Source organism: Suncus etruscus, chromosome 2 (assembly GCF_024139225.1).
Source record: "Suncus etruscus isolate mSunEtr1 chromosome 2, mSunEtr1.pri.cur, whole genome shotgun sequence".
In the NCBI taxonomy this organism is placed as follows: Eukaryota; Metazoa; Chordata; class Mammalia; order Eulipotyphla; family Soricidae; genus Suncus; species Suncus etruscus.
Window position 1 is genome coordinate 32,114,219 of NC_064849.1, and position 1,138,071 is coordinate 33,252,289.

Genomic DNA, 1,138,071 nt, shown 5'->3' on the forward strand with positions numbered 1-1,138,071 from the left:
ACAGCTCCGGGAGCATAAAGTGTGTGTGTGTGTGTGTGTGTGTGTGTGTGTGTGTGTGTGTGAAACAAATCTCCCCCCCCAAATTGTGTGTGTGAAACAGATCTTTCCCCCAAATTGTGTGTGAAATAAACCTTCCTTCAAAATTGTGTGTGAAGCAAATCTTCCCCCCAAATTGTGTATGAAAAATCTCCCTCCAAAATTGTGTGTGAATCAAATCTTTCCCCAAAATTGTGTGTGTGTAAAACAAGTCTTTCCCCCAAAAGTGTGTGAAAAAAAATCTTCCAAAATTGTGTATGAAACAAATCTTCCCCCAAAATTGTGTGTGTGAAACAGATCTTCCTCCCAAAATTGTGTGTGTTGTGTGTGTGTGTGTGTGTGTGTGTGTGTGTGTGTGTGTGTGTGTGTGTGTGTGTGAAACAAATCTTCCCCCCCAAATCAGCGTCTCCTGCCTGCCAGCAGGTCTTCTCCACGCCAGATGTCAGCAGGAAAATGTGAACTCCAAGCCCCCCGGAGTCTTTAACCTCAGTCAGTCTCAGAAACACACCAGGAAGACTATTAAGGCTCCCCAATCGAGTGAAGAAAAAAAAAAAACACTGGGGACTCCTTCACCGGCGACAAGAGCCGCATGGACAGGACTCCGCCCTCACAAGCTGCACCCCCAAAGCGCTCCCGGAGGAGCGGAGCTGCACGCCAGCCAGTTCCCAGTTTAGTTCCAACCCCAGATTTTTGCAACACAAACCATCCCGGAGTCACTACGGGGCGGCGAAGAGGACAAAACAGCCTCAGCCGAACCTAAAACCCGCCCCCGAGCCCGCATTCTATTGGTTCTCTGGAGGCACCTAAGCCCCGCCTCCAACCCTCTAGTCCCGCCCTCAGACGTTTATCATTGGTCAATGTGTCTCCACCCCTCGCGCTTATTGGCTAGAAGAGTTGTGGCTGACAGTGAGTGGCAGGCGACGGGCCTAAGCGCTCCGGGTCAGACTGAGCCCGGCGAAGCCTCCGAAGCTCCCCCTGCAATCAACCCGGGTCACCCACCATTCCGGAGGGGAAACGCGAGACCCGGGCCGAGCTTGATCAAGGGGGTGCCCGCGGAACCCCAAGTAAGCTCGCGGCGGGTGGCCGGGGTTGGGGGCGCCGCGGGGCGGAGCGGGGGCGCGCAGCCGGAATGTTTTGGTAGCGAGAGCGCGCGCGCGGGCCGTGGGGGCGCGCGCAAGGGTGTCCGCTGTTGGGAGCCGAGCCCTAGGCCTGGGGCCCGGCCACCCCTGGGGCGCGCTGGACACCTCTGGTGGTGGTGGCTGGGTTGAGGGGACATGATCCAGCCCACCCGGGGTGATCATCTGAAGGGCTGGCTCGATCCTTCCAACATCCCCAGGAGCCCCTGAGCTCATGCCCCACCGGCTGGGGGCTCCATGGACCCCGAGTCCACACCAACCAGGTGAGTAGCGAGGTGCCGGAGGTCTTGGGCAGTTCCTTTTGCACCCAGGACTCTTACTCAGGGAGCCCCACTGGGGTTAAGCCAGACCTGAATCCGCACTCCCCTAAGATCTCTACTGGCTTGGGGAGCACAGCCGCTAGACCATGATTGGCTCCAGGAAACCACCACCACCCCCCAATTTGGTCCAGGATCTGAGGTTTCTAGGGACTCCATCATCATTTCCCCACTCAGCCAGACTCTATGCCCGCCTGTGAAGTCTTCCATGCAGAGGGAAAAGGAATACATCAGAAAAGAGTTTAGGGGCTTGTTTCAGAGAAGAAGATGGGAGCAATGGAAAAACAATTCAGAGAAGCAGCCTTGATGACAGGGCTGAAATGATCCTCTTGCTTGCTTTGTTTTGGTGTTGGGACACACCCGGGGCGGTTCCGGGACTCCATACCCTGCCAGGGGAGAAGTTCATTCCAGGAGGTGCTGGGGGGCATGGGGGAGAGAGAACTGTGCAGGGCTGGAGATAGGAGCCAGGCCTCCTGTGTACCAAGAATGCTTTCATTTCTCCTCCTGGTGAGAAGCCACTCCTCAGGTTTTTCTATGTGGTGCAACCTGCATAAGCAGAGCCCAGAGCTGGACAGAGCCTCTGCCTAGCCACAGCCCTCTCTCTCCTCCACACAAAAGGCCTCCTTTTCTCTGTTTTGGTTTTGGTTTTGGCCATACCCAGTGGTGCTCAGGGCTTACTCTTGGCTCTGCACTCCTGGCAGGGATTGGGAGACCATCTATGGTTCCAGGAATTGAACCCTGGTCAGCAGTGTGCAAGCTAGTACCCTGTAGCTCTGTTTTTTGGGGTTTTTTTTTTTTTTTTTTTTGGATTTTTGGGCCACACCTGGCGTTACTCAGGGGTTACTCCTGGCTGTCTGCTCAGAAATAGCTCCTGGCAGGCACGGGGGACCATATGGGACACCGGGATTCGAACCTACCACCTTTGGTCCTGGATAGGCTGCTTGCAAGGCAAACTCCGCTGTGCTATCTCTCCGGGCCTACCCTGTAGCTCTGACCAAACAGCAATCTTTATTTGAAAGGTGGGTGGCAGGGTGGAGTTGGGGTGGATGTTGTTCTGTCTGGCCTCCTTGTTCCCTCACTGGTATCTGACACCTTCTCCTCCAGCAGCTGCAGAGCCAGGGCCCGCAGGCTGGAGTGGAGCGACACTGTCCATGGAGCTGGTAGGGTCCTGCACCTATCTTCAACCCTGGCTTCCAAAGTGCTTCTGGAGCAGAGTTTCCCGGAGGGTTGGGGGAGGGACCCTTCTCTAAACTGAAAGGCTGGTGAAACTGCCACTCCCATCTTGGGGAGGGGGCCAGAATCTGGCTTCCTTCTTACTATAGCTTCAGTTCAGCTTGGGAGGGCCGAGTGAGCCCACTGCCTTCAGAGTCCTGCATTTTCCGTGGATCATGATTCCCCCTCTATCTTGGATCCGAAGACCAAGCTGAAGGATACCTCTCCCTCCTTTTGGCTAATGAGCTAGCCTCAGCCTGAACTTAGGTTCTCTTTCTTTGCCTTGTGCTTGGCAGGTGGACCAGGAGGCTAGGGGGTGGTGGTGATGGCGCAGTTTGACACCGAATACCAGCGCCTGGAGGCTTCCTATAGCGACTCACCCCCTGGAGAAGAGGATCTGTTGGTGCATGTGCCGGAGGGGAGCAAGTGTGAGTGCAGAGCTGGGGCCTGAGGTGGAGGGATGAAGGGTTTATAAATTGCTTGAGGGTTCTGACTTTTCTGCTCCTCTGTCCACAGCACCTTGGCACCATATCGAAAACCTTGACCTCTTCTTCTCTCGAATATCCTTGGCATTTATTTTGGAACCCCCGGATTAGCTCTTCTCCAAGCCAGGTCCCTAATGGAAAGTCAGAGTAGGATTTTTTTTTTGTTTGTTTTGTTACTTTTGTTTTGTTTTGTTTTGTTTTGTTGGGGAGGGTACACCTAGTGATGCTCAGGTGTTTTTCCTAGTTTTGTACTCTGGGATCACTCCTGGTAGTGCTTAGAGGACCATATGGGATGCCAGGGATTAGACTCAGGTCAGCTATGTACAAGGCAAATACCCTGCCTGTTCTCCTATCACTCTGGCCACATCTGAGTGGCTTTGATGGTAACATCTAGAAGAGGATCAGCCTCCTCTTGAGGCTGATGATGATACCTCCAGTTCTGTTAACTCGTGTGTTCTGGCTTCACTGGTGTTCATTTAAAAGGAGCTACTCTCATCATGAGCCTCTGGAGGGCATGCTAATCACCATAGCAATTAATGTCTTTTTTTTATATTAATTCTGTGTTGGCTCTGGGTAAAATACTTTATGTGAGTGATCTCAGACCTAATAAGCCTATGAGTCAGACAGGAGCTATTATTTTCAGTAGACCGCTGCAAACTAAAGCTCTGGGAGGTTAAATAATTTGGCCACAGTCATACAGCTTTAGAAAACCCAAGATTTGAGCCCAGGTGTGTGTTACCAGGAAGATGATTCCTCCGACCCTCCATCACTGTCTCACTGCCCATATTTGCTTAACCATCTTTCGCACGTTTATAACCTCCACCAGAAGAATGGCTTCACTTGCATGCTCATTGGGGAGATCTTCGAGCTCATGTAAGTAGAAGAGGTGAATGATGTCAAGAAATGTATCCCACACTTTCCGGTCTTTGCTCTCAACTAAGTCTTGGGTGAAAGTCTATAAGACTACTAGAGCTGAAGAGACTGGGTTTAGCTATCCAAACTCAAAGCCTCCCTTTTATTTACTTTGTTTTATTTATATATTTTGTTTGTTTTTGTTTACTTAAAAAACATTTATTTATTTAGGTTTTTGGGGCCACACCTGGCAGCAGCTTCAGGGATTACCACTGGCTTTGCACTCAGAAATCGCTCTTGGCATGCTCGGGGGAACATGTGGGATGCTGGGGAATTGAACCTGGATTCATCCCGAGTTAGCTGTGTGCAAGGCAAACGTCCTACCCGCTTTGCTATTGCTCCAGCCCATTTTTGTTTACTTTTATTTTTTGCACCATACTCAATGGTGCTCAAGCTTACTCCTGGTTCTGCACTCAGGGCTCATTCCTGGAAGTGCTCATATGCACTGGAAGAGATCATATGGGATGCCAGGGATTGAACCCAAGTTGGCCATGTGCAAACAAGCACCCTGCCTATTGTATTATTGCTCCAGCCTCAACATCCTCTCCTTTTTACTTTACTTTATTTATTTATTAGGTAACACATGGCAATGCTCGGGAGTTATTCTTAGCTTTCTACTCTAGAATCACACCTGGTGGTGCCCAGGGGACCATCTGGGATGCCGGAGATTGAGTCCTGGTTGGCCACCCGACCCTTATCTCTCCAGCCCCATCCTTCCTTTTTATTCTTTCATAAGGAAAACCAAGTCCCGAGTTGACCCCAACCTTCTCAGCAGCTTTAGCTGGTCAGAGTCCAGCCAGTATGTCTCCAATACCCACCACTTGCTGAGAAAAGTGCCTTTGTCCTGTCTTGGTAGCGGTTTAGGTCCATTCCCGAGCAGAGGAAAAGTCATAGGTCAGAGAGGTAGGGCGTTGGGAAACCATCTCTCAATAGCAAGAGTTCAGATCCTCAGAGAGCTTCTAAACTCTCAAAAGAAAATGGAGGGTGGGAGTAGGTTGGGGAGCAAACACCAGTCATCAGACCTTGAAAGTGTAGGGTCAAAGCCCTAATACAATAGGCAGGTCATTTGCCTGGTACTCATTTGACCCAGGTTCAATCCTCAGTACCCCATATGGTTCCCCATCTCCGCTAGGCGTGATCCCTGAGTACAAAGTGAGGAGGAAATCTTGAGCACAGTTGGGTGTGGCCCCATTACAATAACAACAATAACAAGTAAAGTATAGAGGAAGTAGAGGCAGAGATGACCTCTTGGTGAGCTAAGCCTGAGATTTAGGGCTTGTTTGGGCCTGAGAAGGTACCCAGGGGCCAAGTCCAAGGGCTCTCTCTGTTCTCCGTTTCTCTAGAACTTTTCTCATGCCCCTTCTGCTTCATCTAACTCTTTCCTGGCAGGGACAGAATCCCTCTGACTCTTTTTTTTTTTTTTTTGGTTTTTGGGCCACACCCTGTGACGCTCAGGGGTTACTCCTGGCTATGCGCTCAGAAGTTGCTCCTGGCTTCTTGGGGGACCATATGGGACGCCGGGGGATCGAACTGCGGTCCGTCCTAGGCTAGCGCAGGCAAGGCAGGCACCTTACCTCCAGCGCCACCGCCCGGCCCCAATCCCTCTGACTCTTACACTGCTTCCCTCTTTGTATCCCCGCAGGCAGTTCCTCTTCGTGGTTGCCTTCACCACCTTCCTGGTCAGCTGTGTGGACTACGACATCCTCTTTGCCAACAAGATGGTGAACCACAGCCTTCACCCCAGTGAGCCCATCAAGGTCACTCTACCAGATGCATTTCTTCCGGCCCAAGTCTGCAGTGCCAGGTAAGATCCCCCAATCCCTGGAGTGGGTGGAATCTGAGACCTCCCTGTAAAACCTTAGGAACATGGACTCTGTCTCCTCAAAGCCTTCAGGATAGAAGCATGTAGGCCAAAAGGAGGTGTCAAAAGTCTCCCCCTCTCCCTGTGTCCTCCTCTAAGGATTCAGGAAAATGGCTCCCTTATCACCATCTTGGTCATCGCTGCCGTCTTCTGGATCCACCGACTCATCAAATTCATCTATAACATTTGCTGCTACTGGGAGATCCACTCCTTCTACCTGCACGCTCTACGCATCCCCATGGTGCGACTGGTTAGGGGGTCCCAGCAGTCAACCCTACTGCTTGCCATGGCTTTTGCAATCGGGGAGGGCGAGATGGGTGGGTCTCCTCCTGGGGCCTCTCAGGTGTCTTTGGGAGAAGCTGTTAGAAGGTTTCACTTAGCTTCAGTGTCTTCACCCCATGCCCCTTGTCTCTCCTCACCCCAGTCCGCCCTGCCCTACTGCACATGGCAGGAAGTACAGGCCCGAATCGTGCAGACGCAGAAGGAGCACCAGATCTGCATTCACAAGCGCGAGCTGACCGAGCTGGACATCTACCACCGCATCCTCCGCTTCCAGAACTACATGGTGGCTCTGGTCAACAAGTCCCTCTTGCCGCTACGCTTCCGCCTGCCTGGCCTGGGCGAGGTTGTGTTCTTCACTCGGGGCCTCAAGTACAACTTTGAGCTCATCCTCTTCTGGGGCCCCGGCTCACTCTTCCTCAACGAGTGGAGCCTCAAGGCCGAGTACAAACGCGGCGGGCAGCGGCTGGAGCTGGCACAGCGCCTAAGCAACCGCATCCTGTGGATCGGCATCGCCAACTTCCTGTTGTGCCCACTCATCCTCATCTGGCAGATCCTCTATGCCTTTTTCAGCTATGCCGAGGTGCTGAAGCGTGAGCCCGGGGCGCTGGGGGCGCGTTGCTGGTCCCTGTATGGCCGCTGCTACTTACGCCACTTCAACGAGCTGGAGCATGAGCTGCAGTCACGCCTCAGCCGCGGCTACAAGCCTGCCTCCAAGTACATGAACTGCTTCCTGTCTCCGCTGCTTACGCTGCTGGCCAAGAACGGCGCCTTCTTCGCTGGCTCCATCCTGGCTGTGCTCATCGCACTCACCATCTACGATGAGGACGTGTTGGCCGTGGAGCACGTCCTCACCACTGTCACCTTGCTGGGGGTCACAGTGACAGTGTGCAGGTAGGCCCCCGGGGAACAAGGTGCAGGAGGAGGGTGCATCGTGACCCCCCACTGCGCCTGGGAAGCGGGTGCCAGGCCAGGTGCCCCGTCTCACTGGGCCCTGTTTCGCCAGGTCCTTTATCCCCGACCAGCACCTGGTGTTCTGCCCTGAGCAGCTGCTGCGCGTGATCCTCGCCCACATCCACTACATGCCTGACCATTGGCAGGGTAATGCCCATCGCTCACAGACCCGGGACGAGTTTGCCCAGCTCTTCCAGTACAAGGCAGTGAGTGGAGTCAAGAGTTAGGGCCTACTGGAGACTGGCTGATAGCCGGGGACGGGAGGGGCACAGGGAGTTGCCACCACCCCTACCCACTCCCTCCTGACCCTGGGGACCACCCCCTCTTCCTCTCAGGTCTTCATCCTGGAGGAGTTGCTGAGCCCCATCGTCACGCCCCTTATTCTCATCTTTTGCTTGCGTCCTCGGGCCCTGGAAATCATTGACTTCTTCCGCAACTTCACCGTAGAAGTGGTTGGGGTGGGGGATACCTGCTCCTTTGCACAGATGGATGTTCGCCAGCACGGACACCCTCAGGTACAGGGGACCCTGGCAGAGGAGGTGGGGCAGAGGGACAGATGCCATGCTGGCCCAGATAGGACTTTGGAGATACCTGTGCTCTGTATTTGTCTCAAGTTACGTTCCTGAAGGACTGTTTTGTTTGTTTATTTTTTTGAGCACATACAGCTATGCTCAAGGCTTATTCCTAGCTTGCACTCGTGGATTATTCCTGGCAGGCTCAGAGGACCTTAGGGTATGCCGGGGATAAAACTTGGGTGGACTGTATGCAAGGCAAGACCCTATCCTCTATATAATCGCTCTGGCCCTGTGTTTGTTTCTGGCAGTGCTAGGGATGGAACCCAGATCCTTGCACATTGAGAGGAGACAATGAATGTTGTTTTCCTTTGAGTCACAACCCAGGCTTAGCAATTTGTTGAAAGGCAGCCTAGCCCAGCTCACAGCTTCTCTGTTTAGTATTTCCTAAACAGTGCTGGATTTGCACTCCTGCCAGGCTTCCTTCAAGTCACTGGCCCTGAATGTGTCCCTGGGACCAGGGCCAGCCATGTGCTGTGGTGGCTGCCATCCAGGAGCAAGGACTCCCTGTAACAGCAAAGGGGCACAGAGGGCTGGCTCGGGGTGTGGTGGGGGCGCCCTGCTCATGGCAGCTTTTTCCGAGCAGTGGCTCTCCGGAGGACAGACGGAGGCTTCAGTGTACCAGCAAGCCGAAGATGGGAAGACTGAGCTGTCACTCATGCACTTTGCCATCACCAACCCGGGCTGGCAGCCCCCACGTGAGAGTACTGCTTTCCTTGGCTTCCTCAAGGAACAGGTCCAGCGTGACGGAGCAGCTGCTAGCCTTGCCCAAGGGGGTCTCCTCCCCGAAAACGCCCTCTTTACGTCCATCCAGTCCTTACAGTCCGAGTCAGAGGTGCGTTCCCAAGAACCAGGGTGGCGATTGAGGGAACTCCGGGAGTGTAGGGTTAGGCATGTCCCTCCCCCTTCCATCAGTTCCTTTTGGGTTATAAGGCCTGAGATGCAGAATACGAGGGCACCTAGAGACCTAGCTTCTGGTCTGAGGTTTCTTTGTATTTGGAGTTTGCAGCCACACCTGGGGTTGGTAGGGTAGAACTTCTCAAGAGTTACTCTCAGTTTACCGAGATTTTTCACACACACTTTTCTTTGCTAGCCACTGAGTCTCATTGCAAACGTGGTGGCCAGCTCTTCCTGCCGAGGCCCTCCACTGCCTCGAGACCTGCAGAGCTCCCGGCACAGAGCCGATGTAGCCTCTGCCTTGCGCTCCTTTTCCCCACTGCAGCCCGGCCAGGCTCCTGCTGGCCGGGCCCCTGGCGCCATGACAGCGTCTGGGTGAGTAAGTGGTGGACACCTGTACAGGGGCCGAGACGGGCAGGGAGTGGAAGAAGTGGTATAAACCCCAGAACTGTTGGTAACTGCTGCCTTTGTTTGCCGGGAGGGACAGGGCGGATGCCAGGACAGCCAGTTCTGGGAGCAGCGTGTGGGAAGGCCAGCTGCAGAGCCTGGTTCTGTCAGAGTACGCATCTACCGAGATGAGCCTGCATGCCCTCTACATGCATCAGGTGAGAGGCCAGCCACCCAGGATTTGCAGAGAAAGCGCTCCATGTGGAGTACGAAGAGGATAGGTGCACAGCCCCTTCACCACTGATTGTCAGCCCTGTTCCCTGCCCAGATCCCCTTCCCCAAAGTACCAACATGGCTCCATGGCCATGTTTTTGGCTGCTTGTCCCTTGAACTCCTTTCCAGTTTTATGGCACTGGGAGTGCAACTCCAGTCTCAAAAGTACAAGGACTCTCTGCTTTCTGACACCCCATCTTCTGCTCTAGTGATCTCTGTAGCATTGAGCAGAGACAGACTACCATCTGACAGACTGGGAGTATCACAGTGATTTCCTTTCTACCCTATACCCACCCACCACCCACCCACCCACTCAGTAAAGGGGCCTCCAGGTCTGGGCCTTTTGTCTCTTTTGTTTTGTGTTCTATGCCTCAGAATCACAACTTACTTGTTTTGGGGGGAGGAGGTAGTAAGGCACATTAGACTGTGCTCAGGGCTTAGTCCTGGTTCTGTGCTCAGAAATCACTCCTGATGGGACTCGTTGCCATATGGGGTACCAGGGATCAAACCCAGTTCAATCCCATGCAAGGCACTTGCCCTCACGATTTGTTCTTGAATCCAATGACTCAGTAAAATGAAAGCTTCTTGAAGCTTCTCCAGGGATCCATCCACTAAAAATTTCACTCAGTGAGCCTGCAAGGAGCGATTTCTGAGCACAGAGCCAGGAGTAACCCCTGAGTGCCACCAGGTGTGGCTCCCCCCTCCTCCCAAAAAAAAGTTCACTCAAGAGCAGCCTGTGTTTATTTTGCACTAATATTCTAGGGCCCCAGAGCAGGGATTCTGGGTGAGGTGGTCCTAAGTGGGGACTGGCTGATGGTGGTGTCAAATGGATACCTGACACCCTTCTGCTTAGTACTGATGAAGCCCTTGTGCCCCACCCCCACCTTTCCCCAGCTTCATAAGCAGCAGGCCCAGGCTGAACCGGAGCGCCATGTGTGGCATCGCCGCGAGAGTGATGAGAGTGGCGAGAGTGCTCCTGAAGAAGGAGAGGGTGGCCGGGCACCCCAACCCATTCCCCGTTCTGCCAGCTACCCCTGTGCCACTCCCCGACCCGGAGCCCCTGAGACCACTGCTCTGCACGGGGGTTTCCAGAGGCGCTATGGTGGGATCACAGGTATAAAGATGGATCACCCCACCATTGGGGGAGAGGACCATGCAAGTCCCAACACAGGGAGCCCTGCAGCTCTCAGCACCCTTGCTTCCTGGTATGTCCCTCCAGATCCTGGCACAGTGCCCCGGGCACCTCACTTTTCCCGGCTGCCCCTTGGAGGCTGGGCTGAAGATGGGCAGTCAGCAGTGCGACACCCCGAGCCCGTGCCAGAGGAGGGCTCAGAGGATGAGCTCCCACCGCAGGTGCACAAGGTAAAGGTCCCAAGCCCTGGCACTCAGAGCCCCCGGGCACAGTGCTCCCTTCTATCTGCTCTTTGGCTTCTTTATCTTTTCTGTTTTTTTGGTTTTTGGGCCACACACGATGACGCTCGGGTTACTCCTAGCTATGTGCTCAGAAATCGCTCCTGGCTTGGGAAACAATATGGGACACGGGGGTGGGGGGTGGGGGGGGGAGGGAGGATTGAACCTCAGCTAGCGCAAACAAGGCAGACTTACGCTCTCTGGCCCCCCCCTTCTGGCTTTTTTTTTGGGTCACACTCGGCAGTGCTCGGGGGTTACTCCTGACTCTATGCTCAGAAATTGCTCTTGGCAGGCTCAGGAGACCATATGGGATACTGGGATTCGAACCACCGTCCTTCTGCATGCAAGGCAAACGTCCTATCTCCATGCTATCTCTTTGCCCGCCCCCTCTGGCTTCATAACTCAGTTCGTTGCAGGGTCCCAGAGTTGAGGCCTGGTATCCCAGCTGCACTTTTCTCTCTGCAGGTTTAGACAGGGCTGAAGAGGGCCCCTGTATCGCTGGATGGAGGTCGCTTTTGCTGGCCAATTTGTGCACCCACCGCGGACGGCTCCTCTTAGTGTTGCTTGGAGTGTGGTGTTTGTGTGTCTGTGCCTGGCCAAGGGAGGTGCCAAGAGTGGGCTTGCCACAGCCCAGGAGAGGAGCTGGGGAGACCTAGGGGCCAAGGCACACAGGACTCCTCCCACCTTGGCGGCTCAGAGTGTGGTGCTAGAACCTGGTCCCAGCCCCAGTACTGCCACCTTTGCCCCCAGACCTGTGAGTCCCTGAAGGACTTTCCATGCCAGAAGCTGCCAAGCAGGGAGAAGCTGTGCCAACTATGGCGTGGGGACACTGGGCTTGGCCCCTGGAGCTCTGTGGTGTGCTGCCCCTGAACAGATGAACAGCTCAGGTTGTGGCCCGTACCTCACCCCAAGTTCTCTCCCAGTGCTGTAGCCTGTTGGCCTCCCCTGCTTCCCGCACAGCACTGTGCGGGCTTGGATGTGCAGTGCTTCCGCTTCCCTTCTGTTTGCCACATCGAGGCCCATCCTCATCCCTACTCTGTTCTGTTGAGAGTTAGCTTTGGCATTGTGTTGGTGCAGCTTCCCTCCCCTCTCTTTTGACACTAAGAAGGTTTCTAAGCTACAAGAAACAGAACGGAAAGCCTTTGCTGCCCTCCTTCCCCACCCAACAGAACGGCCTCTGGGGGGGGCCAGAGGCCTTCCGGACACCCAGTTTCTGCTGCTTTTGCCCCCACATCCACCTCTCCGCCCGCCCAGGGTACGACACGACAGGCAGTGCCCTCGGTGGTCTACCTCCCAGCAAGAGAGCTCCGCCATCCCGCTTGGTTTGGTTCTCCCCTCGAGGCAGGTGGAGGGGCTACTGGACGCCTTAGGCTGGGCTTGGGGCTGCTGCTGTGCTGCATGCTGAGACCCGGCTCCAGCCCGGCCCTTCGTGTCCTGCCCCCCCCCCAAGACCCCCACTCCTGCTCGGGCAGGGCAGGCCGAAGACGGTGCGTGTGGATTGCGCTGCTGGACCTCACCGCAGAACGGGGTGGGGACCGTGTACAGCTTGAGATGAGCGCCCTTAATAAAAGAAGGGACTTTGACCTGGTCGTTCGTGGTTTCTTGTGTCTTCATGCGCCCTAGGAGCACATGCTTGTGCGTGTGTGTCATGCAGGGGTGTGGGGGACCCAGTGGCCAAAGCTCCATTCCACAGGGAGGACTAGTAACCTGGAGGTCAAAGTCAGATTTCCCACCTGGAGCACCTGATTGGCCCAACTAGGCCCCACTATTTGTTTTTTGGGTTGTTTTTTTGTTTTGTTTCTTTGGGGCCACACCTGGTGACACTCCAGCTCTGCGCTCAGAAATCGCTCCTGGCTTGTGTGGGGGGGACCCTATGGGACACCGGGGAAATCGAACCACAGTCCACAAGGCAGAGAGACGCCTTACAGCTTAGCGCAGTGCTTCTCAAATTTTGTCTTGCCCCCCCCCAGGAAGAAAAAAACATTTTTGTGCCCCTCTCGCACGACTGTAAATAGTAACTATTAAAAAAAAACTTCAATCTGAAAAACAAAAATATATAAAATAATTTGAGCTTTTTTTTTTTGGGTCACACCCGGCAGTGCTCAGGGTTACTCCTGGCTGTCTGCTCAGAAATAGCTCCTGGCAGGCACGGGGGACCCTATGGGACACCGGGATTCGAACCAACCACCTTTGGTCCTGGATTGGCTGCTTGCAAGGCAAACAGCACTGTGCCGTCTCTCCGGGCCCTGAGCTGGTTTTTTAATCAGAGGTGGATGAATAGCTACAATGAGCACGTTTTGCAATGCATAGCTTTTCGAAGCGGGGTTGGAAGTAGGACACAGCAACTGAGCTCCAGACACTTACAGAGACATAAACACGGGGCTTAGCTTGTTAGGACAATGTTTGCCGCGGTCAAGGCAAACTCCCTTTACGGAGTCTCACGCACCACCCCCGTGGGCGCGCCCCACTATTTGAGAAGCACTGGCTTAACGCCACCACCCCTCCGGGCCCCTGGGCCCCACTACTTGGCCTTCCCCGTGTGCGCCGCTGCCCCGCCCCTCAGAGACATTTAGCCAATGGGGATCCTGGATATAGCAGGGGGCGTGTCTGTGGGCGTGGCTACCGCCGCGGCCCGCAGCTCCCCTCCGGCCGGGACGCCAAACATTCCTGCGCGCCTGCCCGCCTTTGGCAGGGGGGTCCCGGGCGGAGACTAGGACGTGGCTTGCGTGCGTGCGTGAGTGAGTGAGTGCGCGTGCGCGTAGGCATTGGACGAGGTGGCCGGGTCCACGTGCGGCGCTGCCCGGGACCCTGTGGACCCCTGCTGCTTGCATGACCCAGGCGGCTGCATGACCCCCGACACCCTGGCGCCGGCGCCCAGCCCGGAGCGGCCCGATCGGGCTCCCTAAGTCCCGCTGCGTCCGCTGCAGCCGCGCATTGCCATGGTGACTGTGGGCAACTACTGCGAGGCCGAAGGGCCCTTAGCCCCGGCCTGGGCCCAAGGCGGCCTGACCCCTTGCTTCTTCTTCACCCTCGTGCCCTCGGCTCTGCTCGCCCTGGCAGCCCTGGCCTTGGTGCTGGCCCTGCCCTGCAAGCGTGGCCGAGAACGCCTGGGAGGCACGGACGCGCTGACTTGGGGAGCTGGCCCGCGCTTCGCTCCCTACGTGCTGCAGTTGCTGCTGGCCACGCTGCAGACAGTGCTGCCCCTTGCCATCTTGGCTGGGCGCTTGGGCACCGCCCGGGGAGCCCCGCTGCCGGGCTACGTCCTGCAGGCCTCCGTGCTGGAGACGCTGGCCAGCTCCTGCGGCCTAGGGCTGCTCGTGGTGGACCGGAGACAGGCGCGACAGAAGCTCGCCATGGGCGTCTGGATCAAGTTCAGGCACAACCCCGGTTTGCTGCTTCTCTGGACGGTGGCGTTTGCAGCCGAGAACTTGGCTTTGGTGTCTTGGAACAGTCCTCAGTGGTGGTGGGCAAGGAGGGACCTGGGCCAGCAGGTGAGGGCTCGGGAGGGTGGATGGGGGTGGGTGGCAGATGGTAAGCAAGGTAGAGGGAGATACCACACTCTGAAGGGCCTCTTAAGAACAGGAAAGGGGGAGGAGGGCTGGCGCCAGTGGGAAGCAGATAGCCAGCTGCTAAGGAGTGTCCGTGCTGAGTCATGTTGGATTTGTGGGTTTTTTTTTTTTAAGCCTGTTACATGCTGGGCCCCTGAGGAGAACCAGGAGGTGTGTCCACACCTGTCGCTGCCCCTGGGTGTGGGCCCCTCCCGACTACCCGGCCACCTGCTTGCTTGCTTCTAGGTTCGGTTTAGCCTATGGGTGCTGCGGTATGTTGTCTCTGGAGGACTATTCGTCCTGGGGCTCTGGGCCCCTGGGCTTCGCCCCCAGTCCTACACTTTGCGAGTCAATGAAGAGGATCAGGATGCAGAGAGGATCCAGGTACATACCAGCTCCTTTGCTGCAGGCTCTGCTTGGATCCCACACCCCCTTTCACTCTTGCCCACCATCTTCAATTTTTCTGCATCTCCCCCCCACCCCCATCCATTTGGGGACACGTTCGGAAAGCCTTTCTAGCAGCTCAGGGAGCTCTTATGAGGCTACCTGTGCCTTTTCCCTTTGGCACCCAGGTTCCCAAACCAGTTCTGCCTACTGCTCCCTTTGCAGAAACAAAATTACTCATCTCCCCCCAACTGATTGATCTATTTTTTGGAGAGCACACCTGGCAGTGCTCCTGGCTCTGCACTCAGGAATCATTCCCGGTAATGCTTAGGGGATCATACGGGATTCCGTGAGCAAAGACAGACATCCTACCTGTTTGTTATACTGTTTCTCCAGCCCCAGGTGGATCATTTATTGAGCTAACTGCACCTAATGCTACCCGCATCCCCACCCATCTCCCAGTTTCAGAGTCCCCTGGGGTCAGAGATGGTCCACTTTAGGAAACCTCAAGATGGGGTCCTGGAGGGCCCCTTTTCTCTCGTATGCCTGTGTTCCCCAACCCCCATGTATTTCCCCACTCTAGGTTCCCTCCACAGACAGGGCAGGTCCTTCCACCTGGCGTGACCTGGGCAAGAAGCTCAGCCTGCTGAGCGGTTACCTGTGGCCCCGGGGAAGCCCAGCTCTGCAGCTTGTTGTGGTCATCTGCCTGGGGCTCATGGGGCTGGACCGGGGACTCAACGTGTTGGTGCCCATCTTCTACAGGGACATAGGTGAGGCCTGAGGCCAGCTCAGTGCTCGGGCTCCTTAGCACACTGGAGGTTGGGGACAGTAGATAGAAGCTGTTGCCCCTGCCTGGAGCACTGTCTCCTCCAGGGTTCTGGCTCCTTTATTTATATTTGGGGGCTATCTTCTGGCTCTGTATTCAGAGATCACCCCTGGTAGTGCTCGGGAGACTATATCCGGTGTCAGAGATCATACCACAGATAGGCTGTATGCAAGGCAAGTGCATTCTCTGGCCCCTTCAACTTCTTTTCTCCACAGTGAACCAGCTCACCGAGAAAGCCCCATGGCATACCCTGGCCTGGACCGTCAGTACATATGTCTTCCTCAAGTTCCTACAAGGCGGTGGCACGGGCAGTACAGGTTTGAGGGGCACTGCACTCCACCCAACCCCTTGGCTCTTGGGCCCTTGCTCATACATCTGAGGCTGGACTGGCTGATGTACACCCCCTTCATCTCCTTTTAGGCTTTGTGAGCAACCTGCGGACGTTCCTGTGGATTCGGGTGCAACAGTACACATCGCGCCGGGTGGAGCTGCGCCTCTTCTCACACCTACACGAGCTCTCGCTGCGCTGGCACCTAGGGCGCCGCACCGGAGAGGTGCTGCGCATTGTGGACCGAGGCACATCCAGTGTCACGGGACTGCTCAGGTACCCCCCTAACCCCAGGGGAGAAAAAAGGGGGCATTGTCAGGAGACTCTGCTGAGAGGCTGCCTTTCCCTCTGCCTGTCTTCTTTTTTGTAGTTTTGGGACTATACCTAACAATGCTCTTTTCTGAATTTCTCCAGGCATTCATTGCTCAGGGACTCCGTTGAGAATGAACTCTGACTCTTGTAGGCAAAGCAGCACTGAGATAACTCCATGGCCTTTGCTGTTTGTTTTGTTTTGTTTTGTTTTGTTTTTTAAGTTTTGGGAGTTTTGTTTTAGTTTTTTGCTTCAGTTTTTGGGCTACACCTACTTCTGCTCAGGACTTACTCTTAGCTCTGCTTTCAGGGATCACTTGTAGTGGTGCTCAGGGAACCATTTAGGGTGCTGGGGAATTGAACTTGACTTGGCCACATGCAATGCAGACATTTTATTTTAGTCTCTGTACTATTGCTCAGGAATTATTCCTGGTGGTCTCAGGGAACCATACGGATTACTGAGGATCAAACCCTAACCCTAGACAACCACAGGCAAGGCAAGCACCACTCAATGTACTATTGCTCTTATCCACCTTTTTTTTTTCTTTTGGATTTTTGGGCCACACCCAGAGTTCTCAGGAGTTACTCTTGGCTCTGCACTCAGGAATTAACTGGGATGCTAGGATTTCACTCTGGTTGGTTGCCTGCAAGGCAGATATCCTACCTGCTGTACTATCTCTCTAGCCCCTCAACTTTTTTCATTTTTCCTTTAATTTTGTACTGCACTATCAGTGCTTATATACTTTCCAATATACTCGTATATTGGGAAGGGTATCACTCCTAGTGGTTCTTTCATTTATTATTGCAAAGCACATGCTTCAGCTCTCTCTTTTTTTTGGTTTTTGGGCCACACCCGGTAACACTCAGGGGTTACTCCTGGCTATGCACTCAGAAGTTGCTCCTGGCCTGGGGGACCATATGGGAAGCCGGGGGATCGAACCGCAGTCCGTCCAAGGCTAGCGCAGGCAAGGCAGGCACCTTACCTCTAGCGCCACCGCCTGGCCCCGGCTTCAGCTCTCTTGAACAATTTTTTTTGTTTGTTTGTTTTTTGGCCATATGTGGAGGTGCTGTGTGCTCACCCCTTGTTTTTATTCAATGCTTACTTCTGATAGGGCTCTGAAAACTATATGGTGTCCCACGGATGAAACTTGAGTTAGCTGTATGCAAGACAAGTGCCCTGTCTACTGTACTATGGCTCTAGCACCATCTATCTTTGTGTGTGTGTGTGTTTGTTTTGCTTTTTCATCCGTAAAACAGGCAGCACTTGCTCTCAGAACAGCTCAGATGAGATAGACTGAGAACAGATCTTTTCTGAATTTCTAAATTTCACTTCTCCAGAGTCCCACTCTCCTGAGTAGACTGACTTCTGCCTTTTCACCTATTTTCACCTACATGGGCCAACTTCACATTCATGTGGATGGTCAAGCTTTTCCCAAACCAAAGGGGCCATGACATAGATGTTGTCCCTTTCCTAAAGTTACAGTTAGCCTACAAGCACAAAGCCTCTTTCGTTTGTTGGAAATGAGTCTGTGCCGGGAGGCATGCTGTGACTCTCAGGCCTTCTCTCAATTCCTCAGGGTGGCTGAGCTTATTTCTAGACCTTTGCTAAGGAAAACAAAACACTATGCTAAGGGGTCTGGAGAAACAGCTGTACAGTACAGCTTGGTTGAGCACTTGCTTTGCACAAGGCTTACTCAAGTTCGATTCCTGACACAACAGAGGGTCTCCTGAGTCCCACCAGGAATTCTGTAATCCCTGAGAACCACCAGATGTGACCCCTAGAAGAAAAAAATGAATTCATCTCTTTACTGGAACTGCAAGAGGCAGAACTCCCAGCTAGGTGCCTTTTGAACTTTCTCCATTCCTTGCCCTTTTCTCCTAGCTACCTGGTGTTCAATGTTCTCCCCACGCTAGCCGACATTATCATTGGCATCATCTACTTCAGCATGTTCTTCAATGCCTGGTTTGGCCTCATCGTGTTCCTCTGCATGAGCCTTTACCTTGGTGAGTGCCACTGGGAGGGGAACGTTCCTTTCCAGGGCTCTAGAGAGTGCCAGCAGTGAGCCTTGCCCCCACTAAAGGAACCCAGTAGATAGGAAGAGGCTCCTAATACTGCCAGCTTGAGGGAGGGGTTGTCCCTCTTGTGCCAGCTCAGCCTGGAAATGCAGGCTCAGCCCAGTCGTATCACGAAATGTGGCTTCTCTCTGCCCCAAGACTTCATGCAATCTCCATAGATGTCTTGGGCACAGCCCCTTCTCATGCCTTCTTGGGCTCCCAGGTTCTCCGAGTATAATGAGAGGAGTGGGATTCCCTGGAGATGTGGCCAGTCTCAGACAGACATGGGTGGTCTGTGCTGTGGAGAGTGATGTTTGGAACATCACTCCCCTCACTCGGCAGTGCTGACCATCGTGGTCACGGAGTGGAGAACCAAGTTCCGGCGTGCAATGAACACGCAGGAGAATGTCACACGAGCCCGAGCCGTGGACTCTCTGCTAAACTTCGAGACGGTAATGGGGGTAATGGATGGGCAGCACTGGGGTCTGGCTCCAGCTGAGCTGAGGTGGGGATGTGAGGGGTAAGAGCCAAGCGATGGGGACCTAGAGGAAAGGATGGAGTTGAGGGGGGAACCAGTGCCACAGTCATGTGGCACATAAGGGTGTGGCTCTGACAGGTGAAGTACTACAATGCAGAGGGCTATGAAGTAGATCGCTACCGAGAGGCCATCATCAAATACCAGGTAAGGATGCTTGAGTATGGGGACAGGTGTGTGGGTACATTCTAGCCATCAATGTAGTGTGTGTGTATGTGTGCGTGTGTGCCATCAATGCAGTCCATTGTGCAGGTTTTAACCCCATATTGGTCAGTCTGTGCACGTTGGGATTGGCCATCAGTGCAGTGTGTACCTGTGCGCATGTGCCATCAATGCTGTGTGTGTGTGTGTGTATCATCAGTGCAGTCCCAATGCATTGTGCAGGTTTCAACATCATATTGGTCAGTCTGTGCACATGTTGTGACCTTTCCTCTCCTGTCTCATGGTCCTAGGATCTGGAGTGGAAGTCTAGCGCATCCCTGGTTTTGCTAAATCAGACCCAGAACCTGGTGATTGGTCTGGGGCTCCTGGCTGGCTCCCTACTCTGTGCCTACTTTGTCAGTGAGCAGAAGCTGCAGGTGAGGGCCTAGTCTCCGGGTGGGTGGCAACTGGGGAGACAGGAAGTCGAGGCCAGCAGTGACAGGTGCCTCTTTCCCTGTCCACACAGGTTGGGGACTTTGTGCTCTTTGGCACCTACATCATCCAGCTCTATATGCCCCTCAACTGGTTTGGCACCTACTACAGGTAACCCATCCCTTGCGCTCACTTGTGCAGGGTTGGGGTCAGGGGGCTTATTCCTGCCTCGCTCCTCTGGGGTAGTCCTACCCCCAACCGTGCTGTCCTTGCAGGATGATCCAGACCAACTTCATTGACATGGAGAATATGTTCGACCTGCTCAAGGAGGAGACAGAAGTGAGTAGGGTGCGATGGGTGGGATCTGTGAGATGTAGGAACCTTCCCTGTGGGTCTGGGATCTGAAGTGTGTTTCCCCCACCCCCAGGTGAAGGACCTTCCTGGGGCAGGCCCGCTGCACTTCCAGAGTGGCCGGATTGAGTTTGAGAATGTGCATTTTAGCTATAAGGATGGGTGAGTTCTTTTCAGACCCCACCAGCCTTTGCCTACTGCCTTTTATGAAGCCCCTTGCACCTACTGCTTCCCTCACTCCCCCACCCCTCCACCGGAGAAGATAGCCACAGCCTAGAGGTGCAGGGGACCCCAGATTGGTGGTGTCCTACTGCTGTGCTTTCAGTACAGTCCCTTAGATATCAAACCTTAATCTGATGCGTTGAGTGCAAAATTTTCTCCAATTCAGTTGTCTTCTAATTTTAGTCCATATTTCTTTTGCCATACAAAAACTTTTTAGTTTGATGTAGGCCCATCTATTTAGGTTTGATGCTATAGCTCTTGCCATTGGCATCCTATCACCGAAGATATCTTTGAGGTCTAAGTCTGGAGGGGTATGCCTGTTTTCCTCAAGGAACTTTATGGATTCAGGTCTAATCACAAGGTCTTTCATCCACTTTAAATTGACTTTTGTGTAAGGTGTGAGATATGGATCAATCTTTAATTTCTTTTTTTTTCTTTATAATCTTTCTTACTATGGTTATCCAATTTTTCCAACACCATTTATTGAAGAGACTGTCTATTCCATTTCAAATTCTTGGCACCTTTGTCAAATATTAATTAACCATATACTTGGGTGTTAGTCACTGGATATTCTATTTTGACCCATTGGTCTGAAAGTCTGTCTTAGTTTCAATACCATGCTTTTTTGATCACTATAACTTTGTAATAGAGCTTCAAATTAGGTAATGAGAGGCCTCTTGTTTCTTGTTTCAGTTTCTTGTTCTTCAATATGGATTCAGCTATCCTATGTCTTTTATGGTTCCACACAAACTTTATCATTGATTGTTCTAAGTCCTTGAAGAATGTTTTCTGAATTTGAGTAGGGATTGCATTGAATCTGTATAGTAGTTTAGGTAAGATGACCTGTCTTTTCTGGCAGGCGGGAGACGCTCCGGGACGTGTCCTTCACTGTGATGCCAGGACAGACGCTGGCCCTGGTGAGCTGTGCCACCATCCCAGGGCAGGGCATCAATGGGGAGGGATGGAGCAGAAGGATCAAGGTCCTGCCTGTGTGTCCCATACCAGGTGGGCCCCTCAGGAGCTGGGAAGAGCACAGTCCTTCGTCTGCTCTTTCGCTTCTATGACATAAGTGCTGGCTGCATCCGGGTTGATGGGCAGGACATTTCACAGGTGAGCAGGGAACATGCTTAGAGCTGGGGTGGGCGACTTGCACCTTCCACCACCTTGAAACTGCGCCTGCCCAGGATTGGAGGCACGAGGCAGCCCTGTGCTCTCTCTAGGGCCTCTACATGTTCTTTTCGCCCTGCAGGTGACGCAGATGTCTCTCAGATCTCATATCGGCGTCGTGCCTCAGGACACTGTCCTCTTCAATGACACCATCGCTGACAATATCCGCTATGGCCGTGTCAGCGCTGGGGACGCCGAGGTAGAGGCAGCTGCTCGGGCCGCAGGCATCCACGACGCCATCCTAGCTTTCCCTGATGGTGAGCTCTACCGCCACCACCACCAAGCCCCATCCCTCCACCCTCATCAGTTACTGACTCCCCCACCTACCCCCAGGTGTCATTGTATGGCGCTGTCACACTTTGCAGGATATAAGACACAGGTGGGTGAGCGGGGACTGAAGCTGAGTGGGGGAGAGAAGCAGCGTGTGGCCATTGCACGCACCATCCTCAAGGCCCCGGACATCATCCTGCTGGACGAGGTAAGGCCAACAGCCCCCCCCCCCCCACCATCCTGCCTGGTACCCTTCCCCCCTGGGAAAGTCACAGAGCCCCATTTTTCACAGGTGCATGTGGCTATTCCCAAACACTTATTTGCAGAGGTGGGGGCCACTATCAAGCAGTGCCCAGGATGGTACACAGGTTGCCTCTCTCAGTGATCCTCAGCAAGCTAGGCCTAGTGCTGCAATACTGCTCGGGCCTGGCTGTACCCAGGGCCACAGGGACCTTGCTTGGCAGTACTTGTAGGAGCAACCAGTGTCAGGGATCAACGCGGGGTCTTGCATGTTTCATCAGGCCTATGCCCAAGTTATCTCTCCAGTCCCAGAAGGTTCCGATTTGGTTCCTGAGGCATCTGTGCCCCCCCCCCCCCAGCAGGCTTCCTCCCACCTTTGGTATTTAGGGTTGCAGCATTTATTTGACCCAGATCCTGCCTGCAGGCGACATCAGCGCTGGACACCTCTAACGAGAGGGCCATCCAAGCTTCTCTGGCCAAAGTCTGCGCCAATCGCACCACCATTGTGGTGGCACACAGGTGCGGGACAGAGTGGGTGAGGTGGTGTGGGGAGCAAAGGGAATCATCACTGGGCGAGACGGGAGTGACCTGTCTCGGATTTCTCAGGCTCTCCACTGTGATCCACGCGGACCAGATCCTGGTCATCAGAGACGGCTGCATCGTGGAGCGAGGCCGGTAGGGGATACAATGGGGCATCCAGGGCTGGGAAATGGAGGGGTAACACTCCAGGCCGCAGACTGACTTCCCTCTATGCCCCAGACACGAGGCCCTACTGTCACAAGGAGGCTTGTATGCGGAAATGTGGCAGCTGCAGCAGCAGGGGCAAGAAGATACCTCCGAAGACCCCCAGACCCAGACCCAGGAAACGTGACATAAGTGGAGCTGCTTCCCTTGGGGGAGGGGGCCAAGCTGGGAGGTGGGTGTACCTGTTACCTCAGCTGGTGGTGCTAATGAGACCATTCAGGAAACACTCAGATAAGTAAATAAAAGCTTGGACTGACGGTCACATGAGTGCATGTGAGCTGCCTCAGGCCTCCCTTGGGCTGGAACAGGTGCTATCCATGCAGGAGGGGTGTCCTGGTTCCTTGAGCGCTATAGGGATGTGGCTCCAAGCCCAAACCAGACAAAGAGAAACATGCCACCACAATGCCATATTGTCAAGCTCCTTTACTTATTCCAGGCCCCTCTCTGGGGGGTGGGAAGGACAGCCACCCAACCCCCATGTGAGGGGCATCCTGATGACAGTAACTGGCCAGCCCCCTCAGAGGACCCAACCATGCACAGCCACTCTCCCCACAGCTCTGTAGGCCCACAGGGCTGCTGTAATCTCCACTCCACCAGTATTTCCTCCTGATGCTCTCTAGAGGCCTCCCTGTGGCCACACTGTGCCTGTGCCTCATGCCAGCGTCTCCAGGCCTCTGCACCTCACATACCCTAAAGAAGTGAGGGCCACAGCTGTCCTCAGTTGAGCTTCCTTCCCCATGCCCAAGGCCCTAGCACAGGCTGCAATTGGATGGCTTCATGCTGCGATTCTGAGCCTGGAGCAAGGAGAGGGGAGAGAGGGATGGAAGGAGACAGGGTGAGACATCCAGTGGTCACCTTAAGAAACCCCAGCTTCTACTCCTTCAGACCTTCCCCACAAGGACCCAAGTTCCTCCCTCCTACCTGCTGCTGGTGGTACTCAGCCTCACTAGCTGACAGCGCCTGGGCTAAAGCCAAGTCTTCCTCCTCCTGAGAACTGGGAGGGAGAGAGAAAGGCAGTAAAGAGGGCACATGCCGGCCCTGGGCTGAACACTGGTGGGTGTTGCCTTACAAGTCCTCCAAGCCTGGGAGAGTGACACCCCCATTTATCAGCTTACTAAGGAGGACCTTAATGGTAAGAACTGGTCAAAGCTGAGTTCAAAAGCTTAAATTTGAATCCAGGTTTCTGTGATCCTGCATCCGATTGGAAGGTCCTACTTAGCACCCTCCAAACACATGCTCTAATCAGGGGTCTCAAACTCACGGCCCTCCGTATAACATTTTGTGGCCCTTCCCTAGAGGAATCTTTTTTGTTTTGTTTTTAGTTGTTTGGGTCACACCCCCCAATGTTCAAGGCTTACTACTGACTTTGCAATCAAGGATCACCCTGACTTTGCCTCCTGCGACCCCCAGGTAAATTGAGTTTGAGACCCCTGCTAGTGCACCTTAACTAACATAGCTGGGAAGGTACCTTGGGACCTGGGGTTTCGCCTCGGCCAGTGACAGCTCCAGGGCTCGCTGCAAAGCCTCATCCTCACTCTGCAAAAGAAAGAGGGCCAGTTGCCTTGGACCCTACCTTTGGAGTTCACCTTGAGCCAGCTTCTACCACACTCACCAAGCCGTTCTGCAGCGTGATCACTGGCGGAGAGGTCTGGGACAGAGACGGGGCTAGGGATCTGTGGCAGACATTCAGGAGACAGAGGTCAGAGAGATCATGGGCAAGGGGGAGACGACGAGAAGTGGGCAGGCCTACCTGCTGGGAGAGGTAGAGGCAGGACCGGTCCAACTCGGGCTGGGGACGGCGCTCGCTGAGGAAGGCTGGCCTTGAGCCCTGGAGATGGCGGCAAGGCTGGAGGGAAGAGACACAAGTCATGCCTCTGAGAGCTGGCAGCTTCACATGCTGCCCTCCATACCTTAGCCCAGAAAGCAGCTAGATATTTCCTCCTAACATCCAGAAAACATGTGCTTGACATGGAAACAAAATCTCTGAACCCAGAGAAGGAGGTTGAGTTCCTAAAAGACTTATGGGCCAAAGGCCAGCAGAGGACTTGCTTGCAATTACCCTGCCCTGCTGGTGGGTCGCCCCTCCCCAGAGCAGTCATGGTCCAGTGGGTGCCGGTGCTTGATGCAGAAGTTCCGGCCACAGCGATCACAGGTCAGCTTCATCATCTCCCGCTGTCGACAGCCAGCACGTTCGCACTTATTGGTGAAGATCTGAGAGTGGAGCCGGAAGGTAGGTCTCAGCTAAGATGTTGAGCCTCAGGTCTCCGCCCAACTAGACAAAGCTATGGTGGTAACCCAGCATCCAGTATCTCAATTACCTTACGTTTCTGCTGAGCCGGGTCAGAACGACAGTCACGATCAATATGTTCCCCCACTGCTCGGTCAGGGGGCTCCCCTCTGGCCACAGGAACAGGCACATTACAGAGTGGGCAAACGGGCACCTGGATATCCTAGAATTCAGGTGCACAGTCAGTCCTGCCCACTCAGAGCAACCAAGTCTGATCCTGTTTGATTACATTTTGGGGCCCAATGTGCTGTGATCAGAATACTCCTGGCAGGCTCAGGAGATCACATGGGATGCCAGGAATCAAACCCATATGCAAGGCATAACAATCCACCCACTGTACTATGGAGGATTTAGGGCTACACCCAGCAATATTCAGGGTGTATCCCTGGCTCTGCTCAGGGATCACTCATAACAGTGTTCAGAGAACCATATGAAGTTCTGGGGATCGAACCACAGTTGGATGCATTCAAAGCAAGTGCGCCACTTGCTTTACTATCTAGAGCCCCTGGTTGTTGGGTTATTTGAATGGGGGGGGGGAGGGGAATTGGGGCCACACCTGGCAGGGCTTACTCTTGACTTCGCTTGGGGATCAGTCCCAGTGGGGCTCAAGAGACCTTATGCAGGGACCGGTGAGCCTGGGTTGGCTACAGGCAAGGCAAGTACCTTAACCCCCGTACCATCTCTGCAGCCCAAACCTCTGATCATGAAAGAACTTCGATGTACCCCGCCCTCAACGAACAAATATTCTCAGCCTTGAACCCCAGTGGGACCATAAAGCCAAGGAAATGAGAAGTGGAAGGAAATGTGATCCTGTGTTCGCCCTACACATGCCTGGCACCCCCTGGGCCGCCTGGCTTCACCTTTTGGTAAGCAGAGCCACAATGATGCTGAGCATAGGCCACATGGTCTGCGCAGAAGATGCCCGAGCAGGCGTCGCACTTCAGGGGCAGGAAATCTGCAGAAGGAAATGGGGTCTGAGTGCAGGTTGGGCGTCGTACTCGCTCTCAGAAGTCATCAACTCGCCAGGCGGGGAAGGAAAACATCAACCCCTTTCGTCACTCTCCGCACCCCCACGCTCAGGCCACCTGCCTACCTGGGCACGCCCCCTGGGGCCACCGCCTCCCAACTTGGGGCCCCGCCCAGGCCCAGCACTAGCAGCCCCGCCGCAGTCCCGAGCCCCCCTGGCGCACCCCCTCCCACTAGGGCCCATCTGCGCATGCTCCGCCTCTCACCCAGACGCTGACAGCTGGGCTCCGAACAGTGAGCCCCGAGGTCCGGAAACTCCATGGCCAGGGCGCGCGGGGCCTGCTGGGAGGGAGTGAGTGAGAGAGTGTAGACCGTAGCTGTGCGGGGTGCCCCGAGGGCTCCACTCCGAATCCAGAGCCGCGACCCCCCACACTCCGCGGGGGTTCCCACCCCGCCCCGCCCCTTCTGCTCCCCCGCCCAAGCCGGGCTCACCACTGAGTCTCGACGCCTTCCGGCTCGCGGCTGCCGCTCCTCCCCCGTACGCGCGGGCGTGATGACGTCACTACGTAAGGTCGTCACAAGGGGCGGGATTATAGGAGGGAGGGCGTGGTCCAACCGCCAGGCCACACCTCCTCTAGGCATCTCTACCTGGCGGCTGAGCTCGGTGCAATTGGTACCCCTGACCAGGCATCCTAGATAAAGGCTGAGCTCCATCAAGGGCCTGGCGAGGAGAGTGCTCCGTGGAAGAAGGCTGGAGGAAGGGGACTCTCGGTTTGATCGGAGCCCGGTTTCTCATTCTGCATCCTCCCTCGAGCCTTTTTATTTTTTTTTTTATTTTTATTGTGGTCGAAGTGAATTACAGTTCTTTTCACAGTTATATTTGAGGCACATAGTGACAAGTGAGGGGCATTCTCACCACCAGTGTTGTCCTCTCTCCACCCCTGTTCCCAGTTTGAATCCCACATCCTTTACCCCCGTAATGCTAGTGCAGCTGTTCCCCCCTGTACAGCTTGTTGTAGATTGGGTATTGATTCTGTTGTTGTTGACTTTATATTTGGTGTTCATGTTTGATCAGTTTTTATTTCCACCAAATGAACATTCAACTGTCTGGCCTTGGTACCAACTGGGAGAAGAAGGAAAAAAGAAACCTCAAGCCTTTTTCTTTCACTTGGGCCTACTAGCTCTCCTCAAAGCCTGACAACTCCCTTAAACCTCTCAGATCCAGAGATCACTGGTTCGGTCCCCGAAAACCGCCAGTAGTGACCAGAGAGTGCATAGTTAGAAGTAAACCTTGAGTTTGGCTGGATGTGATACAAAAACAGAATCAAAAAAAAATTTTTTTTTTGGTTATTGGGTCACACCCGGCAGTGTTCAGGGATTACTCTACTTTCAGAAATCGCTCCTGGCAGGCTCGGGGGACCATATGAGATGCCAGGATTCAAACCACCATCCTTCTGCATCAAGGCAAACGCCTTACCTCCATATTATCTCTCCAGCCCCCAGAATCAGAATTTACCAAAAACGCAGAGCCTCAAAAACCATCAGTTTGGATGTATTTTTTTTCCAGACTTGACTCATCAAATTGAACTAAGTTTATGCACTGTTTGGTCTTCTAGAGTTCGATTCTAGCATCCACATCTCCTTCTTATAATCCTCTGCTCCCAAACTTCACATGTGCACATACTGCTCATCATGCACAGCGGTGGCTGTAACGCTGCTTTTGAGATTTCACCCTGAACCCAAGGTACTTTCACAGATGGTTTAAAGGCAAAACCCTGGACCTTGGGGCTTCTGATTTAGTGGGAAATCTTTATGCTACACAAAAGAACTGTTGACACAGATTTTGGAAACACTAATTGAGAATATTGAGTGTTTGGGGCCAGATCGATACTACAGTAAGGCTCTTGCAAGAAACCAAGCTGAGTTTTATCCCCAGCATCCCATAGGGTTCTCCAAGTACCACCAGGAGAAAGCCTGAGCATTTCTGGGTTTGACACCCCCATCTGCTCTCCCCCCACAATAAAATACAATACTGAGAGTTTGATGTTTTGAATGAACTAGAGTTGATATCTTACCTTGGAGAAGTCAGATTGTCCTGTGGTCCCACATAGGACTGCCTACCTTGTTTTGGCTCTCATGCATGGGCTGGGCTGCGGTCTTCCTGTAATTGGTTCGATGGGTAGGGCTTGCACCTCATATGATTTCCCTGAGCCTCACCACGAGAGATCTCTGAGTGCGGAACCTGAATTCATCAGGGGAAATCCCTGAGTGCAATGTAAGCCCTGAGCACAGTCGGGTATGGCCCCAAAAATAATGTGAGGAGAGTATGGCAACAAGAGGAAAATGAGGGCTGGAACAAATGCTTTTAATGTGGGAGCCCAATTTTCCATCTCCTTGTAGCACACACACACACACACACACACACACACACAATTTTCCATCTCCTTGTAGCAAAATACATGCACACAATTTTCTATCTCCTTGTAACACACACACACACACACACACACACCATGGTCCTCAGAGCCCTGAGCATTACACTCCTCCCCTCAGTTGTGCTAAGGAATGATACCACTCAGAATGGCCCCAAAACAAACAGAAAGGAGATACCTTGGGGGGAATATGGAGACATTCCCTTCCCGTCACTCCAACTGTCTTCTAACTCTTAGGCTGTGGAAATGAAAACCCTTTTCCTGGTGCCTCAAGCAGCAGTTTTAACTTCCTCTTGACTGTGTCTTGTTGCCTCGAGCTAGATGATCACAGCCTGACCAGTGTCCCTGTGACCAGGCATGTACAGGATTCATGGGCCAGGTCTGGACCTCCTATTGGGGAGAAGGAAGTCAACTCTGCCTGAAATGAAAATCACTCTGTTTTAGGGGCAAGAGTGATAGCACATCAGTAGGATGTTTGCCTTGCATGAGGCCAACCCTGGACGGACCCGGGTTTGATTCCCAGCATTCTATATGGTTTCCTGAGCCACCAGGAGCAATTTTTGAGCAAGGAGCCAGGAGTAACCCCTGAGCACCACAGGGTGTGGCCCAACCCCCCAAAAAAGAAAACAAAGAAAATCACTTTGTTTTGGACACTCTTTTCAGAAAACACAAGTTAATTCAATTTCTTCCTTTATTCAATTCTTGAGTGACCATCCACATGTGTGACTGTATGATTTGTGCAAATATTAGGATATATGGGGCCAGGTGTGTGGGGACATGTACATGGCAATCAGCCCCGTTGTGGGAACAAGTATGATTTAATCCCAGGTCTGTTTGTTTTGTTTAGGAGGCATATCTGATGGTGTTCAAGGATTAGTCCTGTCTCTGCACTCAAGAATCACACCTGGACATGCTCAGGAAACCATATGGGATGCCAGAAATCAAACCCAGATTGGCCACATGCAAGGTAAGCACCCATCACCACTGTATTATCTTTCTAGCCCCTTTGCCCCATATCCAATATATGTTGGTTAGATGAAGGTCAAAGGAGAATGGAATAGCGCAGGAAATGACAATGTTCCAGGCAGAACAAACAGAGACACAAAGATCTAGTGATAAGGGAAATCTAAGGTCTTTAGAGGAGCTTTAGAAAAGTTTGGGAATTTTTAGAGGGCATAGTACAACAGGTAAGACACTTGACTTGCATTTGATTGACCCAATTTCTATCCTAGCACCCTATATGGTTCCCTGAGCCTTACCAGGAGAGATTCCTGAGTGCAGAGCCAGAGTACATTCTGAGCACCACTGACTGTGGCCCAAGGTCAAAAACCAAAAATGAATAAGATGAAAAAATAATTACTTTTTTTAATAAAGTTTGGGACTCCTGGACCTGAGGATACAAGAAGCAACCTGACCAGGAATGAAGCAAGATAGTTAGAAGAGATCTCATCATGGCTTGTAGTAGAGGCCAATATGGAGAACTTAAAACAGAAACAGAATGAGAAACTATGGGCAGCTATACGCAGACATGTGACAGCTCAGAATTGCCTTTTAGGAATGTTACTCTGTCTTTAGAATGGAGAACATTAGAGAAACTAAAGACAGGAAGAGGGCCCAGAGAGATAGCACAGCGGCGTTTGCCTTGCAAGCAGCTGATCCAGGACCAAAGGTGGTTAGTTAGAATCCCGGTGTCCCATATGGTCCCCCATGCCTGCCAGGAGCTATTTCTGAGCAGACAGCCAGGAGTAACCCCTGAGCACAGCCGGGTGTGGCCCAAAAAACAAACAAATAATAATAATAATAATAATAATAATAATAATAATAATAATAATAATAATAAAGACAGGAAGAAGGGAAACCAGATATAGAACTCTGATCATCTAGGATGATAAGAGCCAGATATGGGTTGCAGATAGTGCTGAGAATCAAGAGCACAGAGAAAGGTTAGACAGGAAAGAGAACCTAGAGAGATAGTGCCATGGGCATGAATACATGGTCTGCATATTAGAGGCCCAGGTCCAATCACTGGCATGAAAAGAATTCTCTTTACTGAATAATCATAAAGCACTCAAGAAAAAAATTCTTAACAAAATTTCAACCTTACATGCATAAAAATTTTTTTCTTTGTTTTGTTTTTGGGCCATACCCAGTGGTGCTTAGTGGATGCTCCTGGCTGTGCTCAGGAATTATTCCTGGCAGGCTCAGAGGACCATATTGAATGACAAGAATTGAGTCCAGGTTGACGATGTGCAAGGCAAGAGTCCTGCCTCTGTACTATCTCCCCCCCCCCCCCCCGCCATTTTTAAAAATCTCAACCTTGGGCCCGGAGAGATAGCACAGCGGCGTTTGCCTTGCAAGCAGCCGATCCAGGACCAAAGGTGGTTGGTTCGAATCCCGGTGTCCCATATGGTCCCCGTGCCTGCCAGGAGCTATTTCTGAGCAGACAGCCAGGAGTAACCCCTGAGCACCGCCGGGTGTGGCCCCCCCCCCCCCACCAAAAAAAAATCTCAACCTTTTTTGCAAAAAAACACCTTGACATGCTTCTCTGTAAAAGTTCAACCAAACATTCAGCTTGTGTTTGGATCACCTTTGGTCATTTTCTTTTAGGAGAAGGGTGGAATTCTGCTGCTGCCTCCCTCAATCCTCTCTTAACTCCCAGGGTAGGCTCTGAGCTGCCATGTTTCTGCTTCTTCCCCAGAGGACTAGTCTGGGTTTGCACCTGAGCCATAATGTGTGCATTCCTCAAAGGAGACAAACTTTTGGGTGCAGTTCATCCTTCATTAAGAGGCGATGCTAGCCAAAGTAAGAGAGTAGGAGGCAGGGGCACCAGGAAGGAGGGCAAGCTAAACAAGAGAGCTGAGAATGAACTGTTGTTAGTCCCCAGCAGACCAAGCTCTGTTCCTCTGGCAAACCACACAAGATGCACCTCAGAATTATCTCTGTAGAAGCTCAAAGAACTGGAATGCATGGTTTGCATTTGTGAGGCCTGACTTCCATTATTGGCACCCATGGTAAGAGTGGGAAGGGAGGGAGGAAAGAAGGGAAAGAGAATTATCCCTCTAGCTGGAGTGAGAGTACAGCAGTTAGGGCATTTGCTTTACATGCTGTAGACCCACATTTGAACCCCAGCATCCCATATGGTCCCCCAAGTCCTACCAGAAGTAATTCCTGAGGGCAGAGCCAGGAGTAACTCTAAAGCATTGCTAGGTGTGGCCAAAAAACAAAGTGAGAGAATCTAATAGTCTCTCTGAAAAACAAGGGAGTGGACTAAAGAGGGTTGTCTATGGGGTTGATAACAACCCCTCCCCCAATGCACCTTACCAAGCCCCCCAGATCCTGTGCAGAGGCAGGTGGAATGTTCAGAGTTTTCAGAGAAAACTGAAGGCAGAAATACTGAGGCCAAGCATGCCAGCTTTATCAACTTTTAGGGAGCTGAAGTCAGCAGGGTAGCTAGCAGATGTGACATGGTACCAGGAGCTGCTGCTATATTTGGCCAATCTGATGCTTTCATGAGATTTTGAAAGGAAGGCCAAGAGAATATGAGTTCCTAATACTGCTGAGTTTGGAACAGAAAAGTGACAGATTGGCCAGCTGCCAAACTGGGCTGTGGGGTGGACAGAAGGCTGCGGGCAGAAATGATGCCCTCTGCAGGGCTCACACTGGGGCATGTGAACTCTGCAGAAAGATCAACCTCAGATGGAGCTTCCATAGATTATTCACTCTTGTTTCTTGACATTGCCATTTTGTTTTGTTTTATTTTGTTTTGGGGCCATACCTGACAATTCTCAGTGGTTACTCCTGGCAGTGCTCGGGGAACCATATGGGATGCCTGGGATTGATCCCAGGTTAACCATAAGCAAGGCAAGCACCCTACCTGCTGTACTATTTCTCCAGCTTCATGAGGCTTTGTTCAAACATCTGGTCATATCCTGTAATCAGGTTAATGATACATCTAGGGATCCTCTTCCCTGGGGTTCAGCTTTTGGCTGAACCCTTAAAAAGGACAATTGTTTCAGGCTTATCATTTGTACCTTCTCCTCCTCCTCCTTCATGAAGTCCAGCATCCAGATTCAAACTTAGGAAATTGAGTCAAGGGCCAGAGTGATAGCACAGCAGTAGGACATTTGCCTTGCACACAGCCAACCTGGGACAGACCTGGGTTCAATCCTCAGCATCCCTATGGTCCACCGAGACTGCCAGAAGAGATTTCTGAGGGCAGAGGCAGGAGGAACCTCTAAGTGCCACCACTCAATGTGGCCCCAAAACAAAACAAAACAAAAAAAAAACAAAAGGAAATTGAGCCAAAAAGATAGTACATGGAGAATGGAGAAGATGTTTGCTTTATAGGTAATCAAATTGGGTTTATGATCCCCTGAACCCTTTCAAGAGTAAAACCTGAGCGGAGACAGCTAGTGTGGCCCTCATACTAATAATAAACTAATAGATTAAGGAAATTGAAAAATTGTTAATATTTTGCTTTCTATTTTTAACTTAAAAGCACAGTTTTAGAATTGGGAATATGGATCAGCAGCACAACAGTTACCTTGCATGTATGAGGCTCTGGGTTTGATTCCTGGTAAACTGTAAAACACACACACACACACACACACACACACACACACACACACGTTACCTTCCCCCCAACTTCCTGGATATCTTACCTGAAGACAGAGGCTTAGCAAAAAAGGAGCAGGAAGAAGACGCAGAAGAGAGAGAGAAAGAGAGAGGAGGGAAAGAGAGAGAGAGACAGAGAGACAGAGAGAGAGAGACAGAGAGAGAGAGAGAAGAGACTGTTTAGTTTAGAAGCCACACATGGTGGCTAGGGTCTTAAAATAAAGCTGTATATCTCCTGAAATCTGACTGCTATGGATCATTCCTCACTGTTATCCTGAACTCTCAGATCTGCATGCCTAAAGGGGCTGGAGGTGCCAGGCTGACTCCCTGAACCACCAAGGACTTTATAATTAATATTTAATACAACACACACATGCGCACGCACACACACACACACACACACACACAAAGCGAGGGCTGTAGGATTGTAGAGAGACTAAGATAATTGCTTGGCATGCAGCCATCTCTGGTTTGAATCAGGTCCCCTGAGCACCAATTGGGGTCTTTAAGAGCACAGAGCTAGGAATAGTTCCTGAACACCATAGACAACCGGGTGTTGCCTCAAGATAAAACAAAACAAAACTGAACAAAAAAAAAATATCTGGACCAGAGAGATAGCTTAATGGACTGAGCACAGCAAGCTTTGCATGTGGGAATCCCAGGTTCAACCCCTAGCACTGCGTGGTCCACCAAGCACCATCAGAAGTGATCTCTGAGGGGCTAGAGTAGTGGCACAAGTTGTAAGGCACCTGCCTTACATGTGCTTGCCTAGGATGGACCACGATTTGATCCCTCGGCATCCCATACAGTCCCCCAAGCCAGGATCGATTTCTGAGCACATAGCCAGGAGTAACCCCTGAGTGTCACCCGGTGTGGCCAAAAAACAAACAAGCAAAAAGAAGTGATCTCTGAGCATGACTGAGCACAACTCCAGAGCTGAAAAAAAAAGCTCATGAATGTTGTTGGGTATAAAATAAAGAAAAACGGGCCCGGAGAGATAGCACAGCAGCGTTTACCTTGCAAGCAGCCAATCCAGGACCAAAGGTGGTTGGTTCGAATCCCGGTGTCCCATATGGTCCCCTGTGCCTGCCAGGAGCTGTTTCTGAGCAGACAGCCAGGAGTAACCCCTGAGCAACGCCGGGTGTGGCCCCAAAACAAAACAAAACAAAACAAAGTTTGGGGCCGGAGAGATAGCATGGAGGTAAGGCGTTTGCCTTTCATGCAGAAGGTCGGTGGTTCGAATCCCGGCATCCCATATGGTCCCCTGAGCCTGCCAGGAGTGATTTCTGAGCATAGAGCCAGGAGTAACCTCTGAGCACTGCCGGATGTGACCCAAAAACCAAAAATAAAATAAAATAAAATAAAGAAAAACAAATAGACTATTTTACGTGGCTTGTAAGCAGTATGTGTCACAAGCCACAATTGTTTTCCTCTGACCTTTCAAGGGTGGCAACTGTCTACCCTGCAAGCTGCCTGTGGAATACAACAGAACAGACGTGTATACTTCTTGTTAGCTACCTACAAGCCTGTCAACACTAAGCCCATATTTCTGTTGCCAATGATGTTCAAATATGGGATCCCAAACAGTGAGTGAGGAAGGCACTTGCCTTGCAAGTTCAATCTCTGGTACCCCATATGGTTTCATGAGACCCACCAGAAGAGCCCCTGAACACACTGGGCACAGCCATTGTGACTCCAAAACAAATGAGAAAAAAAAATCCTAATGTCCTTTGGTAGAAAAAACCTCCCCATCTAAAATGATCCTCAGCCTGCTGTTTGGAGCTCAGACATGAAGATAAACAAACACTGTTGTGATGCAAGTCTATATGTCATGGGACAGAGAGATAGTGCAGCTAGATATCTGGTTTGTCATTTATCTTGCAGGCAGCTTCAACTTTCCTTAGTCCCCAGCACATATGATGCACTGAGCACAACCAGGAGTGATCACTGAGCACAGAGCCAGGAGTAAACCCTAAACAGAGCTGGAGATGTAGTTTAATCTCCCGCCCCTAATAAATAAATAAATAAATAAATAAATAAATAAATAAATAAATAAATAGAATGTAAAGTCTATATACTGGGACCATGGAGATGGTTTGAAGAGCAGGAGCACATGCTTGGCACACAGAGACCCAGACTTTAATCCTCAGCACTACAGGGTTTCCCTGTATATGTGGCCTTGCTATGGTTGGGCTGGCCCTGGAAGTCCCTAGGATTACTGGGCCTGTGTAATAAATCTTCTGGCCTATAATGTTAGACTGAGGATTGTCAGGAGTGACCCATGTGCCCTCTGGGTATTACTGGGCTCTCTGTTCCCCCAAAAGAGTCTGCATACTGGAAAATCAGATGTGCCAAACTACTGTGTAACTTAACCCTTCCAACTTCTCTTGTTTCCACTAATAATAGATAGCAGGATGATTATGCTGCCATAACAGGGAACTCAAAATAGCAGTGGCATAGAGTAGAATGACAGTTAACAGCTTTCTTGAATAATAGCCTGGGGCTGGCCTGACAGCACCCATCAGAGACGTGGGCACTTGTATTTGGTTGGCTTTGTTCATCTGGTCCTCAAATGAATCTCTATATTTGTTTGTTTGTTTATTTATTTATTTAAGTTTTTGATCCAAACCCAGCAGGGCTCCTGGTTACTCATGGCTCTGCACTCAGGAATCAATCCTGGTAGGTTCGGGGGACTATATGGGATGTTGTGAAGTGAACCTGGTCAGCTGCTTGCAAGACAAACACCTTACCCACTGCACTATCTCTCCAACCCCATGAGTTTCTTTTTCATTTGGTTGGTTTTGGGTTTGTGGTTTTTTTGTGGGAAGAGCACCCCTGGTAGTGCTCAAGGCTTACTCTTGGTTCTGTGCTCAGGGGTTGCTCCTGGCAGGGCAGGGACCATGTATGTTGCTGGCGATTGAACCTGAGAAGGCCGTGCTCATGGAAAAAAGACTTATCTGATGTACTATCACTCAAGTCTCCCAAATGAATCTTTATTCCAAGCAGCAGAAATTGAGGAAAGGAAAAACAGAGCATAATCCTTCACTTAAGAACATGCCTTTCAATTTTCATGTATCATTTTTGTGTACTTTGTATTGACTAAGTCAGGTGATACCATCTTGATCCTGGGAAGATGGGAAATGAAGTCTAAGCAGCATGGCCCTATGTCCAAATAACATTTCAATTATTATCTCAACTAGTAAAGTTGGACAGATATTTGAGAGGCAGTTAGAGCCAAGGAATTCAAGCTTAACTTTTATCATAGTTAGACCATATTTTTTGCTAATTTTTTTTTTTGGTTTTTTGGGCCACACCCATTTGATGCTCAGGGGTTACTCCTGGCTATGCGCTCAGAAATTGCCCCTGGCTAGGGGGGACCATATGGGACGCTGGGGGATCGAACCGCGGTCCTTCCTTGGCTAGCGCTTGCAAGGCAGACACCATACCTCTAGCGCCACCTCGCCGGCCCCAAAATACTTTTTTTTTTTTTTGGTTTTTGGGTCACATGCAGCAGCACTCAGGGGTTACTCTTGGCTCTATGCTTAGGAATCACTCCTGGCAGGTTCGGTGGATCATATGGGAATCTGAGATTCGAACCACTGTCCTTCTGCATGCAAGACAAACACCCTACCTCCATGCTATCTCTCCAGCCCCTCCGCTAATTTCTTTTGTTTGTTTTTCAGGCCACGCCTATTTGATGCTCAGGGTTTACTCCTGGCTAAGCACTCAGAAATTGCCCCTGGCTCGGGGGACCATATGGGACACGGAGGGATCGAACCGCGGTCCTTCCTTGGCTAGCGCTTGCAAGGCAGACACCTTACTTCTAGTGCCACCTTGCCGGCCCCTTCCTTCGCTAATTTTTATTACTAAAATAGTACCATGTTTTGCCAGGTTGTTCATGATATAGTCATTCAGGCATCAAATGTTCAAACACCAATCCCACCACCAATGTGACCCAATTTCTCACCCACCACCATAGCCTTCCTCCATGCAAAAACAAACACATTTACTTTATAGTGTTTGTTACAACATGAAGGAAATGCAATTATCAAAACATAGATCAATAAAGGTCACCTTGAAATGATGGTTGTATCTCTCCATGGTGTTACAAAATTCAGTGCCTAAGGATTTACTGGGCTGTGGTTGGTGTTACTTGAGCCTTCTGTGTTACTATTCAGATTCACTGAGCATAGCAGATGTAACTTTCCCATCAGATTTTCTGTGATACCACTGTACTATAAAATATTGAAGTGTTATGCAGTCACCTGTGGTTGTCTAGTTCAGGATTTATAAAACTGGAACAAATTTGGTGGCTTGGGAGTTTAATAAGGTTAAGTTGTAGAGCTGGTCTGTTTCTGTCAGAATGGAGAGTGTGGCACTGGGCTGATGTAGTTCATGTTGAAAGGGAATCTTCCCTTCCCCCTTTCTGAGAATTCCACAGAGCCTGGACTGGCTCTGAATTACTGATAACCATTATTTTCTTTTGGAGCTTGGTGGAGGAGCTGGGCCATTTTCTGCCAGAAGTATGGTAGCTGTAGACAGAATCTGCTGGGTTTTCTGGTGGAGGGGTGGATGTGTTGGACCAGGGGTCCTCAAACTTTTTAAACAGGGGGCCAGTTCACTGTCCCTCAGACCATTGGAGGGTCTGACTATAGTAAAAGCAAAACTTATGAACGAATTCTTATGCACACTGCATATATCTTATTTTGCAATGAAGAAACAAAACAGATACAAATACAATATGTGGCCCGCGGGCCATAATTTGAGGACCACTGTTGGACTATCTTGAGCTCGATATAGCACAAGAGAAAAAGCATCTGTCCTACAAGCCAGATGGTCACAAGTTCAAATCCCTAATGTCTTACATGTACCATGTACAATCCTGACAGCTCTGCTGTCTGTGATCTCAAAGACTATAAGCGATTTCTGGTGACAAACATAACTTGTGAGCCATGGGGAACATATGTGAAAGTGTGAATGTGTCAAAAATGGTAGTGATCAGGTGGTAGAATATGTGAGCATCATAACCTGATGTGCAAACCCAAGAAAGCATAGCAGTTAAAGAAAAGATGTGGCTAGGACTCTGAGAAGAGGCAGAGGGGGTGGATCTCTGGTACAGAACCTGGTCATCAGGAAGATACTCAGATTCAGACCCTGGCTGTCAAGGGTTACTCTGATTCAAACTTTTTTCTGCTTTTTGTTTGTTTGTTTGTTTTTTCGGCCACACCCGTTTGATGCTCAGGGGTTACTCTTGGCTAAGCGATCAGAAATTGCCCCCGGCTTGGGGGGACTATATGGGATGCCGGGGGATCGAACCGTGGTTCTTCCTTTGCAAGGCAGACTCCGTATCTCTAGCGCCACCTTGCTGCCCCCCCCTTTTTTTCTTCAAACTTTTGGTTGTTAAGGGAGCCTTTTTCCAAGCTCACTTAACCCCTAGTTCCTTTTTCCTGAGGGCACCAACTTTTGTTTTATTTCTGAGTTAACTCTTTCTTTGCCTTCAACTAGGAGTGGAAGAGTACACTCTACTAGGGTTTGGACTTGTTTTAGTCTAGAGTTTTTGTTTGTTTGTTTTTTTATCATGGTCTTAGAAGGAGGAATCTTGGTTCTTATAGGACTAACCTGAGAGAGGCTGGAGAGAATGCATAGCTTTACACATAGCTGACCCAGATTCCATTCCCATCACTTCATATGATCCCTTAAACCCTGCTAGGAGTGATCCCTGAGTACAGAGCTTGGAGGAAACCCTAAGCACACAGTGTGGGGCCCAAAACACAAATTTAATGAAAGACTAGCTTGAGAGGTTGAGGAGAGAGATCAGTGGACCTTGCCAGTGCATTCATTGCTTGCTGAGCTGAGTTCTCACCCCCTACATTTCATGGTCCCTTCCCACTGGTTTGGGAACAACTGGTGCAAATTGCTAGGAGTAAACTCTGAGGCACTTCGCTGAAAGTAATCTCTGAGCACCTCAGGGTGTGGCCTAACAAGGAGAAAAAAGTGCTAGAGATTTCATGGAAAGGGCTGAGCTCATGTTTTGAATTCAGGAGAACTGGATTCAATCCTCTGTACCTCATGGGTTCCCCCAATACACACACTGGAGAGGCAGCCTCTGAGTACAAAGCCAGGAGTAGCCCTTGAAAGTCACTGGGTATTTCCCAAAATAAATTAAAGCAAGGAACAAAGCAAAAGCAAAAGATCAATTTGAGACTCAGATAACTGCTGATAACTCACTATGGACAAATGTAAGGTTTAGTTCTATAACATAAACCTCTAGACATTGATAAGCCATGTTTGGTAATTTTGATATACCTGTTGTACTTAGGGCTTACTCGGGGCTCTGTGCTCAGAGACAGCCCGGGTAAGGCTCAGGGGACCACATGGGGTGCCAGGGATCAGCTACATACTAGGTAAGTGCCCTGTCTGATATACTCTCTCCAGCCAAAATACGATGATATTCCTTTTTCGTTTGGTTGGTTTTGGTTTTGGTTTGGAGGTCACACCCTGTGACACTCAGGGGTTACTCCTGGCTATGTGTTTAGAAATTGCTCCTGGCTTGGCTTGGGTGGCCATATGGGATGCCAGAGGATGGAACCTTGGTCCGTGCTAGGTCAGTCACATGCAAGGCAAACGCTCTATGCTGTGCCACCACTCAGCCCCAAGATGACATTCTTAATTGGAGCTTTGAAGAAATAACCCCAAAGTTGTTATCCACCCTCCATAGAATGTTAATTAGTTTTGTATATAACTTTTTTTTACATGTATTGATAGACATTTCTTTTCTGAAAACACTCAGGAATCATTCCTCAAGATGCTAAGGGGACCATATGGGATGTCAGGAAGGAACCTGGCTCAATCCTAGAGAACCCAGTTTTTGGTATTCTTTTACCAATTACCTCATAAATAGTTTAAACTAGAAAAAAATTTTTTTTATCTATGCCAGCTTGGGCAGGAGTGATAGAACAGGGGTCAAGGCACTTGCCTCACATATGGCCAACCTGGATTCTATCTGCAGTATTCCAAATGGTTTCCTGAGCACTGCCAAGAGGTATCCCTGAGTGCAGAACCAGGAGTAACCCCTGAGCACCACTAGAAGTAACTCCTGTACCTCAACACAACAACAGCAATCTGTGCCAGCTATCTATTTGGATGAGAATTTTCTTCTGCTTTGAAACGTGACCTATGATGGTCAGATAAAGCCCAGGTGACCTTTCTATGATTTCAACTGAAGCCATACAGAGAGGATAAGGCAGGGTTGAATGTGGCTAAGAAGGAAAATGGAAAAGATCCAGAGTCCCTGAAATATGAGCCAAACTCAACAATACACCTGGCCTCTTGGGATGTAAGAGTAAATATCCGGTTTGGCAAGGTTTCCTGCATCTTGCAACCCAATGCTACTTGGTGATTCAGCTATCGTGGCAGTGTATCTAAAGGAAAAGGAGCATCTGATTCACTCAGTGAGAATTTGAGGCGTCTGTATTGACTGCATGGAATGGCAGCTTTGGTTATTGAGAACAGCTGAGCCCCAGTCAACCTTACAGACCTTGTAAAGAATGTTAGGATTTAAAGTTTGATTTAGAATGAACTGCAACCTAGCTTTCCTATGAACCTAAGTACAGCCATGTCAGGCTCAAGTTTTAAGGAACAAAGATTAGGCCAGTTTCAGAAGCCGGAAAGAGCACAGCAGTCAGCATTTGCCTTGTATGCAGTCAGACCCGGTTTCAATTCCTGGCATCTCATGTGGTCCCCTGAGCCTTCCAGGAATGATTTCTGAGCACAGAACCAGAAGTAATCCCTGAGCACCACCAGGTGTGATCCAAAAACCAAAAAATGAAACAACAACAACAACAACAAAAATAACAGCCAGTTTCAGCAACTTCAAGGACATATACCAAAGCAGTTAAAATAAACTAGTAACACTTGCATACTAAGTCATAGGTGTCTTTGGCACCCAAGCCCTTCTCTACTACTTCAACTGATGCAGATGCACCACAATATTCCACTCTTCATATCTACTCATAAAAGGAAACACCCTAGACAACAGCCAATCAACTTAAAGGTTAACTGTGATGGTTTGAAACTTCTATAACCCTATGAAAGGAGCCTGAGAGCTCAGTCAGGGGCAACCTCAGCATCCTGATAAATTCCCATGCCTTATTGCAATGCTGTTTATCTCCTGTGGTCTTTGTAGGAAGGATCTCAAATATGAGGTTAACTTTAGAAGTTAACAACCTTTGTTCCCAGCCTTAGTTAGACTTCAGGTAGCATGATATTATTATTATTATTTATTACTACTATTCCTCCTCCTCCTCCTCCTCCTCCTCCTCCTCCTCCTCCTCCTCCTACTACTACTACTACTACTACTACTACTACTATTATTATTATCTTGGTTTCTGGGTCACACCTGGCAGCGCTTAAGTATTATTCCTGGCTCTATGCTCAGAAATCGCTCCGGCAGGCTCAGAGGACCATATGGAATGCCGGAATTCGAACCACTGTCCTTCTGCATGCTAGGCAAATGCACTACCTCCATGCCATCTCTCCAGCCCCAAGATAGCATGATATTATTTTCAGTCCATTAATACCCTATTACAGTGGTTGGCAACCTTTTTTTTTCAACTGAGCTAAATCTCGCCAAAACCACGATTGAAATTTATTTTGAGAACCACACAGGGTGCGCACTGACAGAGGCTAGGAGCAGAGTCCTGACTCCTGGAGCAACTGCCCGGCACATAGAAGAGCTAAATTAAAGTGTAAAGAGCCACATGTGGCTCGCGAACCGCAGGTTGCCGACCACTGCGCCTATTACATCATTTTTAGATTTTGAGAGTGCTGGTGCTGGGAGATAGTATAGCAATTAAGTTTCATTTATGTCCCCAACATGGATTTTGTTCCATGAATTACTGGGCATGGCTGATTGCATGCTCTGGAGGTCCCAACACCACTGAGAAAAGCCTGGATATCGATAGCACCGCAAAGCCCACTAGTACTACATCCTCTGAACCTTGCAAGAAACTACTGGCCTGGTTGGTTGAAATCAACAGTGGGGTCTTTGGGACTCTAGAGCAAACCTTGGGAACCCCCATACCAAAAATATTCTCTTTTTGGTGAGTATGTGGGGGTACTCCTAAGTAGTGCCCAGGGGCCCTTTTGAATACCAGAAGACCGGGCCTGAAAGTTCAATGCAAGAACCAGAGGGGCGGGCCCGGAGAGATAGCACAGCGGTGTTTGCCTTGCAAGCAGCCGATCCAGGACCTAAGGTGGTTGGTTCAAATCCCGGTGTCCCATATGGTCTCCCGTGCCTGCCAGGAGCTATTTCTGAGCAGATAGCCAGGAGTAACCCCTGAGTGCCGCCGGGTGTGGCCCAAACACCAAAAAAATAAAAAAAATAAAAAAAAAAGAACCAGAGGGGCAGGAGTGATAGTACAGCAGGTAGAAAGCTTGCCTTGCATGTGGTGAACCTGAGTTTGATTTGGCATCCCATATGGTCCTCTGAGCAAGCCAAAAGTGATTCCTTTGTTCGTTTGTTTGTTTTGGGGCCACACCTGGCAGCACTCAGGAGTTATTCCTGACTCTGCACTCAGAAAATCAAATCGCTCCTAGCAAGTTCGGGGGACCATATGGGATGCCAGGAATCAAACCCAGGTTGGTTTGGGTCTGCGGCATGCAACACCCTACCGCTGTGCTATCGCTAAGGTCTCAAGAGTGATTCCTGAGGGAAGAGTCAGGAATAGGTTTTGAGCATCTCCAGGTGTAATCTAAAAACAAACCCCAAAATCCCCAATGCAAGGACCAGGAGTGCTGGATACTCCCCAGACTGTGCCCTGCAGTGCCCAGAAGATCCAGTGGCACCAAGGTCAAATTCATCTTGCTAATGAAAAGCAGGAACCCAGACACCAGAGCCATCTCCAGATGCCTTGTTCATCTTAAGTGGCCTTCAGAGCCTTTTGAAAGGCTTTTGTTTTGTTTTAATATCTAACTGCCACTTCTTAATAATTCAGTTAGATTATATTCAGATGATTTCTTTTGTGTGGTTTTTTTTTTCCCTCACTGGATTCGTCAGTGGTTCCCCTTTCAACCCCAGGTGCTCAGAGATGCAGATGGAAAGAACGCTGAGAAATCCTTGAGATGTTTCTTTTCTCTCTCAGAGATCATGAACCATATGGTTTAAACAATCAATTAATTGTTCTTGGACAATCCCAGCTGTGCTCAGGGTTGTCTCTTAGCTCTGAACTCAGGGATCATTCCTGGCAGGGTTCAGGGGACCATATGGGCTGTCAGGGATCAAAATTAGATTAGTGATGTGCGGGGCAAATGCCTTACCTTCTGTTGTATCGCTTGGGCATGCACCAGAGTGTTTGATGGGGAGCCACACCCAGAGATGCACAGGCAGGGCTTACTCCTGACTCTGCACTATCTCCCCAGTCCCTGAATAAGAGTGTTTTAATAGCTCTAACAGGCTTACCTCAGAGATCACAACAGGAGGGTATGTTTTCTTTTCCCCACCCCAATAAACACACATTCTTCTCTCAGAAAAAAAATAAAAAATTTCCTGGCAGCTAGGATAGAGTCCTTACTAAACTGTCCTCGAAGGGTAAGAGTCCAGAAGTTTACTAACATTGCAAAAGGATGAGGGTGGCTCCAGAGAGATTGTACTGGGGTCACAGTGCCTTGCACATGGCTGACCCCAGATGGTTTCCCTGCACAGCACAGGGTACTTTATGCACTATCTGGGTGATTTCTGAATGCAAAGAGAGGAATAAATCCTAAGCTCTGCTAAGTGTGGCTCCATCACCCCCAGTCAAATAAAATAATAAAATTAAAAGGGTGTTAAGGATAAGAAATGTAGCCACCTAGCTTTGTGTTTCAGCACTGGGAACTGAGCTGCAACTCATGCTGGAAGCCAGAAGTCAGCTCCTCTGTAAAGACCAGAAGACAAGGGTGAAAGTGAATGAATGCCCACCAGGTTCACTCAGGCTCACTGTGATCTCAACGTTAGTTTATGTGAGGCTTCTCTGTTATGGCTTCCTCCTCCTCAGCTGACTCTAGGGCAAAGCCACGAAGAAAAGATGAACCAGGTTTTTTTTGTTTGTTTGTTTTGGTTTGGTTTGGTTTGGTTTTTGGGCCACACCCAGCATTGCTCAGGGGTTACTCCTGGCTGTCTGCTCAGAAATAGCTTCTGGCAGGCACGAGGGACCATATGGGACACCAGGATTCGAACCAACCACCTTTGGTCCTGGATCGGCTGCTTGCAAGGCAAACGCCGCTGTGCTATCTCTCCAGGCCCAAGATGAACCAGGTTTAATTGTCCTATGCTCACCTGTATGTCTATTTTTTTTTTTTTTTTGGCTTTTGGGCCACACCCAGTGGTGCTCAGGAGTTACTCTTGGCTCTGTGCTCAGAAATCACTCCTGCAGGCTCGGGAGACCATATAAGATGAACCCAGGTCTGTCCCAGGTTGGCCGCATGCAAGGCAAATGCCCTATGGCTATGCTATCACTACGACCCTCACCTATAAGTTTAACCTGTGATTGCCAGTTTGTACTGCATCATAGTCAACAAGCGGTGTGTGAGCAACTTAATTAAGGGGTGCCACCTTTTTCATTTTATGAACATCCCCTTTATATTGTAGTACTTAAATAATTTTTGTTTTGTTTTTGGGCCACACCAGAAACAAAGATTCTGAGGCAGGGCTTACTCTTGGTTCTGTGCTCAGGAATCACTCCACTGTACTATATCTCCATATACTATACCAAAACCTTTCTAAAAGATGTGCTTCTTGGAGGCCACAGTCATAGGACAGTGGTAGGGCATTTTTGCCTTGCATACAGCCAAACCAAGTTTAATTCCTGACATCCCATATCCATGAACATTGCCAAGATTAATTCCTGAGCACTGCCAGATGTGACCCAAAAACAAAACAAACAATAATGTAATGTATTTTCATTTTTTTACATAATAAAAATGAGGTCTAGAGGCTCAAGAGCTAGTTTAGGGATATACAGGTATGATTGCTTTGTGTCCTGCTGACCCTGGTTTGAATTATTGGAACACACAGAACATCTGCTATAACCCAATTTTCCCAAAGGAAAAATTCAAAATTGGGGGCCGGGCGGTGGCGCTGGAGGTAAGGTGCCTGCCTTGCCTGCGCTAGCCTAGGACGGACCGCGGTTCGATCCCCCGGCGTCCCATATGGTCCCCCAAGAAGCCAGGAGCAACTTCTGAGCGCATAGCCAGGAGTAATCCCTGAGCGTCACAGGGTGTGGCCCAAAAACCAAAAAAAAAAAAAAAAATTCAAAATTGTAACCCCCTTGAATCCTCCTTGAATAGAGAGAAGAGTAGGTATTACTGTTTGGTAGTAAAATCATGTGATGATGAGAAACATAGATGGTTATGTTTAAATTGTAACTCCACAGTTGGAGAGATAAGCCTTTGAACTGAACACATGCTTTGTATGCAGAACCCTGAGTTCAATCTCCAACTATATCTGGTCCCCTAAGCACCACCCAAACGACCTTCCAGTGGGCTGGAGAGATAATACAGGGGTTCAGGCTTTGCATGTTCTCCAAGCCTATTTGATCCCCAGGGCACCACCAGGAGTGACTTCTGAGTACAGAGCCAGGAGTAACCCCCAAGTACCACTAGGTGTGCCACCCCCACCCCAAAGTCACAAGAAATGAAACTCCAAACACAGAGTAGTTCTAAGCATGTTTGGATATACCCCTCCCTCTAAATTCAAGTTCAGGGGACTGAAACCATAGCACAGCAGTAGGGCATTTGCCCTGCACACAGCTGATCCAGGACAGACCCGAGTTCGATTCCCAGCATCCCATATGGTCCTCTGAGCCAGGGGCAATTTCTGAGCACAGAGCAAGACAAGGGCCTTACCTACTATACTATCTCTCCAGTCCCTAAAACTCTTCTTTTGTTAGTTTGTTGTTGTTGTTGTTGCTGCTGCTGCTTTGGGAGCTATAACCAGTAGTGTACAGAAGTACTCCAATTCTGCTCTAGGATTACTCCTGGAGGTGCTGGGGATCAGTGATGCAGCAGATAAAACCAGACATCCTCTGAATAAAGACTGTCTTAGTTGTTTCTCCAACTCAAGGTATAATTCTTCAGGGAGAACATTAAAGGGTGAAGGAATAAGTCTTCCCCTCCCTTAGAAGATATTTTTCTTTTTGGGTTTTCTTTTGAGGGGGGCACACCCAGCAACGCTCAGGGGTTACTCCTGGCTCTACACTCAGAAATTGCTACTGGCAGGCTCGGGGGACCACATGGGATGCCAGGATTCGAACCACCATCCTTCTGCATGCAAGGCAAACACCCTACTTTCATGCTATCTCTCCTGCCCAGAAGATAATGTTTGTAATTTAGTTTTTTTTGTTTTGTTTTGTTTTGGTTTTTGGTTTTTGGGTCACACCCGGCGGTGCTCAGGGGTTACTCCTGGCTGTCTGCTCAGAAATAGCTCCTAGCAGGCACGGGGGACCATATGGGACACCGGGATTCGAACCAACCACCTTTGGTCCTGGATCGGCTGCTTGCAAGGCAAATGCCGCTGTGCTATCTCTCCGGGCCCTGTAATTTAGTTTTGTTTTTACTTGCTTTAGGGCAGGGGTCTTCAAACTGCGGCCCGCAGAGGAGTCTGATCCAGCCCGCCAGCAGTGAGCGCTGTTTGGTTGCCAAGATACCTGCCAGCATATACACTCAGTGTATATCCAAATATCAGGAACCATGCACTCAAAATGGTAACCATCTTTGGTTGCACTTATGCCTGTGAACAGACTTTTTCAAGAATGAAACATCTGAAATCTCCAACCAGATCAAGATTAACTGAAGCCCACTTGCATCACTTGTTACGGCTGGCAGTGACAAATATGGAACCGGACATTGACCATCTCATTAGCCAAAAGCAGGCCCACAGTTCCCATTGAAATACTGGTGCGTGATCTGTTTATTTATAAATGGTTTTCATTTTATTTATATAAGATATGTGCAGTGTGAGTAGGAATTAGTAGCTCCTATAGTCCGGCCCTCCAGCTCTCTAAGGGACTGTAATCCGGCCCCCACTTTAAAAAGTTTGAAGACCCCTGCTTTAGGGCCATATCAGGCAGTGCTTCAGTTTTCTTTCTTCTTTCTTTCTTTCTTTCTTTCTTTCTTTCTTTCTTTCTTTCTTTCTTTCTTTCTTTCTTTCTTTCTTTCTTTCTTTCTTTCTTTCTTTCTTTCTTTTTCTTTCTTTCCTTTTTTCTTTCTTTCTTTCTCTTTCTTTCTTTCTTTCTTTCTTTCTTTCTTTCTTTCTTTCTTTCTTTCTTTCTTTCTTTCTTTCTTTCTTTCTTTCTTTCTTTCTTTCTCTTTCTTACTTTCTTTCTTGTTCTTTCTTTTCTTCTTCTTCTTCTTCTTCTTCTTCTTCTTCTTCTTCTTCTTCTTCTTCTTCTTCTTCTTCTTCTTCTTCTTCTTCTTCTTCTTCTTCTCCTCCTCCTCCTCCTCTTTCTTCTCCCCTTTCTCCTTCTCCATCTCCTCCTCCTCCCTCCTCCTCCTTCCTTTTCTTCTTCTTTTATTTCCTCCTTCTAGTGGTACTTGGGAGAACCATATGTGCTACCAGATATTCAACCAGAGTTGGTTACATTGTAAGGCAAGTATTTTTTTTTTTTTTTTTTTTTTTTTTTGGTTTTTGGGCCACACCCGGCGGTGCTCAGGGGATACTCCTGGCTGTCTGCTCAGAAATAGCTCCTGGCAGGCACGGGGGACCATATGGGACACCGGGATTCAAACCAACCACCTTTGGTCCTGGATCGGCTGCTTGCAAGGCAAACGCCGCTGTGCTATCTCTCCGGGCCCTTAAGGCAAGTATTTTAACCTCTGTACAACCTCCCTGGTCCTTCTTATAATTTTAAAATTACAAATATTGGAACTAAAACAATAGTCTAGTGTATAGGGCACTTGCACATCCCCTCCCCTAAAATATAGAAATTTGGAGGAAAACTTTGGGAGGTAGAAACACAGCTCAAGTGTGGAGATTGTCTCTGGAAAGCACAATAAGGGTAAGAAAGAGAAACATGTCTTTTTATCTGTCTTTTACATAGACTAAAAAATTTTTATGTTGGGCACGGAGAGATAGCACTGTGGCGTTTGCCTTGCAAGCAGCTGATTCAGAACCAAAGGTGGTTGGTTCGAATCCCGGTGTCCCATATGGTCCCCCGTGCCTGCCAGGAGCTATTTCTGAGCAGACAGCCAGGAGTAACCCCTGAGCACCGCCGGGTATGGCCCAAAAACCAAAAAAAATTTTTTTATGTTAGGGTTGTTTGTTTGTGGGGCACATCTAGCTTATTCAGGGCTCACTCCTGGCTCTGTGCTCAGAGGACCAGATGCGGTGCAAGGTAGCACCACCAGGGGTCACTCTTGCACAAAAAGCCAAGAATAACTCCTGAGCACCACCAGCTGTGTGGGCCACACTCCTGCACAAACACATTTTCCAATAAAACAGTGAAGATTTATGGGAACACGAGCATACTGGAAAAGGGCATTGTAATCTCCATAAACATGAATCTTTTTTTTTTTTTTTTGGTTTTTGGGCCACACCCGGTAACGCTCAGGGGTTACTCCTGGCTAAGTGCTCAGAAGTTGCTCCTGGCTTGGGGGACCATATGGGACACCGGGGGATCGAACCGCGGTCCGTCCAAGGCTAGCACAGACAAGGCAGGCACCTTACCTTTAGCGCCACCGCCCGGCCCCAAACATGAATCTTTTAACAAATTCTTTTGTCTCAAGAAGCCTCAATTCCCAGGGCCAGAGTGATAGCAAAGTGGGTAAGGAACTTACCTTGCATGCAGCAGACCCAGCGTTGAACCCTGGCATCCCATATGGTCCCCCAGCACTGCCAGGAATAATTCCTGAGCACAGAGCCAGGAGTAACCTCTGAGTAACACTGGGTGTGCCCTCCAAAGAAGCCCAAATTTCCTCATCTATGAAATGGAATGAGGAAATGGATTCCTGCATCAAAGCTTTGCAGTGGGCTTTATACCAAAGGTAAACCTACTAATGCCAACAGCATTTAATTAATGTTTCTATTTTTGTTTTCTTGGGCTGCACTCAGTGGTGGTCCGAGATTATTCCTGGCTCTCCACCTCGTGGAACCATATGGAATTCTGGGGTTTAAACCCAAGTTGGCCCAGTGCCAGGTAAGTGCCCTACCCACTGTGCTGTGGCTCCAGCTCCTCACTTCATGAATGTTTCTGATGAGGGGGTTTTGCTTCTTTACTATTACTGTGTTCATTTCCCCAGTGTTCATACATTTTTTTAAAAAATAATTTATTTAAACACTGTGGTTACAAAAATGTGTGTAGTTGGGTTTTAGTTATCAATTGTACATTACCCTTCACTAGTGTAACTTTCTCACCATGCTCCCAATTTTCCTCCTCCCTTATCCCCTATCTCCTACCTAACTTCAAGAAAAGCATTCTATTTCTCTCTCACTATCATTGTTTTTTTGTCTTTTGTTTTGCTTGTTTTTTGGGTCCCACCCAGCAGCGCTCAGGGGTTCCTCCTGGCTCTATGCTCAGAAATTGCTCCTGGCAGCCTCGGGGGACCATATGGGATGCTGGGATTTGAACCATCGTCCTTCTGCATGCAAGGCAAATGCCTTACCTCCATGCTATCTCTCTGGCCCCATGAGTGATACTATTCTATATCTACATATGTATCTCTCTCTGACTCATTTCATTCAGCATAATAGTAATAATAGTCTCCATGTCCATCCATGTATAGGCAAATTTCATGACTTCATTTTTCCTAACAGTTGCATAGTATTCCATTGTGTAGATATACCATAGTTTCTTTCTTTTATTACTATATTATTTATTTACTGAAACACCGTGGGTACAAAAATGTCATACTTGGGTTTCAGTCATAGAATGTTCACCACCCTTTACAAGTGCTATATTCCTTCCACCGATGTCCCCCATTTTCCTTCCCCATCCCAACCTCTGCCTGCCTGTCTCTTAGACAGGCATTCTTCCTCTCTCCCTCACTATCATTGTCATGGTAGTTGTCATTGTGTTTAGTGCTCTCTAAGTACATTCACTACTCTTTGTGGCAAGCTTCATGTCATGAGCTGGTCATCCCAGCATTCATCGCTATTGTCTCTAGATATTGTTGCCATACTAGCATTTATTTTTCTTATGTACCACAGATGAAACTATTCTATGTCTATCCCTCTCCCTATAGCTCATTTCACTCAGCATAATAATCGTCATGTTCATCATGTATAGGCAAATTTCATGACATTTTTCCTAATAGCTACATAGTATTCCATTGTATAAATGTACCACAGTTTCTTTAGCCATTCATCTGTTGTTGGGCACCAGATTGTTTCCAGATTCTGACTATTGTAAATAGTTCTGCAATAAACATAAGGGTGAAAATGACACTTTTGTATTGTGTTTTTATGTTCCTAGGGTACATCCCTAGGAATGGTATTGCTGGATCATATGGGAGCTCAATTTCCAGCTTTTTTGAGGAATATCCACATTGTTTTCCAGAAAGAAAAACACTAGAGAGCACTCCCACCAGCAGTGAATGAGAATTCCTTTCTCCCCGCAACCACACCAGCACTGGTTGTTCATTGTTGTGATAGTACCATAGTTTCTTTAGCCACTCACCTGTTATTGGGCACCTGGTTGTTTCCAATTCTGGCTATTGTAAACAGCACTGCAATGAACATAGGAACACAGAGGAATTGTTTGTATTGTGTTTTTGTGTTCCTAGGATATATCCCTAGGAGCAAACAATCTATTTAAAGTATAAATAGTCACATCAAATACTTGCAGGTATTTTTCAGATCCTCAGTATGGTGTTTTTATTTGTTTTGCTTGTTTGTTTTGGGGCCATACCCAGAGGGCACTTAGGGGTTACTCCTAGCTCTGCACTCAAAAATCACTCCTGGCAGACTCAGGGATGCCAGGGATTGAACCCGGGTTCTTCCCAGGTTGGCTGTGTGCAAGGCAAACACCCTACCACTGTGCTATCTATTGCTCTGGTCCCAAGTGTGGTGTTTTTAAGATATGTACACAATGGGTTGGAGTGATAGTACAACAGATAGAACACTTGTCTCGAACATGACTGATCTGTATTTGATCCCCAGCATCCCTGAGCACAGCCAGGAGCTATGCCTGAATGAGTTCATTAATAATATCTGAGCATCACCAGGTATGACCCCAAAACTGAAAAAAAAAAAAAAAACCTAAATTAAAATCAATCCACAAGTGCATTCTGGTTTAAAATAACCTGTATCCCAACTTGAGGTGTGTAACTCCTTTCTTTGACTTCATGGTGGCTCTCTCTTGCCCTGGAGCAGGGGTCCTCAAACTTTTTAAACAGGGGGCCAGTTCACTGTCCCTCAGACCATTGGAGGGTCTGACTATAGTAAAAACAAAACTTATGAACGAATTCTTATGCACACTGCATATATCTTATTTTGCAATGAAGAAACAAAACTGATACAAATACAATATGTGGCCCATGGGCCATAGTTTGAGGACCACTGCGAGAGACCTGTGCTCTCTCTTAAGACACCTTCTCCTTTCAATAAAATTTTATGTCACACACAATAGCTCCAGATTCTTTGCTACTTCTCCCACTAAAAGGTGGATTTCGAGGATGGAGAGATAACACAAGGGTCTGGATCACATGCTTTGTACGTGAGAGGCTCAAATTGGGTCTCGAGAATCACATGAACACTGTCAAGAGTGTCCTGAGCACTGTGTTGGGAGTAGTTCCTGAGTGCTGCCTGGCATGATCCCCACCCCCCAAAAAAGATGTGGAAATTATATTTTCCTCCACCTGAGTGTGGCTGAACTCAGAGATTTGCTTCTAATCAATAAAAATCTAGTGGCAGTAATAGTGTGTGACTTTTTTTTTGTGACTTTTTTTTTTCTTTTTTTCACATCATGTCATTCAGGGAACTTGAACTTGTCATTCAGGTCTGAGCTTAGCCTCTATCATAAGCCCCTTATTATGTAGTTTGGTGTGGAGTAACAAGACAACTTGGGTCAATGTGGACCCTAGTCACTGTGCCCTGGGGCTTTCTAAAGTCAACCCCTGACTATAGGTTGGAAGCAGTAATAAAATAGATGACTGTCTACTACAAAGAACTGTCTCCAAGGTTCTAACGAAGGATGTGTACCAAGTAACAAGCCTCAAAAACAACAAGGAGTCTGTTTGCTGTTTGCAGTCATTCCATGTATGTGACTTTTTTAGTTTTTGTTTTTGGGCCACATCTGGCAACGCTCAGGGGTTGCTCCTGGCTCTATCCTGAGAAATTGCTCCTTGCAGGCACTGGGAACCACATGGGATGCGGGGATTCGATCCACCGTTGGTCCTGGGTCGGCCGCTTGCAAGGCAAACGCCGTACCACTTTGCTATCTCTCCAGCCCCCTAGTGTGTGACTTCTTTATGGTAGATCACATCAAACATTGTGGTTTCCTTCTCTTACTCTCTCACCGCTAGCTTGTGGGGAGAGAGTCGTCATGTTTGATTGCCAACAACAATGCAGACTTGAGGCTTCTCAGCTGCTTAAATGAGCCATCTTGGAATTGACCTATCAGTGTTCAGACCATATTGTCTGCTGTGCAGCCTCTTGGGGAATGAGCGTGGTACATTCCCCACGTAGGGCTGCAGCCAGATTCCCAAAGTACTGCACTGGAATGAGAGCCCCCATTCATTGATAAACACAGGGCTCTCAATTCGAGAATAGTCTGTGGTGAAGAAATAGATATATTTTTGTTGTTTTGATATAAATTAAAGAGTCCTAGAGTTGGTAAGGGGGATGGTGTGGCCTTTCTCAGCTAGGCCTGGCTCCTGCAGCCCCTATGGCCTGGCAGGTCTGAAGGTTGCGGGGTGAGGGCAGAGAGATTCACAAAGCAGTCAGATGAAGTTCCAGGAAACAGCCAGCTTTATTTCATGGTCCTAATCTCCAAGTACATTTTCCTCACATGGCTTCTATGCTCGCCTTTTCCAAGCAGCCCCTGCTCTGCTCCTTCTTTGGCTCTCTCTGCCTCTGTCTCCCTTTCAGCTGTTTCTCCAGGCTTCCTTGCTGACTGACTCCCTTTGCTGATGCTACTACTACTGCTTCTTTGCTGATACTGACTCTGATGCTGAATCCTTTGTTGACTCTAACTCTCCTTCTTATCCCCTTTCTCCCCTGTCAGCCTCCTCTACCCACCCTTTCAAGGTGTGGGCAGTTCTGATCATTCAGATGGGATAAAGAAGAACTTGGAGAAGGGGATACCCACATATTTCCCCCCATTACCAACATTTTGTTGATATATTTGTTTCTGATACTTTTTATAAAAACCTGGACACAAAATGAACACTTCGGTGTCAACAGCCCTCTGACAAAGAAATAAAACATACCTGACACATGAAATCCTCTATAGTCACTGTCTTCCCCCCAATGGGTTGTCACTGTCTAGATTTTGGGTGGGGGGAAGACATGGGGGTATACAAAGCAGTGCTTGGGGCTTTTTCCTTGCTTTAAACCCAGGAATCATTCCTTCCAGGACCATAATTTACCACAAATTAAACTCAGGTTACTGTTTGCAAGGCAAGCAAGCACCTCACCCATTGTACTAAGGTCTCTGTCTGTCTGGAATTTTTAGAGCCTGAACTTGATGATTGCCCTATGGCCTGTTTTTTTTGCAGGGACTTCTCAGAGTATAACCATGCTGGAGTAAACTGCAGTCTAAAAACTGAGCCCTGAAGGTATAGTTGCAAAAAAAAAAAAGCCAAAACAAACCACAAACTCAGAGTACAAATGTTATTTTCCTAAGTGGATCACACGTCAAAATTTTTTTGTATTGGGGCTGGCGAGGTGGCACTAGAGGTAAGGTGTCTGCCTTGCAAGCGCTAGCCAAGAAGGACCGCGGTTCAATCCTCCGGCGTCCCATATGGTCCCCCTAAGCCAGGGTCAATTTCTGAGTGCTAGCCAGGAATAACTTCTGAGCATCAAACGGGTGTGGCCAAAAAAAAATGTGTCTAGTTCTATTTTTGTTTGTTTGTTTTTTGGGTCAGTCTGGGGTAGCTAAGGGATCACTCCTGTGAGGGATTGAATCCAGGTGGGCTGTATACAGGGAAGTATCCTACCTACTGTATTGTAGTTTTGGCCCCTGGTTCCTTTATTGTTTTTTAATTGGTGTGGGGCACACTTCACGGGCTCAGAGATGATTCCTGGCTTTTCACTTAGGCTCTGCACTCAGAAATTACTTCTGGGAGGGCTCAGGGGACCATGTGGGATGCTGATTATTGAACCTGGGTTGGCCACATGCAAATGCCTTACCCGCTATACTATTGTTCTGGTCCCTGGTCATTTTTGGTGAAGGATAGGAGGAAGTTCAGTCACACTTTGTGTTGCTCAGGGGCTATTCCTGGATCAGTGCTCAGAAGAGATCTTGCGGTGTTGATGGAACTTGTGTGGTGCCAAGTATCAAATCAAGGTCAGCTGTGTGCAAATTTTCTTCTATATAATTGTTCTGGACATACTTTGATGTTTATTCAGTTGTCTAAATACATTGTTACAAGGTATCCATTAAATACCTGTCGATCATATTTGATATCTGATCCAGTGCAATAGAAAAGCAGGTAGGGCATTTGTCTTGCACATGACTGACCTGGGTTCAATCCTCAGCATCCCCAAACATCAGAAGTGATTTCTAAGTGCAGAGTCAGGAGTAACCCTTGAACACAGCCTGGTATGTCCCCCCAAAACAAATAAAAACTAGATTTGTATCTAGATGTAGTTACCCCTTCCCTTTAAGTTGGGGACCATACACTTGGTGCATCCCAGTTCCTGCACTTTGGTTGTTGTGCAAGGGGAGGGTGGGGGCAATACCTGGGACTGATCTTCGAGGCAGATCCTCAACTACCTGGGTATTGGCAGTGGAGCAGGGGGGAAGGACAGTAAAATGTTTTTCTCCCTAACATTGTACCGTTTTTGCTTTCATTTTCTTTTCTGCTTTTGGGTTTTTGGTTTTTGGGCCACACCCGGCGGTGCTCAGGGGTTTCTCCTGGCTGTCTGCTCAGAAATAGCTCCTGGCAGGCACAAGGGACCATATGGGACACCGGGATTCAAACCAACCACCTTTGGTCCTGGATTGGCTGCTTGCAAGGCAAACGCCTCTGTGCTATCTCTCTGGGCCCAAGTTGTATTTCTTAATCTTGCTTTTATTCTCTGAAGTAAATTCTATTAAATTGAGGTCTTCTAAAGGAAAATCTACATAAGTGTGAAATTTTTTTATTTGTTTGCCATCAAAAGCAAAACATTTCAAGTGTATTGTAACTACTGGTGGCAGTTTCCATAAGTATGTTTTCTTTGAAAAATCCCTTCTAGTTTTGCAGCTGTTCCACAGAACTTTGTTGTCATCCCTTAACTCTTCTTCTTTAAAAAATTCAGAGAGATGGGGGCCGGGCGGTGGCGCTGGAGGTAAGGTGCCTGCCTTGCCTGCGCTAGCCTAGGACGGACCACGGTTCGATCCCCCGGCGTCCCATATGGTCCCCCAAGAAGCCAGGAGCAACTTCTGAGCGCATAGCCAGGAGTAACCCCTGAGCGTCACAGGGTGTGGCCCAAAAACCAAAAAAAAAAAAAAAAAAAAAATTCAGAGAGGCATTCCTGTAATGTAGATTTATCTATAGATATAACAGCCAGAGACAAATGAACAAATTTCTCATAAACTTCAGACTTTTGGTGGCATGTGAGACACTGTAGTACAGATTTGAACTGTCCTTGAAAGAGATCATAAATAATAGATTTGTGAGTCTTTTGGTGTTCTGGACTGAACTGTTCATAATTTTCATTTTCCATAAGATGTGTAGCTTTGTCTGTCATTAGATTTACAGTAAGCAAGTCCTGATGTAGTCCCTCTATTAGAAACATCAGTAGTTCGTGTGGATCCTGCTGATTGTGTCCAGCAAACTGGTCATTAAGTAAACCAATTGTTACTTTGAAGCTTTCAGGGTTAATATATCTATGAAATCCATTTCCCATGGTTTTGATGAGCTGACCAAATTCTTTGGCTAATTTAACTTCATGCCCCATTAGATTTTTCTTGTTAATATCCTTTTTATAATGATCTTGATAAAAATACTGAGTCAAGTCTGAAATATTATAAAAGCATTGCAATATTGAGTTCATGTAGCAAGAGTTTCCTATATTTTGGAGCCCAGTTAAGACAGGTTCCTGTCTTTCCTTTTGCATCTTGGAGTGTAAGGGTTTATCATTACCATCAGTCTCACTCAATGTATGGTGTGTGACAGCTAAATCCTTGTTCCCTGCCCCAGAGACCTCAGCAATATTACTGCTGTTAGTGTCTGGAGTATTCTGTTTTTGCTCTGAAGGGGAGTTTATAGTCTGAACCTGATCATTTGTGCTAGCCCGATTTCTAAGAAGGCGTAATGGAACCCAAAATTTCTTGGGAGGGTTGTCATTTGTAGAAACAAAGGCATAACCCCTTCCTCTTAGGAGAAGATATCCTTTTTTCATCCTCCTTGATCCAAATAGGTTTATGGGTTGTTTCTTGTCTCTGAATATCTTCTCTAAAATGTCTTTCCACTGCAGTGTAACTTTCCCCTTGGGGTAAGTTTAAGTAATTTAGTGTGATAAGAGTCAAAGATAGCAAATCCGTTGGTGGTAAACCTCTTTTTCTATTTTTTTGTAATTGAGTTTTTAAGGTTCTGTGAGTCCTTTCTACAATGGCCTGTCCCCTACAATTGTAAGGTATTCCTTTGAGATGTCTTATCTGCCATTCTTTACAAAAAAAAAAAAATTCAAAAGTTTTGCTAACACAGGCTGGCCCATTATCAGTTTTTATAGAATATGGAATACCCATCACAGAAAAACATTGTAAAAGAAAACTAAAAACAGCCTTAAATTTTTGTTTGTTTTTGTTTTTTGGTTTTTGGGCCACACCCAGTAATGCTCAGGGGTAACTCCTGGCTATGCGCTCAGAAGTCGCTCCTGGCTTGGGGGACCATATGGGACACCGGGGGATCGAACCGAGGTTCATCCAAGGCTAGCGCAGGCAAGGCAGGCACCTTACCTCCAGCGCCACCGCCCGGCCCCAGCCTTAAATTTTTGAGAAGACATGAGAATTGCCTACATAAAACGAGAATAAGTGTCCACCACAACATGAAGATAAGGTTTTCTTGGAAATAAATCTGTTTGAGTTATATCCATTTGCCAAAGTTCTTTAGACTGTAAGCCTCTTGGGTTTGCTCCTGCTATGTGAGTCTTTTTTGTTAACATTGCACATATGTTGCAGTTTTCTACAATTTCTCTAGCTTGCCTCCATGGAAATTGGTGTAAATGGTGAGCATTTGTGTGTAGGGCTGAATATTCCTCTACAGGTGATTTAAATATAGGCATTGCTAGAGAGTCAGCAGCTTTATTTCCTTGAGCCATTGGTCCTGGAAGACCTGAGTGGGCTCTAATATGCGTGATGAAGATGGGCTCAGTTTGTTTTTGAAGAAGCTGCTGTAATCGTTTAAGTAAGTTCTGTATGATCGGGTTATTAGCATTAAGGGAAGCAGTGCTATCACATGACATAAATTTACCACATACAAAGAATCAGAAACTATATTCATGGCTTCAGATACATTTTCTAATAGGTAAATTAACATTGCTAATTCAACTTTCTGTGCAGATTTATATTTGGTATCTATGGTCATATCAATGTTGTCTCCAGTTATTCCTCCTTTTCTATTTTGGGATTTATCGATGTAAAAAACCTTGGCATTGGGAATAGGGAAATCCCGAACAATTGAAGAAATAATAAACTGAGTTTTCTTTAAAAAGTCCCAAGTTTTTCCTGCTGGATAATGGGAGGATATTTCTCCTGTGAAATCTGAGAGGGCCCTTTGTAGAGATTCATTAAGAGGCAATATTGACTCAATTTCCTTTTTTGGTATTGGCAAAACTATTATATCTGGGTCAAAACTTAGTAAAGATATAGATCTGAGTTTTGCCTTGATAATAATCTCTGAAATCAGTTGCAATTTGAGGACAACTGAGTGAGGCTGTTTGTTATGTAAATACACCCATTCCAAAGGTGCTGACTGTTGCATCAAGGCCCCTGTGGGGGTTTCTATAGTAGGGAAGATTAACAGAAATACCTTTTCTCCTGGGATGAATCTTAAGCAAAACGATTTTTGTAATCTGCTCAAGAAGATGTCCAATTCATTTTTGGCAGCTGTTGTTAAGTTTCTTGGGCTATCTGAAGCTGGGTCACCTCCAATGCTTTAAACAGATTAGATAACTCTGCATTCGGGATTCCTAGTGCAGGGTGGAGCCAATTTACTTCACCTAAAAGTCTGAAAATCATTAAGCATTCTGAGGTTTTCTTTTCTGATAGAAATTTTTTGTGGACGTCCAAAATAAAACCCAAATATTGATACAGTGGCATTATCTGTATTTTTTCTAAAGCTATTTTCAGTCCTAATGTTTGTAAACAGTCAATAACATAAGAGTATAAGTCCTGTAAATCTGTTTCATTGTTCATTGTGAGCAAGATATCATCTGTATAATGAAATATCATGGCTTGAGGAAATTTTTCATGAGCAGGGCTCAAAACCTTGGCAAAAAAATTGGCAAAAAAATTGGCACATTGTTGGGGAATTCAGCATGCCTTGGGGGAGAATAGTCCATTGGAAACGTCTGCAGGGATGGGTATTATTGAGAGAAGGAACTGAGAATGCTAAATGTTTTTTATCATCTGGGTGGATAGGAATATAGTGGAAGCAGTCTTTCAGATCAATTATAATTAGTGGCCATTCCTTTGGAATAACTACAGGTGATGGTAAACCAGTCTGCAATTTTCCCATAGGTATCATGGATAAATTTACAGCTCGAAGATCCATCAAAAGTCTCCATTTACTGGATTTCTTTTTTATAGTGAATATAGATGAATTTTATTGAGAAAAAGATGGTTCAATATGTCCTAAACTTAGCTGTTCCTCCACTAATTCTGTCAGCACCTTTAATTTATCAGTTTTTAGGGGCCACTGACCTGTCCAAATTGGTTCGTCAGATTTCCATTTTATTTTTATTGGTGCTGGTGTTTTTATGGTAGTGGCCCTACTAAAATTTTTGGCTTTTTAAATCAAAAGAAGGTTCGGGATCTTCTGGAGCTAATGGGATGTGGAATTCTGCTTTCCACTGTTTGTGTAGGTCACTGTCCCACAGGGATGGTGAAAATGGGCCCACATGAGGTCTCATTATTGCTTTTTGATTTTCTGGGCCGTAAAATATCATAGTCCTCATACTCAACAGACAGGAGCTCAGGCCTCCTATTCCTTCTAGCAAATACGGGATTTCCTGAAGAGGCCAATTTTCTGGACATTCTTTATCAGAAATTACGGTAACCTGAGCACCTGTATCTATCATTCCATCAAAGGGTTGCCCTTCCAAGTGAAGTTTGATCATTGGGTGTTCATCTTTAAATTTAGTAACCAGAGGGGCTGGAGAGATAGCATGGAGGTAAGGCATTTGCCTCTCATGCAGAAGGTCATCGGTTCGAATCCCGGCGTCCCATATGGTCCCCCGTGCTTGCTAGGAGCAACTTCTGAGCATGGAGCCAGGAGTAACCCCTGAGCAACTGCCGGGTGAGACCCAAAAACCAAAAAAATAAATAAATAAATAAATAAATAAATTTAGTAACCAGAGCCACGATTGGGTTTTGAGCAGCACCCGGGTCTGTGCTTTCAAAACCTCCAATTCTAGTCTTATCTGAAGCCCCAAATTTGACATAAGGCACTATTACTATCTGGGCAATCACTTCTCCTTTTTTAAAGGTCCATGTAACTGGTACGGTAATAACTACAATGATTTCTCCCATAGAATCTGAGTCAATGACACCAGTGATTATTGATATACCCTTTATGTTGAGGGAACTTCTGCCAAGAATCAAACCCATAGTATCTGGGGGTGGCAGGCCCACACTGCCAGTTTCTTACATGTAAGGGCATGCTCCTAGGTAAATTGTAATGTCCTCTGGGCATAATATGTCTAATCCGGCACTCCCTGATGTGGAGTGAATTAATTCCCTTATTGTGATGAATTTTCTTGGGCTGGGCTTGGAAGGATTATTGTCTGTGAGCTTTGCCCCTGATTTGGAAGGGCCTGGGGGGAGGCCCTGTGGGTGTTTCCCTGCATCTTGTATGTGTGTTCTTGAGGAGCTGAATTTATAAGGAAAGGGCAATTTCTTTTGATATGCCCCTGTTTTCCACAATGGTAGCAGGTGATCTGCCTCCTGGGGATTGTGTTGAAACCTCTATTTAGGTTATTATCAATCAGGTTTCTGGATCTGCAATCTTTCGCCCAGTGGTGACCCCTTTTGCATTTTGGGCAAAGACCTGGTTTACGAAAAGTGTCCTGTCCCCAAGGGGAGTAAGGCATCATTCCCTTGGTAACTGGGAAGGTTTGTACTGAGTCTAAATGGGGTGGGGGTGGGGGTTCCCCATAGACATTCCAACAGGCATAAAGAAAATCATTCACATCTGCCTTTTCATTTAATGTATTCAATACTAATCTACAGGCCGAATTTGCATTATGATAAGTCAAAGATTTTACTAGGAAGTTTCTCATCTCCTCATCTTCGACTTGTAACTTCAGAGCATCTTTAATCTTACCTACAAACTCATAAGGGCCTTGGGTAATTTTTAAAAAGTTTCCTCTACCAATGCTGTTAGAATCAATTTTTTCCCATGATGACAATGCAATATCCCTAATTAAATCTAAGATTTCTTTAGGTAAAGCTGCTTGTGTCTGAATATTTGCAAATTGATTTTCTGCCCTCAATAATTCATACAATAGAGTAACACCTACCACTTGCTTTTTCATACCATCCAGGCTATATAATTTGGCTTTTACGCCTTCTGAATAGCACATTTCCCATTTGGTTCACTGTTTAGACGACAGGCATATTTCAGCAATTCTTTTAAAATCATAAAAAGTCCAAGATGAGTTATGACTCCAAAGTCTTAGTAACTCCACACTGTATGGCGATTTTGGGCCATACTCTTTACATGGTTTTTTAAACCAATCTAATTCTTCCATCTGATAGGGTACATAGTTAGAAACATTTACCCCGTGTAAAGGGAATGAGGCCGGATTAGCAAAATTACTCTGAATAGAGCTCTGAGGCTGTGCGTGTGGTTCATCTTCTGAATCTGCACTGATGTGCGATTCAATTTTGTGAATAGAATGAGGCCTCACTTCTGGAGTTAGCACTGGAGGTTGATCATTGTCTGAATCACTACTGTCATGCGATTCACTAGAATCAGGCTTAACTTTCCGAGTTGTTTTTCTTCCAGCAAAAATTTCTATATTGTTGATGGTGGGGCTGGATTTGTCAGCCCGCACCTTGGTCTGAATTTTCATTGGAAATATTTCCTTATTATCCATACTGGTTTTACCCTCACCATTTCTACACTTTCTATTTCCTAAATACCAGCCAATAGCTATGCTCACAGTAATAACGTGAGCCAACACAGAAATTCCACAAACTATGATGGCTGGAGGCAATGCAATTTTCATTTGAAATATAGACCACAACCATCCAACTGCAGTGATTGTCCTTAGATCAAAACCAATTAGTTTTAAACAAAATGGAATAATCCACTTGTAAACTAGAGAACCAATGCATAAGCAAAAAGGTGGCAGAATCCACATGACTAACCACAGAGACCATTTAATGGTCAGCAGAGGAAATTTCCAATGAAGTATTTCACTTACAGTTATTGAGGGTCCAGGTTCAGCCTGTTCAGGCACCATTCTATTAAAATGTTGCCAATTATTGGGGCTGGAGCAATAGTATAGCTGGTAGGATGTTTGCTTTACATCCAACCAACCTAAATTTGATCCCTGGCACCCCATATGGTACCTCAAGCCTTCCAGGAGTAATTCTTGAGAATAGAGCCAGGCGTAAACCTGAGTACCCAAAACAACAACAACAAAACAGAATGTTATCAATTGTTGGGGGAAAAGATAATTGAAAGGCTATTATTGCACATACGTTGTATGCAAGAGACCTGGATTTTATCCCTTACACTGAATGTTGCTGGGAGCAAAGCAAGAGTACCACCAGATGTAGCTAAACACCACTCCGGGTGGTGGTAGTGGTGATGTCATTGGAAGAACTTGTGAGGTCAAAGCTGCTCGTTAAATGCATTTACTTGCATGTGTAAGGAGACTACTTTCTATCTCCAGTGTCACCCACATACATACATTCCAGGTGGTCCCTGCAGTTTTCCTGTCTGGGATCAATCAAATAGCTCAACATGTGCCAGCACTGCTGGCACTGTGTCTCCACATTGTGCTCCCTGGCGAGCACAGCAGGGATGAGCTGTTTCAGCACTTATTTGGTATCCCACATCCTGGCTCAAAGAGAGCCATTTGTCTTTTGTACTTTACAGCTCGCTCGTTCTCTCTCTCTCTCTCTCTCTCTCTCTCTCTCTCTCTCTCTCTCTCTCTCTCATTTCATTAAAAAATTATAGAGGGGGTGCAGAGTGATAAAACAGTGGTGGATAGGGTGTTTGCTTGCATGCGGCTGACTCAGGTTGGCCCCCCAGCATCCGATATGGTCCTTTGAGCCTGCCAGGAGTGATTTCTGAGTTCAGAGTCAGGAGTAGGCCCTGAGTGGCTCAAAAACAAACAAACAGACAAATGATGGCACTGAAGCAAGTAGCTGACTTTGATTTGATCCTCAGTATCCCTTATTGTCTCCTGAGCATTGACAGGAGTGATTCCTGAGTGTGAGCCAGGAGTGACCCCTGAACATTGCTGGTGTGGCACAAGACAAAACAGATCTACCAGCATACTGGGCGTGCAACCCCTGGTGAGCAAGAGTGTGAGGATCACAGTGACCTTCAGTGACACTCCAACCAGAATGTGTGACCATCACAGAGAAAGAAATGCCACCCCCAGCAAAATTCATGCCAGCCCTGCAACTAAAGAATATGATCCCAGGAAAACATCACAATAAAATGTATGTGCAAGTAAAGTATAGCAGAGAGACAAAAGTCAGCATAGCAGGTAAACTGTTTGCCTTGCACATGATTGAGGTAGGTTAGATTCCTGAAATTTAACACGGTCACCTGAGCACAGAGCCAGGAGTAACCCCTGACCACCGTCAGATGTGGCCCTCCAGAAAGCAAAAACAAAAATATGTGGAATCTTGGGACCAGAGTGATAGTAGATGATAGGGTCCTTGTTTTGCGTGAAGTCAAACCAGGTTTGAGCCCCCAGCACTACATATAATCTCAAGCATTGCCAGGGATCAGTTCTCAGCACAGAGCCGGGAATAGCCCTGACTATCAGGGGTCATGACTCTAACAACTTCTCCTGAGGAAAAAAATACTTTACAACATTTCTTGACCAGGACAAGTTCTGACCAGCACTACTTTCTGTTTTGTTTTGCTTTGGGGTTTTGCTCAGGGTTTACTCCTGGCGGGCTCAGGAGATTATATGGGATGATAGGGATCAAACTCAGGTCAATTGCATGCAAGGCAAGCACCCTATCCATTTACTCTCTCTTTCCAATCCTATTTTTCTTTATTTTTGGTTTTGGGGCCACTTCTGGTGGTGTGCTAAGCTTTCTTCTGGCTCTGTGGGGCTGGAGGGATAGTGGTAGGGCATTTGCCTTGCATACAGTCGACTTGGGATGGACCCGGGTTCAATTCCTGGCATCCCATATGGTCCCCTGATCCTGTCAGGAGCAATTTATGAGCTCAGAGCCAGAAGTATCCCCTGAGCACGGGTGTGGCCCACAAACCAAAAAAAACAAAAAACCTTCTGGGGGCCAGAGCGGTGGTGCAAGCATCTGCCTTGCCCGCACTAGCCTAGGACGGACTGTGGTTTGATCCCCCTGCATCTCATATAGTCCCCTAAGCCAGGAGCGATTTCTTTTTTTTTTTTTGTTTTGTTTTTGTTTTTGTTTTTGGGCCACACCCGGCGATGCTCAGGGGTTACTCCTGGCTGTCTGCTCAGAAATAGCTCCTGGCAGGCACGGGGGACCATATGGGACACCGGGATTTGAACCAACCACCTTTTGGTCCTGGTTCTGCTGCTTGCAAGGAAAACACCGCTGTGCTATCTCTCCGGGCCCGCCAGGAGCGATTTCTGAGTGCATAGCCACGAGTAACCCCTGAGCGTCACCAGGTGTGGCCCAAAACCAAAAACCAAAAAAAAGCTTTCTGACTCTGCACTTAAGGGATTCTTTATAGTGTTGGGAATTGAGTGAACCACATGCAAGGCAAGTGCCCTGCACATTGTACTATCTCTCTGGCCCATCTAGCCCTACTTTTTTTTGGAGGGGGCACACCCAGTGGCACTCAGGGGTTACTCCTGGCCCTGTGCTCAGAAAGCACCCCTGGCAGGCTCAGGGGACCATATGGGATGCCGGGAACCCAGATCCAGCCGCATATAAGGCAAATGCCTTACTGATGTGCTATTGCTCTGGCCCCCTACTATTCTTTAAAGGTTTTTGGGCTACATCCGGTGGTGCTCAGGGGTTACTCCTGATTCTGTGCTCAGAAATTATTTCTGTTGGTGCTCCAGGGACCACATGGGATGCCAGAGCTCCAATCCGAATCAGCAGTGTGTAAAGCAAATGCCCTGTGTAGTATAGCAGCTGTGCTATTGCTCAGGCCCTCAAGCCCTACTATTAATCAAGCTCTTATTTTGTTTTGGTCTTCTTAAGTGCTGCAGACCCTTCAATACTGGAAAGCAGCCAAGATGACCAACTCAGTTTTCTTCCTAGCTGGTCAACTGCGAACATTTTCAGATCCTCCCATGGCACCTGTGTGAAGGCTGTCTCCTTAATCTGTCAGCAGACCTTGCCTGGAAATGCTGCACTGTCAGTGGGAACATCTAGTGGCGGTGGTGGCATCTGACCCGTGCACTGTACCTGAGTGTGAGTGTCCTAGCTAGCGAGTCTAGGCTCCAAGACTGCACCAAAAGCAAAATTAATTTTCTTGTTTTGTTTTGTTTTTTGTTTTTTTGTTTTTTTGGGCCACACCCGTTTGATGCTCAGGGGTTATTTCTGGCTAGGCACTCAGAAACTGCCCCTGGCTTGGGGGGACCATATGGGATGCCGGGGGATCGAACCGTGGTCCTTTCCTTGGCTAGCGCTTGCAAGGCAGACACCTTACCTCTAGCGCTACCTGGCCGGCCCCGCAAAATTAATTTTCTTAAATGATGCATTGCTTAAAAGTAGTTTAGGTTTGGGGCCAGAGAGATAGTATGGAGGCAGGGCGTTTGCCTTACATGCAGAAGGACGGTGGTTCAAATCCCGGCATCCCATATGGTTCCCCCCCCCCCCCCCCGCCCCAACCTGCCAGGAGCGATTTCTGAGTGTAGAGCTAGGAATAACCACTGAGCGCTCCTGAGTGTGACCCAAAAAAAAAAAAAAAAAAAAGGTAGTTTAGGTTTACTGTTCTTGGAAAGTGACTGAGACCATACTTAACATGTGGGAGTCCTGGGTTAAACCCCTACCACTGCATGGTCCACATAGCACTTTGCTGAAAGTGGTCCCTGAGCACCAAGTATGACCACTTCAAAACACCCTGAAACCCTTTGAAAGTTTATTACTGAGTCGGCATAAATGTTAGCAACTCCTCTTCCTCAGTCTGTCCTTTGTCCTTCCATTAATGATTATTGAGCTTAATTAAAGGTTTTTCCTTCCTGCACATTTTTCTTTCCTCCATATGAAAAGTCTCCATATCCTTTCCTCCGGTGCAGGAAACAATCAGGGAAGCGGATTATTTTTTAAATTGTAGATTGACATGTAGTGCCCATCACACCCCACTGAATTCAATTGGACATGGAGCATGGAGCTCCAAGTCTATGGCAAAAGCTTTGATCAAGCCACAGGCCCCTGGCTCTATCTTCAAATATGTTTAATAAAAATGGATTAAAGGCAGTGCAGCCGGCAACCACTAATTCTATTTTTCTGGAATTGCTTGTTGATTAGAATAATTTTTTGTATTCTCATCTAAACTTGTTAGATGATTAAAGACTCATGTTCCCTAGAAGACAGAGAACCTCAATCAAGATGGTCTCTCAGAAAGTTTAGTGGGTAGGGCACTTGTCTTACACGTGGACAGTTTGATCCCTGGCATACTATATGGTCCCCTGAGCCACGAGGAGTAATTCCTGAGTCCAGAGCCAGGAGTAAGGCCTGAACATAGGTGTGGCCCCAAAACAAAACAAAAAAGCAAAGATGGTCTCAAGCCCGTGTAAAAACTTTTTACATTCGTAGGAGATATGGCATTGAATCAATAATAAAAAAAAAAAAAGGTAGATCGGGTCAGAGCATTTGCCTTGCACACAGCCACCTAGGCTTGATCCCTGGCATTCCATATGGTTTCTTGAGCCCACCAGGAGTGTTTTCTGAGTGCCGAGCCAGGAATAACTTCTGAGCAACAAGATGTGGCCCCCCAAAAAAACACACTAAAAAGTAGGGAGAAATTAAAAACAAACAATAGAACTTTGTGGGTTGGGGGGCGGAAGTTGTTAGGCTATTCAGGGTTTACTCCTCATGACTTTGTAATCAGAGATCACTTCTGATAGTGCTCAGGAGATCAAATGCGGTGCCAAGGAAATAAACATTTTAAAAGACTGGAAGAGGCTTGGGGATACAACTCAGTGCTTCCCTAGTATGTGTTGTTCCCTGACTTCCATCCCTGGCATGGGGGGCACAATGACAAAAGCACATGTAGCAGGGAGTAAGAAATATTAACTCAGCAGGGAACACTTGCCTTACATGTGTGAGCTCGGCTCAATCTCTGGCACTAGAGTGAAAAAAAAGCCTCAAAAGAAACAAGGTTGCATTGCCATATGGCGCCTGCAGTGGAGAACATGAACTCCTCAAGGTGGCCATCTGTTCAGTTCCAGTTTTCTCCCCAAAGAGGAAGGACAGTGACTTCCATTGCTAGTGAAATCAATGAGGGCAGGTTTCTCTCCAGTTCCTGGGGCCCTGATCTTCTGACTAGAGCCCTATTAACAGGCAGGGTCCTTCCAGGCTCAGGGTGCAAATAGTAAGGCTGTTTTGCATGCAGCTGTAACCTTGACTCTGACTCCATAGTCCCCTGGACACAATTAAGAGTGGCCCCTCCTAAAGAAAAAAGTTTTGTGGGTCAGATAGTTTAGGGGACTTCAAGCATGCACTTGCCTTGCATGCCATCAATGCCCTGGCACCAGGCTCCCTGAGCACTCCTGAGCGTAGAGCCACTGTTTATTTTTGGGTCACACCTGGTAGTGCTCAGGGGTCACTCGCGGCAGGGCTCAGGGGATATATGGAGTGCCAAAAATAGAACCCAAGTCAACATCATCATCAGTTGGCAAGTGTCCTGCCAACTGTCCTCTTTCCAGCTCAGAGCCATTTTACCCTAAATATTATCAGGTTCAGGTCTCTGGACTGTAGCTCTCCGGACACTCGCACCGCAGGAAGCAACCTGGCGATGTCTTACTCATGTTCTCAGTCCTTCCAGACATACTCAGTTGAATAGCCATCACTAGTACAGTATCATGCCAATGGGATACCTTCATAGGATTTTCATGATCCTTGAAATCTGCAGATTCTGCTTCCTGGGTTGGCTCCAGGTCAATGGGCAAGAACATAGGTACAGCTTTTCCAACAGCATTCTGAGAGAGGGAGTGGAGAGAACCATCGCTCCAGGTTCTATTGATTGGGAAAATGAGGCAGTTTCCTCCTGCATACATTTTATTCACACATGCTAAATCTCACTGGACACACCACACCGGTGAGGGAAAGATGGCTTCGAGCAAGTTCAGGTTGTCAGGAGAATCCTTGTCTGCAGCAGGGGCAGACAGAGGTGGCAGGGACGACAGAGCAGCTAGGACAGGCAGGTGGTGGCAGATCTAGCCAAGAGTCACTTTATTTTGCTGATACCTGTACAGATGCTCCCGACCCTTTCCTGACCCGGGTAGGTAGGTGGTTCCCACTACAGGTGGCCCAGAGGTGGTCTCCTTTCCCCCTAGTCTGGCTGACAGAGCCCTCTTTCTACTCAGGCCAAGTTCCTGCTGACACTTCAAGTGCCAAGGTCAAGCCAGAGAGTCCTACTCTCCATCTGGACCACACACACAAGAGGCTGGACTGAACTGGAAGGGCGCAAGGTAGAAGGTCCCAGGACACCAAGCTCGTAGTACTGGTCTGATGTGCCCTCATGGGGCCTGGTGGGAAGGAGGAGCTGACCAAGGACATGACACGGAGAGAGACAATAAAGTGCCTGATCTAAACACAAGGACAGAGCAGCACAGGTCCCTGAGGACAGGAGGAAGGCGGCAGGGGTTGAATGGAATGAGATATGAGGCAGGGAGGAAGTGCAGGCAGGGGATGGGGAAAGGACCTGCCTAGGCCTAGGCTTGTTCGTATCCCCGAACCCCAATGTCAAATGACTTTAAAAACTTAAAACCTGTCCCGGCGCAGCTGGTGCTCCTGGCCTGGCACAGCAGGCTGCAGTGGGATGAGTTTCAGGTGGCAGCCAGCATGCCTCCCACCCCCCAGTGGCAGGGAGAAGAGGAAGCTGGAAGCTAGAATCTGCTAGCTAGGAAGCCCCCATGATGACTGCCTGCAGCTTCTTTGCCCACGGCTCATGGCTTGGCCTTGGCCGGAGACTCTTGGTCTGACTGTGCCGGGGCTGGGGTGGGAGGCCCTGGGGTTTCAGAGGGTTCCACGGAGGTCTGTGGACCCAGACCCAAGCCCAGCTCCGCATTCAACTGCTCCAGCTCCCCCTGATCCAGCAACTCGAAGTCTTCGGTGGCAAGTGCCTCCTCTTCCTCAGGGGTGGTAGGGGGCTGAGGTGAGTCCTGGGGAGGGGGCGGGGGCACAGCTGGGGATGCTGCCAGGTCACTTCCAGTCAGGCCAAGGAGGGGTGATAGGGAGCTGGGCTCTGTGGGAAGGTCATCACTTGGGGCCTCAGGCCTCAGCGTCTCCACAGGCACCCCAGGAGAGAGCTGTGTGTCGCCAGAGGCTGCACCTGCCCCGTTGAAGTGTGTGTTCACAAAGTGGAGTGGGGACGAGAGCCGGAGCAAGGTTTCCTGGGCCACCGGGGCCTCTGTCTCTGAGTCCAGGGCTCGCTTTGACAGGGCCTGAGGGGGACCCAGCAGGTCTCCAGGGGGGGTAAGTTCAGGCTCCTCCCCCTCTCCTAGCTCACGGCTCAGGGCCTCCTCGGGCTCGCTCGGCAAGCTCTGCTGGTCCAAATCTATGCAGAGAAGGGCAGTGAGGAACAGGCCTCAGCACTCAAACCACCCCCAGGGCCCAAGGGTTCAGCGAAACCATAAAGGCAAGAAGTAGGGCTAGGCCTCCCTTAGTCTTATTTTTTTCTGGGGAGAAAAGCACATTCAGTGATGCTCAGGGGTTATTCCTGGCTTTGTACTCAGGAATTACTTCTGGCAGTGCTCAGGGGATCATATGGGATGCTGAGGATTGAATCCGGGTTGGCTATATTCAGGGCAAGGGTCCTCCCCACTGTACTACCCTCCCAGCTATACTATCTTGCTTGCCCCCAGGGGGTTTGGTTTTTCAGAAATGGAGGGAGAGGAGTGGTTTCCCTAGAATCAGAATCACCCCAGAGTGAAGGGAGGGGCTGGGAACTCACATACCCTCTGAGACATCGGTCAACTGTGGTGTAGTGGCCCGGGACACAGAGAAGCCACCACTCTCTAAGATTGAAGCCTCTTCATCTGACAACTCCGAGTCGGTGATAGCCAAGGCCAACGCTGTCTTCTTCACATCCACCTGTAGAGGCAAGGTGCAGGGGGTAAGGGGCCGAGCCCCTTGAGATAGGGGCTGCTGCAGAGCAGAGGTCACCCATCTCCCCCTGGCTCACCACTGGTGAGAAGCCAGCCAACTCTGCTTCGCTCTCACTCTCCGTCTCTGCCAGCTGCTCTTCCCCACCTGGGGGTGAGGTCTTCCCTGACCGCTCTAAAGGAGCAAGAGTGGGGGAGGCAATGATGCAATAGGGGTAGTGGGAGGGGGTACAGCCAGGATGGCAGCACAGGCCCCCCCCTGCTCCAGGCTGGGGTACTCCTTACTTCTCTTGTCATGTTTATGGTGCAGGGCGTCGGCCTCTGCTTTCATGCTGTAGTCCAGCTGCATCAGGAGGGGTTCAAGGCGTGTGTACATGCGCTGGATGAGCTCATGGTAGACCACCAGAGGCCAGAGCAGGATGCTGAGCACTGAGGAGAAAGCACCCATTCAGAAACTGCTCCCTGTCCTATAGCCTGTCTCCAACTTCTAGGCAGAAGGGGGCGGGGGGACTGGCAGCTTCCTAAGCTATGCCAACCGCTTCCTGGATTGACTCTCAGCTTGCAACAGCTCTGGACAGACCCCCAAGAGAGGTTACTGTACAGAGCAGCAGCCTTCCTCTGGATTAGACCAGAAAGGGGGAACAAGAAGGGGCTCTGAGAAGGGAAGGGAAGGTCCCCAACTCACAGACAATGTAGGAGATCATAATGCCAGGAACATAGTGGCCCAGCACTGCCAGCACGGCACAGCCAGAGCAGACACGGGCGCAGAACTGCAGGGAAAAGCAGGAGGTGGTCTCAGACGAGCAGAGCAGGGGGCTCAGAGAGATCCCACTTGTGGATGTGAATCACTCCCACTCCTGGGGATGAAGCAGGCTTGTACAGAGCATGCAAGCCAAATCCAATGGCATAGAAAATGGGTACCACATGGGGTCAAGAGAGCAGAGGTAGGATCCCACCAGGAACCAGCCCCGGGGAAACAACAGCCAGAGGTGGTGGCGGCTGCAGGGAGCAGCACCCATTCCCTTGCTTCTCCTCCCCGAAGATCTAGCATAGGAGGTCACCTGAGCTGGGTTCTGCCTCTTGTACTGCAGCAGTTCCTGCAGGTGAATCTGGAAGGTGAGCCAGCTCTCAGCCAGGTATCTGCACAGCTCGGGCACACTCAGCAGGTGCGGCCGGGCGCCTGACCCTGCACCCTCGCTGGGGAGACATGATAGAACCACTGGAGATTTTGGCTGCCAGCTCGGAGAACGCCACTGATAACCCTTATATTTGTGGGTAGTCCCACATCCCCGAGGAACCCTGAGTAGCCACATTCCCAGCTCCCTACCAGGCGTGGGTACAACTCCTCCACAGACCCCTGAATGCACCCCCCCCAGTTCACCAAGATGAGTTCATCATGGAGGTCTGCACCTACAGACTGCCCCATGCTGCGCTGCCCTCATGCCTATCCTCCCCTTGTATGAGACAAGTTCAAGGCTTGGGTATTTGTCCTCACATGAGGCCTGCACTCACCTGTCTGAGTGTGGTTCCTCTGGGGATGATGCTATAGAGAGAACCATGGGTCAGGCTGTTTGTTAAGTGAAACAAACCCAACCCCAACCCCAATGCTGAAACTAAGACCCTCCTTGCACTCTCTTCCTTTCTGCAGCTGCCAAAAAAGTGGACGCATGAAATGGCCACTTGTGTTTGTATCCTGTGTCAGCCACTCCTTGTCAAACCAGGAACCTCACAGGAACAGCATCTGGTAGCTCCGAAGGGTTTATTAAATAAAGGAACATGGGATGGGGATGGAGCAACAGTACAGCAGGCAGGGCACTTGCTTTGCATGCTGCACACCTGAGCTCCATCCTGGCACCCCATATGGTCCCCTGAGCATGCCAGGAATGGCCCCTAAGTGCTGAGCATCAACAAAGTGACCCCAAGAACTAGTAAAATTGTATATTTTATATACACGTGTACATATACATACATACATACATGTATAGGAGCGAGTTCAAGAAGAACTGATTCTGGTCTAGGCCTTGCAGGTGGCCTGTCATGCATGAGGTCCAACCCGAGTCACTTAACACCTATTAACCCATGTCAACTTCCCCTCCCTCTGACACGAAAGAGGAGATCGAGTGACTTAAAAGGCTTGCCACACACGGGGAGGGGCTGACAGCGCCTGTGCACTCCCACAATCGCAGCACAGCACAGCACAGCACACAATCCGGGCTCCACTCCTTCCTTCAGAGACAGACAGGGGCAGCGCTCCTACTCGCGTGTGGACCGCACGCGAGGTGTCCTCTACTCTACCTACGAGGCCTGTGGCCCTCTGCAAACTCCCCAGGCCCGCCTCCAACCAACGTGGGTGGGCTGGAAGAGTGCGTGCAAACAGCACCAGTGCAGTGCACCCACCTGAGACGTCCGGGAAGAAGCGCGGCTGCCAGAGATCCAGTAGAAAATAGGCTAACAGGGAGATGCAGAGCAGGAAAATGGGCCGGAGGGACGACGATGACAGCAACCTTGGGGGTGGAACAAGAGAGAAAGAGGCCCAGGGGTGGTGAAGTGTGTGTGTGTGTGTGTATGCTTGGCTGGGCTTTGTGTGTGTGTGTTTGGTATGTGTGTGCCTGGTGTGCTTGCCTGGGCTTGGGCCCAGGGTGCTGAGGGGTGTGTGTGTGTGTGTGTGTGTGTGGCCCAGGGGTGGTGAAGTGTGTGTGTGTGTGTGTATGCTTGGCTGGGCTTTGTGTGTGTGTGTTTGGTATGTGTGTGCCTGGTGTGCTTGCCTGGGCTTGGGCCCAGGGTGCTGAGGGGTGTGTGTGTGTGTGTGTGTGTGTGTGTGTGTGTGTGTGTGTGTGTGTGTGTGCTCCAGGCCCCAAGGCGTTAGGGGGTGGGGGTGGCCCCAGGGATGGTGATGGCGATGGTGATGGTGTGTGTGTGTCTGTCTGTCTGGGCTTGGGGGTTGTTGTGTGTGTCTGGGCTCGAGGCTCCAAGGCATTAGGGAGTGGGGGTGCCTGTGGCCAGCTCCAGCAAGAGGCCAGACTCGAGCAGGAAAAGCAGATGACGCTGGGGGCATGCATCATGGGGGCCCATCACCTTGCCCCCACAACACCCTACCTGCCCCCTCCTCCGTGCCCTCCCCCGAGGCCGTTACCAACCAGAAGAGGCCATTGAGCGCGGCGGCCGTGAAGAGGCTGTGCAGAGGCTTCTCCCACACCAGCAGCCGTTGCACCGCCGCCAGCGCCGCCTCCCAGCCGCGGAGACGCAGCCAGAGCGCCGAGGCCAGGCGCCCCACCGCCTCGGCCGTGGCCGCCTCCTCCTCCGAGGCCTCGCCCGCCGCCTCCCCCATGCCCAGGCCCAGGCTCAGCCCCAGGCCCGGGCCGAGGCTCAGGCCCGGCAGCCCCGCGCCCGCAGCGCCGCCGCTCGCCATCGCCGGGGCCACCCCGCGCCGCAGGCCCAGCCCCAGCCCCCGCCGCAGCCCGGAGCCCGCGCCCGAGCCAGGGCAGCGCCGCCGCCGCCGGGGGGCGCGTCGGGCGGAAGGGGGCGCAACGCCCGCGGGAGACGCTTGGCCGCCGCCGCCGCCCCCGCCGCCGCCGAGGGGGCGTCACGTGACGGCGCGGCCGCCCAGAGCGTCACGTGACTCCGCCGACCGTTCTGCGCCTGCGCTCTGGCAAGGATCACTCACTCCCGCCCTGGACCAAGCTCTTGCTGCTGCTGCTGGTGCTGCTGGCGCAGGTTGTTCTTCTTCCTGGGCCCAGCTCGTGATCTAGAGGCAGCGACCTGGGCTGTCAGTCGCCTTCTGCGCGCTGCTGGTCGGACGCCTGGCTCTTCGTTGCCCTGTTTCCCCCGGCCACTCTCTTTTTCTCTCAGTTGATTGCTAGGCCTGGGGGGAATCGATTGTTGGCCCCGTCTACCTGAGGGGCAACCGAGTTGGTTCTCTATTCCCGGGGAGCATCCGCTTCTGCTCTCTGCTAGCAGGGCGGGACCGGCCTCCCTCATGACTCAACCGTCTTTAAAGTATTTGGGCCTCCCACTTCCCGCCCCTTGGAGAATAAACAAAACAAGCCGCGCATGACTCGACACCCTTAAAAAAAAAACAACCCTCCCGTGCGACTCTCTTCTAACCCCATCTTATTTTTATTTCTGTAAACTTAAGCTCTCATCCACCTGACAATTCTTTGCAAGCTCTAGATGCTCCCAACAGGACAAGAGGGGGTTCAGGGAGTGAGATGAAAAGCCAAGTCTTGTTCTGGTGCCGGTTTTCCCTCTCCTTCTTCCATCCCTCACTCCTGGATGTTGACTTCATGAAAGGAAAGGAGGCTCACCACATACCAGACGCCCCACATTCCTCCCCTGAGACCATTTCGGGCCTGCACGGAGGCTTCCAAACGCGCGCGCCCTTTTCATTAGGCTGAAGGGTCAGGCTGCTTCTCCTACAAGGAAGGTACAGGGCGAAAAATTGACGTCTGCTTTCCCAGCTGATTTGCTGTGTGTGTGTGGAGAAAACAAGGGGGACCAAGCGCTCTACATCTTTATTTTTTAAATTAATTTATTTAAAGAAAATGCGGGCCCGGAGAGATAGCACAGCGGCGTTTGCCTTGCAAGCAGCCGATCCAGGACCAAAGGTGGTTGGTTCGAATCCCGGTGTCCCATATGGTCCCCCGTGCCTGCCAGGAGCTATTTCTGAGCAGACAGCCAGGAGTAACCCCTGAGCACCGCCGGGTGTGACCCAAAAACAAACAAACAAACAAACAAAAACAAACAAAAAAGAAAATGCATTACATAGTTGACATAACTGATAATACATTTTTAGGGAGACCAAAAACAACATTTTTTAAAATAGAAAATTGAAAGAAAAACTAAAGAGATGGAAGAGAAAAGGAAAGACTATTTTTGAAAATGATTGACTCAATGAATTCACAACACATCTTTATGTTTTGTTTTGTTCGCATTAAGCTCTGCTTCGCTGCGAAAAGGCCAAGTCGGGCTCCCCTAGGACTTGGCCTCTTTTATTTTTCACCCAGGGCACCGTGCACTGAGCCAGCAATGACATGCCCGGGTTGTGCTTCTGCTTCTGCTTCTTGCCCCGTGGTCCAGCAGCAGGAAATGCGGGGCGTGGAGTCGCGGTTACACCCCGCGGCTAGTCAACGCGGGTGGACGCGCGGGGCAGCACTAGCAAGGGGCGCACCTGGGGAGCGGAGGTGAGAGCACCCCGGAGCTTCGGCGATCTCCTCCCCAAAGCCGGCACCCGGGCCCGGAGCTCCGCCCGGGGCGGAAGAGGAAGAAGCCAGCGCCAGCCGGCCCTGGGCTCCGCCCGTCGCCTTCTGCGCGCGGGGCGGGGGCCCGCACGGGTTCAGGGTTCGGGCGGCGGCTGCCAGGCAGGCAGGCAGGTGGATCGGCGGGCACCGACGGCTTCCCGCGCCCCTCACACCTGCTCCCTTCCTTCCCACTTCGGCAGGGTAGCGATCGGCAGCGCGATGGACCTGGCCGGACTCCTGGTGGACGAGGAAGGCACCTTCTCGCTCACTGGCTTCCAGGACTTCTCGGTGAGCTTGCCCGGCCCGCCCCCTCTCCGATTCCTGGGTCCTCCTGGAGCGTGGGGATCCCTTCTTTCGCCTCCCGGGGTCTGAGCGGTGATCCAGGGCTGGTTGGGTGTTGGCACTGCCGGGTGGCAGGCGCTCCAACCGTGCCTACTCGAGGCCCTGGCTGCCTGGGCCCTAAGGGACAGCTACAGGGTGCAAGAATGGGGTTTGGGGTAGTGGTGGCCGGCTAAAGTCCTTCTTACCCTTTTCTGACAACCACTCCCCCCTAGCCTCTTCGGGGGAAGTGTTGGCCTCCCTCCCAAAAAGTGTCCCTTTTTGCCAAACAATCATTCAGGGAATGTGAGGCTGAGTGGAAGCTGACCTGAAGCCACATATCTTGCCCCCACTCTCAGCCCCATCACTCTTCCTTGCCCTTCACCCACCCTCCACCATCCTCCTGTGTTCAGTTCCTACCAGGCCACCAGAAGCTGAGTGCCCGCCTCCGCCGGAGACTCTATTATGGCTGGGATTGGGAAGGCGAGTGTAGCCTGGAGGAGCTCTCCAGCCCCGTGGCAGGTCAGTCCACCTGGTGTGCCCCACAGTGAGATGCACATAGTTGGGGTAGTCGTGCTTAATAATAATGAAACTACTTCAGGTGCCCCCCACCAGTCACTTGGGTACTTGGTGTAAGGCCGGGCGGGGTGCCTATTGACTTCCTTTTTCTGTTTTCCAAGCCTAAATGGATTTTAAAAATAGCTATTTGGTCTTACAAATCCCCATAGTTTTGATTGATTTGGATGCCTGGAGTTTTTTTTTCCAAATATTCATCCTGTTTCCAAGCCAACCGGGCTTGAATATTTTCTCTTCTGCAGAACAAGCCTGGGAAAACAAAGATGTTGAAAAGAGCTGAAATTCAGCCTGGGAATGGGTGGGGGGCAAATCCAGTGTCTGTTTTGTTACTGTCCTATTTGCACCCAGACCAGACCAAGGGTGTAGGCTGGAAGTTTCTACCCAGAGCAGTGGAGAGGTGTGTGTGTGTGTGTGTGTGTGTGTGTGTGTGTGTGGAAACTGGAGGGGATGGGTTATTATTTGCTCACTGTCTCTCTCCCACGTGTGTGTGTAGGTTTGTGTGTGTGTGTGTGTGTGTGTGTGTGTGTGTGTGTGTGTGTGTGTGTGTAGAAACTGGAGGGGATGGGTTATTATTTGCTCACTGCCTCTCTCCCACCTCCCATACTTCCTAGACATTGCTGTGGAGCTACTCCAGAAGGCCGCCCCCAGCCCTATTCGCCGTCTCCAGAAGAAATATGTAGCTCATGTGTCCCGGTGAGTGTGGAATTGAGAGGCTGAGGGTGAGAGAGAGGAAAAAAATGGCTACCCCCCAAAAGATGATGTAAAGACTCGGGCGAGAGCATCATCCGAGGTAGGGGAGCAGGCAAACCTCAGGGTTTAATTATTGCCTTCCCCCAGAGAAGCGTGCATCTCCCCGTGTGCCATGATGTTGGCTCTGGTATATATCGAGCGGCTCCGCCACCGGAATCCGGACTACCTGCAGCACGTATCCTCCTCCGACCTGTTTCTGATCTCTATGGTGAGATTTTTTCCCTCCTTCCAGCTCCCTTGCTGCCGGGCACCCACACAGCCAGAATTGCCCACACCACCTCTGGCTCATCTCTCCCCTGCAGATGGTGGCCAGCAAGTACCTCTATGATGAAGGGGAGGAGGAAGAAGTCTTCAACGATGAATGGGGCGCTGCAGGCGGTGTGGCAGTACCCACACTCAATGCCCTGGAACGGGGTTTCCTGAGTGCCATAGTGAGAGGCTGTTTGTTCTGTTTGGTTGGTTGGTTGGTATGGGTTTTGAGCCACATCCGGCAGTGCTCAGGGGTTACTTCTGACTATGCACTTAGAAATTACTCCTGACAGGGTTCGTGGGATCATATGGGATGCTACGGTTGAACCAGGGATGGCTGCATGCAAAGCAAACAAATGTCCTACTCGCTGTACTATTGCTCTGACCCAAGTTGTTTGTTCTCTCTGGATGTTGTCGTGCATTGTCATTTTTTGGCATTTTGACAATCTCCAATAGTGTTCAGTGCTTACCCCCTTGCCTTACTCTCAGGGATCACTTCTGGCAGGTCTCAGGGGTGTTGGGATGCCAGGGAACCCATGCAAGGCCAGCCAATTACCTTACCCACTACACTAAATTTCTTTCTTTTTTCCCTTAATTTTGGTTTTTGGGCCACACCTGGTGGTGCTGAGGGGTTACTCCTGACTCTGCGGTCAGAAATTGCTCCTGGCAAGCTCGGGGGACCATATGGGATGTCAGGATTCGAACCCAGGTCTGTTCTGGATCAGCTGCATGCAAGGCAAACGCCCTACTGCTGTGCTATCTCTCTGAACCAAATTTCAAACTCCTCTGGCCTGTCTTTTTTTTTTTTTTCCTGGATTTTTCTTTTTTGGATCATACCCAGCTGCGCTCAGGAGTTATTCCTGGCTCTGTGCTCAGAAATTGCTCCTGGCAGGCTAGGGGACTATATGGAATGCCAGGAATCAAACCCGGGTTCATCTTTGGGTCTGCCACATGCAAGGCAAACGACCTACCGCTGTGCTATCACTCTGGTTCTCTGGACTGTCTTTATGCTTTTTTCAGGCTTTTAGTATGTTTGTTTTGGGCCACACCCAGCAGCATTCAGGGGATACTCATTGCTCTGCACTCATATCTCTCCAGGCAGGCTTGGGGGACCATATGGAATGCTGGGAATTGAACCCAAGTCTGCCCTGGGTCAGCCACGTTCAAGGCAAACACCCTACTGCTGTGCTATCTCTTCGGCCCTTTGTTTTTCTTTTTACTTAACTTTTGGTTTCTGGGACATATTCAAAGTAGTGTTTGGGGCAATTTCCAGCAACCTCAGGAGGACCATGTGACTCCAATGAACTAAGCAAACTCTGTGCTCCAGCCCTTTGAACTAATTCCCTGGCTTTGCCCTTGTTTGACCTTTTGTCTCTCCTTTTTCATTTTTGATTTTTCATTTCTCCTGCCTGTCCTCTTCTTTGCTTGTGAGTTGCTCCCTCTTTGGACCTTCCTGCTCAGTCATAATCGTTGGAGGTAGGGGATTTTGTCCTGGCATGGTGAGACTGGGAAGGGAGCACTCCCACCTCCAAGGTCATGCATTGTTTACTGTTGGGATCTATTGGTTTGCTCCCAGACTGCCTGCACCCTCAGAGCTGGGTTCTCTGTGGCCATGGGTTACTGCCTCCCCCTCCCCCCCATCTCCCTTTATTTCCCCTTTCTCTTTTCTCTATTTAACCTTAAGGAGGATGATAGTTTCAGAGCAGGTCACTGTAAGACATAGCAAGTGGTGGCTGCTGCTTCCAGGGCTGGCCAGTAGCTGGGGCCCCTTACTGAGCTTAGGGACATTCTCTTCCTTTATAGGATTGGCGTCTCTACACTGACCCACGGGATATCTTTGAGGTGCTGAATTGGCTGGAAGGCTGGTAGGTTATTGGAACATGAATGGGACTGGTGGGCAAACAGGGACACTTGAAGGTTTGTGGGATGGGGGAAGAGGACCAGGGAATGAGAATTGCCCAAGGCAGAAACTCTTAAGACCTCTGTGTGCCTTGGAAAGTAGGGGAAGGTGGTTTCTGATCCAATCCTGGGTGTCACCCTCAGTGTTTGGTTCCACCCAGCACAGATATGGCCTATGCTGTGGAACCAGCTGGTCTGCTCCCTTTTGGGTGCTCCAAGAAGGAAGGGTGACAGGGGCCCTGTCTCTCTCTTTCTCCCCTGCCCACAGTGTGGCTGAGCAGCAGGGCCTTCGGCGTGGCTGGTACACCTACACGGACCTCAGTGTGCTACTGGAGCGGCCGGCTTGGCAGCAGACCCTGGGAGCCCTGTGCCAGCATCTGGCAAAGGTGATTGAGGCTCAGGAGAAGCCCCAAAACTGATCCTGCAGGGTGGGCTAGGGTGGGGCAAACATAGCAGCTAGGAAGATGAGGTTGGGGAATAGGTGGTGACAGAGTGAACTTGAACACAAGTTTCTAGATCAGGGTGGGGTTGTGGAGGGCAAAATATTCAAAGGATCAGAAGTGGGTCAGGGAAGGGTTTGGGGGAAGGACACCTAGGCACAAATGTCTCTCTCTCTCTCTTTCTCCCTCTCTCCAGCTGTCCTGCTTGTTGGCTGTAGCCTATGTGAGCAGTGTGGCCCTGACTGTGGCATCTGTGGCTGTGATCCACCAGTCCCTGGGAATGTCTTGCAGCCCTCCCCCTGGGTCTCCAGACCTTGGACTGGCCTCTGGATGCCTCCAAAAGCCTTGCACCCGCTCTCACGTGCCACAGTGCCTGCTGCCTCCTGCCAACATCTCCGGTGGCACAGACAGGCTGCGCTCCCTCTGGGGCAATCTTCTGGCCTCCCCAACACCCCCGCCCCAGCCTCCCCCTGACCCATCCATACCATCGACCCTGCTCCCTAGCTGTCCCCTTTGTCAGAAATTTCAGAGAAAGTCCCCAACCTGTCGTGCCTGCCATTCTTCAAACCATACGGCTCCCACAGAGCCCCCAATGCCTTCGGCCCACCCACGGGGCCTGGCACATGCCTGGCCCTGGAGCCCCATGCCCCCCCTGCTGCCCCCACCCCAGCAGTGCTCCCTGTTCAGCCTGATGGAATTGGCCCGTCTCAGGTCCTTCATTTTCCCTGGCTAGGAAGGGTGCAGGGGACTGTGTCAGGAGGATGGGGGGGCCTAGGAACTTGAAGGGCAAAGCTTGGCTTCAGCCCAGCCTGTCTCTGGCCTCCCAGGTGATTACGAGGTGCTGGGTCTGACCTGATGGGCTCTCTGTTCGATCCTGGGGTTTGGTCCTTTGAGGTCAGGGCAATGATGGTGGTAGGAAGCTTCAGCATTGGGGGTCCAAGGCAGCCATCACAGATAATGAAAGACCCCCATCCCCAATTTCTTTACCTCCCCTGGGCTCTTTTGTGAAGTTTTGCTTTTGAATTTTCTGAGATTAAAAGGTAGAGTGGGGTGTGGGAGAAGTGTGGGGAGGGATCAGAGGCGTTGGTGGCTCTTGGTGAGGTCCCTGCAGCAGGAGAGCTAGCAGGGACTGATGGGGCCAATGATGGTGGGGCCTCACGGGCCCCCGTGGGATAGTGTAGCAGAGCTAGGGCCACAGGGACCTTTGCCCCACTGCCTTTTCTTCTACCTGCCCCCAGGCTTCCTCCTAGCTCTTCTGTTTGGGGGTCTTTGCAGGGTACGGTTCTCCTTACAGGCCTCTCTGGCCACTGCTTTGTATCTGGGTTTTTTCACGCTTTTGTAGAACAGGTTTCAATAAACATTTTCGGTTGCATGGTCTGGTCTCTTCTGTGCCACCTCTTCCAAGAATATTCTTTTCACCTGCCTTTAATCCTCTACTCCATTGTTCTCCTAGCTTGTCACTTGTCATTTTAGCCCCATTTCTGAACTTCAGCTGATCTACTTCCAACCTTGCTCCAAGCACCCTGGTGCCAATGGCACTCAGCTGTGTACCTTGGACACATGTGGTGATTGTCCTGTGCCCAGGTTTGACCCTGAGGATCATGTGTTCTGGGTGAGAAACTGCCCATGGGTCATGGAGAGGTCCAAGGCTCATGTCCAGCTGAGCTGATGATCCAAGAACAAGGTTTGAGGACACCTCTCTTGGCTTGACTTCCTCACTCTATTCAGTGCTGTTACTAGCAGGTCAGATTAGAGGAGAAGGAAGCTGCAAGGTTTGGGGCTTGTGTAAATGATCCACAGGGGAGGTATTTCCCCCTACAGGGCACTTCAGGAAATCCAGGGCATCCAGAGTGAGAGGTCCTATGTGGGGTGCTAGAATCTCCTGAAATACCCAGAAATTCATTATTAGAAGACTTCCCTGCAACCTTTGAATTATTGACCAGAGAGAATGGCCAAACAGTCCTGTCATGAAATGTCATGAAATGTCACATATTTCAGTGTGAAAGCAATACAAGTAGCAGAAACTTCAGCAAGTTGTCATGATACAGGATTGGGGCAGCCAATGATTTTGACCTAAAATGGTTTCAGTTTAGAACAGAAAGATAGAATAGTTGGTATGGTGTTTGCCTTGTACACAGCTGGCCCAGGTTCAAACCCTGGCATCACATATGGTCCCTCCAGCCCCATCGGGAATGATTCCTTAGCTCAGAGCCAGTAGTAATTAATCCCTGAGCATCACCAGGGGTGTGAAAAATAAAAAAAGGTAACATTTTCAGCTTATAATGGGTTTATCAGGGTGTGAATCCATTCTAAATGAGTACAGTCTATATGAAATGTCTATTTTTTTTTGTCTGCTGGCATTTTGTTTTTGTAGTGCTAAAGATTAAATGCAAGTCAGGCATGTGCAAGGCAAATGCCTTGCTTTCTCTCTGGCCATGTTCTTTTTTTTTTTTTTTTTTAGGTTATGGCAAGAGAATTAGAACAGAGGTCAAGGTTCTTTGCATGATCCTGGGCCCCATATTGTCCCAAGAGATCTACCAGGAGTACTGCCAGATGTGATTCCCAATATTTCTTCTTATTAAATCACCTTGAGATACTGAACTAAAAAGTTAATAGTTGTGGGCCCGGAGAGATAGCACAGCAGCGTTTGCCTTGCAAGCAGCCGATCCAGGACCAAAGGTGGTTGGTTCGAATCCCGTTGTCCCATATGGTCCCCTGTGCCTGCCAGGAGCTATTTCTGAGCTGACAGCCAGGAGTAACCCCTGAGCAATGCTGGGTGTGGCCCAAAAACCAAAAAAAAAAAAAGTTAACAGTTGTATTTCTTTTTTTTTTTTTTTTTTTTTTTTTTTTTTTGGTTTTTTGGGCCATACCCGTTAGATGCTCAGGGGTTACTCCTGGCTACAGGCTCAGAAATTGCCCCTGGCTTGGGGGGACCATATGGGACACCGGGGGATCGAACCGTGGTCCTTTTCTTGGCTAGCGCTTGCAAGGCAGACACCTTACCTCTAGCGCCACCTCGCCGGCCCCTAACAGTTGTATTTCAGTCACAATGTTTCAACACCCATCCCTTCACCAGTGTTTATTTTACAACACTGATTCCCCCAGTTTCCCTCCTGCCCTCCTATCTCTCCCCCCAGCCTGCTTCTATGGTGTATACATTATCTCTTTTCCTTTTAGGCACTGTGATTTGCAATACTATTAACTAAGGGCTATCATGCATATCACTTTACTTCCTTTCAATGCCCAGTTCCTGTTTAGAGTGGTTATTGTCATAGTGGTCCTTTCTGTCTTTTTTTTTTTTTTTTTTTTTTTGGTTTTTGGGCCACACCTGGCTATGTGCTCAGAAATCACTCCTGGCTTGGGGGACCATGTGAGACACGGGATTGAACCACAGTTCGCTCAAGGTTAGTGTGTGCAAGGCAAACACCCTATCACTTGTGCCACTGCTCCGGCCCAGTCCTTTCTGTCTTGACTGTTTTTTCCACCCGTTGTTTCTTTTGTCTTTGGTTATTATACTAATACTATGGTGTTGTTTATTTTTATCCTGCAGATGATTCTGCCTGTCCCTCTCTTTTTAGACTCTTCACTCAGCATGATACTCTCCATATCTACCCATGTATAAGCAAATTTCATTAGTTTTTCCTAATTTTATTTTGTAGATGTACCACATTGTACTTATCCACTCATTTGTTCTTAGCACTTTGGTTGTTTCCAGATTCTGGCTATGAATAGTGAATAATGATGCAATGATCATAGTAGTGCAGAGACCTTTTCTGCATTGTAACCCAAACATTTTATTGAGACTGCAGCTGGCTTTGTCTAGGTATCACATCTGGCAGTGTTCGGGACTTACTCCAGGCTCTGTGCTTGAGGATCATTATTGGTGGTGTCTGGGAACCATCTGTGGTTTCAGGGATTGAAACCTGGATTAGTTCCTTGTATGACAAGTGCTTAACTTTAACCTCTGTGCTACTCGTGTAGCACAGATCCTAGAACTGACTTTTTTGGGCGGGGGTTGGGTCACATCTGGCAGTGCTCAGGAGCTATTCCTGGCTCTGCACTCAGAAATCAGTCGAGGCAGGCTTGGAGGACCATATGGGATGCTGGGAATTGAACCAGGGTCCATCTAAGGTTGGCTGCATGCAAGGCAAACACCCTACCGCTGTGCTATCACTCCGCCTCCATTGAACTGCTGTTTATACCAAATCTCTCCCCTTCTCTTCCTTTCATTGTCTTGGAGATGACAACAGGTCCACATTTGGTGGTAGTGCTCACAAGCTTTTTGTTTCAGAATTCTTCCTCCTGGAATTAAAATAATGTTTACCTCCCCAAAGCCAAATGCTAATCTTACCTGGATGGTCAGACCCTCCCACAGCTAGGAGGGCTCTGTGGTTGGTAATTAAGGCCTGGGGAAGGGGTGAAAGACTGAGAAGCAGCATAAAGGAAGATGCAACAGGTAGAGAAGAGACACAGGTTGGGTACAGAGAGGCTGCTTAGCTTAGAAGCCATGTGAGATATGCACATGGCAGTTAGAGCCTTATTAATAAAACTTTATGTCTCCTGAAACTTTATCTGACTGCTTGTGGATCATTTCCTCACCTCACGGTTACCCTGATATCTACAGACCTGCCAGGCCATAGGAGTTGCAGGTGCTGGGCTGGGCCGAGAAAGGCCCATCCATCCACCATGCACCTCTAGGACTTCATAATTAATAATTAATACAACATATTGGCACCCGAACAGGGACTTGAACTCTGGATGCTAGAAGACCTCAGCGATGGTGACATTCCTGTTTTTATGATCAATCTGGGCTCTTCAGCTGGATTGAGACCAGAGAGTCCCAAAGTTTGGACCATTTGGTGCCTTATCTAAACCTGGGGGAGACTCCTGGCGGCAGAGTGGGAAGTTTTGAAAAGGGAATAGCTGAAAGCTTGGAGCAACTCCCCAAGGCCCAGGTATCTGCTTTTTCATCTACAAAAAGTGTTTTTTCCAAGGACCTCGGACTTCAAATTTTCAGAAACTTATAGAGGCCACTGATTGGGATAAGACCAGAAAGAAAAGGCTTCATTGATGGTGGACTGTATCTGAACGAGACCTACAGGCCCCGACATGGATTTCGGCTTTGGAACTAATGGACTTTCATGCTCAAATTACCTTAACTGCTTTAAACTCCCAGACGTGCCCTTCTGTCAGCACATTGGGCAGTTTTGAAAACAGGGTAGCAGAAAGCTTGGAGCAGCTCCCCAAAGGTCCAGGCACCTGACTTTTCTTCTACGAAAAGGACTTTTCCCAAGGACCTCGGCCTCCCAATTTGCAGAAACTTAGAGGCCACTGATTGGAAAAAAGATCAGAAAAAAGACATTATTGATGGTGGACTGACATCTAGATGAAGACCTTCAGCTCCCAACATGCCCCATATGGCAGTGATGGAGGTGGCAGCCAAAGGTTACAAACCACTTCTTCAGAGAGATACAGTGAGAAAGCTCCTTCCCTGTAGGCCAGCAACCATGTCGGCCTGGGGAGTCGCTCACAGCATATCCACAGCATCTGGACAACTTGGTGATGGTGATGGGAAAAAAGAAGCAAAAGGAGAGAAAACAGAAGTCAGCAAAGCCCAACTGAAAAGCTGATTTTTAAAACTTCCTGCATTTGAACTGATTCAAGTTAAATCTCTTAATCCTTTAGTTGTATCAGTCATTGTCTTGCTGGTTTGAATATGTTTTATAGTTTTCCCTAATTAATATTCCTAATTGCATAACGTTTCATGGTGTATCTTAATGTAGTAGCCTGTTTTCAAACTGTATTTTTTGCAGAAATGTTCTTGTAATTTTGTATAGGGAAGTTTAATGAAAGGAACTAATGATGTTCCAGTATAAAAGTGCTTGGTTGGGCCTGGAGAGATAGCACAGCGGCGTTTGCCTTGCAAGCAGCCGATCCAGGACCAAAGGTGGTTGGTTCGAATCCCGGTGTCCCATATGGTCCCCTGTGCCTGCCAGAAGCTATTTCTGAGCAGACAGCCAGGAGTAACCCCTGAGCACCGCCAGGTGTGGCCAAAAAAAAAAAAAAAAAGTGCTTGGTTAAATAGCACTAAGAATTTTAAAGTGGGGCCAGCCTGTGGCGCTAGAGGTAAGGTGCCTGCCTTGCCTGCGCTAGCCTTGGACGGACTGCGGTTCCATATGGTCCCCCAAGCCAGACCGACTTCTGAGCGCATAACCAGGAGTAACCCCTGAGCATCACCTGGTGTGGCCCAAAAACCAAAACAAAAAAGAATTTTAAAGTACAAATTTTAAAGTATTTTGCAGAAAAGTTCTGTTTATGGAAAATTATATTATTTAATTATATACTTTAAACTTTGTTGCTTTGGGGAAATATTAGGTTTCTCACCTTTGGCTGGCTGAAGTCAGGAAAACAAAAGATAAACTTTCCTCTTTTTTTTTTTTTTTTTTAAACCCTCCCCAGGGCCAAATGCTAATCTTACCTGGATGGTCAGACCCTCCCTCAGCTGGAAGGGGTCTGTGGGTGGGCATGGGGGTGGCCTGGGGGAAGGATGAGGAGAGGCTGAGGAAGGAAGATGCAACAGGTAGAGAAGAGATACAGGTGGGGTGCAGAGAGGCTGGTTAGTTTAGAAGCCAGGTGAGAAATATGCACATGGTAGTTAGGGCCTTAATAAAGCTGTATGCCTTCTAAAACTTCAACTGACTGCCCATGGGTCATTTTTTTGTTGTCACCTGATATCTACAGACCAGCCAGGCCATAAGAACTGCAGGCACCGGTCTGGGTGTCACCAACCATGCACCACACTAGGACCTTATAATTTAATACAAGAAAATAATTTTGTGTTCTGTCTTGAGGAACCCCAAAAAGCAGTCACTGGGATCATGCTCTGGCATATGAGGGCAGTGCTGGGGATTAAATTCAAGACTTCACTAGTTTTATATTATATGGCATGTGCTTTACTGCCTAAGCTTCCCTGGGGCACTAGAATTCTGTCTGTTAACACACAAACATGAAATTGTCTCCAATTTGAAGATTCTGCTTGTCAAAAGTGTACCTCCAGGTGTTGTATATGTAGACATTTCTGTGGGATTATTGTTACTGATCCTACCCTGATCAGTGATTGTGCCCTACCCTAGGATGTGACCTGGCATTCTGCTCCCACCCTAGGGTGGTACCTGATTATGATGTATAAAATAAGAAATAAGGCTGAAGCCAAGAGCCCTAGAATCAGCCCCATAGCCAAAAAGCCCCAGCCTTCCACAGGCCCTTGCTTTTATACATCATAATCAGGTACCACCCTAGGGTGGGAGCAGAATCAGGTACCACCCTAGGATGGGAGCAGAATGCCAGGTAAGGGTAGGATCAGTAACATAATAATCCCATGGAAATGTTTACATACACAACACCAGGGACTGAACACTTAGGACAATAGGTAGGGTTTTTGCTTTGCACAGAGCCAATGGGTTTTATTTATTTATTTATTTATTTATTTTGGCTTTTGGGCCACACCCGGCAGTGCTCAGGGGTTACTCCTGGCTGTCTGCTCAGAAATAGCTCCTGGCAGGCACGGGGGACCATATGGGACACCGGGATTCGAACCAACCACCTTTGGTCCTGGATCGGCTGCTTGCAAGGCAAACGCGATGTGCTATCTCTCCGAGCCCTGCCAATGGGTTTTAATCCCCGGAACTCCTTAGGGTTTTCTGAGCCTGCCATGAGTTATTCTGAGTGCAGAATCAGGAGTCAGCCCTGAGCATCAGGGCTTTATCAAAAGTGAACTTATTTATTTTGAGGTGAGGCAATACCCTACAATACTCATAGTTGACTCCTGGCTCTGTGCTCAGAGATCACTCCTAGCTGGAATCGGGATGTCCTCTGGGGTGTTGGAGATCAAACCCTTGACCAGATGCAAGGCGAGCGCCTTGTCCACTATACTATTGCTCCAGTCCTAGAACCAGATGTCTTTCCATGCTTTTCTGTGCTTCCTTGTAGAACATCATTTCACCAAAGGCAGCAGTGTCTGTGATATCATGTTTCCAAAAAGATACCAATGATGGTAAACAGCATAGTTTGCATGGCATGTTTCTGGGAATTGGGCCTCACAGACTGTCCCTCTGCCTTCCTCTTTCACTGGGCCTAAATCTCATATATTTAAAAGTCCTAGACATGAATTCTTAATACTAAAGTGAGGCTGATCTGGGGAAATAATTATTATAGGTAGAGGAGGGAGAAAATTTAAGCCCTTCCTCTTGAAGCAGTCCAGGGGACCTGACCATGAAAGTGTTGAGACAGCTATGGATTCACGATGACACCAAATGGTGGTAGTGAGGAAGAAATGAGGTAGAGGGTTCCAAACTTACATGGTCCACTGACCCCTTTGCAGGAGAGAAAATCACTCAGTGCTTCCTGAAAATCTACTTGAAAATTCACAAGTGAGCGAACAGAAAAGAACCCCAAGGTTGCAGTTGAGGCTACCATCTATCTCCTCCTTAGATCATTTTAGCATCCCTGGGTTCAAATACTGGTCTCATGTTCACCCCTCTTAGCCTTTTTTCTAGAACCTAGAGCTGGGAATCTAGATGGAAATTCTTGTGGGGAGGGTGGAACCCACAGCCCCCAGTTAATGGGTGATGGAATCTGCAGAAGAACTGGGCAAAGGTGAAAGGACTGTGTGCTGCCCAAAATTCTTTCTCTGCGCTCCAGTGAAGCCCTCACTGCAGCAGGCTGCTGGGATCACCACAGCTCTGACCTCATTCTTGAGCCTTAACTAGCTCAGGGCAACCAAGACCATGGAGGCCCGAGGCAGCATGAACCAGGCTCCTCTACAGACCATCCCACTCCACTCTGCGGGTTCCCAGGATGTACCCCAGCCACCGATGCCTGCTACCCCCATAGCGTCCTCTCACTCCGGGGTGAAGAGTGAGGCCCCACGTGGGCCCCCTCCCTGGGGTCTCAGCTGCCTTCTGGCCCTACAGGTAGGAGGACTCAGAGGTGCAGAGTTTACACAGGCTGGGTGTTGGCCTAGGGATTGGCAGGAAAGGTGGGCATCGTAATGGGAAACTGGGTTCCTGGAACCGGTCTACAACTCTCTTTCTGAGGATCACTCCTCCACCTTCCTGCATGAGCAGCATATCTTGGTCCTGGCTGTGCTGCTCTGTGTCTCCCACCTGCTCCTGCTTCGAAGTCTTCCCCCAGGGGGACTCTCATACACCCCTGCCCAGCTCCTGGCCTCCTGCCTTTTTTCCTGTGGCCTGTTTACCATGCTTCAGACTTGGATGGGCAGCAGGTGAGGGGAGCTCCCTGGACAGAAAGCAGTGACCCCAGGGTTGGGTAAAAAAGTTTGGGGATCCCCTTTATGGGCCACACTAGGGTATGTGCTTGAGGTTTATTCCTGGTTCTGAGTTCAGAGATTACTCCTGGTGGGGCTCAGTGATCTATGGGATGTCAGGAATTGAATCCAGGTTGACCACATGCAAGGCAAATGCCTACTTGCTTCCTATATCTCACCTCTACCACCTATGTTCCCGGGGCTGCTGTCCCTCCAGGATGCCTCTTGTCCAGGCTCCTTCCTTTGAGTTCCTGATCCCTGCGATAGTGCTGACCAGCCAGAAGCTACCTCTGGCCATCCGGACACCTGGAAACTGTGAGACAGAGTCTGGGCATGGAGGGAAGCAGGGAGGAGGACAATGATGAGGATGCTGGTACTAGGGGGGTTTGGACCTATGCCAGGCTCCAGTTAGGATAGCCAGACCCTGGGTTTCCAATTGGGGACTCTTTCTTCATGCCTTGATTCTTCCCAGCCTCCCTTGTGCTGCACCTGTGTGCCACTCCTGGCTGTCCTGGCCTGGAGCTCTGGGATTCTTTTCTCCAAGAGGTAGGAGTTTGTCTGGGGTTAAGGGTGGGGTGGGAGTGGGCTGCAATGCAGGGTGGGGGTGAGGGTATGACTCGCCTTGGAATGAGTGAGAAAGTCTAGGCTGAGCTTGGCTCCCCTGGAGCAGCACAGCCTTGCTGCACGCTCTCCTCTCCCCTCTGCCAGGTGTCCGGGGCAGTGGTGGCATCGGGGCTGCTGCAAGGTGTGCTGGGGCTGGTGGGCGGCCCTGGCCATGTGTTCCTGCGCTGTGGGCCCCTGGTGCTGGCTCCCAGCTTCATGGTGGCCGGGATGTCTGCCCACAGGGAGGTGGCCTTGTTCTGTTCCACTCACTGGGGACTGGCTTTGCTGTACGTAAATCCTGAAAGGCAAGGAGTGGTGGTGTGAGCAGTGGGGTGTGTGGGATGTGGGGAGGCCAGTGCTGCTGGTCTGTCTAGATTGGGCAGCAGGCTGGGCAGGGGCAAGACCGTGTGGATTCGGAATCGAAGCTGTGGCTAGATTCCTTCAATCTTCCTGATTTTCCTACCGATTCCCTAGCTGGAAGGATTTTCTTCTCTGCCACCCCCTGGATAGTATTCGGCCATTTTCACCCAGGGCGTCTTCCTCTTGCCTCTAAAGTGCTGTCTCTATATCTCTCCCAGACTTATCCTGCTAATGGTGGTCTGTTCTCAACATCTGGGCAACTGCCAGCTGCCGCGAAGTCCCTGGCAGGCAGCTCCAACCTCTCCAATTCATGCTCATCCACTGGCCTTCAGGGTCTTCTCGGTACATATGTAGGGGCTGGGTTGAGCACTGTGGTCACAGGAATGCTCTGGCCTGGGGGAGGGAATCCCCTGTAGCTCAGCCCCACTTCTCAGGTGCTAATGCCGGTGGCTGCTGTCTGGATCATCTCTGCCTTTCTGGGACTCAGCTTCATTCCCAAGGAGCTGACTTCTGCCTCCCAGGCTCCCTGGCTGTGGTTTCCACATCCAGGTAGGTGTCTGCCTCTGACTTCTAAGTATATACATTTCTTTGACCTGTGGGCTGTCATGTGTGCTTTCAGTCCACATGAGTGGGGGGTCTCAGGAGGAACATGTTGTTTGCTTAGGTATTGAAGATATCTAGAGATTCTGCCAGCACCCCCATGTCAACCTGGCCTCCCATTGTTACTTGCCCAATCTACATACTCAGGCTACCTTCCCATGTGGTAGTGAGGACCTAAGTAGAAAGATTGCTTTTGAAACTTAATAGATGCAATTTTCTCATTTCTCAATTTGATAAAGGGCTGTTGAGTACAGTTGATGTGTTTAACACTAGATGGGGAGGATTGGAGATCTGTGGACAGATGAAACAGACACAGAACCTGCTCTCACAGAGTTAATAGTCCATAGGGGACACAGTGGTAAAGAGCAACGCAGGTTAAGGTGAAATGACATAGGGAAAGTGTCACAAGAGAGGTGCACTCTGGGGTCGTAGTGATAGCATAGCAGTAGGGCAAACGCCTTGCATGCGGCCAACCCAGGACAGAAGGTGGTTGATTCCTGGCATCCCAGGGCAAATGCACCTTGGAGTGAAAAACTTGAGTTGAGTTGCAGGAGGCAGGAGGATGAAACTAGAATGGAGAGTCCCAAACTTATTTGGTCAATTATCTACTTTCAGAAAAAAATTAAAAGAGAGAAAAGTACCAAGCTTCCCTCTGGAAATCTATTTTCTTTGAAGGGAACAAACAAAAATGCCTTCCTTTCTCCCCACCCTCACTCTATAGCACAAAGGCTTTTCTTACCCCCTGCATCATTCTTGCACACACACAGATAGGTCTTGGGAAGGACCAGTTATATAGCAGATAGGGCTCTTGCCTTGCACATGTCCAACCTGGGTTTATTCTCTGATATCTCATATGGTCCCAAGCATTGCCAGGAGTGATCCCTGAATGCAGAATCAGGAGTGAGTCTTGAGCACATGATGTGGCCCAAACCAAAAATAAAACCAAAGAGATGAGACTTTATCCTTAAGAGTTCAATATATCAGGGTTGAAGCTAAGTGGCAGAGCACATGCCTTACAAATGTGAAGTCCTGAGTCAATCCCTGGCACTGGGGAAAAGTATTGCTAAGGAGTTCAGTCGTTTTTTCCCTAAGACATTGTCTTTAAAAATCATGGAAGTGGTGCCTGGAGGAATAGCATAGCAGTAGGTAGGGTGCTTGATTTGTATTTAACCAACCAGGGTTTGATCTCTGGCATCCCATATGGCCATATGGTTCCCCTACACTGCATACCTGAGTACAGAGCCAGGAATAAACCCTAAGCACCATTGGGCGTGGCCCATAAACGAACAACTCTCAAACACACACACCCACACACCCACACACACACACACACACACACACACACACACACACACACACACACTCACTCTCCAAATCCAGGAGCTCTGTGGTATCTGGGGGTACTGACAAGGAGGCAGGGATGGTTCCAGATGGAGTCAGACCTCAAGATGATTCCATTTTCCTCCCTAGCTGCATGGAACTGGCCTTTGCTGACGCCCAGGGCTCTTGCTGCTGGCATCTCCATGGCCCTGGCTGCCTCCACCAGCTCCCTGGGCTGCTATGGTCTGTGTGCCCGGCTGCTGCACTGGCCTGCTCCACCTCCCCATGCTTGCAGTCGAGGCCTGGTTCTGGAGGGTCTGGGCACTGTGGTGGCAGGGCTGCTGGGGAGTCCAATGGGTACGGTATCCAGCTTCCCCAACCTGGGCACCATGGGTCTCATTCAGGTATGTGGATGGAATGTGGTGGTGGGTGTCTCTGGAGGTGCAGGAGAGGAAGGAGAGGAAAAGAGACTTATCACTTGTCATTGTACCCCGTTGTGAATATTATGGGGAGAGGGGTTGGCCAAGACCAAGGAGGGGAGTGAGGGATTACTTGATCCTGACTATCTCTGTAATGCCCCAGCTAAGGGCTGAGGGCAGAACAAGTTAGTTAAAGTCCCTGATCTCTTGGGAATTTGTAGAGTTAGTAAAGCAAAAAAGTAATGAAGGTATTTTCTGAAACTGTAAAGTGCTATCAAGAAAATCAGAGAGATAATCAGAGAGAAAATCAGAGAGATAGGATGGAGGTAAGGCGTTTGTCTTTCATGCAGAAGGACATTGGGTGGTAGGAATCCCGGCATCCCATAAGGTTCCCCCTGCCCCCCGAGGCTGCCAGGAGTGATTTCTGAGCATAGAACCAGGAGTAACCCCTGAGCACTGCCGGATGTAACCCCAACCCCCCCCCCCTCAAAAAAAAAAAAAAAGAAAATCAAAAGGGGCTGGAGAGAATACAGCGGTAGGGTGTTTGCCTTGCACATAGCAGACCTAGGATAGATGATGGTTCAAATCCTGGCATCTCATATGGTCCCCGAGCCTGCCAGGAGCAATTTCTGAGTGCAAAGCCAGGACTAACTCCTGAGTACTGCTGGGTGTGACCAAAACAAACAAACAACAACAAAAATCAAATAATACTTCACTTGGTATAGGCTTGGGTTTAATCCCTGCCTAGTCCCCTGTGCAAACCTGGGAATGCTCTTGAGCTTGGAGCAGTCCTTAAGCACACTGGATATGGTCCCAAACTGAAAAATCAAAAAAAGTTAATAAAGAAACATGAAAAACCAAAGCAGGGCAGTGAAGGAAGTAGATAAATGAAGGAATCCCCTTCAGCAGGGAGCTTGGGGAAACTTCTGGGAGGGGCTCTTGTAAGAGGAGATCCAGTGGTGAGATTTGGACCCTGGGAAGCAGTGTGTGTAATTCCTGGTGTGATCTCACCACAGGCTGGGTCTCAGCGCATGGTCTACTTGGTGGGGCTGCTGTCCATGGGGCTTGGGCTCTCCCCAAGGCTGGCCCAGCTCCTCACCACCATCCCGCTGCCTGTGCTTGGTGAGTGTACACGCCCATGTGGCTGACTGGTCGCCAACTTCCTCTCTGGCATGTGGAAAGAAATGAGCAGTCAAGGTCTTAGCTTCTCCTTTTAACCTTGTGAATTTTGTTTTGGGCAATATGTGGTGGTGCTCAGGGGGGGTCATTCTTGGGGGGACTTAGGAGAGGAGGTCACTTTTGGTAGCACTCAGGGGGATTGCTCTTGACGATGTTCAGGAAACATGTAGTGCTGGGGATGGAACCCAGGTCTCTCAGCCACTCCTGACTCCCGTTGGCCTTGTGGCTTTTTCTGTGGGCTACACTCGGTGGTGCTCTGTTAGTCTGAGTTCAGCGGTGTTTATCCTGGAGGTGCTTAGGGGACTAGATGGGATGGTGGTGATCAAACCTAAGTCAGCCACTGTACTCACTGTATCATTGCTCTGCCCTCCCCCCCCCTTCTGGCCATTTAAAGGGCTTTCTAACCCAATCAGACTTCTGTACCCATGAGCATCTCCCTGTACCAGCCCTCTTTCAATGTTGCCTTCTGGGACAGGTGGGGTGCTGGGTGTGACCCAGGTCGTGGTGCTGTCTACCGGCTTCTCCACCTTCTACCTGACTGACATTGACTCGGGCCGAAACGTCTTCATTGTTGGCTTCTCCATCTTCATGGCCCTGCTGCTTCCTCGTTGGCTCCGGGAAGCCCCTGTGGTGCTGAGCTCAGGTGGGAGAAGCAAGAGGGAGCAGGGGCTGAGTAGCAGCAAAGCTGGGGTTTGACTACAGTCTCTGAGCCCTCTTCTGGGCTTGGTGTTATACAACCATCCACGTGCTTATTTATTTTGGTTTGGCGTTGCAGTTGCTCTTGGAAGTGCCCGGGGGCTCACATGGTGCTGGGGATAGAACCTAGGCCTCCTGTGTGCAAAGTAGGTGCTCTAGTATGGTGAGCTCTTTCCAGTCTCATTTGTGTAAGGAAAATTTATTGCCTAGCTTGCAACTTGTGTTGGGATCCAAGGGTACCGGCAGATGTGGCAGTTCAGTCACTGGCATAAGATGTGTAGGATCATAACATGGAAGGGAAGGGGGTGGAGAGAAAGGAGTCTGGCTTCTGTTTCAAACCAATTTCATGAAGAAACAAACAATGAGTTGGGGTAGAAAGATGTTTTTATGTTTTTGTTTTTTTTTGGTTTGTTTTGGTAGGTGGCTCAGATGGTGCTCAGGAATCATTCCTGATGGGCTTGGTAATGCTAGAGATTGAACTTGGGTTAGCTTCATGCAAGGCATACACCTTAACCACTATACTAGCTCTTTGGCCCTAGAAGTGCCGACCAGGGGTGGGGATTGGAGAGGATTATCACTAGCATTTAATGGGCACCCTAAATATCCATGATAACCCCATGCCCAACGAAGAATTACCTACTTCAAATGTCAGGAGTACTGAGGTTGGAAGATCCAAGTCACAGTACAGAAAGTATGACATAGTACATAAAGTTGTTGGTATTTAGGAGTTGGAGAGTGTACAGGGGTCAAGGTCCATGCCTCATACACAGCTGACTTGGCATCACCTATTATCCCCAAGCATCACCAGAATTTGTTCCTGAGCACTGCCTAGAATAATCTTTGAGCAGCACTAGGAATAAGACCTGAGCACAGTTAGGTGTACCCCTTTCAACAAAACACAATGTCTGGGGTCTTTAATATAAAACTGTGAGAAGAGGAACCTGGATCCATCAAGCATATCTGGAAGGCAGATGGTAGTGAGCCAGACCTGGGTGTGGGAAGTGGACGGCAGGGGACAAAGGTGTTGAGGGTGGGAGGGTAAAGGATAGGGAACAACAATCCAGAAAGATCTGCTTTTAATCCAAGATGCATGCTTATTAGGTCTAAAGAGGTGATGTCTCCTGGCTTTGCCTGAAATTGTTAACTCCTTCCCTACTGGTCCCCCACAGGCTGGACTCCCTTGGATGTTTTCCTGTGCTCACTACTCACACAGCCTGTCTTCCTGGCTGGTGTTTTGGCATTCCTCCTGGAGAATACTATTCCTGGTAAGTGGAGGCCAGGACCCAACAGACTGGGGAATGACCAGGAAGTCATCATTCCCTGGTTGGCCAGCCGCCTGACTGGCCTCTCTTTGGCAGGCACCCGGCTGGAGCGTGGTTTAGACCAAGGGCAGCCAGTGGCATGTGATGCCTCAGAGGCCTGGAGGTCTGGGAAGGCCAGCAAGAAGGCTGCGGAAGAATACGAGCTGCCTTTCCCCCTCTCAAACCTGTGCCTCTGTGCCCCCCAGTCTCTCCGTTGCCTCTGTCCACTGCCTGAGAACTCTAAGGACAAGGACAACAGGTCCTCAGAGCCAGGAGAGATGGCCAACCTGCTCACTCATTTGGGAGAGCAATGCCCTGAAGCACACAGAGAATTTAGGTCTTAGTAATCACCCAGATGCTGACTTGTTTTAACTGGAGTCAGCTCCTAGGCTCTTCCTTCTAGAGAGAATGTGTGTTTGTGTGTGTGCGTGCGCACATATTCCTGTATTTGTGTGTGCATGTAACTCCCATTTTCCAAAAGGTGTGTGTGTGTGTGTGTGTGTGTGTGTGTGTATGTGTGTGTGCAGACATATATAAATCCCATTTCCCAACAGATGAATTGCCTTCCTGGTTTTGTTAGGGCTGTTCCGGAGAAGGTGCCTGAATAAATGAATGAGCCATTGGTTAACTATCAGTAACACTAAAATCCCCCCGCATTCACTTAATAAATATTTATCAACTGCATCCTTATTTATTAGAGTTCTTTTATTTTTTAAACTTTATTTATTGATTGATTCATTGATTGATTGGTTTCTGGGCCACACCCAGCAGAGCTCAGGGGTTCTCCTAGCTCTGCACTGAGAAATCGCTCCTAGCAGACTGGGGGACCACATGGGATGCTGGGAATCGAACTGAGTCCCTCCCAGGTCAATCTCATGCAAGGCAAATGCCCTACTGCTGTGCTATCTCTCCGGACCCATATTTGTGAGATTCTAGAACTACTAGTAGGCATAAGATTTGGTCCCATCACCAAGATTTAGAAAATGACTAGTTGGGAGCCAAAGCTGCAGGTGGTGTGCACTAAAGATCGAAACAACCACTATGGGAACAAAATGAAAGAATAAATTCTGATTGGAGAGTGGGCCAAGCTTTCAAGAACCAGAAGCTCAGCAGCTGACCCCGACTAAGTGTTGGAGTCAGCCTAAATATGAGACTGGAGGTTGGGAGAAATGAGATGGAAGGAAGGTATGTCAGACTATAGGGCTTTTGCTGGGGACTCCTCTCTTAAAACATTCTTTTGCTTTGTTTTTGGATCCTACCTGGCGATGCTCTGGGCTTACTCCTGGTTCTAAACTCAGGAATCACTGTTGGAGGGGCTCAGGGGAACTATGTGTAATGCTAGGAATTGAACTGGGACCGGCCACATGCAAAGCAAGAGCCTTATCCGTTGTACTATAGCCCTGGCCCCATCTGAAGAAAAAAAAAATCTATAGTTAAGTTCAGATTTCCCTCTCTCCCCACTTTTTTTTTTTTTTTTTTTTTTTGCTTTTTGGGCCACACCTGGTGACACTCAGAAGTTACTCTTGGCTATGTGCTCAGAAATCGCTCCGGGGATCGTCTTAGGTCATTGCGTGCAAGGCAGACGCCCTACTGCTTGCGTCACAGCTCCAGCCCTCAGATCCCCATTAATTAATTAATTTATTTATTTGGATTTTGGGTCATACCTAGCAGTGCTCAGGGGTTACTCCTGGCTCCATGCTCAGAAATCGCTCCTGGCAGGCTGGGGGGGGGGGATATGGGATGCCAGGATTCAAACCGGTGACCTTATGCATGAAAGGCAAACGCCTTACCTCCATGCTATCTCTCCGGCCCCTATTTATTTATTTATTTATTTATTTATTTATTTATTTATTTATTTATTTATGTATGTTTCTGGGTCACACCCAGTAGCGCTCAGGGGTTATTCCTGGCTCTACGCTCAGAAATCGCTCCTGGCAGGCTCGAGGGACCATATGGATTGCCAGGATTCGAACCACCGCCCTTCTGCATGCAAAACAAAAGCCCTACCTCCATGCTATCTCTCCGGCCCCAGATCCCCTTTTATTAAAAAATGTTTTTTAGCCTTTTCAGTCGCGCAACCCCGTAGGGCGCAGCAGCGGGTGCTCCCTGGTAGGTTCGGGGCCTGACCGGGCCTGCATTTGTAGCAAGATTGGGTTCTGGATCCACCTTGGGCCTGGGGAGTTCGTGGAGTTCTGGGGTGCAGACCTGGTTGCAAGTGCAGCACCATGGATTTGAAGCTGATGTCCTCACCCCAACCTGATTAGACCACTACCAGGTATCAAGAGCACCCCCCCCTTTTTTTTTTTTTAAGAAATGGGTGGGTCGCCATGCGATCACTGCTAGGGCATAACAAAGTTCTTCCTAGTGTTCAATTGCACTGAAACTCAAGTTAGCCAAATTTTGTTAAGGGAGAATCCATGAGTGTGTTAACAAGTTTATTTCCTGTCAAACCATCTACAACTGGGCCGGGCGGTGGCGCTGGAGGTAAGGTGCCTGCCTTACCTGCGCTAGCCTAGGAGACGGACCTCGGTTCGATCCCCCGGCGTCCCATATGGTCCCCCAAGCCAGGAGCGACTTCTGAGCGCATAGCCAGGAGTAACCCGAGCGTCACCGGGTGTGGCCCAAAAACCAAAAAAAAAAAAAAAAAAAAAAAAAACCCATCTACAACTGCCTCCCATTTCCCAAATAAAAGTATTTAATGCTCAAAAAAATGTTTTTTAGGTTGAATAAGGCAGTGGGAAAGGGAGTTTATGTAGTACCTTGTCCGCCATGCTTTCTATTTTACCGTCCTGAGTGCGAGGACCATCACTTCCTTCTGAAATGCAGTTGACATCTCCAAGCTAGCTTCCTTTCCCTATTACAGCACTCGCCAGATCCAAGCGCTCCTTCAATCAGGAAGTCCGGGCCCAGAAGCCCCGCCCCGCGGCCCAAGACCCCGCCCACAACAACTAGACCCCGCCCACACGACCAAGACCCCGCCCACGCCAAGACCCCGCCACTCGATGCGCTGGGTTGGGGGTGGGGAACCCGCCCTAACTTCTAGGCCTTTCTTTTCCGCGAGCGTGCCGACCAGACCAGCAAGGGGAAGGGAAAGCACTCGAAGCCGCTCACGGTAAGTGGGGGACCAAAGTGATATCTGCGCCAGGCCAGGAGAAGCGGGGTTATTTAGTCACAGCGAACTGGAGCGAGCCGGGCGCGCCCCCCTTCAAGAACCAACTCCGGCCCACCGGAAGTGACCCCCCGGGAGTGGGCGGGGCCGCGCATGCGTATTTCGTTTCCGGCGGCAGCGACGGCGGCTGCCGCCGGGCGGGGGCCTCTGAGGTTCGAGGGCCGCTGTCGGCTTTGTGACCCTTGAAGGAGTCTCGACACGCGCCTTTAGTGCAGCCGGTGCTGTGAAAATAAAATGCGGAAGTGGAAGGCGTCCATAGTCACTGGGCGGGGCTCGGTGGGCTTGTCCAATCAGAGGGACAGGGCGTGGCCTACCCGCCCGTCGCTGGATCCAGGCTGCCCTCTTCAGGATGGCGGAGGAACTGCGCGAGAACAACCGCGGCCGCTAGGCAGGCTCTCTTACACATCTGGGATTCTTTCAAGAATGACAAAAGGCGCATGCCTTGTACGCAGCCGACCCACGTTTGATTCTCTGCATCCCATATAGTTCTCTAGCCTGTCAGGAGTAATTTCTGAGTGCAGAGCCAGGAGTAACCCCTGAGCACCGCCGGGTGTGCCACCCCTCAAGATAAAAACCAAGGAGTATTTGGGGTTGTGTCTAAAGAGATAGTATCATCTGGTAGGGCTTTTTGCCTTGCAGGCACCCCCTACTCAGGTTCTGCATTCCATATGGTCCCCAGGAGTAATCCTGAGTGCAGAGCCAGGCTGGGTAGGATTCAAAACTAAAAAGCAAAAAGCACTCTAAAGCCTGGGACCCAAGTTTTGGCTCAGTGGTAAAGCACATTTCTTGTGTGTGAGGCCCTGAGTTACATATTTCTGGCAACACACACATATGCCTCTATATATGCATATGTAACATACATAATAATGTTCAGAAGTATTTCTGAATAATATTCAGTGAATGTATATAGTCTATGGGCTATATACATATGTTTGAATTTTTTTATTTTTGTGTTTGGGCCATACCCCACGGTGATCAGTTTACTCCTGACTCTGTGCTCACAGATCGCTCCTGGCAGGCTAGGATGCTGGGGGTCGAACCCCAGTAGGTCTCAGGTCCACTGTGTGCAAGGCAAATGCCCTACTGCTGTGCTATCACTCTGGTCCCATTTGTTTGAAATTCTGAGAGCTTCCAGAGTTTGTTTTTATATAGTGATCAAATAACTTGAATTTCCTACTGGTAAGACTTACATTGCTTTACAGGAAGAAACTATTCTTTGACATAGTAGGAAAGTGGTAAATATACAATAATGGTTTTTATTTTGTTTGTTTGTTTGTTGTTTTTTTGGTTTTGGGGCCACACCCGGCGGTGCTCAGGGGTTACTCCTGGCTGTTTGCTCAGAAATAGCTCCTGGCAGGCAGGGGGGACCATATGGGACACCGGGATTCGAACCAACCACCTTTGGTCCTGGATTCGCTGCTTGCAAGGCAAACGCCGCTGTGCTATCTCTCCAGGTCCATGGTTTTTCTTTTCATATGAAGTTGAATATAGAAAGTAGAAATCCACCAATTTGCTGAGGCTTAAATGTTATAGAAGATTGTTTGGTTTGGAGGCTATGCCTTGCTGTGCTTAGGGCTTACTCCTGGGTCTGTGCTTCAGGATCATGCCTGGAAGGATTTAGAGGACCAACTGGGGTGTCAGGAGTGAAATAGAGTTCACTTCTAGTTCATTTATGAGGCAGATGCCTTGCCCTCTGAACTATCTCTTCCCAAGAATTCTTTTTTGGGGGGCACACCTGGCTTTACTCAGGGGTTACGCCTGGCTCTGCACTCAGGAGTTACTTCTGGCTGGCTCAGGGACCTCATGGAATGCCAGAGATCAATCTGGATTGGCCATGTGCAAGGCAAACGCCCTACCCCCACTGTAACCCTCTGGCCTTGGCCCCAAGATATTTTATGCTTTTCTTGGAATGTAATGTAGAAAAAAATTATCCTCAAAATTCTTTTTTTTTGGGGGGGGAGGTGCCATACCCAGCAGTACTCAGGGGTTACTCCTGGCTCTGCACTCAGAAATCACTTCTGGCAGGCTCAGGGGACCATATGGAATGGATCAAACCCGGGTCAGTCCCAGGTCATCCGCTTGCAAGGCAAACGCCCTACTGCTGTGCTATCACTCTGGTCCCTACCCTCAAAATTCTAAATAGATTTTTTTTTTTTGGATATCTTTGAGGGGTCTCACACCCAGCAGGGCTCAGGGGCTACTTATCAGTTCAGGGTTTCATGTGTGATTGGCAGGGAACTCGGGCTCCTGCATGCCTCTGTAATTCTGCCCATGGAACCCCTGTCTGGCCCTATCAATAGATCTTCAGTGGCTAAGCCGCAAGTAAGCTGGCTCAACTGGCTCTACGTGGGTGGACTGGCCTTCTGTTTCACCAGGGAGGGTGTCCCAGACTTATTTGATGAAGAACGTGGGTGGTGTCCCCTGGGCTCTGATGGGCCCTGGGCACCGGTCTGAACAGAGCATCTCTGACAGATGGAGGAGCTGGATCAGAGACTGTTGGTGCAGCCGTGGGCCTGGCTGCAGATTGACGAGACCTCCCTCCTGGCCAAGGCCTGTGTCACACAGCAGGGCTATGCCCTGTTGCTCTGGGATCTTCAGCAGGTGTGGCACGAGCAGGTGGACACAAGTGTGGTCAGCCAGCGAGCCAAGGTGAGAGTGAAAGCAGTGTGGATGTGCCTCTCATTTCTAGACCCCTGTCCCCATCCCTCCCAGTGTGTGGCCTGCCTTTGTCCCTCAAGCCCTGTTTGTGTGGCAGTGTCTGAGCCCCCTATGCCCAAAGGAGGCCAGCAGGTCCTGTGAACTCTCTGCCCTATTATTTTTTCCCTTCTTGTTCTCCCCCTTATCTCTACAGTCTTCGCCCTAACCTATGTTTCTGTTTACAGTTACTTGGGTGCATGGGGTTCTCTGGCATGGCCCACTTCTGTTCCACCCCTGCTGTCTAGGAGCTGAACAAGCGCTTGACAGCACCGGCTACTGCCTTTCTCTGCCGTTTGGATGATCTGCTTCGCCCGCTGCTGAAGAACCCTCCTGACCCCAGTGAAGCCACCTTCTCCTGCAACCGTGTGGCTGAGGCTCTGGTGCTGAGGGTAAAGAGCGAGCTCTCAGGCCTCCCGTTCTACTGGAATTTCCACTGCACCTTGGCGAGCCCTGCCCTGGTATGTGTGGTTCGAGGAGTCGGGGCTATGGGAGAAGTTGAAGCTATGGGTTGTATGGAGATGAAGTTCCTGTTGCTCCTATCCTTAGTGCTATTATTATTTTAGTTTAGTTTAGTTTAGTTTTGGTTTTGGTTTTTGGGCCACCTCCGGTGATGCTCAGGGGTTACTCCTGGCTATGTGCTCAGAAATTGCTCCTGGCTTGGGGGACCATATGGGATGCCGGGGGATTGAACTGCGGTCTGTTCTAGGTCAGCCACTTGCAAGGCAAACTGCCCTTTCGCTGTGCCACCGCTCCGTCCCCTATTATTATTATTTTAAAGAACTTTGTTTGAAATAATTTTTTCAGTAAGAAAACTATCTTTGACCAAAGAGGAGGCAGGAGGGATTATTATGTTTTGATGTGGAGAGCTTCTCAGAGGTGCTCAGTGTTATATCTGGTGTGGGGAGACCAGAGATTGAATGTGGAGGCCCTTTGTGTGCCTGCCATGCTCTCTTGCCCTTTGAGCTCTCTCTCTCTCTCTCTCTCTCTCTCTCTCTCTCTCTCTCTCTCTCTCTCTCTCTCTCTCTCTCTCTCTCTCTCCCCTTCTATTTTTCTCCAAAGATTATTATTTTATCTATTTGTTTTGTTGTTAGGATCATACCTAGAAGTTCTGGTGCCATGTAGAATGGGGATTGTTTTGTTGTTTTGTTTTGGGGTCACACCCAGTGGCACTCAGGGGTTATTCTTGGCTCTGCGCTCAGAAATCGCTCCTGGCAGGTATGGGGGACCATATGGGATGCATGTCAGGATTCGAACCACTGTTCATCCTGGATCGGCTGCATGCAAGGCAAATGCCCTACTGCTGTGCTATCTCTCTGGCCCCCAGGATTGGGTATTGAACTCAGGGTCTTATATGTGCTAGTCATGTGCTCTTCCTCTGAGCTAGCTCCTGGCCCCCAGGACTTTTTTTTTTTTTTTTTTTTTTTTTGTGGTTTTTGGGTCACACCCGGCAGTGCTCAGGGGTTTTTCCTGGCTCCGTGCTCAGAAATTGCTCCTGGCATGCACGGGGGACCATATGGGATGCCGGGATTCGAACCGATGACCTTCTGCATGAAAGGTAAATGCCTTACCTCCATGCTATCTCTCCGGCCCCCCCCCCCCTTTTTTTTTTTTTGAGGGGATTAGGTGATTAGGCCCTCAGGAGTCATTCCTGGCTCTGAACTTAGGAATCACTCTTGGCGGTGCTTGGGAGAACTATCTGGGATGCTAGGGATCGAAATTGGTTCAGCTGTGTATAAAGCGAACAGACACCTTACCTGTTGTGCTGTCTTTTCTGCATCAGGCTCCAAGGACTTTTGACTGATATATCCTCCTTATTATTATTATTATTTTTTTGGTTTTGGTTTAGGGTCATACCCTGCAGTGCTTATGGCTTATTCCTGGCTCTTTATTTACTCTTTTTTTTTTTGGTTTTTGGGTCACACCTGGCAGCAAGCACTCAGGGGTTACTTCTGTCTCTATGCTCAGAAATCACTCCTGGCAGGCTCGGGGGACCATATGGGATGCTGGGATTCGAACCACCATCCTTCTGCGTCTAAGGCAAACGCCTTACTGCTGTGCTATCTCTCAGGCTCTTTTATTTACTCTTTGTGGGATTTATGGGACCCTATAGGGGTACCAGGGATTGAACCTGGTTGACTGTAAGGCAAAAGTGCTTACCTGCTATACTATCTCTCCAGCTCCTGGCATAGACTGTTCTTGCCAAGGTATCAGAGCTTGGGTTGGTATGTTCTTATTTACTACTGTAATTGTTGGGGGCTCTAAAGTAGTGTTTAGGTGGTCCAGGAATCCCACTGATGTTTTTTGGCCAACCAAACCTCATGTTCTGACCTGCAAGGGAGGTCTGAGACTACTCCCCAGCCTACTTTTCTTTGTGGAAAATAGAGCCAGTCAGCTCACAGGTAAAGGGGCTGGGGGATATCTGTCTTGGGAGAGAATCCTCTTTCCAGGGTGAAGAGGACTGTAATGTCCTCTGCTTTTGGAGCTTATGTAAGAAATGAGTTGGACATGAAGAACAAATGTGTTGGGTTAGAGAGACATTACAGTAGGTAGGGCATTAGCCTCATGTGCTTGGTTCAACCCCTGAGCCTTTCCAAGAGTGATTTCTGAGCACCACTGGATATGGCCCCAAAACAGACAAAAAAAAAATCTGTTAGAATTTTAATTTACCTCTGGCCAAACAGCTTGATTCTGTCAGTAACATCAGATAAAGGAACTTCTGTGGACCAATAAAGGAGGGGGATCTGAAATGATTGGTCTATTACATTTACTTTTGTGTTGTTTTGTCTTGGACCATACCTGGATACTCAGGGCTTGATTTCTGGCTCTGTGCTTAGGGGACTGATGCTGGGGTTTGAACTTGGTCAATTGTGTGCAAGGCCAGCATCTTCCCTGTTGCACTAGCCTGCTGTACAGGCCTCAGAATATTATGCCTACCCCCTTTTTTTCTTTCATCTCAGAGGTGAGAGCTGCACTGGTATCAGGAGGGTAGGTTTCAAGAACAACGGGCTCTATGAAGAACTGTTCTCTGATGTTCACCTTTTAAAATGCTTTTTGTTGTATTGTTTTGTTGTTATTTATTTTACTTGTATTTGAGAGGACTCTCCCCAATGGTGCTTGATTGTCCAGGGGCATCACATCTGCGGATTCTGTACCCTCTGAAATGAACTTGATAATGTCATGCCAAGCAGTGCCTGAGGATCACTAGGACTCTACCAGATGGTGCTCAGGGTGTCAACTCCAGGTGCCTTGTCCTTTGGTCCTTTAAGCTGTCTCACCAACTTCTGATCTAGGGTTTGTTTTTTTTTTCTTTTGTTCTATCTGGAAACGCTCATTCATATTTACATTTGGAAGACTCACTAGCAGTATTATCGATGGGTAGTAGTCATTCATGTTTGTTGATTTTTCATAAAATTGCATGTGAAATTATCTATCCTACTCTACTTGACATGATTTGTTCTAAACTCCTGTAACTTTTAAAAAATAACACCAGGGGGCACCATTCTCTCAATAATGCTTGCACTAGTACCACCTACTTCCCTGGCCAAAAGAAGTTTGCTGTCACCTTTCGGGAGCTCAATCTGTTTCTAAGGCCAGGGTTGTATCCTTTTGGATCCTCAGACCTTTCTACTATGCTTCCCTTGAATTGAAGAGGAGTTTTAGGCAGATAATCCTTGGAAGCTGATGGACTCAGTTTTTTCCCTTTAAAAGGAGTGGTAAATGTAAATATGAATGATATGAATGATAGCTCAGCAGTTGGGTGGTAGGGCATTTACCTTGCACACAGATGACCCGGGACAGGCCCAAGTTTGATCCCCTGAGCACTACCAGGAGTAATTGCTGAACACAGAGCCAGGAATAACTCCTGAGTGGTGCTGGGTGTAGCCTAAACACCAAAATAAGCAAGCAAACAAACAAACAAAAAAAACCAGACACCAACCAAAAACCCCAAACCAAAAAACACTATCATGATGTTATGATTATGGAAAACATGTAAAGGAACCCTCTGTTGCAGGCAAATCATTAAATAGTGTTTAGAATGGAAGAATCTTAGGATTGGAGAGAGTTCAGGAGTTAACGCATTGATCTTATATGTGGCCCCACTGTGGCTTGATCCTTTCTAGGAGTAATCCCTGAGCACAGAGCACCTGAGACCTCCTAGGTATGGTCAAAAGTTGTCCCCCCCCCTACACCCCACAATAAAGAATGGAATGAATCTTGGTTGGACAAAGAAAGTTAGCTTTGAACAACTTATCTGCAGTTACGCTTTGACTTAGTGATAGAGATTTGTATGTATGTGTGTGTGTGTGTGTGGGGAATAGGCACTCAAACTTGAGGTCTTACACATGGAGGACAAGTGCTTTACCGCTGAGCCACATCTTTGGTACCACACACACAGTTTTATAACTATACTTGAAGTGTGCTATCCCAGGGAACCTCTGGGCTCAAGCAAGTTTTCGAAGGGAACAGATTAGAAGCAGGGAGGACAGGACAGGCTGGGGTCCTTCTCTTAGGCCTAGTGTATACAGAGGAGATTCTAGAGTCTAGACTTTTGTTTGTTACTCATTCCTCACTTTTACTTCACCTTTTTTATGTTTTGTTTTGAATGAGTGATTCATGAAAAAGACAAATACTTTTGAACAGCATTTAAGGGTCTAGAATGGGGAAAGAGGTCTCATTTCTGCCTTTGAAAATATTTCCTAGCTTGGGGGCTGGAGTGAAAGCACAGCGGTAGGGCCTTTGCCTTGCACTCTGCTGACCTAGGATAGATCCGGGTTCAATTCCTGGCATCCCATATGGTCCTTTGAGCCTGCCAGGAGCAATTTTTGAGTGCAGAGCCAGGAGTAACTCCTGAGCGCTGCCAGGTGAGCACCCCCCAAAAAAATTTTTCTAGCTCTTCCCTTCTTTTTTTTTTTTGTTTTTGTTTGTTTGTTTTGTTTTTGGGCCACACCCGCTGACGCTCAGGGGTTACTTCTGGCTGTCTGCTCAGAAATAGCTCCTGGCAGGCATGGGGGACCATATGGGACACCGGGATTCAAACCAACCACCTTTGGTTCTGTATCGGCTGCTTGCAAGGCAAACGCCACTGTGCTATCTCTCCGGGTCCTCCCTTCCCTTCTTGAAGCAATTTTTTTTCTTTTTCTTTTTTTTTTTTTTTTTTTTTTTTTTTTTGGTTTTTTGGGCCACACCCGGCGGTGCTCAGGGATTACTCCTGGCTGTCTGCTCAGAAATAGCTCCTGGCAGGCACGGGGGACCATATGGGACACCGGGATTCGAACCAACCACCTTTGGTCCTGGATCGGCTGCTTGCAAGGCAAACACCGCTGTGCTATCTCTCCGGGCCCTCTTTTTCTTTTTTTTTTGGAGGGAGAGACCATATCTGCAGTACTCAGGGCTTTCTCCTAACTCTGTGTTCCTGTGCTTGGGGGACTATGTGGGGATGTGCGGTGCTGGGAATCAAACCCAGGTTGGTTGTGTGCAAGGTAAATAAATGCCTTACCTGTTGTACTATCATTCTGGCCCTTAAAGCCACTATTGCTATCAGCTGTTTGTGAATTCTCAAAGAAAATGTTTTGGGTGTATGCGTGTGTCCACATATACAGTCAGGTCTGGTGTAAGTGTTTACATTTTCACACAGGGTACATGTGAGCTAGTCATTCTATTAATTTTTTTGTTGTTGTTATTTTCTTTTTGGTTTTTCGGGCCACACCCATTTGATGCTCAGGGGTTACTCCTGGCTAAGCGCTCAGAAATTGCCCCTGGCTTGGGGGGACCATATGGGATGCTGGGGGATCGAACCGTGGTTGCGATCTTTCGTTGGCTAGCGCTTGCAAGGCAGACAGCTTACTCTAGCGCCACCTCGCCAGCCCCCATTCTCTTTTTTTTTTTTTTGTGGTTTTTGGGTCACACCCGGCAGTGCTCAGGGGATACTCCTGGCTCCAAGCTCAGAAATTGCTCCTGGTAGGCACAGGGGACCATATGGGACACCGAGATTCGAACTGATGACCTTCTGCATGAAAGGCAAACACCTTACCTCCATGCTATCTCTCTAGCCCCGCCGGCCCCCATTCTATTATTTTCTTGTGGTTTCTTTTTCATTTAATCCTAACACATATTCATTACAATACATTAATTTATATTTTTGTGACATGGCCTTTTATTTAATGACTCTCAATACTTAGTTCATTGATTGGCTCCTCTAAGACCCTTTTTCATTATATTTGGTAAAGAGTCTAGCTTTATTTTTTTCCATATATAGGTATATGAGTGGATTCCTAGGAGACTTGCTGAGTCAAGGAGGACTGTGTCTGTGCTGGCACTAACATAATGCCAAACCTTCTGGGAAAATAAAGCATTTTACCTTCCTCCGTCAGGGAACAACAGGAGAGTGCTGCCCAACCTAATACATGTGTCTCCCCATGAATAATGAAGTGATTCTGAGTGTCAGGTGGGGGTGGTATGGATTTTGTAAAGCCTCAGTGTGCTGTCTTCTGAGTTTGCCTCCACATCAGAGGTCTGCATTGCCTCCTTCCCACTGCCTAGACTGTTCAGTGTCTACTAGACCATGCCTAGTAGTATTTGGAGCTGTTCCTGTGTGCTTGCTAGTCTCACTTTTGGCATTATTTATGACTAGTGGTTTGATTACTAGAAATTGAACTGGGATAGCCACATGGATAGCATACCCTCTGCACTCACTTTCTTTATATTCCTCTAAATAGAAATCTTTAAATTTCATATTTAAAAAAATATATTGAGCCACACCCAGCTGTGCTCAGGGGTCACTTCTGGCTCTGTGATCAGAAATCGCTCCTGGCTCGGGGGACCATACGGGATGCTGGCATTTTAACCCAGGTTTGTCCTGGGTTGGCTGCGTGCAAGGCAAACGCCCTACTGCTGTGCTATCTCTCCGGCCCTAAATCCATATTTTGGCCCTCAAATGTGAGTCCTACTGGGTCTTTGGCTATTTTATCATCATTAGGAATCATTTTAAAGGGTTGTTTGTGAGTGTGGTTGAAGGCACATGCCTAAGAATTATTCAGTCTGAATTAGCAACTCTGCTCTTCCCCTTTGGCCACTTGTATGTTCTCTGATTGGTTTTGGAATTTTCAGGAGACCTGATGCCAGTATTCTCTGGCTGCCAGTCTCAGACATGAAGCTGTAGTCCCAGCTGGGCTGTGACGCTGCAGGCTCCTCTATGAGCTGGTCTCACCCAGCTTACCCGCCCAGCAGGAGTTGCCTATGACAGCAACTGTTCCCCTTCCCTACATTATCTTTCCTTAAAGAAGACAGTGCTTGAGATTAAGGTGTTTCCTCAGCTAGGTGTGATCATGGCTGCTCTGGCCACTCCACCCCTCGGTCTGTTACTGTGTTACTGCATCCAGTGATCTCACTCAGGGACCCTTCTTGGGTTGTCTAGGGTTGCTGGGGAACATTAGAAATAGCCTTTCTAGGATGGTCAGCACCTCCTGCTTCTTTCTTATTGTCCTCCCTCTCCCATCCTAGACTTTTCCTGATGGCTGCTTGTGGAGGACAGAGGCCTCTGAGGTAAAAGCATTCTGGGTGCCCCATTGACACTGATGAATTAACTATAGAGTGGTTCTATTCCATCATGACAGCCCACTCCCACCCCCAATTTTAATATACCAGCCACCAAGTGTGTTTCAGCCATACCACAGTGATTCTGAGTGGTCTAATCTGATTCTGTGGACTTATTTGAAATATTAAACTACTTTTTGATAAAATAGACTTTTTGTGTGTGGAGGGGAGCTATGTGTGTTTGGTTTTTTTTTTTTTTTTGGTTTTTGGGCCACACCCTGTGACGCTCAGGGGTTACTCCTGGCTATGCGCTCAGAAGTTGCTCCTGGCTTCTTGGGGGACCATATGGGACGCCGGGGGATCGAACCGCGGTCCATCCTAGGCTAGCGCAGGCAAGGCAGGCACCTTACCTCCAGCGCCACCACCCGGCCCCATGTTTGGTTTTATTACTTAGTCCAATAGATTGTTTCAGAAAACTGACATAGTGATATAATATTTCTCTGCTTGTTGCTGTGTTTGGCCACACCCAGCACTGCTTAGGGCTTAATCTGGACTCTATATTCGGGGACAACTCCTGGTGGGGCTGAGGAAACCTGTGTGGCAGGGTTGGGGCTGGAGAGATAGCATGGAGGTAAGGCATTTGCCTTGCGTCCAGAAGGACAATGATTCGAATCCCGGCATCTCATATAGTTCCCTGTGCCTGCCAGGGGCGATTCTTGAGCGCTGCTGGGTGTGATCCAAAAACCAAAAAAGGGCCCGGAGAGATAGCACATCGGTGTTTGCCTTGCAAGCAGCCGATCCAGGACCTAAGGTGGTTGGTTCGAATCCCGGTGTCCCATATGGTCCCCCTTGCCTGCCAGGAGCTATTTCTGAGCAGACAGCCAGGAGTAACCCCTGAGTACCGCCGGGTATGACCCAAAAACCAAAAAAAAAAAAAAAAAAAAAAAGGAATTCAACTGGGGTCATCTATGTGCGAGGGAAGCATCCTGCCCTCTGTCTCTCTAGTCCTGTCACCAGGCAGGCTTCATTTTACCATCTTGACAGTCACTCAGAGAAACTGAAAAGAGGAGTTCACAGACAGTCTGGCCATGAGGCTTGTTTGGGTGCCATGCAGCTAATGTTGCTGCATGGCTATGATAGCGATTACTTTCCATCCCACCCATCAAAAAACCTCCCTCTCAGACATGGATTCAGAAAACAAACGTGTGTTCCTCCTAATGTACTTCAAACAGGAGTCACAGTCCCTAAATAAAGAGCGAGGGGTGGGCAGAGTCATGGCCAGCCATGTGAAAGTAGGCATCTAAACTCTTGTGCTATCTCTTGACTCCTTTGTATCTTTTTTGGGGGGTTGTGTCTACCCATACTAGGTGATCATGGGGTACTGGGAATTAAACTGGGGTGATCGCAAGCAAGGCAAGAGCCTTTACCCCTATATTATCTCTTCAGTCCAAGAGTCCAGAGTTTTGTGTTTGTTGTTTTGGGCACACATAGAAGTGCTCCAAGCTTTACTTATGGAACTATGCTGAGGGACCATTCCTGGCAGTGCTCCCTGCATGGTTGGCTCTGTGCAAAACAAGTTTCTAAACCCTTGAACATTCTCTCCAGCCAGAGAGTCTTTGGACCTGGTGCAGTTGCATCTGGCTTGCCTGTCTACTAGGATACGTCAGGGCCTATTCTCCACTTGTCCTTTGTGTGGGTGTCTTGTCTGACAGTACCTCTTCTGAGATTAGAGCAGAGGCTGGCACAGAGGGCTCTGATTCTCCTCTGGGGGCTGCTTATTTCCATAAAGTACCAGTTAAGAGGCCCTCTCCCAGGTGCCACCTTTTGCTGCAGCAATGGGGCTGAGCATCACCCTGGGAGCTCTGGGAGCCACAGAAGCAAATATATTGACTCTTTGGCTCTGATAGACTTTTACTGATCTCTGGTCTTAGGCATTTTTTCTTAATGCCTCCCTGAGTTCATCTCCTCCGGGAAAAGGGTGGAACAAGGATAATATGCCCAAGCCACAAATAGATGATTGATTTTGGTTGTTTTCTTCGCCCGGCTAATGGACACCTGGCAGAGGTAGGTTAAGTTATTATTTTGTGCGGTTCTGCAGGGTCCTCAGAGACCATTGCCTTGAGTGGTCCTGCCCACGTCCCATCCTCCAGGTGTCCTGTTCAGAGCAATTGGATGTACGTGGGGGTCGAAGTCTCATGCTCCTGAGGCTGGATGCTAGGTGACCAGTTTGCTTCTGTGGCAACCAGGACCTTGGACTCAGCTGCTCTAGTAGGAATTGATGGGAACTCTGGGTTCATTCTAGGCAAACCAAAATGCCTCTTAATGGTCTGGATCTAATTCAGCCTTTAGAGCTTTAGAACTTTCCACTTTCTTTGGCGGATTTTTGTTGTTGTTGTTTTTATTTTTGGGCCACACTCAGTGGCACTTAGGGGTTACTCCTGGCTTTGTGCTCAGAAATTACTCTGGCAGGCTCAGGGGTCTATATGAAATTGAACCCAGATTAACCACATGCAAGGCCAATGCTAGTCCCTTATCTCTGGATTTTTGTTTTTCTTTATTGTAGTTCCCATCTTCTGTTTTGTTTTTATTTTAATTTTAATTTTATTTATTTATTTTTTTTGGTCCACACTCATTAGTGCTCAGGGCTTCCTCCTGAATCTGCGATCAGGGATCATTCCTCTTAGCGCTGGTTCCTTTATGGCAGGTGTCCTCAAACTATGGTCAGTGATCCACATGCGGCCACTCTAAGGACATTTATCTAGCTCGTCAGGTTTTATTTTTTGCTATTACTGCCTGTCCTTCATAGCAGTTCACTCATCCCGGGTCTGCAGTATGCTTGTGTGGAATGTTCACCATACTCTTCAACTCCTCTTCTGTTTCTCTCTGTCTCTCTGTCTCTGTCTCTCTGTCTCTCTCTCTCTCTCTGTCTCTCTGTCTCCCTGTCTCTCTCTTCTCCTCTTCCCCCTCCTCTCACTGTCAGACAGGTTCCTCAAACTACAGCCAGAAAACACTATTTATTTGTTTATTTATTTAACCCCATTGACGCTCAGGGGTTACTCCTGGCTATGCGCTCAGAAATCGCTCCTTGTTTGAGGAGACCATATGGGACACCAGCGGATCTCCGGGGGATCAAACTGCGGTCCGTCCTAGGCTAGCGCTTGCAAGGCAGGCGCCTTATCTCTAGTGCCACCGCTCCAGCCCCTATTTTTTAAACTATAGTCTGGCCCTCCAATAGTCAGAGGGACAGTGAACTGGTCCCTTGTTTAAGAAGTTTGAGGACCCTGCTTTATGGTATCAGGACTTCAATCTGGGTGACTGCTTGCTTGGTGGGCAACCTCCTTACCCCACTGTACTGTCTCTTTGTCTCAGGTCTGCTTTTGTCTCTTGAGGATGGAGGTAGCTCTTATTTTGGGGGAGGGAGTAAGAAGGGGGGCACACCCAGCTGAGCTCAGAAATAACTTCTGGCAGGGCTCAGAGGACCATATAGTATACTGGAGATTGAACCTTGCTTAGCTGGGTACAAGGCAACCACCCTACCTGCTATATTATTGCTCCAGCCTATGAGGTAACATTTTCTTATGATTAATTATTATCATTTTCCTCTTTAAACTCCAGCTCTCGGCTCTCTCTATTCATGAGTGTTATCTGTGCCACAAAGAAGGCCCTCCACGCTCTTTAGGAGGCTTACATAGTGATTCTATTTGCTCCTATCTCTGTGTCAATGGATCGCTCGCCTTTGAACAGCTTCCTCTGCAAATATTTCTACTCCTGTGTTTTCCTTAGCACCTAGGAGAGGGTTGAGGCACTCTTGGTATATGTTTGCTGGCTGATACCACTCTCCTCCATGACAGGTGTCCCGGCATTTGATCCGTCCTCTCATGGGCATGGGTCTGGCCTTGCAGTGCCAAGTGAGGGAGCTCACAACGCTGCTTCACTTGAAAGACCTGGAGCTCCGGGACTATCAGGAAAGTGGGGCTACACTGAGCCGAGGTATGAAGCATATTGGGAGGCGAAGGGTTGGGAGAGGTAGGCATGGTTAGTCCAAGGGCATGAGGAAAGGAGCTTCTTCAGTGTGGGTAAATCTGGGAACTGTCTAAGTCAGGAGACTTTTCTCCCTGTCTTAGCATCTGGCTAGGTACCATCCAAGTGGGTGATAAAGACTGTCTCTTGAGTCCAGACCTCCCAACCTCCTGCTGTAATAGCGAGGACAGACTGAAAGTGGCCAAGAATGGTACCATATGGTGTGAGGACTGCAGCATTTTTTTGGGCCCATAGGAAGCTGCCGAGCTCTAGTGTTTAATGTCAAGTTGACCTTTGGAAAGATCTTCAAGTGCCCATGACAGCCCTCAAACCTGCATTTTATAGCCCATCACCTTCACTTCCTGTTGTTTGCCCACAAATTCTTCTTCCTGTTTGCTGATTTCTTTGGGGCCATACTGAGTAGTCTACAACACTTTATGGCAGGGGTCTCAAACTCGCAGCCCGCGGGCCATTTGCGGCCCTCCGTACAACATTTTGTAGCCCGCGGCCGGCCTTCAAATATTGCAGTATTCGCGATTATTCGCTTACCGAATAATCTCAATAAAAATCGCATTAGTAGGAAAAAATCGCATTAAACATTTGCATACCCCGAGCAGTTCCATTCGGGGTATGCAAATGTTTAATGCGATTTTTTGCGATCTTTTTCTTACTAATGCGATTTTTTATTGTGGATATTCGGTAAGTGAAATCCCTTATGCGGCCCTGCCTCACCCTGACTTTGCCTCCTGTGGCCCCTAGGTAAATTGAGTTTGAGGCCCCTGCTTTATGGGATGCTGGGACTCAAACCCAGTTAGCTGAGTGCAACGTAAGAGCCCACCCACTGTGTTATCTCTCTAGTCCCATCCATAAGCCTTTTCCCCACCTATCCCCATTGAGTGAGGAATCTCTGGATTTATATTCATTCTTTTTCCAAAGGAATACTGGATTCTCTTTCCATCCTGTAGATAAGAGGCTTACTCTAAGGACTCACATTTCTTTATTTTGGGAGAGTAGAGGTGGGGTGGGGAAGTAGGACTATACCCAAGCATGCACAGAGGCTGTTTCTGGCTCTGTGCTCAGGAGTGACTCCTGGTGGTGCTCAGGGGAACATGTCTGGTGCTGGGTTTGCACTGAGCTTGGCTGCATGAAGGATACACACCCTACCCGCTGTGCCATCTCTCTGGCCCAAGAATTCATTTTTTTTTTCCTTCCCACCATTCCTTTTACAGATCGGTTGAAGACGGAGCCATTTGAGGAAAACTCCTTCTTGGAACAGTTTATGGCAGAGGTAGTGTGTATTGGTGATTTCCTTTCTGCTCGACTGCCTTTACTTCCTCCCTCCAGCCACTAAGGCTCGGATTTACTGTTTGGGGATGTTAGGTTGTTGACATGGTGGCAGAGAACCTTTACTTGGGTGAGAAATGGCCTGTGGAAAATCTCATACGTGGGCAGGATGGCAGGAGCAGGGCTGGAGGTGCTAGTGGATGAAGGTAAAAGGTGGAAGCCGACTGCTAAGTCTTGGAAAACTGTCTCTGTTAATGAATTTCATCCAGAAGCCTATAGCCTCAGGAGGCTTGGTTGACTAGCTGGACAATCTTGACGTGGTGAGCCCTGAATGGTGGAGCTGAATCCAGACTCTACTGCTTGTTCAGTACCGTTTTGCTTCCTGCAGCTAGGGGCAGTGACATGCGTAGGACGGCCGTTTGCCACACTGTCTTGTGTGCACAGTGGAAAATCACAGTGTTTAGACAAGGGGACTGGCAAGGGAATGAATGGGGAGTAGATAATTGTGGCCTGTCAAAGTGCCTGCCTGGGTTTTCCTTCTAAGGATTGAATGTGTCCAAAAGAAACATCAATTAAATGCCAAATGGGGGATATTAATAATAGTGACCTTTGATAATACCAGTCAATATTGATCTTCTCTTTCTCTGACTCTTAGGGTACTTGTTGGTTGTACAGTTAGTGCCTTAGGAATATTGTCCTCTTTACTCGTTATACGTGCTATCCAAGTTAGTACTAGTACTTCATTTATGTAAGAAAATTGCTGTCAGAATATTGTGTGATCTGCCAGAAGGAGAGTGCACTTGCCTAGCATGTGGCCAACCTTGGTTTGATCCTTTGCACTGCATAGGGTCCTCCAAGCCCTTCCCTGGGCATAGAATCAAGAGTAAGCCCTGAGCACTGCCAGGTATGGCATCCTCCTCCCCCCAAAAAAAATGCGAAAGAAAAAAGAAAGTCGTGTGATCTATAGTTTGTTCTCATTTCTGCATATTTTCCTGGCTAATTTGTAAACTTTTGCGGACAGACAGAGTCTGGACTCCAACTTCCATTGAACCCGAAATAGCTCTGTTTGCAGGATGAGGCATAGAGCAAGTGTTCTTCATTCGGAAACTTTCTGTTCTGCCTCTGATTGTGGGCAGGGCAGTGTCATCCCACAATGATTCGGGTCTTAGCACTAAGAACAAAAGATGGGAGTTGAGGGGTCTTGGAGAAACAGCTTCAGTACTTGGATCTGAATTTGAACACTGGCACCACTGGACCCCTAAGATATTGTGAGGGAGTGGCCTCTGGCTCCTTGAGTACCTCTGGAGATGACCATAATAATAATAATAATAATAATAATAATAATAATAATAATAATAATAATAGCAGCCATGTGGTTGGCTCTGTTCACAGCCAGAAGCAGTCATGACTTCAGGGGACGGCATCTATTTTAAAATCTGGATGCAGCGTAGGGTTTTAAGTCTTTACTGGAAACATACAGTAAACCTCAGCTGGTGAAGGAAGTTCTTGGCTATCTTTATCTGAGAATTCCTGGGCCCATAACATGTCTGGGTGTGAAGAAGCAGATTAACGTCACTGAGAATGACACCCAGTTCCCTGCCTCAGCTCATGCAAGACTTCTTTGTTTTGTTTTGGAGCCACAACCAGCAGTGTTTGGGAATTTACTCCTGGCTTGGTATTCAGGGGACCATATGATGCCAGGAATGAAGCCTGTGTCTCCCACAGACAAAGCCTCTGCTCCAGCCCATTGTGTCAGCCCTGATCCTACCCTACTCCTTTACCCTTTATTCTTAGCCCAGCAGAGAAGCCACCTCTGGTTCTAATACTCCCAACCCACCCAGCGTAGTTCCTTGGTAGTAAATAAAAATGTACTTTATGCCTTATAGCCATATAGAATGACTTTCGATTGCCTAAAATGCAAAGGTTTTTTGTTTTTTCCCCTTTTTTCTATAGATTTTGGACCACCTTCAGTGGTACTCAGGCATTACTCCTGGCCCTGCACTCAGGAATTACTGGCGGTGTTCAGAGGACCATATGGGATACTGGCGATTGAACCTGGGTCTGCCATGTGCAAGGCAAACACCTTACCCGCTGTTCTCTCTGGTTCTACAATGCTTTTTTCTAACCTTGTTATCTTTACATACTTCTGTACTTTACTGTGTATTGTTGATCTTTGGATTCCTTGAGGGGAGGAGTGCAATTCTTTTATTTTGGATTTGGTGGTAATTGGGCCACACAGAGAAATGCTGGCTCTGAGCTCAGGAATGACCCCAGGTAGTGGTGGTGATGGTGGGACCATTTATGGTGCTGGAGATTTGAACTGGGGCTGGTGGGATTCAAGGCAATTGCCTTAACTCCTATACTATCTCTCTGGCCCCTTGAATGCATTTCTTATCTCTAGCCCTGAGCATAATACCCAGAAGTAGCAAGTTCTGCATAGTATGAGCTGAATGTGTCAATTTAGTGTATATGCTCTAGGGAGATTATGAAAATCTTGGCAGTGTGGCCCATAGTAACAGTTGGAGCTTATTTCATCCACAACATGCCCCAGTTGTTAGACCTAGACTTGGGGTCTGTAGCAAGTCTTCTGATTATTTAGCAGCTTTGAATAAATCTTTTCTCTCGAGCATCTGTGTTTCCAGCACAATTGGAACTGCATCTCCTGTGCTGTGGGCAGGGAACTGAATGAAAGTATGCAAAAGTATTCAGGCACTGGGCAAATTTTGGTGCTTTGGAACCAGCTACTTCAAGAGTATTGGTCCTCTAAGTTTTGGGGGTGGGGTGGGGGTCACACTCAAATTACACAGACTTGTAGAATTCTGCTTTACCCAGAAAGGGAGAGTTGGGCAGGGAGACCTCTCCATTTCACTGATGAAGAAATCAGCTCCAAGTGGCTGTTCCTCTTCTGGAGGATGAAGCACCATAGTTTTTGATTTGGGCAAATGTTTCTCCATCACCTCTTGGCATTTCTGGGCATCTCTCTTCACCACCCCTGCATATCATCTGGGCTAATACTGATTTTGTTTTGCTGCTTTAATTGGTGATAGCCATCGGTGAGGGGAGAGTTAAGGACTGAGCTGAGGGGGGCATATACTGACTTCTGAGGGCCCTTTACTGTCCTCCACATATCCCCTGAGTCCTGGACAGTTTCCTGCCGTGCCCTAGAATGTCTTCTGGCCACAGCTTCTTTTTGGTTACTCTGTTCTCCTGGGGTCCTGCAAACAGGACATGGGAGGGTCAGGGGGTCACCCGAGACTGAGCTAAAGGATGTGCCTTCAAAATAAGCAACTTAGGAAAATAAATAAATCAGGCCAGAGAGCTTGGGATGACGGGGGGATGGAGTGTGTGTGTGTGTGTGTGTGTGTGTGTGTGTGTGTGTGAGAGAGAGAGAGAGAGAGAGAGAGAAGAGAGAGAGGAGAGAGAGAGAGAGAGAGAGAGAGAGAGAGAGAGAGAGAGAGAGAGAGAGAGAGAGAGAGACAGGCAGACAGACAAACAGAGACAGATACTTTGTGGTTCTGTCCAGGATCTGTTTCTTCTGCTTCTTGGGGTGATGGCTAGGTAAGGGCCACAGAGATAGGGCCAGGGTATGGGAAGCAGCTGGCAAGGGAGGTGCCCAGGATACTGAGGTCCAGGAAACTGTTGCAGGGTTGAAGTATGGATTGGGAGGGCTATTCACTTATTCAATCCTTTTGCTTTTTCTCTCCCTGAAATAGTCTTTGATTTCTCACTTTGGGGCACCCAAGATGGGGGGCTTCTGGTACTAGCCTAACTCTATGGGGTGCCCTGGCATGGTGAGTGATGGTCGGATGATAGTGTGGTTATTGGCTAGATTTGTCTCCAGGATCCAGAGAGATAATTTCCCAGGACCTGGTGTTGAGGGGGCACCTTTGGGAATGGAAGCTATGTCACTGGAGAGGGGCTTGAGGGTGAGAGTATATGGGCAGCCTGTGTCCCTTCAGCCTGGCTCCTGGAGCTCAGCCCTTACCCGGCCCTGCCCGGCTCCCTCCCTCCATCTGGTTGCCATCAGGCGGTGTGGCCGCTGGCGCACTCTTTATTTATTTATCCCAGTGTAATGGGGTGAGGCGGGAGCTGGCCTCAGGCTGGCATTCCGAGGCTGTGCCACTGGGCCACAGGCGGTTTTCATGGGCGTGTGAGTCACCGGGGCTGCACGCTGCTCCAACCAGCTGTGGCCAGGCGCGGGGACAGTGGCAGCCCCCAGAGGGTCCCGCCCTCGGCAGCTGGCAACCCCTGGCCAGGACTCAGCCCTCGGCACCAGAAACAGACTGGGAATTTCGTGTGTGCGCGTGCGTGCGCTCGCACATTCACGCACGTGCAGTGTGTGAGATTGGTTTTCTCTGGGAGGGGGCCTTGGAGCGACATAACCAGCTCCTCCCACATCTGCTTTCAGAGGAACAGATTCGAGCCCAAGTGGTGCCCTTTGCCATGTTGTCTTCTGGGTACTCCATGGGTGCTCAGGCTCCTATTTTGAACCTTTTTGTGTGGAGACGATGGTGTTGGATTGTGTAACTGCAGCAAACATGGATTTGACTCAGTGCCCTAAATGTGGCTGTGACCTTAGCATCCTGTCTCCTTTGGGTTTCTATCTTCATCCCTGTCTACTTGCAGCACTGAAGTTTCTCTTTGCTCTCCTGAAGGAGCCAGAGGTTATGGCAGAGGCCCCTGGGGAAGGTGGGGCATTCTTTCCCCTGAAATCCTCAATTTTTGGTATACCAAGAGCCTCTCTCTGGTTCCCTCTCTTCCTCTGGGTCCTTTCTTTACCTTTCCTGTCAATGTTAGTGCCACCAGGCCATGTCCTTGATCTTTCACCCTTTACCCTTTTTGTCAGGGTGATCTCATCCATACCCCATTCCACTCTCATTTCTTTTTTTTTTTTTTTTTTTTGGTTTTTGGGCCACACCCTGTGACGCTCAGGGGTTACTCCTGGCTATGCGCTCAGAAGTTGCTCCTGGCTTCTTGGGGGACCATATGGGACGCCGGGGGATCGAACCGAGGTCCGTCCTAGGCTAGCGCCGGTAAGGCAGGCACCTTACCTCCAGCGCCACCGCCCGGCCCCTCCACTCTCATTTCTATATACCTCTCTAGCCTCTTAATTTTTCTGTTATGTTTTGAGCCTCTGTTTCTTTTTGTTGTTGCTGTTTTTCCATTTGCTGTTTTTGGGGGGAGAGGGTGTGTGACCCCGGGTCTCCTACAAGCAAGGCAGGTGCTTCACATCCAAATCACAACACTAACCCTCACTGGCTCTATTTATTTGTGCATATTGGATATTTTCTTCTGGACAGCTTGTATACAATACCTTAAACATGTCCAAAAATTAATTATTGGGTGCAAGAGAGGTAGTACAGGGGTTAAGATGCTTGCTTTGTATGCAACCGGCATCCCGGGCAAAATTCCCTACCTACTGTGCTATTGCTTTTGAACCTGCCCAGCAATCTTATGAGATCTTTTCATTGTGACTTTTCCTGCTCTAGGCTTGTCACTGGTTTCACAAGAAATGATCCCCCATATCCTGTGACATGTGTGATGGGGGCCTCCCTACCTTTTCAAACTACCCTCATGTGTCTCTCCTTTGCTGCCCTTTACAGCTATGTCTCACTGACAGTCTTCATATCACCTGCCTTTCTGCTGCACCTAAGCTCTTGCTTCAGCTCTTCACGGGACCAGCTCCTGTCTGCCTTTCTGCCAATAGTGACTGGCTGTGTCGTGGCACACATTACTTCAGCATTTAGTGGCTTCCAGTAACTCTTGTGTCTGAGCTGGGTTTTGCAGCTTAGGAGTCTGGAAGTTGCCTGGCTGGGAGTCTGACTTGGGGCTTCCTGTGGAATGGCAACCAAGGTAGACACCATTAGGCTAACAGGCTAGCTTGACTTAAAGTCCCTCTCTCAGTTTTGTTGGCAGGAGGTGCCACGTTCTGGCCACTTGATCTCTGCTTTGGGCCACTCCCTTGTTGTAGCCCTGGCTTCCCGCAGAGTCATTGATCCAATGCCAGCCCAAGAGCCTGATACTGAGTCTCCAGTGGAAGCCTTGGTCTTCATGTAATCTCTACCAAGAAGTGACGCTCTTTTGCTTTGGTCTTTTCTTTTCAATGTTGGCTGTGCTCAGGGCATACTCCTGGCTCTGCACTCAGGGATCACTCTTGGTGGTGCTCAGGGGACCATATGTGAATGGGGGTTGAACCTAGCTCAGCTATTTACAAGGCAAATGCCCTACCCACTGTACTATCTCTCAAGTCCTCTAAACCCCACTTCCTAAGGGAAAGCAATCAAAGGCTTATGGACACATCCCTGTGAACTATAGCTTTTTTAATAAAAACTATAGTTTTTATTTTTCTCTCCTCATATCTATGGTCCTGATTTTGATGACCATTTAAAAAAATCCCAAGTCTTGGGGCTGAAGCACTTGCTTTCTATATGGGGATTCTGTGTTTGAGCCTGTCCTTGACACCTCTTGTGTAGAATTCTTTGCTGAAGTTACTGCAGTAAGCTGCAGGTCCACAGGCAAATATCCTTTTTTTTTTTTTTTTTTTTTTTTTTTTTTGGCCACACCCAGCAGCACTCAGAGGTTACTCCTGGCTCTGTGACCAGAAATAACTCCTAACAGGCTCGGGGGAACCATATGGACTATATGGAATGCCAGGATTCAAACTACCATTGGTCTGCATGCTAGGCAAATGCCTTACCGCTGTGCTATCTCTCTGGCCCCAACTATATATATTTAACTTCTCCTGGAGTCTGAGGCCTGCAGCTGCTGCCCAGGGGTTTCAGAGAGAGGGAGAAAGAGATAGATTCATTGGAAACGCCTGGGTTCAATGGAAAAAGAAAGAGGGATAGATACACAGGCAGCATCTCGCCAATACTTTTAACTCCAGCCCCCTGCAGACTGGCAGGCACTTCTCTGAACACTGTCCTGCCCCACCCCACCCCAAAGGTCCAAATTTCCTCTTTTTATACCTGGCATGATAGGGGGCATGTTCAAGGGGTGTGTTCAGGTTCAACTGTCATTACAGTGGTGGTACCCAAGGGGCGTGTTCAGATTTAGCTGCCATACATCAACACACGTGGTCCTCCAAGCAGCACCTGGAGTTATCTGGCATGTCCAGCTAGAGAATATCCCTTGAGCATTCCCAGGTGTGGACCAAACCAGCTCCCAAATCCCCACATATCTGTAAGCCTCATCCCTGCCTCCTTGCAAGTTACCACATTCTACCTTTTATTTTTGTTTATTTATTCATTTATTTTTTATTGTGGGGGTTTGGGGAACTTGCCTGCCGATGCTTGAGAGCTGCGCCTAACTCTGCTCAGGGATCACTCTCAATGGTACTGAGGATTGAACCAGAGTTAGCTGCTTGCAAGGCAAGCATGCATGCCTCTCCTGTGCTGGCCCTTTGACCCTCTACTTTGTTTTTTGTTTGTTTGTTTTCTGTGCTTTTGTTTTCTCTATATAAGCAGAAAATAAACTCTGTCTACTCTATTGTCTCTGGTTAGTCTCCCCTTTATTGAGTGTTTTGGCTCAGCAGGGAGAAGAATGTGGGTCTGCGTGCCTCAGCCAGATTCGTACGTGCTGAATGTCCTGTGCCCATTTGCCACAGGGAAAAGGTTCCTTCCTCTCTTCTTCCCCCACTTTCTTCTTTCCATCCTTCTGCGTTGGGCCATACCCAGAAGTGTTCAGGGCTGACTTCTATCTCTGTGCTCAGGGTTCACTCCTGGCGATGTCAGGAGACATATGTGGTGCTGGAGTCTACAGTATGCAAGGGGAGAGTACCTTATTCACTGTACTACCTCTCTGGCCCGGCCCAACCTTTTTTCCTTGACACGTTTTCTGGAGTTAGTCCCAGTTGTGGGATGAAGTAAAAGTTTCAAATGTGTTTTGTTTTGTTTTGGGTTTGGAGCCAAACCAGAAAGTGCTCAGTTGCTTCGGGTGGTGCTGGGGATTGAACTCAGGTCCTCTCTCTGCAAAGCATATACTATAAGCTCTTTGAACTCTTTTGACTTTCTCTGTGTGTATGGAAGAATAGTGGGGATCAAACACAGGGCCTCACAGTTGCAAGACATGTAGTACCACTGAACTTCCTCCCCCAGCACTCAAACTTGAATTTTTTATTGAAAGATCCTAGAAACCACCCCCTCCCCCTATTTTTTCAGAGCCGGAATAAGAACCTAAAAGAAATCCTTGAAGGAACATTAGTCACAGTACTGAGAGTTATTTTCCTCATTTCTCAGTCTTCTCTCCCTCTGGACTCTCCTTCCACAGATAGTTGGGCATCTGCTCCTCTTGGCCCTGTGATTCATTATGGGAGGGAGACACCACATTCACACTAGGTTTCTCTGTCTGTCTGTCTGTCTGTCTGTCTGTCTGTCTGTCTGTCTGTCTCCCTACCTCTTTCCCTCCTTCCTTCCTGTCTTTCATACTCAGCAGGGCTCAGTGTTCATGAGTAGCCCTTTCCTGGCTCTGTGACTATGAATGGCCCCTGGCATTAGCTTGGGGAAACCTCTGTAATGCTGAGATTTGAACCAGGACCATGGCTACAGCAGCCACATGCCAAACCAGGGCTTTTATCTTTGTCCTCTCTGTCTGGCTCCCAGAGTAGATATTTTTCTGGCCTTAATAGGCAGTGGGAGAAAGAATAAGTTTCAATGGCAGAAAATACCTGTTCTGCCCTTGGTAACTTTCTCACCCATAACACATGGCACTGATCTGTTCTCTTGATTGGAATGCTCATGTACCTTTCTGGGTTTGGGTACCACCTCGGGACGATGCTGCTACTGTCAGTGGAATCATAGTTCTGAGTGAGTGATATGGCACCACATAAGTGGAGGGTTTGCTAAGGGACGATGTGGAAGGTGTTTTAGTTGGCCAGCACTTGGGCAAAAGAAATAAAATATGAGTAAGAGTGAAGAGGGAAGGGAGAGAGAGTATCAGAGTAACAGAACAAAGGGCTGGAGAGATAGTACTGCAGTAAGGTGTTTGCCTTGCATGTGGCTGGCCCAGAACGGACTTGGGTTCAATTCTGGCATCCCATATGGTCCCCAGATTCTACCAGGAATGATTACTGAGCACAGAGCCAGGAGTAACCCCTGAGCGTCACCAAACTAAATAAAGTATTAAATTAAAAAAAAAAAAAAAGAATAGGGGCCGGAGTGGTGGTGCGGAGCGGTAAGGTGTCTGCCTCGCCTGTACTAGCCTAGGACTGACTGTGGTTCAATCCCCTGGCGTCCCATATGGTCCCCCAAGCCAGGAGTGATTTCTGAGCACATAATCAGGGGGGAGTAACCCCTGAGTGTCACTGGGTGTGGCCCAAAAATTCAAACAAAAAAATCAGAATAAGTCCTGATAACAGCTAGGTGTGGCCCCAAAACCCTGAGTTAGAGAGGCTTCTAGGAAGTGAGGTAAAAAGTATGATTATGGGGGGCCGGAGAGATAGCATGGAGGTAAGGCGTTTGCCTTTCATGCAGGAGGTTATCGGTTCGAATCCCGGCACCCCATATGGTCCCCCGTGCCTGCCAGGAGCAATTTCTGAGCCTGGAGCCAGGAATAACCCCTGAGCACTACCGGGTGTGACCCAAAAACCAAAAACCAAAAAAAAAAAAAAAAAAAAGTATGATTATAGCAGGAGAGCACAACTGGATGTTCATAGGCCGTTAGTGAGGGGTTGGAGGCCTGGTGCTTACTTGCCAAAGTTCTTTCTCAGATTTTTTGTTGTTTTGTTTTTGGGTCACATCTGGCAGCGCTAGAAGTTCCTTCTGGCTCTACACTCAGAAATCGCTCCTGGCAGGCTCGGGGGACCCTATGGGTTGCGGGATTCAAACCACCGTCCTTCTGCATGCAAGGCAAATGCCCTACTTCCATGCTATCTCTTCGGCCCCCTCTTTCTCAGATTTTTATTGTTGTTGTTGTATTTTCCTAATCCCTGCCTGTTATTAATCTTCTATCACATCTCTATCCCAAGGAAGAGGAAGGAGCCATACTGCCAGCAGGCATTTCATCACCATTATGGCTGGTGTGTGTCTGTGTTTGTCTGGCATCAGGGCTCTGGCCACAGCTTGGACGTTTGAAAGCGATCCTGTGGGAAGATTGGGGCTGCCTGCGGTGGGCTCTGTGAGCTAAAGACTGGTGGTGCCCCTGGCAGAAGAGGAACATGGTGGGTGGGGCTCGGCACAGCCTAATCCAGGCATATAAAGCCATGGTTTTTCTGATTTAAAACACGCGCCCACCACTCTTGCAGAGCTGGAAAGCAGGGCCAGGGCAGGCTGGCCGCCGCCTTATGATTGTCTCCATAGGGCATTGTTGGCTGGGATCCCTGCAGCCCCACCTCCACCCCCACCCTGCTCTCAGGACCAGCTCCTCTCTGCCTTTGTGCCAAGAAAGCCCCCCTGATTTCTTTTTAACAAAGCTCTATCAGGTTGTCCTTTTCTCCTTCCTTCCTTCCTTCCTTCCTTCCTTCCTTCCTTCCTTCCTTCCTTCCTTCCTTCCTTCCTTCCTTCCTTCCTTCCTTCCTTCCTTCCTTCCTTCCTTCCTTCCTTCCTTCCTCCCTCCCTCTCTCCCTCCCTCCCTCCCTCCCTCCCTTTCCTTCCCTCCCCTCCCCTCCCCTCTCCTCCCCTCCCCTCCCCTCCCCTCCCCTTCCCTTCCCTTCCCTTCCCTTCCCTTCCCTTCCCTTCCCTTCCCTTCCCTTCCCTTCCCTTCCCTTCCCTTCCCTTCCCTTCCCTTCCCTTCCCTTCCCTTCCCTCCCCTCCCCTCTCTTCCCCTCCCCTCTCTTCCCCTCCCCTCCCCCTCCCCTTCCCCTCCCCTTCCCCTTCCCCTCCCCTCCCCTCCCCTCCCCTCCCTTCCCCTCCCCTCTCTTCCCCTCCCCTCCCCTCCCCTTCCCCTTCCCCTTCCCCTCCCCTCCCCCTTCCCCTTCCCTTCCCTTCCCTTCCCTTCCCTCCCCTCCCCTCCCCTCCCCTCCCCTCCCCTCCCCTCCCCTCCCCTTCCCTCCCCTCCCCTTCCCTTCCCTTTCCTCCCCTCCCCTCCCCTCCCCTCCCCTTCCCTTCCCTTCCCTCCCCTCCCCTCCCCTCCCCTCCCCTCCCCTCCCCTTCCCTTCCCTTCCCTCCCCTCCCCTCCCCTCCCCTCCCCTCCCTTCCCCTTCCCTTCCCTTCCCTTTTGGTGGAAATGGAACCCAGAGCCTCACACATGCAAAATAAGTTCTCTACTCAGAGCCCTGGTCCCAGCTTTATGGGCTTATACTTTTTGGTTTGGTTTGGTTTTATTTGTTTGCTTTTGGGTTTTGGGCTACACCCAGTGGCTCCGCACTCAAAATCACTCCTGACTTGGGGGTCCATATGGGATGCCAGGGATTGAACCGGGTCCATCCTGGGTCAGCTGCATGCAAGGCAAACACTGAGCCATCACTCTGGCCCTATATGGGCTTATACTTTTCTTTTTTTTCTTTTTTTTTTTTTTTTACCACACCCATTTGATGCTCAGGGGTTACTCCTGGCTATGTGCTCAGAAATCTCCCCTGGCTTGGGGGGGACCATAAGGGATGCCAGGGGATCAAACCATGGTCCGTCCTAGGCTAGTACTTGCAAGGCAGAACGCCTTACCTCTAGCACCACCTCTCCAGCCCAAGGGCTTATACTTTTGATAGAAAATTAATTGGGGACTGGAGAGAAAGTACAGTGGGAGGACACTTGCCTTGTATACTGTTGATCTGGCTTTAATCCTCAGTACCTTCATATGGTTCTGACCCCACCAGTAGTTTCTGAATGCAGACCTGCCAGGAGTGATTTCTTCTGGGCCTGGTCCCCCAAACAAAGAAGTACTATTTGATTAAAAATCTGAGAAAATGAAAAAGATGTCAACATAGAAATATAAAATGGCATCTACTAACTCCCATTTTCTTCTCTCTTGCTAGTGTGGATATGTGGGGATGGACATTGACCTTGTTTGTCGTAGTACTTTTTCCATTTCTGAAAATGATTTCCAGTTCTGGGAGCATTGGAGAAAAAACTTTATCCCAACCCAAGTTCTCTATCTTTGTTTTGTTGTTGTTGTTGTTGTTGTTTTGGTTTTTGGGCCACACCCGGTGACACTCAGGGGTTACTCCTGGCTGTCTGCTCAGAAATAGCTCCTGGCAGGCACGGGGGACCATATGGGACACCGGGATTCGAACCAACCACCTTAGGTCCTGGATCAGCTGCTTGCAAGGCAAACGCCGCTGTGCTATCTCTCCGGGCCCCCAAGTTCTTTATCTTAAGCAACATCAGAAGCAGGCCTTAGGGACTCAGCAGCCCACAGAGAGCCTGACAAGGTGCCCAGGTCTCTGGCTGCATGGAAGTCATTGGAGGGAAAAGCTGGGTTGCTTGGGCATGTGTCTGGCACCTCCTTTCAGATGGGCCACACAATTAAATAGACCCAGCCTGGTTTAGAGGCTGTGGGGACGGAGTGCAGTGTCTCACCTCAGTCAAAGGAACTTATTAAAAAAACATTTATTTAGTTTTTCTGGTGTGTGTGTGTGTGTGTGTGTGTGTGTGTGTGTGTTGCATATGTGTTTTTCTGTTTAAGCTCTACCAAGTCTACTGTTAGTCTCTCTTTTTTGGTGGGGTGGGAGGGTGTACAAAAGAGGCATTGCCCACCAAGCCTGCCACCACTCCTGGCAGTGATGGGGGACCATGTGGTTTGGGAACTGGAACCCAGGAATCCTGCATGCAGAGCATCTACTCCAGCCCTTTGAACTTTGCCGGAGCCTCTCTCGTTTGGTTTTCATCTCCAGTTTGAGAGATCTACTGAGTTGAGCATTGATGCATAAATTAGTGAGATCATATTTATATCTCTATGTGTTTAATTTCAATTTCGACACCTGGTGATGGTTGGGGTTTATTCCTAGTTGGGATAGGTGGAAGGACATGCACATTGTGGGCCTCCTGTAGTCAGAGCATGTAATTTGTCCATGGGACCTTTTATGTATGTTGTATGCAAGGCAGGAACCTTACCTGCTGGACCATCTCTCTGGCTCCAGCAGTTTGCTTGTTTGTGTAAGTCATAGACCTTTCCCAAGCAGATACATAGTGTCTGTCATCTTTTTGAGAGCCACCAGAGAGCCTGAGGAAGTTTCTGAGTTTCTGAGTTGGTGGGAGTAGGTATATCTATTGACAGGCCCATAGAAATGTGAGGTTAGGCCTCCTCATTTTCACATTGAAAGGACCAGAGAGGGGGTACAAAAGACTAGTGCTGACTTTGCTTGAAGGAGGCCTGGATGGACCCCTAAGTACTGCTGGGTATGGCCCCCAAAAAAAAGAAAGAAAAAAGAAAAACAAAAGAAAAGAAAACCAAAAAGATCATGTTGAAGAGCTGGAGGGGACTTGCTTTAGATGAGAGACCCATGTTTGAAAAGCAGAGGTTTATGGATGGCATTCCAGCAATACTGAGGGGTGGCTTTGGCTTGGTATTTAGGGGACCTTGCAGTGCTGAGGAAGGAACCTGGTACTCCTGTTTGCAAAGCCTGCTCTCAGATATTTGAGCTCTTTTTCTGAACTTTGTTCAGAAGATTAGAACATCCCCATTCTGGTACATTGGGAAATGCTACGCTATCATTCCTTTGACACTTTCCCCTGTGGCCTGGCATGTGAGCATTTCTTTTCTTATCTCCTCCGTTGGGCTAATAAATTCTTTGCCTGCAGAGCTGTCCTACTTCTTGGGCTTTCTCTGCTGAATTCACTGCAGCATCTTGGAAATAGGAGGCACACAGGAATGAGAGTTGTAAGGTGAAAGCCTTGGCATAAAATTCTCTTCTGCTGGTAAAGGTGGCTATGTATGGAAATGAATTGGGGCTGGAGAGTTAGTACTGGGGTAAGGTGCTGGCTTTGCATGTGACCACCAGCACCACATATGGGTCCCCTAGCCCCACCAGGAGTGATCTCAGGGCATAGAGCCAGGAGTCAGTCCTGCACGCAGCCAAGTGTAGTCCCACAACCAAAATAAACTTACGAAAAAAGAAATGGAAAGAGAAAACAAAAGTTCAAGAGCTATCTTTGGCTTTCTCTGACCTACTGACTCAATAATAGCATTAGTCCCCTGCCTTCCTCCTAAAGCTGCTTCCGTGGCCCTCACGTAAAGGGCCAGTTCTGGCAAATGAGCCACCCACAAAAGTAAGAGAGAGCCACAAATATTAGGGTCCTGTGAGTGCAGCCCAGCTCCCTGGGGTATAGGGAGCTGTCAAGGCTCCTGAGTTTGAGGGCACCCCTGTGGGGAATTTGCTAGGGAGAATTGCCACAAAGTCTTAGGAAGCAGGTTTTTTTCCCCTCCTACATCCTGTGCGGGTACTCTTTGGTCTATTTGTTTCTCTATTTAGAAGTTTCAGCCCATTGTGGGCAGTACCTATTAAAGTACATTGAAAATAGTGAACATGTTAGGTTTAAAATTGAGAAGTTAAAATTTGGTTTCAGCCCTTGAAAAGGTGTGCTTGTGCAGGTGATTTTACCAGTGAGCACATGTATCTTTTTATTTTAAGTACTGTTTTTTTGGTTTGTTTTGTTTTTGGGGGGTCATACCTGGCAGTGTTCAGGGGCTACTCTTGGCTCTGTCCTCAGAAATCGCTCCTGGAAGACTCAGGAAACCATATGGGATGCTGGGATTCGAACCACCATCCTTCTACATGCAAGGCAAATGCCCTACCTCCATGCTGTCTCTCTGGCAGTATTGTGTTTGATAATACTGTCACTGTCAAGGTTTCTTGTGTACTTACATGTTCCACCCCAGTACCCGCACTTGAGTGTTCTTCCTTCCACCATTGTCTAAGGGTCACTTAACACCCTTCACCCCTCTCCCCTACAAACCCACCTCCCCACCATGCTAAGCTTAGTTCTTTAGACCAGTTCTCAGGTTCTGTTGCTTTGGCTAATTTTTTTAAATTATGTTTCTTTATCTTCCATATATGAGGTGGATCTTTATGTGTCTGGGCCTCTCCAGACTGATTTTACTCAGCACAATATTCTCCAGTGTATGTGCATAGCAGCAAGTTGCATGATTTTCTCTTTTTTATAGATGAGTAGTATTTTGCCATGCGTGTGTGTGTGTGTGTGTGTGTGTGATCGTTTTTATCTGTTCATTTGTCCTTGGGCACTTGAGTTGTTTTTTGGGCTATATGAACAGTGCCACACTGAACATAGGTATTCAAGTGTCTTCTTTTCTGAAGAGTTTTGGAACCCTTGGGGTAGATGCCCAGAAGTGGAGACACAATTTATTTACTCTTAAGCTTAAGTCATGAGGCTGCCCATGTCCTCTTAGAAGCTTTTAAGCAACCCCTTAAAATTTGATGCGAGTGACTTTAGGAAAAAAGGAGGGACCAGTGTTATCTTCTGACAGCACTGCTTAGGTATTTTTGTTGGTTTTTTTGGTTGTTGTTGTTGTTTTTTTTTTTTTTGGTTTTTGGTTTTTGGGCCACACCCAGCATTGCTCAGGGGTTACTCCTGGCTGTCTGCTCAGAAATAGCTCCTGGCAGGCAGAGGGGACCATATGGGACACTGGGATTCGAACCAACCACCTTTGGTTCTGGATCGGCTGCTTGCAAGACAAACGCCGCTGTGCTATCTCTCCGGGCCCGGTTGTTGTTGTTGTTGTTTTTGGATCTTACTTGGTAGTGCTTAGGACGTACTCCTGGCTCTTCAGTTCAGGATTTGTTCCTAGTGGTGTTTGAAGGGGCCATCTATTGTGTTAGAGATAGAAGCTGAGTTGGCTGCATACAAGGCAAGCACCCAACCTACCTTACTATCTGTAAAATCACCCCATGCACTATATCTCCAGGCCCAGGTGAATGATTTTCTCCTAGGCTAATCTCTTGACCCTATGTAGATTACAGACTAATGTGATGAAAGATTGGCCAGGCTAGACCATTGCTGCCTTCTTACCAGCTCTTCTACGGGAGTTGATATAAACAAACTTGTACTTAATTCTTGAGATCCAGGGACATACTTTACTTTATTTGGGGGAAAGGTATTTTGGGCCTCACCTAGTAATGCTTAGGTCTTACTCCTGGTCCTGTGCTTAGGAATCCATCCTGGTGGTACTCAGCAGATCAAATGTCTTGCTAGAAATTACCAGGAGTCAAATAAATGCACATCTTAACAACCACTTGCCCCTACTCCATGTCACCATCACTTCCAGCCCCTGGAGGGCTTAGTTTATTAATTAATTTGATTTGGGGGTCATACTCAGCAGTTTTCAGGGGTTACTTCTGGCTTTGCACTCAGGAATTACTCGTAGCAGTGCTCAAGGAACCATATAGGATGTTGTGGATTGATCCCAGGTAGGCCATGTGCAAGGCAAGTGTCCTACCTGCTGTACTATCTGTCCAGTTCTAGAGGACTGATTTTAGCAGAGGAAATGAGTTTTATGGACTTCTTAAAAAAAAAAAAAGTCAAGGAGAAGCAGTTAATTCAATTTTCCTACACAGTGCCAAAGCAGTGATAACATAGACTAGGGAATTCTTTTAAGCCTTTTGCAGGGCTTTTCTCTCTTTTATCACCAAATACCATCCTCTGTGCTGATTCTGCTTACCAGGAAAGAATCAGCTGCGGATCCCTCACATGTCAAAGGATGAATTGCATTTATTTTCTTTCTTTCTTTCTTTCTTTCTTTCTTTCTTTCTTTCTTTCTTTCTTCTTTCTTTCTTTCTTTCTTTCTTCTTTCTTTCTTTCTTTCTTTCTTTCTTCTTTCTTTCTTTTCTTTCTTTCTTTCTTTCTTTCTTTCTTTCTTTCTTTCTTTCTTTCTTTCTTTCTTTCTTTCTTTCTTTCTTTCTTTCTTTCTTTCTTCTCTTTCTCTTCCTCCCTCCCTCCCTCCCTCCCTCCCTCCCTCCCTCCCTCCCTCCCTCCCTCCCTCCCTTCCTCCCTTCCCTTCCTTCCTTCCTTCCTTCCTTCCTTCCTTCCTTCCTTCCTTCCTTCCTTCCTTCCTTCCTTCCTTCCTTCCTTCCTTTTCTTTCTGTCACACCCGGCAGCACTCAGGGGTTACTCCTGGTTCTATGCTCAAAAATCACTCCTGGCAGGCTCAGGGAACCATATAGGATGCCGGGATTCAAACCACTGACCTTCTGCATGCAAGGCAAACAAACGCCTTATCTCCATGCTATCTCTCTGGCCCCTGAATTGCATTTTCTGTTCTGAGTCTCTAAGTCAGTTCTCTAGTGTATGATCTCCCCAGAGAATGAGTGAAAACCAAGGTAGGAACTCTGAACTCCAGGGACTAGTACAGAACTGGCAAAACACCCCCTTCCCCTGCCCGTGTTGCTGGAGGGTCTTAAAGAGTTTCTGTTGCTTATACCCCAGCATTTCTTTTTTGTTTATTTGGTGTTGGGCCACACCTGACAGCGCTCGGGTTACTCCTGGCTCTGCACTCAGAAATCACTCCTGGCAGGCTCGGGGGTCCATATGGGATGCCAGGGATCAAACCTGGGTTGGCTATGTGCAAGGCACACTCTACCGCTGTGCTATTGTCCTGGCCCCCATAGCCTAGTATTTCTTACTGCCAGGATGTCCTCTGATCCTCTTAGATGTCCTGGCCACATTTAAAAGCACATTCAGTGCTTAGAGAATGTGTGAATTTGAGGACATACATGAGCTCATTCCTGAACCACCTTTTGTCACTCCTGTTATGTTCAGGACATGTCCCATCAGCTCTGGTCCTTTATCTGGCTGGAGAGTGCCAGGAAGGGGCTCTCTCTCTCTCTCTCTCTCTCTCTCTCTCTCTCTCTCTCTCTCTCTCTCTCTCTCTCTCTCTCTCTCTCTCTCTCTTTCTCTTTCTCTCTCTCCCCTATCCCCTCTCTCCACTCTCCTTTCTCCTCTCTCCTCTGTCTCCTCTCCTCTCCTCTCTCTCCTATGAGTGAAGAAGGAAAAGGTCAATGTCTCCTGTTTCCTTGGAACTTCTCGTACTTATTTAGAAATTACCTGCTCTCATTTCGGGTACCTCAAAGCCCATCTAGTTTAAGGATTGGTTCTCCCTGTACCGACCTGGTCAGAACCTTTTGGATCAACCAGCTACATTCTGCAGGCCCACAGCCCCCGTCTCGTTGGAAGCCTGAATCAAATGACCATTGTACTGGCTTCGTATCAGGGCTCAGAATGTCCTCACATATAAATATAGGCTGCTCTAGGTAGAAAAAGTGAGAGAGTCTGTAAGTCGTTTTTTTTTCTTTCTTTCTACTATACCTTCTTTCATGGGCTGAACTAATGAGATGCATATCATTAAAGACCTGATGTTTTGTGGGATGGAGGAGCCTTTTAAACTGGATGTGCCTAGCTTAGTCATAGCAAATATTTACTAAAAAAAAAAAAAAAGAAAGAAAGAAAAAAAAGAAAAAAGAAGGGACATACCATATAAAATTAGAGTTCTGAAAATAGTACTGAGAGGGAGAACGAAAAAAATAAAAAAACAGGACAGAAAATACAGGCCCGTCTGTTTGGGAAAGAGGGAAAAAGAGATAAAAATGAGAGAAACCTCGGCAGTAAAAACAGCATCTTGGTAAACAGACTATAAAAAAAAAAATTGTGACCTGCTTTCTGGCAGCGCCGGCGACGGGGAGCCGGTAAAGGTGGCGGAGCTGGCGTCTGAGAGGACGCGCGGTGTCCAGGGCTCACGGCTGCCCTGGCCGCGCAGGGCGTTAAATTTAGCCACATAATGATGGGCCTCTTGTTAACCGCACCGTAATTACTGCTTCGCTTTATGAATTTTATTCTGCTTATTCTGTTTCCTCCTCCTTTGGCACGACAGCCGCCTGGTGTGGGGGAGTCCCCCCTCGCCTCTCCCCTTGCCAGACAAATGAGTCTTCAGAGAGATGGGGGGCAAATGGGGGGGGGTTCTTTGGTGAATCAGCAAGGGAGAGAGGTTTTGCTGTTTGCTGGTCCCCAAAGCTCCTGATGGATTATAGTGGAACTGAAATGGGGGTTGCCAACCCTTCTCAGAATTCTTCCAGCTGAAGAGGCTGGATTCATGGTTCTGTTTGTTTCCCCCTTGTACCAGCAATAGCTTGTTGGTAGAGCTTTTAGTTTGCTTGCTTGTTTGTTTGTTTTGGGGCCACAATCCACGATGCTTAGGAGCTTCTCCTGGATCTGCACTCACAGATTACTTCTGGCAGTGCACAGGGAACATATGAAATTCCAGGAATTAAACTTGGGTAGGCTACTCAGAAGGCAAGCACCCTACCCGCTGTACTATTGCTCTAGTTCTTTGATGTTGGAGCTTATGGTCTTTGGTCCTCGACTTCCTGCTCTTTGGAAGCTCAGTGAGGCATTGTCTTAAAACTCTGTTAGATGGGGCGAAACCCGGTGAAAACACTGAAATCCAATGTTATCTGGTGACTGTTCAGGAAACCTCAAAATACCTGTCCAGAATATTTTGCTGGAACTCCTATATGGCTCATTCTGCCTAGTCACATGGCTAGATGATGACCTGCTTTAGTTTTAGGGTTAGATAACAGCTCTTGTTACCCTTGGAGTCTCAGCTTCCACTCCATCTCCACCTTCTCCTGTAGAAGGGTCAGTTGACCTTGATGGCAGACTGAGTCTCAATTTAGGAAAAGAAAGGGTAGGCAGTACCTGGTCATGGTGGGGAGGATAGAGTTCTTGGATGGTGACCTAAACTGGCAACCACCTATGGCCCTAAGGTGGCCCCTGACTTCAGAAGTGGTGGAAAGGGGGCCATAGTCAGGTCTTTGCTGCTCACTGGCTAGGATGGTCCTGCATGTGTGTTGGGGTAGTTGGACCCCACCCAGGGCCAGGCAAGAGCATGTCACGGAGTGACTCTTTCCGGCTCTTGTTTTCCTCAAACAAAGGAAGCTCCTTGCATTGCTGGAAGTCGCGTGCTCAGATGCTGAGCTTGTTATTGCCTGATAACCTGGCCACCAACTCCTGCCCTCCTTGTCACCCCACACAGCTAGGGGTTCCGTGTGGACAGCTTCCTGCACCTTGTCCCCTGCAGCAGATTTACCCCAGAGAGGCCAACCCATGTGCTAATCTTACTCTTCCCTTCTCTTGGAACCTTCCACAGCAGGGCTTTGGTAGTCATTTGAGACCTGGTTGGATCCTCTGTGAACTGGCTGATGAGTAACACCTGCCCCTTATGTCAAGTTCCACACTATGCAGAGTGTTGCCACCTGCTTTTATCACCATGAGTTCTCTGAACCTGTGTGTGAACATCATGGCAATGCCAGATTTCTGTTGTGTATGTAAATATTTTGGGGGATTACTATGTTGCTCACCCTAATCTGATTAGGTGATTGTGCCCTACCCTAGGGTGTGACCTGGCATTCTGCCCCCACCCCAGGGTAGGACCTGATTCTGCTTCCACCATTGGTTGGTATCTGATCCCACCATTGGGTGGGACCTGACTCTGGACTATAAGAGCAAGGGTCTGTGTTCGTTATCGGAATTAACCAGACAAATCGCTCCACCAACTAATCTCGGGTGGCTGAACGCCACTTGTCCCTCTAAGAAGTTGGGGGACGCCGACCGCTCGGGGGTCGCGTAACTAGTTAGCATGCCAGAGTCTCGTTCGTTCCAGCCAGCAAAAAGCCCCCGCCTTCCACAGACCCTTGCTCTTATAGTCCAGAGTCAGGTCCCACCCAATGGTGGGATCAGATACCAACCAATGGTGGAAGCAGAATCAGGTCCTACCCTGGGGTGGGGGCAGAATGCCAGGTCACACCCTAGGGTAGGGCACAATCACCTAATCAGATTAGGGTGAGCAACATAGTAATCCCCCAAAATATTTACATACACAACAGATTTCCATTCAAGATTCATTAGTTATTTGGTTTTGGGATCATACCTAGCTGGGCTTAGGGTTTACTCCTGGCTCGCACTAAGGGATCACTTCTAGTGGGGCTCAAGGGGCCATATGGGTTGCCAGGGATGGACTAGCAAGTCAGCCATATGCAAAGTCAGTGCCCTACCTCTCTACTCTACCCTTTCTCTGCTGCATTGTTTTGTTTTAAAATTCAATTTCTGGACCCGGCATGGACTGGGAATGGAGAACTGTGTAGACCAGAGTCAGGCTCTGAAAAATGTCATTGAATTTATGTAGAACCTTAAGACTTAATGAATTTTTGCTATTGGATATAGTTGGGTGATCCTCCCCAGCATTATCCATTGAGGCTTAAAAATGGCATTGGGGTGGGGCTGGCGAGGTGGCGCTAGAGGTAAGCCAACTAGCGCTAGCCAAAGAAGGACCGTAGTTCGATCCCCCGGCATCCCATATGGTCCCTCCAAGCCAGGGGCAATTTCTGAGCGCTTAGCCAGGAGTAACTCCTGAGCATCAAACGGGTGTGGCTCGAAAAACAAAAAAAAAAATGGCATTCGGGGAAGTATAATTGGAAGTAACATTATATAAGATTAAGGCATAAAAAAAAAGATTAAGGTATACAGTATGATTTGGTATTTATAGAAGGTCACCAGCAGAAATCTAGCTATATATATATTCTATATAGTTATTATAGAGTGTGTGTATATATATATATATATATATATATATATATAGTATCGAAAACTAAGATCTGCTCTAAGATCTTTCTCTCTCTTTGCGCACTCTTTGGTTTCTGGGCCACATCTGACAGTGCTCAGGTGTTACTCCTGTCTCTGCACTCAGAAATCACTACTGGCGGGCTCGGTGGACGTATGAGAAGCTGGGAATCGAACCTAGGTTGACTACGTGCAAGGCAAAATGTCCTACTCATTGTGCTATTGCTCTGGCCCCAGGTCTGCTCTTTTATTAACTTTCAGATGGATCCTGTGCTGTGATTAATGACTGCCTATACTGTGCATTGCAGTCGGGAATTCCTCATAACCGGAAATTCCTTTTATTCCTTCACTAATTTCGCCCATGCCTCAGAAGCTACCAGTCTGTACTCTGTGCCTCTGAGCTTGGACTGTTTTTGCTTTCCTTCCAGATTCCACATATAAGTGAGAAGATATAATATTTGCCTTTCTCTGTCTGAGTTATTTCACTTAGCATAATGGCCTCAGAGTCTATCCTTGTGGTTTCTAATGGAAATATTTTTAAATGACTAAAAAATAGAAAAAAGCAATTTTCTCCTATGCTTCCTTCTTATTCTTTGGGGGATGGGAAAAGCATACCTGGTAATGTTCAGAAGCTATTCCTGGCTCTGGAGTGACAATCCCTACAGAGAGTACATAGGGGACGTATATGTGGTGCCAAGGATTGAGCTAGGGTTCACCATATACAGTGCAAGTGCCTTAGCCCCCTGTACAATTTCTCTGGACCCTTTTTTGTATTTGGGTCACACACGACAATGCTTAAGGGATGCTCTCAGCTCAGGTTTTGCTGCTTTTGCTGTACCATGAGTGCTGGGGATGCGCCCTGGAATTCCTGCATGCAAAGCTTGTCTTCCAGCCTACTGAGATCTCTCTGTCCCTCTCATCTCCAAGGAAATTCATAAAGATATTTCAGGCAGTAAAAAGTAATGTGAGCCCAGGGGCCGGGAAGGTGGCGCTAGAGGTAAGGTGTCTGCCTTACAAGCGCTAGTGTAGGACGGACCGCGGTTCGATCCCCCGGCGTCCTATATGGTCTCCCCAAGCCAGGGGCGATTTCTGAGCTCATAGCCAGGAGTAACCCCTGAGCGTCAAACGGGTGTGGCCCAAAAACCAAAAAAAAAAAAAAAAAAAGAAGTAATGTGAGCCCAATGCCAAGTCATGCCTAGGAGCTGTGGCATGGGACAGAAGGTGGGGTGGGAAGCCTGAAGGGTCTCCCTAAAAAGGTTTGACTCTAAGTTTAAGTGCTGAGGCCAGAAGATAAAGGAAGGGCTTAGACCATTTTCCCAAGGACAGTGTTATTTTGAGCTCTAGGTACTTGAGGTGAGCTCTCTAGTTCTAGGTGCCTTTCTGCAGCTCAGGGGACAGAAAATGAGGCTAGTTTTGCTTCAATTTCTTTACTGGCCTATCATTGCTATCTAGATATTGGCCAGCCTCTTTCCCGCAGATCAATCATGGGCTGGGTCAGCTTTATCTCTGACTTCAGTGAGGAGGCTGACTAAAATGTTCCTAGTGGAGAGATCTAGGATGGAGGAGAAGAGTCAATATTGGCAGAGTTGATGGAATTCAAGCAAGAGATAAGAAGTGGGTATTGGATTACAAATGTGGATTATTGACAGGTTTACTGGAGGTTGTGTGGGGGCAGGGTGGGGGTGCTTGGGAGAATTTGCACCCAAAGGTTTTGTGTGTGTGTGTGTGTGTGTGTGTGTGTGTGTGTATGTGAGAGAGAGAGAGAGAGAGAGAGAGAGAGAGAGAGAGAGAGAGAGAGAGAGAGAGAGAGAGAGAGAGAGAGAGAGAGAGAGGAGAGAATGGGAGGGAAGGAGAGGAGGCACTGAGGGATACGATGGGAAAGGAAATTAGATGAGAGAGGAGGGGGCTCTTCAGGTCCTGTTCCTCTGAAGGGCCAGGAGGGAATTTATAAGCCTACTGCCACCTCCCTCTGCTGCCTTTGGTCTCTTCAGAGCCACAGTCAGACCAAGAAACCCCATAGAAGATGAATGTAGACTGGCCCACATCTGACCACACACCAATCAGTTACCCCCAAAGGCCCCAGGAGCAAGTCCTGGCTTCTTCATAAAACTAGGAAGGACCCTTCAGATCTGGCCTGTACTTGGCAATCAATTCAGCCTCATCTCCCGTTCTTTACATTTGTCCCCAATCCATTGCCCTTACTTCCTCTCTCTTCTCTCTAGTCCTTGCCTGCTGCTTCCCATGGGGCTCCTTCCAGAGCTCCTCCTAGCCGTGTACATTTTGGTGGTAGTATTGGGGTCCTATTTCTCAGAAAATTTCTCTAACCTGGTTCAGCTTCTCAATCTCGATGTGCTTCGTCTCTGCTCCATCTGACTGCATGGAAGTGGTTGGTTTTCCTGCCCCACCTGTCTGCACTCAAGTCTCCCATGCCAGCCCTGGTATCTGTGCAGCTTCTGATCAATGGTCCGCTGTTGGTTCTCTCCGAATTTAGCAGGGGACGGGTTCAAGCTTCTGCCAAGGATTTTTGCTTTTTGTTACTCGGTAAACTTGACGAAATGATCGAAGTCCTTGGAGTAAGAGCCACAAGTGGATGAATCGCCTACTCAAACATGAAGACGAATGGAAATTTACAAAAAATTTTTTTAAAGAAAGGAACTGGAATGAGAATACAGTAGGTAGGGTATTTGCCTTGCATTGCAGCTGACCTGGGTTCGATCCCTGGCATCCCATATAGTCTCCCCAAGTACTGCCAGGAGTAATTCTTGAGTGCAGAGCTAGGAGTAACCAGTGAACATTGCCAAGTTTGGAGGGAGGGAGGAAGAGAGGGAGGGATGATTCTTGTTGATGCTGAACACTTTGGGGGGCACCACTAGAATAAGAGAACAAACTACCTCCAAGAAATCCAGGGACAGGATCCCACAAGACACTGCAATGAAAGCCAGAGCTTTATTCTGTATACTGGGGTCCCTGAATGTCCCTTTCCCACCCACCTAACTATCTTGAATATGCTATGCTAAGCCACCTGTGTGGGTCACGGACTTGAAGGTGGGTGACTAAGTGTGAGTGTCCTCAGTGTCCTTGACTTTGCCACAGCATGATAGGTCTAAGATGTCGGGAGAATAAACAAGGCCAGGATTGGAGTCCTGCTTCGGGTTCAGGGAGAATGTTAGGATAGTGAGGAGTGGGAATGAGCCACAGGGGAGTGGAAACTTCAGGCTCTGAGGAACCCTGCCCTTTCAGCTTTTTCTGGGGCCACCTTGAGAGAAAGCAGGCCAGCGGCCAACGAAGGAAGCAAGAGTGAGGTGTGTGTGTAGGGAAGGATGGGTGAAGTGGGGGGATCAAAGTGAGGTGGGGGGATCAGGGTGAGGTGGGGAGAAACATGGGTGAAGTGGGGATGACACTTGCTCAGTCTCTTCCAAACCTAGAAGCTTTCCTGTTTTTTGCTGCTTCGAATAGGCAAAGACAGAGATGTTAGAATCTTTCAGGCTGCTTCTGCCTCCTCTTCAGCTCTTGGAAGCTGTGGGTAATTGGTGTGTATTGTCCATCTATCTCCACCCATCACAGAAATCTTGTCTGAGGGCAGAACTGGCCACTACCAGGCTAGGCTAAATTGTGTGCCTATACCTTGGTCTGATGCAAGGGGCTCATGGCTGCTTTCTCTGCCCCGCCCAGGACCCCATCAGCACTTGCCCTGCTCGCCCCAGACGAGACGCTCTTTGTGCCCTATGTTTTCCCAGTATCTCCCACAGAGTGATTCAGGGGCAAGGTGACAGTGGGTTTGGAGCCCAGATGAAAGGATCATGGGGACCACAAGACAAGATGCCTCTGTGGCAGTCGGCTGGAGTTGGTGTGCGGATGCCAGTGATGCAATGCCCCTGGCTCTGGGGCAGAGGAGAAGGCCTGCCGTGTCTTCCCGCTAGAGAAGTCCTGACCACATGAAGCTGGAGGGTGATGCCGCAGTGAGTCACCCAGGAAGGGACGCCTTGTGCCTTGAGCTCAGAGGAGAGGTCGTGTGGGCTCAGCGCTCTTCCCCTGCCCCATTTCTGGTTGGACATGGACTGTCGCAGACAGACATCCTTATGGCCCAGCTGCACCTCTGGCTTAGGACTCTTTCTCACTCTTCTCTGACATGCAAGGCCAGGGCTTGGGTCTGCCCTTTGTACTTGGTGCCCACAGTGGATTCCAGGGTTTGTTTTCGTACTGGATGTACGTAACTGTTGATTTTGAGAAATCTGCACCTCTTGAGAAGGCTCTGAATTGGGGGGAAGATCTCAGGTGGTCCCACCTGGCTGTTCCCAGAGCACATTTGTTTTCCTCAGTATCTCCAACCTAAGCAGCCTTCACATTCTGGGTCAGAATTGGGGGTTCCAGGGCCCCTGGATCCAGCAGCTGAAAGCAGCTCCAGTTTGGCCTTTATTGAGGTCTGGGACTACCATGCGCTCTGGGGAGTGACCCTATAATCTGCCAGCCACCAGCCCCGCGCTGCCTTGTAATAAAGCAGCTCTATATTTGTTCTGTTTATAGTCTTCTCTGTAATAATGCCACAGCCCTCATCATTCGCTTGCTCCCTCGCTCACTCTTTGGAGAGTTTTTTTTTTTTTTCTGGGCAATAGAAACATTTGAAATGTTAAAGAGGGTTATAAGCTCCAAAAATTATCTTGATGGGAAAATGTCCAGGGCTTTGGGCAGCCAGTGTTCTTGGGGTGCGGTGGGGGGGAGGGTTGTGGTGAGCAAGATATATGTGTGCATGTCACGGGCTTGTGAACGACTGTGTGCATATGTGCGATCATGCTCACATGTGTGTGCCTACTTGTATGTGTGCACAGGTGTGTGCTTGCGCACATGCATGAGGGCTTGCGGATGTGAGAGTGTGTATATGTGTGTGAGTATCCTTGTGTAGAAATGTCTACATGCTTACGTGTCTAAGTACAGGCTTGTGAACGAGAATATGCACATGTGTGTATGCATGTACACACTTGCATGTGTGAGTACAGGCTTGTGGACTCCTTTCTGAATATGTGCATTTACTTGTATAGGAGTGTGTCCTCTCCCATGTGTGTATGCTTGTATATGAGCTTGTGTGCATGTGTGTATATCATACATGGTTGTGTGTATGTGTATGTGTGAGTACAAGAGCGGCATGTGCGTGCGTATGACTCTTGGGTCAGGAGGGAACTACAGCTTGGGGAGTGCTGTGAGGTAGTGTGGGTGTGGGGCCAGTGGTGAGTGGGTGAGTGGGGGTGCGATTCGGGTGGGAATGGAGGAGATGCATGAAAGGGCTGGTGTGGCTCAGGACACTCCGTGTGGGCATATTTCAAGTGTTTGAAGCCTGTGAGGTGGGGTGGACAGCAAGGCCTGGTAGTCAGGCTGCAGGAGACCTTTCCAGTCCATGTCTTACTCATTTTTCCAACAGTTGTCCAGGTCTTTGGCCTCCAAGGCCTGGCTGCCACACCCCTGGGCTGACCTTCCTCCTGCCTTTGTGTCCTTCCTTCCTACATCTCTTTCTTTGTGAGTTGAGAAGTCCCAGGTGGCCAGTTATGGAGTTAGCAGGGAGTGGCCCCTGGTCTCTGGCGGGTGAATTTAAGCCCGCTGTCTCTCACTCAGGGCCCACAAATGTAATGGACACTGGGCCCAGTAGGGTTCTCACTAACAATTCCGATTCCTCCTTTCCCTCCCCTGCTACCACCCCCCAGCTCTGCCTCTGCCCCTTCACTCCAACCCCGATTCTATAAATACTTTATTATATGGCACTAGTAAAACTTCAAGTATTTCTTTTTATTAGCACTACATAGTATGGTAATTGTGTGACGGAACCCAGCTCCTTGGAGCAATGCTCACTCACCCTCAGCCCTAGGTGTGGTCACCGCAGCCAGGCCAGGCCCACAGGCTCTCTGGCAGTGTGTAGAGTGGATGAGTGAGTGAGTGAGGTGAGTGAGTGAGTGAGTGAGTGAGTGAGTGAGGTGAGTGAAAGTTTGTGTGTGTGTGTGTGTGTGTGTGTGTGTGTGTGTGTGAGTGTGTGTGTCTTTAGGGCAGGCTGATTTTTAGACAGAGCCCAAGAGTAAAGGCCTTTCAGCAGTATCAGGCAAGAATCATCAAGAGGAACTTCTCTAGTTAAAGCCTGTGTAAATTGTCCTGTCCATGGATATCTGGTCACCATGGGGGCAGTGCTGTGTCACTGTTTGCCTATCTGTACATAGGAATAGTTTTGGAAATGAGTCCATGGGCCCTGGGGTTTCTTGGGTCAACTTTGAGTCACACTGCCTCTGCTCTGTTCATTGACGTATATATTGGGAACCACTCACAATTTGGTACTTAGAGGCCATGTTGTAACTGGGATTGAACCCAGCCCTCCTACATGTAAACCCAGTCCTTTAAACCATCTCCCTTGCCTATTCATTCTTTTTGAGGGGGAGGGCTAGCAAGGGGGGTGGGAGGTTGGAGCCATCTCTAGTGGTGCTCAGGGGCCCAATGTGGTGATAAGGATTGAACTAGGGTTGACCTCATATTGGGTAAGTACCTTACCTATTGTACTCCTCTGTCCCCTATTCAAGCATTTTTGATGTTTTGTTTTTGTGTCATACCTGATGGTGGTCAGGGACCACTCCCGGGGGGCTTAGGGGACCATATGAAGTGCTAGGGATTGAATCCAGCTCAGCCATTTGGAAGGCAACCCAGTGTGTTCACCTTCTGGCCTCTGTTTCATGTATTATTTTTAAATTTGTTGTTATAATTATTATTTTTTAGTTTTGGTACATACCTGGTGTTGTTCAGGGCTTTCTTTTGGCTTTGCACTCAGGGATCACTCCCTGAGGTGCTCAATGGGATTGACTATATGGGATGCTGGAGATTGAATCTTGGGCTGTTGCATGCAAGGCGAGTGCCTTACTTACTGGGCTTTCTCTTCGAACAGAAATGTTCATACATTTCTGAATATAGTCCTTTCCCTTGCCTCTCAGGTTCAGGTTGTGCAGTTGCCAAGAGAAACAGTCCCCCCTCCCTCTTATACTCTGGACCCCAGCACACCTGTTCTCTGGCCTGAGTTTTTGGCCTATATTTCTAATTTGCTTCTGGAAGATGGGGGTGGTGGTTGCCCAGAACTTATCCTTCTCTTCTATGTGCTGGGCCCATGCTTGGGTTCTGTTCTGACTCAGGAGCTAGGCATCTGAACTGCTACTGTTGCTCTCGGCAGCTCCCTCTAGATTGTGCAGGATTTCATGTCTGTCTCTCTACTTCTTGAGAATGAGGGGCTTCTTCTGGGACAACAACCCATTAATCCCTGAGTGCCAGGGCCATGGAGCATGGGGTTCACTCCCGGTCCCTGATTCCTCTTGTGATAGTGTGTATTTGCCTGGGGGTAGGGAGCAGCCCCTCAACAAGTACTCTGCCATCCACTCTTTACTCTCCGTGGAGACTGGATGGGTATATTCTCTTCCTACCTTTTGGACTTCGCCAAGGTTAATATAGACTTTCGAGCTGGGGGCCGCTGTTCCCGAAAGCCACAGGGTGTTGTTAATATTCATGTGACCGCAGAGGCTCATCCATATTCATGAGCTATCTGGAGTCTTCCTTTCAGCCCCCTTTGCTGGGTGAAAACAGACATGATTCACTTTTCTAGAACTTCAAACTAACCCTCTTTCCTGGAGTCTCCTGAGGAGGAGGAGGCAAACCTTGAGAGCAACTGTCTGGGCCAAGAAAGGCATATTCGTGCCAGCATCCCCAACTGTCCAGCACCACCCAGATGTGGAGACTGTGGTCCAGCACTACCCTACCAGCCGAGGTTCTACTAGAAATCCCATAGGGGTTCACAAGACAGGGAGACAAGACATCACTCACCTGGTTCCTGCCCGAGAAAGCCAATGGAAGAGAAAAGGGGAGACAGTTTGGAGTACCTGTGATGATTCAGGCTGAGGGGCTGGCCTGCCTGTACAAGGACACAAGGAGCTGCTTCTCCTGGGGGATGAGCATTAGGCTCCCAGGTGGCTTCTGAAACCAACCCTACCCCTCCTGTCCTCCAGGAAAGGAATTTTTCTGTGGTTCCCTTTTTCAACCCTGACAAAGCAAAAAGTGCTTTTAAAGTGCTTTCTTGGGCTTCCTTTTGTCATATATTTTGTCTATCTAGTCCAGTATCTTTTTTAATAGAGCTTCATTCTTAGAAAGTGCATCATGGAGAGTGTTTAGCTTTGCATGCAGCGGACCCAGGTATGATCCTTGGCACCCCATATCGTCCCCTAAACACATTAGGAATGATCCCCTCAGCACAGAGCCAGAAGTAAACCTCTGACATCACCTGGTGTGACCCCAGCATAAAAACAATGATTCTTGGGGACACAGGCCCATTGGAATCAGGAAAGTAATGAAGACAGTTTTCATTCATAGTGTCCAAGGAAAGTGGGGTTCTTTAATAGGAAGCTCATTCTTCTTTTATGGAGGAGTTCCACAGCTAGTGGTGTTTGGGGATTCTTCCTAGCTCTGCTCTTAGGAATTACTCCAAGCTGTACTGGAGGTGGGGCATCCATATGCGATGCTGGGGATCAAATGAGGGGTTGGCCTCATGCAAGGCAAGTGTCACCTGTAAGTATCTCTCTGGCCTCTTGGAAGTTCTTTTTTTTTTATTATGATTCTTCTTTCTTTTTTTTTTTTGTTTTGTTTTTTGTTTTTTGGGCCACACCCGTTTGATGCTCAGGGATTACTCCTGGCTATGTGCTCAGAAATCGCCCCTGGCTTGGGGGGGGACCATATGGACGCCGGGGGATAGAACCTCAGTTCGTCTCGGTATGCTAGCGCTTGCAAGGCAGACACCTTACCTCTAGCGCCACCTTCCCGGCCCCTGATTCTTATTTCTTCCTCCTCTCCCTCCTCCTCCTCTCCTTATTTTCCTTCTCTTTTTCTTCTCTTCTTCCTTCTCCTTCCTACTCCTCTGCTCTTCCTCCTTTCTCTTCTTTCTCCTCCTCTCCATGCCCAACAATGCTCAGGGGGCAATATGTGGTTCTGGGGTGATCAAACAGTGTTGGCTGTATGCAAGGCAAGTGCCTTAAAACCCTGTACTATCTTGACCCTATAATTTTTTTGGGGGGGGGGTTTGGGGTCACACCCGGTGTTGCTCAGGGGGTGACTCCTGGCTGTCTGCTCAGAAATAGCTCCTGGCAGGCACGGGGGGACCATATGGGACACCGGGATTCGAACCAACCACCTTTGGTCCCTGGGTCGGCTGTTTGCAAGGGCAAACACTGCTGTGCTATCTCTCCGGGCCCGACCCTATAATTTTTATTTTAATTTCCTGTTTTGGTGGGAGGTTTTGGGTCATACTTGGAGTACTCAGGGGCTTCTTCATGAATCTGCACTCAAGGTCACTTCTGGTGGTGCTCATCGAAACCTCTGCAGTACTGGGGATCAAACTGAGGTGGTTAACACAGGGCAAGCACCCCACCCACTGTACTATCATTCTAGCCTCTATCATTGTATTTTCTTTGGTGGTGCCAGGGATCAAACTGGGGGTTTTACACAGGGATCCCGCTAAGCCTTGTCAACTGTTGCCAGCCTATCCCTTAAAATTCAAAAACTGTTCAGACGTGGAAGATGGGTAAGCAGCTCTCCTGAGCCTCATTCATGCCTTTGCAAAGGAAGGATCAATTCAATTTCTAACAAGAAGACTGGAGTAGGGCCCGAGAGATAGCACAGCGGGTGTTTAGCCTTGCAAGCAGCAGATCCAGGACCAAAGGTGCTTGGTTCGAATCCGGTGTCCCATATGGTCCCCCGTGCCTGCCAGGAGCTATTTCTGAGCAGACAGCCAGGAGTAACCCCTGAGCAATGCCAGGGGTGTGGCCCAAAAAACAAACAAACAAAAAAAAGAAGAATGGAGTAGAAGCAGGAAACTTTTTTTTTAAACCTGGTGAGAATGATGCCAGGGGAAAGATTTGGAAACTCCCTTCCCAGAATTCTGGAAGATTCTTTCCTTAATTGACAGGTGTGACAGTTCTTCTTGGAAACAAAGAGCAAGATCAGGAGAGGCCATGGTCGCTCCTGGGTTTGTGTGGCCTGTGGTTATATCTTAGGTCCCCTTCTCCCAATGCCTGTGGGAGGGCTGATTAGCAGCTCTCCTACCTTCCATCAGACTGCAGTACTCTTTGTGGAGCCCCTGGATAGCCTAGGTGACATCTAGGAAGCTCCTGGCAGAGGACTGAAGTGAATAAGCCCTGGGAATTTCACAACCTTATGCACACAAGACCTGTGGCTCTCTGGTGCAGGAAGAAGTCCCTAGAGTGAGGGGGTGAGCCTTGGGAGGAAAGAGATGTATAGAAACAGGAGAAAGGGGGCTGATACTTTCTATAAAAATGTCCACATGGCTCTCCTCCAGGGAAATCTCAACCTGTTCGGCTAGAGATTTAGTGCAAGACCTAAGGTGTGGGTGGTCCCCAGGGTCTGTGGAACTGGGGTTACCTGGGCCACCTCAGCAGTGTTTGGAGGGCCATGAAGCATGGGGCATCAAATCCAGCATTTGAGGCAAGCCCCCTAATCCCTGTATGATCTCCATGGCTCCAGGAAGTGTATTCTGGATGAATGAGCAGTGTGTAAGGTTTAAGGTGAACTACGAATGGGCATCTTATTTTGCAGTTTTTGTCTAAATGGTAGGGAGGACTGTGGGGGAGGATGAGGAGGAAAGTGGGGAGGATGGTGGAGAGGGTGGGAAGGAAGTGGAGTGAACAGAGAAGAGAGTGGAAGGTGGGGGAGGATACAGGAGAATGATGGGGAGGATGGTGGGAAATTGGTGGGGAGGAGGGGGGAGGAGGACAGTGGTTAGGATGAGGCTGGTAGAAAGGGATGAGAGGCTGATGGGGAGGATGTTAGGAGGGGACAGGAAGGAAGATGGGGAGGATAGTAGGGAGGATGATAGGAAGAAATAGGGAAAGGTATCAAAAGCAGCAGAGTCCTTGGACCCAGCACTAAACCCTGATTACCAAGGGCTGTGTCATCCATTACATTGTTCACATTTCTACCTAAGACCAACAAAACCAAGCTATGACGATTTTATCCTTTTAATTTGGGGGCTGCTCCTGGCTCTGTGCATGGGATTTTACTCCTGGTAGGTGCTTGGGATAGGATTGGGGTCAGCCACATGTGAGACAAGCATCTCAGTCTCCACCCATCTGTACAAAGTCTCCATGCCCAACGAATGATTTTATGAGACATGGACTCTCTTGAATAGAGAATGGAGCCAGATGAATGCTTCAAGTCCTGACCCCGCAAGAAGCTTGCAGAAGGAACTTTACTGATCAGTGGCTGTTGTGCCTGGAACTAGAAAGGTTACTGGGGGCACCCCAGGAAACAGAGGTAGACCGGAAAACTGCATTTTTTTCCAGCTCGCTCATGTTGCTTGCTGCCTGCCTTGTCCTGCAGGAATATTCCAGTCCATAGTTGGTGCTTTTCTCCTGGTCTCCTCTCCCTTGGGGTGTGAGGGCGCAAGTCTCTGTCAGTGAGGGACAGCAGATGGCGCCAAAATATCGCTGTTTCATCTGACTTGGGCAAAGCCCTGCCTGTCGGGAAGAGGGGCAAGAGTCTCAGAACTTGGGCACTGGGGATGCTGGTGGGGGCAGTTGGCTGCAAATTGCTCAGGTTGCATGGAGGGGCAGCGAGATGGCTCCAAGGCAAGCCAGTGCATGCTGGAGCCTCCCCCCAACCACCTTCCATCCTCAGGTTCCGGAGCACCCCTAGTGGCCTCTGCTCAACAAATGCTTGAGGTAAACCCAAGCAGTGCTGGTGTAACCCCAAAACTAAGGTGCGGGTGTGTGTGTGTGTGGTGGTGGTGGTTAGGAACTTGGGCAGCTCCTACAACACCCTGTTTGGGCAAGAGGCTGCTGGGGGGCTGGAGGACAGGAGAGGTGTGCCCTGTACCCCCCACCCCCCAAGGGCTGTGTCCTCCTTTCAGGTCTGACTCCATGGCCTCCCCCAGGAACTGCCTTTTCCTTCCTGTGAATGTGTTTTCTCTTGTTACAGTTTCTTCCACCCAAAGTCACTTCTCATTTCTGGACCTTTTCTTGCCTTTGGAATCGATTTCTGATTTTTCTATCTCTCCACCCAATACAAGGGAGCTTGTATTTGGGGTGCTCTCAGGGAGTTGGGGATCTTAAAAAAACACTGGCCTCTGTGCTAATTTAAGTGGGTGAGTGAGTGGAGGGTGGGGAGAAAATTTCCCTGCTGGGGGACAGAGCAATAGTACAGTGGGGAGGGGTGCTTGTCTGACCGTGGCTGACCCGGGTTCAATGCCATATTTCACATGGTCCCTCAGTACCACCTGGAATGATTCCTGAGTGTAGGTCCAGTAGCAACTCCTGAGCATCAGCAGTGTGGCCAAAAAAAAAAAAAAAAAAAAAAAAAAAAGTGTCCCCATCCCCTCCCCCCCTCTGGCTCTCTAGGGAAGTGTTAGATGTCACTGCAGGGGTCTTCCGGGCCCTTCCATCTACCCCCTGCACTGGGGCACACCCTCCACTGGTCCCCCCCTGCCCAGCCCTAGCTCTCGCTCTTTCAGCATTGTCTGCTACGCCCCTCATTTCCCCCTCTCCCTCCGCACACCCGCCGGGCTGTCTCCAGCCTTCATTCCTGGAGCTTGTTCCGCAGCCGGGGGCCCCCCCCCCCGCCCCGGGGCGGGGCTGCACGCGGGTCCCCTGTGGCCCCTTGGGCTCCTGGTTCTAATATATATCCCTGTCCTTCTCGGGCCAGGGTCTGATAGGTCTTTATGGGCATTTCCATCCGCTTCCCAGCGCAGCCATCACAGAGGCCTGTTTCACACCGAGAAACCTCAGCGGGAGCCGGCCCCTGAATCGGCCCTGAATTGGGGGCTCTCTTCTCCTCCGCCCTCCCTCTGGCCCCCTCCCACTCCCCACAATATTCCCAAATAACTTGTCCTGCCCCAAGTGAATAACAGACTCTGGGGAGCCCTCAGCCTCCTGGGCAGAACAGACTGGACTCTAGAGACTGGTGTGGTGGGAAGCCTGTTCTTTCTCCATCCATTAGACTTGGTCCAAGGAGGCCAAACCCTAACCTCTGACCCTGCCAGGCTTAGATTGGGCTGCCCTGGGGCGGATGGATATTTCTGGAAAAGCCAGAAGCATGTGGGTGCTGGAGGCAGAGCAAAGAAAAAGAGGAAGAATTGCCTATATGAACTAAGACTAGAGGGGTGATTGGGTGGGGGACATTAGGAAGGGGTCAGGAGCATAAGTGGGTCATTTGAGTTCAAAGTGACAAAGGGACAGTGGAAAGGGGCAACTCCAGGGAGTCCCATTTGGGAGATGAAACCGTCCGAAGATGAAGCAACAGATCTGGACAGACAGGGAGAGTTGGCCCAGAATAAAGCGAATCTTGGGGGCCAGAGTCATAGTACAGCAGGTAGAGTTTTGCCTTACATATAGCCAGCCGGATTTGATTCCCGGTCCCCTGGGTTTCCAAGAGTGAGCCTTGTGCACTGCCAAGTGTGTGACCCCAAAGCCAAAATTAAAGTGAATATGCTTGTGGGCTCAGCCCCTATTTCAAGATAGCCGATGCCCCAAATAAATAGTCATTACCATTTCTTCCCCCTTGGCCTTTGTTGTTATTGCCACCTCACTGAGGGGTCTCACACACACTTGGATTTGTGTGTACACCATGTACTTACCTGGCTGTAATGTGCCTGAGAGCTATGCACCCTTTTGTAGTGCTAAGAGATACCACATAGCAGAGATGCTTGGATGATGCTTGGTGTATGTGGATGAACCCGGGGATTGAACTTGTGAGCTCACATTTGCTGGCAGCCACTTCTGTCACTGGCCTCAAAGGCTTCCCCCCCACCCCCCACTTACCATTTTTGATTATCTGAGGGCCAGGCTGAATTGTAAATCTTTCTTTTTCTTTTTCTTTTCTTTTTTTTTTTTTTTTTTAGTTTGGGCCACACCTGGTGGTACTCAGGGGTTCCTTCTGGCTCTGCACTCAGAAATCACTATTGGCAGACTCGGGACCCTAGGGATACCAGGGGATAGAACCCAAGTCAGCTTGTTGCAAGGCAAACACCCTAACCCTCTGTGCTATTGCTCCAGCCCCCAAATTGTAAATCTTGCTCTTCTTCACCCCCTTTGATTATTATGTCTCAGAGTCACAGAGCTAATACATTGGGGAAAAAGCTAGCTGTCAAAGGTCAGTTTTCCTCACACCCTTGCCCTTCCCACTGCTCCACGCCACCTCTCTTAGGATGCTTAGGCCATGATGATAGAAACCACTTTTTGACCTAGTTTAGGATCAGAATCATGTTCATCTCTCTGTCATTTGAAACTGCCATTTCCACAACATTCTCTAAACTGGACACTGTTTGCTGCTGTTCTTCCTGATATGCTGGCACATCCTGGGGGCCTGGGAATTTGCCAGACACCAGATGCCAGGCACATCTGTGGGGGATGGAGGGTTCTGTATTGTCTAGCCAAGTCAGGGCATAGAGACAGTCTGGTCCTGGAGCCCTAATGGGAGATTTTGGTCCTTTCGTGACTGACCTGTCCAGCGTGGCCTGGGCGGTGTTTTCTTTCCCCTGCCAATGTTTACTGTTCTTTCGTGGGATTTCAGCTTTCCATGATGGCGGGGCGGCTGGTAGAAGGTGAGGGTGGAGAAGGGCTCCTGCTGCGGGCGCCGGGGCCAGACCGGGGTCGGGCGAGCAGCACAGGCTGCTTTTATCACGGTGTGTAGGGCCGGGCGACTGGGCACGGCGAGGCAGGCAGATAGGGGATAAATCATACAAGCCGTGGGCAGGGTGGTGAGCTGAGGTTAGGAATTAACTTTGTGTTGGATGGAGCCCAGCTTGTGGCATGGGGACGAGAGGCCTCTCCTCACAGCTCTGTTTAATGCCTACCCTTTCTGCTGGAGCTACATGCTGTGACATGTTTGCCCTGGTCTTCCTTCCTCTCCCTTCCTCCGGTGACCTGAAAATGAAATCAGTGGGAATGAGTGCAGGCGGGGCAGCCCAGAGCAAGTATTTTCTGCATCTACCAGTCACACCATTTTTGTTTCGTTGTCAATGCCCACTGCCAAAAAGCTGGCCCTGACCTTCCCCAGCAGCTTTGGGAAGCCCAGGCCTGGTGGTTTGCTACCAAGTGCTGGATCCTTTGAGTTCACATCAAGGAGGCAGTAAAAGTGTCCCCTGCCCTCTGCTGTCTTAGAAGGTCTTTCCACCCTAGCCAAGGTAGAGGCTGGTTAAAAGATTTCTTTCCTTTCTTTTTTTTTTTTTTTTCATTTTAAGGGGGGGCCATACACAGCAATGCTCAGGACTTACTCTTGGATCTGTGCTCAGGGATCACTCTTGGGACCATAGATGGTGCCAGGGATCAAGTCTGGACTATCTGTCTGGCCCTTGGGCAGTGGAGGCCCAGTGCAAAAAGAATTCCGTTCATATTCTGAATAGTGGCTTGGGGGGGGGTGTCTCTATATTGCGGGGGGAGGTCTCCGGAGCCAGGACTAATGCCCAGAGCAGCCCCTTGAGCCAAGAATGGAATTGTGCCTAGGATGGGGCAGAGGGTTCTGTTCTCAGAAGATCTCAGAGGCTGTAACCATGTCTCCAAGTCTTGGCTGGAGTCAGGCCCATTAACCATCTCCATGTCTCCTTCCTGTCTTGTGTGTAATGTTTAGCAAATTGTGGGTGAGCAGTCGGGTTTCTGAGTATCTGCCTTCAGCTCCTGACTGACAAGAGCAGCCAGCCCCCAAAGCCTCTCTGCTCCCCATCCTTGCTGCCGCTCACCAGAAATTGTCCCTCTAATCATCACAGCTTTCAAGTGGATGGCACAGCCCAAATGCAGCTCATCGGCTGCGTTTCTTCCTCCCGAGATCTGTAATAATAGCACCACCACTTTCCTTTCTAATTAGGTCCTAATTGAAAACTGGTTGCCTTTGACGCTTTCGCCTTCTGTTCTGCCTTTTCGTTCCAGTGGTGGAAAAACATTCAGCTGAGGTTTGGGCTTTTCCTTTCTTTTCCCTTCCCCCCCTTTTTTTCTCTACTTCTTCTGTTTTAATATGGTGGGATTCTTTTGGAAAAGCTGTCCCCAGCCCTGTCGGAGCCCAGCTCACAAACCCCAGCCTTCTCGAAGATCGGTGTCTTTCAAGTGGTTTGCGTTGAACACGTCGGGGGGTGGTGGGGACTGGGGTTGGGTGGGAGGGCACCGCCTGTGACAGTTTCTGTTAATTATAGAGGCTCTTTCCCCCCCTCCTCACATTAGTCAAAGAAGTTTTGTGTGTTTTAACAGCGTTTTCCTTCGGCTTGAATAAGACTCTGTTCTGACGTTTTCCGAAGGCTGCTGCAGAGCAGGGCAGCTCAGCCTGTGACCCGGTAGTACTGCTTCCTCACCCATCTGCTCCTTGGGGGGCTCTGGTGGGCCTATGGAGGGGGGGGGCTCCTTTCTGCACATTGCTGCTTTTGCAGTAGAGGGTTGGGTGAGTTCTTGGACCATCACAGGCAACTCTGTGAAGTCTGGGGTTTTAAACCATGCCAAATGGCATGAGCACATGGGCCCCAGTGCTCTTCTCAACTGTGTGCCCATGCCACCCATTCCTGCCTCTCCCCACCCCACACAAGAGGCTGGTTCGATATGCCAGGGGTTAAGGTGCTTGCTCAACTTGCATCCTGAAGTCATCCAGGGGAATCCCTGGCACCAAGTGTACTTCCTCAAGCTTGGCTAGGGGTCCCTCTGGAGCACTGAGCCAGGAATCACCCCTAAGTATGTGCGAGGTATGGTCTGAAACCCTTTCTTCCTCTCCCCCCCTCCACACCATCAATAAGAAAAGAGCCCCCTTCTCATTCTAGTTGGGTAATGTGGAGGTACCCTGGCTTCTGCTTTCTATTTCAAGACCTCATAAGCATTCCTGCCGGGAGGCTTGACTTTCTGGCTCACTGCTCCCAGGAACTACCCTTTGGCTTACGTAGGCCCAAGATTTGCTACTAGGGAGGGCTCCAGGTTGGAAGGAGAGCAAGAGCTCACTAAAATCAGACCACAACAGCAAGAACCCCAATATGACTTACAGTCAGCTGTGTTTTATGGAATGGAAGCAGTCTAGATTTAGCCTAGGAGGGAAGCCGTAGCTCACAGATGGAGCTGAGAGTTGAGGACTGAGGCCCCTATAGGGCAAGGTGCCCCTGAATATGTCCCTTCTAACATCCATGTGTCCCAGCTTGAATTTGTGTGGTTTTAGATTGATTTAGCCATAAATGTATTTGAGGTGGAATGGGGGTTGAATTTAGGTCCTGGCAGAACTCAAAGTCTACTCCTGACCTTGTTGTGTGGACACTCCTGATTGGTATTCAGGGATGCCCACATGATGCTGGATGACCATGTATAAAGATTCATTAGCTTCAAGTTCTCTCTATACCCTGTCCCAAGACTTGCTTTATTTTGCGTTGGGGCTGGGGAGAGAGTTCAATGCATAAAGTCCCAAGACCAGTATGTCCCTCACCCTGGTATTATTGGCTGTGGCCCTGTTGGTCCCCAAGCTCTCCTTGGTTTGGTTTTGGTGTGCCCCTCACCACTCCCAATTTTGTGGGGCCAGAACTTTACTGGCCCAGCCCTGGTGGCCACTGGGCACATTAGTTCCCCCAGGAAAAGCCCTATGCCCCTAAGCACAACAAAAATGCAGCACCTCTTTTATTTTATTTTATTTTTTGTTTCTTGGGTCACATCCGGCAAGCGCTCAGGGGTTACTCTTGGCTCTAAGCTCAGAAATTGCTCCTGGCAGTCTCGGGAGACCATATATGATATCAGGATTTTAACCACCGACCTTCTGCATGCAAGGCAAATGCCTTACCTCCATGCTGTCTCTCAGGCCCCCTCAGCAGCCCCTCTTTTAATAAAGGATGGAGGCAGGGACAAATCTTAATGACTAAGCACCTGTCTTGTAAACATGAGGCTGTGACTTAACACCTAATGGCTTCCCATGCATTCTCAGTATGGTTCTTGCTGTGTGGACTCCCTGGCTTTAAAATATTCCACACTGTCTCTGAGGCACACCCAGGTGTGTGAGCTCCTGCTGGCATGTGTGTGAGCACCAGGAGAGAGCACAGCACCCTCCACCCCCAAAGAAATTCTGTATGAACACTGGAAGTAAGTGGAGTGTGTATGTGTATGTGTATGTGTGTGTGTGTAAGTGGAGAGAGAGAGAGAGAGAGAGTGTGTGTGTGTGTGTGTGTGTGTGTGTGTGTGTGTGTGTGTGTGTGTGTTCGTGACCTGGTCAGCACATCAACTAAAGGAAAGGAAGGAGAAAGATACATTAAAATAATGTAATTGTTAGTTTTTGTTTTGGTACCCCACTGGCTTTGTGCTGGGAGGGGGAACTCCTATAGCTACTAGGCATTGAACCCAGGCCTCCAGATGCAAAGCACATTCTCCAGCCCCAGGAGTTTTGTCTCCCCAAAGAAAAACTTCCAAAGCAATTAAAAAAAATTTTTTTTTGCTTTTGAAAATTTATTTCTGAACCATTTTTCTAGCCTGGAAACCTCCTTGCCTGAGATGTGGGTCTTATTTAGATGAGTACATTGTGGGGGATGTCCTTGGACTTGGAGAAGGGACCAGTTTGGAGCATTGCATGGGTAAAGGCCTTGAATTATAGTAACTCTCCCTTTTTTCTAGAAAAGCAATATTGGAAAATGCAGTCAGTTCTGCTTCCGCCTAACACTAGAAATCGCTAGAAAAACGGGAATGAGTAGCCGCACCGTCATCTTCTCTGCTGTACAGAGATGGAACCAAGTCCCACACGGGGGGAGTCGTTGATCTTGGGAAAAACAGGCTGGAGGGGTGAAGAACATGTTTTACTCAGATGAAAAGCAAAATGCCCTGGAGGCCCCACAGTGTCATATCACTTTCTTGGGACTTCCCCTGCTCCCTCTTCTAGGACAGTCATCAGAAGTTTCTGGAAACATACAATGAATTTTTTTTGGCGGGGGGCATTGCCCAGTGGTGTCCAGGGTTTACTTCTTTACTTTGCACTCAAAAATCACTTCTGGCAGGTTGGGGGTCTATTTGGGATGCCGGGGGTCAAACCTAGGTTGTTTGCATGCAAGGGAAATACCCTTTCTGCTCTGGTCCTCACATTAATTACTTTTTTTTGTTTTGTTTTGTTTTTTGGCCACACCCGGTGATGCTCAGTGGGTTACTCCTGGCTATATGCTCAGAAATTGCTCCTGGCTTGGGGGACCAAATGGGATGCTGGAGAATTGAACCTCGGTCTACCCTAGGCTAGCGCATGCAAGGCAGATGTCTTACTGCTTGTGCCACTGCTCCAGCCCCATTTTTTGTTTGTTTGTTATTTTTTTGTTTGTTTGTTTGGGAGCCAAACCCAGCAGCACTCGGGTTACTCCTGCCTCTGTTCAGAAATCACTCCTGGCAGGCTCAGCGTAGGGTGGGGGACAATATGGGATGCCATGAATTGAACCCAGGTTTGTCCCACATGCCCTACCACTGTGCTATTGCTCCAGCCCTAGTTTTCATATAGATTTTTTTAGGGTCTGAAGCAAGAGTACAGTATGTGGGGGTGCTTGCTTTGTATCCAACTAACCTAGGTTTGATCCTTGGAATCCTGCATAGTCAGTCCCCTGAACCTGCTAGAACTAGTCCCTGGCACAGAGTCGAGAGTAAGCTCTGAGAGCTGCTGTTTGTGACCCCAAAGCCCTACAAAAAGTTATTGGATCAAAACTCTAGGAAGCTGGCTCCACACATGGACTATATATGTCCCCCACCCCTATTTTCCCTGTCTCCCCAGTTTGTCTGGAGTCTTCTTTGGTGCATGATGGGTTACCCCCACCCCATAGATCCTCTTTCTGCCAGGGACCTCACAAGCTACAGTGCTGGAGATTCTTCCCCCACTGCTGACATAACCAGACCCTAGGTTGTTTTTGTCTAATGAGGTGCATTTGAGGCTTAAAACAACTGTGGGAAGCTTGAAGGCTGAGTTGGGAAGTTGTATCAGTGATATGTGTTTGGTTAGCCCCAGAGGAGGCAAAGGCTAGGTCCTTCTCAATACCTATGCCATGGGCCCCAATGAGATAGATCTCGTCCACGCCTCAGAACCAGAACTCAAGAACTGTCTGTGCAATCATGAAACTCATTTTAGCCAAGTCTCTCTCTTTTCAGATATTTTGGATCTGAGCCACTTTTTGGGACATGGGGAACTCTTGGTGACAGTGTAGAAGCAGTTGGGGGGGTGGGGAGTAGGCCTCATGCCACATAGACTGAATCCCAGCTTTTCTCACTGATGGTCTGAGTAGTAGAGGGGGTGTAAAGAAAGTGTCTGCAGCCAATGGTTGTAGCATCTTGTTTGGAAGAATCATGAGTGCAGAGCTCAGCTCTCAGGGAAATGGCCTTGTGGTCCCCTTTTAAGGTCGTGTTGCATGGCGGGCAGGGTCTGTTCAGCAACCAGCTCAATGGGGAAGGTGCTTTCCTTGCACTTAGCTGACCTGGGTTCGATTCTCAACATCACATAGGGTCCCCTGACTATCACCATATATAGTGATCCCTGAGCACAGAGCCAGAGTAAGCCTTGAGCATTGCCAGTGTGACTCAAATCCAAACCAGTCAACCAACAAATCTTTTGTATCTTGTGTTTACAATTGGTAAAGAACTTTGACTTCCATTGTCACCCTTTTAAATGACATGTATGAATTTGAACATAGATCAGAGGGTCTCAAACATACTTGCATTTTTGTTCAGTTGTTGTTTGTTTTGGGCCTATTTCTGTTCTGTTAGGGCTTGCTTCTGACTCTGTGGGGCTTGGAAGGGGACCATATGTGGTACTCGGAATCAAACCTGTGTCAGCCATGTGAAAGGCCATTCCAGCCTCTCCCAAATATATTTGGCCTGCCATCACTGTTTTGGGGGGTGGGGTAGGGAATCGTACACTCAGCATTGCCCCCACCCTTTAGTTTACAGCAGAGTTCCCCCAATGACACTTGTGACTATTACTGTGCCCTTGGATGGTTCAGCACCCCTGCATGCAGTGCTCTTACCCACTTTGCCAAATGCTGATTTGGCTGGACAAACTGGAAAGCCAGGGTTTGCAAGGCTATTTAGCTAGTGCCTCAAAGGGCCTGGGCTCAAACCAGGCCATTGAGGTTGTTAGTTGCATTTTGGTTAAGTTGGGCATCTGGACTAGCTTAAGAATCTTGGTTTGCCCATGGACCAAAGTTGCTCATGTCCTTTCACTGCAGTTTCTTTTTAGTGCTCACCATGGGGATCTTTCTCTGCCCTTTTGGGCTGGCTCTTTCTTGCCCCCCTGACCCCCAATCTTCTTCCATCTTACATTCAGGGGCAGCTTTTCCTAGAAATCCATCTTCCCCAGACTCACTCTGGGGAGCTTTGAGTCCTACCGACATCCTCACTGCATTGTAGAGGCTTAGAAATGTGTGTCCTGCCTCTCGCCCTCCCCACTTTGTCCTTCCCCCTGCAGCATGACCTCGCCCCGTCCCACCACGGCACACTGGCCGAGCGCGTGGAGCTTCTGTGGACACTCCCATTTATAAAACTGGTAAATATGGGACCGGCTTCTGCCCCTCCAAAGGTCAATATTTGTGCAGAGTTTAATTTTAACTTAACAAGCAGTTGGTCTCTGCAGCTGCCCTGGTGTGTTGTGTGTGCTCTCCTCTCCCCTTCCTTCCCACCGTGTGTTTGGGTGTGGGTCTCAAGTGCACCCCCACCCCAGCCCCTAACCCCCACTCCGGTGGTGGGGCGGGCCATGTTGGAGGACATGTGGACCAAAGGAAACTAGATATAGGACAGAGGCCCAGCATGTGGAACAGCCACTTCCCCCTGGGGCACAGACGACCCTAATTCTATCCCCATGTCTTTGTAGAGAAGTTTCTAGAGCAAGCTTGGAGAGAAATGGTGCCTTCTTTGCAAATCCACATCACCAGGACTGGGGATGTTGCTCAGAGGCAGAACACTTAAATTGACTGTGGAAGATCTCGGGATCACAAGGGAAAAACAAAAAAATACACTATCCCCCCTCCTTGAAAGGAGGAGGAAGGTCCAGAAAAATGGCTCAAACAGCTGGAAAGAATGTTTTGTGAGTGAGAGTCCCAGTCAGGAGTGACCTCTGAGCACTGAGCCAGGTGTGGCCCCAAACCAAAAAACAAATAAGAAATGAAAAAGAAAAAGGTGAGTTAATTCTTTAAGAACCCTGAGTTGTAACTTCATCAGCTGCTTCTGAACTGAACATGAGTTTGGCAGTTAAGAACCTGACCTCTCAGACCTCTGAATTTTATGAATAATAAATAATAATAAATAAAAAAATAAATGAATAGTAAATAAATAATAAGCCTTAGACTGGACATCAAGCTGGGAAATGTGATGATCTGTCCCAACTTTTAAAACTAGTTTTTGAGGCGAGAGGTGTGATCCAAGAAGGGGCACACCTGATAGTCTTGGGGTTTGCTTCAGGCTTATTGTTTGTGGGTTACCCTACGGTTGCTAACTGGACCATGAGATGCCAGGGATGCAACCTGGGTCTTTCTGTATTTGAAGCCAGTGTTCAGCCCTTTGAGCTCTTTTACATCGTGCCTGAGCTCATTCTTCCATGTCCTTCTGCTCCCTAGTTCAGGGGATCAGGAGATCAGGGGATCAGGTAGGGGCCTTTGATCCTTGCACAAATCTCATACATGAGATTTTCTTTGAACCCAGCGGAGCTGTCTAAATAGAGGGAAATTATTTCTGACAAAGCTCTTTTTACCTTCCTGGGCCCCTCTAACTAAAGCCCTTTGGTTCGTTCTGTGTGAGTCGTTGGCTGCAGTGGTTTGATTCCACGGTGATGAGGGCATGGTGAACCCTGGAGCCAGCCACGAGGGCCGCCTCCTGGAATCCTTCAGGACGTGCACATCTGAGAACCTTCGCACTTCAGGTCTGGGCCCTAGTAACCACTACTTTATCCACAGCATGTACTTTACCTGCTCCCCCTCCAGGGCTTCTTGCAGCCCCCACAACCAGGGCACAATGAGGCTCAGCAGAGGCCACTGGCTGAAGATGTGGAACCCTGGGTTTAAACCCAGCACTGCCAGATCAGCTTCAAAGCCATCCTTACCCCATCCCCCAGTATCTTCTGTATTCAGGGATCACTCCTAGTGGGCTCAGGGGACTGTTTACAGTGCTAAAGATCAAACCAGGGTTAGCCACATGAAAGACAAATGCTTTAGCCCCTATTCTATTTCTCTGTCACCCAAGCTTTTAACCCTTTCCCTTGCTTGATTTTTCTCCAAAATCCATATTCCTAACCAGCATGCCAGTCAATTTTTTTTTTGAGAGCCACACCTGTGGGTGCCCTGGGGGCCCATCCTGGTAACACTTGGCATTCAGTGCTCAGCTCATGCTATAGGGCGAGGGCCTGGTGGAGCCATTGGGATCATACCCAATTGGGATGGGAATTCTTGGGGTCAAATTAAGGGTCTATATCTATTTGAGCCAGATCCCTAGATATGGATTTCACCATGGTATTTGTGGTTTTGTCTTGCTGAGGACAGGAAGGGTTTGCTGTGTTCATTGTTGTCTCTCCTAGGTACCCTGGGCATTGGCTGTGGGAGGAGGGTGAGGGTAGCATAATTGTCCCAACAGGGCCACAGAGTCCCTAGAGGAGGGACCAGCATACTGGGAAAAGCTTCTTGCATACTGTTACTTCACACTCTCCCACCCCATGTCCCATTCTGAAATGTGTTTCCTATCTCCCAGGGGAGTTCTGAGTGCTGCCTGTTGGACCCACTTTCCAGGGCAACCTTGTGGTCCTCCTGTGGTTCTCCTGCCCAGAGTTGGAATCCAGGTGTCCTCTCGCCAGAGAATGACCCACCACATGACCAGAAATGAGGGGGGGTGTCTCCCACCCTTTTCCCACCCTTTCCTGCCTCTGACCCTCCCACAGACTCCTGGCCCCTCCCCGTCCTTTCTTCTCAGTGCCCCCCTTCTACCTTTGGCTCAAGCAGGTATGGCGAGCTACTGGGACACAGAGGGCCCTTGATGGCCCAGGCGCTTCTTGTGACATCAGCTCTGCAGCTTTAGCATGAGGGCTGAGGCTCTGGTACTCTGGGAGGCGGGGGCTGTTTTTCTCTTCTTGGTCGCTCCTGTCGGTGCCCGTCTGACTTATAAACTTTAACGGCTAGTTTTAAAGGTTACTGCCATTGGGCACCTTTGTTGCCAGTTTTAGTTTTTTAATTTGGAAAATTCCCCCCCCTCCCCTTGTGGTCTTGGGAGGAAAGATTTGGGACATTTGGGCTGGGAATAGGTATTTGTGGGTGATGAGGAGATAGGATGCTGGCTTCAATCACCAGAGGTCCTGGGGCATCAGCCAGTGCCCAGCAACCCCCCCTCTCCAGGGTGGGCCCCAAATGAGGATGGACTGTTGGGGGCAGGATGGAATAGGGGGCTGGTGAGAGCTTGTGGGTGAAAAAGGAGGAGGATCATGACCTAGGTACCGGGGTACTGACAAAAGAGGAAGGGGGCTTCTCATACATTCCTCCCTCCACCAACTGTCTCTGCATGGCTCATTTTGTGTTTGATGATGAATTGTTGGGGATGGAGACCATAGTGGCCAACAGGGAAATATCCCAGAATGCAGCCTGCAGAACTCATTGAGAAAGCTTCCAGGATCTTATGGCCCAGCCTCACTTTATTTTTTAATTATAGTTAATCCTATGCCTTTACTATTTAATTCTTTATTGTTATCATATAGCAGCTGTTTTGGTTTTTATTCTTGAAAGAGGGTATGCACCAAAAATTGAACCATGGACATAAACTCTCACTGAGCTTTTATCCCCGCATTTATTTAAAATACAAATATCATGAGGGTAGGGAGGTGGTTTAGAGGGCTGAAACACAGGCTTTACAATGCAGGAGGTACTGGCTTGGGTTAGATCTCCAGCACTACAAGCTTCCCCAACCATTACTCAGAAACTGAAGCACTGAGCCATAAGTAGCCCCCAAGCATGGATGATGGGCTGGCCTTACAAATCAAAATAAATATATTAAATTTAAAAATACAGAAACAAACATTAGTGACAACAGCAAAACAACCTTTCCTGCCTAGCGATAGTACAGCCAGGAGGACGCTTGCCTTGCATATGACCAACCCAAGTTCCATCCCTGGCATTTCATCTGGTCATCCAACACCACCAGGAGTAATTCTTAAGTACAGAGCCAGAAGTATCCCCTGAGTATCAATAGGTGTGGCCCCAACCAAAACCAGACAGATAAAAACAACCATCCTTCCCAGCAGATGACTTCACAAAGCAGCCAGCCATGATCATTGCCCACTGTCAGGTCTGCCTTTGCTCACATGCTACGTCAGAGGGCTTAGTTATTCACAGCACGCTGGCAAGATGATCTTTTTGTTGGGGACCTCTGTCTCAAACAGAGGAGTGAATTTCCAACAGACCGGATGGTCACTAGAGAAGAGCACAGCCATCCTTGCAGGACCTTTGCTGGCTGTGGAGTTATTTAGAGCCCAGACAGACTCACAGACAGACCCCCGGCAGAGGCACAGACCAGGCAGATGTTCAGATGTTGACTGGCTCATGGGGCAGCCCTCCTGGACAGCTCAGACTGGTCTCTCCTGACCCGCAAGTTGGTTTGAAGTTGGATTGGGGTGCATGAGTGATAAGAAGGGAGGGATGGAGCTAGGGACCTCCCATGAGCAACACACATCCCTTGTCCAGCCCTCTCTGCTGCTTGAATGGGTGAACCTGAACACAGGCCCTAAAGAGGTTGAACTGGGTTTTTAGGGAGGATGCAGCTAAGGAAGAAAGAACTTCTGGGACAACCTAAGATCCCCAGTTGCCCAGCTGCTGGTGGGGGTCTGGGTAGAGCCAACACAGACTCTGAAACCTTTTAGTTGGTAAGTTCCCATCTCCTTCCTGCCTGATCTTCCCCCGGCTGAGCCAAGTTGTCTCTTTTCCTCAGCTGGGTGGTTCCCTGAGCTGCCCAGAGTGAGAAGGCTGGGGATTGGCTCGGGGCTGGGCCACAATTAGTGACCTGGAAGCTGGGCTGGGCACCCGGAGGCTATAAATAGCACCCTGGAGCCTTCTCTGCACAGCAGCCAGGCCAGCCGCTTTCAAGTGGTGTGGGTGGGAGTTTTCCTTTGCTTTCTGTTTAACCATTTGTGTAGCTCGCTCCTAGGGGCTGGTGAGGGTGGGGCGCAGACATGGGTGGTAATGTTGTGACTTGGTTCCTTCTGCCCTCTGTGTAACCTGGGAGCATGGGGTGGGGGTTGGGGGGGGAAGCTGTAGGTGTGGAGAGGTGTCAGGACAGGGGCCCGTGGGAAAGAGCAGTAGGACACCCCAGAGGGTGAGCGGGGCTGGGCTGCAGGGGCATTTCCCTGTGGGGCCCTCCACTCCCTGGCCACACCCGTGGCCCTGGCAGATATTGTACTTGCTCACTTCTTAGAATTCCGGCTTTTCCACACAGACGTGCCCTTGCACCTGCACACTGAGAGCTGACACTCAGCATTTTGATAATCATGGGTAGATGGTGCTCTGGGGGTTCCATCCTCTTGGGGCCACACTTGCCTCCCTCTTTGCCTGCTGCCCAACACCATTGTGCCTGCTTTCATCACTCCTTGGGTTCAGCCTGCTGCTGAATATTGATGAATTGTCTCTTGGAGGAGATTCAAGTACTCTGAAGGCAGGAAGCCCTATCTTCTGTTTCTTGAGGACTCACCAGAGCTCACTTGGCATGAATAAGGAAAGCCCCACTGAGGCCCTGGCATGAAGAACGGGGCGGGGGGTTGGGAGATCCAGCCTGGCTATTCCATATTCTCTCTCTCTCTCTTGCTCTCTCACTCTCTTGCTCTCGCTCTCTCCCCCTCCCTCCCTCTGCGCATAATGGTAAAACATTTTTCTTTTATGGGATACTCCCTGGCGATGCTCAGAACTTACCCCTAATTCTGTGCTTAGGGATCTAGGCACCTTACACACAGTCCTAGGAATCATAGCCCAGGTCACCCTCCTGCAAGGCAAGTGCCTTAACCCCTGTATTATCTCTAGCCCTAAAAGAACTTTCTATTCTGAACCTTTGTATTGGGTTTTTAGGTCTTCTGTTTCAGTAATCTGTTTGTAGATTTCCTTTTTGGGAAACCAAGATAAGAATAGAACATGGGCTGAGGCCCAGGAAATGGCTCAAAGGGTTGGATCACAAGCTTTGCAATAGCGATGCCCCACAGTTTGATCCCTGACTCTGCCTGGTTTCCTGACCAATGTTGGGAGTGACCTTAGAGCACCAAGCACCCTTAGGTGGGGGTCAAAGCAGAAAACAAAAAATAAAGGCAAAAAAGCCAGGGGTGAGACCTGTACCGACTGGGGAGACATTGTTTTCCCTGAGCACCAAGTATCTCTGTGGCGGGCTGTCCTGGCCATATATTAATTTCTCATCCCTTGCTCTGATTTTGTGCCTTTCTCTGACATTACACCTCTTGGAACAAGCTAAATGGTCCCTCCTGCTTGGGTGTTTTCACTCCCCCACGGCGTGGTAGAGGTTTATAGTGTCTAGTACCCTAACATTCCTTTTTGCACTCTTCTTTCCCTTCAGTTCTGTTCCCTCATCTCACTAGCTTTGGGGCTGGAGTTTCCCAGCATGGGGCCCTGGAACTGCAGACAGACAAGCTTCCTTTGTCACTGAGGGGGAGATCACCCTTTGCTTTGTGTTCAGAACACAAATGCCTCTCAAGCTGGACTAGGAGATAGAGAACTTGGTTCCGTGGGTGTTGTGTCTGCCCCAAGTTGGGCCCTATTGTTTACCTTTTGTTTAAAAAAAAAAACTTTTTTAATGAATTCACCATGAGAGACAGTTATTTTAAAAGTTGTCCATAGTTGAGTTTCAGTCATACAGTGTGCTAACACCCATCCCTGTTTATTTCCTACCACCCAATTTCCCAGATTCCCCTCACATCTACCCCCATAAGCCTGCCTCTTTGGCACTTTTCTTCTATTTTCCCCTTAGGGTACCATTGTTTGCAATACAGTTATGGATGGAGTATCATGAAGTATCATAAAGGGGCATCACTTTATTTCTTTCAATTCCCAGTTCTTGTCCAGAGTGGTCATTTCCAACTAGTATTACCATAATGATCCTTCTTGTCCTACCTGCACTCCCCAACTATCATTTCTTTTGTCATTGGGTATTATTCTCCTACTATGGGTTTTTTAATATCCTGCAGATGAGTACAATCATTCTATGTCCATTCAATTGGGCCCTATTGTATGCTGGCTTCTTTTTAGATAACAAAAATATCATGTATGTGATTAAGCTTAGCAGACATGTAACTAGTCACCGTCTGTAGGACATTGTATTAGAGGCAGGGACTTCAGGAGTCACTACATCTGCTTAGAACCAGGATTATGAGTGAATGACCCAGCTTCCCACAGTTGAAGAATAGGTAAACTCAACAACATTGCAATAGAGAACAAATGAGGGCCACATGAGGGTGCTTTGGGCTTGGTCTTTTTTTTTTTTTTTTTTGGAGGGGCTCATACCAGGCTATGCTCAGGGGTTACTCCTGGCACTCAACTCAGGGATCACTTCTAGTAAGACTCAGGGGACCATATGCAGTGCTGGAGATTGAACCCAGGTTAGCTGTATACAGGCCAAGTGCCCTACCCACTGGCTCAGACTTGAGGTGACTTGGAAAAAAAGACTTTAAAAAGGGTTCACTTCCTTTTTTGTTTGTTTGTTCACTTCCTTTTTAACAGATCTTTTCAGGGCCTACCCAGGTCACAAAGCCCTAAAGGAATAGGGGCTTTGGGCAGCATGGAAGGGATCAAGAAAGACTTGAGGGTAGATTTTAGTTGGACCTTGAGCAGGAGAATTTCCCACAGCAGAACATGTGAAAAAAGAATACTGGCCAGAGCAAATGATGCTTATTCTTCCCTCCCAGAAATATATATATATATATGTTCACATTCATTTATATCATATGTATGTGTATATTCATTATATATGTGCATTATATATAGATATAATATAATATGCATATATATGTTCTTTAAGGAAATGGGATAGGAGTACATGACACAGCCCAGCACTTATTCCTTCTCTCAGCAGTTTTGTGGCCTACTCTTTGCCAGGCACAATGACAGAGCAATGACCCGAGCAAAGCACTGGCCCTGCAGACAGCCTTGTAGTTAGTCAGCCAGTGTGGAGGATGAAAGTGGCCTTTCTCTTCGTGGCCCTCTGGTTATCATGCCCACACAATAAGTCATGAGGACTCAGGAAGAAGCTGCCTCACTGAGCTCAGTCCCAAGGGTTTCTTAGAAGCCAAGTCTGGGGCAGACTCACCACTGAGTCCAGGTTCTGCAGAAAGAGGAGATGGTGCTTTTGATACTCTACCTCCTGTCATTGGAAGATTGCGAGGCATTCCCTATTTTAGGGGTGTTATTTTAAAATTTTACGACATGCTTTCCCCTTCTTTGAGAATGGCTAATCTGCATAAGCAACAAGTGGTAAATGTTTAACTAGAAAATACGGTTGATGAACCAGAACGGGGCTTCTCCAGCCTGCCAGGGGTGGACCACTGGCTTCAGTCACCGTTACCCAGGCTGAATCCCCCCATTTCCTTCCGCAGTTTCTCCTCCTTGGGGCCCAGCGCCTGCCCAGCTGATGTGTGTTTCTGTTTTACCCCATGGTCTCTCCATGGCTTTAGGCCATTTTAATTGGTCAAGTTAAGCCCTTTCTTCCCAAGTCTGCAATTGCCTTTCCCTCAATTCTAGAGAGGCTGACAGTAGGAATGGAATCCAAAATTCCATTCATTTATATCCACCACATCTGGGTTTCTTTTAGCATCATTTTCCTCCTTGAGAACATTTTCAAGGTTCTCCTAATTTTCTGGTTGTTGTTTGTTTTTTATTTGTGGGGGGGTGGGGCGGAGTGGGAAACACAAATGCTCTTCTGAGGAATTACTAAGACATTTTCACAATGGATTATCTAGTCTTTGATCAATTTATGAATAGCTTTGCTTCTCTGCCACTATTTGCAGTGGTGCTCAGGGATCACTCCTGGCCGGGGTTGATGGAGGGAACTACCTATAGTGCTGGGGATCTAACCTGAGCCATCTGCATGCAAGGCAAACACCTTCCCGCCTGGACTGTCTGTCTCTCCAACCCTGCTAGCACCTTTCTTTTCATTTCCTATTACGGAGGACACAGTATTTGCTCTCCTTTGTTCGCAAGGGAATGAACCAGTGATTCTACAACAATGAATCCTTTGGAGAGATAGAGAAGTGATTCTCATTTTAATTTCTAGTGTCTTAATTGCTTCTCACTGCTCCAGCGCAGCTCCTTTTGATCTATGCCATGAGCTCTTGATCCCTGCCTTTGGCAATACAAGTTTCTACCATTAGGAGGCACTATGGTACCCTGGGCCATAGCCCAACTGTTGGCAGGAAGCTTCTGTTTCCTTGAGTTTTTTCTGCCTGTTCAACACACACACACACACACACACACACACACACACACACACACACACACACGTAATGCACACACACACAACACACACACACACACCTGCATTCACACAAGTGATGCAGATGCAGATGCCTTCACACCTTACAAAGGTGTGCTTTTTTGGACCTGAGTAGACTGGGCTAAAAGCCTGATACTGGAGCTTAAACAGGTCATTTCATTTGTCTGCAGTTAAGGGGGCTCCAGAGTTCAGGGATCTGGCTTCCAGACCTGGTTTGACTTAGTTACTACTGCCTGTTACTGCCTAGTTACTGACTGTCTGATTTTGAGAAAGTTGCTTATCTGACTTGAGTTGATGTTTGTGTAACATGAGCACATAAAAGCTCTCTGGAAGGCTGCGAGAGCTCAGTGAGGTGATATGCTTGGGCTAGGAGAGCCGGGATCCATATTCAGAATGTTTTTGGGTGTTTGGAGGTTGCGCACACCCAAAGAAATGTTTTCTTCCATTTAGCACTCAATACCTTGAATGATGAGGGGAGCCCTTTGGTTTCATGTTCTTGCACACACTCGCATCTGAAAACAGTTTTCATGATTCCCAAATTATGGATTCTCCTCCATTAAAACAAAACAATAAGTTGTTCTTATTAAAACCAGAATCAAATTCCCCTCTGTTATTGGTTTGCAACAATTGATGGATTATTGTAGCTTTGTCAAGAGTGGGAAATGTGGGGCTGGAGAGATGGCATGGAGGTAGGGCATTTGCCTTGCATGCAGAAGGATGGTGATTTGAATCCCAGCATCCCATATGGTCCCCCGAGCCTGCCAGGAGCGATTTCTGAGCACAGAGTCAGGAGTAATCCCTGAGAGTTGCCGGATGTGACACCCCCCCAAAAAGTGTGGGAAATGGGGCACTGGTGTGTGTGTGCGCGCGCGCCTCTGCCCTTGCATACCCTGAAGTGTGTTCTAAGTTCTCTTGTTTGATCTGTAGGCATGCCAGTTACCCCCATCTTCCTGCCACCCTGCCTTCTTTTGTCTGAGTGTTCCCCTCTTTTGGCACTCTTGGAAGTTTTTAATTTACTGTTCAGAAGCTCCTCAGTGACTCCCTTCTCTTCTCTACCAATCCTGGGCTCCATCCTCTACCCTCACCTATGCTCTCCCCACATTTGCTATGGGGAAGCAGTAGGGGAATTGCATCCTGTACACCTCCTTTCATTACCTTCTCCAGGACCCAAGTATCCTTCCCAACCCTTTCTCCCAAAACTCAGACTCTTGTTTCTAGGTGCTCTTCAATGTTCACTGAAGCCACATAGACACCTGAGACACAATTTCAATAATAGAACCCTCCTCTGGCTCGTCCAGACCTCCAGCTCCTCCCGGCCTTTCTCCTAATTAGGGCGTGGCAGGGCTCGGCACAGATTACATCTGGAAGCTTCCTGGCCCTTCTTATAGTCCCCAAAGCCGGGCTCCTGGAAGTTCTGTTGACTTTTCTTTCCCAACAGACATAGCCCAGCACTGTTTCTGCCACTGGCATCTGAGTCCCTATCATATCTTTATTGAGGGAGTTCTGGGAACTCCTCTAAGTGCTACTTAGGATGTTCAGTAACCCCACCTACAGTTCCCAGTAAACTGGGTCCCCCTCTGTCCATCACAGGGACCCAAGGATGTGATGTTGCTCAGGTCTTACAGTGCTGGGAACACTTGGGTCTCCCCGGTGGTACTCAGGGGACCACAGTGTACTGGGAATGGAAACCAGATTGAGGCACTTGCCAGGCATGTTCCCTAACCACTGGACCATCTCACCAGGCTCTCCACTGTTGCTTCTAAAGTAGCCATGTACTGTCTCTGTCCAACCACCCCAACTGTCCTGCAGTCTCTCCACTTGAGGAGGGACTTTAATGTTCACTTGGTGTGACTTCTTGCTCTGATTTGCAGTGGTTCCTTGTACTCAAGGAAGAGCTGCCTTTGCTCTTCTCTCACACCCGAGTATGTGACCCCCAGAACCACCATGGCCACCGCCTCCCAGAGTGCCTGTTTCCAAGGAAAAGAGGAAGGGAAGGAGGAAAAGACCAGGCTGGTGTGTCTATTTCTGGCCCTACAGGTCAGGCCTTGAGGAAATGTGTGGGGAGCCTAGCTAATGAAACCTAGAACATAGGACACCTCAGTAATTCTAATCTGGTCACCCACGTGACCAAAGGCGCCCATGCCTTGAGAACAAAGGAAATAGACAAATAAAGTAATTCAGAGCAGCCCAATATATCCAGCCAGAAAGAAAGATATAGAGCAACTTGCCTTTGTGTTAGCAAACATTATTAAGATTATAGCTGATGTTCTATTTATACTTGTTGAGTATAATTTATAGAACTCTGTTTGAATCTTATGCCTTTTAGTAAAACGTGCTCAGGTCTACCTCTTTGCCCCTCCCTATTACCTGCCCCAGTTTATGCTAATGAATGCTTGTAACTGTGATTGGTGTAAAACTTGTAACACCTTCTGACGTATCTCAGCCCTTAAAAGCTGATCCCCCAACAATAAACTTCCCTTTTTGAACAGCATGCGTTGTCTTGAGGGCCCTTCTTACTAACTTCTCAAGTTTTTCTTTACAGGTCGGTTCTGCTCGGGCAAACCCGCGAATGACTAGCAACCTTCATTTCCACACCCCCTCGGGTCGGGGGGTCTCCCACAGGAGGTTGCAGAAATGGCCTTGTCTGGAGAGTCCTGAATGCTAAGTTCCCTCTCTGCCAGCCTTTAATACAAATTTCCAGATAACAGAGCACAAGGCCTCCCACAGATTAGTTACTAAGCAACTCACCCACCTCACCCCCCACATAAAAACATTTTTTCTTGATGCTTGAGCCATACCTAGATGTGGTCAGGGCTTACTCCTATCTCTGCACTCAAGGATCACTCCTGGTAGGGCCCAGACTATATGGGATACTAGAGGTTAAACCCAGGTTGGCCTTATACAAGGTTAGTGCCTACCCTGCTGTGCTATTACTCTGCCCTACATGTCACCCAAAATCTACTGGATGGACTCTCTTTCCAGGCTTGTAAGAGAAAAAGAGTAAAAAGATAGAGAATAAGGCAAGGGAATGGTGAGTGGGGTTGAGTGGAGACTGTAATACCGTCCTAGTAAGCTTCGGTGAGCTTGTCTTTAAGCCAAGACTGGCTCAGAGAGACCCAGGGGACCACCCAGAAACAGGCCAGAAGTGTAAGCCAAGGCCAGGCCTGCAGCATGGAAAGGGTGTTTCCTTCCTTCCTTCCTTCCTTCCTTCCTTCCTTCCTTCCTTCCTTCCTTCCTTCCTTCCTTCCTTCCTTCCTTCCTTCCTTCCTTCCTTCCTTCCTTCCCTCCTTCCCTCCTTCCTTTTTTCCTTTCTTTCTTCCTCCCTCTCTTTCCTCCCTCCCTTTTATCCTTCCTTCCTCCTTCCCTTTCTCCCTTTTTTCCTTCCTTCCCTCCCTCCTTTTCTTCCTTCCTACCTTCCATTTCTCTCCCCACTTTTTTATTTTAACAGCATGTTTTATCAAGTTCATTATGCAATTGTTTTAGCTATTATATAACAACCCCACCATTAGTATGACCTTCCTTCTACCAATGTCCCCAGTTTCCCATCCACCACTTCAACCTGCCCCCTTGTAGGCACAAACAAATTTACTTCATATTGTTTGGTATAACACAAAGGCAAATGGAATTATCAAAACTTAGATCACTAAAAGATAAACTGTGATCATTGTTATATCTCTCTTTGGTGTTACTGGTGGAGTCATTGTCTGAGGATCTGCTGGACTGGTTGGTGCTAGTTGAGTTGCTGTGTTATTGTTAAGACTCATTGAGCTTGGTGGCTTCTGTGCAACTTTCCCATCAGATTTGTTGTGATTCCACTGGGTTAACAGTACCATGAAATTTGAAAGTATCCAGGAGCTATGTAGCTGGAACAGTTTGGTGGCTTGGCAGCTTGGTGAGGTTCATTTGTGGATCTGAGCCATTTCTGTTGGAGATTGTTGTGGATGGCTGTGGACTGCTGTGCCTTCAGGCGGAAAAGGACAGAGTCTGTGAGGGTCACAGACCAGTCTACCTGGGCAGATTTGGAGACTTCTTGTTCTTCTGTAGATTAGTGATGGAACTGGGCCATTTCTCTGTTGGCAAGATGACAGGTATGGTCGTGGCTTTCTCTTTTCCTCCATCCCTCTCTTCCTCTCTCCCTCCCTCCATTTCTTGCTTCTCTTCCTCCTTCCCTGCCTCCAAAGGAAGAAGGCTGATTGAGGAAGCCAGGACTTCCTTCCTCTGAGGGAGAAACTGAGGCAGTCCTTCTCTTTGTCCCCTCTCTCAGGAGCACTCCCACTCTGCCTGATGCCTCTGGAGTGTTGTGATTTTGAGGGCTTTTCTTCCCAGGAAACAAAATTCCTCTCCTGTCTTCCTGCTCTTTCGGGGGTTGGGGAGCCATAGCCTTGGCAAAGATGTTTTATTGCCAGCAGGTGTCCAGGATGCCCTGTAACCAGAGCCTGAATTGGGCCCTTCAGCCCTCACCTGGAGATGAACCCAGCATTGTAGCTCTGCTTCCTGGGGCCTGAGTGCTGTTACTGAGTCTGAAGAGGGGCTTAGCAGGCTCAGTGCACTTTCTGTGTGTTTTGGGTTCCAACAGTGCCCTAGAGACCATGTGGTGCTGAGTATTGAGCCCAGGCCCTGTGTGCAAAGGCTGACCTCCAGCCCATTGAGCATCTCTTGGGTCTCTAACCACTTAGAAACCCACAAAATTAGGGCTTCCTGGTGAGATGATTCAGGAGGTTGAGGCACATTCTTTCATCCCTCAGCACCATGGGGAGTGTGCCCCAAATAAACCCAAATGATGGTGGCTTCCCAGTGGGCCATGAGGAAGCAACCCAATGACCAGCCTGTTCTGCATGCAGAGTACATAGCACTAGAAGGTTTGAGGCTGCAGCTGCCTGTTGGAGTTACTCCTGGCTCTGCACTCAGGGATCACTCCTGGTAGTGTTCAGGGGATGGTAACGGATGCTTGAGATTAAACCTAGGTCGGATGCATGCAAGGCAAGCAACTTGCCTGGCTCCAGCCTCTGAATTGATCTCTGCCTCCACTCTCCTCTCTCTTTCCTCTTTAAGGCCTTAAATTCCAGGCACAAGGGTGGAGAGTCATCTCTAACCTATTTTATGTTACTGCTCCCCCCTGAACCTCGACTGTGGGTTGGGCAGGTGCCCAGGTTGTGGATCAGCCCCCCTCCATGGATGGATGTGTTGAGATGGCCAGGGATCACTCACATGCTGCATTGTGGGCTTTTCTGGGCTCCAGTAGGACACAGTGCTCATGCAAACCATCTCACTGGTGCTGATACTCTTAGTAGGTCACAACAAATGGTGCCAGAGGGACAGTACAGTGGGTAGGGAACTGGCATGCAACTAACCCGGGTTTGATCCTCAGAATCCCATTGGGCCCCCTGTGGTCAGAGCCCTGGGCACTGCTTGGTGTGGCTCAAACAAAATATAGAAAAGAGGGGGAGAGAGAGTAGACAAGACAAGACAAGAAAAAACAAAAGAATTGCATGGAGATTCATGACCACTTCTAGTAGTGCTAGATTAGGAGCCATATGATGCCAAGGATCAAACTCAGGACCCCAGACAAGCAAAGCAAAGCTTTCAACATAATCGCCACGTTGCTGACCCAAGTTTTAACCTCTTATCAGTACTGTCTCCTTCCATCTCTTCTCTTATCTATGTTCATTTTTGAAAGTTCAGTTTTCTAGACCCTATTCAATAATGGATTTCTGGAACCGGAGAGATAGCATGAAGGTAAGGCGTTTGCCTTGCTTGCAGAAAGATGGTGGTTCGAATCCTGGCATCCCATATGGTTCCCTGAGCCTTCCAGGAGTGATTTCTGAGCGTAGAGCCAGAAGTAACCCCTGAATGCTGCCTGGTGTGACCCAAAAATTAAAAAAAAAATAATGGATTTCCTCTGATTTAAATTCCAGGGCATAAAACAATTGTCTTTATCTTTTTATTTTTTGTTTTGGTTGGTTTTTAAATGTTGGGCCACACTTGGAAGTGCCTGAAAACACCTGGCTACAGTGGGGATAGCAGTGGGGAACACAGATGGTGGAGGTGCACGGTATAGACAGCTATGCTGTGCAGAATCATGCATAGTACATATGACAGCACTGGGGATTGTACCAGTACTTGCAACTTTAGGTTTACAATAAAGGCACTTTGACCACTAAGCCATCTCCTGGTCTCCTGGAGGTGAGTTTTCACTGGGACCAATAGCACCCAACTTAGGCATAGCATTTGACCTAGCACTTCAGTTTCCTAAGCCAGCAACCTGTCAGTCTTACTGGCTTTTGGAGAGTATTAGAATCAGAAGTTTACATTTCTAGAACCTTAGATTCCTTGGAGTCTTTTGCATTGTTGTAAACTCAGCCATCCTAGGACAATCAGAGAGGAATAATGAAAAGTATATTCTTCAGCCATGCTTGGTTGCAAGTAATTGAAGTGCTATGTTATAAGTCATTTTCACCTTCTTTATTTGAATATTTGTCTTTTCATTTTTTAAAAAAAATATGTGTGTATATATATATATATATCCAAGAAGTATAATAGAAGGTCATGGGCATAACTGAAAGGGATAACATTGAGGTTTTGCCTACAGGAGACCCTGGTTTCATCCCTGGCACACCTCATGGTACACTAAGCACAGAGACAGAAGGAGCCCTTGAGGACTACCAGGTATAGTTCCAAAATAAACAAAAATTTATACAGATGAGAAAAATATGTATAAAGAATAATAAAATGAATTATAAGAATATACTCAATCTGTTGTCCCCTCTTCTCTCCTCTTAGTTCTCTATGGAATTAAAAACAGTGAGGTTCAGCGGCGTTTGCCTTGCAAGCAGCCAATACAGGACCAAAGGTGGTTGGTTCGAATCCCGGTGTCCCATGTGGTCCCCCGTGCCTGCCAGGAGCTATTTCTGAGCAGACAGCCAGGAGTAACCCCTGAGCACCACCAGGTGTGGCCCAAAAACCAAAAACCAAATAAACAAAACAAAACAAAAAAACAGTGAGGTTGGGGCTGGAGTGATAGCACAGTGGGTAGGTCATTTGCCTTACACTCAGCTGACCCTGGTTTGATTTCTAGCATCCCATTTGATCCCCTGAACCTGCCAGGAGTGATTTCTGAACAGAACCAGGAGTATCCCCTGAGTGCTTCTGGATGTGGCCCCAAAACAAAACACCCTCAAAACTAGTGAGGTGAGTGGCCTGGGAGATCTCTCAGGGGTCAAAAAGAGCACATGTCTGAAGCCCAATGTCCACTGATCACCACCATTGCAGTGCCCACAGCACAGCTGGGGATGGTCTTGGTGTCCCACTATCACCAGACCTACACAGGGAACCGTCTAATCCAGGGGTCCTCAAACTTTTTAAACAGGAGGCCAGTTCACTGTCCTTCAGACTGTTGGAGGGCCAGATTATAGTAAAAACAAAAATTATGAACAAATTTCTATGCACACTGCATATATCTTATTTAGAAGTGAAGAAACAAAATGGGAATAAATACAATATGTGGCCCTCGGGCCGTAGTTTGAGGACCATTGATCCAAATAACCATGTGGTGTCATGAGTGCTTGGAATACCACCCATACTCTCAAGTTAAAAAAAAAAAAAAAGGCAGGGCCTGAGAGACCATACAGTGGGTAGGGCCCTTGCCTTTCATGCATCTGACTGCAGTTCCATCTCCATCATTCCATATAGTTCCCTAGTACTGCCAGGAGTAAGCCCTGAGCACCGCTGGGTGTACCCCCTCAGCCACTCTTAAAAAAAAAAAATCATCAAATTAAGCCACACAAAACAAAAGTGGTAGGAGGAGCAGCCAGAGAAGCCTTGAGGACTCTTCAGCACTGAAGTGGCCAGGACTGGAGTAGGAACCACAATACATGGGGAGAGCATACAGCTGACCCAGATTCAATCCTTGCCACCCCACATGGTCTCCCAACTCTGTCAGGAGTGATCCCTGAGTGCAGAGCCGGAGGTAAGTCCTGAGCACTGCTGGGTGTGCCCTGCTTTAAAATAAAAAAAGGTGTCCAGGACTTGTGCACTTGGCCTAGCGGGAGCTTTGCCATTGACCTTGGCTGTGACTTTGCAACAGGAAAGCAGTTGAGGACACAGCTCACTCTCCTCCTGGCCTTCCCTCAATAAAAGAGAAGAGTCTGTTTCCGATGCTACAGCTCTGGGCTCTCCCAGCTTTGGCTCTGCCCCTCTGGCCCTTGCCTTCCTTCTCATGAGGCCAGCAGCTGCTTCCTCTCTGCTTCCTTTCCACTCCCTCCACCCACTTTCTGTTCTACCACAGGCTTACCCTCAGGTCCAGCCTGCCAGATCCTTCCCTCCTTGCCCTCCTACACTGACATTCTGAGTGTCTTCTAACGCTTATTCATAGAAATTGCAGCACTGGCCTTTAGAATCAAGATTCTGTACACTCTAAAATACTGAGGCATTTCCCAGGCAGTAGGTCACTCATATATGCCATGACACGTAGTATGGGAAAAGTGCACTTCAAGAAGCTCATGTGAGTCAAGTGTGGTCTCAGCAATTAATTGTAAAGGAGAGGCTCCACTGTCTTGGTGAGCTTCAGGGTAAAGAAAAATGTACTGAGGAAGTGCAGAGGCAGACAGCCTTGTGGTGCCTCAGTCTGGGGTCCCCACAGAGAACAGGAGGGATGCTTCCTCCTTTGGGATCCTTGAATTGCTCACCTCTGCCCCTTGCCCATCCAAGGCTCTTGCCAGCCTGTTTATTTCTGCTCTGACAGTGTCACCTGGCTTTGAGGCCTCAGTTGACCTTATCGCCCACTCTGGCTCCTATGGCCCCTCTGACCCAGCCTCCATGCTCATCCTACTAGAGTCTTTGGGGCAGGAGCATTTACCTTACTCCCATGGATATTTGGGAACCCAGGCTTGGAATTCCTGTCATCTTGAGCTGGATGGAGAAGTTGCATCTTAATTTTTAGTTGCACTAAAAATTAATTTTTAGTTGCAACTAGAATCTCTCTCTTTTTTCTCTTATATCCACCAACAAAACCATCATATAGGGGTCAAAGAAATAGTGCAGCAAACACAGCTCTTGCCTTGCATATGGCCATCTGGGATTCAATCCCAGGCATCCCATATGATTCCCTAGGCACTGCTAGAAGTGATCCCTGAGTGCAAAGCCAGGAGTAAACCCTGAGCACCATTGGGTATGGTCCTCAAAAAACAAAAACAAAAGAACAGAAAACCATCATCTAGTAACAGTATCTGTGACTTTATTGTCAATAAATTCAATAGATTCTAATAATTGCTGCAAGCACCCATGCAGTTAGAGTTTATGTAGCTTACTCTGATTGAAATAATGGCAGGGATTAGACCTAATCCTCCATTTTGTAATTTCATATTTGTTTGTTTGTTTTCTTGTTCTGGGAGTCAAATCTCAGGCCTTTCACATCAAAGGAGTTTTCTGCCCAGCTAACACCCCCAGGAAAGCCTTTTTTTTAACTCAGTAAAGTATTTACAGCTAGTATTATATCACAAGTTGCTTTTCAATATTTGAATTTTAGTTAATTGACTTACTTTGTAATCCTACACCTTTTATTTTCTGCATTCCATTATTGTGTGTGTGTGTGTGTGTGTGTGTGTTTATGTTGGGGTTTGTGTGGTGCTAGAAATTAAACCAAGGCCTCACATAAGTGTCTTTTACTCTACTGCCAGGCCACATCCCTGATCCCTATTTTATTTCATTCATTCTTTTCAGGCCACACTTGATGATGCTCAGACTTCCTGACTCTCTAAGCTTGGCTATAGAGTCCAGTGCTAGAGACCATCCATTTCTGGGATCAAATGCAGGCCTCCTGCTTGCAAAGCATGTGTTCAGCCCATTGACTTGTCTCCCTCTGCTTTTTTACATTTGATGGGTCTAGGGTTGGGAAGGGGCCACACCCTGTTGTCTTCAGGAACTGCACTCGCTCTATGCTGGGGTCACTTCCTACAATGCTTGGAGGGACAGAGATCAATCCAGGGTTGGCTGTACAGAAGACAAACACCTTAAATCCTGTACTATCTATCCTAACCCTGTACTTTACTACTACTATTACTATTTTATTTATTTATTTATTTATTTATTTATTTATTTATTTTGTACTGCACCCACTTGTGCCCAGGGCTTACTCCTTGAATATGTGCAGAGATCACTCCTGGTAGGACACAGGAGTAGTAGAGCTGGGGATCTAACCTGGGTCAGCTGCATGCAAGGCAAGTGCCCTGTCCATTGTACTTTCACTCTACCACCCATGATATTTTAAAAGAGATCTCTAGCCTTCACCAGATCCATTGGAACCCTTGGCACAAGAAAGGGTTAAGAAACCATTTTCGAGGCCAAAGCTGGGTAGGGCATTTGCCTTGCATATGTCTGAAGCAGTTTGATCCCAGGAATTCCATATGGTCTCCCCAGCCTGCCGGGAGTAACCCCTGAGTACTCCCAGGTATGCACCCCTGAAAAAATTAATAAAATGAACAACAAAGGGCCAGAGAGATAGCAGAGTGGTAGGGGTTTGCCTTGCACATGGCTGATCCAGAACAGACCTAAGTTTGATTCTTGGCATTCCATTTGGTCCCCTGAGCCTTCCAGGGAGTGATTTCTGAGCACAGAGCCAGGAGTTACCCCTGAGTGCTGCAAGGTGTGGCTTCCTCCAAAACAAAGAACTAAAAGGCCATTTTTCTATTACTGGGGTCACAGACATAGTGCACAGCATCTGATTAGTTCAAGACTTTGTGATCTCAGTCAGGTGTCTACTCTTTTTTTTTTTTTGGTTTTTGGGCCACACCCATTTGACGCTCAGGGGTTACTCCTGGCTATGTGCTCAGAAATCACCCCTGGCTTGGGGGGACCATATGGGACGCCGGGGGATCGAACCGCGGTCCTTCCTTGGCTAGCGCTTGCGCCACCTACCCGGCCCCCAGGTGTCTACTCTTGATCTGATCAGCTGGGGTTGAGCTTGATCTTCAAAGGGTGAATCCCAAAATTTCCATGATGCTAGTCCTGGGTGACATCCTCTTTTCAGCTCAGAGTCCCAGCTGATGCGAGGACCCTGGGAACCAAAGCTGCTCTTTGCACGCAGTTTCTGCACTCTCTGTGGGTTCTGTTAGCCAGTCTGAGCCCAGCTCCACAGCCTCAGGTCTAACTTGCTTGTTTCTTGCCCCAGGATGTGCAGGTTTGGCTCCCACTCACAGAGATTCCTGCTGGCCTGGGCAAACACTGGAACCCAGAACCCATATTTCCAGGGAATGTCTCTCTTCCAGAAACAGATCCTACTGGGCTCCTGCTTCCCTCCCTGGCCCTTGGCCAATGTGCCTCACTTCATCGCGATATGTTGGCAACTTTGGTTTGGTCGGGGATCACTGGCCAGCTGCTTCCGATCAATTACCTGTCCCTTTTCAGCCCATCATGCCCTTCTGTGTCCTGGGTATACTTGTATCCCCAGTGCTCTGTTTGCCTTATATGGCTTCACATCTAGGCTTTTGGGGCTGGACCTCAGAAGTGCCTAGAGGAGAGTCATGCCTGGTCATTGGTGTTCTTCAAAGCAGACAGGGCCTTGAGCTGTGACACAGAAGCCAGCCCATTTGGTCGAATCCACTTTTGTTTCTCTGGACAATCAGTACCTTCAGGAAGCACTAAGCAATAAGTATATTGATTTCTTTGTTGTTGTTGTTTTGAGTCACATCTGGCAATGCTCGGGCTTACTACTGACTCTGCATTCAGAATCACTCCTGATGATGCCCCATGCAAGGCAAATGCCCAACCCACTGTATTATTTCTCAAGCCCCTAGTTTCTGTGGCATGAAACATTTCCCAATTTTGCTCTCAGGATGTTAGTTAATAGGGATTTATCCTATGTACACTTGTGTCTTTGTATATGTGTGTATATTAATTTTACAGAGACTTTGAAGCAACTCCTTGGTCCCTTGCATGTTATTCACCTCCAGTGTTGGAAAGCTGGGAATTATCTATAGGATCTGTTTGCTAGAGTCAGTTCAACACCTCTGAACCCCCAGACTGACTATAGTGGGAAGCAGCCTTTGAATGAAGTGTGGCTCAAGAAATGAAGCTCAGACTTTGGGAAACCACCAGCTGAGAACCATGAGACATTGAACTTACAAAGTACAGAAGGCTGAGCATTTGAGGTTGAGCTGTTGTTTCCCTGTGGAACTGGGGGAGACTTCTACCTTAATTGTCCTCCCCCTCCACTCCACTCCTGAACCCCAGCTAGCTTTTGCCTAATACCAAGTGCTGTTGGCTACTGTTGCTCTTAGACCACTGATTCCTATAGAACCATACAGAATGTTGTTTTCGGGTCGCAGCCAACTGTGCTTAGGGCTTACTCCTGACTCTGTATTCAGGGATCACTCCTAATGGTGCTCAGGGGATGCTGGGAATCAAACCTGCTTTTGCTGCATGTAAAGCAAGCATCCTATCTGCTATACTATCACTCCAGCCCCTTGGAATCATTTATAGAAAAAAAAATTCACACAACCCCTCTGAGGTTTGTCTGCCTGCTGGCTATGTGGGAGAACATGCCTAATACCCTTGTTTGTGGGGGGGGTTGGAACCCCACAAGCTCTTAAGGGCTCATCTTCAAATGAACAGATCAGAAGCAGGTCTTCAGCTAGGACTCTTATCAACTACATCTGGAGGTAGAGGCCACCTTCCATGTAGAAATCCCAGCACATCCTTCAGAACCTGGCATAAATCCTGAAAATCCAGTACTGCACAACTTACAAGGCAGCTAGGAAACAAATCAGTGGGTAAAATATTAGAAGTGGTGATTTGTTGTGAAGAGGAAGGATTGAGCACTGCTAGAGCAAATGCTCTTAATGATAGATAGATAGGGTCAGGGTGGGGAAGTGTGGGATGGACCATAAGGGACAGCTAGATGTCAGCAAGATGAGAAGGGAACATCCAGGGGTGGAGAGGGAAGAGGGTGGCTAAGAGGCGATGCCCTTTAGCCCTGCCAGGTAGTGGAACTGCCAGGAGGAAGTCTGTGTGCCTGTTTATCTAGGTTCTTACAGGCTATTTGTAGAAAAAAAGAAGGGGTTACTGTTGACTTGGGCCTCGTCTGCTGGCCGCTGCCCCCACCGCACCCCATTCCTTACATATCCAGCTTTGTTTTATAATGCTTAGCCCGCGCGGCACTGCCTGTGCTCAAAGGCTCCAGTGTGTGGCTGGCCTTGAAGAACAATTATTTGTTTATGTGTCTGACTCCACAGCCAGACTATGAGCTCCTTGAAGGCAGTGAACTTCATCGTGTCCCCTGGACGCAGTGCGTGTGCTCACTCACCGCCACGTGGGATAAATGAATGAAGACGTGGAGGGAGCACTTGTCGGTATCATGTCATCGAAGCTTCCATGTCACGCTCGAATGTGGGTAGCAGTGATTGCCATTCTCTGGGTAGGTAAGGTACGCTAGAAAGAATGCACACGTCTCAGCCACACGTGCCATTGTGTGTACAAAGAGAGAAGTGCCGAAGGAGGAAGATAAGATGGGTAGGGATAGGCAAGCGGCTCACCCCCTGAGCCCATGCTTTTTTTTTTTTTATACCAGAAAGAACTGCTTACCCCCTCCATTCCTTTCAAGTTTCTGAGATCACTTGGAATTCTTTAGGGTGGGGGCTCCCACGAGCTGATCAAGTGGTCCAGGACTGACTCCCATCAGTGATTCTCAGCCAATTGGATGGTGGTTCAGTGCCCTCAGGATGCAGTACCAGGAGTAGCTGGATCACCTCTGCAGTACTGGACACCTCCAAGCTGTTACTGGTGATGCTCAGCGGATTAAGTGATGGTAGGGATCAAATCATGCTACTGTTTCTCTGTCGCTCACTTGAAATTCCTCTTGTTCCACACCTGACAGTGCTCAGCAGTTACTCCTGGGTCTACCCCAGGAATTACTCCTGGTGATGCTTGGGGAATCATATGGGGGTTGTTGGGGTTAGAACCTGAGCTGGCTGCATGCTGGGCAAGTGCTTTAACTGCCGTACTGTCTCTCCAGCCCCCCAGTTGTAATTCTGTTTTTTAATTATTATTTTTAAATGTATTTTAAATGAAATCACTGTGAGGTACAGTTACAAAGTCGTTCGTGATTGGGTTTCTGTCATACAGTGTCATACTATGCCCAATACCAGTGCACATTTCCCACCACTAATGTCCCTGTTTTCCATCTCACTCTACCCTGCCTTCCTTACTGTCTGCCTTTGTGGACCATACAACTTTCTCTGTATTGTTCCAGTTTTAGTATAATATGCAGTAAAAATGAGCACTCACTTGGAATTCTTAAGGAAACTGAAGATTTATTTTAGACTTGCTACCTTTCACAGCCTCCCCCCCAACTCCAGCAATGCCTGGGAATTGAACCCAGGATCTCACATGTGCAACATAAATACTCTGCCTCTGAGCCACATCCCTTGCCCATTTTTTTCTCATTTTATAATCCTACCATCAATACTCACAAATAGGAACTATTGTTTTGTGTTTTTATTTTTGTTTTCTTTTGGGCCACACCTGGCAGTACCTGTTACTTGTTGGCTTAGCATTCAGGGATCACTTCTGGTGATGCCAAGGGGACTATATATGATGCTGGGGATGAGGTCCAGGCACATGCACGCTAGGTAAATGCTTGACCTATCTCTGTGACCTATATCTTACTCATTTTATTATTTGCATTTATTTAATTTTTTATTTAAACTATTATGATTTACCAAGTTTTTCCAAGTTAGATTTCCCACACATTACTCATTTTATAGAAAAAAAAATTGGGATTCAAAGAGATGAAGTTCCTTAGCCAAAACCAGGAGGGCTTACCAGCTCTATCCATGATGGCTCTAGGCCCCATCCATGGTCCTTCTCCACTGGGCTCTCTCCCAGTACTTTCACTAGACAGGAGTGGGTTGACTCTTTTCAAAACCCTTAAAAGCCGTCCAGAGTCGGTGGGAGCCTGAAAGTCTGTTTCTGAAAGAGGAAAGAACATTCTGAATTGCAGGGAATACTTGGGGGGCATTCAGACTTGATCTTGAGTTGAGTTGATACTGAGTGCCCACAGCATTAACATGGGATTTAAGAGCAGCCCACCTTGGTCATGAGCTCAGAGCCTCTGCTTCCTACACGCCCTGAACGCAACCCTGGTTAAAAGGGGCTTTAGCTTACACTGCATATAGAGGCATCAAAAAATGTGGAGGAGGGGGGTTGAGATCATGATGAGCAATTAAGAAGGTGTGGGAGCCCCTGCCAGAAAGTGGGGTCCCTGCTAAACATGTGTGTGAGCACTGCAGCTTCCATCTGCCATGAGGGCAATAACCATAATTTGTGTCTTTTATTTATTTATTTTGGTTTTGGGGTCACACGCGGCAGCACTCAGGGGTTACTCCTGGCTCTACACTCAGAATGGGATGCCGAGATTCGTACCACCATCTTTGTGCATGCAAGGCAAATGCCTTACCTCATTGCTATCTCTCCGGCCCTCATAATTTGTGTCTTAAAGAAGAGCACTACCCAACTACCCACGATGTTAAGGGAACTCCCAGATGAAAGGCAAATGCTGGATGGTTTCACTAAACTGTGGAATATAGAATAACATGACAAGGCTGGAAGGAATCAACGATGGGCAGAGCCATAGAGTAACCCCTGAGTTTTGCTGGGTATGGCCCCAAAACAAGACAGATATAAGAAAGAAAAGCCTGGGATGAGGGCTCAGAGCTTTGTGGATTGAGAGCACCAATTCTCCATCACATTCCATATTTATTCTCTTAGACCAACAGTAATAGGAAGAGCAAGAGCAAACTTGAACAAGAGCAGGAGTAGTAGGTAAATACTGGTGTTTGCCTATTTATGCTAATCTAGCCAGATTAAATTTGTACTTATCAAATAGGACAGTGCTGCAAAAGTATCTAAAATGCAATTATCTCTTGCACTTGTCTCTTGGCAGTGCGTGGGGGACCATATGGGATACCAAGGATCTCTGACTCCTCTACTTGCTATGTCTTTGTCCTATGGCTATTGGATGCTCAGAAGGATGTGTTCTTGTGTAATTGTGCATATGTTTAGATTTACCAGGGGCTGCTGGACAGTTTTCCAGAGAGGGAGGTTCTCACATAAACAGTATGGATATTCTGGTTATACTGGACATGTCAACATTTGTATTAACTGCCTCTTTCCTAGTAGAGTGAATGAGTCGTGGTATTTGCTGTGGCTTTAGACTCGCCAAGAGCTAATACATTTTTGTATAATTTCCTATAATTATTGGTCATTTTCATATGACCAAGCCTTTGATCAGTTTTCTATCAGGGTATTATTTTATTTTATTTTTTTTTTACTTTTAATATTTGGAGTTGGGTGGGGGACTCAGGGCAGTGATCAAGGGCCCCCTGGCATCATACCTGATTGTACTGGATAGAAAGTCCAATGCTTAGGCCCAGAATACTGGGGTTATAGGATTACACTGAGTGATTATTGGGGGGCCATACAGTGTTCAGGATCAAACTAGGGACCTGAAGAGCTGAAGAGATAGTACAGTGGGTAGGGTGTTGACCTTGCACACTACTAAACTAACCAAAGTTCAGTTCTCAGCACCCAAGCCCCTCTAGGAGGGATCCCTGAGCATAGAGCTAGGAGTAGTAAGCCCTAAGCACTACCAGAAGTGGTCCTCAAATTGGGGGAAAAATTAAAATAAGTAACAAAGTAGGAAACTGAGTTGGAGAGATAATACAAAAACAAGGTGAGTGCTTACCTTTTATTATTGTCATTATTGTTGTTATTATTATTAATAATGTGTAGGGGCCACACCTAGTACTCAGAGCTTAATTCTTATTCTGTAGTCAGGGATCACTCCTAGCAGGACATGGGGGACCACTCAGGATGGAACCTGAGTTGGCTGCATGCAAAGCAGTTGCATTACCTGCTATACTATCCAGAGGGTCCCCAAGGCACTCATGTTTTATAGGTGGGAGTCCCACACACAGCCATGCTCTCCTGTCCTTTGGGTTATCTCAGCCCTAATGAGTATTTTTCAGTGGGGGGCCACACCCACATTTGCTGGGGTCTTCCTACTACTTAGCCCATGAATGTGAACTTGACAGTGCACAGGCCTACTTGCATGTTCAGCTATGCCCTAGGATCACCGGGTCTATACCCAGTGGTACTCTCACAGTGGGTCACATGCTGTGCTGGGATCAGACTTGGGGTCTCAAGTATGTTAGGTGTGTGCTCTACTATTTGAACTACCTCCCTGGTCTTTTATTCTTAGTGTTTTGGGGGACAGTGAGGGTGCCAGTGTGGAACATTAAGACAATTCAAGAAAATTTTCTCTTGCTAAGCTGCCTCCCAGCCTTGATTCTTACTGATATTGAAGAAATCAGTACATTCTCCTGTGTTCTCTTTCTCTGGTTGTGTGTAATACCGTATTTTCCTGCATATAGGACGACTTTTTAACCCATGAAAAACTTCTTAAGTTAGTGGTCATGGGGCTGGAGAGATAACATAGAAGTAAGACATTTGCCTTGCATGCAGAGGGATGGTGGTTTGAATCCTGGCATCCCATATGGTCCCTCAAGCCTTCCAGGAGGATTTCTGAGCGTAGAGCCAGGAGTAACCCCTGAGCACTGCCGGGTGTGACCCAAAAACCAAAAAAAAAAAAAAAAAAAAAAGTCAGGGGTCATCTTATATGCTGGTTTACTGAAACTTGCATGCTGAAACTTACTCCAGCTTCAGGGATGAATGATCTGCCCCCCTCTTACTGCTGCATCTCATCCAGCTGCCAGGTGTCATCACTCAATCCTCTGCTTTGTCCTGATTAGTCTTTCAGGGCACACAGAGTAGCTGAGTTATTATTGAGCACTGCATCTCATCCAGCCACCAGGTATGCGGCTTTCCAGTGCTCAGTCCTCTGTTCAGCTTTTATGGGATCCAGAGGAGGTGCTCTATCTTTTTCTAGCTGTCCTAATAATCACAGCACGCCAGCCAGCTGCTCTTGAAGGAGCCCCCTCTCCCTGCTCTCAATGTAGAACACAATGAAAAAATCACAATCACTAACTACAAATGACAAATGTAAAATGATTGTTGACACTCCAAAGTCTAGCTTTATTAAATGTAACCTTTGAGGGTAACATTATTAAACGTTAACCTTTGAGGGTTCTACTCTTTTTCTTTTACATTTTTTAATTTTCATTTGGTGTTCATTAAAAGAGACGTCTTGTATGGTGAATATAGCCCAAACCCTATATTTGTTTGTTTGTTTGGTTGGTTGGTTTTTGGGTCACACCCAGTGGTGCTCAGGAGATACTCCTGGCTCTTCGCTTAAAAACCGCACCTGGCAGGCTCAGGGGGCCATATGGGATACCAGGATTCGAACCACTGTCCTGCATGCAGGGCAAATGCCCTACCTCCATGCTATCTCTCCAGCCCCCCAAACCCTATATTTTAACAGGAAAAGTAAGGGGTCATCTTATATGCCAGAAAATATGGTAAATATTTCCTTCCTGTCTGTACTTGCTCTTCTCTTGTTCTGTCTCCCTTCATGAGCTTTTCCCCTTTTTGGTGGAGAGGGTTGGTGGTGTCACACCTGGAAGTGCTCAGGACTTACTTCTTTTTGTTTTGTTTTGTTTTATTTTGTTTTTGGGTCACACCCGTCAGCGCTCAGGGGTTACTCCTGGCTCTGCTCAGAAATCCTCCTGGTAGGCTTGGGGGACCATATGGGATGCCGGGATTTGAACCACCATCCTTCTGCATGCAAGGCAAACACCCTACCTCCATGCTATCTCTCCGGCCCTTCAGGACTTACTTCTAGCTCTGCAGTCAGGAATCATTTCTGGCATTGAGATGCTTAGGAGACCTTATGGGATGCCAGGGATCAAATCCGGGTCAGCCGCATGCAAGGGAAGTACATTCCCTGCTGTACTATTGTCCCGGCCTCAATTCTTCATTTTTATTTTTTTAGTTCTTCATTTTTTTTCTTTTGGTTTTTGGGCCACACCCGACGGTGCTCAGGGGTTACTTCTGGCTGTCTGCTCAGAAATAGCTCCTGGCAGAACGGGGGACCATATGGGACACCGGGATTCGAACCAACCACCTTTTGGTCCTGGATCGGCTGCTTGCAAGGCAAACACCGCTGTGCTATCTCTCCGGGCCCTTAGTTCTTCATTTTAATGTTGTTTAATTTATCAGCATTTTTGGAACCTAGAGAGAGCACAGTAGGGCTTACCCAGATTCTATCCCAGCACCCCATATAGTCTCTGGGCCCTACCAGAAGTGATCTCTGAGCAGAGAGCTAGGAGTATGCGTGAGTACCTCCAGGCATGCCACCTCTCCCAAATAAACAGACAAAGCAAAACTACCTTTACCTACCTGAGACCATGAAGGTCAGGTTCCTATGTGTGTTTGTGAGGATGGCATGCCATCTAGAATGTGAGATATCAAAGGGTGGAGAGAAAACCTTAAGATAATGAACAGCAGGCAGGGAGAGGGCGGGAGACCCCAAGATCACAGTGGCCTTGGCTGTGTTCCCAGCTGTCTAGCGTGTAATCTGGAGTGAAAGAAAATCCCTTTTAGAGGTAGAGGGCTTACAAAGAATACACCTAAATCACCCCTATGCCCTAAGAGCCTGCCGACTGTCCTCTCTTCTCCCTGTAAACAGACGTGCCCCACCCCCATGCTCTGCACATGGTCCACTCCCAGCCGGATTTCTGCCTTCAAGCAGTTGTTGAAGGATCATTCTTTTGTGTGTGTGGTACAGAAGGTGGTTGAGCTACACCAAAGGTATCCCGAACTTCTGATTATTGGGGGGGGTCACTCATGGAGATGATCCTGGTGATGCTGAGGATTGAACCAACTGTATGTTTGTTTGTGCTCAGCCTGTTCAGCTAATTCTTGGGCCCCATTTTCCCTTTTTTTTTTTCTTTTTTCTTAAATTGTTTTTGGGACCACATGGGGGACCAGGGATCGAACCAATTGGCTGGCCATGTGCAAAGCAAGCACCCTCCCCACTATGTTCTCTCTGGCCCCAATTTCCCACCCTTCTTTTTCTTTTCAACTTGTTTTTGTTTTTGTTTTTATGTACTTGGGTTATTTCTGACGGCACAAAGGGATCACTCTTTGTGGGCTTAGTGGACCGTATGGGGTGCCAGGGATCAAACTACTGGGTTGGCTCAGTACAAGTCAGTCACCTACCTGCTATACTCTTACTTGGGTTCCTCTTTTAACAATTTCATAATTTCTTTGCTTCTCTTCCCTTTATCACTGTTGTTGCAGAAACCCACATTTACACACACTTGATTGTGATGGTGGAGGTGCTTACCCCTTTGGTCTCACCCCGGGCTTGCCCATAGCACCGCATTGCGCCCCCTCTGGCCCTGTGTTGGAGGCCGTGCACTTTGTGACGCTGCCAGGAATCCTGACAGCGAGTCTCTGCTGGCACATGGCACATTGCTTGGCACATGTGGGAAGCACTGGGAGTCAAACTTGTAACTTCATGCTTGCCAGAAAAGCACTTGGAGCTGTCGCTCCATCCTGCTCTGTTATCTTCTACCACAGAATCGTGCATGCATTTTGAAACAGGGTGGTGAGGTGGCTGGTGTAAGAGAGGCCTCTGAGCTAGCTTTCAGGGAGCCTGTTCACCCACTCCCCCATCCCTGTTCCTCAGAAGCTCATGGGCATACCCTTCCAGGGCCCCCACCAACAGGAGGCGCCTTTCTTCCCCGACAAACTGGAGGAGAGAAGAGAGGAAGGAGGGTCGCTTTTGCTCTTTGAGGGGCTCCACAGGTCTCACCACCACCACCCCCATCCTAGGCAGGAAACCACTTCCGTCCCCCCAGCCCTGTGCCCTCACCGACCGCCTTCCAGACTAGAAAGCTCCAGTTTGTGCTGGGCCTGGGTGGGGCTTAGGGACAGTTGGGCTCTGGCCCTCTACAGGGGAGGGGGACTCAGGGCACAGAGGGTCCCAGCCTAGTCCATACCGCTTGCTTGTCACCTTGAGAAGTCCCACCTTGTCTCGCAAACCTCCTTGGAGAGGCAGCCGACAAAGGGCTCTTATGCACGGGCGGCCCCCGCCCCCTCTACTTCCACTCCCTGCCCCATTATTTTTCTTTGGGGGCAGAGCGGAGGGGCCTTCCTGCTCTGGCTTGGGCGGGGTGGGGGTGGGATGTGTTTTCAAAGGGGATTCAGAGGCTAGAGCCGCTGCCCTGCAGCTTGGATTTGGGGGCTTCTAGGCCCTGTCCCCTACCCTTCAGCCCTGCAGCCCCTGGTTCAATTCCCAGTACCACAAAGGGTCTCCTGAACTCACCAGGCAAGATTCCTAAGTAGAGACTGAGTGTGACCCAAAAACCAAAAAGGAGAGAGGAGCTGACTTGGGGTATGCTGACCTCTGGGGATGGGAGGTGGGGAAGGTCGCCCTGGGTTTCATCCATCCACAGGGCTGGAGCCAGGGCTTGGCTCCTGAGCCTGTCATGCCAACCCCTTCATCCTCTTTTTAGCTGTGACCTTAAGGGGCTCCTTGCTTCTCTAGGCTGCTCTTCTCTCCTAGACAGAAGGATGATTTTCTTTCTATTTATTTATTAAAACATTTTTTTCTTGAAAAAGGTGTGGAAAGTTTTATTTGAAGCAGTGATATTTTTTTGTTTGTTTTACAGACAAAACAAGATTTTGAAATATTGTTTATATTCACTACTTTGTAGAAGTTTTTGTTTAGCAAAAAAAGCTTAGACATATGGCATACAATTCAATACAGTTCTTTCGTTTGTTTTTGGTCACACCCTACGACATTTAGGGGTTATATTCCTGGCTCTGCTCACAGAAATCGCTCCTGGCAGGCACAGGGGATCGTATGGGATGTCGGGATTCGAACCACTGTCCATCCTAGATCGGCTGCAAGCAAGGCAAACACCCTACCGCTGTGCTGTCTCTCTGGCCCACAAATCATAAAGTTCTATAGATGTTAAATAATTTCTTTTGATGGTCTCAGCTTTTGGTTCTTCAGTTTTCTCAGTACAAAATACTCAAATGTGGACTTGATTCCAATTTTTCTAGTATTTGTGTGTTTGTAGTGTGAAAAAAATATTTTGTTATTTTAAATTAAATTCTTTAATTGACTTATCATGAAATACACAGTTACAGAGTTGTTCATAAGATTAAGTTCCAGGGGCCAGAGAGATAGCATGGAGGCAGGGCGTTTACCTTGCATGCAGACGGATGGTAGTTCGAATCCCAGCATCCCATATGGTCCCCGAGCCTGCCAGGAGCAATTTCTAAGCGTAGAGCCAGGAATAACCCCTGAACACTGCTGGGTGTGACCCAAAAACAAACAAAAAAGATTAAGTTACATTTATACAAAGTTCAACACCAGAAGGGTGATTTTAAAATGCTTTTTCTGTCCCTAGCACCCAGAAAGATCATAAGTCTTCAACTTATGAGTGGTACTCTTAATATTATCCCAGCTTTTCATTTGAATTTTATTTTTTTCCTTGGGGAGTCACCACTCAACACTGCTCAGAGGCAGCTCCTAGCTCAGTGCTTAAGGCATTCTTGGGCCTCCTGCTTACAAGGCATAAGCTCTAGTCCATTGAACCATCTTTCCATTTTGATTGCAGTCCCGTGGTTTCCAATAATATTGAAATTGATGTATACTTGCAAGTACTACCTCACCATCCCATGGCCTAAGACTCTCTTTACCACTAGCCCAGTGTACCCTCTCTCCCATCACACCCCCTCCCCGACACCCCACTATACTCCATCCTCAGTTCACAGTTCTTTTTGGAAAATCTCTTCCTCTTGTATGGGTTTAGTTTTAGAGCTAGTGGAACCCAAGGCCTCACACATGTGAAGCATGTATTCTACCACCATCTTCTTCCTCACTCAGCCATGCAGTTCCAAAAGTTAAACTGGGCCTTCAGCAACCAGGAGATTCTGGACATAAGAAATAATCCTGGGCCTGGAGAGATAGCACAGCTGCGTTTGCCTTGCAAGCAGCCGATCCAGGACCAAAAGGTGGTTGGTTCAAATCCCGGTGTCCCATATGGTCCCCCGTGCCTGCCAGGAGCTATTTCTGAGCAGACAGCCAGGAGTAATCCCTGAGCAACACCGGGTGTGGCCCCCCCCCCCCCAAAAAAAAAAAAAAAAAGAAATAATCCTGGCCAGAGACAGAATACCAGAATACAGAGGTAATTGCACACAGCTGACCTCAGTTTAATCCCCAGCACCTCATATGGTCCCCTGAGCCCCATCAGGAGGGATCTTTGAGTACAGAGCCAGGGGAAAAAACCTGAACGTGCAGGATGTGGCCCCAAAACAAAAACAAATCCTAGACTCAAACTGTTTTTAAGCTTTGCATCTATCTAGTCTGTCTATAATGTTTTCCCAGTAGAGCATCCAAGAGAACCAGAGAAGGTGATGGAGTGATTTGCCAAAGGCTTGAAAGTATGTGTATCTGAATGCCTGTATTCTCCCACCTAATTGGGGGGGAGGGGGCACACTTGTCAGTGCTCAGAGATTACTACTGGCTCTGCACTGAGAAATTGCTCCTGACAGGTTTGGTGGATCATATGGGATGCTGGGAGATCGAACCCAGGGTCGGTCGTGTGCAAGGTAAATGTCCTATCCGCTGAGTAAATGCCTTACCTGCTGAGCTACCACTCCAGCCTCCCACTTGATTTTTTTTAATTGAATCACTGTGAAATACACAGTTACAAAGTAGTTGTTCATGTTTGAGTTTCAGTCATACAGTGTTCAAGCACCCATTCATTTACCAGTGTCAAATTTCCCATCACCAATATTCCCAACGTCTCCGCCCCACAGCCAACCTCTGTGGCAAACACTTTTCTTTTTCATTTTTAACTTTTAGACACTGTGGTTTGCAGTACTGTTGCTGTAAAGGTATCATGCATATCACCTTATCTCCTTTCAGTTCTCGCCCGGGGTGATCTTTTCTCACTGTCATTATCATAGTGTCCCTTCTCTGTCCTAAAACATGCTCCCTGCCTACCTGATTTGGGGTGGGATGAGACAGGGGTAATGAAATATAATTAATTTGCAGTCTCTAGTGCAAGATGTCCGTTGGTTTCTCTGGTGCTGAGGGGATGGGCAGGCAGAGCCAGAGGCCCAGGGCAAGACTAGCAAGGTCAGCAGGGCAGATGGCTCCATGGGCCTCGGAGCATAGAGACCAAACAGAGTCAGCCCAGACCAAACACAGGAGTGCTGAGTGTCATTTGGTTGACCTCACGTGGGAGCTCGTCAAGGGCAATGAACTGTGTCCATTGGGGGCTGGGGGAACATGCCTTCTGCTAGTCCCCAGGGTTTATCACTATTCCCACAGAAAACTCAGGGGGGTCTTCTGTGAGGGAGCAATCACAGGGCCGGGATCTGGCTCAAGACTCAAGACAGCAGCTGAGTCCCCAATTTTGCCCCCAGTAGCCATCTCCTTTCTCTGCCCCACTAGTGTTTTTTGTTTTGTTCTAATCTATTAGGCTCTTTAAAAAAAAGTGTTTTCGCCTCTCAACGCTATCAGGCTCTGAGGATTCGTTTGGGTGATGTGGGCCATGTTTTGTCTCTTTTCCAAGTCCAGATCCTGAGGACATCGCTTTCAAATGGACATGGAGGAGCCTCTTGCCCAGCCTGGCTGGGGAGCAAGAGGTAGAGAAGAGACAGGTGTCCTAGATGCGAGGGGCTGGGCAAAGAGTTTATCGAAAGCTGTTTCTTTTCAGTGTGTGGCAGGAGAGCAAAACTTTCCTCTCCTCTCATGTCCTCATCCCCACATGCCCTTCTCTTAGATCAGGATAATGGAAATGAGCATGAAGCCTTGGTCTTGGGAACGTACTGGAGACTGAAAAGCCTCTTGCACTATCTCTGGAAGATGGAGATGGAACTTGAACAATGGGACTGGAGCGATAGCGCGGCTGTAGGGCATTTGCCTTGCATGTGGCTGACCCAAGACAGACCTAGGTTTGATCCCCAGCATCCCATATGGTCCCCCCAAGCCAGGAGCGATTTCTGAGCACATAGCCAGGAATAACCCCTGAGTGTCACGGGTGTGGCTCAAAACACCAAGAACCAAAAAAAGAAAAAATAAGAGAACTTGAACAAACAGTCACCTTTCCAAGGGGGGGGGGGATAGAGGGGAGAGAGAGAGAGAGAGAGAGAGAGAGAGAGAGAGAGAGAGAGAGAGAGAGAAAAAGGGGGAGGAAGGAGGAGTGAGAGAAGTGGGAGGGAGGAGGAAGGGGGAAGAGAAGAGGGGAAAGAGGAGAGAGAGAAGAAGAGAGAGAAAGAAGGAGGAGAAGGAGAGGAGAGAGAAGGGAGGGGAGCAAGGAGAGGGAAGGGAGAGAGGTGAGGGGAGAGAGAGAGAGAGAGAGAGAGAGAGAGAGAGAGAGAGAGAGAGAGAGAGAGAGAGAGAATATAACAGGTACGGCACTTGTCTTGCATAGAACTGAACTGGGTTTGGTCCCTGGCACCTCATAGGGTACACCAAGCAGTGCCAGGATTAATCCCTGAGCAGGAACAAGCCTTGAGTACAGCCAGTAAAGCTCCAGAAAACAAATTAAAACAGTAAAATAGGGCCCATGGATCCCTCAGTTTCAGAAAAATCCACACTAGGCTCTTTGCCTTGACGCTGGGCTGAGGTAACAGACAAGAGGTTCATTCTCTGGGGTTGGAGTGATAGTTGGGCCTGTCCTGTGAACCAGAGGCCAATCTGGTCATTACTGATTTAGGGATTTTACTTTAGATGCTGGGATGGTCATCCCTACCTTATGCCCTGCACACTGTCCATCAGCATTTTCTGTTGATCAGACCTTCAAAGACCCTCAGAACTTGACCTCCTCACTGTCCCTGCTGAGACCTTCCAGCTAATGGGTACCTGGTTATTAGAACTGTCTCCTGACACTTCTCCTGTCCTTCGACATCACAGGAATCTCTGAAAAATGATGATCAATTCTCTGGTCACTGACATGGGGGAGATGAGAAGGGGCTTGGGGTTGTGAGTCTGTGAGTTTATCTGAAACTGAAATGAATGGGAGCCACTCGAGCTCAGAGAGTGAAAGGTTCCAGTTTTCTCCCTGGATTCCCCAGAATCACCCTAGGGGTCACCAGGGAGATGCCTGGTAATGCTGGAGAAAGGGAACATATGGTGCCAAGTTTTGAGTGCAGGAATCCCATGGGAAGGCATGTACAGCACCCCTCTGAGTGATTTCCCAAGCTCCTGATTTCTGTGGGTCTTTTGAGGGGTGCCTCTCAGGTTGTACACAGGGAACCTGGGGTCTCACCTGGCAGTTCTCAGGGAACCAGGCTGGAAGTTCAACGTGAAAGCCAGAATATGACCAGGAGGTGTTGATCAGGCACCACAGTGCAAGGATTTCTCAGGCCATACAACATAAGGAGGTTCTCAGGGAAACATGTAGCAAAGCCTTAACCCTTGGATTAGTGCTCTTATATATAATTTTCTTGTGTGTGTGAAAAGGGTGGTGGGAGATGGGAGGGATAATCAGATGTACTCAGGGGCTACTCCTGAAAATGCTCAGGGGACCATATGTGGTGCCAGGATTAGAACAACAGTTGCATGAAAGGAAAGCATCGGGTTTTTTTTTTTTGGTTTTTGGTTTTTGGGTCACACCTGGCAGTGCTCAGGGGTTACTCCTGGCTCTAAGCTCAGAAATTGCTCCTGGCAGGCTTGGGGGACCATATGGGATGCCGGGATTCAAACCACCGTCCATCCTGGATCAGCTGCTTGCAAGGCAAATGCCTTACCGCTATGCTATCTCTCTGGCCCCAGGAAAGCATCTTAACTTTTTTTTTTTTCCTGTCACTCAGGGGTTACTCCTTGCTCTATGCTCAGAAGTCGCTCCTGGCAGGCTCAGGGGACCATATGGGATGCCGGAATTCGAACCATTGACCTTCTACATGCAAGGCAAATGCTTTACCTACATGCTATCTCTCTGGCCCCAGCATCTTAACTTTTAAACTCTCTTCTACCCGTTTTTCATTTTTGTTGTTGTCATTGTTTTGGGGTCATACGCAGTAGTGCTCAGGGCTTACTCCTGGCTCTGTGCTCAAGGACCATTCCTGGTAGATCTCACTGGGCATAGGGATGCTGGGAATTAAACCCAGGTTGGCCACATGCAAGGCAAGCACCCTACACACTGTCACTTTCACTCTATCACTCTAGCCAGTCCCCCCAGTTGGAACTCTTGTCAGAGAAGGGAGAGCTCTGTTACCAAGCACCAACAAAAGGCACTCTGGGGTTTTCCACCATTGCTCACCTGGATTCTTCTGTCACTCCGTTTACATCTTTCAGAAATGATGTCCTCTCAGGGCCAGAGAGATAACACGGAGGTAGGGCATTTGCCTTGCATGCAGAAGGATGGTGGTTCGAATCCCAGCATCCCATATGGTCTCCCAAACCTGCCAGGAGTGATTTCTGAGCATAGAGCCAGGAGTAACCCCTGGTGCTGCTGGGTGTGACCAAAAAAAAAAAAAAGAAAGAAAGAAAAAGAAAAAGAATTGATGTCCTCTCATCTTTGTTTAAAAAAATGCAGAGCCTGGGCAGGAGCGATAGCACTACAGGTAAGGTATTTGTCTGGCATGCAGCTGACCCAGGTTCGACCCCAGCACCCCATATGGTCCTTTGAGCCTGCCAGGAATGATTCCTGAGCTCAGAGCATGGAATAAGCCACGAGCAACGCCAGCTGTGGCAAAACGAAATAATTTTTTTTAATTTATTTTTTATTTATTTATTTGGGGGGGGGGGTTTGGGCCACACCTGGCAGCACTCAGGGGTTACTCCTGGCTATGCACTCAGAAATTGCTCCTGGCAGGCTCAGGGGACCATATAGGATGCCAGGATTCGAACCACCATCCTTCTGCATGCCAGGCAAATGCTCTACCTCCATGCCATCTCTCCGGCCCCACGAAATAATTTTTTAATGAGGTTGGGGTGTGTGGAGCATTAGTACAGTGGTTAGGGCATTAGCCTTACACAGGCCAACCCAGGTTCGATCCCAGAATTCCATATGGTCCCCCGAGCACCTCCAGGGATGACCTCTGAGCACAGAATAATAGAAGTAACCTCTGAACAGAACTGGTTGTGGCCCACAAACAAAAATGTGGAGCCAGAGTGATTGGACAGCTAGTAGGGCACTTACCTTGCACACAGCCCACCTGGGTTTAATCCCCAGTTCCCCAATTCAGGGGTGATCCCCGAAATCAGAGCCAGGAATAAAACTTGATTGTGGCCCAAAAACAAAAAACAAAAGTGTTTGTTTTTCGGGCCCGGAGAGATAGCACAGCGGCGTTTGCCTTGCAAGCAGCCGATCCAGGACCAAAGGTGGTTGGTTTCAATCCCGGTGTCCCATATGGTCCCCCATGCCTGCCAGGAGCTATTTCTGAGCAGACAGCCAGGAGTAACCCCTGAGCACTGCCGGGTGTGGCCCAAAACAAAACAAAACAAAACAAAAAGTGTCTGTTTTTCTTTTTCTTTTCTTATTCCTTCCTTCCTTTCTTCATTTATGTAGATAAAGATTTGATTTTATATTATTTAAAATTTTATGTATATGTTTTTCTTTTTCTTTTTTTTTTTTTTGGTTTTTGGGTCACACCTGGCAGTGCTCAGGGGTTATTCCTGGCTCCAGGCTCAGAAATTGCTCCTGGCAGGCACAGGGGACCATATGGGGCGCCGGGATTCGAACCGATGACCTCCTGCATGAAAGGCAAACGCCTTACCTCCATGCTATCTCTCCGGCCCCATGTATATGTTTTTCTAATATATGTATACTCATTTTCAAATACTGTGACATGTACCTTCAAGAGAAATTTTATTTAAAAACATTAAGTAGCAGTTTAAGAACTAGGGAGATACCTCAATGGGCTGGAGTGCAGGCCATGCACATAGGAAACTAAGGTTCCTCCTGGTACCACATAGTCCCTTGAACACTGACCTGGGAGTAGCCCTTGAGCACCAGAAGGTGTGATCTTCCCCAGCCTCTGTTACCTGTACTCACTGTTGCTTCTCCATGGTTGTTCTTGCCAGCTCTCAGAAAGGTTTGTTTGTTTTCCTATTTGGGGTCCACATCCAATAGTGTTCAAGGATATTACAAGCTCTGTGCTCAGGGTTCGCTTCCAGTGGCAGGTAGTTTGGAGCAAAGGCATGCTGAGAGCAAAACCCAGGTCTTCTGCATGCAAAGCACACTCAGTCGGCTCAGCTGTCTCTCGGGTTCCAGGAGAGTCGTGTTTTAATTAGCTTTATATTGGTACTTGTTCTCCCCATTCTAGAAGAGGAGAAGGGATTTGCTCTCTTTGCTCATCTCCTTTTTGCACTATATTCCCCAGTATATATAAACTCTGTATCACAGTAGGTGGCCGATAAAATGTTGGTTGATTGAAATGGGGGTAGGGTCTGCTTCTTGACAACTTTCTCCCTGGAATTTCCTTCCTGACCCATTTTTTTTTCTTGTTTCTCTCTGTTCATTTTGGTAACCCTTTGGCAGTCTGTGGCCTTGATAAGAGTTTTTTAACGTGCTTTTTTTTCTTTATTTAAAAAATTATCATAATACCGTGATTTTCCAAATTGTTCATAATATAGTTATTTCAAGCATTAAATGTTCAAACACCAATCTCAACACCAATGTCCCCAATCTCTCCCCACCACCCAGGCAAATGAAATTATCCTAACTTAGACCAAAACAGTTCATTTGGAATAGTTGTTATATTGCTCCATAGTGTGACTGAAGTGCTTATCTGAGAATTTACTGGGCTGTGGTTAGTGCTAGTTGAGTCTTTCAGGTTTCTGTTTAGACTCACGAGCTTGGTGGTCTTCGCTGTAACTTTCCATCAGGTTTCCTGTGATCCTGCTGGGCTGACACTACTATTGAGAGGTCACGTGACCATCTTGTGTTCTTAACTGAGGAAAAAAGAGCTAATGAGGAAGATGCCCAGGATTTCCTCACTGAAACATGGATTTCCCCAGGAGGTGTGTGTTTGCAGTACCTATCAGCGCTAATGGGTGGGGAGAGAGAACAGGAAGTGTCCACCAGAGAAGACACATTGGGGGGCTGCCCCGGCATAGGTGATAGTGTAACCGTCCATGTTGAGGGTGAAGTCCTGTCTTTGAGCATGGTTGCACACTGAGCAACATCCTTCTGAGGGAGTAGGTGGGTACAGCTGATGTTGCCCCCTTTGGGGTGCCCCAGTACCCTGTATTGTAACTTGTCTAGACTCTAGACTCTGGCTTGTCTGCAGCTTCCAGTGAAGTTCCTGGTCTGAGAGCATTATCTTCCTACTGGAAGGGTTGGAGGGTGTAGGGGACTTTGGGGATGGCAGGTGGGAATTCACATCTTTGAGCTCTGGCCTGCCATCACCACCAGTGTGTGTGAAAGCTCTGATCCAACTTGGTGGGGCTCAGAGGTTGGGTCCTCGCTCTCTCATCCTGCTCTATCCACAGTAAGTGTTCAGAGAGCAAAAAGATTCCAGCTAGGGCCTAGTCACAAGTCCCCAGACTGGCCTTGTTTTAGCTGCCCCAGAGACCAGATGATGAAACTAGGGCTGTGACAGCTTGTAGGCAAAGCCATCACAGGCCCTGAACTGCCTCAGCAGTTCCCCTTCCCTTTCAGTTATTTGGTTTAATTCGGGGGCCATGCCTGGTGGTGCTCAGAGAACCATATGTGGATGCTGGAGCCACACCTGTCGATGCTCAGGGGTTACTCCTGGCTTTGCATGCAGGAATTACTCCTGGTGGTGCCCAGAACAATTGGGATGCCAGCTATTGGATCCAGGTCTGCTGCATGCAAAGCAAGCACCCTCCTTGCTATGCTCCAGGCCCAGGGTGCTGGAGATCTTGAACCAATGTTGGCAGCCTGCAAAGAAAATGCCTTCATCATTGTCCTGGGATCCAGCCCCCTCAATTCATTTATACTATTGTCCTCAGTCTCTAGCCCCATTAAGTTCAACTCAGTGCTGCCCTATCTCTTTAGTGTGAACAAGTAAGTGAAGTGTGCGGTGACGGGTGTGAATCGACACGTCACCACGTGGTGGAAGAAACCGTGGACGTTCCCCAGTCGTGGCCGCATTCTTGCCTTTCACCACCTTTTTTTCCTGCTCACCCCCTTACGAAATTTTCAGTAACCACTAGACTGAAATTTTGTTCATGTTTCTCTATGCTTTAGTCCCTTAAAAAGAAAAGTGAAGCTTTTAAACATCTCTCCAGAACCAGTTATTTCTGGTCAAACCCCACCCCCATGCATTCTGGGGTACAGTGGGCTCTCTTGGGCATCTTATAGAGGGATTTCTATGTTGCTCACTTCCACTTCTTCCTATTCTCTCATCTTCCCATTCCTCCTTCCCATTTCACTCTTTCGCTTGGATTTCAGCCTTTCCCTTTCTCTAGGATACCAGTGGAAGAGTAAAACATGATTCTGAGTTGGCGAGAGTTGGTAGAGTCATTCATCTTTCCTTTGGTGTTTGGGTGTTGGGTCACACTGACTGGCTTTGCTCAAGGCTTACTCCTTGCTCTTTATGCAGCGCTTACATGGCTCTATGCTCAAGGACCACTTCTGACTATTCTCAGGGATCACTTCTGGCATGACTTTGGGCTCCCTGTGGAGTACCAGAGATTGAACCCAGGTCTATCATGTACAAGGCAAATGCCTTCCCCCCACTTTACCATCTCTTGGTTCTGCATCTTTCCATAATTGACCTATCATCAGTGTTAGTGTCTCCACCCTTCGAGGTGCTTAGATCCACCATGCCTCTCACCATGTCCTGGTCCCCACCCCCAAGGTTTAAAGTTCTAGTCTCGGGGCCGGCGAGGTGGCACTAGAGGTAAGGTGTCTGCCTTGCAAGCGCTAGCCAAGGAAGGACCGTAGTTCAATCCCCTGGTGTCCCATATGGTCCTCCCAAGCCAGGGGCAATTTCTGAGCACTTAGCCAGGAGTAACCCCTGAGCATCAAACGGGTGTGGCCTGAAAAACCAAAATAAATAAATAAACAAACAAACAAATAAATAAATAAATAAATAAATAAAGTTCCAGTCTCCTCCTGCCCCATCAAAAATACCAAATGAAAATCATCATCTGTGTAGCTCAGGGACCATTTACGAAGAAGGTTTCCTAAATCTGACTTTAAAATGCTCCCTTTGGAAGAAGGCATCTCATGAAATATTCATGAGACCATTTAACAGGCCTGAGTGCTTAGAACATTTGGAAGCTGTGTCTGGAGCTACTCCTCAGGCCCTTCTACAGTGGCCTTGCTGCAGGATTCCCGTAGGCCCAATCTTCTCGAAATCCTCCTGGGATTCGTGCCCATTCTGCTGGGGGCCAGCAGTCTTCTTTTCTCTGATAATTCAGCCTCACTGATGCGTACGGCTCCTCTTCCCCACAGAAGCTTCCAGGATCCTGCAACACTGGGGATGGAAGACCCTTTGTCACAAATCTGCAGAGCCTTTATGTGGCTGTCACCAGACAAGAGGTTCAAGAGGAGCTAAAGACACGAGGCCCAGGTGAGTGACTCGGCGGCACCATGTCAGGAATCCCTGGCGTCCCATATGGTCCCCCCAAGCCAGGGACAATTTCTGAGCACTTAGCCAGGAGTAACCCCTGAGCATCAAACGGGTGTGGCCCGAAAAAACAAAATAAATAAACAAATAAATAAATAAAGTTTCAGTCTCCTCCTGCCCCATCAAAAATAACAAATGAAAATCATCATGTGTGTGTGTGTGTGTGTATGTCTAGATTTGGGGTCCAGTTTTCTGGCAAAGAGTCCCCCCCACTTTTTCTTCCCACCCCCTTTCTCATTTCAGGAGCCATTTCCAGTAGCCCCTCTCTGCAAGGAACTGACTCTCAGCCTCTGAGGCTCCCCACAGAGCCAGACTGCCCACAGCCATCACCCCTAGCACCCAAAGAAGAGCCTGAGGTGAGCTGGGAGCATTCTGAGGATGGTCAACGCCATGCACCAACACATCCCCCAGTTGCTACTCACACAGTAATGAAGAGTGGTCTGTAACTAGACTTCTAAATTCTGGGTTTCTGGGTGGACAGTTCCCCACCTCTCCCCCCACCTCTGGTGGGATCATAATCCATGTCCAGTTGCCCATATGGACACCAGTGTCCATCCCAACCCAGTTCCTCCCTCCAGGCTGCATTCTGCTCAGCATCACAGAAGGGAGGCATCCCCACCTCACCGAGCTGGGGCTGCCCATCCCCACTGACACAGCTTCTTTGTCCTCTCAGAAAACAGCGGGCCCTACACAGAGACCTCAGCTCTCAAAGGCCAAGAGGAAGAAGCTCCGGGGACTCTTCAATTAGCCTGGCCCTACCTCAACAGCCGAGGCTGACCCATGGACAGGCTCCCAGCACCCCTGAAAGGGAATCGGGGCCTGGTTTGGAAACACCAACAGGCAACCACCATGGGGATGCAGTCTGCAGTCTGCAGTGGTTCCCACCGCCCCTCTCTTTTTTAGAGGGTTCTCCAGACCAAGGACATGCCTTGGACATTGGACACACCGGACAAGCCAACCAAAGGGCAGCACTCTGTGTGCTGCTCTGCTTCTGTGTGGGGTCCCAAGCCTATCCCATGTGCCACCCTCTCTTTAATGGGGAATAAATAAGAAGCACATGCAAATGCTTGCTCTCAAGGTCATTTTGATAGATACACACATGCCACCTGTATCACCATGCCAGTTCCCACACTGCTGTTGTTTCCAGAAGCACCCGAAGGGTCCAGTCCAGCGTCGCACCCCTTCTCAGAGCACCCTTGCCAGAGTAGTATGCGTGCAGAAGCCAGGGTACCTCAAGCACTCTGCCTGAGCCTGCCCCACTGGGGGGCACTGCTCCCCCAACCCAGTCATAGGTAGGCTGGCTCCTTTGCATTTTGCTTCCATGACCAGGTGAAGGCTTCAACCAAAAGTGCTCCAAGTTCGTGGGGCCCAAGGGGTTTTCCACCTGAGGAGGTAAAAAACAAAAACAAACAAAAAAAACCTTTACTTTCTACCATCCTTTGCTCTGTTTCAATAGCAGAATGATGAGAAGGAGGAAGAAGACAGGCAGGTCACAGGGAACAGGAAGGGACTCTAGGAATTCCCCAGGACAACAGAGCCTGCTGGGAGCAGGGTGCAGAATATGGAGCAGAGCGCCACCAAGTTGGTTCCAGGCTACTAGCCCTGATTTAGCAGATCTCAGGTTCCCCCAGTTATTTTTGCTCGATTTTTCCTGTAGATAAGAACATCAGGAAGTTTCCTTCAGAGAGATGGGAAGTAAATTAGAACCCAGATGTTCTGGGGAGCTATTAGGTAGAGGATGGGATGGGGACACACCCCATAGAGGTCTTCTTCCCTGATTTAGTTTCTTACAATCATGCAGTACCTCTGGTTTCATTCCTATTTTTTGTTTGTTTGTTTGTTTGTTTGTTTTTTGGTTTTGGATCACACCCGGCAGTGCTCAGGGGTTACTCTTGGCTTTGTGCTCAGAAATTGTTCCTGGCAGGCCCGGGGGACCATGTGGGATGCTGAGATTCAAACCACCATCGGTCCAGAATCAACTGCTGCAAAGCAAATGCCCTACCACTGTGCTATCTCTTCGGCCTCCCTATTTTTGTTTTGTTTTGGGATCATACTTGGCTCTGTGTCCAAGAATCACTCCTTGTAGTGGTCAGAGGGACCATATGGGAAGCCACAAAGATCAAACCTGGATCAGCCACAATCAAGGCAAGTGCCTACCAGTGAACTATCACTCCAGCTCCATTAATAGCAAGACCTTTAATGGTCCTAAGAACAATATATGGAGCCAGAGTGATAACACAATGGGTAGGGCATTTGCCTTGAACATGAATCCATCCAGGTTTGATCCCTAGCATTCTATATGGTCCCCCAAGCTTGCTAGAAGTGTTTCCTGAGTGCAGTGACAGGAATAATAACCCTTAAGCACCATCGAGTATGGCCTTAAACACATACACACACACATAGCCTTGCCCTGCTGGTTCTAAGTCTCCATCCCTAGCACCCCCACACAGTCGCCCTGAGCGCCCATGGGAATGTTCCCCAAATGAATCTAAATGGAACCCCAGGAATACAGTTAAGTAAGTAGACCCAGTGCTCTGAGAGTGCCTGGCAACAGTATATATACATACATATATATATATATATATATATATATATATATATATATATATATATATATATATATATGCTGTCACCACCAGGAAAGGCATCCTGAAATCACAAAGGAACTTTGCAAAGGTCACCTGTTGCTGAATATCCACCAAGAGGAGAGGGCAGACTTCAGATTTCTTTTCTGTCTTATTCGGTCTTTTTCGGGATGGAGGGGGGCATTTGGGTTCATACTCAGCCATGCCCCAGGCCTGTTCCTGGATCTATACCCAGGGATATCACTCCTGGTGGGGCTCAGTGACCCTATGCAATCCCAGGAATAGGACCTCGGTTGACCACATGCAAGGCAAGTACCTTACACCCTTGTGCTGTTTCTTCAGCCTTCGTTATGGGCTGTCAGCCCATTGGGTCAGCCTCTTCTCTGGAGGGTTGTTCCTCTCCCTACTCACAGAGTGCCCCCCACTGTAGTGGCTATGGGGATGAGATCTGTCAGTGGGACTCTTAGCAGAACAACTCATCAGGAAAGCCCTCTGCTTCCTTTGCTGCTTGGTGGTATAATTTGGTCGCCCAATTCTTCAATCTGGCTCCCAGGCTCCGTGGAGGGCACCCTGGAAAGCTGGGAATAAACTGTGCCATGCTGTGACCTGGATAATCCTCTGCTGCTCTGCATGTCTCAGGAGCTGTTTTCTAATCTTGTGGGGGTGAAGAGAGGAATCAAAGGCTTGGTCATCCTCCTAACACTGAGGAAAATCCTAAAGACATACATTTTCTCATGATTTCAAAAGAAAGTTTGTTTGTTTTTATGGGGGGTCACATGTGGCAATGCTCGGGGCTCCAGGAATCATGAAGTGCCAGGGAGTGACATCGGACCTCCTTGGAATTCTCTGCCTAAGAATAGATGACTTCACATCAATGCTTACTCCTAGCTCTATTCTCTGGCATCACTCCTGGCTTTCCTTGGGAAGCTATGGGGCACCCGGAATTGACCTAGGTCAGCTATATGTAAAGGCTAGTGCTTTATGAACACTTTGGTGAGTTGGTTGCTTTTTGAAAGATTAAGAAAGATGAGGAGGAGAAATCCTACATACGGCAGGTTGGATGTTTGTCTTGCATGTGGCCAACCCAGTTTTGATCCTTATTATCCCATATGGTCCCCTGAGCCTATCAAGAGTGATTCCTGAGTGCAGAGCCAGGAGTAATCCCTGCTGGGTGTGGCTCAACAAAAAGAAAGGAAGAGTGCAGAGCCAGGAGTAATCCCTGCTGGGTGTGGCTCAACAAAAAGAAAGGAAGGGAAGGAGGAAGAAAAGGAGTTTGCCTGTATTGGGACAGAAAGATAGTACAGCAGATAGGGTTGTTTGCCTTGCATGCAACCCACCTGGGTTTGATTCCTTGAATCCCATATAATCCCCCAATCACTGCCAGGAGTGATTCGTGAGTGGAGAGCCAAAAGTAACCCTTGACCCATCATCAAGTGTGCTCCCACCACCCCCCAAAGTTGCCTATGCTGAAGCAATAATAGAGTAGGTAGGGCACTGCTTTGCACATTAGGTTTGATCTCCATCCTATATGGTCTTCCCAAGCCCTGCCAGGAGTAATCCCTGAGTACTACCAAGTGTGCAAAATCAAAAACAACAACAAAAGTTTGCCTGTCCCACCCTTTTTATTCCCAAAGGTCCTCTCTTCTTGGAGACATCCCCGAAGCATCCTTAAGAACCAGCCCTCAAAGACCTGTCTCAGGCCCTGGAACTTTGACAACCCCACCTCCCACCCCAATACCACCACACAAGTTTCCCCAAACCTAGAGGCAGAGGGTGAGAAGCTTTCATCAGGGCAACTCCAGGGAAATCCCTGACTTGACAAATTGGCCAGGCTGTACCCCAGTCTTGCCCCCTGGCTTGGGCCCCTCCCCAGGCCCCTAGCCTGGCCCAACCCCCATTCCCCATGCACATAAAAGGGTCGAATTCTCGTGGCTGCTCCATAAATTTTATTCCGTAAATATTAGTTTTCCCTGTGTTTAATAAAGCCATGGCCCACCTCCCCGCCTACCCGCCCGCTCCCCGGGGCCGGGGCTGGGGCCAGGGCTGGCTGGTGGGAGAAGGGACTCTTTCAATTGCTTTGGAGTATTTTTAGAAAAAAAAAATAATATAAGGTGGTTTTACCCGAGCCAGCCTGCAAACCAGGAGTCGAGACCTCGAGGAAGTGCCTGCAGGAACTGAGCTTAAAAAGTAGAGAAATAGCGCCACCTAGGCTGCAAGGCCGACCTGGCCTGGACAGGCCAGTCCCCTCCCCCCATGGTGCGTCTGCCAGGCAGACTCAGTAGCTGGCAGGACAAGGGGCAGCACCTCCTCAGGGCTGTCCCAGCCACTTGAGGAGACAGAGCCCAGGCTGAGTCCCGAAAAATCCCACCAGGATACTTCTCTTCCTCCACTGCCAATGTCCCAGATCAAGGAGGGGGTAAGCAAGGTGACTGCTCCAGGCCGTCTTTCCACTGAGCCTGAGGTTCCTTACAAGGGAGTGAGTGGGTGGTACCCCACCACAAGAGAAGGCCCTGGGAAGAAGCCACAGACAGACTGAGTGTGTCTTGCCAAGGTCTGATGTTGCACCTGGGTGCTTAGGTCTCAAACATACCCAGCCCTGCTGCTAGTTTCTTTGTTGTGAGGTCCATCAGCAAAGCTCAGGAGACTGAGGATGTTTGGCCTAGAATGTTTGGCCAATCAGGCTCTAAAATACAGCATTACTCTTAGTGGTGCTTTTGAGGCGCCATGTGGGTCTTAGGGGTTGAATTCCAGTCCTTGTACATGGTAGGCATGCTGTCCAGCTCCCTGGGCTCTGTCCCCAGCTCCTGCTCTGTTAGCCCTGTTAACCTGTTCAGGCATCTCCACAGGTTCCTCTCTTTCCGTTCCTATTTCTTTCACCCTTCTAGTGTCCGTAGTCTTTCCCACCTCTTTGCCCAGTGGTCTTGACATGTCATGCACCTCCTGCTTATAGAGTAGGAAGATTTGCTCCAAAGAGCTCTGGAGTACTGGAGCTCCTAACATCCCCAAGGTGCTTCTTATACCTCTGGTCTTATAGCCTCTGATCTGCTTATACCTCACTATGCTCTGTACTATGAATACAGTCCTGCCTCTTAGACATTTCCTCCATGCTTGTAGATCACCGCCCTCAGAAACAGGGTCCCTTTTAATCCTTTCACGGAGAGTACCCTAGTGGGATCATGCTAGCCAATGGGTGTGATTTGAGGTTCCCTGGGTGTGGGTGCTGCAATGGGACATGCGTTTTTCCACCTCAAACCTGAAGTCTTTCCTATCTGCTAATTCCCCATAGAGGAGGCTATTCTGAAGGAGCAAGCAGCTCTGAGAAAGACTTGACAGAAACCACTGGATTCAGAGCAGCAGAGCTTTGATTCCTAGGTCCTGATCCTAGCGCCAGGAGCCTCAGTATTCAGAATTGTAGAGAATCTGACCAGAAAAAGTTGAGGGATGTACAGGAGAGAAGACTGTATTGTCTTCTGGGAATTGTTTGCAAGTGACAGCATTTTTGCCTCAGGCTCCTTTTTGCTGTTTCTCTTAGGTTCCTTGGACAGGACCTCAGAGAATCTCACCTTGAGTAAAACCAGCAGATGGGAGAGAATTTGAGGTTGCTTCTCCACAGATAGGACCAATTAGCTTTGAGTGTTTTATTCCAGAACCTACCATGAAGTATTTGCAGCTTTGTGCTGGCCCATTAGAGTTTGTAATTTTGGGGGGTTTTAGGTCATTACCTTGGTATCCAGAGATGTTTAGGCAATACACTGCAAGCTAGCCAAGCCTTGGTGAGACTCTTCTAAGCAGGCAGACTGACCCATACTCCATTTTCTTTTCCTCTCCTGGAGTCAGTCTATGGTGCTTCCCTCACCCTGAGCACCCCTCAGACCAAATTGCCTGGGTTCCTGAGGACCTCTACAGCCTTGGGGAACCCGGAAGCAGTCCTGGAAGGACTCCAGGAACTGGGGAGCACTCAGCCTTTGAGTCACCCAGGAAGGCTGGGCCTGTGTTGGCTGTCCTACCGGGCCCCAGGCCAGGAGTTACAGGAGCGTGTAGTACCTACCTCTCTCTTCCTTCCGCCTCTCACATTAGGACCAAAACCCGTAGCCAGTGAGAATAGGGAAGTGGGGTTGGGGGACTGCTGGGAGCCCCTGAAGAAATCTGGGTGTTGTATTTACCTTTGCACATTGGCAGCTGGAAGGGGAAGCCCGACGCAGCCCAGCATTGTTGTCCAACACAGTTAATCAGACCCTATGATCCTACTATGGAAATATTGGGCCTCACTCAAAACAATAGAGACCAAGAATATTGTGGTTAAATTTCAACCAGCTGCCTCCCTGGCCTGTTTGCCTAACCCCTTACCCCCCTCTCCCGGGCCAGAGTCCTCCTTGCTTTATGGACCCCTGATAGGATCGACAGGCAGTCAGGAATGGATGACAGGAGCCAGGAGGAGGGTAATCCTCCGGAATGGCATGCTCTCTTGCTTCTCCAGGCCACCCCCAGCCCGCCAAGGTGATCAGGGGGGCAGAAGGCATTAAAGCTGGTGAGCTGGTGGGCATTGGGCCCTAGGCCCTGATCTCTGTCCCGGGCTTGAGAGCTGTACTTCCCCAAATTCTGGCAGGGGGCAGTGGAAAATGAGCCCCTTTCCAAGGCTGAGAAAGGTGCTGCCCAGCAAGAAGGAAAGAGCTTCCTTTCGTTTATTATTGCTGTCTAGTCCTGGCAAGGCGCCAAACAATACCAGTTGGTCCGATGTCACCCATAGGAGGAACAGGAAGAGACAGGTTGGGGGCAGGTGAGTTGGTCATAAAGATTTCTGTTTTGTTGGTAACCCGATAAGACAGTCACATAAATAATAATCCGCTAGTGATGTATGAAGGTGAGCCTGATAGCCCAACACGGCCGTGGCCAGCTGACTGCTCTCTTGAACACGAGCACTCATTCCTTCAGAGGAAACATGGCCAAATGATTTACAGAACAAGAAGAGCAGGACACGGGCAAAGAGAAACCGTGTGGCAGCATTTGGAAGCAAGGAAAGGTGCCGTGAGGGCCAGGCACTTGGCTCTAAGGGACTGGAATGTGTGTTTGGCAGGCAAGGTAGAATCCCCAGCACCACATGGTTGCCTAAGCACCACTGGAAGCGTTCCCAGAGCTGGGGACCACCAGGTATGGCCCCCAAATTAAAAAAAAAAAGAAAAAAAGAAAAAGAGAAAGGATGTCATATGTCTGGAGCAAGTTCAAGGGAGAAAAAAATAAACACAGTGATACATAGTGAACGAAAGGCAGGGGACCAGCCTCTTGGAGCGGCTGACTCAGGTCTGCTCTGGCTCTCACGTGCCCACGAAGCACTGGGTGGGCACCAATGGCAGCTACGAAGCTTGTGGAGGTGTGGAGGTGTCGCCAGGCAGTGAGGTGAAGGAGAGGGAGGCCCCAGCACCAGCCCCGTTGGACTATTGAACGGTCAAAGTGTAGATGCATTTTTAGGATTTGAAGAACGAAAATAGCGAAACGGTGCCAAACGAAACTCTATTGACTTAATCTGTTCCTATAGGACGGGGAGGGAACAAGAGCATAGGACACTTGACCTTTCTCACGTAGCATGCACTGTAATGATTCAGGGCTGGCTGGGGTGTCTCCCATGGGCCATTCATCGAAGGCAGTTTCAAGCAAGGTGGCTTGGTGGGAGCTGAGCTTCCCACCAAATGGCACCCGGAAAGCAGTTCTGGAGCGGGAGACGCTGAAAAAGATGTTTGCTTCTGGGTGGGAATCTCAAATATACCTACTCAGTCATCACAGCTTGGAACTGAAGTGGACAGAGAACAAGCAAAGGAAACTCCAGCTGATGAACTGGCATTTCAAGCAGAAGCCTTGAACTGGGATAACTGGTGGGATAAGTGGTGGAGAGAGTCTGGCATGGAGGAAGAGCCTCAGTGGAAGTTCTAAGGCTTCCATTTTTTAAGGGGTCCTTCAGATTTTTTTAAACACAATGCCAGTTACTGTTCCTCAGACTACTGGAAAGCTGAACTATATAGGTTTTAAAAAAACTGAAAAAATCTCTCTGCACACTGCACATATCTGATTTTGAAGTGAAAGAACAAAAGGGGAACAAATACAATATTTAAAATGAAGAAGGCCAGAGTGATAGCACAGCGGGTAGGTAGGGCATTTGATTTGCACGCAGCTGACCCAGGTTCGATTTCCAGAATCCTATATGGACCCCTGAGACTGCCAGGAGTGATTTCTGAGTGCACTGCCAGGAATAACCCCTGAGCATCACAGGATATGATCTAAAAACCAAAACTAAATAAAATAAAATGAAATGAAAAACAAGTAAAGTTAAACGAAAAACAAGTAAAATGAAAAAACGAGTTAAAATGAAAAACAAGTAAAGTTAAACCACAAACTTACCAGTATTTCAATGGGAACTAAGGGTCTGCTTTTGGTGGGTCATAGTTTGAGGAACCCTGCTGAGAGGAGTTGAGAGACAGAGAGAAGGAGGGGAGTAAGAGAGTGTGGTGCATATCCCACACATGCACACTACAGGCCTAGGACAAGTCAGCTACTTAGCAGGACAGGCAGCAGCAGCAAAATTAAACGTGCTTGACAGGCCACATGTGGTCCATCGGGCATAGTTTGAGGACCCCTGCTCTAAGGAATGGGAGACTATAGTCCTGAACAAGACTTGAGGGTGTCAAAAGCTAAGTTGCTTATGGTGCACAGAGACTATAGCTGCAAAAATGGGAAAAGCCCATTAGGAAAATTCCAGATTACTACAAATAATGGCACTACTTAGAAATTATATTTAAAATGAACTAGGGAAACCCATATTCACCTAGAATAGAAATAGAATAGAAAATTAAGCCTGCATTATTTCATACTGTATCTGTACAGAGAAGAAGCACCCCTTACTAGCATCCCCATATCAGGGATTTGACTACTTGTCCTTCAATGACAATGAGGGACACTTCTATTCTCAAGAAGCCAAGAATCTACAGATATTTAGGGGCCAGAGTGTTGGTGCAAGTGGTAGGGCATTTGTCTTGCACTGCTAACCTAGGACAGACCTCGGTTTGATCCCCCAGCATCCCATATGGTCCCCCAAGCAGGAGTGATTGCTGAGCGCATAGCCAGGAGTAACCCCTGAGTGTCACTGAGTGTGTCCCAAAAACCAAAAGAAAAAAAAACTAAGGATATTTAAAGGGCAGCTTTCCCCTCCTTTTCTCCCCTGTCAAGTTTTCAAGGACATGTAATAGAAAGTGAGAACTGAAGCTCCATATCTCTTTTTCAAACACTGAAAAGAATGCTATGTGTTGAGCTGCAGAGATAGTTACAAGGGTTAAGGCATTTGCCTTTCATGCAGCTAACCTAGATTTGATCCCCTTGACACCACATAGGGGCCCTACAAGCACTGCCAGGAGTGAACCCCACGCACAGAGCCCGAGTAAGCCCAAAAACAGCAAATAGAAAAAGAAATTCTGTGTGTAAATAAAAATCTATGTACAAATACTGTCCGTTACCAGCTTTCACTCTTGAAATTCTGTGGACATATTCACAAGGCACCATTTTCTTCTCTTTCAAGGATAGACTGTCCCCAACCTGTGCTTCATAATACATAGCTGAAACTCCCTCCTAACAACATATCAGACAGCCAAGCTTCCATCCCACCCCACTCTCATGCACCCCCACTTATCTGGGCTCTCTTGCCTGTTTTCAACAAATCAAACCTTTGGAAATTTGGTTCTGGACATCACTTACTGTCGTTGTCTATTCTTCTGCCACTGACCATCCACTTGGTGAACACTTCCAGCCTTGACTTTTCACTTCATCTGAGGGGCAAGGGAGGGAGTCCACTGGCCCCTTCTTTTCTGTAGTGCTGAGAATGGACCCCACATCTCTTGCATGTAAGGCATATGCTGTGCCATGGGTTCTCATCTGAGCAGCCACCTCCTGACATATTCACTATCCTATGGGGATGGCTGTGTGGGAGTCCTCAACTCTGTCTTATACAGTGTCCTACTTGTCCTTTCCTTGCCCACAGTGCACAGTCTCCTTCTTTGTTCCTTTTCAGTTCTCCCTCCCCCACTAGAATAAAGATTCAAAAGAAGAAAAATTTAGGGTTTTTCTTTTTATTTTTGAGTAACACCCAGCAGTGCTCAGGGTTTACTCCTGGCTCTGGACTCAGAAATCACTCCTGGTGGGTCTTGAGGATCATGTATGGTTCCAGGAATCAAGCCTGGGTTGGCCACATGCAATGCAAGCACTTTAGCTACTGTACCTCAGACCAGGATCTTTGGGGGATGGGGGAGCTGTTAGCCTCCATTGTCTCATACAAGCATTTAGGACATTGTCTGGCATACAGTAGGTGCTGAGAAATATTTGTGAGGAAATACATGAAGATATTTTATCTCCTCTTTTACACACATTCTCTCTATGCACTCTCTCTCTCTATGCACTCTCTCTTTCTCTTTCTCTCTCTCTCTCTCTCTCTTCAATCATCTTTTCAAGTGGTTTTAGACATAAATGTCTGTAATTATGTCTGGAGGACAAATGTCATTGAGTGGGGGTGGGGTTCAGTGCCATTTTGTTGGCTATGACCATCACGGAATGAATTTGTCATTTTACAGAAATGAAGAATCCAAGTTATTTAAAAGCAAGTGACTGTGCCTTCTTGTTTGCTTTGGCCATAGACTCAGGCTTCCTGCGGGTGCTGCTATCTTTCCAACTGGCAAGAGAGTCTGGATGGACCAGTACAAGCCCAGAACACTGCCAACCTGCCAGGGCAATGGCTGGAGTAAAAAGAGTTGACCCTCTCCACCTCCACCCAATTTGCATTTTTTTTTTTTTTGGGTTTTTGGGCCACACCCGTTTGACGCTCAGGGGTTACTCCTGGCTATGTGCTCAGAAATCGCCTCTGGCTTGGGAGGACCATATGGGACACTGGAGCTCGAACCACAGTTTGTCCTACGCTAGGACTAGCGCTTGCAAGGCAGACACCTTACCTCTAGCGCCACCTTCTTGGCCCCCAATTTGCATTTCTTAAAGTGCTTTTGCTTTGGGGGCCATATCCAGTAGTGCTAAAGGGTTACTTCTGGCTCTGAGCTAAGGGGTCACTTAAGAAGCCAATGTGGTGCTGAGGATTGAACCAAAGTCAGCGCCATGCAAGAAAAATGCCTTAAGTCCTTTGCTATATCTCTGGCCCATCTCAAACAAATAATTCCTTCCCAATAGAGACATGGGTCAAAAGAAAGGCCATAGGAAGTGTGTTTATATCATATGCAGACAGCATAGATAAGTATCTTTCTAGCTGTGAATGTCTCTAAGAGTTTTCCATAATCTTTACTTTGACTTGAGAGAAATCACTGTCTTTTTTTTTTTAGCAACTACTGCCATTTCCTACCTTTTCCAAGTCATCAGAGCTTGCATCTCTCGTAGTGTCTTGTGATAAGCTTATTGTTTGGGCAAAGGTAACTGACAGTACCATTTCTAATCGATAGCTTGCTTTCAAAGGTGGGTGTTTGGTGTTTTGAGTAGCTCTAATTGGATCTCTCGATGTATTCTGGGCTAATCTGAGACTTGCAAGTCAGCCTATCTCCATGTCCCTACAAGGGCTGATGCTGATGGAGCTGTGAAACAATTCCCCAAATTCCTCCAGACAAGTTAGAGGGATCCCACCTAGCAGGGAAAGTGGAGAGTCAAATAGAAGGCCCTGAAAGTTCTCGAAGGTAGATAGAGAAGATGAGCAGAGCCCTGCACACTTGCTCAGAAATCAGGGTAACTGTGGAGGACCTGGGTCCTGAACACCAGCTCCAACTCCCACCTCAGGTCCTCATTTGAAAAGTGAAGCAAGGGTTCCCACTTTTTGATGAAGGGTAGATGAATTATGAGGCTTCTTCCCTTTCACTGACCCATCTGACTGGGCCCATTCTCAGATACAATTGGATTTTCTTTGCTTATGCCCCTACCCCTGCCATTCTCTTCCCTCCTTCAAAAGGAATTTTCAGGTCTGCTCCCCAGCTAATTGCTTCCTAATTCTACATACTTCTAGACAAGTTCATCTTATATACTAAGGTATCTAGTTCCTAATGTGTTCATTTGTGCTCAGTAATATATGGTACACTGACTTCGAAACTACCTTTATGTAATGACACTTTTTGGTGGGAGGGAGCCATACCCAGGGGAATGGCTTGATGCTGGGGGACTATGTGGTGACAGAGACCAAACTTGGTATTTCCATGTGCAAAGCACATCCTCCAGTCCTTTGAGCTCTCTCCCCAGCCCTGCATGGTGACTTTTTTTTTTTTTTTTTGGTCACACACGGTGACACTCAGGGACTACTCCTGGCTATGCGCTCAGAAATCGCTCCTGGCATGGGGAACCATATAGAACCCAGGTCCGTCCTGGGTCGTCACGTGCAAGGCAAACAGTCTACCACTGCACTATTGTGCCGGCCCCCTGCATAATGACTTTTTTTCCCTCCTCCTCCATGTATAATGACTTTTAAGGTAAAAGAGTACAACTGTATTTTCTTCTCTTGGGTTGGAATTCTCTATTTTTATTATTTTTTCTTTTTTGGTTTTTGGGCCACACCCGGTGGTGCTCAGGGGTTACTCCTGGCTGTGTGCTCAGAAATAGCTCCTGGCAGGCATGGGGGACCATATGGGACACCAGGATTTGAACCAACCACCTTTGGTCCTGGATCAGCTGCTTGCAAGGCAAACACCGCTGTGCTATCTCTCCAGGCCCAGAATTCTCTATTTTTAGGCATCTTTTTGTTTCATTTTCCTGATTGTGTGTGTGTGTGTGTGTGTGTGTGTGTGTGTGTGTGTGTGTGTGTGTTGGGGTCATACCCAGCACTGCTCAAGACTTCCTCCTCCTGGCTCTGCACTCAGGAATCACTCTTGGTGTGCTCAGGGAACCATATGGGATGCCACGATTGAACCCAGGTTGGCCACTTGCAAGGCAAGAGTACTATTGCTGTGGACCCTCTTGGGTTTTTGTTTTATTTTTTAGGGGCAAGGGAAAGGTGTCACACCCAGTCATACTCAGGGCTTCTTTTTTTTGGTTCTGTGCTCAATAAACACTCAGGGAATCATATAAGGTGTCAGGGATCAAACCTAGGTCAACAGCATGCAAGGCAAGTGCCTTATCCCATCTTATCTCTCTAACCATTGGTGTCTTATAGAATATCAAACCAAGTCAAATGCTCTCTAATATAAAGGAGGGCCTCCTAATACCTACTATTGTCTTGGAGTGCACATGTATCTGAACCCCTCAACAATTGGTAAGGATCAGAGAGCTGCTTCTACAGCCAGTGAGCCCCACAGAGGAGAAGAACAAATTACACCTAATATCTGTTCTTTCTGGCTTCAATCCTCAACAGTCTTATGAAAGGTGGTGCTTGTTACTTTATAGAAAAGAAAACAAAAATCCAGAGAAGTGGAAGGACTTGCCCACACAGGTGAACATTACAGATGCCACACTCAGCCACAAATCGGCTAACTCCAAGCCTAGTGCTCTTTCTCCTGAACCATGTAGCTGTGTGCAATCACTGGTGGGAGTGGGATTAATTGTATTCGTGCAGTTTGTCTGGTTTTTGCTCAGCACCCATGGATTTAGAGTAGGATTGGTTTAGTTAAGTGGCAAGATTAGGAGGGGGGAAAAAGACCAGCTGGTTTTCAGTGTATGGACCTACATAGATGTGTATGTGTGTATATGCACACATATTTACCTACATACACATGCATATGTATGTACCTTGACATTGAGGGTTAAATGAGAATGATTCCTTAAAAAGTCACTAAACAGGGAACTAGAGAGACAGCACAGTGGGTAGGGAGCTTGCTTGCATAGGGTCAACCTGGATTAAACTCAATCATCCCATATGCTCCCCTAAGCACACCAGGAGTGATTCCTGAGTGCAGAACCAGGAGTAAGCCCTGAAAACCACTGGCCCAAAAATAAAAACAAAAATACAAAATAATACATACATCTACTAAATAACTGCTGTGTTGTCTTTTCCTTTCCATTGTTGCTCCCACTTGCTCTTTTCTCTTTTGTGTTTTTATTTGGGGGAGGCACACCTGGCTGTGCTCAGGGGTTACTGTTGACTCTGTGCTCACAAATACTCCTAGTGGGATCAGGAGGGGACCATATGGGATACTGAGGTCATGCAAGATAAATGCCTTTCCTGCTGTGCTATTACTTCAGCCCCACTACTTGTTCTTTTATAGAAACAAGATGACTCCATTTATCCAAGGAAGATTTGCCACTGTTCTCTTTGAAGCAGAGGTGATTGGAGTGGAGGTGGGGGAGAGAACCATTGCAGGGCTCTTATAGTGAAAGGAGGGAGATTTCTAAAATGAGATTATTAGGGGACTCAATTAGACTCATTCTGGCCACTCAGATCTGAAGCCCAAAACCTCTATCTTATATGAAATAAGACTGACAGGGACTTGCAGATTCAGGCTGTGTTGGACAGGGCTGATTCAAATTACCTGCATCTCCCTCCCAAGCACCTAACACAAAGGCAGCCAAGACATCTTGGGCTTCATTTGTGTTCCATATGTCCCCAGGGGTATTAGAGATAGAGAGATAGTATAGGGGTCAAGGTGTTCGCCTTGCATCCTGCTAATCCTGGTTTGAATCCCCAGTACCACATATGGTCCCTTGAATACCAAACTTTGGGGTCTGAAAGATGGAACAGCAGGTAAGACACTTGCCTTGCATGCAGATGATCTGGATTCAATCCCCAGCATCCCATATGATCTTCCAAGCCTGCCAAGGGTGATCTCTGAGTAAAAAGTAACCAGGAGTGCAGCCAGGAGTAAACCCTGAGCACTGCAAGATTTAACCCCCAAACAAAACAAACCAGGGCTAGAGTAATAGTACAGCAAGTAGGATATTTGTCTTGTATGCCGCCATCCAAGGTTGGATCCCTGGCACATTATATGGTCCCCCAATCCCCCTCAAGAGTGATTCTTGAGCACAGAGCAAAGAGTAGCCTCTAAGCATCACCCGGTATGGTTCCCCCCCAAAAAAAAAACAACTAAAAATGTTGATATAAACGTGATTTTAAGAACATTTTGGGTTTATTTGGGTTTGGGGAGTCATATTTGGTGGTACTCAGGGGCTCCTCCTGGCTGTATGTAGGGAGTATGCAGTACCAGGAATCAAACTGGGGGTCTCTTATATGCAAAGCAACTTCTCAACCCATTGATCTGTCTGTCTAGCACCCCAAAACCACATCTTGACACACCATCATGTTACAAGAAATAATATAGTTTACAAGTAAAAATAAAAGTTCTGGGGCCAGAGAGATAGTATAGCAGGCAGGGTGCTTGCCTTGCACATGGGCGACCTGGTTTGATCCCCAGTACCCTATATGGTCCCTGGCCTCCATCAGGAGTGATCACTGAGTTCAGAGCCAGTACTGAGCCCTGAGCATTGCTGAGTATGGAGAGAGAGAGAGAGAGAGAGAGAGAGAGAGAGAGAGAGAGAGAGAGAGAGAGAGAGAGGTTGTAGTTTGAGGTGTGGATGGAAAACTGGGGACAATGGTGGGAGGAAGGTCACACTAGTGGTGGGATTGGTGTTGAAACATTGAATGCCTGAAATAACTGTGTTGTGAATATCTTCATACACCACAGTGTTTAAATAAAGTTTTTTTTTTTTTTTTTTTTTTTTGTGGTTTTTGGGACCCGGCAGTGCTCAGGGGTTATTTCTGGCTCCAGGCTCAGAAATTGCTCCTGGCAGGCACAGGGGACCATATGGGGCGCCGGGATTCGAACCGATGACCTCCTGCATGAAAGGCAAACGCCTTACCTCCATGCTATCTCTCCGGCCCCTAAATAAAGTTTTTTTTAAGTGATTGGTTTCTTTTCTTTCTTACTTAGCTATTCCTGAAAGTACTCAGAAGCTTCTAGTTCTAGCTCTATGCTCAGGGGTGACTTCTGCTGGTTCACAGGGAACCAACTCATGGGGTGCTGAAAAACTGACCTGGGCCTCTTGCAATGCAAAGCACATGCTCAGCCCTTTGAGCCATCTCTCTGGCCCTTGGTTCAAAATTTTACTGTAGTTTTCCTGGCGAGTGATTTTGCTTCTTGGGGTTTGAACTTATTGCTTTGTGAAAGAATAATCATCAGACAGGAAGGCTTATTGTGAAGACTGTATGAAGTGCTTAAAACACTTTGAGGGACAGAACACTTAGGACACTTGACTCCACATGTTTCTTCCAACACTCACCCTGACTGCTTAGGCTCCCTGAATGAATGAGGCTGAAGGTCTGTCTATACCTAAAGAAGCACGATCCCATCAGGTGATCACACTGTGCAGGAAAGCGCCTGGACCACTCACTATTGATCATTGATTGATTATTGAATGTTGATCAATCCCTGAAAAGTGGGTTAAACAGGGTAAAAATTGCTATTAAAGAGCAAAGAAACAAGGAGAAATAATACCAAGTAGATCAGTGGTTATGAATAAGAGCCTCTGAAACAAAGTTTGGAGAGAAGATTGATGGTGAATTTGATTGTAGACCAGGTCTACAGAGAAAAGGTTTCATAGCACATGCCAGAAAAAAAGAGGGAATTTTTTGGATTTTCCCAAAAGAGAGAGAAAGAAAGATGGGATATTTTAGGGGTTGAATGATGGTTTAGGGACAATTTCACTGGTATTCAGGAATTATTCCTGGCTCTGTGATAAGGAATCAATCACTGCTAGCGGTGCTCTGGGGACTCTACGTGCTGCTGGGGATTGAACCAGGGTTGACTGTATGTAAGGCAAACACTTGTATGTTTGTATGTTGTATGTTTGTATATTGTTTGTATGTAAGGCAAACACTTGTATGAGAGATCACTGTATGATCTCTCCAGACTAGAAAGATTGGATTTTTGTTTGTTTGTTTGTTTTTTGAGGGGGCATACCCAGTGAGGGGCTATTTCTGGCTCAGAAATTACTCCTGATGGTGCTCTGGGGACCACATGGAATTCCAGGAATCAAACGTAGGTTGGCTGTGTACAAGCTCTCTACTGATTGTTCTATCTCTCCAATCCCCCAAAAGACAAGATTTAAGGTAAAACTTCTATAGCAAATATTATGAGGTATATTTTTTTAAAGTATGGAGTATATTCCACAGGTGACCAGGAAAAATCAATGGGATTGGGATATTCTAAGAAATTCAAAAGACCCCATTTTTTATGACTTAGAAGAAGTACTGGCTGAATGTCTGCACCCAGAAATCTGAGCAGGAGACAGAATAGAGAGGAATATTGCAGGAGTATATCTGGAACCCCAAAAAGCAGAAAAGTTCTTGGAACTCTTGTAAGCAAAAGCAGCAACTATTAGAGACATGGCCACTGGAATGAAGATGTGGTATTTGTATAGAAGGATTGGGGGGTACAAGGAAGACAATTGGGCCAAAGAAGGGAAGAAGACAAGGATGCCATTCTACTAACAGCCCACCTTACTGTCCCCCACAAGCCTCAGTTTACTTTTCTGCAGTACAAAGTGCTTGAATGAAACACTTTTTCAACTCCCACTAATGAATCCGTGTCCACAGGGCTGCTTCAATGAGACAATGCAACTCCTGATATGGACACTTAGCTTTGCACCAGGCTATACCGGTGGGTGAGTGACACAGCAGGGAGAGGTGAGGAAACAATGCATCACCAGGGTCTGGCCGAGGAGGGAGCCAGTTGCTTCTCTCAACTTCAAAATCTTTATTTGTAAAATGTAAATAATAATTGATCTAGTTCAATAGAAGCAGAATTCTTTATATGATCCTATCTAATAGCTTCCAGATATCAGACACAGAAATAGCAATAAAACAATGACTATTGTGTCGATATTCCTGGATGGAGCGCGGTTAAGTCTTTTCACTTCTCACCTTTCATTTTTCACGCCCTAAAAACTTGCCCATTGTACTGCCACCAAGGGAGATTTGCTGTGGTCATGTTTTGAACACACTTGCCCTTTCGTGGGTTCAATAGAATGAATTTGGATTCATTCGGCATTCCTGGGTGACATTTCAATAAATACACCCCCCACACACACACACATGTTCATCTCTACATCTCTGCATTTTTTCAATGTGTAAAGTGGAACAGAGTAATTAGCATATCCGTATATCAGTGACTTTGAACATAGGTGGTGTGTGTGTGTGTGTGTGTGTGTGTGTGTGTGTGTGTGTGTATGTACTTATTTATTTATTGACGGGATCACTTCCAGAGATGCCCAGGGCTTTCTCCTGGCTCTGCACTCGGGGATCACTTCTGGAGGACCACATGGTAAGATCGAACACCCTACCCACTGTGCTATCTCCCTGGCCTCCTATTGATGACCATTCTCTCGATGTCAGTCCCTATTGATGCCAATCCCTGTTGCAGGGATTTGGCCATCCTTTCCTAAGGACTCAGTGGGGGCTCCTCAGATGGCTTTTAATGACCCCATTTGGACTGTCCCTTGGTTTCTCTCTTCCCACCGTCATCTAGCTCCTCGTTTCAGCACTAGTTCCAATTCAAACCATCTCCCCTCACCCCATTCCATCCTTGGGAACCAGCCGCGGGATGGGGGGACGTGCTGCGGCTGATCCAGAATTCAGCCCCAGCCAGCCCCCCCCCTTCGAGGGCGCGCCTCCCGGGCCAGGGTGGGTCTCCGGTCGGTCTTCTGGCTTTCCTTCCCCGCAAGGGACGCCTTTAGGCGGCCATGCGGTCCGTCGCTGTCCCCCGCCCCTCTCGTCTGGCCTCGCCGTGGGTTGCGGTTTTCGGGGGTGGTGGTGGCAGCTCCTGTCCCGGAGCCTCGGGGAAGCCAGAAGGCGAGGCCCAGGCGGGGAGGGCGATCGCCGGCGGTGCAGGGGGCGCCGAGGGCAGCGGGCGGGCGGCTGGGGCGCTCGGGGCGCGGGCTGGCTGGGGCCGGGGCCCGAGGGGGAGGGAGGAGGCAGGGCTGCCCTTGCAAGCTGCAGGTTCGCTGGGAGCGCACAGGAGGCAGGGACATGGGTAGGGTGCGGTCTGCGCGGGGCCGGAGCCCGGATCTCTTTCATTTCCCCTCTCACTCGGCCCCGGGCTGCGCCGCAGACGGCAGCAGCTCCCGCTCCGCCCGAGCTACCCTGACCGCCGCCGGGCCGGAGTGCTAAACCGCGGGGCCCCGCCAGCTCCGCCGGCCCGGGCAGCCCAGCCCAGCCCTAGCGCGGCCCGCAAGCCCCGCCGCCCGCCGCCCCCCGCCGCCGCCGCCGCGTTGCCAAAACAAACGGGCCGGCCTATTTATTGGCGGCCGGCGAGCCGGGCAGCTCAGAGGCAAGGCTCTGAGGGGGACCGCGCGTCGCCACCGCCACCAGCCAGGGCCCCCGGGCCCGCCCGCCCGCCCGCCCCGCACCTGAGTCCCCCCGGCCCGGCCGGGCGCGAGTGGCGCCGCACCGCCCATGGCGCCTCCACCTTAGAGCCCCCCGGAGCCGCCCGGACGCCTGAGCCTCCTTTCGGCGGCGCTTCCCTCCCGTCGACTCGCCCACCCGCCTCGCTGCCCGCCGCCCGCCCGCCCGGCTCTGCCCCGGCCATGTCTCCCGCCCGGCTCCGGCCCCGACTGCGCTTCTGCCTGGTGCTGCCGCTGCTGCTGCTGCTGCTGCTGTTGCTGCTGCTGATGCCGCCGGCGGCGCGCGCTTGCGGGCCGGGCCGGGTGGTGGGCAGCCGCCGGCGGCCACCGCGCAAGCTGGTCCCCCTGGCCTATAAGCAGTTCAGCCCCAACGTGCCCGAGAAGACCCTGGGCGCCAGCGGGCGCTACGAAGGCAAGATCGCGCGCAGCTCGGAGCGCTTCAAGGAGCTCACCCCCAACTACAACCCCGACATCATCTTCAAGGACGAGGAGAACACGGGCGCCGACCGGCTCATGACCCAGGTGAGCGCGTCTCGCCCCGAGCCGAGCCGAGCCGAGCCGCTGCCCCTGCGGGGCCCAGCGCCGACACCTGCCCGGCCCTACCCGCCCCTCTGGCACCTTTTTGCTCCACCGGCTGGCACGCCCCCCTGGCACCTGCCTTCTTCTCGCCGAGCCTGGCGGCTTCCCGCCCCACCTGGGAGCCCGGTGGGAGGGTCGGCAATCAGGAACCCCTTCCCCAGTTCCCTCGAGAGTGCGAGAAGAGCCCCCCCCCCACTCCATTCCACTTCGCTGCAAAGCCCCGCAGTTTAGCGGGTGGGCAGAAGCGGCCTCCAAAGGTCCCTCTGCTCCGCCGCCTCCAGTGTGTCTCCGAGCAAGACGCGCGCGCTGTCCTTCCCAGCCTTATTCTCCCTACCCCACTCCGGAGCGCCCCTATTCTTTCCTTTCGACGTCTTTCTGCCCCCTCTGTGCCCCGCGGTGGAGAAGAAACTCTTGGCACGGTGGTGGTGGTGGTGGTAGCTTTCCCGCCAGTGCGCGCTCGGGTCCAAGGAGCTGCCCGCTTTTGGAGCAGCGTCCGGCTGGCTCTGGGGTTAGGGAGCGACGGGGAAGGCTGGCCTTTTTCCCTTCCCGGAGGTGGGCAAAGGAACTTGCCGAGCAAGCCTACGTGTCTATCCCCAGGGCTGAACGGGCGCAACTGCGGTGGAAGGGTGGGGCGCCCTGTATCTTCGGTCCCCGGGATGGAAATTGAGGTATCCCTGGGATACCCAACTGGCGGGGTGGGGGGAACAGGGAGGATTGGAAGAGCGGGACAAGGATGCGCGGAGTGCTGCGGAGTAAGTCGGCAAAGGCCAGGAGGAGGAGGAGGAGGGTTAACAGGGATCTCTGCGTGCCTGGAACCGGACCAGCGCATTGAACTCAAGAGGGCTGGGGTTCAACTTTCTTTCCCTGCAGCGGGTCGGCAAGGAACGAGACCCACGTTCCCTTCACCTTCCCGGGGACCCGTCCAGGCTCTCCCCGCCGGCAGGCAGTCCGCTGTGTAGGTGCTGTAGGAAGAGTCATTTAGATCACTCAAGGCCCTCAGCTTGCGCCCTGGCGCCGGGACTGGCTGGCCAGTGTCGGGGCGAAGGTTGGCTGGTGGCCGGGCCGGGCCGGGCGCCGAGGAATGCAGATAAGGATCCGGGCCACGGACTGGGCAATCATTGACAGTGAGCGCCCCGGCTCTGGACCCGAGGGGGTGGGTAGGGGAGAGGGGCGGGGAGCAGGGGCCCCTACGGGCGGGCGTACTCAGGCGGGGGTCTAGAAACCCTGCGGCCTGGAGCACGTGAAGCTTCCTCCCCTGGCAGTGAGCACCCCCGCCAGGCGGCTCTATCCGGGAGAATCAGGGCCTTGGGTTTAGTCGCCTTGGCTGTTGGGACTCGGAGTCCAAGGGTCTGTGGGGCCCCGGCTTTGCCGGGTGAGGGGGTAGGCTGCGACTTGGATTGCCCAGACTTGGCAGCCGGTTGATCCTCAAGTTCCTCCCACCTCTCCACCTCCACACACACCCCATCCCCATATCCCCCCACTCTCTACTAACTGCAGCGTCCCTTGGGCTCCAGGCACGCGGGGTGCCAGCATACAATGATTATCTCTACCGTTCTTTCCCTGGGATGACTCTCACCGACTCTGAAGTGGCACAGAGGTGCTGATTTCCCAGACAGAGGGGGCAGAGTCGAGGCTCTGAGGGTGCTGGATTCAGGGAAGATATTGTCTGGCATCGTTAAACCTGGGAGCGCTCCTGCCCCTTGCTGCTGGAGATGCTCCAACCTGCACCCCAACAGGTTAGGCTCTAGTCTTGCCTCCAGCTAGAGGCCCAGATCTAAGGTGTCCAGCATGTCTGACCCGGGGGCGAACTGGCGATCCTAACACGTTTGAGAAGCAAGTCACCGAGGCATCCGAGGGATCCTGGCTGGGCTGGGATTCATCTACCAACTCCTCTTCTCCCTACCCCGAAGGGGCATTTCGCACCTGCCGGGCCTCCCATACCCTTGGCTGGGGGGCCTCAGCCCTGAGGCTACGCTGACATCTACTGGCCACCTCAGGCCTTGCACGCCTAGCAGGCCAGCCGCAGGCAGTGGGCCCCACGTACCACCTCCATCCGGTAGGCAGGAGGTGGTCCCTACTGCTTGCTCCCGTACCTGGAGGAGACGGATCTAGTCTCTGGAAAGGTGTGAACCCAGAGGTGGCTGGATCCGCACTCCACGTTGGGGAACCTGCGCAAAGAAAGCTGGAGGCGCTTACTAAAGAAGGGCGCCTCAGGGCTTGAGAGATAGTAAGGCGGGTAGGACGCTCCCCTGACACGTGGCCTAACAGATTTGATCCTGGCACCCCGTTTGGTCCTCAGAGCATTGCCAAGTATAATTCCCTAGTGCAGCGCCTGGATTAGCTAAACACTGAGCATTGCCAGGGGTGGCCCCGAAACAGAACAAAACCAAAAAAAAAAAAAAAAAAAGCGCTTAAAGAGAGACACCACCACCACCCCATTCGTGGGGAACCTTTGTCTGACTCTTCCTCTTGGCCTGCTTGGTGTGCAAATGCCAGAAGGTGCAAACACCGTCAGGCAGGCGACCACCCTCGCTGGTTTCCTGCTCGCAGGGGGCTTGGTGGGAGACTCCGGGAAAAGCAGGGTCTCCTCGCAGTCCTGGCTCTAATTCTGCGCCCTTTCCCGCTGCAGCGCTGCAAGGACCGCCTGAACTCGCTGGCCATCTCCGTGATGAACCAGTGGCCCGGCGTGAAGCTGCGAGTGACCGAGGGTTGGGACGAGGACGGTCACCACTCAGAGGAGTCGCTGCACTACGAGGGCCGGGCGGTGGACATCACCACGTCGGACCGCGACCGCAATAAGTACGGACTGCTGGCGCGCCTGGCGGTGGAGGCTGGCTTTGACTGGGTGTATTACGAATCCAAGGCTCATGTGCATTGCTCCGTCAAGTCCGGTGAGCCGCTACTGGGGGGCTGGACCCGGGGCCGGGGCCGAAGGGCGTGGGTTGGCGCTAAAGGAACCACAGGGGCCAAGAAGAAGAGGCCGGCCAGGGGATGGAGGCGGGAAACCCGGGCGAGAGGACATCGGTGGCGGCGCTCTCAGCTGCTGCTCGTCTCCTCCTGCTCCTCCCATGCCAGAGCAAGAACCTAGGGAGACAGGGCCCTGTCCCTACGCACCACTGGGTGCTGTCCTGGCAGCCCACAGTCCAGAGGCTGCAGCAGGACCCGCAAGACAGAGCAAGCTGGACAGATGGAGGAAGCGGGGCTGACAGCCGGTCTCCCCGTCTTTGAGGGGCCAGAACAGAACCGAAGCGGGGTACAGCCAGTATGGACCCCAAGTCCAGCTCGCAGAGGTTCAGATGCCCCTATCCGCCTGCAGGTCAGGCTCAGGAACACACGATATACCCAATCTTCTGGCGGAGGCACAGGCTCTCCCCCACTGCCCTGATGCTGGACATTTTGGGGGCCAAGTCAGCCGTGGGCACCAGAATAAACCAATTGGACTCAATAAAGTGGATTTTCCCAGAATGACCGCCTTGTTAATCAGAATTGGCAGATATGGGGACTTTGTTCCCTCCCTCAAATCTTGTCACACTGAACCCCATCTTGGATACTTCAGATGGTTCTAGTGTGACAGCTTGCACTCCTTTCGTGCTGTCACCATCCAAGCATTGGTACACACACACACACACACACACACACACACACACACACACACACACACACACACACACACCACATCTACCTCTCCTTTCCCCTGATCCCTGGCATCCAATGGTTACCCAACACCACCTTAACAACACCTCACAGTTCCCAACTATGTCCACTTCCAGTCACACCTTTTCCCTGCAGGTTCTGCCTGACAAAGCCCTTCCATGACCCACCGTCCAACACAGTTCCCCACTCACCTCTGAGTCCTACCCCACATGGGAACCAGAACATAAATAGAAGAGAGGGTAGCCTTCATGGGTAGCTCTGGCATAGGTCTGGGGGTGTCTGTCTGACAGATCAACACTGTGAGAACCTTTGAGTGTGTGTGTGTGTGTGTGTGTGTGTGTGTGTGTGTGTGTGTGTGTGTGGTGTCTAAGACCCCAGAAGATTGAAAGATTTACCTTTGTCACAAAGCTGCAGCTTTGGGGATACTGGGTCTGAGCTGATCATATCTACTTCTCGGGGCCCTTCTCAGAATGGCCAGCATCAGAATAGATGGGCCCCTCCCTGGAGCTTCTGGGGGCTCTTTTCCTCTCGCTCTGGCATTTGGAGCTAATTTGTTCTCCATGGTGGAGATTAGGGAAAGATGAGATGATGGATTCTGGGGTGGTGGGATGTGTCCAAAGCACGTAGGAAGTGATGTGGCCATTGGCAGATAGGATCACTGGAGAGCGGGGGAAAAAGGAGGCTTGGGGAGCAGAAATGAGATCTGTTGGCTATGGCAGTAATGCCTTTGTGTCCCTTCTCCCCACAGAGCATTCAGCTGCGGCCAAGACTGGTGGCTGCTTCCCAGCAGAAGCGCAGGTACAGCTGGAGAGTGGGGCCCGCGTGGCCTTGTCAGCGGTGAGGCCCGGAGACCGTGTGCTGGCTATGGGGGAGGATGGGAACCCCACCTTCAGCGATGTGCTCATTTTCCTGGATCGTGAGCCAACTCGGCCCAGGGCCTTCCAGGTCATTGAGACCCAGGACCCACCACGCCGCCTGGCACTCACGCCGGCCCACCTGCTCTTCACTGCCAACAATCACACAGAGCCAGCAGCTCACTTCCGAGCCACCTTTGCCAGCCAGGTGAAGCCTGGCCAGTATGTGCTGGTGGTTGGGGTGATGGGCCTGCAACCTGCCCGAGTGTCCACTGTGTCCACTCACATAGCCTTGGGGGCCTATGCCCCACTCACCAGGCACGGGACTTTGGTGGTGGAGGATGTGGTGGCCTCCTGCTTTGCAGCTGTGGCAGACCACCACCTGGCCCAGCTGGCCTTCTGGCCTCTGCGACTGTTTCCCAGCTTGGTGTGGGGCAGCTGGACCCCAAGTGAGGGTGTACACTGGTATCCCCAGCTACTCTACCGCCTGGGACGACTCTTGTTAGAAGACAGCAATTTCCATTCACTGGGCATGGCTGGGCCAGGGAGCTGAAAGGGTCCCTGCATCGCACTCCCGGAACTAACCCACCTGGCTTCCTCGTCAGAGGGCACTGGCCCTGGAAGAGACTTGAGTGGGCTCACTGGCTCCATCATTTTCTCCATCACAGAGATTTGTCCAGGCATTCCAGTCCCCCACTGGTCCTGGTATAGTGAAGGACCCATGAGATAAGACTGTGGTGGGGAGAAGGAGCCTACCACCTAGCTCAGAGACATGGAGGCTGGCAGTGGGGTTCAACACAGCAGATATGCACTGAGACTCATCCATGCCTCCCCACCAGGGAGGACCCAGTCCATGTCTTAGTGACCCTCCATGCTGCCCCAGTAGGTGGGCTCAAACCTCCGTTGATGCTGCTAGATTTCCTGGGAGCCAGCAGGGAGCTGGCTGGACTCAGTGTCCGGAACTGAGAAGACTACACAGTGGGTGTCAGCCCCCAGTCTGAAGCCTGTCCCTGCCCCCCACCCCCATCCTCGCTGCCCTCCTGGGGCATATCCAAATGCTATAGCTTCAGTGGACAGAATTGCGTCTGTTAAATGTGATCATTGTGTCCAGGGTGGGGGAGTCAGCTGGCAGCCTTTCCCCCACTGCCCAGACTCAGCACCCCTTTCTGCTGAACCATAACCAATCCCCTCCTCCAGCCAGTCTCCCCCTACCTTATTTATTGGCTTGGAGGAGGGAACCCCATGAGAGAATCTGGGGGATATTTTGGTCTTTTTGTTTTGTAATAAAAATTATTTAAGTTGTTAGAGCTGGAGAGTCCAGGACCAATGCACCAACTGCTTGAGGTGCATGTGTATGTATGTGTGTGTGTGTGTGTGTGTGTGTGTGTGTGTGTGTGATGGAGGTTGTTCACGTCTCACCTCTTGCTCCTCATGGAATCTTGGAACTCCCAAGTCTCAGTCTACCAGACAAGTATTCCAAACATGCCGCCCCCCAACATTTGTTTAAATGCATAAGATCTGAGAGTCCCAGGAGGGTAACCCCTGCTTTTCTCATCTAGAGCTGCCGCCCTGTGCATGAGTTGGGGTGACTTCCCCATTTGGTTCTCATCTCTCAGAGTTTCTGATTCCTGCCTGTGGAGAATGGGGGTGGATAAGCAAAGATCCCATTTGACTTCTGGCCCATTCTGACTTCTTGAAGAAGTTACAGCCCTCTAACCTAGTTTGTTAATCTCAGAATCACCTAGACTGCTTGTTTTGTTCCTTTGCTTTGTACTCTTTTTAAAAAAATTTTTGGAGGGAAGGCAGGACACGGGGTTGGACCACACATCCAGCACTGTTTAAAGTTTACTTTTGATTCTGTGTTCAGAGGACTCTCCTGAAGATACTCAGAAAATAATAAGCAGTGCTTGGGATTGAATCAGAGTTAGCCACATGCAATGCAAATACCTTACCAACTGTTACTGTCTCTCCAGGACAGTTTTTCATTATTTTGGGGTACTTCCCAAGGAGCCACCCTTAAGTAAACTTGGCCAGTTGGGCCAGTTGGCATAATGCTTGGACCAAGGATGATAGGCCTTGTGAAGCTAGAGGTCACCAGAGCCACCAGTGGAATTCAGGGGCCATGTGCCAGGGATTGAACCTGGATCCTTGTGCATACAAAGCATTTGCTCTGACCCTTGAGCTATTTTCCTGACCCACTGAACAACTTGTTTAAATTTTGTTCCCGGTGTCAGGGTGAGAGCGATAGTGCAGTGGCAGAGCCTTTGCTTTGCATGTGGCTGATCAGGATGAATTTGGGTTCGATCCCCAGCATCCCATATGGTCCCCCAAACCAGGAGTGATTTCTGAGTGCATAGCCAGAAGCAACCTCTGAGCATCACTGGGTGTGGCTAAAAAAAACAAAAAAAAATTGTTCCTAGTGAAGCCAGAGTGATAGCACAGCAGTGGGGCATTTGCTTTGCACACAGCTAACCTGGTACCAACCCAGGTTTGATCCCCAGCACCCCATATGGTCCCCCAAGCCTGCCAAGAGCGATTTCTGAGCACAGAACCAAGTGTAACCCCTGAGTGCTACCACGTGTGGCCCAAAACCCATCCCACCCCCCATTATTCCTGGACTGCAGAGACAATATAGCAGGTAAGACACTTGCCTTGGGTTCGACCCAAGTTCAATTCCCAAGCATTTCCTATGGTCTCCCAAGCACCGCCAAGAGTAATTCCTAAGTGCAGAGCCAAAAGTAAGCCCTGAGCATGATTGGGTATGATCCAAAATCAAAACAAAGAAAAGAATTGTTCCTGGCCCTACTTTCAGGAGTCTGTTCTCAGATCCTAGGTGAAGTCTAAGTACAGCAATAGACAAATCCCCAAAAGGTGACTGGCATGACCCCACTTTGAGGAACATTGTCAGGAGCGTGTCAGGCTTAGTGCAAAGGAAGAATGAGCCCTTTTTCCATGTCTGCTTGTTCACTCTATCAAGGCAGATTTTCCTGTTCCTCCCGAAGGCCAGATCCATTTCAGAGTTAGGACACATTAATACATGCTCAGAAGGGGCCAGAGCAGTGGCGCAAGCAGTAAGACTACTTGTGCATGCTAGCCTAGGACAGACCAAGGTTTGATCCCGCAGCATCCTATATGGTCCCCCAAGTCAGGAATGATTTCTGAGCGCATAACCAGGAGTAACCCCTGAGCATCACCAGGTGTGGCCAAAAACAAAAACAAATACATGCTAAGAAATGTTATGAGCCACTGAAATTGGCCATTAGGTATCCCCAGAAGGGAACTGTTGCTACATAGAAGATCTTCCCACTTACAGGCTGCAGAGAGCCAGTTAAACCCACAGCTGCCAGGTTCTGCCCCTCACAGGAGATCATTAGGAATAAGATTAACTTAATTGTCCCTTTGTGGAGGACAATTCCAGCTTTATTTTCTGGGGAATGAAGCACCTGGTGGAAAAGTGGCCCTAAGGGCAGTCATGACCATTGAATGAAGGCTCCCTGAGGGCTGGCCTGGCTTTACATGCTTGACCATTGGCATCTATGTGTCACAACAAGCCTCTCTCCTCTCCTTTTGCTACTTTGCAGGTGAGAATCTGTTGCAAATCAGCCCTTGATGGGGCTGACTGATGGAGGGATGGAAGATGAGGTCTTTCTCCTCCAGCTTGAAGCACGCAAGTCTGTCACCCTGTTCAGCCGGTGGTTCTGAGGTGAATGCAGCAGGTATAACGCTAACAGGCAGTCAGGCTTCAGAAGATATCAGCTTTATTCCGTGGGCATGGCTGAAGCCAAAAGGCCCAGAATCAGCCTTCGAAAAAAGCTCTTGTCTTCCACAGACCCTTGCTTTTATACATCAGAATCAGGTACCACCCTAGGGTGGGAGCAGAATCAGGTACCACCCTAGGGTGGGAGCAGAATGCCAGGTCACACCTAGGGTAGGGCACAATCACCGATCAGGGTAGGATCAGTAACATAATAATCTCATGGAAATGTTTACATACATAATTCCCCCGTTTTTAGTAAACAAACATTAATAATATACACAAGTAAGTAATATTGTCTATAATTATTAAAGGAAAAACTAAGCAATAATAAAAGAATGGCTGTTTGCATAAGCACATTACAGGAAAATGTAAAGAAAAACTTCTAACCTAAGCACAGGGTGTCTAAAACCAGAAACATGTGTCGTGTTAAGGAATCAACTACAAACTCCAGAGATGATAGATCTACGACGTACAAGATGAAGAATTCCAAGTAATTTCTTCCTTGGAAAAGCAGACGGAGAACCTGAAATTTAATGATCAAGGATCTAGTAGGCGATGGGGAGCTCCGGGGCAATCAGAAAGCCCAATTGTAATTCGTAGACAGAGATCCTTCGAAGAAATGCCAGAAAGGCTGTGTAGCAGGTGAGAAGAAACACATTTCCCATACAAGTCCAGGTAGATTAGAAAGCCCATCTTTGAGGACAATGAATTAGGCCCTTATTTTGGAGGAAGAGGCACACATCTCCTGCACAGTGGGGGGCCACTGCAATGATGAACAATAGGTATCTGAATGTAGTAATCCAAGTTCTTAACCCAGGCAGAAGTCCATATGAGGTCCGAAATTGATATACCAAGTACGGCCAATTATTTACAGGTGGGAGCTTAAGTCACAAACCAGAACAAAATGTTTAAGGCAAAAAACCTCCCTGTATAAATAAACAACTTGAGGGTCCATCCAAAATGAATAGAACCACCTTTTAAACCTAGTATTTTTACCTATGATGTGCCCACGCAAAAAAACCCTGAGAACAGACAAAAATATCATTTAGAAAATTATAGACAACAATATCTAACCCACTAACCTAAAGTCAAGAAAGCAAAACCCTAATGTAATACATCAATTCCTAAGATTAAAAACTAAAATGAAAAACAATTATAATAATCAAAAGAAGTATAGTATCAAATTTAAAGGATTACAATTATAAGAAAATTACAAAAGGTGAAATTTCTACAGAGTCCAATGTCAATCTGTAAAGATGAGGGGTCTAGAACTCCGAAAAGACCAGCAAAAGACACTTGATGAGTCTGGAAAAGCAGGTTGCAGCCTGGTACAGGGTACAAAACTCCAACAGTCAAGGATTTCTTCCTCAGGCCAAGATCAGAAGGCTTGTAATTGTGGGTGAAGGAGATGATTTGCACATGTGAAGGGATTCCTGATAATTAAAAGTTAAGGACTAGGAAGAGAGAGGAAAGGATAAGGAAGACTAAATTGGGGAAGATAAAGTTAGGAAAAAGGGAACTATATACAAAATATGCAAAACAGACAGACACAAAACAAAACATACACATACAGACTTCACAAAAAATATGGCCACAACACTCACTCATACTTACCAAAAAATATTTGTTGGAAAGGATCCGAAATAGAGAAAAAGAAAAAATTCAGCTGAATCAACAAAAAGCGCTTTAAAATGTAATAGCCAGCAAACTGTTTAGATGAATAATTTCAAATTCAAAAAAATTTTTATGGCAGAGCAGAGCAGATCTGAAAGATAATTTCATGCACAATACAAACATGGAAAATTCTACTATAAGTGTATAACAGTATATATACAAAGTTACTGTATAACAGTAATTCTATGATAGCCAATCATAGGTGAGAAGCACTGTGAAGAGAGTCCACCTAAAAAGTATCATTATGTCAGCATTATGAATTTATTTTCATCTTAAGACCTAAATTGAGGGAAATAAAACAATGATCTTAGAATAAAAAGAGTGAAAGTCGTTAAATGAGTATACTTAAAAAAGAAAAACAACATTAATATGATGAGAAATTTTTCTTTCAGGTGAACCTTGAGTAAATTAAATTGTAAGATTTTATGATTAACTGTGACCTCGAGCAATAATGAAATTAAGACATAAATCCACCATTCAAGGAAACTCATTGGGGTTCAATCATTTTCAATCCTAGTCATTGATCATGCCTGTGGAAAGAATCATAGAGCATTTATAGCAACCGATAAGGAAGTGAAATGATTATCTGGTGTTTGTTGTAGATCTCTAAGAAGTACAAAACAGGATGTATGCTGCTGCGGATTTCACTAATGTATTAGGGACTTTTTTTGATCTTCTTGTCATAGAAATTGATCCAGTGTTGTCTTGCAGCAATTTTACAGTATGAAGTACAGTGTCCATAGTGAACTTTACCATAATGGTTTGATACTGATAAGTTGTATTCCTTAATCTTGCTTTTATTCTCTGAAGTGATTTCTACTAATTTGAGGTCTTCTAAAGGAAAATCCACGTAAGTGTGCAATTTTTTTATTTGTTTGCCATCAAAAGCAAAATGTTTTAAGTGTATTATTAGTACTGATGGCAGTTTCCATAAATATGTTTTCTTTGAAAAATCCCTTCTAGTGTTGCAGCTGTTGCACTGAACTTTGGTGTCATCTCTTAACTCTTCTTCTTTAAACAATTCAGAAAGGCATTCCTGTAATGTACATTTATCTGTAGATGTGACAGCCAGAGACAAATGAACAAATGTCTCATAAATCTCAGATTTTTGGTGGCATGTGAGACACTGTAGTATAGATTTGAATTGTCCTTGAAAGAGATCATAAATAATAGATTTGTGAGCCTTTTGGTGTTCTGGACTAGATTGTTCATAATTTTCTGGATATGGACTCTGTGGGTACCTCACTCTGGAGGACACTCACTGACCACACTCCCTGATCACTTTCTGGGAACCGAATTACAGAGAGAAACTTAAGGGCAAGGGTGAGGTGCCTTTGTCCATTCAGTCACAAAAGCTCTGCCTGGTAGAAATTCTATTTGAGATGTGGAGGACAGGGAGTAAAGGGAGCATAACTAAAAATTGGCTCTTAGGAATGAAAGGACCCCCACCTCTCCTACTAGGCATCCTATAGACACACAACCAGTGGTGTCCCCATATGCTCCTATTCTAAATGAGCCTGGAACACCCTTCATGTTTCTTTTAAGCAAAAAGTTGTATATTACATTCAACAATATAGAACATTTTCTTGTTTGCTTTTACTTTTTGGGCAATATCCATTGATGAAGACCATATAAGATTCTGAGGATCAGGGCCTGAGAGATAGCATGGAGGTAAGGCATTTGCCTTTCATGCAGAAGGTCCTTGGTTTGAATCCCCACATCCCTTATAGTCCACCGAGCCTGCCAGGTGCGATTTCTGAGCATAGAGCATAGAGCATAGAGCGCTGCCGGGTGTGACCCAGAAATCAAGAAAAAAAAGAAGATTTGGGGGATCAAATCCAGGTTGGCTGTGTACAAGGCAAATACCCTATCTGCTGCACTATTGCTCTAGCCCTATACTTTCTTTTTTGTTTGTTTGTTTGTTTTTGGGTCACACCTGGCAGCACTCAGGGGTTACTCCTAGCTCTATGCTCAGAAACAGCCCCTGGCAGGCACAGAGGACCATATAAGATGCCAGGATTCGAACCACTGTCCTTCTGCATGCAAGGCAAACGCCTTACCTCCATGCTATCTCTCCAGCCCTACTTTCTATTTTTTTTTTAATTTCATTAAACTCCTAATTTACAAAGTTGCTCATAATATTTTAGATTGCTCATAATAGTTCAAGTATTCAGTGTTCCAAAACCAATCCCAACATCAGTGTGACATGCTGTCCACTAATGTCCTTGGTTTTCTGTCCATTGCAAGCCCATCCCCTTAGCAGGCACTAATAATTTACTAATATTGCCTACATGTGCTCCAGTTGCTGAATATTCTCCAGAACTCCATGAATTTGGATTTTATTTTTTAAAATTTATGCACCATGATTTCATGCATATAATGTTCCAATACCAAACCTTCCATCAGTATTCCCACCCACCAACCCACCCCTATTCTAGATTTTTAGGGGGAGGTAAGGGGGTGAGAGGATGCTGTGCTGCCCCTCATAGTATGAACCTCAGGGCTTATTCCTGGCTCTGTGCTCAGGTATCACTTCTAGCCGTGCTCAGGGTTCCAGCTAGGTCACATGCAAAGCAAGTTCCTTACCCATTGTACTATCTCTTTGGCTCCTTGTTCCCCTAGCTTTGAGGACTTTCCATAGGTATCTGTCTCCAACTGTCCTTGCCATCCCTTCACTTTTATTTTGGAATGACCCAATCACCCTTGTACATGCAACATGAGGAGCAACATGGAGGCTCGCACTCACCACTACCGTCCCTCTTACCCCTTCTTTCCCGGGGGCTAAACCTAAGGCCAAGCCTCTGCTAGCACCTAACACCTCAGAACAGAGACTGAAAACAGATTCCCATCCTTTGAAAAAGAGGACAATGGCCATAGGTGAGCCAGCCAGAAAGACTCAGATTCTGGCTTAGCCAGAAGGCACTGTCCCCTAGGAGAGTACCCCAGACAGGGTGCATGCTGCACAAAGCCCTGGGCAGGCTGACCCCAGCAGCAGTGACCTGGATAGGGTAAAGGATGCTTGTTCAGAGACAAATTCTGTTTCTTGTTTTTTGTTTTTGTTTTTGACAATGCTTAGATTATACTCTTGGAACTGTGCACAAAAATCACTCCAGGTGGGCTCAGGGGATCGAATCCAGATCAGCTGCTTACAGGCAAATATTTCTCCTGCTCCCAGAGAGAAGGTCTAGCAGGGGTCCTCAAACTTTTTAAACAGGGGGCAGTTCACTGTCCCTCAGACCATTGGAGGGTCTGACTATAGTAAAAACAAAACTTATGAACAAATTATGCACACTGCATATATCTTATTTTGCAATGAAGAAACAAAACAGATACAAATACAATATGTGGCCCGTGGGCCATAGTTTGAGGACCACTGGTAGAGAAAGTCTCTACAGAGGAAGCCAGAGAGATTCAAAACAGGTTGTGGGGGGCAGAGCAATGGCACAGCAGGAAGTGAGGGCACTTGCCTTGCACAGGCTGACCTGGGTTTACTCCTTGTATCCCATATGGTCTCCGAACACCTCCAAGGGTAATTACTAAGCACAGAGCCAGAAGGAACCCTTAAGCACTGATGGGTATAGCCTAAAAACAAACAAACAAAAACAACCAGGTTGTGGGGAGGGAGATAATGTACCAAAAAAAAGGAGAATGGCTGGGCACTTCTAGAAAGTGCTTCTGGGAAAACCAGAGCCATGATACAGCAGGTAGGTAAGTCACTTGCCTTGCATGTGACCAACTTAGATTTGATCCTTGGCATCCCATATAGTCTCTCAAGCCCCACCAGGAGTGAGCCCTAAATGCAAAGCTAGGAGTAAGCCCTGAGTATCACTGTGTGTGACCCCAAAACCAAAAATAAATAAATAGAAGGCCTTTAGCCTTCAGAGGTTTAGTGGATGTGTCAATCATTGGGATCAAAAATCTGGAAGTGTGTATTGGTGGACTGAGGTGCTGTCCACGGGTGCTAGTGTTCACTCAAGTGTGCAGGACAGAGGTATCAGGAGAGGAGGCTGAAACATGGGGGGCCAGGAGGAGAACTGCAGACTCAGAGTAGACTGTGGAGCTGAAGGTCTGGCTCAAAAACTGGGGCAAAAAAGCCCAAAGGAACCCTGGTGAGAGACTGGGTGGGAAATGCACCTGCATGCCCCAAAACTTGATGTCAATAGCCAGTTTCCACAAAGCTCTGGGGAGCCTCCTAACCCACCATGTGGTCCCAGGGGGTCAGCACATATGGTGGGCTGAGTAGAACCCTCTGCACTGCACACTTGAGTCACACCAGCATTGCTCAGCAACACACCCCCAACACACACACCAGAAGCCCAAGAACATCTCCAGAGGAAGGAGGCATTAGAGAACAGGGTCAGATCCTCACAGTGAGGGGAGCCCCAACCTTAAAGAAACCTCCTTGGTGGGGATTGGCAGTGACAACTTCTGTGCCCTCTGCCCCCTGGGTGGAATATTCATCTCCCAGCTGGGCCCTGAGTCCACACCCTGGCTTGGTTTTCAAAGCTTCTTTGTTCCACAGGGCTGAGCTGTGGCCAGCCAGGACCTGATAAGGCCCATCAGGCAGATAGTGTCCCCGCCCTGCATGCTACAGGCTCCAGCCACACCTGGATGTCTCACACGCACAGCACACACGACATGCATGCATGTTGCAAAGACGCACAAGGGCAATGACAGGCCAAACTGGAGAGGCCCTCTTTGTAGTCCACTTAATATCCTCTCTTGGCCACTAGAAGGTTAGGGAGTGATGCTCCTTTCTGAGAAAAGTGCCGTGGCTTCCTGGAGAGAAAATGACTTGTCAGATTACTACTACCACTAGTCTGTTTTATTTTGGGGAGTGACGGGGGTGGGGGGGATGCTGATTCCTGCCTCTGCACTGAGAAATTATTCCTGGCGGTGCTTGGGGAGCCATGTGGGATGCCTGAAATCAAACTCAGATTAGCAGTGTTTAAGGCTAATACCCCGCATGCAGTGCTATATCTCTGGCCTCTTTTCTTGCTCCATTTTAGAGTAAAATTTTGCTCTAATGGAGGCATCTCCTCAGTCTCTCCAGAGGATACTTTTTCACAAAAGCTTTTTAAAATGGCACCTGCATGAGGCTGGAGGAGGGATGATGGGAGTGTGACTTGGAGCTCACTTGGGGCAGATGGGGGAGAGAGCAAGAGGCTGGGAAGCTGGGCTAAACATATCTGTCCACAGGCAGTGGGATAGAAAATGGCCCATTTCTGGTGGCAAGGTCTCTGAAGACAGCAGGATCTGGGAAAAAATGAACAATTAAGATCTAGTAGAAAGCAAGGGGGCTACATGAAGGCAAGTGAAAGGAAATTCCAGTAGAGCATTCAAAAAAAGCCCAGATATTAATTGTAGAAGCAAGTGCTCCAAGTTTGGGGGAAGGGCTGGACAGTTCTGTAAACAGTTCCTGATCATTGTTTCATAGGGTCACTCAACAAAAAAGGTCATGAAAGGAAACTGAAGTACTCAGCTGCCCTATGAAACTCGGTTTGCCTGAGACTGGTTTCTGCTCACACCTCTCAATGCCTGGCTTCAGAACATTCACAGGAAAGTAAGCAGACAAACAATGGGAGCGGTGTGGCCGGGGGTGTGGCCGAGAGTGTAAGGGTAGAAAGGTTAATCCTAGAGAAGCAAGAGCTGGCTCAGTTACAAAGCATTTACCCTGCATGTTTGAAGCCCTGGGTTCAATCACTGGCACTACACACATGCAAAAACGACCCCAGAGAAGAAGAGGGGTGGAGAGGAAGAGGTGTACGTGCAGTTCCCAATGACTCAGAAGTAATTACTAGGACACATTGGCTAATTTATTCAGAACCATCAAATTAACAGGAATGTAAGGGGCCCTCAGATCTGGATTATCTGTGTCTGTCACCCCATCTGAGTATTTCCATGGTCTCTAAGCCTGAAGACCAGGCAGACATAAAACCAAAATTTGGGGCCCGGAGAGATAGCACAGCGGCGTTTGCCTTGCAAGCAGCCGATCCAGGACCAAAGGTGGTTGGTTCGAATCTCGGTGTCCCATATGGTCCCCCGTGCCTGCCAGGAGCTATTTCTGAGCAGACAGCCAGGAGTAACCCCTGAGCGCCGCCGGGTGTGGCCCAAAAACCAAAACCAAAACCAAAAACAAAATTTGATAGATGCAGAAGAAAGATGAGAGAAAAAGCTAGGGACTAGAGAGATAGAATATAAGGTAAGGCCATGCATTGCATGTTGTTGACTCCATATTGTCCCCTGAGCACAAATAGGACTGATCCCTGTTTGTAAAACCAGGAGTAGGCCCACATACCGTGTGTGCCTGCCCTCAAATTTACTAGAGAGGGGGAAATAAGATTACAGAGCAAAATTCTGACAGACACCATGTTAGCTAAATAATCACTAGTAATACAGATCGACTACTACATATTTGATAAGATGTCCAGAGAAGAGCATATCAATTTTGTGCTCTCCTCCCCAAATATATGCCCCTGGTATAATCACAAGAAACAGATTGAGAGGCCAGAGACAGTACAATGGGCAGGGACTTGCCTTACATGTGGCTTGTCCAGATTTGATCCCTGGAACTCCATATAGTCCTCTGAGGGCCATCAGGAATGATTCCTAAGTGCACAGCTGGAGTAAGCCTGGAAGACTGTTGGGTTTGCCGTAAAGCAGGGGTCTCAAACTCAATTTACCTGGGGGCCGCAGGAGGCAAAGTCGGGGTGAGGCAGGGCCGCATATGGGATTTCACAAAAAAAAAAAAAAAAAAAAAAAGGACAGCGGGCAGGAGCAGCGGAAATGATGTCTGTGTGAGGCGCAAAGTATTCGCGATTATTTATTCGCTTACCGAATATTCGCAATAAAAAAATCGCATTAGTAAGAAAAAAAACGCAAAATATCGCATTAAACATTTGCATACCCCGAACGGAACTGCTCGGGGTATGCGAATGTTGAATGCAATTTTTTTTACTAATGCGATTTTTAATGCTATTATTCGGTAAGCGAATAATCGCGAATACTACAATATTTGAAGGCCGGCAGCAGGCCACAAAATATTGTACGGAGGGCCGCAAACGGCCTGCGGGCCGCGAGTTTGAGACCCCTGCCCTAAAAGGAACCAAAAAATGAAGGAAGGAAGAAAAGAAGGAGGAAAGGATGAAAAAAAGGAGTAAAGGAAGAAGTAAACAGACTGAAGTTGGAGGATATTCTATCAAATAACTAAGAGTGCTTTGGGACCAAAGTGAAAATACAGAAAAATATGGTGTTGGGCCCGGAGAGATAGCACAGCGGCATTTGCCTTGCAAGCAGCCTATCCAGGACCAAAGGTGGTTGGTTCGAATCCCGGTGTCCCATATGGTCCTCCGTGCCTGCCAAGAGCTATTTCTGAGCAGACAGCCAGGAGAAACCCCTGAGCACCGCCGGGTTTGGCCCAAAAACCAAAAAGAAAAAAAAAAGTCCCTGAATAAAAGAAAGAAAGAAAGAAAGAAAGAAAGAAAGAAAGAAAGAAAGAAAGAAAGAAAGAAAGAAAGAAAGAAAGAAAGAAAGAAAGAAAGAGAGAGAGAGAGAGAGAGAGAGAGGAAGGAAGGAAGGAAGGAAGGAAGGAAGGAAGGAAGGAAGGAAGGAAGGAAGGAAGGAAGGAAGGAAGGAAGGAAGGAAGGAAGGAAGGAAGGAAGCGAGGGAGGGACGAAGGGAGGGAGGGAGGGAAGGAGAGGAGGAAAGGAGGGAGGGAGGAAGAAAAGAAGGAAGGAAAGAAAGAAAAAGGGAAAGAAGGAAAGAAGGAAAACAAGCACTTTTCAAGGTGGGAGGGAAGCTGAGGACATGGATGGAGAGAAGATCCATTGGTGATAGGCTTGGTGTTGGAACACTATATGTCCAAAAGTCTACTATAGACAGCGTTATAAATCACAGGGTCTTAATCAATAAATAATAAGTGTCACCTAAGTTAAAAAATTTAAAAGGAATGCTCTTTAAAGAGCCATGGTCATGAAAAATAAGGACAGACTAGTGAAGTGCCAGGGTCCCAATTGAACAATGCAACAGAAAGAAAAGGACACAAGTCAACAAACCTGTGCTATTTAAAGAAACTGTACTTTTACAAATAGCATTTATTATAAGAGGTTAATTTCTAATTTGGAAAGGTTGTACTATAGCTCAAGGGAAAACTAGGCAAAGTGCCTGCAGTGCTCAGGGTTTACTCCTACTTTGTGCTCAGTGATCACTCCTAGTGTGTAAAATAAATCTCCATATTATATTTCCAACCCCAGGTGAGCTGGTCTAAAAGGTCACATTCAAATTAATAAACCAAACCTGTCAGGAGAGAATCATGGAGTTGGGTGACTTCTGCCTCGTGGTCTCTCTGGGCCCACCAAAACCGAAATCTCTCTTTATTCTACCAGTTCAAATTCAACTGGAAGAGGGAGGGTCAAGGGAGAAGCAAAAGTACCATATTTTCCGGCATATAAGACGACTTTTGAAACAAAAAAAAAGTCAACCGAAAATCGGGGGTCCTCTTATACGCCGAGTGTATCCCGAAAAATGTTTCAATATGCCGCTCAACGAAAATTGCCTGAATATTGCCACAAAACGAATTTTCCAACTCGATCCTGCACCAATCACTGCTAGGCTGCTCGACCGCCTCTCTAACTCAGCCAATCCAAGCAGGCTTTTGATACATGCAAATTAGACAATGTTCTGGATCCGAATCTACACTGTAAAAAGCCTGCTCAGATTGGCCAGAGTCAGAGAGGAAGTCTATTACAGTATGACCTTTGAACCTTTGCTTGTTGTGATTGGCTCACTGTGATACATACAGTTGCAGCACAGGAACGTTCTGTCTGATACAGCGAATATAGGCCTAAACCTATGTTTTAACTGCAAAATTAGAGGGTCGTCTTATACGCTGGAAAATACGGTATCTATCCAGGTAGACTTTTTCAAGTCAAAGGACTTGGTGAAAAGAAAGAGGAAGTTGGGGAACACCTTTGTTTGGGGTAAAACCAAGTTGTAAACCAACAGATACAAAGAAACCAGGGAGGATCTTTTTGTTTAAAAAAAAAATGAGAAGGGCTACATTAGTTTTGTTCTATTCTCTGCAAAAGGCAGAAATCCCCAAAAAGGAGCTATAAAAGTAGTTGCTAATTTGTATAGGCACCGTAAAAGCTGGGAAAATAAATAGGAAAAAACTGTAGTAGCAAGTAAGGTCATGAGGAAATTTTCTAATTCGTAGGAATCACTACTGGTGAAATTAGACTTGGCTGTAAAAGCATCATATGTTAGACTGTGCATACATCATTCTCAAAACAATCAGCTTTTCCAAATCCTGTCTTAAGCATGTCCCAATTTTTTTCAGACTTCTCTGAACATAAACATTAAAACCTTTCTACAGATATACTTAATTTAAAAACAAGTCCTTAAACATTCTTATACTTAGCACTGTAATATGAGTCTAGACGCAGTGGTCCTCAAACTATGGCCCGCGGGCCACACATTGTATTTGTATCTGTTTTGTTTCTTCATTGCAAAATAAGATATATGCAGTATGCATAAGAATTCATTCATAAGTTTTGTTTTTACTATAGTCAGACCCTCCAATGGTCTGAGGGACAGTGTTTAAAAAGTTTGAGGACTCTCAGAGCATCCAAGTTCTTTTTCCATGGTTTCTCTAAACAAAATCATAAGAACATTTCTGCAGATAACACTCTCTCTCTCTCCCTCTCCCTCTCTCTCTCTCTCTCTCTCTCTCTCTCTCTCTCTCTCTCTCTCTCTAGTTTGAAAATAAAAAGTTTACTTCCAGATTCTGGCTTCTTTAAATAGTGCTGCTATGAACATGGTAGTGCAGAAGGCATTATTGTATTGTGTTTTTGTGGTGCTAGGAGGGTATATCCCTAGTGATATCATGACAATGATAGAGAGAGAAATACAATGCCTGTCTTGAAGACAGGCAGGAGGTGAGGGGAGATAGAAAATGGGGAGACAATGGCAGGGGTCTCAAACTCAATTTACCTGGGGGCCACAGGAGGCAAAGTCAGGGTGATCCTTGAGTGCAAAGTCAGTAGTAAGGCTTGAACATTGGGGTGTGTGACCCAAACAACTAAAACAAAACAAAACAAAACAAAAAAAGATTCCTCTAGGGCAGGGCCACAAAATGTAGTATGAAGGGCCATTTGCGGCCCGTGGGCCACGAGTTTGAGACCCCTGGAGGGAAAGTGAAGGGGAGTAGGCATTTAATGGTTAAAACCCAATTACGAACATGTTTGTAACCATGGTATTTACATGAAGAAACTTCTTAAAAACTATTTTTAAGAAACTATTAAAAGCTACTAAGAAACCCATGTATCTATTAAAATGAAAATTCTGGTTTAAACATAGGATGTTGTAAAACTGAGTATAATAAAATGGACATCATTTTGTAAATTTATGTGATCCTACAATGGCAAGAGATTTTTACAGTATTTAATTCAGTTTGCAATATTCTGAATCTAAATAAATTGTTAAGAAAATATAGGTGAAAATCATGTGATAGAAAAAAAAAAAAGAAGTTTGTTAAACTGTAGGATGATAACCAGCTATTACCCCAAGACAAAGGCTTTCCCCCAATTTCCTCCTTCTGTAAACCTCTTCCTTTGGTATAAAAGCCCACTGCATAGGTACTTTTGTTTCTCACCGGACCTTTCTCCTCCTGGTATATTGGGTATTGGTTTAATTTTTTTTTTAAAGGCATTTCTGGCTTTGGCAGAGGTTGAAAGATGTCGAGGTAAAAAGTAGACTTGCTCCATGGCTCTCTCTTAACTGGCTTGACTTATTATTTCTTGGCCTCTACCCTGCTTCTTCAGACCCTTCTGCATGGGGTTTGGAAACAGTGCCTGGGGTGATCTCACAACCAGTAGATTTTTATTTTACACTAAACATTCTTATAATGAGCACTGCAATAAGACTCTATAGTGTCCAAGTTCCTTTTCCATAGACTTCTATAGGCAAAAACATTAGAACATTTTTGCAGACAGACTTAATTTGAAATAAGTAACTAAATGATATACACACTCAAACATCATAGCCATTGGGAAACATTCGCTAGGATAGCCAAGAACCATTAAGGATCTAATAACATTATCCATTTCCCTGGAAATATACAAATTAATATTAAACCACTAGAGGTGGATACATAATTATTTGTTTGCAGTGGGGCATAGAACAAAATAGTAGCTATTAAGATCTATACAAGTAGAACACAGTTTAACCACCAATATAGCGACCAATGCAAATAGGATAAAGAGGGTAACCTAGAGGAAAGGTAATTTTTTTTTATTTTTGTTTTTGTTTTTGGGTCACACCTGGCAGTGCTCAGGGGTTACTCCTGGCTCTACACTCAGAAATCGCTCCTGGCAGGCTCGGGGGACCATATGGGATGCCGGGATTCGAACCACCTTCCTTCTGCATGCAAGGCAAATGCCCTACCTCCATGCTACCTCTCTGGCCCCCTTCCTTTTTTTCTAAAAGTAATTTATCTCCCACTTCCCTGGAAAAATGTATTATGATCAACCAGGTTGATTCATGGTCTTTTAATATTTATGTATAAAGATACTTAAAGCTAAAAATAATATAAATACTACTACTACTAATATAATCAGTAAATTAGGTATGCACTAATCCAAATGGGACAACAGAGCTAATTGTGAGCAGAGGTAGGGGTGTGGTGGCTAGTTAGTAGAAGAAAAAATAAAATCTAAAAGAAAAGAATCTTAAAATAATTATTTTATTATTTTATTTTATTTATTTGTTTTTGTTTTTTTGGGGGGGGGCACACCTGGTGACACTCAGAGGTTACTCCTGGCTATGCACTCAGAAATTGCTCCTGGCTTGGGGGAAATATGGGATGCTGGGGTTCGAACCGTGGTCTGTCCTGGGTCAGCTTGAGTGCAAGACAAATGCTCTACCCCTGCACCATCACTCCGGCCCCCTAAAATAATTTTAAAAAGAATGTTTTAAAAAAAAAAAGAAAAAATATTAGGCATGAGATAAAGGTGTATTTTACCAGAAAGCCACTGCCTGACCTGAGGGATATGTTAACTTGTAAGAGGACCCTGCTCTCTCAGAAATGGATTAGGGGGCCAAAGAGATAGTCCAGTGGGTAGGACATTTGTCTTGCACATGGCTAACCCAGGTTTTATTTCTTTTGTTTGTTTGTTTTGATTTTTGGCCACACCTGGTGATGCTCAGGGGTTACTCCTGGCTATGCACTCAAAAATCATTCCTGGCTTGGGGGACCATATGGAACACTCGAAGGATTGAACCACTGTCCACCTAGGCTAGCATGCGTAAGGCAGATGCCTTATGCCCTGCACCATGCTCCAGTAGGTTTTATTTCTTGAACCTCATATGGTCCCTCAAGCTCACCAGGAGAGATCCCTAAGCACAGATTCAGGAGTAACCCAGAAGCTCCCAAACAAACAAAACAAAAATCCAGAAATGGTTAAAGGGTTGGAGGAATCAGATGGGATAGAAACTCATCAAATGATGGTGTCTCTTCTTTATTCAGAACCCCAAAGGAGCATTGTATTGTGTCAGATTCTTAAATGTTTGCCCTCGCTTAAATGTCACAACAGATTTGAAGTAGCTGTTCAAGATGAGGAAGAATCATCCCTGCCACTAAAAGGGCCAGTGGGACTGGGATTTAGATCCAACCTGCATTACTCTACTCTAGAGCTCTCTCACCACTGCACTGAACTGCACTATCTTTTCTGTGAGGTCCTAGTTTAGAAACCTGGGGTTTTCACCTGGAGGGTGGGGGCAGTGGAGAGAGAAGGCAGAGTCAGAGAGAGGACGTCCTTCAAGGGGCCTAGGAGTAGAGCTGTCCATGGTGCTAGCTAGAGGTGTATGGGAAGAGCTCCTATAGGAACAGCAAAGACAGCTGGGGGAACTAACAGGGTAAGAGCACTGCTCAGAGAACTGGGAGAGTTAATGGAGCAAGAACATTACTCATGGGCTGAGAGAACTAAATGAGTAACGGTATTGCTAAGACAGCTAGGAGAACTAATGGAATAACAGCACTGCTCAGACAGCTAGGAGAGCTAATAGAGCAAGACCATTGCTCAGCGTAGCAGTGTATGAAGACAAATTTCCAGCCTTTAGGAGGAATTAGAGCAGTTCACAAGGGAATTACTTGCAAGTCTATCCATGTTTGCCCATTTTACAGGTGAAGAAAGTTAAATTCTGGGAATTGTACAATTCTTCACTGCTAAAAACAATACTTGAACTCAAAACTTTGGGGATCAAATTTTAGATTCTTTTGCCCTTTATTTTCTTAATGTTGTCATATACTCTGTATGGCCTTTGGGGAAAGGTGGCAATTAATAGGGAGATAAATTTATTTATGGGTTGGCATGGGAGAATTAGATAATGTATAACCATCATAGAATGAAACCTTTCTTTCTTTTTTATCAAGGTACCATAATTTATAAAGTTATTAATGATTGTGGTTTAGGCAAATAATGTTCCAACACCAATCTCATCACTAGTGTCCATTTCCCTACACCAGGATGTCCCCAGCCCTCCTGCCCTCAGTCTTTCTCTATAACAGACACATTAAAAAAAACATAAAACTGTGGTTTACAACATGATAGACTTTCATATATAACACATTTCAGCTCCACACCCTCTACCAACGTGACCACTTCCTCCATTTTCCTATGTTATTCCCTCTCTTCCTCCTCTGTGTTCTTTCTATTGAAGATCAGTTATTGGCTTTTGTTGCCTTTGGGCACTTTTTTTTCCATGTTACTTTTTGCTATATCCTACATATTAGAGAAATTACTCTGTTCCTCTCCTCTGACGAGCTTCACTCAGCATAATACTTTCTAGATACATTCATCTAGTAGCAGATTTCATAATTAGAATAAAAATGTAAGATGGCACTAAGCTATCAACCCTAAACAAAGGTGCAAAGGTGTTTCCTCAACTTTCTCCTTCCCTAAACCTCTTCCTTTGATATGTAAAAACCTACTGGATAGTGTTTTTCTGTTTCTCTCTCTCTCTCTCTTTCTCTCTCTCTCTCTCTCTCTCAACCTTCCCCTCCTGGTATTGGAAATTAGTTTTAATAAGGGGGCTCAGGCAGAGAGGATGAGGGAAAAGGCCACGGATATTGTTGGTTAATTATTTCTTTGCCGCTACCCTTCTTTAGACTGTCTGCCTAAAGGATTAGAAACACAGGGTAATCTCACAACTTGTGGATTTTTATTTTACAAAAACTATTTTCCTTGGATGTTGGAACCAAGCCAGCTCCATAGACTCACTCTTTTCTTGAACACAATGTAAACAGGGCCTTGATAGATGGGTACCCTGGCCCACACAGCAGAAAGCTGGCCATCTCAGGAGAAGAGGGAAGGCCAAACCCCTGCCCTGACAAAGCCACACCTACTGCCTCCATCACCCATAATCACCATTTTCCTGCTGGTCCTGCATCAACACTAACCCAATATGATTTCCTCAGGGGACACCAATCTGACCAAATTTCAGGTATGCCAGTATTTGAGCTGATATCACCAGGGCTTTTGGGAGTATGTATGGGCACCCTCCTTCTTTATCTTCCTTCTTCCAGGGGGCCTACAGCTGAGTATACACTCCTAAAGGTCATGGTATCAGTAATAATGCTTTGAATCTCTAAACAACTATATTTGTTTAATGCTGTCATACCTATAGGAACTCATCAATTTAACAGAATGGAGAGATAACAACAAATACTTAATCAACCTTCTATCGTTGTATTAATGACTTTATTGGAGATATATTCATTTTCACAAATGTACTTGCTACTGTACATTGGCCGGCAGTGCTCAAATGCTACTCTTGGCTCTATCCTCAGAAATCTCCTCCAACAGGCTTAGGGGACCATATGGGATGCTGAGATTAGAACCACCGTCCTTCTGCATGCAAGGCAAACACCCTACCTCCATGCTATCTCTCCGGCTCCACTAGTGTACATTTTCTTTTCTCTTTCTTTTTGTTTGTTTATTTGTTTTTGGTGCTTTTTTTTTTACCACACCCGGCAGTGTTCAGGGGTTACTCCTGGCTCTATGCTTAGAAATCTCTCTTGGGGCCCGGAGAGATGGCACAGTGGTGTTTGCCTTGCAAGCAGTCGATCCAGGACCTAAGGTGGTTGGTTCGAATCCCGGTGTCCCATATGGTCCCCCGTACCTGCCAGGAGCTATTTCTGAGCAAACAGCCAGGAGTAACCCCTGAGCATCGCCGGGTATAGCCCAAAAACCAAAGAGAGAGAGAGAGAGAGAGAGAGAGAGAGAGAGAGAGAGAGAGAGAGAGAGAGAGAGAGAAATCTCTCTTGACAGGCTCAGGGGACCATATGGGATGCCCAGATTCGAACCACCATCCTTCTGCATGCAAGGCAAACGCCCTACCTTCATGCTATCTCTCTAGCTCCTGTCTTTCTTTTTTTAAACTTTCTTCTCTTCTTTTTTATTTTTGTTTCTAGTTTTTCGATAACTTTGCTTTCACTTATCTGGAAACAAATGTATTATGATCAACTATGTGATACATTTTCTTTAAATAAAAAATTTTGGAAAACCCAAGCTGGAGGATAGCACAGCTGTAGGGCATTTGCCTTGCATGCAGCTGATCCAGGATGGATGGTGGTTTGAATCCCACCATCCCACATTGTACCCCAAGCCTGCCAGGAGCAATTTCTGAGCTCAGAGCCAGGAGTAACCCCTGAGCTTCACTGAGTGTGACCCAAAAACAAAAAAAAAATTTTTTGGAAAAATTATTTTCTTTGAATTCTCTTGTCAGAAAGTAATCCAGACCTATGCACTGTCATAAGACATCTAGCCCCACCCCATGCAGTTTTGTGTCTTGGCAGATCCCTGTAGTCTGCAGGACCGCCAGTCTCTAGATACGGCATTACCCCTGACTCACCTGTTGTAATGAACCTCTAAAGTAGAATGCCTGCCATTCATTTATCCCCGAGGTTCTCTTAGCTGCAGAATCTCACCTTCCAGTTCTCAACCCAGGCCACTCTAGGATCTCCTTTTGTTTTTTTCTACACCGTAGCAGCAAGGCTGAGTCCTTCTTTGAGAAAAAAAAAAAAAAAAGAATGGAGAAAGTATCCTAGCTTTGCCAAGGGTCAACACTGAGGCTGGTGGGGGGAGTGGGGGAAGAAGATTCTCAGAAAGCCAAAGGGATTACTCATCCTATTTAGCCAGGACATTTTGTGTGTGTGTGTGTGTGTATGTGTGTGTGTATGTTTGTATCTAACCATGTCAATGGTCTCCCATGTGCCAAGAATTTCATGTGACCAATGACTCAATTCCCAACACCAATCTTTAGCTAATTACCTTTAAGTAGTAGATGACTAAGTCAGGTTCAGAGGCTCAAGGTCACTGAGTGACAGTCAGGGTTAATGTTAGGAGATGTCTCTATCGTTCAGAGACTGGATAGGAAGCAAAATGGAAAGGAAAGTTTAGAAAATATACTTTTATTCTTTCTTCCTTTCTCCTACCCTTCTTTCCTACTTCTCTTTCTCCCTTGCTACCTTTCTTTCTTCTTTTGTTCCTCTCTCCATCCATCCTTCCTACCCTTCTTTTCTTCCCTCCCTCCCTCCTGAGTTTGGGCCATACTTAGTGGTACTCAGGGGTAATTTCTGGCTCTATGCTCAATAATGATCCCTGGAAGTGCTCAAGGGACTAAATGCAATGTTGGGAATGGAACCAGGTTGCTGTACTAGCTCCTTCCCTCTGTATTATCTCTTCATTTCAAGTTTCTTGGATCATTAGCCTTTTCTCAACCTTGTTCTTTGCCTAGAAACAAATAATACACACTATATTACCTTCTTGGCCTAGGGAGGACCCAGAACATGTGATCTTTCAATTTCTGGTTTCCTGGAAATGGGGGGTTTCTAGAGAAAAGCTGCCTTACTTCATCCTCTACCTCAATCCTGGCCATGCCTCTTTCCATGTTCTTAGCTGCTGGGCTAACGTCTGGTTCTAAAAGCCAGCATGAAAGCATAGCAGTAGGATGTTTGTCTTACACATGGCTGATCCAGGATGGACCTTGGTTTGATCCCCAGCATCCTATATGGTTCCCCAAGCTTGCCAGCAACAGTTTATGAGCACATAGCCAGGAGTAACCCCTGAGCACTGCCGGATGTGGCCCCAAAACAAAAAACAAACAAACAAAAGTCTGGTTCTGGACTTCCAGAAAGTGCCAAATGACACAAGGTCACAGGTAGATAGAGCAGCAGAAAAGTGGAATCTACAGACTGAGCTAAGAATATTTTGGCAATTCCAGAGCCCCACAATCTACCCAGGTTCAGGTTAACCAGTCTCTGTAGTCACCTAGCTCCCCTTTGCTGAAGGGGTACGAAACTTCTCACTTTTCTCCTTCTTGGTATTCTCTCACTAGAATATGACAAAGTCACTACAAAGTCTTGCTTGTTGGTCTTCAAAAGGACAAAAGATCCCCATGTCTTATTCCTAAGATACAGCTGAGTCAGAATGATTATTACAAAAAGAACTGAAGGGAAAACAAAAAGAAAATCATTACAGAAACCATAAACAGCATAAAATTATGCTCAAAGTGCAGACTTTGGAGTCTGAGAATAACATTAAAATCCTGAAAAGCCCCACATTCCTGGATCCTAAGGAAACTCTGCGTTTAATCCTGCTGGCATAGTTTAACAAGCCCCTGGCTGGGCCCTTCCCTGCAGGTCTGCTACTCTGGTCCTACTTCAGGAAACTTTTCCTTTTCAGTTCATTTTCCACTCTTCCAAGTAAACTCCAACTGTCCCCAAATGAGAATTTTTTGGGGGGCAAATAAGAATTTTTTCTGCCCCTAAGTTTAACTCTCTCTTACTGACCAACATGCACTGCCCCGTCCTCATCAAGGTCCTGAATAGTGAAATGTTTTTTTGTTCATGAATAAACTTTCGGATTTTCTGCTTCACCTGCCTAAGGAATCTTTACCAAATGAAACCCTTCTTCTCATTGCACATAAAGACAAATGAGCAACAACAAATGAAAAGAAGGGGGGAAAGAAGAAGGAAAGAAAGAAAAGAAGGAAAGGAAAGAAGAGAAGAAAGGAAAGAGGAAAGAAAATGGAAAGGAAAGGGGAGGAAAGGAAAGGAAAGGAAAGGAAAGGAAAGGAAAGGAAAGGAAAGGAAAGGAAAGGAAAGGAAAGGAAAGGGGAGGAAAGGAAAGGAAAGGGGAGGAAGAAAGAGAAGAGGAAAAATGAAGGAAAGGAAAGGAAAAAAGGAAAGGAAAGGATTTCCCCCCAAATCCACATTTTATATATAACAGTGCCTTCTTCATTCAGTAACCTCCAGATCTCTTCATAAAAGTTAGGATTGTGCTGTGTGAAAGGAAAATGCCGGGCCTACACACACCCGCGCAAAATAAAGGAATTCAGATGCAAAGCAATATGCAAAGAAGAAGAAACAAGAGGCTGCTTTTATAAGTTTACAATCGCTAACACGGAAAGAAGTTCCTGTTCGGACTGCCACCAACGCAGTTGGGAAACCAACCAGCACTTGGCTGACAAATTCTTCCAGCAGCCTTCCATAAATATGGGCATCAATGAAGTCACAGTGGCAGAAACATCACGATAACTAGGGACCAAGACATACTAGTATGTTATCTGCTAGGAGCTGAGAAAGTCAGAGGACAAACTAGGAAAGTAAGATTGACGTTTAGCAGCCCTTTCGCCTTCTCTAAATTTTGACTCACTTGGGCTACCGTCGTTGCCTGGGGATACCAAAAGACGCCGAGTCCCGAGCGTCCCGTATCTATGGAAACGATAACATGGCGTCTGTGTGTGAGTTCTGAGCGTTGGTCCCAGAGATCCAGGAAGCAGCGCGAATAGTCCCAGAAGGTATTTGGTCCTGGGAAACTACCTCCTCCGGGAATAAATCCCTAAATGTCCTCAGAAACCCCTGGGATTGAGTATCTGTGAAATCAAGACTGAGATCCCAAAAAGAAAGGAGGAACAATTCCAAGAAATATTTTGTCCTTTCATTTCACTCATTTCTTTTTTTCATCTACTCTACACATTTATCTGCCACTTTTTCCACTGGTCATGTCAGGAATTTTGAGCTTGGAAATTAGACACATTGTCCCCGAGAGTAGAAAATAAAAATTTTAATTCCATTTCCTTAGCTCAGTGACTTTACAGTGATTGCAAATGTGTCGCTTGATGGAGTCTCACTCTGGCTTATTTGCAAATTAGGATGGTTAGTTTAAGTTTGTTAAGATGAGGTTGTCAAGCTTTCTTTCAAATCCCCTGTTTCTTGTTTTTTTTTTTTTTTTTTTTTTTTTTTTTTTTTATGAAGGCTTATTTCTGGCCCTGTGCTCAGAAATCATCCCTGGCCATGCTCAGGGAGCCAGGGGAAGATCCAAATTGGGTTTGCTGCGTGCAAGACAAATGTCCTGTCTGCTGTATTATCGCTCTGGCCCACCCTGTTCTTTTTTACCTTAACATCAACTTCGTAAATTAAGATAACCTTCACTTAAGACTGAGGCTCCAGGCTTTGAAGAAGCAGGATTCAGGGAAACATCTTTTGGGGGGTGAAGGTGGGGGAATGGGGTTGTGTGGGCCAGATCATGGTTTACTCCTGGCTGTGCACTCAGAAATTACTCCTGGCCTGCTCAGGATAATATGGGATGGTGAGGGATCAAACTACCATGCAACTTTGTGCAAGGCAAATGCCCTACCAGCCATAAAATAGCTTCAGTTCACACATTTTTCCTTTGGGGAAGGGGTTAGTTTAGGCTTATACCAGATAGTGCTCAAGAACTACTCAAAGCATGGGAGTCACTCCTGGTTGTGTTCCATGAACCATGTGAATGGAACCCAGGCAAGTGCTCTGCCACTGAGCTATGTGAGAAACTTTTTTTTTTTTTTTTGGCCTTTTGGACCACACCCGGTGGCGCTCAGTCAGGGGTTACTCCTGGCTATGCACTCAGAAATCGCTCCTGACTTGGGGGACCATATGGGACGCCAGGGGACTGAACCGCAGTCTGTCCTATGCTAGCGCGGGTAAGGCCTTACCGCTTGCGTCACCTCTCCAGCCCCGAGAAACATATTTTTTGTTTGTTTTGTTTTGGAGCTACACATGGTAGTGTGCAGAGATTATTCATGAAGCATTGCTGTGTGTTGTTCCTAGCAGTGCTCTGGATCACACAGTACTAAAACCCCAAGTATCTGCATCTTGAGCCTTTTGAACTTTCTCCTTGACCCAGGGTTGGGACTTGGGCCACACTTAGCAGCATTTATTTCTGGTTCTGTGCTCAGGGATCACTCCTAACTGTACTTGGGGGTCCATATATTACATGAGAGATCTAGGTGGAGTCAGTTATGTACAAGAAAAAGGCTTTAACCCCTATATTATATATCTGGTTCCACAATAAAAAATTATATATATGTATATATATTGCCAGGAGCAATTTCTGAGCTCATAGCCAGCAGTAACCCCTGAGCATCACCAGTGTGGCCGAAAAACAAACAAAAAAGAAATATTATATTTTAGATATTTCTTAAGAATCCACTTAAACTAATCATAGCTGTAATAAAAGTAACCTGAATAAATAGACATATAAAGAACATTTAAAATAATGAAAGCTTTTTTTTTCTTTTTCATTTTTGGGTCACACCTGCCAGCACTCAGGGGCTACTCCTGGCTCCACACTCAGAAATCACCACTGACAGGCTCAGGAAAACATATGGGATGCCGGAATTCGAACCACCGTCCTTCTGCATGCAAGGCAAATGCCCTACCGCTGTGCTATTTTTCCAGCTCCCATGAAAGCTTAATTCACTATTAATCACTGTTAATTCACTATTAATCAGTATAAAGCCCTATTCAGGGATCAGAGTACAGCAGATAGGGAATTTGCCTTGCACGTTTGATTCCAGGTTTGATCCCTGGCATCCCATATGGTCCCCAAATCCCTGCCAGGGCTGTGAGATACACATATCCATGTATATATGTATATATGTGTATCTCACATATGTATTTCATGATAATTAAATTAAGGAATTAATTTTATTTTTTAAAAAAAGGAGTGATAAAAAAAAGGAGTGATCCCTGAGCACAGAGCCAGGAATAAGCCCTGAGTACTGCCAGGTGCGGCCTAAAAGCAAAATCAAAGGGAAGAGGGAAGGAGGGAGGATGGAAGAGAGAAAGAGAAAATAAAGAGAGAGGGGGAGAGAGAGGAGAGGAGAAAGACCTTTACTGAGCTAAAAATAAACAGACCTTTCTTAATCTAGTAGAGAGTAGTTACAAGGGGCCGGAGAGATAGCATGGAGGTAAGACTTTTGCCTTTCATGCAGAGGTCATCAGTTCGAATCCCCGCGCCCCATATGGTCCCCGTGCCTGCCAGGAGCAATTTCTGAGCATGGAGCCAGGAGTAGCCCCTGAGCACTGCTGGGTGTGACCCAAAAACCACAAAAAAAAAAACCCACAAACAAACAAACAAAAACAAAACAAAACAGAGTAGCTACAAGCACCATGTGTGAATGTCATAGTTAATTATGAAATTTTCCTTGTCTTTTAAAGAAACTGTTAGGGGCCAGAGGAGCAATGGTTTTGAGGGTAGGGCCCTTGCCTTGCACACACTAAATCTTGGTTCAATCACTGATACCCTTTTTTATAGTCCCCTCAAACCCTTTCAAGAGTGATCCCTAAGCTTAGAGCCGGGAATAAGTCCTAAACATTGCTAGACGTAGCCAAAATACAAAAATACACAAACCCCCAAAATGTTCATTTTAAAACTGCTCTAGGGACTGGAGTGATAGCATAATGGGTAGAGCATTTGCCTTGCACACAGCAGACCAGGGTTTGATACCCAGCATTTCATATGCCCCGCTCCCAGCCTGTGAGGGTAATTTCTGAGCCCAGAGGCAGGAGTAACCCCTGAGTGCCACTAGGTGTGGCCCCAAAGCAAACAAACAAAAGAGCTGGGGTTTTTTTGTTTGTTTGTTTTTTTGGTTTTTGGGCCACACCTGGTAACGCTAATGGGTTACTCCTGGCTATGTGCTCAGAAGTTGCTCCTGGCTTGGGGGACCATATGGGACACCAGGGGAACGAATTGCGGTCCGTCCAAGGCTAGCGCAGGCAAGGCAGGCACCTTACCTCTAGCGCCACCGCCCAGTCCCTAAAAGAGCTGTTTTAATATTTTTTAAAACAGCTTTCAAAGCTATGAACTATCTAAGCTGTTGCTTGTGCATGAAGCCTTGCATCATTTCTTCAAATCTGAATGATAACCTATCTGGATACAGTATTATTAGTGGGGTGTGTTTTTTTTGAGGGGTCACACCCAACCGCGCTCAGGGGTTACTCCTGGCTCTATGCTCAGGAATTGCTCCTGGCAGGCTCAGGGGACCCTATGGGATGCTGGGATTTGAACCACCAATCTTCTGCATGAAAGGCAAACTCCTTACCTCCATGCTATCTCTCTGGCCCCTAGTGGGATGTTTATTTCGTTGAGCTTGTTTGTTTTTACAATATATCCCACCTTCTTCTCTGGCCTCTAGAGTCTCACTTGATAGATTTGCTGTGATTCTTGTGGGAGTTCCTTTGTGTGTAAGTTCCTTCTTTGATCTTGCTGCTTCCATTATTTTGTCTTGGTCTTTTATCAATCTTATTACAATGTGCCTTAGATCTATTGATTACAATGTGTCTTTTGGTCTTTTTTTTTTTTTTTTTGGAGCCTTTCAGGCCTCTTAGATCTGAATGAATGCACTCATCAACTCTGGTAATTTTTAATCTAATTTTTCTTTGATGACTGGTTCTTCACTATATTCATCTTCCTATTTCTCACAGACTCTGATTAATTCTTTTTTCTTGTTTTTTTTTGAACCACATTGGGTGGTGTTCAGGTCTTACTGCTAACTGCCCTCAGAAATCACTCCTGGCAGGCTCACAGAAAAATAGGGCATGTTGGAGATAGAATCCAGGTTGGCTTTGTTCAAGACTAGTGCCTTAATTACTGTACTATCCCTCCAGACCCTGTAGTGATCCTTATATTTCTCCTCTTTATTCAGCCCTTTGTTCTTTATTTGATGTTAATTTTTTTTTATTAAACTTTCCCCCAGGTTTTATTGTTTTCTAGAGGTTTCCTGCATCTCATCTTGGAGTTCACCAAGTTGCTGCTATTATTATGCTGAGGCCTTTAGTTGTGGTTTCTTTTATTAATATCACCAATTATATTGTTCATCCCAGTCACTTATGATTGTCGTTTTCTCATTTAAACTCGTGCTTTCTTGTGACTTGAGCTCAGTAGACTCTGCATCATGGTGTCTTTATAGTCATTTTGAGAAATTACAATGCTTTTGAACTAGCAGAGCCTTCTGTGCTCTTGATAGGCTTCTACTAAGCCTTCTCCTTCAAGTCCACTATACTTTTTTTTTTTTTTTTTTGGTTTTTGGGTCACACCTGGCGGTGCTCAGGGGTTACTCCTGGCTGTCTGCTCAGAAATCGCTCCTGGCAGGCACGGGGGACCATATGGGACACCGGGATTCGAACCAACCACCTTTGGTCCTGGATCGGCTGCTTGCAAGGCAAACGCCGCTGTGCTATCTCTCCGGGCCCTCCACTATACTTTTGAGGGTGAAAGTGGTTTGTGGTTTATCTGTGTGAACTCTTTGAGGCATTAGTCAGAGTGTTGCTCTAAACTTCCTGTTTCTCACCCAGTGACAAGAGGTCTAAATGTGTACAGTGTGAGGTGCAATAAGTAAAACTGTTACTGGGTTTGATCCTAGCACCACACACACACCTACAGTAAGAAATGTGCACATGTGCCAAATCCTGGTGATCTCCAATTAGATTACCACACCTGGGTGCATGTGTCAAAGGAAATAAGCTAACAGAAGAAGAAACTCAAGGCCTAGGGACCAGAGTCAGTTTGGGAGTCCCATGGGTCCCCAAGAGCAGGGCACAAGACGTTAATCATTTGGTGAAAAATATTTCCCTAGGGAAAAGGGCCTGTGCCCCTATCCATGGCATTGTGCATAGATTTGATGAGCATATTTGTATATGTATTTGCATGTAATTTTCATATGCAGTCTGTTCATGGATCTGCTAGAAAGCTTGAGTCTTTTATTCTTGAATGGCTCCATTCAAGTGAATGTCCTCTTTATTTTTATGTTTTATTTGGAGAGGTGGGTTTAGATCACACATGGTGATGCTCAGGGTCTACTCCTGGAGTGACTCCTGGTGGTACGCAGGGGACCATATATATGGTGTCAGAGACCAAATCAGTTTTGGCCACCTGCCAGGAAAGCCCCTTACTCTCTATACTGTCTTTTCTCCAATAAATGCTTCCTGGAAGCCAGAACTCCAGAGGAATATTGATAGACAAACCCAGAGGACCATCAGTTCTCCAATCTGATTGACCTCTTCTTTGCCACTGTTCCTTTCTCACTGGAGGCAAGAGACCTGCAGAGGAAGTATAAAAGCCAGAAAAAAGCCAGAAAAGGTATCATTCTTATTTCAGTAAAATGCAGTTTCACTCCTGGAAACTCTCAGTGTGCCCATGGAGCAAGGGCTGCAGGTTCTGATCACCAGGGCTGTTCTATGTTTTTCTAAATGAAGATTCCCAGGTAGTTCTGAGCCCTGTATGCAGGCTCACTGCTTCAGTGCCTAGCAGCAAGAACTCACTCCCAACTGGCTGTAATGGCTGCAGTGAATTTGCTTGCTGCCTTCACTTGCCTCATGTCTGAGCAGTTCCCACCTCCAAATGAGTCAGAGCCCCTGACTTGGCCAATATTCCCCTGGGACCTGGGCTCTAGGTGCCATGTGTTCATTTGGGTAGCCCCATGCTCCCTCAGAAAGCTGAGGTCAGTGGGACTGTGCCACGAACACTAGGTTCTGTCCAGTACTGGCACCAGGGTCGGTGCCACCTTGCCTGGCAATAGTGAGCACCTGGGTGCCCACACCACAGCCACAGCAGAGCCCACATGAGCACATGCTCAGGGCAGAAAGAACTTGGTGCCCAGGGCCAATATAGGGAGTGGGAGTAGAAAGGGTGGGGGCAGGAAACCTTTTCTCCCCTGTAGGAGTAAACCCCAGCTCTAGAGCTAGTATAGACTGAGCACTAGGCTGGCTGGGGTGAGGAACACAGGGTTGGTTGGGGGGACAAGGGAAGAAGCTGCAGGGAGAAGGGACTAGGAGCCTGAAGCCTGCAACTGTCTGGTCCTCTGGTCCCTGTCTTCAGGCTTCTGTGTCAGGACATCCCTTTGCAACCTCTGGTTCTCTGTGTAACAGCTCACGGCATGTTCACACTGTAGGTCCTCTAAGTCACCACTGTGCCTGCGTGTGCCTTCTTAGGGGCCATAGCCCCCAGTCCTCCCAGACCTCTGTGCCCTTTGGGGGCTCTCTGCCCTTTGGTTCTTTCCTTGCCAGTCTCTCCTCAGAGCAACTGGGAGCAGCCAGGAGCTTTCACTTCTTTCTACTTTTCTCTTCTCTTCTCTTCTCTTCTCTTCTCTTCTCTTCTCTCTTCTTTTCTCTTCTCTCTTCTTTCTTTCTTTCTTTCTTTCTTTCTTTCTTTCTTTCTTTCTTTCTTTCTTTCTTTCTTTCTTTCTTTCTTTCTTTCTTTCTTTCTTTCTTTCTTTCTTTCTTTCTTTCTTTCTTTCTTTCTTTCTTTCTTTCTTTCTTTCTTTCTTTCTTTCTTTCTTTCCTTCTTTCTTTCTTTCTTTCTTTCTTTTCTTCCTTCCTTCCTTTCTTTTTCTTTTTTCTCTCTCTCTTTTCTTTTCTTTTTGTTTTTTTTTGGGGGGGGGTCACACACGGCAGCACACAGGGGTTACTCCTGGCTCTATGCTCAGAAATCGCTCCTGGCAGGCTCAGGAGACCATATGGGATGCCAGGATTCGAACCACTGTTTTTCTGTATGCAAGGCAAACACCTTACTTTCATGCTATCTCTCTGGCCCCTCTTTTTTCTTTTCTATATGTGGTAGACCTTCTGTAGGTGAGGAGAGAGAGAAAAAGAGCCCCTTTGTCTGCTTAAATGCTTGATTTTATCTGCTTCTACCCCCTCCCCCAGCCACTCCATTATCCATTTGACTGGAGAGCTTTTTGGCAGGTGAGATTTCAAGTAACCAGTGAAATGAACCAGTTCACCTGGTACCCTGCCCTCTCACTCCCCCCATAACACCAGCTCTTCTCTGCCAAACAGGACATCAATTTAGTGCAGGTACCTAAGAATGAAATATTGCCTGGGCCATCTAGGTCACCTAGATGCCTGGGTCACCCTAGCAGTACTCTGGGCCTCTTTCAGAGTCTACTGGGCTGTACCCCAGCAATATTTGAGGACCATGTGGAGCTGTGACTCAAACTCAGATCAGAAACATGCCTTGCATGTGCACTAGTCATTGTACTCTTCTGGCCTCCCTCTCTGTTTTTGACATGTGTCTGTCCAGGCAGGCCTGTGGGCTCCAAGAACACCACCTCCTCAACCCTTTCATGGGGTTACCCTTCAACTAACCCCTGACTACAAGTTCAATTTTTCCTGTTCCAGTTTGGCTTCCATTTTCCTGGCTGCACCCTGAGTGGCCACCCACTGGCATTCAATCACCCCTGCTTAAGTGCCACTATCTCTCCACTGTCTCTGACAGAGAAAGGAAAGCTGTGCTTGGCTGCCGACACTGTCAATAATGGAACTTGAGAGTATGGCTCTGAGAGAGAAGGGATTGATCCTTATTGTCTTCCTGGCTCCTGGCACCTAAAAGGAAGTTCACAAATATTTGCTGGATGGGCGCCATTAGCCTTGTGTGATGTCACAATATAAAAGCAAGATTTGGTCCAAAATAGCAGAGCCAGAGCCAGAGAGATAGTACAGGCATAAGGCATTTATTTGCCTTACACATGGTTGACCCTGGTTCAAATCCCCAACACTGCATATGGTCCCCTAAGTCCTGCCAGAAGTGATCTCTAAGACAAAGTCAACAGTATGCCCTGAGCATTGCCAAGTTGACTTAACACTCCCCCCAAAAAAGAATAGCAGTGCTCCTGAGCTGGTTCTTTCTAGAGGTGACTCCTTCCTTTACTTCCCCTCTGGAGAGTTCCCTCCCTATTTAGATAAGTTGGGGTAAGGGACTTGAATAAATATTCCACCAAAAGTCAGGGGGCTGGTTTATCACATCTTTGGCACCATCAGGGGCAGTACTGATAAGTCCTAAAGTCAGGGCATTGATGGGGGGCGGTTGTGAAAGGCAAAAGAGTTTCATCCCCATCCCATCCAGAAGCATCCCTGGATCTAATATGGCCAGGAGGAGACTGGGAGGGGGCAGGAGAGGCAGAGAAGGAGACATCAGAGACAAGAGGGACTGTGGAGGCACCAGGCTGCTGCATCTGTGCTTTCTGATGGAATGGAAAGGTGGCAGGTAGGAAAGACTGGAGGGCACAGAGGATGCAGGGGCCCCAGTCACCTACGACGGTGCTTAGGGGCTACTCCTGGCTCTGTAGCATTGACTCCCAGGCTGCCTGCTTCTCACCCTCTCTCTCTCTCCAGACCTCCAAGAAACAGGGGTGATACTTTATGGAGGTGGGGAGCTCTTTACTTGATCCCCAAGTCCTTGAATCCTGCATACTCATTCTTCCTTCCTTTTCCCCATGCCCTTGTCTACTGAACAGCTTGCCTGCCCCATGGATGCTAAGATGTGCTTCCCAAATAAGTTCGAGAGAGTGAAGAAGAGGGTTGTCTGGGGCGTGGAGGTGCCCCTGGAGCTGCAGTGGAAAGGCTGGGATCTGGGGAAGGAGATCACCAAGAACCTGGTGCTCAAAAACCTGTCCCTGAAGACCCAGAAGATGAAGTACAGGTATAGACCCAGCTGGGGAATGGGAGAAAGGGCCCACAATTTTCCAAAGCAGGTACCCCTGGCTACAATTTTGGTTTTGAAAAATGCATAGTTCTCCCCAAGCAGTGCTCCTCCCAAAGGGGTTCAGAAACCATTCCCAGTGATTCAGTGTTGAGGCAGGCCAGATTATAATGCTAGGTATCAAACTTGGGGCCACAGTGATAGTATAGCAGGTAGGGTACTAATTTTGGACACAGCAGACCCAGATTCAATCCCTAGCACCCTACATGGTCCCCTAAACATTTCCAGGAATGTTTCCTGAGCAAAGAGCCAGGCATAATCCCTGAGCACCACTAGTTGTGGCCCACAAACAAGCAACCAATCAAACAGGAATAGGACAAAAGGGAAGTCTCTTTAATCTTTATGGCCCCTCTGATTTTTGAGCCCCTTGGCCTGCTGATGTGTCTGTCTCCTTGATTTCACCCACAGACCCCCCCAAACCAGATTCTTCTTCACAGTCATCCCACAGCCCATCTTCCTGAGCCCGGGCATAAGCTTCACACTCCCCATCGTCTTCCGGCCTCTGGAGAAGGTAGGGTCTCCCCTGGTAAGTGGATGGAACAGTATCCTGTGCACAGGAATAGGGAACAATAGCAAGGAACCCCACCCCACTTTGCCACCAGCAGCCACTAAAGATATTCAGCCTGGAGAGTTGAACAGAGGCCCCCACCCTGCATTCATAGAGGAAGCTTCTGGTAGGATATTGGGGGTGAGTAGGGTGATGCTACTATACTGACCATTAGAAAACCCTGGCCTGCCTTTGCCTTTTCTAGGTAAAGGTATAGGGGTTGGGCCCCATGCAGATGCATAGGGGCCCTTCCTGGCTCTGTGCTCAGCAGTGACCCCTGGCTGTTCAGGGTGGGGACACAGTATATGGTGGTAGTATGCAACCAGTCAGCTGCAAGTAAGGAAAGGCCTTCACTCTATACTATCTCTCTGGCCCAAGAAGCCCAAAATTTCTTGGCCTCTTCCTATTCTCTCAGAACATCCTCTGCTTCTGAAAATACTTTATTTTTCACCAAAGAAATCCTGGATCATTGGAGCTGAGACCATGTGGGTCATGGGCCCTCTTTTCAGCCCTAGCCAGCCCTCAGAGGGGTTTCTGGAGGGATGGTTGAGGGCCAAGTTCAGTTGGTGCTTCTGAGCATCATCCAGGTGCCACATAAAACATAAATATTGGGCTGGAGAGACAGTACATCAGGGAGGGTGCTTGTCTTGTATGCAGGTTCCGTGTCCAGCATCCCATAAAGTCCCCCTAGAACACCATCAGGAGTAATTCCTGAGTGCTATAGAGCCAGGAGTAGCCCCTAAGCACCATCGTAGGTGACTGGGGCCCCTGCATCCTCTGTGTCCCCCACTGCAGACACAGTACATGGACCAGCTGTGGTTTGAGAAAGAAGAGGGAGTGTTCAGCGTGAACCTGAGAGCCACCCTGCCCCAACACGCTCTCATCATCCCTCAATCTCTGCAGTTGCCTATGTGCGCCGTGGGGGAAGCAGTGCAATCTTGGTTCTGCCTGGACAATGTGGGGTGAGAAAAGAGACTGGGGATTGCGGGACAGGGACACCCACAGAGCACTGGTGGTGGTGGTGGAGGGAGGCACAGAAAAGCACAAGATGCCCAGGATCTCTGCCTCTCCAAAGCAGGGGTCCAGGTTTTATTGAACCCAGAGACTAGAATCAATGTTTACCCTGTCCCCACCCCAACTCTCCCCCAGGGATCTGCCCACCTTCTACAGCTGGGAGTGCCCCAGCCCCTTCCAGATCCTGCCTACCACAGGCCTGGTGATGCCCGGCCAGACCTCCCACACCAAGGTCACCTGCCAGCCACTCTTAGCCACCGTCTATGAAGGGCAGGCCACATGCTGGTATGGGGAGATCGGCTGCGAGCAGAAAAGCTGCATCTACCTTCGGACTGTGGGTGAGCCTGTCCTTCAGCCTCCAGACCACAGGCACTGTCCTGGTCCACCTTATGCTGCCCTCACTGGTCCGCCCTACCCCACCACAGGCCCACTCAAGCCTCTGCCCCACTCAGACCAGCCTTCCCAGTCCTGGCAAATAGCCCCAACCCTTCTAGCATGTGGGGGTATCCCCTGGGGCAGCTGCCTCCTGGCAGGGTTATTTTTCCCCGGGGCTATAGAGGTCCGCGGGTCTTTCCCCCCACTGAGACTCCCTGCTCACCGCCCCAGCCAAATGTGCGCAGCTGTTGGTAAGCATCGTGCAGAAGCAGCCAGAGGACCAGGACGCCGAAGGCGAGCAGAAAGTGCTGCACTTCGACTCCATAACCCTGGGCAGCACCGCAGAGAGGCAGATCAGGCTATATAACCCATCAGTGGTACGCCTCCTGCCGCTGTGGGTGACTCGGAGTCCTGGGTGGGGAAGGGTCCCCCAAAACCTCCCTTTCCAGGAAGCCATCTTCCACCCCCTTGCTCTCCAGTCTCATAGAACACATGTCAGTTGATACGTGACTGTCTTTTTCTGGTTTTTGTTTTGGGAGCCACACCAGGTGGTGCTCAGGTCTTCCTCCTGGTTTGCACTCAAGAATTAATCCTAGGGGCCGGAGATATAGCACAGCATTAGGGCATTTGACTTGTATGAGGCCGACCTGGGAGGGATCGGTTCGATTCCTGGCACCCCATATGATTCTCCACCTGCCAGGAGAGATTTCTGAGTACAGGGCCAGGAGTGACCCCTGAGTGCCACTGGGTGTGGCCCAGAAACCAACCAATCAATCAATCAAGTTTAAATAAAGAATTGATCCTGGCTGAGTTCCATATGGGGTGCAGGGGATCGAACCCAGGTCCCTTGTGTGCAAAGCCTGCATAGAACTCGCTGTATTATCTCCCCACTTCTATACATGCATGTCTTAGTAGATGTCCTCTCCTTTCAGCTTGGGGGCTAGAACCAATTCCAAGAGCAGCCTAGGACTACCTAAGCACGTTCAGTAGCTTGGGGGGAGGTTTCCTCCACTGGAATCCACTGGGGGCAACTCCCCACTCTTCAAGGCTAATAAGTGGGAGTAAAGACCACTTATCCCTGTGTAATTGACCCATCCTCCATCTCCCTGTCCCCCTCTGGCCCTCACCCGGCTTCACAGGTGAGCGCCCCTTTCAGGGTCGAGAAGCTCGAGAACACTTTGACCGAAGAACAGACCTTCTGGTGCTCCAAAGTCCAGGGTGTCGTGCACCCAGGAGAGAAGAAATTCCTCTCCTTGTTCTTCCGCCCTGAGACTTTGGACGCCAAAACTATGGATTACTTTTCCATTTTACCCTCCGGCTCCACCTCCCAAACCCCTCTCAAAGTCGTTGGTTACTGCAGAGGTACCGGCCACTTCCTCATCTGCCCTCTCGGTGGTGGTGGTGGTGGTGGGAGTGGAGGGGGGCAGGAGCTGTTTCCACCAATTTCAGATCCTGAACCTCTTGAGCTACTTCGGAATCTAGCTCCTCCTTGCCCTTCATCCTGGGCATCTGCTGCTCCCTGGTGGCCACCATGAGAAGCAGTTAAGGACCGGCCGGAGATGATGTTCCTCTAGCCAGCTGCTCACCTGGGGATCCTAGGGGTCTCCTTGCTGAAATATCCACCCCAGCCCTCCTCCTCAGCGACCCCCGTCTCCCATGCCCAGGTCCTGCTGTCTTCCTGCAGCAAACCTGCGTGGACTTCAGTTGGGTCGACCTCGGGGTGCGCATTGAGAAGTCCCTCTGGATAAAGAACAAGTCGGAGTGCACTGCCTACTTCCAGTTCGCCATTGACTGCCAGGAGAGCGTCTTCAGCATCCAGCCGGCCTTCGGAACCCTGGAAGGCAAGGCCCGCCAGCTCCTGCGTTGTGCTTTCCAGCCCTTGGAACCCTTCATCTACTTCCGGAGAGTGGCCTGTGTCATCCACCATCAGGTGGCTCACCCTCCCTGGATTCTAGACCCTTCTGGAGATGACTGGATTCTATCTCCAGTTCCAAAAGAACTGGCTTGTGGAGGGGTGGAGAAGGGAGGTTGCAGTAGAGGGGCCCAGCATTGCTAGAAGATGGGGGAGATGTAGGAACTCAGGAACTCTGTGCGAATGTGTGCTGGGTCTGGATCTTACCCTGATCGCTTCTGCTAATGAAGTGCCATGGTCCAGAGACGCACTGCACCACAGCATGAGCTAAGAGCTTGGGTTTGGGGAACCCTGCCCTGGCCCTGACCCACGGAAGGCCTCGCGGACCCCTGTTACAGGACCCACTCTTCTTGGACCTGATTGGGACCTGCCACTCAGACAGCACCAAGCCAGTTATCCTGAGACCTGAGCACCTGGTGTGGTACCGCACACACCTGGCACGGGGACTGACGTATTACCCTCCCGATATCCTTTGCACTATGATCATGGAGAAGAAGCTGGAGCAAGATTCGAATGGAGCACTCATGCTTTCCACAGAGGTGCGAAGAGCACTCTTGGCCCCCAGAGTGGGCTCTCTTCCATGTCTCCCCCCCATTCCTCTATTTCCTTGGGGTACCCCCTGTGTAACTGAGGATGAGGGGGTGCCAGCAATCTGTCTGTCTGTCTCTCTCTGTGCAGGATACGCCAGCCCTACAGTACCCCCTTATACCCCCCATGACCGAGTTTTTCTTGGATGGCACTGGAGATCTGGTCATCTTCCCCCCACACGTCAGCATTGAGCCCATCCAAGTGGATTTTGGGGCCTGCCCTGGGCCCGAGCAACCCAATCCCGTCCCCCTATGCCTGACGAACCACACCAAGGGCAAGATCACCGTGGTCTGGACACGCAGGTCTGACTGTCCCTTCTGGGTGACTCCAGAATGTTGTGAGGTGCCCCCGCTCAAGACCATGGCTATGCGCCTGCACTTCCAGCCACCGCACCCCAATGGGCTCTTCTCCGTGGAGCTTGAAGCCTTTGCACTCTATAAGGTGCATGCAGGTGGCCAGAGTAGGTCGCAGGGTGCTTCTTAAAGTTCAGGTGGGCAGCTGCTGAAACCCATCTGCCTATGGTCTGCTCCTCTCTCTCTGTCTCTCTCTGTCTCTCTCTTTCTCTCTCTCTGTCTCTCTCTGTCTCTCTCTCTGTCTCTCTGTCTGTCTGTCTGTCTCTCTCTCTCTCTCTCTCTCTCTCTCACACACACACACACACACACACACACACACACACACACACACATGTGGCTTTCCCAGCCTCCAAAGGGAGAAGCTGAGGTCCAGTGCTTTGGAAAAATTAGATAACTTGGGGTTCATGGCTGCTCTTTTACTCCTCTAAAGGTTGGGCTGGTGAGATAGTATTGGAAAGACAGACTTGCCTTATCCGTGGTTCAATCCCCAGCACCCCACAGGTGTCTTGAGCAAAAATAGATATGTTCCTATTGTGGGGTCAATCCCTGGAATCCCATATGGTATTCCGACCCTACCTGGAGTAATTTCTGAGTGCAGAGCCAGGAGTAACCCCTGAGTGCCATCAGGTGTGTCTCCAAAACCAATAACAACAACAACAACAATAGCCACATGAGCAGAAACCAGGCCAGGGATTGGAGTCAGAGGACTGAATAATTAGGGTTGGAAGTCCTCTTGTCATAACACCCCTTGGGCAGCGAACTCAGACACAGGCGTTCATCCCAAACCCTGTTTCCCTTCCTCCTTAGCTCCACCAGCCTGGCTGTCCCTTCCTAGAGCTCTGAGAAAGGAGGGGCCCTGCAGTAGGGAGGGGTCAGACCGAGCCCCTTACCAGCCATGTTACCTTGGGCATCTATGAACTGATTTCCCCAGTCCTCTGAGCTGACTTTTGAAAGCCCAATCTGCCTCTGTCCTTACCCATGGGCAGAGGGGAAGGTAGAGGGTCTAGAAGGCCAGCTGGTCTGGGTTCTGCCCCAGGGCTGTCTTCATACATCTGTGCCACCAACTACTGGTGGTCACTGAGCACTTGCCATGTGACTGGCCCACCATGAGATGACCTTCTGGTCAGGGTAAAGAGAACCTCACTTTGGATTACCCAAGACAGAGCCCCAGGAGACATTAAGGAGCTCACAGATGACTTCTAGAGGGACAAAGTTTGTTTGGGGGGCATATCTGGTGATGTGCAGGGATTACTCCTGGCTCTGCACTCAGGAATTACCCCTGGTGGTGCTCAGGGGTCCATATAGCTTGCTGGGAATCAAACCCAGGGTGGCCATATGCAAGGCAAAATGTACCACCTGCTGTACTATCACTCCAGCCTGAGAGACATCCACATTGAAATCATCCACATTGAGGCTCTGTGGAGCTGTTGAAATGAGTCCTGTCACATCGTCACCAAGTCTCACTTTGTCTGCATGGCTCCAGGTGCACATGCAGTAGTGCTGGCAATTCATCTGGTTTCTTTGGGTTCCTTCTTTCCTCCAGGGTATCGCACTGGAGGTGGAAGGCTCTTCACCAGGTGCTAATTATAGGAGAGACTGTTTTCTGACTCTCCTCTCTACACCATTTTCCTCTTGCCTGTCCCCCGTGGTCTGGTGTTGGGGGTGGACTCTTGTAGTAGAGGTTGGCAAGCTAGTTGTCCCCACATGGTGGGGCTTGAGACCCTGAACTTGTGGTCCCTCCCCCACTTTCCACAGGTGCTCTTGAGATACCATAATATCGAAAAGGACTGTGCCATGTCCCCATCCTGGTGTCTGAAGGTCCAGGCCCAAGGCCACAGCTTCTCTGCAGCCACAGAACACCACATACCCGACTATTCCCTGGATGTTCCCAAGGTAAGCATGGCTCCAGCAGCTGTGGGAGGGGGACAGGGAAGCTGAAAGTGCAGAATCCCCCGCTGGCCTGTGAAATACAGCTTAGCACCACTCTGGCAACTGCATGCTCTCCTAAGCCATGGATCCCAGACTGAACACATGACCTCCATCTGTGAAACTCCTTTGGTCTGCCTGTGCCCATGTTTCTTACTTAGTCCTCTCAGGGACATGGCCACCATGATGAGCTCCTGCCTAGAGAGGTCACAGAGCTGGGCCTTGGGAAGTCTGAACTCCTGAGCTGAAGGGAGGCACACTTGCCTCGAATTAGACCAGAATTAGCTTGGGGAAGCTCCACCAAGTTCTGGCTCCTTCTTAGAAGTTGCTTTCTGGCTTCCCTTATCTGTGTTTTCATGCCTCACATCCCTGAAGAAGAGGACACCTGGGTTTTTAGGAGAGTTGAAGGGGGAAGGACACACCCAATAATGCTCAGGGCTTAGCCCAGTCTCTGTTGTGCTCAGGGACCATTCCTGGTGGGCTCAGGGAACCATATGGGTTACCAGGTATCTGGTTTCAAAACCAGATAGGCTGCATGCAAGGCAAGCACCCTATTTGGCCCTTTTGATTTTGTATTTTTGGTTTTAGTGTTTTTATTTAATTTTGCAAAGGAGGCAACTTTGGACAACCTCATGAGAGCAATTGTTCTCTTTTCAATTCCCAATCTACTGCATCTGAGTTTAGCTCCCAACATTCATGCACACAAACATATATACTAATACACATACAAACATACACATGCATACACATCACACATATACACAAACACATGCAAAGCTCAAGGTTCTCTTTGCTCTCCACCTGCTTTCTCCTTGAGTTCCTCCCAGACCTTCCCCATGCAGCCCTTGGCAAGCCTAGGCTCTGGCTGACCCAGCAGAAAGGGTTAGGGTGGGGCCTGTGTGGTATATCTGGCTCAGCAATGTACCCAGGGTTGGTCACACTCCAGATGCTGCAGGAGTATTAAAGCACAGGCATGGTGGGGACTCTCCCTTTCTCAAGCCAGGTTCCCCCCAGCCACCTGCATGAGACCCAGCTGGAAGAGGCTGCTTACCTGGGTGCCTCTGGAACCCCACAGAGAGTGGGTCCTCCCAAAGGTAGCTAGAGGGTGCCAAGACTGAAAAAATAAGGACTTAAGCTCCAGAATGGGTCTTAGGCCAACATTCCCAGGATGGGTCCTGCACCCTCCTCATCCCCCAGCCTAGAAGTCTCTGTAGCAGAAGCATTTTGTTTTGGTCTATGTTTTGCTTCTAGACTACATCCAGCAGTGCTTAAGGCTGATTCCCTCCTCTAATCTCAGAAATCACTCCTGCTGGAGCTCAGGACCACCTAGGATGCTGAGGATTGAGCCTGGGATGGCCAAATGCAAGGGAAACATACTACCCAATGTACTGTCTCTCCAGTCCCAATAGAAGCATTTTGGAGGTGACAGTTCATGGTCTCTTTCCATTCCCTGCCAAAAGAGAGTGACAGGGAGGGCATGGTTCTCCATAGAGATGGCCTGTCCAGGTTGAGAGAGAGAGAGAGAGAGAGAGAGAGAGAGAGAGAGAGAGAGAGAGAGAGAGAGAGAGAGAGAGAGAGAACTGGGGGGCGGTGCTGAGCATGGTTCCTCCTTGTCTCCTATCCTAGTTTTTTCCTGCTGTGTCCCCTGGCGAACCCTCCTACCGAAGCCTGCTGCTGGTCAACAAGGGGTCCTTGCTGCTCACTTTCAGCCTCACCTCCAAAACTAGCTCTGACATCTTCCTGCGGCCCAGCTCAGGCCTGGTGGCTGCAGGTGCCCACCAGATCTTTCTCGTCAGCACTTACCCCAAGGGCCATGCCTGGACAGATCACATGATCTCCCTGCAATTCAATTTCTGTCCCCAGTATCTCAAGGTAGGAGGCTGTCAAGGGCAGCTGGGGAACTAACCAAAGCTACCTCGGGGCACTGAGCTCAAAGCTGCCCAGAAGAACCAAGGGCCGCCCCTCTTCAAGAAGTGACACATCAGGGCATCACCCTAGGTCACAGCTGTGAACCTCCTCTCTCCTCAGGGGGCCTGGGGGGCAGAAGGGAGGTCCCTAAGGCAGAAGCCAAGGCAGCCAATATTTCTATATGTGGTGGTAGAGGTTCTGGGGGTACAGGACTCCTCTGACCCCTAAGGGGCTTTGCCTACTCTCTCAGCCCCCAGGTTCTTTATACAAACCTCCTCCTGGCTCAGTCACTGTACTCTGCCCGTGACAAAACTTTTGTGATCAAGGCCTTTTGTAAGCATGGCCTCTTGTGCCTTTCTGGAGCTTTCGGGGAGCTGGGACTTCAGGGCAAAAGGGGACTCTGCCAGCCAGCCCTCTCTGGCTACAGGAGGTGAAGATGCAGAGCAGAGAGGAGCCTCAACAGTTGCAGCTCGACACTTCCCAAGCTGTGTATTTCAGGCCCACCTGGGTGGGCAGCTCCTCCACCAGCCCCTTTATTCTGCACAACCCCACACGCCTGCCTCTGGAGTTTGAATGGAGGGTGTCCCAGCAGCACCTGAAGATGCTGAAAGTGCAGCCCACCAGAGCTGTCATCCAGCCCAATGAGAGATTGGTGGGTGTATCCCCTGCGGCCATGTCACAGGGTGGGCGAGAGATCTAGCTCTTCCTCCTCCCTCCCTCCCTCCCTCCCTCCCCTCCCTCCCTCCCTCCTTCCCTCCTTCTCTCCTTCCCTCCCTCCCTCCTTCCTTCCTTCCTTCCTTCCTTCCGTCCTTCCTTCCTTCCTACCTTCCTTCCTTCCTTCCTTCCTTCCTACCTTCCTTCCTTCCTTCCTTCCTTCCTTCCTTCCTTCCTTCCTTCCTTCCTTCCTTCCTTCCTTCCTTCCTTCCTTCCTTCCTTCCTTCCTTCTTCCCTCCCTCCCTCGCTCAAGGGACCATGTGGAGCTAGGGATTGAGCCCAGTCTCATGTATGCATAACCTCTATACATTCCAGCTCCCAAAGCACTTCAGGCTTGGCAATTATTTCTACACTAGGGCTGGTGGTATCATTGCTCAGGAACACATCCTCTGTCTACCCAGGGTCCCCAAAGTTGTGAGAGTCCCAAGGAAAGGCTTGCAGTAGGTGGATCTATCCCCCAAAGGATTGGCTCCCACTAAGGAGAGTGGTGGGGAGGCATAGACTAGGATCCAAAATAGCAGATGGAGGGGGCAGAGAGACAGTACAGCAATAGGACATTTGCCTGAAAGGCAGCCAACCCAGGTTGGCTATCATGGTACCACATATGATCTCACGAATCTGCTAGAAATGATCCCTGAACACATAGCCAGGAGTAAGTCCTGGGTGTGGTCACAAAGAAGCAAAGCCCCCCAAAATTTAGCAGATAGGGCTAAAGAGGAGGCTCAGCAGTTGAGCACTTTTTGCATGTGTGAGACCCTGGCTTTGATCCTCAGCTCTGCATAACAAATAAAAGCAAATAAATAGGTTCTTTAAAAGAGCAGACACCTCCATTCCTGTCTAGGGCCTGACTGAATAGTTGAGGAGACCAAGGCTGAAATGAGAATGGTTGATGTACAGTGACTGTGCGAGCCCAGGCAGGGATGGGTGAGAGATTGTCTAGGGTTCCGCTACCCCACCACCCCACTCTACCTCTGCCTACTGTGTGACTTCAGGGAAGACCCTTTTCTGAGTGCCCTGTGACACACTGCCCTGCTCATGCCCCTGAACTAACAGATTGAAGGGCTGAGGGAGCAACACTCAGGGGCACAGCATCTAGTCCGGGAAAACTCCACATGGGAGCTGTAGGCAGCCTGGCCCCAGGAGAGTTTCTCTGGAAGCTCCATGGCCAGCTCTTGTCTGTGACCCCAGAACCTGATATGGACCTTCAGCCCTTTGGAGGAGACCAAGTACCTGTTCCGAGAGGGAATCTGGGTGTGGGAAGCTGGCCTGCCCCCAAAGGTCAAGCCCTCTGCCACTACCCACTACCTGCTCCGCTTGGTGGGTGTGGGCGTCACCAGCAGCATCTCTGTGAGTCCACGGGCCCTGGTGGGTGGGGCCAGGGCAGAGGTGTCCCTGTGGGGCTGGCTGGGCACATGGCTTGAACCTGGCCCCTCTCAGACGGCCCCTGGGCCGCCTACCTCTGCCCTCAGGCCAAGGAGAAGGAGCTGGACTTTGGGAACATGATGGTGAGCTCCAAGAAAACTCGGGAGCTGGTCATTCTGAACGAAGGCAACTGCACCCTTTCCTACCGCCTGCACCTGGAGCAGAACAGTCCTCCTGTCAGCTTCGGGGAGCCCCTGGGTACTCACTAGCACTGGGTTTAGGCTGGGGGGACTCAGTGAGGGGCTCCGGTTATGGCTGGCTAGTTAGATCAGTGCGTCTCAATAAGGGTCACATGACTATTCTAAGGGTAGTCCAGAAATAGTCCAAGGGTATTCCTAGGATTAGTCCAAGGATAGTCCAAGGGAGCCAGAGGTAGAAATCATGTAAATAAGGATCCAGGACATAAGACTAGGGAACCAACCTGTAGAACAATGGACCACTGAAAGGTCAGAAGGGACTACAACCATAAAAATGGATTAAGGGGCCGGGCGGTGGCGCTGGAGGTAAGGTGCCTGCCTTGCCTGCGCTAGCCTAGGATGGACCGTGGTTCGATTCCCCGTCGTCCCATATGGTCCCCCAAGAAGCCAGGAGCAACTTCTGAGCGCATAGCCAGGAGTAACCCCTGAGCGTCACAGGGTGTGGCCCAAAAACCAAAAAAAAAAAAATGGATTGAGAGGGGACTGGAGAGATAGCATGGAGGCAGGACGTTTGCCTTGCATGCAGGAGGACAGTGATTTGAATCCTGGCATCCCATATGGTCCCCCGAGCCTGCCAGGAGCGATTTCTGAGTACAGAGCCAGGAGTAAGCCCTGAGCATTGCCGGGTGTGACCCAAAAACAAAAAACAATAACAAAAAAAATGGGTTGAGAGGGCGGGAGCCATAGTACAGTGGGTAGGGTGCTTGCCTTGCATTCCAACAACCTGGGTTCAATCAGGTTCGATCCCCAGCATCCCATATAGTCCCCTGAAGCCCATCAGGAGTTATCCCTAAGTGAAGAGCCAGTAGTAACTCCTGTGTATTACCAGATGTGCCCCCAAAACCAAAACCAAAATTTTGAGAAACACTGAACAGGACCTCAATGGGGCCCTGAGGCCTCCACTTAGCAGCTGTGTGGCATTGAGGTGGGGACTGTTCTCTTAGCTACAGCTTGCTTTTTATGAGGCAGAACTTCATGGTGCTGACTAGGTGCTGAGAGGCAGGAAGTGGGATCCCATGTGCCCTGTGGGGGTGGGGGAATGCATCTGGCCTGGGTGGATGGGCAAAGTGCGCCTCTCTGGCCTGTGCTAAGGTCTTCTCTGCCTTGTCTCTGCCGGGTGGCCCCAAACAGCACTGCAGATAGACCCAACAGAAGGGAACATGCCACCCCGGTCCCAGGAAACCATCTACCTGTCCGCTTGTCCCATGTTCCGGTCCCACTACTCCTGGACCATCAGCTATTCTCTCCTGTCACACAGAGGTACCACAGGGCATTGGGGAGAGGTATGGGTCATATAGAGGTGTGGAAGAGTAGAGCTCACGTGTGGGGGTCCATTTGGGGGGGACATCCAAGATCTGTGTAGGACACCACATAAAGAGTTTGAAGCTTTGTTCTTTCTGATTGTATCTGAGACAAAAGTTCATCTGCTTGATACCTCAATTTCTCTATAAAAATGAGCCTGTCACCAGCCGACCCCAGGGCCAGCTATGAAGGACTCAGAAGAGAGGAGCTAAGAGTGTATCTTGAAGGTTAATGGTCTGGAGCACAGGCTGGAATCCCAAGTTCCTACCCCAACATTGCATGGTCCACCTGGGTACCTCCAGGCAGAACCTGAGTACTGAATTGAGAGTAACCTCTGAGCACCAACAAATGAAGCTCCCCAAAGTAAAAGAGTATTCTTGAGCCAGAGACCTCCATTCTTAGCAATCCTCCCTGTACCTCTATTATTCCCTGTTCTGTAAAATAAAGATAATATGGGTATCTGACAAGGAAAAGGAGTGAAGCAATGGGGTACATGTCTGTGAAAAAGACCAGAAATGGGGTAATGGTACAGAGAGGTAGTACAGTAGATAGACACTTGCTGTGCATGTGGCCAACTCATGTTCAGTCCGTATAACCCACATATGATCTCCCTAAGCCCCATCAGAAGTGACCCCTAAGCACTACCAGGTATGCCCTCTCCCTCCAAGAAAAAGAGAACAGTTGGGAAATCCACACATGAAATTCAGTAGGGGATCTGAGTTCGTTCCCCAGAACCCCCTGTGATCCCCTGAGTGCCACCAGGAGTGATCCCTGAGTGCAAATACAGCTGGATGTGACCAAAATTAAATTTAATGGATGAAATATCCACAGAGAAAATAGAGGAGTGGGTGTAGGGGGGCTAGTGGAAGAGGGGTGAAGGTAGGCAGGCACTGTCTTGGTGCTGGGTTTCTTTGGGGACATCAGAGAGATGTGTTTGTTCTAAAATCAGGGATGGCATTCAATAAAGTACAGCTGTCCACAGCACTTGTGGTGTGAAGAGTTTGGTCCTGGAATTGCCCATGTGAGCTGCACGTAGTTCCCAGGTGCACTGCTTAGACCCCATGAGCAGCACCTTTGGACTATGCACAAGCCCCTTAAGTAAAGACAGTGGAGCCCCTCACCTCCTCCACCATGAGCCCCACAAGCAATGTGCATGCAACTGCCTGGTCACTGTATTCACAGAGACAGGGAGGGGTCATTAAGTAACAGTGGTGGCCTCACAACTCTGGATGTGTCTCATGTTCATGTCAAGCCCTGTCAAGCTGTTGGTGGGACATGGTGTGACACCAACAGCGGCAGACCAAATTCCGCAGGTACCTCTAACAGGTACTGACCTGTTGGAGACCAAGTATCAGCAGGGACCACAGTGGCTCTCACAGAGCTACTCCTATCCTGAGTGGCCCGTGTAGGAATGGCTGCAAGGTGTCCCCTCTCCCTCTTTATCCCACATCCCCATCAGGTAACAGGGCTGAAGAGAAGCAGCCACTGTGCCGGATCTTCCTGAAGGCCACATACCCCTTCCTCTCTGTCCTGGACATCTGCCCCCTGGGCAGCGCTGAGGGCATCACCCGAAAGCAGCTATGGCAGCTCTTCTCTCTGGACACCCTCAACAGTTACCTGGAACGCGATCCCACCCCTTGGGAACTCACCTACAAGGTGCCTACGAGGCACAGGTGAGGTGGCTCAGGGCAGGGTCATCCCCTCAACTTTGAGCCCAGCCTGCCGCCAGGCCCTATCCAAGAAGGGCTCCTTAGCTACCCCCCAAATTTCCACCTATGCTGAAGACAAGACAGGGATGCTCTGAGGCCCGAACTCTAGGCTGAGTCCTACCTTCACATTCCTCTAGTTGCTCCCTCTGGATCAGGAGGTCATGAGTATCTACTCAACCACAGAGAGGAGTGTCTGGAAGGCCTTACCCGTCCCCACCCACCTTTTTTCAATTCATTGTCTTGCTCCCAACAGCACAAGCCAGATCCCCCCCATCTACACCTCTCTGAAACTCGACTTCAATTTTGGGGCTGCCCCACTGGAAGCACCTCCATCCGTGGTGTTGCTGGCCCTGAAGAACAAGGGTCTGATATCACTGGACTGGTATGGCTGGCGTGGGGGGGTGGTGTCCCGAGAGACAGGTGTCTGGGAAGAAAGGGGTGGCAGGGGAACAGAGACAGATGGGGGAAACAGCATTCAATAGGCTGCAAAGTTGTGGACTCCGGGAGTAGGCCCAGAGAAAGTGGGATGAGCTGAGGGAGGTACAGGAGAGCATCTCTCCAGCTAAAGAGTACATGCTCCCTGCCAGACCCCCACAAACTGTGTCAATTTATCATATTAAAGCCAATAGGATTGGCACCTTCCACCTCTGTCCAGAAGGGGGCGGTCACAGAATGAGACAAAAAGTAGCACAAGCACACACACACACACACACACACACACACACACACACACACACGAACACACATGCAGCCCTGAGTAAACTCACAGACTGGCTGTTTATTAGACAATACTGCACACCCAACCTGGCTCCCCTCTGTGACCATCAGGTTATGCCCTCCACATCTAAAACATCTGAAGCAGGTTTTATTCTGTCCTTACCTGAGTTCACTTTTTGCCTGCCTGATTACATATTTTGAGACCTGAACTGTTTGGAACCTAAGGTCCATGCTGCATGTCTTCCCCTCCAGCCTCCCACCAGCCCAGGGAACCCAGGGAAGCCGTCCTGACAAGATGGTTCCTTGCCTCTGGCTTCACCCCCTTTTCCAGGGCCTTCCTCTTTCCCAGCGACCAGCAGATTGACCTGGAGGTGTGGGCGGAGCAAGGCGAGTTTGACAACACCGAGCTACACCAGATGCGTGTGCAGGACAATCATCTGTTCTCCATCAGCCCCAAGTCAGGCACACTGTGCCCTGGGCAGGAGCAGATGGTAGAGTTAAAATACAGGTGCCTAGTTCTTAAAGTGATATGCATGATACCCCTTCAGTAATACTGCAAGTCACAGTGTCTAAAAGGAAAAAAGGAGAGAGAGAGAGAGAGAGAGAGAGAGAGAGAGAGAGAGAGAGAGAGAGAGAGAGAGAGAGAGAGAGAGAGAGAGAGGGAAAGAGAGAGAGAGAGAAAGAGTGAGAAAGAGAGAGAGAGGGGTCTGCCATAAAGGCAGGCAATGGGGAGGGCTGGGGGAGGACAGGAGGGAAATGGGACATTGGTGGCAAGAAATGTACATTGTATAACTGGAACTCAACCAGGTATAACTTTGTAATTGTGTATCTCACAATAATTCAATGAAAAATTATTCAAAAAATACAGATGCCCTCCCTCTCACTCAACCTGCACTTTTTGGTCCAGAAGAACTCCCCCTTCTTTGCCCTGACTGCCCAGAGGAGCTCACCTTGCCCACAGGGGTACCCTAAGTGGCCCTTCCCTTCCCACCTACAGGGCTGGTTCAGTTGCCATAACTGAGTTTGTGCCCTCACCTCAGCTAGTCTTCACTCACCCTTGGACTTTCTCTCCAATTCCAGCCACCTATTTGTTGGTACTGATCGTCTCCCCGTGCTCCTCAAGGTGTCCCATGGCCGGGAGATCCTGGTGAGACACCCCTTCATACCCAAGATGAACATGATAGAACCAGGGAATGGAATGCCCCTCCATGGAACTGGTGTTTCATGCTCTTCTGCCGGATGCTTGGCCTGGCAGAATGTGACTCCCAGGATTTGTGTCTGCAGCTCAACTTCATTGGTGTGACAGTGCAGCCAGAGCAGCCCTACGTGCACTTCCCCACCAACAGCCACCAATTCGTCCCTGTCCCCATCGGCAAGAAGCTGCCCCCACGCCAGGTCAGGTTGGTTCTTAGTGTATCTGTGTCCACCCTGAATGGGGTGATACAGACTACACTGTCTGAAGCCCTCAGTCAAGATGGGGCCATTTGGAGAGATTCTGGGAAGAGGTTCTGAGTGTCTGGTGTTTTGTTTGTTTGTTTGTTTGTTTGTTTTAGTGGGTAGGGCAGGGCACACTTGGTAGTACTCAGGTATCACTCCTGGCTCTCCACTCAGAAATTATTCCTCAAGGGCTTAAGGGACTATATGGGATGCCAAGGATGGAACCTGGGTTAGCTGCTTGTAAGGCAGTGCCATACCCTCTATACTACCCCAGGCCATGTCTGGTGTTTGGAGCTCAGTCCTTTGTAGATCCAGTTCCCACACAAATATGGGCAGATCTTCCCTTCTGCATAAGGTCTTCAAACCATATGGGCCACTTGTGATAAACACACACGCACACACACACACACACTTGAGCAGCAAGTGTGAAGCTCAGTGTGGAATTAATACCTAGGCAAAGGCCTCCCTTTGTCTCTGGCTCTGTTCTGTTTTCTCTGTCTGGAACATGCTAACCCCATGGGCTTTTGTTCCACTAACTAATCCCAGTCTCAGTGTGAAATGCTGTTCTAGAAAGATCTATTCCCTGGTCAGGACAGGGCAGAGGAGATTCCTCAATCAGATCAGTGCAGGCTCTGGGTTCTCTCCTCAGCATCTTAGAGTCCTGACTCACTGGAGGGAATCAGTCCCTTTACCCTAAAAAGGGACATGGGGGGTTGGAGTGATAGTATAGTAGGGCACTTGCCTTGCATGTGGCCGACCTGAATTTGATCCCTGGCATCCTATATGGTTTCCCCAGCACCACCAGGAGTGATTTCTGAGTGCAAAGCCAGGAGTAAGTTCTGACCACTATGGCCTCCAAACAAAAAAATAAATGAACATGAGAAATTTCCCAGAGTGTGATATTTCCCACTGGTCCCAGCTTAACATTTGCAGCTTTTTTTTTGGTTTTTGGGCCACTCCCGGCGGTGCTCAGGGGTTACTCCTGGCTGTCTGCTCAGAAATAGCTCCTAGCAGGCACGGGGGACCATATGGGACACCGGGATTTGAACCAACCACCTTAGGTCCTGGATTGGCTGCTTGCAAGACAAACACCACTGTGCTGTCTCTCCGGGCCCCAACATTTGCAGCTTTGAGTTATCCTTATGTTTCTAGGCAGGGGACTCTGGTCATCAACCTACAGGCAGAGGAATAAGTCCCCTAACCCTAGACAGGACTGCCTAGCCTTGGACTCTGTCTGCTTCTCTACCACCCCCCTTCAGCCAGAAGCCCCATGTAATGAGGGGATGGAGAATATTGCCAGGTCTGCAGATGCCTGGGCTCTAGAAAAAGGAAGACAAAAGCTCATGCCTCTTACTACTACCCTCCAGAGAACTTTCTAAAGAACTCAGAGATCCTGGCTTAGAGAATGAACCCAGAACAGGAGCCAGGATACCGGTGGTTTCATACTAAGGCCGAATTTCTGCCATCCCTCACAAGGTCAGGGCAGGTAATAGCCAGGCATGCAAGAGGGCAGTGCCAAGAGAGGAAGTGAACAGATCCTGGGAACTCTTAGGGCATAATTCTTGGAATTTTGTTGGATCCTGGGAAACAACAGATTTGTTGGTTCTGGGAAAAGGGAGAAAGACACAAGAGGAGAATTGATGGGATTCCCAGTTTGAACTCTGGAAATTGGGGAGTCATTTGAGAGGAGATGAGTGAGGGGAGGAGGAAGGTGTCAGAATGAAGCACTTGTCTCAAGAAATGTTGTGGATGCCCCTGAGACAATGAAGGGTGATATCCAGGGAGAGGTTGGATGCCAGTTCAAGTAGAAATAGTTCTCAGCTCTGGAACAGATGCTGAGAACTATATTGAGAGGTGGGGACTCCCTGGAGAAATTCTGGTTCTCTCTGGCTTTTGCTTTCTCGCTTCTACTATGAAGACTTGGAGCAGAACAATCACTGATTCCTTCCAGAACATTTCTGTGGTTCCCATTCTTTAGAAATACATCTGGGGGAATTTCCAACCTTCACCCCTCCACCACTTCTCCCCCACCTTCCCACCTTCCTAGTCTGTCTGCAAGCAGGGGCTGCTTCTAATGGCAGATATGGCAATTATAGCTTCATTCATGTTTTGAAGAACCTAGAATAATAGAGGGTCCCCATGGACTGGACAGGGACAGTTCCAACACTAGAATGGTCTTAATGGTCCCTAATAAATTGACAAAGCTGATTTGAGAACTTTTTTTTAAAGGATTCTAGAAGGTTCTAAAATGTACCAGGCCAGAAATGCAACTGCATACTTCTTGGGGAATGGGGAGCCATAGGTATTTAGGAGCCCCTGAGGCAATAAGAAGTATACCCTGGAGAGTACAGTAGACCCCAAATGCCCAGCTCTCTGCTCTGAGCTGTTGTGAAAGTGGTCCATTATGCCCCCTGCAGATTTATGAGCTGTATAATGGGGGCTCAGTGCCTGTGACATATGAGATCCAGACCAACATCTTGACCCTAGTGCAGGAAAAAAATTTTGGTCATCCCATCTTTACTTGCCTCAACCCCAAGGGGGAGATCAAACCAGGTTCCACAGCTCGTGTCTTGTGGATCTTCTCACCTATTGAAGCCAAGACATATAAGGTGAGCAGCAGCCTGGGACCCCAGGAGACAAGGTTGGGCTTGGCTTGGCTTGGTTTGGCTCTGACCATCCCTTCCAACACTCCAACTTTCCAGGTGAATGTGCCTATTCACATCTTGGGCTGGAATTCAGCCCTCATCTGTTTCTATGGAGTCGGTTATGACCCCCACATTATGGGGGACACAGCCCTGTTCCACAACATCACTTCATGGGACAACAGCTGCGTGTATTCAAGGATGATGGTTCCTGGGCAGGTCAGGAGGACAATGCTGTGAAAGTGTGGGGCCTGAGGGGTGGTTGACATGTCCAGGGTTTCCAGTGCAAAGAGATAGAAGGCTACAGGGGAGCCCAGTGGAGTGGAGAAGAAAGGGAGGGAGACAGAAAAAGCCTGAGGCTAGATGAGTTACTTTTAGATTTAGAAGGCAGCACCTGCTTTCCAGAGGCTTATTTTGTTTCCCCTGATTGGTTCCTGCTCAAGCAAAACTTCTACTCTTCCAGACAGTAAAACAGTGCTAGAAGGTCAAAAGGAGCTAATTCCCCCATTCTCAAACTAGGAGGTATTACTATGCAGAACAGTCCCTCCCCTGGAGATACTGCACATTCCTTCCCTTTGTTGGGCAGTCTTTTTTTTTTTTATTTAAATTTTTATTTTTAATTATGAGAACAAGGGTGCAAAGAAAGAGGACAAGGTAAAGTTACAGTGGAAGGACAATCACCCTTAACATAATTCTCAGAAGTCCCCTTGCTGATATCTTAACTTTGAAATTTCAACCAAAGAACATTAAGATAAATAAGACAGATTCCATGTACAATTACTTTGTCCCTCAAGTCCCCAGATTGTAACACATTATAATATTTCTTAACAGTACACAAGGCAATCTAAAGCCATAAAACTTACATAACTCCTTAAACATTACAGGCATAGTATTTTCTTACATTTCCATATACATGCATATTAGCTTAAATTAACCTCAAATTTTAAGTGAGTTCTTTTTAAGGATTAGAGTCAAAGGAGCACAGTAAGAATGGTGTTAGAGTGGCAATTGTTGTTTGCATAGGCCCACCAAAATATGAGGGAGATGGAAAGAAATAACCTTGGCCTAAGTACAAAGAGACCAGACCCCTGAAGTTTCCTGGCACAAGACCAAGTCTAGGCTCCAGGCAAGCTAGATCGTCCAATCCAATACATTGTCTGTAGTGCCAACACACTTTTATTTTTCACACAGTCTCTGTTGTTGGTATCATGTTTCTGTATTAAAGATCCTGGAATCTGCATATCTTACATTGAAGTCAGGATGTGGAGCATCCTCTCCTTTCACCTCACAATCAAAGGGCAATGCAGGGAGCCCTGTCCTGTAAGCAGGTCGTTGTTGTTGTTAAGTCTTCTCAGTGTTAAGGGAAGTCTCTTTTGAGCAGGTCGAAGTCTGAGCAGTGTAGGTCTTCCGTGGTAGAGGATTGCTTCCACGTGATGTTATAGACCAGCCTGGTGTTTCGTGGATGGCTTTCCTGGTTCAGGGGAGAATGGAATATGCCCTTTCTTCTGAGGTCTGTGCCAGGTCGTTATGTCAATGTTCAGGGTGTAAGGTCCTTTTGCACTACAAGATTTGTGTGTTCCAATCTCTATTAGATAGGATCTTATTTGTATTTATACTTTTTTCCCATTTTAATGTGCCTATGCAAATAAGAAGCAATGCCACATGGTGTTATTGGCGCATATGGGGGCCATAAGAACAATTACAATGATTCCCATGACATGGTTCAATCATAAGCATTAAACTGGGGGACTCTTCCACCAAAATTCCTTGTTAAACAGCTCAAAAAGAGAAGATAAAAAGTGGTTAGAATCATCACTGTATAAGACAACATTTAGTAAGAATTATAGCTGTCAGAGAAAAAACACAAAATATTCTAAAGAAATACGTGTCCATTTTATGTATCTTGAAACAGTTTGGGGTTGTCACACACAATGCACAGCTTTGGACTGTGATTACGATTGTACACTACTGAAGTTAAAAAGAGTAAACTAGGTTAGTGATGTTTGAGAGGGGGTTAGAGAGTTAAGGAGTAAAAAAGAGCTTTGTAGGGGTGTGGGAAAGGGGAGAATACAAAATAAACATTCTGTATATGGAAAACATAACATAAGAATAAGGAATATTCTGAATACATGAAGTACATGTAGTACGCGCGGGGGCATGAGCCCCCGCGCGGTTCTGTAGTTTTTGGATGCCTAGGGAGGAATTTCTCACCCCCTCCCCCCAGGGCCCGATTAACCAGGCGTGGCCCTGAAGACCTGCCTGGTGTGGGGGGAATCATGCTCGCCTGGACTAAGTGGTCAGCCCAGGGGTCCTTTGGCTAGCTGTCCTGCCCAGAGCCCCCATCATACCAGTCAAAAGCCCACGAAATCCTGGCATGTGGAGTGTTCTGGGCCCAGCCGAGCCTCTGTAGTTTTTGGATGCCTAGGGAGGAATTTCTCACCCCCTCCCCCCAGGGCCCGATTAACCAGGCGTGGCCCTGAAGACCAGCCTGATGTAGGGGGAATCATGCTCGCCTGGACTAAGTGGTCAGCCCAGGGGTCCTATGGCTAGCTGTCCTGCCCAGAGCCCCCATCATACCAGTCAAAAGTGTTGGGCAGTCTTAACCATTTGTCAGCCACCCTGCCCACCCACACATAAATTCATCATCTATCCATTGACCTGTATGCTTTTTTTTCTTTTTTTTAATTTATTTAAAGAAAATGCATTACATAGTTGATATAATTGATAATAATACAATTTTTGTTTTTTGTTTTGTTTTGTTTTGTTTTGTTTTTGGGCCACACTCGTTTGATGCTCAGGGGAATTGTCCCTGGCTTGGGGGAACCATGTGGGACGCCAGGGGATTGAACCGTTGTCCTTCCTTGGCTAGCGCTTGCAAGGCAGACACCTTACCTCTAGCGCCACCTCACTGGCCCCAATAATAAATTTTTAGGAAGATCAAAAGCAACCTGCTTTTAAAAAAAATAGTTGAAAGAAAATTGAAAGAAAAACTAAAGATATGGAAGAGAAAGGAAAGAATATTTTTGAAAACTATTGACTCAATGAATTCATTGGAGCACCAGAAAAAAGTTTAGTAAGCTCTTCTTTAAAAAAGGAAAAAGGATAAGAGTTAAAAAAAATACAGCAATAACAGTGTGAGAGTGGCAAGTGTTGTTGTTTGCATAGGCCCGCAAATATGGGTAAAATAGAAAAAAAAAAAAAAAACAACAACCTTGTCCTAAATACAAAGAGACCTTATCCCTGAAGTTCTCTGGCATAAGACCGACTCTGGGCTCCAGACATACTAGGTTGTCCAACACCTGAGTCATTCTCTGTGGCAATTTTTTTTCACACATTAGCTGTTATTGTTGTCTGGTTTCTGTAGTTAAAGATTTTGGTTTTTGTGCCAGAAGGATTCTGGTTTCTGTGTTTCATCGAAGTAGGGATGTGGAGCGTCCTCCAGTTTTATCTCACCATCAGATGCGGAGCGTCCTGCCTTGCAAACAAGTTGCACGCTCTTTTTTCTAGTCCATGTATCCATCACTTATCTTTCCATCACTCATCCAGCTACCCATTCATTCACCCTCATCCCTCCATTCATCATCCATCCATCTATCCATCCCCAATGCATCATCCATCCATTTATCATCCATGCATCATGGATTATCCATCCTTCCATCCATCCATTTATCTATCCATCATTAACCCATCCACCCATCTCTCCATCCATTATTCATCATTCATCTATCCTCCATCCATCCTCTATCAGTTCACCTATTTATTCACCCACTTCACAATCCTTTTTTCCATGTACCTATTCAGTCACTATGCAGTTGTCCTAGGCATTTTTCCTTCAACTCCTACTTTCATTGGATTTTTATTTCAGGATGAGAACTGTCACCAGGAAGCTCTGAAGCACACAAAGTAACCAAAGTCCAAACTCTGGAAGTCCTTAGGACTCCCCAAAACCCTCAATACAGTTTCCACTTTGTGCCCAAGGAAGAAGCCAACAGCTGATCAGCCATGAATTATAACCATTGTTCAGCTGTTCTTTTGGTTTTCATTGTCTTCCATTTTATTTTCTCTAAGAGAATTCTGATGTGTTTACTCTTCCAAACTTGTATTGATGGTCAAAACTCACAGGCTTTAGAGAGACTGAGTTGATTCAGTGGTACCTGTGAGAAATTTCAAACCAATTATTTGGGCTCTCTGAACCTTAGCAGCACAGGAATACATAGGAACAATGGCAGTCCTATGCAACATGACCACTGGGAGGGACAACTGCGTTGCTTTCATTGGCTCCAGGGATGTTGGGAGCACTCAGGAACCTAGAGTGGTGACTGTGGCTGTAGTGGTGTCACTGATCAAGGCTGCTGTGTTATCTCCATAGAATGTGTTCCTGTCACAATCACACATTTCCCTGGGAAACATCCCCGTGCAGAGCAAGTGCCGCCGCCTGCTCTTCCTCAACAACATCTCCAAGAAGGAGACCATCGTGTTTGTCTGGACACTGCAGTCACTGGAATTTGGAGAGGTGTGTTTGCCTGATCACCCAATCTGAAACTCCACCAGGGCTCCTGATCTCACCCTTCAGCCCATACATCTGTCTTGTCCCATCTTGTTTCGTCTCAGCAGTCCATTCAATTCATCTTGTCCCTTCTAGCCCATCCCACCCTACTCTCACCATCCCAGTCCATCTCACTCCAGTGCATCTCATCCTATCTCCTCATACCCTATCCTAGCCTGCCTCTACCCCACCTTATCTGACACTATATCACCCCCACCTCGCCCAGTCCATCTCTTACTATTTAGTTTTATAAATAAGCTTTCATTGAATTACTGTGATATACAAAGTTACAAAGTTGTTCGTGATTGTTTCAGCCATACAATGACCAACCCCCTTCACCAGTGCATATTTCCTGCCACCAATGTTCCCAATTTCCCTCCCGCCCTTCTACCTGCCTGCTTCTATAGCAGACATTCCTCCTCCTCCTTTTTTTCCTTTTATACATTGTGGTTTACAATATTGTTACTGAAGGGGTATCATACACATCGCTTTACCTTCTTTCAGCACCCAGTTCTTGTCCAGAGTGATCATTTTCAATCATGTTATAGAAGCCACCACTTCCTCAGCAGACCTGAGAGAAAGAACAACAATGATTTGTTTGTTTGTTTTTTTGTTTTGTCATTTGTTTGTTTATCTTCTTGGTCATATCCAGTGATGCTCAGAGCTTACTCCTGGGTCTGTGCTTAAGAATCATTCCTGGTGGTGTTGTAGATTGAATCTGGATCTGCTGCCTATAAAGCAGTGTCTTAACCCCTGTACACACTCTCTCTCTCTTTCTCTCTCTCTCTCTCTCTCTCTCTCTCTCTCTCTCTCTCTCTCTCTCCCTCTGTTTTTGTTTCTCTCTGTCTCTCTGTCTCTCTGGCCCTAAGTCCATCTCATCTTGACTCATCCACTATATCCCATCACTGTGGTAAGTCAGAGATTCCTTTCCTATGCCCCCCACACCAACAGTTGTCTGTGAGTCCCATCAGTGGGAAATTGGCCCCTGGAGAGGCAGTTCCATTCGTGGTGACCCTGAAGACCACTGTGCACCCCAGTTTCTATAGCACAGAGCTGGTGTGCAAGGTAGGTCCTGTTCTGGAGCCCAAATCCCGGTCTGGGGGGTGGGGTGTCTTACAAGAAAGACCCAGGGCCAGGAGTGTCTCAGACCCAGCCCTGGCTAGATGGAGACTGACTGCAGGTTATCTGCCTCCCCCCATGCCTGGCTACAGGTGTATCAGCAGGAGAAGCTGCAGCAGTTCCAACGGGAACTGCAAGCCTGGAAGGCTCAGAAGAAGCGGCAGGAGGAGGAATTCATTATCACAGACAGAACAGTGAAGGTGAATGGGGCAAAGGTCTTGAACAACCCCAGGTTCCTGAATCATCTTCCTAGAGGGCAGAGTGCTGAGGTCTGAGTAGTTTTCTATCCCCCTTGGGCCAACTGTCAGAGACTGAATTTCGGTCTAACATCTGCCCAAAAGTCAATCTGGGTGAAGAAGTTTTGCTGCTATTTCCTGCCTCATAGTCAGAGTTGGATGAAGGCCCAATAAGTGTTGGGCTGTGTTTAATGAGGACCTATTAGATGCTATGTTTAATGACAGCATACTAGGTGCTATACATATAGTGTCTAATGAGGATCTATGAGGTGCTAGGCTATTTGACAAGGGTCTATTAGGTACTAGGCCTGTATTTAATGAGGACTATGAGGAGGTGCTGGGTCCAGTATTTAATAAGTCCTACTCAATGTCATGCCCAGTGTTCAGTGCTACACAGCTTAGTATCTTGGGGCCACACCGGGAACTCAACTTAGGCCTTCCACATGCAAAGTTGGCACTTCAGCTTCAAGAGCCTCTCTCCAGTCCTGAGCCAGTGTTGCCCTGAGGAGCCAAGCTCTGTCTATAAGAGGAAGGCGCTAAGCCTAGAGTGCAGGACACGCTACCCTGCCCTACCTAGATTCCCACTTATGACCATGTCCCGAGGGGTTTGCGGTCCTATTATTGAGCCCCTCTGTTTCCTCTGAAATGGGAGTGATAGGCCACCTGGGACTGGTGTCCAGATATCCAAGAGTTGGGATTCAGGGGACTCTGATGTTTTAAATGAGTCAGAGGGGATAGAAGTTCCTTCGTTGTTCTCTCTCCACTTTGTATATATTTAAATTTTTTTATCTTAAAAGGCTAAAAGGGAGCTAGAGTGATAGCACAGTGGTAGGGCATTTGCCTTGCATGTGGCCGATCTGGTATGGACCCTGGTTTGATTCCCAGCATCCCACATGGTCCCTGAGCCTGCCAGGGGTGATTTCTGAGCACAGAGCTAGGAGTAGCCCCTGAGTATTGCCAGGTGTGGCCTAAAAGCCAAAATAAATAAATAAATAAATACATGTGTTTTTTTAAGGCTAAAATAAAAAATCAAAGCTGGGGTGTGGGGTCTGGAGGGATAGTAAAATGGAGAGGGCATTTGCCTTGTGGCCCAATTGAGTTATATCCCTAGCATGCCATATAATCCTCCAAGCACTACCAGGAGTGATCCCTGAATGCAAAGCCAAGAATAAGTCCAGATCATAGCCAGGTATGGTCCCTAAATTAAAGCTGGAAATTAATTCAATCTTGGTGTCTTCTCGGTAGTGTTGCTAAGAGTTTGATGGTCCCACCACAAAGGCCTTTGTTCAGGGCTGGCAACTGGAAGGCAATCAATGAACAGAGCTGTTAGTATTCATAGGGAGACTCCAGCAGATCTGAGAACAAACATCCAACTAGTCCCCCACCATGTCATGTTGTTCCCTCATTTTTTTTTTACACCAAGATTATATCTGCACTCAACATGCTGACCCTCAGTAGACCCCTGTTCCCCTCTAAAACACCAATTTAGGGAGGGTACAAATCACACTTGGACTACACAGTGAGAAGGTGTTTTTCTTGCATGTGGCTGGCTCTAGTTCAATCCCCAGCATCCTTTATGGTTCCCCCATAAGAGAATTATCAGGAGCCAGCCCTGAGCACAAAATTAAGAGTCAGCGCTAAGCACCCCGAGGTACGCCCTCCACAAACCAAACCAACAAATAAATTACCTCTTGAGGATGTGAGCTGAGGATTTATCATGAGACCCAGGGTGCAGGCCTGACGGAGAGAGGTGCCATGGGATGGGGCATCTCTTTGTCTCTTCAGTTGGGCCCCCAGCACTTCCTGGTCTGCAGGAAGTTGCTTCCTCAGAGAAGGTTCTGGTAGGCAGTACCAAGAGGCCAGGGGAATCTCAGCATGGCCTTCTGGGCCTACAGGGCTCAATGGAAAAGGGGGAGGCAAGGGGCATCCTCACTGCTAACTTAGCAGACATCTCTTTACTCCCCCAGAGAAGGACCTGTTGTGTGGTAGCAGAGCCTATGAGGAAGTACAAGGTGAGGGGATATGGGTCTCTCTCCTCAGTGCCTCAATCAAGGACATGCTGAAGGGTGGGGGTTGTCCAGCCTCCTAGTAGATGCCAGTGGGGATGGTCACATCCCTATGTGGTCCCTATGTGGCCTGGTTGGGGGTCAGGGGGAGGAGGGATCACAGTGCTGTAAATGTGGGCTCCAGATCCCCATCCACGACCTCTCTTCCCATAAGACACTGCCCCCCATCAAGCACCAGTCATTGCCCAGCCAGCCAGCCTGTTGGAATCTTCAGATCCCTAAGGAGAAGACCATGTGGCAGTATCCCCAGGCCCCCTCGCCCAGCCTGCTCTACTTGGGGCTCACGGCCAGAGCCCATTCTATCGACTCCTTCCTGGACAACTTCTTCTCCAGCTTTCCCTGCTACTTCCTGCACTGGTAAAGCCCCCCAGGGCAGGAGGGCAGGGTCTCTTTGCTCCCATCTAGGACACTGGCACCACAGACCTCACCCCAGCTCTTGGCTAAGAAACTGAAGCCAGACAGTGCAGTGGGCACTAAACAGCAAGGCTGTGAAGCTCAGGATGTCCTCTGTGGCTGAGACCCTTAGGAGCTAGGACAAGGCTCTAGAGCACCTTAAAAGTTTCCTGTGTTCCCTCCTTTCTAATTCACCTTTCAGCCTGGCCTACAGGACTGTCACAGAAATCTCTGCTGACTGGGGCAAGGGCTGGATTCCCCCAGTCTAGACTCTATACAAAGTCGGGGGGTGGGGGAGGTGCTGACCAGGTCACTCAGCATTATGGCCCTGCTCCTAGTGAATCAGTGGAGAAACCGCCACACGAAGAAGCAGAGACTTCCAAGAAAGACCCCGTTCATTCAGGGGCCCCTGTCTGTAAGCAGGAGAAGCAGCTCGTCACTGACTGTCTCTCCATTGTCATCAGGTAATCCCCAACACAGGCACTCACCCCACTCCATCTGTTCACAGCCCCAGAGTCCCACTGCCCTTCCTTCCTGAGAGCAGAACTTCCTCTAGATCCTCTGGTGCTGGCCTTAAGCCCTCCAGGACAGGTCATCTTGAATGAGGATGGAGACAAGTGATCTGCAAGTGAGGGCCAGACTCTGCCCTGTCCATGGTTGCTGGATGGGGCCTAGAGCTCTTTTTCTCTCTACCATTGGCCCCTACCACTCACCTGTGCACTTGGGGCCTCTGGGCTTTCCCCTCTGCCTTATTCCTCATCACCTCTAAGAATCCATGGCACCCAGGGGTCAGAGACATAGTACAGTGGGCAAAGTACTTGCCTTGCAAGCATTACTACTGGGTCAATACCTGGCAGTTCATATGGTCTTCACAAGGAGTGATTCCTGAGTGTAGAGCTAGGAGTTAGTCCTGAGCACAGCTATATGTATTTCTCAAACCAAAATAATAATAATAATAATAATAATAATAGTAATGTTATTATTATAAAGTATGGTGTGGGAATGAGAGAAGCAGGGATCTGTCTGCACCTAATGCCTGTTTGTGGTAGTCTGGGTTACTACTGTGGAAACCACAAAATCAGTGTCCCCTAGAGCTGTAAGTCTCTTCCATTGACGCTTTGCCCTCCTGCCCCCCTCAGAGGACTATTGGAAGATAGGACCTTCCAGGATGCCATAGACCAGCACCTTGAGGAGAAGATCCCCTATTTCTCTCAGTTCTGGGATGAGGATCTCATCAGGTCCAAGGCGAAGAGAGGCAGCATCATGCACCCATCCCACGTCCTGTGTGCCAGGGTTTCTCGTGGGCATGATGGGAAAGACCAAAAGGAGCACCAGAGAGGGGGGAAGGAGGCCAGAGAAGAGGAGAGCGAGGAAGAAAACACCACGGAGGGGCAGGAGGAGGAAGAGGAGGAGACAGAGAGGGAGGAGGAGGAAGAGGAAGAGTTGGAGGAAGGCCTGGAGGAGAAAGAAGAGAAAGCGGAATGGTCCCAGATGCCTGCGCCAGACCTGAAGTGCCAGGTGTCTCTGAAATGGCAATGGCAGCAGCAGGAGATGGCAGTGGCAGTGCAGGAGGAGCAGGAGCTGAGGGAGAAGGAGACCATTAGCCGGTGAGCATCCATCGCAAGGAAGAAGGGTGCAGAGTGGCCACCCATGTGGCCATCCTGCAGCTCAGCTTCCACCGTAGAAACTTAAGGCTTCTCTGGCATTAGTCACTGAGGAAGCTTGCAAAGTCTCTTACTGTGTTCTCATCTTTATTCTATTTCATTGCGCTATTATTTTGGCTTAGGAGTCATGTCTGACAGTGCTTAGGGCAGGGGCCTCAAACTCACGGCCCATGGGCCGTTTGCGGTCCTCCGTACAACATTTTGTGGCCCGCGGCTGACCTTCAAATATCGCAGTATTCGCTTACCGAATAATCACAATAAAAATCGCATTAGCGGGCCTGGAGAGATAGCACAGCGGCGTTTGCCTTGCAAGCAGCCGATCCAGGACCAAAGGTGGTTGGTTCAAATCCCGGTGTCCCATATAGTCCCCCGTGCCTGCCAGGAGCTATTTCTGAGCAGACAGCCAGGAGTAACCCCTGAGCACCTCCGGGTGTGATCCAAAAACCAAAAAAAAAAAAAAAAAAAAAAAAAATCGCATTAGCGGGGCCGGCGCGGTGGCACTAGAGGTAAGGTGTCTGCCTTGCAAGCACTAGCCTAGGACGGACGGTGGTTCCATCCCAGGCGTCCCATATGGTCCACCCAAGCCAGTAGCAACTTCTGAGCGCATAGCCAGGAGTAACCCCTGAGCGTCACCTGGTATGGCCCAAAAACAAAAAAAATCACATTAAACATTCCCAAGCAGTTCCATTTGGGGTATGCAAATGTTTATTGCGATTTTTTTCTTACTAATGTGATTTTTATTGGGAATATTCGATAAGCAAAATCCCTTATGCGGCCCTGCCTCACCCCGACTTTGCCTCCTGCGGCCCCCAGGTAAATTGACTTTGAGACCCCTGGCTTAGGGATTACTTCAAGCACAGTGTTGAGGAGCTACTCCCAGAGGTGCTCAAGGCTGATGATTGAAATCCCAATTCCAAGGCCAGAGAGGTAGTGCAGTGGTTAGAGCACTTGCCTTCCACACACCCAGGTTTGATTCCTCAGCATCCCATACAGTTCCCTGAGCACAGCCAAGAGTGATCCCTGAGTGCAAAGGCAGGAGTAAGACCTGAGCACCTCCTTTTATGGCCCCTAGACTTAAAAAGGGGGGACAAAAACAAACCCCAACTTTCAAAGACATTCCTCCAGTCTCTTGAGCTATCTCTGTAGCTATTATTCACTGATTCTATTTTACTTTAATTCGGAGACCACCCTCAGCTGATGCCAGAGAAGAGGGGCAGGGTCACCCCAATAGTGTTCTAGGAACCATACAGTGCAAAGATAGAACCTGGGGGTTCTGCCTGCAAAATAGCTATTCGTGCTCCCTTTTAACCCAACTCCCCCGGTTCAGTCTTCAAAGGTTCTTAACTGGGTTTCTTGAAACTAAGAGGGAAGTGTGGCTTCTTCCCCCTCCCTGTGCCTCATTCTACCACCACCACTACACACTGCCCTGGGATGCAACTCAGCTTGCCTGGATCCAATCCCTCAACCCCAGCAGCTGCTGACGTTTGGCATCACGTTCTCCCGCCACTGCCAGCATGCCTCTAAAACTGGCACGAAGGTGCTTTCCAGTCTTGGGAGGCCGGGGAAGCAAATAGAAATACTGTGCTCAGTATAGGAAAACCACTGACAAGGTGAACCCCCAATCTGGCCCCGTCCTGACTCCGCCTCCCCTCTTCCCTTCCCCCACAGGCTCCCAGCTTTCTCCAACCTGCGGGAGGAGCTGATGGAGAACATGATCAGGAACATCCTGGTGGAGGCGAGCCTCGGGGAGGTGGTGCTCACCTCAAGGCCTCGGGTCATCGCCCTGCCGCCGCTCAATACGCCCAGGTGGGGGTGCCAGGCCTGATGGCCACATGTTTTCCAGCAGGCTCGGGCCTAGAGGCAGTGGGGAAACCGTGTTCCCCTCCTACCTGGTGCTTTCTCTCCTCCAGGGTTCTAAGTCCTGACCCACCACTCACAACGCTGCAGAACCGGCCGCAGGAAACCCCTCGCTTGTCTCTACAGAACCCCACGCCTGCGGACCCCACTGCCCAGGCCCCAGTTTGAGCCTTCCAGCTTGAGTTTCCACCCCCCACCCACCACTAGTAAAGCATTTAGCCTTTTTCTATTCCATCTGCCTTGACTTGATTTCCCCTCCGTGACTGGGATATTTAGTTAATAGGCTGATAGCTCCCCATGCCCCCCAGTACCCCTTGGCATTTAGAACATCGCCTTGAAGAGTCAAGTTGACAGGTGGCGCCTCTGCAATCTGACCGGTAGAGGGCGCTGGCAGGCGCTTGTAAGCCTTGGCCGCACAGGTCCAGGGTGCAGAGCCGGTTCTGGCCGAGAGAGGGCGCTGGAGAGGCGCTGTCTGGCCTTTGCACCAACTCTGAGTGCCAGCCAGGGCGGCCAGGGCAGCTAGCTAGCTGGTAGCCTGGGCGCAGGGGCTACCTCCTCTCCCCATTCCCCCCATTCTCCATGCTAATGTGGGCACCTTCTTTTCCAGCCTTAGCCAGGCTCCTGGTGCCTGCAAATATTGGGAAGAAATGACAGGAACCGTGTCACACACGCACGCATGCACACAGGGCCAAACTCTAATAAAAGCCACTGTCCCCAGGGCAGAGGGCACCGCTGGACTGAAGAGTGAATAGGGCACGGTTCCTATAGGACGACTTCCCAGGGCGCAGCTGGAGCCCAGACTAGGCCACGTCCTACCTTTCCTGCTTCCCCCACCCGCCCACCTCTTACTTCCCTCCAGGCTGCCAGGCCGCCTGTGTCCTCCACTCCTCCTCCTCCGGACCCCTCCCCCAGCAGGTGGGTGGAAAAGTGACATCTGGTGTTGTTCCAGAGGCGCCCAAGTCCCGACACCCCCTCCCTCTGCAGCCCTGCCGCCAAGGCCTCGCAGGAGAGGAGAGGAGAGGGGAGGGGAGGCGGGGCGGTGGTGCTCCTCCTCCTCTGAGTCAATATTTGCCCCGAGCAAACGGGCGCCGGACAGGTGTGTGCGTGTGTGTGCGCGCGTGTGTGCGTGTGTGTATGTGTGTGTGTGTGTTGTGTGCCTGAGCCCAGGGGCGGAGACTGCACCCGCCCTATAAGAACCCGGGGACCCCCCGGCTCCCGCACAAGCGCCGGGGCGTGGGTTGGGGGACGCCACTGGGTGGACAGGGAAGGCAGGGCAGTGCCAGGCCTAGGCGGGCCGCAGGGGGGTGGGCCAGGTGCGCACCTGCCCGGCCGGCCGCCGACGTGTCAGCCTCTGGGTGCGCGCAGCTGCGGGCGGTGGCGATGGAGGTGGCCCCGAGAAGATCCGGACCCGGAGATCGGTCGATCGATCGTCGTCGAGGGCCCCGGCCCCGGGCCCTCCGCTCCCGCCCCGCGACGAGCCCCTCGCACAAACCGGACCTGAGCGTTTTGTTCGTTCGGCTCGCGTGAGGCAGGGGTGGGCTGTCAGCCCCGGAGCCCGGCCGACTGACTGACTGCCACGCAGGCACCCGACACCGCTGTCACCGCCGCTGCTGCCACCACCTCGCCCCGGCAGATCCGGCTTCCAGGCCCCGCCGGCCGGCCACGCTGCTCTGAACCAGAGGCCCTCGGGGACTGTGGCCTTGCGGGGTACTCTTCCCTGCGACTTCTAGGGCCTTGGGCAAGTCATTCCCTCTCTGCGCTGCTCCATACTTGCAAATGCACTAGCCATTTGCATCGGGAAAGTGGTGGCCTGGTCAGGCACCCCCCCCAACCTCTCAGCTAAGCCCCAGGGTTTTGATGATTCCTGGGGGGGGGGGGACCCAACAATCTGTTGGGACCCCCTGATGAAGAGTGGGTCGTGGCTGAGAGGTATGGAAAAGGGACGCACGGCTGAGGACATCAAGGCTGAGTCCAGATGTTTCTGCACTGACATGGGGGTGGAGGTCACTTGGTGCTGTTTTCTGCCCCATTTTGCAGGGCAGAGTGTAAAAAGGATAAACACAAGTTCCTGCTACCTGTCCTGGTGGGGTCCTCACCATTAGTGCTCCCCACCTTTCCTGGCAGCTGCCAGAACCCTACTTTAGTCATGTGGGAAGGCAGCACAGAAAGGGTAACTGAAACCCACATCGTTTATCACAGCTGGACTCAAAAATCACAGCTGGACCAGACCTGAGACCACTGGGGCCTTCCCCAGAGAGGAAGTATGGGGTACCCAGTATGGGGATATCCTGGGCCTGGAGAGGATTTGAGCCCCTGACTCCATCCCTACCCTGGGGTTGCCCTAAGTTGAAGATGATGTGCTGGAGTGGGGAAAGCTCATGAAATCGCAGTAGGGAACCCCAGTTTCTCTTGAAGGTAAAGGCTGCACCCCTGACACCCACCCAAACAGAGGCAGCCTCCAGGACTTGCCTTCTGGCTCCAATTTGGAGGTTCCTGGGATGCTGGCTTATGCCCTTCCCTTATGACCCTCTCACTGACTCCCCAAAACTCTTCATCTGCTGAGCCCTGGGCCTCAGGAAGAGGGGGAGGGGCACATTTGTCCCATTCCAGGCAGGTCAAGGGAATTCTGGTAAGGATCTGAGGGACAGCATTGGGGTGCCCAAGCTGGGGAGGGGGTCCCAGGCTCCCAAGTTGGGGTGCTCAATTCCCTCCTCTTGGATACCCGTTGGTTCATCCCTTGACTTCTCTCTAGTCCCAGACTTGAACATGGAGCCTCTCCTTCCTTCTGCCCCTGAGACCCTCCTGAAGTGACCCCAAACACAACAATAATGGGGGGCTGAGAAAATGAAACCAGGGTGCCATATCCCTAGATCTCCAGTCACCCCCATAGCCCGCATTTCCTGGCCCAGTCCCGCCCAGCCTGTCCTGGGTGGAGTCTGGAGTCAGCAGCCTGGCCAACCTGCAGGTGCTGGCTGTGGGGCTGGGTCAGCAGCTGGTGATCAAGGCAGGCCTCCCACCCCGTTTCTGCTCGCTGCCAGTGCCTGCTTCTTGTCACTCCTGTCAGCACCCTGGGAGGGAAGAAGAGGGGAGTCTGGGTTGTGGGGGCACCAAGGAACTAGAGGGGGCAGAAGGGAGGGAGGATGGGAAGGAGGAGTGCTCTGAGCAAGAAGCTGGGAAGCGGGTACAGGAGGAGTAGGATAATCTCCAAATTTGGGGACCCTGTGTGGTGGCAGATATCACACTCCACCCCACCCCAGCCCCAGGTCGAGGGTGTGTGAGACTAGACAGAAGCTGGGATCTGAAGAATGGACAGGAACAGACATGGGCTAACAGGAGATGTGAGCAGTTCGGAAGGAAGGCATAGTGTGGGCAAAATGGGGTGCTGCCAATCTCTTGGGGATGAGCAGGAACACCCCCACCCCCAATCCTGGAGTGAATAATGATTTCACAGTGGAAGTGAATGGCCCACCTGGGGTTGTAGGCGGGGTGAGGGAGCCCAAGTCTGGCTGAGGCACTGGCCCCTCTGAGACAGGCAATAGGGGGCCAGGTTGGGGGCTGTGTGATGGGGGGTCCGAGGGCTCCCTCCAGTTCCTCCCTTTCTTGGCTGGATGCCATCCTCCCCTCCCCCATCGCTGCAATCTGTGCTGATTCTGGTCCAGCCTTGGCACTTGCTGGTAGGGAGTGAGATGGGCCAGGTGAGACTGGGGAGGGGGGTGGTTAGGGGTGGAGGCGATGGGGTGGGGGCTGGTACCCAGGTGTTAATCCCCATCCGGCCAGGCCCAGCCTCTTAGCTGACCTTCTCTGAGATTAGTCCCCATGGTGACCGAGCAACTCACCCCCTAGCTCCCTCTGGCAGGCCTGGGGCAGAGTGGGGGGAGAGCCTTCTCAGGCAGCACCCGCAGAAACAGCCAAGAGCTGCCGCTGGCTCTTGCTAGGCACCCCAAGTACTCAGACATAACACCCAATGGGGTCCAAGGCACTCCACGGGCCTCTATAGGGCCTGTGCAGAAAGTGGGGTACAGACTCCAGAGTAGTGCTTCCTGGGGAGAAAAAATAAAGAAAAAGCAGGCGGGAGGGGCTCACTTGGCAGCTTTTGGGGGGCAACTCCTGACTTTCAACTGGCGGGGGTCACTCCTGGTGATGAAGGGGACTGTTTCATGCAAGATGGAATCTGAACCTCCCACGGGCAGGGCAAAGCAGGTGCTCAGTTCATTGGGCTCTCTCTGACCCCAAAGCCAGTTCTAACCAGAGGCACCCCAACAGCCAACATGTGTAGGGTGCTTCTGTAAGCTAGCTCTGGCTTTTACACCAAATGTTCTGGCTTTTGTAGGACAAGTCTTCCCAAAGGCCTGAAGACAATTGGCTTTTTTTTGGGGGGGGTTCACACCCAGCGGTGCTCAGGGGTTACTCCTGGCTTTCTGCTCAGAAATAACTCCTGGCAGGCACGGGGGACCATATGGGACACCGGGACTCGAACCAACCACCTTTGGTCCTGGATCGGCTGCTTGCAAGGCAAACGCTGCTGTGCTATCTCTCCGGGCCCCAGACAATTGGCATTTTTAAAGAGGGGAAAAACTGAGGTACAGGCTGCAGATTCACCTATGATGCACCAGAGCTTGCATTTGAGCTTAGGTGTTAGGGGAATCCCAAGCCCCCAGACCCACCCCGCACTGAAACCCTTCAGCTTCTCCGTGGGTGGGAGGTTGGGTGGGTGAACATGATTTTCCGAAGGATATCGCTGAACAGAACATAATGTGGAAAGGGGCAGAAGGCCAGTATGGTGTGGGGCGTGGAGCCCTCAGCTCAAGCCCTGGCACCCAGCAGGGTGTGGATTGGGGGGGGGGGAGAGGAACTAGGAAGTCAGGCTCCTGAAATTGCTACTGAACTCCAGGTATCTTTGGCTCCTGGGAAGAGAATGTTTTACTTTAGAGTGAACTTGGTGGGCGCGACTCTGTGCCATCTGACCCTGAAAACCTGTATGTGGGCACCCTCCCCCCTTTGCCCTGTGGCTGTGGGTCGCAGTGCGTAGGTGGCACCAGAGCTCCATCAGCCTGTGTGGGTGGGGCCCTGGGCCCTGGGGACGCACCTCTTGGGCCCAGCTGTCCGCCCCTGTGGGCTGCCAGTCCGGGGTGCATCTCCTTATCTCTATCTCCCTGGAGACCAGACCTCGCTGTCAGGGGCGGGAGAGGGCGGGGGGACGCTTGCTCTTCTGCCTGCCTGGCTCCAGACCCCGTTGGGGGGGCGGGGTGGTGTCCCCGGAATTTGCATCTCCAGTTCCTTGAAGCCTTGTTGATTTCCCAGGGAAATGAGGGAAGGGATGAAGTAGACTGACCTAAGGAAGGGAAGGGGTGCTGTCCGCAAGATGGACTCTTGAGGCTTGTTGGGGGCTCTATGGGAAAGGAGGGGCCCTGTCTTCTGAAGACCTTTCCTTTCCGGGGACCCAGCTGAGAGCTGAGGATGGAGCTTGACATTTTCTCTGTGGGATGTGCCTATCGCCAAATTGGAATGGGGGGTCTGCGTGGGGTCTGTGGGTTGCTCTGTAGGGTCCCTAAGGGGGATCCACTAGAATCCAGGGGAAGATGATGTGAATTCTGAGGATTTCTCAACCCAAGTCGCTAGATGAAACCGACTGGAAGGCGGTGGAGAGAGCTCTTTCCTGGTAGATAGGGGGAGGAGGGGACTCCTCTGCTGCAAGGTTGTGGGGTGAGGGTGCTGAGCTGGCCAGGCCACCCTTCAGGAACCTCTGAGCACCTGAGCTGGATAAACAAACAGGACCAGCTGCTGGGGAGAGATAGATGGGAGGGCTAGAGATGGAGGCTGGGGGTGGGAAGAGGCAGTGTTCATAATCTAGAACAGGGATGCCCCAAGCTAACCACCCTTCTGGTCCCTACCACTAACCCATTGACCCTTTGCATTTTGGAGACTGAGGCTCCGAACTAGGGAAGGGTCTCGGACCCTCAGGGCCCATCCCCATTCCCCAGATCTGTTGTTTCCGGAGACCTGGCTCCACTGTCTGATTGTGTTGCAGAGACCCCAGGGGTTAATTGGTGCAGGAGTGGGGGGTAGGAGCTGGGGGGGAACCACATAGTTTCCCTACCTGGGAAACTGAGGCACAGAGTAGGGAGCAGGGCTGATCAGCTCTCCGCAGCTCCCCAATACAGAACCCAGAGTTGGCACCCAGGTAAAAGTTCCCAAGCCCAAATCCAGCGGGCTCCCTTTTCTACCATGGTTCTCCGCTCTACGATACGGAGGGAGGACTCGGAGGGGGTGCCACCGTGAGGAGACCTGGCCCCAGGGAACATGCCCGGGTTCCAGCAGCTTCTAACACTCCTGCAATTCGCACTTGTTCCCAACGCAGACACTGCAATCTCACACTGAGTCCCCCAGTTCCTACGAGCCCACTCGGCCCGATCGCGCCTCCTGGTGGCCAGACTTTGTCTTGACGCCTCTCCTCCACCACCCATCCAGCCTCTCCTGGGACCTGAGTGAATCCAAGGACTAGGACCCCAAGAGTTCAGAGCTGACACTTGTCTCAGATCATAGCTTGTATTTCCCCCCCCTCTTGGTTGTCCTGTGTGTGTATGAAGAAGGGAAGGCTTCTTGTGTTTGTTTAAACCCCAGCTAGGTAGTGAGTTACATGATTTTGACACTCTCCCAGGCTAAAGTCTCCCATTCAAATGCCCCTTATTTGGACTTTGCTCTCCACATTCTAGGGCCTGAATTTGTGATATTTTCCTTCACGTGTGATCTCGACAGTAATTCGATGCAGAGAGACCAATAAGGAGAGGGCTACATGGAACTCCAGGTCTGTTCTCAGCACTCCAGAACTGCAGGGGTGCGGTGGGATGGACAAACCATCACCTACCTGTGGCCACCAAAGAAAAGTCTCCACATCCTTGCTGTGGACAGGTTCAATCTGACACCCTGTTCACAGGTGGATTTGGAACGTTTTATTGAATCCCTCAAGGCCTTTATAATAGTGCTCAGATTGAGTGAATATCTGGAAACAAGACAAACAATTCCTCCTCCTGGGATGGTCCCACATTTTCCTCACCGAGACACTCCACACAACCATCAACAAAAGGTGGAAGTGCTGTGAGAATGAATATGTGGGGATGCAAGCAGAGTGACTGGGCAGAGCCTGGCCTTGGAGGCATGAGGCCCTGAGATTCCCAGCAGCCTTCCCTAGGCAGCCTACACCACAGCCAAAGTGTATGGATACATGGTCACAGCAGACTGTGTGAAAGCCCTGGGTGTCTTAGCAACAATAACAAAAATAGTGATAGAGGGAAAAGGGGGTTCCTCCTATATTTTTTCTTTCTTTTTCTGGGGAGGACACTCCCGAGAGTGCTCAGGGGTTACTCCTGACTCTACACTCAGAAATAGCTCCTGGCAGGCTCGGGGGACCAAATGGGATGCCAAGGATCAAACTCAGGTCCGTCCCAGATCGGTCTCAGGCAAGGGAAGGCAAGGCCCTACTACTGTGCTTACTCTGGCCCTTTTTGCTTTATTTCCTTCTTCCTTCCTTTCTTTTTTTCTTTTTGACCACACTAGATCAGGTCCTGAATCTAAATTTAGCAATTACTTCTAAGAGTGCTCGGGGAAGCATGTGGGATTACAGGTATAGAACCTTGGTTGGTTCTGTGCAAGACAAGAGCCTTACCACCTCCACTATCTCTTTAACACTTCTAAGTATCTACGTAAGTAATTTTTTTGGGGGGGCCACACCCGGCATTGCTCAGGGGTTAATTACTCCTGGCTGTCTGCTCAGAAATAGCTCCTGGCAGGCACGGGGGACCATATGGGACACCGGGATTCGAACCAACCACCTTTGGTCCTGGATCGGCCGCTTGCAAGGCAAACACCGTTGTGCTATCTCCCCGGGCATAAGCAATTTTTTTAAGGGAAGGGAGAGCAAACAAATAAAGTTCAATTCTTTTGCAGGCCTTTGTGCAGTCAGGAGATAATACAGCAGCTAGGATGCATGCCTGACAGGCACACAACCTGAATTTGATTCCCAGCATGGCTGGGTGGGGTCCTAGGGTTGCTTTGTACTGCTGGATTGGCCCATTTATCTCCAGCATTGGTGGACCAGAGAAATACCACAGCATAGACCCTAACAATGAACTAGAAACCCAAGAATTACCTGAGAATTGCCAGTGGTGCCCTGGCACCATTTGGGAATGAGTACCATTTGGGTACTCAATCAAGTGCCAATCAAAAAATGTTCTGAGGCTTTAGTGGGCACAGACATGGTAGTTCCGCAGTTTGTGGTTCAGTGTGGTTCAGCACTTGCCTTGCCTTGCATGTGCGAGGGTCTGGGTTTGATCCTTCTTGATGTAAAAAAAAAAAATTGTTTTTAAGATAAGATGAAGGGCATTAATACTTGAGGAATAAAAAGAGAGGCCAGCCAGTGGCACTCAGAGGTTACTCCTGGCAGGCTTAGGGGACTATATGGGATGCCAGGGATTGAACCCCAATCTGTCCGGGTTGGCCACTTGCAAGGCAAATGCTGTACCACTGTGCTATCACTCAAGCCCGACTCTGGTTTGATCCTGGACACCAAGTGAGTAGAGCCCTGGAGTGGCCCATGTAATTAATTAATCCTTGGGATGCAGGGCCTGAGCAGCACCGCAGCCCCAGGCCCTCACATTGAACCATTCATTGGCCTGGTTGGTAGAGAATTGCTAGGAGGCTCTGGGGTCCAATTCTCCAGCTTCCTAAGCACCACATGGGGTTGCCCTCTCAATAGGAAGAAGTAGGTGATGCCAGGAGCATTCATACCCGTGATAGCAAAGAAACCAACTACGTCCAGATCTTGTGCTTCTCCAGGTAATGGAGCAGCATGGGCAAAGGTGAAATGTACTTGGCAGCTGCAAGAGAATAGATTCTAGGTCAATTGTGAGCCCTTTCAGCTGATTGGAAGGCAAGAGCATTGAATTTGAGATGCAAAGGCCTAACCTCTAATGGCTGGAATCATCACTAAAGGATTGAAGTCTATGTACTACACATAAGAGACCCAGGTTTCACCCCTAACACCTCATGATCCCCTGAGTATAAAGTCAAGGTTGACTCTGGAGATGAAGTCCTGCTACAATGTCAGGTCCAAAACCAAAATCAACAAAATAAAGGCATAAAATTGAGTGCCAGGGAGCAAAGGCACTTGTCTGGTATGTTAAATTGCGACCAGGTTAAACTGTGCTCTCACAGATGGTCCCCTGAGCAAAGAGCTAGGAGTGATTCCCAAGTATTGAACCAGGTATGGCTCCAAAACTAAAACAATGAAAATATATAACTATAAGCCTAAATCTTAATCTTGCTCTAAGCTGCCCAGATACATGAATTTAGACATCTTAGAATTGGAGAATTTAGAAAATTTCTAAATTTTAGAAAAATTTAGAAAATTGGCAGAATTGGAGAGTATGAATGAGAAGGGGACTGGTATTTATTTCTCATACAGGCAGAGTGCAATCCCTCTGGATTTGGCATCCAGGTGTGGAAACTGAGGCTGAAGGAGGTCAGAATACCAGCTTCCTTCACTAAAGAACACTTACTTTCTCCAGAAGCTTTCATTTCACTGGCAGCGGTGGGAATTAGGAAACTTTTTGTTTCTCTTTGGTTTGGGGGCCACAACTAGAAATGCTCAGGGCTTACTGCTATTTCTACCTTCAGGGGTCACTCCTGGCAAGGCACAGGGAACTATCTAGAGTACTAGGGAGAGAATCCAGGTTGGTCACTTGCAAAGCTGCTATACTATGGCTCCAGCCCCAGGAAACTCTGAGTGTGTGTGTGTAGGTGGGAGGCCAAACCTACACTCTGCAGCCCTTAGGGGCTATGGATGGCTCACTCAGGAGTGATGCTGGTTGTGCTAATGGGACCACATGCACTGCAAGGATGGAATCAGATCAGCTGCATGCAAGGCAAGAGCTCCTGTTACTATCTCTCCATCCCATGGCTTGGAAATTCTGCTGCAAATGGTGAAATTTTTTCCTTCCTGAAGCCTGCTTTGGAGTCCCAGGTCTTTCGGGGTTCCTATAGGCGGAAGTCGTTCTCTGAGCTAGTATTATTTCTGAGCAGGTTGCAACAAATTCGCACTTCCTGGGTTCAAGGCTACAGCTCGCGGCTTCAGCACACTGCGCCGCCTCGTGGCGAGTCCAGGTCATTGCGTCCTATGGGATTCTGTAAAACCAGGCGCCAACCAAGCAGGAGCCAAGTCTGCAGTCATACTTCAGAATAACCTCGAAGCATGCGTCGTCCAGGGGAAATGAGGAGTTAAAAGTGAGGAGATGCCGTCTCAAAGTCAACCAAAATCGAGGCCTTGACCTAAGACCGAAGAAGAGGTTAGAATTTAGGAAGAATGTCCGTGCCTTGCCCTCAAGCCAGTAGCTGCTGTTTTGGGGCCCTGAGCGATTGTACATTGGGTGCTCTTGTCTTACACGCGAGAGACTCGGGTTCGATCCCTGGCATTGGTGACAACGTCCCCGAACGATGCCAGGAGTGATCCTTGAGCATAGAAACAGAGGGAAGCCTTGAGCACCGCTGGTAGTGGTCCCAAAGCAAAAAGAGACTGTTTTAGCTGGGATGGGGGTGAGGCGGGCCTTAGCAGGGGTTCCCTAGGGGAAAATGCCAGAGTCAGCCTGGACATGCTCTTCAGTATTCTCTCTTGTAGTTTTGCAAGGAAGGCTAAGGCCCTGAGGCTCCCCGAACTAACCTTTCCCTGTCCATCAACTCAGGGCCCCATACCTCAACAGGAGAGGGAGCTGGGAGAAAGATGAATGGAGTTATAAATCATTCCCACCTCAGTAACAACCCCTGTACCAGACTTTTCAGTCTTCCAATGCCCAAATTGAATGCCCCAAAGTGGAGCTGGGTCTGGAAGGAAGGGGGTCAGGGAGAGAGAAAGGGAGTGAGGAAGCTAGCAGCTCAAAGTCCAGCCACCTGGTGGATGAAAGTTGGATAGGTGAGGAGTTTTGAGATCTCCAACGTGACCCCTCCTGGCCTGTACTGGCAGTGGAATACTCAGCGCTCCACTGCTGGACTTACTCTCCGAGACCCGCAAGTCTCACTCTGGACTTCTCTGGACTAGAGAAATATCAGGGTGGGAGCTGCCTATGGTTGCACCCTGCCCCCAGTCAACCAAGAGCAAGGGCCAAGATTGTGGTGGGGGTCTCTCAGCTTTGCCGACTGCTCAGGAGCTAGTTAGTGAAGTCTAAAGAGCCTGAATGTCATGACAGCTGGTCTTGGGCAGTGAGTGGGGGTGAGTGGGGGCTACTAAAACGTTTTGGAGGGGCCTCATCTATCTATTGACCGCACTTCCATAGTCACAAGGATAGCTGTGTGAAACTTTTGTTTGTTTGTTTGGGGCCATACCTGCCACTCAGGGGTTACTCCTGGCTCTGCACTTAGAAATTGCTCCTGGCAGGCTTGGGGGACCATATGGGATCCCGGGAATCAAACCCAAGCAAACACCCTACCACTGTGCTATCTCTCTGGCCCTGCTGTGTGACACCTTGAGGGACATCTTCTAGGGATAGCTTGAGTTCAGGAACCAGGCACACCCAGCAGACTAGGGGAACCATATGGGGTGCTGAGGATCAAACCCAGGTTGACTATGTGCAAGGCAGATGTTCTAATCACTGTAGTATTGCTCAGGCATCTGGCCACACTGTTTAAAGCCAGACCTGTGCTCCCAGGGGCGAGAGACCTGAATCAGAAGTCAGGACTGTAGGGATAGTACAGGGATAGTACTTGAGAACTGGAACCATAGTACAGAGGGTAGGGCACTTGTCTTGCATGCAGCTACCCAAGTTTGAGTCCTAGCATCTTTACTGTCCTCTGAGCACCACCAGGAGTAATTCCTGAGGAGAAACCTCAGAGCATCAATTGGTGTGCCCCCCACCCAAAGTGTTTGCCTGGCATCCTACCAACTCTGGTTCCAGTGCCAAGTACCACCAGGGGTCACTCCTGAGCAAAGCCAGGTATCATCCCTGAGCACTGCCCAGTGTGCCATTTACTCCCAATAAATAAGCAAGATTGATTAATTTTGTTTTGGGTCACACCCAGCAGCGCTCAGGGGTTACTCCTGGCTCTACACTCAGAAATCGCTCCTGGCAGACTCAGGGGACCATATGGGATGCTGGGATTCGAACCACCAACCTTCTGCATGCAAGGCAAATGCCTTACCTCCATGCTATCTCTCCGGCCCCTGATTAATTTTTTTTTTGAAAAATAAATGCTTGCATAACACCATGATAGCCCAGAATCTGGCATATGGATCTCCTAAATGCTCCCTCCCTGGCCTGCTCCAGAGATGAAAGAAAGAGAGATGGTATTTCCTGGGACCCCTCTACTAGGGAGAGACCAAAGTCCAAGACCACTGACCTGAAATCTAGGCTAAGCAGAGGTTCACCAGCACTGTGGTTAAAAACCTCAGAACTTACTAGAACCCCAATTTTGTGGGCTCTAGAGCAATCAAATAGCACCTGGAACTCCTGAACATTCAAATGTATGATATAAACTTCTTATTATTATTTTGTTTATTTGGGGGCTACCTCCAGCCACGCTCAAAGGTTATTCCTGGTGGTGTTTGGGTGATCATCTTGTGCTGTGGGTTGGACCCAGCCCTACTCCATTGGAGCATGGAGGCAGCTGTGGGGGTCTCCCCTCTCTCATCCCTAATCTGCATGGTAGGTGGACATTCCTCATTTCACAGATAAAAAGACTAAGGTTCAGGGATGTAAACACCCTAAGGTCAAACACTAGGAAAGTGTGTGTCGTGGCCTCACCCAGCAGCCTTAAGCATAGGCTGTGGGCAAAGGGCCATTGATAAAGCACCTGCCTAGCTGCAACCTCTCCAGGAAACTCATAAGCTGCTGAGAAGAGCCAGCAATAAAGTCCCAGAGATGGCAAGTGCATCCCTCAACAGGGCACCCTCCATTTCTAGGTCTGTGTCCTCACCTGGGCATCAAGGATCTAGGAGGGTGGAAGCTAGTAGCTGCTGCAACTTTTGTCAGCAGAACCTTCTAGGATTTCCCAGAGTCTGCTCCATGCACAGTAGAGACCAGGTTGGTCTTCTCAGCCTTTCACTGTCCCCCATTAGGGGCAAGTTGGGGTCAGCAGGGAGGGTACCTGCTTAGATCAGGTGGGATGGAGGGATTCGTAGATTTGGTGGCACCCAGTGGACAGCAGGGGAGGGAGGTCACACTTTCATTTTGGCACAGTTGAGATGGGGAGTGGGTGGGTGGGAATCTGACTTTACTTTGAACCCCCATTTCATCAGCCTCAGCAAGACCAGAGCAGAGATACTAATCCTCCACCACTGGGATCTGAGGTGTCCCTTGACTTCCATGGGCAATTTCAATGCATGAAACTGGGCACTTCTGCCCCGAAGATCATCCTGTCTGCTCTTCACCCACCATCTGGGACTCCTCTCTCTCATGCTCTTCCTCAGAAATTCTCACAGAGCAGCCCCCTTTCTCCCTTTATAAACGAACCCCATCTCAGTTGGTTCCTGTCCCTTTAAGATGAGCCCCTTTTTTCTGAGGCTCTGGATCTCAGATCTCTCCACCTCTCCTCCCAGCACAGGGATAATAAAAGTTGGGGGTTGAAGTCATGATGTTCCAGGTATCTTCAGTCATGCACCCCACAAGTAGAGACCCTGCAGGAAACATGACCCCACCCTCCTCACTTCCCACCCCAGCAGGTTTGAGGGGATCAATTGCTTTTGTTTGTTTGGGGGTCACACCTGGACTTACTCTTGGCTCTGAACTCCGGGATCACTCCTGGCAGACTCTGGGGATGATATAGGCTGCTGGGGATTGAACCTGAGTTTGCAGGATACAAGGCAAGTGCCCTTACCCTCTGTAACACCCCTCTGATGGTGGTGGGGAATCTATTTTGACCATGTAGCTCAGGGCACTTTCCTGTTTGGGGTCTGTGTTTTTTCAGTTTGTTTGTTTTTTGCTCAGAGGTTACTTCTGGTTCTCTGTGCTCAGAAATCACTCCTGGGACGCCAAGGATCAAACCCGGGTCCATCAGCCACATGCAAGGCAAACGCCCTACCGCTGTGCTATTACTCTGGCCCTTGTTTGTTTTTGAGCCGTATCAAAAGCTAAGCCTTACTCCTGACTCTGAGTTCGGGATCATTTGGGTAGGTGGGTGGGAGACACTGGAAGACCCCATGTGGTGCCAGGAACAGAACTGGGATCTGCAACCACCTGAGCATCTGTCCTTTCTCTCTGGCCCCTTGGACTCCCCTTTTTAGCTCACACTCCCCCTAATCTGCCTCTGCAGCTCCAGAGCTTCCTCTGAGGTGCCAGCAGATATGCACACTTGGTGCCCTCCATACTGCCCTGCCTTTGTGAGGTCTGAAAAGGCTGCAGTGAAGGGGCCCATTCCAGCCCGGTCTGGGATACACCAGTATTAAGGGGGTAGTTGTGAGTGTGGAGGAGGCTGGAGCCAAAAGAAAAACTGGAGGGCCTCAAGGTTTACCCGAGGCTGGGTCATACATTAATTAGCCGGGCAGGATGAACGAGAAAAGAGGGTAAAGAGCAAGTGAGTAGAACAAATGCCATGGCAAAGAGAAGGATGGAAAGCTGGGAAGAGGGAGACCAGGAGGCCTAGGAAGAGGGAGGACCCCCATCCACCCACCCACCCACAACCACACACACACACACACACACACACACACACACACACACACACACACACACACCAAGAAGCCTTCCAGTGCTAGCCCGGGTGCCAGAGGAGTCAGCGGAGAGACCAAGGAGTAGGTGAAATCGGGGAGCCCGAGGGAAAGTGGGTGTCCAGGGGGAGAGGAGAGAAGGGGGGAGAGAAAGGAGGAGGGAGCAGAGATAAAGGATCCGGGCAGCGGCCCGGCGCGCGGAGACGGGCGAGAGAGGGAGGGAAGCGGAAATTTAAAAGTGAAGATGAAGATAACGCAGCCTGGAGACGGGCAGCGGGTGGGGAGTGAAATGGGGGGGGGGGCGGGCAGCCTCCAGTCCCAAGGGTCCAGGTGGGACTCGGCACCCCGCTCCACCCCGCCTCGCTGTTTGCCAGGAACCAGGGAGGCGAAAGAGAAACGGGCCCCCCCAAGCCCCCGTCGGGGCGCGCGTCCTGGGCCCAACCCCCGCGCGTCTCCCGGGGCTGCGGGGGCCCGGGGGGTGCCGGGTGCGCTTGGCTGCCGCCCGGCGAGTAACAGACTTTATTGCGATGGAGCGATAAGAGGGGCGGGGGCGGGGGCCGGGGGACCCCAAGGCGGCGGAGCTGTAATTAAAACGGAAATTGCGGCCCCAGCTTGAGCTGGGCGGCGAGCAGCGGGCCGCGGCGGGGATCCGCGCTCCCGGACACCCCTCGGGCCCCCCCCCAATACCGCCCCGCCACACCCCAGCCGCCCCTCCCTCCAGCCCTGCGGGACCCGCAGCGGCTCCCTGTCACCCGCGGTCGCCTCGGGCGGGGATCGCTGCCCCGAAGCGCCAAGTCTGACGCGTCCTCCGCGCGCCCCCCCGGGCCCCCCACTTCCCACCGCCCAGTCCCCCGGCGGCGATGAGACAGAGAGGCGCCTCCCAGGCCCTGCTGATCAACATGTACCTGTCAGGTACCCGGGTAGGATGGGGTGGGGAGGCATCGCTCAGTGGACTTGGTTGGGGAAGGAGAAACGGGGGTCCCGGGGAAGGCGGACCCAGGGAAGGCCCAAACTGGAATTGCTGGGACCGTGGAGTCTGGGGGCCTTCCAAGCAAATGGAGCCCTTTGAGGCCTTAGCGAGGGGTCCAGAGGACTCTTAAGTGAGCAGACTGAGTGTCTGGGAGGCCCTGGGCGCTGGCCCGGGGCTGAAGGAACAGGCCGAGGACCCCGAGGGTCTTGGGTGTGATGGGATTCGGGGCGCACCGCAGTGGGATGTCGTGGGTCCTCACCTGGGCCATCCAGCATTCCTGCCAGACCTTCTGTCCTGGCGCTGTCCTCTTCGTCTCTCTTTCTCGTGGGCTCCAGTGGTCCCCCTCGGCCAGGCGGGTGCAAAACTCGCTCGTCTTTATACGGCTCCCGCCTGCCCCGCTCGAAAGCGGATTTCCTGGACGCGTTTCCTGACTTGGGCGTTCTGGAGGGGCTCGGAGTGCGACGCGCCCGACAGGGCTCCGGGAGGAGGAGGAGCCGGAGACTCGGGGGCCCATCCTAGCTCAGAGAACCAAACCCCCACCCCCCATCCCTTTCTCGGCCCTGAGCACAGCCGCCTACCCGGATCTGCCTGACCCCTTTCTCCTGCTGCCGTAGATCCTGTCGGAGACGGTCTCTTCAAGGAAGGGAAGAGCCCAGGTTGGGGGCCGCTGAGTCCCGCCGTGCAGAAAGGTGAGCAAACATAGAGCAGGACCGTGGGTAGAGAGGATGGGAGCCCTCTAGAGTGGTGGTCTGATGAGCATCTGGTGATGGGAAGCAGAAATGGGGCATAGTTTGGAGAAGGCTTGGGTGTGGGGGACACTGAATGGCCATGGGCGCCAGCATTTTCTGAGAAGGGCTGACCTTGCAGGCTAACTTAGGAGGCTCCAGGACTTGGCCAACCCTCTCCCACCTACTCACCCCACACATGCTCTGACCAGGAACGGTGGTATCAGTTCTCTGATCAGGGAGCTCAGCGTCCCAGTATGGGGACAAGAAATCATGTCCTAGTCGCTCTAGTCCACTGTCACGGCCAGCACCAGGGCCAGCGCCTCCCAGGCACCTCCGCCAAACTCTTCAGGTTGAGTCTCACTGACTCAGTCCTACTCACAGATGATAAATCACTCTGGGCTTCCAGGCTGGCTCAGCCTCCAGGCAAGGCCTCTCTGCAGTCCCCATTCAGTGGATACCTCCAACCTCACTACATTATGAGTAATCACAAAGATAGCTGCTTTGTCCCCCAATTGGACCGATACCTAAGCACTGGAAGCTGCCCTGTTATGGGCACTATCAAAGGAACCAACCAAACCTGACCTTGCTTCTTCACCCTAAAACCCAAAGGTTCAGTGTGGTTCAGCTGAGCACCAGGCAGCTCCCTTTCTGCTGGGCAGTCGTGGGTGGAGGGAATGGAGGGCTGACCTGGTGGATTGACCAGCTATATCTGGGTTCTGAGCCAGTCCTGCAGAAAAGAAAGAGGATCACCTGGTCCCATGTGAAAATTATCAGGCAGCTTCAGAGAAAAAACCATAGGAGTCCAGCTAACATATCCTGGCACCACATATGGATCTTCTGAGTCCTACCAGGAGAGCAAAGTCAGGAGTAAGTTGGGTGTGGTCCCAAAACAAAAGAGAAAAGAGATAGAGAAAGAAAAACAATTGATTCCTAAAGAGGGAATGTGTGTGGTGGATGGGGGACATTTTTCTCATTCATCTGACTACGGTTCCAAGATAGAGGCAAAGCATATTCAGGGGGAAAAAAACTGGCTGCTTTCAGAAACCCTCAAACCATCAGATTGGGTAGAAAAACCAAAGGTGGGAGTTGAACTAACCAGGGGGGATTTCAGGATTCAGGTCTTTCCCAGATCTTCTGCAGCTCTTTTCTGTACACCGCGTCCCAGGGGAGCAGGGAAACTTTAGGCTCCAGGAATCCCGCCTGTTCCGAAAGAACAGCGGGGACCCATCTCCAAGCATTCGCATTTGACCTTTGAGAATGGGCAATAACAGAGGGCCCCAGTTCGGTCCCCAGGCACTACATCTTTCCCCTTCCCGAGCGAGGCTTGTCCACTATATATCTTTAGGGGCTGGACCTTGTGTAGGGGCCTCGGGAGACGCAGCTGCAAATCTGCCCAGGGTTCCGCAGGCTTGGCCGCCGCGCTGTGCCCTGGTGCAGGCTCTGCCTCGAATAAGGCGGATGGTGGCCTGAGAGATCAGGAGTCAGCCTAGCAGTGCGCCTTGGGAGAGGCACCCCAGTCTGTCCCGCCAAAGCTTAAGGCTCTTCCACTAGTTCAGTACTAGCCGGACATCGCGGTGCTGCGCCTTTCGCCTTGTAGTTTTTTGCACTGCTTTGCAAGGTGCAAATCTGCTAATCAGAAGTGACTTAGCGCTCCTCCGCTGTGTCCTTCTAGTCCTCGACCTACACCTTTCCCTTGGGTCTCCCGTTGCTCCTTTTGGTCCCCCCCCCAATCCCCTTTTGCAGCCTCCCAAGGCGCTGCGCCCCCAAGGCTCAACCGTACCACCCCTCTCCTGTGCGCACAGGCAGCGGGCAGATCCAGCTGTGGCAGTTCCTGCTGGAGCTTCTGGCCGACCGCGCCAACGCCGGCTGCATCGCGTGGGAGGGCGGCCACGGCGAGTTCAAGCTCACGGACCCCGACGAGGTGGCGCGGCGCTGGGGCGAGCGCAAGAGCAAACCCAACATGAACTACGATAAGCTCAGCCGCGCGCTCCGCTACTACTACGACAAGAACATCATGAGCAAAGTGCACGGCAAGCGCTACGCCTACCGCTTCGACTTCCAGGGCCTCGCGCAGGCCTGCCAGCCGCCCCCCGCGCACGCCCACGCCCACGCCGCGGCCCAGGACGGGGCGCTCTACAAGCTGCCCGCCGGCCTCGCCCCGCTGCCCTTCCCCGGCCTCTCCAAACTCAACCTCATGGCCGCCTCGGCCGGCGTGGCACCCACCGGCTTCTCCTACTGGCCCAGCCCGGGCCCCGCCGCCACCGCCGCGCTCTACCCCGGCCCGGCCTTGCAGCCCCCGCCCGGGCCCTTCGGCGCCGTGGCCGCCGCCTCGCACTTGGGGGGCCATTATCACTAAGACGAGGTGTTCGGTGCGGGTCGGGGACTCGGGATTCTGCCCAGATCCGCCTCCCGCTGCCGTCCGGAGCGGACCCCGAACCGCTGCAAGGTGCACCCTGGCCGGACACGGGGAAGGCCACTGACCCCCAGGCTAACCCCTGAAAAGAAATCCCATAAGGGGGGTCGTCTCCCCTTCTCCGACTCCCATCTTACTCCCGATCCCTGAAGGGCCTTGAGGGGGGAAACCCTCAGCTTTTTCTGTACCCACCACTCCCCTTTTCCCCACACCGCAGGCGGCCTGGCTCCTGGAAGCCGCTTTCAGATGGTCCCCTCGTCTCTCTCCAATGCCAACATTTCGCCCCATCCCGTTGGATTAGGGGGCCTGGCACAACCCTCCTTTTCTTCCCAGCACCTCGGAGGGTCTGGTTAAAGGGTCTCGATTCCCCCTCCCCTCATAATACATCTTGGTGGCTGCCGCACCCCCTTCCTCCGCACACCATTTCTCTTGCGGGCCAGCCCTCTTATATTTCCACCCCTTCTGCGGACTCATTAAAGCTGCCGAGCCCTCCCCTCCAGCGGCCTCCTCTGGCTGTTTTTGGGTTTGGGATTTGGTTTTCTTCCCGCCAGGACAGGGAACAGTCGTTGCCTGTGCAGAAAAGTCTGCCAAGGAAGATTCAAGACGGTGAGGTCCTGGGCGGGAGCGGTGGCTCAAGCGGGTAAGGCGTCTGCTTTGCCCACGCTAGCTTAGGACGGACCGCGGTTCGATCCCCGGACATCTCAATTGGTCCCCCCAAGCCAGGAGCGACTTCTGAGCGCATAGCCAGGAGTAACCCCAGAGCATCACCGGGAATAAACGAAGTTGCAGTTCTAGCCAGGCTTGAGGGGTGGTGGAGCTGGAAAAGGAGCGCCTAGAGTTCAAGGACACGGTGGCCTGCAATCCTGACCTGTTCCCATCCATTCTCCCTCTCTCCTTGCTTCTAGCTCCACTCATCCCAGCTTCGGCCCTAAAATGTACCGCACTCCATCCCCCTCACTCCACCCCATGCTCGCACCTGTCCCCCATATCCAGCTGTTTCCCCCCTGGTTTCTGGGCCTATTCAATTCAGCCTATTCTCAATCCCTTTAGCCCTAACCACCTCCCTTGTCCCTCTCCCCCCGACTTTCACTCAACCCCTCTCCCTCCCCGCCCAATCAGCCCGTCTGCTCCCGGCGCCTCCCGAGCTCTTTGCAAAGGCGCCCTTGTTCCCCATCCTGCTGCCCAGCTCCCTCTTCTCGCGGGCGGCGCGCGCCCTCTGCTGATCAAAGATGGTACCGCAGGTCCAGGTCTGGTACCTTAAACCGGCGTGTCCTTAAGCTTTGCCCCAGTGACAGAGGGTCCCGAGCCTCTTCCAGGCTTTCCTTCCCAGAAAAGGCAGAAGGGAGACCCCAGACCAGCTCTCCGGGTCTGGTCTGAAGAAATGGGTGTGATGGATCACGAGAGTCTTTTCTCTGTTCCCACTCCTCTGAATTCTGTGCGCTCAAGGCTTAAGGGACTGGTTGGTGCCTTCTAGGAAGCCTCCAGGCTTGAAAACTGAGCAAGTTCACAAAGTCCAAAGCCATAGGTGGAGGGTTGGGGGCGAAAAGGAGAGCAGTAGTCACAGCTGCACACCGCACTCCCCAAAAAGAAGCCCTAGCGCTTTTCCCAGCGGCACTTTCTTCCTGCACCGAATAGCCCTGGCTAGTTGGTGGGTTCCTAAGCCTACACGTCCACAGGTTTGAGCTCCTTCGCACACCCTATGGATTCTTATTCACCTTCTAGGCAAAAAAAAAAAAAAAAAAAAAAGAGCTTTAGTCTTTTATTTTTTATTGGGGAGGGGACACACTTGACTGTGCTCAGAGATTACTCCTGGCTCAGTGCTCTGGAGTTTCTCTTGGAGGTGCTCAAAGGACCATGAAGTGCCAAAGAACAAACCTGGGCCTCCCACGTCGAAAGTTTGCCCTCGACTTGTTATGTTACCCCTCCAGCACTCATTCTCTTTTTATTTTTCCGGGGGTTTCCATATCAGCATGCAGAAACAGGTCAATGTTAGTTGGTCAAAGATGTAAAGCTGAGGGGAGGATTAGCAGCACCAATATTAAGTTTTTGTCATCACCCCTTCCTGTGTCTCTGGGTCTTATAAAAGTTGGGGCCTGAGAGATAGCTCAGTGCTAGGTCATTTGCCTTGCACACAGCCAACCCGACAGACTCAGGTTCGATCTCCGGCATTCCATATGGTACCCCGAGCCTGCAAGAAACGATTTCCAGACAGAAGTAACCCCTGGGCGCTGCCAGATATGGCCCCCCAAAAAAGTCACCCATGCTTGCAGTAAGGTGCTTTGGTCAGAGCAAGAAAGAAGGGTAGTTGTGCCCCAAGAGTCCTGCAGGGGTAAAAGAAAGGGGGTCCCTGAATTCTCAGGAAAGCTGAACATTGGTCACTTGGAGGGGCAGACTAAAATTTTAGCATGGACAGGGGAATGGGGAGATGGAGTCAGAGCCAGAGCCTGAAAGGGGGGGCTGCCTAAAGTAGGGGAAAAGAGACAGAAGACCTTTTGGGGTGGTTGGCAGAATGTGGGCAGGAGCAGTTCCAGTGGAGTCTGTGCGTTCTCTTGGTCTTGGCAGCATGAGCTGGAGCCACTGCAGTAGTGCAGAGAAGGCACTGGGGGTTCTGGGAGGAGGGAAATCACTCAGAACTGTGCCCCGACACTCCTAAACTGGGCCTGAGATTCGAAAACAGTTTCTGGGAACATATAGAGAATAGAGTAGTAGAATCCTAAGAAGAAAGAAGTCAGAAAGCAACAATTCTGGAAAGGAAGTCTGAAAGAAAATGGGGGTGGGCTGACTGGGGGAACAGCTCAGGTAGTTGAGCCCAATGCTTAACATACACAAGGTTCCAAGTTCCACCCCATCCCGGTGGGCTATTGCTCAGCACACAAGCACTGGGTGTAGCCCCTGTGATGCAAATAGAACATGTATGTACGTATGTATGTATGTAGTCTGTTTTGAAGGCATTACCTGACAGTGCTCAGGGACCATTCTGGCATTTCTCATGGGAAATAGCAGTGCCAAGGATGGAACTTGAGTCAGCAGCATGCAAAGCAAAGCAAGTACCTTTAGTCCACTCCTGTATTTTCTTTCTTTCTTTCTTTCTTTCTTTCTTTCTTTCTTTCTTTCTTTCTTTCTTTCTTTCTTTCTTTCTTTCTTTCTTTCTTTCTTTCTTTCTTTCTTTCTTTCTTTCTTTCTTTCTTTCTTTCTTTCTTTCTTTCTTTCTTTCTTCCTTCCTTTCTTTCTTTCTTCCTTTCTTTCTTTCTTTCTTTCTTTCTTTCTTCTTTCTTTGTGTGTGTGTGTGTGTGTGTGTGTGTGGTTTTTGGGTCACACCCGGCAGTGCTCAGGGGTTATTCCTGGCTCCAGGCTCAGAAATTGCTCCTGGCAGGCACGGGGGACCATATGGGGTGCCGGGATTCGAACCCGATGACCTCCTGCATGAAAGGCAAACGCCTTATCTCCATGCTATCTCTCCGGCCCCTTCTTTCTTTTTCTTTTCGTTTTTCTGTTTGTTTGTTTGTTTTTGGGCCATACCCAGCAGCAGTGCTCAGGAGTTATGCCTGGCTCTGCACTCAGAAATTGCTCCTGGCAGGCTCAGGGACCAATATTGGGTGCCAGAAACTGAACCCAAGTCCATCCTGGGTTAACTGCATGCAAGGCAAATGTTCTGCTGCTGTACTATCACTCCAGCTTCACTCCTGTATTTCCTATCCACTCCATGCCCCCATATGTTTTTAATTATCTTTATTTAAACACCGTGATTACAAATATAATTGTAATTGTATGATTACAGTCATGTAAAGAACACCCCCCTTCACCAGTGCAGGATTCCCACCACCAATTTCCCAGATCTACCTACTCCCCACCCCCCCACACCTGTACTCGAGACAGGCTTTCTTTTTCTCTCATTCATTCACATTTTTATGATAGTTTTCAGTGTAGTTATTTCTCTAACTGCACTTATCACACTATGTGGTGAGCTCCATGTCATTAGCTGCACCTACATGGGAAGATGGGGGGAAGTAAGGGTTGGGACTAAGGCAGTAAAATATTAGAAATGAGCTTTGTAGGGCAGTATAAGGTCATAATACAAGATGGATATTATGGATATATAAAAATATATGCATACAATACTATCAATATGAAAACAAGAAGAAAAATTTCCAGTGACTGTTCCAACATAAACCAGTGCTAGAACAGCCCGCCCTCCTCCCAGAGTGCATTCCCATTAGTGTAGGGAGAGGTAGAGGGAAAGCCTGTTGACCCCTATAGAGTCCACCTAGACTGGCGCCCAGGGAAGGCCTGAAGTCCAGGGGAGAAAAACCCTATACCTGGCAAGAGCTGGTCTCCAGAATCAAGGAGGAAACCTGAAGCCAGATATCTGCCCATTCTCCTCCCCATGCACCTCCCCACCTGGAGTACGGAGGGAGGGGGGAAGCCTGAGTTTCACTAAGAGTCCACCTGAACCCACTTCTAGCCATCTGAGCTGGCACCCAGGGAAGGCCTGGAGTCAGGGGAAAAAGACAACCTCCATACTCCAGGGGGGAGGTGCATGGGGAGGAGGGCGGGCAGACATCTGGCTTCCGGCCCCCATATTTTTTAATGAAACCAGAGAGAAAGTATAGAGGATAAAGCACTTGCCCTGTGTGCAGTTGATTCTGATCCCATCTCTGATACCACAGGGTCTCCCAAGTATTTCTGGGAGTGGCCTCCAAAACAGTCAGGATAGGTCTATCACTTATGGGTATGGCCCAATGCCCCCTAATCAAACTGGAGAGCAGGTGTGGGAGTTCTGCTAAACTTTGGAGGACTATCCCATGTTGGTGAGGTGGAGCTGGTGTGCCTCTAAAGGGGAGGATGCTGCAGCAGAGTGGTGGTTCTTTTGCCGGCCACTTCAGCCAGCATTTCCCTTATAGGAAGCTGTGCAGGGAAATGACCTCTGATATCTCTAGTGGCAGAATGTGAGTTGAGGAGGGAGGATTAAACAGGATGGGACAGCTTGGGAGGAGTGTTCAAGTAAGCAGGAAGAGTTTTCTTATTTTTGCTTTTGTAGCCATACTTAGTGGTGTTTGGGAGCTACTTCCAGCTCTGTGCTCAGGAGACCACATTGAACGGGGGTGGGGGGGGTGGGGGGGGTGGCTGCATACAAAAGTACCTTAACCCTTTCACACCTTATTGCCTTAGCTATCTCTCTACTTTTCTTATTTTTTCTTTTTCTTTTTTCTTTTTTTTGTTCTGTTTTTGGGTCACACCCAGCAGCGCTTAGGGGGACCATATGGGATGCCTAGATTCGAACCACTGTCCTTCTGCATGCAGGGCAAATGCCCTACCTCCATGTTATCTCTCCAGCCCCTCTGCTTCTCATTTTAAGTCTTTTTTTTTTTTGCTTTTGGTTTTTGGGTCACACCCGGCAGTGCTCAGGGGTTACTCCTGGCTCCACGCTCAGAAATCGATTGCTCCTGGCAGGCTCTGGGGACCATATGGGATGCCGGGATTCAAACCAATGACCTTCTGCATGAAAGGCAAACGCCTTACCTCCATGCTATCTCTCCGGCCCTTTTTTAATTTTAAGTCTTTACAACGACCCCCTGCAGTGATTGTTGGGACATTCCCCCCCTTCATCTGTAGATGAAGAAGCTGAAGCACAGAGGGGTGATATTTAAGACCACATGGTGAGAGTGAGCAGAGCACCATCTGTGGCCAATGTGATTTTATTATTTTATTATTGCTTTTTGTTTGTTTGGGGCCAGATTTGGTGGTGCTTAAGGCTTATTTCTGGCTTTGCACTCAAGAATTATTTCTGGTGGAGGGGCTGGAATAATAGTACAATAGATAGGGTGTTTGCCTTGCACATAGCTGGCCAGGTTCAATCCCTGGCACCCCATATGGTGTAACCCCTGAGCACTGCCAGGTGTGATTCAAAACTCCCCAAAAATATTCCTGGTGGAATTTGGCGGGGCCATATGGGATTCTAGATTTTTTTTTTTTTTTCTGCTTTTTGGGCCACACCCGGTGAGTCTCAGGAGTTACTCCTGGCTATGTTCTCAGAAATCGCTCCTGGCTTGGGGTCCATATGGGACACTGAGAGATCGAATTGCAGTCTGCCCTAGGTTAGTGTGTGCAAGGCAAATGCCCTACCACTTGCACCACCGCTCCGGCTTCTGGGATTCCAGATATTAAATCCAGTCAGCTCTGTGCAAGTTAAATGCTTTATCAGCAGCTGTACTTTCTCTCTGTTACCCCTATTCCCCAATAATTTTAGAGGGAGTGAGTTCTCTCAAACACTAAATATGTGAGAGCTTTCTGCAACGAACACTCCTAGAGATAATCATGCAAAGAGCTAGTACATACTGAGCATGCATAGGCCAGGCACTTTTTGGGGGAAGTGGGAAAGGGCCACACCCAGCAGCTCTCAGAGGTTATTCCTGGCTCTGCACTCAGAAATCATTCCTGGCAGGCTCAGGAGACCATATGGGATGCTGGGAATCGAACCCAGGTCTATCCTGGGTCGACTGCATTCAAGGCAGACTATTACTCTTGCCCAAGTCAGGCACTTTTATTTTTGGGGGGGGGGGCACACCCGACAGTGCTCAGGGGTTACTCCTGGCTGTCTGCTCAGAAATTGCTCCTGGCAGGCATGGGGGACCATATGGGACACCGGGATTCGAACCAACCACCTTTGGTCCTGGATCGGCTGCTTGCAAGGCAAACACCGCTGTGCTATCTCTCCGGGCCCATGCCAGGCACTTTTTAAATTTTATTTTTGTTTTGTTTTGTTTCTGGGCCACACAGTGACACTCAGAGGTTATTCCTGGCTCTGCACTCAGGAATTACTTCTGTGATATTCAGGGAATCATATGGGAAATCGAGGATTGAACCCTGGTTAGATGCATGCATGCCTACCTACTCTGGCCCTAGATCAGGCACTTATATATATTTTTCTTTTGGGGCCACACTGGTTACTCAGAGGTTACTCATGCTTCTGCACTCAGAAATTGCTCTGTCCAGCTCGGGGGACCATATGGGATGCTGGAAATTGAACCTAGATCCATCCCAGGTCAGCCACGTGCAAATGCCTAACAACTGTGCTATCGCTCTGACCCAAGGCCAGGCATTTTTAAAGGGGCTTTTTTTTTTTTTTTTAAGTTTTTGTTTGGTTGGTTTTTGGGTTTTGGGTCACACCCGGCAGCACTCAAGGATTACTCCTGGCTCTACGCTCAGAAATCACTCCTGGCAGGCTTGGGGGACCATATGAGATGCCGGGATTTGAACCACTATCCTTCTGCATGCAAGGCAAATGCCCTGCCTCCATGCTATCTCTCTGGCCCTTTAAGGGGCTTTATAGTAATATATTTCTGTAATCTTCAGGGCTTGGTTCCAATTCTCCTTTGGGTGAGGGACTTCTATACTGTTCTAACCCCACTTAGTCCTAATCTTATTCCCATTGTATAGATAAGTAAAACTGAGGCAGTCAATACTTTACTAATAATTCACTGGGTATCTCAAAGTTCTTGAAATGGAAGAGATGTGTCTCAGTTTCTGCAGTCCAGTTTTCCTTCTCTTCCCCACTTCTTACTCCCATAACCATCTCTCAGGGAGGAACCCCCAGAGGCAGAGAAGTTGAGAGGCCCAGAAAGTGGCCCAAGGCTAGATTAAACCTCAAATAAAATTCTTCTCTTAGCACTCACGGGTTTCCAACAAAGGAGTGAGCAATTCTACAAGCTCTTGGCCATAGAAGACCTTAAGCAGCCTGCTGCAGAAGCCATGATGTAGACCTTAAGCTGGGCACAGAGGGTAGGGCATTTGCCTTGCACTCAGCCAAACTCAAACTCAGGTTTGAGTCCTGGCATCCCATGTGGTCCCCTGAGCTTGCCAAGAGCCAGGAGTGACCCGTGAGTGCCACTGGGTGTGCCCCTCAACAAAGAAGACCTTAAGCAGCTGAAAGACATGGGTTCACCCTTTTGTGGAACTAAGAAGATGGCTTCCTTTCTCCAAGATGTGGGGACTCTTCTGTACAATGGATGCTAGTTATATACCATCTCATTGGTGCCAGAGCCAGTCTTGGGGCCAGGGAGATAGTTCAAAGGGCTACAACACATGCTGTGTAAAATGGGAACCCCAAGTTGGACTTCAGCACTGCATAGTCCCCAGAGAACCAGGGAAAGTGGTACACTATTGTTCCCCCCAAAATAAACAAAGAAACACACACGGAGGGTGGCTCCTTAGCCTTTTACCTCCTCATAACTCTTCTTTCTTTCTTTCTTTCTTTCTTTCTTTCTTTCTTTCTTTCTTTCTTTCTTTCTTTCTTTCTTTCTTCTTTCTTTCTTTCTTTCTTTCTTTCTCTTTCCTTCCTTCCTTTCTTTCTCTCTCTTTTCTTTCTTTCTTTCTTTCTTTCTTTCTTTCTTTCTTTCTTTCTTTCTTTCTTTCTTTCTTTCTTTCTTTATTTATTTCTTTCTTTCTTTCTTTCTTTCTTTCTTTCTTTCTTTCTTTCTTTCTTCCTTCCTTCCTTCCTTCCTTCTTTCTCTCTCTCTTTCTTTCTTTTCTTTTATGGAGGAGCCACACCAGTGGTGCTCAGGGATTACTCCTGGCTCTGTGCTCCACCATTATTCCTGGCAGTGCTCAGGAGACCAAATGGAATGTTGAGGATAGAACCTTAGTCTGAACCCTACATGCTGGACTATTGTTCTGGCCCCTTCCCCCAACTATGGACCTGCCCATAGGCCAGCTCTGGGGCAGGACCCCATTAATGCTAGTCTCAGATCCTCTCCTTCTGGGCTGGGGGAAAAGCTAGGGGGGGAAACTGCAAGGTCAGACCATGAACCTTGTGTTTCTTTTTCTGGGAGAGAAGTTGCTTAGCAACAGCTGAGGTTGTCAGGAAGGTGCCTGACTGTGGAGCTGTTTTTCTCTTACCACAGGAAAAGCTCTAAGGTGACCTTAGGTGGAGAAAAGGATGGGAAAGTGAGGGGAAAGAGAAGGATTGGAAGGAGCCTGTGGCTATGGGAATCTGTGTCGGGTGCCCCCTTACCTGAGCTCACCCTTGAACTTCCCGACTCAGCTGTTTTGCTGCCTTTGAACACACAGAGGCAGAGACAGGTTCCAGGTGCCACTTGCACCGCCCTCTGGGAAGCTAAAGCTGACTCAGCAGCGCCCTCTATGTGAGTGTGCCCATCATTGCATCAGAGTTCAGCTTGGGACTCGGTTTCTGTGGGCAGATGGGCCGCGTCAATCTTGGATCCTTCAGTGTTGGGATTTATTATGGATTTTTTCTTTTTTTCTTTCTCTCTTTCTCTCTCTTTCTTTCTTTCTTTCTTTCTCTCTCTTTCTTTCTTTCTCTCTTTCTTTCTTTTTCTTTTTTTCTTTTCTTTTCTTTCTTTCTTTCTTTCTTTTTTTTTTTTTTTTTGTTTTTGGGTCACACCTGGCAGCACTCAGGGTTTACTCCTGGCTCTACGCTCAGAAATGCTCCTGACAGATTCGGAGGACCAGATGGGTTGCCGGGATTCGAACCACCGTCCTTCTGCATGCAAGGCAAATGTCCCACCTCCATGCTATCTCTCCAGCTCCTAACATGAATCTTCTGACCTCTCCTGCACTCCAGGGCTCGAATGCTGGTACAGGCATGGGCACAAACGTGTGTGCCCCTGTGCTTGTTCTTAAAAACAATCCAAAAGCTCTGAAGGTGTTCCCAAACATCCCTGAGGAGCACCTCTCCTCACATCTGGCTACAAAGTAGTGAGTCATGGGCTGTGGTTCAGTTCTTCCCTACTAACTTCAGCCAGCCCTAGGCCAGACGACGAGGGATCCCAAGGAGTCCCACGAAGAAGCTGGTCTGCTGAGCTGGGCCAGGCTGACAGGAGCTCTGGGAACCAGTCCCTAAGCTGGCATTCCAGAGAGAGTCACATGACTCCCATTGCAGCTACAGCCTGGCAGTAAGGAGTAAACACGTGTCACCCGGGTCACAGAGGGCTCATGGGAAACACAGTCTCCCCCACCCCATCCCCAGCAGCCAGCAAGGCAGGGTGGAGCAACTGTGTCATGGATTCTTAGGCCCCAGGAGCCTTCAGGCTAGATCTATAAATAATCCTGATAACCAGAGCAAAGGCTCCGATGCCACGAAGATTTTTTTTTTTTTTTTTTTTTTTTTTTTTTTTAGTTTTGGGGCCATGTCCAGTGGTGTTCAGGACTTATTTCTGGCTCTGTGCTCAAGGAGCAATTCTGAAGGTACTCAGGGGACCCTATAGGGTGCCAGAGTTCAAACTCCGATTGGCCACATGCGAGGCAAGCATCCTATCTTTAAATGTTATTGCATTTTACTTAACATGGTTATTATTATTATTATTATTATTTTTTTTTTTTGGTTTTGGTTTTTGGGTCACACCTGGCAGTGCTCAGGGGTTACTCCTGGCTCTACACTCAGAAATCACTCCTGGCAGGCTCGGGGGACCATACGGGATGCCGGGACTCGAACTACCATCTTTCCGAATGCAAGGTAAATGCCTTACCTCCATACTATCTCTCCGGCCCCTAATGTGGTTATTCTATGGTGGCCTCTTCTCATAGAGATAATTTAGAGAAGATTGTGAACATCCAGTCAAGGAAAAATGAAGTTGAGAGGTTGACGAGTTGTCTTAGATCAACAGCTAATTTCCTTCTGACTTCTGGCCTTTTGTTTCGTATTTTACATGACACTGCCATGAAGTGTCAGAAGGCAAAGGGACAAACAGCAAGAGGGACAGCCAGCTACCCCATCTTCCCTTCTCAATTTGCACAAGCTAGGCTCTGTAGCCCAATATGGCTTAGTTGGTATTGCACACAGACAAGGCAACTTAAATATTTATTTTGCTAAAAATGTTGATCAACTTCCAAAGCATGATTTGAGGTAATTTATTCTATAGCAGCATACAGAAGCCTGAAGATTTTGTTTTACAAGACAAATTTAAAGCAGATGATGACATCTGAGGCTTTTCATTAGTCAGGGATAAGGCAAAGATGCTGCTTTTATCTCTTCAAACCTGTCGTCTTGGCTGCCACCCCACATTCTCCTACATATCTAGTCAGTACAATAAGATTAAAAAAGGGACCTTCCATGTGCCAAAAAGCTGGAAAGGAAGATATTAAAATACCCTTTGTTTACAGATAATATGGCTGCTTACCTAGAAATTCAAGAAATTTGATTGGGAAACAGATTGAAATGAAATTTAAACAAAGACAATTAGACCATAAAATTAATATATCCTGGGGCTGGAGAGATAGCATGGAGGTAAGGTGTTTGCCTTTTATGCTGAAGGATGGTGGTTCAAATCCCAGCATCCCATATGGTCCCCTGTGCCTGCCAGGGGCAATTTCTGAGCATAGAGCCAGGAGTAACCCCTGAGCACTGCCAGGTGTGACCCAAAAACAAACAAAACACTCCATGACATTGAGACTAAAGGCATCTTCAAGGAGGAAACTGCACTTTCCAAACAAGTGAAAGCAGAGATCAACAGATGGGACTATATTAAGCTGAGAAGCTTCTGCACCTCAAAAGAAATAGTGCCCAGGATACAAGAGCCACCCACCGTGTGGGAGAAACTATTCACCCAATATCCATCAGATATGGGGCTAATATCCAAAATATATAGGGCAGTGACAGAACTTTACAAAAAAATAATCATCTAATCCCGTCAAAAAATGGGGAGAAGAAATGAACAGACAGTTTAATAAAAATGAAATACAAATGGCCAAAAGGCACATAAAAAATGCTCCTCATCACTAATCATCAGGAAGATGCAAATCAAAACAACGATGAGATACCATCTCACACCACAGAGATTGGCACTCATCACAAAGAATGAGAATAGTCAGTGCTGTCGGGGATGTGGAGAGAAAAGAACTCTTATCCACTGCTGGTGGGAATGCCGTTTAGTCCAACCTCTATGGAAAATGATATGGAGATTCCTCCAAAATCTGGAAATTGAGCTCCCATTCGACCCAGCTATTCCACTCCTAGGGATATACGCTAGGAACACAAGAATACAATACAAAAACCCCTTCCTCACACCCATATTTATAGAAGCACTATTCACAATAGCCATGTTCTGGAAACAACCAAGATGCCCTTCAACAGACGAATGGCTAAAGAAACTGGTACATATACACAATGGAATATTATGCAGCTGTCATGAGAGATGAAGTCATGAAATTTTCCTATACATGGATGTATATGGAATTTATCATGCTGAGTGAAATAAGTCAGAGGAAGAGAGAGACACACACAGAATAGTCTCACTCATCTATGGGTTTTTTTTTTTTTTTTTTTTTTTTTTTTTTTTTGGTTTTTGGGCCACACCCTGTGACGCTCAGGGGTTACTCCTGGCTATGCGCTCAGAAGTTGCTCCTGGCTTCTTGGGAGACCATATGGGACACCGGGGGATCGAACCGCGGTCCGTCCTAGGCTAGCGCAGGCAAGGCAGGCACCTTACCTCCAGCGCCACCGCCCGGCCCCTCATCTATGGGTTTTAAGAAAAATAAAAGTCATTTTTGCAACAATCCTCAGAGACAATGAGAGGAAGGCTGGAACTTCCAGCTCACTTCATGAAGCTCACCACAAAGAATGGTGAGTACAGTTATAGAAATAACTACACTGAGAACTACCATAATCATGTGAATGAATGAGAGAACTGGAAAGCTTGTCTAGAGTACAGGTAGGGGTGGGGTTGGATGGAGGGAGATTTGGGACATTGGTGGTGGGAATGTTGCACTGGTGAAGGTGAGGGTGTTCTTTACATGACTGAAACCTAATCACAATCATATTTGTAATCAAGATGTTTAAATAAAGAAAAAATATTTAAGAAAAAAAAAACAAACAAAAGATTAATATATCCAGTAAAACAGCAGAATACCAAAAGCATCTTCTTGGGCTAAAGAGATAGCTCAATGGGTTAAACATATGCTTGGGATGCAGGAGAGCTGGGCTTGATCTTCTGTACCATATATGGTCCCTCTGAACACCAGAAATAACAATCACTCACATATTAGTATCCCTCAAGTACTACCAGGTGTCCCCTCAAAATAAGAAATAAAACAGAACTTGAGGTTATCCTATCACTCTACATGAGGATGAGAATTTGGAACAACCAATTAGCAACAGCATAAAATATCCTCTCAGGGGTCAGAATGATAATACAGCAGGTAGGGTACTTGCCCTGCATGCAGCCAAGTCAGGTTCAATCCTAAGCATCCCAAGCACCTCCAGAAGTAATCATTGAGTGTAGAACCAAGAGTAACCCTCGAACATTACTAGGAACATTACAAACAAACAAACAAAATCTCTCAGAGGAACCTCATTGAAAATTCAGAAGACATTGGGATGGAGAAATGGCAAGTCTTCATAAAGGAACAGAAAAGAAGGTTGACTACAGGGATACTTGGTCAGCTGATGGTTGCACTGATTCAATTTCACAAAAGTAGAGTCTACCCCAATTGATAGGTTTCAAGTATAAGCCCTGATTCATGTGCCAAAGGAATTTCATGAAAACTCCAAACAATTGGTTCTCAAGTTCCTCTGGACTATTTTAAAGAACACCCAAGACACTCTTAGCAAGAGGGCATTGCATAAACTACAAAGCTACAGTGTAGTTTGCTACAGTGCTGGTCAGATGGATGCGTGGAACTGGAGCGTTGTTGTTGTTGTTGTTGTTGTTGTTGTTGTTGTTGTTTGGATCACGCCCAGCAATGCTCAGGGGCTAATCTTGATGTTGCTTTCAGGGATTACTCCTGGAGGGTTTAGAGGACCACGTAGGATGCTGGGGGATCAAGTCTGGGCCAGCTGCATGCAAGGCAAACACCCTATGTGCTGCACTACGGCTCCAACCCCAGAACTGTAGTCTTGAAGGAGACTGGGGATTTTTAGAAATAACAAAGATGACATTGGCTGGGAGAAAGGAAACCTATCCAAAGTTCAGCACAACATGTTATTCATTTGGAAGAAATAGTTGTATCTCTATTGATTACCACCTACACAAATAATTTCTGAAATTAATTAACACCTTGAGGTGGGTACTTACCACCAGTGGTTCACACTTGTATGTGGCTAAATTACACAAATTACAGTGACAGCATCAACGTTTTAAAGAATAAAGACTCAAAGGGCTGCAGAAAAGCTCTGCATGTGGAAAACTAGTTCAATCAACACTGTGTGGTTTCCCAACACTACTAGAAGCAAATCCTGAGCACCAAATCCTGAGTACTAATTCAGAAGTAGCCTCTGAGTAACACTTGATGTGAGCCAGATTCCATTCCCCATATAAGTATTGCAAAAAAAAAAAAAATCTCTATAAAAGCACAGGAAAAAAACCTAATCCCAAAGCTCTACATAAAACAAGAATATTAGGAGACAGAAGATAACTATCAAGTACTCAAGAGGAGTTAGTACTGGGTTTGATTTAATTTTACCTTAAATATCTAGATATCTTTCAGAGAAGACTTGTGCCACACCCAGCTCTGCTGAGAGGCTTCTCCTGTTTCAGTGCTGGAGGAAATCACTTCTAGTAGTGCTGGGGACCATAATGTCAGGGATCAAACCTGGGGTTCCCTCATGCAAAACACATGTTCTACTCTTTTAACCACTTCCCCAGCCTATACTGGTGTCTTAATATGTGCTGATTCACTGTCTACATTTTTGTCCTAAGAATACTTATTTATTTGTATACTTATTGGCAATCAAAGCAAACAATGCTACTGCTTTCTCTTCATTTTTTTCTGGAGGTTCCTGAAATTTAAACTACATCTTCAGCCCCATGAAATGATAAAAGGTTTAATCAAAATCTTCCTATGTGCCCCTACCATGCTAATAATTAAACTAATAACAAGAGATCTAATAATAAGAGATCTGAGAAAGTTCATGTCAACGTTTCCCTTAGTTTTATTTTTTGACCAAGATAAGGGCCTGCGAATGTCACTCAAAATAGGGCACTTGCCTCATATGTGTGAGGCCCTGGGTTCAATTCCCACCACTGCACGATCCTCTGAACAATGGAAGTGCAAAACCTCCTCTTCAGAAATGAGATGGGAGTAACCACCTGAACTGGCAGGGAAAATAATAAAACAAATAAGCAAACAAGGAACATGAGCAAGCAAGAGAGAGAGAGAGAGAGAGAGAGAGAGAGAGAGAGAGAGAGAGAGAGAGAGAGAGGGAGAGAGGGAGAGAGAAAGAGAGAGAAAATATGCAGGTTAATCCCTTGTCTTACATCTTGCTGTCCTAATTCTAATCCCTTGTACCACAGACATCAAGCACTGCCACACAGATCAGATGAGCAGAGAGCCTAAAATAGCCCTTGAGCACCACTGGGTATGACTGAAAAATCCCATACATACATACATACATACATACATACATACATACATACACACATACATATATTTACAAGAATGGATGGTCTGTGGTAGTTGTGCGAGAGAGACAGAGAGATGTCTTCCATTAATGTTGGATTCTTATGCAAGCAAGTACCAATATGTCTGATCTGTGTGTACATACTAGATGGGGAGGTTCCCACTGAGTGGTACAGGGCTTTAACCTTCCCATGTCATCAAGGAACTATGGGAAGCAGCTGGAGGAGAGAAAAGGGTCTGAGTTGTATCAGTGAGGCAAGGCCATAGATGTCTGATTTGTTTTTAACAGACACTGATGAACTTTTCCTTCTTTCCCTGCTTTTGTCTAATGGTTTGTGTGGGGGATATTTATTTGTGGCCCTCCCAGTGGTGTTGGGGGTTAGTGCCAGGAATCAAACCTGGGCCCTGTGCATTCCAGGCATGTGCTTTAGCCCATAAACTATCTCCTGTTTAGTTAATTTAATTAATTAACTAATTAGTATTTCGGGCCACATTTGGCAATGGTCAGAACTTACTCCTGGGCTGGAGAGATAGCACAGTGGCAGGGTGTTTGCCTTACTGACCCAGGGTGGACCTGGGTTCAATCTCCGGCATCCCATATGGTTCCCCAAGTCAGGGGCAATTTCTGAGCACAGAGCCAGGAGTAATCTCTGAGCAACGCCCCTCCTCCCAAAAATATCACAGAACTTACTCCTGACTGCATTCCAGCATCACTTCTGGCAGGATTGATGGAGTAATGAGACTTTGGGGATCAAACCCAAATATGCCACATGCAAGGCAAGTACCCTAGCTGCTGTACTGTCTTTCCCATGCTTTATTTTATCTATCTATCTATCTATCTATCTATCTATCTATCTATCTATCTATCTATCTATCTATCTATCTATCTATCTATCTATCTATCTATCTATCTATACGAGGTAGGGGTTTATATCTGATGGTTCACAGGTCTTAATCCTGGCTCTGCATGGATTCAGGTGTTCAGAAACCACTTAAAGATGCTCGGGGGGGGGGGGGCGGAGAGATAGCACAGCGGTGTTTCCCTTGCAAGCAGCCGATCCAGGACCTAATGTGGTTGGTTCGAATCCCGGTGTCCCATATGGTCCCCCGTGCCTGCCAGGAACTATTTCTGAGCAGATAGCCAGGAGTAACCCCTGAGCGCCACCAGGTGTGGCCCAAACCCCCCCCCCCAAAAAAAAACAAACAAAACAAAACAAAACAAAACAAAACAACAAAGAAATGATGCTCAGGGGGCCAGAGAGATAACATGGAGGTAGGGTGTTCACCTTGCATGCAGAAGGACAATGGTTCGAATCCTGGCATCCCATATGGTCCCCCGAGCCTGCCAGGAACAATTTCTATGTGGAGCCAGGAGTAACCCCTGAGCACTGCAGGGTGTGATCCAAAAACAAACAAAACAAAGAGGCTCAGAAAAGCATTTTTGTGCCAGTGATTTAACTGGAACTGCCCTGTGAGCAAGAAAAAATATTTATCCTGTATTATTCTCTTTGACCCACATTTTGAATTTTTAATATAGAACTAAAATACCAAGCTGTTGGGACAGGGAATGTATTGGAGTTTAGGACAGGGAGGCAGAGAAGAAGTGACACCAAGATGGTGGTGGAAGGTCTTGGGCACTCATGGGTGGTGGTGAAGCAATAATTTGCCATAGCATGAATGCAAACACAATTATAAATGTTACGTCAGTGACAGCCACAGTTTTGTTTTTTCGGTGGTTTTTTTTTTTCGGTTTTTTTTTTTTTTTTTGGGTCACACCTTGCAGTGCTCAGGGGTTACTGAGCACTGTGCTCAGAAGTTGCTCCTGACAGGCTCAGGGACTATATGGGATGCTGAGATTCGAACCACCATCTGTCCTGGGTTGACTTTGTGCAAGGCAAACACCCTTCCTCTGTGCTATGCTCCAGCCCTTATAACCAGATTTAAACAAACCCCACCACTTAGCAAGAGCAACCATTAACATTTTAGTAAGTGGTATAAAAGTCTTTTTGTATGTGTGTGGTTTTTGGGCCACACCTGGTGATGCTCAGAGGTTACTCCTGGCTATGCACATAGAAATTGCTCCTGGCTTGGGGAATCATATGGGACTCTGGGGGATCGAACTGTGGTCCGTCCTAGGTCAGCGCTTGCAAGGCAGATGCCCCTACCACTTGCGATCACCAGTCCAGCCCAGGTATAAAGTTTCAATCTCATGAGCTGGAGTGATAATACAGGTTGTGCCTCTGAATATGTTCAAATTGGTTTTGATCCCTGCACCCAAGAATGTGGTGCTCCTTGGGCCATGTGGAGCAGGAGATTACCTCACATCACTGTGAGGTGCTGGGGGTTCTCCAGAGCTATACTCATAGGTTGCTCTGAGAACCATGCAGTGATGGAAATTGGAGTTCACCTTAAACCCTGTACCATTTCTCTGGCAATACCACAAGAAAGTGACTTGATCACATATGAACATTGGGGTATGCTGTTCATTTGAGTTGCCTCTAATTTTTTTTTTTTTTTTGGTTTTTGGGCCACACCCCATTTGACGCTCAGGGGTTACTCCTGATTATGCGCTCAGAAAATCGCTCCTGGCTTGGGGGGACCATATGGGACACCGGGGGTCAAAACCGACGGTCCGTCCTATGGTAGCACTTGCAAGGCAGACACCTTACCTCTAGCGCCACCTCTCTGGCCCCAAGTTGCCTCTAATTTTTGCTGTAATTGGGAACAATGCTGCCACCAGACTCAGATCTTTTCTGCCTATATCTTAAGGGTGTGTTTTTTTTTTGTTTTGTTTGTTTTGTTTTGTTTTGTTTTTGGGTCACACCCGGAAGCGCTCATAGGTTTACTCCTGGCTCTACACTCAAAAATCGCTCCTGGCAGTCTCAGGGGACCATATGGGATGCCGGGATTCGAACCACCGTCTTTCTGCATGAAAGGCAAACGCCCCACCTCCATGCCATCTCTCTGTCCCCTTTAAGGGTGGCTTTCTGAAAATGCAGTTGCTGAGCCACAGAGCATGAACTCTTTCAGGGCTTGATTCCCTAGACATCAACTTTCCAAAAAGAGTGAATAAATGTGTTTATTTATAGACAGAAAAAGTACACATTGGGGCTAGAGAGATAGCATGCAAGGCAAGGCATTTGCCTTGCATGCAGAAGGTCAGTGGTTCAAATCCCGAAATCCCATATGGTCCCTGAGCCTGCCAGCAGCTATTTCTGAGCGTAGAGCCAGGAGTAACCCCTGAGTGTTGCTGGGTGTGACCCCCCCCCCCAAAAAAAGTATACTGTTGTGTATGTAAACATTTTATGGGATTATTATGTTACTGACCCTACCCTGATCGGTGATTGTGCCCTTCCCTAGGGTGTGACCCTGGCATTCTACCCCCCACCATAGGGTGGGTACCTGATTCTGCTTCCACCAGTGGGTGGTATCTGATCCCACCATTGTGTGGTTCCCGATTCTGGGGGATAAAAACAAGTTTCTGTGGGAGGCAAAGGGCTTTTTTGTGGCTGGAACTGAGGCTGAGACTTTGGACTTCAGTCTTGTCCACCGAATAAATAAAATAAAATAAAGCTAATATTTCCACAAGCCTGACTGTCTGCAAGCTGTTTACCCACCATTTCACCTCAGAACCGTCGGCTGGACAGGGTGGCAGACGCCTGAGCTGGAGGGGAAAGATCTCATCCTCCATCCCTCCATCAGTCAACCTTTTCAGTAGCTGACTTGCAACAGTATATATTATTCTATTTGCTTGTTTGTTTAAAGAGGATTAAGCCATAATTTAGCCAAATTCAAGGACCTTTATGCTCATGTGTGACCCAAAATTTAAATCAAGGTTTGTGTGATACAAGCAAAGAACATAACCTCTGTATTTTTTCCAGCCTGTAGCCCTCCCTTTTAAAACTATGGTTTGAATTTTTTTTTATTTTTATCACCTTTATATAAGAGATGCTAATTCTAATTATTGTCCCAACTTGAATTTCCTTAGTTGATAGTAAAGTTAAGTGTCTTTTATTATAGTTTTATAATTTGGGAAGTGGTCTTGGACCACACCTGGCCATACTCAGGGTTTACCACTGGCTCTGAGCACAGTGTTCACTCCTAGTGGTGCTTGGGGACCATATGGAGTAGTGGGGATTGAAACTAAGTTGGCTGTGTGCAAGGTAAGGACCCTGCCTACCTATTGTACTATCACTCCAGTCAAAGAGTTTTTTTTTTTTTCTTTTGGACCACACCCGGCGGTGCTCAGGGGTTACTCCTGGCTGTCTGCTCAGAAATAGCTCCTGGCAGGCACGGGGGACCATATGGGACACCGGGATTCAAACCAACCACCTTAGGTCCTGGATGGGCTGCTTGCAAGGCAAACACCACTGTGCTATCTCTCCAGGCCTCAGTCAAAGAGTTTTTATAATTTTCATCCTCTTCTGGACAAGAAGGAAATTAATTTTATAATTTATACTGATTTACCATTGTTTTACAATATTATGGAATTTCAAGGTTAAAATAACATGAATTAGGTATCTTTGTATATGTATTGATGAATCATTTACACTTTTGGGGTGTGAATTAACTTCTTTTAGCTTGAGTTCTTTTTCTATTGGCATATGTGTTGCTGATGCAAGCATGAGCTATTTTTTTTGAAATGCATTATTTTACCAGATTGTTTCCTCAGTTTGTCTCTTGCCTCCAGTCTTGTTTATGTTCTTTAACCCTCTCTTACATTCTTTTACATTTGCATTTCCTAAAATGCTAATTCTGATATGGAATCAATGCATGAATCTTTTTCCTTTAGACCTCTCTCTCTCTCTCTCTCTCTCTCTCTCTCTCTCACACACACACACACACACATTATTGTTGTTGTTTCTGTGTCACACCGGTGGTCTCAAGTATACTTCTGGCTCTTCACTAGTCAGTAGTACTCCAAGAGAAAACAGATCTTGGGATCAATTAATTGTTTAAAAAAAAAACAATGAGAGGGACAGAGAGATAGCACAGTGGTAGGGCATTTGCCTTGCACACAGCCAACCCGAGACAGACCCAGGTTCAATACCCAGCATCACGTATGGTCCCCCAAGCCTGCCAGGAGGGATTTCTGAGCACAGAATATATATATATATACACATACATATATATACATACATATATATACATGTATATATAATAAAAACAATGAGAATGAGGCTGGAGCATAGCGGCAGGTGTTTTTTGCCTTGCACGCAACTAATCCAGGCGAATGGTGGTTCAAATCCCGCATCCCATATGGTCCCCCAGGCCTGCCAGGAGCAATTCTCTGAGTGCAGAGCCAGAAGTAACCCCTGACACCGCTGGGGTGTGGCAAAACAAAAATAATAAAACAAAACAAAAAAAGTGAGAATAATTTAAAAAATAATAGCTCAAACTATATATATATAACATATATATAAAGGTGGAGGGATGAGGGTCATACTTGACAATACTCGGGGATTGCTCCTGGTTCTGTGTACAGGAATCATTTCTGGCAGGGTTTGGGTAACCATCTGCTGTGTTGAGGATTGAACTAGGGTGGGCTACAAGAAAGGCAAACACCTTACATGCTATACTCTCTTGATACAAAAGCTCAAACTATATTAGGAAAATTCTTTCACTCACTCTCTCTCTTCCTAAACAATAATAGGGAAGCTTTAAGCCAGAAACAAACAAAAAGGTTAACCCCTGGATACTTGAGGAGATGAAGTCTATAGTGTGCATGTGGTGGTGGTGGTGGGTGGCGGCGGCGGGTGGCGGTGGTGGTGGTGAAAAACATGTGTTGAACAGCTCATGAGGCAATTTATAAAAATATCAGAAATAGGGGCCGGGCAGTGGCGCTGGAGGTAAGGTGCCTGCCTTGCCTGCGCTAGCCTAGGACGGACCGCGGTTCGATCCCCCGGCGTCCCATATGGTCCCCCAAGAAGCCAGGAGCAACTTCTGAGCTCATAGCCAGGAGAGTAACCCCTGAGCGTCACAGGGTGTGTGCCCAAAAAAACCAAAAAAAAAAAAATATCAGAAATAGGGGCCATGAGCTATAGCACAGCAGGAGGCCCTTTGCCTGGCACATGGTTGACTTGGGACATACCCGGTTTCAATTCCCGGCATCCCATATGGTTCCCAGAGCCTGCCAGGAGTGATTTCTGAGTGCAGTCAGGAGTAACCCTGAGATCCACCTGGTGTGGCTCAAAAACAAACAAACAAAATAGGACAGAAAAACCACCTCTAGAAAGTTCATCAATACTAAAAAAAAAAAAAAAAAAAAAAAAAACTTGAATTCTGAAACAGCCTCCTGCCATTTTTCTTTCACCTGTTCTTTCATCACACTTAACAGAAATTAACTTCTACTGCCCCCTTTTATACACTTAGCCCATGTTGCTAATGATTTTCCTATAGGGTTTCCTATAATGACATTCAGGTGCCAAATTATAGTCGTAAATAAAAGACTTTAAAATGTTCATCTTTGCTGTTTTGAGGTCATGCTTAAGCCAATGTTATTTATGATCAATAAGGGATCTGAGTACCATTTAATGAAGGACAAGGAAGTAAGTCAGAGCCGGTTCCCCATACCTGGCTGCCTGTCCCCTGGTCAACACGATGTGCTTGAGGAGCTGTCTGGGGCAACCTAGTATGGAAATCTTCCAGAGATGCCTATCTGGGCACCTGATGCAGAGTCCCAGTGGGTAGAAGCCACAGAATGTCCCCTTGGATACTGCCAGATGCTCTGGTTGCTGGGAACCCTGATTGGCGGGTAAAGCCGTTACCATGACAACCCCCACTTGGTTTTGTTTTGTTTTTTTTCCGCAGTTCTCTTCCCATTAAGTACCAAGGTATTCCAGGGGACAGGCGTCTCTCAGGACAGAAACGTCTTCAGCTCCAGGGAGGGAAGCTGTGTCTGCACATCTGCTTGACGGTGACACACAGTACCTTTGGCTTGTGTGTCAGGGCTGCGTGATCGCCCATTGTGGAAGGATAGATTGCCACCCCCCATTCCTGTGCCAGTAAAGTTACCCCCAGACCACTGCGGAGAGGAAGTGCTGAGTCATGGCTGGTCTCTTAGCTTCCTTCTCCATTTCTTCTTTTAGAGAGGGCCTCATATAAACTCTGTCTAGACCTCTAGGCCCATCCACCCCCCTTCCTCTCAGTCTGGATTCACGTTTTTGGATTTCACTTCTTCAGGGCAGGAAAAAAAAAGAAAAAAGAAAAACACTTATCCACTGTTTTTGCACCTTGCCTTCTCAGAAGACTGGCGCCCCTCTTCTTAGCGGTTGTCTTTTCTCCCCCCAAGATTAGCCAGCGAACTCTTCTATGTAATAGAACTGACCCTCCCGGGCCCCTCGCCCCTAATCGGATTATGTTAATGTCTCAGGTTTGGGGAGGGGCAAGGAAAATGAGATTTAATTAACGTGACACACGCTGAGGCTCCCTAGATTTGTAGATGACAAGTCAGTGGTGTGTGTGTGTGTGTGTGTGTGTGTGTGTGTTGTGTTTGTTGTGTGTGTGTGTGTGTGTGGCGTGTGTGTGTGTGTGTGTGCAGTAAAAGGACACAGTAGTGTCTGTGGCTTCCATAGACTCCCGGCCATCAACACCCCCTTGCCCCCCAGCCCAAGGGTAGCATGAGAGGGCTCTGATCTCTTGCCCACTTCCCTTTAGGTTCTTGGAACGCCAGAAATTCCAATCAGCGCCGACCAGATAACAAGATGCAAGCAAGGCGGACCAGGATGGTGCTGGGGGTAGAGGTGAGGGAAGCGACGAGGGTAGCCCCCGCCCATAGTCTCGTTTCTATGGTGATCAGCCTGGTGACCAAGTCCTGCTCCCTTCCCTCCTCTTTCCAACCCTGAGAGATGACGGCACCGCGCAGACTGCGCCAAATTCCAGCCAATAGGGCGGCGGCATCCCGCCCCTTCCTTCCGCCCGTCCTCCCCTTCCTCTCCCATGGGGAACTCGATTCACAAATCTGGACTGGAGCTTTCCGGCCGCAGGACAGGAGCAAGGGCGCTGGGCTGAGGCTGTGCGCCAGTGGTGATCTGTCCCCCGGGGAAGGCCAGACTTCTGCCACTCGCTGCCCAGCTTCCAAACGATCCAGAAGACTTAGTTGTGGCCGAGTTCGCTCGCCACCCAGGCTGTCCTCCGTGTCCTCACCCTGTCCTAGACCATTCTTCAGCACCACGGACAGCGAGTCCCGGCCGCTCGCAGGCAGAGCTCTCTGGGGATCCCGGAGACCTGCAGGCCAGACAGCCCGGCCCTGCTAGGTTCCGACCTGTGTGGGCCCACGATTGTGCTGGATCTGGATCCCCTTGAACCTCTTTGAACGCTGCACATAGCTACATAGTCACGAAGGCAAAGGGGGCTGATGTCAGACTGAATCACTTCTTTCTCTTCCTTGACCACAAAGGGTTCCCATCTCCCTGGCTAGCTGTGTGTGTTCTAGTTGTCCTGGGGGCTGAAGGGAGTAAATATGAATTCTAAACCCACCTAGGGGTCTGGGGCAATAATACAGTGGGTAGGGCCTTCGCCTTGCACTCGCTCAATCTGAGTTTGATCCCAAACTTGGTCCCCCGAGTCAGGAGTGAATCCGAATGTAAATCCAGGAGTAACTCCTGAGCATCTCTGGGTGTGGCCCAAAATCAAACAAACAAACAAAACCAAGTTTCCCCCCCACACACACACAACACACTAGTGCCATGTGACCCAGGGGTCCTGGAGCAACCCCGTGGGTGGTGGGTGGCTGAAAGGCCCAAGGGGTGCGTGCCAGGCCCCTCCTGAGGATAGAGGACACAGGCCTCTTCAGTCCCATCTAGATTCTTGCTCGCGTGTCTGAGATGGGAGAGAAAAACAGCTGTCTCGTCAGGCACAAGCCACTCTGGGAAAAGATAGTTACTTCTGCTGCCTGTCCTCACCGCACCCCTAAGAAGCCTGGGGATGAATGGGGAGCTGGTGGCACAAGATGGAGGAGGTGTCTGGATAGAATTCAGCTTTATCACCGTCAGGGCGTGTGCTACTTCCCTGGACTCCGCAAGATGGAAGTCAAATGGGAGCCTCTGATCCCCAGGGGCTCTATCTCCCACCCCACCCCCATATTTACCGAGAGCCTCCTACCGGCGCTGCTCTTTCCCTCCCTCTGGGACCCAAAGAAAGGCCGAGCAAGACCATGTGCAGGCGCGTGCAGCGCTTTTATAGTTCTCTCCGGGAGAGAAGGACAGACAGACAGTGCGGCCCGCGCTGCTGGCCCGCATCGTTGGCACCTTGGACACGGCACCAGACCCAACCCAGTCCCTGGTACCATCCCGGGAAGATTCCGGGTTGGACAGAGATCAGCACCTCAGACAGCTCCCGGCCCACCCCACCCCTTTCCCTCCCGTTGGAAACAACCAAATAAATTAAAAGTAGGGGAACAAACAGACAAACCGAGATTAAAAAACAATAATAATAATAATAATGATAATAATAATAATAATAAACACCTAAGGATAAGGAAGAGGGGTGCTCCTCCTCCGGAGTAAAATAGTTTTCGGTCCCTTTCCACCCTTTCTTGGAGACCATTGGCACCGGGGTGGCATTCTAGGTTGATTTTGGTCCCTGACTTCGACCTCCTGAAACAGGCACCCCTCCCCCCAACTCCTGGCATGCAACACGTTGAAAAAGGTAGGGGTGGGGTGAGGTGGGAGGCGAAGGATGGTCCAAGTGGTGGTCGAGGGCCTGCAGTTGTTGGCTGCACCCTCAGTCGGTCCAAATCCAGAACTTTTGCTCCCTTTGGTCTTGGGAGGGGGCTTGGGGTTGGGGGAATCCCTGGGTGTGGGTGTGGAAAGAATCGCAAGCTAACTTAGGCGCGGTGTGGGGAGGCAGACAAGAGGGGGGAAGGGGGCACCGGGCAGAAGAGTTGGGGCACAGGTGCAGCAAGAAAAAGGGGGTAAGGAGGAAGAGCCAGAAAGGAGGGGTGGGGGGCAAGATGGGGACAGCGGCATCCATGCCGGGAGAGGAAAAAGCAGAAGCAGAAGGCCCAGGAAGGAGGTGAGGAAGTGGACAAACCAAGGGACACGGATTTACAGACACACCCGGAAAGGAAAGAGGGAGCCTGGGTACACTGGGAGAAATGGGGGGGGCGCTGACAGAAGGAAGGGGTGAGGCTGGGGGTGGTCCCCTCCCGGCGCTCATAGCCCCACACCACCATCACCACCACCGACACCGCCGCCGCAAATGCAGGCGCCACCGCGGCCTCTGGCCTCCCTTTGCCCCAGCCGCGGGCACAGGCACAAGGGGGTCCCCTTTGGGCCCCAGGGTCTCCGCGTGCGTGTCGGGGGGCTGGGACAGGGGTGCGGCCGCGGCTCCGGGCTCTGCTCGGCTCTCTCTAGCGGTCCAGGTTCATAGTCCAGTGCTTGGGCCCGGTCGCGCAGCTGTCCCTGGCGGCCGCGGAGGAGGAGGAGGCCACGGGTGCGCCCCCGCTTAGGGGACCCCCGGCAGCGGCAGCTGCGGCCTCGCCCTCGTTCTTGAGGTCTTGGAAGACCTGCGTGAAGAAGTGCGGGTCGGCGTTGAGCCGCAGCATCTGCGGGCTGAGCCGCTGGATGAGACGCAGGCAGCGCTGCCAGAAGCGCTCCTTGTCGGGCTCCACGAGGAAGGGCTTGAGCGGGTAGGAGATCTCGTTGCCCATGTAGGAGTAGGCGAGGTAGAGGCAGGTGAGGAAGGCGGCTTGCAGCTCGGAGGCCGACGCCAGCTCGTCCCCGCGCAGCGACTCGCGGCACAGCAGGTACACGAACACCAGGTTGGCAGGCGTGATGAAGGCCTGGTCTTGCCAGCCCTGCAGCAGCAGCGAGCGGTCCACGCCGCGGAACCAGCCCACCAGCTCGCCGGGGCTCAGCTCCTTGAGGCGGTAGCAGCGGCGGCACACGAAGTCGCCCAGGCAGCGCAGCAGCTCGCCGGTGGACGCCTGCACGATGACCCGGCGCGGGGAGCCGCCGGGCACGGGTGGGGCGGGCGGCGGCGGCGGCGGGGGCGGCGGCTTGCCCCCGCCGGAGCCTGGCGCCGGGGCGGCCCCGCTGCCCCCCGAAGGCGGCTCGCCCGCTGCAGCAGCGGTGGGCACGGTGGGCACGGGCACTGCCAGCGGCTTGGCCGCGCCGCCGCCGCCGTCGGGGGGGTCTCGGCCCTTGCGGAGAAGGTTCTCGCGGTTGCGCTGCTGCACCAGGGGGTCGGGGCCCGTGCCCGCCGGCTTGGGCGTCACCTTCTTGCTGCCTTTCTTCTTCTTGGCCGACGCGGCCACCAGGCGCTTCCAGGTGAGCGCCGAGATGAGCACGGACGGGCGCTTGAGCCGGCTCTCGCCTTTGCCGCCCTTGCCGCCGGCGGGCGGCGCCCCGTAGCCCCCCAAGACCTCGTCCCCGGCCGGCGGCGGCGCCTTCTTCTTCTCCTCCGGCAGCCCGCCGGGCCTCCGGCCCTTGGCCGACGAGGCGGGGGACAGAGACAGCACCGTGCCCATCACTGCAGCAGCGCGGGGCCGGCGCCCGGGCCCCGGCGGCGGGAACCGCTGCAGCCCCGGGGGACCCGGCGGTGGGGGGGGCCTGCCCCACGGCCCGGGCGCGGGGACGAGGCGAGCTGCGGGGGGAGGAGGAAGGGGACTGCCTGCCTGGCTGCCCGGCTGGCCGCTCCGCGGAGGCTGAGCCGAGTCTGAGCTGCGCCAGCGGCAGCGGCAGCCCCACCCCTTGGCTCTCGGCTCGGGCCGGGCCGCGCCCCCAATTGGCCCGCGCAGCCAATCAGCGCCCCAGATGTCCTCCTGACCGGCAGCTCGGAGGATCAATAGAAGCTCTCGCTCCAGCCTAGGTTCTTCCCGCCCCGTTCCCCCGGCTCGCTTGTCTGGTCCTTCCCCCGAAAGGGATGGAGCGGAGGGATAACGGTACCGGCACCAAGGGTTCTCCCTCCCGCCTCCCGGGTCTAGACTGGGGAGGGGCATCGTTGCATGTTCTCGTTCCCGAGGGGGTCTCAGCTTGTTTGGATGATGCACTGGTTCGAGGAATAACAGAAACGCCTTCCCCCACATTTTGGGTCTGTGTTGGGGGCAGCGTGGGACGTGAGTGTCCCCACCCCCGTCGGCTGCGCGAGCCCTAAGAGGGTCGCATTGCGCTGGATTCTCCGACCTGACGGTCCGGTTGGCGCCCTCTTTACTTTGTCATTTTAATCTCCTCGCCTACCCCCCCACCGGTGTCCCCACCCCCAGCACCCCAAGAGGCAACGGGGGAGGGTGAAACCGGTCCATTCTCGAAGGTGATGGGATGCTAGCAGGGCCCAGATCGCCCTGCATATCACAATCTAATTTCTTACTCTGGGGTTCAGCGACAAAACATATAGAAGCCCCGAAGGCTACTGTTTGCAGTTGAGTGTATGGGAAGACGACCTAGACTCTGGTCCCAGCCTTCCTCTTTGCTCATCTCTTCACCTCATTTTTTTTTTTCTGCTGACAAGGACGATTTAGAAATTGTTTAATAATCTATTTAAACACCATGATTACAAACATGTTTGTAATTGGGTTTCATTCATAAAAAAGGAACACACACCCCCATCACCAGTGCAACATTTCCATCACCAATGCCCCCCAATTCCTTCCTCCCCCAGCCCTTGCCTGTCTTGAGACAGACATTCTATTTCTCTCACTCACTACCATCATAATAGTCTTACTGTAGTTATTTCTCTAACTGCACTCAAAACTCTTTGTGGTAAGCTTCATATCGTGGGCCAGTCCTTCCAGCCCTTATCCTCAATTTTGAGTAAATGATGGATAGTGGGCCCCTGGGGAAAAGTTGCACATTGGCTCAATTGGTGTCCCCAGACTGAGACAGCAGATGGGGTCCTATGATGAGGAAAGCCAGGACAGCCCAACTTCCAGCCCTGCCTGGGGCCAGGTTAAAGTATCTTTGTCCTTAAGTATTTTCTATCATTCAGTGTCCAGCTGTCAGCTATTAGACTATATCAGAAAGCTCCTTGCTCCCCTCCAGCGCCTCTTTCCTCCCTGGGAACTGTCTGAGCCCACTAGGTTCTGGGGCTTTTTGGATTCTGTCTACCCTTTGCACCACCAACTGCCTTTGGCCCCCAACTCAGGAGTTTTTTTTTTTTAATACTTTAGTGATGGATTGATTGATTGGTTTTTGGACCACACCCAACGGCACTCAGTGGTCAGTCGGCTCTGCATTCAGAAATCGCCCCTGGTAAGCTGGGGGACCATATGGGATGCTAGGAATTGAACTGGGTCCCTCCCTGGGTTCGTGGCATACAAGGTAAATGCCCTACAGCTGCGCTATCTCTCCAGCCCCATGGAGTTTTCAACTTTATATATTTTTTTCTTTTCGGAAGGGGGGTTGGTCCGCACCCTGCCACACTCACCCAGTGCTCAAGGGCTATTCCTGGCTTTGTGCTCATGAATAATCCCTGCAGTATTCAGGACCTATTCCCCACTTATCTCATAAATGATTCCTGACTGTGCTGTGCTGAAAAATCAAACTGGGATGGGTAGGATGCAAGGCAAGCATCTTAGCCCTGTCTTATTTCTTCTGCCAGGAGTCTTCCTACTTCTTACATGAGCTTTGGCTGACGGTATGGGTTAGATTGGGGAATAGAACTCCTAACTGTCAATGTAGCCACATTCTCAGATTTCTCCCCATTCTCCTCCTGGACCACTCTGAGGAACCCTGTAGTCAGTTCTACTGGTTGAGCATGGGCTTCCTTCAGGATCAAATATTCCCATGTCTTTGGACTACACTTCCTTTCAACTGAGGCAGCAGATTTTTTCCAGCTTTCCCACTGCCCCCACTCATCCACTCCCACCCAGAAACCTGATAATTGTTTGCCTTGGTTCCCCTTTCTCAGTGCACCCACACAGTCATGCATTTCCTCCCTGATTCAGCTTTCAGTATTCACTCCTTCAGCAGGGTCTCCCTGGCTCTCTTAGGTAGGAATTTTCTCTCCCAACCCAAGCTCATTCTCTCCATTGTTGCAGAAAACTGGGCCCTCTTTGAAGCTCCCATCATGGTTTTTTCTTCCTCCTCCCAGACCTCCTAAGTCAGCCTTTCTCTGACACCCCAGGAAGGAGCAGTCAGTCACTCACTGGTAGTTAAGAACAGGCCCCATGGAGGCTGCGTGGACTGGCATAACCCCAGCATGTGTGACATGAGAGGCATGTGGGCCCCAGCTTTGCTCCCAGGAGACCCTTATTGACGTCAGATCTATTGTTGGTGTCGAGTAGGCAAGATCCTCCGTAGAACACCCAAAGGGTGATATCCCACTCAAGACCCTCTCAGTGGGCTCCATCTGTTCTCTAGGTCAAAGTTAAGAATTTTCCCCTGCTGCTGGAGCATGGGTCTTGCATATGGCTGAACTCAAGTTCAATTCCTGGCATTACATATTGTCCCTTGAGCACCACCAGGAAGAATTCTTGGGTCCTGAGCTTGACAGGTATGGCCAAAATACAAAACAAAACAAAGGGGGAGGGATTGCCCCTGCATCAGAGAGAGCTCAATGGATTAAAGCATGGGCTTTGCGTGGGAGAGAGGGTTTGATTTTTTTTTTTGTTGCTGGATTAACTGGGTTCCACCTTATTCAGTATATGCTTATTACTCATTGGTTGAAAGCATCATTGAAGCATCCTTTGGATTGGTACCTTAGGCCACCCATTCTCCACCCCAAGGTGTGGTCTGGAGTTTACTAATAAAGACCCTGAGTCTCAGGAAAAAACTACTTGTGGTTTTAATTTTCCACCACCGCTTCTTAGAGTGGAAGGCATGCCTACTGGAGTTCCTGAACCTGTTTTATCCTCTTAAACTGTGTGGATTATTTCCTGTGTTGGTGTTTTTCTTCCAGACCTACATCTCTCCAATGCCCTGGACTTGAGGCATGAAGCTTCACTTCAATGTTTTTATTATTTAACCCCCAGCACCCCATTATTTGATTATTTGAACACCCTAAACACCACTGGGAATGACCCTGAGCACAAAGCCTGGAGTTGCCCTAGGAAATTCCCCCAAGATTTTCTCCTGTGCTGTAGGGGTCCCCAAGAAGGTGCCTCTGAGGAAGTCACCTGGTACTCTACCTCCTGCCTTTGAGCTTTTCTGGCTCTAATGTTCTCCTCCCTCCTACTGATCCTTCTACTCAACTCTTTCCATGGGACCAAACACCTTTCCATCTAGCATTTGAAATGCCACCTCTGGGGCCGGAGAGATAGCGTAGAGGTAGGGCGTTTGCCTTTCACGTAGAAGGTCGGTGGTTCGAAGCCTGGCATCCCACAAGCCTGCCAGGAGCAATTTCTGAGTGTAGAGCCAGGAGTGACCCCTGAGCACTGCCAGGTGTGACCCAAAAAAACAAAAACAAAAACAAAATGAAATGCCACCTCTTCCAAGAAATTTTGTTGTTGTTGTTTTGTTTTGGGTTACACCAGGAGATACTAGGGGTCAATCCCGACTCTGCACTCAGGAATCACTCCTGGTGGGCTCAAGGGACCATACGGGATGTTGGGGTTCAAACTCAGGTTGGCTACATGCAAAGCTGCTGTACAAATGCTACAGCCCCTTAAGAAATCTTTCTGTAACTATTTAGAACAGACACGGTGTTCTATATGCCATCCTTCCTTCCAACCTTTACCCCCTGCAGCAGAGGCTATACAATATCCCATAAAGAGTTGAGTCCCTGTTTCAAGAGGTGCAAGATGGCCATAGATGGACTTTAAAGACAAACCAATCTATATTCAACATCGGTTGGGGAGACAGTATAGGGATAAGGCACTTGCTTTGTATGCAACTGACTGGCATTTTATCCTCAGCACTGCATATGATTCCCTAAGTGCAGAACTGAGAATAAACCCTAACCACTACTGAGTGTGGCTCCCAAACCAAAATATAGCAATAAAATAAAATAGAACCACAGTGACTGCATTTACATTATTAAAAAGATGGAAGTTCTGGGCCGGAGAGATAGCATGGAGGTAAGACATTTGCCTTGCCTGCAGAAGGTTGGTGGTTCGAATCCTGGCATCCCATATGGTCACCCGAGCCTGTCAGGAGCGATTTCTGAGCATAGAGCCAGGAGTAACCCCTGAGGACTGCTGGGTGTGACCCAAAACAAAAACAAACAAACAAACATGAAAAGTTGGGGGCCTAAGCAATAGCACAGCCAGTAGGCCATTTGCCTTGCATGCAGCCAACCCAAGTGAAATCTCTGGCATCCCATATAGTCCCCTGAGCCTGCTAGGAGTGATTTTTGAGCACAGAATCAAGAGTAACTCCTGAGAATACTGAGTGTGGCCCCAAACTCATTCACACACACACACACACACACACACACACACACACACACATTAGAAACAACCTGGAAATTTGAATTTGAAGAAATAATACAGGAATTAAGGCACTTTTGTTGCATGCAGTTATCCCCATTTCTTTCTTTCTTTTTTTTTTTTTTTTTGTGGCTTTTGGGTCACACCCGGCAGTGCTTAGGGGTTACTCCTGGCTCCATGCTCAGAAATTGCTCCTGGCAGGCACAGGGGACCATATGGGACGCCGGGATTCGAACCGATGGCCTTCTGCATGAAAGGCAAACGCCTTACCTCCATGCTATCTCTCCGGCCCCAGATATCCCCATTTCAATCTCCTGCACCACCTATGGTCTCCAAGCACTTCTAGGAGTGATCCCTGAATATATAAACAGGTATAAACCCTGAGTACCATTAGTTGTGACCTTAAAATAAAATATAACCCCACAAAACATAAAATTCCTGCAAATTGGCAGCCTAGGTGATAGTTCAACAGTCTGGAGCACATACTTTTCATGCAGGAGACTTGAGTTCTGTTTCTGGTACCACATGGTCCAATGGGCACTATCAGATAGGACCCCTAAGCACAGAGCCAGGAGCTCTACCAACTGTGTCCCCCAACACCCACACCCCAATAAAAATAAATAAAATAAAAAGATGCAGTCAGGGCTAGAGAAGAAGCACAAATGTAGAGCATAATAATAGCATATGAAAAGCCCCCGGGTTCAATCTCTGACGCTGCCTGTCCACCCCATAGCATCGCCAGGTGAGACCTGTGAATGTTGGAGCACTGAAGGATAGGCACAGCTAAAGCCAATGAAAACAGAAAGATTTGGTGTAAAGATGGGCTTCACCAAAGGGCAGGGAGTATTCCCCACTCCTTTCTGTAGAGACACTCTTCTGGACAGGCTGTAGTTTTAGGATTTTTATTCTGATTTGCTTTGTCTTGGTTAGTCTCTGTGACCTCTCTTCCAAACACTTGTTACTCTTCTTGGGTTGTGCTGTTAGTGCAGATTGCCCAAGAGGAGAATTGTTCTTTCTCAGTCAGTCTGGAGGCTACCTTGAAGTTAGAAGGTTATTTCCAAATTCTCCTTGAGACCTAAAATGACAGGACCAGACCTAGAATTTGGGAGTCTCTAGACCAAGACTGGAGCCTGTAGAGGAACCTGGCCTTACAGGTGTGGAAACAGAAATTAGCATTTTTTCTTTTGCTGGAAAGCTGAACCCATACTTCGTCTCCATTGAAGAGGGGTGGGGAAGTGTGTAAGGGTAAGGTAGGGCCACTTGTACTGTCTCCCCAACTCCTAGTGTCACCTTTAAGGGATTGACTCTCGAGGACTGCTGTGTAAGCTCTTCGGCTGTTGATATCTCCCTCTCATAGTCTAGACAGCTTCCCAAAGCAAGTGGTCCACCCCTGGGGACATTTCAGTGGAGCAGATAGAATTTTGGGTGTAATTGTTTTTTGTTTGTTCAGTTAAATAAAATAGATTTCTGGGCCAGGGCAATAGTACAGCAGATAGGGCATTTATCTAGCATGCAGCCAACCTGATTTCAGTACACCCCTGCCAGGAGTGATCCCTAAGCACAGAGTCAGAGTTAGTCCTGAGCATTGCTGGGTGTTCAACAAAACAAAATAAAAACAAAGACAAAAAAGTAGATTTCTGATGCCAAAGGATTGGCACTGAGTGATATTTTTTCTGAAAAAAAATGAAGATGTGGTAGATCACCTAAGTTTGGAAACCTCTAGAAGAAAGATAGGAGGATAGTGTTCTGGTTTAAGAGTGGCAGAGTAGGGGCCTGGAGAGATAGCATAGTGGCGTTTGCCTTGCAAGCAGCCGATCCAGGACCAAAGGTGGTTGGTTCGAATCCCGGTGTCCCATATGGTCCCCCGTGCCGGCCAGGAGCTATTTCTGAGCAGACAGCCAGGAGTAACCCCTGAGCACCACCAGGTGTGGCCCAAAACCCAAAAAAAAAAAAAAAAAAAAGAGTGGCAGAGTATGTCTTAGGCCTTAGGGGAATGTCATTTAGGTTCTTGGAGCCACTCCTATAAGAACTGAAATGTAAAAATTCTCTATTCTTTCCTTAACAGACTAAAAAAAAAAAAAAGAAAAAGGATAACACTTTGGGGGATTGAATTTAAAAGGGAAAGCTCCAGTTCTACATTCTTTTTTGTTTTGGGGCTACGCCCATCGGGGCTCAGGAGTTACTCCTGGCTTTGCACTCAGAAATTACTCCTGGCAGACTTGGAGGACCATTTGGGATGCTGGATATCAAACCCAGATCAGCTGTGTTCAAGGCAAATGTCCTACCCACTGTGCTATCACTCCAGCCTTCAGTTCCACATTCAGTTTCTAATCAAATATGGCAGAGAAATCTGCATCACTCTCTCAGCAGCAACATAGTGGGTAGTGCGAATCTATGCTTGCCTGAAGGGCTCCTTCTCATTGGGCACAATCCTTGCCCACAGCCAGACCCATGTGAAGTCAGCCTGAGAGAAGAAGGGGAGAGACATTCCAGCCTTCTTCAAAGGTCCAGGGGTTCGCCAGTAAACATCAAGGTCACACATCCATGAACCAAGGTCATTGCCTCTCCATGTCTATCAAGAGTTCCTACAAAGACCCTAACAACAACACACCTTTTTTGTATAGGTCTTTGGGGCTCCAGACCAACACCTCACACATGCAAAACAAGTGCTCTAATGCTGAGTCACACCCCAGTCCCAACAACACAGGTTCTTTTTGGAGGGGCCACATCCAATGATATTCAGAGCTTTCTCCTGATTCTGCACTCAGGGATCACTCCTAGAGGGCCAATGGGACCATTTGAGGTTCTGGGGACACCTGCATGGACAGCTGCTTGCAAGGCACATGCCCTATAAACTCTACTATCACTTTGGGCCCAACACTACAGATTCCTAAAACAGTCAGAATAAATGGGCTGGAGCAATAATACAAAGGGTAAGGTGTTAGACTGCACATGGCCCATCATTTTGGTCCCTGGAACCCCATATGGTTTCTGAAGACTCACCAGTAATCCCTGGAATAAGTGATACCAGTGATGTCAGGTATAAGCCCTGAGAAACAATGAGTATGGTCCCCAAAATAAAAAAAATGAAATTAATATAAATGAGAGAGACTTAGCCTGGACATGTGGCCCTCATACCCCACACACCCCTACTTCTCTGGTTCTTTTATCACTACCTTGGGGGTTTGAAATGCCTGGGGATCTTACCTGAAGCTCCCATTAGCTGTATTTCCCCTAGTCCTGCAAAAAATCCTCCAGACCCAAAGTCACAAGCAGCAGGCCTCTGGGGACCCTGGCACACAAATTTTCCAAAACTAGGGTCCCCTCAAATGGTTAAGTTAGCAGATTAAAGGTAAAGTCTAGGCGATTCCCACACATTGGAACTGTGATGTAGACAGAGATGCAGGGCTGAGGAGCCCCTTGAACCCATCCTTAAAGACACACCATGCAAACGGGGAAGACAAGAAGATACAAATAAGATCTTGGGTCCCCCCCACACACACACACACAGAATTGGATCTGGCACAGGGAAGAGTAGGCCCTCGGAGACTAACAACAGTCAGGAGTGGAAACAGGGGTGAGCAGAGTGAAGATATGGAACCCATAAAGACGGAGCTGCTTGCAGCAGGAGGAAGACTGGAATTCTCATCTTTCCTATTTCCAGTCTCTTTAACCAGGAGGTGCTCAAACTAAGGTTCTTCAGAACTGATAGTAGGGCTGTGGCACAGAGGAGAAAGGGAAACCTTGTGGAGATGCTATAAAACCTGAGGTGGAGGATCAGAGGACAAGTATGGGCTAAGGGGTCCTTTCCTTGCTTCCCCCCTTGACCAAGTCTGGCTCTCCTCTGGACCTTCTGGATGCTGCCCTCCTGTGGATTCTTCCTCCCCTCTGCACCTCTGATGCGTGTCCTCACTTCCCTTTATTGCATATCCCATCCCCAGTACTCTGCCCCATTCTCTCAGCACTCTCAGTGACTTCATTTCAGAGTTTGCCTTCTTCCGGCTTTACCTAGTAACCTCCTTTGCTTCTCCCCTCCACTTCCCCACCCTAAAACGATAGCTCTGTCTCCTCGGTGCCCCTCTTGGCTCTGCGCACAGCTCTTGCTCCAGATGTAGAAGCAGATCAAGAACGGAGGTGTCGGCTGTTGCTTCTCCAGGCTATTCTTAGCCTGTCTGGGGGCTGGAGTTGGAATCAGCGTTTCCATCTCAACCAGGCAGGTGGCTGCAGGGAAGCTGCCGGCTGCTGCGGGGGCTTTGTCAAGTCTTGTCTCCCTCTCCCTGTCCCTCCACTAGCTCAGTCCATGTTGGGCCACAGACCTCCCATGAATGAGTCTTGGTTTCCACCTGCATGCTCTATTTCGTTGATTTATTTATTTTTTGTGGCAAAATCCACAATGCTCAGGAGCTAGTCACCCTATCCCATCCTTGTCCACTGACCCTCCATCTTAGATTTTATAGCTTCTCCAGAGGTTGTCTTTCTGCTCTGTGCCACAGCCCTATGATCAGTTCTGAAGAACGTCAGATAGCAACACCTAGCAGTGCTCAGGGTACCATATTGTGGGTGTGATATTGGGGATCAAACCTAGAACAGTCATATGAAAGGCAAGCACCCAACCCACTATACTGTTGCTCTGGCCCCTTATTTACTTGGGCTGGGAGAGGACATTCCTGATGCTCCAGCTTAGTCTCAGAGAAGTGTGAAAACCTCTTTTGGAGCAAGAACGGGATTTTTGAGAATCTCACTAGCATGTCCACTGCCTGGGTCCACATACAGCCTTAGCTCACTTTTATCTCTTCTAACATCTCCTGACTGGTGTTAGGGATTGAGCCCAGGTCTCCTTTGTGAAAAGTTTGTGCTCATCCCATTGTGCTCTCTCTCCAACAAGATCCATCCTTTTCCTTCCTTCCTTCTTTCCTTCCTTCTTTCCTTCCTTCCTTCCTTCCTTCCTTCCTTCCTTCCTTCCTTCCTTCCTTCCTTCCTTCCTTCTCTTCCTTCTCTCCCTTCCTTTTTCTTCCTTCCTTTCTTCTTTCTCTCTTTGTTTCTTCCTTCCCTCCTTCCTTCCTTTCTTTTTTTTCTTCCTTTTTCTTTCTTTTTTCTTTTCTTTTCTTTTTTTCTTTTTGTTTTTTGGGTCACACCCGGCAGTGCTCAGGGGTTACTCCTGGCTCTACGCTCAGAAATTGCCCCTGGCAGGCATGGGGGACGATATGGGATGCCGGGATTTGAACCACCATCCTTCTGAATGCAAGGCAAATGACTTACCTCCATGCTATTTCTCCGGCTCCTTATTTTCTTTTTTTATTCTTTTCTCACACCTGGTGATGCTGCTCAGTGATTACTCCTGCCTCTGCACTCAGAAATCACTCTGGCAATGCTCTGAAGGACCATACAGAAAATTGGGGATCAAATATGGGTCAGTTATATGCAATGTAAGCACCTTAGCCTCTGTACTATGGTCTAACCCTTAGAAATTCTTTCTCATCTTGACCGAAAGGATCACCCAAGCTTCTGGGGGTCCCAGGAACTGCCTCCTAACAGAGGCTGATCTTTGAAGTCCAATTCTCACACACCCCTGCCACACACCCCTACCCCATGATTGAAAAGGAACCCAAATTCCTTTCTCAGGATAAGAATGGATCTGGAAGAGCATGACTCAAGCACAAACAGCTCAGCGTCCTCTGTGGTTCTGGAGTCACATAGGCCTGATCTTGGGCTTCAATTTATCACCTCCACTTGGAAGGCAGGGGAACTTTGGGCCAGTTTACTAATTCTTCTGAGGCCTATAAAAATAGGCTATCTTAGGGTTCTTATTGACACTCATAATTCTCCCTAATTTTTAATTTTTTTATTTTTTTATTTTTTTGTTTTTGGGCCACACCCGGCGGTGCTCAGGGGTTACTCCTGGCTGTCTGCTCAGAAATAGCTCCTGGCAGGCACAGGGGACCATATGGGACACCGGGATTCGAACCAACCACCTTTGGTCCTGGATCGGCTGCTTGCAAGGCAAACGCCGCTGTGCTATCTCTCCGGGCCCAATTTTCCCTAATTTTTGTGCATGACATGTGCATGGTTCTTGGTATTCAAAACATTATGTTATTGGAGCCAAAATGATAGTACTGTGGACAGAGTGTTGCTGTGTACACAACTGATCCAGGTTCGATCCCTAGCATCTTATGTGTTCTCTAAGCCTACCTGAGTACAGAGACAGGAGTAAATTCTGAGCACTGCTGGGTGTGCCCTCTCTCCCTCAAAAAGTTATTGTTGGGGCCAGAGAGATAACACAGCAGTAGGGAGTTTGCCTTGCACATGGCTGACCCAGGACGAACCTGGGTTTGATTCTCAGCATCCCATATGGTCCCTTGAGCCTGCCAGGAGCTATTTCTGAGGGCAGAGTCAGGAGTAACCCCCTGAGAGCCACCGAGTCTGGCCCCAAAACAAAACAAAACAAAACAAAATTTGTTGTCATCATGGGAGAGGTCCTCCTCAGCTGTGCCTGTAACTTGACTGAGTAGTACCAGGTCTAATGCTTAGGTGCTTGGGCCTGGAAGTGCTGAGGGTCACCATAGTTACCTTAGGCAGTGTTTGAGAGGCTACACAGTGCTAGGAATCAAACTTGGGTCTTTCATTATGCTGTACCCCTTTGGGCTCTCTCCTCAAGCCCAGGCATTAAGTTTATAATGCAAGAAAGGTTGGTTTGAGATGTTGTTTGAGCTATTTGAGTGTGGTTTGTTTTTCCCTCATGAGACTGTTCCTCATTAGGGTTGGAAAGAAAGGTGCTTACAGGGAATAAAGTGCTTGCTGACCCCAGTTTGAATCCCCAGCATTGTAAAGAACCCCTTGGCCACTGTCAGGAGTGATCTTTGAGAATAAAAAAAGGAGAAGCCCCAAGTGGCACTAAAGCCCCGAGTGGTCCAACACACCCTGTTCTCCCCTAAAACAATATTCTTTATTAAAGGGTCAAAGTGAGACAGTCATGTTATTCTTCATTGCAGTTGCAGCACTTGCTGGGCTATGCATCCCTATTTCCCAGGATCACACAATTTAGCTGTAGTGCTCCAGAGATGGCATGATCTGTTGTGGTAGTAGGTGTCCCAAACAGTCAGTGTTTGGGCTGGTGATGGAACTGAACCCATGCCCTTACTCTGACAAGCCAGGCACTCTACTTTCCTATGCCTTTGTTGTTAAGACCCAGATTTACAGCTTTCGGGCTGGAGAGAGAGCACATGGGTTAAGACACTTGCCTTGTCTGTGGGTGATCCCAGGTATAATCCCTGGCACCACATATGATCCCCTGAACATCACCAGGAGTTATCCCTTAATGCAGAGTCAGGAGTAAGCCTTGAGCACAGCCAGGTATGGCCCAAAACATCAAGACTCCTGGATCTTAACAAATGTATAGCTTTCCTTTCATTTTTTGTTCTCACCCCAACTAGTCATGCCACTTAGACTGTTCCTGGGTGCTTGATAAATTTGAGTTGATTTTGCTGCAGTCATGAAAAGAAGATCTGGCAGTAGGGCTCATGCTGATCCCATTCTCCAGTCTGCAGGATGATTTTGTTTCGTGCAGGATGATCATCTGCAGGATGATTTTGTTTTATGAGCCCACCTTCCTGGCAGCAGCTCTCTTCTTCCTCCTCCTCCTTCCATATCTGACAGTGTTCAGGCCTTATGCCTGTCTCCAAACTCAGAGATCATTGCTGGCAGTGCTCAGGGGACCATATGGGGCACCAGAAATTGAACCCAAGTTAGCCTCATGCAAGGCAAGCTCCTTACCTGCTATCTGCTTCTTCCAGCTCCTGTTCCCAATTTCTGACTGTACTTTTCTAGGAGTCTCCACTGTCCCCCTAAAATGCCAGAGGCTCAATTTAGTGTTGGTCAGTGCTGCCCTTTGAGGCTTTTGAGGAAATTTTCTGCAGAATTACAAAATCCAAATCAGGGGCCAGGGCAATAGTGCAGCAGTATGGCATTTGCCTTGCACATGACTGATCCAGGATGGACCACGGTTTGATCCCCCAGAGTCCCATATGGTCCCCTAAGAAAGGAGTGATTTCTGAGCACATAGCCAGGAGCAACCCCTGAACATCACCGGGTGTGGCCCAAAAACCAAAAAAAAAAAAAAAGAAAAAAAAATAAAACAAAATTCAAATCAGCAAATGCCATTTGAGAAACTTGTCACTTACAAGACACAGGGCTAGAGGCTTAGAGGCTAAAACCATGAAAAGGTGTGAGGTAGGGTTCTTGTCTTCAAAGAATACATGACAGGGATTAAAAAATAATAACAAGATACTGGAGAGATAATACAGCAGGTAAAATTCTGGGCGATACCCAGTACCAGTAGGAGTGATCCCTGAGCACAGAGCCAGGAGAAAGCCATGAGTACTGCTGGGTGTGCCACTAAATCCCCCCAAAGCCTCAAGAGATAATACAAAATAGAAGTAGTCATAAATTTAAAAATAATAGCAAATACAAAGAAAAACTTTTACTTTGGCTTCTTTTCAGTAAAAAGGCATTCCTAATTTTGTTTCTGAGCTAAAGGAAAGTGAATATGCTTACTTGTCTCTTGAACCAATATATAGGATGATTTTCATGTTTAGCACTTCTACATCTCAGCCTGTTGGCTGCCAATTGTGATTAACCGTACTTATTAGAAAGAGGTTGGACTTAATTCCATTTTTTTCTTTTCTTCTATTTTAAGTTTGGGGTGAGGAAAATGAGGAAAAATAGTAATGGCAATTTTATCAAAACATACCAGATTTTACTTTTTTTTTGAGGGGTATACACCTGACTTTACTTAGGAACTACACCTGGTAGTACTCAGGGAAATATATACTGTCTGGGATTCAAACTAGGATTGTAGCTGGAGTCATATGTTAGCCAAATGCCTTAACTTTGTAACTCTCTCCAGGCCCCAAACCAAAGTTTAGAAATCAGAGTCACTTAAAGACTTGTTTTCACTTTTTTTGGGTTTTGTTTTTGAGTCATACACAGCAGTGCTCAGTGGTTACTTCTGGCTCTGATCTCAGAAATCACTACTGGCAGGCTTGGGGGACCATATGGGATGCCAGGAACTGAACCCACTTCTGTTCCAGGTCAGCTACATGCAAGGCAAACACCCTGCTGCTATTGCTCCAGCCCTTGTTTTTACTTTTTGTGGGAGGGATAGTGACACGCAGAGACTTTTCTATTTTTTGTTTTGTTTGTTTGTTTGGTTTGGTTTTTGGATCACACACAGCAGCGCTCAAGAGTTACTCTTGGCTCTACACTCAGAAATCACTCCTGGCAGGCTTGGGCGGACCATATAGGATGCCGGGATCCTTATGCACCGTCCTTATGCATGCAAGGCAAACACCCAACCTCCATGCTATCTCTCCGGCCCTGCAGAGACTTTCTTAGCTCTTTGATCAGGACAACTCTGGGCATTGCTCATATGGTGCTTGAGAATTTGAACCTGGGTTGGATCCAAGGCAAGCACTTTACTTCCTATACAAGCCCTGCTTTTGTTTTTTGAGGTGGGAGCAGAGAAGAGTAAAGTAGATTGTCTCCCAGCTTAATTACTAGTTCTTAAATTGTTCTGTCCAGCCAAAATCAGCTTTGCAAAACTGTAATTAATGGGCTCTGTCTCAGGCAGACCTATGAAATTGAGATTTTTTTTCAGGTATAAGATAAAAATGGAGAGAAAAGAAAACTTTGAATTTTGGTGCATCCCACCTGCTCTTTCTAAGGAGCACTGAGCCCCTCTGTTTGAATATCCCAATTACAGAAATGGTTTTGCTGCACTGAGTTTATATGGAGATCCACAGGGTGTGGCAATACTAGTCCAGTACTATCAGACAAGTCCTATGTACTCATTCACTGGAATTCTGTTACAATTACTGGGAAACAATAAGATGATTTTCTCTTCTGGATATTACTCAGCTGGTGGATGGAAGTTCCTAGTGACCCCCAAGCCCCCACCTCCACCATGAAAAGAAGTTTTTAGAATTAATAACAGAAGACAGTCGACAGATGGCCAAATAGATTCTTCATGTTATGTTCGGCCTTAGATCCAGCTGGGCCTGATGCAGTTTTAGGAGCCAAGAAATGTCCATCCTCCCCCTTTTATTTCTTATCTGAATGGAATTTGAACTGTAAATTTAATATGTGCAAGTTAAAAGGGGAAAAACAATATCCTAGCAGAACTTCCTGTCTGAAAATTTCTTTCTAGATATTTGTTGTTAACTTTGGGAAGCACATTTTGGTCTTCCTTAGAGGAACTTTGGGTCTCTTTAAGGTGCTTGGTTGGGAAGGGCTAAATCTAATAAAGTTTCACACAACTTAAGTTGGAGACCCAATGCCTATTTTTTGCTGAATTCTGTTCATCTTTTGGTCCTAATCATAGTTGGTGATTGAAGTTCTTCATTGATTCTAAGGGCTCCTTTCTCCATATAAAAGCCCTGGGCCAGGAGAGGCCTTTCCCTATGGCTTGCACAGTTGCAAGTTTTCCTGAGCTATTGTCAGCTTGCATTCCTCAGGCTTTGTTTCCTACTCAAATAAGAAACATGATGCTTTATCATCCATATTTCTGAGTCAGGTTTTCTCCCAGCCAGTGGAGGAGGCAGCTGTAGCCACACAGAACCATGTGTTGTCATGGGATCCCATTAGCACTGTCCCCAGGGAGCAGGAGGAGGATGGTTTTGAGCTAAGCCAGGGTTCTTATCGGGAACTTCAGGATTCCTTCTCTGCTCTGCCTTTGGAGAGCTTTCTTGAGGGGAGTGGTTGGGGCTATCATCCAGCTTAAATTTTCAGTTATAACTCTGTTCATATAATTCTCTCATTAACTCTTCTTATCTTCATATCATTTGTGGACTCATCTTAAGGAGATAATGTTTTCCTTTCCAGTGGTCCAAATATAGCTCTAACAGTAATTCTCCGAATACTAGATTTTCAGTCCTTCCATCCACTCATATGCAACAAATTTAAGTGTGCAAAATTATTGTCCTTATTCAATAGGAAGAGAGATAGCACAATGAGCTGAGTGCACATTTGGCACAGAGAGAACCTCTTGATCAGATCTCTAATATGGCCTGGCTCTCAAAGGGAACTGTTAGGAGCAATCTCTGAGCATAGAGCTTGGAGTAGCCCTTGGTTTGGCCCCAAAATAAGATAATTTTTTATTTAATTTTCGATAGTTTGTTAAATCTAACTCCAGATTGATCATCTTGGGGTGGAGGGAAATTCAGTCTTGGTTGTTATGTGAACTTTCTCTTCCTTCTAATGTTCACAAAGCTTTTTCCAGAAAAGGGTGTGTCTCTAGTACAGTTCTTTGGGAAAACTCAAGATTCAATACCAAAGAGCCCATTTAAGCCTGACATTTCTTCTGCTTCTACGCAGTGATTTTGCTTATTTGGGGAGCATTCCTGGAACTCAGCAATTACTCCTTGCAGTGCTTAGGAGCCATGTGTGATTCCTGAGATTGAACCTGGGTTGACCTCATATACTGCAATCTCCTTTCTTCTATACTATTTCTGCCTCTCACCCATACACAGTGATGCAGGGTCAGAAATCCTTTAAAATTGTTATGCAGGAATTGGAAAGATAATACAATGGGTAGGGTACTTTCCTTGCACAAGATCATGAGGTTTTAATCCCTGGCACTACATATGAAGCCCTGAGCTCAAAGCCAGAAGTAAAGCCCTAAGAATAGCCAGGCATGGTCCTAAAACAAAGTTGTTCTTTAATTTGTGAAACATACAAAAAGGTAAAAACAAAACAAAACAATATTCATCCCTTAGCTTACACATTGGTACTGGTGGTTCGATTTGTGTTTATTAAACCATATTCAAGAATAAGCCAGTAATGGTAAGCCACTGACATAAAAATATTAAATGACATAATATTGCTTCTTTATCACCAACCTCCCAACAGAAGAGCCACTATTGTAAATTGGGAAGGGGGTGTTTATCCTTTGTGTACACTGATTTATTCCAATTCTTCATGGGTTGATTGTAGCAAATTTTACAGGTGCACAATTTTTTTTGTTTTTTTTGGGCCACACCCATTTGATGCTCAGGGGTTACTCCTGGCTAAGCGCTCAGAAATTGCCCCTGGCTTGGGGGGACAATATGGGACACCGGGGGATCGAACTGCAGTCTCGGCCCTTCCTTGGCTAGGGCTTGCAAGGCAGACACCTTACCTCTAGCACCACCTCACCAGCCCCACAGGTGCACATTTTACAGCTGCATAATATGGTCACAAACTACACGTTGTTTTTTATTTATTTTTATTACTTTTTATTTTTATTTATTTATTTAATTAATTTATTTATTTTGGGTTTTGGGTCACACCTGACAGCGCCTCCTGGCTCTACACTCAGAAATCGCCCCTGGCTAGCTCAGGGGACCATATGGGATGCTGAGATTCGAACCACCGTCCTTCTGTATTCAAGGCAAACGCCTTACCTCCATGCTATCTCACCGGCCCCCTATTTAGTATTTTTAAAAATAATATCTTTATTTAAGTGCCATGATTACAAACATGTTTGTAGTTAGGTTTCAGTTATAAAAAAGAACAACCCCCTTCACCAGTGCAACAGGCCAAAGTGATAATACAGCAGTAGAGCATTTGCCTTGCACACTGCCAACCCAGGAAGGACCCGAGTTCAATCTGACATCCCACATGATCCCCCAAGACTGCCAGGAGTGATTTCTGAGCACAGAGCCAGGAATAACCCCTGAGTGAAGCCAGATGTGGCCCAAAAACAAACAAAAAAAATCTTTAAATTTATTTTTAAATTTAACCTTATGCTTTGGGTGGCTACTGTATTCAGTCGTTGGTGTTCAGGGCTTATTCCTGGTTCTCTGCTCAGGTATCACTCCTGGAGGAACCACATGGGGTGCCAGAGAGCCAACCCAGCTCAGCTGCATGCAAAGCACCTAAGCTACTTATTGTACAATCTCTCTGGCCCAAACGTACACATTTAGAGACTTTGTGCACTCATATATTCGCTCTATGCAGGTCAAAATTTCTACGTAGAGCAAATGGGCCACCTCTCTGTTCAGATGATAGAAGGCCAGTCTTGGATCTTATTTAGAGACTCTGGAAGAGGATGTTTCCAGGCCTGTTTCAGTTGTTAGATCCCTGTGACCAGATTGGGCACCCAAATCGCAATAGGCTGTCAGCAGGGGATGGCTCTGGATCTCAGTTCTTGGATGCTGCCCACAGCTCAGACATTGTGTGAGTACCTGCTAGCACTTGGTCAGTTTTCTGTTGTTGTTGTTTTGGGCCACACCAATCTAGTCTCAGACTCTGTGCTTCTGAGACCCTATCATGCTATAGATCCAATCTGGGTCTCCCTCATACAGGAAGTTCTTGTTTGTTTGTTTTTGTTTTGGGGTCACACCCAAAGCTACTCAGGGATTAACTCCTGGATCTGCACTCAGGAATCACTCCTGGTGCACTTGGGAAATTATTGGGATGCCGGGATTGAACGCAGGTTGACTGCATGCAAAGCAAATGCCCTTTCCACTGTGCTGTCCCTCTAGTTCCTCACTCCTTTCTTAAGAACTAAGAACCTCTCTAGTTCTTAGATGTTTCTTGTCTATACTATTGCACCATTTATTCACATATTGAGAGATAGTTGTTCATGGTTTAACTTTATATAAGTGAAACTTATTATTTAAGAGGTTTCCTTTTTTTTTTTTTTTTTTGGCTTGTTCAACTCTTTTTGTGTGTGTGTGTGTGGTTTTTGGGTCACACCCGGCAGTGCTTAGGGGTTTTTCTTGGCTCCGTGCTCAGAAATTGCTCCTGGCAGGCATGGGGGGACCATATGGGATGCCGGGATTCAAACCGATGACCTTCTGCATGAAAGGTAAACACCTTACCTCTATGCTATCTCTCTGGCCCCATGTTCAACTTTTTTTAATTTGTTGTTAGGACAAATGGGTGCTGTTCAAACCCAGAAGCTGGAAGTTATTTTGTAATTATGGATTTCAAACTTAATTTGTCAGAGGTTTCAATCCTGTTAAATTTGCTGAGATTTCCTTTATGGCTCAGCTTAAAACAAGACTCAAAAGTCCTTTCAAGTTACTTAACAGCATTCCGGAACAAAGCTCAAACATAATTAAAGAATGGGAAAAAACCCACGACCAGACAAAGTAAAAGTTACAATATTTGGCCCTGTGTCAAAGATTAGTCAATTCCTAAAGGGGCTGGAAAATATCACCTATATGGAAGAGGAAAAAAATTGAAATCATCCCAGAAATGACAAGGGTGCATTAGCAAACAGGATGTTATTGTTATACTCTGTTATTCCCAAATTAAGTCAACACATAAAGATAGATTTAGGGACCAGAATAAACCACACCAGTGGTATTCAGGGCCTACTCCTGGCTCTGTGCTAAGGACTCATTTCTGGCAGTATTTGGGAGAATTTATGGTAGTGGGGATCAAACTGGGATCATACACAAATCAAACACTATACCATATACCACAGTAGCACCTCCAAACACTATACCATATCTCAGATCCAAATAATACTTTTGTTTGTTTTTTGGACCATACCCCGCTGTGCTCATGACTTATTCCTGGCTCTGTACTTAGGGATCTTTCATGGCAGTGCTCACAAGACCATATTGAGAACCAACTCTGTGTTGGTCCTGTGAAAATAAGTGCCTTATCCACTCTACTATCTCTCTGTCCCCAATCAAAAATACATTTTGGTTTTTTTTTGGGGGGGGGTTACACCCAATGTTGCTCAGGCTTTACTCTTTTCTCTGTGCTCAGGGAACATTCCTGATGTTCAGGGGAGCTCTAAGAGAGTGCTGAAAGTTGAATCCAGTTGGCTACATGTGGGATAAATGTCCTCTTCCACTATACTACTGCACCATCCCCTAGAGATACATTTTACTTTAAATTATTTTTAATTTGCAGGGCTGGAGAGATAGCACAATGGTAGGGCATTTATATACATATATATACATTTATAATACTATAAACCCTACACTTATCACCAAATGACAGTTAAAGGCAATACAATCATGAAGCAAATAAAATAGAATAATACAAAAGTACTCAATACAAAAAAGGTGAACAAAGAACTTACAGATAAATACAAAACAAGTTATAAGGTGAGAATCATCTAGCAGTATAAAAAACACAAGGAGTAATAGAATTAATTAAATGACATAGATCATCAGCTCAAGAATAAAATAGATGCTTCCTAAAACAAACACACACACACACACACACACCACACCACACCACACCACACTCTTTAAGAATAAAAACAAGGGGCCAGAGAGATAGCATGGAGGTAGGGCATTTGCCCTTCGTGCAGGAGGTCATCAGTTAGAATCCCGGTGCCCCATATGATCCCCTGTGCCTGCCAGGAGCAATTTCTGAGCCTGGAGCCAGGAATAACCCCTGAGCACTGCTGGTGTGACCCAAAAACCACACCCACACACAAAAAGAATAAAAACAAAAGTAGCTAAAAGGATAGAAAGAGGGGTGTAGTTTTAGCTCAGCCAAAGTGCATGAGCCTTGTATGGGTGAGGCCCTGGGTTTGATCCTGACATTGCAATCAATCAAAGAAACAATTGATCAGAATGGAAAGATAGATAGCATATTAATTCTAAAAGGAGTCAGAGAGATAGTACAACAGGTAAGCTTTTGCCAGCTGCCCAAAATCTGATCTCCAGTACCCCATATGGACCCCAGAGCACTGTCAAGAGTGATTTCTGAGCACAGACCCATCTCCATCTGGATGTGGCCCAAACAATATAAAAAATGCTAAAAGACTAGTATTGATATCAGACAAATTATATTTTAGAGAAAAAAATTATAATAACCTAGAATAAAGTTTATTTTATAAAAAGTCTTTAATTCACTAAAAACAAAAGAGCACAGAACTGAGTGGGGGGACAAATAGAAAAATAAAAGTAGAATAATCTGATTACACATTCCTAAAATAGAGCTCCAAATATGATGCCTGAGACAGGGTTGCAATGAACGATTCACAGTGATATTCACATTGTCAATATCTATCAATAGCTGCTGAGAGATAAGCAAGATAGCAGGCTTATATGCCTTGAGGACCTGTCAGGGATAAAAATAAGTTCTTTATTTCCCACTGGCACTCGTAGTAGCAAAATGGCCAAGACCAAACAGAACTCTCTTGAAATGTTTCTTTTCAATTCAAAGAGGAGTTTCATACTGTTTGTCACCAGAAATCTATGTTTTCTTCTCGTCCAGATCACTGTCATTGCAAATTAGAGCTTACTTTGACATCTGATGGCAGAACAACAATATATGCTACTGCCTGTCTGTGGACACTGTATAAACACACAAAACCTATCGCTTGACTAGATCCTGCACATAGTAATGGAATGATAATGATAGAGCACTGAAAATCAAGACAAATACAAATGCTATGAGCCAGAAGACATTATACACAACCTAGAAAGATCCTTTTATTGGGGGAAGGGCAGTGGGGGCTACACCCAGGGATGCTCAGGGGTTATTCCTGACTCTGTGCTTAGGAGTGACTCCAGGCAGTACTCAGGGCACCTGATGTAGTGAGAAGAATTCAAACTGGGGGTTGGCTATGTGTAAGGCAAGGAGCAGGCCTCCTGTACTATCTCTCCAGCACTAATATCCAATTACACAGTATCATAGGAGTTGCAAGAGACTGGATACTCCAAGAGACAAAATATTGATATTCTCAAGATGCCAAGAAAAACATTATTCTTCATCTCACTTGCCATTTGAAAAAATGCTTATATTCCCTAATCTTTTTAGAATATAATAAAGTGGGGCAGGAGAGATAGCACAGCAGTAGAGTGTTTGCCTTGCAAGCAGCCCATCCAGTACTGACAGTTGTTCGAATCCCAGCATCCCATATGGTCCCCAGAGCCTGCCAGGAATGATTTCTGAGTGCAGAGCAAGAGTAATCCCTGAGCACCACTGGTGTGACCCCAAAACAACAACAACAAAAATAATATAATAAAGTATCTTCATGTAAAAAAATAATAGAACAAAGGGCCGGAGAGATAGCATGGAGGTAAGGCATTTGCCTTTCATGCAGAAGGTCGGTGGTTCGAATCCCTGCATCCCATATGGTTCCCTGAGCCTGCCAGGAGCGATTCCTGATCATAGAGCCAGGAGTAACCCCTGAGAGCTGCCAGGTGTGACCCAAAAACAAACAAACAAAAAAATAGAACAAGAAGAAATTCAGAAGAGTATACATAATAGAAGCAAGTTTGGAGAGAGAGTATTGAGCTTAAGATGCTTATTTTGGGGCCGGAGAGATAGCATGAAGGTAAGGCGTTTGCCTTGCATGCAGGTCATTGGTTCGAATCCTGGCATTCCATATGGTCCTCCGAGCCTGCCAGGAGCAATTTCTGAGCATGGAGCCAGGAGTAACCTCTGATCACTGCTGGGAGTAACCTAAAATGCTTATCTTACACATGGCCAACCTGGGTTTAATCTCAGATAATCTCCCAAGCAAAGATCATTTCAGTACATGTCAAAGGAATGCTCTGATTCTTGAGGGAGGCACATTTGAGTTAGACCAAGTTGGAAGGACGTTAGGTGAAACAGCGAAAGCACAGTAACAAAAGGGAAGAAGTAGGGAAATTAAACTTGATTAAAATGACAGAGAAACTCCCAGAGCATGTAATCAAATCCTGCATGCCCGAAGAGTACCAGCTAAAAGAGACCCGAAGGAAAACACCCCAAGACACATCCTAGTTACAATGATGAATCCCATAGATAAAGATAGAATGCTGAAAGCAGCAAGATCAAAAAGGGAGGGGCCGGAGAGATAGCATGGAGGTAAGGCATTTGCCTCTCATGCAAAAGGTCATCGGTTCGAATCCCGGCGTCCCATATGGTCCCCTGTGCTTGCCAGGAGTGACTTCTGAGCATGGAGCCAGGAGTAACTCTTGAGCACTGCCGAGTGAGACCCCCCCCCAAAAAAAAAAAAAAAAGATCAAAAAGGGAAATTACATTCAAAGGAGTATCCTTAAGATTTACAGAAGACATGTCACAAGAAACTCTCAAGGCCAGAAAAAAAATGAAAGACTACAAGTAGGGCCCTTGCTTTACATGCAGCTGACCAGAGTTTGACCCCAGCATTACATGTGGTCCCCTAAGCACCTCCAAGAATAATTCCTGAGCTCAAGACCAGGAGTGTGCCTTCCTCCCAATGAAAGTCTTGATCTTCCAGGACACCTTGAAGACAGTGAAAAGGGGGTCTGATACAGCGGGTAGGGCATTAGCCTTGCATACAGATGATCTGGGTTCAATCTCTAGTATCCCATATGGTCCTCCAAGCACTGCCAAGCACTCACTCCTGAGTGCAGAGGCAGGATTAAGCCCTGAGTATCTCTGGGTATAATAAAAAATAATAATAATAATACCGTGAAAAGGGATGAGTGAGATAGCTGTAGTACACATCAGGCCTATGGAGGCCTCAGTTTCAAGTACCAGCACTGCTGAGTTCTGTGCAGGACCAGCTGAACATCTCTGAGCACTGCCTGAGAGACTCCCCAATGATCCCTGCAAAATTGAAAAAGACAACTTGAGCACAGGAAAAGGCTGCCAAATATATGTCTACTAAGAGACTACTCCTAAATTTCATTAAGAAGAAAGCAAATAACCCAACTTACAGGTGAGCAAGGGATGTAAATTAGACATTCTTCCAAGTAGATATATGACTAATAAGCATATCAAAGTATACTCAAATCATCTGCATACAGAAATGCTCATTTAAACCATAACGACATATCAACTTGCACCCAAAAGAGCTGTTAGAATAATAATTTTAAATGGGAAATTGTGTATTAATTTGTTATACCTGCCATTAAGCAGCATAAATGGAGTGATTAGACAATTGGAATATATTGTATTATAGGTTATGAGATATTAATTAACAATATATTTAGCTTAAAAGTATTATTGTGGGAGCCTGAGCCTATAGTATAGTAGATAAGTTGTTTGTTTTGCATATGGCTGAACTGGCTTCAATTCCCAGTCCCACATATCATCTCAAACCCTGCCAGGAGTGATCTCTAAACCCAGAGTAAGGAGTTATCCCTGAGCATTGCTAGGTGTGACCCAAAAATGAAAAAAATTTTAATGTATTGTGATTTTTATCTATTTCAATATGACTTCAGATTAGTTAATTATACCTTGAATGACAATGTGTTCAAAAAAGCTCACATTGGGGGCCTGGAGAGATAGCACAGCGGTGTTTGCCTTGCAAGCAGCCAATCCAGGACCAAAGGTGGTTGGTTCGAATCCCGGTGTCCCATATGGTTCCCCGTGCCTGCCAGGAGCTATTTCTGAGCAGACAGCCAGGAGTAACCCCTGAGCACAGGCGGGTGTGAACACAAAAAAAAAAAAAAAAAAGCTCACATTGGAAAGAATTGGGGGTTAAGACTGACATATTAGAATACAGAAGGAAGGGACCACTATGACAATGGTATTGGGAAACAATCACTCTGGACAAGAACTGAGCGGTAAAAGGAAATAAAGTGATATGTATGATACCCCTTCAGTAACAATATTGCAAACCACAGTGCTTAAAAGGGATAAAGAGAGTAAAAATGAGTGAGAGGAAGAGAGAAGAAAAAGAAGAGGAGGAGGAGGAAGAAGAGGAAGAAGAAAAGGGAAGAGGAGGAGAAGTAGGAGAAGAAAGAGAAGAAGAAGGAGGAGAAGAAGGAGGAGGAGAAGGAGGAGGAGGAGAAGGAGAAGAAGAAGGAGAAGGAGGAGAGGAGAAGGAGGAGGAGGAGAAGGAGGAGGAGGAGGAGAAAGAGAAGGAGGAGGAGAAGGAGAAGGAGGAGGAGGAGAAGGAAAAGGAGGAGGATGAGAAGAAGGAAGGAGGAGGAGAAGAAGGAGGAGGAGGAACAGGAGGAGGAGAAGGAGGAGAAGGAGGAGGAGAAGAAGAAGGAGGAGGAGGAACAGGAGGGGGAGGAGAGGGGGTGAGGAGGAGGAGAAGAAGAAGAAGAAATAGAAGAAGAAGAAGAAGAAGAAGAAAAGAAGAAGAAGAAGAAGAAGAAGAAGAAGAAGAAGAAGAAGAAGAAGAAGAAGAAGAAGAAGAAGAAGAAGAAGAAGAAATGCCTTGGATGCAGGGGTAGGGAAGAGAGGGAAACTAGGGATATTGGTAGTGGAAAATGCACACTGGTGAAGAGATGGGTGTTGGAACATTGTATGACTAAAACTCAACTATCATCAATATTTTAACTCTATATCTCACAGTGATTCAGTTTCAAAAAAACTTAGGGTCTGGAGGAGTAGGGTGTTTGCCTTGTAGGCAGCCAACCCAGGTTTGAAATCAGCATCCCATATGGTCCCCCACTCATTGCCAAGAGTAATTCCTGATTGCAGAGCTAGTAACGCCTGAGCATTGTCAGATGTGCCTGTTTCCCCCCCCCCAAAAAAAAACAACAAAAGTGAAAATAATATTTAGAAAATGTGCAACATACAATATGATCATTATGTGTGGTATAGTATTATTAACATGTTGTATTATACATATAAAATGTAACTATATATGTGTGAAGACAGACAGATAGATAGATAGATAGATAGATAGATAGATAGATAGATAGATAGATAGATAGATAGATAGATAGATAGATAGATAGATAGATAGATAGATAGATAGATAGATAGATAGATAGTAAGGGACCTATACAAAGCTTTGTAAACAGGAAAAGCTATGACTCACAGGAGAAAGATCAGTGGTGAAAGAGCATTGGCCAAGCCAGTCAGAGATTTGGATCTTAATCCTGAAAGCTATCCAGAATCACTGGAGGATTTTAAGCAGAAGTTGATTAGATGAGCATTTGAAAAGAACACACTGTGGGGAGGGGGGCGCCTGTTAAGATAAGTACTACCAAGTTGGATTTAGCAACAGAAAAGTTGGTTGACCTTGAACAAAACCAGTCCAGGTGGAGAGAAAGGGTGACTAATTTGGGAATTGGAAAGGAAGCATTGTTGCAAATTTATACTACACTGTATAGAGCCTCTCTATAGTTTCAAGTATCCAGGGAAACCAACCAAAAATATACTTGGTTGAGGAAATTACAAAAGGTGTGTTCCCATACATATTCACACACAGCCGGCTCCCTGTTGATTCCTTTTTTTGGACTTGGGTTCCAGGATTTTCATGTTGATGCCGGGTGAGGACCCAGAGCCACTGGTGGCCTAGTCAGCCTAATGCTGCCATTCTTCCTTCCCTAGGAGGGCTAGGTGGGAAGTCAGAGAGAAGGTTGCCTTCTGCATTCTGAAATGCCTTACTGCATTTCAGAAGCCTAACTTGCTCCCTTTCACCTCTACCAGCTCTCATTCAACTCAGAATCCAAAGGCAGGCAAAGCATACAGACTCAAGCCCCCTCACTGAACCCAAGGCCAATGCTCTTGAAGTAGATTATTATTGCCCCTGGAGAGAGATATATGTTCTGAGATATATATATATATATATATATATATATATATATATATATATATATATATATATATATATATAAAGAACAGCTAGGGTTTTGTTTAGATCTAATTCTGCCAGTCAAATTAGGAAAGCCTTGGACAAGAAACTCAACTTCAGGGCCAAAGCAATAGTACAACAGGCAGGGTACTTGCCGTGTATGTGGCTGACCCAAGTTCAAGTCCCAGTATTGCACAATGGTCACCTGTGCCCCCCAATAGTAATTTCTGAGTGCAGAACCAGGAGTAACCGAGTATCACTAAGTGAGGCACAAAAATAAAACAACAGGGGCCGGGTAGGTGGCGCTGGAGGTAAGGTGTCTGCCTTGCAAGCGCTAGCCAAGGAAGGACCGCGGTTCGATCCCCCGGCGTCCCATATGGTCCCCCCAAGCCAGGGGCGATTTCTGAGCACATAGCCAGGAGTAACCCCTGAGCGTCAAACGGGTGTGGCCCAAAAACTAAAAAAAAATAAAATAAAAAAATAAAACAACAACAATAAAAACCCAACCTCTTAAAATTTAAGAGCATTTTTGGGCAGGAGTGATAGCATAGTGATGGGGCGTTTGCCTTGCAAGTGGCTGACCCAGGAAGGACCCAGGTTCAATTCTTGGCATCCCATATGGTCCCTTGAATCTGCCAGGAGCGATTTTGTTATTTTTTTCTTGGGGGGGGGAGGACACACCCAGTGACACTCAGGAGTTACTCCTGGCTCTGTACTCAGAAGTTGTTCCTGGCTCGCGGGACCATATGGAATGCCGGGGATCGAACCTGAATCTGTCCTGGGTCAGCAAGGCAAACGCCCTATCATTGTGCTATCACTCTGGCTTTCAGGAGCAATTTCTGAGTACAGAGCCAAGAGTAGCCCCTGAGTGCTGCTGGTGTGGCCCAAACACCCCACCCCTAATTTAAGAGCCTTTATACAGGTCAACGCAGATCAGAGGGATTAGATTAACCATGCAATGCAGATAGAGTTTTGTGGGGCTTAAAGAACATTTCCAGAGACCCCTTTAAAAACATAAAATTATACAATGCAAAGCTGGGTAGCAATTTGAATATCTATTTATAATGAGAAATGACATCAGACTTCAAATATTTTTAAGCTGATACCAAAAAATCAGGCTAGCACAAAACTTAAAAGGAACTTCTTTGCTGGGAATGAGAGAAAATTCAACTGGAGCACATGCCTTGCATGCTGGACATCTAGATTTGAGCCCAAGGTACTGCAGGATCTATCTACTGAGCACAGAACCAGGAATAGCACTGAGCACTGCCTTGAGTAGTGCAAAACAAAAGAAAAGAATTACTTCCTGGGCCGGAGAGATAGCACATTGGTAGGGTGTTTGCCTTGCACACTGCCAATCCAGGACAAACGATGGTTCGAATCCCAGCATTCCCTATAGTCCCCCGTGCCTGCCAGGGGCAATATCTGAGCTCATAGCTAGGAGTAACCTTGAGCACCGCTGCGTGTGACCCTCCCCCCCATTACTTTTTTGCTACATTAACTGCTTGATATACCAGTGGACATTTTCTTCCCTAGATTTTTTTTGGTTGTCTTCTCAAAGACAATTGTATAATGCCTTATATGAAAACTGGAAGATTATCTTCTAAAATTTCTAAACTAGTAATTTTCCATTACCAGCTTAGAAGATTCTATTTCAGGCTTGGAGATAGTATAGCATTATATGTCAGATGCATTTTCATTCTAGGGTACCATATGGCCCCTAAATATTCCTGGGTACAGCCCTGGGGGCCCCCAAAACCCTAGTAGTATCCAGGACACCAAGGAGCACCCGTAGCTGAGCAGTTGAGCATTCTCAAACCCAAGCACTGAAGCACCTTGGCCCCATTGGCTAAGAATGACTGGTGGTGGGGGTCAGGATCTCCTGAGCCCCATTTGGAGCTCCGATTCCTCCACACAAAAAGATTACATTGTTTTTTGCATGTATGTGGTGCTGGGGATCAAACCCAGGGTCTCACTCAATACCTACCATGAGTCCCGTCCCTGGCAAGAAAAGAAAATTTTTCTGCTTCTCAACTCATTTTATAACACTTTTCAGATGTTTGTCAAATAGAGGAAATAACTATCAAGTTGCTGTTTTAATTTTTTTTTTTTTTGGATGGCATCCCTGATGGTGCTCAGGGGTTACTCCTAACTCTGCACTCTGGATTTCCCCTCACAGACTTGAGGGCTCATATGGGATGTGGGAGACAAACCTGGATCAGCCACATGCAAGGAAAGCACCTTACTTACTGTACTCTCCCCAACCCAAGATACTTTTTTTTATTTCTTTTTGGGCAATACCCGGAGGCGCTTAGGGGTTACTCTTGGCTCTGAGCTCAGAAGCCACTCCTTGCCTGACTCCAGGAACCAACCATATGGGATGCTGAGGATTAAACCCATGTCAGCTACATGCAAGACAAACACCATACTTGCTAGGCTATCCCTCCAGTCCCTGCTTATTTCCTTCCTTCCTTCCTTCCTTCCTTCCTTCCTTCCTTCCTTCCTTCCTTCCTTCCTTCCTTCCTTCCTTCCTTCCTTCCTTCCTTCCTTCCTTTCTTGACCACACTCTGTGACACTCAGGGGTTATTCCTGGCTATGCACTCAGAAATCGCTCCTGGCTTGGGAAACCATATGGGATGCTGGGAAATCAAACCGAGGTCTGTCCTAGGCTAGTGTGGGCAAGGCAGATGCCTTACTGCTTGCACCACCGCTCTAGCCCCTGCTTATTTTCTTAACGAACGCTGAGATGACCAAGAAATTCACAAACAAATCATTTCTATTTCCTCATTTTTCACGTGCTGAACTAGCTAAGACCCCCTGATACTTTCAGGTCAGTAACTCAGTGAAGTGCAGAGGCTCTTCCTAGGAGGCACACCCACCCTGGGAAGGCTCCCAATAACTTAAGTATATACCCAAACCACATAAATGCATCCTATTTAACTCAAATTAAAAGTATCCTGACTCCAAAATACCTAAAAAATGCCCACAGCTACTCCATGAGTGAAAGTGCGTGGAATGCTAATCCCATAAAGACATGAGGCTGGTACTGTAGAACTGCCAGAGAGAGGGTTTCATGAACCTTGGGGCAAATTAAACCAGCCACATGCCTCCTGGACACAGCAGAAGGGTTGTAATCCCACCAGCAAGGCTCCTCCCAGCATGTGGAGCTATCCAGTGAATGAAAATGTGGCCATTCTGGGTCAAACCCCATGAAGAAAGGGCATTGCTGACCAAATTCCCTCTCCAGAGGTCCCCACTTGGTTGTTCATAGAAACAGGTGCAATCTCCCTGATCTTTGTGACACATGAAAACATATGCCCCCCCCAAAAAAAAATAAATAAATAAATAAAAAGGGCCCAGAGAGATAGCACAGCGGCGTTTGCCTTGCAAGCAGCCAATCCAGGACCAAAGGTGGTTGGTTCGAATCCCGGTGTCCCATATGGTCCCCCGTGCCTGCCAGGAGCTATTTCTGAGCAGACAGCCAGGAGTAACCCCTGAGCATACTTCTAGCCAGGAACCCCAGAGTCTCAACAGGCGCTGACCCCAGGGAACCACCTTTGCAGGTCTCTCAATGGGCGCTTCGATGGGTGGTCTTTCGTGCTGCACCTCTGGGGTGGGTCCGTTTTCTAGCAAACCACACCAGATTATTAAAGCTCACAGGACCATTTAATTCCACCAGTTTACTTCATTGAGCCTAGTTGCCAGATCAGAAACCAAGACTGGGGAACCACTATCTATCTAACAGGATGGTGCCATGCTGAAATCTTGGTTGAATTCTGCCACGTTCAGACGATAAGGACTGGGAAATTTTGTTCATGCTTGTGGTAGGTCTACGCAAGGCACTGCACAGCATGTTCTGCTTATGTTGTCTCATTTAATCACTCAAGAAACAAAAATAAAAGTCATGGAGGCCTTTTGGCTTTTGGCCTAACCTGGCCATGCTAGGGGCTTACTCTTGACTCTGCACTCAGGATTCATTCCTGGCAGGACTTTGGGTATCCCGTGGAATGCAGAGGATTGAATCTGTATCAGTCATATGCAAGGCAAACACCCTACTCACTGTATTATGTTCCATTCCCAATAATACCTTTTTTATTAGTTTTTGGACCCCACTCAGCAGTGTTCAGGGGATACTACTGGCTCAGAAATTGGTCCTGGCAGGCTCGGGGGACCATATAGGATGCTGGGAATTGAACCCGGGTATGTCTCGGGTCAGCTGTGTGCAAGGCAAATGCCTTACCGCTGTGCTATCACTTCGGCCCCCCAATAATACCTTTTTTGTTTGTTTGTTTGTTTGTTTTTGTTTTGGGGCCACACCTGGCGTTGTTCAGGGGTTACTCCTGGCTGTCTGCTCAGAAATAGCTCCTGGCAGGCATGGGGGACCATATGGGACACCGGGATTAGAACCAACCACCTTTGGTCCTGGATCAGCTGCTTGCAAGGCAAACGCCACCGTGCTATCTCTCCGGGCCCCCAATAATACCTTTTAAAAGAAAATTTTAAATCCTTTAAAAAAAAAGATTCAATTATCAGTATCTCTGTCCTATTTTTTGTTTGTTTGTTTGTTTGTTTGTTTTGGTTTTTGGGTCATACCCAGCAGCACTCAGGGGTTACTCCTGACTCTACACTCAGAAATTACTCCTGGCAGGCTCAGGGGACCTTATGGGATGCTGGAATTCAAACCACCATCTGTCCTGGGTCGGCTGTGTGCAAGGCAAGCGCCCTACTGCTGTGCTATTTCTCTGGCCTCCAATTATCAGTATCTCATATAGTCCCAGAGCCACACCAGGAGTGATCTCTGGTGCAGAACCAGGAGTTCTGAGCACTGCTGAGTGTGGCCCCAAAACAAAAAATGAATCAACTATTTATTTATTTATTTATTTTTGGTTTTTGGGCCACACCTGGTAATGCTCAGGGGTTACTCCTGGCTATGTGCTCAGAAGTTGCTCCTGGCTTGGGGGACCATATGGGACGCCGTGGGATCGAACCGCGGTCCATCCAAGGTTAGCACAGGCAAGGCAGGCACCTTACCTCTAGCACCACTGCCCGGCCCCGAATCAACTATTTTTTTAATTTATTATCACATAGGTCATGTGTGACATATATGGTCTTGGTGTACACAGTTAACCTCACGTGATGATCCTTTCTCCTTATGTCTGCAGTATTCTATGTGTAAGAGGTGTTCAATGAACCCTATTAAATGGATGGATAAATTAATGAACGAATGAATTGAGGAGGAGGAAAAATTGAAGTGAGACCATCCAAGTACCTCTAGGACCAAGGACTTGTTTGGAAATCTGGGTAGAAAATCAATTAAAAAAAAATCGGGGCCTGGAGAGATAGCACAGCGGCGTTTGCCTTGTAAACAGCCGATCCAGGACCAAAGGTGGTTGGTTCAAATCCTGGTGTCCCATATGGTCCCCCGTGCCTGCCAGGAGCTATTTCTGAGCAGACAGCCAGGAGTAACCCCTGAGCACCGTCGGGTGTGGCCCAAAACCAAAAAAAAATAAAATAAAATAAAATAAAAATCTATGTCTCACCAGATGGTGGCCTTAAAAAGCTAACCAGATTTCCAAACTTGCATTAAGCAGTACCCAGATCTAATCCATGTCATGTAGGGACAATGCCATTTTTGGAAATATTTCTTCTGCTTCTTCCACTATACTCTTCTGGTATGCTAGGTACTTGCTCTTGCTTCTGCCTTACCTGTCTCTATCCCCTTCCTGGTGCCTCAACACTAATGGCTAAAATGGAATCAGTTTAATCTTCATTTCCAAACAGAGGTGTGTGTGCTCTTAATATATATAAAAGTATGCAACTATTTTTAAAAGTACACAATATTAAGTGCACTTAGGCTTGAATAAAATGAGAGTGGAAGAGAGACCAGTGATTAAGACATTTTTCTTGAACATGCTTAACCCTAGTTCAGATCCCCAGCACCACCAGAATCCATTCATGAATACAGAGGCAAGAATAGCCCCAAGTACTACTGGGTGTAGTCAGCCTCCCCACTCTCTCAAATAAAGAATGTTAATAAAAGAAAAACACTGCAAAAACTAACTCCTCCAGTGAAAAAGCAAACATTACCACCCCCAAAATCTACTCTTTGTCTCGATGTATTGCTTTCTAATTACCACTTCCCCAGCAGGGAAGTAATTCTCCTGTCTTCTCTCAGCCTTTGTGTTCCCCTTTCTCTTTATTTCTTTTGGTTTATGGTTTGGTTTAGGGGCATACTCAGTGATTCTCAGGGGTCACTCCTAGTTCTGCACTCAAGAATTGATACTAACAGTGCTCAATGAACCTTATGGGATGCCAGATATCAAAGCCAGTTTGGCTGTGTGGAAGGCAAGTATAGACCTACCTGCTATACTATTGCTTTGGTCCCATCTTTCCCCTTTTCTTTTCCTTTTTTTTTTTTTTTTGCCTGGAATGTAACTGGAGTCATAGAGTATATCATTTCCACACACCATGGGGTATGATTTCCCACATCTCCATGTCCCTTCACTGGATCCTAGAAGTCAAAGAGAAGTTTCACCTCATGTTGTTAGAGCATCAGCCTTTATGCCAACTGTGCCATGCTGACTTCTGCCTATCCACAGACCCACACACCCAGGTGCCCATGGCCCTTGAATTTTCTACATTCTGGAATAGAAAAGCATATATATATATATATATATATATATATTGGTTTTGGGGTCACATCTGGCAGCGCTCAGGGGTTACCCCTGGCTCTATGCTCAGAAATCGCTCCTGGCAGGCTCAGGAGACCATATAAGATGCCGATATTCAAACCACGGACCTTCTGCATGCAAGGCAAATGCCTTACCTTCATGCTATCTCTCCAGCCCCTAGAAAAGCATATTTTATTGTTGCTTCTCAGCTTTCCTAAATTCCTTTGGTAGAGATGTGTGCTCCCTTTATGACTCATCCTTGACATTGTACTCCCAGATTTTTACCTCTTCACTCTGGAGGCCTTTCAACAATGGGAGAAGAGGGTGCAAAGCAGCAAATTTCATGCCCAGTCTCACAAATTCCAAGAACACACTTCCTTCTGCTCAGTTTAGTGGGTACCTGATCGCCTTCATCCAAAACTCTTTTGCTTGGAGTGATGATGGACTTACAAGGTTTATTATTTTTTCCTCCTAGATGCTTGGTGTCTTCTACAATTCTATTTCTTTGGATATGTCCTAGTCCTAAGAATTCTTTGTTGTTGTTGTTGTTGTTGTTGTTGTTGTTTTGGGGTCACAGTGGGATGTATTCAGGAATTACTCCTGCTCTGGCTCAGGAATCACCTATCGTGTGCTCAGGGAGCCATATGGGATGCCAAGGATCAAACCTGGGTCATCTGTATTCAAGGCGAATGACTTACCTGCTGTTCTCAGGTCTCATGGCAAGAATTCTTGAGACTTAAGGAAAGTGGATTAAGAGTTCTGGGTTAGGCCTCAAGGGGGCAGTGTTGTCCAACATCACAAGAAAAGATACTAGCCAAGACAAATTTCTCACCTAGGCAAGCTCCTCCGGGTATATAGGTGTCATCAAGCCCTTGTTACAACTAAGAATGTTAAGGCTTCTGGGGATGAGTATTTCTGTTTCCATAAGTTAGAAGTAGAGAGTTTGAGGTAGAGAGAGGCAAGAGTTTAACTGGAATCTCACTCCTATTCCTACAGCCTGACCCAAAAACCTAGCTCTATTCTCTGTTCTGTGCCACACTAAGAAAAGGGGTTTGGACAAGTGCAGATGTGTAGGAGGGTAGAACAGAAGAGGAAAATTCCAGAGAGAAAGCATAGAACATGTAAAGGAGGGGGTTTTATTTTCTAGGAACCTAAAACTGATCACCTCCAAATTTAGTAGCTTCAGCAGCTGGATTTTCCCTCAAAGCCATGCAGGTAGCCATGCTCAGCTGGACCACTGGGGTCTCTCATGCAGAAGCAGTCAATTATAGGTTGGAGGATTGGGTCATTGAGGACCATTTATCCAACGTGCCTTTTAAAATGACATATCTGGCATCTCTCCATGGCTAGGCATCTCTTTTCTTCCACAGAGTTCTTCCCTGTGGCTTGCTGCTAATAGTGAACCCCCAACACACACACACACACACACACACACACACACACACACACACCTGCAGAGAGACCATTCCAAGGGGCTGAAGCAGAGCAGAATCTACAAAACATCTGACTCTCTCCCTCCAAAAGCCCTGCAGCATGCAGGAAATGAATCATGGAACCTGTCCCGGGGAAGAACCATCCTTAGCTGTGAATTTCAGAAAACATGCTTCCACAGAGGACTCTCCTTTTGCGGTCGAGGGCACACCTGTATGTGCTCAGGGCTTCTACCTGGCTCAGTGCTCAGGGATCATTTGTGTTGGTGTTCAAGAGACCATATATGGTGTTGGGAATCAAACCTGAATTGACCAAGTTCAAAACAAATGTCTTATCCACTGTACTATCTCTCCAGGTGAGGTCTAGATTTTTTATTTTAGTTTAGTTTTTAGAATACATCCAGCTATGCTCAGGGCTTTCTCCAGGCTCTGCAGTCAGGGATTACTTCTGGGGAGTTCAGAAGACCATATGTGCTGTGCATGGTTGTACCCTGGTTGGCTTGTGCAAGGAAGTGCTTACTGTACTGTCTCTCTGGTCTGGGAAGTCTCTTTAGAAATTAGTTGGTACAAGGGTCAAGGATAAACTCAAGGAACTATGTATAGTCCTGTTGAAGGAGAAAGGAGTGAGTAAGGAAGAAAAACAGGCAGTGATGGTTAGCGGTGGGTGAAGAATGACAGACTTGGGAATCTGTACATGGGGACATGCTGGGGATCATTGACTGCCCAGAGTATAAAGCTCCTCCCTAGGTTGGAGGACTGTCCTTAATGGAGGTCAGATACTTGCTCCCTTGACTCCCAATAGTAAAACACAGGGCTGTAACCTCAATTCCATGAAGCCAATGCTTCCACTGAGATCTCAGACTCTTCCGTGAAAAATCTCAAAATAGCAGAGCACCATTTAGAATTCACCTTTGCGGTAGCAAAAGCCATGTTCAGGGCACTGGTGGAAGTATAAGAGATGCTCTAGAGCTCAGGGGAAAAACCTGACTCAGGGATGAAACCATCTTGCTTCTCTCTTCCTCCCTTTTAACCCAGTTCAGCTCTTGAAGCTTCCTGTCAATTCTTTGAGCTGCCTTATGATTCCAGTAAATTCTTTTTCTACTTAAGTAACCAGAATCCATTTCTATTGTTTGCAATTAAGAGCCTAATTGGTATAAAGACTCACTGAAAGCTTCAGCCAGAGGAATAACAGGAACAGAGCACATTATGGAATTTAAAAAATATATAAATTCTGATAGAGAAAATTGAAGAGAGAAATAAGAATGGAAGTAAGGCCAGCTAGGAGGTCGTTGGAATATCTGAGATATAATAGAATAACAATGTTATCTATGGTGATCCCTACCACCCAAAGTGAGTGATTGAGAAGCTTAGGTTCACTAATTAAATATGGAAAAGAGAGGCCAGTGAGGTGGTGCTAGAGGTAAGCCTTGCAAGTGCTAGCCAAGGAAGGACCTTGGTTCAATCCCCCAGCGTCCCATACGGTCTCCCCAAGCCAAGGGCAATTTCTGAGCTCTAAGCCAGGAGTAACCCCTGAGCATCAAATGGGCATGGCCAAAAATATATATATATATATATATGAAAAAGAGAGGGCAATATTTTGGGGAAAAAAACTTAGGAAAAATGATGACCTGAAAGATAAGTAAATCTAGAAGAACTAGTTTAGAGGGAAAAACCAAATGTTTTCATTTATTTCACAGATAATTAATGCCTGTTCTATGCCAGGCACTGTTTTAGGCATAGAAGACAGCAATGGCCAGAAAAACACTCAACTCTAAGTCAACAAAAATGTGATATAATGGAACCACTTCCTTAATAAAGCTTCAGTTTATGGTGCCACCAATGCATAATAAAACAAGTATGGTTGGCACCCAGAGTTTCCAGAAAGATCCTAGGAGATAAGGATCCTATCACTTTTATTGCCCAGCCCCTAGTTTTGAATCTTTTTTGTTTGTTTGTTTGTTTGTTTGTTTTGAGGGGCCACACCTGGCAACACTCAGGGGTTACTCCTGGCTCTGTGCTTATAAATCGCTCCTGGCAGGCTCAAGGGCCCATATGAAACGCTGGGAATCAAACCGGGTCCCTGCCCGGTCAGCCACATGAAAGGCAAATGCCCTACCACTGTGCTATCTCTCCAGCCCCCAACCCTAATTTTGAATCTTTTTTTATTTTTTTGGTTTTTGGATTACACCCAGAAGCACTCAGGGGTTACTCCTTGCTTTATGCTCAGAAATCACTCCTGGCAGGCTTGGGGAACCATGTGGGATGTCAGGATTTGAACCACCGTCCTTCTGCATGCAAGGCAAATGCCTTATCTCCATGCTATCTCTCCAGCCCCAGTTTTGAATCTTTGACACCTGCAGACCTGCAGAAAAAATCCACCAGCACAATGATAGACATTCTGTAGGCCATATTACTAAACTTTGCTTCTGGCACCACATGTACCTCAAAGTATCATTAAGAAAAAAATATTCCCTCTTGGGGCCGGCGAGGTGGCGCTAGAGGTAAGGTGTCTACCTTGCAAGCGCTAGCCAAGAAAGGACCGCAGTTTAGTCCTGGCATCCCAGATGGTCCCCCTAAGTCAGGGGCAATTTCTGAGCACATAGCCAGGAGTAACCCCTGGGCATCAAACAGGTGTGGCCCAAAAAAAACAAAAAAAGAAAAAAGAAAAAGAAAAAAATCCCCTCTCAAAAAACTAGAAATTGAGCTCTCATCTGAGCAGCAATATTGTCCCTAGGAATATACCTTACGGGCCCAAAAACACAATACAGAAAAGTGCCTGAGAACAGATAAGAGGATAAAGAAAACTATGGTACCTCTACACAATAGAATACTATGCAACTGTTAGAAAAAATGAAGTCATGAAATTTGCTTACACATAAATGGATATGGAGAGTACTTTGCCGAGTAAAATAAGTCAGAAAAGAGGGATAGACATAGAATGATTACACTTGGGACCTGAGAGATAGTATGGAGGTAAGGCGTTTGCCTTTCATGTAGAAGGACGGTGGTTTGAATCCCAGCATCCCATATGGTCCCCTGTGCCTGCCAGGGGCGATTTCTGAGCATAGAGCTAGGAGTAACCCCTGAGCGCTGCCAGGTGTGACCCAAAAACCAAAAAAAAAAAAAAAAAAAAAAAGATTTCATTCATCTGTAAGAAATATATAAAAAAAAATAGTATGGTAATAATACCTAAAGACAATAGAGACAGGCCCGGAGAGATAGCACAGCGGTGTTTGCCTTGCAAGCAGCCGATCCAGGACCCAAGGTGGTTGGTTCGAATCCCGGTGTCCCATATGGTCCCCCGTGCCTGCCAGGAGCTATTTCTGAGCAGACAGCCAGGAGCAACCCCTGAGCACCGCCGGGTGTGGCCCCCCAAAAAACAAAAACAAAAACAAACAAACAAACAAGCAAACAAAAAAGACAATAGAGACAGGGGCCGGGAGGACTGACCAATGGTAGAAAGTTTGCAACAAAGAGAGGAGGAGTGCAGTTAGGGCAGAGAAAGGATCACTCTGACATTGATAGTTGAAAAATAATCATTCTGGGGCCGGAGAGATAGCATGGAGGTAAGGCGTTTGCCTTTCATGCAGGAGGTCATCGGTTCGAATCCCGGCGCCCCATATGGTCCCCTGTGCCTGCCAGGAGCAATTTCTGAGCCTGGAGCCAGGAATAACCCCTGAGCACTGCCAGGTGTGACCCAAAAACCAAAAAAAAAAAAAAAAAAAAAAAAAAAAAAAGAAAAATAATCATTCTGGGGCCGGAGCAGTGGCGCAAGCCGCGAGGCGTCTGACTGCCTTGTGCATGCTAGCCTAAGATGGACAGCGGTTCAATCCCCCAGTATCCCATATGTTCCCCCAAGCCAGGAGCTATTTCTGAGAGCATAACCCCTGAGCATCATTGGGTGTGGCCCTAAAACAAAAAAAAAAGAGAAAAGAAAAATAATCACTCTGGGCAAGAACTGGGTGCTGAAAGGTAAAGTGATATGCATGCTACCCCTCCAGTAACAATATTACAAACCATAGTACCTAAAAGGAAAAAAAAAGGGGGGGGAGAAAGAGAGAGAGAAGAAAAATGTCTGCCATAGAGGCAGGTGATGGGGAAGACAGGAGGGAAACAGGGGACATTGGTGGTGGGAAATGTGTCCTGGTGAAGGAATGGGTGTTGGACATCTTTTTTTTTTTTTTTTTTTTTTGGTTTTTGGGCCACACCCGGCGGTGCTCAGGGGTTACTCCTGGCTGTCTGCTCAGAAATAGCTCCTGGCAGGCACGGGGGACCATATGGGACACCAGGATTCGAACCAACCACCTTTGGTCCTGGATCGGCTGCTTGCAAGGCAAACACCGCTGTGCTATCTCTCCGGGCCCCGGTGTTGGACATCTTATGATTGAAACTCAATCATGAACAGTTTTGTAACTATCTCATAATTGTTCAATTTAAAAATTTGGTTTTGTATTTTGTTTTTGGGATCACACCCTGCGGTGCTCAGGGGTCACTCCTGGCTCTGTGTTCAGAAATCTCTCCTGGCAGGCACAGGGGACCATATGGGATGCTGGGATTCGAACCACCATCTGTGCTGAATCTGCTGCATGCAAGGCAAATGTCCTATCGGTGTGCTATCTTTCTGGCCCTAAGAAGTTATTTTTAAAAAATCCCCTGTAGCCCCTAAGTAGTTCTGGATATGGCCAAACAAAACAAAATATTTGGGGCTGGAGGGATGATAGCATAGCCAGTAGGGCATTTTTCTTCCATGCAGCTGACCTGGGTTTGATCCCTTGGCATTCCATATGGTCCACTGAATCTACCTGAGCGCAGAGCCAGAAGTAATACCTGAGCACTTCCGGATGTGGACCCCTCAAAAAAGGCAACAAAAGTATTGCTCTACAGGCTGGAGAGATAGCACAGCTGTAGGGTGTTTGCCTTGCAAGCAGCCAATCCAGGACCAACATTGGTTCGAATCCTGGCATCCCATATGGTCTTCCATGCCTGCCAGGAGTAACCCCACAGCACTGCCAGATGTGGCCCAAAAACAAAACAAAACAAAACATTGCTCTAACTGCTGTGCATTCAATAGGCAGGGGTGTGGCCTTGCGTGTATGAGATCATGGGTTCAATTTCCAGTATCACCACCACTACCATCATCATCATCATCATGTATGACCAGAGAGTTAATAAAGGGGGTCAGGTGCATGCTTTACATGCAGTAAACCCTGCTTTGATCCCAAATACACATGGTCTCCCAAACCCTTTTATTATTTTTTTTTTTTTTTTGGTTTTTGGGCCACACCCAGCGGTGCTCAGGGGTTACTCCTGGCTGTCTGCTCAGAAATAGCTCCTGGCAGGCACGGGAGACCATATGGGACACCGGGATTCAAACCAACAACCTTAGCTCCTGGAGCGGCTGCTTGCAAGGCAAACACCGCTGTGCTATCTCTCCAGGCCCTCCCAAACACTTTCAACTGCAGCACTACAGAGCCTCAAGTATTTCCAGTAGTTTCTGAGCATCAGCAGTTGTAGCACCCCCTACTTGGGTTCCTTGTTTCTGTTGTCATCACCGCCCACCCTTAGCCCCTGAGCACTGTCTGGGTGGCTGGGTAATTTCTAGTCTTGCAGGGCCAGAGCAGCACTATATCTGAGGTCCTCACATCAAACTTCAGGCTTGGTAGGGCTAGAATCACTGGAAGAGTCCCTCCTGAATATCACTTGGGATACTCAAAAGAATGATCATAATAAGGTCAAAGTGATAGTACAGCGGTATGGTGTTTGCCTTGCAAGCAGCTGACCCAGGCTCGATCCCCAGCATCCCATATGGTCCCCCAAGCCTGCCAGGAGTAATTTCTGAGCGCAGAGCCAATTGTAATCCCTGAGCACCACCAGGTGTGGCCAAAAAATATGATAATAATAATGATAGATAGATAGATAGATAGATAGATAGATAGATAGATAGATAGATAGATAGATAGATAGATAGATAGGTAGATAGATAGATAAGGGCCAGAGCGATAAAACTGTGGTAGAGCTTTTGCCTTGCAAGTGGCCAATCTAGGACAGACCTTGGTTTGATCCCCCAGCGTCCCGTATGGTCCCCCAAGCCAGTAGCAATTTCTGAGCACATAGCCAGGAGTAACCCCTGAGTGTCACAGGTTGTGGCCCTAAAGGCAAAGAAAATAAAAAGATAAATAAAAGAGGAACTAGAGAGATAACACATGCCTTGTACATGTCTGGTCCAGATTTAGTCTCCAAAATTCTGTATGGCCTCCTGAGCACTGCCAAGGATAATTCCTACGTGCAGAACTAGGAATAATCCCAGGTATCAACCAACACCTCCCACCCTCCAAATATAAAAGGAACCAAGTTCCCTTAGAGTAACAGTTGTTTCAAGAATTGGGAGCAGAGAAAGTACAAGATAAACCTAGAGCACCCAGTGCCAGAAAAATAAAGAAATACTCGGGCCGGGCGGTGGCGCTAAAGGTAAGGTGCCTGCCTTGCCTGCGCTAGCCTTGGACGGACCGCGGTTCGATCCCCCGGTGTCCCATATGGTCCCCCAAGCCAGGAGCAACTTCTGAGCACATAGCCAGGAGTAACCCCTGAGCGTCACAGGGTGTGGCCCAAAAAAAAAAAAAAAAAAAAAAAAAAAAAAAAAAAAAAAAAAAAAAAAGAAATACTCAAAGAATTATGGTGACAGGCGCCAGCTGGGCAGTTGGCCAGATCTGGGAAATTTTGAGCATTGATATAAATAATGAGGCAATGAGTAAAAACACTTACATCTGTAGTATGCTTGCCAGAGAGGCATAAGCCAAACCCAAATCATGAGATAACAGCTAATAAACCCAAATGGAGGGCTATTGTCCAATAGAATAGGTTTGAAGTCTTCTGCATTGGCCCGTTCATGAAAGGAAAGGATCTTTGCAAAGTATTCTCAACTGAAGGAGACTGGAAAGACATCAGAACTAAATGCAATGAATCATTTTAAACTGGATCCTTTCATCATTAGGCCAATTGATGAAAGCCAATAAGGCCTGGGGGTTAGATAGTAGTCCTGAATCGATGTCAATTTTCTAATTGCAAGAGCATTATGTAAAGTTATGTAGGAGCTTGTTCTTATTGTAAAAAATGGATGAGTCCTTAATATTTAAACTAATGATAAGTTGGTTTTTATTTTTGGTTTGTTTGCTTAGGGCATATCCACTAGTGCTCAGAGACTATTCCTGGTTTTGTGCTCAAAGATAACTATTTTTAAATCTGGCTCTGCACTCAGAAATTACTCCTGCCAGTGCTTGAGATGTCAGTCATCAAACCCAGATCAGCCTGCATGCAAGGCAAGCACCCTACGCACTTTGCTATCTCTTCAGTCCCTCAGTGGTCACTTTTGGTGGTGTCCCGGGAATCAAATGTGTGACAGGGATCAAAGCAGGTATTGACTACATGCAAGACAAGCACTACAGTGTCATTGGTACAACTTATTTGGCCAAAGTCAATTGTGGAGTAAGTGGTGAATTTGGGCCACGGTCAACTGTGCAAAAGACTTACTCCTGGCTCTGTGCTCAGGGATAACTCCAAGCAATGCTCAAGAGAACTGGGAACCAAGTCAGCATTGATCCTATACAAGGGAAGCATCTTACCTCCTGTATTATTTATTTGCTTCTACCAAGTTGATTTTTATAAAGAAATAAATGAGGGTAGAGTGATAGCACAGCAGGTAGGGAATTTGCCTTGCACGCGGCCAGCCCGGGTTCAATCCCCAACATCCCATATGGTTCCCCCATCTGCCAGGAACAATCTCTGAGTGCAGAGCCACAAATAATCCCTGAGTTCTGCTAGGTGTGGCCCCCCGAAAACTAAATAAACATTTTAGTATTAGGAATAATGGAGTATCATGTAGACAACTCTCATGCAGTGCAGGGAAGAGGAAGTTTCTTCCATTAATACTGGAACTTTTCTGTTACAATTTAAAGGGAAAAAAAAACAGGACAAGAAATGGGTAAATGAAGTGTAAAGTGTAAAGGAAGTGTCATATCAAACATATATATGCCAAAGGGTCAAGTAAGTCCTAAGGGAGGAATCTAATGTGAAATGCTACAGAGGCCAAGAGAAGGCTGGAGAGAGATAGAGATGTACAGGCATTAAGGTACAAGTACACATTGTTTATGCAACCAACCCCAGTTCTATCTCCTTGGATTAGTCTGTAGAGAACTATCTTGAGGGGCCTTTGGCTAACTGATCATGGCTTGGGAAATCCATTCTCCCCCCAAAACAGAGACCTGTTAGGATCAAGATTGAGAAAAGAGGACTGAATTTATTTCGATATGGTTTATCATGGCGGCATCATTATACACATGCCTGACAGTGGAAAATAAATCTGCCACTCCCTTTTTGACCAAACTGGCTGTTGGTATGAATATGAGACCCCCAAACTGTTCTCAGCTTCCCCCTTTGTCCCTGATATTCAGAGGCTGAAACTGACTTTTACTAGAAACCACTGAGCTGATAAGAAAAATTATGTCCCAATGACATAATCATATTAGTAGTCCTTAAGAGATCTCCCCAATTAAATCTCAATTTCTACTTTTCAAAGTGCTATTTCTTTTTTCCCTCCTTTGGACCACACCCATTGGTGTTCATAGCTTACTCCTGGATGTACACTCAGAGAACATGCCTGGCAGTACCCAGGAGACCATATGGAGTGCCAAGGATTGAACCTGGGTCAGCTGTGTGCAAGTTAAGCTTCCTACACATTGAACTAAATTGCCAGACCTATCAAAGTGCTCTTTGTTGGGCTCCTGCTGTAATTCACAGGTCTGGAGCACCTGCTTTGTATGTGGGAGGTCCTGGTTTTGATCCCACATCATATGGCCTCCCAAATAGAACCAGATGTGATCCAAATAAATGAATAAAAGCTTATATACTCTACTGATAACATTCAATGCATACATACTGGGACAAATAGTCCTGGTGTGGAATTGTCTTTGTATACCTAAGTAAGACATATTCATTAGAGACATATGAAATATGCAGATAAAAATTAAACTTGAGAGGTCAGAGTGATAATACACTAGGTAGGGTGTTTGCCTTACATACAGCTAAACATGGGTTTGATCCATGGCATCCTATATGGCCCCTGAATACCACCAGAGTGATCTCTAAGCACAAAGTCAGGAGTAAGCCCTGAGCATTGCCTGATATTGCCCCCCCAAAAAAGAATAAACTCAAAACCTCCTAGAATCCCATCATCCAAAAATAATGTGTTATCATTTGATGCCTATTTTAGACTTACAAAAGGAAATTCATAGCTATATATTTTTGTTGCAATAGAGAAGGAATCCGGTTCTTTTCTGTTTGCATCTTGCCCACAAACACCCCCCCAATCCCTACACCCCTCACAGAGAGCAAATACCATCTCAGTTACTAAATATATTTCGATCATCTCTACTTTAAGGACAGTACAAGAAATTCCAGTGAGCAGATGTGAAGTGGCTTATATGACCGCCTTGCCATTTTCAGCTTTTTACCTTGGACGCCAAAAGATGGTCCAGCAGAACTTGCCCAGGAACCGGGTCAGTATAGAAAAATGAGAAGTTGGGGACAGCGAGGTCGCCATCTAAGTTTTAAGTCCAACAACAGGGGAAAGAAGGTCAGCGAGGTCGGCAGGCAGTAAAGATTTGGGAGTGAACATATTGCATCTAAGAATAAGCAGTTAGATTTGAGAGTGAGCGTCTTGTATATGCCAGGAACAAAGGATGACAACCAAATCCGTAAATCCGAAATTAGCTAGAATTCCGCCCCCCCCCCAAGTCCACCGCCCTCATGCGGTCCAGGCCCAAAAGTCGGTGCGCTGTCGCTTCGCACCAACAGAGGGCGCTGAGTCTAAAAGGTTAGCAGTGGGCGGGTCCCAGCTGCCAACCAGATGTGGGCCGCTGGACTACCCAAACCCCTGCAGACCCGCAGGCCAAGGTTGAAGCCAGAAGGGATGTCAGGGTGGTGACTGGGCTGCCCCAGCTGTCGCTGTTTCATGGGTCCCCAGCTTGGCTTCCCAGATGGGACATAAGAGTGGGGATCCTCCCACCTACCCAGAGGGCCCCCCACCCCGCCCTGCAATAATGCGGACCGGCCGGCAGCGGTCCTCGGATTGGGGCGCCGGTCCTTGACCTCTCGCAGTGTGCATTGGGAGGAGAGAGAAACTGAGGCTCAGAAGATAAAGTCCAGAGCAGATTCCATGTTGCATGAAGCGGAGAAGTTGAGAAAGAGGGTGCAAAATCCAATGCCCCGACATAGAAGGAAGGACCCCCAGAGCCCGGGGACACCCCCAGGAAGCCGGTCCTCTTGTCCTGCCCCCCCCCATTACCCCCCACCCACCCTGGGGTAATGAGCTACTGCGCACGGCTGTAATTGGCGGGCCAGGCCCTGCCTGGCAGAGCACCCGAGGGCGGCGCAGGGGCGGGCGGGGGGCTTAATTGCAGGGCTTCGGGTCGTAGTCTGGCCGCAGCTCCTCTGGGGTGGGGGGGGGGTCGGACCCTTAGCTCGACCAAGTTGGGCCTCAAAGCCTTTCGGCTTGGCTGTCGGGGGATCCCTTCCCAGGAAAGGGGCTTTGAGGCGGCCTTGAACTTGGAGTGCGGTAGGAGGAGCGGGACAGCTCCCCAGAGCAAAGCAGGGGGCAGATTCCAAACTCCCCACCCCGGGCTCAGCAACCTTGCTCGGTTCGTCTGGTCCGAGAATCCTCCCTCCTTCTGACCCTCCCTCCTTCTCTCTCTCTTTCCCCTTTCTGCCGCCCCCGTCACCCTCCTTCCTTCTCGTATCCCCGGGGCGCTCCCACCCTAGGGAAGAATGTGCCCTCCTCGCGCACCTTTGCCATGGTAACGGCACACCCCCACCCCCGCGCACCGCAGCCCGGCCCGGCCTGGCCCCGCAGGCTGCTGGAAAAGGCAACGGGGCGGGCATGGGGGTGCAAGGGGGAGCGCCTCGCAGCCTCGCGGACACACCTCTGCAGCCCAGATTGTCATAGCAACCGGGGGCATTTGGAAATGCGCAGCCGCAAGTGGCCAAGGGCTCTCGCTCTTGCTTGCTCTTGCTCGCTCTCTCTCTCGCTCTCTTTCTCTCCCCCTCTCCCTGCACCCTAGTCCTTCACCCCTCTAATATACCCACCCAGGGCCCCCTGACTCTAAGCACACACACACACACACACACACACACACACACACACACACACACACACACACACACTCACGCATACACACCTACTTCAAGGACAAAATCCGTGGGGGGCGTTTCACTTGCACCCATGAGCAAATATGGGGAGCAAAAACCCAAGAACAGCAACCCGAGGACTCTGGAAACTGGAACTTGCAAAAGGACCTCGCCGGTCACCAGCCTGTCCCCCTTTACCTTCCCCCCAAGCAGAGCCCGAGGGGGGCGCTGGCAGCAGGAAGGGCCTGGAGGCGCGCGCAGGCCCCACTGCTGATCCCTGATTACAGGGACCTCCCGCCCCGGCTCCCACTCTCATTAAGTCATTTTTTCCCCTGTTGGAAAGTCCCCGTGCCGTGAGCGCAGGGGTTGGGGCGACCGCAAGCAGCTGCTGGCAACCACATGAGAAGGGGGGGACGTGGGAGGGGAGGAGAGGGGCTTCGACTGAGGCCTGGCCCGGCTCCAAAGTGGACGGCCCCCCCTGCTGGGGGCGAGCTCAGCAAGTGTGTTCATTAGAGCAGGGAGGCCGGCTACCCCTGACCTTGCTTCTCACCTACTCTGGCCTCCACTGTTCCCAGGGCCTGCATCTACCCACCTCCCTTGGCCACCAAAAAGCAGAAGGAAGGCATGGCTACCTACCCCACATCCCTAAGCCAGACTGCTTCTTCCTGACCCTGAACTTTACCACGCCTGTTGATCTGTAGGACCCCCCCCCCCAACTCCTTTTCTAAAGGGAGCTCCCTTACTTGCTTCTGGTTAGGACCCCCAGAAACCACCTTTTTTCTCCAGCAAGGTAGACATCCCATTGCCATGGAGATGATGGGGGCTAGGGCCTGATCTGTCTGTTTGCCTTCTGTTCTTCCCTTCATAGCCCTGGTTTTCTGCTACGGGCATGACTCTGAAGCAAATCTTCCAGCTAGCCAGTCTCTTTCTCTCTTCTGCCCTAGCTGCCCCAGGAATCACAGCAAATATTCTGAGGCCTTTCTTCAACATGTTCCTGTGAGCAGCAAGAGGCCTTGAGAAGGAGTCAGCCCTCTTTCCATGAGTCTGAACATTTTTCTCCTGGAAGGTCTGTTCTAGAAAGGAAGAGGGACAAATCTTCCCTTTCTGACCTGGCCCCTCTGCTACTTCCAGCACCACAATGCCTCAGTCAGCTTCAACTGGCAACCTAGTGCCTCTTGCATGCCAGTTCTAGACCTTCATTCCCTCCAAATATCCCTTTAGGGTCCTGCCCACATCTATGCTTACCCCTTTCCCACCAGCTCTGGCTACAGGAACCCAGTCAGCTCCTGGCCCACTGGAGAATGGATAGACCCCCAACGTTTCTTCCATCTGTACAGTCAGGCACACTTGTGTCTGGTCATCAGGTTGTAACTTGCTAAAACATGTCTCCTTCCCCTACACCTACAACTGGGGGTCCAGCCTCTTGCTCCCACATTCATCCCTCCCAGGAGAACATATGCTAGACTAGAAGTTTCTTCCACCTTACCCCCACTGTGCCCCCCCTCTGACCTGTTTCCTTCCTGTAGCACCTGTCCTACCAGTTGACCCCTCAGTCTCCTGACATGACACCTACTGATGAGATTTTATTTAGTTTTGGTGCCATACTGGGTGATGTTCAGGGGGTTACACCTGGATCTGCCCTCAGGAATTACTCCTGGCTGTGCTTGGGCTTGGGGTACATATGGATGCCAGGTATAGAACCCAGGTTAGCAGTGTACAAGGCAAGTGCCCTTCCTGCTGTGCTCTCACTCCAGCCCAATGAGATTTTTATATCTATCCTATTTGGACTATCAGTGGGAAGGTGCACAGGGATCTAGATGTTTGCTCTTTCGGGGTGATTGTACCCCAAGCCCCAGGGGAGAGCTCTCCCTGGGTCCCACCTTCTCTAGCCTGGGAGACTGGGGAGAGAAGAGATCAAGGATATGCCAGGGACTCTGGGGTGGGATGGGGGTACCCCTTTCCCTGAGCTCTCTCCCTTCTCCCTACCTTGTGCTCTCTGGCCTGGGAGGGAAGAGGGGGCAGGCATCCCAGCCCCCACATGTCTCCCTAGTGTGAACAAGAGGAAAGGAATGAGGCAGGTGTGTCTGGCCGCTCCCGCCTCCCTCTGGACTCTGCCCGCCTGCCCCTGCCTGTGCTGCTGCCTTCTGGGGATTGGTGGGGTAGAAAGAGAGAAGCCCCCAGCCTTCCTCTAAGGCTGCAGAACTGACTGACTTGATGATGGTGTGGAAATTCTCAGGCAAAACCAGTAAAAACCTAGGGGCATGCTCTGAAAAATGGGGGGACTTAATTTTATTGGGGAGGTAGGCTAAGGGTGGGGGATTGGACCAGAGAGTTCCTTTCCTTCCCCCCTCCATGTGAAGACCGGAAGCCTATGGTGATTTGTGTGCATAGGTGTGGATGTGTGGAGGCTCACAAAAGGCAAAAACAGAGGAAGATTTCCTGATCTGTTTCAGGATGAAAAAGGGGGTAAACTGAGGAGCCTGGATTGTCAGCAGTGGGAGAAGCAACTGGATGAAAATTCTTTCCCTGGATCCAACCCTGGCTCTTTCTCCACCACCCTCCTGGAGGGTCTGTCCCAGAAAAACAGCAGATATGCCAGCCAAAGAGCCTAGTGCCAGGCTGGACCCAAGCTGCCAACTCAGCACTGTTTTTTTTAATGGTGTTAGGGAAATAGGATGGGGTAACATGCTGGCCTGCCAGGGGCACTCTGACTAGGGATCTGTGGCATAAGAGACCCCCCAGAGAGATGTCTTCCACCTCCAACCTCCCCTCCTGCCTCTTGGCCTGGATGGGAGAGAGCAGAATGCAGACTATGAGTCTCCTGGGCCCTCCCTCCCCCTTCCTCCTGGCCGCACCTCTCTAGCCCCACCTGCTCCCCGGGGCTCTGGGCTGCCTGAGTTGAGCTGGGTCTTGCCCAGGATTATTCCTCTCAGAGCACCTCCTGTCTCTGCAGACAGCTGCTGGGCACTGCCACGCCCCAGCTTGTGGCAGAGGGCTCAGGCACAAGGCAGGCAGCCAGCACCCTGACTTCACGAGCCCCTGATCCCGGGGCCTGGTTGACATGCCCACTGTCTGCATTCAGCTGGGCTCACCACCGAGTTGGAAGCAAGCCATCTCTGTCTTCCTCACCCGCTATCAGTCCATCGGCCCATCCCCCTTCTTTCACTTCCCCAGAAGGCAACATGTTCTGCATGTGGAACAGAAAGGACCCTGGCCTAAGGGAAGACACTCCTGGCAGTTGTCTTGCCAGCACCCTGCTAGTGTGTGTGTGTGTGTGTGTGTGTGTGTGTGTGTGTGTGTGTGTGTGTGTGTGTGTGTGTTAGTTTGGGGTCACACCTGGCGATACATGATATTACTTCTGATTCTGCATTCAGCAATCATTCCTGATAGTGCTGGGGGACTATATGAAATGCTGGGAGAATCTAATCTGGGTCGGCTGTGTGCAAGGCAAATGTCCTATCCACTGAACTAATAATGCTCCAGCCCCAGCACCCTGCTTTACCAGCACCACAGAGCAGAGTCTGAAACAACCCAGTTTATGTAGTGCTTGTTTATTGCCCACCTCCCCAAGCCAGAATGTAAACACCAAAAGGACAGCTATGGTCTCTCTTATTCACATCTGTATCCCTAGCACCCTCGGCCAGAGTGCCAGGCCACAAAGGGTGCAAAATAAATATGTTAAATGAATAACGAGGGGCAGAGGCATGGGCAGAGGTGAGGGGTGTCTTGGAGTCTTCACGGAATCACTTGGGTTGAATTATGTCCATTTCTTCTTTTGAATCCCTCCCCAACCTTGTCAGCTTCCATTCACCCCCTTGTGCTGCAAGAGAAGAGGTGAAGGCCCAAAGCAGAGAAGCTCAGGGGATGCCAGAGCAGCAATTCCTGCCCGGTTATGCTGCCTGAGTTTGGGCTCCAGGGATCTGGGGGTTGGGGGGCACCAATTAGTCCTGGAGTCCCCCAGAAGTGAGGGGTGGGATGCAGGCAGGCCTGGGTTGTTCCATAATGACAGCCTAGAGGGCCCTCATGAAGGGAAAGTGCCTGTCAGAAGATCTGGTGGTCTGGAATCCTTTCTCCAGAGCCCAGGCGACACAGCCTGGCCCACAGACCTCAGGGCAGGGCAGGGCAGGCTATGTGGCACGGCGCTCACTTGCAGACGCTCACCCACTCGGTGATGCGACATTCCTCACAGACCACGAAGCAGCACCAGTGGAAGCGACAATGACAGCGCTCACTGCGCGTTTGGCGCAAGATGTTGTGGCCCCGGCCACAACACATACTACCACAGCCGTCGGGGCCCCCGCTGCTCTTGTTGCACAGGCGGCCCACGGTGCCCGCCGAGTCCAGGCGCGGCTCACGCTCGCAGAAGTCCGGGGACTTCTCAAAGTAGACCAGGTCGGCGGGGCTGGCACGGCGCCGCGGTGTCGGCGTGCCTGGAGAAGCCAAGGGCGCCCCGGCAGGGCCCGCCTCCAGCTGCCCGCTGTTGCGGTTGTGTGGCCGGATGAGCGTGGCCCGGTGGAAGCGGCCCCGCAGCAGCGCCCCCACGGCGCGGAACTCGGGAGTCACCTGCCAGCAGGTTTTGAGCTGGCAGCTACCCGACGTGCCATGACACTTGCACTTCCGACGCATGTTCTCCATCACAGCCTGTGGAGGGAGGCAGGACAATGCTATGAGGCCTGAGGCCAGTGCCAGGGGCTGACAACCTCCCCCTACTGGACCCCAGATCTGCCTGGGGTACCTCGGTGGCTTTGGGAACCAGATCTCCATGGACAGATGCAAAGGCTAGGGCCAGGCATGGGGGTGTCCCTGCCCCCCTTCCAGAATAGATGCAAGTCACTGGAGGGCCTCTCCATCCACCTCCCATCACCAGCCCCCATCCCTTGGGGGAATTCCCTCCTTCCTGTACCCCCTCCTCTCCTCTCCCAGCAGGTGCAGGGGGGCCCTTAAGGCTGGAGGCCCTAGCTTCCTGAGGGGGGATCCCCATCCATCCTCAGGGAAATTCCCTCTCCTGGAATTGGGGGGGGGGGAGTCTGGCTCTATCCCAATCCTAAAGCCACTGGCCTTGCTCCAGGCTATGTGCTGGGAGAGTTCAGGGAAGCTGAGAAAACAAAACAAAACAAAACAAAAACATACACACACACACACACACACACACACACACACACACACACAGAAACAAATAAACCCTTGAACCCCATTGCAAGAAGCCTGGAAGAGAATGAAATGGGACAGGCGTGGGGGAGAATCCCAGCTTCCATGGAAAAAAAGGAGACCACCCAGAGCCTGAAGACAAGCAGAGAGCAATCCCCTCACTCAGCCCCCTAACTCCGTGAAATTGGAAAAGGGTCCCAGGCTCACAGGGAAGTCATTAGAGCATCACCAGCTTCCCACCTCCTTCTGTCTGGCTGTCAACTTGCTCCCCAAGTTGCTCCCCCTCTGCCTCAATGTCCTCTTGAGACCCCAGAGGAAGGGGGAACACATCACCACATGCTCCTACATTCCCCCACCACACACACACACACAGGCTCTGAGGAGTGTGACAGAGGCTGGCAGCTGGGCACTCCTAGCAGGACAAGGTCCCCTCCACGCCTTCCAGGACTCTGCCGCTTGCATGTCAGCATCAAGTGGGAACCAGCCCGAGGCTCCCGGACCCACAGCTCGAGAACAGCTGCTTCCCACAGGCAGCAGCTATTAATTAACCCATTTAATGAGGAGGAGGAGGCTCTGTGGGTCTAGCCTGGGAGAGTCTCAAAGCTTGGGAAAAGAGCTTTGTGGACAGGGCAGGGCTGGTTAGGAGCTGGACAGGACCTGGGAGGCGGGGTAGGCCTCAGTTTACCTCACCTCTAAGTCAGGATGGGAAGTGTGAGAGCCACTGGGAGGGTTTGTGGTGGAAGCAGAGAATCCTGCAGGGAATGGAGAAGCCAGGAGAAAGAAAGAAAGAAGAAAGAAAGAAAGAAGAAAGAAAAGAAAGAAAGAAAGAAAGAAAAGAAAGAAAGAAAGAAAAAAGAAAGAAAGAAAGAAAAAAGAAAAGAAAGAAAGAAAGAAAGAAAGAAAGAAAGAAAAAGAAAGAAAGAAAGAAAGAAAGAAAAGAAAGAAAGAAAGAAAGAAAAAGAAAGAAAGAAGAAAGAAAGAAAGAAAAGAAAGAAAGAAAAGAAAGAAAGAAAGAAAGAAAGAAAGAAGAAAGAAAAAGAGAAGAAGAAAGAAAGAAAGAAGAAAGAAAGAAAGAAAGAAGAGAAAGAGAAGAGAAAGAAAGAAAGAAAGAAAGAAAGAAAGAAAGAAAAAAGTGAGAAAGAAAGAAAGAAAGAGAAAGAAAGAAAGAAAGAGAAAAAGAAGAAAGAAAGAAAGAGAGAGAAAAAGAAAGAAATAGAAATAAAGAAAAAAGAGAAAGAAAAGAAAAAGAAAGAAAGAAAGAAAGAAAGAAAAAGAAAGAAAGAAGAGAAAGAAAGAAAGAAAAGAAAGAAGAGAAGAGAAAGAAAGAAAGAAAGAGAAAGAAAAGAATGAAAGAGAAAGAAAAGAAAGAAAGAAAAAGAAAGAAAGAGGAAAAGAAAGAGAAAGAAAGAAAGAAAGAAAGAAAGAAAGAAAGAAGAAAGAGAAAGAAAAGAAAGAAAGAAAAGAAAGAAAAGAAAGAAAGAAAGAAAGAAAAGAAGAAAGAAAGAAAGAAAGAAAAGAAAGAAAGAAAGAAAGAAAGAAAAGAAAGAAAGAAAGAGAGAAAGAAAGAAGAAGAGAAGAAGAAAGAAAGAAAGAAAGAAGAAAGAAAGAAAGAAAGAAAAGAAAGAAAGAAAGAAAGAAAGAAAGAAAGAAAGAAAGAAAGAGAAAGAAAAAGAAAAAGAAAGAAAGAAAAGAAAGAAAGAAAAGAAAGAAAGGAAAGAAGAAAAAAGAAAGAAAAGAAAGAAAGAAAGGTGAGATGAAGAAGGTTCAGCCAGGGAGAGTAGCAAGGAACAAGTGCAGAGCAGGCTGGGCCTGGTCCAGGGAATGGTTGGGGTCAAGCAGCCAGGCAAGGAGAGTGCTGTGCTATCATAAAAGCCAGGAGGAGGTACTGGCTGGTGTCTGTGTGTAATAGAGACTTCTGGGAGGGAGAGTGGAAGTGAGGGCCAGAACTGAGCTGTGAGCTCCAAGCTCTGCTGTCTGTGCCAACCCTCATCTACCACCTTCTCTCTCAAGTTGTTGGGCAAGCTTCTTAGGAGGTCTGTGCCTGAGTTTCTCTATCTTAACATAAGCTTTAGCTATAGTACCCTTAGAGGGAGCACTCCAAAAAGACAAGTTCTCTCTCTCTCTCTCTCTCTCTCTTCTCTCTCTCTCTCTCTCTCTCTCTCTCTCTTCTCCTCTCTCTCTCTCTCCCTCTCTCTCTCTCTCTCTCTCCCTCCTCTCTCTCTCTCTCTCTCTTCCCTCTCTCTCACACACACACACACACACAAATGGTCTTTTTTTGGGGGGAACCTGGTGATGCTCAGGGGTTTAATCCTGACTATGCACTCAGAAATCGCTCTTGGCTTGAGAGACCATATGGGACGTGGGGGGATCGAACCTCTGTCCATCCTAGGTTAGCGCCAGCAAGGCAGACACCTTACCACTCCACGCCACTGCTCTGGCATGTGTGAAGCCCTGAGATTGATCACAGCACCACACTGTTTTTGTTTTTCTTTTTAAAAGTTAGAGGTAAAAATAAGGGAGAAAGGAGATAGGCCATTACTGCATCATTCCTAGGAGGGAATACCATTTTGTAGGGCTTCTTCATCCAGCCCATGAGCATAGCAGAAGAGAGCTGAGACTGAAAAATGTCAGGGCTAGGGAGCGAGGGCCAGGGAGGTTATGGATGCTTCTTCATCTGTATATAGGAAGAGTGGCAAGGCCTAGCCTGGAACCCCATCTAGGTCACTATACCAAGATCTTCCATGGCTTGAGGGTTGAAGGGATAGTACAGCGGGTAGAGCATTTGTCTTGAATACTGCCAGCCCAAGTTTGATTCCAGGCATCCCATATGGTCCCCTGAGCACCCTGGGGTGATTCCTGAGAGAGTAACCCCTCAGCAGAGGATAACTAGATGTGTCCCCCCCCGGAAAAAAGTAAATAAAAATAAGTTCTCTCCATGACTCAGGGAAGAAATGGGCACAACAATCTCCCACTCTCAGCTAAACCAGGTCAGGGGTTCCTTTGTACTTATCTCGGGGACTGGGGCATGTGTGTACCAATGCCTGTTTGTAGGCATCATTAGGAGCACCCAAGAAAAAGGTTACGAGGTGCACGCGTTCTCAGGAGGAGAGGAGGATCTGGAGAGAGGGCACTGGAGTGAGGGGTGGGGTGGGCTCTCACCTGCCTCCCAACTCGGTTGTTGTGAAGCCGCATGCGTGCATGGATGTCTCGGTGGGGCTCCCGGGAGTCCAGAAAGTCCTTGGAGAAGCGCTCTCCAAAGCCCACGTCGGGGCTGCAACCGCCCCACTCCCAGGAGTCCTGCAGGCCAGGGCTGGCAGGGGGCAGGGCTGGGAGTTCAGGGACACCGTGGCTCAGGCCTTTCCCGCGCTGCAGTGCGTCCAGTTGCAGGCGGTTCAGCTTCTGGCGGAAGGCATCCTCGTCCCCGCGCCGGGACGCATCACAGCCGCAAGCCCGCAGCTTGCCCAGGGCGCATGCGTTGGAGACAGCATGCACCACGCCGGCTGCAGCGATGGCATAAGCGAAGGCACTCTCCCGGAAACCTGCACAAAGGCATGACACTGGCTTTCCACATGCCCTTTGCCTACCACACCCAACCAACCTTCTGGCCAAACCCGAGGAAACTGAGGCTCAGTGTAGGGGAAAAGTCCAGCACACAGACAGAGCCCAAGAGGGACAGAAAGCACATTAGAGGTGCTGAACACAGGATGAAGTGGGGTCTCCCCTCTTTTTGAGAGTCTCTTATTTCATCAATATCATTCTTAGCTAGCCTAGGATGTGTACCTCAATGACTCCAATGAAACAGAAAGTTCTTTTTAAAGATCAGGAAGAGGGCCCGGAGAGATAGCACAGCGGCGTTTGCCTTGCAAGCAGCTGATCCAGGACCAAAGGTGGTTGGTTCAAATCCCGGTGTCCCATATGGTCCCCTGTGCCTGCCAGGAGCTATTTCTGAGCAGACAGCCAGGAGTAACCCCTGAGCACCGCCGGGTGTGGCCCCCCTCCAAAAAAATAAAGATCAGGAAGAGATAGCACCGTGGTAAGGCATTTGCCTTGCATGCAGAAGGACAGTGGTTCGAATCCTGGCATCCCATATGGTCCCCCAGCCTGCTGGGGGCGATTTCTGAGCATAGAGCCAGGAATAACCCCTGAGCACTGCCGGGTGTGACCCAAAAACCAAAAAAAAAAAAAAAAAAAAAAAAGATCAGGAACTGAACCCATTATCTCTCACCTATTGGCGATTTGTTTGTTTGTTTGTTTTTGGGGGGGCCACACCTTGTAACGCTCAGGGTTTACTCCTGGCTATGTGCTCAGAAATTGTTCCTGACTTGGAGACGATATGGGATGCTGGGGATCGAACCAAGTCTGTCCTGGATCAGTCGTGTGCAAGGCAAACATCCAAACACTGTGCTATCGCTCTGGCCCCTATTGGCAATTTTAAAATACATGTGTAGAAAGAAGGCAAAATCAGGTTTGGATCACGACCACACCCAGTGGAACTGTTGGCAGGAAGCTACTCCTGGTTCAGTGCTCAGGGGACCATGTGATGCTGGTGACTGAAAATGGGGATTTAGCATGTCAAATCTATGCTATGGACCTTTGAGCCCCCTAAAGCTCAATTTATCCTAAGTAATAAATGACCCTTGATACTGGAGTGATAGCATAGCATGTAGGGAACTTGCCTTGCACATAATTGACCCAAGTTTGATCCCCAGCATCCCATATGATCCCTTGAGCCAGGAGTGATCCCTAAGTGTAGAGTCAGGAGTGACCCCTGAGCTGCCAGAATATGGCTCAAAAATCACAAGAAATATAAATGCGAGGAAAGGCAAAAGATGGACCTTTCCCACAGCTTCCTGTTCCCAAATTGCCTGCCTAAGCCACTTCCTTATTCTGTATCCAAGAAAGGCCCCACTAGAAATGGTTCTAGAACAAGTCCTGACAAGTTTTTGTATCCTAGAAAGAGAGCAGTGAGAGGAAAAACCAAGTAAAATAATAATTCCAGAGGCCAGAACAATAGCACAGTGGTAGGGCATTTGCCTTGCACAAGGCCAACCTGGGATGGACCCAGGTTTGATTCCCAGCATCCCTGAGCCTGCCAGGAGCAATTTCTGAGCAACCAGGAGTAACCCCTGAGCACCACTGGGTGTGGCCCAAAGACCAATTTAAATAAATAAATAAATGTTTTAAAAAAATAGCTCCAGACAAAAAGGAGAATCTAGATTTGCCTGGACCCCTGGGGAGAGAGATTCTAATGGGGAGCCCAGAATCTGACCAGAGACATAAGGTTTTAGGAAGCCAAGATTCAGAGGCCACCAAAGGTTGGCTGGAGAGATCATACAATGGAAGGGCTTTTGCCTTGCATGAGGTCAACCATATAGGTTCAGTTCTCAACATCCCATGTGTTCCCTGAACCTGCAAGAAGTAACTCCTGAATCCAGAGACATAGTAACCATTAAGCACCAATGGGTAAAGCCCAAAACCAGAAAAATACAATGAATTAGTCCACAGAAGATACTGAGACTCATATTCTATTCCTCTGTTTGTTTATTTCATAAACAACAGTAGCTCTAATGGTGTTCTTACTACCTGCCCCCCTCATGAATGCTGTCATTTCAGGCTACTCCTTTATAGGGGTAGAGCTTCACTAGAGTGGAGCTCAGCATCTCAGAGCACATTTCCTGAGACTCCTGGTGGCCCCATAAGCTGGTTACCCACCTCTATCTTTTTTTTTTTTTTTTTTTTTTGGTTTTTGGGCCACACCCGGTAACGCTCAGGGGTTACTCCTGGCTATGCGCTCAGAAGTCGCTCCTGGCTTGGGGGACCATATGGGACGCCGGGGGATCGAACCGAGGTCCGTCTCCTAGGCTAGCGCAGGTAAGGCAGGCACCTTACCTCCAGCGCCACCGCCCGGCCCCACCCACCTCTATCTTATCTTTTCTGTGTGCATGACATCTTGGGACTTGGGCCATGAGAAGTCTAGCTGCTAGCAGACAAGAGGGCCTGAGTCTGGAGCTCCCAAGGGGATGGTGGGATTTGGTGGAAGCTGCAGAGGTGGTGGGGCCCAGGGGAAAGAAAGATAAGCCCAGTCTTTGCCTTTTATCTGCACAGCTCAGTACCTCTTTTCATGGGCCAGTTCTCCAGAGGCATCTGGGGGTCCCAGAAATGCCTTCTGTCCCAGAAATGTCTTCTACCAAGCCACACTGTTAAAGGGGGCAGCCCAGTGCCCTGGGGTTATGGAACTAGCCCAAATATTTGAGCCTGGCAATGTCCTGATGATGGATATTAGGGAGCTGTGGAAGAAAATCTGGGAGGCATGGGCAGATTCCCAGTCCCTATGGCTTTGTGTACACATGGCATTAGGAAAGAGCCAAGGCTGGTCCCAGGGATGTGTCAGACCATTGAGCATCTTCCAGTCTCTGTTACATTCAAGGGTGAACCCAGAGCAATCTAGAGAAGGGTGTAACCCCACCCACTGCCTGCAGAGACCCCCTCCAGGCAGATAAAGATACCCTTCCATGCTCTCTGGCAGCTGTCACAGCCACGTGCTAGAGTGGCTAGGCTGGCCAGTCCAAGCATTCAGGCCTCAGACAAGCCCAGCACGCTGGGTCTGCCCCTAGCTCCCAGGCCGGGGCCCCAGTTTCGGTCCTGGCCCTGACTGTCTGGGGCAGATGCAGGCATGCTGCCATCTGGCCAGCTGGAGGGGGAGAGGGGCGGGCCATGGCCAGCTGGGCTGCCCCAAGCATAGGGGGGGTGTGCTCGTTAAGACGCACAATTAGCCTCCCTGCCTTTGATCTGGGACCGGGGCTGCCAGCATCTAAGTGGTGTCAGCTGCTGCTACAGGCCACAGCCAACGGCCAGGAAGGGGCTGGGGGAGGAGGTTTGGAGGGTAGGGGGGTGTGGAAGAGAGAGGATCCAGGAGTGGGAACCAGGAGGAGCCAGAGTAGTGGGAGCCCGGCCTCTGGATGGGTGCTGGGAGGAAGGGACAGGCTGCCTGGTCTCCATTTGCTCCCTGCACAGGATCTGTAACTATTCACAGTCCAGGGACGCCAGAGGCAGAGAGCTGTGCGTAGTAGGGGCGACCCTGAACATGACTTCTAGGCAATGCACAGAAGTGAGTGGGAGGTGCCAGTATCTACGTCGGTTACTTTTTTAGTTTTTGTTTAGAAAACTCCCCCTAGCACCAGGAGAGTGGGGTGGGCTTGTGACTTGGGAGGCAGGGTGGCAGGGACCTGTCCCTACAGCCAGCTGGCCTACATCTGAAACCTGGCTCTTCAGCTCACTTCTCAGCCACAACTAATGGCAAGTTACCCGATCACTCAGCTTCACTTGTGAAATGAGGATAATAATAGGACTCAGAGATTGGGGCTTTACGGACCCCAAAGTACAAATAAAATGCTTTAGATCAGTTTGCAACACCTAGGAAATACTTACAGGGACATGCTGGCTAGTTCATTAGGAATCTTTAGATAAACAGAAACTTAGGGAACCTTGATCTGATTATCTGTACCTTTGTGTCCAGATCCAAATATTTCCATAGTCTCAAAGCCTAAAGGAATAAGGAAGGTGAGAGAAGAAGAGGCTAGGAGGCTAAAGAGATGGTCATAGGGTTCCCTGAGCAAAGAACCAGGAGTGATCCCTGAGTGTAGAGCCAGGAATAAAGCACTGAACACATATCCTAAAACACACATCCAGGATGGAAAGAAAATAAATAAAAAAGAAATTCAGGGGCCGGAGAGAGAGCATGGAGGTAGGACGTTTGCCTTGCATGCAGGAGGCTGGTGGTTTGAATCTTGGCATCCCATATGGTCCCCCAAGCCTGTCAGAAGCAATTTCTGAGCATAGATCCAGGAGTAACCTCTGAGCACTGCCAGGTGTGACCCCTTCCCCCCAAAAAAGAGAGAGAAATTCAAAGGAAATAAAGAGACTAGAAGGATAGTATAGTGGAAGATAGTACTAGAAGAATAGTATAGTGGTAGAGCCTTTACCTTGCACAAAGCTGACTCAAATTCAATCCCTAGCATCCCATTGTAACCCCACGTCCCATTCCTCCTGTGTAACCTTACTTACAAGAAAGATCCTCCCATTTCTGGGAGGGGTCTTTGGTAGGTAACAAAAAGGTTTGACCTGAGGGGCAGGAGGGATTTGCATGGATGGAGGTGGAGAAAGGCAGGAGAGATGGCTGAAAGAAGCTAAGACACAGGGCAAGCTAAAGATAGCATGTGCTTAAATAGGTTTATGATGTAGGCCACACATGTTGGCCAGGGCAAATAAAGATGTTATCTCCTGAAGGAGCCTGCCTGTGAGTTTTCTACCCGCTGCGATCACCGGCTGAACAGGAGGTGCATACACGTGGTCCTGGGCTGGAGGAGAAAGGCCTCCATTTACCATCCACCACCATCCAAGCCCATCCAAAGGGCCTTTTTATTATTTTATACTATACCCATTACCCGCCCTCCTCCTGGTCCCAACCTGTCAAGAGTAATTCCTGAGTGCATAACCAGTTGTGATCCCTGAGCATTGCTGGGTATGTCATTCAAAACTAAAACAGGGGCCAGGAAGATAATACAGCAGATAGAGCATTTGCCTTGCATGTGGTGAACCTGGGTTTGATCCTTGATATCCCATATGGTCCTTCAACTTCTCCAGTAGTAATTCCTGAGTGCATAGCTAGGAGTAAGCTCTAAGTAGTGGCAGATGTGACCCAAAACAAAAGAGGAAGGAAGGAAGGAGGGAAGGAGGGAAGGAAGGAAGGAAGGAAGGAAGGAAGGAAGGAAGGAAGGAAGGAAGGAAGGAAGAAGGAAGGAAGGAAGGAAGGATGTACGGAAGGAAGGAAGAAGGGAGGGAGGAAGGAAGGAAGGAAGGAAGGAAGGAAGGAGAAGGAAGGAAGGAAGGAAGGAAGGAAGGAAGGAAGGAAGGAAGGAAGGAAGGAGAGAAGGAAGGAAGAGGGAGGGAGGGGGGAGAGAGGAGGGAGGAGGGAGGGAGGGAAGGAAGGAGAGAGAGAGGGAGGGAGGGAAGGAAGGGAGGAAGGAAAGGAGGGAGGGAGGAGGGGGGAGGGAGAAAGAAAGGAAGAAAGGAAAGAAGGAAAGGAAGGAAGGAAGGAAGGAAGGAAGGAAGGAAGGAAGGAAGGAAGGAAGGAAGGAAGGAAGGAAGGAAGGAAGGAAGGAAGGAAGGAAGGAAGGAAGGGTGTCCAGGGCTGCAGAGAGTAGACTTCAGATATACTGAGCTACGCAGGCTGTTGGGTATGAAGCACCCTCTTTCCTTCCATTCCAGGCCCTAGGAAGGGCAATGCCTACCCTTCAAGAGAGGTCCTGAGACCGTTGTGAGCCTTTACCAATAATACTCCCTACATGTCTAGACCCCTGAAGCAGTCCTCTTCTCTGGCTCCCATGTCCCTCGTGAAAGATGAAGGGGTGTCCATAATGATGTTCTCATAATGAAGAACTCTCTCAGGCAGATGTTCGGCCCAGCATCCACCCATCTACTGCCCAGATCATCAGATCCCAACAACGGGAGGAACTAGCATCCTTGGCACTTGGGTCACAGTTTCCCCTGGACTGGGCAAAACAGATGAGGCTGGAGAGCCACCCAAGACATTCTCTTTGTCTTTTCTGAAGGTTTCTTTCCTTGCCTCCCACCTATAGGTTACAGCTCTCTCCTGGGCTCTGTGACTGGGTAAATGCTGTTCAGTGGGCTGCTATTTCCAGCTTCCCCCTTACTAGGGCTTCTTCCTTGTCAGGATAGTGCTAAGACTCGTACCCTTAACCCAGTGTGCCTCAGACAAAGATCAACAGATGACAGCAGATGACAGAAACAGAATTAAGTTGGAAGGCCCAGAGGACTGCATCCTCCCAGCTGACTCTGAAATTATTACTACTATATTATTATTATTATTATTATGGTTGGTTTTGGGGTTGTAACTCCATCCTGGATTTAGGTGTAGCTACCTGAGACCCACCCATTTCTGGGAGGGGTCTTGGGAACCAGATATTATGTGTGACCTTACCTGCAAGACCCTGCCCATTCCTGGGAGGGGTCTTGGAAAAGGTAGATAAGCCTTTGAGCCAGAGGATTAAGGGGTCTGCCCTGCTGGGCTCTCTGGCTTTGGGTCTTTGGCTTTTTGGTCTTTGACCAGCATGGAGGTCAAAGGAAGATGGCTGAAAGGAATTAAGATGCAGGGTAGCTAAGAATGGCTGAATGCTTGAAAGGTTATGAGATAGGCCACACACATGTGGTGAATAGGGCATGAATAAAGTTGATGCTTCCTGATGCCTGTCTCTGGATGAGTCTGATTCCGCCTTTCACCTAAACCTGGGACCCGCCAGCTGGATGGGGGTTGCGGAGCCACGTGGCCTGGGATGGCAGAGAAAGATCCATCTATCTACTACCATCCTTATTTATTTAAGACAACAGGGGTCACACCAGGCAGTGCTCAGCGATCAATTCTGGTGGTACCTTAGGTGGGGATCATATTTATGCCCAAGATCGAACCAGGTAAGGATAGTGCCCTGCCTGCTGTATTCATCTCTCCAGTGTCAAGATCTGGATTTGTTGTTATTTATTTTGGGGCCACATCCAGCAATGCCCAGGTCAGTCCTGGCTCTGCACTCAGGAATCACTCCTGGCGGTGCTCAGCTCAGGGGCCATGTGGGATGCCAGGGATCGACCAGGAGTCCAAGGCATGTCCAAGACAGACTGTACTATACTCTGGAAACCTCAAGCTCTGAATTTCAACCGGGGTCAGAATGCCCCTTTAAGGGAACCCCACTAGCACCCTGGTCACCTCTCCCCAAAATAGATAGTCCATAGCTTGAAACAAGGACTCTGTGATAACTCAGCTCAGGGGGCTGCTGGTTGGCCCTCAGATTCTAAGAATCATTCTCAGGGATTAAAATTTAGTCCTCCAAGGTGACCAAAAGCCAAAGGTGACCTGAAGACGTGAACTGGACGTGGTGCCCGGGAGAGGGCGCCAAGGTGGTTCAGAGTACCCTGCAGTGGGTTATTGCCAGGGCAGGACAGAAGCCACTGCAGAAAAAGGAGTCCAGCCCCCCTAGCCCGACCCAAGCGAGCGCAGGAGCCGCTCGCGGCCCCACCAAGTCTCGGCTAGCCCCGGCAAGTCTCCCCCCTCCACCCCTAACCTCTCCCCGCAGCGGCCCCCCAGCTCACCTCCCGCTTATTAAACTGCAGGTGAACCCGGGAGCGCCTGGCGCGGCGCCAACCCCGCGCAGGCTACATTGCTCCCAGCTCAGCCCCAAGTTCCCCCAGACCCCGCATCCTCCCACGGACTCGGGGGACCATCTGGAAGCAAAAGCCGAGGACCATTCAGTCCAGCAGGGAACGGCCTCGGCCTGGTCTCGGGGAAAAGACCCCGGAGGCCGGGGAGGGAGGGAAAGTTAACTGGCTCTGCCCGGCCTTGCGAGCGCCTAGCGCCGCAGCCGCAGATACCACTGCAGGAGCGGCGGGAGCCAGGGCCGGGCCGGGCGCAGTAGGCAGGGGATCCAGAAGTGCCAGTGATCTAACCACCCGCAGGGGGGAGAGCTGCGGCGGGCCCGGCCGAGGCTTGAAAGGTGCAGAGGCCTGTCACTTCGCGTCTGCGAGCGCAGCGCGGGCGGAGCGCACCGGGCGCGGCGCCCGGCCCTGGGGTCGAAGGATCGCTCCGAGGGTCTCCGGCAGTTGCGCTCCCAGCTGCGCGCGGAGTGCACGGCGGGGGCTCAGAGGCGGGCGCGCGGGGCGGGAGGTGCCCCCTGGCACAGCGGCGCGGCTAGGGCTGGGAGCCGTCTGCGGGGCCCGCGGGGATTACTTCGCGGCTGCATGCCGCCACACGCGGCGGGCTGGGCTCCCCGGAGAAACAGCGCCCCGGGCGCGCGGGGGAGGCGGGAGGGGAGCGCGCGGAGGCGGGGCGGCCCGCGGCTGGGCCGCGCGAGCCTAGGGGTGCCCGACTCCAGGCCAGGGGATGCAGAGGGGGAACCTACGGAATTGGCCCTGACCCGCTTTGTGAAGACCGGCCATTTGGGAGCCTATCCCTACTTAAATCTTTGAGACCCCAAGCCACAAGCTATAGGAGTATCCCTCTGCTTCTCCAGATATATTGGACAAGACCTTAGAGCCCGGTTCGGTTCCCCCACTTCCACTCCCACTGCCCTGAGAGAAGAGAACCTGAGCTTGGTCCATGGAGCAGGGGTCTCCCCATCTTTCCCCAAAGGCAGGGTCAAGGAGATAAGTGAGCATAGGGTAAGTGGGTGTGGATGAAAATACTCAAATACCCTACAATCACTTCTTGGGTAGGGGGCACCTGCGTTCCTTCCCCCCAGCTACCAGGAAATCAAGGGTGACCCAGGGGAAGAGGGCCTGGCATAGCCTGTGGGCAGAAGGCAGGCCCACACCTGATGCATCTGATTCAGAAGGTTTGGGGGCAATAAGGGTGACGCAGAGCTAGTGCGGGGGCCCATCTGGGAATAGCCGCAGAGAAAAATCCCTATGACCTACCTTGCTTCCCTCTTTCTCTGTGCCTAGGCCCTCTTGCCAAGGGGCTCTACATCCTAACCACAGTTTGCTGGGGGAAGGGGTAAACTGAGGCAAGGTGTGGCTAGACTTATTTGCCTGGTGCTGAGACACCTGGCATGGATGCTGCCCCCCCTCCACTCCCACAACCCAGCCTAGGGCTGCTTCTATTCCTTGTGTCTACTCTCCCACCCCACCCCACCCCAAGGACTTTTCAGAGACCAGAAGGAGGCTGGACAAGAGCAGCAGGGTTGACCACTGGGCAAAGGGTTAGGCTGGAACTGCTGCTGGAGGGGTTGAGGCAAAAGGTGCTGGGGAGGGGATGTGGGTGGGCAAGTCAGAGGGGAAGGGTACCTCTGCTGAAGATGGGGTTCTCGTAGGGAATCTTGTTGCGCGTTTCAAGACTGGAGCAGTTCCAGCGCTGGTCCCGGAACTGGTGCTGGCACTCGTGGATGGCGATCTGGATGCCCTGGATAGCTGAGGCGGCCACGTCAGGATGGCGCACACACACCTCCATCTGCCGTCTGCTCAGGCCCGGCAAGGTCAGACACACCGTGTTGGCATTGAGCACGGGTTCCGGGGGCAGACGGAGGCCCAGTATATCATTGGGGGCTGCCGACCTGTGGGCATGTGGGGTGAGGGGGCGCTTAGTGTTTTGAGGGGCATGTGGGGTGAGGGGGCGCTTAGTGTTATGAGAGGCCAAGAAAGTCCCATTCAGCACGCCACTCAATCCCTCTGGGCTCCAAAACCCAGTCTCCCAAGGTCAACTCCTTCAAACCCCCATTTCATAGACTTTCCCAACATCCTCCAACACAACCACCAACTGCACCTTGCCCTCCCCCTTATTCCACAAAGGGCTTCCCAAGCATAGTTCCCTTATGGGACTCCCAGTGTGGCCACTCCCAGAGAGGCCACTGACCGGCGGGGCTCATAGACACCTATACACTTGACTGGGGACAGGCACATGCACAGCCACACCTTAAGCTTCCAAACCTGGGGACCCCCAGGGCTAGCCCAGGCACCACGTGCACCAGACAGGCTCCTGTTTACAGACAGCTCCGCCTGTGCACACCGCACCCTCCCAGAGCCCTTCCGGCTGTGGTCTCCCAGCGCCCCCCATCTGGCTGCTCCTTTAGGCAGCAGCTCCAGCCCCTCCTGAGGAGCAACCTTCCAGGTGCAGCAAAACCCCGAATTCTGGTGGTGGTGGTGGTGGTGGGGAGAATTCCATTCTCCCAGCCTGGCTAGGACCCCCATTTCCATAGTCTTCTTCCCCACCTTTCCCCTCAAGTAGCCCCAGATCCAGGGCACACTGCCCAATGTCCCTAAGCTGTCACGGGTGAGCCCCTTCCCAAGAGAGCTAGACTGACCCTGGACTCAGGCCCTTCCTCCTGTCGGGTCCCGGGGTCTAGAGGCCCCGAGTGGCTCGGGGGTCCCAGCTCGGCAGGAGGCGGGGCGTAGGTGCGGGCTCACCTGGGCACAGCGGCTGCCAGCAGCAGGAGGAAGAACAGGAGCGCACAGAGCGCGGACCGCGGCCGGGGCCAGAGTCCGAGCCGCCGCCGCCGCCAGGGACCAGGGTGCGAGCTGCCCATGGCGCGAGGGCCGGGACCGGCCGGCAAGTTGGGGCGGGGGGGCTCACGGCCCGATGAACCAGGGCCGGCGGCGCATGATCCGCGGGGGTCGGATGACTGCGACACACAGCTCCGAATTGACTTGGGTCACAGCTCCGGGAGCAGACGGCGCCCGCCTCCCAGCTCCATGGGGCAGCGCCCCCGGGCACCGCCCTCGGGGGGGGGTGGGTGCGGGCGGGCGCACCGGCCACCTCCTGGCACAGGGGTCCGGGGAATTTCCCGAGGCCCCCCCCCCCGCCACAACTTCCAGCGCTTCTGGAGGGTAAGGGGGGCCCGGAGGTGCAGCGGGCGAAGAGCTTGAGGCTGGGGTGCCGGGTGCCCCCCCAAAGCAGAGCCGAGAGCCTGTGCTTCCGAGGGCGAGGGTGTGCGAGGTGGGCGGGGGTGGGGATGCAGGGGGCGGCGCTGTCTGTGCCTGGAGTGAGAGACTGTCCCGAGAAGCAACACCACCCCCCCCCATGTGGAGAGGCTCCACTAGTGACGTCACGGAGGGGGGGTACGGGTGTGGAGGTTGCAAGAGTCCCGGGGCCACTGTGTCTGTCTGCCGCGCAGGATTCGGCTGCGAGAGTACCTGGCGCATGGGTGGGGTCGGTGGTAGGGAGGGTGCGCTGCTGGGGGTGGGAAGGGGTGCGCTTGGCTAGACGCAGCTGCTGGGGAGCGTCTCCCCCTCCCACATACACACCTGCAGGAGCAGGAGGGAGGGCATGGCCCATCTATTCTCCCACCTACCCCCAACTCCAGGGGGGACTTCCCCCGGCTTCCAGAGGTCCAGGTGGGGTTCCTCCAGGGAAGGGTCTGTCCAGCAGTTTCTGGATCTTGCCTTTTTTTTTTCCCCTCTGTGACCTTAAACAGGAGCCTCCAGTGTCTGTCTCTGCCATACCCTCAGCTGCCCTTCACCCCTTTTGCAGGTGGAATTGGTGAGGCTCACCTCATTGAGGTGGGGCACATAGGTGTCTAGGTGTTGGACCCCCAGTGGTGGCATATCCTGTAAAGGAGCATTAGAAGCTTTTCAATCTTACAAGTATGCTTTGAGAGTTGGGGAGATAGCATGGGGTAGGGCATTTGCCTTGCATGCAAAAGGACAGTAGTTCGAATCCCCGGCATCCCATATGGTCCCCGAGCATGCCAGTAGCATAGAGCCAGGAGTAACCCCTGAGCGCTGCCGGGTGTGACCCAAAAACCAAAACAAACAAACAAACAAACTAAAAACAGTTTGCTTTGGGTTCATCCTATTTTCTCCCTTTCTATTTCATTAGAAAAAAAATACATTGTAGTTTAGAGATGAGAGCAAGTACAGCAGGTAGGGTGCTTGCTTTGCACACTGTTGACCCGGGTTTGATTGTTGGCATCCCATATGATGGACCCTGAGCAATGCTAGGAGTAATTCCTGAGTACAGAGACAGGAATAACCCCTGATCATTGCTGGGTGTGACCCAAAAACCAAACACAAAATGACTACAGCTCAGAGAGGGTCATAACTTTCTCAAGGTCACACACCAAACCCCAGAAACCAGTTGCCCCAGCGGTGGTCTTGTCCTGGCTCTGTCACCTGCCTTCTTTCTGCTGTAAATTCCCTGAAACCAGCGTCCCTTATATCCCTGTTTGTTCACCCCCAGTAAGGGATTTTACAGGCTCCCTGAAAGTTGGAAAGTTGGGGACAGAGGCTCCAGATTCTGTTTTGTCTTGAAGGGGCTCCCTGTTAAAAACTCTCCCCACTGTCTTAGCATCCCCCCAGAAATGGGCACCTGTCCCCCACTGCAGCCCCACCCCCTTGCAAGTTTTCACTGCCTCCGCCTTGCAGAGAGCCCCTGGGGGTTGCAGGACACAACTAGTGAGTTCTCTGAGCTTGGAGACAAAAAGGGGCCCAAAAGGGGGTGTTCCTGGAATTACCCATCCCTGGGGGAAGGGTGGGGGCTTCCTTGTCCCCAGACTGTCAGGTGGTGGGGGCAGGCTGATGACAGAATCCCCATTTTTCCCCCCATCTCTGCCGGCAGCCACTGCTGCAGCTGTCAGGAATTAAGGGCTTGAGGCTGCTGGGGGTGAGGTGGGGGTTGGGCCAGGAGTTGGGGGGAGCAGTCTGGCCAACCGCAGCAAAACAGCCGGAGGCGGGAAGCAGTCTGCTGCGAGTCAGCCAGAGCCTGGTGTGACCCCAGCAGCCCCCTGAACTGCTCCCAGAGCAGACTGCAGGGTCGGAGGTGGGGAAATGCTGGGCAAGATGCTCAGACAGAGAAAAGCAGTAGCAGGAGTTAAAGGGGTAAGCCAGTCCTGGAGAAGCAGCTTTCCCTAGCTGCTAGGGGAAAACTGAAGCTGAGATACCAGCCCACAGGGACCCCAAGAAACAGCAGTTTCTTAATCCAGGCTGCAGCTTTGCTCCCTGTACAGTCCCGCACTTCCAGTAGCATTTCCCACTCTTGGTGCAACTTTTCCGGGACTTGCATCTCCAAGCCTGTGTAGCAGGAGGTTGGTAAAGACCCTCTGTGGAAATTGCCAAGGGGAGGTTTGAGAGGCTCATTTTCTTTCCTCCTCGCCTCCCTTTTATGAAACAGAGGTGCTAAAGAAGGGAGAGCCTCAGGAGGAAAAAGATTTCCCAAATCTTGTTCTCTCTCTCTCTCTCTCTCTCTCTCTCTCTCTCTCTCTCTCTCTCTCTCTCTCTCTCTCTCTCTCTCTCTCTCTCTCTCATGCTTCTGGCTGGCAGGCCAAAGTATCTAGGGATACCCAAATCTGGGGCATTCACTCCCAGGGATTTATGGAGGCCTAAGCCTGGGCCCTCAGAGAGTGCTCAGGAGCCCCAGTCCAACTGGACCCCTCCCAGAAGCCAGCCTCTATAAGGGAGGGGATAGGGGATAGGCCCCACCCTGACCCTGCTCCAGCCTCTGGCCCTCAGCCCAGCACCAGCCCCCGCAGCAGCCAGCACCAAGACCACAATTACAGGGGCCATGGGTGATGGGGGAGCTCAGGGATGAAAGGGAGTTTGGAGAATAGATCCAGCTGTAAAGGCCTGAAGGTGGGTGCAGGGAAGGGAGGGTGGACAGGCAGTCCTGGGTACACACATGGAATCTCACTGTACTGACCTAGCTCAGCCCAGCTAAAGCTCAGATAGAATGCTCTCCATAAAAAGTCTGTAGGCAAAGACAAGCAGAAGGAACGCAGACTGACCAGGAGTCAGTTGTATTGTCCTGACCACAGGCCATAGTACCCCTATATCAGGTAAAGGGACTCAGTGGCCTTGGTCCCAATTCAGGACACAGTGAGTAAAGAGAAAGGGGTGGTCTCTGAAGCGGATGCTGCAGGCTGATGTCAGGCCTTGCAGCTGCCCTCCCCCACCCCATCTGCCCACGTCCCACTGTTCCTGATGTGGTCACGCACACATCTGGGGCAACTGTGTGTTCCTTCCCCCCCCCCCCCAGTTCCACCAGTTCCACATGGTTCCCTGCCATTCTGCCAGCATGGGGGTGGAGGAACAGAGGGGCCCTGATGGTTCAGCTGGTGCCTGAGGCTGAGCAGCTGGAGAGGAGGTTGCAGCCCTTCAGGGTTGTGCATCCAGCACAAGAGGGCAGAGCCACAAGTGAGTGCCAAGGGTATGGTGACAGGAGGTCTGGGGAGGGGGCATCCTCAGCCCTCCTGCAGGCAAACTTGGCATAGAAGACTTGTCATTGCTGTGTGACTGATGTTTCCAGACTGCATTGCATTTGTCATATTTCCCAGGACAGAAACTGAGGCCCAGAACATCAGTGACTAGTAAACTAGGCCTTTGCATTGAATTCTTCCATTGTCTAGTCCAGTTAATCTTCTTGGGGGTTAATACTATCCCCCAGGGCATGATCCAAAAGTTGGGCCAGCCCAAAGGCCCAGAGTCTGGAATTCTAGCAGCTGCGACCCAAGTTAACCATGGGTCTCCATGTTTCTTTCATCCTACCCGCTTCTGCCCAAGGCTCCCTGCAGCCCACATGCCAGGCACATCCTGTCAGCCCTTGGTTAATAGGAAGCTGGGCTGCGTGTACCCTCTGGTGGTATCTTGCGGAAGTGCAATAAAAATGTATTGTCCTCCCACCCAGAGCTCTGGGGACAGCTGTGTGGAGAATAAGCTCTAGCTTCTGTGAGTTTCCTTTTCCTTCCATGGAGTTCACATGACCTTTTGAGTAGGGGTTGGAGGATTGGACCACATCCGGTGGGACATCCCCCTGCTCTGTGCTTAGCTCTAGGGTTCTTGGGGAACCATGTAGTGCTGGGGATGAAACCCAGGCCTCTCCATGCAAAGCAGATGCTCAGAGTTCTCAGAGTTCTCTCTCCAGCCACATGATGACACTTTTAGGTGAGCCAGGACACTCTGACTTAAGAATTTCAGGGGCTGGAGAGATAGCACAGCGGTAGGGCATTTGCCTTGCACATGGCTGACCAGGATAGATCCGGGTTCGATTTCCAGCATCTCATAAGGTCCCACGAGCCTGCCAGGAGAGATTTCTTAGCACAGAGCCAGCAATAATTCCTGAGCACCACTGGGTGTGACCCCAAAAAAAAAAAATTTTCTGTGTTCATATTCTGCATGACATTTCCCCCAAAACCCAGGCATCGGACCCCAGAAAGCTAGGAAGAGGCAGAATGAAAATCTAAGATGTCGGGCCCGGAGAGATGGCACAGTGGCGTTTGCCTTGCAAACAGCCGATCCAGGGCCAAAGGTGGTTGGTACGAATCCCGGTGTCCCATATGGTCCCCCGTGCCGCCGGGTGTGACCCAAAAACTAAAAAAAAAAAAAAAAAAAGAAAAGAAAATCTAAGATGTCGGGCCCAGAGAGATAGCACAGCGGCATTTCCCTTGCAAGCAGCCGATCCAGGACCAAAGGTGGTTGGTTCAAATCCCGGTGTCCCATATGGTCCCCCATGCCTGCCAGGAGCTATTTCTGAGCAGACAGCCAGGAGTAACCCCTGAGCAACGCCGGGTGTGGCCCCCCCCCCCCCAAAAAAAATCTAAGATGCCCCTTCCTTCCAGATTCAGGTCACCTCCCTCTTCCCTTACAGTACACAAATCTCCCTCTGGGGCCCCATTAGGAGCCTCAGGACTGACCCAGGTGAGGGCCTACAGATAAGGTCTTAATAAACGACTCAAAGTTTCCCATGCTCTTTAAAGTATGTAAATATGTACTACTCTTATCTGATGTGAATGGGGGTTTTGAAGTATAATATAGAATGCAGGAAGTGGCAAGATCTTCAAGTGAAAGTTAAGTATAATTCACTACTTAAAATCACCAAGAGAGTGGGCCAGAGTGATAGCATAGTGGGGAAGGCATTTGCCTTGTACTCGGGTAACCTATGTTTGATCCCCAGCATCCCAAATGGTCCCCCAAGCAAGAGTGATCTCTGAAGATAGAACTAGGAGTAAGCCCAGAGCACTATGGGGTATGTTTTAAAAGAACTAACTAAATAAAAGCATGATAATAAAATTATCAGTAGCTGTGGGCCAGAGCAATAGTGCAGTAGAGGAGTTTGCCTTGCATGCAACTGACCAGGGTTCAATCCCCAGCACCTCATAAGGTCCCCCAAGCCCCACCAGAAATAATTCCTGGTTGTGGAGCCAGGATCAATCCCTGAACACTGCCAGGTGTGGCCCCAAAAAGCAAAAACGAAGTCATCAATATGTGAGTATGACCGACTTGCTAGAGGTAGGCCTTGAACATTAATGTTTCCTTCAGCACTTTCTCGTTAGTAAATAGCTAAAAAATGTCCTTGGTGTTATTTTACAAACGCCTGTAAAAAAAAATCTGGGAACATATTTCTTTCTCTTTTTTTCAGGTTGCTGACTAGAAACAACAAAAACAATTATTTCTCTCCTCTCTGGGAGCTGAGAGATATGGGTTGAAGCCATAAAGTCTGTTCTGTCCAGAATATGCCCATCTTCCTTCTGCTTCATTTAAAACACTCTTCTCCTGCACCTGCATTCCCTGGGATCTGGGGGTGCCTCTCCCTGCCATGGCATGCCATCTGTCTGGACTTCGTTACTGGTCAGGGAAAGGCATGTGACCCAGTCTCCCGAAGAATCCAACAGAGCATGCTGATGTATGTTCTGGGTCCCTGGCTCCCTGGTTCCAAGAATGCGGACATAGGGCTGCCCGCAGGAAAAGATACAGATGGGGAAGAAAGGCAAAAACAAACAGAAGGCTGTCAGGGTGGAGGGTAGTTAGGGAAAAAGATGGAAGAAAAATAGGGACAGAAATCTATGATATGATTTCAACCCCCCAATCCATACTTCCTCTGACTCCACAAGAAACTCATGCCATTAAAGAATTCTATTTTTGGGGGGTCACACCCGGCAGTGCTTAGAGGTTACTCCTGGCTCTACGCTCAGAAATAGCTCCCGGCAGGCTCAGGGGACCATATAGGATGCCGGGATTCGAACCACCATCCTTCTGCATGCAAGGCAAAATGCCTTACCTCCATGCTATCTCTCCTGCTCCTAAAGAGTTCTATTTGACCTACAATAATTTTTGTTTTTGAGAACTTGGTGAGGGAGCCACATCAGGCTGTGTTCAGGGGTCACTCCTGTGATGACCAGGAATTCTCAGGGGACCATATGCAGTACCAGGAATTAGACCCAAGTCAACTGCCTGCAAGGTAAGCACCTTAACCCCTGGACTATTTCTCTGGCTTTTAGGAGTGTGTACCATTGGTGTTGGGAGCTGGAGCTATAGTATTAAGAGTAGAATGTTTACCTGGCAAGCAAGCAGCTGACCTGGGTTTGCTCCCAGCATCCCATATGGTCCCCTGAGTGCCACCAGCAGTGACCTTGAGCACAGAGCACCATCAGGTGTTCTGATGTCCTTTGATGTTTGGAGACTACTGCAGCATAGTGTATGGGGTCATTCCCAGAGGTGCTTGTGGGACCATGCAGTATCAAGAATTGAATCTCGAGGCCGGAGAGATAGCATGGAGTTAGGGTGTTTGCCTTTCATGCAGAAGGTCAGTGGTTCAAATCCTGGCATCCCATATGGTCCCACGAGCCTGCCAGGAGTGATTTCTGAGCGTGGAGCCAGGAGTAACCCCTGAGCACTGCCGCGTGTGACCCAAAAATCAAGAAAAAAAAAAAAAGAAAAAGAATTGAATCTCATTGAGCTGTCTCCCAGCCTGACACATACAAATAACCATGTGTCAAATGCGTTAAATGCTTTTCATATCTAAAATATTACCCACAGGGCCCGGAGAGATAGCACAGTGGCATTTGCCTTGCAAACAGCCGATCCAGGACCAAAGGTGATTGGTTCGAATCCCGATGTCCCATATGGTCCCCCCCGTGCCTGCCAGGAGCTATTTCTGAGCAGACAGCCAGGAGTAACCCCTGAGCATCGCCGAGTGTGGCCCAAAAACCAAAAAAAAAAAAAAAAAAAAAAAAAAAAAAAAAAAAATTAAAAATATTACCCATAGTTCTCTGAGGTTATGGAAGAAATTACAATGGCTGCTAATTCTCTTGGCGTAGAGGGCGCACCCAGTGATGCTCAGTTTGTGGTGGTGGTGGCCTTCAGTGGTTCTCTTTCTGGAGCCATTCACCAGCCCTGCCTGCTGCCAATTCTTTGCCTCCCCTATGTAAGAGAATCTCTGTCCCATCTCCCTGAGTATTTGGGGTTTCCACACCCAAAAGTGCATGGAGTCACTCCTAGCTCTGTGCTCAGGAATCATTCCTAGCAATGCTCATGAGGTGTTAGGAGATCAAGCCTGATTCTGCTGCATGCAATGCAAGTGCTATCACTCCAGCCCTTCTCCTTGACTTTTGTCTGGTGTGCTGACCATAGAGAATGACAGCTATATATATATATATATATATATATATATATATATATGTTTAAGCTCCAAGGCTGACGTTAGTTGCTGCTTCTGCCTTTGCATTTGGCAAAAAAGCCAACCTCATCTAAGAAGTGTGACCACATAAGTTTCCGTGCTGGGATCCCCACTGGCCATACAGAGAGGAGACTATAGAGAGGCTCTGGGCTGCTCAATTTATGAGAGGTTGCCTCTCAGACTGCCTAGCCCAGCCATCAGTCCAGTGAATGGCCATGGGCAGTAGTTCCATCATATGAAGAAACATCCAGCAAAGTTCAAGCAAATTCCAGCCCTGAGGCCAGAGAGATAGAACAGAAGTTAAGGTGTTTCCCTGGCTTGCAGCCAACCCTAGTTCAATCCCTGGCATACCTCAAAGTCCTCTGAATCCAAACAGGAGTGATCTCTAAGTGCAGAGTCAGGAATAAATCCTGAGCACCACCGGGTGTGGACCCCCCCCCCCATAAAAACCCAAACTAGAACAAAATATTCCTGTCTCTAGGGCTGAGATGTAATAACCTTGGGGTATGACTGTGACCCATAGACCATAGAAACAGGATGCAATTTCCATGCACAGATAAAGAAACAGGGCTCTAGGCCAGAATGATAGCACAATAGGTAAGCCGCTTGCCTTCCATGCAACTGATGCAAGTTCAATCCCTGCCATCCCATGTGGTTCCCTGAGCCCTGTCAGGAGTGATTTCTGAGGACTGAACTAGGAATAATCCCTGACATCTTCTTTTCAGAGTTCACTTAACACCAAACCAGTTGCTACAAATTTTTGTTACAAAATTTATCATTTTCACCCTGTTTCATATTTAATTCAGCACTTTCACCTGATGGGCTTGGTTGGTCCTCAAAGCTGATACTTGGGTTCCCTGGGTCATGGGAGCTAGCAGGGCAGCTGAAGATGAGGTTGCCCAGCACAAAAAAATTGCTGGGAGTGCTAAACTGAGATTTGAGTGTCTGCCAGAAGTTCCAGAATCCTTTTGGGGGGAAGGAACCTCTGAAGTAAACATTTAAGATGGGATTGCTAGTTTATGCCCAACTCATCGCAGATGCATGAGAAAAGATGTCAAAGGAACCCTCTTAAGACACTATGTATATGTGGGCATAGACCTAATGTGATGAGACAAATAACCTACACACACACACACACACACACACACACACACACACACACACACACACACACACACACACACATACACACACACACACGGTAGTACTTTCACGGCAGCTTCTCTCATGCACACTCAATCCTTTCAGATCTTGGAAGCAGCAGATCAACACCACTGCCGCCCAACTTCACCCCAGCCCTATTGGTTTAAATATATTTTTATTAATAAGAAACTCATCCACCCTCAAGGAGGTCAGCAGTTTGCAGGAGCTCCACAACCAGAGACAACCAGAGATGCTGGCTCTTTGCTTTCCATCTGGAGACTACAACCAGAGATAGTCCATGCAGACTCCTCCAGAAGCACGCCAGAGTTCCCACTGGGGAAGGTCCAGTGGGTGTCCAGCTGATGCTTTGGGCCTTCACAAGCTTGGGGGAGTTTCCAGCACCCCTCTGTCTCGCTGAGCATCACAGTTTCCAGAGGCCCAAGACTTGTCCTTTGCAGGGGACCTTGAGCGCGCCCCGCCTCCCCCAGCAGCACCCCCCAGCTGGAGCACTGAGGCCCCACAGATGTCTAAGGGCGGGTAGGCTCGCAGTTCGAGGCCTTAGGTAGCTGGTCAGAGACAGAGGCTGAGATCCTTGCGCACGCGGCAGCGGTGGCACTGCACCACGCAGCACCAGTGGAAGCGGCACAGGCAGTTCTCCTCCAGCTGCACGCTCTCCTGGCGGTGTCCACGGCCGCAGCACAGCAAGTCACAGCCGCTGAGGTCCGGGGCGCTGCTGTTGCAGGCGCGGCCTCGTGTGCCCGGCGAACCTGTGCGCCGGTTAGGGGCGCAGAAGTCGGGCGAGTCGGCGGCGTAGAGCAGGTCGGCGCGGCCAGGCGGCTTGAGCGTGCGGACGGCGGGCAGCAGCGCTTTGCCGTCGTTGGTGCCCATGACGCGCGAGGCGCCGTGGAAGCGCTCGAGAAGCCGGGCGCCCACCTCGCGGAACGGAGGGAGCTTCTGCCAGCAGGTTCGCAGCGCGCAGGAGCCCGACAGCCCGTGGCACTTGCATTCCGTGCGCGTGTGACTCCGGACAGCCTGCGGGGCGCAAGGGGAAAGAGAGGAGAGCACTGTGGTGGTGGTGGTGGTGGTGGGTTTGGGAAGCGAAAGTGGAGGAGATTAAAGAATTGAAAAGATTAAATTTAAAACCAGGGCATGGGGGAGTGGAAAGAGTGGAAGGCAGACTGAGACTTTTCTTTTTTTTTTTTTTCTTTCTTTTTTTTTTTTTTTTTGGTTTTTGGGCCACACCCGGCAATGCTCAGGGGTTGCCTGGCTGTCTGCTCAGAAATAGCTCCTGGCAGGCACGGGGGACCATATGGGACACCGGGATTCGAACCAACCACCTTTGGTCCTGGATAGGCTGCTTGCAAGGCAAATGCCGCTGTGCTATCTCTCCGGGCCCTGAGACTTTTCCTGAAGCTTGAGAGAGACAGAGCGGGGCTGGAGAGACAGCACAGCCATAGGGAGTTTGCCTTGCCTGTGGTCGACCTGGGAGGGACTCGGTTCGATTCCCTGTATCCCATATGGTCCCCCCAGCCTGCCAGGGGCGATTTCTGATCGAGTAGCCAGGAGTAACCCCTGGTCACCGGATATAGGCCAAAAACCAAAGGGGGGGGGAGAGAGAGAGAGAGAAAGAGAGAGAGAGAGAGAGAGAGAGAGGGAGGGAGGGAGGGAGGGAGAGAGAGAGAGAGAGAGAGAGAGAGGGAGGGAGAGAGAGAGAGAGAGAGAGAGAGAGAGAGAGAGAGGAAGGACAAAGAGAGGGCCGGAGAGATAGCATGGAGGTAAGGCGTTTGCCTTGCATGCAAAAGACAGTGGTTTGAATCCCAGCATCTCATATGGTCCCTCAAGCCTGCCAGGAGCGATTTCTGAGCGTGGAGTCAGGAATAACCCCTAGTGCAGCCTGGTGTAACACACACACACACACAAAAGAAAACAAACAAAATGAACTGAGAGAGACAGAATGGACAGAGACAGACAGAGAGATAAAGATCCTGTTTGTCCTGCCAATCGGGCCCTCTCATTCCTAACCCTCACTGGCGCCCTGGGCAGGCTAAGTCTGTCTCTACACCCCTCTCCAAGGCTCTGACAAGTATGCGGGCCTGTTCTGACACCCATTTTTGGGCCCTCTCCCCTGACTATCCCAGTGCCTCAGTCCTGAACTCCAGAGAGTGCAACATGTGGGGTGTCTTTAGAAGGCCACCGGAGAGATAGCACAGCGGCTTTTGCCTTGCAAGCAGCCGATCCAGGACCAAAGGTGGTTGGTTCGAATCCCATATGGTCCCCCGTGCCTGCCAGGAGCTATTTCTGAGCAGACAGTCAGGAGTAACCCCTGAGCAACGCCGGGTGTGGCCCAAAAACAAAACAAAACAAAACAAAAAAGAAGGCCCTAAGACTGGGGCATAGGGCTACAGGTAGCAATACACCCCCACTCTCCATCTGAGGGTGAGATTACTCAGAAGCTCAGACTTGGGTGCACCCTTGCAGACCTCTCTTCTCCCCTTCCCCCTCCTCCGGAAGTGGGAGCTTGTGAGGGGGTCCTCCATACAGAGGAAAGGAGGTCCACACTGATTCTGGTAACATACTGGACAGGAGCTACTGGCAGTCAGCTAGCAAGGCCCCATGCACTCACAGGTCCTCTGAATTCAACTCCCCATTTCCCCATCTCCTCTATTCTTACTCCTTTCCCCCAATTATTTCTGCAGCCTGCTTGTCCCTTTCCAGACTGTCCTTGCTCCTAGCCTCCTTTGCTTCAACAGACCTCCTCTGCCCCAGCTCCTAGACCTTCTTTCAGCCCTCACTGATTAAAAAAAATATAGGGAGTGGGTAGGAGCTATAGTACAGTAGGTAGAGCATTGGCCTTACATGTGGCAGATCTTAATTAGAGCCCCAGCATCTCAATTGTTTCTCTGAGACCAGTAGTGATTTCCTAAGTGCAGAGTCAGGAGTAACCTCCCCAAGTGATGATCTCTTGTAGAACGGCATCCCACTTGCACCAGCCCTGCCTCACCCCACCAAGTTTCCCAAATGATTCCCACACATGCCACAACACCACACATGGCAGTGCACTCATCTACATTAGCACATGCCCACACCTGCATATTAACACATATCATACTACTAAATATGTTCACACATGTTAACACATGCACACATTAACATATATACCAAACATACAGCACATAAACGCCATATGTCTATGAATGCTAACACACATGCACATTAATATATACCCATGCATATTAATATATGCATATGTATAAAGGCAAAAATTGCATACATATGTATCCATGTTAACATGTACCTATATATGATGTACTCACATATACTAGCATGTCTATGCTTAACATATGCATGCCCATGTGACTACATGCATTGACATGCAACAATACATGCTAACATGTGCGTATGGTGACAACTCACACATTGACACATCTTACCTTAACATATATCTACATGTGAACACTTGAGCCAATGGGTGTTAACATACTCACATATTAACATGTGCCTTGTCTATCCATATATTAGCAGGTATTAACATGCCCACACATATGCATCAGTACATGTTATATAGACACTTTCACTCCCACCCTCAGTTCCTAATGCACTCCCACCAGTGTGCTCCACAATCTCACACATTGACTCACAAACACACATACTCACACTCTCATAGACAGCTCATTCTCACATATTCTCACACACTCGCGGGCTCATAAACATACTTACACTCATAGATTTTTTTTTTTTTTTTGGTTTTTGGGCCACACCCAGCGTTGCTCAGGGGTTACTCCTGGCTGTCTGCTCAGAAATAGCTCTTGGCAGGCATGGGGGACCATATGGGACACCGGGATTGGAACCACCTTTGGTCCTGGATTGGCTGCTTGCAAGGCAAACGCCGCTGTGCTATCTCTCCGGGCCCTACACTCATAGATTTACTCACACACTCTCACCATCATATACATTCACTCCCACACACTCCTACTTCCATGCTGATGTGCAGTCACACACACACAGTCCCCCACAAACAACACACTGATAAGCATTCACTCTCACAACTCACAGTTGGACACACTCTCGTTCAGACACAGATACACTTCCCCCCCAAACTCACAAGTCTCACACTCTCTCATACTCCTGCACACCCTCACCCTAGCCCTCACTCACCAGCCTGCCAGCCTCATTGTTGTGCAGTTGCACCAGCGCACGGATGTCCCCATGTCCCCTCTTGTGCTGTGCATCCATAAAGAGTCTCGACTTCTCATCCCCGAAGTCCACGTCGTCACCACAGCCACCCCACTCCCAGGCTGCGCTGCCTTCAGCGGGACCGGAGAGGTCAGGCAGGCCTGGGGGCCGGGGGACCCGCCCTCGAGGGGCCTGGCAGCCACACTGCAGCAGCTCCCCCATGGAGCAGGCTTGCGTGACGGCATGGCTGGCACCTGCCGCAGTGATGGCAAACACAAAAGCAGTCTCGCGGATATCTATGGGAACAGGGCTGGAGTCGGAAACCCATAGGCCTGCGGCCAAGTGGCAGGGGGGACAACTGGGCAGCCTCCCCCAAATGCCACCCTGTCCTCTGGTTGCCTAGAGAAGAAAGGGCAAATCCTCAGCCCACCACCCACATATCCCCTGCACACTGACCCTGCTGCAGGACGCGCCCAAAGGCCTTGCTGTGACTGGAGCAGTTCCAGCGACGGAAACGAAACTGGAACTGGCACTCTCGGACCCCGAGCCGGGCACCCCGGGCGAGCTCGGCCACCACTTCCGGTTCTGTTTGACACAACTCAGCCTGTCGCCCGGCCAGCCGCCGAGCCTTTCTGCAGATGCTGGTGGGATCCATGACCAAAGGACTGCCCACGGCCCTGGGAAGCAAAGAACAGTGGATTAGAGGCGCACCTTAAAAGGGGGACGATGGGGGAGAGGGAGCAGGAAATATGCCTATCCCCCCCACTTACCCCCAACATGCTCTCCAGCTAGCTGGCACTGGCCCCATTCTGTTGTCTTCCCGTCCATGTCTGTGCCCTTCTTTTTTTTTTTTTTTTTTTTTGGTTTTGGGGTCACACCCAGCAGTGCTCAGAAGTTACTCCTGGCTCTATGCTCAGAAATCACTCCTGACAGGCTCAGGGGACCATATGGGATGCCAGGATTTGAATCACCATCCTTCTGAATGCAAGGCAAAATGCCTTACCTCCATGCTACCTCTCCAGCCCCTCTGTGGCCCTTCTTAATAAAATTTTAGACTGAAATTGCTACAGAGCAAAGAGTTGGTCTCCTTTACGCCATTGGGGCCACATGTGCCACTCCCTGCACTGTTCCCAGCAACCATACTGTGATGCAGGCTGAAACCACAAGCTGCCTGCAAAGAATGTGCTCCAGCCCTGAACACCATCTTCCCAGCTTTTCCGTGGTGCATCTTCTTTCATCAGTAAATTCTGAGATTTTGACTTGGTGAAAACCACTGTCAGGGAGTGAAAATTCAACAAGCCTGACCTCAATGCAGACCAGGGAAGAAATGAACAGAAGGAAGACCATAAGGGCAGGACAGACAAAAGAACAGAAGATGTAGACACACTGAGCAGAGTGGGTAGTGTAAGAGAAGGATTTGTCTGGTCTTCTTGGCCCACAAGCTGATGATGTGTTGAATGGACTATGCTGATACAAGAGGGGTGGGGCAGTGACAGGGATCCAGAAAGGCTCAGGCTATGAGGATGTGGGGATCAGAGACCCCAAAGAGTGCCATAGCTCCTTGCTCACTCAAGTTCTTCCTGCAGCACAAAGGGGTCAGCCTTCCTACAATGAGCCTCTCCCTTCCCGAAGGGAATGGAGACCCTCTCAGGTTTAACAATAAAGACCCCATGGGAAGTTCTATACACTTTCAGAAATCTCTCCAAGCCCAGCCTCCTTCCCCCACTTGGTTTCCACAGAGCAGTCTCACTAGGGATTGGACATCAGGGGTTCCATCACCTGTGTGGAACTATTACAACCAGGCAGCATTGCTCAGAGTTTAAGGTGCCAAGAGATGCACATGGAAGTTGAGAGTGGTCAGTAGGCAGAGAAGATTCTGGGAGGGAATATGAGTAGGCAGAGTGGAAAATGTGGGGGAGAGTATAGTGGATTGGCCCACCCCCCACCCCACCCCACCCCGGTCCATGTAGGACATTGCCACTAGATGTCCCTGTGCCCAGCACAGGTACCTGACAATGAGATGACAGGACTGCCCTTTTGTGTCCCGTTTACTCCTTTATTGGATAATTCGTGTATCCACAAAGAACTCCCAGAATGAAAAATTGATGTCCATCCCCTTATCCCCTTGTGGTGGGAGATCTTGGTAATATTTATCCGCAGCAAATAATCCACACAATCAGGAGGGTAAATGGGTAAAAAGTTTGGGTGCAGAGAGTCCTTTGTCAGCCTACTACCAGCTTCAAAAAACATCTGCAGCCAGCCAGTAACCTCTATCAAAAGACCCTGAACACCTCGCTCCTCAACTATTTATTTGGCTCTCAACAGCGCCCCCACCTGGAAGGTCAAGGTGGGACAACAGGCAAAGAATAATCTTACGGAAATGTTTTCATATACAACATGCCCCACTAGCGCAAAAGGAAGCCAGGGCTCAAGACACACTCAGAGCCCAGTAGACACTGCTGCAAATGATGCTCACAGGGAGGAGTGTATGCCCAGTACTGTACAGCCACATACATACATATACACACATTCACACACATCTACCTCGTACATGCCACTCACTCATATACCATACACACAATGCACCATATATACAGATACAAATATCATATGTGTGCACCACAACACATATAGTACACAAACATGGCAGACACATACAGAAGATTAACAAACATGCATAAAGCATGCCACACACAATATACTTATCATATACATATATTACACAGGTATTTTCATGCATGCCATACACCCACCACATACACACAATCACATGTATCTCTTGCACCCATGACCCGTATTGCAGTGGTTCTTCGCTGTTAACTTTGCTGGGTATTTGTGAATCCAAGAACAGCCCCCAGAATGAGAAATTACTTCCCATCCCCTTGTCCCCTTTCGGGGGAAGACCTTGGTAATATTTATCCGCAGCAAATAATAATCCACACAGACAAGAACGATAGGGTTTAAAAGATCGGGCAAGGAGAGCCAGAGAATCCTCCTGCAGCCAGCAGCTTTTTCACAGAAGGCCCCTCACTCCTCTCCTTCAAGCTATTTATTCCCAACTCCACAGCGCCCCACCTGGAAGGGTTAGGTGGGGCAAAAGTCACAGAACAATCCTAAGGAAACACTTTTATATACAATTCCAAGAATCATCTTATGGAAACTTTTTCATATGCTACACCGTATATATATAGATACAAGTGACATATAAGCTACACACATACATACACACAAGGACACAGGCATCACGCACAGACACATCATGCACCTATCCCCACCCCTGCCAGACCTATCCTCACCTGTACTCTGCAGTCTAGGGGAAGCTGAGGTTCTCCTGTCAGAGATGAGACTCAGTGTTCAGCCTGGCCCGTTCTGCATGGCAACGGCAGCTGGGCTGGTGCAGCCTCAAATCTCCAACACCATGGATGGTGCAGCAGTAGGAAGCAGGTTCAAGTGGGGCTCAAGACGGGGCATCCTACCTGATTCTCAGCGAGCGACCCTCTGGAATTGGCCAGTCTCCCACCCCTCGTCTACTGTTCGTAGAATGGGCCCTAGGTAGCCACCGGAGGACCTGTGTCCTCACTGGTAGGTGTCAAGGCATTCGAATTCCTCCCACTGTTTTGAGGGGCAGTGTGAGGTCACATCCTGTAGTGCTCAGGGATTATACTCCTGGCTCTGTACTCAAGAATCATTTCTGCTGGTCCTCCTGGGATCAGCTACATGCAAGTCAAAAGCCTCACCCTCTACTCTATAACTTTGGCCCTTCCTCCCAAATATTTTTTTGTGGGGTTCTTTTTGTTTTTGTTTTTGTTTTTGAGCCACACCCGGTGATACTCAGGGATTACTCCTGGCTATGCACTCAGAAATTGCTCCCAGCTTGGGGGACCATATGGGACTCCGGGGGATCAAACTGCAGTCTGTCCTAGGCTAGTGTAGGCAAGGCAGACACCTTATGGCTTGCACCACCACTCCGGCCTCGATTGGGTTCTGATTTGTGGGGTCACTTCTTGTGCTACTTGGGGAACCATGTGGTTCTAAGCATTAGATCTGGATCTTTTGCATGCAAAGCTGTGTACTGGCTCTTTAAGCTATCTCCCTAGCTCTCCCCACATTTTTTAGGGAGCCACCCGTTGTGGTACTCAGCAGTTACTCCTGACTCTGCACTCAGAAATTATTCCTGGTAGTGCTCCGGGGACCATATGAGGTGCCAGGGATTCTACCCGGGTTGGCTGCATGCAAGGCAAACACCCTGTCTGCTGTATTATTGCTCCTGCCCCATGTCCCTCAACATTTTTAAATTTATTTTAATTTATTTATTTATTTTGGTTTTGGGGCCACACCTGGCAGTGCTCAGGTGTTACTCCTGGCTCTGTGATCAGAAATTGCTCCTGGCAGGCTCCGGGGACCCTATGGGATGCGGGGAATTGAATCTGAGAATCTGTCTCAGGTCATCTGCTTGCAAGGCAAAAGCCCTACTACCACTGTGCTATCTCTCTGCCCCCTCTGCCCCTCTGCCTCTTTAATTCTGCTCCTTCCCTCAGCCCCTTTAATTTTCATTTAAAATGAAAATTTACATATAGGAAGTGATTCATAGAATACTATTGTTTTTTCTTTGTATGGTACTTGGGCAACACTCCTAGGTGTGCTCTGGGGATCATATGGGAGGGCCAGGACTGAATCCAACTGCAGGGAAAACAAACAACCTGCTTGCTCTATCTCTGGCTCCAGAACACTGCTATAAAGAGAATCCAGCTCATGGTAGAGAAAGGCAAATCAGAATGAAGGACTTTTGACACTTGGTCCTCATAACATGACAGAGCTGTGGCAGGAGATTCTCCTGGGAGCACAGGGCCCTGGGAAACATGGGCTTTGCTGGCATGGCACCTGCTCAGCAGGACTTAGTGGCCTGAAGGTCTTTGCTATTGCTCTCCACTTGCTCCTGACCCAGCTCTCCAGCCCCCTTCTGCTGGCTCACTGCCTCTCTACCAAGGCTGTGGTGCTTATCTCCTCAAGGTTTCTCTGTCCCTTTCCTCTCTGCCCCCTCCGCAGCTCCAGAAGGCAGCAGAAGGTGGAGCACATAGGGGACCACAACAGAAAACCTCTTGACCTTGACTGCTTCCAGGGGCTAGAGAGATAGGAGAGGAATTGGGATAGCCAGAGGCATGGGGCTGACCCTTGGTGGAGGTGAAGGTCTGCTCCCCAGCTGCAGAGAATAAGACTTGTTTACCAGCTGGTCAGGCGAAGGATTGGGGAGGAGGAAGCTCCAGGGACCAACTTACTCCCTGCCCTCCTGTCCTGGCTGCTTTACTCATGTGGTGAGAAAAGAGGATCAGACACTAAAGCTATGCTTCACCCATTGGCTAGATCCAGGTGAGCTGAAGCCTTCTGGGCATGCCAGTGTCCTCTCTGAGCTCCCCCAAAAATGAGAGGCTCTCTTCAATTCTACCATTGGGGGACATTTTGAGATAAAAGTTCCCCAGCTCAGGTTCTATCTCCAACATAACCCCTGAGCATCCCTAGCTGTGGTCCAAAACAAAATAAATAAATAAAATAAAAATAAAACCCTGGAGAGAGCTGGAGAGATAGTATAGGGATTAAGGTGCTTGCTTGCATCCCACCAACCCCAGTTTAAATTCCTGCTACCAAATATGGTCTCTGTATTATTGCTAGGAATCACTTTTTTATTTTTATTTTGTTTTTGTTTTTGGGTCACACCCAGTAGTGCTCAGGGGTTACTCCTGGCTCACGTTCTGAAATTGCTCCTGGCAGGCACGGGGGACCATATGGGATGCTGGGATTTAAACCACCGTCCTTCTGCATGCAAGGCAAACAACCTACCTCCATGCTATCTCTCCGGCCCAAGCACAAAACCAATACTAGTCCCTGAGCACTGCAGAATGTGGTCCAAACATCTTATCTTACCAAAATTAAATAAATAAATAAATAAAAAACACACAAATTTAAACAAATCATAAGAGCATGAACTCATAAGGGGGCCATTCTAGAATATTCTAGAACATTCTAGAATATGTGAGACCCTGAGTCCTATTCCTGGTCCTGCATGTCCCCCAGAGCACTTCCGTTCGGCCCTGTTGAGCGTCCCCCCTCCCAGCTGTTGGACCAAGCACCAATCTTTTAAGAGCATTGACCCTGGGCCCCACCCCCAGCTCCTCTCGAAAAGGACCCCTATAAAATATATAGTAAAAGGCTCATTCAGTCTTTGGGGCAGGATTGGCAGAGGGCCAGCTCAATAAAGCTACCCCCTTTAGGAGCATCTGCACTTGTACCGAAGTCTAAGAATGTAGGGATGGATCATGGGATGGAGCTGAGACCATCATCAATGGCCTTTTCCTTGGGCCGAACCTATTGTACAGAAGGTTGAGCACTTGCCTTACACACAGACAGCCCAGGTTTGATCCATGATATCCCATATGGTCCCCTGAGCACGTCTCCTGAGTGCAGAGCGAAGAGAAACCCTTAAGCATTGCTGGCTGTGACCCATAAATAAAACAAACCAAAATACCATTCCCTGGTGTAAAAAAGCAAACAGCCTCACTCTTAAAGAAGTCTATGTGTTGGGGGGTGTTCTTTACATGACTGTAATCATACAACTGCAATCATGTTTGTAATCATGGTGTTTAAATAAAGATAATTAAAAAAAAAAAAAGAAGTCTGTGTGCACATAGGAACAGGTACACTCCAGTCCTGGCCTATGCCTCCATATCTGTGTGGGGAGCATCATTTGCTGATAGAGGTGACCTCAGGGATCTGCTGTTCCTCCTGGCACACTCTAAAGATCTAGCCAGAGACCTAGGGTTCAGACCTGACCCACTTGGATTTAGAGACCAAAGGGAACACTAGAGTCTGAGAGTCTAAGGCCCTACACCCTTAACACAGATCAAAATTCCCCAGCCCAGGTTCTACCTCCAACATTCAATGGTCCCCATGCACTTTTTGGAGCAACCGCAACCCTCCATACTAGCAGGACATGTCCTGCATGTCCCCCAGAGCACTTCTGTTTGGCCCTGTTGAGCATCCCCCCTCCCAGCTTCTGGACCAAACACCAATCCTTCAGGAGATTGACCCTGGGTTCCACTCCAGCTCCTCTTGGTAAGAAACCCTATAAAAATATATAGTATATAGAGGAAGAAGGAAGGACACTCACCCTCATCACTCAGTGGATGGGTCCCCATGGCAGAAAAGGTGGGTGTATCTTTCAAAGCCCAAGGGGCCAAGGAAGTGTCAGAGGCACTAGTCCCATGTGCCACACTGCCCCCATGTTTAGTAGGGCTGGTTGCTCTGAGCCCATCCAGACTGTACCCAGATCTTCTGGACTCTGAGTCACACACACACACACACACACACACACACACACACACACTTCTACTTTTAAAGCCATCCAAAGTTTTCTTTGCTTCTTCTCCAGGTCTCAGGAAATTCCATCTCCCCAAAGTACCTGCTCTCCTGAGCCCCAGTGCCCCTAACTCCTGTATATTCCTGAGTTCACTCACCACTCATTGGGGAGGTAGAAGTGGGGTATCCTTATCGCACAAATAATTTTGTGATTTCTCTGTCTCTCTTTTTAATTGGGGAGGGCATGGGTCACACTTGGTAGTGCTCAGGGTTTGCTATTAGCCAGGGGTCTCAAACTCAATTTACCTGGGGGCCGCAGGAGGCAAAGTCGGGGTGATCCTTGAGTGCAAAGTCAGTAGTAAGCCTTGAACATTGGGGGGTGTGACCTAAACAACTAAAACAAAACAAAACAAAAAAAGATTCCTCTAGGGCAGGGCCACAAAATGTTGTACGGAGGGCCATTTGCAGCCCGTGGGTCTCGAGTTTGAGACCCCTGCTTAGCTCTATGCTCAAGGATCACACCTGGTGCTCTTCAGGGAACCATATGCCCAAGAAGAACATGTGGTGCCAGAGATCAAACAGGGGTCAACCGCATGCAAAGTTAAGGCCACGGGCCTTAATCCAGGGGCTAGTCATGGTTCTGTGCTCATGAATTGTTCCAGGCAGTAGTTGGGGATCAAACTGGGGTCAGCTGCAAGCAAGACTCTCTCTAGCCCCTGTCATGCCTTTTCGTGTTTTTCTTTTCCTTTCTGTTTGTTTGTTTGTTTGTTTGTTTGTTTTGAGTCACACCTAGTGATGCTCAGAGGCTGCCTCCAACATGGGGGTCACTCCTAGTTATGCTCAGGGAATAATATGGTACAGGGGCTCCAACACACAAAGTATGAGCTCCAGCCATCTGAGCCATCTCCTTGATTTTATTTTATTTTTTATTTTTTATCTTACCTCTTCCATTAGAGCAGGGGTCCTCAAACTTTTTAAACAGGGGACCAGACCATTGGAGGATCTGACTATAGTAAAAACAAAACTTATGAACGAATTCTTATGTACACTGCATATATCTTATTTTGCAATGAAGAAACAAAGCAGATACAAATACAATATGTGGCCCACGGGCCATAATTTGAGGACCACTGCATTAGAGAGAAAAGTCTTTTTAGGGCTGGAGTGATAGCACAGCAGTAAGAGCTTTCCTTTGCATGCGGACAACCCAGGACAGACCCAGTTTTGATCTCTGGCATCCCATAAGGTCCCCTGTGCCTGCCAGGAGCGATTTCTGAGTGCAAATCCATGAGTAACGCGAGAGTGCTGCCATGTGGCCCAAAACCAAACAACAAAACAAAACAAAAAAAACCCTCTTTTGGGGGCCAGAGAGCTTGTATAGCAAGTATGGTACTTGCATTGCAAGCAGCAACATGGATTTGATCCCCAGCATCTTGTATGGTCCCTGGAGCACCACCAGAAATGATTCCTAAGTGTAGAGCCAGGAGTGACCCCTGAGCATTACTAGGTGTGTCCCCAAAACAAAACAAAACAAAACATCTTATAACAGTGTCAGGAATTTAATTCAGGACCTAAGACATGCAAGGCAAGTACTCAACTGCCGAGCTACAAACCAGTCCTTTAGGTATTTTTGATGAGATCAAGGGATCTGAACCCCACCTGACAATGCTCAGGGCTTACTCCTGGCTCTGCAATAAGGGGGGTCACTCTTGGTGGTGCTTGGAGAACCCTATGTGGTGCTGAGAATGAAACAAAAGTGCCATAACCCCAGTGCTTTCTCCCCAGTGCCTAATAGAAAATTCTCTAAAGACAGAGATCACCCAAGGCAATACCATTCTGCAGATACACTGGGTCTTTGGGGACCCATTAGACTGGAGGTTTGGCCACGGGCTCTGCCATGGGCTCACTCTGGAATGGTCAGGAGTCTGGGCCATGCATTCCTAAATGGCATGATGAAATGACCTCTCATGCTGGACTGGCCTCCCTCCCTCTGTCTAGTGTTCTTTCCTTTGTCTTCAAAGCCCCCCTAATCCTGATTCTTTTCTAGGGTCTGCACAGTAAGTCAGCTGTGCTACCCCTTGACCTCTCAGCTGGGATCTCTGCACCCCTCTACTCACCTGGCCTACCCCACCATGCCAGGACCAGCGAATCCCTTTCGGGACCATCCCCTTCCTCAGTCAATTACTCGGGTCAAGGGGATCACAGACCCTTCCCTCCTGCCAGGGGTGTCCTGAGCAGCCCCCCCCCATTCTATTTCCCTATTCTCCTCCCCACCCCCTCCTCCCAGCTGCCAGCAGAGGGAGCCCTGGGCCCTGGGGCTGGGAGTGGGGGCTGCAAGGGGAGGTGGGGAGGTGGGTGGTGGAGAAGGGGCAGAAAAATGCTGCCTGACGGCTGCGGCGGCTCGGCCCGGGCCTGTGCCCGCCCGCCCGCCCGTCCGGTCCTGCTCGGTGTAACTCGGTAATTATGGCTCCCCTCCCCCCAGCCGCTGCCCCCACCCCCACCGCCACATCAAAGCCCGAGATGCCCCAGCTCCATTAACCCCTGCCTCCCCGCGCCTGCCCCTCCCCCACGCCCACCTCCTGGGGACCCCTTAGTGACCAGAGGCACAAATTTCTCCATGCCAGCAGGCTTTGGCCATACCTGAAGGCTTCCTACCGGGCAGGGATGGGGGACCCAAGACCGGACACCCGTTTTCCCTTCCTGTCATGTGCCAGGTGCCAACGATCACCCTTGAACCCGTGAGGATAAGGGGTGCCATGGAAGGCCCCACCCTTTACACACATGGACAGGAAGGTGGTCAGCAGGACCTGGGACTCCCCACCCCAGCCCTCTGCTTTCTCATTCTGGGTGACTTTAGGCTTAGACTAGCTGGATTGTGTCCTCGCCATGGAGTGAGAAGAAGGTACCAGGTATCTCACTCCAGTGCGCATTTCACTTGGGGTGAGGGGCTTCTTCTGAGGGGAAGGGGCCTCACAGAGGCCAAATAGCTCAGCTCCTCAATGCACTGAGGTCACAAACTAGGGGACGTTCTCTCCCCTGTTTCAGCCTAGGCCCCAGGGACAGACACCCTCAGAACTGGCTGAGGGCCTGCCTCCTGCCAACAGGGGTGGACCCAGGCCATGTATCCTGTCCTGGCTCATCCCCTCCACAGCTGCTTTTCCCCCATCAAAGTATATACTCTAGAATCTCCTTCAATGGGCCCTGCTGATCAAGCCTCCCCCGCAAGCCCCCCCTTGCAACTCTGGCTTCTGATGAACCCCCCCGCCCCCCACTCCACCCCGGGAAAATGTCAGTGTGCCAGGACTATGGGGGGCTCAGGGCATGCTCTGGCCTGGACCTAGCTGGCCTCCTTTTGCCCCTGCCCTTTTCCGCTCACAGCCCCATTGTCTCTCTCCAGGGGAAGCTGCCAAGATGAGAGGCCTGGAGGGGAGCACTGGATAGAGAGACTACTCCACCCTAGCCCCATCCACCCAGAGCTGGGAGGGTGCCCCCAGCAGGAAGACTGGACTAAAGACAAGATAGGAAAGGATGACAGTGTGTGAGGGGTATAAGGGTCTCTCCCCTAGTCTCTGGCATCTGGAGCCCCTTCTCTCCCACCTCTGGGAGTAGGGGAAATTTAAAAATGAGGCTGGCATGGGTCTCTAGTCCCTAAGGGACAGCTCTGGTCAAAAGACAGGAGGAGATGGAGACTGGGAGGGAGTAGTTGGGTTTGTCCTGATGAAATGAGGGGAGGGCTGGCCTCTTTCATAGCAAGTTGAAACAGAAAGAGGAAGAGAGAAGGGAGACTGATTTGGCCATTCTGTGAGAGCAAGCTATTTTCTACATTCACTGATTGAAGGTATAAATAAAGATGGGTCAGACAGCGAGAAGAATTTGCTGGGGGGTTGCTGTGAAGGGAGGCAGGAGCAAGGGGGAGGGGGAAATCTACTGCTGACCAGAAAGCCAAAATGCCAAAGCACGCGCTCTCTCTCTCTCTCTCTCTCTCTCTCTCTCTCTCTCTCTCTCTCTCTCTCTCTCTCTCTCTCTCTCTCTCTCTCTTCCTTTCCCATCCTCCCTCCCTTGCTTCCCCCCTCCTTCTAAACTGGGGGGGGGCAGAGGACAGAGCCTGTGATGGCCTGGAGGCTGTGGGCTGGACAAAATGACCTCAGGAGAGCCTGGCCCCTGTCCTGGAATCTGAGATTCTGCGATTCACCAAGATATAATCACAGATGGATGGGAGGCTAGAGGCCAGTTCAGAAAGCCACACTGCAAGGAGGAAAGAAGAGAGTGGGAATGCAGAAAACTTCTCTGGAAGCTGAAAAAGTCAAGTCTCTGAGCCTCTGTATTATGGGTCCTCCTTTCCAAACTAGGACAGTTGAATCCTTCAGAGTTCTTGTCCCCCTCTGCTCTCAGCAAGGCTGCTGGGGGAATCCCACAGTTTTTTTCTTCAAGGGAGCCTGGGCAGGCCAGTATTCTCTAAGAAGCAGGGAGGAGAAAGGCAGGCAGCAGTTCCTAGAGATCCAGGAAGAGGTTGCAGGTTCTGGCTGCTCCAGGTATCTAGGGAAGTGAAGGGGTGGGGAGTGGACCTGAGGGCATCTGGGGTGCTGGATCCAACTCAGACAGTCCAACCTGATTTGGGAAGGCCCCAGAGAGGTGGAGAGGATAGGGAGGGATAGGGGAGTCAAACATCCTCAGGAAGGACTCCAGGCTCAGATCAAAGGACTGAAGTGTCAGAGGGAGAGGAGAAGGGAAAGGGCTGCCCTTATCACCCCGGTTACTCACTCTTCACCCAGCCCGCCCCACAGCTGTGACCATGAAGGCCTCTGTGTTCCCCCACACCTGCCCTCCACCCTCCTCCCCAGCTCCTGGCTTCCTGGTCTCCCAGGGACCAGACCTCTCACCCTTCTGGCTACACTCCCACCCAGGGAAGTGGAGCCCCAACAAAAGAACCCACACAGATCTAGACCTCAGCAAGGTGAATCAACCAATTCAGCCACCAAACTGCCCCCAACCCTTTTAGCCTCAGGGTCCCTAGACACAAAGGCTCAGCTCAGGGATCAGGGCAAAGAGATCAGAGAAGAGATAACTGCTCTTGGAGAGAAGGAAGTGCAGTCACTGGCATCATTGCCCAATGCCTGGGTGCCCTGAGTTAAAGTACTTTGAAGATGGAGGAAATGGTGTTTTCTTCATTTGTTTTGGGAGGGGGCATATCTGGAAGTGCTCAGGGGCTGTTTCTGAAAGGGAGGGAGGGAATCAAGTCCTGCCTAGCCTCCTACAAGCAAAACATAAGTTCAACCCTTTGAGCTCTCTCTCTCTCCAACCCCAGAAGGAGCATTTTAACTTGAAAGAATAAGAACCAATTGGACAAAAGTGAGAGAAGAAAAATGAACAAATGAAGAAATTCATCTCCATTCCTTTGTAAAAGGGCAAAGTGGGCCTCAGAAATCATTCGAAAGGGTTGAGTATATTTGTTGCATTTAAGAAACTGGGATTTGATCCCTGGCACCATCTGGGTCTCCCAGCACACCTAGAGCAATCCCTGAGCATAGAACTAGAAGTAGCATCTGAACCCTGACCGTAGAAAGAAAAGAATGAAGGAAGAAAGGGATATAGAGGAAGGGAGGATGGAGGGAAGAAAGTCTGGGGAACAAGAGAAACATCTCTTTACAAAGGCTTCCTTACTGGGGGCCCTAGACTTTAAAACTTAATCAACCCCCCCTTTCACCCATGGCACCTTTAGCAATAATAATTTGGAATAAGAATAAAGGGAACCTATGTTTAAAGAGAACTTCTAACATCAGATCATCTTGTTATGCTTTTCTCAAATCTGCCAGGTCGGTTAGAGTCTGCATCTTTGATAGTTGAGAAATTGAGAGAAGAAATGATTTGGCCAAGGTCAAGCAAATTAATGAAAGGCTGTGATTGGATCTCAAGTGTGTCTACTTTATTCATAGCTGCTACATGAGAATACACTGGGACCAAAGGAAGCATGTTCCTTAGCTATAACCTGAATTGTCCTCGGTTTGCCCCCTCACTGACTCTCCGGGGGGGGGGGGATGTCTCTCCCTTGTCACTAAAGAGAACCCTCACCAGCAGCATCTCCAGGGAAGAAAGGGTTGTGCTGCCGCACCCCTCATTCCAAATCTTGGGAGCACAGCGGAGAAGACATTCCAGCCAGTGACAGGGCCATATGCAAATAGACACAACCTGCCTTCCTAGGACTGGCTGGTGCATCAGAGACTTTTTGACCAAGTCCCTCCTATCCAAACACCGAACTATTCAGGGTTGGTCTTTGCAGCCAAGAAGACTTCCGACGGATAAGGAAAATCTCCCTTATCCGAATCTCCTAGAGGTCTCGGCCACTTTCCCAAGCCCTTGTCCCACTCCCCTAAACAGCCTTAGCTGTCTAAATTTCTGCTAAATCTAGGAAGCCTGATCGACCCCATCCCTTGGCGGGTCAGGCCTTTGTCTCTTCCAAAACTGATCCTCCCCAGTTCCTAGTATTTTCTAAACTGCATCTTTACCCCGTCCAGGACACACAGACATCTGGGAGGAAGCCCAGAAAGCCAGGTGTTTGCCTTAGTTTCCCCCCTTACTTCTCTTCTCACTTGCCTTTACCACCTCCCACTGATCGGGGCTTCGGGAGAATGGGTGAGCAAAGTAGATGGGGAAGTAGTCACTGTTTGACTCCCCCCAGCTGAGACCTCCTTTCACATCCCGCATGCCCTCAATCCAGCGCCCCCAACACCCCCTTTTTTTTTTTAAATCATCTTTTTCCGTATCTCTCACTGCCCATCTATTTTCCCCAACCATCCATGTAGCTTAGTTCTCCCTACTCACCAGGCAAGGCAATTCCAGGGTGCGCTTGCTCGATACCTGGCGGGCAGGGAGGACACCCCCTGAGGAGCGCGCATACAATAGGAGAAGAAGCTGGCAGCTGTGCCCACCACTGGCAGAAGTGCCCGGGCGGAGGCGGGCCCAGAGGGCGGCACGCATCTCCCCCGCACCTCATGCAGGCAGCGCGGGGTGGCTGCCGGGAGCCCCAAGAGGGGTCGCGAGGGTCTTATTCCCCACCCGGGCACCTGGTGCGCTTGGCACTCACCACCAGAGCCCGCCGACGTGCGCGGGGCACAGCAGCAGCAGTAGCAGCAGCCCGAGGCGGGAGGGCGCGGGTGGCAGCATCGTGAGCGCTTGCTTCGGGGTGCGGCGGAGGCTGCGGGGGGCCGGCCGGGGCGCGCGGGAGTCGGGGCGTCAGCTGGAGCCCAGGGGCGCAGAGGAGCGGGCGGCGAGCGCACGGCCGGCGGCGGCGGCAGGGGGGCCCATCCCGGGCGCGCGGAGGGCGCGGCGGAGGCGGAGAACCGACGGGGTAGCCAGAGCCTGTGTCTCCTGCAGAGACCGCTCGGGAGAAGAAATCAGAGCCGGGGGCGGGCCAGGGCGGGGGCGAGCGGGGGGACCGGGGAGGAGGTAAGGGGGGGACCGTTGCGACAGTCAGGCGGCGGGACTCGAGGGAGGGAGCCGCCGTGCGCCCCGGGGCGGAGGGCGGGAGCCAGGTCCCGGGGCGGGGCCCGGGCGCGCTGGGCTGGTGGTTGCGGGGACCCACCCCGAGCCCCTGGGAGCGCCCCCCTACACCCCTGCCACCCCCGGGAGTCGTGGGGGTACGAGGGGAGGGTGGAGAAGGGGTGAGCGCGGGGCTGGAGGTAGTGGGGGAGAAGGAAGAAGAGCTGCGGAATGGGGGCCGGGCTGGAAGAGAGACGTTTGACAGGTTTGTTGACTGTAAAGAGAGAAAACTTGCAAGGAATGAGGGAGTTTGGGGGTAGCTTGGTAGTAGTGGGGGGCTGTGCGGAGAGCCCCCACCCTGGGGCGCTGAGTGCTTGGGCGCGCGCGGGATGTCAAAGCCCAGATGGGTCCGAATAGGTCTCCCCCTCTCCCCGACCCCGCCTGGGAGCCTCGCCTCCACTTTTTTGTTTGTTTGTTTGTTTGTTTTTGGGCCACACCTGGCAGCGCTCAGGGGGTTACCCTGACTCTGTGCTCAGAAATCGCTCCTGGCAGGCACGTTGGACCACATGGGATGCGAGGATTCGAACCACGATCCGTCTGCATTCAAGGCAAACGCCCTACCGCTGTGCTATGTCTCCAGCCCTTCGTCTCCACTTTTTGCAAATTTGCCGTCGCTCCCTGACCACCTCGCCTTTCCCAGCACGAGTGGGCGAGCGGGGTGCGGAGGGGAGGTTAGAGGGCTTGAGGAACCTCTGGACTGGTGGTTGTGCGGAACTGTCGGCTGCAGAGCGCAGCATCACTTCTTCTGCGTGAGACTTTATTCATTCCCGAGTCCGCCCCTGGCCCCTGTCCGCCGCGGGTCCCCTAGCTTGGCCCAGGGCAGAAGGAGTGGGAGAACCAGCTGCAGGTGAGGTGGCTGGCGTTTATCTGATTCTCTAATGCTACAAAAATGTCTTTGATGCCCCCCAAGGCCCCTCCCCACGGCGGGGGGGGGAGATCAAAGGCCCCCGCGGAGGAGGGACAGCTCCATTCATCACCCTGCTGGCAGTGACTGCAGTCCGACCCCCCCCCCACTCACTCTGGCCAGCGTGCCCCAGGGGTGCCGAGGGACAGGTGGTACAGACATTCCACAGCAAGCACCAACCCCCTTCAAGTCATCTTCTGGAAGAGCCGTCCACCTTTAGGGGTATCCTGGGTGAGAAGAACTGATGAGGATCTCTAAGGCCGCGAGGCAGGGATTTCTGGTGCCAACATCATCAACCTCCAGGTGGTGGCCTGGGATATAGTACAGCAGATAAGGCTCTTGTTTATCAGCCTTGCACTTCTGCAGCGACTGGTTTCCATCCCTGGCACTAGGAGTGATCCCTGAGTGCAGAGCCAGGAGTAAGCACTGAGCACTACTGGGTATGGCCCCACAAGCAAAACAAATCTCCAGGTTGGTTGGAGTGGGGAGAGGACTTGAACTTGGATGATGAGGCTGCTACAAAAGGATAGGTATCAACATTGCCTGAGAGGACTGGTCACGAGTACCCCAGATTAGAGGGATGAGTGGATATAGCAAGGAGGGGACCTATGGCTGTATCTCCAGCAGCCTGGCCCAGGGGAGGGAGCACAGCTGGGACAGGACAAGGATGGGTCAGTAGAGGGAAGAAACAGCTTTGGCACTCAGGTTTGCTGGAGGTCCCAGGGTTCAGGCTGCCTCCTCCTGAGCTCTCATTCTGGGCAGAGTTGGGGAGTTGTGTGCAGCTGGGGCAATCTAGAGAAAAGGAAGAGACTGTGGGGGAGCCCTGAAGGGCTCCAGTGAGAGAGATAGCTTTGGGGGTTGGGGGGGCTGGCTTAAGGACCTCCCTCTTCTAGTTTGGCCCTTTAATAGTTTCCAGATGCCATGCAGGCCTCCTCCACCCCCGTACCTCCCCATGGTGCGTGTATTTGCTGTTTGTGCCACAGTGCCACTTGGCCCTTGAACCCTGGAGAAAGACCTGGGTTGGCTGGGCATCAGCTCTGGCCAGATGTTGCCCACCAGGCAGCTGGAGGGTGCCAACTCCCCCTCCTAGGGGTGCAGGTGGGTAGTAGCCCACCCCCTGGGAACCACTGCCTTGGGGGGGTTCTGCCCCCACCCCGCTACTGTTATTGCAGATTATGAAACCTTCTCTCTATCCTGCATTCTTCTCCGAGGCAAGAATTTTAATGTATTTGTCTTTGTCATCAGGGGACCAGGATTCTGGGACCGCCCTGCTGTAGCCTGAGGAGGGAGCGCCCCAAATCTAGTCCCTGCAGCCTCTAGACCCCAGGATCTCTCCCATTCCACCCACCCCAACCCCCTGTACCTAGCCCTGCCCCTCACCTCCCCCCTCTTAAGACACAGTCTCTGTGGGGTGGATAAAAATGATGTTATTGAAACAACAGAATTGGGAGCAGTGGCAAGGAGCAGGGAGCTGCTCGCTTGCTCGGGAAACTGGGGCGCTTGCCAAGAAGCCTGCTCCCCCGCAGGCCTTTCTGCCCCCACCCCCACCTTTCCTACAAACACACACAGATGGCCCCGCCCTCCTGCAGGCTTCTCTCTGGCCAGATCCTGCAGAATGTTGTATGTCCTGGGCTCCCCCCAGTTTCTCATTCCAGAAGAGGGGGGCTTAAGATACCCACAGAGGCTATAGGACAGGAGAGCAGGAAGGGTGACCAGGTACATCTCAAAAAGCACAGGGCCGGGGCCGGCGAGGTGGCGCTAGAGGTAAGGTACCTGCCTTGCAAGCGCTAGCCAAGGAAAGATCGTGACCGCGGTTCGATCCCCCGGCGTCCCATATGGTTCCCCCCCAAGCCAGGGGCAATTTCTGAGCGCTTAGCCAGGAGTAACCCCTGAGCATCAAACGGGTGTGGCCCGAAAACCAAAAAAAAAAAAAAAAAGCACAGGGCCTTTGTACACACCTTGTTGCCTTTTTCTGTCTATGCCCCTAGTGTGCAGCATCTGGATAGAAGACACAGCAGGGGCTTTACTTTCTATGTTTCAGGGCTTCTGGTCTGCCACTATCGCCCAAAAGACTATCTGCAGAGACAAAGGCACGTATGAACATATGTACCCCAGGGTTACACACAAAGGATCACAGGCAAAGGTCACATGCACACACTAACACAGAGAAAATCACTTGCACATGCCACAGATACATGGGTCACATGCATAAAGTCACACATGAACACATGCAGCATCACACAGTCATGTGATTACATATTGTCCCATCATTGGCCTGCAATCATACTACACAATTACATGCACACATCATCACACATGGCCATGCATGTCAACACCATACGATACCATACGATAGTCATATGTGATCACACAGTCATGCATACCATCACATCATAGTCACGTGCACACAATCACACTGTCACACATGGTTACACCCATGGTCACACACATGATCATGAGTACTTGATTACAGACTTCCCAGGGTCACACACATGGTAATGTGCATACTATCACACACAGGTTCACATACCCAGCAGAGCCTGGGCTTCCAGAGAAGTCCAGAGAAGTTACAGGTATCCCATGGCTACTTTCACTCACATGTTAAGATGAACCTACAGACATGGTGCCAAGACCTGCGCCAGCCTTCCTGGGATTATATACATGCTCCCCGCCATCTTGACTGGGCAGTGCATGCAGGAAGGGTCAGGGTTGCCCTGCATCCCAGGAATGGATCTCCCCACTTTGTCCTCTGGGCCAGAGAACACTTGTGGGATGTGCTGCAGAGAGGTGGGGGAGCCTGGGTGTCCAGTTGTGGGTTTGGACAGGAGGGAGGGGCAGAAACTGAGGGTGCTGGAGAGAGGCAACTGGGGTAGATAACATCAGAATAGCTGTGGGCAAAGCTGTTCCATTCCTCCCAGCCTTTCTCAGGGTTTGTCTCTCCCATCTTCTTCAACTCCTGAATGTGGGTCTCTAAATCACTTTCTCTCTGGTTTTGTTTCTGAACATTGAAGCTGCAGGAGCCCAGGAATTTGGGCCCATGACCCTTCCCCTCCCAGGCACCTCCCTCTTGCCCTGCTTCCAGCTGCCCTCCCCAGTCCTGGGACACACTCTCTCTTCTTGGAGGGTGGAGCTGGCCTGGAGAATTCCTCAGGGCCCTGGCTCCCCGGAGATCCCAGAGGAAAGGCCAGTTCCCCAGAGAGATGGAGGGAAGAAACCAGAAAAAGACAGTCAGCAAACCAGAGTCCTGTTCCAGCTCTAGGACAGCTCGCCTTGATCTGGCAGAGATTAGAGCCTTCCTCTCTCTCTCTCTCTCTCTCTAGCAGAGTGGGGGGAGGGAACCCCAATGATTGGTTCCCCATGTCAGCACCTTTTACCCTGCCTTGCTGGCCAAGTCCCCTCTGGGCCTTTGTCCGGAGAACCCCTTACAGTGCTCCCCGTGGAGTCCACCTGTCTCTCATCTTCCATATGTGTCCCCCTTATAAATGCTCCCCACCTCCCAGTCATCCCATCTGTCCCTGGGAGAAATAGGGGGGCTCAAAAGCCAGAGGGGGTTAAGGTTGAGAGCAAAAGCTGCTGCTGGGGAACATTTGTTTCCACTTAATTCAAGCCCTTGGACATGCGGTGGTGGTGGTGGTGGTGGTGGTGGTGGTGGTGGTGGTGGTGGTGGTGGTGGTTGTGGTGGTAGTCGTGGTGGTGGTGGTAGTAAGAGGTAGTGGTTGGTACCCTGTTCCATGCAGCCAGCCCTGACCCAGCCTGGCTCCTGATGAATAGTGGGCATCTGGTGAGGTAGGGTGGGGAGCTTACTTGGCCTCAAGAGTCCAGATAGGAGGACACCTCTTCTCTTCCCACTACTCACCTAGCACCATTTCTGAGTTTTGTTTTTGCTGTTATTGTTTTTGGACCACACCTAGCTGTTCTCAGTGCTTACTTCCAGCAGGAATAAGGGAAGATGAACTATATGGGATGCTGGGGATCAAAGTTGGGTTGATTTTATGCAAGGCAAACATAAATGTCCCATCATTACTAGCTATATATGAGGCAGGGCTCTTCCCCTCACTCTCCAAATTGTGAGTCCTAACACCCCACCTAGGGCATCAGTGAACACCTTGGGAATCAAACCTTCCAGGTGCCAGGCACCCAGCTGGAGAATGGGGAAGGCTGGTGAGCAGAATGCAGAAGACATTCAGTTCAATGTCTCTGACAATGTGATCTGGGGAGGGAGGGGCTTGGGAGGGGATGCTGGTAAAGGGGCCGGGTGTAAGAGGGGACTGGTCAAGATAGGAAGGAAGGGGCCAGAGAGATAGCATGAAGGTAAGGCGTTTGCCTTGCATGCAGAAGGACAGTAGTTCGAATCCCGGCATCCCATATGGTCCCCTGAGCCTGCCAGGAGCGATTTCTGAGCATAGAGCCAGTAACCCCTGAGTGCTGCCTGGTGTGACCCAAAAACCAGAGAGAGAGAGAGAGAGAGAGAGAGAGAGAGAGAGAGAGAGAGAGAGAGAGAGAGAGAGAGAGAGAGAGAGAGAGAGAGAGGAAGAGAAAGCTTTGGGAGGGAGGAGCTTGAGGGAGATGTCAGAAAAAGTGATGGTACTATGAGACTGACCATCCTCCCTTCCTTCCTTCCTTCCCACCCTCTTTCCCTCCCTTCCTCCCTCCCTCCCTTCCTTCCTTTCTTCCTTCCTCCCATCTTCCTTCCTTCCTTCAATCTTCCTCTCTTCCTCTTTTCTTCCTTTCTCCTTACTTCCTCCCTCTCTATCTCCCCCTCCCTCCTTTCTTCATTCCTTCCTTCCCTCTTTCCTGAGTGGTGGTTCAATGTCAAGATCTGAGACCTTTTAAACAGCACAATGCGTAGCCCTGGAAACCCTGAGCGTTGGTAGGAGTGACCCTGAGATACTGAGGCTCAACCCCAGGTCAGGTGCATGCTAGGCTGCCCCCTAGCCACTACATGGCCCCACCCCTATGACTTCTCCAACAAGATCAAAGGGTCCAGGATGTGGTTCAATGATAGAGTGCTTGCTTTGCAAAAATGAGTTTTCTGAGTTTAATTCCTGGGAAGGAAGGGAAGGAGGGATAAAGAAAGGAGGGAAAAGGAAAGAGAGGGGGGAAGGGGAGAGAGGAAGGAAGGAAGGAAGGAAGGAAGGAAGGAAGGAAGGAAGGAAGGAAGGAAGGAAGGAAGGAAGGAAGGAAGGAAAGAAGGGAGGGAGGAGGAACAAAAGAGGGAGGGAGGGAAGGAGGAAGGAAAGAAGGGATGTAAGAAGGGAGGGAGGAAGAAAGGAAGGAAGAAAGAAGAGAGGGAGGAATGATGGAAGGGAAAATGAATGGTATGGAAGGGAGAATGAGAGGGAAAAAGGATGAGAGGATGGGCCCGGAGAGATAGCACAGCAGCGTTTGCCTTGCAAGCAGCCGATCCAGGACCAAAGGTGGCTGGTTCGAATCCCGGAGTCCCATATGGTCCCCCGTGCCTGCCAGGAGCTATTTCTGAGCTGACAGCCAGGAGTAAACCCTGAGCAATGCCGGGTATGGCCCAAAAACAAAACAAAAAAAAAAAAAGGATGAGAGGGAGGAGAATTAAAGGAAGGAAGGAAGAAGGAAGAGAGAGAAGGAGGAAGAAAGCCACCTTCCAAAAAAGGCAACAAAGAAGTAAGGAGTTATCTTAAAGGGCTGGAGCATATGATCTGAGTGGGAGACCTGGATGTGCTTCTCAAAACCTCATATTACCTTGAGTACTATCAGAAACAGCCCCCAACACTGAGCCAGGTGTAGCTCCTGAGCATGACTGAGTGTCACACACACAAAAAGTGGGAACATAATAAGACATTAAAGTAAAGTAAGGAAAAAGGAAGAGCTGGACAGTGCAGGAGCTCTGAACTCAGAGATGCACAGATGGGTCAAAAAACTGGTCAGGATAAGTGAAGCACTAGTACACATGGAGACACATGTGAGCGACAAAGAAAATAGTGGCTTCTCCCTTTCAAAGTGAGGAGACTGCTGGTGGTGGAAAAGGAAGCAACTCAAGTGGCTCAGGCTCCATCTCTTCTTGCTTGGGTTCATGGGTGTCCAATTGTGCTCTTGTTCTCTGTTTCTAATTTCATTACCTTCAGCACCAGAGGAATTTATAGAAAACAACAAGACTGTCCTGAAATCTCCAAAGTCTGTTGAATGGCAGATCAGTCTCACCTACTTAAAGATGGTCTAGCCATTGTGTGAAGAGAAACCCAAAGAAGAACAGTTTTTGTTCAAGCCCCCAAACCTGGCCTTCTATGCCATCTTCTCACTCTGTTCATATGCTTTTGTTCTAGATCAGCCCCCACTTTCTGCAAGATTCCACAACTGAATGGTAGGATGGATGGATGGATGGATGGATGGGTGGATGGATGGACGGACAAAAATGGATAGATAGATGGATGAATGGGTGGGTGAGTGGGTGGATGTATGAACAAAAATGGATGGATGGATGGGTGGATGGATGGATGGACAAAATGGATGAATAGGTGGATGAGTGAGTAGATAGACAAATGGATGAATGGACTGATGGATGGATAGATGATGAATAGATGGATGGATAGATGATGAATAGATGGATGTCTGAACATATGCATAGATAGATGAATAACTATGTATGGATAATATGTAAGTTTCAAGGATGGATTATGGATGGACAGACGGATGGATGAATTATGTCTAGATAGATGATTAATGTATGAATGGATAAATAGATGAATGGGTGGACAAATGGGTGGATGCATGAATGAACAAAAGGATTGATGGACAAACAGATGGATGTATGAACAAATTGGTAGATGGATGGGTAGACGGATGGATGGATGAATAAATGAACAGATTGATGGGTCAATGATGGACAAATGGATGGATGGAATGGGCAAATGCATGGATAGACAGATGCATGGATGGATGGATGGATGAATGGATGGATGGATGGATGGATGGATGGATGGATGGATGGATGGATGGATGGATGGAGAAGTCTATTCAATTCCCAGGAGTTGGCCCTTGAACCAGACTCTGGAGTATATGATCTAGAGAGTGGTTTCTTAGTGTCTACTTGCTCTCCCTCTGTGCTGATTGTTAACTTCTGACCTGATAGAACATTTCTCATGCTTGCTGACCCCAAACTTGGAGAGAAAGATACAGGCTGGGCAGGGTGAGGCAGGTTCTGCATTCATACACCACCTCACTGAAAGAGCTCTCTGGAATCCTGTGCTCCCCTCCCCTGCTCCTCCCTGAACCAATCAACTCCTGCCATAACACTGATGAAGACCCAAAGTGTCCAAAATAAGGACCAAGAAGTCTACCTGAGCCATAGTACAAAGGCTAAAGTGATTGCTTGGTTAGCAGGTGACTTAGGTTTACTCCCTAACACTGCTGATGGTTCCTCAAACACCTCCAGGTATGACCCTTGAGCACTGAGCTAGAAGTAAGCCCTGGGGCCAGATTTATAGTACACTGGGTGCTTGCCTTGCACACAGCTGACCTGGGTTCAATCCTCGACACCCTATATGATCCTTAGAGAAACACCAGGAGTGATAAAAAAAAAACAAAAAAACAAAACAAAAAAAAAACCTCAAGAAGAAATAAGCCTGAAGGGGCCGGGTAGGTGGCGCTGGAGGTAAGGTGCCTGCCTTGCAAGCGCTAGCCAAGGAAGGACCGCGGTTCGATCCCCCGGCGTCCCATATGGTCCCCCTAAGCCAGGGGCGATTTCTGAGCACATAGCCAGGAGTAACCCCTGAGCGTCAAACGGGTGTGGCCCAAAAACCAAAAAAAAAAAAAAAAAAAAAAAAAAGAAATAAGCCTGAAAACCACCTGTGTGACCCCCCCCCCAAAAAAAAAAAAAGAAAAAAAAAAGAAGTTCATCTGGCATCAGACAGATGGGACTTATGGAACTTATGGGTACCCAGAGGCACGAAAAACAGAGCACCAAGATTCAGAATCCTATGTCCATCATTGGTGGTGGGGACAATCAGGAAGCAAAGCATGTGCAATTGGTTCCAGAAAGTTCCCCAGATGACTCTAGCACTATTGCAGGAGATTGTTCTGTACTGAGGTGGCTCAGGCTCTCCTCTAAGACATGGCCATGAGGGAATGGATATCCAGCAGGCCATCAGGGTCACCAGCCCCAACCCTAGGCAGACAATGACATACACATTGCTTCATGTACATTGACCTATGCCATCTGCCATCCTCTCCACCCCGTAAAGCCCCACAAAACGAGGTCTTCTGAATTCAGGTGGGAAATCAGTATTCTCATGCTAGCTAAAGGATTTCTTACCGTCCTCCCTCAAGGTAGCCACACCTGCTCAGGCTGTTTTTCAGGGGTCTTAAGCACAGGGTGATAGCGCCATCTCCTGGCCAGACTGTTCACTACGCTTTAAGAGAAAAATGATGTCTTATTTCACTCAGCATAATAGATTCCATGTACATCCATGTATAGGAAAATTTCATGACTTCATCTCTCCTGACAGCTGCATAATATTCCATTGTGTATATGTACCACAGTTTCTTTAGCCATTCGTCTGTTGAAGGGCATCTGGGTTGTTTCCAGAGTCTTGCTATGGTAAATAGAGCTGCAATGAATATAGGTGTAAGGAAGGGGTTTTTGTATTGTATTTTTGTGTTCCTAGGGTATATTCCTAGGAGTGGTATAGCTGGATCGTATGGGAGCTCGATTTCCAGTTTTTGGAGGAATCTCCATATCGCTTTCCATAAAGGTTGAACTAGACGGCATTCCCACCAGCAGTGGATAAGAGTTCCTTTCTCCCCACATCCCCGCCAACACTGTTTATTCTCATTCTTTGTGATGTGTGCCATTCTCTGTGGTGTGAGGTGGTATCTCATCGTTGTTTTGATTTGCATCTCCCTGATGATTAGTGATGTGGAGCACTTTTTCATGTGTCTTTTGGCCATCTGTATTTCTTCTTTGTCAAAGTGTCTGTTCATTTCTTCTCCCCATTTTTTGATGGGATTAGATGTTTTTTTCTTGTAAAGTTCTGTCAGTGCCTTGTATATTTTGGAGATTAGCCCCTTATCTGATGGGTATTGGGTGAATAGTTTCTCCCACTCAGTGGGTGGCTCTTGTATCTTGGGCACTATTTCAGAGAGATAAGACTTGGGCACTAAGTCAGAGAGAGAGAGAAAAACGCAGAATGGTCTCACACATTTATGGGTTTTAAGAAAAATGAAAGACATTCTTGCAATAATAACTTTCAGACACAAAAGAGAAAAGAGCTGGAAGTTCCAGCTCACCTCAGGAAGCTCATCACAAAGAGTGATGAGTTTAGTTGGATAAATAACTACATTTTGAACTGTCCTAATAATGAGAATGTATGAGGGAAATTGAGAACCTGTTTAGAGTACAGGCGGGGGTCGGGTGGGGAGGAGGGAGACTTGGGACATTGGTGATGGGAATGTTGCACTGGTGATGGGTGGTGTTAAAAAAAAAAAAAGAAAAAGTATAAAAGATGCACTACAATTTAGGATTAACTGGTCTGTGTGCTGCTAACTAAAAATAAATAAATAAATAAAATACACACACACACACAAACACTAGATGAGTGTTGTGGAAAAAAAAAAAAGAAAAAAGAAAAATGATGTCTCTGAAAGAGAACATGCAAAGTGAAAATGAGAATACCTAACACGTTACTTTACCATTTCAGTATGTTAAATACTGTAAACATGTAATTGGTTAAATATGTAATTGGTGTATTAGAAACATACTTTTTCATTTCCTCGGGTCTCTTTGAAGTCTCTTCACATGCACATACATATGTATATGCGTATTTATATATTTTATTATGTGTAGTTTTATTTTGCGATAATAAAGAGATACAAGTTTTGTTTTTGTTTTGGGGCCACATCCAGAGGCGCTCAGGTTTTACTCCTACCTTTGCCCTCAAGGGCTCAGGGCACCATATTGAGTGCTGAAGATCAAACTTAGGTTGGCCACATGCAAGGCAAGCAAGCACTTTATACTCTGTACTTTAGTTCTGACCTAAAGATATCATTTCTGAAATACATTTGGAAGGGGTTATAGAATTTTATTTTATGCTCAGAATTTTGAAAGTATTTTTAAAACGTGCATCTTAGGTCAAATGGATTAAGGCAGGATATATTTCATGACCTGTTGTATAAGATCCCTGCCCCTTCACAGCCACTAAAGTACCCAAGACCCTCCATCACTGTCTGTCAGTGTCACCAAAGTCTGAAGACCCTCTACCACTGTCTATAAGTCACTAATAGTCTGCCTCCTCATTCCCCACCTCCTCTCCCACTACTCAGTACTTCAACTTTGTGCTCAAAAGTCAAGGGCTTATCATCCACCAATATTGTCTATTCTTTTTGTTTGTTTGTTTGTTTCTCTATATATTACAGGTGAGTGATGGCATCTTGTATGGCATCTTGTCCCCTGACTTTTTTCTTTTTCTCTTTTGGCTTTTGGGCCACACCCGGTGACGCTCAGGGGTTACTCCTGGCTATGCACTCAGAAGTCGCTCCTGGCTTGGGGGACCATACGGGATGCTGGGGGATAGAACTGCTGTCCGTCCTTGGCTAGTGCTGGCAAGGCAGCTTACCTCTAGCACCTTACCTCTAGTGCCACCATGTCGGGCCCCCCTGACTTTTTTTAATTAACATGTCACATTTCAGCTTCATCCAAGTTTCAGCAAATTGCAGGATTTCATATTTTCTTATAGCCGCATATTATTTCATTGTGTATATAAACCACAATGTCTTTAGCCATTCATCTTTCATTGGACATTTGGTACACAAAATAGTCTTTGTTGAATGAAACTTATTAAGAAAGAGGTGAGAGGGGCTGGAGTAATAGCACAGCGGTAAAACATTTGCAGCAGACCTGGGACGGACCCAGATTCAATCCCTGGCATCCTGTATAGTCCCCTAAGCCTGCCAGGAGCAACTTCTGAGTGCAGAGCCAGAAGTAACCCCCTGAGAGATGCTGGATGTGGCCCCCCAAAAATTAGAAAAAAAAAGAAAGAAGAAAGGAAAGAAAAAAAGAAAGAAAGAAGAAAGGAGAAGAAAGAAAGAAAGAGAGAGAGAAAGAAAGAAGGAATGAAGAAAGAAGAAAAAGAAGAAAGAAAGAAAGAAAGAAAGAAAGAAAGAAAGAAAGAAAGAAAGAAAGAAAGAAAGAAAGAAAGAAAGAAAGAAAGAGAAAGAGAGAAAGAGAAAGAGAAAGAAGAAAAAGAAAGAAAGAAAGAGAGAAAGAAAGAAAGAAAGAAAGAAAGAAAGAAAGAGAGAGAGAGAGAGAGAGAGAGAGAGAGAGAGAGAAGAAAGAAAGAGAAAGAAGTGTGAGGAGAGAAAACAGAAGTATATCTTCAAGAGAAAACCCTGGCCAGCTTCTCCAGAGCAAACAAAGAAACACAGAGACAAATAAGTTGAGATACACGTTCAAGGGAGAAAATGGGCTTGAAGAGCAAGCCTGTCATTGGACATTTGGGTTATTTCCATATCTTAGTGCTTATATTTTTAGTGCCTCAATAAATATAAAAGTGCACGTTTCTTTTTCAACTCATGATTTTATGTTCTTGGAGTAGATTCTTAGATGTGAAATCACTGGGTCAGTTGAAATTATATTCTTGGTTTTGGGGGAAGTTTCTGTATTGTTTTCGATGGAGGTTGAGGCCAGAGAGATAATACAGTGATAGTCTTGTATACAGCCATCCTGGATTTGCTCTCCAGTACCACATATGGTTTCTGAGTCCCAACAGGGTAATCCTCGAGTTATTGTCAAGTGTAGCCCAAAAACAAACAAACAAACAAAGCGACTGAAGCAGGGAAATATAATTGCAACATAATTGAAAATCCAATGGGACTAAGTCCAATTTGGCTTTTTCAGAGGTTTCGTCTATTGATTTTTTTCTCCATAAAAATAGGTCTTGTGGGCCCAGAGAGATAGCACAGCGGCGTTTGCCTTGCAAGCAGCCAATCCAGGACCAAAGGTGGTTGGTTCAAATCCCGGTGTCCCATATGGTCCCCCGTGCCTGCCAGGAGCTACTTCTGAGCAGACAGCCAGGAGTAAACCCTGAGCAACGCAGGGTGTGGCCCAAAAACCAAAAAAAAAAAAAAAAAAAAGGTCTTGCTTTATTATTTTTTGCATGCTTTGTAATGGTTTTTTTTTTTTGGGGGGGGGCGGCATACCTGACTGCGCTCAAGGCTTGCTCTTGGTTCTGTGCTCAGGAAGATATGGGGGACCATATGTGGTGCTGGAGATCAAACCCAGACCAGAGATCAGAGATTGCATGCCAGGCAAGTCTTACTCCTGTACTATCTTTATGGCCTACTTCATAATATTTTTGTTAAGGAAACAGAGAAAGGGAATAAAGGCATTTGCCTTGCTCCTGGCCAACCTGAACCCTCCCTCCCCCACCCCATAATATGGTTTCCCAAGCCAGGGGGCACTCCTGAACACAGAACCAGGACTAATCTTTGAGCACTGCTGGCTGTGGCCTAATGTTCCTCCCACCTAAAATTAATAAAAGTAACTCAAGACAGGTGAGAGAAAGATAGTAGAGTAGGTAAGGTGCTCCTGCCTTGCATGAGCACTTGGTCTGATCCAAGTGCAATTCCCAGCATCCCATGTGGTTTCCCAAGAATCGCCAGGAGTGATTCCTGAGTGCAGAGCCAGAAGTGACTCGTGAGCATCACTTGGGTGTGACCTCAAAACAAACAAATAATAAATAAACAAAAAGTAGGGGCTGGAGAGATAGCATGAAGGTAGAGCGTTTGCCTTCCATGCAGAAAGTCGGTGGTTCGAATCCCAGCATCCCATATGGTCCCCCGAGCCTGCGGGGGGCGATTTCTGAGCGTAGAGCCAGGAATAACCACTGAACAAAGCCAAGTGTGACCCAAAAACCAAAAATAAAATAAATAAATAAATAAAATATTTTAACTGGAATTTTTTTAGTATTAACAACTTCGAAAATGGGTTTCTCCCTCTTTATATTTTTTTCTTTAACACCCTTCCCCCAGAGATTACGTGGTTCCAGGAACTGAATTTAGGGCCCTCTCACAAAAAAGTTGTATTTTAGCTTAGCTGTTTAAGTCATCTCCTGGCCCCTCACTTTAATTGATTTCTACACCTGTGAAGTGAAGAGGGGAGAATAGAGTATAGGGACAAATAGGGGCAGAGCCTCTGGCACAGTAGAGACTGGGCTTTGGGGAGACTTTTGTTATGTGTCCTTTAATCCTCCTCAGTCACCTGATAGGTGAGTAAACTCCAGAAGAAGAGAGGGTCTTTGTGGCCCACCCCTTCCACCGATGGGCAGCCCTTAGATGGGGCCAGAAGAGTAGATGGGAAGATAATTGGCAAATGAGAAAACTGAGGCCAAGGTTATAGTCCTCAAAAAATGGGTAGAATTGACAGGTCAGTTGGGACTCCTGGGTGCTTGTCTAGTTCCCTCTTCCTCCAGTACCTGCTGTAAGAAGGGGCACTAGGGCTCAAATTGCCTTGAAGGAAACATACATGGACACCTGGACTTAAAGACAACAGGCAGAGGGCACCTGCTTACCCACTTCTTCTTTTTTTTTTTTTTTTTTTTTAGTCACATGCGGTGGTGCTCAAGGGTTACTCCTGGCTCTGTGCTCTGAAATCCCTCCTGGCTGGTTCTGGGGACCATATGGGATGCCAGGATTTGAACTACCATCAGTCCTAGGTCAGCTGTGTGCACAAGGCAAATACCCTACCACTGTGCTATCTCTCTGGCCCTGCTTACCCACTTCTATCCCTCTTCTATCACATTCCCAAACTTAACCCCTCATTCTCTGACCCTTTGGCTCTCTCTCTCCTGGGGAGAGGCCCTTGCTCAGATCACCAGCTCCATTATACCTCCCTCCCTCTCTCCCCACTCATAATCTCTCAGCCATCCCTTTTCACTTTTCATTTTATTTTTGTTTGCGGGTCATACATGGTGGCTCTCTAGTTCTGTGCAAAGAAATCACTCCTGGCAGGCTCGAGGGACCATATGGGATGCTGGGGATCAAACCTGGGTTGGCCATGTGCAAGGCAAATGCCCTTCCCACACTACTATCACTCTGGCCCCTCACTTTTCATTTTAGAAGACAAGCCATATCCTATCCCTGGGCCTGGAAAATAGGGTGTGATCAAATTCAGCATAATTCTTTTCCAGAAGCTCAGACAAATCACTAGCTGTGAGGATAAGAATAGATGTGTAGAGCTGCTACAACGATTAAATAACAGTGAAGACACAGAGCAAGGTCAGGCTCCCAAAGACACCACATGGGCTTCTCACTCACGAGTAATGGGTTGGTTGAATTTAGGGTGAGGAGCGAATCTTGCACCCAGTGAAGACAATGAGAAAATTAAGACAGTTCCTGGAGAACCAGATCAATCTATGAGCCATTCTTCGTGGCTTGATGCAATACGTTGGGTCTTTATATATTTCTTTATTTATTTCTGGTTTTGTGTCCACACTCAGCCATGTCCAATGGTTACTCCTGAATTGAATCTGCATTCAATCATTAATCCTAAAAACAACAACAACAAAAAAAAACTGGGGCTGGAGAGATAGAATGGAGGTAAGGCGTTTGCCTTGCATGCAGAAGGATGGAGGTTCAAATCCTGGCATCCCATATGGTCCTCCGAGCCTGCCAGGAGCGATTTCTGAGCGTAGAGCCAGGAGTAACCCCTGAACGCTGCTGGGTGTGGACCCCCCCCAAAAAAAAACCCACAAAATTAATTCTGGCAGTGAGCAGGAAACTAAATGGGATGCAAGCACCTGTACTATCTTTCCTGCCTTAGGGTCTTTAATTTGGGGGAGTTGGGCCACACCCAGTGATGTTCACGGTGCACTCAGAAATCGCTCCTGGCTTGGGGAACCATAAGGGAGGCCAGGGATCGAACCCAGGTATGTTCTGGGTCAGCCTCATGCAAGGCAAACGCCCTACTGCTGTGCTATCGCTTCAGTCCCAGGGTCTTTAATTTTAAAACAAACACTTGGAGGAGGGAAGGAAGAAGGGAAAAAGAGGGAGGGAGAGAGAATGAGAGAGAGAGAGAATGAGAGAGAGAGAGAGAGAGAGAGAGAGAGAGAGAGAGAGAGTGCAATAAGCTGATGCATGCTTTGCATGTGGGATGCCGAGGTTTAATCTCCAGTACCAATATGGTCCTCCTGGACCCTTCACAGAACCAAAAGCAGTACCCAAGTACCATCAGTAACCCAAGTGCCACCAGGTGTGGGGACAAAACTTACTGATCTTTAATAATAAAAAAATAATAAATATATATATAACAAATAAATATAAAATGACGGTTTAGAGAAAAGTATTATATAAATGATAGTCTAGGGGCTATCATGGGGAAGCAGATTCTGTGCCTTGAGCAAAATTAAAAAAAATTCTTTTGCTTTTTGGGCCACACCCTGTAATGCTCAGGGGTTATTTCTGGCTCTGCGCTCAGAAATCACTCCTGGCTTGGGGGACCATATGGGACGCCAGGGGATCGAACCATGGTCCATCCTACGTCAGCCGCATGCAAGGCAAATGCCCTACTGCTGTGCCACCGATCTGTCCCCATATTAAAAAAAATTTTTTTTAGGGCTGGAGAGATGTTGTGTATGTAAATATTTTTAGGGGATTATTATGTTACTGACCCTACCCTGATCGGTGATTGTGCCCTACCCTAGGGTGTGTCCTGGCATTCTGCCCCCACCCTAGGGTGGTACCTGATTCTGCTTCCACAATTGGATGGTACCTGATTCTGGGGGATAAAAACAAGGGTCTGTGGAAGGCGAGAGGCTTTTGGCTGGAACTTATGCTGAGTCTTTGGACTTCAGTCTTGTCCACCGAATAAAGCTAATATTTGCACAAGCCTGACTGTCTGCGAGCTGTTTACCTGCCGCTTCACCTCAGAACCACTGGCTGAACAGGGTGGCAGACGCATGCTCCGAGCTGGAGGAGAAAGGCCTCATCCTCCATCCCTCTATCAGTCAACCTCGTCAAGGGCAGACTTGCAACATAATGGCGCCTGAACAGGCTGAACCTGGACCCTCAATAACTGTAAGTGAAATACTTCATTGGAAATTTCCTCTGCTGACCATTAAATGGTTTCTGTGGTTAGTCATGTGGATTCTGCCACCTTTTTGCTTACACATTGGTTCTCTAGCATACAAGTGAATTATTCCATTTTGTTTAAAACTAATTGGTTTTGATCTAATGACAACCACTGCAGTTGGATGGTGGTGGTCTATATTTCAAATGAAAATTGCATTGTCTCCAGCCGTCATAGTTTGTGGAATTTCTGTGTTGGCTCACGTTGTTACTGTGAGCATGGCTATTGGTTGGTATCTAGGAAATAGAAAGTATAGAAATGGTGAGGGTAAAACCAGTATGGATAATAAGGAAATCTTTCTGACAAAAATTCAGACCAAGGTGCAGGCTGACGAATCCAGCCCCACCATCAACAATATAGGAATTTTTGCTGGAAGAAAAACAACTTGGAAAGTTAACCCTGATTCTAGCGAATCACATGACAGTAGTGACTCAGACAATGATCAACCTCCACTGCTAACTCCAGAAGGGAGGCCTTGTTCTATTCACAAAATTGAATCACACAACAGTGCAGATTCAGATGATGAACCACATGCATGGCCTCAGAGCTCTATTCAGAGTAATTTTGCTAATCCGGCCTCATCCCCTTTACATGGGGTAAATGTTTCTAACTATGTACCCTATCAAATGGAAGAATTAGATCGGTTTAAAAAAGCATGTAAAGAGTATGGTCCAAAATCGCCATACAGTGTGGAGTTACTAAGACTTTGGAGTCATAACTCATCTTGGACTTTGTATGATTTTAAAAGAATTACTGAAATATGGCTGTTGTCTAAACAGTGAACTGAATGGGAAATGTACTATTCAGAAGGCGTAAAAGCCAAATTATATAGCCCAGATGGTACAAAAAAGCAAGTTACAGGTGTTACTCTATTGTATGAATTATTGATGGCAGAAAATCAATTTGCAAATATTCAGACACAAGCAGTTTTACCTAAAGAAATCTTAAATTTAATTAGGGATATTGCATTGTCATCATGGGAAAAAATTGATTCTAACAGCATTGGTAGAGGAAACTTTTTTAAAAATTACCCAAGGCCCTTATGAGTCATATGCAGAGTTTGTAGGTAAGATTAAAGATGCTCTGAAGTGGGCCTGGAGAGATAGCACAGCAGCGTTTGCCTTGCAAGCAGCCAATCCAGGACCAAAGGTGGTTGGTTCAAATCCCGGTGTCCCATATGGTCCCCCATGCCTGCCAGGAGCTATTTCTGAGCAAACAGCCAGGAGTAACCCCTGAGCACCGCCAGGTGTGGCCCAAAAACGAAAAAAAAAAAAAAAAAGATGCTCTGAAGTTACAAGTCGAAGATGAGGAGATGAGAAACTTCCTAGTAAAATTTTTGGCTTACCATAATGAAAATTCGGCCTGTAGATTAGTATTGAATACATTAAATGAAAAGGCAGATGTGAATAATTTCCTTTATGCCTGTCAGAATGTCTATGGGGAACCCCAACCCCCACCTCACTTAGACTCAGTACAAACCTTCCCAGTTACCAAGGGAATGATGCCTTACTACCCTTGGGGACAGGACACTTTCCATAAACCAGGTTTTTGCCCAAAATTAAAAAGGGGTCGCCACTAGGTGAAAGATTGCAGATCCAGAAACCTCATTGATAATAACCTAAGTAGAGGTTTCAACACAATCCCCAGCCTGCTACCATTGTAGAAAACAGGGGCATATCAAAAGAAATTGCCATTTCCTTATAAATTCAGCTCCTCAAGGACACACATATAAGATGCAGGGAAACGCCCACAGGGCCTCCCCACATGCCCTTCCAAATCAGGGGCAAAGCTCACAGACAATAATCCTTCCAAGCCCAGCCCAAGAAAATTCATCACGATAAGGGAATTAATTCACTCCACATCAGAGAGTGCCGGATTAGACATATTATGCCCAGAGGACATTACAATTTACCCAGGAGCATGCCCTTACATGTTAGAAACTGGCATTTTGGGCCCACCACCCCCAGATACTATGGGTTTGATTCTTGGCAGAAGTTCCCTCAACATAAAGGGTATATCAGTAATCACTGGTGTCATTGACTCAGATTCTATAGGAGAAATCATTGTAGTTATTACTGTACAGTTACAGTACAGTAAAAAAGGAGAAGCGATTGCCCAGATAGTAATAGTGCCTTATGTCAAATTTGGGACATCAGATAAAGACTAGAATTGGAGGTTTTGAAAGCACAGATCAAGGTACTGCTCAAAACCCAATTGTGGCTCTGGTTACTAAATTTAAAGATGAACACCCAATGATCAAACTTTACTTGGAAGGGCAACCCTTTGACGGAATGATAGATACGGGTGCTCAGGTTACCATAATTTCTGATAAAGAATGCCAGAAAATTGGCCTCTCCAGGAAATCCTGTATTTGCTAGAAGAAATAGGAGGCCTGAGCTCCTGTCTGTTGAATACAAGGACTATGATATTTTACGGCCCAGAAAATCAAAAAGCAATAATCAGACCTCACGTGGGCCCATTTTCACCATCCCTGTGGGGCCATGAACTACACAAACAGTAGAAAGCAGAATTCCACATCCCATTAGCTCCAGAAGAGCCTGAACCTTCTTTTGATTTAAAAACCCAAAATTTTTAGTAGGGGCCACTACCATAAAAACACCAGCACCAATAAAAATAAAATGGAAATCTGACGAACCAATTTGGCAGGTCAGTGACCCCTTAAAACTGATAAATTAAAAGTGCTGACAGAATTAGTGGAGGAACAGCTAAGTTTAGGACATATTGAACCATCTTTTTCTCAATGGAATTCACCTATATTCACTATAAAAAAGAAATACGGTAAATGTAGACTTTTGATGGATCTTTGAGCCGTAAATTTATCCATGATACCTATGGGCAAATTGCAGACTGGTTTACCATCACCTGTAGTTATTCCAAAGGAATGGCCACTAATTATAATTGATCTGAAAGACTGCTTCTACCATATTCCTATCCACCCAGATGATAAAAAACATTTTGCATTCTCAGTTCCTTCTCTCAATAACACCCATCCCTGCAGACATTTCCAATGGACCATTCTCCCTCAAGGCATGCTGAATTCCTCAACAATGTGCCAGTTTTTTGTAGATACGGTTTTGAGCCCTGCTCGTGAAAAATTTCCTCAAGCCATGATATTTCATTATACAGATGATATCTTGCTCACAATGAACAATGAAACAGATTTACAGGACTTATACTCTTATATTATTGACTGTTTACAAGCATCAGGACTGAAAATAGCTTTAGAAAAATACAGACAATGCCACCGTATCAATATGTGGGATTTATTTTGGACCAAACATCAATACGTCCACACAAAAAATTCTATCAAAAAAGAAAACCTCAGAACGCTTAATGTTTTTCAGAGACTTTTAGGTGACGTAAATTGGCTTCACCCTGCACTAGGAATCCTGAATGCAGAATTGTCTAATCTGTTTAAAACTTTGGAGGGTGACCCTGCATTTGATAGCCCGAGAAACTTAACAACAGCTGCCAAAAATGAATTGGACATCTTCTTGAGCAGATTACAAAAATCGTTTCTCTTAACTCATCTTAATTCATCCCGGGAGAAAAGGTATTTCTGTTAATTTTCCCTACTATAGAAACCCCCACGGGGGCCTTGATGCAACAGGCAGGAACTTTGGAATGGGTGTATTTACATAACAAACAGACTCGTTCAGTTGTCCCCTACTTGCAACTGATTTCAGAGATTATTATCAAGGCAAGACTCAGATCTATATATTTACTAGGTTTTGACCCAGATATAATAGTTTTGCCAATACCAAAAAAGGAAATTGAGTCAATATTGCCTCTTAATGAATCTCTACAAAGAGCCCTCTCAGATTTCACAGGAGAAATATCCTCCCATTATCCAGCAGGAAAAACTTGGGACTCTTTTTTTTTAAACTTTTTTTTTTTTGGTTTTTGGGCCACACCCATTTGATGCTCAGGGGTTACTCCTGGCTATGCGCTCAGAAGTCGCTCCTGGCTTGTGGGGACCATATGGGACGCCAGGGGATCGAACCGCGGTCCATCCTACGCTAGCACTTGCAAGGCAGACACCTTACCTCTAGCGCCACCTTCCCGGCCTCAAAACTTGGGACTTTTTAAAGAAAACTCAGTTTGTTATTTCTTCAGTTGTTTGGGATTCCCCTATTCCCAATGCCAAGGTTTTTTACATCGATGGATCCCAAAATGGAAAAGGAGGAATAACCAGAGACAACATTAATATGACCATAGATACCAAATATAAATCTGCACAGAAAGTTGAATTAACAACGTTAATTTACCTATTAGAAAATGTATCTGAAGCCATGAATATAGTTTCTGATTCATTGTATGTGGTAAATTTATGTCATGTGATAGCCACTGCTTCCCGTAATGCTAAGAACCCAATTATACAGAACTTACTTAAACGATGACAGCAGCTTCTTCAAAAATGAACTGAGCCCATCTTCATCACGCATATTAGAGCCCACGCAGGTCTTCCAGGACCGATGGCTCAAGGAAATAAAACTGCTGACTTGCTAGCAATGCCTATATTTAAATCACCTGTAGAGGAACATTTAGCCCTACACACAAATGCTCGCCATTTACATGTGAATTACCAAATTCCATGGAGGCAAGCTAGAGAAATTGTTGAAAACTGCAACATATTGCACCGTTAACAAAAAAAAAAAAAAAAAAAACTCACAGAGCAGGAGCAAACAGTCTAACGAACTTTGGCAAATGGATATAACTCAAACAGATTTATTTCCAAGAAAACCTTATCTTCATGTTGTGGTGGACACTTATTCTCGTTTTATGTGGGCAATTCCCCTGTCTTCTCAAAAAATCTAGGGCTGTTTGTAGTTTTCTTTTACAATGTTTTTTTTGTGATGGGTATTCCATATTCTATAAAAACTGATAATGGACCAGCCTATGCTAGCAAAACTTTTGAATTTTTTGTAAAGAATGGCAGATAAGACATCTGAAGGAATTCCTTACAATTGTAGGGGATAGGCCATTGTAGAAAGGACTCACAGAACCTTAAAAACTCAATTACAAAAAAGTAGAAAAAGAGGTTTACCACCAACGGATTTGCTATCTTTGACTCTTATCACACTAAATTACTTAAACTTACCCCAAGGGGAAAGTTACACTGCAGCGGAAAGATATTTTAAAGAAGATATTCAGAGACAAGAAACAACCCATAAACCTATTTGGATCAAGGAGGATGAAAAATGGATAGCTGGATATCTTCTCCTAAGAGAAAGGGGTTATGCCTATGTTTCTACAAATGACAACCCTCCCAAGAAATTTTGGGTTCCATTACGCCTTGTTAGAAATCAGGCTAGCACAAATGATCAGGTTCAGACTATAAACTCCCCTTCAGAGCAAAACCAGAATATTCCAGACACTAACAGCAGTAATATTGCTGAGGTCTCTGGGGCAGGGAACAAGGATTTAGCTGTCACTCACCATACATTGAGTGAGACTGATGGTAGTGATAAATCCTTACACTCCGAGATGCAAAAGGAAAGACAGGAACCTGTCTTAACTAGGCTCCAAAATATAGGAAACTCTTGCTACATGAACTCAATATTGCAATGCTTGTATAATATTTCAGACTTGACTCAGTATTTTCATCAAGATCATTATAAAAAGGATATTAACAAGAAAAATCCAATGGGACATGAAGGTAAATTAGCCAAAGAATTTGGTCGGCTCATCAAAACCATGGGAAATGGATTTCATAGCTATATTAACCCTGAAAGCTTCAAAGTAACAATTGGTTTACTTAATGACCAGTTTGCTGGACACAATCAGCAGGATCCACATGAAATACTGATGTTCCTAATAGAGGGACTACATCAGGACTTGCTTACTGTAAATCTAATGACAGACAAAACTACACATCTTATGGAAAATGAAAATTAAGAACAATTTAGTCCAGAACACCAAAAAGCTCACAAATCTCTATTATTTATGATCTCTTTCAAGGACAATTCAAATCTATACTACAGTGTCTCACATGCCACCAAAAGTCTGAGATTTATGAGACATTTATTCATTTGTCTCTGGCTGTTACATCTACAGATAAATGTACATTACAGGAATGCCTCTCTGAATTTTTTTAAAGAAGAAGAGTTAAGGGATGACAACAAAGTTCTGTGCAACAGCTGCAAAACTAGAAGTGATTTTTCAAAGAAAACGTACTTATGGAAACTGCCACCAGTACTTATAATACACTTGAAATGTTTTGCTTTTGATGGCAAACAAATAAAAAAAATTGCACAATTATGTAGATTTTCCTTTAGAAGACCTCAATTTAGTAGAATTCACTTCAGGGAATAAAAGTAAGATTAAGAAATACAACTTATCATCAGTGTCAAACCATTATGGTAAAGTTCACTATGGACACTGTACTTCATACTGTAAAATTGCTGCAAAACAACACTGGATCAATTTTGATGACAAGAAGATCAAAAAAGTCCCTAATACATTGGTAAAACCCACAGCAGCATACATCCTGTTTTATACTTCTTAAAGATCTACAATGAACACCAGATAATCATTTCACTTCCTTATAGGTTACTATTAATGTTCTAGGATTCTTTCCACAGGCATGATCAATGAATATGGATTGAAAATCATGGACCCGGGGCCGGCGAGGTGGCGCTAGAGGTAAGGTGTCTGCCTTGCAAGCGCTAGCCAAGGAAAGGACCACGGTTCAATCCCCCGGCGTCCCATATGGTCCCCCAAGCCAGGGGCAATTTCTGAGCACGTAGCCAGGAGTAACCCCTGAGCATCTAACGGGTGTGGCCCGAAAAACCAAAAAAAAAAAAAAAAAAAAAAGAAAATCATGGACCCCCAATGTGTTTCCTTTTATGATGGATTTATGTCTTAATTTAATTATTGCTCTAGGTCTCAGTTAATCATGAAATCTCACAATTTAATTTAGTCAAGGTTCACCTGAAAGAAAAATTTCTCATCATATTAATGTTGTTTTTCTTTCTAGGTATACTCATTTAATGACTTTTAATCTTTTTATTTTAACATCATTGCATTATTTCCCTCTATTTAGGTTTTAAGACGCTGACATAATGATAATTTTAAGGTGGACTTTCTTCACAGTGCTTCTTGCCTATGATTGACTATCATAGAGTTACTGTTATACAATAACTTTGTATATATACTGTTATACACTTAGAGTTTTCATTGTTTGTATTATGCATGAAATTCTCTTTCAGATATGCTCTGCTCTGCCATAAAGAAAAAATTGTTTTTGAATTTTAAATGATTTATCTAAACAGTTGCCGGCTGTTACATTTTAAGGCACTTTTAGTTGATTCAGCTGAATTCTCTTTTCTGTTGCTCTATTTTGGATATTTTCCAACAAATATTTTTTGGTATGAGTGAGTGTTATGGCCATATTTTTGTGAAGTCTGTATGTGTATGTCTTGTTCAGTGTCTGTCTGTTTTGCATATTTTGTATATAGTTTCTTTTTTCCTAACTTTATCTTCCTTCCTAACTTTATCTTCCCCAATTTAGTCTTCCTTATCCTTCCTTCCTAGTCCTTAACATTTAATTCTCAGGATTCCCTTCACATGTGCAACTCATCTCCTTCACCCACAATTACAAGCCTCCTGATCTTGGCCCAAGGAAGAAATCTGTGACTATTGGCATTTTGTACCACGTTTGCTGCAAACTTGTTGAAAATGAAGCTACCTGGAATTTGTGTCACAATGTAACCCCAGAGAAAAGATCCATGGATAAGACCCACAATCTCTGGATCCCAGTTAAACTGTGTTATCTGAATCATCCACATACACAGTGCTATTGTTGACCATCTCTACAATGGCTACCCCAAGATTGCACCGATCACAAAGAAAATGCTGAAGCCCAACCAACTCATGATGGCTTCAACCCGCTTTTCCAGACCCATCAATTGTCTTTGGCCAGTCTTTTTGGAGTGCCAGACCCCTCATCTTTACAGATTGGTATTGGACTCTGTAGGAATTTCACCTTTTGTATTTTTCTTATAATTGTAATCCTTTGAATTTATATTTGGTACTACACTTCTTTTGACTATTGTAATTAATGTTTTTCTATTTTAGTTTTTAATCTTAGGAGTTGATGTTGTATTACATTAGGGTTTTGCTTTCTTGACTTTAGGTTAGTGGGTTAGATATTGTCTATATTTTCCTAAATGATATTTTTGTCTGGTCTCAGGGCTTTTTGCGTGGGTGCATCATAGGCAAAATACTAGGTTTATAGGAGATTCCATCCATTTTGGATGGGCCCTCAAGTTGTTTATTTACACAGGGAGGGTCTCTGCCTTAAACATTTTGTTTTGGTTTGTGACTTAAGCTCCAATCTATAAATAATCGAACTTATTGGTACATCAATTTCGGACATCATATGGACTTCAGCCTGGATTAAGAACTTGGATTAAGTTCAGAAGCCTATTGATCATCATTGCAGTGGCCCCCCACTGTGCAGGGGGTATATGCTTCTTCCTCCAAAATAAGGGCCTAATTCAATGACCTCAAAGATGGGCTTTCTGGTCTACCTGGACTTGAATGAAAATGGGTTCGGAGAGATAGCATGAAGATAAGGCATTTGTCTCACATGCAGGTCATTGGTTCGAATCCCGGTATCTGCCAGGAGCGATTTCTGAACGTGGAGCCAGGAGTAACTCCTGAGCACTGCTAGGTGTGACCCAAAAACCAAAAACAACAACAACTACAAATAAAGTAAAGGTGCTTCTTCTCACCTGCTACACAACCTTTCTGGCGTTTCTTTGAAGAATCTATGTACGTCTTAGATTTATCTTCTCAGGAGCTTGTAGTTGATTCCTTGATACATATTTCTGGTTTTAGACACCCTGTGTTTCGGTTAGAAGTTTTTCTTTACATTTTCCTATGATGCGCTTATGCAAACAGCAGCTCTTTTATTATTGATTAGTTTTTTCTTTAATAATTGTAGACAATATTGTTTTTTACTAAAAACAAATGGGGGAATTGTTGTATATGTAATTATTTTAGGGGATTATTATGTTCCTGACCCTACCCTGATCGGTGATTGTGCCTTACACTAGGGTGTGTCCTGGCATTCTGCCCCCACCCTAGGGTGGTACCTGATTCTGCTTTCACCATTGGGTGGTACCTGATTCTGGGGGATAAAAACAAGGGTCTGTGGAAGGCGAGAGGCTTTTGGCTGGAACTTATGCTGAGTCTTTGGACTTCATTCTTGTCCACCGAATAAAGCTAATATTTCCACAAGCCTGACTGTATGCAAGCTGTTTACCTGCCGCTTCACCTCAGAACTACCGGCTGAACAGGGTGGCAGACTCGTGCTTCAAGCTGGAGGAGAAAGGCCTCATCCTCCATCTCTCCATCAGTCAACCTCTTCAAGGGCTGACTTGCAACAGAGAGATAGCACAGCCATAGTGTGTTTGCCTTGCATGCAGCTATCCTGGGATGGACCGCAGTTCGATCCCCCAGCGTCCCATATAGTTCCCCGAGCCTGCCAGGAGCGATTTCTGAGCTCAGATCCAGGAGTAACCCCTGAGTACTCCCAGGTGTGGCCCAAAAACCAAAAACTACGGTGTATTTATACACACACACATATATATGTATATATATATATGTGTGTATATATATATATATATAGAGAGAGAGAGAGAGAGAGAGAGAGATGTATAGATATAGAGAGGGGGGATTTAAGCCACACCTAGCCTGTACTCAGAATTCATTCCTGGTTCTGTGCTCAGGGAACACTCTTAGTGGTTCCTGGAGTGATACTAGGGATTACACTAAGTCAGCCTCATGCAAGATAAATACCTTTATCCCTGTACTGTCACTCCAGTACTATGCTGGTTTGTGTTTGTGTGTTAGTCCAATAGTGCCAGTCTGCATCCTCTCTCTCAATGGTGTACCCAGAAAATTAAAGGATAAAGGAACCAAAAACCCAAGTTCTGGTCGTAGAGTATTGGGCTTTGTGTTCCAGAACACAACAAATCGCTGCTCAGTTTTCCCCAAGACTGTGTGAGTGAGCGTTTTAAAAAATATGCCAGCCCAGTTGCCCTTTAACAACTGTGGCGTGTCTCTCAAACCAGAAGAGGGCACCAGACCCTAACAAGCAAAGTCGTGGGGCCCCTTCCTACCTAATGGCAAAGGGCAAGAAGAGCTGCAAAGAGAGTTGCTTAGCTAGAACAGAATTGGAGTGCCTATGGCAGGGGCTGAGGTGGACGGAGCACAAGGTAGGAACCGGATGAGCAGTTATTCTAGGCCTCTTTGGGAACTAACTGTCTGATTCAGGGCAAGTTGCAATTAGAGAAACAGAATTAAGAGACTTTCGTGTATGTAAGCATTTCAATGGGATTATTATGTTACTGACCCTACCCTGATCGGTGACCTGGCATTCTGCTCCCACCCTAGGGTGGTACCTGATTCTGCTCCCATCATTGGGTGGTGCCTGATCCCACCATTGGGTGGTACCTGATTCTGGGGCATAAAGGCAAGGGTCTGTGGAAGGCGAGGGGGCTATCTTTCTGGGGCCTATTCTGAGGCCTTTTGGATTCGGACTCTTCACGGAATAAAGAGCTGTTTTCTTCAGAAGCCTGACTAGGACCTGTTGGCTTTCTTCCCGCCACATTCACCTCAGAACCGCTGGCTGAACAGGGTAACAGACACGTGGTCCGAGCTGGAGGAGAAAGGCCTCATCCTCCATCCCTCCATCAATCAACCTCATCAGGGGCTGACTTGCAACATTATGGCGCCCGAACAGGCTGAACCTGGACCCTCAATAGCTGTAAGTGAAGTACTTTATTGGAAATTTCCTCTACTGACCATTAAATGGTTTCTGTGGTTAGTCATGTGGATTCTGCCACCATTTTGCTTACGCATTGGTTCTCTAGCATACAAGTGGATTATTCCATTTTGTTTTAAACTAATTGGTTTGGATCTAAGGATAATCACTGCAGTTAAATTATATTTCAAATAAAAATTGCATTGTCTCCAGCCATCATAGTTTGTGGAATTTCTGTGTTGGCTCACGTTGTTACTGTGGGCAAAGGTATTGGCTGGTATTTAGGAAATAGAAAGTGTAGAAATGGTGAGGCTAAAACCAGTATGGATAATAAGGAAATCTTTCTGACAAAAATTCAGACCAAGGTGCAGGCTGACGAATCCAGCCCCACCATCAACAATATAGGAATTTTTGCTGGAAGAAAAACAACTCGGAAAGTTAAGCCTGATTCTAGCGAATTGCGTGACAGTAGTGACTCAGATAATGATCAACCTCCGGTGCTAACTCCAGAAGTGAGGTGTGATTCTGTTCACAAAATTGAATCGCACAACAGTGCAGATTCAGACAATGAACCACATGCACGACCTCAGAGCTCTATTCAGAGTAATTTTGTTAATCTGGCTTCATCCCCTTTACATGGGGTAAATGTTTCTAACCATGTACCCCTTCAGATGGAAGAATTAGAACGGTTTAGAAAAGCATGTAAAGAGTATGGCCCAACATCACCATACAGTGTGGAGTTACTAAAACTTTGGAGTCATAACTTATCTTGGACTTTGTATGATTTTAAAACAATTGCTAATATATGACTGTTGTCTAAACAGTGAACGGAATAAGAAGTGTTCTATTCAGAACGTGTAAAAGCCAAATTATATAGCCCAGATGGTATGAAAAAACAAATGGCAGGGGTTACTTTATCATATGAATTATTGATGGCAGAAAATAAATTTTCAAATATTCAGACACAAGTGTCTTTACCTAAAGAAATCTTAAATTTAATTAGGGATATTGCATTGTCTTCATGGAAAAAATTGATTCAAACAGATTGGTAGAGGAAACTTTAAAAATTACCCAAGGCCCTTATGAGTCATTTGTAGAATTTGTGGTTAAGCTTAAAGATGCTCTGAAGCTACAAGTTGAAGATGAGGAGATGAGAAACTTCCTAGTAAAATCTTTGGCTTATCATAATGCAAATTCAGCCTGTAGATTAGTATTGAATATATTAAATAAAAAGGCAGATGTGAATGATTTCCTTTATGCCTGTCGGAATGTCTATGGGGAAACCCAATCCTCATCCCACTTAGACTCGGTACAAACCTTCGCAGTTACCAAGGGGACAATGCCTTTCTACCCAGGGGACAAAGCACTTCCGAAAACCAGGTCTTTGCCCAAAATGCAAAAAGAGTTGCCACTGGGCAAAAGATTGCAGATCTGGAAACCTCATTGATAATAACTTAAAAAGAGGTTTCAACACAATCCCCTGAAGGCAAATCGTCTGCTACCATTGTGGAAAACAGGGGCATATCTAAGTCTTTTTTTAAATTCAGCTCCTCAAGGACACACATACATGATGCAGGGAAATGCCCACAGGACCTCCCCCCAGACCCTTCCAAATCAGGGGCAAAGCTCACAGACAATAATTCTTCCCAGCCCAGCCCAAGAAAATTCATCACAATAAGGGAATTAATTCACGCTACATCAGCAAGCGCCGGATTAGACATATTATGTCCAGAGGACATTACAATTTATGCAGGAGCATGCCTTTACATGTTAGAAACTGGCATTGTGGGCCCGCCACCCCCAGATACAATGGGTTTGATCCTTGGCAGAAGTTCTCTCAACATAAAGGGTATATCAGTAATCACTGGTGTCATTGACTCAGATTCTATGGGAGAAATCATTGTAGTTATTACCGTACCAGTTACATGGACCTTTAAAAAAGGAGAAGCGATTGCCCAGATAGTAATAGTGCCTTATGTCAAATTTGGGACTTCAGATAAGACTAGAATTGGAGGTTTGGGAAGCACAGATCCGGGTACTGCTCAAAACCCAATCATGGCTCTGGTTACTAAATTTAAAAGATGAATACCCAATGATCAAACTTCACTTGGAAGGGCAACCCTTTGACAACATGATAGATATGGGTGCTCAGGTTACCGTAATTTCTGATAAAGAATGGCCAGAAAATTAGCCTCTCCAGGAAATTCCGTATTTGCTAGAAGGAGTAAGAGACCTGAGCTCCTGTCTGTTGAGTACGAAGACTATGATATTTTATGGCCCAGATAATCAAAAAGTGATAATCAGACCTCATGTGGGCCCATTTTTACCATCCCTGTGGGGCCGTGACCTACACAAACAGTGGAAAGCAGAATTCCACATCCCATTAGCTCCAGAAGAGCCTGAATCTTCTTTTGATTTAAAAACCCAAAAATTTTAGTAGGGGCCAGTATTATAAAAACACCATCACCAATAAAAATAAAATGGAAATTCGACAAACCAATTTGGATAGGTCAGTGGCCCCTTAAAACTGATAAATTAAAGGTGCTGACAGAATTAGTGGAGGAACAGCTAAGTTTAGGACATATTGAGCCATCTTTTTCTCAATGGAATTCGCCTACATTCACTATAAAAAAGAAATCCAGTAAATGGAGACTTTTGATCTTCAAGCTGTAAATTTATCCATGATACCTATGGGCAAATTGCAGATTGGTTTACCATCACCTGTAGTTATTCCAAAGAAATGACCACTAATTATAATTGATCTGAAAGACTGCTTCTACCATATTCCTATTCACCCAGATGATAAAAAACGTTTTGCATTCTCAGTTCCTTCTCTCTCTCTCTCTCTCTCTCTCTCTCTCTCTCTCTCTCTCTCTCTCTCTCTCTTGGTTTTTGGGCCACACCGACAGCACTCAGGGGTTACTCCTGGCTATCTGCTCAGAAATCACTCCTGGCAGGCACGAGGGACCATAAGGGACACCGAGATTCGAACCAACCACCTTAGGTCCTGGGTTGGCACTTGCAAGGCAAACGCCGCTGTGCTATCCCTCCGGCCCCTAGTTCCTTCTCTCAATAACACCCATACCTGCAGACATTTCCAATGGACCATTCTCCCCCAGGGCATGCTGAATTCCCCAAATGTGCCAGTTTTTTGTAGATAAGGTTTTGAGCCCTGCTCGTGAAAAATTTCTTCAAGACATGATATTTCATTATACAGATGATATCTTGCTCACAATGAACAATGAAACAGATTTACAGGACTTATACTCTTATATTATTGACTGTTTACAAGCATCAGGACTGAAAATAGCTTTAGAAAAAATACAGACAATGCCACTGTATCAATATGTGGGTTTTATTTTGGACCGAACATCAATACGTCCACAAAAAATTTCTATCAAAAAAGAAAACCTCAGAACGCTTAATGATTTTCAGAGACTTTTAAGTGATGTAAATTGGCTCCACCCTGCACTAGGAATCCTCAATGCAGAATTGTCTAATCTGTTTAAAACTTTGGAGGGTGACCCTGCATTAGATAGTCCGAGAAACTTAACAAAAGCTGCCAAAAATGAATTGGACATCTTCTTGAGCAGATTACAAAAATCGTTTCTCTTAACATTCATCCCAGGAGAAAAGGTATTTCTGTTAATTTTCCCTATTATAGAAACCCCCACGGGGGCCTGATGCAACAGGCAGGACCTTTGGAATGGGTGTATTTACATAACAAACAGCCTTGTTCATTTGTCCCCTACTTGCAACTGATTTCAGAGATTATTATCAAGGCAAGACTCAGATCTATATCTTTACTATGTTTTGACTCAGATATAATAGTTTTGCCAATACCAGAAAAGGAAATTGAGTCAATATTGCCTCTTAATGAATCTCTACAAAGGGCCCTCTCAGATTTCACAGGAGAAATATCCTCCCATTATCCAGCAGGAAAAACTTGGGACTTTTTAAAGAAAACTCAGTTTGTTATTTCTTCAGTTGTTTGGGATTCCCCTATTCCCAATGCCAAGGTTTTTTACATTGATGGATCCCAAAATGGAAAAGAAGGAATAACTGGAGACAACATTAATATGACCATAGATACCAAATATAAATCTGCACAGAAAGTTGAATTAGCAACGTTAATTTACCTATTAGAAAATGTATCTGAAGCCATGAATATAGTTCCTGATTCTTTGTATGTGGTAAATTTATGTCATGTAATAGCCACTGCCTCCCTAAATGCTAATAACTCGATCATACAGAATTTACTTAAACAAGGGCTGGGAAGGTGGCGCTAGAGGTAAGGTGTGTGCCTTCCAAACACTAGCGTAGGACAGACCATGGTTCGATCCCCGGTGTCCCATATGGTCTCCCCAAGCCAGGGGCGATTTCTGAGCGCATAGCCAGGAGTGACTCCTGAGCATCAAACGGGTGTGGCCCAAAAACCAAAAAAAAAAAATTTTTTTTTATTTAAACAATTACAATAGCTTCTTCAAAAACGAACTGAGCCCATCTTCATCACGCATATTAGAGCCCATCCAGGACCGATGGCTCAAAAATAAAACTGCTGACTTGCTAGCAATGCCTATATTTAAATCACCTGTAGAGGAACATTCAGCCCTACACACAAATGCTCGCCTTTTACATGTGAATTACCAAATTCCATGGAGGCAAGCTAGAGAAATTGTAGAAAACTGCAACATATGTGCACCATTAACAAAAAAAACAAAAACTCACATAGCAGGAGCAAACCCAAGAGGCTTACAGTCTAACGAACTTTGGCAAATGGATATAACTCAAACAGATTTATTTCCAAGAAAACCTTATCTTCATGTTGTGGTGGACACTTATTCTCATTTTATGTGGGCAATTCCCATGTCTTCTCAAAAGTCTAAGGCTGTTTGTAGTTTTCTTTTACAATGTTTTTTTGTGATGGGTATTCCATATTCTATAAAAACTGATAATGGACCAGCCTATGCTAGCAAAACTTTTGAAATTTTTTGTAAAGAATGGCAGGTAAGACATCTGAACGGAATTCCTTACAATTGTAGGAGACAGGCCATTGTAGAAAGGACTCACAGAACCTTAAAAATTCAATTACAAAAAAGTAGAAAAAGAGGCTTACCACCAATGGATTTGCTATCTTTGACTCTTATCACACTAAATTACTTAAACTTACCCCAAAGGGAAAGTTACACTGCAGTGGAAAGACATTTTAAAGAAGATATTCAGAGACAAGAAACAACCCATAAACCTATTTGGATCAAGGAGAATGAAAAATGGATAGCTGGATATCTTCTCCTGAGAGGAAGGGGTTATGCCTATGTTTCTACAAATGACAATCCTCCCAAGAAATTTTGGGTTCCATTATGCCTTGTTAGAAATCAGGCTAGCCTGGGGAGTGCTGGGAGGCTTGGCAGGCCCCCAGCCATCCTTGTCTTTTCCCACTGACTCCAGGCCTTCCCTGGGTGCCAGCTCAGATGGCCAGAAGTGGGTTCAGGTGGACTCTTAGTGGTCCTCAGGCTTCCTCCCTCTCTCTGTACTCCAGGGGGGAGGTGCATGGGGAGGAGGGCGGGTAGACATCTGGCTTCCAGTTTCCTCTTTAATTCTGGAGACCAACTCTTGCCAGGTATGGGGTTTGGGGATGCCCCATACCAGAGCCTTTCTCCCTAGCCTAGGGAGTGCTGGGAGGCTTGGCAGGCCCCCAGCCATCCTTGTCTTTTCCCCTGGTTTCCTCCTTGATTCTGGAGGTGGACTCTATAGGGGTCAACTGGCTTTCACCCATCTCTCCCTACACTGATGGGAATGCACTCTGGGAGGAGGGCGGGCCGTTCTAACACTGGTTTATGTTGGGACAGTCAGTGGAAATTTTTTCTCTTTGTTTTCATATTGATAGTCTTGTGTGCATATATTCTATATATCCATAATATCCATCTTGTAATGGGACCTTGATACTGCCCTACAAAGCTCATTTCTAATATTTTACTGCCTCAGTCCCAACCCTTACTTCCCCCATCTTCCCATGTAGGTTCAGCTAATGACATGAAGCTCACCACATAGAGTGATAAGTGCAGTTAGAGAAATAACTACACTGAAAACTATCATAACAATGTGAATGAATGAGGGAAAAAGAAAGCCTGTCTCGAGTACAGGTGTGAGTGGGGTGGGGAGTAGGTAGATCTGGGAAATTGGTGGTAGGAATCCTGCACTGGTGAAGGGGGGTGTTCTTTACATGACTGTAATCATACAACTACAATTATATTTGTAATCATGGTGTTTAAATAAAGATAATTAAAAAAAAAAAAGAAATCAGGCTAGCACAAATGACAGATTCAGACTATAAACTCCCCTTCAGATCAAATACAGAATACTCAAGACACTAACAACAGTAAGATTACTGAGGTCTCTGGGGCAGGAAACAAGGATTTAGCTGTCACACAACATACATTGAGTGAGCCTGATGGTAGTGATAAACCCTTACACTTCGAGATGCAAAAGGAAAGACAGGAACCTGCCTTACCTAGACTCCAAAATATAGGAAACTCTTGCTACATGAACTCAATATTGCAATGCCTGTATAATATTTCAGACTTGACTCAGTATTTTCATCAAGATCATTATAAAAAGGATATTAACAAGAAAAATCTAATGGGGCATGAAGGCAAATTAGCCAAAGAATTTGGTCGGCTCATCAAAACCATGGGAAATGGATTTCATAGATACATTAACTCTGAAAGCTTCAAAGTAACAATTGATTTACTTAATGACCAGTTTGCTGGACACAATCAGCAGGATCCACACGAAATACTGATGTTCCTAATAGAGGGACTACATCAGGAATTGCTTACTGTAAATCTAATGACAGATAAAACTATACATCTTATGGAAAATGAAAATTATGAACAAATTAGTCCAGAACACCAAAAGGCTCACAAATCTATTATTTATGATCTCTTTCAAGGACAATTCAAATCTATACTACAGTGTCTCACATGCCACAAAAAGTCTGAGGTTTATGAGACATTTGTTCATTTGTCTCTGGCTGTTACATCTACAGATAAATGTACATTACAGGAATGCCTCTCTGAATTTTTTAAAGAAGAGTTAAGGGATGACAACAAAGTTTAGTGCAATAGCTGCAACACTAGAAGGGATTTTTTTTTTTTTTGGTTTTTGGGCCACATCCGGCTGTGCTCAGGGGTTACTCCTGGCTGTCTGCTCAGAAATAGCTCCTGGCAGGCACGGGGGACCATATGGGACATCGGGATTCGAACCAACCACCTTTGGTCCTGGATCGGCTGCTTGCAAGGCAAACGCCACTGTGCTATCTCTCCGGGCCCACTAGAAGGGATTTTTTAAAGAAAACATATTTATGGAAACTGCCACCAGTACTAATAATACACTTGAAACGTTTTGCTTTTGACGGCAAACAAGTAAAAAAATTGAACACTTATGTGGATTTTCCTTTAGAAGACCTCAATTTAGTAGAATTCACTTTAGAGAATAAAAGCAAGATTAAGAAATACAACTTATCATCAGTGTCAAACCATTATGGTAAAGTTCACTATGGACACTGTATTTCATACTGTAAAATTGATGCAAGACAACACTGGATCAATTTTGATGACAAGAAGATCAAAAAAGTCCCTAATACATTGGTGAAACCCACAGCAGCATACATCCTGTTTTATACTTCTTAAAGATCTACAATGAACACCAGATAATCATTTCACTTCCTTATCGGTTGCTATTAATGCTCTGTGATTCTTTTCACAGGCATGATCAATGAATAGGATTGAAAATCTTGGACCCCCAATGTGTTTCCTTGTATGGTGAATTTATGTCTTAATTTCATTATTGCTCTAGGTCACAGTTAATCATGAAATCTTACAACTTAATTTACTCAAGGTTCACCTGAAAGAAAAACTTCTCATCATATTAATGTTGTCTTTCTTTTTAAGTATACTCATTTAATGACTTTCACTCTTTTTATTCTAACATCATTGCTTTATTTCCCTCAATTTAGGTTTTAAGATGAAGATGAATTCATAATGCTGACATAACAATACTTTTTAGGTGGACTTCCTTCACAGGGCTTCTCGCCTGTTAATGACTATCATAGAGTTACTGTTATACAATAACTTTGTATATATACGGATATTCACTTATTAGTAGAGTTTTCCATGTTTGTATTATGCATGAAATTCTCTTTCAGATCTGCTCTGCTCTGCTATAAAGAAAATTTTTTTTAATTTGAAATGATTCATATAAACAGTTGCCGGCTATTACATTTTAAAGCGCTTTTAGTTGATTCAGCGGAATTTTTTCTTTTGCTCTATTTTGGATCCTTTCCAACAAATATTTTTTGGTATGAGTGAGAGTTATGGTCATATTTTTTGTGAAGTCTGTATGTGTATGTCTTGTTCTGTGTCTGTCTGTTTTGCATATATTGTATATAGTTCCCTTTTTCCTAACTTTATCTTCCCCAATTTAGTCTTCCTTATCCTTTCTTCTCTCTTCCTAGTCCTTAACATTTAATTTTCCTTCACATGTGCAAATCATCTCCTTCACCCACAACTACAAGCCTCATGATCTCGGCCTGAGAAGAAATCCATGACTGTTGGAGATTTGTACCATGTTTGCTGCAAACTTGTTGGAAATGAAGCCACCTGGAATTTGTGTCACAATGTTACCCCAGAAAAAAGATCCATGGATAGACCCATAGTCTCTGGATCCCAGTTAAACTGTGCTATCTGAATTTCTGGTTTTCCATCTACATACACAGTGCTATTGTTGACCATTTCTACAATGGCTACCCCAAGATTGCACGGATCCCAAAGGAAATGCAGAAGCCCAACCAACTCATGATGGCAATGATGTAACGCTTGGGGATGCCCGAACACATGGATGACTGTACTGGCCTTCCTTCTTCATTCAGCTTGATGTTATATTTTGTACCAGGCTTCAATCCGCTTTTCCAGACCCATCAAGTGTCTTTTGCTGATCTTTTCGAAGTTCCAGATCCCTCATCTTTACAGATTGGTATTGAACTCTGTAGAAATTTCACCTTTTGTATTTTTCTTATGATTGTAATCCTTTGAATTTATATTTGGTACTACACTTCTTTTGACTATTGTAATTAATGTTTTTCTATTTTAGTTTTTAATCTTAGGAATTGATGTTATATTACATTAGGGTTTTGCTTTCTTTTTTTTTTTTTTTTTTTTTTTTAGGGTTTTGCTTTCTTGACTTTAGGTTAGTGGGTTAGATATTATTGTCTATAATTTCCTAAATGATTTTTTTTCTGTTCTCAGGGTTTTTTGCATGGGCGCCTCATAGGCAAAATACTAGGTTTATAGGAGGTTCTATTCATTTTGGATGGGCCTTCAAGTTGTTTATTTACACAGGGAGGTTCTTTGCCTTAAACATTTTGTTCTGGTTTGTAACTTAAGTTCCCATCTATAAATAATAGGTCGTACTTGGTACATCAATTTTAGACCTCATATGGATGGACTTCTGCCTGGACTAAGAACTTAGATTAAGTTCAGATGCCTATTGATCATCATTGCAGTGGGCCCCCCACTGTGCAGGGGGTATATACTCCTTCCTCCAAAATAAGGGCCTAATTCAATGCCCTCAAAGATGGGCTTTCTGGTCTACCTGGACTTAAATGGAAAATGGGTCTAAAGAGATAGCATGGAGATAAGGCATTTGCCTTTCATGCAGAAGGTCATTGGTTCGAATCCCAGTATCTGCCAGGAGTGATTTCTGAGCATGGAGCCAGGAGTAACTCCTGAGTGCTGCCAGGTGTGACCCAAAAACCAAATACCAAAAACCACCACCAACAACAACAACAACAAATAAAGAAAAGGTGCTTCTCACTTGCTACACCACCTTTCTGGTGTCTCTTCGAAAGATCTATGTCTATGGATTACAATTGGGCTTTCTGATTGCCCAAGGAGCTCCCCATCACCTACTAGATCCTTGATCATTGAATTTCATTCTCCATCTGCTTCTCCAAGGAAGAACTTACTTGGAATTCTTCATCTTGTATGTCGTAGATTTATCATCTCAGGAGCTTGTAGTTGATTCCTTGACACATGTTTCTGATTTTAGACACCCTGTGTTTAGGTTAGAAGTTTCTTTACATTTTCCTGTGATGCACTTACGCAAACAGCCGCTCTTTGATTATTGACTAGTTTTTCCTTTAAAAATTGTAGACAATATTACTTACTTTTGTATATTTTTGTCTGTTTACTAAAAACAAATGGGGGAATTGTTGTGTATGTAAACATTTCAATGGGATTATTATGTTACTGACCCTACCCTGATTGGTGATTGTGCCCTACCCTAAGGGTGTGACTGGCATTCTGCTCCCACCATTGGGTAGGTACCTGATTCTGGGGCATAAAAGCAAGGGTTTGTAGAAGGTGAGGGGCTTTCTTTCTGGGGCCTATTCTGAGGCCTTTTGGCTTCGGCCTCTTCACGGAATAAAGATCTGTTTTCTTCAGAAGCCTGACTAGGGCCTCTTGGCTTTCTTCCCACTGCATTCACCTCAGAACCACCTGGCTGAACAGGGTAACAGACACGTGGTCAGAGCTGGAGGAGAAAGGCCTCATCCCTCCATCCCTCCATCAGTCAACCCCATCGAGAGCTGACTTTGCAACAAGGAGACCAACTTGCAGGGCCAAAAAGATAGCATAAAGAGTATGAATCCACACTCACAGCAGATCAAGGTTCAATCCACGGCATCTCATATGTTCCCTGAGCACCACCAGGAGTGATTCTTAAGGCAGAACCGGGACTAACTCCAAGCATTGTTTTATCAGTGTGGCAAAACAAACAAAAAAGAGACCAACTGGGGCCGGAGAGATAGCATGGAGGTAAGGCGTTTGCCTTTCATGCAGAAGGACGGTGTGTTCGAATTCCAGCATCCCATCAAGTCCTGCCAGGAGCGATTTCTGAGCATGGAGCCAGGAGGTAACCCCTGAGTGCTGCTGGGTGTGACCCTAAAAACAAAAACAAAAACCAAAAAAGGGAGACCAACTTGCTAGTTTTAAAAGCAACATTTCATTCCAGCAACAACACCTGTTGTGGGGTGAGGGTCTTAGGAGTTGAGGGTCTTTGCTTGTGCTCTCTCTGTCTCTCTCTGTCTCTCTGTCTCTCTCTCTGTCTCTCTCTGTCTCTCTGTCTCTCTCTGTCTCTCTGTCTCCTGTCTCTCTCTCATCTCTCTCTCTCTCTCTCTCTCTCTCTCTCTCTCCTCTCTCTCTCTCTCTCTCTCTCCCTCTCTGATTTCTTACTCCTTTGCCTCTTTCTCATACTATCAGCTCTTGCTCTCTCCCTCAAAATATTTTAAAACATAGGGTTAAAGAAATGGAGCATCACAGAAATGATCAGATCAATCCAGACAAGAACTAGATGCTAAAAAGGAGATACAGTTATACCATACAGTTATACCTACTGTATTATTATTCTAAACTTCAACAACAATTTTTTTTGTTTCTTTGAATGAATGACACTTTATATGAACCAGGGTTACATCCCTTGGACCCCATATGAACCCACCCTTTTCTGAGGTGAGGATTTAGCATCTCTGGCCATCCTGAGATTGGAGTCTTCTGTAGGAACAAGGAGGCCATCAGGACTCAGGGCAGGTAAGTGACCTACAGCAAAGCATGCTGGTCTGACAGGGCCCTCAGTCAAGAAGAGCAGGCCTTTCTGAGACCCACAGTCTTCTCAGAGATGGTCTGTGGAAAGTAGGAGTTCTAAGGAGTTCTAAGGACACGAAGGTCACTGCAAGCCAGGGGCTGTCTGACAGAGCATCTGGCCTGGCCTGTTTTTTTGTTGGCATTATAATGAGCACCCGGGAGAGTTAGATTTACCAGATTAGGGTAAGCAGAGGAAAGGAGGAGAGGGGAAGAGAGTAGAGAGAGGAGGGGAGGAGGGGCGGATAAGAGTGGAGGAGAAGGAAAGGAAAACGGGAGGAGAGGAGAGGCGGAGATAGGGGAGGAGAGAGGGAAGGGGAGGGTGGAGGAAGGGCAGAGAAGCAAGGGGAAGGGAGAGAAATGCGGGAGGAGAGGAAAGGAGAGAAGAAGGAAATGGTGGGGAGGGGAGGAGAAGAAAGAAAAGAAGGAAGGGGAAGGGAGGGGAGGGGAGAGAAGAGGTTACAAGGAGCATGATAGATTGTGGGTGCAGCCTGATTTAGATCCAAGCTGTGAATCCAGGGCTTGGATTTGATGACTCAGTTTCTACCCCATCCCAAGAATGAGAAGGGGGAGACTCTGAGGGAGGGGTTGTGAAGGCTGCTCGACTATGGATTCCTTATTTTTATCTATTTTTTGGATTTTGGGTCACAGGGGTTACTCCTGGCTCTATGCTCAGAAATTGCTCCTGGCAGGCTCAGAACCATCTGGTGATGCCAGGATTCGAACCACCGATCTTCTGCATGCAAGGCAAATGCCTTACCTTCATGCTACTCTCTCTGCCTCCCCCCCAAAAAGGTTCTTTTTTATTTTTTATTTTTTTGGGTTTTTTGGGTCACACCCGGCGAGCGCTCAGGGGGTTACTCACTGGCTCTATGCTCAGAGAAAATTGCTCCCTGGCAGGCTCGGGGATGCTGGGACTCAAACCACCAGTCCTTCTGTATGCAAGGCAAACGCCCTTACCTCCATACTATCTCTCCGGCCCCCCCCAGGATCCCCTTTTTGAAAGACCTAATCTAAAGAAGTTGATAAAGGGGCTGGAGAAGATAGTACAGGGGATAGGGTGCTGCTCTTGGCATGCTGCTGACCCTGGTTCTTTTTCCATTGTCCTATAGTGTCCCACCCTGAGCACACTGGGTATGGCCCAAAAACAAACAAGAGAAGTAGCGGGAAAGCTTTCTAGTGACCAAGGAGGGGAATGGTCCAAAGAGGGCAGTGGCGGGAGGAGGAAGAAAAGAAGAAGTGAAGGGTCCAAGATGGACACAAGATGAGGCTCCAGTGGGGCGCGAGGAGATAGCATGGAGGTAGGGTGTTTGCCTTGCATGCAGGAGACTGGTGGTTTGAATCTCGGCATTCCATATGGTTCCCCCGAGCCTGACAGGAGAAAATTTCTGAGCAATAGAGCCAGGAGTAACCCTGAGCACAGCCTGGGTGGAATCCAAAAACAAATAAACAAAAAACTATGAAGCTCCCAAGAGCATAACTTTGAACTGTGTGGCCTCTCACATTTCGCCTGGGCCAGCAATGTGGGATATAAAAGTGCTCAGGTTGTTGGGACCTGGATTCTGGAAATGGAGGGATGCCATTTTGAAAGGCCACTGTGGCAGGTTCTTCTCAGGTTTCTGAGCAGGTAGAGCTGCCATTTTATAAGAATCACATGGTGTTAACCACATGCTAGGTCTCTTACAACACGGCCCCAAACTACCTGACCTACTACCTGATGAGAGAAGGACAAGGAGCAATAATAGAAGGTACCCCTAAACAATAGCCAATCATTGCAAAGATCATCAGGAAGCTGAAACTTCCCTATATCCCTTCCCTACATAACCTTCCTCATGACCTGGGGCAGGGTTCATTTCCTTCGGGAGATGACCCTGGCTGGCCAGTTTGGGGTATTTTTGGCAGATGGATTAAAGTATTAAACTTTATTTCAGGCCCGGAGAGATAGCACAGCGGCGTTTGCCTTGCAAGCAGCCAATCCAGGACCAAAGGTGGTTGGTTCAAATCCCGTGTCCCATAGGTCCCCCGTGCCTGCCAGGAGCTATTTCTGAGCAGACAGCCAGGAGTAACCCCCAGAAGCATAGCCAGGTGTGGCCCCAAACAAAACAAAACAAAACAAAAAACAAACCCCAAAAAAAAACTTTATTCAGTTGTGAGGTCTCGTCCTTCCAGTCAGAACTCTAGAAAGCTGTTTAGTTTTTGTCATTCTTATTATATTTACTCATTTATTTACTATGACCAGAGAAATAGTATAAGGATTAAAGCACTGGCTTGCATACAGTGGAGGGTGTGCGTGTGCAACACAACACACACACACACACACACACACATCCAAAGAAGAAAATCTTATTTATTTGTGGTCTCAGGGATAAACCGAGGGCCTCACCCAAGTAAGGCAGGATCTCTGCACTCAGATACAACCCTACCAACCCTACTGATTTTATATTGGCATTCCAACCTGCAGAATAGAGATTACTTGCATTGTTCACTGCACAGAAATGATCAAGCTTCCAGAACAGGAAGGAATATTTGTTCCTGTTTTCTGTTCAATCCTGGTGCATTTTTTTCTTTTTGCTTTTGTGGTTTCTTGTTTTGCTTTGCTTGTTTGTTTGTTTGTTTGTTTGGGGCCACACGCTATGGTACTCAGGGTTTACTCCTGGCTCTGTGCTCAGAGGAACTATGAGGTACTGGCGATGGAGTCCAGGTCAGCCGCATGCAGGCAAGCACCCTGCACCAGTACTATGGCCCTGGCTCCCCTTAAACGTCTCTCTACTTCTACTGTTTCTCTCTGCAAGGCAGAAATCTCACAACTCACCCCTAGTGGACTGGTAGTTGCCACTTCTAGCGGCTCGAGAAACTTGGTTAGCCAATGGACTGAGTCATTTTTCTGGGCTCCAAATTGTGCTGCTCTGAAATCCAAGCTCTTTGAGAAGGCAGGAAGCGTGGTTCCCAGAAGAAGGGGGTGGCGGGTTTGCCAAAAGAGAGGTAAATAGACACTGGGAAACCAAGTTCCATCTGTCCCCTTCAGTCTTCCAGAGGGCTCAGGGAAAGGCTCAGGAAGAGCAGGCGGTAGACATGGAAGACACTTTGATATTAAAGCCATCCTGTAGGTGTGGGCCAGAAGCTGGAGGGTATGGGTTTCCCTGGGAGGATGGGGTGCAGGGGTACAAAGCCACTCTCAGCAGCAGTAATGGGTCTCAATCAGGCAGCTCCCAGGACTAGCTATACAAAAATAATATTCACATCCCTTATCCTCCAAATCAGTGTATGCAGACCTGACATCCAAATGTACCCTCGGGCCAAAGGACAGGATTCTTGATCACACCCAGTTCTGTGAAACAGCCAAGAAGTTGGGTTTCAGGAAATCCGAAACTATGACCAGATGTGGGAGGGAAAAATAAATAAATAAATCAAGGACTATTTATAACACGCACCCAAGCCAGCAAGACCTTTCTCTGATTGGCCCTTTCAAGCAAGGTAGGTGTGGCCTGACTGAATGGGCTTCAAGTCCTGTTTCACAACCGGAAATTCTATGGCCACTTTAATGTTGAGTAGCACTAGGGGACCCACTCCGCCTTGACAGTTCGAGGCCATCATGAAATGACAGCAACAGAGGCCGAGTCCACCTGCTACCACCACAGAACGTGCCTTCTGCCTAATAGCTGGAGGTCTCATGGGAGCAAGAGCAGCTGGAGAGGAAATAAAAATAGTAAGCACTTAAGAGGTGCATGGACTACTCATGGACTCCTTCCCTTTGGGCACTTGGGCACTGAGGCTCAGAGGTTTGACACCTCTTACTTTTCAGACTTTGACCTCTTACCTTTTCAGACTTTGACACTTACCTTTCAGACTTTGACCTTCATTCTCTTTTGTCTTTTCCAGAACCCATGAACGGATGAATGAGCCCAGATCTCTTGAATGCAAGGTATAAGCTTTACCACTGGCTAAGCTACATTCTCGACACATAAGTTTGTGGGATTTTGCTGTTTTTCTTAGTCTTTTTTGTCTTCTGAGGGGCCCTACTTGGAATGCTCAGAGCCTACTCCTGGCCTCCTGCAGGCAAAGCATGGATTCAGCTCATTGAACTCTCTGCTGTTTAATCTCTTTATACCTTGATATTCTCATCTAAAAGAAAAGTACTTATTGTTATCCTTTCCCCAACTTTCTACCTATCTCACCTGGAGAGGGAGAGCCTCCCATAGCTGGGAGGGATCTGTGGTTGGTAATTTAAGGGGTTGCCTGGGGGAGGCTCAGCAAGGAAGACACAACATGGAGAGATGAGAGACAGGAGAGATGCAGGAGCAGGAAAGAGGCTGCTTAGCTTAGAAGCCATGTGAGATATGGACATGGAGGTTAGGACCTAAATAAAGCTTATGTCTTTAAAGCTAATGTTACCCCCCTCTCACCACTCCTCTTCAACATAGTACTGGAAGTACTTGTATAGCGATCAGGCAAGAAAAAGATATCAAGGGAATCCAGATAGAAAAGGAAGAAGTCAAGCTCTCACTGTTCGCAGATGACATAATACTATACTTAGAAAACCCTAAAGACTCTATCAAAAAGCTTTTAGAAACAATAGGTGCATATAGCAACGTAGCAGGCTATAAAATTAACACACATAAATCAATGGCCTTTTTATACACCAATAATGATAGGGGAGAAATGGACATTAAGAAGACAATCCCGGGCCCGGAGAGATAGCACAGCGGCGTTTGCCTTGCAAGCAGCCAATTCAGGACCAAAAGTGGTTGGTTCGAATCCCGGTGTCCCATATGGTCCCCCGTGCCTGCCAGGAGCTATTTCTGAGCAGACAGCCAGGAGTAACCCCTGAGCACTGCTGGGTGTGGCCCAAAAACCTAAAAAAAAAAAAAAAAAAGACAACCCCATTTACATTGGTGTCACACAAACTCAAATACCTTGGAGTCAACTTGATTAAAGATGTGAAGGACCTATACAAAGAAAACTATAAAACCCTGCTATAAGAAATAAGAGAAGACACATGGAAATGGAAATCCACACCCTGCTCTTGGATTGGCAGGATTAATATCATTAAAATGGCATTACTCCCCAAAGCTTTGTACAGATTTAATGCAATTCCTCTAAAGATACCCAGGACATTTTTCAAAGAAGTGGATCAAACACTTCTGAAATTTATTTGGAACAATAAACACCCACGAATAGCTAAAGCAATATTTGGGAAAAGGAATATGGGAGGTATTACTTTCCCCAACTTTAAACTGTATTACAAAGCAATAGTTATCAAAACAGCATGGTATTGGAATAAAGACAGACCCTCAGATCAGTGGAATAAGCTTGAGTACACAGAGAATGTTCCCCAGACATGTCGTCACCTAATTTTTGATAAAGGAGCAAGAAATCCTAAATAGAACAGGGAAGGCCTCTTCAATAAGTGGCTAGCCACTTGTAAAAAAGCGAACTTAGACCTCCAGCTAACACCATGTACAAAGGTAAAATCCAAATGGATTAAAGACTTAGATATCAGACCTGAAACCATAAAGTATATAGAACAACATGTATCACTCCATGATATTGAGACTAAAGGAATCTTTAAAGAGGAAACAGTACTCTCCAAACAAGTGAAAGCAGAAATAAATAGATGGGACTATATAAAGCTGAGAAGCTTCTGCATCTCAAAGAAAATAGTGCCCAGAATACAAGAGCCACCCATTGAGTGGGAGAAACTATTCACCCAATACCCATCAGATAAAGGGTTAATATCCAAAATATACAAGGCACTGGCAGAACTTTACAAGAAAAAAATCATCTAACCCCATCAAAAAATGGGGAGAAGAAATGAACAGACACTTTAACAAAAAATAAATACAAAAGGCAAAAAGGCACATGAAAAAATGCTCCACATCACTAATCATCAGGGAGATGCAAATCAAAACAACTATGAGGTACCATCTCACGCCACATCACAAAGAATGAGAGCAGATCACAAAGAATAAGAGTAAGCAGTGCTGGCGGGGATGTGGAGAGAAAGGAACTCTTATTTACTGCTGGTGGGAATGTCTTCTAGTTCAAGCTTTGTGGCAATCAATATGGAGATTTCTCCAAAAGCTGGAAGTTGAGCTCCCATATGATCCAGCTATACCACTCCTAGGGATATATCCTAGGAACACAAAAATACAATACAAAAATACAATCCTCACACCTATATTCATTGCAGCATTGTTTACAATAGCCAGACTCTGGAAACAGCCTAGATGCCCCTCAATAGATGAATGGCTAAATAAACATGGTACATATATACAATGGAATATTATGCAGCCGTCAGAAGAGATGAAGTCATAAAATTTTCCTATACATGGATGTATATGAAATCTATTATGCTGAGTGAAATAAGTCAGAGGGAGAGAGATAAACACAGAATGGTCTCCCTCATCTATGGGTTTTGAGAAAAATGAAAAACATTTGTGTAATGATTCTCAGAGACAAAATAGAGGAGGACTGGAGGGTCCAGCTCATGACATGAAGCTCACCACAGGGATTGTTTAGTGCAGTCACAGAAATAATTACACTGAGAACTATCCTAACAAAATGTGACTGAATGAGGGAAGTAGAAAGCCTTTCTAGAGTACAAGCCGGTGTGGGGTGGGGAGGAAGGACACTTGAGATATTGGTGATGGGAATGTTGCACTGATGAAGAGTTTTGTTTTTGTTTTTGTTTTTTAAAAAGCTGATGTCGGGCCCAGAGGAATAGCACAGCGGCTTTTGCCTTGCAAGCAGCCAATCCAGGACCTAAGGTGGTTGGTTCGAATTCCGGTGTCCCATATGGTCCCCCGTGCCTGCCAGGAGCTATTTCTGAGTAGACAGCCAGGAGTAACCCCTGAGCAATGCCGGATGTGGCCCAAAAACCAAAAACCAAAAAAAAAAAGACATATACGTGAAAAGCTGGGGCCAGTGAGGTGGCGCTAGAGGTAAGGTGTCTGCCTTGCAAGCGCTAGCCAAGGAAGGACCTCGGTTTGATCCCCTGGCGTCCCATATGTCCCCCCAAGCCAGGGTCAATTTCTGAGCGCTTAGCCAGGAGTAACCCCTGAGGATCAAACAGGTGTGGCCAAAAGAGAAAAAAAAAGGACATAATCATGAAAAGCACAGAATTCATATTAAACATATCTCATGCTTCTAATGACATCCTTTTTTTCCCCCTAAGGACATGCTTAACTTTGCATATGATGTTGCTATTCAAATCCTATTGGCCAAGCTTAATCACAAGGACAAACTATCAGCAAAGAAACTGGGAAATATAATCTTCTACTTCAACTTAAATCATGTGTATTGGCTAGTAGAGAGTGAAAGGAGAATGGGGCTAGAAAGATAGAACACCAATAAGATGCTTATGTAGGGTTAATCTTGGACAAAATATCAGGACAGCTAGGTCCTCAGGAAAAACAGCTTCACTCAGTGTTCCCACATGGGCTTGGCAGAATTCACATCAGAAATACCAAACCTGGAGTGGGAGCAATAGCACAGTGGTAGGGCATTTGTCTTGCACGTGCCAACTCAGGATGGACCAGGGTTCCATTCCCAGCATCCCATCTGGTCCCCCGAGCCTGCCAGTGCTTTCTGAGTGTAGAACCAGGAGTAACCCTGAGCGTTACTGGGTGTGGCCAAAAAAAAAAAACAAAAACAAAAAACAAAAATCTGCCTTCTTCAGGTGATCTTGATCTTGCTCCAATGCTCATCTCTGGTTTCTCACTCAGGGCAACAATCAAACCTAGCACTTCTCAGACAGAAAAGAAAACTGCAGCCAAATCTGGCTGGTTTGGCATGAGTGTCTAAGTCTCTGCAGCATCCTGCTACTCTTGCCATGCTCAACCAACCCATTTGCTCCCTGGCACCCCTTACAGTTCCCCACATGTCACCAGTAGTGACCCCTGAGCGCAGAGTTAGAAACCTTGAGCAGCACTGGGTATGGCCCCCAAGCCAAACCAAACCAAAAGATAAAACCTGGGGTTTCTTCCTGCTAAGAATGTGCTCTTCTCTTTAAGTTTTCTCTCTAGCCTCTCTAAGTTATTCCTTATCCAATGGCCTCTTGTGGTAGCACTGAGAGTATGTCAATCTTTGTAAACCTTACAATGTTTGTTTGGGGGTCACACCTTGGTGATTTTTTGTTGTTGTTGTTTGGGGTTTTTTTTTTGTTTTTTTGGGGGGGTTTGGGTCACATCCAGCAACACTCAGGGGTCACTCCTGGCTCTATGCTCAGAAATCGCTCCTGGCAGGCTCGGGGGACCATATGGGATGCTGGGATTCGAACCACTGTCCTTCTGCATGCAAACACCTGCCTCCATGCTATCTCTCTGGCTCCCACACCTTTGTTGCTCAGGAGTTGGTGCTCACAGTGTGTAACAGGTCTCGAACCTGGGCCTTGCCCTTTAAGCTATTTACCCAGCTCCAGATCTTAAAACCTTTGCAGCTTTCTTCCACTACCAGTGCAGATTTGAGGTGCTGAGGATATTGGAAGAGTCTGACCAGGCTTTCCTGACCAAGGTAATAGTTTCTTTGTCAATAGCCTCAAAATTTGAGAAAGCTTCTTAGATAAAGCTTCTTGAGTAACCACAGCTAGAGATATCATGCAGTGATTATTCTTACTCTTTTTGTTTTTTGTTTGGTTTTGGTTTTGGGCCATACCTAATGATACTCGGGTTATTCCTGGCTATGAGCTCAAAAATCACTCCTGGCTCGGGGGGGGGGGAGGGGGCGGACTATATGGAAAGCTAGGGATCAAACCCAGGTCTGTCCTGTATCAGCAAATGCCCTACTGCTGTGTTATCACTCCAGCCCCTATTCTTAGTCTTGAATCTTCTCTGTGGTCTTGGTGTCCCTTGCTGCTATTTCCTGGCAAACTTTTTCTCAAATTGGTAGTCCATCTGACGCAATAAGCTTAGCTGTAAAAGGCATTACCTTATCCTCATATCTGCCTGCTCTGCCATGCTGTTGTCTACTAAACAGGCTATGTTTGGAAAGGCTGACCACAGGTTCAGACCTAAGGTTGCTTCTTGCTAGTCCTTGCACCTGGTGCCTCTCCCTTGCAGGATAATATTTGTAGTAACAAGCCTACATACACCAACCATCTGAGTGTTTCTGTGAGTTACCGGATCTGCCCACATAATATTTATCATCTTAGCGATCATAGCTGCCAAGCATACCAAATTACCAGCATTTAGTATTTCAGCTTGCTACGTACTGTCCATCTTTCTGCCAGGGGGCTATTGGATTACAGCCCACGGTGGTCAGGGGTTACTCCTGGCTCTGCACTCACTCTTGGTGGAGTTCAGGGGACCATATGGTATGCCAGGGATTGAACCAGGGTTGGCTACATGTAAGGCAAATGCCTTATCTGCTGTTCTATCTCTCTGGCCCCTAATCATTTTATTTTCCACCCCACTTCCTTTAATTGTTCTTGATGTTGTTATGATCATGACTGGGACTTAAACACGCACTGGGTTGTAGGGCTCACACATTTGTTCCAGTTATGGTGCTTGTAGCAGGAGGCTACGGTGCTTTCTCACTAGACCAAGGTGCTCACAGAGGTCCACACTCATTGTACCTACCGTCAGCAGGGGTCACACTCTCAGCAGAAGCTTGTGAGTTCTGTTTGAAATGCTTGTTTTTTGTTTGTTTTGTTTGTTTGTTTGAGGGTTTGGAGGTCACACCAGTAATGCTCAGGGTTTACTTTTAGTTCTGTGCTCAGGGATCACTCTTGGTGACACTTGGGGGACTATACAGGGTAACATAGGTCTCACTGCCTAGCTATGGTGCTTATATATCCTGTTTGGTTTGGGGGTCACAGGTGTGTGTGTGTGTGTGTGAATTAGAGAGAGTGGGGGAGGAAGACAGGAGATTGTTTTGTTTTGTTTCATATTTTGGCCATAGCCAGGGATGCTCAGAGGTTATTCCTGTTTCTGAGCTCAGGAATTACTCCTGGAGGTGTGTGGAGAACTTCACGGGATGCCGAGGATTGAAACCAGGTTGTCTACATGCAAGGCAAGCACCAAACCTGCTGTGCTATTTTTGGGAGGGGGGTCACACCTGGCAGCGCTCAAGGGTTACTCCTGGCTCTATGCTCAGAAATCGCACCTGGCAGGCACGGGGGACCAGATAGGATGCCGGGATTCGAACCACCATCCTTCTGCATGAAAAGCAAATGCCTTACCTCCATGCTATCTCTTCGGCCCCCTGCTGTGCTATTGTTCTAACTAACTTACATATGTGAGGAAAGAGAGAGAGACATGTGTGTTCAAGAGAGAATACAAGCTTCACCAGAGTGGAAAAAACAGAGATATAGATATAGAGACAAGCAAGTGAAATGTGTGTTTAAGGGAGAACACGGACTTGAAGAGCAAGTCTAAAGCGGGGGGAGGTCAGTGTTGAGCACTGGAGTCACTCCCAGCTTGGTGCTTTTGAGTTGATTCTGGCAGTGCTTGGGGACCCATGATGCACCAGGGATTAAGCCCAGGGGCTCACACATACAAGCAAGGGATGCTTGATTACAGAATCACACTCTTAGCATGTGCATCTTTAGTGTTGCAGTTGTGGTACTCACAGGGGTCATATTGCTATATACTCACACACAGCTGAAGATCGTGAGGTGGGGAATCAGTCATGGCCTTGGGGATCACACAGAACGGAGTTGTTAGGATTGCAGTTGGAGCACAGGGTAATATGAGGATGGATCATATGCCTGTAAAACCAATGTTCTAAAGATTACATGATCTTTCATGCTATCCAGACTTTAAGTTAATGCCATGAACTTTAGCTTTTACTTATTAAATTATTTTTGGTGCCATATTAAGTGGTGCTCAGGGCTTACACCTGAATTAGTGTTCAGGGAATCATTCCTGTCAGTGCTTGTGGGGGACCACGTAACTTGCCAGGATTGAACCTGAGTCAATCATAGGCAAGGCAAGAACTCAAGAATCCTGCAGGTTGTACTGTTTCTCTGGTCTTCTATTTTATTTTATTTTGGGGGGCACACCCAATGACACTCAGGGGTCACTCCTGGCTATACGCTCAGAAATCGCTCCTGGCTTGGGCGACCATATGGGATGCCAGGGGATCAAACCATGCTCCGTCCTAGGCTAGCATGCGCAAAGTAAGCATGCCTTACTGCTTGCACCACCGCTCCGGCTTCTACTTTTTTGTTTGGTTTTGATTTTGGGTCAGACACGGCAGCACTCAGGGGTTCCTCCTGGCTCTACACTCAGAAATTGCTTTTGGCAGGCTCAGGGGAACATATGCGGACGCCGGGATTCGAACCACTCTCCTTCTGCATGCAAGGCAAATGCCCTACATCCATGCTATCTTCCTTTTTTTCTTTGTTTGTTTGTTTGTTTTTTGGTTATTGGGCCACACCCGGCGGTGCTCAGGGGTTACTCCTGGCTGTCTGCTCAGAAATAGCTCCTGGCAGGCACGGGGGACAATATGGGACACCGGGATTTGAACCAACCACCTTTGGTCCTGGATCGGCTGCTTGCAAGGCAAACACCGCTGTGCTATCTCTCTGGGCCCTTTTTTTGGGGGGGGGCTATCTTTCCGGCCTCTCTCTTTTATTTTTTAAAAATTAAATCACATGGGGCTAGAGCAGTAACAGCGGGTAGGGCATTTGCCTTGCACACAGCTGACCTGGGTTTGATCCCAAGCATCCCATATAGTCCCCTGAGCCTGCCAGGTAATTACTGAACACAGAGCCAGGAGTAATCTCTGAATGGTGCCCAAAAAAAATTAATCACTGTGAGATACAGAGCTAAAAATCTATTGATAGTTGAATTTCAGTCTATTTTTTTGTTTTGTTTTGATTTTCGGTTTGGGTCACATCCACATGCTCAGGGGTTACTCCTGCTCTGTGCTCAGAAATCACTCCTGGCAGGCTTGGGGGACCATACAGGATGCTGAGAATCAAACCTGGGTCCGTCCTGGGTCAGCCACATGCATGACAAATGCCCTACCACTGTGCTATTGCTCCAGCTCCATCCTGTTTTATTTTTATAGAGTCACATTGATGAGGTAAATGTTGATCAGAATTTACTGGGATCCAGGGCTGGAGAGATAGTATGGAGGTAGGGTGTTTGCCTTGCATGCAGAAGGACAGTGGTTCGAATCCCAGCATCCCATATGGTCCCCTGAGCCTACCAGGAGTGATTTCTGAGCATAGAGCCAGGAGTAACCCCTGAATCCTGCCGGGTGTGACCCAAAAACAAAAAACTAAAAAAAAAAAAAAAAATTCACTGGCATCCAAATCAGTCTTGCACCTCATACATGCACTACTCCTTCACCCTCATCCCTTAGACACCTCTAGATAACAATTTTTTTTTAATTTTTGCACCACACCCAGCTGTGCTCAAGGCTTACATCTGGCTCTGCATTTACAGATCACTGTTGGCAAGGAACTGTATGTGGTACTGAGGATCAAACCTGAGTCAGATGTATGCAAGGCAAGTGCTTTACCCTCTGAACTATCTTTCTGGGCTCCCAGATAACAAATTTTGCATTAATTAAGACATATGCCTAGTTGTTGTAACAAAGATTGCCTGATTTGACTCAAAACAAAACAAAACAAAATGAAACATGGGGTCATGTAAGGTGTAAGGTGTTTGCTTGCCTTGCATTCCACTGACCTAGTTCTATTCTTGGTACTGTATATGGTTCCCCTAAGCACAGAGTCTCTGAGCCCAGCTGGGTATGGCACAAGCCTCCACCCACTCACCCCCACACAAAGAAATTATTTCTCCCTCATTGAATAATCTGATCAAAACTTGCTTTAGCAATTTTAAAACTCTTAGCAAGCATCATCTATCTTGGCATTTCAGAGCTGCCCCAGCTCCTGCTCTCTCATTAGCATTCCAGCCAGCACCAAGGGAAAGGGAAAAAGAGGAACTCTGTTTTTCTTTTAGTTTTGGTTTGGGGGCCATATCCGGATATGCTCAGGGCTTAGTTCTGGTTCTATACTCAGGAATTACTACTGGCTATGCTTGGGGGAACCACATGGAATGCCAGGGAATGAACTCAGTTTGGTGGCATCTAAAACAAGCACCTTGCTTGCTATATTGTCATTCTTGTCTCTGGTCCCTGCTTTTTTTTTCACCGCTTTTGTTTTGTTTTGTTTGGGGACCACTTCTGGTAGTGCTCAGGTGTTATTCCTGGCTCTGAGCTAAGGAATCCTACTGGCAAGCTGGCAAGCTTGGGGGACCATAAAAGATGCCAAGGATAGAACCCAGGTGGCCCTGGGATTGGGCACATGCAAGGCAAATGCCCTACCTACTGTACTATAGCTCTGGGCATTTATTTTTTATTTATTTATTTATTTTTTTGGTTTTTGGGCCACACCCGGTGATGCTCAGGGGTTACTCCTGGCTGTCTGCTCAGAAATAGCTCCTGGCAGGCACGGGGGACCATATGGGACACAGGGATTCAAACCAACCACCTTTGGTCCTGGATCGGCTGCTTGCAAGGCAAACGCCGCTGTGCTATCTCTCCGGGCCCTGGGCCTTTATTTTTAAATGGCAAGAACTGACATTTCTCGGCATAGTCTCCCCCTTTTCCACCACCGAATCAAGTTGGCCCACTTTAGTCACAAGCCATATTTAGGTGTGAGAAAGGTTGAGAATCTAAGTTTGTATTATAGGTTGCCATTGCAGTTTTAAAAAAAAAAAAAGGTGATTCTATCATTAAAGGAAGAAGAGAAAAAAATGATGTTTAAAGGCACAGTATATTTTTTATCTTCATTTTATACCAGTGAAAACAGCCCCGGAAAAAGCAAACTACCTATTCGCAATTTATGAGAACCAGCCCAGAGTGGAACCAGTGCTTTGCTCAGGCATGAACAATGGTGCAAACAAACTTTCCATGACATCAGGTAACATCCTTTCGTCATCCTGCTAATTCAGAGATGCCTTATCCTAAAACAATAATTACAGAAGAGCAACAGGGGAGGCACAGAAATGAAGCTACTTGCTTTGCATGTGGCAGCTTTGGCTAAGTCTCGTTTGATCCTCAACACCACATATGGTCTCCTGAGCAGAGTCAGGACTAGCTCCTAAGCACTGTTTCATATGTCCCACACAACTCCTAAGAAAAAGTTATGGAAGTATGTGAGTTCCACATTGGGCATAAGTATATACTGACAGTATATACTGGCCCATGAGAGTAAGGCAGTCAGGGAAGACTTCTGGAAAGAGGGAGCCCCTTCGGCCCACCCTTATTCAATTATGCCAGGGCGTGGTTGAGTTGGGGAGGAAAATGGATATCTGCATAAGGCAATGGTGGAAGCTGAGTCTACTCCATAACTGTGAAGGCAACCTGTATCTATGTGGATGGGTTGGCTTTCCAGGGCTCCAAATCTCACCTATCTCCAGGAATGGTCCACTTTATATATCCACCATGGCCAGTGGCCCACTGGCAGTTCCAATATCAGGGTCATCAGGAATTGGTGGAAGGAGAGAGGCACTTGCTCCAGGACCTGCCAAGACTCTGTGGAAAGATCACAGACCTTCCTCTTGCTCATCCAAGACCACACATGGGACAGTGGGAAATTTATTCAGTACATTCAGCCCTGAGTCTGGAGTCCATGGTGTTGGGACTGAGATGGAAGAGCTGCAAGGAGAAGGAAGGAGCAGAGGAAAGGGAACTAGAGCAGCTGGGTCAGCATTCCTAATTTGGACACTGACTCAGGCCCCAGGAATGCCAGGAAGGGGGTGGAAAGCTGTCAGCGTCAGCCTGGGATCCTGCTGGCCCCAGGAGCTTTAGGGAAAACACATACTATGGGTTGGAGGGGTTCCTGCACCCAGACTTAGGTAGATAGAGCATACTAAGCTTCAAGGCCCTCTCCACCTTGCACCTGGTTCTAAACTCCAGCATTCCTGCACCCAGAGAAAAGAAGCAGCGTGAGAGGGCCAAATAGGAGCTTCAAGCATACTCTGACTTCCCTCCTAAGAATACCCTAAACTCCTGCTGCCCAGCAGCTTTGTTTTGTAACCCCTGCCAATACTCAGGGGTTCCTCTTGGCTCTCAGGAAGAAGTTTCTCTACAGAAAAAAAAGCAAAGCTTAGTCACCTACATGGTTGCATACATGAAGGAGGCATGTCTAGGAGGAAGCCAGTGCTTGGAGACCTTACCTGCCCTTATCCCAGTATCCATACCAGTCATTTCCCCCCAGCAGGGTACTTACTTCCTGTTTATCCAGAAGGCAAAATTCCAGGAATAGGGATGGAGAGGAGGATGTCTGATGGGCTGGGGCACATGCTTTGCACTGTCAACATGTATTTATTTTATTAAAATATTGTGGTTTGCAAAGTTGTTCATAATGCAGTTGCTTCAGACATACACTATTCTAACACTAATCCCATCTTCCCTCCATGTCCCCAGTTCTCCTTCCCTTAGTTGGTCCCCTTAGCAGGCACATAATTGATTTGATTTCATATTGCTTGGTCTAACAAAACTTAAAAGGATTTTGGTCTAATAAAACTTTGAAGATTGGAGCAATCCTCAAAGTACAACAGGCAGGGCATTTGCCTTGCACAGGGATTTGATCCCCAGTATCCCGTATGGCCTCCCGAACACTACCTGGAGTAATTCCTGAGTGCAGAGCCAAGAGGAACCCCTGAGTATTGGCAGGGGTTACAAAACAAGACAAACCTTAAAGGAATGGCAAACAGAATGATGAGAAAAATAAGCCATTAGAAGTCCACTTGTGATAACTTATCGAGAATACCTGACTTTAACCCCCAGCACTCCATGGTCACTGCCAGGAGAAGCCCCTGGGCGCTTCCAGGTACACCCTTTCCTTCCCCATCTCCCTTTCATCTGCTTCTGAGCTGGAGCAGCTGAGGGGGGGCAGTACCCGCCCCCCTGCTGTATGACACCCAGTCAGAGAGAAAGTGATCCGGACAGGGCATTGGGCCAGGGGCCAGGCCCAGAATAGTGCTGCCCAGCCAGAGTCTTGCTTTCAGCAGATCGGGGTTGGCCGCATGGAGCCCGAGCTGGAGCACACCATGCCTGGGGTACAGGGGTCCTGGGGGACCAGGAGTGGGAGCGGTGAAGACCCAGAGGGCCCTGCATGCATGTGTGTGCTACGTGCTCACCCTGTATTCATTTGGGCTGGATTTATTCCACATTTCTGGGAGTTCTTGTATATCAATTCTGAGACATGCTTCTATGTCTGGGAATGGTTGGAGATGTATGGTTGGGTAGGTGTGTGTGTGTGTGTGTGTGTGTGTGTGTGTGTGTGTGTGTGTGTGTGTGTGTGTGTGTGTGTACTTGTGTGTTTGTGTTGGGGGTGGCTGACTCTGTATAGGTGTGTATATGTGGGAGGATGTGGATGCACCCATTGTGAGCAGGGGAAATCCCCCAAATTTCAGACTTCTTTCTTCACTGCACAGACCCCCTCCTGGAGCAGCCTTGGGGGACCAGAGCATCCAGGTAAGTGGGGTCTGCCTTTCCTTATAGTCTCTCATCCTTTCTGTTCCCCTGGGCTCCCCACTTTTCTCATCTGAATTTGTCTTCTGGGCTGGGACCCACTGCCTCTCACTTACTGCCAGGTTACTTCTCTCTAGTCTCTGCTCCCTCGTTTGTAACTAAGATGAAGTTGCTGAGGTTTCCAAGAGATCAGAGAAATGCCCTGTGGAAGTGTGTGAGTATTAAAGAGTATTAATGTTTCTGTTGCTTTGCTTGGTTGTGTTTCTCCACAGCAGCTCAGCAGGCTCCATTCTCCCTCCCTGAGACAAGCTTCCTGGAGCAAGGGGAGAACAATTCCTGGTCATCTCTGGTCAGAGCCACCACCTCAGGCAGAAGCTATGGGAAACGGGGAGCCAGGGCCTCCAGGTGGAAGAGACAAGAGGCTGTGGAGGAAGATGAGCTGCCAGATCTGGGGGATGGTGAGAGCCAGGCCGATGATGCTGGGGAGACAGTGAGAAGTGTCAGCGCTGGGAGCCAGGGTTCTTTGCCTCCGGAACTGGCTCCAATCCTCAATTTACAGTTTTGTTTCTCCACTATAGAGAAATCAAGTGCATGGAAGACCCATGGGTCTAGCTTGGCAGGCTCAGAGAAATGGGAAAGGGGCCAGAGAGAGAGAGAGAGCACAGCAGTAGGGCATTTGCCTTGTATGCAGCCAACCCAGGACAGATGGTGTTTCGAATCCCAGCATCCCATATGGTTCCCTGAGGCTGCTAGGAGCGATTTCTAAGCACAGAGCCAGGGTAACCCCTGAGCACGGCCTCCGGGCATGACCCAAAAACAAACAAACAAACAAAAACAAAAAAACAAAAAATAGAGAAAGAAAATTGGGACAGGGCTAGTAGAGACCTATCAATCCTGGTTCCAATATCCAGCATTAGACAGGGGATGCTGCCAAGAATGACTCCTGAGCACAGAGATAGGAATAGCTCCTGAGTACTTACACAAACCCTGTCTCCCAAAAAGAAAAAGAAAAAGTAGGACAGAGCCACTTTCTCAAATAATGCTCTGAGACTCAGTAAACTGACCTGTAAATTGGGATTCCCCCACCCTCTGTGGCCAGGCTCCCCAAGGCTGTTGAGAGGCTATACTGAGACAGCAGGTAGACATCTTGTCCTTTCCTCTCAGGTGTCCCTACCGGGCCAGCTGCTGAGTCCACTGAGCTAAAAGCCAAGTGTCCTGAGGCCACATCTCTTGAGGCCACGCCCTTGACCCTAGCTGCACATCCTGCGGCCAGGGTGACCATCCCACCCACAGAGTGGGCCTTCCTGCCTGCTACCTGGACAACCTCACTGGCCAGCTCCAGCATCGACAGTATGGGCCTGGACTTCCCGGTTACAAATGTGTGGGGCGATGAGCTGGACAACCTGGCAGAGGAAAGGCTGGCATGGGGCCTGGGCCCGCAGGCCCCTTTGCCCAGACTAAGCTGGGAGGACGAGATGCAGAAGCCAGAAGCACAGGTGTACATGCACTTCATGCAGGAGCACAACTGTTACGACGCCATGGCCACCAGTTCCAAGCTGGTCATCTTTGACACTGGACTGGAGGTGAGTCACAGCCCCTATGTGTTCCAGGATAGGGCAGATAGCCGAGGCAGGTCCCAGGGCGACTCAGTGCACTCACAGCCCTGCTTTAAGCACTGTGCTTCCTCCATTCTTCCATCTCTAGTAGGAACTCAAACTGAGCCCTGCAAGGTCCAGAGAAGACTTTGGAACAACCTAGGGTAACGAGGACCACTTTTGAACCCCAAAGTTTATGAACAGCATCACCGAGGCCTCAAGTATAAACAGCAAAGAATTCTTTTTTGGTTCGCTGCACTGGGGTTCAAACCCTGATCGTAAGGCATGTTGGTACCTCAGTGCTGAGCCATATTCCTGGCCAGGAAAGTGTTACAGACAGAATGAGTGATTTCTGTTCATCCCCTCTGTGTTAGGCTAAGAGTGTGATTCCATGCATGGCCTCCCAGGCGATCAGGATACTTTTCCCACTGGAGCCTACGTGTTAGGTTCCAGTGCTCAGTGACCAGTTGTCCCAATAGCTTTGTCTTTATGTTCAGGTGTGTGGTGAAAACACATGGAGGCCTGTGTTTGATCCCCAACACTGCATGGTCTTTTGAGCACACAGTGATGGATCTAGTGGTTATCAAAAGAAAGAAAATAGAGATGAGAAGATATGCTCTAAAAAAAAAAAAAAGAAGATATGCTCTATTGATGTCATGTCTGTAACCATCCTCTGGATTCAGATAAGCAAAGACTAGTCTGACTTCTACTGTTGAGTAGAAACACTGAGTTTCTTGCCCTCATTTTGGGGTGCCTTCAAGGGGGTCTCCCCATACCCTAATGCCTCTGGCCCCTAGCAGCTATTTATATAGCCAAGGCAGTAGGATCATATCTGCACTGCACCAGGTAGGTGCAGTGATTTGGAGAAGTCAAGCTTGAGCTGAGGACTTCTGGTGGATGGAGCACTATGGAGGGGTCATGCAAGATATGCCCCCCTCAAATTTTTCCCCTTCAGATCAAAAAGGCCTTCTTTGCCATGGTGGCCAATGGCGTCCGGGCAGCTCCGCTGTGGGACAACAAGAAACAGAGCTTTGTGGGTGAGCTATGGGGCTGTAGAGGGTCTCAGGCGAAGTGATTCTCAGCTTGCAAGGGGATCCACCCTATCCTGACCTTGGGGTTCAGTGGGGGAGACCCTGGGCCTCTGTTGTCCAAGATCTTCCCATTCAGTCCTCTATCATCTATGCCCAGAAGTGGGACTGGGGGAAGGCCCAGTACTCAGGCATGGAGGGGAGCTGCCCTGTTCACCAATTTTCACTATCCACACCATGTTTCCTCCGGGGACAAGGGTGTTCCTGAGTCTTTAAGAGGTGGTGGCTGATATCTACATCTGTCCCATGCAGGGATGCTGACCATCACAGACTTCATCTTGGTGCTGCATCGCTACTACAGATCACCCCTGGTAAGAGGGTGTTGGGATTCCCCACCTGGTGGAGGTGGAGGTGTATGGGGAACTACCAGTGACCCAAGGGGGCACATCTGACTTCTGCATCCTGTTTGTCCCTCTAGGTCCAGATCTATGAGATTGAAGAACATAAGATTGAGACTTGGAGGGGTGAGGGGGCAGTGGGGCTGAGGAAAGGGGTGGGAGAGGTGGGAGCAGAAATGGGGTGAATGCCAGTGGTGAGGATTTCCTGGAAGGGCAGGAGTGATAGGGTGTGGGAGGGTTGTCTGCCAGTTGTTAATGGGGTACCACTGCCTTCTACTCTTTTTCCAGAGATCTACCTACAAGGTTGCTTCAAGCCTCTGGTCTCCATCTCTCCCAATGACAGGCAAGTGTCCCCTGCACCCAGCCTGGCCTCCAGATTCTCAGTTGTTTTTTTGTTTTGTTTTGTGATGGCAAGAATGGAGCCTAGGCCTCCTACATTGTTAGGCATGTACTTCCCACTGAGCCATACCTCCAGACTTTCTATATGTTTTTTCTTTGGTTTCTAGGCCTTATGTAGGGGTGTTGGGGATGCTTCCTGGTTCAGTGCTGGAATGTCACTCCTGACAGTTCTATATGGTATCAGGGATTAGAGCTGGAGCTCCCCACCGCAAAGGCTTGCTCCTCTCCTTTACACCAGTTCCCTGAACCATTCCAATTCATCCACTCATTCTTGACAGCAAAACAACCTTGGTCCCCAGGCCTCTTTTCTAGGGAGGACTGAGCTGGAGGGGGTCACAGCTGCCCCGGGCTCATTTTTTTTTTTTTTTTACCTCTGCAGCCTGTTTGAAGCTGTCTATACCCTCATCAAGAATCGGATCCACCGCCTGCCTGTCCTGGACCCAGTCTCGGGCACTGTGCTTTACATCCTCACACACAAGCGGTTGCTGAAATTTCTACACATTTTTGTGAGTGGGGTTGCAGCCTCGGGGACTTTGAGAAGCTGGCTGAGACAGTCTTAATCACTCTGGATAGGGGGAGGACACAGTTCAGGGCTCCTGATGGCTGCTCTATGATGTCACCTGTCCCTGTCCCTTCCCAGGGTGCACTGCTGCCCCGGCCCTCCTTCCTCTCTCGCACCATCCAGGATCTAGGCATTGGCACATTCCGAAACTTGGCAGTGGTGTTGGAAACAGCACCCATACTCACTGCGCTGGATATTTTTGTGGACCGTCGTGTGTCTGCACTGCCCGTGGTCAACGAAGCTGGTAAGAGGACCCAGAAGAGGGGATCTGACCTGAGTGGGTGGTGGGAGGCAGGAATCTGGGCCATCAACTCAGGATCCCAGGTGGAGTCAGGATTAGAAATGTCTGCCAAGGGACCAGGAAGATGATTCCTAGGGTTGGAGCACATGCCCAGCATGCAGAAAGCCTACATGTGATGCCAGCACTAAATGACCTTCTAAGCACAACGGGGAGTAGCCCCAGTGACCACAAGCACAGACAGTAATGCCAAAAACCTCAAATACAAAGAAATATCTGAAGTGTCTGGGGCCAGCGAGACAGCACAGGGATTGAGGAGCTGACCCCAGTTTGAGTTCAGGCTCCCCAAGTCCCACTAGGAGCAACCTCCAAACCAAGAGCCAGAAGGAAGCACTGAGGGACCAGAGAGATAGCACAGTGGTAGGGCGTTTGCCTTGCATGTGGCCGATCTGGGAGGAACCAGTTCAATTTCTGGCATCCCATATGGTACCCCAGCCTGACAGGGATGATTTCTGAGTGCAGAGCCACACTACCAGATATGGTCCAGAGACCAATCAATCAATACAATTAAAAAAAAAAAAGGGGGGGGCCGAAGAGATAGCATGGAGGGAAGGTGTTTGCCTTTCATGCAGAAGGTCATCAGTTTGAATCCCGGCATCATCCCATATGGTCCCCTGAGCCTGCCAGGAGCGATTTCTGAGTGTGAAGCCAGGAGTAATCCCTGTGCCGGGTGTGACCCCAAAACAAAAACAAAAACGAAAAAAAAAGAAGGAAGCACTGAGCCCTGCTGGGCTCTTCCTCCTAAAAAATAAATAAATAAAGATGCCTGCCTACTCTGAGTCTTGAACCATTACTGAGTCTCCCTATGCCACAGTTTCCTTGTTGGGGCCAAAACTGGCTGTGCTTGGGACTTTCTCCTGGCTCTGTGCTCTGTGCTCCTGGAGGAGCTCAGGGGGACCACCTGTGGTGCCAGAGATTGAACTGCATATAAGGCATGTACATATCTTAACCTCTAGACTATGTCTCAGGGCCCTGTATATAATTCTCTTATCCCTGGAAGTGACAGCATGGATGAGTTGCAAGACTTGACTAGTGGCCATATAAATCCCCACCTCAAGAAGTAATAGCTAGTGGCTTGGGTTCACCTCTGTGTGTTTCTCGAGTCCTACTTTCCCCAGAAATCAAAAGCTAGATCTTGGGCTATGCATCTGAGCTAGACTCTTTCCTCAGTGAAACCTTTACTTATCCAATTTGCCTCATGAGCATGGGGGAGCCTCATTTGGTGCCAGTCTTCTGGCTCTGAATGCCAGCCTGGTGCCTCCTGAAGGTAGAGAGTATCAGGGAGCTCATCTCAGGGCACAGCCCCTTGGCTCTCATCAGGACCCCTTCCTTCTCTTTTATCTATCTGCCATCTTTAGGTCAGGTCGTTGGCCTTTATTCCCGCTTTGATGTGATTGTAAGTTTTTATGGAGAAGGAAAGGGAGCTGGGGGGGGCATGGATCTGGGGGCTGCTGGTTTGAGGATCCAGGTGGGGGGGGGGTTGGTATCTCTGGACCAGGAAGGTCATTGCATGTTTAGAGGGATGAGATCCCCGTGGGGTGTATACACAAAGGGGATGGCTAAGAGGGAGGGTCTTCCTTCCCTACCCCAGCACCTGGCAGCTCAGCAAACCTACAACCACCTAGACATGAGTGTGGGAGATGCGCTGAGGCAGAGGACGCTGTGTCTGGAGGGGGTTCTTTCCTGCCAGCCCCACGAAAGCCTGGGGGAAGTCATTGAACGCATTGCCAAGGAGCAGGTACCCTCCACCCATCTATTATATAACCAAGCACCCAGTCCTCCCCCACCCAGTTCCCATTTCTCAGCAAGCTGAGTCTTCATGTTCTGTGCTGCATGTCAGCATATTCCAAAGGACACTTAGGCCAGGGATCCCTGAGTTGACCACCCCAGAGCAACCAGGGTTATCCCTAACAGATTTCTAGAGGAAGCATATCTTTTTTTTTTTGTTTTGTTTTGTTTTGTTTTGTTTTGTTTTGTTTTTGGGCCACACCTGTTTGACGCTCAGGGGTTACTCCTGGCTAAGCGCTCAGAAATCGCCCCTGGCTTGGGGGGACCATATGGGACGCCGGGGGATCGAACCGCGGTCCTTCCTTGGCTAGCGCTTGCAAGGCAGACACCTTACCTCCAGCGCCACCTACCCGGCCCGAGGAAGCATATCTTTAAAAAAAAAAAAAAAAAAAAAAAAGATTAATTAGCAGCCAGAGGGCTGGAGCAATAGTAAGGCAATGCCTTGCTGACTTGGGTTTGATCCCTGCACACCATAGGATCCCAAGAGCACAGCCAAAAGTGATCCTTGAGCCATGAATAAGCTCTGAGCACCATCAAATGTAGCTAAAAAATAAATAAGAGATGATGCTCTTATAGTTAAAAAAACAAAATTAGGGGCCGAAGAGATAACACAGCCGTAGGGCTTTTGCTTTGCACGTGGCTGACCAAGGACAGACCTGGGTTTAATTCCCGACATCACTTATGGTCCCCCGAGCCTGCCAGGAGTAATTTCTGAGTGCAGAGCCAGCAGTAACCCCTGAGCACGGCCAGGTGTGACCCAAGAGCCAAAAATTATAAACAAACAAACAAAATTAGCAACCAGAGAGATGAAGGCATGTGCCTTGCATCCTGGGGATCCTGGTTAGTTCTGTGACACCATATCTGGTCTTTTTAGTACCAAAAGAGGCCAGCAATAGTCCCTGAGCAATAGTCTTCAAACCCTCCAACTATAATTTATTTTTAATAAAAAATTTGATAATTAGAAAATTAAAAAATTGGGGCCGGATAGCATGGAGGTAGGCCATTTGCCTTGCATGCAGAAGATGGTGGTTTGAATCCTGGCATCCCATATGGTCTCCCAAGCTTGCCAGGAGTGATTTCTGAGTGTAAAGCCAGGAGAAACCCCCGAGTGCTGCTGGGTGTGACCCAAAACCAAAAATCAAAACAAACAAAAAATTTAAAAAATTATTCTCTTCCCTTCATTTCTGTGTAAGCATGCCTAGCGGTGGAGTTTGCACTTTTTTTTTTTGTTTTGTTTTTGTTTTTGGGCCACACCCGTTTGATGCTCAGGGGTTACTCCTGGCTATGCACTCAGAAATCACCCCTGGCTTGGGGGACCATATGGGACGCCAGGGGATTGAACCGATGTCCATCCTATGCTAGCGCTTGCAAGGCAGACACCTTACCTCTAGCGCCACCTTGCCGGCCCCGAAGCTTGCACTTTTTTCCCCCTTTGTGTTAAGGTGCTCACTGAGTGAGACACACATGGATCAGGCTCACAGGTTATTGTGGTGTTCACACATGCTCAGCAGAGGTCACATTGCCTGGCTGTGTTGCTTAAACTCTTCTTTCTTCTTCTTCTTCTTCTTCTTCTTCTTTCTTTCTTCTTCTTCTTCTTCTTCTTCTTCTTCTTCTCTTCTTCTTCTTCTTCTTCTTCTTCTTCTTCTTCTTCTTCTCTTCTTCTTCTCTTCTTCTTCTTCTTCTTCTTCTTCTTTCTTCTTCTTCTTCTTCTTCTTCTTCTTCTCTTCTTTTCTTCTTCTTCTTCTTCTCTTCTTCTTCTTCTTCTTCTCTTCTTCTTCTTCTTTCTTCTTCTTCTTCTTCTTCTTTTTTCTTTCTTCTTCTTCTTCTTTCCTTCTTCTTCTTCTTCTTCTTCCTTCCTTCTTCTTCTCTCTTCCTTCTTCTTCTTCTCTTCTTCTTCCTCTTCCTCCTCCTCCTCCTTCTCCTTTTTTTTTTTTTTGGTTTTTGGGCCACACCCGTTTGACGCTCAGGGATTACTCCTGGCTATGCGCTCAGAAATCACCCCTGGCTTGGGGGGACCATATGGGACACTGGGGGATCAAACCGCGGTCTGTCCCACGCTAGCGCTTGCAAGGCAGACACCTTACCTTTAGCGCCACCTTCTTCCCGGGCCCCTTCTTCTTCTTCTTCTTTTGATCTTTGGGCCACACCCAGCAGTGCTCAGGAATTACTCCTGGCTTTGCACTCAGAAATCACCCCTGAGGGGCCGGTGAGGTGGCGCTAGAGGTAAGGTGTCTGCCTTGCAAGTGCTAGCCAAGGAAGGACAGCGGTTCGATACCCCGGCATCCCATATGGTCCCCCCAAGCCAAGGGCAATTTCTGAGCGATTAGCCAGGATAACCCCGAGCATCAAATGGGTGTGGCCGAAAAACAAAAAATAAAAAACAAAACAAAACAAAAGAAATCACCCCAGAAAGGCTCAGGGACTGTATGGGATGCTGGGGATTGAACCCCAGTCCGTCCTAGGTCGGCAGCGTGCAAGGCAAATGTCCTACTGCTGTGCTATCACTCTGGCCCCTCAAACATCTTTTTAATTGCAGTACTTAAGGGGGGGTGTTCCACTTTTTGTGGTGCTTATACACCTGGTTGTAGTGCAGCTGAAAGTCACTTGTGATCCTGAGGAGAATAGATAGCAGAGTTGCCAGGATCATGCCAGGCATACATGGAGCCCCAGGAATTTGAACTCGCAATCAAACACTTATCAGACAGGTGCTTCACAGCCCTGTACTCTTCATCTAGGTCTGAAGTCACTCTTGTTTTCCTCCTATTAGAGCTTATCATTGCCCCTGATTCTTGGTGCCATAGCATACCTCCCTCAATAACCTCTGTGGCCCCACAGGTACACCGGTTGGTACTAGTGGACGAGAACCAACATCTTCTGGGCGTGGTGTCCCTCTCTGACATCCTACAAGCACTGGTGCTCAGCCCTGCTGGCATTGACGCCCTTGGTGCCTGAGAAGAAGTGAGTCCTGCTACCACAGAAGCAAAGAGGAGAGCCAGGGCCCCGGGCCCTCCTCATCCCCCAGGCCTGTTCCCTGGCCCAGCTCTGATTCAGGTAGGCTCTGCCCTGAGCCAATGCCCTCAGAACCAGCCCATCTTGGTCTTTCAAGCCTCCCAGATCTCAGCATAAAGTTAGCCTGGGGCCAGGGACCCAAATTGTAACTGAGCAGCCCCATGACAAGCACAAATGTCATCATTCATATTGGGGGCCCCTTTGGTCCCTGTCTCAGCTGAGGTCATGGAGACCCCAGAAAGGGTAATGGCGGATGCTGGAGTAAAAGTATGGGGGTGAGGCACCCCAGAGAGATTGACAGTTTATTCTCTACCTGCTCAGAACAGCACTGGAAAGAAGGAAGCAAAAGGTTTGTTGATGGGGCAGGGAAGATTGCTCAAAGAGCCAGTGCTCATGTTTTGCATGCAGGAGGCCCAGGAATGGTTTCTTGTAACAAGTGGTTCCTCCACCCCATCCCCTGCCTCCACTAGGTGGGGGGTAGGCTCCAAATCCTAATTAAATAAATCAAAAAAAATGAAACATACAGACCTTTGTGGAATAAAATGTCCAGACTTTGTAAGAAGTAGAGATGGGGCTGCAGAGAAGAAAGCTCAATGGGCAGAGCACAGGTTTTAAAAGCAAGAGGCCCAAGCTCATTCCTGGATATTACACGATCTCCCAAATACCAATGAGAACGACTCTCAAGCACAGAGCTTGGGGTAACCTCCAAGAATAAACAAAAGAAATGTTTAAAAATGGGACCCGGGGGCCAGAGAGATAGCATGGAGGTAGGGCATTTGCCTTGCACGCTGAAGGATGGTGGTTCGAATCCCGGCATCCCATATTGTCCCCTGAGCCTGCCAGGAGAGATTTCTGAGTGTAGAGCCAGGAGTAACCCCTGAGTGTTGCCGGGTGTGACCCCAAAAATCAAAATAAATAAATAAATAAGTAAATAAACATGGGACCGAAGATATAGTACAGAGGATTCTTCCCTTGCATGCAATTAAAACAGGTTTGGGGCCCGGAGAGATAGCACAGTGGCGTTTGCCTTGCAAGCAGCCGATCCAGGACCAAAGGTGGTTGGTTCGAATCCCGGTGTCCCATATGGTCTCCCGTGTCTGCCAGGAGCTATTTCTGAGCAGCCAGCCAGAAGTCACCCCTGAGCACTGCCGGGTGTGGCCCAAAAACCAAAAGAAAAAAAAAAAAAAAGAAAAGAAAAGAAAAGAAACAGGTTTGATCCTCCACACTACCTAGCGTCTCTCAAAAACCAGGGCAGGAGTGATCCCTAAGCACCACTGGGTGTCACCCCAAAACAAAACAACAACAGAGATTAAAGACCTCTAAGCCAGGGGTCTCAAACTCAATTTACTTGGGGGCCGCAGGAGGCAAAGTCGGGGTAAGACAAGGCCATATAAGGGATTTTGCTTACCAAATATTCACAATAAAAAATCGCATTAGTGGGGCTGGTGAGGTGGTGCTAGAGGTAAGGTGTCTGCCTTGCAAGCTCTAGCCAAGGAAGGACCTCGATTCGATCCCCCTGCATCCCGTATGGTCCCCCCAAGCCAGGGGCAATTTCTGAGCGCTTAGCCAGGAGTAACCCCTGAGCATCAAACAGGTGTGGCCCGAAAAACAAAAAAAAAAAAAAAATAATAATAATAATAATAATAATAGCATTAGTAAGAAAAAAAATCAGAAAAAAATCGCATTAAACATTTGCATACCCCAAACGAAACTGCTCGGGGTATGCGAATGTTTAATGCGATTTTTTCTTACTAATGCGATTTTTATTGCGATTATTCGGTAAGCGAATAATTGCGAATACTGCAATATTTGAAGGCCGGCCGCGGGCCCCAAAATGTTGTACGGAGGGCCGCAAACGGCCCGCGGGCCTTGAGTTTGAGACCCCTGCTCTAAGCACTCATCTCAGTAATTCAACAAGAGTGATGGGGTTTGCGGATGGGGAGTTGCACCTTCTCAGCATCAGATGACAAGACTGAGGTCTCCTGGGGAAAACCAACTGCCCTCCATGTTGAACCACCTGCCTCCTTGGCAAAGACTTCTCCAGCACTCCCTCCTTGCCCTTGCCCTGCACGAATCTTTGACGTCCCCAGGAATGCCAGGGTGCCATGGCATGAAGGAATTAAGGAGAACAGCTGAGGCCGGCCCAGAGATTCCTAAGCTGAGGTGTGGGGTTACCCCAGGGCCATCTGCTCCATGCACTCGTGGTTCTCCTCCTACCTTACCCAGGACTGGCTGCTGTGGGGCCAGCAGACAAGTTTGGACTGGGATCCTGAATTCCTTGGCTTCAGGACAACCAGGGGTGGCACCCCTCGCTCCCCAGTTATATTTTCCTCCAAGGGAGAAACATTGTCCTCTCAAGGCTGCTCTGCTGAGCTGCAATTTGCAGGACAGCTTGCAGGCGGGGACAAACCTTTCAGTCGTGCCCCCCCCAACACACATGCGCATGCACACACACACACACACACACACACACACACACACACACACACACACACACACACACACACTGATGTTCGTATTTGGATCACCGCAGAGGAAAGTTCCACCCAGAGAGCAGAAAGAACTACACATGGATTGGGCCTGAACAGTTTCACTCCCCTCAAATACCACCAAGCCCTAACTGAAGTTCTACAAGTTCCCGGCGCCTCTGATACCAGAAACTCGAAGGAACCTCTGCAGTTGACAAATGGCCCTTCATTCTCCATGTTCAGACGTTAGTCCACAGAAATGTCTTTTTCATCTCTTGGTTATAGCAAATGAATAAAGATCATATGGCTAATTCTTTTTGTTTTGTTTTGGAGCCACACCCAGCTGTGCTCAAGATTTACTTCTGCCTCCGCACACTGGGATCATTCCTGGTGGTGCCAGTGAACCATTACTGGGTGCTGGGGACCCAACCCCAGTCAGGTAAATACAAGGCAAACTCTCTACCCTTTGCACTCTCTCTCTCTCTCTCTCTCTCTCTCTCTCTCTCTCTCTCTCCTCTCTCCTTCTCTCTCTCTCTCCTCTCTCTCTCTCTCTCTTTCTTTCCCTAGTGCCCAGATGCAAATCTTTGTACAATTCTAATTTAAAGAAATATTCATTTTTCTAAAGCCAAAGATGATTTCTTTCTCTTATTTTTTTTTAACAAGGGAACATTTTATTTTATTTCATTTTATTTCATTTTGGGGTCCACATTCAAAGGTGCTCAGGAATTATTCCTGACTCTGTGCTCAGAAATCATGCCTGACAGGCTTGGGGAATCATATGGAACCCAGCTCCATCCTGGGTCGACAGTGTGCAAGGCAAACGCCCTACTGCTGTGCTATCACTTCAGCTCCCAAAGATGATTTCTTTTATGAACCTTTTCCCCCAAGTGGTAGAAACCACTTCCCACCTTTCCCTGGGCTTCTGCTGGCTGAGGAGGATAGGTCTGCGGTAAGCCATCCAGCCATACCTACTGCTGATCCAGAATCCTTTTGGCCATCTGGTTGCTACTTGATTGGCTACTGATGTTCATGGTCCCAGTAGAAGCTCCACCCTCACCCCCACCTCACCAGGGGGGAAATTTGCATTCTCTAGGCAAACAGAAAGTACCCTCCCAGTGGCATCAGATCCTCCAGTACTCTTTGAGTTATCTCCCGGGTCTTCTCTATTTTCTGATTAGGGGGGCCCCAAGGATGGTCCTAAGCTATCTGGGGACGGTCCTCAGCCATCTGGATTGTAGGTTCAGCACAAGGGTCAGAGGATGCCCAGGGTCCCTGTAATGCAAACTCATCTGTCTGCTTTGGGAAGACACAAAACATTCTGGCTCCTGACCCCCTTACTCATCTGAGCTTCCAGAAGCACCATTGGACTAGCTCAATCTGTTTTTCAAGCTGTATAACAAAGGACTACTGTCTCCTGCTCTTAGCCAGGACCCAGAGATCCCCCACCTACAGCAGCTCCAAATCTCCCTGGGGTGTTTGTCCCTCCCACACCCTGCTTCTCTGGAATCCCAGAAATGTCTCCTGCTTCTGCATCTCAACCCAGAAGCTCATAAACTCTTGCCCCAGTGATGGGGTTGGGAGGATGAGCTTTGTTCTCTGACCCAACACATGTTTTTCTCAATCTACTTTATGTGTCTTGATTTTTGTTACCAATTTTAAGGTCAGGCTTTTGAAATTCCAAAGCCAGAACTTGAACTGTCACCCTCTCCATAACTGGGGTGGGGGTGGTTGGGCTATCCAGCAGGGCCAGAGGCGGGGCAGGACTGACTTTTACTGAGCCGCTCAGCTTCCAGTTCTGATTTTGCCAGAACCCAGAGATCCGGTCTGGTTCCCATCTGATTCCAGTTTTGCCAGAACCCAGAAATTAGAACTGGTTCCATTTCCTGTCCCGGTTTTGCCAAAACCCAGAGGCCTGCACTGGGTTTGGGTTTACATGGGGGATGGGACCATATGGGATAGGATTGGGGTTCTTGCTATGACAGTTTTCATAGGTATGTCAGGCTATGCTATGCCCATTATGGTGGACTCAGAGAAAGCCTAAGGGGTTCAGTCTGTTGAGGTATTGCCACAGGGTGCAGAGTTCAACTTAGAGGCATTTCCTCACTCCTGCTTCCCCAGTTCCTCCTTGAGAAGACTGTATCTCTGTTTCAACCCTTTGCATTCCTTTGGGGCTGGTTGGGGGACAGCAATTATTCCCAATGGGTCCTTCTAGACCCCTCTCCACCAACTCCATTGCCTGTATCAACCTCTTTGTGGTGGCTGCTGGAGGAGTGCCCTGGCCGACTCTGCCCTCCTCCCCACATGAGCAGCACCTGGCTGTGAGGCCTGCAGCAGTGACTGTCCATTAAATTCAGGGCCTCTCTAAAACCCTCCCAAGTGCTGTGGCCTTTGGGCTGGCCCCCCAGAGATGCCTAAACTTGACTGCCTTTCCTACCACAGCCCTCCTGGACCTTTCAACCCTGTGTGCAATAGGGAGTAAATACTTGTTAGTCATTTCCAGAGAGGTCAGATTTCCAGGTTTAAAAGAGAAACTGTGCATAAATTAGAGATTAGGATTCACATGAGAATGAGTGGAAAAGGGAGATTTGGTTCCCAGAAGTAGTAAAATGACCACGTCATTTATGTAAATGAATTGCCATTTATACTACTGGAGAGGACTGGTGTCACAATATGGAAAAGGATACAGGATTCGTTTGTTTTCTCCAAGCACCCTTAAAGGGTTGAGAACTCAGGATAAGGACATGCACTTGACATGCATGTTAAAACAAATAATAGGCACTGGAGAGATTATGCAGGGGGTAAGGCATCACCTTGCACAAAACTGGGTTTGATTTCTTGCACCCTATATGGTCTCCTAAGCTCCAGCACCCCATTGCTCCCCCAAGCCCTGTTGAGAGTGGTCACTAAGACCATTGATGGTTCTATGCTCAGACCTGCAAAGTGCTGCTGGTCTGCTGCACTGGTACTGGGGGTCTCCACGACTACACCAAGGAGCTCTCAGGAGCCATGTATTGCTGGGAATCAAACTCGGGCCCTTGGGTATGCAAGGTTCCTGACCCCTGAGTTATCTCCTTGGTAGTAGCTTGTGTTCATCTTTTTGTGTTGGAGCCATACCCAGTTGTTCTCAGGCTCTGTTTGTGGCTTTTCTCAGGGATCACTCCTGCTTGGTATTGGAAGACCATATGAAAATCAGGAGAACCACACCTTACAGCTACCTGGAAGGCCAGCACTTGTACTATTTCTTCAGTCTCTATAGCTTGTTTTCTTAAATGTTGCATACTCCTGGAAGTAAAAATTTATCAGTATATCCAGTGTTTTCCATCTCCATGCACATGTTTAGAAGTTACATTTATGGCTGTGGATTTCTTTTGGGGGGGGATATGATTTAGTTTTTTGGGACAAGCCTGGAGGTACTCAGAGTTTGCTCCAAGCTCATTTGCTTAGGGGTCACTCCTTGTGGTGTTTGGGGGATCATGTTTTGCCAAGGATCAAACATAGGCCTCCTGCATTCAAAGAATATGTTAAAAAAAAAATGTTCCGCAATGAGTCTCTGCCTGGCCTTGTGACTGTGTTTTGGCACCAATATAGCAATTTGTTTCCAGATCATTGTTATGATTTTGTTTATTTTGATTCTGAGCCACACTTAATGGTGCTAAGAACTGACTATTGGCTTCACACTCAGGGGTCACTCCTGGAGGGTTTCAAGGGACCATATAGTTCTGGGGATTGAACTCAGATTGGCTACATGCAAGGCAAGCACCCTAACTTCTGTACTATCACTCTCTCCCCCCCCCAAGTTATTTTGTTAAATTCCTACCCCACAACTATAGATTCTAACTCAGTAGAAAATTTAGATTGTGGTGGGATCTTACATCACGTAAGATATTTGTCTTGCAGTTGATGATCCTGGTTCTACCCCTAGGAGTATGAGCCCTGCCTGGAGTGATCCCTGAGTATAACTGGTGTGGCCCCAAAATAAATAAATCAACTCCAGGTTGGCTACATAGGAACATGAGATATACACCTGCTAGTCCAAGGTGCAGCTGCCACGGTATCGATGATTGACATCTCGATGTCTACTCACCTGCCATTCTCCTCAGTCTTCCGGTATTTCACTGCTTCATCATTGGGGCTTGGCAGAAGGTGGAGGGGGGCGGAGTTTGGGCCACACCCAGTGGTGCTCAGAGGCTATTCCTAGCTCAATACTCAGAAGTGACCCCTGGCAGTACCCCTGTCACACCTCCCGTGGATCCTCAGGATGCCTTTGTCATTGCCAACTATTTCTGCTATACTTGACTCTGACCAACCTGATCTTCATAGATTTGCTGCAGTTGAAATAAAATTTCTTCCCCCTAACATTTATTCCTTCAAAGTGATGCTGCTTTGGGATAGAGCAAATGCAATAGCAAAGCAAGTTTGCACTTGGCAAACCTGGGTTTGATCCCCAGAATCCCATATGGCCCCCAGAGCATTGACAGGAGTAATTTCATATATACATATATATATACATATACATATATATAATCTTTATTTAAACACCATGATTACAAGATTGATTATAGTTGGATATCAGTCATAAACAGAACACCCCCTTCACCAGTGCAATATTCCCGCCAGCAGTGCCACCCCGTCCTTCTCAACCCTTGCCTGTTTTTGAGACAGGCACTCTACTTCTCTCACTCATTAAGATTGTCATAATAGGGGGCCAGAGAGATAGCATGGAGGTAAGGCGTTTGCCTTTCATGCAGGAGGTCATCGGTTCGAATCCCGGTGCCCCATATGGTCCCCTGTGCCTGCCAGGAGCAATTTCTGAGCCTGGAGCCAGAAATAACCCCTGAGCACTGCCGGGTGTGACCCAAAAACCACAAAAAAAAAAAAAAAAGATTGTCATAATAGTTGTTAGTATAGGTATTTCCCCAACTGCACCATTACTCTTTGTAGTGAGCTTCATATTGTGAGTCGGTCCTTTTGGCTCTCATCTCTATTGTCTCTGAGCATTATTATAATAATGTCCTTAATTTTTCTTAAAAACCATAGATGAGTGAGACTATTCTATGTCTATCTCTCTCCCTCGGATTTATTTTACTCAGGATAATAGATTCCATGTACATTCACGTATAGGAAAATGTCATAGGAGTGAGTAATTTCTGAAAGCAGAGCCAGGAGGAACTTCTGAGCACCATTAAGTGTGTTCCCCACAAAGAAACAAAACAAAGTAAATCTAGTTTCAAAGAGCTGGAGAAGTACAGGTTTCACATCAAATTATCTGAGCAACACCAGGATTCATTCCTGTGCCATGCCAAGAATGAGCCCTGAGCACCATATATGGGTGGGACTACAATCCCCAACCCCTACAACAAAAATAACAACAAAAGGCATGTATAATTCAGTGGTATTTAGGATATTCACGAAGTTGTATGACCATCACCAATATCTAATTCTAGAAGATTGCCATTATACATAAGAAACCTCATATGAGGATGAAGAATGCTCAACAGACTGAGCAAGTGGCCTGGGTTGGGTCCCCTGCACTGCAGGCAGCATCCCCTGAGCACCTGGTATGCAAGGAAACACCACTGACATTCTCTGCCCTCTTTTTCACTGACCACTTGGCCACTTTGTCCATGAAGTTACCTTTCCTGAGCAGTTCCTCTGTGGACTCATGCCATGTGGTCTTATGTCTTTAAGTCTGGGTTCCTTTCCTTACCAGAATGTTTTCAAGTTCTGTCCATATTAAAAGAATCAACATTCTTGTTTTTCTTTGTGTTTTGTTTTGTTTTGTTTTTGTGGGGTTTTTTTGGGTCACACCCGGCAGTGCTCAGGGGTTTTTCCTGGCTCCGTGCTCAGAAATCGCTCCTGGCAGGCACGGGGGACCATATGGGACGCCGGGATTCGAACTGATGACCTTCTGCATGAAAGGTAAACACCTTACCTCCATGCTATCTCTCCGGCCCCTTTGTGTTTTGGAGTGCTCTCAGTGGTGCTCCAGTTTTCTCCTAGTTCTCTGCTCAGAGTACCAAACATCAGAAGCCAGGTATCGAACCTGAGTCAACAATGTGCAATGCAAGTGTGCTCTACTTGCTGTACTATCACTCCTGCTCCCATTTTATGCTTTTAATGCTAACTCCATGCTGTGTTTGTCCAGCATGAGCCACCACTCAGGCTACCAGGCCCCACCACACTTATACCACAGCTGACTCCTGGCACTGTGTACAAAGACCATTTGTTAGGCTAGTATATGTATACTATATGTGTGAGATATGTGTAAGATATAAAAAAGGCTGATTGTTTTGAGAATGATGTATACGATTTAAACTTTGATGTTTTGAATTCTAATCTGAGGTTCCAGCCTCTCTGGTGGAGAAAAATAGAACTAAAGTTTTGTAACTTTTCTCATTTTGTTTTGTTTAAAACAGAAAAGGTGTTGGGGCTAGAGAAATAGTACCGTGGTAGAGTATTTGCCTTGCATGCAGCTGACCCAGGATGGACAGTGGTTTGAATGCTGGCATCCCATATGATCCCCTGTGTCAGCCAGGATCGATTTCTGAGTGCACATCCAGGAGTAACCCCTGAGCACCACCGGGTGTGGCCCCAAAACAAAACAAAACCAAACAGAAAAGGTGTAAATGTAAGGTGAACCTAGATAAAATCCTAAACAAAGGTTTCCACCAACTTCCTCTCCCTGGTAACCTCTTCTTTTGATATGTAATAGCCCACCTGCATTACTATACCTTCCTCCGCCTGGTTTTGGGAATTGGTTCAAATAAAGAAAGGAGTTCTGGCTTGGGAATTGGGAGAGAGAGTACATGGCAGAGAGCCATAAAACAAAATTCAGGCTGATTCCAGCTAATCTTTTGACTGGTTTTGTATTATTTCTCCACCGATACCCTGCTTCATCAGACCCATCTGCTTAAGGGACTAGAAACACGGTGCCTGGGGCAGTCTCACCATGTGTGGATTGTCTTTATTTTACACAGGAGTAGCCCCAAGTACTGCCAGCTGAAGAGATAGCATGGAGGTAGGGCATTTGCCCTGCATGCAGAAGGACAATGGTTCGGATCCCGACATCCCATATGGTCCCCTGAGCCTGCCAGGAGCGAATTCTGAGCATAGAGCCAGGAGGAACCCCTGAGCGCTGCCCCCACCCCACCCCACCCCAAAAAAAAGAAAGAAAAGGAAGGAAGGAAGGAAGGAGGGAGGGAGGGAGGAGGGAGGGAGGGAGGGAGGGAGGGAGGGAGGGAGGGAGGGAGGGAGGGAGGGAGGAAGGAAGGAGGAAGGAAGGAAGGAAGGAAGGAAGGAAGGAAGGAAGGAAGGAAGGAAGGAAGGAAGGAAGGAAGGAAGGAAGGAAGGAAGGAAGGAAGAAGGAAGGAAGGAAGAAGAAGGAAGAAAGAGAAAGAAGAAAGAAAAAGAAAGAAAGAAAGAAAGAAAAGAAAAAAGAAAGAAAGAAAGAAAGAAAAAAGAAAGAAAAGAAAGAAAGAAAAAGAGAAAAAAAAAAAAGAAAGAAAAGAAAGTTTGATTTCCAGCCTCCCATATGGTCCCGAGCCTACTAGGGTTAATTCCTACGTGCAGAGCCAAGAGAAAGCCCTGAACACTGCCAGCTATGAGATGGGAGGCAGAATGAAAACAGGGAGGAAACTCCTTATTTGGGGACACAGCTGGTATTGTTCAGGGGTCATCCCAACAGTGCTCCACCCCCAGTGGTAATCAAGGGTTCCTTGTGGCATGATTTGGGGCCATTCATAGTAGTACTGGGGGGCTATTTTTGTTTTATGTCAAACTTGTGATTCTCAGGCCACAAAAACTCTTAAACCCTGAGCTATTTCTACACATACACACACACACACACTATATATATATATATATATATATATATATATATATATATATATATATATATTATTTGCCAGAAGAACCATGAGAGATATGGACTAACTCTTGAGTCAAAGCCATAGCAACTGCCTGTCCCCTAATGCTTGCCAGGCTGCTCTTGGGGTCCATTAATGCCCAAAGGTGTCCTAGTACTAATTTCTGTAGCCTGCCCAGATGCTTCTGTGACACTAACAGTATCTTACTGTTGTAGCTAAAGCTTCTGTTCAGAACAGGGGCAACTGCAGTGCCTTGAACTGCTATCAATGGCCAAAAAGCTGCAGCTCTCACTGCTGACTGAGCAAATAAGCACTAGCTTTGCATCCAAATGCAGAGGAGGCACTAGTTTCTGGGTCCACAGAAGGAGGCAATAATTTCAGCAGGGACAGATGTTGCAATGTCTCCCATCAGGAGTCCCAAATGGGGAACCATCTAGGATAGCACATGCCTGTCATGCACAAGACCCTGAATCAGATCTCAGTAATGTCAGTCCCCCAAAACCCCAGTTCAAGCACCACTGAGTGAAGTCCTGGTGACCTAAATAGTACTTGGGCCCCAGAACTACCTCTCTTAAAAACTTAAAAGATTCTTTTTGTTTGTTTGTTTGTTTGTTTTTGTTTTGGGGCCACAACTGGCTTTGCTCAGGGGTTACTCCTGGCTGTTTGTTCAGAAATAGCTCCTGGCAGGCATAGGAGACCATATGGGACACCAGGATTCGAACCAACCACCTTTGGTCCTGGATCGGCTGCTTGCAAGGCAAACGCCACTGTGCTATCTCTCCGGGCCCAAAAGATTCTTAAGCAGAGAGAATATTCTCCAAACCCAGAAGGGGTATAGAGTAAAGAATGACAAAGTTCAGGCTCCAGTTCTCAACAAAAGTGCTTTAATTCTTCGTCCACGAAGATCTCCACAGGAAGACCAATGGGTCTTCAGAGGGGAAAGGATGATGTGGGACAGAAAGGAAGGCCAGGATCAGGTGTCTCAGGGCTGTCGCTGCAGCAAGTGCAGGCTCACCTTCTTACTGGGAACCATAACTATCCGGGACATCTCCTTCACCTCCCCAGTCTCAGGGGCCAGGACTATCTTGTACTGCTGAATCAGCTGCAAGGGAAACCAGGGCAAGTTTGGAGCCCTCCCCATGCCCCTGAGACCCGGCCCAGGTCCACCCCACTTCTGCTGCTGCTCCCCACTCACCCTGGACAGCACCAACTGCATCTCCAGTTCCGCCAGCCTGCGGCCCAGGCAGGACCGGACCCCATAGCCAAAGGGCAAGGAGCCAAAGGCATGGAGCACCCCAGGTTTCTTTGAGTGACTGTCCTTTAGCCAGCGCTGTGGTTGGAAGTTGTTTGGCTCTGGGAAGACACTCTCGTCCCGGGACACCACGTAGTGGCAGAAAACAAAATGGGTCTGGGTAGAGATAGGAGAAGAGACTCATGAAGGAAGTGTGGCAGGGACCCCCCACCTGGCATCCCAGTGCTCTCCTCCCCACTCACATTCTTGGGACAGAAGAAACCACCAACTTCTATATCCTTTTCTGTGATGATGCGGGAGTTAATGGGAACCACTGGGTAGAGGCTACAGAAGAAATGAAACACTGAAGTTGAAATTTAACCATGAAGCTGGTGATTGAGCACTTGTCTTGGATTTGTAAGACCCTGGATTTGAGTTGATACCAAAGGGTGTCCCAGAGCAAGTCAGGAGTGACCCCTAAACATCACCAGTTGTATCCCCCAAAATGAACAAAATATATTATGACCATAGAGATAGTACAGTGGGTAGAGGGCTTGCCTTGCATGGGATAAACCCGGATTAAATCTCTGGCATCCCTGAAAGTACTAAGAAATGATTTTTGAGTGCAGAGGCAGGAGTAACCCCTGAGCACCAGTAGGTATGGTCCAAAAACAAAACAAAACAAAACAAAAATATCCCAAAAAATATGGCCAAAAAGAGAACAGTGGATAATGCACTTGCCAACCCAAGTTCCATCTCTGGCATCACCTATGGTACCTCAAGCCTAAAAAAATGAACAATAAAAATTCCAAAAATTAAAGTACAGTTCTGGGGCCAGGGAGATAGAGCTAGTGGTTAAGCATGTACTTAGTATATGTATATGCTGAGTTTGGTCCCTGGCATCACCAACGCCCAAGCACTATTGGATGTGACCTAGGAGTCTCTGGGCAGAGATGCCAAGTCTGTCCCCTCTTCTTCCATCTCTGTCCTCAAACCACCACTGGGGGTGACCCCTATATATTAAAAGCAAAATGAAACAACAACAAAAATAAGCTCGAGTGTGGGCTTTGTATTTGGGCCACACCCTGCAGTGCTCAGTGTTTTCTCCATGCTCAGGGATCAACCCTGAGGGGACTCAGGGGACCCTACTTGATGCCAGAGATCAAATCTAGTTGGTTCTTGTGCAAGGCAAGCACCCTACCTGCTGTACTATCATTCCAGCCCAAGAGGCCCACTTTGATTTCCAGCACCAGAGAGTTTTCACACCAGGAGTGACCCTTGAGCACTAAGCCAGGAAAGCAGCCCCTGGTTCTCACCAGGCATAATCCCAAATCACAAATAATCAAAGGTGGGCTGAACGTCTACACCATTAGCCTTACCTCTCTGTTCCCCCAGGTCCCTCTTTGCCCTCCCCCTTGGCCCAGAAACAAACCCTTTGTAGTCCTAACTCTTGAATCCCTGGTGCTCCCGCCATCAGTACCTACCGTAGGGTCTCCTTAAACACAGCCTTAAGCAGGGGCATACGGGCGAAGTCCTTGTGCTGAGGCTTTTGGCCTGCTGGCACCACACCCACCACCTCCTTATGCAAGGCTGCCTGCAGCTCAGGATCCTTGGAGAGGTGGTACAGGGCCCAGGTCAGTGTGTTTGATGTCTGTGAGGGAGAGGAACAGAGAAAAAGTGAGGGCAGTTCTGGAGAAGAGGCCAGCAAGGGAGCGAGAGTGTGTGCCTGACAGATGATAAGCACATGTCCTGAGTCTGGCCTAGAGAGACGTAGACAATCATCACAATACCCCAGATCCCCATAAATGGAATAGGGACAACAGACCTTGGGACAGAGATCCCATTCTTTGATAGCATAAGGGGTCAGGAGCAGAGAGTGACCCAGTGTAATTAGAGGATGAGGAAAAAGTAGTGCAGAGGTGTCTGTGAGCAGCCTATAGAATAGATGACAGGTGATGTTCCTGAGGGGCCGGAGTGATAGCGCAGCAGGGAGGAAATTTGCCTTGCACATGGCTGACCTAGGTTCAATCCCTGGCATCCCATATTGTTCTTCAAGAACTACCAGGTGTGATTCCTGAGTGCAGAGTCCGAAGTAACCCCTCATCATCTCTGAGTGTTGTCCAAAAACAATATCAATTACAACAATAATAAAAAAAAAAGAATGACATTCCTAGAGTCCCAGTCAGGCTCTGGACAGGACTAGAAGGAACCATCTCCGGGCCTGGGAGATGGAGCAAGGAGCTGGAGCCTTCCTTGAGGGAACCCTGGATTCCTTTCCCTACAGGCATAAGAAGCAGGCACCCATCCACCTTGGCCACTCTCCAGGATTTCCATACACCCTGTGCCAAAGAAGCAGCAGCCTGTGTGTTTCTGTGGTGTGTGTAGGGGCAGGGGAAAGGGATTGGTTCAGACCAGAAGCTGGGAGTTCTGAGCTCTCATCAGGCCAGCACATACCGTGTCTACACCAGCCAGGATTAGCTCTGGAAAGCTGCCTATGGCCTCCACAGGGCTGAGGAGGTCGCTGCTCAACAGAAAGTGCAAATAGCCAGATATCTGCACCCCATCTGGACCTGAGGCCTGCAGTTTGGCTGTTGTCTCTTTGATTTTCTGATCAATCAGCATCTTCCCTGCAGAGATTGCAAGCCAAGATCCAAAATCAAGATCATTCAAAGGAACTGACAGGGGCCCAGGAGGAGCAGTTCAAGCCCCATATCTAAAAATGTCTAGCCCCAGGATAATGGCCCAGCTAACAGTCAGCTCCACCCAAAATCCTCGAGATGCTACTCCAGGCTCAGTCCCTCTGATCAAGTCCTAGAACTGGCCTGGCCTCTCTCTTCCCAGGATTGGTTAAAATGTTTTACAGATGTTGGGACCAGAGAGATAGCACAGCAGTAGAGCATTTGCCTTGGAAGCAGCCGACCCAGGAAGGACAGTGGTTCGAATTCCGGTATCTCATATGGTCCCCCATGCCTGCCAGGGGCAATTTCTGAGCACAGAGCCCAGAGTAACCCCTGAGCACTGCCGTGGGGTGTGACCCAAAAACCAAAAAAAAAAAATTTTTTTTACAGGTGTCTCACTTTCTTGACCTGATGGGCTCTAAGTATTTTATAGATAACTCATTCTTTGTGGGATTGGTTCAAAGAATTTGTATACATCTCACTCCCTTTTAATGATTGTCTCAAAACATGTTCCTTGCATCTCACTTGCTTCCCAGAACTGGTTACACATCTTCTGCTCACCAACTTTCCAGAATTAAGTCATCTACAGAAAGAAAAAACTTGCTACCTTGGTAGCCCACAAACATACAATAGATAGTTTTTCCCAAATGCTGGACTGATTATTTCTCTGGAAACCTCCACTGTGTCAACCTGAATTGCTTGCCTTTTTTTTTTTTTTTTAGTTTTGGGGCTGCACCTTGCAGTGCTTGGAGGTTTCTTTTGGCTCTACACTCACTAGAATCACTTCTGACGGGGCTCAAAATGCCATGGATCAAAATCAAACTCTGGGAGCCAGAGCAGTGGTTCAAGTGGTAGGGCGCCTTGCTCGTGCTAGCCTAGGATGGACCACAGTTCAATCTCCTGGCATCCTATTTGGTCCCCAAAGCCAGGAGCGATTTCTGAGCACATAGCCAGGAGTAACCCCTGAGCATCACTGGATGTGGCCCAAAAACAACAACAACAACAACAAATATATATATATATATATATATACATACATACATACACACACACACACACACATATATGTGGACAGCCACATGTAAAGCAAGTTGCCCTGCTTGTTCTGCTCTACCCTACACGTCTCAATCTTCTGATAAATTCACTCAGACCCAGCAAGGTCCAGATCCAAGTTTCTCCTCTCCCTTCACCAAAGAATCTTTTGGTGATTCTTCAGCAAAGAATCTGAGGGTCCGAAAAGTGCCAGAAAGCACATAAATGCAGAGACCCTGTGACATCAGCACCCCTCACACATACTTCCTGCCCGGACATCTCACCAAAATCAAAGATGTTGTTCCAGCCTTCCATGTACCATTTCCAGAAGGGCAGCACAGAACGAGTCCATTTGGGGAGGAAGGTGGTATAAACTGAGTAGCGGAACATTTGCTGCACAGATTGGATGAAGGTTGTGGTGTCCTGGGGAATGGACTGACCCAAGCAGCCCACGCGTTTCTCAAACAGGATGTAGCAAATGGCTGGCAGTGCACAAAGACCATTAGAGGATGCAGGAGGGGGGCATCTGAGTAGGGGGGAGCCCCAAGCTCGATGCCTCCCCACCCCTCACCGGTGCTTCCAACAAGTACCTTCCAGGGCAAAGTTATAGAGTTGGTGCGCTATGTCCGTCACTTGGGTCCCAGAGGCACTACTGATCCGTAGCTGCTCCAGCCGGACCAAAAAGTCATCGATCACCTCATTCAGTACGTCCGTGTAAAGCGCAGCCTCTGCTGGCTTCAGCATCCGCTGGTTCAGAGCTTGGCGCAGCTGGTACCACTCGTGGCCCTCCCTGTTGGGAACGAATGGATGCAGCTACACCCATATGCAGTGGGAGTTGGCGACAATGAGATTGTACCACTCAGACTCTTGGAAATTTCAGCCATCAAGATGCAAGATTCCGGGGCTGGAGCCATAGCACAGTGGTAAGGCATTTGCCTTGCCTGTGGCCAACCCAGGACGGACCCGGGTTCGATCCCCTGAATCCCATATGATTGCCCGAGCCTGCCAGGAGGAATTTCTGAGTGTAGAGCCAGGAGTGAGCCCTGAGTGCTGCCAGGTGTGGCCCCAAAACCAAAATCAAACAAACAAAATAAAAAAAGATGCAAGATTTCAGAATCAACCACACTGGTGGATGTTGTAACATCTCCCAATCACAAGACGTCACGTGTGTGCTGGGATCAACCCTAGAGTCTTGCACTTGCAAAACATATTCGCTGCCACTGAGACATAGCGGTGGTCAATATATAGTCCTGGGCTGGATTAACGGTTTCCATTCTATTCAGGGTATTTCTTTGCTGATACTTGTTACTCATTGGATGGAAGCACTTTTGGATTGAAGCACCTTTTGGATTGGTACCTTAGGCCACCTGTTCTCCCCTGGGTGTGGTCTTTGGGTTCCCAATAAATCCCCCAGGGTCTCAGGAAGAAACTGCTTGCAGTTTCAGTTTTCCATCATTGAGCTATCTGCTTGCTAGGAGTGGACGGCTTGCTGTGGAAGTCCCTGAGTGTTTTATCTCCTTAATCATATGTGGATTATTTCCTTCATCAGTGTTTGCTTCCAGAGCCAATCCCTAATCCCCTGGGTATGAGGCTTCTGATTCAGTACTGTATTTTTCTACATTAAGCAGGAAAGAACAGGGGCTGAATAGATAGCATGGAGGTAAGGCGTTTGCCTTTCATGCAGAAGGTCATTGGTTAGAATCCCGGCATCCCAAAAAAAAAAAAAAAGTTTAAAAACAGTTAACTTATTAAAACTTTTTTTTTTTGTTTTTGGGCCACACCCAGTGGTACTCAGGGGTTACTCCTGGCTGTCTGTTCAGAAATAGCTCCTGGCAGGCACGGGGGACCATATGGGACACCGGGATTCGAACCAACCACCTTTGGTCCTGGATCGGCTGCTTGCAAGGCAAACGCCGCTGTGCTATCTCTCCGGGCCCCATTTTTTTATTTTTTAATTAAAAAATTTAAAAACATTTTTAAAACCTAAAGAGCTAGTAAGAAACTTGGCTTGGGAGCCAGAGAGGTGCGCTAGAGGTAAGGCGTCTGCCTTGTGAGCGCTAGCCTAGGACGGACCATGATTGGATCCCCTGGCATCTCATATGGTCGTCCCCCCCCAGCCAAGGGCAATTTCTGAGCGCATAGCCAGGAGTAACTTCTGTTTTTTTTTTTTTTAATATGGAATGCTTCACAAATTTGCATGTCATCCTTGCACAGGGGCCATGCTAATCTTCTCTGTATCATTCCAATTTTAGTATATGTGCTGCCGAAGCGAGCACAGGAGTAACTTCTGAGCATCAAATGGGTGTGGCCCCAAAACAAAACAAAACAAAACAAAAAAACAGGAACTCTTTGGGGCCAGGGAGATAGCATGGAGGTAGGGCATTTGCCTTGCATGCAGAAGGATGGTGGTTCTGAATCCCGGAATCCCATATGGTCCCCTGAGTCGGCCAGGAGCGATTTCTGAACACAGAGCCAGAAATAATTCCTGAGTGCCCCCAGGTGTGGTCCCCAAAATAAACAAAACAAACAAAACAAACAAACAAATGAGGTTGGCATCTTTTCAACCATGATGTGGAATAAAAGTCATAAAAAGATTCTAGAGACATCTTAGAAATACACCTGTCCAAACTTCCTGGGGCTGGAGAGATAGTATAGTGAGTAGGACACTTACCTTGCGTGTGGCCAATTTGATCCCCTCCACCATATGGTCCCCAAGCCTGCCAGGAGTGATTCCTGAGCACAGAAGAAGGAGTAAGCCCTATTCATTGCTGTCTGGGTGTGACCCAAAACAACAATAAAAATAAATAATTAGGGCCACCGAGACAGCATGAAGGTAAGGTGTTTGCCTTCCATGCAGAAGGACGGTGGTTTGAATCCCGGCATCCCATATAAATCCCCTGTGCCTGCCAGGGGCGATTTCTGAGTGTAAAACCAGGAGTAACTCCTGAGCACTGCCAGCTGTGACCCCAAAACCAAAAATAAATAAATAAATAAATAAATAATAAATTTCCTGTCTTACATATGAAAGATAGAAGGCAAGAAGGGGAACTATTCATTTTCCAAAGCTGTACCATATATGCTGTGGAAAGTCAATGAACAAATCCTGGCCTTCCTCCACCCAGCACAACCCACTGCTTTCTAGATTAAAAATCAGGCTCGGATATCCAGGAGATCCTTCTCTGCCATCACCCACTAGAGGCCCATAGACACATTCCCTGGGCTGGCTCACGTGGTAAAGGGCCCATAGGCCACGCCTTGCTGGATCCGGTGTTCTTTCCACAGCTCCATTTTATCGCGCGTTGGGTACTTGCCCTCCTGCCTCATCACCTGCTCCAGCAGCGGGGGACTGGCCAGGTTCACGAGGTAGTCCTGGCCGACCTGAGTCGACCACATTGGGCCATACTTGGCCTTGTTCAGCGCCTGTGAAGTTCAACCAAAGATGAATGATCATGGATGGACCAGTCAGATCAGCAACTTCTGGGTAGAAGAGGATCAAGTAGGGTTAGCTTGACCAACCTGAGTCAGTGGGGTAGGTATGCAGGAGAAAGTCGTTAGGGTGGCTCTGTGTCCCTGATGGAGAACAGAGACTCATAATAGTACAGGACTTAGAATCCTGAATGCAATGAGTATCTGGGTATGAGGGGTGGAGAAATGAGTGTGGGAAATGGATGTGTGACAACTCAGATATAGTTATTTGGAATCCAAGGAGTTTTATTTTGTTTTGTTGTTATCAAGGTATTAGTTTAGAATAGTGTTGATATTATTGTTTTATACACACACTAATGTCAATGCTCTTTGCCTTAACCTTACCAGAATGCCAAGATATCTCAACCAGTACCTAAGTTCTTTCTTGACAGCCTCTTTACATCCTCAGATCATGGTTTTATTATTGAGTGTATCTCAGAGTCAATTCCATTATAGATGGTCTAATCTCTTGCTTGATTTTGTTTTGTTTTGTTTTGTTTTGTTTCGGAGCCACACTTGGTGGCCCTCAAGGGTTACTCCTGGTTCTACGCTCAGAACTCACTCCTGGAGGGCTCAGAGGACCATATGAGTGCCAGGAATCGAACCAGGTAGGTTGTAGGTCTGTTGCATGCAAGGCAAATGCCCTACCACTGTGCTATGGGTCTGGCCCCTCTTGCTTGATTTCTTTACATGTCCCCAAATAAGTGAGATCATCTGGTATTTGTCTTTTTTTTGTTTTTGTTTTTGTGTCACACCCAGCGGCACTCCTGGTGGGTTACTCATGGCTCTAAGCTCAGAAATTGCTCCTGGCAGGCTTGGGGGATCATATGGGATGCCAGAATTCAAATCACCATCTATCCTGGATTGGCTGCTTGCAAGACAAATGCCCTATCTCTGTGCTATCTTTCCGGCCCCTGTCTTCTTCTTTCTGATTCACTTCATGTAGTATGACACCCTTTCAATACATGTAGCATGCAACAAGATTCCATCTTTACTCAGAGCTAAGTAGTATATTCCATAATATATCTACACCACAGTTTCTTCCCCTATCATCTGTTGTGGGGCATTTGGGATTAGTACCAGATCTTGTATAAGGTAAATGATACTGCCATGAATATAGGTGTGCATATGTCCTTTCAATGAAAGTTTAGGGGGTCGATGCCCAGGAGTGAAATTAAGTGTTATGTAGAAGTCCTATTGTTCCTTTTTAGATGGGATAATTTTAATCTACATAAGCATAACATATCTAAATGGATAGGGCTTACCAGAGTTTATAGTCTTTATAACATTTACTCATTTTCATTTACTTTGTAAACTCTACCACATTACTGAAAATTAACCTATAGTTCAATGAGTTCAAGTGCACAGGAAGCTCTATAATTAATGTGTTGTTTTGGGGTCACACCCAGTGAAGTTAGAACATATTCCTGGCTCTCAGTCCTCTCACTCAGGGGTCACTCCTAGAGGATCTTGGGGGATTCAACAGGATACCAGGGATCAAAGTCTGGCCGTCTGTGTGTAAGACCAAGTGCTTTACTCACTGAACTATCTCTCTATTCTTTATAGTTTGGAGGAGCCTCCAAACCATTTTTCAAAGAGCCTGGAATTCAGGGTTTTAAAGAAATTGGGCCCTTTCAGGAGGTGTAGGAGTATGACAAATATCTTTTATCAAAGTATTTCATCAACTATGACAAATATTTGCTGTCAAATCTCATTGTGAAAAAAGACAAAACACAATGAAACTACAAGAAAGGCCAGAAGCAAAAAATGGAAGTTGAAATTAAAATCTAAACTTCACAATGTGGTATGATCAAAAATGAGAAATAGGGGCCAGAGTGATTGCACAGCAGTAGGACATCTGCCTTGCATATGGCCAACCTGGGACAGACCTGGGTCTATCATCGGCAACTCACATGGTCCTGCGACCCTACCAGGAATGATTTCTGAGTGCAGAGCCAGGTGTAACCCGTAAGTACCACGCCACTGGGTAGATGTGACCCAAAAACAAACAAACAAAAGAGAGAGAGAGAGAGAGAGAGAGAGAGAGAGAGAGAGAGAGAGAGAGAAATAGAGGGGGCCAGAGAGATGTCCAATGAATAGGGCATTTGGCCTTGCATGCAGCCAACCCCATATGGGTGAACACTACCATGAGTGCAGAATAAATCCTAAGAATCTCTAGGATCTTAGATTAAATAAATAAACAGGGGGGCCAGCAAGGTGGCGCTAGAGGTAAGGTGTCTGCCTTGCAAGCGCTAGCCAAGGAAAGATTTCGACCGAGGTTCGATCCACCGGCGTCCCATATGGTACCCCCTCCAAGCTAGGGGCAATTTCTGAGCGCTTAGCAGGAGTAACCCCTGAGCATCAAATGGGTGTGGTCCGAAAAACCAAAAATAAATAAATAAATAAACAAACAAACAGGGAGATATAGGCATATATTGATATGCTGGGGAGCTTTTTTTGATTTTGTTGTTTGGTTGGTTGGTTTTGGGCCACACCAAGTGGCACTGAGACTACTCCTGGTAGGCTTGGGGACCATATGGGATACCAGGGAACAAAACCCAATCAGCTATGCACAAGGCAAACACTCTCCCTGCTGTGCTAGCACTCCAGCCCCAATATGCTGTTTTGAGTAGCATAATTCTTTTATGTCTTAATCTCAGAATTTTTAAAGTATTGGACAATTAATATGCATAACACTTGACATTGCTGGGGCCAGAGAATTAGCACAGCAGTAGGGTATTTGCCTTTCATGTGGCTGACCCAGGACAGACCTTGGTTGGATCCCCAGGTCCCATATGGTCCCCCAAATCAGGAGCAATTTCTGAGCGCAAAGCCAGGAGTAACCCCTGAGTGTCACCGGGTGTGGCCCAAAAAAACAAACAAAAACAAACAAAAAAAAAAAACAAAAAAATCTGGCATTGCTATGAATGTTTTAGAGTTGTTGAAAATAAGGAATAGGGCCCGAAGAGATAGCACAGCGGCGTTTGCCTTGCAAGCAGCCGATCCGGGACCAACGGTGGTTGGTTTGAATCCCAGTGTCCCATATGGTCCCCCGTGCCTGCCAGGAGCTATTTCTGAGCAGACAGCCAGGAGTAACCCCTGAGTACTGCCGGGTGTGACCCAAAAACCAAAACAAAAAAAAACAAAACAAAAAAAAAAAAAAGAAAAGAAAAGAAGGAATAAAATGAATATAATTGAGGGTTTTTTTTTGGGGGGGGGGCCACATCCAGTGACCAGGTGTGTCCTGAATCTGCCATGTGCAAGGCAAATGCCCTACTGCTGAGCTATTGCTCTGGCCCCAATATAATTGGGTTTTAAGCAATTAAATAGAAAATAAATCTATAAAAACTTGAGATTAGGGGCCGGGCGGTGGCGCTGGAGGTAAGGTGCCTGCCTTACAAGCGCTAGCCAAGGAACGGACAGCGGTTCGATCCCCCGGCGTCCCATATGGTTCCCCCAAGCCAGGGGCGATTTCTGAGCACATAGCCAGGAGTAACCCCTGAGCGTCAAACGGGTGTGGCCCAAAAACCAAAAAAAAAAAAAAAACAAAAAAAAAACTTGAGATTAAATGTAATGATTAAGATACACCTATAATGGGCCCGGAGAAATAGCACAGTGGCGTTTGCCTTGCAAGCAGCCGATCCAGGACCAAAGGTGGTTGGTTTGAATCCTGGTGTCCCATATGGTCCCCTTGCCTGCCAGGAGCTATTTCTGAGCAGACAGCCAGGAGTAACCCCTGAGCATCACCGGGTGTGGCCCAAAAACCAAAAGAAAAAAAAAGATACACCTATAAATAAAAGAAAACATAGCAGAGGGGTTAGGAATACAGGGGTTAGGTGCTTTGTTTTGTATACCATTGACCCTGATTTGGTCTCTGGAAACACATGGTCCCTGAGCATGGCTCAGATATGGCTCTGAGGCCCCCAGCACACTGCCGGGTAATCTCTAGTACCTCCCAGGTCAAGCAGTACTGCATCTTTGCATCCATGAATTAAACTGCTAGCCTAGTTGGCCAAGAATTATTTAGACTTCCAGAGCACCATTTGGGAAACCTCCAAAAGAAACAAAGCATATGGGAGGCAAGTAGGGAACTTGTTGTGCATACAGTTGACAGGGTTTAATACCTGGTGCCCCATGTGGCCCTGAGCACTGCCAGGAGTGATCTCTGAGCACAGACCCAGAAGTAATCCCTGAGCATCACCTAGTGAGATCCAAGAAACAGAAAAGAAAAGGAAGAGAAGGCCCAGAGAGATAGCATGGAGGTAAGGCATTTGCCTTGCATGGAGAAGGTCAGTGGTTCGAATCCTGGCATCCCATATGGTCCCCCGGCCTGCCAGGAGCTATTTCTGAGCATAGAGCCAGGAGAAACCCCTGAGCACTGCCAGGTGTGACCCAAAAAAAAATAATAAAAATAAAAAAGAAAGAAAAAGAAGAGAAGAAAGGAAGGGAGGGACGGAGGGCGGGAGGGACAAAGGGAGAGAGGGAAGGAAGGAAGGAAGGAAGGAAGGAAGGAAGGAAGGAAGGAAGGAAGGAAGGAAGGAAGGAAGGAAGGACGGAAGGACGGACGGAAGGAAGGACGGAAGGAAGGAAGGAAAAATAAGAGAACGGAAGAAAGGAAGTCTTTAGGCATTTCTAAAAGCAGAGGGGAGGGCAGGAAGGGAATGAGAAGAGAGAAGGAAGAGGAGGGCAGAAGAGGGGAAGGTTGGGGAGAATACATCCATATCACTTTGTGGGGAAGGTCAGAGAAAAAGTACAGTGGATAGAGTTTGCCTTGCACAGGGTTGACCAAGGTTCAACAAATGAAAAACTTAGTAATTCCTAGGAGAATTCAACAAAAACTCTTCAGTCTGTTATCAACCAAATGGTCATGTTCCTAGAGAACAACCTTGAAGCACCTCTCAGAGTCCATGTCCACTGGATTCACACTGACCTCTAAGGAGACCTGCCTGTAAAGCAGGTGGATGGAAACAGATTTTGCTCAATAGTTAATTGTTAACTCCAGTTATTTTCTAGAACAGCCAAGCACTATCAGATTTTGTCCATGAACGTATAAAAGATGATGCAGCCATCTAGTTGGAAGACAATTTGTTTGTATTTAGTTTGTTTTTCAGTTTTGGGGCCACATCCACGATGCTCCGGGCTTATTTCTGGTTCTGTGTTCAGGGATCACTCCTGGCAGGTTTGGGAGACAATATGGAATGCCAGGAATCAAACTCAAATCCGCCATGTGCAAGGCAAGCACCCTACCTTCTATACTATCTCTTAGTCCCAATTTTCCCAATAATAGAACAACTATACACACATTTCTGAACCAAGTATGGTGCAATTACAGAATAGAAACCTGTGTCACAATCAGAATACAAAGCATTGGTTGTTATAGCAAAGGTGGCCAGCTGGCCTAGAAAGATGGTTAATGGAAAGGCAGGCAATCTTTAAGAAAAAATATAGCATAATTCCTATTGCCCTTTTGGGTGGATTGGGGGTCCACACCTGATGGTGGTCAGGGCTTATTCCCGATTCTGCACTCAAGGATCAATCCTGGAGGACTCAAATAATCATATGGGATGCCAGGAATCTAATCTGGATCAGCTGCATGCAAGGTAAGTGCCTTATCTGCTGTACTTTTGCTCCAAGCCCTATTTCCTATTGCTTCTTTTTTCATTTGTTTTGTTATTGTTGCTGTTGTTTGGTTTTTGGGCCACACCCAATGGTGCTCAGGGGTTACTCCTGGCTCTGTGCTCAGAAATCACTTTTGGCAGGCTCAGGGAACCATATGGGATGCTGGGAACTGAACCACTGGCCGCGTGCAAGGCAAACACCCAACCGCTGTGCTATTGCTCTGGTCTTTTCCTTTTGCTTCTAAGAATGTATGTGTAGACCTTGCGATTAGAATCAGATTGTACAATTTGCAAATACTAAGCTCCATTCCCAGAGCTACATAAACCTCTAAACACCACTCAGTGGGCTGAGTACTACAGGGCATGGCCACCCCCACCCTTGAGCACTTACTTGAAAGGTCCTCATGACTCCTCCAAGGATACCATCATTTGCATTTACTTTCCTAGAGAAACACTGATTGATGGATCAGAAACTCTTGCAAGAGGCCAGAGCAATAGTATAGCAGGAAAGACAGCTCTGCACTCAGAAATTATTCCTGGCAGAATGGAATGCCGGGGATTGAGCCAAGGTCAGTTATGTGCAAGGCAAACACTCTTCCCACTATACTATCTCTCTGGCCCCTAAAAGTTTTTTTTTTTTTTTTTTTGGTTTTTGGGCCACACCCGGTAACGCTCAGGGGTTACTCCTGGCTATGCGCTCAGAAGTCGCTCCTGGCTTGGGGGACCATATGGGACGCCGGGGGATCAAACCGCGGTCCGTCTCCTAGGCTAGCGCAGGTAAGGCAGGCACCTTACCTCCAGCGCCACCGCCCGGCCCCTAAAAGTTTTTTTTAACCTGAAGAGATTGTCTTCTACTGCTAAAAAAAAAAATGTGTTAAAAAGAAACTCTTGCAAGGGGCCAGAGCAATAGTATAGTGAGGAAGGCAAAGCATGCCTTTCAAACGGTTGACCCAGGTTCAATCCCTGGCATCCCATATAGTTCCTGAGCCTGCCAGCAGTAATTTCTGAATGTAGAGCCAGGAGTAACCCCTGAGTGCTGCCAGGTATAGCCCCAAAATAATAACAAAAAGACAAGAGAAAGAGAGTCTAAAGGCAGCAAGAGGGCGTTTGCCTTGCATGTGGCTGACCCAGGAGGGACCCAATTTGATTCCTGGCATCCCATATGGTCCCCCAGCTGCCAGGGACCCAATTTGATTCCTGCATCCATATGCCCAGCTGCAGGAGCATTTCTGAGTGCAGAGCCAGGAGTAACCCCTGAGCACCCCTGAATGTGATCCAAAAACCAATCAATCAATCAATAGATAAAGTTAATTCACTTGTAATAATTTATTTATAAATTATAAATAATTTACTTACAAATCAATCAATAAATAAAGTTAAAAATAATAAAGGCAGCGAGAGATGGCACCAGAGAGATAGTATAGCAGGTAAGGCTTGCATGTGGCTAACCCAGATTTGGTCCCAGTACCCCATATGGTCTCAAAAGTCCTATCAGGAGTGACACCTCAGTGCAGAGCCAGAAGCAAGCTCTAAGCAACATGGGTATGCCCAGATCTCCTCCCATAAAAGAAAGGAAAAAAATAAATAAAGGCAGGAAGAAGAAAGTTTTTCTGAAACAGTAAGTCAACTGCTGACTTTCTCAACTGGAACTATGAGAAAGAGGAAAGCCTTCCTGAACCATTAAGTTCCGAACAAAGTAAGACACTACATAGATCAGTGGTCCCCTGTCATACCCATTTCATTGTTCTGAATTTTTCCATTAAGAGCAGGAGAGAAAACTCACATAGACAGCCCAATTCAGTATCAGGCACTGAATAGGGTCCCTTGAATACTGCCAGAAGTAATTCCTGAACATAAAGCCAGGACTAGCCCTCGAGCACTGCTAGGTATGGGTTCCCCCTTCCAATTTTTCATTAAAAGTAAAACTAAAACTTTCATTAAATGTGCTTGATAGTACAGTGGGGGAGGGGGTGTTTGCCTTGAATGTGGCCAACCTGGGTTTAATCCCACATGGTCTCCCAAATACCGTCAGAAGTGATCCCTGAGTGCAAAACCAGGAGTAAGCCTTGAGCACAGCCAGATATGACCCACCCCATATAAAGGAAATATTTTAATGTATATTTTAATTTAATTAAAATTTTAATTTAAAAATTAAGTTAAATTTTTATTTAATTTTATTTAATGTATATTTTCTCTACTATATCTTAGAAGCTTAACGTGCATTAAGAGGTTTGCATATGGGCCCAGAGAGATAGCACAGTAGCGTCTGCCTTGCAAGCAGCCAATCCAGAACTAAAGGTGGTTGGTTCGAATCCCGGTGTCCCATATGGTCCCCCATGCCTGCCAGGAGCTATTTCTGAGCAGACAGCCAGGAGTAATCCCTGAGCACCACTGGGTATGACCCAAAAAAAAAAAAAAAAAAAAAAAAAGAGGTTTGCATAAACCTGGGACAGAGGGATAGCACAATGGGTAGTGTGTCTTGCATGTTGATGACCTGGGACCAACCCCAGTTAGATCCCTAGCATACAATATGGTCCCCTCAAGCCTGCCAGGAGCAATTTCTGACTGTAGAGCAGGGGGTCTCAAACTCAATTTACCTGGGGGCTCGCAGGAGGCAAAGTCTGGGTGAGGCAGGGCCGCATAAGCGATTTTACAAAAAAAAAAAAAGTGCTCAAACGTCATTATTAACAATTTTAATTATTTCTTCTGAATATGAAAAGAACATTGAGTGAAGATCATGAACAGTTCTTCTGAACATGACATCTTTTGCCTATTCCTTGCTGCCAGAGACTTGACAGCGCTTCTTCTCACAAATCTGAACCACATTTGGCTTTAAAGAGGAAGCAGTTGAGACCCTCAGTATGGCTTGAAGGTGATCATCAATAAGTCTAGACCTGTACTTTGACTTACTGAAGTTCAATGTGGAGAATAACTTTTCTCACAAATATGTGCTCCCAAAAAGGCACATGGTGCGCTTGAACATTAAGGAAAGTTCAGGGAAGCTGGGGGGGCAATTCTCTCAAAAATTGCCCATGCATGTCTGCTTTTCCACTAATCTCCCTGAACTTGGCTTTGAGATCAGAGTTGCATTGCAGGTCAATGAGCTCCATTTGAAGCACAGGAGGAGCATCTTGCACATCAAAGGAAAAGGGTCCACAAAAATTTGGAAAGTGGCTCTGTGCTTTTTGAAGTCTGCCAATCTGTGATCAAATTCCTTCTCTAGCTTAAAAATAGCATCAACATATTTCTCACCACTGAATGGTATGCCTGCATCCACAAGTTCCTTGCATGCTGGAAAATGGCAAAGGTTTGTCTGAGAGAGCTGGGATTTCCATAACACAAGTTTTGTGGAGAATGCTCTCACATTGTCATAGGCAGCACTGATAAGCTGCCCTGGGCCTTGGAACATCTTGTTTAGTACATTCAGCTTATGTGTGATGTCAACAAGAAAAGCTAAGTCCATGAGCCATTTGTGATCACTCAACTCAGAAACAGCATTCCCATCCTTCTCCATGAAGGCTTTCACTTCTTCTCTCAACTCAAAAAATCTTTTCAGGACATTTCCCCTGCTGAGCCAATGTACCTCGGTCAAATAGAGCACATCTCCATATTCTGACTCCATGTCCTCTAAAAAAACACGGAACCTCCTGTGCTTTAAGCCCCTGGATCTGATTTGGTTGATGCATTTCACAACAACAGCCATCACATTGTCACACGGCAGGCATTTACTGCAAAGGGCCTGCTGATGGATAATGCAGTGAAGAGCAATGGCCTTCTCTACACCCTCCTCTTTAAGGTTTTTTTATTTTATTTTTTTTTTTTTTGGTTTTTTGGTCCACACCTGACGCTCAGGGGTTACTCCTGACTATGCGCTCAGAAGTTGCTCCTGGCTTCTGGGGGACCATATGGACGCGGGGATCGAACCTCGGTCCGTCCTAGGCTAGCGCAGGCAAGGCAGGCACCTTACCTCCAGCGCCACTGCCCGGCCCAGGTTTTTTTTATTTTGTTTTGTTTTTTGTTTGGTTTTGGGCCACACCCGTAACGCTCAGGGGTTACTCCTGGCTATGCGCTCAGAAATCGCTCCTGGCTTGGGGGACCAATGGGACACTGGGGGATCGAACCGCGATCCATCTAGGCTAGCGCAAGCAAGGCAGGCACCTTACCTCTAGCACCACCATGCCAGCCCCTCAAGTTTTTTTTGAACAAGTGCCACCAGTCCATTTTTTCCTCCCTGTCATCGATGGCACTCCATCGGTTATTATTTTCAACAAACCCCTTCCATGGCAAACTGCATTCTCAATGCATCACACAGATGCTGAAATATCTCATTAGCAGTGGTCTGGCCTGCATTGGAATTATTGTGAGCAGCTCCTCTGTCAATTCAAAATTGCAATCAACACCACAGACATAAATTGTGAGCTGCGCAGTGTCTGTTCTATCTGTGCCCTCATCAAGAGCAACTGAGTATGCATCAAAACATTTGGCTTTCTCACACAGTTGATGATAAATGTCACTTGACATGTCAGAAATGCGCTCTGCCACAGTGTTGGCAGAAAGGCTGATTTTGCTAAACTGACCTTTCTTTCCTAGACAAATAATACCTGCAGCCTGTAACATGCATTTTTTTAACAAACTCTCCTTCTGTGAATGGTTTCCCTGCCTTAGCAATCATATCACTAACCATGTAACTAGCTTCGACTGATGCAACATTCTCTTTGGTTGCTTTCTTGAAGAAATCTTGTTGTCTCATTAGACATGCTTTAAGACTGGCAACCTGCTTGGCTCTCTCATTTCCTTGATATTTTGCACATTCCTCAGCATGTTTAAGTGAATAACGGTGCTTCAAGTTGTATTTCTTGTGCACTGCAACTTTCTCTGAGCAAAAAGACATGTGGGGTATGCCCCTGTGCTCAACAAAGAAATATTGTGTCCCCACTTTTCTGAAATTGTCTGTGCATGTCATCAATCTTCTCTTCACTGCAGGCTTTGATGAAGTCATGATGAAGGTATGACAAAATTTAATTCTAATAAACTTCTCTCCCTTCTCTCCCTTAGACCTCCGATAAATGCAAGGGCAGTGGGCAGGAGCAGCGGAAATGATGTCTGCGCTAGGCGTAAAGTATTCGTGATTATTCGCTTACCGAATATTCGCAATAAAAATCGCATTAGTAAGAAAAAAATCGCACTGCCGCCCCAAGGTGGCGCTAAGGTAAGGTGTCTGCCTTGCAAGTGCTAGGAAAGACTGTGGTTTGATTCCCCGGGCGTCCCATATGGTCCCCCCAAGCCAGGGGCAATTTCTGTGCACGTAGCCAGGAGTAACCCCTGAGCATCAAACGGGTGTGACTGAAAAACCAAAAAAAAAAAAAATCGCAAAAAATAGCATTAAACATTTGCATACCCCGAACAAAACTGCTTGGGGTATGCGAATGTTTAATGCGATTTTTATTGCAATTAATCGCGAATACTGGGATATTTGAAGGCTGGCCGCAGGCCACAAAATGTTGTACGAAGGGCCGCAAATGGCCCGCGGGCCTCAAGTTTGAGACCCCTAGTGTAGAGCCAGGAGTAATCCCTGATCACCACCAGGTGTGGCCCCAAAACCAAAAAAAAAAAAGAACTTTGCACAAACTGGACGTTGTTTCAAAGCCTTTGCCTTATCAGCTCTTTAGGTTCTCACTGTAGTGGCAGGAGGTAAATTTGAGGGTTCCACAGTGTTACAGATGTGAAGGCCCAAAGAAATCGCCCAAAGTGACATAATTGGGGGTTCACATTCAGTCTACCCTCACTGTAAGCAGTATCTCAGTCACTACCTTTGCTGAGCCTTGAAAAAACTGACCATGTCTATTGACAAGAAACAAACACACAGAGGTGAGGAGAAAGCAGAGCAGTTAGGGCACCGACCAGACACATGCCTCTACTGGTACAGTGTCCAGCAACACATGGTCTCCAGAGCATCACGAGGCACAATCTTAGAGGGCCACAGCAGCACCGTGGTGAATCAGGTGTCCCCAGCATTGCATCCTCGGACCCTGCACTGAACTGCAGGTCTGGCTAGTGGAGAATCACTGGGGATACCCTACACCCACAAAAAAAACAGTGACACAAACAAGGGTTGTAAACATACTATGTAAAGCTACCACCACCATGCTGCTAGCTGCGACTGTTGCCATTTGGGGCTAGATAAATTCTGTGATGTTCTGTGCACTGTCAGATCTTTCAAAAGCATCCCTAGACTCTCCTCCAGGTTGTGACAAGAGCAACAGTACAGTAGGTAGAGACTTCCTTGCCTTGCAAGCAGCCTGACCAGGGATCAATCCCCAGCATTTTATATGGTTTCCAGGGCCTGCCAAGAGTGATCCCTGAGCACTACCGAGTGTGGTCCAAAACCAAGCCAAACCAACAAACAAAAAAAGAGAGAAAAGGGGCCAGATCGATAGCACAGGGATAGGACTTTTGCCTTGCACGTAGCTGATCTGGGACGGACCTAGGTTCTCTAATCCTGGCATTCCATTCCTGAGCCTGCCACAAATGATTTCTGAATGAAGAGCCAGGAGTAACCCGAGTGCCATCTAATGTATTCCCCAAACAAAACAAAACCAAAAAAATGGATTAAAAAAAAATCTCTTTAGTGGCCAGAGAGGTAGTAGAGCAGGTAAGGAGCTTACTTTGCATGTGGCCAACATGAGTTTGATCCCCTGGCTACATATTCCCCGAGTCTTAACAAGATTGATTCCAGAGTGCAGAGTCAGGAGTAAGCCCTAAAACCATGGGTGTAGTTTTAAAAAAAAAAGTTAATAAACAGATAAATTATATCTCTCTAAGGAGGGGAGGGAGGAGAGAGAGAAGGAAGAGGAGGGAAGGGGAGGGGAGAAGAGAAAAGTATTGACTGTCTTAAGACATTTCCAAAAGGAAAGGAAAGAAAAAGGAAGGAAGGGCCCGGAGAGATAGCACAGCGGCATTTGCCTTGCAAGCAGCCGATTCAGGACCAAAGGTTGGTTGGTTCGAAGCCCGGTGTCCCATATGGTCCCCTGTGCCTGCCAGGAGCTATTTCTGAGCAGACAGCCAGGAGTAACCCCTGAGCAACACTGGGTGTGGCCCAAAAACCAAAAAAAAAAAAAAAAAAAAAAGAAAAAGAAAAAGAAAAAAGAAGGAAGAATGTCTTTACGCATTTCCAAAAGGTCCTGGAGGAAATCCAACTCAAACCAAGTTGAGAATGTTGGCTAAACCCCAATTTTTTGGTATGAGTCTTAATCCATTAATTTTAGAGGATTTGTTGTAAGAAACTAGAACTCGCTTCAAAGTTTGATTTCATTTTTGCCCATTAAGTTGAAGTAAATTTGCATGGAACTTAAAAAAATAAAGCCACAAAACTGCAAAGTCATGGTTGATCATTTACTGGCTCCTGTTACACAGAGCTGTGTTTGTTAGTGTCCCTGTGCGCAGAAAAACAATGTCACATTGTAAAAGATTCCTGGAATCTTCAGCTTTTCTCTGGATTGGAAACCCATGTCCCAGTTCATCTGGTACTGGACGAGGTGGGAAGTGTCCTGGGCTAATTCTTCCCCAATGACCCTCAGTTCAGCCTCTGATTTACTTGGTGGGACTTACCAAGGTCTATTTATGGCAGAACTTATTATAGAAAGACACCGAAACCCTGCCTGGGAATTCAGGGGTGTCACAGAGCCACTCATTAGGCTGTAACCTGAGCGGCACAATGAGCCCCAGTTTTTGGGTTCTTGGCCAAGGTCTTATGTAAGTGCCACAGAAGAACCCTAAGGGATTGGCCTGCAGGATGAAGAGGACAGTAGCCTTTGCCAGCTAAGACTCCCTCCCAAAGTGCCACAGCACCGAATTCATTCACCCACCATGCAGATGCTCCTTTCTTGTTCTCCAGACTGATCCAGATCAGGGAATTTCCCCAAAGCAGGAAAGATATTTCTGGGAGACTTGTCTTGTTTTTGTCTTAGGACCCATCCAGCGATATTCTTCTTTACTCCTCACTCTGCACTCAGGAATCACTCCTGGTGGAGATTGGGGGACCATCTGGGGTACTAGGGATGGAACCTGGGTCAGACTCTGGCAAGGCAAGTGCCCTGCCTGCTGTACTATCACTTGAGCCTCTAAGAGGCTTTTTTCTTTTTTCTTGCCTACACAGGAGAATTTAATAACTCCTAAGGCACTTCCTCATTGTTGGGTGAATGGATTGAAAATCCAAGGGCAAGAAGCATCTTCTACCTGCCTCTCTCAGGGCATAGGATGATCAAGGATATACAATGAGCAGAGGGGCTAGAGAAATGTAGTACAGGAGGGAGCATTTACCTTGAATGCCATCAATTGGGTTTGACCCCCAGCACCCCATATGGACCCCTAAGCTTTGCCAGAAGTAATACCCAAGTGCTGAACCAGGTGTAACCCCTGAACATCACCAGGTTTGGCCCAAATCCAGAACAAACAAAATACACCAAGCAGCTGGCAGCCACTAAGTTGGGGGGGTGGGGAAGGTTGCAGATTCAGCAAAGACTCAGAGATAGAGGCAGAACCCAAGTTGGGAAGAGGCTACCAAGAAAACAGAACAGTCACTAGTGTTGACAACATTCTTCAAAAGCTTAGAAATGGGGGCCAGAAGGGCCAGAGAGATAGCATAGAGGTAGGGCATTTGCCTTGCATGCAGAAGGAGGGTGGTTCGAATGCCAGCATCCCATATGGTCCCCCAAGCCTGCCAGGAGTGATTTCTGAGCGTAGAGCCAGGAGTAATTCCTGAGCGCTGCCGGGAGTGACCCCCCCCCAAAAAAAGGGGGGGGCGGAGAGATAGCATAGAGGTAAGGCATTTGCCTTGCGTGCAGAAGGACGGTGGTTGGAATCTCGGCATCCCATGTGGTACCCCGTGCCTGCCAGGAACGATTTCTGAGCACAGAGTCAGGAGTAAACTCCTAATTGCTGCCGGGTGTGACAAGACAAACAAACAAACAAACAAAAAACAGAAAAAAATGGAGGCCAGAGCAGGAGTAGAGTACTTACTTGTCTTGCTGCAGCCTACCTGAGTTCAATTGCTGGCATTCCATATGATTCCCAAAACACTACCAAGAGTGAGTCATTTTTTATTTCTGAAACACCACTAATAGTGACTCTTTTTTTGTGTTTTTGTTTTGAGGCAACAACTGGCAGTGTTCAGGGGTTACTCCTGACTCTGCACTCAGAACTCATTCCTGACAGGCTCAGGGGACCACGTGGGGTGCCAGGAACTGAACCCGGGTCAGCCATGTGCAAGGCAAATGCCCTACTCACTGTGCTATTGTTCAGATCCCAGGAGTGACTCTTAAATTCAGAGTCAGAAATTACTACTGAGCATTACCAAATGTAACAATAAATAAATAAATAAATAAATAAATAAATAAATAAATAAATAAATAAATAAATAAAATGCCTGAAAGCAGGCTGGGAAATGGCCAGAGACCAAGAAGCTGCCCTTGCATGCATGAGGCTGTAATCTCTATCTCCATTTCCGTTGCAGGCATGAACAAGATCCTGGCAGCTCTGCTATGTGCAATCCCCAGCACTGCCAACCTTTTCTGGCCACATCACAAGCAGGGTGTGTGAGTATCACAACTTAAAGGACATCATTCCTGGGGCTGGAGCAGTAGCACAGTGATAGTGCATTTGTGGCAGGATGTTTGCCTTGCACATGGCTGACCCAGGATGGACATAGGTTCGTTTCCTGGCATCCCATATGGTCCCCCAAGTCAGGAGCAATTTCTGCAGAGCCAGAAGTAACTCCTGAGTGCCGCTGGGTGTGGCCCAAAAAACAAACAAGCAAAAAAAGGACACCCTTCCTAGTGAGCACCTCCACTTACAAAAGTTAATGCAAGCACTGAAGTGGTGACTGACACCCAGGGAACATATGTATGAGAATAACAACAAGGAATGTGGCCCTTCACAAGCACTGAGGCTGAGTGCATGAGCACCAACACCATGTCAGTGACCGTGTGAGTAACCCTGGTCATCAAAATTGAACAGAGAAAGATAGATGGATAGATAACCCCTTAAAAATAGTAAGGGTGGTTCTGGGAAGCCAGAGGCTTTGGCCGGCCTGAGCGACTGAGAGACTTCAAGCCGAATTCCTTGGGGAATGGCTTGGGGAAATCAACAACAAAATTCCTTCCTGTCAGTCTCCATTCTCAAAATTAGATTAGATTAGATTAGATTAGTTTAACAGGATATCATAGGGTGTATAATCTTAGAATACTTAGGAAAGGAAATGACATGCTCAAGACCCACTGGACAATATTTTATGTTATAAACTCCATATATAGGGCCTACTACCATATTACTTAGCTTTCTAGACTTGAAAATCATGATTGTTTTTAAAAAATGCTCCATGCACAACCTAATCCATGAAACCTTTCTTCAGTAAAGTTTACCATCACTTTTTGTTTTGTCTAGAAAATGGAAAACCGTTACACCAACTAGCTGACCTTACATACGGTATATATATTTATATTCTTATATTTTTTCATTCTTTTTATTTTATTATTTTATTTTAGTATATCTTATTTACTCTTTTCTTTAAAAAAAAAAGTGTCCTGGGGCCGGAGAGATAGCATGGAGGTAAGGTGTTTGTCTTGCATGCAAAAGGTCTGTGGTTCAAATCCCGGCATCCCATATGGTCCCCTGAGCCTGACAGGAGCGATTTTTGAGCAAAGAGCCAGGAGTAACTCCTGAGCGCTGCCGGTGTGATCCAAAAACAAAACAAAACAAAAAGTGTCCTTTCTCACTGTACCTGGGTCAGTTTTTCAACTGTAATTCATGGAATTATCCTCAGTGTATGCCGATATAAGCGCATGAGTATACGTGTTTGCCATACCAATATCTGTCCAATGTCCTCTGTGGCATATGTCTATTTCACGGTATTGACTCCACATAAGTGCGCATTACCATTTCACATAGCTTTATAAACTCAAATACTATGATTTTTTCTAGAAAGGCACTAAACACAATCTGATTCAATCTAATATACAATCTAATTCTTCAGTATAGTCTACCTTCACCAAGCATGACTGACCTAAAATATGGAAAACTTTTATATCAGACTTACCAGCTTTTTCTTATTTTATTTAATTTTTTAAGCATTTTGTCCCATTTCATCGGGGTCAGCTTTTCGACTGTAACCCAAGGATCAATTCTTAGTTTCTGATGATGTATGTATATGAGAGTATAGGTCTGTCATACCTATGTTTGTTTAATGTACATTTATACAGAATGAGGGGCCGGGAAGGTGGCGCTAGAGGTAAGGTGTCTGCCTTGCAAGCGCTAGCATAGGACAGACCGAGGTTCGATCCCCCCCACCACGTCCCATATGGTCCCCCCAAGCCAGGGGCGATTTCTGAGCGCATAGCCAGGAGTAACCCCTGAGCGTCAAATGGGTGTGGCCCAAAAACCAAAAAAATTAAAAAATAAAATATACAGAATATATGCCTATGTTGTATACTGTCCTTCCCCTCTTGGCTCACCACCTTACAAGCTCATTTCTAGTCCTTCACTCCCTCATCCCCACCTGCCGTTAACCCACATTTAACCCTTTTTACCCTCAGATCCTGGCTCCTCACAAAGCAGATCATTATCCCCACTCAAGCCAGCTGCCAAACAGCTCCCAAAGTGAGAAGATAAGACTCTCAGCCTGAGAAGAAACCAATACTCTGTTGCTGTTGACCTACTACTCTCAGCGGCAGCCTTTCCTCCACCTCTCTTCGCTGTGGACCTATGCTTGCTACCAGACTCGGTTTCTGAGAAGTCCCTGTTCAAGGACATTTCCTGATATGGGACAGCTGGGAACCATTTTTTAAGGCTCCACAAGGTCAAATCACAGATCAAAATGGTGCCCCAGATTTTACACACACCCTCCAACTATTTCTAAAGATTAAAAAGGGGCATGTATATCTCCTTTGAATATCTTAGATGTATTTCCTTAACAGCTACAACCCTTATTGAATATCCTCTTAGATAGTGACAATTTACCCCACTGGTGTAGGTTTTTTTTGTTTGTTTGTTTTATTTTCTTTTGTTGTGTTGTATGTGTGATCTGTTCAATAAGGAATTCTGGTAGAAAAGTCTCTCTATTTAGGGTTCATGTTAGAACCAAGTTACAGGGATTGTTGAATTTGTTCCCTCGGGCCCCAGATGCACCAATAATACCTTGTGGTTCCTCTTTTGCATAGGCACATTAAAATGGGAAAAATATTACATATGCAAACAAGTTCTTGTCTAATAGAGATAGGAACACAAATTATGTAATGCGGTGGGCCTTACACCCTGAACGTTGTCAAAATGACTTAGTTCAGGCCTCAGAAGAATAGGTATTGCCCATACATCCTTGAACCATGGAAACCATCTATGGAAACAACCATGGTTGTCTATAGCATCACCAGGAAGCAAAGCTCTACCAGGGAAGACCCTACCACTGCCCTGGCATCGACTACTACTCCAAAGAGGGTTCTTTTAACACCCAGACAACTTAGCAACAGCGAAAACATGCTTTCAGAGCAGGTCTCTCCACATTGCTCTCTAATGGTGAGGTGAAACTTGAGGATGCTCCACATCATCCCGACTTGAATGTAAGATATGCACAGAAACCAGGATTTCTAACTACAGAAACCTGACACCAACAACAGCGATTATTCTAAAAAAGTTTACTGGGATCACAGAGAATGACTCGGGTTGGGCAACCTAGAAGCCTGGAGCCTAGAGTTGGTCTTATGCCAGAAAACTTCAGGGGCAAGGTCTCCCTGTATGTAGGCCAAGGCTTTTTCCTTTTCATTTTCCTCATATTTTGCTGGGCCTATGCAAACAACAATTGCCACTCTCACACCATTTTTACTGTATTTCTTTAACTCTTATCCTTAACCAAAAAAAAAAAAAAAAAGAGCTTACTAAGCCTTCTGCTAGTGCTTTAATCAGTTCATTGGTGATTCAATACTTTTCTTTTTTTTTTTTTTTTTTTGGATTTTGGGCCACACCCGGTAACGCTCAGGGGCTACTCCTGGCTATGCGCTCAGAAGTTGCTCCTGGCTTGGGGGACCATATGGGACGCCGGGGGATCGAACTGCGGTCCTTCCAAGGCTGGCGCAGGCAAAGCAGGCACCTTACCTCTAGCGCCACCGCCCGGCCCCTGATTCAATACTTTTCAAAAATATACTTGCTACTAAACTTTTTCTTCTTTCCTTTCTCTTCCATCTCTTTAGTTTTTCTATTTTCTTTTTTTCTCTTTCATTTTCCTTCCTTCCTTCTTTCTTTCTTTCTCTCTCTCTCTCTCTCTTTCTTTCGTTTCTGGGTCACACCCTTTTTTTCTCTTTCATTTTCCTTCCTTCCTTCCTTCCTTCCTTCTTTCTTTCTCTCTCTCTCTCTCTCTCTCTCTCTCTCTCTCTCTCTCTCTCTCTCTCTCTCTCTTTCTTTCGTTTCTGGGTCACACCCAGCAGTGCTCAGGAGTTACTCCTGGCTCTGCACTCAGAAGTCGCTCCTGGTAGGCTCAGGGGACCATATAGGATACTGAACCAGAGTCCATCCCATGCTGGCCGTATGCAAGGAAAGTCAGGAATAACCGCTGAGCACTGCAAAGCATCGCCTCCCCAGAAAAAGGGTGGGCAAAGACAGTAGGGGTTTGCCTTGCACAGGCCAACTCTGATTTGATCCCCAGTATTGCACCCAAGCCCACCATGAGTAACCCCTGAGCACAGCTGGTGAGATCCAAACCCCAAATAATAATTATGAGGAGCTGGAAAAATAGTATCAGAGCCAAGGTGCTTACCTTGCATACTTCAACCCCAGTTTGATCCTGACACCATATATAGCCCCTAAAATACTACCATAAATGACCCCTGTGTGTGAGTCAGGAATAGGCCTTGATCACTGCTGGGTGTGGACTAAACACTAATACTAATAATAAGGGCTGGAGAGAGCTCAGTGGGATGAGCAGACTTTCAATGCAGGAGAGCTGAGTTCTATCCCCAATATCACAGGATCCTTCAAGCACTACAAACAATGACCTTGAACACAGAGCTGGAGTGGGCCCTGAGAACTTCTGGGCGTGGCCAAAAAGCCCAATAATAACAATAACAACAAGAGAAATAGTGATAGTACAGTGAGTAAGAAGCTTGCCATACACACAGCCAACCAGGTTCAATTCCTAAAGCCCCATATGGTCCCCTAAGAATCACCAGGAGTGATCCCTGAGTACAGAAAGTATGACCCCAAAACAAAACAATAAAATAAAAACCTGGAAATTTTGTTCCCCAAATGAAAATAAGTACTAGTTTCATTTATAATAGCATCTACCCTGGACTGAAGGTTGGTGTCTCCCACAGGTCACACATTGAAATCCTAATTTAGGGCCAGAGCAATAGCACAGTGATAAGGTGTTTGTTTGCCTTGCACGTGGCCAATACAGAACGGACCCGGTTCGAATCCCAGCATCGCATATAGTCCCCCGAGCCTGCTGCTGGGTGTGACCCAAAAACAAAACAAAAAAAATAAGGAAGAGGGCCGGGCGGTGGCGCTGGAGGTAAGGTGCCTGCCTTGCCTGCGCTAGCCTAGGACGGACCTCGGTTCGATCCCCCGGCGTCCCATATGGTCCCCCAAGAAGCCAGGAGCAACTTCTGAGCGTATAGCCAGGAGTAACCCCTGAGCGTCACAGGGTGTGGCCAAAAAAAAAAAAAAATAAGGAAGAAAGAAATCCTAACTCAGCCTCATACATCTAAACACAAAAGGCCTTGGAGACCATCATTAAGAATAAATCATGGGGGCCGGGAAGGTGGCGCTAGAGGTAAGGTGTCTGCCTTGCAAGCGCTAGCCAAGGAACGAACCGCAGTTCGATCCCCTGGTGTCCCATATGGTCCCCCCAAGCCAGGGGCTATTTCTGAGCACATAGCCAGGAGTAACCCCTGAGTGTCAAACGGGTGTGGTCCAAAAAAAAAAAAAGAATAAATCATGGTGGGGCTGGAGAGAAATAGCACAGCAGTAGGGCATTTGCCTTGCACGCGCTGACCCAGGAAAAATGCAGGTTCAATCCTCGGCATCCCATATGGTCTCCTGAGCCAGAAGCGATTTCTGAGTGCAGAGCCAGGAGTAACCCTTAAGCACTCCCAGCTGTGGCCAAAAAACAAAACAAAAAAAATGAAATTATGGTGGGGCTGGAGTGACAGCACAGCAGTAGGGCATTTGTCTTGCATGCAGCTGACCTGGAACAGACCTGGGTTCCAGTCCGGAATCACATATGATTCCCCCAAGCCTGCCAGGAGTGACTTCAGAGTGCAGAGCCAGAAGTAATCCCTGAGTGCTGCCAGGGGTGGCCCAAAAACCAACCCCCCCCCCAAAATGATGAAATCATGGGGGCTTAAAACAGCTGTTGGGTTACACCTTATTTTACCCACCTTATTTCATCCCTGGTTTCTTTGAATCTGTTTGTTTACAACTTGGTTTCACCCAAAGTTTGTCTGGGGGTTTACTGCCACAACCAGGAATGATCTCTGTACTCAATAAAAATGGTAGTTCTGGCAAGCAGCGAGGTCCATATTAGGTAAAAGACTGCCAGACTACATGTGTTTCACCCTCAGCCTAGTCTGGATGGTTTCTTGTGCAACCCTGTTTCAAACTCATTCACCAGGGCTTAGAGATATAGCACGTGGGATGATTTTACAGCAGCCACCAGGGTTCAATCCCAATATGGTCCTCCAAGTACCATCCAGAGTGTTCCCTGAGTGCAGAGCCAGGAATAAGCCCCAGAACAAAATCAAAAATAAAAAGAGTTGAAGTCAGAGTGGAACTAATTAGGATTAGTGTCCTAATAAGGAGAATGTACTCTCATTTGGCAGATATGAGGAGGGATATGTCCCAAACCCAGAAAACAATAAGCATATAAAGATGCTGCTTTGCATGCTATCATGGAGATGAAAGCTCTGGGCATCTGCTGTGCTGAGGTTTGGAGAGGTTCCCAGAGAATAAATAAAGAATTCCCAGGGACATATCATCTCCACTCCAGGTACAGATCCGAGAGAGATAAAGTATGAGCTTCACAGTGACGAGGACCTGGTCAGTTTTGTAGTACTCCTAACAGGCAGAAGTGGAAACAACTCAAATGTCCCCCAAACAATTAATTTGAATAAGCAGATTTGGTCTGTACAACAGGATATTTTTCAGCCACAAAAAGGCACAAGCAGCTGAACTGAGTTTTATCCCCAACATATGGTCTCCCAGTGATTCCTGTGTGCAGAGTCAGGAGTGACCCTCAGCACTGCTGGGTGTGGTTCGAAAACAAACAAAAAAGGCACAAAGGTTGGGCTGGAGAGTTCAGTTGGTAAGGCACTAGCCTTGTGCATGAACTACCCAGGTTCAATCCCTGACACCCTGTATGGTTGCTCCCCCAAGCCCACCAGGAGTGATCCTGAGTGCAGCTAGAAGTCCTAAACTCTAGGCCCGGAGAGATAGCACAGCAGCACTTGCCTTGCAAGCAGCTGATCCAGGACCAAAGGTGGTTGGTTCGAATCCCGGTGTCCCATATGGTCCCCCGTGCCTGCCAGGAGCTATTTCTGAGCAGACAACCAGGAGTAAGCCCTGAGCACTGCCGGGTGTGGCCCAAAAACCAAAAAAAAAAAAAAAAAAAAAAAGAAGAAGTCCTAAACTCTGCCAGGTGTGGCCCAAAAGCAAAAAGGAAAGAAAAAAAAAAATATTTTTGTCTAGTACATCTTCACTTCTTTCACTTAGCATATATTTTCAAATCATCTGATTCAGGGACCAGAGATAGTAATGAGGCAAGCCACATTTCCTGAGTACAAGTAAATCTGAGTCCATCCCTGACACAGCAGAGAGTTCCTTGAGCACTGCCAAATGATCCCTGGGAACTGATTCAGGAGTAAATCCTTTGTTTCCCCAGGTATGGCCCCCAACCTGACGGTAGGGCAGGGGTCTCAAACTTGCAGCCCATGGGCCGTTTGTGGCCCTCTGTACAACATTTTGTGGCCCGCGGCGGGCCTTCAAATATCGCAGTATTCGCAATTATTTGCTTACCGAATAATTGCAATAAAAATCGCATTAGTAAGAAAAAAATCGCATTAAACATTTGCATACCCCAAACTTGGTATGCGATTTTTTTCTTACTAATGCGATTTTTATTGTGAATATTCGGTAAACGAATAACCACGAATACTTTGCGCCTAGCCCAGACGTCATTTCCGCTGCTCCTACCTGCTGTCCCTTGCATTATCGGAGGCCTAAGGGAGAGAAGGGAGAGAAGTTTATTACAGAATTAGATTTTGTCATACCTTCATCATGACTTCATCAAAGCCTGCAGTGAAGAGAAAGATTGATGACGAACACAAACAATTTCAGGAAAAGTGGGAGACGCAATATTTCTTTGTTGAGCACAGGGGCATCCCCACATGTCTTCTTTGCTCAGAGAAAGTCGCAGTGCACAAGAAATACAACTTGAAACACCATTATTCAACTAAACATGCTGAGGAATGTGCAAAATATCAAGGAAATGAGAGAGCCAAGCGGGTTGCCAGTCTTAAAGCATGTCTAAGGAGGCAACAAGATTTCTTCAAGAAAGCAACCAAAGAGAATGTTGCATCAGTTACATGGTTAGTGAGATGATTGCTAAGGCAGGGAAAACATTCACAGAAGGAGAGTTTGTCAAAAAATGCATGTTACAGGCTGCAAGTATTATCTGTCCAGAAAAGAAAGGTCAGTTTAGCAAAATCAGCCTTTCTGCCAACACTGTGGCAGAGCGCATTTCTGACATGTCAAGTAACATTTATCATAATTTGTGAGAAAGCCAAATGTTTTGATGCAAACTCAGTTGCTCTTGATGAGGGCACTGCGCAGCTCACAATTTATGTCCGTGGTGTTGATAGCAATTTTGAATTGACAGAGGAGATGCTCACAATAATTCCAATGCATGGCCAGACCACCGCTAATGAGATATTTCGGCATCTGTGTGATGCCATTGAGAATGCACGTTTGCCATGGAAGAGGTTTGTTGGAATAATAACCAATGGAGCGCCATCGATGACAGGGAGGAAAAATGGACTGTGGCACTTGTTCAAAAAAACCTTGAAGAAGAGGGTGTAGAGAAGGCCATTGCTCTTCACTGCATTATCCATCAGCAGGCCCTTTGCAGTAAATGCCTGCCGTGTGACAATGTGATGGCTGTTGTTGTGAAATGCATCTACCAAAGCAGATCCAGGGGCTTAAAGCACAGGAGGTTCCGTGCTTTTTTGGAGGACATGGAGTCAGAATATGGAGATGTGCTCTATTTCATCGAGGTATGTTGGCTCAGCAGGGAGAATGTCCTGAAAAGATTTTTTGAGTTGAGAGAAGAAGTGAAAGCCTTCATGGAGAAAGATGGGAATGCTGTTTCTGAGTTGAGCGATCACAAATGACTCATGGACTTAGCTTTTCTTGTTGACATCACACATAAGCTGAATATACTAAACAAGATGTTCCAAGGCCCGGGGCAGCTTATCAGAGCTGCCTATGACAATGTGAGAGCATTCTCCACAAAACTTGTGTTATGGAAATCCCAGCTCTCTCAGACAAACCTTTGCCATTTTCCAGCATGCAAGGAACTTGTGGATGCAGGCATACCATTCAGTGGTGAGAAATATGTTGATGCTATTTTTTTTTTTTTTTTTTGGTTTTTGGGCCTCACCCGGCGGTGGCTCAGGGGTTATTCCTGGCTGTCTGCTCAGAAATAGCTCCTGGCAGGCACGGGGGACCATATGGGACGCCGGGATTCGAACCAACCACCTTTGGTCCTAGATCAGCTGCCTGCAAGGCAAACGCCGCTGTGCTATCTCTCTGGGCCTGTGTTGATGCTATTTTTAAGCTAGAGAAGGAATTTGATCACAGATTGGCAGACTTCAAAAAGCACAGAGCCACTTTCCAAATTTTTGTGGACCCTTTTCCTTTGATGTGCAAGATGCCCCTCCTGTGCTTCAAATGGAGCTCATTGACCTGCAATGCAACTCTGATCTCAAAGCCAAATTCAGGGAGATTAGTGGAAAAGCAGACATGCATGGGCAATTTTTGAGAGAATTGCCCCCCAGCTTCCCTGAGCTTTCCTTAATGTTCAAACGCACCATGTGCCTTTTTGGGAGTACATATTTGTGTGAAAAGTTATTCTCCACATTGAACTTCAATAAGTCAAAGTACAGGTCTAGATTTAATGATGATCATCTTCAAGCCATACTGAGGGTCTCAATTGCTTCCTCTCTAAAGCCAAATATGGTTCAGATTTGTGAGAAGAAGCGCTGTCAAGTCTCTGGCAGCAAGGAATAGGCAAAAGATGCCATGTTCAGAAGAACTGTTCATGATCTTCACTCTATGTTCTATTCATGTTCAGAAGAAATAATTAAAACTGTTAATAATGACGTTTGATGACTTTGTGTGTGTGTGTGTGTGTGTGTGTGTGTGTGTGTGTGTGTGTGTGTGTGAAATCCCTTATGTGGCCCTGCCTCACCCCGACTTTGCCTCCTGCAGGCCCCCAGGTAAATTGAGTTTGAGACCCCTGCAGTATGGTGTTTGTCTTGCATTAGGCCAAGGTATGATCCCCTGCATCTCATATGGTCCCTCCCTCCCAGTGTGATTCTTGCAAGCAGAAAAGAATAGTTAGGGGCTGGAGAAGCAATAGCACAGCGGTAGGGCATTTGTCTTTCATACAGCAGGCCCACACAGCAGGGAATTCCCAGCATCCCAAATGGTCCCCCCATATGCCAGGAGCAATTTCTGAGCACAGAGCCAGGACTAACACCTAAGCACTGCCGGGTGGCCCCAAAACAAAACAAAACAAAGAATGACTAAAAGAAAAATTGCACTGAGGAACATCCCCCACAGTGGGTTCTTACCAGGCAACCCTCCTCCACATCTGCATGTTCTTTCCCAAGCACTTCCTCAATGCACAGAGTTGGGGGGTGGGGTGGTAGTGAGGGGAGGGACTACATGCTGCTCCTTCCCCAACACTAAGAAGCTATCACTGGACTGGGTCCCAGTGCCCACAGCACCTCCCAGCTTCCTCTCCATCCTGAGAGGCTGGTGAGGAGCAACCAGGACCTCTCCTGCTTTCTCCCCGGTGTGTTTGGGAGACTGCTGGGAGTTAAGTGTTGATAATTATCATCTCCGGGTTCTGCCTCAGGGATACTTTCTGCACTGCTCCCCTCAGATTGATGCTGCAGGGAGGAAAGGGAGGCTCAGCAGGAGGGGCCCACAACTTTCACTCAAAAGCCCATTGTCTTCTTGGGATGCCTATTTGGGGGAGCTGAGGAGGGAAAGGGTGAATTCTGGGCTTTCTCTATGGTTTATTCCTCTTTGTGTGTGAAGCAGAAGGATGTCAGGTCAGGGCCTGACCTTCAGGGCAAAGTTGGTTTCTGAAAGCAACGGTGGCAGGAAATGATACTGAGCTTAGCTAGTGTGGCCCCAAACAGAATAAAACAAAAGAGGAAGAGAAAAACTCTTACAACCTCAAACCAGTGGGTCCTTGTTTTTGTTTTCGTTTTGGGATCACACCAGGCAGTGTTCAGAAATTACTCCTGGTGGTAACTGGGGGACCATATTGAGTGCCAATGATCAAACCCACGTAGCTGTGAGCAAGGCATGTACCCTATTCACTGTACTATCTCTCCAGCCCCAGGGTTCTTTCTTTTCCTTTTTTTTTTTTCTGTTTTGTTTATTTATTTGTTTGTTTGGGGCTCACATCTAATGATTCTCAGAGGTTGTTCCAGGCTCTGTTCTCCTACTGGCTCCAGGGAACCATAGAAGATGCCAGGGACTGAATTTAGGTTGTTTACATGCAAGAAAAGCACCCTACCCTCTATATTATTGTGGGGTTCTGAGTTCTGAACAAGGAGGAATATCATTTTTAAAGACCACATGCTCAAGCCTTTTTCCATTAATACTGTCCCATGCAACCTGGCCATACTAGGTAGCTTATCGGGAAAGAACACAAGGGAGCAGTAGGAAGGTACCCTAGACAACAGCCAATCATTTTAAAGATCATCAAAAAGCTAGCACTTCCCTATATCACCTCACTATATAACCTGATTCGTGACCTTGGGTGGGTTCATCTCCTTTTAGAGATGACCCTGACCGGTAAGTTGGAGTTGTTGGTAGATGGATTAAAGTTTTGTTCAGCTTTACTCTAGTTGTGTGGTCCTGTCCTTCAACTCTGGACCCTAACATTACCATTCTGGCCACAGTTCTTTCTTTTTAAGTGTTTAAGAATCACTCTTTTTGTCATCATCTCTAAATAAACTGGACCACTTCACTAGCTGTCTCCTGAAAGTCTTTCTAGTGAGAGACGTTAACATTCCTATAATGCCTAAGTAAGACTGAGGCCTGACTTTCCTTTCCTGAAAAAAACCTAATTCTTTATTCCAGCTTAGGTTCCATGACTTCCTAAGAAATCAGATGGCCACCTTATGCGGCTGGTGAGATGTGAGGTCTTTATAAGTCATTGCAGACTCTTATCAGTTCTAGATTCTTACAGGCACTTGCCCAGGAAGGGATTCCCTTTTTGAGGTTGCTGCCTCTCTCTCCTCACCACTTCAGAAAAATCATCTGCAATCCAGGGTTGATCCCTAGCACCATATAACCTCCCAATGAGCCTCCCTGGATATAGCTCTGGAAACCTCTGTACTGGCTGGGATAGAACTAATCATGAGGGCACCATGTCCGTGGGCCTGATCACTGAACTGCCTGTTCAGTTGATGGACAGGCCATGGGGGTCCTAGAGTACCATTTGGGAATCTTTCCACAAACACTGAAAAACAACAACAAAAACAACAAAAAATTATCCAGAGAGCAAAATCCAGTCCTGGAAAATCCTGTTGCTGATGTGAGAGTGTTCAGGAGAACGAGAAAAATAAAAGACATCAAGTCCTAATAATAAGGGAAGGCTATTGTGTTGGAGTTGATTTGGACTCTCTGTGCCATCTTTCAAAAGGCTCAACTGACCAGAGGCTTTGGCCACAAATTAAGCAACTCCTCACCATGCCAAGCAATGAATGTTAAAGGTATGTTGGTGCCCTTCTCATGTAGACTGAAGAGGCATAAAATGGTTTGGGTGAAAACTCTTAACTGTAAGAGATAGAATCAACTTGGGTTGATTCTGAATGTGATCTTAATTTTAGAATCTTGTTTTTTTTTTTTTTTTTTTTTTGGTTTTTGGTTTTTGGGTCACACCAGGCTGTGTTCAGGGATTACTCCTGGATTTGCACTCAGAAATCGCTCCTGGCAGGCCTGGGGGACCATATGGCATGTCAGAATTCAAACCACTGTCTGACCTGGATTAACTGCACGCAAGGCAAAAGCCCTACTGCTGTGCTAGCTCTTCAGCCCCAATTTTAGAAACTTTTAAATTATTTTTTGAGCATGCTCAAGGGTCTGAGGGGTCACCCTCAGCAAGGCCCCTCCAACCAGAGCAGGATGCTCAGTGCTTAATGCTGCTCAGACATCACTCCTGGCCCTTTGCTCTAGGCTCACTCTTGACTCTGTTCTCAGGATTCACTCCTGACTCTGGGCTCATTCCTGACTCTATGCTTAGGGCTCATTCTTGGATGGACTTGAGCAGCCCTATTTGGTGCAGGGAATCGAATCTGTATATCATCTTATTTGATAATAATTTTTTCTATTTTTACTTCTGGGATTATGGTGGAGGGAAGCAGACATTCTGCTGGAGGGTGTGGTGCTTAGAGGGTATGGAACTTTCATTAATAGTATTGTAAATCATGGTGCCTAAATAAATTATTTTTAAGTTTTGTTTTGTTTTGTTTTGTTTTTGGGCCACACCCCAGGGGTGCTGGGAATAGGGAATCATGCAATGCCAGGGATTGAATCCAGACTTCTTTTTTTTCTTGGATTTTGGGCCACACCCGGTGACGCTTAGGGTTTACTATGCACTCAGAAATCACTCCTGGCTTGGGGGACCATATGGAATGCCAGTGGATCAAATCACGGTTTGTTCTAGGTTAGCGCGTGTAAGGCAAGTGCCTGGCCGCTTGCGCCACGGTTCCAGCCCTTGAATCCAGACTTCTAACAAGCCTGCTAGTCCTCTCATAGCACTGAGGTTCCAGTGCTTCCTGAGGCGCTCAGTCAAGCTGAAGGAGGTGGTGGCAATCGTGTGGGTTCAATTCACAGTATATCTCAGAGATGAAAGCTATAAAGGAGAAGTTCCTTGGTAGTACAGCAGTAGGACGTTTGCCTTATACAGGACCGATCTGTGTTTGATACCCAGCATCTCATATGATTCCTCCGAGCCTGCCAGGAGTGATTTTTGAGCACAGTGCCAGGAGTAATATCTGTGTGCTTCCAGGTGAAGCCCCAAAAAACAAAACAAAACAAACAAACAAACAAAAAAGAGAAAAGAAAGAAACTTCCCAGGCTTGACCCTCCATGGCCCACAAATAGGCAGGTCCCTCTCCTTGCTTAGTCATGTGGTGTGTTGTGTAAGATCCATGCCTCGGCCTGCTCATTCTTGTGTCTCAAGCACCTGTGGATCCCGGCATCTTCCGGGGGATGAATTTTCACCTGTGGACCCTTGGTTATGACTAGTTTAGTTCCACTCTGGACAGAGTAGTTGACTGGAACAAGCATAAAATCCTTTGACCAGCCTCGAGGTTTTTCAGATAGGGCCCCTTAGAGAGTATGGGTGTGTGGGGTACTTTTTGGGGGAAAAGGATGATGATAAAGAGATGACCTGAGGTATTCGTGCATTAAGTTTCTGTAGATGGCAAATGAGGCCTAGCAGAGAAGACTGTGACAAGAGCCTGAGTAGAATTTGGTTGAGATTCTAAGTCACATCCAAAACTGAGGAGCCTAAATTGTTTTTGTTTGGTTTTTATTTGGTTTAGGGGTCACACCAAATACTCCTGACCCTGTACTCAGGGAAGGACTCCTGATAGAACTCAGGGGACCAGATGGTGTGCTGGAGATCATACCCAGGTTGTCTTTGTGAAGCACTTTATATGTTGTACTATCACTCTGTAGTATAGGAGGCCTAAATGTATTGAGATTCCTTCCTTGTACTCAGAAAGTACTCAGTAAGTACTCATGTACTTTCTTGTACATGGTCTGAAAACCATGTACTTGTACATCACTCAGAATGTACAGGGTGTTAAACGGGACTTGAATTCACCTTTTCCATCCATTCTCCAGAGGGTCTGTGCACCCACTCAGTCCTGCCCAACCTCATCTAGTAATGTTTCTCAGCAGAGTCCAGACTTCAACTTTGTCTGATTCTCTGAGTACCACCAGGAGCAACCCCTAAGCATAAAGCCAGTAGTTAGCCCCAAACACCACTGGGAGTGGCTCAAAGACAAAACCAAACCCAAAATACCATCAAATAAACTATGGAGTGATTAGCCCAGAACAGAAATATAACTTTCACTACAAAGAATAGATTCGGTGACCAATAATAGCAAGCCACGAGCAGTTGGGGGCTGCCAACACTACAATGAGTATTTCCCCTACTGTTCTGTTCTTTTTTTTTTTTTTTTTTTTTTACACCACCCATCACCAGTGCAACATTCCCATCACCAATGTCCCAAGTCTCCCTCCTCCCACCCGACCCCCGCCTGTACTCTAAACAGGTTCTCAATTTCCCTCATACATTCTCATTATTAGGACAGTTCAAAATGTAGTTATTTATCCAACTAAACTCATCACTCTTTGTGATGAGCTTCCTGAGGTGAGCTGGAACTTCCAGCTCTTTTCTTTTGTGTCTGAAAGTTATTATTGCAAGAATGTCTTTCATTTTTCTTAAAACCCATAAATGTGTGAGACCATTCTGCGTTTTTCTCTCTCTCTCTGACTTATTTCACTCAGCATAATAGATTCCGTGTACATCCATGTATAGGAAAATTTCATGACTTCATCTCTCCTGACAGCTGCATAATATTCCATTGTGTATATGTACCACAGTTTCTTTAGCCATTCGTCTGTTGAAGGGCATCTTGGTTGTTTCCAGAGTCTTGCTATGGTAAATAGTGCTGCAATGAATATAGGTGTAAGGAAGGGGTTTTTGTATTGTATTTTTGTGTTCCTAGGGTATATTCCTAGGAGTGGTATAGCTGGATCGTATGGGAGCTCGATTTCCAGTTTTTGGAGGAATCTCCATATCGCTTTCCATAAAGGTTGAACTAGACGGCATTCCCACCAGCAGTGGATAAGAGTTCCTTTCTCCCCACATCCCCGCCAACACTGTTTATTCTCATTCTTTGTGATGTGTGCCATTCTCTGTGGTGTGAGGTGGTATCTCATCGTTGTTTTGATTTGCATCTCCCTGATGATTAGTGATGTGGAGCACTTTTTCATGTGTCTTTTGGCCATCTGTATTTCTTCTTTGTCAAAGTGTCTGTTCATTTCTTCTCCCCATTTTTTGATGGGATTAGATGTTTTTTTCTTGTAAAGTTCTGTCAGTGCCTTGTATATTTTGGAGATTAGCCCCTTATCTGATGGGTATTGGGTGAATAGTTTCTCCCACTCAGTGGGTGGCTCTTGTATCTTGGGCACTATTTCCTTTGAGGTGCAGAAGCTTCTCAGCTTAATATATTCCCATCTGTTAATTTCTGCTTTCACTTGCTTGAAGAGTGCAGTTTCTTCCTTGAAGATGCCTTTAGCCTCAATGTCCTGGAGTGTTTTACCTACGTATTGTTCTATATATCTTATGGTTTTGGGGCTGATATCGAGGTCTTTAATCCATTTGGATTTTACCTTCGTACATGATGTTAGCTGGGGGTCTAAGTTCAATTTTTTGCAAGTGGCTACCCAGTTTTGCCAACACCACTTGTTGAAGAGGCTTTCTTTGTTCCATTTAGGATTTTTTGCTCCTTTATCAAAAATTAGATGATTGTATGTCTGGGGAACATTCTCTGAGTATTCAAGCTTATTCCACTGATCTGAGGGCCTGTCTTTATTCCAATACCATGCTGTTTTGATAACTATTGCTTTGTAGTAAAGTTTAAAGTTGGGGAAAGTAATTCCTCCCATATTCTTTTTCCCAATGATTGCTTTAGCTATTCGAGGGTGTTTATTGTTCCAAATAAATTTCAAAAGTGCCTGGTCCACTTCTTTGAAGAATGTCATGGGTATCTTTAGGGGGATCGCATTAAATCTGTACAGTGCTTTGGGGAGTATTGCCATTTTAATGATGTTAATCCTGCCAATCCATGAGCAGGGTATATGCTTCCATTTCCGCGTGTCCTCTCTTATTTCTTGGAGCAGAGTTTTATAGTTTTCCTTGTATAGGTCCTTCACATTTTTAGTCAAGTTGATTCCAAGATATTTGAGTCTGTGTGACACTATAGTGAATGGAGTTGTTTTCTTAATGTCCATTTCTTCCTTATTAGTATTGGTGTATAGGAAGGCCATTGATTTTTGTGTGTTAATTTTGTAGCCTGCCACCTTGCTATATGAGTCTATTGTTTCTAGAAGCTTTTTGATAGAGTCTTTGGGGTTTTCTAAGTAGAGTATCATGTCATCTGCAAACAGTGAGAGCTTGACTTCTTCCTTTCCTATCTGGATTCCCTTGATATCCTTTTCTTGCCTAATCGCTATAGCGAGTACTTCCAGTGCTATGTTGAATAGGGTGGTGGTGAGAGGACAGCCTTGTCTTGTGCCAGAATTTAGAGGAAAGGCTTTCAGTTTTTCTCCATTGAGGACAATATTTGCCTCTGGCTTGTGGTAGATGGCCTTAACTATATTGAGAAAGGTTCCCTCCATTCCCATCTTGCTGAGAGTTTTGATCAAGAATGGGTGTTGGACCTTGTCAAATGCTTTCTCTGCGTCGATGATATGATCATGTGATTTTTATTTTTCTTGCTGTTGATGTTGTGTATTATGTTGATAGATTTACGGATGTTAAACCAGCCTTGCATTCCTGGAATGAAACCTACTTGATCGTAGTGGATGATCTTTTAATGAGGCATTGAATCCTATTTGCCAGGATTTTGTTGAAGATCTTTGCATCTGCATTCATCAGCGATATTGGTCTGTAATTTTCTTTTTTCGTAGCATCTCTGTCTGGTTTAGGTATCAAGGTAATGTTGGCTTCATAAAAGCTATTTGGAAGTTTTCCTGTTTTTTCAATTTCATGAAAGAGTCTTGCCAGGATTGGTAGTAGTTCCTCTTGAAAGGTTTGAAAGAATTCATTAGTAAATCCATCTTGGCCTGGGCTTTTGTTTTTGGGCAGACATTTGATTACTTTCTTAATTTCCTCAATAGTAATGGGTGTGTTTAGATATGCTACATCCTCTTCATTCAATCGTGGAAGATTATAAGATTCCAAAAATTTATCCATTTCTTCCAGGTTTTCATTTTTAGTGGCATAGAGTTTCTCAAAGTAGTTTCTGATTACCCTTTGAATCTCTACCATATCAGTAGTGATCTCTCCTTTTTCATTCCTAATACGAGTTATCAAGTTTCTCTCTCTTTCTTTCTTTGTTAGTTTTGCCAGTGGTCTATCAATCTTGTTTATTTTTTCAAAGAACCAACTTCTACTTTCGTTGATCTTTTGGATGGTTTTTCTGGTTTCCACTTCATTGATTTCTGCTCTCAGCTTTGTTATTTCCTTCTGCCTCCCTATTTTTGGATCCTTTTGTTGAGCACTTTCTAATTCTATGAGCTGCGTCATTAAGCTATTCAGGTATGCCCCTTCTTCTTTCCTGATGTGTGCTTGCAAAGCTATAAATTTCCTCTCAGTACTGCTTTTGCTGTGTCCCATAGGTTCTGATAAATTGTGTCTCCATTGTCATTTGTTTTCAGGAAGGTTTTGATTTCCTCTTTGATTTCATCTCGGACCCACTGATTATTCAGTATGAGGCTATTTAACTTCCAGGTGTTAAAATTTTTCTTCTGCGTCCCTTTGTAGTTTATATATAATTTCAGGGCTTTGTGGTCAGCAAAGGCAGCCTGCAAAATTTCTATCCTCTTGATATTATGGAGATATGTTTTGTGTGCTAACATGTAGTCTATCCTAGAGAATGTCCCATGTACATTAGAGAAAAATGTGTATCCAGGCTTCTGGGGGTGGAGTGTCCTGTATATATCTACTAGGCCTCTTACTTCCATTTCTCTCCTCAGGTCTAGTATATTCTTGTTGGGTTTCAGTCTGGTTGACCTGTCTAGTGTTGACAATGCCGTGTTGAGGTCTCCCACAATTATTGTGTTGTTATTGATATTATTTTTCAGATCTGTCAACAGTTGTATTAAATATTTTGCTGGCCCCTCATTCGGTGCATATATGTTTAGGAGGGTGATTTCTTCCTGCTGTACATATCCCTTGATTAATACAAAATGTCAGTCTTTGTCCCTTACTACTTTCCTAAGTATAAAGTTTGCATCATCTGATATTAATATGGCCACTCCTGCTTTTTTTTGGGTGTTGTTTGCTTGGATGATTTTCCTCCAGCCTTTTATTTTGAGTCTATGTTTGTTCTGACTATTCAGGTGCGTTTCTTGTAGGCAGCAGAAGGTTGGATTGAGTTTTTTGATCCATTTAGCCACTCTGTGTCTCTTAACTGGTGCATTTAGTCCATTGACATTGAGAGAAAGAATTGTCCTGGGAGTTAGTGCCATCTTTATATTAAAGTTTGGTGTGTTTGTTGGTAAGCCTTGTCTTAAAGTATGCCATTCAGTTTTTCTTTTAAGAATGGTTTTGAGGGGCTGGAGAGATAGCATGGAGGTAAGGCGTTTGCCTTTCATGCAAGAGGTCATCGGTTCGAATCCCAGCGTCCCATATGGTCCCCCGTGCCTGCCAGGAGCAATTTCTGAGCATGGAGCCAGGAGTAACCCCTGAGCACTGCCGGGTGTGACCCAAAAACCACAAAAAAAAAAAAAAAAAAAAAAAAAAAAAAAAAAAAAAAAAAAGAATGGTTTTGAGTCTGTGAAGTTTTTGAGCTGTTGTTTGTCTGTGAAACTATGTATTGTTCCTTCAAACCTAAAAGTGAGTTTTGCTGGGTACAGTATTCTAGGCGAAGCATTTATTTCATTGAGTTTTGTCACTATGTCCCACCACTGCCTTCTGGCCTTGAGTGTTTCTGGTGACAGGTCTGCAGTAAATCTCAAGGATGTTCCCTTAAATGTAATTTCTCTTTTCGATCTTGCTGCTTTCAGAATTCTGTCTCTATCTATGGGATTCGTCATTGTGACTAGAATGTGTCTTGGGGTGTTTTTTCTGGGGTCTCTTTTAGTTGGCACTCTTCGGGCATGCAGGATTTGATCACATGTATTCATTATCTCTGGTAGTTTCTCTTTAATGATGTTCTTGACTGTTGATTCTTCCCGGAGATTTTCTTCCTGAGTCTCTGGGACTCCAATGATTCTTAAGTTGTTTCTGTTGAGCTTATCATAGACTTCTATTTTCATCTGTTCCCATTCTTTGAGTAATTTTTCCATTGTTTGATCATTTGCTTTGAGGCTTTTTTCCAATTTCTTCTGCTGTATGTAATTGTTATGTATCTCATCTTCCAGTGTACTGATTCTATCCTCAGCTGCTGTTAACCTGTGGGAAATCTCAAACATGTTTTTCTTCAATTCATCTACTGAGTTTCTCAGACCTGTTATTTGATCTGAAATTTCCGTTTGGAGTTTTCTCATTTCTATCTTCATATTCTCCTGATTCTTTTTAGTTTTCTCTTCTATACTTTGTTTGAGTTCTTTGAACATGTTCCATATTGCAACTCTAAACTCCTTATCTGAGAGACTGACTAGGTGGTTGATCATGTTCAAGTCATCAGAGTTGCCATCTTCATTCTCTATGTCTGGCACTGGCCCATGTTGTTTCCCCATTGTCACACTAGTACTGCGTGTTTTTCTACGTGTTGTGATTGTATTCATCGGCTAAATGCTGTGCACCGTCGCGAAGGGGAGCGGAGCAACCGTGCTCCTCTGGCTTCTCCCTTTCTGGGCGTGTCGACTCACCTGCACGGAAGGCTCACAGGAAGGCAGGCTGGCAGATGGGCCGCACCCAGGATGAAATCAGGCCAAAAATGCAGGACAGCAGAGTAGAGAGGCAGAAGGGTGCTGGCATCTGAGATCCAGCGAAGTTCAGTGGCTCCTCCCTTTCTGGGCGTGTCGACTCACCTCCACGGAAGGCTCACGGGAAGGCAGACTCCCCGGAAAGTTCACAGGAAGGCAGGCTGGCTGATGAGCCGCACCAAGGGTGAAATCAGGCCGAAAATGCAGGACAGCAGAGTAGAGAGGCAGAAGGGTGCTGGCATCTGAGATCCAGCGAAGTTCAGTGGCTCCTCCCTTTCTGGGCGTGTCGACTCACCTCCACGGAAGGCTCACGGGAAGGCAGACTCCCCGGAAAGTTCACGGGAAGGCAGGCTGGCTGATGAGCCGCACCAAGGGTGAAATCAGGCCGAAAATATAACTTTCACTACAAAGAATAGATTCGGTGACCAATAATAGCAAGCCACGAGCAGTTGGGGGCTGCCAACACTACAATGAGTATTTCCCCTACTGTTCTGTTCTTTTTTTTTTTTTTTTTTCGGTTTTTGGGTCACACCCAGCAGCACTCAGGGGTTACTCCTTGGCTCTACACTCAGAAATCGATCCTGGCAGGCTCGGGGACCATAGAGGATGCCAGGATTCAAACCACCCACTGTCCTACATGTAAGGCCCATGCTATCTCTCTGCTCCCCCTACTGTTCTTATACCACTTTCCTCCTCCTGAAAAACCTATTTTATTTATTTTTAATAGTATATTTAAGCACCATGATTATAAACATATTTGTAGTTGGGTTTCAATAATTTTTTGTGCCTCCCTGTCAGCGAACGAACTCTGGTCTCCCGAGTGACAGACAGGGATACTCACCACTATACTAATGAGGAACTGCACTGTAAAGCCTATTTTAAAATGAACTTGGGGGGGACAGAGCAATAGCACAGCGGTAGGGCATTTGCCTTGCACTCGGTGATCCAGGGCAAACCTGGGTTCAATCCCTGGTGTCCCATATGGTCCCCCAAGCCAGGAACAATTTCTGAACACATAGCCAGGAGTAACCCTTGAGTGTCACTGGGTGTGGCCCAAAAACAAAACAAAACAAAAAAATATGAACTAGGTCAAATGCTTATTTAATAGACCTTAATATCTAATTTCAAATTTCTCATCCATGAAACATATATCCACTTTTGCCTCAACCCCCTGGACAATCTGGAAATATCTGCCAGAGGAGACAAAGAAAGCTCCAGAGGAGAAGGAGAAAGATGGAGAAAGTTACCAGTCTAGTGTGGTAACTAAAAGATATTCTCTAGAAGGCTTTATAGTAACATGATGCTGGGAAAACACAATATCCACCTCTCAGAAGTATTAGCTAAACTGAAAGAAGGTGTTGACAAGAATGAGAATAGCTGTTACAAAACTCAAAAGGTTCTTTTTAATTATTTTTTTTACCTATTTGTTTTGGTATTTATTTTGTTTGGGGGCCACATTTGAAGATGTTCAGAGCTTACTCCTAACTCTGGAATCACTCAGGGCCCATTCCTGGTAGGGCTTGGGGGACCGTCTCAGGTGCAGGGATCAAACCCAATTTGGCTGCATGCAAGAAAAGCACCCTACCTACTGTAATTTCTCCTCAGCCCTGAATGAACTTAATAAAAAGATAGTGCGTGCTCATGAATTTGAGGAATTATAATAGTTTCCATGGTCACACTGCCCATAGCAATACATAGATTGTGGAATCTTTATCAATATTCCCAACAGCAAGGAAAACAAAAGCCAAAAAGATAAAGACAAAAGCTAAATAGGATGACATCAAATCACCAGCTCCTCCACCCCACCCCAAACAAGTAGGCTGCTTGCTGACCAAGGGAAAGTGTCTGCACATCCTAAGTTTGACAAAGGCTAATTTCCTAAATATATTAGGACTCACACAATTCAAGAAACAAATAAACCCAATCAACAAATACAGATGGAGTCAGAGAGACAGTCTGAAAGACAAGATACTTGCTTGCATGTGCCTATTTGCTTTGTGCTTGCAAAGCCTCAAGCCCGGTTTGAATCCCCAGCACCACCTATGGTCCCCTGAATCCTCCTAGGGGTCATTCCTGAGTACAAAGTCAGGATTAGTTCCTGAGCATTATGGGGTGTGGCACAACACCTCCCAATATAGAGAGTCAGCAGGCACATGAATAAAAAGGCTCAAGGGGGGCTGGAGTGATAATATGGCAGTTAGGGCATTTGCCTTGCATGAAGATGGCCCAGGTCTGATCCCCGGCATTCCATATGGTCTCCCGAGCCTGTTAGGAACAATTTCTGAGCTCAGAGCCAGGAGTAACCCTGAATGTGGCCCAAAAATTAAAACAAAACAAAACAAAAAAGCTCAAGTTCATTTATTTTCAAGGAGGCACTAATCAAAACCATGATATGATCTGTTGTAACACTACTGGAACAGCTGCCATTACATAGACAGAAAACAACTGCTGGCAAGAAAATAGTGAAGAAAAAGTTAGCCAGCACAATCACTCCAGAAGACAGGCCAGAGCATGGAGCTGAGAGCAGGCCTAGATTAGCTGTTCACTGCAACACCTCTTCCTCCAGGCCACGCCACCCCACGACACAAGGCCCCATGCTGTTTACCATGATATTCTAGCTTCTGTCACCTGCCTAGACTTTGTTCTCTTACATAAACCCTCCACGCCCCCACACCCTGCCCTGTTGTACACCTGCATGTCCTAACCAGTCACTACCCATGTGGGGCAGAGAGAAACCTGAGGTTAAAGCTTTTGCTTTGCATGTACTGCAGCTGTGAACCTGGTTCAAATCCCTGGCACCACATATGGTTCCTTTAGCACTGCCAAGACTGGCCCTGGAGCACCACAAGGAATGGCTACACCCTCAAATTAATTATTTTCGGGCCCGGAGAGATAGCACAGCGGCGTTTGCTTTGCAAGCAGCCGATCCAGGACCAAAGGTGGTTGGTTTGAATCCCAGTGTCCCATATGGTCCCCTGTGCCTGCCAAGAGCTATTTCTGAGCAGACAGTCAGGAATAACCCCTGAGCACCGCTGGGTGTGACCCAAAACCCCCCCAAAATTAATTATTTTCTTTTTTTTGTTGTTTGTTTTTTGGTTTTTTGGTTTTTGGTTTTTTTTGTTTTGTTTTGTTTTGTTTTTGTTTTTGGGCCACACCCGGTAATGCTCAGAGGTTACTCCTGGCTATGCGCTCAGAAGTCGCTCCTGGCTTGGGGGACCATATGGGACGCCGGGGGATCGAACCTCGGTCCGTCCTAGGCTAGCTCTGGCAAGGCAGACACCTTACCTCTAGCGCCACCATGCCGGCCCCTAATTTTCTTTAAAGATAAATCCAGTTAGGAGTCAGAGTGATAATACAGCAGAAGGGCCTTTGTTTTTCACGTGGCAGACTAAGATTTGATCCCAAGCACCCTATGGTCTCCTGAGTTTCACCAGGAGTGATTCCTGATATAATGCCCTGAGTACCACTAGTTTCAAAATAAATAAATAAATAAATGTCATTTGTAACAAATGTGCCTTCCTCCTGTTGTATAACTCCAGCCTAACGGGTTTTTCTTTTGAGGGGGTTGGTTTTTGGTCACACCCAGAGGCGCTCAGGGGTTATTCCTGGCTCTGCACTCAGAAATTGCTCCTGGCAGGCTCAGGGGACCATATGGAATGCTGGGATTCGAACCACCATTTGTCCTGGATCAGCTGCATGCAAGGCAAACCCCCTACCGCTGTGCTATCTTTTTGGCCCCATAGCCAAACGGGTTTTTCAGTTACTGGCTTAATAGGACAAAACAGGTAGGAAGGGTGGCCAGGGTCTTACAGCAAATACTGTTCAGAGAGTCAGCCCTCAATACAACCACCAATACAACAAATATCTCTCCATCTATAATTCTTCGCCTCCACAGTATTCCAGCAGGGTTCTTATGTGCCTAGGGCAACTGCATCTCAATTTGATAAGGCAGGAGTTTCTAATTGAAAGGACCCTTTGCTCTTAAAGTGACAGACCCCTTTTTTGAGATAGCTCTTCAAGAGTCTTCCTCACCACGAGTAGGTTTTGGAGTATCAGTAAACCTGTTAGTGAGAGAGGCATCACATGTCCTTGGGTATCTCCTCTCAACATCAGGCACTGTGAACAAGAGTCAAAGTCCCTCATGGAGCTGACTAGTGACAGAAATATGGGATTCACTGGGGAAATCATAGGTGGGTCTTAAATCCAGGTAGGACCTTACTTGTGTGAGTACAGGGTTCCTTCAAAACGCCAGAAAGATTAACAGGAGTCTCCCAGCCTTTAGATCAACAAAGATCTCTGGGAAGAGGGAGAGGTGGCTGAGTGCTGGACAGTTCCATCATTGCCAGGCGTGTCTCCTGCTATACCAAGTACACATGCAGTGACCTGGCTCTCTAAATGCTGGCCCTCTGATGGCTTTCGCTGGAATTACTCCCCTCTTCCTTCAAGCACACAAGATCTGGGCCCATAGCATGACATGACAATTGGCCTGACTGGCAGGATTCCAAAGAAATTGATGTGGCTACAGAGATTGGCATGGTGCTTCTGGGAATCTTTTTTCTGGGGGGAATTCCAGAATAGGAACAGAGTCTGTGTGGTTTGAAGTGGAGTTTCTTGGTCCTAGGCTTTGCTGTATGAGTATAGGGATGCCTGGAAACATCTGCTTATTGGAAAATTTGGCTGCTGCAATTTTCCAATGGAGAAAACTCCAGAAAATATGCTTAGAGGGGCTGGAGCGACAGCATAGCGGTAAGGCATTTGCCTTGCATGCAGCCGATCCAGAACAGATGGTGGTTCAAATCCCAGCATCCCCTTTGGTCCCCTGAGCATGCCAAGAGCAACTTCTGAGTGCAGAGCCAGAAGTAACCCCTGAGCACTGCTGGGTGTGACCCAAAAAACATATGCCTAGTAACCTCAGTATGGGGCTGGGCACTACTTTGAAGTTTGGCAACTGAAAAACTCTTATAAAAGCAACTCAAGAGCCAGATATAGTACAAAGGTTAAGGCATTTTTCTTGTATATGGTCCACCAGGGTTCCATCTCTGGCATCACATAAAGTCCTCTGAACCTTAGCAAGAGAGATTACTGAGCTAGGAGAAAGTCCTATAGGTTACCAGGAGGTTGCTAGTTAAAACAAAAAATATACTACCCCAAAATACAAAACAAAACAATAACAAATGCAGATCAATAAAAATCAGGATAATGGAGATAGAGATATAGCACAGCAGGTCTTGGCTTGCACACTGACTCATGAGCTTTATCTCTGTCATCTCACATGGTCCCCCAAGAACTTCCAGGAGCAATTTCTGAGTAACCCTTGAGCACTCTGAGTACTGCCAAGAGTGGCCCCCAAAACAAAACAAACAAAAAAGAATCATTTAAAAATAAAAATCAGGGCTGGAGAAAATAGTATAGCAAATAAGGCACTTGTCTTGCAAGTAGCTGACCAGAGTATGATCCCCAGCACCTCTTAGGGTCTCATAAGTACCACCAGTAATGATCACTGAGTACAGAGCCAGCAGTAAGTAAGCCCTGAGTACCACCAGCTGTGGCCAAAAAAATAAATAAATTCAAATTCAAATTGCCAAGGTGCTAGGGGTTGAACCCAGGGCTCCTGCAAGCAGAAAATGGCCCACAGATCTTTGAGCCATTTCCCTTAAAGGCTAAAGAAACAAGTTTGAGCAATAATCTCTTCTTTTTTTTTTTTTTTTTTTTTTTTTTTTTTTGGGCCACACCTGGCGGTGCTCAGGGGTTACTCCTGGCTGTCTGCTCAGAAATAGCTCCTGGCAGGCACGGGGGACCATATGGGGCACCGGATTCAAACCAACCACCTTTGGTCCTGGATCGGCTGCTTGCAAGGCAAACACCGCTGTGCTATCTCTCCGGGCCCAATAATCTCTTCTTTTTGTAGGGAGGACTTTGGGTCACACTTAGAGGTTCTCAGAGGACCATATGGGATGGTGGCAATTGAACTTGGGTCAGCCACATGCAAGACATTACCCACTGTACTATTTCTTCAGCCCAATAGTGGTCTTTTTTTCCTACTTAGTTTTGGTGCCACATAGCCCAGGGGCTAGTCCTAACTCTGTGCCTGGGGATCACTCCTGCTGGTGCTGTGGGACAAGGTGGCTCCAGAGCTCAATGGATTAAGGGTTTCTGCATTGAAAAGTATGTGCATCAGCATCTTGTGTCACCTGCTCAGGTCAAGGGGGATTTTCAAAACCTCTCTGAGAAACTGGAGATAGGATATTGGGTAAGGAGTTCACCTAAACACAGCCAACCTGTGTTTGATCCCTGGCACCACAGATAGTCCCTGGAGTGCTGCCTAGGAGTGATCTCTGAACACAGAACTAGAAGTAAGTCCTGAACACTCCGGAGTGTGCCCAAAAGCAAATAAAATAAATACCTTTTTGAATACCTATGATCTTTTCACAAACTCTAGGATGTAGAAAGCCCCAGGAAAGGCAAATGTAGGTGTATTGGAAAGTATGGGATTAAGGCAGTTTCTTTGCTTGTAGCCAATCCAGTTCAGTCTCTAGCACTTCCATAGGGTTCCCCAGCACCTCTTCAGGATTGACCCATGGAAAGCCCAGTTGGGGCTTTCTCTCGGGGGAACTGTGGGAAATAATAACATCTATGATTTTATCTGTGTTCCTGTTTACTTCCTGCTCCAATCTGGCCCTCTTGAGCTAGCTGCTGAACTGTGCCTCTATCAATCCAGGCCTGCTCAGAAAGTGCACCCATGGAAGCCGAAGGTTAAGTATAGTGGCAGGGGGGGTACTTGCCGACAAGCTCCCACCCTGATTCCCAGCACCACATAGGAGCAACTCCTGAGACAAAGCCACATATGGTCCCAAAGCCAAAAAGCAACAGTAAAAAAAAATCCCCCTACCATGAGCTTTCACAGGAACCATGCCCTTCCTCTGGCCTTCCAGAACCTTCTCCAAGTACGCTTTCCTTCACAGGGAATCAAAGGTCCAGCTCCTTGTTTCTCTTTCCACTTTCTGAGATTGACTAGCCATACATTGACATGTTTTCTTTCTTACCTAACAGATCCTCTCAAAAGTAGCATATACAGTCTAAGGTTTGTGATCTCGCTGAACCTCAGCACAGAGCAGAATATGATTGCATGGTAAACCAACTTATGGAGAAGACAGACTGAGTACAGGATTCACCCTATCTTGTCCACTGAGAAGCCCCTTTTTAAAGAACACAGATCATCTCCTCCTCTTCCTCCTCCTCCTTCTTCTTCCTCCCTCTTTTCGTGTAGGCTTAGGGAATTAGGACTGGGTCTTCATGTAGAGTTGAATCCTTGGTATCATCCTTCTCACAGGTGCTGACCGACCACCAAAGGCCACCCTAGTAGGGCTCCTGGCCAGCAGAGTAGGGACTCCCCGGCTATCCCCCAATGGTGCTGGAAGTGGGAGTATGAGTTCCTGGGGACTGATTCAACTATCAGTCCTATGCAAGCCCTGACAGTTTAGTTAACTCCCTGACTCGGAGACAAATGATTTATTCATAACAAAAATACACCTTGTGAATTAGAGCTAATAAGGTGCCCGCCTACACAAGGCTAACCTGGGTTCTGTACCGGCACCCCCCAGAGGATCTCTATATCCCTCCCAGGAGTAATCCGGTGAGCTCAGAACCAGAGGTAAACCCTGAGCCCCTCCAGGGTGTGCCTACCCGAAAAACAAAAATAGATAACAGATACTTTGTTCTGAATGTCTCTGATCTGGCTGGGCTTTCCACTCCCAGGAACAAGAACATTCCCCACCCACAGTCCTAAAGGAAAATTCTCCTGTGATTTACCCATGGGCTGGCTCCTTGTCACTCCTTGAGTGAAGACTGTGGCCAGTAGCCAGCCGACAAACTGATTGCAGAGTGCTTCTTGAACAGGGTGCATCCAGGGCAGTGCACCTTCGCATCAGCCCTATACTCTATCAGCTTTCCTTTCAAGCTGGCCCTGTGGTCCCCAGCCACCCTTCCTTTTGCTTCAAGATTAATGCCCTGCCTCCCCCTGAAGTTTATTTCCATTCAGTGGGACTCCGCCTCTGGACCTCCACCTTCCTAGCAGCGTCTTTTATCAGTCCCCGAATTAAAAAGTCTAGCGTCCCTCCCTTGCCCCACCTTCCTTTTCCCATTTCCCACTCTGGGAGCCCAAATCCCTCTGCACCCCGGGGTCACCTGCAGTTTTGGGCAGATGCAGAAGGTAGCCTTTCACGAAGAGCTGATAAAGGAAGCGCAGCGGTCCGGGGCCTGGCAGCTCACATTAGGCTCCGAATGTTTCGGGGTGGCCAGGCGGAGGTTCTGCCGCCTCTGCCCTCCGGGAGAGCTGCGGGCATCGCGGCCTTGGGTCCTGGATCCAGGTGGGCAGAGGCCAGAGCCTACCACCCGCGTCCCCAGCAGCTGCCGGAGCAGCCTGGAGCAGCACAGAGCAGCCAATGGCTTTTTGGAAAGCAAGGGCGAGCTGAGCGCCCCAACCCCGCGGGAGGCGGGCCACTTGGGGGCGGGTACCAGGACGCGGGGGCGCCGGGTGGAGGGCGGGCGCGACTTGGCCGGGCAACCCTGCTGCGCCCTTTCCTGAGGGTTGTTACGTCCCCCTTCTCTGGCTGCGGTGTCCTGGTCCCTGGGGCCCGAGGTCGGGTCTGGAAGCGGGGACTGGGCCTCAGTCACCACTGGGCACTTTGGAGAACGGTGGAGGACCTGAAGTTTCGTTTGCTTAGATCTGGGCAGAAAGTCAGAGAACTTTCTGGAAACTTTCCAGAAGGCTTTCAAAGCTAGATTCTGTACCTGGTGACAGTGGCCCTTGCCCGGGAAGCTGGTGTTCTGCCCATCCCCCGCACCACCCAAAGCCAACTTCCGAAGCAAAAGACCAGGAGACTGAGGGTTATCCCCAGATTTTTCCTAAAGGCCCCAAGATTGACTTTAGGGGGAAGGAGAGAGCTGATCCGGAAGAGAGAAATGAGGAAAAAAAAATCTATCTGTCCTGGCTGGGAGATAATAAAAAGGTCAAAGTGTTTGCCTTGCATTGGGCCCACCCAGGTTTGATCCCTAGCAGCACTTATAGACCTTGGGCTCAGAGCCAGAAGTAAAAACCCTTGAGTGCCTGCCGGGTGTGCCCAGGAAAAAAAAGAGCAAGGAACAAAACAACTGCCTTGCAGGGGCTTATAGCGATGCTCAGCGGGTAGGGTGCCTGCCTTGCAAAGTTGCCTGCGGGAGTCCAACCCCACCTAAAGCCAGGGCGCCCTGAAGATTAAGAAAACAAGACATTGGCCTATGGGAGGATAGGACAACGGGTAAGGATTTTTTTTTTTTTTTTTTTTTTTGCCTTGCACGAGGCTGACTCGGGTTCGATCTTCGGTGGTGGTCCCATTTTGGTCCTGCGAGCCTGCCAGGATCGATTTCTGAATGCAGAGTCCAGAAACACAAAACAAAACAAAAATCAGACATACTACAGAAAGGGATGGAGATAGGAGAGAGAGGGAGAGAGATCTCTGTGAGAGAGAGAGAGAGAGAGAGAGAGAGAGAGAGAGAGAGAGAGAGAGAGAGACCGGAGAGATGGGAGAGAGAGAGAGGCCGGAGAGATAGGAGACATAGAAGAGATAGCATGGGGGGCCGGAGAGATAGCATGGAAATAAGGCGTTTTGCCTTTCATGCAGGGAGGTCACGGTTCGAATCCCGGCGCCCCATATGGTCCCCTGTGCCTGCCAGGAGCAATTTCTGAGCCTGGAGCCAGGAATAACCCCTGAGCACTGCCGGGGTGTGACCCAAAAAACCACAAAAAAAAAAAAAAAAGAAGAGATAGCATGGAGGTAAGGCATTTTGCCTTTCATGCAGAAGGATGGTGGTTTCGAATCCCAGCATCCCACATTGGTCCCCTGTGCCTGCCAGGGCAATTTCTGAGCATAGAGCCAGGAGTAACCCCTGAGTGCTGCCGGGTGTGACCCCCCCAAAGGAGAGAGAGAGAGAGAGAGAGAGGAGAGGAGAGAGAGAGAGAGAGAGAGAGAGAGAGAGGTCTGTATCAACTAATATATAATTATTTCCAGAGGATAGTTTTTGACTAAGAAAGGCCCAGGACATGGAGATATAGTTATAGAGGGGTAGGGGTATGTGCCTTGCATGTAGCCAACCAGGATCAGTTTCTTAGCACTTCAGGAGTGATCCCTAAGCTCAAAGCTTAGAGGAAGCTCTGACCACTCCAAAAATCAAAAAAAGGATAGGTAAAAAATAGGAACCAAGGGAGATGCTCAAGAGGTTTACAGTGTGTGTTGGCCAGTGCAGTAGCGCTAGAGGGTAAGGTGTCTGCCTTGCCCAACGCTTAGCCTAGGGACGAACCGTGGTTCGATCCCCCGGCGATCCCATATGGTCCCCCAAGCCAGGAGTGACTTTGTGCGCATAGCCAGGAGTAAACCTCTGAGCGTTATCGGGTTGTGGCCCAAAAAAACCAAAAAAAAACAAAACAGAGGGTTAGAGTCTAGACTAGACTTGTCAAGTAAATGCCCTTGGTTCCATTCTCACATACATGATCCCTTTCCCCAATACAGAGTTGAGAACAGACCCTGAAAAATATCAGATATGGTCTCAAATCAAAAAGACAAAATTGAAGGCCAGAGCGGTGGCGCAAGTGGTGGGGGGTGGCGTTTGCCTTGCACACTAACCTGGGGCAGACCACGGGTTTGATCCCCTGGGCATCCCATATGGTCCCCCAAGTCAGGAGCGATTTTTTGAGCGCATAGCCAGGGAGTAACCCCTGAGTGTTACCAAGGTGTAGCCCAAAAACCCAGAATAAATAAATAAACCACTTGAAAGTAGATCATTTAAATTATCATTGCTTTGAAAGAAATTTAGTTATATGGTAAAGCACACCAAAGTGAAATTACTCAAATCTTCAACCTTGAAAAAATTCACATGCAAGGTAAGGGAGCAGATGCAAAAGGGTTAGGAGCCCCCGGCCCCCATCCCTTTATTGCAGGGTCCCCAAATGCTAGAATAGATCCCATAACATGACCATCCTATGGTCATTCCCCCCCAAAATTGTTTAATAATGTGATAAACTTTGTTCTGCATTGCCCAGGCACAACGTTAAAAAAACCTGTTCCCGGGACCGGGAGAGAATGGAAGTTAGGCGTTTGCCTTGAATGCAGAAGGACAGGGCCCGGAGAGATAGCACAGCAGCATTTGCCTTGCAAGCAGCCGATCCAGGACCAAAGGTGGTTGGTTCGAATCCCGGTGTCCCATGTGGTCCCCCATGCCTGCCAGGAGCTATTTCTAAGCAGACAGCCAGGAGTAATCCCTGAGCACCGCCGGGTGTGACCCAAAAACCAAAAACCAAAAAAAAAAAAAAAAAAGAATGCAGAAGGGACCCAGTGGTTCAAATCCCAGCATCCATATGGTTTCCCCGAGCCTGCCAGGAGCGATTTCTGAGTGTAGAGCCAGGAGTAACTCCTGAGCACTGCTGGGTGTGACCCTAAAACAAAAAAACAAAAACAAAAACAAAAAAAAACCTGTTCCCTATTCCTGTTCCATGGGCCACTTTTAGGGGTGCTCAGTGAACTACTGAACTTCTGGTGCAGAAGGCAGGGACTTTCCTCTAAATACCAGTGCTGTGGTAAAAGAAAATACCAGGGTTAAGGTGCTTGCCTTACACACAGGTGACTCTAGTTTGATCCTCAGCACAAAATAGGGTTCCCTAAGCCCTAAGAGTGATCTCTGAGCACAGAACCAGAAGTAGGCACTGAGTACCACCAGGTATGGCCCAAAAAGCAATCAAAAATAAATTTTATTAATTAAATAAAGTTAGGAGGAGACGGGGAGAGTCCAGTAGGCTAAGCTTCCCATGGCATGCGATCAACTCAGTTTTAGTTCCCCCACACCTCAGAGGGAGCCTGGAGTAAGCACAGAGCGCCTTCAGGTGTGGCCCAAAAATCAATGACTAGGGCTACAGAGAGATAGCACAGCAGTGCTACAGGACCAAAAGGTGGTTGGTTCGAATCCCGGTGTCCATATGGTCCCCCGTGCCTGCCAGGAGCTATTTCTGAGCAGACAGCCAGGAGTAACCCCTGAGCACCGCCGGGTGTGGCCCAAACACACACACACACACACACACACACACAAAATCAATGACTAAAGCCAGATAAGAAATAGGTTGGTGGGGCCCCGGAGAGATAGCACAGCGGCGTTTGCCTTGCAAGCAGCCGATCCAGGACCAAAGGTGATTGGTTTAAATCCCGGTGTCCCACATGGTCCCCCGTGCCTGCCAGGAGCTATTTCTGAGCAGACAGCCAGGAGTAAACCCGGAGCACCGCCGGGTGTGGCCCCCCCCCCCAAAAAAAAAAAAAAAAGAAATAGGTTGGTGAGGAGAGACACCATAAATAACCAATGTGCAGAGATGGATTCAGCTAGCTGCCAGCACTGTCGTACATGGTCTAGTTTCTCTCCTGACTAAGCCTCACGAAGGTGTTAACCTGATCCTGAATAAGATAAAACTCCACCCAATTCTAAAAAGCAAAGAGGCAGAGAAAGGATAGAACCAGAGGAACAAGAAAAGTTGGGGCACAGAAAGAAAATATTAGACTTTTTTTTTTTGTGGTTTTTGGGTCACACCGGCAGTGCTCAGGGGTTATTCCTGGCTCCGTGCTCAGAAATTGCTCCTGGCAGGCACAGGGGACCATATGGGACACCGGATTCGAACCGATGACCTCCTGCATGAAAGGCCTTACCTCCATGCTATCTCTCCAGCCCCAATATTAGATTATTTTGAGGATGCTTCTCCCTCAGACACTCCACTGTCATCCTGAGAGCAGCTGGTACATTTATTTCTCTAACAAATGTCTGTTTTGCCTTCTGAGTCTCAGAAACTCCTTCTTGGAAATACCAAGAACACAATGGCAATCCTTGCTTCTTTCTTTTTTTGTTATTATTTGGGGGCAATACCTGGCAGTGCTCAGAGATAGTATAGGGCAGAGCAGGTAACTTGCCTTTGATGCTGGTTGTATCCCAAGTACCCCACATGGTCCTCCAAACCCCACCAGAAGAGATCCCTGAATACAGAACCAGGAGTAAGCCCTGCCAGTCCATGATTCCATCTCCCCAGTTCTAAAGTTCTGCACTCCTGCCCAGGAATACAGCACCTACCTTCTCTGACAGCCACGATGGAGTGGCCACTCCCCACCCAGAGGTTTGCCATAGCCCAGTTTTCTCTTCTATTCTACTTGGAGTTTGGCTCTGAGCCTGTGTCTTCCTCCCAAACACCAGTAGCCCAGTGGTGTGAGGGAAGCTGGTCTTGATCAGAAACCAAAGAAGTGGAGGCATGAAAACTGGGACAAATGAACAAATGAACTGGGCCAGGAGAATGATTCTCCTTGCAGAAGCCTAGCTATGTGGCAGCATGTTATAGTTTTTGAGTTTGTTTGTTTTCAGTTTGGGGGCCATGTCCAGCAACGCTTAGGGGTTACTCCTAGCTCTGCACTCAGAAATCACACCTTGCAGGCTCAGGGGACTTATAAGGGCCGCCGGAGATCGAATCCAGATTGGCCACATGCAAGGCCAATGTGCTAAGTGTTCTGGCTCCAGTTTTGAGTTTTTGAAGGGAAGTCCCAAATACGATTTCAATGAGAAAACAACTGATAAATTTTTTTGGTTTCTTTTGTTTTTGTTTGTTGTTTTGGGGACACAACCTGGCTGTGCTTAGGAATCATTTCTGGTGGAGCTTGGGGAATTAATATGTGGGCTGTTGATTGAATCCACTGTGTTTTATCTCTGTCCATAATGACTGATCATCTTGCATTCATCATTCCCAACAGTCATTTTGTCTACACCACTCCCCCGCCCAGCATCCTGTCTCCCTTCCCCAAGAAAATTCACACACTGAGCAGAGAATTGAGGCCTCTGCCATCGATTTTGTCAAAATATCTCATCCTCCAAACTTCTTTGGAAAAGCACATAACTGACTCTTTTGTTCTCTGTTGTGTCTGCGTCCCCCCAAAAGGCTGGAGATGAAGTGTTCCCCCCCCACCCAACACTATTTCCTGAGAAAGGGAGTCATTCTCCTGATACTTGAATAACGAAGGCATCCTGTCTTGAACCCAAGGACTTTACTGCAACCAGGCAGCAGAATGAAAACAACATGGGTTTTTACAAAAAGGCTTGTTTTTATGATAAAATAAAGTACATTTGGGGGGGGGGTTGTTTATTGGTTGATTGGCTTTTGTTTTTTGGTGTCCCATTTGGTGGTGCTGAGGGCTTACTCCTGGCTGTGCTCAGAGTTCACTTGTAGTTGTGTATGGAGCACCCTAGCAATGCCAGAAATTGAACCCTGGGGTAGGCTGCATGCAGGGCAAGCACCCCACCTCAGTACTATCTCTTCAGCCCAGAAAGTACTGCTTTATTAAAGAGAAACAAAAATAAGTGATAGGGTAGAAGTGATAGTACAAGAGTTAGGGCATATGCCTTGCTTGCTGCTAACCCTGGTTAGACAGATCCACATATGATTCCCCAAGCAGCAACAGCAGTGACATGAGTGCACAGCCAGGTGCAACCCCTAAATACCCGTATGAGTGATCTGAAAGAACCAAAATAAACCAAAAAAAAAAAGCTCTTTGGTGTTTTTGTTATTGTGGTGCTGGCAAAACAAAACAGAAAATATGTGACTGGTGCAATAGTACAAGTAGGGTATTGCCTTGAACGTGTCCAACCCAGGTTGGAATCTCCGGCATCCTATATTGTTTTCCTGAGCCCACCAGAAGTGATTCCTGAGTGCAGAGCCAGCCCCTGAGCACAGCCGGTGTGGCCCAACCCCCTGCCACTCCCCCCCAAAAAAGCATATAAAGTACACAGCCTTAGGACCGGAGCTATAGCACAGTGGTAAGGCCTTGCGTGCGGCCAACACAGTACAGATCCTGGTTCGAATCCCGGCATCCCATATGGTCCCCCCAAGCCTGCCAGGAGCGACTTCTGAGCGCAGAGCCAGGAGTAACCCCTAGCTCCGCAAATTGTGACCCAAAAAACAAACAATAAAAAGTAACACCTTTCTGGATTCTTTCACTTAGCATGCAATGCTCTGTGAACCATATTTATCTTTGTATCAGTTGACTTCATTTAGACCTAAGTACCATTGAACAAAGATCACAATGTTTACTCAGCTGGATTGTTGCTAAGTTTTTGTTTTTTTTTAAAAGGGTTACCGATAATAAATACACTAACAACTAGCATGACAATGTTAATGAGAGAAATAGAATGCCTGTCTTGAATACAGGCAGGGGTGTGGGAGTATGGAGGAGGGGCATTGGTGATGGGAATGTTGCACTGGCGAAGGGGGGGGGTATTGTTTATGACTGAAACCCAACTGCAATCATGCTTGTAATCATGGTGCTTAAATAAAGATTTTATTTAAAAAAAATAAGAAAAGGATACTGCTGGGGCCAGAGCTTACAAGCAGCCAACCTGGGTTTAGCATGTCATAAGATCCTCTGAGCCCACAAGGAGTGATACCTGAGTTAAGAGCCAGAAAGTAACTGGTGAGCACTGACCAGTGTCTACCAAATGCAGCCCCTACTCTACACAAACCCAGTGAATATTCTCTGAGGTGAGGTGAGAATCTGGGAAATTAGAGTTCTCTAGATCATCCATTCCTAGAAGGACCCAAGTTTCTGCATCTCAAATGAGTCAGGAGGTTGAGCAAAACCCAGTAAGTTCAAGGAGCAATCCAGGATGGGTAGTGATAACTATAGGAGGAAAGCGATCACTAGGACAAGAACTGGGTGTTGAAAATAGGTAAAGTGGGGGCCGGGCGGTGGCGCTAAAGGTAAGGTGCCTGCCTTGCCTGCGCTAGCCTTGGACGGACTGCGGTTCGATCCCCCGGTGTCCCATATGGTCCCCCAAGCCAGGAGCAACTTCTGAGCACATAGCCAGGAGTAACCCCTGAGCGTTACCGGGTGTGGCCCAAAAACCAAAAAAAAAAAAAAAAAAAAGAAAATAGGTAAAGTGACATTCATGACACCCTTTCAGTAAGTGTTGCAAACCACATGCTTAAAAGGAAAAAAGGAAATGTCTGCCAGAGGCAAGCTGTGGGGAGGGAGAGAAACTGAGGACCATGGTGGAAGTGGACACTGGAGAAAGAATGGATGTATTGTAGGACTGAAACTCATCATTAACAACTTTGTATAACTATATCTCACGGTGACTCAATACATTAAACAAACAAAAAGGACCAATCTAGAAGGCAACTGGAGACGTGTGTGTGTGTGTGTGTGTGTGTGTGTGTGTGTGTGTGTGTGTGTGTGTGTCTGTCTGTCTGTCTGTCTGTCTGTCTGTTGGGGGGAATGGTTAAGGTGTGGCCATTCCAATCCAGGTTCTATAGATCTGAAACAAATTTAGTGGCTTGGCAGTTTGATAAAGTTCACTGGGCCATCTCCATAGGAGAGTGTGGGGGTGTGGGGGTGGACTGCTGTGGTTCATACAGAAAGGGAAATCTGTTCCCAGCCCTTCTGAGAAGGCAATTGGAGAACCCTGACGAGTTTTGAGGGGGAAAGAAAGCACCTTCTTCAGTAACAACTCTATGCGAAGGGGTGAAGAAATATAGACTATCTCTCCCCAGGTGGTGGTGAAAGTTTTGAAGCAGCAAATCCTTGGGTGGATTCCCATCACACCACACACAGACTGCAAAGTGATTTGTCACCAGTGTTCCCTCTCCAAGTTCCCCTCCCCACTGGAGCTTCTCTGGGTAGAGGACTCAGGCAGACCCAGCTCTCTTTTGACCAAAAGGGCAAATGTTGCCTCATTCAGAGAATTCACAGTTATATCAAGTTCCAAAACAAAATGATGGCTGCCAACTCTTCCCAGGTAGTCTGATCTGGGCTGATCCCTTCGGAATCTTCTAAGAAGAGGTGGGAACAGATTCCTCTTTCTGTTTGAACCACAGCAGTCCACAGACACACCCCACACCCTCCTACAGAGATGGCCCAGCTCCAGGGACTGGGATGGCCATAAATGTCCACACAACACCTCAATCTTTTTTTTTTTTGGTTTTTGGGCCACACTCGGCGACGCTCAGGGGTTGGTTACTCCTGGCTATGCGCTCAGAAGTCGCTCCTGGCTTGGGGGACCATATGGGATGCCGGGGGATCGAACCGAGGTCCATCCTAGGCTAGTGCTGGCAAGGCAGACAGACACTATAGCGCCACCGCGGCGGCCCCAACACCTCAATATCTTAAAGTAGTGTCAGTTCAGAAGGATCACAGGGAATCTGATGGGAAAGTTACACAGAAGTCTACTGAGATTACTGAGCCTAAACAGCAACACAGAAGACTCAACTAGCACTGACCACAGCCCAGTAAATTCTTAGACATTGTTTTTAGTAACGTCATGAAGAGATACAACAATCATTTCAAATTGACCAATACTGATGTTTTGATAATTCCATTTGCCTTTGTGTTGCAACGAATGAAGTAAATTTGTTTGTGCCCACAAAGGGGCAGGCTAGCGTGTTGCATGAGAAATTGGACACTGGTGAAAAGAAGGTCACAATGGTGGTGGAATTAGCATTTGAATACTTACACCTGAAATGACTATTATGGCAACTTGGTAAATCACATTATAATAAAAAAAATTCGTAATGATCTTTGTAGGGTTCTGCCTGTAGTTCGAAGTATTCACATATTCATGTTCTTGCAAAACCTGGGATGTTGCACAAGAAACAGTCAAGGGATGTATGATGACAGCTTTAACCCAACACAAAGGCTTTCTCCCAACTTTCTCCTTCTTTAAATCTCTTCCTTTGATATGAAAAAACCCACTGACCAGTACTTTTGTCTCACTCTTGACCTTCTTGGTGGATGGATATTGAAATAAAAGTCAGTTCAGACTGGGCATTCAGAGGTACCACCAGACACTGACTCCCCAGCTCTCTCCTGACTGGCTTGGCTTATTTCTTTGCCGTTACCCTGCTTCTTCAGACACATCTGCCTGGGGTTAAAGATATGGTACGTGGGTTGAACTCACCACCTCTGAGATTTTTTTTTGACCGTTTATTTTACAATTGATCTGAGCCAGCCAAGCTGAATTGGCTGAGCTGCTTTCCCTGCCACTTTTACTAACCATTACATTTACTAGCCATAATAGAGGTAAATCACCTGAGGGGCAGGACTAAGAGCACTTAAATGTTAATCAAACCTATGTGGCTCCCTAATCAAGCTTGGGTGGGTTTTTATAACTCAAGAAGGGTATGAGGGGGAAAGGAAAATCAGGAATGACTGAAGAATGAAACACAGGTGACTACAATTGGTGAACCAGTTCACGGAAGGAGGCCCCAGTGAAGATGAATGTAGGGCTACGGAGGTCAGGGTGCCCACACACACTAAGGTCGAGGTGGGGTGGCCAGGGACTGAAGCCCTACTCTGGCCTTCCCTTCTGCAGAGCATCCACTCATTGCCCCCTGCCTTCCTCTTCTCCCTTTACCTTAGCAGCTGGGTGGGTGGGTTGGACAGAGAGGGGTAATGGGGTGTGAAGGGGCCTACATATCCTGCATAGAGTCAGCCTCTTTTCAACCCTGGAATACAGGATTGTTACATTCATTGAATTTGCCAACGGGCCCCAGATGGGGTGGGGAATCATGAGAGTTGATCACCTCTCCACTCCCTACTTTTCCTTTCAGTGTCACCCCTTCATGAGGGTTCATTCAAAGTCACTTTGTTTGGATCAATATAGAATGAATGAAGCAAATGGAAATAGTGACAACCTACTCAACTTCTCCCTTGTTTTGGGGCCACACCGCGCTGTGCTTAGGAATTACTTCTGGCAGGGGTTGGGGGACCATATAGGGTGCCAGGGGTCAACCCTTGGCTTGCTTTGTGCAAATGCCCTCCTTGCTCACTTGGCCCTCCCAACAAGCATTTCATTGACTACACGCAGATGACAACATTCCCAAACCTCAGCCATCAGATTACTTCAGGCTCTGAGCTCAGCTGAAGTTCTTTACTATTGAGCAGAGGTGGCAGGCCCAGTACTTTGCCCAAAACCTGACATGCAAGCCCAAAGCTTCGTAAGTTAACTTTGTAAGTTAAGTCAGCACCTTTTCTGGGGTGCAAAGAAAATGTCAGTTCCAGTCCTTTGTTGCTATCCAGCAAAACCACCATGCGGAGAGATGGCATAGGAGTTAAGGCACTTACCTTGCATGTGACTGACCCTGATTTAAGCCCCACACTTGGTCCCTCACAAGTGATCCCTGAGCACATGGAGGTGTGGCCCAAATTCCTTTCCCCCATAAAAGAAAACAAGATATAAATCAGTGTTCAATAACTAAGACTATTGTTTCCATGGCAAGATTAGTTTCATAAGCCCTTCCCATCTCCCAACCTCCACCTTTCCTGTACCCACATCTTCAAAGCTGTTCTCCTCCCAGGACAGGCATGGGATGGAAATGGACTGGGTTCCAGGAGAATGGGGTGTGCAGTCCTCCCAGGCTCGGATCAATACACCTCAGCACCTGGCTCATCTTGAAAGGTTTTGCTGCCCCAGCCACAGGTTTATGTGGATATCTGTGTGAGGAAACGGTCCACAGTACACCAGAAACTGAAAGGGTTTAACAAACATCACCCTGCCTTGCTAAGTCCTGACTACACTTGTGTGTTTGGTTTTAGGTCCACAGGTCACTTCAGGTCACTTCAGGCTCTGTGCTCAGGTGAAGTCCTTTACTATTGAGCGGCAGCGGCAGCAGGCCCAGTACTTTGCCACCAGCCTTTCTTCACAACTGTAAACATGGTCCTTGGACTGAGCACGAATCAACTGTGTGGCCCTGAACCCAATCAAGCCTCTGTATTCTCTAGGGCTCCCTTCCAGCATGCCACACAATTCCAGGAATGAGTATGAACCAGTATGACTGAGCAAGTATAAGATGGACATGTGTGTCCATCTGACTACAGTTCAGTGGGAATGAAGGTGCTGTCTCCAGAGTTGTGCCCGGAGGAAACGACACATCAAGAGTGCGACTAGACAAAGTGCACACAAGGATGGGGTGGGCAGCTTGGGGATGTGCTGGGTGAGGAAGGAGTAGGGTTTGAGTGAAAGCCCCTTGGGGCCAGAGTGTATTAAAAGTGCGGCTGCTTGTCTAGCATGTGTGACCCTATTTCAAACCCTGGCACAAGTGTTAACATTCTTCCTCACAAATAGAAAACCACTGTTGTGAGCAAACTTATCAGGGCTTCTTCAGCTTTTTCCTCGAGGTCCCTTTTCCACGAAAAAGGCCACACAGGCAGACACTAACAGCAACATGCTGAATTTATGGGGTAGCTGATCTTTCTTGGGTTTTTGTTTTTGGCCATACCAGTGCTCAGGGAACCATATTGAATGCTTGAAATCAAACTTAGGTTAACCACATGCAACCAAGTGCCTTACCTACTGTACTGTCTCTGTACTGTCCCCAATCTTGAGTTAATTTGGGGGTGTTATGTGTTAAACTTTACTTCCTGTTGCCACGCTTTTCACCCAACTCGTATGGGATCAAATGTCACAGGTGAAGCAGGCACTGTACTTGGCTAATGGCTGGTGTAAGCGCTGTGGCCTTTACTATCTGTATGCCCAATCCACTAGTGAGCCTCTGCCCAACATTCACTATCCACTGATTAGGAGGATCATAGCCTCAGGTGCCCATGAGCCAAAGCCCTGTATCCCAAAAGCAGAGGCATAAAACACATGACCACCTGGGCTGGGGAAGATCCTTGCTTCCCTCCTTGCCTCCTTCACCTCTTTGCCTCCATCACCCCCATTCTGTCACCCTCCCTTTCATCACACCCACTTCCCTCATCTCTCCTGCCCACATCCTCAGATCAGAGGACAAAGTCAAGAGTAACAGGTTAACTGGGGTACCTCACTATTGCGGGGGACAGTGTGTCACATGCAGATTGTCTCACCCCAAAGCAAAGCAGGACTGGGAGAGAACTCAGGAGGGAGAGGGGGGCTCTGAAAAGGAGATGGTCTGGAGGTACCGCACCTCCACAAAGATGAAAGGAAATGGAGTTCATCATGCCACATAGCCTCTTTGCTCATCAGAGGCAAGAGCTTAAAGGGCTAAGATCAGCAATTAGGGGAGCCGGAGTGGGGTGTGAGACCTCATCCCTGAGGACCCCATGAATGCACAAGGTTCTTTCCTCTCGGCCCATCGCTGCCAGGACCACTGTACCAGGGCCCCCCAAAAACAACACACAGTTCTCCAGAGGTAGAAACCAAACCCCAATTTATAAGGCTGAACGGCCATCACTGGCTTCTCTGCTCAAGTATGAGGTGCAGTTGGGCGGACAGGGGACAGGGTGGCCCTTCACCCTCACCCCGGCCCCATACACCCCTGGCCCTCTAGATGCCCATCTCTGTACTTGAACTCTCCAAAATACTCTGTGGAGGGGCACGCTGGAGGGCCAAGGCTCTGGCCGGTGGCCAGCTGGCTGGCCAGCCGCTCCCATGAGGTAGCTATAGCGCTGGTGCTCTAGGGCTGGGATCATGACCAGGGACCATCACAGGCTTGCTGTGGCCAGGAGGTGGTCGCTGCTTGGCTGATGAGAGGTGGCCGCAAACCGTGAGGCCTTCCCAGAGGATTTGATGGCGGGAAGTGTGCAGCCAACCTCTCTGCTGCCACCATTCCCATCTTTTGATGGAGAAAGGGATCGTCTCCTGGGGAGATGGGCGAGGTCAAATTCGGTTTTCCTGGGCTTGGGAGAGGTCCCATCTTCAACAGGGGGCATGATTCCCCAGGAGGAACTGTGTTTCCTGAGGAGACAGGCAGGACAGAAAGGGCTGAGAAATGGTGCGGCTTGGGTGCTCCCCTGTGGCCACCCTTCCTCACATCCCACAGTGGCGAGTGTCATAAAACAGCATCTGCCAGTCTCATGGGTGATTGGGCAGGCTACAGACAACAGAATTAGAGGGCAGGGGTGCCCAGGGTCTGGAACCAGGAGGAGAGCAGGGTTGTCCACTCTGTCTTTCTCCCCAAGGACTCTGCTACACACATAGCAATACTCACCCTGGTCTGCCAGTCTCGGACCTGGAGAAGAGGCTGTACATCAAATCAGATTTAGGAGCAGACAGGATGGTTGCTGGGAGGGACCACTAGAAGCAAAGCAACCAGGGGAAATCCAAAGGGCTCTGGTGAGGTTAGGTGTGTGTAAGGGGGGGGGGGGGTTTGAGGAGGGGGAAATTGGGGAAAAACAATGCTTTCCAGGCTCCAGCTGAGTGACCCCAGGGCTCTCCCCATTCATAAAGTCATGATCCCTGAGAAAAACTCAGGGTCTCCCCTCCACACCCCACAGTCCCCTGAACCTGTCCCCCATTTAGAAACATGCAAGCACTTTCTGATCATGGAGAGAAAGAAACCCTGCAGATGCAGTGAGTCCAAGCTGCAGGTCCTGGGAAGGTACATGAGGGTGTGAAAGGCCCTGGCCTGCCCTTACCATGGGTGCAGAGTCAGAGATGGGCCCCGTGTGTAACCCTTTATAGCACCAACTGCGTAGAAGGTCTACACCTGAAACAAGATTGGGGTGTAGGGGAGGAGGACAGTGAAGAAAGGGGAGTCTTCAGGCCTCTTGCTCTGGCCAGGGAAAAGGGCATAAAGAGTAGGGCCTGGAGAGGGTGGTCAGCACCTTTGAGCTTGTTGCCATGGTACTTCTGTTCCCACTGTGTGGTAAGAATGTTGAAGTATCGCGGCTGCTCAAAAAAGCGGAGATAGCGAGAGGAGATTCGAGAAGGGAAAATGCGCTCGAACTGCCCGCGCCGAGAAAACTCATCTTCCAGCTCCACGAGAACTCGGACATCATCTGGAGTCAGGACATCCAGCACAGAGGCGTAGAAGTCCTGGGCCCAAGAGAGGATGGCTGGGAATGGACTGGAGGCAGAGACTAGGAGGCAGGGTCCAGGACCACAAGGGGCATGCCTTGGGGTTAACAATGCTTAGGGGACCACCAGCTGATGGGGCAGGGGCAAGTCCAGTAAATTTAAGACTCTGCACCAGTCCTACATTGGCTGCTCCATTCTGGGTCACGCACTACCCCAGAGAAAGAAACCCCCAACCCCTGCCCCAAGGGAGCTAGTTTAGCCATGACAGCGACAGGCTCTGAGCCTAAGACTCCAGGGCCATTCATTCCATTCTCTCCCAGGATGACGGGTTCCTGTGACTCAGACTGAGGAGGGGAAGGTCAAGCCTCCCCCCCCCAAGAGAGAACAGTGTGTTAGCAGGAGTGGGCAGGCCCCATTTCCTACCTGATCGGGGATTTTCTGGTTCAGGTAATAAGCCTTCTTCAGTCGCTGTGCTGTGAAGTGCTCAGGGGTCATTTGACATTTGACCTTGGACCCGGGGAGGCTGAGGAAGCAGTGGGAGAGGTGGCTTGGTCAGCTGGTCCCATATCGAGGACAGGTGTAGGAGCAGGGGGTCCCACTCAGGAAACTGGAGTGTGGAGGGGGGGCTGAGGGAGGCTTTGGGAAGTCTGAGATCAGGCACCGCAGGGGAGTGGCATGGCACAGGCATTTCATGGGGCACCTGAATGGCCAGAGGGAGTCTGCGGACTTCCTATGCACCGCTGACTCCTTCCCGGCTTACCTCCCCCCACACCAAAGGGAATCAGTCCCTCCTGGGCCCTGTTTTTTCTTCCACTTTATTGCTAGAAGAGACAGACCCCCAAAGAGCTGCCAGGAAGGCTAGTGCACAATGCCCAGAAAGACTGCACAGGCCAAACCCAGGGAGATGCTGAGGCCTGGAGAGAAGTATCTGAGTTCTACAGCATCAAGGGACAACTTATTTTTTGTTTTGTTTTTTGGGTCACACCCAGCAGTGTTCAGGAGTTACTACTGGCTCTGAGCTCAGAAGTCACTCCTGGCAGGCATGGGGGACCATATGGGATGCTGGGAATCGAACCAGGGTCCATCTTATATTGGCCACGTGCAAGGCAAATGCCTTACCGTTGTGCTATCACTCCAGCCCCATCATGGGACTTCTTAACTTAGAACTTTGCACTGGAGCACAAAGACCTGGCTGAGTCCTGGACCCCAGGAACTTCAGTTTCATGCTCCACAAACTGAAGATGCTAATCCCAACCTCCAGGGGGTGGTGGGGTGGGAGTTTTCCCATACATGCAATGAGGACTGAGGAAATACTAGTTCCCTTTCTTTGAGAGGGACTCCCAAAGATTTAGGGGTGGGTTGGGAGAGATCACAGAAAAGGTGAGGCAAAGGGGCCCTTCAGGAGGAAGAAACCCCATGGAGCAGGGAGTTTCCAGGGCCACAGAACAAGGGATAAGCCATCTTTTGGGAGCAAAGCGAGCAGCTGACCATAAGGGGGCAGCCCCAAGACCCAGCAGGGTCTTTCCAAGCTTGGGAGTTTGGAGACACCTGGGAGAGGACAGGTGGACTCAAGGTGAGGGCTGAGTTCCTCAATCCTGAAAAGGGGGAACAGCATTAGTAGACACACACCCAGGGGGGCAGAGGGTGACCCTGTGAGAGGGAAGCATGGAGCAAGAAGGAGCTGGGCCTCACAAGCAGACCTTAGATTGGAGCTGCTGGAGCCGCTGGAGCCACTGGAGCCACTGGAGCCACTGGAGCCGCTGGAGCTGCTAGACAGAAGCTCCTCAGAGCTAGGCAGCACAAAGCCTGCCAAGTTGAGCAGATCCCGAATCATCTGGCCTTTGATGCTGATGTCCAAGGGCGTGTTGGAATGAAGGCTTTGAGGAGAGAGGAGGGTGAAGGCAGAGCAGGGTCAGAGGTGTATGCCCTAATTGCTCCTGGTCCACACACCCAGGGAGTCTCATGGACTCCATAAGGCTCTGGTTTCCTGGGAAAGGGGTCCATATCGGAGGGGACACTTTTACTTACCACCATCTCCCAGGGTCTGGGGAGGGAAGAAGAGAGGAAGAGGAAAAGAGGGAGAAAGAGACACTGGGAGAGAATGGAAATATATTCCCGGACATGTGTGTGCTCTGAGCAGACCACAGACCTTGGGGAAATGTTGACTTCTAAGACCCAGGGCTTGAGGTTCTCATCCAGCATGATGTCGAAGCCAAATAGCTCATGGCAGCTGTATGGCTGCCTCACGTACATCTTCAGCAGGCTCGTCACATATGGCTCTGACCTGCCACAAAGGGGAAGGGGGGAAGAACTCAGCACCCAGTTCCTTTTATTTGATTTTTATTTTTGAATCATACCCTGAGGCTTCAGGAGTTACTCCTGGCTCTGTGCTCAGGAATCACTCTTTGCATTACTCAGGGGACCACATGGGATCGAACCTGGGCCAGCTATGTGCAAGGCAAGTGTCCTACTTGATGTGTCCTCTCTGGCCCACACCCAGATCTTTCTAGGGGCCCCTCCCAGAGCACTGTGGTCCCCCCAAGAAGGGAGGACAGACACAAGCCAGGTGAGGCAGCTGTTGGAACTGCTTTGGGCAAGAACACTTTGGGGTGAGTAGAACAGAATGAAATGAACTATCTGAAGTATTTTTCCCTTCCTCCTTTAGATCCCATCTCCTGGGAAATACAGAAGGTCATGTCCAAATCAGGAGCCTGGCTATGCAGGGGCCCACATGACTCACGAAATGATGGTTTTGACAACAACATCCTTGATCTTCTCCCAAATGGCATCACTGTTGATTCCCTTCTGGTTCAGGTAGTTCCATAAGGCCTTGAGTGCCCTGCAGGGAGCAGCATGTGCACATTGAGACTATGCAAGGAGGAAAAGGCCCAGGAATGTTTTCTGTCCATCTCCTCCCTGGACATTCGAAAATCAAGCTTAAATGCATGCAGATCACTTCTGAGTTGGTTGGGGCTTTAGAGACTCTCCGGGTCCTGAATTAATCCCTTCCTCTACCCCTTGATCCCCATGGGACAAGGACACAGCCTAGGTACCATTTGTGGCCCTGGCAAGCGGTTTCATCCTCATTGGTCTGGTATTCGGTGTTCTTCTTATTGACACTGTAGTTGGTCAGGTGCATGAACTTGTTGCCCAGGCTCTTCATTGAAGGGGAATACCTAGGAATGCGGAGAAAGGCAAAGAAACGATGGGAATGCAGATGGGTAGCAGCAAAAACACTGCCCAGACCTGAGAAGGGGCTAGATGTGCATGGGCCATCCCAGCCACGTGGAGTCCAAGAACTCTGTGTCTGTTAATGGTTAGGTGACAGAACACCACCACTAATCTCTCTTCTATCCCCTCTCAGTCCTGCAGAAAGAGCCTCCCAAGTCTCAGGGCTACCAAGGACCAACCTTATTTCCACACCCTCCATGGGACACTCACACAGAAACAATGTAGCACAGAAAACAAGAGGAAGGTAAGGCACTTGCCTTGCATCCAGGCAAATCCTGGTTTGAATCGGGGTATGGTACAAAAACACTTCAACTCCCCAAAAGAAAAGTAAAACATACGGGGGCCAGAGAGATAGCATGGAGGTAAGGCGTTTGCCTTTCATGCAGGAGGTCATCGGTTCAAATCCCGGTGCCCCATATGGTCCCCTGTGCCTGCCAGGAGCAATTTCTGAGCCTGGAGCCAGGAATAACCCCTGAGCACTGCCGGGTGTGACCCAAAAACCACAAAAAAAAAAAAAAAAAAGTAAAACATACTAATTTGTAGCCTCAGTTCCTACTACACAGAACTACAAAGGACGATTCTGTGAATCATCAAGTATTATGGAGGAAATGTGACAAGAAGGAGCTGGAGCAATAGTTACAGAGGTTAAGGCAGACGTCTACCTTGCACAAAGCCAAACTAGGTTCAATCTCTGGTACACTGGAAAGACTCCTGGGCACAGAGCCAGCACTGAGCACTGCAAGGTGTGGCCGGAAAAAAAGTCTGTGGAGCATCTTTTACTCTTTACTTGCTCTCAGACCACAGTTCTTGTCAGAGTATCCCCAAAATCCAAGCAATCTCCTGAGATGTGCTACTGAGATAAGCCCTAAGGTGCAGTTTAGGATGGGCAGCCAGATCCCATCCATTTACTTCAAGTGAAGCATCAACCAATCCAAAGTGATGAAAATGGGGGTTAAGGAAGGGTTCATGGAACACTCCCAAGTGCTCTAACAAGAGTATCAAGGTGAGGAACTGATGGGAGACACCCCTCACTTGCTCCATCTGCAGTGTCTGCAGTGTCAGAATGAAGTGCTTATGTAGGAGTCAAGGAGATGGAGGAGGGAAAGGACTTTCCTGAACACATCCCATGCACCCCTCTGCTAACAGAACTACTCACCTCGGGAATAATTCCTGAGTGAAGAGCCAGGAGTGACTCCTGAAAACTGTCAGGTGTGGCCCACAAACACAAAGAAAAAATAAAACAAAGAACTACCCACGCCATGACTGTTTTGCTGTGTGACATCCTCCAGTTTGCCTCTCTTGGGACCCACAACCCCCCACCCCCACCCCACAAAGGTGGTGTCTCACCACTTACTTGCAACTGGCAAAACGAACAAGTCCATCAGAAAAGAGGTAAATCCGCAGAGGGTCATAACAAGTGACGTAAACATAGATGCGCAGATCAAACTTGCTGCCACTGATGAGGTAGGGTTTATGTAGGTACCTATGGAGGCAGAGGATTCAGCTTTGGGAACCCTGCAGCTGACCGAGCTCAAGGGGAGGGGGTGTAACAAGGAGAGATGCCACTGAAGGTTGCAGGAAGAAAGATGTGGTGAGAGAAGAAAGGCCGGGCAGGAGATGGGAGAGATGAGCAGGGAGGTGAGAAGGTGGCGAGTAAAGACAAGACTTGAAGGCAGGGGCCAGAGAGGTAGCACTGGAGGTAAGGCTTGCATGCAGAAGGATGATGGCTCGAATCCCGGCACCCATATGGTCCCCTGAGCCTGCCAGATCGATTTCTGAGCATAGAGCCAGGAGTAACCCCTGAGCGCAACCAGGTATGACCCCCCCCCCCCAAAAAAAAAAAAAAAAACAAAAAGACTTGAAAGCAGGCTCACCTCTGCACTAGAAGCGGCCGGCGCTTGGGGAGCTGGTTCCACTTGTGAATCACCTGGATGCCGATGCCTCGAGCAGATGCTGGCTGCAAGTTGAGGAAAGAGCAGCTGGATGTGGCCTGGCCTGAGATGCTGCTGTGGGGCCAGAAGATCCCTGCCCCCAACACCAACTCACTGGTTTGACAATCCACTTTTGGCGGGTGTTGCTCTCCCAGGCTTTCCGCAAGAGCTTGGCATCCTGCGGCAGGATAAAGGACTGCGGGAAGAAACTAAATTCCTTTTTGCCAAAGCGGCTCTGCATCCGGGACAGGTTCCGCCAAAGACGGTCCTTCCGCCCAATCTGGAACGAACCTGGGAAGTGGTTGAGCTACGAGAGGAAGAAAAGATGGGGCCAGGAAGATAAAATGGGTAAGGTGCTTGCCTTAATGAGGTCAACCCTGATCAAACATCTGAAAGGCTAAGCAGTGCTGGTGGGACAGGAAGGCTAAGCAGTGCTGGGAGGACATTAAGACATTGAGCTAGGAGGAGCCACTGAACATCGAAGCCTAGCCGCCCCACCTCCCAATAAAAACAACAAAAGGAAATCAGAAATGGAAATAGAAAAGAACAGAGGGAGCCAGGCCAGGGCCCAGATGAAGCAGTAGGAAGAAAATAACAGCCTTAGAATTCCATGATTTCTTCTGCTAGGCTCCAGCTCAGGCCCATTACCCCCACTGAAGGCTCCTCGAGAGTTATGTGGCCAATGAATAATAGGCTCCATTGATAAAAGCACAAATCACCACCACAAAACCTGGTGCTTTCTATGGATGGACAGTTCATGACATGCAACAGAATTAAAAAGATTAGGGCTCAAGCAATAGCTCAGCAGGTAGGAAACTTGCCTTGTACATGGCTGGCCAACCTAGGTTTGATCCCTGGCATCCTATATGGTCCCCTAAGCACTGCCAGATGTGGCCAAAAGACCCCAAACAAAATTATGTTTGTTTTAGAGGTGAAATATAGGATGATGGGGCCAGAGAGATAGCATGGAGGTAAGGTGTTTACCTTCCATGCAGAAGGACAGTGGTTCGAATCCCACCATCCCATATGGTCCCCGGAGCCTGCTGGGAGCAATTTCTGATTTTGGAGTAACCCCTGAGTGCTGTTGGGTGTGACCCAAAAATAAAACAAAACAAAAAACAAACAAAAGAAATATAGGATGACACCCAGCTATCAGCCCAGGACAAAGGCTTTCCCTCAACTTCCTCCTTCCTTAAGCCTCTTCCTTTGATATGTAAAAGCCCACTGGATAGGTACTTTTTTCTCTTGACTTTCCCCCTGCTGATAGATGGGTATTGGTATAATAAAGAAAAGTCAGCTTTGACTTGGAGCTCAAAGACACCACAAGGAAGAAGCCACTGACACCAACTTTACTGACTGGCTCGGCCTTTTTTTTTTTTCTCACCACTACCCTGCTTCTTCAGACCTGGCTACATGGGGTTTAGAAATACAGGGCTGGGCCGGGCGGTGGCGCTAAAGGTAAGGTGCCTGCCTTGCCTGCGCTAGCCTTGGACGGACCGCGGTTCGATCCCCCGGTGTCCCATATGGTCCCCCAAGCCAGGAGCAACTTCTGAGCACATAGCCAGGAGTAACCCCTGAGCGTTACCGGGTGTGGCCCAAAATCCAAAAAAAAAAAGAAATACAGGGCTTCTGATGATCTCACAACCCGGGGATTTTTATATGACAGTGAAGGAAAACAGTTTGTGCCTGGCCTTCGCTAACAGATCAGCTCGTTACCTCCAAAGAGAACTAGAGTTGTCTGTGTATACATATAGCAGAGGGGAAGGCTGCAGACACTACGGGGGGCACAAGCTGAAACCAGGTACCATATCTCAGGACCCCTTGTATAAGAGAGGCCACAGCTGCCCAGGGCTGACCCTCTCCACAAAGAGACTACCCCACTTCTTTAGGTCTGGAGTGTGGGGAAGGGAGACTCTCAGACAGGACTCCTGGGAAGGTGTGACAGCTCAAGAGACAGAGCACGACACACACCTAATCTGAGCAAGACTATGAGCACCCCTGGTCCCAGCACCTCACGACTCAAATCATTAGGCACATAGTATATGGTCAGATATGGTGGGGTATCCACACTAGCAAAAAGATAAAAGTGGGGCCAGGGATATAACTCAGTAGAGGCCTTGTAAAGATGAAGCCCTGGATCAGATCCCTGGCATCTCATGGTCCCCCAACCACCACGGAGATCAGCTCCTGAGTATAGCCGTTACACATAGAAAGAAAATTCAGAGGGTCCCCACCTTCTGATACTCCCGGATGGACCGGAAACTGGGGGACTTCATGTGGTGACCCCAGCAGCCCAGCCAGTCATCGTTCCCTAGAGAGACATAGCAGGGAGTGAGGGGGCTGGGGACAGCAGAACAAGGGACAGACTCCTGCCCAGAGGGACTATAGAGCTGTGCCCCCACCCTGAGCTCTCACTGGCCCCCATGGGCAGGAGGCATCAGGCCCTCTCAGCCCAGCCCAGGTTAGTTCCTGGGATGTGACTGACGCTTGCTAATTTTGAAGTGGGAGCGCCCAATGGTCTGCTTGACGATGTTGGGGGTCACCGTGCTCATCTTCCACCGCAACAGCCTCCTCTGCTCCCAGGGAAGTTTCTCCACTGCAGGGACCAAAACGAGAGCATCAGGGTGAGGCTCAAGCCAAAAATGACAGCTTGGAGGGCAGAAAAGAAACTCAAGGCCATCAAAGGAAAGATGGGGATAAGGGAAACCAGCCAATTCCACCTCCTGGGTTCTGGAGAACTCCGACACTAAATAGCTTTACCTCTCTCATTCCGGGTGCCGAAGTAGATGGTGGGAGGCACATTGGGGAAGAGACTGTAGACCAGAGCTGGCTGGACGACTTTCTCGCTGGTGAAGGATTTGGTCAGGATCTCCTTGCAGCTCCTATGGAGGATGGACAGAAGGATGGATGGACAGACAGGCCCATAATCATCAGGAAAAGGACAAAACTGTCACAGGTGGTACTATTTCATTGGGGTGGGGTTCTCTTTCAGATGTTACAAAGACAAGTGCCTGGCCAGCTCTGCAGACATGAATCCATCAGGTACCAGGGCCATCTTCATGGACAACCCACCATCAAATGTCACCTAAAGACTACCGTATTTTCTGGTGTATAAGACGACTTTTTTTTTTTTTTTTTTTTTTGGGTTTTTGGGCCACACCCGGTAACGCTCAGGGGTTACTCCTGGCTATGTGCTCAGAAGTTGCTCCTGGCTTGGGGGACCATATGGGACACTGGGGGATAGAACCGCGATCCATCCAAGGCTAGCGCAGGCAAGGCAGGCACCTTACCTTTAGCGCCACTGCCCGGCCCTATAAGACGACTTTTGAAACAAAAAAAAAAGTCAACCAAAAATTGGGGTCGTCTCATACACCGAGTATATCCCGAAAAATGTTTCAATATGCCGCTAAATGAAAATTGTCTGAATACTGCCACAAAATGAATTTTCAAACTCGATCCTGCACCAACCACTGCCAGACTGCTCGGACTGCCTCTCTAACTCAGCCAATCCAAGCAGGCTTTTTTTTTTTTTTTTTTTTTTTTTGGTTTTTGGGTCACACCCAGCAATGCTCAGGGGTTATTCCTGGCTCTATGCTCAGAAATCACCCCCGGCAGGCTCGGGGGACCATATGGGATGCCGGGATTTGAACCAGCGACCTTCCGCACGTAAGGCAACCGCCTTACCGCTGTGCTATCTCTCCGGCCCCCCAAGCAGGCTTTTTATGCATGCAAATTATACAGTGTTCTGTACCCGAATCTACACTGTAAAAAGCCTGCTCAGATTGGCCAGAGTCAGAGATGAAGTCTATTACAGTATAACCTATGGACCTTTGCTGCTTGTGATTAGCTCACTGTGGAAGATACAGTTGCAGCACAGGAACATTCTGTCTTATACAGCAAATATAGGCTTAAACCTATGTTTTAACTGTAAAATTAGGGGGTCGTCTTATATGCCTGGTAGTCTTATACACCGGAGAATACAGTAGATTTCCCCCCACTTCCGGCACCCCATTCTAGGATGCAGTACCAGACATTCCATCCCACTCCACTGGCTAGACCTCCAGGAGGTTTGTGTGAATTCTGTGGGGATCTAAGGAAGCTGAATGGATGCCAACAGAGAAACAAGCTCCAATGGAACAAAGGGACAAGAAAAAGAACATTGACAGTGAAAGAGAAGAGGCAGAAATGCTCTCAAAGAGGTGGAAAGGTGCTGAGAGATAGCATGGAGTTAAGGCATTTGCCTTGCATGCAAAAGGATGGTGGTTCGAATCCCGGCATCCCATATGGTCCCCCATGCCTTCCAGGAGCGATTTCTGAGCTAGACCCAGGAGTAACCCCTGAGCACTGCTGGGTGTGACCCCCCCCAAAAAAGGAGGTGGAATGAGTGACATTTGAGGGTTCTGTATGCTTGCTGTGGTGCTGGGGATCAAACCCAGGGTCTTCCATATGCACTGCAAGAAGAACTCAACCTTGAGCCCCAATCCTGGCTTCTGTAAATTTTGTCTTCTAAATGCCAGTCAAGGCCGTGCAGCTGTCTGGAAGCCTGAAGACCACACTAAGTCACCCACCAGTCACCCGCCAGCACTCACCGAGAGATCACCACCAGCGACTCGTCACCTCGGGGTATAGAAGATGAGGAGGAACAGTCCGAGTCTCCTGGGAGGTGGGGGATGCAGAGTTCCCAGTGAGAGGCAACACAGGGTGAGGAAGAGACAGAGAGACCACAGGAAATAAGGCCCCCACCCCAAAGCCAGGAATCTGTTTCAAGAGGCTGGTACCCAACTGAGACACCCTTGCCTCACCTTCCTCCTGTTCATCTTCATTGTGGCTACAGAAATCCTCCAAGCCATCCACTAGCTCTTCTTCCAAGTCTTCGCCCTCCACCTGGTTGGGCTGGAGATCAGCAGCTGAACTACAAGAAGAGCAGACCCTTTGGCCATCTGACTCTCTGATAGAGGCTCCACGTCTTCAACCTTCCTGCAAGCTCTGGTCTGGCCCGGCTGCCTCTGCCCTTGCCCGAGAGCCAATGGGGGGCTACTGAGCTTCATCATCTTGGGAGGACCTGAGGCACAAGGACAACCTCTTGCCCACATGGCAAAGACTAACCTGGCTGACAGGCCCTGGGTCCCTCCCAGAGGAAAGAAAATGGGAGAAAGAGAAAAGGGCTAAACATGGGGCTCCAACTCTTTAACTACCACCATAGCAGGAAAAACCCAGATCCTGATTTGGTTTGGAATTAAGTCACAAAGTCACAGAGTCCCTAAAAGATGGTATTTGGCATCTTTGGTGGACTGGTTGGCTGGTGGTTGGTTCTGGTTTCTGGGCCACCCCAGGTGATGCTCAGAAGCTAATCCCAGCTCTGTGTCCAGGACTTGCTCCTATAAGTGCTTGGAGAACCCTGTGGCCCCAGGGGTGGAATCTGGGTCTCTCTACATGCACGGAGTATGCTCCAGCTTGTACAATTCTGATTTGTGCCTCTGGTTGCACCTCAAAGGAGGGGGCTCCCAGCAAACCCTTGTGACAGAGACTCCGTCCTAAGACACTTCAGCCATCACCAACAGCCCAACTCCTCATCTCAGAGGAGAAAGGTACCAGCAGCCAGGCCAGGCCCCTTTGGGGGACACTTGGCAAAATTCGTCAGACAAGCACAGAATAGTATGCCCGTCTCTGCCTAAAGACAAAAACAAACTCACAAGGTACAGGGTGTATGTAGGACAACCCATTGAGAGTGGCTCCACTTTAACTGCTCCCAGGAGCACCCCACTTTCCCTCTACCCCCTTACCCTGCAGGCAAGTCTAGCTTCCTGCTTTCTGCAGGCCCCTCGTTCCCAGACTGGCCCAGGTGAATGGAGGAGAGGTCCGTGGTCACACCAGAGATGTCAGGCTCGGATGGCTGAGGTGAAGAAGGCGGAACAGGAGTTTGGTCTTCTTCGAGGGGCAAGTCCGGGGGGCTGACCCCAGCCGCACAGGATGGGCTGGGACTAAGTCTACTGGTGGAGGAGGAAACGGCAGCATTGTGGGAGGCAAGGAGGTGAATGCTGATGCGCTTGGTACAGAAGACCTGGGTGTCACTGGTGACATCGGCTGCCTCCTCTTGAGGGGGCTGTGGGGTCTGTGGGGACTGCAACTGCTGGGGCTGCGGGCTCTCATAGGGAGTTTTCCGTAGCTGGCTTCTGCCCAGGGCACTGCCAGGCAAGCAGGGAGTCAGGAGGCGAGGATGCTCCGGCCAGCAGCCACCTTCTCGGGAGCTCTTCTCAAAGCCCCTGACAACCAGCTTCCGCACAGCCTCAGTGAGCTCGACTTCCTTGGTAGGGGCTGGGGTTGTGGGGTCTCCGTTCAGGTCCAGGCTGGCCTGCTTGTGGGGATCAGTGATGGGGGCCACTGGCCCAACCTCCAGGAATTTGTGCTCCAGGGGCGGGATGGCACAGTCACCGGTGCCCCCAGAGTAATGGGAGGGATGCCAGGAGACCAGCTGGATCTTGGGGGGCACGAGTGGCTTCAGGGCATCAGTGGCTGGCAGCAAAGGCACTTTGGTGTTCTGTGGCCACAGAAAGGAGTTGTTGTTCAGCACAGGCTTGAAGGCGGTAGGCGGGCTGAGCGGCAAGGGGGCCTGCCCTGAGATGGTGGCCACCAGGCTCTTCCCAGAGGCATTCTCCCCAGCCGCCCCCAAGGAGAGGTAGGGCTCAGGGGCCGAGGAGGAGGCCAGTGGCAGGGCCATGGCGGAGGCCGAGACTGAAGCAACCTTATTGGCAGTGAGACTGACGCGAAGGCTACTCGGAGGGAATGAAAAGGGTCTTTTCTGGGCCGGGGTAGAACGCAGGCAAAAGGACTCCAGCTGCTGGTAGGGTCGATGCCGAGAGTTGGTACGGCGGTACAGTAGTGTGTTGCCGAACAGGTCTGGCAGTGACTGCAGGTAGGAGTTGGCACGGCCGGTGAGGACTGAAGTGCTGCCCGACAGGCACAGAGCCCGGGGGCAAAAGAAATAGGCGGGCTGCTGGGGGACCCCCAGGAGGCTGGGGCCCAGCCCTGCTGGCAGCGCCCCTGTGTGTTTCTTCTCCACTTTCCAGATTGGCTTCACCTGATGGTGGGCCTGGGCCCAGCCTTGGCCCTCAGGAGTTTGCTCGGAGGCCGGGAAAGGCCCTGTACCAGAGGGTCCAGCCTGCTTGAAGCTGTTCTGCCGGCGGAGGCCTAATCGGACGTGCTCGGTTCCAGCGAAGGCCATGAGGGGCCAGCATCATGGTTGTGTGGCCACAGGGCCCTCTGGCAGCAACTCCTGCATCCTCATGTTCATCGGCCTGCAGGGGAGAGACACATGTAAGTAACCATCTGGGATGCCTACTCACAGCAAGGAGACAGAATAGGCCAGAGTCCTGGGACAGTGCTCTGGCTATTCACTGGCAGTTCCCACTCAGTGCTACCATCCCCAAAGGCCAGGATTCCCACTCCTTTCCCATCCCCCAAACATCCCCCCCAACCTCTCCATCTCCCACTTTCTGTGGTTGATTCTGGTTTTATTTGAGGGTTTGGGGCCACACCCAGCAGTGGTCAGGGATCACTAATAGCAAGACCCAGGGGGCCATAAGGGAAGCTGGGGATCAAACCTGGATCACCCATATACAAGGTAAGCGCCCCCCCCCCCTTATAATTCCAGGCCCTGTGTTGTTTTAAAGGGTCATACCTAGCAAGGTATTGGGGGATTCCTGATAGGGGAGTTGAGCACAGGTGCTGAGATTACAGCCAGACCCTCACACAGATAAGACATGTACTCTACCACCTGGGCATGTCCTGGCCCACCACAACAATTTTGTCCCCTCAGGGTATTCCTGTGACATCCCAGTAAGACCCCCTTCTTGGAAGATGCAGAGAAGCAGCCCTCATCTTCCCTATCAGGTCCTCTGAGAAACCAATTCTCCAGTGCCTGCCCACCATGGCCGCCCCTGACACAGCCTGCTGGCTTGGGCTGTGAGTTGACAAGTTCAGATGTGAGCAGGAAATTTCCTCTGCTGACCTCTAGGATTCACTATGGTGCTGAGCGAACTACTTCATCTTTCCAGGAGTCTTGCCAACTATTTGGGATTAAATTCCAAGCCTGCAGGTTAGTAGGAGAAAAGGAAGAGGAAAACACAAGGAGACACAGTGACACAGTGCTCTTGTCACTCTATGTTCTGAAGTCCCTCATTGGCGAGAACTGTGCAGTGAGAAGACCAGAGGCAAAAAGGGTAGAGAGGAAAGAAGACCTTTTTCTTCCCCGTAGATCCCAAGTTTCAAGGTGCACTGGATTTCAGGGATCGAAAGAACCTATCTCCTCCATTTCCAAGCTCCTCTCTGGCAAGCCCCTGGGCCAGTCTGTAGTTCTGGGACCCAAAGAGTCTGTTTTGCATGATCACTAGTTTCCTCCAGCCAATGCACAAACACCATCCAGTGTTCACAACTGTGGGGAAAGATGGGCCTGTATTCTAGAAGCCAATATTCTAGATAACTACATGTGGAAATCTATCATCTTCAGCAAGTATTTTCCAAGTGAAAAGTGAGCAATACAGATTGAACAGAGTTGTTTAGTGGCAGTTCTTTTAACCAACAACTTCAATGGGAAGAAAGAGGCCTTGCATTTTGAGGATGATAATGGGCCAAGGAGATCCATGAATCATGACAGACTTCCTGGGATGTTTCCCAAAAGCACACCAGCCAAACCTTTGTATCAAGAGCCCATGGATCCTTTCTCCAGAAGACAATAAGAAAATGTAGCTTGAGGCCAGAGAAAGAGCACAGCAGGGAGGGCGCTGGCTTGACACACATTCAACCAGGATTTCATTCATGGCATCCCATAAGGAACCCCAGGCACTACCAGTAGTGATCCCTGAGAGCAGAGCCAGGAGTCAGTCCTGAGCACCACTAGGTATGGCCCAAAAAATCATAACAGGAATAAAAAGATTCATCTGACTCAATGCAAGGAGCCCCTTTTCCTCTGAAACAATATTAATACTCTGTTGTATAAACTTAGAGAGTAAAGGGGAGCAAAGGGGAACCCAGGGGCTGTGAAGAAGGCAAGCCAGATAGTTTTTGTTCTTCAGCCACTGTCCAAAGCCCAAGGCTGGGCATGGGTGCAAAGGGACTAAGCACACTGGTCTGAGGCCTTGATTCTGTTCGTGGCCTATGGCCTCAAATATAGGCTAGGTATCAGTATGCAGATGTTAAAAGGCTGAATAATGTTGAGTGGTGGTGCCTAACTGGAGAGAAAGCTCAAAAGGTGAAATATATGCCAGCAGGGTCCCCTTGGTACTACTGGGAGTAGCCCTCAGTAACATCAATGTGGTCCCCCAAAACCAAAAGCAACCAAAGAACTCACTCAGCCTTAGGTTTGTGGGACTATCTGTGATCTTTCTTTTCTTTTCTTTTTTTTAATTTTGGGCCACACCCAGCAGTGCTCAGGGCTTATTCCTGACAGGCTTGAGGGACCATATAGGGTGCCAGGAATGGAACCTGGTCAGCTATGTGCAAGGCCAATGCCCTACCCAATAGTCACTCTAGGCCAGACACTCCCCACAGCCTCTTAATTGAAAATGATACATACATAGTACCTGTTTCTTCAATCTCCAATCTCAGGTCCCTGGAAGGGAGGCTCACGCCATCCCCATGATGGATGCAGGCCTGTGAGCACCCAGGCAACCTACTTTTGCTGCCGCCGCAGGCACCCTCAGCCTGGGGGAAAGAAAGCCCATTATCTTCTGCTCTGGTCTGTTGGGACCACACTGTCTGTACCCCAGTGCCAAGAACAATGGCCTCTCAGGGGACACACATATACACGAAAGGTAGAGGAGTGAGTGGAGTGAGTGGAACAGGTGCCCAGGAAAAGGGGGTGCCCTGCCTGTGGACAAACAGATCTCTAGGCATACTTGTCTCTGTAGCCACATCCAGCTCCCTGCTTCCTCTCATGATTCCCAGGAAGCACAGGGTGACACCTTGGGAAAGGGCGACTTGTTCTTTCCAGGAAGCAATCTGGATACCAGGGCCAAGCAGGAGGAAATTTCTGCCACATTCCCAGGGAGCAATAGCACAGCCAGGAAGAGACCCCGGGGCCACGAAGAGGACTAACAAATGAGGATTCAATCAGAGAACCAGCTTCAAGGGCAGGAAGTAAATGGTATCACTCCAACATACAGTGGGGAGGTACCCACAAATCGCCCCTCCTGGTATCAAGCTTTGACTCAGAGTAATAATGTTTGGAGGCCAAGGCTCAAAGGGCCATAGCACACACCGGCACTGGGTTAAGGTGTCCTGGCCCAGCACCCTGTTAACACCTCCTAGTTCAGACAAGAAACTAGTGGCTGCAAAAAGCAACTTCCTTAAGAAAGAGGAAGAAGTGAGAAAAGTTTCCAAAATTAACCACTGAGAATAGAGAGGCACATGCCGGTTAAGTTCAAGGTTCATGAGGGCAAATACCATCTGGCACCTTGTCCCTGAAGTATACTCTACGTTGCTGAGACAGTGACTGGGAGACACAATATCTGAATACACACACATGTAAAATCGCCCCGAGCACCAACTCCAGGTGAACGGGTCTGAATCAGGGTCGTACATTAAATAATTCAAACCAGGCTGAGGGTGAAACACATGTAGTCTGGCAGTCTTCTAACTCAGATGGAGAACCAGCAGCCTGCGAAAACTGCTGTATTTTATTGAGTACAGAGATCACCACTATGTGGGGCAGTAAGGACAAATAGCTTGGGCTAACCTGAGCCAGTCCCACCCAGGTTTATAAGTAAGACAATCTCTGTATTGGGGTAAATCCAGGTTGTAAACAAACAAAGGAACCAGGGATGATCTTTGTTTTAGGTAGAATAGGTGTAACCAAACACACACACACACACACACACACACACACTGAGCACACTCACCTGGACCCATGCAGTCTGTGCTAGCAAAGCTGTCCCTACTTAATCTCAGTCTTAAAAGACTGGTCATCAGTTGCCTCTCAGACCAAGAACTTGCCAGTAAACTCAACTGACCTCATCTGGAAAATAACATATTGAATAATCTAGGCATTTCACAGAACTGCTAATCTAGGCCCTTCTCTCTTTTCCACATCATTCCAGGAGAACAGGAAGGCGTGTGAGAACAGGGAGTACAAGCCTTAAGCAAGAGCCGACACACTTCCAGAATAAACAAGCAAGCTCCAACCATTAAGTCCCTTAACCAAGCAAGGCCCAAACAAGAAAAAAGAAAGGTTGGAACAGAAAGGTGGATAGTAGAGGAGGAAAGGCACTTATCTTGCATGAAGGTGGACCCAGTTCAGTCCCTGGGATTGCATAAGGTTCCCCCAAGCACCAGCAGGAATAAACCCTAAAACTATGAACAATAAATACCCGCCCCACACAAAACAAACAGAAGAGCAAATGAAAAGTGCTTTGGGTCATGACCAAAAGAAGACCCTTGTTTTTCCTTCACTTGACCCCAGATTTGGTTTTGTGAGTTTTTTTATTTTGCTTTGTTTTGTTTTGGGGCCACACCTGGTGGTGCTCAGGGCTTAGTCCTTGTTCTACATTCAGGGAACACTCCTGGCAGTGCTCGGGAAACCATATGGGATGCCAGGAACCAAACCTGAGTCAGCCACATGCAAGGCAAATGCGCTACCCACTGTACTATCACTGAAGCCCCAGACCTGGTTTCTAAATATCATTTTGTCAGGGAATGAAAACAAGAAACCAGAAGCTTTTGAAAAAAAGTTTGATGAAAAGAAACATCAGAGATACTTGGAATATGTCATCTTAAATATTAAATAAGGAAAGGTTCGAAACTGAAGACATGGCACAAGATCACAGTAGCTACTACTAGCCAACTGTAAAGGACTAGGGCCCAGGATACAGCACACCTGCCCAGGTCCTCTTCCTAGCACTGAGCCCAGCACCTGAAGCTGATGCTTCTCCACCCAGCATTACCCACTAAAGAATGAAATGTGGGGCTGGAAAGAGAGCTAGTATTTCAATAGGCTGAAAGAGGCATGTAAGAGGTCCAGGCTCAATTCACTCATTGGCACAGGGAACAACTCAAAGCACAGATCCAGGAGCACTGGCCCCCCAAAAAGACTACATTTATGTTAAGCCTCAAACCAGATTCAACTTTTTTTTTTTTTTTTTTTTTTTTTTTGGTTTTGGGTCACACCCAGCAGCACTCAGGGGTTATTCCTGGCTCTCCATTCAGAAATCGCTCCTGGCAGGCTCAGGAGACCATATGGGATGCCGGGATTTGAACCACCAACCTTCTGCAAACACCGTACCTCCATGCTATCTCTCTCACTGACCTTCTGCAAACACCTTACCTCCATGCTATCTGTTCGGCCCCCAGACTCAACTTCTAACCTAATTACAGTTTCCACCTTAATAGGATCCCGAAAGATCCTAAAACCAATCTGGGATCACCCAGCTGGCCTTTCAAAAGTCACCTGATGGGATCAGAGAGATAGTACAGTGAGGAAGGTTATTTGCCTTGTAAGCGGTTGACCCGGGTTCAATTCCAGGTATCCCATAGGATGCCCAGAGCCTCACCAGGAGTGATTCCCGTGTACAGAGCCAGGAATAACCCAAGCACTGTCATGTGTGCCCCAAACACATCATCCCAGAAGAAAAGTCATTTGAATGACACCTGCTGTCCCCTAAAGGACACCACACCATCCATGATCCATCATCATTTTACTGGAACATCATCTGTCCTGCTCCTGCTGCCTCCCATCATCCTCCGTAGGTCTGAACAGAGTTCAGAGTGTGCGTGCCTTGGACACCAACTCATTTGGAAAGGTCTGCACTGCCTAATTCCTGTCCAACAGACGCTGGGCCTCCAAATTTACTTCATGCAACTAGGACTCAATCATGTTATTCCTTTTATTTATTTATTTTTATTAATTTTTTTTGTTTTTTTGGGCCACACCCGTTTGATGCTCAGATGCTTCTGGCTAAGCACTCAGAAATCGCCCCTGGCTTGGGGGGACCATATGGGACGTCGGGGGATCGAGCCTCGGTCCTTCCTTGGCTAGTGCTTGCAAAGCAGACACCTTACCTCTAGCGCCACCTCACCGGCCCCATGTTATTCCCTTTTTAATAAGGGTCCATGTAGAACCCAAAGAGACAGCTCAGGGTTTAAGGCACCTCCCTTGTATGAAGCCAACCTTGCTTCGATCCCTGGCATTGCCTATGATCCCCCGAGCACCTCCAAGAGTGATCCCTTCAGTACAGAGCCTGGAAGAGCCTCTGATAACTGCCAAATGTGCCCCAAAATAAATAAGTTGTCCATTCCTCCTCAGTAACCTTACCAGTTGCCTACCAGCCACCAGCATCGGAATAATTTGGGGTGAAGAATCAAAGATTCAGAGGGTCTGGGGTAAGGCCAGGAACTTGCATTTCTTTTTATTTACTTTGGATATTGGGTCACATTCAGTGATGCTCAGGTCTTACTCCTGGCTCTTCACTCAGGGATCACTCTTGGCAGTGCTTAGGGGTGACCATATGGGATGCTAGGGATGCAATCTGGGCTGGCCATATGCCAGGCAAATGCCCTTGCTGATGTGCTAACATCCAGCCCCAGGAACCTGCATTCCTATTTCACTTCCCTTGCCTTTTTCCTGTTGTTACAATGACACACTAGGCTGTGGCTCACCAGGGTTGTATTGAGTAGCTTTTACACATGCACCTGTTGCGGGATGCACTCTCCAGAGCTGGTGGTATCTGGGAGCTGCACGCCTCTGACTGTGGCAGGCCAGGGATCCCACCCCACTGTGAGGCTGGCATCAAGCACGGTACAATACGGAGCGGTGCCAGGGATGATCAAACTTGAGACCTCATACTTGTCAGTAAGCACTCTGCCACTGAGTCCCTAAGAAGTTACATTTTTCACAGGCATTCCAGATTATTCTACTGAGGGAATAAACACAAGTCAAAATTACCTTGGCTGGGATGAGCCCAGGGTCTAGCCTAAGTCTCCTACGTAAAGCTTCTGTCCATTGCCTTCTATCTTCAGCTGTGCTAAGTGAACTAGGCCACTTTCATGGCGACTTGCTGGCATAAATCTTCTAAGCCTGTCTGCATCCTTTACTAGAAGGCTGTTGGCTGGCTGCTGTCTCAAAACAGCGAGTCTCCTGGGACCGAGGCCGGGAGACTGGGAGAGGCATCTGTTTCCACAGAAAGCAATTATTCATTACCCCTCACTGGAGTCCTTGCCTGCTCAGACCACATGACTCTGGGGAGCTGTGGTTTCCTTTGTCTCTTCCATCTCGGGGTTTCCCAAGGTGATGGGGGAAACTCAGGACAACAGAAAAGTTCCAAGTCTGAACCTGCAAGGCACCCGGATCTCAGAGAAGGTCACTTGCAGGATAGTTACAAGCAGAGCAGACAGAAAGAAGAGTGGAGTGGATCAGGGTCTTAGTTCTAGGAGATCAATTCCAAAAAACTTCCTTAAAAGAAGTGAGAGAGAGTGAAAGAGAGTGAGAGAGAGAGAGAGAGAGAGAGAGAGAGAGAGAGAGAGAGAGAGAGAGAGAGAGAGAGAGATGGAACATGCAAGGGTTGTGGGGGGGTGGTGGAGGGGAGTGCACCTGCACCTGCAATGCCAGTGTTCAAAGTCTTCTTCCCTCCAAGGAAGCTCAGTCCTCAGCCCTATACAGGAGTCATGTTGTGTTCTTGTAGGTGTTTGTCAACCTACAGCCATCAGAGCTGGCAAAAGGAGGCAAGTGAAAGCCATGCTTCATGGGCAACAGGCAAAGGCCACACCTGCTTGGGAACCGGGAGAGTTTTGCAGGAAGCTCTTTCCAGAACCAAAGAGGTAGGATCTGTGTTTCCATGGTGCTGAGGAGCAGAGAAAACAGACCCAGGCCACAAAGACCACAATCGTCTCTGAGAAAGATGCTGGCATGAGGCCTGGAAATGCAAGGCATTCACTGGCACATGGAGGGATTACTAAGACTTTTTGTTCAGCACAATCTGTAGAAAATGGGATGAAGTAAACCTGTCTCTTCAGGGAAAACAATGAATAGAATTTGATAGCACTGAGTTCCCGAGAGAAAACGAGAATTTTGGCAAAATTGTATCTGCCACCCTGTGCAGTTTCCCCAATATTCAACAGTTTTTCTGATGAGTGGGGCAAAAACAGGAATGTGACTTGTTCAGATCATGAAATAAGGCACGGTAACATTTTGAGAGAGTGCCTAGTTCAGCAAGTGGGTATTTTCCAAACCCCAATTACATGTGATTACAGAAATCAGGCATGGGCAGAAGATGGGTCAAAATGAGAGAATTGGACCAAAATGGAGAGACAGGGTGCTTGCCTTGCAGTCGGTTAACCTGGGTTTAATCCCAGGCATCTCATATAGTTCCCTGAACCTGACAGGAGTGACCCCTGAGAACAGAACCAGGAGTAAGTCAGTCCTGAGCACCACGGGTGTGATGTTGCCCCCAGCCCCCCAAAAAAGAACAGTTAATGGATTAAATATGGGAATATGGGGGTAGGTGACACAGTGCCTGAGAGACCAAGAGATTCTGGTAACTAAATCTGGTGCTCCCTCATGCAAAATGTAAACATTCCAACTGTGTCATTTCTGAGCTACAGGTTCAAATATTGTAATGTAATATTGTACAATGGCAAGTGAAGAAGTCAGGAAGATAGTACAGGTTTTATTTATTTATTTATTTATTTATTTATTTATTGTTGTTGTTATTTTTGGACACACTCAGCAGCGCTCAGGGTTATTTCTGGCTCTACACTCAGAAATCACTCTTGGAAATGCTGAGGAGACCATGTAGGATAACAGAGATCTAACCTGGGAAGGTCGCATGCAAGGCAAACACTGTCTCCGTTGTGCTATCGCTCCGGCCCCAATAATACAGAAGGTAAGGCACACCTGTATGTGGCTGATTCAGGTTCAATCTCCAGCACAACTGGTTCCCCTGTGCATCACCAGGAGTGACCCTGAGCATAGCTGCACGTTGCCCGAAAACCAAGCAAAAGTCCACTTAAAAGAATCAGAATTTGGGGGCCGGAGAGATAGCATGAAGGTAGGGCATTTGCCTTGCATGCAGAAGAATGGTGGTTCAAATCCCGGCATCCCATATGGTCCCCCAAGCCTGCCAGGAGCAATTTCTGGCATAGAGCAAGGTGTAACCCCTGAGCACGCCGCTGGGTGTGACCCCAAAACCAAAAACCAAACAAACAAAATAAAAAGGTTCAGAATTCATACTGCAAATAACTATCACAAAGCCCACTCCTTAAGCTCTTGTAAAATGCCAAGTTTAATCTCACAAATATTGATAAAGATTATAAAACTATTTTTTCCTTTGGCAACTATATGTGGGAAGGGAGGATTTTCTCCATAATTCAACAAAAGCCACATATTACAACTAACTGAATGCAGAAATGTAAGAAAAACATCCATCAGGGTCAAAGAGATAGCATGGAGGTAAGGTGTTTGCCTTGCATGCAGAAGGATGGTGGTTCGAATCCCAGCATCCCATATGGTCCCCTGTGCCTGCCAGGGGTGATTTCTGAGCGCAGAGTCAGGAGTAACCCCTGAGCGCTGCTGGGTGTGACCCAAAAACAAACAAACAAAAATAATCCATCATCTATTATATCAGACATTAAAAAGATTTACTACAAGGATTGGAGAAATAGGATGCTTGCCCTGCATGTGGTTAGCCAACCTGGGTTTAATCCCCATCACCGTATATATCTCAATGAGTCATCCCAGGAATGGAATGATCCCTGAGTACAGAACCAGGAGTAAGCCCTGAGTGCCACCAGGTATGGCCAAACAAAACAAAAGTTTAAAATTGCTAATGATGGTCTGGACAGGTAATGTACCTAGTGCATGTTCTCAGCATGCTGGAGGCCAGGGATTGATCCCCTACACATACTCTAGCACAGAATTGGGAGTAATCCCCCAGCATTGTCATGGGTGGCCCCCAAACCAACCAACAAGTAACTTAATCTGCTGAAAAAGAAGTATAGTTATAGAAATATAATATTAAGAGGTTAATCATGGCACTGGGGAAACTGCTCAGGGGTGAATGCCTTTCCTTAAAAGTTGAATGACTGAGTTCACTCTCCAGTAATGCCTCGTGCACTGTATGTGATCCTCAGCAGTTCTAAAATCAACAATAAGGTAATCTCCATCTACATATACACTGAAAATATATCAAAGGGCCGGAGAGATAGTATAGCCAGTAAGAAAGTGATTACTGAGCACAGAGCCATGAGTAAGCCCTGTATACAGTTGGGTATGCCCCCCAAACTAAACATTATAAAAAGAAATTAATAAATTGAAAATACATTGAGGACTCCACAGAGCTTTCAAATTCTTTGGGAGTCCTGAGACTGAAAGGTCTAGAATACCACACCTGTCCAGGATTCCTACAGTGCTTCTCAGAGCAAGGTCTGAGGTGTTGCATGTCCTAGGAATTTGTTCTCAAAAGCTGAGTTTGACTTCCCAGTTCTGCTGGGAGAGGTGAGAAAGCTCAGATCACAAAAGGAAAGTTTTCTCTGCTTTGCACAGATCTTTAGAATATGCCATAGTTCTCCACTGGGCTGAATGAAGTCTACAGAGGCAGAGACCAGGCAAGTCTAAGATTGTCTATGAAATCTTGCAGGGATGTGAAACTCAATTCCAGGTCAGAACATCAGATCATCCCAGACTTATTTGGTCTACCACCCTTCCCAGAAAAAGATTACCTGACACCCCCTTTATAAAGTTATTTTCTCGAAGCAAACAAAACAGGAAATCCTGTCCCCAACTGCAGCTGAGTCTCCTATTGCCCCCTAGATCATTCCAGCCTTCCCAACCCCTGGCAGACAGGTACTACACACTTTCTGATATTTTTTTTAGCCATACCTGGTTGTGCTCTAGGCTTATTCCTGGCAGTGGTTGGGGGACCATGTAAGATGACAGGGATCAAACCTGGGTGAGCTGGGTACAAGGCAAGCAATATGCCTGCTAAACTATTGCTGTGGCCCCATTTTGTGTGTTGTCATTTGGACAATGCTGAGTTAGATCTGAGTTAAGACTTCATCTAGTTTCTTGTGTCTGCAGTGCCAGGGACGGAACCAGAGGTTTCACCCACAGGTGGCTCGTACTCCACACCCCTGCCCCTAGATGGCTTCACAAGCAACGTTACACCGATCTACTCCCTTCTGTACTTGGCTATGAATTGTCTGTCTCTGCGTCCTTCACTGCTCCTCTGTCTGCCCTTTCAGTATCTGTTACCTAGCTCACTCTTCTCATTTTGGAGGCACAAAGCCAACACTGAATTGGACTAAAACTGTCAGTGTCAATTTACCCAGAGCAACTCTACTCACCCCATGATCAATCCCACCTTCTCCACTCTCCTACATTGTTGCAGTGAACTCCAAACCCAGGGGGCTGCAACAGTGTCCTGAATGTGAATCCCCAATGTGAATCTTGTATCTTTCTCTTCAAAGTGAGTCTCACCATAGGACTGACTGCAAAAGTCAGAAACCTTCAGATCAAATTTAAGAAGATACTGGGGTTGGAGCCAAAAAGATAGCACAGCAGGTAGGGTACTTGCTTTGCATGCAGCCAACCTGGATTGGATTCCCAGCATTCTATTTGGTTCCCAAGCACCGTCAGGAGTGATCCCTGACTCCAGCACGCAGCTGACCTAGATTTCATCCCAGATGGAACCCCAAACCCATCATGAGTGATCCCTAACTAGAGAATCAGGAGTAACATTATGCAATTTGTGGGTGGGGGTCAAGTTAGAAACACCTGGTGGTGCTCAAGGCTTACTTCTGCCTCTGTGCTCTGGAGTCACTCCTGGCACGGCTGGGGGTGGTGGGTGGTGGTGGGAGGAGAACCAAATGAGGTTGGCTGCATTTTTGTGGGTGGGAGGTAGGTGTAAGAAACACCTGGTTTCTGCCTTTGTGCTCTAGAATCACTCCTGGCAGGGGTGGGAAGAACCAAATGAGGTTGGCTGCATGCAAGGCAAGAGCCATCAGTCTGGACCAGTTTGTACAATTTTTGAAATAACATGAAAACCCAAAAGTCCCCCATGGGGGGGGGGGGAAACACCACCTAGTCACATTAAACTGCTGTGTGCTTGTGAATTCAGAATATCCAAGGAACCATCTTCATCTAACAACCCTTTGCATTACTTAGGGACAAGCAGGAAAGTTTCTGAATTTGTAAGGTACCTTATTCAGCCATGGGAGCTCTCCTCCCCATACCATCAATATTTCCAAAGCCTTTTTTGGCTACAGGAAATCTTTCCACTCAGGACAAGAGAAATTGCAAGATTTCTCTGGAGTTCTTTGTGCCCACTCTTTCCCTTGGAAGGTTTGTATTACCGCTACCCCCGTTTAAAAACCATTGCTCTGGAGGACTAAGTTCTAGCTCCAGACCAAAACAATCATAAAAGACCCGAATTAGATTAATTTCCCTACCTTACAGCATTTAGTTTGGGGGAGGGGGCACCCACAGCAGAGAAGCTTTCCCCAGCACAGTCCCCAAGCCCCTGCAAGAAGTTTCCTTAAACTACTTTGTATCTAGAATGTCTTCTCAATCTCTTTAGTCCAAGAATAGCTTGCTAAGTGGTTCTGCTCAGGCCCATCCAGAAGAGAGGGATGAGGAGCGATGGGGAGAGGATGAGAAGATACAAGGTACAAGAAGTGCTTATAGTGTCCTCGCCATCCCCCCATCCCTTTTTTAGGAGGGATCCCTGAGCAAGGAGTCAGGAGTAAGCACCGTGCAAGCAGAGGGGCCCCAAACCCAAACTCCCATGTCCTCAAAACAAACAAACAAACAAACAACAACAAAAACAAAACAAAAAAAACCAGCAGCAGAGCGGGGGGGGGGGTGTTTTCAGGCCATCAAAGGATGTTCTTCATGAAGTGTCTCAGGTCTTCGTGCAAGAAATGGAAGGGATCAACGCTGTATCTAAGGGTCCCCCAAAACTCCTTGTTAACTGGCGAGATCAACAGGTGCTGAAGTTCAGAAAGACACAGAGTTATCCGAGCGTGGGCACGACTCTGTAAAGTGGCTCAAAACCCAATTGCGAAGTCTTTGGGGCACCAAACAGAGAGACCGGGCGCTTTCTTTGTTGACCTGATTGGCACAAATAAACAAAACGACCGGCTCTGCGAAAGCGCCTTTCTGGTACTTAGCTCCAACATCACTCCTATCCTCCACCCCACTTCACCACCACAGGCACCCTCGGGTCTCCCATGCCTGCCAGGAGTGATTTCTGAGTGCAGAGCCAGGAGGAACCCCCAAGTGCTTGCCAGGTGCGACCCCCATCCCCCCCCCCAAATAAAATCATTGACTGATTCAAAGAAAAAGAGGAAGGGATCCGTGCAGAGGGGTGCCCCGGCTCCTCACACCCAGGCTGAGTGAATCTCCTCTTGGCGAGGTCTTTCTGGGGCTCCTCAAAGAGGTGGGGTTCGACTTCAATGGGGCCAAGAAGCTGGAGGAGGGGAGGAGAAGTGGGGTGCCCAGCCTGGGAGGGCGCGAATTTCAACCCCAGCAAGGCGGGAAAAGAGGGGAGGCCCGGAGGGGCCCCCCCAAGGGGCGGGCGCGAGGGATGCTCTAGGGGCCGACCCGGCCAGTCAGTTCCCTGGCCGAGGCGGGGTGGGAGAAGGGGGTCCCCCGAGGAGCCCACAAACCCTGGTGGGCCTCTTCTCGCCCCCCGCCCGCCTCGCCTCCCGGGCCCAGGGGCGGCGGCGGGCCTGGAAGCGGGGCGCCGAAAGGGGAGCCGGGCAGGTCGGTCCCCCGCGCCTCGCCAGTCGCACTCACCCGGCGGACCGGCTCCCAGCTGCTGCTTCCTTCCTCGGCCTGCTGCTGGTCGGAGCGAGCGAGCGAGCGGGCGGGCGGGCGGGCGGGCGGCCTGCGTCCGGCGCCCCTAGCAACCACGCTCCCACCGCCACGCGACCCGCCGAGCACTGCGCGCGCCCCCAGCGGCCGGGAAGGGGCGAGCTGGGGACCGAGGGAAGCCCCGCGCGCGTCGCGGGGATTGCTGGGTGGTAGAGGAAGGCCCGGCACGGTCTGCGCCTGCGCGGCCCCGCCCGTTCGCGGGGAGGGGCGACTGGCGCGCGGGGGATTCTGGGAGTTGTAGTTTTCGTAGTTGTAGTTCTGGTAGTGGAAGTTAAAGCCTGGAGGCCTCCTGACGCGCGCGCGCGCGCGCGCGCGCGCGCGCACGCACACACACACACACACACACACACACACACAGCCTCCTAACACACATTCCCTCTCCTAGCTGTGCCTTTATTTGCTCTTTTGTAACCAAAGAGCTCAAGCTTCGAAGAACAGCTCTTTTACTGCGATTTAGGAAAAGGGAGTCCGTCGCACATGAACTTGTAAAAATAAAATTTCTTTCTTTTTAAAGGGAAATAGATTATGAGCACCATGACCCAATTCCCCAACTCCCTCCCCCCCCAATAAGATAAAAACATTTTAATTAAGAAAGGAAAATAAGGAGGGGAAACAAAAAAACCCAAAGAACCCAAATTTAATTTTAAAAGGTGGGGTTTTTTTGGGGGGGGGGTCACACCCCCAGCCATGCTCAGGGGTTACTGCTGCCTCTGCACTCAGAAATAGCTCCTGGTTAGCCAGAGAAATAGCATGGAAGTAAGGCCATCTGCCTTGCATGCAGAAGGATGGTGGTTCAAATTCCGGCATCCCATAGGGTCCCCTGAGCTTACCAGGAGCAACTTCTGAGTACAGAGCCAGTAGTAACCCCTGAGCACAGCCTGGAGTAACCCCAAAATAAAAAACAAACAAACAAAAAAAAATAACTCCTGGCAAGGCACTGGGGACTATATGGGACGCCAGGGTTCAAATCCCTGTCCTTCCCAGATCAGCTGCATGCAAGGCCAATGCCCTACCACTGTGCTATCTCTCTGGCCCAGAAGGATTTTTTTGAAACTAGTTTTTGTTTGTTTTTTGTTCATTTGTTTTTTGATTTGGGGCCCGTGATGGCAATGCTCAGGGGTTATTCCTGGCTCTGTACTCAGGAATCACTTCTAATGATGCTTGAGGAACAATATGGGATGCTGAGGATCGAATCTATGCTGGCTACATGTAAGACAAGCACTCTACCCACCGCATTATCTCTCCTCTTTCTTATTTATTTAAAAAAAAAAAGAATTGATTTTGGAGCTGGAACAGTAGGTAGGGCATTGGTCTTGCCCGCAGCCAACCCCCTGCATTCCATATGGTCTCCCAAGCACTGCCAGGAATGACCAGTAGTAACCCATGAGCACCGCCATGGGTGTGGCCCAACACCCTCCCCCCCAAAAAATTAAATTAATAAAGACTTAACTTAAGCTCAGGAAAGAAGAGAAGGTCTGGCCTGCTCTGCTTCCATCAAACCTAACTTGTCCTAACTTCAACCCACCCAGAAGGAAACATCCTGCATTATTGGATTCATGTGGGATTTTTAAGAAGTAATGATCTTAGGGGCCGGAGAGATAGCACAACAGCAGGGCATTGGCCTTGCATGCAGACAGATAGTGGTTCGAATCCCAGCATCCCATGTGGTCCCCCATGCCTGCCAGGGGCGATTTCTGAGCAGAGTCAGGAGTGGCTCCTGAGCGCTGCCGGATGTGACCCAAAAACCAACAAAAAAAAAAAAAAAAAAAAAGAAGTAATGATCTTAGTACAGCAGGTAGGGCATTTGCCTTCTTGCTGCTGATTTGGGTTCATATGGTCAGTTTCACTCCGTATGGTCCCCTGAGTCCTCCAGAAGTGATCCCAGAGCACCACCAGGTAGGACCCCAAAACTAACCTAATAAAAAACAATCTGGAGCCTTGACTGTGCCTCATAGCTGTTATTGCTGGCTCCTTCCCTGCAGACCCAAAGGAGAACCTTCAAGTTAAGTAGCCTACTGGGTGGAATAAGTCCTCAGGTTACTAAGGCATTGCTGCAAGAGGCTAGCTTGTGAGCTTAAGGAGGGAGTATTTGTGAGAGTGTTACGGACCCATCAAAATATGGCCTGGGGGAGAAGCCTTGTTTACAACCATGTGCTAGCAAAGGAGCTGGATAATTTGTATCTTACTACCAACACTTCTTTATAGGACATATTCTGAGACCTTCATTAGTCTGGAAGACTGTCATGGTCATAAAAGAACAAGGAAATGGGGCCCGGAGAGATAGCACAGCGGCGTTTGCCTTGCAAGCAGCCGATCCAGGACCAAAGATGGTTGGTTCGAATCCCGGTGTCCCATATGGTCCCCCGTGCCTGCCAGGAGCTATTTCTGAGCAGACAGCCATGAGTAACCCCTGAGCATCGTCGGGTGTGGCCCAAAAACCAAAAAAAAAAAAAAAAGAAAAAGAACAAGGAAATGAACTATTATGGGGGAGCAAGATAGTTTAGCAGGTAGCGTGTCTGCTGCATTGTAAAGAAGTGCCTTAATACCTGTACTATGATTCCAACACCCAAAATAATAATCATAATTAATTTTGTGTCAATCCTGCAATGTTCAGACATTTCTGATTCTGTGTTCAAGGATCACTCCTTGTGGTATTTGGGGGATCATATCTGGTGCTGCTTATCGGATCCAGGACTGATTGAGTCAAGCCTCCTAAACGAATTCATATAGAAGGAAGTGCTGATGGTTTGTCTTTTTGTTTTGTTTTGGTTTTGGGTTACACCTGGCTGCGCTCAGGGGTTACTCCTGGCTCTACACTCAGAAATCGTTCCAGGCAGTCTCAAGGAACCATATGGGATGTTAGGATTTGAACCACTGTCCTCCTGCATGCAAGGCAAACGCCTCACCTCCATGCTATCTCTCTGGTCCCAATGGTTTGTCTTTTATAAAAAATATTGAGAGATATTTTAGAGGCAGAGAGATAGTATAGGAATAGGTACTTGCCTTGCATGCAACTGCCCTCATTTGATCGTCAGCAACACATAGGGTCTTCCAAGAACTATCAGGCAGCATGACACCTGAGTAAGCTCTGAACACAGATGAGTGTGGTTCCCTCTAATAAACCTGGGCACATACTCCTTCCTTCCCTTTAAGCTACTTTAATTACAACATTAATGAGAAAAATCCATCTCTGGCCTACATATATATCTGAAAAGATTATATAGCTTCTTCTTTGTGGACAGACATACAGAAGGCCCCCAATTTGTTCATTATCACTGATTGTCCAGGAAATAAAAATAAAAACCTAACCAACAGTGGGACACTATCACTCCTATGAGGGTGGCTTATACTCCCCAGAGAGCAGAAACCGGAAATGCTGGCAAGATGATTGAGAAACCGCATACCTTGGGCACTACTGGTCAGAGTTGGTCCAAGTCTCTGGGAAAATCTACAAAGTTTTTCAAAATGCTCAAAATATTACCCATAGACCCAGCATTTTGACTCCTAGATGAAGGACACAAAAACACTCACCCCCAAAGCAGAGATAAACAAACCCCTGTGTTCTCAGTACCGCTTACAGAGACATAATGTGGAAGTAACCCAGGATGGGAACACACACCAAAACATACTCAGCTCCAAGGAAAGCTGAGCTTTTGACATTTGTGATCATGTGGAAGGAGTTGGAGAGTACGGCTAAGTGACCAGAGAACAAAATAGGAAATGATCTCACTCATATCTGGGATAGAAAGGAGGTCATATAGTACAGCAGGTGAAATGCTTGCCTTACATGTGGCTACCCAGTACCACATGTTTCTCTCCTTATCCTGTAAATATTTTTTGTTTGTTTTTGAGCCATATCTGCAGCACTCAGGGGTTATTCCTGACTCTGAGCTCAAAAATCATGCCTGACAGGCTCAGGGGACCATATGGGATGCTGGGTATTGAACTGAGTTAGCAAGGCAAATGTCCTACCTGCTGTGCCCTCCAGCCCCACCTGTAATTTTTTTTAAAAATATATTTGTTTGGGGGGGCCGGAGAGATAGCACAGAGGTAAGACGTTTGCGTTTCAGGCAGGTCATCAGTTCAAATCTCGGAGTCCTATATGGTCCCCCGTGCCTGCCAGGAGCAATTTGAGCATGGAGCCAGGTGTAACCCCTGAGCACTGCCGGGTGTGACCCAAAAACCATAAAAAGATATATATGTTTTGGTTTTGGAGTCACACCCAGTGGTGCTCATGGCTTACTCCTGTTTCTGTGCTCAGGGATCACCTTGAGGGGCTCAGGAAGCCATATTGAATGCCAGAGATCAAACTCAGTTCTGCTGTACACAAGGCAAGTGGACTACTAATGCATGGAATTCTATCAGGCCACCATGTAATTTTTTTTTATTATTTTGGGCCACACCCGGTGACACTCGGGGGTTACTCCTGGCTTGGGGGACCATATGGGACGCTGGGGGATTGAACTGCAGTTTGCTTTACCACTTGAGCCACTGCTCCGGCCCCTAATTTTTGTTTTCTTTTTCTTTTTGGTGTTTGGGTTACACCTGTCAGCGCTCAGTGGTTACTCCTTGCTCTAGGCTCAGAAAAGTCTCCTGGCAGGCTCAGGGGACCATATGGGATGCTGGGATTCGAACCACCATCTGTCTGTATGCAAGGCAAACACCTTACCTCCATGCTATCTCTCTGGCCCCTAATTTTTGTTTTCTTTTTTTTTGAGGGGGGGCACACCCAGCAGTGCTCAGGGGTTACTCCTGGCTGTCTGCTCAGAAATAGCTCCTGGCAGGCACGGTGGACCATATGGGACACCGGGATTCGAACCAACCACCTTTGGTCCTGGATTGGCTGCTTGCAAGGCAAACGCTGCTGTGCTATCTCTCCGGGCCCAATTTTTGTTTTCTTAAAGCAAAAGTTGGGTCAGAGTTAGGGAGATAGTTCAAAAGGCTATCGAGCCTGATCTGGCTTCATCCCCAGCACCACATGGTCTCCTGAGTCTGTGAAGAGAAACCCTTGAAGCACCATTAGATGTAATCCTACCCTCTACCCTGCTGAAATATACTTTTCATCCTTCCATTGATACCACCACAGTTTTTTTTTTTGGGGGGGGGGTCAAACCGGTGGCGCTCAGGGATTACTCCTGACTGCTCAGAAATCGCTCCTGGCAGGCATGAGCAACCATATGGAAATCTGGAATTCAAACCACCATCTGTCTTAGATCAGCTGCATACAAAGCAAATGCCTTACCACTGTGCTATTTCTCTGGCTCTGATACATCTTTTGGGGAGGGAGAGAGTGGCATTGGGGCCATACCTGGTGGTACTCAGGGGTCATTCTCAGAAGAAGCTAGGAAAGTGGGGCCAGAGAGATACCATGGAGGCAAGGCAGAAGGTTGTTGGTTCGAATCCTGGCATCCCATATGGTTCCCTGAGCCTGCCAGGAGCGATTTCTAAGGGTAGAGCCAGGAGTAATGCCTAAGCGCTTCTGGATGTGACCCAAAAAACTACCTCACCTAATCAGCAAGGTGATCACGTATATCCAACTCTCACACATCCTTCTATCTCTATTTCTCACAAGAACATTGATCACCTTCCTACATGCTAGATGTAATCCATATCCGAATCCACTCAGTCTCTGTCCCAGAATGGAAACTCTATTACAGAACTTTGTCTCCAGGGCCAAAACAGGTTTAGGCAAGGGGGAAGGGAAGAATATTAAATAATAGTCCTCATATGGGGCCGAAGTGATAGCACAGCAGTAAGGCATTTTCCTGCACATGGCTGACCTAGGACAGACTTGGGTTCAATCCCTGGCAAACCATATGGTTCCCTGAGCCTGCCAGGAACGACTTCTGAATGCAGAGCCAGGAGTAACCCCTGAATGGTGCTGGTGTGGCCCAAAAAAAAAACACAAAATAATAATATTCCGAATAAATATATAGGCACACCAGGCCAGAATGTACCATAGGCTTATGTATACATTGCATGCAGAAGATGTATATTTTTTGCATGCAGGATCTCCAGTCCCAGGTTTGAGCCCTGATGTGAACCCTCCTGGCACTGCATGGTCCATGATACCCAGCAACATAAAGAGTAGATTCCAAAAACCATTTAAAGTGGCTTCTCAAAAAAAAAAAAAAAAAAAGGAGGCTAAGAGCCATTATATAGCAGGTAGGATTGTTTGTTTTGCCTGTGATCAGCCCAGGTTCAATCTCTAGCACCCCATATGGTCCCTTGAACCCCACTAGGGGTGAATCCTGCATGCATTCAGGAATAAGCCCTAACCACTGCCAGGTGTGGTACCCCAAAATTAAAAATCATAAAACAAGGGCCATGGAGACAGTATACTGGAAAAGGCACTTGTCTTGCATGTAGTCAACCCTAGCTGTTTACTTACCACCACATATGGTCCCTTTGGTACAAATCCACACATAACTCCTGAGCTTTACTGGGTATGGCCTCAAAAATCAATCAATCAATAAATAAAATAGATGTATTCTATAAATGGGGAAAATTAGGTTCCTGAGAAGTTTGTTCCAATTCATCTAGTGAGTCTTGGTTCCCAGGAAGTGATCAGTTGGACTAAGGATCCAACTAATGGACCATCTAGCCTCCCTTTCTGCTTCCTCCTAAGGTTAGGATCCTGCTCCATGGAAATCGCATAATTAAAATTCAGCCAGTGAACACAAAGTCACTCAATATTTCACCTTTCTGCTTAATTGAGCCTTTTCTTTTAGCTTTGGTGGCTTTGGCTGGCAAATAGGTGAGCTCATGCAGCTCAACAGGAATGGAGAAAGCTGGAAATTAGAAATTAGGAAAATTAGAAATAAGTTCTCAGGGCCCGGAGAGAGCACAGCGGCATTTGCCTTGCAAGCAGCCGATCCAGGACCAAAGGTAGTTGGTTCGAATCCCGGTGTCCCATATGGTCCCCTGTGCCTGCCAGGAGCTATTTCTGAGCAGACAGCCAGGAGTAACCCCTGAGCACCACTGGGTGTGGCCCAAAAACAAAAGTTCTCAAACTGGGGTCATGGATGCGAATGGCATGGGGTACCAGCTCCTCACAGAAGCTGATGGAACAACTCCTAAGCCTGGAGGTCCAAGGAGGATGAGACAGAGTTTTTACTTATTTTTTTTATTACAAGTTTACAAATATAACTCTCCAAAATAAAAAGAGAGATACTCCTGAATCACAGCTTGCAACTGAAGACCCTGGGAGGCATTTATCCCCTTGGCATTGAATGAGGAGCAAAGGCAGGTTGCTTTAGCCTGACCCCAAGTGAAGATAGAAATTTCTGAAGATGAGGAAGAGCTCCAGCAGAGAGGTGCTCCCTGGAGATAATGGGCTACTACGAAGGCACAGAATTGATGAACAGAGCCCAGTGGTTGAGACGGAAGGCATCAACAATAATATTTACTACTCAGTAGAACATCGTGAAACTGAGGGCAAGAAAGCTTTCTCCATCTCTGCTAGTTTCTTGTTCTCTGATCTGTTGAGTTGGCAGCTTATTTCTCTTTATAGCTCACAGTGGAATCGGTGGCTAGTAGTATTGAAATATTTGGCAAGAGTGGGCACAGTGAGGTGGTAGCAGTGGGTTCAGGTGCTGTGGGCTGATCTCAGGAGGTGGATGAGTTTTCTGCAGAGCTTGGCGGAGGCTGGCCGGGACCCACTGGGTGGCAGTAGCTGGGTCCCCAGGGAGAGCAGGGTTAACTTCTCACTGGCACCCAATGCCACCAGAACCTGCAAAGAAAGTGGGCCAGTCAGTAGAGCTGCAAGGGAAACTCCTTTGGCCCAGAATTCTCTCTCTTTCTCTCTCTCTCCTCTCCCTCTCTCCCACCCCCTCTCTCCCACCCCCTCACTCTTTCTCTGTAACTTCAAGACAATAACACCAGAGTTGTGTCCTTTTCCTTGATGACACACTTTAAAATAGGCAACTGCATTTTTCCTTAGAAAGTGACTAGAGAGGGGCTAGCATGGTAGCACTAGAGGTAAGGTGTCTGCCTTGCCAGCGTTAGCCTAGGACGGACTGCGGTTAGATCCCCGGCATCCCATATGGTCCCCCAAGCCAGGAGCAACTTCTGAGCGCATAGCCAGGAGTAACCCGAGCATTACCGGGTGTGGCCCCCCCCCCAAAAAAAAGTGACTAGAGAGAGAGGGAGACAGACAAAGAGGAGGGAGAGGGGGGGGAGAGAGGAGAGAGAAAAAGAGAGAAGAGAGAGAGGAGGGAGACAAGAAAAAGAGAGGAGAGTACTGCAGTCAAGGCATTGACCTGGTCTGATTCCTGTAACACAGTCTACTACCCCTTTGCTAAATGCAGCCTTGGAGGCCTCTCCAGAACTGCTGGGTGTGACCCCGGTGATTCCCAGCATCATCTGGGTGGCCCAGATATCCTCCACACTTCCAGGCCCAAGAGCATCCTGAAGCCCATATGCTGAAGTAGCAGCACTGATGGCTGAGAGTCAATGGTGGGGTTCCTGGTCCTCATCAATACCACTTGGGAGGTGAGAGAGGAAGAAAACAGAGGAGGACCAAGGAAGCTGCTCAAAGGATGCTGAGGAATTTGGGTGTCACTGGGGGGTGTTGTTTGTTTGTCTTTGCCTAGAGAAAGTAGATTTCCAAAGGGGCAAAATGGTTGGTTGGGTTTTGTTTTTATGGGGGTTGTATGTTTGGGGCCATACCTGGTGACACTCAGAGGTTATTTCCTGGTTCTGCACTCAGAAATTGCTCCTGGATTGGGGGACCATATGGGATCAAACCCAGGTCCATCCTGGGTCAGATGCATGCAAGGCAAACACCCTACCACTGTGCTATGGCTCTGGCCCTTGGTTACTCCTGGCTCTGCACTCAGCATTCACTCCAGATGGGTCTGGGAGACAATATAGGTAAAGTGCTAGAGATTGAACCTGGTCAGCTGCATGTCACAAAAGTACCCTACTATTGGCTCTGGTATATATCACTCCACACCAGAGCCAATAGTATATATATAATGTCAGGCCAATGAAGTTTATGACATTTTTGTTGTTTTTTGTTTTTGGGTCACAGCCAGCATGCTGGGGGGTGGAGGGGAAACACTCCTGGCTCTGCACTAGGGAATTATTCCTGGCAGTGAACATGGGATGCCGAGGATCAAACTCAGGTCAGTTGTTTAAGAGGAAAATGCCACTGTACTGTGTAACCCTAACTATGCCCCAACTTCCTGTTTCCCTAACCTCTTCTTTTGAGATGTTAATCCCACCTGGAGAATCAGACCCACCCATACCTGGGATGGGCAGACTATATTGAATAAAGGATAAAAGAGGCTGGCTGGGGGGGATGCAGAGGAGGCCAAGCAAAAGGCAGAGAGTCAGAAAAGCAGTGAGGAGCTGCTCAGCAAAGAAAGCAAAAAGGTTAGCAGAGAAGCACATGTGAGAAAATGCACGTGGCAGAGAAAAGCCATGGAATAAAGCAAGCTGACTCGATAAAACTTTAACTGCTTTGTGAATTATTTCTCCACTGCTACCCTTCTTCATCAGACCTGTCTGCCTGCGGAATTAGAAACATGGTGCCTGGGGCAGCCTCACCCAACACGTGGACTTAATATTTTATATTTAAATCAACAATACTATATAGCTCTGGCCCCTAAGTTTATGACCTTGTACCCAAGACAGCAGGCTACAGTGGAAATCCCAGTCACACACACCCCCACCCCCAGCCAGTTCCCTTTTCTGAGCTGGAGGCGAGATGGCAAACAGATCACATCTTGGAGATCCTTGCCTGGTTATCAGCACCCAGAGTAGGGAATGCCTCAGATTTCTTCTTTTTTTTTTCTTAAGCCAGTGGGGGGGGTGTGATATACCGACTTTTGTGATACTAACGTTAATAAGTTCTGATAAACCACTGCCATCGGACCAGCCTGCCTCAGATTTCTTGATGCCCCAACTCAAACAGTCAGCAACATGTTGCAAGTCTTGCCCTAACATCAGCTGGCCCCTGAACCCCAGTAGTACCTGGTGGATGCAGGGATCCTGGCAGAGGCTCCGCAGAGCAAAGAGGGCAGCCTCCTTGACACTAGACTGGGGGTCTCCACACGCTACCTCAAGGAGTCGCTGTGGAGCCTGGCACTGGAGCAGCTCCTCCCTCAAGCCCTCAGAGCCCAAGTTGCCCAGGGCCAAGACAGCATTGCGCCGGATGACAGCATGGGGGTCCCCTAGCAGCTCAGTGATGCTGGGGACTGCGGCTGCCAAGGCCAGCCCCAGAGGCCCAGCCTGGTAGGTGGCATTGCCCACAGCAAAGGTGGCACTGCGCCGCAAGGCAGGATCCTTGTCCCGGAGACCCAGCAGCAGCAGGCTGAGCAGGCCTGCCTGGCTCTGCAGCGCCCCCCGCAGGGCCATGCTGTGCTGGAGTAAGTGTCCCAGCAGCGAAAAGGTGCGGGTGCGCACCAACATCTCGGAGTGGGCCAGGAGGTTGCGCAGGGGCCTGTAAGACTCCTCGGGGCCAGCCAGGAGCTCTTGGATGAAGGACAGGCGGGTAGGGAGCAGGACCCGGGCGGTGTGGGCCAGCAAGGAAAGGAGGTCGGATGTCAGCAGGGGCTGGTCACCCAGGAGCGCAGTGGAGAGGAAGGCCAGGCTTGCCCCCAGGGAGGCCTCCACAGCTGCCACAAACTGGTTGAGTGAAGCAAGGTCCATGAGAGCCAGGCGTGACAGGAGGCTGACAGGCAGCTCCACTTGGGCCAGTGGAAGATGATGGCAGCAGGCCTGGGGTTTGGAGAGAGAGAGCACATGAGACCACTAGAGCCACAGGAGCCTAGCCCTCAAGAAAGAAGCCTGTGGATGAGCAATGCCCTAGAGACTCAGCCACATCAACCCCAAACATGCCATGTGAGACTCCATAGGGAGCCTCAGGGTCAGATCTTGCCCAAAGTCACCCTCGAAGGCTTTTGTTCCTCAGTCTTCTTTTCTTTTAGCGGGAGAGGAGAGGGGCTGGGTCACACAGTGCTGCTCAGAGGCTATTCCTGGGGGGCTCAGTTGGTGGTTGGGATTGGACCAAGGCTGGCTACAGCCAAGGCAAGTGCCTTCACCCTTGTCCTACCCTCTGGCCCTCTTGCTGCCTTCTCTGATTCATATGAATGGCCAGAAATGTGATTCCTGAGGGAGGAGCTGAGGCATTCAAGGATGTTCAGTGGCACATGACTACAGGGTGGACAGAGATGAGGGAAGCCCCAGACATTTTACAACCACAGACTCTGCCTGCCAGAGCCTGAAAATTTTCTCCTTTTGTCCAGGAGCCTCAGGGAGCCCTGGGCAGTCTGGGGTGACTCCCTCCTCCTCCTCCTTTAACAACCCTCCCCCCCAGGCCATTAGGGACTTTTCCAGATACCTGCAACAGGTGTGTTGTGACTTGTGCATCCGTGAGATCAGCCAAGACCCCTGCCAGGAGGTCTGAGTCCACATCCAAAGCAAAGGGGAAGCAGAGGAGCTGGCAGACAGAGAGTACCACAACGGGCAGAAACTCGGCCCCATGGCTACTGAGGCAGCGAGTATGGGGAAGAAATACTGGTGCTGGCAGGCCATGTCTCCCTCTTCTCCCCTTTCTTCCCACTACTTGTCCAGCTCCCTTTTCCGTCTCCTGCCCCAAAGCACCAGCGGAGGGGCCGGAGAGATAGCATAGTGGTAAGGCGTTTGCCTTGCACGCAGCTGATCCGAACAAAAGGTGGTTCGAATCCCGGCATCCCATATGGTCCCCCGAGCCTGCCAGGAGCGACTTCTGAGCCTGGAGCCAGGAGTGGCCCCTGAGCACCGCTGGATGTGACCCCAAAACAAAAACAAACAAACAAAACCCAAAGCACCAGCAGAACAGTGGTTTTCACCAGCTTCCCCCAGGGTGTCCATCATCCCATCCCTATGTGCTCACTTACGCCTGGCCCAACTGCTGCAGGAAGTTGGGGGAGAGTAGGTGGATCATGGTGGCCATGAGCAGACTCCCCTGCTGGAAAAGGTGGCTCAAGCACAGCTGTGGTTCCTGGGTGAATGCGCTAATGGCCAAGCTCAGCAGGGCTGCCATGCCTACAAGTACCCAGAACCAAAGTCCAGTGGGGCAGGCAAGAAGCCCATACCCATGCCCCCCATTTCTCCCACACCTGAGCACTTCCAGCTCCCACTCTGGCCTGCTGGGGGTTGCTCCCCCAGTATGGGGCTGGAGGGAAGAGGGTGATCATGTCAGGAGAACTGCGTGGTACTGGGGCACCTGCATGCAAAGCATGACTAACCTCCTGGTGAGGGAGGATTATACCTGTTTGCCTGTTGGCAGTGGGCTGGGGTGAAAGAGATACCTTGGGGTGAGATGAGCACCCAGTCTGGCTGGGGGTGCTGTGCTCTGGAGACAGCCAGCTCCTCATCCTGCGGGGACACCTTGGGGAGTCGCAATGCCAGCCACAAGCGATGCCACAGAATGGTCCACATGTCTGAGCTGACCAGGTCCCTGATCAGGCTTTTCCGGTCATGCTGGAGACAAGATTGATTGGGCCAGAGAGATTACAGTGGACACTTGCCTTGAATGCACACAGCCAACCTGGGTTTGATCCCTAGCATCCCATATGGTTCCCCAAAAGCCCATCAGAGTTATCCCTGAGCATTATTACCAGGTGTGACCCAAAATGTGGAAAAAAAAATTGAAGGAGGAGGTGGGGATTCCAAGTCAAGAGGGGAAAATGCCTTTTTTTTTCTTTCTCTAGCCAGTGAGGGACAGTCCCATAAATCATTCTTTTAAGGCCAGATAGGTGGCTTAATGGGCTGAGCATGCACTTCAGCATCACACATTTCCTGTACACATTGCTGGGAGCGACTCCTGAGCATGGAGCCAGGGGTAGGCCCAGAGCATCTCAGAGTATGGCACCCCCCAAAACTGAAATGAATTCCTTCTGTTTTTCTTTTTTTTTTTTCTTTTTTTTGGGCCACACCCATTTAATGCTCAGGGGTTATTCCTGGCTAAGCACTCAGAAATTGCCCCTGGCTTGGGGGGACCATATGGGATGTCGGGGGATCGAACCATGGTCCTTCCTTGGCTAGCACTTGCAAAGCTGACACCTTGCCTCTAGCGCCACCTCGCCGGCCCCCCTTCTGTTTTTCTACCTAAGGTTCCCCCATGGCCTGTGCTCCCTTTCTTTGTTTTTGTTGTTTTTATTTGGGGGTCACACACAGTGATTGATATTCCTGCTCTAAGCTGAGGGATCATGGCTGGTAGTGGAGGAGATTAAACCTGGGCTGGCCACATGTAAGAAGCATGCTATCTGCTGAACTATCTCTCCAATTTGTTCTGAGTTCTGTTTCTTATCACATGTTAAACCCCTGACCTCTCAGTCCGTGAGCATATCTGCAGGAACCCAGGAAGAGTCTCTGCAGCTCGGGATATGGCTCAGCAGTGCAATGCACCCCTTGCAAGTATGAGTTCTTAGGTCTGACTCCCTGGAGCCCCACACATATAGGAGATAAGCAAACACAGAGGATCCAGATTTATGAGCCCAGAAGGGATCAGAGGGCTGCTTTGCTAGCATGAGGTCGTGAGTTCAATCTCTAATGTAGCACATGTGCCAAGCTGCTTTCTGGGTCAGTTATCTGTGACTTCTGGTCTCACCACAACAGAGGAGTGTGACTCCTGGTGAGCACAGCAACCAGGAATGCACCCCCCTGGTGAACAGAATGTGAGCCCTGAAGCGCCTTAAGCCAGGCACACAGCTAGAAAGCACAGTAACTCTAAAGAGGGCACCACACTGACACACAGCACCACAGCAAAAGGCAGAGCAAACGTAAGGCTCAAAGTCAAAGGTTGGAAGACTGTTCTTCAAGCAAACTACTTTTTAAAAAAGGCTGGGGTGGCCATACTAATATCCGAAGACACAGACTTCAAGCTTAAAAAGGTAACAAAAGGCAGAGAGGGTGATTTCTTAATAATCAAGTGATATGTATATCAGGAAGAAATAACACTCATAAACATGTGCATCCAATCAGAAAGCAAAAAACACTTAAAATAACAGCTAATAGATTTGAAGAAAGACATTATTAGTGAGAGACACATCAACACCGTCCTGTCACCTCTTGATAGATCAACCAGGCTAAAACTCAACAAGGATATACTGGCTTTGAAGGAAGAAATGGAAGAGAGTGGCTTAATAGATATATAAAAAAATTTCCATCCCCCAAAAGCTGAATATATGCCCTTCTCCAATGCACAGGGAACATTCTCCAAGACAAAACACATGCTGGTCCATAAAACATTCCTCCATAAATTCAAGAAGATAGAAATCACATCAACTATATTCTCTAACTACAATGTACTCAAAATGAAAGTGAATTACAGGGCCCGGAGAGATAGCACAGTGGCGTTTGCCTTGCAAGCAGCTGATCCAGGATCAAAGGTGGTTGGTTCGAATCCCGGTGTCCCATATGGTCCCCCGTGCCTGCCAGGAGCTATTTCTGAGCAGACAGCCAGGAGTAACCTCTGAACATCGCCGGGTGTGGCCCAAAAACCAAAAAAAAAAAAAAAAAAAAAAAAAAAAAAGTGAATTACAAACAGAAATGGAGAAACAACTTTAACACCTGGAAATTAAACATTTCACTGTTGAACAACCAGTGGATCAGAGATTAAACCAAAAGATTCTTGGAAAAAAATGAGAATGAAGATGCAAATTAGCAGAATTTGCTGTGGGACACAGCAAAATAAGTATTAAGAGGAAAATGTATAGTTTTGCAAGTGTTCATCGTTTGGGACGAAAGAAAAGGCCTATATAAGTAACTTAATGGCACAGCTAAAGAAATTGGAAAAGGAGGGACTGGAGCGGTGGTAGTGCAGTGGTAGGGTGTTTGCCTTGTACCCGGCTGACCCAGGACGAACCTCGGTTCGATCCCCGGCATCCCATATAGTCCCACAAACCAGGAGCAATTTCTGAGCGCATAGCCAGGAGTAATCCCTGAGCATCACCGAGTGTGGCCTAAAAACAAAACAAAAACCAAAAAAACAAAAGGCTTCCTCAAAACAAAAGCCCAGGCCAAGACGGATTCACTAGTGAGTTCTTTCAAACCTTTAAAGAGGACCTACTGCCAATCCTTTTCAAGAGTTTGGAAATGGCAACACGCCCAAATAATTTCTATGAAATTATATATATTATATATAATTATATATTTATATATTATATATCATATATAGTTATATATAATATAATATCTATTATATTATTATATCCCAAAAGCAGACAGAAGCACCACAAAAAAAGAGAGAATTATAGGCCTATGTCCTTGATGAACACGGATGCAAAGATTCTCAACAAAATACTAGCAACAGAATTCAACAACTAATCAAGAAGGTTATACACCATGACCAAGAAGGACTCATTCCAGATGCAAGGATGGTTTAACATATGTAAATCAATCAATACACTATTATCAATAAAAGAAAAAACAAAAATCATGTCAATAGATGCTGATAAAGCATTTGACAAGGTCCATCCCCAGTTCATGATAAAAAAGGGAAATTGTTTGACAATCCTCAATATTGTTAAAGCCATTTATCATGAACCCATTGCAAGTATTATACTCAATGGGGAAAACTAAAAGATCTGGCACAAGACAAAGTTGCCCCCTGTTGCCAATTCTATTCAGTATAGTACTGGAAATAGTTGCTATCGCAATTAGGCAAGGAAAAGATATCAAGGGAATTTGCATAGGAAAGGAAGAAGTGAAGCTCACACTATTTGCCGAGAAAAATATAGTATATTCATGATACTACATCTAGAAAAATAGACTTGTATAGTCACGTGGTAAACTACAAAATTAACGTGCAAATATCAATGGCTTCTCTACATACAAATAATGAAAAAGAATAAAAAGATATAGTCAAAAAATCCCATTCACAATTGCGTCTCAGAAAATTAAGTAACCTGAAGTCAATTTAACTGAAGAGGTTAAAGATCTGTTATCCCTCCCCTCAACTTCCTGTTTATACTACCTGGAATCAGACCCACCCACCCACACTTGGGAGGGGATCCTGTTTGGAATAGGGAATAATAGGGCTGGCTGGCTGGAGAGAGGGCAGACACAGCAAGTATGGGTGGAGGGCAGTTGAAGGAAGCTGTTTAAAAAAGCTTAGAATAGGGGCCAGAGAGATAGCACAGTGGCGTTTGCCTTGCAAGCAGCCGATCCAGGACCAAAGGTGGTAGGTTCGAATCCCGGTGTCCCATATGGTCCCCCGTGCCTGCCAGGAGCGATTTCTGAGCAGACAGTCAGGAGTAACCCTGAGCACCGCCGGGTGTTTAGCATAGAAGCCATGTGGAGAAATGCACATGGCAGTTAGAGCCATGTAATAAAGCTGAAAATTCAGCTGACTCTGACTGATTGTGTATTTCTATGCCATTATCCTTCACCTTCAGACCCGCCAGCTGAAGGGGCTAAAGGCACCATACCGAGAAAGGCATCAACCCCAACTCTAGGACTCTATATTTTATATTAATATAACAGACCAATACAAAGAAAACTATAAAACACTGCTTCATGAGATAAGAGGACACATGGAAATGGAAACATATATCCTGTTCATGGATTGGGAGGATTAACATCATGAAAATGGCAATACTTTCCAAAGCATTATATAGATTTAATGCAATCCCTATGAAAATACCCATGAATTTTTCAAAGAAATGGATCAGACACTCCTGATACTTATATGGATCAATAAACGTACATGAATAGATAAAGCAAAAAGAATTACTTTCCCAATTTTAAACTGTACCATAAAACAGTAGTCATTAAGACGGCATGGTACTGGAATAAAGACAGACCCTCAAATTTGGACCAATAAGCTTATGATCAATAAATCTTTGATAAAGGAGCAAGAAATAAAAAGTGGAGTAAGGAAATCCTCTCAATAAGTGGTGCTGGGAAAACTGGTCAACTACATGCAAAAAATTAACTCAGACCTCTCTTTAATGCCATGCACAAAAATCAAATAAAAATGGGTTAAAGACTTTAATATCAGAGCTGAAAACATAAGGTACATAGAGGAAAACATAGGCAGAACACTCCCTGACATTGAAGCTAAAGGCATCTTCAAAAATGAAATGCCACTGGCTAAACAAGTGAAAACAAAGATAAAAAATGGAACTATATTAAACTGTGAAGCTTCTGCACCTCAAAGGAACCAGTAATAAGAGTTCAAAGACTAACCATAAAATAGAGAAAAATAATCACCCAATGCCCATCAGATTGGGGTTAATATCTAATATATACAAGGCACTGATAGAATTAGCAAGAAAAGAGGACTGGAACAATAGTACAGCAGTAGGGCATTTGCCTTGAACACAGATGGCCGACGCGACAGACCTGGGTTCGATCCCCCATATCCCATATGGTCCCCAGAGCCTGCCAGGAGCAATTTCTGAGTGCAGCCAGGAATAACCCCTGAGTGTCACCGGGTGTGGCCCCAAAACAAAACAAAACAAAACAAAAGAATTAGCAAGAAAAAAAAAAACTGGGCTAAAGCGAAAGCACAGCAAATAGGGTTTGTTTGTTTTTTTAAATAGGGTTTTTTTTTTTTTTTTTTTGCATGTGAACAATCCCAGTTCAATCTCAGACATCCCATTTGGTCCCCCAAGCCTGCCAGGAGTGACTTCTGAGTGCAGACCCAGGAGTAACCCCAAAGCACCGCCAGATATGGGGGGGGTATATAAAACCCCATCCAAAAATGAGGAGAAAAAATTAAGACATGATTTCAAAGAAGAAATACAGAGGACCAAAAGGCACGTGAAAAAATGTTCCACATCACTAATCATCAGGGAGATGCAAATCAAAACAACAATGAGGTATCATTTCATATCACAGATATTGGCACGCATCACAAAGAACAAGAACAACTAGTGCTGGTACAGATGCAGGGAGAAAGAGACTCTCATTCACTGCTGGTGGAATGCAAACTTGTCTAGCCTTTTTGGAAAACAATATGGATACTCCTCAAAAAAAAGAAATTGAGCTTCCAAGATGATTCAGCAATACCATTCTTAGGAATATACCCTAGGAACAGAAAAACACAAAGCAAAGATGCCCTCTGCACTTTGTTCATCACAGCACTATTTACAATAACCATAATGTGAAAGCAACTCACGTGCCTGACAACAAATGAATGGCTAAAGAAACTGTGGTACACCTACACAATGGAATACTATGCAGCTTTTCGGAAAAATGAAGTCATGAAATTTACTTATACATGGATGAATATGGAGATTATGGTCAGTGAAATAAATCAGAGGGAGAGGATAGACATAGAATAATCTCACCATTTGTAGAATATAAGAAAAATATAAGATGTGAAACCAGAGCGATAGCACAGATGTATAGCGTTTGACTTGCACACGGCTGACCCAGGATGGACCCAGGTTCAATTCCCAGCATCCCATATATTCCTCTGAGCCTTCCAGGAGCAACTTCTGAGCACAGAGCCAGGAGTAACCACTGAGCACCACCAGAAACAAAATAAAACTAAACAAAAAGATAGTATAGTCATAATACCCAGAGACAATAGAGATGAGGATCAAGAGGACCAGTCCATCATAGGAAGCTTGCCACAAAAAATGGTAAATACAGTCAGGGTAGTGAATAGTCAGTCCACTGTGACAATGACAGTTGGAACAAATCACTCTGGACAAGAACTGGGTGAATGCTGAAAGGGGATAAAGTGATAATGCACGATATCCCTTCATTAACAACAGTGCAGACCACAGTGACAAAAAAGAGAGAGAGAGGGAGAAAGAGAGAGAAGTAAAATGCCAGAGACAGGTAGGGTGGTGGATGGGAGGAAAACTAGGGACATTGGTGGTGGGAAACAAGCACTGGTGAAGGATGGTGTACATTGTATGATTGAAACTCAATCATAAACAATTTTATAGCCATGATGCTTAAATTAAGTATATATGTATGCATATATATTTATATGTATATTGATAAGTAGGGCTGGAGAAACAATACAGCAAGTAGGGTTCTTGCCTGGCAATCAGCTGATTGGGTTGGTTGCCCAACCCACACCAGCAGTAAACCCTGTGCAATTCTGAGTGTGGCTCAAAACAAAACAAACAAACAAAATAATCAAAATAAATCTGAGGGCCATAGAGAGAATACATGGGCTCAGAGTAAGTGTAGCTTCCTGGTTTGAGCCACAGAAACACATGGTCTCCAGCACACTACCAGGTGTGTCCTTACAGGTTCCCACAAGCACTGCTGGGGTGGATGGCCCAGGTAAAGCCCAGCACCATAGAACCTGAGCAGCAACACATCCTAATGAGCTTCAGCATTGAACCATAAACTGATGGCTAAGAAATGCTAGAAGTGGCCCCTGGATCCCTTGAACACCACCTGATAGGTCCTCAAATCAAATAAAACTAAAAACACTGCATGTTGGAAGGCTGTCATAGGCAGGGCAGCTGGAGCAGTGAACGTGTGCTATTGCTTCTTTCCTCTGTTTCAGTGGCTCCCACAAATACTCAGTTTCTCTCCCTCTTTCTGCCCAAGAGAGATGTACCTGTTCTTGATTAAGAAGCTGCAACAAGAGGATGAAGAGACCATCATAGAAGCCACAGCCTCGTGGCAGAGTCAACTGGACCTGGTGGGAAAAAGTGAGTAATCAGGGGTCTGAGAGGATGAGGACACTTGTCAGGCAAGAGCTGATCATGGCGGGGCCGGAGAGATAGCATGGAGGTAAGGCGTTTGCCTTTCATGCAGAAGGTCATCGGTTCGAATCCCGGCGTCCCATATGGTCCCCCGTGCCTGCCAGGAGCAATTTCTGAGCATGAAGCCAGGAGTAACCCCTGAGCACTGCCGGGTGTGACCCAAAAACCACACACACACACACACACACACACACACAAAAAAAAAAAAGAGCTGATCATGGGAAGGACACAGCAGGAGAGTTCGAGACAGACTTCATCCTCCACCAACTTACTTTTTTTTTTTTTTTTTTTTTTTTTTTTTTTTTTGCTTTTTGGGCCACACCTGGTGACAATCAGGAGTTCCTCTATGTGCTCAGAAATTGCTCCTGGCTTGGGGGACTATATGGGATGGCGGGGGATTGAACCGTGGTCTATCCTTGGTTAGCACATGCAAGGCAAATGCCCTATTGCTTGCGCCACTCCTCCAGCTCTACCAACTTACATTTAAAAAAATTTTTTTGTGGGGCTGGAGAGATAGAATGGAGGTAGTGTGTTTGCCTTGATGCACAAGGACGGTGGTTCGAATCCCGGCATCCCATATGGTCCCCTGAGCCTGCCAGGAGCGATTTCTGAGCATAGAGCCAGGAGTGGACCCTGAGCACTGCTGGGTGTGAACCCCCCCCCCCCCGAAAGAAAAAACAAACAAACAAACAAAAAAAATTTTTTGTGGGCCCAGAGAGATAGCACACTGGTAGGGTGTTTGCCTTGCATGCAGCCGACCTGGGAGAGACCTGGTTCAATTCCTGGCATCCCATATGGTCCCCCAGCCTGCTGGGGGTGATTTCTGAGTGCAGAGCCAGAAGTGACCCAAGCGTCACTGTGTGTGGCCCAAAAACCAATCAATCAATCAATAAAGTTAAAAAAATTTGTGTAGCTGGAGAGATAGCACAGCAGTAGGGCATTTGCCTTGCATGCAGCCAACCTGGGTTTGATCCTCAGCCTCCCCTAGGAGGCTCCCTGAGCCTGCCAGGAGTAATTTCTTAGCACAGAGCCAGGATTAACCCCTGAGTGTCACTGAGTGTGGCCCAAAAACCAAATTTTTTTTTTTCATTTTTGGTTTTGGGGCCACACCCAGCAATGCTCAGGGCTTACTCCTGACTCTGTATCAGGAAATAACTCCTGGTAGTGCTCAGGATGCCAGGATCAAGATACAAACAAGGCAAGCATATTCCCTGTTGTAATATCACTCCAGCCTCTTTTTACATTTTGTTGTTGTTTTGAGCCACATTCAGTGATGCTCAGGGATTACTCCTGGCTCTGTACTTAGAAATTACTCCTGTCAGTCAATCTGGGATGCTATGAATTGAACCCAGATTAGTCATATTCAAAGCAACAGCCCTACCTGCTGTATTATCTGCAGAACCCTTATGTATTTTTTTTTTTTTTTTTTTTTTTTTGGTTTTTGGGCCACACCCGGTAACGCTCAGGGGTTACTCCTGGCTATGCAGCCAGAAGTTGCTCCTGGCTTGGGGGACCATATGGGACACCGGGGGATCGAACCGCGGTCCGTCCAAGGCTAGCGCAGGCAAGGCAGGCACCTTACCTTTAGCGCCACCGCCCGGCCCTTTATGTATTTTTTTAAAGCTTAAAAGACAGAGCTTTTTTTAAATTTTTGGGCCACACCTGGTGACGGCCCAGGGGTTACTCCTAGCTATGTGCTCAGAAGCCGCTCCTGGCTTGGGGGACCATATGGGATGCCAGGGGATCGAACCGAGGTCCGTCCTAGGCTAGCGCTGGCAAGGCAGACACCTTACCTCTAGCGCCACCGCGTCGACCCCCAAAAGACAGAGCTTAAGAGAGCTCAAGGGGCTAGAGGATATCCTTTGAATGCAGGAAGCCTAAATTCAATTTCCTCAAGGACTGTTCAGAATCCCTCAAGTCCTATTGCATGAAAGCTGAACATGATGTCAAGAGTAGCACTCCAATACTTGTTGGGTTGGCTCACAAATTTCTTTTTTGTCTTTTGTTTTTGGGTCACACCCAGCAGCACTCAGGGCTCTATGCTCAGAAATCACCCCTGGCAGGCACAGGGGACCATATGGGATGCCGGGATTCGAACCACTGTCCTTCTACATAAAAGGCAAACACCTTTCCTCCATGCTATCTCTCCAGTTCCACAAAGTAAATATTTAATTAAAGTATAAAAGGGAGGCAAGAGTGTGCTGAAGTATTTGATTTGCATGCAAAGTGATGCTTGGTATCATATATGGTTCCCCAAGTACCACTAGGGGTCACTCCTAAGCCCTGAGGCAGAAATAACCCCTGAACACCCCCCCAAAAGTACCCAAGACCCCCCAAAAGTCAAACAAGCAAAATTCTTTTTCTCTTTATAAAAATAGGAGAGAGAGGGGAGAGAGAAAGAGAGAGAGAGAGTGAGAGAGAGAGAGAGAGAGAGAGAGAGAGAGAGAGAGAGAGAGAGAGAGAGAGAGAGAGAGAGAGAGAGAGAGAGAGAGAGAGCGTGCACAGGAGTTAAGGCACTTGTTTACAAGTGGAAAACTGGGTTTGATCTCTAATGTATGATCTCCTAAGCCCTGCCAGGAGTGATTCCTGAGTAGAGTCAGGAGTAGCTCCTGAACACTGCTGTGACCCCCTCCTCACCCTTGCTCCAAATAATTAAAACAAATAAAAAGAAAGGAGAAGAGGAGTGTTACAGCGAGCCCGAACCCGAGCTCCAAGGTGAGTCTTCATGGGCAAGTGACCCCCGCTATTCCTCAGGGAACTTGCCAAGTCCTGAGGGTGAGGATCTGAGGGTCATGACAGGCTGCTCTTCAGTGGGCATTTCTTTTTTTTGTTTTGCTTTTGGTTTTTGGGCCACACCCGGCGATGCTCAGGGGTTACCCTGGCTGTCTGTGCTCAGAAATAGCTCCTGGCAGGCACAGGGGACCATATGGGATACCAGGATTCGAACCAACCACCTTTGGTTCTGGATCGGCTGCTTGGAAGGCAAATGCTGCTGTGCTATCTCTCTGGGCCCCAGTGGGCATTTCTGACCCTTCTTCATAGATGTCATCCTTGTCCAATTCAGAAACCAACTACCCAACCCCCATCTCCTCTGTCACTCTTACCTCTGTGGGGGCTGACAGTGCATGGGTGACTGCTGCAATCCACTCCCCGGGCTGCAGAAGGAAAGCCACTCCTTGCTGGCCAAGTTTTCCCAGGAGATAGGCTGCTGCATTCTGGGGAGAGAGTGGGAGGAAGGGGACAGTCCAAGAGGAAACAGCCACAGGGGTAGTGACCCTCCTCATCATTGTGAAGAGATATAATGCCCAGCTCCCAGAGGTCTGGTTGAAGGGGCAAGGGCAGGATGATGGCAGAGCTTACCACCAGGGAGACGATGTGTGAGCGGGTGAAAAGAGTGGCAATCTCGTCGCCCAGCTTCTCCATTCTGGAAAAGGAGACACTCTGGGATGCAGTGGAATGTTAGGAGGCTGGTGCAGGATCTTTCCAGTCCCTGGAGGTACCCCTGTCAACCTCCACCTCCGACACACACACACACACACACACACACACACACACACACACTCATGTGCACACACACACACAAACACACACACACACACACACACACTCGTGCGCATGTGCCACCTCCAAGGTACAACACTGGGGAATCAGATCTGTTTTTGGTAGATAAACATCATTCTTTCTGACTCTCTGAGGGGACAGGCTGTCAGTATGAAGGATTGAGGGGCAGGCACCCCTTCGGGACTCACCCAGCAGGCAAACCTTGCAATTGGATGACCAGGAGGGACAAGAGGTAGAGTATCACTTCCATGGACTCTTCCCAATCCACCATCTTTACCTGTAAAAGATCTTTGAGACATCAGCATGGCTTCTAACAAATGGGGGGGGGGGGCCTTTTGTTGGCACCTAACTACGGGTACACCGGACTGACCTTGCCCTGAACCAGCTGCAATAGGAACTCCCAGACCAGAGGCTCCTGTGCCAACAGCTGGCACAGGTGCTCACTCACATGGCAACAGGAGTAGAGAACCTAAAGGAGAGAAAGTCTTCCATGAGACAGTACAGCCCCCAGCACCCGGCTCCCAAAAAGGATAGAGGCAAACTTGACAGAGGCAGGAGAGCTCCCCCACACCCACAGTGTCCCCATTCTGGGTCAGGAACACTCAGGCCTCCTGCTGGGAGAACAAAAAAAGGGATATTCTGTTCAGGTGGGGACGGGTGAACTGTGATTCCAACTCAGTTGGCCAGATTTAAAACAGAAAGGGGAGGGAGGCTAAAGCAATAGCACAGCGAGTAGGGCACCTGTCTTGCATGCAGCCAACTCGGATTTGATTCCTGGCATCCCATATGGTCTCTAGAGCCTTTCATGAGTAATTTCTAAGCACAGAACCACTAAAAACCTGAGAACCAATGGGCATGGCCCCCCAAAAAAACAAAACACAGAAATGGGGTACTGGAGCAACAGTACAAAATAGGGCACTTGTCTTTCATGTGGCCTGTCTAGGTTCAATCCTATCATTCTTCATGGTCCCCTGAATTCACCAGAAGTGATCCCTGAGCACTGGTGGGTATGGACCCCAAACCCAAAATAAAATAAAATGATAAAATAAAAGTAGAGAGGGGCTTGCAAGGGGGTCCACTTGGGTCTCCTCCAGTCCTAGTGGAGGTACACGAGCATGGTGGGGAGGATAGTACCTTGAGGAGCGGCAAGCACAGAGTGGGGTACTGTAAGCCAGAGATGAGGGATGGTCTCAGCAGGTTGCCATCTTCCGTAAGCTGCTCAGCCACGTAGCGTGAGATCTATAGGACAGCCTGCTGCTACTCTCAGATCCCTATTCAGCAGGATGCTCTCCAGCCTCCACCTAGTTCCCCAGGGACCCCTGAGATGTCTGGGCCCCAGTGCAGGGAGGGAGAAATGGAGGCAGGCCAACAGTCAACAAGGATACAGGAGATAAAAACATCCTTGCCTCACAAGCGAATGGCCTTCATTCAGTCCCTGCCACCTCATGTGGTTCCTTAAACAATAACAGGGCTCACTCCTAAACATATAACCAGGGACTATGTAGGATGACACAAAACTACAAATCAATAAACTAAAAAAACACAAGACCTCTAAAGTTCCACCCTGAGGATGAGGGGGAGGGGAAATGTCCACTCTAACCCCCCATTGCCCTGGCAGTGTGGGCACCATTGCTCTCTCTCTAGCCAGCTCAGGGCTGGGCAGTGCTGGCCACCTCAGGGCCTCCAAGGGGCCTGGGCCCAGTTCCAGGGCAGGAACATGGAGTCAGAAAACAGACTGTCTTTCCTAGATTCTGGGGTCTGCCTCTCTAGCCCTTGCCACCGGGTTTGAAGCTCTGACCTGTTCCTTGGCCTCCAGACAACCGGGCATCCCCACAGGCGAAGTGCACACAGCTGCCAGCACAATAGAAAAGGCGACTGGTAGGTCCTCACTCTGCTCCCGTGGTGGTTGGCTCACCTGGGGGGCTCCTAAGAGAAAAAGACAAGAAAGGCTGAATGGGGAAGCCTGGTGGTGGCAACACATGCTTTTAGTGTCCAGCCACAGGAACCCTCCAAACAGGGAAGCAGGAAGAGCTACAAGGGAATAAAGGGGAGTCCTGTGCTAAGGACCCCTATACCCTATACTGACTACCTGGTGGGGTGTGAACCAGAAGCTGTGTCAGACCGTGGAGGAGCCCATCCAACACGGCACAATGGGAGCTCAGCAGGCTGGAGTAGAAGGCTTTGGAAAGGACCCAGACGTTCCCATCCATGGCTTCACACAGGACAGCGAAGCACTGTGGGAGATATATCCATGCATCAAGCTGGATTGGCAATAAGGAATAAGAAACCCTAAAGAGATGATTACAAAACAAAACAGGTGGGGCCAGAGAGATAGCACAGCAGTAAGGCATTTGCCTTGCACACAGCTGATCCAGGACGGACGGTGGTTCAAATCCTGGCATCCATATGGTCCCCAGAGCCTGCCAGGAGCAATTTCTGAGTGTAGAGCCAGGAGTGATCCTTAAGTGCTGCCAGGCCCAAAACAAAAACAAAACAAAACAAATAAACACAAAAAAAAAACCCCAGGTACTGGAGAGATAATACAGGGGAGAAAGCACTTGCCTTGTTCGTAGTCAAGTCAAAAACTATGTGGGCTCCCAAGCATTGCTAATAGCTCCTAGGCATCACCAGGTGTGGACCAACCCCACTTGGGGGGGGGGGCACAAAACAACACCCAAAAGCTAGCATCCCTAGCACAGAAAAATGCCTTTTAATGGCCTCCATAATTCAAGATCAAGATTTTAGGTGTCAGTCCTAGCCTCTGATTAGCTGTCCCTCACACACTATTCCTTGAGGTGTTACAACTCGAGGGAAAGACTTCCCAGGGGGCTTCTGTGTCCTTCTGTGTCCCGGACCAGTCCAATGGAGCTATGTGGAGTAATGACTCCCAACTCTCCACAGCCAACAATAGCTGAGAAGTGCTGGTCTACTACTAGCCAAAGCTTCCTGACTTGTGCCAGAGAGATTTCAATGGGCTGTGCACAGACATTGCCTGTATAAACCCCAGGTGCAGCACAGAGTTGGAAAGTTGTCCCCTCTGGATATAGTCCCAAGCCAAACCAAAACTAAAAAGCTTCCTGACTTGAAAGACGGAGAAAAGCTGACCAGGCACTCATGTAAGAAGGAACTGAATGATAATGAGCTAGGCAGGAACAAGCCAAGGAAAAAAGACAGTAGGGAAGGCACTTGCCTTGCATTCAGCTGACTGGGGTTCAATCCCTGGTACTAGATATAGTTTCCTTGGCTCCATCAGGATCCCTCAATGCAGAGCTATAAGTAAGCACTGGTGGGTGTGATCCAAAAATCCAAAATAACAACAGAAACCAAATAAGCCTGTCAGAGCTCAAGGGACTATGTGGGGTACAGGGATCAAACCTGAGTCAGTCATGTCAAGGCAAATACCCTCTCCACTGTACTCTCTCAGCCCCCACCCCTCAAATTTTTCTTTTAATTTTAAAGTAGAGATAAGTTAGGACACCAGAGCTGGGTTCCTGATTGTGACAATGATGGGAAAGCTTTTCACTTGCATGCCCCTATCTTTGTCTCTTAGCAATTCCTGCTCTCTTCTGGAGTTTCTTCCTTAGCCCACAGGACACTGATGAGGTCAGGAAGCCTGTAGATCTGCCAGTCTCTCCAAAGAGAAGTATTTCTACCCTTGCTTCCCAAAGTAGGCATCCTGCTTTGGACCACTGGGCCCTTTTTGACCTGCGAACCATATCCTCCCTGTTGTCCCACTTCACATACATACCAGGCAACTTTCTATGCACACTTCGAACTTCTAAGCAATGGTTCCCTCCCCATCTAGTCCTCCCCATGGTCCTTTTTCAGGGCCCTTTGAAATCTCATGTAAACTCTGCATGGACTCTCCCCACACTCCCTTTTTTTCTTTTTTTAAATTTGGATGACACCTAGTAGGGTTCAATGCTCAGGAATCAGCCCTGGTGGTGCTCAGACATTTAGGGATACTGGGGGTTGAACCTGGTTTACTGTGTGCAAGGCAAGTGCCCTAGCTGCTACTTGATATCTTTGACCCTGTTCTCCCCACTTTTTGTTGTTGTTGTTTTTGAACCATACCCGATTATGCTCAGAGTAATCACCTGGTGATTATTCCTGGCTCTGCACTCAGGATTACTCCTGATGGTGACTGGTGGACCATATAGGATGCCATAGATTGAACCCAGGGCAAAGCTATTGCTCAGCTCACTGTGGTATCTCTCCAGCTCCAATACTCCTTACTCTTAAGCTTGCTCACTTCCAACTGTCTCCACGCTGGCCCTACTCCCTTCACAATGGAGATGTTCTTTTCTTCTTTCCCTTAGATGGCATTGTCAGTGTGTCATTTGACCCTGATCTCATCCTCAGTGGCCCAAAGAAAAGGATAACACAACAGGGAAGGGGTTGATGGAACTCTGGACATGGAAGCAGGTTACCAGGAGACTGTCCCTCCGAAAAGTCTGCTCTGAGTCATCAGGCCGGGCCAGCAGTTTCCCCAGATGGTCCAGGAAGAGGTTGGCAGCCTCCTGGAATACCTGTAGGCTGAAGGAAAATGAGCCCATAGTTTCTTCTTCTCTCTCAATTGAAAGCCCCTGCAGGAGCAAGCTCAGCACTCGCTGGGCAGGCAGAGGAAATGTTCCCTCCCTCCCACTCCAGGCATGCCCATACACAGCCTTCTACACAAACTGACAGTACTTCTGGGTCTTTCTCTGCTAGGTTTTTCCATCTTCACCTTTCTTGTGAGAATCTTGGGGATGGCTAACCCCTAAAACTTGAAAGTCTTCTGGAGATAAACTGAACAGTGGGGACCAGAAAGATAGGAGGCAGGGCATTTGCCTTGCATGTAGAAGGACGGTGGTTCAAATTTGGCATCCCTTTTGGTCCCCCGAGCCTGTCAGGAGCTAATTCTGAGCAGAAATCCCTGAGCACTACCAGGTGTGACCCCCCCCCACCCAAAAAAAAAAAAAAAAAGACTGGCTGGGGTTAGAGGGCAGAGTGATAACACAGCAGGTAGGGTACTGGCCTCACACATGACAATCTGGGTTCAATCCCAAGCATCTCATATGATCCACCAAGCCTGCCAGGAGTAATTCCTAAGTGCAGAGCCAATATTAATCTCTGAGCACCACTGGGTGTAGCTCAAAAATAAATAAATGATCTGGGCCTGGAACAATGGTACAGCAGGTAGAGCATTTGCCTTACATGTAGCCAACTCCAGGTTCAATCGCTGGCACCCTATTACAGTCGCCAAACACTGTCAGGAGTGATCCCTGAGCAGAGAGCCAGGAGTCTGGTTCATACCACATTTCTAGGTATGGCCCCAAAACTAAAAAAATTAACACCCAGTTGGATTCTGAAGAATTATTTAGCTGACAGCTAGATTTGGCACAAACCACAGTCCCTATTGATTCAGCCGCTACCAAGTTGGGGTTCTTAGATATATGAAGGTACACACTAAAGCCGAGTCTCGCCAGGAGGGCAGTTCTGCAGTTTGTCCCACCTGTCCTCCGTCTGGTTCCTCTCCAGATTGAAGGAGCAGGCAAAGTAGGACTGAATTGCTGCCAGGAGGTCCCGTAAGAGGCCGCCGTACCAGTTTTGCTGCCAGGAAGGAGGAGAGAGTCAGGCAACGCTCAGGGTGGAGACAAAGAGGAGACAAAGAGGGAAAAAGGCACAGCAACACCCAGTCTGGTGAGCCTAAAAAGACAAGCTGGGGAAAAGAGGAGAGAGAGAGAAGGGAGAGGGGAGAGAGGAAAGAGAGAGAGAGAGTGAGAGCGAGAGAGAGCGAGAGAGAGCAAGAGAGAGTGAGAGCAAGAGCGAGAGAGAGAGCGAGAGAGAGCGAGAGAGAGAGAGAGAGAGAGAGAGAGAGAGAGAGAGAGAGAGAGAGAGAGAGAGAGAGAACATTCTCTGCTGCTCGAGGGCCAAAATGGTGTCTTGCTTGACTAAACTGCATTTGAAAGTAGTTTTGTTTTTCTTTTTTTTTTTTTTTTTTTTGGTTTTTGGGCCACACCCGTTTGACGCTCAGGGGTTACTCCTGGCTATGTGCTCAGAAATCGCCCCTGGCTTGGGGGGACCATATGGGACGCCGGGGGATCGAACCGCGGTCCTTCCTTGGCTAGCGCTTGCAAGGCAGACACCTTACCTCCAGCGCCACCTACCCGGCCCCAGTTTTGTTTTTCAAAAGACCTCAAATTATGGGGCCGGAGAGATAGCATGGAGGTAGGGCATTTGCCTTGTATGCTTGAAGGACAGTGGTTCAAATTCTGGCATCCCATATGGTACCCTGAGCCTGCCAGGAGCAATTTCTGAGAGTAGAGCCAGGAGTAACTCCTGTGCACTGCCGGGTGTGACCGAAAAACAAAAAACAAAAACAAAACAAAACAAAAAAAGACCTCAAACTAGGGACTGAAGTGATAGCATAGCAGGTAGGGTGTTTAATTTGCAAGAGGCTAAGCTAGGTTTGATTCTCAGCATCCCACATAGTCCCTCAAGCCTGCCAGGAATAATTTTTTTTGTTTGTTTGTTTTGTTTTTTGTTTTTGGGCCACACCCGGCATTGCTCAGGGGTTACTCCTGGCTGTCTGCTCAGAAATAGCTCCTGGCAGGCACGGGGGACCATATGGGACACCGGGATTCGAACCAGCCACCTTTGGTCCTGGATTGGCTGCTTGCAAGGCAAACGCCCCGCTGTGCTATCTCTTCGGGCCCCAGGAATAATTTTTGAGCTCAGAGCCAGGCATAACCCCAGAGTGCTACCAGGTATGGGCCCCCCTAAAAACAAAAGAGCTCAAATTAGGGGCTGTAGTGATAGTACAGTGAGTGAGCAGGTAGGATGCTTGCTCTGCACATGACCAACCTGAGTTCAACCTTAGAGTTCCCAGAGCCCCACCAGGAGTGATCCCTAAGCACAGAACAAAGCCAGGAGTAAAGCTCTGAACACTGTTGACACTGACATCCCCAAAAAGTCTAAATTCTTTTCTGAATAACTTCCAAGGCACAAACAAACAAACAAACAAACAAACAAACAAAAAATCTCCAACTCAGCAGCAGCCTCACAGTTCTTGATTCTTGCTCATCAGCTTCACCATAGAAGGATGTGATTGGAGAAGAGGCACAAGCTCTGGGACCTGCAAACTCTCCATGACTGTCCTTACGTTGACCAGCTCTGCAGCCATCTATCTTATAGGCTCATGCCTGTATAGAACCACAGGGCCCTTCTCTGTAAAATGCATGCCCAAAGCCTAGTACTTCATTGTGTATTCTTTGGTGAGACTCCCAAACAATACTCAGGGAGCCTGAGGGTCACTCCTGGTGATACTTAGCCAACTCAGGGCAAGTAGCATCATTCAAGTCAGGAAGGGGGAGGGGAGGGTGCCACCAAGGACACAGCCTGCAGTGCTGGGGGACCAGGGATTCATTCGGCCAGGGATCAAACTCAGGTCTTGTGTCTCTGAGTTCTGAGTGTTCTCCCTAGCCCAAATGAGTTAACATTTCAAAGCATAGAGTTCTAGGGGTCAAAGAAGCAATACAGGGGCCGGAGAGATAGCATGGAGGTAAGGCATTTGCCTTGGATGCAGAAGGTCGATGGTTCGAATCCCGGCATCCCAGATGGTCCCCTGAGCCTGCCAGGAGTGACTTCTGAGCATAGAACTAGGAGTAATCCCTGAGTGCTGCTGGCTGTGACCCAAAAACCAAAAATAAATAAATAATAAATTTCTAGGACCAAAGAAATAGTAATGAGGTAAGGTGCTTGCCTTGCATGTACACAGGGTCCTCTAATTACCACCAGCTGTAATTCATGAGCATAGAGCCAGGAGTACACCCTGACACATTGAGTGTGTGGTCCAGAAACTAATGAACAAAAATTGAGGCTCCTAGCTTCTCCAGGAACCTCCAGTGCTGGGCCTTGAGCAAGAGAGAGGTGGATGAAGTACAGTTCCTCTGTTGTGCATGGCATTCGGCCACACCCAGACTGCTTTCCTCACAACCCTGCCTATGGGTCTCAGAAGGCATCAGACTTTGAAATTCATGGTCTACTAACGAGAAAGCAAAGAGAAGAGAGGGCAGCTAGTCATGGTGGAGAGGAGAAAGTAGGACCCACCTTCTGAAGGCTGCTATTCTCCTGGCTATATCTGAGGAGGTTCAGCAACAGCCCTGGGAGCCCCATCTCACGGCAGAAGGGGTACAGAAGCTCGGAGTTGGTGCAGCTCGCCAACAGACTGCTCAGGACACGGAGTACAGGGAGGATCTGAGCTGCTCCCTCAAGTAGGCCTTTCAGGATCTGGGAGACACGAGCACACACAGCAGTCAGAAGAGGCAGAAGCCATGAGTACCTGAGAGTACGTGAGTACATTCCCCAGAGAGCAGGCAGAGCTGACCCAATGCCATCGTTCATTTCTTGGGGAGTCTATAACCCAGAAGGTCATTCGGACAAGGAGATCTGACATACTGCAAAAACAAATGAGAAGACTGGAGTACTTGATAGTGACAGATGAACTGACAGGGGACTGGCTGGACAGAGTCAAATCCAGGACTTCACTGACACAGGTTCTTCCCTTTGACATATCATCTTACAAGACATTGGACAAGTGGGCTGGAGTGATAGCACAGCAATAGGGCATTTTTGCCTTGCATACAGCTGACCTAAGTTTGATCCCTGGCATCCCATATGGTCCCCTCAGCCTTCCAGGAGTAATTTCTTTTTTTTTTTTTTTTTTTTTTTTTTGGTTTTTGGGCCACACCCGGCAGTGCTCAGGGGTTACTCCTGGCTGTCTGCTCAGAAATAGCTCCTGGAAGACACGGGGACCATATGGGACACCGGGATTTGAACCAACCACCTTTGGTCCTGGATCAGCTGCTTGCAAGGCAAACACCACTGTGCTATCTCTCCAGGCCCTCCAGGAGTGATTTCTGAGTGCAGAGGCAGGAGTTACCCAGCATCACTGGGTACACCCCCCCAAAAAAAAAGACATTGCACAAATAAATCAGTAAAAAATGTGTGTAAATGTGGTTTCTCTCATCATAAAAACAATTTTCTTATTTTGATTTTGGGTCATATTTGGCAATGCTCAGTTCTTACTCCTAGCTCTGTGCTAAAATATCACTTCTGGCAAGGTGCAGGGAACCCTATGGAGTACCTGGCATTGAGCCCAGGTTAGTCGCATACAAGGACAAGCACCCCCCAACCACTATACTATCTCTCTGGTCCCTTAGTTTGCTTTGTTGGGGAAGGGGTCAGTTTGGGGTCCAGCTGTGCTCAGGATTTACACCTGGCTCTGTGCTTAGGGAATATTTCTGTGGAGGTTTGGGGAATCATATATGGTGTCAGAATTGAGGCTGGATCAGATACATGCAAGACAATACCCTACCTGCTACTTCTCTGGCCTCACATTTTTTATAAGAGACTCCATTTAGTCCTCTCAGTCTACAGTGCCTACATACAAAGCTTATGTGAGCTTGAAAGAGTGCAGAAGCTGAGACATTTTCCTAGCACATGGCAGGGTCGCATAAACTCTTAAGTCAGGAGCACTGTTGGTTGTGGGCCAACTTCCCTCAAAAAATTTTGTGAACTCTTGTTCTAGATGGATACTTTAGTTTTCTGGAGGAAGAACAATGGAAGGCATTTTCTCGCTGAGTTTCTAAAGGAGGTTGATGGGCTGGGCAAAGAGCTCAACAGGCTGATTACAGGCCTTGCGTGTGGGAGGCAGGGTTCAATCCTTGGCTATGCATAGATCCATGAGCACAGTCAAGAGTATTCCTCATAGAGATCTGGGAACAGACCCGGAGTACTGTGGGGGTGTGAGAAATAAAGGAGGTTGGCAAACCTACTTGAAATGAGCAGATGGCTTCAACAGTCACTGAGAAGGAGTAATGTCTTTCCTCCTTGTGTTGAACAGGGCCTTACCTGCCCTCCAGTCTCTTGCAACTGTGTCTGAATGTGTTGGCAGAAGTCGGGGTTGCAGATGAGTGTCAGAGGTGCTTTCAGTTGAATGGGTACAGGTTCAGAGGTCTCAAGGAGCTGCTGCCACTCGTTGTCACTGTCTGGCTCCTAAGGAGGTACAGAGGTTAGAAGGAGGATGGCAGACTCAAGTGGAGAGGCAGCAATCCTGGGGGCTTGCAAAGAGGGCAAAGGCCAATGGTAGGCTGATGAGTGCCTGCTTGGCAAGCATATGGTCCTGAGTTCAACTCCCTATTGGCTCACATGTACCAAACACAATCTCAACCACTCAGATGTCAGCACTCAACCATCCCTGGCATTGTGAATGCCTTCCAGTCATGTTGCCACCAAGTATAAAAGTGCCACAAGAAGGGGTATGATGGTGGTGAGCACCACAACTGTAATTATGTGAGGTCCCCAGGGCCAAGATAGGGGACCTGGTGAGCACACGAGTGTATTGCCACTGTTAACCTCCAAGTCTCAATCAACTAAGAATATAAGCTCTGGCAAGTATGTATACAGACACCCCAGCTAGAGGCATACAGGACTTGGTGAGCACTGTGGCTGCATAAGTGAAAGTTTGAGTGTCATCTGGTCATCACAACAGCAATGAAAGGCTGGAAGAATAAATACAGGATGGAGCAATAGTACAGTGGGCATGGTGTTTGCCTTACAAGCAGCTGATCAGGTTTGATACCTAGCATCTTATATGATCCCTGAGTACCACCAAGAGTGAGTCAATAGTAACCCCTGAGCACTGCTGGGTGTAGCTCAATAGCCAAAACAAATAAAATAAAATAATAAACCAGTAAGGAGTCAGGAGTTCCATGAGTGCAGACTTTTTTTTTGGTTTGTTTGTTTTTGTTTTTGTTTTTGGGCCACACCCGGCTATGCTCAGGGGTTACTCCTGGCTGTCTGCTCAGAAATAGCTCCTGGCAGGCACGGGGGACCATATGGGACACCGGGATTCGAACCAACCACCTTTGGTCCTGAATTGGCTGCTTGCAAGGCAAGCAGCTGTGCTATCTCTCCGGGCCCAGACTTTTTTTTTTTTTTTAATTAAGGTACTGATTTGAGCTTCTGGATATTTGGGGTGGGGGCAATGCAGGAACTCAATTTCAGAGCCTCACACACATTTGGGGCCATATTTGGCAGTGCTTAATGCTTACACCTGGCTTTGCACTCAGGGATCACTCCTGACAGGCTCAGGGTACTTATAGGTTGCTGGGATTTAATTGAGGTTGGTTACATGCGAAGCAAAGTACCTTATCCACTATACTGTCGTTCCACATTCTTCCCCCAACCCTGCTTTTTTTTTTTGGTATTTGAAAATAATTTTTTTTTGTTTTTTTGTTTTTGTTTTTGTGTCACACCCGGCAGTGCACAGGGGTTACTCCTGGTTCTATGCTCAGAAACTGCTGCTGGCAGGCTCAGGGGACAATATGGGATGCTGGGATTCAAACCACTGTCCTTCTTGCAAGGCAAATGCCCTTCCTCCATGCTGTCTCTCTGGCACCTGAAAAATCATTTTTAATTTTTGTTTTTGGGCCACATCTGGCAATGCTAGGGGTTCTCCCGGCTCTGTACTCAAGAAATCCTGGAGGTGCTAAGGAAACCATATGGGATGGCAGGGATTAAATCCTGGCTGGCTGCATGCCCAGGCAAGCACCCTATCCACTGTGCTGTGCTCTCTCTCCAATACTAGAACAAACATTTTAAAATTATATTTTGAGAGCAATAGTACAGCGGCAGGGCATTTGCCTTGCACACAGATGGCCCAAGACAGACCTGGGTTCGATTCCCAGTATCCCATAAGGTCCCCTGAGCCAGGAGCGATTTCTGAGCACACATAGCCAGGAGTAACCCTGAGCATCACCGAGTGTGACCCAAAAACAAAAACAAAAATTTTTTTATTTTGGGCAGGGCTACACCCTGATATGCTTAGGGGTTATGACTAGCTCAGAGTTTACATACAGAGCATATTTCAATCCTTGAGCAAATTCCCAGACCCAGAAGAAGCATTTTGGTTTCGTTTGGGTGTGAGGGTCACACACAGCAGTGCTCAGCGCTTACTCATGGCCAGGCTCAGGGGACCATATGAGGCATCAGGGATTGAACCCAGGTTAGTCGCATTCTAGGCCAATGCCCTGCCTGCTATACAATTTGTGCTCCAAAGGGAGCTTGCAATTGGTGGGTGGGGATTGGGGTTGTACAAAACTTTTTTCCAGTCATAGCAGCCCACAGCCAGAACAGGATCAACATGGGCCCCTGGAGCTGACCTCACTCTCTAAGTCCACAGCATCGATGCTCCGCTTACTCTCCCCCTCTAGCCTCGGCTCAGGGCATGGGTCTTGCTTCTTGCAATCCTGTGTGACTCGATTTTCCCTGTGGGAGAAGCAGTAAAGAGGATGAGCCCGGGGTTCAGATTCTTTACTTGTGCATCCCCAGGAAAGGAAGTGGCCATGCAGGATGGGAAAGGAATGTTCCTCCAGGATTTAGTCAGGACAGGACACAGTGGCCATAACACAGGCAGACATCTGTGCCTACCTGCCCACTCTGGATATTTTTTCCTTTTAGCTTTTAAGCCAAACTGAGCAGTTCTAGGAGTCCAGATGGTGGCAGAGATAGAACCTAAGGGTCTCAATGAAGAACATGAACTCCACCCCTCTGAGTTATCACTAACCCCCACGCCCCTATGCTCAAGTTGAACTCAGTTGATTTTTATCTGTGGCTCTCAATTCAAAGAATCTTCCCCTTTAATGCCAGCTCAGGTTCAATCACTGTGTTACCTAGAGCAATTTCTGAGAACTGAACTAGTAGCTCTACCATCCCCAAACAAGCTTCCCTTCCTTCCTCTCTGTCTCTCTCCCTCTCTCCCTCCTTCCTTCTTTCCTTCTTTCCTTCCTTCCTTTCCTTCCCTCTCACCCCTCCCTCCTTCCCTCCTTCCCTTCCTTCCTTCCTTCCTTCCTTCCTTCCTTCCTTCCTTCCTTCCTTCCTTCCTTCCTTCCTTCCTTCCTTCCTTCCTTCCTTCCTTCCTTCCTTCCTTCCTTCCTTCCTTCCTTCCTTCCTTTCTTCCTCCCTCCCTCCCTCTCTCTGTCTGTTTTTTTGGGGGGGTTGGGCCACTCACTACCTGGTGATGTTCACGGGTTACTCTGGCTATGCACTCAGAAATGACCCTTGACTTGGGGGACTGTAACCTCATCCTGTATTCTTTGTGTAACCTTACCTACAAGAAAGACCCTCCCATTTCTTGGGGAGGTTACAAAAGGTCTCAGGGACATAAGAGATTTGCGGGCCCAGAGAGATAGCACAGCGGTGTTTGCCTTGCAAGCAGCTGATCCAGGACCAAAGGTGGTTGGTTCGAATCCCGGTGTCCCATATGGTCCCCTGTGCCTGCCAGGAGCTATTTCTGAGCAGATAGCCAGGAGTAACCCCTGAGCAACGCCGGGTGTGACCCAAAAACCAAAAAAAAAAAAAAAAGAGATTTGCACGGATGCAGAATGAAGGAGGAAGCAGGAGGAGATGGCTGAGGAATAAGGTACAATGCAGGGCTGACTAGGAGACCAGCGTAAAAGGTATGAGAGAAGCCACACATGTTGGCTAGGACATGAATAAAGCTGATATTTCCTGAAGCCTGCCTGTGAATGAGTTCTCTACCCATTGCTATCCAGAAGTTTGGGACCTTCAGCTGGAGAGGAGTTGGATACATGTGGTCCTAGGCTGGAGGAAAAAGGCCTCCAATTCCATCCACCACCATTCAAGCCCATCAAAATGGCCTCCTTATTATTTTATACTATAGAGGACCATATGGGATGCCAGGGGATTGAACCACGGTCCATTCTAGGCTAGCGCAGGTAAGGCAGACACCTTACTACTGTGCCACTGCTCCTAGGCTAGCACTTGCAAGGCAGATGCCTTACCTATATAGTGTCACTGCTCTGGTTTCCTCTCTCTCTCTCTCTCTCTCTCTCTCTCTCTCTCTCTCTCTCTCTCTCTCTCTCTCTCTCTCTATTTCTTTCTCTCTCTCTCTCTATTTCTTTCTCTCTCTCTTTTTCTCTCTCTCTCTCTTCTCTCTCTCTCTCTTTCTCTCTCTCATTCCTAAGGCACACCTGGCAGTGTGTGCTTACTCTTGCCTCTGTGCTCAGGCCATGTTCAGGAGATTTTTTATGGTGCCAGGTATCAAAACAGGTTGCTGAGATACAAGGCAAGTGTCCAACCTGCTATAATATACTATCTCATCCAAATATTCCTTTTTTTTTTAAAAAAATTGTTTGAATATCTGTGTCACACTTGGTAGTGCCCAGGGCTTACTCCCTCCTGGCTCTGCACTAAGAGGTCATTACTAGTTGGCTTGGGAACCCTGTGGTGTGTCGGGGCTCAAACTCAGGCCAACGATGTACAAGGCAAGTACCTGCTGTACTATCACACTGGCCCCTAAACTAACTTTCCCATTAAATAGAAATTATTCTTGGGGTCAGGAAAATAGTTTAGAGATAGAGTACTTGCCTTGCAATGTGAGGCCCTGGGCTTGGTCCCTGGCATCAGCACCACTAACACATTCACACACACTCTCTCTGGTTTATTTTTTTCTGGTTTTTGGGTCACATCTGGCAGTGCTCAGGGGTTACTCCTGGCTCTACACTCAGAAATCACTCCTGGTAGGCTCGGGAGACAATATGGAATGCCGGTATTTGAACCATCATCCTTCTGCATGTGAGGCAAATGCCCTACCTACATGCTATCTCTCCAGCCTCCCTCTCCCCCCCTTAATTAACTCATGGATGAACCTTTTCCCCTTAGTCCCTGAACTGAGGCATAGAGAAGGGGTTGTTTCCTAATTTCCTGACAATCAAAAGGAACCATTTGGAAGTAGGATTCCAGAACCCACTATTATACTCCAGAGCCCCAGCTGCACTCGGACAGTGGTGATAGGCATATGTGGTATCTGCTCTGGCTAGAGCCCAAATCTGCAAGTACATATCCCCACCACCCCCAGGTTCCATCCTCCTTACTGAGGAGCAGGAGGTGCCTCTCCAGCACCCCACTCAGCCCAGCTTCTCTTCACTTCAGAGGTCAAGACTATAGGTACAAGGCCTGGCTCCTGTGTGGGGACCAAGGGTCTGGGCAAAGAAATAGTGTCTGAAGGCCTTTTGCCAGGTTCATCCTTGTGCTCCAGGCCAGGCTCTGCATTTGGCTGTTTCTGTGGGCAGCAGGTGAGAGATGATCAGAATGACCGGAGAGACACTGGGCAGCGGGGATCCTATCTCTGGCCTCTTCCTTCCCACCCTGCCCGCCTGTCTACATCCACCCCTAACCCCCACCTCCCAGTCAACAGACCGCTCAGACCACTCAGATTCCCCACAGGGCCACCACCACATACCTGCTGCTCCAGTTCCTCGGCCATGTGCTTGCAGGCCTGCCGTAAAATGCGAGAGCGAGTGCCCTTTGGGGCCAGCTGATGGGCCTGCTGGTCCTTCAAGAGCTGAAGTTCTGGAGGGAGGCGGCTAGTGAAGGGGGTCCCCAAATCTGGGCCTGCTGGCTCAGTGAGTACTGAAGGGTGGAAAGCAGGTGAACAAGACACAGTCATCTGGGAGCTTAAGTGCCAGGTCAATTTAGCCAGAGACAATTTTAGCATCCCCAGGCGGTTGGGGACCAAGACCATTAGAACCAGGTGACAAAGAGGGAAGGGGCCACAGGCTAGGAAGCAAATTCCAACTGGGGGGTAGGGGGAGCAGTGATGGGAAGATGCAAACATGGGAGAAAGAGACTGAGATAAGAAAGGGCAGTAGAGGAGCTATGGGTACTCTTATGACTCACTGGTAACACGGCCAGCAATAAAGGGGTGATGTAAGAGATCTGGCCAGGACAGCCGCTTCCGAGGGTCCTTGGTGAGCAGTCCCTGTAGGAAATTCTGTGGAGAAAGAAAATGCCCCTGGCTCTGACTCAGCATAGGAGATCCTCAACACCTTCCCACAGTGGAAAAAGCAGTCTGAAAAAGACTCTCCAGCCCTGCCCTCATATCATGGACACTGTCACTGCTTCAACATGGGGAATCCCATCTCCTGGCCATGGACATCCATACAGAAATTCCATGCTGAAGGGTCACTGATGGGCTTGATCCCCAGCTTCCCATATGGGCCCCCTAAGCACCACCTGAACTGATTCCTGAGGGCAGAGCCAGGAGTAAGCCCTAAGAATCCCCAGGCATGACCCCTGCCCCCCGCCAAATAATAAAAGAAAAGAAAGTGAAGAAGTGAGAAAAGACAGTCAGAGAAGAATGGCAACAGCACAGTCCCCAACTGTCAATACTCTAAGCTGAGTCCAGGCACTTCTTACCACCCTCACTGCCCTCCCTCCTTCCTGCTCAGCAGGAGCATATACCTCATCGGGAAGAGCAAGTGAAGGGCCAGAGAAACGGGACAGAGAGGAGTGAGGAACATTCCTTACACATGGCCAATTTGGGTCTGAGCCCTCACACTCCTCCCTCTAACCCCCTCCCCCCAGTAGTGATCGATCCCTAAGCACTGAGCCAGGAGTCAGCTAGGAGCACACTAGGTATGGTCCTCCTCTGCAAATAAACCCAAAATAATCAAAAGCACAAGTCACTGTGTGTAGAGGTACAGAAACCATAAGTCTTCAGAAGGCATAGAGACAGGAAAATGTCTCTGGAAAGGGTACATGTGTTACTAGATATCCTGGGGAAAGTTCTCAGCTGGGTCTGAAATTGAAATAGAAGGTTCTAAAAGACCAAGGCCACAGTTAACTCCCCATGAACTTAACTCCCCATGGGAGGTGCCTCATATCCAGCTAAACAAGAGTAAAGATCTAAGTGAGAAGGAAGCCTCAGGCTCCAAAAACAGGACCTGGAGAGATGCGGGTCTGGAAGCAAACACCAATGTGGGAAATCATACACACAGTGAAAGGAGGTAAAAATGGGTTCAGGAATTCCAACACACAAGCCTTCCACTCCTAAGAAGCAGATAGCTTAGTGGAGAAGACTGGCGAATGAATGCAATGCTTTACTGAGACAGACCCGAGCGTTTTGTTTTTGTTTTTGTTTTTGGTTTTGGTTTTTGGTCTCACCCGACAGAGCTCAGAGGTTACTCCTGGCTCTGTGCTCAGAAATCGCCCCTGGCAGGCACAGGGGACCATATGGGATGCCGGGATTTGAACTACCATTGGTCCTGAGTTGCTGACAAGGCAAATGCCCTACTGCTGCGCTATCTCTCCAGCCCCAAGAGACCCGAGCTTTTTATTAGCAAGAACCAGACCACTCTCTAGGGTGGAGAATGAATAAGGCAGGAATAAGTTAGGAGCCAGTTAATCTAACACATAAGGACATTTCCTGTATAAGTAACTTTTCTTTTTTGTTTGTTTTTATTTTTGTTTTGCGACCATACCTAGCTATGCTCAGTAGTGCTCCTGGCTCTGTACTTAGAATCAATCTAGTGGTGATAAGGTAACTATATGGGATTCAAGAGATCAAACCTAGGTTCGCTGCATGCAAGGCAAGTTCCCTACCCCCTTGGCTCTGGTCAAGTACTATGGCTTCAGCCCCTGCAAGTAACTTTCCTAAGGAATGCAAATTTAATTCCTTTGGATTCTGTTGAACAATGATTTGCACCTCCAGGACTAATTCAGTTGAGGAGAAAGCTGTCTTTTCACATATGCTAAAGCTCAGAAAAGTTTGGAGGTTTTACTCTGAGGAAGGGTGCCTTTAAATTCTATTGAAAGCCCAATCTTGTCCTAGATACCAAAAAAGGTCACCTCCTTTTCCTTTCTCCTTCCTTCCTTCCCTCCTCCAGACTTTGGAGACTTCAATACAATGAGCCAACACTGCCCCAGAGCAGCCCAGCAAGACACCCAGGCTCCAGCTAGGTGGCTCTCTGCAGGTGCCTTCCTCCAGTACCTTGAAAAGCTGGAGCACACCCTAGGCAGCACCAGTACATCACCGCTTTGTGAATATCATGGAACAGAGGTAAGTAAAAGGACCAACCAATTTCTGATGTCTGGAAATCACTTTTGTGGTGGGAGAAGAGAGTGAGGGGCATACCCATTGGTACTTGGACCTTACTCCTTGTTCTGTGCTCAGGGATAACTTCTTGGCGGGCTTGAGGACCCTATGCAGTACCAGAGGACCATAACCGATTACCCACATGCAAGGCAAACACCTTGCCTGCTGAACTATTGCTCCTGCTAGAAATCACCCTTCTGTTGGGATTGAAAACAAAGCTCCATAAGCCAGAGATAGTACAGTGGTAGGGCATTTGCCTTGCACAAGTCCAATTTAGGCCAGTCAGTGGTTCAATTCTCGGCATCCCATATTATCCCCGAGACTGCCAGGGGTGATTCCTGAGCGAAGAGCCAGGAGTAACTCCTTAGTGCTTCCGGGTGTGGCCCAAAAACCAAACAAACAAGCAAACAAAAAACCAGAGCTCCAGGATATGCTGCTATTGCTGTTTTGGTCCCCACAGTTTACCCTCCCAGAACCAGTCCATGCTGGGGACAAGTAGGCAACTCTAACCCATTCATTTGGTAGATAACCTCCAAGTACTGTCCTGGACCCAGAGAAAAGCATAAAGAGGGGAAAATAGGTTTCTGGGGCAAAAGTAACAATTGACTTTGGCTTTTGACTCATTACCTTGAAGCAAGGACTAATGGTTGGGGGCCAGCGCACAGGATCCTTGAGGATGAGGCTGACTAGCTGAAAGATGCTTGTGGTATAGAAGGGTGGGGTGCCGACAGCCAGCTCATACAGGATGCAGCCCACGGACCATAGGTCAGCCGTGTGGTCGTAGGGCTGTTCTTCCACCAGCTCCGGAGACATGTAGAGTGGTGTGCCTTTGATGGACGTCAACACCATGGTGTTGGTGCTCATGGCCCGGGCAAACCTGCAGATGACCAAAGGGACATGCAACCGAGGAGCTATCTGAGACAGACTGACCAAACAGAGCCACAATGATAACACCTGCCCAAATAGCCCACAGGCTGTCCCATCTCCAGCTCAGGCCTGAACATGCAGCCAGAGTCCATAAAGGCCCCAGGGCAGGCCCCTCACCCGAAGTCACAGAGTTTGATGCCCCCACCCTTGGCGAGCAGGATGTTCTGTGGCTTCATGTCTCTGTGGAGAATTCGGTGGGAATGCAGGTAATAAAGGGCTGACACCAGCTGGGCAGCAATGGCCTGAACCTAAGGGTCAGGGAAGGGAGCAGAAACAGTCTAAAGAAATCAGGAGTCTGCAAACTCCTCCCCAATGCTCCCACTGAAGTGACCTTTTCTTCATCCCTTTTATTCTATGTGGGGCCAGAGCGACAGCATAACAGCAGGGCATTTGCCTTGCACAAGGTCAAGCAGGGATGGACCTGGATTTGATCCCCGGCATCCCATATGGTCTCCCAAGCCTGCCAGGAGTGATTTCTGAGCACAGAGCCAGGAGTAACCCCAAGCACTGCCAGGTATGGCAAAACACACACACACACACACACACACACACACACACACACAAACCACCTTTTATTCTATGCTGCCTTCCCAATTATTTTTTTAATAAGCCTTCCCAATTTCTTTTCTTTTTCTTTTTTTTTTTTTTCTTTTTTGTTTTTTGGGCCACACCTGGTGTTGCTCCAATCCCTTCATTCAAATCAAATGTACTGACTCTCTTAAATGCATGATCAAAAACTAAAGCAACTACAATGACAGTCCCAACCACACTATTCTCTGGTGAGAATGGGAAGTATCTTACACAGAACAGTAATGAGCATGAAGCAATCCTGTGGCACATTAGCCACTGTTACATGAAACAAAATTCCCTTTCTCTAGAGGACTTAAAAAAGAGAGATAGGGGACGAAGAGATAGCATGGAGGTAGGGCATTTGTCTTGCATGCAGAGGACAGTGATTTGAATCCCGGCATTCCATATGGTCCCCCGAGCCTGCCAGGAGCAATTTCTGAGCATAGAGCCAGCAGTAAACCCTGAACGCTGTGGGTGTGACCCAAAAACAAAACAAGAAAAGAGAGAGAGACAGAGAGAGAGAGAGCGAGAGAGAGAGAGAGAGAGACAGAGTGAGAGATGAGATCAACATGGCCTCTAACAAGGAACATGCCAAGGGAACCATTCTATGAAAATGAATGGTGCCTGCTTGCTAGAGTATTGCAACAACTGTAGGATAAGTGGTCAAAGAAGGTTCTCAACCAAATACTACTGCGGATTATTATGTCCTAGGCACATTCTACTTTCAACCAGGGACTAAGTCCTCTTCCTCTTTCCTGGTCCCATTATACAGGTCCTTCTTCCATAAAGGTATCTGAGAAGCAGCACCACCAGCACCGTGCGAACAGTAATAGTGAGTCATGTTTAAATCTATTCAGGCATTCTTTTTGAAACTTTATAGAGATAATGTAGTGTGTAGGGCACTTACTTTTAACATAGGTTCAATCTCCACAATCCCATATGGCTCCTAAGCATCACTAGGAATAATTCCTGAGTGCAGAGTCATGAGTAACCCCCAAATATCACCTGGGTGTGGCCCAAAAACAAAGACTTATTTTAAAAATTTTATTGCTTATTTGGGTCATATCAGCTGATTTTCAGGGATAATGTCTAGTGGTACTCAAGGGACCATGTGGTGCCAGACATCAAACCTGGGCCTTCAGTATGCAAAGAATGGGCTCTGGCCTTTGAATCATCTCCACAGTACCACTGGTTGTGATACCAAAACAAACAACAACAAAAGAATCAGAAAATTAACTTTAAAATAATGGTGAGTGGAGCCAGAGCAACTATACAACAGGTAGGGTGCTTGCTTTGTACATGGCTGACTCAAGTTCAATTCCTGGTGCCACCTCATATGGTCCTCTGAGACTGCCAGGAGTGAACCCTGAGCACAGAGCCAGGAACAAATCCTGAGCAACATTAAATATGGTCTAAACACCAATAAAATAAAATAAAATAAAATTATGTTGAGCACCTACTTTGCATGTACAAAACCCAGGGTTCAATCCCCAGCAACCCTCAAAAATAACATACGAACTGGGTATGAATTAATCCTTTGTCTTCACAGTAATATTATGAGATAGACATTATCATATCTATTTGACAAAGAAACAGGTAGGAATATAGACTAGTCCAGTCTTTTTGGAAAGCAATATGAACATTCCTCAAAAAACTAGAAATTCTCAATGACAACAGACTCGATACCCAATCTACAACAAGCTGTACAAGGGGGGAATAGTTGCACTAGCATTACAGGGGCAAAGGAGGGAGATGTGGGATGCATGCTGGGAACAGGGGTGGAGGAATGACAACAGTGGTAGTGAGAATTCCCCTCATTCACTGTCACTATGTGCCTCAAATATTACTGTGAAAGAATTGTAATTCACTTTGACCACAGTAAAAAAACCACCCTAGAAATTCAATTTCCATACAATCCAGTAATTCCATTCTTTGGAATACATCCCAAGGGCCCAAAAGCACAATGCAGAAAAGACATCTATACTCCTATGTTCAAAATCTGGAAACAATGCAAACATCCAAGAACAGGTTATTGGATAAAGATACTATGATACAGAATACTATGGAATACTATTCAGACATATAAAACAATGAAGTCATGGAATTTGCTGCTAGTGAACAGATCTAGAAAGTATTGTTCTGAGTGAAGTCAGTCAGGGGGAGAGAGAGACACACAGAAAGATCTTTTTCATATGTAGGCTATAAAGAAACAGAGAGATAACAAATGCACAAAGACACTAGAAATGATGAGCAAGAGAACTGATTTACAGTAGGAAGTAATTAGGGAGGGGTCAGGAAAGAATACATCCCATCAGAGGAGGAAATAGAAAGCTGGAAGTTGGTACAAAGTATATGTCAAAGAGGCAGGCTGGAGGGAGGAAAACTGAGGATATGGCGGAGGGAAGTGGTCATTGGTAGAGATTGATGTTGGAACATTGTATGACTAAAACTCATGATTAACTTTATTTTATTTTGTTTTATTTTATTTGGGTTTTGGGCCAAACCTAGCAATGTTCAGGGTTACTCCTGGCTCAGAGTATCATAGGAGATACTGGGGTCAAACCCAGATTGGCTATGTGCAAGGCATATGCCTTCATGCTGTGCTACTGCTCAAGTCTAGTCCCATTAACTTTGTAACTCTGAAATTCATAATGATTCAATTAAAAATTGTTTTAAACATGGAACTACTGGCAGGGGGGTTGGGAAGTGGGTGCAAAGAAATAATACAGGGGGTAGGACCTTTGCCTTGCATGTGGCTGACCACAATTCTGTCCCCAGCATTTCATATGGTCTCTCAAGTCAACCAGGAATGATTACTGAGTGCAGAGCCAGGAGTTACACCTGAGCATTGCAGGGTATAACCCTCCCAAAATGGAGAACTTGGGATTGAAGCAATAGTACGGGAGTTAAAGTACTTTCCTTGCACATGACAGACTTGAGTTCAATACCCAAATCCAATATGTTCCCCCAACCCAGTTAGGATTAATTCCTCAGTGCAGAGCTAGAAAACCCCTGACTATGCCAGGTATGGCCCACAAACAATAACAACAAAAAATAATTTTTTTTTTTTGGGTTTTGGGTCACACCCAGTTCAGGGGTTACTCCTGACTCTAAGCTCAGATATCCTCCTGGCAGGTACGGGGGACCATATGGGATGCCAGGTTTCAAGCCAGGGTCCGTCCTGTGTTGGCCGTGCAAGCCTTACCGCTGTGCTATGGCTCAGGTCCCAGAAAAAGAATTTAAAAAAGGGAAGACTCAGTGCTCTCAGTTTTACTAACCAGGTGTTTCATTATTTATTTTTTGGAGTGTGGGAGAACTTCCCAATTGGTGCTCAGGAAAGGTCCCTACTTTCGTACTTTTCTCAGCAAACAGAATCAGCATTTCAAATGAAGGGCCCAAAGATTTCTGGATTTCCAAGCCTTCCAATCCCCCTGAACTGTGCTTGGTGCCTTAAGGACTGCACCCAGAGGTGGTTAGGGAACCTCTGGATGAAGTCACATGTAAAGTATGTGCCTTAATCCCAATACTATCTCTCAGCCCCTACCTGCCTGCTCTTATTTTGTTTCTGAATCACACCAGATGTGCTCAGGTTTTTTTCTGAGCTTTGGGCTAAGGGATCAATCCTGGTGGTGCTTGGAAGACCCTGTTGTGTTAGGAATCAAAGTGGGGTCAGCCATGTGGAAGGCAATCTCTGTGCTATCTCTCTGGCCTGACCTTCCTTCCCTTATGTGAAGATAAATAAGAAACAGGCAAAAGTTTGAGCAGGAAACACACCTGATCTTCTGGAAGCTTCCCGTCATCCTCAAGGATCTGAAAGAGCTCACCCTCAGCATAGTCTGTCACCACCACCACCTGGGGGAGAGGAAAGGCAATGAAAGACCTAGATGCATGTAGCTGGTAGAAGGACAGTCCTGGGACTCCTTCATCCTTGGAGAAAGGGGACCCAATATAGTCAAAGCACACCTCTTTGTCAGTCTCAAAGCTGTCAAGCATATGAACAATATTGGGGTGTCGCAGGCCCCGCATGATTTCAATCTCTCGTTGCAGATTCCGCAATTCCTTCTCAGATCGTCCCAATTTTGGAATGAACTTCAGTGCAACCACCTGTCGGACAGGTGGTAAAGGCAAGAGTCAAGGCATGCTATTGAAAAGGCCAGGGCTCTAGCATTCAGTGTGCTACTCCAGAACTTGGATGTCCTATCATTCAAGTGATTCTCATTATCCCTATCAGTCTCTTACTATGTTTTTCTGTTGTACCTCAAACTTACTGGACATCTCCTACCCTTTGCCCCAGTAGGAAACAGTCATTGTCAGATCTTTGGGCGATCCCAGAAAGGGTATTCTAATTTGGACAAATAACTCAAAACCAGATTGGAGGGTGGCAGTGTTCAGTGGCTACTTCTGGTTCCCTAGTTAGACAGGGTCACGGGGCTGAGCTCAGGGCACCATAGGGTGCCCAGAGATTGAATCTGGGTCTCATACATGGAAAGTTCACACACTACCTCTTTGCATTATCTCCCTATCTCAAAGAAGTCTAGATTCAAAGAAACTTAAGGAAAAAAACAAGGAAGGGGAAATGAATTCAAATGATTTATCACTTTCTGTGTGGTATGTCTAATAATGACAAAAACTTTAGATGGTGTCGGATGCTCTGATTCAATGTGACATCAATGCTCAAAGTCCTCAATCAAATCCCAGTTCTACAGATGAGAAGAACATTGAGACCATGGAAGGCCTATGAGACCATGGAGTTCTAAAGCAAGGAAGTGACAGAATTAGAATTTGGACACAAGTTATCCAATTTAAGGACCTCATACTTAATAAGTAACATGAGAGGGGACTGGAGAGATAGTGCAGTACGCTTTTGCCCTGCACACAGCTTATCCAGGCTTGATTCCCAGTACCATATGTGATCCCAGAGCCAGAAGTTAAGTTTTAAGCATGCTGAGTCTGTGTGGTTCCTCCCCCAAAACCATACTAATACTACTAATAATAATAATGATGATGAGGGAGTCAGTGCTTTAGGACTAGAAGCCTATGACTGCTTCTCTTCTAAGCCCCACTAGGAAGGGGGTCATTAGGGTGGGATATTTTTTGTGTGTGTTTTTTGTTTGTTTTTGGGCCACACTCAGGGGTTGCTCCTGGTTCTAAGCTCAGAAATCGCTTCTGGCAGGCTCGCGGAACCATATGGGATGCCAGGGATCGCACCGTGGTCTGTCCTGAGTCAGCTGCATGCAAGGCAAAACACCCTACCACTGTGCTATTGCTCCGGCCCCTGGGGTGGGATTTAAACCCACTTTAGTTCACCACCTGAGCACTGTATTTCCTGCGACCTTTGTACACCCTCCCAAAAGAGCCTTCTCCAATCATCTCCAACACGTGGTACTTTTCCATGACAGAAGTTTCTGGATCCCTCTGAAGGAAGGAGGTTGAGGTGGTAGTGATGGACTACAGTTTCCGGGACAGTTCCAAGCATCGGGGAGGCCTGATTGGGGGCAAGGGAGAGAGATTAGATGCCTTGCCTTCTTTCTCTCTTAATCCTGACCTCAGGTACTTGGTAGGGTGGATTGGAAGAAATGCAAGCCCTTGTAACAAGCAGGGAGAGCCTCCTTTCAACCCATCCTCGTACCCATCTCATCCTAAACCTCATCCCCTCCACCTGACCCCCCAACGCCTCCCCCACACGAAGAAATGCAAGCTCTTGTAACAAGTAGGGAGCACCTCCTTTCAACTCAACCTCCAGCTCTTGTAACAAGCAGGGAGAGCCTCCTTTCAACCCAACCTCCTACCCATCACACACACACACACACACACACACACACACACACACACACATACCTCCTTTCAACCCAACCTCCTACCCATCACACACACACACACACACACCTTTTAACCACACACACACACACCTCCTTTCAACCCAACCTCCTACCCATCACACACACACACACACACACCTTTTAACCACACACACACACACACCTCCTTTCAACCCAACCTCCTACCCATCACACACACACACACACACACCTTTTAACCACACACACATACACACACTTCCTTTCAACCCAACCTCCTATCCATCACACACACACACACTGGAAGAAATGAAAACTCTTGTAACAAGCAGGGAGCGCCTCCTTTCAACCCAACCCAACACACACACACACACACACACACACACACACACACACACACACACACTGGAAGAAATGAAAACTCTTGTAACAAGCAGGGAGCGCCTCCTTTCAACCCAACACACACACACACACACACACACACACACACACACACACACACACACACACACACACTGGAAGAAATGCAAACTTGTAACAAGCAGGGAACGCCTCCTTTCAACCCAACCTCCTACCCATCTTATCCTGAACCCCGCCTGACCCCCCCCCCCAAGGCCCAACTCCTCTCTCTCCCCCTCCCTCCTCTCTCTCCCCCTTCCTTCCCCCGAGTCTCGTCCACACCTCACTTCATTCCCCCCGTCCCCTCCGTTTTCATACTCCCTCAAATTCCCGCCACTGCTAACTTCCTCGGCAACCCCGCACAGACCCCACAGCTCCAATGTGGAAGCCCACCCGAGTCCCAGGCACCCCCAGCCTAGGAGCTTCAAGCTCCCCGGGCCAAGGGACGCTGGGTGCGTCTTTCAGCCCCGCCCTTCAGGGCTGCCCGCATATTTTGCCTGTCTCTAAATTCGTCTCCGCCTGCACGGCCGCTCTCTCGAAGCTCCCATTCTTCCTATATCTACTCTCTAGAATTAGCAAGAGAATTCTAGGGTCTCAGACATTCATAGGCTAGTAGAACTGGCGGATTTCTCGGAGACATTTAGTTCAGGCACTTCCGCGGCTCCTCCTAGCCGGTAGGACCCACTGAGGACCCCGGAGTCGGCGGTTGCTAGGAGACGGCTGCAGGCTATTTTTTTTTCTCCCGCCCCCTTAACTCTCGGTTTTGGAGCATTTCCGGTTCCGGTTGTGGGCTGGAGAAGACATGGCGGCGTCTGCGTCGGCTGCTGCAGAAGAGGAGGACTGGTAAATGGGCGGCCGTGGGGTTTTGGCTTCGCCTCTTGCAACCGGGCCGGAGCGCTTAGCGGCAGCTGCGGAGAGGTCGGGGGACGGGCGAGCGGGAGCGGAGAGAGGGCTGAGAGGTGGCCGGGCTGTTGACATGACAGCTCTCCCGGAGGGAGGGAGAGATGGAGGGAAGGAGCGAGCTCCTGGGACTGGGAAGCTTCAATTAGGTGGGTGGAGGGGACGCTGGGCTCTGGATCTGTGCGGGGCGCCCCGAGTTCCAGCAGTGTCGTGGACAGAGTCTCTCCCCCTCTCCATGGATTCAGATCGGCCCTTTCCTCCTGGAGTGGATTGATTGTCTTCGCATCCCTTGAGGACTCCTGACCATCAGATCCCCTCTCCGGCCTTTCTTTTTGACTCCAGGCTCCCTCCCACCTTCCTTGGCCTCCAGTTCCCAAATATACTTTTGCAAAGCTCGCCTAAGATTTCTGGAGCTGTCACCAACCCTAAGGAAGGCTGTTGTCCCCCCATCATCAAGTTGTCCACCACCACTACCACACACAGTTCTCTTGGTTCTTCTCAAGAAACCAGAACTTTGAAGGACGCTGGGTTTTGGAAAGAGGCCAAGTGTAGGCTGACTCTCCATTTATGAGCTGTTTGATGCGGCTTGGGGCAAGCCATGAGTGCTTGCCTGGTGGAAAGTGGGTGTGGCACCCACCTCAAAGTGTGGGAGAGGCTCCTTGTGGCACCTGTGGCACCAGAAGCCTCCCGTTCACGAGTATCTTAGACTTCAGAGAAAGATAACAAAAGATATTGGGATTTGGGCTAATCGCCCCACTCCTTTCTCTGGTCACCCCTCTTGCCACCACCTCCTCCGTCTCTTATATCCAGGATCACGATACAGCTTTAGTGAATGAGGGATGCAGGGCCTGGAAGTGACTAGCTTCTCCCAGTCTCATGGGTTCAGGCGTGCCTGTGTTGCCACTAGAGCACAGGTGCCCAAACTATCCCCCTTTTGGAAAAAGGCGCCTAGTGCCCACGTCTCCCTAGTCTTCCTTTTATTACTATTATTATGCTTTTGTGCCCAAACCCAGTGTTTTGCTCAGGTCTTACTCCTGACTCTGTATTTAGGGATCACTCTTCATGGCACTTGGGAGACTATATGATGTGCTGGGGATTGAACCCTGGTCAGCCACATGCAAACTCCCTACCTACTGAACTATCTCTCCAACTCACCAGTCTACCTATTTGGGGGAGGGAGGGACAACCAGAGATCCTCAGGGGTTACTCTGGGCTCTGCACTCAAGAATCACTCCTGACGGGCTTATGGAACCAACAGAGATGCTGGGGGTTGCACACAAGTTGGCCATGGACAGGGCAAAAGCTCTACTGACTGTACTACCTTCCTTTTTGTTTATTTCTGCTTTGGTGCCATACCTGGTGATACTAAAGGGTTACTCCTATCTCTATGCTTAGGGATCACTCCTGGCAGGCTCAGAGAATCATGTGTGGTGACAGGGATCAAACAGGTTGGCTGTGTGCAAGACAAACACCCAACCCACTGAACTACCTTTCTGGGAAGGTACAAACCCAGTTGGTTACTCTTGGCTCTCAAGAGAACCATATGAGGTTCTGGGGCTCCAACCCTGGTCAGCCATGTGTAAGGCGTAGTTTCCCCACTGTTTTATCACTCTGACCGTATACTGTTATTTTTAAGGAACAGCACTGAACTACACCTCCCTTCCCTATCAAGTGCAGTAATGCTCACTTTTGGGACCACCAATAAATATCTCTGTTCTCAGCTTGTTTCTAGACCTGTAGCTGCTTTGGGCCATGGAGAGGGTAGCATTGGGTAGCAGCCATACTTTGTTCTGAAGCAACCCTCATAGCCACTACTTCACTATAACCCATTTTGTAGTTTGAGGGATCTGCCTCACACTGAAGTCTTTAGTAACACTGATATATCACATTTTTAAGTTTGGGTTGCACCTATATTTGTATAGTTATAGATAGAGGCTGCCTGCTCCTGGTAGAGAAGCACCTTTGGAAAAAAGGAGGGATTTGCCATGTACTGCCTGAGTGCCATCAATCCAAGCACTTGAACTTCAGTGTCAGCATCAGTATACCTGTTTCTGTAACTAAAGTCATTTGGTGGTTTTACATTAGGACACCCTCTACCTCCTGATTTTGGTCTGAACAGTAGATTAACTAGACAGTAAATATCCAAAAGACAGACACTAACTGTCTGAAGGAAGAAGGATATATGTAAGCAATAAGTGAAATTTATTTGTTTGTTTGTTTTGACCATTACTCTTGACTCTGTACTCAGAAATCATTCCTGACAGGCTCAGGGGACCATATGGGATCCCAAGTCCGTCCCGGGTCAGCCACATACAAGGCAAAAGCCCTACTGCTGTGCTATCACTCCAGCCCCAGAAAGTGAAATTTAATAGTTGTGGCACTATCTACTACTCATCTCTACATATGTATACTTGTAACTATTTACACACTATATCCCATTTGGTCAAGATACTATTTTATATAAATCAACTTTTTTTTCACATAAATCACTATAAATTTTAACAGTTACCCTAGAGAATATATATATTATTTGTTTGTTTTTGTTTTGAGGCCACACCCGGCGGTGCTCGGGTTACTCCTGGATATATGCTCAGAAATAGCATATTTCATATGCAGGCAAGGGGGACCATATGGGACGCTAGGGATTCAAACCAACCACCTTAGGTAGTGGGTCGGCTGCTTGCAAGGCAAATGCTGCTGTGCTATCCCTCTGGCCCCAACCTAGAGAATATTTATACTATCTGGTAGAATAATAACCCTTACAGAGCTAAGTAACTGCTCAGATTACTTATCTAATAAATGCTTGGTTACTCGTTTTTTTAATAGTGCTTAGTTGTTATCTATATTTGATAGAATATCTTGTATTTGATAGAATAGCCTTACCATGCTAAGTACTCAGATCACTTAGCTGGTGATTGGTACCTAGGACTAAGTACTTGTGAAGGCTGATGGTTCCTTAAGGGCAGAACCCCCTTATACCATCTCAACCTATTGTTTATTCTAGGCTGGTATCTCCTTGGTTTCTTTGCTGCCTCCTTAGGGTGACTGGCATTTTCAGGTGTATAGACAGGAACCAGAACAATAGGATCTCAGTGATCTGTAGGAATGGAGAAAGCTAGGAGGGGGAAACAGAGAGATTAGTTCAGTGGGTTCGGTCCTTGGCTATGGTCCCCCAAGCCACCAGGTGTAACTCCTGAGCATCATTGGATGTTGCTTAAAAGCCAAAAAAAGGAAGAAGAAAAAGAAAAAAGCCAGGAGTATTGGGAAGTCTGATGCTTAGGGAGAGACAGCTTTGTGGCTGTGGATGGACATAAAACTCACAGGGCCCAGGAACCAGCTCCACCTTGTGGGCCCTGAGATTTGGGCTCCTCAGTTTACTCTCTGGGAATCTGTGTCCTGCTATAATGGCAGAAATGAGGCACATCATTTTGACTTCTCGGACTGCCTCTGTTTGGAAAAAGAATGAGGGGTGATGTTCTTACAAAGCCAGTCTCTGCCGGCCTTGGCAGGGAGATGGCAATAGTAAGGGCGTGTCCCCATCTCTCTAGGGGCCTTCCCTCTGAAGTGGAGGTGTTACAGTCTATCTATCTGGATGAACTACAGGTGGTTAAAGGAAGCAGCAGGTATGTATGTTTGGGGGTGGTAGGGGAGGAGGTGCTTTATCATGCAAGGATTCCATGTGCAGTCTCTCCAGAGAGACGGAGAATCTCTGATCTTTCCCATCATCCCCCCACCCCATGAAAGAGCCCAGTGCTCATTTCTTCTCCCTCCCTGAGTGTCTTTATGGGAGCCTGCCCACAACCATCTCCAGCCTTGAAGACCCTGCCTGGTCATAACCATCTTCACTTCATCCCCTGCAGATCTTCACCATGGGAGATCTCCATCACCCTCCACCCAGCCACTGCTGAGGACCATGATTCCCAGTACGTCTGTTGCACGCTGCTGCTCCAGGTCCCTGCACAGGTGAGGCCCCCTCGTCAGGGCGAGGGGGTGGGGAGGGGCAAGGCCCTACCCAAGCTGTAACTGGGAGTTTCCTCTCCCAAGTATCCCCACGAGGTGCCGCTCATCTCTATCCGGAACCCTCGAGGACTCTCAGATGAGCAGATCCACAAGTAAGTTGGGCTGGTTCGAGAGAGGGTTGGGGTCCAGAGAGGCCCAGTAAAGAACTGGCCAGGCCTGATGTGTGGTTTGCCCTCTCCTTCCAGGATCTCCCAGACACTGAGCCACGTGGCCACTGATGGCCTAGGCACTGCCATGCTCTATGAACTCATCGAGGTAAGCAAGGAAGCATCTTTCCCTTAAGTTAGAACAGTCACTCTCTTAAGGGAGGCCTATCTCTGGGGTCAACCACTGACAGAAAGGTTTAGGTAAGGTCTTAATGAATCCCAAAAGATAACCCTTTCATTTCAGAAAAAGTCCCTCCAAAATAGCTCTCTCAGACACCCTGTCCTAGCATCCTAGTACCATTCCTTCCCCCCATTGACTTAATTTTCCTTGCTCCAGTTTCATTACATTTGGTACTGTTGGTACTCTTGGTACTAATTGCTAAAAGTAGCAGGAGATAATGAGCTGGTTTGGAAGGTGTTAGTACAAATAAGCACTTGAAGACCTGTCTGCCATTTGGGCTGGCCAGGAAAAGCCAAAAGCCTTGCTGAGTTTCTTCGCCAGTGGAGAAAACTACTCCCACAAAGTGCCGCATAGAACCACTAAAGACACATCCACAACTTTGCTCATTTGAGAGTGAAAATGCAACTAGTCCTGTACTTCCACTGCTCTTCGTGTTTAAGAAAACACTGAGGACCTAGATGGAAAGCTTCAAATACCCTTCCCACACATAAATGTTGGGAAATTTGATCCTCAGTGTTACCACATGCTCCAAAGCACTGTCCTGGCAGCTCTACCAACTCTGAGGTTGGGCATCACAAGCAGTTTCCAGCCATGTGTATAAGTGGCCTAACCAAAGATGTAGCCTCAAGACTAGCAGACAGGCAGAAGTGTAGGCCCTGGTGGGCATAAAGGGTATGAGCTCCACACAGCCCTAGTGAGCCCCATAAGCAGTATAGCTGAGCACAACTAGTGCAAACGTTGGCAAGCACCACAGCCAGATGTGGGAGCATCATAGCCAGGTGTAGGTGCAGCCCCTCACCAGAGCCTGGAATGGAGGTGGCATCTCCTTACAGCAAAACAGCAACAATGCAGAGGAAGAAAGATGGTACAATTCTTAGGGCTTGTGCCTACTATGTACCCAGCCTGGGTTCTATATCTGGCACCACACTGTGTATCCTGAGGGCCCCAGCACTGCCAGAGGGGTCTGGGTGTCCCTAGCACCATAGTGCCTGAGCAGTATCATATCTTCAAACCCTTGCCCTGAATCACTTGCGTAGTTACCTGGGAATCGCTTTGGAGCCCCCATTTTATTTTTCTAGAAAAAAATAATGTTCTAGGAAAGGAAAGTAGAGTAGCCTGGAGCCAAATACCACCACAATTCTGATTCAGGCCTCTTGTTGCTTTTTGAGCTTTGTGGGGTTCATCTGCTGGCAAATAGCAGTACACAGGCATATTTCTTTTTTTGTTTGTTTGTTTTGGTTTTTGGGTCACACCCGGCAGCGTTCAGGGGTTACTCCTGGCTCAATGCTCAGAAATCATTCCTGGCAGGCTCAGGGGGACTATATGGGATGCCGGGATTCGAACCACCGTTCTTCTGCACACAAGGCAAACGCCTTACCTCCATGCTATCTCTCTGGCCCCTTATTTCAAGGCTCAGGTTGATGTCTTGATTTCCTGAAAGCCATTGCCAAGACAGATTCTTGGGTGGAAAAAGAAGGGAGGGTGATGCTCAAAGCATGTGGGGGAATCTACAAAGGCTACCTGTTAAGGATCTGAGCCTTAACAGAACACTCTTTCCCTGTATCCCCAAGATACAATATGTTAAAGGTGACTTTCAGAGAGGAAAAAGAATAAATAAATAAATAAATAAATAAATAAATAAATAAATAAATAAATAAATAAAGGTGACTTTCATGAGTGGGGAGACCAGCCAGTTAGCTTTAACAGCTAAGCAGCTGTGGTGGGAAGGAGGGGAAGCAGCCCCCAATGGACATGCATGGACCCGAGAGAGCATAGTTCAGTTTTCAGAAGTTGAATGCCACCTCAGAGCATAGTTCGGTTCTCAGAAGTTGAATGCCACCTCCATTCCTCTTCGCAGAAAGGGAAGGAGATTCTCACTGATAACAACATACCCCATGGCCAGTGTGTTATCTGCCTCTATGGGTTCCAGGTGAGTGTTTCTTCGAACCCAGGGGTGGTGAAGGGCCCAGAGGGAGCTCTGAAAATGGCTCTATGCCCACTATACAGGAGAAGGAGGCCTTCACGAAGACATCATGCTACCACTACTTCCACTGCCATTGTCTGGCACGCTACATCCAGCACATGGAGCAGGAGCTGCAGTCTCAAGAACAAGAGTTGCAGCACAGCGCGGCCTCTGCCCTCAAACAGGTCATCCCTAGTATCCTATTTCCCACCCAGTTTCTCCCTCACAGGAATGCCCGACCTCTAGAGGGCTACAGACTTAACAAAAGTTCACCCCTTTTACAGGGAAGGGGCATCCTGCCGGACAGCTCCCCGTGATGCATGCTGATTTGGGGGAGGAGGGTGCAACCTCTCACTGTGCCAGTACTATCCAGTGGCTGAGAAAGGCCTATGCTCTCTGCTCTCCGGTTTCTCCTGTCTTTTGATTTGGTTTGAGATTAGGGCCACACCCAGTAGTGCTTAGGCCTAACTGCATGACTGCGTTCAGGAATCATCCCTGGCAGGGCTTGGGGGACCACAGACAGTACTGGAGTTGGGAAGCTACAAGACGAGGACACTTGCTCTCCCTCCAGCATCCCTTTCCTTTCTAGAAGGTGGCCGTGCAGTGTCCCGTGTGCAGAGAGCCCCTTGTGTATGACCTCGCATTGCTGAAAGCGGCTCCTGAACCCCAACAACCCATGGTGAGGAAATGCCCATCTCCTTTTATAGCTCTAGGGGCACACCTAATATGGCATTCCCTCCTGGCAGTGCTAAGATTGGCACCAAGGACTCATATTTGAAGCCTGTGTCCCCATGCCATGATCTCAATCCCCTTTAGCCTGCTGTTCAGCTATTAGAGGCATCTCCAGAGAGGCAAAACCATGAAGGAGGGGGGTTGGGGGACACTTTCCTTGCAAAAGGGCAACAACTGGAATCAGTCATATCTGGCATCCAAATGGTTCACCGAATCAAGCCAAGAGTCAGCCCTGAGTACTGCTGTGTATGATCCAAAAGGAAACCCAGCTGGGTGGGCCTGCCAGGACAGGGCCGGAGTCAGCCTCTACTCCTGGCCCGTAGGAACAGTACCAGCCCAGCGCTGAGAATCTGCGCCAGCAGGAGGAGCGTAAGCGGCTGTATCAACGGCAGCAGGAGCGTGGCGGCATCATTGACCTGGAGGCTGAGCGCAACCGCTATTTCATCCGACTCCAGCAGGTGAGGGACAGAGCCCCCGCCGTGCCCCAGCACCTCCACTGCTGCCCCTTCATGCTTCCTTCCCTGCACTCTAGCCTCCTGCTTCCTTGGAGCAAGATCCAGCTTCTGCCAGAGGATCAGCACCACCCAGTGCCCTTACCACAGAACCATCTGCCATGCCCCTGGCCCAGCCCACCCTGCCGCCACCTCTGCCCATGACTGCCCAAAACCCATCTGAGAAGATTCCAGGGCTTGGGCCACCTCAGCCACGGCTGGGTGTGTCCCTGAAAGCCGTGCCAGAGACCCCCCAGGCCAGCCGAGGCTCCTGGAGACAGCCAGAACCAAGACATCTTAAGGGAGGGACATGCCATGTCCCCAAAGGGACCAGTGGCCCTCATGAACTGCCTGCTCCCCAGGGGACCCCCAAGGATCTAAAGCTGGAACCCCAGAGCCAAAGGGTTGAAGGGCCTCCCCGAGAGAGGGGACCTGGCACCTGGCAGGGTCCCCCACCCCGAAGGACTCGGGACAGTGCCCGCTGGGAGCGTTCCAAAGGCCGGATGCCTGCAGCTTCTTACCCTCGCCTGCCTCGAGGCCGGGGCACCTACCAGCCTGGATCCCGCAGGGACCCCCTGAGCCTGGAATCCGAGGATGGTTCCTAGCACTACTACTGGGGGGACGGGGACTTGGGTGGGAAAGGGACAATAAAGAGATTTGGCTTAGTTGGGTATCCTTGGATCAGAAGTGGGGCTTTTCAGCCTCAGGGCCAGAGCCTAGCAGAGCAGCCTGCAACTTGCTGCTCAAGCCTGTTTTCCCAAGAGTTCAGGGTCAAGAACATGTTGGCAAATATGTGGATTTCTGAGAAAACTCAGGCGTGTGGTAGTGTTGAAGCACACAAGATCCTGAGCTCCACAGTTCTAGGGTACAGAATGTCACTTCATATTGGAGGAGGGCCTCTTGGAGCTGTAATTTTTCAGAGACCTATGAGAAAGCAGTTTGGTCCTAGGCTACTGACTAGTGCAGTTAAGTTCCTATAGCTTTCTGTCACCAAACTTGTAAGCACTGAAATACTCAGTTGATAGGGGCCAGAGATAGTCCAGTGGTGAGTAGGACATTTACCTCACATATGGCCAACCTGGGTTTGATCCCCAGCTTCCCATATGGTCCCTCAAGTCCTACCAGGTGTGATCCTCAAGTGCAGAGCCAGGAGTAAGTAAGCCCTGAGTGCTAACACTCAGGTTTGGCACCTCCCCATCCCAAAAGGGGGCAGTGACATCTACTCACTTCATCCCTGGATTCAATTCTAGCAAGACCAAAGGTAGAATCCATGCCCTTCGGGTCCAGAGCAGTAGCGCACGTGTGTCTGCCTTGCTGGTGCTAGCCTAGGATAAACCGTGGTTCGATCCTCCGCCACTCCACATGGTCCACCAAGCCAGGAGTGATTTCTAAGCACATAGCCAGCAGGGAGTAACCCCTGAGCGTCACTGGATATGTCCCCAAAAAAGAAAAGAATCCATGCCCTTCTACAGCAGGGACCCCTTCCAAAAAAAAAAAAAAAAAAAAAGACTAGTGAAGCCAACATACCCATTTTCTTTTTTTTTTTTTTTTTTTTTTGACTTTTGGGTCACACCTGTTAACACTCAGGGGTTACTCCTGGCTCTACACTCAGAAATCGCTCCTGGCAGGCTCGGAGGACCATATGGGATGCCGGGATTCGAACCACCATCCTGCATGCAAGGCATTTGCCTTACCTTCATGCTTTCTCTCCGGCCCCCAACATACCCATTTTAAAGCCATTAAAAGGACTGTGCCAGGTCCATCCAGTGTTTTCCCAGCCACAGTTTTCCCATCAATGTTCTAGGTGATGACATTCTACTGCTGATACTTAGGTAAGGTCTGAGCACCTTCACAGGAGCTGTGCTATCCTGCTCAACCACCGTATCTCAAGCTGTGGTTGTGTATGTCTGCTGGCTGCTGAGCCTAAGGACCACTGGGAGGGGCTAGAGCAATAGTACAGTGCGAAGGGCATTTGCTTTCTGTGCAGCTAACCTGGATTTGATCCCTGGTCTATGGGATTACATGGGATTATATTTGCCCAAGTACTGCCAGAGGTAATTCCTGGGTGCAGAGTCAGCACTAACCCCTGAGCATCACCAAGTTTGAACCAAAAAAGGGGCAGCAGGGAACGTAAAAGGATGGTGGAAAGCAGAAGCAGTGGCAGGCGTTTATTGAACTCCACAAGGGGATGTTACCTCTTCAGGGTGTCAGTGTTCTGAAGAGCCCCAGAAGGATCATTTTTATATAGCATGAAGTAGCCCTGCACCTGGGCAGGGCTGATCTGCGTTGTAGCCTGGAGGACTTGTTCAGCAAAGGTCTCGGCCAAGGCTGGTGCCTGGTCTGGGTAGAACCTCTGGAACATCTGAGAGAGCTGCCAGGGTGAGCAGTAGCCCACGTACTCCTTCAAGTCCACACGCCCAGGGCGTATGAGGGCAGGGTCCAGCCTGAGAGAAGACAAGAGTCCAGAGTCATTGCATGGCTATATGCCCATTTTTTAGGGGGGGAAGGTCACACTCAGCAGCACTCGGGTTACTCCTGGCTCTATGCTCAGAAATTGCTCCTGGCAGGCTCGGGGGACCATATGGGATGCTGGAATTCGAACCTCTGCCCTTCTGCATGAAAGGCAAACACCCTGCCTCCATGCTATCTCTCCGGCCCCCATATGCCCAATTTTTTAAGAAAAAATTTAAAAATGACATCCACCTCCAGTGCTCCTCCAAGTGTCACACCTAAGACTCATCTTCCTACCTGTCAACATAGTTGGTGGTCATGAACACGATGCGTGCCTCAGTGGACGCCACACCATCCAATGCATTGAGTAGTCCACTGAAGGTGAGGCGTCCCAGGCCTTGGTACTTGATTGGGTCTAGGGAAAGCAGAGAGAGAGCAGGTGTTCAGAGCCTCCAATTGAGGGAGGAAAGGAGAGACAGAGACACAGCTAATAGGCGGGAAGGCACTTACAGCGAGCGGCCCACTAAGGGTCACTCCTGAGTTCAGAATTAGGAACAGACCAGAGTATCGTGGTCCCCAACTTGCCCCATACCCCATATAAAACAGACCTCAATTAATAGCATCCCTGCCACTCCCTGCCCCCACTTAGTGCCGCCTGGCTGAGGTGCTAATCAGCCTTCCTTGCTCCTCCCACTGTTCTCTTCGAGTCCTCCCTGCCCACCCTCACTCACTGTCAGTTGCCAGGTCTCGGCTGAGAAAGGCCGCATCCACGTCTTCCAGCAGCACCAGGCTCTGCTGTGGGGCCACACTGAGCAGGTGGTTAAGCCGGTCATCAGAGAGGCTGGAGTCAGTGAGGCTCAGCAGGCAGATGCTGTGCTCTAGCTCCCCAGCCAGGGCTGTGCTATGACAGGCAGGATGAAGACAAAGTCAGCAGCAGCTCCCTGCACCCCACATTCAGGCCTCATTCCTACAGCACTGTCCAGCAGCCGGGACCATCCACACCCACTCTTGCCCACCCCATGTTACACGCATTTGTCCTGGTCCCATTCCCCATAACCATTTCTGCCACCCCCTCATCCCAGTTCAGTTGCAGTTTCAGGCTTTAGGTTTCAGTTTTTGGCCTCTACTCACATAAAACTGCTTTTTCCGCAACCAGGGGGCCCATAGAGCAGGTAGCCACGTCTGTAGGGAATACCTACAACAGCCAGGACCCAATGTCAGAGTCAGGGAAGGCACTTGCGTTGCATGCAGAGGATATGAGTTCAATCCTTAGCACTAGCACCATACATGGTCCCCTGGGCACCACCAAGAGTGAACACTGAAAGTGCCCCCCACCTCCAAAAGCAAACCAAAGTCTAACAGCAATATGTGGGATGCTGCTAGATATCCACTGGAGACCTAGAACATTGGCATTGGAAACCACCTTCCCAACACCTTTTCTTAGTCTATCAGGGCCTGGAGAGAGCAGTCAGGGCTCAGACCTAGCATGTGACTAGCCTGGATTTGATTCTTGGTACCATGTGGTGTTCAACCCACCCCACCCCCACCCCACCTGTGGTGTTTACCCCCACCAGGTGAAGCCCTAGAGACTCCCAAACACCTTTAGATGTGGTTTGGGAGGCCCTATTGTGACAGGGCATCCTTGGTACCACGGGGCATCCTCAGGTCCTGGCATTAAACCATTGGCCATGTTGGCCAAGAAACTCCAGTGGCGCTCCTGAGCCTCCTGAGCATCACTTGGGTTGATCCCAAAATTTACCCCATATTGGGGCCAGAGTAATAGTGCAAAGGTTAAGGCATTGGCCTTACAGAAGATTGACTATGTTTCCTGGACACCATATATGGTTCCCCAGACACTATCAAACTCCTGGCACAGGGCTAGTCTTTGAGGATTACTAGCATGGCTCCAAATAAAAAAATTAACTCAACCAAATAAATTCACCCAATCTGCCCAGAGACCAGCCAGTTCCCACCATCTTAAATATGACCAAACCGATTTAATTGCCCCCATTGAGGCTTACCTCTGTCTGTATACCATTTGGGGTTATCGATGAATTCCCGAATATCTCGGACAATTCGGTCAGCCAGACCCTGTTCTAGAACCACGGAATCGAGGGGCCGGCGGCGGCGGGGGTAGCCAAAGGAGCGCCACTCAGAGCCCATGGCAGTGTACATCACAGTCTTCCCTTCTTCCTGCTGCAGAGCCAGCTCCCGGGCTGGGACCGGGAAGGAAAGACAAAGCTAATGCTTCCTTCTGCCACTCAGCTGGGCCCCACAATTCCTCCAGCACCCTGTTCCCATCGCTCAGGTCCCCTATCACTCTACTCCAATCAGCTCTTGCTCAGATGTTCCCTACCCCCAGGCCTTCAGCCCACACCCCACCTACAGCCCACCTAGTCCGGCACACACCTTCCTCCAGGATGTTGAAGAAAACCTTGCGGTCAGTGCCCAGAGCAGTGAGTGTGACCGACTCCCATGGAGTCCCCGTCTGCAGGTCAATCATCTGCATCTCTCGGCTTCGCTCCACTCGGATCCATTTCCCCTGATACCTGAATAAGCCAGGTCCAAAGGGGAAGGGAAAGGGGTCACATCAGCTCCCCTTATTCTACTTTGTTTGCTTCTGGCCAACATCTGATGCTGCTCAGTGCTTAGCCCTGGCTTTGCACTCAGGGATTATATGGGGTGCTAGGGACCAAACCCAAGTTGGCTGCATGCAAAGCATTCTACCTGCTGTACTGTGGCTCAGGCCCCATCTGGTGGTGGTCAGGGCTTATTCTGTGCTCGGGGATCTTTTTTTTTTTTGGGGGGGGGGGCCACACCCGGTAACGCTCAGGGGTTACTCCTGGCTATGCGCTCAGAAGTTACTCCTGGCTTGGGGGACCATATGGGACACCGGGGGATCGAACCTCGGTCCATCCAAGGCTAGCGCAGGCAAGGCAGGCACCTTACCTTTAGCGCCACCGCCCGGCCCCGCTCGGGGATCTTTTTGTTTGTTTTGGGGGGCACACCCAGTGACGCTCAGGGATTACTCCTGGCTATGCGCTCAGAAATCGCCCCTGGCGGGGGGACCATATGGGACGCCAGGGCATCGAACTGCTGTCCCAGATTAGCGCATGCAAGGCAGACACCCTACCGCTTGTGCCACTGCTCCGCCCCCAGGAATCATTCTTGAAGATACTCCAGGGACTATATAAAGTGCTGAGGATTGAACTAGGTTGGCCTTGTGCAAGGCCAGCACCCTATACCCACTGTGCTCTCAGCCCTCATTCTCCTTCCTTCCCTCGCAGGGCCCATCTCTGGCTTACCAGACAAAGTGGTTTCCAGGGCTGGGGATAAATTCAAACTTGGTGGAGATTCGGCCACTGTCGTGTTGCAGGTATGATGTCTCAACACTGAGATGCTGCGTGCGGCTGCTGTAGCGAGTGAGCCAGCTCAACAACCAGGCATAGCTACGGTCCCGTGCTGGGACTTCCAAAGTGATCATGTAGTGGCGCCGGAAAGCCACCATGCCCAACTGGGCACCCTTCCGAGCCAAGGCAAGCGCCGTGCCCACACCCACTAGCCCAAAGCCAGCCCCAAAGTAGGGATTGTGCTGCAGGGCCAGAATAAAGTCTGTAATGGGCATCTTGAAGGTGCAGCACCAAACTTTACAAGCCCTGAGACACTTTTAAATCCTGGAGAGGAAGAGCATGGAGAGGACAAAGTTTAGGATACTGGAAGTTTGAGGGCAGGAGAGACAAGTCAGTGCTATTTTGTGTCCAAGTGCCTTACTTTGTGGAAGTGGGACAATGTTGGGATATAACAGCTGACACCTCCAGGTTCCTTGTCTTGTTTTGCTCTTCTTCGGCCTACCCATAGTTTAGTTTCCTGCTGTGTGGAACATGGGGATCTGCGAGAACAACGTAACCAGCTTTATATCAGAATAAGAAATGTGGTTGTGATCCTGGGGAAGAGCTGGGATAGTCAGGTGCACCCTGGGTGCCAGGGCACCCCACGGCTGTAGATACAAATAGTTACAAACTAGTTTTTCATTAGCCTATCACTCCTCCTCACCTTGTTCCATAAAATGGAACAAAAGTCACAAAGGCCAAAAAATGGCCTTCAAATATCTTTTTACTTTCAATGCTGAATTCCCAAGGCCTGATTAGCCCATTCATATCTCCCATCATATCTTTAAAACTGATTTTAGTGAAGCTGGAGACAATACAGTAGGTAAGACGCTTGCCTTTTTTTTTTTCTTTTTTCTTTTTTTTTTTTTTTTTTTTTTTTTTGGTTTATGGGTCACACCTGGTGGTGCTCATGAGTTACTCCTGGCTCTGTGCTCAGAAGTCGGGTTAGGCAGGCAGGCAGGCTCGGAGGACCATATGGGATGCCGGGAATCAAACTGGAGTCGGTCCTATGTTGACCGCCTACAAGGCAAATGCCTTACCGCTGTGCTATCGCTCCGGCCCCAAGACACCTGCCTTTCATGAAGCAACCCAAACAATCCCAGGCTACTACAGGGAGTGACCCCTAAACACAAAGCCAGAAATAAGGCACTGCTGGGTATGGCCCCAATGCCAACATGTGCTATCGCTTTGGCCCAAGGATCTTACTTCGTTAAGTATGAGCTTCAACTCTCCCACAATGGCAGAATCCCTAATAGATCTTCAACCCGGGGCCTGCCTGCCTGCCTGCCTGCCTGCCTTGAAGGGCTTACTCCTAATATTCCTTGTTGAACCAACAGATAAACCATCTCCCTTCTCCTTAATCAAGTTCTCTATTCCCTTCATTTCCTCCATTTAAAGATTGCCCATTGCTATTTTCTCCATGGAGATTCTCCAGAATCCCCCAAATCCTCTTTAACGACACCATAAGAGAGTCTAATTCGAGTAAGATCCCCAGGGGGAAGGAGCCAGGCCCTGTCTAGGCCACCTCCCCAGCCACTTTGCTCAGAGCCAGGCACGCGAGCAGGGTGAGCAGATAGCAATGACCTCCTCTGAGTCTAAAGGAGGATCCAGAATTCCAAAAAAGCTTTGCATGGAAGAGGCCACAGACCGCTCTTCCCACACCCCACTCCCAGTCCCAGACAGGCACGCAAAAGCCCCCCCGACACGAACGTCCTCTGGACCCAGCTCGCGACACCGCAGCATGATTCGGATCAGCCAGCCACTCCGCCCCCTTACCGCCATGGCTCTCTAGCCCGCCTTCTCGATGGTTGAAGGAAGCGCCGCTCAGCCCCGCCCCCGAGCCTACTTCCCGCCACACCTACCTGCCGCTCTGCCCCCACTTTCTCGGTGGTATTCTAGCCCTTCCCGGCCTGGGGAGTCAGAAAAACGCGAGAGAAAAACCATAGAGTTATTCCGCCGGCCTTCAAGAGGAGGAGAGAGGGGCCTCTTCCCAGTCGGCCTGTTCTAGAGGTGCTGCTGGGCCGGGGGCGGGGCCTACGAAGCTGTGTCCCCCCCGAGAGGCCGCTCCAGCTGTCGAGCGGTCATAGAGATGCGCTTACCTCCCTGACCCTGGGCCGGGAGGTCAGTGAGGTTCAGTGGGGCGGGATTTGGAAGGGGGTACCGGGGGAAATGGCCAGAGGGGAAAGTTTCTCGAGCCCCAGAGGGTGAGTGGACCTGCTCTGTGAGAACCACGGAAGGAGGGGGCTCCAGTGCATCCCATCACTGCTCTGGATCCCGCCCTGGTTGGTACCCCGTCGCCTGGGCTCAGGACCATCCATCCTGATGATGCTCCATCCAAGCCATGCGGACCCTCTCGTCGGCGATTTCTTCTCCCGTGCAACAACGTGGACGTTGTCCCTGCCTCCACTTTGCAGAAAGGAAAGTTGAGGCCTCGAGCAGCGAGGCGACCCTCTGTGTCCAGGCCACGTACTGAATCTACACCCACAGGCAAGTGGAAAGCCGGGTGCGGAGCTCCCCGAATCTGCTCCACGCTTTAGCATGTCCTTTGTCACCCTGCACGCTCCAGTCCCAAATCTGAGCCCACTGGCCCACTTGTGTCCCCCAGCTGCTACAGGTCCACTGTCTCTTAAGCTGGACTGTCCCTCTCCTCTCCTCCCTAAAGCGATTGTTACTCTCAGACTGAGACAGCCATGCCCAGAACTGCCTGTGACCTCAGAAGGACCTTCCCTGCTGTGATCAGATTTTTTTTTTTTTATTGGTTTATAACCCCAGCTATACTCAGGGGTTATTCTGAGTCTACACTCGGGAATTGTGCCATATAAGATGCTAGGGCTCAAACGAAGGTCAGCTGTGGGCAAGACAAGCACCTTGGTGTCACAGGACCACTGTTTAGGGGGCACTGAGCTCTCGGTATTTTGAGGGTGCAGAGTGCAAGGGATTGAAGGTTCTGGAAGTCTATTTCTTGCTGTTTGAGGAGCTCAGACTGGGGTAGGAACCCAGCTTTTGCTCTGATGCATCGCATTGTTTATCTGAAGCATCGCATTGTTTATCTGAAGCTCTGCTCCAGAATCCCCCTGTTGGTGTGCCTTTTTGTTATTGTTGTTGCGGTGCGCAGGAGTTACTCCTGGTTCTGCGCTCAGAAATCGCTCCTGGCTCAGAGAACCATATGGAATGCCAAGGATAAAACTTATGTCCGTCCTGGGTCAGTCACGTGCAAGGCAAACACCCTACTGCTGTGCTACCGTTCCAGCCCTTGGTGTGTCTTTCTTAGATTGGTGGCAGTGTGGGCGCACCCAAGAGACAGTGTCCATTAACTCCACTTAGGGAGGAGAGAGGCTAATAGGGACACAGCAGGCTAGTATGAGTGAGGATAATACAACTCTTAAGTGGATGATCACAGAGCGTTAGGACACCAGTGAGAAGAGTGTCAGTGGCAATGAGGTTTGAGCAGATGGTGGGGACTGGCCATTGGTTATCCAGACTGGGAGAGAGGAATGGGAATGCCACAGGCATTTGTGAAGGCAGGGAAGCAAAGAAGAGAGATACTTATATTTTTATTATTTTGGTTTTGGGGCCACACCCAGCAATGCTCATAGGTTACTCCTGGCTCTGCACTCAAGATTCACTCCTGGCAGTACTCAGGGAACCATAATCAGGACAAAGCAAGCACTTTACATCCAATCTGATATGCCCCTACTTTTGTTTTTTGGGTTACACCCAGATGGTGCTCTGGGGCTACTCCCAGCTCAGTTTAAGGTTGACTCCTGACAGTACTGGGGGTGGGGGTGGGGTTGGGTGGTACTGGGGATTGACTCGTGATTGCATGTCAAACTGGAATACTAGTGTTTTGCTCCACCTTCCCAGCAGGAGAAAATTCTCCTGAATCTGGACTTGAAAATGTGGGGATGGTAGGTTGTTGTATATGTAAACATTTTTATGGGATTATTATGTTACTGACCCTACCCTGATCGGTGATTGTGACCTATCCTAGGGTGTGTTTGACCTGGCATTCTGCTCCCACCCTAGGGTGGTACCTGATTCTGCTCCCACCATTGGTGGTACCTGATTCTGGGGCATAAAAGCAAGGGTCTGTGGAAGGTGAGGGGCTTTTTTCCTGAGGCCTATTCTTAGGCCTTTTGGCTTCGGCCTCTTCACGGAATAAAGAGCTGTTTTCTTCGGAAGCCTGACCGCCTGTTGGCTTTCTTCCCGCCGCATTCTCCTCAGAACTGCCGGCTGAACAGGGTAATAGACACATGGTCCGAGCTGGAGGAGAAAGGTCTCATCCTCCATCCCTCCATCAGTCAACCTCATCAGGGGCTGACTTGCAACAGTAGGTGACTAGCCAGACTGCTTCAGAGGTTGCTGAGGGGAGGAGAGAGAGGAGTCTGCCAGGGTCAGCACAGAACCTTAATGAAGTCATTATACCTAGAGAGGCAGAACCTCCCAGATCCCTAGCTTCACCCCGTTCTGTTGCAAATAAGAATACTGAACCAGGGCCCGGAGAGATAGCACAGCGGGTTTGCTTTGCAAGCAGCCGATCCAGGACCAAAGGTGGTTGGTTCAAATCCCGGTGTTCCATATGGTCCCCCGTGCCTGCCAGGAGCTATTTCTGAGCAGACAGCCAGGAGTAACCCCTGAGCACCACCGGGTGTGGCCCAAAAACCAAAAAAAAAAAGAATACTGAACCAGGGGCCTGTACAAGTACAGCGAGTCAGGTATTTGCCTTGCACATGGCCGACCTAGGTTCAATCACCGACATCTGCTATGGTCCCCCAAACACTTCTAGGAGTATTTATTTCCTGCGTGCAGAACTAGGAGTAAGCACTGAGTATTACCAGGTATGCCCCCACTTAAAATTTTTTTTTCTTTTTTCTTTTCAAAAAAGAATACTGAGACAAAACCAGAGATAGTTAGAGGGATTGAGATACTGCTTTCCACATGACAGATCTCAATTCAATCCTAGCACCTCATAGGGTCCTTAAAGTGCTCCCTTAGTAAAGATACAAGAGCCATAAAGGGTATGACTCAACTCTCCCTGTCTCCTCCAATAAAAGTGAAGCAAAGCTGGGGATGTAACTTAGTGGTAGAGCTTGTGCCTCACTTTCTTTTTCCTTTGGTTTTTGGGCCACACCCAGCAACACTCGGGGTTTACTCCTGACTCTGTACTAAGGGAACAGAAATCACTCCTGGCAGGCTAGGGACCATAGGGGAAGCCAGGAATAGCACCCAGGTCTATCCTGGGTCGGCCAAATGCAAGGCAAACACCCTACCGCTGTGCTATTTCTCCAGCCCTGTGCCTCACTTTCTTATGTGAGACTTGGTCTAACTGTGAGAGGAAAAAAAATAAAATACTAAGACCAGATTGCTTGCTCGCTGCGTTTCCATGCATCATGGTCACGGATTTTATGCCAAGTTTTATTGCAAAAAATAAAAAAATAATAGTGGAGTACAATACTTTTTTGCTTAAAAGTAAGATGTGTGAATCCCCGGCATCCCATATGGTCCCCCATGCCTGCCTGCCAGGAGCTATTTCTGAGCAGAAAGCCAGGAGTAACCCCTGAGCACCGCTGGGTGTGGCCCAAAAACCAAAAAAAAAAAAAAAAAAAAGCAGGGTGTGGTGATGAGGAGACTTAGTATGAAATACTGGCTACCACACAGTGGTGAAATCCAGCCACAATTTGAATGAGGTCACTTAACTCCCAGAAACATAATCCACAGCCTTTAATCTATTGTTATTTAATCTTATCAGAATTTGTGGGCTCTCTACTAATGTTCACCTTTGTTAGCTCCTAATTGTTTGCTCTTAGTTTGAGGTCACTCCTGGCATTGCTCTGCCCCAACTCCATGCTTGATGGAGGGGGTGGAGGTGTGCTGGGGATTAAACCCAAACTTCCCTCTTGCAAATCAGGTGCTCAGGTGTTAGGTTCCATCTCTCTGCTTGGTTTCTCAGCGCCCAAACGGTCACAGTATCCACGTGCGGAGCAATGGCCAATACTGTTCTGGTCTCACAGCAGTCAGCCAGCAGCACTGGGGACATGGATGGCCTCTGCTCAGAGCTGCTTCTCATCCCCCCACCTCTCTCCAACCTGGAGCCTGTTGAAAGCGACTGTCCTCCAGAGCACCCCACTCCTCTGACAGCTGACCCAGGCTGCCTACTAGTGAAGGCCACAGCTACTGAAGAGGACCCAGGGAGCATGGAGATCATCGTGGAAGCAGTTGCTGGAAATGAGACCCCAGGTACAAACCTAGCTGTGCACAGGCTAGTAAGACCCAGTGGGACAGGCGCCCCAAACTGTGGGCTAAGAGCTATTTTGGACCCTTCTGCATAAATAGACTGTCACTAGGTGGCATCTATTTTTATGCTGAGATGTCCTCTGATTAGCAGTGGGTGACTGTGAAGGGATGACTGCAAGGAGAGATACAGCCTGGTGTGTGTGTGTGTGTGTGTGTGTGTGTGTGTGTGTGTGTATGTGTGTGTGTGTTTGTGTGTGTGTGTGGTGTGTGTGTGTGTGTTCCAATATTCCTCTCCAAATGTGTGTGTGTTCCACTCCAAATGTGTGTGTGTGTGTTCCAAACCTGCGGCAGGATTGAACAGAAGGCCCACCCTGTGTAGTCCAGGCTTTGCAAAGCTAATGCCAACTTTGCCCTCTTTCATGCATGTGATATACTTTCACCCTCCAGAGACTTGCTTTTAGAGTGCAAGTGAGGCATTTATGCCAGGAGAAAGATTTCTGCTCTTCCATCTTTGTTTATTGGCCCTGTTTTTGAGTAAATCCCCTTTTTCTTTTTGTATTGCTATTTTGAATCACACCCAGCAATGCTCAGGGCTGACTCCTGGATCTGTCCTCAGGGTTCACGCCTGACAGTGCTCGGTTGGGGAAGGGACCATATTGGATGCCAGGGACCAAACTCCTGATTGAAGACCAACGTACTTCCTGCTGTGCGATGACTGGCCTGAATTCCCCTGTATCTTTAATTACCATCCTCTAGCTCCACCTGTGCCATATTCCTTGAAGGTGTGATATAGTGACAAAGAACATGGGTAGATGAACTGATTTGGTCATTTGGTATCTCTAAACTCTTTTGCAATAAAAGAAATGAGAATCTACATATCATTCACTAAAGATGATGAAATATAATCAGTAGTCATTAGAATGCCTAATCTAGGCACAGGAGATATAGCACAGTGGTAAGGCATTTGCCTTCCTCATGGCCAACCGGGATGGACCTGGGTTCAATTCCTGGCATCCTATATGGTCCCCCAAGCTTGCCAGAAGTGATTTTGAGTGAAGAACCAGGAGTAGCCCCTGAGCACTGACAGGTGTGGCCCCCCCACAAAAAAAAGCCTTAATCTGACCAATAATCTCTAGTTCAAGATTACAATAAGATGCCATTTCTTTCCCCTTTACTGGGGTGTTAGATTTGGGGGACATATATGGGTTGCTAGGAATCCAAGCCAGGTCAGCTGCATGCGAGGCAAGTGCCCTGTCTACTGTACTCTTTCTCTAGTCCCAAATTTAAGCATAATCTTTTGAAGTCAATATATCTCTGAACAAGGAGCAGGGTTTGTTTTTGTTTTTGTTTTGGCTTCTTGGAGATTTTTGTTTAATTGGGTCATGCCAGCTGGTATTCAGGGCTTACTCCTACTACTGGGTCTAGGCTCAGGAATTACTACTAATAGGCCATAAAAATAATGGTAACAATAAGGGCTAGAGCAGTGGCACTAGTGATAAGGTGTCTGCCTTGCCTGCCCTAGCCTAGGACAGACTGTAGTTCAATCCCCTGGTGTCCCATATGGTTCCCCAAGCCAGGAGCGATTTCTGAGCACATAACCAGGAGTAACCTCTGAGCATCATTGGGTGTGGCCCAAAACCCCCCCAAAAATAATAATAAACAATAATTGTCTACACCTTGGAAGTACTCTAAGCCTTGATCTTGGCCATTACTTCCTGTCAACATCTTCTTACGTTCTGTTTGTTTGGTTAGGGGCTACGCCCAGCTGTGCTCAGGGATCACTCCCAATAGGCTCACAGGGTGCCAGGGATTGATCTTGGTTCAGCTTCATGAAAGGCAAATATCCTCCCCACTGTACTATCTCTCCAGCCTCCTTCTTATTTTTCTTTTTTTTTTTTTTCTTTTTTTTTTTTTAGTTTTTGGGTCACACCCAGCGGTGCTCAGGGGTTACTCCTGGCTGTCTGCTCAGAAATAGCTCCTGGCAGGCACGGGGGACCATATGGGACACCGGGATTCGAACCAACCACCTTTGGTCCTGGGTCGGCTGCTTGCAAGGCAAACACCGCTGTGCTATCTCTCCGGGCCCCCCCTTCTTATTTTTCCAACTTTTTAGTTTGGGTATAATAGGTTGTCTTAATTTTTTTAATGTGTTCTGGGTTTGACTATTGCTTGTTAACATTCATTCAGCAAATGCTTACTCAACACCTATTTTATGCCAAGTACTAGGCTAGGCACTAGGACTCCAATTATATGGACATTCCTATTCCTGTCACCACACCAAAATAAATAACCCAACAGGGACCAGAGACATAGGAGGGAGCTTGCCTTGCATGTATACGACCCTTGTTTAATTCCCAATACTGTATACATGATCTTCTGAAACCTGCCAGAAATAATTCCTGAACCCAGAGCCAGGGGTCAGCCCTGAGCAAATGTGGCCCAAATTCCAAAACAAAAAAATACAACTTTGCAAACATGTTCCCCATCAGTTTCCCATGTACCCAATGTAGGTTCAATTCCCTGTACCACGTGGTTCTCTACAGCCCTGGACACTTCCGTTGCTATGGTGACCCACAGGTCCCTGGTAGCATTGTGAGTCTCTTGTACTAAACTACTGCCCCAGATGACTTAATCACCAGTGGGACCCTGATATCTTGGAAGAGCCCTCTAGTCCAGGTCTCAGCCCAGGCTTCAATGTTGGTGTCCCTCATCAATGGTCAAAGAATGCCTGACATGTTCAGCTGTAACTCCTCCCACCCTCATGTTCTCTCTTACCCTCGCTCCCCTGCCTGCAGGTGTTCTGGTGAAGGTGGTGGAGGTCTACTTCTGTGAGCACTGTGAGCAGAGCTTCGCAGAGCCTACATTGCTGGCCCTTCACCAGTGCCCCGAGGCACCTACACAGCCTGTCCAGGCAGAGCTCGGCCCTCCACAGAGCCAGAGTCCCCCTGATGATCCCCTGCCGTGCCCTGTGTGTGGCCAGGAGTTTGCCCAGCCCCAGGCCCTGAAGAGCCATTTCAAGATGCACAGAGGTGCCCCTAACACATTCCCCTGCCTGGAGCCGGGCTGTGGCTTCTCCGTAGAGGCACGCCGGGTGCTGCAGCAGCACCTGAGACAGGTCCATGGTGCTGACGTGCCCGTGCCCTGTGCCTTCCGAGGCTGTCCGCTGCTCTTCACCAACCAACAGGTCATGGAGTGCCACCGGCAGGTTCATTACCCTTTCCACTGCCGGCTTTGCAGCTTTGTGGGCTCCAATGTTAAGCTCTTCCGGCAGCACCAACGCAGCCATGGAGTTGGAGCACCCAGAGCATTGGCAACCACACCGGGTCTCCCAGGTACGTTATACAGGGCCTGGCAGAACTCGTCCTGCAATACAGCTTGGGAGTAAGGGAAGGGGGTGGGTGTCTGCAGTGTCCCCTACCTATCCAGAACCTGGGAGTCAAGTGATAGTACAGTGGGTAGGACACTTGCTTTGCATATATCCAACCCAAGTTTGAAACCTGGCACCCCATATAATTCCCTCGAGTCCCACCAGCAGTACTTTGTTTGGGGGCTACATCTTGTGGTGCTCAAGTGTCATTTTTGATTGCATCATACAGTGCCAGGGATCCAACCCACGCCTCCCACCTGCAAAACCTGTGTTTCAGCCCATTGAACTCTCTCTGATCCTGCCTTCCTATATTTAAGGGGTCAAGGTGCAGTGTTTCTAAAGCTCAACAAAACCCAAAGCTTGATTTGGGTTGCAGTAGAGGTTTACTGACAGCTTAGCTCCCACTTTTTCTCTCCCTGCCCTTTTTATTCCTTTTAAATAGTGTCAGGGATCAAACTCAGGGTCTTAAGTATGCAGGCAAATACTGTGCCCCAGAGCATCATCCTGGGCCCTACTCTCCCTGTCTTGAAGGACCATTAGAAGCTTAGTTCATCAGAAGTCCCTTGGCATCATGGGGAGATTCCTGTGCACATCCTGAAATCTTCATGTTCCCAGGAGGGGGTACGCCTTCAGAGGAAGCCAGCCTGCCCCAGCCAGGGCCCCAGACCACAGCAGGTCATGATGCAGAGAAAGAGGAGAGTGGCCCCCAGGACATCCCGCAAACCCCTGAGAGTGGTCAGCAGGCTCCGCCAAGAGAAGGTATGGATTTCCTCTGCCTCTGGTGGGGCTGGGCAATGCCTAGTCCCATGGTGAGGCTGGGGCTACTGTGATGAACAGTGGTTCAGAAAAGGGCAAGTGAGACAAGACTATAGTCTCCTTGGGTAGGGGAGAGGTCACAGGAAGAGGTGCCCGACGTGATTGCTGAGCCTGTCTTGTATGCCATCAAACTTAAAATTTATTGTGGTTTCCTGGATCCTTGTTTGCCAGCTCAAAGAGACGGCAGGTGGGAACCATCAATCCATGAGAGATACTCCTGCTGCCATCCCAGCCATCTGAGAGCTGGGACTTGAACTTTCTCTGTTCTGGGAGAAATGTAGCCCTAGCCAGTCCTGTCAGGTGGGGACCATCAATCTATGAGAGATACTCCTGCTGCCATCCCAGCCACCTGAGAGCTGGGACTTGAACTTTCTCTGTTCTGGGAGAAATGTAGCCCTAGCCAGTCCTGTCAGCTGTATCCCAGGGTTGGAGGCAGCATTCAGAAATCTCTCCTGGCCCGGAGAGATAGCACAGCGGTGTTTGCCTCGCAAGCAGCCAATCCAGGACCAAAGGTGGTTGGTTTGAAACCCGGTGTCCCATATGGTCCCCCGTGCCTGCCAGGAGCTATTTCTGAGCAGACAGCCAGGAGTAACTCCTGAGCACCACTGGGTGTGGCCCAAAAAACAAAAAAACAAATCTCTCCTGCTGGGGCTGGAGTCGTAGCACAGCAGCAGGGCATTTGCCTTGCTCGTGGCTGACCCAGGACAGATATGGGTTCGATCCCTGGCATCCCATATGCTCCCCCTAGCCAGGAGTGATTTCTGAGCGCAGAGCCAGGAGTAACCCCTGAGCGCTGCCAGGTGTGGCCCAAAAAAGCAAAAACAAACAAAACAAATCTCTCCTGCTCTTGACTTTCTCACAGCCTTACATTCAGCCACCCCCTTCTGCTGGAGTCGTGACCCATAGTTGGTTTTTGGGGGTTTGGGGAGTATTTTTGCGTTTTGGTTTGATCTGGTTTGAAGTCACACCCAGTAATGTTCAGGGTTTAGTTCTAGCTCTGCTCCTGGAGAGTTTGGGGGACCTAATGGGGTGCCAGGGACTGAATTCTGGTGGTTGTGGGCAAAGCAGATGCCCTACCTGCTATCTTATTTCTCCAGCCCTCCCTGGAGACATCATTGTTTGGTCTCCTGGACAGAAAGGTAGAAGAGGGTCCGGACAGATATATAATGGATAGGGCACTTGTCTTGCATACAACCAACTCAGGTGCTACAAGAGTGATCCTTGCACACAGAGCCAGAAGTAAGCCCTGAGCACCACCAGGCATGACCTGAAAACAAAGCCCCATTACCCCCCCAAAAAGGCAGGAGGTCATACACTACTGGGGTCACACTCACCTCACTCCTCCCATTGTCACCCCCTGCAGAATCTCCCTCACCTCACCTTCCTCTCTGTCTGTTCTAGGGGAGACAACTTCTGGCCCCGAGCCCCTCTTCAAGACCCACATGTGCCCCGAATGCAAGCGCTGCTTTAAGAAGCGGACCCACCTGGTGGAGCACCTCCACCTGCACTTCCCCGACCCCAGCCTCCAGTGCCCCAACTGCCAGAAATTCTTCACCAGCAAGAGCAAGCTCAAGACACACCTGCTGCGGGAGCAGGGCCAGAAGGCCCACCGCTGCCCTCTGTGCCCGTACCGCGCTGTGGAGCGCAACGCCCTCAACCGCCACATGGCCAGCATGCATGAAGGCAGCAGCAACCTCTACTCCGACACCTACTCCTGCCCTGTGTGCCGCGCCGAGTTCCACCTCAGCCAGGCCCTCAAGGAGCACCTCAAAAGCCACGCGGCCGCCGCCACCACAACACCGCCTGCCCTGGGCTGCTTTCAGGCAGGCTGCTACTACACAGCGCCTGATCGCAAGGCCTTCGTGCGACACCTGAAGGAGACACACGGCGCACGAGCTGTGGAGTGCCGCCACCACGCGTGCCCGCTGCTCTTTGCTACGGCCGAGGACATGGAGGCCCACCACAAGAGCCACTATGCGTTCCACTGTCCCCACTGCGACTTTGCCTGCTCCAACAAGCACTTGTTCCGCAAACACAAGAAGCAGGGCCACCCTGGCAGCGAGGAACTCCGCTGTCCCTTCTGCTCCTTTGCCACCTTCAACCCTGTGGCCTACCAGGACCACGTGGGCAAGATGCATGCCCATGAAAAGATCCATCAGTGCGCTGAGTGCAGCTTTGCCACGGCCCACAAGAGAGTGCTGATTCGCCACATGCTGCTGCACACCGGTGAGTGGCCGTGGGGTCCCCAAACTTTCAGCTCTCTGCTGAGCTTGTTCTTTTAGGTCAGTCTAATTTCAGTTGGGCAAAAGAACCTCAGGCAACGGACTGGCAGAGCCTGGTTTCATGAGAAATGACATCTTCCAACAGTGTGTTTCCATGGGGCCAGAGTGATAGCACAGCAGGTAGGGTGCTTGCCTTGCATGCAGCTGACCCAGGTTCAATCCCCAGCATCCCTCGAGCATTGCCTGGAGTTAACTCCTAAGCATCACTGGGCGTGACCCAACTACCAATAAATAAATAGTCTGATTCCAGGACTGGAAGAGACAGTGGCTAAGGCACTTGCCTTGCATGCAACTCATGTGGGTCCTATCCCCGATGTTGCTTATGATCCCTCAAGCCCCACCAGGAGTGATCACTTGAATACAGACCAGTTATAAGCCCTAAGCACTGCCAAGTGTGACTCAGAAACAAAAATAATTTAATAACTAATTTTTTAAAAATTATGTTTTTTCCTGGATCACACTGCTAGGATGGAAACCTGAACTCTGTGGAGCCCAACTTTTGTGCCCTGGAATAGGGCTGAATGCGGGTGGCAGGGGCTTGGAGGAACATGACAAACTCCTCCCCCTGCCCCCCACCAACTTAGCCTGAGAGTCCCTCCTAAGGCACACAGCCTTATGTGGTCTCCTTCTCATCTTAGTGCCAGCCGAACAAGGCCATATACTTTCTGTTTGTGACTCCATTTGGGGAACAGGAAGATAGATGGAGGTGTTCAGTACCTGCCAATGCCCATGTAGTTACAAGCTGGGATTTTGCAGGAGAATGGAGGGTGGTCCAGATCCCGATGATACCTGGGGAACCATAGGAAGTGCTGGGATTCAAACCAGGGTCATGGGGTCAGAACAATAGGATGATAGATAGGGCATTTGCCTTGCACACAGCTGACCAGGTTTGATTTTCAATATCCCATATGATCCCCAAACATGTAAGGAGCAATTTCTGTGTAACCCCCAAAATAACACGAGTACTGCCAGATGTGACCCAAAAAAAATTTAAAAAAAATTTTGTTTTGTTTTGTTTTGTTTTTGTTTTTTCGGGCCACACCTGTTTGATGCTTAGGGGTTATTCCTGGCTACGCGCTCAGAAATTGCCCCTAGCTTGGGGGACCATATGGGATGCCAGGGGATCGAACCGTGGTCCTTTCCTTGGCTAGCACTTGCAAGGCAGACTACCTTACCTCTAGCGCCACCTCGCTAGCCCCCCAAAATTTTTTTTTAAAACCAGGGTCATGACTGCGGTCATGAGCTAGACAAAAGCTCGAAACTTGAAATTTGAACCACTACTTAATAGTGCTTTGCTTTCTCTAAGCCTGGTTCCGCCTTTGCAAATAGGATTATCCTGGCATCTGCCTCTTGGGGCTGTTGTCAGGATGCCAATAGAAGCAGCATTTTTAGCAAGTACTTAAAAGGACTCAGAAGTGTACTAAAGAACTCTCTCGGGCCCAGAGAGATAGCACAGTGGTGTTTGCCTTGCAAGCAGCCGATCCAGGACCAAAGGTGGTTAGTTCGAATCCCGGTGTCCCATATGGTCCCCCTTGCCTGCCAGGAGCTATTTCTGAGCAGACAGCCAGGAGTAACCCCTGAGCACTGCCGGGTGTGGCCCAAAAACCAAAAAAAAAAAAAAAAGAACTCTCTCTAAAGGTAGAGTACTGTTTTGTATTGATAAATATAGAAATATACATATCTGTGAATATATATACGAATATATCTAGCTATATGTCTGTAAATATTCTTACATACGTACATATGTGTGTATATATATATGCATATATATATATATATTCTTTTCACTTGTACAAAACCAGAAGGCATTGGACTTCTGTGTAGCCTTTATGGTTAGCAAGCTGGAATTAGCTTGGATTGTGTTTGTTTTGGGGTCATAGAGCCAGGGCTTATTTCTGGTTCTATGTTTAGGGATCACTCCTGACTGACAGGCTAGGGGGTGCTATATGGGGTATCAGGGATCAAACCCTGATATGGTCTATGTGCAAGGCAAGTGTCCTTCCTGCCCACTGTCTTATCCCTCCAGCGCTTAAGCATGAATTTTGAAGGACTAGGAAGATAGCACTACGGCCTGGCATGGTTTTGCATGCAGCTACTCCAGGGGTACATAGCCACTGAGCACTGCTGGGTGTAGCCCCCCCCAAATCAAACTTTGGAAAGCTCTGAGTCACCTGGAAAGCACAGCCTTCACTTCCCATGTTTGCTGGAGTAGCTATCTGGAGTGAATGTGACATCCCCAATGTAGCCCTCTGCACCTCTCTGCAGGAAGCTCTCTGCAGGTTAGAATGGGGGTGGTGGGGCCAATAGAGGGTGCTGGTCTACTCATGCTTTTAACTTGTGCCTTCTCCCTGCCACCCGGAAGGTGAGAAACCTCATAAGTGTGAGCTGTGCGATTTCACATGCCGGGATGTGAGCTATCTGTCCAAGCACATGCTGACGCACTCAGACACCAAGGACTACATGTGCACCGAGTGTGGCTACGTCACCAAGTGGAAGCACTATCTCAGCGTGCACATGCGCAAGCACGCTGGTGACCTCAGGTGCGGCCCTATTCCCCTCCTCTATAGGCAGACCCCACCCCACCCCCAGGGACTAGGGCTGTGGCCTCATGTGTGAAGTGACAGCTATGGGGGGTCAGGGAAGGAGTGTAGCCAGGAGAATAGTCCTGGAGAGGGAAGTGTCATTTGAGTTCCAGAGAACCTACCTGGGGTTCCACTTTTGGCCTCTGCCACACCTAGGCAGGTCCTCCCATGTGGGGGCATGACTGGAGCACTCAGAGCCCCATGGAGGAATAGGACACAGGTTCCAGAAGCCTGTCGCATGATTTGTGGCCAGGTCAGCTGCTTACCAGTGATGTCTGAGAGGAGATGCCCTACTTATAAGCACTAACCTGGAGGCCAAGTGGGCCTTTCCCACCTTTCCCTCTCTCTAACCCTCGGAGATTGCTGGGCCTCCTCCCTTCCCCATTAGTGGAGTTCCTTGTCTCAGAAGTAGGAAGATTAGGGACCAGAGCGATAGCAGATCCAGAACAGACCTGGTTCGATCCCTTGTGCTCTATATAGTCCCCCTAGCCAGGAGCGATTTCTGAGTGCCACTAGGTGTGCTCAACAACAACAAAACAAACAACAAGGGGCCCGGAGAGATAGCACAGCGGCGTCTGCCTTGCAAGTAGCCGATCCAGGACCAAAGGTGGTTGGTTTGTATCTCGGTGTTCCATATGGTCCCCCATGCCTGCCAGGAGCTATTTCTGAGCAGACAACCAGGAGTAACCTCTGAGCATCGCCGGGTGTGGCCCAAAAACCAAAACAAACAACAAAAAAAGAAGTAGGAAGATTAAAGCAAATGCTGTTGCAACTGGGGGACCCCATATGCCTCATAAGCCCTGAGCAGAGTCAGGTATGCTTTTTGTCCCCCAAATAAATGAACCAATAAAAGGATCCAGTAGAGTTTTGGGGCTGGATAATAGTACATCAGATAAGGCCTTGTATGTGGCTACTTGGGTTTGATCCCTGGCACCACATTTGATTCTCCTGAGCATTGCCAGGAGTGATCCTTGAGTACCGTGTGGCCCAAAAATCAAAGAGAAAGAAGGGAAGGGAGGGAGGAAGGAAGGAAGGACTTTGATTCCCATTTCATTCTCACCAGATACCAGTGCAACCAGTGCTCCTATCGCTGCCACCGGGCTGACCAGCTGAGCAGCCACAAGCTGCGGCATCAAGACAAGACCCTGATGTGCGAGGTGTGCGCCTTTGCATGCAAGCGCAAGTACGAGCTGCAGAAGCACATGGCCGCCCAGCACCACCCAGGAGCACCTGCCCCACTCTACAAGTGCCGCTACTGCAGCTACCAGAGCCGCCACAAACAGGCACTGCTGAGCCATGAAAACTGTAAGCACACGCGCCTGCGTGAGTTCCGCTGCACGCTCTGCGACTACCACAGCTTCAGCAACACCGCGCTCTTCTGCCATAAGCGTAAGGCGCACGGCTACGTGCCCGGGGACCAGGTCTGGCAGCTCCGCTACACAGGCCAGGAACCAGAGACCGCCAGGCAGTGCCCCACTCCGCCGCTCCCAGACTCGGAGCCCTCAAACCCGCTGTACACTTCCCCTGAGGAGCCCAGCGGTGACCTGGTGCCCAGCGAGCGCTCCAGCCTGGAGCCAACCCTGCCAGAAAACAGCCAGGAAGAGCTAGAGTCACACCTGGGGCCAGCAGTGGGGGGCAGCCCCAGACCGGCCGAGGTTGATGAAGGGGGTTGTACACTCCACTTGGAGGCACTGGGCATTGAGCTGGAGACTGTGGCCGAGCCTCCCTTGGAGGCGCTGGCAGAAGCGGATCCTGCAGAACTGGGGTCTCTGGAAGAAACCAGGCCACCTCAGGCTGCGGCACTGCCACAACTGGGAATGGAGCAAGAGCCCCTTACCGCCAAGCCAGTCCCCGAGAGCCCCAGGGATGCACCTTCCTCCGAGGAAGGGCCTCCTGGCCTCCAGACGGGAGCCTTAGAGACGGCACCGCCAGCGGAGATGGGCCCCCTGGCCCAGCTCCCTGAAGCGGAGTCCCTGCTGCGGGCCCTGCGGCGAAGGGATAAGGAGCAGGCCGAGACTCTGGTGCTAGAGGGCCGCGTACAAATGCTGGTGGTACGGGATGACGCCCGGGCCTTCCGCTGCTCGCAGTGCCCGTTCATCACCCGCCGCGAGAAAGCCTTGAGCCTACACGCCCGGACAGGGTGCCCTGGCCGTCCCAGCCGTGGCCGCCGTGCGTCCCTCTTGTGCCCCGAGTGTGGTGCCAGCTTCAAGCAGCAGCGCGGCCTCAGCACCCACCTGTTGAAGAAGTGCCCAGTGCTGCTGAGCAGGAACAAGGGCCTGCCCGGGCCAGCCCTGCTCCCTCTGCCCCCTGCCGCCTCTGCCACCCGGGAAGGTGAGATTTCCCCTCCTACACCAGTGGAAAGCAAGCCCGAACCCCCCAAAGATGCCCCCTCGGCCCTTCCCAAGGAACCCAAGGAAACAGCAGCGCCTCTTGCCTCTTGCCCCCTCTCTGACTCCTCCTCCCTGGTCCCTCCCGCGGGGATCCCCACCTCGCCCACAGAGACCCCCCAAAAGTTCCACTTCGAGCAGGGCAAGTTCCACTGTGCAGCCTGCTCCTTCCTCTGCTCCCGACTGTCCTCGATCACCTCGCATGTGGCCGAGGGCTGCCGCGCGGTGCGTGCCAAGCAGGGGGCCCCCCACTCCCCAGCCAGCTCCCCGTGGAGCCCTGCTGGGAACCCCGAGAACGGAACACCCAAGCCCAAAGGGACGCGTTTCTCCTGCACCAAGTGCCCCTTTAGTTGCCAGCAGGAGCGGGCGCTGAGGACGCACCAGGCCCGTGGCTGTCCCCTGCCAGCGAGCGAGCCTTGCCGCTGCGACCTCTGCCCCTTCACAGCCCCCCGGGCCGCCGCCCTGAGGCTCCACCAGAGACGAAAGCACCCCACGCACACTGGCTCCTCCACACCCCCAGCCCGCGGGCCCCGGCCCCCGCTGCAATGCGCGGACTGCAGCTTCACCTGCAAGCAGAGCCGGTGCCTGCAGCAGCACCGGCAGCTCAAGCATGAGGGCGTGAAGCCCCACCGGTGTCCCTTCTGTGACTTCTCCACCACCCGCCGCTACCGCCTGGAGGCCCACCAGTCTCGGCACACGGGCGTGGGCCGCATCCCTTGCAGCTCCTGCTCGCAGACCTTCGGCACCAACTCCAAGCTGCGCCTGCACCGGCTCCGCGTCCACGACAAGACGCCCACCCACTTCTGCCCGCTGTGCGACTACAGCGGCTACCTGCGGCACGACATCACGCGCCACGTCAACAGCTGCCACCAGGGCACTCCGGCCTTCGCCTGTCCCCAATGCGAGGCCCACTTCAGCTCGGAGACGGCGCTCAAGCAACACACACTGCGCCGGCACCACCCCGAGTCCCCCGCGGCCACCACCCCAGGTGCCCCCAGCTCCCCATCAGAGGCAGCGGAAGGCCCGCTGCACTGCTCACGCTGCGGGGTGCAATGCCCCAACCCCGCTAGCCTGCGGGGCCACACCCGCAAGCAGCACCCGCGTCTCGAATGTGCCTCCTGCCAGGCGGCCTTTCCCAGCCGCCCAGCATTGGAGGCTCATAGGCGGCAACAGCATTTCAGCCATCGCTGCCAGCTCTGCGACTTTGCAGCCCGGGAGAGGATGGGCCTGGTGAAGCATTACTTGGAGCAGCATGAAGTTAGAGACACAGAGGACGGGGACCCACCGGGCCTGCACTGCCCCTTCTGTGACTTCACCTGCCGCCACCAGCTGGTGCTCGACCACCATGTGAAGGGGCACGGTGGCACCCGGCTCTACAAATGTACAGATTGCGCCTACAGCACCAAGAACCGCCAGAAAATCACCTGGCACAGCCGCATCCACACCGGCGAGAAGCCCTACCGCTGCCATCTCTGCCCTTACGCCTGTGCCGACCCCTCCCGGCTCAAGGTACGCTGGACACACAAGGGGTAAGGCTGCAAAAGACTCCCAGGACCTCAGGGGGCACCAAGGCAGAGAGAAGTGGGGTAGCACCTGGAACCTAATTTCAATGGGGAAGAAAAAAAAACTGTGGGTTTTTTGGGGTTTTTTGGCTTTGGCAGTCACTGCCAATGATGCTTAGGGATCACTCCTGGTGGCCTAGAGGACCATATGGGGTGCTGGGGATCAAACCTAGGTGGTTTGTATGCAAGGCAAGTACCTGATACAAAAATTGTTTTAAAGACCAGAAGGGTGGTATTGCAGGTAGGGCATTAGCCTTGCACAGGTTCAATCCCCAGCACCTCTTCTTCCCCAAGTCCATAAGAAGTGATCCCTGAGCATTGTCAAGTGTGACCAGAAAAAGACTTGTTTTAAATTTATGGGGCTAGAACTTGTTTTGTTTGGGGGGCACATTCTGGCAGTGTTTGGCACTTACTCTTTGCTGAGCTCAGGGATGACTACTGGCTATTTGGGGGCCAGGAATCTAACACAGGTCAGCTGTGTGCAAGGTAAGTGCCCTATCTGCTGACTTATCTCTCTGACCTCAGTTTTCTCCCCCAAGCACAGGGTCAGGAGTATTCCATGAATACCAATGGGTATGCTCCCCTAAACCCCCTCCAAAAAAAAAAAACCTCCACAGAAATGACTTATTTTCGGTAGATATTTGATTTATATAACTGGTTTACACAAATCAAGGTGGTGCCAGAATTTCTCAGATGGCCAAGGGTCATGGCTGAGAGAGTTTTAGCAGTCCAAATGCAAAGATCCTCATTAAATCCACAGTGATTTAATGGGCAGTGATTTAGGGCAGTGACCTACTGCCCTCTAAGCTAATGGGGTCACTTGTATGGTTTCCTATTTGGTGGGTGATGAAATGGAGCACTGGAGATTTGATCACCTGAAAGTATATTGGATAGTGCAAACCTGAAATGTTGGGCTGGGCCAGGCAAAGGAGGCAAGCTGGAGCGGGGTCTGAATGTGTTTGTCTCAGGTGGCAGAGGGATCCCGGGAGCTACACTGGCTATGCTGCTTCCCATTCCCAGTGCAAACCCCATTTTCCCTCCTCCAGTACCACATGAGGATCCACAAGGAAGAGCGGAAGTACCTCTGCCCTGACTGTGGGTACAAGTGCAAATGGGTCAATCAGCTCAAGTACCACATGACCAAGCACACAGGTGAGCCTACAGCCCCCTCACCCCATGTCTGCCCTTCCTTAGATGCAGAGTGCATGTGAGAGGTCTAGAATAGCTTTCCTGCCCCAGAAGACCATCAGCCTCAGGGGAGGTGAATGTAGTCAGGCACTTGGGAAAAGCTTTGTCAGTGCCTGCAGCTGCGGGTCATTCCCCCTCCCCAACTCCAACCACTAAAGCAGGGAAACCTGGTCCCCACGAATTCTCAGGAATGGGGTTGTGCTGCAGTGCTTAAGAGAGCGCCAGTGCCCCCCAGGGAGAGAAAAATATTCTCCATTGTTCCATCATAGAATCTCCCACTGCTCTCCTTACCTGCCTTTTCCTCTTCAAAATTTTCTTCCCCCACCCCTTTTGTGCCATGCCTAGCAGTGCTCAAGTTATTTCTGGCTCTGCACTCAGGGGACCAAATGGGTTCCCGTATGCAAGGCAAGAGCCCTTCCTATTGTACTCTAGCTTACTCTAGCTCTGTATTTTCTTTTTTTTTTGGGGGGGGGGTTGTTGGGCCACACCCGACGTCGCTCAGGGGTTACTCCTGGCTCTTCGTTCAGAAATCGCTCCTGGCAAGCTCAGGGGACCATATAGGATGCCAGGGATCGAACCCAGGTCCATCCCAGGCTGGCTGCGTGCAAGGCCTTACCGCTGTGCTATCATTCCAGCCCCTGTATTTTCTTTTCTTGAGCAGAACGAGTTGTATTGAAACGGTTTCAAGAGCACCACCTGACCAAATGGGGTGGGAATCTCCCGCATGAAAGCCCTGCCCTTCCAGGGTTCGTGGGTTGTCAGCCGAGGCGGGAACCCTAGCGCCCCAGGGTCATCGCCACCCTGTCCCCGGTTCTGCCCCGCAGGCCTAAAGCCATACCAGTGTCCAGAGTGTGAATACTGCACCAACCGTGCTGACGCGTTGCGGGTGCACCAGGAGACCCGGCACCGCGAGGCGCGCGCCTTCGTGTGCGAGCAGTGCGGCAAGGCCTTCAAGACGCGCTTCCTGCTGCGCACACACCTGCGCAAGCACAGCGAGGCCAAGCCCTACGTGTGCAATGTGTGCCGCCGCGCCTTCCGCTGGGCCGCTGGCCTGCGCCACCACGCCCTGACCCACACAGACCACCACCCCTTCTTCTGCCGCCTCTGCAGCTACAAGGCCAAGCAGAAGTTCCAGGTGGTCAAACACGTGCGCCGGCACCATCCCGACCAGGCTGATCCAAGCCAGGGCGTGGGCAAAGACCCCAGCACCCCCACGGTGCACCTCCATGACGTGCAGCTGGAAGATTCCGGCACTCAGGTGCCAGCAGCTCCCCCGACTGGCCCTGAGGGTTGACAGTCTGCACCCCTCATCCTTCAGGAGAAAGATGGGAGTCCGTGAGATGCTGATGGGAGCCACCTGGCTTGGGCACAGCTCTGAGCCCCAGCAAGAACTGGTTTTGGGGTGTCAAAGTGGACAACACCTGCCAATACACAGGCCCTGGAACTTAGAAGTCAGCAGCCTTGGAAATGATCTCCATAGACCACGTTGTGTACTTCTCTCTGAGGCAACACTATTTTCTGTTTCCTTACTAACTCCAGTACCCAAGTCTCCTGCTAGATCTGGGCCTTCTCTATCCATAGTCTTTCCATCTCGCCTCCTCTCAACAGCTGTGTCTCATGGTTGCATGTACTGCAGTGCAGTGCTCCATAAAGCATGTTCAACAGGATGTCTGAGTCTATCACTAATTTTTTGTTTTTGTTTTTTGGATTTTGGGGGTCACTCCTGGCTCTGCGCTTAGAAGTTGCTCTGGGCAGGCACAGGAGACCATATGAACTGGATTTGAACCACCATCTGTTCAAATCAGCTGCTTGCAAGGCAAATGCCCTACTGCTGTGCTATCTCTCTGGCCCCTGGGTCTATCACTCAAAGGTTGCCCTGTCCCCCGTTGCCTGGGCTCCTTCCACCCCTCTGTCTACACTGAATGAGTGTAAGGATTTCACCCTGCTCCTTACTTTGAAACCCATTATCTCCTGATCTACTCTACTTTGAGTGTTCTCCCTCCCACAAAGCCTTTGGGCTGGAGTTTGAGTTCAGCACCACCAGGTAGACTGGCCTCAGCGTGGCTCTAGCCTTCCAGCTGGAAGATAAAGAGGTGAAAACTGCTCCAAAATCTGTGAGTGCCTCACAGTGATTCCTAAGACAGTTTATTCTGTATATCATCTACATTTCCTGAGGCCCACTCAGCTACCAGAGGGGTAGCTCATACGCTAGTACAATAGACACAAACCAGAGCTGGGCCTCATGTGTACAGGAGCCCTGGACTTGATCCCTGGTATTGCACAACAACCATCCCCACCCCCCAAAATCCCAGATCAAGCAAATTTTCAGGGCAAGGGGATTTCCTTGAACCTTGGCTCTTCATAGCCAGACTTCCACATCTTCCTACCTAGCCCACAGAGGGGCCCTGTGCATCCATTTTTGGTTTTTGTTTTGTTTTGTTTTGTTTTCACATTTCTCTGCCTTTTTCCATTAACTCTTGTGTCCAGCAACCTTCACACCTCCCATTTTTGATCAAAACACAGACCATACCCAGGCCAGGCCCGACTAGGGAAGAAGAGTTCTGTTTATCCCCATGGAACAAAGAACAGGCAGTGAAAAGGGGTCTCCCTCATCTCCAAAGCTATGAGTGCTGTGTAGTATGGTCTCTTTCAGGGGGGTTACAGAACAGCATGGAGGTCCAATCTTGGCCTAGAGCTCCTAGAGGCAAGACTGGAGATGATACGCTCTTGGGTTTTCTCCAGCCCCGCTCTGGATTCTCGTCTCCCATCTATCTTGGAGCCAGGGACAGGGGAGCGCATAGTCCTTGCCTGGAGTGACATGTTTCTACAGCATGAGGAAGGAGGGTTGATGGCAGTAGGGTACAGCAGGGACAGGTGGCAGTGTATTCCCAAAGGTTGTGACGGAGAAGAGAGAGATGGTGAGGCCCCAGCTCCACTTGCTGCCTTGTCAGGAAAGGGGAGGCTATAACATGCCCACCATTGAGTCTTGGCCCAGCTTGGCCCAAGGAGCCAGAGAGGCTGCTCTTTCCCTCTAGCTCCTCCATGCCTTAGGCCTCATCCTCTTCCTCCTCCTTGGAGCTGATGTGCACAAAGATGGAAGCTGGGTGGAGGCTGACGCCATCTTTGGAGAGCAGGTGGATGTGTCGGTAGCCTGTGGGAGTGGATGTCTGAATGAGTGGAGGCCAGCTAGGCTGGGCCTGGCCGGGACTGGGGGGTGGACAGTTGCTCACCTTGCTGCATGCAGCTCCAGGGCAGGGTGTACTGGCCCACAAACTCATGCCGAATGGTCCAGTTGTAATCCTTCACCACAAAGCGCAGGAGGGCCAGTTCTGGCACCAGGACCCGGAAGGTTAATGTTTCTCCCCAATATGGGTTAAAACCTTAGACAAGGGGGATAACCAGAGAGATAGGATAGGCGCTAAGGTAACTGACTTGCCTACCGTCAACCCCATTTCAATCCCTGTCATTGCAGAGTCCCCTGTGTGGTTCCTGAGAACTCGGGCATAGCCCCTATTTTTTAAAGGTAGTTTTCTGGGTTTTGAGCCACACCCAGTGGTGCTTAAAGGTTACTCTAGTTTAGAATATAGTCACTTTGCTTTCTTTCTCACAGGTTGTGGGGTTTTGATGTTTTATCTCCTGAGTGCTGCTAAAGGAAGTGAAGATTTGAGGAGTGTGGGGCCGGAGCAATAGCATGGAGGTAAGGTGTTCGCCTTGCATGCAGAAGGAAGGTGGTTCGAATCCTGGCATCCCATATAGTCCCCAGAGCCTGCCAGGAACAATTTCTGAGTGTAGAGCCAGGAGTAACCCCTGAGCACTGCCAGGTGTGACCAAAAAAACAAAAAAGCAAAGATTTGAGGAGTGTTATTCTTGGCTCTACACTCAGAAGTTATTTCTGGAGATGCTCAGGAGACCATATGGGATGCTGGGGATTAAACAACTTAACTTCTATACTATCATTCCAGGCTCTGGCTCCCACCCCCATTTTTTTTAATGTAAAAGCCTGATACATGGGGCCGGGCGGTGGCGCTGGAGGTAAGGTGCCTGCCTTGCCTGCGCTAGCCTAGGACGGACCGCGGTTCGATCCCCCGGCGTCCCATATGGTCCCCCAAGAAGCCAGGAGCAACTTCTGAGCGCATAGCCAGGAGTAACCCCTGAGCGTAACACGGTGTGGCCCAAAAACCAAAAAAAAAAAAAAAAAAAAAAAAAAGCCTGATACATGGGGCCCAGAGAAATAGGGAAGGACCCAGGTTCGATTCTTGGCATCCCATATGGTCCCTGGAGCCTGCCAGGAGTGATTTCTGAGCTCAGAGCCTGAAGTAACCCCTGACCACCACCGGGTATGGTAAGAAAGAAAGAAAGGAAGGAAGGAAGGAAGGAAGGAAGGAAGGAAGGAAGGAAGGAAGGAAGGAAGGAAGGAAGGAAGGAAGGAAGGAAGGAAGGAAGGAAGGAAGGAAGGAAGGAAGGAAGGAAGGAAGGAAGGAAGGAAGGAAGGAAGGAAGGAAGGAAGGAAGGAAGGAAGGAAAGAAAAGAAAAGAATCCACAAAAAAAGAAAGAAAGAAAAGAAAAGAAAAGAAAAGAAAAGAAAAGAAAAGAAAAGAAAAGAAAAGAAAAGAAAGAACCCACAACCCGCAAGGAGGAAAGCAAAGTGACTGTCCTCTGGAAACTGTGGCTTCACTCACTCTTCAGCCTTCTGACTTTATATGTGCTTTTGGACTTCCTGACAGTACTCAGTAGGAAGGGAGCCCCCCTCGTGATTCTCAGCCAGTTAGGCCAGTGGTACAACCGCCTGAGGATGGGAAGCTGCTCAGGATCTGCAGTGCCACCAGGTGACCTTGGGGACCTAAAGTCAGCTAAAATAGACCATGGGGAAACTGGGTCTTAGTCCCTTGCCAGTCGCAAGCAATTTGCATTTTACAGGTAGGAAATGGACATTTGTGCTAAGCATTCAGAGTGAACATTCAGAATGAGTCAACAGTTTGCTCCTGGAATCTGTCACCACTGAGGCTGCGACCATGGAGGAGAGGGATGCGCACCAGAGGAATATGACTTTCTAGAAAAAGAGAAAGACATCGGCTCAGTGAGCATGGGCGTGTGTGTGTGTGTGTGTGTGTGTGTGTGTGTGTGTGTGTGTGTGTGTGTGTGTGTGTGTGTGTGTGTGTAAAAAGGCCTGGCAGATGGCTCGGTATGGGAAGTGCCAAGGGACAGTGTGAGACCCAGGCAGGGACCAAGGTGATCCCAACCATCCCGAAACCTGGGATCTCTGACAAAAGTCAAAACAACAAGACCAAAAAGTGTGTTTATTTTCTGGAACTTAAGACACTCATTTGCTTTATGGATGATCAAACTTACTCTTTTCGTTTGTTTTAGGACCACACCTGCTACTCCAGGCTCTGTGCTCAGGGATTATTTCTGGTATTGCTCAGGGAACCATGAGGTGCCTAGAATCAAACTTGGGCTTGTTGGGGCCGGAGAGATAGCATGGAGGTAAGGCGTTTGCCTTTCTTTTTTTTTTTTTTTTTCTTTCTTTTTTTGGTTTTTGGGCCACACCCGGCAGTGCTCAGGGGTTACTCCTGGCTGTCTGCTCAGAAATAGCTCCTGGCAGGCACGGGGACCATATGGGACACTGGGATTTGAACCAACCACCTTTGGTCCTGGATCAGCTGCTTGCAAGGCAAACGCCGCTGTGCTATCTCTCCGGGCCCAGGCATTTGCCTTTTATGCAGAAGGTCATTGGTTCGAATCCCGGCATCTCATATGGTCCCCTGAGCCTGCCAGGAGTGATTTCTGAGAGTGGAGCCAAGAGTAACCCTTGAGTGCTGCTGGGTGTGACCCAAAAACAAAAAAACAAAAACAAAACAACAAAAAACCTGGGTTTGCATAGGGCTGGAGAAATAGTACAGCAGGTACTGCTTTGCATGCTGCCAATCTGGGTTCTATCCCTGGCATCCCATATAGGTCCCTGTGCACTGACAGGAGTGATCCCTGAGTGCAGTGTCAGGAGTAAGCCCTGAGCATTGCCAAGTATCTCTCACACACACACACAACACACACACACACACACACACACACACACACACACACACACACACACACAAAACAAAAATAAACTCTGGGGCCCGGAGAGATAGCACAGCGGCGTTTGCCTTGCAAGCAGCCGATCCAGCACCAAAGGTGGTTGGTTCGAATCCCAGTGTCCCATATGGTCCCCCGTGCCTGCCAGGAGCTATTTGTGAGCAGAAAGCCAGGAGTAACCCCTGAGCACTGCCGGGTGTGGCCCAAAAACCAAAAAATAAACAAATAAAAAATAAAAAAATAAACCCTGGGCCTGCAGCATACAACCTATGCTCAGCTCACTGAGTTCTTTTTGAGGCCACTGAACTTTATATTTTGTCTGCTTTCACATTGCCTCGCCCAGCCTCCCAGCCTAGCCCAGTCTCTTACCATTATTCTCCACGTAGTTGGTATCCTGCCGGGTGGTATCTGGGCGAACTCCAAAGACCTCCACCCTCACCAAGGGGTCCAGGATGGACTGCTCTCGGGTCTTGGCCCCTTTGGGGAGTTGCTGACCACTGATCACCTGCAACCAGGACCTTGAGTCTCATTCATCCCTGCCCATATAGCCCCCTCCAGTGCTTACTTCCCAGAAGGGAAGGAAGAGGCCAGTTCACCAGCACTAGCATTAATGGGGTTTTTACAAGTTGAATCCACCATGGTACCATCATCTCCCAGTATCAGGCAGTATCTATATAGTATCAGCCAGTATCTATTGTACATATAATGGGGCTAGGGATGAATCTCAGCAGTAGATTGCTTGCTTTCCAAGATCAAAGTCCTGAGTTCAAACATACACACATACATAACAAGGTTTTAAATTTAAAATTTGAAATTTGTGGGAGAAGAGGGATATGCTAGGTAGTGCTCAAACTCTGCTCAGGGGACTGTATGGTGCTCAGGATCAACCCTAAGAATCATGGAAAGCACAGCATGACCACAGCCTATTGAACGATTTCCCCCCAAAAAAATTATGTTAATAACAAGCAGTCCCTTCTATCGCCTTTATTATGCAATAAGCCTTGCTGAAATTGCTTTATAGTTACTACTAGCCATCCTAAGAGGGAAGAAGCTCATTTTGTAAGTGAGAAGTCTAAGATTAAAGTTCAGGCCATAATGCACAGCTGAGTAGGGACCCAGTTGTAAAGATTCACTCTGGCCTGTGAAGTTTCACACAACCCATGGGGAGACTTCCCCAGGACCACCCTGTCAGGCCTGCCCGCTGCCCTCCCACCTTTCCCCCAGCTCCTCTTCCGGTGGCACCTGTATTATGAGTTTCTGGGCTTTGAAAGGACTGATGGGTTTCTCAGGATGGAAGTTGCTGTGCACATCCCGCAAGAAGTCAGGCTTGAGTACGTAGCCGCAGCCACCATTCTGGCGGAAGAAGCCATCACAGATGTCCATCTCCAGCCCAGCTGTCTGCATATTCAGAGCCACTGAGAAAATGGGGGTGGGGGAGTGTTTTACTTTGGGGGGCACCTAGTCTTTTCTGCAGGGAGCCCCAGAGACACTTTAAACCTCCCCCCTGGAAGTTCTCTTCCTTGGAGGACCCCTGACTTCTCTCCTACCCCTGAGCCCCCTCACCCAGCTGGCAGCCGGCATTCCACAGCTCCTGGGGGTTGTAGTTGGAGGAATCCGTCCTCAAACCACTGGGATACACACGAGTTAGCTGCCTGGCATTGTGCTGCACAAACTCATTGCCTAGGAATGGCAAAAGGAGAAAATGGAGAAGTGGTGACCGCCCCAATTCATCCATCTCCCCAGCATCACCAAAGCCAGGCTCGGAAACCTCACCATGTCCTGTTCACACCCTTTTGTCCAACTTTGTTCTTCCCTACCACCAAGAGCTCCTTGTATGTGCCTTTACCCCTCCTTGGTTCCATCATTCTTTTTTTTTTTTTTCCTAGACTTCTGCCAGTCTTCTTGGCCCCAACCTCAGTCCCTCCCACTCGGTATGGTCCACCCACAAGCCCCACCCCTCCTCTCTCCTTTTGGGTCCTGACCAGCGTCCTTAATGAGGTTCTTGGCCTTGGTTTCAGAGAAGGAAGAGATCTCATAGATGCAGTAGTTCTCCCGGGAGTGAGCAAAGTTGTAGAACGGCACAGGCTTCAGGTACATGACTTCGGAGGGGAGGGATGGGCACCAGAGGGATTCGTCTTTCTAGAAAAGGAGAAAGAAGAAACACAGGCAGGAAGCCTCAACTTCCCCATCAAAAGATGGGGAGGCTCGGGGCCGGAGTGGTGGCGCAAGTGGAAGGGCACTTGCCTTGCACGTGTTAACATAGGACAGACCGAGGTTCGATTCCCCTGGCATCCCATATGGTCCCCCAAGCCAGAAGTGATTTCTGAGTGCATAGTCAGAAGTAACCCCTGAGCATCACCGGGTATGCTCCCTACCCCCACAAAAAAAAAAAAGGAAAGGAAAAAAAAAATCCACCATCCACCTAAGCTTCTAGCCCTTGCATTCTCCCACTGCCTCACCTGTCTGAGAAAAAGAAAGGGCCCTGGCTCTGAAATGGAAGACTAGACAGACTATAATCTGACAAGAGGAGGATGCACAAAACAGCAGAAACCACCTAACCTGGGGAGCATAAAGGCAATCTGCATTCGCAGATGAAACCTGATTCTGGTAGGATATCGGGTCACTTTCTATGAAAGGGTTTTTGCTTTCAGTTTGGGAATTCCCAGGAGTTGAACCCAGGAAACATGCCAAATGTGTGTGTGTGTGTGTCAGATTCTTAATTCTTTACTGGTAAACAGGCATATAAAAAGGTAATCTTAAATGAGTTAGCGAAATTTTTAAAGGACCAAAGTGGTGCAAGAGACTACTTTACATTTGGAGGAGAACATGTAAAGAGGTGGTGTATTACAGGTCTTATGCCTATGTTGAAAGTACAGTTTTTCCCGTTGTCTTTTGGATTTTTCTTGTGGTGTGTGGGTTCCCAGGCATCTTCCAATCACTCCCCCTGACCTTCTTCATATTGGTAAAAATTTGCGGCAGGGAATTCTTGGAAGAGTTCTTGCATTGGGGATACTATTGGACCTAAGTCCGGTTTCAGGAAACAGTCCACGTTAGGGGGAGATGGTAGGGAGGGCCTCGTAGCATGAGTCTTCAGGGAAGTTGGCTGTCTTTTCTTGCAGGAGATGAGGTGTGGGATTGGCTGGGTGTCCCCTCGCCTGGTTGCTGGGTACTGGTTCGTTGGGTAGGAGGTCGATCTTGATGCCTAAGAGATTAGGGACTGAGGGTGGAGAGTTTTAATATGGTGGGAGATCTGGATGGGATTGAGGGGTGATGGGATAGTTGGATTTCCGGGGGGGGGGGGAAGGGGAAGGTATAAGGGAGGGGTATGAAGGAAGAGAAAAGAGAAAATACCGTAGAAAGGGAGAAGAGAAAGGGGAAAAAGTAAAGAGAAGAATAGAAGAGAAAAAAAAGAAAAAAAAGAAAAAAGTAGCGAGAAGAAAGGAGAGAGTAGCAAGGGAATGCTGGTTTGGTTGAATGTGTTCGATGACTAGAGCCTGTAGTTTAGGTCTGTACGTCGTCACACGTACTGCTTTGGTGGTCTGACTGGTCCCGTGCTTCAATTCCTAAAAGAAGGTTTAACCTAGAAATAAAGTCTATGTTAAAGAGTTTTCTCGTGGCCATCTCGTCTTGCAAACAAGGTATGGTATCTCGTGTGGTATCCCGAGTTGCCATCTTAGTTTGTCCGCCCTTTGTATCTAAGGGTGCCTGTGGACAGAAAAGCTGAGAGGTTATTTAAAATGTAGCAAGGTAAAGGAATTAAAACATAGTGTTATGGTATATTGCCATTGCAGTCCGTGATTTCCTGTGGTGTTCTATACTTGTGTTCCTGTTTATGATCTCTAAGGGATTATTGTGAGCTTTTGTTGTGGGGGTCTGATTACGTACCTGTTCTCTCTATGTTGCTGTTTCTGTTGTTGCTGTTTTCTTTGTGGTATAATGAGCCGTCAAGAGTTTGCGTTGTTCCTTTTTCATGTATTTTGGACACTGCTCCCACGTATATGTTGACTATTACAGTGTTCAGAGTTTCTACCCTGTTAAACCCTGTTGTATGATTGTTAGGTATTAGTTGTGTGTAAAATATATGTTCTAGGTGTTTCAGAATAGTGCTACCATTCTGTGTTTTTCTTTTGTCTTCTGACTTACTTCGTTTAACATAACATGATCTAGGTCCATCCATGTTGCTGCAAAGTCTGTGATTGTATCATTTCTAACTGCCATGTAATATTCCATTGTGTATATGTACCACATCTTGATGATCCATTCATCCGTTGTTGGACATCTAGGTTGGTTCCAAGATTTGGCTATTATACTGAGTGCTGCAATAAATAGTGGGGTGCATACGTATTTTGGAATGATCAGGGCAAAGACTAAGATCACCAACCACAGAAGACGGATTAAAATGGCACTGAGGTAACAGAACCTCTAGATTCACAAAGACTGACTTCACCATAAGTCCCATCTCAGGATCTGTACGGATACTGAGACCTCTAAACACAGAGCTCTGATTGCATCACCCTGGACAGAGCAGAAGTCTTCCACACACCAAAAAATAAATAAATAAATAAATAAAAAAACCCACCACCGGGAGAGTAATGATCCTGAGCAAAGACTAGAGTTGATCCCATGACAGTATACTCCAAGGACGGAGAAACCCCATATCGCATAGGGCAAGTGAATTCCTTTTCGAATGACCCCAATATTTACTGTGCCAGGGCAGAAGGGAAAAAAAAAAAAAAGAAAAAAAACACAAAACCTTGGACATTTATATATATATGTATATGTATATGTATATATTACCTTCATTTATTATTGTTATTATTATTTTTATTTACCTAGCTATTTTGGTCGATTTCTCTGTTTGGTTGTGATTATTGAAATCGTTGTCCCCAGATATCCTTATTTATTTATTTATTTATTTACTTTTCTTCTTTTCTCTCTTCCTTTTCTTTCGAGAGGGGCTACGCCAGGTTTCTTATTTCAAGACCACGGCGTGTTTTTTTTTTGTTTGTTTTTTGTTGTTTTTGGTTTTTGTTTGTTTTGTTTTATTTTGTTTATCTGTCTTTAGTGGTGCTTATCGATATAGCTGGAGTCCTCACTGGATATTTGACACTTTTTTTGGTACTGGTGGAGTGTTTCACATTCTTTCTCTCACTCATTTCCCAAATCGATGATGAGAACCTCTAGAAGGATTCTGCCCATCTCCGGGGTATTAGACTTTTACCCCCAGTTTATATATTTTCACCTTTTCAGGCAAAACCACGCAACTTGAACTAGCTAGCCCTGCCCCCACTTAGAGGGGGAAATCAGGGAGGCATCAAGACCAAACTGATGCAAGACTACTAAGTAGTAGGTTAGATACAGAGGGGACCACATATTCTAGACGCCCTGGGGGAGAGGGAAGAGGAAAAGGGAGGTAGGACAAAAACGGAGGTGTAGGGAGGACAATTTAGGGATGGGAATCCCCCCTGATTTTATGTAAATATATACCTAAAATATTATTGTCAACAATATGTAAGCCACTATGATCAAAATAAAAATTACATTAAAAAAAAAAAAAAACAACAACCAACAACGAAGTTATTCTTCCAATAAATTATAAATGAAGTCTGAAAAAAAAAAAAAAAAAAGGTAATCTTGGGGCCGGAGAGGTAGCACAGCGGCGTTTGCCTTGCAAGCAGCCGATCCAGGACCTAAGGTGGTTGGTTCGAATCCCGGTGTCCCATATGGTCCCCCGTGCCTGCCAGGAGCTATTTCTGAGCAGCAGCCAGGAGTAACCCCTGAGCATTGTCGGGTGTGGCCCCAAAACAAAAAGGGGCCGGCGGTGGCACTAGAGGTAAGGTGCCTGCCTTGCCTATGCTAGCCTTGGAAGGACAGCGGTTCGATCCCCCAAGCCAGGAGCGACTTCTGAGTGCATAGCCAGGAGTAACCCCTGAGCATCACCGGGTGTGGCCCAAAAACCAAAAAACCAAAAAAAAAAAAAAAAGGTAATCTTTCCTCCTTTAGAACATATAAGTGGGGCCGGAGAGATAGCACAGCAGTAGGGAGTTTGCCTTGCACGAAACCGGATGTGGTTCAAATCCCGACATCCCATATAGTCCCCCCAAGCCAGGAGCTATTTCTGAGCACATAGCCAGGAGTAACCCCTGAGCGCCACCAGCTGTGACCCAAAATCCAAAAACAAAAAAAATACACAAAATGGACACTTTAGTGAGAATGGTTCAAATAAGTATATTTTTTCCCAAATATCCACAGAAGTATTATTAGGAAAATAAAATATTCTTTTGTTTGGTTTTTGGGCCACACCCGGTGACGCTCAGAGGCTACTCCTGGTTATGCACTCAGAAATTGCTCCTGGCTTGGAGGGACCATATGGGACGCCGGAGGATCAAACTCATGGTCCATCCTAGGCTAGTGCGGGCAAGGCAGACACCTTACCAATTGCACCACCACTCTGGCCCTGGGAAAAAAGATTTTGAGAGCTCTAAAGACTGGGAAGTCACTGTAAAGTAGGAAGGTTTAACGTGCACATTCTGAGGCCTATGCATTAGGAAGAAGGAGCTTTTTGGGGGGAAAGGGCTACAATCAATGATGTTCAGGGCTTACTCCTGGCTCTGTGTTCAGAGATCATTCTGAAGGGCCTAGGGAACCCTACAGGGCACTGCCCAGATATGTGCAATGCAAGCCACCTGTTCATCATACTATCCTTCCTGCCCAAAGGCCAGTGCAGAAAGCCCACTTTTCCCACTGACCTTACTGTCTGTATCCTGTGTCTCAAGCTCACTCTTGGCCTGCAACTCATCCTCCTGCTGCTTCTCCATCACGGAACTGACCCCTTCCTCTTCCTCTTCCTCTTCTTCTACATCTTCTTTTGTCTTTAACTTCTTCCCCTTCAACAGAATCTTCCTCTGAAGTGCCTATGGCCCAGGAACAGGAGAGAAAGCATAGCGGGTAGGTGTTTACCTTGCAAGGTTTGATCAGATCAACGAGGGTTTGATCCCCATCATCTTGTATAGTCCCCCAAGCCTTCCAGGTGTGATTCCTGATTTCAGAGCCAGGAGTAACTTCTGAGCACTGTCATGTGGCCCCTCAAACAAATAAAAACCTAGAAATAACTTCAGAGTGGTATGTGGTTCCATGACAAATCACATATCTCACATGTGCGAGGCCCTGGGTTCAATTCCTGTCACATACACATAAACCCACACCCACATACAAGTATTTGAAAGTTGGTCTGAAGTTTCTGTGAGGTTCTGAGGACTTAAATCTTTCATTGTGGTGCGTCTGAATGATAGTAGAGCAGGCAAGGGAATCTGCTTTGCCTGAATCCAAGTTCAATCCTTGCTGCCCCGTATGATTTCCTGAGCACAGTAACAAGCTCTGAGCACTGCTGGGTATAACTCAAATCCCCCTTTTCCCCCCATAAAGAGCAAGCTATGGAAAAAGGGAAGAGGAAAATAAATAGGAGTAAATGATGAGCAACTCTCAGCTTTGGCCAGAAAGACATGGTGGGATGCCCTCATGTCTAGGAAGAGCAAGCAGCAGAGAGGCTTGGCGATTGGAGGTGAGGGAGGAGAGCAGGTGAGGTCACTACCTCTGGTGAAGGCAGCTGGGCAAGCAGCAGGTCATCATCTGTGGTGTTCAGCAGTTGCTCCCCCAGGATCTCCACTAGATGACTGGCCAGGACCTCTTGCTGTTCAGAGCTGCAGTGGTTCTCCAGTGACAGGATGACGGGGTAGTCTGATGTCTGGTGAGCCAGAGACAAAAGTTCTACTCCCTACTTCTAACTCCCTTGTCCCCCACAGCCCCACCCAGGGACACCTGTGAGCACTCTCACCATGAACTCAACCAACCCATGCTACCTCTCCAGGGGACAGTCTGGTTCAACCCCCATCTAAAAACCACTCTTGAGGGACCAGAGGAGGTACAAGAGGTAGTGTTTGCCTGGTATAAGACTGACTCGGGTTCGATCCTCGACCTCCCAGTCAATCTCTGGAGCACTAACAGGAGTGATCCCTGAGTATAGTCAGGATTTAGCCCTGAACATTACAAATTGTAGCAAATAAATAAGTAAATAATAAAAATAAATAAATAGGGGCCAGAGCAGTGGCATAAGTGATAAGGCATCTGCCTTGCCCAAGCTAGGCTAGGAGGAACCACAGTTCGATCCCCCGGCGTCCTATGTGGTCTCCCAAGCCAGGAGTGACTTCTGAGTGCATAGCCAGGAGGGGACCCTGAGCATCACCGGGTGTGGCCCCAAAACATAAATAAATAAATAAATAAATAAATAAATAAATAAATAAATAAATAAATAAATAGAAGCAAGCTACTCTTGGGACCACAGCGGGAATAGCAAAGAAGGTGCTGGCTTTATAAGCAACAAATCCAGATCAATCTTAGTATTGCATATGGTCCTCTGAGCACTGCTAGGAGTGAACGCAGAGGCAGGAGTAGTCCCTGACCACTGCAGGGTGTGACCCCTATATCCCCCCAAAATAATGTCTAGGGGCTGGAGCAGTGGTGCAAGCAGTAGGGCATTTGCCTTGCATGCGCTAACCTAGGACGAACTGCAGTTCGATCCCCCGACATCCCATATGGTGCCCCCAAGCCAGGAGCAATTTCTGAGTGCATAGCCAGGAGTAACCCCTGAGCATTACCGGATGTGGCCCATAAAGCAAAAATAAATAAATAAAATCTAAAGGCCTCTTTTGGATCCTACTTTCAGGCTTGTATAAGACATTTTCTGCCACTCTGGTACTTCATATGGTTGGATGGCACTGGCTCCTGTTCACCCCGCAGCCCTTTGGGCCACTTTCTCTGCCCTCTATCCACCCTCTTTCAGAGGGTGACAGAAGGAAGTGAGGAGCACCAGTCACTGACCTCTAACAAGAACTTGGACCATGGGCTCCATGGATTCCCAGAAACTGTATCCTACCTGTGAGCGTGCCCCTCCCTGCTCCAAGACCTTCCTGTCTGAAGGGACATAGTTCTCCAGTGACACTGTTTTTCAGTGCCTACCTGGAAGGCATACTGGGCGACAGAAGCCAAGACATCTTTGAAGAGAATGCGAGAGGTGAGTGTATGTCCATGGTAAACAATGGGCTCCTTGTTGGGTCCGTCCCATACGTCCACCTCCACACAGCGGCACCCTCGCCTCAAGGCCCTGCAAACACCCCATCCAATTCCAAGGGACAAAAGAGGATCAAGGTATGAGGCATCACTGTGGGCATTTTTCCACGCTCAGAGGCATCGGATTCCCTGCACCCTCCTCCACTCCACCCTTCCCAGCCCAACCCTTCCTCTGCCAGCTGCCCCCTCTATTTCAGGGTGCTCTAAGGGTTGGGCCTAGCTAACTTTTCACCATCCTTAGTTACTGGGCCCCTCTGGGAAGACCTCTAGATTCCAGAGTCTAGAAGGACCCCTGAGGCCTTCCAGAAACTCTGCTGCACGTGTCTCTATAGTTATGAAATCTGTCATGGCTCTTTAGTCTAATCTCTGGCTCAGTCATGACAAAGGCAGGTGCTGTTGTTAGCTACTGACAACTGGTTTCTCTCATTTACCCCTCACAACCCCAATGGAATGGGCCCTGTTAGCCCCTTTAGATGGGGAAACTGAGGCAGAGAGTAGCTAACTCCTTAACTCCAGAGTCTTGAGTGAAAGCAAGAATTTGAGTGCCTAGAGAGGTCTCAGACTTCAGCACCATTTGGAGTGCCTGAGCTCAGCTACTTTTCCATTTGGAATTTCCTTTTATCTAGTTGTTTGAAATAACTGCCAGGTCCTCTGGGTTGGGCCTGAGAGAAATTACAGCAGGTAAGGCCTTGCATGTAACTAACCCATGTTTGCTTCTGTGCACTGTATATAGTTTTCCTAAGCCCTGTCAGAAATAAGCACAAAGTCAGGAGTCAACCCTGTACAAACCAAAAACACCCAGAGGCCAAAGTGATAGGTTGCTTTGCATGCACCCAAACCAATTTTCATTCCTGGTATCCCAGCCCACCAGGAGTGAGCCAGTGAGCCCTGAGCACTGCCAGGTGTGGTTCAAAAAAAATTAAACTTTTTTTTTTGGTTTTTGGGTCACATCCAGAGGCGCTCAGGTATTACTCCTGGCAGGCTCAGGGGACTATATGGGATGCCGGGATTCAAACCACAGTCCATCCTGGATCAGCTATGTGCAAGGCAAATGCCCTAACACTGTGCTATCTTTCTGGCCCAAAATATTAATGTCTTAATTAATTGTCAGGTACTCTACTTTACAAGTCTGTGGGAGGGAGAGAAACTTCACTAGCCAGTAGGATCTCACTCATGCCTGGACTTCAGCATCTCCTCCAAGCTCTAGGGTAGTAGGATCCTCAACATCCCGCCCCAAGAAACCTTTTCCATCCCACTAGTCATTGACACCACTTGTCATGGGAAGGACCCTGTCTCCCCTCCTTTCCATCGTACCTTATGTATCCTTCCACACTGCTGTTGCCACAGAACTGGTCTCCCACGAGGTAGGTGTTGTGGGAAGAATTGATGAAGTAGTGGTTCAGGGGTTGAGTCATGTCTTGATAGATGGGGAGGCACGTGGGGTTGAAGATGTCCCCATCCTTGGAGCAGAGGTAGCTCAGGAAACCATCCAAGCTCAGGACACACCGCATTTTTCCTGTGTGGGGAGGTGGGAGCAGAGGAATAGGAGGGTAAGTCCAGAGAGATCAAAAATTGTGCATGAGGGGCTGGCATGATAGTACAACAGGTAGGGCATTTGTCTTGCATACAGCCAACCCGAGTTTGTTTCTCAATATAACATATGCCATATCCCCCAACCCTGCCAAGAGTGATTCTTGAGTGCAGAGCTAAGAATAACCCCTGAGCACCACTGGATGTGACCCAAAACTAACCAACAAACAAAAACTTATGTATGAGTAAGTACCCTGGAGACAAGAAAACTGAGTCTCACTTGGGTTGAGTGACTTGCCCATAAGAAATAGAATAGGGGGGCCCGGAGAGATAGCACAGTGGCGTTTGCCTTGCAAGCAGCCGATCCAGGACCAAAGGTGGTTGGTTCAAATCCTAGTGTCTCATATGGTCCCCGTGCCTGCCAGGAGCTATTTCTGAGCAGACAGCCCGGAGTAACCCCTGAGCACTGCCGGGTGTGGCCCTAGAGGTAAGGTGTCTGCCTTGCAAGTGCTAGCCAAGGAAAGACCGGGGTTCGATCCCTGGTATCCCATATGGTCCCCCCCCCAAGCCAGGGGCAATTTCTGAGCACTTAGCCAGGAGTAACCCCTGAGCATCAAATGGGTGTGGCCCAAAAAAACAAAAAAAAAAAAAAAAGAAAGAAATAGAATATTGGGGCAAGAAAGATAGCACAGTGGTAGGGCATTTGACTTGCTTGTAGCCGACCCAGGACAAACCTGGGTTTTATTCCTGGCCTGACAGGAGCAATTTCAGTGCCACTGGTTGTGGCCCAAACACCCCCCCCAAAAAAAAGAAAGAAATAGAATAGATACACTGGTAGGGTGTTTCCCTTGCATGCTGCCAACCTGGGACCAACCCAGGTTTGATCTCTGGCATCCCATATGGTCCCCGAGCCTGTCAGGAGTGATTTCTGGGTGCAAAGCGAGGAGTAAGAGTAAGCCCTGAGCACCACCAGATGTAGCCATAAAAAACAAACAAACAAACAAAAAGAGAATGGGAAGAGAACCAAAAGATAGTAACAGTGGCTATGGAACTTGTCTGGCACACTGTACACCCAAGCTCCATCCTGGCATCCATAGGGTCCCCCAAGTCCACCAAGAGTGATCCCTTTGTATAAAGATAGGAGTAATCCGTGAGCTCTGCCAGGTATAGCCCAGAAACCAAAACCATAATAATAAGAGGCTGGACTGATACAGAGCAGCGGGTAAAGCCCTTGACTTCCACACAACAGACCCACATTCAATCCTGGGCTTCCTTTACGGTCCTCCAAGCCTACCTGGAGTGATCACTGAGTGCAGAGCCAGGACTAAATCATGAACATCACTAGATATGGCCCCTAAACAAAAAGTAAAAATCTACTGAACCAGAGAGAGAAAGAGAAAGCTCAAAGGTTCTATCCCATCATCTCCCGATCCTACCAGGTGTCGCATGGTCCCTGAGTCTGTTGCACACAGAGCCAGGAGCAGCCCCTGACTGAACACACCAAGTTATGGATTCCAAAGTAATAAATAAATGAAGGACTGAGTCTGGGAGATAAGAAGAGGAGCCAAGGAACAAGGCTTGCATGCAGCTGATCTGGATTTAATTTCCAGGTGCAGCCCTGGAGGCTCCCTAGCATTGCAGGCCCTAAGCATCATTGTGTCTTCAGGCTCTTGCATTAACCTGCTAGCCTAGTTAGCTAAGAGTCATAGGTGAGGGGATGGACAGTAAGGGAACTTCTGGGCTTCCTGAATACCACTTGCCTCAGTCCCTTACACATATAAACCACCGTGAAGAGGACTAGAGAAATAGTAGAGCAGTTAAGGCTCTTGCCTTGCACACAGCCAACCCGGGTTTGACCTCCAGTACCCCTGAGCGCTGCCAGGAGTGATTACTGAATGCAGAACCAAGAGTAACTCCTGAGCACCACCAGGTATGGCCCATACACACACACAAAAAAAAAAATCCAAAACTCAACTATAGTAAAAATAAAAGAAAGTTGGAGGGCCCGGAGAGATAGCACAGTGGCGTTTGCCTTGCAAGCAGCCGATCCAGGACCAAAGGTGGTTGGTTCGAATCCTGGTGTCCCATATGGTCCCCCGTGCCTACCAGGAGCTATTTCTGAGCAGACAGCCAGGAGTAACCCCTGAGCACCACCGGGTGTGACCCAAAAACAAAAACAAAAACAAAAACAAAACAAAACAAAACAAAAGAAAATTGGAGATGCGAAGGCATCCCTGGTGGTGGCCCTTGATCTAGAAACTGCTTGACTCAGACAGCTAATGTAGCACTATGAAAGGGCAGCAAGGGCTCTATTGAAGATAAAGTGCAGCGGGGCCAAGAGAGCCTGTGGGTTAAATGCATACATTCCAGAAGCCTGACTTCAGCCTCCAGCACTGCATGATCCCCTGAGCACTGCCAGAAATAATCCCACTAACCTGAACACTGCTGGGTGTGTACCTCCAAAAAATATAATAATGATGAAAAGAAAAACGATTTGGATATTTGAAAACAGAAGAGGCATACATATACTGAACTTGTTAAAAGCTAGATGATGAGGGCCAGAGAAATACTCCAATAGGTAGGGTATTTGCCTTGCACATGGCTGACCCAGGTTTGATTCTAGGCATTTCATGTGGTTCCGAGCTCTGCCAGGAGTAGGCCCTGTGTGTGTCTGTATGTGTGTGTGTGTCTGGGAAGGGTGGGAATAGTGGTCTTTGGGACCATGGAATGTTTTGGTACTGCAGAGGAGATGCTTGTCTTACCTGGGCAGGAAGTGACTCCCCTCCTGCAGGAAGTGTCTAGATGAGATGAAGACAGGAGGGTTGAGTGCCAGAAGATGGAGGGTGGCATTATCAAGGAAGAGCTACTCAGACCACTGAACTGGGCTTCATCCCTCATGGTCTCCTCCCTTTGCCAAGGCCCAGGGACTAGCTGCTGGGCCTCTTACCACTCTCAGAGGGCTCATAGCGACTGATGAGCTCTAGGGCCATGTCCGCTGCCCGCTCCCCTTCCTTCTGCTTCTCTTGAAGGAAATCGGCAAATTCTAGCAGGGTCAGCTTCTGCCCATCAGCCGAAAAGCTTTCAAATAGCTCCCGCACATCCAGGCGCTTTGTCAGCGCCTTGTAGAACTGTACGAATTCTTCACCCTCTAGCGTCCCTGACTTGGAGGTGTCTGCAGCCTGCAAAAAGGGGTGCAGAGGTAAGCAGTTGAACCTCTTTGCTACCAGAAATAATTCTGAAATTATTCCAGAATGGTGATCTGGAAATGAAAGCCTCAAATGTGATTCCACATAACCCCCACATCCAGGGTTCAATTCCCGGTGTCCCATATCCCTCAAGCAGGGAGCAATTTCTGAGTACATATCCAGGAGTAAACCCTGAGTATCACTGGGTGTGGCTTCCCCCCAAAAAAGAGGAGTAAAATTCTCCTCCAATCCCCACAAGGTCCAAAGATAACTCTGTTTGTTTTTCAGGTGCCACATCCAGTAGAGCTTGGGTGTCACTATTTACTGTGTTTAGGAGACCACGTAATGGGCCAGGGATTGTACTGGGGCTGGCTGCATGCAAGGCAAGTGCTTTAAACTTTCTCCATTCTATTTCTTCAGCCCCATTGTTGGCATTTTCTATTGCCCAAAGTCTTGGAAAAGGAGCCCCTTGATAATAACATGTTGTTTTACCTTTCCAACAAGAATGAATGAATAATAGCACAGTGGGTAGGGTGTTTGCCTTGCCAATGCCAGCCTGGGTTCAATCCCCAGCATCCTATATGGTCCCCTGAATCACCAGAATGATTTCTCAGTGCAGAGCCAGGAGTAAGCATAAGTAAAAGAAACCAAAACAAAAGAATAAAGAGGGTGGAGAAAAGTACAATAAATGAATAGGAATCTTGTCTTGCACATGGCTGACCCGGGTTTGATCCCCAGCATTGCATTTAGTCCTGAGCCCTGCCAATAGTAATCCTTGAACACAGAGCTGGAAGAAAGCCCTGAGCACCACTGAGTGTGGCCACCAAACCCAAAACAAACAAGTAAGGAGAGAGAGAGACAGAGAGAGAGAGAGAGAGAGAGAGAGAGAGAGAGAGAGAGAGAGAGAGAGAGAGAGAGAGAGAGAGAGAGAGAGAGAGAGAGAGAGAGAGAGAGAGAGAGAGAGAGAGAGAGAGAACGCTGTGTGTTCTGGGTCTCCCATCAAACCCAGCACCTAGGGGGAAGTTCAACAGTGAGTGTGGATGGAGGGGAACAATGTTCTGACTTCTGAAATCCTCACCTAGGACACTCACCTGGAAAAGTTGGAAGGCATATTCTTGGTCCATGTCTATATTCATCAGGTGCAGCAAGCGCTGCACTTCCTGGAAAGTCATTCGGCCATCCTGGTTCTTATCTCCACGTTGGAACAAGTCATTCAACCATCTGGGATGGAGTTAAGGCATGAGCAAAAGATATTTGTGTGCATGCCCGGAGCCACACTTTTCCCCCGATTTTACCTTCAGTTTTCCACATTCCTTGTCCACATTAATTCCTTGGTTATTGTGCAGCTTAGCTGGCTATGGAGAGTCCTTCCCAGAGAAGTTAAATTCACTGTTGTCCCCACTGATTTGACTGTACTGGAGCCCCACAGTGGTTCTCATGCCCTGTATCTGAACTTTAACATTTTGGGAGATATTTTGGGCCATATCCAGTGGTGCTCAGTGCTTATTTCTGTTTGTTTGATTGGTTGGTTTCTGGCTTGGGGGCCACACCCGGCAGTGCTCAAGATTACTCCTGGCTCTGCACTCAGAAATCGCTCCTAGCAGGCATGGGGGTGGGGGTGGGGGAGAGGGAAGGGACCATATGGGATGCCAGGGATCAAATCTGGGTCCATCCCAGATCAGCAAAATGCAAGGAATTTGCCCTACCACGGTGCTATCACTCCAGTCCCTAGGGCTTATTTCTGGCAGTGCTCAAGAGTCCTTATGAGGTATCAGGGATTGGACACAAATTGGCTGTGTGTAAGGCAAATGCTCTACCTGCTGAACTCCAACCCTGGGACTACACTCTAATCATGCTTCCCCCTTCCACAGGGCTGCCTTCCCTCCTCATTTTCTGCTCCAATTCTACTCATTTGCTACACATTCCCAAAATGCTTCTTCCTTCCTGGCATGGGGGAGAAGGGAGATTGGGGGCACCAGGTTGCACTGGTGAAGGGGGGGGGGAGGTGTTCCTTTTTTTCTTTTTTCTTTTTTTTTTTTTTTTTTTTGGTTTTTGGGCCACACCCGGCGGTGCTCAGGGGCTACTCCTGGCTGTCTGCTCAGAAATAGTTCCTGGCAGGCACGGGGGACCATATGGGACACTGGGATTCGAACCAACCACCTTAGGTCCTGGATCGGCTGCTTGCAAGGCAAACACCGCTGTGCTATCTCTCCGGGCCCGGGTGTTCTTTTTTATAACTGAAACCCAACTATAAACATGTTTGTAATTAGGGTGTTTAAATAAAGATATTATTTTTAAAGTAGTTTATATATTTAGTTATTTCTTAATTGATTGGTCTGGGGGCCACACCTGGCAATGCTAAATAGTTACTCTTGGCTCTGTGCTCAGAAATTGCTCCTGGCAAGCTCAAGGATGTCAGGAATTGAACCAGTTCATTCTGAGTTGGCCGCATGCAAGGCAATTGCCTTACCACTGTGCTATCTCTCCAGCCCCAAATAAAGATATTATTAAAAAATAAATCTCTTCTTTCCCCTAGAAGGAAAGATTTTTCCTTCCTACGAACACCTGCAGATAATCCAAGTATCCAGTTTTTATACTCTATCCAGTACTTAAGCACCATCTTGGCTAATGAAAGCAATACAGAATTTAGTCAGCTACAAATCACTCGAACTGGGGCATGCCAGATACAGGCTGCCTAAAGATGACTAATGAATCAATGAATTGGCATAGGCAGTTGGGGAAAAATACCAGGAAACTTGAAATGACTCAATACGTAAGCCCTTTCTAAAGAATGCTTCCTACTACTGTTTAGCAGTTGATGCTGCTGGCATCTTGTTTCTGTTTTTTCTTTCTTTGAGAGGATGGTTTTTTTTTTGTTTTGTTTTGTTTTGTTTTGTTTGTTTGTTTGGCTATGCACTCAGAAATCACTCCTGGCTTGGGGACCCATATGGGACACCAGGGGATCAAACAGCAGTCTGTCTTAGGTTAGTGTGTGCAAGGCAGATGCCCTACTGCTTGTACCACCACTCCAGCCTTGAAGATGGTTTTTTTGTTTTTTTTTTTTTTTGGGTTTTTTGGGCCACACCCGGCAGTGCTCAGGGGTTACTCCTGGCTGTCTGCTCAGAAATAGCTCCTGGCAGGCACGGGGTACCATATGGGACACCGGGATTCGAACCAACCACCTTTGGTCCTGGATCAGCTGCTTGCAAGGCAAACCCGCTGTGCTATCTCTCCGGGCCCGAAGATGGTATTTTTTAATTATATTTTTATGGACTCTGGGTGGGGGCACATCAGGTGATATTCAGGAGTTTCTTCTTGATTTTTCACTCAGAAATGATCCTGATGGTGTTTGGGGGACTGTATGGAATGCCAAGTATTGAACCTAAGATGGACTGCTGTTTGATCCCCTGGTGTTCCATATGGTCCCAGGATTTTTGGTTTATAGGCCTCACATTGTGATGCTTAAGGTTATTCCTGTTCTCAGGAATTATTTCTGGCAGTGCTTGGGGGACCATTTGGAATGCTAGAGATTGAATTCCAGTTGGCCTCTTGCAAGCTCCTAGCATCTTCTGTTTATTTTTATTCTCCCTTTTCTTTTGTGAGGAGAGGGCATACCCAACAGTGCTCAGTGCCTACTCTTGGCTCTATGCTCAGGAGAACCCTGGCCAGTGCTAAGGGGAACTTGCAGTGCTGGGGATTAAATGCTTTACCTGCTTTACTCTCTCTCTCTCTGACTCATGCTCATTTTTATGTAGGTCGGTTTTTTTTGTTTTTGATCAAACCAGCAGTGCTCAGGGGTTACTCCTAACTCCTGGCTCTGCATTCCTGTCGAAACTTGGGGAGCTAAAAATTGAACCTGGTGCAAGACAAGAACTCTGTCTACTATGCAAGACAAGAACTCTGTCTACTATGCCATCTCTCTGCCCTCACATCCCAGCTCCCAACCCTCTGCAAACAGAATATTGCAGAATCATTTTTCACTTTTTTCTGGCAGAAACCTTTGGAATCTTTAGTTCCATGGAGATTCACATTTCATTGTCCTGTGACTCCCAGCAGCTTTTCCCTCAATCCAGGGGGCCTGAAACTTGCCCAGCCCTGCCTGGGTATATTTTTGTGACCCTAAACATCCAAACCTGCCCTTGGCCTCTTCTCCCTCACTCTTCTGCCTGAGCTACCCCTGCCTGCCTCATCTGGACTTTAAGGTGTCCTTCATCAGCCTGCAACCCCAGGCCCTGTTCCCTGCTGACTCTGTCCTATTGATACTGGTCCTGTCGCTCCTGTTGGTCCATGTTCTTGACAAGATGTATCAGCAGTTGGAGGCCATCCATCCAGATGTGAGCTTCCTCCACACTGTTGGCCACCAGGTCCAGATTGGAGCGCCGGCCATGGAAGACAACGGTGAACCCCTGATCCAGGGGTAGCTCATCTTCCAGGCTGCGCAGAAGCTCTGACTCTACACCCAACCGCACTGTCTCCACGTCAGAGATTGAGACTGCCAGGAGCGAAGAGAGAGATGGGAATCAGGCTGCTGGAAATGAGGCACTGCAACAGGGATGGAAAGTCAGAAACCTGAAACTCCCCCTTCTCTGGGAACCCACAGAAAGGTAGGACCCCCCAACCTTCATGCAGAGAGAGGCAGTGCCTGGGAGGGATAAGAGGGCTTATTCTGCATCAGGTGCAAAGGGCCAGAGAGATGACACAGTGGGCAGGGTATTGGCCTTCCATGTGGTCAACTCAGGTTCGATCCCAGTGTAAACGGCTCCTCCCCCATCTGCCCCCACTTCGTCTCCAGAGCTGCTGGCCAGAAGTCCTTTGCCCCTCCTGCTCAGGTGATCTCCCCATAAACCCTCTTCACCCCAACCTTGCAGACTCTAGCTTGATGGGGGTGGGGTGGGACAGAGGGAACCTAAAGGCAGGTTTTAAAGGACTGTGTGTAAACACAGTCTCCCTACCCCTCTCCCTACTGCCCCCACAGCATCCCCAGTAGCTGATAGCCAGAAGCTCATATTCCTCCTTTTCAGAAGAGGTCAGTGAGATCTGTACAGATCTGTACATATACACTCTGGCCATAGTCCCGCTGTCCCACAAACTTTTCTGATACTTCAGTCTATACCTTACAGACCTAGGCAGATCAGGACCAACTTCTTTCTCCCTTAGAAAATATAAAGCCCCCAAACCAGAAGAACAACCTAACAAACTAGTTTGTCACATTTCTACCATACTTGGGTAACCTCACTCATCTAGAATAAATAAACCCCAGAACAAATATACCTCCAACCACCTCTTACACAATTAAACAAACGACTCTTTAAAACACCTTGAAACTCCAGCACCCCAAACCACCCTATGCAAAAACAATGGGAAAACTAAGGAAGACCCCAGCAGCTGGGGATATGGAGAGAAATTCTAACATATTTCCAAGTCCCCCCAAATGCACAAACTTCATAGATGAGGACCTAAGATCAGCATTTAATGCTTAGCAATGGAATTCAAAGAATCACTAGCCAAAGGAATTAAGAAATCCATAGATGGGGCAGGATGAATAACATAGCAGTAGGAAGTTTGCCTTACACACAGCCAACCTGGAATGGACCCAGGTTCGATCTCCGGCATCCCATATGGTCCCCTGAGGATGCCAGGGACAATTTCTGAGCACAGAGTCAGAAGTAACCCCTGAACACTGCCACGTGTGGTCCAAAAACCAAAAAGAAAAAAAAAGAGAAATTCATAGATGAATAATTCAACCAACTCAAAGAACTCTATCAGAAAATGAGAGAATCCATACAAATGGAACTAAGGGAACTAAAAAAACATGCTAGGAAGCCACAGTAGCAGAATTACACACATAGAGAATTGCATGGGGGCCGGGTAGGTGGCGCTGGAGGTAAGGTGTCTGCCTTGCAAGCGCTAGCCAAGGAAGAACCGCGGTTCGATCCCCCGGCGTCCCATATGGTCCCCCCAAGCCAGGGGCGATTTCTGAGCACATAGCCAGGAGTAACCCCTGAGCGTCAAACGGGTGTGGCCCAAAAAAACAAAAAAAACAAAAAAAAAAGAATTGCATAGATGAACTTAAAGACAAAATGCAAGCCAGCAATAACAAAGAAGTCAATAAAGAAATGAGAAATAACTCAGATTCTATCCCCATCATCCCATATGATACCCTGAGCCCTGCCAGGGGTAATTCCTGAGCATAGGAGGAAATCCTGAGCACTGCCAGATGTTGCTCAAAACCAAACACACAATCAACACACACACACACACACACACACACACAACAATGGATTTTATCAATTTTCAAACATTCTTTTTTTTTTTTTTTTTTTTTTTTTTTTTTTGGTTTTTGGGTCACACCCGGCAGTGCTCAGGGGTTCCTCCTGGCTTCATGCTCAGAAATTGCTCCTGGCAGGCACGGGGGACCATATGGGACGCCGGGATTCGAACCAATGACCTTCTGCATGAAAGGCAAACGCCTTACCTCCATGCTATCTCTCCGGCCCCAATTTTCAAACATTCTAAATGATCATAGCCACCATAAGGATAACACATAGAACAGATGAACACATTTATAGGCCAGAGCAACAGTACAGTGGGTAAAGCTCTTGCTTTGAATGCAGCTAACCTGGGTTCTATCCCTGGCCAATGGTTGCCCAATCACCATCTAGAGTAATCTTTTTTGTTGTTGTTGTTGTTTTTGTTTTTGGGCCACACCCGTTTGACGCTCAGGGGTTACTCCTGGCTATGCGCTCAGAAATCGCCCCTGGCTTGGGGGACCATATGGGACACCGGGAGATCGAACCGCGGTCCGTCCTATGCTAGCGCTTGCAAGGCAGACACCTTACCTCTAGCACCACCTTCCCGGCCCCCATCTAGAGTAATCTTGAGTGCAGAGCCAGCAGTCATCCCTGAGCACTGCAGGGTATGGCCCACCCCAAAACAAACTAACTAAAGTCTGTGGGGCAGTAGCAGAAATGGTAAGTCCTATTTGTTGCTACAGCTGGCAGGTTAGCATTAATCACAATAATGAATACCGAAGGGGGCTCTTCTCTAATAAGGATAGTCCTTTCCCTGTCAGCCTTCATACTGATTGCAAGAGGACTATAGATAGGAGCACTAAAGACAGAGAAAGAGTCTTGCAGTGACACCGAAGTAGCAATGTCCAATGTTCAGATCTCCAGGTCCAGGTTTTTGCTGACTTTGATGATATTTTTGAAGTTGCTTTCTGTTTGTTTTGTCTTGTTTAGGGACTACACTCACTAGGCCCAGAGGCTACCCCTCACTCTGTGCTCAGGGAGTCATCCTGATGCAAGGTTCCCCAAACCCCTGACCCAAATCCACACAGCTTCCTTATTTCAGATGTCTAGGAGGGAGTCAGAGAAATCCTTTTGCCCCAGCCCAGGGAGGCTGTGTGCCCTGAGCTTTGGTTATTCTCTAATGTAAATCCCATCCAATGCCTTCTCTGAAAGAGAATATATATTTGACCAATACACTTTATTTTTGTCATTTTGGGTCATGATCAGTGGTGCTCAGTGCTTATTCCTGGCTCTGAGCTCAGGTATTATTCTTGGGGGTTTTCAAGGGACCATATATGTATGGTGCTATTGATTGAACCTGGGTCATCAAGTCAAGTGCCCTACCCATTGTACCATCTCTCCAGCCTGACAAACAGATTATTCTGTGGATTTCAATATTGAAATGTTTTGTTTTGGTTTGGTTTGTTTTTTGGACCGTACCTGGCGGTATTCAGGGGTTACTCCCAGGTCTAAACTCAGGAGTATTTGGCAGTGTTAGGGGGCATATAGGATATTGGGGATCAAATCTGGGTTGGCCATATGCAAGGCAAATTTACTCCACTCTGTGCTATGGCTCCATCCCCTTAATATTTAAATTTCGATCTTTGGTGAGGGGGGGGCTCACATCTGATTGTGCTCTGCACTTAGGAATCACTCCTCACAGGTTCAGGGAACCATATGGGATACCAAACCTGGCTCAGCCACAAGCAAAATAAACATCCTACCCATTATATTAGCTCTCTGACCCCCCCAATACTTAAATTATTTTCATTGGAATAGCTAATGTGTTAAACACAACCTGGTTTCTGGTTGCCACTGAATCACGGCGATGGATAGGGTAGACACTGGGGTAGACATTTCAAACAAGAAATAAACTAAAACAGTATAATAGCTAGTGTGTTTATTGCATTTAAAAAGTGGCAGAACCCGGGCTTTACTCCAAATGTTCAATGTCTAAGATCCTGTGTTTAATATGATGGCAATGACAATAACTGTTTTTTTTTTCCTTTTGTTTTTATTTGGTTTGGTTTGGTTTGGGGCCACACCTGGAGGCACTCAGGGGTTACTCCTTGCTCTCAGCTCAGAAATCTCTCCTGGGGCTGGTGAGGTGGCACTAGAGGTAAGGTGTCTGCCTTGCAAGCGCTAGCCAAGGAAGGACCATGGTTCGATTCCCTGGCGTCCCATGTGGCCCCTCTTTGGTTTTAGGGCCACACCCAGCAGTGCCTAAGACATAATCCTGGCTCTAAAATTCAGGATCACTCCTGGTGGGCTCAGGCGACCATTGAGGTGCTGGGGATTGAACCCGCGTCCACCAGGTGCAAGACAGGCACCTTTGTTATCTCTCTGGCCCCCCTGCTTTAGGCTCTGTAGCTGAAATAATTAATTTCAATTTCATCCTCATAAAAGCCTTAGAGTCAGGGGCTGGAGTGATAGCATAGTGGTAGGGCATTTACTTTGCACATGGCTGATCCAGGATGGACCTTGGTTCGATCCCCGGCATCCCATATGGTCCCCCGAGCCAGGAGCAATTTCTGAATGCATAGCCAGGAGTAACCCCTGAGCGTCACAGGGTGTGGCCCAAAAAAAGCCCCCCCCCCCCCAAAAAAAAAGCCTGAGTCAAATGGTGTTTGTTTTGTGTGTGTTTTTTTTTTCAAAGGAGGAGGGAGGCATTGGGTCACATCCAGCAGTACCAGTACCAGCTAATCCTTCTGGGACCCCTCCTAATGGTGTTTGGGGACTCTGCGTGGTACCTGGGATTAAATCAAAGTCTGACAAATAAAAAACAAGGGCCTTACTCTGATGTTCTCTCTAGCCTGAGACATGAAGACTGTTCTGATTTCCACACTGCAAGCTGATAATCAGTTCCGGGCAGGCAGCAACAGGAGGGGCCATGGTAAAGCAGGTCCCACCCTCGCTCTAGGGTCCCTCTGCATGCCCATTCATGTGCCCATCCCTCAGCCCCCATGTTACTCACAGCTGGGCTTGGCACTGCCTCCAACTTGCCGGGAATGCCATACAGTCATGCCGTCTTCCTGAAGCCTGAAAAATCTTAGTTTTTTCCAGCTTTTGGACCTCACTTTGCACATGGTTGTTCCTTGCTGCATACGTAACAGGTCTTCACTAGAGGGGAGACCTGAACCTGAGGAAAAGGGGAGAAAGTAAATAGGAGGACGGAGCTTCCAAGAGGAGCTCTTAAATAAGGGTCATGTCCCACCCACCCCCAATATCCTAGGCCACTTCCCAACTTTTTCCCCTCAGAAAAAAAGGGTACTCACGTCCTAAGTGCATGGAGGCCATCACCCACTCTTCCACCAGGGGTCACCAGAGTCACCTAAAGAAGCAAAACCTTTGGCTCATTTTGCAGTTTTTAGAATAAACCATTTGGGCAGCAAGAAAAACAAACCCTTGACCCCATTTACATAAGCAAAAGTTGTTATTTTTTGGGGAGGGCACACCAAACTGTGCTCAGGGCTTACTCCTGATTCTGTACTCAGGAATCACTCCTGGTAGCTTGGGGGAACATACGAATTGCTGGGAATAGAATCTGGGTCAGTCATGAACAAGGCAAGCACCCACTGTATTATCTCTCCAGGCTCCAACAATAGTTATCTTTATTTTTACTACTAAGTGGGTGACTCTGAAGCTTGACTATTTAGAATTTTGGGGGAGGAGGGCTGAGCTTTTGCCTTGCAACTGGATGACCTGAGTTTGATCCCCGGCATCTTATATGGTCCCCAAGCCAGTCAGGTGTGATTTTGAAGTGCGGATCCAGGAGTTACCCCTGAGAACCATAGGGTGTGGACTAAAAGCCCCCCTAAAAGTTTGTTTGGAAGTATTGGTTTGGGCCACACCAAGCAATGCTCAGAGGCCACCAGATTTAAAGGTTATAGAGGGGAGATAAAGAGACATGAGGTACCAGGGATGAAATCCAGGGCTCCATACATGCAAGTATAAGCTCTATCACTAAGCCACATCCATGGTCTTCAACCAGCTGAAGTACAGAAAAGGTCACATCAGTTTAGCATCCTAGCTCTCTCTCCTGAAAAGAAGGTACAGGGAAATCTTCATAACATTATTATTTTGATTTGGGGACCACAAAAATACCCAGAAGTCATGCTGCTGGGACCAGAAAGATAGTACAGTGGATAGGGGGCTTTTCTTTCTTTTTTTTGAAATCGCTCCTGGCAGGTACAGGGGACCATATAAGATGCCAGGATTCAAACCACCATCCTTCTGCATGAAAGGCAAATGCCTTACCTCCATGCTATCTCTTCGGCCCCAGGGGCTTTTCTTATACACAATTGTCCTAAGTTTGTTCAATCCCCAGCAACCCTATCAGGAGTGATCCCTAAGCACAAAGCTGGTCATAATCTCAGAGCACCACTGAGATTTTTGAGATTGTGGCCTCAAAAAAATTTTTTTTCTTTGTTAGATTTGGGGGGGTTTGGGCCACACCCAGTGACACTCAGGGGTTACTCCTGGCTCTGCACTCAGAAATCGCTCCTAGCAGTCTTGGGGGACAATGTGGTATGCCTGGGATAAAGTCCTGGTTGGCTATGTATAAAGCAAACACCCTACCTGCTGTGCTATCACTCTGGCCCCCAAAACAAAAAAATATTAAAAATAAATAAAACCATGATGCTCAGAAACCACATCTAGAGGTGCAATAGGCAACAGCAGAATTCAAACTAGGCTTGTGGGGAGCCAAAGCATGTGCTAGCCAACAGCTAACCTTTGTATTATCTCTGGCACATAAAGAAGGAATGTGGAGATCATGGGGGAAAAAAAAAACATACAGCTTCCCTGGTGGCTGAAAAGATAATACAATAGGTAGGGCACTTGCATTGCACACTCCCAATACAGGAATTTGGGGAAAGGTTGGGGGCCACACACAATGGTACTCTGGGTTTACTCCTAGCTCTTAACTAAGGGATCACTCCTGGAGGGACCTGGGGGGACCATATGGGGTGCTCAGAATTGACTCTGGGTCAGTCATATGCAAGACAAGTGCCCTGCCTATTAGACTTTTTCTCTCTAGAACTCTGAACCTGGTTTTAGTTTGGGTATAGCAGTGCTTCTCAATTATTTTCTGTCATACCCCCCTAGGAAGAAGAAAACATTTTTTGCGCCCCCCCACCCCCATGCGACTGTAAATAGTTACTTTATTAAAAAAAAAACACTTTGGGGCTGGAGAGATAGCATGGAAGTAATGTGTTTGCCTTGCATGTAGAAGAAGGACAGTGGTTCGAATCCCGGCATCCTATATGTTACCTGGAGCCACCAGGAATAATTTTTGAGTGTAGAGCTACTGGGTGTGACCCCAAAACCAAATCAAACCAAAACAAAACTTTAAACTGAAATATATATATATATATATATATATATATATATATATATATATATATATAATAATTTGAGATGATTCTTTAATCAGAGATGATGTCTGGGTTAATGGCTATAATGAGCACGTTTTGCAATGCATAAGTTTTCGAAGCGGGGTTTGAAGCAGGACACAGCAACTCTCAGCTCCAGAGACATACTGAGACATAAACACGGGGCTTAGCTTGTTAGGACAGTGTTTGCTGAGGTCAAAAGTGCCCCACTTTACGGAGCCTCGAGCTCCCCCTATTTGAGAAGCACCACCCTTATTTGAGTGGAGGAGGGGTATAAGAACTGAACCTTGTGGCTCTGAGAGGTGAGGCAGCCTCTGCTTGCTGTGCTATCCTGGGCCCCAGACTTGGTTTCAGTGAGAAATATTAGCCAAAGACACAGTGGCTTCAGGGCAAAACCAGATTTCCATATGGCGAGTTCAACCTCACCCTCTCCCTTGCTTTATTTTTTGGGTCACATTGGGCAGGGTTGGGGATCACATGGTGCTGGTGTCTAGTGTTGGGGATTGACAATGGGGCTCCTATAAGACTCTCTAGCCACACCGTGGAAAGGGCCCTTTTACTAGCAAACTGGTGACAGCTGGCTAAGAATCAATGAGGAACATCCTCTTTTGTCTATCTCCCTGTATTATCTAGCCCCACCACAGTCCATTCTGTTAATAACTTTCCTCCTTTCTTTTCTTTCTTTCTTTCTTTTCTTTGGATCACACCCATTGGCAGCGCTCAGAAATGGCTCTTGGCAGGCTCAGCAGACCATATGGGAAGCCGGGAATTGAACCAGGGACTGTCTAGTGTTGGCTGCGTGTAAGGCAAACGCCCTACCGCTGTGCTATCACTCTGGCCTCCTTTCCTTGTCCTCTGCCTGCTCTTTGCTTACTTTTTCCCTAGCTCACTCTTCTTTTTTCAGACCACACATGGTGGTTCTGTGGGAATCATATATTGTTGGGGATCTAACGGGAGTCACAGGCTGCATGCTAGGCAAGTGCCTGTATTCACCCACTCTGGCCCTCCCGGATCCACACTTCTCTCTCCTGAACCTCTTTGGGCTCTCCTGTCACCAGGCTCTTCCCCATTTCTTTCTCCCTATCACCTCTTCCTCTCTTTTTTCTATTGGTTTCCAAGAGCTATGATTTTCATCCCCTGGCAGGATTTGGATCCTATGGTCCAAGATGGAGGACATCTGGATTCAACTCTTTACTAGTACATCCCTCTGCTCAACTTAATGCTCCCCCGTACCCTAGGAAATCAGATAAACAGACTTCCCAGAGAATGGCACTTGGAACCCAGAGGTTATAGGCCTGGGGGTTTTCTCTAATGTGGCAGGAGAGTGTGGAAGGATGGGCACAGAAATACAGCAGAGGACCCACAAACAGGGGCTTTGGAGGGAGAAGGAGAGTGAGAGAGAGGAGTGGAAGGGTGGGAACTGATCTTCACTGATTCCTAATAGAAGAAAGGAACCAGGGCCAGAGAGATAGCACAGTGGTAGGGTGTTTGCCCTGCAAGCAGCTGATCCAGGACTGATGGTGGTTAGAATCCCGGCATCCCATATGGTCCCCTGAGCCTGCCAGGAGCGATTTTGACTGCAGAGCCAGGAATAACCCCTGAGCATCACCGGGTGTGACCCCCCCCCAAAAAAGAAGAGGGGCCGGAGAGATAGCATGAAGGTAAGGCATTTGCCTTGCATGCAGAAGGACAGTGGTTTGAGTCCCGGTTTCTCATGTGGTCCCCAAGCCTGCCAGGAGTGATTTCTGAGTGTAGAGCCAGGAGTAACCCCTGAGCACTGCCGGGTGTGACCCAAAAACCAAAGAAGAAAAAAAAGAGGAGGAGGAGGAGAAGAAGGAAGGAAGGAAAGAAGGAAGAAAGGAAGGAAGGAAAGAAGGAAGGAAGGAAGGGAGGGGGGGAAGGAAGGGAGGGAGGGAGGGAGGAAGGAAGGAAGGAAGGGAGGGAGGGAGGAAGGGAGGGTGGAAAGAAGAAAGAGAAAGAAAGAAAGAAAGAAAGAAAGAAAGAAAGAAAGAAAGAAAGAAAGAAAGAAAGAAAGAAAGAAAGAAAGAAAGAAAGAAAGAAAGAAATCAGTATCTTAGATAAGTATCCCTGGTCCCCAGTGGTGTGACCCAAAAACCAAAAGGAGGAGGAGGAGGAGGAGGGAAGGAAGGAAGGAAGGAAAAAAAGAAGAAAAGAAAGAAAGAAAGAGGGGCCGGAGAGATAGCATGGAGGTAAGGCGTTTGCCTTTCATGCAGGAGGTCATCGGTTCGAATCCCGGCGCCCCATATGGTCCCCTGTGCCTGCCAGGAGCAATTTCTGAGCCTGGAGCCAGGAATAACCCCTGAGCACTGCCAGGTGTGACCCAAAAACCAAAAAAAAAAAATAAAAAAAAAAAGAAAGAAAGAAAGAAAGAAAAAGAGAGAAAGAGAGAAAGAAAGAAAGAAAGAGAAAGAGAAGAAAGAAAGAAAGAAAGAAAAGAAAGAAAGAAAGAAAAGAAAGAAGGAAAGAAAAGAAAGAAAGAAAGAAAGAAAGAAAGAAAGAAAGAAAGAAAGAAAGAAAGAAAGAAACCAGTATCTTATACAAGTATCCCTGGTCCCCAGAGGTCTGTAGGTATGTCCAGGGCTCCTCTGCTCCCCCTAGCACAGATCAGGAAGTTGCAGTGACAAGTCACAATTAGACTGGAGAGAAGGTTCAAAGAGTTGACATGGGCATTTCCTGCAGGAAACCCAGATTTCAATCCTTGACCATGCATGAAGCACCCCTCACTCCTCTAAACCCCACCACCACACACACACAACAGGCTAGCTGTGTTGGAAGCAACCCCTGAGTTAAAGTCTGCGCTGGGGTCTTCTCAGCACAGCACTTTGACACCCCAACAAAGTTTCCAGGCACAAGAACATGGGAAAGAGAAGGTCTAAGAACTCACCCCCTGATTCTTTCCAAGAAAGTCACACATAGGTCTATGGGCTGAAATAATAGTATGTACAGTGAGTAGGGTACTTGCCTTACATGCAGCTAACCCAAGTTTGATCCCTGGTATCCCAGATGGTTCCCCAAACCTGCCAGGAGTAAACTCTGAGAGCAGAGCCAGGAGTAAGCCCTGAGCACTACTAGGTGTGGCCCCCAAACCTATCCACACTCCCTCCCCTCAAAAAAAGAAAAAAGAAAGAAAGAAAGAAAAGGAAAAGAAAAGAAAAAAGGAATCACTGTTCTCACTCCTATTACTGTTCATTGTGAGGCTTTCTCTAATCTGAGCCTTTCCTCCACTACTTGTTCCAAGTCTGAGCCTGCCTGCCCCGGCTAGCTCTTGAGTTTCTTTGAGCTGTGACTTACCAGCTTGGGCAGATAAGATCCGGTAGCAAGAGACTGAGAGAAGGGCTGGAACGATAGCACAGCGGGTAAGGCATTCGCTTTGCATATGACCAACCTGGGTTCGATCCAGGTATCCTATATGGTCCCCTGAGCCTGCCAGGAGTAATCTCTGAGCACAGAGCCAGGAGTAACACCTAAATACTCCCGGGTATGGCCCAAAAATCAAAAGAAAAATAGAGACTGACAGAGAGAAGAGGAAAACTCAAAGTCAAAGAGGATAAGCTGGAAAGCTGGAGAGCAGCCAGTGTGCCTGCTCAGGGCTCTGTGGGGCATGGTGGAACCAGGCAGGCAGAGCCCTCCTTACCACAACAGACCAGCAATTGGGTTTGGTGTCACTCTACGGGGCGTCCAGGAAAGCCAGCTGGGTTCCGTGGTGTCCGCTTAGGCTGGGCCACTGCTGTTCTTTCAGCACCGTTACTGCAGGAGGGGAAAGGGAGCAGGGGCGAGGTATGGCGCTCACCTCTGTCCAGGCAGCCAGCTCTTAAAGGCCCAGGACCCTGGGCAGTGAGTCCTGCATGTGGGGGAGGAGAGAAGGATGAAGGGGAGGAAGGAGGAGGAGCCTGGCTGCCTTCTTCAGGATGCCAGCCTCCCTGACCCCAATTCTGCAGCAGCTATTCAAGCTTGATTAGCGAAATCCAAGGAGGACTGAGCTGAGCTGAGCTGAGCTGAGCTGAGCTGAGCTGAGCTGAGCTGGGTGAATCAGGGCTGTTCACTGTGGCCGTTTCTCCCCAAGGCTCGACAGCTGTCTATGCCCTTATTTCCTCTGGCTCCTTGCCAGGGTGTCTGCTTCCATCTGCTGGTCTCAGGGCTGAACTGCTTTGAACTTCAGGCACACCCTCAAAGGCAAGGAAGAAGGTCTGGAGAGATGACAGTAGATAGGGTGCTTGCACATGGTTAATCGGGGTTCGATCTCCAGTACCTATTCTAAACACTGCTTAAGTACAGACCCAGGAGTAAGCCCTCAGTGCCACTAAGTGTGATCAAAACATAAACAAACAAAAACACGACAAGATGAGGTCAGAGCAATAGTACAGTTAGGGCATTTGTTTTGCATATGGCCAAACTGGGACGGACCCGGGTTCAATCCCCGGCATCCCATATGGTCCCTTGAGCCTGCCAGTATTAACCCGAGTGCCGCTGGGTGTGGCTTAAGCCCTTCCAAAATAAATACATAAATAAATAATAACAACAAGAAGGCAATAAAATGAAAGAGAAGGAAGAGAAGAAAGACAGGGTCTTTTTTTTTTTCTCCCACATCCAGCAGTTCTCAGGTGTTACTCCTGGCTCTGAACTCAGGAATTACTCCTGGAGGGACCACATGCGATACTGGGGATCAAACCTTGGTCTGCTGAGTGTAAGGTAATCTCCATACCCTCTTGCTTCAAAAGGCAGATCTTAAGTGGGGCTAGAGCCATAGAATAGAGGGTAGGATGTTTGCCATGTATGCGTGTGACCCATGTTCAATCCCATATGGTCCTCTGAGCCTGCCAGGAGTGATGCCCAAGCTCAGAGACAGGAGTAAGCTCTCAGCAGAAACAGGTGTCTTAAGAAGTACAAAGGGTGAAGACGTGACTCAATTTTATCACTTAGTCTTGCATGCATGAGAACTGAGTTTAATGACTGGCACGCAAAAAAAAACAAAAAAAATTAAAATGAAATAAAACAAAAAAATTAAAATTAAATCAGACATGAGGTGCTAAAGAGACAGTCTAGAGAGTTGAGCACTTGCTTTGTGCAACCAACCCTAGTTCGACTGTATATAATCTCTCAAGTGAGCCATGTATGATCCCTAAATACAGAGCCCTGATCACTGCCAGGTGTGCACACCTCTTTCTTCCCTACATATACACACTGCAAATTCAGAAGTGTGAGTTCTCAGGTTGGAGAAACAGCTCAGAGGGTTGACTATGCTTTTATTCAAGCTCAGACTATGACTTGAAGCAACACTCCATATCGACAGCCTCCAGCAAGTGGCTCCCAGCACTGACGGATATAGCCAATAAAAGAAAAATGACAGCAACAATAAAGAGTAGGGACAGATCAGTAGGATATATGCCTATAATAAGCATTTACTAAATATTGAAGGGAGGAGCTGGAACAATAGTATAGTAGGTAGGACATTTGCCATGCACGTGGCTAACCTGGATTTGATCCCTGGCATGCTATATGATGACCCCAGCACTGCCAGGTGTAATTTCTAAGTACAGAGCTAGGAGTAACCTCAGAGTACCACTGGGTGTTATCCAAAATACAAAAATAAATTATGAGAGGCCAATATGAAAGCTCGTGACAATTTGTATGCTGCTTTTCCTTATATCCACCCATTCTGCAAACTCTGCACCTCTCAAGTTTGTTTCCAAAGGTGGGGTTAGAGAGATAGGACAGGAGTAAGACACTGACCTTGCATGGCTTGCACATACTATGATTCAGTCCCCACCACTGCAGTCAGTCCTCTGAACACCACCACGAGTAAGCCCTGAGTGCTACCCACTACGGCCCAAAAGTCAATCAAATAAAATAAAGGTTTGTGTAGAGAAGCAGAATTCAAGGACAAAGAGAACAGAGAAAGTTCAAACTTAATTTTATTTTGTTTTTGGGTCACCCCTGTGATGTGCAGGGTTTATTCCTGGCTCTACACTCATTCAGGAATTATGCTTGGTGGTGTTCAGGGGACCATATCAGAGTCAGGGTTGACTATGTGCAAGACAAGAGCCCTATCTGCTGTGTTATCTCTTTAGCTCCAAGGATGTAATTTGAGCTGTGTGGTTGGTGGGGGCTATCTTGAACAACACCCCCCAAGCATCCCTCAACTGCACACTAATGATTATTTCTAGTTAATGCCCTAAGTCTCATCAAAATATAATCGTCCAGAGAGTTTATCATGAACCATAGAAAAGGATAGCAGCAACTGGGTGGTGCAGACATAAAGCAAGCTTCAGGAAGAGCTGGCCAAGTACAATTTTTAGTGCTGGCTGCTAATGCGGTTTAACTATGTGGTAACTTATTAGGGCTGCCATTCTCTTTAAAAAAGACTTTCTCTTATCTGCATTACTATTTTTTCCCTTTAGGCCACACTTGGCAGCACTCAGGGGTTATTCCTGGTTCTGCACTCAGAAATGGCTCCTGTCAGACTGAGGGGTCCAAATGGGAAACCAAAGATTAAAACCGGTCACATGCAAGGCAAATGCCCTACCCCTTTTGCTATCGTTGGATCCCCTATCTGTGTTACTTTTTACAACAAAAGGTTCTCAACTTGAATTTAGTCTTTTGCTAAATTCCTCTGAGCAAAATTGTTTTTATTTCTCCTGCTTTTCAATCAACTTTTTTTTTGGGGGGGGGGGCACACCTGGTGGTACTTAGGGTTTACTTCTGGCTCTGTGCTCAGAAATCACTCCTGGCAGGTGCTGGGGATCATATGAAAATGCTGGGGATCAATCCCTTGTTGGCTGTATGCAAGGCAAATGCCCTTCCCGCTGTGCTAGCACTCTGGCCCCCAACTTTTGTTTTTGTTTTCTTTTTTGAACTTTTTAAAAGTTGCTTTATTTAGGGGCCCGGAGAGATAGCACAGTGGCGTTTGCCTTGCAAGCAGCCGATCCAGGACCAAAGGTGGTTGGTTCAAATCCCGGTGTCCCATATGGTCCCCCGTGCCTGCCAGGAGCTATTTCTGAGCAGACAGCCAGGAGTAACCCCTGAGCAACGCTGGGTGTGGCCCAAAAACCAAAAAAAAAAAAAGTTGCTTTATTTAAGCACCATGGTTACAAAATTATTTATTGTTGGGTTTCAGTCATATAATGTACACCATCCATCCTTCACCAGTGCACCTTCCCACAATGGATGTCTCTAGTTTCCCTGTCACCCAACTTTTAAACCTTTCCATCCAATAGTTTCAGAAGTCCTGTTGATCTTTTGCAATTCTTGTCTCTTAAAAACAGAGGATTTTAATTTTTGTTTTTTTTTTTTTAAATATGGAACGCTTCAGAAATTTGCATGTCATCCTTGCACAGGGGCCATGCTAATCTTCTCTTTATTGTTCCAATTTTAGTATATATGCTGCTGAAGTGAGCACTGCAAACAGATTTTTAAAGAATAAATTTCTCAGATTGAATCATATGTTGATTCATGATTGAGTTTCAGTTATAGAATGTTTCAATTCTGAGGCCAGAGCAATACCATAGCAGTAGGGTGTTTGCCTTGCATGCAGCAGACCCAGGTTTGACCTGGCATCCCGTATAGTCCCCCAAACCTACCAGAAGCAGCGTTTTGAGCTTACTCCTAATTCAGTGCTCAGGGATCACTCCTGACAATACTCCTGGGACCATATGTAGTGCTGGAGGTCGAACCTGGGTCACAGCATGTAGGGCAAACACCTTATCCACTATACTATCCTCCCCAACCATGAGGATGAGTTTTTACAAAAACAGGGGTGAGGGTGAAAGACAGAAAGATAACTCCCTAATCCTGAAGGGGCCTGCCTGAAGGTGTTCAGAGGTCCAGCAGCACTAGGAGTGGAACCTGAGCCTCTTGTATACAAAGCCTGTATGCCAGCACCCACCCTCTTCCACTCCTTTTCAGCTCACCAAGATTGCCTTCTCAAATGCTGCCCCAGATCCTTTCCTTCTGTTGGTTCTGGGGGACAGTATCATTCAGCTTGGGTTTTTGGCTCAGTCCAGATCTCAGATGTGCTTTCGTGCTCTTGTGCACAGTAGGCAAGCTCTCGGACCTAGTGGTCTGGTTTTCCTGCTCACCAAGATTTCCTTCTCAAATGCTGCCCGAGATCCTTCCCTCCTGGTGGTTCTGGGGGACAGAATCATTCAGCCTGGGTTTTTGGCTCAGTCCAGATCTCAGATGTGCTTTCGTGCTCTTGTGCACTGTAGGCAAGCTCTCGGACCTACTGCTCTGGTTTTCCAGGCCAGGGCTTGGAGACCTTCACAAGGTTAGTGGGAAGGACTTAGAACATAGATACGCCTGCTCTGAGGCTCTAGGAATGGAACAGGCAGACAGCCCCAGGCACAGAATTGTCCATCTGGCTCCCTCCTTTGGATTTCCATAATGCTCCTGGCCCTTCCCCCACTATCGTCTATTATTAACAGGCCCAGACACCTGATCAGGGAGGCCTGCCTGCAGCAGCAGCTGGAAGCAGCCATTACAGAGAAATTAGCAGGGGATCATACCCAGGAAAGACCTCGAAGTCTAGAATTAAAATTAAGGGGCAGCTGAAGGGTTGGGGGGCAGAGTTAGGTACTGTACTGGTACATGGCAGTGCCCACAAGTGAGCTCCCTCCACCATCAATCCCACCTCCATCTCCAAGGTGAGCACAGTGCTCTGTACTAGCAGGTGAGAACAGAAGCCCACATTATCTATCCAAAGGACACAGACTTCTGGAACGAAGCCCATTTGGGTGATCAAAAGGCCACTGAAAATATTGAATGCCATTTGAAAAATTATCATTAGTAGCATAGAAAGCCACTATGTCTCTTTGAAAGATTAGAGAGGAGCTAGAGAGTACAGGAGTGATTTCCGAGTGATGCTGACCCCAGTTCGATCCTAAACTCTAAATATTAGCACTGTCAGGAGCATGGCCAGATGTGGCTCCAAAGTAAGTGTCAATTCTGTAGAAAACATAGACAGGGGACAGATAGTACAGCAGGTAGTGTGCTTGCCTTGCATGTGGCCAACTTGGGTGACTACATATGGTCTTCCAGGCCCCACCTGGAGTGAGCACCTCTGGGTGTGGTTCAAAAACAAAGTAACTGATTTGTATAGATTGACTAGTCAGTAACCTTGCTAAATTCACTAAAGTCTAAATTTTGTAGGTTTAAAAACGTATCTATCTACAAATGTTTGTAATCATGGTGATTAAATATAAAAACATTATCTATTTATCTATCATTATATAACCAGCAAATTTTATTTGTTTTGGGTCACACCCGGCAGCACTCAGGGGTTACTCCTGGCTCTACGCTCAGGGGACCATATGGGATGCCGGGATTCGAACCAATCACCTTCTGTATTTATGAAAGGCAAACGCCTTACCTCCATGCTATCTCTCTGGCCCCACCAGCAATTTTTTTTTTTTCTTTCTGTTTTTGGGTCACACCTGATGGTGCTCAGGGGTTACTCCTGGCTCTGTGCTCAGAAACTGTTCCTGGCAGGCACAGGGATTCCAAGATTCAGATCACCATCCAGCAGCTTGTAATGCAAAAGCTCTCTCTCCCGGCCTTTTTTCTTTTTTGGTTTTTGGGCCACACCCAGTGACACTCAGGGGTATTACTTCTGGCTATGTGCTCAGAAATAGTTCCTGGCTCAGGGGACCATGAGACGCGGGGGATTGAACCCAGGTCCCTCCTGGGTCAGCTGCATGTAATGCTATTGCTCTGAGCCATTACCAGCAATTTTTTTCCTTTGTAATTCTCATATTCTTAGCTTATCCCTTGCAGGGACTAATAAATACAGTGTTCAGAGTTTACCCCGGGGTTTGTACTTACAGATTACTCCCGGTGGGTATGGGAAACCATATGAGGTAGCAGGGGTTGAATACAGGCCAGCTGTGTGCAAGGCCCAATTTTCTTATGCTGTTAGATGAGTTGCATTACTAGCATGTGTCAAATTAATATATTTGTTTTTGGGCCACACTAAGAGATGAGGAGTCATTGCTTCCCTCACCTGATCATTTTCATATTTTGGATCCACTGACCTATTTTAACGGTCACTAAAATTCAGATGTATCATCTTTCTGGCTTACCTTTTGTGATTTTTGAAAACCATGTGCTCCAGGCCCAATTTAAAAAACATTTTTTTCTTGCCACACCCAGTGGTGCTCAGGACTTAATCATGGTTCTGCATTCAGGGATCATTCCTGGCAGGGCTTAGGGGATCCTATAGGGTGTTAGACAGAATCTGGGTCAGCCATGCACAAGGAAAATATCTATCAGACTAGACTGGCTTTGGCCCCAACCCTGATTTTTAGTTTTTCATCCAAAAATGCTCTGCACTCAGGATTCACTTCTGGCTGCGCTTGGGGTATCAAAGTCAGTCATGTTCAAGGCAGCCTGGACATTTTTTAAAAAAATGCATTTCTTGGGGCCAGAGCGATAGTACAGCAGTAAGATAATCAGCCAACACAGGGTGGACCCCCGTTCGATTCCCCGCACTCTACCCATATGATCCCCTGAGCCTGCCAGGAGTGACTTCTGGGTATGACTTTTGGGTATGACCCAAAAACAAAACAAAAAAGTGCATTTAGGAGTGGAGAGATAGCATGGAGGTAGGGCGTTTGCCTTACATGCAGGACAGTAGTTCGAATCCTGGCATCCCATTTGGTCCCCAGAGCCTGCCAAGAGTGATTTCTGAGCATAGAGCCAGGAGTAACCTCTGAGTGCTGCCGGGTGTGACGCAGAAACTAAAAAAGTGCATTTTTTTGGTTTTTTGGGTCACACCCAGTTGAGCTTGGGGGTTACTCCTGGCTCTGTGCTCAGGCAGGCCTGGGGGACCATATGGGATACTAGGATTCGAACCACCATCTGTTCAAATCAGCTGTGTGCAAGGCAAAAGCCCTACCACCATGCTATCTCTCCAGCCCCTTATTTTTTTTGTGTGTGTGTGGGGGGTTTAGCAGGGAAGGGTTACAAGTAATTTGGCCAACTTATGTAGTACCCAAACAAAAAAGGGTGGAAGCAGAGGTTGGCCACCTCCTCTGGGAATTGGTCTAGAACAATTCAGGAAATGTGCTCCAAGGGCAGAGAGAGATCTGGAAGGAAGACTATCCAATCCTGTGAGAACTATTTCCAGAATCACTTGTTCACTCACACAATTTCCCACACCAAAGCAGCCTAGTTGCAAAAGGTCACTTAGAGGATGCACACCCACCTCCCAAAGGATTCCCCATCTTGTTGGAAAGAGAACATAAATGGGCTGGAGAGATAGTGGTACGACATTTGCCTACATTTTGCCATGCAGAAGGACGGTGGATCGAATCCGGGCATCCTATTGGTCCCCCGCGCCTGCCAGGAGTGATTTTTGAGCGTAGAGCCAGGAGTGACCCCCCCAAAAAAAGAGAACATATTTTTAGAAAAACAAGCATATTTTATTTCAGTCCTTGTGAGGGGTGGCACACAAAACGAAGAGGGAGGAGTATCTTTGTACACACACAACAGCAGCAGCATCAACGCCCAGGAATATGAGCTCCCACCCCACACCCTCCCTAACACAGATGTGGGGGTCCAAGGGCAGCTGAGAGCAGTGAACCAGAAGTAAGACATTCTTGGTAGGGGCACCTGGTCAATGCACCGAGAGATGGGGAGAGAAGAGAATGCACCAGGGAGCAAGGCCCTGGGTTGCAGAGGTTTCCCCAGAAGGGGAATGGAAACCTTTGGCCGGGAAGGATGAACACACGCAGAGGGGCCTAGCTGGACTCTTCTGGCGAGGGACTGTGGTCTGGAAGGAGTCCAACTGGCCAGCTGCTTTGAACTGTACTCTCCCTTCTCTGAGCCCTCATCTCCCCAAGCTGGATGATGGAGAGCTGGCCTGGTTCTCTCCTGTTTATTTGGAAGGCAGGAGTCAGATGTGTTCTGTGCTCCAACATCCGGGTGACTGACTCTGCTCCTGGCTGCAAAGAGACAGAACCAACAAACATGGCTGGCTCCCTTTGTGGAAGTCAGCCTGGAAGAGCCCTTGTGTTGGCAAAGCTGCCTCTGCAAAGGTCTGTGTGAGCCCGGAGACGTTCTCCACACCTAGTACCGGATGAGATGCCTTCAATTGACAGAAAATGCTTGGCTCCCCTTGAAGAGGTGGATTTGGAGGTGGGGATATGAAAAGGTTGGGAGGTAGATGGAGCGTGGAGGTGGGACAGGGAGAGGGAAAAACAGGTATTGGCAGGAGGGCTGGAGGGGTGAAAGGCAGTTTACTCTGGGTTTAAGGAGTCAAGCTTCCAGGTCATGGAGTCACTTGAAGCTACAGAGAATGAAGGAGAAATTCTCAGACAAAATGTAAGCTAAGTGAAAAATATTTTGGCGGCAACTCTAAAAATTCAGAGGTCAAAATGGAATGTGTGTCTCCTCCACTCCCACCAAAATAGTAAACAAGCAAGAGTTCAGCCCTCTATCTTAAATCTGAAAAACACAAATTCTTTCAACCAATACTGACTCAAGTATGATCATGAAAACAGATGGAGCTGCTTAATTCACCATATAGCCAAGAACAGGCTCAGGGAGGGAGCCCAGTCCTTCATCCCAGGCATGTAAATTTGGAGTCAGAGAGAGTTGAGGATTTGAAAGATTTCCTGCTACCTCTCCTTCCCCAGACAATAGCCCACCTGGGATAGCCTGTTCCGTCAAGACTATGAACTTTAGCAGAGGGCAGAGGAGGGAAATGCAGCAGCTCAAGGTAGAGATGTGAAGGGGTGGGAGTGGGCGAGAAGGACTAAGTGGGGGTCAGGGGTAGTGCATGCATGTGTGTATCTGGGGTCCTCTGGCTTCTGTACCTTTCCCCACCTCCCACTCCTCATAGTACTTCAAGCAGCTACTGGCCTGCTGGAGGGGATGGATGTAATGCCCAGACCAACTTTTTATTGAGCTTATGCAGCGAACAAACTTGTAAACAGCGCCAATTGACAAAGTTTGGCTGAGGAGTACAGCGGTGTGTCCACGACACAGACCTCTCTCTGAGATCAAAACCAAAAGACCAAAGTAAACAAATACTGAGAGAGAATGAAGAGATCCATCTTGAGTCTTCCGGGAAGGTGGAAGAACGAGCAGGTCCATGGCTTGGTCCCAGGTGCTCACCAGGCTAGAGTGCTGCGGCTGCCCCACCTCCCGCCCTGCACAGGGCCATGGCCCAGGGCTTGGTGGGAGAGAGGGTCATCTGGGGTGTGCTGCAAATACAGCACCTGCTGGTGTTGACACCCTCCTGGGGCCGGGGTGGCAGCCTGCTGGCGGGAGCCCCCTTCTGGGGAGGAGCAGAGGGCACCCAGGTCCCGACAGTCTTGGCCCCACACATGGAACTCCTGGGCCCTTCTCCAGAGCATTTCAGCACGAAAGTGCTCTAGTCCGGGTCAGTCGCCATAAAACCTGAGCTGTTTTCCTTGCAGCTAGCCCCCCAACTTGGGGGAGTAGCGGGAGGGATCAAGGGTCGGTCATTGGGGGGGCAGAGGGATCCCGCGGGGATCGGTGACCTGGCCCTCCTGCAGGTTCTTCACCAGTTGTGCCAGCCAGCGTTTGGTGGTGGTGTCATCTTTTAGCACCTGGGCGAAGGTTGTGTCCTTCAGCTGGTCAGGGAGGCACTGGCGGAGCGCTTCACGGGCCCTGCATCAGAAAGAAACCAACCAACAGGGAGACCAACAAAGAAATGCACATTTGGGGGACAGGGAAGAGCCCCCTCAGTACACACACACACTCTCACACACACACTCTCACACACACACACACACACTCTCACACACACACACACACACACATGAACGCACTCACGCAAGCATGTACTCCAGGGCAATGATGACCTATCATTCTACTTTAAGGCACTGTTCAATTCAAGGCTGACTACACTCTGATGGATGAGCTTCTAGGTTCTGTACCCACATGTAGAGATCAACAGTTTTTTTTTTTTTTTGGTTTTTGGGCCACACCCGGCATTGCTCAGGGGTTACTCCTGGCTATGTGCTCAGAAATCGCCCCTGGCAGCACGGGGGACCATATGGGACACCGGGATTCGAACCAACCACCTTTGGTCTTGGATCGGCTGCTTGCAAGGCAAACACCGCTGTGCTATCTCTCCGGGCCCGAGATCAACAGTTTTTAAACATCTTTTGATGGCCCGAGAAAGAGCATACCTGGTATGAAAGGGACCATACCTGGTAGTTGTTCAGTGGATCATAATGGGGTGCTGGGGATCAAATATGGGCACATGCTTAGCCTGACCTGAGACTGGTTACTAGTACCATGTGATCCCTGGAAATTCTCAGGTGTAGTCCTGCAGGCCCTTAGCAGGGGTGCTGGGTTGGCCTGAGTAGGGACCTAAAAAGAACTGCATTTTCAGGTCCTTGCCTTCTACTCCTCTCAAAAAAATTCTTTTGTTGCTGGGATTGACTCTGGGGTACATATATAAGGCATGTACTCAACTGCAGAGCTATATTCCTGATCCCACAATTATCAATTTTTTTTTTTTTTTTTGGTCACACCCAGTGGTGCTCAGGGTTTGTTCCTGGCTCTGTGTTCAGGATCACTCCTGCTTAGGCTCAGGGAACCACATGTGGTGCCTAGGTTCAAACCTGGGTAGGCCCCAGTGCAAGTACCTTACTATCATCTACTATCCCTAACACCACCCCCAATTTTGTTCTGGGGCCACCCATGGCAGTGCTCAGTGCTCAGTGGACCATATGGGGTGCTGGCAATCACCTGCATGAAAGGCAAGCTTCTTACCCACTGTACTATCACTCTAACTCCCTCCCTCCCAATTCTTTAAAGCTTAGACTCAGCTCTCCAAGTGTCTGTAACCTGTCATTTCCAGAATGAAGCTGCAATGTAGAATTTTATGACAAGAGCATAATGAACTAGAACAACACAGTGGTTCACTTCTATACAGCTACTTTCTTTTTTTCTTTTTTTTCTTTCTTTTTTTTGTTTTTGGGCCACACCCGGCGCTGCTCAGGGGTTACTCCTGGCTGTCTGCTCAGAAATAGCTCCTGTCAGGCACAGGGGACCATATGGGGCACCAGGATTCGAACCAACCACCTTTGGTCCTGGATCGGCTGCTTGCAAGGCAAACACCGCTGTGCTATCTCTCCGGGCCCTATACAGCTACTTTCTAACTCATCACAGTAGATATGACCCCTGAGTAGAGAGCCAGGAGTAACCCAAGTGCCATCAGATGTGGCCCAAAAACAAAACAGCAAAAACAACCCCCGAACCCCCAAATAAAAATAGTAGATGGGTTATAGTGAAGGGACCACTATGACAATAATAGTTGGAAATGATTGCTCTGGACAAGAACTAGGTGCAGAAAGGAGAGAAAATGCTATGTATGATCCCCTTTCAATAATAATATTGTAAACCACAGTGTCTAAAAGAAAAATAAGGAAAACAACTGCCCCAGAGGCAGGCAGGGGAGAGGAAGGGAAGAGAGCAAGTAGGGATTTAAGTGATGGGAAGCACTGGTGAAGGGTGTTATACAATGTATGACTGAAACTCAATCATGAACAACTTTGTAACTATGTATCTCATGATGATTTAATTAAATAATTTATTTTAAAAAATATTTAAAAAAATAGATGGGCTGGGCTGGAGTAGTGGTGCAGAGGTAGGGCATTGCCTTGCACGCGTCTGACCTAGGACGGACTGTGGTTTGATTCCCCGGGCATCCCATTTGGCTCCCCATGCCAGGAGCAATCCCTGAACATCACTGGGTGTGGCCCTACCCCCCCCCCCCAGATGTTTCTTAAAAAAATAGATGGGTTATAATAAATCAAATATTTTTCTTTCTTCTTTTAGTTTAGATAACACCTAACAGTGTTGAGGACTTATTCTTGTGGTGTTGGGGATTGAACCCAGGTTGTCCATATGCAAGGCAAATGCCTTATCCACAGTACTATTCATCTGGTTCCAAAACATTTCTTTTTTGTTTGTTTTTTACTACATCTGGCGATGTTCGAGTTACACTCCACCTGCTGTACTATTACTCCATTCTCCCAAACATTTCTAAAACAAGTACATTGACAAGGGATATGACTAGGTCATAATAGGGCAAGGCAAATTAGGGCTGGAGCCATATACAGCCATCCATGTGACTGACCTGAGTTCAATTTCTTTTACCTAGATGTTGCTTGACTATGTTCAGGAACAAAGAGCAAGGAGTAAGTCCTGACCTGAGCACCTCTGGGTGACATCCCTGCTCCCCCTCAAATCCTTAAGCAAAAATAGGGCAAATTAAGTAGTTCAATTCTAAATTAATACAAATTTGTTTTTACAAAAAGAGCTTCAATTTTATAGCTAAAACCCCTAGTAAGATAAAAGCAGTGAAAACAAAACTATGGGGCTGGAGAGATAATACAATGGGTAAAGTGCTTGCCAGAAAAAACAGTTCAATTCCTGGTACCAATTCCTGAGCACTGCCAGGGTTCATTCCTAAGCACAGAGCCTGAAATAACCCCTGAGCACTGCCTGGTATGGCCTAACTCTTCCACTCCCTCCAAAAAACTATGATGAGGCATTATCTGATAAACATTTACATTTTCTTTAAAAGATGACTAACAAAGGGGCTAGAGTGATAGTACAGCACAAGCAGGGCTCTTGCCTTGCATGTAGCTAACCCAGATTCCATCCCTGGCATCATATAAGGTCCTATAATCCCACCAGGAATCATCCCAAGTGCAGAGACAGGAGAAAGCCCAAAGCACTCCCTAAGGTGGCCCAAAAGCCAATTAAAAAAATAAAAAGACCAACATAAAGTTGTATCTAAACCCCCACCCCAAAAGGCAATTATTAACTATTCTAAATAAGGTCATGGTTTTTGTATTTAGACTCAAGTCTTTATATAAGCAGAATTGTAAATAAACATTTCAAACTTGAGTGAAAATAAGAAACACTGAAGAACAGAATAAAATGGTTGAAGAAACAGGTAGGGCGTGAATAACCTCAATGGCAAGTAATTGAATCCACATTAAAGCCAGTTATCCCTATTCCTAAAAACATAGAAATTATCCCATTATGTGGTTTAGCAGATTCTGAGCAAGTAGCTTTCAGCATGAATTATGGATTCAAAAAGCAAAAGGTCAAACATTTCTAAAATATATTATATCTATAATAAATAATTTCTGGCAGAGAGTATGAACATAGGAAGTTAAAATAATTAGCTCAAAGACCTTACAGGAATCAAGGAGAGAACTGGAAATACAATCCCAAAACTCTTTGGGCATTATTCTTTTCTAGCATCTCTCTGAAAACCCTTTTCTCTTTCTGAACCACCTGGATGAGTATAAGAAGTTCAAACCATAGAAGTAATGAATCATAAGGCTTCCTTGAGAATTGTTTGGACTCGAGGAAGGGACAGAGTTAGAGCAAAATGATACAACTAAAGGTTTTTAAATCCAGCTCTGCAGATTTTCTAAGGATTTAATAGAATTCTGTCTGCAATACAGTTCTACTATCCTAAGTTTCCTATCCTAAGGCAAAGAGCTCTGCCAGGAGGGGGCAACCAGTCCCCAGAGACCCATAAATCCTGTAAATGTTTACCTGGGATTATCTGAGAGTCGAAGATAACATCTCACTACATGCTTCAGCAGACGGGCAGAGGGCTCTTTGGATAGCTGCAGGACCATTTTACCCTATTTTCCCCAGAGGGTGGGGTAGGAAAAAAGCAAAACAAAAAAACAAAAAAAACAACACACAACACAAAATAATCCTAGTCAACCTCAGACAGAGATCAGTAATCACAAGAATCAATGCTCAAGGTTCCAGGGTTGGCGTTTTCTGGTTGGAAGGCTGCAGCTGCTGGGGCAATTGCAAGGGGCCAAGCAGTGTGATGAGAAGCAAGGGTAAGAGAATACTCACCAAGATCATGGCAACATGAGAGAAACGCTCGTATGTTTGACATATGTAAGCCAAACCGGTGTCATCTAGGAGGATTTTCTGGAGGATGAATGTGGCAACCTGGAGTAAAACAGAATTAAGGCAGGCATTTATTTTCCTTTTCTTTTTTCTTGTCGTTTTCCACCTTCCCTGCATTCAACAGTGCTTGGAGGGCTCAAAGGCCCATATGGAATCATGTGATCAAACTTAAGGATCAGGGGCCGGAGAGATAGCATGGAGGTAAGGCGTTTGCCTTTCATGCAGGAGGTCATCAGTTCGAATCCCAGCGCCCCATATGGTCCTCTGTGCCTGCCAGGAGCAATTTCTGAGTGTGGAGCCAGAAATAACCCCTGAGCACTGCCGGGTGTGACCCAAAAACCACACACAAAAAAAACAAAAAAACAAAAAAACAAAAAACAAACAAGGATCAAACTCAGACTTTCTGCATGCCAGGCAACCTATCTGCTATAGTACCGCCCTGACCTAATACAGTTATTTTATGGGGCTGGAGAGGTGGCGCAATTGGTAAGCCTTGCACATGCTAGCCTAGGACAGACCGTAGCTCAATCCTCCGGCGTCCCATATGGCCCCCCAAACCAGGAGCAATTTCTGAGTGTATAGCCAGGAGAAACCCCTGAGCATCACCCGGTGTGGCCCCAAAACCAAAACAAACAAACAAAAAAGACAGTTATTTTCTTTTTCTTTTTTGCATATAGCCACTCTTTTTTTGGGGGGAGGGTGTCACACTGGCAGTGCTCAGGGGTTATTCCTGGCTCTATGCTCAGAAATAGTTCCTGGCAGGCACGGGGGACCATATGGGATGCCAGGATTCGAACCACCGTCCTTCTGCATGCAAGGCAAACGCCTTACCTCCATGCTATCTCTCCAGCCGCCGCATATAGCCACTCTTAATTCCTTAATACAATTCTGAGGTAGATACTATTATCTACTGTATTTTACACAGAAGAAAACTGTGGGTAATTACTCACTTCTTAAAAAACGTAAAGCCCCTTGTTATTGAACACTTATGTGTTAGGTATAGCTAATTAAGACTTCACACATTTGGGTCCAGAGTGATAGCATAGCAGTAGGGCATTTGCTTTGCACACAGACAACCTGGGATGGACACGGGTTCAATCCCTGGATCCCATAGAGTCTCCTGAGCCTGCCAGGAGTGATTTCCAAGCACAGAGCCAGGAGTAACTCCTGAGTGCTGCTGGTGTGATCCAAAAACAAAACAAACAAAAAGACTTGACCACATTCAAATAAGGCAAACATTTTATTAGTCCCAGTTCTAGTTCTCTGGTCCCAAGGCTCCGGGTTTTAAAATAGAATCATTTGGAGCCAAAGCGAAAGCACAGCGATAGTGCGTTTGCCTTGCATGCTGCCAACTTGGGATGGACATGGGTTCAATCCCCAGCATCAGAGGATTAACTGATTAACACAGTGGTAGGACATTTGCCCTGCATGTGACCAACCCAGGATACATTTGAGTACGATCTCCGGCATCCCATATGGTTCCCTGAGCCTGCCAGGAACGACTTCTGAGAGCAGAGCCAGGATTAGCCTCAGCGCCTTTGGGTTTGGCTCCCCAAAAAAAGTAAAATGAAAGGGCCAGAGCAGTGGCGCATTAAGGCACCTGCCTTGCTCGCACTAGCTTAGGATGAACTGAGGTTCGATCCCCAGGCGTCCCATATGGTTCCCTAAGCCAGGAGCAATTTCTGAGTGCATACCAGGAGTAACCCCTGAGCATCACCTGATGTGGCCGAAAAAATAAAACAAAAAAGTAAAATGAAATAAATAATCATTTAGTAACAAGTTTTATATAGAAGAAAAAAAGCAGAACAATTCAAGGGCATCACGACACAACATAAGCTTAAAGCACATACTGTTTTAGAAAGTTCACTTCCAGATTCCATAATGCGCAGACACAAAGGGATAATTTCGGTTGTCAATAAAAAGTTGATGACTTCCTGCTCATCTGTTTTCACCAGGGCCCCTGTAGAAAATGTGGACATGTAAGAGGATTTCAGTCACGGTTTCCACACTGCAATGCACTGTCCATCCAACTAGTTGTGGAATTTATGTGTCAGAATATCAAACTCAAGCTAATGCAAAATAAAGAGAAAAAAAGTAAGCTGACATATCAGTCAATAGCAAAACAAAACAAAAACAGGCACCAAATTGGGTACCAAATTGGGTCTTTCATCCAATGTATAGCAGAAAAGATATCTAACTAATGCCTTTTTTCTACCATTCTCAATAATGATAGTACCAGTTTCACTCAGATATACCTTCAGGCCAATAAAAAGTGTTTTATACACATCTTCCACTGGAAATACACATGGAAACATTTAACTAAATGAAGCAGTATAAAGTAATTCCTAAGATATTGAGGAAACAGCTCAGGAGGGAAAAAGACAAAAATCAAACTCAAATTCATTTCTGTAATAACATCATATAAACTCTATTCTTGAACCCCTTTAAAACTTTATCAACAACTCTCAGAACAAAGTTTAATAAGAGACACCAAGTTTCTGGTATCCCTCATTAGTGAGAACAAACTATCTCAATACAAAATAATTAGTGTACAAAAGCTATAGAGTAAAGAAAAAAAATAGCTAATAAGATGGCATGGGGCCGGTGAGGTGGCGCTAGAAGTAAGGTGTCTGCCTTGCAAGCGCTAGCCAAGGAAGGACTGCGGTTCGATCCCCTGGCGTCCCATATGGTTCCCCCAAGCCAGGGCAATTTCTGAGCGCTTAGCCAGGAGTAACCCCTGAGCATCAAACAGGTGTGGCCCAAAAAACAAAACAAAACAAAACAAGATGGCATTAGGAAGATTTTAGATAGTTTCAATTACTTACCAATAACCCCAAGACTGGTTAGCCTAAGATACTCAAAAGGACGCGTTTTGCTGACAGTGTGCAAAAAGGGGTACAAAAAGAGTGGAATATGTGCTGCAAGAAATGCTGACCTAAAAGGAAACAAAAACACTCATTCAAGAATAGAGTTAAAATCTAAGGATTCTTATCATTCATATTTTCAGTGCATAAATTCTGTAATACCTATACTACAGCCTCTGCAAAAGAACCCTAAGACTCACTGGCTCTAAATATGATCAAGTAGTGACCTAGGAATCAGCTATTATATTTTGGGATTGGGCCACACCTGTCTGTTTTCAAAGCCCCATTGCAGTGCCAGGGACTTAAACCAGGGTTTTGGCTATCACAGCCACATGCACAAGTCCTATACCTCCTGTACCATCTCTCTGGCAGGATCTTTTAAACCAATGGTCCTCAAACTACGGCCTGTGGGCCACATATTGTATTTATTGCCATTTTGTTTCTTCACTTCTAAATAAGATATATGCAGTGTGCATAGAAATTTGTTTATAATTTTTGTTTTTACTATAATCTGGCCCTCCAACAGTCTGAAGGACAGTGAACTGGCCCTGTTTAAAAAGTTTGAGGACCCCTGTTTTAAACTGTGGGCTATGTCATATGGGGCATGCTATTTCTTTCTTTTTTTCTTTTTTTCGGTTTTTGGGTCACTCCTGGCTGTGCTCACGGGTTACTCCCGGCTCTACGCTCAGAAATCGCTCCTGGCTGGCTCGGGAACCATATGGGATGCTGGAATTCGAACCGCTGACCTTCTGCATGCAAGGCAAACACACTACCTCCATGCTATCTTTTTGTTTTTTGGGTCATACCTGGTGGCAATCAGGTGTTACTCCTGGCTCTGAGCTCAGAAATTGCTTCTGGTAGGCTCGGGGGACCATATGGGATGCCAGAGATCAAACCCAGGTCTGTCCCAGGTTGGCCGCATGCAAGGCAAATGCCCTACTGCTGTGCTATCGCTCTGGCCCCCATGAGGTGTGCAATTTCATAAATATTATCTTGGGGCTTAAAGAGATAGTACAGCAGATGCTTGTTCAGCACCCAATCGACCAGACTTAATTCCCTGTACCCACATGGTACCACAGAATCTGCCAGAGTGATCCTTAAGCAGTCAGAAACAAGTTCAAAAACAAACAAACAAAAACAAAAAACAAATTTTTTTTTGTTTTTTTTTTTGGCCACATCCGGTGATGCTCAGGTTACTTCTGGCAGACTCTGGACCATCTAGGATGCTGAGGATGGAACCCAGGTTGGCCGCGTGGAAGACAAATTCCCTACTCGCTGTGCTATCAACTCTGGCCCCCGATTTATTATTATTTATTTGGTGTTCAGGCCACATCTGACAGTACTCAGTAGCTACTCTTGGAGTCAGGGAGGCACCTCAGGTGCTGGGAAGTTGGTGCTGGGAAGTGATTAGGGTTGGCCACATGCGAGACAAGCATATTAATCCCTGTATTTTCTCTCCAGCTCCTATTTATGATTTATTATTAGGTAGGTTTGTTTTTTTAGTTTCTGGTCATACCCTGAGATGCTCAGGGGTCTCTCCTGGTTCTATGCTTAGGAATCATGCTTGGTAGTATACAGGGGACAATATGGGATGCAATAATTCTGGGTTGGCCACATGTAAGGCAAGTGCTCTCCCCAAGCACTATTGCTCCAGCATAGTAAGTTTGTCTTGACAACTATTTTATACACCTATAAACTGGAGGGTTATGAACAAAAAGGGATCACGAGTGGGTAAAGGTTATTTTTTTAATTTTTTGAGCAATACCTGGTGATGTTCAGGAGTTATTCCTGGCTCTGAACTTAGGAATTTCTCCTAGTTTTTGGGAACAATATGGAATGCTCAGGATTGAACTTAGCTCAGGTGTGTACAATGCAAATGCCCTACCCCACTACGTATTCTATGGCTCTGGTCCCACATGTGGAAAAATTTTAAGAAGCCCTTCTCTAGGGAACATGTGAAAATGGTTGAAGACTTTTTTGGGCTGTCACAACTGAATGGATGTAACTGGTATTCCATAAGCAGAGACTAAAGATACTGCTAACCCTTTGATATGGCGGCCTCTACTGGCCCCTTTTCTAGCACAAGGCCTTCCCCAGCCCCTAAAAGCAATGTTATCAAGCTCAAAAACCATAATCTAGGCTAATGGCTAAGAGAATACAGGGTAGGTTTTAAAAAATAGGTCACAAATGATTAAGCACTCAAAATTCTCCTTGATGTTCTTTAATTCATCATTAAATAATAATATGTATGTATCACCAGAAAAAGCCTTATGAACCAAGACAAAATGCACCAGGTATTATCAAGCTCAATTGCCATGCTCATACACATGATTTTCTGTCAGGGAATACTCCCCACACTGGATATTCTTTTTTTTTTTTTTTTTTTTTTTATGGACTCCTTTTTTTTAAAATCTTTTTTCTTATTTATTTATTTATTTATTTATTTATTTATTTATTTTTCAGGTTTTTGGGCCACACCCGGCAGTGCTCAGGGGTTACTCCTGGCTGTCTGCTCAGAAATAGCTCCTGGCAGGCACAGGGGACCATATGGGACACCAGGATTCGAACCAACCACCTTTGGTCCTGGACCGGCTGCTTGCAAGGCAAACACCGCTGTGCTATCTCTCCGGGCCCCACACTGGATATTCTAATGGGGGTGGACACTTGCGCCATACCCAGCAGTGATCAGAGCTCACTTCTAGATTAGCAATCAAAGGACTGTATACAGAGCTAGGAATCAAACTGCCCTCAACTGTAAAAAAGGCAACTGTTTTAATCTCTGTACTCTCTGAATCTAGTATTCAAATTTTTTTGCAGGCTTAGTGATTGAACCAAAATGTTCACACATGTACTCTATGGTCACATCCTTAGCTCCTTTAAAAATATTCTCCCCGACCCTCGGCCACACCTGATGACGCTCAGGGGTTACTCCTGGCTATGCACTCAGAAATTGCTCCTGGCTTGGGAACCATATGGGACACTGGGGGACCGAATCTTGGTCCATTCTAGGCTAGTGTGCACAAGGCAGACGCCTTACGGCCTGAGCCACCACACCAGCCCTAAAAATACTTTTATGTGAGGCTGGAGTGATAGCACAGTGGGTAGAGCATTCGCCTTGCATATGGCCAACCCAGATTCAATCCCAGGCATCCCATATAGTCCCCTGAGCCAGCCAGGAATAACCATTGAGCACCACCAAGTGTGGCCCCCAAACCAACCAACCAACCAACAAAAAGTACTTTTATGGGAGCCAAAGAGATGTATTGGGGAGAAGGGGATGGAGAAATACAATTGAAGATAAAAGGCCTGATTTGCACGTGGCTAAGCCAGGTCAAATCCCAGGTACCATATGATCCCCTGATCACTGAACCAGAAGTAAGCCCTCAGTACTGCTGAGTGTGATCCCCCATTAAAATTAAATAAAAATTTTTTACAGCCCAAGTTTCTGGAACCAGTTTCCTGTGTATTCAAAGCATGACAGCTGTTTTTTTGTTTGTTTGTTTGTTTTTAAAAAAATTAAAGGAATAAAACCAGAAGGGAGGAATGGAGGAAGAGAAGTAGGGAAGGAGGAAAGGTCTCAAGTTTGGGGAACATCTCAGCAGCACAGCAGCACCTGCCTTAAAAATATGAAGCTCTGGGGCCGGAGTGGTGGCACAAGCTGTAAGGTGTCTGCCTTATGCGCCCTAGCCTAGGACAGACTGCAGTTTGATCCTCAGGCATTCCATATGGTCCCCCAAACCAGGAGCAATTGCTCCTGAGAACATAGATGGGAGTAACCCCTCAGTATCATTGGGTGTGGCCCAAAAACAAACACAAAAAAACACAAAAACCAAAGTTTGATACTCAGCAGGACCCAAAGGCCACTCTTCACTTCTGAATCTGTGGTAGTCACTACTATGCTATGGATAAGACACAATGTACTACTTCATTCAGGAGTTCAGCTGAACTTTGCACTTTCCCCACTAAAACTAGATTTGACTACAGAATCTATTTTTTTGGTGGCTACTCCTCATTACATGCTCAGCTTGTTCCCAGTGGTGCTCAGGGGAACATAAGTGCTGGGGACCAAGCCTGGGCTAATCCTCCTATAGGCAAAGCCTGGTTTCAAGTCTGTTGAGCTATTTCCCCTTTTCCAAGGTTTCAGAATCTTTTTTTTTTTGTTTTGTTTTTGGTTTTTGGGCCACACCCGGCAGTGCTCAGGGGTTACTCCTGGCTGTCTGCTCAGAAATAGCTCCTGGCAGGCACGGGGGACCATATGGAACACCGGGATTCGAACCAACCACCTTTGGTCCTGGATCGGCTGCTTGCAAGGCAAACGCCGCTGTGCTATCTCTCCGGGCCCGCTTCAGAATCTTTTTAAGAAAACATTTCAATATGGAATCTGGGAAATAGAACAAGGGTTAAGGTGGGGCTTGTTTTGCACGTAGCCAACTCCAGTTCAATCCTTGGCACATGATCCAATGAGCAGAGACCTATGAAGAGCTTTGAGTACCACCTGGGATGGTCAATTCCTTCGTCCCAATTTTAAACTTTTTTATTTCTGAAGAAAGACTCCAGGGGCCAGAGCGGTGGCACAAGTGGTAGAGCGTTTGCCTTGTATGTGCTAACCTTTTTTTTTTGGGTCACACCCAGTGGTGCTCAGGGGTTATTCCTGGCTGTCTGCTCAGAAATAGCTCCTGGCAGGCTCAGGGGACCATATGGGACACTGGGATTCGAACCAACCACCTTTGGTCCTGGATCGGCTGCTTGCAAGGCAAACACCTCTGTGCTATCTCTAACCTAGGATGGACTGTGGTTCGATCCCCTGGCATCCCATATGGTCCCTCAAGTCAGGGGCGATTTCTGAGCGCACAGCCAGGAGTAACCATTGAGTATCACCGGGTGTGGCCCCCAAACAAACAAAAAGATCTGCAATTAGACACCATACTGCACACTCCTCTTCCCATCATGCAGAGAATATTTAGGACCTTATTTACAGCTATGCTCCATATACACCCAAAGCATTTACCTGGTTTCTGGGTGTGATGCGACACACTGTAGTAATGCCAGAGCATTGCAAACTCGGTTAGACTGGTGTGCTGTCAAAGTGGGTGGATTGATGGATGGATAAATATTTACAATTTCCTAGAAAATAGAAGCCATACCAAGTAAATAACATAAACTTAAAAATTTGTAATTCCACATATAATGTAAGAGCTGAAATCGTCATATACTTGAGGGGCAGAGAAGCCAGCTCAGAGAGAGCATGTCTTAAAAGCTTGAGGCTCTCAGTGTGATCCCTGGTACATGCCCTGGCCTTGCCTCTTCCAGCACCAACATGTTAACTCTAATGATGCTCAGATCAGCTGAGCCCTAGCATTGAACCATCTGACCTGGCTGGTTAAGTATCACTGAGAAAGATTTTCAATACCCAAGTATTAGAATCCCATAACCAGTCAACAACCCCCAACAATTTCTTTGTGAATGAGACTATCTGAATCAATTCTATACACGTCTCTAGAAAGCTGTCAATAGAACAAACACACCTCTACTCACATTTTGTAACTACTGAGATTTTCCTTGAGAAGTTGACATTCATGATCCCTCCTCTGTCAACATACCCCTTCCCTTTAAGCTACAGTGATGAGACAGTTGGCTAAAAAGGGTAATCCAATCACAATGCTCCATAAGGAAGCTTAAGTTCAATCAGCAAATGGAAAGAGTGAAAAGAACCTGGGTATAAGTTCCTATAAGAAAATATTATCTTCCTGGCAACATGCAGGAGTAATTACAAGTAAATTTACTAACTAAAATTAGGGACTTTAGACAAGTTTAAAGGATGATCATTCTACTATCTTGATATATTGTTATTTCTCATCAATGACCAACTTGGTCTAAACCAAAGTACAGTATTTATTCTTTAATGTCAAAATGTCCCACCTTTAATAAACACATCTATCTGTATTTTTTTATTGGGTGGGTTATACCTGGCAGTGCTGTTTATATGCAGCGGAGGATCACAGAAATATTGAGGATCAAATCGACCAGGGATTCCTCATGCAAAGCATGTATTCTAGCTCTTTGAGTCATCTCCCTGGATCCAGCTATTTACAACTTCAGCTTAACATTTTCTTTCCCCCAAAATATCCCTAAAGATACACAATTACGATGGACAGAACTGAGGTGCTACTCACAGGTCCAGACTCACCTGCAAGAGAGCTGCAATAGTGCCAAATGAATGCCAGAGCATAGGGGCAAGGTCTGGAACAGATTCTCGTTTCTTACTGAGCTCCAGCAAAGCATTTTCTCTTGTCTCAGGACTGGACAGCTCATTGATCCATTGGTAGATCTTTTCTCTGTCTACTTGAGCCAGTGCAGTAGGCACAGGCTTCAAGTGAAAAAACAAGAAAGTAATCATCTTAGTTTCAGAGTCAAACCAAGACAGTGGAGCTTTGGAGGAGAAAATGCTTTATTTTTAAACATCAAGAGAAACTTATATAGTATGTAAATTAATTATATTTAGCAGTTTCCTCAAAATCAAAAATGTACACACCCGAGGCTTGCTTATTTGCCTGTTTCTTTGCTTACTGTTGTTCTTCTTGAAAACAAGACTTCTCTCTTTTCTCTCAATAAAAATCATCTTTCTTCACACACACACACACACACACACACACACACACACACACACACACACACACACACACACAAAATGTAAACCCTTTAGTAATTCCCATGTTTAAGGATTTATCCTAAAGCTAAAGATACAATACAGGGGTTAAGAGACTTGCACTACATGTGCAATAAAACTTCAATTTGATATCACACAGACCCCACAAAACTGCTGGGAATGAGTAAGCCTTAAGCACTATTGGGTGACTCAAATACAAGAATGCTTACTATTGTTTGGTTTTAAAATCAGAATCCTGGGCTACAGGTATTGGTCTGGCAGAACATATGCCTCACACAAATTTAACACTATAAAACACAAAAACCAAAGATCCAACACAGCAAAATTCTATGAATAAGGAATAGGCTAAATAGGCATAATTGTTCTGTTTATCTATTTTTTTTGGAGGGGGGGGGGGTCACGCCTGGCTGTGCTCAGAGGTTATCTCTGGTTCTGTGCTCAGGAATTACTCCTGGTGATGCTCTTGGGATACCAGGGATCAAACCTGGGTCAGCTGTGTTCAAGGCAAATTCCCTACCCACTGTATGTTTCTTTACATGGAACACTAGATCTTTTAAAGAGTAACTCTACATATTGATAGTAAGATATATTTTTACAGGGGCCGGGAAGGTGGAGCTAGAGGTAAGGTGTCTGACGCCTTGCAAGCGCTAGCATAGGAGGGACAGCGGTTCGATCCCCTGACGTCCCATATGGTCCCCCCAAGCCAGGGGCAATTTCTGAGCGCATAGCCAAGAGTAACCCCTGAGAGTCAAACGGTTGTGGCCCAAAAACCAAAAAAAAAAAAAAAAAAAAAAGATATATTTTTACAAACAACATTTCTGGGACATATTAAAAATCTATTAACTTCAAGTTTAGGACTTAGAAATTTAAATCACGGGCCGGGAAGGTGGCGCTAGAGGTAAGGTGTCTGCCTTACAAGCGCTAGCCAAGGAACGGACCGCGGTTCGATCCCCCGGGGTCCCATATGGTCCCCCCAAGCCAGGGGCGATTTCTGAGCACATAGCCAGGAGTAACCCCTGAGCGTCAAACGGGTGTGGCCCAAAAACAAAAACAAAACAAAAACAAAAAAAAAAAGAAAAGAAATTTAAATCACATATAAAAAATTTGTTATATGTGAAAAATAACAAAATTTTATTCCCCTTTTGGTTAATTTGCTGTGAATTTCAGCGGCCAGTCCTGGCAGTACTTCAAGGCCATGTGGTGCAAGGGATCAAACATGCTGTATGTAAAGCATTCCTGCAGCCCTTTGAGCCATCTTGCTGGTCCGTCCATTTTTATTCTTAGATACACCCTAACCCTACTTCAACACTCAGATTCATTCATTACCCCCTCAAAAAAAAAGAATCATTTATTACTAACTCATATAACAGATTTTGTGGATCATGCTTTTATTATTGTGCTAAAAAAGTTCACAATTTCTGATGCTAGAGCAATAGTACAGTGGGTAGGGCATTTTACTTGTATGTAGCTGACCCAGGTTAGATCTCTAGCATCCTATATGGTTCCCTGAGCCCACTAGGAGTGATGTCTGGGTGCAGGGCCATGAGTAAGCCCTGAGTACTGCCAGATGTGGCCCCAAACCAAAAAAAAAAAAAAAAAAAAAATCACATTTTTCTACCAAATTTTAAGCACTTCTGTAGTTCTTCACACTTATTACTTTTTGTGATCTTGATTAAACAAAATAAAATAGCAAGACTACAAAAATTGTCACAACAATTTCTCCTCTAAAATCCTAACAAAATCATAATGATTTCTATCCTTATTTTGGTATGTTTTTGGGTAACACCTGGCAATGCTCAAAGGTTACTCCTGGCTCTGCACTCAGGTAGAAATTATTCCTGGCAATGCTCAAGAACTACCTGAGATGAGATGCTGAGAAATGAAGCTGGGTTGTCCACCTGGAAGGCAAGGGCCTTCCTGCTGAACTATCACTCCAACTCATCTTATGCCATCTTATCTTTATGCCAATATTTTCTCATTTCATTTCTCTAAACCATAAAGAATCAATGGGTAGAGAGACAAACAAAAACAAAAAACAAAAACCTACTGCAATAGATTAGTCCTTAATACTTGGAGGAATTAACTTGCTCAATTCACCCAAAGTATTATACATACATACATACATACATACATATAATATACATACACAGACAACCCAAGACTGTTAGTTTCTGGTAGTACTCACAACATTCTTAATACACTTTAGTATGATAGAATGATGACCAATCGTTTGTATAGACAGAATAAAACAACAAAAAATGTCTTTATTGACGAGAATGAAATCTAAAATGGACTTTGATGGACTCATTTACTCTAGACAAGTTGAAAAGCCTTCTAGAAATAGAAACTTGATTCTAAGCTTTTAGCTTGGTGCTTATCAATTCTTTGGCTTCACAGATAAACCACAAGTTGTTGTGCTAAATGGACTGAAATACCAACAGCCTTATTTTACTCTCTAAGTGCCACAGAATAACCTGCTACCTGCTAAAAGTTATCCTGTGACTCCCATTTGATGATGCTCAAGTATCCATGAGTCCTAAAGCACTGAAGGAAGATGTCAAAATTTCCCTGCAACTTCTTTCTAGCAGAAGTTGGAATGTCCAAGTACTCTTTTCCATTCCTATGCTGTTAATACAGGCCTCAATTTAAATAAAAAAGAAACAACCCTCAACAGAAAACAGGGTGTATTTAGAGTATTGCAACTCTTAAAAAACTCAATGGAGTAGGATACTTGCTTTGCACAGGGTTGACCTGGGTTCAATCCCTGGTACCACATATGGTCCCCAATCCCTACTAGGAGTGATCCCTGAGTGCAGTCAGGAATCAGCCATGAACACCCGTCTGGTGTGGCCCCAACCTCCCAAAAGCTCAATGAAAAAGTTAAAAAAAAAAAAGATATCCAGTCCAAGTTCTTTTTTTTTTGGAGGGAGGCACACCAGTGGTACTTAGGGGTTACTCCTGACTCTGTCTGTGTTCAGGGGTCACTCCTGGCGGGCTCGGGAAACCATATGGGATGCTGGAGATCAAACCCGCATCACCCAGGTTGGCTGCGTCCAAGGCAAAGCAAACACCCTATCAGCTGTGCTATTACTCTGGCTCCTCCTGTCTAGTGTCTTGAAAGATTTACAATCTCACCTCTAAAGGAGTTATGGATCACATAGACACTGTTACTACTACACATTATCCTGATTTATCTTTAGTCATTCCACTCAAAGTATCCAAACTCCTGTCAAATCCATTAAATGCTAACATCCCACTAGACTCAGGCTGGAGCATGTATTCAGCACCTCTATATTGTGTCATGCCCTTTAGAGTCCTGGTGATTGAGACCATGTACACTGGGGGCTACCAAGGAAACACAGAGGCTTCTGACACAACAGATTCCACTTTCAGGGTGGAATAATTCCAGAGGAGGTGATGCTACTACAGTGCTACTGACACTGGGGAGGACCTGTCACCTACTTGTGTTCCTAAGACCATTGCCACCTTTTCCCAGCAATATTCCAACTGTTGAGGCTGCTTGGGAAAGCTATAGAGTACTTCACAGGACTTTGATTCAAAGAGAGCCTGAGATTTCAGGTGGATGGAAAGTGGCTCTCTCAGCTCCATACTACAGATTCTGTGCTGACAATGGGAAGGCCTGAGAAGGCAGTTGGGGACAGTTAGGGACCTGAAAATATACAGGTGTATTTATTAAATCTTACCTCCAATTTAGCAGCTGGACTTGCTTTCATTAAACAACTGAATATCAAATTGCTGTGGGATTAAAGCATTTTCAAAAATAAAAATGGGTGGACTAGAGCAATAGTACAGGGAGTAAGGCATTTGCCTTGCATGAGGCTGACCTTGGTTCCCAGCATCTGTGGTCATGACCATAGCCAGGAGTAACCCATGAGTAGTGCCAGTGTGGCCAAAGCCAGGGGGGGGGGGGGGAAGAGAGGACACCTACTACTGCCATGGCACCAACTTATCCAAAGATGTCTTATGACATCTTGATGACTTGGTAACAACAGGCTGCTTTTAGGGCAGGATTCTCTGCAATGCTATCTAATGGTAAGATGAAATCAGAAGACACTACACATCACCTTGGCTTTGACATAGGACCTGTATAGAAATCAGGATCTATAACTACAGAAACTTGACAGCAACCAACGTGATGGTGAAGAGCTTTTACTGAGACCAGAGAATGATTATAGGGTTGGACAACCTACTATGCCTAAAGTCTGGAGTTGATCTTAGGCCAGAATACTTCATGGGTAAGGTCTCCCTATTTTTAGGCCAAAGGTTTTTCCTTTCTATATCTCCCATATTTTGTTGTGCATATGCAAACAACTGTCAGACACATCTCTTTTAGTGTATCTCCTATCTTAAAAAAAAAAAGAAGTTTATTAAACCTTCTGTTAATTTATTAATGACTTTATTGGAGATACAATAATTTTCACAAATATACTTCTAATGAACCTTTTCTTCTTTCATATTGTTTTTTAGTTTTTCTATTTTCTTTCTATTTTTTAATAACTGCTTTCTATCATCCTGAAACAAATGTATTATGATTAGTTATGTCAACTATGTGATAGTGGAGAGCTAGTACATGAGTTAAGGTGCTTGCTTGCTTTTCAACACACCCTGTTTTGAATCACCTGCACCACACATAATCTCTGAGCTAGAAAAAGTGATGAAGCAATAATGGGTAGATATCCTCCCAAAAGCCTTACAACTTTTTCTAATGATCACAACACATGGCTTTTTATCCCTAAATATTTAAAACTAGGGGCCAGAGCAATAATACAGTGGGTAGGGTGCTTGCCTTGTACACAGCTGTCCTAGTTTTGATCCCAGGCAGCCCACATGGTCTCCCAAACACACTGTCAAGAGTGATTCCTGAGTGTACAACCAGGAGTAATCCCTAAGCACCAGTGGTGTGCCCAAACCCTACCTCAAAAACCTACTTAACCTACTGAAAAGGAAGGAAACTGACACTGAAACGATATGCAGGAGGGCACTTTGTTTGCATGTGGCTGATCTGGATTTGATCCCCAACATTCCATAGGTCTCCTGAGCTTCGAGAAGTGATTCCTAAGTGTCAAAAAGTAAGCTCTGTGCACCACCAAACCAAACAAACAGAAAAAACTACTCAGTGGCAAATAAGCAAATTCACCTACAATTTCTGTATTAAAACATACCTAATAGGGGACCGAAGAGATGGCGCGGTGGTAGGGCGTTTGCCTTGCATGCGGCTGACCCAGGATGGACCGCAGTTTGATCCCCAGCACCCCATATGGTTCCCCCCCAAACCAAAAGCGATTTCTGAGCATATAGCCAGGAGTAACCTCTGAGCGTCACCAGGTGTGGCCCCCCAAAATAAAACAAAAAACACCTAATATTAACATTAACAATAATGCTGCATCATATTATCACAAGAGCAGATATCAACATTTTTCTTTTTTGGTTTTAGAGACTTGCACCTGGCAATACTCAGGGGGGCCACATGGGTTGCCAAGGACCAAACCTGGGTCAGTCACATGCATGGCAATCACCCTACTCATTGTACTACTGCTCCAGCCCTAACATTTTTCATTTTTCTTTTTATTTTATTATTGTTTTGGGCCACACCTGGCAGTGTTCAGGGGACCATATAAAGTGCCAGGAATGGAACCCAAGTTGGCAGAAATTATAGAGTTCTAAGATGGGGGGGGGCATGGGTAATAAGGTTCCTTCCCCTTTTTTGGGGGGCCTGATGGTGCTCAGAAATTAGTCGTGGCCAGCTCAGGGACCATATGGGATACCAGAGACTGACACTGGGTCTGCCACATGCAAGGCAAATGTCCTACCTGCTGTGCTATTGCTCTAGCCCTGGGTAGTACTAAGTTTTAATTAGTGAATCTAATCAGTTATAACTGTGTGAAAAATTACACATTTTGTGGGGCAGGGAGTAAGGGGGGAGTTGCACCCCTGGAGGTGCTCAAAGTCTACTTCTATTTTGATGCCTGGGGACATTCCTCTAGCTATGTGCTTGGAATAGAAGTAGATTTACCTACATACAAAGCATGTGCTCAGTTCACTGAGCAATCACTCTGACACCAAGAAATTATATTCTGGTCAAGAGTGATAGCATAGATAGTAGGGTGTTTACTTTGCATGTGTCTGATCCTCAATCCCGAGCATTTCATTTGGTACCCTGAGCACAGCCAGGAATGTGTATAGAGCCAGGAATAACCTGAGCATTGCTGGGTATAGCTCCAAAACAAAAACAAAAACAAAAAACCCAAACATATATTCTTTGGTAGAAACAGTGAAGCTGTTAGTATTTTGTAAAGATAGGCAATAATCTCTACTATAACTAAATGAATCCACTAATTAAAATGTCTAGCAAATGAGTGGTACAGAGGATCTAATAGAGCCTTTTATTTTGGAGGATGGGGGAGGGGGGGAGTTGGGCCACAGCAGGAGGGGCTCAGGGGCTACTCTTGGCTCTGCGCTCAGAAATCATTCCTGACAGGTTCGGGGGGCCATACAGGATGTCGGGGATCAAACCTGGGTAGGCTATGTGCAAGGTAAAACACCCTACCCACCTGCTATTGCTCTGACCTCCTAACAGAGTTTTTTGCAGCACACAAGATATGAGAAAAGGTATTATCTAAGACTTAAAAAGTGCGGGCCCACAGAGATAGCACAGCGGCGTTTGCCTTGCAAGCAGCCGATCCAGGACCAAAGGTGGTTGGTTCGAATCCCGGTGTCCCATATGGTCCCCTGTGCCTGCCAGGAGCTATTTCTGAGCAGACAGCCAGGAGTAACCCAAGCACCACCTGGTGTGGCCCAAAAAACAAACAAACAAAAAAATGTGTAAGGTATTGTGAATTTTGTTGAAGAAATGTATTATAAACAACATGTTACAGCTTTAATGGCTATTCAACTGACTGGGGGGGGGGGACCAAACTCAGGAAGCAGCTTGATATAGAAGTGTGGAAATGGGGGCCGGAGAGATAGCATGGAGGTAAGGCGTTTGCCTTTCATGCAGAAGGTCATCGGTTCGAATCCCGGCGCCCCATATGGTCCCCTGTGCCTGCCAGGAGCAATTTCTGAGCCTGGAGCCAGAAATAACCCGAGCACTGCCGGATGTGACCCAAAAACCACACACACACACACACACACACACACACACACACACACACACACACACACACACACAAAAGTGTGGAAATGAAAGTCAGATTTTGAGATATGGAAAATACATCCTAGGGTCGGAGAGATAGCATGGAGGTAAGGCGTTTGCCTTTCATGCAGAAGGTCATTGGTTTGAATCCCAGGATCCCATATGGTCCCCCGAGCCTGCCAGGAGTGGTTTCTGAGCATAGAGCCAGGAGTAACCCCTGAACGCTGCCGGGTATGACCCAAAAACCAAAAACCAAAAAAAAAAAAAGAAGAAAATACAACCTTAGAAACATTTCCCTGGTCTAAGTCTACTTCTCTATAATTGGCGACTCAACTTTTGATTTGTTTTCACAAATTTCATGTGCAAATTGGGTGTGTGTGTTGATGCTACAATGGAGGTGCTCAGGGCTTACTCCTGCTGTTCAGAGTGAGAGTGTGTGTGTGTGTGTGTCCATCCATTCATATGTGTTGGTGGAGTCCATGTGTATGTGTCCATCTGTCCATATGTGTTGGTGGAAATGGAACTTGTGTTCAAGGCAAGCACCATACTTATGTATAATTTGGGAGAAATAAAAAAAAAGCTGAATTAACTATAATCATCTAATCCTGAAATATAACAGGTACCAATTCCCCTGGGAATATTTACACCTAGAACATGGTGACGAGAGGCAAAGGTATATGGATACCCATGGCCCTGGAGTGACAATGAGCTCACTTCATATTCAGAGTTATGGTAATATTATTTTTTGGCTTTTATTTAACAATTTTCTGGGTAATGCAATTTCAGTACATTTCTTTCAAGTTTCTTTTCTGTTCCAAAGGAATGAGACAGAAAAAGTGGGGTGGGTAGTCAGAAGTGACTACCAAAGAATTCCTTTTCTCATTATGGGACCCTAGCCCTTCTATGTCTAAGCCCTGGGATAACAGGATACATAGTATCTGCTCCCCACATTCAAGAGGGAATAGACAGGACTGGAGAGTTACAGCGGCTAGCCTTTTAGGCAAGCTGACCTCAGCTTATCTTTGGAATCACATATGATCTGTCATGCGCAACCAGGAATCTTCCATGAATGCAGAGCCTGAACATTACTTCTGTGCCCCCTCTCCAGAAAACACACTCAAAGAGAAAGATAGCAAATAAACACCACACACACACACACACACACACACACACACACACACACACACACACACACACACACACCCAACTGAAATCAATGCTAATGCTGTACCGTGGGCGAACAGAATAAGCATATAAAGTCCACTCTTGGGACTGGAAGAATAGTAAGCAGCAACTAGGGTGATTGCCTCCAAAAAGGCTGACTCAAGTCCTGCCAAGGGGTGTTCTTGCCCCAAAAAGACCACTCTTTAGTTTTGGGGTCACACCGGCAGTGCTTAGTGTTGTTACTCCTGGCTTTGAGCTAAGGAATCACTCCAGGTGGTGCTCAGGGACTATATAGGATGTTGAAGATAGAATCTGAGACCGTCACATGAAAGACCGGCTGTACTATATATCTCCTGCCCCCAGAAAAGATCACTCTTGGCAGAAGTAGGAGGGATGAGGGGGGCCTAGCATCAGGAGTGAGGGAGTGTGTCCACATGGTGGTGATGGTGGGGTTAGTACATTCTAGAACAGAGATCTGAATTCAGATGCCCCATAGAATGAGAAACGCTTCAGCCCAAGAGGCTAAAACTTATAGAAGGCGTCCAAGACGTAGGAAAGACGGTAAAAGGCACAAAGACCAGGGCTCTAAAGCTCTCAGGAAGGAATACGAATTTTGGGGGTGGGAGGGGGAGTTGGGTCAGACCCGGCAACGCTCAATTAGGGGTTCCTCCTGCCTCTACGCTCAGAAATCACTCCTGGCAGGCACGGGGGACCATATGGGATGCCGAGATTCAAACCACCGTCCTTCTGCATGCCAGGCAAACGCCCTGCTTCCATGCTATCTTTTCATACTCCCAGGAAGAAGTATGAATTTTGACCTAAACGCAAATAGAAACACCGGTACAAAGAGACGCGAGTAAAAAAAAAAAAGGGTTTTGAATTGTAAGGAACTAACTGTCAGTCGAAGTAGTAGTCACTTTGTTGGGTTTCAAATTTTCCATCGGTGATAGCAAGTGGCGGGAGCCAGAAAGAAGCCTTTTGCTGGCTCCCCGCAGACACAACAGCCAGCGGTGGATGCCGAGAAGCTGGGGGGGGTGAAAGAGGGAGTGCAGGGGGGGGACCCCAAGCGTTGAATCAATGAAAAAAAAACGGGTGTGAGCTTCCAGCAAGCATCAGGCCGCAGGCAAGGGCCTAGCCAAGAACGCGCTCCCCGATGCCAACCAGCAGGCCGCGCGGAGGAATGGAGGCCGGTCGGGGGCCCTAGAGAACATCAGCGCCTCGCGGGGGCCGAGAGAACTGGGGGCCGGGCCCCGGGCAACGACTAGAAGGAGCAGGAGGCCGAGTGTGAGCCGAGGCCCAGGGTGGTGGTGGTGGTGGTGGTGGGGACTGGGCCCACCCAGCTCGGCCGCCCAGACACTCGACTCACCGCGGCCGTCGCCAGGCTGTGCATGTTGGGAGCGAGGCCGCCGCTCTGCTCCGCCGCCCAGCCGAACCCCCGGGCACCGCCCGCCTCGCCTCCGCTCCGGGTCAGCGCCGCAGCCGCCCAAGAGGTAGTAGAAGAACCGCCGCAGCCGCCATCAGCCTCGGGCTGGCCCCGCCCCTTCCGCGGCACCGCCCCCTGACCTTTCACCCTTGAACCCTCCCCGCCCCCTGACCTTTCACCTTTGACCCCCGCCCGCCCACACCACCTCTTCCCGCCTCCAAGGCTTCTCGGTGGTGGTGAGCCGCCGCTAGAATGCTATAAATTTTGCTCTTTAAAAAAAATTTAAACATTCGGACTGGAAAGAAGGGGGCTCCGCCCTCCCACGAGTCCCCCGCCACCCGTGTGGCCCCCAAGCAGGTATCCTCCACAGACTGACCCTCCCTCCTTCAGAGCTCCCTTCGGCGGCGAAGGGCGGGAAAAAGCCGGGAAGTCCCCAGTAGAGGGAAGGGAGGAGGGAGGACGAAGTAATGCGCATGCGCAACTGCGCCGCACCACCCCAGGGGGAAAGTGGTAGCGAGTGAAGGGGGGGGAAAGTGCGCGTGCGTACTAGCTTCGCGCGCCTGAGCGGGGCGGGGCGAACGGAACTGGCCCGTTCGCGCGCACGCGCCTTGCCGGAAGTGGGCGAGCGCGTGCGTCGTGGCGTGCGTACGTGCGTGCGTACGTGCGTCGTTGTGTGTGGTCCCAGTTCCCGCCATCAGCCGTCTTCCCGGACTGGGGGGCAGCCCGCGGCGCTGTTCTCGGGGTCCGGCGTTTTTTTTTTTTTTAACTCCGCAGGCCCCTGGCTCCTCCCCCCACCCCACCCCTGCGCGCGGACCCCGTGCTTCCGGCAGGCCTGTCGGGGAGGAGGTCGGGACCCGCAAGACACCGGCAGGTAAGGCAGCTTCTCCCGCCCACGAGCCGTTTCTCGGCCCCCCTCCCCGCCCCGCCAGGCCCGTGCGGACGGACGGTCCGCCCACTCCTCAAGTTGGCCCGTCACTCGGCTCTCGGCTCCTGCCCCTGTCTGTTGACTGTCACTCTTCTCCGAGCCTCCGAAGGGCTGGGGGTGTCGGGGCTGTCGTCGCCTTCCGAGGCTCTCACACACACACACACCCCTTTTCGGAGGCCTTGCTCCCCTCTCCTCCTTTTCCAGGTGACTTCTGCAGTAGCCGTCCATCCCCTCCCACACACCCCCAGGTTCTGGACGTGGTCCTCGCACTCTGGATGGAGGGGCGCTTTGCACGCTCCGAGGGCCCGCCCTCCACGAGAGGCGCGGGGTTGGATTTTGGCTTTTGGTGGTGGTTTGAGTGGGTTGAGGGGTGCCACTCTCCATCTCTTTCTCTTATAAGACATGCACCCCCTCGGTGCAGGCTGTCAGACTTTGCCCCGTTTCGGGGCATGCTTGCATGCTTGCTTGCGTGCGTTCAGGAACTCTAAGAGACGTCATCCTGTTGTGCTCCAGAAGTGGCCCGCGGTGGTTTTGTGCTCATCTGAGCCTCTCGTGTTCTGTTTTTTTTTGGGGGGGGGGGCGTTGATGGTGCCCGACTAGTGTCTCTTGCTGGAGGAGAGCGCCTCCAGACTCAGTCAGGTAGGGAGTTGGATGTCAAGGGTTGCAAGCTCCAGAGGAGAGTTCTGCACTGATTGGGGGGGGGGGTACGGAAAACACATCTAGAGAAGAGGGAGCCTTCTTAGATCTGAAGGGACACGGAGGGCCTCTTCACACTGCACAGTTGTGTCCAGGAGGACAGGTTTTGGAAAAGGAAGGAAAGGAGTAATCGCTGCAAGATGAATTCTGCTTTTGAAAGGCGAGGTGGGAAAAGGATGGAAAAACCTTGTTGCGGTCTGAGTGAGCCATGACCCTAGGAAGAGAGAGTTTGTGAGATGTTGGGGGATGTTTAGAATGTCTGGGTTTCACCGTGTCTTACATTCTACTCACTGTATTAATCTCTTGGACCCCTTGAATCCATTTTTGTGTGTCTACAGTATCACATTTCTAGTTCAAGGGAAAGCCCTCCTTCATTGGGACTTATTAATGTGTCTGGTATTCTGCAGTCCTCTTTTGTGAATGGAAGAATCTCGTTTCTGAATGGTTCCAAGGATTAAGTGAGACACTTCAGCACACAGTAAATGGTCATCATCATTATTGTTTGTGATCTAGAAGACTCTAGCCCATTTTTTTTCTTTCTTTTTTTTTTTTTTTTTTTGGCTTTTGTTTTGTTTTTGAGTCACACCCGGTGACTCTCAGGGGTTACTCTGGCTATGTGCTCCGAAATCTCTCCTGGCTTGAGGAACCACATGGGATGCGATAAACCGCGGTCCATCCTAAGTTAGCACTTAAAGGCAAACGCCCTACCACTGTACCACCGCTCCAGCTCCGCAATTCTTTTTTTTTTCATTAGCTTCATCTTGAACTCTACTCTTCTCCTACACTAAACTCAGACCCCAGTGCTATTTATTTTTTCCCTTTTCCTGTCTGTGTCACTGCTGTCACAACCTGGGGCCACATCAGTACATATTAGCTGTGTGCTGTTGGTGTTGCACATCTGCTTTCAGTTCTCCACCAAGGGACCCAAACTTTTCTTTGTCACTGTAGTTGCAACTCTCATACACGTGCACATTGAAGTTTTCCTTTGTGATGCTGCACAAACATTCTGATTGTGTTTATCATGGAGGTTGTACTTTTCACAGAGGCTGCTGGAGAGTTCACATATGTGCTTGGTGGGGAAGGTGGGGACTGTTCCCCTTATGATGTACTGGTACATCTTTTTTTTTTTTTTTTTTTTTTTTGGGGGGGGGGTCACACCCGACAGTGCTCAGAGGTTACTCCTGGCTCTATGCTCAGAAATTGCTCCTGGCAGACTCGGGGGGCCATATGTGATGCCAGGATTCGAACCACTGTCCTGCATGAACGGCAAATGCCCTACCTCCATGCCATCTCTCCGGTCCTGTACTGGCACATCTTTGAGTGGTGATCGCACATCTGACTATGTGCCAAGAAGACACATATTGCAGAGTGACTGACATCGAACTGTTACCAGGATTGGAGGATTGGACTCAGGCCTCATGTTTGACAGGCATGGAATTTTTCCACCAAAACATCCCCCGGGCCCTGCAAGTCTTTTCATTTAGTGACACCAACTTCTCTTCAATCTCAATCCTTTGCACATTTATATTCAGTTTTTGCCTGAATTGTTCTGGCACCACCATTCTCCAGTTAATTCATTGGTTTTATTAATTTTTTAGGGGATGAGAAAGCCTCCAGAAACCAGCAGTGGTGTATATGTTTTAACTACAGGAAAAAACTTTGAGGCCACTAAAGATCAGGTTTACAAAAGTCGATAAAAATTACATCTTTAGGGGCCGGGCGGTGGCGCTAAAGGTAAGGTGCCTGCCTTGCCTGCGCTAGCCTTGGACGGACCGCGGTTCGATCCCCCGGTGTCCCATATGGTCCCCCAAGCCAGGAGCAACTTCTGAGCACATAGCCAGGAGTAACCCCTGAGCATTACCGGGTGTGGCCCAAAAATAAAAAAAAAAAAAAAATTAGGGCCGGAGAGATAGCACAGCGGTGTTTGCCTTGCAAGCAGCCAATCCAGGACCAAAGGTGGTTGGTTCGAATCCCGGTGTCCCATATGGTCCCCCATGCCTGCCAGGAGCTGTTTCTGAGCAGACAGCCAGGAGTCACCCCTGAGCAACGCCGGGTGTGACCCAAAAACTAAAAAAAAAAAAAAAAAAAAATTACATCTTTAAGTCATTGGAAGTGGATGTAGAGGGAAAATTATAAATTTAGTTATGTGTATATAGAATAAGACTTGTGTTTAAAAATAGAAAATAAAAAAAAAATAAGGGCCCGGAGAAATAGCACAGCGGTGTTAGCCTTGCAAGCAGCCGATCCAGGACCAAAGGTTGTTGGTTCGAATCCCGGTGTCCCATATGGTCCCCCGTGCCTGCCAGGAGCTATTTCTGAGCAGACAGCCAGGAGTAACCCCTGAGCACCGCCGGTGTGGCCCAAAAACCAAAATAAAATAAAATAAAACGGGCCGGAGAGATAGCACACAGCCGACCCAGGACCGGTGGTAGTTTGATTCCCAGCATTCCATATGGTCCCCTGAGCCTGACAGGAGCGATTTCTGAGTGCAGAGCCAGGAGTAACCCCTTAGTGTCGCAGGGTGTGACCCCAAAACAAACAAAATAAAAAAATTATAAAAAGGAAGTATATGAATGTTAAATATAGGCTTTTTAAAATTTTTATTGAAACCATTGTGAATTACAAGTCCTTCATAGTTGGATTTCAGGCATACAGTGACAGTGAATTAGAGATATTCCCACCACCAGTGTTTACCTCCCTCCACCAGGGTTCCCAGTGTGCATTCTATACCTCCACACTTAGCCCCATGGCCTGCCAGTGTAACAGGCCCGGGCATTTTATTTTATAGGTAACAGCTGTTAAAAATGTTTGGAAAAGGGGCTGGTGAGGTAGTGCTAGAGGTAAGGTGTCTGCCTTGCAAGCGCTAGCCAAGGAAGGATCACGACCGAGGTTCGATCCCCCGGCGTCCCATATGGTCCCCAAATTGCCAGGGGCAATTTCTGAGCGCTTAGCCAGGAGTAACCCCTGAGCATCAAATGGGTTTGGCCCGAAAAACCAAAAAAAAAAAAAAAATGTTTGAAAAGGAGCTGGAGAGAGTACAGTGGGTAGGGCATATGCCATGCATGGGTCAACCGGTTTAGTCCTCAGCAACCCATATGGCCTCCTGAGTGTGGAACCAGTAATCATTTCTGAGCACTTCTGGGTATGGTCTCCTGAGGAAAAAAAAAAGTTTGGGAGAAAGTTTCAATAAAACGATGAATACAGGGGCTGGAATGATAGTACAGCAGATAAAGACCTTACCTTCCACATGACCAACCTAGGTTAAAACCCTATATGGTTCCCTTAACCGTGTCTGGAATGATCTCTGAATGCAAAGGTAGCAGTAAACCCTGAGCACTGCCTCGTTTGGCCCCTTCCCCTCCCCCCCAAATGAATCAATACATTTTAGCAGTGTTATACATCTAGCTAACAGTTTATCTTGTGGGCTCGAGTGATTGTGCTTAGGCCTTACTTACATGCGACTGATCAGGGTTCTCTCCTTGTCACCACATGTGGTACCCCAAGCACCATCAGAACTTGTTCCTGAGCATAGAACCAGGAATAAGTCTTGAGCACATCTGGATAGCTGTGTAGCCCCTTTCCCCTAAAAGAAACGTAATTTGTTTTAGAAGCTGAAAAATATGGTGAAAGAGTTGAGTTCTGGGATCGGAACTAGATCGAACTAGAGTTTGATCCCCAGCACCCTAGATAGTCTCCCCTGAGCCTTGTCAGAAGTGATTCCCAGAGTGCAGAGCCAGGAATTACCCTGAGTATAGCCAGTTGTGGTCCAAAAGAAAAAGAAAAAGTTTGTTAAGTGTTCTAACCACAGTAAAATCATTTTTTTTCAATGTTTGGGAGAAAATAGCCTTAGTAGCTACTATTTATAACTAAATGATAGTTGTTTGGTTGAACCACCAGAGAAAATGAGACAAATTTTCCTCCAATAGTCCCCCACTTCCATACCAGGGAGAAAATTAAGTGAATAGTTAATTTTAGTATTATCCCTTCATTGATAGGAGGTAAAAGGAATAGCTCTTTGTTTGTTTGTTTGTTTTGGAGCCACACCCAGCAATGTTCAGGGGTTATTCCTGGCTCTGCTCAGAAATTACTCCTGGTAATTCGGGGTGGCGGGGAGGACACGGACCATATGGGATGCTGAGGATTTAATCCATACTGCCTATGCATGACACCCTCTCTGCTGTAATATTGCTCCAACCCCAAAAGCTTTTTTATATATAAATTTTAGTGTTTTTAGATTAAAATTTTGTTTATCCCCCCAAAAAATTGTTCTGTAAAATTAGTTTATTTTGGGGCCGGGGAGATAGGTAGGGCATTTGCCTGGCATGCAGAAGGATGGTGGTTCGAATCCCGTCGTCCCATATGGTCCCCCCGAGCCAGCCAGGAGCAATTTCTGAACATAGAGCCAGAAGTAACCTCTGAGTGCTGCTGGGTGTGATCCAAAAAGAAGCTATTGAATGCAATAACCCATCTAACGTAAAATGGAGGCTGTGAAGTGATTGCTGCAAATGGATAAGAATGCAGTGTGCTAGTGTTTTTTGGTGGATTTTGGTGTCTTAGACTTCATCCTGCCTCTTACTGACTATAACCCTGGACCAAATACTTAACTTCACTCAATCTATTTCTTTCACTTATAAACTAGAGGTAATTATCCTTTAGGATTATTATGGATTTTAAATAAGATAATGCATAGATGGCATACTCTGCTTCATAGATTTTGCAGTTAGGAGAGAATGATGACAAAGTGATGAGCTTCTGAACAGGGGTCCTCCTGGGCTGCTCCTGGGAATGTTCTGGGATTGACTCTGGGGCTTCCTGCATGCAATGCTTGAGCATTGTTTATTTATTTATTTATTTATTTAGTTTTCTTCTAAACTATCTCCAGTTTAGAGCTGTATCTGCTGTGCAAGATGAGAGACTCCAGGGGGATGGTTTAGTTGGTTTGAGATAAAGGAGAGTAAGATTCAACAGGTGCTCGGTTTTGTCTACCTTGAATTGATGCCAAGAGTTTGATAAATCTAGGTATTTGTTAGAGAGTCTTGAATCTAGGGCATGGGTTGTAATCATCTTTACAGTTGAGTTCCTACCCACAATTGTGCCCACAGAATAACATAAGTATCATATCAGAGTAGCCTAATAAGTGATATTTTTCACTAAGTCACAACAAGTGAATGCTGAGTAAAAGGTTAGTCTGCTAGCATTCAAGAAGGCTTTTCTACCCAGACACTTAAAGTTTGGGTAGAATTTTAGTGCCAGCCAAGTGTTAAGAGAAACCCAAGTTTGGGCCCAGAGAGATAGCACAGCAGCGTTTGCCTTGCAAGCAGCCGATCCAGGACCAAAGGTGGTTGGTTCGAATCCCGGTGTCCCATATGGTCCCCGTGCCTGCCAGGAGCTATTTCTGAGCAGTCAGCCAGGAGTAACCCCTGAGCACCGCAGGGTGTGGCCCAAAAACCAAAAAAAGAAAAAAAAGAGAGAGAAACCCAAGTTTGATAAATCCAGTTTTGGATGAAAAGTGAAAACACCAGCATACCCATCTCTTGAAATTTGTATCCACAAAATAGCAAAATGGTATCTGGAGATACATACATTAGGTAACAATGTTTTTAAAGTCAACAAAGGTTATACTCTTTTCACTGCCCTTTTTATTTTCACAATGTGTAGGGGTGGGGCCACGCACATTGATAAGTATGTAAATTTCTGGAGGAGTTCCTTATTCCTCCCAAATTTGGGGGCTAGGGTGGGGCCACATACTGCAGAACTCTGGTATCACTCCTAACCTTGCTCTGGGGACCATACATGCATGGTATCTTGGGTCAAACCTGGGTTGGCTACAGGCAAGGTAAACATCTTACTGGTGACTCCTGGAAGTCTCTCATTTTGCACAGCAGATAAAGTCCTAAAGTTAAATTGATTATGTTGGGGGTATGGACAGGTCTGTCTTGTGTTTGTTTGTTATTTTTCTTTGTTTTGTTTTTGTTTTTTGGGTCACACCCGGCGGTGCTCAGGGGTTACTCCTGGCTGTCTGCTCAGAAATAGCTCCTGGCAGGCACAGGGGACCATATGGGACACCAGGATTCGAACCAACCACCTTTGGTCCTGGATCGGCTGCTTGCCAGGCGAACGCCGCTGTGCTATCTCTCCGGGCTGATTTACAGTATATTAATGTTTTAAATCTACAATGCTCTGCCCCCATCACCCATATGGGTGGGTCTTTTTTTGTTTGTTTTTTTTTTGGGCTACACCAGGTAATAATCAGGGGTTATTCCTGACTATGTGCTCAGAAATGGCTCCTGGCTTGGAGGACCATATGGGACTGAGGGCGATCGAACTGCATTCCGTCCTAGGTTAGCGCATGCAAGGCAGACTCCCTACCGCTGCACTACCTCTCCAGCCCCTATTCTTTTTTTTTTTTTCTTTTTTTTTTTTGTTTTGTTTTTTTTGGGACCACACCCATTTGATGCTCAGGGGTTACTCCTGGCTAAGCGCTCAGAAATTGCCCCTAGCTTGGGGGGACCATATGGGACGCGGGGGCTAGTGCTTGCAAGGCAGACACCTTACCTCTAGCGCCACCTCACCGGCCCCATCCAGCCCCTATTCTTGTTATTCTTTTTTTTTTTTACATTTTTGGTTTTTGGGCCACACCCTGTGATGCTCAGGGGTTACTTCTGGCTATGTGCTCAGAAATCACTCCTGGCTTGGGGGACCATATGGGATGCCAGGGAATAGAACTGCAGTCTGTCCTAGATTAGCGAGTGCAAGGCAAACACCCCTATTGCTTGCGCCACAGCTCCAGCCCTGTGGGTGGGCCTATTTTTTTTCCATGAGTGGGTCTTGAACATTATGTTTTTGTTGTTTTCAGTAAGGTAGTTTGTGATTTTAAAAAATCATCAGTTTCTGTTTGTGTTTTAATTTTGTAAATTGGGGGCCGGAGAGATAGCATGGAGGTAAGGCGTTTGCCTTTCATGCAGGAGGTCATCGGTTCGAATCCCGGAGCCCCATATGGTCCCCTGTGCCTGCCAGGAGCAATTTCTGAGCCTGGAGCCAGGAATAACCCCTGAGCACTGCCAGGTGTGACCCAAAAACCAAAAAAAAAAAAAAAAAAAAATTTTGTAAATTGGATTCTTTTGGGGGGGAGGGGGCCACACTGGGTGATGCTCAGCGGGGTTACTCCTGGCTATGTGCTCAGAAATCACTCCTGGGGGGCAGAGAGATAGCATGAGGTAGAGCATTTGCCTTGCATGCAGAAGGATGGTGGTTCGAATCCCAGAATCCCTTATGTTCCCCCGAGCCTGCCAGGAGTGATTTCTGAGTGTAGAGCCAGGAGGAACCCCTGAGCGCTGCAGATGTGACCCAAAAACCAAAAAAAAAAAAATCACTCCTGGCTCGGGGGACCTTATGGGATGCCAGGGTATCGAACTGAGGTCTGTCCTGGGTCAGTCACAATGCCCTACCGGTGTGCTATCGCTTCAGCATCTCGTAAATTGGATTTTTTTGAAAAACACTTATTTTCTTTAACTGAGCCGATGGCTTCTGGAGAACTGACTTAGCTGTAGAACATGAGTAGTTCCTTTTTTTCTTGGTTTATGGGTCACAGCCGGCGATGCTCAGAGGTTACTCTTGGCTGTCTGCTTAGAAATAGCTCCTGGCGGGGCCGGGCAGTGGCGCTAAAGGTAAGGTGCCTGCCTTGCCTGCGCTAGCCTTGGACGGACAGCGGTTCGATCCCCCGGTGTCCCATATGGTCCCCCAAGCCAGGAGCAACTTCTGAGCACATAGCCAGGAGTAACTCCTGAGCGTTACTGGGTGTGGCCCAAAAACCAAAAAAAAAAAAAAAAAAAAATAGCTCCTGGCAGGCACAGGGGACAATATGGGACACTGGGATTCGAACCAATCACCTTAGGTCCTGTATCGGCTGCTTTCAAGGCAAATGCTGCTGTGCTATCTCTCCGGGCCCAGAATATCAGTAGTTCTTTAAGCAGTATTTATTGGGGGGGGGGGGCTGGAGCGATAGCACAATGGCAGGTGCTTGCACATGGCCAATCCTGGACAGACCCAGGTTCGATTCCCAGCATTCCATATGGTTCCCTGAACCTTCCAGGAGTGATTTCTGAGCGCAGAGTCAGGAGTAACCCCTGAGCGCCGCTGGATGTGACCCCAAAAAATGAATCATGCATTGTCAGTATGCAGAAGGATTAGAATAAAAGTGAGTTATTATTCAGGAGTTTTCAGTAAAAGTCTCTTAAAAAATGCATGATTTTATTTTGGTTGTATGTTTTCAAGAGAAACATTTTCAGTGCAAACTTGTCCGTCCAAGAATTGGTACACAGACACCCCTTTTCTCTGCCACCCCTACTTTTTATAGCAGTTTTATGCTTTAGCCCAAACACAAAAAAAAAAAAAAAAATGGAGAGAGGCTTAAAGACAAAATGGGAAAAAAAAATCTCCTGGACTTAACTAAAACATGGAAGCAACAATTCATTAATTGCCATTAAAAAACATTGCACTTGTGCAGGATAGGTTCACTGTTTTTAACTTTTTATTGATTGATTGATTGGTTTTAGGGCCACACCCAGCTGCACTCAGGGGTCACTCCTGGCTCTGCACTCAGAAACTGCCCCATGGCAGGCTGGGGGACCATATAGGATGGGCCTGGAGTTGAACTGGATCCCTCCCAAGTCAGCCGCATGCAAGGCAAATGTCCTACCGTTGTGATATCTGTCTGGACTGGTTCATCATTTTTTGCTGGTACAAAGTGGTTCATATTTTACCTAACTTTTCCTCACCTGCCTGACTCTTACAGTTTATTTGCTAGCATCTGTTGAGATGTTATTTATTTTATTTATATTATTTATTTATCTGGGATTTTGGGGAAAGTTGTTACAGACAAGAAAAGAAATAAATTCAGAAAGTGGGGACTGGCTAGATAGGACAGGGGTTAAATGCGTGCTTTGTAATATGGCCAACTTTGATTTGATTCCCTCCAGCATCACATATGGTCGGTCTCCCAAGCACCGATTAGTACCAATGGAGCCCAACATAGCCTCTCAGCACAGTGATTTCCCCTTGTCCTCCCCATTCAGCAAGTGGATACTCATTTTATTTATGTTAAAGCTGCTGATTGTGTACTGTCTAGTCTGCTAATTTTGTGATTCTTTAGAATATAATATTTTTCTATTTTTGTTTTACGTTTGTGGAAAGTAATTTAGAGACAGGATAGCTACAGGTTTGGAAGTGACTGCTGAATCCTGTCTAGAACCAATAGTGTTGTTTGTTTGTTTTTTTTTTTTTTTTTGTATACTACTTATTTCTTCTTTTGGGCACACTTGGTTGTGCTCAGGGTTTACCCCTGACTCTATGCTCAGGAGTCACTCTTGGTGAATTTGGAGAACCATATGAAATGTTAGGGATCAAGCTTACAAGGCAAACACCCTACCTGCTGTATGTACTATGTCTCCGGTTCCTATATACTATTATTTCTTTTCTCTTTTTTGGGCCACACCCAGTGATGCTCAGGAGTTACTCCTGGCTATGTGCTCAGAAATCGCTCCTGGCCCGGAGATGCTGGGGGATTGAACCGTGGTCCTAGGTCAGCTGCGTGCAAGCTGGCCCTATATAAATTATTATTTCTTTTTTTTTTTTTTTTTTTTTTGGTTTTTGGTTTTTGGGCCACACCCTGCGGTGCTCAGGGGTTACTCCTGGCTGACTGCTCAGAAATAGCTCCTGGCAGGCACGGGGGACCATATGGGACACCGGGATTCGAACCAACCACCTTTGGTCCTGGATCGGCTGCTTGCAAGGCAAACGCCGCTGTGCTATCTCTCCGGGCCCAAATTATTATTTCTTAGCTTTTCTAGTTGAGCTTGTTAGGTAAAGGCAGAGTTTAATGAGTTTTAACTTACTAAGTGTAAGCAAAAAACTACTAGAGGCAGTGTGTGTTAGAGATTTGAGTTTCATTTGAATGCTTTTTTTAGGCATATAAATTTTATTTAACAATTTTGAAGATAGCATAAGTTTTATTAAATAATTTTAAATGGGGCCCGGAGAGATAGCACAGCGCGGCGTTTGCCTTGCAAGCAGCCGATCCAGGACCTAAGGTGGTTGGCTCGAATCCCGGTGTCCCATATGGTCCCGTGCCTGCCAGGAGCTATTTCTGAGGCTTGAGCACTGCTGAGTGTGGCCTCAACAAGGAAAAAAAAAGTATAAATGATATTTTATTGTTGTGGTTTTTTTTTTTTATTTTGTTTTGTTTTTGGGCTACCCCCGGTGGCACTTGGGTTACTCCTGGCTCTGCTCTCAGAAATTACTCCTGGCTTGGGGGACCATATGGGACACCAGGGGATCCAACAGTGGTCCTTCCTAGGTCAGCCACATACAAGGCAAATGCCCTACCACTGCAACACCACTCTGGCCTTATAAGTGATATTTTTTTGTTTTTGTTTTTTTTTGGTTTTTAGGTGACACCTGGCGGTGCTCAGGGATTACTCTTGGCTCTGCACTCAAATCTTCCTGGCAGGCCCAAGGGGACCATATGTGATGCCGGGATTTAAACTACCGTCTGTCCTGGATTGGCTGCGTGCAAGGCAAATGCACTACCACTGTGCTATCTCTTCAGCCCTCATAAGTGATATTTTAAAATGACTCTAGGAGCCTGAGAGATAGTATAGCAAGAAGGGCATTTGCCTTGCACCTGGCTGAGCTAAGTTTGATCCCTGGCATCTCATATGGTTGGTTCCCTGAGCAGGACCAGGAGTGATCCCTGAGTGCAGAAGCAGGAGTAAGATCTGAACATTGCAGGTGTAGTCCCCAAACACCCTCCCCACACACACACACAAATTCTAGAGGTCAAAAAAATTTAATCTTAGAATTTTGTGAGAGGATTATGTATCTAGCAGCCCTTGGACATTGCAGGTGTAGTCCCCAAACACACCACACACACACACACACACACACACACACATTCTAGAGGTCAAAAAAATTTAATCTTAGAATTTTGGTAGAGGATGGTGTATCTAGCAGCCCTTGGTGACTACTCCTAGCTCAGTGCTGCGGGACATGATGCTAGGGATTGAATCTGGGCCAAATGCATGCAAAGGCACCCACTCAGTATCTTGAGCTCTCAGGGTCTCAATTGCTACAATTTTTGTCATTTGCCTTCTTTTTTTTTTTTGTTTTTTTGTTTTTGTTTTTGTTTTTGGGCCACACCCGGCGGTGCTCAGGGGTTACTCCTGGCTGTCTGCTCAGAAATAGCTCCTGGCAGGCACGGGGGACCATATGGGACACCGGGATTCAAACAAACCACCTTTGGTCCTGGATCGGCTGCTTGCAAGGCACACGCCGCTGTGCTATCTCTCCGGACCGTCATTTGTCTTCTATACAAGTTATGTTTATTTTTACTTTGGGGCCCCACCTCTGATTGTACTTGTGGCTACACCTGGCTCTGTTTAGGGATCTTTTAGTGGTACTAAGAGACCAATGCCTATGCAGTGACTGGGATCAACCACCAGCTTCCCATATGCATATTCTTTGAACCATTTTTCCGCCAGTGTGGATATGTTTGGACCAGTGTTACCCAATGTGGATAATGCAGCCCTCATAGGGGGGCACTGGAGCCATCATTGGGGGGAGGCTGTATTAACCTCAGGACAATCAAAGGATGCTTTCCGCTTTTTTGCCTAAAGAAGATAGATTTCTGGTGGGCACTGAGTGGCATTTTTTCTGAAAAGGGCACTCTAGACCAGATAAGTTTGGGATCTTCTGTATTGATTATTTGAATTGTTGAATGTTATTTATATTTGAAGGAACTCCATTTTAAGAAATAAACTCAGATGATAGAAAAATTACCCACTTAATATGTAAAGTTAAAAACCCAAATTTTAATATTTTGCAGTCGCAAAAGGAAGAAAAGTTAATCAGCTGTTGAATGGGGAAAATAAAGGCTGGTCAACCATGCTGCATGGTGGGCAGTCCATTCAGTGTGAAATCTTGAGTGCTTTTGATTTGCACCTTGGTTTCAGAAATGTGGTTATTAATGGTATAGAATGCAGAATTTGGGAACACAGATCCGAGAAACACTTGGCATGCACCGAAGCAAGGAAATGCGCCCTGTACATCACTGATTACTTTTGTTGTCCTTCTTGTGCTGTCTGCATAATCATAGCCTCTGGTTCAATAAAATCTCTTGTCAATAAATAAAATCTTTTTTTAACCACTGGTAAATTCTAATATGTTCTTATTTTTCTTCCTTAGGACTTGCCCAGTGAAGCTGTATTATTTAAATTTTTCCAGAAGTAATTTATTTTTAAAACAGTATGTCTCCTCTGAAGATACATGGTCCTATCAGAATTCGGAGTATGCAGACTGGGATAACAAAATGGAAAGAAGGGTCATTTGAAATTGTGGAAAAAGAAAATAAAATCAGCTTAGTTGTTCACTACAACACTGGAGGAATTCCAAGGATATTTCAGGTACTACCAAATTTTGATTTGGAATAGATGTGTTACATCCTTGATTGAAGATCTGTTCTGTGCTATAAGAAATATCAGGGTAGCTCTCCTCATTGATTAATAGTTCTTGCTTATTTCCAGGAATTTGGGTTGTTTGTTTTTTGTTTGGTACTAAAATGGATGGATACTTCCAATTGTTGTTTAAAGGCTCTTATATTCTAGTTACTTTTATTTATTTTTATTTATTTATTTTTTTGGTTTTTTGGCCACACCCAGTGTTGCTCAGGGGTTACTCTTGGCTGTCTGCTCAGAAATAGCTCTTGGCAAGCACGGGGGACCATATGGGACACCGGGATTCAAACCAACCACCTTTGGTCCTGGATCGGCTGCTTGCAAGGCAAACACCGCTGTGCTATCTCTCCGGGCCCTCTTTTATTTATTTTTGTTTTGTTTTGGGGCCAAACTTGGCACTACTAAGGGTTTACTCATGGCTCTGCACTCAGGAACCACTCCTGGCAGTTCTCAAAAAACCCTATGGGATGTTGGGGATTGAACCTGAATTGGCCACATGCAAAGCAAGCAAGCTTCCTACCTATTGTATTGTCAGTCCAGCCCCAAATTCTCTGATCTAAATATCAAAAAATGGGAGGGGCTGGAGAAGTGGCACTAGAGGTAAGGTGTCTGCCTTGCAAGTGCTAGCCTAGGACAGACTGAGGTTCGATCCCCGGGCATTCCATATAGCCCCCCAAGCCAGGAGCAATTTCTGAGTGCATAATCAGGAGTAACCCCTCAGCATCAAATGGGTGTGGTCCAAAACAAATAAAAGAAATGAGGATTCTGGGGCCAGAGAGATAGCATGGAGGTAAGGCATTTGCCTTTCATGCAGAAGGTTGGTGGTTCGAATCCCAGCATCCCATATGGTCCCCTGAACCTGCCAGGAGCGATTTCTAAGCATAGAGCCAGGACTAACCCCTGAGCACTGCTGGGTGTGACCCAAAAACAAACAAACAAACAAATAAACAAACAAATGGGGGTTCTTTGGATCAGAAAACAACACGAGGGGCCAAAGAGATATCATGGAGGTAGGGCATTTGCCTTGCATGCAGAAGGATGGTGGTTCAAATCCCAAAACAAAAAAAACACCCCCCATGGGGCCGGAGAGATAGCATGGGAGGTAAGGCGTTTGCCTTTCATGCAGGAGGTCATCGGTTCGAATCCCGGCGTCCCATATGGTTCCCCGTGCCTGCCCGAACAATTTCTGAGCCTGGAGCCAGGAATAATCCCTGAGCACTGCCGGGTGTGACCCAAAAACCACAAAAACAAAACAAAACAAAAAAAGAAACACCCCAAAACAAGAAAACAACATGAGGAAGATTAAGAAATGTAATTTGCAAAGTATTAAGTTTTGTATTGATTATCTAACATGTATTTCATTATCATGTTTTGAGTAATAAATAACTTTTATGTTATTCAGCTGAGTCATAACATTAAAAATGTGGTGCTTCGACCCAGTGGAGCAAAACAGAGCCGCCTAATGTTAACTCTGCAAGATAACAGCTTCTTGTCTATTGACAAAGTGCCAAGCAAGGATGCTGAGGAAATGAGATTGTTTCTAGATGCAGTCCATCAAAACAGACTTCATGCAGGTGAGCCTTAGTGGTCTCAGATTCAACATCAACTAAATAGAGTATTACTAAAACATAGACTAGTGCCCCTGGTAAATAATGATGTAAAGATTCTCAGCAGAATGATCAGAGACGGAATTTAATTGCACTGTCAAGGGTTATTCACCATTAGTGAGATTTATTCCAAGAATACAAGGTTAGTTCAAGTTCTTTTTTGCAGGAGCCACACCTGGTGATACTTGGGATTACTTCTGGCTCTGTGCTCAGAAATCATTCCTGGCAGGGTCAGGGGACCATATGGGATTCCTAGGATCAAACCCGGGTTGATCCCAGGTCAGCCACATGCAAAGGCAAATACCCTACCGCTGTGCTGTCATTTCAACTCCCAAGTTCTGGAAAATTAGTATTTTCAAACATTTGATAAAATTTATGATTAAAACACTCAAACTGAAACCTAATAGGAAACAACTTCAACTTAATAAAAGCTGTACATGAAAAAAAAGAAAGACCTCAGCTAACATACCTAGTGATGAAAATCTGAAAGATTTTTTTTCTTGAGTTTTCAGCTGTCCTAAATGATTATACATACTTTGCAGAGATAAGAGAATAAGTACTTTAAAAATTCTTTGAAAACTTGGGTCCAGAAAGATGGAACAGTGTGTAAGACTCTTGTCTTGCACCTAGCTGACCTGAGTTTGATACTCAACACTGCATTTGGTTCTCTGAGCACTATGAGGTGCTCTAAACACCACCAGGTGTTGCCCCTCCCCCCCAAAAAAAAAACAGAAAGAAAATATTCTGCTTCTAAATTTGTAGCAAACGGTTTGAATGTATATTATTAAAGGTTAGCTGTCTTACTTCCTTTGTATCCAGTGAGCTGTTCATGTCCTAGATAAACAGCAATAAATTTTTGGTTAATTATAAAATATATACAAGGTTTTCTAGATTTCTTGTTTTAGGGCCATACCCAGTGGTGCCTTGGGGATTATATCCAGGGCCTCAAGTGGATGGGAGGGTTTGGAAAGCGGAGGGATATCACTGCTGAGACTCAAACTCGGGCCTCCCACATGTAAAGCATACACATATATGCCTTTGAGCTGTCTCCTTGGTCCCTTTAGTATCTTCTTTTTATAACTAAAATTCTATTTAATGTTCTCAAATTTTTGTTTTTTTATTTAATGTGTTTTGCTTGAGATACCAACTCTGTATTTATTTATTGCCAAGTAACACCTGGAAGTGCTCAGGTATTACTCCTGGTTCTGCTCAGGAATCATTCCTGGTAAGTTTAGGGATCATAAGTCTTGCTAGAGTTTGAACCAGGGTTTGTCACAAGTAAGGTAGGCATCCTGCCTAGCCTCTAAATGAAAAAAAATATATACTTTATTATAAACATTTGTTGCTGTACATATGGATGTTTTAGTTTTTTTCTGCTTGTGTCAATTTTTTCATGTATTATAATAATAATGATGATGAACTTTATGAAAGTAATTTGGCAAATATTTCTGTCACCAGCCATGAAATCACCTCAGGGATCTGGTAGTTTTGGAGCAATTCTGGGTAGCAGGACTTCACAGAAAGAAACCAACAGGCAGCTATCCTACTCAGATAATCAGGTATGTTCACTTGAACCTTTTTAGCTTTGTGAAAGTGTATGATCATAGATGTTCAGTCAGTTTTAGGAAGTAGAATTAAGTAGTAATGTCTAGCCTGTCTTTTTATGTAATATTTTTCTCATATCTGACATTTACCATCTTAGCTATCTCTATCTCTCCAACTATATATTACATGAAAAATTTCCTACTTAATCCTGCTTTGTCTCATTTCCCACCTTTTTATGCATGGCTCTACATTTTTGGCATATGCGCTAGTATCCCTTAGTGATTATTAAGAACTGCATTGAGGGTAATGAAGGAGATTTTTTGGGGGGAGGGGGACATATGGAGTGCCCAGGTTCAAACCCAGGGTCACCTGCATACAAGGCAATTGCCCTACCCGGTACTCTTTAGCCTGATGAGAGAATTTTTAAAAATTATGCCTTTGGAGATTAATTTGGATTTGAGACTGTACTACTCTTTGTTAACTGTAGATTGCTGTTTCTTTAGCCTTAGTCTGTAAAATTGAGACATTAATATTATAATAACATTCATATAGCCTACATACCATAACTAACAATCCTGTAAAGTTTGCTACTACATTTGTTGCTATTACTTCAGTGATGCCCTTTGGGTCTCTGACATGAATTTGCCCCTACCCTACATGATACCAAATTGTTTTGTTGAAGGTTTCTCTGTGTTTTTAAATAGTTGGATACATATTATACAACTAGCCATGAGACAGACTTACTGTGCCCTATTGCAGTTTATCAGCCTTCTCTTTTGTTTGCAAAGGAAAGCTAGGCATAAAGTAAGAAAAACTTTGCCTTTGCCACTCTTGTCTTTGGTTTTGGTTTTAGGACCACACCTGATGTGCTCAGGGTTATACACTGAGGTTTTGCACTCAGAAAATACTGCTGGTGATGCTCAGGGTACCACATAGGATGCCAGGGATCTAACCTGAGTACTGCATACAAGGCAAATGCCCTCTCTGCTGCGCCATGGCTCCGGCCCCAGATTTGCCACTCTTTTTTTTTTTTTTTTTTTTTTTTTTTTTTTTTTTTTTTTGGTTTTTGGGCCACACCCGGTGACGCTCAGGGGTTACTCCTGGCTATGCGCTCAGAAGTCGCTCCTGGCTTGGGGGACCATATGGGACGCCGGGGGATCGAACCGCGGTCCGTCTCCTAGGCTAGCGCAGGTAAGGCAGGCACCTTACCTCGAGCGCCACCGCCCGGCCCCAGATTTGCCACTCTTAACTGATAATTTCTGTTCATCAGGTGATTACTTAATTCATTTACTGGAGTGCTCTCAGTCTCTCTCTCTCTCTCTCTCTCTCTCTCTCTCTCTCTGTCTCTCTCATTCATTCACTCTCTCCCTCTTTCACTCTCTCCTCAATTAGATTTTTTTAAAATATATTTTATTTAAATACCTTGATTACATACATGATTGTGTTTGGGTTTTAGTCATGTAAAGAACACCACCCATCACCAGTCCAACATTCCCATCACCAATGTCCCAAATCTCCCTTCTCTCCACCCGACCCCCGCCTGTACTCTAGACAGGCTTTCTGTTTCCCTTATACATTGTCATTTTTAGGACAGTTCAAAATGTAGTTATTTCTCTAACTAAACTCATCACTCTTTGTGGTGAGCTTCCTGAGGTGAGCTGGAACTTCCAGCTCTTTTCTCTTTTGTGTCTGTAAATTATTATTGCAAGAATGTCTTTCATTTTTCTTAAAACCCATAGATGAGTGAGACCATTCTGCGTTTTTTTCTCTCTCTCTCTGACTTATTTTACTCAACATAATAGATTCCGTGTACATCCATGTATAGGAAAATTTCATGACTTCATCTCTCCTGACAGCTGCATATCAATTAGATTTTTTTTGGTGCCAGAGAACATACCTAGGACCTCACAGATGCAAGTGTTCTGCCTTTGAGCAATTATCTCCATCCTGAGATTTATGAATTATAGCTTTTTAAAAGCATTTTTGAATTTTGATTGAGGTATAATTAAAATGCAGCAAATGGCAGACAAATTGTAAATTAGAGTCATTCCCACTACCAGTATTGACCTCCCTTAACTCTAGTAAACTTCTAGCCTACCAGTTTAACAGGTCCATTTTGTGTTTAGCTTAATATAGTTTGGGTCTCTTTGGTTCCAATGTTGACTTTGAATTTGTGTTCTGACCTTTTTTTTTCCCTACCCAATGCACCTGAGGCCACTTGACCCCTGGGTCCCATCCACATTTTTTTCTTCTCAATTTGTAGAAAGACGTAGAAATATGAGGTAAAACAAAGTGATTCCTGCAAGGTTCTATGAAATAAAAGCAGGAACACCTATGTAAAAGATATAAATAAAATTTTATAAAGGCGGAGGGCTAGTGTGGCAGGTTTTTTGTTTGTTTCTTTGTTTCTTTGTTGCATAGGCTCAGTAATAATTGGAGAAATTGGAAAGGAAATATCCTTGGCCTAAGAAATCAGGGTGTCTCTACCCATGAAGCATATTCTCATAACACTGACTACTGACTTCAGGCATACTAATTGTCCAGCCCCAATGTCTTCTTTATGGTCCCATGAAAAGTTCTACTGAGTCACAGTTATTGTAGTTAGATAAGACAGGAATTCTATCAGTAAATTATATTCCCATTTTTTAGCCTCACTCTTATCCTGCTGCCTCCTAAGTAACTCCCATGACAGAGTGTTGGTTCAAAGTACTATATTCCAGGGCCGGAGAGGTGGCGCTAGAGGAAAGGTGTCTGCCTTGCAAGCGCTAGCCAAGGAAGGACCACTGTTCGATCCCCCGGTGTCCCATGTGGTCCCCCCCAAGCCAGGGACAATTTCTGAGTGCTTAGCCAGGAGTAACCCCTGAGCATCAAATGGGTGTGGCCCAAAAATATAAAAAGAAAAAGTACTATATTCCACAGGCCGGAGAGATAGCATGGAGGTAAGGCGTTTGCCTTTCATGCAGAAGGTCATTGGTTCGAATCCCGGCATCCCATATGATTCCCTGAGCCTGCCAGGAGCAATTTCTGAGCGTGGAGCCTGAAGTAACCCCTGAGTGCTGCCGGGTGTGACCCAAAAACCAAAAAAAAAAAAAAAAGTACTATATTCCAACTGATGTTAAGCTTGTATTTCTTCTGAATATTCTGGCTTTGTCTTTAGGATAGTCTTACTCAGTATCTTTCTTTGACCTGTATTTCACCCTTATTCTGACCATTACAAGTATTTGTTTCATTTCTCCAAAGCAGAGGCCCACTCCTGAAAAGTTTGTTGAGGAACATGTGACATCTGAGGAATAAGTTTTGGCAAGCAAATGTTGTTGCTCCTTATTTCACTTTGGTTTATTGTTGTATATGTAAACATTTTAATGGGAATATTAAGTTATTACCCTGATCAGTAATTGTGCCCTACCCTAGGGTGTGACCTGGCATTCTGCTCCCACCCTAGGGTGGTACCTGATTCTGCTCCCACCATTGGGAAGTACCTGATCCCACCATTGGGTGGTACCTGATTGGGGGCATAAAAGCATGGGTCTGTGGAAGGCGAGGGTCTTGTTTCCTGGGGCCTATTCTTAGGCCTTTTGGCTTCGGCCTCTTCACGGAATAAAGAACTGTTTTCTTTGGAAGCCTGACTGCCTGTTGGCTTTCTTCTTGCTGAATTCACCTCAGAACCGCCAACTGAACAGGATAACAGATGTGTGGTCCAAGCTGGAGGAGAAAGACCTCATCCTCCATCCCTCCATCCCTCCATCAGTCAACTTCTTCAGGGGCTGACTTGCAACAGTTTATCATAATTAGATTTTTTCCTTTAAAATTTTACAAAATTTTTTGAATTTTAATTAGTAGTTTATTTTTTTTATTCACCCCCTTTTTTAATTTTTGTTTTGTTTTGTTTTTTTTTTTGGTCACACCTGGCCAGCGCTCAGGGGTTAGTTACTCCTGGCTCTATGCTCAGAAATTACTCCTGGCAGGCTCAGGGGACCATATGGGATGCCGGGATTTGAACCACTGACCTTCTGCATGAAAGGCAAACGCCTTACCTCCATGCTATTCCGGCCCCTCTTTATTAATTTTTTAATTTTTTTATGAATTAGTAATTTAAAGCAAAATTCCTCTCTAAGTATGCTTTGTTTTTTGTTTTTTTTTGGGGGGGTGAGGTTTGGCCACACTCAGCAGTTCTCAGGGTTACCCCTGGCTTTGTACTGAGGGATCACTCCTGGCAGTATTTAGGATACTTTATGGATTGAGTTCAAACCCTGGTTGGCTGCATTTAAGGCAAGTGCTTTAATTGCTGTACTATCTCTCTGACCCTGCTGTGGACTTTTTTTTTTTTTTTTTGGCATGGAGGTATGAATGTACAGGGATAAATTTGGCCTCATAACTATAAAGCATGTACTCTTCATACATTTTGTTTATTTATTTTGGGGGGCATACCCAATGGTCCTCAAGGGTTACTCCTGTCCCCAAGGAATCATTCTTACTGGGACTCACCAGATGGGGTGTTAGGAATCAAACCCTGGCCAGCCATGTTCAAGGCACTATTTCTCCAGCTTCCTTGCTATGCAATTTTTAAGCTAATAAGAAAATTTTTTACTAGTGTTAAAAAACAAAACAGAAGAGGCCCAGAACAATAATAGCATAGCGGGTATAGCATTTGCTTAGCACTTGGCCAACCCAGATTCTATCCCCTGTATCCTATATTGTTCCCTGAGCCTGCCAGGAGTAATTTCTTGGGTTTGTGTGTGTGTGTGTTTTGTTTGTTTGTTTTGTTTGTTTTTCTGGCCACACCCGGTAGTGCTCAGGGTTTACTCTGGGCTATGTGCTCAGAAATCGCTCCTGGCTTGGGGGACCATATGGGATGCCGGGGGAACTGCATCTGTCCTAGGCTTGTGTGGGCAAGGCAGGACAGACGCCTTACCCTTTTTGCCACCACTACAGCCCCAAGCCAGGAGTAATTTCTCAGTGCAGAACCAGGAGTAATGCCTGAGTACCACTGGGTGTGGCTCCCCACTCCAAAAAACAATCAGGAAAATAAATACCAAGTTAATTTTTTTACACTGACTACATTAAAATTCGCTAAAATACTTTTAAAAGCTACTGATAAATGGGGCCCAGAGAGATAGCACAGCAGCGTTTGCCTTGCAAGCAGCCGATCCAGGACCAAAGGTGGTTGGTTCGAATCCCAGTGTCCCATATGGTCCCCTGTGCCTGCCAGGAGCTATTTCTGAGCAGACAGCCAGGAGTAACCCCTGATCACCGCTGGGTGTGACCCAAAAACCAAAAAAAAAAAAAAAAAAAAAAAAAGCTACTGTTAAATGGCCTTTAAATGGTCTTCACACCAAGCCAGTTAGGCTGAAATCTCTGGAGTTGACTGTCCCAAGTTGTGACAACTTTAAAAAAAAAATTTCCCATTTGTCAAAGTAGTATAATTTGAAGACTTAGCTATGTTAAATTTTATTCTTACAGACCTCTTCAAAAAGAGGAAGTTTGGAAAATAAAGATGATACTTCGTTTCGGAAAGTGCTTGGTACTCCAAGTAGAGGAGCCGTCAAGACTGCAGTGGGAAGTGGTATATCTGTCTCCAGGACAATTCCCTCTTTGCCTTCTTTGACATCTACTTCACTTCTGAGATCAGGAATATTAGAAAACAGGTACAAAAGACTTTGTTTTAGTCATTAATTAGCACTACCTACTTAGGAATTTGTTTTGTTTTGTTTTTGTTTGTTTGTTTTTGGCCCCCACCTTACAGCGCTCAGGGGTTACTCTTAGCTCTGCACTCAGAAATCGCTCCTGGCAGGCCTGGGGACCATATGGGATGCTGGGAATCGAACCCTGGTCTGTCCTGGGTTGGCCACATGCAAGGCAAACGCCTTTGCGCTGTGCTGTCTCTCCAGCCCCTGCTTAGGCATTTTGAAAAGACAGATAGCTTAAAGGAAAATTAAGAGATTGCCCACTAGGTGAATTGTACAAAAACAGAAAGTATTGAAAATAGTTTTGGCAGATGTTCATAATATTGGTCTTCAGTGGCTTAAGTTAATGACATGTAGTGATATGACAGATGAATTTATTTTACGTTTAATGTGATATAATTAGATGATAGTAATTGTTTTTTTGGTTTTTTTTTTTTTGGTTTTTTTTTTTTTTTGGTTTTTTTGGGCCACACCCAGTGACGCTCAGGGGTTACTCCTGGCTATGTGCTCAGAAGTCGCTCCTGGCTTGGGGCACCATATGGGACGCCGGGGGATCTAACCGTGGTCTGTCCTAGGCTAGCGCAGGCAAGACAGGCACCTTACCTCTAGCGCCACCGTGCTGGCCCCTTGATTGTATTTTTTTGGGGGGGGGAGGTGCCACACCCGGCGGTGCTCAGAAATAGCTCCTGGCAGGCACGGGGGACCATATGGGACACCGGGATTCAAACCAACCACCTTTGGTCCTGGATTGGCTGCTTGCAAGGCAAACACCGCTGTGCTATCTCTCTGGGCCCTGATTGTATTTTTTAATGGTATGAATATTACTACCCTTTGTTTTGGGTTTTGAGCCACACCCAGCAGTGCTCAGGCTTATTCCTGGCTCTGAGCTCAGGTATTACTCATATCAGGAAACCACATGAGATGCTGGGAATCGAACCTTGGTCAGCCATAAGGCAGATCCTCCTATCCACTGTACTATTTATTACTCTGTTGCTGAATTAAGAGTTTTTGAAAGAGCCTTTTGTGTGGTGAGAATGTAAGGCCCTGGGTTCAATCCCCTAAAATAGATTTTCTTTTTTGTTTTTGGGTCACACCCGGCAACGCACAGGGGTGACTCCTGGCAGGCATGGGGACCATATGGGATGCCAGCAGTCAAACCATCTGTCCTGGATTGGCTGCATGCAAGGCAAATGCTCTACTGATGTGCTATCTCTCCAGTCCTAAAATAGATTTTTTTTTTCTTTTGCTCTCTAGGACTGAAAAGAGAAAAAGAGTGTTGTCATCTGGCTCAGAGTTGAATGAAGATTACCCTAAGGAAAATGATTCATCATCGTAAGTTGATTCTTTTTTTTTTTAATTTACAGAGGGGTCACCCTTCAAGCAGATACTTACAGAGTTTGGGGCCACTCCTGGTGATATTTAGTTTCTATAAGATAGCTCATTGCCCGATTGCTCAGCCATGCAGTGTTAATACTCACATACTCAGGGAACATGCAGTGCTGGAACCAAATCTGAACCCTGCCTACCAGGCAGACACACTCTAGCCTTTGAAATATCACCCCAACTCCATAATTAAAAGTTGTATTAAGAATCTGTGTCGGAAAAAAAAAAAAGAATCTGTGTCGAGATCGGGCAGTGGCGCTAGAGGTAAGGTGCCTGCCTTGCCTGCGCTAGCCTTGGATGGACCTCGGTTCGATCCCCCAGTGTCCCATATGGTCCCCAAAGCCAGGAGCGACTTTTGAGTGCATAGCCAGGAGTAACCCCTGAGCATCACCGGGTGTGGCCCAAAAACCAAAAAAAAAAAAAAAAAGAATCTGTGTCATTAAAAAATAATACATATATGTAGGTAATTACAATCAAGTAGAATAATGAGATGGTGTTCTATCTATGGAAGAATAGCAATAGATGAGCAGAATATTTTGTTTGGTTTGATTTTTGGGTCACACCCGGCAGCACTTAGGGGCTACTCCTGGCTCTACGCTCAGAAAATTGCCTCCGACAGGCTGGGGGACCATATGGGATGCCAGGATTCAAACCACCGTCCTTCTGCATGCAAGGCAAACACCCTACCGCTGTGCTATCTCTCCAGGCCCCCCACTTTTTTTGTTTTTTGTTTTGGGCCACACCCGTTTGACACTCAGGGGTTACTCCTGGCTTTGCACTCAGAAATAGCTCCTGGCTTGTGGGGACCATATGGGATGCCAGGGGATTGAACCGATGTCCGTCCTAGGCTAGTGCATGCAAGGCAGAAGCCTTAACTCTAGTGCCACCTCTCCAGCCCCATATGAGCAGAATTTTTTACGTATTATTATTTTCCTCTAAAATTAGTACTTTTAGTCAAAGAGAGATAGGATAAACAGGGAAGGCTCTTGCCTTGCACATAGCTGATTCAAGTTCAATCCTTAGGACCCCTTAAGGTTCTCTGTCTACTGCCAGATGTGAGCTCTGAGCACCACTGGAGCTTACTGTATGACAAAAAAAAAAATAGTAGGGTTTATCTGAATGGGTCTGCTCTACTTATACAGGTTTAGATATTTAGGAATAGTGGAGTAGGCGGTGGCTTTTTTTGGGGGGGGGGGGGTTGGTTTTTGGGTCACACCCGGCAGCACTCTACACCCGTAGAGCACTCCTGGCTCTACGCTCAGAAATCGCTCCTGGCAGGCTCAGGGGACCATATGGGATGCCAGGATTCAAACCACCGACCTTCTGCATGCAAAGCAAACGCTTTTACCTCCATGCTATCTCTCCGGCCCTGGCAGTGGCTTTTTTAAAATAAATTTTAACTTTATCTTCATGACCTTAAAATAGCTTAAGTATTAAACAATTAATACGTTTTTAAATGGTTTTAAAATATTACTATTTAATAGGTAATATTTAAATTCAGGGCCAGAGTAATACAGCAGTTAAGATATTAGCCTTGTACACTGCTGAACCAGGTTCAGTCTGTAGCACAACATATGGTCCCCTGAACACTATCAGAAGTCACTCCGGAGCACAGAACCAGAAGTTAAGTCTTGAGTACCACTGGGTATGTCCTAAAAAAAATAAAAGTTTCATAAAAATACTTTAGAGGTTGGCAAGAAATCTCAACAGACTATGGGAATCCAAGATTTTGTCCCCTGTACCTTTTAGCCTCCCAGCAACCCTGGGAGTAATTTTTTTTTTTTTTTTTTTGGTTTTTGGGGTCACACCCAGCGGTGCTCAGGGGTTACTCCTGGCTGTGTGCTCAGAAATAGCTCCTGGCAGGCACGGGAGACCATATGGGACACTGGGATTCGAGCCAACCACCTTTGGTCCTGGATCGGCTGTTTGCAAGGCAAACGCCGCTGTGCTATCTCTCTGGGCCCGGGAGTAAATTTTTTTCACACACTGCCAGGTGTGGTCCAGAAACCAGAGAAGATTTTTGAGTTTTGCATATTGATTTTAATTTTAACCTGCATGGTATAAAGTTCAGTTCTTTTTGTTTGTTTGATTGTTTATGTTTTTGCTTCCCCAACCCTAAAGTTCATGTAGTTCTTTTTTTTTTGTTTTGGTTTATTTTGTTTTGGTTTTGGGGGCACACCCAGCAGTTCTCAAGAGTTACTCCTGGCTTTGCACTCAGAAATTACTCCTGGAAGTATTCAGGTGACTATATGGGATGCTAGGGATCGAACCAGCTGTACTTTCATTCTGGTCCTTCAAGTTGTTCTTTTTTTGTCTTGTTCTGTTTTGGACTACACTCAGGTGGTGCTCAGGGATTACTCCTGGCTCAGGGCTCAGGTATCATCCCTGGTAGAGCTCGAGAGACCATATGGGATGCTAGGGATCGAACCTGAGTCGTCTATTTGCAAGTCAACCGCCTTCCCCATTGTATTATCACTCTGGCCCTAATCTCAAGTTGTTCTTAGTTGAGTCTTTTAGTAGGTGAATCACTAGAATTTGATCTTGTTTTTGATTAAGAAAATATATATAATATTATTGTCTCTGGTTTCACCTTTATATATAGAAAGTACCTCCTTTAGATTTGTTTTATTTCCAGCTTCATGGATTCCATTTACTCTTTTTTTGTGTGTGGTTTTTGGGTCACACCCAGCAGTGCTCAGGGGTTATTCCTGGCTCCAGGCTCAGAAATTGCTCCTGGCAGGCACAGGGACCATATGGGACGCCAGGATTTGAACCGATGACCTCCTGCATGAAAGGCAAACCGCCTTACCTCCATGCTATCTCTCCGGCCCCATTACTCTTAAAGTTACTTTCATTTGGGCCGGAAAGATAGCATAGCAGCAGGACGTTTGCCTTGCATGTAGTTGATTTAGGACAGGTGATGGTTTCAAATCTCGACATCCCATATTGTCCCGCAAGCCTGCCAGGAGCGATTTCTGAGTGCAGAGCCAGGAGTAACCCCTGAGCGCTGGTGGGTGGTACCCAAAAACTCAAAAAAAAAAAATTACTTTCATCACCAGGACTGAAAATACAATGTAGCAGGTAACGCTGTAATGTCCTGCGTGTAGTTGACCCAGGTTAGATCTCTATCAACGCATATGGTCCCTTGAGCCCACCAGGAATGATCCCTGAGCACCACCAGTTGGGGCCCCGAAAGAAAAGAAAAGAAAGATTATTTTTATTCTTTTCATTTGCTTGAGTTGCTGACCTCTTGAAACTTTTATGACTTATAGCTAACTTTGAAAGAAATCAATAAATTCAGTACTTGAAAACAAATCTGTTTTTGTTTGATTTTGTTTCAGTGCCACACCCAGCAAGCTAAGGCTTACTCCTGGCTCTGCACTCAGGGATTATTCTTGGTGTGGCTTTGAGGACCATATGAAGTGCTGGAGGTCAAACCCAGGCCAGCTGTGTGCAAGGCAAGCACCTTACCCAAAGCATTGTCTTGCTGGCCCTGAAACAAGATTTAATGACATTATTTAAAATTAAATGTTAGCATCATTGTAAATAAATTACATATTAAGTGAAGAAAATAAAGTAACTATATATTTATTCTTCTATTTATGTTGAATAAACTATGAATTTAAGGAACAACAAGGCGATGACAGACCCCTCAAGAAAATATTTAACCAGCAGCAGAGAGAAGCAACTGAGTTTGAAACAGTCTGAAGAAAATAGGGCATCAGGTAAGTGATCTTTACGTGACACTCATTTATTTTATGTTGATTATATTAGACTATAAATATAAACCTAAATGGGGCATAGCTTTATTTAATTTAAGAATACTGCATCAGGGGCCGGGCGGTGGCGCTGGAGGTAAGGTGCCTGCCTTACCTGCGCTAGCCTAGGAGACGGACCGCGGTTCGATCCCCGGGCGTCCCATATGGCCCCCCAAGCCAGGAGCGACTTCTGAGCGCATAGCCAGGAGTAACCCCTGAGCGTTACCGGGTGTGGCCCAAAAACCAAAAAAAAAAAAAAAAAACAAAAACAAAAAAAAAAAAAAACAAAAAAAAAAAAAAAAAAGAATACTGCATCAATCTTTACTTGGGCAGGGTATGTAACCATTGTTCAGCTAAAATATTTTAATGTACAGGGCAAACAGAATACAAGAGTTATGGTGCTTGCCTGTGTCCCGGTTCAGTCCTTGGAATCAATCCCTAAAATCAGTCCTCTGAGCACTTCTGGGAGTGACAGCCCACATCCCCAATGGGTGTGGGTAAACCCTTAAACCTCATCACCTCAAATTAATGAAGTATCATTCATATATTTGAAGAATAAATCATGTGTGTGTGTGTTTAGATACACTTTTTCTGTTTATAAGGAGCCTAGCTTTACTCTTCCTGTTTAGCTGCCCAAACTTAAAATACCTGATGTATAGAAAGAAGTTCAAATTCCTCATTGTTATTACTTACTAAACTTTCTGGAAGAGTTTTAAGTTGTTGCCTTAAGCAGGTATTTATGTTTACCTTGAATTTTGCTAGAGGTTGTTTTGTTAAGTTGTTGCCTAAAGCAGGTATTTATATTTACCTTGAATTTTGCTAGAGGTTGTTTTGTTTTGTTTTGGAAGGAGGGGGCTGACTACCCCTGCAGTACTTCCTCCTATCTCTGTGCTTAGGTCTTACTCCTGGCTCTGTGCTCAGGAATTATTGCCAACAATGCTTAAGGGACTATATGCCAGGATTTGAACCAAGGTTGTTGGAATTTAAATGGAATTTAAAAATATCTCTCCCTCTCCTTTTCTCCCTTTCGATCTTTCTCCTTCTCTCCTTCCCTTCCTCCCTCCTGGATTTTGTTTTGTTTTGTTTTTTAGTGGTAGGGACCTCTGAGGCAGTGCTTATGGGTCACTCCCAGGGGCTTTCAACCAACTGGGCTAGACTGTTTAATGCTTAGGCACTGCAATGCTGGGAATTGAACTTGATTCCTGTACTTGTAAGGCATGTTCCTTTGACCCTTTGAACACTATTTCTAAAAACTGCATGTTAAACTGTGGATTGTTGCCAGTCTTACCAGAACTTCAAGCTCTCTGATGACCTGAATTCTCTGGGGACTCAGAATATTTTATACTTGAGGGGCTGGAGCAATAGCACAGCAGTATTAACCTTGTATGTGGCCAACCCAGGATGGACCCGGTTCCATTTCCAGCATCCCATATGGTTTCCCAAACCTGCCAGGAGTGATTTCTGAGCCAAGAAACAGAACCAAGAGTAACCCCCAAGTGCCACTGGGTGTGGCTCAAAAGCAAACAACCACAAAAAACAAAATTTATATATATATTTGATACTTGTTTGATGCACAAACTTAAAGTAAGCTCAATTGTAGCATAATTTGGCAAATTGAAATCAGGGCTATCTGTAGTTCCCTTAATGGTTCATATTTATGATGTTAAACCACCATCAAGAGAATCATCTTTTTTTTGTAAAAACCACATCTGGCAATGATCAGGGGTCACTCCTGGCTCTGCACTCAGAAATCACTTCTGGCAGGTTTGGGAGACCATCTGGGATGCTGGGGATCGAACTGGGTCCATCCCTGGTTGGCCACATGCAAGGCTAATATCGCTGTGCTATTGCTCCAGCCCTGAGAGAAGCATCTCTCTTTTTTTTTTTTTTTTTGGTTTTTCGGGCCACACCCGTTTGATGCTCAGGGGTTACTCCTGGCTAAGCACTCAGAAATTGCCCCTGGCTTGGGGGGACCATATGGGATGCCGGGGCTCGAACCGCAGTCCTTCCTTGGCTAGCGCTTGGTATTTGTGCTCAGAAATCAACCCCGGCAGGCTGGGGGAATCATATGGGATGCCAGGAATCGAGCTAGGTTCCTCCCAGGTCGGCAGCATGCAAGGCAAACGCCCTATGGCTGTGCTATCTCTCCAGCCTTGGCTTTCAACTTTTATAGACGACCAAGAATTAAGCTTAAAGGTGTCATAAATATTAATGATATACTGAGGGGAAATATGGGAAAGGATTCTTTTTGGATCATACGCAGAGTTGCTCAGTAGCTATTCCTGACTTTGTGCTCAGAGTGACACATGGTGCTTATAGGACCATTTTTGGTGTAAGAAATTTAACCTGTCACCACCACCACCATCAGCTCATCAAAAAAAAAAAAAAGAAAGAAAGAAAAGAAAAAGAAGAAATTTAACCTGTTGGTTGTGTACAAAGGCAAGCACTTAACCTCTGTGCTAGCTCTCAAGATGTATCGATCATCTTTAATTATACTAGGTATATTTTAACTAAAGATGATATTGAATGGGAGAGAGTAAGAAATAGTCAAGTGACAGAAAACCAAAAAAAATTATGGATAAGAGTATATCATACCTGGTGGTGATCAGAGATTATTTCTGACTCTGTGCTCAGGACTCTGTGGGGTTGGGGAGCCAAGTTGGGGTACTAAGAATTGAATCCAGATTGAACACATGCAAAGCAGGTGCTGTACCCACTGTATTATATCTCTGGCTTCAAAACTGAACATTTTACTGCCTTAAAATTACAGAGTTAGTAGATCTAACACATTTACACCAGTGCTACAGTTTATTTCTTGCTGTCTGGCAGATTAGTTAATAGTTATTCTCTTTACATTGTTACAAAGTGTATGTAATGTAAAATTTTGGCAACAATTTTCATTTTTATTGGTATAGTCTGTCCAGTGTGACATCCAAATGTGAGCCATCAGTAGTGCATTTTGTTCAAGGGAATGAATGTCAGCTACTAATAGTATGCGCCATCATCGATTTGTTAAAGTTTCACAAGTAATTGGTTTAATAGAAAATAAACAGAGTAGGGGTGATGTAAATGAGATTTTTCTTATTTTCTTGTTGTTATTTTGGACCTTGACCTAGCAGTACTTAGGGTTTATACTCCTGATGGAGCTCAGCAGACCATTGAAGAGCCAAGCATCGAACCCAGGTCATGAGCTGATACAAAACAGGCACTGTACCTTAGGTACTGTCTCTCTTGCCCCAAGGATTTTCTTTTCTTTTCTTTTCTTTTCTTTTCTTTTCTTTTTTTTTTTTTTTTTTTCTTTTTTTTGTTTTTTGGGCCACAACCGGCAGTGCTCAGGGGTTACTCCTGGCTGTCTGCTCAGAAATAGCTCCTGGCAGGCACGGGGGACCATATGGGACACCAGGATTCGAACCAACCACCTTTGGTCCTGGATTGGCCGTTTGCAAGGCAAACGCCGCTGTGCTATCTCTCCGGGCCCGCCCCAAGGATTTTCCGATTTTTTTTTTTAATAATAGCTTCAGTAGACAGATTCCCCCAAATGTAACTGATAAGGATAAGTTAGATACTTTGTTTTCATAATAGAGTCACCTTCTACTCCTGACATAGCATAGTTCCCCTGTCTGCCCAGAGGTGTTAAACCCTCTCACTCAGCACCCACAGTGAATGTTGACCCAGTTGTTGCCAGTAAGCCCTTATTAATTATAACAATGAATATTTTACTACAATATTTTACTACAATACAGAATCCCTGTTTAAAATGAATAAATAGGGCTGAAGAGATAGTAGGGTGGGTATTGTATCTTGCTTGTACTGTAACTGACCGAGGTTTGAGCCCCAATATTCTATATGATCTCCTCTGAGCCCATAGGAGTGATTCCTGAACAGAGCCAAGACTAAGCCCTGAGCACAGCCCCTCACCTGCCTCCCACTCCCAGGAAAAAAGAAATAAAGAAATAGTTAAAACATTTTTAGTGGGCCCGAAGAGATAGCACAGTGGCGTTTGCCTTGCAAGCAGCCAATCTAGGACCAAAGGTGGTTGGTTCGAATCCCGGTGTCCCACATGGTCCCCCGTGCCTGCCAGGAGCTGTTTCTGAGCAGACAGCCAGGAGTAACCCCTGAGCACCGCCGGGTGTGGCCCAAAAACCACAAAAACAAAACAAAACAAAACAAAACAAAACCATTTTTAGTGTTAAGGAAGAAATCAGGAAAACTAAGCTTTAAAAAAATGGTTAAAATCTAGGTAGGGGCTAGAGCGATAGTATAGCAGGTAGGGTCCTTGCCGTGCACACAGCCAACTTTGCTTAAATCCCCAGCACCCCCTATGGCCCTTAAGCACCACCAGGAGGAATTGTTGAGTACAAAGCCAGGAGTAATCTCTAAGCATTGCCAGGTGTGGCCCAAAATCCAAAACTAAAACAAACAAACAAAAAAAAGGTTTAGAACCTATAAGCAAAACTTGTAGAGCTTTGGAATAGGGAAAAAAAGCCTCATAAATTTTTCTACAGATTCTATTTTTTAAAATTCTTATATATATTTTCTTGATACAAAGAAAAGTGAATTAAGTATGAACATACCCAATTTATCGTCACCTGAATTTGGTTGATTTTGGAGTTTTTTTGTGTTTCTGTTTGTTTTTTTCAGGACTTTTGCCTTTGCAGTCATCATCCTTTTATGGTAGCAGAGCTGGATCCAAGGACTACTCTTCCAGCAGCACTAACTTAGACAGGTATGCTTTAAGGGTTATATGCCTTAATAAGTTTAAGGCACTCTCTCTTATTGTCTGCTAAATAAAAAGGTTGGTTATACAGTAGGTTTTATAGCTCTAGTTTGAAAGATTGAAATGGATGAGATTCCTGGATTCATGACACAGTTGGAAGGCATTCTTGGGTCTGGAGTGAAAGTATAGCATATAGGGCACTGGCCTTGCAAGCAGCTGATCAGAGTTTGATCCCCAGCACTCCATATGGTTCTTTGTGCCCATTAGAAGTGATCCCTGGGGGCCGGAGCGGTGATGAAAGCAGTAAGGCGTTTGCCTTGCCTTACTAGCCTAGGACGGAGTGCGGTTCGATCCCCTGGCATCCCATACGGTCTCCTAAGCCAGGAGCGATTCCTGGGCGCATTGCCAGGAGTAACCCCTGAGCATCACCAGCTGTTTGGCCCAAAAAGCAAAAAAAAAACAAACAAAGAAGTGATCCATGATCACAGAGCCAGGACTAGCCCTGAGCACAGCTAGTTTTGGCCCACAAAATACAAAACAGATCATAAGACATTGTAATAAAAAGTAAGATTATTTCTGAAATATCTTTTTTTGTTGTTGTTTGATTTGTTTTTTGGCCACACCCAACCATGCTCAGAGATTACTCCTGACTGTGCTCAGAAGTCACTTTTGGCCGGCTCAGGGGACCATATAGGATGCTGAGAATCAAACCCAGGTCCATCCTGGATCAGCTGCGTGCAAGCCAAGTGTCCTACCACTGTGCTATCTCTATGGTCTCTATTTCTGAAATATTTTTTTTTTTTATTTCTGAAATATCTTAATGTTTTCAGACCACACTTGTTTGTGGATAATTGTACTCATGGAAAACTAAATCATGAATAAGGGAGAACAATAATGTATAGCTTTTAAAGGATAAACTAGAATTACTTTGTTATGAGGTAAAATAGGCATAGTATTACAGGCTTTTTTATCATTGGGGTTTTTCCAATAAATAAAATTTTTTTATTAAAATTAATTTAGGAGCCGGAGCAGTGGCACAAGCAGTAAGGCATTTGCCTTGCCTGTGATAGCCTAGGACAGACCGTGGTTCAAACCCCAGGATCCCATAATGGTCCCCAAGCCAGGAGCAATTTCTGAGCACATAGCCAGGGGTAACCCCTGAGCTTCACTGGGTATGGCCTAAAAACCAAAACCAAAACCAAATAAAATAAAATAAATTTAATAAGAGAAGTGTTTAGAGGCGAGAAAGAGAACATAGGCTTCTTGAATGTTTAGTTGTAGACTCTTCAAGTTGTAGGCTCTACAAGTTTTTTTTCTAGTCACTATATCTTGTCTTAGGTCTATTAGGAAAAAAGAAAAAAGTATTCAAATTGGTTGTGATTTTGTTGTTGTTGTTGTTGTTGTTGTTGTTTTGCACCACACCCAGCAGTATTCAGATGGCTCTGCACTCAGCCATCACTCCTGGCAGGCCCAGAGGATCATCTGGGATACTAGGGATTGAACCTATGTCAGCTTCATTCAAGGAAGATGCCCTACCACCTGTACTATCATCGCTCCAGCTCCTCAATTTTTTTCTATCTTCCATATTTTCCTTTTTTATAGGATGAATGTTTCTGGCCAAACTCCCTCTGCTAAAAGAAGTTTGGGATTTCTTCCTCAGCCAACTCCACTCTCTGTTAAGAAACTGAGATGTAATCAGGATTACACTGGCTGGAACAAACCCAGGTTGCCCCTTTCTTCTCACCAACAGCAACAACTACAGGGGTAGGTTGATTATTTTCTTTTGTCTTTTTGTATAAAGTGATTCAGTGAAAGTGTGTTTTTTGCTAGATTTGTTTAAAAAATGTTATGATGGTGGGGGGCCCGAAGTGGTAGCATGGAGGTAGGGTGTTTGCCTTGCATGCAGAAGGACGGTGGTTCCAATCCCAGCGTCCCAGGAGCCAGGAGTAACCCCTGAGCACTGCAGGGTGTGACCCAAAAAAAAAACAAAAAAAGGTTATGATGGGGGCTGGAACGATAGCACAGTGGTATGGTGTTTGCCTTACATGCAACCAATCCGGAATGGACCTGGGTTTAATCCCTGGCATTCCCATATGGCCCCTGAGCCTGGCAGGCTTAATTTCTGACGACAGAGCCAGGAGTGACCCCTGAACACCACCAGGTGTGGCCCAAAAACCAAAACAAAACAAATTACGGTGATGGTTTAATATGGTCTCTGCATACCAGGAGTGGAGAGCCAGGAATAACTCCTGATCACCGCTGGGGTGTGACACCCCCCCCCCAGAAAAAACCTTAAATAAAACAAAAAAGATAAGTCACGTGAAATTACAATTATTTTTTATTGGATTGGGTTTCAGGCATACAGTGTTTCAACACTAATCTCTTCAACAGTGAAAGCAAGAAGATAGTTATTTTTGTTTGGAGTTTTTTTTTTTTTTTTCCCGGGGGTGGGGGGCAGTCACACCCAGCCACACTCGGGTTACTCCTGGCTCTGTGTTCAGAAATTGCCCCTGGCAGGCTCCGGGGGTCACATGGGATGCCAGGAATCAAACCACAGACCGTCATGGGTTGGCCGTGTTCAAGGCAAACGCCCTGCTGCTGTGCTGTCACTTTGGTGTCGCAAAATAGTTTTTACTGAGTGAAATTACTTAGACTTGAGAGGAGAGAAAAAATAAAAATAGCAATGTATTCAAGAAAGCACACAGGCTAGAAGAGCAAGCCTAACATTTTTTTAAATTTTAATTTTTGAACCTTAGTGGTTTTCAGAGGGATATTCCTGGTTTTGCATTCAGAAATTAAACTCCTGGCAGACTCTGGGAACCATATGAGATGCCAGAGGTTGAACCTGGATCAGATTGTCTATGCTCTGGCCCCTAAACCTGGCTTTAAAAGATATTTAAGATAGTAAATTACTGTGTTCCATTGTAAGAAAACTAAAGCACTGAAAAGAGAATTCAACATCCTGTAAAAAAGTATTTGATGATGGGTTTAAAGTGAAAAAAAGGGAAATTCAGAAGTCAAGAATTTAATTAGCCATCAAAAGGAATAAACAAGAAATGACATTAGTGGCCAAAGTGATAGTACAAGGAGGTAGGATGCATACAGCTGACCCAGATTCGATACCCAGCATCCCACCTGGTTCCTGAACCCTGCCAAGAGGATAGAGCCAGGAGTAATCCCTCAGCACCATCAAGAGTGGTCCAAAGGGGCCGGGCGGTGGCGCAAGAGGTAAGGTGCCTGCCTTGCCTGCGCTAGCCTTGGACGGACCACAGTTCGATCCCCCGGCGTCCCATATGGTCCCCCAAGCCAGGAGCAACTTCTGAGCTCATAGCCAGGAGTAACCCCTGAGCGTTACCGGGTGTGGCCCAAAAACCAAAAAAAAAAAAAAAAGAGTGGTCCAAAAACAAGGGAAAAAAAAAAAAAGAAAGAAAGAAATGGCAGTAATTTGGAAAGATAAAAGGTTAAGGACATGGAGGCTTGAGCAATAACATAGTAGATAGGGTGTTTGCTTTGTATAGGTCCGACTTGGGTTCAATTCCCGGCATCCCATATGGTCCCCCAACCCAGAACAAGTAATCCCTGAGCATAGCTGAGTGTGGCCCAGAAACAAAGATCGAAGACAACATCATACAGAAAATATAATCTAATTCAAAGGTCCTGTGGACTGGAAATTTCACTCATTGGTTGTTTTGTATATGTGAGGCCTGGGGTTTGATTACTGGCAGTACAAAAGCAAATCAAAACAATACCAAAATTAAAAGTTCCAAGGGAAGCTAAGTTCAAATGAAATGAAATGTTACCAAAGGTCTTCGTTACTAAAACAGCCAAATGGAGGGGAATGTGAACAGTATATATGGGCCTGAGGGCTGACTTAGCAGCAAATATGTGTTTGCCTTACACAAGAGTAAGGTCCTGAATTTTCTCCTTGGCTTCATCTACATTCTCTGATCTTGGTCCCCATGGCTCTGCTGCCTGGGACCTCTGACACTACAACACTGTGCAATCTCCATCACAGCGCTAGGTGCATATGAGCATCTCAGCTGAAGTGTGCAGTCTCTAGCAGGGGTCTTCAAACTACGGCCCGCGGGCCACATGTTGTACTTATTCCCATTTTGTTTCTTCATTTCTAAATAAGATATATGCAATGTGCATAGAAATTTGTTCATAATTTTTTTTACTATAATCTGGCCCTCCAACAGTCTGAAGGACAGTGAACTGGCCCCCTGTTTAAAAAGTTTGAGGACCCCTGCCTAGAGAATACTGCAGGTAAAGATGTGTGAGCACCAAGGCCAGTGGCAAGCACTACAGCAGGGATGTGCATCATCACCATGCAAAGAGAATGGGATACCCAGTGAAAATACATACCCGAACATCAGCTAAAAGTGTCCTTTGGGAGCAGTGTCGGTGAAGTGGTCTGTGAGCACTGCAGCCAAGTAATTATGTAGTCCCTTTTTTTTTTGTTTTTGGGTCACACCCAGCAGTGCTCAGGGGTTACTCCTAGCTCTACGCCCAGAAATCGCTCCTGGCAGACTCAGGGAGACCATATGGGATGCTGCCGGGATTCGAACCACCGTCCTTTTGCATGCAAGGCAAATGCCTTACCTCCATGCTTTTTCTCTGGCCCCATGTAGTCCCTTCTTAAGGAAGTTGGAGGAAAAGATATAAATAGAGCTGGAGCGATAATGAGAAAGACTGAGCACATGCTTAACTCATGGATGGTTGGTACTGCAAGGGGCATCCCTCTAAGCAACAACAGGTGTGACCGAAAGAACAAAAAATGTTTAACTGATCACAGAAAGTAATTCAATTGGAAAAGCAGGGGCCGGAGATTTAGCATGGAGGTAAGGCATTTACCTCTCATGCAGAAGGTCAGTGGTTCGAATCCCATATGGTCCCCTGAGCCTGCCAGGAGCGATTTCTGAGCGTAGAGCCAGGAGAAACCCTTGAGCACTGCCGGGTGTGACCCAAAAACCAAAAAAAAAAAAAAGGCAGGCAGGGCATGTTGTTTCACATGTAATTTGAATCTTTGAAGCATAAAATCCAAACAGTGAAGTGAACAATATATTTAACTATAACCCAAGACAGCCTATTAGAAATAGAATTCTGAATTTATACATTGAAAAAACAAACAAAAAAACCAGCCAGAGTGATAGTATAGAGAAGTAGGCAGTTGCCTTGTACACAGCTGATTCAAGTTCTATCCCTGATATCCCATATGATTCCCCAGCACCACTAGGAGTTATTTCTGAATGCAGAACCAGGAGTAACTCCTGAACACTAGTAGGTGTGACCCAAAACAAAACAAAAAAATTAAGGATGGAAGAAGGCTTAGGGCCAGACTTAGAGACCCAGTTTTTGGCACCTCAGGATTTCCACTGGGACTCCCAATCATGCACTGGGAGAAGCCTCTGAACACCACCCACTAGCCATGATCTACAAACCAAAAATGTATGGGATGACCAGTAGAAGAGGAAAAATCATTTATACTTTTAGTTCAGTGATGAAATAATTTTAATTTACAAGGCTAAGAGGTCTAACTACACTTTAAAAATCGTCATTTGGAGCTGGAACAATAGTACAGTGGGTAAGGTATTTGCCTAGTATGCAGCCAACCTAAATTCAGTTCCTGGGTTCTCATATTGTCCCCCAAGTTCTACCAGAATAATTCATGAATGCAGAGCCAGGAGTAATCTGAGCACTCCAGGTATAGCCTTTCCTCAAAAAAGAATTTTATATGAAGCAATAAAAGAAAGGGCTGAAGAGAGCACAGGGGTGAGGTGTTTGTCTTGCATGCTGCCAATACCCGATTCACTCCCCAGTGCCACATATATATGATTCCCCGAGCACATCCAGGAGTGATCCCTGAACACAAAGCAATACAATAAAACATTTTCAAGAGACCGGGGGTGCGGGGGGGAGGAGGGTTAAAGGACTGGAGCACATGCTTTATATGAGAGAGCTCTATGTTAGTCCGTGGCACCATATAGTTCACCTTGCTAAGTATGCCCCTAAAACAAACAACAAGCAATGAAACTTTATATCAAAGGAGTTTAGTGTAAAGGTCAGAGAAAATATTCTGAAGTGGAAGAACTCTGAGTTCTATATTTATATGCTTTAGAAGGATTCTACAGAGCTTTGTTTGAGAGGTGACTAGATAAATATTGTCCAAAGATAAATGGAGAGCATTTCATTTATTTAATTGTAGACTAAAACTAAATGATGAGAAAGTTGTGTGAGCATGGCATAATAAACATGTTTATTGACAAAGGAATATTTTGTAGATTGCAACTACTAGGAAATTGAAGGAGATTGGGAGAAGTAACATAAAAATAGGTGTGACTACAGGGCCAGAGAGATAGCATGGAGGTAGGGTGTATGCCTTGCATGCAGAAGGATGGTGGATCGAATCTCGGCATACCATATGGTCCCCTGAGCCTGCCAGGAGCAATTTCTGAGTGTAGAGCCAGGAATAACCCCTGAGTGCTGCTGGGTGTGACCCAAAACCCAAAAACCAAAAAAAAGGTGTGACTTATCATTGGAGAAATGCAAATTAAAATAACTGAACTTTCACCTCCCACCAGTGGGAATGTCATGTGTCCAAAGAATGGAGATTGTGTCAGAAAGAATAGGACAGTAGGGAAGGGTCTTGCCCTGCCCTTCCGTGACCCCAGCTGACCCTAGTTTGATCCCCATACTACATAGGGTCTTCCCAAGCATCACCCAGGAGCGATCCCTGTTAAAGAGCAGGAATAAATCCTGAATACTGACTCCTTGGTGTGGCCACAAAACAGCAAAAAAGAACCAGTCTGACAGTGAATTGGGAATCTTTTATTTTAAAAAAAGAAACCCTCGGGCCCGGAGAGATAGCACAGCAGCGTTTGCCTTGCAAGCAGCCAATCCAGGACCAAAGGTAGTTGGTTCAAATCCCAGTGTCCCATATGGTCCCCCGTGCCTGCCAGGAGCTATTTCTGAGCAGACAGCCAGGAGTCACCCCTGAGCACCGCCAAGTGTGGCCCAAAAACCAAAAAAAAAAAAAAAAAAAAAAAAAAAAAGAACCCTTGGGGACGAAGCGATAGCAAAGCGGTAGGGTGTTTGCCTTGCATGCAGCCAGTCCAGGGCTGACCTTGGTTGGTTCCCCTGAGCGTGTGTGGCTCAAAAAGCAAAAATGAAATAATGAATAAATAAAAAGGGACCCTTTACCACTGTGGATGTTAATGTCATCTGGGTCAGCCTCTATGGAATATAGTATGGAGATTGTTCAGAAAAGTAGAAATTGAACACCTCACATGACTTATTAAGCTCACTTCATGGAATTCACCCCAAGAGTGCAAAAACATTAGTTCAGGGGCTGGAGAGATAGCATGGATGGAGGCAGGGCATTTGCCTTGCATGCAGAAGGATGGTGATTCGAATCCCAGCATTCCATTAACCCCTGAGCGCTGCTGGGTGTGACCCAAAAAACAAACAAACAAAAACATTGATTCATAGATGTCTGCACTCTTCTATTCATTGTGTAACCATATTCTGAAAACAAAGTCTTAAGTGTGCAAGAACAGTGAGTGTTGGACAAAGAAAGAAATTGTAGCATATTAACAAACTCGGCTAGAAGGCAGGATAAAATCCTGCAGTTTACTGCAACTAGGATGGAACTCTATAGAGGGCATCATGCTGGTCAGAATGAGTCAAAAGAAGAAAAAAATGGGGCTGGAGAGATAGCATGGAGGTAAAGCATTTGCCTTTCATGCAGAAGGTCGGTGCTTCGAATCCCAGCATCCCATATGGTCCTCTAAGCCTGCCAGGAGCGATTTCTTTTTTCTTTTCTTTTCTTTTTTATTTATTTAAACACCTTGATTACATACATGATTGTGTTTGGGTTTCAGTCATGCAAAGAAAACCACCCATCACCAGTGCAACATTCCCATCACCAATGTCCCAAGTCTCCCTCCTCCCCACCCAACCCCTGCCTGTACTCTAAACAGGCTCTCCATTTCCCTCATACATTCTCATTATTAGGACAGTTCAAAATGTAGTTATTTCTCTAACTAAACTCATCATTCTTTGTGGTGAGCTTCCTGAGGTGAGCTGGAACTTCCAGCTCTTTTCTCTTTTGTGTCTGAAAATTATTATTGCAAGAATGTCTTTCATTTTTCTTAAAACCCATAGATGAGTGAGACCATTCTGCGTTTTTCTCTCTCTCTCTGACTTATTTCACTCAGCAAATGCCCTACTGCTGTGCCACCGCTCCGACCCCTAAATATACAAATTTTTATGGTCTGACTGTTCTTACAGAAATGAGTATATTATCTTAATGGGAAAAGAAAATTACCAAGTAAAAATAAGGATAAGATCCTTTGTGATAAGTCACCAGCACTTTTCATCATTGATTAAAAAGTGATGAGCCAAAGAGAGAAATATTGGATAGGACACTTGCCTTGCACACAGCTGATCTGAATTTGATTCCCACCACCACATAAGAGTTACCCCAAGTTGCGCCAGAAGTGACCCGAGTGCAGAGCCAGAAGCAATCCCTGAGTATAAACTAGTGTGGTTAGTGCTCCTATTTCACTATTCCCACCAAAAAATGTTTGAAAGTGTTTATTTTCCTCAAGATAAAAATTGTAATGTATTTGTTCCTAAAGGATGTTTCTTGAACCAGCAGCAGCAGCAATGGCAGCAGTAGCCAGGATCCAGATTAAAACACACATTGTGTATACTCCCTGTCCACATTTATACTGACTCAGAAATTAGTGGGGTGCAGCAGTCTGTATTCACATTCTACCATCCCCTCATCTAGGTGATGTCTGTAGTGGGCAACCCCTGATGTTGTGAATGATTTCCAGGAACTCTTGTTGTCTTCAAAAATGCTGTTTCTTTCATTTTCAGCTTCTCCAATCTGGGAAATACCTGCTATATGAATGCTATTTTGCAGTCTCTATTTTCACTGCAATCATTTGCAAATGACTTGCTTAAGCAAGGTATCCCATGGAAGAAAATTCCGTTCAATGCACTTATCAGGTAATTTTTTCATATGTACTGGGCAAACCTTTAATTTATTAATTATAGAATAATAGAGTATTAGGTGCTAAATTTTTTCTGTCATTTTCTGCCTTTAAAATACCATGCAGTCTGATGTTTTGCACAACAAATTGTGGTTTTCTTTTTTCCTTACCAGACGCTTTGCACATTTGCTTGTTAAAAAAGATATCTGTAATTCAGAGACCAAAAAAGATTTACTCAAGAAGGTTAAGAATGCCATTTCAGCTACTGCAGAGAGATTCTCTGGTTATATGCAAAATGTAAGTACTGTCTTTAAATACTTTAGAAATAGGAGAAATAGAAACTTGAGAATGTAATAGATTCAGTTAACTTCTTTCTGTTTATATTATATTTTAGTACTATGTTATTTGCTGGGCAGAGTTGATTGTACAGTAGGTAGGGCACTTGCTCTGCATGTTGCTAACCTGGGTTTGATTTCCAGCACCACATACATGTAGTCCCTTGAATACCATAAGTGATGTATGAATGCAGCTAGCCATAGCACTGCCAGGTGTGGCCCCAAAACCAAAATAAATAGATAAAGAATATATGATTAGCCAGTGCAGAAATTCAGACTTTTTAGAAACAGCAGCTATTTTATTTTATTTATTTATTTACTTACAGCAGCTATTTTAGAGAAACTACTCTGTCTTTTCTTTTCTTTTTCTTTTTCTTTTTTTTTTTTTTTTTTTTACTATTTGGGACCAGACCCAGCAGTTCTGGGATCAGGGAAAGAGGGCAGCACATACAACCTGCTTCCAGCAGTACTTAGGATCACATCAAGATCCTTGATACCAGGGATTGAGTTGAGGCTCTGGGATACAGAATACACTCCCACTCCCATTTCTCTGGCCTGAAAAAATTATTTTGTTGTCTTTGAGCAATACCTAATGGTGCGTAGGGGTTATTTCTGGCTCTGTGTTCAGGAATCAACCCTCGATGGGGTCAGGGTACCATATGAGATGCTGGGGATTGGACCTAGGTCAGCCTCATGCAAGGAAAGCTCTTCCAGTTCCTGAAAAGCAAAAAAAGCTTTTCTGAAAAGCAAAAAAAGCTTTTCTGAAAAGCAAAAGTCATGCATGTTTTATTCTTTTGTGCCATGACAGTTATTTAACTGTTACATTATGTGCCAGACTCAGGGTGATAACTCAGAGGACTGGAGTTTATGCCTTGCTTGTGGGAATACTAAGGTTTAATTCCTGACATCTTATGCTCCCCTAGCACCATTGGGTATGGCCTCTAATCAGGTATATCATCTGTCATTTGTTTGTTTTTGTTTTTTTCTCAAAATAGATTCTTTAGAATCATCACAATGAATCTTGACTTCTAAGTGCTTTGGTTTTGTAAATCAAAGTGTTGGTATGCTATTATAACTGCAATGGTGAACCTATGGCACGTGTGCCAGCTGTGGCACGTGAAGGCCTTGCAGCTGGCACGCAGGAAGGTCCACAATTATTAAATTTATAATATTTGTAAAGAGTCTCTAGATACTAAAATCTTGTTATTAAGGTTTAATTGACGTGTTGGCACTTTGAGGAAATTCTTTGGTTTTGTATAGCAGTTTGGGCACTCAGGCTCAAAAAGGTTAGCCATCACTGTATTATAACATGTTTTGGTCTGATTAAGAATGTTCTGCTTTCTTAGGATGCTCATGAATTTTTAAGTCAGTGCTTAGATCAGCTGAAAGAGGACATGGAAAAATTAAATAAAACTTGGAAGACTGAATCTATTCCTGGTGAAGAAAACTCACCTGATGTTTCAGCCACCAGAGTATATACTTGTCCTGTTATTACTAATTTGGAATTTGAGGTTCAGCATTCCATTATCTGCAAAGCGTAAGTAGCTTTTAGAACATTCTTTTCCCTTCCTCTTAATTTTGACAGATGCACGACTTTTCAGGAAAGTTCTAATTCTTATCTTCTTGTCTTATGGGGCAATATATAAATACATAGTTTTGACCAGAACTCTGTATTCAGTGTCCTCTATCTTCTCTAGTAAAGCTTGAGAACTAAGGAGGACTTGAACTCTTTATCCTGGGGACAGGAGAGATAGTACAGTGCATAGGGTGCTTGCCTTGCACGGAACCAATTTGGATTCAACCCTTGGCATCTCATATGGTCCCCCCAAGCACTGCCAGGAGCGTTTCTGAATGCAGAGCCAGGAATTTTTGTCATATGTCTTTTGTGTGTTTGGCTTTGTTTTTATTTTTTTTTGGGGGGGGGGCACATCTCTTGTCACTCAGGGATTTCTCTGTGCTGAGAAATTATTCCTGGCAGGCTCAGGAATCATATGGATGCCAGGGATTGAATCTGGGTTGGCCACATACAAGACAAATTCCCTACCTGTGTACTATCACTCTGGCCCCAGTTTTGGCTTTTTTGTTTTGGGGCCATGCCAGGTTGTGCTCAGGACTTACTCCTGGCTCTGCACTTAGGCATCACTCCTAGAGGGTTCCAAACTATATGGGCATCAAAGCTTGGTCAGCTAAAGTGATGGTTCAAAAGACTGAAGCACAGGCTTTATATTGCAGATGCCAAGGTTTGGTCCCCAGCCCTGCATGATACTCTGAACAACACCATCCCAAAATAGAATTCAGCTATTCATAATATACCTCTGGATGTTCCCCCCACCCACGAAGGAATGAATTTCTTCAGAGCCTATTTATGTGAGATTTATATATGTGGCTTTCATGTATGATTTTTTTTTTTGTTTTTTTGTTTTTTGTTTTTTGGGTCACACCGGCAGCACTTGGGTTACTCCTGGCTCTACACTCAGAAATTGCTCCTGGAAGGCTGGGGGGCTGGGTGTGTGTGGCCATGTGGGATGCCGGGATTTGAACCACCGTCCTTCTGCATGCAAGGCAAAATGCCTTACCTCTACGCTATCTCTCTGGCCCCTCATATATGATTTAATACAGAATTATTTTGATCCATGCATAGCTGTTCCTTCTCAACAGCTTTTTGTTTGTTTGTTTTTTGGGTCACACCCAGCAGCGCTCAGGGGTTATTTCTGGCTCTACGCTCAGAAATTGCTCCTGGCAGGCTCGAGGGACCATATGGGATGCTGGGATTCGAACCACTGTCCTTCTGCATGTAGGGCAAATGCCTTACCTCCATGCTATCTCTCTGGCCCCTCAACAGATTTTTTATACTATCTTACTCTATTCTGCTACTCAGAACACATCTGTTTTTCTAGATATTTTTTCCTTAAAATATTTAGCTCCTGTACTCTCTCTCCTGATCATGGATATATTTCTATGGAATTTTTAAATTTTTCTCAAAGAGAGGTCCAGTGGGTAGGGCGTTTGCTTTACATGCAGCCAACCCTGTTCAGGTTCCCAGCATCCTTTATAGTCCCCCCAGCCTGTCAGAAATGATACTAGACTGCTCAGGTTCCCAGCATCATTTATAGTCCCCCCAGCCTGTCAAAAATGATACTAAGAATGCAGAGCCAGGAGTAATTAATTCCTGAGTGCTGCCAGTATGGCCCAAAAACTCAAAAAAACAAAATTGCTCAGAGATCATAATATCATATTTAATTTTTCTGAAACATATTCTTTAAATAATTTTAGTTGAGGCAGGAGTGATAGTAGGATAGTAGGATGTTTGCTATGCATGTAGCTGATCCAGGTTCATCCCTGCTATTCGGACCATATGGGATGCCGGGATTTGAACCACCGTCCTTCTGCATGCAAGGCAAAAATCCTGCCTCCATGCTATCTCTCTGCCCTCCTCCACTTGATTTTTTGTTTGTTTTTTGGTTTTTGGGCCACACCCAGCGGTGCTCAGGGGTTACTCCTGGCTGTCTGCTCAGAAATAGCTCCTGGCAGGCACGGGGGACCATATGGGACACCGGGATTCGAACCAACCACCTTTGGTCCTGGATCGGCTGCTTGCAAGGCAAACGCCGCTGTGCTATCTCTCTGGGCCCACCAATAGTTTTTCTTAAATCTTGGTACTTGAAGTATTTTTCTGGGGCCGGCGAGATAGCATGGAGGTAAGGCGTTTGCCTTCCATGCAGAAGGACAGTGGTTCGAATTCCGGTATCCCATATGGTCCCTCGTGCCTGCCTGCGATTTCTGAGCATAGAGCCAGGAGTAACCCCTGAGCGTGCGGGGTGTGACCCCCCCCCCCAAAAAAAAAGATATTTTTCTAAGAACAGAAAAATTCAGTTTAATTGAAAGTGTGGATGGTTACAATTAAGGTTTTTACTATGTTACTAATAAGTTAAAGCAAGCATGAGAAGTTTTAAATTTGTTTTGTTTTGCCTTTTTAATGTCCAGAGTAGTTTTTCCATTTCTGGTAAGTTATATGGAGGAAACATTTCTAAGGTATATTCTAGTTACTTTACATTGCACAGGCTTCTAAATTCTTACATTGACCTCTTTATTCTACAGATGTGGAGAGATTATTCCCAAAAGAGAACAGTTTAATGACCTCTCCATAGACCTTCCTCGAAAGAAAAAGCCACTCCCTCCTCGTTCAATTCAAGATTCGCTTGACCTTTTCTTTAGGGTAAAGAATACTTTTGGTATTTTCACATAACTGAAGTTTATATACTAGATATATTTGAATTTTGTATCTTTAAAGCGGAGATTGGAAAAAAGTGGCAGGGAAAACATGATAGTTATAATTAGGGGGAGGGTTGGTTTGTTTTTTTGTTTGTGGGTGTTTTTTTGGGTATATTTTAGGGGGGCCACATCTGCTGGCACTCAGTTACTCCTGGCTCTGCACTCAGAATTTACTCCTAGCAAATTCAGGGGACCATATGGGAATACCAGGAATCGAACCCAGATCGGCTACATGTGAGGCAAATCTATCTGCTGTGTTCCTGGTCTGGCTGCAATAGTAATTTTTAAATTTGATAAGCTAACTCATTAAAGATGTAACTGCTCACTTTATGTCAGTCAACATTTAATGGAATCAATGAAAGGAAAAATTGATTCAATGCAATAGCAAGGGGGGGGAGAGAGGAGTGAGTGAGTGAGTGAGTGAGTGAGTGAGTGAGTGAGTGAATTTTGTTTTAGGGACACTGCTGTGCTCACACTTATTCCTGACTACTCAGAGATTGCTTCTGCAGAGGCTTAAGGGACCATATGCAGTTCTGAAAATCAAACCCTGTTGGCTACATGTAAGGCTGGTACCCTGCTGGTTATACTTCCTCTTCGCTTCTGATAGCTAGTGTTTTAAAAGACAATGTTAAAAATAGTTACTTGAGCTAGAGAGATAGTACTACTGTAAGTAAGATACTTACCCTTGTACACGATAAAGCTGAGTTTGATCCATGGCACTGCTATGGCCCCCAAGCACTGCCAGGAGTGATCCTTACTCATAGAGCCAGATGTAATACCTCAGCATCACCAAGTGTGGCCCATTTTTTTTTTTTTTTTTTTTTGGTTTTTGGGCCACACCCAGTAACGCTCAGGGGTTACTCCTGGCTATGTGCTCAGAAGTTGCTCCTGGCTTGGGGGACCATATGGGACACCGGGGGATCGAACCGCGGTCCGTCCAAGGTTAGCGCAGGCAAGGCAGGCACCTTACCTTTAGCGCCACCGCCCGGCCCCAAGTGTGGCCCATTTGGTTAAACCAAAAATTAAAAAAAACTATTTGCAGGGGCTACACCTACTGTAGACAGACTGAGCACATGACTTATATGAAGAAGGCTCAGGCTTGATCCCTGGTCCTCTGAGCAGCACCAGATATGAACTCTGTAGGGTGTGACCAAATAAAAAGGAAAAAGTGTTACTTAAAATGAATATTATACATTAACAGCTAAATTTTAATATAAAATTGGAGGTACTACATAAGTTAATATATTAAGATATAAGGAATGAAAAAATAGTTTGTTTTTCCTTAGGTTATAGGTCCTATTAGAAATAAAAGGGAAGGGCCCGGAGAGATAGCACAGCGGCGTTTGCCTTGCAAGCAGCCGATCCAGGACCTAAGGTGGTTGGTTCAAATCCCAGTGTCCCATATGGTCCCCCATGCCTGCCAGGAGCTATTTCTGAGCAGACAGCCAGGAGTAACTCTTGAGCACCGCCGGGTGTGGCCCCCCAAAAAACAAAAATAAATAAAAGGGAAGGAGCCAAAGCGATAGTACAGTGGGTAGGGCGCTTGCCTTGCACATGGCAAACCAGGTTTGAACCCTGGTGTCTATTGTCCCCCAAGCACCAGAAGTAACCCCTGAGTATTGCTGGGTGTGGCCCAAAACACCACAACTTCTCAAAAAAAAAATAGAAAAATGAGGGGTTTATTCATCCAACACTAAAGATACATATTTGTGTCTGATTTTGTTAAATATTCAGAAAGATTCTGAAGGTCAGAGCAATAGTAGAGCAGGTTGTGGTGTTGTGGTAACTTACCTTGGGCATAGCTGACTGGATTTCTTCCTTTAGTCTCGAATATGGCCTACCCCAGACACCAATGTGTAAAGAATTCAACTACCACCTGTTGTTGCACAGGAACGACTCTGGCCAGACTGGGAGTTTATTAGAACAGGTTTAATAGAGAAAACAGGTGTGAAGGGTCCTTAATGCAAAGCCATTTGGAAAATCCAGCTAGCTTCCAGTTATCAACCACCAACACAACTGCCAATATCAACTGCAACACCAACTACCCAATTGAACCCTACTCCTGTATGGGTTCTTATCCCACCAGCATACCCCTTCTCAATTAGGTACTGCCATCTCAATGAGAGGTTTCTTTGCTCTTAAAGAGACAAATCCCTTTTTTGGGGAACAATGTCCAAGATGCTGGGCTGGGTTTGTGGTTCCCCACTCCACCCCCCAATAAAAGGAGAAGAAGAAGAAGAAGAAAAACATTCTGGAGTATCATTTGACCTGTTATGTAGCAGTTCTTATAACTGGCAGAAATTTGCTTGGATTACCCTTGCCTTTGTATTAGTGGTTCATTTTGTTGTAGCAATAGAGTAGGATTGTGTTCTTAATTTAAAAATTGAAAAATATTTCTTGGGACCAAAGCAATAACACAGTAGGTAAGGTGTTTGCTTTGCACGCATTTGACACACATTCAATCCTTAGCATCTCCTATGGTCCCCAAAGCCTGCCAGCCAGGAGTAACTTGAGCACTGCTAGGTATGACCACCCCAAAAAATAAACTCTAGATGATGAATGTTTGGCTTCACCCATAGATTCTTTGCTTGTTTTTTTGTTTATTGTTGTTGTTGGATTTTGTTTTTGGTGTTTTTTTTTTTTTTTTTTGGGGGGGGGTCACACCCGGCAGCGCTCAGGTTACTCCTGGCTCTATACTCAGAAATCACTCCTGGCAGGTTCGGGATACCATATGGGATGCTGGGATTTGAACCACCGACCTTCTGCATGCAAGGCAAATGCCTTACCTCCATGCTATCTCTCCGGCCCTACCAGGAGTGATTTCTTAGCACAGAGCTTGGAGTAATTCCTGAGCGCCACCAGGTGTGGCCCACAAACAAACAAAGAAGAAGAAAAGAAAGATGTAATAAAGATGTAATAACTGACCAGTAATTCCACTCAACCAACTTACTCTGCTATGACCAAATGTTCAAATGTGATTATACCTATTGTAGTGGCTCTTGTGTAACCATGGAGAAAAAGTTGAGAATTTGCTTCTGTAGAATCTAGCCTACTGACATAGATTATAAGGCATTTCCTGGGGCTGGGCGGTGGCGCTAGAGGTAAGGTGCCTGCCTTGCCTGCGCTAGCCTTGGATGGACCGCGGTTTGATCCCCCGGCATCCCATATGGTCCCCCAAGCCAGGAGCAACTTCTGAGCGAGTAGTCAGGAGTAACCCCTGAGCGTCACTGGGTGTGGCCCAAAAACCAAAATAAATAAATAAATAGTAAGGCATTTCCTTTGAAAACATTTTCTTTTCTTTAGAAGGAAATCAGGGATTCTGAAATAGGGAGATTTTATGACTATTTTGAAGATCAGTTATTTATGACTCCTGAGGCCAGAGTGGTTGTTGTATAGCTAGTAGGGTGCTTGCCTTGCATGTGGCCAGCTGAACTGGATTTGAAATCTGGCATCCCATATGGTCCCCCGAGCACTCTTAGGAGTAACCCATGAGCACCACAGGGTATGGCTCAAACTTCCCACTCCCCCCCAAAAAAAATTAACACTCCAGTCAAAAAAAATTTAAACAGGTTTAGAATTTTTCCCCCCCAAAACTAGTATAGTAGAAATGAATTACTTGTATTTAGTAAAATAATGCTGATTCAACTTCATGCTGCTTTATTTTTCCCTCTGTTTTTACAGGCAGAAGAGCTTGAGTATTCCTGTGAGAAGTGTGGTGGGAAGTGTGCTCTTGTTAGGCACAAATTCAACAGGTTACCAAGGTAGAATTTCTCCTTAATTTTCCTTCCTTCCTTCCTTCCTTCCTTCCTTCCTTCCTTCCTTCCTTCCTTCCTTCCTTCCTTCCTTCCTTCCTTCCTTCCTTCCTTCCTTCCTTCCTTCCTTCCTTCCTTCCTTCCTTCCTTCCTTTCTCTCTCTCCCTCTCTCTCCCTCCCTCTCCCTACCCCCCTCCCTCTCCCTCCCCTTCCCTACCTCCCTCCTTTTGTGTTTTTGTTTTTGTTTTGGGTCACACCTAGCAGCACTCAGAGGTTACTCCTAGCTCTGTGCTCAGAAATTGCCCCTGGCAGATTCAGGAGACCATATGGGATGCTGGAAATCAAACCACCGTTTCCTGCGTTGCCCTGCTGTGCTGAATCTCTGGGCTGTTTCTTAATTTTTCTTTAAACATTTTTGACAATGCAAGGCTTACCAGAATGGATTGTAAAAGTGGGTCAGTCAGCAAAACTGAAGAAGGGAGAGGGTGGAAAGTTAGAATGAAAGAAGAACTTCATATATTAACTCAATAATGAACAATTTTGTATTCACAATGCTTAAAATACAGTAATCATTATTTTAAAAACTTCATAATATTAAAAAAAGAATGGACTCTTTGCTAATGTAAGATTTTTTTTTTCAGTTTTGTTTTTGGGCCACGCCTAGCAGTGTCAGGTTACTCTTGGCTCTGCACTTGGGAATAACTCCTGGTGGGCTCAGGGGAAACCATATGGGATGCTGGGGATTGAACCTGGGTTGGCTGAGTGCAAGGCAAAAATACCCTATCTGCTGTACTGTCATTTCGGCCCCTAAAATAGATTTTTTTAAATAGATTTTAAATGGACTCAGCATAGAATGTTCTGTAATATTGTACTGTTCTTGTGTTGTAGTCTTCCTCCTTTAACTCAAATCATGTTAAGAGTGCTCGCTTCGGCAGCACATATACTAAAATTGGAACGATACAGAGATTAGCATGGCCCCTGCGTAAGGATGACATGCAAATTCGTGAAGTGTTCCATATTTTTAGAAAGAAAACAAATCATGTTAAGAACTTACTGCAGGGCCGGGCGGTGGCGCTGGAGGTAAGGTGCCTGCCTTGCCTGCGCTAGCCTAGGACGGACTGCGGTTCGATCCCCCCGGCGTCCCATATGGTCCCCCAAGAAGCCAGGAGCAACTTCTGAGCGCATAGCCAGGAGTAACCCCTGAGCGTCACAGGGTGTGACCCAAAAACCAAAAAAAAAAAAAAAAGAACTTACTGCAGATACATAATCATCTTTGCATTAAAATAGGGGTCCCAGAGAAATAGTTCAGGTTGAGCTGAGCACATACTTTAAATGCAGGATGCCCAGATTTTGATGCCCAGTATCCCCCAAGCAGAACTGGAATTGACCTCCAGGCACTGCTGAATGTCACCCAACTCCTAAGAATAAGAAGTCATTTTCAGTAGTTTTGTTTGTTTTTGAGGCCACACCTCGTGGTGCTCAGGGGTTACTCTGGGAATCTGCACTCGGGAATCACTCTTGGCAGGTTCAGGGAGCCATATGGCACACAGGATCTGCTGTATGCATGGCAAGTACCCTATCCACTGTACTATCTCTCTGGCCCCCGGGGGGGTGGGGTAATTTTCTGGACTTTTTATGTTCCTTTATCTTATAAATTAGTAAGCTTTCTCTAATCATAAGACAAATTTTCTGAATTAGGAATGAAATTGTTTTATTAGCTCTGATAGTTATGATTAGTTAGCTCTGATTAGTTATGATAGACATAACATATGGTTATAAGACAGCTGGTTTTTCTTTCTAAGAAAAAATCTCAGCTACATGGAGAGATAGCACAACAGCATTTGCCTTGCAAGCAGCCGATCCAGAACCAAAGGTGGTTGGTTCAAATCCCGGTGTCCCATATGGTCCCCTGTGCCTGCCAGGAGCTATTTCTGAGCAGACAGCCAGGAGTAACCCCTGAGCAACACTGGGTGTGGCCCAAAAAAAAAAAAACTCAGCTACAGATAAGATTATTACTTTCCCTGCCTAGTGCCTGATTTTTTATTAGGTTCCGTTTTCTATGAGTAAAAATGGTATTTCCATGCAGGCCTAAGAGCAGTGTTTACCAAAGTGGATGGGTGTAAGGGCAAGTTGTGCCCTAGAATGATAGAGTTGGTAGTCACCTCCAATGCAATTGGGGGGAGGCACTTTGCTAAAGAAGGTTGGTTTCGGGCTGGAGAGATAGCACAGCGGCGTTTGCCTTGCAAGCAGCCGATCCAGGACCAAAGGTGGTTGGTTCGAATCCCGGTGTCCCATATGGTCCCCCGGGCCTGCCAGGAGCTACTTCTGAGCAGACAGCCAGGAGTAACCCCTGAGCATCGCCGAGTGTGACCCAAAAACCAAAAAAAAAAAAAAAAAAAAAAAGAAGGTTGGTTTCAAGAGGTGGGATTTTTGCTGTGCTTTTATCTTCTGAAAAGAGATCACTCAACCAAACCAGCTTGGGAACTTTTGCCCCAGAAAATAATTCTTTCATATTTCTAAAAACTCTTCAAAAAGATTAATTTTGTTATGACTTTCTTTTTTTTTTTTGGCCACACCCGGCGTTGCTCAGGGGTTACTCCTGGCTGTCTGCTCAGAAATAGCTCCTGGCAGGCATGGGGGACCATATGGGACACCAGGATTCAAACCAACCACCTTTGGTCCTGGATCGGCTGCTTGCAAGGCAAACGCTGCTGTGCTATTTCTCTGGGCCCCAGGGAAAGAAATCCTTTTTTTGTGTGTGTGTGTGGTTTTTGGGTCACACCCAGCAGTGCTCAGGGGTTATTCCTGGTTCCAGGCTCAGAAATTGTTCCTGGCAGGCATGGGGGACCATATGGGATGTCAGGATTCAAACCGATGACCTTCTGCATGAAAGGCAAACGCCTTACCTCCATGCTATCTCTCCGGCCCCAGGGAAAGAAATCTTAACTCAGAGGATTGATTGTTGCTAATTGCCTTACTCAGAAAACCAGTATACATTTAAAAATGCTTTTCTGGGACTGGAGCAATAGTTCAAAGGGCTGAAATACATGTTTTTTATGCTAGAGTCTGGGTGTTTAATCCTTAGCAGTACTAGGAATGATCCATAAGCATAGTCAGGTGTGTCCCCCTGGGTGTGGCCTAAAAGCGAACAAAAATTTGTTGGACTTATAAAGTTAAATATCTTCTCTTTTCCATTCTCTAGTTTTTTGGATTTTGTATTGTTTTATTTGGGGGATACACCCATGCTGATCAGAGTTTACTTCTTTCTCTGAGCTGAGGGATCACTCCTGGCAGGCCTCTAGGGGCCAGATTATGTAGTGCTGGTGACTGAACCCAGATGTTTGGCTTGCAAGGCAAAATACCCACTATATTACTCCAGGCCCAAGAATACTTGTGATTTTGTTTGTTTCTTAAAGTTTTTGTCAGATTATCTTAAAAAAAAATTAATGTTCATTAAATACAAGGACGACTTTTTTTTTTTTTTTTTTTTTTTTTTTTTTTTTTTTTTTTTTTTTTTTTTTTTTGGTTTTTTGGGCCACACCCTGTGACGCTCAGGGGTTACTCCTGGCTATGCGCTCAGAAGTTGCTCCTGGCTTCTTGGGGGACCATATGGGACGCCGGGGGATCGAACCGCGGTCCGTGCGCAGGCAAGGCAGGCACCTTAGCTCCAGCGCCACCGCCCGGCCCCTACAAGGACGACTTAACTTTTACAAGAGAGTGTTCAGATATGGCACTTCTCAGAGCTTATTCATGACACTGCACTCAAGGATCTACTGGTAGTACTCTGGGAATCAAACCTGGGTCAGCTACATGCAAGATGAGCATCCTACCCTCTATACTTGGTCTCACAAGGACTGCTTGACATTTAATTTAAACTGTTAATGTTTAGCTAATATTGATTTTTTTGTAAATTATGTAATAACAATAGTATATAATATAAGGATTTAATCCAGTATTGTCACTAACATTTAAAAATGTTGTATTATTTTTTCATGGCTTTTATTTATTACAAAAGTAATAGTTTATATTTTAGAGGGAGGTCACTGGTCTTAAAGTGCTTGCTTTATATGCCATTGATGCCTGTTTGATCCTCAGCACCACACCATCCCCTAAGCACTTCCAGGAGTAATCAAGCTGCGACCCCAGCCCCTCACAGTCTTCAAATAAAGGATACCTCAAACATTGACTATTTTACTTAGTCCCCATCAGTACATCCGGTGCCTATGTTTTGTTTTTCTCCTTTACATTCCTAGTACCTGTGTAGCACAATGTATAACAGGTACTTTGTAAATATCTTTAGACGGATAATAGATAAACCATAATTAATGTTTATTTCAAATTCTATGAGTATGATTTTTCTTTTCCTGTAAGTAAGAAACTCCCTCTCCTGTAGGAACCAGTAACATCCACCTTGTCTGTTTTTCAGGATCCTTATTCTTCATTTGAAGCGATACAGTTTCAATGTCGCCCTCTCACTTAACAGCAAAGTTGGCCAGCAAGTAATCATTCCACGGTACCTGACCCTGTCATCACATTGTACGGAAAATACAAAACCACCCTTCACTCTCAGCTGGAGCACACACATGACAGTGTAAGTCCGTAGGAATTTAGTTTTTGAGGGGGGGTGGAGTGCTGGGGAATCAAGTCCAGGGTGTCGTTTGTATATGAAAAGCATGTGCCCTGCCTTTGAGCTACATCATGTCCAAGAAAGAATTCTTTTTCTTCCCTTTCTAAGTAGACTCTCGTATCTATTGGGGAAGAGGGGTGGGGGCGGTGAGCTAGATTATTACATAATTATAGGTAAAATCAGAAGACGGAACTATTTGCTTTATTTTGGAATTTTAGTGCTAAATTACTACCTGATTGAAGTAATGAAATAAAAAAGATTTAACAGAATTCTTCCAAATACATTGGCTGCCTTTCATAATGAGTTACTTTTTGGGTAAGTGTTCTTACTCTTTTAGATCACTGGAAGACAGTTTCATACATTTTGGGGGATATAAACCATATTTGCTTGGTTGAAAGAATTACCAAACATGACTAAATATTAATGCCTATGTTCCTTTCCAAGAAGTTCTATTTCAGTGGATCTGAAATAGGATTTGGAAATCCGAAATTTTAAGACAATACTTTGGTGGCTCTTTGAAAAATGCAGATTTGAGGAACAGTATACTTAATCTTACATTGGGGCCCCCAAAATAGAGTATGTCTTTCTAAAATGTATATCACCAACGTGAAGACCCTCAATGATTCCTAGCAAATTGTAGAACTTCTTTTGTTCTGTATAGTGTGCATTGTTTGGGAGCCACACAATAGTACTTTTGTTACTTGAACACAATTTGGTAAAATTATACATTTTAGAATTTTCATGTTGTAAAGGAGAATTTAGAGGGATCAGAGATGTTCAGTGCAGAGGGTGCTTACTGTGTACACAACCCAGGTTCCTCCATGGCAATTTTATGACCCCCTGATCCCTTCAAGTAGTGATCGCTGAACACAGAACCACAAAAAAGCCCTGAGCACCACTTGGTGTGGCCCAAAAACCAAAAATAAGAGGGGGTGGGAAAGATTTAGATTTTGTCTAAAGTCTTAATTTACAAAGAAGACCCAGAAGTGCTGTTGATAATAAACGTCTCAAAATGAATAAAGATCATTGATGTAGTTTTGTGAAATGTAATTTCCTTCTATTAATGAAATTTATATTACGTCATATAAATTCACATAGAAGGCCGCAGAGGGTTTACTAGTTATAAAGGCTAGAGAGTCTAGGTTTCTCTTACGACCTTCCTTTGGAGGAAGTGCTCCTGCTTGATACCAGGTGCTCTCTGCAGACGGAGCCATTTCTCTTTTTGGCAGTAATCAGACTACCAGTGTAGGCTCTGTCTTTGCATGCCTAAATCCAAGCTGCTTGACACTACAACTTAATAACTTTAAGTCTTTGGACAAATACCTTGAGCTGTTTGTGAGGAAAACGATAGAGTGGTTTGAAGTAGCACCTGAGGTCATACACATGTGCTCTTAAGTTCAGTGCCTGACACCTATTAAGTCCTCAGTAAATGAGAGCTGTTATTATTATTCAAAAAGTAAAGAATGTGGGCTGGAGAGGTAGCACAACAGTAGGGGTTTGCTTGCATGAGGCCGACCAGGATGGACCAGGTTTGATTCCTGGCATCCCATGTGGTCCCTCGAGCCTGCCAGGAGCAATTTCTGAGCGCAGAACCAGGAGTAACTCCTGAGCACTACTGGGTGTGGCCCAAAAAAAGGGTAAAGAACCAAGACAAGGGGGGCCGGAGAGATAGCATGGAGGTAAGGCGTTTGCCTTTCATGCAAAAGGTCATCAGTTCGAATCCCGGTGTCCCATATGGTCCCCCGTGCTTGCCAGGAGCAATTTCTGAGCATGAAGCCAGGAGTAACCCCTGAGCACTGCCGGGTGAGACCCAAAAACCAAAAAAAAAAAAAAAGAACCAAGACAAGGTAATTTTTTCCTCATTCTTTTCGTATTACATTCAACTTGTTTCCCATCCTATTTAGATGATTGGAGCAGGGAAAGCCTAGATATGGTATTTTGTTTTCTCTTTTGGCCTCTATTAGTAGTAAAAAAAAGTCTTCTGTTTTATAAGGAAGTTATATCTATATATTTTAATGTAATTATATACATTATATATTTTCCAATTTTCTGATAGTTCTAGACCATTGAAAGCCTCTCAAATGGTGAATTCCTGCGTCACCAGCCCTTCTACACCTTCAAAGTGAGTTATATTTCTTGTGTACCCAAAATTTATACTTTAAAGGATTTGGCTTACCCTAATTTCCAAAGTTATCACCTCCTCTTTTCTTTATTATTTCTCTTTTTGCATGATAACTATTCTTTATTACCATACTTTGGAAATTTCCTCAATCTGCTAGTAAGTTTTTTTTTAACAGTGAAGCAAATTCAGATGATCCTTAAAAGTTTATTTTAGGGGACCAGAGCGATAGCACAGCGGTAAGGCATTTGTTTGCCTTGCATGTAGCCAAACACAGGACAAACCCCAGTTCGATTCCCGGCATCCCATATGGTTCCCCCAAGCCTGCCAGGAACGACTTCTGAGTGCAGAGCCAGGAGTAACTCCTGAGTGCCACCAGATGTGACAAAACAAACAAACAAACAAAAAAGTTTATTTTAAAGGGGTTGAAGTGATAATACAGTGGCATGCAACTGATCCAGGGCCAAGCCCCGGCATCCCATATGGTTTCTCAAGTACTGTCAGGAATAATTCCTGAGTGCAGAACCATAAGTAACCCCTGTGTATTCCGAGTATAGCCCAAATCAAGGAAGTTTTTATTATTAAACATAAAATCACCTAATATGTAATATTTTCATTCTACAATCCCGGAATTTGATGACAAGGAATTTTTTTTAAGGATTTAAGAAGGAACACCATAACTTCTTTGCACAAAGCACCATTTCCTTAAAGATAGGCACAGAAGGGGCCGGAGAGATAGCACAGCAGTAGGGCGTTTGCCTTAGACGCAGGACGGTGGTTCGAGTCCCGGTATCCCATATGGTCCCCTGAGCCTGCCAGGAGCGATTTCTGAGCACAGAGTCAGGAGTAACCCCTGAGCGCTGCCTGGTGTGACTCAAAACAAAACAAACAAACAAACAAACAAACAAAAAAACAGGCACAGAAATCTAAAAAATACCTTTTTTGCCTGCTGCACTGAGACTTCTTATAGATATTGAACTTGGAGCTTTTGGAAGGGGAATAGGAAAGCAGACATACCTTGGAATATGACTGGCTATTTTACAGGTGTTTTGTGTTTTTTAATACCATCCTAAAAGAGAAGCAAATATGTTTTTGAAGATGCCTCCTCTTTGATTTAACTGACCACAGTTCCTGATTGGACGATTCTAAATGACTTGGTTGTCATTTGTCTTTAATATTTTTTCTAAAAGTTGGGAGTCCCCAAATACATTTTAAAAAGAGACACTTCTGTTGTTTAAGGGCTAATGGGGGGCTTATATAATCATAAAATGACATTGGGAACTGCTCTTTTCTCTTCCTCCTGTTAATTATTTTTCAGTGCAATTAAAACCAGATGACTAACATGACTAGAAATCTGAAATGGTACCGATATGAATACTCTTGTCCGTTCTCAAGATACAATGAGCAATACCACTTGGCTGCTTAGAAAGTGAGCAAGTGATGCATTTACAGGATGAATATTTTTCATTACTACAGGCAAGCTGCCTTTGTGAATATAGTAATCATTAATGGAATGCACTCTTTATGTACCGAATCACTCTAGTTTCAAGAAAGAGTTGATTTCATTGGGCATCATTATACTTGGCATGGTCATCTGTTCTCCAGGGTCTACTGATACGAGAATTTGAGATTTGTTCTCTAAAAGATGATTAAGCCCTAGCAGACCTATCATGCCGATCAAACTAAAAAGAGGCTGAGTTATGAACCAAAAATACCAATGGTTCCACCTACTGCCCTTTTCACATTGGACCCTGGGACTGTAGTAAGCCAGGAATCATTCTTCAGCAAAATATTTACTGGGATAAACAAATTAATATGTTCAGTTTTGTTTGGTGAGCATGAACTCAGAAATGAGGATTTAAGATGTCTAATTGGACCTTTTTTAATTCTACGCAAAACACTTTTAACCACATAGTGGGAGGCTAGTCGCATGTTTAGCCTGAAGTACCATGCTATCCTGGCTACGTTCAGCCTCAGACCATGTTCGGGCTTATCGCTGACCACTGCCTCTTTTCTTTGATCTCCATTACTATCCAGTCCTCCTGACTTCCATTGTGGCCTCATTCCTTGGTGCCATCATTTTGCGTGTTCCTTTACAGTCTTCATTTTTAATTGATTGCATATTTTCCAACTTCCTTCCTCTCCCAGTGTAATATGAATTTATGTTTAATTTCCATCAAAGAAGTTGACCTTTGCTACTTTTTTCTTTAGGTTTTTGTTTTGTTTTTTTTTTAGCTCACAGTAACACCTTACTTATCTGGTATCATAGAAGAGTAGTTGTTGATACATTACAAATAAATTTAACTGAAGCTTGCTTTTTTGAAGCATTCACCAATCCTTAAAAATTTCTACACTACATATTTTAGAAAGTTGCATTCACAATAGCCTCATATAATTACTTGTATTATTAAATAAAATACACAGAATATTAAAATATGTTGAACTGACCTAGAATATGCATTACCAGTTTTGTGCCCACAAGGCTCTTAATTCTCCAAAGATGTTTTATCTTCATATTAAGTGACTTTCTAGTCCTTGGTTTCCCTTTTTTGTGGTTACAACTTTCTCCTTTCTTTGCACTCATTTCTTAATGAACTTGCAACATTATTTTACATATTTTTTTCCTGGGAAAGAGAGTTTCTGCCAAATGGGTCAAGTTCACAAGCTTTGAAACCTCTGCCTTCCTCAAAAGGCTTTTCCCTTTTGTGTCTCTGTATTTTGTAAGGTAGAGGTTGCCAGAAGTATGACCTATCTATAATTGGATAAGTGGAATGTTACTGTCAAATTAATGTGCATGGATCATAATTTTAATGATCAAAAATTAGTCCTCATGCACACTTGTCTAAAACATTTATCATTGCTATGTCTGCATGCATTCACTAGGGTAATTGCTTTATATAAGCAACAAACTTCTTTGGGTAAATCATTAAATGAAAAAGGGCACAAAGTGATTGGTTTACTGGTGATATATAATGGTATATAAGAGTTGTCTCTATTTCAAAGCATGGCTTTTTTGGAGTGTGGCAAAGGTAATGCTTAAATATATATTTTTTGATATGTACTTTTTTTCTATGTTTAGTTTTCATAATGGAAGGCTTTTTGTTTGTTTTTATGTTCTATATAAAAATAATGAGGACAAATACTTATTACCTTACAGATTGTGTTCTTTTTTCTTCAATTGCAGGAATTTTTTCTTTAAATCCAAGAACTCTTTGGCTTTATGCCTTGATTCAGATGGTGAAGATGAGCTTAAACGCTCTGTGGCCCTGAGCCAGAGACTTTGTGAAATGACAGGTCGTGAACAGCAGCAGCAGGAAGACCTTGAAAAAGTGCGTAATTCCTCATTCAAGTACTGTCTGACAAAGATAAAAGATAGAGTTGTTCAAACAAATACCTCTCATAACCAGCATCCACCAATTCTCTGTATGATAGATCTTAAATTTGATGGAGAAGTAGGAGAGGTGGTTTAAGTTAAGGCTCTTGGCTTGCACACATCCTGGTTTGATTCCTGGCCCTGTATCTGGTCTCGCAAGCATTGTCAGATGTATCCAACCAAAAAAAACCCACAGTGGATAGGTTTAAGTACTACTTCGTTGGGTGTTTTGTTTTCTTTGTTTTTGTTTTTTTTGGTTTTTTTGTTTTCCCATTTAGTTACTCTTAGTTCTACACTCAGAAATTACTCCTGGCAGGCTCTGGAATCATATGGGACGCTGAGGATCAAACCCGGAGCAGCTATATGCAAAGCAAACACCCTACCTACTGTGCTGTCAATCTGGTCCTGAGTTGGTTTTTGTTTGATTTGATTCTGGGCTACTCTTGGCTCTGTTCTCAGGGGCTACTCCTAGGTGATGTTCGGTGGACTGTATATGGGGCTGGGATTTGAATCATGGTCATGGATACAGCTGCATGCTAAACAAATATCTAAACCTTATACTATCTCTCCAGCCCTCAAATACTAGTTCTTTTTGTTTGTTTGTTTATTTCTTTGTTCTTTGGGTCATACCTGCCAGTGCTCAGGAGTTAATCCTGGTTCTACGCTCAGAAATCGCCCCTGGCAGGCTCGGGGAACCATATGGGATGCCAGGATTCGAACCACCACCCTTCTGCATGCAAGACAAATACCCTACCTCCATGCTATTTCTCCGGCCCTCAAATACTAGTTTTTTTGGGGGTTTGGGGTTTTTTTTTGTTTGTTTGTTTGTTTGTTCTTTTGTTTTGTTTTTTGGGCCACACCCGGCGGTGCTCAGGGGTGACTCCTGGCTGTCTGCTCAGAAATAGCTCCTGGCAGGCACTGGGGACCATATGGGACACTGGGATTCGAACCAACCACCTTTGGTCCTGGATCGGCTGCTTGCAAGGCAAACACAGCTGTGCTATCTCTCCAGGCCCTCAAATACTAGTTCTAAGGAGTTTACTTTCTCTAAAATAACTGGTCTAGTAGTGGAGTGACAGCACAGTGGGTAGGCATTTGCCTTGCACAGGGCCAACCTGGGTTCAATTCCGACATCCCATATGGTCCCGCAAGCCTACCAGGAGTAATTTCTGAGTACTGAGCCAAGAATAACCCCTGCGTGCTTCCAGGTGTGGCCCAAAAATAAATAAAATAAATAAAATAACCAGTCTGGGGCTGAAGAGATAGCATGGAGGTAGGGTGGTTCGAATCCTGGCATCTCATATGATTCCCCGAGCCTGCCAGGAGCGATTTCTGAGCGTAGAGCCAGGAGTAACCCCTGAGCACTGCTGGGTGTGACCCAAAAACCAAAAAAAAATAAAAAAACAAGTCTATTAACCGTGCATTGAAATTTAAGAAATGGACATTTTATTGTGGTACTAGCTGAATATGAGAGAACCATAGTAAGTATTTTGCATTAAGTTGTCAACCTAGGGGGCCAGAGAAATAGCATAGAGGTAAGGCTTTTGCCTTTCATGCAGAAGGTTGAGTGTGACATACACACCCCTCAAAAAAAAATAGTTGCCAACCTAGCAATCTGAATGCATAACTTTATCATCTTCTATCGACATTTAATGACAGGAGCATGGATCCTGGGCATCAAACCAGGCACCCCTGGATGCAAAGCATATGTGCAACAGCCCTTTGGGCTATCTCTTGAACCTCCAAGAAACAAGTTTTATAGGACTTTGTACCATTTAAAGCTACTGTTTTATTTTGGCATGATATATTTGTCTTAGTTAAGGTTGATTTTTGTTCTGACTTGTTTCCCCATGTCTATTTTAAGCTAGAAGTAGTTTGGTTACCATGAATGAAAAGCAACAGAGTGCTTCCAGAAATAAAAGTAAAGTCAGAAAATAGATTCTAAACATTTACATAATCTTGGTGTGATTTTTATTTGTTGGTTTTTGGGTGAAGGGAAGCAGGCATGGCATGTGATTCTATGGTAGACTGAACACCTTACATGTGTAAGACCCTGGATTCAAGCCTTACACCAAATTAAATTGTAGTAACTGAGTATATCAGAACTATAAATGTTAACACTTGTTACCTAAATTGCTGTTAAAAATCAAAAAGAAAGAACTGGAATAATTTCTTATTGTACTACAGGTAAGGTACTTAACTTGCACATAGCTGACCCTGAATTGATTCCCAGCAACCCATAATGTCCCTGAAGCTCAGAATCAGGAATAAGCATTTACCCTTGCCAGATGTGAGCCCCTGCCAAAAAAAAAAAAAAAAAAAATGAAAGGGACTGGAGCAAAAGTACAGTGGATAGGGTTCTTGCCTTTCACATAGCCAACCTGGCTTTGATCCATAGCATCCCATTTGGTCCCCCAAGCACTGCCAGGAATAGTCCCATGAGAGACCCCTGAGAGCATTGCTGGATGTGGCCCCAAAACCAAAAATATTAATAATAATGATAATAATAAAAAGGAGTACTACATGTACTGACAGAATATTTCTAGTATAATCCATATATATCTGAGAGAAAAAGGCACCAAAAATAAATCTAGTAGTTATCTCCCAGATGATGGAATTTGACTGCACTTGCTTTTATTATTTTGTCTTCCAAATGCATCTGAGAATATAGTTATATGTTATATTAAGAAAGTTAATATGTGGGGCCAGAGAGATAGCATGGAGGTAAGGAGTTTGCCTTTCATGCACAAGGACAGTGGTTCGAATCCCGGCATCCCATATGGTCCCCCGTGCCTGCCAAGGGCAATTTCTGAGCATAGAACCAGGAGTAACCCCTAAGCACTGCCGGGTGTGACCCAAAAACAAAAAAGAAAAAAAAAAGAAAGTTAATATGTATCCTTACATAATTATTATTGAAAAAATAGCAAGACTTGCTGAGTTTATATATTAGTTACTAGCTATTAGTTATGAAATAATCCAAAGCATCCAAAGAAAAGAAAATTTCTAGAAATGGACTGACTCCAGAGACTAGAAGATTGCTGTATTGGTGTGCATTCTGATTTTCTCTAAAAAAATCCTGTTCTCGTTCAGGATTCAAAATCCCACAGAATAGAACCTTGTAAGGCTGAATCAGAAAACCCAGGATATGATGGGATGAGTGAGGAAGAGCTCCTAGCAGCTGTGTTAGAGATAAGTAAAAGAGAAACTTCACCATCTCTGAGTCGCGATGATGATGAGAAACCAACCAGCAGCCCAGATACTGGATTTGCAGAAGATGATATTCAAGAAATGCCTGAAAATCCAGACCCTGTGGAAACTGAGAAATCCAAAACAATTACAGAATTGGGTAGGTTTGCTGAAAATAAATATTTGTTGATCAAGGTATGGCTGTGTTTTAAAGTGTTAAGCTGCTGGTAGAACTGTGGCATTCTTTTGATGGATAGCAAGAGAAAAATTAGTATTCTTGGGAGCACTTAATGTATGTCAGTTTGGGTCATTTTTCCTCTTACCACTGCTCTCAAACTCTTGTACTCATACTCAAACAGTTTTAATTTTTCTGTATCATAACTTACAACCATGAGGGCTAGAGGGATTATATATATATAGTACAGCTGCTCTCACCCATATTCTAGTAGCACACACAAGCAATGTTTGAGAGACTGGCCAGTGTTCACTGCACTGTTCACACACACTCGTCAGAGGTTAAATCCCTTTCTCTGTGCTGACACACACCTGGATTTGGTGCAGCCAGAATCATCTACAGGAAAATATCCTGGATCACGCTTAACACATGTGAAATAGCTGAAATTTTGAGTTCTCAACCGTTCACTTGTGAAGCAGGCTTTCTCGGCTAGTTTATCTGGCTTTTTATTTAACTGGTAGTCACCACCCTGAGCTATCATTGGTTAAATTTTTCCCTATTGGTTAATGTCAGCATAAAGTTATTGATAGGCAAGTCTTAGGAATATAATATTCTGGGGCCGGGTAGGTGGCGCTGGAGGTAAGGTGTCTGCCTTGCAAGCGCTAGCCAAGGAAGGACCACGGTTCGATCCCCTGGCGTCCCATATGGTCCCCCCAAGCCAGGGGCGATTTCTGAGCACATAGCCAGGAGTAACCCCTGAGCATCAAACGGGTGTGGCCCAAAAAACCAAAAAAAAAAAAAAAAAAAAAGGAATATAATATTCCAACAGTAATCCACCACCAATGTCAACTTTTCTTTTCTCTACCAGTGATCTCATGCTCCTTCTATTCACCCCCTCAGCCAACACCATCTCCACTGCCACCTGCCATTTTGATAGGCATACCTCAAAATTCTGTGATTATGGTTTAGATCTCATGTTTTCAATGTTGTTGAGTTTGTGCTTTGGATATATAGCTATATCACTCTCCTACTTCACCTGTATAAACAAGGCCTCTCATCCCTGTCCCTCCATTGCTTTGCTTTCCTTTCTCATATTTTTGTGTGTCGTTTCCCCCCCCCCCCCAATTTCTTTCCTTCTCTGTTCTTGTCCTCCCTAATCTCTGGGGTGAAGGGTGATCTAGTCATCCTCCCTTTACTACAGTACATTTCCTTATCCAGTTATTCTATATACCATAGACAAGTGAGATTATTTTGTATTAATGTTTTTCTTCTTCTGGCTTACTTCACTCAACATGATTTCTTCTAGTTCCAGCCAGGTTGCAGCAATCTTCATGATTTCATCATTCCTTGCAGCTGTATCATATTCCATTGTGTATATGTACCATAGCTTCATAATCCACTCATCTGTTCTTGGACACCTTTCATTTTTTATTATCTCATCTATTGCATAAGGGTTTTCTCACATTTAGTTGGCCAGAATTTAAGTTAGGGGCTGGAGCAATAGTACAGAGCAATAGTACAAGTAGGTTGCTTGCCTCGTATGAAGTTAATCTGGGTTGGATTCCTGGCACTCTCTATAGTCTCCTGTACCTAACCAGGAGTGATCTCTGAATGCAGAGCCAGGAGTAACCCCCATGAGGTCCTAATATCAGATAAATAAGTAGAGGCCATGGATATTACTCAGTTTTCTGCATTGACTGAGAAATCTGCATCTGTATATGGTGTAAAAATCGTATCTCCCAGCAAATTATGCATGAGTTTAGCATGAACAGTTTAGTTGAACAGTTGTCATCCTAGTCGTAAGATTTCAGGGGCCAGAGCGGTTGCGCAAGTGGTAAGGCATCTGCCTTACATGCATTAACCTAGGACAGACCGCGGTTCGATCCCCTGGTGTCCCATATAGTCCCCCAAGCAAGGAGCGATTTCTGAGCGCATAGCCAAGAGTAACCCCTGAGCGTCACCGGTTATGGCTCAAAAACTAAAAAATAAATTTCATTTCATGAGAGATGACCTCCCATTTGTGTTATGTCCTGATTCTTCAGATTCTGCCAGTTTTACTGAGATTACTAAAGACTGTGATGAGAATAAAGAAAACAAAACTCCAGAAAGTTCTCAGGGAGAGGTTGATTGGCTTCAGCAATACGATATGGAGCGTGAACGAGAAGAACAAGAACTTCAGCAGGCACTAGCTCAGAGCCTTCAAGAGCAAGTAAGATATTCATAATGCAACTTTCTCTACAACCTATTTTTCACACAAACTTGAACCTTAGAAGTCAAGCACTTACTGTATGTCAGGCATTGTTTCAAGTCGTTTACTTACAGTAAGTCATTCTTTTTTTGTGTGATTTTTGGGTCACACCCAGCAGTGCTCAGGGGTTATTCCTGGCTCCAGGCTCAGAAATTGCTCCTGGCAGGCACAGGGGACCATATGAGACCCCAGGATTCGAACCGATGACCTCCTGCATGAAAGGCAAATGCCTTACCTCCATGCTATCTCTCCGGCCCCTAGTAAGTCATTCTTGGAGGGGTTTGTTGGGTCCCACATCTGGCAATGCTCAGAGCTTATTCCTGGCAGGCTCTGAGGATGATGTGTGTTTCTGGGGTTAAAATCCAGGTCACCCTATGTGAAGGCAAATGTCCTACCCACTATACTGCGCTCTAGGCTCCCCCCCCCCTTTTTTTTTCTGTTAGCCACACCCAGCAATGTCCAGGGCTTACTCCTGGCTCTGCACTCAGAAATTACTTCTGACAGTTCTTGTGGGGAGGGGCCAGAGCATTAGCACAGTAGTAGGGTGTTTGCCTCGCTGATCCACGATGGACAGTGGTTTGAATTCCCAAGTCCCATGTGATCCCCCAAGCCAGGAGCGATTTCTGGGTGCATATGTTCTGTAGTAACCCCTGAGCGTCACTGGCTGTAGCCCAAAAACCAAAAAGAAAAAGAAAATTCTTGTGGGGAACCTAATAAGATGTTGGGGTGAAGGGAAAAGCAGGTGGGCCACATATAAGGCAAGTACCCTACTCACTGTACTATCTTTTCAGCCCCAGAAAATTATTCTTTTCAAAGCACAAGACTTCTTTGAGACTTTGCCTTGGATTGGGAACCAAGTTGGTAGTTTTTTATACTTTGGAAATCCAAATGCAATGGAATATACTGTTGGTTAGCCTCTGGCTGTAATTCATTGCCTGATAAAGCAAGATCTGTTACTTAAAATCATCCCTACTCCCACTTTACTTTGTAACTTGTAGAAATAGTACACCACTGTGATTTTATCATTAATTTTTTTTGTTTGTTTTTGCTTTTTGGACCACACCCAGCGACGCTCAGGGGTTACTCCTGCTTATGTCCTAGGCTAGCGTGCACAAGACAGATGCCTTACCGCTTGTGCCAACCGCTCTGGCCCGATCATTAATTATTTTTAGGCTAGTACATTTGATTCACAGTATAAATTCTTTCCTTACCAAATTATATTTAAGCATCTGACTAACAAGAATAGTATCTGAAATTGAAGCTACTGTTCTCATATTTATGTAGTAACCTATTCTTCAGATTTTAGTTCCTTTACACACTTGTATTTGCCAAGTCTGAGTAAATTGTTGTTGTCACCTTGTATATTTCAGGACCCCAGTTTTCCTACCATTGGTTCTCATGCTGGGTGATGACCTGGGCCATATGTTGCTAGGAGCAAAACCCTGGCCTTGCATATGTTCTCTTCTCCAGAGCTACTACCCTGTCCCCCTAAAGCTGTTGCTTTTTGTTTGTTTGTTTTTGGTTTTTGGTTTTTGGATCACACCCGGTAGTGCCTGGGTTACTCCTGGCTCTATTTTCAGAAATTGCTCCTGGCAGGCTCAGGGGACCATATGGAATGCTGGGTATCAAACCAGAGTCTGTCCAGGATTGGCTGCATGCAAAGCAAACACCCTACTGCTGTGCTGTTGCTCTGGTCCTGCTTTTCTTATTGTAGCAGTCTTCTGAGATTTCTACTGATGGGTGCTTTTTTCCTTTACTAATTCTATCAATGTAGTCCAGGTACTTTTAGGAATTAGACTACTATAACAAGACTCCCTCAGATGTTTGCAGTCTTACTGTTTGCAAATAGTCAAACTTAGAAATCTGATTTCTTGGCTGGTCCGATGGCAGTGGTTTATCAGAACTTATTAACGTTAGTATCACAAAAGTTGGTATATAACCCCCCACTGCTCAATTTGACTGGCTTTAAAAAAAAAATAAAAAATAAATCTGATTTCTCTAGTTTTACTAATCTTAACTGCATGTTAATATTATTTCAGAAGTTCTAAAAATACTAATATGGGAGTGAGGGGCAGAGAGATACTACAGCAAGTAAGGTTCTTGCCTTGAACAAGGCCAACCTGGGTTTGATCCCTAGAATCACCGAGTACCACGAAGATTAGTTTCTGAATACAGAGACAGAAGTAACCCCTGAATAATGCTGGGGTTTGTACAAAGAACTGATGCCTGGGTTGTTTTGATGATATAATTGATCCTGGGGTATGTCATGGGCATCTAGATTTCTTTTGTTTGTTTGTTTTGGTGCTACATCGGTGATACTTGGGTTACTCCTGGCTATGTGCTCAGAAATCGCTCCTGGCTTGGGGGACCATATGAGACTCCCGGGATTGAACCCTGGTTTGTCCTGGGTCAGCCTTGTGCCAGGCAAACGCCATACTGTTGTGCTATCGCTCCAACCCTGCATGTAGATTTCCTCCTATCTCTTCTTTCCTCTTCTCCCCTCCCCTATCTTTTCTTCATGTCTAATAAAGGTCTGTCTGTTAATTCCCCCAGAGATTCTAAATTGCAGCGCCAGGTTAAGAGCTGCTGCTTTTTTTGTTTGCTTTATTTTGAGGGGCTTATTCCTGGCTCTGTAATCAGTCCTAGAGGGCTCTGTGGGCATTAAGGGATGGCAGGGATTGAACCCAATTCAGCACATGTAAGGCAAGAACCTTTCACATTGTACTATCGCTTCAGCCCAAGATTAAAGAACATTTGCTTTAAAACTTTTTTTGTTTTGGTTTTTGGGTCACACCCGGCATCGCTCATGGGTTACTCCTGGCTCCATGCTCAGAAATCGTTCCTGGCAGGCTCAGGGGACCATGTGGGATGCTAGGATTCAATCCAGCGGCCTTCTGCATGAAAGGCAAACACCTTACCTCCATGCTATCTCTCCGGTCCCATCTTTAAAACTATTTTATAGCCAGTTGTTCTATATCCTTTATTTTATGAGAAATACTTCCAATGGGCCAGAGCGATAGCACAATAGGATGTGAGTTTGCCTTGCACGTGGTCAACCCGGTTTTGATCCCCAGCATCCCATATGGTACCCTGAGCCTGCCAGGAGTAATTTCTGGGTGCAGAGCCAGGAATAACCCCTGATTACTGATGGGTGTGGCCCAAAAACCAAAAATAAAATACTTCCCAAGCTGCTATATTACCAAGATGTGTATATGTTCAATTATTTTATAAATAATTATATAGTCATTTATTTAGAAAACATTTACATAAAAGGCCAGAAGAGTTTTTGTTGTTGTTTTATTGTTGTTATTGCTTTGGTTTTTGGGCCACACCCGGTGACACTCAGGGATTAATCCTGGCTATGCACTCAGAAATCGCTCCTGGCTTGAGGGGGACCATAAGGGACGCTGGAGGGTCAAATGGTGGTCCGTCCTAGGCTAGCACATGCAAGGCAGATGCCCTACTGCTTGCATCACTGCTCTGCTCTCATAAGGCCAGAGTTTGATTTTTAATAATAATTCCTTATATTTCAGGGAGAAAATTGAGCAAATCCTCTTTTTCATAGTAAATAAAATCTAGATTTTGAGAAAAGTATAAAGTAATTCTATTTATGTATTTTTTCACATATTGTCTACAAATAATATTTTATTAGTAGATGAGAGAAAAAATGTTCTTGTCACTATCCCTGTTAGCAGCTTGCTACCATGTACCAGATACTTTATAAATATGAGAAAAAGGGAATTCTATCCTATTGTCATATGTATTAGCTCTTCATTAACAAGGTCAATCATTGGGGCCGGCAAGGTGGCACTAGAGGTAAGGTGTCTACCTTGCAAACACTAGCCAAGAAAGGACGGTGGTTCGATCCCCCGGCATCCCATATGGTCCCCCCAAGCCAGGGGCAATTTCTGAGCACTTAGCCAGGAGTAACCCCTGAGCATCAAATGGGTGTGGTCCAAAAAACAAACAAACAAACAAGGTCGATCATCACACTAGAAAGTATAACTTTTGTTGTTGAGTTTGTTTGGCAGGATGGAGTAGGGGGTGTCTCCCCAGTGTTGGGAGGACCATGTGGTGCCAGGGATCTAACTGGGGATCACATCATGGCACTCTATGGCAGGTGTGTGTTCCAGTGCTTTCACCTACCTATCAGGACCATAGAAGAGATAGAATTTAAATCTTTATTTTAGCAGATTGAACCTAGGGCCTTGCTTTTCCTATTGAATCCCCTCCCTGGCCCCTTCCAGGTCTTTTTAACCCATAAGGTTATGCTTTACTAGGATAGTGTTAGTTTTTGGTTTTGGTTTTGGTTTGGTTGGGATTCATACCCGGCAACACTCAGGGGTTACTCCTAGCTCTGCACTCAGAAGTCACTCCTGGCAGGCTCAAGGAACCTTATGGGATGCCGGGATTTGAACTGGGCTCTGTCCTGTGTTGGCCATGTGCAAGGCAAATGCCTAACTGCTATGTTATTGCTCTGTTCCAAAGAATAGTGTTAGAAAAAACAAAGTTCTTCTTTTCCCTAGAAAGTCATTTCAAGGGGGGCGGTGAGGTGGCGCTAAAGGTAGGGTGTCTGCCTTGCAAGCGCTAGCCAAGGAAGGACCTTGGTTCGATCCCCCAGTGTCCCATATGGTCCCCCCAAGCCAGGGGCAATTTCTGAGCACTTAGCCAGGAGTAACCCCTGAGCATCAAACGGGTGTGGCCCAAAAAAAAACAAAAAGAAAAGAAAAAGAACGTCATTCCAGGTTTTGGTAAACATAAGAACCACATTGTTAGAAAGGACCTTCAGAATAGCTCATTTTATTCTTGTTAAATAAGTTGTGAACTAGTGCCTCTTTACCTTAGTTTTCTTTTGTCATTTTAGGAAGCTTGGGAACAGAAAGAAGATGATGATCTCAAGAGAGCCACAGAGTTAAGTCTCCAAGGTAAGGAAGTTGTGTTTGTTTGGTTTTTTTCTATTTTCCCCAAGGTGAAATGACACGAAAGAGCATGTAAAATACATTCAATTTGGGTTTTGTTTTACGGGAGGGAGTAGTTTCTTTGGTGGACCTCCTGCCAGGAGTCACTCAAAACTGCTGAGATTTCACTGACCATTCTCTTACACTTTCAGTCCCATTTCTTTTTTTTTGTTTTGGTTTTGGTTTTGGTTTTTGGTTTTTGGTTTTTGGGTCACACCCGGCGGTGCTCAGGGGTTACTCCTGGCTGTCTGCTCAGAAATAGCTCCTGGCAGGCACGGGAGACCATATGGGACACCGGGATTCGAACCAATCACCTTTGGTCCTGGATCGGCTGCTTGCAAGGCAAACACCTCTATGCGATCTCTCCAGGCCCTCAGTCCCATTTCTTATATGGCTATTTCTCCTTCCTTAAGCTGTAGTGGAGAAAGATCATGGCCAGTAATTTAATTTTCCCAAGACAGGTAACTTAATGTTTCTCAGTGACCTTTTACGTTTTTATTAGACATTTTTGTAAGACAAAAAAAAGCACTTTTTGTTTTGGTGCCACACCAGGCAATGCTCAGGGCTAATTCCTGGCTCTGTGCTATGGGAATTACTCAGGGGACCATTTTGGTATACAGGATTGAACTGGGGTTGGCTGCATTCAAGACAAATGCCTACCCACCATACTATTGCTCCAACCCCCTCAGAACTTTTTTTTTTTTTTTTTGGTTTTTTGTGGGGGTCACACCCGGCAGTGCTCAGGGGTTACTCCTGGCTGTCTGCTCAGAAATAGCTCCTGGCAGGCACGGGGGATCATATGGGACACCGGGATTCGAACCAACCACCTTTGGTCCTGGATCGGCTGCTTGCAAGGCAAACACTGCTGTGCTATCTCTCCGGGCCCCCCCTCAGAACTTTTATGCTACCCTAGTATTTGGTTGATCATTTAGTTCAGTATCTAATCCTGGATTTTTAATTATTGTGGAATTGTTTTTCCTTATGGACAGTTGTATTCTTCTGGTTCATGTCAGAAGTCTTAGATTCAGAATAGTTATGTGGAAAGCCTAAAATTGTTCTTTTTCTTTGAAAGCTTAGATCTTCTTTTTGCTTCTTAGGAGATCTTAGAAGATCTCTTTATTTCTAGTGTAACGATGTGCCTAGATGAGAATCTAGCTCATTCATTATTCTGGGCATCTCCTGTATCCTTTCTTGCGGAGAGAAGGGCTACACTGAGCTCGGTGGGGGTGGGGGTTCACACAGTGCTCAGAGTGCTGTGCAATATCAGAGCACTGGCCTCCAACATGAAAGCATGTGCCCATCTCAAGGTTAGTACGTATCTTGAAGATTCAATGACATAATTTGGGCGAGTTTGCAGCCTATCTCTTGAACACCTGTGTTTTGTTTGATAAAGATAACTGTGACTTTGTTTCCGCAAAGTTTTTATAATTTTATCCTTCATTTTTTTTTGTTGTTTGGTTTTGTTTGTTGTTGGGAAGCCACACCAGTGGTGCTCAGGGATTATTCCTGGTTCTGAGTTCAGGGATCACTTCCAGCTGGCTCAAGGAATTATGGGGTGCCAGGGACTGAACCCATGTCACCCTCATGTAAGGCCTTCCCCTTATGCTTTCCCCTTCTTTGATCTAATCTCTCTTTGAAACTTTTATTTTAAGGAGTAGGGACCAGACCTGGCAGTTTTTAGGTCGTGGCCCTGGTTCTCTGCTCAGGGATCACTCCTAGTTAAGGAGTGATCAGGGGACCATATGCTGTGCCAGGGATTGAGCCCAGGTCGGTCACATGCAAGGCAAAAACCTTATATTCTGTGTTATTTCTGCAACTAACCTTTTTGCGGTCTTGGAGAAAGGGGTTGGTGGTTAGTTTTGTTTTTGTTTTGGAGTATCACCTACTGTGCTCATGACTTACTGGTTGTGCACTCAGGGATCAAACCCAGTTTGGCTTTGTGCAAGGCAGTTGCCTTATTTCTTATGCTGTCTATCTGGCCCTTTTATGATTTGTTTTTTTTCCTGAAGATTTATGTACTATTTGTATGGTGGTACAGCATACAGTTTCTAATAGGGAATTTGGTGAAATTGCATTTAGTTCTATTCCTGTCCTTTTTTTATTTCTTATTTTTATTATATCACCATGATTTACCAATGACTTCATAGTACAGTCATTTCAGGCATTAAATGTTCAAACATCAGTCCCACCACCTGTGTGACCTTCCTTCCCTTCACCAGTGTCCCCAATCATGCACCCACCCTATAACCTGCCTCTATGCAGGCACAAACAAATTTACTTTATATTGCTGGTTACAATACAAAGTCAACTGGAATTATCCATTATTTGATAATTTAACACAGACCAATTTGAGATGATTGTTATATCTTCCCATAGTATTACTAAAGTCAGTGCCTAAGGACTTACTGGGCTGTGGTTGGTACTTGATGAGCCTTTTGTGCTACTCTTTAGGCTCTCTGAAGTGAGTAGGTTACTATTCAAATTTCCCATCAGATTTCCTATGATCCTATTGGGCTGACACTATTAGACATTAAAGTGACACGTGGCCACAAGCAGCCACACAGTTCAGGAATTTATAGATCTAAAATAAATTTGGTGGCTTGGAAGTTGAATAAGTTTAAGTTGTGGAGCTGGGCCCTTTCTGTTGAAGGGTGTCGGGTTGTGTTGGACTGCTGTAATTCAACAGAAAGGGAAATGTGTCTCTCCATCCTTTGCGAGAAGACTAGAGTGCATCAGCATAGACTTAATATCTGGGAAGTATTGGCAGCCATTATTTCCTTCTGGAACTTGGCTGGACTAGTTTTCTGCTAGAATCCTTTCTTTGTTTTATTTGGGGGCCATGCTCCACAGTGCATGAGGGCTACTCCCAACCTCCCAATTCAGTCACAGCAGTCCATGGTGTATACAGTCTGTCTCACAGGCAAAACTTGAGGTCCACCTCTTTGAGCTCACTCTGGCTCCTCAGTTTTACTTCTTTGTTTTAAAAGTTCTATCACCTTTTACATACTTAAAGGCAAAGGAAACCTTTTAATACGTTTCTGATGTCTGAATTGGTTTTCCCCAGAGTAGGCAAGGATATTTGAAACCCTGTGATAATTACATATTATATTTCCTTAGAATGTTAATGTGTGCCTCAGATTTTCTTCTTTTATTACTCAGATTTCATGGTTTCCCTTGCGAGATCTTTGACCCAACTTTGTCTTTGTGTTCTTCAGAGTTTAATAGCTCTCTACTGGATTCCTTGGGTTCTGATGAGGACTCTGGGACTGAGGATGTTTTAGAGATGGAATACACAGAAGCCGAAGCAGAGGAGCTCAAAAGAAATGCTGAGGTGAGGCTGTTTGCTTATAAAATGTTCCTACAGTTCTGATATAAATGAGAAGCAAGGAAACATAAGTGTGAGGCAGCCAGTTCCATTACCATGCTACATGCTTGCTCGGGGATGATTCTGGTTCCCCCCTCTATACAACAGTGAGGCCTGTGTGAATTCTGTCTTTAAAGAATATCCCGGTCCCCACTCCCACAAGCTCCATAGCCAAGCACCCATGACTTACAGTGACAGCAGGAGAGGAGAATGAGTTTGCATGTGACTCAGTGTCTCACCATCTGTGTCTGCGGCCCTGACTGAGCTTCAGAAACAAGGACAATAGCAGACACTGGATTTTATGGAGTCTCGTTGACACACTAAAACATAGTATAAAACATAGTTTAAATGTGGTATTTGCCTTTATTCATATGGCGTGTTAAAGTCCTGCCCATTTTCTTTTCAGACAGGAAATCTTCCTCATTCTTACCGGCTCATCAGTGTTGTCAGTCACATTGGGAGCACTTCTTCTTCTGGTAAAGTCATGTTATTTGGGTTTTTATTTGATGTATATATGTGTGTGTGTGTGTGTGTGTGTAAAGGCTCTACATACCATGATCCCACTTTGGGAAAGTGATTCTGGAGCAGGAGTTGCTGCAGGAAATAATTCAAATTACTATTAATGATTTTTAATCCAAATTAAAGAAGGTGAATCTCGTGTTGTCAGGTAGCTTTCTGTTTTTGGAGCAAGAGAGAGTTAGCTGCCTGCCAGAACTGCAGTTTTTCTTGAGTTCAGAGGCCATCCCCAGGCTAGGGAGTAAGGACAGAAGGCTTATCCTGAGCCAATCCCCTAAGTTTGAAACATGTAAAACAAGATGATAAGTAAGAAAATCTCTGTTTGGGTGAAACCAAGTTGTAAATAAAAGGATACAAAGAAACCAAGTATGATCTTTGTTTTGGGTGAAACCAAGTTGTAAATTGTGAATCAACATATATGGTATAATTTTGTAAAGAGGAAAAAAAAAGTAGTATTTGCTCCTTACTAAGTTAGCCTAGATTTGTAAGGTATAAGGGTATTTTTAATCACCATGAATTACAAATTTGCAAAGCCATTCATGATTAAATTGTAGGTGTACTGTGTTCTAATACCAATTCCTTCACCAGCGTCTCCAGTTGTCCTCTCTCCACCTCATCTGCCTCTATGATAGGCACTTTTTCTCTTTTTTTCCTCTTTTTCCCCTTTAAGGTACTGTGGCTTCCAATACTGTTACTGATAGGGCACTCTACAGATAACTTTACTTCCTTTCAGCAACTAGTCCTGATCCAATGAACACTGCCCTCTATCACAGTGGTCTCTTCCCTGACCTCTTCCCACACCTGTCCCACTGCAAACTTCCTGCTCAAAACCAGTTTTCCTGCTCTTGAGCATGTTATTCCTCTACTGTAGTTTTTTATATCCCACATATGAGAGATCATTCTGTGTCTGTCCCTCTCCCTTTTGACTCATCTCACTCAGCATGAAACTCTCTAGTTCAGGGGTAGCGAACAAGTTCGACACAAAGAGCCAAAATTTTAAACTGTGAGAGTCAGAGAGCCACACCACGCAGTGACCTGCCAAAAACAGACAAACACTCACACAAAAGCATATAATTTTAACAATAATATATGAAACACATATTGCATTTTTCCATTTTGAGTGAGGGTCAAAATCCTGCAGTGATGGTGAGGGTGTGCTGCGTCCTCCACACTAAGAACTAATGGCAAGATGTGACCCAACATGTGCCACACAGGTCCCCCCACTCGCTGGCCTGTGCAGTTGTTTCCGAGGGATGGGAGACGGGATGCCGCAGCACCTGGGGGCGGGACTATGCGCTCGGAGATCTCTCAGATGTCCCTCCTCAGAAGCAGCAGAACAAAATATATTTATAAGAAGATTGTCCCTTAATTATCCTCCCTTAATTATCTGTATGTGGTTTTGTGTTTATAATAGTCTTTACAAACATTAGTGAGAAAGGTAGATAGGGTTTCTCTATTGCTAAAAATGACATGGTTGTCTGAGTCACTCTTTTCTCAAATTTTCCATACCTTAGACAAATTTGATCTTTTTATTTAAAAAAAAAAAAAACTCAGGGGCCAGAGCAATAGCACAGCAGTAGGGCATTTGCCTTGCATGTATCCAAACCTGGACAGAACCTGGTTTGATTCCCAGCATTCCAGCAACTTCTGAGCACAGAACCAGGATTAACCCCTAAGCAGAACCGGGTATGACCCAAAAAATTAAAAAAAAACAAACCTCAAATTTTTTGCTGTTTGTTTGGGGGCCATATCTGGCAGTGCTCAGAGATTACTCCAGGGATTTGTCCTGGTGGGATCAGGAGACCTTACAGGGTACCAAAAATCAATCTTGGTTGACCACATGCAAGGCAAATACCCTACTTACTGTGCTGTCACTCTGGCCCCTAAAACACCTTGATTTTTTTTTTGTTTGTTTGTTTTTGGGTCACACCCGGCAATGCTCAGGGGTTCCTCCTGGTTCTACGCTCAGAAATTGCTCCTGGCAGGCTCAGGGAACCATATGGGATGCCGGGATTTGAACCACCGTCCTTCCGCATGCAAGGCAAACGCCTTACCTCCTTACTTTACTATCTCTCTGGTCCCTAATACATACCTTGATTTTTAACATTATGTACTTTAGGTCATTACATCAGTGATGTGTACGACATTAAGAAGCAGGCGTGGTTCACTTACAATGATTTGGAGGTATCGAAAATCCAAGAGTCTTCTGTGCAGAGTGATCGGGACCGAAGTGGTTACATCTTCTTTTACATGCACAAGTAAGAGACTTGACTGTGTTTGAAGCCTTGAGCTATTCCCTTGACATCTTTCTTCCTAGGATGATAAGAATGTTCCTGTTGCTTAGTTGATGGACAGTTCTGGGAGTTTGGTTAGCTTTACTTAAGAGATTGTCTCTTGATGTTTTCCTTTTAATCTAAAAGATTTTGCTTTTATCTAGATACTGCAGGGAATTTAGGCTGCTTTATAGTTAAGGAACTTGGCAGTACTCCTGGCTTTGTGCTTAGGCAGTACTGGCAGATCATATGTGGTAGTAGGGAATCAAACTGGGGTCAATCACATACAAGTCATCTTAATAACTCCTGTACCAGCTCCTGGCCTAGCACTAGTTTGGCTTTTGGTTATTGCTGTTTTTGGATTGTTTGAGTCTGGTTCGCCCCGCCCCCCCCCCAAAGTTTTGTATGTGTGGTGGGGACACTCTAGCAGTGATCAGAGGGCATAGGACCACTGACCAGACCAGATGCTTCAGTGCTGGGCCCAAGGATATGATACTCTCTGGACCCTGCAGTATGTGGGTATCTCCAGGCTTTCGGGGGTTGAACCAGCATGATCTCCTGGGCCCCAAAATAGTTTTTTGGTTTTTTTGGGCCACACCCGGCGGTGCTCCGGGGTTACTCCTGGCTGTCTGCTCAGAAATAGCTCCTGGCAGGCACAGGGGACCATATGGTACACCGTGATTCGAACCAACCACCTTTAGTACTGGATCAGCTGCTTGCAAGGCAAACACTGCTCTGCTATCTCTCCAGGCCCCCCAAAATAGTTTTTGATAAAAATCCATTCTATCAAAAAAAATTTTTTTTAAATCCATTCTATCAACTTTCTTTGTCTTGTTTGAGGTTTTTGTTGTTTAGTTTGGGTGGGCCACACCCAAATGTGCTCAGAAGCTACATTTAACACAGTGCTTGGTGCAGGGGTAACTCCTAGCAGTTCTTGAGAGGGATGGAACCCAGGCCTTGGTGTAAAGCATGAGATCCAGCCGGTTACACTCTCTTGACCCATCTCTTAGATCTTTTGGCCTTCCATATGCATCAGCTAAAAGACCTGATTTATGTGAGTGGGAACTAAATAATGTTTATATTAGCTATTCCCTTTTCTTTTTATCTCTAGTCACTCTGCCCTATCTTAATCAGTGCTCTGGATTAAGATGATCAATTTAATGAGCAACATATTTAATAAAATTTAGGCACCACGGTTCTAGAGAGAAAGTATAGTGGGTAGATCATTTGCCTTACACACTGCCAACTCAGGTTTGATCCCTGGCACCCCATATAGTCCCCAAGTCCTGCCAGGAGTGATATGTGAGTACAGAGCTTGGAGCACCACTGGGTGTGTGCCATCCGACCCAGCCCAAATGTAAGCGCCAAATGAGATTATGCAGGCTGTCTCCAGTGCTTGTTTTTGTCCCTCCTTTGGCTTTTTGCTCACTGAATTTCATGTTTCATTTTAAGGGAGATCTTTGATGAGCTGCTGGAGACAGAAAAGAACTCTCTGCCCCTTTACATGGAGGGAGGGAAGGCCATGCGCCAGACCTCCTGAGAATCCAGGATCACAACGTGTATTGCACAGCCTCTGACCACTCCACCTCGGCTTGATCCAGGAGCAACACACAGCTCAGGGCAACACCAAAAGATGAGACACTAATTGTTCTATGGAAACCTGTTTTTACACCTGTCCCCATTATCCTCTTTCTCCTACATGTGTGGCACTTCCTTTTTGTCTTAGGGGAGTACCTATTATAAATGTGTGCCTCTGTGTGTACATATGTACGTGCATGCACATTTCTTTGGAAGGATGGAACATCTGTGTGTGTGCAGTTTACGTGGAATGAATGGAGCCTTAAAAGAGTCAGGTTGAGCCACCAGAGTATTCTTGCTCAAAATTAATAGCACAGTAGTTGGAAGAAGAAATGAAGTTGCCAGAGTACACTTACCAGAGAAATGGGCGGGGATATGTATATCTCATGCTCTGCGTGTTTCTCTTCAATGGGCTTTGAATTCTCCTTTTCCTTGAGAAATTTCACTAGTAAAGTTCACTGGAAAGCCAGCGCGTCTTATTCTTATGACAGTTTGTCCTCCTTGCAAAGGAAGGGTATTTCTGCCACCAGACTTGAGCTTTTTTTAAAAAAAAAAAAAACAAAAACAAAAACAACTATTTCGTGGATACGTAAAGCTTTTGCTATTTACAAGCAGTCCCAAGAAATGGACTGTCGGTGCTTTGTAACATACTGATGGTTCCACATTTGATATTCTTTTTACAATTTGCATTTTCTTTAGATTCCCTCATCAGTGTGTTCGTTCACCTTATATTGCCTACATTATGATGGTGATGAAGATAGAGTCTTTTCTCTTTTTTTCTGCTCTTTACAGAGTAAGCGTTACCCTAACGGACTGCATCCAAAACTTTGAGAGGTAGGAAAATAATAATTTCCCAGTTGGGACTCACCCAGGGAGTAAGTACTTTTAGGGATTGGGAAGAATGTTACCATCTGTTTCTCAGAAGGAAGAGGACAATAGGAAGGTTCTGTGAAAGTTAAAACTACTATATCTAAATGCCCTACCACTTGAAATTAAGTATCTAAGCTATAGGAAGGAGAATAGTTTGTGCTGTTCCCCATTTATGGATTTCGCTTATAAAGCAGGGTAGCGATCACAGATGTGCTTTACTTAAAGGTCACAGTAACAAAGGTGCAAATTCTGTTTCTCGCACTCTTATGTGCTTTAAGCTGAAGCTCAGTGTGACTGTGACATGAAGTTCTGCGTGACCACCAGTTGCCCCAGCCAGTCTGAGGAAGAAATTGGTGAAACCATATAAAGAATGAGTTTGAAGGGATTATTTCTGTCTACAGATCAACTTTTGATCCCTAGGATCATTAGACTCACAGAGCTAAGTTTAGGGAAATAAAACATCAGTATTTTCCTTTATGTTTTTGTTTTCTAATAAGCAAGATTCTTCAGTTCTAAGGTAGGGTGGAACTATATCAGACTTTCAAGAGGAGAAGACTGTTTAAAGTGCATAATTGCAGAAGATGAACCATCTTTCTCTGAAAGATTGCCTTAAGTATGCTCCAGTTTCGCACTTAAAACTGGATGTTTTTATACAGTAACCTCCTCTATAATTTTGAATCGTTGAATTGTTAAATGGCCCCAGCATTTTTGCTTAACTACTGGTACAAACTTTACCTTCTACCATTGACCTACATTTTATCATTTTAGATGTTCAGAATATATACATATATAAAGTGGTTCAGAAGTAGAATATGCAAGGGTAGTAAATATAAAACAGAGATGATAATTGTTTGGAGCTTTGTTTTCAAGCTTTTTTTTTTTTTTTTTTTTTTTGCTTTTTGGGCCACACCTGGTGACACTCACAGTTTACTCCTAGCTATGCGCTCAGAAATCGCTCCTGGCTTGGGGGACCATATAGGTCACCAGAGGATTGAACCAAGGTTCGTCCTAGGTTAGCGTGTGCAAGGCATACGCCCTACCGCTTGCAGCCCTCAATCTGGTTTTCTAAGAGTGAAGTGTTAATTTAAAATTCTTTAGATATTTATTACTCCTGTGTCTCCATTTGAAAGGCACTGGGCCTTTCAAATAACTGGGCATGATTTGAAGTGAGGGCTACTTTAGGGGACATAGAAAAGAAATCCATAAGCTTAGATGACCCATAAAGTACTCTCATTTGACTTGCTTTTGGTAGCATGCATGTGTATGGTGTCGAAGCTCACTTTGCTTAGAAAACTCATTTAATTGGATTGTCATGTCTTAAACAGAACTTGTTAAAAATTGGCTGGTGGAGTAGATAAATTAGCTAAGATTCACAAGAACTGGGGGCTTGATTTGTATTCATTATTTCTCCACCATATTAGCCTTCCTTCCTGTCACCCTTCACAGTTCTCATCCCTCTCATTCCAAAATTTCTTTCTCATTTTAGTTCAGTAGAAAATTAGTGTAAAAAAAAAAAAAAAAAAAGATACCCTGTTGGACCATGTAAATGGGCTTTATTTTTATGTTGTCTATTTCAAAAACATACGTAGAGAACATATTTTTTTTTTCCTTTCATGCACCATGATTAAGTTGCTCAGTTTTGGGGCCGGAGAGATAGCATGGAGGTAAGGCGTTTGCCTTTCATGCAGGAGGTCATCGGTTCGAATCCCGGCGCCCCATATGGTCCCCTGTGCCTGCCAGGAGCAATTTCTGAGCCTGGAGCCAGGAATAACCCCTGAGCACTGCCAGGTGTGACCCAAAAACCAAAAAAAAAAAAAAAAAAAAAAAAAAAGTTGCTCAGTTTTCAAGAAATGAGGCGTTTGGACGAGTTAGATGGGACAGAGTGTTCACTCACCAGGAGCCTGCACAATGGCTTGCCTTCCTCTTAAACATACCAGACATGGGGATGCTTTTCAGTTACTACATCACACTGGCACTTGACAGCACTTCATCTTGCTGCACACATTGGTTCTCATCAAATTTTTGAGAGAACTTACTGTTTGTTGCCCACTGTTAGAGAACACTGGAAAGTTGCATGTGGCCAGACCCATTGAATACTTTCAGAGTCCTGACTAAACCTAAATTTAAGCCTACAAGACAGTTTTCGTAAGGGAATCTTCTTTGTACATGAGCACTAAACAAAGCTCTGTCAGCAGACTAGAATGCAAAGCAAGTCCACAGAGTGTTTTCTTATCTGTTGGTTTACTTGCCGTGGTGTGTTCATTTCAGGACTAACTTAATAATTGCTCCATCAGAGTTATGAAGATGTTTACATTTAGGATATAGGCAGTGAAACATACAGGTGAGCTCACTAACTCTGGAAGACAGACACCACACTGCACATGCCTTTATTTTTCTCCTTAAATTCTCTCATTAAATTCTTCTAAAAGAAGCTTTAAGAATTAAGACCTCAACAAGTGAATTCGTGGATGTGTTTATTCCCTATTGCAGCTTTGTTATGTAACTTTATAAATACAGCTCCACCCATGTACACCCTCAGGTGTCATAGAATGAAAATCATCAGGGAAGCCCCAAATGAAGGTGTTTCTTGGCAGTGTTTCCTATACCTGTGAGTGTTAGGAGTCTAGAGAGTGTGTTGAGGTGGTGTGGGTAAAGGGGTTGGAAACCCAAACTAGGTAGCTAGTAAATTCATTTGTGTTCTGAAAAGAGATCAAAACAAATGGAAACATTGTCCTCCACCCTCATCTCTGTCCTGGAAATGACTACAGCAGTGTCTACTCTCAGTCACTTTCCCCCCACTCTATGTAACAGGCCCCTGTTAAGTAACCTCATTTTATATCAAGGACATGCCGCTATACTTCTAAATATATATGTGTGTCGCTCTTGAATACAAATGAGGATTTTTTTTTTCCTCAAAAACTTCCCAACACCAGCCCAGTATCAGGTACAAGTCACATCACATGTCCCCATAAAACAAATGCTCTTTTTTTTCCGATCTTGCTTTATACTGATATTTCTTCAAATTTGTACAAAAATGGAAAGTTTTCTGCCTTCTAAGACATTACTACTACATGCTAATTTTTTCTTTATTGTTCGTTTTTTTGTTTGGGGCTCATACCCGGTGATGTTCCTGGCTCTGCACTCAGGAATTATTCCTGGAGGTGCTCAGGGAACCATAAGGGATGCTGGGGATCGAACCCAGGTTGGCTGTGTGCAAGGCCAAGTGCCCTACCCACTGTACTATCACTCTGGCCCCAATTTTTTCCTTTATTGATGTTATTAACATCTAGAAATAGTTATCTTTTACTAAGAAACGAGTTTGATAGGCCTTGCGAGTTTTGTGACAATTATTTCACTGTTACCACAATCATTGACTCCCTGATAGCATGCTTTGATCTCCACACAGTCGTCTCTTTCGTTGTATCCTATTTATTATACACAGCTAGTACATTTTTCCTTTCTGTGTGTGATGTGTGTCTGAGATGTTGAGGTCTTGTCAACCAAAAGTGTGCCGTGTGAATATAGATGTACACACGTGTCCCCTGGACATGAAAACAAAATGTGTGTGGGTCTGGATTACGACCCAGGTTTGGTCAAATGCCAAAACAGCCACTTATGGAGCTGGTCTGTGTGAGGATCAGGGTGCGAGTGAGTCCATGTGTGGTTCTTCGCCTAATCTCTCCAGGTTACCCTCCTGTTTCTCTGGCCTCTGGTGCACATTGTTTACTGATGCTGACAAAGGGGAAGAGAAGGAAGCTTCTAGCTTCACCTAATTGAGCCACTCCCAGGTCTGCTACAGCTCTGGCCACATAATTTGTAAGATGATTTTCTTTGTGTTCCAAGTGACTTTTGATTCTGAGACCTTATGTTTTGTATGGAGCAGCACTTTATCTGTGTTTTAGCAGAACAGTTTCTCTGTACCCTTGATGGTTCCCCCCCCCAATGGTTTTTACTTTTCTTTTAAATTATGCATAGAGTTGTTTTTGTTTTTTCTGTGGGTGCAAAATTAAAGCCTTTATTAACCTTGTGCTGGCTTGACTTATTTCCAGAAGGACATATTCTTGGCAGACACTTAACACCCAGTGAGGGCTATGGAGTTCTCCTTTGGGCTTAGCATTCCCTGTAGCACCAAAGAAAAAGGAGTGGGGCCGGCCATCATGGCCCAGCCAGCACCCGCAGGAGTCTTCACCGGCCAGGGGTTCAGGGTAATAGTTTATAATTTACAAACCCAAACCATTGGCCTCAACTGAGCTTTTCTGGGTGGGGGTGGGGAGGCACTCAACCAAGGATTCCAAAGGGGCTCTAGAACAAGGTTCTCATCTCATCTCTGTCCTAGACCCAGTGGGGACAAGTAAGTGTTGTGAAGCAAATAAAATAATTGTGAAACCTAATAGGGCTGTCTTAGACAAAAGCTCCCTGGAACTGGGGAAATCTCAAAGGGAAAAGGCTTTCTCACCCTCCGTGACTTAAAACAACTTGGAAGAAGAACTGAGAGACTCCTCGGTACTCAGGTACTCAGGCCCTGTGGAGGCTGGGTGTCTCTCCTGAGAGGGGAAAATTCTAGCAGAGGAGAAAGGGGGCCATACCCCCTTCCTGAGGGCACTGTGTCTGCACAGAATGGAAGGTCACAGAGCCATTGCACCCGGCCCAGCAGAACTCAAACTGCAGTTAGCCTCAGGATAGACTGAAGAACTGGAACTGTGTCTCAGAAGAGTCCTTTTGCTTTCTTGAGGTTTTGTTGCTTCCACCGTGGCAGGGCAGAAAACTCTTCTGGAGTCATCCCCAAAACCTTGATGAAATCTTCCACAGACAGGTGTCCCTAGAAAGTGGACAGGCCCAAGGGCAAAGGTCACAGGGTCTGCTAGCTTTGCCCAGTGACTCATGCAGGTGTGGCAAGAAAGCAAATGAGCAACCAGGCAGGCAGGGCAAGGAAAGAAAGAGGGAGCACTGCCTAGAAGATCCAGATAGTCCTGTGTCTAGGGTGCAGAGTACAGTAACATGAGAGGGGGTAACTTGTGACATGGGTCAAGTTCACAGTAGCCCTGAAATTAAAGCACTTGAGTAGCAGCTGCTTCTCTTCCCGGGACTTAGTTTTCTTCCCTCTAGATGAGGAAAATTTATGGGTTCATTTATTATTTGGGGGTGGAGATACACATCCATTGGTGCTTCAGGCTTACTTTTGGGTCTGTGCTCAGAACTCACTCCTGGCAGGGACCATGTAAAGTGTCAGGTATCAAACAAGGTTGGCCACATTGCAAAGCAAGCATCTAAACCTTCGTACTATCCAGCTCCAGGAGTTGTTCTTGGTTTTTTGTTTTGGATGGTCATATCTAGTAGTCCTCAGGGCTAATATCTGTCTCTGTACTCAGGTATTACTCCTGAAGGAATCAGACCATAATGGGTCCTGGGGATTAAGACAGCCATATGCAAGGCAAGTTTTCTACCCACTGTACTTTAGTTTTGGCCCAATCTCAATATTAAAAAATTATTTTTTCTGCTTTGGCTACACCTGGTGGTGCTCAGGGGTTCTTCCTGACTCTGGCTTTGCTCTCAGAAATTACTCCTAGCAGGTGCAGTAAACAGTATGGGATGCTGGAGATCTAACCCAGGTCAGTCACATGCAAAGTATCATATCATTGTATCCACTGTGCTGTTGCTCTGGCCCAGGATGAAAAATTTTTTTTTTTTTTAGTTTTTGGGCCACACCCGGCAGTGCTCAGGGGTTACTCTTGCAGGCACGGGGACCATATGGTATGCTGGGATTCGAACCAACCACCTTAGGTCCTGGGTCGTTGTGCTATCTCTTTGGCCCCCACGATGAAATTCTTAAAGGTCAGTTTTAGTTTGTTTGTAAAGCTTTTATATAGTGGTGGCAAGATTAAATATGAAAGGGCACTGAGGTCCAAAAGACAGTATAAAGAAGGGTTAAGAATACACATTTGGGGCTGGAGAGATAGCATGGAGGTAAGGTGTTTGCTTTGCATGCAGAAGGACAGCAGTTCGAATCCCGGCATCCCATATGGTCCCCCGAGCCGGCCAGGAGCGATTTCTGAGCATAGAATCAGGAGTAACCCCTGAGCGCTGCTGGGTGTGACCCAAAAAACAAAAAAAGAATACACATCTGGTGCTCGCTTCAGCAGCACATATACCAAAATTGGAACAATACAGAGATTAGTATGGCCCCTGCACAAGGATGACATGCAAATTCATGAAGCGTTCCATGTTTAAAACAAAAAAATCACATCTGGGTGCTGGACCAATAGCACAGTGGTAGAGCAATTTGCCTTGCAAGTGATACCTGAGACAGAGCTGGGTTCAAGCCTCAGAATCCCATATGGTCCCCCGAGCCTGCCAGGAGAGATTTCTGAGCATAGAGCCAGGAGTAACCCCTGAGTGCAGCCGGGTGTGACCCAAAAAAAACCAAAAAAGTCCTCCTGCCCCTCCTGATCCCCTTTCTCCTCTGCCTCCTCCTGCCCTTCCTGTTCCCCTTCCTCCTCCTTTTATTCCTCCTTATACCTCTCATGCTTTTCTTCCTCTCCCTCTTCCTCCCTCTCTTCTCTCTCCAAAAAAGAGGAGAAAATTTTTTTAAAAAATGAGGTACCATCTCACACCAAAGACTGGTACACATCACAAAGAACAAGAACAATCAATGCTGTCAGGGATATGGGGAGTTAGGAACTCTCATTCACTGCTGGTGAGAATGTTGACTGGTCCAGCATTTTTGGAAAACAATATGCATATTCCTCAAAAAGCTCGAAATTGAGTTTTTATATGACAGCAATTCCACTCCTGGGAATAGCCCAAAATACAGTGTAGAAAAGCCCTCTGTCCCTCTGTTCATTCACAATAGCCAGAATCTGGAAACCACCTAAGTGTCTGAGAACAGAAGTAGACAAACAAACTGGTATATCTACACAATGGAATACTACAGCTATTAGGAAAAATTAAATCATGAGATTTGCTTATACGTGGATGTATATTTTGAGCAAAATAAGTCAGGGAGAGGGATAAACAATGATTCCACACATCTGTGGATATAAGAAAAAAAGTATGTTAATATCAAAGAATAGAGATAAGGGCCAAGAAGACCAGTCCATGGCTCAAAGCATTCCACAAATAGTAGGAGTGCAGTTAAGGCAGAGAAGAGATCACTAAGACTATAGTTGGAAATGGACAAGAATTCAGTAATAATGCAAACCATAATGTTTAAAAGGAGTTGGGGAGAAAGAAAAGAAGAATGAGAGAAGAAAACCGCCCCATAGGCTGGGGGGAGGGCAGGAGGGAAACTCGGGACTTTGGTAATGGGAAATGTGCACTGGTGAAAGTGTTGTACATTGCATGACTGAAACTCAATCATGAACAACTTTGTATCTGAAAAAATAAAGCCCAACTATATCATGAACAATCTTGTATCCACAGTGTTTCAATAAAGTAATTTGAAGAAAAAGGGCTCTTGGGGCTGGAGAGATAGCATGGAGGTAAAGCGCATGCCTTGCATGCAGAAGGTGGTTCGAATCCCGGCATCCCAGAGGTCCCTTGAGCCTGCCAGGAGCAGTGCTGCCGGGTGTGACCCAAAAACCAAAAAAAAAAGAAAAAAGAAAAAGGGCTCTTGCTTTGCATATAGCTTGTTCCCAGGTCTCTAGTCCTTGCATTGCCTGTCCCTTAAGTACCACTTGGGATCAACCTTTAAGCATTCGAGTCCATAAGCCATGGTCCCCACCTGGGTCCTGGTTTGCTTCAGACCCATCTGGAATTTGGCTGTAAGGGTTGTGTAGCCTAAGTGGTAAAAGCAGGCAGCAAGCTTGCATGAGGCCAACCTGGGTTTGATCTGCATCCTACATGATCCCCTGAGCCTGACAGGAGTGATTTCTGACCACATAGCCAGGAATAAAGCTTGAGAGCCACCAGATGTAGCTCGAAAAATCAAAAATAAAACAGAAGCTATGAAGCAGTCTCTCCAGTCTTCTCTCTGTTCCTCACATATACCCAGAGGGATGGGTGGACACAAAAGCCTAGGATTTCTGGGGTTAGAGCAATAGCACAATGGATAGGGCATTTGCCTTGCACACAGTTGAAACTAGGATCATCCCAGACATCCCGTATTATCCCATGAGCCTGCCAGGAGCAATTTCTGAGCACACAGCCAGAAAGAACTCCTGAACACTGCCTGGTGTGGTACCAAAAAAAAAAAAAAAAAAAAAAAAGCCTAGGAATTTCTCTTATGCTCCTTGAACTTCTCTGAGGATATGCTGCTGACCCTCACCCCACCGCACCCCCAGAGCCCTGAGCTATACTGGGCAGATGCCCTGGACTGGTTTCAGGCAGGTGTAACCAGGGGTCACCTGGCATTGGCCCTGAACCGAGATCCGGGAGTGATCAGGCCTCAGCAGGCTATAGGTCCTGGACTTTGACCCCGGAGCCCTCAGACTGCCCATCCCAGCAGACTCTGATCTTCCACCACTCCTGTTTCCCAAGGCTGCAGACCTGCCCATGCCCACACCCACGCCCACATCTGCCTCACTGTGGTTTGCTCACTGGGACGCCAACACTGTTCAACTTCAATCCTGCCTACTATTAGGTTACCACCTCTTACTCCATCTCTGCTTCCCCCCAGAAACCCATAGCTACCAGGAGGACTTAAGGTTTGGCCTAGAATCCTCAGCTCCCCCATGAGCATGCACAGAACTCCCATAATTATTTTGGTTGGGGGGGGGGGTCATACCCAGGGGTGCCCAGTGTTTTTTCCTGGCTCTGCACTCAGGAATTGCTTCTGGCAAGGCTTAGGTGTGATGAGGATCAATTCTAAGTCTAATATAGCTCCGGCCCTCCGAGGTTGTCCGAATGAAAAGCAAACCTACCCACTGTCGTATTGCCCCATCCCATCCCATAAATAAATAATAAGTTAAAGAACAGCAGAAAACTTTTAGAAAATAATCCAAGGTCCCTTTCACTGCTTCTGCCATGTGGGAGTGGGACGCTGGGGGATTGTCTTGACTGTTTTGCTCTGTTCAAAATTAGCAACACCGGAGCCGGGAACGTGGCCACCCAGGCCTGCTTCTAGCTCTGGCTTTGCTACTAACTCATCTTACCCCCATGAAAGCAAGTCGCTTGCCTGGCTGAGCTTCCATTGTCCTGGGTGTGAAAAGGCAATGATAATAGTGTGTGGCAGAGAACTTCCCGGGTTCTAGCACTGAGCCATGATCAGGCTCACCAGGAGTTGTCCCAACAAAACACACAAGGATGGCACCTCTACCGTAGGGTGACTCTGGGCTCTGGGTCATTCCTGTCCCTGTGCCCTGCTCCGGAGTCTGACCCACCTCCTTCCTGCTGGGATCCACACCGTCAGGGAGCTCCTCCGCAGGTACATTCACCAACTGCTCCAGAGGGAAAATGGGCAGAGGCCCGGAATTGAGGCTACTATTAGCATTGAACACATCTGGCTTAGGGTTTGTGATCTCCTAGGGAAGAAAAGCAAGTCATAGATTACTTCAGCTGGCCCAGGGCCAAGGCTCAAGCAAACTTATTTTCTGAACTCAAATGGATCCAGGACATCTTCAAGAAACCTTCCCTGAATTCCTGAATTCCACCTAACACATATACAACTCATAGACACATACAAGGATGCAGATGCTCCTCAAAAGAACCTAACACTCTGGATTGCACACAGGAGCTAAAGTTTTGAGGTCAATAGCCAAGCCAGGATGGCTGTTTTATTCTGCAATTCAGGAACTTCATGACTTTCATGACTTTTGTTTAGAATTTTCTTTGGTTGGGGGAGAGTGGGTGCCCATTCCCGAAATGATTGGGGGGTTACTCCTGGCTCTGCACTTAGGAATCCCTCCTGGCAGGCTGTGGGTCCGTATGGATTGCTATCCTCTATATACTATCCTATACTATCTATACTATACTATTACTATTACTATACTATAGTATACCATTACTATTACTATAGTATACTATACTATACTACCCTCTATACTATCCTCTGTAGTATCCCTCCAGCCCTGTTTAGACTTTTGTCGTCATCTTTGTCATCTCTGGCTTTGACTTCTCTATGTTTATCCACCTGCCCACTTACCAATCAAGTAGGATCTATGGGGTCAGTGATCAGTTTCCATGCCTGGCATGCACCCAACCCTGCTTTGATTCCCAGCACCCCTCAGCAACCCCAGCAGTCTCAGGTGAAGCCTTAGAGACCCCCAGGACTATCCAGGTGACCTGGATACTCCCAGCTCTCCAAGGCCCACAAGCATCACATCCTTTTTTTTTTTCTTTTGGTTTTGTTTTTGGGTCACACTCTGCCTCTGCACTTAGAAATCACTCCTGGCAGGCTGGGGAAAACTAAATGGGATGCCGGGAATTCAACCAGTGACCATCCTGTGTTGGCCTTGTGCAAGGCAAATGCTCTGCCGCTGTGCTATTGCTCCAGCCACGAAGAATCACATCCTTGGGCCCAGACATAGACCCTCCAGCCCAGTTGGTGAAGAATAGCTGGTGGGGGGCAGGATCGGAACAATAGCACAGTGGGTAGGGTGTTTGCCTTGCAGGCGATCCACACAGGTTCAATCCCCAGCATCCCACAAGATCCCCTGTGATTTCTGAGCATAGAGCCAGATGTGCCCACGGGTGTGGCCCAAAAACAAAACAAAACAAAAAAAAATAGCTAGAGAGGTTACCAGTCCTCCTGAGCACCACTTGGGAACCCTCCTCCAAAAAATGCTTTATGAAACATGGGACCCAGGGCAGCTGCACCTGACACAGGGGTGAGAAGTCTGGTGCTTTCAGTGCTTGTGGAAGTGCTCTAGTGTTCTTCTGAGTCCTTTTTACATTGAAAGCCTATGGCTTCTCTGAAAGTTTTTGATCTCATAGGTGATCTGATAGGAGCACAAGCTAAATATGTCTCTGTAGGGGGGCCGGAGACATAGTACAGCGGTCTGGCCACTTGTCTCACATACCAGCTAACCCTGGGTTTAACTTCTGGCACTACTATAGTGCCTTGCTCCCCTCCAGGAGCACAGAGCCAGTAGTAAGCCCTGAGCACTGCCAAGTGGAACTTTTTTTTTTTTTATTTTGGTTTTTGGGTCACACCAAGCAGCGCTCAGGGGTTATTCCTGGCTCTATGCTCAGAAATCGCTCCTGGCAGGCTCAGGGGACCATATGGGATGCAGGGATTCGAACCACCGACCTTCTACATGAAAGGCAGACGCCTTACCTTCATGCTATCTCTCTAGCCCCTGCCAAGTGTAACTTAAAAACAAAACATAACACATAGCCAGGAGTAACCCCTGAACATCACCGGGTATGGCCCAAAAACCAAAAACAAAAACCCACAGAATCTCCCAGGAACTTTCTGTCCCATTTCAACTGGTCTCCCCAGGTACTCACAGCAGTGATTTGGCCCCAGTTTGCCGAGTTTCCAAGTTCTGCCCTCTGCTCCTCATAGGACTTGGTGTTCTGGAGGCAAAGGCAGAGATGGATTAGACCAGGGTCTCCACAAAGGGGACCAAAAACTGTTCTCCTTCAGGAGCTGACAGAGGCTGACCTGGACTCTGGGGGCTGAAAGGGGCTCAGGCAGAAGTCAGAAGGGCCCCTGAAAAGTGCTGATGATGACATTGAACAATGAGTGACTGACGAGGCAGGAGGGGGAGTCGCATTCCACCCCACCCTAGTCCCGGGGGGGGGGGGGGGGGGAGGAGAAGAGTTTGTGTTCTCCCAATCTTCGCAACACACAGCCTGCCTATAGTGGGTAGGTGCTGGGGTCCTGAAGAACTGGGGGATCCTCTCAGAGACTGAAGAAGTGGAGCCAGCTGAAGAAACATCCATGGTCCTTGAGGACTCCCGTCTTCCCATCTTTCCATTCTCCCATCTCAACACCTGGCTTCCCACCCAGCCCACTCTAGACCACTTGAGTTGGGGGCGGGGAATGGCTCAGATGGTAAAGCAAGTGGAGAGGGGAGCGATCGCCCAACAGGTAGGGAATTTGCCTTGCACGCTGCTGACCTGGGTTCAATCTCCAGCAACCTATGTGGTCATCCAAGCCCACCATTGATTGCTGATAGCAGAGCCAAGAGTAACCCCTGAGCACTGCTGGGTGTGACCCCAAAACAACAACAACAACAACAACAAAAGTATAGCATATGCAATGCCCTGTGTTCAAAGAATCCCCCACACTCTGTGAACTCCAAGTACCAAAGGGTAGAGTTTTTGTAGCCCCAAGTGGGAGTGTGACCCCTAAAACAATGATGAGAATAACAAAGAGCTTCAGTTGAATGATGGATAGATCTATGGACAGACAAACAAATGGATGATAGATATGTGGATGGATAAATGTATGGGTAGGTAGGTGGGTAGATAAATGGGTGAATGGTTGGATAGATGGGGGAAAAGATAAATGGGTAGGTGGGTGGAAGGATAACAGATGGATGAGTAAATTAAAAAAATAGATGGATGGATAGATATATAAGACCCATGTTGCTTAGAATTTAGTGACAGGAAGACAATTCCTCATAACTGCTTCACTGTAAGGTGAGACTGTCTATAATCCTAAGCAAAGGTATTCCCCCAATTTCCTCTTCCCAGTAACCTCTTCCTTTGATATGGAAAAGTCCACCAGAGAGTACTTTAGTTACTCTCAAGCTTCCCCCTCCTGGTACGGGGAATTGGTTTGAAGAAAGAAAGCAGTTCTGGCTTTTGGCTGGGACAGAGGGAGTGGATGGTGGAGAGAGGCCATGAAGTGAAAAGCAGACTGACTCCTGTCTGCTTTTTTATAACTGTTTGGTATATTATTTCTCTGTCACTACCGTGCTTCAGCAGATCCATCTGCCTAAGGGGGTAGAAATACAGTGCCTGGGGCAGTTTCACCACTCATGGATTTTAATTTTACAACCGGCACTCGTATTTTTATTTTACACTTACCAACATGATCCTCCAAAGTTTTTGTAATGATGAAAATGTTCCTTTCTCTGCTCTCTGATATGGCAGCCATTACCCAAATGATAAATGCTTACATGTTTTGCATATGGAAGCTAGGGTGAGATCCCTCATACCACAAGGTTCACTGATATGCTAGAGTAACCCCTGGGAACAGAGTGTAAGAACCAAGATCCACCCCCCATGTCCATGATAAGGAACTCTAGACTAAGACAAGCCCAAATTCTAGTAAAGTGTATTTTGCACTCCTAGCTGAAGGCAGAGAGCTAACTCAGAAATAAAATTAAAGTTGGTGCCCTCCAGGAATAATGAAATAGGGGTTGAGTGAGCTAGGCATGTTCTATCTGAAAAAGCTCCCTTAACAACCAAAGTTTGAATCAGAATAAGCTTTGACAGCCAGAGTTCGAACCAGAATATCCAAAGGTCCAAATCAGAATATCCCAGGCCCGGAGAGATAGCACAGCAGTGTTTGCCTTGCAAGCAGCCGATCCAGAACCTAAGGTGGTTGGTTCGAATCCCGATGTCTCATATGGTCCCCCGTGCCTGCCAGGAGCTATTTCTGAGCTCAGGAGTAACCCCCGAGCACCGCCGGGTATGACCCAAAAAAAAAAAAAAATCAGAATATCCCTAACCAATCAAGGATTGAATCAAGAGTATCCCTAGACAACCAAAGTTGATCCAGAAAAAAATCAGTGATTAAGACATCTATACAATGAAATGATTATACTATTACTGCTTGTGATTTCTATCTAAACTGCTTAAAGATTTGACTCAGGGTCCTTGCCAAGACTTCCTATTTGGATAAGGCTCAGATCTCGGTGGACCGATTAAACTCCCTTTTTTTTTTTTTTTGGGCCACACCCTGTGACGCTCAGGGGTTACTCCTGGCTGTGCACTCAGAAGTTACTCCTGGCTTCTTGGGGGACCATATGGGGCGCCGGGGGATCGAACCGCAGTCCGTCCTAGGCTAGCGCAGGCAAGGCAGGCACCTTACCTCCAGCGCCACCGCCCGGCCCGATTAAACTCCCTTTTGCATCTTGCATTATCAGAAGTGGTCTCTGACTCTCAGCGCCAAGTATCAACTCAAACCCTAACAAGAATAACTCCAAACACTGCCCAACCCTCATTCTGATTAAAATGATAGTATCCAGTGTTTTGGGCTCTGTCCAGAGTCTAAACAGGAATCAGTTGGGGTTTGATAAGTTCTGCCCCTCCCTTCATCAGGGGCTAATAATCTTAACTATACCTGGTACTGCTAAGGGCTTACTCCTGGCTCTGTGCTCAGGAAGCACTCCTGGCAGAGCTTAGGGGACCCTATTCTGTGCCAGGGATCAAACTGGGGTCGCTCATATGCAAGGCAAGTGCCTTAACCTCTGCACTGTTTCTCTAGGCCCCAGACTCACTTTTTTTTTTTTTTTTTTTTTTGGTTTTTGGGTCACACCCGGCAGCACTCGGTTATTCCTGGCTTTACGCTCAGAAATCGCTCCTGGCAGGCTCAGGGGACCATATGGGATACCGGAATTCAAACCTCCATCCTTCTGCATGCAAGGCAAACGCCTTACCTCCATGCTATCTCTCCGGGCCCTCACTTTTTTCTTTAAGAAATTCATCTCTGGGCCTGGAGAGATAGCACAGTGGCGTTTGCCTTGCAAGCAGCCGATCCAGGACCAAAGGTGGTTGGTTCGAATCCCAGTGTCCCATATGGTCCCCCATACCTGCCAGGAGCTATTTCTGAGCAGACAGCCAGGAGTCACCCCTGAGCACCGCTGGGTGTGGCCCAAAAACAAAAAACAAAACAAAACAAAAATCAAATTCATCTCTAAGAGTGGGGAGGAGGGATATTTGGGACATTGGTGATGGGAATGTTGCACTGGTGAAGGGGGGTGTTCTTTACATGACTGAAACCCAACCACAATCATGTTTGTAATCAAGGTGTTTAAGTAAAGATGTTTAAAAAAAAAAAAAGAAATTCATCTCTAGAGGCCAGAGGGATTGCGCCTTGCACGGGGCTGACCCAGGATGGACCTGGGTTCAATCCCCAGTGTCCCATATGGTCCCCTGAGCCAGGAGCAATTTCTGAGCTCATAGCCAGAAGTAACCCCTGAGCATCACTGGATGTGGCCCAAAAACAAACAAACAAACAAAAATAAAGAAAGTAATCTCTGGATCCTTTACAAATGTTTTGTGGGACACAGAGCCCCATAAACAGGAAAAGCAGAAGCCAAGAAGAACCACCCCTCCCACACTCCAGAAGGCCAATCTGTGACCACTCACGTTCCACTTGAAGGGATCCCAGGCCAGGAACCAGCCGGTGAAGGTTGGGGGCTCATGGCCCTGTTTTACCACAACGATGGGAGTCTGGGGATCACGGCCACTGGGGTGGGTCTTGAGGTACTCCTGCACCGTCACAGCCGCAGCACGTTTCTCTTCCTCATTGGCATGCTTCCCAATCCAGAAGAAGACCTGGGGGGCCAGAGTGTGCTCAGTGCTCCCCAGCCCTATGGACCCAAGGTTCATCCAGATTCAGTGGGAAGTGCAGGGACCACACACACAGCCCAGCCTCTTACCTCAGCTCTGCATATGCGAAAGGTGTCCTTGGTCATTTTGAAAGTGTATAACTCCCATCCTCTTTTTGGTTTGTTTGGTTTTGAATTTTGGGCTACACAAATTGTACTCAGGGCTTACTCCTGGCTCTACACTCAGGAGTTACTCCTGGCAGTGCTCATGGGACCACATTGAGTGCTGAGGGTTAACTCTGGGGCAGCTGCATGCTCTACTCAATTTTCTGTCTCTCCAAACCACAGATTCCCAACCTCTTTGATGTCCCTAACCTTCTGAGGCCGGGGCTGGCCCAATGGGTTGAGTGAATTTTTCCCATGTTAGAATCTTCAGGTTTTGTTGGGGCTTCTTTTTATTTTTTCGTTTTGTTTGGGGGCCACACCTGGCAGTACTCTGGGGTTATTCCAGGCTCTGTTCACAGGAATTACTCCTAGTGGTGCTGAGGGGACCATCTGGGATGCCAGAGATCAAATCTACAGGTCAGCCACATGCAAAGCAAGAGCCCTACCCATTGTTCTATCAGTCCCACTCCCTTAGTCCCAAATTTTATCCCCATCACCGCCATGATATCCAGAGGGATGCTGGGAACAACACTAGAGCACAGAGCCTGGAGTAGCCCCCAAGCACCACAAGGTGTTTCAAACACAGAAAGGTGGTCCTGGACCCTCAACAAGAGACCCACTACTGTGGTCAGGGCACAGGCACTTGGCTACCCCTCCATGCTCTCCTCCCTCCCTTCCTTCCCAAGGCTCCTAGTGAGTTCACAGAAGCCTCAGCCAGCCCCAGAGTCCCACATGACCCCCATTGGAGCCCCTGGTTCTACCTGGTCCCACACATCCAGCAGGAACACGTCATCCTCTTCCAGGTCGTCCTGGTTGAAGTCAGGGATCTCTGTGGCCAGGAAGCGGCCTGTCTGGTTGGAGCATTCGAAGAGCCGGGGAGCGATGGACAGGTTCTCCTCCTGCAGTCTGCAGAGAGGACACAAGATTAGGGGGAGCAGGCATTGGAGCAAGGGGTTTAAAATTGAAGGCATGTCACTCCCTTATGACCTCAGGCAGATGGCCCTACTTGGTAAAGGCTTTCTTTGTATTGCTCAGGAGCTCCCACTCTTTTCAGGAGTCTTGGGGACCTAAGGAAAATCTCCAATTTTCCTGGATCCTACTAGCCAGGACTTCATCCCTCTCTGCCTCCCACTGCTTCTACAATCCATGCGGGTTGCTCTCAGCTGGGAAAATGGATCGAAAAGCTTTTGAAAACCATTTAAAAGGGAGGGGGGGTGATGCAGGGGTGCTCAGTAGCTGGTACTTTTGTGGGGGAGCACACCCAATGGTACTCAGGGCTTACTCCTGGCTCTGAGAGTTCAGGAATTCCTCATGATAAAGTTGGAAGACCATACATTTGGGCCGAGTCAACTGCCGGCAAGGCAAGTGCACTACTATCTCTCCAGCCCGCATTTGGGTCTTTTTATTATTTGAACCACCTCTAGTGATGCTTTGGGGCTCATTGTTGGCATGTTTCAAGGACTATGTGGTGCCATGACTATAAACCAGGGGCAAAATCTACAGCCCTTTCAGGCTAATCCTTGGTTCTGCAACTGGTTTGGGGTGTGTGTGTGTGTGTGTGTGTGTTTTCATTTTATTTTATTTTATTTATTTATTTATTTTGGTTTTTGGGCCACACCCGGTAATGCTCAGGGGTTACTCCTGGCTATGTGCTCAGAAGTTGCTCCTGGCTTGGGGGACCATATGGGACGCCGGGGGATCGAACCGCGGTCTGTCCAAGGCTAGCGCAGGCAAGGGCTTACCTTGCCTTTAGCGCCACCGCCAGGCCCCTTGTGTGTGTTTTTAATTGCTTTTTGTTTTGCTTTGTTTTATTTTTTCCTAGGAGTACTCATGGATTACTCCTGGCTCTAAACTCAGGAATCTTTTCTGGCAGGGTGCAGGGAACCATATGGAATGCTGAGGATTGAATAAGGGTTGGCTGTGTGTAAGGCAAGTGCTCTACCCGCTGCACTATCACTCCAGTCCCTGATCACACATGGGTCTTGTGTCTCCAATGAAGAGGTCATGGGTGAACCCTAGCCTCTACCCAAAGGACAATCCTATAGCTGTATTCTTGGAGAGCCATACCCAGAAGTGCTCAGAGCTTACTCCTAACCATCCTCAGAGGACCATATATGATACTGGGGATTCAACCTAGGTGAACCCCATACAAGGCAAGCATTTCACCTAGGCTCCCTTTCACTTTAGGCTCCTTCCTATGCCCATGAACCCACAGGGCCCCCCTCAGGGCCTGAGACACCAAGATGATTTTACAGACAGGCTATATATATGTCCCTTACTCTGCACCTAGCCTAGTGGACTTGTCCACATTTGCTTTGGGCCCAGGCCAGTGGCTCTGGCTCACTCTAGGTATTCAGGAGAAGAGGCAGCAGCAGCCAGGGACTCACCTCTTGCTGTTGGCATATGGGGCCTTCCCACCAAGGGCCATCCAGAAGTTGGAAGGTTCCTGCCCTTCTGCCACCACTTGCTTCTCCATCCGGGAGATGGTGTCAGCCACCATCTTGGCCATCTCTCTCTCGTCCCCACTACAGCCCTGAGAAGAGGACAAAGTGGGTACTGAAAGGAGATGCCTCTAGTACTTGCCCCCCACCTTCCAGCCCTATGATGGCCCAGAGCACCCAGATCCAAGAAGGACACCATATAGGTCACTTAGCTTAGGGGCATGTCCACCCTTTCCTCTGTCCTCCACCCTCAGTAAAGACCACAGAGTCTAGAAGCCCCTTCCAAGGAGAGAAGAAATCCGCCCACTCAGAGATCATGGAAGTCAGCCAATGGGTGCTCAGGAGAGACAAATGGACCAATCCCAGATTAGACAGGTGTTTATAAAGGGGATGAACTCAGCAAATAGAGTCTCAGCAAAACCAATGTAGAAATAAGGCTTCTTCCTGGGTCCAGACACACACCTTCCCGCACCACAGGTAGCAGCAGGCTTGGGTCTTAAGGACAAAGACGTCGTTGGAGTTGAGGGACGTGGCCTGTGCCGGCACTTCGATGGCTTTGGTGTTGTTGGTGCTGGACCCCCGGATTTGGAACAGCCTGGTGGCGGGTTCAGGCTCCGTGTTGCCCGACCGGGACGTGCCTCCCTGCAGAGTGCGGTGACAAGCAGGGAGAGAGAGGTGGAAATTGTGAGTGAAGGTGATGAGGGGGATCCGAGTGAGGGAGAGAGGTTGGGGCAGGTTCAGCCTATCCCTCCTGGTCCTATGTCAAACCCGGCTTCAGCTCTGCCAGCCTCAGCTCACAGCCTTCCCTGGCTCCCTGGGCCTCTAGACCAGTTGGCATCAGCTCACCAGTGGGACTTTTGTTGGGTGAAGACACACAGACCTTCTTGACACTCTCATGCCAAACTATCCAGCAGAAAGCCAGAGAACTGATTCATCGGTCCAGAGCTCATGCTTTACATGAAAGAGGTCTGGGTATGAGCCCTTACCCTGCAGGGTTATCTGAGCACTGAGTCAGGACTAGCCTCTGAGAAATACCAGGCTTCCCTCAAATTTAATAATATCTCCAATCTGGCACCTCTGTTTCAAGTCCTTCCTCTAAACTTGTCCTGACTGACTCTTACCTGTACACCTTCATCTCTTACCTTTGCTCAATAATTCAGCTCAGACATGTCTGTGTGTGTATATATATGTATGTATATGTGTGTGTGAGCAGTATTGGCTGGAAGGGAGTGGGTTTTGGGTAGTGCCAGAGATCGAGCCCAGGGCTTTTTACATGCGAGGCATATGTTTCATCACCTGAGTCATATTGATTTGATTTTTGTTTTAGGGCCACAGTTGGTGATACTCAGGGCTTACTGCAGGCTCTGTCCTCAAGGACACTCCTGGTGGATCTCTGAGAACCATATGGGGTCCCAGAGACAGAATTCAGGCTGGCATGTGCAAGGCAAATGGCTACCACCTGTACTATCTCTCCAGCCCTGAGCTCTTCAGCTTTAATCCAATGTTCGGATTCCTCTGACTGCCTTTCTCCCCACAACCCCCATGAAATTTATGCCAATGGCCAAATGACCATATCCCTTCACTTAAACCCAACTGTGACTGTGAACTCTGCTGACTATTTAACTGCATGTCATTTCCCTACTCCTTATGCTCTGCAGAGGCTGTACTCAAGGCTGCTCAGTAAATAGATGAGTACTGAGAATAAGATGTCTGTGACACTATCCTGGAAGGTGACACAGGTCTGTCCTTTAGGCAGATTTAATCCCAAATTTAATCCCAAGAACTTCATTTTCCACACAGAGCATCTATATCTTTTGAGCACTGAGCTACATCCCTGATTTCTGTTAGTTCATTTATTGATTTTTTTTATTTGATTTGGGGTAACATGCACAGGGCTTACTCCTGACTCTGCATGTGAGAAATTACTCCTGGAGAAGCTCAGGGACCATATGGGATGCCAGAGATTGAACCTGGCTCAGACAACGCAAGGCAAGTGTCTTACCCACTGTACTATCTTTCCAGCTCCATTAATTTATTAATGATTTGGTTTGGGGTGACATACTTGGTGATACTCAAGGCTTACCCTTGACACCACACTCAGGAATCACTCTTGGCAGGGCAAAGGGTACTATATGGAAAACCAGGGATAATACTGGGCTGGCCACATATAAAGCAAGCAATTTACCTATTGCACTATGCTTTTGGCTCCTGTTTTGGTTTTTTTTTTTGTTTTTTTTTTTTTGAAGGGGTTACTCCTAACATTGTTCAAGTCCCAGAGACTAAACTTGGAGCTCCCACATGCAAAGCATGCACCCAGTTCTTGGAGCCACCTCCCCTGTATTTTTTGGAGGTATTCTCAAGAGTTCTTGTAGGAAATTGCAGGCAAAAAGCAGGCAATTGCCATGGGGAGGCCTGGAAATGTTTAGCCAACTGGGAGCAGCAGTTTTGTACAAGAACCTGCTTAAAATTCCTGCAGTAGCAGGAATACTGCAGGCTATGCTGGTTTCTAGGGCCTACAGAGTCATTTCAGGTGCTTGAAGGACCCTGTGATGCCAGATATTGAACCAGGATTGGTGATGTGCAAGGCATGTACATAACCCCTCTATTATCTCTCTAACCCACTTATATTATATGGACAGTCAGAGAGATACTAAAGTAGGTAAGCCCTGTATGTGGTTGATTCAGGCTCAGCATCTTTGCATTCCATATGGTCCCCACACCTTGCCAGCAGTGATTCCTGAGCACAGAGCCTGAGTAATGCTGGGTAAAGCACCCTAACAAAATAAAACTTAGTGATATGTGCACTTTTTTTTTTTATTTGGAGCACCTCAATTGACAATGCTCAGAAGCCATGCCTGAAGGTGTTCAGAGATCATAAGAAGTGACAAGGTATGAACAAGGCCCACAGTCCATGCAGGCAAATGCCTTCCTCTTCATATAATCTCTCCTACCCAGATTTTTAAAGCACTGAATGGCTATTTCTAGGCTCATTTGTGATGGAGCTACAGAGACGTCCCCTGGGCCCCTTCCCACACTGTCCTGTGGGTATCCCTGTCGCACCTGATAGATGATCATGTTTCCTTTGAAGATGGACATGAGGTGGGGCGGCTCCTTGCCCATGGGGACGCGGATCTGGACTGGCTCATCGTTGTACTGCTGGTCCAGGTTGACGGCCTGATAGGCCGAGGCTGCAATTTCATCCTGACTGGCCTGGCTGCCCTGGGGATGAACAGGAAGAAAGGGGGACATGGGGACCTCAAGCCAGCCTGCAAAAGTCTGACAACAATTCAATCCCAATTCTGACCAGGAGACAAACGCATTTTTCTTCTCCACCCAACCTCACCCTGGGCCCTGCCAAAAGTCCACCTGCCCCCCCCACTTTGTTTTTTTGGGGGGTGTTGCAACACACCCAGTGATGCTCAGGGGTTACTCCTGGCAGTGTTCAGGATATGCCAGGGATTGAACCAAGGGCAACTGCATGCAAGACAAGGGCCTTATTTCTGTACTATTGCTCTGGACCCTCAATGGAGTTTTCTAGTTTTTTCTTTCTTTTTCTTTTATGTTTTTTGTTAATCTTTTTTTAAATCTTTTTTGCTTAATCTATTTTGCTTTGTTTTGTTTTGTTTTTGAGTCACACCTGGCAATGCTCAGTGGTTACTTCTGGCTCTGCACTCAGGAATCACTCATAGCAGTGCTTGGGGACTTATGGAATGTTGAGGATTGGCCATGTGCAAGGCAAGCACCCTACCCACAATACTATAAATCTGGCCCCATGTTTTGGGGCCACACCCAGTGGATGTCAGGGCTTCTTTCTGGCTCTGCACTCAGGTATCACCCCTGGTTTGTAGCCCTGGTAGGTACAAACTCCCCACTGTACTATCTATCATTCTGGCCCCCAAACCTCACTTATGATCCTTATCCCACCCCACTCCTTGCCCAGCCATAGCCAGACCCATACCCGAGCCCTTTCTCAGGTGCATGCCAAGGGCCCCATGCCTTTTTCACACCCCAGCACCTCCCAACTTTCTCCCATCTGCACACAGGAACCGTCACAGCAGGAAATGGGTAAGGGGACTCAGAGAACCCCAGATGGTGAATGGGGGTACTCAGTATGTTGGCAACCCCAGCGGAGTATAGCTCCCAGGATGGTCACTGTGAGGACTTGGGGTCCTGACCTGCCAGATGTAGAGCAGATAGTGCTTCTTCTCCCCAACAAGGTAGGTGTACAGCAGCAGGTAGCAGTCACCCCCGTAGAAGTGACCCCTCCACTTGGTGTCCACAGGCACCAACTCAAGGTTCTCAATGCGCCAGATCTGTGGCAGGGAGAGTAGGCAGGAGTGAGGTTCAGTGGGATACATGGACCTTCCTCACATAGCCCAGGGCCTCACCCCACCTACCTGCAGGTCTCCACTGCCATCGTCCACCATCTTCTGCTGTGCGGCTACCTGGGGCTGCATGTGCATGGATGCTGCATCAAATTTCACCTGCTCCACCTTAGCTGCGGGGACAGAGATTTTATTAACTGCCACTGCTCAGAGCAGCCCCAAGTGGGGTCAGAGTTCAGGGACACATTGGCCATGCTTAGGAGTTTCTCCTGGTTTGGCTCTGGGGGCTTGCTCTGAGGGGACTATGGGTGCTGGGTTAGAACTCAGGGCTCCCTCACATAAAGCAGCACATTTGTTCCCTGGGACCTGCTCCCCCACTTAGCTGTCATTCTTGGACTTTTTGTTTGTTTGTTTGTTTGTTTTGGGGCCACACCCTGTGATGCCCAGGGGTTACTCCTGGCTCCAGGCTCAGAAATTGCTCCTGGCAGGCATGGGGGACCTTCTGCATGAAAGGCAAACGCCTTATCTCCATGCTATCTCTCCGCCCAGCTGTCATTCTTGGACTTTTGTTTGTTTGTTTGTTTTTGGGCCACACCCTGTGATGCCCAGGAGTTACTCCTGGCTATGTGCTCAGAAATTGCTTCTAGCTTGAGGGACCATATAGGACACCGAGGGATCAACCCACAGTCCATCTTAGGTTAGTGCGTACAAGGCAGACGCCCTACCGCTTGTGCCACGCTCCGGCTTCTTTTCTTTTTCTTTTCATTCTTGGACTATTTTATGGAGGACATTGTTAAGACCAAATGGCCCAGGCTACCCTGCCAGAATGGCTGATTCTCGCTGACTCCTTGTCTCTGCCTGCAGGCCTGAACTGAACCAGGACCCCCCCAGTAAAGAACCAATGGGCCCTGATCTTTAGAACTGGCCTCATGAATAGGCTCAGCTGGGAGCCTTGTACTGAGGAGAGCTGTTCCCTAACTTTTGATGCTCCCCAGCCTCAACATACATAGGAGCACTTAGGCACACACAGATAGGCACACACATGCATACAGGCAGAATACAGGCAGTCATGCATGACATGCACACATACCAAGCAGACATGCACATATACAGGTATACAGACACCATACACACACACACACACACACACACAGGACATGCTCATACTTACAGATGGCCATAGATGACCATCTGTGACACACATCTAGAGGATGCAAACAGACACACACAAGCAGACACACAGATGGACACACACAAGTAAACATGCACATTCAAGGGGACATGCATATACATACAGGCATGAGTATGTGTGCATGTATACTCACATACATAAACACATGTGTACACATAAACCATACAGATATGCATTCACACAGGTGTACATTCATTCATTCAACAGGCATGCATTGTTGACAAGCACACACATACACTCACGCACACTCTGCCCAGCACTAAGCTCATTCGCAAACAAGATATGAAAACAGTTGGTCCTCAGGGAACTTGGTGCCCTCTGCTCCCTTGGCTCCCTTTGGGGTTGCTCTGCCACATCCTACCCAGAGCCAGGGCACAGGCACCATGTTAAGCACTAAGCAGCACTGGGTACTCACCCACGGAGCCCACAGTGTGGGTACTGCCCAGGCCTGAAGTTCGGTTGGGTACCGTCCACTTCTGGAATAGTTGCTGAAATATGGCGGACTCGGCGCCATCATTCTGCACCTCCACCTGGGTGCTGGGGGGGTACTGCTTCGCCTTGATGAAGTGCTGAAAGGGGGGGGGGCACACCGGCACTGAGCCCCACCTGAGCACCCTCCCCCAGCCCCGAAGAAGCCATTTTCACCCAGGCTGTAAACCTGTAAACTGCCCACTGAAAACCACCATCTGAACCCAAATTTGAATCTAAAAGAACATCATCGGACCAAAGCTGACCCCAACCCTGCTCCAGGCCAACTCCAAGGTCAAATTTGACTCCACCTCAGTCTAACCTTAACCTCCAACCTTCATCTCCAACTTGAAACTCAAGCCTTCTTATCCAACACTGACCCTAAGTCAGCCAAGGTTCATGATTCTAGCCCCAGCAATGACCCCAAACTCTGACTTGGCCTTCACAGCCCCAAAGGCCCTCTGGGGGTAACATTTGTCTCCTGGTCTTGCTATCTCTCTTGAACCAAGTTTTGAGGCAGAAGGTTGGAGTCCACAAAAGGAGGAGGCCCCCTGGGTAGCTGGTAATTGACTCCCTGCTGGTCAAAGAACCCCAGAGGGCTATGGAACTGAGGGCTCAGCCCACTGACCCTCACAAACACAGCTAATTGAGTGGGGCCAATTATGCCACCTCACACCCTTCTCCCATCCCTCCTCTCCCCTGCCCTGTGCCCAGCCCCGGGTCTCGCCCCTTTTTGCCAGCCCGGCCCACCAGAGCCTGGCTCATGGCCTCCTTCCTCTCCTGGCTGTTGGCTTTCTTCCCCCTCCACACGAAGATCTTCAGGCCTCCTTGGTCCAGGATATAACAGTCCTAGGGGCAGAGAGAAAGTCCCGGCTGAGGATGAAAGGGCTATAACCGGCCAGGTTCCCCTTCTTGCCCACACTTGCTTGCCTGCCCATGGCCTCCCACCTAGCTCTTGCCCTTTGAGACAGAGCCAGGCCCTGAGGGGGCCCCCCAAAACCCCACCTCGTGCTTAAGCAGGTCTTGTGTGAGGGGCCTTGTGGCAACTTCTCGGACCACCAGCTTTCCCTCGGAGTCAGACACACTGCCAAAGAGATGAAATGGATAAAGGGGGTCCTGAGCCCATGACCCTCCCCTTATCTTACCCCCGCAACCCATCACCCCTCACTCACTGGTACAGCTTGAGGCTGGCTTTGACTGCGGGCTCCACCACTGTGTCGGGGATGGCTGACTTCAGCTCCCGCCGGGGACCCAGCACGTAGAGCATTACCTCCATCAGCTGAGGCGAGGCCTTCTCGTTCTCACCCTCCACCACGCCCACGTACGAGCGCCCGCCTCGCTCCTGGTCCCGGATCTCCTTGGCCAGCGTCATCCCCTGCAGAAGGCCACGACACCCACAGAGGTGTGGGCAGAGCTCCAAAACCCCACATGCCATGCCAGGAGGGCCCAATATCCTCCCCCCAAAAATTCTAAGAGTGAGACTCCTGCTCTGCTCCACCCTCCTTGACTTGTAAAGTTTGCAAAGTAAAGGCAGACTCTCTGCCAGCTTTGGGGGTGTGGGGGCAGCTGGGTTTCTGGTTTGGTCCAAATAGGGAAGGCAGTACTTCACAGTAAAGCACTGGGAACCAGAGCGAGCCCCAACGTTCCGGGTTCTTGGGGTTTTCCCCATTCACGCATACAGGCAGGCTACATACAGATACATGTACACAGCTCCACCAGTGTTGCACATGTGTACACACACAAACAGCAGAATACCAGGTCCTCACACCCCAGAGACACACACAAGGCAAATATTTTATATACATGGGGCCAGAGAGATATTACAGTGAATAAAACATGCTGACCTGAGTTCGAAAAGAAAAATGAAGGAAGAAAGAAAGAAAGAAAGAAAGAAAGAAAGAAAGAAAGAAAGAAAGAAAGAAAGAAAGAAAGAAAGAAAGAAAGAAAGAAAGAAAGAAAGAAAGAAAGAAAGAAAGAAAGAAAGAAAGAAAGAAAGAAAGGAAGAAAGGAAGAAAGGAAGAAAGAAAGAAAGAAAGAAGAAAGAAAAAGAAGAGAGAGGAGCAGAGGTCTATGCAGTTTTATTGGAGGAAGTAGGTAGGGTGCTTGGGACTTGAGGAGAGCTGGGAGCCACTCACCCGCAGTCTTTCCATCCGGTTGCTCTCAGGCCCGTTCCACTGGATGATCAGCTTGCCCAGGTCCAGGAGAAACACATCCCCGCGGTTGAAGCTCTTCCAGGACATCTCCACCTGTAGAGAGCCCCATGGAAGGCGCACCCTGTGCTCAGAACCATCCAGCATCCAGATCTCTACCCCACCCCCTCTTTGGCCTCTGCACTGTGTCCAGGCCACGTCCCAGGCTGCATTGGTCCTTGCCCACCTCTCCAGCCACCACGTTCCTCTTGCCCTTGACGTGCAACAGCCGCTGGATATTGTAGGAGTTGGTCTCCACATGCTTCATGCCAGAAGCCACACCTCCTTTCCGGATCCTGGGAAGAAAACAGAGCTGACCCCATGGGGCACTGAGGCATGGGCAAGCCCCTGGCTCCCCTGATCCCATCTGAGGGCTAAGACAGCTGGATGCTGCCTGCAGGGCTCATTCCCAAACTGGTATATGCAAGATCCCTCTTGCAACAAGCACCTCCTCAAAGTTTGCACAAGCTTTAGTCCCTGCCTTGAAGAGAGGTGTGCAGAGATGGGTGAGCTGTGTCCCCTCCCAAACTCATATGTGAGGGAGATGGAGAGTCGAAACAGCAGGTAGGGACTCAACCAACCTGGGTTTAATCTCCAGCATCCCCGTAGGATCCCCTGAGCACTACTAGTAATGACCTCTGAGCACACATCAGGAGTATGCCGTGGGCACAGCTCAACCCTTCCTCCCCAAATAAATTCATATGTGAAAGTCCCAACTCTCAAAGTCAAGGTGTCTGGAGATGAGGTATTTGAGAAGTAACCATCATGGGGGAGCGACCTTTATGAGGAGATTATACCCCAATAAAATAGCTGCCAGAGGCCAGAAGGAGAATACAGCAGGAAAGGTACTTACTTGCCTTGTATGTAGCCACCCAGGTTAAGTCCCCAGAACCCTATGTGGTCCCTGACTCCTGCCAGAAGTGATTCCTGAGTGCAGAGCCAGGAGTAACCCATGAGCACTGCCAAGTGAGGTCCCCAAATAAAACAAAAAAATTGCTGCCAGGAGTCAGGATGGAATTCAATGGTAGTGCGATTACATACTCTACATATATGAAGCACTGGGGAGGATCCCTGATGCCCAAAGTAATTAAATTATAAAACAGGCCCCCAGAGCTTAAGAAATAGTTCGGCAAGCTGCAACACGTGCTTTGCATGGAGGAGGCCAGTACTGGGTCTCTGAAGCACTGTCAGGCTTGACCCTTGAGCACCGAATCCCCCCTGAGTAGCCCCTGAACACATCTAGCTTTGGTTCAGGGCTGACTCCTGGCTCTGCACTCAGGGATTACTCTTGGAGGAACCTATTAACTATCAGGAAAGGAACCCAGGTCAGCACGCAAGGCAAGCACCCTATCAATCAGATATACTATCTCCCCAACCCTAAGCTCTTCTTTTTTCCCACACCCAGCAGCAATTAGGAGTTACTCCTGGCTCTATGCTCAGAAATCACTCCTGGCAGGTTTAGTGGATCTTCTGGGATTCCGGGGATCAAAGCTGGATCAGCCATGTACAAGGCAAGTTTTCTACCCACTGTGCTATCATTCTGGCCCTAGCTCTGACCACTTAGGGACATTCAGGCAGCAAGGGTCATATTCATGGTACTGAGAGTGACAGGATTTCAGAATGAGCTCTGGGCAACTATTCATAAGAGTAGCAATAGACACAGGAAGTTCATTGTGAGTCCCCTTATGCTGTCCTCCACAGCCTCAGACCCCCTCTCCCTGCCCACCTCTGACCTTCACACTGCATTGCCCCTCCCTAAGCCGCTCCCAGTCCCAGCCCCGCACCCTTCCTTACACCAAGCCCTGCTTAAAGTAGCCACGGAAAGTCTCGCTTTCGTTGCCCTGGACCTCGCGGTGCTGCACAGCTCGGCCCTTCAGGAAATCGTCCATCTGTGTGGTGTAGATTGCGGCGGCCCCTTGCTCGTCTTGGGATGAGGCCTGGCCAATCCAGAAGTGGATGTCATAGGACAGGGTGCTGCCCGTCTTGTGGATCTGAGGAGAAGACATGGCCAGGGGCACTGAACCTGGAGCAGCCCCAGACATCTGAGACTCAGGCAAAGGGCTGTGCTCACTGTTCGTCTCAGAGAAGCACTGGAGCACTGATCTCAGCAGATGAATAAGCCATCAGAGGTCTGGAGTGACTGGCAGTCAGTCCCTCATAAATTGTATGCAAAGGGTCATAGAAATTCTATTCAGAATATGGGATGCGGCTTCCACTGATGAGCAGCAGTCAGAGTTTTATATATATATAAACACACACATATATATACACATATGTGTGTGTGTGTGTGTGTGTGTGTGTGTGTGTGTGTGTGTGTTTTGTGTTTTGTTTTTCGGTTCACATCTGGCAATGGTCAGGGATTACTTCTAGCTCTGCACTCAGGAATCACTCCTGGTAGGCTTGAGGGATCAGATAGAATTCCAGGAATTGAACCTGGGTTGGCAAATGCCCTACGAGCTGTACTATCTCTCCAGCCCCATATGTATATTTTTGTATGTGTGTGGTGCTGAGAGGGCTTTATACATGTGAATTAAGTACTTTACTGCTGAGTCACATATTTAGCTTCTGAATTTTGTTGTTTTTGTGGGTTTGGGGATGCTTTGGGGTCATACCCGGTAGTGCTCATGGACCATTCCTGGTAGGGCTCTGAGAACATTATGTGGTGCCAGAGATTAAATCCAGGTCAGTCACATGCAAGGCAAGGGTCTTGCCTACTATACTATCTCTATGGCCCTGAAATTTTTATTTTTAAATTAATGTATCTGGGCCCGGAGAGATAGCACAGTGGCGTTTGCCTTGCAAGCAGCCAATCCAGGACCAAAGGTGGTTGGTTCGAATCCCGGTGTCCCATATAGTCCCCCGTGCCTGCCAAGAGCTATTTCTGAGCAGACAGCCAGGAGTAACCCCTGAGCATCGCCGGGTGTGGCCCAAAAACCAAAACTTAATTAATTAATTAATTAATGCATTAAAATTTTTTTTGTTTTTTTGGGCCACACCCGTTTGATGCTCAGGGGTTATTTCTGCTAAGCGCTCAGAAATTGCCTCAGGCTTGGGGGGGACCATATGGAACGCCAGGGGCTGGAACCACCAATCCTTCCTTGGCTAGCGCTTGCAAGGCAGACACCTTACCTCTAGCGCCACCTCGCCGGCCCCTGTATCTAAAAAATTATAATTAGAGAGAACAGTGGTGGTGATCAGGATCTATTCCTTGCTCTGCACTCAGAAATTATCCATAGTGGTGTCAAGAATCCATTCTTGGTACCAGGGATCAAATTGGCATCAGTCTCATGCAAGACCTTGGTCCTTATACTGTCTCTCTAGTTCTCAGTTAAGCATGTATTCCAGCCTCTAGTTCTCTCTCTCTCTCTGAACTCATTTTATGTCTTTTCTTATTTGTTTATTTGTTTGTTTTTATTTTTGTTTTGGACTAAATATAGCAGTGCTCAGGACTTACTTCTGGCTCTCTACACCTAGGGACCACTCCTGGCGAGGCTTAGGTTCAAATCCAAGTCAATCATGTGCAAGGCAGGTCTCTTACACACACACTCGCTATCTCTTTAGTCCCTGTCTATTTCCATTTTATTTGTCTATTTTTGTTTGTTTAAGGAATACACCTGGCAACACTCAAAGGTTACTCCTGACTCTGCACTCAGGGATAACTCCTAGCTATGTGATTCTATATGAGATGCTAGGGATGAAACCTGGGTCAGCCATATGCAAGGCAAATTTCCTATGCACTGTACTATAGCTCTAGCCCTCCCTTTTTTTTTTTTTTTTTTTTTTTTTTTTTGGTTTTTTGGGTCACACCCGGCGGTGCTCAGGGGTTACTCCTGGCTGTCTGCTCAGAAATAGCTCCTGGCAGGCATGGGGGACCATATGGGACACCGGGATTCGAACCAACCACCTTTGGTCCTGGATCGGCTGCTTGCAAGGCAAACGCCGCTGTGCTATCTCTCGGGCCCTTTTTTTTTTTTTTTTTTTGGTTTTTGGGCCACACCCGGTGACGCTCAGGGGTTACTCCTGGCTATGCGCTCAGAAGTCGCTCCTGGCTTGGGGGACCATATGGGACGCCGGGGGATCGAACCGCGGTCCGTCTCCTAGGCTAGCGCAGGTAAGGCAGGCACCTTACCTCCAGCGCCACCGCCCGGCCCCCTCGGGCCCTTTTTTTTACATTTTAAAGGAGAGAGTCCTAAAGAGGCACAGGGGAGGGCACTGTCTCATGTGTGTGAGGTCCAGGGTTCAAACTCAAGCCCCGTGTTTTATTTATTTTTCATTTTTTGGGCTGCTGGCAGTGCTCAGGACTTCTGACTCTGTGCTCAGGAATTACTCCTGGTGGGATTGAGGTTGTCATACAGGATGACAGGGATCAAACCCTGGTCAGCCTTGTACTTGACAAGCACCTTAACCAATGTATTATCATTCCAGTGCCTCACTTTTTTTTTTTAATGACATTTAAAGAGACTGAATCAAGGAAAAGTCCAGGTGGTATCAGGATGCAAACGTGAATATGGGTTTCCAAAACATGGACTGGTGACAGGATATCATCTCACAGATTTAGAGGCTCTTAGGGACCAGAAATCGGTAGCAGGAATCTTGTCAGGGGGCTTATCTCCCTACACCTCTGACCTCAAAAAGCTCCTGCCAGGTAGTGTGCCCCTGTAAGTCACCCCTAAGGTAAAGGTTGGCCTCTCCCCACTCGTCCCTTAGCCTCCAGTCCCCCCCCCCCTTAATGGAGCCCTCTCCACAATCCCCACTCACAGCCAGGACAATGTAGCAGTCCCCATCAAAGAAGCTGCCGAAGGTGCTAGAAGGCACTGGAACCATCTGCATGGCCTGTGGAGAGAAGTGGGTCAGGGACCACCAGCCCACCAGCCTGCAGAGTTGCCCCCTCAGGACAGGAAGAAAACAGGAAATGGGGAGGGCATCCTGAGATATAGCAACTTCCATACATTTTCTTTTACTGAAATGTTTTTCAATTATTCCATTAGCCATTTGGTTACAACAAGCAATATAAAAGGGATTGTTTTGAGCCTGCCAAGAGGACAGATTTAGGAGTGGGTGGGTAACGATGCCAATGGTGGAGGGAAGGTTAAACTAGTGCTGGGATTGGCTTTGGAACACTGAATGCCAGAATCAACTGTATTATGAACACCTTTGTAAACCACACTGTTTAAATAAAGTGATAATAATAAAAAATAAAGAGACTGAAGCAATGGCGCAGCAGTAGGGCATTTGCCTTGCACGCGGCTGACCCAGGATGGACAGCGGTTGGATCCCCAGCATCCCATTTGGTCCCCCACGCCAGGACCAATTTCTGAGTGCATAGCCAGGAGTAACCCTGAGTATTACCGGGTATGGCCCAAAATAAAAATAAATAAATAAATAAAAAGAAGAAAATAAAGGGAAAGAAAAGGAGAGAACAGAAAAGTAAGAAAAGTAAAACAAAAAAAAAAGTAAAGAAAAGGGGAGGAGCATGAGAAAGAAGAGGATGGGGAGGGAGGACAGACAGATAGTCTTGGACAGAGACAGAAGGCAGGACAGCAGAGCCATGAGTATCTCCCTCCCTTCGTCCATGTCTGGGCTGCCCCTTCCCCTTCAGCCTCACCTCGATCCTCCATATCTGCAGCCCAGGGCTGGTGATGTTGAGGGAACCTTTCACCTGGGAGCTCAGCTTGGTCATGATGATGGACCTAGGGAAGAAACAGTATGTGGGTGCCCTGGGTCTCCAGGGCTGCTCCCCAACTCAGCGCGAGATATGCTCAGACCTAGAGCAGGACTAGGGTTTGCACCACACCTTTGCACCACACCTTCCCAGTCAGTTCTGATCTCCATGTCCCTCTCAAGTGCCTAAGCTGGCTTCTTTGTACCTTTTTTTTTTGGGGGGGGGGTCACACACAGCAGTGCTCAGGGGTTCCTCCTGACTCTACTCTCAGAAATTGTTCCTGGTAGGCTCAGGGGACCATATGAGATGCCAGGATTCGAACCACCATCCTTCTGCATGAAAGGCAAATGCTCTACCTCCATGCTATCTTTCTGGCCTCTTCTTTGTACCTTCTGACAAAATCCTCCACTCCTCACCCTTCTTTATCCATCCCCAAGCAACTCTCCTTTACTTGGGGGGACGGGTTTGGGTCACTCACAGTGATGCTCAGTGTTTCTGCCTCAGTGTTCAGGAGTCATATCTAGTAGTGCTCAGAGCACCCTACCTATGCTGTCAGGGATCAAACCAGAGTTACCCAAGTACAAGGCAAGTGCCTTAATTTCTGTCCTCTCTCTATTTGAAAGTTGTTTATCGGGCCCGGAGAGATAGCACAGCAGCGTTTGCCTTGCAAGCAGCCGATCCAGGACCAAAAGATGGTTGGTTCGAATCCCGGTGTCCCATATGGTCCCCCGGGCCTGCCAGGAGCTATTTCTGAGCAGACAGCCAGGAGTAACCCCTGAGCACCGCCGGGTGTGGCCCAAAAACCAAAAAAAAAAAAAAAAAAAAAAAAAAAAAAGAAAGAAAGTTGTTTATCAAAGACATGCTTTGGTTAAAAAAAAAATACGTGCAGGTGAGACCTGGGCAGGTGGCTCAGCAGTAAAGCACCTGTCTTGCAGGCATGAAGTAAAGTTCACTCCTGGCACCTCTCACTTGCCAAGTGCTGTCTCCATATCTCTGCATCAAGATCTTGGAGTCACAACATCAGCAAAAAAAAGTGTACAATCTCTGGTGCACCAGAAAAAAATGTAAGTATCTTTGTATGTGTGTGTATACAGAGCTTAAATGAAAAAGCAAAGAATAGGGCTGAAAGGTGTCTGTCTACCTCCCCAAAAAATTGAAAACACAGGTGTTCAAACAAAACCTTTCACATGAAATTCATAGCAACTTTCTTCTCAATAGCCAAAAGGTAGAAACCACCCAGATGTCCATCAACAGACAAATGGGAAAACAAAAGCCACACATACACAAAGAAATATTATTTAACTGTAAACCAGGATGAAGTCCTGATCCGAGATGCAGGCAGAGTATATTGTGTTGAGTGAAAAGAGTCAGCTACAAAAGCCTGTCTCGAGTACAGGTGTAGGGGGATGGGGAGGAGGGAGATCTGGGAAATTGGTGGTGGGAATGTTGCACTGGTGAAGGGGGGTGTTCTTTACATGACTGTAATCATACAACTATAATCATGTTTGTAATCACGGTGTTTAAATAAAGATAATTATAAAAAAAATTTCCTTCATGAAATAGCCCTAGTGGGCAGGTCAATAGAGCAAGCAGAGCAGTTAGTTGTTGTCAGGACTCCGTGAGAAGGAAAGGGGAAGTACAAGGGAATACAAGATTTTTACTTGGGATAACACAAACATCTAGAACTTAAGAGTGAGGGCCGGAGAGATAGCATGGAGATAGGGCATTTGCCTTGCATGCAGAAGGATGGTGGTTCAAATCCTGACATCCCATATGATCCCCCGAGCCTGCCAGGAGCGATTTCTGAGCATAGAGCCAGGAGTAATCCCTGAGTGCTGCCGGGTGTGACCCCCCAAAAAAAAAGAAGAAGAAGAATTTAAGAGTGGTGATTATGGTAAGGTGTCTGCCTTGCAAGCGCTAGCCAAGGAAGGACCTCGGTTCGATCCCCCGGCGTCCCATATGGTCCCCCCAAGCCAGGGGCGATTTCTGAGCACATAGCCAGGAGTAACCCCTGAGTGTCAAACGGGTGTGGCCCAAAAACCAAAAAAAAAAAGAGTGGTGATTACATATAAAGCAACGATACTAAATTCCACTAAACTACACTTTAAAGGGGCGTAAACGATGTGGTTGAGGATAAGGGAGAGACACAGCTTTGCATGAGGGTTCTCCCTTTATGATCCTCAGCACCATGTCTCCCAGCACTAAGAGAAAAGAATTCTGAGGAGCAATCTGAAAACAATCCTAAATACCATGAAGTATGAATCTCCCAAATTCAGTGGTTATAATTACTCCTATATAATGTATATTTTACCATCAGAAAAGCAAAGTGTAAACAACAGTTTGTTTTTTTGTTTTTGCTTTCTCCTCCCTTATTCTTCTGGCAGCTCACAAGATAGAGACTTCACAAGGACAAGAGTCATGTTTGTTTGCTGAGTACTGAATTCTCAGTATCCTGCATAGTACCAACACTTTGCTGGGTACATGAAAAACGAATGTATGTTTAATTGGATAGATGCATGGATGATGGAAAGAGGGATATTGGAAAGAATGGATGAATGGATGGATGGATGGATAAGGGAAGGATGGATGGATGGGTGAATGGATGGACAGATGGATGGGTGGGTGGACAAAGGGATGAATGGATTGGATTGTAGATGAGTGGAGGGATGGGTATTTGGATGGATGAAAGACAATGTATAGGCAGGTGGGTAGGTAGAGGAATGTGGCATGAGTGGCTGGAAAAATAAACATATGTGTAAGAGGGTGGTGGATATATGGTAGGTAGGTGTAGATGTGGTAGATGGATAGATGGGTGGGTAAACAGTTGAAGGAGTGAATAACGAGTGAGTGTCTCTCCACCCACTGCACTGAAAGGACACCCGGCAAACTCCCAGCATGGTATCTCCTGGGACTCTTCCTGTTTTGGCCTAGGTTATGTTCTCCATTCCAGCTGCTCCTCAGAATCTCTGGGGAGCTGAGAGCCACACTTAAGCTCTCTTGCTACTCAAACTGTATCCCAGAGTCAAATTCTATTAAGCAGTTGTGAAGCTGAGCCAGGGACCATTGTGGTCTCCTTTAGAAAAAGCAAGATCTTTGTGGTTGGTTTAAAAACTCCCCGAGAAGATGAAAATGAGCTGGGGCTAAGAATCATTTCTCTCTGGCCATCTTTATGGCTGACTCTGTGCCGCTGGCCTCTCAGGCCAGAGGTCACCCCATTGCCACCATGCCCAGCCCAGCCCACTCCCTCAGTGCTCCTTGAACTGAGAAATAATGAACTAAGGGTCAAATGGTGCCTAGGTTCGATCTTGGGCACTGCCAGCCCTAATCTCTCTTGCACCTCAACTCTGAGTCACCTGTTAGGACAATGACCTGGCCTTTCACTCCTTGGGAACTCCCTCTTCCTGACCATAGAAGTGACCCTGATTCCCAGCATTCCAGAGTTTCGAGGTGAAGTCTCCTGCCCAACCACCCACTCAGCCCTTCCACAGAGCCAGAAACCCCTTGGTCCAGCTCTGGACTGAGAGCCAAGTGTTCGGTTCCCCTTGCAGGAACCACTAACTGTTAAGGTCTCTCAGGCTTCTCCCTAAAACCCCAAGACCTCAGGACCCCTGGTTCAGGAGAACCCATTCTCTATCCTGGAGAATGTTTGGTCTCATTGCAGTCTACACCTCCCTTGCTCCAAGACACGCCTGGACACTCATTAGCTGGACTGATTTCTCCTCTATGAGATGGGCGGATGGGCTTCTTGATCCCCAAATCCCACCAGAGACCACCTAGTTCTCAGGGAGGTGACCTGGGAGACTTCCACAGTTTGCAGAGTCATTGGGTCCCAGTCACTGGGTCTCCCCTGTGGTCTGTCCTGCAGAAGGGAGTAGAGAGCCCTCATTCACCCCAGGGCATGGCTGTCTCCCTTCTCCCTCAACCCTATTTCTGAGCCTCTGCCACCCCCGTCTCCTGATCCTCTTCTCATGTCTTCAACTGGAGGGGCCTTCTGTCCCCAAAATGAGCCATCTGTTTCACATCATCCCTTTCCTGTCCTTCTGTCCACCTGAACCCCCACATACTCTACCCCCAACCTTCAGCCCTCTGCTGTCTCCCATTACCTTCTGGCAATTTATTTGCTTTAGTTATTGATTTCTTTTATTATTGGGCAGGAGAGTTGGGCCACATCCAGTTGTGCTCCAGGCTTACTCCTGGCTCTGTGCTCAGGGTGCACACTCTTGATAGGGAGTGGGGGACCCTATGAGGTGTCAGGGATTGAACTTGGGTTAGCTGTGTGCAAGGCAAGTGCCTAATTCCTGTGTGCTATCTCTTACAGCAATAGGACGTTTGCCTTGAGAGAGGGTGACCCAGGATGGACCTAGGTTCGATTCCCAGCATCCCTTTTGGTTCCCCAAGCTTGCCAGGATCAATTTATGAGCACAGGGCCGGGAGAGATAACACAGCCGCGTTTGCCTTGCAAGCAGCTGATTCAGGACCAAAGGTGGTTAGTTCGAATCCTGGTGTCCCATATGGTCCCCCGTGCCTGTCAGGAGCTATTTCTGAGCAGACAGGCAGGAGTAACCCCTGAGCACCGCTGGGTGTGGCCCAAAAAACAAACAAAAAAAAATTATGAGCACAGAGCCAGGAGTAACACACACACACACACACAAAAAAAAAACAGGATTCGGTCCAAAAGCAGTAACACTAGACTGTAACGGGCTTAGGAGAGCTTTCTGGGTCGCTGACCCACGACCAGTATTTCTGTCCTGCTGCCCTTACGCTGCTGCTCTGGTGCTGTTAACATCTTGGGTACCAGCGTCCAGTTCCCAATAATTGAACTAGACGGCAGTTGCAACCAAGGGGCCTCTTCTGAGCTCGAGACCCCAGCCTGCAAACTCAGACCCTAAAGGACAAGGCAGAGGTGGTGAAAGGCTCAGCAGGATTGGTGTTAGGGTATCTGTCTGTGTCAAGACTGGACTTATCTCCCACCTTCTCTCTACCCCAGCATCCCAGGTGAATAGCAGTGGGGTCAGTTCTAGAGGGTTGCCCGGACGTAGGATGTGGGCAAGGGTCCCAGCTCTGCCTCACACCTTCTCTCGCCTCTGCCTCTGCAATTCTGAGTCTCAGTCCCCAGAGTGGCCTTTCTTTTTCTATTTTGGCATTGAGGCCACACCCATTGGTCTTTGGGGACACCTCTGGGCTCTGAGCTCTGGGCTTACTCCAGTGTTGTTCTGGGGCTGTGTGGTGGTAGCAATTGGCCCCGGCCTCCCACTCGCAGAGCCTCTTGCTCCAGCCCTCTAAGAAGCATTGCTGATGAGGAAGAAGTGTCCAAAGGGCTGGGCTGGTCCAAGGGCCAGAGTCAGTAAGAGAAGGAGTGACTGATCATTCCCAGTTTGCAGGTATGGCTCCATTTTCAATATAAAAGCCTCTGGGAAATTGAGGGGGGCTGCTAGCCAAGGTAGGGAATGGGCTCAATAACCATAATGAGGGTCTGACAGAAAGAACAGGTGCAGGACAGAAACACACAATTTTTTCCCCCAGAATCGGGCTGGATTCCCCCATGCATATACCTCAGTGCCAGTCTTGCCCTGCAGAGAAGCGGGGGTCCTCCCCATGTGGCCCTCACTTGCCCCCTCCCAGGAACCCCAGGTTGTCTCCTTACCTGTGCCTGGAGTCAGCTGCCACCTGAGAGAGCACAAGCAGGTTGTGGCAAACTGGCCACAGGAGATCGACCTTTGTCCCCACCCCCCACCCCCAGGAACTTCCTTTGCCATATAAGGGCAGATAGGGCCCCAGAGGGGGGGTAGGGAGGGTGGTGCCAGCTGGGCCCTGGGAACCCGGAACCCAGCTACCACCTGACAGGCAGTGCCAGGGAGCCCCACCCTGGTGCTAGCAATAGGTGCCTCTGTCCAACATGGATCCCAGAAAGTACCCCCAGTATTTATCCCAACAACCCAGAGAAACTGGCATCTCTAACCCATCTTACCCTGGGAGAAGGGTTTGGGGGTGAGGGTGGGGTGTTGGAGATAAATTCCAGATAATCAGACCAGGGGGTTGGGATGCAAACACCCTGAGGGTCTCTGGTGTTAGACATGACCCTTGCTCAGAGGAGGCACAAATACTACTTTGTTTTGTTGGGGGACTACACCAGTGGTGATCAGGAATTTCCTTCAGCTCTATGGTTAGAGTTGCTCTTGGAGGTGCTTAGGAGACTATGCGATGCCAAGAACCAAGAACCAAAAACTGCAAAGCCAGTGCCAAGTGTTCTTGGAAGGTTGGGATATTTTTGGGCGAGTGCACACAGCTCTGTTCAGGACTTACTCCTGACTCTGTCTGTGCTCAAGGATCATTCCTGGTAGGCTCAGGGAACCAGATGGGATGCCTGGGATCAAACCTGGGTTGGGCCCGTGCAAGGCAATCACCTTCCCCACTGTCCTATCTCTCTGGCTCTCCACCTGGAGTTTTATGAGCCACCCAGCCTGGTGCCTTTGGACTCTGCTCTGCCACCCTCGCCCTAAAGCCAAGGTCTCTTCCAGGATAGGGAGATGGGCAACTTCAGGTCCAGGATTGAGGGGCTTCGAGGGAGGAGGGGGGGATGCCCATAGGTCTGAGCCTACCCTCCCACCTCACTCCTGCAGAAATTCTTGAGATCTGGGAATCTGGGTATGCCTATAGTGCTTTGAGCTTGCGGGCCACTCCCCGCCATACACACACACACACACACACACACACACACACACACACACACACACACACACTGTACCCTCTGACCACACCTTCCCCAGGGCTCAGGAAGCAAAGGTATGTGCGTGCACGTGTGTGCCTGCGGGTGTGACTCAGTCGGAAGCCCCCTGGCCTTGCCTTTCCCTTCCTTTTCTGCTATTCAAATAGCTCATGTTGGGTTGAGGTGCTCACACTTTGGGTTGTGGTGCTGGGGATGAGGGTGCGCACCTTTCAGCTGGGGAGCTGACCCACATGGCTGCCGTGTTCTGGAGCTCGCACCCATTGCTCTGACGTTGCGAGTCCCAGACAAGAGGAGACAGCCAGCATTACGGAGGTATATTTGCCACTGAGTTAAAATACGGGGCCGGAGAGATAGCACAGCGGTAGAGCATTTGCCTTGCATGCAGATGATACAGGACAGGTGGTTCGAATCCTGGCATCCCATAGGGTCCCCCGAGCCTGCCAGGAGCGATTTCTGAGCACAGAGCCAGGAGTAACCCTTAGCGTCGCCGCAGGGTGTGACCCCCCTTCCGCCCCCAAAATAAATAAAAATAAAGGAAAACCCCTTTGGGGGACTGAAGAGATAGTACAGTGGATAGGGAACTTGCCTGGCTCAGGTTTAATCTCTGAGCACCTCCAAGAGTAATTCCTGAGTTCATAGCCAGGAATAACCCTTAAGCATCACCAGATGTGACCTAAAAGCTTAAAAAATATAAAAGACAGGCCCAGAGAGATAGCACAGCAGCGTTTGCCTTGCAAGCAGCCGATCCAGGACCAAAAGATGGTTGGTTCGAATCCCGGTGTCCCATATGGTCCCCCGGGCCTGCCAGGAGCTATTTCTGAGCAGACAGCCAGGAGTAACCCCTGAGCACCGCCGGGTGTGGCCCAAAAACCAAAAATGAAAGAAAGAAAGAAAGAAAGAAAGAAAGAAAGAAAGAAAGAAAGAAAGAAAGAAAGAAAGAAAGAAAGAAAGAAAGAAAGAAAGAAAGAAAGAAAGAAAGAAAGAAAGAAAGAAAGAAAGAAAGAAAGAAAGAAAGAAAGAAAGAAAGAAAGAAAGAAAGAAAGAAAGAAAGAAAGAAAGAAAGAAAGAAAGAAAGAAAGAAAGAAAGAAAGAAAGAAAGAAAGAAAGAAAGAAAGAAAGAAAGAAAGAAAGAAAGAAAGAAAGAAAGAAAGAAAGAAAGAAAGAAAGAAAGAAAGAAAGAAAAAGAAAGAAAGAAAGAAGAGAAGAGAAGAGAAGAGAAAAGAAAAGAACCCTTTGTTCTGAAAAGATAATATATTGGTTTAAAACTTGCCTTGCATGAGGTCAGCACCCACATGGTCCCCTTGGTCCCATCAGGAGTGATCCCTGAGCACAGAAGCAAGAATAAGTCCTGAGCATTGCTGCATGTGGCCCCTCAAAAACAAAAATAGACCTCCTCAGGGGAACTACACAGCTCATCAGGCTGTAGTGCTGCTGTGCCAGAGAAGTCCTGCATGCCACAAACTCTCCATGTGGCCCCCCTGAGCACCACAGGGACCAACTTGACCATTGAACTTGGGGTAGCTCATGAGCATTGCTAGATGTGACCTCAGAACCAAAAAGAATAAATAAAACAAAAATATTTTTTGTGCATCAAAACAACTATCACGAAGTTGTACAACTTAGACAAAGGAAAGAAAAGTTCATTTGTTGTTTTGGTATGAAGATAATCAACAGATGCATCAGGGCTAGTGACTTTTTGGGAGGGGGATTGGTCCACACCCGGTGGTGCTCAGGGGTTACTTCTGGCTCTGTGCTCAGAAATCACTTCTGGCAGGCTTGGGGGACCTATGGGATGCCAGATATTAAACCACCTTATGCCCCAGGTTTGGCCGCGTGCAAGGCAAACGTCCTACCACCATGCTATCTCTCTGGCCCTGTTGTTTTTTTCTTTATTTGTTTTTTTTTTTTTTTTTTTTTTTTTTTTTTGTGGTTTTTGGGTCACACCCGGCAGTGCTCAGGGGTTATTCCTGGCTCCAGGCTCAGAAATTGCTCCTGGCAGGCACGGGGGACCATATGGGACGCCGGGATTCGAACCGATGACCTCCTGCATGACAGGCAAACGCCTTACCTCCATGCTATCTCTCCGGCCCCTTATTTGTTGTTGTTTTTGCCACTCCTGGTGATGCTCAGGGGTTACCTCTACCTCTAGCTCTGCTATGTCTGTTATCTTTCTCTTTTTTATTTATTGTTTGTTTTTTGGGTCACACCCAGTGATGCTCAGGTGTGTGACGTCCTGGCTCTGTGCTCAGAAATTACTCCTGGCAGGCTTGGGGGACCATATGGGATGCCAGAATTAAAACCATTGTCCTTCATGAATCAGCTGCATGCAAGACAAATGCCCTACCGCTGTACTATCTCTCTGGCCCCAATGTTATCTCTTAAGAATTACTCCTGACAGTGCTGAAGGACCATATGGGATGCTAGAGATCGAACTCTGGTCAGCCATATGCAAGGCAAACACCCTACCCACTATAATATCACACTTGACCTCCCACCACAACTTTATCTGTCTTTATTCAATTTTTTAATACTTTTTTTTGTTTGTTTGTTTTTGGTCACATCCAGCGATGATCAGGAGTTAATCCCAGCTCTGCACTCAGAAATTGCTTTTGGCAAACTTGAGGGAACATATGGGATGCTGGGAATCAAACTCAGATCTGTCCCGAGTCAGCTACATGCAAGGCAAACGCCTGACCACTGTGTTATCTCTCCAGCCCCTTTATTCAATTTTCTTTTTTTTCCTTTATTTAATTTTCATTGCACATATAGCTATTGTACTTACTGCTGCAAATAACATAGGTATGCATGTATATTTTCAAATGAATGTTTTTGTATTTGGGGAGTAGAAGAATCTCTAGGTCATATGGAGCTCAATTGTACTTTTTTTTAACTTTATTTAAAAAAGGTACATCACATACTTGACATAGTTGATCATAATACATTTGTTTCCAGATAAGAGAAGGCAAAGTTATTGGAAAAAATAGAAAGAAAAAAATTAAAAGGAAAAAGGAAGAGAAGGGGCCAGAGCGATAGCACAGCAGCAGGGTGTTTGCCTTACATGCAGCTGACCTAGAACAAACTCAGGTTTGATCCTCGGCATCCCATATAGCCAACCAGAAGCGATTTTTAAGCTTAGAGCCAGAAGTAACCCCTGAGGCTGTCGGGTGTGACCCAAAAACCAAAAATAAAAAAAAAAAAAATACTGTATGGAGCTGGCCCAGTTCTAACAAAGTGACTGCATTTCTCAGTTGCTGCTTTTTTTTGTACAGCCCCCTCAATTGTTACTTTTTTTTTTTTTTTTTTGGTTATTTCGGTCACACCTGGTGATGCTCAGAGGTTAATCCTGGCTATGTGCTCAGAAATCACTCCTGGCTTGAAGGACCATATGGGGGACGCTGGAGGATCATCTGTCCTAGACTAGCGTGCCAAGGCAGACCCCTTAACGCTTGTGCCATCGCTCAGGCCCTTAATTGTTACTTCTTTTTATCTTTTTTTGGATGAAAGAAAGAGGGGAAGAAGGGAGAAAGGAGGAAGAGAAGAAGAGAGGAAGGAAGGGAGAGAAGGTAGAAGGGAGATGGGACGGAAGGACTGAAAGGGAGAGACGGAAGAAAAGAAGGGAGAGGGGATGAGGAAGGAGGGAGAGAAGAAAGAAGGGAAGGAAGGGAAGAGAAAGAAGTTGGGAGAGGGGCCGGAGAGATAGCATGGAGGTAAGGCGTTTGCCTTTCATGCAGGAGGTCATCGGTTCGAATCCCGGCACCCCATATGGTCCCCTGTGCCTGCCAGGAGCAATTTCTGAGCCTGGAGCCAGGAATAACCCCTGAGCACTGCCGGGTGTGACCCAAAAACCAAAAAAAAAAAAAAAAAAGAAGTTGGGAGAGAGGAAAGAGAGATGGTGGGCTGGAGCAGAATGAGAGTTGGAAAGAGGGAGAGAAAAAGGGAGAGCAGGGAGGGATGGCAGGCTGAAGCAGAATGAGAGTTAGGGTGAGGAGTCAATTATTACTTTTTTTTTTGGGGGGGGGGTCAAATCTGGCAGCGCTCAGGGGTTACTCCTGGCTTCAGGCTCAGAAATCGCTCCTGGCAGGCTCAGGGAACCATATGGGATGCTGAGATTCCAACGAATGACTTCTGCATGAAAGGCAAATGCGTTACCTCCATGCTATCTCTCTGGCCCCCTCAATTGTCACTTTTAAAAGAAGTCTAGGGGCCGGCGAGGTGGCGCTAGAGGTAAGGTGTCTGCCTTGCAAGCGCTAGCTAAGGAAGGACCAAGGTTCGAACCCCCGGCGTCCCATATGGTCCCCCCAAGCCAGGGGCAATTTCTGAGCACTTAGCCAGGAGTAACCCCTGAGCATCAAACGGGTGTGGCCCAAAAAACAACAACAACAACAACAACAACAACAACAAAAAGAAGTCTTTATGCTGTGTTTTAAACCAGAGAACATTCTCACCAACAATGGAAAAAGGGTTCTTTTTGCCTTGCATGCCCATCAACACTGGTTGTTTCCAGTCTTTCTGATATGTACCTTTTCATGGTAAAAGTTTAGATTTGCGGTTTTGATTTGCATTGATCTGATAAGTGGTGATGGACACTTTTTCATATGCCTCCCAGCTATCCATATGTCTTCCATATGTCTTTCAGAGAAGTGTCTGTTCATCTTGGATATTTCCTTTTTAAAATTTGTTTGTTATTATTTTGTTTTGGAGTCACACTCTAAAGTGCTCAGGACTTACTCCTGGCTCTACACTCCGGGACCACCCCTGGCAGTGCTCTGGAGACCACGTGAGATGCCAAAGATTGAACGTGGGTTGGCTGCATGCGAGATAAACACCTTGTCTGCTATACTATCTCTCTGAACCCAAATACGTCTTTTAAAAAATAATTTTTAGAAAAGAACTATTTTAGAACTATTTATTTCATTTTTGGAGGTGCCAGGAAGTGGACCCAGGCCCTCCTACATACAACTTGTTTAACTACATTAATCTACATTCTCAGCTCCAATTCTTCAAACTTTTGTTTGTTTTTGTTTTGTTTTGTTTTTGGTTATTGAATCACACCTGGCAGTGCTCAGGGGTTACTCCTGGCTCTACACTCAAAAATCGCGGGGCCGGGCGGTGGCGCTAAAGGTAAGGTGCCTGCCTTGCCTGTGCTAGCCTTGGACGGACCGTGGTTCCATCCCCCGGTGTCCCATATGGTCCCCCAAGCCAGGAGCAACTTCTGAGCACATAGCCAGGAGTAACCCCTGAGCGTTACGGGGTGTGGCCCAAATTTAAAAAAAAAAAATCGCTCCTCGGGCCCAGAGAGGTAGCACAGCGGCATTTGCCTTGCAAGCAGCCGATCCAGGACCAAAGGTGGTTGGTTCGAATCCCGGTGTCCCATATGGTCCCCCATGCCTGCCAGGAGCTATTTCTGAGCAGACAGCCAGGAGTAACTCCTGAGCATCACCGGGTATGGTCCAAAAACAAAACAAAACAAAAAAAATCACTCCTCGCAGGCTCAGGGGAGCATATGGGATGCAGGGATTTAAACCACCGTCTCTCTGCATGCGAGGCAAACGCCTTGCCTCCATGCTATCTCTCCGGCCCCAGTTTTTTGTTCATTTTGGGACCACACACATGAGTTGGTCCTGAGTAGGCAGCCTGCAAGGCAAAAGCTCTATCTTCAAATATTCAAATCCCAATCTTCAAAATATTTTTTGTAGAATAATTTTTTTTTTTTTTGGTGATGGTGATGGTGATGGTGATGGAGTTTGAACCATACCCTAAGGTACTCAGGGTTTACTTCTGGCTCTGCACTCAGGGAACCTGGCAAGGTTCAGAGTGAAGCCGTGATAAAGTGAGAAAACTACAGTCAGGACCTCTGTGTGACACATTCACATTCAAGGAACCGGGCAAATATGATTGAGGTGAGAAATCACAAAGGTACACCCAGAACAGAGCAAGAAAGCTAATCTGATAAGATTGTTTGACTAGAAACAAAGTCACAGAAACAACTAGTAAATGACTGTATAGAATTTAAGTTGTATTCATCACTGATTATACCAGTTATTGTAGATGTGAGCAACTACTGTGTATGTTAAATGAAAAATAATTTCCCTTCAAAGCAATGTAGCATGTATCTAGCTATAAAAGGTTTGGATAAAATGTATTTAAAGTTTGACCCTTTTTGGCAATAGCCAGGTTGTGTAAATAGACTGACAGTCCTCCATTTTCTCCAAGCACAGATCTGTTTTTAGTTTTTTTTCTTTGTTTTTTGTTTTGTTATGTTTTGTTTTTGGGTCACACCTGACAGCACTCAGGGGTTACTCCTGGCTCTATGCACAGAAATAGCTCCTGGCAGGTTCAGGGGACCATTTGGGATGCCGAGATTTGAACCACCATCTTTCTGTTTCTTTGTTTTTGTTTTTGTTTTTGTTTATTTTTGTGGGGTCACACCTGGCAGCACTCAAGGGTTACTCCTGGCTCTACTCTCAGAAATTGCTCCTGGTGGGCTCAGGGGACCATATGGGACGCCGAGATTCAGACCACCGCCCTTTTGCATGCAAGGCAAACACCTTATCTCCATGCTATCTCTCCAGCCCCCTTTTCTTTATTTTTTTGTTATTGGGTATTTTTGGGTGTGTTTGTTTGTTTGTTTTTGATGCCACACCTGACAGTGCTCAGGATTATTCCTAGCAGGCTCAGGGAATCAAATCCAGATTTGCCAAACGCAAAGCAAACACCCTACCCATTGTGCTATTGCTCTGTTCCTAACAGATGTTTCTTTTTTCTTTTCTTTTTTTTTTTTTTTACAGATGTTTCTTGGTCAGATTACTGTACCAGGGACTATGAAGTGCTGGGGACCAAACCTGGGATGGCCACATGTAAGAAAATGGGCTTATCTGCTATACTATCTCTTTTGTAGAATATATTTGGTTTGCTTTGCTTTTGGTGCCACACATTATGGTGTTCAGGGCTAACTCCTTTTCTGTGCTCAGTAATTGCTTCTGATGGGGCTCCAGGGATTATATGAGGTGCTAGGGATCAAAACAAGATCTGTCGAATACATCAAGCATCCTACCTGTTATTCTATTGCTCTGGTCCCATTTTGTTTGTTTTGAGGCTACTCTACTAGCCAGGATTTACTCCTGGCTCTCAGCTCAAGGATCACTCTGGGGGCCAGAGAGATAGCACGTCGATAGGGTGTTTGCCTTGCACACAGCCGATCCAGGACAGACGGTGGTTCAAATCCTGGCATCCCATTTGGTCTCCCGTGCCTACCAGGAGCAATTGCTGAGCACAGAACCAGGAGTAACCCTTGAGCACCACCAGATATGAACCAAAAACCAAAAAAGAAGGATCACTCTGGAGAGGTTCCAGGGACCATATGGGATACAATGTACCTTCTATCAATCACTCCTGCCCAAGGTCTGATTACAGGAATTTTGTTTTGTTTATTTTACATGTACTTTGCATTTTATTTTTATGAATAATTTTTTTCTTTTTTTTTTGGTTTTTGGGCCACACCTGGCGGTGCTCAGGGGTTACTCCTGGCTATCTGTTCAGAAGTAGCTCCTGGCAGGCACGGAGGACCATATGGTATGCCGGGATTTGAACCAACCCACCTTAGGTCCTGGGTCGGCTGCTTGCAAGGCAAACACCACTGTGCTATCTCTCTGGCTCATTTATGAATAAATTATTTAATTGAATTACTGAGATACACAGTTACAATACTGTTCATGATTTTTATTTTTATTTTTTTTAGTTTTTGGGTCACACCCGGCGGTGCTCAGGGGTTACTCCTGACTGTCTGCTCAGAAATAGCTCCTGGCAGGCACGGGGGACCATATGGGACACCGGGATTCGAACCAACCACCTTTGGTCCTGGATCAGCTGCTTGCAAGGCAAACGCCGCTGTGCCATCTCTCCAGGCCCTGTTCATGATTTTTAGTCATACAGTGTCCGACATCCCTTACCAGTGTACATTTCCTTCCACCAATATCCTCAATTTTCCTCCCAGTCTAGCCCCCACACACACCTGACTGCTGCCTACCTCTGTGGCAGACATTTTTCCTCTCTCCTCTCTCTCTGGTTTTTTGGTTAGAGAAGTGTTTTCAAATTCAATATTTATAAAATCTTCAAGTTTTTGATTTGGTGTGGGTTGGGGGGGCTACTCCTGGCAGTTCTCAAGAGCTGCTCCTGGTTCGAAACTCAGGAGGCACCCCTGGGGGCAAGGGGGCTTGAACCTGAGCCTCTGGAAAGCAAAATGCATATTGTACATGGGTGTGGGGTGGGGCCTGATATGTGCAGGCTCTGAGGGATGCTGATGTGACCGTTCACAGACCAACTCTGAATAGCATGGTCAAAGGTGGTGTGTGAACTTGACTGCTTCTCATTAGGGAGGTGCCGGTGCCAGTCATCCTGGCCCCAGAGAGGTGAAGTTTGACCTCGTGTGAGTATGTGTGTTAATACTGGCCACAGCCACAAAGTTAATTCCCCCCTTTGTAACGACAAGTACTCTTGGGCTGAGAGCAGGCGCTGACAACAAAGATATGTTCATGATTTACCACTTTCTATTTCTCCATTTGAGTCACTTTGTTGTGGGATTTTTTTTTTTTTTTTTTTTTTTTTTTTTTGGTTTTTGGTTGTGGGGCCACACCCAACAGCACTCAGGAGTTACTCATGGCTCTGTGCTCAGAAATCGCTGGCAGGCTTGGGGAACCATAATGAATGCTGGGATCGAACCTGGGTCCCAAGTGGGCTGCATGCAAGGCAAACACCCTACTACTGTGCTACAACTTTGAACTCCGAAAGAGCCACTTTGTAATGAATGTCTTTTCTTTCCACTTTTGAGGGGGGGTGGATGACAGTGGGGTGGGGCACAAACTAGGAGGTGCTTATTTTTTTTTTTTGGTTTTTGGGCCACACCCGGTAATGCTCAGGGGTTACTCCTGGCTATTCGCTCAGAAGTCGCTCCTGGCTTGGGGGACCATATGGGACACCGGGGGATCGAACCGCGGTCCATCCAAGGCTAGCGCAGGCAAGGCAGGCACCTTACCTCTTGCGCCACCTCCCGGCCCCCCTAGGAGGTGCTTATTACTGGTTGTGTTCAAGGATTATTCTTGGCAGGGATCAGGGGAGCGTATGTAGTGCTGGGGATCACACCTGGGTCAGGCATATGCAAGGCAAGTGCCTTACTCACTGTCCTATGGCTCCAACTTAAGCAATATTCTTTTTTTTTATTATTATTATTATTAAATGGCTGTGAGATACAAAGTTAAAAAGTTGTTCATAGTTGAGCAATGACTTATTTTGTTTTGTTTTGTTTTTTGGGTCATACCTGGCAGCGCTCAGGGATTACTCCTGGCTCTATACTCAGAAATCGCTCCTGGCAGGCACAGAGGACCATATGGGATGCCGGGATTCGAACCACCTTCTGCATGAAAGGCAAACGCCTTACCTCCGTGCTATCTCTCCGGCCTCACGATTGCCTTTCTTTTTTTTATTTTTTTTGGTTTTTGGGCCACGCCCGGCGGTGCTCAGGGGTTACTCCTGGCTATCTGCTCAGAAATAGCTCCTGGCAGGCACGGGGAACCATATGGGACACCGGGATTCGAACCAACCATCTTTGGTCCTGGATTGGCTGCTTGCAAGGCAAACACCGCTGTGCTATCTCTCCGGGCCCACGATTGCCTTTCTTAACATGCTCTTCCTGCACTGTCTATTGGCTCTGGGCTATACTCAGTAACTGTACATAGGCTTATAATAAATGTTGAAGGAAAAAAGGGGAATTTAGGGGGCCAAGCTATAGTATAGCAAGTAGAGCATTTCATTTGCCTTTGCCTTGCATGTAGCCAACCTGGTTTTGTCAACAGCATCCCAAATGGTTCCTTGAGTCTTCCAGGGGTCATTTCTGAGCATAGGAGTAATTCAAACAGCACTGGATATGGCCCCAAAATTAAAAAAAAAAAAAAAAAAAGAAGGGGGGAAATTAGGACTACAGAGATGCCTTGAAGAACTGAGTCCAGGTGCATACTGGAGGCACAGGTTCCAAGTCACCACCTAATTCCCTGAGCACTGCCCAGGCTGACCCCCAAGCACCACGCCAGGAGTAGCCCTTGAGACCCCTTGAGTATGGCCACCAAGCCAAAAAAAAAATGGAACTTATTCTATCTTTGATATATTTTAGAATTGTAGGGATCGGAAAGATAGGACAGCAGTAGGGCATTTGCCTTGCACGTGGCCAACCCAGAACAGACCTGGGTTTGATTCCCGGCGTCCCATATGGTCCCCTAAGCCTGTCAGGAGGGATTTCTGAGTGCAGAGCCAGGAGTAACCCCTGAGCGTGATCAGGTTGGCTCCCAAACCCAAAAAAAATTATACATATATATATATATATATCCTAAGTTGTCTTTCTTTTTTTGTTTGTTTGTTTTGTTTTGGGGCCACACTCAGCAGTACTAAAGGGTTACTCCTGGTTCTGCACTCAGAAATAGCTTCTGGCAGGCTCAGGGAACTGTATAATCCAGGGATCCAATCTGAATCAGCCGCATGCAAGGCAAATGCTCTACTCATTGTGCTATTGCTCCAGTTAAGTTGCTTTTCCCTTTTAAAAATGGTAAAAAAAAAAAAAAAAAAAAGGTACACAGAATCTGGAGTAGAGAGTGGGTAGGGCATTTGCCATGCATGCGACTGACTCAGATTTGATTCCCAGTACCATCTAAGGTCCTCAGAGCACCACCAGGATTGATCCCTGAGCAAGCAAACTACCAGGGGTAAGCTGTCAGATAATGGTTTAGAAAAATGTTGGAGAGAGAGTAATGTATACCCAGTAAAAAAATAATTCAAAATCTAAATATATACAATGTTTTCCTCTCCATTTTATTTATTTATTTATTGCTGGTTTGGGGGCCTCACCCAGCAGTGCTCAGGGTTCTGAAAACTCAAATTCCTGGCTCTGTGTTGAGAAGTCATTCCTGATGAGCTCCAGAGACCACATATGGTGCCAGGGATCAAACATGCAAGACAAGTGCCCTATGCACCCACTGTACTATCACTCTGGCCCTGCCCTTATTTTATTTTTGTTTGAAACTTTATTTATACCCCATGATTTACAAAGTTGTTCTTGATACATACTACAATGTACAACTTTGCATCTGTAGTCAATGCTCCAGCAACAATACCAACACCAGCATGACCTTCCCGCCACCAGTGTTCCCGGTTTCCCTACTCACTCCCCAAGCTTAACACCTAGTAGTCACAAAAATAATTTACTTTATATTGCTTGTTACAAGATATAGCTCACAACGATGTTACTAAAGTAATTGATGATTTACCGAGCTGTTTGGTGCTAGCTGAACCTTTTATTTTGTTTTTGCTTTCCCATTTTGCTGTGCTCTGTCTAGCCTGTCAGTACTGTGAAATGATGAAGTATAGCATAGTCACATCTGTGGCTGTGCACTCCAGGAGCTGTGGAATTGGGATGATTCTGCAGTTTGGCATCTCTTTGCAATTAGTCGTAAAACTGGGAAGCTGAGCCTGAAAAGCTTTTTTTCCTATTCTGAAAAGGCCCCAGCCTGGAGACTAAGCTTCCCTGAGATGATTCAGTGGCAACAAAATTAACTCCCTCCTCATGTTATATGTAGGTTGCTTTGGGGGCCGCATCTAGTGATGCTCAAGGTTTACTCCTAGCTCCACACTCAGGAATCACTCCTGACAGTGTTTGGGGAACCATATAGGATGCTGGGGGTGGAACCTGGGTCAGCCATGTGCAAGACAAGTGCCCTACCTGCTCTGCTGTCATTCCAATACTCCCTCCCTATTTTAGACTTGCAGCTCCCTCTCATATCACCCCAACCATATTCTTTTTTGGGAGGGTCACACCAGGCAGTGCTCAGGGGTTACTCCTGGCTCTGTGCTCAGAAATCGCTCCTGGCAGGCTCTGGGAGCTATATGGTGGGGGGACTATATGGGATGCCAGAAATTGAACCCAGGTCTGTCCTGGGTTGTCCACATGCAAGGTAAATGCCCTAGTGCTGAGCTATCTCTCCAGCTCATTTTCAGATTTTTATTTCATAGGAACATCCTATCACTCTTCTATGCATCTTTCCTCATTTCCAAACTATCTAGGGTAGTGGTGTGCAACCTTTTTTTTCAACTGAGCCAAATCGCACCAAAACCACAATTGAAATTTATTTTGAGAGCCACATTTTGGGGGGGGCACATCCGTTTGATGCTCAGGGGATACTCCTGGCTAAGCGCTCAGAAATTGCCCCTGGCTTGTGGGGACCATATGGGACGCTGGGGGATCAAACTGCAGTCGCGGTTCTTCCTTGGCTAGCACTTGCAAGGAAGACACCTTACCTCTAGTGCCACCTCACCGGCCCCAGTTTCAATAAGTTTTTATTGAGAATATTCTGCATGCAAGTATCCACATAGGTCAGGAGGATACAAATAACACAATTAATAAAACAAGAACTTTAAGAACAATATTATTTATTGATAACGTTAAATTCCATAAAATTTGCCTTACAATGTAGAGAAAATTACATCCTGACAATGACTGACAAAGTCACAAACACTAATGTGAACATTGGCCTTGCATTTTCTTGGATAGTTTGAGCAAGTCAGGTTTGTATTATGTTGTTTTTAATTTTAGGCACGATTCCAAGTTCTCATCGATGAGACGATTTCTCAATTTACTCTTGATAAGATTCATGCTTGAAAATGATTGTTTGCATAAATATGTAAACCCAAACAATGAAAGAACAGCAAACACTAGTTTTTTAGTTGATTATGTGAGTCAGGAATACAATTCCAGGTATTAAAAATCAACATATCTTCCTTCTCCAGGTCTTTCAAAGCAGACCACTTTTGCTGTGAACTAAGTTCACATTTGTGTTTCTCCAATCTTTCTAAATTGGCACAAAGACGTTCAAATTTCAAGCTTCACAGTTTTTTGTTTTTTAAACCCAGCAATTGCATTTCAAAGTTGCCAATGTCAATTTTAAAGGGAGAAATATTTAATTCCGTTACAGTTGCATCCAGAGGTTTTTTAACAAAGACGAATGTTGCTTTGCTGTTTCTGAAATCTTGAAACCTCTTGAGAAAAACTTCCCTTATATTTAAAAGTGCTGTTTTAAAATAGGTAATGTCAATATCAGAATTATTTTCTTGGTGATGTTTCAACAGGCTTAGAAAGTGAATCAAAGTTTCTCTGTCAAAATCTTGAGCAAAACCAGATAATTTGTTTTCAAACGAAATAACTTCTAACATCGAAAAAATTGTGTTTCCTTTCCCCTGTAGTTTATGATTAAGTTGATTTAGATGTGAAGCAACATCCACCATAAAATACAGTTTTTGAATCCACTGATCGTTTGTTAATTCTGGATAGTGAACACCCTTCTCGAGGAAAAATGCTTTGATTTCTGATAATAAGGAAGCAAAACGTTTCAAAATGTTTCCTCTTGATAACCAAAATGTGCTGAAAATTTGAAACCCTACAATATGGAGATGAAACAGGTAAAAGAGAAAAACCTTTTAACAATCTTTAAAAGCAAGAACAGTGTTCCAGAGAAAAGTAGTGATTTCACTGAAAGGAAAAAAAAATCTATTGACACTTTAGTGTGTTCTGCAAGAAAACAAACTAAAAGACACACAAAAACAAAAACGGCACTTTGTTAAAGGCATATAAAGGAATTATAATAGATTGCCTGAAACATTTTAAAAATAATTTTTATTTAAGCATATTTGTTACAAAATTATTCATACTTGCATTTCAATCATAGAATGTACACTGCCTTCCACCAGTGCACTTTCCCCACCACCAATGTCCCTTGTTTTTTCCCCTTCACCCTCTTCTGCCTATGTCAGGGGCAGGCATTTTGCTTTTTGCTCTCTATCTCTCTTTTCCTTTATGACACTGAGGTTTGCAAAATTTCCTTTATGACACCGTGGTTTGCAATATTGTTAATTAAAGGGTACCATGCATGTCTCTTATCCATTTTCAGCATCCAGTTCTTGTCCAGAATGATAAATTCCAACTATCAATGTCATAATGTACCTTTCTCTATTCTAACAGAACTCACCACTTTTTATGGCAAGCTTCCTAGCATGGACTAGTCCTCCTATCCCTCATCCCTATTTTCTCCAGAGATTATTACCATATTGCCATTTATTATTATATGCCACAAATTATTATTCTGTGTCTACACCTCTCCTTCTGACTCAGTTCACTCAGAATAGTAATCTGATGTGTTGATGTATGTACAGATGATGCACTGTGCATGGGCTCAGTGTTTTTGTGTAGTCACAAGAAACAGAAGTTGCACACCCGTACATTGTATCCACTCATTGTATGATAAACTGGATTCAAAAAAAACTCCCTGCTGAACTAAACTCTGTGACAGATGACACAGTAAAGATAATTTGTGAAATTCACAATTGTGATCAAATCCAGGCTATTCACCACCTTGGGTGAGAGTGTGGATGCCCACTACTAGCATCTTCTCCATGAAGAAGTGAAGTGGCTGTTCAGGGGAAGGGTGCTCTCTCTCCTTGTTGGCAAGAGGGAAGAAGTAGTGCAGTTCCTGTGAGAGCAGAACTCTGACTTTGTACAGCCCCAGTTGGACAAGGAATGGGTAGCTAAGCTTGTGTATTTGGCAGACATTGTTCATTTTCTCTATGAATTTAATATTTCTCTGCAGGGGAGTTTCACAAGTAGTTTTTAGAGTGAGACATAAGATGGATGTGTTCAAAAAAGAATCTGATTCTGGGATAGCTGTGTCTGAGAAGATATTGAAATGTTTCCACTCGGGCCCGGAGAGATAGCACAGCGGCGTTTGCCTTGCAAGCAGCCAATTCAGGACCAAAGGTGGTTGGTTCAAATCCCGGTGTCCCATATGGTCCCCCCGTGCCTGCCAGGAGCTATTTCTGAGCAGACAGCCAGGAGTCACCCCTGAGCACCGCCGGGTGTGGCCCAAAAACCAAAAAAAAAAAAAAAAAAAAGAAATGTTTCCACTCTTGTAAAAAAATTCTGATTGGCACTTACATTATGCAGAAAGTCATAATCAATATGAAAAACAGCATTTAAGGGCATTAGCTCACAACTTTAATCATGAGTACTCTGGATATGAGAATCCACAGAAAAGAAAACTCTGAGTTGAGAATCCCTTCGTGGAAGATGCCCACTCTTGTGCAAAATAAAATATGTGTTTTAAGATCACTCCAGGCACTGTATTTCTAAACCCCACCCAACCTGGTCTGAAGAAGCAGAGTAGCATGAAAGAAATAATAAATCAAGCTAGCCAGGAAAGGATGACCATAGAGTCCATGGCCTTATACCTCGTACTCTCTGCCTCAAGCCCAAAAAGCTAGAATACCTATTTTATTATTATTATTATTATTATTATTAAAACCAGTTTCCAATACCAGGAGGCTTCTGGTCAAGAAAGAGAGAAAAAAGTACATATTCAGTGGGCTTTTACATATCAAAGGAAGAGGTTTAAGAAAGGATGACGTTGGGCAGGGGTCTCAAACTCGCGGCCGCGGGCCGTTTGCGGCCCTCCGTACAACATTTTGTGGCCCGCGGCCAGCCTTCAAATTTCGCAGTATTCGCGATTATTTGCTTACCGAATAATCGCAATAAAATCGCATTAGTAAGGGAAAAAAATCGCATTAAACATTCGCAAACCCCGAGCAGTTCGGGGGTATGCAAATGTTTAATGCGATTTTTTGCGGTTTTTTTCTTTTTTTTTTTTTTTTTTTTTTTTTTTTGTTTTTGTTTTTGTTTTTGTTTTTGGGCCACACCCGGTAATGCTCAGGGGTTACTCCTGGCTATGCGCTCAGAAGTCGCTCCTGGCTTGGGGGACCATATGGGACGCCGGGGGAATCGAACCGCGGTCCGTCCGAGGCTAGCGCAGGCAAGGCAGGCACCTTACCTTTAGCGCCACCGCCCGGCCCCTAAAACTCTTTTTTTTTTTTTTTTTTTTTTTGGTTTTTGGGCCACACCCGGCGGTGCTCAGGGGTTACTCCTGGCTGTCTGCTCAGAAATAGCTCCTGGCAGGCACGGGGGACCATATGGGACACCGGGATTCGAACCAACCACCTTTGGTCCTGGATCGGCTGCTTGCAAGGCAAACGCCGCTGTGGCGGTTTTTTTCTTACTAATGCGATTTTTTTATTGCGAATATTCGGTAAGCGAAATCCCTTATGCGGCCCTGACTCACACCGACTTTGCCTCCTGCGGCCCCCAGGTAAATTGACCCCAGGCAAATTGACTTTGAGACCCCTGACGTTGGGGGAACACCTTTTTTAGGGTTGGTACTGGGTATCATCTTTCGCTCTTGGAGCCGGCTGCCGGGACAGTACACAGGGCGCGCACTGACAGAGGCTAGGAGCAGAGTCCTGGCTCCTGGAGCGGCTGCCCAGCACACAGAAGAGCCACATTAAAAGTGTAAAGAGCCGCATGTGGCTCGCGAGTCGCTGACCTAGGGAATCCTTCTCCTCTACCTAGATTGCTCCAGTTATTTCCCCTTGACTTCTTGATACACTTCTAGCAACATTGATTTAAATTGATTTCTCCTTAATACCACCATCTCAAACCAGTGAGAATGGTATAGACCAGGGGTGGCGAACACGCGGCTCCCGGCCAAAATGAATGCGGCTCTTCGCTTCTATCATTATTTTGTATACTGCGGCTCTTTGCCAAGTTTGGATTTTGTTCTGCTGCTTCTGAGGAGGGGCCTCTGAGGAGAGATCTCCGAGTGCGTCCTCCCGTCTCCCATCCCTCGGAAACAACTGCACGGGCCAGCGAGCGGGGGACCCGTGTGGCACATGTTGGGTCACATCTGGCCATTAGTTCTTAGTGTGGAGGACGCAGCACACCCTCACCAGCACTGCAGGATTTTGACCCTCACTCAAAATGGCAAAATGCAATATGTGTTTCATATATTATTGTTAAAATTATATGCTTTTGTTTGAGTGTTTGTCTGTTTTGGCAGGTCACTGCGTGGTGTGGCTCTCTGACTCTCACTCACAGTTTAAAATTTTGGCTCTTCGTGTCGAACTTGTTCGCCAACCCTGGTATGTGTGTGTGTGTGTGTGTGTGTATATATATATATATATATATATATATATATATATATATATGATAGAAGGAACAATCTGTGCTTATAGGAAAGTGGTGCAAAAAGAACTCTCTTCCAGTGGGAATATTGTCTTGTTCAGACCCTGTGGAAAACAGTATGGAGAGTACTTGGGGTAAACTTAGAATTGAGCAGCTATATGACCCAGCAATTCCACTTTTGGTTATCTAGCCCCAGGACTTCAAAACATTTACTCAAAAGGATGTATGCACATTTTAATACACTGCTGCACTTAATGCAATAACTAAGAAATGAGATCCACCTAGGTGTCCCATAACAGGTGAGTAGATTGAAGCAGGTGAAGGTGTGGTACATAGACACAATGGAATACTATATAGTTTCAAGGAATAATAATAAGCCAAAAGAGGAAAGATGAGCACAGGATGATCTCACTTGTCTGTGGTATACAGAATAACTGGATGAGGAAATGTAATGTAGTCGAGGGGGGAATGCCTAGATTACCCTTGAGCCCAGATCTTAGGGAGGAGATAGATAGAGAAGGAAAGAAATCAAAGCCAGAGGAAGGAGAAAGGAGAAAGGAAAGTAACAAGGAAGCAGGGGTCAGAGCTTTGGTAACACTGGTGTTGTGGGATTGTGGTATAGTTCTACATCCCAAGAACAGATTCACTGACATTGAAAACATCAGGTTGAAGCTGCAGCAAATGAACTTTGTAATGTGCCTGTCAAGCGGGGGTATGGTGGTGTTGGGGGATGACAGATTATGGGGGCATTGGTGATGGGAGTTGGCACTAATGGAGAAATTGATATTGGAATATTATATGCCTAAAACGAGCGATAACTAAATCACCATTTTTTGTTTTTGGCGTTGTTTTTTTGGTTGGATCATACCTGGCAGCGCTCAGGGGTTCCTCCTGGCAGGCTGGGGGGGACCATATGAAATGCTGGAATTCGAACCACTGTCCTGCATGCGAGGTAAACACCCAACCTCCATGCTATCTCTGTGGCCCAAAATTGCTCTTTATTAACTAAAATTTTTGAAATTAAAACCAAGTAAGTAACTGGTTTCTCCTTGATGGATATTTCGGTTATTCCAAGTGTTTTGCATTTACAAACAAGGTGCTACTTATACATTATATGTAACGTGTCTGTGTGCGCATGCATGAGGATATGTATGTTCGACTGTATGCATATGCATGTCTGTGTGCATACCTGTGAATGTGTATGTGTGTACAGCAAACTGACACCTTCCTGAAGCTTAGGACCCAGAGAGATAGCACAGTGGCATTTGCCTTGCTAGCAGCCAATCCAGGACCAAAGATGGTTGGTTCGAATCCCGGTGTCCCATATGGTCCCCCGTGCCTGCCAGGAGCTATTTCTGAGCAGACAGCCAGGAGTAACCTCTGAGCACCGCCGGGTGTGGCCCCAAAACAAAACAAAACAAAAAAAACCCAAAAAAACCTTCCTAAAGCTTTTTGACACGCACACAGATCCCTTTTTCTTCACTCTGCCTTTAGGTCTGTCTCCAGCTTTGGGACTCTGGGGTTTCCTGATAAGGCATCAGCTCTGCACCAATCTGGTTTAGTTTCCACTATGTAGCTGCCAGGTTTAAGCACCTGTGCAGCATCTCAAAGGTCTCCTTTAAGTCTCAATCCCCCACCCCACCGGGGGCCACACCCAGTAGCACTCAGGGGTTACTCCTGGCTCTGTGCTTAGAAATGCTCCTGACAGCGTCGGAAGACCATATATAAGATGGTGGAATAGAATCCAGGTCCATCCCGGGTTGGCAGCCCACAGGTAAGCGCCCTACTGCTGTGCTATCTCTCTGCCCCCACCCCATTTCTTGCTTCCTCCTTTACACAACCCCAAACGTTCTGTCATCTCCCAACTTCCCACTGTGGCTACCCTCTGCTGGACCCCCCACATTTTCATGTCCTTTCCCAGGTGTTCTGGCATCTTCAACTTCTCCAAGAGCCTACTGCTCTGTTCACCGGTGACACTTCAGGCTCTACAGAGTATGGCCAAGTACCTTTCTCCACTCTGGGGCAAGTTCCTGGACAGCAGAGGTCTACCCTGGGCACTGAGGGGAGGCCTGGCATCAAGCCTGGCATGTGGCTATGGGGAGGGGGGCCAAGACTGACAGCGAGCTTATTCACAGTTGGGAGGCCTCAGTCTTTGAGAATGCAAATATGGGGAGACCAGTATTTGCATGACAGATGAAAACAAAATTTCTAAGGCCCGCCAAGAGGACCAAGAACAAGGATGGTGGGTTGGGCTTCAGGGAGCTGCCAAAGGCACAGTTGGAGAGCAGACAGTTCCTCGCCTCTTAGACCTGAAAAAGTGGGAGTGTGGAGTGGCCATTTTAACACCACCACCACCACCCCAAGATCTGGGACCAGGTGAGAGCACTTGGGGCAACCTTGAGACTGAATCTACAAGGTAAGCAAGCAGACGCGGGTAGGAGGGTGGAGCTGGGGATGTGGGGAGCAGATCTCCCTTCTCCCTGGTGATACAAGAGGTCGCAAGTATCCTCGCACAGTGGGGGCTGGGAGAAGACACAGCCTGGGGAGAAAAAGCACAGCCTCGGGTTAGGGAGAAGACAGAGTTCGTGGGGGCAGAGCTCCCCGCAGCGGCCACTGTGGGTTACAGATAAGGGCCTCCATCCCAGAGGGCGCTTCCTACTGGGGTCTGGGAACCACAGCAGGAAGGGGCTTGGCTGGGCAAAGGGCGAGGCCAGGGAGTCCCCTGAGATGCTAGGGAGTTGGGGGATGGGCCTCACAGCAGAATCTGGCTTTGCAGGGACAGGCCAAGTCCCTCCCGCCTCCAAACACCTCTCCCTAAGGGACGCCTTTCTGTAGTGCTTTATTAAGAAGCTCGCCTGGGCGTGCAGAAAATGCACCCCGCGGCCACGGGCCAGCGCCCCACCTCGCAAAGTAGATAACTACAACTCATAGAAGTGGAAGGAAATCATTCCACAGGGACCACAGCTCGACCCACACACACACACCCAAAGGATCTACAACCTGGGAGGGTCATGGGACACACAATCCGCCCCCAATAAACACAGAGACAAACATACACACACACACTCACCAAAAGGGTCTACAACCAGGGAGGGTCATGGGACACACGATCCGCCCCCAATAAACACAGAGACAAACATACACACACTCACCCAAAGGGTCTACAACCAGGGAGAGTCATGGGACACACGATCCGCCCCCAATAAACACAGAGACAAGCAGAAGGAAGTGGTGGCTTATCTTTAGTTGTCTTGGATGGCACTGTGAGGCTTATGTCAGAAAAGGCACTTGTCAGGGAAGGCCACCCAGTGCAGACCACCTGTGGCCTCCCTCCCACTCTGGGGTCAAGGCCATGTCTCCCATAGCACTGGTATGCAAGGTCCCCTTAACTGTTAGGGGTCTGGATACAGGCGTCAGGGGAGGGAGGCAGGATGGCCCGGGCGCTGCCCCCAGCCAGCAGGGGGCATGGTTGGGGATGTAGGGGATGGGTTGGCACTGTGGAGGCCAACTTGGCCTGGTTTCTTGGTGACTCCACAAGAAGAGTCCCACCTTCCACAGATCCCCAAAAGGCACTGGTTAAGGATGAGGTGTGTGCGGAAGGCACAGCAGAGATGGCCCGTCACCCACCCCAGCTGGTAGATCTTGAACAGGCTGGCAAAGAGAAGTGCTGGTGTTTTTTTGAGTGGATGGATGGAGCAGAGAGGGGAAGATGGCTAGAAGGCAGCATCTTGGGTCTCCTTGCCCAGCTAGTTTCATTCAGAAAATAGAGCAGTTTAAAAAAAAAAAAAAAAAGGTAAAAATCCTCCCCTCCCTCCCCCTAATTTATTGGCCCAAGAAAGAGGGAGGGTGGTCATGTCTAGCTTGATTGGTTTCCTCTTCCCGTCCCCCCCCAAATCTATATACACATATACATATTTATATGGCACCACATAGGGGTCTGTCCTGTCCACTCTCCAGAGCACAGGGCAGGCAGATGTGGGAGAGTCAGGCCTGCAACCCAACTTGGGAGGGGTCAAAGCCAGAGTCTGGCCCCCCTACCCCCATTCCTTCACCCTCCTGCAGACTTGGGGGCAGGAGGTGAGCAGAGAATTCTCTTCTCCAGGCGACAGCTGTTCTTGATGTGGGGAACAGTGGCAGGGAATGGGGGGTTTCTACGCAAGGCACTTGATGTCCACCATTCTCAGGTTGGGAGCCCCCAAGGCCTGGGACAGCAGGAACCACCCCTCCAAGCAGAAGGGGAGGAGGCCAAGGGGCCCCATTTGGCAGCAGAGAAACATGGCAGCACAGAGGGGAGAAAAAAGGGGAAGCAGCACGCAGGGCCCCCCCCCCGAGGAGGGGGTTTCTAAGGCACGGATACGGCTCGTAGCCCTTGTGTGCAGCCCGAGTAGGGGAGACGCACACGTCGCTGAGGTGCCCAGGGGGTCACGGCCACTTGGAGAGCTCCGGGTAGAGTCCTCAGGCTAGGAGTGGGCACTAGTTGGGGGCAGGTCCTGGCCCCTTTGCACCTCACTAGCTGCCCGGTCTTGGCTGCCTGAGTACTGAATAAACGTCTTCCACTCGGCTAAGCTGCTCAAAGAAGGGCAGGAGGTCCTGGAGCTCCGTGTCACTCATGTTGTCAAACCAGGAGGCCACCGGAACCTGGGCAGAGGGCAAAGGGGGTTAGGGGGGCAGAGATCAACTCTTGCACACTTCTGATCTGCCGTTTTCAAACAATGGCAGCTGCGACCCCTCAGTCCGACCAACTGGCTGCAAAAACTGTGAAGCTTCGTGAACTACGATGCCTCCTTTTCTGATAGGACTTTTTGTTGTTGTTGTTTTGGGTCATACCCGGCAGCGCTCAGGGTTTACTCCTTCCTGGCTCTGAGCTCAGAATTCACTCCTGGCAGGTTCGGGGGACCATATGGGATGCCGGGATTCGAACCACCATCTGTCCTGTGTTGGTTACATGCAAAGCAAGCGCCCTACCGCTGTGCTATCTCTCTGGCCCCTAGGATTTTTTTTTTTTTGATGGGGGTAGTGTTCAGGGTACTATGTGGTGCCTAAGACCAAACTTTCTGCATCTAAGCAGACCCGTGAGCCCTTGGGGCCATCTCCCCAGTTCCCTATTTCAGACTCCCAAAGACCCCAACTAGGACTCAGGGAGTTAATTTCTTCTTCTTTTTTTTTTTCTGTTTGTTTTTTGGGCCACACCGGGTGATGCTCAGGGGCCATTCCTGACTATGCATTCAGAAATTGCTCCTGGCTTCAGGGACCATATGGGGCGCCGGGGGATTGAACCTCAGCTCGTCCTGGGTCAGCCGCATGCAAAGCAAACGTCCTACTGCTGCACCATCGCCCTGGCCCCTAGGGAGTTAATTTCTATAGCCCACTAGCAGGTTCCAACAGGACTGTGAAAAGTGGCATCTGCTCTGGTTCTCTGGGGGATCCCTAAGGAACTGATGTTCCAGGTGAGCGATCTAGAGGGTCTGGTAAGCGTGACACCCCCCCCCCCCAGGATAGGAAATCTGTCGGAGAAGACACAGGCCTGGGGCACTCACAGCATTGTCGGGGTGGAAGACGTAGGAGGCGGGCGAGTTGTCCAAAATGAGCACCCGCCGCAGGTCTCGGCCCAGCCGGCTTAGGTCCTTCACATAGTTCCCCCGGTGGAAGACGCAGGACTCCCGAAAAAGGCGGGCCCGGAAGGCGCCCCATTTATCCAGCAGATCAGCCACGGGGTCTGCATACTGGGAGTGCAGGGGGGACCAATGGGAGTTGGGGCCTGGGGCCGAGGGCGATGGGGGCTCTTGGAGGAGGCAGATGGGAGTGGGCAGGTGGGGGCTCACCTTGGCCAGGCTGGCGGTGAACAGCACGCACTCGAAGAGCTCCCCCATGCGCTGCAGAAATTCGTCCACGTGGGGCCGCTTCAGCACGTACACCTGGAGGGGGGCGCAGTAAGGGGGCAGCTGAGGGCTGAGAGTGAGTTGGGGGCAGAAGGGCTAGTCCCTTGGGGGCCCAGCAATCACCCCACCCCTTCCAGCGTTCAGCCCCTTCGAGTCACTAAGGGCTGGGCCTTCCCCCCACACCACACACATCCTGGCCACAGCCATTGATTGAGGGGGGGCCTGGGGCAGCCCCCTCACCCCGAGGCTGCTGGGCACCGACCCCCGAGCCAAGTAATGGAGAACAGGCTGGACAGCACACAACCTATCCTGAATTACTTGAACTGGGTCCCGGGCAGGGGGTGGGGGGCAAGGGGGTGCCAGGGAGGAAGCCCCATTCCCTGTAGGCCCTGGCCGAGGAGGGCCACACCCTCTTTGGACCGTTGAGAGTCAAGAGTCTGAGGAGGGGGTGTGCCAGGCTGGTGGGAACAGCCTGGGGGTCCACAGGACTGCCCCCACCCCCCAGCGCCTCACCTGGTGGACCACCCCATCGATCTCCACGGGGATGATGAAGTCTGCATTGCTCACCGGCTGCAGAGAAGGAGGAGAACAGAACTGCTGTAGTCGGGCTGCCCTGCCTGCCAAGGCCAACTTGCCAGGCCAGGGCAAGGCAGCCCCCTAAAACCGTGGGGCTGAGGCCCACCCAGCAGGGCCCACCTTGAAGGAGCTGTGTACCAGGGTCTCGTCCAGGTCGATGACCACACAGATCTTGTCGGAATCCTGAGCTTTGACCTCTGGGAGCAGGTACTGGACAGGGGCCTGTAGTGGGGAGAGATGGGCTAGCTGGGGGCCCCCTCTCTCAAGCCCCAGATAAGGGGACCCTGGAGAGGAAATAACCACCCTAGTTTTCTAGCTCAGAAGCCACCAGGATGGTAGGGAGATACTGGGCTAGGTCCCAGTTCTAGCCCCAAGGCAGGCCCCTGGGCTGTCTGGACCTCGATTTTTGTTTTTATTTTTTATTTTTTACCTGGGAAAAGAAGATGCCATCTGCAAAGAAGCGCCTGCGAGCACCCCTGGCTTGTCTGGACCTCGATTTTTGTTTGTTTGTTTTTTTTTTTTGGTTTTTGAGCCACACCCTGCGGTGCTCAGGATTTACTCCTGGCTGTCTGCTCAGAAATAGCTCCTGGCAGGCACGGGGGACCCTATGGGACACCGGGATTCGAACCAACCACCTTTGGTCCTGGATCGGCTGCTTGCAAGGCAAACACCGCTGTGTTATCTCTCCGGGCCCTCGATTTTTGTTTTTATTTTATTTTTTTACCTGGGAAAAGAAGATGCCATCTGCAAAGAAGCGCCTGCGAGCACCCCTGGCTAGGGAGCGCAGAGTCTATTGGGTTAGGCCGGGAGGAAGGGGGGAAGGCTTGAATTCTGGCCCCCCTGGCAGGTCCTGAAAAGCCCCTCCCCACCCCCCTAGAGTCTGCCCTCGAGACCCCCACACACCTTGGGAACTGCTCCGTTCTCCTCCACGAGCAGGGGCGCCCCGCTGTGCACAGACACCGGCTCCCCGTCATCCCGGCACACGCAGCAGAAGAGGGAATGGAGGATACCCCGGCTGCGGGGCTTGTGTGCGGCTGCAGACTTCTGGTCACCTGCAGTTGGGGGTGTCAAAGGCGGGGGGGGGGGGGGGCTGCCACCTGACCCAATGCCAAGCATGCAAGTCCCCTGCACCCAGGACCATAGGACTGCGTGGCTCCCTGGCAACCCCCTCTGCTCCCTGCCAGTCCAGTTGGGGGGTTAGATGGGGTCGCAGAATGGGGGTACAGAAAGCTCCTTCACTCTGGAGAACTCAGCCCCAGCTAGAAAACCCCCAGCTCAGCCAGAACCCACTTGGGGGGTGGAGGGGAGACACATTCCCTTTTCTCTTAGGCTTTCCACCCGCCCCAGGATCCAAAGTCCACACGCAGGGGCTGGGCCCAGAAGCTGGGGGTGCCGCCCCCAACCCCCGCCCCTCCCTCCGCCAGGGCGCCCCTTTTGGGGGCTCCGCCTCCTTGGCTCCTCCCGCCCCGCCCAGACCTCCAGACCTCACCCCGCGCGCACCGCTTCCGCTGCCTGATTGACAGACCCGCCTCCACCCTAACTCGGGGCCCCCAGCTCCGGGCGGGCGGAGCCTGCCTGGGGCCCCCCCAAAAACCAGGCGCACCTCCCCATGGGCCTGGGAGGTCAAGCCCAAAGCCCAAACAGGGTGGAGCAGGCCCCTAACCCGGGCCCCCGAGTGCCCCGCAGGCTTTGGCTCTCCAGGCGCGTGTGTGTGTGTGTGTGTGTGTGTGTGCAAGTGTGTGTGTGCGTGTGTGCAAGTGTGTGTGTGTGTGTGTGCAAGCGCCCCAATCCTCGGAGTTGCAATGGGGGGCCCCCAAACACCCAGCGCGCCCCCCCTTGGCACCCCTCCCAGCCCCTTTGGCGCCAAGCGGGGCGGGGGAGGGGGCGCCGCTCGGCCCCAGACGCCCCACCCGCCCGGGAGCTGCAGAGGCAGCAGCCCTCAAGCCTGTGCCTCAGTTTCCCCCCTCGATCGAGCAGACAGGAGCGCCCGCAGAAGCGCCAGGCCCCGCCCCGCCCCGCGTCCCCCCGCGCCAGTTTCCCAAACTCTTCTCTCCCACCCAAGGCGAGCGCCGCGCTGGGCGGCAAGCTCGGGGCCCCGCGCCTTGTCCCCCCCGCACCCAGACACCCGCAAACCCACCCCCCGTCCCCGCCTCGCCTGGCCCCGCAGCGCCCCGATATACCTTTGCCCCGGAGCGGGCCCCGCGCCTCCTCCTTGCTGATCTGAGTAATGACGGCCGCGCTGTCCATGGGGCCGGCCGGCCGGACTCTGGCCTCCTCCCCCCCCACGGCTCGGGCCGGAATCGGGGCGCGGGGGGGAGGGGTCCCCGGAGCTCCGGACGGGAGGGGGGCCCGGCTCCGCGGGGGAGGGGGTGGGAGGGGGCGCGGAGGAAACTTTGTTACAACATGGAGTTTCCTCCCCGCCCGGCGGAGACAAACATGGACCCCGGGCGCCGTTTCAAGGCTCCCCCTTAAAAGGGCAACGACCGCGGCCACGGCGACGGCGACGGCCAGACCGGGGCTCGGCCGCCCGCCCCGGGGCCTCTTGCATCACTTCTCCGGGCCGGGCCGGGCCGGGCCGGGCCCGCGGGTTCCTTCCTGCCGGCGCGCGCTGCCCGGGGGCGTCGCCTCCTGGCGCTCGCTTCCAGCGGCCCGCCACTCAGCCGGCGGGCCCGGAGCTCTGCGGCTGCGGGGCTGCACCGGGCCCCGCGCTAGCTAGCCCACCGTGGGCGCGGGCCTCCGGGAGCCCGGGAGGGGGTGGCCCTGGGCACGCCCCGGCCGCAGGGAGCGCCCGGAGGGGAGGCGGCGCGGCTGGCTCCACCTCTGCGCTCCCGGAGGGCGGAGGACCTAGCTGCTGCTGCCGCTGCGAGGTTTTCTCATCTGAGAAATGGGGAGAGAAGACGCGGTCCGGGTCGGTTCTGGCATCTGGGTCTCCTTGGCACCCCGAGGCGCAGCGGGAAGCGCGGAGGAAGGAGCATTTCAGCATTCCTGCCCACCTCTCCCAGGTGTCCCACCAGGTGCAGCTAGGCGTCTGGGTCTCTTCTCCCCTCCCAGGACTACACTGTTTAACTTTGGTGGTTTTTTTTGGGGGGGGGGCACACCCGGTGACCAGCTCAGGGGTTAGTTACTCCTGGCTATGTGCTCAGGAATCGCTCCTAGCTTGGGTGGACCCTATGGGATGTTGGGGATCGAACCAGGTCCGTCCTGGGTCAGCCTTGTGCAGGGCAAACGCCCTACCGCTTGCGGCCCCTGTTTTCCATTCTGTTGCAAACAAACCCTACAGACCTCAAGGAAATGTCTCCTAAAGCCTTTTTCCCAGACTTTCTCATACTCCCTGGGGAGGGGGCGGTGTCTGGCCAGGCCGCACCCAAAAACTTGGGCGCTCAGCCTTTGGCGGATGCTGTGCCCAATGGGGAGAGCCTCTTCGTTTTTGGGGAATCTAATACAGCTGCTGATAGCTACCAACCGGGTCTGTGCGGCCAGCTCAGGGGAGGGGGGGTACCGAGTTCTTGGAGGGCTCCAGCCCCCCCCCCAACCCCGTCTATGACGTGACTTCCATTCTGGGTTAGAATTCTGTGTCCGGAGTTTGAAAAATAATAATGCCGAGCCTAGACAAACACGCCCCGACATATCCTCCCACCTCCCCGCGGGCCGCCTGGCGGGCGGGCGGGCGGGCGGGGCGGGCGCGTCCTGTCCCGTCCAGCTGCCGGGTGCAAGCGCCCAGCACGTCCTAGGAGCGAGCAGCGGCGCAACGGGGGAAGGGGGGGGACCCGCGCCTTCCAGAGGCCCCCCCCCCCGGTGTGGGTGTGGTCCAGGCGGAGATGGACGCGGGTTGGACCACACCTTCCAGCCCCAAGCTGAACCCTAAGTTCCACCACCCGACCCCAGCACTTAGCACACAGGCCCGGCCACCTCCGGGGCATGGTCAGGGGTGGGCTGGGTCCTGCTCTTCACAAATGTTGTTCCCCAAAGGCGCATCCTCCTCCGAGTAACCGCCCTCCTAGACCCACTGTGCAGATCCGGAGAGTAAAGTCCAGCTGCAGAGCGGCTAGACTGCAACCCGCCGGTTCCTAGCTTTATCTCTGGATGTTCTCTGGTCACGCTGACCCCGAAGGAAACATGTGACTTAGGGCCGGGTGAGCCCCTGGCCAGAGCAGGGTGGGACACCTATCCCACATCTCTCTGGTGACTTTTCAGGATGGGAGCACAGCCCTTAGGGCGTTCGCATGGCTCAAGGGCGACAGGGCTTCGATCCTCCCTCGGCATCTCCTGTGGTAACTGGGCCAAACAGTGACTCTTCAGCATCCTCAGGTGTGGTTCGTAAACCAAATAAGTGCATTATTTTTATTTTTTTTATTTTTTTATTTTTTTTTGGTTTTTGGGTCACACCTGGCCGTGCTCAGGGGTTACTCCTGGCTGTCTGCTCAGAAATAGCTCCTGGCAGGCACGGGGGACCATATGGGACACTGGGATTCGAACCAACCACCTTTGGTCCTGGATCGGCTGCTTGCAAGGCAAACACCGCTGTGCTATCTTTCCGGGCCCTATTTTTATTTTTTTATTTATTTTTTTTTTTTTTTGTGGTTTTTGGGTCACACCCGGCAGTGCTCAGGGGTTATTCCTGGCTCCAGGCTCAGAAATTGCTCCTGGCAGGCACGGGAGGACCATATATGGGACGCCGGGATTCGAACCGATGACCTCCTGCATGAGAGGCAAACGCCTTACCTCCATGCTATCTCTCCGGCCCCTATTTTTATTTTTTTAAATAAAAATAAAATTAAGGAGCTGGAAAGATAGCACAGCAGTAGGGCATTTGCCTTGCACACAGCCAATCCAGGATGGACGGTGGTTCGAATTCCGGCATCCCATATGGTCCCCCGAGCTTGCCAGGAGTGATTTCTGAGCAGAGCCATGAGTAACCCCTGAGCGCTGCCTGGTGTAATCCAAAAAGCAAAATATAATAAGAATAAAAAATAAGGGCCCGGAGAGATGGCACAGCGGCGTTTGCCTTGCAAGCAGCCGATCCAGGACCAAAGGTGGTTGGTTCGAATCCCAGTGTCCCATATGGTCCCCCGTGCCTGCCAGGAGCTATTTCTGGGCAGACAGCCAGGAGTAACCCCTGAGCAACGCCAGGTGTGGCCCAAAAAAACCAAAAAAAAAAAAAAAAAAGAATAAAAAATAAGATTAGAGGAGCCGGAGAGCTAGCATGGAGGTAAGGCGTTTGCCTTTCATGCAGGAGGTCATCGGTTCGAATCCCGGCGCCCCATATGGTCCCCTGTGCCTGCCAGGAGCAATTTCTGAGCCTGGAGCCAGGAATAACCCCTGAGCACTGCCAGGTGTGACCCAAAAACCAAATAAATAAATAAATAAATAAATAAGATTAGAAAAGGAGTGACCTTCCAGTTGGAAAGTGGAATGGACCCACCCTAAGGCCCTTGGGCCATGCGCAGGCTTTCTTCTCCTCCTGGCAGTTCGCCTCTCACCCTTAGAAACCCTCTGGGCCTATCTCACTCAGGCCTCTTTCCCCTTTCCTCCCAAACTCCAAGATCAGGAAACTGCAAGGTCTCTGGAAGACTGCAGGTAGTGTTCTTTGGTCTCCTCGAGAAATTAAGGGACCTTAGTGAGGGGGAGGAGGCCCTCTTTAGCTGCATTGGGGACGACGAGGATTGCCTCCTCACCCGCCATCCTGAACCATTTCATGGGCTTGCATCGCAAGTGAGGGAGTATGGATCAGCGAGATGGCACAACAGGCGAGGTGTTTGCTTTGCAAGACCCCGACCTGATAGGATCCCCTACATCCAGTATTGTCCCCCAGAGTCTGCCTGAGAGATCCTTGAACATAGAGCCAGGAGAAACCCTAAGCACCACCAGGAATGGCCTAAAATCCAAGGAGGGAGGGAAGTATGGGGCTTTGCCTTCTGGGAGTCAGACTTGGGGGGCCATGACACAATAGAGACTCAGACTTTTCCAGTTCTAAGGAGTAGTTGGAGGGTCTTCGCACCTTTCACCGCACACGCAGCTGGCAAACTTGGTTGGCAGAGCTCAACCCAGGCGCTTAGGGGATGCCCTCAGAGGCTCCTCCAGAGGGACCAGGCCCGGTGCAGATTCTATCTCGGGAATGGGGGGGGGTGAGGAGGGGGGGGGAGGACTAACTGGCTTGGGAAGGTCGGAATCTCCCCACCCACCCAGTCTTTGATGGCTGCCCTTGGCCTGAACTCAACAATGACCCCTTGACCTCGCCCGGGATAGCGGGTGGACAGACTTTGCTCTGAAGAACTAGCTGCCAAGTCCTCTCGGGCCGGTCCATGCTGGGATTTTCCCCCACCTTGCACCCCAAGTTGTATTAACTCAGGTTAGCCCTGCCTTTTGCACGCGAGAGAACCCCACCTCCTTTTCCTGGTGAGCACACTTCCCTTTGATTGCCCCTGTCCCAGTCTCCCCGCATCCTTCCTCTTCAGCTTTCAAGTCCACGTCCGGTCCCGTGTCTTTGGCCGCTGCTCTCAACCCCGTTTCCCCTGCAACCCACCCACCCACGCACACACCCACCGCTGCAGGCGTGTGTCATCCTAGAAAGCTGATTGCTTTTATTTATTTTCTGGTTTTTTTTTTGGGTCACACCCGGCAGCGCTCAGGGGTTCCTCCTGGCTCTACGCTCAGAAATCACTCCTGGCAGGCTGGGGGGACCATATGGGATGCCGGGATTCGAACCACCGACCTTCTACATGCAAAGCTTTTTCTCTATGCCTTGCACAAAGCCGTCACCCAGTGGGGTGCAGCTGAAGGCATCTTCCCCCCCTCATTCCTCCGGGGTCCTCCCAGCTCCCGCTGCCAGCGTCGCGCTCTAGCCCCGAGCTAGACGCGTCCCTGGCCCTCTCCGAGCGGGCCCCACTCCCGCAGTTGCCCTTTTAAGAAAAAGAGGAAATTCTTCTCATAAACAGGCACCCCAACCTGAGCGCCCCGCCAGCCCGCCGGATCCCCGGGAAAAGCGGGGTGGCGTCTAGCTAGGCCCGGCGCCAAAAAAAAAAAAAAAAGCCAGACTCAACGCAGGGGGAAAGGCCCAGCGGCCACTCCTAGCCTAGCTGCATTTGCTCCCCTGCTTCCCCCAGGCCGGCCGGGCCAGGCTCCAGAAACCAGACGCGGCCGGAGGAGGGACTGGGGGAGCCTAGAAACCGCCCAGGGAGCGTCTGTAAAGTGCAGTTTCCACGCCGGGCGAAGAGGTGCCCACGGGAGATTCCGGGTTTCAGAAGGGGTTCCCCGCCCACGGCCGCTCTTTTGACCCAGACACACCCCACTTCGCCGGGGCTCAAGGCCTAGCCGGCCCTCCGCGTCCTGCTCCACGGAAGGGGCTCGGGGAACCGCTCCTGGGCTGTCCCCACCCCTCGAGGGAACTGGGGAGTCCGCGCCCCAGGAACGTTAAGTAGTCGGCGTGGGAGTCTCGGCCGCCCCGGCCCCTGGGGAGATGGTAAATGAATTAGGCCTCCGAGGCATGGACTCTTGGGCTCCCCAAAAGTCTTGAGCGCTGGATTTCAGAGTCCTTTTTACTCCCTGAAAAAGTAGGGGAGCTGGGGCCGGAGAGATAGCATGGAGGTAAAGCCTTTGCCTTGCATGCAGAAGGTCGGTGGTTCGAATCCCGACAGCCCCTATGGTCCCCTGAGCCTGCCAGGAGCGATTTCTGAGCAGAGCCAGGAGGAACCCCCGAGCGCTGCTGGGTGTGACCCAAAAACCAATAAATAAATAAATAAATAAAGTAAGTAGGGGAGCTTTGAGGTGCCCCAGTCGGACTGCTCTTCTGGACGGTTCAAGCGATTTTTGTGCTGTTATTTTAGGGAAGATACGAACCAGCGTTTATTTAGCATTCATCAGAGTCTTGAAAGCGTCAGTTTGGGGCTGAGCAGAGGCTGGCTTTGTATGCTGGAGGCTCAGATTTGTGTCATTCCTAACTAAGTACCACCCCGGACACCCTAGAATGCCACTAGGCCTGGGGTAGCCCCAGAATACTGCCAGGTATTCTCCTACTCTCCCCCAAATAAAAATAATTTCTTAATCTGGAGGCTGCATCCTATCCCCCAAAACGGTGGTCCCTTATAAATATTTTTGGAAAAAGTGTTGTTTGTTTATTTTGGGGCCACACATTTTGCCGTGCTGAAGGGTTACTCCTGGTTCATTATTCCAGGCTGTGCAGGGCCCAGATTGGATGCTGGGATCCAACCCAGGTCAGCCTCATACAACGCAAATATTCTACCCCACTGTACTAGCTCTCTGGCCTCCTAGTTTTGGAATAATATTTTTTTCTCCCAAGTAATACCACATCCTGTGTTAAAGGGCTTCCTTGACATTGCAGTTTAGCTTGTCCCCAATTTACAGATGAAGTCACTTGTATCCTCAACCCATCTTGAGTCCAGCTCTAAAAGATAGGTTTCTAAAATCCACAGGTGTAGCTTGCTGTTGAGCTCTCTCCTACAGCTACCTCCACAAGGGGCCACCTAGGTCCAGCCCACCATGCAGCTCAGCCACATAATCTCATCCAGTGGTCTCCCCTTTCTTACTCCCCTCTTCCGGAAGCCCATACAGGAAGTGCTTGTGGGAGCTGTGAGCCAGCATGGTGGTTCCGTGGGCGATGCAACAGGTCCAGATCTGGAAGAGGATATACATGAGTGGGAACCCAGGGGGGGGATGCAGCTGGGGTCTCCCTCTCCCCAGAGCACACCCCTAATACCAGGTAGGCGGTGAGGCTCAGGTAGGCCACTGCTGGCAATGCTAGTAGGCCCAAGTAAGCACGGTGGGGCAACTTCTGCAGAAAGGTGGCCAGGAAGTAGAAGTTCATGGCAGAGACAAGGACCATGATGATGGAAGTCACAGCTTTGCTCAGCCTGGTGGGGTAGGGGGAAAACGGGAGAGAAGTTCATATGCCCACTGGCAGCCTGGAGCAGGGCTGGGAAATGGGACTTCTCAAAACCAGCTTTTCTGGGCTTTAGGTGTCCTCACCCTAAAGCATTTCTGAATTCAGGCTCCAGAAAGTCTCCCACCCTGGAATCCAACCTAGGCTCCCCAGTGCACCTCTCCCCCATTGTTATAGCTTCTTTGAGCTTCACTGAATTAGAACCCAAGATCAGAAGATAAGGCCAGTGCTTGGACTGGGGTACTCACAGGCCGTTGGCAAACTCCCGCATAAGGGCGGGCATGCTAGTGAAGGTCAGGATAGGCAGCACTGCAAAGGGAAGCTGGAGAGAGCCAGAAGAGGGGTGCTCAGAGACCCCGCCATCTGAACACCGCCCCGGGGGGGGGTGTCAGGCTCTATAATTAGCCTGTGTATATATTATTAATATTATATGTGTATATACATATATCTATATTTTGGTTTTTGGGGTCACACCCGGCAGTGCTCAGGGGTTACTCCTGGCTCTGTGCTCAGAAATTGCCCCTGGGGGCCGGAGAGATAGCATGGAGATAAGGCATTTGCCCTTCATACAGGAGGTCATCGGTTCGAATCCCGGTGCCCCATATGGTCCCCCGTGCCTGCCAGTAGCAATTTCTGAGCCTGGAGCCAGGAATAACTCCTGAGCACTGCCGGGTGTGACCCAAAAAGCAAAAAAAAAAAAAAAAAAAAAAAAAAAGGCTGTGGGGCCGGGTGGTGGCGCTAGAGGTAAGGTGTCTGCCTTGCCAATGCTAGCCTACGATGGACCATGGTTCGATCCCCGGTGTCCCATATGGTCCCCCAAGCCAGGAGTGACTTCTGAGTGCATAGCCAGGAGTAACCCCTGAGCGTCACCGGGTGTGACCCAAAAACCAAAAAAAAAAAGAAATTGCCCCTGGCAGGCATGGGGGACCATGTGGGATGCCGGGATTCGAACCACCGATCTTCTGCACTCAAGGCAAAGGCTTTACCTCCATGCTATCTCTCTGGCCCCCTATGTGTGCATATATTATATATTATAATGTACATACAACCTGTGTGTTTATGTTCTAGCCTCTATAATCAGTGTAGAGACAAGGCCCCCAAGCCCACTGAGCCCTTCCAGGGCAAGAGAGAGTGGGTAACTCGCCCCAGACTGTGAGCCTGAATCTCAGCCTGGCCTCCCCAGTGACCTAACTATAGGCAACAGTTTTCCCATCTCCAAAATGGGATCATGGTGGCTCCTATGAACAGGAGCCTCCTATTGACTGGCCACAGGGATGATGAGAGCCTGGTGGTTTATTTTGTTTTGTTTGAGCTGTGCTCAGGGATCACTCCCATCGGGACTCCGGAGACCCCTTGGGGGTGCGGATATAGAACCCGGGTCAACCACATGCAAGGCAAGCACCCTACCTGCTGTACTATAGCTTCTAATTGAGCCCGGTGAATTGAGGAACCCCCACATAGGCACACTATGGGGGCTGCAGTGGCTCTTGTTCGCAGGCTGGGGCTGGAGGGGGCAAGCTCACCAGCAGACTCTGCAGCACGTTGAGCAGGTCGTTGAGGCCGGACAAGTCTCGGAGGTCCCTGAACACGGCCACCAGGACGGTGGGGAGGATGGCGCAGGAGCGTGTGAGGAGCATGCGAGCAAATCGAGACCAGCGCAGCTTCAGGAAGCCCTGAGTGTGGAGAGGGATCCTTGGCCGAAGGCAGGACTCAAGACCCTCTGTCTTCCCTCTCCTGTGACCCTCTGTTTGTCCATCTCCAACCCAGGGAGACTTCTGTTTTCCCTTCTCTGAAGTCAGGGGCACACCTAAGCCCAATTAGAGATTGGGGAAGCAGGAACAATCCTAAGTGGGAGGGTATATTCCCCACTGTGGCTTGCTGGAGGAATCTGATTTGGGGGAGAAGGTGCTCCATAGGTCTGCAGTTTGAGGGAAAAATCCCTTCACCAGTCTCTATCTCCATGCTATCTCGCCGGCCCCCACCAGTCTCAATTTTTTAATCTCTAAAGTGGAGTTCTTGGGGCTGGAGAGATAGCACAGCGTTCAGACGTTTGCCTTGCACGTGGCTGATCCAGAACAGACCTGGGTTCGATTCCTGGCAGCCCATACGGTCCCCTGAGCCTGCCAGAAGTGATTTCTGAGCGCAGAGTCAGGAGCAATACCTGAGCGCCGCTGGATGTGGCTCAAAAAGCAAAAAATGAAATAAGAAAGAAAGAAGAGAAAGAAAGAAAGAAAGAAAGAAAGAAAGAAAGAAAGAAAGAAAGAAAGAAAGAAAGAAAGAAAGAAAGAAAGAAAGAAAGAAAGAAAGGAAGGAAGGAAGGAAGGAAGGAAGGAAGGAAGGAAGGAAGGGGAAAGGAGGGAGGGAGGGAGGAAGGGAAAGAAAAAGAAAAAGAGAAAGAAGGAAAGAAAAAGGAAAGGAGGAAGGAAGGAAAAGAAAGAAGAAAGAAAGGAGAAAGGGGAGGGAGGAAAGGAGGGAGAAAGAAGGGAAAGAAAAAGAAAGAAAGAAAGAAAGAAAGAAAGAAAGAAAGAAAGAAAGAAAGAAAGAAAGAAAGAAAGAAGAAAGAAAGAAAAAGGAAGGAAGGAAGGAAGGAAGGAAGGAAGGAAGGAAGGAAGGAAGGAAGGAAGGAAGGAAGGAAGGAAGGAAGAAAAGAAAGTGGGGTTCCTCTATGGTCTAAGCTCCCCAGGATAATGCTTATTGACTTCGTGCCTTCCTCTGTTTCCAAGCCCCACCTCCATCACGAACTGTCCCGCGTAGGTACCGGTCATGGTAGAGCTCTGCCCCGCTGCCAGGAGACCCACCGCCCAGATGTAGAGGGCAATGGGGCCAAAGAGGCAGCCCAGGATGACGCCCTGCGGGGAGGGAGGAGGTCAGACGGGTGGCCCCGCCCACTAACACGCCACCACCCATCCCTGCCGCTTCCCAGACACCAGGCGCTTACCCCCTGATAAATGTCCACCGCCACGGTCAGGTTATTCTTGGGGAAGATCATGGCATAGTCATGGAGGCTACTGTTGGCACAGACGTTGAACTGCGGGTACCAGGGCGGGAGAAAGAGGAGAGCACCGTCAGACTTAGAAAAAGCAACTCACCACGCTTTTTTGGCCCTGAGCAGAATGCTGGTGGCTGGTACTTGGCCAGACTTATTTTATGGACCTAACTAACAAAACAACCTTTCCCCTTCATGTAGGTTTGTTGCCAACTTTTAAAGTCGAAGCCAGCTTCTCTTGGACTTGGCATCTCCACGTGACAATTGGCCCCAGGCCCCTTTTCCCCCAGGGCAGACCCCTCTGCTAGGCTCTTGCTTCAATCTCAGTGTTGAAGGATAAGACAGGGTAGTTGCTGCCCCTATGTAGAACTCAGTTCTTGTTCCAAGGAGCAAAGAACACCAGCAGGCACCATGGTCTAACCTTTAGGGGGCGGTGCTCAGGTTCTCAGGTTTGCCAGTTTTTCTCCCCAATACCCTGCCAGAGCCGGGCATTCAGCCAGAGCCCAGAGCAAACCATTGGTACAGTCTAATCAGGACTCACTCAAAAAGTGGGCACAGATCCTGTATTCCAGAGAACTAGGAGGAGCTGAGGGACTCCTCCACTTTCTAGGAGGCTGATGGAAACCCTCCCTCAACCTTATGTTTCATCACCCTCTTTCTTTGCTCTGCACCACTGGTTCCTCTTCTTTCCCCTCCTTGTCTCCTGTGCTGGTTTCTTGCCTGCCCACTGCCCTCCCCTGCAGCTGCAGGAAGGTTATAGGGAGGGTATAGGGAGCCAATGCCGGCTGATCCCCGGAACTGAGACCCTATGGCTGGTACGGAACAAGAGCTTAGTAAATATCCACTAGGTGGGTGATGGTGGGTAACCCACAAAGAAGTCTGGGAAGAAAATGACAGTCCACATCTGTGTACTCAAACTCATGTGCCCTTATCTCCCAGAATGCTCTGATTCCACAGGTGTGCTGGAATTTGTTCCCTTCATAGTACGTGGTGGCAGGAAGGGGAGCCCACAAAAAGCGACAATCGACATAGGTGCCTTCCTCTGGCATTTATCCTGGGGGCTGAGATAGGACAGGGATTAAGGCATTTGCCTTGTATGCAGCCAACCCTAGTTCCATTCCCAGCACCACATGTTCCCCCTGCCTAAGTACTGCCAGGAGTGACCCCTGGGCACAGAGCTGGGAGTAAGCCTTATATTTTGCTGGGTATGGCCCAAACCCCTCCCCACATCCCAAAAGCTATAACCTGGAGCCATGTGGTAGAAGCAGGGTAATTGGCAAATAGAGCTTAGAGGGGAAGAAGCTAAAGGTGCTCAATAAATATTTGTCATGGACTAGAGAGAGGCCAGAGCTCAAAGGCCCAAGCACAGGCTTTGCATGAGCAAAGCTTTGGCTAGAGTCTGAGCACTGCAGGGGCTGAATTCTGAGTGAAGAGCAGTGAAGAGACTCTAGTCTAGACACTATTAGGTGTGAGTCTCAAATAAAATAAACATTTGAGAATTAAAAAAAAAAAAAAAAAAGCTCAGGGACTGGAGCAATAATGCAGCAGTAGGGCATTTGCCTTACATGCGGCTGACCCAGGACAGACCCAGGTTCGATCCCTCAGTGTCGCATATGGTCCCCCAAGCCAGGAGCGATTTCTGAGCACATAGCCAGAAGTAACCCCTGAGCATCACTGGGTGTCCCCCCCCCCCCACGGCCAAAAAAAAAAAAAAAACCCAAAAAACTCTTTCCTCCCTCTTCATTGGTGCTGTCCAGCTAACTCCTGGTGCTTGCTGGATTGAACCTGGGAGAGGGATAGGACAAGAAGGACAAGAAAAGGGACTCTCTGCCAGAGATCCCTTCCCCTGTCAGGTTTCAGAGAGCAGAACAGAACTGCAATGCCTTTGATCCCCAGCAAAGTCTTCATGCAGGTGTGGAGCTGGGGTGAGATGAAATGAGGGGAGGGGTGTTCCTCACCGCAGCCTGGTTGGTTTGCTGGTAGAAGGCCTGACCAAAGACAGCCATTACAAAGAGGTTGATGAAGAAGGAGACAAACAGAGCGATGGTGGCCTCAATGAGGAAGTACATGTTGGCTTCGCGAATGTCCCCCCGATGAGTCCGGTCAATATCTCGAGACTATGAAGGTCAAAGGGGAAGGAAAAAAAAAGATGGTTGAGCAACGTCTAGCAATGCCCAGAGGTTGCTCTCAATGGTGCTGGGGGTTGGACCTGGAACTCCCATTTTTGAAGCCTGTGCTCCAGCCCTTTGAGTCCACTGTCTGGCCCCTTACAATTTTCTATGTTCCTGCAAATCTCAGATCTCTTCAAAGTTCCTACAGGCTAATATGGGACAGGCCTCTTCAGCTAGTCCCCTTTCTACTTCTCTTCCCTTGTCACAAAGGCCTGTTCCTTACTGACCAGGTGATGGAAGGGTGATCTTGAAGGTCAAGATTGGCCTGGCCTGTCTCTCTCTACTCAGCTCTACCTAGCTCCCTCAGACATGACGCTTGAATTCTGCCATAGAGCTTTTGTATTGTCTGCTCCCCTTGCTTAGAACACAAGCTCCTGGGGAAAATGAAGAGAGTCCCCAAGCACTGCCATGAGCACCATAAGGTGTGGCCCCCAAACCAAACGACACCAGAAATTCTCTGATCTTGCTTTTGATCCATCTTTTTTTTTTTTGGGGGGGGGGTCACACCTGGTAGCACTCAGGTACTACTCCTGGCACTATGCTCAGAAATCGCCCCTGGCAGGCACAGGGGATCATAAGGGATGCTGAGATTCGAACCACAGTCCTTCTGCATGAAAGGCAAGCGCCTTACCTCCATGCTATCTCTCCAGCCCCTTGATCCATCTTATATCAAAGATCAACCATTTAGAAAGGCCTTTCAGGGGGCTGGAGCAAAACACAGCAGGTAGGGTCTTTGCCTTCCACCCAGCCAACCTGGAACCAACCCAGGTTTGATCCCTAGCATCCCATGTGGTCCCCTGAGCTTTCCAAGCGCGATTTCTTCTTCTTTTTTTTCTTTCTTTTTTTTTTGTTTGTTTTGGGGCCACACCCGGCGATGCTCAGGGGTTACTCCTGGCTGACTGCTCAGAAATAGCTCCTGGCAGACACGGGGGACCATATGGGACACCGGGATTCGAACCAACCACCTTTGGTCCTGGATCGGCTGCTTGCAAGGCAAACGCCGCTGTGCTATCTCTCCGGGCCCCAGGCGCGATTTCTAAGCACAGAGCCAGGAGTAACCCTTGAGTGCTGCTGGGTGTGACCCAAAAATAAAACAAAATAAAAAAGAAAGGCCTTTAAGGATTCTTCTAAAAACAGCCCCTCCTCACACCAGTGTTATGTTCTCTCTCATAGAACCACTCATGTGTCATTATCTGAACACAAATCTTGCTCAAAGTTTGTTTTGTTTTGTTTATTTGGGCACCCTCATTGATGCTCAATGATTACTCCTCTCCTGGTTCTCTGTATTCAAGGGTCATTCCTGGAGGTGCTCCGGGGACCATATGAGATGCCAAAGGTCACACCTATGTGAGCTACAAGCAAGGCAAGAGCCCTACCCACTGTACTATCGCTCTAGTCCAGCTTGCTCAAAAGTGGCTAGTGTGTTGGGGCCAGAGCAGTGGCGCAAGCATCCCGTATGGTCCCCCAAGCCAGGAGCGATTTCTGAGTGCTCAGGAGTAACCCCTGAGCATCACCAGGTGTGGTTCAAAAACTAGTAGATAATGTACTAGGATGCAAGCTCTCAGAAAGCAAGGGGTCTGCCTGCCTGCCTACCTGCTTTACTGGGTGTCCCGTAAGCAGCATATATGTTCCAACCTTTTACCATCTACCTTTTCTCAGGGGGTATACTCAGAAATTACTCCTGGCTGGATCAGAGGACCATATGGGATGCCAGGGATCAAACCCAGGTACACTATCTACCTGCTATACATCTCTCCGACCTCCTGCTTACAAAGCTGTCACCCCAGACATCCACCCCACCCCCACCCCCACACCACAGTACAGCCTATTATTATATATTAACAGAGGGCTCTAACATGTCCGGCCTACATTTTTTGAAGATGGAGCCCAGGGGATGAGTCTGTAGTCTTGGAGGTGGAGCCCCTCAATGGACCCAGCTTCCATCTCCTTTCTCTCTTCTCTCCTCCACTCACCTTGACCAGAGCCGAGTGCAGGTAGATGTTGTGGGGCATGATGATGGCACCAACAATGCCCACAGCCTGCAGCAGCTCCGACTGGCCACAACCTGGGCACGAGGGCAGGAACAGGCCCTTAAGAAGAGCCACTTGAGATGGTCTAGCTACCACGTACTGGTGGGGGGTGAGGAAGAGAGCCCCATTAGACCATGCCCTGCCCCTGCAAACCTTTCCCAACTTCCACCTGGCCACTTGGGGCATGACCAACAATTTGATCCCACTCCCAGTCGATGGGGCCACTGGGATGTGGCCAAGACTTCAGGCTTTGTTCCTCCAGCTCAGAGGCAGGGCACTGAGGAAGAGGTGGTCTGGGAGGTGCCTGCCCCTCTGGTCCCTTACCTCATAGCCGAAGGTCAAGGCCATAATGGTAATAAGGAATCCAAAAAAGGCTTCCAGCTTCCGCAGCCCTAGAAGGAGATATTCCGAAACTGTAACCTGAGCACTCATCAATGACCTCATCAATAACTTTGAGCTTTTTCCTCAAAGCTTTTTGTGCCAAGAGTTTAACATACAAGAGCCTCGATGAGGAGTCCCACAGCCCCTTGATATCTATGTGATTATTACTCCCAAGTTAGAGAAGAAGCAGAAATCTGACTTGCTAAAAACCACCAGAGGTGCTGAAGTGATAGCACAGCTGGTAAGGCGTTTGCTAGGCATCCCATATGGCCCCCAAGCCTGCCAGGAGTAATTTATGAGAACAGAGCCAAGAATAACTCTTGAGCACTGCCAGGTGTTACCCCAAAACTAAAAACAACAACAAATACCAGAGCTCGGGAGTTCAGAACAATATCCCCAAGCAGCAGAAATCAGCAGAGCTGGGCGGCCCCACTTCCAACCCCAATATGCCTAAAGGTGCAGGCACACTCACCATAGTTATCTAGGAAGAGGAAGAAGAAGGTGTCTACCACGGTGATAAGCACCCCACCCCACAGTGGGATCCTGAAACCAGAGAAGTCTAGGTCAGCCCCCTCTGGCCAGGTCCCCAGCTCCTGGCTTCAGCGAGTGGGATACTGCTTCTAGACAGTTGAGTCACATGGCTCAGCAGCTCTAGAAGAAGGGAGCTGAAAGTGTGTTAGAGACAGAAGGTCCAGGGAGGGACCAGGAGAGCAATTGGCCATCGCAGGAGGCTCAGTACCACTGTCCTGAATGCTCTGTGACTTTCAATAAGTCATAGTACATTCCTGGGTCTCAATTGCCCCATCTGGGCAACAGCTCTGTGTGAGAGAAATTAAAGGAAAAAACCTCCAGGGCCACTACCACAACCAAGCCAAGGCCTGGGGAAGAAGTAGCCATGGTTTGTGGCCCCATTTGGAAGTTCTGGGGTTCCTGGGACAGTACCATCTAGCAGAGAGCAGATTGATTGCGATGGCCGTGCCAATGACCTCCTGCATGTCCGAGCCAACAATGGCCAGCTCAATGGTCAGCCAGAGCAGAATACGTGGTACCTAGGAGTAAGAGACACACTTTATTCAATGAAGGACCCTATGTTTGCTATGTCTTCTCTACCTCACATTTCCCTACCCAGCACTACATCTTAAAACTGAAAACTATGTTAGCAAGACAGTCATTAGGTTTGCTGGTTTGGTTTGGTTTGGTTTGGGGGCCACACCTAGCTGTGCTCAGGACTTACTCCTGGCACTTCACTCAGGGACCATATGGAGTGCCAGTGTCTAACCTGGGTCGCCGCATGCAAGACAAATTTCCTACCCACTGTGCTATTGTCCTTGTCCTCTTTTAGGTTTTACAGAAAACATGGAGGGGAAATTGAAAGGGCGTGGGAAAAGTATTTGTTCCCTTGCTCACTTCCTCCCTTTCTCCCTCCCTCTCAACTCCCTCTCTCCTTTCCTCCCTCCCTCCCTTCATTCCTTCTTTCTGTAAAATGAGTGGAGCATGCATTTTCCACATTCTTGCTATTCTCTGAGGCAGTAGTTTGGGCCTCACTAGGCTACTCCAGCCAACAGAGGCTCTAGCCAGTGTTTACATTGGATCATGGGTGTTAGAACACCTCCGGTTCTCACCTTGGGGTAGTAGAGATGGCAGATCTCGCTCAAGTCTTTGCCTGTCACCACACCCAGCCGAGCGGCCAGTCTCTGGCAGAGTAAACCCAGCACGGTGGCCCAGAGCAGTACCCAGAGCAGCTGGAAAGCGCAGGGAGAGGTCTTAGCCAGGGGACAAATCTCCCAGAGCCTCCCACTCCTTGAGAAGTAGATGGAGCAAGAAGACCCCCATATATCCAGGTCACTTTGGCAGTGCTGCACTGGTGGACTCTATCTGGATCATTTATATTTAAAACCTATCCCGAGGAAGACCCACCAGGCTGGTCTCTTTTGGGAGAAGCTGCAAGATGGGCAGGGTGTGTGTGTGTGTGTGTGTGTGTGTGTGTGTGTGTGTGTGTGTGTGTGTGTGTGTGTGTGTGTGTATCTTTGTAATTCCCCTTTCCCACAGTGGCCTGGACACCATCATTTTGTTTGATTGATTTTGGGGCCATTCTGAGCAATGCTCAGGGATTGTTACTGGTAGAGGTTGGGAGGACTCTGCGTTTTCAGGGATCAAACCCAGGCTCCCACATGCAAAGCCTGTGCTCCTGCCCTGGAAGTCATCTCCCAGACCCCTCTTGTTACTTTGAATCCAGCCACAGCGCCAGCCTGAAGGTCTGACTCGATGTTCCCAGGGTCCAGGAAAGCGATGCTCATGAGGAAGCCCGGCCCGGTGAAGGCCCACAGTTTTCGAAGGCTAAAGGTGCCCTGAAAGGAGAGGGATCTCGATGTGGGGAGTTTGAGCCAAACTTTGGCCTGCCTCTAGCTAAGCCCCAATAAGTTCCTCCTCCTTTTCATTCCTAGAATGGCCATAGTGGGGAGGAAGGGGAGAATTTGCTGAGTCACAGAGGATACCCATTCTGGAGGGGCCCCAAGTAGGCAGCTGAACTCAGCAGAATCCTCAGAGTCCAAAAGGAGGGACTTCCCTGGGGACAACCTTTCCCTGATTTAGGGCCCCCATCCTCCAGCCCTTCTCAGATCACAGAGCTACTTCCTCGCCCACCCTCTCTCCTAGAATCTCCTGAGTCTAGGGACCCCTGTTCCTGTTCTGAGGCTTAGTCTGGCAGCCTGGCTATCTGTGAAAGTTTTGAAATCTGATAACACTTCCTAGAAGCCATCCTGCCGCTGTCTCCTCCTCTCTGCTTCAAAAGTCTTTGTCCCCTATTATTTTCTTTCATGAAGCAACATGTTGTTGAAACTCTAACCTCAATTCTCTCCAGGCCCTTTCCTCTCCATAGAAAAGCCGAGATTCATTCAGAAAGCACAATTTTTTGGGGGGTTACTCCTGACTCTGTGCTCAGAAATTATTCCTGCCAAAATCAGGGGATCATATGGGATGTCAGGGATTGATCCCAGTTCAGTTGTGTGCAAAACAAGCACCCTAGCTGCTATGCTAGCATTCCAGTCCAACAAGCATCATTTTTTTTTTTGGTTTTTGGTTTTTGGGCCACACCTGGTGACGCTCAGGGGTTACTCCTGGTTATGTGCTCAGAAATTACTCCTGGCTGGGGGACCATATGGGACACCGGGATCCAACCATGGTCCGTCCTAGCTTAGCTGCATGCAAGGCAAACGCCCTATTGCTGCGCCAAGCATCATTTTTTTTTTTTGGTGTGTGGTTTTGGGTCACACCCAGTAGCGCTCAGGGGTTATCCCTGGCTTTAAGCTTAGAAATCGCTTCTGGCATGTTCGGGGCCAGAATGGGACCATATGGGATTCGAACCACTGTCCTTCTGCATGCAAGGCAAACACCTTACCTCCATGCTATCTCTTCGGCCCCACCAAGCATCATTCTTTTTTATTTATTTATTTATTTATTTATTTATTTTTGGGCCACACCCGGTGACGCTCAGGGCTATGCACTCAGAAGTTGCTCCTGACTTGGGGGACCATATGGGATGCCAGGGGATGGAACCACAATCTGTCCTAGGCTAGCGCTGGCAAGGCAGACACCTTACTTCTAGTGCCACCATGCCGGCCCCCAAGCATCATTCTTAAACCTCAGTGCTAAGTGCTTCCTGGTCAGCAGGAACCAGGGGTGGGGGAACCACTGCTGAAAGCAGGATGAGACCAGACTCAAAGGAAGGTGCCCTCCCACTCCAGAATAATTCACAGATTATTCTGGTTCTTCTGAAAGATCCTCCAGAAGTTTTCATCATCCTTACCGGTTCCACATCCGGGATGGGGACCTTCTCATTCAGGCAGGCATTTTCAAGATGAACTTTCTGGGGCTCCGGGCTAGGCAAGCTGGAGATGGAGCCATAGCTGGGCCTACCCAGAATTTGGGGGACCCTGTCACCTGTGAAGAGTCCCAGGAAGCATGGTGAGGAATCTGCTTTTCTGGGGGTCCAGAGACAAAACTATCCCCCTTCCTCATGTGCCTTTGCCTAGCAGAGTGACAAGGTGAAGGCCAGCTAGATAGTTGATGCCCATCCAGTTTCACCCCTTTGCCCTTTTGACCAAATGTCCCAGAAGCATGGGGGTCAAAGAGATAGTACAATGGGCAAGGCACTGGCCTTGCACATGACTGACCCAGATGGTCCCCTAAGCATCACTGAGCATTGCTACCCAAAATAACCAAACAAAACAAGTGTTATACAAGCAGCAGCAAAAGGGAATAGAACCCTCTGAAAGACTTTACTTTATGTGCATACACATTCTCCAATCCAGACCTTCTCACTATGAAGGATGAAAAGAGGCATTCGTGGGGAAGGGAGGTAGTTGATCCCAAATAGGTCTGACCCTGTCCCCTTCAGAGCCAAGGAAGACCCAGAGACCCCAAATCCTCAGGAACTCAACTAGAATTCCAATCCAAGCTGCTGTCAAGAATGGTATTAGCCCCAAGAGTTCCTCTGTGACTATTTCAGTCACTCACCTGGCATGAAGACGGCAGGTTGGGATGGTGTAAGAGGGATGTGCAGGTCCTGAGCTCTCCTCCGGCTGCTGTGCAGAGGACTGTGCCAGCCTCAAGTCTCGCACCCATCCTAGGATGACGCTGGAGTTGTGAAACTTCCTTAGGACACACGTGGCCTGCTCTGGCGGAAGGGTCTGGCTGGCTACTGTCCAGATTTTGGTTCCCCTCTGGGGCTAGCTTGAGCCCCACAACATCACTGGCTCCCTTCCAGACACCCAAGTGAGCTCTGATTTTAGAGGCTAGCTAGGCCTCTCTTCAGTTTCCAATCCCAATGACCATTGGTTGGCCTGGGGTAGGTTGGGAGAGGGAGCCCTGCAGACTACTGAGGGTCTGTTTCCTCTGGAGAGCCTCAGAAAAGACTTCCAGGGCACTGCCATGAGGCTGTTTCTTGAATTCTTGACAATGACCCTCAGAAGACAGCTATAGGCCAAAGAGATATGACAGTGGGAAAAGAGTTGGAGAGATAGTATAGCAGGTAGGGTGTTTGACTTTGCAAGCTGACCTGAGTTCAATCTCTGGCATCCCATATAGTGCCCTGAACCTACCAGGAGTGATTTCTGAGAGCCAGGAGTAACCTCCTAACACTCCTTAGTGTGACCCAAAGACAAAAAAACAAACCAAAACAAAGACTTACATGTGGCCTACCCTGGTTCAATCCCTGCCATCACTAGGAGTGATACCTGAACATTGCCAGGTGTGGCCCCAAATCCTCACCTCCAAAAAAGAGAGGGTGCTAGAATTCTACTCTGAGTTTTGCTACAGACTCCCTTCAGCCACCAATAATACCCTCTCTCTGAACTCCCTTCTTCTATAAAATAAAAGACTTCCACTAGCTAACCATGAAAGACGCAGGATCCCAAGGAGGCCAGTGGGTTTAAGAAACAGAGAGGCTCAGAGCAGGAAACAATGGCAGGTCATCAGTGTCGAGTGATAAGTGACACTGAGGCTCAGTGTAGGGGATGATAAGGAGTGGTGGAGACTGGGACCAGTGAAGGTTCACATTTACCCTGGGGGGCCTGCTGGGAAATGCTCTGTGAGAGCTTGAGAATTGTTTCACTAACCTAGATGGCCTGTCTATCCCACCAAGGCTATCTGAAAGAAAAATCTGGGACCGCCACTGTCTTTGCATCACATTAAAGTCTAAAATATCGGCCCGGAGAGATAGCACAGCGGCATTTGCCTTGCAAGCAGCCGATCCAGGACCAAAGGTGGTTGGTTCGAATCCCAGTGTCCCATATGGTCCCCTGTGCCTGCCAGGAGCTATTTCTGAGCAGGCAGCCAGGAGTAACCCCTGAGCACCGCCGGGTGTGACCCCCCCCCAAAAAAAAGTCTAAAATATCATCAAGTATGGACCAAAGAGGAGCCAGAGCAATAAAACCCAGCAGGTAGGGAATTTGCTTTGCAGGCAGCCAACGTGGGTTTGATTCCTGCCACCCCACGTGGTCCCTTGAGTACCTCCAGGAGTGGTATCAGGAAACCATGTGGTTCAGTGAATGGAATCTGGGCCTCCTGCATGCAAAGATTGTGCTCCAACTCTTTGAGATCTTTCTCTTCTACCCCTAGAGAGGGCAGTTTGCTGATAAATTTATGACTAAGAATACACGCAAACCACACGCTTGCAGATTATTAGAAAGAGATAGTATACACAAAGAACAAGAATAATCAGTGCTGTCTGGGATGTGAAGAGAAAGGAACTCCCATTCACTGCTGGTGGGAATGCTATGTCGTCTAGCCTTTATGGAAAACAATATGGATATTTCTCAAAAAATTGGAAATTGAGCTCCCATATGATCCAGCTATACCACTCCTAGGGATAGACCCTTAGAACACAAAAACACAATACAAAAATGCCATCAGCACACCTATATTTATTGCAGGGCTATTTACAAGAACCAGAATCTGGAAATAGTCAAGATGCCCTTGAAAAGATGAATGTCTAAAGAAACTATGGTATATATACACAATGAAGTATTATGCAGTCATCAGGAGAGATGAAGTCATGAAATTTTCCTATATATGGGTGGACATAAAAACTATTATGCTGAGTGAAATAAGTCAGAGGGAGAGAAACACACACAGAATAATCTCATCTGTAAAGTTTTTGTTTGTTTGTTTTTTATTTTGTTTCTTTTTTGCCACACCCATTTGACACTCAGGAGTTATTTCTGACTATGCGCTCAGAAATTGCCCTTGGCTTGGGGGGACCATATGGGATGCCAGGGGATCGATCCATGGTCTGTCATAGGCTAGCATTTGCAAGGCCACCTTACCTCTAGCACTACCTCTCATCTGTGGGTTTTAAGAAAAATAAAAGACATTATTGTAATAATGCCCAGAGACAATAGAGATGAGGGCTAGAAGGACAGATTCATTATATGAAGCTCACCACAAAGAGTTTTGAGTGCATTAGAGAAATAACTACACTAACAACTACCATGCCAGTGTTAATGATTAGAATGCCTGTCTCAAATACAGGCAGGGGGTAGGGGAGGAGGGTTGGGGGGCATTGGTGATGGGGGGGGCATTGGTGGTGAGAAGGTTGCACTGGTGAAGCAGGGTGTTCTTTTTATGACTGAAACCTAACTACAATCATATTTGTAATCATGGTGTTTAAATAAAGATATTGAAAGAAAGAAAGACGAAAGAAAGAAAGAAAGAAAGAAAGAAAGAAAGAAAGAAAGAAAGAAAGAAAGAAAGAAAGAAAGAAAGAAAGAAAGAAAGAAAGAAAGAAAGAAAGAAAGAAAGAAAGAAAGAAAGAAAGAAAGAAAGAGGGGGCCAGGCGGTGGCGCTAGAGGTAAGGTGCCTGCCTTGCCTGCGCTAGCCTTGGACGGACTGTGGTTCGATCCTCCGGCGTCCCATATGGTCCCCCAAGCCAGGAGCAACTTCTGAGCGCATAGCCAGGAGTAACCCCTGAGCGTTACTGGATGTGGCCCAAAAACAAAAAAACAAAAAAAAACAAAAAAAAACAAAAAAGAAAGAAAGAAAGAAGGAAGGAAGGAAGGAAGGAAGGAAGGAAGGAAGGAAGGAAGGAAGGAAGGAAGAAAGAAAGAAAGAAAGAAAGAAAGAAAGAAAGAAAGAAAGAAAGAAAGAAAGAAAGAAAGAAAGAAAGAAAGAAAGAAAGAGGAAGGAAGGAAGGAAGGAAGGAAGGAAGGAAGGAAGGAAGGAAGGAAGGAAGGAAGGAAGGAAGAGTACAGGAGGAAAGGCACTTACCTTACAGTGACTCTGACCATTTAAATACTTCATTTCATGGAGTATTTAAGTAAAACCTTAATAAAAACTCAAGTCCTCTGAGCATTTTCAGATGTTACTCCTGAGCAGAGAGCAAGGAATAACTGCTGATCACTGGTGGGCATAGCAAAAATAATTATGAAGCCAAAATCTTAGGGAGTCTCACAATTTTTTGGAGGGGGCATGTCTGGCCTACTCAGGGTAGATCAAACCGTACTCAGGGTTTACTTCTTACTTTGTATTAAGGGATCACGTGGCAGTGTTCAAGGGACTATCTTGAGTGCTGGAGATCAAACTGGGATTGGCTGTATGCAAGGCAAATGCTCTACTAATTGTATTATCTCTAGCTCAGGCTCAGAACCTAAATGGAAATTCAAAAACTGATAAAACTGGGGCCAGAGTGGTAGCACAATGGTAGGGAATTTGCCTTGCACACTGCTGACCTAGGACGGACACGGGTTTGATCTCCGGCATCCCATATGGTCCCCTGTGCCTGCCAGAAGCAGTTTCTGAGTGCATAGCCAGGAGTATTCCCTGAGTGCCGCCAGGTTGGCTCAAAAAAAAAAAAAAAAAAGAATAAAAACAAAAATAAATGATAAAACTTTTAGACAAAATGTATAGAAAAACCTTCAAAATATAGGATTAGGCAAAGATGCATTAAATTTCCAAAGCATAATCAATAAAAGAAAAAATAGATAAACTTGGAGAGTTAGCACAGCAGTAGGTTGTTTGCCTTGCATGCAGAAGGACGGTGGTTCAAATCCCGGCATCCCATATGGTCCCGAGCCTGTTGGGGACGATTTCTGATTAGAGAGCCAGAAGTAACCCCGGAGCACTGCCAGGTGTGAACCAAAAACAAACAAACAAACAAAACAAAAAAAATAGATAAACTAAACTTCAATCAAAATTTTAGGGCCGAGGGGCTGGAAAGAAAGCACAGTGGTAAGGTGTTTGCCTTGCATGCGGCTGACCTGGGATGAACCCCAGTTCTAATCCCAGCATCCCATACGGTCCCCTGAGACTGCCAAGAGTGACTTCTGAGCGAAGAGGCAGGAGTAACCCCTGAGCACCACCGGGTGTGACCTAAAACCAAAACAAGCAAAATAATTTCAGGGCCAGAGTGGAGTGCAGTGGATAGGACTCTTGCCACATGGCCAACCTGGGTTCATTTCCTTGCACCCTATATTCCAGGACCTATATGGTCCTCCAGGAAAACCAGGAATAATCCCTGAGTGCAGAGCAAAGAATAAGCCCTGATTCTGCACTCCCACATACACAAAGAAAGTAAAAACTCTGTGAAAGGGTCAGAAAATAGTAAAGTGTGTAGGTCATATGCCTTGCACACAATCAACCTGGGTTCAATCCCCAGCATCCATATAGTCCCTGAGCCTGCCAGGAGTAATTTCTGAGTGCGGAGCCTTGACTGTCACTAGGTGTGGCTCCAAAACAAAAACAAACAAAAACTTTGTGAAGAAACTTGCTTAAAATGAAAAACAAACTAAAACCTGAAATAAATATTTGCAGTATCAGAGAGACAGTATAGGTATTGAGGTGTTTACCTTGCACGAAGCCAACCAAGGCTTGATCCTTGGCATCCCATATAGTCCTCTGACCACCACCAGGAGGGATCCCTGAGTGCAGATATAAGAATATTCTCAAGGGGCCGGGCGGTGGCGCTAGAGGTAAGGTGCCTGCCTTGCCTGCGCTAGCCTAGGACGGACTGTGGTTCCATCCCCCGGTGTCCCATATGGTCCCCCAAGCCAGGAGCGACTTCTGAGCGCATAGCCAGGAGTAACCCCTGAGCGTCACCGGGTGTGGCCCAAAAACCAAAAAAAAAAAAAAAAAAAGAATATTCTCAAGTACCACTAGACATGGTCTAAAAACAAAAAGAAACAATTATAGGTGGAGAACATGCTTTGCAGGAGTGAACCCCTGAATCTGATCCCTGGCATTGCATTACACAAAACACAACAGAAACTCCCACACATAACCACCACAGGCTACAGCAGCTACACTCCTGGCATTTTCCCCAGACATGATGGTGTCTATTCACACACCACACTAGGAGCACTCAGAGATTATTCCTGACTCTGCACTTAGAAATTACTCCTAGTAGTCTTGGGTGACCGTATGAGATGTTGGGGATAGAACCTGGGTCTGCCACATATAAGGTAAACACCCTAACCGCCATGCTATTGCTCTTGCCTCTGTACCCACTTTTTTTTTGGGGGGGGGGCCACATCCAGCGATGCTCAGGGGTTACTCCTGGCTCTCTGCTCAAAAATCACTCCTGGCAGGCATGGGGGACCAAATGGGATGCTGGGCTTCCAACCACCATTGGTCCTGGGTCAAACACGCTACCGCTGTGCTATCTCTCCAGCCCCTGTACCCACATTTTTATAGCTGTTTTATTTACAATAGCTAGACTGAAAACAATCCAGCTTGTCCTTCAACAGGTGAAGAATGAACCGTTTATTGAGGGTAATCAGCTTCTGGCATTTCTCCCAGAGAAAGGAAAACTTACATTCCCATAAAATCCTGGAAGTGAAGCATTATAGCAGCTTTATTAGCAACAGCTCCAAACTGGAAAAATTCCAAATGTCCTTCAACAAAGAGTTAAACTACTATAGTTTAGGATCAGGAGAGATAGTACAAGAATGGCAAGGTGCTTGCCATGCATGCAGTCAACCCCAGTTTGGTCCCTGGCACCACATAAGATCCCCCTATCACTGCCAGAGTGACCCCAAAACCAAATAAAGCAACTACTACAATACAGACTGGGAGTAGCTCTTAGAAAGAAGAAAGAATAAGGGGCTGGAGCGATAGCACAGTGTGCAAGCGGCTGACCCAGGACCTATTCCTGGCATCCCATATGGTCCCCCGAGCCTACCAGGAGTGATTTCTGAGCTATTAGCCAGTAGTAACCCCTAAGAGCCACTGGGTGTGGCTCAAAAAGCCCTGCCCCCAAAAAAGAATAAAGTAAAAAAAAAAAAAAAAAAAGAATAAATTAGAGCCAGGAATCAGTTCAAAGAGCTAAAACTCAGGACTTGCATATGGGAGCTTTAAGATTGATCTTTTGTATACTTTAAGTGGTCCTTGGAGGAACAGCAAGTGTAGTCACTAGAACCAAAAGAAAGAAATAAAAAGTCCAAAGCATGGGGGCTAGAGAGAAGCACGGAGGTAGGGCATTTGCCTTGCATGCAGAAGGACAGTGGTTCGAATCTGGGCATCTCACATGGTACCCTGAGCCTGCCAGGAGCAATTTTTGAGCATTGAGCCAGGAGTAACCCCTTAGTGCTGCCAGATGTGACCCCAAAAACAAAACAAAACAAACAAACAAAAAAGTCCAAAACAGGAGGGCAGGGACTGGAGTAATAGTACAATGGGGTAAGGCATTTGCTTTGCACAAAGTTGATCTGAGTTCAATCTCTAGCACTTTGAATGGTTCCAGTGCCCCTCCAGGAATGACTAAACACAGAGTCAGGAGGAAACCCTGACACTGCTAGGTGAAGTCCCAAAACGAAAACATAGGTTTGCTTAGAGATGGGGGGATAGGGGCCAGAGCGATAGCAGAGTGGTAGGGCATTTGCCTTACATATGGCCTACCTGGACAGACCCAGGTTCGATCCCCAGTATGCCATGTGGTCCCTCGAGCCTGTCAGGAATGATTTCTGAGCACAGAGCCAGGAATAACCCCGGATGTGGCCCAAAAACAAAACAAGAGAGAGAGAGAGAGAGAGAGAGAGAGAGAGAGAGAGAGAGAGAGAGAGAGAGAGAGAGAGAGAGAGAGAGAGAGAGAGAGATCCCCCCACAGGACTGAAAACATGCTTTGCATTCAGGAGGTCAATTTGATCTCTGGCACTTCAGAGTCTCATGAGAGAGAGCCTCGAGTAATAACCCTGAGTTGGGAGTAGCCCCTGAGCATCACAGGGTGTGGCCCCTGCAAAAAAAAGGAACAAGCTTGAGGCTGGTACTGCAAATAACTCTTCCATATGCTGCCTGGAAAAAGGCATCTGAGTTCCATTCGAACTTGACTATATATCTACGGTGTTTGTAGCCGAGATTTGTAGAAAGGTCAGATTTCTGGCTGCCAGGGATGAGATTGGGAGTGGAGAAGGAGGGGAATGTAGATATGGGAGGATTCTGAGAGGCGTCAGGGGAAATTATTTAGAGTCTCTTCTGAATGCTGGTAGATGGAAACATAAACCAACCACATGATATTTTTAGATTTTGGAGCCACACCCAGTGATGCTCAGGGATTACTACTGGCTCTGTGTTCTGGAGGACGTTGGGGGACAACATTGCATGCTAGGGATTGAACCCAGGTCATCTACATGCAGGCAAGAACCCTACCCACTACACTGTCTCTCCAGCCCCCCCCCCAACCACATGATAAAATAGTGCAGAGCTTCATTTGCATGCACACATGAGGGGAAGTTTGAAAAGACTCAATGGGTTATAGTGATGTCAACAACTTGGCTATATTGATTTTGTGGGGTGTTTTTTTTTGGGGGGGGGTCACACCCAGCAGCACTCAGGTATTACTCCTGGCTCTACTTTCAGAAATCGCTCCTGGTAGGCTCGGGGGACCATATGGGATGCTGGGATTCGAACCACCATCCTTCTGTATGCAAGGCTATCTCTCTGGCCCCCTAATTTTGTTTTGGCCATATGTGGCAGTGCTCAAGGGTTACTCCTGGCTCTGTACTCAGAAATTACTCCTGCCAGGCGTGGGGGACCATATGGGATGTCGGAGATCGAACCTGGTTGACCCCGTGCAAGGCAAATGTCCTACCCATTATGCTATCACTCCAACCCCAATCCCAGCTATAGTGAAAGCAAGGATCAGCCAGACCTTGTATGCTCATATTTTTTCCCAGCAGCCAAAAAGGTGAAAATTACTCCATAGTCATCACAGAATATGAACACAGAGTGACTAAAATTTTGTCTCAAAAAAAAAAAATGAAGTTTGGGAGAGAACTCAATACTGCATCAAACTTGGTAGACACTTGTCTAGAGACTAGTCTAACCTTAATTAGTGGACCCTTCTCATGGGACAAGCCATGTCCCTGCCCTGTTAGAGGGCCGAGCATTCCACCATCCTTATATGGGCTTCTGCTTGAGTTCCAACAGCTCAACTCAAGAACTCCATGGCCAATTTCAGAGAGAAGCTACTATAGTGTTATTCTTGGTAGGTCTGAGACACCATGGTGCTTAATCATCCTAGGGATATTGTGGTAGCATGCAACCACATATGTGGCCGCAACATATCTCCAAAGTTCACAGTACTGACAGCCAGTAGGAATACAGAAAATTATATGGGAAAGTTAAGTAGAAGCCCGCTAAGCTCAAGTAGAGAAAATAATAGCTCACCAGGCTCAACTAGTACCTAGCAGCTCAGCAAATCCTTGGATTTAGTAACACCATTATTAGATATATGTTGTAGCAAGCAATATAAAGCAGATTATATAAAGCTGACTAAGGAGATAGGCTGGGGATGGATGGATAACTTGGGATAGTGGTGAAAGAAAGGTCACACTGACAGTGGGATTGATGCTAGAATGCTGAAAACCTAAAATGACTATATTGTGGACAACTTCGTAAATTATGGTGTTTAAATTTCAAATGGAAAAAAAGGAATGAAGCATGTTTTTGCTTGCTTTGTTTTGTTTTGGGTCATACTGGTGGGCTCAAGGTATGCTCAAATGGTGATGGGATTGACCCTAGGTTAGCAACATGCAAGAAAATAGCCTATGTGCCTATCTCTCTAATCCCCCTAAAGGGATTTTTTAATGATTATGTGTTGTTGGTTGTTGGGATTTTTTTCTTCTTTTCGAACCCATGCGTAGAGATGCTCCATTGTTTCTCATAACTGCACTCTGAAATCACTCCAGGTTGTGATCAAATGGTTACCACCATTTTAGGGATCTAATGGGATGTTGGGGAATAAAACCTAGGCCTATTATGTGCAAGGCAAGCACCCTAACTGCTGGCCCTATCTTCAATCCTGCAAAATGGATATTTTTTTGTTTTTGTTTTAGTGCCACTCTTAGCATGCTCAGGTGTTACTCTGGGTCTGGAATCAGGAATCACTACAGATGGTGCTTGGGAGATCATATGTTATGCCAGGGATTGAACCCAAATTGGTTGCATACAAGACAAGTGCTATCACTCAGGCCCCAAAGAGTAAGTTTTGTTTTGTTTTGTTTGTTTGTTTGTTTGTTTTTAGGCCATACCCAGTGGTACTCAGGATTTATTCCTGACTGTGATCAGGCTTCATTCCTAGTGGTGATCAAGGAACCATATGGGATGCCATGGATCGAACCTGGGTCAACCTTATACAACACAAACATCCTCCCTGCTATGTTATTGCTCCAGTCTCCAAAAGGGAAATTTTTTAGCATTCATTACGGTATGTAGGGGGAGAAATCCTGCTCATCTTAAAATATTGCATCATATTTTTTAATATTGCATCAGATTAATTTTGCAATATGTTACAAAACAAAGTAATGGAGGAAAGTGAGTGATTGGGCCACCAGATCTCTGTAATTTCTTTTAAAATTTCTTGAGGGAGCTACTCCTGACTCAATGCTCAGGGTTTGCTTAGAGAAGTACTCTGGGACAGTGACATGGGTTGCTTGCAGTGCTTGAGCATGCAGTGTAGTTCATTCCAAGAAGGTGAAGATTGCAGAGCAGAGGATGGTGGAATATGTCACCTAACCAGATGGGAAACCAACAAACTCCTCGGGATGGGTCTAATTAAGAATGCAAATGAGGGGCTGGAGAGATAGCATGGAGGTAAGGCATTTGTCTTTCATGCAGAAGGTCATTGGTTAGAATCCTGACATCCTATATGGTCCCCAGAGCCTGCCAGGAGCGATTTCTGAGCATGGAGCCAGGAGTAACCCCTGAGTGTGTGACCCAAAAAAAAAAAAAAAAAAAAAGAATACAAATAACAGGCCAGAGTGAAAGTAGCTAACCCAGGTTCGATCCCCAGCATCCCATAGGGTCCCTTGAGCCTGCCAGAGTAATTTCTGAGCACAGAGCCAGGAATAACTTTTAAAAAATGCAGATGGTGAAATACCATGGGCCTTATCAGTTCTAGGGTTAATTTTGGCAGAAGAGTTGGCCACACCTGATGGTACTCCTGGCTCTGTGCTCAGGGATCACTCTTGGTGAGTCTTCGGGACTATAGTCGTTGGGAACTCTTGACTCTGAATCATATGCTCAGCCTTTTGAGTTCTCTCTCTTGCCCTGAATTGTGGCTGTTGTTTCTCCTCTTCTTCCTCTTCCTCCTCCACTTCCTCTTCCTCCTCGTCTTTCTTCTTCAGTTTTGTTGTTGTTGTTTTGTTTAATGAAGCAAGATCGTTTTTGTTGAATAAAATTTATTTAGAAAGATGCGAAGGGAGAAAACGAAAGGAAATAATGTTCAAGAGAACATGAGCTTCTCAGTGAACCAGAGCAGTGACATTACACGGTTCAACCCAAACCTAGGGAAAAAAACAGAAACCAGGCCCGCCCAGTGCCCGGAATAAGATTAGGAAAATTTCCCCAGGTCTCGGGGTGGGCAAAGACTGGACAACCAAGCAAACAAGGCTTATAAACAGGACACATGACATAATCTAACATCTGCTTTGCTTATATATGCCTGGAAGGAATATGGATATGTGCCTTGAACAAGGCTGAAAATGTATTAATTGTGTGCCTAGCCCATTCTCTGGGTTCCAAGTCTCTCTGACTTGAGAGTACTCAGCATTCCAAGACCCTTTGACATATAACTAAGTCTTTCTTTTATTTTTTTCTGGCCACACCCGGTGATGCTCAGGGGTTACTCTTGGCTATGTGCTCAGAAATTGCTCCTGACTTGGGGAACCATATGGGATGCCAGGGGATCGAACCACGGTCCGACCTAGCACAGGCAAGGCATATGCCTTACCTCTTGCACCACCGCTCGGCCTCGTGTGTAGCTGAGTCTTAATAAATCTATCTTTCTTTTTGTTTTTTAGGTCACATCCGGCAGCGCTCAGGAGTTACTTCTGGTTCTATGCTCAGAAATCGCTCCTGGCTGGCTCTGGGAAACATATGGAATGCCAGGATTCAAACCACCATCCTTCTGCATGCAAGGTAAATGCCCTACCTCCATGCTATCTCTCCGGCCCCTGTGTCTGCTGTTCTGAGCAGCCACCGGCCACCTAACATCTCCAGGGAAAAACAAAAGGCACATATACATGAACATAGACTTTGAATATATACATGTTCAAAGGAGAAACCCAACTTAAAAGAATAAGCAGCAAGCAATAGACAAGAGGTATTCAAGAGAGAACATAGCGTAGACTTGAGGAGAAGGCAAGCAAAGGGACATAGAAGGATGTGCTCACTCTGGACAAGAATTGGGTACTGACAGGAGGTAAAGAGATATGCATGCTACCCCTTCAGAAATGGATCGCAAATCACCATGCCTAAAAGAAATATAAGGGGAGAGAGAAAGAGAAGAAAAATGTCTGCATAGAGGCAGACAGGAAGGGCTGGCAGGAGGGAAAACTGGGAACAAAGGTGGTGGGAAATGTGCCCTGGTGAAGTGATGCGTATTGGAACATTGTATGACTGAAACATAGTCATGAACAACAACTTTGTAAGTGTATCTCATGGTGATTCAACATTGGAAATTAAAAAATATATATGTATTCAGGACTGCAGTGGTAGTACAATGGGTTGGAGCCTTATCTAGCATGCATCTGACATAGGTTCAGTCCCTGACACCCCATGTGGTCTCCAGAGCACTGCCGAAGAATGATACCTAAGCAAAGAGACAAGAATAAGCCCTAAGCACTGTCAGATGTGTGTGTGTGTGTGTGTGTGTGTGTGTGAGAGAGAGAGAGAGAGAGAGAGAGAGAGAGAAAGCAGAGAGAGAAAGCAGAGAGAGAAAGCAGAGAGAGAGACAGAGACAAAGAGAGAGAAAGCAGAGAAAAGGCTTCTCATATCAGAGAAGCCAAGGAAGTGACAAGAAAGAAGCTCTGTGGTTATGACATTGCCAGCCTCTCCTCCTCACTGAACAAGGGTGAAAGGGCTCTCAGATTTCAGCGGGAATGTTCTGGGGCAGAGGGCTGAGTGGGTTATCCACGGATGGGTTTCAGTTCTCCATAGATGAAGGGACATATGAGGCCTCCAAAGCCCCTGTGACTGGCCAAAACTTTCTTTTTTTGGTTTTTGGTTTTTGGGCCACACCCAGCTTTGCTCAGGGGTTACTTCTGGCTGTCTGCTCAGAAATAGCTCCTGGCAGGCACGGGGGACCATATGGGACATCAGGATTCGAACCAACCACCTTTGGTCCTGGATCGGCTGCTTGCAAGGCAAACGCCGCTGTGCTATCTCTCCGGGCCCCAAAACTTTCTTAACCCCATCTCTCCAGGGCTGTCCCATCGCTACTCCCATTTCCAGTTCCTCATTACTGGGATCTCTGCTCATTGAGGTCTGCTCCGAGGTCATCTTCATCTCTTCAACATGAGTCATTTTCTTGTTACACACCCCCCCATCTTTCCTACATTTCTGAGATGTTCCATGTGGATGGAATTTGAGTGTTTATGGTTTCTCCCCAAAAGGGCCATGGGATCAGTCATTTTACCTTGAAAGAAGCCATATTTTCTAGGCTCACACCCTGATGAGTGAATGACTTTACCGTATTTTCCGGCGTATAAGACAACTTTTTTTTTTTTTTTTTTTTTTTGGTTTTTGGGCCACACCCGGTAACGCTCAGGGGTTACTCCTGGCTATGTGCTCAGAAGTTGCTCCTGGCTTGGGGGACCATATGGGACACCGGGGGATCGAACCGCGGTCCGTCCAAGGCTAGCTCAGGCAAGGCAGGCACCTTACCTTTAGCGCCACCGCCCGGCCCCAAGACAACTTTTGAAGCAAAAAAAGTCAACTGAAAATCGGGGGTCGTCTTATACGCCGAGTATATCCCGAAAAATGTTTCAATATGCCGCTAAACGAAAATTGTCTGATATTGCCACAAAACGAATTTTCCAACTCGATCCTGCAACCAATCTCTGCAAGGCTGCTCAGACCGCCTCTCGAACTCAGCCAATCCCAAGCAGGCTTTTTCTGCATGCAAATGAGACAGTGTTCTGGACCCGAATCTACACTGTAAAAATCTGCTCAGATTGGCCAGAGTCTGAGAGGAAGTCTATTACAGTATAACCTTTGAACCTTTGCTTGTTGTGATTGGCTCACTGTGGTACATACAGTTGCAGCACAGGAACGTTCTGTCTAATACAGCGAATATAGGCCTAAATCTATGTTTTAACTGCAAAATTAGGGGGTCATCTTATACACTAGTCGTCGTATACGCCGGCAAATACGGTATTTATTTTTTGGTTTTTGGGCCACACCTGGCAGCTCTCAGGGATTACTCCTGGCTCTGCATTCATAAATCATTTTGGCAGACACAGGGGACTGAATGGGATGCCGAGATTCAAACTACCATCCGTCCTGGATCAGCTGCATGCAAGGCAAATGCCCTTCCATTGTGCTATCTCTCCGGCCTCTGGAGTGAATGACTTTAGCCACTAGAATTGGGCTATCCAAGAGGGAGGCCTCTAGCTGTGTGAAACTACTTAAATCAACTAGAGCTGAGCACATGCTTTGTGTGTGAGAGAACTAGTTCCCACATGGTCCCTTGAGCACTGTTAGGAGAGATTACCCACCCATCCCTCAGAACAAGGAACAGGAGTGGTCTCCTAAACACTGCCAGGAGGTAGTTTGAGGTTTTTTGTTTGTTTTTGGTTTTGAGCAAGAGAGCCACAAGTCAGTGGTGCTCGGGATTTATTCCTGGATCTGTGCTCAGGGGTCATTCCTGAAGGGGCTCAAAGGAACATATGAAGTGTCTGGGGTCGAACCAGATCTGCCATGTGCAAAGCAAGCACCTTAAAAGCTGTACTTTGGCTTCTCTGTTGTTATGTTGAAGAGGAAAAGAGAGCCCTGTCCATATATCAAACAGGTTCACTTCAAGCACGAACTACTGGATGCACTAAGTCTAGGCATACATGACATCACCTTGGATGCCTTAGGGTTGTCCTTAAGGAGGTCCTAGTCTCGCTTTGAAGGCTTAGTAATTTGGGAGTGTGCTCATGCACTTGAGGTGATGCAGACCCTGCTTTGCAAAATAACATGCTTGGGAATTTCTGCTTCTCTTCTCTCCTGCCAGCCGCCTGCAAATGTCCCCAACTTCCACCAGATATTCCATAAAACAGAGTTCTCAACTTTGTTCAGGGCCCAGACTTTGAAGCAGAAGCTTTGCTGGGGGCCCAGAGAGATAGCACAGCGACGTTTGCCTTGCAAGCAGCCAATCCAGGATCAAAGGTGGTTGGTTCGAATCCCAGTGTCCCATTTTCCCATATGGTCCCCCGTGCCTGCCAGGAGCTATTTCTGAGCAGACAGCCAGGAGTAACCCCTGAGCACTGCCGGGTGTGACCCAAAAACCAAAAACCAAAAAAAAAAAAAAAAAAGAAGCTTTGCTGGGTCTGGTGAAATTAAAAGTGTTCTTCCACTTTTCAAGGCATGCACTTTGATTTTTCACTGGCTTTTGGTGGAAATTTCCACAACAGGGCACACTGACTCAGGTGTTACTCCTGGTTCTGTGCTCAGGAACCATATGCAGTGCCAGGAATCTACAAGGCAAGCCCCTTATCTCCTGTACTATCTCTCTAGCCCTTGAAAGCAAAATAAATAAATAAATAAATAAATAATTCTTTAAGGCTTAATCTAAATTGTGGTTCCCTGTGGAAATTTCCTTCCCAGTCATGGCCAACACATACCCTTCCAGGTTTACATTGCTGAGTGCTGGACAGAACTTCTCTGTAAGTGCTACTATTGTTCAGAGGACAAATGAGCAGGGCTAGAGCCTGTGTTCCACTTCCATCTACCTCAGGGACCTTGTCTGGTATTAATTATTGTCGGGCTGCTTATGTTACTGGCAGAAAATGACAAGGGCGGGGACCAGAGAGACAGAGAGCACAGTAGTGGGGCATTTACCTTGCACACAGCTGATCCAGGATGGAAGGTGGTTCAAATCCTGGCATCCCATATGGTCCTCTGTGGCAGTCCTCTGCCAGCTGCCCAAAAGTAGTAACCAAGACAGTGGATTTGAGAACACAAAGTCTAGGTTTGAATCAGCTTCCTACGTGCAAACATTTTTTTTGTTGTTGTTGTTTTTGGGTCATACCCGGCAGCGCTCAGGGGTTCCTCCTGGCTCTATGCTCAGAAATCGCTCCTGGCAGGCTCGGGGGACCATATGGGATGCCGGGATTCGAACCACCGATCTTCTGAATGAAAGGCAAACACCTTACCTCCATGCTATCTCTCCGGCCCCCCTACATGCAAACTTTAAAGAGGTTTTACTTTATGTGGAGATTGCAGTGGGGCGGGGAGAGGCACGCTGATACTCTCAGGGTTACTACTGGCTCTGCACTCAGGAATCATTCCTGGTGGGCTCAGGGGACCATATAAGGTCCCAGGAATAGAACCCAGGTTAGACACATGAAAGGCAAGTGCCTTAACCATTGTTCTATCATTCTAATCCTTTTTTTTTTTCAGTCTTCCACTGCATCTATTTTTCATCTATAAAATAGGGAGAATGACAGTAATAGCCACCAGAAAGTCTAAACAGCTTGACTTAGTACACACAGTGATCATCCCTACTTTTATTTTTATTTACTTTTTGAAAGGGCCACATCCAGTGGTGCTCAGGGTTTACTCCTGGTTCTGTCTCTGCTTTCACTCCTGGCAGTATTGGAAAACCAAATGGGATGCTAGAGATCGAACCTGAGTCAGATATGTGCAAGGTAAGGGTCCTATTGGTTGTAATATTGCTCCAGCCCCTCAATCCTTACTTTTTTGTTGGTTTGTTTTGTTTTGTTTTGTTTTTTAGGCCACACCCCGTGGCACTCAGGGGTAACTCCTGGCTCTGCAAAATCAGAAATATCTCCTGGCAGAAAATCAGAAATCACTCCTGGCAGGCTCAGGGGTCCAAATAGGATGCCAGGGATTGAATCGAGTTGGTCCCAGGTCAGCTGTACGCAAGGCAAACGCCGTACCGCTGTGCTTTTGCTCTGGCCCCTCAGTCCTTACTTTTAACTAGACAACACAAACAGGTAAAGTTGTGGCTCCCACAGCTTAGAGACGGGGAGAGTCTTTTTATTCCCCTAAAAACAAAAACAAAAAAATTACTGCTGCAAGAAAGTGGCTTCCTTGCCGTACCCTTCAGAGATCCAGCCACCACCACCCTACTGGCCACCCCTGGCCAGGCCCCACTGCAGCTTGCAGGCTATAGTGCCTCCATCTATGCCTCTTTCCAGCTGGACACCGGCAAGCAGAAGAGGGACAGCCGGTGTTTCGAGGTCCAGGATGTGAGTGGCATTTCGAAAGGTGAGTAGGGACTGAAGTGCTCGGAGGCGAAGGTGACCACGTCCTCTGGCTGGCTCAGCAGCAAGAAGAGCAGGAAGTCGGAGATGATTGCTTTAGCCTCTGGGTGCTGCCCCAGATATCTGCTGTGACTGAGACGGAGCTCCTCCTGGGAGGAGTAGTGGGGGTCACTGATGTGGGAGCCCAGGAGGCTTCCCTGCTGCCTTCCAGGGAGGACTTCAGGACTCTCAGCCCACCCACCTCCCAGGTCCCAGGTCATAGGCACAAAGAAAGAAAGAGAGAATGTGCAATGAGAGCATACTGGAGAGATTGCAGGCAGGGCGCTTGCCTGGCACACTGCTGACCTAGGTTTGATCCCTGAACCCCACCAAAAGTGAATCCAAAGGCAGGAGTGAGCCCTGAGTACTGCCGGGGTTTGTTGCCCAGAAAACAAAACAAAACTGCAATGGGGATGTAGGGGGGAGTGGAGAGGTGGGGTTGGGTGGAGGGGACTTAGTCTGACTGCAGCTCTTCACCTTCCGGTCTATGAATTTGGAGTAGAGCTCAGCATCTTCTTCCCACACCAGGTCCTTCTTCCCAAATACTGGGGGAGACTCAATTTCATCTGAATGGAAGGGGGGGGAATGAGGCTGCTGACCACACTCCAGAACCTCCTCTGGAGTGCCCAGATGACAAAGAGGGGATGTCCAAGGATAGCCAAATCACCAATACAGGTAAAACACCAGTGCACCCTCCTGGAACAAATCACCTGATAGGGTGTGAAAAGTCTCGCACCCCCTTCGCCCTCCCAATCCCCCACTTCCCTATACTACCCCAGACTGTTTTGGAGTCAGATCTGGTGGGCAAAAAGCTTCATGGCAGCTCTATCTGGGAACCCACCCAGAGTACACAATCCAGCCCTGCCACCACTCCCAGCCCCATTTTTTCCTTCTCCCCACAGCCAAAGGTCTCACTCACCCTTCTCCCTCACATTGGGCATCTTGAAGATCATACAGCACGCAGGGGAGCCCACCTGGATTCTCTTGGCTAAGTGCCTGAGTGTCGTGAAAAGCAGGTAGGGGTGAATGTGAGGGCTTCCCTCCAAACAAGCCCACTCCCTCCCACACTGTCTCAGGGTGCCTTTATCAGACTGAATCCTGCTTGTGTTATTCATCTTAGGTTACTCAGATAATGCTCCCTGGTTACTCTGGGCTACTTTGGTGGTACTCATGGTACTGTGTAGTGCTGGGGATCAGATCTGGGCCCCTCACATGCCCTTTAAACTCTCCTACCCGGGCCCCGAGAGATAGCATGGAGGTAAGGTATTTGCCTTGCAAACAGAAGGACATTGGTTCGAATTCCGGCATCCCATATGGTCCCCTGAGCCTGCCAGGGGTGATTTCTGAGCGTAGAGCCAGGAGTAACTCCTGAGGGCTGTCGGGTGTGACCCAAAACCCAAAAATAAATAAATAAATAAATAAATAAATAAGAACTCTCCTACCCATAGCCGCTGCTTTTCAGACTAAAGGCTGATTATGCCGCTGTGTGCTACTAAACATGGCTGGACCGAGTCCCCTGCAGGTTCTGACAATGAAATGAAGAAGCAGCTCTCTTCTGCTCTATGACATTCCAAATAGAAGCAACATGGGCCGGGCGGTGGCGCTAGAGGTAAGGTGCCTGCCTTGACTGCGTTAGCCTTGGACGGACCGAGGTTCGATCCCCCGGCGTCCCATATGGTCCCCCAAGCCAGGAGCAACTTCTGAACGCATAGCCAGGAGTAACCCCTGAGCGTTACCGGGTGTGGCCCAAAAACAAAACAAACAAACAAACAAAAAAACAAATAGAAGCAACACCCTATGCTATGAAATAGGAAAAGCCAGCAGGCTTTTGGCACTTTCATCTGCAATCACCTGATTATTTTTTTACTGATTATTATTTTTTTATTTTTTTATTTTTTATTATTATATTATTATTATTTGGGGTTCACACCCAGTGGCGCTCAGGGGTTACTCCTGGCTCTATGCTCAGAAATCGCCCCTGGCAGGCACGGGGGAACATATGGGATGCTGGGATTCAAACCACTGTCCTTCTGCATGAAAGGCAAACGCCTTATCTCCATGCTATCTCTCCGGCCCTATTTAGTTATTTATTTATTTTTATTAATTTTTTTCTTTTTACTGTTTTTGGTTTTGAAGCCATACCCCATGGCATTCGTGCTTACTCCTTACCCTCAGGAATGACTTATGCCAGAGGACCATATGCGACTCTGGAAATCAAACTCACTTTGACTGCATTTAAAGCAAGCACCCTACCCCCTGTTTTCTAGAACTTTCAAGAAACTAGCTTTTCTTGGCTTTCCTCATATCCTTAATTTGGTTCTAGCCCAATGTTGGGGACAGCCTGGAAGTGCACAGTGATGCTTCTCTCAGTCCATTGATTCCCACCCCGCCACATGTCAAGTTGTTTAAAGTTTGATGGTTGGGGCTGGAAAGAGTACAAGGCTGAAGGCACTTGCCTGTCTGTAGCTGACTCTGATTTAATCCCTGACACTAACATTTGGTCCCCTGCACAACCAGAAGTGAAATTGATATTGTTGTTGTTGGTGGTGGTGGTGGTGGTAGTGTTGATGATGATGATGGTAATGATGATGATATAATGCTGGAGTTGGAAAATTAGCATAGTAGTGGGTAAGGTGCTTGCCTGTATGCAACCAAATCAGGTTCCATTCTGAATACCACTTAGAGTTCCCTGAGCCCCACCAGAAGTGAGCCCTGGTTACAGAGTCAGGATTAAGCCACGAGCACCAAATAACAACCACCACTACCACCAACCACCACCAACAACAGTACTTGGTAGTTGCCAGTGTCATGAGCACCCCTTACAGCCTCAGCTGCTTTAGCTATGTCTTAGGGCCTATGGCAGTAGCATGAAAGACCTCAGCTATTTAAGGCTCCTTGGTAAGGCATGAAAGACTGTGAGGATCAGGCAGAGTGTTGCTTGCTCCAGAAACCAAGAGGTGTGGGAACCCTGCATCGACTCTGTCAGTCGCTGGTCCTTAGCACTGAACTCAACACTGCCCTCTGGAGTACACCCTCAAGTAACTCACCCATCGGAGAGCAGGTAGAACTGACAAGATGAAGGGATGCCCACTTGGGAGTGGATGTTCTGCTCCACGACAAACACTTCTACCTGCTGGTGGTTGATCTCAACTGTCTGGGAGCCCAGGCATTGCTGGAAGTAACCAAAACATGTTGGATTAACCTGTTTCCATCCTATTCAAGGATATGTTTGTTACTCATTGTTCAGAAGCACCTTTGGATGGAAGCAGCCTTTGGATTAGTGCCTTAGACCAACTGCTCCTCACCCTTATGTGTGGCTTGGTGCTTCCGAATAAAAACGTCAGGTTTCAGGGGGAAACTGCTTGTAGTTTCAGTTTTCTTCCACTGAGCTATTAGCTTCTTAGGAGCAGAAAGCTTGGGTGTGGGAGTTCCTGAACTTGTTTTTATCCCCTTAACCGTGCGTGGATTATTTCCTGCAACAGAGTTTGCTACCAGACGGATGTCTCTCCAGTGCCCTGGATTTGAGGCATGAGGCTTCTGCTTCAAAAAAGGAGGGAGACAGGTGAGGTAGGTGCCCACTAACGTCTCTTCCTAATCTGACCGTTTCTCTCAATGATGAGCCATCCTTGGCCAGAAGCTGCAGATTGGAACTGCACCCTCATATTTAAAAGTTTAGGGGAAGGGGCCGGGAAGGTGGCGCTAGAGGTAAGGTGTCTGCCTTACAAGCGCTAGCCAAGGAACAGACCGCGGTTCGATCCCCCGGCGTCCCATATGGTCCCCCCAAGCCAGGGGCGATTTCTGAGCTCATAGCCAGGAGTAACCCCTGAGCGTCAAACTGGTGTGGCCCAAAAACCAAAAAAAAAAAAAAAAAAAAAGTTTAGGGGAAAAGCTCTTCATAGAGGGTCAGCTCCATCTTGCCCCTGCTTCAAACTTTCTGAGATTAGCCTATCAAGGTTGAATGTGAAGGGGCAGAGGAGAAATTTGTGAGACTCTGAGAAAAAATTCTGAGACCAGGTGGCTGCACCTGGCAGTGCCCAGGGCATGTTTCTGCTTCTGCACTCAGGGATCATTCCTGGGAGTATAGGGTTGGGAGGGGATTATATGTGGTGCTAGGGGTCAAACCCAGATCTGTCATATACAAGACAAGAGCCCTATCTACCATACAATCTTTCCAGTTCATCACATTGTTGGGGTTTTGTTGTTGTTGTTATTGTTGTTGTTTTTTGTTGTTGTTGTTGTTGTTTTTATCATGCCAAGGATGTGCTAGAACACTGCACCTCTTTGTCCTGGTTTGGACTGACACACTACACATCATTTGCAAAGTTGATCATATAAGTCTCCAAAGAGCCTCATGAGAAACAGCATATTCAGAAGCTAGGAAAACAGTACAGTGGCTATGGCATTTGCCTTGCACACAGCTGACCTGGATTCAATACCCAGACTCCATATAGTCCCCTAAACACTTCCAGGAATGATCCCTGATCACACAGCCAAAAATTAGCCCTAAAGGTCAAAAATAGTACAGGGGGTAGGGCACTTGCCTTGAATGTGGCTAACCCAGGTTCCATCTCTGCCATCCCATATGATCCTTCAAGGGGCCAGAGTGATAGTACAGCAAGTAGGGCATTTGCCTTGCACATGGTCAACTTGGATTTGATCCCTAGCATCCCATATACTCCCTGAGCCCAACATGATCAATTTCTGAGTGCAGAGTCAGGAGTAACCCCTGAGCACTGGCAGGTGTGACCCAAAAATGAAAGTAAAAGAAAGGAAGGAAGGAAGGAAGGAAGGAAGGAAGGAAGGAAGGAAGGAAGGAAGGAAGGAAGGAAGGAAGGAAGGAAGGAAGGAAGGAAGGAAGGAAGGAAGGAAGGAAGGAAGGAAGGAAGGAAGGAAGGAAGGAAGGAAGGAAGGAAGGAAGGAAGGAAGGAAAGAAAGAAAGAAAGAAAGAAAGAAAGAAAGAAAGAAAGAAAGAAAGAAAGAAAGAAAGAAAGAAAGAAAGAAAGAAAGAAAGAAAGAAAGAAAGAAAGAAAGAAAGAAAGAAAAAGAAACCCTGAGTGTGAGTGACCCTAAAACAAAAACCAAGTTCAGAATTCTAGGGACTTTGAAATTTGCTGCTGCAGGGCATGTTGCTTAGTGAAATTTTAGCCAAGATCAAAGAAAAACAGATATGAGAGTTCTCGCCTCTTCTACCAGCCCCCACTCCTGCCCTTCCCCTTCCCAGGGGACTCCTCACATAGGTAGAATGGCAGAGTTTTCCTTCTGTGTCCAAGGCCAGAAAACGGGCATTGCTGGGCACCATCTGTCGCCAGGCCATCACCCTCAGCAACACCAGGTTGGCAGCCTCAGAGATAAAGCCTGCAATAGAGCTGCAGGACTTGGTGATCCTTTCTGTCTTCACATCCTGTTCAGGATAGTCTGAATCAGTGGCACAGATCCAGGAAGTGGGAGGAGGGTGAGGTACTAAGGTGTGGGGCAAGGCAAGTGATAGGCATATGACCTGTCAAGGTCCCCAGGATATATCTCCATAGAGGATGTGCCTGCCATCTGGTTCTCATGGACCCCCTCCTCACCTCACCCTCCTTGACACGCCTGGTTATAATCAGCCGGTCATCCTTGGTCACCAAGTTTAGCTTCTGCTCCATGGGAATGCTTTGTAACTAAGGAACAGACATGAAGGGGAGAATCGGGGATCCACCCTGTGCTATTATTCAAAGATCACATTCTCCAGTTCCCCTGGCCAAACATTTGGGTAAAAACATTTCCATGTGTAGTAAAGTATGGGCATAAAGTCATAGTGTGGTGCGATATAATGCTAAAAAACAAGTGTTCTTGGGACCCAGTGGTTCAATACCTGCAGGTGCGAGCCAGTGATAAACCCAATTTGGTCCCGTCTACTACCCCACAGGTTTCAGTGCGATAGCAATCATTTTGCCTTTTGGCATCCTGGGCACTTCATTCATGTGTGTGATCCCTGGAAAGCTCACAAAGAAAGTCTTGTGTGAAATGTGCTACCACTAAAGTGTGGAAGCATGGCAAGTGGGTTCATATACACATATCCCTCCAATCAAGGTAGAAAATGACCATAAGGGAAGGGGAGAGGAAAGGAGGGAAAGACCAAGTAAATGCAAGTTCAAAGCTGCGGATAGTTTCTGTGGGAAGGGTCTACAGGGGATTTGTTTCTTTTGTGCAGTACTCCAGACATTAGTGAAGTCACTGTGCTGAATTTGAGGGATCCAGAGTAGAAACTAGAGGCGAGGCAGTGATAGACCTTTGGGAAATGCCAGCCCATATGGTGTGTCTGGAGTGGATCAGGGATTGTGTATCAGGAGGTGGGTATCAAAGAAGTACCTGCTTGGGCTGAAGAGATAACACAGTGGTAGGGGGGTTGCCTTGCATGCAGCCGATCCATAACAGATGATGGTTCAAATCCCAACATCCCATATGGTCCCCCCAGCCAGCCAGGAACTCAGAGCCAGGAGTAACCCCTGAGTGCCGTCACTTTGAGTGGCATCACACTTTGGGTGTGACTCAAAAACAAAACCAAACAAGACAAAAACAAAAAACAAAAAAAAAATACCCTCTTGGGCCGAAGTGATAGCACAGTGGCAGGGCAGTTGCCTTCCACATGGCCAACACAGGATAACGGTGGTTCAAATCCCAGCATCCCATATGGCCCCTCCCGAGCCTGCCAGGAGCGATTTCTAAATGCAGAGCCAGAAGTAACCCCTGACAAACTCTGTTTGTGACCCCTCAAAAAAACAAGCAAAAAAAAAAGTATCCTCTTAATCAACCTAGATGTCAATTATCAGATGAACATATAATAAAGATATGGTATATATATACATGATGGAATACTATGCAGTTGCAAGGAATGATGAAACCATGCAATTTGCTGCAATCTGGATGGAAGTGGAAGATACCATGTTGAGAGAAGTAAGCCAGAAGAAGAAAAACAAACACAGGATGATCTCACTTGTCTGTGGTATATGAAATAATTGTATTAGGAAATATATATTTAAAAAAAGGGAAACGCAACATAATAAAAAAGGGGAAAGCCCAGGAGAAGGACAGAGAATGAAAGAAGTCAAGGCAGGAAGGAAGAAGATGACAAAGGGAAGTACTGAGGGAACAGGGATCTGGGCTTCGGTTATATTGGGAGTGTGGGAGAGCGGTATAGCCATATACCCTAAGCATAGATAGGCTCAACATCACTGAAAACATGAGAGCTATGCTGCAAATCCAAAACTTATTTGGGGGCCAAATAGGCAGTGCTCCTGGCAGGCCCAAGGGATGTCAGGGATTGAACTCAGGTTGGCCATGTGCAAGGCAAACATCCTCCCCACTGTGATATCACTTTGGCCCCTCCCATACAACAACAAAACTTTTTAATGTGCCTATCAAGTGAGGTAAGGAGTGGGAGATGAGAGAGTATGGGAGTACTGGTGATGGAAGTTGTCACTGACGTTGGGATTGGTGTTGAAATATATGCCTAAAACACATTTATCAATAACTTAAATCACAGCTCTTTAAATTAAAAAAATTAAAAAGATAAAAAAGAAGTACCCTCTTAAGGTCAGAGCAATAGACCAATCAGTAGGGCACTTGCCTTGCACATGGCCCACCAAGGTTTGATCTCTGGCATCCCATATGGTTTCCTGAGTCAGCCAGGAATGAATCCTGAGAACTGCTGAGTGTGCCCCTCCAAATAAAAAGTACCCTCGGGGCTGGAGAGATAGCAGGGAGGCAAGGCATTTAATTTGTCTTGCATGCAGAAGGACGGTGGTTCGAATCCCGGCATCCCATATGGTCCCCCGAACCTGCCAGGAGCGATTTCTGAGCATAGAGCCAGAGTAACCCCTGAGCGCTGCCGGGTATGACACCCCCCCCCCAAAGAAATAGTATCCTCTTGGAACCAGGTCATAGCTCAAAGGACTGAAAAACAATGCTTCACATGCCAGAGCCCAGATTCAGTTCCCAGTAACACACACACACACACACACACACACACACACACACACACACACACACACACACACCTCCTTTTACTATTGAGGCATAGAAAGCCAGGTTCCCAGGTTTCCTGGCTGTGTGATGGGAATTGCAGGGGAGCTGAGAAGAGGGTTGGGGTACATTTCACCAAGCCCATTCCTTCCTCCCTTCCAGAGTTTTTCATCCAGTACCTTGATAAATTCCTGACTCTGCTGTTCCAGGATCTCCATATTCCATGAGAGATATCCTGAGGGGTAGGGAGAGAGGAGGCTGGTGGGTGCTCACAGTAGGGGAACAGGAGAGGAGTGTGGGGTGAGTAGCTCAGACTTCTAGGGGCACAGAAAACACTCAACTCTTTTGCTCTTTTTTTTTTTTTTTTTTTAGGGGAGGTGGTATTGGGTCACAACTATTGATGCTCAAGGCTTGCTCCTGGAGGAGCTTGGGGAACCATAAGTGGTGCTGAAGAATTGAACCTGCATTAGCCATATGCATGGCAAGTGCCATAATCTAGTTCTGTACCTCCAGCCCTGATACTCAGCTCTTATCTGTATTCTTTAGCTACGATGTACCTGCCCCATGAGCTGTTCCCAGCATCCTTTGTGTCATTCACTTCCCAAAGGGATGTCAAAGGGCTACTGACCAATGAGGCCTCTGGGAAAGGGAGTGAGGGCAGAGGAAGGAAGGCAGTGGACACTCTACCCTGGAGAGAGTTCCCACAGACGGTCTTGTTGATGAAGCCCCGACTGAAGGCATGCACGAAGAGGCAGTGGGTGAAGATCCCAAATTCATCTACGCGACTTCCTTTCTGTACTTGAATGGTCAGTTCTCCCTGTGGCTCCCCGGAGTCCGAGACCATGACCAGAGTCTCAGAAAAAAGAAACAGCTGCAGCTCCTCCTGTTCTGTGGGTACAGGCCCAAGGAAAACAGTAAAAGAAAAGCCTCTCTCCTCTCCAAGGGTTAATTTGGTGGGGGGGGCACATTCAGCGGTGCTCAAGGGTTACTCCTGGTTCCATGCTCAGAAATTGAAATTACTCTTGGCAGGTTCGGGGGACCATATAGGATGCCTGGGATCGAAAGTAGGTCCGTCTCACGTTGGGCTGTATGCAAAGCAAATGCTCTACCACTGTGCTATCTATGGCTCCGCCCCCCCTTTTTTGGTTTGGTTTGTTTAAATATAATCCAGTTTATTGTGTATTGGCTGCTCAGAATATGTCACGTATTGTGCAGAATTTAGACATTATGCTACAAATTTGATATTTTGGGGGATAACAACTATACTTTTTTTTTTTTTTTGGGTCACACCCGGCACTGCTCAGGGGTTACTCCTGGCTCTACGCTCAGAAATGGCCCCTGGCAGGCACAGGGGACCATATGGGATGCCGGGATTTGAACCATCGTCCTTCTGCATGGAAGGCAAGTGCCTTACCTTCATGCTATCTCGCCGGCCCTGATAACAACTATTTTTGAATATATCTTTGACAGAGTCCCTTAGCATTTATAATATTACTGTCTACTTAGATTCATATGGACTGCTCAGTGCCGGCGACAGAGATTTATATAATGATGTGTTTGAAGCCAAAGCTTTGTAAACAAGAACCCACACACAGTTCATCAATTTCCAGTTGACAAGTGACTGCAAACATTAATGCAAAGTTTCAGGACCATTCTCAGCTCACTAGGTGGGTGGGTTGAAGCAGAAGCAAGAGCTATAGCTGCCTTCTCAAAGGTTCTGACCGAGAGCCCTGGCTTCCAGTCTCTCCATACCATTTCTTTTCCCCAACTCCCAGATTTCTTTCCCAGTCTTTCGAAAACCCTGCAGATAAGAAGAGCACCCCCATCCCGCTGCCAAACCCCCATATGTCTGAGTCTTTTTTTTTTTTTTTGGCTTATGGGTTACACTCGGTGATGTTCAGGGGTTACTCCTGACTATGTACTCAAAAATCGCTCCTGGCTTGCGGGACCATATAGGACGCCAGGGTATGGAACTATGGTTCGTCCTGGGTTAGCGAGTGCAAGGCAGACGCCCTACCGCTTGTGCCACTGCTCCAGCCCCATGTCTGAGTCTTAGAGCCTGTGTGAGCGCTGGTTGTCTCCCCCTGGAAGATTGGGTGCACACACCCCGCCCTCCTTTGCCCCCCACATCCAAGCTCACGGAGAGAGTTTAGGAAGAGGATGGCGTCAGCATTGGCCTCGATGGGATGCAGATTGTCAGGCCCATCAACTTGGCTCGTGACTTGGGAGTCTAAGGAGGGAGCAGAGGCTGAGATGGGGTGGAGGGTTAGGGTGGGGGTGGAGGGTGTCCCGGGGAGAAGGATCAGGATGAGGGCTGGGGTCCCCAGAGTAAAACCTCAAAGGTCACCTTCCCCCACCCACAGTCCTACAGACCTGTCCCACCGGAGAATACAGGATTAGAGGACATGTTGTATGCTGCGGGTTGGGCTCAGTGTTGTATGTCCTATTGTCTCCATGGCAACGAGGAGCAAGCCACATCTCTTAAAGGGCCATCACCACATTTCACCCATCACCAAGATCCTTGGGAACTTGGGGGGCGGGCATTAGGCTTCCCTACTGAGATTATTATTTAATCTGTTATTAACTAGGCTCACTCCTGAGCACTGGGCAGGCCAGAGAAACAGGGAGATGCAGGGGTCATTAGCATGGCCTTGGAAATGGTGACCCAGAGGGAAGAAAAGTTGGGATGCGAAGGCCCAACTGTGAGCACATGCTGAGACAGAGTTCAGGGGCCACCGTGCAGACTCATTGGTTCTAAAGGGTTCTGGCTCCTTTATCTCACTGAAAACGCCTCTAACCCTTAGAACAGGAGACAGCCCTGACAAAGCTGCACCAAGTACCTTATCTTTATCTCTAGGTCCCCTTGTTTTGTTTCTTATATACCAAAGGTGAATGATAGAATTCTTGGTTTGGGCTACTTCCTGTGGTGCTCAGGGCTTACTCCTGGCTCAGCACAGAGGAGTTACTCATGGTGGGCATTTGGGGATAATGGGGGTTTGGTATCCCCATTAGCCTCACATAAAGCAAACACCCTATCCTCTGTACCTCTCCTCCAGCCATGAGAGAGCATAGAATTCTTTGTATTTCTTGTGATCATTTTCAAACTTCATTAAAATCTAATTGACATACAAAGCAGCCCTTTGCCTTAATTAATTGTGCCTCCCTAGTGGTGCTGGGGTGCTCAGGGACCCGCAGGACTGTACCCACATTTCAAGGAGCTCTGTAATGCTAGGAAGTAAATAAAGTGTTTGATAGACACCTGAAGTGAAGGCAGGTGCTCTGTGCCTTTAAGCCATTTCAGTCCCCTTAATATTGAAATTATTTCAATAGGAAATAGACCAGAGAGAAAGTCCAGGGGTTAAGTTATTAGCCATGCATGCAGCTGACCCTATTTACATCCCCAGCACCACAGGTGGTCTCCTCAGCACCTACAGGTGTTGGCCAAAAAAACCTCCACAGAACAATCAAAAGGAAACAGAGGCTGGTGGCAGAACACAAGCTTTGCATTTATGTAGCCCTCAGAGCACAAATAGATTAAAAGGAAATTATTCTAGGGCTGGTGAGATAAGACAGCCTGTGGGGTGTTTGCTTTGCACACAGTGGACCCCATTTGATCACTAGCTTCCCATAGGTTCACTGAGCACCACCAGGAGTGATTCGTGAGCACAGGAGCCAGAAGTAGCCCCTGAGCGCTGCCACGTATGACTCAAAACCCAAAATAAATAAAGATCAACTTAAAAGTTTGTTTTGATCATTCCAGTGCCAGGGCTTGTATCTATAAGGCATATATATATATATATATATATGCTCTATCTTTGAACCAAATTCCCAATCCTTGCAAGTTTTGGAAACATTTATATGAATTGCATAGTAATATTTTAATGCCATACTTATATTTACTGTACTTATATTTAGTGCCATATCACTAAACTTACATTTAGTTTTTAGGCCACTCTTGATGTTCAGGGGGCCATATACGGTACCAGGGATAAAACTCAGGTTAATTGTGTTCAAGACAAACACCCTACTTAGTTTTTAAAAACTGGGTTTTAAAAGCCAAAGTGAGTTCTGAACGAGAGCCTTTTCTCTGCATATGAACGGTCATCGGTAGATTAGGCAAACTCACACGTGCCTTGGAAAGGAAGCTCTTGGTTAGTTCCTCAAACAATGAATGTGGCCTTGTGATATGATGACTTAGCAATTCCACTCTGGGGTATAGAGACACAAGAGAACTGAAGATATCTGCCCTTACAGACACTTGTACACAGATGTTATAATTCAATAATCGCCCCAGCTGTCATCAAAGGATTTAAAAAATGTTCTGGACCAGGGAGATAGCTTAATGGACTGAGCACAGGCTTTGTAAACTAGAGTTCTTGGTCTGACACCAGCATCATTCTCTGAGGACCACTAGGAGTGTCTCCCAAGCACCAAAGCCCTAGCACCCCACTAATAAAGATGGCAATAATTCAAATAAGCGAGAGAATGAAATGGGGCTTGGAGATAATTCAGGATAGAGAGTCTACCTTGCTAGCTGGTGGCAGGCACACTTCCCCTGGTCACCCACATTTCATGTTCCATCCCACAACCCTGCCGTTGGAATTCCTGGTATCACAGGGTGCAATATCTGGCCCACGGAAACCAAGTGTATGCCAGCCCTGCAACTAAGTGTGTGAGCTGTTTGCAAACCAACTGTTTGCAAGCACTTCAGCTAAGTTTGCGTGGCCCAAAATCCAAATATGTGTGTGTAAACATGGTCAGAGAGATAGTACAGTCAGTAGGGCACTTACCTGCCATGAACTTAGCTGAGCTGAGTTCAATATCATCCCCTGAGCCACACCAGGAGTGATCCCTCAGCTCAGACCCAGGAGTAAACCCTGAGCAACCAACCTGGCATATGCATCCAACCTGAGGTTGAAGGCCCGAGAGATGGTTCTCCCATCAAATCCTTTAATCAGGGGTCAGAGCAGTAACACAAGTGGTAGGACATTTGCCTTGCATGTGCTGACCTAGGATGGACCTTGGTTCCATCCCCCAGCATCCCATATGGTCCCCCAAGCCAGGAGCGATATATTTTGTTTTTTTTGGGTCACACCCGCCAGCGCTCAGGGGTTACTCCTGGCTCTATGCTCAGAAATCACTCCTGGCAGGCTGGGGGAACCATATGGGATGCCGGGATTCAAACCACCATCCTTCTGCATGCAAGGCAAATGCTTTACCTGCATGCTATCTCTCCAGTCCCCAGGAGCGATTTTTGAGTGCATAGCCAGGAATAATCCCTGAGCGTCACCGGATGTGCCCCCCCAAAAATATCCTTTAATCACATGTAGTACCTAGATTTGATCCTAAGTACTCATGGTCCCTTCAACATTCCTGGGAGGGGTGCATTCCCCTGAGAAAAGAGCTGAAAGTAGTCCAAAAAACCCAAAAAGGTTAGAGGGTAGGATGCTTGCCTTGAATGCAGTCGACCTGTGTTTAATCCCTGGTACCACATTGGTCCCTGGGGCCTGCCCAGAGTGATCCCTGAGTGCATAGGCAGGAATCAGCCCTGAGTACACCACCCGGTGTGACCCTCTCCCATCATACATACACACAAAAAGGGAAATAAATGAAAATCAAATCAGTGTACCAGTGAATGCTGGAAGATGGTGCAAAGGGCTGGGGTGCAGCTTTGCACACGAGAGCTCTATGTTTAATCTTCCTGAATATCATCTAAAGTGGCCTCACCATTAAAATGCAGGCAAGAAATGGAAGTAAACAGTGCCTGGGCAACAACAGGTGTGGTCTTCAAGCCAGAAAAATGAAAGACCAAGTAAAATGTATCAGAATGCAGAATGGGGGGCTGGAGAGATAGCACAGTGGTAGGACGTTTGCCTTGCATGTAGCCAACCCAGGATGGACCTGGGTTTGATTCCTGGCATCCCATATAGTCCCCTGAGCCTGCCAGGAGTGACTGATTTCTGAGCACAGAGCTAGGACTAACCCCAAAGTGCTGCCAGATGTGACCCCCCCAAAACAATGTAGAATGGGGTGTTCAAGATATATTTCAATAGGACAGCATTTGCCTTACATATGTGAAGTTCAAGCCCCTGTCCCTCCAAAAAAAGTACTGGGTCTAATGCAGAGAGAAGTTGCAAAGTACCGACACATGATAGCACAGGGAACGCTAAGAACTTGCTGAGTTCGAGGTTAGTCACAAAAGACCACATGTCGTATGATTCTGCTTTTTGAGAAGTCCAAAATAGACAAATCTAAAAACAGAAAGTGGAGCAGAGGTTGTCCGGCACGGGGTGGGTGAATGGAAGTGTGACCTCCAGGCTACACAGAGCTGCTTTTGGGGATTCTGGAAATGTTCTAGAATTAGTCTATGCTGATGGCGGCACACTTGTAGACACTGGAGTTGAAGACTTTAAAAGGAGACTACATGGAAAATGTTTTACATGAACTACAGTGCAGTAAAACTGTTAGTTTCAAAAATAGAAAATTTAAATCAAATATTAAAACAATTTTTTATTTACATTTTGGTGGTACTAGGGCTTACTTTCACATGTGAATTAGTTTATTTATTTTTGGTGGACAACCACACCTGGCAGGGTTGGTGGGGTGACGTGGCAAATGCTGGGTGTCACACCCAGGGCTTCAGCATGTGCTATCCTTTGACCATCTCCCCAGCCCAAAGATTCACAGCATCATTTTTATTATAAGGTGCAGTTGAGAATAAAAATAGCAAACTGGGCCAAAGATAGCACAGCAGTAGGGCATTTGCCTTGCACACAGCCGATCCCAGATGCACCCGGTCGATTCCTGGCATCCCACATGGTCCCCCCCAGTCTGCCAGGAGCAATTTCTGAGTGCAGAGCCAGGAATAACCCCTGAGTGCTGCCTTGTGTGGCTCAAAAATAAAACAAAAAAAAAAAAAACAAAAAGCAAACTGTGGTCTCGATGCTCTTTAAAGGGGCACACAGCTCATCTGACTGTTGATCTTGCCCTGTCCAGGTCTCGTTACATTTGGCCAATGGGAAGATTTGCGGGCATCCTCCGCTCTGTAGAATTCTCCAGCTCTGAAGCTCTCCTTAGTCAGGCCCCTGCATAGAAACCCTCCTACCTGTCCTTACTCTCTTTTTTTGAAGGACATTTTGTTTTGGGCCACACCTGGGTTACTTCTGGCTCTGCACTCAGGAATTACACCTAGTGGGATGCTGGGATCAAACTCATTTTGGCTGCACGCAACCAAACACTTTACCTGCTTACTATCTCTCTAGCTGGCTTCCCACACTCTTAAAGAGTTCCCCAATCCCTTCTCCTCAGTGCCAAGCTTCTTTTTCTTTTCTTTGTTTTGTTTTGTTTTGGGCCACGTTTGGTGGTACTCAGGGGTCACTCCTGGCTCTGTACATAGGACTCACTTCTGGCAAGTTTGGGGGACCACATATGGTGCCCGGTATCAAACCCAGATCAGCCACATGCAAAGCAAACACCCTCACTGCTGTACTATCTCTCTATCCCATCTTTCTTTCTTTTTTGTTTTTTTATTTTGAGTCATACCCAGTGGTGTTCAAGGATCACTCCTGGCAAAGCTCAGGGGACCTTATGGGGTGCCAGGTGTAGCATTAAATAATTAATGATGATGGGGCCGGGCGGTGGCGCTAAAGGTAAGGTGCCTGCCTTGCCTGAGCTAGCCTTGGACGGACCGCGGTTCGATCCCCCGGTGTCCCATATGGTCCCCCAAGCCAGGAGCAACTTCTGAGCACATAGCCAGGAGTAACCCCTGAGCGTTACCGGGTGTGGCCCAAAAACCAAAAAAAAAAAAAAAAAAATTAACGATGGAGTGGGATGGAGGTGGATGCCATTCCAGGCCACGTGGCTCCGCAACCCCCATCCAGCCGGCGGGTCCCAGGCCCAGGTGAATGGCGTAATCAGACTCATCCAGAGACAGGCATCAGGAAGCATCAGCTTTATTCATAACCTTTTAAGCACTCCGCCATTCTTAGCCCTGCATCTTAACTCCTTTCATCCATCTTCCTTTGACCTCCATGCTGGTCAAAGACCAAATAGCCAAAGACCCAAAGCCAGAGAGCCCAGCAGGGCAGAGACGCCCAATCCCCTGGCTCCAAGGCTTATCTACCCCAGGAATGGGCGGGGTCTTGCAGGTAAGGTCACACCTAATATTCAGTTCCCAAGACCCCTCCCAGAAATGGGCGGGTCTCAGATAGGTACACCTACACCAGGGATTGAACCCAGGTTTGACTCTGCAAGATACTACCTCTTACTATACAATCTCTTTGGCCCCAGAGCAAGTTTTTTTTTTTTCTGCCAATTACAAGGTGAGAAATAATTTGCAAAGTGGCTCACAGCTGGATCCCAAGGTACCATCCCCCACTGGGCCTGAAGGGCTAGCAGAGGAGTGGGCTGGCAGCTGCCTGTGTGCGTGTGGGCAGTTTGTTCTCACTGAGCCTGAGAGGAACAATCTGTCCTTCCAGCTGCTGGGGTTAGCAGCTGCTAAGATACCACCGAGGCACACTGGGAAGGCCAAGTATTGGAACTAAGCTCACAGGAAAGCATCTGCCTTGCATGCATGGGACTTGGGTTTACTTACCCACACTAAAAAAAGATGAGATATGAATGCAGTTAGTCCTCACCATAGGATGGCTTCAGGCTAGTATTGTGTGCTAGGATTATCCCGGTTGGAGTCCCTGAGACCCTCTGTAACTTGCCCAGGTGGTGGGAGTGATTGTGACCCTCAGTCATGTGGAAGCTCTCAAGTCCATGGGCTCAGCCACTTGGAATGACTAACGCTGACAAGCCAGTGCTAGTTTATTAAGAACCACCAAGGCTTACTCTTGATTGTGCTCAGGATCATTCCTGGAAGGGTTCAGTGACCATTATGGGGTACTAGGCATTGAATCTGGGTTTGCCACTCACAACTGTACTTCCATCTTATTTTTATTTATTTATTTATTTTTTGGTTTTTGGGACATATCCAGCAGTATTCAGGGGTTACTCCTGGCGCTGGCTCAGGAATCACTCCTAGTGATGCTCGGGAGTCCATATGGGATGCCAAGGATCAAACCTGGGTTGAGGACCCGGAGAGATAGCACAGCGGCGTTTGCCTTGCAAGCAGCCGATCCAGGACCAAAGGTGGTTGGTTCGAATCTCGGTGTCCCATATGGTCCCCGTGCCTGCCAGGAGCTATTTCTGAGCAGACAGCCAGGAGTAACCCCTGAGCATCGCCGGGTGTGACCCAAAAACCAAAAAAAAAAAAACCAAAAACAAAAACCTGGGGCCAGCAAGGTGGCGCTAGAAGGTGTCTGCCTTGCAAGCGCTAGCCAAGGAAAGATCTCGACCGCGGTTCTATCCCCCGGCGTCCCATATGGTCCCCCAAGCCAGGGGCAATTTCTGAGCGCTTAGCCAGGAGTAACCCCTGAGCATCAAATGGGTGTGGCCTGAAAAATACCAAAAACAAAACAAAACAAAAAAAAAAAAAAAACCTGGGTTGGCTGTATGCCAGGAAAATGCCCTACCTACTGTACTATTGCTCCAGCCCCTGTACTTCCATTTCTTTCTTTCTCTCTCTCTCTCTCTTTTTTTTTATAATTACTTAATTTAAGCACAGTGGTTACATAATTGTTCATGGTTGAGTTTCTGTTATAGAATGTACATCACCCTTCGCCAGTGCACTTTTCCTGCCAGTATTGTCCCCAGTTTCCCTCCCACCCACCCACCCCTGCCTGTCTCTGGGGCAAGCATTTTGCCGTGCTCTCTCTCCTTTTTGACACTGTGGTTTGCATTATTGTTAATGGAGGGGTACCATACATGTCACTTTATCCCCTTTCAGCACCCAGTTCCTGTACAAAGTGATCAGCTCCAACTATTTCATAGTGAACCCTTCTCTACCCTAACTGCACTTTGTTGCAAGCTACTACCCATAAACTGGTCCTCTTGGTCCTACTTCTGACCCAAGGAGGTAATAACGAAAAGTAACAATATAAGACTCTTTTTAGGCCCTGTAATGAGAACAAGTCCATTGTATTTCCGTTTCTTATCTATTATAATTTCCAATACTCGGACTGGATAGTACAGGTAGTTAAGGCATTTGCCTTCTTTACCCGTGGCTGACCAATCCCAGATTGATCCTCAGCACCATAGACTCCTAAGCTTGGCCAGGAGTGATTTCTGAATAAAGTCAGGAATAAGTTCCAAGCACTTCGTGGTTTGACCCAAAATTTAGAAGACTGAGGATGAAGAATTATTACTATCATTATTATTTTGGTGAAGATGGGGCCAAAGTGATAGCACAGTAGATAGGATGCAATCCCCCCCACCCCCCAAAAAAGAAAGAAAACAAAAAAAACCTTTTGGGCGAAGGTTTTGCCCTTAAGCATGATTTTGTGTCCTCACAGCTGTGAATCAGATGAGTGTCACGTGGCCTAACCTGGCCAATCAGAGTGGTTCCAGCTTCTGTGCTCAAGCTGGACCCAGAACCCTACCATGCATTGCATATCTGCCCTTGTACTTGAAATGCTTCTGACTCTAGCAGAGGTGAAGAGTGGAAGTCTTGGAAGAGCTTGAGTGATAGAGCTGAGTCTATAGAGCTGACATCCAGGTCTCCCAGGTTAGGACAGTATATGCCTGAGGACCAGCCAACACCTGGGAACATGCTTCTGGAACTCCAGAGAACCATCAGCAAGTGCCTCTTAGAGCTGGGCACACTCGGTTCAGGATAGAGCAGAGGTGGCCTAGGGTGGGAGGTGGGGGAAATCAGAGGTAGTATTTCTTCCTAGGAGGTAAGGTCATGGCTTTCCCCCATCCCATCCTTGGGATGCGGGGTCAGTGCCCAGGCCCAAGGTTAGTGATGAGAGGTGCCTAGGAGAGCATGCTAAGTATGGCTAGGGTCTGCAAAACTACTGTGGGGGGCCCCAAGGGAAGGTAGAACTAAGTCATTGCTGTGAGCCAAATTCTGTTGCAGTCTTCAGCGCCTGCAAACAGATCCTTCGTGGAGTTCGGGAAAAAATTCCACGGGAGAGAGTGGGCACACGGAATGGCGAATGACGGAATAATATTGTAGAAATGAATGAAACCACACAGAATGTATGGGGACTTACGTCTCAAAAGACGAAGACAAATTTATTTTTTGAGCTGGCTGACTTTTAAAGGTTAGAGGCTTGGAAAGCAGGTGCAAATTCTTGACATCAAAGAAACTGGGAAAAGAAAGAAGGACCCTGGCTTAAATTAGCATATTAAAGAGCCGATACTGAAGGTGAAAAGGCAGTTTGTTTTGGGTTCGCTTTGTTTTGGGTAGGCAGAAAGAGACCAGGTAATTTTCAGGGAAGTGGGAAGAGAGAGAATTGTTATAGAGTTTTGGGGGAAAACTGAAAATTACCTTGTTTTGAGTAAACAGGGGAAAGACTGAAAATTGCTTTACTATGAGCTAAGTTTTAGGAAAAACCTGATCTTGGCGCCAAAGTAGGAAAAATTACAGGGAGCTGTTAAGTGGGAGACTTTTGGCGGGATTGTACTGTTCTCCTATGTTAGAAAGAGTTTACTAAGGCCTGATTTCTAATATTGGTTAAAATTAAAGAGAGAGATAGTTACAGCCACTTTTGGAATTATGTCCAAACAATCCACGCAAAGGGTCAAGTGATTTTGACTGCTCTAAGCGGGCCTTTTTGGCAAATAACTCCTTTTCAGGAGGGCAATATACCTTGTGGTGTGTGCCTCTCCTGAGTGGGATGTGGCACATCAGCAAGTGCCTCTTAGAGCTGGGCACACTCGGTTCAGGATAGAGCAGAGGTGGCCTAGGGTGGGAGGTGGGGGAAATCAGAGGTAGTATTTCTTCCTAGGAGGTAAGGTCATGGCTTTCCCCCATCCCATCCTTGGGATGCGGGGTCAGTGCCCAGGCCCAAGGTTAGTGATGAGAGGTGCCTAGGAGAGCATGCTAAGTATGGCTAGGGTCTGCAAAACTACTGTGGGGGGCCCCAAGGGAAGGTAGAACTAAGTCATTGCTGTGAGCCAAATTCTGTTGCAGTCTTCAGCGCCTGCAAACAGATCCTTCGTGGAGTTCGGGAAAAAATTCCATGGGAGAGAGTGGGCACACGGAATGGCGAATGACGGAATAATATTGTAGAAATGAATGAAACCACACAGAATGTATGGGGACTTACGTCTCAAAAGACGAAGACAAATTTATTTTTTGAGCTGGCTGACTTTTAAAGGTTAGAGGCTTGGAAAGCAGGTGTAAATTCTTGACATCAAAGAAACTGGGAAAAGAAAGAAGGACCCTGGCTTAAATTAGCATATTAAAGAGCCGATACTGAAGGTGAAAAGGCAGTTTGTTTTGGGTTCGCTTTGTTTTGGGTAGGCAGAAAGAGACCAGGTAATTTTCAGGGAAGTGGGAAGAGAGAGAATTGTTATAGAGTTTTGGGGGAAAACTGAAAATTACCTTGTTTTGAGTAAACAGGGGAAAGACTGAAAATTGCTTTACTATGAGCTAAGTTTTAGGAAAAACCTGATCTTGGCGCCAAAGTAGGAAAAATTACAGGGAGCTGTTAAGTGGGAGACTTTTGGCGGGATTGTACTGTTCTCCTATGTTAGAAAGAGTTTACTAAGGCCTGATTTCTAATATTGGTTAAAATTAAAGAGAGAGATAGTTACAGCCACTTTTGGAATTATGTCCAAACAATCCACGCAAAGGGTCAAGTGATTTTGACTGCTCTAAGCGGGCCTTTTTGGCAAATAACTCCTTTTCAGGAGGGCAATATACCTTGTGGTGTGTGCCTCTCCTGAGTGGGATGTGGCACATCAGCAAGTGCCTCTTAGAGCTGGGCACACTCGGTTCAGGATAGAGCAGAGGTGGCCTAGGGTGGGAGGTGGGGGAAAATCAGAGGTAGTATTTCTTCCTAGGAGGTAAGGTCATGGCTTTCCCCCATCCCATCCTTGGGATGCGGGGTCAGTGCCCAGGCCCAAGGTTAGTGATGAGAGGTGCCTAGGAGAGCATGCTAAGTATGGCTAGGGTCTGCAAAACTACTGTGGGGGGGCCCCAAGGGAAGGTAGAACTAAGTCAGTTCTCCACCTTCCGGAAGGCTACCAGCATCAATGTTACCTTTTCTTTCCACTCTTCAATGAACATCTCTGCCAAAATCAAAGCCTAATAGGGCTGGAGAGATAGCTCAGGAGATAAAGCATTAGCCATGCATGAGGCCATGTTGTCTGAGATCCAAGTTCAAATTCCCTGTACCAAATATGATGCCCCAAGCACCGTTAGGAGTCATTCCTGTCCAGAGGTAGAAAGGGTTCCTGAACACTGCTGGGTGTGGCCCTAACTCCTTACCACCACCCTCAAAAGAAAAGCAAATTGAATCCATGTGACAAGTCACTTGTCAAAAATAAATCTATGGCTAGAGAGAAAGAACTGTGGTCCCCACATCAAAAATAAGTAAATCTTAGTTAAAGCTCGGAGATCAGAAAATGTATATAGTCTCCGATTTGATCCTGGCCCCAAAAGTAAAGCCACAAAACAATATTTTTTTAAGTATGTGTGTGTGTGTATGTGTCTATAACACAACCAAAGCAAAACAAAGTGCTAAAATTTACTTCCAGGGGCCAGAGTGATAGCACAGTGGTAGGGCATTTGCTTTGTATGCAGACAACCTGGACACACCCCTGTTCGATCCCTGTCATCTCATATGGTTCCCTGAGCCTACTAGGCGTGACTTCGGAGCACAGATCCAGGAGTAACTTCTGAGCGCCACTGGGTGTGACCCCAAAACAACAACAACCAAAAAAAATAAATAAATAAAATATAATTTACCTTCAGAATGGGACCAGAGTGATATTATGAGTATAGGGCACTTGCCTTGTACACAGTCAACCCAGGTTTGATCCCTGGCACCACACAAGGTTCCCTGAGCTGGCCCAGAGTGACATCTGAGTGTAGAGTTAAGTAAGTCCTGAGTACACTCAGGGTATGGACCAAAATCCAAAAATAAAATAAACTCTCTCCCCTGTGACCCGTGGTCCATGTGCACCTCCAGCTTTGAGATACATGAAGGGATCAGGTGGGACCCCTGGACTAATGAGCACAGGCCCCAGTAAGCCTGAAGTCACCATAGTGTGATTTCTAGAGCCAGCCCTTGAAAGTTAAAGCCCAGACAGGAAAACGGAACCAACAAGAAAACACAGGCCCACGGAATGCCTCAGCCTTGGTGAAATCATTCATTCATTCAACATTTATTGAGCGCCTACTGTGTTCCAGGCACCGTGCTAGGCGCAGAAAGACAAAAATGCATAAGATACAGTCCATGCCCTGAAGGGTTCACAGTCAGAGAAGGGGAGACAAAGGTGTAAACAGTAAAATACAGTGTGATGGGGGGGGGGGCAGGGAAAAAGAAGCATTTACAAAGAGCAGAGGTAGCCTGGAGGGAGGGGGCATGAGGGGTGTTTTCCTGGAGGAGGGGGCCAGCGGTGAAAGATGAAAGGATTTTTTTTTTTTGCCAGGCAGACCAGGCAGGAGGGGCAGGGAAAGACATTCCAGGGGGGAGGGAGCGGGAGTGAAGGCACAGAGGCGGGATGGCAGGTCTTGGGGGCAGGTGTCTAACTAGTCTGACGGTATTGCTAGTGTTGGTACCAGAGGCTTTGGCTCAAGGGAGCTGAGGCGGTTATGGGTGATGTGGAGGAATAGGCCAGGGCTCATCAGGGAGGCTCGCCAGAAGTGGGCAGCGCTTGTGGGATGGTGGGACTCAGGAGGGGGAGAAAATACTCCTGGTTGGCTCCAGGTATGTCTGGGCGAGACCCAAAGGGTTCCTTGTGGTGGAAGCCTCAGGAATCGTTCTAGAACCCTCTGAAACTGTCCAGAACCCAGGGAGTCCAGGGGGAAAAGGCAGAGGTGAGGGGAGGGCTGAGCCTGGTGTCCTAGGAGCTTGCCCTTCATTAAAGACTCCAAGTAGACACCTCCCTTCACCAAGCTTCCCCATCTAAACCAGGGACCAAATATAAGGATTGCATGGAAAGTTCTTGGCCAAGTGCTAAAGGCGGATGAATGTCCTTAATAAATGAGAGGCGAGGGCTGAGGAGAAAGCATAGTGAGTCCAAGGGTGAGGGTCAATGGAGGAGCCAGCAAACCAAGGCCGCGGTGGCACTCTCTCCCCTGGGATGGCAGGGCCTTCTGGGTCCAGGCTAGGGGCAAAGGCCACGGGCAGGCCCTGGCTCGCTGTGAGGGGATGCATGAGACTGATGGCACTGAGGGGTTACACCTCCTGGCCTCCAGACTCTCCTCAGCTGAGGGCCAACTTTCCTCAATGGGGAGGTCCCTTTTCCCTCCTGCGCTTCAAGGGGTCACTGAACGAGCAGAGATTGTCCCACAACTAGACTCTAGCTTTCTCAGGCAGCCCTTTCAATAGCGTCTTCCTCAAGAGAGGTCACGTGTCTGGGGTGCCCCTTGGACCAGCCACTCTTCTGAGACCCGGTACCCCTGGCCTCTTGGGACTGTGTTTCTTTCCCATCCCCACCCTGGATGAGAGGAGGGAGCGGAGAGAGACACTATGCCCACAGTTCCCCACACTTTTGAGTGGCATGGGTCCTCTTGAAGGGGGTGCTTCCTGGTGGTCTGGGGAGCCTCCTTCCTCTCATCCTGGCTAACCCAGCATCATTTCTGGAGCCTCCAAACCTTCCACCAGCCCTGAGTCCCCATCTCTTCACCTTGTCCCTCTCATCCCAAGTCATATCGGCCAAAGGTGCCCAAGGAGGTGGTGGTGGTTGCAATGAGATGGAGGGTGTGGGTGAGGACTGGAGGTCTCCCCACTACAGGGGTGTGGGCAGGCGGGGGGCATCACTTGCTCTTGTGCAGGTCCTTCAGCCGACGAAGCTTCTCCAGCAGTTCAGCCCTGGAGTAGTCGTCATCCCCAATGGGGCCTGGGCCCAGGGCCTCCTGCAGTACCAGGCAGTGCGTCCTCAAGAAGGGATTGTAGGATCGCTCCTCGCCCAGGGTGGAAGGGCACTGGGGGTGTGAGATGGGGCGGGTTTGGTCGAGGGATCAGGAAATCAGGACCCAAACCACCTTCCCTCAGCCCTCTTTCTAAGACCTGGCTGTTCTCCCTGGGGGGGGGGGGGCAAGGCCCATGAACTGCACATGAGAACGCTCAGTGTGGGGCCTGTGGGCCATAGCAGGGATACCCAAGTTCCCATGCCCCCCCCCCCCCCACACACACACACATACCGTGCTCCTGCGTTCCATTCGCTGACGCTGCACCCACTGCATCTTCCGCTCCCTTGCCAGGTTCTCGGGCTCCACCACACCTGCAAATCCCAGGTTCTCCTCGGCATATTCATGACCTGAGGGCAGGGCGAAGGAGTAGGTATGTAATCAGAAACCCCCTTTCTCCAGGAGCTCTGGGTACCTGACCACTAGGAGAAGGAAGAAGCTTCCAGAAAAGCTTCAGATCTGCTTTGGCAAATGAGCACAGCCAGAGGGAGGAGGCAGGAGCCACAAGGGTGCCAGCTGATGGGGGGCTGGACAGGAGGCTGCTCTAGAGCCGGACTCCACCACTACTAGCTATGCTGTATGTGCAGGTCACAGGCAGGGACTGCTGTGGGCTCACTTGGAAAGTAGAGAAGTCATGAGGGCCAGAACACAGAGAGCAGAGCCTGACAGAGGCACAACAGACACTGTGCGGACAGAGATGCAACCTGCGTGGGGACAGAAACCATGTGGATATGGACAAGCACCATGAGGACCCATGTGTAAACATGTATGTGAATCTGTGAATATGTATATGAGGAAGGCATCATGAACATGAATGTGGACAGGAACTACATAACAGTATGCGTGTGTGGAGAGACACTATGTAGATATGGAAATGGACGTGTATGTGGACGTGTGCAGACAGGCAGTCTCTGTGTCATTAGCTTGCAGAAGGCCAGTGTACCAACACTGGGCCTCACCGAGCAGTATGGACTGGCGCTGTGTGGCTGACTGGCTCGATAACCATGCCTGCAGCACCTTGTCCTGGGGTCTGGTTTGGAAAAGGTTAGCCATACATCTGGGGTGGAGGTAGGCTTTGAGTGAGGAGGGCTAGAGTCCCAACAGAGGGAAACTCTGTCCTTCGGCTAGAGCAGTGCTTCTCAATTATTTTGTCATGCCCCCTTAGGAAGAAGAAAACATTTTTCGCGGCCCCCCCACCCTCCCGAGAATGTAAATAGTATCTTCATTAAAAAAAAAAACTTGGGGCTGGAGAGATAGCATGGAGGTAAGGCGTTTGCCTTTTATGCAGAAGGTCATTGGTTCAAATCCTGGCTTCCCATATGGTCCCCCATGCCTGCCAGGGGCTATTTCTGAGCAGATAGCCAGGAGTAATCCCTGAGCACCAGCGGGTGTGGCCCCCCAAAAAAAGAAAAAAACTTTAGGGGCTGGGAGGTGGTGCTAGAGGTAAGGTAAGCCTTGCAAGCTCTAGCCAAGGAAGGACTGCGGTTCGATCCCCTGGCATCCCATATGGTCCCCCCAAGCCAGGGGCAATTTCTGAGCTCTTAGCCAGGAGTAACCCCTGAGTATCAAACGGGTGTGGCCCGAAAACAAAAAACAAAACAAAAAAAAAAAACTTTAACCTGCAAAACAAAATTATATAAAATAATTTGAGCTGATTTTTTAAACAGAGGTGATGTCTGGATGAATGGCTACAATGAGCACATTTTGCGATGCATAGCTTTTCGAAGTGGGGTTGGAAGCAGGACACAGCAACTCAGTTCCAGTGACTTATAGAGACATAAACATGGGGCTTAGCTTGTTATGACAGTGTTTGCCGAGGTCAAACGCGCCCCCATTTACCGAGCCTCACGCTCCCCCCGGGGTGCGCACCCCACTATTTGAGAACCACTGGGCTAGAGTGTGCTCCTGTTGAGGGCTTCAGGGACACCAAAGGTGAAGACTTTTACCCATGGGAACTGACTTAGAGGTGGGTGAAAACTAGGAGAGGAAAGGGCTGGGAGAAGGGGACTGTGAGTAGGAGCGGGGTTTGTGGCAAGGGTGGAGCTGGGAGGGGGGCAAGGCTTGTGTTATGGATTGAGGCTTATGGGAAGGACTTTGAGGAGGGGAGGGGCTTATCGAAGGGATGGGTGAGGACGGGGCTGGAGGAAAAGGCCAGCTTGCAGGAGAGCAGGGCTGTGGGAGGGCTGTGAGGACTGCAAGGGAACCTCACCTGGCCACAGCAGAGTGTCATCGTCAAGTCCCAGCACAGTATCCAGCGAGCTCAGCATGGTCTCGGCAGTACCCTCAAAGGTCCGTCCTGCAGGGGTACAGTATAAAGTGCAAGGTCAGAGTTGGAAGACCAGCTGGTCATCTCTGGCTGGTTGCTGGCCCTACTCCCAGGCTTCTACTTACTTCCCTGGGGAGCTGAGTCCACACCCTCAGTCACTACAGAGCTGCAAAGGCCTCCACACATGGACACAAGGAGGCGGGTGCTGAGCCTACAGGCTAGCTCTGAGCACCCCAAACTCTTGCTCTTTTCCATAGTTTCTCCTCCTTTGCCGTGTGTGTGTGTGTGTGTGTGTGTGTGTGTGTGTGTGTGTGTGTGTGTGTGTGTGTGTCCATGCAGCTTGAGACTCAGCTCAGTCTGGAGTTAGAACTTGGGCCTGGGGCCAGAGAGATAGCACAGCAATAGGGCTGGTTTCTGAGTGCAGAGCCAGAAGTAACCCCTCGGTGCTTCCGAGTGTGACCCAAAAACAAAAAGAACTTGGGCCTGAGAATCTGCACACCAGCCACTGACCTATGTCTCCACCAGATTGTTTTGTTGTTTTCTTTTTTTTTTTTTTCTTTTTGTTTTTGGGCCACACCCGGCAGTGCTCAGGGGTTACTCCTGGCTGTCTGCTCAGAAATAGCTCCTGGCAGGCACGGGGGACACCGGGATTCGAACCAAACACCTTTGGTCCTGGATCGGCTGCTTGCAAGGCAAACACCGCTGTGCTATCTCTCCGGGCCCTGTTTTGTTGTTTTCACCACTGGTGGTGCCTCTGGCTCCATGGCTCTGTGCTCAGGATCACTCCTGGAGGGTCTCATCGACCATAGAGGATGCCAGGGACTGAATCTGTGTTGACTACATGCAAAGCCAGTACTAGACCCTCTGTACTATCTCTCTGACCCAATTACCACCTCAGCCTGCCAATCACTGGATCAGAACAGGCTCCACCCAGTGGAGAGAAATAAGTGGCTCAGGGGCCAGAGTGATAGCACAGCAGTAGGGTGTTTGCCTTGTATACTACCAGGACAGACCCGGGTTTGATCCCTGGCATCCCATATAGTTCACAGAGCCTGCCCGGAGCGACTTCTGAGGGCAGAGCCAGGAGTAACCACTGAGCACCACTAGGTGTGACTCAAAAAAACAAAAACAAACAAACAAACAAACCAAGAAATAAATGGCTTAATTGTATTTCCGCTTCTCCCTCATTGCCTGTCAGAGACATTCTGCAAGTTCTCTATGGGAAGGCATGAGGATATTTAAAAAAAATAAGGGGTAAAAGAAGTGGGACTACCTGCCCAGGAACATCTATATGGAAAAACATGGGCTGATGCAGTGGTGGGAGTGAATTTGTGCTGGCACCTTTCTCTACCTTTAAAGGAAACTTACCGCAGCCAGAGAGGAAGAGAAGGTCCCCCGAGAAGAGGCAGGAGGGCCCCTTGTAGGGTTCCCCGTCCAGCAGGTAAACCAGATGCCCTTGTGTGTGGCCTGGAGTGGCCAGAGCCCGGATCTGCAGTCGTCCCACGCTGACCACATCTTGATGACACAGGGGACTGGAGGCGAGATTGTGAGAGGTAAGACAAAGGTCTAGACTCCAACCAGGCTAATCCTTGCCCCACCTTAGGGGCTGGGTGATTGGTAGGATGTGGAGTGTGAAGGAAGAACAGTGGTGTGGGGAGGGACAGGGCAGGGGAAGGAGAGTGATGCCCCCCACCCAGCTCCAAGTTTAGGGCTCTGATTCAAACCCCCCCTTTCCCGCTCTGGGAAGCCAGGCTGAGTCAACTGAGGGTGAACTGCGGTGTCCGTTGTCCATGGCTGGGCTGTGATCTAAGGACCAGGTGGGGTGTCCACAAAGCTCCCCATGCCGCCGAAAACCCTGGAAGGCTGGACTGCAGGTGGGCAGAGACTCCCGCCCCTGGGCCAGGCACTCACTGGGTGAGGTAGGGGATGCCGTCCTGGGGGCTCCCGTACACGCGGCAGTCCTGGTGTCTCCGGCTGAGGTCTCGGTTCCCGCCACTGTGGTCCCTGAGAGCAACAGAGAAGGTCAGGGGTCAAAGTCAACTGTCTTCCTGGGGGTCTCCAGGGGCATTTCCAGGCCATGGACTGGGTCTGTCTTCTAGATCGGGCCAGACTTTAGCCTGTGTTTAAGTGACTTCTCTAGGCTATTGTTTTCTTCAATTCCTTCCTTTCTCAAGCCTATCACCTGCCCAAATGATGTCCTCTTTTTATGTTTTGTTTTTGTTTTTGGGCCATACCCGGTGATGCTCAGGGGCTGCTCCTGGCTTGGAGGACCATATAGGATGCTGTGGGGATCGAATCATGGTCTGTCCTAGGTTAGCACATGCAAGGCAAACACCATACTGCTTGTGCCACCGTTCCAGCCCCAATGTCCTCTTTTCTAAATGCCCGGGTTGTGAGCGTCCAGTCCCTCCTCGTCAACCGCCCACACTTTACTCTGATTCCAAGTACCCCCAACTGCAGTGCTGGGCACTTCTTGCAAAGTTCTCTGGAAGTCCGGACATAACTTTCCAGGCACTCACTAGGCCTCTAATCTAATCTGTGTTACTCTGGGGCTTGGAGCCATGGAAGTTCAGGGCTGGAAGTCCGGCCAGCTCCCTTCATCTCTGTAGGGCCTCAGGTATCTCCCTACATCTGGATTCCCTAACCCCAGCCCTATCTATAGCCACTGACTGGGTCCTGTCTTGGCAAAGCATAAAAAGCCAGGGTCAGCTTGGGGAGCCCATCTACACCCAAACTCTCCCTTACCAGTGCTTGTGGGTGCAGAGAATGGCAACCAGGTTAACACCCTCCTTTTCGATGGAAGCCTGCAAAGAGAGGAGGTAGTGAATGGGGGTGCAAGATGCGGGGCTAGGAGGAAGCAAAGAAGCAGGGGTCAGCTGGGGAGGGGAAAAGAAAAAGAGGAGGAAAGGGAGGAAAAGCAGTAGAGTTAGTGGGGGAGGAGAGAACTGGGGAGCACTGAGCCCCCAGTGCTGATCCCACATGTTCCAAGGCAGAACACATGCAGAGAAAAGAGCTAGAAGAGGAAGGAAGATGTCAGGTGGATTGAGAAGTCAAAAAGACTTTCCACAGAGGAAAGTCACACCCCACAAATCTGGAGCAGCACCCCTATTTTCCAATTCCCCCATTCCTGCTCTCCCCTCTCTCCAGCTATGCTCCCCTCCTGACTCCTTACACTCCTTGCGGAAGGCAGCAGCGGAGGGAATGGGGCTGTGCTCCAGTGCTGCGGCAAGGGGCACCTTTGTTGCCATTGGGAGTTTCCAGTCTCCAAAGTGACACCTGATCATGGGGCTGACACCCCTTCTGTGTCCTCACCTGCACGGCCTGAGGGTCAGAGGGGTCCACAGCCACAGCCAGCCGGGCCTGGGTGTCGATGATGAGGTAGCTATAATTGTCCGAGAGGACCGGGATGGGAAGCACCTTCACTCCTGGGGGAACAAAGACAGGGCAGAGTTCATTATGGCAGGGCAGTGGGGGGTGTGTGTGTGTATGCTAGGGAGGGAATGGAGACTAATAACTGAAGAGGCAGGAATAGGCTGGGTGGGGCTTCCCATCTAATAAAGGGGCGGGGTTTATAATGGAAAGGGGCGGGTCTTACCATTGGAAGGGTGGGGCTTACCATTGAAGAAGCGGGGCTGTGTCCTGGAGTGGCCCTTGGGGTAGCGGTTCCGGGCTCTGCGTAGCTGCTGGCGGTAGAAGAGGTACCCCAGCCAGGTGCGAGTATACAGGCTGTACCTACAGGAGGTGGGGGTCTCTGTTCAACCCTATGACCTGACCACTCCAACTGCACCGCCTCTTACTGAATGTGCCTGTCCTTTTTGCTCAGGACAAGGCCACAGTCACTCCCGAGCTAGCAGCCCGTGAGGGTCAAAGGATGGAGAGACAGGATTCAAAGCATGAAGAAGGCAAGACATGTTCCCCCAAGTATGCCACTTTGTGTGTCTGGGCTAGGGCTGGGAACTAACATTTCTATTTTTGGTTTTGGGGTTACACCCAGAGATGCTCAGGTGTTACTCCTGGCTCTGTTTTCAGGAATCACTCCTGGCAGTGCTCAGGGGACCATATGGGATGCAGGGAACCGAACCTGGCTTGACTTCGTGCAACACAAACACCCAACTGTACTATTTCTCCAGTCCACCCAGCAACGCTCTGGGGTTACTCCTGGCTCTATGCTCAGAAATCGCACCTGGGGGCCGGGCGGTGGCGCTAAAGGTAAGGTGCTTGCCTTGCCTGCGCTAGCCTTGGACGGACCGCGGTTCGATCCCCCGGTGTCCCATATGGTCCCCCAAGCCAGGAGCAACTTCTGAGCGCATAGCCAGGAGTAACCCCTGAGCGTAACTGGGTGTGGCCCAAAAACCAAAAAAAAAAAAAAAAAAGAAATCGCACCTGGCAGGCTCAGGGGACCATATGGGATGCCAGAATTTGAACCACCAACCTTCTGCATGCAAGGCAAATGCCTTACCTCCATGCCATCTCTCCAGCCCTGTAATTAAAATTTTTAATTGAGGGGCCGGAGCGGTGGTGCAGCGGTAGGGTGTTTGCCTTGCATGTGGCTGACCTAGGACAGACCATGGTTCAATCCCCTGGCGTCCCATATGACCCCCGGGCCAGGAGCGATTTCTGAGTATAGCCAGGAGTAACCCCTGAGTACACCTGGGTGTGGCCCAAAAACAAAAAAAAATATTTTTAATTGAAAACAGAACAGAAGGGGAGCTGTAGAGATAGCACAGGGACAAGGTCCATGCCTGGCACATTACTCATTTTCCCAATCCCACGAGGAGTGATCTCTAAACACAGGGCTAGAGGTGGACCCTGAACACAGCCGATGTGAGGCAAGAGCAATCCAAACAAATAAGGAGGAGAAATGGGAACCAAGTAACCTTTCTGTCCTCCCACTTATCAGTGAATGGAAGGTACAGAACACCCACAACAAGCAGGGTGTGAGATGCAGCGTGAGGTGCAGTCCAGGAGTATAACTAGTGTCACTTGATATAGATGAAAGCATGGTTCAATCCCTGACATATTCTCTCTGTCTCTGTCTCTGTCTCTGTCTCTCTCTCTCTCTCTCTCACATACACACACACACAGAAACAGTTTTGTGCAGCTTTCCCAATGTTCTGATGAGCACAAAACATACCTATGTACTCGCAAAGAGATAAATGTTAGGGTTCCACACACCCCATGCCCAGGAATAGAAAGAATAAATGTTTTTTGTTTTGTTTTGCTTTTTGGGCCACGCTCCGGGGCGCTCAGGGGTAAGTTACTCCTGGCTCTGCACTCAGAAATCATTCCTGGCTAGCTCAGGAGACCATATGGGATGCTGGGAATTGAACCCAGATCCATCTTGGGTCAGCCACGTGCAAGGTGTAGGGCATGTAGTGTGTCTCTCCAGGCCAAAAATAAACTTTTTTGAGGGGGCCTGAGGAAAGTTCGACATCCGCTGATGCTCAGGATGTGATTCTTGATGATTCCTGCTTCTGTGCTCAAGAGTGACCTCTGGTGGTGCTCAGGTGGACCATGTGCAGAGCTGGGGATTGAACCCAGGGAGACTTGTGGAGCATATACGTACGCCACTACTGGGTCACAAATCCATCCCTCAGATCATCAATCTCTGTTTGGGATTTACTGTGTCTGTGTTGTCAGGCAGTTGTGGAATAGCCCTTGAATATATCCCAATATGGCCCAAACCTAGTCCATCTCCTTCAAAAGAGCACGCACGTCCTTTTGTTGTTGTTGTTGTTGTTGTTGTTGTTGTTTTTAGGGGGGATATATACAGGGTGTTCAAGGCTTTCTCCTAGCTCTGTACTCAGGTATCACTCTCGGCAGGACTCAGGAGACCATATGTAGTGCCCAGAGCTGTCTGTGTGCAAGGCAAGTGCTAAACCTATGAACTACCTCTCTGACCCAGAGGATCTGAATAGAAATTTCTCCAAAGAAAATCTATAGATGATTGGGGCCGTAGCAATAGCACAGCAGGTAGGGCTTGTAGCCAACCTAGGTTCATTCTCTGGCACCCCATATCATCCCACAATCCCATCAGAAATAGACCCTGAGAGCAGAGTGAGGGGTAAGACCTGAGCACAGCTGAGTATAGCCCCCCAATAACAACAACAAAAGCAAAAAACTATGCAGGGTGTTGGAGTTATAGCGCAGTGGGTTGGGCATTTGTTTGCCTTATATACAGCTACACAAGTCCAATCCCTGGCATCCTATATGGTTCCCTGAGCTAGCCAAGAGTAATTTCTGAGTACAGAGCCAGGAGTCACCACTGAGCACCACTGTGTATGGCTCCCCCCACCAAAAAAAAAAAAGTATTGTGGGGTGGCTAAAGCTATAGAATAGTGTCCCACCAGGAATGATTCCTGAGTATAGTGCCAGGAGTAAGCCCTGACTACACCTGGGTGTGGCCCCCTACCAAATAAAAAGATGTTTTGTAAAGTTAACTTTTAGCAAAGGATATTTAGGACTGGAAAGAGAAAAGAAAGCAGAGGAGCTAAGGTAAGTATCCTGCATTGTATTTGAGACTGAATCTCCAACACCACAAGGACCCCTGAGCACCCCTGTGTATGGCTCAGGTAAGTCCTAGCATGTATGACTTGATCAGCAAAATCTCCTCCAACCCTCATATTGAGTCACAAGCCTAGTTGGCTGAGAATCGCTGCAGTATTCAATGTTCTGTGAGGCCTTTAAGGGCAGACTTTTTTCGGGGAGCCAGAGTTTGGGTCCCCAGTTCACACCTGTTACTGGTAGCTAATGTGGTACCAAGGATAGTGATGGACAGATAACAGCAAAGTATGCACAAGAGCCCTGTCCACACTTTACCACCAAACTCATGTCCAGAAAAATCATCACACGTAGACAGCAAACTATAGGGAGGCACAGAGTGGGGGTGGGGTGGGGTGGGGGGTGGGGGTGGTGGTGGGTGGTGGTGCAGGGTTTATGGGAATATTGCCAGCAGAGGTGCTGCCCCTGGGGAGGCAGGCAGGATAGGTGAGTGCTGACAGTTGCCAGGAGAGTGGACAGTGCTGAGGGCTGCAGGGTGCGAAGGAAGGTTGGACATGGGGCTGGGGCCCAGACTGGAGTGTTGAGCTCTGTGGCAGGGAAGTTTGTAGGCCCCCACACAGGAAGCACATTCAGGACTTCCCGTTCTTAGAGCCAGCGCAGCTGCCTGCCACATGGACATTGCTGAGGAACTTGATCATGGGTACCTGTGACAGGGCATAGACAAGAGGGGGCATGGGAAGAGTGGGGTTGGGAGCTAGGCCTGAGATGGTGCCTATGGTGGGTGTGGGGAGCAGCAGTCTGGGAGCAGCTCAGCAGAGGCCATAAGCATGAGTGGCTTTGTCCCTCCCTGGCTAACAACAGATGCTTGTCCCTTCTCAGTCCCTGCACCCAGCTCCTCCCCCTGGCCTGCCTCCATCTAAATAACCAGTAAGTCCCCCCCAAGTGTCGTCAGTTCCCCCCTGCTGCCTCTTTCTGGGAAAGGCTGTCATCCTGCCTGTAAGCCTGTAAGCGGCTTGAGCACCCACTTAACCCTCTCCCTGACTAAATCCCCAAACGTCACCTTCTAGTTCTGGGGCTCATTTATGAGAAGAGGACCTGGAAGGTCTGACCCTGACCCTCCAGAACCCCATCTGCTTGGCTGGCTGCTTCCAATCCCATTGCAAATCACTGGCAACAAAGTACATTCTTGTGGAGTCAGGGATGGCTCCGAGGTAATGCCTGGCTTGCAAGCATAAGGCCCTGAGTTAGATCTCCAGCACCGCCCTGCATGCTGAGGGTGCTCCCAGTGACATAAATAAGCAATCTCCGGTGAACCACAACTTTTGAGTGCTGCAATATGTGTGCCACCCATCATAACAACAACAATAACAACAACAAAGGAAGGGAAGGGGAGAAAATAAGTAAATAAAGGAAAAGAATGGAAAACAATTAAATTGCTAAAGCGCTGTGCTCCCAGTCACTCCAGCCTGTCACAGCTCCCAGGTCAAACCAGTGTCTACCAGTGAGGCCCTCTGGGAATGGAAACCAAAGCAAGTCTCAGTACCTCCTGGCGAGAACCTAGGGTTCCTGAGATTGAGCTGCATAAACCCCCATATGCACACCATAATGGAGCCATAGATCGACCCTTAAAAATATGTGGAAAACTATACAGCCAGGATAAGGCACAATCTCAGGACACAGGAAGTCCAATTTAGACAGATGGCAGAGCAAAAGGGCAATATAACAACCATGACTAAAAAAAATACCAAAGCAGGGGCCGGAGAAATAGCATGGAGGTAAGGTGTTTGCCTTGCACACATGTCAGTGGTTCGAGTCCCGGCATCCCATATGGTCCCCCGAACCTGCCAGGAGCAATTTCTGAGCGTGGAGCCAGGAGTAACCCCTGAGTGCTGCCGGGTATGACCCCCCCCCCAAAAAAAAAAGCAGGAGTCAGAAAGTAGCTCTGTGGTATAGCACAGGCCTTGTATGCAGGACATCCTGGATTTACACCTCCATCACACACAAGAACAAGAACAAGAACAACAAAATGCCAGAGCTAGAAATTTAGCTTATTGTACTGAGCACATCCTGGCAAGCAGGAGGGCCAGATTCGAGTGATTCTTCCACTCTACCACCACTGGGAACTTACCTCTCAGAGATAGCTACTGCCCCTGAGTACAGCTGGGTGTGACCTCCCAAACCAAACAAAACTATCCCTAAAAACCACAGGAGTCCTCTACTTGAGAGCTGCCCTCTTTCCAGAAAGCCTTAAATAGCTCATTAATATTTTAAAATGCAGGTTGGGAGCCATAGTATAGCAGTATATGCCTTCACACATGGCTGACCCGGGTTTGATCATTGGCATCTCTTAGCATTCCCTGGACCCACCAGAAGTGATCCCTGAGCTCAGAGCCAGGAGTAAGCCCTGAGCACTGCTGAGTGTGGCCCCAAAAGAAAACAATAAAATATAAAATGCAATTACAAAAGAGCCCTTGGCTCTTGCAGTGCCAAGACTCCATGCCAGGGAAGCATCCAATGGCACAGTTGAAACTTCAACAGTATCCCCAGGGGCTGGGCGGTGGTGCTAGAGGTAAGGTGCCTGCCTTACCTGCGCTAGCCTTGGACGGACCGCGGTTCGATCCTCCGGCATCCCATATGGTCCCCCAAGCCAGGAGCGACTTCTGAGCGCATAGCCAGGAGTAACCCCTGAGCGTCACCGGATGTGGCCCAAAAACCAAAAAAAAAAAAAAACCAGTATCCCCAATCCTGGGCTAGTCTGTACCCCAGCATTCCTAGCCAGTGAAATGGCCAGACAGGTATAGAGGCCTTGGGGGAAAAGAAAAAAAAAAAACAGAACATTTAATTTGAAAAGGCTGAGGGCCAACTCCAGGTTTCATATTTGTTTGTTTTCTTTTTTTGCAATACCTAAAGGTGCTCAGGGGTTTCTCCTGGCTCTATGCTCAGAAATTACTCCTGCTAGGCTCAGGGATCAAACCTGGGTTGGCCACATTCAAGGCAAATATCCTACCTGTTGTGCTATCACTCTGGCCCTGCCAGGTTCCTGATTTAAGGCTATAGAGCCCCAAGGGTCCTTCTAGAGCCAGCTCCACAGCACAAAAAACCAGGGTAGGATTGTTTTGTTTTGTTTTGTCTTTTGGGGCCATACTTGGTGGTGCTCCTGGATCTGTGCTCAGGAATCACTCCAGGTGGGGCTCAGAGGATTCGTATGGAATTCTAGGGACCAGCTGCAGGTCGGCCTTCTGCAAGGCAAGAGCTCTGTTTGCTGTACTCTCTCTAGTTCTAGCCCTGGTAAGACACTCACTTGGGCCAGATAATGAGTATAATGGTTAGGGTGCTTGCTTTGCATGTGGTTTGCTGACTGAGCTTCAATTCCTGATATCTCATAGACCCTTGAGCAACAGCAGGAGTGGTTCCTGAGTACAGGGCCAGTAGGCAGTCCTGAGCAGAGCCAGGGCTTTGTCCTCCAACCCCAGGAGAGAAAAAAAAAATCAAACAAACAAGTGTGTAAACTCTGACTTTGAATCCAAAAGATAGATCAATGAAAGAAGTGCATGCCTACCCTGTGCCCACCATGGCCCATTCCCTGCACCGCACAGTCCCCTATGACTGCCCAATATAGCCCTAGAGTGCATCCTCCCTTACCCCTACACACCACTCTGGTGGTCCCTAACATCGGCAGAGTAGCCCAGATCCCCAGCCCTGCAGGGCCCCAGCAGCACCCCATTTTCAGGTACAGGCATGAAACAACTGGCCCTGGTAGCTGAGAATTGCCAGTGGGGACTTCGACACTCCTGAGCACCCTTTGGGAAACCCCCTCCCTGCACAAAAGACTGAAATTAAGGGGCCCCAAATGTGGCTCAATGGTAAAGCTCTTGCACTGCATGTGTGAATGTCCAGGTATGTACACACAAACACACATTCTTTTTTTTTTTTTTTTTTTTTTTTTTTTTGTGGTTTTTGGGTCACACCCGGCAGCGCTCAGGGGTTATTCCTGGCTCCAGGCTCAGAAATTGCTCCTGGCAGGCACGGGGGACCATATGGGGCACCGGGATTTGAACCAATGACCTCCTGCATGAAAGGCAAATGCCCTACCTCCATGCTATCTCTCCGGCCCCACAAACACACATTCTTAAATAAAAACTACCTTATCACTCCCAAACTTTGGACTTTTTTTTTTTTTTTTTTAAACTTTGGACTCTTAACTGCTTTGAGAGTCCCAGTCTAAGACCTAAGGAATCAACTTCTGCAGGCAATTGGGAAAGACCCAGATTGTGTCTCCTGCTGATCTGAGTGCCTGGGATTCTTTCCTTCTTCCTTCAGAAAACTTTCCAAATTCACTACTGGTCTACTCCTAAAATTCCTTTCTAAGAGCCAACAGTGTACCTAGATGATCAGGCTGAAGATCGAGAAGAGGCTGACTCTTCATCAGGACAACCTCCCCTTAACTCCCCGAAATGTGGAGTGGCAGGAACTGGCTCCACGTTGGACAGATCAACTGGGTTTCAATAGGGTTTGTTCACTTGTCTTCATTTTCTCTGGGCCATACCCAATAGTGTGTCACCCTAGTTCTGTGCTCAGGAACTACTCCTGGCAGTGATAAGATTTGAACCAAGGGGCTGGGCGGTGGCGCTAAAGGTAAGGTGCCTGCCTTGCCTGCGCTTGGACGGACCGCGGTTCGATCCCCCGGTGTCCATATGGTCCCCCAAGCCAGGAGCAACTTCTGAGCACATAGCCAGGAGTAACCCCTGAGCGTTACCGGGTGTGGCCCAAAAACCAAAAAAAAAAAAAAAAAAAAAAAGATTTGAACCAAGGCCTCTGTCAACATCTCATGCACCTTAGCCTTTAAACTCCCTCTCAGACCCCCTAGAAGCAGTTTGTTTGTTTTTGGATCATACCCAACAGAGCTCAGAGGTTACTCCTGGCTCTGCACTCAGGGATCACTCCTGGTGGTATTCAGGAGACCATATGGAATGCTGGAGATCAAACCCTGGTCAGCTGTGTGCAAAGCAAGTGGCCTTTCTGCTGTACTATCTTTTTGTCTCCATGAGGGGAGATTCCCTTGACTAGACCACCCTGAAGAGCCTTTGCCCAACTGGGATAATGCCTGGCTAGACAGTTTGTGAGCCAGATTGAGAAAATCTAGTAACAAGAAAAGCAGAGGAGAGACCGGAAGTGCCTTGAGCCTTATGGAGACATGGCTAGGGTGTACCTGCCTCCTCCCACAAGTTTCCAGGCACAGCTGCTGCTGGCTACCCCCAGGGACTTAGCCCTACCTCGATTTCCCTCTCAGTGAAACACACTGTTCTTTAACAGGAACAAGATCCAGAAAACTCCTGTGACCTTCGAGATAAGCCTGCACACTGGGGCCTATGGCAGAGATCTGGGGCTTAGGTCAAAGATCCAGGGCGCGGTCAAAACTGGGGTCTAGGCCCCTGGGCACCCTGCCTAACAGTGTCCTGGGGTACTGGGGAAACAGGAAGATCCTGGCCTTTCTGTTGGCCATGCTCCCCCTTCCTGGACTGATTCAGCATTCTCAGGAACTACCCACAGTCACCTTGGCAGAAAAACAGAAAAAATTAGTTCCCTAACTGAGACCCAATGGGAGGCAGAAAACCCTACTGTGGGATGGGGGTGGGGGGTTGAGGAGCAGCACTGGGGCTTCCTCTCAGGGGGCAGCGGGTCACAGCCTGCCCTCACCACAGAGCAGCTTCTCTGGTGCCTGAGCCTCCTCGGAGGACAGCTGGGGATGGGACACAGCCACTCTGCCTCAGGCCCCTCCCCTTGGCACCCAGCTGGGAACACACAATGAACCCCTTCTTTTTCCTCTCCTCCCCCAAGCAGTTTGAGAGCCCAGGAAGGCCCAGTTCCCCCATCCTCAGGCCCAAGACCTCAGCAGCAAGGGGAGGCCCTGTGTCCTGCAGAAGGGCCTAGGAAGGTCCCCCATTGTCAAGGACAGGGCCTTAACCCCTCCCCTTCTCCCCAGACTTCCAAAATAATCCTCTTCTGGAAGGGCTCCAGACTCCATTGGGACTTGAAATACAGTCCAGGATGAAAGCAGCGAATACCACTTGCCTTTTCTCTCGTGCACCCCTTACCAAAGACTTCATGGTATAAGGCGTTCTCTGGGGAAATCCTCTATTAGGGGGAGCCCACTGGAATGTTCTAGTTGTGTGTCTAACTGGTACAGGCTCCTTAGGGACAATGCTTTGTGATTTCTCAAAAGGGAGAGAAGTTGGGGCTGGAGTAATAGTACAGCTAGCTGGTAAGGCACTTGCCTTGCATGTGTCTTACCTGAGTGGGATCCTACGCATCCCATATGGTCCCCCTGAGCATTGTCAGGAGTGATTCCTGAGAGCAGAACCTGAGCATCGTTGGATGTGACCTAAACTACCTGCCCCATACACCTAAAAAAAAAAAAAAAGGCAAACAATAGTACAGTGGGTAACACACATGCTTGCTTGTGGCTGATGAATCCCTAGCACTGCCTATGGTCCCCAAACCTACCAGGAGTGAATACTGAGCACAGACCCAGGAGTAAACCCTGAGTATAATGAAGAGCTGCTGAGACAGCCAGCTAATAGCTGGGGAAAGTTTCCCTGCTCAGGAGGCATCTGTTTCTTCTTGTCACAGGACACAGAAGCTCTCCTTGCAGGTGACCAAAACAGATCGCCATGATCAGTGGCCAGAGAAACAGTACATTGGGTAAAGCGCTTGTTTTGCACACAGCAATTGACTTGGGCTTAATCATTAGCAGCCCCTGATCCCTTCAGGAGTGATCCTTGAGCACAGAGTCACAAATAAGCCCTACAGGGCTCGAGCAATAGCACAGCGAGTAGGGCATCTGCATTGGCCGATGCGGGACCCAGGCATCCCATTTGGTCCCCTGGCCTGCCAGGAGCGATTTCTGAGTGCAGAGCCAGGAGTAATCCCTGAGTGCCACCAATTGTGGCCCAAAAACCAAAAAAGAAAAGAAAAAGAAAAGGAAGTCCTTAGCTCTACAGGGCTAAGTTCTATCAAAACAAACAAACAAAAAAACAAAACAAATACAGGGACCCAGGACTCAGAAGAGTTAGATGAATACCCTAGGTGAAATCCCCAGCACCACTTAAATAACTCTCCTCCCCACTGTAGGTCCATGATGGACCCCCCCCCCCAAGCAACATAGACTGGGCCTGAGCCCCAATCTGTCATGCCCACACAGTAAGGCTAGAAATCAGCAGCAGTAGCCTCCAGGGTTCTAACATGGCTGGGGGGCGGGGGTGGGGGTGGGGTGGGGGTGGGGAGTCCGTCCTAAAGTACATTTAATGGGACCAAGCCAGAACCAGGCACAGTGTCTGGAGGAAATACATTAATGAGCAAAGTTTTCTTCCCTCCTCAGGTCATATTTTGTTTGAAGGAGAAAATCAATAGACAAGTCGATAGCTAGCATGAACCGCAGAGAACAAGCAAGCAGGGAAAGGACTGGGAAAGCACCTGATCCAGAGTTTGATTTCCAGCAAGCATGGTTCCAAGCATCATTAGGGGTAGCATTATTGGAGAAACCCAGGAATCCCCAGCATTGTCAGGTCTGAGCAACACTGTGTCTTTGGGACCTTGCATTAAATTGAGAACTGTAAGTGGGACCCCCTTATCCCTGACCTCCTGGGCATCACGTGGGAGTTCTCCCACATCTACAAAAAAAAAAAAAAAGAAAAGAAAAGAAAAGAAAAGAAAAAGGCAGGAAAGAGCTGGAGAGGGAGAGAGAGCACAAGAGGTAAGTTATTTTGCTGTGAGGATAAACTCAGCTATGCTCAGGAGTTACTCCTGGCTCCACACTCAGGCTTGGAGGACCATAGGGGATGCCAGAGACCGAGCTCAGGTAGGCAGCGTTTAAGGCAAGTACCCTAAGTACTATCACTCCAGACCCACCCAGCACTACATCCTGGAGCTCAAGTTTTGGCCCACCAGCCAGTTGGCTGAGAACCACAGGGAAAACGAGAGATGAGATTTCAACAGGTACCTGATGGAAAAGAAGAGAGCAGCAAGCTTCATGGTATTTGGGGGCAAGGTGAGAAAGCACAAAAAGGCTCTGAGAAGCTGAGAGTGGTAATGTGAGCTGTGACCTGGGAATGACTGAGTGAAGAGGAGAATAAAAAAAGGGTAAGGGTGTGTGTGTGTGTGTGTGTGTGTGTGTGTGTGGTGTGTGTGTGTAGAGGCAGGTCACATGGTGCTTAAAAATAGAGGGATTTCGTGTGGTGTGTGTGTGTGTGTGTGTGTGTGTGTGTGTGTGTGTGTGTGTGTGTGTAGAGGCAGGTCATATGGTGCTTAAAAATAGAGGGATTTCGGGCCAGAGAGATAGCACAGTGGTGTTTGCCTTGCAAGGATGTGTGTGTGTGTGTGTGTTTGTGTGTGTGTTTGGGAGGGGAAGAGGTTCTATCAAAACACATGTCACATGTGTGCTTAAAAAGTCACATGGTGGGGCCGGAGAGATAGTACAGCGGTAAGGCCTTTGCCTTACATGCGGAAGGTCACTGGTTCAAATCCCGGCATCCCATATGGTCCCCCAAGCCTGCCAGGGGTGATTTCTGAGCGTAGAGCCAGGAATAACCCCTGAACATTGCTGGGTGTGACCCAAAAACCAAAAAAAAAAAAAAAAAAAGTCACATGGTGCTTAAAAATAGGGGGATTTCAGGCCAGAGAGATAGCACAGCGGCATTTGCCTTGCAAGCAGCCGACCCAGAACCTAAGCTGGTTGGTTCGAATCCTAGTGTCCCAATATGGTCCCCCGTGCCTGCCAGGAACTATTTCTGAGCAGACAGCCAGGAGTAACCCCTGAGCACCGCTGGAGTGCTCAGAAAATAGGGGGATTTTCAGAACTGAACAGAGAAGTGACATTAGTGACTTTTTTTTTTTTTTTGGTTTTTGGGTCACACACAGCAGTGCTCAGGGGTTACTCCTGGCTCTATGCTCAGAGATCACTCCTGGCAGACTCGGGAGACCATATGGGATCCTGGGATTCGAATCATCATCCTTGTGCATGCAAGGCAAACGCCCTATCCCATTCTATCTCTCTGGCCCCAGAAATTACATTCCTGACTAAAGTCTTCTGTTTCATTCAAGTTGTCATGCAGAGAATACTGTGGGAGTTTGGGGGGGGTGGGGTGGAAGGCAAAGAAGCAGCAGTTTAGGAGAGCCCCTACCACCAGAGGAGTAACGTGGGTAGGCAAAGAATTTTTTTTTTTTGGTTTTGGGTCATACTCGGCAGCTCTCAGGGGTTACTCCAGGCTTCACACTCAGAAATCACTCCTGGCAGGCTCGGGGAACCATATGGAATGCCGGGATTCGAACCAATGACCTTCTGCATGAAAGGCAAATGCTATCTCCATGCTATATCTCTGGCCCCAGCAAAGAATATTTTTTGCCTTTTTTTTTTTTTTTTTTTTTTTTGGTTTTTGGGTCATACCCGGCAGCTCTCAGGGGTTACTCCTGGCTCTACGCTCAGAGATTGCTCCTGGCAGTCTCAGGGGGCCATATGGGATGCTGGGATTCGAACCACCGTCCTTTTGCATGTAAGGCAAATGCCCTACCTTCACGCTAACTCTCTGGCCCCATTTTTTGCCTTTTTCAAGGATCGAACCCAGATCAGCTGCGTGCAAAGCAAGCACCACTATACTATTACTCCAGTCCCTAATTGACCAAAAATCGACTTTGCCCTTTTTGCAAAGGTAAATCATGTACTAAAAAATTTCCAGGGAGACATCAAATGTGCAGGGCTGGGGATCAAACTTAGAGAACTTTTTGTTAGTCCTATGAGCATCTTCCAAGCCCTTAGTTTCGATTAAGCTTTGAGGAAGCCAAACAGCTTGACAAGTAGAAAGAGCTTAGGAGGAGAAGTGACAGCTGACCAGCCACAAGTCTAGAAAGACCCAGAGGCTGGTCAAGACAGAAGTGTTTCCTGATGGCAGAGGCCTGGGACAGGTCTGGGCACTCTGCAGACATTTAGAGACATTTAGAAGGGGGCATTGCTCAGAGCCAAACTTGGGAAAGGAACTGAGCCAGGGATGGGAAGTTAGACGGGGGTTGTTGTCGGGAGCAGAGTGACCCAGGGCTGTCGTGGATAAGGTGACCACAGCAATCCAAGACCCCAAAAGCCTGTAGAAGGGAGAAGACCCTGAGTCTCTTGCAGGCAGCATTGGGTTGGTGTGGCTGGCTGCCTCCTGCTTCAAACAGGCCTCAGCTGTTCCAATCATTCCCAACCAGGGAGATGGCTGAGAGGGCTGGAGATCACACCAAGCTTGCTCAGAGCCTTGAGTTTGATTCCATGCATAATGTGGCTTCCAAAACACTGGGTCACTCTGATGGCTACTGACACATCCCAATCCAGTCTGATCCTTCTGTGGCATTCTCAGAAAAGGGGTGGGGGTGGCAGATTCCCATTTCCTCACCTTTCCTCATAAACAACAGCAGCCTAGCACCACCACGCCCTCCACCCTCCATCAGAAATGGCCCAGCTCTACAATTTAACCTTATCCAACTGCCAAACCACCAAATATGCTTCAGATCTATAAATCCTTGGCCTCATGGACATAAATGGCAGCAAAACACTACAAAATTTTATAGTAGTGTCAGTCCAATAGGATCACAGGAAATCTGATGGGAAAGTTACATAGAAATCAACCAAGCTTACTGGGCATAAACAGTAATATAGAAGAGTGAACCAACACCAACAGCCCAGTAAATCCTTAAGACACTGACTTTAGGAATATCATGGAGAGATACAACAGTCATTTCAAATTGACCCTTGTTGACCTAAGTTTGATAATCACATATGCCTTTGTGTTGTAACAAACCATATAAAGTAAATGTTTGTGGATGGGTGACTGGGGAGACTGGTGAAGTGGAAGATCATACTAGTGGTGGGATTCGTGTTTGAGCATTCAATGCCTGAAATGACTGTATTATGAACCACTTGGTAAATCATGATGTTATAATAAAAAAATTTAAAACAAATATAAAGAAATAGTAGAAGCCTATCGGAGAATTCTGTTCTCCTGAGGCCCTAGGTGGCTGGACACCATGTCACTCCTAGGAGGAGATTGCCAGGCCCCTGTTCCAGCCACCTTTCCAGTCATAAACTCTTTCTCTTCTCCCTGAGTACAGACATTAGAGCAGCCTTGACTCCTAGCTCTGATGGCATGTGGGATGTCTGACCATTTGGTGGGCAGGAGTGGGGTTCCCTTAGAAAGCTCCAAAAGGGGGACGGAGAGATAGCATCGAGGTAAGGCGTTTGCCTTTCATGCAGAAGGACGGTGGTTCGAATCCCACCATCCCATAAGGTCCCCTGTGCCTGCCAGGGGCGATTTCTGAGCGTAGAGCCAGGAGTAACCCCTGAGCGCTGCCAGGTGTGACCCAAAAACCAAAAATAATAACAAAGCTCCAGAAGACACCTGCGGCTCTGGCATTCACCCTCAACATTACAATGAACAATGCTGGGGCCAGAGAGATAGCATGGAGGTCGGGTGTTTGCCTTGCATGCACCAGGACGGTGGTTCGAATCCCAGCATCCCAAATAGTCTCCCAAGCCTGCCAGGAGCGATTTCTGAGCATAGAGCCAGGAGGAATCCTTGAGCACTGCCGGGTGTGAAAAATTAAAAATAAAAAAATTTTAGGGGCCGGAGAGATAGCATGGAGGTAAGGCATTTGCCTTTCATGCAGGAGGTCATCGGTTCGAATCCCGGCGTCCCATATGGTCCCCCGTGCCTGCCAGGAGCAATTTCTGAGCCTGGAGCCAGGAATAATCCCTGAGCACTGCTGGGTGTGACCCAAAAACCAAAAAAAAAAAAAAATTTAAAAAAAAAAAAAAAAGGAAAAAGAAAAAAAAAAATTTTTAAAAATTAAAAAAACAATGAACAATGCTAACATTTTCCGTGCCATTTTCTGTCCCATGTTCTTCCATAGCCAATTTCACTCCCCCCTCAGAGACGCCCCCTGTCGGCAGGTAATATCATCACACCCATCCTACAGCTGCAAATGGCTGAGGCAGGGCAGGACTTTCCACCAAGGTGAGGTGGCTGCTAGCAACAAAGGCAGATCCATTTTCACACCACCCCAAGCCATGGTCTTGCAGGCCCTCAGGGGCCCTCCACAGTGTGAGTTGCCTCCCGGTTGTCACATGAGATAAATCCTGGAGAAAAGTGCTTCAGACACCTGCCTGACAGGGGCCACTGGCACATTAGAATATGGCAGCTGCACCTCTCAGCCCCAGCTTGGCATTTCCACCATCTGCTTTCCAGCGACACAGCAGCTATTTGTGGACCTCCCAGCCACACCTCCAGGGGGGTAGGGGGGAGTGAGTCCAGCCACTCAGCCTCTCCCACAGCATCTCTTCCTATCCCATCCCCTCCCTCTCCATCCTTCCTGGAGGCCCCCCCTTACTTCAGCATCAATACTAGCTCACCTCCTCCCCCACCTGCTCCCCCCCACTGTTTCCTGCTATGTTAACAACCCCCCCACACCATGTCCCATTAGCCAAAGGCCTCACCACCCCCCAAGGGACCCCGCTGATTGTTTCCAAGATTCTGGGCGGCAGGAGCTGGAATTCAATTCAGATCTTTGGCACGCCCTGGCTGTGCTGTAAAGTTGGGGGGTTGATTCCAAGGCAAATTTAAAATTGAGGTCTAGGAAAGCTCCTTGCTTACCAAGAAAGTCTCAGAGAATTCTTTAAGACTTGGCATGTTGGGCCTTGCATGCAGTAGAATGGGATTTGATCCCAGGCATCACCTATGGTCCCCTGAGCCCCACTAGTAATGATCCCTGGGTAAACTCGGGGATCCCCTACAGGCAGGAGTAAACCCTGAACAACGCTGAGAGTAACCCATAAAACAAAAAAACAAACAAAAGATAAAACAAAACAAAAGACTTAACATGTCCCAGATACCAATTGAAGGAATAGAGGTCCCAAAAATCCCTTGGAGAGAATTCCCATCTGGAGCCTTTTGATATCAGTTCCTGGTGGAAACTTGTTTCCACTTTCTCAGGCCATCTGTAGGGCATAAGTGTTACTAATTTGTGTGTGTGTGTGTGTGTGTGTGTGTGTGTGTGTGTGTGTGTGTGTGGTTTTTGGGTCACACCCGGCAGTGCTCAGGGGTTACTCCTGGCTCCATGCTCAGAAATTGCTCCTGGCAGGCACGGGGGACCCTATGGGACTCTGGGATTCAAACTGATGACCTCCTGCATGAAAGGCAAACGCCTTACCTCTATGCTATCTCTCCGGCCCCAAGTGTTACTAATTTTGAAAGCAGGGGCTGGAGCAATAGCACAGCCCTAGGGCTTTTGCCTTGCACCACACCTGGCTGACCTGGGTTTGATCCTCCTCTGCATCCCATGTACTCCCCCAAGCCAGCCAGGAGTTATTTCTGAGCACAGAGCCAGGTACAAACCCTGAGCCCCCCAAATAAAGACTGTTTTGAAGGCAGAAAAGTGGATTTAAAAATTCCTCCATAAGCGAGTTGCAAAAAGAAAAGGTGGGGGTGAGAGATTTTTTTTTAAATATGAAGCTATTTGGGGGGGCCGGAGAGATAGCATGGAGGTAGGGCATTTGCCTTGCATGCAGAAGGACAGTGGTTCGAATCTTGCTATATGACCGGTCCCCCAAACCTGCCAGGAGCGATTTCTGAGCGTAGTGCCGGGAGTACCCCCCCAAAAAAATGAAAAAAAAAATTAATATGAAGCTATTTGGAACTGTCTATATGTCTGGATTTTTCCTGCTATACTTAGTAGGAACTTTATCGTGAATGTCACCCAGACTAAGTGATGAGACAGGAATGTCCTACGGGTGAACACACAAGACCCCTTTCATGATTTTTGTCACCCCCACCACCACCCTCAGCAGCTTGTAAGTCGCTATTCCTCAGGCTTCATTTCATGTGAGGGGATACTTGGGGTGATCTGGGGAGGAGGAGGGGTGATAGAGACAATGTCTTCTCTGAAGTGCAGGAAATTCCCAGGCTCTGGGCCTCTCCCACCCTGGCCTGGGGCCAGTTCTCCCAGTCCTGTGTCCAACCTCCCATTAGGGTAGGGCTTCATAGTGGCTAGGGACTCTAGTACCCCTTTCTTCTTGGGGTTCCTTCACTTTTTTTTTAAGTCTCAGGGTTAGAAAAGAGCATAAATAGGGAGACAGGCCGGAGAGATAGGAAAGCAGGAGCAACCGACCCCTTGCCTTACACACCGCCCACCAGGGTTTGATCCCATGTGGTCCCCCAAAACTGCCAGAATAATTTCTGAGTAAAGAGCCAAGAACAAACCCCTGAGCAAAGCAGGGTGTGTCCCAAAACAAAACAAAGCAACAAAAGTGGGATTGATCTGGGGAGAAGGGTGTTTCCACAGGAAAAAGTCATGAAAGGTAGGGAGGGAGCCAGAGAGATAGTAGAGCAGAAAGGGTGCTTGCTTTGAAAGGACTGATCTGGGTTTCATCCCCAGCAGCACATAAGGTGCGTCCCCCGAAACCCCACCTGAGCACAGAGCCGGGAGACAGCCCTGAGCATCGCTCAGCTTGACCCAAAGCCCAAACCAACCAAACAAAAACCAAACATTGGAGGTCGGAGCAACTTCTTCAAGCAGAATCGGTTGCTTTTCAGGGTGAGAGACTAGAAGGGCAGGCGAAAAGAGTCGGGGTTTCCAATGACACTCAGGAGGAGCTGGGGCACCTGCCTACAGGAGGGGGCTTCCCAGCCCCCTTGCTCCATCGCCTTAGCTGCAAGACTTCACACGCCCCTTTCCCCAGCCAGCCGGGTTGGCACACCCCACTTTGTCCTGGCTCGGCTCGGCACGTAATTTCCAGCCCCCCAAGTCCTTCCTTCAAGTGGCCCCAAGTCCATGCATCCGCCCCCTTCTCAATTCTCCCTCTTGCCGGGCCCCGATGGCCCGGACCTGGCCGCATCCCCGGCACTAACCCGATTCGGAAGAGCAGCCGCTTGCTGCGCGCCATGAACAGGCCGCGCAGCGTCCTCCGCGCTCGGCGGCTGCGGGGACTCACCCACAGGACGACCCCGAGCACCAGCAGCCCGCAGCCCGCGACCCACAGCCAAGGCGCGGGCCAGCTCCGCCAGGCCATGCTGGGGGCAGGGGCCGGGGCCGGGCGCCCTCGGCCGGGGCGGAGCCTGCAGCGTGTTGCCGGGCGACGGCTCGACCAACCCCCTGCACCCCACGCGGGGAACCGACCGCAGGCTTTAGGTGGCCCCGCCTGGCCATTGGCTCCCGTCCGCCACGCCCCCGCCTCGGACACGCCCCCTCGGCCGGCCAGGTCGGTAGAGGAGGTTTTGCGCGGGTCAGGACCCTAGGAACCCCAGTCCCTGATGGGCCAGACTCTTGGGGCACCTCCATGCCCTCCCGATCCAGAGTATTTCGGGGAGGTCTTAGAACGGTTGTTTGTTTGCTTTGAGGTCACACTGAGGTGCTCAGGACTTAAGTCTTGGCTCTGCACCCAGGAATCACTCACTGGAGTTCGAACCCGGGTCAGCTGTGTGTAAGGCATATGCCCGATCCACTGTACTATCGTTTCTTGCCCCCTGAAATGATCTAGAGGGAGATTTTGTGTGTGCATGTTGCCAGGGATGGAAACCAGGGTCTCACATATATGAGGTGTGGGCTCTGCTGCTAAGCTATATCCACCCATGATTTGGATGTTATGTTTTTCTTTTGTTGTTGTGGTTTTTGTTTAGGGTCACACCTGGCGATGCACAGGTGTTACTCTCTGGTTCTTCACTCAGAAATTATTCCTGATGTGTTCGGTGACCGAGCTTATGGGGTGCCAGGGGACAAACCCAAGTCAACCAAATACAAGGTAAGTGCTCTTAACCACTGTATTATGGCTCCAGCCCTGTTTTCCTTCCTTCTCTTCCTTCTCCTTCCTTCCTTCTCCTTCTCCTTCCTTCCTTTCTTCTCTTCCTTCTTCTCCTTCCTTCCTTCTCCTTCCTTCCTCCCTCTCTACCTCCCTTCCTTCCTTCCTTCCTTCCTTCCTTCCTCCTTTCCTTCCTTCCTTCCTTCCTTCCTTCCTTCCTTCCTTCCTTCCTTCCTTCCTTCCTTCCTTCCTTCCTTCCTTCCTTCCTTCCTTCCTTCCTTCCTTCCTTCCTTCCTTCCTTCCTTCCTTCCTTCCTTCCTTCCTTCCTTCCTTCCTTCCTTCTCTTCCTTCTCTTCCCTTCCTTCCCAGGGCTTCTCAATGCTCTACTGCTGAGCCACAACCCAGGCAATACTGCTTTTAGGCAGGATCTTTTTCAGCTGGGAGGAATCTCAGCCAACCTAAGGACCAGCTGACACTCATGCCTCCCATTTCCTGTGCATCCCATTCCTGTGTGCCAGGTACTGCTCTAGGCTCTGAGAATGGAGGGATCAGTGGCACAGGGACAATGTTTGCATTCCTAGAACCTACAATTTAGAATCAGTCTGTCAAAGAAACAAATCAAAAGAACAAGGAAAAAAATAATGATGAACCTATAGCTCTACACACACACACACACACACACACACACATACACGTGTTGTGTGTGCATGTGATTACAAATTGTCATCCTAAATAGGAACCCAAGAATCCAACAGAGAGCAAGAGATTTAGAAGACAGAAAGACCAGTTTTGAAACAAGGGAGAACTTCCCTGAGTGGAGATAGATAAGGTTACACAGAGGATTTGAGGATAAGAGGTCACATGCTTGCATGCAGTAGAGCTGGGTTTGATCTCTGGAACCCCATATCGTGCCTAAGCACCACCAGGAGTGATCTTGAGTGCAGAGATAGGGGTAAGCCTTGAGCTGCTAGGTATGCTTAACAAAAAGCTAGAGGGGCTGTAGAAATAGCTCAAAAGGCTAGTTTGCATGATTTGGGGTGGGGAAAGGCCTGAGCAGTCCTCAGGAATCATTGCTGTCTCTGTGTTTAGGGGTCACCCCTTTTGAAGCTTGGGGACCTTATGTGGTGCTGGGGATCAGCCATATGCAAGCCTTACTTGCTGTACTGTCTCTGCCCCAAATGCACATGTTTTGCATGCCAGAGATCTGAGTTTAACCCCTGGCATTTGCATGTTCCCCTGAGCATCATCAGGAATGACCTTGAGCACCTTGAATGACCTTGGCTGTTACCCAATATCACCCTCCCTCCTACAAAAAACAAAAAGAAAAGAAGAGATGTAGCAGATGAGCGGGAGTAATCTGATTAAAATTAGGCATAATAAGAATCAGGATGCAGACAGGGCCCAAGCTAGCCAGAAGCCCACTCACAATAACCTCCACCTCACTTGGGACTCTCCTTGCTACTCTGTGCCTGAGGGTCCCTGCATCGTCCATGCTCCTAAAATAGAAGTGGAATGGATTCGGGCATGCATGGCCACATCTCCAGATTGGCTTGCAGGAGCCAGGGCTGTGCTCTGGAAGGAAGTGCTACAAACAGTAGAGCTAGGGCCTGAGTGACAGCACAGCAGAGAGGGCATTTACTTTGCAGGTGGTGACCCCTTTGATCCCCAGCATCCCGTATGGTCCCCCAGCCTTCACAGAGCGATTTCTGAGTGCAGAACTAGGAGTAATCCCTGAGCACTGCTGGGTAGGGTACAAAAATAAAATGGAAAAAAAAAAAAGTGGAGCCTGTCCAGACTATGCCTCTCCTCTGCCTCTCCCTGGAAGCTGGCCAGGAATGGGGGTTGGGGGGACAGGTGAGCTGCAGTGCCCTTGTTCATCACCCTGGCCAGATGGGAGCTGCAGCCGTAAGTCATTCCTTTCTATCTTTCTGTGCTGTACAGAGCTCTTCAGACCGGAGTCCCAGGATATTTATCCATTTGCACTGTCTGACATAATGGTTTTACTATGTGAAAAATAAAAGCTGGGATCTAGGGTGGGGATTAAGTAAATATAGGATTGTTATGTGAAAGAACTGAAGGATGAAACATCCACCACAAAGCTAAGAGACGAGTTAAAAATTAAATGATCACCCCCAAGTGTACTACATTTTTAGAGGGTCTCCCTCAATCTGGAGGTCAGGGGGCCCCAAAGCCAGTCTTGGCACATCCTGGTCAACCTGACTATGAGTTGGTGCTAGAGTTCAAGGATGTTGTGCCAGGCGAATGGTGTACAGAGGATCTATGGGCTCACTCTGAAGTGTTTGGGGCCTGTTGGGCTGCACCTAGTGGTGTGAAGAGGACATATGGTGCCAGGTATAAACACCTCTTGTATCCTAATACTTGTATTATCTTCCCATCACCACCATGGACTCATTTTGTTTTTGGCCACACTCTGCAATGCCCAGGGATACTCCTAGTTCTGCACTTAAGAATCACTCCTGGTAATGCTTGGGGATCATCTGGGATGCTGGAGATTCAACCCAGGTCAGCTGCATACAAGGCAAGCACCCTATCCACAGTACTATCTCTCTGCTCCCCCTTCCAACTCTTTTTGTTTTTGTTTTTTGTTTTTGGGCCACACCCGGCATTGCTCAGGGGTTACTCCTGGCTGTCTGCTCAGAAATAGCTCCTGGCAGGCCCGGGGGACCATATGGGACACCGGGATTCGAACCAAACACCTTTGGTCCTGGATCGGCTGCTTGCAAGGCAAAGCTGCTGTGCTATCTCTCTGGGCCCCCCCTCCCCTTCCAACTCTTAATCCAATACCTAATCCTGGGTTTTATTTAGAGACCCAGACAGACATGGAGTTTTTTATTTGAATATATAAACTGTTTTTTATTTTTATTTTTGGGTCACACCCAGCGGTGCTCACACCTCTGGCTCTGCACTCAAGAAATCGCTCCTGGCATGGGGGACCATATGGGATGCAGGGATTCAAACCACCATCACTCCTGGATCAGCTGCACGCAAGGCAAACGCCCTACCACTGTGCTATCTCTCCAGCCCCCTCAACTGTGTTTTGGGGGTAGAGGGATATACTGACAGAACTATTGAACTATGTGGTAACAGGGATTGAATCTGGGGCTCCCAAATACAAAGTACGCATGCTAGCCAGCCCTTGGAACCATTTTCTCAGGCCCTAAGTTTTTGTTTGAAACTTGAAAATGTTAAAGACTGGTAGTGTTTGGAGAACCATATGGTACTGAGGTTAAAACCTGGACTTACCACAATCCATACTCCAAGTAACTTCCTTCCTTCCTTTCTTTTCCTTTTTTTTTTTTTAATATCTTTATTTAAGCATCATGATTACAGACATGATTGTAGTTGGGTTTCAGGCATAAAAATAGCAACATTCCCACCACCAATGCCTCCCCATCTCCCTCCTCCCTCGTGCCCCTGCCTGTATTAATTATTTTTGTTATTGAGCCGAATCTAGCCACTCAGGCTTATTCCTGCCTCTGCACTCAGGAATCACTCCTAATGGGCTCAAGGGACCATATGGGATGCCTGGGATCAGACCCAGGTCAGCCATGTGCAAGGCAAGTGCCCTGCCCACTGTAATATCACACTACCCCCTTCCTTTTTTGTTCTGTCTTTTCTTTCTCCTTTCCTTCCTTTCTTCCTTCCTTCTTCCCTCCCTCCCTGAAACACTCAGTGTTCACTGAGTTGTGCAAGACAGGTGCCTTATCCTCTTTACTATATCTCTGTGTACATCTTTTCTTTTTTCTAGTGGTACAAGGGATCAAAAAGCCTCATACATGCAAGTCAAGTAAGCTACCACTGAGCTACTTTTCTGGCCTGGGCTCTTAATTTACTTTTCTAAGAGCCACTTGCTCTTATTGAGGTCTTGGGCCCATGAAGTGCCAGACATCCAACTTTGTCAGACATGCCCTCTTTCCGGGCCCTTTGTGCATATACCTTGAGGGCCTTGGGCCTGCTCCCTTCCTGACTCATGGTCCACAAGTCAGTTTCTCAGTGGCCTGGTTGAAAAGGGCACGCAAAGAATCAGGGTAAACATCAACTTCCCACCTACATGCTATGGAGGAGGCTGAGGGGAAAGGAGCCCAAAAAACTTGTTCACAAAAAGCCCTTCCAGAGCAAAAGTCATTCTGCCTCTCTTGTGTCTACATGGGAGGAATTGTGGGGTATTGTTCTGTGCGTTTGCAGACACGCCTTACTGTCAGGGAAGGCTGTGTGCCATGCATTGTATTGAGAAATTTGGACACAGTCCCTGTCATGGCAAACGAGAAATGCAGGCTCAGGCAGGGACTAGCCAGGAGAGAATACCAAGGGGGATTGAATCCTAAGTGTCAGGTCAAACATTAAAAAGATTACTTGTAATGACCCAAGATACAGTTTATGAAACATGGGAGCTAAGGAGGGCTGGGGACCAGAATTAAAGGTAGTGTTTTAGGTGACTCTACTGGCTCAGGCATCCATCCTCCCTTCCTGTGGACTGTTCTGAAAGATTTTCAACACCTGGCCCATATCTGCTCCCCCGTTCTCACATATAAGAATGTTTCTGGGGGCTGGAGAGATAGCATGGAGGTAAGGCGTTTGCTTTTCATGCAGGAGGTCATGGATTCAAATCCCGGCGTCCCATATGGTCCCACGTGTCTGCCAGGAGCAATTTCTGAGCCTGGAGCCAGGAATAACCCCTGAGTGCTGCCAAAGGATGTTCTGGACTAGGGGACTGGAAAGTGTCAGATGGGATCACATCTGGCTGTGCTCAGAGATCAATGTAGATTTGCTTATAATTGTCCTAATTCCTGTTCTATTTTTTTTTTTTATTTTGGGCCACATCCGGTGATGCTCAGGGGTTCCTCCTGGCTATGCCCTCAGAAATTGCTCCTAGCTTGGGGGAACCAAATAGAATGCCGGGGGATCCAACCGCAGTCCATCCTAGGTCAAACGCGTGCAAGGCAAATGCCTTATCACTGTTCCACCACTCCAGCCCCTTAACTTCTGTTCTGCCTCTCCTGCTTCTCTCCTGAATTTATATATCCTGCAGCCTAATGCTTATATTCCCTGAGCCCCTTTCTCTATTTCATTTATGCCAACTCTAAATCCAGTACTTGCTTCCTGCAATGCTATCCATATTCCGTTTAGACATTTTTGTAGGGGGCCAGGTGGTGCTCAGGGGTTACTCTTGGCTCTACACTCAGAAATTGCTCTGAATAGCTCTGCCTCTCCCCTGAAATTTTTATTAATACTGTTTATGTGCCTCGCTAAGGATTTCCCTGTCTTCCTGAAGAGGAAAATTCTTATTTTTATTTTATTTTATTTTGGTTTTTGGGCCACACCCATTTGACATTCAGAGGTTACTCCTGGCTATGCACTCAGAAATCGCCCCTGGCTCTTGGGGGGACCATATGGGATGCCGGGGGATCGAACCGAGGTCCATCCTATGCTAGCACTTGCAAGGCAGACACCTTACCTCTAGCGTCACCTTCCTGGCCCCTGAAGAAGAAAATTCTTTTTGTTTTTGAACCATACCTGGAAGTACTCAGAGGACCATGTGGGATGCCAGGGATCAAACACAGGTTGGCACGTGCAAGGCAAATGCCCTACCCACTCTGTATGATTAACTCCAGCCCCTGAAGATGAAATTTTTTATTTCGTTCATTATCTGATCCTTCAGTAGGCCAACTAAAGACTTACTAATGTTGACAAATCTAAAGGCAAGGTCCCTGCAGAATGGGGTCATATGTCTCTCATTTGTTGGGAGACCTTCCAGAGGTGCTGGGGGCCACGGGGACTAGACCGGGTGGAAGGCCAAGCCAGGAATGAAACTCGTGACCCGTGCTCCAGCCCCTTGTACTGTCTTCCTGTGCCCACAGCCCCTCAGAGGAGCCATACTGCTTCCCACCTCAGGCTTGTTCACCAACACATGGCAGCTTCTTGTGGTGGGGCATCAGCTCCAGTGCTCACCCCTCGTGCTGGACAGAACCTGGGCTGAATGGTGGCAGAGGGCTGACAGCTAGGGCAGTTCTTCCCAGAGATGTGGGGTCATGTCCAGAGATTTGTATTTTTCCCATCATTACCACTGAAGTGTGTGTCAAGGGAGGACTATATGGCATTTAATAGAGAGAGAGTAGGGATGCCGGGAAGCACACTATAATGCCAGACGTCCATTTTACTATCACCAATGAGTTATGCAGTCTCAAATGCCAGAAACACAGAGGCTGAGGATCCCTGACATCTGAAAAAGGAGAATCACCAAAGGTGATAAAAGCTCTACAAACAATGAAAGCAGAAAGGCTTCTGGAAGACCTTTACAGAGCACCTCACCGTTACTATCATTATTATCATTATTATTATTTTGATTTTGGGGCCACACCGGAGATGCCCAGGGGTTACTCCTGGCTCTATGCTCAGAAATTGCTCCTGGCTCAGGGAACCATATGGGACACCAGGGGATCGAACTGCGGACCATCCTAGGTCAGCCACATACAAGGCCAATGCTCCACCACTGCACCACCGCTCCGACCCCACTATCATTATTATTAATAATTTCATTATCTTTTTTCTTTTTTGGGGTGTTGGGTCACACCCAACAGTGCTCAGGTGTTACCCCTACCTCTATGCTCAGAAATCACTACTGGTGGGGCTAGAGAGATAGCCTAAAGGTAAGGCATCTGCCTTCCATGCAGAAGGATGGTGGTTTGAATCCCAGCATCCCATATGGTCCCCTGTGCCTGCCAGGGGCAATTTCTGAGTGTGGAGCCAGGAATATCTCCTGAGCGCAGCTGGCTGTGACCCAAAAGCCAAAAAAAAGAAAGAAAGGAAGGAAGGAAGGAAAGGAAAGGAAAGGAAAGGGGAAGGGGAAGGGGAAGGGGAAGGGGAAGGGAAGGAAAGGAAAGGAAAGGAAAGGAAAGGAAAGGAAAGGAAAGGAAAGGAAAGGAAAGGAAAGGAAAGGAAAGGAAAGGAAAGGAAAGGAAAGGAAAGAAATCACTACTGGTAGGCTTGGGGACCATATGGGATGTTGAAGATCGAATCAGGGTCCGTCTGGGGATGACTGCGTGCAAGGCAAATGCCCTAATGCTGTGATATCGCTCCAGCCCCATTTTAAATTTTTCTTTAGTTTTTGGGTCACACCTGACGTTTTTGTGAGTTACTCCTGGGTCTGTGCTCAGAAGTTACTCATGGCGGTATTCAAAAGACCATATCAGATGATGGTGATATTTAGGTTTAGCTACTAACTCTATGCTCAGGACTTACTTCTGGCTCACCCTGGCAGGCTGTGGGGTCATATGAGGTATTGAGGAGCAACTTGGGGTCAGTCAAGCAAGCACCTTATACTATCTCACTGACTCCTTTCATTAGGGGGAGGGTCAGGGTATGCCTGTAGTGCTCAGGGGCTGCTCCTGGCTTGGTGCTCAGAAAATGGAACCCAAGCCACCTGTGTGCAAAGCAGTGAGCTCCGCCTGTTGCATTTTCTCTGCCCTACCACTATGCCCTACCACTTGCGCCACTGCTCCGCCTGTTGCATTTTCTCTGGCCCCATCACTATTCCATAACTCTTTTGGCACATACTTCTTTTGATATATTTCAGAGTCTGAGGTCATTTTGTAGTTCTGGCCGACACCTCCCTGGTCAGTCTGCACCAGGAAGACAGGGAGGGACCTGTCTTTAGCCAAAGGTAGAGGGGAGGTATGGGGAAGAAAGGAGTGAGCCAAGCCTGGCCCAGAGCAAGTGTCAGGAAGGGACTGTAGCATGAATGAAGTGATTGATAGAAACAAAAAAATGAATGAGGGCTGGAGTGATAGCTGGTAGGGCACACAGCCAACCCAGATTCTACTCCTGGCATCCTATTTGGTCCTTCCGAGTGCTGCCAAGAGTGATTCCAGAAAGCAGAGCCAGGAGTAACCCTCTAAGCATCTTCAGGTGTGGCCCAAAATTAAAAAATCAAGAATGGATGACTAGAGAAAAAAGAATGGATGATTGGGGCTAGAGAGATAGCACAGTGGTAGGGTGTTTGCCTTGCAAGTAGCCGATTCAGGATGGAGGTTTGTTCCATATGGTCCCCCGAGCCTACCAGGAGCGATTTCCCTTTTTGGTGGGGGGCACACCCAGTGATGCTCAGGGGTTACTCCTGGCTGTGCGCTCAGAAATCGCTCCTGGCTTGGGGGACCATATGGGACACTGGGGGATCAAACCTAGGTCTGTCCTAGGTTAATGTGTGCAAGGCAAATGCCCTACCACTTGCGCCACTGCTCCGGCCCCTCAGGAGCAATTTCTGAGCACAGAGCCAGGAGTAACCTGAGTGCCGCCGATGTGACCCAAAAACCAAAAATAAATAAATAAAAGAATGAATGACTGTTTTCCTACTGCCACTAAGCACTGTGACTGTCAAAGACCTACCTGTCCCTGGTCTGGCCAGTGGGTTGGAATATCTGTGGGAATAATGTATAGGGTCCCCTCAAGAGAGCAAGCTCTGTGCACCACGAGTTTCTTCATCTTGAGAAGGCTGCTGCATACAGCTAGTGTAAGGTACCCACACACGGGGTCTTTGCCCATGAACTCTACAGTTTGGGGGAGTACTGTGGAGGTTACAGCTTGCTCCTTGGACCCAGTTGGGAAAGATCCCCTTAATAACATGTCAGGAGGTGGACAATTTTAGAGGATCTCCCTTGGTGGGTGGGAGTGTCTCCTGGCCCCTGAGTGGGGACCATCAGGTGTCCATTCTCACTCCCTCCTCCCCTCGGTGTCTGTAATCCACCCTTAGAGGCAGGGTCTGCCTCAGTCTTCGCAGCACAGCTCAGCACACTGCCAGCAGCCAGACTGCCAGCAGCCAGACTGGCACTTGGGTGTTCGCAAGCATTGATGATGGAGTTTGTGAGGATGAAGATGGTGGCGAGGTGGTGACCACGATGGCTATGGCGATGACCAGGATGGTTGGAGCTGTTTGAATGGCAGAGAAAAGAGAGATGAGGTTGGACCGGGAAGGAGAAGATTGTCCCCCCACCCAATCTCTTCATCCCATTTTCCCCTTTCCCAGTAAGTGCTGGAATCCTGGTGCCTTGGAAATAAATACGGTATTTTCCGGCGTATAAGACAACTTTTGAAACAAAAAAAAAGTCAACCGAAAATCGGGGGTCGTCTTATCCGCCAAGTATATCCCGAAAAATGTTTTAATATGCCGCTAAACGAAAATTGTCTGAATATTGCCACAAAACGAATTTTCCAACTCGATCCTGCACCAATCACTGCAAGGCTGCTCGGACCACCTCTCTAACTCAGCCAATCCAAGCAGGCTTTTGATGCATGCAAATTAGACAATGTTCTGTACCGAATCTACACTGTAAAAAACCTGCTCAGATTGGCCAGAGTCAGAGAGGAAGTCTATTACAGTATAACCTTTGCTTGTTATGATTTGCTCACTGTGGTACATACAGTTGCAGCACAGGAACATTCTTTCTTATACAGCGAATATAGGCCTAACCCTATATTTTAACTGCAAAATTTCTATATACGACCGGTCATCTTATACACTGGCAAATATGGTACCCTCCCATCCCCATTTTCTGACTACTCACATCTAGACAGTCCCCACCTGACTGACTAGCCTCTCTGATTCCTCCCTCCATTCTGCCTTCACCTTTTACCCTAGTCATCTGCCATTCTAGGTCAGGTTCACTCCTCCCTCCCTCCTTTTCTCTCTCCCTCCTTCCCTCCTCCCCTCCCTTCTTCCATCCTTATCTGGCATTGCTTAGAGGCTAATCCCAGCTCTGTGCTCTGGAATTACCCCCCTGAAAATGCTCAGAAATACCCTATTCAGTGCTGGGTTTAAACCAGGGTTGGCCCCATGCAAGGCAAGTACCTTAACCTCTGTATATACTATCTGCTTCACTGCCCCTTCTGTCTCCTTGAGCAATTTCTCTCCAGAGTTGGAGTGTGATATCTCAAGAGACAATGAGCTTTATATGCAGAATGATAACAGCTGGCTGGGTTTGATGATTCCCTGAGCATTGTCATGAGAAAACTTGCTCTCTAAGCCCTCCCCTCCCCCAATCATCAACCATTGGCCACTCATTGACCCAACCAAGAGGACACAAATCTTTAGTTTTCCTTCCGACTGCTGACATTGGGTCTACTCAACAAGCATGGCCCATACAACATGGTAGCTCAATAGTTCTTAACTCTTTTGAGCCTAAGACTGGAGCCAGGGAACCTATTAAAATAGAAAAGCTTTGCCAGGGAATAGTACAGTGGATAGGGCATTTGCCTTGCATGCGGCCAACTAGGTTCAATCAGTGGCATCCTGTACAGTCCCCTAAACCTTCCAGGCATAACTCCTGAGCATGCCAGGTATGGCCCAAACCTCCCCACACTCCACTCCCAAAATAGAGAAGCATGATAGTATAGCGGGAAGATGCTTGCCTTGCACAGGTTCAATCCTGGCATCCCATACGGTCCTCTAAGCATCATTAGCAGAAATAGAAGTAACACCAGGCACCATTCTGTGTGGCCCCCAAAAGGAAAAGGAAGGAAGGAAAGGAAGGAACCAAGGAAGGGATCCCAGAGTTCTCATTCAGATTTGGCAATTCTGTCTGAAGTCCACAGGTCTGCATTGTGCAGAGATGAGTCTTGACCTCTGCCCTGGCCTCAATTCCAAGACCTTGAGTGTAATTTCAATGGCCTAGTCACACAGTCACGCCCCTCAGTTACGCTGAAATGCTCTCTGGTTACTGGAGATCCAAGCATCTCTTCCTCTGACCTGCTCATCAAATATCCCACATGACTCCCCTAGTCACCTCAAACAATGTGGCTCTTTGGCCTGTCCCTCTCTCCTTATCAGTAATTGGCTACAGTTCCTTGAACTGTTCACAGCATTTTCAGTCTCTGGTTCTGGCAACTTTAGGTAACCATCCACCACACCCACCTGCCCACCACTGTGACTATCCTAGTGCCAGCCAGGTCTGGAGAAAGTGACTGCAGGCCCCCTCTCCAGAATCCCATCTGGCTGATGAGCAGTTCTTGGTGTTACTGAGGTTGCCTCTCATCATCTGCAGTAGTTATTGGAAACTTCTGACTCATGCTTTCAACCAGAGTTGTTGGTTTTTTTTGGGGGGTGGGGGGTTGAGTCACACCTGGCAGTGCTCAGGGGTTACTCCTGGCTCTGTGCTCAGAAATAGCTCCTGTCAGGCACAAGGGGACCATATGGGATGCCGGGATTCAAACCACCATCCTTCTACATACATGCAAGGCAAACTCCCTACCTCCATGCTATCTCTCCGGTCCCCAGAGTATTTTTTTTCACTTTTTGGTTTTTGGGCAGTGCTCAGGGGTTACTCCTGGCAGGCTAGGGGAGCCTTATGGGATGCCCGAGATTGAACCCAGGCCTGTTCCGAGTTCACCAATGCCCTACAGCTGTGCTATTACTCCGGCCCTCAGCCAGAATTCTTAGAAGTACCGTATTTTCCGGTGTATAAGACAACTTTTGAAACAACAAAAAAAAAAGTTAACCAAAAATCGGGGGTCGTCTTATACGCTGAGTATATCCTGAAAAATGTTTCAATATGCCGCTAAACGAAAATTGTCTAACGAATTTTCCAACTCGATCCTGCACCAATCACTACAAGGCTGCTCGGACCGCCTCTCTAAATCAGCCAATCCAACCAAGCTTTTGATGCATGCAAATTAGACAATGTTCTGGACCCGAATCTACACTGTAAAAAGCCTGCTCAGATGGGCCAGAGTCAGAGAGGAAGTCTATTATAGTATAACCTTTGAACCTTTGCTTGTTGTGATTGGCTCACTGTGGTACATACAGTTGCAGCAAAGGAACGTTCTGTCTGATACAGCGAATATAGGCCTAAACCTATGTTTTAACTGCTAAATTAGGGGTCATCTTATACGCCCAGTCGTCTTATACGCCGGCAAATACGGTAATCATTTGGGGACCTACCTACCTACCTATCTACCCAGCTGCTCCAGCTCTGCTCCTAACATGAATTTTTAGATGAAGTAACTATTAGCCTCTTCTCATCTATAACTATTTTTTAGGTCAGAGAAGTAGTACAATGGGTTGGGTACTGGATTTGCAGGCAGTCAACGTGGGTTCGATCCCTGGCACCCCAAATAGTTCCCCAAGGAACACCAGGAATGATTCCTGAGCATAGAACCAGGAGTTAATCCTGAGCACACCCAGGTGTAGCCCTAATCAAACCAAAAAAGGTATGTTTTTCTTTCCACAACTGGTCCTCACCCTCAGAGCAAACTGGAGAATCATCTGCCTTAAAACAATGTCCCTGAGTGGTCAGAGTGGTAGTAGAACAGGCAGGGCTTTTACTTTGTAAATGGTCGGCCTGAGTTTGATCCCCAACATCTAATACGGTCCTCTGAGCTGATTGGGAACAATTCTGGAGTATAGAGCCAGGAATTAGCCTGGAGGAGCATAGCCGGGTGTGGCAAAAAGAAAACAAGAAAATGTTCCTTGCAAAGCTGGAAAGGGTACAACAGGCACGGTGTTTGCCTTACACATGGCAGACCTAAGATTGATCCCAACATTGTGCCCTAGTGGGGCCCAGAGAGATAGCACTGTGGTGTTTGCCTTGCAAGCAGCCGATCCAGGACCAAAGGTGGTTGGTTCGAATCCCGGTGTCCCATATGGTCCCCCGTCCTGCCAGGAGCTATTTCTGAGCAGACAGCCAGGTGTGGCCCAAAAACCAAAACAACAACAACAACAACATTGTGTCCTAGTATAGCCAGGAGTGATCCCAGAGTGCAGAGCCAGGAGCAAGCCTTAAGCACTGCTGAGCATTGTTCCCAAAGCAAAAAGAACAAAACAGAAAAACATGTTGCTTGGCCCGAGGTTTCTTTCTAGATTCTGGGGATACTTTATCTCTACTCAACCCAGTTTCATGAAAGTTGTGTGTGTGTGTGTGTGTGTGTGTGTGTGTGTGTGTGTGTGTGTGTGAAGAGATTGCTTCTCAGTTTTCAAAGCTTCTCCACTTCCTGTCAACATGCCCTTTAGCATACGACTTGACACTAAAAGAGATGACATCTATTCTCCAATATCCTTGATTTGAACTTGGTGTTGGGACTTGCTTTGGCCAATGGACAGGCAGGAGTATGAAGTGTGACAAGGTTGACCTTTGTCTCAGTATTCATGTCAGGTCATGAGGACCTTCCTCAACTGATTGCTGATATGAAGAGGAGGAAGAAGCCAATCTAGCACATCAAATCATATCCTGCAACTGAGTAGGCTGTGATGAGCCCAGCCTAGAAAAGTTCATCCAGCTCTGCTGATCACAGGCTCACCACTGCAGTCAGGCCCTTCAGTCTGGGGTTTGCTTGTTATGCAGCATTGTTACTAAAGTGGCTCATAGATAATGGGAAGCAGAAAGAAATTAGAAGTTAATGGTGCTGGGAAGAAACAGGGGCTTGGCTCATCAGCAATTTAGGGAAAGAGTATTGAGGTCCGTACCTCATAGACAACACCAAAGTAACTCCAAGTGAGGGCTGGAGCAATAGTCCAGTAGGTAAGGTGCTTGAAAGTGTCTGACTCCATCTCTTCTGATGGCTGCATAATATTCCATTGTGTATATGTACCATAGTTTCTTTAACCATTCATCTTTTGAGGGGCATTTAGGCTGTTTCCAGAGTCTGGCTATTGTAAACAATGCTGCAATGAATATAGGTGTGAGGAAGGGATTTTTGTATTTTTGAGTTCCTAGGATATATCCCTAGGAATGGTATAGCTGGATCATATGGGAGCTCAACTTCCAGCTTTTGGAGAAATCTCCATATCGCTTTCCACAAAGGTTGGACCAGATGGCATTCCCACCAGCAGTGGATAAGAGTTCCTTTCTCTCCACATCCCCGCCAGCACTGCTTGTTATCATTCTTTGTGATGTGTGCCAATCTCTGTGGCATGAGATGGTACCTCATAGTTGTTTTGATTTGCATCTCCCTGATGATTAGTGATGTGGGGCATTTTTTCATGTGCCTTTTAGCCATTTGTATTTCTTTTTTGTCAAAGTGTCCGTTCATTTCTTCTCCCCGTTTTTTGATGGGGTTAGATTTTTTTTCTTGTAAAGTTTTATCAGTGCCTTGTATATTTTGGATATTAATCCCTTATCTGATGAGTATTGGGTGAATAGTTTCTCCTACTCAGTGGGTGGCTCTTGTATTATAGGCACTATTTCCTTTGAGGTGCAGAAGCTTCTCAGCTTACTATAATCCCATCTATTTATTTCTGCTTTTACTTGTTTCCTATACATGAATGTATATAGAATCTATTATGCTGAGTGAAATAAGTCAGAGGGAGAGAGATAAACACAGAATGATCTCACTCATCTATGGGTTTTGAGAAAAATGAAAAACATTTGTGTAATGATTCTCAGAGACAAAATAGAGGAGGACTGGAGGGTCCAGCTCCTCACATGAAGTTCACCACAGGGATCATTTAGTGCAGTCACGGAAATAATTACACTGAGAACTATCATAACAAAATGTGACTGAATGAGGGAAGTAAAAAGCCTGTCAAGAGTCGCCGGGTGTGGCCCAAAAACAAAAACAAAAAAAGATTTGACTGTCACTTCTCTTTGGGGCCGGGTAGGTGGCGCTGGAGGTAAGGTGTCTGCCTTGCAAGCGCTAGCCAAGGAAGGACCGCGGTTCGATCCCCCGGCGTCCCATATGGTCCCCCCAAGCCAGGGGCGATTTCTGAGCACATAGCCAGGAGTAACCCCTGAGCATCAAACGGGTGTGGCCCAAAAACCAAAAAAAAAAAAAAAAAAAAAAAAAAAAAAAAAAAAAAAGCCTGTCAAGAGTACAGGCTGGTGTGGGGTGGGGAGGAAGGACACTTGGGATATTGGTCATGGGAATATTGTACTGGTGAAAGATTATATATATATATATATATATCTTAAAAAAAGATAAGACCTCCCAATTCTTACCACAGGCTGTGTTCTTTACACTGTATAGAAAGAGGAGGTACAGTAAATGCACCCCATATACTCCTCAACCCAGGCCCTTTGCCTGGTCTATATTGTGAAATGAGGGACAACAAAAAAAATCCAAGTTTGATCTCTGGCATTCCATAAGGTCCTCTGAGCCTGCCAGGAGTCCTTAGCACCACTGAGTGAACCCAACAAACAAACAAAAAGAGGGGCCAGACATGCAGCTTTGATCCAAAGCATCCCATAAGGTCTCACAACTCTTTGTTTTTGTTGTTTTTATCGGGGGTGGGGGCACATCTGGTGGTGCTCAGGAGTTACTCTTGGCTCTGCGCTCAGAAATCACTCTTGGCAGGCTCAGGGAACCACATGGGATGCTAGGAAACAAACCTGGGCCATGTCCACGGTTGGTAGCATGCAAGGCAAATGCCCTACAGCTGTGCTATCACTCAGCTGCTCTCACAATCCTTTGTGATTCTTGAGTGCAGAACTAGGAGTAGCTGCTGAGCATTGCCAGATAAGACCTCAAATGAACAAACAAATGAACAACAATAATATCAGAGCAATAGCACAGCAAGTATGGCACTTGCAGGAACAATCATAAAATCCTGAAGATTTCTTTGGAAATGGGAAGATGGGGCAGGTTCTTTCATTGCTTTTCAATTGTGTCAATTAGTATAGTTTTCTAGAAAGCAACTTCCCTCTATACTTCACAATTTTTAAAATGTTCACAAAGGAGCTGGAGAGAGAGTACAGCAAGTAGGGTATTTGCTTTAGCTTGTGGATAACATAGGTTCAATCCCCAGCATTCCATATAGTCCCCTGGGCACTGTCAGGCATTTCTGAGCACCGAGCCAGGAGTAACCCAAAAATAAACAAACAAACAAACAAAAATGTTCACAGGGACCAAGAGGGATGGATTGAAGGACAAAAGCACATACTCTACATACTGGCTGGCATCTAGGGTTTGTTCCTTGGCCCCCATGGTCCCCCACGTACCCAGTCTGAAGAGGGTCCTCCACCCTCAAAAAGGTTCAAAGGGGCCAGATTGATAGCACAGCAGTAGAGCATTTGCCTTGTAAGTTTCTGACCCAGGACGGATCTGGATTCGATCTCTGGCATCCCATATGGTCCCCCAAGCCTGCCAGGAGCGACTTCTGAATGCAGAGCCAGGAGAAACCCCTGAGCAATGCCTGGTGTGGCCCAAAAACAAAACCCAAAACAAAAAGGTTCATGCACTTTCAATAATCCCCACTGGGACCATAGAAATAGCATGGAGCTAAGGTATTTGCCTTGAATGCAGAAGGACGGTGGTTCGAATCCCGGCATCCCATATGGTTCTCTGTGGCTGCCAGGAGTGATTTCTGAGCGTAGAGCCAGGAGTAACCCCTAAGCGCTGCTGGGTGTGACCCGGAAAAAAAAATAAATGTGCCCCACTGACACCCCAAAATAACACCTGAAAGAAATTTTTTGATTTTAGATCTTTGAGGTTTGGGGGATTGTTTATGAGCCACACCCTGCTTGCTATTCAGGGTTACTTCTATTGGTGCTTGGGGATCATACAGTGCCTGGGATCAAATCCACGTGCCTTGCATATGGCTGACCCGGGACAGACCCGGGTTTGATTCCCAGTATCCTCTATGGTCCCTAGCCTGCCAGGAGAGATTTCTGAGTGCAGAGCCAGGAGAATCCCTGAGCACTGCCAGGTGTAGCCCAAAAACAAACAAACAAACAAACAATAAAAATATAGTTTGGTCTGTGATTAACCCTGCTGCTTTCAAATGGTGTTTATAATGAGAACCATATGTAAGAGTTAATCCTTGTGGTCCTGGTTGGACATCAGGCATAGTGGCAAAATTTGCACAAAGATGGTATGGAGGCTATTAGAATTATGGGTTGAGGGGTCAGAGTGATGCACAGTGCGTAGGACATTTGCCTTGCATGAGGCTAACCTAGATTCAATCTCCGGCATCCCATGTGGTCACCCAAGACTTTCAGGGGTAACTTCTGAGCACAGAATCAGGAGTAACCATTAAGAGCCACCAGGTGTGACCCAAAAACCAAAAACTAAAAAAAAAAAAAAAAGATTATTATGGATTGAGAGATAGTATAGTGAGTAAGACTCTAGACTGACCTGGGTTTGATCCCTGGGACCCCATATGGTCTCTGATTCTGCCAGGAGTGATTCCTGAGTGTCAGAAGTCCTGAGCACCACTGGGTATGACCCCCAAATAAACAAAGAAAAGGGGTTTTGGGTCACACCTGGCTGCGTTCAGGGGTTACTCCTGGCTCTGCACTCAGAAATCGATAATGGCAGGCTCGAGGGACCATATAGGATGTCAGGAATCAAATCAAGGTCCCTCTGGTGTGGCTGCATGCATGCAAGGCAAATACCCTACCAATGTGCTATCACTTCAACCTCCAAAGAAAAGGTATTAATTTCCTGGACCTGATACTGACAGTGCAGCTAAGAGAGAGGTGAAGAGAGATTTGGAGAAGCTAAGGGGCAGGTATTTCTTTTACCTCCTTGTTTTGTTTTTGGGCCACACCCAGAGATGCTCAGGATTTTACTCCTGGTTCTTCACTCAGGGATCACTCCTGATGGGCTCAAGGGACCATATGGGGTAAGAGGAGATGAACCCAGATCAGCCATGTGAAAGGCAAGTATCCTACCCACTGTACTATTATTGCTCTAAAGTCCCTTATGCTTTTTGGCAAGTATTTTATAAGTATAGAGATGAAAAAAAAAAAAGGGAATGGAGCGAGCCGGAGCGCTAGCACAGCGGTAGGGCATTTGCATTTCACGTGTCTGATCCAGGATGGACCTTGGTTCGATCCCCGGCATCCCATATGTTCCCCCAAGCCAGAAGCGATTTCTGACCGAATAGCCAGGAGTAACCCCTGAGCATCATGGGTGTGGTCCAAAAACAAAACAAACAAACAAAAAAGAACCAAAAAAGAAAAAGAAAGGGAATGGAATTAAAGGTAGTTCAAGGATGAAGACATTGTCTGACACCTCTTGATCCTCAGTACTGTATAACGGATTCCTGAGTGCAAGGGCAGGAGTAAGCCCTTAACACTGTCTGTTGATGGTCCCAAACCAAAAGAATGAGGGAATGATGAAGGAAAAGAGAGAGGGAGAAGGGGAGAATGGGGGGAGGGGGGAGAAAGAAGGAAGGAGAGAAGAAAAGAAGGAAGAAATGTAAGAACCAAGATTCTGGGGCCGGAGAGATAGCATGGAGGTAAGGCGTTTGCCTTTCATGCAGAAGGTTGGTGGTTTGAATCCCGGCATCCCATATGGTCCCCCCTCCCCCCCCCACGAGCCTGCCAGGAGAGATTTCTGAGGTGGAGCCAGGAGTAACCCCTGAGTGCTGCCGGGTCCAAGCAAGTGAAAGCAGAGATTAACAGATGGGAATATATTAAGCTGAGAAGCTTCTGCACCTCAAAGGAAATAGTGCCCAAGATACAAGAGCCACCCACTGAGTGGGAGAAACTATTCACCCAATACCCATCAGATAAGGGGCTAATCTCCAAAATATACAAGGCACTGACAGAACTTTACAAGAAAAAAACATCTAACCCCATCAAAAAATGGGGAGAAGAAATGAAGAGACACTTTGACAAAGAAGAAATACACATGGCCAAAAGACACATGAAAAAATGTTCCACATCACTAATCATCAGGGAGATGCAAATCAAAACAACGATGAGATACCACCTCACACCCCAGAGAATGGCACACATCACAAAGATTGAGAATAAACAGTGTTGGCGGGGATGTGGAGAGAAAGGAACTCTTATCCACTGCTGGTGGGAATGCTGTCTAGTTCAACCTTTATGGAAAGCGATATGGAGATTCCTCCAAAAACTGGAAATCGAGCTCCCATACGATCCAGCTATACCACTCCTAGGAATATACCCTAGGAACACAAAAATACAATACAAAAACCCCTTCCTTACACCTAAATTCATTGCAGCTCTATTTACCATAGCAAGACTCTGGAAACAACCAAGATGCCCTTCAACAGACGAATGGCTAAAGAAACTGTGGTACATATACACAATGGAATATTATGCAGCTGTCAGGAGAGATGAAGTCATGAAATTTTCCTATACATGGATGTACATGGAATCTATTATGCTGAGTGAAATAAGTCAGAGAGAGAGAGAAAAACGCAGAATGGTCTCACTCATCTATGGGTTTTAAGAAAAATGAAAGACACCCTTGTAATAATAATTTTCAGACACAAAAGAGAAAAGAGCTGGAAGTTCCAGCTCACCTCAGGAAGCTCACCACAAAGAGTGATGAGTTTAGTTAGGGAAATAACTACATTTTGAACTGTCCTAATAATGAGAATGTATGAGGAAAATGGAGAGCCTGTCTAGAGTACAGGCGGGGGTCGGGTGGGGCGAAGGGAGACTTGGGACATTGGTGATGGGAATGTTGCACTGGTGATGGGTGGTGTTCTTTACATGACTGAAACCCAAACACAATCATGTATGTAATTAAGGTGTTTAAATAAATTAAAAAAAAACATTAAAAAAAAAAGAGATCTAGAAGGAAACAAAACAAAATAAAAAAAAAAAAAAAAGAAAGAAAAAAAGAACCAAGATTCTCCCCTAAGTCCATGATAAGGAACTATATACTAAGACAAGCCCAAACCCTAGTAAAGTGTACTTTATCACTCCTGGCTGAAGGCAGAGAAAGAGTTAGCTCAGAAATAAAACCGAAGTTGGTGCCCCTAGTTCCTCCAGGAACTAGGGGTTGAGTGAGCTTGGAAAAAGTCTCCCTTAACAACCAAAAGTCTAAATCAGAGATCCCTCCACCCTGGACAACCAGGGTTCGAATGATAGTATCCCTAGACAGCCAAGATTGATCCAGAAAAATCAGTGATAAATTAAGACAACTATATAATGAAATGATTGTTCTGTTAATATTCTGTTAATGTTGGGGGCTGGAGAGATAGCATGGAGATGGGGTGTTTGCCTTGCAAGCAGAAGGATGGAGGTTTGAATCCCAGAATCCCATATGGTTTCCCGAGCCTGCCAGGAGCTATTTCTGAGCGTAGAGCCAGGAGGAACCCCTGAGCACAACCGGGTGTGATCCAAAAAACAAACAAACAAAAAATTTCTTTTAATGCTTGTAATTTCTATATAAAATGCTTGAAGATTGGACTCGGGGTCCTTGCCAAGATTCCTCTAGTGGGATGAGACTCGGACCTTGGTTAACCAAATAAACTTCCTTTTGCACCTTGCATTATTGAAGGTGGTCTTTGATTCTCAGTGCCGGGTGTCAACTCGAACCCTAACAGAAGGGGAAGAGAGAAGGGAGTGAGGGAAGAGAGGGAAAGAGGAGAAAGATAGGAAGGAAGGGGGCCAGAGAGATAGCATAGAAGTAAGGCGTTTGCCTTTCATGTAGGAGGTCATTTGTTCGAATCCCGGAGTCCCATATGGTCCCCCATGCCTGCCAGGAACAATTTCTGAGCCTGGAGCCAGGAATAACCCCTGAGCACTGCTGGGTGTGACCCAAAAACCACACACAAAAAAAAAGATAGGAAGGAAGGGGGGATGGAGGAGAGGGAGAAAAAAGAAGAGGGAAAAGGGAGTAGGTATTCCCTAGCACCACCAGGAGTGACCCCCCCCCCCCAACAACACAGAACTGGGAATAAATTCTGGACTTAGTTGGTGAGGTCCAAAAAGAAAAATAGGTGGGCTTGAAGTAATAGTAGATGGATTCAAATGCTTGCTTTAAACCCAGTGGACCCAGTTTCACTTCCTGGCACCCCACATGGCCACCATAGCCCTGCCAGATGTGTCTCCTAAAACTAGCAAACAAAATATTTTAATTAAAAAAAGAATAAATTTGTTTTCCGTTTTTGTTTTGTTTTGGGAGGCACACCTGATGACGCTCAGGTTCTGTGCTCAGAAATCACTGCTGGCTGGTTTGGGGGACCATATGGGATGCCGGGAATTGAACCAGACTGACTGCATGAAAGGCAAACGCCCTACCCCATTGTGCTATCACTTCGACCCCAGAATAAATTTTTTTTTTATTATTTTTTTTTAGAATAAATTTTTAAAAAGAAAAAACTACATACAAATACAACTGTGTTTTTCACATGTTGATAAGGCTGGCTCAAAACAACAAAACATAGGTAGCCAATCTTGTTGGCTGAGTAATACCCATTCCCCATGCCTGATTTTCCCCTGTTGGGGGCCAGAGAATAGCACAACGGGTAGGGCGTTTGCCTTGCACATGGCCAACCCAGGTTTGATCCAGGTTTGGCATATATATGGTTCCCCAAGCCTGCCAAGAATGATTTCCAGAAGCAGGAGTAACCCCTGAGCAATGCGAGGTATTGGCCCCACCAAAAAATTAATTTTTCCTTTTAACATGATGTTTCAAGTTTCCTTCACTAGCCATAGCTTCTAACGGAGCCTCTCTCCAGCCTTGCTGATGGATCTCAATTGAGCCCAACCATTATCTGTACAAATTGTCCCACCAAGAAGCTGATTAGATCAGAACTATAAAGTAATTCTTTCCTTCAGATAATGATAAAAAATATTGACACAATCATACCAATCATGTGCCAGGTACTGTTGGAAGTATCTTACACAGACCAACTTGCAACAACTTGCTGTATCCAATAAAACAGACAAGCTCTGGAGGCACTCATCTTCAGGTCACACAGCTGTGAGAGAGGGTGAGAAACAGGCTAGAGGCCTCCTCAGAAGGTTTTTCCTAATCACAGAAGGGGTGGCTATATGGTCAGTTCTTTGCCTGCCGTCTGCTGTGAAGGCTGGAACCATTATAGCCAGTTTAGGACTAGGAAGATGTTCTAGCAGATTGAAAGTGGGCTTGAACCAGAGTTCTTGAAGTGATAACTAAGATGCTGAATGAGGCAGTCTGGCTTACCAGGTGCCCAAACTTCTCAGTAAGTGAGATAACAGATGTTCTTATGTGGGTGCAGGCAGGTCAGTAGTTCAGAGGTAGAATGCATGAGATACTAGGTTCCATTCTTTGCACCTGAGCATGACACACGTGCACACCTACCCACCACAATTTGGCCTTTGGAGTCGGAAAGATAGTATGATAGTACGGCAGGCACACAGCTGACCCAGATTCAGACCCCTGCACCCCTCATAGTCCCCCAGGCCTGCCAGGAGTGATCCCTGAGCATAGAGCACTTCTGGGTATGGCCAAAAAAAAAAAAAAAAGTAATAACAACAACAACAAAACACAATTTGTCATTATTTAAGTTATTCTTAATTTGATCAATTTTTTTCTTTCCCTCCCTCTCCTTCCTTCCTTCCTTCCTTCCTTCCTTCCTTCCTTCCTTCCTTCTCTCTCTTTCTCTTTCTCTCTCTTCTTTCTCTCTCTTTCTTCTCTCTTTCTCTTTCTCTTTCTCTTTCTTTCCTTTCTTTCTTTCTTTCTTTCTTTCTTTCTTTCTTTCTTTCTTTCTTTCTTTCTTTCTTTCTTTCTTTCTTTCTTTCTTTTCTTTCTTTCTTTCTTTCTTTCTCTCTTTCTCTTTCTCTTTCTTTCCTTTCTTTCTTTCTTTCTTTTCTTTCTTTCTTTCTTTCTTTCTTCTTTCTTTCTTTTCTTTCTTTCTTTCTTTCTTTCTCTTTCTCTCTTTCTTTCCTTTCTTTCTTTCTTTCTTCTTTTTCTTTCTTTCTTTCTTTCTTCTTTCTTTCTTCCGTTCTTTCGTTCTATCTTTCATTCTCTCTCTCTCTCTTTCTTTCTTTCTTTCTTCTATCTTTCTTCCTTTCTTTCTTTTTTTACTTTCTTCCTTCCTTCCTTCTTTCTCTCTCTTTCTTTCTTCTTTCTCTCTTTCTTTCTTTCTCTCTTTCTTTCTTTCTCTCTCTCTCTTTCTTTCTCTCTCCTTCCTTCCTTCCTTCCTTCCTCCTTCCTTCCTTCCTTCCTTCCTTCCTTCCTTCCTTCCTTCCTTCCTTCCTCCTTCCTTCCTTCCTTCCTTCCTTCCTTCCTTCCTTCCTTCCTTCCTTCCTTCCTTCCTTCCTTCCTTCCTTCCTTCCTTCCTTCCTTCCTTTTCTTGACCACACCTGGCAGCGCTGTGGGGTTATTCCTGGCTCTATGCTCAGAAATCGCTCCTGGCAGGCATGGGGACCATATGGGACGCTGGGATTCAAACCAATCGCCTTAGGTCCTGGGTCGGCTGCTTGCAAGGCAAACGCTGCTGTGCTATCTCTCCGGCTCCTGCCTTTTTTTTTTTTTTCTTAAATAACACTTATTTCCTAGCAGCTCTGAAGTCTGGAGAGATAGACAGTAGAGGGGCTAAAACTCATGCCGTGCTGCTGAGTGGGAACCTTGGCTACTTCCAACTGCATAAGAACCAGACGATCCCCACATCCCAGAACCAGATCTATCTCACTACTGATAACCTCGTGGTGAACTTCCAGGATGAAAGTCTCACCCAGGGAAGTAACAGTCTCATCAAGGATAAGAAAAGAACGGGCCTGGCGTTTGCCTTCCAAACAGCCAATCCTGGACCAAAGGTGGTTGGTTCGAATCCAGGTGTTCCATATGGTCCCCCATGCCTGCCAGGAGATATTTCTGAGCAGACAGCCAGGAGTAACCCCTGAGCAACGCCAGGTGTGGCCCAAAAAACAAAAACAAAAACAAAAGGAAAGAAAAGAGCCTGGTGGAGGCCAGAGCAATAGCATAGCGTGTAGGTTGCTTGCCTTGCACAAAGCTAACCCAGGTTTGATCCCCAACATGCACAACCAGGAGTAATTCCTGAGTGCAGAGTCAGGCATAAGCCCTGAGCACTGCTGGTGTGATCCAGAAAAAAATAAAAATAAAAAGTCAAGACTGTCTTAGGGGCCCAGAGAGATAGCACAGCGGCATTTGCCTTGCAAGCAGCCGATCCAGGACCAAAGGTGGTTGGTTCGAATCCCGGTGTCCCATATGGTCCCCCGTGCCTGCCAGGAGCTATTTCTGAGCAGACAGCCAGTAGTAACCCCTGAGTACCACCGGGTGTGACCCAAAAACCAAAAACCAAAAATAAATAAATAAAAGACTGTCTTAGGCCAGAGAGCTAGTAAAGGGTTTAAGGCATTTAATTGCATGTGACCAACTCTGTAAAAAAGAAAAAAAAGAAATGAGCCTGGTAATAAGGTAAGTCTCCTTTTCCCTAGTGTTTGAGGAACCAGCATGGGTCCACAGACACATCTCAGTATCCTGATGAAGGATAAAGATGAATGAAAACTGAGGCCAGTGTTTGTCTTGCATGCAGAGACCCGGGACAGATGTGGGTTCGATCCCTAGCATTCCATATGGTCCCCCAGCCTGCCAGGAGCGATTTCTGATTACAGAGCCAGGTGTAACCCCTGAGCTACTGGGTGTGGCTCAAAACACAAATAAACAAAAAAAGATGAATGAACACTGACCTTCCTCCCTTGTGTTGGCCAAGAAGACTGGGACAGTCTCAGTGCCATTTCTTGGACATTTCTAACAATGTTGGTTCCTCCCTCTAGTTGGAGACAATAATCACTAATCCAGGAATTCTCAATAGATATTTATTACTTTTTTTTTTGTTTTGTTTTTTGTTTTTTGGGCCACACCCGGCGGTGCTCAGGGGTTACTCCTGGCTGTCTGCTCAGAAATAGCTCCTGGCAGGCACGGGGGACCATATGGGACACCAGGATTCGAACCAACCACTTTTGGTCCTGGATCGGCTGCTTGCAAGGCAAACACCGCTGTGCTATCTCTTCGGGCCCAGATATTTATTACTTAAGAAAAATTATATAAAAACTTGCCTCACACATAGCTAAGCCCAGTTAGATTGCTGGCACCACATATGGATCCTGAGTACCACCAAGAGTGATTCCTAGCACAGCAAAGTGTGGCTCAAATACTGTCCCCCACAAGAAAGGTCCAGCAGACTTGAACTCCAATTGGGTTTTCTGACACTTGAAGCCCAAAACACCCAAACTAGTACTGAATAGGGCTGGAGTGGAACATGGGGGAAAAAAACAACCATAAAACAAAACCAAGAAACAAAACTTCTACACAGGGCAAGAAAGACAATCCAGCAAATAGTACAGCACTTGCTTTGCACACAGCTGACCTGGGTTCAATATTGGCACCACATATGGTCCCCTGAGCACCGCCAAGCATGACCCCTGAGCATCGCTGGGTGTGGTCTCCCCAAAAGAAAACTATTCTTTCTTTTTTTTTTTTTTTTTTTTTTTTGGTTTTTGGGCCATACCCGGTGGTGCTCAGTGGTTACTCCTCACTGTCTGCTCAGAAATAGCTCCTGGCAGGCATGGGGGACCATGTGGGACACCGGGATTCGAACCAACCACCTTTGGTCCTGGATCGGCTGCTTGCAAGGCAAATGCCTCTGTGCTATCTCTCTGGGCCCCAAAAACTATTCTTTCACTAAAACACTTAAGGCTAACCTTCTTGATCTCTACTTTTTATTCCATGTCCATTCTCAGGTCACTCATCTGAGCTTCACCGTTCACCCCCTAAAAACGTCAAACCACTTTACCATGATTCCACTCTGCCCCATCCATAATCTCTGGATCTTTTGTTTCATTTTGTTTAGGTCAGTGCTGGGGATCAAACCTAGGGCCTCACACTAGCAAAGCAAGAGTTTTTTTGTTGAGCCACCACCTCCCTTTCTCTGAGTCCCTCCCACATCCCTTGCAGGAGGTACAAGAGACACCATCTGCTTGCAAGTTAAGGGCGAGATTCTTTGCCTGACCCTTTTTCCTACCACACTCCTGACCCTGTCTCCATGGTGTTAAGCAATAAGCTCTGCTTTCTTTTCTTTTCTTTTTTTTTTTTTGGGGGGAGGTCACACCTGGCAGTGCTCAGGGGTTACTCCTGGCTCCATGCTCAGAAATTGCTCCTGGCAGGCCGGGGGGGGGGGGGGCCCATATGGGACGCTGGGATTCGAACCAATGACCTTCTGCATGAAAGGCAAATGCCTTACCTCCATGCTATCTCTCCGGCCCCAAGCAATAAACTCTGAAGCTTGCTCCTGAGTCAACATTGAAAGTCTGTCTTCTTTCTAACCATCTCCAGGTGCCAATGGCAGGTTTGGGGGACTCTGTCTTACCCTGCATAGGGACTGACGGTCATGCATTGCTGTCTTGAGGGTCCCCAGTGATCACCTCATCAGAGCAAATCATGCCATTGCAATTCCAAGGAGCACCCAGGGAGTGTTCCCTGGGTTTCAGTTCCACTTTCTGCTGCTACTGTACCCCAAATCCAGTCCTTGAATTCTCAGCCTGTGTCTCTTGCTGGAAACTTTAGTGGCCATGCAGGGCCAGTGCCAATCCTGCTCTGAATTTGTGTGCCTCCAAAGTTCTTGTCTATACCACTAGGTTTGGGGACCAGAGAGATAGTTCAGCTGATAGGGCTCTTGCTTTGCATACAAACAGCCCAGGTTTGGGGCTGGAAAGATAGTACAGCAGGTAGGGCATTTGCCTTGCATGTGGCCAACCCGGGCTCAATCCCCGCATACCATATGGTCCCGTGTCCTCCAGGTGTGATTGCTGAGTGCAGATCCAGGAGTAACTCCTAATCACTGCTAGGTATGACCCCAAAACCAAAAGAAAACAACCTGAGATTTACCCTCAGCATCCCATGTGGTACCCTGAGCACTGTCATAAGTGATCCCTGAGCGAAGAGCACAGCTGGGTGTGGCCCCAAAACAAAACAAATCACACAAACAAGTTCACAGGCCCTGAGCCCAGCTTCCCTGTTTGTAACCCCAGTATCCCATGTGCCCTTGCTGCCCTGAACCTGGGTCTCCTTTCGCCCAGAGCCCTTCTCCCTCACAACGCACTTCTGTAGAAATCCTGCAGGGCACACTTCTCATGGTCCCCAGCACACTGAAGTGACCCGACGTACTCCCAGGAGTAGCTATAGCTAATTAAAATTAGGATTCTTGCTGCAGAGCATTTTGGAAGGCTCCCTGAGGGAGGAAGCCAGAAACCTAAGTTTAATCTCATGCCTAGCTCCTAGAAATCAACAATAAATTCCTTCTATCTGAAGTCCTTTCTGATCACAACCTTTTGTTTGTTTGATTTTTGTTTTGTTTTGTTTTAGGGCCACACTCAGTGACACTTGAGGCTCACTCTATACTTAAGAACTACTCCTAGTGGTGCTCAAGGGACAACAATACGGGTTGCTGAGCTCAAACTGGGGTCAGCCTCATGCAAGCCTTCTGCCCTCCCTGCTGTACCATTGCTCTAGTCCTGTGATCACCACAACTTTTTTTGTTGCTATTTTGTTTTGGAGCCACCCCTAGCGGCGCTCAAGGGTAACTCCTAGCTCTGCACTCAGAAATCACTCCTGGCAGGTTCAGGGGACCATATGGAATGCTAGGGATTGAACTTGGTTTGAACACGTGCAAGACAAATGCCCTGCCTGCTATGGCATATGCCTCACTATATGTGAGGACCAGAGCTTGATCCCCAGCACTGCAAGGCCCCCAAACATTGCCTAGTATGGATGTGGTGTCCCCTGAATACCACTAGATCTATGTAGCACTGAGTCATGAAGCTGGCCTAAGCATGAAACATCCCACATAGCCAGGCTGAGTATCACAGAAGTGGTCCTGAGGCTCCTGAGCACTGCTTGGCAGACCTCCATCCCCCAAAATAAATAAAACATCTACAAAGGAGCTGAAGAGATAGCCAGTCCATAGGGTGTCAACCTGGGTTTGATCTTTGCCATTCAGTAGGATTCCCCAAGCCTGCCAGGACTGATTCCTGAGCACCACTGGGTATGACCCACCCCCTAAAAAAGGTCTCCAAAGGAAAGGTTTGCTCTAATGAATGGAGGTAATTCCAGGGAGTGTGGGGTTCCACAAAGCTGGTGATCGACTCCCCTATCCACTCCATTTCCCATCATACCCGGGGATTTCTCCAAATACAAGTCCAGGTCATGGTCCCCCCCCAGCCACGCTGTGGCTTCTCTTGCAGGTAAAATCCAAAATCTTTTTTTTTTGGTCTGGGAATGGTGGTGTTGTGGGCTACTTTGGGGGGCAATAAGGGACCATGTGGAGCCAGGGATCTGATACAGTAGGAACCATGGGAGCTCTCTGAGGTCCAAATGCAAAAGCCTTAAGGCCAAAGAGGTTCTTACAGATGTGGTTTCTATCCCCATTCCCTGCCTCTTAGTCTCAGCCCAGTGCTAACTACACCCCAGTGACACAGATCTCTTGGAAGTTTCCAGAACACTTCACACTCTTAGCTGCAGGCTAGCCTTTACCACCTTCACATAGTTTGTTTTGCAGTGAAACCTGATCACAGCATGTCTGTCATTGCACTTCACATACACATACATACCATGCATATGGCATAGACACAGAAAGGTCATGTATCCATGCCACACACATCGAGTACATATGCCACATGTGACAAATCACATGCATGACACATGTGTATACACACACCAAGTACATGCATAGCACATGTATCTTATGTATTCATACCACACACATACCACAGATACACACAACTCAGACACATTAAACAGCACACAAACACACTGTTTGACTTGAGTACTCTTGTAGGTCACCTCCCCAGAGCAGCTTTCTTGGCTGCTTTAACCCAAACAGGGTGCCTGGGAGCTCTGGAGAAGGCAACAGCAGAACAGATCCTGCCTTGCAAGTGTGCAGGTGGTGAGGCCGTGAGTTTGATCCCAGACCACCCACAAGCCCAAGTCCCCAGCATCATTACAACATATGTGATGAACAGAGCCACAACCAAACATGGACTGAGGCCAAAGTGTCTTAACCCTGCTGACAATAGCCCTGAGCCAGGGCCCTAATCACAGCAGCATCACCAGGAAGGGACAGGGATGGGTAGAAATGCTACTAAACAGAGAATGGGGCTGGAGAGGTAGCAGAGTGGGTTGAATGCTTGTCTTATGTGTGCTCAGCTTGGGGTCACACATACAATCCCTTGAACACAGTAGGAATGAACCCTGTTCACTAGGAGGAGGAAGAGGAGTAAAAAGGAGGAGGTGGAGGACAAGAAGGAGGAGGAGGGAAAGAAGAAGGAGAAAGAGTAGGAAGAAGAGGAGGAGGAGGAGGAAAGATGGGTTAAGGCTCTTGCCTTGTGTTCAGCTGACTCATGTTCCATTCACAGCACTATATATGGTCCCCAAGCATTTCCATAAGGGAGTAAGTCAGGAGTAAGTAAGCCGGAAGCACTGCTAGCTCTGACCCAAAAATGAAAAGTATTTCTATTTCTTAGGTGAATAGAAATGAAGGAGGGGGGCCAAAGCGGTGGCTCACGCCGTAGGGTGTTTGCCTGGCATGAGCTAACCTAGGATGGACCGAAGTTCGATCCCCCCCCCCCATGTCCTATATGTTTCCCCAAGCCAGGAGCAATTTCTTTTTTCTGGGTAGGGGGGTTGGGTCACACACGACAGCTCTCAGGGGTTATTCCTTGCTATAAGCTCGGAAATCACCCCTGGCTTGTGGGGACCATAAGAAATGCCGGGAATCGAACCACCATCCTAGGCTAGAGCTTGCAAGGCAGACACCATACCTCTAGCACCACCGGCCAGGAGCAATTTCTGAGCGCTTAGCCAGGAGTATCCCCTGAGTATCACTGGATGTGGCCCAAAAAGCAAAAAAAAGAAAAAAAAAAGGAGATGACAATGTATTTGCTCTCTTAGGGCGCTAAACTCACTTTCCTTCAGCACTTACATTACTATTTGTAAAGATACTCTGTAATGGGGCCGGAGAGATAGCATGGAGGTAAGGCGTTTGCCTTTCATGCAGAAGGTCATTGGTTCGAATCCCGGCATCCCATATGGTTCCCCGAGCCTGCTCGGAGTGATTTCTGAGTGTGGAGCCAGGAGTAACTCCTGAGCACCCAAAAACCAAAAAAAAAAAAAAAAAAAAAAAAAGAAAAAGAAAAAAGATACTCTGTATTGTTGGTTGCTAGAACAGACATAAATAAAACTAAATAAAACAAAATTACAACAAAGTTACACAATGTTGATGCTTATAGACTCGTTTTCTACTGGTTTTCTTTGTTTTGTTTTTGTTTGTTTTTGGTTTTTGGGTCACACCTGGCTTCGCTCAGGGGCCACTCCTGGCTCTATGCTCAAAAATCGCTCCTGGCAGGCTGGGGGGCGGGCATATGGGATGCCGGGATTCGAACCACTGACCTTCTGCATGCAAGGCAAACGCCTTACCTCCCATGCTATCTCACCGGGCCCTTTTTTTTTTTTTTTTAATGCTGGAATGGTTCATTTAGTTGGTTTCCCTAAAGCGTCATATCCAGGAATACTGGAAAATGATCCTAATGCCAGATTAGAAAACTGTTTGCCGAGTCAGGATAGTCGGTGCCTGCCCCCTAGTGGTCATAGTTGAGAAATGACCTCTTTCCAGAGGTCAATTTTTGATTTTTTGGAAATCTTTTTTTTTTTTTTTTTTTTTTTTTTTCGGACCACAGCCGTTTGATGCTCAGGGGTTACTCCTGGCTAAGCGCTCAGAAATTGCCCCTGGCTTGGAGGGACCATATGGGATGCCGGGGGATCGAACCGCGATGGCGATCTTTCCTTGGCTAGCGCTTGCAATGCAGACACTTTATCTCTAGCGCCACCTCGCCGGCCCCGGAAATCTTAATTAATACATTTCAGTTAAAAGGGCAGAGTGAGAGACTTGGGCAAGGGATCTCGAGGGAGGGGTGTGGGTAAAAGATGAGGGAGCTTTGAAATGAATTATGGCAAGTATAACTTCTACAGTTCTGTGTTACTCAGCATAGTAGCCTGGAGTCCTTGAAATATGGTCCATGATATATCGCCTCCTTTTCATGTGGAGGACAAATCTTCCATCCTTGCATGCCAAAACAGAAAAAAAGATGTGGATCACCTGAGCAGCTCTGGAGTGACCCCTGAGCACAAAGACAGAAGTAGTATCTAGCATCACTGGGTATGGTGGTAGAGAGAGGGAGAACAAAACCAAAATAATATTTTGGGGCTAAGGACCACTGTTGGTGGTCAGGTCTTACTCCTGCCTCTACACTCAAGGATGATTCCTGATGGGTTCTGGGTGCCCGGAATTGAATCTGGTCAGTTGCATGCAAGGCAAGAGCCTTCCTGCTGTACTATCACTCCAGCACCAAAACCAAAATAAAATAAAAGAAAAATACTTAGTGCAAGGCTAGCGCGATGGCACAACAGGTGGGACATTTGCCTTGCATGCAACTGACCTGGGTTTGATCCCTGGCATCCCATATGGTCCCCTGAGCCTGCCAGGAGTAATTCTGAATGCAATGCAGGAGTAATCCCTGAGTGCTGCCTGGTGTGGCTCAAAAACAAACAAACAAAAATAAAACAATAATGCAAGGGGCTGGAGAAATAGTACAGAGGTAGGGTGCTAGTCTTGCATGTGAATGTGACTGACAGCATTCTGTATTACATCCTGAGTTCCACCAATAATAATCTCGAGTATTGATCTGCAATGGTCCAAGGCTACCAGGGCTGCAGGACTGCAGAGCTGCAAGCTGCAGAGACCCAACACTGCCAGGGCCTGGTGCCACAAGCCTCACAGGGGCCCATGGGGTCTGGCTACCGGGTGGAGCCTCGTGCTCACCCAGGAATGCCAACATGTAGTGACTACCTGCCCAGGATTGAGAGAAGAAAGGAAAACCATGGGGCCAGAGAGAGAGCATGGAGGCAAGGCATTTGCCTTGCATACAGAAGGATGGTAGTTCGAATCATGGCATCCCATATGGTCCCCCGAGCCTGCCAGGAGCAATTTTTTTTTTTTTGGTTTTTGGGCCACACCCGGTAACGCTCAGGGGTTACTCCTGGCTATGAGCTCAGAAATCATCGCTCCTGGCTTGGGGGGACCATATGGGACGCCGGGGGATCGAACCGAGGTCCATCCTACGCTAGCGCTTACAAGACAGACACCTTTCCTCTAGTGCCACCTTCCCGGCCCCTAGGAGCAATTTCTGAGCATAGAGTCAAGAATGGCCCCTGAGCGCTGCTGGGTGTGACCCAAAAACCAAAAAAAAAAAAAGAAAAACCAGTATACTTTTTATTCCTTCTGGAGTCTGAGGCCTGCCCCCGCTATTGCCCAAAGGTTTCAGATAGAGGAAGAGAGAAAAAGATGGAAATTCACCTGACAGAGATGGCTGGGGGAGGCCCTGGTACAAAAAAAAGAAAGAAAAGAAAATAGATACAAAGCAGGCAGCATCTTTCTGATGCTTTATCTACCTCCTCCCCTGCCCAGTGGATTAGCAAGCACTGCTCTGGTCACTAACCTGTCCTGAACTCCCCACCCCATGTCCAAGTCTTTTCTTTTATACCGGGCATGACAAAAGTGTGTCTAGGGGGCATGTCCAGGTTCAATAGTCATTACAGTGGGGCGTGTCCAAGTACAATTGCCATACATAGATCGAGGAGTAACCCTTAAACATTGTTGGATGTAGCCTCCCAAAAATATATAGTATAGGGGGCCGGGTGGTGGCGCCAGAGGTAAGGTGCCTGCCTTGCCTGCGCTAGCCTTGGACGAACTGTGGTTTGATCTCCCGGCGTCCCATATGGTCCCCCAAGCCAGGAGCAACTTCTGAGCGCATAGCCAGGAGTAACCCCTGAGCGTTACCGGGTGTGGCCCAAAAACCAAAAAAAAAAAAAACAAACAAAAAAAAAACATATATATATATATATATAGTATAGGGCTGGCTGGGTGTTTTCTTTGCATGTAGCCATAAACCCAGAGCCATTGTGTATAGCCCCTTTCCCCATAAAAAGTTAAAAAATTTAGTGCACTCAAAAATTTGAATTTAGGGACCAGAGAGATAGCACAGCGGTAGGTCGTTTGCCTTGCATGCAGAAGGACAGTGGTTCAAATCCTGGCATCCCATATGGTCCCCTGAGCCTGCATGGTGTGACCTCAAGCCCCCCAAAAAAATGGAAATTAAATTAATTTAAATATAAAAATTACTTCTAATTTCAGTTTCTAGAAAACACATATTTAAGTACGTGAATCTATTTTTTTTTTTTTTTTTGGTTTTTGGGCCACACCCGGCGGTGCTCAGGGGTGATTCCTGGCTGTCTGCTCAGAAATAGCTCCTGGCAGGCACGGGGGACCATATGGGACACCGGGATTCGAACCAACCACCTTTGGTCCTGGATCGGCTGCTTGCAAGGCAAACGCTGCTGTGCTATCTCTCCGGGCCCGTGAATCTATTTTTTTGAGAGGTGTTGGGAGTCACATTGCGTGGTACCTGGGGGACCACAAACAGTGCCAGGGATCAAACCTGGGTTGCCCACATAAAAGGCAAGCGTCTAAACCTCTCTTTACTTTCTAGCTTCCCAGCCCTTCTTTTTACTTTGCGTTTTGTGTTTTGTTTTGTTTTTGTTTTGGTGCCACACCCAACAGTGCTCAGGAGTTACTTACTGGCTCTGCATCCAGAAATCACTCCCAAAAGCCTTGGGGCACCATATAAAATGATATCAAACCCAGGTCTGCTGAATGCAAGGCAAATGTCCTACCTGCTGTACTATCACTCTGGCCCTAATTTTGCTTTTTTGTTTTTTGGGGGGGCCATAACTGGAAGTGCTCAGGGGTTACTCCTGAAGGGGCTCAGAGGATCCATATGGTTCCTCAGAGATCATACCCAGGTCAACTTTGTGCAAGGTAAACAGTCTATTGGTTGTACTATTTTCAACTCCTTTGATTGTTGGGGGGGGGGGCGGCTACACCCGGTGACGCTCAGGGGTTACTCCTGGCTATGAGTTCAGAAATTGCTCCTGGCTTAAAGGACCTTATGGGACATTGGGGAATTGAACTGTGGTCCATCCTAGGTTAGCACGTGCAAGGCAGATGCCTTACCGCTTGCGCCACTGTTCCAGCCCCTAACTTCTTTGATTTTATTTTGCCTGAGATGCTAGAATCAAGCCTCAGCTTGCCACATGCACAGCAAAAGTACTAACCAGCCCAACCATCCTTTATCTTAACGTGTCTTTGATTTCCTTTTATGTGCTTGTTTGCTTGGTTTGACTTTTGAGGCCTGGCAATGCTCCAACTTGCCCTTTACCTTTTATTTCTCTTTATTTATTTTGATTTGGGGGCCACACCCGACAGCGCTCAGGAGTTACTCCTGGCTATGCACTCAGAGGCCATGTACAAGACAAATATCCTACTGCTGTGCTATTTTTCCAGTCCCACCCTTTATCTTTTAAATGTAGCTACAGGAAAATCTAAAACTACTCCAGTGGCTCATGTGGCACTTCTCTGTGTTTTATTTTGTTTTGGAGTCACACCCAGCAGTACCCAGGGATCACTTCTGGTGGGTTGGGGAAACCACATGAGCTGCTGGGAAATGGACTCAGCTCAGCTGAGTACAGAGCAAGCACTTTAGCAGCTGTACTGTGTTTCGCACCTCATGTAGTATTTCTACTGAATGGTGCTTATGAGTTTTCTTTCAGGCCTCTCCTGTGCATACCTCCCAGAAGGAATCAGAGGAAGCTATTAGAATCCACATTTGAGGGGCTGGAGAGATAGCATGGAGGTAAGGTGTTTGCCTTTCATGCAGAAGGTCATTGGTTCGAATCCTGGCATCCCATATGGTCCCCTGAACCTGCCAGGAACAATTTCTGAGCATGGAGCCAGGAGCAACCCCTGAGCACTGCTGGGTGTGACCCAAAAAATAATAATAATAAAAAAATACATACTTGAAGTAGTGGAAGACCCACACCTGGGGTCAATAGGAATGCTCGTTCTGGGGTAGGGGTGTAGCCCTAGGAGCTGGTGCATAGGTTTAACATTCAGAGGTCCATGCAATCCTCAACAAAGTGTGGCACTAAAACAAACAAAAAAAGGTGAGGTACAGCTCAGCCATAGAGCTCTCGCCTTGCACTTTTTTTTTTTTTTGGTTTTTGGGCCACACCCGTTTGACGCTCAGGGGTTACTCCTGGCTATGTGCTCAGAAATCGCCCCTGGCTTGGGGGGACCATATGGGACGCCGGGGGATCGAACCGCGGTCCTTCCTTGGCTAGCGCTTGCAAGGCAGACACCTTACCTCCAGCGCCACCTACCCGGCCCCTCGCCTTGCACTTTGCTGCTGGAAGGCAGCCTTGAAGGTTTGGGGAAATGAAATCAATGTGTGATTTAAAGAAGCTTCTTTGGCAAGCTGGAGCAACAGCATAGTTGGTAAGTCAATGGACTTGTAAGCATTGATCTGGGTTAGATCCAGGCATTGCATACAAACAGAAAACCATTCCTTGGGGCCGGAGAGATAACATGGAGGTAGGGCGTTTGCCTTGTGTGCAGAAGGACAGTGGTTCGAATCCCAGCATCCCATATGGTCCCCCGAGCCTGCCAGGAGCGATTTCAAAGTGTAGAACTAGGAGTAACCCCTGAGTGCTGCTGGATGTGACCCAAAAACTAAAAAGAAAGAAAGAAAAAAAAAAAACTAATCCTTTTAAAACTGCAGTAACTTCTGAGTCATTCTCTGTGGTCCCGGTGACATTTTCCCCCACATTAGCTGTCCTTGGTGTCAGGTTCCTGTATGTAAAGATTCTGGTTTTTGCACATTTCCTTCATTGAGTCAGGCTGATGAGGAGCGTCCTCTGTTTCACCTCACCACTAGACTCGGAGAGCCCTGCCCTGCAAGCAGGTTGTTGATGTTGCTAAGTTGTCTGGGCATTAAGAGAACACTCTGGAGTAAGTCAATGCCAGGGCAGTGGTAGAGTCTTCCCTGGTAGAGGTTTGCTTCCTGGTGATGTTAAAGACAATTGTGGTTGTTTCCATAGATGGTATCCATGGTTCAGGGTTATATGTGCAATGCCCATTCTTCTAAGGCCTGAGCCAAGTCATTATGCCAATGTTCAGAGTATAAGACTTAACTGCATTACAAGATTTGTGTTTCTATCTCTATTAGATAAGAGCTTGTTTGCATATGTAATATTTTCCCATTCTAATGTGCATATGCAAAAGAGAAACAATGCCACAAGGTATTATTGGTCCATCTGGGGGCCGAGGGAACAAGTCCAACAATCCCCGTAACTTGGTTCTAACATGAACTCTAAACAGAGAAACTCTTCTACCAGAATTCCTTATTGAACAGATCACAAAGGAAAAAAAAAAAACTGGGCAAATTGGGGCCGGGAAGGTGGCGCTAGAGGTAAGGTGTCTGCCTTACAAGCGCTAGCGTAGGACGGATCACGGTTCGATCCCCCGGCGTCCCATATGGTCTCCCCAAGCCAGGGGCGATTTCTGAGCTCATAGCCAGGAGTAACCCCTGAGCGTCAAACGGGTGTGGCCCAAAAACCAAAAAAAAAAAAAAAAAAAAAAAAAAAAACTGGGCAAATTGTCACTATATAAGAGGGTATTCAAAAAGAGTTATACCTGAGCTGTTAAGGGAGCCTAGAGTCGGTCTTAGCCAGAAAACTTCAGGGGTAAGGTCTCCTTGTATTTAGGCTAAGGCTTTTTTTTTTTTCCTTTCTATTTTCCCCATATTTTGTGGAGCCTATACAAACAACAATTGCCACTCTCAAAAAAACAAAAACAAAAACAAACCTGTAGTAAGAGTTGGCAGCAGGCCTGGAGAGATAGCACAGCGGCATTTGCCTTGCAAGCAGCCGATCCAGGACCAAAGGTGGTTCGAATCCCAGTGTCCCATATGGTTCCCGGTGCCTGCCAGGAGCTATTTCTGAGCCGACAGCCAGGAGTAACCCCTGAGCAATGCCGGGTGTGGCCCAAAAACCAAAAACCAAAAAAAAAAAAAAAAAGGAGTTGGCAGCAGGGGCTGGAGAGATAGCATGGAGGAAAGGCATCTGCCTTTCATGCAGAAGGTCATTGGTTCGAATCCCAGCATCCCATATGGTCCCCGAGCCTGCCAGGAGAAACCCTGAGTGCTGCTGGGTGTGACCAAAAAAAGACAAAAAACAAACCTAGAGTCAAGGCCTAGGTGCTCAGCACCCCTGAACTCACTATTCTCCATAGTACATGTCCTTGAAGAGTACAAAATACTAGTTATGAATAAGGTGCTTTCTAGCAAGGCTAGACCCTGGTGTCTGGGAGCCCCAGAAAGAGCACTGGGGTCCCTTTATTCAGCAAATGATGGGGCAGGGCCCTGAGACCTCAGGAAGTCTTTGAAACTTTGTCCTTGTCTGGTGTGGGAGAAGCAGGAATATTTCTAGACATTCCTAGAAATATTCCTAGAAAAAAATGCCTCAGTATAGTAAAAAAAATAGCTCTCTGGAAAAGGGCTTAGATGTTAGGAGAAAGACCTCTGAGCTGTAGGGAGTTCAGTAAACTGAGCACTTTTTTGGGATTAGTTTGTTTTGTATTTTTTTGGCTACACTCATAGATGATCAGGGATTACTCCTAGCTCTGCACCCAGGAATCACTCTTGGGATGCTCGGGTGGAACCATATGGGATGCCAGGGATGGAACTCAGGTCAGCCGCATGCAAGACAAATACCCTTACAGGCTGTTCTGTATCTCCAGCATGTTTGGTCCAGTGCCTGGTACAGTGTGTTTGTTCCCAGTACTAGAGGGAGGCACTTGAGCACTAAACTGTGAGTAGTCAGAGTGCCACTGGGTGTGGCTGAAAATAGAGGAGAGGGAAATGAAAGAAGGGATAGGAATGAGAAGAGGGGCAATAAGTGAAGAGAGGAAAAGAAAGGGAGTGGAGAGGGAGGAAAGGATGGAAAGGGGAGGATAGGAGGGGAGAGAAGGGAGGGGAGGGGACAAGGCAGGAGGAGAGGCCGGTCAGGGAGCAAAGATAGTTCAGTTCCCTGGGGACTGGAAGGAGGTGTGGAGCAGCAGAGAAAGTTCTAGATTCAGGTTAGGTTTTTCCCTCCTCACCTCTCTCCTTTCAAATTCTACCTGGGACTTTCTGTGGCCCTTCTAGGCGACCCCTCCTACTTCATTCCTAAAATAACCCAGCCTGATGCCTTTCATTTCCCCACCCACTTCCTGCCGCCTCCCACATGACTTTCCTCCCGCTCTGAACCGCCTGAAAAATACAATGATCGTGAAGTTTCAGCCTCAAATAAAGTTTTGTGGGGGCCAGAGCGATAGCACAGAGGCAGGGCGTTTACCTTACACGCTGCCAACCTGGGACGGACCCAGGTTTGATTTCTGGCACATATGGTCCCCCTAGCGTGCCAGGTGCGATTTCTGAGCCCAGAACCAGAAGTAACCCCTGAGCACCTCTGGGTGTGGCCCTAAACCCAAAACAAACTAAAATTTTGGTATGTGTATTTCCAAACTTGCAATGGAACAATGGGATTATTTATGCAGAAGACTGTCCTGAATGATAGTATAGCTGGTCATTTGCCTTGCATGCATGATTCCAGTGCCTCTGATGATCCCCTGAGCATGCCAAGAGTACTCCCTAAGTGTGGAGCCAGGAATGATCCCTGAGGACCGCTCGTGTAGCTAAACAAACAAACAAGCAAACAAGCAGCTATTTGTTAGGACTAGACAGAGGAGCCGGTAAGGACTTGCCTTACAAGAGACTAAATCAAGTTTAATCCCTGTAGTATAGCCGTACCCGAGTCCTAGCAGGAGTGCCCTCTGAGCACTGCTGGTTTGGTTTGGTCACCTAAAACCAAAACCAAAACCAAAACCAGGCTATTTACTGTTTGTGTGAAGTTCAGTTTGGACTCTTGGAGCTGTTTAATTTGCTTAAGTCTTTCGGACACTTTCCATCTTCCCTCTGAACATTTATTTCCTTTGGATAATCTCCTTGAGTGGGGGAGAGGGAGGGAGGGAAGCTCTACTCCTGGCCTTGCTTCAGTCTCTGCCCAGGCCTACTTCCTACCCTCCACCCTCTTGCACTCTTGTTTAGGGGTACAGGGCACAGAACCTCCAGGAATTTCCCTCCACTGATTATCTTTCTTTCTGTTTCCTGACCCTGCAGTCAAATCAGGGGATCGCCTGCTCCAAGCAGCCTTCCTGGCCTCTGACCCCAAGCGTTTCTCTGTGGGACCCCACAGAAACAAAGAGCCCTTTTTATTTCCAGAGGTACCCAGGGAAGGGAAGGGCGGGGAGCCAGGTGAGCTAGTTAATTCACTGCTCATTTAAATCTCCCCGGGAAACTAGGGCAGGTCGCAGGTCAGACTGGCGCAGTGGTGGATGGAAGAGTTCAACCTGGAGGAGAAAAGGTGCTAAAAGAAACTCTATTACAACAGTACTGTAAACTGCAGTGCAAAAAACTTATTTATAGGGGCCAGAGTGATAGCACAATGGTAGGGTGTTTGCCTTGCACGCAGAACAGACCTGGGTTTGATTCCAGACATCCCATATGGTCTCCCAAGCCTGCCAAGAGTGATTTCTGAGTGAAGAGCCAGGAGACAACCACTGAGCATCGCCAGGTGTGGCCCCAAAACTAAAAACAAACAAGCAAAAAAAAAAAAAAATCCACCAAACTTATTTATATGTTAAAAAAATAAAAGTGGGCCAGAGTACAGCAGGTGGATAGGGTTTGCACACAACTACCAGGATTCAAACCCCATATTCTATACAGTACCCGGACCCGCCTCCCCCAAACCTGCCAGGAGTAAAACCTGAACATTGACATGTGTGGCTCAAAAAACAAAACAGGGCCCGGAGAGATAGCACAGCAGCGTTTGCCTTGCAAGCAGCCGAACCAGGACCTAAGGTGGTTGGTTCAAATCCCTGTGTCTCATATGGTTCCCCGTGCCTGCCAGGAGCTATTTCTGAGCAGACAGCCAGGAGTAACCCCTGAGCACCGCCGGGTGTGACCCAAAAACAAAACAAAACAAAAACAAACAAACAAAAAACAAACAAAACCAAAACAAACAAACCAAAACAAACAAACCAAAAATTAGGGACCAGAGCAATAATATAGCACATACTGCTCTTGTCTTGCAGATAGCAGATCCAGGTTCGATCTCCAGCATTCCACATGGTTCCTGCCTCCCTGCACCAAGCCTACCAGGAGTGATTCCTGAGCACAGAGCTAGGGGTAATTTCTGAGTATGGACTCCAAATAAAAACAAACAAACAAAACAAGACAGAATAAAACAAATCAGCTTCCCAAAGCAGCTTTGAATAGTCCACCCTGGGGTGCCTCATATCCCAACCCTGAGTCTGTAATTCTTTTCCTTATTTTGTGGGTTTTTTTTTGGGGGGGGGGTGTTAGGGCAGCTGCAGGCAAAATGTGTGCTCCAACCCTTTGAGCCATCTCCTTGTCCCCACTCTCTCCTATTTTTAAAATAAAACTGTGTAACTTCACTATCTGTCTTTGCCGGAAATCCTATTTGTGCTGTGACATGAAGACAAGAACCTGAACTCCAGTGGTTGGAGATTAGGACTGGCTTTGAGGGCTAAAGTCTCTCTCTGAGCAACAACCTAGCCATGAGAGATGCCAGCCTAGTCTGGATGGGGCTTGTCTGTGGTTTCCCACCAGAGCAGATGTGAAGTTTATGAAATGGCTGGTGGCAAAAGCAGTCTCTGTGGAGGGGCTGGAGAGATAGGGCAGAGGGTAGCATGCTTATCTTGCCCATGGTTGACTTGAGTTCAATTCCTGTATCATATATTGTCTCCTGAACACCTCGGAGAGATCCATGAGCACAGAGACCTGAACATAATTGGGTGTGGACCAAGATAAAAAACAGACACAAAAACAAACCTAATCTCTGGAGACCCTCTGTTTTAGAATGTGGAGGATACTTTGTGGAGAGGCAGGAAAGGACCTGGGAGGTTTTTGCACTTTGCCTATGGCCTTATTCCACTAGTAGAGGGAAGATGAACACTGGACCTGTTTTTGTTTTTGTTTTTTTGTTAGGGGGGAGGATAATCCTGCTCTGAGTGTTGTTCAGGGAACCATGTGGTACCAGTTGTGTGCAAACACCAGGCTCTTACATGCAATGTTTGTGCACCAACTTTTGATCCATTTCCCCAGCACTTCTGGGATAGAATTCAGGGTCTCAGACATGTAAGATTTGTGTTCAACTTCTGAGCCATATGGCCTCTCTTGAGCAAAGCAGTTAATCTTCCAGCAAAAAGCTTTCCTTGGACGGGCAGGGGACAATTTATACAGTGAGATCTGTATAGGTCCTTGAAAACTGAACTTGCTTTGAAGAATGGAGTGACTAGGGAGTTAGGGTGCTATACTGTTCATGAGTCCCCTATTTAAATGCTCCTACTTAAAGGCGATCTATCTTGGGGCTGGAGAGGCAGGACAGCAGGTAAGGCACTGGACTTGTATGTAGCTGATTTGAGTTTGATATTGCCATGAGCAGAATGAGGAGTAAGCCTGAATACAGCTGGATGTGGCCCCAAACCCATAAACACACACCATGATTCTGTACAAATAAACGCACAGTGTTAGAAGGAGGCAGTTTATTTTACAAAATGTTTTTGGGTTCTTGGGCCACACCCATCAGTGCTCAGGGCTTATTCCTGGCTCTGTGCTTGCTTAGGGATCAATCCTGGAGGGGCACAGGGCACCATATGTGATACGGGATCAAATCTGGTTGGTATAATTCAAAGAGAAAGTAAAATGAGCTGAGTGCCAACTGGAGAGAGTCAGGACCTTTTATGTTTGCTTTTGGAACACACCCAGCAGTGCTCAGGGCTTACTCCTGGCACTGCACTCAAATACCTTCTGGTGGTCAGTACTCAGGGACCCTATGGAATACCAGGGCTGGAATCCAGATTGGCGAGGCATATGCCTTACCTGCTACAGCATGGGTTTGATCCCTGGTACTACATGGTCCCCTGAGCACCTGGGGTGAGGAGCAGCCTCTGGGCCTTGGCTTCCATATACATACCACTTAATTGTATTTATTTATTATATAATTTTTGGGCCACATCAGAGGTATTCAGAGGTTACTTTTGGATCTGCACTTTGAAAAGCACTCTTGGCAGGCTCAGGGGACCATATGAAATGCCAGGGATTGAATTTGGGTCAGCCACGTGCAAGGCAAACATCCTACCTACTGTGCTATCACTCTGGCCCACACTACTTAATTTAATTTAATCTAATTTAATGTTAGTTTTTGGACCATACCCAGTTGCGCTCAGGGATTACTCCTGGCTCTGCACTCAGAACTCGCTCCTGGCAGGCTTGGGGGACCATGTGGGATGCTGGGGATTGAATCCAGCTCCATCCAGGGTCAGCAGCATGCAAGACAATGCCCTATCACTTTGCTAAAACTCCGGCACCACATCATTTAATTTTAATGTGTCTGAAATATACAAGCTCTGTGGTATCTCTGCTAGTTTACTACTAAGCACTCTGCTTTCACTTATGCTCATCGTGCAAATAAATAAGCTTCTGGCCCTTTCTTCCTGTCTTACTCCATGAAAGAGCTGGACAGGTGCTGTAGATGGTAATGGAAAGTGCTGAGTGATGGCCTTGAGCCGAGGATGTGCTCTAGCTGACTTAGATGTCTAGCCCTGGCTTCTTCAACCACTGGTTCCTAGAGGTTGAAAAACACTGCCTTGGTTATAACTGCCCATCCACAGATTCAAGACACAGGCAGGTGGAGAGATAGCATGGAGGTAAGGCGTTTGCCTTTCATGCAGGAGGTCATCGGTTCAAATCCCGGAGCCCCATATGGTCCCCTGTGCCTGCCAGGAGCAATTTCTGAGCCTGGAGCCAGGAATAACCCCTGAGCACTGCCGGGTGTGACCCAAAAACCACAAAAAAAAAAAAAAAAAAAAAAAAAGGTGAAGACTGGTTTAACTACATTCTTTCCTAGCTGTATTTTTCAAGTTGACACCTTCTCTCCATTCAGATAGAGCTAAGGAAAGTATCAACAGGCTCTGAAGGTAGTGTAGGTCAGAGCTACAAATACAAGATAAGCACATAAAGCCATAAAGCAGTTCATCTCAGGTTCCAACTGCCTTGGTGTGATGGAAAAAATAACATTGACTTTGGATTTTCATGAAATTGGCTGAGCTCGGGCAAGGTTGCCAAACTTCCCAGAACCTATTTTCTGGTTGGTGAAAATGAAACTTCAGAGAACACTCTTCCATGCAGTTGGATGAAGTATGTAAGTAGAGTGTGAAGGCCAAGAATGAGAGAGGGCTGATGTGATGAAAAGCCCAAACAGTGGGACTCTTCTGAGTGAGGATTAGGATGTGGACCTGCTTTTCAAATTCCACGGCTACTTGTGGAGGGAGAGAGTGCTGCTCAGGGCTTGCTCCTGGTTCTGTGTTCAGATATTACATCTGGTTGGGTTCAGAAAATCTTATGCAGTGCTAGAGATCATACCAGATTCCTAGCATGCTGTGCTCTGAGAAGTTAAAGGCCAGGTTTGATTCCCTGAACTGGATTTTTGCATGCCTGGAAGACCAGAGTAGGAGCAGTTCCTAGGCCCTTTTTTTTTTTTTTTTTGGAGGTTGGGAGGCACACCTGTTAGCATTCAGGGATTACTCCTGGTTCTGCACTCAGAAATCACTCTTGGTATGGAATGCAGTGGCAAATGTTCTGCCCAAAGTGCTATTACTCCGGCCCATCTCGGCACTTTTGAATAAAGAAATGTCTCATTGTCAAGGATGCTTATCACAGATTGATGTCTAGTTTAATTTTTTCATTAAACTTTTTGTTGGTTTTTATGTCACATCTGGTGATGCTCAAGACTTACTGCTGGTGTGCACTCAGAGATCATTCCTGGCAGGGCTTGGGGGACCATATATATGGGATACCAGGGACAGAGCCTAGGTCTGCTGTGTGCAAGGGAGACACCCTATCCATTGTACTGTGGCCCAGGTTTCTGCCTAGTTGACATTTCTCCAGGTGGAAGTCCTATTGTAGGATAAAATTTAAAATTCTCCAGTAGCAAACATTAAATTTTAGTAAGCCATTCCAATGATATGATAGAGTAATGTAAGGTATGTGCCGGAGCAATAGCACAGAGGTAGGGCATTTGACTTGCATGCAGCCAATCTAGGATGGACCTTGGTTTGATCCCCTGGAGCGATTTCTGAGCGAATAGCCAGGAGTAACCCCTCCCCCTCAGCATTACAGTGTGTAGCAAAGAAAGAAAAAAGAAAAGAAGAAAAAGAGGGGCTGGAGAGATAGCATGGAGGTAAGGCGTTTGCCTTTCATGCAGGAGGTCATCGGTTAGAATCCCAGCATCCCATATGGTCCCCCATGCCTGCCAGGAGCAATTTCTGAGCATGGAGCCAGGAGTAACCCCTAAAAAATCTCAAAGAAAACTTGTGCTTTGGAGAACTATTTGATGAGTTAAGAAAAAAGATTTGGGGCTGGAGAGATAGCATGAAGGTAAGGCGTTTGCCTTTCATGCAGAAGGTCAGTGGTTGGAATCCTGGCATCCCATATGGTCCCATGAGCCTGCCAGGAGCAATTTCTGAGCATAGAGCCAGGAGTAACTCCTGAGCGCTGCCGGGTGTGACACAACCCCCCCACCCCAAATTTGGGGCCAGAGCTCTAGTATTTTCAGTGCTCAACTTTTGTTCAATCCCTGGAATCTCATATGGTCCCCTGAGCCCACCAGGATTAATTCCTAAATGCAGAACCAGAAGTTACCCCTGAGCATCAACAGGTGTGGCCCAAAAACAAAAACAGTTAATGGTAAAAACTTAATAAAAGAAAAACAGCAAGCCAAAATTAGCTTGTAAGTAACCCCCCAGAAAATATCTAGGCAAAAATGCATCCCCAATCAGAGGTTACTTTTGGATCTGCACTTTGAAAAGCACTCTTGGCAGGTATTCCCAATCTAAGCATTTCTTAGGCAGGGTATTTGCCTTGCAGGAGGCTGATCCAGGTTCAATTCGCAGCATCCTAAGAGCTCCTCCCACCCTACCCCAACCTCCGCTCCGCCCTGCACTGTCAGGAATGATTTCTGAATGCAGAGCCAGGAGTAACCCTTGAGCATCTCCAGGTGTGGCCCTAAAACCAAACCAAACTAACAACACCACTCAAAATCCAAAGTAAGCGCTTCCTGCCTTAGTGGAGTGGGAAAGAAAGCCTCGATTTTATCCCTATTATTTTTCATATTTTTCTCTTTTTCTATCCACATTTTTTTTTTGAACTTTATTGATTGATTGGTTTTTGGTCCACACCCACCAGTACTCAGAAATCGCCCCTGGCAGGCGATGGGATGCCGGGAGACTAACTGGGTCCCTCCCTCCCTACCGTTGTGCCATCTCTCCAGCCCCTCTGTCCACATATCTTGCAAGGGATGCCATGCAAGAGATCGAATCCGGGGCGGCGCCCTTGTATAGCAAGCGCCCTACCAGTTGTGTAGTTGCTCCAGCCCCTTGAGGTTTGTTCTTTTTTTCTATTTTTTTGGGTGAGTGTAAACGGGGTGGGGTGGGGGCATTTTGCAACTCACACGCAGGCAGTGCCCAGGGCTTACTCCCCGCGGGTCTCTGAGTATCATCTGCAGGCTCCGGGGACTAGGCAAGAACCTTTTGCTCTGGCGCAACTGAACAGGCCCGGTTAGAGCGTTTACTAAGTTTCCAGCAGTGCTCCGGGACTCCTTAGAAATTTGAGAATTCTCGGAAGTCCCTGCGGCCGGGGGAGCTGCGAGTCGGGAGGCGGTGGCGGCGGCTGGGGGCCGGGCCGGGGCGTCCCCGCCCCTGGGGAGGCCGTGGACGGGCCGGGCCGGGCCGGGCCGGGGCGGGGCGGGGCGCGGGGCCGCCGCTCTGGCCTGACCAACGCAGCTGCGCAGCGTACAGACTCGCCAGCACCGAGGCCCGGGGCGCACGGTCGAGCGCAGCGTCCAGGCAAGCCGTGGGGTAGCCGGGGCCCACGGGAGTTGGGTGGTGCGTGGCATCTGGGGGTACGGGAACCCCAAACTTCGTCGGAGGGCGCGGCGGGTGGCTTTAGGGTTGGGATCTGGCTGGCCTTTGGCTTTCCCGGACGTCCAGGGCGGGCGAGTGGCGCTTTGGGGGGTCCTTGGGGAGGAGGGACTCCCCCTTTTCTGGCGAGCGGCCGTGGCAGGGCGTGTCCTCCGTGCCAGCCTCCGCGCGGCTGTGCCTGGAATGAGGGCGCTGGGGGGAAGGGGAGGAGGCCGGCCCGGGTGTAGACAGGTGGATGGCATTGGAAGCAGCTGGGGGGAGAGGGGAGCCCCAGTTGGGAGACCCCGGTGTGCGTGGCCCAGGCCCTGGCAACCCCGAGTTCCGACCAGGCTACACAGAAGAGGAGGAATCTAGGGAATAGAGGGGGCCCGTGGGCCCTGGTCTTGGGGCTTCTGCTTCAACTCTTGTTTTTTGTTTGTTTTGTTTCCTTTTTTGGGCCACACCCGACTATGTTTCAGGGCTGGTTTATTCCTGGCCCTGAAACGATCAGGGTTCACTCCTCTGGAGCTCAGGGAACCATATGGGAAGTAGGGATCTAACCCAGTTGACAGTGAGCAAGGCAAGAGCCCTCTAGTTCCTGTGTTATCCCTTCAGGTCCTTCTGCCTCAATTCTTGGGGTCTTCACCCACCTGGTTTCCTCACCCTAGAGGGTCGGGAGAAGCCTGGACGGGTCTGGGAAGCTGGGCCAGACGAGATGTCACAGAAAGTCCTGGGGTGTCCAGTTCTCTGGGTCTCTGAAATATTCATCTCCCCATGAGCTTTGGTTTCAAAGCTGGCACCTTTGGACTGGCCAGTGGTGGCTGGGCTGGGCAGCTTGCTTGCTGGTTTGTCTGCAGCAAAAGTCTGGGGGACCCCCCACGGGGCTGGCCACCTCACTTGCCAGCTTCTCTGACCTCCCCCATGGTGGGCCACTTCAGAAGTGTAGGGCCTGTGTCGAGGGCCCTATGTCTCCTGTTTGGGCGCTGTGCTGTGACCTCAGCGTATCACTTGTAAAAGTGAGTTAGAGAGGTAATGATGGGGTCCACCTGCAGTGCGAGTATGAAGTTGGGATAATAGTCACCTCAGCTCAGCCTCCTCCCCTGGGCCTCTCCACTTGAAACTGTCTGCCTCAGCACTTCCAGAACCTTCACTACCTTCAGAACCTTTAGAGAGGGGACACAGGCTTGGAGAGTCTGAGAATTGATGTATGTGCAGAAACCTGAGGAAGCCTCTGCGGACACACAGCCAACTCTGGAGTGGGCTTTATGGGATATTCTGTGGGCAATGCTATACAGCGGATGACCTTGATAAAGCCCTCCTTCCTCAGTTTCTGGGTCGAAACCTGTGCATGGTGGATGGTGTAAAGAGATGGTTCAGGTGTTAGGGTGCGTTTCAGGGTGCCTTGCAGGAAAGAATCCAGTTCTGTTTTTGTTTGTGACTATATCTGGTGATGCTCAGAGCTTACTCCAGGCTCTGTTCAGGATCACTTCAGGGTGGACTCAAGGAACCATATTGGGTGTTGGGTCGGCTGTGTACAAGCAAATGCCCTACCGATTGTATTATCTTCCTGGTTCCTGATCCCAGTTTCTTCTCTCAGCCCACATTTCTTGGGTGCAGTCCTGGAGGTCCCTGAACACTGCTCGGTGTGACCCTGAAGTTTTCTGAGCAATATTAAGTTATCCCAGACCTAGATGATCACTGGGCTGAAGGTTCTGTGCTGCATGACATCCTTTGGCCTCATTAAACCACCCGTCTGCCTAAGGATTGCTGGGAGCCACCTCTGAGCTATGATTGGGAGATGGAACACACGAGTATAAGAGAGATAGGACAGGGGAATGTGGGCTTGCTTTGCACGTGGCCAACCCAATAGGATCCCTAGCACTCCTGGAAAGGTCCCTGAGCATTGCTGGGCATGGCCCAGAAACCAAAATAAACACAAACCAAAACAGAGCTAGGGGTAGCCCTCAAACACCAAGGAAAAAAAAACCTGTGTTGTGTTTTGAAGTAGAAGCCAGACCCCCCAGTGACCTTGCCCTGGCCGACTCAGGACCCCCGAGAGTAAGAAGGAATGAATTGAATCTTTCCTCTTATCATGACTTGTGGTTTTCCTAACAGAGGTGAGGTCAGACACATTGGCTTCCAGGCCCTGTGATAGCTGGAACTGTCCCCTAACCCTTGGCAATATGCTCGAAGGGAGAGGAAGTGACCATCACTGAGGGTGGGTAGAGGCAAGGAAAGGACCCTAACAAAAGTTCAAGCACTAGGCTACCATTGGTAGTGACAAAGGCTGGTATATCTGTCCCATGATACTCTGGGGGCTGGTGAGAGGTTTCTGGTGTGGGGAGCCGGGAGATGAGTCATTCATTCACAGGGCTGGGGCTCTCTGTGAGGCACTGTAAGCTGTATTAGCATTATTGCCCAGCCCGGCTATTTATTATTAGGTGTGTCCTGATAAAAATGTTTCAGGTTCAGGAAGTATAGTGAGGGGTCACTGGCTTCTAGTGTTAAACAGGTTTGCTGGTTGCCGGACTGCTCGGGGGACTCTGCCTCATGATTGCTGAAAGGAAAATAATTTTTTTTTTTTTTTGGTTTTTGGGTCACACCCGGCAGTGCTCAGGGGTTACTCCTGGCTGTCTGCTCAGAAATAGCTCCTGGCAGGCACGGGGGACCATATGGGACACCGGGATTCGAACCAACCACCTTTGGTCCTGGATCGGCTGCTTGCAAGGCAAACGCCACTGTGCTATCTCTCCAGGCCCGGAAAATAATTCTTTAGATGTACTGTTTTCAGTTTCCCCATCAATACTTCCTGAAGCTGCACTCTTTCTTACAATTATTCTGTTTTGGGGCAACATCCAGTAGCACTCAGCCAGGCTTAACTTCTAGCTCTGTGTTCAGATATCATTGTTGGTAGGGCTCAGGGAACCATATACAGTGTTGGGGATGGAACCTAGGTCTACTGTGTATAAGGCAAGAAGCACCTTACCTGCTCTCTAAACCATCAAACCCGTCTCTTGTTTTTTGTTTGTTTTGGTGTTTGGGCCACACCCTGATGGTCTTAGAGGTTACTCTTGGCTTTGCACTCAGAAATTACTCCTGGCAGGCTGGAGGACCCTATGGGATGCTGGGGATTGAACCTGAGTTGGATACATGCAAGGCAAGTACAGCATACCTGCTGTACTATTGTTCTGGCCCCAGGAAATAAAATTCTTTGGTTGTTCGGTTCACTCTTTTTTTGTTGTTGTTCGGTTCACTCTTGACTGTGCTCAGGGGCCTACTTCTGGCTGTGTGCTCAGGATTCACTGCTGGTAGGGGCTTGGGACCCCTGCCACTTGCCTGCCCAGCTCCCCTGCCCAAGGCTGTGTTCTTTCACAGCCAGTTCTGGAGATGTCTGGCCTGCTGGTTCACGCTGCTCTATATTCGGTTCCTGGAATCGGTTCCCTCTCACCTCTCCCCAACTCAGGGCCTAGACAGGGATTTCTCATGTAGTTCTTCAGGCTTTCTTTCTTGGCTGGGGGGTGGGGGTGTTGGAGCTGGGAGCACCCAGAAAACTCGCTGCCATTTGCAAGAGGGGAGAGGAGTCAGGCTCACCCCTGCACTCATCACACATCAGTCGAACCTGCCCACAACCTCAGACCTATTTCACAATAGTCACAAGGCGTCTCATCGGTTCATGGGGCAGATAGGTCAGCCAGGACTTGGGCTCTGCTGGGCTGTTCATTCAGTTTCCAGGCCTTTGGGTCTGGAGTGGAACTAGCCTGTTTGGTTCAGGACACCTATTTTACGCATGAAAAAACTGAATCGGGAGCGGTGAGGTGGCCTTCCCCAGACACATGCAATGGAGGCAGAGCCAACCACAGCTGAGAAGTTGGCATCCTCTCTGCTAACCCAGGGCCCTGAGGTGGGTTGGGCAGGTATGCATAGCCGCCCTCATCTGCCCTGTGTGGCTAATGTGGGGGAAGTGAAGGGGCTTCTCCTCTATCCATCTGCAGCAGCCATGGCTCCTACAGGCCTGAGTCTGTTAGCTCTTATCTCTGCTCTGGCTGCTGGTTTTTTCATCTGTACCATGGGGATAAGCTCTGGCACCTTAGAGGTGGTTGGGAGGGTCAGAGGGGCCTTGATGGCTAGTGGTAAGGGCTGTTCTCACTGCTCTGTAAGTCTGGCAATTTCCCTGTCTCCTGCCCATTGGGGGGTCGGGACCTTCTTCAATAGTCTTTTGAAAAAAAAAATTGTATTTTGTTTTGGTGTCATACCCAGCAGTGCTCAGGGCTTAACTTACTCATGAATTTGTGCTCAGGGATCATTCCTGTTGAATTCCACCCCATAGAGGGTGCCCGCTATTGAGCCCATCTTGGCTGTGTTTAAGACAAGTGCCCTACCTGCTGCACTATTGCTCTGGCCCTTACCTTTTTGTAGGTTTGTCTTTGGGTCATACCCAGCAGTTCTTAGGGGTTACTCTTGGCTCTGTGCATGAAAATCACTCCGAGTGGGCTTGGGGAACCAGAGGGATGCTAAGAATTGAACCTGGATTGTCCAGTGAAGGCATATACCTTACCCACTGTACTATCTCTCTGGCCACATCCCCTACAATTTTTTTTTAATTTACTTTTTTTGGTCACAACCGGCGACACTCAGGGATTAATCCTAGCTCTGCACTCAGAAATCACCCCTAGTAGTCTTAGGGGACCATATGGGATGACAGGACTCAAACCACTGAATCCTGAGTAGGCCGGGTGCAAGGCAAACGCCCAACCACTGTGCTATCTCTCTGGCCTTTGGTGGTTTTTTTTTTTTTGGGGGGGGTTGGTTTTTGGGCCACACCCGGCGGTGCTCAGGGGTTACTTCTGGCTGTCTGCTCAGAAATAGTTCCTGGGGCCCGGAGAGATAGCACAGCGGCGTTTGCCTTGCAAGCAGCTGATCCAGGACCAAAGGTGGTTGGTTCGAATCCCGGTGTCCCATATGGTCCCCCGTGCCTACCAGGAGCTATTTCTGAGCAGACAGCCAGGAGCAACCCCTGAGCACTGCCGGGTGTGACCCAACAACTAAAAAAAAAAAAAAAAAAAAGAAATAGTTCCTTGCAGGCACTGGGGACCATATGGGACAACAGGATTCGAACCAACCATCTTAGGTCCTGGATCAGCTGCTTGCAAGGCAAACACCGCTGTGCTATCTCTCCGGGCCCCTTTGGTGTTATTTTATTTTATTTTTTTGGTTTTTGGGCCACACCCGGTAACGCTCAGGGGTTACTCCTGGCTATGTGCTCAGAAGTTGCTCCTGGCTTGGGGGACCATATGGGACACCGGGGGATCGAACAGCGGTCCGTCCAAGGCTAGTGCAGGCAAGGCAGGTACCTTACCTTTAGCGCCACCGCCCGGCCCCCTTTGGTGTTATTTTTGAGTGACAGTCAGACGTGTTCAGGATTTTCTTCTGGTTGATTTTGCTTAGTTTTTTTTTTTTTTTTTTTTTTTGGTCTTTTAGGATAAACAAAGAAGTGCTAAGAGGTTATTCCTGGCTCTGTGCTCAGGAATCAGTTCTGAGTGCTTAGAAGACCATATGGGAAACAGGGGATTAAAACTGGATTAGTTGCATGAGAGGCAAGCGTCTTACTCACTGATTTACTCACCCACTCCTGCTCCTACTCCTGGCTCCACACTGAAAAATCACTCCTAGTGGGTTTGAAGACTATATGGGATGTTAGGAATGAAACCTGGGTCCTCTGTACTATCTCTTCAGTCCCTTTTCTACCAGTCTTGTTCCAAGTCCAAGTCCTCATCCCTGAACTCCACAGGACAGGCAGGAGTTCATACCCGGAGGGGCACTCCTGGGCCTCTGAGCCCTGACTGGGGATGGGGGCAGCTCTGAAGAGTATAGAGTATTCTTAGAGAAGAGTATGGGGGGGGAACTGGGGAGCCTGTGCTCTCTGGATGACGCCTAGGAGACTGGGGCCACAGCCAGCATCTGAGGGAGAGAGCAAAACCTGGAGCATGGGTAGGAGAGAAAAGGGAGAAGCTTTTGTGGAAGTAGCCAGGAGGGCAGAAGCAGGCAGCTGGGAATGGGCGAATGGGCGGCACAGACTTCACAGCCTAGGTGCTGGCCTGAGTTCCCAGCCCATTTCTGGGAGGGCCTGTTGTGGGCTGGGTCAGAATTTTCTCGCTCTGGGATTTAGTCAGGGGCAGAGGGTGTGTCAGATCCTTTCCAGCTCTGACTTGTTTTGGTTTCTCTTCCTCTGAAGGCAGACTCTGGATTGTGAAGCTACAGGCCCCTGGGTGGCTGTGAGTGTCTCTTCGGGCCTTGACCAGACTGTTGGGGGGATCTCTGCTCCTGCTCTTGGACTAAGTGTGTGAGCTGGGCTGGGTGGGTGCATGGAAATGGGGGGGATGGGGAGGAACCTGGGTGTGTGGGGTGGTATTTCCTGTGATGTGCCCTCTGAGTGATTCTTTCCATTCTGGCACCGGACATCTGGGCATCAGTTCCTGGCCGGGAGGAGGGCAGTGTGCCCGGACTGGTCAGCTGCTCTCACACCCCGCCCTTCTGCTGAAACCCCAGAGCTTGCCTCCTCTATGGATTCCAGAGCCTTAACCCTTGCTGTGTGCCCCATATGTGTGCTCCCACCAAGCTCCCCTAAACTTGGATGACAGCAAGTCTGGCCTCTGAGCCCACCCACTTTTGCTATGTGTGTGTTGGCTTAGGGTTTAGCCCACTCACTTTTACTTTTGTTGCTGCTGCTGGTGTGTGTGTGTGTGTGTGTGTGTGTGTGTGTGTGTGTGTGTGTGTGTGTGTTCTCAGCTCAGGGTTTACTCCTGGCTCTGTGCTCAGGGATCACTCTGGGCTAACCTCAGGGACCCTATGCTGTGCCCCAACTCAGCTTTCTACAAGGCTAGCACCCTATCTGCTATACTGTTTTTACTGTCTCTCTAGCCTTGTGGATGTTTTTATTTATTTATTTTTCTATTGTTTTGGGGCCACATCCATTGATGCTCAGGGGTTACACCTGGCGCTCTGCTCAGGAATTATTCCTGGTACTGCTTGTGGGACCCTATGGAATTCAGGAGATAGAATCCAAGTTAGCTGTATGCATGCTAAATGTGCTATCTGCTGTACTATCTCACCAGACTGCTGTGGTCTGTTTTGTTTTTGTTTTTGTGCCACACCCATTGACCCTCAGGGATTACTCCCAGCTATACACAGAGAAATCGCTCCTGGACCATATGGGACAACAAGATCAACCGAAGGCTGTCCTAGGCTAGGGCTTACAAAGCAGTTGCCTTACCTCTAGTGCCACCACTCCAGCCCCACTCTTGAGCCACACCCAGCAGTTACTTCCTGACTTTGCGTCTAGGAATCACTCTTGATGGGTTCGGGACCAGGGATCGAAGCCTGGTCGGCCATGTGCAAGGCAAGCGCCTTACCTGCTGTGCTATTACTCCAGCCCCCAAATGGATTTTCTTTTGGCCATATCTGGGATTGGTTTGGTGGCTAATCTCTGTGCCAATCTATACTACAAGTGATGCCTCTGTTGGGGGTGGGAGTATCTCCCCTGCTAGTGCTTGGGAGACCAAAATTGGAGTCCCCATCTACAAAGCTCCAGCTGTCTGAGCAGGGGAAGAAACCAGCTGTTACGATCTAGGCTGCAACTCTTCTCACTGGCTAGCAGAAGAGAGTGTGAACAGAAGCTGTTTGAATGGCTTCTGTGTGTCTGGATATTCTGGCTTCCAGCAGAGAAACTCAAAGAGCCCCTGGTGGGGGGGCTGGGAACTGTGAGCCCTGAGAGGTCCCTGCGGGTCCTGATGCCCTCATTCTTAGGTCTCTCACTCATATGCCGACTCTCCTCTGTCCCTTCCATTCTGTGCCACTCTTCTCCTACCGTTCTTCAAAACTCGGACCACCTCCCTGTTCTTGTTCACTGAGGTGACCTGGACTCTCTGGGGACTGGGACACAGGCAGAGGGCAACTCTGAAGCTGTCTTAGGCTCCTGTCCTCACAGCACTACCCTAAGGAGGGCATAATGCTGAGCTCAAACTGGCCCCCACTGGCTGGAATGTGCCCCTCTCATCTTTACACTAAGAATTGGGATGGGGTCCTGGCCCCCCAGCCCAGGACAACATCCCTCCTCTCTGCCCTTGAAAAGTCCTTATCAGGTTTTCATTTTTTTTTTTTTTAACTATAGCTGGCAGTGTTCAGGGCTTATTTCTAGCTCTGCATTCAGTAATTATTCCCGAGGTGCCCAGGATCAAATAAGGTTGCAAGGCCTTCCTTGGTGTCCTACTGCTGGACCCAGCACTTGGCTCTCACGTACTGCCCTCTCCATCTGGTTGTCACCCTGGGGTAAAGAATGGGGTGCTGAATGGTCCCACTTCCTTTGTTCATGGTCCTTTGTTCAAGGACCTTAAGAAGGAAATCAAGGGGCCGGAGAGATAGCATGGAGGTAAGGCATTTGCCTTTCATGCAGGAGGCCATCAGTTCGAATCCCAGTGTCCCATATGGTCCGTCTTCCCCCCCCTCCCCCCCCCCCCCCCCCCCGTGCCTGCCAGGAGCAATTTCTGAGCCTGGAGCCAGGAATAACCCCTGAGCACTGCCAGGTGTGACCCAAAAACCACACACACACATACACACACACACACACACAAAGGAAATCAAAGGAGTGCTGAGAAGTTGGGAGGGATGGGGGATGGTCAGAGCTGGGAGGGGGAGCAGACTCATGGCTTGGCCTGACCGCCTGACCGTGTCACATTCTGGATAACTTAGCAACTCATTGCCTCTCAGTGTTTGTTTCTTTTCTTCTTTTTCTGGGCGGCTGGATGGGATGAGGTTGATTCCAAACTGTGCTCAGGGGGCCCACAAGCCTCTCTTGATACTCAACCAACTGGGCTGAGAGTTCCACGTGAGGGGCCTGTGGTACTGGAATAAGATTGGAGTCCCCAAATCTCTGTACTCTTCTGCCAGCCCCTTGGCTACTATCTTTCCATTTTTTCACTGTGCCATAGGCAGGCCAGAACGAAATACCACCCTGGGGGGCGGGGCGCAGCACCTCAGGGCACCCCAACACTTACTCTTCTTTTTAGCCTGTTTTGTGGTGTGATTCTAGTGCCAACCCCATTGTTCAGGAGGTGAAATCGAGGCCTGGCATACCGCCCGTGGTCAGTGCAGGGTGCTGGTGGTGCAGCCCCCGGAACTGGACTGTGACCCCGTGTACTGGGGGCAGAGGGTACCAGTGAGTCAGCACCCAGGGGTGCAGCGCACCAACCCCCCTTTGGGTTCACCAGCATCTCCTGGCCACAGCTCCTTTGGCCTGGGGAGGACAGGTCAACGCATCCTCCTTCTCAGTAATTCCGGATCACAGTCCATTAGAGCTGGAGGTGACCTTGGAGCTCAGCTGACCCCTTTACCCTGTCTCCCCGTGGAGGCGCTTCTTAGGAAGAGGTGACAGGACCCACTCACAGGGACCCTCCTGCTTGGTGGCCTAGCTGGGGCCCGTGTCTTCTGTGGGATCCTACCACCAAGACAACAGCAAATCATGCCGTCTCCTTTTTGGGGTGGTCTAAACCTGGTGTTCCTGCATGCAAAACATGTGTTGCAGCCCTTTGAGCCAGCACCTTGGCCAAGATCCCTTAAAGGTACCTCGAACCCTTTTCTGAAAACCAGAGTCATTCCCAGGAAACATAGAAAGGGCTATTGGGAGGAGTTTTGATCTCAGAAATCAGCTTCTCTGCTTTCCCTTTCTCAGAGTGTGTGTGTGTGTGTGTGTGTGTGTGTGTGTGTGTGTGTGTGTGTGTGTAGTTTTGATCTCAGAAATCAGCTTCTCTGCTTTCCCTTTCTCAGAGTGTGTGTGTGTGTATGTGTATAGTTTTGATCTCAGAAATCAGCTTCTCTGCTTTCCCTATCTTAGTGTGTGTGTGTGTGTGTGTGTGTGTGTGTGTGTGTGTTGGTGAGGAGGGGAAGGGGAAGGTTGGTTCACATTCAGTGGTGCTTAGAGGCTATTCGTAGCTGTGCTCAGGGGACCCTATCCAGTGCTGAGGGTTGAACCTAGGCCAGCTGCATGCAAGGCAGGCAGGTACCTTTACCCCCTGTACTTCTCACCATCTTTTTTTTTTTTTTTTTTGTTGGGGGGGGCCACACCCAACACGTCTATTTCTGGCTCTGCACTCAGGAATCCTTTCTGGCAGGCTTGGGGGAACCACATGGGATGCCAGGGATCAAACCCCGCACATGTAAGGCAACCTGCTTTGTTGCTCCTTCAAAACACCTCTGCACTGTACTTGACTCCAGCCTTTTCTCACCAACTCTTAAGGTTATTCTCTTAATTTTGGGGGTGGGGCACTGGGCCATATCTGGTGCTATTCAGGGGTTATTCAGCTCTGCACTCAGGAATTACTCCTGGTGATGTTTGGGGACCATATGGAATGTCAAGGAAATGAGCCCAGGTTGGCTGCATGCAAGGCAAATATCCTATCCACTGTATTATCGCTCCATTCCCAAAATGCTCTTATTTTGTTTTGGGGCCAAACCTAGCTGTGCTTAGTTTTTGGCTCTGCATTCAAGGATCTCTGTGACAGCCTTGTTTGAACCTGGTTTGCCAAGGGAATGGTCCTGACCCCTATATTATCTGTAAAATAATTTTCTTTTCTTTTTTTTTCTTTTTTTTTTTGGTTTTTGGGCCACACCTGGCGTGCTCAGGGGTTACTCCTGGCTGTCTGCTCAGAAATAGCTCCTGGCAGGCACAGGGGACCATATGGGACACCGGGATTTGAACCAACCACCTTTGGTCCTGGATCGGCTGCTTGCAAGGCAAACGCCACTGTGCTATTTCTCCAGGCCCGTAAAATAATTTTCATGACATCACCCCCAATGTTTTTTTTTTTAAACTCTTGACAGCATAGGGGATTGAACCTGGTACCTTACACATGCAAGATGCATTCCAGGCCTTAAGTTCCAAACATTTCCCAGACCAGCTTTGATCTCTTTCTTCAAATGCCCTCTGCTTTCATTCTCCCCTTGGTCTGCTACAGCCTCGCTCATGGGGGTCCCCACCCCACACTACTTCAGGAAGGTCTTTCTGGCATCCACCCCCCCCCTTTTCTTGGTTTTTGGGTCACACCCAGCAGCACTCAGGGTTCCTTTAGGCTCTAACGCTCAGAAATCGCTCCCGGCAGGCTTGGGATTCGAACCACTGTCCTGCATGCAAGGCAAACGCACTACCTCCATGCTATCTCTCCGGCCCGAGTCCGATCTCTTTTCTTTTTAATTTTTTTGGCCACACCCAGCGGTGCTCAGGGGTTACTCCTGGCTGTCTGCTCAGAATAGCTCCTGGCAGGCACGGGGACCATATGGGACACCGGGATTCAAACCAACCACCTTTGGTCCTGGATGGGCTGCTTGCAAGGCAAACGCCGCTGTGCTATCTCTCTGGGCCCGAGTCTGATCTCTTAACTGAGCCCTCAGCTGTGCCCACTGCCTTTGGGAATGAGACTACTTTTTTCCCTCCAGCAGAGGCAAGAGGGTGTCTGATGGCTAGGATGTGGTGGAGGTGGTTGGGGACTCAGATTCCCAAGGCAAATTTGATATTTAATCTTTCTGGTTTTGGAGCCACACCTGGCAGTGCTTAAGGCTGATTCCTGGCTCTGTGCTCAGGGATCACTCTTGGCAAGGCTTGGGGACCATATAAGGTGCTGGAGATGGGCCCCAGGTCTGCCTTGTACAAAGTAAGCCTTACTTGCTATTCTTTCTCTCGAGACCCTCGGGGCTTGTTGGGTCAGGTCCCTTTGGGACCTTGGCTCTGCTACTTGGGATGTGTGTGTGTGCGTGTGCGCATGCGCGCATGCATGTTATGCATGGGTGTGTGCACTCCAGGCCCAGAGAACACTGGTTTGGCTGAAAGGACCAAGTGGACATGCCTGGTGGGGCAGACACCAGTCCATCCAGTGCCCCAGGCCCTCTGTCCACTGTGCCCTTTGTCTGCTTGCTCTGCCACCCCAGGTCTCACTCCCGTTCTTTCCATGTCTGAACTTGGGGCCCTGCCACCTGGAAGTCCCTCCCATTCCTCAGCTCTCCCTGGCCTTGGGGGTCTTACTGCAGGGATCTTATATAAGGTTCCCTTCTGGCAGCCGTGTAGGGATACCAGAGTGGACAGCTGTGCTCTAAGACTTGTATCACCCCACCCAGGGGGCTGTGGGGACTGTGAGCTGCTCCTTCCTCTGGCAGGCCCAGGAGAGAGCAGCTTCGTCCCCTGCTAACCCCTCAGAAGGAACCAGAAAGTCCTGTCCTCACCTGCTTCAGTGGCCATCACACACTCGCTGGGGCCCTGAGTGTGCCTGACTCGGCTTCTGCCATGGCTGTGCCCTTTCCCCACAGGCAGCACCTGCCTGCCTAGGCCTGCATTGACCTGTGACTCATGGGTGGCATATCTTTCTCTCTCTCTCTTTTGGTATTTTGGGTCACACCCGGTGGTGCTCAGGGGTTACTCCTAGCTCAGCGTTCAGAAATCACTCCTGGAAGGCTTGGGGGATCATATGGGGTGCCGGGAATCAAACCATGGTCCGTCCGGGTTGGCTGTGTGCAAGGCAAACGCCCTTCCACTGTACAGTCCTCGTCCGGCCCCATGGGTGGTCATCTCTGTCTGCTCCCTTAGGTTGCCAGAAACTTCTTAATTTTACTAGTGGATTGGGTGGGAGGGTCACACCTGACAGTGCTCAGTGTCCTGTGTGGTTTGGCCTGTGTGGTTCCAGGGCCCAAACAGTTCCTGCCCCTGTGCCACCTTCCTAGTGAGGACCGATCGGGCGTGCCAGCCTCCTCTTCATCCTACCATGGGAGATCCTAGCACCCTTTGCACCCGGCAGGAAGCTGAGAAAAATGAGGGTTCTCTTCCCAGAGTGTTCACTCACAGCCACTGTTCTCCCCTTCTGTTTCAGGTCCCAGCCCTGTTTCAGATTTTCCTCAGCACTTAAGCAACCATGTCCAAGCCCAGCGCCCCACCTCCATATGAGGACCGGAACCCCCTGTATCCTCCTGGCTCCCCACCACAGGCTATGGACAGCCATCTGCACCCCCTGGGGGTACCCTGCCTACCCTGCCTACCCACAGCCTGGCTATGGTCATCCTGCTGGCTACCCGCCCGATGCCCCCCATCCACCCGATGCCCATGAACTTTGGTGAGTACCACAGGGTGGGTGGGAACCAAGGCCACTCCTATGCTTCTCTCCCTCCCTTCTTTCTATTTTCTCTCTGAATCTCATTCCCGTTCCCAGTTTTTTTTCCCTTCTTTTCGTTTATTTTCAGGCCACACCCAGCAATGCTGAGGGGTTACTCCCGCTCTGCACTCAGGAATTTCTCCTGGTGGTGTCGGGGATGGAACCTGTGTTTGCAAGACAAACAGCCTACCTGCTGCATTAGATAGCTCTTTTTTGGGTTTTGTTTTTTTTTTTGTTTGTTTGTTTGTTTTGGGGTCACACTCAGCAGTGCTCAGGGGTTACACCTGGCTCTTCGTTCAGGGGTCTTTCCTGGTGGTACAACTCCTTGTCCCAATTTTTTGGGAAGGGTGCCCAGTATTTTAATTTTGAGGGTTTCATAATATTTCTCTTTGGTATATGTTTCCTTGCCTGCTTTCCCACCTACAACATTTCATGTAGGGGGGCGTTGTTCAGATCTGAATAAATAAAGAGTTAAACTGTGGGGATGGACTTCCTTGCAGCTGGCTAGCGTGCTTTGGAGTTTTGGAGGAGCTGGCGGCTGGAAAAGGATTTGGTGTCCTACCTTCCTGCCTTTTCTTACCTTCCTGTCTGTGTGGATTATTTACCTCGGATTTATACAACCAGAATAGCTTTCCTGTCCTGGGTAGACAGGAGAATGGGAAGTGCCTTCCCTCCCTGGGAGCTCTTTGGGAATCCAACCCCAACCAATATCCTAGAAAACATGACTCTACACACACACACCCAGGAATACTTAGGGGTTATTCCTGGTTCTACACTCAGGACTCACTCCTTGTGGGACCATATGGGATGCTAGGGATCAAACCTAGATTGGCCTCATGCAAGGCAGAGTCTCTATCCACTGTACTATTGCTCCAGCCCCTTATTTATTTATTTATTTATTTATTTATTTATTTATTTTGGTTTTTGGGTCACACCCGGTGGTGCTCAGGGGTTACTCCTGGCTGTCTGCTCAGAAATAACTCCTGGCAGGCACGGGGGACCATATGGGACACCGGGATTCGAACCAACCACCTTAGGTTCTGGATGGGCTGCTTGCAAGGCAAACACCGCTGTGCTATCTCTCCGGGCCCCTTATTTATTTTCTTTATGAGATTTTGGACCTCATATACTCAGGGGTTCCGGGGAACCTTTCCTAACTCTGTTCTCAGGAGTTCCCCTTTATAGTGATGTCAAGAATTGACTCAGGGATGGCTGTGTCTGAATACCTATTGTGTCACTCTGGTCCTCTACTTTCTGCTACTTTCCCCAGCACCTGCTTCCCTCTCCCCACAATCATGGGCTAAGCACCCTGTATTTGGCAAGGATGAGAAAGTGGTCGAGGAAAGGGCTCAGTGGTCTCCTAAGATCATTTCTGTCTCTCTACTAGTGGCTGCCAGCCAACCTCCCCCCCTTCCCCAGCCATCCTCTTAGCAACTGTGTGGATCTTTGTAAGCAGGGCTTCTTCCTGCCTTTGTACTCAGCATTCACTCCTGGTGGGCTCAGGGGACCTTCCCTATTGTACTATCTTTAAGAACTAATTACTCGGGGGTGGAGAGATAGCATGGAGGTAAGGCGTTTGCTTTCTCCATGCAGAAGGACGGTGATTCAAATCCCAGCATCTCATATGATCCCCCGAGCCTGCCAGGAGCGATTTCTGAGCGTAGAACCAGGAGAACCAGGAGTGATCACTGAGCGATGCTGGGTGTGACCCAAAAACCAAAACAAACAAACATAAAAACAAAAACCTGAAAGAAAAAAAAAGAACTACTTTGGGTAGAGGTGTTTTATGTCTCCAGATTCTGGGGACACAACTTGTAGTTTGTTAGGGGGTGGCTGCTATTTGCAAATGCCTTAGAGTCATTTGTGTAGTAGTTGGTGAGGCCAGGGAGGCACAAGCACTGTGTTTGATTTGAACATGAGACAGAGGGGTCAGGGATGTGATGGTGTGGTCTAGGACATGCCTCATGTGTGAAAGCTGCTGGGCTTGAGCTCAGCCCAGAATGTAAACCAAGAGATGAGGGGATGGAAAATTAGTTCACACAACTGATCCAGCTTCTATCCCAACAGGCCTCATATATGTTTCCCCCAAGCACTGCCAGGAGTGATTCCTGAGAGCAGAGCTAGAAATAACTTGAGCATCACAGGGTGTGGCCATCAAACAAGATATTATGAGGCAGTGTCTATTTTTCTGTCGGGGGGGGGGGGTCTCAATATAGGTTTAGACAGCTTGGGGGCCCCTAAAGGACCCCCCCCCCCGCCATAGTGGGGATGAAGCCCATGACTCGAGCCCTTGGTCCTAGCCAGTCACTCCACCTTGCTGTTGCTCAGGTCCTAAGGCCTCTTGGATCTCATTTGTCTGCATTCCCCCATTCCTGACCTTCTGTGCTAAGGTCCCTGCTCTGACTGCCTGGCTTCCTCAGTAGACTCAAGGACCCCAACAAGAAGCCATGCTGGTTTCAGCACTCAGCTTCCTCAGCCTGTCCCCTGGCTCACATCTGTGACAGAATACACAGTCCCATGTGACTTCCAGCGGGGGACCTCATTCCTGCTGAGGGTACCATGAGCCCCTTGGTGGGGCCAAGTTCTTGGCTGGAGATCCCTGGGATTATGAGACCCTGAAGGTGGGGTGCCAGCCCTAATCCTTGGCGGGGCTCATGTGCTCTGTTCTAGGCCCTGGCTATGATGGGGAGCGAGCGGTGAGCGACAGCTTTGGGGCGGGAGAGTGGGATGACAGGAAAGTCCGACACAACTTTATCCGCAAGGTGAGTGGGGGGATGTCCTTGGGGAGGTATGTAGGGGGATAGGATGAAAGGGATGTGACTGTGGCCCCGGGCGGCTGTGTTCCAGGTCTACACCATCATCTCCATCCAGCTGCTCATCACCGTGGGCATCATTGCCATCTTCACCTTTGTGTGAGTCTCTGCCTTCCAGAAGGTATAGGGGATGGGAGCTAGGGTGCAGGCTGTGGGGTGACCCCCTTCTCTGTCCCCTGCTTCTCCTCAGGAAGCCAGTCGGTGAGTTTGTGAGGCACAATGTGGCTGTGTACTACGCATCCTAGTGAGTGTACCCTGCTTGGGAGATGGGGTGGTGGGGTAAAGGGTGGGGAGGGGGCCCCCACTCCTCCAACTGGGCTCCAAGTCCACAGAATTGCTCCTTTGAGGTGGGGGGAAGCATGGCACAGCAAGCCTGGCATTCATGATGTCTGGGCCTCCCACGTGTCCTTCTGGGCAGTATCTCCTCCCCCTTCTCAGGCTGGGCTGGTGGGCTGGGGGGCTACTTGCCATCTCTTTCTTTGCAGTGCCGTCTTCATGGCTACCTATCTGACCCTCGCCTGCTGCCAGGGGCCCAGGTGAGTCTTTGAGATTCAGACATGGCAGGTTGGTGGCACTGAAGAGATGGGAGGGAGGCGTAGCAAGGTCCTCCAGGTGAATCTGCAGTACTGGGTGTCAGGACCTGCAGCCCTTCAAGAGATGCACCCTTGGCTGGAGTGACAGCACAGCAGGAAAGGCATTTACCTTGCATATGGCCAACCCAGGTTTGATCCCTGGCTTCCCTTATGGTCCAGAAATCAAAAACAGGAAAAAAAGAGAGAAGCACACTTTTTGGCTTGGTTTGGTTTTTGGCAGTATTCAGTGGTTACTTCTAGCTCTGCACTGACAGGATCACAGCTGATGGGCCTCGGGGGACCATACAGAATGCTGGGGATAAAACCGGGTCAACCACATGCAAGGCTATCGCTCTAGCCCATGAGATGCAACCTTTAAGCTTTTAGCAAATGTGACCTCCCTGCTCAGGGAGGTTGACCACTCTTGACAGGCACCCAGGAGCCCACAGCAGCTGCCCACAGGTCCAGGTCTGTGTGCAGGCATTGAACACCATGGAGGGTGATGGCATAGGCTTGGCCTAGCCCACCTCAGTCAGTTGGGGTTCACTAGGCACAGGGCTAGAGTTCCCACCCCTGGGAGCTCTCAGCCCTGAATATCACGTTTCTTTCCTTAGACGCCGTTTCCCATGGAACATCATCCTGCTCGCTCTCTTTGTGAGTCCTTGGGAAGGGTCAGGGAGTGGGGTGATGGGACAGGGGTTCCCAGGAAGGGGCTGGGTGGTAGGATGCTGCTCCGCCTTTTTCTCACGTAAGTTCGTCCTTCTTGCAGACACTGGCCATGGGCTTCATGACCGGCACCATCTCCAGGTACTGACTGTGCGCTGGGGTGGGATGTGCTGGTGCAGATAAGGGGGGGGTCACTGGGCGCTGATGCCTCTGCCGCCCCCCCCAGCATGCACAAAACCAACGCTGTCATCATCGCCATGATCATCACTGCTATCGTATCCATTTCTGTCACCATCTTCTGCTTCCAGACCAAGGTGAGGGTGCCCTTCCCACTCCCCCTCACAGATATACACGTGATCACATGCAGAGACATACAGACACACCAAAGACACATGCAAAGATCACATACATCAGACATACAAACTACAGACACCACTTACATATGTGCATGCACACACAGACATACCCACATACAACACACACAGACCCCCCACTCCAACCCATACTTCCCCCACACACTCCCCAACCTCACCCTGCCTCCTTGCTGCCTTGGAATGGCTTTCAGGGCTGTGCCTGACCCTTGCTCCTTTCCCGCAGGTGGATTTCACTTCCTGCACGGGCCTTTTCTGTGTCCTGGGCATCGTGATGATGGTGACGGGCATTGTTACCGCCATTGTCCTGGCCTTCAAATATGTGAGTGTCCCCGAGAGCTAGGGTCTGTGCTGCTGGGGTTCAGGGCAGACAGGCAATGGAATGGGGGAATGAAGGAACTGGAAGACAGCCCCTGCTCAGGCCCTGAACCTCTATAATTGGGGTGCTAGGGAAGGAACCTGGACTGCCTCTCTGGCCTGCCCCTGCCCCACCTGGCCAGTGACGGCTGAAGTGATAAAGTGCTGGGTGTAGGTCATGGCAGCATTCCAAGGGTGGTGAGGAAGGATCTGGGACCACTGATATCTGGATCCTTCAGGACTTGGGGTGAGAAATCCAGACACAAGATGGTCTAGTGAGGCAGGTGGTTTGGAGGGTCACTGTATCCCACTGCACCTTGGGGGCAGGCGGACTATTTGAGGAGTTAGTGTATCTCTTGGGTGCTTGGGTTGCCATCAGGGTATCTGAGAGACCTTATGATGCTGGAGATCCAACCAGTTGGATGCAGGACTTTCAGTCATGTCCAGTCTCTCCTGCCCCCCAAGTCCCCTTTTATTCCAGTTGCCATGTGACCACTGGGCTGTGGGAAACCTTGTGGCAAGGGTGAGAGAACATACTAGAATCAAGTGGAGGGATTGAAGTTATAGCACAATGGATAGGGGGTAGGGCATTTGTCTTGCATGTGGCTAGCCTGGGTTTGATCCCTGGCATCCCATATGGTTCCTGGAACCTGACAGGAGTGATCTGAGTGCAGAGCGAGGAGTAATGAATGCCTGAGAGTGTGGCCCCAAAACAATCACCCTATAAAGAAAAAGCAAGCAGACCCATAGATCTGGAAGCTCCTGGTCTATGGTCTGGCCCCACCTCTCAGGGCAGTAGTTGGAGGGGCGATGTTGAGCAGAGCTGCCTATTGGAAGGCCGATTCAAGTTAGGGATGGGGGTGACAGGGTTGGGGCTCTTCACCCAGCCAATGCCAGGGTCTGGTCTGGAGGAGGGCAGTGGCTACATCACTGGAGGGCGGGAATGCCATTGACCAGGTGTGGCTTGTTTTGTTTTGGGCCACACATCTGGCCATGCTCAATGCCTACTTTAATTCCTACTCCAAATGGTGTTCAGGGGACAATATGGGGCACCAGGAGCAATCACCCTTCCTGTTGTACTGCCTCTGACCCCTGGATTTGGTTGGTTTCTAAGAAACCTGCTTTCTCAGGAAAAGGTCATATTCCAAACTAAAAGGCCATATCCCAAACTAAAAAAAAAAAAAATGCAAGATCTCTCATACCCATTGTCTATCCCTGTTCCAGGTTTATTGGCTGCACATGCTCTACGCGGCTCTGGGGGCCATTTGTTTCACCCTGGTGAGTGGGACTACTCTGGGCACAGGGAGGGGAAACTGCTGAGCTTAGACATAAGCCCCTCCAATGCTGGAGGTGTGGGGGTGTTCCACAGAGCCGTGCCCCTCCCTCATGCCCCCATCCCCCCCCGTGCCTGCAGTTCCTGGCGTACGACACGCAGCTGGTGCTGGGCAACCGGAAGCACACCATCAGTCCAGAGGACTACATCACGGGTGCCCTGCAGATCTACACTGACATCATCTACATCTTCACCTTTGTGCTGCAGCTGTTGGGGGACCGCAACTGATCTGCACCATACCCCCTGCTTGAGCATTCCCGAGGGGAGGGCCCTGTGACTGGGTTCTGCCCACCCCCTTCACCCCACTTCCCATGGTGATGTGCTCCACTTGCTCTCTGGCCTGTCATGGGTGTAGGCTTTGGAGTATCCAGGCATGGCCTGGGTTTCATCACCCTGCTTGTCTGCAGCAGGAGGGGTGGGGGATTCTCTCAGCCGGCCAGGAAGGGCTGGAGTCACAGGTATCAGAGGAGAAATGACTTGGGATGCCACAACCCTTAACCAGGTCAGAGCTCTTGGTCCTGGCCTTCTGTATCCTAGGCTTCCCCTGCTACAGTCCCTTCTCTCTACTTTTGGGGGGGTCTGGAAGAGCATAGTAGTGCTCTCCTGGTCATCCACTTGCTCCTAAGCTGTCTGGGGCCTCTCTAAATGCCTCTGAGAGTCTCTATTAGAGTGAGTCACTAACTTCCTATGGCTCGATCCCAAGGTGTGGATCTGAGGGCAAGAGATGGGGTGGGGACAGGGAAGAGTAGTTGGGGTGCCATATTTGGGCTGAACTATTGAGGCCAACGTGGAGGAATCCGTTTAAGCTTTTGCTCGCCTGAGATGAGTCCTTTATTTCAGACATGTGCACCCCTCTCTCCAGCCAGCCTTTGCTTTCTGTGTGACACTAAGTGCCTGGGGAATGACTTGGGGTTCCTCCCTGCTGTTCACTCGAGCACAGAGGACAGGAAGCAAAGCCTGACGGTATGATTAGGGTTTCCTTGTTAAGTTCTTGGTTCTAAGGCCACCTTGTATCAGGATCTATTTAGAAGTATGAAAAATAAAATTTTAATGTTAGAATCAAACTTGGCTGCTCTGTTTTTTTGGGCCATATCCTGGGCACTGCTGGGGGTCAAACTTGGTGCTCTCCCATCCCCAGGTTCCTGACTCTGGTTTTCTTTACTGGAAGGTGCAGCTCTGGGAAGATAGGCCTAGCTTTGCCCAAAATACCCACGTCTCTGCATTATGGGCTGGGGCCACACTCTGTACTGTTTGGGGTGCACAATGGGCTTCTATACAGTCATTCCAGCCCTTGCAATCTGGCAAGCACCCACTTTTGCTTTTGTTTTTTGGTTCCGGGTCACACCCAGCCATGCTCAGGGATCACTCCTGGCAGGCTTAGGGGACCAGTTGAGGTGGGCCAAGGGATTGTGCTTGGGTAAATTACAAATGCTCTTCCAGCTGGTACTATTCTCTCCCAGCACATACATCCCCCCATTTGGTTTTTGGGACCACAGCCTGCACTCAAGGTTTATTCTAGGCTCTGTGCTCAGGAGTCACTCCTGGCAGGACTTGGGAGACCCTATAAGGGGTCAGGGATCGAAACCCCCCAATGTCACTCCATGTAAGGCAAATGCATTCAAGCCCTGCTCCATCTGTCTTGGTCACTCTTCCCATCTTTCCTAAGCTGCCCTTAGGAGATGGGAAGCAAATTCATCTCTGGGCTAGTGGTTGGGATGGTGACTCAAGGGTAAAGACATTTACTGGAACAAGCTCCCTTTTCTGTGCCTCCATAAAAGCCTTAAGTGCTGTGGGAGCTCTACCCGCAGTTACTGCTTGTACACACAGTTCTGCTCAGAGGTGACAAACAGGGCCCAGGTTCAGATTCTTGAACTTCTGCCTCAGAAATGCCTAGGCTGGGGCCGGAGAAATAACATGGAGGTAAGACGTTTGCCTTTCATGCAGAGGGTCGGTGGTTCAAATATCGGCATTCCATATGGTCCCGAGCCTGCCAGGAGCAATTTCTGAGCATAGAGCCAGGAGAAACCCCTGAGCGCTGCCAGGTATGACCCAAAAACCAAAAAAGAAAAAGAAAGAAATGCCTAGGCAGGTGGGGCATGGAGGTGGGGCCTCGAATACAGAAGGACAGTGGTTCAAGTCCTGGCATTCCATATGGTCCCCCAAGCTTGCCAGGAGCGATTTCTGAGCGTAGAGCCAGGAGTAACCCACGAGAGCTGCCGGGTGTGACCCAAAAACAAAAACAAAAAAAAGCCTAGGCAGGGGGCAAAGTGTAGTGGTATAGGATGCACTCTAGGTCCACTGGTGGAGGGAGGTTGACACCGGTGGTGGGAAGGGCCCTGATTCATTGTATATCTGAAATTCAACTATGAAGGACTCTGTAGATCACAACTGTTTCAATTAAAAAAAAAAAAAAGTGGGCCGGAGAGATAGCACAGCGGCAGGTTGTTTGCCTTGCATGTGCCAACACGGGATAGACTTAGGTTCAATTCCTAGCATCCCATATGGTCTCCCATGCCTGCCAGGAGTGATTCCTGAGCACAGAGCCAGGAGTAACCTCTGAGCGCCACTGGGTGTGGCCCCAAAACAAAAACAACAAAAAAAAGCCTAGGTATGGCTTGGGAACCAGCTCCAAGGTGGGAGCCAAACCCACCAGGGTGAAGCTCCTTGCTCCCAGGCATTCCAGAAAAAGTCACCATCCCTAGTACAAACAGGAACCTAGCTCAGAGAGGCTGAGTCACCAGGGCCTGCACCACTGGGAGCGGGGAGCCCCACTCCCTGAAAGGGCTCCTCCCTCTGCATCGCCTCACCTCATTCTCCAGCAGAAGGTTGAGTAAGGTCCCACCCCCATTGCACAGGGCCCAAAGTCTTGGTGGTTGCTCCAAGAGGAAGTCCTTGTGCAAGGGTGCGCCCTCACAAAGACTCAGTCCCGCCTTGGGCTCCCTCCGACCCCCCCCCCCAACCCACCGGTCCCTCTGGGACTCACAGACCCAGGCTGGTTTCTTTCCACTCACACTCAGAACTTTATTTGTTTTGGGCGGCCTTGTCTGAGGGGAGGGGTAAGGACAGGCAGCAATTGGACTCATGTGCCCTCTAGTGGGCTTACGAGGGGCTACTCCCGCAGAGGCAGCCCAGTGCTGATTCAGGACTGGAGGCAGCAGTGGGGAAGCAACAGTTCATCCAGCCTAGGGGCGGGCTGCAGCATGTCTCAGGTCTGTACCCCCGACCCGGCTTCGGGGGCCCGGGCTAGCTGGTAGGAAGCCCTGAACCTCTGGCTCTCATACTCGCCCGTATTGGATGCCCGCATGTTCTGCCGAGCCTTCATCTGCTTCAAACGATCCTTGTCCACTTCCCGCTTGGTGAGGATGAAGAGGAGGATACCACAGGGGAAGCCGATGGCCCTAAGGGTGGGGAGACGTGCATGGGGCTTGGGGCCAGGCTGATCGTGAGAAGCTGGGTGTAGTGGTGTGGGGTACGGCAGGGAGCTCACTCCAGCTTCACCCCCCTCAACCTGAGTAATACCTTTTGGGTCTATTCCGCCCTTATGCCGGGAGCTGTCAGTCACATCCTGCTGCTGCTAACAGCTGTCATTTCCCGGCCAAGTCCAAGCTCCTAAGCACAGCACAAAAGGCCCCATGTGGCAGATGCCCCTTCACACCTTTTCCTTTAGCCTGAATGCCCCCCTTACATACATACCTCCTGCACAATTACCAGACCCAATCAGATTCTATACACACACACACACACACACACACACACACACACACACACACACACACACGATTCTTCCCACATTCTCTCTCTCCTCTCACATACACATGTTCGTGAGCGCGCGCACACACACACACACACACACACACACACACACACACACACACACACCTGCACAATTGTTGCCAGGCTCAGGATTCTCCCCAAATCGTCTTCCACCTTCTTCTTTTAATCTTGGTATCTACTATTTGGGGAGCACTAGTCAGAACTCCCAGGTATGGGCTGGAGTGATAGTACAGTAAGTAGGGCATTTGCCTTACATGTAACTAACCTGGGTTCAAATCCTGGCATCTCATATGATTGGCTCCCTGAGCCCTCCAGGAATGATCCATGATTGCAGAGCCAGGAGTAAGTCCTGAGCACTACTGGGTGTGACTTAAAAAAATAATACAGGGGCCAGAGCAGTGGTGCTAGAGGTAAGGCATCTGCCTTGTGTGCCCTAGCCTAGGATGAACCATGGTTCGATCCCCCCACGTCCCATATGGTCCCCCAAGCCAGGAGAAATTTCTGAGCACATAGCCAGGAGTAACTGATCATCACCAGGTGTGGCCGAAGAAAAAAACAAAACAAAAAACCAAAAAACACAACAAACAAAATACTAATCCCACAAAACTCCCATATCTAAGTCCCTCCTCTGTCAGGTGGGGAAGTGACATTCATCTCAAAAAGACCTGCAGGAGACTGCAAAATACTGACACACCCAAATACTAAAAACATGTCAATTTGCCCATCCTTTCCCTTTAAACATCCTTCAATGACAGCTATTCATACTAAGGCCAGTAAAATCCCAGGAACCTGCAGAACTGCTTCGCTTCCAGGTGCTCCTACGCAACTAACAGAATCTCACAGTCTCAATTCCTTGCCAAGAAAGCGGTCCCCTGGGACTTGCCCCACCTACTGCACCCCCCAAAAGGATGAGGTTAAATTTCAATGACATGAAATAAGCTTACTCTACAGAAAAGCAACTCTATTCCCTCATGTGGCCCCAACCTCCCCTGACCCCCTTCATCCATGCATGCAAAACATTTCTATCCCGGTATTCCTGAATTGAGTTTTAACTCCTGCAACTTCCATGTTTTGGGTTCCCCCACCCATCCTCTTGGATGCCCACCCATCCCGGCGGTGGGCAAAGGATGCATCAAAACTCACCAGGCGAGTCCCACCGCTTTCATGGGGTTCTTGCCTCTCTTTCTGGGAATGTATTCCAGCTCAGGGGACAGGGGCTCCGGCTCTTCCTTGCCCTCGGGGGAGCTGTGACTTTGCAGCCCCCGGGTCCGGTTTTGGGAAGCCTTGTTAGAGGTGGCTCCGGATAGAATCCCTGTGGAAGAAGGGAGGCAAGGTCAAGAAAGAAAGGACGAGCACAAAGCCTGGAGGAGGAGGAGGAGGAGGTGCTGCAGGTGGAGATCTGCGCAGGCAGAGTGACGACTGCCTGCCTGCCGTTTGGAGTAACAAGTGCCAGGGAGAATCCAAAAGGAAATGGGAAAATCGCCAGGCGAGGTGGCATCTTTGGAAGCCACTAACTACACGTCACTGCGGGCTCAGCCAGGGGAGCGAGCTCTGGGCATCTTCCACTCCCCAGATGACAGGATAGGAAGGGCTGCAGTGGGACTCAAAAGAGCAGACGCAGGAGAGAGTCTGAGACAAGGTTTCCAAACTGCAGCCCAGGAGGAGGAGGACGAGGAAGTCTTCTCCAGTCTCCACCTTCTACTGGAGCCGCGAGAGACTTAACAGTTTTGCCCAAGGTCAAATTGCTAATTATCCGGGGCTAGATCCCGCGGTTCCTGAAACCCAAGGCTCTCTCCCTCTGCACTGCAATGCGTGTGAAGCACCTAGAGGCGCGGGAGCCTATGCAAAGGCTTCCTTGGGGGCTCCTCTAGCAACCAGGACCCCGGGGCATCTTGTAACCAACCCTAAGGCAGGGAGTTGGACCCAGTGACCTTCTAGAGCATCTCAGAGGCCCCCCTGCTGCTCTATACGCTCCTGCAGTAAGTGCGTGCAAGCAATCAGAAATGCTAACGTGCTTTCGCCTGGCGCAACTGTGCATGCTGCGGGGGGGAAAAGAGGAGACCCTGGCAGCCCCTGCCCTCCCTAGGGTCCCCCTCTCCTTACCCCGGAGGACGCGGGCATTTCTCGCCCCCCGGCCCTTGAGCGCCGTAGCAGCTACCACCGCCGCCATGTTCAGATCCCACCCCCTAACTTCGCCGCGCTGCCCGCTGGGAATTGTAGTTTGCGTCAGGGGCCTCCCCCGCGCCTTCCGTCCTGCCTACTCGGTCGAAACTACATTTCCCAGAATCCCACGAGGCGGGACACCTCGAGAGAACTACTTTTCCCAGGAGACCCCGGAGGCGCGCACGCTCGTTTGTTTTCCCCCCCCCCACCCTCTGGTTGGGGGGGTGGAGCCATGTAGGGCGGGTCTTAGCTGTTTTGCCACGCCCTTTTTAGTTTTTCCACTCTGATTGGCGGAGCTGCGAGTCATCCGCCTCGCCTATTGGCTCCACGCCGCGTCACTCTTCCTGCCCTCGGAGAGTCGCCGCCGCCCACTTCCTCCCGGGAGGCGGGGTCGGAGTTCCGCGTCGTCGCGCAGAGCTCGCTGCTTGCAGGACTCTCCGGGAGGCGTTTGGGCCCAGAGAAGTGGCATCAACCCCGCCGTGGTGGTGGCCGCATGGAGTCCGAATCGGAAAGCGGGGCCGCCGCTGACACCCCTCCGCTGGAGACTCTGAGTTTTCATGGCGATGAGGAGATCATCGAGGTGGTAGAGCTGGATCCCGGTCCGCCGGACCCGGGTGAGAAAGAACTGCCCTGGGATGGGACACCCCCCCAACCCCTCAGCCCTGCTCCCCTTTGCACCCCAGCACCCCCACACTCCGCCCCACCGTGCATTGCTACCGAGCTCCTGCTTGCCTTTCCTCTCGTCGCACTTAGTTCTCCGGCCCGGCCCAGGTTTTGGGGGGGGGGGTTCCCCTGACGCCACTGCTGGCCCTTCCCCTCCATCCCTTCGGTCCTCCCTTCTACAACAAGCCCTGGTTCCCCCCTCGCATCTCTTTTGCGTCTTTTACCCTACTTGCCTCCCCTCTTACCCCCCCACTCTCTGACTTCTCATTACCTGACTTACACACACACACACACACACACACACACACACACACACACACACACACACGAGTCCAAGCCCAGGTCCCCTCACACTTCTGCATCTCCTGAACCCCCTCCGTCCCCTCTTATCCCCTCTGTGACTTTTCATTAACACACACACACACACACACACACACACACACACACACACACTCTCTCTCTCTCTCTCTCTCTCTCTCTCTCTCTCTCTCTCTCTCTCTCTCTCTCTCTCTCTCTCTCTCTCTCCAAGCCCAGGTCCCCTTCTCCTGCATCTCCTGAACCCCCTCCGTCCCCTCATACCCCCCTCTAACTTTTCATTAACACACACACACACATCCCAGTTCCACTGTCCATCTCACACACACACACACACACACACAGACACACACACACACACACACACACACACACACCAGTTCCACTGTCCATCCCTCCTGCTACTGTGGGAGGGGGCTCTTCTTTTTCTTTTTTTTTTTTTTTTTTTACAAACTCTGCCCTCCCACCCTCCTCCTCCTTTCTCAAGCAGATGATCTGGCCCAGGAGATGGAAGATGTGGACTTCGAGGAAGAGGAAGAGGAAGAGGAGGAAGAGGGCAACGAAGAGGGCTGGGTGCTGGAACCCCAAGAAGGGGTGGTGGGCAGCATGGAAGGCCCCGATGATAGCGAGGTCACTTTTGCACTGCACTCAGGTGAGTCTTTGCAGAATCTGATTGGGTTTTGCGCTGTGCAGTGAGAGAGGTTGGTGTGAGGGATATGTTGGGGTGCATCCCAGGCTTAGTAAACCTCCTCCACTTGGTATTGTATGTTTTGGGTCCACACCAGACTTGTTCCGGGGGCTACTCCAGGCTCTGGGTTGGGGGGGGTGCTTCTCATTGGTACTGAGATCTTGTGGTGCCAGACATGGTATCCAGACCACTGCCTGAAAACCTTGTAGTCAGCATCTTGAGTCAGCTCCATGGCCCACTCTTTCCTGCTTCTGAGTCTTTAACTAGTTATCTCTGGATTTCTGCTGTTTGTTTTGAGGCCACACCTGTCAGGGTTCATACGCAGCCCACTACATGCAACTTATGTGCTCTAGTCTAGCCTTTTGAGCCACATCCCAGGAGCTTAGATTTGTGTCAGGAATTTTGCCTTTGTTAAAAAGTTAATAGATGTTCTGGGGGTGGAGTGCAAATCAGAGGGAAAAGTATCCTTTCAGGCATATTTTAGATAACTGACTCAGTTCTTTATAAGTGGGAGATCAGAACGCTGGGCTCTCCTCACTCCCCCACTCTGGCTCTGATAACCCTGTACAAGCCTTCCTTCTGTTCTGGCTTCTTTGAGGGGGACTGGAGGAAGGGTACTCTGATTGGAGATTTGCCCTGGCACAGGTTGGGGGCTTGACCAGCTTGGGGAGGGTTCCTGGCACACTTGCTGTGGCCAGTTGGATGAATATGGGACCAATCTTAGTGGCAGGGGCTTACAGATAGATGCCCCTTGCTTATGGAATTTCTCTTGGGACAGCATCTGTGTTTTGTGTGAGCCTGGACCCCAAGACCAACACATTGGCTGTGACGGGTGGTGAAGACGACAAAGCCTTTGTGTGGAGACTCAGTGATGGGGAGCTGCTGTTCGAGTGTGCAGGTGAGGGACATGAATTGACCCACGGGGTGATGTATCTTCCTGACCCCTACTGTTGGCAAAGGTGAATGGCGGACATGGCATTATGGATTCTCCGCTCTTGGAGCTACCATGTGATGCCTGTCTACCTACTCTGATGGGATATGCATCCTGCTTTTTTCCCTTTGACTTTTCTGGGGGCCAGGTTTCTTTTTCTTCCCAGGGCACCAGGATCTGAGGCTTCTCTGGGCACTTGTCTTTGCAGGCCATAAAGACTCTGTGACTTGTGCTGGTTTCAGCCATGATTCTACCTTAGTGGCCACAGGTGACATGAGTGGCCTCTTGAAAGTGTGGCAGGTGGATACCAAGGAAGAGGTGTGGTCTTTTGAAGCTGGAGACCTGGAGGTAAACTTGGGGCCTTGGACAAGGAGGAGAGTGCAGGGAGGTGTTCAGGTCCAGTTCTACCTGACCAGAGCCAGTGCAGCTGACAATCCGTCTGTTTCCTGATGTCTCCATTGACTTTAGGAGCAGGGAAAGCTTGGGTGGGGATTGGGATCAACTCCTGCCATTGGGTAGTGGGTAGGGTCATAGGCCGCCTTGCTCACCCTGTTTGGGTCAACTCCAGCCTGTCATTAATTAGCATGGTCCTTGGGGTTCTCGTTGATTGTGAGATGCTCTTGAGTAATATCCACTAGTAGACTTTTTTTTTTTTTTTAAATATTTGGGCCACACTTAGCCATGCATAGGAATCATTCCTGACAAGCTCAGGGGAACATATGGGTTGCTGGGGATTGAACCCTGGTTGGCTATGTGCATGGCAAGTACATTTCTCCAGCTTCCCATCAGAAGGCTTAGGAGAAAACAGTTATTATTATTCTACTGAGGGAAAGATGCTTGCCTGGTTTGTGGCTAACTTGGGTTTAGTTTCTGGCACTCCATGTGGGATTCCAAGCCTTACCAGGACAGATCCCTGAGCGCTGTCAGGTGTGGCCCCAAAATAAGACAAAATGATTTATTATTTATATATATATTTTTTTGGTTTTGAGTCACACCCGGCAGTGCTCAGGATTACTCCTGGCTCCATGCTCAGAAATCACTCCTGACAAGCTCGGGGGACCATATGAGGTGCCGGGATTCGAATTTATGACCTTCTACATGAGAGGTCCCATCATTACATATTATTTTGAAAAATGAATAGCACATCTGGAGTGGGTTGTGGGATTAATGTACACAGGCCTGAGCCTTGCTTTTGACTGGGGTCTAGGCTTTGGTGATTCACTCTCTATTGGTGAATTTCAGATGTACACATTTGAAGCTCAGACTAAAGTGTAGCTTGGTGGTAAGAGTGCATACTTGGCATTTACAAGGTCCTGGATTGGATCCAGTACAAAATCCAGACAAAATAATTTTGGATCCCAGAGTTAGTACAGCAGATCCCATATAGTTTTCCTGAGCACCCTCAGAAGTGATTCTTTTTTTTTTTTTTGATGGGGAGCCCACACCCAGTAACACTCAGGGGCCACTTTTATTTTATTTATTTATTTTTTTTGGTTTTTGGGTCACACACAGCAGCGCTCAGGGGTTACTCCTGGCTCCATGCTCAGAAATCATTCCTGGCAGGCTCGGGGGACCATATGGGATGCTGGGATTCGAACCAATGACCTTCTGCATGAAAGGCAAACACCTTACCTCCAAGCTATCTCTCTGGCCCCCAGGGGCCACTCTTGGCTATGCGCTCAGAAATCACCCCTGGGGGGTTGGGGGACCATAAGGGACGCCAGGGATCGAACCAAAGTCCTTCCTAGGTCAACCTCGTGCAAAGCAAACGTCCTACCGCTGTGCTATAGTTCCGGTCCCTCAGGAGTGATTTTGAGTGCAGAGCAGAATTAACCCTTGAGCATGACTAGGTATGGCTCTAAAACAAGCAAAAAAAAAAATTCAGCTTGGGGAGAAAAAGAACGGGAACTCAGGAAGAGAAAGAAAGGAAGAAGAGAAGGAGGAGTGGGAGAGAGCTGTGGCTAGTGTTACTTGTTTAGATAGATAGGCCCAGATTGAGCAGGAATACGGGTCTGAGCTAGCTAGCCGTGCCCTCCAGGAAATGGTGCCTGGGCCGAAGAGCTCTAGCATTACAATTGAATGACAAAGAGTAATGCCCCTGTTGGGTTTCACTCTCTTTCTTCCTCTGCCCAGTGGATGGAGTGGCATCCCCGGGCACCTGTGCTACTGGCGGGCACAGCCGATGGCAACACCTGGATGTGGAAGGTCCCAAATGGTGACTGCAAGACCTTCCAGGGTCCCAACTGCCCAGCCACTTGTGGCCGTGTCCTCCCGGATGGTGAGTCCTAGTTTCCCTCCCTGGCTGGGAGTTGTTCCCCATCCTGAACTGGATATGGGGACTCTGCTCTCCCCTGGGGCAGTGCATGTCTTCCCCCACATCACTCACGCCTCTGGCCCTCTAGGGAAGCGAGCTGTGGTGGGCTATGAAGATGGCACCATCAGGATCTGGGACCTGAAGCAGGGAAGCCCCATCCACGTTCTGAAAGGTATTGGGGGGTGGGGGTATGAAATCAGGGCTGCATTCTTCTTGGATGAAGCACATCCTGTACTCCAGGATGAAGTCTGAGCCCAGGGTGGCTTCTTAGGGACTGAAGGTCATCAGGGCCCGCTGACCTGCGTGGCTACCAACCAGGATGGCAGCTTGATTCTGACCGGCTCTGTAGACTGCCAGGCCAAGTTGGTCAGTGCCACCACTGGCAAGGTGAGAGCCAAGCCCCCATTGCCCTTCAGCTCCTCCCTCCTTTCGCCTCCTTCCAACTCCCCCCTCCCACGGCCTCTCCTCTGAGCCCTCTGCCCACTTAGGTCGTGGGCGTCTTCAGACCCGAGACTGTGGCCCCCCAGCCCAACCTGGGGGAGGGTGAGGAGAGCGAGTCCAACTCGGTGGAATCCTTGGGCTTCTGCAGTGTGTGAGTGGTCCAGGCGGGGCCTGTGGGCCTGGGAGATGGGATGGGCTCCTGTTCCGCCACCCCTTCTCGAGCCTGTGTGCTGCCCCCCTCTGTCCAGGATGCCTCTGGCTGCTGTCGGCTACCTGGATGGAACCTTGGCCATCTATGACCTGTCGACGCAGACACTTAGGCACCAGTGTCAGCATCAGGTATGGGCGCATGGCCCTCTCCTGCCTGGCCTCGCCCTCTCCTAAGGACCATGGCCTGGCCTCACCCCTCACCATCCCACCTTTCTGTACCTGCAGTCTGGCATTGTGCAACTGCTGTGGGAGGCAGGCACGGCTGTGGTGTACACTTGCAGCCTGGATGGCGTGGTGCGCCTCTGGGACACGCGCACGGGCCGCTTGCTCACCGACTACCGGGGCCACACGGCCGAGATTCTGGACTTCGCCCTCAGCAAGTAAGTACAGGAGCTAATGGGGGTCAGGGCAGGAGTCCCTAGATACCTTTGTCAGGTTGTAAGGTTTTGGGGTTCTGGAGTGCAGTATTGACTTCGCCCTCAGCAAGTAAGTACAGGAGCTAATGGGGGTCAGGGCAGGAGTCCCAAGATACCTTTGTCAGGTTGTAAGGTTTTGGGGTTCTGGAGTGCAGTGTTTACTTCGCCCCTGGGTAGCAATGGGTTCTGTGAGCCTGGGTTCTGAGCCCACCTATGCTTTTCTGCTCACAGAGACGCCTCGCTGGTGGTGACCACATCGGGAGACCACAGAGCCAAAGTCTTCTGTGTCCAGAGACCCGACCGCTAAAGGCTGCCCCCTGGGCCCAGTGCCCCAGGTGGGGGACACCCCGCTGCGCTCGCTGGAGGGAAGAGGAGGGCGAGGCTTGGACTACTCTTGCCCCCTTCAGATGCCTGGCCCTTCCTGCCCCTCCCATAACCTAGAGGCCCTGCCTGGGCCTGCCCCCCTCTCTTCCTCAACCCTGATCAGGCCCAGCGTGGCCTTCTGAGGGAGGCCCAGTCCTCTTTCTCTTTCGCTTTCCTTTGCTGGTGTGAGCCATGGGGGGGGGGGGTGGGGGGGTGATTTGTATGTGGGGGAGTAATCTCGGAGGCTCCCATCTTTTCCCTTCCCACATCTAGGGATGTGGAAAGGAGGAAGAAATGCTTAGTGACAGATTTTAAAGATGTAAATAAAATATACTTCCCAGAGAGAAGGTCGTGTGACATGAATCTGTGGGTGGAAGTGGTGGTCGGACATGAGGAGGAACCATCCAGTTTGGGGCTAGTGGGAGTGAGGTTCCCCATAGACGGGCCTGTTCCCCAGTTCAGTGAGAGCTTCCCGGTGTGGGAACTTCTTTTGGTTCCCTGGTTGCCAGCATGTCTGGCTTTTCGGCCTGTCCTGCTTCTGAGATAAGGAACCAGATGCCAACCAGCTTTATTTAGTGTGTGGCATGGGAGGGGCTAGGTGGTGGGGGGAGTCCAACAGACAGGGGTGCAGGAACAAGTGGAGGTTTCTCACAGGTCTGAATAGCTTTGAGGAGTGATAAGGATCCCTTCTAGCTCAAGTCCAGGTCAACCGCTCTGCTCCGACTACAGGTGTGGTAGTCTGGGCCGTGTTCAGCCCTGCCCTGAGCTGCTCTGCCCTGCAGGCCCTGGAGACAGTGACCAGCAGCCGTCCTCCAGGGAGCTGTGTAGCGCTGATCCCCCAGGCCCATCGCCACAGGCACTGCTGCTGCACTGGCGCTGCCCAGGGAGATGAGGGCCAGCAGAGTTCCTGGGCCCAGTGGGGGGCGCTGCTCATAGGCCTCCATGGAGAGCAGCAGGGCAGCCACGTAGGGCCCCCAACAGAGGCTGAAGAGCAGCGTGGCACCAGCCTGTGCCTTTGCCTGGCGCCAGGTCAGAGCTCGGGCCAGGGCGGAAGGAGCCCCGCGGCAGACTGCCCGCTCCAGTCGCTGGATGTCCCGCAGCTGATGGTGGGCAGCAGCCAGCACACGGATGGAGAGCAGGGCCGCACCCACCACCGCAGGTAGCAGCAACCCATAGATTTCTAGGTAGAGGTAAGGGGCAGGGAAGATTGCCTGGGAACTGCAGTTGGTGCCAGGGGCCCAGTGGTTCCAGCCCAGGGCAGGCAGGCTGGCAAAGAGCAGGGGGCAGGCCCAGGTGAGAAGCAGCGCCAGGTGTGGGCTCCCCCTCAGAGGCCGCAGCGGCCTCAGCACCGTCATGTAGCGCTCGCTGTGCACCAGCAGGAGGTTGGCCAGCAGGGAGAGGAAGGAGAAGTTGGGAGCCAGGTAGAGGAGGAGGCAGGACCAGTAGCCCCGGAGGCTCTGGCTCCACAGGCCTGGCAACATGGGCAGTGCCAGACCCGTGAGCAAGCCGGCCAGCAGCAAGCTCAGGAAGAAGCAGCCGGCGGGTGGACTGCGTAGCTGGCGGTCCCTGGCGATGCCCAGCATCAGGAGCAGGTTGGCAGCAACGATGAGGATGGCCAGGGCTAGCGAGAACCCCAAGACCCCTGTGGGAATAGGGCCAGGCACTTCTCGGGTGGTGTTGGGTGTCATCTTGGGCCTCGGGCCAGGGGAGGGACAGAGCAGCCAGGCCTGGAGAGAAGACGGAGTGGCCAGAGTGAGGGGAGCCGCGGGCAGATTGCAGAACATGGAGTTGGAGGTTCTGTCCCCTTTGCCCCATGTCCAGGTTCCCTTTCAAGAACTGTCCCTTACAATGACAACATACGAGCATATTGGGGCCTCTCAGAAATCAGCCCCAGCAATGGACTGTGCAGCACCAGCAGCTGAGGGGAAGATGGAGCCCCTTTACCTCTTTCCCTTATCTGCCTGGTTGGCTGGGGCAACTGTGTTTAAGCCTCTGTTTGGACAGAAGGCGGAGATCCACCCAGCGCTCAGGCTTTCGACCATCCCTGCTTCCATCTGGCCAGGCCTTCAGATTAGCCAGGAGGGAGCAGAGGGCTGGCTGGTGTGTCGATTTAGGGGCCAATCTCAGCCAGGTCAGGGACTAGAGGCAAGGGACATGAAGGCTGGGGACACGACAGTGAGGAGCCCATCTTGGCCCCAACCCACAGTGGTGAGAGTTGGAAGATTGCTCAAGATTGGGGTGTATGTGTGGAAAAAACTGACTGGCTCTACTGAGCATTGGCCGAGGCCAGGACAACGGCGGGTGGCTGAGAGGGGGTGCTCTGTTCTCATGCCCCTGCCTCCATCTGCCCTCAAGTCCAGTTCCGGCCCAGTGAACCACCTCCGGTAGGACTTCCAGCCCATAAACCTTGCTAGCAACAGGGCCTGGGGTGGGGTGGGGTGGGTGGGGCATGTCCTGGAGGGGAGGACTGATATGAATGCAGATGCCAGCAGCCAGGAAAGGGCACCCCCACCCTTGGGGCTGCAGTGGATGGAGGCTGGCGGAGATGCTGCAGGGTCTGGCCTCTGAAGCTCTGATCTGTCACTGTCCTTCCCTGTCCTCACATTCCCCCAAAACATCAGGGGGCAAGGAGAGGGACTCCAGGCCCTTTGAGAACCCCTTAACCAGCCCAGGGGAGGGAGCAGCTGTGTGGCAGTGGCTAGCGTGAATGGGGGTGTCTGAGCTAACCTGCCCCTTTGGAGAGTCTGGGTACACCCCAAAATAGGGATGTCTTTCGTTTCTCAATCCCCACCTGTCCTCAGGGGCTCCCAAAACAGGTCACTGAGCGGTTGCACCCCTTTCTCTGCCCCGAGCCCATTTCCTCTTCTTCAGTTGCCACCCATGTTTTCTACTCAAGTCGCCTTCATAGCCGCACTTGTTTCCCTTCCTGAGTCCATACTGTCCCCCACCCCCACCCCCAGCGCCTCTGACCCCAAATCAGGCCAGGACCCCTGCATCCTTGTACAGTTGCGGCCCTCCCTCCCTCTGTCCAGCAGAGGACCAGCCCCTCCCAGGCGTGCCCTTCCCTCAGCAGGTACCGGGGTTGGGGCTCAAGGGCCAAGGGGCATAGTTACTCACATGGCAGTGGGGACAGATGTGGCTCCCCCAGCCTGGGCCTTCCTGAGTGTCAGGGAGTTGCCCCCGTCGTCCCCCAGGCCCGTGGGGTGATGCTGGTGGGAGAGGGCATGGTGTGAGAGCCTGCCCTGACTCGAGGCGAGTTCCAGCAAGATGGGCTGAGCTCAGTCTTAGCCAGCCACGCCTCTGGGGGTGGGACCTGGCCCAGCCTGAGCTAGAGCTACAGCATTGAGATTGGGGGGGGGGGGGGGCTCAGTCCCCCAGTCTCCTGTGCCCCTCGCCAGCTACCCGAGGGTGTGTGTGTGTGTGTGTGTGTGTGTGTGTGTGTGTGTGTGTGTGTGCGTGTGTGCAGCATTGAGGTTAGGGGATCTCAGTCCCCCAGTCTCCTGTGCCCCTCGCCAGCTACCCGAGGGTGTGTGTGTGTGTGTGTGTGTGTGTGTGTGTGTGTGTGTGTTCCCTAGCTGAGGTCTCTCCAGGATGGAGCCCCCTGACCTGCCTGCTAGCACCCGATGACCTGAGCGAGGTGAGGCAGCTAATGAATGATGAGGCGTGCTCCCCTCTGCCTCTCTGCCTCCATCCCCAGCTAATCCAGTTAGGCTTGATGAGTTCTAACCCCCAGAGTGGCCAGCTGACCACACCACCAGCTGTGTCTCTGCTCAGGCTCTAAGTGTGGAATGGTGGCCTCTGGGGTGTTCTAAGGAACCTTCATCCTACCCCCATTTCTATCACATGATGAGCTAAGCAGGCCAGCATTGCTTTCCGGGAATTTGAATCATTCCACACTTATCACAATTACTTTGTGAATATTCTGGGTGATGATCTACAGATGGCCATCGAGGGGTGTCTTTGGGCGAGTTACCACTTGGTCTCAGTTTTCCAACCTGCAAAGTGGGAACAAGTGAACTGTCTTCTTAGGAGAACCATGCACTGTATCTATCACACAACTAGCCCAGAACAAGGGATGCCTCCTCTCTCCTCTATGAGAATGAAGAGATGTGAAGAATGAAGAGACTCTAAGTGTTCTGTGTATGTTTGTGGTTTTGTTTGGAGGCCACATTGGGACCATGCAGTCAGTACAGGGGCTCAAACCTTGAGTTCTCATATGCACAGCCTGTGCTCACAACCCTTCGAGCCATCATCAGCCTGGTCCTTGTTTGGCTTGTTTGTTTGTTTTGATTTTGGGGCCACACCCATTGATGCTCAGTGGTTACTCCTGGCTATGTGCTCAGAAATTGCTCCTAGCTTGGGGCTGGGGGATCGAACTGTGGTTCCTCCTAGGCTAGGGCTTGCAAGGCAGACGCCTTACCTCTAGCGCCACCACTCTGGGCCCTGCTTTTTTTGTTGTTGTTGTTTTGATTTTGGACCACACCCAGTGACGCTCAAAGGTTACTCCTGGCCATGCGCTCAGAAATTAATCCTGGCTTAGGGGACCTTATGGGACACAGGTGGATCAAACCGTGGTTCATCCTAGGTCAGATGCGTGCAAGGCAAATGCCTTACTGCTGTGCCACTGCTCCAGCCCCTTGTTTTGCTCTTTATTTATTTTGTCTATTCACAATGATGCTCAAGGGTCACTCCTGGCTCTGCATGCAGGAATCACTCCAGGTGATATGGAATGCTAGGGATCAAGAATGTGTTAGCTGCATGCAAGGCAAGTACCAGCTGTACTATTATTGCTCTGGTCCCACTGTTTTTTTTTTTTTTTTTAAGTGATGTGAACTTGGGGTCGGAGGGATAACATGGAGGTAAAGTGTTTGCCTTGCATGCAGAAGGTTGGTGGTTTGAATCCCGACATCTCATATGGTCCCGCAAACCTGCCGGGAGCGTTTTCTGAGTGTAGAGCTAGGAGTAACCCCTGAGCACTGCCAGGTGTTACCAAAAATAAAAAACAAACAAACAAAAAAAGTGATGTGAACTTGGCAAACTGATAAAGTGATTTTGCCTTGGTTTCCTCATTTGTGCAATTGACTCTTATCCTAACCCCTTATGAAGAGACTGAATGAGCTGCATTTTAAGGAATTCTTTAGCTCTTGCTGAAAGGGGTGTTAATACTCTTGGGTTTTCCCTCCAGCCACCTGACCCCTTACAAAGCTCCACTCTTTAGGGATGAAAGGACAGGAGTCAAAGCACAGGTCCATGAATGCAGCTAACTACAGTTTGGTCTCAGTGCAACACATATGGCCCTCTGGGCACCATCATCAGGATCAAGGGCCCCCCCCCTACCCTTCCAAAAAGGAACTCTGCTGAGAAAGGCTGAGCCCATGAAAAGCACGAGAGGGGCCAGAGAAGTGGCACTAGAGGTAAGGTGTCTGTCTTGCAAGCGCTAGCATAGGACAGACCGCAGTTCGATCCCCCCGTCGTCCCATATGGTCCCCCCAAGCCAGGAGCGATTTCTGAGTGCATAGCCAGGAGTAACACCCCTGAGCTTCAAACGGGTGTGGCCCAAAAACAAACAAACAAACAAAAAAAAAAGTAAAGAAAAGCACGAGAGACATTTGCTCCAGAAAAAAAAGCAAGAAAAGACATGCAGTGACAGGAAGGGCAAGTCACGGCACGAAAAGTGTCAGAAGAGCTGCTCCACACTGGAAAACTCCTTCAATTGTGCAGTGTGGCTGTGGATGAAGCAGAACCTGCTTGCGGGACAAGGAGCCAAGAGGGCCAAGGGAGCTTGGTGCTGGCTGAGGGAGATCCGGGTCAGGCGGTTCCCTTTCCCAGCACTGAGGAATCTAGGGGAGGCAGGACTTCTTTGGGGAATCAGACAGTGGGATGGTGGGAAGCCGCCTCCAGCCTCTGCCCCATTCTCCAGGGAGCTGGTGGAGAGGGGGTGGTCTATCCTCAGGCTCCTGCTGGCTGTGGGGCTGGAATCAGAGGGTCTGGGAGAGTTCAGCCCCCCACTGTGCAGAGCTGGGGGTTGGTGTAGGGCCTGGGGATGCCAGAAATAAACAGACCTCCTCCACTGGACTCCCAGCCCCTCCCTGGCAGGATGTCTGTGTCTTCTCTGAGGACTCTATCTAAACAGTGTGTCGGGGGTGACAACTCCCGCAGGAACCCAGAAGCCTGGGCTCAGTCCGACTGGCCTTGTTGCTGCCTGAGCCATTGGGACCGCTGGCTCCTCTGGTTCCCAGTCCTCAGGGTCTCTGCAGCAGACTCTCAGCATATAACCCTGGACCCTGATCTCAGGCTCTGAGACCCCTGGGCCCATCTTTTTTCACCCCTTTTGTCAGGAGATATCTGCTGGCCCTTGGGATGTGTGGTGACATTTGGATGCTAACAGCATGCTGGGTGCTGGCCCTCTGTGGAGCTGCAGCTGTTTTGAGTCCTTTGAGAGCCTCTGGGCATGAATGATCCTGAAGCTGCAATCGACTGATTGGGATCCTAGCTTTAGGATGCTAGCTTTAGGATGCTGTTCAGATTCTTCCAGTTAGGGCTGAAGGCTCCTTTCTGTGTTGGTCACAGACCCCTAGAAAGATCCCACGGATGTCACGGTGTGTTGGGTACTTCGCAGGATGCAGCGTGGCTTGAACCCAAATGAGGAACCAGAACCCACTGGCTTGGGCCTGCACCTCAGAAGAAGCTGCTGGGTTGAGTGAGGTGCTACAGGCCTTTGACTTTGAATGAGATCAAAAGGAATTGAAAGGCAATGACCAGTGCCTTCCCCTCCTCCCTCCTCTCTCTGCTTCCTGCCTTCCCCGTAGACCTTTAATCTTATTTCCTCTCCTGCCAAGTTTAGCTTCTGCAGGTTTCTCTTGATCCCAACATGAGGATTCCCACTGTTGGACCCTCATTCCCAGGCAGTTTAAAGGCCACCTGGTAGGGAAACACACCAACTGTCTAGGGGAGAACCTGGAAAATCCCCAGATGGAATGATGTTTGGCTTCAGTTGGACTTTGCTTCCTTTAGCCATCCTGCCTCTCCGGATCCCATTGCGTGCACAGGAGTGGAACTAAGATTTAATAGATGGCATTATCAATTATAATCATAGGCATTTAAATGCCTCTGATGTGATGGGAGCTTATCTGTTCTCTTTTCCTTTTATGTGTTTATTTTTAAGCATCCTTTGGGGGCAGGGGGAGTTGGGGCCACACCTGGCAATGCTCACCACTACTCTAGGGTTAGTGTTTGGGGGTCTCCGTCCCAGCCCATTAAACTGTTTTGAGGTTTCTGGGCTACATCCTGTGATGTTTGGGGTTTTTCCTTTGCTTTGCACTTAAGAATGACTCCTGGCTGTGTTTGGGATGCATCATTTGCACCAGTGATCGAACCAAGGTCAGCTGAGTGTAAGGCAATTTCCTACTCTCTCTACTATTGCCCCATCACTGAGTTATCTGGAGGGCCAGAGAGATATCCTAGTCTGGAGAATATGTCTTGCATATGGGAGGCCCAGGTTCGGTGCTCAGCACTGTGTGACTCCCCACCAAGCACCAATGAAAGTGATCCAGCACTGAGCTAGGAGCAGTCCCTGAGCACTGCTGGGTGTGGCCTAAAAAACTAAAATCAGGGGCCGGGAAGGTGGCGCTAGAGGTAAGGTGTCTGCCTTAGAAGCGCTAGCATAGGACAGACCGCGGTTCGATCCCCCGGCGTCCCATATGGTCTCCCCAAGCCAGGGGCGATTTCTGAGCTCATAGCCAGGAGTAACCCCTGAGCGTCAAACGGGTGTGGCCCAAAAACCAAAAAAAAAAAAAAAAAAAAAAAAAACCAAAAAAAAAAAAAACTAAAATCAATAAATTTGAAAAAGCCCTTAGTCAGGGAGGGATGCTGTGTTCAACTAGACAATGATCTGATTAGAAAACTTGGAGAGGCTGGAGATGGCAAAGCAGGTAGAGTACTTGCCTTGCACACAGCCAACCCGGGTTCAATCCCAAGCATCCTATATGACCTCCCGAGTGCAGAGCCAGGAGACTCCTTGAGCATTACTGGGTATGGCGCTACCCCCAAAAATGCCCCCCAAAATAAATCTGTCTAGAAAAGTGTCTAAGGTCTAGAGATAGTGCAGATAGTAGAGATATAGTTACAGTGCCGACTTTGCACACAGCTGATCCCTTTTTGATTCCTGGTACCACATGGTCCACTGAGCATCACCTCAACTACTGCTAGGGGCAGAGTTGTTTTTTTGGGGAGGCCACACCTGGTAGGACCATAGGGGATGTCAGGAATCAAACCCAGGTCGACGGTGTGCAAGGCAAATGCCCTACTGCTGTGCTATCATTCAGGCCCCTAGGGATCACTTCTAAAGTAGAGCCAGGACTAGGCCCTGAGCATCACCAGATGTGACCCCAACTCCCCCACCCTCCCTCAATTCAAGGGTGCTAGAAAAAACACAACTGGGCCGGGAAGGTGGCGCTAGAGGTAAGGTGTCTGCCTTACAAGCGCTAGCCAAGGAATGGACCGAGGTTCGATCCCCCGGCGTCCCATATGGTCCTCCCAAGCCAGGGGCGATTTCTGAGCACATAGCCAGGAGTAACCCCTGAGCGTCAAAACGGGTGTGGCCCAAAAACAAAAACAAAAAAACAAAAAAAAAAAAAACACAACTGATAGCACTTTCTGGAAACCTGATATTCACCACTGCCAAGAGTACAGTAAGTTACAGTGTACTCAACAGGGACATCAGCAGTTGGCAGAAAGAAAACGGTGCTATTGCAGAAGCCACAGCTAGTGTTCCAGGCCACGTTTCACTCTATCACCAGTGTATCCAACTGGTGTATGCAGCCCTGGCCTAAATGAAAGAATGTAAGACACCTGTGAAATATAGGAAGTTTAGGACTGAAAAAATTTGAGTCTTATCACCAGTGAATAGGTGATTTTTTTTGGTGGGGGGGAGAACCCAGCCATGTCCAGTGACTCCTGGCTCTGTGCTCAGATATCACTCTTGGTGTTTGGGGGACAACAGATTGATAGGACCCAACCTGCTGCACTCTCTCCAGCTCCAGTTGATTCTACCAGTGGGTGATCACTGAGGGGGACCTCAGCTGCCTCCTTAATAGATCTGATAGCCAAACACATCAGCCTTCCAGTAAACACTAGAGAGAAGACACTACATTGTGCAGCAGATTCAATATGCTGATTAACTCAGCTGGAAGAATTAGGGGTTGAGAGATGGCATGGAACACAGGTATGTATGTACAACTGTGTGGTGGGCATGATTTGGCAATACTGCTGTTTCCATTTTGGTACTCACTCATCAGATCAAATGAGACTCCTGTTTGCTCTGAAACCCATCTGCCTGTCCTGACCTGGGTGGGGGTGGGGGGTTGTTTGGTCCAGACCCATTACTCAGGGGCTACTCTTGGCTCTGTGCTGAGGACTAAGATCCTAGCGGTGCTCAGGATCTTATGTGTTGCTGGGTATTGCACAAGGTTGGCTTTATGAAATGCAAGTTCTTTAACTCAGGCGTTATTTGGGTTAATCCTGATGTTTAAAAACTTTGTTTTGGGGCCATACTCTGGTGTTCTTAGAATTTACTCCTGGCTCTGGTCAGAGATAACACCTGGGTGCTTGGCGGACCTTATGGGGTGCTGATCAAATCCAAGTTAGCAGTGTGGCAAGGAAAGGGGCCTATCTCCTTTCTTTCTCTGGTGTCTCCAGGTCCCTTTTTATGTTGGGCCATATCCCCCAGCACACTGAGTAGACTCAGAAGCAGAGTGGAACACTGCCACCAGGCAGTTCCTTCTTTCAGCCTTCAAGGGGGCAGCTCTCTCCAAGGCACACCTGAGGGTTTTTTTTCCTGAATGCTCCCATCCTTCAGCCAACTGACAGCTGGACTAATAAATGGCTTCCAAATCTTGTTAACTTCCAGCTTTTTTCTTTTTTTTTTGGTGGGGGGAGGCATACCAGGACTGGTACCATTCAGTGTTAAGAGATCATTCCTGATGAAGCTTGGGGCACCATACTCGGTGCTAGGGATCAAACAGGGTACCCCCAATTGCAATGTACCTACACATGGGCTCAGGGGTGGGGTTAGGTTATAGACTCTGCATGAGCAAAGCCCCTAGTTCAACCCCTGTTATCATATGGCTCCCTAACCCTCACAAAGCCAGGCCTAGTCTCCACTGGGAGATTCTCCCAGGAGTGCTGGCGGGGCCCTAGAAAAGAAAATCATGTGGGGCCAGAGAGATAGCATGGAGGTAGGGTGTTTGCCTTGCATGCTGAAGGATGGTAGTTTGAATCCCGGCATCCCATATGGTCTCCCGAGTCTGCCAGGAGCGATTTCTGAGCATAAGAGTCAGAAGTAACCCCTGAGCACTGCCAGGTGTAATCCAAAAACAAAAACAAAAACAAAAAATAAGAAAAGAAAATCATGTAACTGAAGCTTCTCAAGGTCAGAACTTACCCTTTAAGGACGTGATGCACAGATCTAATCTATGCCAAGGTTTTCAACAGCCAATTTACAGATCAGTTTATGTCCACAAGAAAAAATTAAAGACCCAACCTCCTTCTTCCTCCCATTTTACAAGCCCATTAAAAAAAATAAAGCAGGGCCGGGGCAGTGGCATAAGGGGTAAGGCCTTGCCTGCGCTAGCCAAGAACAGACCATGGTTCGATCCTCCGGCATCCCATATGGTCTCCCAAGCCAGGAGAGATTTCTGAGCACATAGCCAGGAGTAACCCCCGAGTGTTACCGGGTATGGCCCCAACCCCCCCCCCAAAAAAAAAAAAAAAAAAGAAAGAAAAAGATAAAGCAGGCTGGGCATGCCTTCAATACTCTCAAGTTGGGTTCCATGCCCGGCATCATGTGGTCATCTAAACATTGCCAGGTATAGCTCTGGAAGTCCCAGAGAACCATGTCTTGGAGACCTGTTCTGTAGGGTTGGCCCATGGGCCTGCATTGAGGGCTTTTGCATGAAAATGTCTGGCTGGGTTGGACAACTGCCTTTCAACTGCCACCCAGAAAACAAAACAAAATAAACGCTTAAAATGAAGCTTTAAAATGCTGACTGGAGGGCCGGCAGGGTGTTTGCCTTGCATGTGGCTGACCTGGGACAGATCCAGGTTTGGTTCCCGGCATCCCATATGGTCCCCTGAGCCTGCCAGGAACTGATTTCTGAGCACAGAGCCAGGAGTAACCCCTGAGCACTGCCAGGTGTGGCCCAAAAACAAACAAACCAAAAACCAAAAAAGAAAGAAAAAAAAAGAAAAGAAAAGAAAAGCTTTTGGGGCTGGAGAGATAATGCAGCAAGTAGAGGCACTTAACTTGCACACAGCTGACATGGATTCGACCCCCAGCATCTCATATGCTCCTGAGTTCCTGCAGGGATAACCTGAGCCTATGAGTAACCAGAGTAAGCCTTGGGTGTAGCTAGGTGTGGCCCAAAATACTCCAGACCCCTGTGCGGCCCCCACATCCTCCAAAGTTAGTTTGGCCTGGGAGATAGACAGCTCAAAGAGCTGGGTTCAGTTACGGCACTGCATGGCCTTTCAAGCCTCACCTGAAAGGACCCCCAAGCTGAGAGCCAGACGTCAGAGACCATAGGGGTGGCTCCAAAACCCAAACACTGATGACATGGCGACCAAGGCACATGCAAACATACAGCATAGTTTCTGCAGACCTGTTTCTGCACCAGATCAGGCTGTCAATGCCCTGGCTCAGATCCAGTACTTCAGCTCTGCAAGAGGGGACCCAAGGGAGCAGGGTGTCTGCATTAGTCCTATTAACTGTATATGAATCCAGTGATTTCCTTTAAGTGAAGGATATTAAAATGCCTAGTGTGTCTACACCTCACAATAGGTCACATAGATATGCTGAAAACACAAAGCCTGAAATGGAGACATGTTTGCAGAGAAAGCCAGAGGCAGAATCCACCAGCACTGCATGGTCTTTCAAGCCTCACCTGGAAGGACCCCTCTGGTTCTTCCAGGCACCCCATGTTCTCAGGTCAACTTCACTAAGCCAACTTCCACAGAACTTATATTGCTGGGTAAGCTGTGCCACTGGTTTGGAGAACATCCCCTCAAATGAGCTTTGTGGAGTGCCAGGCTGCTGGGTGTGAGAGACAGAGGCCAGCCGGTTTGCACCGGAGCCACCCACCAATGTTCCCAAGGACACATGCCCCATGGAACACACACTGGGAGATGATGCACTATGCTATGCATGATACAGGATCAGGGTATAAAAGGTTTCAACATGCCTGGTACCATCCTGGACCCTCCCAGTTAGACACAGCTCAGTAGACTGCATGCTTGAGTTTAGGGAAAAAAATATCAACCAAGCCTCAGTAACCAGTGCTCTCTCCTGTGAAGGGTTTTCTATTTCTAGTATCAACCGAGGCCTCAGTAACCAGTGCTCTCCTGTGAGGGGTTTTCTATTTCTAGTTCAGAGATAGAGATTATTTCTCCACATCCCTGTTCTCCAAGTTCCGACCCTCTTAAGAGCCCAGACACCCCGAAAATTCTCAGGTAAGATAGAAAGATTTTTCTTTATTAATGACCCCAACCGTATTTCTTTAGATACAGGAGTTTTGAACTCAAATACTTAGAAGAAAACAAGTTAAGATTGCATTATCCTGCAACTCATTACCAATAACATATTGCAAAGCGAAACAGCTTGGAAAACAAGTAGGGAAGGAGGTGGGGAGTGAGGGAAGGAAGATAAAGAAAAGGAATTAAGTTGATCAAGTGAATTTGGAATATTTTTTCTTTTTTTTTTTTTCCTTAAATTCTTGGGAACTATGAAGTCCTTGCAAGCACAGCTCGTTTTTGCAGATTATTTTCCAAACGTGTACAAAATGGAAACCAAAAATGGAGAATCCCTTAAGAACCTGAAGAGGTGCAACATTGAAAGCTACGATTATCCAGTAGCAAGTGTTCCGGCCTTCGGGCGCCAGCCACGTACGTCCTCTTCCTGCTCCCAAGAGGCTAGCGGGATGAAAACGTCTTCCCCCTTGAAAGCAGAGAGTGAAGTCAAGTTCTGGCTCCTGTCATGTCCACCCATGCTAGCTTACAAGGATGGTAAATGTGCCCAATGAGATAGGGGACTCATGTGCCCACAATTCCAGAGGGCAGAGAAAACAGGATTCATGTCTGGGCCTAAAGTCTCTTTTTAAAAATATGCCTAATGACCACAGGGCCCAGATCACAGGCCTAATGTTTGGGTCTAATGTCCTACCAGTTGCTTCTGAAGCTCTTACACTCCCCCAATCATTCCAGCTAACCTGGAGGGGTGTACTGCCCTCACGCCCCACGGGAAACACTGGCCTACTCTGCTCATATTCAGACTAGGCTTAGCCCTCCTACAGCTCTTGTACCCACTTTTTTGACTAGAGGACAGTAGCTCCTCAAATCTGTCTCAAATGCAGGCACCTCGAAGCCTTCCTAGGTGAAAGGTGTTTCCTCACTTCTGTGGTGGCTGTGCTCTAGGTTCAGGAATCACTCTTGGCTAACTTAGGAGACCATACAGAATGCTGAGAATTGAACTTGGGTTGGCTGTGTGTGCAAGGAAAGCATTATCCCCACTGTATTATCTTCTCCAGCCCTCCCATTTGGGGTGGGGGGGTCCACAATCAGTGGTGCTCAGGGCTTACTCCTGGCTAGCTTGAGGGACTATATGTGGTATCAGGGATTGAACCCAGGTAAACACCCTCCACCCCACTGTGTTGTGGCTCTGGTCCAGAGAACATGTTTCCCTGCAGGCCTAGTACGCCCCAATCAAGCAGCCTGGGTCTCAAGTGGGGAGACCAGGGTTTGCCCCAAATGTTTCATCCAATTCTAAAATGAAACCCCACTTGGAATCATGGGTCTTCCTGTCCCCCCAGACAATGACCACTCTGCAGGTCCCCAATGCCACCTACTGGCCAGGGACAGGTGGGAAGGAGCCCTGTGCAAAGACCCTGTGCAGTGGCCACCTGTGGGTTTTCCCTGGAGACTATGTCCTCTGGGCATATGTCCTCAGAGACTATGTCCTCTGGGTCCTCTGGGCTGAGGGGGACAGGCTGGCCAGGTTCAGTTCTAGCCTCTCTTAAGCTGCCTGTTTCTTTGTTGGGTCCTGCAAAGGGTTGAGGAGAAGGCACCCATGGTACTCATGCAAGCAGAGAAGAAGCATCCAAGGAGTTCAGCTCTGAAGACAGTCTCTGGAGGGGCAGCAAGAGCCTATGAACCTCACAAGCCCCTGATGCCTACCCACCAGGTCTGCTCTGCAGAGTAAGGGACATTGCACATCATGGCCTCTGATACCCCTAAACTGAACTTTCAGCTGTAGGACCTGGGCAGTATCCCCTATAGGATAGGGTTTGAAGGATCTAAAGCCTTTGCCCAGAATTGAGGTGCCTGTTACTGTTTTTTGTGGTACGACACCTTTCCTGTATGAGGGTGGCAGAAACCAGAGAATAAGAAATCTTGGGCCCGGAGAGATAGCACAGCAGCGTTTGCCTTGTAAGCAGCCGATCCAGGACCAAAGGTGGTTGGTTCGAATCCCGGTGTCCCATATGGTCCCCTGTGCCTGCCAGGAGCTATTTCTGAGCAGATAGACAGGAGTAACCCCTGAGCACGGCTGGGTATGGCCCAAAAACCAAAAAAAAAAAAAAAAAAAAAAGAAATCTCTATGCTCTAGCCCCACCAAAAGTCCCTCAAAATAGGGAGTGTTGGCAGATCCACTGGAGGAGAGGCTTGGGGAGGCTAACTTTACCCTGAGAGGTAGGGGTATAAAGGACAGACAAAAAAGCAGATAAGCAACTGGACTCCAATCTGCCCAATCATCAGGGGACCTTCAGGGCCTTAAGTCAATTATTCCATCCCTCCAAGAAGACTGGGGACAAAAGTGACCTCTCACCTTGAGCCACACAAACCCCCAATTCACCCAACAGCTCTTTCCTGGTGCCTTTCTCCTCACTCAACCAAAAGAAAGGCAGCCCGATGCATGAGTGCAGGAGTGAGTCCACCCACTCAGGGAGCTGCTGCTGGGACCATCTCTATTCCCTCGTCTTAGGTTGTAGCGCCCAACTCACGTGATTGTTTTCATTTCCTTTTTCTCAGCGTCTGGACGTGCACGGTTCAGCACCTTGAGGAAGTCAGAAGTTTTTGCCCGCATACGTGTGTGAATATAGGCCTGGGGAAAGTGAAAAGGAGGACATGTGGTCAGGTTCACACTCCTTCACTGGGAGATGCTGACAGGCTGGCTGGGTGTGGGGAAGGAGGGGAAATACAGGGCTGTGTGGGGAAGTAGGGTCACAGACAAGGGGAGGCAGAGCCAAGATTTTAGGCTCTAGAACCATTCATATAAGGTTTTGCAGCCACAGCTGGGCTATAGGCATGACTATGGACATTGCCAGGCGGCTGGGTGCCTCTCACCTTGGAGCACTTGATGTGGTAGTGCAGGTAGTCCCGGAACGTGTGGATCAGGTTGATGGTGTTGTCTCGAGCACTGGCGTTGGTGTGGCGAGGGAACAGCACTAAGGGGCACAAAGACATCAGGTGTCAAACTGAGCCTAAGGACAGCCAACAGTCCACCCCAATCTCCCTACCAATCTGCCCTCCCAATCTTAGTGCTTCCATGTGCAATCCATGTGCTTTATTAGGTGCATGTTTTACAAGATTTCCTTGTGGATACACACCAGAACCAGGGAATAGGCCAGTGTGTGCAAACAGAGGACCTGGGAACCATGGCAGAAACTACCTTCAGAAATAGGGTCTCACGGGCCAAGAGAACTATTTTAGAGGACATGTCAAAGCTTTTTTTTTTTAAAACTTTTCCTCCCTTTTCCCCTGGTCCCAAATTTTAGAAGAGGAACTGCTGGGGTTAGGAAAAAACAATCTGGGGAGCTGAAAAGAGAACAAAGGTTAAGATGCTTGGGCCAGAGCAATAGTTGTGAGTAGGGCATTTCCTTGCATGTGGCCAATCTGGGTTAGATCCATGGAATCCCATAAGGTCCCCAAAGTTCACCAGGAGTAAGCCTTGAACATGGCCAATGTGGCCCAGAAACAAAGAAACAAAGGATTAAGACACTTTCGTAGCATGTAGTGGTGGTAGGCAATGGCTCATGCCTCCCCTGGGTATAGCCCCAAACCCAGAAACAAATAACTCAAAAAGTAAACTGTAGGACTGGAGAGATAGCACAGGATATCACAGCGGTAGGGCGTTCGCCTTGCGTGTGGCCAACCCAGAACAGACCCTGATTCAAATTCCACATCACATCCCACGTCTGCCAGGAACAATTTCTGACTGATGAGCCAGGAGTAACCCCTGAGCGCAGCCGGGTGTGACCCCAAAACAAAAACAAAACAAAATCCACCCCCCCCCCCCAAAGTAACTGTAAAAAAGGCTGGGTAAGGCCAAACTCCAAGGGTTGAGACAACCTGTCACTGGGAGATGATGCGCTCCCTGTTCTACTGGCTCTGCCCTGGTGTAGGCTGAAGTTCAAGCGGCCAGAGTCATAATACAGTGGGTAAGGCAGTTGCTTTGCACATTGTTGACCTTAGTTCAATCCCCAGTACCCCATTTGGTCCCCTGAACACCACCAGGAGTAATTCCCGAGTGCAGAGCCAGGAGTAATTGAGCATTGCAATATAGAGTCCATAGTCTTATGGGAACTCTCCACTGCAGCTACTGGATTGGTTCCTCCAAAGGAGACACTTCAGGACCACTCTCCGCAATACTTAAGTATTGACCTTCCTGGAGCCTCACTGATGGTGCCAGGAACAAAGTGGCATGACATGGTGCTTCTGTACCTGCTACCCCAATCCAGGTTCTGTGAACATTTGGATACACCCTTCAGTGGGGTAAGGGAAAATAGCCCCCAACCCCGGCTCCTACCAAAGGTGATGTAGCCGATGTTGTCGCCCACCGCGGCATCTGTGTCCTTCAGCTCCAGGGGCGGTTCTCTGTGGCTAAATAGGACCTGTGGAGCTGTGTGGCTAGCTCTGCGGCCTTCTTTGAATTCCTGCCAGGATGAAGCAAAGAGCAAGAGGAGAATTTGGTGTAGGGTGAATAATAGTTTGGGAGGTGGGGTGGGGATGAGGTGTCAGGGGTGGGGGTCCCTATGAGGTATGACCTCAGAGATTTTCAGGCCAGCAAAAAATTGAAAAAGGGGCCAGAGAGATAGCACAGTGGTAGGGCATTTGTCTTGCATGAGGCTGACCTGGGAAGGGCTAGGTTTGGTCCCCAGCATTCCATATGGTCCCCCAGCCTGCCAGGGGTGATTTCTGAGTGCAGAGCCAGGAATAAACCCAGAGCACCATTGGGTGTGGCCCAGAAAGAAACCAACCAACCAACCAAACAAACAATCATTCAATAAAATAAATAAAGCTAAAACAAAAAACAAAACCAAATAAACACTGAACACAATGTACTGTGGATAGAGGTCACAAAGTAGCAATAAGCCCCATTTTACAGAAAATGCTAAATGAAGGCACTATTATTCCTCCTCCCAACACAGGAGGTAAAAAAAACAAGCAAAGCCAAACAGCAAAACACTGGTGAACACAAAATCGGATGAAGAGCTTATTATTTCTTTGATTTAATGTGCAATCACAATGACACTTCCAATAAAGTGAAGGAAATCTCTAAAAATGAACAACAGGGTAAATGGACCCCAGCTTTAGCTTAGTTGTGACTTCTGGATGAAGTTTTGACTCCTTTGGCCTTTGCCCTAAAGCTCCTGTGTGTTGACCAGGTTCCCATCTCTCTGCCTCAGATTCAGAAATATCGTGCTACCATCTCTCAATAGATGCCTCAGTTAGGTATCTTAGGTTCTGTTACTGTTTATAACTTGTTAAGTGGAACTTTAGGGAAAAAATTAAGCCTTTCCCGGAGACAGAGACCCAGACTTAAAGAAACTGAGCTGTCTTAGCATTCACTAAGACAAAGAGATCAGGGTTCAGGTGGTCAAGAGTTTAATCCTTGGCACAACACTATCCTGCACTGTCAGGCCTAGCCTAAGGCCCCTGGTATCCTTAGGCTTGAGTACTGGGGAACCACTTGACTTGGTTGGTCAAATATTGCCAGGAATGGCCCTGGAGGTCTCTGACAACTGCTTAGTAATCACTCCCCACAAGAGATCATGGCCAGAGATGTGGCTTAGCAGCAACACTTTTCTTGCATGTTAGGTCCTGGGCTTGATCCCAAGATCACAAAATAAAGAGAACAAATGACATGAGGACCAAAGTCTCATTTTCACTTCTAGTTCTTAATGGCCTTGGAACAGAGAACCATTACTTGTTCCAGAGCTTAAAACTCTCCTAAAAATAAACCCCAATTCTTCCTTATATCAAACGGCAGGGGAAAAAAAAAAAAAAAAAAAAAGACAGGTGTACTCAAATCTAGGCACTTCCTTATCTCTTCTCATCTCCAAGCCTTCATAGTTTCCATTCCAAGTCAGTTGTTTGCCCTTTCATGGGCTGATCTGATCCACCCTATGATCCCCTGAGCACTGCCAGGAGTTACATTTCTGAGTGCAGAGAGGAGAAAACCCCTGAGCATAAATAGGCAGGTGTAGCCCAAAGCCCAAAGATGCAGAGTAACCATTCCATACATTCCCCATATAAACAAAGTGATATAAGCACCTCTCTCTCAACCAGATCTGTAAGAACAGAACTGGATTTTCCAGTAACACCAGTACAATTGGCCAAGTCAACGGCAGAGTGGTGGAGAAGGATGGAAGTAAAGGCTTTCGAAGGCCTTTGAATTTTCCAATCACCAAGTAGAGAACAGGCGGTGCTCTTTGACCAGGCTTAAGAGTGTGACCTGTTCTCCCTGGTATCCCACTAGCCTGGGGCACAGCAGCTAGGAAGGTGAGGGGGAGAGTTCTCACTCAACTATTTCCCATTAACCACTATGCCACTTCACTACTTAGCAGATTTAGATTCACTTCCCTAGCAGATTTGGAGTTTCTCAAGCCAAAAGTCCTACTTTATTTATCTCTGTATCTACTCTTAGTCCTTTGAAAAGGATGCCTGGAAGATGGCTTGTGCTGTCACACAGTGAAGGAGAAGCAGGAGCACACTTTTCCTCTGCAGGTAAGAAGTGGATGTGCCCGTCAATAAGCCCTTGCTAGCAATGCCTGCCTTCTAGGGCTGAAAATAAACTGATGTCTATGTTAGGCTAGCTCCCTTTGAGCACATCTTGACTTCACTGTACATATATTTGGAGAGGCAAAGATAATATCCAGATAATTAAAAATGGAAATTCCTAAAGTACAGCTACTGAGACTATTATTTAGAAAAGGCCTTTCAATGACCAGAGTGATAGTACAGCAGGTAAGGTGTTTGCCTTGCACATGGCTGACCTGGGTTTGATTCCTGGCATTACATATGGTCCCTCGAGCCAGCCAGGCATGATTCTTTTTTTGTTTGTTTGTTTTTTGGCCACACCTGGCTCTGCACTCAGAAATCATTCCTAGTTAGCTCAGGGGTAGCATATGGGACACCAGGTATGGAACCTGGGTCGGCTGTGTGCAAGGCAAATGCCTACCCATTGTGCTATTATTGCTCTGGCTCCTAGGAATGATTTTTCTTGAGTACAGAGTCAAAAGTAAGACCTGAGTACTACACTAAGTGTGGCCGGAAAACCAAACAAAACAAGAAAAAAAAACGTGGAAAAAAAGGTTTTCTTTTTGTTCTTTTGGTTTTACTCCTTAGTCACAAGGAATCAACCAGAACTGATAGTAACTGTATACTAGCACCGTCTGTGTTCAGCAAACAGCCGGAAGGCTCTAATGCATTGGTACATGTGTTCATAACCAGATGGTCTGAACCTGTAGCAAATGATTAGCATTTTATAATTCTGTATATAGAAACAAATTTCATCTAGGACTTCAACAATATACTTCTGTTTGGGAACTATCCTTTAGCTAATTCTTTGTTTCTCCTCGATTCTTTGAACACTTAGAAACCAACCAACAGGGCCGGAGAGATAGCACAATGGTAGGGTTTTTGCCTTGCATGCAGCTGATCCAGAATGGAAAGGTTCGAATCCCGGCATCCCATTTAGTCCCCCGTGCCTGCCAGGAGCAATTTCTGAGTGCAGAGCCAGGAGTAACCCCTGAGCACTGCCGGGTGTGACCCATAAACCAAAAAAAGAAAAAGAAACCAACCAACCAACACACTCCACCCAAACAGTTCTGCTTTCATTAGCATTATTGCTCCAAGTGTTGTCAGCAATACTCTCTTGAGCTTGGATGCCTTTCAAGGCTCAGGACACTAAGGCTGTAGCTCAGTGGAAGAAAACAAGCCTTGTAGGTGAGACCCAGGGTTCAACCTCTGGCACTGAGAAAAAAACTTAGGCATCTAAATATACTATTTCACTTTGATCAGAACTCATTTTATCATAGAAGTTCAGAATAAAATAATAATATAAAAATTGAACGTGTGAGTGTGATCTGGCTGTGACAGTATCTCCTCACTGATGGCGAGGATTGATCTGACTGGCCAGGAGCTATTGCCGTCCTCCCTTACTGCTCTCTCTGGAGTCTTGTGTCCTCCAAGATCCATACTAGGTTGAGGATCTATATTGAATACTGTACTCACTCGCTCTAAATATAAGTTCTCGAAATAAATAGAAACTTAGTATACGACAAAGGTAATATCTGAAATCAGTGCTGCAAACATGAACTCTTTTTTTTTTTGTTTGTTTTTTGATTTTGGGCCACACCCGGCGATGCTCAGAGGTTCCTTCTCCTGACTGTCTGTTCAGAAATAGCTCCTGGCAGGCACGGGAGACCATATGGGACACCGGGATTCAAACCAACCACCTTTGGACCTGGATCGGCTGCTTGCAAGGCAAACGCTGCTGTACTATCTCTCCAGGCCCACAAACATTAACTCTTAATTCACAGTTTTGGGGCTACTTATGGAGGTGAGGAGGCCCAAGCGGTCCTGGTGACAGAGCCTGGCTGTCCTTGCATGCCGAGCATGTATTCTAGTCCTTTTATCTATTTTCCTAGCTCTAGACATAGACCTTTATTTTGTTTTTTTTTTTTTTTTTCTTTCCCCCTTGGGTTTTGGGTCACATCTGGCAGTGCTCAGGGTTTACTCCTGGCTCCATGCTCAGAAATCGCTCCTGGCAGGCTCTAGGGACCATATCGGATGCGGGGATTTGAACCACCGACCCTCTGCATGAAAGGCAAATGCCTTACCTCCATGCTATCTCTCCGGCCCTATTTTGTTTTATTTTAAAAAATCTTGGTGCCAAAAAAAATAAATAAATAAATAAAAAAAATCTGGGTGCATGTGTGTTTTGGGCAATAACACCTGATAATGTGCAGGGCTTACTTCTGGTGGTGCTCAGGGGGTAAAACCTGGGTCAGTTGTGTACACAGTACTATCTTTCTAGCCCAAAAGCATAGATTTTAAAATAATTGTTCAGAGTAGCCATATTATAGATGTAAAAAGATAAAGATTAATCTATCTTACATATCACAGACCAGGAAGCAGTCCACACAGTTAAAAGCTTATGTGTAAAACAAGAAACTAAAAATATTAGGAAAATAATACAGGTAAAATTTCTGTGTAACCTTGTAGTCGAAAAGGACTTCCTAATTCTGTAACAGAGAAGACTAACCAACTCAGCTATGCGAAAAAAAACTGCAAACGGGGACATGGAACCACCACTAAAGTTTCAAAGACAAATGAACTGAGTAATTATCTGCAGCTCAGATCACAAAGGGTTTCCTTCCCCTAGTAATAACAAAATTGAGATAAATACTTAACAGAAAAATTGAACATAGACTCTTTAAAAAAGGAAAGAAAAAACAGCCTTCAACTAAACACAAGATGTTCTGACCTCAGTCATAAGAACTGTTCTGGTCACTTTTTGGCACCATTTACCAAAACTGCTGACTTTGACTCTGGTATCTTCCACCCAGGAAAGCATCCTACCGACATGTACAGAGCAGAGGGCCACACAACAGCACATCACAACTGCCCAACAGCGTGTGTATTGTTCCTGGGCATACAGAAAGGAGTGGAGTCCACTTAATTTCTTAGCTTTTGGGCTTATTTATGATTAATTATTGCCACATCTAGTGGTGCTCAGGGGTTAGTCCTGGCTCTGCACTTAAGCTCTGAATCCTGGCAGGGATCGGAGGAGCGTATGGAGTTCCTAGGCACTGAATCTAGAATGGCTGCATGCAAAGCAAGCACACTACCAGCTGCGCCAACACTCCTGGCCAACTAAGATCTTATCCTGAAAGACTGAGAACACAACATCTCTATTCCCCACTGCTTTTCATGAAATGAGTACCGAAGTGATGATGACTACTAGACTCTCCAGAGCAGAGCTTCTATATCCATAAAGACAATACAACAAAGCTGAGCTCTAAAGCATCCATGTGAAGGGAATGGAAATTCCCTGAGGACAAATGCAGAGTAGGTTCTGATCAGGGTGGATGTGCCTATGTGGGAGAGGCCACAACAAGTAGGAGAGTGAGCACCGAGTGACCTTCTTTGTCCCTAGTCACAATTTTCTTTCTTCTTTTTTTTTTTTTTTTGGTTTTTGGGTCACACCCGTCGGTGCTCAGGGGTTTCTCCTGGCTGTCTGCTCAGAAATAGCTCCTGGCAGGCACGAGGGACCATATGGGACACCGGGATTTGAACCAAACTACCTTTGGTCCTGGATTGGCTGCTTGCAAGGCAAACGCCACCGCTGTGCTATCTCTCCGGGCCCAGTCACAATTTTCTTAACTTCTTTTATTTTTGGTTTTTTGGTAACACCAGGTGGTGCTCAGGGATTACTCCTGGCTCTGCACTAAGAGATTACTCCTGGTAGGCTTGGGGGACCATATGAGATACTGGGGATTGAACTTGGGTCAGCTATGTGCAAGGCAAACGCCCTACCACTGTACTATTGTTCTGACTCCACCACCACCACCCCCCCTTTTTGTAATTTTTTGGCCACAATAGGTAGTGCTCAGGGGTTACTCCTGATTCTGTTTAGGGGACTATATGTGATGATGGGGACTGAACCCAGGTTGGCCATGTGCAAGGCAAGCACCCAACCTGCTGTACTAGTGCTCCAGCCCATGGGTTACAAGTTTTTATGTGAGCCATCCAAGATGTTCCTTCTCTACTCTAGAAACCTAAAGTGAAACCCAGGAGAACATGCAGATTTTCTTTTTTTGGTAAACCCCAAAAAACAAGCCCTGGTTTCTATGGTCATTGGAAGTAAATCAGTTCTTTCAATCTGGAAAGGCAGCAGGGCAGATGGCTTCCTGAGCATAGCCTTTCACATGCCTAGATACCATCTGGGTCCACAGGTGCCAGGCCATTCTCTTAACTGGAGAAACTGGCAGACCTAAAATGCAGAAACTTGATTAAAAATGAAAAAAATCTGGGGCCAGAGTACAGCAAGTAATGCACTTGCCTTGTTACAAGTTGTATCCAGGTTTGATCAGTGGCATCTCATATGGTCCCCAGAGCCACCAAGTTTAATTATTGAGTACAAAATTAGGATAAGAGTAACTCTTGAGCACCATTGATTGTGACCCCCCCCAAACCAACCAACCCTCCCCCAAAATAAACAATCACCCAGAACCAAATAAAAACCTTATTTTGGGGGTGGGAAACATAACTGATGGTTCTCAGGGCTTAATCCAAGCTCTGTTTTTTTTTTTTTTTTTTTTTTTTTGGTTTTTGGGCCACACCCAGCGGTGCTCAGGGGTTACTCCTGGCTGTCTGCTCAGAAATAGCTCCTGGCAGGCACGGGGGACCATATGGGACACCGGGATTCGAACCAACCACCTTTGGTCCTGGATCAGCTGCTTGCAAGGCAAACGCCGCTGTGCTATCTCTCCGGGCCCATTAATCCAAGCTCTGTTTACAGAAATTACTCCTAGCAGTGCTAGGTGTTCCAGGTATTCCAGATGTGCCACACACAAAGCAAGTATCTTACTTCCTGTATCTCTCTGGCTTTAATTTTTTGTTTTTGGGCCACAACTGGCAGCACTCAGGTGTTAGTTATACTCTTAGTTCTGCACTCAGAAACTGCTCCTGGCAGGCTTGGGGGACCATATGGAATGCTGCGGATTGAACCCTGGTTCGTCCTGAGTCAGCTGCGTGCAAGGCAAATGCCCTACCACTGTGCTATTGCTCCAGCCCTGTCATTTTTTTTTCTTTTAAAGACAAATGTTCAAGAACATGGACTTTGTTTGGGGAAGGTCTGGGGAATCGAAAGACTAAATGTGAGAAGGTCTAGATCCAGCAGAGCTCAGGGCTTATTCTTGGTGATGCTCGGGAGACTATTTGATGTTCCAGGGATTAATCTGGGGTTGGCCATATATAAAACAATTGTCTTAGTTCTTATACTATCTCTTCTGCCTCCGCATGGACTTTGAAAGAGGCTGTAAATTCAAATGGAAAAAATAAAAAAAAGCCAAAAAACAAAAACACAAATTCTTCTAAGGAACAAATTTCCAACAGACTCTCCAAGAAGAGATCTGTTTAAAGTATTTAAAAGAAGTTAAGATGTCTGTTGGAATGAAATGGAACAAGACTGGTAAAAAACCAGCCAAATCTAAATATATACTTCATAGCTTTTAAAATTAGTTTGTCAGTCTGGATTTAGGCCAATTTTTGAGCTACTGCATTTAATTCTCCTGTCAATTCTGTAAAACACATAAAATGTCTGTCTGGAGACTTACATTTAGATGCAACCACAGAGGTATCTATGCACACATGTATACAAATACATACACATCGCATCCTCGCCATACCACACCATACCCACACTCCAGTTCTCTCGAGTGCTTAAAGTGTCAATATTCTGTGTCAAGTTTTCCTGCAGAGGGACTCCAAAATTAGTTTCTGATTAATTAGCCCAAATACAAAGACCCACTAGAGAGGGATCAAATTGTGGATATTACTTTAAGAGTTCCCTAGCTGTTCGGAAAGGCTGCACATAAAAATATGTTCACTATATTAAATACAGCTATCACCAAAATCTAATCAAAGACTTAGTCTTCAAATTTTTAAATTTGCCAAGGAACAGCATGAATTTACAATGGTAATCTGAGGAAAACAGAATTACTTTACTAGACTGTGAATGTTTGCCATCTCAGAAGAAAATACCCTGGTTTTTACTTGACTCAGAAGCTCATGTGGTCCCAAGACTGCTTACTGGTTAGCAGACAGCAAGACAAAGCGTTAATGGGTAGACTGCTTCAGGTCGAGTTAACAGCATCAAAAGTCTTATCATTGGGACCGGAGTGATAGCACAGCAGTAGGGTGATTCCTGGCATCCCCATATGGTCCCCCTTGCCTGCCAGGAGCAATTTCTGAGCACAGAGCCAGGAGTAACCCCTGAGGCCACCAGGTGTGACCCAACCCCCCCTCAAAAATCCTATCATAAACTGTTGCAACACCCCTATTCTTCTGTTCTGAGCTGTTTCTGAAGATGGACCTCTTTGGAGAGTAACCTCAACCAACTTTTCCAATATTTTGTTTTTGGGTCACACCAGGCAGTGCTCAGGGGTTACTCCTGGCTCCACGCTCAGAAATCACTCCTGGCAGGCTCGGGGGACCATATGGGATGCCAGGATTCAACCACCGTCCTCTGCTTCTAAGGCAAAAATACTTTATCACTGTGCTATCTCTCCGGCCTCTGTGCTCCATCTTGATAAGACTTTAGGACCAAACCAAAACCTTGATGAAACACTTAAGAGGGTACAAAGTGGGCCGGGTAGGTGGCGCTGGAGGTAAGGTGTCTGCCTTGCAAGCGCTAGCCAAGGAAGGACCGCGGTTCGATCCCCCGGTGTCCCATATGGTCCCCCCCAAGCCAGGGGCGATTTCTGAGCACATAGCCAGGAGTAACCCCTGAGCACTGCCTGGTGTGACCCAAAAACAAAATATTGGAAAAGTTGGTTGAGGTTACTCTCCAAAGAGGTCCATCTTCAGAAACAGCTCAGAACAGAAGAATAGGGGTGTTGCAACAGTTTATGATAGGATTTTTGAGGGGGGGTTGGGTCACACCTGGTGGCCTCAGGGGTTACTCCTGGCTCTGTGCTCAGAAATTGCTCCTGGGTGTGGCCCAAAAACCAAAAAAAAAAAAAAAAGAGGGTACAAAGTAGAACCAAGCTTTAAAATCAAAGACACACTGGCAGGAGAGGGTCTTAATATCTAACCATATTGTTTGTTCATTTTTCTCTAGTCCAAAAAAATTTCTCTAGTGCAAAATAAACCCTAAGGGACCTTGGTGTCAACATATGAGACTGCATTGGCTCCCCCACGAAACCTGCCTCGTACCTGCATGAACACTTTCCCAATGACCACGTCGTCATCGTCTTTGAACACCGTGCTGAAGACTACTGTGACTCGGTCCTTTTTAGACTCAACATACCTGAGGGGAACAAGAGCCAGAGAGGCAGTTCTGACTGAGAGCGGGATTTTGACAAGAGAAGAAAGTCACATAACTCTCGATTAATGAAAGCAGGTATGCCCAGTGAGATTACCTGTCTACACACAGCAAAGTCAGAGTGATAAATATATGCCCCCAAAAAGCAGGAGATGAAAACTACCCAGTGTTGAGGCCAGAGCAGTGGCACAGCAGTAGGACATTTGCCTTACAAGTGGCTAACCTAGGATGGACCACAGTTTGATCCCCAGGTGTCCCATATGGTCCCCCAAACCAGGAGCGATTTCTGAGTGCATAGCCAGAAGTAACCCCTGAGCATCACTGTGTGTGACCCCAAAACAAAAACAAACTAAAAAACAAACAAACAAAACACCACCCAGTGCTATGAACCTGTTTCTAATAAGACATAAAAATCTAAAGTTAGCAATTCTATCTGATTTCTTCCTCTACAGTGCAACTCTCATTTGGAGATGCAACTGACACTAGCACAAAACCTATGCTTGCTTTTGATCCTGATCATTCAGACTTTAACCCTGAAGAGGACACAGAATTAGTGATGTCTAAAAGGAAACCACTAGACACTCTTTTCTTTTTTTTTGGGTCACACTCAGCACTGCTCAGAGGTTCTTCCTGGCTCTACACTCAGAAATCACTCCTGGCAGGCTCAGAGGGCCATATGGGATGCCGGGATTCGAACCACCATTCTTCTACATGCAAAGCAAACACCCTACCTCCATGCTATCTCTCCAGCTGGACTCTCTTTTCATCTTTTCCTAACTTTTGATATCTGAACACAAGAGTGGTCTATTTTGGTGCCTCTCTTCATCTGGGCATAAACCCCTTAACAGAATGCTTCGGGAATGGTGTCCCAACAATGGAGTTTAAAGCCTGGCTTTCAGTTACGATGAATGATAGCTACCTGGGTTTCATGACCAAGTTCTGTACTCACATGGTCTCATCATCTCTATAATGGATTACTGCCCGGTTCTCTCCTTCCTTGCCCTCTTCTTGGAATTGGAAGTACTTCTCAAAGACAGAGGCAAAACAATTTCGTTTTAACATGCCAGCCTGATGGACAATGGAATCCTTGGAAGCAGGCAGATTTTCAAGGTCGTATAGCAAAGAGACATTGTATCCTGCAGAGGGAGAATAACACCAGTTATATTTTGAGGAAAAGCTTACTGATTCCTCCCAAGACAAGAGAGACTAGGAATAATTAAAAACAAATAAACAAGAAATGAGGGGAAGGGTTGGGCCACATCTGGTGCTGCTCAGGGAAACAAGCAGTATTGGGGACTGATCTAGAGCTGTCTCCAAAGTAGACAAGCAGGGGCCGGCGAGGTGGTGCTAGAGGTAAGGTGTCTGCCTTGGCTAGCAAGCGCTATCCAAGGAAGGACCGTGGTTCGATCCCCCAGCATCCCATATGGTCCCCCCCAAGCCAGGGGCAACTTCTGAGCCCTTAGCCAGGAGTAACAAATGGGTGTGGCCCGAAAAACCAAAAAAAAAAAAAAAAAATCAAAATCAAAGTACACAAGCAACCTTAACTCCTATACTACTTCTTTAGCCCTGAACCCAGGGTAATACTCTGAACCCAGGTAAAGTGCTCTTTCTCAACTACCTCACAGGAAAATGAGATGAACTCAAAACATTTTAATTTTCTTTCTGGTTTTTGGGTTGTACCTGTGGGTAGTCAGGGGCCATGAAGTGGTGGGGAAAAGAATCTAGGACCTGGGGCCAGCGAGGTGGCACTAGAGCTAAGGTGTCTGCCTTGCAAGCACTAGCCAAGGAAGGACCGTGGTTCAATCCCCCGGCGTCCCATGTGGTCCCCCCCAAGCCAGGGGCAATTTCTGAGTGCTTAGCCAGGAGTAACCCCTGAGCATCAAACGGGTGTGGCCCGGAAAAAAAAAAAAGAATCTAGGGCTCTTACATGCAAAGCATACACCCCAACCCTTTTTTTGCTGTGGGAGTTAGAGATGATACAGAAGGTAGGTGCTTGCACATGAGTTCGATTTCTCATGTGCATATGGTCGGTCCTCTGAGCACAACCAGCAGTGATATTTGAGTACAGAATCCAGGCAGCAAGCCCTGAACATGACTGGTGTGGTCCAAAAACAAAAACTCTTAGTGCTTGGGGAAAAAAACCCTACATTATAAATAGATAGTTCCAGGGGCCAAAGAGATAGTACAGTGGTAGGGCATTTGCCTTACACACAGCCAATTCAGAATGGATTTGGTTTGAATCCCAGCATCCCCCAGGGCCTGCCAGGAGAGATTTGCACAAGCGCGCACGCACGCACACGCACACGCACACGCACACACACACACACAGTTCCCCAAATTTTAATCATACTGAGGTTGACATATTGTATAGGAAGAAATCATAATGTGGAGACTGTTCTCTATCTGTTTTACACATAGTATGAATGTAGATCACATATATACTATTATGCTTATAATACGACTTACATACTTTTCTCCAATGGTTTTATGAGACAAATGCAATATAGTTAGAAGCTCAATAGCTTTTTAGTACAACAGAAAAGATACCAGGGCTGGAGTGATAGTACAGTAGGTAGGCCAACCTGGATTCAATCTTGACACTTCAGGAGTAATTTCTGAGCACAGAGCCAGGAGTAATGTCTGAACATCATCTGGTATGACCCAAAAACAAACAAGCAAAAAACCCAACAAAACCAAAAAGGAGGTTTAAAGAAGCAAAGTGATTTACTAAAGAAACATGATCTCCAGGTGTAGGCAAGTCAATAGGCCAAAACCCTGGTGGTGCTGTTATGGGAACAAACTGCCTAACTCATACAAGCCCTCTATCTCCTGATAAAGGACAACTGGAACAATCGAAAGAATGTAGTGTTCACACTGTAACAGGGCTAGGAGGCTTAAGGGTTAGTATATGCTTTGCATGTGGAGAGACTTGTTTGATCCTTTGCACTCATGCTGCTCCCAGTAGAGTACAGTCAGGAGAACCCCTGAGCAAGGTGCTAAGAGTAGTTTCTGGGCCCCACTGAGTTATATCTTAGTCCACCATTCACTGCAAAGCTCAGAAAACATAGCAGGTCATGAGAAACCAGGTGATGCAGTACTGGTATGAAATTCCAAGTCTACTGACCACTACTCTCTTCTACCTCTTTGTCAACCACAAATCCTAGCAAGGAAGGTTGGAACACTTGTCTGTATCAACCAACTCTTTTTTTTTGGGGGGGGGGGTTCACACCCGGCAGTGCTCAGGGGCCACTCCTGGCTCTATGCTCAGAAATCGCTCATGGCAGGCTCGGGGGACCATATGGGATGCCAGGATTTGAACCACCATCCTTCTGCATGCAAGGCAAACGCCTTACTTCCATGCCATCTCTCTGGCCCCCGTATCATCCAACTCTTAATACATGCCCCAGGAGTTTTCAAGGATTTTTGCCCATCACTGAAGACTAATGCTTGCAATTATTTCCTTTCCCCCTAAAAGCATTACTGAGGTCTGTGTTTCTCACTGATTGAGAACAGGGATTGCCTAAACCTCTGAACTCAATAGGACCTAGCACATTTTTGGCACTCCAATATTAAATAATCATTCCATTTTGGGTACCTGAAAGCCAGAGAAGCAAACAGACTACATGAAGATTAGATTAAAAAATATTTAGAGTCGAGGCCTGCTCATTTTAAAAAGCCAAATAAAACTAAATAAAACATCAACTAAAGTCAGACTGTGGTGCTGGGAATTCAATCCCGGGCCTCATTCATGAAAAATCAATGCTCTATCATCAATACAGATCCCAGGCCCCAAAGTCAAACTTAAAAAAAAAAAAGAAGCCTAGTTTGATGAAGAAAAAAATATTAAGGATAAAGATAACTTAAAATCTAGCCTGCTATGTTTTCTAAATTTGCCTAGATGAACTCATGCAAAGAGGACAGAGGCCATATTTAAATTCTGTACTGTGGGAAGAGGGCCTGGAGCTAGGGATGCCTGGGCAGACAAGACGGAATGGAACCATGAGCTCTCCATATTCTTCTCTGGTTGATCTCATAGATTTTAGGACCTGAGCCATAACAAGGCATATGATCAAGACGTCCTACATCACGTCTTTGTTGTTTTCTTCTTTATTTTTTTTTTTTTAACTTTCCCCTCCCTTCCCCCTTCTTTTTGTTTTGGGTCATATCTAATGGTGCTCAGGGGACCATGTGGTGCCAGGGATTGAATCCAGGCAAAGCAAGTGCTCCAGACTGTTGACCCATGTCTCTAGTCCTCTGTTCTGGACTTTTTTTGGGGTGTGTGTGTGTGTGTGTGTCAGGGATTAGTTTAGAGATTCCTCCTGGCTCTGCACTCAGGGAGCACTTCAAATGGGCTTGGGGGAACCATAATGGGGTGTAAGGGATTGAATCCAGGTCAGCACCGTACAAGGAAAATACCTTACCCACTGTGCTATGCTGTTCTGTTTCTTTCTTAAAATCCTTGGTTCCCTTACTTACATGGTTATTTATTTTTTGGATTTTGTTTCTACAATGCATTGATGGTATCTACTTGTGATTAATGCATTTTGTTATTTATTTTTCCACTGTCAAAGACCCATTCACAGATACTCCTGGTAGCAAGTTCATTTCAAAGGCAACTTCATTTTATATAGTGGAGATATGACTCGGGTAGACTTGACTTACATGAGGCAGACCTGGGTTTTATTCCCAGCATCGCATATGGTACCCTGAGCATCGTTTAGGAATAACTTCTAACTGCAGAGCCATAATTCCTGAGCAACTTCAACTGTGTTGTTCTCCCCCACCCCACCCCACCCCACGAAGCTATATATAGGAGACATGGTAAGGCATTTTCCTTACCTGGCCACACCCAGCAGTGCTCAGGAGTGACCCCTCCAGTGCTCAGGGATTGAATTTGGGGTTAGCTGCATGCAAAGCAAATGTTTTATCTCTCTGCCGAAGGAAAAAAAAACTTTTTTTTTTTGTTTTTGGGCCACACTCGATGGTGCTCAGGGGATACTCCTGGCTGTCTGCTCAGAAATAGCTCCTGGCAAGCACGGGGGACCATATGGGACACCGGGATTCGAACCAACCACCTTTGGTCCTGGATCAGCTGCTTGCAAGGCAAACGCCATTGTGCTATCTCTCCGGTCCGGAAAAGAATTTTAATATGGGTGGTGAGATCATGGTGTTTTTTTTTTGTTTTTGTTTTTTTTTGTTTTTTGGTTTTTGGGCCACACCCAGCGGTGCTCAGGGGATACTCCTGGCTGGCTGCTCAGAAATAGCTCCTGGCAAGCACAGGGGACCATATGGGACACCGGAATTCGAACCAACCACCTTTGGTCCTGGATAGGCAGCTTGCAAGGGAAACGCCAATGTGATATCTCTCCGGGCCCATCATGTTTTTTTTTTTTTTAAAAAAAGAAAAGTCTGGAGTAGGAAATAAACGTTTAACTGCTGATAAAAGACAAGAGATATATATTCTTGCAACAATTACTCCAGCACTATCTGAATAACACATTTATTCAAATTGTCTTGGTCCTCAAATGGGGCCTGGCTAATTGTCTCAGAACTGGAATATACCTCTTAAGCATAAGCATGGTTATATTTTTCTGTCTTTTCCACCGTAAACTTTCCTTAGAACAAAAACAGAGCCTTTTCTGTTACCGATGGCTATAATTCTTTCACTGCCTCTATTCTCAAAGGAGGCAGAGATCACTTAAGGGGGCTGAAATTTCTGTGACTTGAAAATGTGACAATAGCTGTGAATATACCTCTTTATTCGCCAAATGTGGAGCTTATGAAAGAAAGGTGTTACTGGGACTGGAGAATTATGTTTGCTTAGTCTTTTTGAAAGGCATTTTAATCATCATGAACAAACAAAAGTGGTCCTCTGGCTGGCTGGTTAAGGTCGCTCTCCATGAAGTAAATGTTAAAAATACTGGCACAGAGGCCGCAGCAACAGTACAGTGGGCAGGGAGTTTGTTTTGCATGTAGCTGAACAGATTTAATCCTTAGCATCATCCCAACTTCTGAGCAATGCCTTATGTAGCCCAAAAACAAACAAGCAAAATTTAAAGAAAAAAATTGGGACAAAAGGAACCCTGTTGGAGAGTACATGCTGTGTCTGTGTAAAGCCCTGGGTTTGATCCCCAGCAATCACCACCCCCAAAAAGGGGGAAATAGAGTATGAAAAAGGCAAAGCCGCTTACAGGCTATTTTTAATGAAAGTTGAAATAGGAGTGCAGTTAATGCAGAAATATCTATAAAATGAACAATATTTAAACCAAGTCATTTGACTAAGAAGGCAAAGTTCAAATGGGCCCACTGTCATTTCACACACAACATTCCTACATACCTGATTCTGGATTTACCAAGAAATTCCCGTAGACCCTCTTTAATAACTAGAAAACACAAAAAAAGAAATGTTAGTTCAAAGGCCAAGTTTCATTTTATTAAAATTAGTTCCTGCCAAGACCCTAAGCCAACATTCTTCCTAGTTTTCATTCTACTCATAGAAACTAACTAGATAAAGAGAAGGGAACAGGTCACTTAATTCTTTTAATTACCAAGAAGTCACGAAGAGAACTGAGATTAGAACCTTTTGGGTTCTAATCTAGTCTAGCTTCTGCTTTTCAACCAAGGCCTATCCTTTAGGAATAGGTGACACCCTTTATGTTCTTTGTTTTTTTTACAGATCAGACATGACACAGTAGTTTGTTTTCTTTTTTTTTTCTTTTTTTTTTTTTTTTTGGTTTTTGGGCCACACCTGGTGGTGCTGGCTGTCTGCTCAGAAATAGCTCCTGGCAGGCATGGGGGACCATATGGGACACTGGGATTCAAACCAAACAGCTTTGGTCCTGGATCGGCTGCTTGCAAGGCAAACACCGCTGTGCTATCTCTCCGGCCCAGTAGTTTGTTTTCTGGAGGGTAGAAGTAGGCCAAATGCAGTGAGTTATCAACCAGACACAGGTGATTGAAGAGACAAAACCAATCCAGGTGAATGAAGAGATAAAATACGATTGTTGGGAACTGATTCCAGTTAGCCAGATTATCTTAAATATTTTTGTATTATTATTTAGCACAAAGTCAACATTTTAAAAGATGAAAAGAGAAGAGATTTTTAAATTTCAGCCAGTGAGGCTGAATGCTCTAATTGTTGTCCATCAAACCAGTACTTATAATTAAAGATTCTTTCTTTTTTGGGTCAATACCAGCAATCAAACCACAGGACTCACTCATAGAAGGCAAGAGTAGGTATGTGTTCCACCATTGAGCTACATCCCTGGCCCCACCCCAGTTTTATGAAGTAAATGATAAAATAAGAGCCTTTTCTGTTTGTTTTTGAATCACTTCTGGTGGTGCTTAGGGGTTATTCCTAGCTCTGTGCTCAGAAATCGCTCCTAGCAGGCTTGGGAAACCATATGGGATGCCGGGATTCAGAACCACTGTCTGTCCTGGATTGGCTGTGTGCAAGGCAAAAGCTCTATTATTGTGCTATCTCTCTGGCCCCAAAACAAGAGCCTTTAAAAAAACTTTTTAAATAGGGAAGGGGTGTATGGATCGTACATAGCATTGCTCAGAGCTTACTCCTGATTGTGTTCTGGTATCATTCCTGGCAGGTCTTAGGGGACCATATGAATGCCAGGGATCAAACCCATGTAGGCTGCAAGCAAGGCAAAAGTCTTTTTTTTTTTTTTTGGTTTTTGGGCCACACCCGGTGACGCTCAGGGGTTACTCCTGGCTATGTGCTCAGAAGTCGCTCCTGGCTTGGGGGACCATATGGGATGCCGGGGGATCGAACTGCGGTCCGTCCAAGGCTAGCGCAGGTAAGGCAGGCACCTTACCTCTAGCGCCACCGCCCGGCCCCATGGGCAAAAGTCTTAACCTCTACTATCTCTCTCTGGCCCCAAGAGCCTCTTTTATAACTTCCCTTTTTTAAGTTTCTGCCAGTGACTACTTCACCTAGTGGAAATTACACCTAGCTAGTATGTTTAAGAAATAACCGTTTTGTGTTGGAAGAAATATTTCTGACTTAAATGCTATATGAAAGAATCAGTAAAAAGGCAGATATTTGGAGACAGAAACAAAATACATGAAAGCTACGAACAACGTTATAACAGTTTCATTGTTCAGCAGTTTTTAAATGTCTAAGAAGCAGAACACAGAAATGTCTCACAAAACGTTACTCAAAAACATCCTTCATTAAATTCTTATAATTAGGGGCAAGAGAGAGAGCGTGGGGGTTAAGGTCTATGCCTTACAGATAGCCAACCCCAGTTCTATTCTTGGTACCACATGGTCCCTCACATATTGCCAAGTGTAGCTCTGAAAGTCTGGGGGTGGTACCATTGGGATGATCTGAGTGATCCCTGCAGTAAATTCTCAGCCCCTTGTATCAAACCACTGGCCTGGTTGGCTGTGAATCAGCCTGGGTCTGTTCCCTGAGCACCACTTAGGAGGTCCAAATAAACCCCATATTTAAACTTAAAAAACTCCATAAAAATAGTGCTTAAGATTGAACCCACGATCTCATAAGGAAGCTCTATTGCTAAACTGCATTCCCAGTCTAAAAACTTAGAATAGAAAGTGAAGAGAGAGTACAGGGGGTTTTATTTCTTATTTCCCTGTGGGCAGCCAAGCACTCTCAGGAGGAGCCACTGAACACCAGTAGGTATAACTTGAACACCCAACCCAAGTGAAATCAAAGCCCTAACTTCCATGGTCTAAGAGGCAGAAGGGTTTTTGTTTGAGATATCTAATCAAATATTTTCTTAGCACAAGCCTACTAATCATCTCCCATACCTTTTGGCCTAACAGAAAAGGAGCAAGTGGCACTAAATCTGATGACTAGTCACCAAATTAAAAGGGAACAGAGGCACAAACTTTTGTTTTAATGATGAGTTTCACAGGCATGGTTGAGAGAATTCCTTCCTCCTGAGAGCCATTAGAGTGCAGCACCCCACCCCCAAGTTCTGGGTGCCCAAATACCTGAAACATGTGGAACAAACATGGAGTAAATACTTCTCAGGTGCTTTCCTTCCATTCTGATTTTTCAGATACTCTCTAGGTATTAAATTCTTAACTAATTTCTTAGAAATAGCCTGACTCAGTGACTTGCCTACATAAAGGCAAAAGGTAAGAAGGCCACATTAAGTTCCTATCTGGTGACCAAGAAGCCACGATGAGGGATCTTTAGAGAAAAGGAACTGGAGGAAGAGGTTCTTGGTCACAGAGTCTACTGACATAGATTGACCCAAAGATGCCCCTTTATAAATATACCACTTCTCTAAAGGGTTTGAGAGAAGGGTTAGAACAATAGCAAAGGGGCCGGAGAGATAACTTGGAGGTAAGGCTTTTGCCTTTCATGCAGAAGGTCATCGGTTCAAATCCCGGAGTCCCATATGGTCCCCCGTGCCTGCCAGGAGCAATTTCTGAGCATGAAGCCAGGAGTAACCCCTGAGCACTGCCGGGTGTGATCCAAAAACCATAAAAAAAAAAAAAAAGAACAATAGCAAAGCAGGTAGGATGTCTGCCTTTTATGCGGCCGACCTGGGTTCAATCCTCAGCATCCCATATGGTCCCCTGAACCGGCCAGGAATAATTTCTGAGTGCTGCCACTTGGGGCCCAAATTCCAACTAAAAAAAAAAAAGAAAAACTTGGAGAAAAAAATAAACATCATGGCCACCCCACAAAAATTTCAATCAGAGTGCTGTATCTAATTTTATATATATATATATGTATATAGATATATATACATATATATATACACACACACATACACACACACACACACACACACACACACACAAACTATAGTATATAGTTTGTACACGGATATGGAGCATGAGCCAAGCACAGCCGCATAGACTCACTCTAATTCCAGGCTTACTAACGGCTTTAGACCTACAAGGTGCTTCTGAGTCAAAGGTGCATATGCCACCTCCAACTCCTTTGTGCCACCAAATTAGCAAAACCTGCCAACACTTCCCTGTTTACTGCACTTGCACGCTTCACGATTCACTTTCCAATGTGTGACCCACCCACCCCCTTCCCACCTGACAGCAGGGGAGAAGCAGGTGGAGGCGTCTGATCGATCATTCCTCCTGATCAGACCTTCCACCTAGCAACAGAGAGAGGCTCTCCACCTTGGAAAGGGGCCTGGGACCAAAAGAACAGGCTTCCTGTGGTTATGACGGGCTGGTTACTGTTTAACCAGCCCGGGAAGCCGTTTGGCATGCCTTCTGTGCCAGCTGTGAAAGCTGCTCACTCCACCCACTTGAGTGGGTGGGGCTGATTCTTTGACCCTGTGGCAACAGTAAGAATAGCACCGGGTTCTGAAGTTTCTCGTAAGGAAAGCACAGACTCTCCAAAGGAGAACTGGAAATTTATTCAAACACGTGCTTTCTCTTCCAAAGATTATGACCGTTGCACAGCCAGATCTTTATTTTATTGCGAGGGGCGAGGGGGGGAGGCACAACTGGTGGTGCTCAGAAATGTGATGCCAGGGATCAGATCCTAGTTAATATGTGGAAGGCAACACACACACACACACACAGGGATCAGATCCTAGTTAATATGTGGAAGGCAACACACACACCACACCGTCACACACACACACACACACACACACACACACACACACACACACACACACACACACACGCTCAGAAATGTGATGCCAGGGATCAGATCCTAGTTAATATGTGGAAGGCAACACACACACACACACACAGGGATCAGATCCTAGTTAATATGTGGAAGGCAACACACACACCACACCGTCACACACACACACACACACACACACACACCCCGTTATGCTATTTCTCAGGTCCTAGCACCCAGATCTTTAGAGAAAGATCTCAGGAGAATGACTAGACTCCAGAACAGGGATCAGATCCTAGTTAATATGTGCAAGGCAACACACATACACACACACACACACACACACACACACACACACACACACACAGAGGGATCAGATCCTAGTTAATATGTGCAAGGCAACACACACACACACACACACACACACACCCCGTTATGCTATTTCTCAGGTCCTAGCACCCAGATCTTTAGAGAAAGATCTCAGGAGAATGACTAGACTCCAAAATGTCTCAAGTGTCTATTTAAACGCTTCAACATTCTTCTCAGGTTAACTTGTCCCCTCCCCCTCGCCACACACACCTAACACTGCTGGGGGACATGGTTTGCACTTGTAGTTCTTGAACTCCAAGGTGCTTTCTAGTCCTTTGAACTATCTTATCTCTCTGACTCTATCACTATCCAGTTAAGCCTTCACCATTTTTTGCTTTTCTTTTTGGGTCACACCTAGCGATGTTCAGGAGTAATTTCTGGCTCTGCATTCAGCATTATTCCTGGTGGTCTTGAGGGACCATATGGGAAACTCAGAGCAAACCCAGTTGGATGCAAGGCAAGCATCCATCGTACTGTGCTATTGCTTGGCTCCAGTCTGCACATACTTTTTATTATTATCTTCATCTTGGAGGATCTTATTTTATTTTACTTTTTGGTTACTGGGTCACAATCTGGCAGCGCTCAGGGGTTACTCCTGGCTCTGTGCTGAGAAATCGCTCCTGGCAGGCTCGGGGGATCATATGGGATGCCGGGATTCAAACCGTCCTGTGTTGGCCGTGTGCAAGGCAAATGCCTTACCACTGTGCTATCGCTCTGGCCCCTTGGAAACTTTTATTTTTTTGGTTTTTAGTCACATTCAGCAGTGTTCAGGGGACCATATGGGAAGCTGGGAATCAAACCTGGGTTGGCTGTGTTCAAGGCAAGTGCCTTATTCACTCTGATCCTTGGAATTTTTCTTTTTTCAGGTAAAATGATACCAAGCACAATTTTTTTTTTTTTTTTTTTTGGTTTTTGGTTTTTGGGCCACACCCAGCGGTGCTCAGGGGTTACTCCTGGCTGTCTGCTCAGAAATAGCTCCTGGCAGGCACGGGGGACCATATGGGACACCAGGATTCGAACCAACCACCTTTGGCCAAGCACAATTTCTTATACGCATTTGGCTATTCCCTTGAACATCTAGGGCCAATTAAAAGCTTGTGAATAATTATAGGAAGTGACCACCTAGGGTTCTTGGTGTTGTTTGATGAACATCAAGTTTGTTACTGTTCAATCTATGCAGACCTCCTCTAGCAGCACTTGGCCCATGTGAAACTCCAGTACTGAGGTCACTAGGGCCACACCCTGAAGTGGCGAGCTGTGGGGAAAGGATGTAGGGCCAGGGATGGACTCAGGGCCTCGCATATACCAGCACATGCTGGCGCATCTGCACTATCTCATCCTCTTATTTTCAGTTTTGGATCAAAGAACTACTGACATTTTAATCCCTTCTTCCACCAAATGCATTTAAAAAAATTACATGCTTAAAAATTAAAAATGACTATAAAGATATTCCCTATTTCCCTTTTTATTGATTTACCATTAGTTTACAATATATCATTTCAGATATATAAAAGTTAATACTCTTAATCAGAAATATAAAACAGGACTGGCTATATCTCCATTCACCAGATTAAGGAGAACATTGTTAAACTGAAAGATATTTGAAAACTGATTCAGGAACTGAGTCATACTTCCTGCTTCAAGACCCAACCACAACGTGCACATACTGGTGTAATAGCATTTTCTTTCTTCCATAAATGGCTCTCCCCAGAGCAAATATAGTTCAACAGGAACCAAACCTGCTACTTTAGCTCTCAAAAGAAGTCAGTGAATAAAGCATGGCCGTCAAGTTTCATAATGCATGGACATTCTATCTGATTTCCCCTAAGGCAGTCAGCCATAAAGATAAGCAAGACTTATAGTACAACTAAAAAGGGCATCAATTAAAAAATTAAAGAGATTTTACTTATGCCTACAATTCCAAATTCCAGAATAAGAAATAAAGACCAGTCACTTTTTTTTTTTTTTTTTGACTTTTGGGTCACACCCGGCAGCACTCAGGGGTTACTCCTGGCTCAACGCTCAGAAATTGCTCCTGGCAGCTTAGGGGACCATATGGGATGCTGGGATTCGAACCACCGTCCTTCTGCATGCAAGGCAAATGCCCCACATTCATGCTATCTCTCAGCCCCAAAGACCAGTTACTTTAAAAAGGCTACAAGTCATAGGCCTTCTTGACAGAAAGGGAAGCCATCGTGGCTGGAGATAGGGTTTATTGATAGAACATATGACCAAGATGGGAGAGGCTCTGAATTCAAGCCCAGCAGAATGGAGGAGATAGAACAGAGCCCGTCACATATCTACCTCCCTGCAATAACTATTTTTCAAGGCAAAGCATTCTTTGTGAGCTGGCATTTTTTATTTTTGGATCACACCTAAGTAGCAATAGTGCTCAAGGCTAACCCTTGGTTCTGTGCTCAGGGATGCTGGGGACTGAACTCAGTGTACAGGCAAACCTACCCGCTGTACTATAGCTCAGCCCCTCTTTGAGGGCTTTTAAAAACTTACATATAATTTGGGTGTTCTGGACCCACACCTGGCAGTGGTTATTCCCAGATCTGTATTCAGAGTACTCCTGGCAGTCTGGGGGTAGGTACCCAATGCAGTACTGGGGGTCAAACCTGTCATATTTAACTTAACTTCTGTAGTTCTCTAGCCCCTTTAGGTGAAAAGTTTTTTCCCACATTGGCTAGGGAACCTCTTACTTTTCTGGAGTAAAGAACAAGACAGTAGGCAAGACCTTTTCTGGTGAACAGACTTCTTTACAATGGAAATGGGATCTAAAGCACCCAGGGTGGAAAAGGGTTCCCTCCCTCCCTCAGCAACTGCTGATCCAAGGAGAGGAAGAGACAGAAGGCCCAAGGAGGAAGGTACAACCTACCTCATCTGCACCATGTGCCTGAAGTTCCTTGTAGAATTTCAAAGAAATACTGACCATCACTTTAGTTTTGTCTCCATTAGGATTGGAAATATGATAGAGGACCCCATCGAAATCTGTGAGGAAATAAGATTGAGGAAATAAGACTTGAAAAAGGGGAATAGTATTTCCAAGTTCCTGTCTCCCTGGCTACTGGAGGTCTCATTGTAAGAAAACATGTAAAGTGTGTGTGTATTTAGTTGTGTGTGTGGGGGGAGGAGGCTGTCAGCAGAAAACATTGAAGTATCTCTTTTTTAAAAGTACATTCTTAAGCAAGCTCTTCTCAGGTATGGGGTTTTGGAGTTCCCATGCCGGAGGCCTTCTTCCTAGCCTAGGGAGAGCTGGGATGCTTGGCAGGCCCCCTTCCGTCCCTCTCTTTTTCCCCTAGACTCCAGGCCTTCCCTGGGTGCCAGTCCAGGTGGGCTCTATAGGGGTCATCAGGCTTTCCCCGTACCTCTCCCTACAGTAATGAGAATGCGCTTTGGGAGGAGGGCGGATCGTTCTAGCACTGATTTATGTTGGGACAGTCATTGGAAATTTTTTCTCCTTGGTCTATTGATAGTATTGTATGCATATAGTTTACATATACATAATACCCATCTTGTATTGTGACCTCGATAATGCCCTTACAAAGCTCATTTCTAATCTTTTACTGCCTCAGTCCCAACCCTTATTTCCCCCATCTTCCCATGTAGGTGCAGCTCATCACATGAAGCTCATCATAGAGTGATGAGTGCAGTTAGAGAAATAATTACACTGAAAACTATCATAACAATGTGAATGAATGAGGGAAATAGAAAGCCTGTCTTGAGTACAGGTGTGGGAGGAGTGAGATCTTAGAAATTGGTGGTGGGAATCTTGCACTGGTGAACGGGGGGTGTTCTTTACATGACTGTTATCATACAACTACAATTATATTTGTAATCACGGTGTTTAAATAAAGATAATTAAAAAAAAGTACATTCTTGTCATAGCTTGGTGCCCAAAGATTCTGAACTTTGAACTTTTACTCTGAACACTGTAAACTAAACTATTTATGGTGATGCATTATAAGCACGGAAGTAGACAGAACAGTATAGTGAACTGTGTTCCTGAGTTACAATGGTTAGCAACACAGACCAATGTTCTTTCATCAGATATACCCTTTCTAAGGTTGAATTGTGAAGCAAACCCCAAACCCCATGGTTTCATTTCTTTTCTTTCTTTTTCTTTTTTTTTGGTTTTTGGGCCACACCCGGCGGTGCTCAGGGGTTACTCCTGGCTGTCCGCTTAGAAATAGCTCCTGGCAGGCACGGGGGACCATATGGGACACCGGGATTCGAACCAACCACCTTTGGTCCTGGATCGGCTGCTTGCAAGGCAAACGCCGCTGTGCTATCTCTCTGGGCCCTTTTCTTTCTTTTTCTTTGGCCATACCCAGCGGCGTTCAGGGGTTACTCCTGCTCTGTGCTCAGAAATTGCTCCTGGCAGGCTGGGGGACCATATGGGATGCTGGGAATTGAACCAGGTCTGGTCCCTTGCAAGGCAAACCTCCTACTGCTGTGCTATCACTCTGGTCCCCCATGCTTTCATTTCTATGAAATTCAGAATATAAGCCTTTAGAAGACTTTCTGTTGTTTTTGGGTCACACCTAGCTGTGTTCAAAGATTACTCCTACCTCTGTCCTCAGGAATCATTCCTGGAAGGCTTGGGGGACCATACAGGATGCTGGGGGTTGAACTCAGGTTGGCTGCTTGCAAGGCAAAGGTCCTACCCACTATACTATTGCTCTGGCCCCTCTAGTAGACTTCTTAAATACAGCCACAGTATCCTGTTAGGTCCCCTCCCCCACAAAAATTACTACAAATTAATTAATATCAACCACCCAGCCAAGCATTCAAATTTCTGCTTCAGACTGGAAAACAGTTATTCTGGCTTTTTCCCTTCTGGAGAAACCCTGTTCTCTCTTAGACCCATATCTTTCTGTTTCTCCCCCTTTCATATGACTTTAAGTTTCTCCTAATAAAATCTACTTTATTTCACAACACATAAAAACAAAACCCCAAAACAACACAAAATTCTTATCTTTTTTGGAGTGAGACCCAAACAAGGAACGAAGTGGTATTACAGTGGGTAGGGCGCTCACAGGCAGCCTACATGGGTTTGATCCCCAATCACTACACATGGACTTCTGTGCATAGCCTGGAATGATCATTAAGCACAGAGCTAGGAATAAGTTCTGAACACTGCTGGTTTTGGCTTATACTTCCTCAAAAAAAAAAAAAAAAAAAAAAGACCCAAACAAGGTTCGCACACAGCTCCTGGTTATTTCCTATATTTCTTTCCATTTACTGTCATTCTCTTTGTCTTCTTTCCTCCTGAGGGACTCCAGAGGAATGACCCATGTTTGAAACTAGTTGTTATATGGGGCCGGAGAGATAGCATGGAGGTAAGGCGCTTGCCTTTCATGCAGAACGATGGTAGCTCGAATCCCGGCATCCCATATGGTCCCCCATGCCTGCCAGGAGCAATTTCTGAGCATAGAGCCAGAAGTAACCCCTGAGCACTGCCGTGTGTGACCCAAAAACCAAAAACCAAAACCAAAACCAAAAAAAAACAAAAAAGAACTAATTGTTACATGTGTCACTTAGTACTATCATCAAAAAGAATAATAAAAACAAAAACAAACAAAAAAGAATCTGGGGGCCGGGCGGTGGCGCTGGAGGTAAGGTGCCTGCCTTGCCTGCACTAGCCTAGGACGGACCGCGGTTCGATCCCCCGGCGTCCCATATGGTCCCCCAAGAAGCCAGGAGCAACTTCTGAGCGCATAGCCAGGAGTAACCCCTGAACGTCACAGGGTGTGGCCCAAAAACCAAAAAAAAAAAAAAAAAAAAAGAATCTGATTAAAAATGAGAAGGTAAATGGCGGGCAGACAACCCAATCCAAAAGAGAACATAAGTAGTGTAAAATAAAAACCAAACCAAACAACAACAAACAACACTTGAGGGAGCTACGAACAACTGGTAAAGGGCAGGGGGCTTGGAAGGAGCTGAACCTCTTAAAGACACAACATACTGCAGAGCTGCAAACTTCATCTGAGATGGTTAAAACAAGCACCAGCTTTTATAGTGGCCAAAGTGATAGCGGGTAGGGCATGCCTTGCACTTGGTTGACCCAGGTTCAATCCCATATGGTCCCCTGAGCCTGCCAGGAGTAACTTCTGAGCACAGAGTGTGATCCAAAAACCAAAAAAAGGAAAAAAAAAAAAAGAGAGAGAGAGAGACAGAGGAGGGAGAGAGAGAGAGAGAGAGAGAGAGAGAGAGAGAGAGAGAGAGAGAGAGAGAGAGAGAGAGAAAGAAAGAGAGAAGAGAGGGAGGGAAGGAGGGAGAGAAAGAGAGATAGAAGCACCTGACTTTGAATGGAAGATAGTTGTGAAACTATGCTAAGTACAAACACCAAGTACTATCATCAGCTTCGAGTGTTTCTCAGTATGAACTGTGCTACATGTTTGTGTGTATGTATGTTGTGATATTTATGAATCATACAAGTACACTACAGCTGAGTTCCATCTCTGGTCCCACTTTTTTGGGGGAACTAGAAAGCAGTGACATGGCTGACAAACTGACATCTGACATTTTTGTGTCATTCTAGTGCTAGGCAAAATCTACTGATGGCTAACTGAAGACAGTAACATACAAATTTTCAAATTAAAAAAACCTAGTTTTGTGGCACAAGTTGGAACTTTACAAAATTTACATAACCCATAAAATTGTCATCTAAAATAAACACCTTAGAAAGACTTGGTAATCAAGGGTATGTCAAGATTTATTTTAAAATAAATTTTAAAAAATTCTTTTTGTGGGCCGGAGAGATAGCATGGAGGTAAGGCGTTTGCCTTTCATGCAGGAGGTCATCGGTTCGAATCCCGGCGCCCCATGTGGTCCCCTGTGCCTGCCAGGAGCAATTTCTGAGCCTGGAGCCAGGAATAACCCCTGAGCACTGCCAGGTGTGACCCAAAAAAAACCAAAAAAAAAAAAATTCTTTTTGTTTTTGGGTCATGTCCAGGGCTTACTTAGGCATATGGGGTATCGGTCTCATGCGAGGCAAAGCAAGCACCCTATCTGCTGTACTACTTACTGCTCTGGCCTTATTAAAAATGTTTGTTTGTTTGTTTGTTTGCCACACACGATGGTGTTCAGAGATTACTCTGAGCTCTGTTCAAAAATTACTCCTGGCAGGCTTGTAAGGCCATATGATGGAATGCTGAAGATCCAGCCCAGGTTGGCTACAGGCAAGGCAAATGCTTTACCCACTCACTGTGCTATCACTCTGGCCCTATATTCAAAAAAAATTTTTATACTGTGCCTTCTTTTTTGCTTGGGGGTCAGGTCGATGAATCTCAGGAGGCTTTGATGTAATGGAGCTCAAACCCTGGATACCACAGGTGCAAAGCAGTAGTTGTACCTCTTAAATAGCCCCTTTCCCATACTGTGCCAAGAGATAAAGACACTTACCTGCAAATGTAACTTCTACAGCTTCTGGTTTGTTTCTGCAAAACAAAAGACCCTTAGTTGAAATGAACTAGATTTGTTGCTTTTCTTCTGGGAGATTTCTAAATCTATTGCCCATCCCAGTACACAATTCATTTTCTCATGCACCTCTGGATCAAAGGTGAAGATAAAAGGTGAAAACAATACAGATGGAGCTTTTGTATTCTAGCTGCTATCAAAACTCCACTGTGGATGGTAGCTGCCTGTAATTTGTGTATGCGGATCACAAAATGCCAAAATGCCATTATTTTTATCTCTTTCCTCGTAGGACAATTAAAAAAAGTCGGACTTTCGGCGTGACATGGCGTACAGCACAGTACAATTATTTTAATCTACTTCAAGGGAAAGGATGATTTCAGACTATGAAACACAGCAGCAGGTTCCATTTCATCCCCCAAACAATCTAGAAATCTTCTGTATATCTCTCCCTATTCCTGTAGGACACCACAGGGCTTAGCATTTTCCTTCAGTAACTTTCCTTGGGCTCTACCCTAGTTTTATTTGTAAATGTTCATAGAAAGCAACTGTTTTCCATCATTAGTTTCTGACAAGGAGCAAATTAGCACCAGTGTCTTTACTTTCTCACCCACAGCTCTATAAAATGGGAGGGAGCACTCAAGAATCTACCTACATCCAGGTCCGACTAAAGAGGACATCTAAAAAACAGTATTTGAAACAGGAAGGTAATGACAGTTCACTATTTTCTTAGGATTTCCTGGCTTAGTCTGGAACATGGACTTCTATTTGATAAATGCTGCTGAGTTATTACCTGGAAAGCAGGACATATACCGGAGCTAAAACATAATGGTCAATTAACCTCTAGAGGAAAGCTGCTTTACATGCTGTCCCTCTTCTCTTCCAAGACTACTGGCAGAAAAGAAACCCATTTTCACATTTATTCTTGCCTAATTTGTGTAAGAACACAGTCACAAACTGGCCTTTTATAGGATCTGTTCCCTCACCAGTAAAAGGAACCAAGACAGAGCTGTCCTCCAGGGTTGCTGGGAAATAACAGAACATATGATGAGGTTTACGACCCTTAAAAACCTATTGTAGAGGCTAAGCAGTACCTTTCCAGGAAATTGGCTTCTATGAAACATATGTCAGCCTTGTTGAAAATCCGTATAATAATGTTTTCTCAAACCCATACACACACACACACACACACACAACTTAGGAAAATCATGGGGCGTGTGTCTGTTTCCTATAAAAGGGGTTTCCACTTCTCCATCAAGTGGGTTTATGTAGAAGTAGGTTCAGAATATGATTAAAAAAAAAAAAAAAAAAAAAAAGAGGACAGAGCATGGAGCGGTGGCACAGTGGTAGGGCGTTTGCCTTGTACGCGTCTGACCTAGGACGAACTGTGGTTCAATCCCCGGTTCAGTGGTTCAGTCCCCCAAGCCACGAACGATTTCTGAGTGCATAGTCAGGAATAATTCCTGAGCATCACCGGGTGTGGCCCAAAAACCAAAAAAAAAAAAGAGGACAAAAATTGAAACTGCATCTTTCACTTGAAACTAGCCATAAGAGGCACAAGGACAAAGAACAGCTAGTACCCACTCCCCACCTGTAGAGAATGAGAGCACAGAAAGAAGACATGCAACACAGAGGCAGCACTGATGCGAATTTCCCTGGGGAAGATTGGCTGTGCCAGAGTCACGGTGGAAGTTTATAAAAGTCCATATTGCATCACTTGGTGGGTGTTTGGTGTTTTGCTTTTTAACCTTTAGGCTTTATCTCATTATCAATCTCATCCACTTCACAAACAGATGAAAATCAAATAGAAATAAATACCTTTGGGGTTTTAAGCTGCAAACATTTTCCCCTCTTAGTGTTCCGCATGGCTGAGATCAAAGTCAGGACCTTATACATATGAGGCACTGCTCGCCCACTGAGTCATCATTCCTAGCCCCAAGCTATGAAATTTGAATTTTTGTAGCTTTAAAGTTCCCTGAGCAAAGATCCCCACAGGGAAATGTCCCCAACATCTATACTAAGTAGCTTGCTGTTTGACTTGGGAATATTTGTTAAATAATGGCCATTAATATTTTAGCTTATTGTTTATGGTTGTACCCAAAGGCTGCTGACAAGAGCATTAGGCCAAAAGAGGCATCCTAGTAAGTCACTTGGGAGTTAGAAGGCTACAGCAGAGAGGGCATAGAGTGGGAATTTAGACTCTTAAGAGGACTGTGTTTGAAGTCAAAGTGTTTTGATCTGCAGCTGTGGTTTAAAATCATGGAGCTAGAGGGTTCTGAAAGCTTGGTCTGGGGAAAAGTGTACCACAGCACAGGCCCAGAAGAAAATGGGCTATTTTCTGTTTAACCATTTGCTAAAATTTTCAGTGCTCCAGGAATTTAACTAATTGCAGAAAAAGTAAATTCATAGAGGCTGAAAAAGTCCTGTCACTTGTTGGCTCTGTAACCACAGACACTGTTACTCAAATGTCAAGGAGCCTGGGCCCGGAGAGATAGCACAGCGGCGTTTGCCTTGCAAGCAGCCGATCCAGGACCAAAGGTGGTTGGTTCGAATCCCGGTGTCCCATATGGTCCCCCGTGCCTGCCAGGAGCTATTTCTGAGCAGATAGCCAGGAGTAATCCCTGAGCACCGCCGGGTGTGGCCCAAAAAACCAAAAAAAAAAAAAAAAAATGTCAAGGAGCCTCAAGTTCCTCAGCTTCCCTTTCAAGAAGATGGATATCAAAAGACACTTCCCAGGCCCAGAAAATGATTCAGTCAGTGTGACTTTGGAGTGTGCAAGCACTATAACAAGCATGCCCAACCCTTGGGCACTACACCAAGAAATGGAAAGGGAAAAAATAAAAGAAATGAACAAACACACCTATCTCATAAAGTTGCTGTGGAGACTAACCAAGATAATAAGCGTACTGCAAGCAACGTTTCCCAACAAGCGCCTTGTGACTCAGCCGCTGATAAGCTAAGATAAGGACCAAGGGTCCTCACAACCCAGGGATAACCCAACCAACCATTAGGATCTTTCTAAGTCAGGTCATTCACCCAAATGTACTCTCTGCACAGGAAAGGCACAAGCCAAGTTGTGTATTCTGGATACTGCAATAAGACAGCAGTCAAAGAGAGGGAGGCCTGGAAACTGGAAGAGACACAAGTGAGAAGCAAATGGCAGCTGTGGACCTTGCCCTGTGTGTGACATATAGCTGTGGTCAGGAATAACCACTGAAGAGTGCCTACACTCCACTTAATACACACGTTTCACTCCACACTGCTCCCCAAAGCTCTAGTTTGGTGGATACTAGGAAACACATGCAAGATAACTATCACATGCTGTACAGGGTAATACAACCACATTCAGCTCTGATTTTGCTTTGTTTCTTGGGCCACACCTAGTTGTGCTCAGGGGTTATTCCTGGCTCTGTGCTCTGGAATCACTCCTGACAGGCTAAGGGGACCATATGAAGTGGGGGGTAGGAGGAAGGTAGAACCAACCTGGGTTGGCCAAGTGCAAGGTAGGCATCCTATCTGCTGTGTTATCACTCTTACCCATCAGCTCTAATTTTTTTTTTTAGGAGGGTCACACCCAGTGACGCTCAGGGGTTACTCCTGCCTATGTGCTCAGAAATCGCTCCTCGCTTGGGGGATCATATAGGATGCTGGGGGATCGAACTGCGGTCCGTCCTAAGTTAGTGTGGGCAAGGCAGACGCCCTACCACTTGCACCACTGCTCCAGCCCCTCAGCTCTAATTTTTAAGACACATTTTAAAATTTTCTCTAAGGATGCTTCTAGAATGTCACGAATAAGGCCATTACTCTTTTTTCTCATTAAGGATTTTGGAAATCTTATTCCTTCATGCATCCATGGCCCCATTTGGGTATACATCCATCTTCTAGTTATCTCTTTCATTAGTTAAATTAAAGGAACTATAGAATTCTGCTTACTATCTTACTATAAAAGTCTTAACTTTCTTTTAAGTTACATTGAGAGCCCTCTTTTTTTTTTTTTTTTTAATTTTGGGTCACACTGGTCGATGTTTAGAGGTTATTCCTGGGTCTGCACTTTGGGAATTGTTCCTAGTGGTGTGCTTGGAGGATGATGGAGATTGAACCTGGGTCTATGTGCAAAGAAAACACCTTACCCATTGCTATTACTCTATTCACCACCTATCTTTCTGAGTAAAATCTGAAAAGTGGATCTTATCTGATTCAGGAGTCCCACTCTTTGTGAAGTCATTTCTCAAAATATGGAGAACAAAGAGAATCTGAAAGCTGACAAATGACAAGAGAAAAGTGACAGACTCCCAAAGAACCTGAGAGCCCATTCAATTTGACTTCATCTGTTCCTGCAAGAAAACATTCAATCAGTTGACTATACAAAGATGAGCAAATTATAGACCGTAAGGGTCATCATATCAGTGAACTTTCTCAGTCCTCAAGGAAGCCTGAGGACAGGGAGCTAGCTGTGGGCAAGTATAAGGATCTATAAAGACTAACCTTTGGGAGGCTGGAAAGATAAAAGTACAGCAGGCAGGGCACTTTACTTGTACATAACCAACCTGGGTTTGCTCCCCAATACCCCATATGGTCCCAAGTCCGCCAGGAGTGAACCCTGAGTGCAGTCAGGAATAAGCCCCAAGTTACACCATGTGCACCTTCCTTCTTCCACCCTAAAACTCAATCAGACTATCCCAGTCAATCACTACATCCTATTACTTCTGAATGCTTCAACAGCGTCCTACTTACTGATCACTTTAGCCAGCCTGTCTCTCTGAGGACTTATGCAGCATATTTGGGAACGGGAACAAGGTATCAGCAAGATTTAATTTATTCCTTTCTCAAATTTCTCCACCCACAGTCCTCGCCCACCCCATTGGCACTGCTTGCTTACTGAGCTTCACTCCCCCTCACAGAACCACTGCGCCCCACAATATGCACAATATGCAGCGGTGGCACGGAGCCAGCATGCATTTATAAAATCAACAGCGATTTGCATCTGACAGCTTTTCCTCAATTTTGGACTCCAGACTTTCGCTAAGTTGACAAGCATAGCTTCTGGGGGTTGAAAAGCTTCTGGGTGTAACCAAATAATTACATTAACTTGCCAGATTGCTTCTTTAATTGGGGGCTTGAGGGTCTACATAAAAATTCCTAAATGAAAGGTAATGCTGACAAGAACTACACAGAATATAATTTGCAGCGTTGCATATAGATTCCTTTGGGGGAGGGGCACACACTGGGATCAAACTTAGCGCTTCATACACATGAGGCATGTATTATTCCACAGCCACACTTTCCTGACCAGAGGTTAGCCTTTTAATCAGTCATTCTTTTATTTTGTTGGCTGGGAGAAGAGAAGACAATTTATCAATTGTTATCATTTTAAAGGACATAGGAATCATTTTATTTTTTAATTTTTGGAGTGTACCTTGAAGTATACTTTAGGGCTTACTCCAGGCTCTGCACTCAGGGATCACTAATGATTTCTCGGGGATCATATGGGGTGACAAGGATTCAATCTGGGTCAGCTGTGTGCAAATCACTCACTATACAATTGCTCCAGCCCCTAGGAACCATTTTAATCAGCCATCTTCCTAGGAGCAAGGCAGGAATAAAAAGCAATTTCTAGAGAATCTTAGGCTTTGTCCAAAAAAAAACAAAAAAAAACACTTAAGGGTTATTGTGATCACCAGTCGTGGCTGCTTCAAAATTGGTGGTGAGGAAGCTGCCCTGGCAGTGGCTACAAATTGAACCCAGGCCTCCAAGAACCAAAGCATGATCTCCAGACCTTTTGGCCATCTCCCCGGTCCCAAATGTGTTCTCAAAGAGTTTTGATGACAAGAATTGCTCTACCCCCAAAGAAGTTCAGACTTCCACTGGGAAATCATAAACAGAGGATCCAGTAGGATTATGAGATAGTATTACACACACACACACACACACACACACACACACACACACACACACACACACACAGAGGAAAATTACTGCAAGATGATTCTCAAGTATAAGTGACAGAACTATTTTTGAGACCATCTCAGGCTTCCATTTCAGAGGCTAAACAGTATGTCAATAGAACTTTCTGCAATAATGGGAATGTTGTGTCTCTGGACTACAAATACACCAGCTACTTAAGGTACACGTGGCAGCTGAGCTCTACAATTGTGGCTGGTAGCACAGAGGAACTCAATTTTTATTTAAACTTAACTAGCCACATCCAGCCACTGGCTGTGGTACTGGGCACTGCACAAGGAGCTGGAAGAGCCTTCCTAGAAAAGGTGGTTGGAAACCCCAGTTTTCCCAACTGATTGCTGGGAGAAGTGTTAAGCAGGGGGAAGCAGATCTTTCCCTGAACGCTCCACAGTGACAAAGCTTTTTAGCACCCCCAGGTTACATCACCTGGAGGATCGCTCAGAAGGGACCCCACACCCCTTTGAAGGTTTTTGCTTGCTAGTGAGGAGCAATGTTTCTGATGGATATACTGATCCTACTCTGCTGCATGGGCTGGCGCAGACAAGTACCTTGAGAATACCAAGCCACTTTGCTGCTGCTTCATCTCTGCTGTCTGGAAACTCCCATTTGAATAGTAGTAAACCTGACTTCCCAGGCAAGCTGTTCAGGGCTTTGCAGCTGTATATGCTGTGAGCCCATTTATTTAAAGACTCATCTCTAAGGGATGAGCCCAAAACCAGTCCTGCTCCAGCACCCAATGTTGCAACAGCACAAAACTAAAAGAAGGTCTTAGATATGTTCGTTTGGGCCTTATAGACTAGACTGTCTACTTTCATTACTGGAAACAGTTGCTCTTTAAGTAAGGGTCCTTTTGCAAGAGTGAAAGTGTTAATTTCTGAATAATACCAACATTTGGAATCCCAACTTCTTTATGCACAAATAGCCAGAAGCATTCCTACCCCAGAAGGCAGGCTGTGACTTGAGAACACACCAGGCAGATCATCTGGGAAACACCCAGGTCTCATTCTTGGCTAGTCTGGGCTTGAGAAGGCACTTAAAATCAGCTGAGGAAAAGGCAGAAGTTAAGTCAACTTCCTCCTATATGCTATGCGGCTTTAAAAAAAAAGTACACTGCAATCACCCAAAATTAGACTCTGAGCTGGTTTGCTCGAATAGTTAAAATGCAAAGGAACTGGTAAGTGAGGCTGGAACAGAAAGCGAGTTAGCTTAAAATATAAGCCACTGCAGCCCCCTGGCAGGAAGGAGAAGCACTCATTTACTGGATGACTTCAAGGGAAGTCCTGCTTTGTTTCAAAGATACCATCTGTGGTCTTAGACTCCAGAGAATCCACTTAAGCAGGTGGGTTTGAAGCATGTCTTTAAATGCCTCCAAGCCACAAATTCATTCTGACCACTTTAGAATTCCCCTTCCCCCAACAACCCTTCCCTATCCCTGCCCTTCCAAGAGCTCACTTTTCCTATTTCTGGTTCCCAGTTCCCAAGAAACATCTGATTTCCTCAAAGGAAAAAACGGGAGGTCCCCCCATCTTTATAGATGGGAGAAATGGAGGGATTGGTCACAGGCCATCCCCCCAAAGAATCAAAAGCTACAGTCTAATTTCTTGGCCCCTGTTTTAAACATTAACATTAGAAGAAAAAAAAAAAGAAAAGAAAAGCAGCTTTTGGGAAGTGGGTGGCTGTGTTCCGATTTGATTCTTACGTCTGACAGAGGCTTAAAATGCCACATTATGTCTGAACCCATTAAAATAAAAACACGAAAAAAAGCTTATCCAATAACTTCAAAGATGTGGGAAGCTAAGTGTACATCTGGGCCCCTGGAAGGAGCCCGTAAGGAATCACAGGGCTGGGGGGGGGGGTCCAACCTAAAAGAATGTCAAGATAACTGGGGGGGGGGGAGAGAGAGTGAGAGAGAGAGAGAGAGAGAGGGAGAGAGAGAGAGAGAGAGAGAGAGAGAGAGAGAGAGAGAGAGAGAGAGGCTGGTGGGAAGGAGGGAGGGAGGGAGGGAGGGAGGGAAGGAAGGCAAGCATGCGATCGAAAGCTCAGAAGAGATAAGGAAGGGGTGTGGATGAGGGGGAAGAAGACGACTAATTATAAGAGCTTTGCTTGAGAGACACGGATTCAGATGGCCAGTGTCTTGCACAGTGGGGTTCGGGGAAGGGAAAGGAGAGATCTCCTTTATCACCCACCTTTCCCCAGCTACAGGACTGGGTCGGTTTTCCATCTCTCTGCACACCCCCAGACCCCCACCCAGCTCCTTGGGGGAAGAGGAGGAAGAAGAGAGGAAAGGGGAGAGGGGACGGTCTAAGGCTAGTAGTGGGGGGCTCAACTCAGGGCCTGCATCTTTCCCTCCCTGCTCCCCAGTATGGATGGGGTGGGGGCCCGTCTCATCCCTGGCTACAGGACTGGGTCGGTTTTCCATCTCTCTGCACACCCCCAGACCCCCACCCAGCTCCTTGGAGGAAGAGGAGGAAGAAGAGAGGAAAGGGGAGGGGACGGTCTAAGGCTAGTAGTGGGGGGCTCAACTCAGGGCCTGCATCTTTCCCTCCCTGCTCCCCAGTGTGGATGGGGTGGGGGCCCATCTCATCCCTGGCTACAGGACTGGGTCGGTTTTCCATCTCTCTGCACACCCCCGAACCCTCACCCAGCTCCTTGAAAGAGGTGGAAGAGGGAAGAAGGGAAAGGATAAGGCTAGTATTGGGGGTGCTTAACTCAGGGCCTGCATCTTTCCTCCCTGCTCCCCCAGCACTGGGTGGGAATCCCGAAAAAAATATCCTCCTCGGGGTGGGGTGGGGTGTGAGGGTTGGGGGGCCGGTGCCACCCAAGGCAGCTGAGCTCTCATTCCCGGGGTTCCCAAGCAGCTCCCCATCTCCCTCCCGCCTGTCTCCATTGACCGCTTCCGCATCTCCTCCTCCAGAGGCCCCCGGCCCCGCCGCGCCCAGGGCGCCTCCCACGTCCCCCACTTCTCGCCTCCTCGCCATCGTCGGCTTGTGTGTGTGTGGAAACAGACGGGAGGGCCCCCAGGTCCCCCCCCGAGCCCGACCCCGGCCCCGAACCCCGAACCCCGCGCTCACCCGGCCGCCGCGTTCTCGAACTTGAGCGCCAGCGTCTCCTCGATGATGCGGTTGTTCACCTCCAGCAGGATCATGGCGGCGGCTGCCCCGGTGCAAAAGGGGGGAAGGAGGAGGAGAAACCAGGGGGCCGGTGAGGCCAAGGCCCTGGGGTGGTGGTGGTGGTGGTGGAGGTGGTGGTGGTGGCCCCCCGAGGTGGGAGATGAGATGGGGACAAGGGGACGCGAACCCCGGCACGCAACTCTCCTTGGAGCCACCCGCCCGCTCACCCGATCGCCCGCCCGACCGACCTGGCCCCCCGAAGCTTGCACCCGCCTGCCGAGCCGCCGCCGCCGCTGCTACCGCCGCCGCCTCCCCGACAACCCGGTCCCCGCCCAGCCCCGGCTCCGACAGGCCGGCCACTTCCGGTCTCACACCCACTTCCGCTCGTCGCCCCGGACGCGCGGCCCCGCGGCGCCGATTTCCGCCCCGGTTTCGCGTGCGCGCGCACGCATGCACGCACGCATGCGCGGTAGGGGGGCTGGCTGGCTGTGGAACGTGTATGTGTGGGTGGGGTTGAGGGGGGGAAAAAAAGAGCCGGATGTTCCTTTTTGCGCGTGCGTGAATCTCACCGTTTTTTTTTTTCCTCTCAACTTCTGTCTGCGCATGCGTGATTCTCGCCGGTTTGCCCCCCCCCCCCTCACCATCACCACCTACTTCCGCTCTCCTCCTTCTGCTGGAGGTTCAAATGCCTCGCGGGGCTGGGGTTCTCTTCTGGCTGGTCGCTGGTCCTCGGGATCCCACTCCATCCTTACAGTCTTTTTATTTTTTTTTTGGTTTTTGGGTCACACCCAGCAGCGCTCAGGGGTTCCTCCTGGCTCTACGCTCAGAAATCGCTCCTGGCAGGCTCAAGGGGACCATATGGGATGTTGCTGGGATTCGAACCACTGTCCTGCATGCAAGGCAAACTACCTGCCTCCATGCTATCTCTCCGGCCCCATCCCTACAGTCTTAACATTTGGTTAGAAGCTCTGTCGTTCTTTACTACCGCATTCCACCCTAAGAGATCTTCAGTGACACCATTTGCGCCTTCATTGATTTCTCCAACCAAATCTTTAGGCCATATGCTCCTGAGACTGGAATGAATGAAATAGATTCAGACCTGTCCTCATGGAGCTTAGAGTCTGCACAAGGAAAGCTGCAGCAAACCCTCCCTCACACTGGAGTTACCCATTGTTTTTTGTTTGTTTATTTGCTTTTTTGTTTTGGGACCACACCCGGTGACACTCAGGGGTTACTCCTGGCTAATGCACAAAGAAATTGATCCTGGCTTGGGGGACCATATGGGACGCTGGGGATCGAACCGCAGGCTGTCCTAGGTTAGCACGGTCAAGGCAAATACCCTACCACTTGAGCCACTACTCTGGCCCCTTGAGTTACCCATTGTTTAAAGGAAAGGAATAAAATGTCTTTTAGATGACTATGCCTACCTGGTTTCCTTAAATGACTCCATTTTTGCCTACAGGTAGCCAATCCCGATTTTCTTAGCCAAAAAAGAGTTCTTTGGTAGGAGAGGGCAAAGGGAATCAAGAAATGAAATGACAGGTGCCACAGTGAGTAGGGTTTGTCTTGCACGCGGCTTACCTGAGTTCGATTCCTGGCATACCATATGGAGTCCCGAGCCTGCCAGGAGTGATTTCTGGGCGCAGCACCAGGAGTAACCCCTGAGTGGGCCGGCTGTGACCCCCTCCCCCAAAAAAAAGAAGAGGAAAAAAAAAAAAGAATGACAAAGGCCGAAGCCAGAGAAGAGCAGGTAGGGTGTTCCCTCACTTTGCAGTCACTGATTCAGGTTCAGTCCTGATCCCCAGTATCTCAGAAGGTCCACAGAGCCCCAACCAGAATGATCCTTGAGTATTATCTGTGAGGCCCAACCTTTCTCAAACTCCCTCAAAAACGAAAACCAATAAACAGACTTCCTGGGGGCCAGAGCATAGCACAATGGCAATGACATTTGTTTTGCCCGTGGCTGATCTAGGTTCGATCCCCAGCATGTGGTCCAAAAATCATAGAATAAAAGCAAAAGAAGAGACTTCCTTATTTATAAATTATAAGTAAACTTCAAAATGTTGTCAAGTCCTCCAATTTATTTATTTATTTATTTATTTATTTATTTATTTATTTATTTATTTATTTATTTATTTATTTATTTATTTTTGGTTTTTGGGTCTCACCCGGCAGTGCTCAGGAGTTACTCCTGGCTCCATGCTCAGAAGTCGCTCCTGGCGAGCACGGGGGACCATATGGGACGCCGGGATTCGAACCGATGACCTTTTGCATGAAAGGCAAACGCCTTACCTCCATGCTATCTCTCCGGCCCCGTCCTCCAATTTATAAGCTGAAGTCACAACAATGTTTTATAGGTTTTTTTTTTGTGTTTTCTAGGTCTCACTCTGTTGGGCTTAGCTTGCATTCGTCTTCCCAGTTTGATCCCTGACATTGCCTGTGGTTCCTTGAGCATTTCCAGGAGTTAGCCCTGAACACTACAAACCCAAACCCAAAGCCAAACAAAACAAATTCTCAAAGAAAAAGGCAATGTCCAGCAGTATTCTTCAGAGTTAATGTTCTCAACTCTTTTTTTTTTTTTTTAGGTCATACCCAGCAGTGCTCAGGGGTTCCTCCTGGCTCTACACTCAGAAATCGCTCCTGGCAGGCTCGGGGGACTATATGGGATGCCGGGATCTGAACCACCGTCTCTCTGCATGCAAGGCAAATGCCCTACCTCCATGTTATTTCTCCAACCCCCAATATTCTCAACTCTTTTATTTTTTGGGGTTTTTTTTTGGGGGGGGGTCACACTCTCTAGTGCTCAGGGTTACTCCTGGCTCTATGCTCATAAATTGCCCCTGACAGGCATGGGGGACCATATGGGATGCCGGGATTTGAAACACCGTCTTTCTGCCTCCGGCCCCCAATGTTCTCAACTCTTAACATAATCATCCTGCTGTTACTATTTATGTTTCTTTTAAGTGTTACCTTTTGAGTTTTTGTTACTTTTTTTTTTTTTTTTTGGTCTGCAGTGCTCAGGAGTTACTCCAGGCTCTGTGTTCAGTGATCACTCCTTGGCAGGCTCAGGGGCCCGTATGTTATTCCTGGCTCTGTGCTCAGAAATCGCGCCTGGCAGGCATGGGGGACTATATGGGATGCCAGGATTTGAACCACTGTCAATCCTGGATCAGCTGCTTGCAAGGCAAACACCTTACCACTGTGCTATTTCTCTGGACCATTATTTTCTTTTTTCGGGGTGGAGGGAAGGGTTTTGGTCACACCCAGTGGCATTCAGGGGTTATTCCTGGCTCTGCACTCAGAAATTGCTCCTGGCAGGGTTGGGGTACCATATAGGATGCTGGGGACTGAACCCGGGTTGGTCCTGGGTTGGCAGCATCCAAGGCAAGTACCCTACCACTGTGCTATCACTCTGGTCCCCTTTTTTATTTTCTTTACAATTTGTTTTATTTTAGGGGCCTGAGAGATAGCATGGAAGTAAGGTGTTTGCCTTGCATGCAAAAAGTTGGTTGTCCGAATCCCGGAATCCCATATAGTCCCCTGAGCCTGCCAGGAGCGATTTCTGAGCATAGAGCCAGGAGTAACCCCTGAGCACTGCCAGGTGTGACCAAAAAACCAAAAAAAAAAAAAAAAATTATTTTTTATTTTAAGGGCCAGAGAAATAGCACAAAAGTTAAGAGTACTTGTAGCCGGAGTGATGGCACAAGCAGTAAGGCATCTATCTGCCTAGCCTAGAATGGACCTCGGTTTGCTCCCCTGGCATTCCATATGGTCCCCCAAGCCAGGAGCAATTTCTGAGCGCATAGCCAGGAACAACCTTTGAGCGTCACCAAGTGTGGCCCCCGAAAAAAAAAAAAAAAAGGTAAGGGAACTTGCCTTGCAAGTGGTCAACCCCTGGTTTGATCATTGGCATCCCGTATGATACCCTGATTTCCTCTAGGAGTAATTCTTGAGAACAGAGCCAGAATTAACCTGAGCATTGCTGAGTGTATCCCAACAGCAAAACAAAAAAAATTTTTTTTAAATTTAACTGTGTGATTTACCAGGTTGATCCACAATACAGTTGTTTCACGTTCAATGTTCCAACACCAATCTCACCACAAGATGTGATTACTTATTGTACCAGGGCTTATGGACAGCAAAGCTTGCAGCCTGCAAGAAATTCTCTGTGTCACTGCAGCATTCCTTTGAGCTGTTTTTTACATTTGTCTTTATTGTATTTTTCTGTGATATTTTCTTCAACCTGAGTTCCAATTTTCTTTTTCTATTTATTTATTTCATTTTATTTTTGGCTTGGAGGCCACCACACCCAGCAATGCTCAGGGAATATTCCTCATTCTGTGCTCTGGGATCAGTCCTGGGGTTGCTCAGGGACCAGATAGAATGCTGGAGATAGAATCAGGATCAGCTTTGTGCAAGACAAGTGCTTTAACCTCTGTACTATTTCTCCAGATCAGTTTTCTTATTTTCATTTTTTTTGGTTTTTGGGCTACACCCAGTGTCGCTCAAGGGTTACTCCTGGCTATGCACTCAGAAATTGCTCCTGGCTTGGGGGACCATATGGGATGCCGGGGGATCAAACCGCAGTCCGACCTAGGTTAGCATGTGCAAGGCAAACACCCTACTGCTTGCACCACCGCTCCGGCCCATAGTTTTCTTATTTTCTGTTCCCAAGATCTTTCTTTCCCCTTATCTTTCTCATATATAATTTTTTCCACTGTTGTTGCTATGAAAGGTTGCACACGATTGGTGGTGGTGCTTGCACACTTGGTTGCCAAGCATCAGAGATAGCACATTGTTGTGGGGTCATTAAAGGCAGTGCAACAGGAGATTGCACTCAGTGTGTGTGTGCCAATGCCAGACAATAAATTCACAGTCTTAGACCTGTTATGTGCTGTAGCACTGAGCTCCATCCAGGCATCCACTGCCTTGCCATGTTATTTTATCCTCCCACCCACTTCTAACATTGTTATAAGAAACAGGAATATTTTCTAAGGATATTACAGCATTTTTTTTGTGGGGGGGGGTCACACCCGGCAGCGCTCAGGGGCTACTCCTGGCTCTACACTCAGAAATTATATCACACCATGATGTGACTAAAGTCACAGAAGATTTACTAGTACACAGTAACACACAGAAGATTTAATTAGTACTAATTAAAATTGCTGTCTTTGAGGCTGGAATGATAGCACAGCGGTAGGGTGTTTGCCTTGCACGTTGGCTGACCCGGGATGGAGCCAGGTTTAATCCCCAGCATCCCATATGGCCTCCCACCCCCCCAACCCCCAGCCTGCCAGGAGTGATTTTAGAATGCAGAGGCAGGAGTAACTCCTGAGTGCTGCCAGGTGTGCCCCCCCAAATAAATAAATAAATAAATAAAAATTGCTGTCTTTTTCTTCTCGGTTGTCTAACTTTCCAATTATCTATTCTTGGCTTCCTGGTACCTGCATGGGCTCTAAAACATACCAGAAAGACTAGCAATAATATTTTCTATATAATCAAATGCCAAGTTCCACTTTCTAGGGTTTTGTTTCAGTGAAAGTCTTTCTTTTTTTGTTTCACTTGGATTGATTGTTTGATAAACTTGCTAGAAAGATATCCTTGGGATTTTTCTTCATTGATGGTAGGTTTTGCTATCTTTTGGATGACATGCCTTCCTCATTTCTCATTTTCAACGTGTTTCCCTTTTTTGTTGGAATAGCTCCCCCAGTGATTTCCTAGGAAAGGATATAGAGGTATGTTCTTGGAATCTTTGCATGCTTGCAGAGATCACTTAATTTTATTTCAAAACTTGGGGTAAATGTTGAATTCAAGTTTAGAAATAATTTTTCTTAGTAGTTTTGAAAATACTTCACTTCTATCTTCCAGGGATGCTATTAAAGAAGTCTGATACTTATTCATATTCTTAATTCTTTGTTTGAAAACATTAGGGCTTTCTTTCTAGGCTATTGGTTAAAAGTTTTAACAATGTGCTGTGCTTTAACTCAATTTTGCTGTACTGCTTCTGAATGTTCACTCAATATTGAAACTCTTGTTCTAAAGAAAATTTCCTCCTCCTCCTCTGCCTCTTCCTTCTCCTTTTCCTCTTCTTTGTTTTTTTAGGGGCAAAGAAACAAATATGTATATATATATATATATATTTTTGTTTTGTTTTGTTTTGTTTTTTGGGCCACACCCAAAAAAAGGGGTTACTCCTGGCTATGCGCTCAGAAGTCACTCCTGGCTTGGGGGACCATATGGGACGCCGGGGGATCGAACCACGGTCCGTCCTAGGCTAGGGCAGGCAAGTCAGGCACCTTACCTCTAGCGCCACCGCCCGGCCCAAATATGTATATATTACTCCAGGCTTGCACTGAGGGCACTCAGGGATCACTCCTGGAAGGTTTGGGGCATGATATGGGATGCCAGATACAAAAGCCAGTTTGGCTGATAGCAAATAAACACCCTACCCTTCCCCCTCTAACCTATCACTCTGGCACCATCTCTCTCTCTCTCTCTCTCTCTCTCTCTCTCTCTCTCTCTGTACATATATAAAATCAGTGAGGAGCCAGAGCTGTGGTGCAAGGCGTAAGGTATCTGCCTTGTGCGTGCTAGCCTAGAACAGACCGCGGGTTCGCTCTCCCGGCATCCCATATGGTCCCCCAAGCCAGAAGTGATTTCTGAGCACATATCCAGGAATAACCCTGAGAATCACCGGGTGTGACCTCCAAATCAAATATATATATAAATATATATTTGATTTGGAGGTCACACCCGGTGATTATATTTATATATATCAGTGAATGTTAGCTTGTTATAATTATTTCTATGTACTATCTGCACCTGAATTTGTTTAATTTTGCTTTGTGTGGTGCTCAGGGGTTAGTCCTGGTCATGCTCAGAAATCGCCCTTGGCAAGCTTGGGGGAACATATGGGATGCCAGGATTCGAACCACCATCCTTCTGCATGCAAGGCAAATGACCTACCCCTGTGTTATCTCTTCAGCCCTGTTACAGCATTTTTTTTTTCATTATTATCAGCTCTGTTTCTCTGGGTTCCTATTTATGCTAATCTGCTTTGATCTCGCCCTTATGTTATTGGCCATTCTCAAAGTCTGACTATTTTAGTAGTTGTTTCTTTTTAAGGGTAGAAGGCTTTGTTGGAGACTGAATGTGTGGACAAGTCAAGTAGGCCCTGGCTTCCCAGAAGAGACCAAATCAGAATTGACTTTGTTGGAGCTTTATAGAGATGTAGCATCTAAGGCCCACAAATTGAGAATCTAGGTTTTTATTAGATCATCTGGGGTCCTCAAATGCACTTGATGTGAGCAGTTTTGGATTTGGGTGTGAGGTGGCCATTCATGCCAGATGACATGGGGGAAACATATCAATACTGGGAGAATATTTTCCTTCTAAGAAGGCTCCACTAGTTTTATGGGAGACTTATAAGCTTGACTACTTACAAGAGTTCCCAGGGTCTGGGAGACAGGAAGAACAAAGTCCCCATGTCTTCCCTTGAATCAGTTTTTAGCTTTCTACCTCCTCTTTGCCTTTTACTGAACTAGTGTTTATAGAAAATGTGTTTCTGGTGATGGAGATGAAGGAAGGGCAGAAACGGGAAGATATGGAGATAGGAGAGGAATAATCATTTAAATGCTCCGGTACCTTGAATGCCAAAGCCTTTTCTTTTTCTTTTTTTTTTTTTTTTTTTTTTGGTTTTTGGGCCACACCCGGTGACACTCAGGGGTTACTCCTGGCTATGTACTCAGGAGTTGCTCCTGGCTTGGGGGACCATATGGGACGCCGGGGTATCAAACCGCGGTCGATCCTAGGCTAACGCTGGCAAGGCAAACACCTTACCTCTAGCGCCACCGCGCCAGCCCCCCAAAGCCTTTTCTTAGAAAACTTGAACCAATCTTTCCATTCTGTCTTTATTTTTTGACCACACCTGGCAATGCTCAGGGGTTACTCTTGGCTCTGCACTAAGAAATCACTTCTGGTGGTGTTCAGGAAGATATAAGATGCCAGAATTTAAACCTGAGTTGGTCACATGTAAGGCAAGAGCCTGCCCACTGTACTATCTCTCTGGCCCCTATCTGCTGGGAGTAATTCCTGAGTGCAGCACCAAGAATAACATCTGAGCAATGCCATTCTTTTATCTATTTCCTTCCCCTTACCCAAAGGACTCTGGTCCTTCTTTTTGTTTTTCTAATTTTTATTTTTATTTTGTCAACACCGGGCAATATTATTGCTGGCTCTACACTGGAATTACGCTTGTCAGTGCTAAGGGATATGGGATACTGGAATGCTGGGTGTCTAACCCAGATTACCCACATGCAAGGTAATTCTATTGTACTATTGTTCCAGCCCTTAACCGACAATTCACATTTTGACTTTTACTACACCTATTTGTATCTCTAAACATTATATAAACTGCTTGTATGATTTAAGGGGTTTTGTTTGTTTGTTTTTGCTTATATTTGGGACTTATTTATTTTGTCTACTTCTTTCTCTTTTTGGTTTTGAGACACACTGCATATGCGCGTGTGGCATATTGTTGATGATATTATTGGCTTTGTGAACCATCTTCATTGATCTGTTTTTTCATTATAACAAGCAATGCTACTTTAGGGCCAGAGAGATAGCACAGCAGGTAGGGCACTTGCCTTGCACGCGGCCAACCTGGGTTTGATCCCATATGGTCCCCTTACCCCAAACACTGCCAGGAGTAATCCTGAGTTACAGAGCCTGAAGTCAGCCTTGAGAATAGCTGGGTGTGGCCAAAAACCAAAAAAATAAAAATGAAAAACAAAACTAAAACCAAAATCAACATACTAAGAGGCTGAAGAATAACTTCTTTTTAAAAAAGATATGCATCTATCTATCTATCTATCTATCTATCTATCTATCTATCTATCTATCTATCTATCTATCTGTCATCTATGATTCTATTATCTATCTACCTACCTATTTACCTACTTACCTGTCTGTCTATTTATTTATTTATTTATTTATTTATTTATTTATTTATTTATTTATTTATGGTTTTGGGGCCATACCTGGTGGTGCTCAGGGGTTACTCTTGGCTCTGAGCTCAGAAACCTTTTTTTGGCAGGCTCTTGGATGATGGAGATCAAACCCAGCTCAGTCCCGAGTACAAGGAAAATGTCCTACCCGCAGTGCTATCGCTCCAGCTCAGAAAGAGAATGAAGAACAATTTCAAAACCATCTATGAGAGGGTTTTTGCCTTGTTTATTACTCACCCAGGTTCTATTTCTGGCATCTTTTCTGGAATCTTCTGAGAACTGCTGAAAAAGACCCCTGAGCACATTGCCAAGAGTAAGCCCAAGTCTGGCCCCAAAGAAAAACCACCTAGGGCTGAAGAATACAGTGTATAGGTGCTTGCTGTGTATGCAGCTTACCTGGTGTGACCCAAAAACAAAAAATAAAAAAAAGTAATAAAAACATGGCTCAGTGGCTAAAGCAGTTGCCTTGGAAATGTGAGGCTGCAAGTTTGATTTCCCCAGTGCCACTCCATTACATATGCCAAGTACTATTGGATAGTACTACCATTTATGCCTGGCAACTCTGTGGTTCCTGATACCACAAGAGATTTCCAGCCATGCTGCAGACAGGTATGTGCAAGCACAACAACTAAATGGCTTGACTGTCCAGTGAGCTCTGAAAGGGTGTTCAAGCTCTAAGCTAGGGTTACATCCCCTGCTGAGCATAGGTGTAAACCCTAACACTCACTGATGAAGAGTGAGCATTGAGCTTGATATGCAATTCCTAGCAAGTACCTTATCTTTAACAAGTGTGGGCTATAATCAAGCATATCTGAGACCCCTGGTCATTACAACATCAACATCAACAGAGGGAAATGAAGGGAATGGGAAATAAAAGTGATAAGAACTACTATTTTTTTTTTTGGGCCACACCCGGTGATGCTCAGGGGTTACTCCTGGCTATGCGCTCAGAAGTCGCTCCTGGCTTGGGGGACCATATGGGACACCGGGGGATCGAACCACGGTCCGTCCTAGGCTAGCGCAGGCAAGGCAGGTACCTTACCTCTAGCGCCACCGCCCTGCCCAAGAACTACTTTTTTGATGTTTTTTTTTTTTTACCACACCCAGGATGCTCAGGGGTTACTCTTGGCTCTGCTCTTGGGATCACTCCTGGAAGTAATTGGGGTACCATATGGAATGTGGGATGGAATTCAGGTTGGCCACATTCAAGGCAAATGCCCTCCTCACTATACTATCATTCCAACCCCTGGCAAGAGCTTTATGATTGTTGAAGGTTCATCTTGCTGAATCCTGATAAAACAAGGAAGGGAATGACTTTTTTTTTTTTAAAGACATTGAGAAATTTGCTGCTTTAAGACAATTTGCAATTTTTAAGACAGAGGTAGTGGTTATTTTGGGGTGGGAAACTGGGCATATTGCATTTCTTACTCTGTATTTATTCTCTATTTATGGTTTATTTATATTTAAAAAATTTTGGAAAGTGTTCTGGGACTCTGCTCCAGAGTGAATCCTGGAGATGCTTGGGAGACCATACATGGTGCCAGGAATTTGAACCAGAGACTTGAGAGTCAAGGCAAGTGCTGTAAGTCCTGAATTATCACTCTGGTCCCTGGATCCACTCTTTATCTGTCTCCACATCAACATCAACTGGGCCCCTTGGACTTGGACTTTTATGAGTCAATAGAGAGATTCAGCAAGGTGGAGTGGGAGAGAATGGAAGGAAAGAAGGGAGCAGGAGAGGCAGAAGGAAAGCGAAATATCAGAGTATATAATTTCTTGCTTTGTCCTCCTAAGGTCGTTTCACAATGGCTGTGCTGTAAACCAAATTTGCTTTTCCTGGGATGGAGTGATATACTACAGTGGGTAAAGCACTTTTTTGCATGAGGCAGACCTGGGTTCAACCCTCAGTTTTCCATATGCACACCCCCTCTGCACTCTCCAGGAGTGATCCCTGAGCACTGCTGAGTATGCACACCTCCACCAATTAACTAATTTCCTCAACAGAGCCATCTCAGCAAAACTCTTTTCTTTTTCTTTCTTTTTTTGTTTTTGGGTTACACCCAGCAGTGCATAGGGGTTACTCCTGGCTCTACACTCAGAAATTGCTCCTGGCAGGCTCGGGGGACCATATGGGATGCTGGGATTCAACCACCATCCTTCTGCCTGGAAGGCAAATGCCTTATCTCTATGCTATCTCTCCGGCCCCTAAAACTCTTTTCTTTTGCAATTTTTGGCAATGTGATTGGAACTAGAGGATATCATGATGAGAGAGGTCAGTCAGAAGAGAAGGGATAGATACAGAATGATCTCTCTGATACCTGGGATGTAAAGATAGCAAGGTAGCAAAAAGGGTCAAAGACAACATAACAGGGAGAACTGATCCATACAACTGAGTTTGTGTGTATGTGTGTGTGTGTGTGTGTACATGTGTGTGTGCGTGCATGTGTGTGCATGTGGGAGCAGAAAGATACATTGTGATCCTTGGGGAGAAAATGATGGATATACTTAAGGGTATAGTGATGGTTGTAGTGTTGAAATTATGTCATCAAGTGTGTTGTAAATTATAGTACCTCAATCCATTAAGAGTCTCATACTCTACTGACTGAGCTAGCTGGGTTCTATTATCTCAATCAATTTTTAAAAAGTTGAATAAATGCAAGCACCATGCCTGTACCTAGCCAGCTTCACAGACTCAACCTGTTCTCAAAAGACATGTAAGCCACACTGTGAAAAATTATGGTGACACAACAGAAAGATGGCAATCTCTGGAGGAGAGAGAGGGCCAAGTCTGCTGTATCCATCTCCTACAATCACCACTTTTCAGTGGTGCTACTTCACCACTCCTCTCCAGTTTTCTGCACAGATACTAATCTGACCAAAACTTCAGGTATGCCAGTATTTGGACTAATATAACCAGAACATTTTTTGGAATGAGTGCGAACACCCTCTCTCTCAGCCTTCTCATATTTCTAGAAGCCCTAGCAGCTTAAGTCATGCCCCTTAAAAGCTGCAGTATTAACACCAGTGCTTGGAATTCCTAGACCAACTCCATTTTTTTTGTTTGTTTGTTTAATGCACTCATCCCCATAAGGAATATGCCAATTTAGATGGCACTGTTTATCTGTTTTGTTTTGGGGCCACAGCCAATAGCACTCAGGGTTTACTCCTGATTCTGTATTCAGAAACTACTCTGGCAATCTTGGGGGACCATATGGGATGCTGGGTATTGAACCCGGGTCATCCACATGCAAGGCAAATGCCCTACTCACTGTACTATCACTCCAGCCCCAATGTATTTGAAACTACCTAATGTTCAGAAACAAATGAAGGAATAGTATGGTCAACTAGCAACAAGAGCTTATTAAACCTTCTGGCAATGACTAATTGAAATTACAATAATGTTCACAATTTGCTTGTGCTGTACTCTTTTTGTTCTCTTCCTTCTTTTATTTCTTTTCTTAATGATTTTGCTCCCACTTACCTGGAAACAAATATCTTATGTCAACTATGTGATACATGCTCATTAAATAAAGTAAATCAAAATTTAAAAAAATTTATGCCAAATTAAAAAATATTAAAACTTTAATAAGAACCTAATTATTTTTTTAAAAGTTAAAACTTGGGCTGGAGAGATAGCATGAAGGTAAGGCGTTTGCCTTGCATGCAGAAGGATGGTGGCTCGAATCCTGGCATCCCATAGGGTCCCCTGAGCCTACCAGGAGTGATTTCTGAGTGCAGAGCCAGGAGTAACCCCTGAGCGCTGCCGGGTGTGACCCCCCCCAAAAAAAAGTTAAAATTTATTTTAATTTATTTTAACTTTTTTACAAAGTTAAAAAATATCATGCCAGAAACAACAACAACAGCAGCATCTTTCTTTCTTCTAGGTCATAGAAACCACTCTCTGCATCAACTCCTAGGATTTAGAAGTAGAATGTGCTTGGCTATAATTAGTTCTGGCTACTACCACTCTTTTCTGTTTACTCTACATTCACACTGTTATATGAAATCTTTGTACATATGTCCTTTTTTACATGATGAGGTCTTGTGTGTTATCTTATTCTGTGGTAGAACCAATACTAATTAACTTGTATGTGTGTGTATAGGGTGGGGTATGCATTCACATAAAGTAGAAAGTGCCAGAAATTGGTCTCTTCACTAAAACAATTGGCAAAGAAGACAAAAACAACTATTGGTTTGATCTCCTGAACTCCATATTGTCCCCTGAGTCCATTAGGAGTAATCTCTGAGCTCAATTAGGAGTAAATCACCATTGGATGTGGCCCCTAAAAAAATTAAAAAGAAGAAAAGTCTTAAGCTTAATAGTTTAATAGTTTAATGTATGTAAAAAAAGAGAGCAGACTAAACCCAAAACTAACAAAAAAAAACCCAAACAAACAACAAAAGACAATGATAAAGATTAGAGCATAAATAAATCAGAAAATAGAAAAATAATAGAATTGAAAATACCAGAGGAGTTCTATTTTCTTTAAAAAGATCAACAACATTGAGACATATTTTGGTCACTTCCAACGGTATTCAGTGATTACTCTTGGCAGTGCTTGGGGACCATATGTAGTGAGAGAGATCAAAATGAGATCAACTTTGTACAAGCCAAGTGCCTTAATCCATGAACTTTTTTTCCAGTCCCAAAATTCACCCTTTTAACACAATAGGCTAAAAAGAAAAGACAGATGAAAAGAACAAAATCAAAAAGAGTTTGTAGACATTCCCATGATAATAAAACAGAGAGATAAAATAGAAGTTGTGTTTACCTTGCATGTAGCTGACCCTAGCTCGATCTCTAACATCACATATGTTCTCCTGAGCACTGCAAGTAATAGACCCCTGAGTACAGAGCAGGTATAACCCCTGGGGAAAGCTGGAGGTAACTTAAAAACAAGTTATAAGAGAATATTGTGGGGCTGGAGAAACAGCAGGTAAGATCCTTGCCTTACATGTGGCCCTAGCTAGGCTTGATTCCAGCACTATACGTGAACCCCAATCCTTGCCAGGAGTAATCCCTGAGTACAGAGTTAGGAGTAAGTCTGAGCACTGCTGAGTGTGGCCAAAAAATAATAATATGAGGTATTATGAACAAATTGAATGCCAACAAAACAGATAATGTATATTATACATTTTATTTATTTTATTTCTTCCCTGCCCTTTTCTTGTGTTGTCTGAGGATTGGACACTAGGTTGTGATGCTTGCTGGTTATGGTATTTAGGTATTGACTGAGGTTTGCAAGCGTGGTTGTGGTGTGCTGAATATCACACGTGTAGCTCTAGTGTTTCCAATGGCAGTGCCAGGATTCACAGTCAATGATGGGGCAGTGTTAGAGACAGAATTCTTCCAGTGGGTTTCATCCCTCTCAAGAATAAATAGTAAATATAAATTGGCCTTTAATAAATGAAGGCCAATTTCATAAAATCAAATCAGTAATTAAAAATCTCCCAAGAATCAAAAGTTCAGAACCATATGGTTCCACTAGCAAATGCTGGCCAAAAGTATTAAAGATTAATGTGGGATATAAAAATGATAGCATGGTAATAATATCCAAAGACAATAGGAGGACCAGTTCATGGTTGGAAGTTTACCATAAGTAACAGGGGAGTGCAATTAGGGCAGAGAAGAGACCAATTAAGGTTGGAAGTGATCTGGACAAGAACTAGAACTGAGTGCTGAAAGGAGGTAAAGTGATAGGTATAATATCCCTTCAATAACAATATTGCAAACCACAGTGTCTAATAGGGAAAAAAGGGAGAGAGAAAGAGAGAGAAAGAAAGAGAGAGAAGAAAATGTCTGCCTCAGAGGCAGGCAGGGGAGAGGGCAAGAGGGAGGGCTGGAGGGAAACTGGGGACACTGATGGCAGGAAATGTGTACTGGTGAAGGGTGTTGGGCATTGTATGAGTGAAACTCATAATGAACAACTTTATAACTGTGAAAAAAATCCCTACTGTATTTTGAATAACCTTGTAACCATAGTATTTAAATAAAATATTAGAACAAATGCTACTAAATTCTTCCAAGAAACAGAAGAGGAAGAAAAACTTTTTAAACATATCCTATGAAACTCACATTACCCTGATACCAAAGTCAGCAAAAATACCACACAAAGAGCAAGCTACAGACCAATATAATTTACAAACATACATGCACACACACACACACACACACACACACACAGAGCTTTAAGAAAACACTAGCAAACTAAGCTCAACAGTGCATCAAAAGATTATACATCATGGCCAAAGTGAAGTTCTACTGGAGACACAGAGGTACCTCAATAGAAGACCAATGTACTTCCCCAGGGGAGCAGAGTGAAGAAAAAGAACTTTTCAATAGATGCAGAAAAAGCATTTGAGAAAATCCAGCACCCTTTCATGATAAAAATACTCTGAGAACTAGGAATAGAAGGGAACTTCCTCAAGATTATCATCTTGAGGCATTTATGAAGAAACCCTTAATTAACATTACTTGGTGGTGACAGACGGAAAGATTTTCCCATTCAGCTTAGGAACAAGACAAAATGTCTGCTTTCACCACTGCTGTTTGGCACTGTACTGCAAGTTCTAGCCAGAGCAATTAAGAATCAAAAGAAATAAAAAGCAGCGAAATTGGAAAATAAGACTTAAACGATCCCTATTTGCAGATGGCATGATTTTCTATAAAAAGAAATCCCATAGAACACTCTTCTCTCTCTCTCTCTCTCTCTCTCTCTCTCTCTCTCTCTCTCTCTCTCACACACACACACACACACACACACACACACACACACACACACACACTCACACACACACAAATACAATTGTTAGAATTAGGTTTTAGTTCAAGATCAATTACATTAAATAATTTTTGTTTCTCTTCAACAGCAATGAGTGATCCCAATAGAAAGTTAAACAATACAATAAAATTTAAAACAATCTTTCCCAAAATGGTTGATGCCACTCTGCCCTGGAGTAGGGAGGTACATTGGAATTATGTGGGTGGTGGTACTTTCAGGCATGGAGGTTACTCCTGTGGTAACTTGAGGATCAAACCCAAGACTCCTATATGCAACGCATATGCTCTAACCCACTGAGCTATTTCATCAACTTAGAAAAATATTTAACAAATAGATTGGGAGCCAGAGAGAGTACAAGGGTTAAGTCTCTACCTTGTTTTGGGGCTGATCCTTATTCAGTACCTCATAGCACTTGGTCTCCCAAGCACTACCAGAAGTGATCCTGGAGAATAGAGAACAGAGCCAGGGGTAAGCCCTGGATACTGCTGAGTGGGTCCCCTCACCACCCAAACCAAAACAGCAACAAACAAGCAACAAATAAAGGCAAACAAAACCTAACTAAATTGGATTCAGATAATAGAATAACTACATGCAAAATCAAACCAACCCAAACCAAACAAAAACGTTTTTCATTCCAGTACAAATTAGTTCAAACTGAATCAATAATCTAAAATGAAATGCCGGGGCTGAAGGGATAGTACAACATTAGGGAGTTTGCCTTGCACGCTGCTGTCCCGGGACAGACCTGGGTTCGATCCTTGACATCCCTTATGGTCCCTTGAGCCTGCCAGGAGCGATTTCTGAGCACAGAACCAGAAATAACTCCTGAGCACCGCCAAGGGTAGCCCCCAAACCAAAACAACAACTAACAACAACAACAACAACAAAACAAAGCAAACAAACAAAAAACCCTGAAATGCCCAAACCGAAAAACTCCTGGGCAAAATATGACCTCCAATTTGAAAAAGGATTCTTAAATGCCATATCAAAACCATAAGCAACAAAAGGAATGGAGAGACAATTTGTTATTTATCAAAGTAAAAAAATTATGATTTGTACCTTCAGACCTGAGCTGAGTCAGCCAGGAACTGACATTATGTGCAGTCAGCTGAATGTCTGAATATGAATAATGCAATGGGTTGTGCCATGTACAGGAAATTAGTGACTTATTTTGTGATCTAAATTTTAAGTGGTTTAATGTGCCTCCTGAGGAGTTATCTTCTTTGGAAAAAAAAATCACACGTACTGCATTTCTCATTTTAGAGTAAAAGGACAGGCACTTTATTGTTGTTAATAGATAATTTCTCCTCATCTCTACTGATTTGATTTAAAAGTACACTCAAACCTTTGGTTGCTCTGGACACATTCATGTCTTGGGCTTATGTCCTGGGCTTATGTCCTGGGAAGGGCAAGCGGTGTCAGGGGGAAGTCAGGAGTTATTCAATTTGTCCATGTCTGAGTCAATGACACTTCTCTCTGGGTGGAGTGGAGGAGACAAAGAATTGTTTTAAGAATAATTTCAGTGAAGAATCAAAAAGTTCTGGAACCTGGCTGTTTAGATGCTGGGAAACTGAGTTCTATTTTTGTTTGTTTGTTTTTGTTTTTGTTTTTAACACTCAGGGGTTACTCCTGGCTCTGTGCTTAGAAGTCGCTCCTGGCTTGGGGGACCCTATGGGACGCCCAGGGATCGAACCGTGGTCCGTCCTAGGCTAGCGCTGGCAAGGCAGACACCTTACCTCTAGCGCCACTGCGCTGGCCCCGTTTGTTTGTTTGTTTGTTTCTTGTTACACTCTGTGGCACTCAGGTATTACTCCTGACTCTGCATGCAGAAATCAATTCTGGCAGGCTCGGGGGACTATATGGGATGCCACGGATTGAACCCGGGTCCATTCCGGGCCATTTTCATGCAAGGCAAATGCCCTATCCCTGTGCTATGGCTCTGGCCCCCTGAATTAATTTTCTATGCTGAGAAATACTTATTATCACCATGTTAGTGTCCATATCAGATCTTGCTGCTATGTTATTTTTTTCTAGCATGCTTTTGTTAGACTGAAGCAAACACATTTTTAAAAAGTGAATTGTCATTGGCACATAAAACATATTACCTTCACTTGTCCACTGTATTAAGTTGACATTTATATATGTTGCAAAATGATCTCTGCCATGCATTGAATTTATCTGCCACCAAGCATAGAATATTTTTCCCTTGTGATAAACATGTTAGTCAACTTACTTCTTTAAGAATGTTAAGAATGGGGAGTATACTCAAGGGGCCTCATTCTTCCCTCTTTTTCTTTCCTCCCACATTTAATGAGCTGCTAATTATTGAGTGAAAGGGTACATGAGGGAATCTTTTAAAGGAGAGTACAAATAGTATAAACAGAGAGTATAGACAGCATATTTATCCCTTAATTTTTCAAAGAGAAAACTTTTTGACTTAGAGTTATTATATATAACATGTACTTCTTGTAAATAATATAGGAGCCGGAGAGATAGCATGGAGGTAAAGCATTTGCCTTGCATGTAGGAGAACAGTCGTTTGAATCCTGGCATCCCATATGCCATATGGTCCCCCGAGCCTGCCAGGAGCGATTTCTGAGCATAGAGCCAGGACCCTGAGCACTGCTGGGTGTGACCCAAAAACCAAAAAATAAAATAAAATAATATAGACAATTTTTTCTTGAAATACCATGGACAACTAACAGGGAGTGTCTAGCTGACCCATGATTGTGTGTTAAAGAAGACAGTCTTGGGCCAGAGAGATAGCATGGAGGTAAGGAGTTTGCCTTGCATGCAGAAGTTCATTGGTTCGAATCCTGACATCCCGTATGGTCCCCCGAGCCTGCCAGGAGCGATCTGAGCATAGAGCCAGGAGGAACCCCTGAGCACTGCCGGGTATGACCCAGAAACCAAAAAAAAAAAAGAAAGAAAGAAAGAAAGAAAGGAAGGAAGGAAGGAAGGAAGGAAGGAAGGAAGGAAGGAAGGAAGGAAGGAAGGAAGGAAGGAAGGAAGAAAAAGAAAGAAAGAAAGAAAGAAAGAAAGAAAGAAGGAAGGAAGGAAGGAAGGAAAGAAAGAAAGAAAGAAAGAAAAAAAAAGAAAGAAAGAAAGAGAAAGAAAGAAAGAAAGAAAGAAGAAAGAAAGAAAGAAAGAAAGAAAGAAAGAAAGAAAGAAAGAAAGAAAGAAAGAAAGAAAGAAAGAAAGAAAGAAGAAAGAAAAAGAGAAGAGAGTTTCATACCTGGAATTAAGGAAATTGTTTTTCCCATTTTAAAGATATCTTCTGTGTCAGAGGAAGAGAAATCTCCTTTTATTTTTCATGGCACCTGTTTGATACAGAAACCAATCTTACTCTATTTTGCACACCGCTCTTTTAATCTTTTACTTTTTAGCTTTTTTTTGGGGGGCGGGGGTTTGTTTTTGGGGCTACACCCATCGGTGCTCAGAGGTTATTTCTGGCTCTTTGCTCAGAAATTGCTCCTGGCAGGCTTGGGACCCTTGGAATGCTGGGAATCGAATCCAGGTCTGTCCCAAGTCAACAGCCCTGCTGCTGTGCTATCACTCTGGCCCCTGCTCTCTTATCTTCTAAAAATAAGTTCCTCAAGGAGGCCCCATACGTGAGTGTTGTAAATTTTGATACCTATTTCCCAATTGCCCTCCAGAAGCCCGTGTTAATGAAAGTATCCATCAACCGAATGTAAAAAAGATGATTTCCTCCCACACTCTTACCAACAAATGGCTATTGTAAACCTTTTTAATATGTCAATTTAAGTAAAACATTAGGCTTTGAATTGTTCATCATCCTAGTGAGGTTAAATATCTTAAATATGAATTCTGACCATGTGCATGTTTTCTTTTAAGGAGTACTTCTTCATTTCCTATTTCTTTTAATATTCTTATTTATTTTAGTCACTTCTAGTTTAATATGATGTTTATCATGTTGCCCTTCTTTCTATTTTGTTCTATGTCTTTTTTTGTTTGTTTGTTTTTGAGCCACACCCAGCAGTACTCAGTAGTTACTCCTCGCTCTGCACCAGAAATTACTCTTAGTAGGCTTGGGGGAACCATATAGGATGCTGGGATCGAAACCAGGTTGGCCGCATGCAAGGCAAACGCCACACCGGCTGTGCTATTGCTCTGGCCTCATGATGTCTTTTAATCATACCGAGACTTAACATATTCATGTTGGATTTCCCAGTCTTTACTTGATGGTTTGGGCCATTCCCGTAGTACTAAAAAACCTGATTGTCAAATCAAAATTATTATAAAAAAAACTTGTGGGACAGAAGAGTATAGGGGCCATTTGTCTTGCATGTCACAACAGAAGCTGAAACCCTGGTTCAGATACTTAGCACCTCCTATTGTTCCCTGAGCACTACTGGGGCAACTCCTGAGTCAGGAATAGACCCTATCCCTACTGGGTGTGGCCAAACTCCAACTCCCATTGCTAGGAAAATTTTTTTGTGTGTGTAGTTTTTGGGTCACACACGGCAGTGCTCAGGGATTATTCCTGGCTCCATGCTCAGAAATTGCTCCTGGAAGGCACGGGGGACCATATGGGACCCCGGGATTAGAACTGATGACCTCCTGCATGAAAGGCAAACGCCTTACCTCCATGCTATCTCTCCAGCCCCAATTTTTTTTTTTATTTTGGGTCACACCTGGCAGCGCTCAGGGGCTACTCCTGGCTCTACACTCAGAAATTGCCCCCAGCAGGCTCAGGGGACCAAATGGGATGTCGGTATTTGAACCACTGTCCTTCTGCATGCAAGGCAAACGCCCTACTGCTGTGCTATCTCTCTGGCCCAAAGGAAAAAAAATTTGAAGCCAGAAGATAGCTCAGTAGTGACTTTAAGTGTGCTTGGGAATCACAAGGTTATGAGTTCTATCACTGGTGCTAAGATGCTGGCATAGTCTGGCTCTTTGCAATCTCTGGTGAGAGGCCCTAGAAGATAGCTTTGTGGAAGACCTTCAGTTCAAACCCTGAACTAGCTAGAGGACTCAATGATTTGAAGGGGAGTCATCACCAGGCATGTTTAAGGCTAGGGGCTAAATTTCTGGTGAATCTAAAGAAGAGGCAGGTGATCTTGTCTGCCCCACAGTTTGAGCACCAGGAGAGAAAAATAGTCTTCTGTTTTCTCAATTACTTTGCAATTTAGTTTTTCCCATTCAAATGTTATCTACTTATTTTTAATTAGCTTGGTAGTATATGATTATTATGATCCTAGTCATTCCATTAGAAGTAATCACCTTATTCAATCAAGATTTTTTGTTTTTTGTTTCCTTTTGGGTCATACATCATGATGCTCAACACTTACTCTGACATGCCAAACAGTATTGACACATATTTAAAGGAAACTTCTCACTCGTTCCCAACAACACTACTGATTGTCTATTTTTTTTTTTTTTTTTTGGTTTTTGGGCCACACCCGGCGATGCTCAGGGGTTATTCCTGGCTCCAGGCTCAGAAATTGCTCCTGGCATGCACAGAGGACCATATGGGACGCTGGGGTTCGAACCGATGATCTTCTGCATGAAAGGCAAACGCCTTACCTCCATGCTATCTCTCCAGCCCCCTGATTGTCTATTTTATACAAAAATAAAAAGGAAGAAAGAAAGAGAAAGAAAGAAAGAAAGAAAGAAAGAAAGAAAGAAAGAAAGAAAGAAAGAAAGAAAGAAAGAAAGAAAGAAAGGAGGGAGGGAGGGAGGGAGGGAGGGAGGGAGGGAGGGAGGGAGGGAGGGAGGGAGGGAGGAAGGAAGAAAGAAAGAAAGAAAGAAAGAAAGAAAGAAAGAAAGAAAGAAAGAAAGAAAGAAAGAAGAAAGAAATAGTAAAAAGAAGAAAGAAATAGTAAAAAGAAGAAAGAAAATAAAAAGCCTTTGAGAGACTGGGTCTGTGGTCCACTAGTGAGATTCCGATCCAGGATTTTCCAACAGCCAGTGGATTCTTCTGCCCATTTTGTATTTCTAGGAGGCCCCATTTTCAGGGGGGAAATGTGTATTCCTTAAATAGCTGGTTGAGGACAAAGGGACAAAAACACCGGGGAGGTTGCATTTCCCTCTGGGCCTGTCACTGTCACCGTTCAGCTGGTGCCTCCCTGAAGGCAGCTTGACTCAGGGACTTGAGACAGGGAACGTTTAGTTTCTGGTTTGTTTTCTCCCAAACTTTATGCGTGTAATCTACTGTCCTGGTTAACACAGTGGCTGGAAGATGGGAAACATTCAAGTCGCAGATGTGTGAGAGAAGCATGAGAGAATAAGAGAACAGAGCATAAGGAAGTTATCTCCACTTCCCTTCTTCTTTTTTTTTTTTTTTTTGGTTTTTGGGCCACACCCGGTGACGCTCAGGGGTTACTCCTGGCTATGTGCTCAGAAGTCGCTCCTGGCTTGGGGGACCATATGGGACACCAGGGGATCGAACCGCGGTCCGTCCAAGGCTAGCGCAGGCAAGGCAGGCACCTTACCTTTAGCGCCACCGCCCGGCCCCTCCACTTCCCTTCTTATGCCTGCCTGTCTCCTGGGATGACCTCAACCCCCCTAGACCTTTTACCACTACCAACACAGTGCTGGCTCTTTTGATAGCCCTTCATCCTGGTTCAGAAGCTATCACAGGGCCTTTCTCCTGCATCTCCTGCCTTGGTAAATGACACAGTCATCTAGGCAGTTCTGTCCGGAGGCATCATTCCCAGGGGCACTCTCCTGCCCCATTATATAAATTTTCTTCTCCTGATGGCCCTGTCATAGACCCTTCTCCCTTTCCTGAGTCCCTCTGCCCAATCTTTAAGCTTTTTGTTCCAAGAGATGGTATAGTCTCCTGAATTCTGAGTTTTTCCTGGATGTGGGCAGTCTTTAACCCCTAGGCCACAGATTAACACTTTCCCAGGTGTAGAAAGGTGGAGCCAGAGGTAGTACAGTGGGCAGAACACTTGCTTTGCATGTGGCCAACCTGGTTTCAATCTCTGGCGTCCCATATGTGTCCCCTCAACACTCCCAGGAGTGATTCCTGAGTACAGAGCTAGGATTATGTTCTGAGCATCATGCTCCAAAAAGAAAGGTAAAAAACCACTGGCTATGATTCTAAGTGTTGGTCCGTGGGTTGGTGTTCTGAGCGAGTGCTGATCCACTCTGAATTGGATCAGTGTTTCTCAACAGGGGTCATAGAATACATCCCAAGATAGTCCAAGGGGTCTCTATAGGTGAAAATCATGTAAACAGGAGGCATGGCACAAGATTAGGGGCACAACCTTTGGGTATGGGGCCATAGGAAGGAAACAAGATCAGAAGGGACCCATAGTTGGAAAAAGGTTGAGAGACACTAATTTCAATTCCTAGGCCCTGCCCAGAACCTCTCAGGTGGATAGGCTAAGCTGGGGCTGGGGTCCCGGATGTGAAGCTTTTCTAGTGATGTGGACAATGACTCCTAGCAGGGGCAGCCCTGTACCTAGGTGGTCTTCAAATACCACCCTACAATGTGCTACTGGCTCTCTGCAGCTCAGGAACCCAGGCTCTGTTGCCTGATAGCCTGGACTTGGAAGGTCCCCAGTCCCCTTTCCTGCCTTTCCTGGGATATCCTTGCCTTTTTTGGGGGGGAGCAGCATTCAGGGGTTACTCTAGCTCTGTGATCAGAAATAGTTCCTGGCAGGCTCGGGGGACCATATGGGATGCTGGGATTTGAACCACCGTCCTTCTGCATGCAAGGCAAACACACTACCTCCATGCTATCTTTCTGGCCCCATCCTTGCCTTTTTATTGCTTTTTATTGCCACATGCTCTTCTTTCTGTCTGGACGGTCCATTTTCTTCAGGTCTGCTAGGAAAATCCTATTTGTCCTCCAAGGCCCAACTAAATGACTCCTCCTTGAAGTCTTCCTTGCCACTGCTGGAGCCAGAACATGCTTATTATTGCAGTGACTTCACTGAGTGCTCTATGGAATAATACAAAGCTGCTTACCTGCAGGTCCAGGAATCATTTGTAATAGTCACGAGTGGGAGGTACCTATAAAATAGTAGGTGAGAACTGTTAAAGATAAATTTTCTCCATAGCAAAATAGTCATTTCCAGGAAAATTGTGTTCCCACTCTATTCCCCTATGAGCTTAAAGGGATTCTGGGAATATTATCCTCATTTTGTTGAAACTTAACAAATCAAAATATGAACTGTGTAATAATAATGCACATTTCTCTGGTGTCTACTATGTGCTAGACACTTTGTACTCACCATTAGCTTCATTTATAGATGTGAATTCATGGGCCAGAGCGATAGCACAGTGGATAGGGTATTTGCTTTGCATGCAGCAGGGCCTACCTTGGTTGATTCCTGGCTGGGTTCAATTCCCGGCATCCTATATGGTCCCCTGAGCCTGCCAGGAGTGATTGTTGAGCACAAAGCCAGGAGTAACCCCTGAGCACCCCTGGGGTGTGCCCCCCCACAAAAAAAAAGGAAAAAAAAAAGAACTGAATTCATGGCCCAAGATCATGAGACTGGGCCTAACACCATAACTAATCTCCAAAAGAACATGATGCAGCTGAATTTTCTCAGATAGACTAGTCCAGGCTGACAAATCTGGTCCTTAGAATTGAAGAAGGCAGAGTCCTTTCCTTTTCTTTTCTTTTCTTTTCTTTCTTTCTTTCTTTCTTTTCTTTCTTTCTTTCTTTCTTTCTTTCTTTCTTTCTTTCTTTCTTTCTTTCTTTCTTTCTTTCTTTCTTTCTTTCTTTCTTTCTTTCTTTCTTTCTTTCTTTCTTTCTTTCTTTCTTTCTTTCTTTCTTTCTTTCTTTCTTTCTTTCTTTCTTTCTTTCTTTCTTTCTTTCTCTCTCTCTCTCTCTCTCTTTCCTTCCTTCCTTCCTTCCTTCCTTCCTTCCTTCCTTCCTTCCTTCCTTCCTTCCTTCCTTCCTTCCTTCCTTCCTTCCTTCCTTCCTTCCTTCCTTCCTTCCTTCCTTCCTTCCTTCCTTCCTTCCTTCTTTCTTTCTTTCTTTCTTCTTATTTTTTTTGGTTTTTGAGTCACACTCAGCAGCGCTTAGGGGTTCCTTCTGGCTCTATGCTCAGAACTCACTCCTGGCAGGCTCGGGGAACCATATGGGATGCCGGGATTTAAACCACCGTCCTTCTGCATGCAAGGCAAACACCTTACCTCCATGCTATCTCTCCGGCCCATCCTTCCCTTTTCTTTCTCTTTTTTTTTCCCCTTCTGTGGTTTTTTTTTTTTTTTTTGGCCATATCTGGTGCTCAGAGGTTACTCCTGGCTTTGTGCTCAGAAATCACTCCTGGCAGGCTCGGAGGACCACATGGATTGCCGAGGATCAAACCAGGGTTCATCCTGGACCAGCCACATGCAAGGCAAACACCTTGCCTTATCTTTTTTTTTTTTTTTGTTTTTGTTTTTGGGCCACACCCGGTGGTGCTCAGGGGTTACTCCTGGCTGTCTGCTCAGCTCCTGGCAGGCACGGGTGGACCATATGGGACACCGGGATTCGAACCAACCACCTTTGGTTCTGGATCGGCTGCTTGCAAGGCAAACACCGCTGTGCTATCTCTCCGGGCCCTCAGCCTTATCTTTTTTAAATGACAATTTTAATTTGTTCTTGGGTCACACCTGGTGATAATTGGGTGTGACTCCTGGCTCTGAACTCAGATACCCCTTGGTGGTACTCAGGAAACCATATGAGATACCAGGGATCAAACCCTGGTTGACTATGTGCAAGACAAATGCCTTACCTGCTGTGTAACAGGTTTTGGCTCCAGGCAGATTCCCCTTTCTGCCTAAAGGTCCAGCAGCCCCAAATCATAACCAACACCTTCTGACATAGATATGACTCAGCTCTACAACTGAACCTCATCAAACTGGAAAGTCAACAAACCTAGCTGTATAATGTACAGTATGGCTGCATACATGGCTGTGTTAGACCTTCTAATTTTGCTGTCAGCCCAGTAGGATCACAACAAATCTGATGGGAAAGTTGCACAGAAGCCCACCAAACTCAATGAGTTTAAACAATAACATAGCAGCTCAACCAGCTCCAACCAGTCCAGCAGATCCTCAGACAATGACTTCAGTAACACCACAGAGAGATATAACAATGATAACAATGATGGCAGATTATCTTTTAGTGATCTAAATTTTTATAATTCCATTTGCCTTTGTGTTATACCAAACAATTGTTTGTGATTGCAAGGGAGCAGGTTGGGTTGTTGATAGGAAATGGGGACCTTGGTTGAGGGAAGGTCACACTGGTGATGGGATTGGTGTTGTAGTGTTGATTCAATATAAAATATTGAGTCCTAAGATTGTAGGGGTGAGGCCCTTCTTGTCTTGGCCTGATGCCTGCAGCTCCTTTGCCCAGCGGGTCTGTAGGTTGCATGGCAAGGGTGGAGAAATGATCTCACAGGCAGTCAGATGAAGATTCAAGAGATGTTCAGCTTTATTTCACGGCCTTGGTCACAATGTGCATAGTCCATATGGCTTCTAAAGTAAGCACCTTCTTTCCTGTCATCTTCCATGATTCCTGCTACATATGCTCTCTCTCTCTCTCTCTCTCTCTCTCTCTCTCTCTCTCTCTCTCTCTCTTTCTCTCTCTCTCTTCCCCTCAGGCAACCCCTTAATTACCAACCCAAGACCTCTCTCAGCTGGGGGTGGATCTAACCATCCAGGTGAGATTAGCATTTGAAATTGGGGGAGGGGTAATATTGGAGCATTTATTTATTTATTTATTTATTTATTTATTTATTTATTTATTTGGGGGCCATACCCGGCAGTGCTCAGGGGTTATTCCTGGCTCTGCGCTCATACGGGATGCCAGGGATTAAACCTGGGTTTGTACTAGGTCGGCTGCATGCAAGGCAAATATTCTACCACTGTGCTATTTCGCTAGCCCTGGTGTTGAAGCATTTAATGCATAAAACAATTATATTATGAACAGCTAGGTAAATCTCTGTGTTATAATAAAAAATAAAGAAAGATTATGAAACGGGTAAGTGGAGTAGTAAAATGCCATTTTGTCTTTTCCAGAGATGTAGTGGCACATGCAGTTATGTAGTAGGTGTCTAGGAGAAAATGTCCCTGAGTGTGAGTGAAGTTGTAAGCTAATCAACCAAATAATAAGGTAGGGTGCGTGTGTGGCAAATAAATTTAAAGGAGTGGCCACGGAGCTGGAGCGAGAATACAATGAGTAGGCTTTTGTCTTGAAGGTGGCCACATGGGTTCTGTCTCTGAACTCTGCCAGGAGTGATCCTTAAGCACAGAGCCAGGAGTCAACACTGTGTATTATCAGGTGTGACATCAAAACTAAACAAATCAAAACCAAAACCAAAACCAAAAACCAGTAAAGAGCCAGGATGTAGTTGTGAACTCTACTCAATGTTTTACTGTAAAAAAATTTCAACAAGACTGTGAACTCTTTACAGTCTACACCTGTTGTTATTTGGGGGTTGGGGGGCTACACCCAGTGGCACTCAGGGATTACTCCTGGTTCTATACTTAGAAATCACTCCTGGCAGGTTCGGGGGACCATATGGGGATTGAAGCTAGGTAGGCTGTGTGCAAGGCCCTACCTCCGTGCTTTCTCTCTAGCCCTCACCTGTGTTTTTTTTTTTTTAAATCTAGATTCTTCCATGAATGTCTTAATGGTTTTAAGTTGATATCTCTTTATTGTGTTATTCCTAACTTCATTCACCTTCTTTAGAATGTTTTATTTTTATTTTTATATATATTTTATGAGGGGCACACCTGGTGATGTTCAGGGATTACTCCTGGCTATGCGCTCAGAAATCGTTTCTGGCTCAGGGACCATATGGGACTCCAGGGATGGAACCAAGGCCTGTTTTGGATCAGCTTCGTGCAAGGTAAACGCCCTACCGTCCTACCGCCCTACCGCTGTGCTATTGTTTGACCCCAGGATGTTCTCTTTTTAATTTAATTTTTATATCATCATCATCATCATCATGGTTTTGGTCCATACCTGATGGTGCTCAGGTGTTACTCCTGGATCTGTGCTCAGAAATTGTTCCTGGCATGCACAGGGGACCATATGGGATGCTAGAGATTGAACTTGGGTCTATTCTGGGTCAGCTGCGTGCAAGGCAAATGGCCTACCACTATGCTATCACTGAGACCCCTGGATACATTTTAAAGTAAATCAAGATAGTGGCTGGGGCCGGAGAAATAGCATGGAGGTAAGGCGTTTGCCTTGCATGCAGAAAATGTCAGTGGTTTGAATTCCAGCATCCCATATGGTTCCCTGAATCTGCCAGGAGTGATTTCTTTCTTTTTTTCTTTTTTGGCCACATTCGTTTGATGCTCAGGGGTTACTCCTGGCTAAGCGCTCAGAAATTGCCCCTGGCTTGGGGGGACCATATGGGACGCCAGGGGATCGAAATGCAGTCCTTTCTTGGCTAGCGCTTGCATGGCAGACACTTTACCTCTAGCGCCACCTCACCAGCCCCAGGAGTGATTTCTGAGCATAGAGCCAGGAGTAACCTAAAATTTAGCAAAACAGTGTGTATATATAAAACACACACACACATATATAATGTATATATGTCTTTAAGTGTAAAGTTTACATCCAGGGCCCGGAGAGATAGCACAGCAGCTTTTGCCTTGCAAGCAGTCGATCCAGGACCAAAGGTGGTTGGTTCGAATCCCGGTGTCCCACATGGTCCCCCGTGCCTGCCAGGAGCTATTTCTGAGCAGACACCCAGGAGTAACCCTGAGCACCGCTGGGTGTGGCCCAAAAACAAAACAAAAAAAAAAGTTTACATCCAATAAAACTCCACATCTGAGGTGTAAATCCACTAAGTGGTGACAAATAAATGATCTAGTGTAATCCCAAATCCTTACCCATGTAGAAGATGTTAACATTACTCAGAAAATTCCTCCTGTTACTCTCATTTATCCTGCATTTCTCTGCTTCCATCTCAACTCTCCCTCTCCTGCAACCACTGTTTTGATTACTTTCCACCCTTTGATCTGTTTTGCTTGTCTTAGAACTTCATAAAAGCCAAGTTTTCCAGTGTGTGCTTTCTTTTATAAAGCAATCAAACTGACTTTTAATTCATAAATAGCAATGTAGAAAATCCTAAATAATTGCCATAAGAAAAATTGTAAGTTTACAAATTCTAAAAGTTTGAACATAATACTAAGGTTATTAAAGGAAAAATAAAGATGGGCTGGGAGACAATATAGAAAAAATTAACCCAGGCTAGGGTTTCCCACATGGCCCCCCCAAGCAAGAGTCTCCAGCCCAGTTGGCTTGGAAGCATCAATTAGGAGAGCCTGAAATATATAGATAGATGTACAAATCAATACTAATTTTATTTTGAGAGGGCTACACCCGATGGTGCTCAGGACTTACTCCTGTTTCTACACTCAGGGATCACTCTCGGTAGGATGCTGGGGATTGAACCTGAATCGGCTGCATTTAAGGCAAGTGTGCTATCCACTGTGCTATGATTTTAGTCCCAATATGAACAAGTCATGAATACATTCTCTGGGTCCTTCACCCTGGGCTTAAGTACATTTTCTCTGAGCAGGAAGTGAAAGAAAGCACCGCCTCAGGCTAAGTCTTCTAGAATATTTGTTGTTCCTTCAGGAGTTCCTGCCTGCATTGCGCTTCACCTTTCCAGAGGCCCATCCACAGCAACATGCATCCAACTTATATCCAACTCTAGGGGGCTGGAGAGATAGTACAGCAGTTGGGCATTTGCCTTGCACACAGCCGACCCAGGGCAGGCCAGGATAGATTCCTGTCATCCCATATGATCCTCCAAGCCTGCCAGTAAAAATTTCTGAGTGAAGAGCCAGGAATAACTCCTGAGTGCCGCTGGATGTAGCTCCAAAACAACAACAACAAACCAACTTTCTTGGCATCCCATTTGGCTTCCATGCCGAGGTGGCTTTCTTTCTACCTCCTTCCACCTTGTGTTGCTGGTTTTGCTGGACAACATGTGTTCTGAATTATACGAAGACTGTGAGAAACAGGAGAAATCATTTTTCACTGGAGATTGGTGAAAATTCTCCTGTTGTTCATGAATTTTGGTCTTGTTTTTTGGGGGCGGGGGAATACCAGAAGTACTCGAGGCTTTTCAGAGATTATGCCTGGTTGTAATAGGGGGACCGTATTCAGTGTTAGGGACAGGACCAGGATTGGCCTTATGCAAAGCAAACACCTTATCTCTCCTCTTACCTTCTGTACCATCTCTTCAGCCCTAGGGTGAAAGTTTATTTACTTATTTTTGGCCACATCTGGCAGTACTCGGGGCTTACTCCTGGCTCTGGGCTCGGGGGCTCATCCCTGGAGGTGTTCAGGGACCATATGAGGGGCCGAGAATCAAACCCATAAAACAAAACAAAACAAAACAAACAAACAAACAAAACACAAAAAATCAAAACCAAAACAAAAAAAAAAGCCATAGCGCCAGCAATATCAAACTTTAGCCTGATTCCCAGACACTTTCATCGTTTTTCGACAGACTGGCAATGTAGTCTCCTGAGTTGCAGAAAAAATAACCAACACAGGTAACCTGGGGGTAGAGGGTTGCAGAGGGCACTGGCCAGATAGGAAGCAAGTGAAAGAAAACTTCCTAATTAGCTTGTATTATTTTTTTAATTTGTACTATTTTTGGGGTGGGGTGGGGTCACACCCGTCAGGGTTCAGGGGTTACTCCTGGCTCCAGGCTCAGAAATCGCTCCTGGCAGGCTCAGGGGACCATATGGGATGCTGGGATTCGAACCAATGACCTTCTGCATGAAAGGCAAACGCCTTACCTCCATGCTATCTCTCCGGCCACTAATTTGTACTATTTTTAAACATAGGAAACATATTTAAAAATTTTGGGGCCGGAGCAATACTGCAGCGTTAGGGAGTTTGCCTTGCACATGGCTGACCCAGGACAGACCTTGGTTAGATCCCTGGCGTTCCACATGGTCCCCCAAGGCAGGAGTGATTTCTGAGCACATAGCCAGGAATAACCCCTGAGTGTTACCAGGTGTGGCCCCAAAACAAAACGAAACAAAACAAAATTGAAACGTTTCTTATTTTTGAAACACATAGTCACATGATGGGAAAACACAAGGTTCCCAGTACAAAATGTGTGTGTGTGTGTGTGTGTGTGTGTGTGTGTGTGTGTGTGTGTGTATGTGTGTGTGTGTGTGTTTGTGTGTGTGTTAGTACCCTGCAGTGCTCAAGGGCTGTTCCTGGTTCTGTGCTTGGGAGTGACCCCTAATGGTTCTCAGGGAGCCACGTGTGATGTCTGGAAATGGAGCCAGGGCTGGCAGTGTAGATCTTAAGTTACTTTGGAACTATTGCTGTTCCATCTCTGCCTCACTCCTTGTCCCCATCATAAATTTTAAATGTAATCTCATATTATGACAGATGAGCAGCAGAAGCCAGTGGTGGGAAGTGTGTTTGCCACTGAGAAAGTTTACGTAAACCCGAGCATCCCTTGTTCTCAGTGTCTGGCATCCTTACAGAGGGCCAATCCCAAGAAAAGGGTATTGGGACCCTGGCTTAGAGATCCTGCACTATCCTCAGTCTCTCTGCTCCAAATTAGCCTAACTTGAAATCATTCACATTGACTCCTTCAGGGCTTGTCTCTGTCTTGTTCTGTAACTTGCAGATATCTATACACTTTATCTCCACCACAATCCAGAGAGTTTGGGGGTCCCACTTCCCACAGACTCTGTCTACTGCATTCCTTGCAGGTACCTACCCAAAACACACCCCCTCCCACCTCTTCTCCTCCACTCTCCTAGGTTCCTGGCTTTGATCTCACTCCTGCAGTGAAACCGCATGGCCTTATATTGACAATGGAGGCCCCCACCCCACAACATTACTTACCCCAAGAATAGTCCCACTTTTTGTCATTTAAAGTAAGGCACAGGGTGAGAGTAGAGTCAGTACATAGGGTGCTTGCCTTGTATGCAGCTGACATGGGTTTGGTTCCCAGCATCCCATATGGTCCCTTGCATAGAGCTAAGAGTACTTCCTAAGTGTAGCTGGGTGTGATCCTGTAACACACATACACACACCCACCAATAGATCTTGAAGACTTTGACTAGGTGAGTGATACTTGGCCACATAGATGGCTAACTACATCTGCTTCTCTCTGTGTGTGTTCACACGACTATTCCTAAATTGTCACCTTGAAGAACAAGATCTTTAAGGGGAAAGTGAATATATGTGGAAGGACTTGAAAACCTCAAGGGGTGATATTAGGTTCCTCTATAGACTATTTCAGGTGGGTGTTTTCATCAGAGATTATTCTGCTGAACCTACTCAATGCTCACCCTTCCAGCATGTGAGTTGTTGGATTTAAAGATAATGCTGCCCTCTCCTGGATTGATTGAGCAATTGCAGTCCTGGGTCATCAAGAGCAGATTCTGGTGGGATTTGATTAAGGTGGGGGTGTCTCAGGCTTTGCTGACTCATTGTAATAGTCAGCATGGAGTACACTTTTCCTCAAGATGATAACCACCCTGATTCAGGGACTCTGTCCTAGCAACTTCTTTAGGAATTGCTTGCAATGCAGTTATGATAAAATGTTATTTGCTATGCCTTTCATTTGTTCCCATTCGGTATGGAAAGGGGTCCTTTCCATAGCTTTGATGGTAATTGTATATTTAACAGAGGTGTAGATTTGTGTCTTACAGACTCTAATTTGTATAAAGATTTCTTGAAGGGTATCGAAACTATTGTCAAGTTTATTATTAAAGCAAATCTGATAGGGACCGAAGCGAGTATAGTGGGTAGGGAGGATGTTTGCTATGCACTTGGCTGACTCAGGTTTCATTTTTCAGAAACCCGTATATGGTTCCCTGAACACTGCTAGGAGTAATTCCAGAGTGTAGAACCAGGAGTAACCTCTGAGCATCACCAGGTGTGGCCCCGAAACCAAAACATCCCCAAATCCAATTCTGATAATCCTTCCTTTCTATTTCCTTTTTTTCTCTTTTTTTCCTTCCTTCTCACATTAGGAAGGTCTGAGGGTCTGGGTTGTTTGCTTTTCTGTGTTTATATTTACAGAGACCCAAGATCTTTCATCAAGATGGCTAAAAGCAATAAACATTTATTGCCTGCTAGATATATTGTCAAGGAAGAGCTTCAGAGGGTTCTATCTGATCATATGAGCTCACACCTATTTTCATTTGCTTTTTTCACAGAGAACAGAAGAGAGAACAAATATAAAAGATCCCTGATAGATGGTTTGATCGCTGAACTCGTGTTCCTTCTTCTATTCCATCATGGCAAAAGCTCCAGGAGGTGAGAGCTCTCCTCATTATTACAGACAAGGACAATCTGATCCATAAGGAAGTTGTCAAAGGTCTCAACCTAATAAGGGAGGGTCGTGTCAATATTTGGTTTTGCTCTGCCAGGCTCCATGGAGCTTCCTGAGAATTCTATGGAGGAATTCCTACCAGTTCAGGTCCTCAGCTGTGTCACATGCAGATTATTCCCTGGCTTCCACCTGAGCGTGGCAATCAGTGTCTGGAGGTCAGTACCTGCCTGGGTCACTTGCCTGGGTCA

The 1,138,071-nt window shown here is 47.7% G+C and overlaps 34 protein-coding genes and 5 non-coding genes across 51 annotated transcripts in view; 17 read left to right on the plus strand and 22 right to left on the minus strand.

The window, feature by feature from the left end:
• The window catches only part of ANKZF1 (ankyrin repeat and zinc finger peptidyl tRNA hydrolase 1), a 10,377-nt gene extending 10,289 nt beyond the window's left edge, over positions 1-88 (minus strand). The window contains exon 1 of the mRNA XM_049768065.1: positions 1-88. This exon is cut by the window's left edge and continues 172 nt beyond it. The gene's annotated coding sequence lies outside the window, so the exon portion shown is untranslated.
• Positions 89-963: 875 nt separating this feature from the next.
• On the plus strand, positions 964-12,301 carry ATG9A (autophagy related 9A). Of its 5 annotated transcripts, none has more exons than XM_049768022.1 (16): positions 964-1,100; positions 2,594-2,649; positions 2,998-3,129; positions 3,218-3,261; positions 3,995-4,059; positions 5,741-5,902; positions 6,059-6,200; positions 6,384-7,132; positions 7,245-7,398; positions 7,528-7,707; positions 8,351-8,599; positions 8,858-9,036; positions 9,149-9,266; positions 10,216-10,435; positions 10,541-10,683; positions 11,197-12,301. In XM_049768022.1, the coding sequence occupies exons 3-16, from the start codon at positions 3,027-3,029 to the stop codon at positions 11,200-11,202; spliced, it is 2,514 nt and encodes an 837-aa protein (XP_049623979.1). In that variant the 5' UTR covers positions 964-1,100; positions 2,594-2,649; positions 2,998-3,026; the 3' UTR covers positions 11,203-12,301. The 5 variants fall into 5 exon arrangements, with proteins under 5 accessions (XP_049623979.1, XP_049623981.1, XP_049623980.1 ...); XM_049768023.1 differs by having other exon boundaries at positions 967-1,435; XM_049768025.1 differs by having other exon boundaries at positions 967-1,435; positions 2,597-2,649.
• A 1,085-nt stretch (positions 12,302-13,386) lies between these two features.
• ABCB6 (ATP binding cassette subfamily B member 6 (Langereis blood group)) lies at positions 13,387-22,545 on the plus strand. Its single transcript, XM_049768021.1, has 19 exons — positions 13,387-14,222; positions 14,526-14,663; positions 15,247-15,433; positions 15,705-15,806; positions 15,910-16,093; positions 18,009-18,130; positions 18,524-18,633; positions 18,798-18,863; positions 19,169-19,294; positions 19,384-19,460; positions 19,565-19,628; positions 19,717-19,802; positions 20,722-20,779; positions 20,868-20,972; positions 21,112-21,286; positions 21,395-21,507; positions 21,964-22,058; positions 22,146-22,214; positions 22,299-22,545. Exons 1-19 carry the CDS (start codon positions 13,671-13,673, stop codon positions 22,408-22,410), a joined length of 2,541 nt encoding a protein of 846 aa, XP_049623978.1. The 5' UTR covers positions 13,387-13,670; the 3' UTR covers positions 22,411-22,545.
• Positions 22,546-22,690: 145 nt separating this feature from the next.
• On the minus strand, positions 22,691-26,054 carry ZFAND2B (zinc finger AN1-type containing 2B). Of its 4 annotated transcripts, none has more exons than XM_049768057.1 (10): positions 26,029-26,054; positions 25,803-25,878; positions 25,431-25,525; positions 24,602-24,733; positions 24,343-24,479; positions 24,034-24,129; positions 23,896-23,956; positions 23,752-23,819; positions 23,205-23,277; positions 22,691-23,077 (listed from the first exon to the last, which is right to left on the minus strand). In XM_049768057.1, exons 2-10 carry the CDS (start codon positions 25,855-25,857, stop codon positions 23,033-23,035), a joined length of 762 nt encoding a protein of 253 aa, XP_049624014.1. In that variant the 5' UTR covers positions 25,858-25,878; positions 26,029-26,054; the 3' UTR covers positions 22,691-23,032. The 4 variants fall into 4 exon arrangements, with proteins under 4 accessions (XP_049624014.1, XP_049624011.1, XP_049624013.1 ...); XM_049768054.1 differs by having other exon boundaries at positions 24,343-24,494; XM_049768056.1 differs by having other exon boundaries at positions 24,343-24,494; positions 25,815-25,875; positions 26,029-26,036.
• A 41,437-nt stretch (positions 26,055-67,491) lies between these two features.
• Positions 67,492-612,545, minus strand: LOC126000887 (reticulophagy regulator 2-like). The gene is made up of 7 exons (XM_049768058.1): positions 612,538-612,545; positions 70,449-70,587; positions 70,073-70,157; positions 69,673-69,816; positions 69,468-69,562; positions 69,241-69,376; positions 67,492-68,840 (listed from the first exon to the last, which is right to left on the minus strand). Exons 3-7 carry the CDS (start codon positions 70,089-70,091, stop codon positions 68,230-68,232), a joined length of 1,005 nt encoding a protein of 334 aa, XP_049624015.1. The 5' UTR covers positions 70,092-70,157; positions 70,449-70,587; positions 612,538-612,545; the 3' UTR covers positions 67,492-68,229.
• RETREG2 (reticulophagy regulator family member 2) lies at positions 70,580-72,793 on the minus strand. The gene is made up of 4 exons (XM_049768060.1): positions 72,525-72,793; positions 71,785-71,891; positions 70,806-70,930; positions 70,580-70,706 (listed from the first exon to the last, which is right to left on the minus strand). The coding sequence occupies exons 1-3, from the start codon at positions 72,713-72,715 to the stop codon at positions 70,896-70,898; spliced, it is 333 nt and encodes a 110-aa protein (XP_049624017.1). The 5' UTR covers positions 72,716-72,793; the 3' UTR covers positions 70,580-70,706; positions 70,806-70,895.
• CNPPD1 (cyclin Pas1/PHO80 domain containing 1) lies at positions 74,692-80,224 on the plus strand. The gene is made up of 8 exons (XM_049768038.1): positions 74,692-74,912; positions 75,356-75,464; positions 76,130-76,211; positions 76,356-76,476; positions 76,571-76,699; positions 78,321-78,382; positions 78,685-78,802; positions 79,053-80,224. The coding sequence occupies exons 1-8, from the start codon at positions 74,844-74,846 to the stop codon at positions 79,587-79,589; spliced, it is 1,227 nt and encodes a 408-aa protein (XP_049623995.1). The 5' UTR covers positions 74,692-74,843; the 3' UTR covers positions 79,590-80,224.
• On the plus strand, positions 87,643-95,003 carry SLC23A3 (solute carrier family 23 member 3). The gene is made up of 12 exons (XM_049768931.1): positions 87,643-87,828; positions 87,982-88,139; positions 88,399-88,496; positions 88,654-88,727; positions 88,890-89,071; positions 89,363-89,486; positions 89,579-89,693; positions 91,215-91,468; positions 92,500-92,605; positions 93,138-93,305; positions 94,528-94,623; positions 94,717-95,003. The coding sequence occupies exons 1-12, from the start codon at positions 87,643-87,645 to the stop codon at positions 95,001-95,003; spliced, it is 1,848 nt and encodes a 615-aa protein (XP_049624888.1).
• On the plus strand, positions 97,671-198,738 carry NHEJ1 (non-homologous end joining factor 1). Its single transcript, XM_049768051.1, has 8 exons — positions 97,671-97,771; positions 100,301-100,477; positions 100,771-100,983; positions 111,910-112,048; positions 113,308-113,366; positions 197,675-197,792; positions 198,093-198,205; positions 198,523-198,738. Exons 2-8 carry the CDS (start codon positions 100,301-100,303, stop codon positions 198,595-198,597), a joined length of 894 nt encoding a protein of 297 aa, XP_049624008.1. The 5' UTR covers positions 97,671-97,771; the 3' UTR covers positions 198,598-198,738.
• IHH (Indian hedgehog signaling molecule) lies at positions 217,958-223,827 on the plus strand. The gene is made up of 3 exons (XM_049768036.1): positions 217,958-218,296; positions 220,983-221,244; positions 222,756-223,827. The coding sequence occupies exons 1-3, from the start codon at positions 217,958-217,960 to the stop codon at positions 223,412-223,414; spliced, it is 1,260 nt and encodes a 419-aa protein (XP_049623993.1). The 3' UTR covers positions 223,415-223,827.
• On the plus strand, positions 247,088-289,992 carry CFAP65 (cilia and flagella associated protein 65). Its single transcript, XM_049768932.1, is given in 39 exon segments — positions 247,088-247,150; positions 255,908-256,092; positions 256,561-256,663; positions 257,495-257,661; positions 257,849-258,051; positions 258,320-258,465; positions 259,228-259,450; positions 259,753-260,018; positions 260,339-260,539; positions 260,679-261,029; positions 262,697-262,834; positions 264,494-264,739; positions 265,203-265,427; positions 266,678-266,836; positions 266,959-267,109; positions 268,240-268,368; positions 269,870-270,083; positions 270,373-270,501; positions 271,168-271,344; positions 271,917-271,983; positions 272,121-272,231; positions 274,691-274,882; positions 274,976-275,134; positions 279,285-279,428; positions 280,413-280,526; positions 280,673-280,780; positions 282,784-282,828; positions 283,037-283,267; positions 283,627-283,739; positions 284,415-284,882; positions 286,608-286,745; positions 286,850-286,958; positions 287,122-287,173; positions 287,656-287,711; positions 288,110-288,319; positions 288,379-288,503; positions 288,834-288,879; positions 288,996-289,071; positions 289,706-289,992. Coding segments are annotated over 38 exon segments (6,252 nt in total). The 5' UTR covers positions 247,088-247,150; positions 255,908-255,919.
• Positions 302,340-305,536, plus strand: FEV (FEV transcription factor, ETS family member). Its single transcript, XM_049768061.1, has 3 exons — positions 302,340-302,394; positions 303,067-303,141; positions 304,983-305,536. The coding sequence occupies exons 1-3, from the start codon at positions 302,343-302,345 to the stop codon at positions 305,534-305,536; spliced, it is 681 nt and encodes a 226-aa protein (XP_049624018.1). The 5' UTR covers positions 302,340-302,342.
• On the minus strand, positions 330,391-332,567 carry CDK5R2 (cyclin dependent kinase 5 regulatory subunit 2). The gene has a single exon (XM_049768043.1). The coding sequence runs from the start codon at positions 332,412-332,414 to the stop codon at positions 331,296-331,298; it is 1,119 nt and encodes a 372-aa protein (XP_049624000.1). The 5' UTR covers positions 332,415-332,567; the 3' UTR covers positions 330,391-331,295.
• WNT10A (Wnt family member 10A) lies at positions 381,931-397,224 on the minus strand. The gene is made up of 4 exons (XM_049768037.1): positions 397,106-397,224; positions 395,990-396,255; positions 386,300-386,679; positions 381,931-382,633 (listed from the first exon to the last, which is right to left on the minus strand). Exons 1-4 carry the CDS (start codon positions 397,222-397,224, stop codon positions 382,136-382,138), a joined length of 1,263 nt encoding a protein of 420 aa, XP_049623994.1. The 3' UTR covers positions 381,931-382,135.
• Positions 406,797-424,910, minus strand: WNT6 (Wnt family member 6). Its single transcript, XM_049768046.1, has 4 exons — positions 424,831-424,910; positions 410,856-411,076; positions 410,382-410,695; positions 406,797-407,258 (listed from the first exon to the last, which is right to left on the minus strand). Exons 1-4 carry the CDS (start codon positions 424,908-424,910, stop codon positions 406,797-406,799), a joined length of 1,077 nt encoding a protein of 358 aa, XP_049624003.1.
• Positions 480,757-490,224, plus strand: PRKAG3 (protein kinase AMP-activated non-catalytic subunit gamma 3). The gene is made up of 13 exons (XM_049768933.1): positions 480,757-480,789; positions 481,168-481,207; positions 481,477-481,662; positions 482,369-482,787; positions 483,755-483,836; positions 484,140-484,198; positions 484,306-484,351; positions 484,514-484,568; positions 485,004-485,130; positions 485,265-485,430; positions 486,843-486,880; positions 487,076-487,222; positions 490,108-490,224. The coding sequence occupies exons 1-13, from the start codon at positions 480,757-480,759 to the stop codon at positions 490,222-490,224; spliced, it is 1,515 nt and encodes a 504-aa protein (XP_049624890.1).
• LOC126000867 (sterol 26-hydroxylase, mitochondrial) lies at positions 501,482-508,998 on the minus strand. Of its 2 annotated transcripts, XM_049768032.1 has the most exons (8): positions 508,785-508,998; positions 506,146-506,345; positions 505,840-506,037; positions 504,300-504,472; positions 503,330-503,496; positions 502,109-502,190; positions 501,810-502,022; positions 501,482-501,716 (listed from the first exon to the last, which is right to left on the minus strand). In XM_049768032.1, the coding sequence occupies exons 1-8, from the start codon at positions 508,946-508,948 to the stop codon at positions 501,597-501,599; spliced, it is 1,317 nt and encodes a 438-aa protein (XP_049623989.1). In that variant the 5' UTR covers positions 508,949-508,998; the 3' UTR covers positions 501,482-501,596. The 2 variants fall into 2 exon arrangements, with proteins under 2 accessions (XP_049623989.1, XP_049623990.1); XM_049768033.1 differs by lacking the exon at positions 505,840-506,037.
• LOC126003161 (U6 spliceosomal RNA) lies at positions 507,725-507,831 on the minus strand. Its single transcript, XR_007493697.1, has one exon. It is a non-coding gene; the product is annotated as a U6 spliceosomal RNA (small nuclear RNA).
• TTLL4 (tubulin tyrosine ligase like 4) lies at positions 565,860-593,541 on the minus strand. Its single transcript, XM_049768019.1, has 19 exons — positions 593,407-593,541; positions 578,411-579,922; positions 577,430-577,539; positions 577,217-577,283; positions 575,388-575,509; positions 575,113-575,223; positions 574,862-574,938; positions 572,743-572,934; positions 572,571-572,653; positions 572,051-572,179; positions 570,519-570,641; positions 570,206-570,304; positions 569,615-569,749; positions 569,166-569,342; positions 567,889-567,988; positions 567,273-567,483; positions 567,084-567,154; positions 566,657-566,742; positions 565,860-566,403 (listed from the first exon to the last, which is right to left on the minus strand). The coding sequence occupies exons 2-19, from the start codon at positions 579,847-579,849 to the stop codon at positions 566,151-566,153; spliced, it is 3,585 nt and encodes a 1,194-aa protein (XP_049623976.1). The 5' UTR covers positions 579,850-579,922; positions 593,407-593,541; the 3' UTR covers positions 565,860-566,150.
• Positions 600,642-642,746, minus strand: STK36 (serine/threonine kinase 36). The gene is made up of 27 exons (XM_049768062.1): positions 642,672-642,746; positions 641,467-641,641; positions 640,120-640,260; positions 639,931-640,008; positions 635,704-635,834; positions 635,287-635,536; positions 632,463-632,556; positions 632,026-632,195; positions 631,658-631,845; positions 628,925-629,030; positions 626,613-626,756; positions 624,810-624,989; positions 622,213-622,310; positions 621,149-621,254; positions 618,808-618,952; positions 618,517-618,644; positions 617,853-617,957; positions 617,089-617,187; positions 616,907-616,995; positions 616,518-616,581; positions 616,256-616,372; positions 613,010-613,084; positions 605,784-605,955; positions 605,370-605,517; positions 604,832-604,979; positions 603,463-604,209; positions 600,642-601,216 (listed from the first exon to the last, which is right to left on the minus strand). Exons 2-27 carry the CDS (start codon positions 641,548-641,550, stop codon positions 601,073-601,075), a joined length of 3,951 nt encoding a protein of 1,316 aa, XP_049624019.1. The 5' UTR covers positions 641,551-641,641; positions 642,672-642,746; the 3' UTR covers positions 600,642-601,072.
• A 403-nt stretch (positions 642,747-643,149) lies between these two features.
• RNF25 (ring finger protein 25) lies at positions 643,150-651,451 on the plus strand. The gene is made up of 10 exons (XM_049768028.1): positions 643,150-643,196; positions 646,802-646,876; positions 647,114-647,216; positions 647,298-647,365; positions 647,459-647,528; positions 649,459-649,530; positions 649,608-649,748; positions 650,156-650,242; positions 650,619-650,753; positions 650,828-651,451. Exons 1-10 carry the CDS (start codon positions 643,156-643,158, stop codon positions 651,389-651,391), a joined length of 1,356 nt encoding a protein of 451 aa, XP_049623985.1. The 5' UTR covers positions 643,150-643,155; the 3' UTR covers positions 651,392-651,451.
• A 1,488-nt stretch (positions 651,452-652,939) lies between these two features.
• Positions 652,940-658,418, minus strand: LOC126000868 (mitochondrial chaperone BCS1). Of its 2 annotated transcripts, none has more exons than XM_049768035.1 (8): positions 658,403-658,418; positions 656,543-656,911; positions 655,647-655,786; positions 655,259-655,453; positions 654,369-654,432; positions 653,969-654,138; positions 653,535-653,652; positions 652,940-653,230 (listed from the first exon to the last, which is right to left on the minus strand). In XM_049768035.1, the coding sequence occupies exons 2-8, from the start codon at positions 656,860-656,862 to the stop codon at positions 652,978-652,980; spliced, it is 1,260 nt and encodes a 419-aa protein (XP_049623992.1). In that variant the 5' UTR covers positions 656,863-656,911; positions 658,403-658,418; the 3' UTR covers positions 652,940-652,977. The 2 variants fall into 2 exon arrangements, with proteins under 2 accessions (XP_049623992.1, XP_049623991.1); XM_049768034.1 differs by lacking the exon at positions 658,403-658,418 and adding an exon at positions 657,009-657,468.
• Positions 658,419-662,576: 4,158 nt separating this feature from the next.
• ZNF142 (zinc finger protein 142) lies at positions 662,577-678,503 on the plus strand. The gene is made up of 8 exons (XM_049768015.1): positions 662,577-662,863; positions 665,656-666,192; positions 666,843-666,986; positions 668,445-669,269; positions 671,688-671,865; positions 672,971-675,803; positions 676,903-677,008; positions 677,869-678,503. The coding sequence occupies exons 1-8, from the start codon at positions 662,611-662,613 to the stop codon at positions 678,336-678,338; spliced, it is 5,346 nt and encodes a 1,781-aa protein (XP_049623972.1). The 5' UTR covers positions 662,577-662,610; the 3' UTR covers positions 678,339-678,503.
• Positions 678,504-679,612: 1,109 nt separating this feature from the next.
• On the minus strand, positions 679,613-706,585 carry PLCD4 (phospholipase C delta 4). The gene is made up of 15 exons (XM_049768027.1): positions 706,523-706,585; positions 706,222-706,386; positions 701,221-701,449; positions 698,049-698,178; positions 696,720-696,951; positions 693,557-693,758; positions 692,132-692,276; positions 690,708-690,860; positions 689,866-690,030; positions 685,099-685,255; positions 684,680-684,796; positions 684,359-684,531; positions 683,486-683,621; positions 680,275-680,424; positions 679,613-680,195 (listed from the first exon to the last, which is right to left on the minus strand). The coding sequence occupies exons 1-15, from the start codon at positions 706,542-706,544 to the stop codon at positions 680,092-680,094; spliced, it is 2,280 nt and encodes a 759-aa protein (XP_049623984.1). The 5' UTR covers positions 706,545-706,585; the 3' UTR covers positions 679,613-680,091.
• A 9,365-nt stretch (positions 706,586-715,950) lies between these two features.
• Positions 715,951-716,057, minus strand: LOC126003242 (U6 spliceosomal RNA). The gene has a single exon (XR_007493774.1). It is a non-coding gene; the product is annotated as a U6 spliceosomal RNA (small nuclear RNA).
• A 5,460-nt stretch (positions 716,058-721,517) lies between these two features.
• CNOT9 (CCR4-NOT transcription complex subunit 9) lies at positions 721,518-745,969 on the minus strand. Its single transcript, XM_049768050.1, has 8 exons — positions 745,801-745,969; positions 735,638-735,817; positions 734,459-734,574; positions 729,412-729,521; positions 728,437-728,546; positions 726,530-726,628; positions 726,212-726,303; positions 721,518-722,290 (listed from the first exon to the last, which is right to left on the minus strand). Exons 1-8 carry the CDS (start codon positions 745,822-745,824, stop codon positions 722,122-722,124), a joined length of 900 nt encoding a protein of 299 aa, XP_049624007.1. The 5' UTR covers positions 745,825-745,969; the 3' UTR covers positions 721,518-722,121.
• A 13,779-nt stretch (positions 745,970-759,748) lies between these two features.
• On the plus strand, positions 759,749-824,897 carry USP37 (ubiquitin specific peptidase 37). Its single transcript, XM_049768020.1, has 23 exons — positions 759,749-759,936; positions 761,390-761,561; positions 763,053-763,153; positions 768,600-768,784; positions 770,078-770,155; positions 773,834-773,931; positions 778,606-778,690; positions 780,284-780,445; positions 787,565-787,696; positions 787,854-787,977; positions 789,362-789,552; positions 792,114-792,231; positions 795,969-796,048; positions 800,466-800,630; positions 802,723-802,788; positions 805,970-806,114; positions 809,249-809,504; positions 811,562-811,728; positions 816,632-816,692; positions 819,941-820,056; positions 820,496-820,565; positions 822,725-822,863; positions 824,331-824,897. Exons 1-23 carry the CDS (start codon positions 759,781-759,783, stop codon positions 824,416-824,418), a joined length of 2,955 nt encoding a protein of 984 aa, XP_049623977.1. The 5' UTR covers positions 759,749-759,780; the 3' UTR covers positions 824,419-824,897.
• LOC126003192 (U6 spliceosomal RNA) lies at positions 796,959-797,062 on the plus strand. The gene has a single exon (XR_007493727.1). It is a non-coding gene; the product is annotated as a U6 spliceosomal RNA (small nuclear RNA).
• Positions 824,898-829,923: 5,026 nt separating the features above from the next.
• VIL1 (villin 1) lies at positions 829,924-857,172 on the minus strand. The gene is made up of 19 exons (XM_049768064.1): positions 857,098-857,172; positions 856,251-856,325; positions 853,287-853,483; positions 851,680-851,788; positions 851,439-851,549; positions 850,476-850,678; positions 850,309-850,387; positions 850,054-850,152; positions 849,251-849,404; positions 847,716-847,816; positions 847,494-847,631; positions 846,379-846,537; positions 843,781-843,960; positions 843,265-843,410; positions 841,639-841,783; positions 840,531-840,719; positions 836,712-836,780; positions 834,644-834,784; positions 829,924-830,145 (listed from the first exon to the last, which is right to left on the minus strand). Exons 1-19 carry the CDS (start codon positions 857,170-857,172, stop codon positions 830,032-830,034), a joined length of 2,484 nt encoding a protein of 827 aa, XP_049624021.1. The 3' UTR covers positions 829,924-830,031.
• On the plus strand, positions 831,451-831,554 carry LOC126002230 (U6 spliceosomal RNA). The gene has a single exon (XR_007492992.1). It is a non-coding gene; the product is annotated as a U6 spliceosomal RNA (small nuclear RNA).
• A 27,387-nt stretch (positions 857,173-884,559) lies between the features above and the next one.
• Positions 884,560-889,757, minus strand: CTDSP1 (CTD small phosphatase 1). Its single transcript, XM_049768053.1, has 7 exons — positions 889,615-889,757; positions 888,338-888,486; positions 887,555-887,656; positions 887,372-887,428; positions 886,802-886,894; positions 886,517-886,702; positions 884,560-885,617 (listed from the first exon to the last, which is right to left on the minus strand). Exons 1-7 carry the CDS (start codon positions 889,679-889,681, stop codon positions 885,489-885,491), a joined length of 783 nt encoding a protein of 260 aa, XP_049624010.1. The 5' UTR covers positions 889,682-889,757; the 3' UTR covers positions 884,560-885,488.
• Positions 889,758-895,931: 6,174 nt separating this feature from the next.
• SLC11A1 (solute carrier family 11 member 1) lies at positions 895,932-908,475 on the minus strand. Its single transcript, XM_049768066.1, has 15 exons — positions 908,414-908,475; positions 907,704-907,837; positions 906,124-906,246; positions 905,521-905,640; positions 904,841-904,947; positions 904,371-904,441; positions 903,842-903,909; positions 903,461-903,616; positions 901,275-901,433; positions 899,269-899,358; positions 899,060-899,179; positions 897,854-898,003; positions 896,579-896,652; positions 896,148-896,301; positions 895,932-896,065 (listed from the first exon to the last, which is right to left on the minus strand). The coding sequence occupies exons 1-15, from the start codon at positions 908,418-908,420 to the stop codon at positions 895,952-895,954; spliced, it is 1,647 nt and encodes a 548-aa protein (XP_049624023.1). The 5' UTR covers positions 908,421-908,475; the 3' UTR covers positions 895,932-895,951.
• A 16,541-nt stretch (positions 908,476-925,016) lies between these two features.
• CATIP (ciliogenesis associated TTC17 interacting protein) lies at positions 925,017-935,545 on the minus strand. Its single transcript, XM_049768934.1, has 10 exons — positions 935,512-935,545; positions 935,279-935,368; positions 933,826-934,026; positions 933,318-933,373; positions 930,708-930,794; positions 930,371-930,538; positions 928,185-928,309; positions 926,057-926,133; positions 925,615-925,703; positions 925,017-925,247 (listed from the first exon to the last, which is right to left on the minus strand). The coding sequence occupies exons 1-10, from the start codon at positions 935,543-935,545 to the stop codon at positions 925,017-925,019; spliced, it is 1,158 nt and encodes a 385-aa protein (XP_049624891.1).
• Positions 935,546-947,332: 11,787 nt separating this feature from the next.
• PNKD (PNKD metallo-beta-lactamase domain containing) lies at positions 947,333-1,044,638 on the minus strand. Of its 3 annotated transcripts, XM_049768039.1 has the most exons (10): positions 1,044,551-1,044,638; positions 1,043,591-1,043,759; positions 954,994-955,109; positions 954,690-954,802; positions 954,123-954,181; positions 953,289-953,381; positions 952,746-952,909; positions 951,321-951,407; positions 949,346-949,461; positions 947,333-949,126 (listed from the first exon to the last, which is right to left on the minus strand). In XM_049768039.1, exons 1-10 carry the CDS (start codon positions 1,044,615-1,044,617, stop codon positions 948,959-948,961), a joined length of 1,152 nt encoding a protein of 383 aa, XP_049623996.1. In that variant the 5' UTR covers positions 1,044,618-1,044,638; the 3' UTR covers positions 947,333-948,958. The 3 variants fall into 3 exon arrangements, with proteins under 3 accessions (XP_049623996.1, XP_049623997.1, XP_049623998.1); XM_049768040.1 differs by lacking the exons at positions 1,043,591-1,043,759; positions 1,044,551-1,044,638 and adding an exon at positions 972,809-972,992; XM_049768041.1 differs by lacking the exons at positions 947,333-949,126; positions 949,346-949,461; positions 951,321-951,407; ... (3 more) ...; positions 954,690-954,802; positions 954,994-955,109 and adding an exon at positions 1,041,670-1,042,071.
• On the plus strand, positions 988,621-988,749 carry LOC126002687 (small nucleolar RNA SNORA51). The gene has a single exon (XR_007493362.1). It is a non-coding gene; the product is annotated as a small nucleolar RNA SNORA51 (small nucleolar RNA).
• Positions 1,032,283-1,039,371, plus strand: TMBIM1 (transmembrane BAX inhibitor motif containing 1). The gene is given in 14 exon segments (XM_049768048.1): positions 1,032,283-1,032,391; positions 1,032,394-1,032,414; positions 1,032,417-1,032,483; positions 1,032,485-1,032,522; positions 1,035,232-1,035,323; positions 1,035,409-1,035,473; positions 1,035,565-1,035,618; positions 1,035,860-1,035,910; positions 1,036,561-1,036,600; positions 1,036,716-1,036,753; positions 1,036,839-1,036,926; positions 1,037,210-1,037,305; positions 1,038,565-1,038,618; positions 1,038,755-1,039,371. Coding segments are annotated over 14 exon segments (918 nt in total). The 5' UTR covers positions 1,032,283-1,032,324; the 3' UTR covers positions 1,038,902-1,039,371.
• Positions 1,044,639-1,045,006: 368 nt separating the features above from the next.
• Positions 1,045,007-1,051,153, plus strand: AAMP (angio associated migratory cell protein). 2 transcript variants are annotated; one of them, XM_049768030.1, is made up of 11 exons: positions 1,045,007-1,045,224; positions 1,046,076-1,046,240; positions 1,047,055-1,047,174; positions 1,047,416-1,047,555; positions 1,049,341-1,049,485; positions 1,049,610-1,049,693; positions 1,049,793-1,049,908; positions 1,050,010-1,050,113; positions 1,050,211-1,050,301; positions 1,050,398-1,050,552; positions 1,050,820-1,051,153. In XM_049768030.1, the coding sequence occupies exons 1-11, from the start codon at positions 1,045,104-1,045,106 to the stop codon at positions 1,050,893-1,050,895; spliced, it is 1,317 nt and encodes a 438-aa protein (XP_049623987.1). In that variant the 5' UTR covers positions 1,045,007-1,045,103; the 3' UTR covers positions 1,050,896-1,051,153. The 2 variants fall into 2 exon arrangements, with proteins under 2 accessions (XP_049623987.1, XP_049623988.1); XM_049768031.1 differs by having other exon boundaries at positions 1,046,079-1,046,240.
• Positions 1,051,154-1,051,503: 350 nt separating this feature from the next.
• Positions 1,051,504-1,052,639, minus strand: GPBAR1 (G protein-coupled bile acid receptor 1). The gene has a single exon (XM_049768047.1). The coding sequence runs from the start codon at positions 1,052,637-1,052,639 to the stop codon at positions 1,051,641-1,051,643; it is 999 nt and encodes a 332-aa protein (XP_049624004.1). The 3' UTR covers positions 1,051,504-1,051,640.
• A 10,817-nt stretch (positions 1,052,640-1,063,456) lies between these two features.
• Positions 1,063,457-1,105,074, minus strand: ARPC2 (actin related protein 2/3 complex subunit 2). Its single transcript, XM_049768049.1, has 11 exons — positions 1,105,030-1,105,074; positions 1,104,743-1,104,824; positions 1,095,699-1,095,733; positions 1,091,170-1,091,282; positions 1,083,669-1,083,714; positions 1,078,281-1,078,467; positions 1,077,223-1,077,316; positions 1,067,804-1,067,930; positions 1,066,342-1,066,442; positions 1,065,999-1,066,099; positions 1,063,457-1,063,939 (listed from the first exon to the last, which is right to left on the minus strand). Exons 2-11 carry the CDS (start codon positions 1,104,814-1,104,816, stop codon positions 1,063,915-1,063,917), a joined length of 903 nt encoding a protein of 300 aa, XP_049624006.1. The 5' UTR covers positions 1,104,817-1,104,824; positions 1,105,030-1,105,074; the 3' UTR covers positions 1,063,457-1,063,914.
• Positions 1,105,075-1,138,071: the final 32,997 nt, after the last annotated feature.

Coding starts and splice junctions, on each gene's coding strand:
- ATG9A (XM_049768022.1), top strand. CDS start 3,027: ATGGCGCAGTTTGACACCGAATACCAGCGCCTGGAGGCTTCCTATAGC. Junction 7,708..8,350: donor GCCAGCACGGACACCCTCAG/GTACAGGGGACC, acceptor TTTTCCGAGCAG/TGGCTCTCCGGAGGACAGAC. Junction 10,436..10,540: donor GCGCTATGGTGGGATCACAG/GTATAAAGATGG, acceptor ATGTCCCTCCAG/ATCCTGGCACAGTGCCCCGG.
- ABCB6 (XM_049768021.1), top strand. CDS start 13,671: ATGGTGACTGTGGGCAACTACTGCGAGGCCGAAGGGCCCTTAGCCCCG. Junction 19,461..19,564: donor TGGTTTGGCACCTACTACAG/GTAACCCATCCC, acceptor CTGTCCTTGCAG/GATGATCCAGACCAACTTCA. Junction 19,803..20,721: donor CATTTTAGCTATAAGGATGG/GTGAGTTCTTTT, acceptor CTTTTCTGGCAG/GCGGGAGACGCTCCGGGACG.
- ZFAND2B (XM_049768054.1), bottom strand. CDS start 25,857: ATGGAGTTTCCGGACCTCGGGGCTCACTGTTCGGAGCCCAGCTGTCAG. Junction 24,130..24,342: donor CGACCCACCAGCAGGGCAGG/GTAATTGCAAGC, acceptor TCTTCCCTCCAG/CCTTGCCGCCATCTCCAGGG. Junction 23,278..23,751: donor GCGAAACCCCAGGTCCCAAG/GTACCTTCCCAG, acceptor TCTCCCTCCCAG/TTCTCAGGAGGAGGAAGACT.
- LOC126000887 (XM_049768058.1), bottom strand. Junction 69,377..69,467: donor TGGCTGGCTTCTCACCAGTG/GTGAGCCAGGGG, acceptor TTGCCTCTACAG/GTGGATGTGAAGAAGACAGC. Junction 68,841..69,240: donor GTTGACCGATGTCTCAGAGG/GTATGTGAGTTC, acceptor TTCTCTGCATAG/ATTTGGACCAGCAGAGCTTG.
- RETREG2 (XM_049768060.1), bottom strand. CDS start 72,715: ATGGGGGAGGCGGCGGGCGAGGCCTCGGAGGAGGAGGCGGCCACGGCC. Junction 71,892..72,524: donor GCGCTCAATGGCCTCTTCTG/GTTGGTAACGGC, acceptor TCCACCCCCAAG/GTTGCTGTCATCGTCGTCCC. Junction 70,931..71,784: donor CTTCTTCCCGGACGTCTCAG/GTGGGTGCACTG, acceptor TTCTCTCTATAG/CATCATCCCCAGAGGAACCA.
- CNPPD1 (XM_049768038.1), top strand. CDS start 74,844: ATGGACCTGGCCGGACTCCTGGTGGACGAGGAAGGCACCTTCTCGCTC. Junction 76,477..76,570: donor ACCTGTTTCTGATCTCTATG/GTGAGATTTTTT, acceptor TCTCCCCTGCAG/ATGGTGGCCAGCAAGTACCT. Junction 76,700..78,320: donor GGGGTTTCCTGAGTGCCATA/GTGAGAGGCTGT, acceptor CTTCCTTTATAG/GATTGGCGTCTCTACACTGA.
- SLC23A3 (XM_049768931.1), top strand. CDS start 87,643: ATGGAGGCCCGAGGCAGCATGAACCAGGCTCCTCTACAGACCATCCCA. Junction 91,469..92,499: donor GCACCATGGGTCTCATTCAG/GTATGTGGATGG, acceptor ATCTCACCACAG/GCTGGGTCTCAGCGCATGGT. Junction 94,624..94,716: donor CCTGGAGAATACTATTCCTG/GTAAGTGGAGGC, acceptor TCTCTTTGGCAG/GCACCCGGCTGGAGCGTGGT.
- NHEJ1 (XM_049768051.1), top strand. CDS start 100,301: ATGGAGGAGCTGGATCAGAGACTGTTGGTGCAGCCGTGGGCCTGGCTG. Junction 197,793..198,092: donor GCTAAAGACACGAGGCCCAG/GTGAGTGACTCG, acceptor TTCTCATTTCAG/GAGCCATTTCCAGTAGCCCC. Junction 198,206..198,522: donor CACCCAAAGAAGAGCCTGAG/GTGAGCTGGGAG, acceptor TTGTCCTCTCAG/AAAACAGCGGGCCCTACACA.
- IHH (XM_049768036.1), top strand. CDS start 217,958: ATGTCTCCCGCCCGGCTCCGGCCCCGACTGCGCTTCTGCCTGGTGCTG. Junction 218,297..220,982: donor CCGACCGGCTCATGACCCAG/GTGAGCGCGTCT, acceptor TTCCCGCTGCAG/CGCTGCAAGGACCGCCTGAA. Junction 221,245..222,755: donor GCATTGCTCCGTCAAGTCCG/GTGAGCCGCTAC, acceptor TTCTCCCCACAG/AGCATTCAGCTGCGGCCAAG.
- FEV (XM_049768061.1), top strand. CDS start 302,343: ATGAGACAGAGAGGCGCCTCCCAGGCCCTGCTGATCAACATGTACCTG. Junction 302,395..303,066: donor GATCAACATGTACCTGTCAG/GTACCCGGGTAG, acceptor CTGCTGCCGTAG/ATCCTGTCGGAGACGGTCTC. Junction 303,142..304,982: donor GAGTCCCGCCGTGCAGAAAG/GTGAGCAAACAT, acceptor CTGTGCGCACAG/GCAGCGGGCAGATCCAGCTG.
- CDK5R2 (XM_049768043.1), bottom strand. CDS start 332,414: ATGGGCACGGTGCTGTCTCTGTCCCCCGCCTCGTCGGCCAAGGGCCGG.
- WNT10A (XM_049768037.1), bottom strand. CDS start 397,224: ATGGGCAGCTCGCACCCTGGTCCCTGGCGGCGGCGGCGGCTCGGACTC. Junction 386,680..395,989: donor GAACCCCATCTTCAGCAGAG/GTACCCTTCCCC, acceptor GCCTTTGTGCAG/GTTTCCGGGAGAGTGCCTTC. Junction 382,634..386,299: donor ACAACCGAGTTGGGAGGCAG/GTGAGAGCCCAC, acceptor CTCCCTCCACAG/GCTGTGATGGAGAACATGCG.
- WNT6 (XM_049768046.1), bottom strand. CDS start 424,910: ATGCTGCCACCCGCGCCCTCCCGCCTCGGGCTGCTGCTACTGCTGCTG. Junction 411,077..424,830: donor CACGTCGGCGGGCTCTGGTG/GTGAGTGCCAAG, acceptor TTTGCTTCCCAG/GGCCGTGGGCAGTCCTTTGG. Junction 410,696..410,855: donor TGGGCGCGTCCTGCAGCAGG/GTCAGTGTGCAG, acceptor CTGTTCCCATAG/ATATCCGCGAGACTGCTTTT.
- PRKAG3 (XM_049768933.1), top strand. CDS start 480,757: ATGGAGCCCGAGCTGGAGCACACCATGCCTGGG. Junction 483,837..484,139: donor CAAGAAACAGAGCTTTGTGG/GTGAGCTATGGG, acceptor TGTCCCATGCAG/GGATGCTGACCATCACAGAC. Junction 485,431..486,842: donor GCCCGTGGTCAACGAAGCTG/GTAAGAGGACCC, acceptor TGCCATCTTTAG/GTCAGGTCGTTGGCCTTTAT.
- LOC126000867 (XM_049768032.1), bottom strand. CDS start 508,948: ATGTGGTCGACTCAGGTCGGCCAGGACTACCTCGTGAACCTGGCCAGT. Junction 506,038..506,145: donor CTATAACTTTGCCCTGGAAG/GTACTTGTTGGA, acceptor GTGCACTGCCAG/CCATTTGCTACATCCTGTTT. Junction 504,473..505,839: donor GAACAACATCTTTGATTTTG/GTGAGATGTCCG, acceptor CAATCTCTGCAG/GGAAGATGCTGATTGATCAG.
- TTLL4 (XM_049768019.1), bottom strand. CDS start 579,849: ATGGCCTTCGCTGGAACCGAGCACGTCCGATTAGGCCTCCGCCGGCAG. Junction 572,935..574,861: donor CCATCCGGGAGTATCAGAAG/GTGGGGACCCTC, acceptor TTCCTCTCGTAG/CTCAACCACTTCCCAGGTTC. Junction 570,305..570,518: donor GCTTGCCAGGGCCACAAATG/GTACCTAGGCTG, acceptor TGCTCCCTGCAG/GGCACTCAAGGCCTTATGGA.
- STK36 (XM_049768062.1), bottom strand. CDS start 641,550: ATGGAAAAGTACCACGTGTTGGAGATGATTGGAGAAGGCTCTTTTGGG. Junction 618,645..618,807: donor TCTGGTTCACACCCCACCAG/GTAGTCAGTATA, acceptor TTTTTCTCTTAG/GAGCCCCCCAGGTGAGCCAA. Junction 604,980..605,369: donor CTGCAGCAGTTGGGCCAGGC/GTAAGTGAGCAC, acceptor TCGCTGCCTCAG/TAGCCATGGGGCCGAGTTTC.
- RNF25 (XM_049768028.1), top strand. CDS start 643,156: ATGGCGGCGTCTGCGTCGGCTGCTGCAGAAGAGGAGGACTG. Junction 646,877..647,113: donor GTGGTTAAAGGAAGCAGCAG/GTATGTATGTTT, acceptor CATCCCCTGCAG/ATCTTCACCATGGGAGATCT. Junction 649,531..649,607: donor TCTGCCTCTATGGGTTCCAG/GTGAGTGTTTCT, acceptor CCCACTATACAG/GAGAAGGAGGCCTTCACGAA.
- LOC126000868 (XM_049768035.1), bottom strand. CDS start 656,862: ATGCCCATTACAGACTTTATTCTGGCCCTGCAGCACAATCCCTACTTT. Junction 655,787..656,542: donor CCTGGAAACCACTTTGTCTG/GTAAGCCAGAGA, acceptor TGGCTTATTCAG/GTATCAGGGGAAATGGATCC. Junction 653,231..653,534: donor ACCACCAACTATGTTGACAG/GTAGGAAGATGA, acceptor GTCTTCTCTCAG/GCTGGACCCTGCCCTCATAC.
- ZNF142 (XM_049768015.1), top strand. CDS start 662,611: ATGGCCAATACTGTTCTGGTCTCACAGCAGTCAGCCAGCAGCACTGGG. Junction 662,864..665,655: donor TGCTGGAAATGAGACCCCAG/GTACAAACCTAG, acceptor CCCTGCCTGCAG/GTGTTCTGGTGAAGGTGGTG. Junction 671,866..672,970: donor AAGCACGCTGGTGACCTCAG/GTGCGGCCCTAT, acceptor CATTCTCACCAG/ATACCAGTGCAACCAGTGCT.
- PLCD4 (XM_049768027.1), bottom strand. CDS start 706,544: ATGGCCTCCATGCACTTAGGAC. Junction 706,387..706,522: donor GGCCTCCATGCACTTAGGAC/GTGAGTACCCTT, acceptor CCTTTTCCTCAG/GTTCAGGTCTCCCCTCTAGT. Junction 692,277..693,556: donor AGTGTGGAAGGATACATAAG/GTACGATGGAAA, acceptor GGGTGTTTGCAG/GGCCTTGAGGCGAGGGTGCC.
- CNOT9 (XM_049768050.1), bottom strand. CDS start 745,824: ATGCACAGCCTGGCGACGGCCGCG. Junction 734,575..735,637: donor CTATTGCAGCTCTCTTGCAG/GTGAGTCTGGAC, acceptor TCTATTTTCTAG/GAAATTGTAAATATTTATCC. Junction 726,304..726,529: donor CTCATGTTGCCATGATCTTG/GTGAGTATTCTC, acceptor TGGGGAAAATAG/GGTAAAATGGTCCTGCAGCT.
- USP37 (XM_049768020.1), top strand. CDS start 759,781: ATGTCTCCTCTGAAGATACATGGTCCTATCAGAATTCGGAGTATGCAG. Junction 759,937..761,389: donor GAATTCCAAGGATATTTCAG/GTACTACCAAAT, acceptor TATGTTATTCAG/CTGAGTCATAACATTAAAAA. Junction 763,154..768,599: donor TATCCTACTCAGATAATCAG/GTATGTTCACTT, acceptor TTATTCTTACAG/ACCTCTTCAAAAAGAGGAAG.
- VIL1 (XM_049768064.1), bottom strand. CDS start 857,172: ATGACCAAGCTGAGCTCCCAGGTGAAAGGTTCCCTCAACATCACCAGC. Junction 850,153..850,308: donor AAGACCTGCTTAAGCACGAG/GTGGGGTTTTGG, acceptor CTCTGCCCCTAG/GACTGTTATATCCTGGACCA. Junction 836,781..840,530: donor GGGATCCCTTCAAGTGGAAC/GTGAGTGGTCAC, acceptor CTTTGCCTCCAG/AACACCAAGTCCTATGAGGA.
- CTDSP1 (XM_049768053.1), bottom strand. CDS start 889,681: ATGGACAGCGCGGCCGTCATTACTCAGATCAGCAAGGAGGAGGCGCGG. Junction 887,657..888,337: donor AGAACGGAGCAGTTCCCAAG/GTGTGTGGGGGT, acceptor TCCCCACTACAG/GCCCCTGTCCAGTACCTGCT. Junction 886,895..887,371: donor TCGATGGGGTGGTCCACCAG/GTGAGGCGCTGG, acceptor GCCCCCCTCCAG/GTGTACGTGCTGAAGCGGCC.
- SLC11A1 (XM_049768066.1), bottom strand. Junction 901,434..903,460: donor TGCACTCGGCTCTGGTCAAG/GTGAGTGGAGGA, acceptor TGACCTTCATAG/TCTCGAGATATTGACCGGAC. Junction 899,359..901,274: donor AGCAAACCAACCAGGCTGCG/GTGAGGAACACC, acceptor TGGTACCCGCAG/TTCAACGTCTGTGCCAACAG.
- CATIP (XM_049768934.1), bottom strand. CDS start 935,545: ATGTCCTCTAATCCTGTATTCTCCGGTGGGACAG. Junction 928,310..930,370: donor AACTCTGCCATTCTACCTAT/GTGAGGAGTCCC, acceptor GGTTACTTCCAG/CAATGCCTGGGCTCCCAGAC. Junction 926,134..928,184: donor TTCTACCTGCTCTCCGATGG/GTGAGTTACTTG, acceptor CACGACACTCAG/GCACTTAGCCAAGAGAATCC.
- PNKD (XM_049768039.1), bottom strand. CDS start 1,044,617: ATGGCGGCGGTGGTAGCTGCTACGGCGCTCAAGGGCCGGGGGGCGAGA. Junction 955,110..1,043,590: donor AAAGCGGTGGGACTCGCCTG/GTGAGTTTTGAT, acceptor CACCTCCTGTAG/GTACAGCCTGTATACTCGCA. Junction 954,803..954,993: donor ACAGCCCCGCTTCTTCAATG/GTAAGCCCCACC, acceptor TTGTTCCCCCAG/GAGTGAAGGTGCTTCCCATC.
- AAMP (XM_049768030.1), top strand. CDS start 1,045,104: ATGGAGTCCGAATCGGAAAGCGGGGCCGCCGCTGACACCCCTCCGCTG. Junction 1,045,225..1,046,075: donor TCCCGGTCCGCCGGACCCGG/GTGAGAAAGAAC, acceptor TCCTTTCTCAAG/CAGATGATCTGGCCCAGGAG. Junction 1,049,694..1,049,792: donor CCCCATCCACGTTCTGAAAG/GTATTGGGGGGT, acceptor GTGGCTTCTTAG/GGACTGAAGGTCATCAGGGC.
- GPBAR1 (XM_049768047.1), bottom strand. CDS start 1,052,639: ATGACACCCAACACCACCCGAGAAGTGCCTGGCCCTATTCCCACAGGG.
- ARPC2 (XM_049768049.1), bottom strand. CDS start 1,104,816: ATGATCCTGCTGGAGGTGAACAACCGCATCATCGAGGAGACGCTGGCG. Junction 1,091,283..1,095,698: donor TGTAGAAGTTACATTTGCAG/GTAAGTGTCTTT, acceptor ATTTCCTCACAG/ATTTCGATGGGGTCCTCTAT. Junction 1,066,100..1,066,341: donor ACCACATCAAGTGCTCCAAG/GTGAGAGGCACC, acceptor CACTTTCCCCAG/GCCTATATTCACACACGTAT.